The sequence below is a fragment of the Notolepis coatsorum genome (genome assembly GCF_963971535.1).
Source record: "Notolepis coatsorum genome assembly, chromosome: 9".
In the NCBI taxonomy this organism is placed as follows: domain Eukaryota; kingdom Metazoa; phylum Chordata; class Actinopteri; order Aulopiformes; family Paralepididae; genus Notolepis; species Notolepis coatsorum.
Genome location: NC_140173.1, coordinates 46,896,548 through 48,035,420, shown reverse-complemented (window position 1 = coordinate 48,035,420; position 1,138,873 = coordinate 46,896,548). Strand labels below are relative to the sequence as shown.

Sequence of the window (1,138,873 nt, the reverse complement as noted above, 5' to 3'; positions counted from 1 at the left end):
CTCCTCGCCTTCTGTCAGTCAGGGGGGCCGCCCCAACCCCCCCCCCCCCCCCCGCCGGGGGCCTAAAGCGCCACGCCCGGGATCACGCGAGGTGGCACCGCCGCCGACAAAGTGGGGGATCGGGTTCTAGCATCAGCCTGAAACACAGGGCAGGCGTCTCCCGGGCCGCACTGTCTTTGAGTCATGTGGGTATCTGTGGAAAGAGGTGTCTGTCTGACTCAAACCCCGAGGGGGGGGGGGGGGGCGCAACTCCTGGTTATATGGGGGAGATGGGGTTAACGGACCTCCACGGGTCCCGTTGTCTCCGGGGGGGGCACTTGGACGATTGCCAGATGAGCTCAGTTTGATGACTGGCTCCTGTTTAATGTCAAAGTCACTTCTAAAGCTGCAACCTGGTATGTGTAGTATTTGACCTTAAGGCTGGGCCAGACACACTGGCTCATTGCCGTGTGATTGACATATCTTCCCCTCGGTCCCAGATTGACTGGAGGGTTGATAAGGATGGAAGCCCTTAAAGATACGAGCGCTCGTCGGTTGCGAATGAAGAGGCGGCTCTCGCGGGCCTCCGATCGAGAGAGAGAGAGAGAGAGAGAGAGAGAGAGAGAGAGAGAGAGAGAGCCCCCCGGCTCTGGTGCGCGCTCATCAATCTTCCGTCGTGTCCCGAGGATTACCTCCTCTCCACGTTATAGTAAATTCTCCTGATCCTCGTTCCTCTCGCGAATAGCGAGCGGGAGAGAGAGGGCGCCGGTAGCCTGGCATACCGGAGGCATCGGACTCATTCACACTAGCCGTAGGGTGGAATCTGGCATCTCCATCCGAATGGAATCTGTTCGGAGGTCCTCTTAATAGTCTCACGTTGTAAATAGGTAACCGAAAGCGACCTAGAATCGCAAAGCAGTGGCACATGCAAATTCTTAGCCACAAAAGACGTGTCATCGCTTTTTTCTTTTTTTCCTTTTGCTGTCATAGCAAAGCGCCATAGCAACTCGTCAGCTCAGAGTCCTAAAGGACCAATAGCAGACAATAGTGACCGGTAGTGATGGGAATTCCGGCTCTTTTTCGAGAGACGGTTCTTTTGGCTCGGCTCACAAAAAATAGCCGGCTCTTTTTGTGATACATTTTGTTTTTAATTTTCCATTTTCTTTTAACAACAAATCAACATCAACAATAATAATAATACTGAAAATAGCTCTTTCGGCTCCCAATCGGCTCCTCAGATTTTTTGTTGCTTAAATTAATTTATTACCAGAATTAATGTAAACGGCGTGTAAAATGAATTACTAATGTAAAAAACATACATTATATCAAATGTTTATTATTTATATGGCTTCATTTACATACTCAACATGGAGCAGAGTGCTAAAAAAATTATATCTTAAAGTACAAGCTTAGCTTTAACAGGGGGAAAAAATTGGAGAAAAACGAATTGGTTCCCAATCAGGAGCCGGCTCCCGTCGTTCACTTTAAAGAGCCGTTTAGTTTGCGACCGACACATCGCTAGTGAGAACGGTAATAGACGACGAAGGAGATGCAAACCGTGTGTACCGTACATACAACATGCTGTGTACCGTACATACAACATGCTGTGTACCGTACATACAACATGCTGTGTACCGTATATACAACATGCTGTGTACCGTATATACAACATGCTGTATGTTGTGTGACAGCCATTTGTAATCTTTATTTTCTGCTAGGCACGCGGTCGCGACAGATTACCGGACAGTGACGCCTTGTGCTGTCATGCTGTCACGGCTCTGGCACTACTGACTCATAGTAACGAGCCTGCGGGCTCCGAGGGGGTCTGAAGCTCATGTGGTGACAGTCACTTTCAGTCCCTATGGCCATGGACATACAAGGCACGGGGAGCTGGGATTCCACGCATAACTACGGTTTCGGAGAGAGAGAGAGAGAGAGAGAGAGGAGAGAGAGAGAGAGAGAGGGGGGGGGGAGAGGAGAGAGAGAGAGAGAGAGAGAGAGAGGGGGGGGGGAGAGAGAGAGAGAGAGAGAGAGAGAGAGAGAGAGAGAGAGAGAGAGAGAGGAGAGAGAGAGAGAGAGAGAGAGAGAGAGAGAGAGAGAGAGAGAGAGAGAGAGTTTCGGACTCCTATGTCCGACGGGGTGACTCCATCTGTCAAGTATATGTGGAGGAGGAGGGGGGGGGGGGGGTCGGGGGGGCGCTGCCACACTGTCTCAGCCCTGCGTCACACAGAGACCAACTGGTGTGAACCCCCCCCCCCCTCTTACGCTACAGCCTTTCATGTTCCACCGGAAGCGGCTCTTGTTTTTGGAATCTAACCTCTGTACTTAAAGGGGAACACCGCCTGATTTTAACAATCCAATCGCGTCGCTCCTACGATCTAAAAGGGATCTTATTTTGTTGATCTATGTTTCCAAAAATGTATGATTAGTGACCCATAAACGACTCTCTCCCCCGAATCTAAAAGCTTGGGGGAAATGTTTAAAGATGGTGAACGATGACACCGTGAGAGCACAAAGTATATAGATACATGTCTGTTTCAGAACTGAGAACACTGCTGCTCGGATCCACAATAGCTGTGACTGCGTATGCGCATGCATTCACACATACACACCTTCACACACACACACACACACACACACACACACACACACACACACACACACACACACACACACACACACACACACACACACACACACACACACACACAAAACACAAAACACAAAACACAAAACACACACACACACACACATACACACTTGACCTCCGTGCCAAATTCCATCCTCCGGGGTGCAAGCTGTGGCCACTACACACACACCATACACACTTGACCTCCGTGCCAAATTCCATCCTCCGGGGTGCAAGCTGTGGCCACTAGAGGGCGGGGACACTGTTGTGGACCAACAGAGTGAGCCTTTAGAGCTGCTGGTCGAAACCAATAAAGCTCACTTGGGTGTAAAAACTCAAACAGACGTTCTGTGGCTCCACAGAATCAGTCTCCCATTCATTGTTCAACGCAGCAGCTCCAGACTTTATACCTGATGACATCATGGGTTTTGATTCTTGCCTCTCTGGTTTCTGGCTTTGGGAGAGAAGCGAGTAGCTCATGTATCACAAATATTGATTGGACATTCCTAGACTATGGAAATGGCATATTTGAGTTCTTAAGTTGGGCTGGTATTCCCCTTGGCAGCAGTGTAGAGTGTAGGAGGCAGGGATACAGTGATAATGGGCCCTTCATGCTGAGAGCTGTTGTTGAGAACCAGCCAACAGTATCAACACATTATGAGCTTATGGAAGGAATGGGATTCATGAAGCTATATGATCAACTCATGATACCTGTTTGATTAGATTAGATAATTAGATTAGATTAGATTCAAATGTATTGTCAATCATCATACAGCACAAGTACAGTACAACGAAAAGAGGTTTGGCATCCAACCAGAGTGCAAATGTAACAGTAACGTGCAATAGTAATAAACAATGTACAGGAGATTAAACTGGGTATAAAATGTATAAGTGAGTACTACTGAGTATAGTGCTAGTAATAAGATGTATGCACAGAGTTGTAGTAGTTGTAGGTATAAAGACAATATGGTAGTTGTCATACAAACCAGCAGCATACAGATATAGATATAGTATCTACTGATATGTAAAAAGAATTATATGCAGGTATGTACAGACAGATGTGGATATATATATAATATATATATATATATATATATATATATATATATATATATATAATATAGTACAGTATATATACTGTATAGAGTAAGAATACATATACAGTATATATATATATACTGTATATACAGCATTATTGCACATATATCTCTCCTCCTCAATGTGAATGAAGCCCACAGTGGCCCAAACTGCAATGAAGGGCATTTATATATACCATGGCCCGGGTGAATACTTGATTCTGATTGGCTGGAGAGAGAGCGTTGATTAATTCCAGATAACCGCACAGCTCTGCACATCGTAGTCTCACCACAGTTAGAAATGAATGCGCTGTCAATATTTGATCAGTGTCCTACTGACTGATCAAGAACATATCCACTAGGTTTGAGTGATAATTCTATATTACAGGGGTGTAAAAAGTACCCAGAAATTATGAAAGTATGGGTACCGTCTCAAAATCGTACTCAAGCTAAAAACACACTTGAGTAAAAGTCAAAAAGTTTCTACTTTTAAATGTACTTAACTAAAAAGTTTAAGTAAAAACTTTTTTTCTGACTGTCTATTCTTCTGATAGCAGGTGTTTAATCAAAGAACCCCGCTTTCTAGTCTTGCACAAGGACCAATCAGCATGGGTATGGGCGGGTTCATTTTCCATTGATGGGGATTTGATTGGCTGTTTTTAAATAAAGTGCGGCCGCAGGATTAATAACGTTAATGTTAGTTCGGCCAGAGAAATATACTAATTAAAATGGTTGAACCTGCGAGATTTGTACTTTGTACTTTGTAGGTCTGCATTTTAAATGTAAGGAGTAAAAAGTATGTTTTTCTTTTCTCTGAAATGTAATTGAGTAAAAGTACAAGTATACAAACCTAATAATACTCGAGTAAAGTACAATTCCCCCAAAACAGTACTTAAGTATTGTAACCAAATACAATTACTCAAGTACTTTACACCCCTGTCAAATTGTGATGTCGTTTTGTGCACAATTCTGTCATCCAAATGAATGATAACCACCATTAATTCAAATTTATGGCAATTTATTTTATTTTCTCATCATCAGCTTTTATGACAGAAAGCGAACCCAACCCGATTCAAGCCCAGGGGAATTTAGAGAAATGACAGCCCGAACCGGAGATTTATTTATTGCATTGTTTGGCAAATAGTTTTGAACTTGAGTGTTTCACTCTGAGTGTATAGTAGTATAGACATAATTGCATGATAGGTATTGTATAATATAAGTAGTAAGGTACTGTACATAATAGTAATACATTTTCTTTATTTTTTTTATATATTAGATACATTCTATTTGATCTATTTTGAGCTGTTTGAGGGGAGATTGTTAAACTAACTTGACAATTACAAGGTACACTGACATTAGACCGAAGACACTGTTATTTACTTGTTACATTTATTGAATTATTGATGTCCAGTTATTGATGCTACTTGGCCCGTGGCCCGCGGCCTGTGTTGCATTTCGACCCGCTGTCCTCATCCTATCTGCTCTCTCTCCTCTGCCTCACATGTGAATCATTTCACAAGTCGTATATATATGGGAAGTTACCTATGTAGCTGTCCACAGGGTTCGCACAAGGTCCTTGAAGTGCTTAAAATAATATGTCAAGGCAAGTCCATTTTTTAACAAGGTGCTTAAAAAGTCATTGAAATTCAAATAAACCATTCGCATTGAAAGTTTTGTTCATCCATGATCAAATTGTTGTGAATCAAGAAATATAGTTTTTTTTTTATCTGTAACTAATTGTCGGAAATTGGTTGTATGCCATGAATATTGGATCAGATTTTTTTTCCAATTAAAATAAACTGCATTTAAAAGTGAATTGTATCCTTTTAAATTCCCTTTTAAAATGAAAGAAATAGTGCTTGGAAAGGTACTTGAAAGTCCTTGATTTTAATTTTGCAATGTCTTTGGGAACCCTGTGTCCAATCACTGGTCGCTATCAATTAGACACGTATACGTCACTCCGCCAGACGGTGTCACGCACAGAGGCATCCACAGAGACATTCTCCAAAATAATCACGTTAAGATTCCATTCCTTTCGCTCCGATAAGCCTCTCTCACGCGAGGTTCCTGTTCGCTTCCCATCCATGCGGCGTCTGTTGTGAAGCTCAATTACCTATATGGGCATCCGGGGACACCGCCTCATCCCCCCCGTGGAGACGGGACAGGAAGGCGGGGGGCGGGTGGAGGCTGGGCGGGCGGGCGGGATGGTATGGTGGGGGGGGGGGGGCAGATTTGGGTACAAGACGTGAGGAGAGGTGAAGTGAAGAGTCACAGGTCCCCCCCCCACACCCCTTGGCCGTGGCACGCTCTCCGCGGCTGAAGTGACAGGAACATTTTGCTTTAAAAATAGATCCGCCTATAGACCTGCCAGAGTGAGTGTTGTTCTTATAAAGATCGGCATTCATTCTGAAAGGTTATTAATGACCCTCCTGCCCCGGCAACCCACTGGGAAGGCACGCTGCGGGCAGGAGGGCTGTGGGCGGCGCGCTTTCCACACGGAGTCTGGAACGCCATAACAGATTACCTGCTAACAGTTGTAATCAGTAATGTAATCACTGTTGGATTACACCGACCCGTGCTGAGGTCATCGGACTACTTTCGAGTACTTTTGGATTACTTTTGGCTCCGGGGATCCACAGAATATGAAGCGACACACAATATTTATTCCAATTTGATTTAATTCTAAATTTACTCCGATTCCGACTAGAAAGGTGCACTCAGTAGAGAGCAAATCTCCACCAGACAGAAGCCACCCATTTATTTTATAGTAGCCTACATGGTAGGCAGGGCTTGAGTTACACAATTACAGGGCTTATTTCAATGGACAAATTGATTGATAAATCTTTTTAACCCATTTAGACCTAAAACGCTTGCTAATGATGCATTATTTAGCCTGCATATACACACAAATGTGTTTCCCGGTTTCAATGGGTTCATTACAGTAATGCATAGGTATATCAATGGCTATAGGTTCACTATGGCATGTTGTAAACAGGTGTCAGAGAGCTGATTACCAGGGAACCTGTGCAACGCCCTCTTGCGTTCAATGACTATGTGCGATGTCTCATCCAAATCGGCCTTGTAGTTTGCGTGATATAGCTGCGGACAGATAGAATCATAGACAGACAGACAGACAGACAGACAGACAGACAGACAGACAGACAGACAGACAGACAGACAGACAGACAGACAGACAGACAGACAGACAGACAGACAGACAGACAGTATGAACTGATGTTTGTGTCAGAAAATGTGATTTACACATTTCTTAAGTTCATCTAACAAGGAATCATCCTCGTACTCAAAACGACCTACGGTACAACCGGAACACATGTCACCTTTCACAGCTGTACTGTAACAGATCAACCAGATCTCCTTATTAATCTGATTATTATTGTAATCCCATCATCACGCGTAATCCGTTACTTCCCTACCACTCTCGGCCCCCGCCGGGGGGGGAACGAGGCGCGCAGCAATGTTCCCCTGTCGTCTGGTCCTCTGCTTGGCGCCTGGCGCGGGGCCTGGCGAAGGGACACGCAGAGCCACCGGGGGGGGAAGTGGACGTGGCATTTTTAAACACAGGGCCAGCCTGGCTGCGTCGGGATTGTGCAATCTTATTTGCAAACAACACTTGTGCTCTTATTCATAGCCCCCTGTTGTCACGGCGTGTTATTTTTATCCCCTGTGACGTCTGATTGGAGAGAGGCAACAGAAACAGTGGGCTAAAATTAGCACCCCCCGCCTTTGAACCATTCAAGCTAGCTCGCGGGCGCTACTCCGGCGATTGGCTCTCCCTGTGTTTTGGGTCGGTAACTGCCCCGAAATATAACAGCTGCTTTTTTTTTAATAAGATATGTCAACTCTCACACAGTCCCCGAAAACATGTTCATTCATGTCCATCCGCTCACCTTGTGTCTGTCTCCCCGTACTTTTGTGTTTCCGTAACTCCTCTCACTCAACTATATTGTGTTTATGTCGTGTAAATATCTCGTATTTCTGTGTGTCGTGTATATTATATTATATATATATTTATTTTGTTGTTGGTACACATTTGTGTCTTCATTTGTTACTCTGTGTACAGTATGTGTGTGCACGTGTCTATGTGCGCGCGTGCGTGTGATTGCGTGTGTCTGTGGGTGGGTGGGTGGGTGTGTGTGTGTGTATGTGTATGTGTGTGTGTGCGTGTGTGTGTGTGTGTGTGCGTGTGTGTGTGTGCGTGTGTGCGTGTGTGTGTGTGTGTGTGTGTGTGTGTGTGTGTGTAATTTGGCCTGCTTGTACGACCAGCTGGTTAATTGTCCCCTGGTCTGGCCCAGTGGTAATGAGAGTGACTCAATACCAGACAAAAGAGATGGCTTCACGGAGAGACAGCAGCCCATTGGCTGAGCCTGTGACAGCCCCCTCCTCGCATGGGTGCCCCCCCCCCCCCCCCCCCCCCCCCCCTCCCGACCGTGAACGCCCACTCCCCTCCACCCTCCTCACTGGCGCTTGTTTTCCTCTACTTGCATGCGGGGCCAAAACACACGCTTGCACCTCCGTGACAAGCCTGGTCCAGAGAAGCTGAGAAGCTTCGGAAGACAGCACCCACACGGGAGAACGAAAGGAGAGCGAGAGAGAGAGAGAGAGAGAGAGAGAGAGAGAGAGCAAGAGAATCTGTCCCTAGTTAATGCTCCTGCTTCTATTCTAGCTGGAGGAGACCTTCCCGTGGATCTATCAATGACTTCTTTGTTTGGTTTGTTGCAGAGCGCCCCCTCTTTCAGCCCTCTGGATACGTCCTCCGACCTGCAGCAGTAGTAAGTGACTCCTTCTCCTTCTCCTTCTCCTTCTCCTTCTCCTTGCTACGGTATATACTGATGCTCCCGCCTGCCTCAAAGCCTGTTGCCTTCCCTGGTGGTGATTATTTTAAGGGGGTTCTCGTTGTGTGTGTGTGTGTGTGTGTGTGTGTGTGTGTGTGTGTGTGTGTGTGGGTGTGGGTGGACTGGTCTGTCAGGAGAGAGATTGTAGTGTTTCTCTCCACCCTGTGGAGCTTTGCTTACCCGCCTACGGGGAGGGGAGGGGGGGACTCCCGTTTCCTGGGGGGTTCCTGTTAATGAGGCTAAAGAGCTGACCGAACACATTGTCCTCTGTCTGTATTTGAAGGCTTTTATTTTTTTTGGGGGGTGGGTGAGGGGGGTGGGTGTTGCAGTGGGGAAATGGTTAATATGTGGTGATTTATTTAAAGCCAGCAGTCCCACTAGTTAAGCCTGGATGTGGATACGGATAGAAGGGGAACTCTCTCTGTCAATTCCAAACTCAGCTGTACCTTAAAAAACGGTTATCGCCTGCCGAGCGGGTGGTGTGTGTGTGTGTGTGTGTGTGTGTGTGTGTGTGTGTGTGTGTGTGTGTGTGTGTGTGTGTGTGTGTGTGTGTGTGTGTGTGTGTGTGTGTGTGTGTGTGTGTGTGTGTGTGTGTGTGTGTGTGTGTGTGTGTGTGTGTGTGTGTGTGTGTGTGTGTGTGTGTGTGTGTGTGTGTGTGTGTGTGTGTGTGTGTGTGTGCGGGAGGATTATAACAGTGTAACGCGGAGACAGCGATTGCACGGTGGAAGTCTGGTCGACAAGGAAAACAAAGGCGGCATTTAGCCTTTGATCTCGTTGTTTCTTTTTGTCAGAAGAGATTTATGCATTTTCTATTTCGGTTTATGTAATAAAATGTCAGGAATCCCGGACCGAGGCCCGGCGTGGCAACTTCCTTGTGGTCCGGTCCACAACCCCCTTTCTTCCTCCATTTCCCGCGGAGAGAGAGATCTCCATCTGTTGAGACAATTAAATATCAGTATGCACCAACATTTGAGTAGCGTTTTACAATCGTTTCTCCCTTTTCGATTTGTTGGCCAGTTAAACTCAGAGGAGGAGCTCACGGCTAAGTAGGTCAAATATGATAACACTCAACTTTATGCTTTGGTATTGATTAGAAAATAATACACAAATACACTTTGTTGCAGTGTCAATTCATCTATATCAGCATTGATTGATTTGATAATGTTTGACGCTTACTTTTTGCACTGGAAGTGTATCTGCTCCGCCAACAGCTCAGCTTGTTGACAAACTAATTTATTCTAAGCCACATATGCGTTCGCCAAAAGTTCATTGACCCTAACTTTTCATAAGGAGAAGCCAAACGTTACCCTCGGTCTCCTTTCAAAGGCACATGTGTTTAGGGGCGGGAATGTCTTCTTTTGGGGTTTCTTTGAAATAGGAGACATCTTGAAGACACACCAGTCAAGCAAAATGCTTTCTTGTGAATTGTTACCCAAAACCCACATGTCAGCTTCAAGCACACTGCGATGTCACCTATAAGGAACGATAAATTAGCAACTTGAGCGAGATTGTTGTTATTTCTCAAGACATCCTGTCTAGTGTATACGCTACAGCACGGCCGTGTGATGATCTCACGCTCTGAGATGTTCCATGTTCCCTCGCAGATCCACTCCTCGGTGCTGTTTATTTAAACTCTTGGGAGCATATAGAAAGCTTATATTCTACGAAGTACATGTTTTTATTGGCCCGCTGCTGCCCTTCGCAGTTCAAATATTTCTTCTTCTGAGAACTATGAAAGGGGTTCTTGTTGGCCCAATGAACAGAGCGAGCAATGTATCCATAAATTGGCATATAGCTTGTAAAAAAGAAAACCGCCACTTGGCAGCACCGCTCAAGACGAACGCGTCTCGAGGATTAAACCCCCGACGCTTGACGTCGGTAAAGATTATGTGCGCGGCCGTCTGTGTTTTTGTTTTTCGACGTGATTTACAGCGTCACTGGGAACCGCTGTCAGTTGAATGAGTGCGGCGGGGCGAGGGGCGTCCAAACAGAGAGGTGAGCGAGCGCTGGGGCGCTCCGATGGCATCTCAGGATGAACCTGAGAAGAGTACAGGTGCACGGCGGGGGCCTGTGAGGCGCCACGTGGGAACGCTCAAAGAATATATTTAGACGTTTCTCCCAACAGGCCTCTCCGGAATGCAGAGATAAGGGCGGCGGAGTGCGTCTTTCAGATCATCGATGCTCACATTCCCTAAATTCTCACATTCTTTTTATTTTTTTCGCGCCCATAGTATGAGTAATGTATGCAAAGGGGCAAGTTGATTACCTCAGAACATGTCAGATGATTGAAACCATATGGGCGGCTCGGCCACCGTGCCACGCATTGTGCGCCTCGATATTTCACTTAATTGCATTTTGTGTCGCTCTTTTAAAACGAATCAGTTAAAAATGTGTTTAATTAACGACGTGCACTAGAGCCGACTCACTGCTGGCTGTGATGAGCGCGTGGCCTTCTCTTAGCCGCATGAACTTGCTTTCCGAGGTTGTAACATGTCCCTCTCTCCTCGCTCCCCACACAGCTCCTCTTGTAAGTCCGGCCACAGCGACGTGGAGAAGGACAGAGAATCACCGACCAGCGAGCCCGGGGCTCCAGACGGCGACCGCCATGTTTACAAGAGCGTCCTGGAGGGCGGCGACATTCCCCTGCAAGGTCTACGGGCCCTCAACAAGCGCCACGCCAGCTCCTCCTCCTCTAGAGGTATGGTTCCAAACACGCTGCACATGTTGCCAGTGAAATGGCGGCGTGCGCGCGAGCGTGTGTGTGTGTGTGTGTGTGTGTGTGGGGGGGGGGGGGGGGTGACAGTGAACTAAAAAGGTGTCAGGGATTTATATGTGTTTCCTTTTACATTTTCTGTTGGACTCCACACATTTCCTTTGCTCCAGGTTATCAGAGCAGCGGCCAGTCACCTTGCAGCATTCATTCCCTCAGTAGTCTTTTCTATTTTATTCATTTATTTTACTTTCCTTCTCTTCCTTTTTCTTTATCGATATCATGGATGTTTCGTGGAATGCGCGCTGGCCATCCGCTTTAGAAAGAGAGAGAGAGAAGCTGTCCTGCCAGCTAAATCAATGGGGGCTAACCTTGGGCCTCTTCAACCCCAATCCCCCCCCCCCACCCTTCTTGGGATCGTCCTGCAGAGCGTTAGGCGTTGGGCTCCGGAGCTGGGGTAAAGCCAGGGAGCAGAGGTCCAGAGAGAGGGGGACGGATGGGGAGGAAAGGCAGAGATAAACAAGGGGCTTTGCTTTTTTTCATGGCCCCTCTGGCCCTCGGCCCCCCAGACCAGGCCAGGCATGGAGGAGTGATGAACAGGAGGGACACGAGAGGGGTGGGCAGGCATGAGGAAGTCAGCTGTCAAGAGTGAGGTCAGAGGATGGAATTCCTGCGCATATGACCAGGGAGAGGAGCTCTTCTAGGGGGGGGGGGGGGGGGGGAGACGACATATCAGGCACAGAGACAGTGTTACCCCCCCCAATACCTCTCATTCCTACTGGGAAGTCACTTGTCACTTGTCCCCCAAAGTCAAGAGATAGTCAGGGGACTTGACGTTTGAACCCCCCCCCCCCCCCGTTACGAGTCGGGGTCTAAATCTTTAAATATAGACATTTTACACTTTCCACGTGAGGCTTCTGTCACTGGTGGATTGATTACAGGCCGTTGGATTTATGAAAGGAAGACAGGTGAGGGGGGGGGGCTGGTATTTGGGCCTCTAAAAGTCTTGGCTAAAAGTCCTCTTGACCCAGTGAAGGTGCAGAAACAGCAGTCAGGGGAATCCTGAGCGGAGTCAACTGACTAGCAGCGTGCTCCCTCATTAAGCCTTTCACTACCACACTGCAGAAGGTTAACCCTTTACTATCACACTACAGACGGTCAACACCGTCTGTAGTGTGATAGTAAAGGGTTAACCTTATGTAGTGTGGTAGTGGAAAGGGTTAACCCGCCGTCGTGTGGCGGCAGTGAAAGGGTTTAACCGTCTATTGTTCGCAGTGAAAGGGTTTACCGTTTGGTAGTGCGGCAGTGAAAGGGTTAAGCCTCCTCCCGAACCAGAGGCGCACCACCTCGCAGCTGCGAGGCTCTGACTCGGTTAACTGTTCGACGGGGCCTGTGGTTGTAGACAAAGAGCAGAAGGAAAACAAGCCAAAAGCTGGAGAAGGAGTCGCCATGTATCTCTCTGCCTTGTGCTCGTGTGGAAATCTCCCCACGCCATGTTGTAAAAAAAAAAAAAAAAAAAAACTGAGCTCCCTTGAGGGTCCTTCAGTGGCGTATGTGACCTTTCCCTTTAAATGGTTAGATGGACAATATTAATCTCTGCATAACTTCCTCTGTGTGTGCGTGCGTGCGTGCGTGCGTGCGTGCGTGTGTGTGTGTGTGTGTGTGTGTGTGTGTCTGTATAGGCCAAGCCATATATTTGGCAGATAGGACTGAGACAAACAGATTGCTCACGCCTCAGTGGTATCTGGCGAGCCGGTGAAAATCTGTTGGGTCATTTCCTTTCGTAGTTGCATCTGTGGGACCGTTACTATAATACTGGAGCTGGGAGTTGCAGTTGGCTCAGACTCACAGCAGTGATGCGGCCCTGACGTCAGAGCGGATGGTCTCCTAACCATCTATTAGTCGAAGAGTCAAATAGGTTGTGTTTAAATCCACCAAATTTCGCAAAGCACATGAACTAACTTGGAACTGTACTGCAGAACTATACTGGCTGGAAGTGACGCAGGCCGACAGCCATCATTTAGCACCATTTGGTGACTGGCTGGTAAAGCAGACGACAGCCATCATTTAGCACCATTTGGTGACTGGCTGGTAAAGCAGACCGACAGCCATCATTTAGCACCATTTGGTGACTGGCTGGTGTTCATTTCCACCCAAGACATAGTAGCATGTGATCTGGTGGTGAGATGAGAGAGAGAGAAAGAGAACATCACCGTGAACAACCTCATATGGGTTGTATAGCTTTTGTTGGTCTGTTGTTGTTGTTTGTTGGGGGGGGGGGGGGGTGTACCTGAAAATATATTAAGTTTTTGATTTTAGTTTTTCCCTGACTTCCAGCATCACATCACATCACATAACATTCCACTGGCATATTGCTCTTTTTTTTTTATTTTATTTAACTTTTATTTCCGTTTCACTTTTTATGTTGCTGCAGTGCTCACAGCGATGTTGAACTATTGACAATACAGTATGCTGTTTGAAAGTTATTACTTGTCAAGGCGTGTTCCCTGTTCCATCTTTACAAATGCATTATATTTCATTTTACACTGACCGTCGGTACCATCGCTACCAGTATGACAGAGTCATCTCTCACTTGATGTTAACCGCATCAAGTCTGCTTCCTCTTCTCATCAACCTTTGATGGAAGTCAGTCATTACTTTAGAAATGTGCCTGACACTGTGTTTTTAGTGTGTGTGAAGCCGTGACCATTGTAATCTAATATGTTGTTTATTCTGTTGTCCTGCATGCTTGCCAGTGGATGATAAAGGTGGGAATGGCTATATAATTTCTCCCTGCTCCTCTGTAAATAGCCGATCGGTTCTTGCCAGTAATGCAATAGGTAACCAGTGTAAGAATAAGAAGCCCCTGTCTGCTGCCAAAGCCTGCATTCCCCAAATCCTCCCCTCTAAGTTCAAGCCCAAGCTGCTGCCCCCTAGTGGCGACGGCGACGGCGAGGAGAGCAGGACTAGGCCTAGCAGGCACCCCAAGGCCCACAGCTGTGAGGATATTTACACCGGAACATGTGGCTCGGGCAGCGCCGGCGCCGAGGGGAGGGAGGGTGGGCAGCATTCGGACTTCAAGTCCACCTGCGCTTCTGAATGCGGCGACGGCCTCGGAAACTGCTCCCCGGCGGCGAGGAGAAGCACCTCCGAGTTCTCCAGCCTGTACCGGTCCATGCACCACATCCAGAGGCCCAGCTCGGCGGGCTCCAGCCCCCACGGCAGCGTGCGCAACCTGGCCTCCCTGTTCGAGAGGGCGGGGGTCAACGGGGGCGAGAGGTCAGAGGGCGATGACGACGCGGGAGACATTCCACGGGAGGCCGTGTCGTCGCGGGTCAGCGAGTTTGAAATGATCATCCAGCGCTCCGCCCCGGGGCCGACCCGCTCCTCCTCCCTGCCCACCCTGCACTCGGTGGGCCACGGCCACAGCCCGGGTCACAGCCCCGTCCCCTACTACATGGCGACCGCCGTCTCCGCCGAGTCCCTGTTGCTGGCCGACCCCGTCCAAGCGGAGGCCTGCTCCCTGGAAGACCCGGGAGGAAAGGCGGCCAGGGGGGAGGCCTCGTTGTCGGGCAGCGACACTGTGGAGGAGGCGGCCTCCTCGGAGCACAGTGGCACCCAGGGGGCCGAGTCCCCGGTCGGGACTGAGCCTGAACCTGAGCAGAGCTCCGCTGAGAACAGCCCAGAGCAGGACGGCCCGGCGGCCGGTGTCTCCGAGAGTCCCCCCGCCCCGGTCGCGCCGCCCCCTCCTCCTCCTCCTCCGCACGACCACAACCACCACCTGCACCACCACCTCCTCCAGAAGCCCAGTAAGTGCAAAGGCTCCTGCCCGGCCTCCTACACCCGCTTCACCACCATCCTCCGGCACGAGAGGCAGCAAGCCACGGCCCAGCAGGACAAGCTCCCCCGCCAGGAGGAGAGGAAGACGGCCACCGCGCTTCCCGGGAACCTGTTCCTCATGGGCCCCGCTCCCTTCAGGCTACGGAGGTCCCACCAGGCCAGGAGGACCCTGGCGGCCACCAAGGTGATGGCGAGGGACCCCGAACTCAGGCCCCTGATCCCCCGGCGCCTCTCCTCCCTGGAGGTGCTGGAGAGGCTGAGCAACGGGGACGGAGGAGGAGGAGGAGGAGGCAACTCCCTGAGTGACAGGGAGGACTTGGACACCAACGGGAACCTACTGTGGGCCCCGGCGGCTGCGCGCAGAGGTGGCTATATATCCATACTTTTCACCACCGTCACTCCTCCTCTCCTCCCGATCCTAACGCACGTCGCCCCATCTCTACGGTCACCCATCTCCCCTCGATCTTCACGTTGTGTCCCCCCTCTTCTTCTTCTTCTTCTTCTCTCTCTCTCTCCACAAAGTGACGCCGCCCCCATCTCTTCCATTCAAATCTCAAAAAGTCTGTGTGGTGGTGGTGGTGTGTTACGAGGTGACAGTGAAGCCTCTTCCATCCTCACTCTTGTGAGTGTGGTGTTCTGGTGCTCTTTCATTTCATGGTAAATGCGTGAGGTCTTGGCCTTGCCCAACAAGCCAACAACACCCCCCCCCTCCCTCCCTCCCTCCCTCCCTCCCTCCCTCCCAAACCCCATCAAAAGCACTATAGGGGACCCCAGGCAGCTTTTTGGTAATGTATGCGTATTCTGGTAACATCAGAGTTGAGGAGTTGTATGCAAGAACGTTAAGACAATGCATAAGCATCACGCGACACAGTCGCCTGTAAAGGGTTTGATCGGCGTACTAAGGCTGATTAAACATGACTGAAGATTTCACAAGCAATTGAATTACAAAACCTTGTTGGCCTGCATGGTTTTCTCGTGACAAGATGTGACGGCGTCCACGATATTGGCGTCGATAACAACTTTTATCGAGTAAACGCTAAACGCCAGAGGTTGTATGAGCCATTTGAAATCATCTGTAATGCTTATGTAGGCTATTGCAACAGCATTGCATATATAATACTCTCAAAGTGATGTGTTACCGTGTCTGTAATTTTTGTTTTCTCTTTTGTTATTTCTCTATTGCTTTGAAAGGAAGACATGTTCTGTGTCCGCCACAGACTGTTGTCATCTGTCATCTTCCATTCTATCATTGTGACAGGGTTCTCCTAGTCAGGCAAGCTGTTTCCTGCCTCCACTTCCTTACATAACAGCTGGTCCTTGTTACTCCGGGCGATGCAAAGGCAGCTTAAAGGAGCAGTTCACCTGATTCGTCGCAAAACCGGGAGTCATTTCTCTATTCGAAAAGCACGGGCACCGTTGTTTTGGTTTGTGAGATATTGGTAGTGGTTGTTTTTAGTTGCATTTGTTAGCAATGCTAGTGGAAGTCAATGGGTCCAATCAACAACAGCAAAAGCATTTTAGTTCTCCTATATTGTCAATAAAGTTGCCAAATTGGCATTGCTAACAATTTCTACTTCTAAGGTCTTAAAAACCAAGACACTGGTGCCAATGCTTTTTGTATGGATTTTAATGACCCAGTTTGTGACGGCTTTTTAAACAACAGGGAACTGTTCCATAACCTAAAGGTTGATGGTTATGATCTGTGGTTAGAAACATTGTAAATTATCTATGGTAGGTTGGGGAGTATGGTGTAAACTGGTGTGTAGTTACTGATCATTATGATACATAGTTTATACAGTAGTATTGCAGTAAACTGGTGTTAGTTATTGATCGTTATGATACATAGTTTATACAGTAGTATTGCAGTAAACTGGTGTGTAGTTATTGATCATTATGATACATAGTTTATACAGTAGTATTGCAGTAAACTGGTGTGTAGTTACTGATCATTATGATACATAGTTTATACAGTAGTATTGCAGTAAACTGGTGTGTAGTTATTGATCATTATGATACATAGTTCATACAGCAGTATTTCAGTAAACTGGTGTTAGTTATTGATCGTTATGATACATAGTTTATACAGCAGTATTGCAGTACACTGTTGTGTAGTTATTGATCGTTATGATACATAGTTTATACAGTAGTATTGCAGTAAACTGGTGTGTAGTTATTGATCATTATGATACATAGTTTATACAGCAGTATTGCAGTACACTGTTGTGTAGTTATTGATCATTATGATACATAGTTTATACAGCAGTATTGCAGTAAACTGGTGTGTAATTATTGATCGTTATGATACATAGTTTATACAGCAGTATTGCAGTAAACTGTTGTTAGTTATTAATCGTTATGATACATAGTTTATACAGTAGTATTGCAGTAAACTGGTGTGTTGTTATTAATCGTTATGATACATAGTTTATACAGCAGTATTGCAGTAAACTGTTGTTAGTTATTAATCGTTATGATACATAGTTTATACAGTAGTATTGCAGTAAACTGGTGTGTTGTTATTAATCGTTATGATACATAGTTTATACAGTAGTATTGCAGTAATACAATGCTGGTTGGTCAGCAAATATCGGTTAATTATGATGTCACATTTCAATTTTTCTTTTCATATTTTGTTTCCTTTTTCCATTCTTTTCTTTTTTCATGAACAGACATTGGATCATTCTGTGTTTATTCCTATATGCATGTGGGAATACATTTAGCTTTTTTTGAGTGTGTGTGTGTGCGTTTTGTTTTATCATTGCACAAATTCTGCTGTGTTGTTTTTTTCAAAGCATGAGTAGGACTAGTTGCTGTGTTGTTACATGTTCTCATGTTTACTGGAACTGTAGACGTTTACTGCCATGTTGAAATATTTTCTTTGTTAAAATAAGTAGTCTGCATGTTCAAATAATACCCTTACATTCTGACAGCCATCACTGATATGGAGTGTTTGGTCAGTAACATGGGTCTCCCAGTCCCTCCACTCTGCAGTAAACACAAAATAGATTTTCCGGTATCCCATTCCCACTTTATCCAATCAGGAGAGAGAACTCCACACTGCAAAAATGGTCTGACAAAAATAAGAAATAAAAACTAGTTTTAAGCAAATATGAGCTTAGAACAACTAAAATAATCTACCAGCTCATTTGGCTTGGCAAGATTTCTTAAAATAAGTAAAAATATCTAGGGTTGTCTCTCCTGATTGGATAAAGTGGGAACAGGATACCAGAAAATCTATTTTGTGTTTACAGCACAGCGGAGGGACTGGGAGACCCATGTTACTGACCAAACACTCTATATCAGTGATGCCTGACGGAATGTAGAGCTACATAACACTTATTTGAAAAAAGTTAATAAATACTACTTACAGCACCTTTAAGTTCATAATTTAGGAATTTAGGTTTTTAGTGTTGGAACGTTTCACAGCGTAACAATGTTTCCATCTCCTTCAGATTCAGACTCATCCACTGCTCAGGGAGAAAGCCAGGAGGACGTGCTGAAGAGACGTCATGGTGACAAAGAGGTAACAGACCTTTTCAAATAAAATTTCAAACCTTTATTTAAAATCGAAAGTCAACTGAGGTTTCCCTCATTTACAGTCACGTCGAGTGTACATACATGAAATGAGCAAAATCACACAGCATATAAAATCATAAGAACAAGACAGCAAGATGAGGCAAAAAGCAAGGATAACAAATTAATTAAAAACACGTACAACTGGGGCGGTTAGGTGGTCGAGCGGAGATTGCGTTCGTCACCAGCCCCGGAGCTGTGAGCTTGGTTCGCCTGTTCGAATCCAGCTCACAGCTCCGGGGTTGTCACCAGCTTGGCTGGCCGTCTGCACTGATACAATTGGCTGTATCAGAGGGTGGGAGAAGCTGGCGGGGTGGGTCCGGGTCGTTGTAGTTCGGTCGGGGCGCCTGCTAAGCGCGGATTGGACGTGAGGGGGATAGTGTGGTCCTCCCACACGCTACGCCCTCTCAATGAGAATCCGCGCTGCCAGGTGAAAAGAAGCGGTGATTGGCTGGACGTGTGTCGGAGGAAGCACGTGGTAGCCTCCACTCTCCCAAATGATCTGACTGTGGGGGGTAAAGCGCAGCGACCAGGAAGGGACTGGGAATTGGCATACGACTAACATTGGGATGGGAGAAAATCGGAGGAAAATGGAGGAAAAAAAAAAAAAAAAAAAAAAAAACATGTACAACTTGATTGACAACGTTTGGAGATCAGGGTTTTAAACTCTGCAACAGAGGGGAGAATCTCAAGCTTTAAGGACTGTTGGAGGTCATTCCCTGAGCTAGAGGGGCATCATATTGAAATGCAGATTTACCCTGTTCAGAGCAAACTCTGGGGGACCTTGATGAAATTAAATTAAATTCCAAAAGGCTAGATAAAACCATTTTGCAGTAATCGTTGGAATAACGTTGTGAACTGTAACTGTTTTAAGTGTAAGTACATCCTTAAGATAAGCCAAGAACATTGCTAATACTTAGTGCAAATTACTTTCACGCCCAGGTGTCAATGTGTAAGAGTAAGTGTCGGGTTTCTTTTCTTTTTAAATAATGGATTTCTCATTAATGGAACAAAGCTCTTAAGATCTCCTCTCATCCGAATTGTGGAATAAATACCTTGATCCAAACTAAACGTAACTGACAGTGTTTTATTACAATGAGATGTCGTTAAAACATCAAAACTGGCCTGATCTTTGAGAGTGAGGTATTTATAAGTTATATCTAATTAAAAAAAATGCGTGCTGACTTTATGAAATAATACAGTGAAGTGGTTTTTTTTTTTTTGTCTCAAGTTTCCGTTCGCCTTGATGTTCAGATATAGAGTAAAACCAATTTAAAAAGGCAGTTTTCTTAGCAGCGACCTTTCGGGAAAAGCATGTGTCACACAAAATAAAACAAGAGAGAGAGAGAAAGAAAAGAAAAGTAAAAGAGTCGTTATCGCAGACAAACAGTGGTTCCACTCCTCTGGTTTCCTGACAGAAAGTCCTGGAGCAGCAGCGGCGGTTGAAGCGGGAACAGGAAGAGGCCGACACGGCGTCCAGGCGGCACACCGGCATCGTGCTGACCCACCACCAGTTCATCACCAACGAGCGCTTCGGAGACCTGCTCAACATCACAGATAACACCGAGAAGAGGAAATCAGGCATCGAGGTACATTAGAGGACAGCGCCTTTGTCCCTCCCTGTGAAGAAAAACAAATGGCAGATGCTATGTCAGTCTGTGTCGGGGGGGGGTTCAGTGGGGTTTCTACACAGATGGCTTTCTCTTCTGTGTCCAGACTTCACGAGGAGTTTGAGTTTGAGTTAATGACGGAACATTTTCATTTAGAGCTAACGCTCTCTCTCACACAGGGCACATGCTGTAATCCAACTGCAAAGCTTTTTTATGTATTGTGATGATGATAATAATAATAACTTTATTTGTATATCACTTTTCATACAGAAATTGCAGTTCAAAGTGCTTCACAGCAATACTAAAAATAATAAAATAGAACAGAGTAAAAAGTGTGATCAAATAGTTCAATAAGGGCACATGCGCACAACGACCAGGTAGGGGAGGGGGGAATTGGCATAACGACTAAATTGGGATGGGAGGAAAAAGCACAGAAAATCAGGTGGAGAAAAAGAGGATACACATTTTTTTCAATAAAAATATACAATAACATTTACAACAGAGCATCGCTCATAACACTTATAGAACAACAGAGCAGTGCATCGCTCTTAAACCTTTGAGTTTCTTTACAAAGTTCTAACATACAACAGAGCAGTGCATCGCTCTTAACACTTTGAGTTTCTTTACAAAGTACAGTTCTAAATTACCTTATAGAACAACAGAGCCGTGCGTCGCTCACAACTTAATAACAGAGCAGTGCATCGCTCTCAACTTTGAGTTTCTTTACAAAGTTCAGTATTGAATTACAACAGAGCAGCGCTCTTAAAATGACAGTGCATAAGAGGTAGTGAGATAAAATTTGCATAGAACTGACACATGAATTTGATAGGAAGTGTACTAATGATACACAATTTATAAAGTAGTAATGCAGTACACTGGTGTGTGTAGTTACTGATTGTTGTGATACATAGTTCATATAGTAGTATTGCAGTAAACTGGTGTAGTAATATTTAAAGTTTAAAGTAATATTACAATAAAAACCAATGCTGGTTGGCCAGCATACATCGGTTAATTGTGATGTCACGTTCCAAATTTCTTTTTCATATTTTGTTTCCTTTTTTCATAAGCAGACATTGGATCGTTCAGACTCCACGAGGTCGGAGCAGTGAAACGCCGCATTTGAGTTAACCCTTTCACTACCACACTACAGAAGGTTAACCCTTTTACTACATTTGTCGTGTGTCAGTGAAAGGGTTAACCTTCTGTATTGTCACAGTGAAAGGGTTAACCCTTTGGTAGTGTGGCAGTGAAAGGGTTAATGACGGAACGCTTCCATGTTTCCGAGTTATTAAGGCTCTCTCACACAATTGAGAGAATCAATTAATTAATAATCCGACCGCAAAGCTCCGTTATGTGTTTGGATAAAAGCGGCGCTCTTGTTTACAGTGTTCTGCCTGCTCTCCCTGCCAGCCCTGAGTTCAGCGCACGGCAGCCGAGCATGCGGCAGCGGACGCAACGTCAGTCACAAGCCTGTCATTCCTGTCATTGCTGGAATATTCTCGGTGGCTCAGGGACACTGAAAGGGCACAACTCGCAGGCAGATGAGCAACAGAAGAGCACAATAATTATAATATACCACACCGGGAGCTCGAGTAATAACTTGCTGAATAGAATCAGGGGAATAATGTACTACCACCGAGCACGAGTGAGGGATTTGTCTGCTCATTGTTTACACAACAAATCGCAGTCGCCCCAAAACTCAACTCAACATGCAGCCGTTATTATCAATAACAACAATGGCGGTTTCTCGCTGGATTTCTCTTGAGTAAGTTGCCGATATGAGATATGACTCATATCATATGAGTACAAGTGAATTTGGGGAAGGTAAACATATGAAGGTAGTATTTATCTTCTGGATCAACAGGGTATAATACTGTTTACGTCCTGTAAACACGTCTGACACGTCATGGCAGGTGAGGTTTGAGGGGGAACAGATGTTCTTGAGAGTCAATGACGTAGAAATGGTCCTCCTTTGCGTGTTTCCTAACAGCCTCTGCTTTGTGGTTTCCCACAGAGAACCCCGGCCTTGGCGCGCTTCGACTTCAGAGCAGAGACTCTAAAGTAGGTGAAAGTCATCGGAAACATACCGGGAGTGTTTGCCACAACATGCATGAAACATTGTGCCATAGAGGGGCAGATAACCTTGCACATTTGTAAACACTAGTGCAGTTGTATAACGAGGTTGAAACCTTAGCAATGGTAGCCCCCCTTGGTGTGAACTCACTCCTGAGTATAAAGGGGAACTATTTTACAATTTCTTCACTATTTGGGCAATTTTACACAATTCCTGTGAGTTTATGGAACACATCTGTAAGGTTTCTAAAAAATTTAAATAAATCATTGTTTTGTATTTTTAATAAAGTACTCAAAAACAGCATTTTTCTACCTCAAAATGTTAAGCGTTTTGAGGCTGGGCTCCGCCCATTTGAGTGACGTGACAGAGAGAGAGAGAGAGAGAGAGAGAGAGAGAGAGAGAGAGAGAGAGAGAGAGAGAGAGAGAGAGAGAGAGAGAGAGAGAGAGAGAGAGAGAGAGATGAGAGAGAGAGAGAGAGAGAGAGAGAGAGAGAGAGAGGGACATTGACACGCAGGGGCCAAGCGGTCTCTCTTAATGAGTAATACAAGTGGCTGGCTAGTTGGCTACAAGCATAGATGGGGCGGGCATTATTATGCAGATGAGAAACCTCTGACGTCACAGATACGCTAAATTTCAGATGACTCAACTTGAGTGAGGGACAATATTGTGAGATGAGAATTGGAAGAATGCGCCAAATTGAGAATTAGAGATATAGATCCTATTAATATAAGTCCACATAGCTAGAAAATAATGCTAAACACTGGAAAAGGCCATTTATAAGATAGTTCCCCCTTTAAATACCCCCCTTGGTGTAAACTCACTCCTGAGTTAAATACTTGGTGTAAACTCACTCCTAAGTAAATACCCCCCCCCCCCCTTGGTGTAAACTCACTCCTAAGTAAATACCCCCCTTGGTGTAAACTCACTCCTGAGTTAAAATACCCCCCTTGGTGTAAACTCACTCCTAAGTAAAATACCCCCCCCTTGGTGTAAACTCACTCCTAAGTAAAATACCCCCCCCCCCCCCCCCCTTGGTGTAAACTCACTCCTGAGTTTAAATACCCCCCCCTTGGTGTAAACTCACTCCTGAGTTAAATACCCCCCCCTTGGTGTAAACTCACTCCTGAGTTAAAATACCCCCCCCTTGGTGTAAACTCACTCCTAGTTAAATACCCCCCCTTGGTGTAAACTCACTCCTGAGTTAAATACCCCCCCTTGGTGTAACTCACTCCTGAGTTAAATACCCCCCCTTGGTGTAAACTCACTCCTGAGTTAAATACCCCCCTTGGTGTAAACTCACTCCTGAGTTAAATACCCCCCTTGGTGTAAACTCACTCCTGAGTTAAATACTCCAACTGAATTGGTGGCAGAATGGATCAGAACTTCCCACCACCGTCGACAAAGGCTACTATGGACGACTATGCACTCAAGACTGCAGCACTCAAGTTCAACACTGTTTGATGTACAATGTTACATATCCTTAGCTGCCAGAGTTGTACCCCTCCTGCTGACTTGTTGTACAGAACTTGTACAGAAGTCGCTTTGAATAAATAATAATAAATGTTTTTAACGCCACGTGGCCACGTGGTGCTGGTGAGCGGAGGGTTCGAGGCTGTCGGAGGACGGGTGTCGAGCGCTAAGTGCCTGCTAGCACCTAGTGGCCACCCGTTTACACAGGGCCCATTCCAAACCCATGCGCTTGGCCCCCAGTGTGCTGCTTGCAGCTTTCTCGAAAAACCGCTCATCCGACCAACTTCCTGTTTGTTACCCATGGCGACGAATGCCAATCACTAGTCACTATTATACAAAACTAACTAATAAATATGTAATATTATTAATAAATAGATCTCAAGAGCTTGGCGGTCGAGGGGTTCAGAGCTGCACCTCAGCAAGCGTGAAGTCGATCGAGAGAGAATAGCAAGGGACAGATGTACAGACAGACAGAAACTCCTTCAGTTCTAGAATCAAGAAGACTCAAGAGGTTTATTTGTCACATATATACCAGGGCATACAGTGAAATGTGGGTGGTCATGCCCACATTGATTGTGCAAATACAAATAATACAAATAGGCATAGAAAAAAATTAAATAGGTAAGACACAAGATATGCGTGGTAAAAAAAAATACATGCTAAGTTCCTGAGAAACTGGTTCCTATATACACTACTATACAATATACAATTTACAATTTTATCTCTTAATGTATCTAAACTATACTATACAGTACCTCCTTCCTTTAAAGTGACTTTCTATTTTTAAAGTGACATTTGTTTAAAGTGATTGTTTTTAGCGGTTGGCATGTGTGTGTGTGTGTGTGTGTGTGTGTGTGTGTGTGTGTGTGTGTGTGTGTGTGTGTGTGTGAGTGTGTGTGTGTGTGTGTGTGTGTGTGTGTGTGTGTGTGTGTTGTGTGTGTGTGTGTGTGTGTGTGTGTGTGTGTGTGTGTGTGTGTGTTGTGTGTGTGTGGTGTGTGTGTGTGTGTGTGTGTGTGAGTGTGTGTGTGTGTGTGTGTGTACTTGTGAGTGGAGAGTTCAGTGTTCAGTGTTCTGATGGCCTGGGGAAGAACCACATATAGTATCTCCAAAAATACAAACAAGGATTTTAGGTTATAAGTTCATGAAATTACTATAAATTACAATAAAAGGACTTGACCTTTACACAAACCTTGACCTTCAATCCAAAAAGTATTGTCACTAACCCGAAAGAACCCTTATAAAGTTCTATTGCAAGATGGCCCGTGTCAATTCTTTAACACCTTTGCTTTGCTTTGTTTTGCCCCCTCTCTGTCAGGGAGTTACCGTTCAAAAGGGAGACATCGTTGTAACATCATCCGACAGGTGGACCAGAACTGGTATGAAGGGGAGCATCACGGAAGGGTCGGCATTTTCCCTCGAAGTTACGTTGAGGTACGTCAGCATCTCTCTGTGTTCCTCGCCTCACGCTATTGGTTTCTATAGACAAAGTTACGTTGAGGTATGATTCTATAGACAAAGTTACGTTGAGGTATGATTCTATAGACAAAGTTACGTTGAGGTATGATTCTATAGACAAAGTTACGTTGAGGTATGATCCTATAGACAAAGTTATGTTGAGGTATGATTCTATAGACAAAGTTACGTTGAGGTATGATTCTATAGACAGTGTCTCAGGAGGTAGAGCGGTCGTCTGGTAATCAGAAGGTTAGACAGTGTCAGGAGGTAGAGCAGTCGTCTGGTAATCAGAAGGTTAGACTGTCAGGAGGTAGAGCGGTCGTCTGGTAATCAGAAGGTTAGACTGTCAGGAGGTAGAGCAGTCGTCTGGTAATCAGAAGGTTAGACAGTGTCAGGAGGTAGAGCAGTCGTCTGGTAATCAGAAGGTTAGACAGTGTCAGGAGGTAGAGCAGTCGTCTGGTAATCAGAAGGTTAGACAGTGTCTCAAGAGGTATAGCGGTCGTCTGGTAATCAGAAGGTTAGACAGTGTCTCAGGAGGTATAGCGGTCGTCTGGTAATCAGAAGGTTAGACAGTGTCTCAGGAGGTATAGCGGTCGTCTGGTAATCAGAAGGTTAGACAGTGTCTCAGGAGGTAGAGCAGTCGTCTGGTAATCAGAAGGTTGCATAAAGCAATGTATAAAATCTAGACGGAATAAAAGCAGTGCAATAAAATAGCTCTCATTTACAGTACAATAATCATAGTGTGGATGTAATGAGTCAAAGTGGCAGAGTGTATTAAAAGGCTACGGCGAAGAGGTACGTTTTTAGATGAATTGTATCATCTCATTCATGTTGATTGGAATATGTGCCCCTGCAAGTGTGATTTTGTTTGAAAGGGGCATCAGTATACTGTTTAAACTACGAGGGCACCAATTTAGTCAGATATCCTTCGCCAAAGGAGTTGTTTTTTTTCCCCTTCTAATTTTGTTCTGGTGTTGTTTATGTGCTTTTCCAGCTTCTTCCGCCCACAGAGAAAGCCCAGCCAAAGAAAAGTGCCCCAGTGCAGGTGCTGGAATACGGAGAAGCCATCGCCCGCTTTAACTTCAATGGGGACACAGTGGTGGAGATGTCCTTCAGAAAGGTACACAGTAGGCCCTGAGATGTTATAGTGGACATGTCCTTCAGAAAGGTACACAGTAGGCCCTGAGATGTTATAGTGGACATGTCCTTCAGAAAGGTACACAGTAGGCCCTGAGATGTTATAGTGGACATGTCCTTCAGAAAGGTACACAGTAGGGGCGGCTGGGTAGCGCAGCGGACAGAGACTCTGGGTTCGAATCCAGCTGTCAACGGTACCTCCGGCTTGGTCAGTCGTCCCTACTAACACAATTGGCAGTGTTAGCGGGTGGGAAGCCGGTGGGGTATGTATCCTGGTCGTTGTAAACAGCGACTCCTACTGGTCGGTCGGGGCGCCTGTTCAGCAGGGGAAAGGATCTGGGGGAGGTAGTGTGATCCTCCCACGCGTTACACTCCCCCAGTGAGAGTCCTTGCTGTCAGGAGAATAGAAGCGGCTGGCTGACTCCACATGTATCGGAGGAGACATGTGATAGTCTTCAACCCTCCCTAGGCCAGCAAGTGGGGGGGAAATGCGCGCAACGACCAGGAAGGGAATTGGCATAACGACTAAATTGGGATGGGAGAAAAATACGGAAAAAAGGGGGGAGAAAAAATAGATTAAAAAAAGAAAGGTACACAGTAGGCCCTGAGATGTTATATACTGAATCATTGCATAACCATTCAGTTTCAAACCTTAGATCTAAAGATTATAATTAGGATGGTTGTGTAGACTGACACAGAAACGACTGCGTACGTTCAGGCGATGCATCGTATTCACACTGCAAATGGACACTCCACACTACTTGGACTGGCTTTACTGACTTAGATTAGATTTATCATGTATTGTCATTCCACAGCACAAGTACAGTACTGCGAAAAGAAGTCTGCATGTTGTTGTGAATACAATACTCCTATTAAATTACATGGTTCTTCATCTGAAGGCTTCGAAATGGTTAACTGTAGATAGATCTGCAAAGCAGAGTCATATCATACATTCTATCATCTACTCTATAATTGTAATTATAATTGTCATTCTGTAGGGAGAGAGGATCACGCTCATCCGCAGAGTGGATGAGAACTGGTACGAGGGTAAGATCTCGGGCACCAATCGTCAAGGCATCTTCCCCGTCACCTACGTAGAAGTGCACAAGCGACCTCGCGTCAAGAACGGAGTGGAATACCCCGACCCTCCCATCAGCCAATCACCTCAGCGCAGCACCAACGCTTCCCCTCAGGTGAGGACACGCCCCCCCCCCCCCCCGTGCCGGGCCGCACACAAAAACAACACATTATCACCTTTTTCCACGTTTTACGTTTTACTTTAAAGCACAATTATTTTACAATTTTCACTTTCATTTTTTCTGCCTTTATATCTCTGTTTCATCCTTCTGTTACTTTTCTGTCCTTTCCCTCATCCCCCTCCCATGGTTGTTGCTCTCTCTCTCCTTCTCTCTCTCTCTCTCTCACTCTCCCTCTCTCTCTCTCCCTCTCCTTCTCTCTCTCTCTCTCTCTCTCTCTCTCTCCCTCTCCCCTCTCTCTCTTTCTCTCTCTTTCTCTCCATCCCTCCCTCTCTCTCTCTCTCTCTCTCCCCGGTTGTTCGGTAAAACAAAAGCTGTTCCGTAATCGGCTGACCACGTCCCCCCTGCCCCTCCCCCGCTCCCCGCGGCGCTCCGTGTCGCCCGAGGTGCACGCCATCTCCAACGAGTGGATCTCGCTGACCGTGGGAGGTGGCGGGAGCCCCCCGGCCGCGCCCACCCCGCCCCTGCCCCCGCTGCCCTCGGGCTTCTACTGCTGGGGCGAGTACCTGCCCCCTTCCCTCTCCGCCAGTCCCATCATCACCGGCTTCCCCGCCTACTACGTCTCCCCCGGGGCCTCCCCCTCCGCCTCGCCCCTGCCTCCGCCCTACCCGCCGCGGCCCAGCTCCGCCACCCCCTTCCTCACCTTCACCCCGCCCCAGGGAGGGGACTTCCTGCTCTCGCCTCCCTCCCCCGGCCTGTCCCGCAGCATTAGCCCCAGTGGCGGGCCGGTGCTGGAGGGGTGGCTGGCGGAGGCGGAAGGAGGCCGCGACGTCCCGGGCAGCTGGCGAAATAGCCCTGCAGAGGTATCTCCCGCATGGCGTGGTGTGCAGTGTTGCATCACAGGCGCACTTCGCCGGACGTGGACTCATATAGTTCCCTTATGTTGGCCTACCTAAAGCCCCGCCTTCTTTTCTCGATCCTCCAATCGGGATCATCGCTTCCCCTCGAAGCGACAGTTGCGATTGGAGGATCAAGAAAAGAGGGCAGGGCTTAACAATTGGTTGAAGTATTTGTGCAACAGACTTGTTGAGTAAAAGACGTGACTAACTCTTTGGTTTCTTGTTCTGAAGTTGACCTTCCCTCACATGGCAGCTCCGTAGGAATATCTTGACATTTGTAACTTCGGTCGGTTATCTCTCTTCACCAGACGCTAACCGGATATTGCAGTGCCTGCGCGTCTGCATGTTGTTGTGTATGCAATACTAATGCACAAATGTTTTGGCCTCCCTATGAAATGGTTTAAAGGGGAACGACGGTAGATTAAGTTTCATGACTTGAAAGATCATATCCTTCAGCTTTGAATGTTTCAGCATGTGTCGCATGCTCTCAGGTCGTGCTGGAGACTATATTCGGCAGGATGATTTACCGTTTGAGGATACAGGTTGACATTAGAATCCGCATGGCCACCAGATCATCCGATGATATGTATGTTATGTTTACAATTTAACGGCGAGGATTTCAGTTGTTAGCTTCCGTATATACGCCCCTGCTGTATTCTCGAAACCCGAGCCATAGAGAAATTCAACGTGACTACCGCAGAACAGTGGCCAAAATGTACAGTATTCTGCTGGACGTAGGCTTTTATTTTGAAATGCTGGAGTTGTTTATTGACGAGGATCCCCATTAGCTAACGCAAAGACGCCAGCCAGTCTTCCTGGGGTCAAAATTTTAATATAGTGCAGCACACAGACCAAAGAAACACACAATCAAACGATAACAGAACACATCAAGGTAGAAAAAATTTCACATGGCTCTACATTATCACTTTCATATTCATTGACTCTCTTGTAAGTGAGATCTCAACTTATTTTTAAAGCTCGCTATACCTTGTATTTCGTTAATGCCACTTAATGGAAGACAGTTCCGTGCCCAGATAGCCCTACTGTATATATTACAATTCTTTTCATGCTTTTGGATTCTTCACAGGGTAGACTAATCAACCCTCTGATTGATTGATTGATTGATTGATTGATTGATTGATTGATTGATTGAACATTTTATTAACAGATTGCAGAATGGGTACAATACAGTACGGCTCAATACACACAATTGTTAAGGGGATGCAGACCAGAGAAAGACTTTCGTCTTGTTTCCATCAGGGTCCCCCATTTTCAATTCATCATAACATACATGACATACATGATATACAGGTAGACAGTACTGTTGCATCTAGATCTAGACATTTGTGACATACCAGATCTACAAATATACAGTACTGTTTATGATACAAAAAGAGTCTAAAAAGAGTCTACTTGCCCCTCTGGTGAAATGCACGTGAACATCCGATCTGTAAATTATTTTGTGGAAGATAAATATGGGATTGTGTGTCAAAATTACTTTCTGAAAAAGTACAAGTAAATTGGCAGTCAATCTTTTCTCAACAGTCAGCCATTTAAGTCGTGTGTGCATAACAACAACATTAGACCTATACGAGCAGCCAAGAACAAGTCTAGCCGCCTTGTTTTGTGCCACTTTTGTGTAACATGTCAAGTGACCGTTTCTAAACAGAAGCCCACACACCAGAACAATAATGCTGGGATTGATTGATTGATTTTTGTTTCCCTCTCTCCCTCCCAGCTGGTGAAGAACGAGAGCGACTACCACGGGCGCACCTCCAGAAGCCCCGTCACGCTGTTCGACATCCATGACAACAACAACAGCGACTCGTTCACGGTAAGGCGGGCGTTTTCTTGTGGTTGTAGGCTTACGGTTGGAACAGTGTTTCCCTCGAGTTCGAGACATCATTTTGTATTTGGAAACCAGCTGGGGTGGGAAAGATAAACACAGATGAATGTATAAAGATACATCTATCTTTCAAATGCAATTCTGATTCACTGGGGGGGATGGCCCTGGTACTGTACATCCTACAAAAGTGCTGTTTAAATGCTATTTTGGCAAATCAATGTGTGGTGGGCTTGATATTGTAGTGGGCCACCACAATTAAATGTATGTGTGGGGGAAACACTGTGGAGCTATATATGTGGTTAGATGTAGCTTCCTGATCTCTATTTGAAACGCTTTAACCCATCACCTCCAAATATCCATTTGACGTAACATCATCCCAAGTCTTGTGGTCTTCGTGTCAGATTATTACTCTTTTTTTTTATAAACACATTATCTATGTCATCTTGGCCTTGCTTGCTGATGCCGCATGCCTTGCTGAATTGACCCGTCTCAAACCCCGCCCCCCCCTCTTTCCTCGATCCTCCGAGTCGCGACGGTTGGCGATCGGGGAGGATCGAGGAAAGAGGGGGGGCGGGGCTTGAGACGGGTCAACACTATCCTGTGAGACCTGAACTAACATGTCACGTTTCCTGTCCACTCCACATGCACTCACTCTGACGTCGTGCTCCTCCATGCTCACCCTCCTGGCCTCCACCGTCATCTCTCCTGGTGTCCCGGTGTCTTAACGGATCACTTCCCTTTCTGCCTTGCTACTTACCGGACCTCCTTCCTGTGCCCCCCACCCACCCACCCCCTTCACCACCCCCGCTAACTGCCCCCCCCCGCCTCCCCGACTCTGTCTGGCCTGCCCTGCCCTGTGGGACTCCCCGTTCTCTCTCTGTGACGGCCACACTACCAGGAGGCAGTATGTAACGAGATCATGAATATAGCCGAGACCTCGGTGCGGTACTGCAGCACTCTGCCGCGCCACCATGACTCTGTCCACAGACTGCCCCCCCACCCCAGTAAACAATCTCTCATCATTTCCCAGCAACCCCTGTCTCATAGCAGCAGTCCGGAGCCCAGCCGACTCAGCTGTGGAATGTGAGTACGACGGTCCGCTCGGAGGGGGGGGTTCCGGAGATAACCTGTATTGTTGTCCCACAATCGGGGGTCAATTCACTTTCCGTTTAATCAACTGGGAATATAAACAGATACTTGTGTTTACTTGGTAATGATAGAGGGAACGCTGTAGGAAGTGGAGTTTCTATTGCTTTTGTCTTTTTGTTTCATTGTTTTATATTGTTTTGATATGACTTTTTAAAATGTTCGTATTTACCTTCGCTGTCCTCCTCCGACCCTTGCAGTGCAGTGCGGTCCCTTATTCGCTCTTGATTATTCGGTGTGGGCAGCGGAGCGTGGCCTTTTCATGCTGAAGGCTTCTCACAATTTTGTGGAAAATCCCCCTCCCCTGACTCGATTGAAATGAAGTGAATTGATCCCGATTCTCCTGTGTACTAGTGACGCTCAAAGTCAAATCCAGGGATCGACATGTGGCTTGTGACAGAATGTGACTGAAATCTCTAGATCAATGATTCAATCAGGGACCCAGATCTGATCAATTGTGTCTTAACTGTAGGACCCCGGCTCAGCCACTTATAGCCGGCACTAACACAGAATGTGACTGAAATCTCTAGATCAATGATTCAATCAGGGACCCAGATCACTCAGGTTAGTGTGAAGTTTTAAGTGTTAGTTAAATGTGCTGTAAGTGGTCTTTTCTTTTGTTAAAATAAGTGGTCTACATGTTAAAATAATAGCTCTACATTCCGACAGCCATCACTGATATAGAGTATTTTGTCAGTAACGTGAGTCTCCCAGTCCCTCCACTCTGCAGTAAACAGAAAATATATTATATTGTGCTTGAAACAAGTAGAATAATCTGCCAGCAAATCTGGCTTGGCAAGATTTCTTGAAATAAGTAAACATATCGAGGGTTCTCTCTCCTTAAGTTGGAAAGGATAGAAGATTTATTTTCTGTTTACTGCAGAGCAGGAGGGACTGGGAGACCCATGTTACTGACTTTATATCACTCTATATTTATATCAGTGATGGCTGTCTGAATGTCAAGTTATTTAACACTTATATATCAACAAAAACACAAGAAAAAAACACTTTTAAACACCTTTAAACCACTACTTTAAACGGTTACTTTAAACCAGGGCTCAGAGCTCAGTTATCCTACGGTCAAAAAGATTGCAGAATTTGACCAGGATTAGCAGCTGTATAAAAAGTGCTAGAACCTCCTTGCATAGCCAACAATATATATCGAATGCATGTTGATATGGCAAGATGAAAGAAAATATGTTTGTCCGAGGGAAGCAACAGTTGTGATTGGAGGATCAACAAAAGAGGGTGGGGCTTGAGATAGGTCAATTGGCTTTCCTGTGTACCATCTGTTTATATGTTCAAAGGCCTCAAGTCCCCAGACCCTAAACTGAAGGTCATAACATTTTACAATTTCACTGACAATGCAGGAAGAATTGTACTAGTTGCATATCTGTATTGCGTCGTAAAAAGTTGAACGAGGTCATTTATTGTCTGCAATACACAGAAATGTGAAACAGCCCTTACATGAAATCCCTCTTCAACTCTATGTATTGTGTAATATAAGTGGAAAACACTGAAATTATGAATATCTAGTACTACAGTTGAAATGTAAATGTACGGGTGAATTCAGTGCCCTTCATTTGTAATTTTTTATGTAGCAGTCATTGTATCTTTAAATGGTAAATGGTGTATTTATATAGCAGCTTATGAATTGAAAATGGTGTTATGAATTGAAAATGCTGTTATGAATTGAAAATGTGTTATGAATTGAAAATGGGGGACCCTGATGTAAACAAGACAAAAGTCTTTCTCTGGTCTGCATCACCTTAACAATTGTGTGTATTGAGCCGTACTGTACTCTACCCATTCTGCAATCTGTTAATAACATTTTCAATCAATCAATCAATCAATTTCATCCAAAGCGCTTTACAATTAGTTCCTCACATTTTACCCATTCACTCACACATTCACACACCGATGGCAGAGGCGACCGTGCAAGGTGCCAACCTGCTCATCGGGAGCAGATAGGGGTTTAAGTGTCTTGCTCAATTTCAGTGAAAAAAGTCAAAAACACTTAGCAGGCGAGGAGGACATCGCTGCATCAGTGGCATCTTCCTAGACAGAAAACAATCAGACGTTCAGAGACAGGTTGCCCTGATGAAGATCCCTGAGTGAAACATCAGCAATTAAAGACTAAAGATGTTGCAGGAAGGCAGTGTTGCTGTGATTCCCTCCTCTCCTGTAGGTTTTCTCAGAAGCCTAGTAAAGGGACTAGTTCTGATTTTTGGAACCCTAGTCCCATTTTCTCCTCGCCAATGATGTTATATATATATCGGTAGAATCTCATCACAATCCATGCTGTTTCACACATAGACTGCTGCTGGCCAATGGAGACCGACGTTGCCACATGGCGGCCATCTTGCCACAGGCAGCACGCCCACTCATAACATGAATGTCTATGGTGCATGTACTATTGAAATAACCATAGCTTTCTCGGTTTTCAACCGATTTTCAAACGGTTTGGTTTGTTATAAACGTCAGATATGTAGTTATCATACTGCATGCATACTTATAATGGACTTTCATATGAAAATAATTTCAACATGTCCAAGCAAGCTGAATCATAGCCACGTTTATAATAAACCAAACCGTTTGTAAATCGGTTGAAAATCGAGCAAGCTATGGTTATTTCAATAGTACATGCACCATAGACATTCATGTTATGAGTGGGCGTGCTGCCTGTGGCAAGATGGCCGCCGGTGAACTACGCTGGAGACTCCGCCTTGCACCATCTAGTTATATATATCCATGCCGTTCCTCATACTAGCTCCGGGTGGTTAGCCGCGAGCTAATGCAGTCAACGGGGTCAAGCTCCGGTCTGTTGACTGAAGCCAACTGAAATTGACTCCACAGTGCAACACAAACTAGATTTCCGTTAGCTTCAGTCGGCTTGTACGGACGGGAGCTTGACCCCATTGACTTTGCATTCGCTCGCGGCTAACCACCCGGAGCTAGTATGAGGAACGGCATGGATCATGCCGAGAAAGGACTCTACTGACCTAACGTCAACATCGGTAAGTTAGGAGTAGGACACAAGGCTTAGGGTTCACGACTATCTCTTCCTTTAAGGGTTGTGAGGTTGTTTACCCCATGTCCCATAAGTGTCCACGTCTCTCTCCGGTGTCTCAGAGAGTTGTAAAGCTAACGTCTTATGTCCCTTTCTGGTGTTCATATCTCTACATATGTCTCCGTGCAGTTTCCAGGCGTTGTACAGTTACGTGCCACAGAACGAGGATGAGCTGGAACTGCAGGAGGGAGATCTAGTGAGCGTCATGGAGAAGTGTGACGACGGCTGGTTTGTTGGTATGTACCGTGGGCCTCAGCAGAGACTCCTCAGGGATAGAGTCACAGTGTCGGGTCCATCCACATCCACCGCTGCTGTGTAGGGTTTCCTGCCACGTGGGCAGTGTGCATATTCTCCTCCAGATAGGGCTGTAAACAGACTTCGGAAATCGTGTTTATTTTTGTATGAAACATGGCGTGTTGGATTACATTGAGCTGAATGTACATTAATAAAAACAATTAACATATTATATTACATTGCGGTGCGATATAGTAGTAATAATAATAATAATAATAATAATTATTATTATTATAATAATAATAATAATAATTATAATTATAATAATAATAATAATAATAATAATAATAATAATAATAATAATAATAATAATAATAATAATAATAATAATAGTAATAGTAATAATAATAATAATAATAATAATAATAATAATAATAATAAAACGTTATTTGTATAGCACCTTTCATACAAGAATTGCAGCCCAAAGTGCTTCACAGTAGTGATGTAGACACAGAATAGACATAGGTCATTTGCATAAAATGAGCAAATGACCATTTGTAATATATTTCTGTCATTCAAATCTATGAAAAATAATAAAGAATAAAGTTGAAAAAGATGGTAATAGATTTCTGGCATTAAAATCTATAAGAAAGATTTAGATTTCTGTGTTCAAATGTCCAACTTGAAGAGGGCTTCCTGCACAGGTCCCACCTCCAGGGTCCGAGGCCCCACTTGTATTGGGAATCGTGCAAAACAAAAGCAATGCATGAAGTGCAGACATAGAATGTGTATAAAAATAGACAGAATAAGAGCCGTGCAATAAAATAGACAATATCCTGTGTATAGGGTTTCCTCAGATGGACACCTGAGACCGGGCACGTGGGCGGTGTGCATATTTAGGGTTGTAAACATACTTCAGAAATCTTGTTTATTTTTGTATGAAACATGGCGTGTTAAATTACATTGAGCTGAATGTACATTTAAAAATATATATATATATATATATATATTCTATTACATTGTGATAAAGTACTTGTTTGATTGCAGTGTCTCGTTCCTTAAACATACTCATTTCTACCTCCTCTCATTCACAGGTACCTCAAAGAGGACAAAACAGTTCGGCACCTTCCCAGGAAATTATGTGAAGGAGGTGAAATTGTAAACTGTAGAGAATTTGTAATCCGGTTCTAACATGTGTTTGCCTGTCGAGCTTGGGAAATCATTTACTATTGCGCATGACTGTTGGTTAGAATAGTCATTTAGCCAGGTGAATTAATTTGTCTGGGTAAGTGATTAGTTTGGTGTGAGGTATGTTAATATGTGTGCGAGCGCGCGCGCGTGTGTGTGAGGCGAAGACAGAGACAGCTGTTGACTCACTGCCCAAACCGTAGTCTGGTATATAAGCTTGACCACATTTTTACACACACACACGACTAGGTGGAGTTCATCAATTTCTCAAAGTCTACGTATAGTCCAAACTGCTCTCTAAAGGTCAATCACTATTACTGTACATAACGTAGCCTCTTTCTGTAATTGTCATTAACTGTATACAGGTGTTTGCGTAGTTAGCAACATAGGGGGGGTCATCAGCAAAGCAGGGTATGAAGGCTAAAAGAGTGGATCTAAACATTCTCAAAAGTGTATCAAGGTGATGTGGAATTGGAGCGGTTTGTCGTCAGCTACCTCTCAGGACCAGAAGTGGTTTTCTCGTCATTATCAGCTTTGTATCCTCACTCGAAGTATACGTTTGATGCCTGAAACAGACATCGAGCAACTCTTTTCTACGTAAATCCAGTACCTTGCAGTGTTTTGACATCACATGCCATCCAAGTACGAGGCCACGTGTGATGGCACATTCTTGGACAGTGACCAATAGACCGTGTTCCTTGGTTTGAATTTCACCAAACGTCTTGACCTATTAACGGCTTCCAGAATTTATTGAGACATATTTATGTGGGCTTTAAATAATTTTTTAAATGCCCTGTTTTCCGCTCTTCCAGGATAAGCCTCATATAAACCGCTATAAACCTCAGTATGGTTTGTGAATAACGTAGTCAGTATTGGCTCTGTGTGTTTTAAAAACACCGGAGCATTCATAGCTAACTTGGACTTAAGGGTTAATTAAGATAACTTAAGACAAAGAGTCCAGATGCTTCCCGATGCCACTTAAGTGTTACCTCCTTTTCTATCCTGGGTTTGTACAGGAATCCTGACAGAGACAAAACCCCCGAAACGTTCAGACGTGTATTCCGTTAGCTTAGCCTTTTCGCGGTTCATATTATGAACACCTAACCTCGAGACTCTCTCATCACCGATTTGCATTTCTGATTAATGTGAACGCCTGCGAGGGATATCGTGTGTGTGCACTTGTATCCCTCTCATCGCAACATCACAACTCGGGAAAATAATGATGTGTTGCGCCATATATCAGATTCCCCCCCTTAAACTGAGAGGTAATCTAAGCTGTGTGATCCTGGCTGATGCCTGGGAGGTAGCTGGCGACAGACGGCTGCCAATATGACACTGGCTCCGGTGAGGCCGCAGGGTAGGCGCAGTAGCACTTGACTTCCTGCGTAGGCATTCTGGGAGGCTAACAACTGTAGATTAATCAATCGTGACATGAAACAATAGCATATTTTTTAATGAAAGCTAGACCCACTAGTCCCTAGCGTATAATCATACCGATTTTAACCACGCGCTTACTGTCGACGTTGTGTGTTTCCAAGCGATGTAAATGTGTACAGAATCCTTTCAGAGAGGCCTTTCAGAGATGGCGACATATTTTTCATACAGTAATGTAACGTGTACAAGTTTAGCTCATACAGTTATAGGAATGATTGTATACAGTATTTAAGTCGGCATCAGATCAGCGCAGCATGCGGTATAGAATCACTGTAGATCAATCGGATTGATTCAGAGCATGAAACGGTATCTCAGCCGAGGGCCTCCAGTGTTGATACCTTTCGTAACTTAAGAAAAACAAGGGTCACTGTAGGTCAACGGTAGGATATGTGCCCCCCCCCCTGAGGAAGAGCACTTTGAATTCAAGTATCAAAGCATCATGAGGACCCATCTCAAAGCATCATCAGATCCCCCATAACACGCACCATATGTCAGCGTAGATCCTGTAAACACAGATTGAAATGTGGTACCCGTTGTCGTGCAGCTTTGTCTCCTTTGTTTTTTAATCGAATTCCTCATCGCCGTTGTCGTCCACCGTTACGTCCTCGGCGACGGGACCTTCAGCGGGAGCCGGGGTGTATCCCGTACTCAAGCGACGTGCTAAACGCGATCAACGAATCTGTCTATACAGTAGCTGAAGAAAACAACATAGTTGTTTTACCTGTAGTAGAACTATCAGTAGTTTGATCTAATTCTGTAGTTTTAATAAATACACAAAAAGTAAAGAAGTGATATGAAATGGGAGAGTTTTGTACAGTACCTCTACTCTAAGTGCTGACTGTTTTGTTTTTTTATTTTTTGTATATCTTCCATTTCTTCCGCCCGAATGTATTAGCTATGTAGTGCAGTGATGATAAACCATGACCCGACTGGAATATGGTTTGAAGCTGTATGTGCCAGAAAAAAAAACATGTTTTAGTGGGGAATGAAGTTCATGCCGTATATATTATACTTCAGTTGCACTAACCGTTCCCCTGTCGACTGTGTATTGAAACAGGAAGGACATTTCAATCTGTAAAGATCAGCACTGACAATTTTCCATCACTCAGCAAGTAAAGAATGTTAATTTTAAGAGGATACAAATGTCACTGCTTGCTCACTAATAATACTACAGTACAGTGCTCAATGGCACAACGTCCTAGTTTGTGTGTACATCACTGGTTTGATTATCAGGTATTTTGTTGCATCATGGTAGCATGTTTCTTTTTTTCTTTTTGCTGGCTTAGCTTGTAAACAAAAGAAAATTCTAATCTTGGTGTAAGTCCATTTTATGATGGATGTGCTAAATTGGGACTCCATTAGTAATTACTAGAGAGGCGTGCTCTGTCTCAAACAAACTGTATGGTAGACTTTCACACACACAAAAAACATTTTGTTATGTCATAACGCAACAAGTCGATATGATCCGTAAAACATCACAGGGTGTATGAATGTATGAACATGGGGTACTGTACACGTAATATGTAAAAAAGAAATAAAATAAAACATTTTAATAAAAATATATATTATATCAGAAACATTTTGAATGGACATGCAAACCATTGAACAGCATGGCACAATAAGGATTGTAAATATGTAAAATAAAAGAATAGATTGCAAGTGATGGAAAAGGTGAATGAAGCTCTCTATCGGTTTTACCGAGTTATTTACATGAAGGACTTTTTTGGCAAAGCACAGAGTGAAGAGTTATTGAGCACACGGGACGTTTGATGCATATGAAGTAACATTACCCTGCCATTTGTGTGGATCATAATGCCTTATGTCAGATGCAAATTGTGCCTGATTTTATTTAATTTTTTTGTTTTGATTATCACTGAAATGTATCCATGGCATCTTTAATATTATTACCATTGTCTTCTCATAGTTCTACACTCTTTGTGACGGGACGACATTTACTAAAGACCTTGTCGGTTACGGTGCAAGTACCTAAAAGTGTGACACGACGCTTCAAATAAATGATTAATGATCATAAGAATGTCTTCTTTAGTTTGCCGAGACGCACAACCTGTAACAGGTTCGGTTTGTTTGCTTCAATTTGCAGTGCTGTTACATTGACAATATTAAAATAAAGATGATACTATATACTGCTGTGATTTCGGTATTATGCAATATTTAATAAACTATATAAATCATTTGAAGTGTTATCTTTCTTGATTCTGGCTACACACTATATTATATTTGTTATATTTGGCTGCAAAAGGGTTGTTTACGTTTACACTGATAATATGTGAATACTGGAGTAAAACAGATCTATATTCCAATTTACAGTATAGGTTAAGAAAAATCCTAATAGCGTATTTCCCATCTACAGATCTTTTCATAGAATATACATGAATATATCTCACATTGATATGATTTTTGTTTAAAATCACGGATCGGGCCTTTAAGTACTTTGAGCGGAGGTTTTAAGTAGAAGTTCCAAGGTGCTGCTTCCCCTTAACAGTAATACTTACTTCCTCAACTCCCACTACACCACTTTTACTCACATTCACTAGAAAGATATTGTGTAATACTCGTGGCATTAGTAGTTTAAAAGAAGTGCATCACTCTCTCTGAGCCGTCTGCATATAGACTCTTACCTCAGGGCTGTGTGGTAACTTGTAACTGTAATCTTTGTACTGTGCAATATGGTTGCTAAAATGTAGTCTGCCCATTGGGCTATCCTCTATTTAACCCTTTCACTACCACACTACAGAAGGTTAACCCTCTCACTACCACACTACAAAGGCTTAACGGTTTCACTACCACACTACAGAAGGTTAACCCTCTCACTACCACACTACAAAGGGCTAACGGTTTCACTACCACACTACAGAAGGTTAACCCTCTCACTACCACACTACAAAGGGCTAACGGTTTCACTACCACACTGCAGAAGGTTAACCCTCTCACTACCACACTACAAAGGGCTAACGGTTTCACTACCACACTACAGAAGGTTAACCCTCATTACCACGCTACAACGGGTTCACTACCACACTACAAAGGGTTAACCCTTTCACTACCACACTACAAAGGCTTAACGGGTTCCTATAGTGTGGTAGTGAAAAGGTTAAAGTGTGTAAAATGTTAGTACAAAGCTTGTTAATCCTTGGGAACCAGTTCTATTTAAGACGACTTCACATAATATCAACGTGAATATTTTCCAGTTAAAGTTGTGAAAGAGGAGGTATCAGACTACTGGTGCAGGTTTCCCAGTGGACTCCCAACGCTTTTGCACAGGAAACGGATACAACCGACCACCTACTCCGGTCCCCTTGTAACGGCATAAACAGGCCGTATTAGGCGTCATGGAACATCATCATCATGGAACGATTGAGAGTCTGAGTAGGTGTGTGGAAAGTGGTCCAGTGCCTAGTTTAGGGGAACAATGCTAAACTGAATGGATGCAGTATATCCAGTGCCCTTCAGCCCGGCTTGAGGTACAAAGGACCAGGTGCTCAACTTGGACTAGATTCAACCATAGAATGGTCGGGCGGCCAGGTGGTGCAGTGGGCAAGGCACTCACCACCAATGCGGGAGACGCTGGGTTCGCGTGTTCGATCCCAGCTCTCCACATTGTTTTCAGTTTGGCTGGTCGTCCGTACTAATACAATTGGCAGTATTAGAGGGTGGGAAAGCTGATGGGTGGGTCCTGGGCGTTGTAAACAGAAAAATACTCCTACAGTTCGGTCGGGGCCCCTGCTCAGCGAAGGAAGGATCTGGAGGGAGGTAGTGTGACCTTCCACACGTTACACTCTCCCAGTGAGAATCTGAGCTGCCAGGCTGGCTGCCGGCTGGCTGCGCATGTGTCGGAGGATAGCATGTGACAGTCTCCGGCCTCCCGGACCAACAGTAGGGGGGGTGCGCAACAACCAGGAAGGGAGTTGGGAATTGGCATAACGACTAACAGTGGGATGGGAGAAAAATCGGAAAAAGAGGAGGGGGGAAAAAGATAGTAAAAATAAAAACATAGAATGGTCAACCCTTTCACTAACACAAACTGTCTGTAGTGTGGTAGTGAAAGGGTTAGCCTTCTGTAGTGTGGTAGTGTAAGGGTTAACCCTTTGTCGTGTGGCAGTGAAAGGGTTCATATTATGTAGTGTCACAGTGAACGGGTTAACCCTTTGGTAGAGTGGCAGTGAAAGGGTTAATGGTACTAACGTGAAACAGGCCCGAGCGGAGAAATGGCTTGGCCCCTGAAAACGTCCGGTGAATGGATGCTCCCCAAACCTTATAAAACATGTGTTTATTGCTGACGTCCATGGCCACCCCTAGCTAGCAGCTGGGCCCAGAAAGCCCGTAGTTTCTGTCGTCCTTGGAGAGTCCGTATTTGAAGAGTTTCCTGAAGACTTCTTCATAATAGTGGTAAATTGACCATGAATGAAAACTTTATTTAACAGATTGCAGAATGGGTACAATACAGTACGGCTCAATACACACAATTGTTAAGGGGATGCAGACCAGAGAAAGACGTTTGTCTTGTTTACATCAGAGTCCCCCATTTTCAATTCATAGTGACATTTATGACATACGCAACATACATGACATCATGACATTTATGGCATAGGGACATACAGTACATGACATACAGGTATATAGTACTGTTAAATTTGTGACATATATGATATGCAAATATACAGTACTGTTACCCATAGATCCTAACAGATTATATACATACGGTGGGGAGGAGACTGTACATTAGGAGGGGGTGGGTGGGTGGGAGAAAAAATATACATACGGTGGGGAGAGAATATATACATACGGTGGGGAGGAGACTGTCTCCCCATTTTCTATTTTTCTCCCATCCCAATTTCGTATTATCCAATTCTACCCTCCCCTGTCTCGAACGTTGTTAGACCATGCCTCCCACTGGTCGGCTGCAATGTGGACGAAGCCTTGCATCACGTGATGCTCCGGTACACGAGGAGGCAGCCATCGCATCTTTTCACCTGCACAGCGCGATCTCTCAGTGGCGAGGAGTAACGCGTGGGAGGCTCACGCTGCCCCAGATACTTCCTGATTCTGCTGTACAGGCGCACCAACCGACCTGTAGGAGTCGCTGTCCACAACGTCCGATCCCCACCCACCGGCTTTCCCACCCCCTAATACTGCCAATTGTATTAGTATGAACGACCAGCCAAGCCGGAAGCAACGCCGAGAGCTGGGCTCGAACCCAGCATATCCTGTGTTAGTGGTGAGCGCCTTGCCCACTGCGCCACTTAGCCGCCCTCCGTAGGTGCTCTTTAAGATTGCATCCAGCTCACTGATAGACTATCAAAACCAATTGCTTTTAGCTTGTCAATCAGAATGGAGTGATTGACAGTGTCGAAGGCCTTTTGTAGGTCCAGCATGACCATGCCGCAGTATTTGCCCGTGTCCACCTCTTGTTTGATGTGGTCGTTCAAATAGAGAAGGCATGTGTCAGTGGAGTGGGATGTTCTGAAGCCAGATTGGAATTCGTAGATTAGATTTTTTTCCATGACTTTCGAGATGGAGGTAAGAATAGAAACAGGGCGGTAGGTGCCTGGGTCTAATTTGCTGCCTTTTTTGTGCAGGGGGGTCACTCTCGCAATTTTGAAGTCTTTGGGTACGTGTCCCTGTTTTATGGAGAGGTTTATTATGTGTGTAATGACTGGGGTGATTGCGGCTGATGAGTCTCTAAGGAATTTGGAGGGGATGTTGTCATGGCCAGTGGCCTTGTTAGGTTGGAGGGCGCTCAGTTTTTTGAGTACCTCATCTGTTGTTACCATTTCAAGTTTGAAGTCGTCTTTGCGGACCCCTAGGTTTTTGTAGTAGGCTACTATGTGTTCTACCCCAAAATGCCCTGAGTGGGAGGGTAGTTTATTAACCAGTGTTGTGGCTATGTTTGTAAAGAATATGTTTAGGTATTTGGCCACATCCAGCTTGTCTGTGATGAGGGTGTTTTCTGTCTTTATGTTTATGTTTGTAAATCTGGTTTTTAGTTTTTTGCTGCAGCCTAGTTGGTTGTTGAGTAATTTCCAAAGTTCGCAGGGTTTGTTTTTGTTTTCCTCAGTTTTGTCATTGATGAATTTTTTTTTGCAGTTTTGATCATGGTGTTTACGTCATTTCTTAGTCTGTTTCTTTGAATTTTGAGTTCAAACACGTGGGCTTGGAGTTCACTGTTTGAGCTTTTGGTAAGCTTTGTCTGACTTTTATGAAGTTCAGAGCGTTTTTTGTGTCTGTTCAGCGTGATTTTTAACCCTGGTGGTTCTTAGGGGGGCCATGTTGTTAAATATTGTTGTGAATTTGGTTTTGAATCCAAGCCATGTTTCTTCAACTAGTGTACCACTGAGCTCATCTGACCAGTCCAGGCTTTCCAGTTCTTGGTTAAAGGCCTCTCTAGAGTAGGTTTTGAGGTCCCTAGATGTGACTGTTTTGTGACAGCCAGCCTTTTGTTTTAGCTTTTTGCGGGTACAGAATATCATATAATGATCACTTAACCTGCATGCTATCACCCCTTTATTGGAGATCTTGGACTTGTCAGAGGTCAGAATGAGATCAATGGTAGTTTGTGTTGAATCACATACTCTTGTGGGTTGGGTGATTACCTGTTACCTATCCACTTCGTGCCTAGTGGCACATAAGGCCTTCACAGAGCGTTTCCACTTCTCCCGGTCAGCTGCCGTTGTTCTTGCTTCAGGCCATGAGCTCCACCCTGCCTCTTTTCTTTCTTTCTCTACTGTGCGTCTCCAGGTAGTCTTTGGTCTTCCTCTTCTTCTTTTCCCTTCTGGTGCCCAAGTCATTGATATGTTGCAGTCGTTGTTGTGGTCTTGCCTCAGTATGTGTCCTATCATCTTCCATCTTCGCCAGGTTTGGTTGGGTGATTAGCTGGCTGAAACCGTGCAGATCACAAAACCTACTGAAGGCCTTGAAGACGGGTGCTTCTTTACGTAGCATATCCGTGTTCCAGTCCCCAATAAGAATCTTTTCTACACCTTCCACCCCAGCTAAACCCATCAAGTGTATCATAGACCATCTTGTCTGAACCTAATGCCATTCCATACTGTCTAGCGAGCCTACTATACCCTACAAACTGATACTGTACCGGTAGGTCAATACTGTGGCTACACACACAGCAAACAGGTCTTGGGGAATGTCCACTATCTTGTTTTTTTTTGCATAGTGTGTTTCTCAATGTTCTAGTTACAAGCCTTATTGCAGCATAAAGTCTCTGGACACACCACAAGAGGGAACGTGTTCCATTGAGTCTGCTCTCTCCGCTCTCACCACCAGAGATCCTGTGTGGCAGTGGCAGGAATTCAAGTTTTTGGGAGCGGCACACATTCCACATCCTGGGATTTGCCTCGACCATAAATGGTAAGCCTTGCATATAATACGGTGACGTCACGGCAGGCCTATCTGCAGCTCTAAAACAAACAGCTCTTATCGGCGCCGGTGGAAACTTCAAACACGATTCGTCCAACTCCGCACAGGGCCCGCCCCTGCCCTGATGTTGCAAAGCAGGGTGAAAACTATCTATCATACCAATGCACATGTCATTTATTTGTCGGTAGGGAGCAAACTGGCTGTCTCTCTAAGAACGAACTTCCAAAACAATCCTTGTGGAAAATAGAAGCATGCCTCTCCGAGTGGTAATGGAAGGACCCGGCCCCTGGGGGTTCCGTCTAGTCGGCGGAAAGGATTTCGAGCAACCGTTGACTATCTCACGGGTACGTTTACGTTTTTTGTAATCCACTTTTATTAATAACAACATCTGGATTATATTGACAAATCGATCCGAATAGTCGGTGGAATAAATTCAACAGTTGAAGAAGAGCTTCTCTCGCCCTAGTAGTAGTACAAGCTCTTCAACTCTGTTGAATTTACTCACCGACCATTCTGATCGATTTAGTCATTATAATATTCGTCATGAATAAAGCTTTATAGGTATGATGCGCGTTTTACAGGGTCGAGTTACAGTGAACTTTGAACAGTGGACATTGTTTACAAGGTTTTATGGTATAGCCTTGCCCTTGTTGAATAGAAAGGTGGCACTAAAACAAACCGTGTCAACCCCGGTCTGTGTGCGTCTGCTGCCTGTGTCTAGTGTCCAGTCCACATGGACGGAGCCCCGCGTCGAGGAATTCCAGCACCTTAATTATTATGAACACGTTTCAAGTTTTATTTGTCACATACATGTACATTACAGTAAGTGCTTGGTTCTGTATGAGCCCCACGGAGATTGTGCTTCATACAGTAAAAGTATAAAGAATAAGGCCAAACACTATACAAAATATACAAACTAAAGTACAAAATGCAAACTATTGAGAGTCCGAAGCTATTTCCACACAATCTCACAAAAAAAAAGTTAGGCTCACGTTTAGTCCAAATGTAGCCCACTTCACGAAGTTAGGACGATTGTATAAGTGAAAGTCCATCACAGTTTTGTTTTCCTCAGACTTCTTAAGGATTTTTTTTTATCTGGGGCATTTGGCTTGAAACAGAAATGTGGACATAGTTGGGGGGGGGGGGAGATTTTCGAGAGATCTTGTGGTATGCGTCCACCCTTTTGACTGTCTCCCGAGGCAAGTCCCAGCCCATGCCACACTGCCTTGAAGACAATAATCTACTCTGCATCTAAAGTGGTGCTAATTCAGCGAACAGTTCATACTACTAGTACCCACACCCCTGTTTACTGTAAATACCATGTCTGAAGCCGCTGAAGGTCGTAGATAAACACTAGACACTGTCGTTTCAGTGAAAGTCTGCTGTTCTACCATGTAATCATGCTGGTTTTTCAGAGCACCGACTTTAACCATGTGCCTACTGTCAACACTATGGCCTCTTGCCATATTTAACGAATACAGAAACCTTCCAGACCCTCTCCGATAAGACTACATATTTCCATGCGGTATGTAATGTGCACAACTTGGGGTCATACAGTGATTGGAATGATCGTGTGATCTTTTATAAAAAGAACTAGGTCACCCTCGGTACTGCACACACACACTTGAATGCACTTGAACAGTATAATTAGGAAGGGTGGTTTTTTGAGACGGTTATGCTGTCACGAGTTTTTGATATTGATTTAATATCTGATGCGTGTTCTTCCCAGGTCACACCCAGCAGTAAAGCCGCCCAGGCCGACCTGAGCATCGGGGACATGATCCTGGCGATTGACGGAGAGCCGACCGAGTACATGACACACCTGCAGGCTCAGAACAAGATCAAAGCGTGCCTAGAGGAGATGGTCCTCTCCGTAGACAGGTAGGCTTTAACGGCGTGCGTCTCGGCTGATGATGTGTGCGTCGCCCCGAGGCCCCGAAAGAGATGACGAAACCACTGAGTCACTCGAGACAAACCCAACCTCGATGCAGCTGTTCTGGGTTTTTATGTGGTTTTGTTCATTCATGTTTTGGCAGCGCTTCCGCTCTAGCCCATTCATTCACCATGGCAGCGCCCCCCCCCCCCTTACCCCCCGCCCACACACCCCTTACTGGAAATCTGCCCCCAAAGGCAAGAATAGTGTCAAAAGAAGAAGCCATTCTTCACGGGGGGCCTCATCTCTAACCCAGAACAATCCATAGAGTACTACTTTCAGTACAATTAGTACACCTGTCCATCTGTCATCATGTCTAACAACGACCCCAGAGCCAGGACTAACCCCCACGCTGAGCCAGGACTAACCCCCAACCCCCACTCGGTTGCCAAATTCAAGTGGAAACGCCAGAAGGAAAGGCTTTCTTTGGTCTTAAGTTATTCTTCTATTAGAGATGACGTATGTACTGTTATTATGAATCGAGACCGTGGCCACTACTGGATACGTCGTATATGATACGATATGATATCAATATCAAACCATGAATCTATTTGGAGGGCCGTATACTGTATATCCATTTAGGAAAATAGATTTTCATCACTAAATACTTCAAACGTGCAGTTGATAACATCTTCTAAAGTGTTTACTGTTCTGAAAGCAAAGGTCCTGAGACGCTTAATAACTCTTTCACTTATTCAAGTTCAAGTTTTATTTGTCACATAATGTACATTACAGTGAAATGCTTGGTTCTGTATGAGCCCCCCTGAGATTGTGCTTCATACAGTAAAAAAAACACTATACAAAATGTACAAACTAAAATACAAAGTGAAGTACAAATCCGTGTAGGTTTTTCAAATGGAGGATGTCTCATTTGGGAACTAAACTCTTTATTACAAAGGAAATTAACAGAATACTGTCTGATGCCCAAAGGGGCCGCTAGTTTATTTTATTATTATTCATCATCATATTTTGATATCAGGACAACAACTTGTCTGGAACCAGAGAGGAGCCCACATGCAGTGAGCCCAAATCCCACCTGAGAAACTGGGAATGTGTAACTTTTTTGCAAAGAAATTGATAACTTTTTGTAATGTTTAATTTATACACACTTGATAATAAAAAGTTAAATAAGTAAAAATCTGAACCCAGGAAAAAAATCTAAAATGCTGATTTTATTGGGTCCAAACTGTGCCAAATATAAACGTTATTGGCTGATCATCATAGATACCCATGATAAACACAAAATAATCATAGTTGAGAGCCGAAAATGTAATTCCCATTTCGTTGAGGGGGGAGCGGGTGTTACGGAACATGGACATCAGATACATGTATATATGTGTATATTGTTTATATATACTATTTATTCGTTATCTGTCTGTACATACCTGCATACAATTCTTTTTACATATCTGTAGATTCTATATCTATATCTGTACATATCTCTTACCTACTCTTACTAGTTACGCTGCTGGCCAGTATGACTTACTACATAGTGTCTTTATACCTGTATCACTGTACATATTAATACTACAACTCTGTACATTCGATTAGCACTATACTCAGTAGTACTCATTTATATATATATATATTTTATACCCAGTTTAATCACCTGTACATTGTATATTACTGTTGCACTTTACTGTTCCATTTGCACTCTGGTTGGATGCTAAACTTATTTTCATTGTACTGTACTTGTGCTGTATAATGACAATACATTTGAATCTAATATAATCTAATAGGGGGGCGTTGACCCCCCAAAAGGTTGACAACCACTGGTCTAGCTGGTTTTATCCACAGGTGTTTAGTTTATTTAGCATCACTGGTGGGAAGTGCCCCAGTTAGGGTTGCTGGTTGACTTACGTAAGAGCACACAGCAGACGTCAGGGTAAAACATAAAGCCGGCCACCGCAGTCCGTTCCAGCGAGCGGCTATTTTGAACTTGTTCATAAGTCTTAGAAAATGTCCTTTTGTCTGGTCAGCAAAAACCCCTGGGTGGTCCGCCCTGAGAGTCTCATTTGGCAGGGAAACCCCTACTTGTAAATCTCTGCATCTCCCGGTGGTAATCCAGCATATCCATTTCAAGTCCCGGGATCCTCCTTTTGTTTCTCCTACAGGTCAGAATCTAAAATGTGGTCGCCGCTCTCATCCGAGGAGGGGAAGGCGAATCCGTACAAGATGAATCTTGCATCGGAGCCCCAGGTGTGTGTCTCCGTCTCACGTCTCCACATCAAAGATGGGTTTTGGGGCTGGCGGGGGCTTTAGCCTTTTAAAATTACTTACCTTGCTCTGTCATTTAGATTAGAACCCACTGGAAATCCTGTGGTGCAGGTAGCCATACGGATTCTGCGAAGCCTATGTGTTCCTTACCGGTACACAACCAACAAAGGCTCGGGGGCGGGCGTGGGAGGGTGGGGGGGGTCACGATACTGCCAGCGATGAAGTCATTGTTTACTTCCCAACAGGAGGTTTCCTAGGAGACGGGGTTTTTTTTTTTTTTTTTTTATCAGCCGAGCTCTGACGCAACGCTCGGTTCCTGCCTGCCGACTGGAGAATCGAGGCCAGCAGTGTTGACTACACATAGGGTTTGTTTGATGTGTGTAGCGGTCGCTCACAGGCTCTCCCTCTTCACATGTGTATTGCATTTTGCTCACAATATAAAACACGTTTCACTCACTTGTTTGTTCAGTCTATACCGTCTGAATGCCTTTTTCGTGTGTTTACGTGTCCCGCAGAACGTTCAATCCACTCGTCGCTGTGTTTCACTCAAGTCTGTCATAGCATTGTTCCGTGTTATGATTACCTTGTTTTAATGTTGTCAAAAATGTTCTACACTTTGTCAGTTCAGCTAGCTTTGTTGTCACATGCTCGTAAAGTGCCCAGATTATTCTGCAATTTAAATGCCAGTTGCTTCCAGCATGAGCTATTTGTGGAGACGTTTCTCTGTTCCCACCGAGAAGCACGAGCTAGTTTACAGGTGGTATTTCTGTGTTCACTTGGATGAAATGCCGCTGGCATGACTCCTGTGCCTTTTCAAGGTTCCTAGTTGGTCAATTCTTGTCCAGGATAAATCCATAGTCGTACATTATACTGTTGTGTGGGGCTGGGCGATATATATCTATATTTATCGTAAATAGATTTTTTTTAAACCACTCCAAAAGTAAGCCTGCATCAGGATAAGAAATGGCATATAGAAATAATTATCCAACATTTATTCTGAAAATCTGTCCTTTATTCATGAGAACTTTTAAGAAAACCTACTGCAATCCACCCCCATAGCTCTCATTTAGCTCAAAGGGAGAATGAAGCTTCGATTAATCGCTGATAATTACTGTCGATGCTTCGAAAGTCCAAACAATGGTATTCGGGACAGCCCTGACGTTATCGTTTTGTGGGTGGATTTTATATCAGGAATCACACACAATGTTATTGTCTAAATTGATGCTAAAAAGCAAATATCAAGTCTGATTTCTCACAAAATTATATCTGAAATGAATGAGGGTTGAAAATGAGAGTTTCAGTTTGGTGAGAAGTTAAATGGTTCTCTATTGCCCAGCTCTACTGTTGTGTGTGATGTGTGACTCTGGGTGGATCTAAAATGTATTGCTGCATTTGCATGAAAACCTTGAAAAAGACTCGTATTGACATCTAAGACTTTACATGTTCTCTTCTGGGTGGAAGTTTCAGGATCCGAGTACCAACGAAACCCATTTCAATCAGATGGTATCATATGTGTGGATACCAACCTAAAAACAAGGCTGTTTTTTTTTTATTTAGTGAAAAGTTTACAAAAAGAAATGGAGGTTTTCATCCTGCAGCAATGATAGATGACAACTGTTATGACCACTATTGACCTATCTCAAACACTGCCCTCTTTTCCTGATCCTCTCCCAATCACAGCTGTTGCTTCCCTCTGACAAAAGAGGGCGGGTTTGAGATGGGTCAATCAAGACGTTAGTATGCATGTTTTTAGGCGGCGTCTGAGTCTCGTTTTGTTGTCCAATAATCGCTTCATGTACTCACTACCTCTTCCCCTGGTTACGCGCGATTGGCAGGAGGTGAAACCCATCGGCGCCGCCCACAACAGGAGTGCCCTGCCATTCTCTGCTTTCGGTTCCAAGGTGGTGACCAACCAGTACAACAACCCTGCCGGTCTCTACTCCTCTGAGAACATCAAGGACTTCAACACCACTGTGGACGACGCCAAAAACATTGCCACCGCTAACGAGCCCAGTAGCGTGTAAGTTATGAGCTCCTACCTGTCAAGTGTCCTCCTGGCCACGTGTTAATTCAGCACCACAGATTGCTCACAATAAACATTTAGGTAGTAAAAAATCTAAAATAAGAATACAGTCAAAGATATACATTCTAAAATATGTATATACAGCCAAAAATATACAGTCAAATGTAGATGTAAAATGTAAAATCTAATGCTGGTCCTAGACTGCAAGACATGTTCCATTGGAGAGGTCCAGTTAAAATAATACTTATTGTAATGGCTATAAACCATGATTAATCCACATCTGGGGGAAACTGCCCCTAGCATATCATTATCCATATTAATTCAGAGATTGGGCTTTTGCCATTTGCCATAAGAAGGGTTTGATACATTCAGCTATTGTGACCACAGTTGGAAATGAACAGTAGCTGCCTGCCAATGCCTCACACATCTTGGCTGCGGTCGGTACGTCTGTCGAGTCTGGTAGCCGCTCTGGCGGGTAGAGCTTGTTTAGGTACCCGGCTCACCAGCCTTTCCTATAGGGAGGTGTAGTGGTTACGTCATTCCTGTTTCCGGCCGGTCCACCTGGCAAAATTGCAACGTATTTCCCCATTGCCCATTTCTAAATCGTCTCGTTTAAAACAAAAAGCATGCACATTTGCATGGTGTACCTTTTCTGTGCGTATTCATCCACAATCTTTAGCTCAACATGAAAATATTCTCAATTAATCGTAAAAAAAAGTTTTATTTCAACCAGAAATGCTTAAAAAAAAAAGGTTAGTGATGGAAGGGAACTCATTTTGTGCAAAAATGGAAAGCTTTCCAATGTTCATGAGGCAGAATTATTACAATAGCCGATAATCCATTTTCCCAATGATAAATCCCTATACGGGTGGACCTTGCGGGCGGTCCAAAGTGACGTCAGACTACACCTCCCTATTCTGAAGGATCTAAGCAACCAAGAAAGCAGATTGGTTGGCAAAATTCTGAATCTGCTTTCCAGCCTGTGGCTGGTTCGGGAGAAATTATTTAATGTCCTCTGATTTATGATGGGAAGATAAATTGAAGGACTATACCGGTTTAATTTTGACTTCATTACCGGTCTTTTACATAAGATATGATAATATATTCCTTTAATGATCCCCTTGGGGGAGTCTTGAAAAGTAGTTTGAAAGTTGCTATGCATAATGTAACTCATTTCACTGAGTTGACTTTAGCTAACTGCGCTACAAGCCCTGCACATCAAACCTCTGCATTCAGTCGGTTGCGCTTGTTATCAACTCCCAGGGTGCTCCCGGTTGCTTCGTGAATTTTTTAAAGTTTGTCGTCATACAGTAACATTAGTGAAAATAAACAATACAGTGATTTTCATAAGGGTGGATTACCTATGCCTTTCATGACTTTCAACTCTTATGGAGCATATTTTCACCCCTTTTCAACATCAATGGCAGTGTGAAAGGTAGGCAGAGTTCTACAACATAGACTTTATACACCTATGAACACAAAATGTGTTTAAGACGGAGACATTCTCTGGTAATGGTGAGAAGTCAAAGACTTAGACTGGTGTGAGATGAGATGAGATAAGATATTCCTTTATTGATCCCTTTGGGGGAAATTCGGGCATCATAGCAGCATGGGGCAGAGTAGGTACAGGTATGGGCAGGGTAATAGTAGAAAGACATAAATATAGGCAATACAATTAATATACAAATATGAGAGAGAATAAACTGTAAACAATATAATTAACTCTGAATACTAAAAAAGAAATATGAGAAAAATAAACTGTAAACAAAGGTGCCGATGAGGGTCTGTTATATTATGTTACTCTCAATAAATATAAGCAATAAAAAAAAATCTGAATATATATATATATACCGGTATATGATTAAACAGTATAGTATACACTAGGTGCAGTATAGACAAGGTGCCCTAACTGGCATGATATACAGGTCCTTTTTAAAATTACTATAGGAATATAGAATCTGTTGGCCAGGGATACTCGACTGGATTTGCAGGTGGGCCACTTTGTAAAACCTATTGTATTTGTGGGCCAGAGAATAGTGACTGTATCCTCTGCTTTAAGCCGTTCTAATCTCCATGTTGAACATTTGGTCACAGTTTCTTCCCAGACCTGTTCCCTCTTAACTCCCAGGTTCTCCCGATGGATGCACATATTTTAATGTCTTGTCGTAGAGAAATACAGTAACGTTGGCGGAAGTAATACAATCCAGTGGTCTTCACAAGAGTCAATTTCTTATGGCTAGCGACTTTCAAATACTTTTTCAAATTTTCAACATCAATGGCAGTTTGAGTGGCGTTTAGTAAGGTCAGCTGAGATCAGCTAAGGGGCAGCGGTGATGGTGAGAAGTCAGAATTAGACTGTATGGTCCTTTAATCTGACATGGTTGTAAAGCTGTCAGCTGAGACTCATGGTTCCAATGAGCCCAAAACTTCTATCAACTTTGGTGCAAGATTTCCTCACTTTCCCAGTAAACTAGCATGACATGACTGATATCTACAGTAAACTAGCATGACGTATGGCTGATATATACAGTAAACTAGCATGACATGGCTGATATCTACAGTAAACTAGCATGATGTACAGTATGGCTGATATCTACAGTAAACTAGCATGACATGACTGATATCTACAGTAAACTAGCATGACGTATGGCTGATATCTACAGTAAACTAGCATGACATGGCTGATATCTACAGTAAACTAGCATGACGTATGACTGATATCTACAGTAAACTAGCATGACATGGCTGATATCTACAGTAAACTAGCATGACATGGCTGATCTACAGTAAACTAGCATGATGTACAGTATGGCTGATATCTACAGTAAACTAGCATGACATGGCTGATATCTACAGTAAACTAGCATGACGTATGACTGATATCTACAGTAAACTAGCATGACATGGCTGATATCTACAGTAAACTAGCATGACGTATGACTGATATCTACAGTAAACTAGCATGACATGGCTGATCTACAGTAAACTAGCATGATGTACAGTATGGCTGATATCTACAGTAAACTAGCATCACGTATAACTGATATCTACAGTAAACTAGCATGACATGACTGATATCTACAGTAAACTAGCATGACGTATGGCTGATATCTACAGTAAACTAGCATGACATGGCTGATATCTACAGTAAACTAGCATGATGTACAGTATGGCTGATATCTACAGTAAACTAGCATGACGTATGACTGATATCTACAGTAAACTAGCATGGCATACAGTATGGCTGATATCTACAGTAAACTAGCATGACATACAGTATGGCTGATATCTACAGTAAACTAGCATGACATACAGTATGGCTGATATCTACAGTAAACTAGCATGACATACAGTATGGCTGATATCTACAGTAAACTAGCATGACATACAGTATGGCTGATATCTACAGTAAACTAGCATGACATACAGTATGGCTGATATCTACAGTAAACTAGCACGACATATGGCTGATATCTACAGTAAACTAGCATGACATACAGTATGGCTGATATCTACAGTAAACTAGCATGACATACAGTATGACTGATATCTACAGTAAACTAGCATGACATACAGTATGGCTGATATCTACAGTAAACTAGCATGACATACAGTATGGCTGATATCTACAGTAAACTAGCACGACGTATGGCTGATATCTGCAGATTCATCTAGGTCTCTAGTTTGAGATGGTACCTATATCTTTCCTCTAGCTTTAAAAGTGAGCCAACCAGAGCCTCAGAAAGATTTATTTATTAAACTAATATAAATAAATGTTCTCGCAGGCTACAAAAAAAGGGAGGATTTTGGTACGAAAAGTTTGTTTTTGTATTTGTCACATATAAGGTACATGTACTTTACAGTGAAATGCTTGGTTCTGTATGAGCCCCTGAGAATGTGCTTCATACAGTGACACTATACAATGCAATATACTGTACAAACTAAAGTACAACAAAGATATTTACAAAGGTACTTGCAAACATGTTCGAGAATGAGAATAAACGGTGTGTTGGAGCAGTTGAATGTGAGGACTTTATTTTCTGTTTTATCATTGATCTCTACCACAGTGCATTTAATATACAGTGATATGCTCTTTATTTGTTTGTAGGCCAGATCCTTCCAAGGCTGTGGGTAAAAAGCCGCCGACAGCAACAGACTCTGAGGTTTACAAGATGCTGCAGGAGAACCAGGAGCACGACGAACCTCCGCGCCAGTCGGCCTCCTTCAAGGTGCTGCAGGAGATCCTGGAGACGGGTACTGTACACTGTATATACTGTATGCTGCGCTGTTTGCTAATGAAAATGTGGAACTTTGGCGGCTGGGTGGCGCAGCGGACATTGCCCTCGTCGTCACCAACGCAAGCGGGTGGAAGTCGATGGGTGGTAATCTGGACGTTGTGGACAGCGACTCCTACAGGTCGGTTGGGGGACGCCTGCACAGCAGAGACAGGAAATAGCGGGGGTAGTGTGAGCCTCCCACACGTTACACCTCGCCAATGAGAGTCTGCGGTGACAGGTGAAAAGATGTGACAGGCTGCCTCCTCGTGTACCGGAGGGGACCAGTGGGGGGCATGTGCGAGCAACGTTCAAGACAGGGGAGGGGAGAATTGGCACAGTGGAATTGGGATGGGAGAAAAATAGAAAAAGGGGAGAAAAAAATGGAACTTTTTTGATTAATAATAAATTCATTACCGGTGACACCAGGCATTTTACCAAATGACGCTCTATATCTGTAGAGAGCTCACTTTGGTTGGTCTTTAATCTGTTTTTAATTAATTTTCAAAGACTAGTATCCATTTGTTGGAGTTGACATAGGTTCTAATTTTAAAAGAAAACAACAGATAGTAATACCTTCCGGTACTTTTCTATCTGTTCATTGGCGGACGTAGGGCCGGGGCGATATGGCCAAAAATGATATCGCGATAACGATATCGATAACAATATCATATTGCACGATAAAAAAAAATCGAGTATTTAAAAAAGAATATATATATATATATATTTTTTTATTATTATTTTTTATGACAACAGATGTATGTTTATTTTGCAGCAATTCTTTGTCGTTGCCGCCATCTTTAGTGTTACATCCCCTCACACTCCAGTTCTCAGGCTGCAGCTGGTTTGAAAGCGAAAGTAAACCGGCTTCTCTGCTGGCTGTGGCTCCAGGGGAGTTGAACAGTTCTGGCTCTGCTAGTTTCTTTTCTATCTTTTGGCGCTTTCTTGGTGGACAAACCACCGCACATGTGCACCGTGACTCGTGACTGGAGACTAGCTCTGCTAGCACACATAGCCTACTGTGTACAGACTGTTTCAAACTGTATTTTAAATTAGAAAGCAAACAAAATAAATGGACAAGAGGAAAAATAAATCTCAATTTGGTCAGTATTGTCATTTGGACAAGCAAAGCCATTACTTTAAGTTGCAGGCAAGAAAGACAAGTCTGCCCACTGTCTCTGGTTTTAAAACTGCCCTGTTGCAGGTACCGGTAAATAAAAAAATAAAAATTAAATCGATATATATTTTTTTCCCGATATTGATTATTAAAATATATCGCCATAATTATCGTTATATCGCCCAGCCCTAGCACGGACGCATTGATCACATACCGCGCAAACATACTGTTGCTGGTCTTCTGAGCTCCTCTCCAGTCAAACATACTGTTGCTGGTCTGGACTGGTCCTCTGAGCTTCTCTCCAGTCAAACATACTATTGCTGGTCTGGACTGGTCCTCTGAGCTCCTCTCCAGTCAAACATACTGTTGCTGGTCTGGTCTGGTCCTCTGAGCTTCTCTCCAGTCAAACATACTGTTGCTGGTCTGGACTGGTCCTCTGAGCTTCTCTCCAGTCAAACATACTGTTGCTGGTCTGGACTGGTCTGAGCTCCTCTCCAGTCAAACATACTGTTGCTGGTCTGGTCCTCAGAGCTCCTCTCCAGTCAAACATACTGTTGCTGGTCTGGTCCTCAGAGCTCCTCTCCAGTCAAACATACTGTTGCTGGTCTGGTCCTCTGAGCTCCTCTCCAGTCAAACATACTGTTGCTGGTCTGGTCCTCTGAGCTCCTCTCCAGTCAAACATACTGTTGCTGTTCTGGACTGGTCCTCTGAGCTCCTCTCCAGTCAAACATACTGTTGCTGGTCTGGACTGGTCCTCTGAGCTCCTCTCCAGTCAAACATACTGTTGCTGTTCTGATCTGGTCCTCTGAGCTCCTCTCCAGTCAAACATACTGTTGCTGGTCTGGACTGGTCCTCTGAGCTCCTCTCCAGTCAAACATACTGTTGCTGTTCTGATCTGGTCCTCTGAGCTCCTCTCCAGTCAAACATACTGTTGCTGGTCTGGTCCTCTGAGCTCCTCTCCAGTCAAACACACTGTTGCTGGTCTGGTCCTCTGAGCTCCTCTCCAGTCAAACATACTGTTGCTGTTCTGGACTGGTCCTCTGAGCTTCTCTCCAGTCAAACATACTGTTGCTGGTCTGGACTGGTCCTCTGAGCTCCTCTCCAGTCAAACATACTGTTGCTGGTCTGGACTGGTCCTCTGAGCTCCTCTCCAGTCAAACATACTGTTGCTGGACTGGTCCTCTGAGCTTCTCTCCAGTCAAACATACTGTTGCTGGTCTGGACTGGTCCTCTGAGCTCCTCTCCAGTCAAGCTTTTGCTGCTGCAGGGTTTAATCTGAAGTATTGCCAAATCCTCCGCTATCGTTGTGTAACACGTCATCTCTAGGGCTTCTTTCTCTCCTTCACGTGAAGTTAAAACTACTCCTGAAACTGCTCTGGGGCGACATTGGCTCAGAGGTAGAGCAATCGTCTGGTAATCGGAAGGTTCCCGGTTCGATTCTCGCTCTAGCCAGCTCTATGCATGTCATCAGGCCAGAGAAATGGTTCAACTACAGCGCTTGCTTCAGCTTTCTGTGAGAAAGGGGTGGGCGTCAGTCAAAGGCTGCCACTCCGACCAAACGCACACAAGGTTTGGAGGGTATGAGCACGGACCTCTGGCGACTCCATTACCTGGCCAGAGAGGGAGAGTGGGAAACGGATCGAGTTATCAGGAAATTCCATTGTTGTCGTTCATTGTTGTGCCAAGGGTGGCGCTAAGCCACGTCATGACGTCTGACTCTACTAAATTGGCACCTTCCGTGGCCGATATTTCCGATAATATGGCCGCTTTGGTCAGCCATATTGTGAGAACTAATCAGTAATGCCTCAATCTAGTAAACAAGTTGGAATTCCCCTTTTTAATCTTTTGACTTTTTCAAACAAAAAAAGACCACTTCTGAATTGAAAGTGAATTTACTCCATCCATCCTCTGGGCTCATAAAAAGACAAAAAAATAAAGTATTTGTTTATTAAAAGCTATGATTGCCTATTATATTTTATATTACCTAGTATGTATTGTATTTTCACCGTACATTATTCTGATTTGGCAAGATTTTCAAAGTGTGTGTGTGTGTGTGTGTCTTCTAGGTGATGCTGATAAGCCATCAGGGTTCAGGAGTGTGAGACCACCCACATCAAAGATGGGCTCATCAGTGGGGAACACAGATAAATTAGCCGTATGTGACAAATGTGGGTCAGGGATTGTGTGAGTACCTTTTATCATTCTTCACTGTTATCTTCTACCAATGACTTTACTGCACTGGGTCTGGAAGTATATATTTGTTACTTCTTGATAATTAAACTTGCATACTGTCTGCCCATAATGACCATATTATCAGCATAGATCAAGTTTATGTTCAACCCTGCAAAATGTTCAAACCTGTAATGTTAGGCCTTGCTGCACCTGGGATGATCTCCCACTAGCATGAGTAGCGGCTAACGCTGCACCTGGGATGATCTCCTACACGATAAGTAGTAGCTATCGGTATGATCTGTCTCGCAGGTTCGTATGCCTGCTAGCATTAGCTACCTGCTTTCTCAATGATGCCACTGACTGGCAGCACCTACACGTTGTTGCGTCGTGGGTCTGGATGGTTTCCCGCTTGTTTCAGAGTGGGTGTGACTCACCAGAGGGCAGAGGCCCTATGATACGATATTATCACTATAATTATTTAAAGCTACAGCGTGGAACTTTTGTCTCCACCTACTGGTGAGCGTAAGTAGTTATCTGTGTTTTTCCCCGCCTTCCATAGTTTTTTTCCCTTCCTCTGAAAGCAGAGTTTTTATTCTTAGGTTTTCCCGCCATTTTCGCTCCATTGCTACTGTTCTTCTTCTCTTCCACTCTGGATACTAGTAAACTAACCAGTCACTGCTGGTTGGCGTAAAACGCATCACTACCGGTGCACCAGCGCGGGAACGTCTACACAGACACTACTCCAGTATACTGAGACATACAGAGAGTGTTCCTGTCGATGAGAGGCTTAATCAGCGTAAACTAATTTGGCTTAAATGTAACTGACGTTCATTCATATGTAAAGGTTCCACACTGCAGCTTTAAGTCATGATACGATAGTATTGTGATTTATATTGGGATTTATTACCCTTTTTGCAACTGCAAATTATGTCCCGGAATCACTTTTTTATATTATACTTGGCGTGTATCGATGCTATATCGTGACGCAAATCATCATGATACTATGCTGTATCGATATTTTTTTGTGGGTTTTTTTTAAGATGAAAATCAGAAAGACGCTGCTGCTGTCGTTGTCATTGGTGCTTAACCAGCATTTGACAGAAGAAGAAGCTATGTGGACACAAGCCCTTAGAGGTGCACTGTCTGACCGCGTAGAGTCAACTGCGTACAAAAATAACATCTTGCAGAGTAGGCCTAATATCTTGAAAGTTGATGACTACTTGTATTTAAAGGTGCTAAGTGGTATTTTCTTGTTACATTCCAACAGCCATCACTGATATATAGTGTTTGGTCAGTAACATGGGTCTCCCAGTCCCTCCGCTCTGCAGTAAACACAAAATACATTTCCTGGTATCCCGTTCCCACATTATCAAATCAGGAGAGAGAACTCCACACTGCAAAAATTGTGTGCTTTAAACTAGTAAAATAATCTGTCTGTGTAGTAAGCAAATTTGGCTTGGCTAGATTCCTTGAAATAAGTAAAAGAAAATATCTTGGGTTCTCTCTCCTGATTGGATAAAGTGGGAAGGGATACCAGGAAATGTATTCTCCTTTTTACTGCAGAGCGGAGGGACTGGGAGACTCATGTTACTGACCAAACACTATATCAGTGATGGCTGTCGGAATGTAGAACTATTTAACACTTATTTTACAACAAAATACCACTTGTAGCACCTTAAGTACCGATCCACTAAAAGCTCCTTTTGTGAGGAAACCTGTTGGCATAAGCATCTCTGACATCTCATCTATGTTGCTACAGACACCGTCCCAGTTTCCCCACTATTCTCCTCTCTTCCTTCTCTCTTCCCCTCTTTCTTTTGCTTCCTGGTAGGAGACGGTAAAGGAAAGGAGCAGTAGTGAGGCCTTTTGAGTTGTGAAATCTTGTGACTTTTTAACCTAGAACATTCCGAGGTGCCGTGTTTACTTTGGGCCTTTGTCTCCCCCTGGTGGCTGGTTTTTGGGAGACCACAGGGTGGTTGGTTGGTGCATTGTCACTGATGTAGCAATGCTGAACGTATGCTGCCAACAGCCGTGTACCTGAGCGCTCGTTAACTGTTGGTTATGAAGTGTTGAGACTTTATGAGATTCTTTGAGGTTGTTCTGACATGCCTGATGAGTGTCCTCCTGGCAAAGGTGGCATTTGTTTGGAAGGTTCGACCGTCGTTCTCATCGTGCACTCAAAACAAACACTCCGTGCTTCATAACTCCTAAGGGTGTTGTTGAACATGTCCTTGGGTCTCATTTTCCAACGGACTTAAGACAAAAGATTTGCTCTTAGGGTCATTTAAAGGGGAACTCCAACATTTTGGGAAATTAGCTTATTTAACATCTTCCCTGGAGTTAGACAAGAAGATACATACCTTTTTTGTCTCTGTGCGTGCATTTTAGCTTTGGGAATAGACGCTCCGTTAGCATAGCTTAGCTTCATCACTGGAAGTGAGGCAGGACAGTAGCCTTACAGTGCCTTACAGTGTATTGCAAGGTCTGACATTGACCAAGCTTGATATGCATGACCTTGGTGGGCTCTAGGTCAACTCCTGAAAAGGGGGTCAATGTCAGACTTTGCAATCAAAAGTTAGGGGGCTAATAACCCTTGCCATAATTTCAGTGCGCCCCCTAACTTTTGATTGCAAGGTCTGACATTGACCCCCTTTTCAGGAGTTGACCTAGAGCCCACCAAGGTTTATTTTATTTATTTTTCCGACATCAAATGTGTAATTTTTCATACAAATATTGTCATATTTATTTAAATTATGATTAATTAATTCCATGGAGGCCTGTAGAGTTGACATGAAATAATCACTATGATTCCTCCCAAATAAAGCCGAATCCAAGCTTAGGGACGGTTGGGGAATCCCAAAATCTAAGATGTCTTAAATGGCCCTAAGAGCAATTTTTTTTTCTCAAGTCCGTTGGAGAATGAGACCCATTGAATGAAGGGGAGGGCAGTAAGAGGACATAAATGTGTCTTAATTGAGAAATGAAACCCGCCCTCTTTTATTGATCCTCCAATCACAACTGTTGCTTCCCAAGACCATTATGCATGGGACTGCCATACAAATGTGCACACAAAAAAATGTAATGGTAATTAAAGGTGCTATAGATAAGATTTTATGGAGTAATCTTTTGTATTATACATTCACAGAGCCTTTAGAAAAGTGTGGAATAAGGGCGGCTGGGTAGCGCAGAGGACTAAGTGCCTGCCTACCACCGCAGAGACACTGGTATCGAATCCAGCTGTCAGCGGTGCCTCCGGCTTGGTCGGTCGTCCATACTAACCAATTGGCAGTGTTAGCGGATGGGAAGCCGGCGGGGTGTGTATCCTGGTCGTTGTAAACAGCGACTCCTACAGGTCGGTCGGGGCGCCTGCTCAGCGAGGGAGGGAACTGGGGGAAGTAGTGTGAGCCTCCCACACGTTACGCTCCCCCAGTGAGAGTCCTCGCTGTGAGGTGAAAAGAAGCGGTTGGCTGACCGGAAAGTAGGGGGGAAATGAGTGCAACGACCAGGAAGGGGAGGGGGGAATTGGCATAACGACTAAATTGGGATGGGAGAAAAATACAGAAAAAGAGGAGAAAAAGTAGATAAAAAGAAAAGTGTAGAATAAAAGTATTGCTTCCCCCCCAAAAAAGTATTGGTTAATGAATTTATCATAAAAAAAAACATGTGCTGGTCCAAAATCAATGTTGTTGTTTACATGTATCCCCTCCCTACTTCTCATTTCCCAAAGTGGAATGCACCTGCTTGGATAAATGACATGCTGGTGCTCTAGTGCGACATCTAGTGGCTGAATGTTATCTATAGCACCTTTTTTAATATCCAACATACATGTATACATAAATAGAAAAAAGTATCAAAGAAAGTATCTAAAAAATTATAGTACCTTTTTATTACAGTAGCCCATAAGATGGATCCAGTCTTGCCTTCAAACCTGGAATCTGCTCATGTAGTGGTTGTAATTTATAAGTGGCTCTGACTTGGACACTTGATATCAGTTACATTTGTTTTGACCACTATGAGTAGCATAGATGTTTGTCAATGGGATTGGATTTCTTCATTGATTGCTTATCATTAGGGCACAAGTATCTTGTGTTTTATTATAAAATTGATTTCCTAATTAAACATAAAGGCTAGATGATGAATTTGCGATGTTTTTGTCGTCAGGATAGTTTCACAACCCTTTTATTAATTTATATATATATATACATTTTAGTTTTGTATATTTTGTGTTTGGTATTTATTCTTTAACTTTTTACTGTATGAACCACAATTTCAGGAGGGTCATGGACTCATGCAGAACCAAGCATTTCACTATAATGTACCTCATATGTGACTAATAAAACAAAACTTGAACTTAAACACTGATGCTGAACGATGTGGCGGCTGCTGCTGCTTCACTGATTCACTGATTAAGTGAACGTCTTGTCTCTCACAACAACAGGGGGATGGTCGTCAAGCTGCGGGACAAGTTTCGTCACCCGGAGTGCTTAGTCTGCACGGACTGCGAGATCAACCTGAAGCAGAAAGGACATTTCTTTGTGGAGGACAAGATTTATTGTGAGAAGCATGCGCGTGAGCGAATGACGCCACGGGATGGCTACGACGTGGTCACCGTCTACCCCAAGTAGACCCCCCCCCCCCCCCCCCCCCACGCGCGCGCGGACCTCTTCCTTCAGACGCCACCGGGGACATGATGTCATGGAGATCAAGCGAGACATTCCAGCGTTTAGCTCATTCCGCTAAGAGACTTATGAAATGGTCTTATCATCTCATTATGCTTTTTAATGGCGAACTACGCCCGTTTTAAGAATTCCTACATGTTATTCCTCTGGTCTGAAACAGTTTTATATTACAGAATATTGGTGAAAACAAACTACTTTCTCCCTAATCCAAAAACTAAGCGTGCTAAAACTCCAACTTGTGATGTCAAGTATAAAGGATGGAGCTGCTCCATAGACGATGAATTGTGTAAGATGGTAAAGGTGTTCTGTGTATACAGGAATGAAAACACTACCAGAATAAAGCTCATTAAGCCTTTCACTACTATAGAAGGTTAACCTTCTGTAGTATGGTAGTGAAAGGGTTAACCTTATGTAGTGTGGTAGTGAAAGCGTTAACCTTCTGTAGTGTGGTAGTGAAAGGGTTAACCTTCTGTAGTGTGGTAGTGAAAGCGTTAACTCTTTGTAGTGGTAGTGAAAGCGTTAACCTTCTGTAGTGAAAGCGTTAACCCTTTGTAGTGGTAGTGAAAGGGTTAACCTTCTGTTGTGTGGTAGTGAAAGTGTTAACCTTTATAGTGGTAGTGAAGGGGTTAAAACGAATTTGAGTAAAATAACAACAAAGAAACTGTGGGTCCACAATCAGTCTCCCATTCATCGTCTATGAGAATCTACAGACTATACCTGGCTTTATGAGAGCTTGTGTTCACAAATATATAGATTGAACTTTCCTGGGCCATGGAAATAACTAATTCGATTTCTTAATTCTGGTCATGTTCCCCTTTTTAATAGGGCTGGGCAATAGTTCAATATTATCGTCTTTTTAACAGGATCGTATCATGATGAAATTAGGATATCGTGACACCATCATGGTTAAATAATTGTCTGAATGAATAATAACGGGACTAAATGAACTCAAGATTTCTCACAAAATGAGATCTGAAATATTTGAGGGAATATGAAAATGACAGGGTTTTGTTTTGATTTGTCTCATTTCACATTACCACATATAGTTCAATGAACATCGGCTGGATTAACTTCCCATCTTGCATAAGTAAGCAGGTATGATATATGTGTAATATGTCGATATTGAAAAAGATTCCCAATGGTTATGATATTAATGTCTTTCATATCACAGTACTGCTGGGCTTGGGGGGGGGGAGGACATCCTAGATGAAAATGTGCATATTAGGAATGGAAACTTATAAATGTTATTTTTTTTATATATATATATACTGTATCCAAAATGTTCCCATTGTTTTGAAATAACATGAAGTCTTGGTTGATTCATTTCAAATTTATTTGTGAAGCACGCTGTGATATATGCACAGGACACAGCTACTGTACTTATACTGGCAGTTTTTGGCAGAGTTTGGAATAATCTAGGCTTCTTTGTTCTTTTTTTTACGTTTTCAATGTGTTTTCCTTTTGTGACAATGAGTGGTAAACCAGTCTTCACCCTACAACCTACAGACTTTTATATAGGCAAAATACCGCAGCCATACTATTATTAAGATAACTCAAGTAAATATCATTGCTGAATAAATATTTTTTAGCTCAAACAAATCTCCTGTCTTTATAAATAACTGCTTGTGCTTAATTTCCTCCTAATACAATAGTTGGTCTGTGTTCTGGTCTGGATATCGCTTGCACTGCATAAGCATGCATGTAAAATCCTGACTGAGTTTTGGGCCATGAAGAAGTAAACATATAGGCCTGTTACTATATTTTCAATACGTCCAAAACCATCAGCTTTACTATTTGTGAGCAGCTGCTTAAAGGCATACAAGTATATTCGTCTAGAAGATGAACTTATTAATAAATTATTTACCAATAAGTGCCTTTTGAAGAAAGCTGGATAGCACAAATATAAAGAAATATATATCAAAAGATGATAGTGCAAAGCACTAATGTCACCATTCATTGATTGAAAGGAAAAAGGCAAGCGGAACATTGGCCGGCTCTTTCGTGATATTTTGGTTACTGTAATTCGGTGAGGGGCCAGGCTCCTGCAGGTGACCCCTGGGGTCAGAGGCGCTCCTACGGAAAGAGGGTGAGTTCCACTCGGCAGATAATACACCTGTCGTGCTGCCGGTCACGGTGTGGCCCGTGCACATGTCCGATGCCGGTAAGTAGCCCCCGTGCTGAAGATAGTTAGAAATATGTCCATATTGGTCGGCCATGCGTACAGTTTCCGTCAGTGCCCAAATGTAATTGTGAGCAAAGCGCAGGGTTTCAATTTTGGTCAGCTTGGCGTCGTCGGGTAGCGCCGGGAGGACGGCCCTCAGGAGGTCCAGAGCGTCGTTCAGGTCGTGCATCCGGTGCCGCTCCCGGTCATTCGCCTTCATCCTGCGCCTCACTCTCTGTCCGGACGCCGGGTGAGATTTTGTTCTGCTTTGCTTTGTGAAAGGAGACACTTTCCGTCCACTGTGAGGAGTCGTCGGTCCACCGGTGTCCTCTGGCGCGTCGCCGCCTTCACGGGCATCAGTGCCGCGGGTCGCTGTGTCTGCGGTGACGACGCACCGCTCAGCGGGCGCACACTGCGATTTCGGTGACATCCTGCAGGTAAACAAGAAGGAAACAAATATATTTTTAAGTTAAGCTTCAGGAAACAGTGGAAATATGTTCATATATGCATTGCTTTAATTAAACACTCGTTACGAAACTATGTTCAATATCCAAGTAAGTCTACACTTGGGACACAGTACAGGAATATACATTTTGCATTTGTTCGCATTTTGTACTTCGTTTTGTACTTTATAGGCTGTACTTTAGTTTGTATATTGTATATTATTTTGTATAGTTATTTTTATTGTATGAAGCACATTCTCAGGGGGGGGCTCAATGCCCGGCTCATACCAAGCATTTCACTGTAATGTACATGATGCGCCTAATATGTTACAAATAAAACACAACTTGAAAATGATTTCGCTGGTGCACTTACCTGGGATGGTTGACGCTCGGTGAGTCTCGTCCTTTGGTGGAGGTATAACTGAGGCACCTCTGACCTCTCCCCTGCGGCCGCCGTGTATGTGCAGCTGACAGTGAGGGGTTGAGATTGAGGTGCATCTCTTGTCATTTTATGTGTCCGTTATCTTATCTTTTTGCCACGAGTGTATAGGCCACGATCAACAGCGCCTGTCAAGTGGCCAATCAGCTTCCAGGTAGCGCGTCCTGCGTTCTGTCGCTTTTGGTGTGTTTTTGTTATCTTTGTGTTTTTCTAGGTAATATGCTTTTCTTTTGAGGAAGTGGGAAACCATAGTGGAATAAAGAAACCCAATCCGATTTAATTAGACTAAAACGAACATAGCATTTGAGAGAAATCAACTTAGAGAGCCCAAAACCTCTTATGACAGGTTTTTTTTCTATTGCATTTAACATGTGTATCTATATAATGACAGGCACAGTCTTTAAAATAACAGAGAGAGATTGTACTAAATGCAAGTCAGTTGGTGGGCATTTATAGCCCATGACGCATATTGTGCAAAGGACAACTTTGCGCGTAAAGATTCTTCATCCAGGTATAAACATAATAGAAATGTTCTATAGCACACGACTGCGCATTCTTTGCCAGTTACATTATTATCATCGGTTCATATTGCAGTCAATTGCTTTGATGCTTTGATGCTGATCATTACTTTGAATTATGTTTGATTTCCAATCTTGCGCAGTAAATATACTATACGTGCGCGCTCATATTGATTGATATTGACACGAGGGAATAGTGGGAACATTGTGGCCAAAATAACCTCTAAATTTGTCATAGCTGAAAATTGTAAAGAAAATAATTCGATTTCCAATATATCAATATTATTAAACACAAGCTGAACATGTATATTTTGATTAATATTGAAACTGTATGTGGTTACCTATTAGTGTTTGGTCATCGCGCGCATAATTGGCACTGCATGGCTTGGACAACTTCGACCTGGTTCATTTGGTCCTTAAGTTCAATTACACGCTATTTTCAGAATATAGCTCTCTTTCATCCTGGAAAAGCAGGCTATATATAATATCAAATGCGAATAATATGGCATCAAAATGACCGTGAAACTTTGGTTATTCTGTTAGAGCGCAATATGTAGTTGTTGGATGAAGAATTACGCATGGGACCACCACGCAAACACCGGCTGAACGAGTGAACCCTGTTGTATGAAGTGAGAGCACAAAGGGTCTTGTCCTGTGTGTTATCAATAAAAGCTCAATTGATGCTTTATTTTTAGCATATCGTTGTGCGCTATGACATCTCCAAAATATAACCAGCATCGCCAAAAGTCAATAGCGCATTGTGTTTTTTTAATAATGTAAACATAGTTCAGAAAGTTACAGATTAATCAAACGTATCAACATAAACCAGACATGTTCCCTCTTTCATAAGGAGTGTGCCACTGCTCAAACAAGATTTACTATTGCCAACAAAGGATCACAAAATGTACTCTTTAACTTTCTATTTAAATATGTATTTTGGGAGCCATCTGATAACCATATGCTTTCAATAAAATGGACAAATATACCAGTGAGATAGGAGGTGGTGCCTTGCTGTTATAAAAGGCACGAAAAGTCTAAAGTAAACGGAATATTACCACTTTACAAATAACCATTGATGCCAAATCCATATTCGCCTATCGTGGACAGGTGTGAGTTTGAAGCTGTCAGTCTCTCCCCTTGATTTTTATCAGTGTGCTCTAGTGTCTGCTTGTTATGCAAAGTAAAGGCAAACATAGGCGCCCTGTTGCTGTGGAAATGGCAGATATCGGAGCAGAGTTTGTGCGAAAGTGATTTAACAATATTTAACAATGAACTGAGCAAGCTTGAGAGCAGGTGATACCTGCCCACGTCTCCTGATTAATACTCCATTTACTACTTCACTTTACAGTCCCTTGTGATTATTTATTAAACGAAATCTATTTATTATTATTTTAGCAAACAGAGGTACCAGGTGGGGCTTTATTTTCGTGCTCAGCTTTTGTTTGGAGGACATCTTGAAGGGGCAATCAAAGTCCAACAACTCGCTGACCAGATTGTTACCATCCCAAACGAGCGACGCCATTGAATGTGTCTCTTGTGTTCGGTCTCCAAAAGGCTGCGAAAGAAAAAAGAAACTTCCACAAGAAAGAAAACATCTTACAAACATTCAATTGCAACCCAGATGCCACATGTAGTACACCTCTTGTGAGAAACTCCAACAATGTGTCGTGTCTCCCTATAGAAAGTACAGAGTGCGCCTTTGGCCTTTGGAGAGACGCGTGCGCCTTTGGAGAGGCGAGTGCGTCGTGACCAGAATGACACTTCACACAATAAGTAATTCAGTTTTAATGTGCTTTGGAGTTTCTTTTCTCAAGCTATGTATTGTACAATAACTCTAACCAGCTTTTAACGACAATGTAGACCATTGGAATAGTCGCTCTGGACCATGTCCTTAATGTAGGGCTTTAATTAAACCATAATGGGGATACGATTACATGTCGTCCGCGTTCAGCGCGAAAACATACACGTGTCTGTTTTGTTCCAAATTCAACAGATTACGTTTAATGTTGAATTTTGCGGTAGAGGATTCGATTTGTTTTCATCTTTTAAGGGTTTCATATCTAATTGTATGTATACGTTTCGAATAATTGTAACATATTCATCAATAATCATCTAAAGCCTCTTCAGAAAACTGATTGGACACGTTTTGTTTTCTGATTCACTTTCCCCCCTCACTATATTTGTAAAAGTAATAGTGTGCGTGCAGGTGTGCCTTTATGGGCTACTGCTGGCTTTGAATGAAACACACAATGATTCGGTTTTTAATTATCTTGGCAAACCAAATCAGAATTAGTTGTAAGTGAAAACATTTGAAACGCAGTTAATAGACCAGGAGGGCACTCCTTCTGATAGACAATGATAATCATCTTAATTCAGATCTTAATGATGGGCCCATTTCTTAAAACTAAAAATGAATTCTAAAATAAAAAAGAATAATAAAAAGCATAACTGAGGGCATTTGTACAACTGTACAGGTAAAGGTGTGATGTAACATGATGCATCCAAACTTGAAACCTTAAAGGAACACTCCATCAAGAAAATTACGTATAAAGTTGATTAAGCTCGTAATTTCACAAATATTACAATATAAACCGCGTCTTGTACAAATTAATTGGATTTGAGAGTTATTGAGTTAAAACGTTAATATGTGTGCTATATTTCACTGAGATGTATTTAGGAGGCCATACTTCCTCAAATGATATACATCATAATTACATCACATTACATTAACACACATACTGGACTATACTTGCCCACTGTATTGTTACCTCATTCTAATTAGTGTATATAATTGTATAATTTACCACATCTGCAGTGGCGATTCTAGGATTTTTTTAACAAGGGGGCACAGGGCGCCGGGGGGCATGAGCTAGGATGTGGGGGCACAAAAATTTGTATAGCTACCGGTAAGTATAAAGGAAGTTGGGGTTATCTAGACAGGTAGCCTATAAAGTGTAGCAGGTAAGGTATAAAGGTAAGTATTAGGTTACATTATTTTACCAATAGCAGATCAGACAACTCTTTTCAGCCATTGGGGTTCATAGAAAATATTTTATTCGCACCACTGCTGTACAAGTCTCTTTTTTTCTCTTTTTTTCACATGAAAGACACAACAACACAATAATAATAATAATAATAGTAATAATACATAAGACATCACAGGACAGAAACGTATTGTAATAATGACAAGATAATAGAGATAAAATAGAATAAATAAAATTAAAACAGAAAAAAAAAATTATTATATTGATAGACATTACAAAAGAGATTCCTAATTACAACAATAATTGTTCACCCAAGGGCTGTCTACTATTAACAAACCTAAAACATGTTAGCCATTGAAGGTCATTCACCAGGTCAGAGCCAAATAGTAAATTATAGGCACAACTCCCAGTAACAGGTCTATTGTTCTAAGAATAACATTAGCAAGGCCACTGGACTGGAGACCAGAAGCAGAGCAGCCATTGTAGTGCTGTACAAGTATTTTAAAGTGTTTTATCACTCAATAAATTAAATTAATAATAAACTAAATTAATTGTATCACTCTATCAAGTTGCCCCATGGCATGAAATTATTCATTCATATTAATTCAAGTATATTTGCATGTGAGTGAAAGGTACATGCATCGTTTCAAATATTGTATTGCCACCATGCTGTGCTTATTTACATTTATACAACTGGTTACAAATCAAAAAGTATTTTAAACAAGTGTTTTCTCACTCAATTATCAAGTTGCCCCATGACATGAAAGGGATTCAAGTATTTCATGAATGCTTAGCAAGGCTCCTCCTCTCCGCCACCCTCGCTAGGGAGTCCAGCTCCACCCCGCTACTGGCCTTCCTGACCAGCTTATTCAGCCTGTTTGTGTCCCCTGCTACTAACCAGCATTATGCATTATTATTAATTTGAGGCATATATACATATCTTCTGTATATTGCTATACAGGCATAGCAACCTAATTGACTCTTTGATGTCCGGCTCTGACCTTTTCTGATTGATTGATTGAAAACTTTATTAACAGATTGCAGAATGAGTACAATACAGTACGGCTGAATACACACAATTGTTAAGGGGATGCAGACCAGAGAAAGACTTTCGTCTTGTTTACATCAGGGTCCCCCATTTTCAATTCATAATGACATTTATGACATACACGACAACATACAGGGAGGGGGGGTTTAGACATTTACGGGGGCCAGGTGCTCTTTGTCTTTCTTTGAGAGCATTTTTGAAGGTGGGATTAAAATTTGTTTACGCCTGTGGGTAGGGCATTCCACATTGATGTGGCATAATTGCTAAACGTGTTTAGTCCCTTGTTTGATCCGAATCTGGGTTGAACATGAAAGCAGTGAGGTAAGTTTGCCTTCTTGAAGTTGTTCTGACTGAATCTGCAGTGCACCCGGCTTCTCAGTCTGTCGTCGTTGCACTTCCAAATTGCAATCAGCGCTGGAGTTGTCAAGGGTTTCTTCTTGAAGCAGTCAAAATGCGCTCCTTGGCTACACCTACAATGGTTGTCAATCATTTCGACATCAGCTGTGACCGGTTCAGAAGAACCCACATTGAACTTGAGAGGTTATGTATCCTTTATTCCTTCCACGCCGGCAAATTATAGTCCCCTGTGTAACTACGGTCAGGGTGGGGGGTCAGACCTCCAACACCATCACCCTGAGCATCGGGTCCCCCCAGGGCTGTGTTCTGAGCCCCCTGCTGTACTCACTATACACACATGACTGTGTGGCCAAGTTCAGCTCCAACTCCATAGTGAAGTTTGCGGACGACACAGTGGTGGTGGGGCTGATCTCGGACAACGACGAGAAGGCCTACCGGGAGGAGGTTGAGGTACTGGAACGCTGGTGCCAGGACAACAGCCTGCTCCTGAACATTGGTAAAACCAAGGAGCTGATCGTGGATTATAGGAGAGGACAGCAGGAGACACACACACCACTGAGGATAAATGGGGCTACCGTGGACAGGGTGAGCAGCTTTAAGTACCTGGGGGTCCACATCTCAGAGGATCTGACATGGACAACACACATATAGACTCAGTCGTAAAAAAGGCGAAGCAACGCCTCTACCACCTGAGACAGTTAAGGAAGTTCAGAGTATCTGGGAAGATACTCCAGTCCTTCTATACTCCGGAGCTGTAGAGAGCATCTTGACTGGAAACATCACTGCCTGGTATGGAAACAGCACGGCACAGGACAAGAAGGCCCTACAGAGAGTGGTGCACTCAGCCGAGTGTACCACGGGTATTGCACTACCACCCCTGCAGGTTCTATACAACAAGAGGTGCAAATCCAGAGCCTGCAGAATAATGAAAGACCCTCACCACCCCAACAACAGCCTGTTCATGCTGCTGAGGTCAGGCAGACGCCTGCGAACACCAGCTACTAGGACAGAGAGACTTCGGCTCAGCTTCTTCCCCCAGGCCATCAGAGCCTTGAACACTGAACTCTCCACACACAAGCACACATGAGCACACACACGACACACACACTGTACACGCTCACACACTAGCAGCCACTTTAACATGAGCAAGCACACACTCATGCTGCACACGCCCACACTTACGGCCACTAAGGAAAGGTCACTTTAAAAATAGTATAGTATAACCTGAGATTGTATAAATTAGCATGTACAGAAAGACCCAGTGCCTCATCCGTAGCTTGCACTACCAAAGGACTTAGCATGTCCTCCATGCTCTGTAAATAACTTATGTACATATACCGATATGCCCTACTATGTTACTTGTTTATTGCACAATGTTACTTGTTTATTGCACAATGTTGTTCTATTGGATTCTATTATATGTTATTACTACTGTATTGCACATCGTTGCGGGCAAGACCACCCGCATTTCATTGTATACTTGTATGCCGTGACAAATAAAACTCTTGACATGACTTGACTTGACTACTGTAACCAGAGTGCTACGGACTGGTTTAAATTTGCATCAGCTTGCGCCAATATGGGCAGGGGCACAATGGGGGCACATACATTTAGTCATTTAGGGCAGGGGCACAATGGGGGCACATACATTTAGTCATTTAGCTGACGCTTTTATCCAAAGCGACAAGTCATCAGGAAGGGCACAACTCTATCAGCTGAGTAACAATGTTCATCAAAGTGTTGAGTGCTACAGTGTAGGTTAGTATATTAGGACAAGTGCATGATGACAGTAAGGTTAGTTAGGGTTATATATTTTTTTAAATAAAAACAATTCTGGGGTGGCACCTCAGGGGCACCTGATATTTCAGGGGGGGCACGTGCCCCTGGTGCCCCAGTGGTAAAATCGCCACTGCTTTTGTAGTGTAATCTGCTGGGAGTAATCATTAGTCAATTCAAAGAGGTCTCTTATCATTTCTACGCTGACGATATCCAATTATATGTCTCTTTCAAGCCTGAACAAACTGACAAATTATCTGCCCTCTTTGACTGCTGTCAATGATTGGATGGCAAACAACTTCCTTCAGTTAAACGCAGAAAAAACTGAGGTTCTTATTATAGGGTCAGAAAAAGTCACCTCAGAAGTTGCCACATGCATGGGGACCCTCTCAACAAATCTGAGGCCCAAGCTCAGAAACCTTGGTGTGATCTTTGACCAGCAGATGCGCTTTGATCACCACATTAGATATCATCTCTGACACGTACCTGTTTTTTCCATCTACGAAATATTGCCAAACTCCGATCTGTTGTGTCCCAGGTAGAGCTGGAAATGATTATTCATGCTTTTGTTTCATCCCGCCTGGACTATTGTAACTCCCTTTTCACTTGCCTCGATGCATCCACTTTGGGCCGGCTACAAATGGTTCAAAACGCAGCCGCTAGGCTGCTGACTAGGTCCAGAAAATATTGCCACATCACTCCCATCTTAGTTTCCCTTCACTGGCTCCCCATCAAATTCAGAATTCACTTTAAGGTTCTGGTCATCACCTATAGAGCACTCCTTGGTCAGGCACCTGCCTACATCTGCGACCTACTGCGTCCATACACCACGAACAGATCGCTCAGGTCGTCTGATCAGGGCTGGCTGGCTGTCCCCCTGTCTAGATTGAAGAAAAAAGGGGACCGAGCATTCGAAACCGTGGCCCCCAGGTTGTGGAATGCTCTGCCCTTGGACCTTAGATCTGTGGTCTCTGTAAACACTTTTAAAAAGCAGCTAAAGACTGTGCTGTTTAAACAGGCGTTTGGCGAATTATGCTCTATGTAAATCTTTTATGTCTTTTTATCTGTTTTGGCTTTTCCTGATCTTTCACGTTTTTAATTATTTTCTTTTACCATGCTGCTATCTTTTGCATTTTATTGATGTTTTTACTATGTGAAGCACTTTGTGACCCTGGTCTGTGAAAGGTGCTATATAAATTAACTTTACTTACTTACTTACTTACTTACTTACTTACTTACTTACTTACTTACTTACTTACTTACTTACTTACTTACTTACTTTTGTACACAGCCCTGGCCTATATTTTATTTCATAAATAAATTATTCTATTGTGCTTAATTCATATTTCATTTTACTCCACCTCTTTATTGTATTATCTGTCTGTTAATGTCTGTCCGCTAATGTCGCACCAGTAATGTCCAAAGCAAATTCCTTGTATGTGAAAAGTATACTTGGCAATAAAGACCTTTCTGATTCTGATCACACATCTTAACTATTTAGCTCAATAGCTCTCAAACCAAATTCATTTAATTAACACTTTGAGTGCCGGGACCCGTCTTTAGACGTCTTTGCTGGCCATGCTAAAGTTGCCGGAGGACGCGTTACGTCGTCCTTATATCAATATTTCAAAAATCTGCGATCGGATTCATATGTCCCCTCCGCTGGCCTGAGATCCACCAGCAGGACCCACTGAGCTCTCTGGCGGTTCAGGAGCGCCATCTGGTGGCCGATCGGCGCAATCGCCAAACAGGATGTTGAATAGAGGTTGTCATGACGACCGTAGTACTTCCGGGCGCTCGCTATAGTTCATGGGACTCTGGCTCGTCACGCTACACGGTGATCGATTGGCAATAACTCGATAAACAACATGATTTGGACGTATATACCATTATACAAGCTGGAGATGGACCGGGTAAAAATATATCCCATAATGATAAGATTTCTACTCGACGATGATCGCCCAACGGCGCGCGGAGACTGGGGTGAGTTTCAGCGTGTAACGTTACCGTCTTCGATACTAACTGCTATTATCAACATTTGACCCACATTAGATGATTGATATAACGCTGCCCACGGAATTATAAACGCCCCCTCGCCCATCCGGTCAACATCAGATGACGTGTAGTAACTTCTAGAAGTACGTCTAGTTGGAATTTTTTATATCGCGCTGATTGCCATCAAACTGTATTTCATCATCAATATAATGCATTTGGGGCTATATATCACGTTCTGGAGAAAGCTGCAGAAAGAGATGAAAACATACTTATACATTAGACCAGTGGTGCCCAACCAGTCGATCGCGATCGACAGGTAGATCGCGGGCTGATTTCAAGTAGATCTTGATTAATAAAATTTGATTATTAAAAAAATATATATATATATATATTTTTTTTTTGCTAAATCAACTCTTCCTCTCCTTGTTAACTACAACAAGCAATGCTGTTTGTTATTTAAGATGAGGTCGGACTCGGCACTGACAGATTTGTGTTCATTATGCTGCTTTTATAAAGCCTCAAATGACGGCTTACAATATACAATTTTGGCTGGTAGCTCTCGGGCTAGGTGGTAAATAAAAAAGTAGATCTTGGTTAAAAAAAGGTTGGCCACCCCTGCATTAGACCATACTTTACTATGAATATGTGAATGAAAAAGTTTAACGTTGCTACACAATGAACAATACATATAGGACTTTGAATGGGCCCTAATAATGGCAATGTAGCAATAGAATTTAAAAAGTTATAGCCCTGCAAAGAAGGGGACTTTCTCCATAGACAAATAGCGCTGGCAATCTATGGTATATCATGAATTTAACCTTAGGCAGCCAAAGTGTTAATGTAGTTTATAGTTTTGGGATAGGCCTATGTGTGAGATTATAGGTATGATATGTTTGCTTCGTTTTGTGGTGGAGTGTTCCTTTAATTGCGTGAATCTTGGAATTGCCTATACTATACTATTAGTCCCAGCTATGGCCACGATGTGCACATTTGACCAATTAACCTACTATCCCTCAACTGTATGCAGACCTGGATCTATTGAGTGTTGGCTTCAGATAGTAGGCTATTATAGGCCAATGGGGAGGGTTACTATTACTAATACCAACACAACACACCCCTCCTAAAAAGTAAAATAAATAAATAAATAATAATAATAATGTACTTCAAATTGTAGGTCAATAATTACAGGCCTCGGCCGCACGGTGATGCTGTTCGAGCGCTCGTGGGCACTGTTTGCACTTCTACAAGGATGAAAACATTTTACGTCAATACACGCGAACGGCGTCGCACCTAAAAGGTGATTCGGTAACTGTTCCGCTAGTGGGTGTCTAATCTCTCCTGCCTTTTTTGTACAAGATCTCCATAGCATTTAAATGCGACCGACGGGTGTGTTTAGCAAACCCGTGTTGTTATGAGATCTACACATGCGTAGACCGCGCATAGACCACTGCACTTCCGCGTTACATGGAGCTCGTGAGGGGAGGCGGGAGGGGGGGAGAGTAAGTAAGTAAGTAAGTAAGTAAGTATTTGTGGGCCGTGGGGATAAAATGAATGAATGTTGATTAGAGCCTTGACGTTAAGTGGTTGTAGCTAACGGTAGCCTTAGCTACAACCACTTACGTCAAGGCTCTAATCAACATTCATCCACGCGCTCCCTTCCCCCCTCCCCCTCACGACTCCCATGAGCTCAAAATACCGGAAGTGTTGCGGTGATCTAGAACGCTATGATTTAGACCAGTTGCTGGTCACTTCCTGAAATTGGGTCCCTGTGTTTGATAGTAGCCTAGGATGTTGATGAGATCCTTAGAGGCTAAGCGAGCTGATCTCAGGCGGGCTGATCCTATAAGGTGACTTTCCTGAGTCGAAGAAAGGGGCAATTTCGGTGCGCATTTACCCCGCCAGCATGGATTACATGGTAAGTAAAGCCTTGATGTCAAACGAAGTGTTCGCGTTTTGTTTCTATTTATTATGCGCAGCAGCATACCAAGGTGTCGGGCGTGAGAGCATGATGTGCGTGTGTTCGGCGTGATGCTTAGTGATGCTGATAAACATTGCTTCTTTGTTGTGACATCAGGGACGACTAGAGTAGTTTGTCACAAGTATTTTGCACTATTTTTGAAAGACAATAGAAGTCATCACTGTGATCAAAACCATAGAATCAACATTATGAATTGAAAATGGGGGACCCTGATGTAAACAAGACTAAAGCCTTTCTCTGGTCTGCATTGCTTTAACAATTGTGTGTATTGAGCCGTACTGTACTGTACCCATTCTGCAAATAAAGTTTTCAATCAATCAATCAAAACAACCTACAAGGAAATGTTTATGAACAGCAACATTGTCGCTACCAGTGTAACACTTAAGTTCCTGATTTAACATAGATGAGACATAATTTCACTTTTGTCACCTATATCTTTGAGAACAATGTTCAATTGACATACATGCCACAGTTTCAATGGTTTTATGGTCTGACAACTCCGTTATTTTGAATCTGTGTTTGGAGGGTGTTTATACCTCGCCCCTTGTACCAGGACCAGGATAAATGCGTTTTTGTATTACAGGTTCCAAGCCCCTCCGTCTTATTGTAGCCCTACTCACTCTGTTTAACTTTAAACTTCCCGTTTAACACAAACAGGCAGGAAGTTATAACAAAGACATACATGGGAGATCTGTTTTGACGAGGCTCACTGTGTATTTGAGGGAGATATTTAAAGCGACAGAGGTCAACTTTGACCCGATCAAGAAAGACCTGATCAGCAACCAGAGAGTATTATAGTTATTATAGTTCTTCTTCCTGAGCACCAATCAGCGTTATTTGGTCCACTGTGAAAAGTGCTACCACATTTTTCAGCACCCTCTCCATCCAATTTAAGGTCCTGGAACTGAAGTGCTTAAACTTAAAGCATTTTGTGATTTTTTTTTTTTGCCAACAAATCTGTTAATGTTATGTTCATTTATTCATCATCATGCATCTTGCTACTAAATAATCGTCCATGCCTATATTACTACCTACTACTATGCTAATATGTCTTTACTACTATGCACTTTGAGACTGTAGCACCCAAGTTCAACACTGTTTGACGAACATTGTTACTTAGCTGCCAGAGTTGTACTCTTCCTGCTCACTTGTCGTACAGAACTTGTAAGTCGCTTTGGTTAAGAGCGTCAGCTAAATAACTAAATGTAATTTACGCAAATGTGTGTGTGAATCGTGATGCAAACTTTTGAAATCTTAAATGAACAATAAAAAGCAAACGCACAAGTGAAATTTCACACAATGATTCCTGAAACATTTCAGAAACTCTGTTAAAATATCATATCATACTTCCCATTATACCACGCAGCTCGACGTCACTTGGGTTATCATGACGTGTGATTTTACAATGCACGCCTAACAAAAACGAATTGTGATATATCTATTGGGGACCAAAATGTATCCTTCTGATTATCTAGACAACCCCCCCCTCCAGTCTATTCTCCCTGGTTGCAGCAGCAGCCTCCAGTATATTTCCATGAGAACATGACCTCCCTTCGGTAACAACATTGTCTCCTTACAGAATAGCATGGGGACAAGCAAAAGAATGGGGGCGTCTCCACCACAACAATGGGCAGAACACAGGGAACACAGGAGGACCTCTTTACTCTGTGTTAGTTAGTTGGGTTTTGGGTTATTGGGTGTTTTCTGTCTGTGTAAATATCCAATAAATCCTTTATTGATCCCCTTGGGGAAATTCAGGCATCATAGCAGCATGGGGGGGGGGGGGGGGGGTACAGGTAGTAGAAGACGTGGTACAGAGGTAATAGAATTATAGTACAGTGGCGAAGTAAAAATAAAACTAGAATAAAAAGGCAGTGTAAACAATATAACAATATAATTAACTCTGGACATGTGCATATGGGCAACAAGGTGCAAGATGAGGGTATGTATGCCCTCTCTGTTATATTTGCCCTACAATAAATATAGTTACAATATATAATCTAATAAATAATCCAAATCCATAGGCTTCCAGAACATGTGTAGGCATCTTATCTTTGGCAAGAGGAGAAAGCTCAAATGTGCAGCCTGAGCATGCAGGGGCCCACAGATCTGGAACGAGCTCGACGAGAGTCTGAAACTGTCAAAATCCATCACCACCAGCCTTCAAAAAATCACTGAAAGAGGAACTGCTCAAATCATATCTCTAAATAGAATCCATACTTAGGTATATTAATAGTCTGTATTTATGTATCTGTGTTGTATATATGTTTGTTAGTAGGTAGGTGTGCAAGCCTACCCATGTTGTATGTTTTTGTTTGTTTATATTTTGTTTATATTTGGGATCAGGCTCCCTCCAAAAGCTTTAAATAGCTTCTTGGGAGACCTGGCACACGCACACAATCTCCACGATGATGTTTTCACATGAAGATATGTATATGTAATATATCGTGTGTGTGTGTGTGTGTGTGTGTGTGAATAAATTCATTCATAAATTAATTCATTCATAAGTGTTGGGATAAGGAAGAGCGCCTCCGGCTCCTGCACGTTGCGACAGCTACCCACACTTGCCCTTTGCCCTGACCCAAGATAACCAATCCATTTAATCATTTTTATGATCGTTGAAAAAGCCACACAGACACTTGGCGTCGTGCACGACTGCTGCCTTTTTATACAGGCCTGCTGTGCCTCTCTGGAGCCCTGCAGCCTCTGGCCCAGGAGGGTCTCCTCACTATTATACAGGCCTGCTGTGCCTCTCTGGAGCCCTGCAGCCTCTGGCCCAGGAGGGTCTCCTCACTATTATACAGGCCTGCTGTGCCTCTCTGGAGCCCTGCAGCCTCTGGCCCAGGAGGGTCTCCTCACTATTATACAGGCCTGCTGTGCCTCTCTGGAGCCCTGCAGCCTCTGGCCCAGGAGGGTCTCCTCACTATTATACAGGCCTGCTGTGCCTCTCTGGAGCCCTGCAGCCTCTGGCCCAGGAGGGTCTCCTCACTATTATACAGGCCTGCTGTGCCTCTCTGGAGCCCTGCAGCCTCTGGCCCAGGAGGGTCTCCTCACTATTATACAGGCCTGCTGTGCCTCTCTGGAGCCCTGCAGCCTCTGGCCCAGGAGGGTCTCCTCACTATTATACAGGCCTGCTGTGCCTCTCTGGAGCCCTGCAGCCTCTGGCCCAGGAGGGTCTCCTCACTACAGGCCTGCTGTGCCTCTCTGGAGCCCTGCAGCCTCTGGCCCAGGAGGGTCTCCTCTCCTCACTATTATACAGGCCTGCTGTGCCTCTCTGGAGCCCTGCAGCCTCTGGCCCAGGAGGGTCTCCTCTCCTCACTATTATACAGGCCTGCTGTGCCTCTCTGGAGCCCTGCAGCCTCTGGCCCAGGAGGGTCTCCTCTCCTCACTATTATACAGGCCTGCTGTGCCTCTCTGGAGCCCTGCGGCCTCTGGCTCAGGATATCACCGCCGCTGCACAGCAGTTTGGAGAGATGTGCCGACGCTCTTTTACGCCTGTGATGGGAGAGAATGTAGGTTAAACGTCTCCTTCGGGACGAGGGGTTTACATTAAGGCCACAGACGTGGCGGTGCGGGCCGGGGTCACGTGGTATGTTTACCGTTGCTCCCAACTCTGCCCTACTTGGCTAACCTTGCCAAACCTGTATGTTAGCATGCTATTCAGACGAGTAGGCATGACTACTACTACTGTTGTGGTGGTGGTGGTCTTCTCTTACAGTCTTGAATGGCGGCCCTCCCCTTCAGCTCCCGTTCACTGTGGGGTTAAAGTCGACAGGTTCTTTCTCTGTCCGCGTTTCTTGTACAGCTGAGCCGCGATATTTGGGAGTAAAAAAGTTATAACGATATCGGGTGATGTTCACAGAAATCTTTAGCAAGGATCCCTCGAATTTGGTTATCAAAGAGTTGTGACAAAGATATGTACTGGAGGCAGGATATTTTACAGTTAAACAAACTTTATTATACAGTATGAATAGAATACCCTGACTGACATATTTTTGTGTGTGTATATACTGTATGACAGTGGCTCAGGAGGTAGAGCGGCCGTCTGGTAATCGGAAGGTTCCCGGTTCAATTCCGCGCCTTCTTCCTTGAGCAAGACACTTAACCACTAACTGCTCCCGATGAGCAGGTCGACACCTTGCATGGTCGCCTCCACCGTCGGTGTGGGAATGTGTGAGTGAATGTGAGGCATAAGTTGTAAAGCGCTTTGGATTAAAACGCTATATAAATGCAGTCCATTTACCATCCATATATATATATATATATATCAGGGTATTTATACTGTGTATATATAATAAAGTTTGACAGCCACTGAAGGTCAAAAGTCATTACAATTCAATTACATCTTAATAAATCGTTACTAACACACAGATTCCACACGCCTGTTCACACAAAACAAAGGACCTATCAATCATTAACTAATAAATGAATACAGCGTAGCAGTACTTACATATGTATATATATTACTTATAAATAAATAAAAATAAGAAAATACTAAAATGTCTTACCCCTAGATAATAGCTATATCTTCCCCCTTTGGCAGAGAGCTAGCATGACATGACCCTCTGGCATATCCAACCAGAGTGCAAATGTAACAGTAGTAAAGTGTATATTACTATTGCACTTTATTGTTACATTTGCACTCTGGTTGGATGCCAAACTTATTTTCCTTGTACTGTACTTGTGCTGTATAATGACAATACATTTTAATCTAATCTAATCTACCTATAGATTTCCTGGGGTTTGTTGTATCGTCGACCTTCCTATAAAGCAGTTTCCGGGGGCCAAGCTTCCTGCATTGGCTCTGGTATTTTCAACACTCCTCAGTGTCCCTCCCTTGTTGTTTTAATTGATCTGAGTCATAAGAAACTGTTTGGGAGGCGGCTAGGTGGTGTAGTGGGCAATGCGCTTGCCACCAATGCAGGAGACGCTGGGTTCGAGCACAGCTCTCCGCATTGCTATCAGCTTGGCTGGTCGTTCATACTAACACAATTGGCAGTGTTAGGGGTGGGGATCGGACGTTGTGGACAGCGACTCCTACAGGTCGGTTGGTGCGCCTGCGCAGCAGAATCAGGAAGCGACGGGGACGGCGTGTCCCTCCCACGCAGACCCCCGCCGCTGAGAGATCGTGCTGTGCAGGTGAAAAGATGCGACGGCTGCTTCCTCAAGTACCGGAGGGGACACGTGATGTAAGGCTTCGTCCACATTGCAGCCGGCTTGTGGGAGGCATGGCCTAACAGCGTTCGAGACGAGACAGGGGAGGGTAGAATTGGACGATACGAAAAATTGGGATGGGAAAAAAAATAGAAAATGGGATGAAAAAGTAGATAAAAAAAAAAAAACTGTTTGGGGGTACGTGCTCCTAGTGTCTCCCGCTGTCTGAAGCGGAGCGTTTGGCCCCGGACATGAATATACGTCACGTGTGCCATCAGGCTTAACAACCTAATAGCCCGTAAAAGACAGCTGATCGACCGGTAAGAAATCGGCACGGTTTCAGTAACATACATGCCGATACAAGCAATGCCCAGATACCAATTTTTGCTGCTGATACCGATTGCTGATAGTGGATGATAACGATACTTTTTTCGTTTTTCGTTATAGCAGCTGGTATAGGAGTATTATGGGTCAGTTTGGCATTAGGTTAGTTAGTTTTTGCGACAATGACACCAACTCCGCTGAGAAGTCAATCCAATCTACTTTATTTATAAAGCACATTTAGAAACAACAACGTTGACCAAAGTGCTGTACAAGTCACACAACCAATTATTTCCTTAAAAAGCACACAATAAAGCATATACAATATATCACGTATAAAAGGCAGATCTCTCAAGCTGTGTCAAAACCAAAAGCCAAAGAAAATAGATGTTTTGAGGCCTGATTTAACCTGTTAAGCTGTAGCCCTATTTTCAGAAATGTTGCCTAAAGGTACATGCCTAAGTAAATGGAAGATTGCTCCACTTCTACAAGGTCAATTTGCATGTTCTCTGTATCTAGGAACATCTAGGGACCTGGGGGTATGTATTCCCAGTGTCAGAAATATTGTGTCTGTTATTACTAATTGTAATAAAACAAAGGAGAATATAAATTATGATTTTATTTTGCATCTGTGTCGCTCCATGAGCTCATTCAGCACCTTCTTGAGATCAAGTGTACAAAAAAAATCTAAGCAAAGGAATAAAGGGAAGATGATTAAACAGAATGATTTGTAGATACAGTAATAAATTATAATCCATTTGAATTATAAATTCATATTTGAACTTGAACTTGACCTTGACCTTATTATGGCCAAATCATACATCTATGGATAGGGGAAAGGCTGGATTGAGTCATTTCCTCGCGGTTTTACGATAAAAGAGATATAATTAGCATTTTTCCGATAAATTCTTATTTTCGGTAAATCGTATAAAACATTGGTAAAAATGAAAATATACACTTTGACTGCTGTTTTGATAGGGTTAAGGTCTTTACTCTTGGATACATTTGAAAAAAGAAAACACAACATTAGCCTCTTAACATGAGGACGATTCGCGACGTGCCACTTTGCTGACCTCTAGCGGCTCCGGTGTGCATTTCTTTTAATACAATATATATAGATAGAATTAAAGCCATATTTGTTGCCTGTCGATTGCCCTATCAGGTGACAAAATCCGTTCAGCGAGTTACATGCCGATATGTGAGGCAGCTCGTTCCAGAGCTTTGGGGCTGCCACTGCAAAAGCACGGTCCCCCCTAAGCTTCAGCCTGGACTTAGGAACAGCCAGTAGGAGCTGATCAGAGGACCTGAGGGAGCTTGAAGGGGCATACGGTTCCAGCAGGTCCGAGACTTGTTTATTTCGCATCATCCATCGATTTTTGCCATCGGCGACTAGAAAGCATTAATAGAATTCCCCCGATTTCATATTTATACTGAATATCTGCCGATAACGATCGGCGGCCAATCGATGAGGGGAATCCATAGGCGATACTAATACATCTGTGATGTAAACCAATACTTACGGTACACTCAGTGATTTGATTCCAGAAGGTTAATTGCCCCAAGTCATCGTTATGTGATCATGCATACATATAAGTTGTTATTCAAGACATTGTCTTGTGGACCTTAATCTTCTCTGTATCTGATTGCATTGAGGGTGGGAGGACACAACGTTCGTTTTTATCGAGCAGCAAGCCACGGTGTTGTAACAAGCCATAGATTGAGTGGCGATAGCAACTCGAGTGGCTAGATATGGTTTTATGACACTTATGAAATATAACACGCCATGAATCATTTACCGTGTTCATTGACTACATCTATAGGCTGTGTTTGTTTAATACAAATTGCTCGCACCCCTTTCTACGTCGCGCTGAGTGAACTACCCATATTTGCACTCCGTTTAACTGAATGTCAGAGTACATTGGTGGCATAGTTGAGTAGTGTTTAGTTCCACAAATAGACATCCCAAACCAATAAAATGACATATTAACAATTTTTCTTATTTTTCATAGTCTTCTCCATTCCTCAACTATGAATCCTCTTGCCTGGAGTGTCTCTCCCGCATGGCATGTTCTAGAATACTATATCACCCTTCCTGCGTCTCCTCTGATTCTGATTACACCATCAATCTCTTCTCTGTTGTTTGCTTTATGTCATATCAGGTGTGGAAGAGGTACCCTAAACCCTTGACCCTTGACCCCCGGGGGGAGAAGTAGAAGATAGAATAGCAAAAGTAACCGCACTCCATTCAAAGTTGTGCTCGAGTATTAAGTATGAATGAATGAATATATACTTAATAATATATTGAGATATATATTCCATAATAATAATATAATTAATTAATATAATAATTATATAATTTATATTAATAAATATTACATATTTATATATTAATTTAATATTGATAGTCACTTCTAATGGTTGAGCTAAAAGGGTTGGTGTTCCACTTATGGTTGCCCTGATATCTCCTCAAAATCAGAAACTACATCATTTGCATCTGTTTGTGTTTTATGCTAAACCCTTTTGTTTGTTGTTGTTAAAAGAACCTTTGTACTTGTGTGTGTTATGTAAAAGTAGTGCAGTAAAAAAGTAGGATATTTGCTTTTGAAAAAAAAGTACCCTCAGTGGGAAATACTTGAGTATATTTTATGTCAAAATTGTACTCTGAAGTACTACTTAGTTACTTTTCATCCCCCTGTGTCAAATGTTAACGCCTACTGTAGCCTGAGGGTTTTTGGGGGGAGGAATCTGTTGATGGTGACCAGTAACCTATATGGATAGTGTCACATGACAGCCATTTCGTGCTCGACAGGAGAAGAAACAGCCACCTGCCCAGATTAATGACGGGTTGAGCTGACTGACACGTTCACACGTTCCCCCGTCGTGGCCACTAGCCTTCTGTACGACTACAATCGAGTGTGGGAAAGTGAATTCTATCGGCATGGCGGCTTCGTCAGGTGTAAGTACTGCTGATCAGTATTCATGAATTAGTTATTAGTTAATGGTTGGTAGTGGGAACTTTTATTTTCAACTTGTTATGTGGGAACAGGCTGTGTTTTAGTAACAATTTATTAATATGTGATTGGATTGTAATGACTTTCGACCTTCAGTGAGTTTGAGGACATATGAGTGTGTTTTATGAATAATAGACCCATCAGCAATATGCTGCTACGTTTCTCTGTCCAACTGGACAATATCTTTGAGGAAATATGAAACTGTTCTTGTCCTCATCAAGAGATGAAGTGCTGTATGTTACATGGCTCCTAGCGATACCTTGTCTTCAGCTCAGCAGTCATGCTGATGTCTGTTATTTGAGCCTGCAGCCTAATAATAAGCATGTTGTCTTGATTTGATGTGATCATATGATACAGTATGATAATAATAACCTTTATTCTCCTGAAGGAAATTCAGTTTGCAAGACCAGCACAGAAACCAAAGTTATGTTATCAGTCCAGTCAGGGTGTGTATGCTCATGGAGGTACCAGTATAGTGCACATTGTGTTATTAAAAAATATATATAATAATAGTAGTTACACTGTTATTTAGTTTGGTTTTTAGCTTTTTGCTCCAGTACAATTATGTTTTAATTCAGTCATACATTACTTATTGTGGAATGTTAATGTCATGAGTATACTTTTTTCAGCCTCGGATGTATCATTTCATTTGTTACTAAGTGTTTTAGTGCACCCTCTCTGAGCACAGCCAACTCTCAGTAGGTTGAGGGGTCTTCTGTCCACTAGACACTGTATAGATGCTTTATTGATAAGCACTCTGTTTTCTTACACCACTCAGCTAGATGTGACTGATGGGCCAATCAGAGTAGATTGGATATCTGGAATGGCTTGATTTTGTTGATAACCCCGGGGGATAGAGATCAAAGGGCTTTAGTCATCAACAACAACACTGCAGCAGTAATACTACTCAACATGTGTACTTTTACCACCCCATCTGTACTCCTCTATGTGTGTTTGAATTAATAGCACCCTATCTGATTGATTGATTGAAAACTTTATTAACAGATTGCAGAATGGGTACAATACAGTACAGCTCAATACAAACAACTGCTAAGAGGATGCAGACCAGAAAAATACTTTCATCTTGTTTACACCAGGGTCCTCCATTTTCAATTCATCACGACATTTATGACATACAACACGTACAAATATACAGTACTGTCTAATAAAAAGTGATCATAGAGAAATATATACATCCGAAGAAACTGTACATTGGAGGGGGGGGGGGGGGGGGGGGGGGGCGTGAATACTTTCCCTAAGGGGTTTGTACTTCCGCGTTCGGTTTGCGCGATCTGATTGGCCACTGACGTTTTTGGTCATGTGACATGTGCGCCAATCGTGTGACGGCAAGTTCTGCCACCGGTTAAGCTTAGGCACTCTTTCGAAGTTGGTTAAGGTTAGAGTTTGTCTTAGAGCAGGGCGATGGAACACCACCCCTGATTCCAAACTCTAACCTTAACCAACTTCGAAAGAGTTGCCTAAGCTTAACCAGTGATAAACTAGGCGTTAGGTAGTTTGCAGGCTGTTAGACCCGGAAATAGGCGCAGAACTTGCCGTCACACGATTGGCGCACATGTCACATGACCAGAAACGTCAGTGGCCAATCAGATCGCGCAAACCGAACGCGGAAGTACAAACCCCTTAGGGAAAGTATTCACGCGCGGGGGGGGGGGGATTTGGACATTTACCGGGCTAGTTTCTAATTGCAGCCACCTGTAGGTGCTCTTTGAGAGCGGTAAATCTGTACTCCTCTACGTGTGTATGAATGAATACCACCCTATCTGTACTCCTCTACATGTGTATGAATACCACTACATCTGTATCCCTCTACATGTGTATGAATACCACTACATCTGTATCCCTCTAAATGTGTATAGTGTACTAATACTACTATAGCAGTACTGCCCTACAAAGGCAAACTATAGAAACTGAAGTTACTGCTTTTTGCCTTTGTAGGGCAGAACATTTCTACATTTTTTACATATACTTTCTGTAAAATTAAAAAAAAAAATGCAACAAGATTGGAAAAAACACTTTTTCATTGTACTGAATCTTAAAATATTTCCATTCATGTCTTAATCTTTTATACATCTATATTTATGTCTTTCTTCTGTTACTCTGCCCATACCATGATATTTTAAAATTATTTTTAAACGTTTTTAATTTGTTTTACTCTGGTGTTTAAATTTCTGTGAATATTGTTTTTATTATGTACTGTACAATCGTCGTTTCTGTAAATGAGGGAAACCTCAGATGCTTACGATTTTAAATAAAGGTTGAAATGAAAAATACCTGTACCTCCCCTCCCCCACGCTCCTGTGACGTCCGAATTTCCCCAAGGGGATCAATAAAGGAATATATTATGTTATATATTATATCTTAATATTATTATTATCTTATCTGCATCAACACTTTGAAACATTCTATTGCTGGCAGTTAAATGTTCCAAAGCGTCTTGTTGGACGGAAATTAAAAAGAAGAAAAATCTCACTCTGAAGTTGGAGCATTGTTAAAAAATTCTCCCAAAATGCTTAAGAAATGCTCAAAAGCCTGTTTAAGTGAAATGCATCGTCAGCGGCAGCTCTAAGTGACACCGACACCATCGCACCTGTCTGCCCCCAGAGCCTTTCATCATGAATAATAAATCACACGTTGCTCATAATTTGTTTTGCGTGCTCCTCCCCAGTGCTTGTTAACTAACTCCACCGCCTCCATGTACATCATCTGTGCGTCCCCCCCCCCCAGAGTGCCTTGGAGGTGTACAAGGAGATGCTGCTCCTGTACCTGGAGGAGGTGCGACGGCAGGTGAACTCCTCCTGCGAGGCCCTGGAGCCGTGGCAGATCATCGGGGCCACGTTCATGACCACGCTGGGAGCCTTGTGGGTCAAGGGCTTCCTCTTCCAGCGAGAGAGTGAGTCACCTTCAGACGAATACACCTTTACTACCAACCTAGGCCTACTGGGAGACGACAGCGTACAAAATTATCCCTTTTTCTTTTTAAGTGGTTTTGTGAATAACCATTACGTTTTGGGGACTGTAAATGTAAAACTTAACAGCCTATTTAAGAGAATTATTCTGAGCAGGGTTCGCACAATGTCCTTCAAGTGCTTAAACCTCTTAACCTGCGCCCCCAAAAGTGGCCTTTTTAGTTTTCATTTTTGAGGACTGCATACTTTTTTTTGCAAACCAAAACAACATACTTTATACTTATAGCACATGCATGAGCCTGGTCTCTTTTGAAAGATGACATTCTGAAGTTTCTGATTCTAGAAAGAAAATTCAATTTTTGTGCTAACGTAATAGAGTAACATAGGTCTGAACTTGAGTTGTAGAAAAACTTGTTACTCAAGTTTTTCTGTAGTAGTTAGTAGTCCAGAGGTAGTATTTCCCCAGAATGTCTGGAGGCTTAATAATCCATATGGACCCATAGCCTGAAGCCTTATGTAGTATATGTCCAAATTTCATAAAGATCTATTCAGAAATGAGTGATTAGGAGTGATTTTGGTCAACTGTACTACAAAAGAAAAACTGAGTTTTCTCATAGACTTCAATTCATTCGGCTGTTTTTCTCTTCCTGTTTTCGCTCGTTAGTTTCTTTTCGTTTTTTAGATTCATACATTCATACATCCCCACGTGGGGTATCATTGGAAAGCCACACTCATTGGCTACAACGATCCACAATCATTTTCGAGATCGGATCTAGATTGACGGAACTACTGCGCCAAGAGTCGGGAGTGGTATTTTGCGCAATACCGTGTACTTTGCACAAGCCTCAAATACCGGCATGTAATTCGAGAACCGCTGAACGGATTTTGTCGGATTTTATCGCTATCGACAGGCAGCAAATAAGCCTTCAATTCGATATATATATTGTATTACAAAATATGCACACCGAGCCACTAGGGGTCGCCAAAGTGCCGGTGGGCAAATCGTCCTAAAAACTTCCCATATGCGGGTCGGGCGGTCGGCGCATGCTAAGAGGTTTTAAAGTGCTTGATATTTTACCAAAATAAAAGTCTAGGCAAGGAATTCCTTAAACAGCCCATCTATTTAACAAGGTGCTTAAAAAGTCCTTGAAATTCAAATCAACCATTCGCATTGAAAGTTTTGTTCATCCATGATACAATAGTTCTGAATCAAGAAATGTAATTTTCCATTTAAAGTGTAACTAATTGTCGGAAATTGGTTTTAAGCCATACATATTGGATCAGATTTTTTTTCCTATTAAAAAAACAGCATTTAAAAGAAAAATATTAAGTCCTTGAATTTCATTTTGCAATGTCTGTGGGAACCCTGTCTGAGTGAAGGTGGGTTTTTAAAACTTTTAAAAATAATAATAATATTATTTTATTAGTGACTGAATATGCTAATTAGATTGTCAGGTGGAGGCAGTTCTAGAGACTAAAGCACAAGTTACCTTTTTATTAGCTTCAACCTTTTAGCTTCAACCTAGGAACCACCAAGAGGCCCTGCTCAGAATACCTGATGGCTGACACTTCTCTCAGGACTATAAATCCTTTCTCCAGTGGGCAGTGTAGGACTGAATCATTTTGGCAACCATGTTGGAATTTGAAACACCAGGAACGTCATCAACAAAACGTGCCAACACCCAATCTTCTTTTAGCCAAATTACTGGTCTTAAAAAAATACGTTCAACAGCTTTTTGAAGGTAACTAGGAAGATTTGACTAAATGGCTTATGCAGGCATTCTACTGCCTGTATTACTCTTAACACAGCACTGAAATGACTTAGTTCAAGGACACCTCGTATTTTCACTATGCCTTTTTATCAATCCATCTTCACGGTTAACCTCCTTAGCAACGTGGTCTAGCAACGCGATTAGCTCCACACACTAAAAGCTGGACTGAGCCACTGCTGAGCTTTCTGTGGGGAAACTAGCTAGACATGTTTAGAACTATTCCCCAAGTACTTCTAGGGGTTAACGCAAAAATGCTTTGCGATCATCGGCCCAGATTTCATAAGACCTTCGCATGTCTTGACCTGTGTGATTCCTGGCCCACTCATAGTCAGCTGTTCAACATTTGCGGTCGTCTCTCTCGTCTGACATACCGGTGTTCCACCACAACTGCCTGTTTCTTTCTCTGTTGGCTCACAGGTCTGGCATCCAGAATCAAGAAGCAGTTCTTTCGACTCATCCGAAAAATACCCTTTGTTGGCACGACAGTAAGCATCCGTGGTTTCTCCTGTCCCTCCCTGGGGCAGATGTGCCCTGGCTCTCTCTCCCCTTGGTCCTCTAGAAAGCTGCTCTGAGTCATACTCGGATGACTGCGTGGGCTTAGGCACGCCGAGGGGGGGGTTCAGACCTTTGGCACACTTTGCATCATAGACTGGTGATAAATCTGGGGTTACTTCTGGTCATCATCTCCACATCTGACTGAGGAGTCTGTTCAGGCTGATGTTTGTTTTGAAACAGACTGTCTGTTTTTATCTATTCGGAGTCGCCTCCAAAAGACGAGGCCATGTAATAATGTCTTCTGTTACCAAAAAACATCTGTCGGCTAATTCTTTGTTTCTATTCTTTTTTGTTTGACTCAAACTCTTGATGCTTTAGTTGCCTCTATGCCTGTGCTTATTGCTCAGGAAGCACTATTTATTTAAATTTAATTTGTATACTTTATACTGATAAGTATCTTGTACACTCCTTAACTGAGGATAATATTGTTAATGATGTAATGTCCTGATTATTGTTGTATTGTTTTAAGTGTCGGACCCCAGGAAGAGTAGCTTTTGTCAAGTACAAAAGCTAATGGGGATCCTAAATAAACATAAACATATTCAGTCATGTCCATAAATACGACACAGTTTTCATAATTCCAGCTCTGTACACCACCACAATGGATCTGAAATGAAACAATGCTTTAAGTGCACACTTTCAGCTTTAATTTAATGGTATTTACATCCAAATCAGGTGAACAGTGTAGGAATTACAACATTTTCTATATGTGCTCATGTACATTGTGGTGGTGTACAGAGCCACAAAACGGTGTCAATGTCCAAGTATTTATGGAGCTGACTGTAAACACATTCTCCAGTGCCTAATGAATTCAACTACAGCCAGGGGTTTTGATGTTCTATAAAGTGACTTCATGGTCTGGCCGTGACAGATTCAGACCCAGCTGAACAAGGCCCTTGACGACATGTCTACCAGTCTGTGTACCCTGAGGGAGGGGATGAGCTACACCAAACAGCTGCCGGGGCAAGGCCTCTCCCAGAGCCAGGTCCTGGACAAGATCAGAGAGTATCAGACGCTGAGTGAGTAGACCTTTATTTACAGTGTTCATGTATAGGGATGGGTACCGAATCCGGTACTTTTAAGGGTATCGACCGAATCACGGCGCTACTACCGAGTACCGATTTCACGTGAGATGCCACATTTCGGTAATGCAAAAAAAGTCCAATGATGTCAACGTTTGGTCTACCACGAAACTTATGAAGTGTGCCTCACGTTCACGCGCACAATACACACTTACCTAGGAACAACAAAGCAAGCCGAAAACGGTCTCAAGTGTGGTTACACTTTACAAAGCTAGATGCAGACAACGCTCGCTGCAATATTATATATTATATATATATATTAACATTGTTCTAAATAAATAATAATGATAATAAATAAAAAAAAGAATTTGAAACCACTTTTTCTCCTTTTTCTATTTTTCACCCATCCCAATTACCCGCTGTGCCAATTCTCCCCTCCCCTGTCTTGAACGTTGCTTGCATATGCCCCCCACTGGCCGGTTGTAGGGAGGATAGAAGCCTTGCATCACGTGTCCCCTCCGATACATGAGGAGGCAGCCTGTCACATCTTTTCACCTGCCAGCGCGGACTCTCATTGGCGAGGTGTAACGTGTGGGAGGCTCACACTACCCCCGCCATTTCCTGTCTCTGCTGTGCAGGCGTCCCCAACCGACCTGTAGGAGTCGCTGTCCACAACGTCCAGATTACCACCCATCGACTTCCACCCGCTAACTCTGCCAATTGAGTTAGTATGACGACTGGCCCAAGCCGGAGGCAACGCCGACAGCCGGAGTCGAACCCGGTGTCTCTTGCGTTGGTGACAAGTGCAATGTCCGCTGCGCCACCCAGCCGCCCGATAATAAATAATTTGAAGTTTGGATTTTTCTTTTTTACAACTGAGGTAGGTAGATTAAATTTTTAGACACTAAAGTACACTACTAGTACTAAAGGGGGGGGGTCATCAAAGAGAAGCAGGTTATTCTCGGTCCTCGCTACACAATGGTGGAACGCACTTCCCACCACAATCAGGACAGCTGAAACCCAGCCAATGTTCCGCTGTGGACTAAAAACACACCTCTTCAAACAATATCTGAAATAAATAAATAACTTTATTGTACTGTTATGTACCTTACTACTATGCTACTATACTTATACTACTACCTACCATGCTGATATGTCTATACTACTATGCACTCAGAGTGTAACACTCAGGTTTGACACTATTTGACGATCAATGCCACTGACCCTCAGCTGCCAGAGCTGTACAGATGAAGTCCTGCTGACTTGTTCACAATGTGTAAGTCGCTTTGGATAAAAGCGTCAGCTAACTAAATGTAATGTCCCGAATTTCCCCAAGGGATCAATAAAGGAATATCTTATCTTATCTAATAATGTAAAACTTAACAGCCTATTAAGAAAACGATTCTCAGTGAAGATGGGCTTTTACAAGCTTCTTCAAATTAGTGACTGAATCAGCTAATTTGTTGGTTTGTTGTTGTTGATCGCTCGGCTGGGCAAGATTTCTTGAAATAAGTTAAAACATTTATTTTGTCTTTACTGCAGAGCGGAGGGACTGGGAGACCCATGTTACTGACCAAACACTAAGTGATGGCTGTTGGAATCTAGAGCTATTTAACACAACTATTTTAACAAAAGAAATAACACCTACAGCACCTTTTTAAGCTTTGCTATGCTTCGTTTCTTCCAGGTGAAGTTCAGTGGGAGAAGGGCTGGGTTTCAGGAGCTGTCTACTGGGGCGACGAGACTCTCACCAAGCTCTTGGTTAAGGTATGTTTCTCCAATCTGATCCCTGTAATCTTGACATTCTTGGAACGGCCGGTCAAGGTTAATCTTTAAAGTGAGTTGATATTAACATTGACATTTTCAATCCTCAAGTCTGTTATTCCTCCACCAGTCAGTTGTCACAATTCAGCCTCTGCATTGGTACTGTAGCATTCCTTTTAGCATTCCTGGGATACATTTAGCTTGTTAGCTTGCAGCTAGTGACACCAGTGGGTTTCAAAGAGGAACGCTAACCATGCTTATAAGCCTGGTGAAACTGAAGGACAAAGTGGAAATGTCTGTCCCAAATGTAACACGTTTGGGTGAAGGAAAAATCTAAACGTCACAGTATTCCCTTACTTACTCGCAGTGAGAATTCAGAGTTTGTTGACACCCTGTCCCCGTTGTCACTCATCACGTTGCCTGCTGTCGCCAGGTCTACGGGGACTTCGCGTGGAGCAACCCCCTCCATCCGGACATCTTCCCAGGCGTGAGGAAGATGGAGGCAGAGGTCGTCAGGATGACCTGCACGCTTTTTAACGGTGGACCCAATTCCTGTGGCACAGTGAGTCTCCACACATTGCACAAGCAATATTGTTTTTGCTATTATACAATAAAAACTCTCCCGGCACTGTTTATCAGAACGGTGTTATGTATCGTATCGGTGCTCGAGTCAACAACATGCACCATATCCCCAATTGGTCCGTATTAGGGATGCTCGATATTGGCTTTTTTACCGATATTGTCCAACTCTTAATTTCCGATACCGATATATGCAGGGTTCCCCCCCCCCCCCCCCCCCCCCCCAAAATGGAATAATTTCAGGTAATTAACACTTTAACTGCCGAAAACGCCGGAACTCGTCATTCCCCGCCATGCTCAAGTTGCCGAGGACGCCGGAACTCGTCTTTGATATCAATATTTCCAAAATCTGTGATCGGAATCATATTTCCGTTGTGGAGCCTTCACACACAGTTCTGATCTCCTCTCAATCCTCTAGCCGTTCAAGACCGCCATCTGGTGGGCGATCGGCAGATCGAAAAAACGGATGTCCACCTTTAACCCGGCAGGACTCACTCCATATGTGGTCCGGGCACTCGCTAATGTTAGAGAGACTCAGTCTTCACACAGTGAACATCGATCGCTGCAAATAACTCGAAAAAACAACATGATTTGGACGTATATACTATTATACAACCTGGAAATGGACCGGGTATTTCGACATCCCATAATGGAAAACTGTCTACCCCACGCTGATCGCCCAACGGCCCGCGGAGACTGGGGTGAGTTTTAGCGTGTAATATTACCGTGTTCGACACTAACTGCTATGATGAACATTTGACCCACATTAGATGAATGGTATAACGTTGCCCACGGAATTATAAACAATCCCCCGCCCATCCGGTCATCATCAGATGATACGTAGAAACTTCTAGAAGTACGTCCAATTGAAATTTTTTATCAAGTTCAAGTTTCAAGTTTCTTTAATAGTTGTCATACAGAAGTACAGAATACTTTCATACAAAATGCTTCGATCTCGCACAGATTCCTACCAAACTGTATTTCATCATCAATATAATGCATTTGGGGCTATAAATCACGTTTCTGGAGAAAGCTGCAGAAAGAGATGAAAACATACTTATACTTTAGATCATATTTTAGTATGAATATGTGAATGAAAAAGTTTAACGTTGCTACACCATGAACAATACATATAGGACCTTGAATGGGCCCTAATAATGGCAATCTAGCAATAGAATTTAAAAAGTTATAGCCCTGCAAAGAAGGGGAACTTCTCCATGTTAAATAGAGCTGGCAACGGATGGTATATCATGAATTTAACTTTAGGCAAGCAAAGTGTTAACATTACATTATGCATACTTTTGACAATAAATAAAATCTGAATTTGTTCTTACTTGCTTGCCTGGGTAAATAAAGGTTATAGAAATGTAAAAAAAAAAAAAAAATAATAATAAAAAAAATAATAATAATATCGGACATCCCTAGTCTGTATATATACACACACGCAACTGTCTCTGTGGCGGAGGTGGCTGTGGCCGTGGTTTATTGTTTTAGCGCGTAGCTCTAAAACAAATAGTCTCTGTTGGAATAAGTTATTGTGTAAACAGATAAATAAACGGCACAGATGACGGAGAAGACGTGGATGTCACGTGACCGGCCCCCCTTTGTGGTGCTTTTTGTTCAGGTGACCTCAGGAGGAACCGAGAGCATCCTGATGGCGTGCAAGGCGTACAGAGACATGGCGTACGAGCGCGGCGTGAAACACCCTGAGATGTAAGTGGTACAGCCTGGTGCCTCGTGGGCCCGGTCCTCTCCGCTGGCCAGAGGGGGGGGGTTCTCCTTTTTGTTTGCCAGTTCACACGCAGGAGCCCCCGTGGGTTCGAATCCAGATTTGTTACAGATGAGGCTGTTTTCCATTTACTTCCTTTTTATTGCACTTGTGATTGTTTTGTGTCGATGTTTTTCTTTTTTTCTTTTTTCTGCTTTTGGACTTTGTGAAACACTCTCTACACTGTTTTCAAAAAGCGACTACACAAATGGTTTACTATTATTATTGTTGTGCTGAATTGATGATGGTCTAACAATTTCTTACGACTATTATCTTTATTTTCCTTGAACCAGTGTTGCACCAGTGAGCGTCCACGCTGCCTTCGACAAAGCAGCCCACTACTTCGGGATGAAGCTTGTTCACGTTCCACTGGACAAGAAAACGATGAAAGTAGATGTGAAGGTGAGAATATTTATAGATGTTGTGCTAATTGAAGACCCCCCCCCCCCTGGGAAGTCTGTCTCAAATGCACCATCACACGGGAAGGTCTCATACTGAAACTAGCAACTAGCAAAAAAGGAATAATACAGAAACTATATATGATGATGACGACTGTATGATCTGTTATATGCTGTTCTACATAATGGACAGAAAATATCTGCTTTCTTCTCTTGAAATGAATTGGAAACATTGCCAGCGTGTCTGGTTAGTGGTGTAGATGGTTTCAGTGGAATTGTGTTGCTACGGAACAGCTGGCACTGCACTTGGTTCCCTGTTGCAGCGTTGGCTAATATGCAGCGTTGGCTAATATGCAGCGTTGGCTAATATGCAGCGTTGGCTAATATGCAGCGTTGGCTATTATCAACATCTGACAGGAAATCAAATGTAGTCCATGTCGAATGTTTTCTGTCAAGTTGAAACTGTACTCTAGTAGGCATTGTGAGCTACATTGTTTATGTTCACACTGCAGGCGTAAGTGGCAGATTTTCTTTGCTCATATGTGACTCGGATCCGTTTTTTGGCATCACATAGAATCTGATCTTTTCTAATTCTGATTCGGGCCACTTTTATATTTGGTCCTAAAGCAGATACAAGTCAGCTTTTTTGCAATGTAACCTTCATGCGACTTTTACGTCACTCTAGATCAGCGGTTCTCAAACTACGGGTTGCGACCCAAAGTGGGGTCGTGGGTGGGAAGCAAGCATTGGCAAGTAAAAAAAAAAAGTGCTTTTTATTTATGTTCTGGCAACATATTTTGGCTAAATATGCCTTGTTTTATAAATGTGTATTGATAACATAGTTCTGTAATAACATTTTCGTATAAACATGCATGATCAAGCTCAACAACGTGTGCTTTTATTTTGATATTCCTTAATTCCACATTGAAATTACGCGATACATTAAGTGTGGGGTCGCCAAAAGAAGTTCCTAAATAAAACGGGGTCGTGGTATAAAACAGTTTGAGAAGCCCTGCTCTAGATTGACATTCATCACAATACTCCACTAGCGGGAGTCATCTGTGAATACAAACATGGAAGACGGCTCTGATGGAGCTGGTCAGTGCAGGGACAGTGAGATGTTCACCATATAATTATTGATCCTTCTGTACAAGAAAAACTTGAAAGGACATATCATAACCGGTCTGTGTTTGAAAGCATATTGAAAGAAGAAATGTCTCTCTTTCACCTCCTCCTCGCCCCCATTATCATCTGCTCACGAATTAGCTGGCCTCCACTGCACATCAACTTGTAAATTAAACCATAAACTGTTACTTCAGTGTCCTCCATGTTTGAATCCATCTTTGTTATGGTTCATTTACACATGCGGGTCAGTTCACACTTGAATCTGATCTTGGCCTCGTTTTTTAAATAACGTGAACAGCCACGACAACAAATCAGATCTGAGCAATAAATCTGAATCAAGCACTAAGGCCTGCAGTGTGAACGTAGCCCATGTGTCTTGATAACAGGGTTCGCACAAGGTCCTTGAAGTGCTTAAAGTGGTTGATTTTTGCCAATTTTCTTAACAAGGTGCTTAAAAAGTCCTTGAAATTCAAATCACCCATTCGCATTGAAAGTTTTGTTCATCCATGATAAAATTGTTCTGAATCAAGATTTCTTTTTTGTTGGTGTAACTAATTGTCGGAAATTGGTTTTAAGCCATAAATATTGGATCTGATTTTTTTTTATAGAAAGAAAATGCATTTAAAAGTGAAGTGTATCCTTTTAAATGCCCTTTAAAAAAATGAAAAATAGTGTGTAGGAAAGTACTTTAATTTCATTTTGCAATGTCTGTGGGAACCCTGTTGATAATTGAATGTCTTTATAATGTGTTGTGTCACTAGATATGAATCTCCTTATAATCCCTATAATAGAGCATGTTTTATGTCTTGTGCACAGGCTATGAAGAGGGCTATCGGCAGGAACACAGCCATGCTTGTGTGCTCCGCGCCCCAGTTCCCCCACGGAATCATCGACCCCATTGCCGAAGTAGCAAAGGTCAGGAGCGATGCCTTTTTCCCCAAAGCCTGTAATGCTACTGAATACCAGGCCAAATGCCAGGCTAACTCAGAATCACAATCAGAAAGGTCTTTATTGCCAAGTAGTTTTCACATGCAAGGAATTTAGCTTTGGTCATTTTCGGTGCGACATTAGCGGACAGACATTAACAGACGGATAATACAATAAAGAGGTGGAGTAAAATAAAATGAAATAAGAACTAAGTTAACCCTTTCACTTCCACGCTTATGTACATCCTTATACCATCCTCTGCCAGCTCTATTTGTCTATGGAGAAGTTCCCCTTCTTTGCAGGGCTATAACTTTTTAAATTGTATTGCTAAATTGACATTACTATGGCCCATTCAACATCAATTATCTATCGTTCAGGATGTAGGAACGTTTTACTTTTTCATTCACATATTCATACTAAAATACGGTCTAAAGTATAAATACCGGTATGTTTTTATTGTTTTCTGCAGCATTCTGCAGAACGTGATTTATAGCCCTAAATGCATTATATTGATGATCAAATACAGTTTGATAGCGATCAGCGCCGGATAAAAAATTTCAAATGGACGTGCTTCTAGAAGTTACTACTTATCATTTGATGTTGACCGGATGGCGGGGGGGGTCGTTTATAATTCCGTGGCCAACGTTAGATGATTCATGTGGTGTGGGTGATATGATCATTAGAGCAGTTTGTATCGAACACGGTAAAAATAAACGCTGAAACTTACCCCAGTCTCCTCGGGCCGTTGGGCGATGAGCGTGGAGCAAAAAGATTCCTATTATGGGATGTTGAAATATGAAATATCCATCTCCAGGTTGTATAATAGTATATACGTCCAAATCATGTTGTTTATCGAGTTATTGGTAACGGATCGCTATCCATTGTGTCGCGCTCGAGTCCCGGGACCTATAGCGAGTGGTCGGACCGAATTTCGATGAGCACCAGTTTCCGTTTCCGGTTTCCGGTTTGGGCGATCCGCCAATCGGCCACCAGATGGCGCTCTTGAACCGTTGGAGAGTTGAGAGGGGATCAACAGTAGATCTCAAGTCTCCGCGGGAGAAATATGATTGCGATCACAGATTTTTGAAATATTGATCTCAATGACGTGTTACGGCGTCATTGGCAGAATTAGCATGGCAGGGAATGACGTGTTAAGGCGTCCTTAGTGATTATAGTACTGAATACCAGGCCAAATGCCAGGCTAACTCAGAATCACAATCAGAAAGGTCTTTATTGCCAAGTAGTTTTCACATGCAAGGAATTTAGCTTTGGTCATTTTCGGTGCGACATTAACAGACGGATAATACAATAAAGAGGTGGAGTAAAATGAAATAAGAACTAAGTTAAGCACAATAGAATAATATAATTATGAAATAGAATATAGGCCTAGGGCTGTACAACTGTATAATATAAATATAATAATATAATATAAAAATATAGCACAATAGAATATAGTAAAAAATTAAATAGGAATAGGAATAAACTAGGTTGTTGGTGAATTTACCAACACTTGGTATGTCAGAATAATAATATAACATATGACTTATATCATACCAGTTAGGATACCTTATGTATACTGTATACTTACTTACTTAAGTTGTTTGTCCATATTTATTGTAACGTATAATATAACCGCACCTTTGATTACACTGCTTACAGGCTCATATTCTTATATTCAGAGTTAATTATATTATGCTTATAAAATGCTTATTTTTATCTTTACTATAGTTTTATTGCCTATATTTATGTCTTCTACTATTCGGGGATCAATAAAGGAATATCTTATCTCATTTTAGAAATCAAAGCAAAATAACTGCATTCTCTGCCATGTGCACGCATAGAAGGATGTTAGATCTTTCTGTTGGAGGAAATTGGATTATATCTCAATAATTTCTGTCTGCTGACCTCACACTAAAGGTCCAGTCTGTATTGTTCAGTAAAATGAATGGATCACGTTGTCACTTGGTATCAGCTGATGCTGACAGTTTAGGATTAAATAGTGGCATCCGTGCATCCCTGCTTTTTCATATACAGGCGTCTCCATTAAAACCTAAGAGATACTTAGTGACTCACCCCCTTTTCCCATGGTTGTGTTCCAGCTGGCTGTTAAGTACAACCTCCCTCTGCATGTGGACGCCTGTTTAGGAGGCTTCCTCATCGTGTTCATGACCAAGGCAGGCTACCCGCTGGCCCCGTTCGACTTCAGGGTAAAGGGCGTCACCAGCATCTCTGCCGACACCCACAAGGTAAGGAGTGGCTGTTTCTCTGATTATCACAGCTTATGAAACGGGTAGCTCATATCAAGCGATCTGATTGGTTCATAGATGTGGTGATGAGACTCATTTTTTTTATAAGGTATTTTACCATAGGAGTTATTCACGGTAGCAGGTTTATATGTTTCCACTTATCGGTCGGTCTGTCTGACATTTGACCGGAGCAGAGTTGAGCATAATTAAATTAAATCTATGTTTTTTTTTTTTTTTTTTTTTACATTTGACAAAAACTTGAAGAAAAGTCATGGGCACAAGACTCTGTACCTGATGCAATTGAATCTCTACTCATTACCATGGTAACTACTACAGTACCACTACCCATATGCCTCTGCATTTGAAGTCGCGAGCCAATGCTGCAGAGCTGAGAGGAGGACGTTACGAAACAACAATAGTCAAAACAACGAACAGAATACACTATTGAATTATATAGTCATGGTTACCTGACTCATTTGTTTTTAAACGTTGTAGTTGTGAACGTTTTATTCATAGCTACAATGAAAGGAAAGATGTCAGACAGTGCCACGAAAACAAAGCGAGAATGACCCAGAATGACACAAACGTCAAAAAAGTAGTTGTGCTCTTGTGATTGGTCGAAGTTTGCCAAATCATATAGGTACTGTAGTTGTTACCGTGGAAACAAGTGAAGATTACAATATAAAACACATTCTCTCAAAGATCAAGTTAAAACCTTTACCTATATTGGTAGTAAATATTGTAAACTATGGATGAGTCGGTCGCAGTCAACCAGTTGAGCTAAAGGGTCCGACCCGTTAGCAGTTGCTGGTTGACTATATTATTGACTATATTAGTTCAAGTTCAAGTTATTTTTTATTAGTTGTCATATAGAAATATAGGATACTTCAAGAACTTTGGAATCCACTCATAATGTAGTCCTATAAATGTGTCATTGACTCATATCTAATATAACAGACATGGGAGTTTTAGCAGATTAGATTAGCTGATCTGTTGAGGCTCTTTGTTTGCGTGTAAGTGCCTGGTTGCCTGCGCATGGCTGTCAAACCCCACCCCCATGGGGTCGGGTCTGGGAACGGGAGCTGAACACGCAGCGGCCCGGACCCTTCCCTGTCGGAGTGGCCATCGATAAGCAGGTGTGAGCAACTGGGTGCTATAAACTGTCACTGTTTACAATACCGACATTTGCACTTTTATTCCTTATTACTTATTTACTTATGATTTACTTACTGTCCCTTTTTATTTATCTATTTATTATTATTATTATTTTATTTTTTAACACTTTGAGCGCCACGCCGGGTTTTCCTTTTTACCCGCTGAATGCCACCATCGGCGCCAATGTTAACGTTAATATCGCCTAATCTATGTTTTAAATTATGGCTATGTGTCTAATCTGCCCATCGCATTATCAAAGACTATTTTCCAGTCAGTGCTGTCAAGGCAGATTGTTTTTTTATCGCGTCGTTTCCGTTTCAGAGCATTTAGAAAAGCACCCGTTTTCAGATAAAAAAACAGCCCATTATGGAGCATTCTATGAAAATCGTCTTTTACTGGAATATTCCACAACGTTGATATTCGTCGGCCTTTTTATGAATCGTTTTCAAATAAACGCTAGATGATCAATATTATACGTGCACGCAAGCACATTCGAGCCGCGCACGGATAATCGCCCGGTTGATTTCCTCTCTGACTTTTACAGTGAAACCGAAAGAAGACATTTCACAAAACAGCTTATAACTTCATCAAACGTACTCTGATTATCCTAACACTGATAACATAGAGTCCTTACCTGACATCAGATGGTATCCAACTGGTATATTCCAATTCCTGATCACCATTCGAAAAAATCGATAAGTGTATAGATCCAACGCGATACAGTAGAACTCCATGATCAGCGGGGCTCTGAGGTTCCAGAATGAACTGTGGTAACCCCGGCTGGATCAGTGGACTGGAAAATGTGGAGTACCGGATTTTTTCCCCCATTCATTTTCATTGAGTCCATTCCAAAATCACTTATGTCATCTGGGAGACGACAAGGGGCGCTTTTTTCCACAATGATCGCCGGCGCCGCTCGGCTATACTCGGGTAGGCTCGGGTGATGCAATATGATTTCATCGCTAAAAAAAATAAAAATAAAAAATCCGAGAAATCTCGTGAGTGGCTATCAACCACCTATAAATAAACCCGAGTATTCTCGTGTGTGGCACGGAAAGTGTTAAGTACGTAAACAAGTGTAAACTAAACAAAATGTTCAATATACATATATACAATGCAAGTAGAAAAAGGTAACTGAGTTCCCATACAGTACAATGTATGGGGGTCCCGCATTTCATTGTATACTTGTATGCCGTGACAAATAAAACTCTTGACTTGACTTGATGAGGTACAACTTAGCTTAGCTTGTGGTGCCACCTTGTGGTGTTGAGGTGCAATGAGGTAAAATATACAGATATACCAGTATACCAATAAATATAAAGTGTGTTAAGTGTCTAAAGTGGGTCAAGTGGGTGCTACAGTGAGTTGTTTATTAAAGTGAGTGTGTACGTGTGGATGTGTGTGCTGGGAGTGTATTTGATGGTTTGTTACATAGTGTTATTTTTATTGATTGTCATTGAGCATCCTGATGGCCTGGGGATAGAAGCTCCTTCTGAGCTTGCCATGAGACTCCGGTATCGCTTGCCTGACCGCAGCAGTTCAAAGAGGCAGTTGTTTGGGTGGCGCTAGAGTTTTTGATTATTCTCTTAGCCTTACCCATGCAACGCTTGTTGTGAATGTATTGGGGAGTGGGAAGCCCACCTCCAATTGTGCGTTCGGCTGAGTGGGCCACTCTCTGTAGTCTGCTGCGGTCTTGTGCGGTGCTATTCCCAAACCAGGAGGTGATATTGCCTGTCAGGATGCTCTCTATTGTGCATGAGTAGAAGTTCTTAAGGATCTTCTGACTCATGTTGAACCTCCTTAGGTGCCTAATATATTATTTATATTAAATAATATATATCCGTCAAAGACTATGAACCTACACAATAGGGTTTGGCTTTCAGTGTCACTCCTCGTCTGGAAACAAGCCAGTCAGCAAGCTGCAACGAGAGAGGATCCTGCTTCTGGCGCAGCGCAATTAAAACGCCCCTGTGCCAGAAAAGAGGAGTGCTGCTAACATAACTGAACATGTCTTAAAACTGCACATGTAATCCAGATACATAATCACCCCCATCTTTAAGCATGCTTGACTATGGGGCGACAGTGGCTCGGGAGGTAGACCAGCCGTCTGGCAACCCGGAGGTTCCCGGTTCGATTCCCGCTCCTCCCAGGCAGCGTGTCGATGTGTCCTTGAGCAAGACACTTAACCCCTAATTGCTCCCGATGAGCAGGTTGGCACCTTGCATGGTTTCCTCCGCCATCGGTGTGTGAATGTGTGAGTGAATGGGTAAAAATGTGAGTAACAAATTGTAAAGCGCTTTGGATAAAAACGCTATATAAAAAAGCAGCCATTTACCATTTAGATTATTAAGTCTGCAGAACAAACTGTAGGTGAGCACGATTTATATTTAAAAAATATATATTATAATAATAATAAATGTAGACGGATAGATAACTACTAGTGCTGTCAGGCGATTACATTTTTTTATCTAATTAATTACAGGATTTGTCTAATTTATCGCATTTTAATCGCATAACCATTTTAGGCCTGATATTCTATAATAATATTTCAAATGGCATGTGTCCGGATGGCAGAATTCAGTACTGTATCTACAAAACCTTCTGTTTAATCATCTTCCATTTATTCATTTGCTTAGATTTTTCAGGTCTGGTCAATTTTAGCATGATGTTATTCACAGTCAAAGATAAAAAAAAAATTTATTGATATTCTCATTTGGTTCATTACAATTTACTCAAGCCTAGTAACAGACACAGTATTTCTGACACTGGGAATACATTCCCTGAGATCCATAGATGTCCCTATATCAGATACCAAGAACATGCAAATGGACCATATTCAAATTAACATTAGCTTTTCTGAGAAAGATGAAGACGCATGCTTTTCCACTGCGCATGGGTGTTGTTTGCAACTGTGATTTAATAATCATTTACCATGGCCTATTGGGAGCTATTGCTTAGATCTAACCGAGCAAGTTACATGATGGATGTGTGTAGAGAGAGCCCAGTAAGGCTATGTCTCTCCCTCATCATACAGTAGGTTATGGTTGTATTGTCATACGTAGTACTTGCTTTACTAAAACAGGTAAATGTGAAAGAACACCAAATGGGAAACTTATCAGTGACGTTACATCAATACCTTATCTCTCCCGGTCTGTTTATCTCTCATACTGATCTTTCTTGTGTTGCTTTTGGCTTTTGACCCAGGTTCAAATTCTACCTTCGTGTTGTACACTGACTGTAGCTGCTTAATTGTTTCTGCAACAATTCAGAATCAGAATCAGCCCTTATTAGTCATATATATAACATACAACTAAATTGTACTTGCCACTGTAATGGTGCATACAATAGAATAAAATACATTATAAAAACACAGGACACAGTTAAGAACAGCAGTAGTGTAAACATATAGTTAAAAATACTAAAAACTGGGTATAAAAAGAATAAAATGTCAATATTGCACATGATTGTGAAGTGCAAGGTGGATAGCAGCATATGGTTCTCAGCATCTTTTCATGTTCATACCGAGTGGAAGAAACTGTCTCCAAACAATCAATTGTTCTCTGAAACTGTCAATTCATATCCTTTTTGTGTTTTAAAAAAAAACGTGAATATACAGTAAGTAATAGGGGTGTAAAGGTACACGTATCCGTACCGAACCGAACCATTTCAGTGTGTACCGTACCGTACCGAACGGCTGTGTTGTGTACCGAACGAATACAATGGTATGTTAACCACTAACGACCGCCCACCGGGGGCTGTTTTCTTTCACAATCTAATATAATTATTATTCTTTTTTTTTTTAAATTTTACAAGTCGATTATTAATTTCAATATAGAATATTCGTTGACAGCCCTACAAGTACAATTAGTTACTGCACACTACATCACCCCTGAGTGGAACATGGAAAGCCAAAACTTTCCCCCACTGTACCGAAAACCCGTACCGCACCTTGACTTCAAAACCGAGGTACGTACCGAACCGTGGTTTTTGTGTACCGTTACACCCCTAGTAAGTAACTTGAGGACGTGTCCGTCTTCTCCGTGTTCTCTCCAGTATGGCTACGCCCCCAAAGGCTCCTCGGTGATCCTGTACAGCGATAAGAAGTACCGTCACTACCAGTACTTCGTGGCTCCGGACTGGCAGGGCGGGATCTACGCTTCTCCCTCCGTGGCGGGTTCCAGACCTGGAGGCATCATCGCAGCCTGCTGGGCCACCATGATGCACATGGGAGAGGACGGTTATGTGGACGCCACCAAGAAGATCGTCAACACCGCACGCAAGATCAAGGCCGAGTAAGACTCTCTCCGTCTGTGTGGCGCTGAAGCCGTGATGTGTCGTTGGGAGTGGGGGGTGGAAAGTGCAAAGTACTTTTACCTCAAGTGTTGCATTTTAAGTGCAGTTTGGAGGTAACTTAAAGGGACACTTAATCTCGCATACATCCCAAAACTCTAAAATTGTTTGGCACACACTCGTTTAGTTTGAGAGTAAATTAGTTTGAATATGGCCACCAGTGATGTCATCACATTGAAATTAAATGATGTAGATGGAAAAATAGCAGTGCCTTGTCTTATAGGGACTGTTACCTTATCATTTCATGGAGCTGTAATTAACACAACACATGGATTAAATGTCCCCGATGACATCACTGGTGGCCATATTCAAACAAATTTACTTTCAATAACTGTCAAAACTAAATGAACGTTTATGAGTTTTTGGATATGTGTGAGATTATGTGCAAAATAAATCTGCATTGTTTTTGGCGAAATGCCCCTTTTAACAGTTATTTGTATTTTAGTGAACTAGAAAAAAAGAATTAAACTTTTTTGTCCTTACAGTTAACAACGATGTGGTCAATTGTTTAGGACGTTGTTTGGAAGGTGCTACGTGTGATTTTTCAGAGACATGCTAACAGTCTCCATTGACCTCTACTAGCATTGCTAATGAATGCTCACAAAATCCACCTCCTCCAGTATCTCAAAAACAAAAACATTGGTGTTTGGATAGATTGAAATGACGTGCACCCGGTCAGGGGTGTACAGTACTTGAGTAATTGTACTTCCTTACAATACTTAAGTACTGTTTTTGGGGATTTGTACTTTACTCAAGTATTATTAGGTTTGTATACTTGTACTTTTACGCAAATACATTTCAGAGAAAAATAACATACTTTTTACTCCTACATTTAAAATGCAGACCTATAAAGTACAAATCTTGCAGGTCTAACAATTTTATTTAGTACTGTATGTTTGTTTCTCTGGCCAAACTAACGTTAACGTTATTAATCCAGCGGCCGCACTTTCCTCAAGGGAGTCTTTTTACTTTCTCTTTTCCCCCCCTTTCTTTTTCCATCTTTCTCCCATCCCAATGTTAGTCGTTATGCCAATTCCCAATCCCCTACCTGGTCGTTGCATGCTCTGCCCCCTACCGTCGGTCTGGGAGGGCGGAGACTATCACATGCTTCCTCCGACACATACCCTGTATGTAGCCAATCCCAACTTCTTTCCACCTGGCAGCGCAGACTCTCACTGGGAGAGTGTAACGTGTGGAAGGATCACACTACCTCTTCCTGGACCCGACCTTGCTGTGCAGGCGCCCCGACCGATCTGTAGGAGTCGCTGTTTTTACAACGACCAGGACCCACCCTCGCCGGCTTCCCACCCGCTAACACTGCCAATTGTGTTAGTATGGACAGTCGGCCAAGCCGGAGGCACCACAGCTGGATTCGATCCCACTGTCTCTGTGGTGGTAGACAGACGCTTAGTCCGCTGCACTACCCGGCCGCGGCCGCACTTTAACTTTAACTTTTTAGTACTTAAGTACATTTAAAAGTAGACACTTTTTTTTTTTTAACTTTACTCAAGTGTGTTTTTAGCCAGATACTCTGACTTTTACTTGAGTATAATTTTGAGACGGTAGCCATACTTTCACTTAAGTATAATTTCTGGGTAATTTTTACACCCCTGGGTTACTTCCCTTGGGTTACTTTCCCCGGTTTACTTCCCTTATTGAGACATGACTAATGGAAGTTGATAAGTTACATCTTCTGACTTCCCTTATTGAGACATGACTAATGGAAGTTGATGAAGTTACATCTTCTGACTTCCCTTATTGAGACATGACTAATGGAAGTTGATGAAGTTACATCTTCTGACTTCCCTTATTGAGACATGACTAATGGAAGTTGATAAGTTACATCTTCTGACTTCCCTTATTGAGACATGACTAATGGAAGTTGATGAAGTTACATCTTCTGACTTCCCTTATTGAGACAGGACTAATTGAAGTTGATGAAGTTACATCTTCTGCTGAGGAATTCCCACCCCTGCGAACATCTGCCCGGTGCCTCGTCTAGGTTCTGCATGCTGATAGGTCTACAGGCCACACCTTTTTGCTTGTGCCATTGGCCACTTCAAAAAGCCCTGTCATCTCTGTAAGAGCAATGTCACAAGACGACCCAGTTGGTGACAAATCGGCTAGGCTTTTTAAATTAAGTGAACTACAGGCAGGTCCATAGATATTTAGACATTGACACAATTTTCACAATTTTGCCTCTGTACACCACCACAATGGACTTGGAATGAAACAATCAAGGTGTGCTTTAAGTGCAGACTTTCAGCTTTAATTTGAGAGTATTTGCATCGAAATCATTTTATCCCCTTTTTTTCTCCTATTTTTCTGTATTTTCCTCCCATCCCAATTTAGGCGTTATGCCAATTCCCCCCATCTCTTCCTGGTCGTTGCGCGCATGTGCCCCCCACTGGTCGGTCTAGGGAGCCCTGAATTCTATCACATGCTTCCTCCGATACATAGGAGACAGCCAGCAGCCTCTTTTCACCTGGCAGCGAGGACTCTCATTAGTGAAGTGTAACGCGTGGGAGGTCACACTACCTTCACCATTTCCCTCCCTCGCTGTGCAGGCGCCCTGACCGACCTGTAGGAGTCGCTGTTTACAATGACCAGATTACCACCCACCGGCTTCCCTCCCGCTGACACTGCCAATTGTGCCAGTATGACGACCGTCCAAGCCGGAGGCACCGCTGACAGCCGGATTCCATACCAGTGTCTCTGCGGTGGTAGACACACGCTTAGTCCGCTGTCATCCCTCCCCTTTTTTAAGGAATTGTTTCATTTCAAGTCCATTGAGGTGGTGTACAGAGCCAGAATTGTGAAAAATACGTAAAAATATTGATGGACCTCAACTTGACATTTTGAATTTCTGTTTGAAAGTTCTCGTTATGGGAATAGGTTTTTGTATTTTTTCCTACAGCTATACAAAAAAAGGCTTGTTTATTTAAAATTTTAAACCAATGGGTAGAGTTACCTGCAAGGTAATGCTTTTGTTTCTGCCTGGTAGAATCCATTCATTCAAATGAAGCATGTTTACAAATCATTTATCAGATAAGATAAGATATTCCTTTATTGATCCCCTTGGGAAAAACTGAAGTATCAATGCAAAAACATTTCAACCACAATATGACAACTTTCTGGTGCAGAAAGTAACTGTCATTCAAACTATCCTGGGATCACTTGAGTTGTGACCAATTATTGTTCGGCAGATTCGGCTTTTAGATGTCGATTTATGTTGATTTTGTCTAATGGTTTACATATGAATCGCTCTGCCAATTTCAACGATATGTCACTGCTCCTGAACTTTGATTTCATCAATAGGACAGTCTATCATCGGCAACGTCTCAACATCTCCCTCGCTGTTTGTTTCTGACCAGAATCCGCAAGATAAAGGGTGTGTTTGTGTTCGGAGACCCCGAGGTATCGGTGGTGGCGATCGGTTCAGACGTCTTCGATATCTTCCGTCTGTCCAACGCCCTGACGACGAAGGGCTGGAATCTCAACACACTGCAGTATCCATCCAGGTAGGGTTACGGAAGAACCATGTTCATGTTCTTGACCATTGTAATGACTGTTCTTGACCATTCTAATGACTGTTTGGAGAACATTCTAATGACTATGTTCTTGACCATTCTAATGACTGTTTGGAGAACATTCTAATGACTATGTTCATGACCATTCTAATGACTGTATATATTCTTGACCATTCTAATGACTGTATGTTCTTGACCATTCTAATGACTATGTTCTTGACCATTCTAATGACTATGTTCTTGACCAGTCTAATGACTATGTTCTTGACCATTCTAATGAAGGTATGTTCTTGACCATTGTAATGACTATGTTCTTGACCATTCTAATGACGGTATGTTCTTGACCATTCTAATGACGGTATGTTCTTGACCATTCTAATGACTATGTTCTTGACCATTCTAATGATGGTATGTTCTTGACCATTCTAATGACTATGTTCTTGACCATTCTAATGACTATGTTCTTGACCATTCTAATGACTATGTTCTTGACCATTGTAATGACGGTATGTACTTGACCATTCTAATGACTATGTTCTTGACCATTCTAATGACGGTATGTTCTTGACCATTCTAATGACTATGTTCTTGACCATTCTAATGACGGTATGTTCTTGACCATTCTAATGACTGTATGTTCTTGACCATTCTAATGACTATGTTCTTGACCATTCTAATGACTGTATGTTCTTGACCATTCTAATGACTGTATGTTCTTGACCATTCTAATGACTATGTTCTTGACCATTGTAATGACTGTATGTTCTTGACCATTCTAATGACTATGTTCTTGACCATTCTAATGACTATGTTCTTGACCATTCTAATGACTGTATGTTCTTGATCATTGTAATGACTATGTTCTTGACCATTGTAATGACTATGTTCTTGACCATTGTAATCAGGGGTGCAGTCGTAATATCAGAACTGCCTGGACGCCACGTGCATGCGCATACATGTTCCCTAGCGTGCGCACAGAACAGATGATTATTATGCATAAATAGTAGGAAACATGTTTGTATAGGAAATTACTAGTTTTAGTTTAGTTTTTGTAAATATTGCCTTGAAATAGAGAAGCTGAAAAAGGTAGCAGGATGTGGCCTTCAATATATAAAGAAATTATATTGTCAACAGATATGGTTGAAAAACAAACAATGTTTTAAATGTAATTGTAGATACAATATTGTAGTTACAATTTCTTTAATTGAATTAACTTAAACTAGAAAAGTAAATACAAACTAAATTAACAATGTAACTTAGTCTACAGAAGGACAGTTATATATTGTACTTGGCTTATCGCGTCCCGCTCTTAAGCCTATCGAGATATACCTCATCTCATGTACCTATTGTACTCCATCACGAATAAAAACCAGTACACCCACACCTGCCGGGTCCCGCCTCTATGGAGGCGTAGCCTATAAGACAGTAGGCATTGTCACCAATACACTTTTCCTCTATTTTCGTTTCCATCATAGCGGATGCAGTGCACCTTATGTAACTAGTTGTTATGAAAAGATTAGAGAAATTACGTAATGTTGAAAGCTTACCGGAGGTTTGCTTACCCCTGGCATCTTCGAGGCATGTTTTAGCGACACGTCGGGCCTGTGTTGATGTTTCCTCGTCTGACGGCAGCAGACCAAGGGGCAGCGTACAAGGTTTGGCTATCGAGCCGGCTTGTACAAAGGTAGGCCCTGTGTCATCAGGCATCAATGTTGGTATTGGTAATGCTGTGGAGTATGTTTCGGCGCCAGGGCCGGGGTGGCTTGGTGAACGTTCCACTGCAGTGGACGTTTTCCTGGCAATCCTGGAGCACGCTGCTAACGCTAATGCTACTACTGCTAATGCTAATGTTGACGCTGAAATGGGTCGTTGTTCTAATGATCCCCGCCGCGGGACAATTCCGCTTTTCCCTCCTCTTGCCCGCTTCATTGATGAAGGTCAGTCGGTTGCTAATGTGGGGGGTTTCGCTGAGTCCTATTTACCTTTTCTACGGGTAAACGGGCTAACAACTGGGTGCAGGCCGGGTGTACCGTGGCTACGTAGCCAGGTAGCTTTGTTCCTGTGCCCCGGCGGGGATGAAAGATGTCCCACCCGGCCGATGCTTGAGAGCGCATCGGCTCGGAGGGTGGCAGTATGGACGAATGAGTGGTATACTGCTGCAGGATGGTTTGTAGCGGCGGCCAGTGTTATGGCTCAGCTGGCTAGTTTCCTATCCACATTGGCGTCGGGTAGTAGGGCTATGGGTCCAGCCGACATTGTAAACATGTTGCATGTTTGTGGTGTTATAGAGATCTTGACTCAGTCGCAAGCTATAACTGCGGGGAGGATTAGGATGCTATCAACGTTGTTGTTAGGCATGTTTGGTTGGAGCACTCTCCTCTTGGGGAAGAGGATAGGTTTTCTCTCCTCACGACTCCTTTTTCCACGGAAAGGCTTTTTGGTCATTCTGTGGAGGCGCAGGCGGTTGTTGATCTGGGTCCTACACCGCCTCACGCTGTGCAGCCAGAGGTGGGGGCACGGTCTCGTCAACGACTGTGGCGAGATCCTCGACAGGCGGCCATGTTTCCCCCGCCAGTGGTGCCCTGGGCAGAGAGTCAACGGGGTTCCACAAGGCCGACAGCCTTGGCGGCCGAGGGATCGGCCATTTTGGGTGAATTCGGTTTGGATAAAACAAGCCGTCGTCACTTTGCCGCGAGCAGCCCGCTCCCCGTTCAATCCTCTCTCTGTTACCCATGGAAGCGGGGCTCTGATCGTTCTCCTTTGGCTGCGGGCCGCGAACCTTCTTTGAAGCGCATGCGGCCCCATTCTTCACTTCTCATGGGAACAGGGGCTGACACCCAGTTGATGGCTGAGCCTGGGTCTGTCCGTGAGAATGTTGTGCTGTCGCGTGGCTCCTGCACCACACGTGTGATGGATGAGCCTGGTGTCACAGCTGCCACTAGCTACGGTGGTCAGCACGGGGACTCAAGGCCTCTTCTGTTGAACGCACAGCAAGGGTTACCCCGGCCTCGCCTTCGCCAGGCGGGGTATCGCGCTGATGCCTCCCACTCCCGTGAGAGCGGCAGTGGTCTGCGAAGCAGAGGCGAGCGTGATTTGGGTGGTAGCAATATCACTGCAGGGCTTCGGTGTGTAGGAGCCCATGGGGTCCTCATGCCTTGCATGTCTAGCTGCGGAACGACTCCTCAGCATGTGCTAGAGGGGTTTTCAAAGGGGGGGTGTGTGTCAACCAGTTTGATGACAGCTTCTCCCGTATCAAACCGGCCCTTTCTGTCGGGGTCCCCCCTTGGGTGCGTCGCACAGCGGGAGGGACCGGGCCAACTAGCTACTGTTCCTTGCGGCCCAGCGTCAGTTGACGGCGGGTGCGCTGTGGGATTATTTTCACATATGGCGACAAGAATGCCGTTTGGAGGGGTGGATAGAGAGAACGTTGAGGGAGGGGCTTGTTTTGCAGTTCTCACAACCCCACCCTCCATTCTCAGGTTTGGTGCCGACCCTATTGTCAGGGTCAGAAGCAGTGACAGCCCTGGCCGACGAAATCCAATCTCTGTTGGCGAAGCAGGTCGTGGTTCCGAGAGAGGACGCGATGTCAGGCGTCTACTCCCGTTATTTTCTGGTACCCAAGAAAGGGGGGTCAGACCTATACTGGATCTGTCCACGTTCAATCGTATGATTGTAGCGAGACCGTTCAGGATGTTGACCGTCAAACTCCTTCTGCTTGCTGTCAGAAGGGGAGACTGGTTCACCTCCATAGACCTGAATGATGCGTATTTTCACATCCCGATTTTCCCTCCTCACAGGAAGTTCCTACGGTTCCTGTTTCAGGGCGTACCGTACGAGTACCAGAGGATGCCGTTCGGCTATTCTCTGGCTCCCCGCACATTCACCAAGTGCGTGGCGACTGCACTGGAGCCTCTACGTCGTCGGGGATACGGGTTCTATTCTATCTCGACGACGTTCTACTCCTCAGTCGTTCGGAGGAGGTTGCCAGGTCTCATACCAGGCTGGTGGTGGAATTCCTCACCAGGCTGGGTTTAGCTGTGAATTGGAAGAAGAGTACACCTCTTCCCAGTCAACAGGTGGAGTACTTGGGCTTGACGTTGAGGTCGAGGCCCATGATTGTAACCCTCTCGGAGCAGCGCTGCAAGTGATGCGTCTGCTCGGTATGATGGCATCTGCTCACACGGTGGTTCCTCTTGGCCTCCTCTTCATGAGGAGGATACAGAGGTGGTTTTTCTCTATGAGAATAGATCCGGTGAGGGACAAATGGAAACGGTTGACTGTTCCTTTGTCGATATGGGGAGATCTCGCCCATTGGAGGAGGCTGGGTATCCTCACCATTGGGGTCCCCATGGGCAGCAGGCGCTCACACGTCGCGGTCTTCACCGACGCCTCTCTCACGGGTTGGGGAGGGACGTGTCGGACCCACGCAGTGGGGGGCAGCTGGACTGCGGTTCATGCTGGCCCATCTGCCCCGCACATCAATGTGTTGGAATTGAAGGCGGTCCTCCTGGTCCTCAAACGGTTCGACCACCTGGTGGTAGGCGAGCACGTTTTGGTCAGGACAGACAGTGTGACGGCAGCGGCGTATATCAACAGGCAGGGTGGGACTCGTTCCATCCACCTGCACCGGGCGGCGGTCGACCTTTGGCTATGGGCATCTCGCAGGCTGCGCAGTCTGAGGGCGCTCCACATTCCTGGTGCAGAGAATATGGGCGCGGATACGATGTCTCGGGGCGGTCCTCGTCGTGACGGGTGGGAACTCCGCCCCGACATAGTCAGACAGATCTGGGATCGGTTCGGGGATGCCTCGGTAGATCTGTTTGCGAGCCGACACTCTCACAAGTGCCCCTTGTGGTTCTCGGTCAGTCGAGCAGATCATCCCCCCTTGGGGGTGGATGCCTTCTCGACCTTTCCATGGCCGCCCGGTCTTCTGTACGCCTTTCCTCCTGTACAGCTGTTGGGTCAGCTGTTGGAGCGGATACGGAGGGAGCGCAGGACGGTGATCCTGGTCGCGCCGGACCAGGGCACGGCAGTGTGGTTCCCGGTCTTGATCCAGCTTCTGGTCGCTCCTCCTTGGGTTATTCCTTGGTCGGCGACGGCCCTCTCACAGCACAACGGGTCACTGTTCCAGTACCCGATGTTGGGCCAACGCCTGTTGGTGTGGCTGGTGGGAGGGTGAGTCTGGAGAGGATGGACCCTTCTGTGGTTGATACCATCCGGAATGCACATGCTCCCTCCACTGTCGCGCTTTTACGCGGGCAGATGGCGTATGTTCCAAGAGTGGTGTAAGGCGGGGGGCTGGGACCCAGTCTCCTGCCCCCTGGATGCTGTCCTGAGTTATCTCCAGTCTCTCCTTGGTAGACTGTCGGCTTCGACAGTGAGGGTATATGCGGCGGCTATATCCTCCTATCATGAGGGGTTTGAGGGGACTGTCTTGTTCAGCCACCCTCTTGTGAAGCGTTTCCTGCTTGGCGCTCGACGCGTTAAGCCGGTGCAACGCTCTTTGGCTCCGACTTGGGATCTTCAATTGGTCCTCGGTCAGTTGTCCTTGGCCCCGTTTGAGCCGCTCGAGCAGGCGCCGTTGGGACAGCTGTCCTTCAAGACCGCGTTCCTGCTGGCTGTCACCTCCGCTAAACGCGTGAGTGAGCTCTGTGCTCTTTCGGTACGTCCAGAGTGCCTGTCTTTTCGGGCCGATTGCGGTGCCACTCTGCGACCTAATCCTGCTTTCATGCCTAAGAATATCCGGAGTTCCTTCCGCTCCCGGGATATTGTGGTTCAGGCGTTTCGTCCTCCTCCTCACACTAGTGAGTTAGATGCGGGCCTTCACCTGTCATGTCCGGTCCGTGCTTTGGGAATTTACCTCAGCCGTACTCAGGACTTCAGGGTTACCGACCAGCTTTTTGTCTGTCACGGTGGTTCTCGTGCCGGTAAGGCACTGTCGAAACAGCGCCTGTCCCATTGGTTGTGCGAGGGCATTGCCCTCTGCTACACGTTGGCTGGGCAGGATCCCCCTGGGGGCGTCAGGGCGCACTCCACTCGTGGGGTGGCTGCCTCTGCCGCTCTCCTGGGTGGGGCTTCGGTGGAGGACATCTGTGCTGCAGCTTCATGGTCCTCCCCGGGCCCCTTTGTAAGGTTTTACCTCATGGACATGACCGGGGGTTCTGTCTCCCATGCGGTTCTGGGGTCTGTGGCCTTTCCTGCTTCCCGTCCTTTGGTAGGGTAGCAGGAGTGTGTGGGTATGGGCCACAGTGTGTTAAGTCACATGTGGTTCCGCCTGTGCTGTGTGTTCAAGGGGTTCTAGTTCCTCCTTGCTCGCACTCCGGTGGAGTTGACTGCGCCCCCCCCTTCGTTAGGAAGGATGGGGTGACAGGACTCCCCAAACCCCTTGATGTGGGCTTACGGGTCCTCAGGGGGTACATTGGTCGGGCCTCGCGTCCGCTCTAACCCATATCTCGATAGGCTTAAGAGCGCGACGCGATAAGCCAAGTACGATATATAACGATAGGTTATGTATATAACCTAGTTATATGAGTACTGGCTGAGTGTCCCGCTCTTAAGCAGCCTGAGTCCCCTTGAGTTTTTTTTTTTTACTGGAAACGAGATTTTGGCGAGGAAGAGTGTATTGGTGACCATGCCTACTGTCTTATAGGCTACGCCTCCATAGAGGCGGGACCCGGCAGGTGTGGGTGTACTGGTTTTTATTCGTGATGGAGTACAATAGGTACATGAGATGAGGTATATCTCGATAGGCTTAAGAGCGGGACGCTCAGCCAGTACTCATAACTAGGTTATATACATAACCTATTGTTTCCTTCTGAAGCACAACTTAATGCCTCATCCTTCCAATCGGGACCATTTGTCACAGTGAGAGGTTCCACAGCTCAAGCAAACCCCCACAGGGCTTGTATTTTGGTTTTGCACTTCTCGTTCTTTGTTATTGGTATCCTATTATTATGCAAAGTCTAGGTGATGGATAAGTGCCGTACTTGGCGCACAGCGCGACGAGTGAGTGAAAGTTGTGAATGCATTTTTGTGTGCGTGCACGTGCGTACTTCTGCTCAGAAAAAACTGCTAGGACGGCGTGGTACCGAGTGGGACCACCACTGCATCACTGATTGTAATGACTGTTCTTGACCATTCTAATGACTATGTTCTTGACCATTCTAATGACTGTTTGTTCTTGACCATTCTAATGACTGTTCTTGACCCTTCTAATCACTATTTTCTTGACCATTCGAATGACAGTTTGTTCTTTTATTCCCTGCCATTCTGCAGCATCCACATCTGTTGCACGGTGCTCCACACCAAGACAGGCGTCGCTGATCATTTCATCTGTGACGTCAAAGAGCAGGTGGCTGTCATCCTGAAGAACCCCAATGAGAAGACCACAGGCATGGTGAGCTGAATGCTGCGAGCAGGGCTGCAATCATGCATCAATTTGGATCGATTCAATGGATGCAATATACATACATACTGTATATCAAATCGTAGAAAGATGTTAATTTATTCTAGTTTAAAGATTTTGGGAAACATTTTAGATGTATTATTATTAAGGCTGTCAATCTATTAAAAATATTGAATCTGATTAATCGCATGATTGTCTATAGTTAATCGCAAATTAATCTCATTTTTTATCTGTTCTAAATCTACCTTAAACTGATATTTTTCAAGTTTTAATACATGAGTAGACAAATGCTTGCTTTATGCAAAAACATGCATGTTTATTTATTGCCACAATGAGAAATACTGTCCAGAATCTTCAAGTAACTAAGATGTGCAAACTGCATTGTAAAATAAATGCTGAAATCATGACATTTTTATAAAAGCCCAACAAGAAAATAACAGATGGTCATACCAATTTACTAACTAACATTACATAGTAATGATTACTAACACAGTAGTGTGTTGAACTTTACACTTGAACTATTCATCCCAATTTTTTTGTTTAAGCAGCCATTTAACACAAAAGGATGACCCTCATGCATTACAAATTTGCATCAAATTCAAAACAAACAGTGATGCACAAAATAACTTAAAAGAAAATAATAATTTAAAACAATGAATAAAGTGTGCATGAAATAATAGGGGCAAGAAAAAGTTAGGAACTTTCGCCCACACAAGTGCTGAGGACTCACACCCCCACCCGCTCTCTCACTCTCCCAGCTCTTTCTCTCTTGCCCCTTCCTCATCTCTCTTTCTCTCTTGCCCCTTCCTCATCTCTCTCTCCCCTCTCTCTCACTTTGAGTCAGAAACAAACATAGTATCAATGAGAGTATTAATCTCGCGTAAAAAGAAAGTGCCGGTAAAATAATTTTGCGTTAACTCGTTAATAACGATAACTTTGACAGCCTTAATTATTATATCTCGACAGTAATCGATAGTACTGAAATAAATAAGATGTTTGACACAGAAATCTTAATCTGTCGTTACGGTAAGGGGCAGGAGCTAAAACGACGACATCAAACGAACGACCAAGTCAAATGATTGGAACGAGTGAGCCGTATCAAATCCTCTAGTGACACGCACGCTTGTTATGCGCATAACAGTTGTGACTAGGGCTGCAACGATTAGTCGACATAATCGACGACGTCTATCATAAAAACTCGTCGACGCCGACTTTTTTTTTTGCACAACCTATCTTTGTGAAAGTGGTTTCTCAGCTCTGGTCCAGCTGAAGACAAAGCAGAGGAACAGAGTGACCTCAGAGTTGCTTTGTCTACCATCACCCCAGACTTTGAGACTCTTGTCAGGAGCAAACAACATCCCCAGTTATCCCATTAGTTCCCTGGGATGTTAAGCTAAGAAGTCTGCTAAGAAGGATATTATTTATTATTATTATTATTATTTTATTGTGTTTTTAGCCCTAGTTGCACTTTTGTTGCAACCCCAGTTAACCCATTAGTTCTGCTAAGAGCCCGGAAAAGGAGCCGTGCCCACAGGAAGCATGGAGGGTGTGACAGAAATAATCGTTAAGATTAGTCGACTAATCTAATCGACAGATTATATTGGAGATATGTTGTTTGCTGGAGCCACTTCATCCACAACAGCGTACCCCGGTCAGAGAGCAGACACAAGAGTCAAGAGAACAGTCCTTTTGTATTTTTATTTAGGATTCTGTTGTTGAGTGAGGTGGTGGTGTTTCAGAGTGATTGGTATTCCAGAGTGGGTTTCATCCAGGTTGTAAGGCTGGATGGAATAGTGGGATATTGAGTGAGTGGTAGAGTGATTTCTGCAACACATAAGCAGAAAAGGAATTATAATACATAGTACATAATACATAATTAGCAGAGGTAAAGGTCATATGCATCATGCACTATACACTGCCTGCATTAGGCCGCTAGGTGACCCATATGCATGACCACGGCTAGTCGCTACCCCGTGCCATGCCCGGCCCATGCGGCCAACCGAGCCAACGCCAGTGCTGACATGCCAATGGAAATATGCCATATAGCATAGCCAGCTGGCTAGCATTAGCTCAATTAGCGGCACAGATCAAACACAACACAAAGCAGCAAACCCCAAGCCATAATCATACACATAAATCACAGCATCCCAACAATGCAGGCTACATATGACCTTTAACTAGCATAAACCACAGGCATTACATTGGATGCTGGTGATAACTTACTTCCTCAAGGACGCACTCTGTCTGCAATGGAAACACAGGTGCCGGCAATTCACCACCTGTATTTAATTACCAGACTAAGGACCCTTGGGCTGTCCGGAGAGATGCCTGACTAGGAACAAGAATACCCCCTGGGCTGTCCAAAGTAATGCCTGAATGGAAATAATAATACACAGTATGAAAAATAGTGGGGAATTTACAACAAATTAGTCGACTACCAAAATAATCGTTAGTTGCAGCCCTAGTTGTGACACAAAGGCCTGCTGCTAACACATAACTGCCTGCTAGCTACCTAGTGGGACGTGGTTTTGGAGGCATCCTGGTTTAATAGTTTTAATCGAATTCGGTTTAAGGATTTGAAGATATTTCTGTATAGTTCTGCTCAAAATCAACGTCCGCCTATTGATCATTTAAGGCCTTGTTAAGTTAAAATGTTTACATAATCTTTTGCCATCTGAAACTAAATGTGAGATGTGTGCTGCTTCCTTCTCTGCCTGGTCTCCCCTTGATAAAGGTCTCCGTTCTTGTGTTTCAGGGAGCGATCTACGGCATGGCCCAGTCCCTCCCAGACAGGTCTATGGTAACGGAGATCTCCCGGGGCTTCCTGGACTGTCTCTACAGCACCGAGTTGCCCAAGACTCAGATAAGCCACATGAATGGCAACGGTAAAGCCCACTGAAACGGTAGTGGGCCGGACCGGCCCGGACACGTCACAGAGCGGGGAAACCGAACCCAGTCTTCTCAGTTAATTACTCCAGCGGTTGCCTTATCCTACCCAACTATACCACGCTCAACGCACCTGCAAAGATTTTTTAAAAGCACAAGCCATCACGAACTCGAGGGAACACGCTTACATACTGTGGCGAGGAAGCACGCGGGAAATATGACTTGATCCAGATGAGTTTTAGTCCAATTGTTTGATTTTTGATATCATGGAAGATTGGAGGTTTGCTTTTTTTGTCTGTGTGTTTGTCCATTTCAATCTAGCTTTGTTTTGTATGTAATTGTGTGTCTGTGTGAATGCATCTTTTTATATCTCACTCAATCTCATAGAATTATTGATTTTAACTGTCAGTTACACGCTAACATTCGAGGCCTCTTTTCGTTGTTGTTTTCCTTGATAAACGGGAACATTTCATCATGCTGCATCACGTCACTTTTCAGGATGAGTCAGCATAACCACTGAGAGCGAGTTTAGAACCTGCTACTGCCCTCCATCTTAAAACATGGTGTACTGCTACAGACTGGCTGTTCTGCCTGTAGACTACTGTTGTTATTATTACTAAGTAATCCCTCTTAAGTCTTCTACATGCAGCACCAAAGCACTGTAACACCCTCTTGAAAGCATAGCTTATCAGGGTAAACCATAACTTCAAGCACCACACGCACCACAGAAATCACATCACTCCTTTACTTAATGTTTAACAATCGACTTCTCTTGCCACTTAACAGTAATGTACTAACTTCATTGTTCATTGTACTAACGTCGGGTTGTGTTACTTTGTATACTTAACAGTGGTCCACTTGTAGTTGTTTGCATTATAGAGCGATTTAGACAATGGGATCGGTGATGAGACTGCACAATATAGAACAGCAATTAACCATAAGGGATCTGTGTTCAAGTTTCAAGTTCAAGTTTGTTTATTAGTTGTCATAGTAAAATACAGAATACTTTATCATGAAATGCTTTTTTCTGTATGAGCTCCTGGGAGTGTGCTAGATACAAATAGATACAAAGTATAAAATAGAAAAAGTCAAAAGTATGTAAAAAAGCGTGTTGGATCTGTGTCTGTCTTGTCAAATAGCAGAGAGCAGAACGTGTGTAAAGGTGCGCCCATAGTCGAGCGGACTGTACACGGACTGGACTCTGCGGAGGTCCACTGGACTCTTTGAGCTTTCATAGTCGAGCGGATCTCCGCGGACCAATTTCCTACATGTCTCGCGCCTGCAGCGTTTTGTGTGACACCAAGTGGGCGCCGCGGACGTCCGCGCGTCAGAAAATAGGAGCTTCGCACTTGGACTCTGCTTCGGGTCTGCTTTGAGTACCCTTTGGGTCAGCTTTGAACCCGCAGGAGTCTGCCCCGTCTACGGTCCGCTCGACTATGGGAAGGGCTTAAGACAACTAATTTCCTCCATAGCCACCTATATACCGTCACCTACCGTCAGCTTGATTTAATGATTTGTTTGTTTGTGATTTAAGTTTCTTCTCTAATTACATCTACCTCACTTTCTACTCAATGTAATTGTGTTGCTTCTTCAGCCAGTAAAATGCATTCTGATAAAGGGCTTAGCGAAGACGGGACTAGTACTGTCCATTTAATTTTTTAACCAAACGATCAAGGGTTTTGACAAACTAGATCTCACATCTTCTTGCATGTGTTGATACTGCGACGAAACGGCAAGGTTTGCATTAAAAGTAATGGAAAAACATCCATATACTGTAACACCAAAATAACTTTTCCCGCCCTTTTTATTTTTTTATATATATGTTTTTCCCCCATTATTTGTGTTGAAATCATGTGTGTTTCCATTAGGTTATTTCCATGTTTGTGTGCAATACGTAACCTTTTCCTTTGTCGAGTGAGAAGAAGGTAAATGCTCTAATGTTGATACTAAGGAGAGATGTTGGCGTCTGAACCGTATCGTTGGATGAGTTTGTTCATTCCTAAGACGTTATGTGTGTGACCACTGGGTGTTTTTGTCTATTAATAATCACTACTTTTGTGTGTCGTTTTATTTTTTTATTTTATTTTATTATGTCTATCCTTTTTTTTTTGCATGCAGGCTTGAAGTACAAGTTCAGGCATCAGTCTTTAGTAGTCGAGAACAACCCTGAAATCCTTTCTCGCTGGTAGTCGGGTATTGTTGCTGACTGGTCCCATCTTTGGTGGTACGATCTCTCATAGAATCTTGAGACGCAAACATTCTAACAACGATGTCACGACGGCCAACTAGTTGTCTAAAACTATAGGTAGTTCTAGAATGGACTCGTCTCGAACCCCGCCTGTTGAGCGACAGTTGCGATTGGAGGATCGAGGGAAGAGAGGGCGGGGTTTGAGAAGGGTTTTAATCGATGTCTGGGTTGAAAGAGCAGTGAATTCAGCCAAACATGATCAAAGAAAAAAGATATCCACCAATAGACTGGAGCTCATGCCGATATCAAGATCCACATTCTTGATCCGTACATCCTGAAATACTGTGTTCTGTTGAGTCAGGATGTGAGAGCCACTGCAAAGAAAATACTATAATATTATCCATCCTATATAATGGGGAAAATACCTGTTTTGATGTAAATTCATCTGATACTAAGTTCCCTACAGACGATTGCTGCTTACACATAACAGAATTTAGTCATATTAATAAAGAATGCCATCCCTTCATATTAAACACACATATACTGTATATGAAATTATACAATGCCTGTAATGCCTTATGCTCTCGCCACAATCCAGTGGCGCAATTGACCTATCTCAAGCACCGCCCTCTTTTCTTGATCCTTCAATCACAACTGTTGCTTCTTTCGTGGAAAGAAAGCGACCGCTGCAATTGGAGGATTGGAAAAAGAGGGTGGAGCTTGAGATGGGTACATTTTACGGGGACTATAAATGAGCAGCGTTCACCTGTATGCCTTCACAGGCCAGACTGAGGAGGGCCTTTGGGAATGGCTTTTTTCTTTCTTTTTTTCCCCGCTGTTGAATATCCTCAGGGATTTAGCTTGGCAACAACAATTGTGAAAGTCTGACGCTCATTTTTAAACGTTTAAATGTTATCCCTTGTAATGTTATGGAAATTAAAAAGATCAAGTTCCTTTCTGTCTCTTGTGAGATCAGCGGTGTGGATTCAGACCCTTGCTTTGAAAAGGTGTTTCCTTACAAAGAAAACTACCAAGCATTTGTTTAGGTAGAAAAAGAAATACACTGAGCACAGAAGCACTTTCAAAAGGCAGGTCACAACAGCTGGCCAGTGCTATTATGCATTATGTATTATATAAATTAAATGAAATGCATTAAGGGAAGGTACAACCATTTAATATGAAAATAAATACCCTTTCACCATAACTGAATGAAACTTTACACAAACTTTAAACTTTACATAATACCGGTACACAATATGTTGTATTATGACCAAATTTAACATCCAAATTGGCAAATATTTCATTAAAGATTTCCATATAATACATTTTAAAATGTAAATGAACAGTATACATTATATATATAAGCCTCTGGCTATATCAAGCACCATATCAGATTTGGTGGCAGTATTGTGTTTTGCATAAAGGGAATGTCATTTTGAGAAAATCGCTGTTGAAAAAACATAATTTTCATAGCTGCTTTTGATGATTGTTTTATGTGAAACTACAGTAGATGTAGAGATGCAATATAACATCTCAAAATATCCCAATCCAGCCAAAACCTCCATTTTCACCGTAGTGTCTTGCCTTACCTGTGATTAAAAAGGTATTTTTCAGGTTGTGCTATCTTTCTTTCTCACAAGTACTGCATGCAGACAAGATAAACATGCTTTTTGAAACCACGTTTACTTGCTTTCACAGACAAGACTAAAACAAAATAGTTTGAACAGTTTGTTTTGGGGCAGGCACACGTGAACACAATGACATCAGACAAGAAAGGCACAATTTTTGCACATGAAATATGATGTGATGAGCGGAATGATGGGCTTGGGAGAAACAAATAATATATAGATATTAAAAAAAAGAAAATTAATACATTTTATAATAATATATTAATAATACTATTTTAATAACATATCATATTTGATAGGCCCAGTATTCCTATACTCACAATACACCACCGAGAACACACTTTTAAAAGCACCTTTAGGAGGTTTAACGTCCCCACACCATCACGAGTGCCACACATACTGTATCTCACAGTAAATTCAAAGTGACCTGCATCTCAACACTTTGGGAGGTCACGCCCCCCTAGCGATTTATCATAGGAATTGGTATATATAGTGAAGGCCTGGCTGTGAGTCGACGCTCAGGGTTCCTCCACCTCTTTGAGAAACGAGCGGGACCGGCGACGACACTGGGACATCAGGAGGGGCAGAGCGAGCGCGGGTCGACGACACTGGGACATCAGGAGGGGCAGAGCGAGCGCGGGTCGACGACACTGGAACATCAGGAGGGGCAGAGCGAGCGCGGGTCGACGACACTGGGACATCAGGAGGGGCAGAGGGAGCGCGGGTCGACGACACTGGAACATCAGGAGGGGCAGAGCGAGCGCGGGTCGCTCACAGGACAGACGCCTGGTCGATGAAGGTGGCCAGAGTGATGTCACGCTGAGACAGCCCCGCGCAGACATGCGTGCTGAGCGTGATCTGGACCTGTCGGAGAGCACAGGATGAGGGGTGGGGAGGGAGAGGAGGATGACGAAGGCAGCATGAGATGAAGGAGGGAAACATAATGCTGTATAAATACTGTAAAAGGGCTGTTTTTAAATTTTTCTTATTGCACTGTTTTTATTTCACAAGATAAGATACAATAAGATATTCCTTTATTGATCCGCTTGGGGGAAATTCAGGTGTCATAGCAGTAGGGCTGACCCTGAATCGATCGAAAGGAGCCGTAGTCGACTGTCAACCTCTTAGTCTAATGCAATTTTTTTTTTAAATAAAATATTTTTTTTTTAATCATTCTTTCCAAAAGCAAAGAGGCCTAGAAGTGTGGCTAACGCTAATGGCGTGCATACCAGCGAGGCTAACTGCCTAAGAAAACACTGAAGGCACTGAAAGAGGATTTCACCCATCTAATGAACACACTAGAGTAGACAAATATCAAGATGTATCCATCAGTGGACTAATTGCATGCTTTAGCAGAGGACAAGGGGCCTTCAGTCGACTCCTTCAGACATTAACTCAATCAGCGCCGGACCCGATGATAGTCGGGTTATCTCGCCGACCGTTCAGCGCCAGACCCGAGTATAGTCAGAGTTTCATCGTTATTTCTTTTATTCGATATTTCCATTCATTACAGGCACACGGACATCAGGGTTAATATGGGGAATCATCCTGAGAATGCCAAAGTGCCATACCGGCCACATCCACCCAGGTGGCAGTAACGAGCACCCTTTGAAACATTATATCTTGGCCTGTGCATCGATCAAAAGTCTCCGGTCGGATTTCTATTGGTCGGGCAAGGGGGGTTATAACAGTCGGATTGAGAAGCGTGAATTGCTCCCGGTGCATGATGTGTGGCGGATTATGTTGGCGACACGATCGACACCAATACTGGGACTCGCAATCAGATAATTGGAATATTCTTTTTGGGGTACATCCTAGTGAAGGTAAGGGCTATATAATATCAATCCAAGCATGACTTCACTTCGATCACAATATATGTGTGTAACGTTACTCCACAACGTGTGCCGTTGGTGACGATCAAAGCATCAAAAAACTACCCCCCCCCACCCTTTGAAACATAACATAATGAAACATAATATAGATGTGATTTCGAAATAGTAGCGTGTACAGGCGAGAAACGGCAACGTGTTTAGTGAATCGCACGTATTGCTGCATAGCGTCGTTTTCTGGGATTAGACAGGATTACTCTAAAACTATAGTCATATTCACCAGGGTATAAAACGAGAATGTATGGATGAAAAAATTATTAATTTAAAACATATTGAACGATAGATAGTCGATGTCAAATGGGCCATAGTATTGTATCCATAGCTATAATATAGTTATAGCCCTGCAAACCGCCACGTATTCCTATATTTTAGAGCGTCGGCCTTTTAACAACACATCACGCATATCGATGTGGCATCCATTGAGTTAAGCACTCCCCACAGCCCAAATGGAATGAAGAAAAAAAAAAATTATATATATATATTTTTTGCATTCAGGGGGGTAGTCGACTATTAGTCGACTATCTGTCAATTTCGGCCAATCAAAGTCGACCAACCAAATCCTTGAATCCTGTGAATATATATTTCAGTTAGTTAGATAGTAAATTATATTGACCTATTTGTTTACACTGCTTGTGTTGTTTTTACTACCTGTATCCCCCCCCCCTTCCCCCATGCTGCTATGATGCCTGAATTTCCCCAAGGGGATCAATAAAGGAATATCTTATCTTATCTTATCTTACTCGGGGACAGCCCTACATAGCAGCATGGGGGGGGGGGGGGGGGGGGGTACAGGTATGGGCAGGGTAATAGTAGAAATACATAGATATAGACAATCAAATTTGATCTGAATATAAAAATATCTATATTAGAAATCAGAAATGTATTTCCTTGGTACTGTAGTCTTGTCCCTTGCACTCACTCACCTTTTGGCCAATTTCAATGTCGGTGATTAAAATAAACACATCACACTGTTGCACTTATTGAAGTTGCACCGTATAAGAGCATCTAAATCAATATCTATAATGTAATGTAATATACTATTAAAAACACATAGAACATTATCTTCCTTGGGGAAAGGTTCAATGGCAGCTCATATTACATGGCGTGTTTATTTTGTCTTGTATACCTTATTGTAGACATTAAACCACTCAGGGTGATGGTCCATTTTCTCCGCTTGTAAAGCCACCCTGGACATGAAGCCGAAAGCCTATGAAGACAGAACGACAGGTTACATAAGATAATATCAGAATTAAAGTAAAATAAAATAAAATGGTAAGATAATCTGCCAGAGCAGTAAGAACATCTAGTTTGGCAAGCGTTCTTGAAATAAGACATCTAGGGTTCTCGTTCTCTTTCTGTTTACTGCAGAGTGGAGGGACTGGGAGACCCATGTTACTGACCAAACACTCTATATCAGTGATGGCTGTCAGAATGTAGAGCTATTTAACACTTATTTTAACCAAAGAAATATGACTTACAGCACCTTTAATATTTCTGTGTAAACAGAAACTGGTCATTTATTTATCATTCATTCTCAATTATTTGTTAACAGGTTAGGACAACATAATATATATATATTAAGGCTGTCAAAGTTAACGCGGTATTAACACGTTAACGCCCGATTCAATTAACGCCACTATTCTTTTTAACTCAGGATTAACTTTTAATTTTTTTTTTTTTTTATTATTACTTTTATTTTTTAACTAGACTTCACTCAGGTGTATTATTGATGCTCTCATTGACACTATGTTTGTTTCTGAAGTGTGTGCGTGTGCGTGTGTGTGTGTGTGTGTGTGTGTGAGAGATAGAGAGAGGGGGGGGGGTGAGAGAAATGAGGAAGGGGCAAGAGAGAAAGAGAGCTAGGAGAGTGTGTGTGTGAGAGAGAAGGGGGGTGTGTGATTACTCAGCCCTTGTGTGGGTGAATGTAACAAGTTCCTAACGTTTTCTTTCCCCTATTATTTCATGCACACTTTATTCATTGTTTTAAATTATTATTTAATATTTTCTTTTAAGTTATTTTGTGCATCACTCTGTTTTGAATTTGATGCAAATTTGCAATGCATGAGGGGCCATCCTTTTGTGTTAAATGGCTGCATAAAGGTGCAAGCATTTGTTGACTCTCATGTTGATAAGAGTATTAAAACTTGGAACTTGAAAAAGATCCGTTTAAGGTAGATAAAAAAAATAATTAAAAAAGTGATTAATTTGTGATTAATCGCGAGTTAACTATGGACAATCATGCGATTAATCAGATAAAATATTTTAATCGATTGACAGCACTAATATATATATATTATATTGTTATAGAAAATATTATATGTTTCCTACTTTCCTATTATTACAAATGATCTTTACAGCTTTGTACAGTCAGCATGTTTTACCTAGTAGGCATGTTTTTGCCTAGAAACCGTTTTTGCCTGAAAACCATTTTATCGACCCATTCTCTCACAACAAGAATGTGTTAGATTCTGCCTAGGCCCAGATGCAACATTTTAACGACCCATTCTCTCACAACAAGGTATATGTCTTAGATTCTGCCTGGGCATAGGTGCAGCTTATCTTTCCATACTGCACCCACCATGAGAACTTCTTTGTTTTTCCCCCACGCCAACCTTGTGTAGGTCTGACCACAAATCTGTCTCTTTTCTGGTCAGACGCTCTACAATACATGGTACATTGTCTTGTCTCTGACTTCTGAGATCACAGAAATAAACTATTTAAAAATGGTGGGGGTAGTGTGAGCCTCCCACACGTTACACCTCGGCAATGAGAGTCCGCGCTGGCAGGTGAAAAGATGTGACAGGCTGCCTCCTCGTGTATCGGAGGGGACATGTGATGCAAGGCTTCTATCCTCCCTACAACCGACGAGTGGGGGGCATATGCAAGCAATGTTCAAGACAGGGGAGGGGAGAATTGGAAACAGCGAAATTGGGATGGGAGGAAAATAGAAAAATAAGGAGAAAAAGTGGATCAAAAAAATAAAGAAAGAAACAGCTCGACTCTCTCAATTTCCACAAGCTCACTGCATTTGCTAAATAAGCATTTCCCACAACAATAATACTTCCTGAATTGAAAATGAATGGACCCAAAACTTTGCTGCAAATTAGACAATGGGTGCAAAAAAAGGTACAATGAATGCATTAGGAACCTGATTGAAGTCCTTAAAAAGGAACTCTTTGTAAATGGCGTCCCTCCCCACGACCTCCACCCACTGGGCGTTGTGCAGCAGGGGTAGTAGGTGAGCCCTCTCCTCCTCCGTCAACCCCTGGATCTTACCGGCCTGGAGGACAGAAAAAATGTGGACAATGGGTATCGTATCGGTATTGGCCGATACCCAAACCCAGGTATCGGTATCGGGACTGAAAAAGTCGGATCGGTGCATCCCTAAAGCAAACAGCAGCAGCCAGGTTACAAGGGGCAGTTTCGCAAACACAAACTGTGATTGGCTGCATTGGGAACCCCATCTGGAAACAATGAATGAGGGGGCTGCATTCCTAGTTTAAGCCAATCGTTCTGTGTGTGTGTGTGTGTGTGTGTGTGTGTGTGTGTGTAGGTGTGTGTGTGTAGGTGTGCGTGTGTGTGTAGGTGTGTGTGCGTGTGTGTGTGTTGTGTGCATGGGGGTGGGGTCTTATTCTGCCTCATGATCTCTTCAATAGAATTCCTATTCTGGACACATGATGCAATGGTGGATGGTGCTGCCTGATTTCTTAAAGGACCACGCCAACATTTTGGGAAATTAGCTTACCGTCTTCTCCAGAGAGAGACAAGAAGATAGACACCAGTTTACTCTCTGTGCGTTCAGTAGAAAGCTATCTGGCTGCATGTTAGCCTAGCTTAGCACAATGAATGGAAGCGGACATGGCCGGTTAGCCTTCGGGGAGAAGTGTTAGTTGGACAATGCCTAGGCTAACCGGCCATGTCCGCTTCCATTCATTGTGCTAAGCTAGGCTAACATGCAGCCAGATAGCTTTCTACTGAACGCACAGAGAGAAAACTGGTATCTATCTTCTTGTCTCTCTCTGGAGAAGACTAAGGTAATTTCCCAAAATGTTGGCGTGCTCTTTTAAACTCAATTCTGTTTATTTCCTAAGTAGCCTACCATTACGAAAAACACACTGCTATTTAGTCCACATTTCAGAGTGTGCTCCTTTTGGATTAGTCTGGAGTCAACATGCATTATTCTGTCTTCAAACGGGCTTTTGAACCCAAAGATGCAAAGCAAACAGATGTCAGCCCCGACCCCCTGATAAAGCCCTATTGCATCAACAGGTATCACTATAGCAACAGGCTGATCTCCACCAAGCCATTGTATGAGATGAGATGAGGTTTAAGCCTGCTTTTGTTTGTGCTCCCCCCCCCCCCCATTGTATTCAAACAGGCATGCAAAGGAAAATAGGCTCCGACTAGTGCCTGTATTTGTGACACTCCATTCTTGACATAAATAATTGTATTACAAATTAAAAAAAAATATCTCCTTTCAATCGTTTTCAATTGCAGATAATTAAAACTGCAATTTGAGATAATGACCAATATTTCTAGTGAAAAGCCATTTGACATGTGTGCCATGCACATCATCTACATTAGTCTAAGCTTTTATTCATCACACATGATTATCAATCTGACAATAAAACATACAGATGGCGAGTCCTCTTGTTTTAAGTCAGCAGAAGTCAACAGGTGTGTGTTTGGATGTGTCAGGCGAGAGTAAGCAGCTACTGTGTCTGTACTGGATGGCTAGCTAGTCAATGAGGATAACAAATAGAGGCAGAGTACTCACCATGTTTCTAGGGTATGCTGCTCGCACAGAGTGGGGGTTAAGCAGCTACAACACTGGGATAAATAATCTTCCGCCGCAGTCAAAGCAGCTGGAAAGCATCCAAAAAACAACCAGTATGCAATAGGGCGCCCACGCACAGTCACACACAGAGTACAAGCCCCGAAGCCCCGCCCTTGCGGCTCTGCAGATTTACCCTACTCAGTACATGAGCTGCAGGACCGCGTTAGCTGTCCCCGTAGACGCCTGAACAGAAATGGTTACTACTGATTGATTAGAATCAGAATCAGGAATTTGATTTGGTCGTTTTTGGTGCGACATTAACGGACAGATAATAAAATACAAAGGTGGAATAAAATAAAATGGAATATAAACTAAATAAAAATAGAAGCACAATATAATAGAATATAATTATAAAAGAAAAATAGGCCAGGGCAGGGCTGTACAACTGAACTGTAAAATAAAAATGTGGATTCAAATTTAATTAAATATAAACTAAATTAAAATAGAAGCACAAATAGAATAGAATAGAATTATAAAATTAAAACAAAAGGCTACATAATTAGGCTACATTACCTCCTGCTGTCACCGTGGATTAGCCTAGTACTAGCCAGGCTAATTTTATAAAAAAGAAAATTGTGAGAAAGTCTGGCTTGCTTCCAGGCTAACAGTTATATCTTTGAAACTCTATATCAAAATTAAAGGAGCTCTAAGTGGTATTTTTCTTTTGTTAAAATAAGTGGTCTACAGTACATGTTAAAATAATTTGCCAATTCAGATTTTCTTACTGCTCTTATTTTACTATTTTATTTTACTAGAACATATTTGCTTAAAACACAAATGGTATCCCGTTCCCACTTTATCCAAATCAGGAGAGAGAACTCCATGCAATAGTTTGAAAAAAAGAAAAGAAATAAAAGCAAATAATGGCCCTGAGCCATCGTCTTGTATCCCATCCATACATGCTTGCAGTTGTTCTTAGTTCTATTCATTACTTAATTTCACAATGATCTTATATACTCTGATTCTATTCACATAATATGCTTACTACATGTATCTATTCTATTCATATATGCTTACTACATGTATCTATCTAAAATGGTGGACGTCCCGTGGTGATGGCCAAGAGGATACGATCCTCTCTACGTCTCCCCATACCTCAAATGGATCCGTCATCAGCTCTATTCTATTTTCAATCTTTCAAAATGTTCTTATGTACCCCAGTTGCTATTGCATGTACATATTTGTGTTTTATTACACGTATATGTACATACTTACCAACTGTTTTGCTTGTTTTATAGCAACACTACTATCACCGACATCTAAGAAGGGAGATCCCCCCCCTTGAACGGCCCTTCTAAGGTTTCTCCCCTCCTTGCCTGTGGTGCTTTTTTCCTATTGCTAGGTTTTTAGTGAGTTTTTCCTTACCTTCGCGTGGCGACGTGGCGTATGCCAGGGAGTGTTGCATTCATTTAACCTTTTATTTTGGATTTCATGTTTTTCGTTTTGTTCTTGATTTATTGTGATGTTTTTTCTTGACTTGTTTAAAGAAGACGTGTCCGGCCCATGGGGACATAATTAACGTGTGTTGTCGGGCCTTACAAATAAATTAGATTTAAGTAAAATAAAGTAGTAAAATAATCTGCCAGAGTAGTAAGAAAATCACCTCGAAAAAACGCCTTGGACACGGCACCACTGTTACAGGTGTTGTTGGACACCTGTAAATTGTGCCTGCCAACATGAAACGAAAGGCAGCAGCACTACTGACCAAAGCAAATGAAAAGGTTTGCACTTGATTGGACCTAACAGTTGTATTTATGAGGACGAGTGAGCTTCTTTTTTTTATCCACTTTTTCTCCCATTTTCTATATTTTTTCTCCCATCCCAATTTTCATATCGTCCAATTCAACCCTCCCCTGTCTTCGAACGTTGTTTCTTGCCTCCCACAAGCCGGCTGCAATGTGGACTAAGTCATACATAGCACGAGTCCCCTCCGATACTCGAGTTAACAGCCGTCGCATCTTTTCACCTGCGCGGCTCGATCTTTCAGCGTCGGGGGTCTGGGCTTTGGAGGGGCCCCGCCCCTGTAGTTTTTTTTTTCTTCTTTTTACTTTATTTTTTAGCGTTTATCGCTTTTCCTGGTCAAACATGACTGACAGATACAGTGAGGGTGAAACGGGAGAGAGAGCAGGGGAAGACATTTGGCAAATGACGGCGGGTCCGGGAATCGAACTCGGGTCAGCCGATCCGCGACGCAGCGCGGTACATGGTGTGCTACTGGAGCGCCCCCCCCCCCCCCCCCCGTCGCTTCTTGATTCTACTGCGCAGGCGCACCAACCGACCTGTAGGAGTCGCTGGAGGACGAGTGAGCTTTAACAGTCTCATCCAACTCTGTTTATACTCACTCCCCACAACAGCGACCCCAGCTGGACAGCAGGGGCTCAGCATGTGATCCAAGTCACGGCACCACTGTAACCATTCCAGATTTCCAGGTCCCCCGCATAGGAAATTAAACATCTATCAATCAGCCAAAGGGGAATCCCACCAGAGCAGGCCTACTTTTCTACACCAGTGCACCTTGAGATTCCTGGGATATTTAAAGGAGGGAGGCAGTGCCATCTAGTGGATTTAGTGTGAATATAATTTCCCCACTTTGCAATTCTCCCATGCTATGAAGTAAAATATCTGTGCCTAAACCAGTCTTCTTAGATTATTATTATATATACATTTTTTTATTATATATTTCTTATTTACATCTTCTATAAGGATATGGTATCCAGACTGGTTAAGCGTTTACCATCCTTCAGGACGTTTGGAAGGACATCTATCATAGATGTTGGCATCTTGGTACAGGTACCCCTCTGTCATTTCTTTTAAACAGACATCGTCACAGGTTCCCAAGTGAAAATATCTCTCCGTCAGACATCTGACGTCTGGCATCTGACTCTATGCGGGAAGGAAGGGAGAAATCAGTGTAACATAACAAAGGAAACAATGGTGAGCTTCTTTGTTGAAGCTGAACAGCTTCCTACACTCCATGGTCCTTACTCAAACAGCTCCATTTGACTGGACTGGTTCCTCTAGTCCAGTGATTCCCAACCTGGGGTCCGCGGACCCCCTGGGGTCCGCCAGGGGGCGCAGGGGGTCCGCCAGACCACAGATGATTTGAGGTCTTTTTTTTTTATTTTTTTTTTAATTTAAAAAAAAAAAAATTATTTAATTTTTTTTTCATCAGAAGCATGAATAGTCTCTCCACTACAATAAAAAATAAAGATAAATAAATAAACATCTAGACATGATTTTTGAACGTTAACAGTAGGCTACCGGGTAGCCGCTAAAACGCGAATCAGTTGACTGTATCACTTTCTGTAGCTAGCCTAGCACGCTAGTTAACTTTCTCGGCTCGTCTGCAGTCAGCCGCCAGAGGCGAAAATGTGTGACAAACGAAAAGGAGATGACGGCAGCTCATCTGCAAAAAAAGTTAGGACCTACAGCAATCGCGAAAATTACATCACCATGAAGCCTGAAGCCCAGCAAGCTGAAGAGACATCAGGCGTCTAAGCACCCAGAAACCGTTGGGAAGGATCCAGACTTTTTTCGGAGGAAAGAACAGTCTCTCAAGGCGAACAAGCCTGTTGATGTTAGAGTAGCGTGGAGCAGGGGTGGCAGTGATTTACAGAAGGCTACCGAAGCCTCCTTTGAGTGTTCGCTTTTAATTGCAAAAGCAAAGAAACCGCACAATATTGGCGAGCAGCTCATCAAACCAGCCTGCATCAAAATGGTTTAGAAACTGTGCAGCCCACAGGTGGCGGATAAACTAAAATCAGTACCACTCTCGAACAATGTAGTGAAAGACCGAATTGATAAGATGTCAAGTGATTGCGAGCAGCAGCTGTCAGAAAAGCTTAGAAAGGGTCCATTTGCCATACAACTTGATGAAACTACAACTGTCGCAGACGAGGCTGTGCTCATCGTTTATGTGCAATATATTGAAAATGAGGATCTGAAGCAGGACATTCTCATGTCAGTCAACCTTACTACCACCACTTGAGGTGAGGATATTTTTACTGCAGTGGATTCTTACTTCATTCAACATAAATGCAAACCGTTCACCATTAGGGCCTGATTTGAGAGGATGAATACAGGATTTGAATATTGGCCAAAATTTTGAAATACATATGGTGCAAGATTAGATTTGTTGATTGAAGGCACAAGTCAAAGAAGCATAGTGGGTCTAATTATGATGCATATGCCTGTGTATAAGCAGTTTGTTATTAAAATGACAAAAAAAAGGTATTAAACCCAGCTAGGACAGATTCTCTCTGCTACTGATTGGAATTTCCTGTCTCATATTTAGTTTAATTTGTTGCATTGATTTGTTCCATAAATGCAAACCGTTCACCATTAGGGACTGATTTGAGAGGATTAATACAGGATTTGAATATTGGCCAAACATTTTGAAATGCATATGGTGCAAGATGAGATTTGTTGATTGAAGGCACAAGTTAAAGAAGCATAGTGGGTCTAATTGTGATGCATATGCCTGTGTATAAGCAGTTTGTTATTAAAATGACAAAAAAAAGGTATTAAACCCAGCTAGGACAGATTCTCTCTGCTACTGATTGGAATTTCCTGTCTCATATTTAGTTTAATTTGTTGCATTGATTTGTTCCATAAATGCAAACCGTTCACCATTAGGGCCTGATTTGAGAGGATTAATACAGGATTTGAATATTGGCCAAACATTTTGAAATGCATATGGTGCAAGATGAGATTTGTTGATTGAAGGCACAAGTTAAAGAAGCATAGTGGGTCTAATTGTGATGCATATGCCTGTGTATAAGCAGTTTGTTATTAAAATGACAAAAAAAAGGTATTAAACCCAGCTAGGACAGATTCTCTCTGCTACTGATTGGAATTTCCTGTCTCATATTTAGTTTAATTTGTTGCATTGATTTGTTCCATAAATGCAAACCGTTCACCATTAGGGCCTGATTTGAGAGGATGAATACAGCATTTGAATATTGGCCAAACATTTTGAAATGCATATGGTGCAAGATGAGATTTGTTGATTGAAGGCACAAGTCAAAGAAGCATAGTGGGTCTAATTGTGATGGATATGCCTGTGTATAAGCAGTTTGTTATTAAAATGAAAAAAAAAAAAAGTATTTTATGGTATCTTATTAGGAGGGGGTCCGCGAATTTCATCAGAGATGTTTGGGGGTCCCTGGGGGGAAAAAGGTTGGGAACCACTGCTCTAGTCTAAAGTAGGGCTTCTCAACAGGGCATTAACACCCCCCAGGGGGCGCTCAGAGAGTGTTGGGGGGCGCTGGGCACAGACATTTTGAAAGGGGGGCATTAGGACGCTCAAAGGGGTGTGTATGTACATGCCCATGTACATGTCAAAATACTTCGCAAAGGTCAGTGAATACCACGATCACAACACCAGAGGGAGCTCCACAAATCATGTAAAACCCAGATTCGGCTCAAACAAGGGACTAAACACGTTTCGCAATTATGCCACATCAATGTGGAACGCCCTACCCAAAGCTGTAAAGGAATGTGAATCACTACCCACCTTCAAAAACACTCTCAAAGAACACCTACGGGAGACTGCAATTTGAAACTGGCCCCTACAAATGTCCTAACCCAGTTGTACAATAAAGACCAAGCATGGCTTTGTCAGTATTCCAATGTACAGTGCCCCCCCCCCCCTACCCAACCCCCCCCCCCCCCCACCTCCAATGTACAGCCCCACCCAACCCCACCCCACCTCCTCCAATGTACAGTTTCTATGTCAAATGTATGTCAGTATTCCAATGTACAGTGTGTCCCCCCCCTACCCAACCCCCCCCCCCCCCCCCCCCCCCCCACTTCCAATGTACAGCCCCACCCCACCTACCCAACCTCCTCCAATGCACAGTTTCTATGTCAAATGTATATACACTCTTTTTCTGGATTTATTTAGTATCACAAACAGTACTGTATTTGCAAATCTGGTATGTCATAAATGTATAGATGTAGCAGTACTGTCTATCTGTATGTCGTGTGTGTCATATGATGAATTGAAAATGGGGGACCCTGATGGAAACAAGACGAAAGTCTTTCTCAGGTCTGCATCCTCTTAACAATTGTATGTATTGAGCTGTACTGTACTGTACCCATTCTGCAATCTGTTAATAAACTTTTCAATCAATCAATCAATCAGTCGTTTATTTGATTAATTATTATACCACAACTTACCTGGAACCAGAGAGGATACACGCAGTGAGCACAATAAAAATCCCACTTCAGAAACAGGGTAACTTTTTAGCAAATAAATTGTTAACTTTTTGTAATGTTTAATTTATACACACTTCTGGTTGTAAAAAGTTAAATGAGATTATTATTATTTAATTTTTATTTTTATCATGAAGATTTTATTGTTATTATACTCATTGTTAGAAACCTTGACTTGACATACCACAACACTGACAGAATTAATTGAGCCAAAAAACGGAGCCAAATACAATTAATGGCTGAGAATCATAGATACCCATGATAAACAGAATATAACCATAAGCATCCACATTGAGAGACAAAAATGTATTTCCCATTGGATGTAGGGGGTTGAGGGGGGTGTTATGGGACCTGGAAGTCAGATTGGGGGGCGTTGACCCCAAACAATGGTTGAGACCCACTCAGTGGCGTAACTCTCTCTCAATGTGTGCCGGGGACAGATTTGGGGGCGTGGCGAGTGGCGTCGATGGGGGGGGTTAGGGGGGGGCCGTCTACCTAGATTTTTTTTTAAATACCAGGGGTGCAATACCGCATTTTCCCAGGCGGTGGCGCCATTTCTCCATGTAAACGACACACAATGTAAACAAGCATTTCAAAGTATTGTTGTGACAAATAATAAACAAATTTGAAAGGTTTATGGTGAAAGAACATTTATTATATGGTGCTTCAATTAGCAATTATGAACACAGTAATACAAGATATGCATGATAAAAAAAAAGACATGCTAAGTTTCTGAGAAACACTACTATACAATATACAATTTTAGCTCTTAATGTATATCACCTTTACCTATCACCAATCACTTTTAATCAAATTTAATTACAGGTACAAAACGTTAACATAAATCACTCTTATGCACTGGTACATAAGTTATATAACAAACCTGTTTAATAAAACTCTAACCCTTATGGTCATGCCTGCATCGATTGTGCAATAATCCAATACTAAAATACCTGAGAGGGCACTGGTTCCTATGTAGACTACTATACAATTTTAACTGTGTCATTATTATACTTAATGTATCTAAACTATATTATACAAGAGCCACATGTGCTCTTTCCTTAAAGTGACTTTTTATATACCTCATTCCTTTAACGTGACTTCTCCATTATTTAAATTCAACCTCCGGAGTCCGCTGAAACTCCTCTCAGAAGTAGCTTCAGCAGAGGATGTGGGAACAACCAGCAATAGCCTCACAAGGACTAGGCGACAGCGTAGCAAAACTTAGTTTGCTTTGAAGAAGTAGCTTTCTCCTCTTGGGCGACGGTGCCATCTCGTTGTTGCATGCACGCAGGTAGGAGTCGGACATAGCACTGTCGAATGTCTTATCTTATCTCTCTTTATACCGTATGTGATGACGTATTTTAACACACACCTCGGCTGACGACCCGAGCTATTATTATGCAAAGACGAGTACTTTAGCGAGTGGGTACTTGGCCCGTGCAGGGCAAGAATGCGACCCCCATCTACTTCTCTTTGCATAATAATAGGACAGGTAGTCAGACTCAGCTCTTTGGACGGTAAAACGTGGGAGGTACAATAACTGCATTCTGAAAACATGCGGGGGACACTTTCCGATGTCCCCGGCGTCAGTTACGCCCCTGGACCCACTGCTCGAAAGTATATTAATACACCACATCACATCATGGAAAGTACCAGGACGTTTGGAAAGCCCATCAATGGACCTCCTGTGGTGACCACAGGCATGACTTCAGGTCTTCTCCTGTTCTGGGGACTTTCCCCCACTTCACTGCCACTCTGTTATCAGGTTCCCAGCTGTATATGTACCACTACACTGACTCCCAGCTGTATATGTACCACTACACTTTGCTCCATATCACAGCTGGGCAAATGAACATAGACCGAAACCAAAAATGTCAGAAGCATTTTATATGACCTAAACATAAAATCCAGGCCACTTATTTGTCAAACATTTACCTGGAAGTTGTTGAAATGGTCCCACATTTCACAATGGTCCCCAAAATGGGTAGGCTGTCTGTTTACTGGGGTCCTGATTAGAATGTAACATTTGTTATTTTCACTCCAAGTCACATTGGATTAATCATTGCAGCACCTAATAAATAAACAAACCCTCTATTGACACTGCGAGAAGTTGGACCATTTCAACAACTTCATGGTAAATGTTTGACGAATAAGTGGCTCCAGATTTTATGTTTTGATTGATTGATTGATTGATTGAAAATTGTATTAACAGATTGCAGAATGGGTACAATACAGTACAGCTCAATACACACAATTGTTAAGGGGATGCAGACCAGAGAAAGACTTTTGTCTTGTTTACATCAGGGTCCCCCATTTTCAATTCATCATAACATATATGGCATATGTAGCAGCCTGAATATTCTACAAAGTATTCAGAAATGCTAATTACTGTTACTTTCCCTGTGTGTGTATAAAGTGTGATTAACAGTGTTCCTTTGGATAGCTCACCCAGTCTAACGACAAGGTGAGGTGCTACTCTTCTCCGGCTGCAGTATGGATTACTAACAATAACATTGAGCCCTTTTTCCCTTTCTGCAACGGTCCTAAAGGTTGCCAGCAGGGGGCAGAGTGGCAGTGGTGGCAGGTGGAGCGGAGGAGAGAGGAGAAGCAACGAGGAAGAGGGAGTTACCTGGGAGCGAGAGTACCAGGAAGCTCTCTTCGGCATTGGACTTGACCGTGATCAGTCGCAGTTACAGTGGGCGGGTGCTCAAACGAGCCCCCGTTGTTGGAGAGCCCCGTCGGAACGAGCAGCGGGGGATGAGAAGTACTTGCTAGTGACGGGTTATCCTAGAAGTATCAGCGATAGTGTGTGAGTAAGAGATACCGAACCGAAGGACTAACGTCTAGAGTTAACGAGACTAACGTCTAACGTTAGCGGGTTATAGTAGTTACTGTGTGCGGTGTATTAGTATGCTGCTAGCGGCTCCGTCTGACTTGAGTAGACTACCGGGCGTGCGGCGCTGAAGAATTGGTGGTATAGCCAGCCACGTTGCGTTAGTAGCACAACCGATATAGCAGGAGGGTGCGTCGAGACCCGAAGTTTAGCTGTGTTTAGGGTAGCAACAGTATTAGCTCGCGCGACAGCAGCAAGCCAGCAACAGCCAGCGGTGGACGTCTCCCAGACGGTACAGAGGACGCCTCTTCCCACCAGCAGAGGACGCCATCCAGCACGCTCCTCCAGCTAACCACTGCCTATGCTGTTTGCCCAGCCTGCTGGCTGTGCTCGCGGGATCGCCGACGCCATCTTGTCACCTGGACGAGTGGTGACAAGGGTGGGTCCGCCATCTTGGCTAAGTACTAACGATACCACGTGTATCAACAGCAACGTCCATTCAAGTGAACGCTAACAACCAGTGTCTAAGGGGTACCCCGAACAATTTAAGCCGGCTTAGGTTAGGTTTTCTTTTGGTAACGTGGGCCCACATTTACTTGGTTTTATTTTGTTATTGATTATTTGATTATTTGGTTATTTGAATTCCCAAATGTTTTTCTACTTCATGCCTGGGTTCCCCTAGTACAAGCGGGGTGTTTTAATGTATTGAGCATGCGGTGCCTCTGGTGGGAAGAGCTTCCCCTACATTATAACAGTGAGAGCACCCGGTGCCAATTATGAATAAAGGACAGTGTTAATTGTAATGGATAACATGCCCAGGCTTCAGTAAAAGTAGACTTGATTGGGATCATTGTGTGTGTCTGTTTCTTCCGTTTTCCATTTGCTATTCTAACCCCTGAGTAAATATTGTGACTGCATACTTATTTAACCCTTACACCCCATTCACAGAATAGCATTTGAAGGGTCTATACAGGTGGTCAAGGAAGGGTACTGCTTACAGGGAAGCCCAATAATACTATTGAACTGGCAGTCACTGGGTGTGGGAGGGCTGTCGGAGGTACTGGGGGAAGTGAGGGTGTGTGGGGAGCTACTGCTGACCGCCTTGGAAGGCGAGGGAGACCAGAGTACCAGTCCCCAGGTTAGTAAATCCTGGGCCCTATCCACTCCAGCTGCAAGCCCTCCAGAACGACGTTCCGGGCCAAAGACGGGGGTACATATAGGTCCAATACTATAGTATCCTACTGTCTGTGTACTACTACTCCCACAAGCAGGGATAATCCACCCTTCTACACATACATGACATACAGATAGACAGTACTGCTACATCTATACATTTATGACATACCAGACATACCATGTTAAGGTAAATTACATGATGTACCATTGCCTGGGAGATCTAAAGTTACTTTCAGTAGTAGATGTTCATTTGCCAGCAAGGTCTGTCCCTAATATGCCCTCTGCAGATGTTTGCTGACCTTGGATGCGTTCTTCTAACCATCTCTAGTGTGGTGGTGAAAGAGTTAACCTTATGTAATGTGGTAGTGAAAGGGTTAACCGTCTGTAGTGTGGTAGTGAAAAGGTTAACCGTATGTAGTATGGTAGTGAAAGGGTTAACATTCTGTAGTGTGGTAGTGAAAGGGTTAACCTTCGGTAGTGTGGTAGTGAAAGGGTTAATTGTCTGTAGTGCGGTAGTGAAAGGTTAACCCTCTGTAGTGTGGTAGTGAAAGGGTTAACCGTCTGTAGTGTGGTAGTGAAAGGGTTAACCGTCTGTAGTGTGGTAGTGAAAGGGTTAACCGTCTGTAGTGTGGTAGTGAAAGGGTTAACCGTCTGTAGTGCGGTAGTGAAAGGTTAACCCTCTGTAGTGTGGTAGTGAAAGGGTTAACCGTCTGTAGTGTGGTAGTGAAAGGGTTAACTGTCTGTAGTGCAGTAGTGAAAGGGTTAACCGTCTGTAGTGTGGTAGTGAAAGGGTTAACCGTCTGTAGTGTGGTAGTGAAAGGGTTAACTCCTTAATTATGCTAGAAAGACAAGAACTATAAGAATCTCATCCAAGCAAAAGCATGTAACCTGCATGAGCCTCTGAAGATCAGCTGGTCCATGCAGGGCCGGACCTAGCACATTTGGTGCCCTAGGCAAGCTTCACCCCTGGTGCCCCCCCCCCCATATAAATGTTATGTTCGATACTTTTTTTTAATGTCAAAATATTGGTTGCCGATATAGAAGGAGGCGCAGCAATGTCTGCCCAGCAAAAAAAAAGAAACAATAATATATATATATATATATATATATATATATATATATATATATATATATATATATATATATATATATATATATATATATATATATATATATACAGAATTTTTTTTTGCTGGGTGTAGTTTTTGGCACCCCCCTCTGGGTGGCGCTCTAGGCAACCGCCTATGTCGCCTATAGGAAGCTCCGCCCCTGGGTCCATGGCATAATCTGAAGGGAAACTGTGATGCTCAAAGTTCTCAAATAACTCAAAGGGTGTCCTGGGGCGGGGTTATATTACTGACGCAATTGGCCCACAGACGTCAATCAGCTGCTCCGCTGACAGCGGCACACCTGCACTCTACACCTGACTTAACGAGAGAGGGAGGGAGAGACCGTGCCTTCCTGTCCAAGGTTTTGGAAAAGGTAGTTGTCTCCCAGCTCCAGGACCACCTTAAAAATAACACCCTGTTCGAGAAGTTCCAGTCAGGCTTTCGCTCATCCCACAGCACGGAAACAGCTCTGCTCAGGGTGACGAATGACCTTCTAATGACCGCTGACGCAGGATCACCATCACTTCTCATCCTCCTCGATCTGACAGCGGCGTTTGACACTGTGGACCACACCATCCTCCTGGAACGCCTCCACAACACTGTTGGACTGTCAGACCATGCACCACAGGTTCCAGTCCTACCTCTTAGGCAGGACTGAATATGTCTCACTAGGAGGACACAAGTCCAGGCTGCTCGATGTCACCTGTGGTGTTCCGCAGGTTCCAGTTCTTGGTCCCATCCTATTCATCACCTACATGCTCCCCCTCGGTCATGTCATCGGCAGACATGGAATGTCCTTCCACTGTTATGCCGATGACACACAACTCTACATAAAAACTGCCCCAAACCCCTCTGCAGCTCTGTCATGCCTCACCACCTGTCTTGAGGAGATAAAGGCATGGATGAACAGCAACTTCCTCCAACTAAACAGCAAAAAAACCGAGGCACTTCTCATTGGCACCCCTCACCAGGTTCAGTCTTCATCCATATCCCATCTCACCTTTGACGGCCAGGTAATCCCCCTCTCCCCCTCAGTCACAATTCTGGGGGTTCGATTTGACCCCCACCTGACCTTCAACATCCACATAAAACACCTCTGCAAGACCTCATTCTATCACCTAAAAAATATATCCAAACTCTGCGTGTATGCTTTCCGCAACGGGGTATCTCCCAGGCCTTTCTGTGTGGAGTTTGCATGTTCTCCCCGTGCTCGCAAGGGTTTCCCCCAATGGAAAAAACATGCACAACAACAGATCACTAACGCTGTGGCGTCCTTGACGAAGACGGACAGGAGCACTTGGATTGGTCCCCGGGGCGCGGCTCACGTTGACGCCCTATCTGCTCCCGGCTGCCCATGGGGGGAAGGACGACGGGATGGGTCAGGCGCAGAGACTCAATCGCATCGGCGACTGAGAAAAAGACAATGCATGTGTGTGTGTGTGTATCCCGGTGTGTGTGTGCCGCTCCAATTGCATGTCCAGTTCGTTGCATGCCGAATAAAGACCCCCTAAAGAGGTCCTGCATTATTATACCCTCAGATCGGCAGGTAGCCTGCTCCTTCGGGTCCCCAATACCCCGGCTCTGCACCATGGGTGACAGAGCCTTCTGCATGGCTGCACCACGCCTGTGGAACAGCCTCCCCATCCAGCTGAGGGCACCACAGAGCCTGGACTCTAGCAGGCCTGAAAACCTGTTTCAAAAGACTGTTAGCTTTTTATTTTTAATCATTTTCTTGTGATTTTTTTTTTCCTGTGCTGTTGTCTTTAATTTTCTGTTTATACTATGTATTTAACTATGTTCTATTTTTATCTTATTTTTATTCTGTATTTTATTTTTTTTACTAATAATAATTAAATGTTTTAACAATGTTTTAACCCTGTAGCACTTTGGGATCCTAGTGAACAAAAAGTGCAATACAAATTCAATTTATTATTATTATTAGAGAGAGAGAGAGAGAGAGAGAGAGAGAGAGAGAGAGAGAGAGAGAGAGAGAGAGAGAGAGAGAGAGAGAGAGAGAGAGAGAGAGAGAGAGAGAGAGAGAGAGAGAGAGAGAGAGAGAGAGAGGAGTAGCCAGGTAGAAACTGTGACAAAATTATAACTATTAATTAGATCATGATGGATTCAGTCAGAGCCTGTCTATTGGCTTTGTCTAATTGCAGTGTTTGTTGTTTGTTTAGGTAAATGGTGCATTTATCTTGTACTGTATGTGTTTTGTCAATATATTGTGATGAGTGTGAATGTATATTTGTGTGTCGTCACCATGTAAGTTATTGGACTCCATGAGGAATAGCTGCTGCTATGCAAAAGATAATGGAGATCTTAATAAAACAACAAAAACAAACAAGTTCCAAACAAATAAACTCCTGGGATCTCTAAATGTATTGCCATCAAGTGACCTTAGTGTGAACATCAGTTTTCCCACTTAGCTACATGTATGTGTGAGTGTGTGTATGTACAGTATGTTTGTGTGTGTGTGTGTGTGTGTGTGTGTGTGTGTGTGTGTGTGTGTGTGTGTGTGTGTGTGTGTGTGTGTGTGTGTGTGTGTATGTGTGCGCATGCGCGTGTGTGGGACCATCCTCAGAAGAGGAAGTGTTAAAAAAATATATACACTGGCTACTGTGTTTACATGCTGGATATGGTGTTTGCTTTTTAAATGAAAGGATGGTGACACATGTCCTTTGTCCAGTGTTTATAGCGTTGCATCAAAACCCTTTTTCTTTTGTAAAGTAGCATTAGATGTGTTGCGTTCATCTCCTCCGTCTCACCCACACGCATGGAGTTAAAACACGAGACAACACGACGGGGCCATGTAGCAAAACATCTGATCACTAAGTGAACCGTCCCGTGTTAAGTGAAATTGCAGCTGAATGCTGTGTCCCTCAACTGGCTCCAGTTCATGTCAAAGGTTAATGAGTTGATCCTGAGCGATGGCCCCGGTGAACCCGGCTGTCACAGGGAGGGAGCTCAGGGAAATGAACTAGGTAATGAAACGAGAGAGAGAGAGAGAGAGAGGATGTGACAAATAATCAACCTTAAACAGCTTGAATGAACAGGGAAATTAAGATGGCGCATCAGTGGTTTGGTTTAGCCTGGAAGACGCTCTTTCTCACGGAAAGAAATTCTACTGAGCCCGGCTACCGGACCAGGTTTGGTTTGGTCTGCGAAAGGACCTTTGATCATCCAGTGGAAACGGACTGAATCTGAGAAGGTTGGTGCAGTGGAGCCGGCTGGGGGTCCAAATTGGTAAAGACAAGAATGTGTCCTATGGACTTGTATACTCCCACGTACACAAAACATTTCAAGACACAGGACCTTCCTCCGTGTGACAGTGCACTATTCTATCATCAAACCACACTGACGTTCAGTAACACATTCATCAAGGCATTAGAATTCTAAATTTGATTACATTCAAATGTATTGTCATTATGCAGCACAAGTACAGTACAATGAAAAGAGGTTTGGCCTCCAACCAGAGTGCAAATGTAAGTGCAATAGTAATATACAACGTACAGGTGATTAAACTGGGTATAAAATATTGAGTGTAGTCCTAATCAGATGTATGTACAGAGTTGTAGTATTAATATGTACAGTGATACAGGTATAAAGACACTATGGTAGTAAGTCATACTGTAAGATTAGGTAAGGGATATGTACAGATATAGAATCTACAGATATGTAAAAAGGATTATGTGCAGGTATGTACAGACTTACCATATTCTTATATGGTAAGAAATAATAAATATATATATACTGTATATATACGGTATTTACATCATTATTGTACATGCTATCATACAGAGTTATATGTGTTCATCATAATCTTTGCAAATCAACATTTGCCAAATAAAAAACAGCTCTCGCTGGCATCAGTGCTGAAATTCCTTGCATCACTGGTCTTGCTATAATGAAAACATGTTATCCCCGACAGTAATTCCAAAGATACAAAGATATGCTTTAGGCCAGTGGTCACCAACCTTTTTAAGCCCAAGATCACTTTTTTTTTGTGGTGAAGGCAAGATCTACCTATTGAAGCATTGAGAGAAAAAGACAGCCAAGGTTGTACTTTAAACTAAATGACTTTTATTTGCCTGTATTCTAATTACATGCAATGCTTTGGTCCAACATTAAAACGTCAAAATAGAACTGTGCAGTCATCTTATGCAGCATCACTTTTCACATCAAAACAAAAGTAGAACTGTAATGTGGACTTTCTCATATTATTAACATTGACAAACATATTTACAATTAGCATTTTATAAAGTAGAACTGTAATGTGTACTTTCTCAGTCAGTCCTAAGTGCAGTCATCTTATGCAGCATCACTTTTCACATCAAAACTAAAGTAGAACTGTAATGTGGACTCTCATATTATTAACATTATAAAATGCTAATTGTAAATATGTTTGTCAAAGTAGAACTGTAATATGTACTTTCTCAGTCAGTGCTAAGTGCAGTCATCTTATGCAGCATCACTTTTCACATCAAAACAAAAGTAGAAAAAAAAAATCTGGCTTCAGAACATCCCACTCCACTGACACATGCCTTCTCTATTTGAACGACCATATCAAACAAGAGGTGGACACGGGCAAATACTGTGGCATGGTCATGCTGGACCTACAAAAGGCCTTCGACACTGTCAATCACTCCATTCTGATTGACAAGCTAAAAGCAATTGGTTTTGATAGTTTATCAGTGAGCTGGATGCAATCCTACCTGGAGGGGAGAGAACAGATGGTGGAGGTAAACGGTACCCTATCCCCCCCCTCCCAGTGAGCTGTGGTGTTCCACAAGGAAGCATACTAGGACCGCTACTGTTCCTAATTTATGCAAATGACATGTCGTCAGCTTGTGACTGCAACTTGTTCCTATTCGCGGACAACTCAGCCCTGCTGGTCTCTGACAAGAACAAGTTACAGGTTGAAAAAACCCTCAGCTCGGAACTAGGCAGAATTTGCACCTGGCTCGCTGATAACAAACTATCATTACACCTGGGTAAAACAGAGTCCATTCTCTTCGGTTCAAATAACAAACTCAGCAAGACCGACGGCTTCTCAGTTACAGTGGGTGACAATATTGTCACAAGGAAAGATGAAATTACATACCTAGGTTCCATCCTAGAGGCAAATCTTTCCTGTGACAAAATGGCATCCAATGTAATAAAAAAAGTCAACCAACGAACTAGATTCTTGTACCGAATCTCCTCTCTGGTAAACAAGAATACCCTGAAGACTCTGGCAGGAGCACTCATTCAAGGTTCTACGACTATGCTTGCACCTCATGGTACCAAAGCACCTCAAAGGCGCTAAAAACTAAATGACAAACATCACAAAACAAACTGGTCAGACAACTGCTTGACCTTACTCCTAGAACCCACCTCACCCCTGCCCACTTTCAAAACCTAGGATGGCTTAGAGTAGACGACAGAGTACAGCAACTTGCAATGGGTCTGGTCTACAAGATACACTACACCACAAAGATACCCATGTACCTGTCGAAATACTTCCCAAAGGTCAGTGAAGTCCACGACCACAACACCAGAGGGAGTTCCACAAATCATGTGCAACCCAGATTCTGCTCAAACAAGGGACTAAACACGTTTAGCAATTATGCCACAATAATGTGGAACGCCCTACCCACAGCCGTAAAGGAATGTGAATCCCTACCCTCCTTAAAAACCGCTCTCAAAGAGCACCTACGGGTGGCTGCAATTAGAAACTGGCCCCGGTAAATGTCAAAATATGTCTTGTTTTTTTTTTAATTTTTTATCCACTTTTTCTCCCATTTTCTATATTTTCTCCCATCCCAATTTCGTATCATCCAATTCAACCCTCCCCTGTCACAGACGCTGTTTCTTGCCTCCCATGTCCCATGTCCAGCATTTCGTGGCGAGCGCCTTGCCTACTACGCCACGTAGCCGCCCCTCAAAATATGTCTTGTATGTCATAAATGTCTTGATGAATTTAAAATGGAGGACCCTTATGTAAACAAGACGAATGTATTTTTCTGGTCTGCATCCTCTTAGCAGTTGTTTGTATTGAGCCGTACTGTATTGTACCCATTCTGCAATCTGTTAATAAAGTTTTCAATCATGATTGTGTCTTATGAGAGTGAATGTGTGGTATATTTCTGCATCAAAATGTGATTAAAAAAAAAAAAGGTCTACAGCTACTGGGAGAAAAGGTTCATGTGTAAGTGGTAATAGGAGTAAGACAGTTATTTCAGTACTACTTTAATATAGTTTCAATACATTTTTCTTCTAGAAATCACTATAAGGGTTAAAGTCAGAGGCTCTGGTTTCAAACTGTGTCTCACCCCCCCTGGAGAGGAGAGGTGAGAGAACACAGGATGAGACCACCCTTAATTTGCACAGAGTTCTAAAAAAGGCGATTGAATTAATCCCCCACTTCCCTCTGTCTCGCTGCAACTTTAAATACTCTGCACCAATTTTGGGCCTTGAGACAAAGTGATTTAGCATTACAGTTTTTTTTTTTTTGATACACTTTTTCTCCCATTTTTTTTCTATATTTTCTCCCATCCCAATTTCGTATCATCCAATTCAACCCTCCCCTGTCACGAACGCTGTTTCTTGCCTCCCACAAGCCGGCTGCAATGTGGACTAAGTCATACATAGCACAAGTCCCCTCCGGTACTTGAGGTAACAGCAGTCGCATCTTTTCACCTGCGCAGCTCGATCTCTCAGTGGCGAGGAGTAACGCGTGGGAGGCTCACGCTGCCCCCGACACTTCCTGATTCTACTGCGCAGGCGCACCAACCGACCTGTAGGAGTCGCTGTCCACAACGCCCGATCCCCACCCATCAGTTTCCCACTTCGTGGCGAGCGCCTTGCCCACTACGCCACGTAGCCGCCCAGCATTACAGTCTTAACAGTAAACACAGTCTTCTCCTCTTCCCCCACGTTGGAACTTAGTAACATAATAGAATCTGGGTTTCTAGCCGGCTAAAGTTAACATTTCAATAGATGGCTTTGTTTACTTTAAGCAGGATCTGGAAAGGGCTTGCTAGGTAAACAGTAAAAACAGTAGGCTAATGATTAAAGCTTCTCCCCCGCTCTTTTTCTATAGAAATACTTGGGGTCTTTTGGTTAGGGGAACAATAGGACTGGCACAGACACCTAACATTAGGGTGGTAGCTTCCCCCAACTCCTAACTACTTTTTAGACTGGACACAAGTGAATCGTGGCATAGTACTTTTCAACTTGTGTTCAGACCACTTTATTTGATTGAAACAGAATATTCTTGTACACTTCTAGTACTTTGAATAAAACAGATCTGGGAAATAACAAATCTCTCATTGATTCTTTTTCCTCCGCCGTGCAACAACAACAGATTTTGGTAACAGACTTAGGGCTATAGAAACACAACGCAGCAGAATAGATTATATGATCAGGAAGCTCTGGTCGATCTTACGTTAAATGCAAGTTGTTCATCTATTAAGCCAAGGTCTGATTGTAACACAATTAACACATGTGACATCATACAATTATGAAGATAGATACAGTAGATAGATAGATAGTAATACAAACATTGTTTTATGTGAGTCATTTTGTGAATGCAAGTTGTTCATGTATTAAGGTCTGATTGTAACACAATTAACACATCATACTAATGGTGTTAGACTATACAATGAACATAACATATACAACACATAAGCTATAGTACACACAAAAAAGACAATTGCACTTAAATTAGGCATACATGTCTCAAAGCTCAGTCATTGTGGCCCAGTGTTTCAAGTTTCTTCAAGTTTCTTTAATAGTTGTCATACAGAAGTACAGAATACTTTTATACAAAATGCTTCTTACTGTTACGCTCCAGAGACTGTGCTAGACAAGATAAGTATGAAATAAAATAGTATAGCATGTAAAATAGAAGTAAAAATAGAGGTCACAGTGTTCAGTATAGTGCAGAATAGAAGTAACTGAGTTACCATACAATATACAATATACTATGCAATGTACTAATATACAATACTATATAGTGCAGAGCAGAAATGGGATGAGGTACAATTTAGGTACAATTTACAGTAAGGTGTACGAGTTGTAGTGCAAATCCTTTACCAATAAATATAAAGTGTAAAGTGTGTTTAGGTGATCTAAAGTGTGGAGAGTGGGTGCTGCAGTGTGTTGTTTGTTTAAGTGAGTGTGTGCGTGTGGGTGTGTGTGCTGTGTGCATTTGATGGTTGTTGCATAGTGTTTATTGTTCGTTGAGCAGCCTGATGGCCTGGGGATAGAAGCTTCTTCTGAGTCTTTCTGTGCTCGCCTTAAGACTCCGGTATCGCTTGCCTGACCGCAGCAGTTCAAAGAGGCAGTTGTTCGGGTGGCTGGAGTCCTTGATGATTCTCTTAGCCTTCCCCCTGCACCGCTTGTTGTAAATGTTCTGGAGGGTGGGAAGCCCCCCTCCAATTGTGCGTTCGGCTGAACGTGTCACTCTTTGTAGTCTGCTAGGGTCTTGTGCAGTGCTATTCCCAAACCAGGAGGTGATGTTGCCAGTCAGGATGCTCTCTATTGTACATGAGTAGAAGTTCTTAAGGATCTTCTGACTGACTTGGAACTTCCTTAGGCACCTGAGGAAGTAGAGGCGTTGTCGTGCCTTCTGGAGCATGGGCCCTAGACTTAGACCAACCACCCCCCACTCTTCAGATTTGGGAATAATTGGTTCGGAACATGACGGAGGCTTTAGTTCGGCCCTCTAAGAAAACACTGAGCACCGATTTTTCATGTTCCAAACCGGCCGGTTCGAGATTACGTTCGGGAACCGGCTCCGGCATGGAGCCCGGCCGGTGTGAAAGGTCTATCTCCACCGGCAGCCACTTACCACCTATCAAAGACCCACCCTGGCCTCTCCATCAAACTCCCCTCGGGCAAGCGATGGGGGACCACACTCACCAATACCTCCTGCCGTCAGGACACTTTCTTCCTCAAGGCCATCCACCTCCTCACTAATGGCTCTTGTTTGAACATATTATGGAAAATGCAGCAGAGAGCCTCGTGCCCAGACTGTATATAGACCGTCACGGTCTTGGGACATTATGTGCAATAAGCCAGTGGTGTAAAGTACTTGAGTAATTGTACTTTGTTACAATACTTAAGTACTGTTCTGTATACATAGTGGCTCCGCTCGGCGTCACTCATGCACTATCCTCGCATATGTGCACGCGCACTGAATAAAATTCCACAATGTACCTTTATCCCAGTATTCGTCTGACCACACCCCTCGTTAGCTTACCTTCATAAGCAGGTGTGTGGTCACCTGCTCTCCTCCTTTCTCGCTTTCACCACAAGGAAGTGCCTCGGTAGTACCCCACTTGACGTGATGTGATAGTAGGAGAAGAGTTGGAAAACAAGAGATACGTTGACATCATATCTTTATTTTCTCTCTCACTAAAATACGGCGATATTGTCTTCGTCACTGGAGTGTCTGGAAGATGGTGATCATTCTAAAAAACCTCCACCGGTTTTCGTATTGGGAGCACGCCGCTACATGCCTCCCAACTGCAGTCTTCCTTGCTGTGGCTGGTTGCGGTAAAACCTTTCAGCGACACAGCTGGACTGTAGGACGCGCCGCTGTTGTGAGAAGCGGTGGGTTCCAGGTTGGTGAGTAGTGTTTTGCTTGCGAGCTCCACTTGTCTGTTAGTGCTATGGGGTGTTATCGGAAAATCCATGTTCAAGTCAGCTACAGCCCAGATGGGATTTGTGCTGGCCCCGCCGGATGTTGGTAAAATCACTGTTGTAAAACTGTGTTAACATCTCGTTTCTCTTTTCTCTTAAAAGGTGAGGAGGGTTTCAGAACGGCGGCCTGTCTGAGTGTGACTTGTTGTATCGTTGTGTACGAGTTCAGGTGGTGGCTGCTTAGCTTGCGTGCTAGTTGTGGCCTACTGTGTTAGCCAGTCAGCTGTTAGCTGCGGCGCTAGCTCGCTGTGTTTACCAAGCCTGTTGTGTCACTAGGCTAGGTAACGTTAGCTTGCTGCTATCGGCCGAGAGCGGCCGTTAGCTTAATGCTACACTGTTGAACGTGCTGTTACGATAACATGTTTTTAACACTCTTGACTACGACGTCATCTTTGACAGAGGATGTTCGTCGAACCTGCCCTGAGCCAGGCCGGCGAGGACTGCGTCAACAAGGAGCACCGTAGAGGCGGGTTGGAGCAGCGAGCTGCCCGTGTCGTCAAACACAGGAGGCTGTGTTTACTTCGGTGCCATGTTAGAGACTGCAAATCGCTTGATCTGCGCTCCTGGTAGGCAAGGTCCTGACCAGACCTTGAACACTTCTTCTTGCTTTCCCTTCTAAATGTTTTGTAAATAACGATGTTTTCCAAAACGAGTGTTGCTGCACTACATTTAGGATACAACGCAAGTTATGTGTGAATTGTCTTGTCACTGGTCTCCATGCAAATCGGGTTATTGTTACAGATGTGAAAATGATCTGGTTTGTTGTGTTGAGACACATTGTGTGTTCATGTATCGTGTACTCACAACTAAGGGGGTTAAACTAACCTATAAAGCTATGCTTAGTGACATATGAGTAAAGAATGATTCTTTTCTCAGCCTGTAATGACAATGAACAGTGTGTTCACATATTAACAGGTTTACCTGTTTAACTGGCCGTATTAAGGGTAAAGTAGGAGGGTTGTGTTTCCCCCCGGTTCCCTGGGGACTTCTTCATCCTCCTCTCAGACATGTTGTTACACTATATTGTGTCACTGTGTGGTAGGGATACGATGTAACCCTTGGCTTAGTTGTTGGGGTTGTGCTAACCGCTTGAGAAACTTTATTTTCCTACAGAAAAGATTGTTTGGTCACTTTTTCGTGTGTGCTTAGCAAGGCCTGTGGCCAATACTAATCGAGAATTGTGCATTCTCTCATTATGAAAAACGGCGTTCCTCTGTGGAGTGTTTTTGCCATTTTTTGTAGGTGATAATGGGTTGTGTGTGTCGTGTGACCTACAACTGGGTTGGGCTGGCCACAGAAGCACATGTGTAAGTCTGGACCGGGGCTCTTGCGAGGGCCCTCTCTGTTCTGTGTTTTTTCCTTAGTAAAAATCAGATAGCAGGTTGGCACATGCGCTGTGTGAAGCTGTTAGACGCTTCATGGGGCTGACTATGACTGCGTCATTCTATTTTTGTCATTACATCGTATCATGGGTGTGGGGTCGTAAAGGGGTGAACTGGTAACCTTTCCTCCCCCTTTTTTCTGTTGGTCAGGGGTAAACCCACCTGTCCTTCAAGGTTCCTGTCACGTTGCGGTTCGGCACGTTACAGGGTGAGGGGGGGGGGGAGGGAGTTTCCTGGTCCCACGCCCTGGAATATTGGGCGTGTGCACCGCAGAAATTCCCCCGCCATAGAGTACGTCACTGTGCGCGTCTCTGTTGGTAGGACTTCCGTGTGCTGTTCAGGTCCATATGATGGATCTATTTCGGGGGGTGGTCAGGGCTCCTCCTCACGAAGCTCCTATTCGGGCCTTCTGTGAGTTGGGACTCTCCTTCCATGTGAGGGAGCCTCCTCAGAGTACAGAGCCTCCTCCTCAGATTGTCAAGGTGAGTGGAACCTCAAGAAGGAGTCCTACTCTATTGTGTGTGTATTCGATTCAATTCGATTATTGAGTGTGTATGGGTTCAGTGCCTCCTCCCCGGAGAGCCCTAACACCAAACTTTTACATGGCTCAAGGTGCAATATATTCTTTTCAATCTGTACAGCTCGCGTGGGAAGTCTCTCTGGGGATTTCCGTCTCCTCCCTATGGGAGGGTGGTGGGATGTAAAAATGTGAAAACATTTTACCCCCGGCTGTGTAGACTGGGATACATACTGTTGGTGCTTCCTTCTTTTCTGTTAAAAAGAGTTGGAGTTAGGAAGCATCACACCCCTCTTGTCGTTCCCCTGGGCGCCTTGGGGATTCAATGACAGGTCTAAATAGCCTGTTCGTTGATGTGGTTGTGTCCCGACGCACGTATAGTGCTAGCTCGGGGTGTTCTGTAATCAGGCGAATGACTGGCACGCCTTGGTTGCTTGAGGTTAAAACTGCGTTTTTATAAAGCAACTGGGATGGAGGTTTTTCCTCTTCCGACGACCTATTTTGGTTGTCGACGGATTCTCGTTCATATCTGGGGGATGATGACGGAATGGATCTGAACGTATGTAGAGGGGTCTCACGCCCTGGGGGTGGGCCACCGGGCACGGTTCGCACCGAACGTCTGGGTGGCGCCTTCTTTTCATGTTTAAGATCAACACGCATATCTGCCCCTTCTCCTGGAGTAGGCATGTCGGCGTGGTTAGGGCACAGGACTGGTTCTGGTCACGCTGGTCCGGATCAGTTAAACCCGTTGTCCGCCGGGGATGCAGATCTGCTGTTCTGGTACCCTGAGGGACTTGGGCTTTTTCAGGGGGAAAATGCCAGGTCGGTCCGGGTGTCACAGGGTTAAGCGCTATGGAGACCCTGGTTGGGTACATTTTGTACTCTGCACTGTCGTAATGGCTTACGGCCATGCCAACCTGTACACGCTCGATCTCGTCAGATCTCGGCCGCTACACAGGTTGGTCCTGGTTAGTACTTGGTTGGGAGACCGCCTGGGAATACCAAGTACGGTGTGCTTGGGGCTGGTTCTCCATTCTTTTCGCTCCTCTCTCACGCATGGCGAAGAGGGGCCTGTTGGGGTGGTCTTTGACCTCCTCTGGTGGCCCTGTGCTTCCCGTATCGCCGGGCCTGGTCTGAAGTAATGTTTCGTCGACCCGTAGGCCTGGGTTAACCCTTTTTTGAAAACTGAAACACTTGTACTGCGGTATAGCCGGTGTATACCCGCAGGTGTGTTTTGGAGTTTTTTCTTGAGGGGTTATAGGAACAACCACCGCATTGGGTAACACCAAGGTGGTTGATTCCCTGGTGTGTTGGAGCAGTGTCAACTCCCGGGTTACCCGGTTGAGGGTGCCCCTGCACGTTCATGACGTCTGCCAATCGTGTCAGCCTTCTCTGCCTCAACCCCTCTGGGTGGTTTTTTTTTAAAATGGAGGCTTGGTCATGCAACAACGCCAGCATACGCCCCTTCTGCCGGGGCGGCTGTTTCAGCTGACTCCTTTGGCGCCTGTCTCGTCCGCAGTGCTCCAGGCTCAGGTTACAGCCTGTTGCCTGGTTTTCCCCGGTGCGCTGCCTGCTTCCGTTGGTTAACCTTTTTTGTGTGCTTACGGCCATGCTGACTGCCTGTTCTGCAGGGTCAGTGTGCCAGGCGGTGTACTATTGGGGGGACAGGGCCCGCTCGGCTGAGGGGCCTTTGTCCGAATACGCTGGCGATGTGGGGGGCGGGGTCACTAAGTGCCCACCTGGTGGGGTCTTGATGCTGGCATCATGGACTTCTCCGGGCCCCCGTTCCAGGGGGTCCAGTCCCTTTGGTGGGTCTGGGCCTTCCTTCGCGCTCCGCTGCTACGGCCTTGCCACGGGGTTGGGTTTGCCCTTGACCCCGTGATTCTGGGGGCAGTAACGAGGTTGTTCCCTCCGTTCGTTCCCGGGTGGCATGCGGGTTGTGCGTGTGTGTAGTCGTGGGGTCAGGCCACGGTCTGCTCACCCTGTGCGTTGAGTTGCTTGAGTGCCTCTTCGCACGGTCGGGTCCGTCGCCCTCCCGGAAAACCTCCAATAGGGGGGGTGCCCTCCATTAGGGGGGGTCGGGGGGGCTCGGCCCTCCCTGTTCTGATGGTTGTGGGGGGCCTTCAGCGGGGTGTATTTGTCGGCCGGTGGCTCCCGCTCGGCCTCCCTTGTGCATGAGTGACGCCGAGCGGAGCCACTATGTATACAGAACGTTAGGTTATGACTATAACCAAGTTCTGTTAATAGTGGTGACGCTCTGCGTCCGACGCCGCTGCAGCCCTTGACCTCACCTTGTGGTGAAAGCTTGGGAAGGAGGAGAGCAGGTGACCACACACCTGCTTATGAAGGTAAGCTAACGAGGGGTGTGGTCAGACGAATACTGGGATAAAGGTACATTGTGGAATTTTATTCAGTGCGCATGCACATATGCGAGGATAGTGCATGAGTGACACCGAGCGTCACCACTATTAACAGAACTTGGTTATAGTCATAACCTAACGTTTTTGAGGATTTGTACTTTACTCTAGTATTATTAGGTTTGTATACTTGTACTTTTACTCGATTACATTTCAGAGAAAAAAAAACATACTTTTTACTCCTTACAAAATGCAGACCTACAAAGTACAAATCTCGCAGGTCCAACCATTTGTTTCTCTGGCCGAACTAACGTTAACGTTATTAATCCTGCAGCAGCATTTTATTTAAAAACAGCCAATCAAATCCCCATCAATGGAAAATGAACCCGCCCATACCCATGCTGATTGGTCCAATTGTGCAAGACTAGAAAGTGGGGATCTTTGATTAAACACCTGATATCAGAAGAATACAGTCAGAAAAAACGTTTTTACTTAAACTTTTTAGTACTTAAGTACATTTAAAAGTATAAACTTTTTTACTTTTACTCAAGTGTGTTTTTAGCCAGATACTCTGACTTACTTGAGTACGATTTTGAGACGGTACCCATACTTTTCACTTAAGTATAATTTCTCTGTACATTTTACACCCCTGGCAATAACCATAGGGGGCCTTAAGCTATGTTTCAAATGAAACGGGCCCCACTCGTTAGCAGGGCCCCGTATTGACAGAGCAAACACACCCTGGATTGATAAAGCAAATGCATGCACTGTGCCAATGTGGATAACCGATGCATGGTGGAAACACTTACGTGTTAAAAACATAATATTTTCCTATTGTGCTTCTTGGTGAGGTAGATTATAATGCATCATATCTTCAGAAACCTCAGCATTTGCTGTTTCATTCTGTATATGCCTCAGACCTACTCCTATCCAAGCTCCGGGAGGGTCATCAAAGAGAAGTCGCCTATTCTCAGTCCTTGCCCCACAATGGTGGAATGAACTACCCACCCGTTAGGACAGCCAAAACCCGTCCAATCTTTCGCCGTCGACTAAAGATGCACTTCTTCAACCATTATCTGAACAAAAAGATCTAACCCGGTCCCTAACTAACCTTACTGTCATGCACTTGTCCTAATAAACTAACCTACGCTGTAACACGCAACACTTTGATGGACATTGTTACTCAGCTGATAGAGTTGTACCCTTCCTGATGACTTGTCATACAGAACTTGTAAGTCGCTTTGGATAAAAGCGTCAGCTAAATGACTAAATGTAAATGTATATGACATGTCACTGTATAGCATTATGTACGGTTTGTGTTGAAAAGTAAGCAGAGCTGTTTCTTGTGTTTGCAGAACAAGTCAGAGAGAGCGAATTTAGAGAAGCTTGTTTCAGTTTATGTCCAAGGCCCGCTTTACATTGTCCTGTAATTGTACATGGGGGGGGGGGGGGTGTTGTTAATTTAGGATAAGGGCCCCCTATTTGACCTTGAAACGGGCCTCCTATGGCAACAACTCAAGTAATAACACAATAACAATAGCTCAAGTGCAATTTCAAGTGCTCGTATTATGCTGTATAGTCTATATATTATGCCATGTAGTCTGTATGATTCAAGTGCAATCTTTAATCCGCTCAGTGCATTTTCACCACAGCTACAGTAATGCTGTATAGTCCATGCCTGTGAATCGTCTTGTCAAAATGTTGAGTTGTTGTGTGAACCTGCACTGATGGCCACAGCCAATTCTGGCGTGTTTACATATGTTGTGTACGTTGAAGAATAAATGTGATTCTGATTCCATTCATATTAATATCAACATGGAGAGACACCTGCCAAACCAGACAATTCCTGGTCTGGGAATAGCACCACGACCGCAGCAGACTGCAGAGTGGCTCCATCAGCCAAACGCATAATTGGAGGTGGGCTTCCCGCTCTCCAGGACATTTACACTTTGCAGAGGCCGGTACAGAGAGACTCAAAGGGAGCTTCTATCCCCAGGCCATCAGGATGCTCAATGACTCTATGCATTAACACTAACCCATCCATTCTACATTCATTGCACACACTCACTTTAAACAAACACTCACCCTTAACACCCAATTTAGACACTGTAAACACTACACCGTATTTGATCTATTTATTACAAAATTATTTGCATTACATCCATACCTAATCTTTGCATTTTGCTTCTTAGCATTTTTGTACCTCATTGTCTGCATTTTACTTCATTGTACTTTAGTTTGTATATTTAGGTTGTACTTTTTGTAGATTGTATATTTGTATAGTGTTGGGACTTTATTCTTTTAACTTTTTTACTGTATGAAGCACATTCTCAGGGGCTCATACAGAACCAAGCATTTCACTGTAATGTACATTGCCACTAGGGGGCATAGTGGTTCAATTTGAGTGAATTACTCTACTTCCAATATCTCAAAACCAAAAACACCAGTGTAAGTACTTTTTGTATGTATAGAAAGGACTCTCTGCTTGTTACAAATGTTTCTTTTATTTTTTTTAAACAAAGTGAACTCTTCCTTTAAGATTGAGAAAGCATTTGCAGTAGCTATAGCTTGTTGTGGTCAGAACCGGCTATAATGGGCCAGCTAGCATTATCTCAAGCCCGCCCTCTTTTCTTGATCCTCCAATCACAACTGTTGTATTGCAGTTCAATACATATCGTTTGTGGCTTCAAGAAAAGAGGGCCAGGCTTGAGATAGGTAAATTGGACCCAGACGTGTCTCAAATCCAATGGAAACTCAAACTGTGTATATGGTTATTATCTAAGACATAAGTCACGTTATGTTGTTTTGGCTCATGTGAAAATCTCTTACAACAACACTACTGGGTGGGCTCCCTAATGCTTCCAGTTTTCGGAAAACATTGCAACTTAGAAAGGTTGGCTTGGGAGCCATCACGTCGCTGTCTAATACTCTTCTCCCTCACCATCCTCCCCTTCCACGCTGTCGACTCCCACCTCTTCATAATCCTTCTCCAGAGCTGCAATGTCCTCTCTGGCCTCAGAGAACTCTCCCTCCTCCATGCCCTCACCTACATACCAGTGGACGAAGGCCCTCTTGGCGTACATGAGGTCAAACTTGTGGTCAAGCCGAGCCCAGGCTTCAGCAATAGCTGTGGTGTTGCTCAACATGCACACAGCCCTCTGGACCTTGGCCAGGTCTCCACCAGGGACTACGTGGGGGGCTGGTAGTTGATGCCCACCTTGAAACCAGTAGGGCATGTACTTGCCGTGGCGGGGGTCGCATTTCACCATCTGGTTGGCCGGCTCAAAGCAGGCGTTGGTGAGGTCTGCGGCGGTTAACTGCTTGTGGTAAGCCTTCTCAGCTGAGATGACTGGGGCATAGCTAGCCAGAGGGAAGTGGATGCGGGGGTAGGGCACCAAGTTGGTCTGGACCTCAATCAGGTCAACGTTCAGGGCTCCGTCGAAGCGCAGCGAGGCCGTGACCGAGGAGACGATCTGGCCGACCAGCCTGTTGAGGTTGGTGTAGGTCGGCCTGTCGGTACTGTCGAGGTTCCTGCGGAAGATATCGTAGAGAGCCTCATTATCGACCATGAAGGCACAGTCGCAGTGCTCTAGGGTGGCGTGTGTGGTCAGGATGGAGTTATAAGGCTCCACCACAGCGGTGGACACCTGGGGAGCTGGGTAGATGGCAAACTCCAGCTTGGACTTCTTGCCGTAGTCAGCAGACAGGCGCTCCATCAGCAGGGAGGTGAACCCAGAGCCGGTACCACCTCCAAAGCTGTGGAAGATCAGGAAGCCCTGAAGGCCGGTGCACTGGTCAGCCTGAGGAGAAAGAGGGGAACACGGGTCAATAAAACCATTTTCACATTTAGATATATCAATTAGATATTATTCATCTCAGCTGTGGTACCCACCAGTTTGCGGCACCTGTCCATCACCAGGTCAATGATCTCTCTGCCAACGGTGTAGTGTCCACGAGCGTAGTTGTTGGCAGCATCCTCCTTGGCAGTGATCAGCTGCTCGGGGTGGAACAGCTGGCGGTAGGTTCCAGTGCGCACCTCATCTGAGGGGAAAGATCAAGTATCAAGTTAGATGAGAGCTAATGAAAGCATTGGAGTACAATACCTGTATGTTTATCACATTTTAAAAAGGAGCTTAGCGACAGTGGGCTCCAGATCTACAAACAGGGCCCGGGGGACGTGTTTGCCAGATCCAGTCACATTGAAGAAGGTGTTGTAAGAATCATCTCCTCCTCCTCCGATGGTCTTGCCGCTTGGCATCTGTCCGTCCGGCTGGATGCCATGTTCCAGGCAGTAGAGCTCCCAGCAGGCGTTGCCGACCTGGACCCCAGCCTGACCCACGTGGAGCGAGATACATTCACGCTGGAAGAAAAGGAGACATTTTAATTGTTTTGTATAACTATTGTTACAAGAACAAAAACCAAATTCCAACTGTGTCAATTTAAACCAGGTCAATTACTACCCTTTTAGGCTTTAGTAACAAACAAGTAATTACCACTCCCCCTCCTTCGTTTTGGGCTGGGTATAGAGATTCTTTTAAGATATCAAATCGAATTAGTTACCAAAGTAGTTCATCTCATCAGTGTGCCGTGAGCCAGTAAGTTTGTTTGTTCCAAGATACAACATTTCTTTGGTATAATCACAATCCAAAATTGTTACCCCCATGCCCTAAAAAAGACGTTTGTTAAAAAGGAACGGTTTAACACTGTCTGCCTCCATAACTATCTGTCAGATCAGTTAGGGGTGTAAAAAGTACCCAGAAATGTATACTTAAGTGAAAGTATGGGTACCGTGATGTCTCAAAATCGTACTCAAGTCAAGGTAAAAAAAGTTTCTACTTTTAAATGTAAGAGTTTTAAAGGTAAAGTACTAAAACGTTAAAGTAAAAACTTGTTTTTATTCCGGGGCAATGAAATGTTCCGTTTCGTCCTCTTCATCACTATCATTTGCGGCGGCCATCTTCTGTAGCTTGTCAGTGTCACTCTGACTGTCTAGCTGGAGCTGTCTGATACACTACACGACCAAGGTACCCATGTACATGTCAAAATACTTCCCAAAGGTCAGTGAATACCACGATCACAACACCAGAGGGAGCTCCACAAATCATGTTAAACCCAGATTCGGCTCAAACAAGGGACTAAACACGTTTAGCAATTATGCCACATCAATGTGGAACGCCCTACCCAAAGCTGTAAAGGAATGTGAATCACTACCCACTTTCAAAACCACTCTCAAAGAACACCTACGGGAGACTGCAATTCGAAACTGGCCCCTGTAAATGTCCTAACCCAAACCCCTCCAATGTACAGTAAATGACCAAGTATGGTTTTGTCAATATTCCAATGTACAGTTTTGCTTGTACAGTTGTACAAGAAACAAATATACGAATTAAAATGGTTGGACCTGCGAGATTTGTACTTTGTAGGTCTGCATTTTAAATGTAAGGAGTAAAACGTTTTTCCCCCCCTCTGAAATGTAATTGAGTAAAAATACAACTATAATATTACAAACCTAATAATACTCAAGTAAAGTACAAATCCCCCAAACCAGTACTTAAGTATTGTAACGAAGTACAATTACTCAAGTACAGTAACTTTACAGTTACTTAATTACACCCCTGGTTATGATGCCGTTAACTTTGATTAATTCGAATTGACAAGTTCAGTAACTGAACTTCAGTTAGCTAGCATCCCGGCTCACGAGTCATTCAAATGGCCCGTTTTTAACACGTTCAATTCCTGATTAATTGAAAATGGGGGACCCTGATGTAAACAAGACGAAAGTCTTTCTCTGGTCTGCATCCCCTTAACAATTGTGTGTATTGAGCTGTACTGTATTGTACCGATTCTGCAATCTGTTAATAAAGTTTTCAATCAATCAATCATTCAATTGGTCTTCAAATAGCCCGCCGTTTCCATCAATTCTTCTCAAAGTTAACGGCTGATTCATAACTGATTTGACAGATAACTGAGGTTTAATTGTAATCCTCACCATGTTTCTGAAGAGTTAGCGTCGAAAGTGAAGAGAATACTGACAGTCAGAGGAACATCACATGCTAAATGAACTCTCATAGGTAACATTAACGTTGAGTCGGTTGATGGTCAGTGACTTTTGCTGGGCGGGGCCAAAGAGGGGTTGCTGTATCCGATTGGCTGAGCATCACATGATCCGTTTTTTGCTATTGGATAAAAAGTTAATCCCTGTTGCCTGTGCGCGAGGCCCCTTGGCGCAACCGTTAACGCCAACGGTAATAATAATAATAATTCGATTTGATCTGAAGTTTATTTCAAATATGCAACATAACAAACAAACATCAAGTACATATTATAGCCTTAAGCCGTGAACAAAAGTGTGACGTAGGCGCGGCAGAGGAAACCCGCAAGGCATTGTGGATTGTCGGGTGAGAAGGACGCAGTTGTCCCGAGGTAACGAACATCACCTTCAACACAATTTCCGAAAACATGGTGGTGTGTTCACGGCACTGGGTATAAACTATTGAGTGTAGTGCTAATCAGATGTATGTACAGAGTTGTAGTATTAATATGTACAGTGATACAGGTATAAAGACACTATAGTAAGTCATACTGGCCAACAGTGTAACTAGTAAGAGTAGGTAAGGGATGTGTAGTACAGATATAGATATAGAATCTACAGATATGTAAAAAGGATTATGTGTGCACTGCAGGTATGTACAGACTTACCATATTCTTATATGGTAAGAATAAATATATTTACATCATTATTGTACATGCTATCATACAGAGTTATATGTGTTCATCATAATTTTTGCAAATCAACATTTGCCAAAACAAAACCTCTCGCTGGCATCAGTGCTGAAATTCCTTGCATTACTGGTCTTGCTATAATGAAAACATGTTATAACTTATCCCCGACAGTAATTCCAAAGATCCAAAGATATGCTTTAGGCCTATAAACCAGATGAGAGGAACTACCCATCGCGCACACTGCCCTTTGACCACACTATATACACTTAGGTGTCATAAAGATGAGTGCGCAATTGTTACAGTATTGTTTTGCAGTTGAAAATGGACACCAGGATGAGCCTCAGTGTAACTCTAATGGTTTTCTTCCTCATATCTAGCAGCAATGGGGGATACTCTACTTCAGGTGAGTGGGCCGGGAGGACTAAGGGCTGGTGAAGGTGGGGGTTCATTTTCTGGTGTTGAATCTCAGAAAGCATGAGAGACAGCAACAATGTCAAGTATTGTCAATTGCCTCCCACTGTTGGAAGAGAGGTCCAGTCATAGTAGACTAATTGTTACTAACAATTGATTGAATTGATTGAATTGATTGATTGATTGATTGATTGAAAACTTTATTAACAGAGTGCAGAATGGGTACAATACAGTACAGCTCAATACACACAATTGTTAAGGGGATGCAGACCAGAGAAAGACTTTCGTCTTGTTTACATCAGGGTCCCCCATTTTCAATTCATCAGGACATATATGACATACATGACATACAGATAGACAGTACTGCTACATCTATACATTTATGACATACCAGATTTGCAAATACAGTACTGTTTGTGATACAGAAAGAGTCCAGAAAAGGGAGTATATACATTTGACGTAAAAACTGTACATTGGAGGAGTGGGTGGGGTTGGGTGGGGGGGGTTGGGTAGGAGGGGTTGGGGGGGGAAACACTGTACAACTGTACAAGCAAAACTGTACATTGGAATATTGACAACCATACTAGGTAATTTACTGCCCTGTGTTGATAGGAAGTGCTACAAAGAGTAGCTTTGCCTGCTAAACAAAAGACGGCTGATTGATAAAAAAAAATTATTTTGAAGCTCATTCAAGACATTGAATATCATTGTTGATTTGATCCCCTCCAAATTCCTCAGAGACTCCGCAGCCGCCATCACCCCAGTCATCACACACATAATAAACCTCTCCATAAAACAGGGACACGTCCCCAAGGACTTCAAAATTGCTAGGGTGACCCCTCTGCACAAAAAGGGCAGAAAATTAGACCCAGGCAACTACCGCCCTGTTTTTATTCTTACCTCCATCTCGAAAGTCATGGAAAAAATAGTCTACAGGCCTTCGACACTGTCAATCACTCCATTCTGATTGACAAGCTAAAAGCAATTGGTTTTGATAGTTTATCAGTGAGCTGGATGCAATCCTACCTGGAGGAGAGAGAACAGATGGTGGAGGTAAACGGTACCCCCCCCCCTCCCAGTGAGCTCTGGTGTTCCACAAGGAAGCATACTAGGACAGCTACTGTTCCTAATTTATGCAAATTACATGTTGTCAGCTTGTGACTGCAACTTGTTCCTGTTTGCGGACGACTCAGCCCTGCTGGTCTCTGACAAGAACAAGTTATAGGTTGAAAAAACCCTCAGCTCGGAACTCGGCAGAATCTGCACCTGGCTCGCTGATAACAAACTATCATTACACATGGGCAAAACAGAGTCCATTCTCTTCGGTTCAAATAACAAACTGAGCAAGACCGACGGCTTCTCAGTTACAGTGGGTGACAATATTGTCACAAGGAAAGATGAAATTAGGTCTGGGTTCCATCCTAGAGGCAAATCTTTCCTGTGACAAAATGGCATCCAATGTAATCAAAAAAGTCAACCAACGAACTAGATTCCTGTACCGGATCTCCTCTCTGGTAAACAAGAATACCCTGAAGACTCTGGCAGGAGCACTCATTCAAGGGTACTACGACTATGCTTGCACCTCATGGTACCAAAGCACCTCAAAGGCGCTAAAAACAAAATTACAAACATCTCAAAACAAACTGGTCAGACAACTGCTTGACCTGACTCCTAGAACCCACCTCACCCCTGCCCACTTTGACAACCTAGGATGGCTTAGAGTAGACGACAGACTAGTACAGCAACTTGCAATGGGCCTGGTCTACAAGATACACTACACGACCAAGGTACCCATGTACATGTCAAAATACTTCCCAAAGGTCAGTGAATACCACGATCACAACACCAGAGGGAGCTCCACAAATCATGTGAAACCCAGATTCGGCTCAAACAAGGGACTAAACACGTTTCGCAATTATGCCACATCAATGTTGAACGCCCTACCCACAGCTGTAAAGGAATGTGAATCACTACCCACTTCCAAAACCACTCTCAAAGAGCACCTACGGGAGACTGCAATTCGAAACTGGCCCCTGTAAATATCTAAACCCAACCCCCTCCAATGTACAGTTTCCCAACTGGCTAAACCTGCGTGCGCCTCCAAGAGGGAAGCATCTTCACATCTTCACTACATTGACTGCTGGCACTGGCCGCCACACTGTCGTTCCACTATCAGCATTGTGCAGTGAAGATAGTAGATGTGTAAAGTTTGTCAAATTGCATTGAGGAGTCATATTTTATGATGACTTTTATGAATACGCAGTGAGTGTGTTTCGCTATCTTATATTTATGATTTAGATAAAGCTCGGAATGTCATTCTAAATCATGATTTAGATTTGTGAAGTGATTTGTCACTGTCATTGTCAGTAACTTTCCATGCTTGATGCTCTGTAATGAACCCACCCAGGACCAGTTTTGAAAATGGATGAGGCTTTGCTAACCTTTCATAACCAGCTGCCTGAGGGAGTTGATGTCCTCTACACCTCTGATCACTGCTACAAGGTAGGGGACATATTCAACATGTCTCTCTCTGGACATTGATTTAATTTCAAACCTTTATTTCAACCTGTAAGACACTGAGGTTACCCTCATTTTACAGCGATGACGAGCTTACAAAACAAGACAAAGTGTATCAGCAATTTCATACATATACACACAATATATAAGAATAAACATTAGAAAATCAGCTAAGACAGATACAAGTCGACACACAGTGGTCGGCGATCATACTTTTAAATGCAGCAAAGGAAGGAAGAACCTTCAGATTCAGATGGAGGGCATTCCAGGTGTTGGAAGCATCAAAGGACAAAGCAATATTTAACATTTATTTGATCAGGTGAGCCAAGTGAGAACAGATTTGAATTTACAATCCTTTTGAGACCTCTTCATGGACAGTGTAAGTAAAGGAAATGAAAGGGAAATATGGGGGGGGGGCAAACACATTAATAAAAGTGATTTACATCAATATGAGACACGATTTAAGAATAAACAATAAAAGAAACAACATTTGATTCCTAACAGAGAATGGTCAGAGATCATACTGGCATATGTTTGCTTGTCTTTTATTGTTAGAGCCTTCAGCTCTACATCTTCTGGCCGCCTCAGACCCAGTCCTCTCAAAGCTCCTTCAAAGAGAAGCAGGCTATTCTCAGTCCTTGCTCCACAATGGTGGAACGACAGCCAAAACCCAACCGATTTTCCGCCGTCGACTAAAAACACACTTCTTCAATCAATATCTGAAATGAAGATTTTAATCTTTAACCTTCTTTTACTATGATGCACTTTGCTAATAAACAATAATCCTTGCCCATATTACTACCTACTATGCTAATATGTCTAAAGTTACTACTATGCACTCAAGACTGTAACACTCAAGTTCAACACTGTTTGACGAACATTGTTACTCAGCTGAAAGAGTTGTACCTTTCCTGCTGAACTTGTAAGTCGCTTTGGATAAAAGCGTCAGCCAAATGACTAAATGTAAATATTAAGGAATGAAGAATAACACACAGCATATCCACAGCCAGGTCGTACACTACTCCACATGTTGCAAAATTCTCTCATACTGTACAAATGCAAATGATTTGTGTTTTAACCAGTGGAGTAGAGGTAGTTGAGGCGGTGAGTATACACTTCTGAGGAGGATCTGGTTTATGCCAGACTTTCCCAAGTGGGGTCCCCTGATATGAAAATGGGGCCCCATTTTCTAATGTTCTAATCAATGTAAATGTAATGTAAACAAAATATTTTGAGGGGTCCAAGCCATGCAGATTGTTTTGTGTTAGCGCTCTATTACATATGTAGTACATGTCAGTAGCCTACAATGTAAAATACACCAAATCTTCATGGCTTGGGGGTCAAAGAATCTTTCCAACCTCAATATAGTACACCCTGGATTATACAGTGGCCTCTATAAGCAAAACCTCCTTACAGAAAAGCGATTAATTCTTTCCTCATGGCAAATGATTGCAGTGTATTCCCAAACAAGCGAGTGTTAGCTAAATGTTCTTATGTACCCCAGTTGCTATTGCATGTACATATTTGTAAATTTGATTTGTTACATCATAGAAATTGGAGAGTGGACCCACATGTATAGTCTAGTTATGTTTAATTGTTATCGATGCAGTATACATATTAGAGAGCCTTGCAACACTGTGGATCTGGAGTGTACTAAACCAGTATCCTACATGCCTCTTCCCCCTAGTGTCTGTTCCAGCCCTTGGTCCGTGTTGAAGAGATACCACATAATGCCTCCGTTGTGGTCGGCACCAAATTCACTTTGACGATGCGAGTGGACTCAGGAGCCGGGGATGCAACTCTTTGCAGGTATATCATATTCATCACCATACAGTGCCAGAACATCAAGCCGTTATAACTTCAGGGTTTTAGGTTTCTTATTCCTAATTTTGTGTGTACCTCGCATCTGGATGGACAAGAATCTAGATTCTTTATTTGAATTTTTTGTATTATCTTTTCCCCCCTTCTTTTTCCGTTTTTCTCCCATTAGTACGGTGGCTTAGCAAAAAAATGTGGACGCGCCGGACAAAAGCACCAAATTGTTCCCACGTGTTCCTCATCATCATAGCTTTCATTTTGGGGTAGGGGCCACGTCATCATGATGGATTTCAAGATGGCCACCATGTAAAATCAAGGTTCTGCCCATTAATAAATATCTTGGTCCATAGCGTGCTCAATATTTGAGCGAACACAAAGGTATTGGTATCCATGTAAACTAGAGAAGCTAAGCTTTCTGTTGGGAAGGGGGTTTTAATAGGCAATGATTCAAAATTATGTTCAATTTTCGCCTAGAAAAAACTGCCATGCTCATCTTCCAAAAGGTCCCTTGGCCGTTCACATGAATATATCAGAGTGAACATTGGTTTTATAGGTACCCACAAGCCTCTTCTTTCCAGACATACCCACTTTGTCCAACTTGCATGCTATATGGGGCAATAATCAAGCAGGTTTGTGCATGTGGTACAAATGTGTCGAACATTCTAACAACTGCCAAAAATGTGAATGTTTGGTTTGTTAGAATGTTGAACATAGAGGATACATTTTGGTGTCAAACTACACATTTTCTGGGTCAATAAATGTGTTAATGCTATGATGAATGTCACCAGATGAATATTTGTACCATTCTAACAACATATTTACATAATTTTTTACTTGTTTAACAGTCAGACATGCATGAATCGAATAGACATTTTATTAGGATCACTCGTTACTATAAGAACAAATTATCTCGTAAAGTTATGGCGGAGGGAGGTGGCACATAGACATAGGAACTTCAATAAATTACATGTATTATTATTATTATTATTATTATTATTATTATTATTATTATTATTATTATTATTATTATTATTATTATTATTATTATTATTATTATTATTATCATAACTCTTTAGCCCGTATAGGCGTATTTAACTGTTATGGAGTGTGGAACTAAGTATATGGTGCAAAGACTATGTGTGGGAATGATGTTGCGTATGACCAATATGTGTAGGTGTGTGCAAGAGTCACACACACAAGAGTGTGTGCAAGAGTCCAGCGTGTGTGCATGTGTGTGAGCAAGAGTCCAGAGGTAGGAAGGCTGGGGTCTGTGAAGCACAAGGGAGTGGTCCAGGGAAAGTTGGTTGGAACATGAGGCTCGAGAGGCGTCACTGGGGAGCGAGAGGAAACATGAGTAAGTACGAGCTTGTAGCGAATGCGAGGCACCACAAAATACAAAACACTGGAAAAGCTTAATAGAATCAAGACTGTACCGTATATAGGTGTCTAGGTTCTGGCACTGAGACCCATGGCATGCTGGCCTTGATCCTGGTCAGCATCCTCATCAGCGGGCAGGCGGTAGGAAGGCTGGAGTCCAGGAAGCATGAGGGAGAGGTCCAGGGAACGTCTGGGGGAACGTGAGGCTTGAGAGGGGTCACAAGGTGTCTTGACAGGTCCAGGTGAATCACTGAGGAGCAAAAGCAAACACTGGTAAGCGCGGGTTGTAGTGAATGTAAGGCAGCACAAAATACAAAACAATAAAAGAAGCTTAATAGAATAGACTAGAGAACTAGACTGTAGCCTACCATATAGGTGGCCACGGTCTGGCACTGGGAACCATGGCACGCTGGCTTTGATCCTGGTCGGAATCTTCCTCAGCGGGCAGGCGGTAGGAAGGCTGGAGTCCAGGAAGCACGAGAGAGAGGTCCAGGGAATCTCCGGGTGAGTGCACAGAAGCTGTGACATATCTGTCACAATGGCAGCTGCAAAGATCTGTGCATTTCCAATGTGCCTTCTTGCATGAGCACCTTGCACCACAACCACTTGAACTTTTGCAATTACACTTCACAAGTTCATTGCAGGCTTTTGATGCCATGGGTAGAGTGCTCCACACAGAAAGCCAATGGAGGTTGAGCGTTCCATGATGACTGTCTGATGGTAAAATATCTCCATAACAGTTAAATACGCCTATACAGGCTAAAGAGTTATGATAATAATAATAAATGTAACGAGTGATCCTAATAAAATGTCTATTCGATTCATGCATGTCTGACTGTTAAACAAGCAAAAAACGATGTAAATATGTTGTTAGAATGGTACAAATATTCATCTGGTGACATTCTTCATAGCATTAACACATTTATTGACCCAGAAAATGTGTAGTTTGACACCAAAATGTATCCTCTATGTTCAACATTCTAACAAACCCTAACCCAACATTCACATTTTTGGCAGTTGTTAGAATGTTCGACACATTTGTACCACATGCACAAACCTGCTTGATTATTGCCCCATATAGCATGCAAGTTGGACAAAGTGGGTATATCTGGAAAGAAGATGAGGCTTGTGGGTACCTATAAAACCAATGTTCACTCTGATATATATATGCATGTGAACGGCCAAGGGACCTTTTGGAAGATGAGCATGGCAGTTTTTTCTAGGCGAAAATTGAACATAATTTTGAATCATTGCCTATTAAAACCCCCTTCCCAACAGTTGGGCTTAATGAAAATGATACCAATGGAAATCTTAGCTTCTCTAGTTTACAGGGATACCAATACCTTTGAGTTCGTATGTTAGTCGTTATGCCAATTCCCAATCCCCTTCCTGGTCGTTGTGCACTCTACCCCCTACCGTCGGTCTGGGAGGGCGGAGACTATCACATGCTTCCTCCGACACATGTGTAGCCAGCCCACCGCTTCTTTTCACCTGGCAGCGCGGACTCTCACTGGGAGAGTGTAACATGTGGAAGGTCACACTACCTCCCTCCAGATCCTTCCCTTGCTGTGCAGGCGCCCCGACCGAACTGTAGGAGTCGCTGTTTACAACGACCAGGACCCACCCACCCACTTAAATTCTTAAATTCACAGTTGCTTTTTCTATAGGGTTAAATCATGCTTTTCCCCTGCCTCCCGGAAACAGGTGGTTATGGCCCGTTTTTTTGTCACAACTAGACTATGGTGACATAGTTTATAGATTTGCTTGCCTTAGCCAAACTCGATCCGCTTTATCATGCCGCTCTGAGATTTATCTCCAATTCACCTTATAGGATGCATCACTGTACACTCTATATTCACTAATTGGTTGGACTTCACTGGCTACACGCAGGTTGCAGCACTGGTATGTTTTTTTTTTTTATATATAAGGCTGTTCTTGGAAAACTTACATGGTACATCAGTTCCAAGCTTGAATTCATTCAGAGCTTGCTCAACCTCAGATCCAGCACCTGGATGCACTTTAAAATACCGCCCGTGTGGACTGAGGCAAGTAAAAGAAGCCTATTTTATTTTGGTCCTTGGGCCTGGAATGACCTCCAGACACGTCTCAAATTGGCCTCTCCGGTCTCCTTGTATTGTTTTAAACTAAAGATATCTGAAATCCTTTCCACCTGCTGCTCCTGCTTTGATGTTGAATAAAAAAAATTGGTTGATTGCTATTGTTTTATTGTGCTTATATTTTTTAAAGCTGAATTTGACTTTTCATATGGTAGTAGTCTACTGTATGTGTATTGTGTCTTGTTATGTATGTTTTGTCATAATTTGAGCTCGCCTTCTTGGCCAGATCACCCTTGAAAAAGAGACCTCGGTCTCAATGGGTTTTTATTTTCTGGTTAAATAGAGGTTTGATGATGAACCGTCCTTTCACCGGACGTCATCCATCCTGCCTGTAGACCTGTCCTGTCACCGGGACAGAATATAGTGCGGTGGCATCCGATGATTGCCTCAGTAGGCTGCTGGATTATTTACAGGTCTGGGAGTGTAATCCTGACCTGCTTTCTGGTCCTGAGTAATATCCCCGTTCGAGCTACTTCTCTGGGTATCGATCAGGGGGCCTTTTTGGGGTTAATAGGAGCTGACACTCCAATATTGACGGAAGGACTCGTTAAGGCTTCAAAGGCACATGTCCAGAGGAAACCTCACCGGGGGGATGCTCAACAGGAAGAGACAGTAGCCATATTTATAAACAATCAGCGCTTGCAACATGTCAGGGGGCAGTACACTCCATTTGGGGGTCACCCTTAAACAGGCTGCGAGGGATCTGGTTGCAACGTGACAAGGCTCTGATGTGTTTTCTTTTCTCATCTAGTCACGGGCTTCCTAGATCAATTCTTAAGGTCCCTAACCAGACTGTGCTGCCATTGATTTCCTCTCCTGCTTTAAAAAAAACACTCCAAGCGATAGCTAGTATGTCTTCCCGCGGCAGATCAATAAGAGCTTGGTAATGCACATTTTTTGGGGTCTGAAAGAGGATATGGTCGAGAGGGCTGCAGGAGGATGCACTTTTGGGCTGTGGCCACTAGGTGTCACTGTCCCTCCTCAGCTTCCCTAGGTTCTGTCAAGCTACTGCAACAATGGGACGCTGGGGATGAGAGAAACCCCACTCCAGCGAGGCCAAGATGAAAGCGTGTTTGTTTGCATGTGAAAGCACATCCCGTGTACCTGGTAGGATTCAGAGGGAGTGCGTTAACCCATCAACACATTGATGTGTCCGTCCATATAGTGCAACGTTGACATCTGCACAGTGCACACTCCTATGCAGAGCTGTCTCTGTGCCTGTACGTCACAGCCTGCAAAGCGGTTTCGACAGCCTGCGAACTGTCTGACGGTGGAAACGTCGTCCAACTTTCGCGCTTAAGAGTGTGTGACATCTCTCTGGTCACATGTGTTCCACAGTTGGTTTATTGTTATGGAATTGTACTCGTATTGAAATTCTAAATGTTCTGCTAATGTGTGTTTGTCAATATGTCTAATATATAGAGTAAAGGTGTGTGTGTTTTCACAGTCTGCTGAATGTCTGATACAGAAAATGGGCTATCGATGTAAAATGTAATACTTTAATGTGTGGTTTTGAAGGCATAGTCCATGATTGCAGCATGGGACCCTCTGTTGAAACACTGTTGTCCCACTGGCCGTTTTCACATAGTCATTTATTTGGCTGATGATGTGTGTATTTGTGAGAGAGAGAGAGAGAGAGAGAGAGAGAGACACACACACACACACACACACACACAGCATAAAATAAACAGTTTATAATTTATTTATTTTTCAGTCTGAAATGTTATTGTATGATAAATGGACCAATAAGTATGTGGCAGCTCAAATCTAGTTATATGACTTTTAAGGCTGGAAAAGGGTCAACACTGGAGAATCACAGACCTGATCTTGAGTTATGATGGGCTGAGAAAATGCAAAAAAAAACTATTTTCCCATCTACTAGGGAAACTCGTAGGTAATCAAATGGCTGACTGCCTTCATTGTTTTGGATCCAGGTGGAGTCAGACGTATGAAGAGGGTGGTCATTACTCCGTCTGGATCCAGCTGTTGGATCCAGCTACTAAAAACCCCACCTGCATTCACACCGGGGATCAAAGCCCCAGAAATGCATACCTGCGTAAGTAGACATTAATGTCTCAACATGTTACTTTGTCCAATAATGAACAGGGCCAATGATTTAAGCGCCAATCCATGATTGCATATATGGCCCACTACTGGCTTTGTTTACATTACTGATGTATTGGATTGACCTTTTTCTTTTATAACATGTGACAGATTTAAACGTGAGTTTTACATGATTCTTGCAATGCAGTAAAAGGTTTGTTTACATTGTTAAAGGTGCATTTTGTAAAATGTTAATTTACAGGACCGTGATTTATACAGCATGAATGTACATGCTATCATACAGTTATATGGGTTATATGCAGATGCAGAGTGTATACGTAGGTATATTGAATGATTATATGCAGGTATATTCTGTCTCTATGTCTCTCTCTGTCTCTTTACACCATCCGTACATCTGATAGATTAGATTAGATTAAATGTATTGTCATCATGCAGCACAAGTACAGTACAACGAAAAGAAGTTTGGCATCCAACCAGAGTGCAAATGTAACAGTAAAGTGCAATGGCAATATACAATGTACAGGTGATTAAACTGGGTACAAAATATACAAAAGTAGTACTACTGAGTGTAGTGCTAATCAGATGTATGTACAGAGTTGTAGTATAATAAATAAAGACAGTATGACTATACTGCTGGCCAGCAGCGTATCTAGTAAGAGTAGGATATGTACAGATATGTAGATATAGATATAGTAAAGGACTATGTGCAGGTAAGTACAGACAGGTGAGGTCATAGGTATATATGCGGTGAGAATACATATGGTATATACAGCATTATTGTACATGCTATCATACAGAGCTATGGGTTATATGCAGATGTACAAGCATTGGCCATCTGAGCACCGTGTGGAGACTTAAAGTGTGAATGCCATTGATTTTCAGCATTGCATGTTTTACTTACCTTTGGGAAGTACTATAGTCTCCCAAGCCAGCCATCTCTTTCACAATCTTCCAATGGAAGCATTTGGAACTTGCGGGAGCCAACGCGTCTGTCCCGAGAGAGACTGCGATGATAAGCAGAAAGTTTGACTCTGGTCCAGGTCCGTAGACCGGCTGGGGTCGGGTCACAGTGATTTGCTTGAGCACCTTGGCTATGGATTTGTTCGTTCCCCTCCCTCTTGGTGCAGTGCAAAGCCAACGGGAGTTTATAATCCAATATGAGTTGTGCGATTTTTGAGGGCAAAGTGAGAGCTTTCCAACTGAAGGAGCCACATAAATCCAAAGTGTTTCCTGTTTTGCAAGAAGAAAAGAATGTCTGATGAAGGTCTGGCTGTATTGGCTGTCTTTACAATCATTTCACTGCTGCAACATGACTGGACTGGGAAATAAGAGCACATGCACCATATATGGGAAATTCTCGTTTAATGCTAGGTTTGATCATAACGTCACTATATTCCTTTCTCTGTCGTTTCCCAGTCTCCCCTGTTAAAAACTAAATTAGTAAACTTAGTGAAAGTGGGAAAAACCGTAGAATCTGGATAATAACATTCAAACCTTTGTTTCCCTCATCGAGTGTACATACAGAAATGAGCAACAACAAAAAAAGAAAAGCATATAAAATTACACGGCATATAAGATCATAACAATAACACAAGAATCTGACATTGCTTTACCCGTCTGATTCAAGTGACTCCATCTGCTATTTTGAACAACTCTTGGTTAATTTAAGGCAATTAACTTGTGTTGTGACATTGAGGTATCCCCGCCAAAATGTTCCCTTTATATAAAGTTGATATAAAGCAATGATTTATCCGGATTTATTATTTTCCCAATTCCACTAGGTTTATCAATCCAGGGAGACTGAGAAACTGAATGTATATCGATATATAATATACTGTAGGCCTATATGTATCGATATAATTTTTTGTCCCACCCCTAATATTAAGTTATGATGGGCTAAGAATGTTCCATATTTTTACATTCAGATACAATTGTATTGCCTATATTTATTCGACCTATTAATATCATACCTGTACCTCCCCTCCCCCCTTCCCTCATGCTGCTATGACGCCCGAATCAATAAAGGAATATCTTTTCTCATCTTATCTTTAGATGGTCCAATGAATCACAGATTGGGGCGGTTTGAGTACTTCATCAAGTACCTTGTGCGATTTTGCTTAATTAGGCCACACGGATTCTACGCGAATCTTTGCGTGTGACCAATGAAACCAAGTTGAACGAATGTACTCGTGAATTACCAGGAGCCTAAGGCCCAGCTTCACACAGTTCTTAACTGAGCAGACAAAGCGGAGACGTGGGTTGGCTTGTACTACACTCCTGTTGAGAAGTAATTCTCCTGCGTCTCGTGGGACACGGCGTGTATTGATCAGACAAGCTTTCTTCAAAAGGCATGAAAGCAAAGCTTTTCTGTTTGTTTTGGCTCCTTGTGTGTGTGTGCGCACGTGGAGGATTGTGGGTAATCCATTAGGGAGCGTGGAAGGATTAGGGCGTAATGGGATTTTGAAAGCGTCTCTCTCCATAATGCACACTCTACTTAACAATATTGCAGATTATGTTGTAGATCAGACTTTTAAGGCCAAGTAGCCATTATCTGAGCAGATATATGGTCAGTGTGACGGCACCCCCCACGGTATGATGAGCTTCCATTAGCTTCACAGTCCGGTGATTATGCGCAGGCCCCACCGGACTCGCTCAGCTTTAAGTAATGGTCTGGTCAGCAGCTGTCTGACAAGACAGACACACACTGGTTAGAGTTGCTCCGCCGGCGAGTAGAGAAGTTTACTTTAAAAAGAACACACCAACATTTTGGGAAATTAGCTTACCGTCTTCTCCAGAGAGAGAGAAGAAGATAGATACCAGTTTCCTCTCTGTGCGTTCAGTAGAAAGCTATCTGGCTGCATGTTAGCCTAGCTTAGCACAATGAATGGAAGCGGACGTGGCCGGTTAGCCTAGGCATTGTCCAACTAACACCTCTCCCCGAAGGCTAACCGGCCATGTCCGCTTCCATTCATTGTGCTAAGCTAGGCTAACATGCAGCCAGATAGCTTTCTACTGAACGCACAGAGAGGAAACTGGTATCAGAGGACGTCAGAGGAGACACTCCAAGCTGCGCTTGAATGCACAGACTGGAGTGTATTCCGTGATAACACAGCCAATATTAACGAATACACTGAAACGGTGCTTGACTTTGTCTGTACTCTGGTAGAAGAAACAATCCCCTCTACCACAATTAGAATATACCCAAATCAAAAGCCCTGGGTAGATAAATCCGTCCGTGAGGCTCTGAAAGTGCGCACATCAGCCTACAACACCGGGCTGGTGACAGGCAACATGGAAGAACACAAGACGGCAGATACAATGTCAGGAGAGCAGTAATAGAGGCAAAATGGCGTTACAGGGATAAAGTTGAACTTCAGTTTGAACAGGCTGACTCTAGAGGTATGTGGCAGGGCCTCAGAACAATGACAGACTACAAAGGCACCTCCCTCAAACTGAACAGTGACATCTCCTTAACAAATGATCTCAATTCCTTCTATGCGAGGTTTGAGGCTGTGAATAACAACACCAGCCTACAAACCACGGCAATGGGGGGGGGGGGGGGGGGGTCTGCTGATGGAGACTCAGTGTTCAGGGTAACAGAGCATGAGGTGAGGCGGACCTTTAAAAAAGTGAATATCAGGAAGGCAGCAGGACCGGACGGCATCCCCGGCCGCGTCCTAAAAGTCTGTGCCGACCAACTGGCCCCGGTATTCACTGACATCTTTAACCTGTCCTTGGAACAGGCTGTCATCCCCACCTGTCTGAAGAAGTCCACCATCATCCCTGTACCCAAAAAATCTACGCCCGCTTGCCTCAACGACTACCGCCCTGTAGCCCTCACCTCCATAGCCATGAAGTGCTTTGAGAAGCTAGTGAAGGGCTACATCTGTTCCTCCCTCCCCATCAACCTGGACCCCCTGCAATTTGCATATCGCCCCAACAGGTCCACGGAGGACGCCATTGCCCATGTGCTGCACACAGCAGCATCACACCTGGACAAGAGGCAGGGGAACTATGTGAGAATGCTGTTCATCGACTACAGCTCAGCATTCAATACCATAGTCCCCTCCAAACTCATAGCCAAGCTCAGGGACCTGGGCTTGAACTATGACCTCTGCCAGTGGGTCTTGGACTTCCTGACGGGCAGACCCCAGGTGGTAAGAGCAGGCAACTGCACCTCCTCATCCATCACACTCAACATAGGGGCCCCCCAGGGCTGTGTTCTGAGCCCCCTCCTCTACTCCCTGTACACACATGACTGCGTGGCACAGCGGAACAACAACACAATCATCAAATTTGCTGATGACACAGTAGTGGTGGGCCTGATCTCTGCCAACGACGAGAGGGCCTACCTGGAAGAGGTAGAGAATCTGTCACAGTGGTGTCAGGAGAACTGCCTCTCCCTGAACGTCAGCAAAACAAAAGAGATGATTGTGGACTTCAGGAGGTCGGGGGTCAAGGACTACAGCCCCCTCAGCATCGACGGGGCACCGGTTGAGAGAGTGAACAGTTTCAAGTACCTCGGAGCCCACATATCCGAGGACTTGACATGGACCACACACATTGACAGTGTTGTGAAGAAGGCACGACAACGCCTCTACTTCCTCAGGCGCCTAAGGAAGTTCCAAGTCAGTCAGAAGATCCTTAGGAACTTCTACTCATGTACAATAGAGAGCATCCTGACTGGCAACATCACCTCCTGGTTTGGGAATAGCACTGCACAAGACCGTAGCAGACTACAAAGAGTGACACGTTCAGCCGAACGCACAATTGGAGGGGGGCTTCCCACCCTCCAGAACATTTACAACAAGCGGTGCAGGGGGAAGGCTAAGAGAATCATCAAGGACTCCAGCCACCCGAACAACTGCCTCTTTGAACTGCTGCGGTCAGGCAAGCGATACCGGAGTCTTAAGGCGAGCACAGAAAGACTCAGAAGAAGCTTCTATCCCCAGGCCATCAGGCTGCTAAACGAACAATAAACACTATGCAACAACCATCAAATGCACACAGCACACACACCCACACACACACACTCACTTAAACAAACAACACACTGCAGCACCCACTCTCCACACTTTAGATTACACAAACACACTTTATATTTATTGATAAAGGATTTGCACTACAACTCGTACACCTACTGTAAATTGTACCTAAATTGCACCTCATCCCATTTCTGCCTTGCACTATATAGTATTGTATATTAGTACACTGCATAGTATATTGTATATTATATGGTAACTCAGTTACGTCTATTCTGCATCGAACATTGTACATATGTCTATACTGAACACTGTGACCTAATTTTTTTACTTCTAATTTACATGCTATACTATGTTATTTTATTTCATACTTATCTTGTCTTGCACAGTCTCTGGAGCGTAACAGTAAGAAGCATTTTGTATAAAAGTATTCTGTACTTCTGTATGACAACTATTAAAGAAACTTGAAACTTGAAACTATCTAGCTTATTGTCTCTCTCTGGAGAAGACGGTAAGGTAATTTTCCAAAATGTTGGCGTGTTCCTTTAAAGGATATGTTTGTCCTGTGCTTCCCAGGACAGTTCAGTCAATATTTGTGAACATGCACCAGCACCGCACTCTCTCTCTCTCCTAAAAAATCGGAGACAGAACTGTCCAATTGAACTGTTCCGAGCTCCACCATCATTTCCTGACCCTCCAATCGCAACTGCTGTTTTCCGTCTGTCAAACAAAGATTTTTTTTTATCACAAGCGTTTGCTTTCCTCTGTCAAGCTAAGAGAGGGGGCGGGGCTTGGGATTGGCCTTAAAATGGGATACTGACGGGAAAACGCACCATGCCAGGGTTTGTTTGTTTGTGGTGCTAAACCTCATCATATAGTCATATAGTTCCAAGTTCCAATATAATATTCAAAGATAAAAAGTAGGGGTAAGAAAAAAATTTAATCAATATAGCGATATATCACAATATTTAGTGATTATTATATTGATATACTGACATAAATACATTGCAATAAATGGGTGAAATGGAGATGAGTCAACTCTATATATTATATACATATATTTATTCTTACCATATATATATCTATCCACATCTGTCTGTACATACCTGCATATAATCCTTTTTTACATATCTGCAGATACTATATCTATATCTGTACACATCCCTTACCTACTTGTACTAGTTACACTGCTGGCCAGTATGACTTACTACCATAGTGTCTTTATACCTGTATCACTGTACATATTAATACTACAACTCTGTACATACATCTGATTAGCACTATTACAGTAGTACTCATTTATATATCGTATACCCATCTTAATCCCACCTGTACATTGTATTACTATATATATATATATATATATATATATATATATATATATATATTAGTGCTGTCAGGCGATTAAAAAAATTAATCTAATTAATTACAGGATTTGTAATTAATTAATCTAATTAATCGCATTTTAATCGCATAAAAATTTTATGCCTGATATTCTATATTATATAATCATATTTCAAATTGCATGTGTCCGGATGGCAGAATTCAGTACTGTTATCTACAAAACCTTCTGTTTAATCATCTTCCATCTATTAATTTGCTTAGATTTTTCAGGTCTGGTCAATTTGAGCATGGTGTTATTCACAGTCAAAGATACAAAAAAATTTATTGATATTCTCATTTGGTTCATTACAATTTACTCAAAATAAAATTTTCATTCAATCAATCACCGCGCAGATTGATTGATTGAATGAAAATGTTATTAACAGATTGCAGAATGGGTACAATACAGTACGGCACACAATTGTTAAGGGGATGCAGACCAGGGTGCAACTTGCACCGTGCAATCCATTCTTTGTGGATCTAGCCCACAGTATTTCTGACACTGGGAATACATTCCCTGAGATTCATAGATGTCCCTAGAATCAGATACCAAGAACATGCAAATGGACCATATTAAAAAATAAAAAAGTCTGTAAATGTGTATTCTACATTCTTATGGAATGAATGAGATACAAAAAAAATATTATTATAAAAAAAAAAAAAAAAAAAAAAACTTTTTTTGTAATTAATTTTGAGTTAATTTTCATAACGCGATAATTTGCTGTGTAATTAATTAATCTAATTAACGCGATAAACTGACAGCCCTAATATATATATATATATATATATATATATATATATATATATAATACATTTGAATCTAATCTAAAAAGAAAAAACGAAAGGATATCTGTGGGGCGCTACCTCTTTACCTTTGGGTATTGGATATTCAGCTCATGATATTATATGTCACCCCTGCCCCATCATCATCATCGTCATTATGCTCTCTTCCCGTCGATCTCTGTTCCACGACACGACTCTCTACTACAAACCACTCTTTAAATGGAGTTTACTTCAGCATTAGTGGTAATGGGCTCCTGGGCCGTCAGTTAAATGAAGTATTTGTGAAAGGATGTGCTGCTTCTCCCCAGCCTCTAATCCTATTAGTACTGTATTCTGCATAGTACTAACTGTACCACAAACCACACGTCATCTGTAGGAGCCTTAATTATCTCAATACTCCAGGGCAGCGCGCTCCAAATGGTGGGTCAGGGGCCCAATATCTTTTTCTTTTTTTTTATCCACTTTTTTCTCCTCTTTTTCTATTTTCGTTTCTCCCGTCCCAATTACCCGCTGTGCCAATTCTCCCCTCCCCTGTCTTGAACGTTGCTTGCATATGCCCCCCACTGGCCGGTTGTAGGGAGGATAGAAGCCTTGCATCACGTGTCCCCTCCGATACACAAGGAGGCAGCCTGACGCATCTTTTCACCTGCCAGCGCGGACTCTCATTGCTGAGGTGTAACGTGTGGGAGGCTCACGCTGCCCCTGCCATTTCCTGTCTCTGCTGTGCAGGCGTCCCCCAACCGACCTGTAGGAGTCGCTGTCCACAACGTCCAGATTACCACCCATCGACTTCCACCCGCTAACTCTGCCAATTGAGCCAGTATGACGGCCGGCCCAAGCCGGAGGCAACGCCGACAAAGTCGAACCCGGTGTCTCTTGCGTTGGTGACGAGTGCAATGTCCGCTGCGCCACCCAGCCGCCTGGGCCCAATATCTTTTGCGCAAATGCACATTCTGCTGTACATTCTGCTGCACATTCTGCTGTACATTCTGCTGTACATTCTGCTGCACATTCTGCTGTACATTCTGCTGCACATTCTGCTGTACATTCTGCTGCTACACATTCTGCTGCACATTCTGCTACACATTCTGCTGTACATTCTGCTGCACATTCTGCTACACATTCTGCTGTACATTCTGCTGCACATTCTGCTGTACATTCTGCTGCACATTCTGCTGTACATTCTGCTGCACATTCTGCTGCTGCACATTCTGCTGCACATTCTGCTGTACATTCTGCTGCTGCACATTCTGCTGCTACACATTCTGCTGCACATTCTGCTGCACATTCTGCTGCACATTCTGCTGTACATTCTGCTGCTGCACATTCTGCTGCTACACATTCTGCTGCACATTCTGCTGCACATTCTGCTGCACATTCTGCTGCACATTCTGCTGTACATTCTGCTACACATTCTGCTGTACATTCTGCTGCACATTCTGCTGCACATTCTGCTACACATTCTGCTGCACATTCTGCTGCTACACATTCTGCTGCACATTCTGCTGTACATTCTGCTGCTACACATTCTGCTGCACATTCTGCTACACATTCTGCTGCACATTCTGCTACACATTCTGCTGTACATTCTGCTGCACATTCTGCTGCACATTCTGCTGCTACACATTCTGCTGCACATTCTGCTGCACATTCTGCTACACATTCTGCTGCTGCACATTCTGCTACACATTCTGCTGCACATTCTGCTGCACATTCTGCTGCACATTCTGCTGCACATTCTGCTACACATTCTGCTGCTGCACATTCTGCTGCACATTCTGCTACACATTCTGCTGCACATTCTGCTGCACATTCTGCTGCTACACATTCTGCTGCTGCACATTCTGCTACACATTTTGCTGCACATTCTGCTGCTACACATTCTGCTGCACATTCTGCTGCTACACATTCTGCTACACATTCTGCTGCACATTCTGCTGCTACACATTCTGCTACACATTCTGCTACACATTCTGCTACACATTCTGCTGCACATTCTGCTACACATTCTGCTGCACATTCTGCTCCTACACATTCTGCTACACATTCTGCTGCACATTCTGCTGCACATTCTGCTACACATTCTGCTGCACATTCTGCTGTACATTCTGCTACACATTCTGCTGCACATTCTGCTGCTACACATTCTGCTGCTACACATTCTGCTGCACATTCTGCTGCACATTCTGCTGCTACACATTTTGCTGCACATTCTGCTGCACATTCTGCTGCTACACATTCTGCTGCACATTCTGCTGCACATTCTGCTGCACATTCTGCTGCTACACATTCTGCTGCACATTCTGCTGCACATTCTGCTGCACATTCTGCTGCACATTCTGCTGCACATTCTGCTGCACATTCTGCTGCACATTCTGCTACACATTCTGCTGCACATTCTGCTGCACATTCTGCTGCACATTCTGCTGCACATTCTTCTGCACATTCTGCTGCACATTCTACTGCACATTCTGCTGCACATTCTGCTGCATATTTAGCTGCTGCACATTCGGCTGCACATTCTGCTGCACATTCTGCTGCACATTCTGCTGCACATTCTGCTGCACATTCTGCTGCATATTTTGCTGCTGCACATTCTGCTGCACATTCTGCTGCTGCACATTCTGCTGCACATTCTGCTGCTGCACATTCTGCTGCACATTCTGCTGCACATTCTGCTGCTGCACATTCTGCTGCACATTCTGCTGCTGCACATTCTGCTGCACATTCTGCTGCTGCACATTCTGCTGCACATTCTGCTGCACATTCTGCTGCATATTTTGCTGCTGCACATTCTGCTGCACATTCTGCTGCTGCACATTCTGCTGCACATTCTGCTGCTGCACATTCTGCTGCTGCACATTCTGCTGCACATTCTGCTGCTGCACATTCTGCTGCTGCACATTCTGCTGCACATTCTGCTACACATTCTGCTACACATTCTGCTGCTCCACATTCTGCTGCACATTCTGCTGCACATTCTGCTGCATATTTTGCTGCTGCACATTCTGCTGCACATTTTGCTGCACATTCTGCTGCTACACATTCTGCTGCACATTCTGCTGCACATTCTGCTGCTACACATTCTGCTGCACATTCTGCTGCACATTCTGCTGCACATTCTGCTGCACATTCTGCTGCACATTCTGCTGCACATTCTGCTGCACATTCTTCTGCACATTCTGCTGCACATTCTACTGCACATTCTGCTGCACATTCTGCTGCATATTTAGCTGCTGCACATTCGGCTGCACATTCTGCTGCACATTCTGCTGCACATTCTGCTGCACATTCTGCTGCACATTCTGCTGCACATTCTGCTGCATATTTTGCTGCTGCACATTCTGCTTCACATTCTGCTGCTGCACATTCTGCTGCACATTCTGCTGCTGCACATTCTGCTGCACATTCTGCTGCACATTCTGCTGCTGCACATTCTGCTGCACATTCTGCTGCTGCACATTCTGCTGCACATTCTGCTGCTGCACATTCTGCTGCACATTCTGCTGCACATTCTGCTGCATATTTTGCTGCTGCACATTCTGCTGCTGCACATTCTGCTGCACATTCTGCTGCTGCACATTCTGCTGCTGCACATTCTGCTGCACATTCTGCTGCTGCACATTCTGCTGCACATTCTGCTACACATTCTGCTGCTCCACATTCTGCTGCACATTCTGCTGCACATTCTGCTGCATATTTTGCTGCTGCACATTCTGCTGCACATTCTGCTGCTGCACATTCTGCTGCACATTCTGCTGCACATTCTGCTGCACATTCTGCTGCATATTTTGCTGCTGCACATTCTGCTGCACATTCTGCTGCTGCACATTCTGCTGCACATTCTGCTGCTGCACATTCTGCTGCTGCACATTCTGCTGCACATTCTGCTGCACATTCTGCTGCTGCACATTCTGCTGCTGCACATTCTGCTGCACATTCTGCTACACATTCTGCTGCTCCACATTCTGCTGCACATTCTGCTCCACATTCTGCTGCTGCACATTCTGCTGCTACACATTCTGCTGCACATTCTGCTGCACATTCTGCTGCTACACATTCTGCTGCACATTCTGCTGCTGCACATTCTGCTGCACATTCTGCTGTACATTCTGCTGCACATTCTGCTACACATTCTGCTGCACATTCTGCTGCTACACATTTTGCTACACATTCTGCTGCACATTCTGCTGCACATTCTGCTGCACATTCTGCTGCTGCACATTCTGCTGCACATTCTGCTACACATTCTGCTGCACATTCTGCTGCACATTCTGCTGCACATTCTGCTGCACATTCTGCTGCTACACATTCTGCTGCACATTCTGCTGCTGCACATTCTGCTACACATTCTGCTGTACATTCTGCTGCACATTCTGCTGTACATTCTGCTGCACATTCTGCTGCACATTCTGCTGTTACGCATTCTGCTACACATTCTGCTGCACATTCTGCTACACATTCTGCTGCACATTCTGCTGCACATTCTGCTGCACATTCTGCTGTACATTCTGCTACACATTCTGCTGCACATTCTGCTGCTGCACATTCTGCTGCTGCACATTCTGCTGCACATTTAGCTGCTGCACATTCTGCTGCACATTCTGCTGTACATTCTGCTACACATTCTGCTGCACATTCTGCTGCTGCACATTCTGCTGCTGCACATTCTGCTGCACATTTAGCTGCTGCACATTCTGCTGCACATTCTGCTGCACATTCTGCTGTACATTCTGCTACACATTCTGCTACACATTCTGCTGTACATTCTGCTACACATTCTGCTGTACATTCTGCTGCACATTCTGCTGCACATTCTGCTGCACATTCTGCTGCTGCACATTCTGCTACACATTCTGCTACACATTCTGCCTAACATTCTGCTGCACATTCTGCTGCACATTCTGCTGCACATTCTGCCTAACATTCTGCTGCACATTCTGCTGTACATTCTGCTGCTACACATTCTGCTGCACATTCTGTGCCCCGTCTTGGTTTACAGTGTTTCCCTGTTTGTTTTGCTCCAGACATTGCAACACAATCTCCACAGCATCAGTCTCATGGCCATCACCACGCTCTCTCTGTGCATATGAACCTGACCATGCAATTCTGAGTCCATATCTCATCTTCTGTTTATGTATTCTCACATGTCAGTATGCGTTTTTATTTAGTTTCCCCTGTGCCACGTAGAAGTGTAGGCCCCCAATCCACCAGAACAGAGTCCTTGTACACGGACGTCCGATTGGCGATTTAAGTGGTTCTGATTTTGACTCGAATTCAGAGGAAATCTGTGGTATTGATTTGCAATTAGTGTTCCTTCAGCTATCCCAAGCCAATATATGGATCGGATATAATCACGTTATTTTGAAATGGCTTCCATTCGTCTCAAATGAGTGTTTTACTTGAAGAGGATTTAATCTCTCAATGAAAATAAGCACTACTGGCTGTTATCGAGTGTTCATACACTGTAGCCATTTGCAAAGCCTAGATACAAATTAGCCGTGACGTAGTTATCGTAGTAATAATACCCTCCGTTTGTGTACTTTTTGCCAATAAGGAATACAGGGAATATCCCTCCAGGGCAACCCCTGTGTGTTTCCCCATCATGTGTGTTTGAGAGCTTTATGGTGGTTTTATGAGTGGACACCAGAGAGCCTTGGACTTTTCAGGTGATTAAGTGGCCAGTCTTTGTTCAGAGTGGATGTCACAGTGTGTATTCATCCAGGGTTAAAATGGCCTCCTTCTGTTTGTTTTTCCACAAAAGGCAAATAGTGCGCATATTGTTTCCTGTCCCCTCAGCCTTGACGCCACCAGGCCTGTAGGCTGTTCCATAATGATGCCGTGTCTGCCCTCTATACTTAACTATCTGTGTAATATTTTTTATAATCGTTAAATATTACTGGTGTAGCTGAGTGTGCAATGATTAAAGAACTGTACGCACACAACAAAAATGTTTTATCATAAAAGGAAAAATATAGTAATTAAAATGTCAGGTAATAATTGACGTTAGAGCACTGTCAAACAGGTCTATTATTGTTATTGGTCTATATATACGATCAAAGATTACAGAGTGATTGAGGGAAATTATTAGTCACATTACCTATCTATTGACCATATTTTCACACGGCGGCCCTTTTGCTCTTACGTCATGATCAGCATGACGTAAGGGCAAAATGGCCACCGTGTGATTTATTGATTGATTGATTGATTGATTGAAAACTTTATTAACAGATTGCAGAATGGGTACAATACAGTACGGCTCAATACAAAACAAACTCCTAAGAGGATGCAGACCAGAAAAAGACTTTCGTCTTGTTTACATCGGGGTCCCCCATTTTCAATTCATCATGACATTTATGACATACGTCAAACAGATATACAGAACTGTGTAGTAAAAAGAGATCATAAAAAATATACAAATATAAAAAGGGGAAGAAAATGTACATTGGCGGGGGGGGGGGGGGGCTTTGGACATTTACAGGGGCCAGTTTCTAATTGCAGCCACCCGTAGGTGCTCTTTGAGAGTGGTTTTGAAGGAGGGTAGGGATTCACATTCCTTCACGGTTTTGGGTAGGGCGTTCCACATTATTGTTGCATAATTGCAAAACGTGTTTAGTCCCTTCTTTGAGCCGAATCTATGTGTGTGCATATGGTCAACGCTATGATCAGCAGGGGAGGTCTGGGCTCCTATGCACAATTAGACATATTTCAATCTAACCTCTGGCTATGATCTGTCATCAGAAATACACAGAAATACACTATTACAAAGGTAATCGGCCTATCTCAAACTCCCGCCCACCTTTCTCGATCCTTCAATCACAACCATTCTCTCGGACAAACAAAAGTTCTGATTGGAGGATCAAGAAAAGAGAGCGGGGCTAGAGACAGGTCAGTTTGACTACCCTCACTGTGCCCTCCTCACGTATCACATCACCTGCACCTACAGTGACGCCTGTACATCATCGCTGCCTTCTGGCCATCGTCCAGTCCTCCATCTTTGTTTTCCTGTGTCCAATGTAGCCTCACTGTCCCTCTTGAATCCCCCGAGGGTTAGATTACCGCATGACTGACCGCCGTGTGATGGATTGGGCCGGGAGTTTTTTTTCTTTCATTAGTGCCCTGTTTGTCACTTGAGGGATCCCCTATGACACGGGGGTTGGGTGACTGAGAGTCACAGGGGAGGCCTGGGGCAAACAACAGAAAGCATACAGTTGGAGTGGCCGGGGGTGGTTATCAGTCCTCTTATCCTCAGTCAGATCCCATCCTGATACAAAGGTACAAGGCTCCTGACACAGACGTCCAGACAGACTGTGACGTAGCTCTCAATGCTGCCTGGATACCCGGTCTGGTCCAATGAGGGGGCCAGAAGGCAATTACACAATATACCCACTTGTAAACAATAGCTTTTTCTTTTCTTTTTTCCACTCTATTTTTTTTTCTACAGCTCTTGTGATTGCTGCTCTTTTGCTGGCCCTTATCGCTCTGTTGTTTGTTGTGGCGCCATACATCTACAGGTATAATCCTTTTTTGTTTGCATTATACTCAATAGGAATATTATCACTCATTTCATCAACATCATCATCATCACCTGATATAGTTATAAGAGGAATTACATTCAATTCAAGAATGAATACGTGTTATTATTCCTTTGGTCTAGGATAGTCAATATTTATATACTTAAATGTCCCCTATGATAGGAGGCGCTGTACAGCACAGTTTATCAAGACTGTTTGCTGCCAAGGCTCACAGAGTTCAGTGGATATTGTAAGTATGAACATTTCATCAGTCTTTCACTAAAAGATAAAATCACCCTGGCACAAAAACAAAAAGCCGATCTACGGGTATTGATCATATTCACACGACGGCCATTGTGCCCTTATGTCATGCTCAGGTTGGGATTCCCTTGGTCAAAATTGTATTCGAGAGGTGCTTTTTGGAGTGACTCCATTTACAATAGGCCCAACGGGAGGCAAAATCTGTGGAGCTCGACCCAAATGAAGTCTGAACCAGAGAAATATCCCTATGACCCTATGAATGAATGAATGAATTCTTTATTTCGAATGTTTACTAATAAATAAACAATAAACAAATAATTGTTCTAAATGTTTACAAATAAACAAGCGAAAATTATAGGTTTGAAGCCAAAATGCTTATAGAACAACCCACCCCTAATTCAAAAACAAATTCAAAAAAAGTTAAAGTTTGCAAAATAAAACAAACAAACAAAAAAATCAACAATCAACAAAAAACGATCCCGAAAAGAACAAAAAAAGTTAGTTTGCAAAATAAAACAAACAAACAAAAAATCAACAATCAACAAAAAACGTCCCCGAAAAGAACATTAAGCCAACATAGGAAAATCAATACTTAATCTGCAATACCCGAGTTCCATGGTAGAGAAAACAGATTCCAGGTTAAATTTTACTATAAGATTCTAGAACCCTGTTTTTAAACATCTTTTTAAACTTAAAAATACTGTTTTTTATTTCATCCGGTAGATTGTTCCAGAGTTTCACTCCTTTAACTGACACAGACATACTTTTAAGTGTGGTTCGAGCTCTAGGCTGTTTGAAATTGAGTGCTCTTCTTAAATTATACCTCACCTCTCGTTCTTTAAATACAATTTGTAAATTACTTGGCAGTTGATAACTTGTAGCTTTAAAAATTATCTGCTGTTTTAAGGTCAACTAAGTCAAGGAACTATAATGCCCTTAGTTCAAAAAACAGTGTGTTTGTAGGATGGAGATAACTAACATTGTTCATAACCCTTATTGCCTTTTTCTGTAAGATAATAATAGGATTCAGATTAGTTTTGTATGTGTTTCCCCAAGTTTCTATACAGTAAGTTAGATATGGTAATAAAAGAGTACAATAAATTCCCTAGGAAATCACTTTGGGTCGACACAAAGTTCACCCCCTGTTCTTTGTGAACGGAGAGGCTCCAGAAAGTATTAACTCCAGTCCTGCTTCACTTGTTATTCAACTTTGGGTGGATCCTGTCAAAGTTAGACTGTACTACTGTCCACGATCAGGAACGATGCATGTGAACCGTCCACAATACGATAACACAAATGCCCGAGGCAATCAAATCAGACCATTTTCTTTATAAGTTTCAATTTGATATTTCCTCAGCAGGGCCAGAGATTAGCTCTTGCCAGAAGCCAATTGCTTGTAAATTTTGGCTCTCGCTGGAAGGTCTCGGCATGTAGCCAAACTATGTTCAATCAGTCTTACTATTCGCCCTCCCAAGACACACCAAGGAGCCCAACACCCGCCTCTGTTTATTTTTTTCAGTCTTCACTGTATTTCTTGGTCGTTTGTTTCTCTTGAATATGCATCATCCTTCCTTTATCGTTTCTCTCCCACATAAAAAGACTCTTTGTCCAACTTGATCGGAATCAAACGTTGACATTGCTTTGATCCAGCGAATACATTGGAATAATTCCATTGACCAGCTACAAAGCCCGGGGAGGCGTTCTGAAATTGCTTTGAGACTCCCGGTCATCAAGCCGTTTAGGAGACGCTAATAGGATGATTGATACAAATGTTAGCAGAGCCTGTTGTAAAGCAGACTTAGGTACGTAGGGGCCGATGGATCAAACGCCGTCTCTGTCCTCTTGTCTCTGGTTAATGGTGGAGAGCTGCTGTGTATTTTTGGTGGACATGAATAGCTCTTCTCATCTCTCCATGCAGGACGTCTCTGTCTCCCATATGCTCTCCTGTTGGCAGTCAGATCCATCATGAGATATTAGCGCCGGGGTCTTCCTGCTCTGGCTTCTAAAACTGCTGCGTGGAGAGGCCAGCAAGTCAGGCTAATTTAACTGGGAGGGCAACAGGCCTCGGCCATCCAAATCTGCTCTTCAGTAAACAGTGAGAGGAGAGGAGGCCAAGTCATTACAGCGTGGAAAGACGCAGAGACGTTATTTCAATTCAGGGAATTATGACATCTTTGGCTGTTTTAAATCTTTGGCGTTCTCAATGATATCCTGTTACAGTGCAGTCGGCTTTTGAAATAACAATATTATGATTTAATGGAATTGTAAACTGTGAAATGCATTCCTTGCACAATGATTGCACGCTTTTTGCAAAAACCACAATCGCATGAGGTTATTTTTATATGAATTGTACAATTTCAAAGATCTGCAGTCTCTAGTTTATATATATATATATATTTTATATACACACTTTGAACTGAATATTATGAAGGATAACCAGGATATTATTGAGAATAAACATCTACAGGCTGTTGATTGTAATGTGTCCAGGATGGAGTGGAGGACTGCGGAGCCGCCGGTGAGAAGCCCAAACAGACGCGTCTCTGCTCGCTGGACGCCTTCCGAGGGTATGTACTGTACGCCGTCAACAGCGGTGCTGTTTAGCAGTCTATCACCGCATACAGCGAGACAACGTGCTAATTCATTCTAGCGCCAGTCTGACGCATGATGAAGATGAACAGCCACCCCCTCGACCGTACGTATGGTATAATGAATAATTACTGGGGGTCACCGTCTGGCCACGCGGTCACTCAAGCTTTTGTTATCAGAGGCAATAGCTTTGGGCATGATTTCTGATATCTCTGTCATGTCTCGAGGTTTGGAACAGCGCGTTTTCTGTTGGACGGGAGTGATCCATGTGATTGAATCTGGGCTCCCCTGCTAGTCTTAATTGCGGCCCGGGGGTAGACACAAAGCACGCCTCTCTGGAAACAGGAACCTGGCGTGGCTCTGACCTCCCCCACCGCCAAATAATTGATGTAATAATACCGTCAACATATCAGCACACGTCCACTCGGCCATAGATCTGCGGCCAATATGGAGAGGGAGAGGGAGAGGAAATCCAAGAGACGAGGGACGGTGTCCAGCAGACGGTTGGCGGTGGAAGAACGTCTTCTCCCATGTCTTCCTTCTTGCATATGGAGAAGGCATTTGTCCATTTTTCCCCCCTCGAATTTTTATATTCCGATCAAATTTGATTGCCTATATTTATGTAATTCTACTATTACCCTGCCCATACCTGTAAATGGTAAATGGCTGCTTTTTTATATAGCGCTTTTATCCAAAGCGCTTTACAATTTGTTACTCACATTTTACCCATTCACTCACACATTCACACACCGACGGCGGAGGCAACCATGCAAGGTGCCAACCTGCTCATCAGGAGCAATTAGGGGTTAAGTGTCTTGCTCAAGGACACATCGGCACGCTGCCCGGGAGGAGCGGGAATTAAACCGGGAACCTCCGGATTGCCGGACAACTGCTCTACCTCCCGAGCCACTGTCGCCCCCTACCGGCTACCTGTACCGCCCCTCCCCCTCCCCCATGCTGCTATGACGCCCGAATTTCCTCAAAAGGGATCAATAAAGGAATATCTTATCTTATCTAACTTATATTATATTATATTATCTTATCTTATCTTATATGTAAAAGGAAGGGAAAAAACAAGGAAAGCAAAGAGCTCTTCAATTGAGTTTTCCCCCCAAAATCTTCCCCAAAGGGATCAATAAAGGAATATCTTATCTTATCTTGTTTTTGCAGAGTACTTCTTTAAAATGTCATCTCAAACCCTTTATGAAGGGAGCCAGATTTAAAGGGGAAATCCCACCGCAGAGCAACATTAAACTAATTAACCAGATTGAGGCGTAAGTGATTAATTCTCACTGGCCAAAGTGGTCTCTGTGTGGAAACATTAGCAGCGGAAGGTGCTAATTTGGTAGAGCTAAACGTCATAATGACAGCCTAATTTCGCTCAGTGTGGTCCTTTCTGAAGCAGGAAGCCGGAGCTTGTAGCTTAGGGCTGTATATCTCTGGCCTGACAATATGTACAGAGGTAGCTGTGAGCTCATTTCACTCTGCAGTAAAGCAACCTATCTACAAATACGAGAGAGAGAGAGAGAGCCAGAGTGGAATTCTCCTTTTTATATATATATATATATAAAATCTTATTAAATTGAGTTTGGTTGAGTTTTGAAGTGGTTTTAGTGCTTTTAAAGTCACAAACGACATCAACGTAACAATGCTCAAGAAAAGGACAACTTGAATACCGCTTTCATCCCATTTTTAAGGCAATCAAAACGACAGTAGGCCAACGGTTGAAGTTGTCGGGGTCCTTGTCGAATTTTATAGTCACCGTGAAACTCCTGCGTTTCAGATTTATCCCTAACATATCGATGCCCTCATGGGTTCCCCTGTCAATGGGATTTCTCATACCTCGCAAACAACACTTAATCAAATCGTGACTCAGCGTCTCAAGATTAACGTTGCCAGTGCCACAAAACAGTGAGTTATGACCCATAACCCCCGATAAGTAACAACTTTCTACCCAAGACAGAAGCATCACTCATCTGCCATAAGCGCTGCAACATTTCCACCGCCAAACCCTTTTCTTCGGAGCTGAAAGGTTTTTTTTTCCCGCCATTCCTCATGGCTTCGCTGACATGATATACAGAGAACAGTAGACTTTGTTTGCACATTAATTTTTCTAAAAGGATTTGGATTTTAATCTTGTGCCACACTGCTAAAAGCCTGCGGCCATTTCCCCTTCTATTGGAAATTACGCAATCAGTATTAGTTGTAATATACAAGAGGCCCCTAACAGCCATTACAGTATAACAAGCTACGTCTAACACCAGGTGTCTGGGTAATTCTACGCCCCGTGTCAAAGCCTGCAGTCGATCCGCTCTGACCTCAGATCAGGTTTGGAGCGCCCGCGATAACGGACGAAGGGATACGCCTCGGCCCTCGCCATGATCTGCTCCACGTTTTTGTGCCACCGAAAATAAGCACCTTGGCATTTCCACTCAAGTACCGGGCATTTATTATGACTAGATTGGGTTTCCATGTACTTGATGCGGCCCGCGATAATGTAAGTAAGTAACTCAATACTTGATAGTGATTGAGTGTAACTATCCATTTGCGACAGGGGGAGGGGGGGGGGGATGTAGTGATCTAATACCCTTAATTGGTGATGCATGTACAGTGATCGAAATCAAAGAAGTCCACGGCAGCGTCTATCAGTTACCCCCTGAGAGGCTGTCGTTGCTCTTATAGGGGCAACATGCTTCTATCTGACAGCTGTAAGTCATGGAAACATGGATTAAGCTTTGGACAAACAAGTCTTCAGCTGAGAGAGAGCTCTGCGGGGATAACAACCTAATTTAGGGCAGGCATGCTTAGTGTCCTGGAAGGCAGCTTTAGGGCAGGCGTGCTTAGTGTCCTGGAAGGCAGCTTTAGGGCAGGCGTGCTTAGTGTCCTGGAAGGCAGCTTTAGGGCAGGCGTGCTTAGTGTCCTGGAAGGCAGCTTTAGGGCAGGCGTGCTTAGTGTCCTGGAAGGCAGCTTTAGGGCAGGCGTGCTTAGTGTCCTGGAAGGCAGCTTTAGGGCAGGCGTGCTTAGTGTCCTGGAAGGCAGCTTTAGGGCAGGCGTGCTTAGTGTCCTGGAAGGCAGCTTTAGGGCAGGCGCCCTCTGTGCTTCCTGGATAGCGGCCAGGGCGTTTTCTCAGCTGTGTTTTGTTTTGACTCAGATGCACTCTGTGTACGAATGATCCCAATCCACATGAAATTAATTATGTGCTTATATTTCCCTTTTAATTGGGGTCCTTTTAATGGCAGCCACTTCCTTGTGTCTCTGGCGTCAGTAATGTAATCTGCCTAAAACGGCTCTCCCTCCTGGAATCAGACGCCCCCAAGTGTTTTCATTAAAAGGATGGGCAATAAGTCCCTATGTAGCAGTGATTTGCACAGCATCTCATCTGCTTAACCTTAGTCTCTGTCACTATGGCGACTAATGGCCCTCAAAATCCAAACGAGAAGGCGTGTATGTGCCACTCGGTGTGGTTGTTGTGTGTGTGTGTGTGGTGTGTCGGTCCATGTACCTGTGCCACGCTGTACACGCGGATTGTGCGTGGGTGTGGGTGGGTGTGGGTGGGTGTGTTTGACAGCATGCTTGCGTGTGTATGTGTGTACATCATGCACACTAGCTCCCAGGGTTCACTCCACTTTAATAGCCCTTCTGAGATGATAGTGGCCGATTAGAATCTAGTATCAGCAGGTTAGGGCTAAAAGGAGCAGTAATGGCTTGGTGTACCTCTTAATTGAATCCGGACAGAGAAACGAGGGGAGGCAGAGGCAGCAGATACAGTGGAGCTTATCGGACTCTTCTCTCCGAGCTCGTCTTAATCTCCTTACGGCCTTTAAAGACCTCTTTATGCTTCTCGTCTTTCGGTTAAACAGCGCATGAATCAAAAAGTATGACTGTGGGTTTCATAGACGATGAAAGGGGTTGTAAGCTGCCTCGGAGCAAACCTCAGCGCCGTCAAGCCGTTCTGCTTTCGCCGGGCGGATTTTTGCAGCGCAACGCAGCGCCAATCCCCCCCCCCCAACATTCATGTACGACGCAAACGCTGCTTCCTACGGCAGCTGGACCCCGTGTAGCAGCACTCCACAAGGCTCGCACAAGGTTCTTTGTAGTGCTTAAAGTGCTTGATTTTTGACAAAAGGCCTGGAATTCCTTGAAAACAGTGCTTAAAAAGTCCTTGAAATTCAAATCAACCATTTGCATTGAAAGTTTTGTTCATCCATGATAAAACATTTCTGAATCAAGAAATACATTTTTTTTTATTTAAAGAGTAACTAATTGTCGGAAATTGATTTTAATATTGGATTTAGTATACTCGATATTGGCCGACAAGCGTTGAGCGCCAATAACGGGTAAACTCGTTTTTAGATCCTTTGATCTTTTTCCTCTGATCCCCGTTCTAAATCATCATCCGGATCATTCTAGCCGTCCCTGGCTCGTTTGTATACATTGGAATTGCAATGCTGATCGAATATCACCAGGTGGCAGTATCGTCTGTGTCTGAACTGGAATTGTATTGGCGTGGATACACGTCTTCCCTTTTTTTTTGTAAGGCTCCTCCTCCTGCTTGAACAGAGATTCACATTGATCGCCTCGAAATTCCGTTGTTTAAGCGTATTTTACCATCGAAGCGTGTATAGACACTGGTAATCGCGATGGCGATGCGATCACTTGGAATTATTCTTTTTGGAATACCTTCTGGCTAAGGTGAGGTATATTCTTTTTTTGTGATCAAATCTTGGTAAGGTATATTCTATGTCTATTTTACCGAACCTGAAACGTGTTTTTCTAACAATTACAGTTCTGTGTTTTACCGGACGTAAAACATGATCTGCAAACACGATCACAGTTTTGAGATAAACCCCCCCCCCCCCCTGATGATTTTGTGAAGGTACATATGTACATGTTATATACCTTTTTGATTTGGGAGTATTTGGGGTTTCAGGGAATCAACCAGAACGATTCGGGCTTATTGCAAATCTTTTCGTTTTATCGTTGCGTTTTATCTCGCGATCTATGGAATAAGACTGGATTATCTTGGAAATGTGCGATGTTTAGCGTGTAATAAACTACAAACTACAGTGTGTAGAAACAAACTCTTTTTTTCCATGTTGGACTACAAGTAGTGTCTGTCAAATGAGCCACACCATTGTCTCCACAGCTATAATACAGAACACACACACAGCTCTGCAAACATCGTGAAACACAGCGGAAATGACTATATTAAACTGGCCTTCTAGCGGCAGAGATGGAGATTAAGCGTGGCGCTGAAAGTGTTCAAATGAAAAATAGTGCTTAAGAAAGTACTTGAATTTCATCTTGCAGTGTCTGTGGGAAGCCTGACTCCATCACGTGTTCTGTGCGCTCGGGCGGGTCCGGGGAAGCCTGACTCCATCACGTGTTCCGTGTGCTCGGGCGGGTCCGGGGAAGCCTGACTCCATCACGTGTGCCGTGCGCTCGGGCGGGTCCGGGGAGGCCTGACTCCATCACGTGTGCCGTGCGCTCGGGCGGGTCCGGGGAGGCCTGACTCCATCACATGTGCCGTGCGCTCGGGCGGGTCCGGGCCCGGCTCTAAGTCATAAGTGTATCATATATTAGAGGCAAAGTCTTTAGTCAGCACTCCTGCTTGAGGAGAAGCAGAGGACAAGCGTTCATTTCCTGAGTGATTCATAATGCTTAGATTGCATTACCTTGCGTTGCGTTTGGGGTGTGACAGAGTGCACCTCCCCAGCCCGTCTGAACTGTGATTGGACGCCGGGTGGATGGGAGACGTTTACAAACAAACCTTTCATTCAGCTGTGAAAGCCCTCGATGACTCGGCTGCTTGTACAGTAGGAAGGCTGTGGTTGAAGTCGAGCGATCTGTCAATCAGTTGATCAATCCATCAGTAATCAATCAATCAAGCTTCATTCATATAGCACATTTCATACAGAGGTGTGATCCAATGTGCTTTTTTATTTAACCTTTATTGAACCAGGAAGTCCCATTGAGATACAAGATCTCTTTTGCAAGGGAGACCTGGCCAAGATGACAGCAATAACATTGCAATATATCAGACAGCAATCAAATGTGCGATACATCACACAAGAACATAATAAAAGTGCATGTATACAATACATCATGTAAACACAAAAACACAAAACAGAATAGTCTACATAATAGTAAACGTGTATGACAGTAAAATACAGGGTAATAGGTGGGGGGGGGAATCGATACGTAGTAGTATCGCGATACTTTGCGTGGCGATACTGTATCGATACAGGGACGCCAAGTATCGATATTCAATTATTCATAAAAAAATATATATATATTTTTTTTTTTATAAGGAAGTTGCATTGTTCATTTCAATACCTGTAATAGTACAGTAGTCCACACACACACATGTGCATTCAGTTAAGTTGGAATATGACTATAATATAATACAAACAGTTCAGTTTGTCAGGTACATGCAACACAGATTACAGTGTTTACATCTGTCTGCTTGAGAAAATACCATGTTCTGCAATAAAAAAAAATTTGCAAAAAAATACAATAATAATCGCAATATTCGCTATATATCGAGTATCGCGTCAAGTATCGCGATAGTATCGTATCGCGAGGTCTCTGGCGATTCCCACCCCAATACAGTAATTTAGTAGTTTTCTAGTTGGGATCCGACTACAGAAAGCAGCGACATTCTTCTTGTAGGAAGTTATGTAATACAGATTTAAATTCGCCGAGAGAGACCAGGGTATCTAAGTGGATATGGTCCTGTAGTGTAGACCATGCCATGCCCAAGGTGCAAAGCTTGAAAAAGCTGTTATATTATCATACTGGTCATCGCGTCTCGCACTTTGCCATTATGAGATATCTCTTATCTCCTAGCACCTACTGCAGTGGCGGCCGGTGGGTGCTTCGCCACTAGGGGCGCTATACCAAACATTTTGCAAACATGTACAGTACCACGCAACAGACTCATGGCAAGACGTGAGCGATTCGACTCACGCTCACGGCAATGAATCGGCTCTTATGAACAAGTCGCTCAGCTGTTACTACAACAACACACAACCAGTCAAATAAAGTATAGTCTAGACCAGCGTTTCCGTTAGAACATATTCGTGCCGGTCTGAGTGTCCTGCAAGATTTCTATCCCTGGACATATTCCTGAAATTCCGGTCAGAGTTTTAAACAGCAGTCTGTTATAATCACATTTTTATGAGCTAACGAATTCCGTTATATTGGACATTTGTATTAATTACATCAAGCGAAGAATGAGAAATTGATTTGCAGAATCAAATTACTATCTCTCGCCTCCCAAGTTAGTGCGATACGCTGATCCAGCATCAAGCTCCCGCGCAGGCTCGCACTGCAGCAGCTGTCACACGCACCCCCAAATGAATCTCGAGTCGACATCGCTTCACCTCGTTGTATCAGACACGTCACACATATCATAATGTTCAACTTCACACACAGCAAACTGTAGTTGATCATCACATTGCCTCGTTTGCATGCAGAGAGCGAGAGGACGAGCCACATGCTCGTAATGCGTTTGTTGATTTCATTATAGCCTACATTTAGTTATAATCAATTATATGCATTACTATGTGACACGGCAGTCAACCAACAGTTGCATTATGATTAAAAAATGTCAACACTTACTCACCCCGTCTCTTTCTGCCTATCCGTTTTGTACCTGCGACTAGATCCCCATTGCATTGGAACAGGTGGACTTCTGCGAGGCTCGCAACGGTAGCAGCAGACTGGGGATGCTCTTTGTTGTTCAATCAATAAAGTGTACTTTGTGTACGTTCAATCAATGTTATCTCTCGTACATCATAGACGCTAGACTACTAGACTATAATGTCGTATCTCAGCCAGGAGAATTTAACTTTCCACTCGCCTGAACGCTCGACATTTGTTTATTTTCCGCGGGAGCATCGGCGGTCTCTGTGACTTCAGAAGACTCATCTTCGTTGTCAATGTCATTATTATTAGACCTGCTTGTGCTTGGTTTCATGAAATATTTGTTAGGTTTAGCTTGTTTGGCCATCTCTCTCTCTCGCTCGTATAGCTGTTTGTCGTTATTATGGTGGCCAGACAGGCTCAAAAAAAGAAAAAAAAATATTCACATCCGAGCGGCGCCATCCGCGCTTTATTAGAGCGAAGCACAATGAAACAAATGTAATGATTGTTTCGTTCATCGCATAGGCTATTTAATTTTAGCCTATTTTAATACAATTCAAATAATAAAATTGTGCTTAGAGGAATTATTTCCACCGGACATTATGACCGGAGATATTTAAATATTCGGACTTCAACATATTTTGCCAGTCAAATACCGGTAATTACCGGCTAACGGAAACTCTGGTCTAGACTCTAATTCACAACTTGAAACACAATATATAAATAGAAAAGTTAGAAACAAAACTCGCCCCGTCTCCAAACACAGGCAGATCTCTCCCTCTCTCCTTCTCTCTCTCACACACAGCGCGACGTGGAATCGATTCGTTACACAATCAGACCTATTATATACCAAGAATAACTTCAGTATGAGTACAGGGCTGTACACATATTTTGCATATTGTTAAACGAGCCAAGGCTAGCTATTAAACTATCGATATGAATCGAAAATCTGGGACCCTGATGTAAACAAGACAAACGTCTTTCTCTGGTCTGCATCCCCTTAACAATTGTGTGTATTGAGCCGTACTGTATTGTACCCATTCTGCAATCTGTTAATAAAGTTCTCATTCATTCATTCATTCAAACATAGACGATATTGAACACGCCATAATCCACGTATTTTCAATCCAAACGCGAGAGAGAGAGAGAGAGAGAGAGAGAGAGAGAGAGAGAGAGACTCACTGTTTAGTTGACACGTCCAGGGCAGGAGGGCTTGCCTTGATAAAGTAGTGTATCACTGTTGATGTATTCCAGACCACTGTCCACTGTGTCCAGACTGCATCCGCCATATAGCTTGTTAGCCAAGTGTTAGCTTGTTAGCAGCACCACACAACAGTCACAAGTACTTCATTCCTTTGTCCATTTCCGCTCGAACAGACTGCAAACTACCTGGCGTTCTATCGCCATGCTCTAAGACAAACTCTAACCTTAACCAACTTTGAAAGAGTGCCTAAGCTTAACAGTCTAAAGAACTTGCAGTCACGGCACGCTCTAAGACAAACAACCTAGAACCAACCTAGGAACCAACGTAGGAATAAGCTAGAATTGGAACATTAGAAATTGGATTCGGCCAATCAGAGATCGTCTCTGTGAAATTCTGCTACGGAAAAAAATACTGGCGTCGGCCAATCAGAGAGCGTCTCCGCGAAATGTGGCTACAGAAATTCTTGACGCTACTGGCTAGACCGCTTCAAATCGCGCCCGGATTCCAACATAATAGTCATATTTCAACGCACAACGCGTTATGCACTGATTGGCTGTGACGGATACAGCGATCAAACTGTGACGCGCACTCAGAGCGCTATCGCGTCTAGCCCGGGCCGAGAAATACGAAAAAATTAAAAAAACGTGATGTCACTTCCTGCTCAGGAAAACGAGTGTTTTTTTTATTTGAGATAATAACGTTATATTGTGCATTGGAAATACAAACATACTTAAAATGAGTAAATATTATTCATTTTAAACATGTTTATATTATTTATAGGGCTATAAAACAAAAAACTAAAAAGTTTTATTTTCTTCTTCTGTGATTTAACAGCAGGTGGGTCTGCGCCCTTGCGCCCCTAGTGGCAGAGCCGCCACTGACCTACTGTGCTCACGAACAAACAATTGCACTCCATGCACGTGACCAGGCCACGCCCCCGCGTCCTGCTATATGACGCCGGACATGGTCACACTCTACCTTCCTCTTTTTTGTTTCCAACACAGACGTTGCAGTGCACTCCGTGAACTAGTTGTTATGAAACGCAGGGAGAAATTACACAATGTTGGGTTTTCGCCGGAGGTTCACCAGCCCCTGGAATCTTCTCGGCACATCCTAACAGCGCATCGGGCCTGTCCTGGGGTTCCTCATCTCGTGACAGCGGATCGAGGGACGTCGCGCGACGGTTAGCAGTCGAGCTACGTCGCGCACAGGTAGGCCTGCGTTGTCAGGCATTGATGCTAGCATGAGTAATACTGCTCGTTGTCCCGTGAGACAGCTGTGTGATGTATTGGCGCGAGGGGCAGGATATTTGGGAAAACATGGTCGTCATGACTCTGTTTTGGGTGTTTTCCCAACTATCCTAATGCTAATGCTACAATGCTGGGTCGCCGTTCTTTGTTCCCCGCCGAGGGCTGTCTTTACTAAAAGGTCTTCCCTCCTCTTAACCATTCATGCTGACGGTCAATCGGTGTCTAATGTTGGGGCTTTTGACGGGGGCTTGTTTACCATTTTCATGGGTGGATGGGCTGAGGCTCATGGCTGGTGTGCTTTTTGTGAATCTATGAATTGTATGCGGGACTGGTGTTTTCTCTGGTCTGCATCCCCTTAACAATTGTGTGCATGGGCTAGCCCATTCTGCAGTGTGTTAGTGGAGTTTTCGTTCATTTATTCATTTAACCCTTCATGGGTGTACACCACAGTGGAGGTTGCTGCATGCCTACTGGTGAGGCAGTGCTTCACTAGTAGTAGTCTTTTGTCTGCAGCCACCACTGGTGCTCCGTGCTTGTGAAGCAGGTGGCACCAGTCCTTTGCCTCTGACATGATGGAACGGTGTCCCGCCCGGCCGACGCCATGAGGCGAGTCGGCCCGGCAGGTGGCTGGTGGGCTGTTAAAGCCTATACCACCGCGGTATAGAATTAGCAGCGACTAGCAACATTGTTCGAATTGCTGTTTTTTCTGTCAAAAATGGTGTCGGGTGGTGGGGCCTTAGGGCCAGCCGACGTCGAAACATCTCGCAAGGTTTTGAGGTTATTAGCTTTTGACCTAGCCGCAAGCTGTAACCGCAGGGAGGGCTAGGATGCTGTCAACGCTTGTTTACAGACATCTTTGGTTGGATCAGTCTCCCCTTGAGGAGGAGAGAAGGTTTTTCCCTCCTCAGGGCTCCCTTCTCCGCAGAGGGACTTTGGTCTTTCCGCAGGAGCGCAGGCGGTTTTTGACCTAGGCCCCACACCGCCTCACACGGCGCAGTCAGAGGTGAGGGCGCGGCCTCGCCAGCGGCTGTGGCGAGGCCCCCAACCAGCGGCCATGTTTCCCCCGCCTGAGGTACCCTGGACACAAGTGATCACAAGGCCGACAGCCTTGGCGGCTGTGGAATAATATATTAATTCCCCAACTCTCATGTAAAGACATTCCCCTCCCCTTTGTCTCCTATCCTGTGTCCCCCCCCACCCATTTGACCTATCAAATGGGTCCCCCCTCCTCCCCCTTTTTCACTATAAAGGGCTCCTCCCGACAGCATTCGAGGGCTCTAACTGGGTCATTCAGCTGATCACCTGGGGCGAGCCCCTCAGCCATTCTCTCTAACTACTCTATGTATATTTCTATCTGTCTGGTTAATAAAGCTTGTTATAACTGGGCCTCGGTTGACTGAGAACATTCTTCAGGATATTCACAATATCCCACAATTGGCGTCACGAATTATTTTACCATGTATATTCACTTTTCAATATTTTACCTGTTCCAAATAATCCTGGTATATTATATATTAATCTCACCCACATTATGAAGAGAAAAGTGAGTAACTGTGGAATAATATATTAATTCCCCAACTCATGTAAAGACATTCCCCTCCCCTTTCTCTCCTATCCTGTGTCCCCCCCCCCACCCATTTGACCTATCAAATGGGTCCCCCCTCCTCCCCTTTTTCACTATAAAGGGCTCCTTCCGACAGCATATCGAGGGCTCTACCTGGGTCATTCAGCTGATCACCTGGGGCGAGCCCCTCAGCCATTCTCTCTAACTACTCTATGTATATTTCTATCTGTCTGGTTAATAAAGCTTGTTATTAACTGGGCCTCGGTTGACTGAGAACATTCTTCAGGATATTCACAATATCCCACACGGCCGAGGGATTGGCTACATTAGATGAGCACGCCCTAAAAAACCGTTGCCATCTAGCTGTGTCTAGCTCGCTCTCCGGTCACTCCCCCCCCCAACACCAGCGGGATACGGGCTCTGATTTGTTCCCTATGGCTGCGGGCCGCGTGCCTTCAGTGAAGCATGAGCGGCTCCACGTTTCGCTTCTCATGGGGACAGGGGCTGACACCCAGTTGCTGGCTAGGCCTGGGTCTGTCCGTGAGAATGCTGTGCTGTCAGGCGGCTCCCACGCCACACGTTCTGCGTCTGTGTTTGGTGAGCCTGGTGTTGTGTCTGTCAACGACGAAGGTTGTCAGTGGGGGAACTCGAGGCCCAGGGGGTCGCAGTTCCCCCAGCCCCGCCCTCGCCAGACCGGGTATCACGATAGTGCCTCCCACGGCCGGAAGACCGGCGGTGGTCAGTCAGGCGCGTGTAATTTGGGTGGTAGTAATATCACTGCAGGGCTACGGTGTGTAGGAACCCACCCTATCGGGCAGTGTGGGGACCTCACGCCTTGCATATCCAGCTGTAGAACAGTTCCTCAGCAATCCATGCCGGGGAGGTGTTCAGTGGGGGAGCTTTTGTCACCCAGTGTGATGTCAGCTTCCCCCGTATCAAACTGGCCCTTTCTGTCGGGGTCCCCCCTTGGGTGCGATTGCCTCATTGGTAGTGTCAGGGTGCAATATCCCAGCTCCACGAGACGCCCTGCTCGCGCGGTTAGCGAGTCCAGGGTTGGCAACGCACAGCGGGTGGGACCGGGCCGCCTATCTACGGTTCCTGGCGGACCAACGCCAAGTGGCGGCGGGTGCGCTTGGGATTATCATCACATATGGCTACAGCAGTGCCATATGTCGTGGTGGATGGAGAGAACGCTGAGGCGGGGACTTGTGTTGCAGTTTGCACAACCCCACCCGTTTTCAGGTTTGGTACAGACCCTATTGCCAGGGTCAACAGCAGTGATAGCTCTGGCCGACGAGATCCAATCTCTGTTGGCGAAGCAAGCCATCGTCGTGGTCCCAAAGGAGGACGCGATGCGTGGTGTTTCCTCCCGGTATTCTCTGGTGCCCGAGAAATCGGGGGGGGGGGGGGGGGTGTCAGACCCATACTGGACCTGTCCCATGGAAGGTTCAGAATGTTGACCGTCTCCCACCTGTTAGACGCTGTCAGGTGGGGGCCTGGTTCACCTCCATAGACCTGTAGGATGCGTATTCGCATCCCGATCTTCCATCCTAGGGCTTACCTAAGCTTCCTTTGCAGGGCTTAGCGTACGGGTACCAGAGGCTGCCGTTCGACTACTCTCTGGCTCTCCGCATCTTCACCAAGTGCGTGGAGACCGCGCTGGGGCCTCTGCGTCGTCGGGGGTTACGAATTGTATTCTGCCCTGGACGACGTTCTGGTTCTTGGCCGGTCAGGGTATATCACCAGGTCTCATACCAGGCAGGTGGTGTCTCACCAGCCTGGGTTTTGCTGTAGACTGGAAGTTCTCCTCTTCCCAGTCAACGGGTGGAGTACTTGGGCTTTTTCTAAGCTCAAGGTCTATATGCGCATCCCTCTCGGAGCGGCGGCGAGTGGTTGGGTTCTCGGCGCGCTCGGGAGGTTCCGTCCTAGGACGGTTACGGTGCTGTCCGTGATGTGCCTGCTGCTGGGGTCCCTCTTGGCCTCCTCTTCATGAGGAGGATGCAGAGGTGGTTTTTTTCCAGTATGGAAATGGACTCGGTGTGAGACATATGGAAGCGGCTGAAGGTTCCCATGTCAGTACTGGGGGACCTCGTCTTCTGGGGAGGGTCTGGTGCCCTCACCTGCGGGGTCCCCGTGGGCAGCAGGCTGTCACATGTCACGGTCTTCACCGACGCCTCCCTCGGGCCAACACAGTAGGGGGCAGCTGCCCGGTCTGCGCTACATTCAATGTGTTGGAATTGAAGGCAGTCGTTCTGGTCCTCAAACGGCTCGACCACCTTGTGGTGGGCAAGCATGTTTTGGTCAGGATGGACAACACAACGTCAGCGTCGTATATTGTCAGACAGGGTGGAGTGCGCTCCCCCCGTCTGCACCGGGCGGCGGTCAGGCTCTGGCTATGGGCGTTCTCCATCTGCTCTGCCTGAGGGCTCTCCACATCCCCGGCAGGGTGAATGTGGGTGCAGGTGTGATGTTGCGGGGCGGTCCTCACCCTGACGAGTGGGGATTACGTCCAGACATAGTCGGGCAGGTCTGGGACCGATTCCTTGACCATCCGGGATTCTGTACGCATTCCCCCCCTTACACCTGATAGCTCAGCTGTTGGGGCGGGTACGTCGGGAGCGCAGGACTTGGTCCTGGTCGCGCCGGGCCTGGGCTCAGCTGTGTGGTCCCCGGCCCTGATTCAGCTCTTGGTGGCCCTGCCGTGGCCTGTTCCGTGGTCACCGCGGGCCCTCTCTCAGGCACGCAGAACTCTGTTCTGCCTCCTGTTCTGGGGCAGCCTCTAGGCTTGGCTGCTGACAGTGTGAATCTGGTGGGGATGCGTCTTGACTATTCTGTGGTTAACGCTATCCGGTATGCGCGCGATCCGTCCTCTACCGCGGCTTACACTGGGGAGTGGCGTATGGTCGAGTGTGGGGGTGGAACATTGTTCAGCCACCCTCTCGTGGAACATTCCTGCTTGGCGCTCTGCGTCTCAAACCTGTGGAACGTTCTCTGTCTCTGAGTGGGTCCTCCAACTGGTCCTGGGCCGGTTGTCGGAGGCCCCGTTTGAGCCTCTTGAGCAGGCGCCATTGGATCTGCTGTCTTGAAGACCGCGTTCTTTTTGGCCATCACCTCCGCTAAACGCGTGGGTGAGCTGTGTGCTCTCTCGTGCGGCCTGAGTGCCTGTCTATTCGGCCGATAGCGGTGCGACTCTGAGGCCTAATCCAGTCTTCGTGCCAAATAATATCCGGAGCTCTTTCGCTCCAGGGATATTGTGGTTCAGGCGTTCGTCCGCCTCCTCACGCTAGTGAGTTGGAGGCGGGCCTTCACCTGTCATGTCCTGTCCGTGCACTGGGGGTTTACCTCAGGACTCGGGCGCTCAGGGCTTCCGTTCAACTGTTTGTTTGTTACGGTGGCCCTTGCGTGGGTGAGGCGCTGTCCAAGCAGCCCCTGTCACATTGGTTGTGCGGGGGCGTTGCCTTTTGCTGCACGTTGGCTGGACAGGTCCCCCCTCGGGCTGCTGCCCTGTTAGGGGGGGCCTCGGTGGAGGACATCTGTGCTGCGGCCTCCTGGTCCTCCCCGGGTCCCTTCGTTAAGTTTTACCTCGTGGACATGACTGGGGGTTCTGTCTCCCAGGCGGTTCTGAGGTCTGGGACCTCTCCTGCATCCCGCCATTTGGTGGGATAGCAGGGGTGTGTGGGTGTGTGCCACGGGGTGCTGTGTCACACGTGGTCCCGCCTGTGCTGTGCGTTTTCAGGGGTCTCTGGTTCCCCCTTTTTCCGCACTTTGGTGGAGTTGACTGCCTCCCACCCTTCGTTAGGACGGGCGGGTGGACGGGACTCCCCTCCTCCCTGGTAGTGGGGCTTACGGGCCCTCAGGGGGTACACTTGTCGGGTCACGCGTCTGCTCTGTCCCATACCTCATAATGGCAAAGAGCGAGACGCGATGACCAGTATGATAATATAACGAAAGGTTATCCTATAACCTAGTTATATGAATACTGGCAAAGCGTCTCGCTCTTAGCGCCCTGAGGTCCCTTAGTTGGGTTTTCAGTGTTGGAAACTTTTTCTGAGGAAGAGAAGAAGAGCTGCGTTTTCGAGAAAATAAAGCGATAATGTCTTCACCACTGGAGAGTCTAGATTAGAAGATGATGATCATTCTGACCTCCACCGGCGCTTCGCATTGGGGCGCGCGTCGCTGAGCAATCCCCGCCGGCATTGTCTACGGCTCTGCAGCTGGATACTATGCCTCGGGAGGCGGTCGGCTGTGTGAGAGCTGACGGTCTCCCTGGGCGGGTGGTGTTTTTTGCGACACGAGCCTCTGGTGTGTCAGTTGTGAGGGGACAACTGTGCAGCTTGCGTAAGGTCGGTTCCAGAATCCCTTCGTTGCCCCTCACAGCGGCATGGAGGGGGTTCTAGTTTGATGCCCCACGATAACACAGTGCTCCTCCTCAGTAAAGTCGTAGCTTTGTTTTCCTGGGGCCGTGATTCCGAGTCTGTGGTTAGATTCCCCCGGTCTCTGGAAAACGGATACCCTCTGCCACCGCGCTGGCCCCGTTTTTCAAGACGAAAACACCCGGCACGAGGGAGGCGAGCTTGGTGTTTCATTATGAGAATATCTCCGAGCTCGAGTTGGCTGCAGCCCCCGTACAATGGGGCTTACTGCCGATGCCGCTGTGTCTGGTAAACACCGTTCTGTGAGAGGGACGTGTGTTGCCTTTTTCCCTTTTTTCTTTCGGATAAAAAGAGGAAAAGACAGCGGCTGTCAGAAGTGTTGGCCTGTATCGCTATTTCTCAGCTTCAGAGTAGCCGCTTAGCTTGCTACTGCATTAGCTAGTGGCTATCGATAGCCGGTAGAAGCTAACTGTTAGCCAGTTAGCTGTTAGGCTAAGTCGTTAGCTGGCGGCTACGCTCGGCTAGAAACGTTAGCTTGATGCTATCAGTTAGCCTGGAGTTAGCTGTTAGCTTATGCTACAACCATTGGCCCTAGCCGTGAGGAGGTAGCGGGCCCTGGCACTCTGACTATGGCGTCATCTCTGGCAGAAGATGTCGTCGGGCCTGCGCCATGACCGGCCACAGGAGGGGGGCGTCGCGCCGGAGCAAGGCTCCAGCCGTCGCCGCTTCTGGCCCTGCCAGCGAGAGGCCTCGTCAACGTGGTAGACCAACCTGTGTTTGCGGCCATTTTGTCCTGCGTGCAGGTAAGATGTCCGTAGGACATTGCCCCACTCTTCCTTCCTCCCCCTCCCGAATGTTTTTGGTTAATAATGATGTCTTTGTTTAACAAAACATATGTTACTTCACTGCATTTGGATATATGACGTGTGCTGTGTGAGAATTGTCTTGGTAAATTCTTTGTATAGCTTAGGTTCTAGCATTGGCCAAGGCTTATGTCTTTCTCTCTACCTAAAAACAGCGTTATTTTTTATGTGAGTAAAAGGGTTTTTTGTTGTATGATGAGAAGTTGTGTGTGTGTTCATGTAATGTTTAGACAACGCTGGCTGGGTGTTAACCTACAGCGCTGTACATAGTGGCATGTGATCAAGGGCCTGAGTCCCTCTCTTAGCTTGTTATTTTCTTTACTTAAGGGTAATGGTAAAAATAACGAGTGGCAAGTTTTCACACATAAGCAGAGCCGTGGATAAAACCTGTTTTCGGCTGTGGCTGGCGTGCATGATGTAAAGCTTTTACTCTACAGGTAAATATGTGCTTCATCTGGCGCGCCATGCACCTGGTGTCACAGCTCTGTTTTTCTTTTGTCGTTGTATCTGGGGTGAGGTAGTGAGGGTGTGGGTGAAATTATTCCCCGGTTATTCCCCCAATATTGTCACAAGGAAAGAAGAAATTACCTACCTGGGCTCCATCCTAGAGGCAAATCTTTCCTGTGACAAAATGGCATCCAATGTAAAAAAAAAAGTCAACCAACGAACTCGATTCTTGTACCGGATCTCCTCACTGGAAAACAAGAATACCCTGAAGACTCTGGCAGGAGCACTCATTCAAGGGTACTACGACTATGCTTGCACCTCATGGTACCAAAGCACCTCAAAGGCGCTAAAAACAAAATTACAAACATCTCAAAACAAACTGGTCAGACTACTGCTTGACCTTACTCCTAGAACCCACCTCACCGCTGCCCACTTTGACAAACTAGGATGGCTTAGAGTAGACGACAGAGTACAGCAACTTGCAATGGGCCTGGTCTACAAGATACACTACACGACCAAGGTACCCATGTACATGTCAAAATACTTCCCAAAGGTCAGTGAATACCACGATCACAACACCAGATCACAAATCATGTTAAACCCAGATTCGGCTCAAACAAGGGACTAAACACGTTTTGCAATTATGCCACATCAATGTGGAACGCCTTACCCAAAGCTGTAAAGGAATGTGAATCACTACCCATTTTCAAAAACACTCTCAAAGAACACCTACGGGAGACTGCAATTCGAAACTGACCCCTGTAAATGTCCTAACCCAGGGGTGGCCAACCTGTCAGAGACTAAGAGCCACAAAAATTACTGTGGTACCACAAAGAGCCACACCATATACCAGCGTTTCTCAACCTTTTTTTTCAGTCACGGCACCCTTCATGTGTTTATAGGTCTCACCCTCTGGCCTCTGATGTTGCTAATGTCTTTTTTATTTGGGCTTCACAGGGTTAAAAGTACCCTGTGAGACCCACGGTTGCAAAATTACAAAATCACTTTTAGCCATTTAAAAAAATTATGTTTATTTAAAAAATGTTAAAGGGGAACTATTTTACTATTTCTTTCACTATTTGGGCACTTTTACACAATTCCTGTGAGTCTATGGAACACCTAGGTTTTTTTCACACAAAAAATGCATTGTTTTGTATTTCTAATCAAGTACTCAAAAACCGCATTTTTCTACCTCAAGATATGCACATTTTCAGATGACTCAGTTCAGTGAGGGTGAATATTGTGAGAGGAGAATTGGAAGAATGCGCCAATATGAGAATTAGAGACATAGATCCTATTAATATAAGTCCACATAGCTAAGAAACAATGGTAAACACTCAAAAAGGCCATTTATAAGATAGTTCCCCTTTAAGCACATGTATAGTCAATTGGTCCTGTTGTTCAGCCTCACAATGCTATTTGATAGTAAATGTGTCCCACCCTCTGGCCTCTGAAGTTGCTAATGTCTTTTTAATTTGGGCCTCACAGGGTTAACCTCTTAAGCCCGAGATATACAGTAAAAGTGTATATTTTCAGCATTACGTTTGTTTACCAATTATTTTAACTGTTATTAGTGAAATATAAGATTATAGAAATCTCAGGGCATTGAGTCGGAAACCGGCGCATATTGACAGGAGGAAGTGGCACATCCAAAAGTGAGTGTAGTCTTTTGAAGGAAGAGACTTCAAATTTAGAAAAATGACCCTACCCAGCTCACACCAGCCCCTGTCAATCATCTGACTTCTGGATTTACTTTTTAATTTCTCTTATTTTCTGGGATTATCTCCCACAAACCTGAACGTTATTGCCATAAAATAGAACGCAGTTAGTTTCTCTACCTTTCTGTGAACGTCTTGCAAAAAACGGTGTTGCAATATGATGAAAAATGGTGGAGAAATTTACATTATAAAAAAGATGGCAGAATTCAGTACTGTATCTACAAAACCTTCTGTTTAATCATCTTCCCTTTATTCATTTACTTAGATTTTTCAGGTCTGGTCAATTTTAGCATGGTGTTATTCACAGTCAAAGATATATATTTTTTTTAATTAGAATTGATATTCTCCTTTGGTTCATTACAATTTACTCAAGCCTAGTAACAGACACACTATTTCTGACACTGATCCATATGTCCCTAGATTCAGATACCAAGAACATGCAAATGGACAATTTAAAAAGAAATTGTAAATGTTTATTCTACGTCCTTATGGAATGAGTGACATAAAAAAAAAAAAAAAAATGTATGGATGGAAGAGCCGCACATTGACGGGCAAAGAGCCGCATGCGGCTCGCGAGCCGCGGGTTGGCCACCCCTGTCCTAACCCAACCCAATGTACAGTAAATGACCAAGTATGGTTTTGTCAATATTCCAATGTACAGTTTTGCTTGTACAGTGTCCCCCCCCCCCCCACCCAACCACCTCCAATGTACAGTCCCCCCCCCCACCTACCCTCCAATGTACAGTTTCTACGTCAAATGTATATACTCTCTTTTCTGGACTCTTTTTGTATCACAAACAGTACTGTATTTGCAAATCTGATATGTCATAAATGTATAGATGTAGCAGTACTGTCTATCTGTATGTCGTGTATGTCATATATGTTATGATGAATTGAAAATGGGGGACCCTGATGTAAACGAGACGAAAGTCTTTCTCTGGTCTGCATCCCCTTAACAATTGTATGTATTGAGCTGTACTGTACTGTACCCATTCTGCAATCTGTTAATAAAGTTTTCAATCAATCAATCAATCAATCAATTCACTATATTTTTGGGGATACAGTGTAATCCCCCAGCTACTGCTGGGGTTGTGCTCTTGCTTAGGAAGAGTGCAGTTTTCTCTGAAAATTGTTTGGTCGCTATTATGCATGACTTAGCAGGGCCTGTAGCTAGCACTTGGTCGAGGACTTATGTCTTCTCTCATCATAAAAGACGGCGTTCCTCTTGCAGTAGTGAGAGTGAACTTTTGCCTTTTTTATTGTGAAGAGAGGGTTGTGTGTATCGTGTTTTTACGTTTAAAATAAACGTGGCATTGAGTCCACAACTGGGTTAGGTGTTAGCCTACAGAAGTTTACATGTATAGCTCTTGTACCAAGGCCTTTGGCCCCTCTCTTTGGTCTGTGTTTTTTCTTTACTTTAGGGTAAAGGTGTAAAAATTCAGGTGGCAAGTTTCGCACATGAGCCTGAAGCCGTGTATAAAGCCAGTTTTTTGCACAAACGAGGTTATCGTCTGTGGCTGGCGTGCAGAATGTGAAGCTATTACCCTAACAGGTATAATGCGCTTTCATGTAGCGCGCTACGACTGGTGTCATGGCTCTGCTTTGTTGTTGCATCATATCAGGGATGAGGGGTCATAAGGGGTGGACTAATAAACCCCTCCCCCCTTTACTGATTGGCCGGGAGGTGGGACCTCCTGCCTGTCAGTCTCCCTGTCGGCTGAGGGGTCAGCGCGTCACAGGGAGGGGGAAGGGGGTTCCCTGGTTCCACTCCATGTTAGGATGGGTGGGTCACAGGATTTCCCCCCGGCCATGGAATACGTCACTGGGCGAATTTTTTCCTATTGGCCATGAGACATCCGTGAGTTTTCAGGCTCTGTGCTGCAGACCGCTGTCATTGTCAAAGTTGGATGATGCGATGCATTCGAAAACTGTTTGTTTTCTGCTCTGCTCTCTATTAAAGTGTGTATTGGGCCGTTGGTCACTTGGCCCAATTATTATTACATGTATCTTTTTCAATTGTTACTCACGTAGAGGTCTCTCTGGGGGAACTTCTGTCTTCCCCTCTTAAGTAAAGAGCAGAATTTACAGGGTTTTACCCTCAGACGCGTCATATGAGACCCGTGTCTGTGTCTTATAGGCCGGCTTCCTGCTGCTCGTCCCAGACAGCATGGAGGAAACGTTGTCTGGTGTTTCTTATTAGAATTCGCCATCGATATGTTTCAGGTTCTCGACGTGCATATAGCGCTGGCCCTGGGTGCTTTCCATGTGGAACCACTTTATGGCTCGCGCGCCTTGGTTGCCCAATTCATAGAAACGGCGTTTTCTATGCGGGCGGCTGGGAAGGAGATTTTATCTCTACCGAGCGCCAGTGCACTAGGTTAGACTCGACGGCTCACGTGCATCTCTGGGGGGAGATGACGGAGTAGATCAAAACATTGGCGGAGGGGTCTCACACCCATGAGGTGGGCCACCAGGAGCAGTGCATTCGCGTACTGACCGTCTTGGTGGCGCCCTCTGTGATGTTTTGGATCGACACGCGTACCTACCCCCCTCTTAGGACTGGGGATGGCGGCGTGACTAGGACGCAGGACTGGTTCTGGTCGCGCCGGACCAGGTCAGTTAACCCGTTGTCCGCCGGGGCGCAGATCTGCTGTTCTGGTACCCCGAAGGACTTTGTGCTTTTCCGGGGGGGAAATGCCGGGTCGGGCCGGGCGTCGCGGGGATTGATGTTGTGGATGTGTGTGTCATATGTATGCCACCACGGGTTGCCCTTAACAGTGACGTGCTTGGTCCATACTGTGTTGTACCTTGCGCTGTGTTAGGGGGCTTGGTCCCTCTCCATTTGTTTCACCCCTCCCTCCCTGCTAGGACGGGGCTGGGAGGGGGCTGTCGGGGAGGTTGTTGTCAACTCCTCTAGGCATCCCTGTGTAGGTCCCGGTCCGCCGGGCCCAGGTCCGAACTCATTCTCGTCGAACTGTTGGCCTGGGCTAACCCTTTGAAAACTGAAACACTTGTGCTGCTTGTATAGCCTGTGTATACACACAGTTATGTTTCTGAGTTTTCTTTGTGGGTTAAGGGAACAACCGCCTCCTGTTAAACTAAACATAGAGGGGTGGTTGGTTCTCCGGTGTGTTGGTAGCAGAGTCGACTTTCGGGTTGAGGCCGGGCTTGACCCCGTCTGCCTGAGAGTATGCCCCCACATCTTTCATGACGTCTGCCAATTGTGTCAGCCTCTTCTTTGAACCTCGACCCCGCTGGATTGGGGGGTCGGGTTTGTGGGGGTTATGACATGGTGCACAGCATACCGAACACCCCTTCCGCCGGGATACTGTTCTTGCAGTAGACCCTTTAGGCACCTGTCTAGTCCGCAGTGTTCCAGGCACAAGTCGAGTTCTGCTCTTGGGGCCTGTTGCCTGGATTGAGGGATCAACCTCCTTGGGGGTTGTCTCCCCGGCATGCCGACTGGCCCTGCAGTGTTGTGGGGGGGGTAGCCTCTCGAGGAGAGTGCTTCAGAGCGGCGTGCCAAAGGGGGGAAGGGCCTGCTCTTGATTTGGGCCCTGTCCGATATGCTGGCGATGTGGGGGGTGGTGTCACCAGTGACCGTCTGGCGGGGTCTCGATGCCGCGGCCTCGATGGCCTCGCCAGGCCCCCTTTTTTCGGGGGTCCTAGTCCTCAGGTTGTCCTAGGGCTGGGACCTTCTCTGCGCTCCGCTGCTGCAGCCTTGCCACGGGGTTGGGTTATTGACCTTCGACTTCAGCCTCAGCAGGTACATCTGTCGAGCTTTTCGCTCTGCTCAGCTCCTGGGTTCCAATAGAGCAGAGCGTAAAGCTATACGATCTCTAACGTAAGGTTATCCTATAACCGTAGATATATGAGTATAGCGAGCGCTCTGCTCAGACTCAATGAGGACCCCATGGTCTTTGCCTTCGGTGGTGAAAGACTTGGGAAGGAGCTGATTGTGTGGCCACGATCCTGCTTATATAGGAGCGGATGTGGGTGTGGCCAGGCGGAGGTAAATAGGTGTGTGCATGTGGAGAAAGTTATTCATTATTAGAGTTGATAAAGGGATAGTTCCAATAGTGCAGAGCGCTCACTATACTCATATAACTAGGGTTATAGGATAACCTTACATTCTTCCTAGTTCAGTCTTTCTTCTAGGGTTTTTTAAAAGCCATCTTGCTTTACAAACATCAAAGAAGTCTTATATACTTATTAAATGTAAATACAATGTAAAATAAATATCAAAACATAGTAAGTTACTTATTTTTGTCACCTAATTTCCAATATTGGGTGGACACAATAAGGTTGTACAAATATATTTTTTTTAATCTATTTTGTTTTTTATTATTATTATATATATTTTATTTTTTATTTTTTATTTAAGTTATTGAATATTTATACTATATGGTGTTTGATTATTACTTTAGTTACTCTTTCTTTACAGGCTTACCTTGACACTGATGGTGTTTGTTTATTACTTTAGTTACTCTTTTTTTTTTTTTTTTTTTTTACTTTTTCTCCCATTTTCTATATTTTCTTCCATCCCAATTTTCGTATCATCCAATTCAACCCTCCCCTGTCACGAACGCTGTTTCTTGCCTCCCACAAGCCGGCTGCAATGTGGACTAAGTCATACATAGCACAAGTCCCCTCCGGTACTTGAGGTAACAGCAGTCGCATCTTTTCACCTGCGCAGCTCGATCTCTCAGTGGCGAGGAGTAACGCGTGGGAGGCTCACGCTGCCCCCGACACTTCCTGATTCTACTGCGCAGGCGCACCAACCGACCTGTAGGAGTCGCTGTCCACAACGCCCGATCCCCACCCTTCAGTTTCCCTCCCCGTAATACGGCCAATGTGTATTACTGTGGACGACCAGCTAAACTGAAAACAATGTGGAGAGCTGGATTCGAACACGCGAACCCAGCGTCTCCACATTGGTGGCGAGTGCCTTGCCCACTACACCACCTAGCCGCCCCCACTTTAGTTACTCTTTCTTTACAGGCTTCCATTGACACTGATGGTGTTTGATTATTACTTTAGTTACTCTTTCTTTACAGGCTTCCATTGACACTGATGGTGTTTGATTATTACATTAGTTACTCTTTCTTTACAGGCTTGCCATTACACTGATGGTGTTTGTGAACTACGGAGGAGGAGGTTACTGGTTCTTCCAACATGCACCATGGAACGGTTAAGTACTGAGCTGTTGTATGAAAACCTTATCTAATGTCTCAATGTTTTTCAAGAATTATGACTAAGAGACGTGTTTTCAAATGGACAACCACAAATTTTTTTGATGAGAAGCGCCTCTTAGACCGGCAACGTCATTCACTCGCTCGCTCACTCACTCACGGTTACACACTCTACCCCTAATGGTATCATTGCATCTAAATGTGTCCTTGAAAACATTACAAACCACATGAAAAAAATTATACAATGTTTTCCCCTCTTCCCTTTACATGGAAACTAAAATTGTACCAAGATTTATATTATTATTACATTTATATAATAATGATTGTTTCCACCACACAAAACACAGCCAAGACCTGTTAGGGCAGCAGTGGCGGAGCCCAATAGCAGAACACAGGAAGAGAGAGAATGGAGCGTTTTAGGTTGGTTTTAATAAAGGCACCAGGCAGACGGGCATGAATGTACAGGAATGTACAACAGGTGCGAGCAGGTGCACTCCTCGTGCAGCACAGGAACGTCCAGGTGGGTGGTCCTGGGCACAGGGAGAACAAAGGTTAGGACAAGGCAGGCAATAAGGAAAGAGCAGCAAGGCTAGTGTGCGTCCTCGTACCTAGGTTGTTAGGATAACACTGCGACGAGGGACGACAGGATCCGTGGGTTGAAGTAGGGGCTGCTGATGAGGGAATCCCTCACAGCCGCGCTGATTGATGTCCCTCTGGCAGCGTGGGAATGCTGGGGTCGGATGCTGCCCATATAAGGGTGTGGAAGCAGGAGGGAAGAGGAAGGCTCTCGCCGTGATTATGACAAGACCATTGATCGTATTCACACGTTGGCCATTTTGCTCTTGTGTCATGCTCAGGTTGGGATTCCTTTCCACCCCGTGGAACATGGTGGAAAAGGAATACTGTGGTGCAATTATGTGGTAGATGGATCTTCATGATCAATATAGGTTTAATAGTGAAACACATGCACATGCAACAAGGTACATGCAGATTAAATGAGCTTTGCTGAGAGGAGTGTTTTGTACTGGCCACCTGGGAGACACTGAGGTGGAGAGGGGGATCCAGCTCTCTTGTGGATAGAAAAGGGTGGGGGTTTGGGGACATTGTCTCTCTAGGTGTCAGATTCATGCTATTAGGCCGAACAAAGGAATTCCCCCACAATACCAATCTGAGCATGACATAAGAGCAACATGGCCTTTGTGTGAATATGGTCAATTTATGATCTTTCATCATTGAAACCGGGAAACACATTTGTGTGTATATATGCAGGCTATATAATGCATTATTAGCAGGCGTTTTAGGTCTAAATGGGTTAATACTTGTTGACCTACACTAAGAATGAAAGACTGCCTCACACACGCGGTGCCTGGAATGTAAATGTTTAGCCTACATTTCCCCTCAGCTGTTCTCCTCAGAATCATTCCCCTTGCCATGTATCGTCTCGCCGCTAACTATGTTAAATGTTCTGTCAAAACAAACAGACGTGATGTCATTCCTTATCAGGGGGCCCAGATCACAGGCCCCGCCCCACAGATCCATAAAATTCACCAACAAGGACGAGGGACGAAGAGGAGGGACGCACCCTCAGTTGTCATAGAGACACCTCGGGAATGCATCTCCAGCCTCCTCTAAAGATGAGCTCAATTCAAGATTCATAATAGCCCCTTCATCACATCAGCGGTGCGTTATTGATTACAGGGGGACGCGTGATGGATTTTTACGTTACGACAGTGTTTCATTACTGTCATGGTAGTTTGGCCGCTTATTAATCACCGTTTTTCTAAAATTGAACTATAATGACAAAAGTGCACTTTGAGCGCATGCAATATGTCGCCCATGAGTGTATCAACATAGTTGTACAAATGTACCCTCACGTCGCATTCTATGTATTGATCAATGTACCAACAATGACGCTACCATCGTGTAGGTTTGGGTACCGTTCACATTTGAACCAGATTTTTTCCGGTACTTAACTCTCTGTAATAACAATTTGTATTATTTCAATTGTAAAAAAATAAGTCCAAACTTCTCAATTTCAACATTGTTATTTATTTAGTATAGTTATATATTATTGTAACACACCACGCAAAATAAATTGCATGATCATGTTTTTAATGTTTAAATATCAACATTATCTGGCCATCCTCAGTGAATGTTATCAAACTCGTCTGGTCTTTCCAAAAACTGAACAGACAAGACAGTAATATTTATATTTGTGGAAAAGGCTCCCTCTTGTCTAGCATTACACTCTTGTACTAAACATCTAAAGGTACTGAAATGTGGATTGATCTAGCGTGAATCGGTAGTACTGATTTGGTCGGTACCCTTAAAAGTACAGAGTTCGGTACCCAACCCTACTATTGTGCCGTTTTTGACATTTTTCAATCACAAAGTTTCAGACAGAACTCTAATAATGGGAAGACATGTTACATAAGGACATAAATATATCATAACTTATTGCCCACAAAGTGTTTTATGGCAGGGGTTCCCAAACTTTTCAGGCCAGGGCCCAGAAAATAAGGCGTCAGAGAGCCGCGGCCCAATGCACATCGTCTGGCTTTTTATTTTATTTTTTTTGTCAGGCGACCGATTTTTTAAGCCAAATATCACTTCAATCCTATTAAGTTAGTTCAAGTTAGTTATTCATTTATATGTGCTATTTATGAGAGGGCTAACTTGTTGCAAAATAATAATGATAATAATAATAGCCTCATTAAAATACTATTGTTGCTTCGGTTGTTTTCAGCGTTTTATGTGCATAATCTGTTATTTAGTTTGAAATGTTCGTTGAAATAAGTAGATTTTTCGTTTTTGTTTATTTATTAAGTTAATATAAAACCATATAGTCACATTTTAGAATACAATAGAATATAATTTTAGAATACAACTAGAAACACTGTCCTGGCCTGCTTCTAAGTTCAGTGGCCTGACAAAAAAAAATTATAAAAAAATAAAAAAAAAATATATATATATATATATATATATTTTTTTTTAATTTTTTTTAATCATCTCGCGGCCCACCCGTGGCTGCTCGCGGCCCACCTTTGGGTCGCGACCCCGACTTTGGGAACCACTGTTTTATGGGACTTTTGATTATCTGGAAATGATGAGTACAAGAACTCCGACTACTGTAGAATGTTGCAGACTTAAACATAAGAAATATGGAGCTCAGGTCTGTCTGTATAGCTTTAATTGATAACCTGAAATGTACGTCTCTGTGATCTACAGGACTCACCGTAGCAGATCTCGTCCTGCCTTGGTGGGTTTGCTAAAAGTGCTAAACCATACAATTCTCATCTCATGAGTTAATTATATTGTTTACACTGCTTATTTTTTTTTTATCTTTACTATAATTGTATTGCCTATACAGTATTTATGTCTTCTACTATTACCATGCCCTTACCTGTACCTCCCCTCCCCCCTCCCCCATGCTGCTATGACGCCTGAATTTCCCCAAGGGGATCAATAAAGGAATAGGCGTGTTCGAGATTGGCGAGGCGGACGCAGATCTGCGCAGGTTTTACTACGGCCTCGCCAAGCGCGTTGCATGACGGTTAGAATGTTGTCCGACTTGCTCTGGAAATCTGACGAGGCGAGGCGCGGAACTCTCACGGGAGCGAGCCACGCACAGCCTTCAGAGCGAGGCGTCACAGTACCTCTCACCCGACTGCTCCACGCAAATCCATGATGGGAAACAACTTGCTGTCGTTGCGCAAAGCTCCTATTGGCTCAGAAAAGTTGTCAGTCACCAGCCACAAGACAGAGGAAGTTATGAGACGTTTGATTGATTGATTGAAAACTTTATTAACCGATTGCAGAATGGGTACAATACAGTACGGTCCCGTCTACCCGTCTATCCCCTCTATCAGATAGATTTATTATTATTATTATTATTATTATTATTGGATACAGGAGTTTGGGTACCAAGAGCTTCTTCAAGTCGATTCTACAGACGGACTGTTTCTATCATCGGAATTAAATAATGATAATAAATACGACAATTACGATTTGCATTTATAGTCATGATTCATGACTATAATAGATTAATGAATTCCATATAAATCTATAGTTCATTAACGAGCAGCAGCTGGTACTGTAGGCCTATACACACACACACACACCCACACACACACACACACACACACACACACACACACACACACACACACATACACACACATACACTGCTGAATAATTATGTTTTGCCTCAATATATACTGTATATATAATTCTGTTTTGCCTCAATATACAGTATATATAATATATTGATGCAAAACAGAATTATTCAGCAGTGTGTGTGTGTTGTGTGTGCGTGCGTGTGCGCGCGCGCGCTGCGGTTGGCAGGAGCGCGCAACAAGATGGTATATAAATATGGTATATTAAAGTCTAGTGTGCTGTGCCTGTGTGATGACAATACATTTGAATTTAATCTAATTGTGCACGCGGCCCTCACATTATAATGAGCTGGACAGGTGTGTATACAGTAACGTGAACGTGTATCTGCCATGCGAGACTAGGCGAGAGGCTCTCGTCAAATCTGAAGTGTCCGACGTTCTGACTCCTCCCCCGGCTGCACTCATCTACTCTTGTCTACTTTCGAGGCGAGCCGAAATCAATCTCGAACACGCCTAATATCTTATCTTGCCTTGCCTTGCCTTGCCTTGCCTTGCCTTGCCTTGCCTTGCCTTGCCTTGCCTTGCCTTGCCTTGCATTACATTGCCTTGCAAGGCGGTCTTACTGAACCGTTGAACCTTTTTGAGCCCCATGAGCCACTTACTTGGTGGTAATTCATATTCACACAACTGTCTTTAACCCTTTTCACTACCACACTACAGAAGGTTAACCTTTCACTACCACACTACAGACGGTTTAACCGTCTGTAGTGTGGTAGTAAAAGGGTTATTAGCCTTCTGTAGTGTGGTAGTGAAAGGGTTAACGACAGTTATATGAGTACTGGCTAAGCGTCCCGCTCTTAAGCCTATCGAGATATACCTCATCTCATGTACCTATTGTACTCCATCAACGAAAACAAAAATACGCCCATCACCTGCCGGGCCCCGCCCCTAGGCGTGCTCTATAAGATACTCGGCATGGTCACCAAACACTCTTCCTCTAAGAAAAAACCCGTTTCCAGGAAAAGATTTCCCAAGGGAACTCAGGGCCGCTTAAGAGAGGGACGCTTAGCCAGTACTCATATAACTAGGTTATATACATAACCTGTCATTATATTATCGTACTTGGCCATCGCGTCCCTCTCTTAAGCCTATCGAGATATGGGGTAGAGCGGACGCGAGGCCCGACAGATGTACCCCCTGAGGACCCGTAAGCCCACATCAAGGGGTTGGGGAGTCCCGTCACCCCATCCTTCCTAATGAAGGGGGGGCGCAGTCAACTCCACCCGAGTGCGAGAAAGAGGGAACTAGAACCCCTTGAACACACAGCACAGGCGGAACCACGTGTGACCCAACACACTGTGGCCCATACCCACACACTCCTGCTACCCTACCCAAGGACGGGAAGCAGGAAAGGCCACAGACCCCAGAACCGCCTGGGAGACAGAACCCCCGGTCATGTCCATGAGGTAAAACCTTACAAAGGGGCCCGGGGAGGACCATGAAGCTGCAGCACAGATGTCCTCCACCGAGGCCCCACCCAGCAGAGCGGCAGAGGCAGCCACCCCACGAGTGGAGTGCGCCCTGACGCCCCCAGGGGGATCCAGCCCGGCCAACGTGTAGCAGAGGGCAATGCCCTCGCACAACCAATGGGACAGGCGCTGTTTCGATAGTGCCTTACCGGCACGAGAACCACCGTGACAGACAAAAAGCTGATCGGTAACCCTGAGGTCCTGAGTACGGCTGAGGTAAATTCCCAAAGCACGGACCGGACATGACAGGTGAAGGCCCGCATCTAACTCACTAACGTGAGGAGGCGGATGAAACGCCTGAACCACAATATCCCTGGAGCGGAAGGAACTCCGGATATTTTTAGGCACGAAAGCAGGATTAGGCCGCAGAGTGGCACCGCAATCGGAACGAAAAGACAGGCACTCTGGATGTACCGAAAGAGCACAGAGCTCACCCACGCGTTTAGCAAAGGTGACAGCCAGCAAGAACGCGGTCTTGAAAGACAGCTGTCCCAACGGCGCTTGCTCAAGCGGCTCAAACGGGGCCAAGGACAACCGACCGAGGACCAATTGAAGATCCCAACTCGGAGCCAAAGAGCGTTGCACCGGCTTAACGCGTCGAGCGCCAAGCAGGAAACGCTTCACAAGAGGGTGGCTGAACAAGACATCCCCCTCAAACCCCTCATGATAGGAGGATATAGCTGCTGCATATACCCTCACCGTCGAAGCCGACAGTCTACCAAGGAGAGACTGGAGATAACCAAGGACAGCATCCAGGGGGCAGGAGACTGGGTCCCGGCCCCCCGCCTTACACCACTCTCGCGTAAAGCGTGACAGTGGAGGGAGCATGCGCATTCCAGATGGTATTAACCACAGAAGGGTCCATCATCAACAGACTTACCCTCCCACCAGCCACACCAACAGGCGTTGGCTCAACACCGGGTACTGGAACAGCGACCCATGTTGCTGAGAGAGGGCCGTCGCCGACCAAGGAATAACCCAAGGCGGAGCGACCAGTAGCTGGATCAAGACCGGGAACCACACTGCCGTGCCCCGGTCCAGCTCGACCAGGATCACCGTCCTGCGCTCCCTCCGTATCCACTCCAACAGCTGACCCAACAGCTGTACAGGAGGAAAGGCGTACAGAAGACCGGGCGGCCATGGAAAGATCGAGAAGGCGTCCACCCCCAAGGGGGGATGATCTGCTCGACTGACCGAGAACCACAAGGGGCACTTGTGAGAGCGTCGGCTCGCAAACAGATCTACCGAGGCCTCCCCGAAGCGATCCCAGATCTGCCTGACTATGTCGGGGCGGAGTTCCCACTCGTCGTAACGAGGACCGCCCGAGACATCATATCCGCGCCCACATTCTCTGCACCAGGGATATGGAGTGCCCTCAGACTGCGCAGCCTGCGAGATGCCCACAGCCAAAGTTCGACCGCCGCCCGGTGCAGGCGGATGGAACGAGTCCCACCCTGCCTGTTGATATACGCCGCTGCCGTCATACTGTCCGTTCTGATCATGACGTGCTCGCCTACCACCAGGTGGGCGAACCGTTTGAGGACCAGGAGGACCGCCTTCAATTCCAACACATTGATGTGCGGGGTAGACGGGCCAGCACGGACCTTCGTCCAGCTGCCCCCCACTACGTTGGTCCGACACGTCCCTCCCCAACCCGTGAGAGAGGTGTCGGTGAAGACCGTGACGTGTGAGCGCCTGCTGCCCATGGGGACCCCAATGGTGAGGATACCCAGCCTCCTCCAATGGGCGAGATCTCCCCATATCGACAAAGGAACCGTCAACCGTTTCCATTTGTCCCTCACCGGATCTATTCCCATAGAGAAAAACCACCTCTGTATCCTCCTCATGAAGAGGAGGCCAAGAGGAACCACCGTGTGAGCAGATGCCATCATACCGAGCAGGCGCATCACTTGCAGCGCCGTGACCGTCCCTCCCAGATGGAAACCACCGAGCGCGTGAAGGATAGACACCCGCCGCTGCTCCGAGAGGGTTACAATCATGGGCCTTGACCTCAACGTCAAGCCCAAGTACTCCACCTGTTGACTGGGAAGAGGCGTACTCTTCTTCCAGTTCACAGCAAAACCCAGCCTGGTGAGGAATTCCACCACCAGCCTGGTATGAGACCTGGCAACCTCCTCCGAACGACTGAGGAGTAGAATGTCGTCGAGATAGAATAGAACCCGTATTCCCCGACGACGTAGAGGCTCCAGCGCAGTCGCTACGCACTTGGTGAATGTGCGGGGAGCCAGAGAATAGCCGAACGGCAACATCTGGTACTCGTACGCTACGCCCTGAAACAGGAACCGCAGGAACTTCCTGTGAGGAGGGAAAATCGGGATGTGAAAATACGCATCCTTCAGGTCTATGGAGGTGAACCAGTCTCCCCTTCTGACAGCAAGCAGAAGGAGTTTGATGGTCAACATCCTGAACGGTCTCGCTACAATCAACCGATTGAACGCGGACAGATCCAGTATAGGTCTGACCCCCCCCCTTTTTCTTGGGCACCAGAAAATAACGGGAGTAGACGCCTGACATCGCGTCCTCTCTCGGGACCACGACTACGGCCTGCTTCGCCAACAGAGATTGGATCTCGTCGGCCAGGGCTGTCACTGCTTCTGACCCTGACAATAGGGTCGGCACCAAACCTGAGAACGGAGGGTGGGGTTGCGCGAACTGCAACACAAGCCCCTCCTTCAACGTTCTCTCTATCCACCCCGCCAAACGGCATTCTTGTCGCCATATGTGAAAATAATCCCACAGCGCACCCGCGGTCAACTGACGCTGGGCCGCAAGGAACATTAGATAGTTGGCCCGGTCCCTCCCGCTGTGCGACGCACCCAAGGGGGGACCCCGACAGATAGGGCCGGTTTGATACGGGAGAAGCTGTCATCAAACTGGTTGACACCCCTGAACCCCCCTCTAGCGCATGCTGAGGAGTTGTTCTACAGCTAGACACGCAAGGCATGAGGACCCCATGGGCTCCTACACGCTGAAGCCCTGCAGTGATATTGCTATCACCCAAATCACGCTCGCCTCTTCTTTGCAGACCACTGCCGCTCTCACGGCAGTGTGACACCCCGCCTGGCGAAGGCGAGGCCGGGGTAACCCTTGCTGTGCATTCAACAGAAGAGGCCTCGAGTCCCCCTGCTGACCACTGTAGCTAGTGGCAGCCGTAACACCAGGCTCACCCATCACACAACGTGTGGTGCAGGAGCCACGCGACAGCAAAACATTCTCACGGACAGACCCAGGCTCAGCCATCAACTGGGTGTCAGCCCCTGTCCCCATGAGAAGTGAAAAGTGGGGCAGCATGCGCTTCAAAGAAGGTTCGCGGCCCGCAGCCAAAGGAAAGCGATCAGAGCCCCGCTTCCGTGGGTAACGGAGAGAGGATTGAACGGGGAGCGGGCTGCTCACGGCAAAATGACGACGGCTTGTATTATCCAAGCCGAATACATCCAAAATGGCCGATCCCTCGGCCGCCAAGGCTGTCGGCCTTGTGGAGCCTGTTGACTCTCCGCCCAGGGTACCACTGGCGGGGGAAACATGGCCGCCTGTCGAGGGCCTCGCCACAGTCGTTGACGAGGCCGTGCTCCAACCTCTGGCTGCACAGCGTGAGGCGGTGTAGGACCCAGATCAACAACCGCCTGCGCCTCCACAGAACGACCAAAAAGTCCTTCTGTGGAAAAAGGAGTCGTGAGGAGAGAAAACCTATCCTCTTCCCCAAGAGGAGATTGCTCCAACCAGACATGCCTAACAACAAACGTTGATAGCATCCTAATCCTCCCCGCAGTTATAGCTTGCGACTGAGTCAAGATCTCTATAACACCACAAACATGCAACATGTTTACAATGTCGGCTGGACCCATAGCCCCACTACCCGACGCCAATGTGGATAGGAAAATAGCCAGCTGAGCCATAACACTGGCCGCCGCTACAAACCATCCTGCAGCAGTATACCACTCATCCGTCCATACTGCCACCCTCCGAGGCGATTCGCTCTCAAGCATCGGCCAGGGGGGAAATCGTTCATCCCCGCCGGGACACAGGATCAAAGCTACCTGGCTACGTAGCCATGGTACACCCGGCCTGCACCCTGTTGTTAGCCCTTTTACCCGTAAAAAAGGTAAATAAGACTCAGCGAAACCCCCCACATTAGCAACCGACTGACCTTCATCAATGAACCGGGCAAGAGGAGGGAAAAGCGGCAACGTCCCGCGGCGGGGAATATTAGAACAACGACCCATTTCAGCATCAACATTAGCATTAGCAGTAGCATTAGTAGCATTAGTGTAAGCAGCATGCTCCAGGACAGCCAGGAAATCGTCCACTGCAGTGGAACGATCACCAAGCCACCTCGCCCCTGGCGCCGAAACACACTCCACAGCATTACTAACACCAACATCAATGCCTGATGACACAGGGCCTACCTGTGTACAAGCCGGCTCGATAGCCAAACCTTGCACGCTGCTCCTTGTCCTGCTGCCACCAGACGAGGAAACATCAGAATAGGCCCGACGTGTCGCTGAAACATGCCCGAAGATTCCAGGGGTAAGCAAACCTCCGGTAAGCATTCAACATTACGCAATTTCTCTAATCTTTTCATAACAACTAGTTACATAAGGCGCCTTGCGACCGATTTATGATGGAAACAAAAATAGAGGAAGGGTGTTTGGTGACCATGCCGAGTATCTTATAGAGCACGCCTAGGGGCGGGGCCCGGCAGGTGATGGGCGTATTTTAGTTTTCGTTGATGGAGTACAATAGGTATATGAGATGAGGTATATCTCGATAGGCTTAAGAGCGGGACGCGATGGCCAAGTACGATAATATAACCGTATGTAGCGTGGTAGCGAAAGGGTTAACCGTATGTATTGTCGCAGTGAAAGGGGGGTAACCCTTTGGTAGTGTGGTGGTGAAAGGGTCAATGAAATGCTGTTGTTTCTTTCCCAGGATCGTGTTCGCCCTCGGCACGTCCGTGGTGTTGGCGATTTCGTCCCTGCGGATGAAGGGAGTCAGCCGCCTGCAGATGCTACGCAAGCTCTCCTGGAGAACTGCAGTCCTCATGCTGCTGGGCTTCTGTTTCATGAACTATTCTCCAAGAGATGGACCATGTAGGTGACATAACACAACCCTGTTGGGAACCGAACCCTAACCCTGCCAATGCACAGCCATGCGCTAACTAAAGGATGTCAATCAATCAACCAACCAACCAATCAACCAACCAATCAATCAAACGCTGAGCTATACTGGGACACTTGAAGGGTTTCGTTGCTATGCTAATGTTTTGCGATAAAAAAGTGCTTTACAATTTTGTGTGTGGTATGTTACAACAATGTCCATTTTCAGAAAATAAATGTTACCTGAAATTCATCCCATAATAATAATAATAATAATAATAATAATAATAATAATAATAATAATAATAATAATGATGATGATGATGATGATGATGATGATGATGATGATAATAATAATGTAGATTAATTCCATCCCCCAAAAATGTTGGTGCCCAGAGATGTTGGGCTTACAAAACCCCAGCCTCTGCAACCACAAGTACCCCGGCTGGCCCAGGGTTGCATCCTCCTAGGGTTGAATCCCAGCAGAGCCTTCTGTCCTGGGTCTCCCCTCTGTCTCCCTCTGAGTTTCCAGCTGTCTCAATAAAAACAAAAAAATACTGTCCACTCTCCCTTTTAGAGGGGAAAAAAGACACTCTGCAGGCAAAGGTAATAAAAACGTTAATGTTTTTCCATAATGAGTTTTCGTTTCATCTCATAAATCGTTTTATGAGAGAGTATATGGTAAGGGTCCTTTTTTTGTTTTGAATATCGTTTTGATACAAAACTCCACTCATTCTCAGAAGAACACCCATTATTCTGTCTGGGAACATTCTCACGTTATAACATATCAATCATATTCGATTCGATTCGATTGCAAATGTAACAGTAAAGTGCAATAGTAATATACAATGTACAGGTGATTAAACTGGGTATAAAATATAGAAATGAGTACTATTGAGTGTAGTGCTAATCAGATGTATGTACAGAGTTGTAGTATTAATATGTACAGTGATAAAGGTATAAAGACACTATGGTATTATGTAGGGGTGGGAATCACCAGTTTCATCATGATACGATACGATATCGATTCTTTGGACAACGATACGATATTTGCCGATATCACAAAGTCTCTCACGATACAATACGATTAGATTAGATTCAGGTGCCTGCAATCGATATGAGATGATATATGCCCATTTAACACAATCGGTAACATTTAGATCAACTAAAAAAAAGTTACGAAAATATCATTTGACATTTGTATTTTTGAGCTCTTCCAGACATTTAAAGGAAAATCAATCTATTGTTTTTAATACAAATAGACCTCCTGTTCACTGTAAAGTGCCACGTTTTGATATATTGAGCTTTAAACTTTAAGCTCCATTTTTTGGAACTCAAAACTCAACCTAAAACCCCTCCCTACCTTCCTCTCCCAAACTGTTCCTACAACAATTTGTTGATGTTGCATGATCATGTATAGGCCTACATTTATTATGTATTATATTGTTTATGTTTAAATAACATTTAAACATCAAACTCCTCTGACCTCATCTGGTCTTTCCAAAGACGCGCGCACACACACAGAAAGGGAGAATGCTATGCTGTAACGTCTACACACACGGAGCTACTGCTGTTGTTCTTGGGCGGATATGAGACTCGCCACAGGATTTTCAAAATAAGAGTATCGATATGAATCGATCTTATTACATTGCATCGATCCGATTCGATCGTTGATAATTACATCGATGTATCGATCTGGATCGATGTATCGTCCCACCCCTAGTATTATGACACTAAGTCATACTGGCCAGCAGCGTAACTAGTAAGAGCAGGTAAGGGATATAAGATAAGATAATATATTCCTTTATTGATCCCCTTGGGGAAATTCAGGCATCATAGCAGCATGGGGGAAGGGGGGGGGGGTACAGGTAGTAAAAACAACACAAGCAGTCAAATAGGTCAATATAACTTACTAACTGAAATATATATTCACAGTATTCACAGTGTCACATAAGGTGCAGTATGCATAAGGCAGTGTTATAATTTACTATCTAACTAACTGAAATATACATTATTCACAGTATCACAGTATCCACATAAGGTGCAGGTAGTGTTATTGTCCTCCTTGGGTTCCTATTAGTTCTAGGTCGATGTCTGGCAGCAGTCCCTGCCCACTGTTGTGGAGCCTGATGGCCGCTGGTATGAATAATAATAATAATAATGGCTTGGATTTATATAGCGCTCTTCATGACACCCAGAGCGCTTCACAGAGTCCATTATTCGTTCATACACAGTCATACCGGTGGTGGTAAGCTACAATTGCAGCCAGAGCTGCCCTGAGGCAGACTCACAGAAGCATGACGAATAATCATCGCCTACGGCCCCTCCAACCACCACCAACATTCATTCACATGCATACACATTCATACGAGGCAAGTAGGTTAAGTGTCTTGCCCAAGGACACAACGGCGATGGGATGGACATGGGCTTGAGCGCGATTCGAACCACCAACCCTTCCATCATTGGACGACCCGCTCTACCCCTGAGCCAAAGCCGCCCCACAAGGACTGTCCGAGGCGGTTACTTGAGTGCCGGGGGGGTATGAGTCTGTGGCTGAACGTGCTTCTCATCTTGACTAGCTCGTCGTAGCGGGGGTGGGAGGGGTTCTCCAGGATGGCAGCCAGCTTCCTTCTCATCCCCCTCTCTGCCACCACCTCTAGTCTAGGTAGCTCGACTCCCACGACGGAGCTAGCCTTCCTCACCAGCTTGTTGAGCTTGTTGGTGTCCCTTGAGTTGATATGTACAGATATAGATATAGTATCTACAGATATGTATTATATGAAGGTATGTACAGATAGATGTGGATAGATTTACAGTATTACATTAAGAATATATTACACGCAAGCATTGCAAACAACGTGTCCATTTGCAGTATATGAGATTAAACCAATTGAATCTCTGGAGAGGACGGAGGTTTTCTCTTCTGCTGCCACTGATTGATTTCCCAGCAGAACAACCGTCCGTCTGAGCACCTTTAAAACGAGGGTCAATGAGAGTGTCTGTCTGCACACACCTGATAAAAGCAATCCATTAAGAAACCTGCACTGTTTTCACACCCATTCTCGTCTGTGGCAGGTCGTTTAGGACTCACCCTCATTAGACCCACCCTTCCCTTAGCAAGCGCCCTAGTTTACAGCACAAGTTTATCCCTGTCTGTCTGTCTGTCTGTCTGTCTGTCTCTCTCTCTCTCTCTCTCTTTCTCTGTCTCTCTCTTTCTATCTGTGTGTGTGTATATCTCTCTGTCTCTCTGTTTTTTTTTTTTTTTTATCCTTTATTTATCCAGGAATGTCCCATTGAGATACAAGATATCTTCTTCCAGGGAGTCCTGACCAACACGGCACACAACAAGTTTCAACATAAAACAGGGCATTAAACAAAAAACATACAATTCAAATATAAATACAGAGGGTCATTTGTGCAGTGGCAAGGAGCATAATCACATCAACAATAGCATCAGGTAAAACAGTTACATGTTTCATAAAGGGCCAATCGTAGCATACCTTTAAAAGCATTCACAGTAGGAAGTGCCTGTAGTGTAGACAAAGTTTTACTTGCAACGTATTCCATAAAAAGGGAGCATAGTGGGAGAATGCAGCTTTACCAAGCTCTGACTGCATCAAAGGAACATTTAACAGCATCCCATTTGCTGCTCGTCTGGTATTAAAAAAGCAAGTATAAAAGGACAGAAGGCTGGAGATATATAAGGGCAGCTTACCTAGCAATGACTTAAGGATAAAAATCAACATGTGTGATTGTCCAACATGTGTGATTGTCCACTGTTGCTTTCTCTCTCTCTGTCTCTCTCTCTCTCTGCCGCTCTCTCGCTCACTGTCAATTCAATTCGAAGGGGCTTTATTGACATGGGAAACATACATTTACAAAGCCAGTGTTAAAACCAACAAAACAAAACAATCAAACAAAGAACAGCATGGTGTGGATAGTGCAGGAATATTTGTGTGATTGGCAGTCTTTATGGTGGTTGTATTCTGCTGGATGTCCTTTTCTTATCTATCTGTCTCTCTCTCTGTCTCTCTGTCTCTCTCTCTCTCTCTCTCTCTCTCTCTCTGGATGTAAAATCTGGGGTTCCTCTACAGACAAGGAATGGGAGCATCACAGGATGGAGGCTTCTCTCTGATGTATATCTTCAGGGGAGAGAGGTGCATGTTCACAAATATGTACTGAACTGGCACAGGAATAACGTGTGGATTCTTAAAATGAGTAGCATTCCCCTTTAAATCTGATCCTGTACGTTGGTGAATTACACTATTCCCATGCCCATATTACAGTACAGTATGCTATTGTAGGAAAAAAGACTATTAAGCAGTCTGTATGTAATGCACAAAAGCATGTCTTTCCAAAATTCTAATTAAACAATTAACCCACTGACAACCAACAACAAGGAGGATTGATTGAGCTCAAGTAGCAGTAACAGTCACACCAGAGCTCCAGTAGCAGACGGGTGATGGGGTTAAATAAGGAAAGCAATCTTCAAGGTTAGAGAGGTGGATTTAAAAATGTAATCCATTACAAATTACTGATTACCTGCTTGCAATTGTATTCAGTAATGTAATGGACTGGATTTCTCAAATTCAGCAAAGTAATGAGATTCATTTCATAACCGTAATGTTTTGGGGGCGACTTTGCCTCCAAAATCCATACAAATCAACAAATGATTCCAATGTATACAGACATTCATTTGAATAGTGTTATCGCCATTTATCACCAGTTATACTATTATTTCAAGATGTGTGGAATTGACCCATCTCAAACCCTGCCCTCTTTTCTTGATCCTCCAATCATCAGTAAGTTGTTGCCTTTTTTAGAACAGCATAGGTGTAGGATAGTAGGTAAGCTCCCTCGTCCCAGTTCACTATCCACTGGGCCCATTTCTAGATTTGTATTGGCTAGAAACACTTAAGTTGATCAGGAAGATCTATCATCAGCCATTTCAGACCATTATAAAAGAGTGAAACATGTCATTACATACATGGACAAAGAGGTGATCATATCAGATTCAGAGTTTTATTTGCCACATGGAATCAATACAATCAGAGTTTCTTCATACACAATCATAAATATCATACCATGGACAAAAAGAGCAGGAAGAAGAATAAATCTTATAGTTACCTGCCCCTTATTCCTAAACTAGTATTTACTTGATGGTCGGCGTACAACCTAATTTACACAAAATAATAATTTATACCATATACAAGAAACAAACAATCCACAGTTTAAACAAGAAAAAATGTAATAACAATAATAATAATAATAATAATAGGGGCGGCTACGTGGCGTAGTGGGCAAGGCGCTCGCCACGAATGACGGAGACGCTGGGCTTGCCTGTTCGAGCCCAGCGCTCCACATTGCTTTCAGTTTAGCTGGCCGTCCGTACTAATACACATTGGCCGTATTAGATGGGTGGGGATCGGGCGTTGTGGACAGCGACTCCTACAGGTCGGTTGGTGTGCCTGCGCAGTAGAATCAGGAAGTGTCGGGGGCAGTGTGAGCCTCCCACGCGTTACTCCTCGCCACTGAGAGATCGAGCTTCGCAGGTGAAAAGATGCGACTGCTGTTACCTCAAGTACCGGAGGGGACTTGTGCTATGTATGACTTAGTCCACATTGCAGCCGGCTTGTGGGAGGCAAGAAACAGCGTTCGTGACAGGGGAGGGTTGAATTGGATGATACGAAATTGGGATGGGAGAAAATATAGAAAATGGGAGAAAAAGTGGATAAAAAAATAATAATAATAATAATAAAGAATAAAAGAAAGAAAAAAAGAAAATATCTCACTATTCAGATCACATTTGACTTTCATACTGACTAAATATATATTTTTTATAATTCTTTTTGAATTGACAAACACTATTACATCCCTTAAGCTCGCTATGGAGAGAATTCCACAACTTTACACCAATAACTGAAGGACACATCTGTTTAAGTGTGGTACGTGCAAACTGATGTTTTAAAATTGTATGTTCTCCTACTAAACTCACTTTCTAAATGAAAAAGATTTTGTAGTTTTGCTGGCAGTGTATTATTTCTTGCCCTAAACATAATTAACATTGTTTGAAACTTAACCATATCTGAAAGGAACAAATACCAGCAGGAAGCAATAGAAATCTGGCGAAGCAAAGGGGGGGGATTATTACCAACTATCCCACACCTGTCTTGCCTCTTCTGACAATGGATCTCAAACCCTGCCCTCTTTCCTTGATCCTCCAATCACAACTATCACTTCCCTCTGACAAACTTTGTTAAAAGAAAATCTCACTAGTCTACACGTCATTTACATAATGAACGTTTAATACCATTACAGTTACCATTTTTGTAACCAGATTACTTATAATATGCTACGTGCTACATTACCGTTCCTCCGGTCCGCGCGGATTTCAGAAACCCCGGCGTTACGGCCGTCCGTTTGGGGATGGAGCGGTGCCCTTCTCACATTAGTGCTGCTAATGGACTGTGTGGAGAAGAGGCCTCTGTAACCGGTTTAACCAAAATATTGTTGTTCTGTGAGGAGTCACAAAATCCGGCACCGAGGGACTTTTAACCGAGGCGGATTGAGCAAAAACAACCTCTGTGGTGGTAATGGACAATTACAGACGGATCACGTTCCACGTACAACAACAACACCGCGGCGCGAACCCCCGCGGTAGAGGAGGTGCAGCCTCTCATGATATTATGATGACTTTTACCATAAACTGCCGCTTTGCCCTCTGTCTCCAAGGACGTCCTTGGCACTTCAGCCCCTGGGTTTGATCTAATAAGGGAATGGGAAGGGCTCGCTATACAGCTCAATATTTTGAGCCGCGTTTGGTGTCTCGACATGTCCCGGTGCTGGATGTTAACCTTTGACACCAGCTTTTTAGTCATTCCGAACAACAGCGCGTCTACTGCGATACTTGAATACTACTGGGGTATCAGGATGTACACACACACAGCCCAGAGAAAGCCTTGGTATATATACAGAGCCTTAGAAGGTTAACCCTTTCACTACCACACTACAGAAGGTTAACCCTTTCACTACCACACTGCAGAAGGTTAACCTTTCACTACCACACTACAGAAGGTTAACCTTTAGCGGCTAAGTGGTGCAGTGGGCAAGGCGCTCGCCACTAACGCAGGAGGCGCTGGGTTCGAGCCCAGCTCTCGGCGTTGCTTCCGGCTTGGCTGGTCGTTCATACTAATACAATTGGCAGTATTAGGGGGTGGGAAAGCCGGTGGGGGGGGATCGGACGTTGTGGACAGCGACTCCTACAGGTCGGTTGGTGCGCCTGTACAGCAGAATCAGGAAGTATCGGGGGCAGCGTGAGCCTCCCACGCGTTACTCCTCGCCACTGAGAGATCGCGCTGTACAGGTGAAAAGATGCGACGGATGCCTCCTCGTGTACCGATGAGGGGACACGTGATGCAAGGCTTCGTCCACATTGCAGCCGACCAGTGGGAGGCATGGTCTAGCGACATTCGAGACAGGGGAGGGATGAATTGGATAATACGAAATTGGGATGGGAGAAAAATAGAAAATGGGGAGAAAAAGTAGATAAAAAAAAAGAAGGTTAACCTTTCACTACCACACTACAGAAGGTTAACCCTTTCACAACCACACTACAGAAGGTTAACCCTTTCACTACCACAACCGTCTGTAGTGGGGTAGTGAAAGGGTTAACCGTCTGTAGTGTGGTAGTGAAATGGTTAACTGTCTGTAGTGTGGTAGTGAAAGGGTTAACCTTCTGTAGTGTGGTTGTGAAAGTGTTAACCCTTTGTCGTGTGGCAGTGAAAGGGTTAACCTGTATTGTCGCTGTGAAATGGTTAACCGTCTGTAGTGTGGTAGTGAAAGGGTTAACCTTCTGTAGTGTGGTTGTGAAAGGGTTAACCCTTTGTCGTGTGGCAGTGAAAGGGTTAACCTTCTGTATTGTCGCAGTGAAAGGGTTAACCATCTGTATTGGTAGTGAACGGGTTAACCGTCTGTAGTGTGGTTGTGAAAGGGTTAACCTTCTGTATTGTGGTTGTGAAAGGGTGAACCCTTTGTCGTGTGGTGGTGAAAGGGTTAACCTTCTGTATTGTTGCAGTGAAAAGGTTAACCCTTTGGTAGTGTGGTTAGTGAAAGGGTTAACCTTCTGTAGTGTGGTTGTGAAAGTGTTAACCCTTTGTCGTGTGGCGGTGAAAGGGTTAACCTTCTGTATTGTCACAGTGAAAGGGTTAACCCTTTGGTAGTGTGGTAGTGAAAGGGCTAGAGGTGGTGTAGACTCTGGAACCACAAGTAGGTTGAATCCCTGGCCCTATAGGATCCAAACCCGCCAGAACTTTCTCTCCTGTTCTGTCTCCCTCTCAGCCTTCATTCTCACTAAAGACACTAAGGGGAGTGGACCCATTGGTATCATTATGGTATCATACCGACAGTGTTGGGAAAGTTCACTTTCTACATGAACTAGTTCAGTTCACAGTTCACACATTTTTAAATGAACTAGTTCAGTTCATCGTTCATAATTCAAAATGTTTAACTAAAGTTCATGGTTTCAAAAATGAACTAATTTATAGTTTATAGTTCTTTTTTCAATACGTTGCTGCGAGCTATTATTTGTCAAATTTATTGCCACAACCCATATAGAACCACAGACAGCAATCAGAATACTGGCATTTCCATAACGCTTTGCTGCCGCCCATTCAGTCCACACTAGTAGCATGCAGCTTTCATCACTATAGTATATTTTCAAAAACATGAGGAAAAACGTGCTGCTTGAATGGTCTTTATTAAGTATAATAATCTAAATATACTTAAAGTACCAAAAGTGAAAGTAGTCATTGTGCACTCTGTACTAACACAACATGGAACCAGGTATGAAACTAAGGTTATATTATCGTATAGCTTACGCTCTGCTCTTAGTGGAACTATCCCTTTATCCAATCTAATAATGAATCATTTTTCTCCACATGTACACACCCATCCGCCTGGCCACACCCACATCCGCTCCTCTACATAAGCGCGGTCGTGGCCACACTAACAGCTCAATCTGTCGAACATTCTTACCGATAGGTTATGAATATAACCGTAGTTCTATGAGTATTAGTGACGCTCAACTGCACATATCTCACTCCAGTGACGTGCAACATCCGTCTGGCCACACACTCATCTCCTTCTCAATCATTTCACCACAAGGTAAGATCAAGGGCCGCAGTGGCGTCCAGACGCTGAGCGTCACTAATACTCATAGAACTCCGGTTAGATTCATAACCTATTGTTGTATATTGTATTAGCTCCGCTCAGCGTCAACTGCACAACGGGAGCTGAGCGGGAGCTGAAGCTCGACAAATGTACCCCACTGAGGCCCCCCACAACCATCAGAACCGGGGAGGACCGAGCCCCCAGACCCTCCTTAATGGAGGGATACCCTCCCTATTGGAGGATGGGAGGGAGACGGATCCGACCGTGCGAAGAGGAACTCGAGCAACTCAACGCACAGGGTGAGCAGACCGTGGCTTGACCCCACGACTACGCACACGCACAACCCGCATGCCACCAGGGAACGAACGGAAGGAACAAACCTCGTTACCGCCCCCAAAAATCACGGGGTCAAGAGCAAACTCAACCCTGTGGCAAGGCCGTAGCAGCGGAGCGCGAAGGAAGACTTAGACCCAGAAGGGACTGGATCCCCCCGGAAAAAAGGGGGCCCGGAGAGGCCAATGACGCCACAGCATCAAGACCTCACCAGGCGATCACTAGTGACACCGCCCCCCACATTGCCAGCGTATTCGGACAGGGCCCATCCAAGAGCAGGCCCTTCCCCCCACTAGCACGCCGCCTGGCACACTGACTCTGGCATACTCAGGCAGTCAGCATGGCTCTAACTCGAAGTACTCAAGAGGCTACACTACAGCGGGAGCAGGCAGCGCACCGGGGAGACGACCTCCAGAAGAGGCCGATCCCTCAATCCAGGCAGCAGGCACTTGACCCGAGCCTGGAGCACTGCGGACGAGACAGGTGCCAAAGGGGTCAACTGAAAACAGCACCCCGGCGGAAGGGGCGTATGCTGGCATTGTTTGAGCACCATGTCAAAGCCTCCACCAAAAAATCCCAGAGGGGCAGAGGCAGAGAAGGCTGACACGATTGGCAGACGTCCTGAACGTGCAGGGGCACACTCAACCGGGTAACCCGGGAGTTGACTCCGCTCCAACACACCAGGGAATCAACCACCCTCTTGGTTCAACATGCGGTGGTTGTTCCTATAACCCCTCAGGAAAAAACTCCAAAACACACCTGCGGGTATACATTTGCTATAATAATAATAATAATTTAGGACCTGCTCTGAGGTCATCAATCGGCACACATGCGATGCATGCATGCAATTCGTATCTGCGATTAACCCATCCCATCGTCCTTCCCCCCCAAGGGCAGCCGGGAGCAGACAGGCGTCAACGTGAGCCGCGCCAGGGGACCAATCCAAGTGCTCCTGTCCGTCTTCGTCAAGGACGCCACAGGGTTAGCGATCTATTGTTGTGCATGTTTTTCCATTGGGTTTATCTTATCGGGGGGGAAACCCTTGCGAGCACGGGGAGAACATGCAAACTCCACACAGAAAGGCCTGGGAGATACCCCACCTGGGTAACTGGCATCATGGAAACCTGGTCCCCAAGCGGGAATCGAACCCTGGACCTTCTTGCTGTGAGGCGACAGTGTTAACCACTACACCACCGTGCCGCTATACCGCAGTACAAGTGTTTCAGTTTTCAAAAAGGGGTTATCCCAGGTCTACGGGTCGACGAAAACAACTTCGGACCGGGCCCGGCGGACCGGGACGTACACAGGGATGCCAGAGGAGTACTATAAAAACCACCTCAACAGCCCCCTCTCAGCCATGCGTAAGCGGGAGAAGCTGGGGGCGAAAAGAATGGAGAACGAACATCTCCATAATATCAAACCCTGTGACACCCGGGCCGACACGGCATTTTTCCCCCTGAAAAAAGCACAAGTCCCTCAGGGTACCAGAACAGAAGGTCTGCGTCCCCGGTGGACAACGGGTTAACTGACCTGGACCAGCGTGACCAGAACCAGTCCCGTGCCCTAATCACGCCGACATCCCCAACTCCAGGAGGGGGGGCAGGTACGCGTGTTGATCTAAAACATTATAGAGGGCGCCACCCAGACGGTCCCATTCGTACCACGCTCAGTGGCCCACCCCAAGGGCGTGAGACCCCTCTACCTATGCTTTGATCTATTCTGTTAACATCCCCCAGATATGAACGAGAATTCGTCGAGACAAACCTAGTAAACTGGCGCTCGGAACAGAAAAACTCCACCCCAGTTGCCCTATAAAAACGCTGTTTTAATAACGAGCAACGAAGGCGCACCAGCCTCATGCGTGATTCCTATCAGAAACACCCAGAGCCGGCACTATGTACACGAGACCAAAACACATCAATGGATAGTCTAACTCTAACAAGACACCAGATACCGTTCCTCCAAGTTCCTCCAAGTCTTACCAATAGAAACGCGCTCAGTGACGTACTCTATGGCGGGGGAATTTCCGTGGTGCACACGCCCAATCTTTCAGGGCGTGGGACAAGGAAACCTCCCCCCCCTACCCTGTAACGTGCCGAAACAGCAACGTGACAGGAACCCTGAAGGACAGGGGGTTTTAACCCCTGACCAATCAGAAAAGGGGAGGAAAGGTTTACCAGTTCACCCCCGGTACCAGACTTACACATGTGCTTCTGTGGGCCAAAACCTAACCCAGTTGTAGATCTCAACGACACACACAACCCTTCATCACAACAAAAAATGGCAAAAGTACACTCTTACTACAGAGGAACGCCGTTTTTCATAACGAGAGAGACGTATACACCTCTATAAGTCCTCGATTACGTATTGGCCACAGGCCTTGCTAAGCACACATGATAGTGACCAAACAACCTTTTCCCTAGGAAAAAAATCGTTTCTCAAGCAGAAGCACAACCCCAGCAGCTTAAACTGAGGGTTACATCGTATCCCCACAAACACAGTGACACAATATATTGTAAACAACATGTCTGAGAGGAGGGGGGGAAGCCCCAGGGAAAAAAACGGGGGGGTCACCCCTCCTACCTTACCCTTGATACGACCACGTTGAACAGGTACCCCTGTTAATATGTGAACACTCTGTTCATTGTCATCACAGGCTGAGAAAAGGATTTATTCCTCAATCACATGTCACTAAGCATAGCTTCACAGGTTAATTAACCCACTTAGTTGTGAGTTCACCCACGTTACAAACGTTACATGAACACACATGTTCTCATCACAACTAACCAGTTCATTTTTACACATGTAAAAAACAACGCCGATTGTAGTGACAAGACAATTCACACACAACACACGTCGTATCCTCAATGTATTGCAGCAACACACGTTTTGGAAAACATTGTTATTACAAAACATTTAGAAGGGAAGGAAAGAAGAAGTGTTTAAAGTCCGGTCAGGACTCCTACCTCCACCCTGAGCGTAGGCCGAGAGGACTGCAACACTGGTTAACGGGACAACCGACGTCGAACCCGGTGTCTCCTGCGTTGGTGACGAGGGTAATGTCCGCTGCGCCACCCAGCCGCCGTTCTCCATGTTGACGAAGTCCTCGCTGGCATGGCACCCGGTGTAGGGTCGACTAACATCCTCTGTCAAAGATGACGTCGTAGTCAGAGTGTTTAAGGCATGTTATACTCACAGTAACGTTCAACAGTGTAGCATTAAGCTAACAGCCGCTCCCGACTGATAGCAACAAGCTAACATTTCCTAGCCTAGTGAACACAACGAGCTAGCGCCGCAGCTAACAGCTGACTGGCTAACAGTAGGCCACAAACTAGCACGCAAGACTAGCAGCTAAGATAAGATAAGATAAGATATTCCTTTATTAATCCCCTTGGGGAAATTCCAGTGACACACACATACAGTCTCATTAATAACAACATATCACAATCATTACATTTTTACAGTAACAACGGCACAACATAAATTCACACAGACATGTACATTTGTTGACACATGTCATCTACAGAATGCCTGAGACGCCATATGCGATAGTCGGCTGCAACAACAACAAAGTGTCTGAAACAAAGTGTCGTCGCGCCAGGTGGCGGGAGGGAGGGCGGAAAAGATTGTCCAGAGGGAGGGGGCATGGACTGGGTGATAGGACTTTGGTGATGAAACAGTCTTAGGCCCCCCCCCTCCAGCATGCGTACTAGTCGGCTGCCATCACCATCATGTGGGAGTGGCGCCGGGCGTACATGCAGGAGGGGGGATTGGGTAGGGATTGGGGGTGGGGGAAGCCCTCTCACCACTCTTATCTCCCAGGGGGCCTTCGACTCCACAGCTCTCTGGTTCGACCTTGGTCCAGGAATTTTTTTTGGCTGACTGACACATTTATCCCAGCCACGTCACTTTAAATTTGATTTTGAATAGAGTGAAATATAACTCTATTGATTTGAGTGGAGTGAGTTTTAACAACTCCGTCCAAATGACTGAATGCATTATTAGTCCAAGTGTCCAAGTGTCTTAATCAGTTCATTTTGGTAGGTCCTGTGCGCGGTAAACAGATCCAAAATCTTCTTATTGCAGTCCAAAAGCTTCGATAATCCAAAAATAACCATGTCTTCAAGTTGGTAGCCCGATTATGATGTCCCAATAGGCAGAGAGGGTTAGCCTTATTCTGCTTCTTGAAGAAAATATGCAATCCACTGATTAGATCCATTTAGAGTTGATTTGAGTATAGTCCGGCAACCGGCACGAAGCAGAGCATAGCAGTGTCGGGCTCCATGGAGCACTAGAGACGGCGGTAGGAACGGCCTTGAGGAGCCTGGGGAGAGGATAGAAATGCGACTGTCTCTGGGAAGGGCTGGGAAGGGAAAGCTATCACCTGAACTGTACACAACGACATAACAAGCCACACTTCAGACAGGCCGCCGCCTGAAACCCTCCTCATCCTAAGAGAGAAGAGAAAAAGAAATGCCAACACAGTTTTCAACTGTGATTTACCAGACATACAGCGGAGTCGGCACAATTCCCATACGGGCTGCAGCCGACTTGAGCATGGAACTACCGATAAAGAAGATCCAGACCCACATTTCCTCGTGTTTAGGGTGTACTCTCACATTCATGTGAAAGATGGGGCCTTCACGGGACAGAGAAGCATCCGCTTGTCCAGAGAATCCCGGGTTCAAACCAGATCTCGGTCGCGGCCCACTAGTTTGACCATTATGGGCGTCAGACCAGGACCCTCCGTCCGCCGCCTAAGAGGCCAAGCAGAGGACCCCAATCTGGGGCCGGCCTTCGTAAAATTGTTAGCTAACCCCCATAGCATTAACAGACAACTGGCGCCCGCATAGCAAAACATTACTCACCCAGCCCAGAGGCAAACCAATGTCTCACAAACAGCCGGTGCCTCCTACAGTCCAGCTGTATAACCGGAGGTTCAATACCTATCCAGCCGCAGCAAGGAGGACTGCAGGTGGGGAGTAGATCAGCGACGCGAGCCCCTAATACGAAAAAGCCGGTGGAGGTCAGAATGATCATCATCTTCCAGACACTCCAGTGACGAAGACATTATCGCCGTATTTTCTCGAAAATAGTGAGAGAGAAAATAAAGATATAACGTCAACGTATCTCCTTGTTCTTCTGTTTTCCTTTCTTCAGCTAAATACTTTCTTTTCCCACGTCAAGTGATTGGTATACAGGCACTCTCTTGGGGTGAAATTTGTGAAGGAGATGAGTGTGTGGCCACACCCCTGCTTATGTAGGTAGCAGATGGGGGTGTGGCCAGACGGATGTTGGTATGTAAAGGTACATTGTGAAGTTTTTATTCAGTGCACGTCACTGGAGTGAGATATGTGCAGTTGACGCTGAGCGGAGCTAATACGATATAGAACTGTCTGCTTGGTGCCTACATTAAAACCAACCTAAAACGCTGCATTCTCTCTCCTCCTGTGTTCTGCTATTGGGCTCCGCCACTGCTGCCCTAACAGTGTTGGAGACACAACAAGGATGACCGCCACAGTTTGAGAGTGGAACTCGAAGCCACAATGTCACAAGGAGCCCAGACGCACCTTAATCCACTGACCCAAGTCACGTCTCTTCATACTTGATTTAAAGGTCGTCTCCATCTGTCTTCAGGTTCTTCACTCAACTGTTGATGATGATGTCTTTGTTCGGCTTCATTCAGTTCCACTTTCAAATCATTTTCACTGAAAGCACTCACTGCACACTTTTCTCATTTCTTAAGTGATATTGAACTTAATCACACGTCGTCCTCTCTCCCCTCTCTCTCTCTCTCTCTCTCTCTCTCTCTCTCTCTCTCTCTCTCTCTCTCTCTGTCTCAAATTCAAAATTGGCATGAAATATCAAAGTTCCTATTGCCAAAGCAAGTCCAACATACAAACAATAACATAAGCAATGATCAGCTTTTGATGATCAGGGAGATGGATAAACTCACGATACATTTTATTTATTTTATCAAAGAAAACCTCCCAGTCTAGAAGGAAGTGAGATTCAGTCTCAACATCTCCCTGATGACAAAGTTAACACAACCTGGCCTCTCTGGGAAGCCAGTTCTGCCTGTGATGGCCTGTTTCTATCGCGTGTCCACTCAGTCTGTACCATGTCAAAGTTATCCCTTCATTTTATAACATTCACATGGTCAGGTATTCTGCCACCGTGTACTCTCTGTTTAGGGTCAAATAGAATTCTAATTTACTTTGTGATTTGGTTGTGATTTTGGTGATTTGTTCCAATATTTGATATAATAAATGTTTTGTTTTGAGATGATTTGGTTGGGGCAGATTGCTTGTTGTCTAATGAGGGGGGCTGAGGCAGAGGATCCATCTTCCTCACTCCCTGTGTCTCCCGTCCCTCTCTCTATCTCTCTCCCTCTCTCCCTCCCCCTCCCTCTTTCTCTCCAGCTAAATGAAGGGCACTGATAAATATGCCATTGATTAGGATGTATTTGAGTACGTTTGTATTGTTTTAGGAAATCACATTCCACCGATTCTTGTTTACTTTTTTTAACTGATTTTATCAGAGTTGAAATGGATGCTGGCAAACTATGTGGTATGATTTTAATTGACCTTCAAAAGGCTTTTGACACTGTCAACCACAGCCTTCCTTTTAACAAACTGTCAGCCCTTGGTATCAGCCCTGTTAGCCTAAAATGTATCTCTCCGATAGCGACCAATTGACAGACATCCATGGCCATCTGCCTTACCAGTGACTTGCGGAGTCCCTCAAGGGAATGTCCTGGGCCCGTTATTGTTTTTAATTTATATTAACGATATGCAAGCTGCCTGTAATGTGAACCTGTTTCTCTACGCGGATGACTCTGCTATCCTTTCCTCCGATAAGGATGTGGACAAGCTACAGGCCACTCTCAGTAAGGAATTTTCTACCATAAAACATTGGCTCATTGACAATAAATTATCTCTGCATATGGCCAAAACAGAATACATCATCTTTGGTTCCCAACCTAGGCTGCGGAAGCTGGTCTCGCCCAGCATAAATCTTGAGGTGCAGCTTTTTGCGGCAAAAAAGTGTATAAGCTATCTAGGTTGCCACCTAGACAGCAGCCTGAGCAGGGAATCCATGGCTCTCAAAACTATGAGCAAGGTGAATGGCAGAACTACATTTCTGGCCAGAAAAGCACATTTATTAGACCCGGAAAGTATTCGCATTCTGGCAAATTCACTTGTTTCTTGTTGCTTTGACTATGCTATCTGTTCTTGTACCAAAGTTTTAAAAGATAAGTTACAGGTTTCCCAGAAGAAACTCATCCGATTAACTCTAGGACTAGCCTCCAGAGCACATGTGGGCAAACAACACTTCCATTTGTTGTGCTGGCTCCCTCTGGAAGCCAGGTCCATTCAACTTCAGCTCAATATAGTTCACAACATTTTTAATAATAGGGCTCCCACTTATCTTACAAATTATTTTCAGTGGAACAGGGACATGCAAAGGACCCCCCCCTCCCCCCATACCCACACACGGACCACAAGACGACATCAACAAAGCCACCCCCTCCCCCACAGCAGCACCAGACACAGACGGACAACAATACCTCAAACCTGAAGACATCAACACAATAACAAAAGCAAATGGTCTAAACATTTTCCATCTAAACATAAACAGCCTGAGACCAAAACTGGCTGGAATCAGACAATTATTCATCAACGGTGAGACAGATATTCTATGCTTCTCTGAAACAAAACTTGATACATCTGTTATGAACCCAGAGATTGAAATCGAAAACTATTCAATTGTCAGGAAGGATAGGAACCAGTATGGAGGTGGTGTCTATATGTATATTCATAAAGACACCAAATTCCTCAACCGTACTGACCTTAACCATGATGAAATTGAAATTGTTTGGGTTGAGATCTTATTTGAAAGGGCGAAATCCATACTAGTAGGCACAATCTATAGACCACCAGAGCAGAGTGGTTTCTATGACACACTGGATGGGTGTTTAGCTGGGGTGGAAGGTGTAGAAAAGATTCTTATCAGGGACTGGAACACGGATATGCTACGTAAAGAAGCACCCGTCTTCAAGGCCTTCGGTAGGTTTTGTGATCTGCATGGTTTCAGCCAGCTAATCACCCAACCCACAAGAGTATGTGATTCAACACAAACTACCATTGATCTAATTCTGACCTCTGACAAGTCCATGATCTCCAACAAAGGGGTGATAGCATGTGGGTTAAGTGATCATTACATGATATTCTGTACCCGCAAAAAGCTAAAACAAAAGGCCGGCTGTCACAAAACAGTCACATCTAGGGACCTCAAAACCTACTCTAGAGAGGCCTTTAACTGGAGAGCATGGACTGGTCAGATGAGCTCAGTGGTACACTAGTTGAAGAAACATGGCTTGGATTCAAAACCAAATTCACAACAATACTTAACAACATGGCACCCCTAAGAACCACCAGGGTTAAAAACCGTGCTGAGCCATGGATGCACACTGAAATACTGACCGCTATGAAAACCAGAGACAAAAAGAAAAGCATAGTACTACGACTATGCTTGCACCTCATGGTACCAAAGCACCTCAAAGGCGCTAAAAATTTAATTACAAACATCACAAAACAAACTGGTCAGACTACTGCTTGACCTTACTCCCCACTGCCCACTTTGACAACCTAGGATGGCTTAGAGTAGACGACAGAGTACAGCAACTTGCAATGGGCCTGGTCTACAAGATACACTACACAACTAAGGTACCCATGTACATGTCAAAATACTTCCCAAAGGTCAGTGAATACCACGACCACAACACCAGAGGGAGCTCCACAAATCATGTGAAACCCAGATTCGGCTCAAACAAGGGACAAAACACGTTTCGCAATTATGCCACATCAATGTGGATCGCCCTACCCACAGCTGTAAAGGAATGTGAATCACTACCCACTTTCAAAACCACTCTCAAAGAGACTGCAATTCGAAACTGGCCCCTGTAAATGTCCTAACCCAACCCCCTCCAATATACAGTAAATGTCCTAACCCAATAATACACGAGACCCTCTTCTTGGGACCAAGTAAGGTTTCGTGGATAATCCAATGTACAGTTACCCCACCCCGCCTACCCCATCATGGCTTCTCGACAATGTTAAAAACTAGATTTTAAAATGCATGAAAATGTTGTCTGATACATTGTTGTCTGTGGCTATGTTTGTACTGCATTTAAAATGTTCATGTCTATGTAGTTTGTCAAATTATTATTTGTGGTCATGTTTTGTATTGCTTCTCTGTCTGAGACCAAGGACCACAATGGAAATAAGTGTTGACTTTTTTGTGTAGCATCCTTGACGTTTTTTCTGGAATCTTGTAATTTTTTAAATGTCAAATCAAATCAAATCAAAAACGTTTAACTGATAAATGTGGTGAAGTGACAGAAAGGGGAACAAACACCTGTCTATTACTATCAAGTGGAGCGTAACCTGCAGGTCTAACAAACACGTGTCTATTACTATCAAGTAGGGGTGTAAAGCTACACGTATCCGAACCGAACCGTTGCAGTGTGTACCGTACCGTACCGAACGGCTGTGTAGTGTACCGAACGAATACAACGGTATGTTAACCACTAACGACCGCCCACCGGGGGCTGTTTTTTTTCACAATCTAATATAATTATTATAATAAAAAATAAAAAAATTACAAGTCGATTATTAATTTCAATATAGAATATTCGTTGACAGCCCTACAAGTACAATTAGTTACTGCACACTACATCACCCCTGAGTGGAACATGGAAAGCCAAACTTTCCCCCACTGTACCGAAAACCCGTACCGAACCATAACTTCAAAACCGAGGTACGTACCGTGGTTTTTGTGTACCGTTACACCCCTACTATCAAGTAGAGCCGTAACCTGCAGGTCTAACAAACATGTGTCTATTAGTCATTGGAGGAGCTTCCTCTTTTCCTGTGAGAAAAAAGATTTCCTCCTCTTATTTGATTTGTCCTGGATTATATTGTTTTTTACAGCACTTTGTGCGGCAAAGAGGTTTTCAATTAACTAATGTGCAGATTACCATCAATCTCTCGACCCGAGGGCCATTCCCATCCTCCCCAATTTGCTGTGACAAGGAGATAACTGGGAATCTTTGATTAGCTCTCCACCTTCATGACACACACACCTCCGCATCCGAAAGGCTGACACCATTTCCTCCAATATCCTCTCCAGTAGCCCCCCCCCCCACCCGGAAGGAACCGCATTCTTACTGTACGTACGGTCATACAGCCACATGGTCGACGCTATCAATTTCCTGTACTAGAATTTGCTTAAGTCAGCAGGAATAGCTTCATGTGGTTGGAGAATATTATTTATTTAGTTTTCTGATTAGATCTGTATTCAAATAGGTTGCACCACCCACACTGTATGTGTGTGTTTTGGGATCAGGACTGGGGTCAATTCACACTTTCAACTCAATCAATTCAGGAAATGGATTATCTGTCAAATTAAACGAAGAAAATCTGAATAACAATTTGGCAGGAGAAGGTTGTCCTATCCAACGTATTGCAAATAACTGAGAACGAATGCAGAGTCAACTTTACAACTTGAATTGAATTGATTGTCCTGGGGAGCACCGTAACCCTACTGTGACCACTAAGGCACAGCACCATAACCCGGACTATGACCCTACTCTTACTAGTTACGCTGCTGGCCAGCGTGACTTACTACCATATTGTACATTGTGTATTACTGTTGCACTCTACTGTTACATTTATTATTATTATTACCTTTATTTAGCCAGATAAAACATTAAGAACAGGTTTCTTATTTACAATGTCGATCTGGTCCAAGAGGCCCCAACAGGAATAATAAAAAAAAAAAAAAAATTGTATATTAATAATTAAATTAAAACAGTTAAGAATCATACACTTAAACAAATAAACACATGCACAGCCTATGTACAAAAGAAATAAACAGGGGAGGAGTAGGTGGGGCGGGGGTGAAAGTATGTGTGTGTGTGCGCATGTGTATGCGTGTGTCTAGGTGCGAGTATTCTTTGATTGCCTAAGGCTAAATTCATGATATACCATCCGTTGCCATCTCTATTTGTCTATGGAGAAGTTCCCCTTCTTGCAGGGCTATAACTTTTTAAATTCTATTGCTAGATTGCCATTATTAGGGCCCATTCAAGGTCCTATATGTATTGTTCATTGTGTAGCAACGTTAAACTTTTTCATTCACATATTCATAGTAAAATATGGTCTAAAGTATAAGTATGTTTTCATCTCTTTCTGCAGCTTTCTCCAGAACGTGATTTACCGTACTTTTCGCACTATAAGCCGCACCTGACTATAAGCCGCAGCAGCTAAATTGAATGATGTGTACATATATAAGCCGCACTGGACTATAAGCCGCAGGTGTTTTAATGTTTAATTACCATATGTAAGGTTTCGTGCACAGAGGGGATTGTCACAATACTGTCGGACAAATAACAAGAATTAACTCATTTACAAGTTGTATTAAGTTTAGCAAATAAGGGAACAGATAAATAACATTTCAATGCAGTAAAAAAAGCTATATTTTCGGGTTTGGTCCACATATAAGCCGCACCGTTATATAAGCCGCAGGGTCGAAAAATGGGGAAAAAAGCCGCGGCTTATAGTCCGAAAAGTACGGTATAGCCCCAAATGCATTATATTGATGATGAAATACAGTTTGGTAGGAATCTGTGCGAGATAAAAAATTTCAATTGGACGTACTTCTAGAAGCTTCTACGTATCATCTGATGATGACCGGAGGGGCGGGGGATCGTTTATAATTCCGTGGGCAGCGTTATATCATTCATCTAGTGTGGGTGATATGATCATCAGAGCAGTTTATATCGAACACGTTCAAAAATAACGCTGAATCTTACCGTATCTTCCTCGCGCCGTTGGACGATGAGCGTGGAACTGAAATATTCCTATTATGGGATGTAGAAATACGCGATCTATTTCCAGGTTGTATAATAGTATATACGTCCAAATCATGTTGTTTATCGAGTTATTGGCAACGGATCGCTATGTATTGTGTCAAGATCGAGTCCCGGGACCTATAGAGAGTGCCCGGAAGTAATATGGACGATCAGCACTTCATCCACATGACTTCCTGTTTGGCGCTTCTGCCGATCGGCCACCAGATGGCGCTCTTGAACCGCTAGAGGGTTGAGAGGAGGCCAGCACTGTGTCTCAGGGCTGTGGAGGAAAAATATGATTTCGATCACAGATCTTTGAAATATTGATATTAAAGACGAGTTACGGCGTCCTCGGCAACTTGAGCATGGCGGGGAAGGACGCCTAAACACGTTTTCGGCACTTAAAGTGTTAAGATGAATGAGTGCTTGTATGTTGTGTGTGACGGTGTATGCAAGTGTGAAATTGGGGTATCAGCAAGAGCAGGAGGGATCTACTAAGAGTGTGTTGAGTATATTCTTGATGGCAGTCAGGGAAGTAAGAGATGTAAATTGAATAGCGTTCCAGACTTCCAGTCATAAGCTGCCGCAAAGTGAAAGGAGTTTCGGCCAAAGGTGGTCTTGGATCTTGGGATGTTTAGTTTGATGAGCTCGCATTTGCACTCTGGTGGGATGCCAAACCTCTTTTGGTTGTGCTGTACTTGTGCTGTATCATGCATTATTATTATGCATTATTCTTATGCATTGCTCTTGATCTGCTGTGTATCACTTTGAGCTGCAATTGAGCCTAAAGGTGCTATACAAATAATGTTTATTATTATTATTAAAGGAACACGCCAACATTTGGGGAAATTAGCTTACCGTCTTCTCCAGAGAGAGACAAGAAAATAGATACCAGTTTCCTCTGTGCGTTCAGTAGAAAGCTATCTGGCTGCACATAGCCTAGCTTAGCACAATGAATGGAAGCGGACATGGGCGGTTAGCCTAGGCATTGTCCAACTAACACCTCTTGCGAAGCCAGTCATGTCCGCTTCCATTCATTGTGCTAAGCTAACATGCAGCCAGATAGCTTGGTAACTGGTATCTATCTTCTTGTCTCTCTCTGGAGAAGACGGTAAAATGTTGCCGTGTTCCTTTAATGACAATACATTTGAATCTAATCTAAGATCATTGTGTGTTCTGTGTGTTTGGACTGTGTCCCCCAGTGTCCTGGTCCTGGCTCAGAATCCCTGGGGTCCTACAGCGGCTGGGCTTCACCTACTTTGTTCTGTCTCTCATGCAGACGTTCTGGGGCCAGAAGGAGATCCCGCTGAGAGAGGTGAGAGAGACACTCTGTCCACTTTCACTTTCACTTTCACCAGTAATTACACTCCAGGAGGCTGTATCTCTTAAAGGAAACAGGCCAACATTTTGGGAAATTAGCTTACCGTCTTCTCCAGAGAGAGAGACAAGAAGATAGATACCAGTTTCCTCTCTGTGTGTTCAGTAGAACGCTATCTGGCTGCATGTTAGCCTAGCTTAGCACAATGAATGGAAGCGGACATGGCCGGGTAGCCTTCGGGAGAGGTGTTAGTTGGACAATGCGTAGGCTATCCGTTAGGGATGTGCATGACTGACCAAAATCATTTTAGAATAGTCTACTGTTCTTAAGACCGAATATTAGAAAATTCAACAAAAAAACGAAATTGTTATTTTCTGTTACAGTTTAAATTCAGTTCAAATGTTCAGTTTCAGTTAAAGTCAGTTATTATTTTTAATAGAATGGATAATTAAAATCAAAGGGTATTGCACATAAATAGGCACTTCAGATAATCCTTCAGAACGTTGATCGGCTCAGCTGACCGACAATAAATCAAAATGACACCATTCACCATCGTAGCCTATGATAACAGCATTGCATTGGCCTATCAACCGGTTTTAATAAACAAACAGAAACAGTAGCATGTGCATCTTTTAGATCAATTAGGCTATGAAAATTAGGCTGCCTCTAAATATATATATATATTTTTTTTAATTATTAAAAAAAAGTAGTATATATATATATTTTTCGACTCTGACATGAAAATCGAATGTGGAGACTGGCACGACTATTCGAACATTCTAACTCATCCCTCCACGCCGTACGCGTGAATATTAAAGGCAACCAACTTGTGTTCAGCTTTTCTCTGATTGGCCACGCCGCTAGCCCGCCCCCTTTTGCCGCGAGCGCGGCAGGAACCTTCAAGTTCCCTGGTGCAAAATAAATCTGGTAGTTGGTTTATGACGTTAATTAATAATAAACACTGTTAGGACTCTTAATAATAAACACTGTTAGGACTATCTGACTCTTAATAATAAACACTGTTAGGACTATCTGACTCTTACTAATAAACACTGTTAGGACTATAAACACTGTTAGGACTATCTGACTCTTAATAATAAACACTGTTAGGACTATCTGACTCTTAATAATAAACACTGTTAGGACTATCTCGATTCACGCGTCACTACTGTAACTAGAAACTCTGGGTGTCACTGTACATCAGTGTGGAGGCTTTGATTGATTGATTGATTGATTGATTGAATTGATTGATTGATTGATTGAAAAGTTTATTAACAGATTGCAGAATGGGTACAGTACAGTACATCTCAATACATACAATTGTTAAGGGGATGCAGACCAGAGAAAGACTTTCGTCTGACGCCTGACTGATTAACTAGAAACTGTACGCTGTAACGTTATATGTTATTTCGCGTTTTTAACGTCAGTCACTGTACATCAGTGTGGAGGCTGAAGCCTGACTGATTAACTAGAAACTGTACGCTGTAACGTTATATGTTATTTCGCGTTTTTAACGTCATAAACCAACTACCAGATTCACTCGTCACTGTACATCAGTGGAGGCTGCTGAAGCGCCAGCGGGGCGATGCAGTGGTTTCTCCCCGGCTTCCGTGCGCCGCCGCCGGCTTGACTCGGTCCAGCTCCAGCAGCAGCGGCCGTCTTCCGTTGTAGAACTTAGAAGCCCTTTCAATGACAGAGCTCTCATATTTTGCGAATGCATAAACTATATCTTAAATTATAGCTATGTGTCTAATATGGCTGTCGCTTATCAATGATGACATAATTTAAGATATAGTTTATGCATTCGCAAATATGAGAGCTCTGTCATTGAAGTGGGTGGTGGCAGCGTAACAGCGTTCACCCTGATGTAAAGTAGCGATTTTTATTGTTTTGTCATGACAAACCAATTACATAATCCCAACATATGTGTAAAGAAACAACATATTCCAGTTAACGGTATATTTTTTTAATGATTCATTACGGTATAAATTAGGTTAACTGGAGCTGCGTATTGCTGGCTCTCATATTTGCGAATACAACAGCGTTCACCCTGATGTAAACAATTCTACAACGGAAGACGGCCGCTGCTGCGGGCGGCGCAACCCTCTGCCGCGCGGCAGCGCGGTCACGTGGTCGTGTGGCCAATCAGAGAAACGCTGAACGAAAGGCTGAACACAAGTTGGTTGCCTTTAATATTCACGCTCCCCGTACGCGTCCACTTCCATGTCCGATCTTCTTGTCTCTCTCTGGAGAAGACGATGCGCTAATTTCCCCACATGTTGGCGTGTTCTTTTAACGCCGACGAGAATGAGTGAATGAATGAATTTATTCACACACACACACACACACACACACACACACACACACACACACACACACACACACACACACACACACACACACACACACACACACACACACACACACACACACACACACACAATATATTACATGTACATATCTTCATGTGAAACAACAACGACGCAATTTTGTGCATGTGCCAGGTCTCCCAAGAAGCTATTTAAAGCTTTTGTAGGGAGCCTGTCACAAATATAGACAAAAAATAAACAATAAAAACAACAACAAAACATACAACGTGGGTAGGCTTACACACCTACCTACTAACTGACATACAACATAGATACATAAATACAGAAAATGTATATACCTAAGTTATGATTCTATTTAGAGATATGATTTAAGCAAACCGTCTCAGACTCTCTCTCTCTCTAGAGCGCAGTCAGTTTTCTTTTTTGCATGACATGAATTCTGTGTGATGCAGCATCACTGGTGGAATCCTGTCCAGGATGTGTTCCTTTATTGGCCAGAGTGGGTGTTTATCACCCTGTGGGCGACCGTGTGGCTGTGCATCACCTTCCTCCTGCCTGTTCCAAACTGCCCCACGTAAGTCAGTCTGCCTCGGCATACAGTACATCATCATCATCATCATCATCATCACCTTGTGCTGTCATACGGTTGACCAAAGCCCAATAGACTGTGTGTGACCCCGTTGTCTGTCTGCTCATCTATATATCATCACAGCAGGGCTGGAAAGTAACCGATTACTATTACTCTCACTGTAATTGAGTAGTTTTACTATAGTACAATGTTGTGTTCCAAGCCACTTCTACTTGAGGACATTTTAAGGGTGCAATCTGTAATCCAAATGTTTGCAAATTTACATCGCAAAGAAGTCATAGAGATATTTTTTAGTTATGAGTTGGAGGAGACGATCATGGAGGTATCGGGAAGCTCACTTGTAGTTGTGTAGGGTAGAGCTACGCAGTGTTATGATGCCTGGTGCTACCAGATTATCACCTTCTGCTGGGGATATTTATGAGCAGAGATCGATTTGGCCACATTAGAGAGAATTAGTTACTGTATGCTTCAATCTGTTAAATGAGTTTAACGTTGTTGTTTTTTTTTGTTTTGTTTTTTACAATCATAATTATGCTTATTCTCATTTACTATTTCAACTCAAACTCCTATGTATTTCCTCCTACTTTTACTCGGGTACGTTTTGTTTTTAGTTATTAGAATAGTTATATGTTTAATTGTTAAATATTTTGCATTTAAAGAAAAATTCCACCCTAAAGATTTTGTAAAAAAATTGTAATGCACAGTTTCTATTTGGGAATAGTCTTATCCTTAAAGGAATAGTTCAGATTTTTGGAACCCTAGCTTTATTTCCTACTTATCAATTAGCTCTTTCTCACCACAATCCATGCTGTTCCTCATGCTAGTTCCGGCTCGTTAGCCACATACTGATGCAAAGTCAATGGGGTCAAGCTCCTATCTGTGCAAGCTGACAAAAGCTAGCTGAGATTCACGCCACAGTGCACACAAAGTAGACTCCAGTTAGCTTCAGTCAACTTATTGTAACATGCACAAGACTCTTTTACTTTTACTAGAGTGATTTTCTTGTAAAACTTTAATAATATTAGATTAAATTAGATTCGATTAAAATGTATTGTCATCATAAATCATACGTCATACAGTACAACGGAAAGAAGTCTGGCATCCAACCAGAGTGCAAATGTAACAGTAAAGTGCAACCGCAATATACAATGTACAGGTGATTAAACTGGGTACACAATATATAAATTAGTACTACTGAGTGTAGTGCTAATCAGATATATGTACAGAATTGTAATATTAATTACAGGTATGAAGACACTATGGTAGTCATACTGGCCAGCAGCGTAACTAGTAAGAGTAGGTAAGGGATGTGTACAGATACAGATATAGTAACTAGTAAGAGTAGGTAAGGGATGTGTACAGATATAGATATAGTAACTAGTAAGAGTATGTAAGGGATGTGTACAGATATAGATATAGTAACTAGTAAGAGTAGGTAAGGGATGTGTACAGATATAGATATAGTAACTAGTAAGAGTAGGTAAGGGATGTGTACAGATATAGATATAGTAACTAGTAAGATTAGGTAAGGGATATGTACAGATATAGTAACTAGTAAGAGTAGGTAAGGGATGTGTACAGATATATACATATAGTAACTAGTAAGATTAGGTAAGGGATGTGTACAGATATAGATATAGTAACTAGTAAGAGTAGGTAAGGGACATGTACAGATATAGATATAGTAACTAGTTAGAGTAGGTAAGGGATACAGTATGTACAGATATAGTAACTAGTAACTAAGAGTAGGTAAGGGATGTGTACAGATATAGATATAGTATCTACAGATATGTAACAAGGATGTACAGTACAGTAACAACAGTAATGCATGTCTTTCCTCTCTGTGTTTGGCCAAAGCCCAGTGTACTGTGTGACTGTATTGTCTCTCCCCCCGTTTACAAGGTAGAGGAGGTAGGAGTATAAATCTCACCGTTCCACCACGCCGGGGCAAGTTGCCAGGCAGGCTTTTACTGTCAAGTGGTCGACCAGGACCGGCGTTCCGTGTGACCGTCTGTTGTCTCCGCTCGTCTCTATACAACCCAGGCGGTTATGGTAAAAATAAATTTCACCCGTTCTCCCATCTCCTATGGGGGCCGGCGTGCCGCGGTGCTCGTGTGCGCTGTGTGTTACTGGATGTTATGGGCCACTGTGATTTATGGTTTGGTGGTGAATGCTTCAGAAGGCATAATTAGCCAATCTCGGTCTGTCATGTGCAATAAGGGGGGCTGATACAGAGGATCCATCTTCCTCGCTCCCCGTGTCTCCCGTCGCTCCCTCCCTCTCTCCCGTCGCTCCCTCCCTCCCTCTCTCTCTCCCTCCCTCTCTCTCTCTCTCCCTCCCTCCCTTCCTCTCTCCCTCCCTCCCTCTCTCTCTCTCCCTCTATCCCCTCTCTCTCTCTCTCTCTCTCTCTCTCTCTCTCTCTCTCTCTCTCTCTCTCTCTCTCTCTCTCTCCCTCCCTCTCTCTGTGTTTTGCTGCCTTGTATCTGGGCCTGACCCTGTGTGGCGTTGCCGTGGAGAACACAGAGGGTTAAGGGTGTCTGTGGCTGCGTTCACACTGCGAGCCTTAGTGCTCAATTCTGATTCATTGCTCGAATCAGATTTTCCTTGTTTGGTTGTTCAAGTTCTTTTTTATGTGGCCAATATCATATTCCAGTGTGAACTGGTCACACTCCTGAACTGACCTGCATGCGCAAATGAACAATAACGTGTTAGGGTGTGGGGGTGTGTAGGACCCAAAAGCAGGACAGAGGCGGGTAGAGAGCAGGCAGGAGACAGCAGGGTGATATTCAAAGGACTTTACTTGGTAAACCACGAAGGGACAGGATACACAGGATAATAGGATACTCCTCGAATGACAGGCTACACAGGATACAGAGGGTTCACAGGATACACAGGATACAGAGGATAACTTCACGAATGACAGGATACACTGATACGGAGAACAGACTACTCACAAGCGACAGGGTACTGAATACAGAAACAGAGTAACAGAGTAATGAATCCACAATGAAAGGAAGGGGTGGCACAACATTTATACACAGACTGATTGACACATGAGGGGTGATTGGAATGAGAGACACCTTGGAAGGAAACATAGACAGACTACAGTGACACACTAAAACAAGACAGGACTGATAACAAATACACACACATACTGGAGACATAACACTAAACCAGACAAGGGAAAACAGCAGGTAACAGGTACACAGGAATGGGCAACATGACGGGGAGTACACTAAGGATTACTGACAATACAAGACACAAGTGAAGGGCAATAACAAGCAGAGACAGTGCGGGCAGTTGTCCAGTAGGTGGGAGTATAGGATCACGAATGGGTGCAGGATGAGAGGAGAGTTCAGGTGGATTGTAACATAACGAAGATGGACGTACATTCTTTTTGACAAATCGTTTGCCTCATACGATAATTGCCTAAGTCATTTTTCAAGATTTTTGGAAAAGAAGAAATATAGTCAAGTTAGACCGCGCTCACAAGTTCTCACACTGGGTGCTGTAATCCCATAAAGTTCAAGCCCAACATCCAGGTTAAACCCTACTGATCAATTATGGGTAGTTTACATCATTGGTATATAATTTCATTATTTATTTTTTTCCATTTGACACCGGAAATGCCACTCCGAAAGAGTTAAAAAGGTCCATGCACGAATAACATGTCACTACAGGTGCATATTAATGAGCCGAATCTAAAAGCTTATCAGATGCTAGCACGGCTGTGACGTCACTTCAGGAAACGTATGCCTTGCCCGTCCGGGTCATAGTACTACTCGATATATGGCGCTGGCTAACGTTAGCATGATGTCTACTGTCGTGAACCATTTGAGATCGGGGCATGTAGATCAATGGTGGCCCACTCGGTGCATCACAGTTAGCCTATAGCTCCGCCGTCCCTGCTACAGTCGGGACCACTACACTGACGTTAGCCTATAGCTCCGCCGTCCCTGCGGGTGGTTCTCTCCTCTTTGTGTGCCCCCGTCCTCGCAGGTGTCCTGCGGAGGAGCTTGTGGACGCGACAACAGCGGCGGCCGTAGGGTGTTTGAGCCTGTAGCGTTAGTTAGCTCATAGCTATCGTGTACCACTAGCCTTTACGGGCTCGAGCACCCTACGGCTGCCGCCGTTGTCGCGTCCATGGGCCCCTCGGCAGGGTACCCGTGGGGATGGGGTGTACAGAGAGGAGAGAACCATTTTGGGTCGGCCGTTCATGCCGGCCAGCGAGCCGGATGTCGGGATATGTTGTTAGCACAATAGCTACCAAGCTAAGCTATGTTAGCTACTAACGTTATAAACACAATATGTACAACGACACAATGATTTACATTATTACAAATATGGTAACGTGGTTGTGGCTTTTACAAATAGTGGTTAGCTTTAGAGATGGATGGCTATAATCACGGAGCAATAGTGTTAGGTGAAACAGATACATTTTCATTCGGCTAGTAGTAGCAAGCATATATCTATGGTAGCAAGGCTCTCTGCCTGCAGTGCCTGCCACTAGCTGTGTGTGACTCTCAGCGCCCCCTGGTGAGCCCCCTGGTGCCCTGCACCTGTTGTGACGAGATCATTTCGATTACACACGCACGTTATGAACCATTGATTAAAATATCCACGTGCGTGGTGATTGTGTTGGGCAGACAAAATGTTTGATAAAAACGCTAAAACTGGGTCAATTTCAATAAATTTTTTTTCCTTCTTCATGAAAGTCACCGTTGGCCTAGTCCACATTGTTTATTGAACAAAAATACAACGTGAAGGTTGGCCTTTCAGTATATCAAAAAGCAGGGTAGCCGGACCAGCACTCACAGGTTCAATGTTTTTTAATGGCAGCCTGAATAAAAAGCAGACATGTTTCGGACAATGTCCTTCTTCAGTGCTAGCCATATCACTGAAGAAGGACATTGTCCGAAACATGTCTGCTTTTTATTCAGGCTGCCCTGCTTTTTGATATACTGGAAAAGAAGAAAAAAACGAATTTTCCAGCAAATGTGTACAAGTTTTAAAATGTATATTTTGAAAATAAGTTCCACAAGGTGTATCAACAAGTTTGCAAAAATACAAAAACACAACAACCATTGCATAACAAAAAAAGGTGACCTTTAAACAAAATATGTTGTGACTTAGGCATTTTTTCCTCGTACATACATATCATACACTAACACCCCTTCCTGACAGGCAGCGACGCGAGAGAGCGTGATAGCGAAAATGATTAAAATGTATTCGTTTCAATCAGACTATCCTGACCTGCCGCGAGCGACAGCGAACTGAGCGGCGATGTCGTCCCCCCCTCAAATATTCGCTCGCTGTGTCTCTAGTTGAGCGATTACGCGGCCGAGTCCCGCCCCTAAACACTTTTTATTGGTCAAGAATCGCAGGCTGCTTTCCCCCCTGTGTGCTTCCAGGTAAACACACACAGACACACTCGGACACGCGCCGCGTCATATCAGGACAGTGTCGCGCGCGATTTAATCTCCAGTTCGCTCGCTCGCTGCCTGTCAGGAACCGGTGTAAGGCAGGGGTTCCCAAAGTGGGGGTCGCGAGCCGCCGCGGGGGGGGGGGGGGGGGGGTCGCCAGATGATTTATAAAAAAATATATATATATATTTCCAAAAAAATTCAAAAGATTTTTAATTTTTTTTTAGTCAGGCCACTGAACTTAGAAGCTGGCCAGGCCAGTGTTCCTAGTTGCAGCGGCGCAATAGTTAGATAACCTAGGTGGGGAACAACCAGGAGATCACTGCAACTCACACAAGTTGGAGAACTATCTCTCTCTCTCTTGCTCTCACACACACACACAAAGGGAGCCGCATGTGATTGGTGGAGGCGGGACCCTTACAAAAAACAAAAAATCCATCAAAATCAGTGTTGTTGCTAATCATTGACACATGCTAGCCTGTAATAACCCCCCCCCCCCCCCCCCCCCAGAAAAATCTACTTTGCATTTGATATATTGCAAATATATGCCATCACACACACTGGCATTTAAAGGGTTAGAATTATAAAATGAATATGTGGTGTTATGATCAGGGCTGAAGTTGAATAAAAGATTGTATTTTTTTCAATCTGACATTACAAAAAAACTGAAAATCCATCCAAATCAGTGTTGTTGCTAATCATACATATGCTAGCCTGTTTTTTAACAATAATTTGTGATGCCATCACAAACACTAGCATTTAAAGGGTACAAATAAAAAAAATCCTGCACCAGAATGCAGGAAATGAAGTCTTTGTAACAAAAAATGTCCTGGTGGGGGACCCCCAGACCCCCTGCTTAAAAAGTGTCCTGACTGGGACTATATTTTGCACTATATTTCCTGGCCTGAATGATTTCCCCAGTCCGGCCCTGGTTAAAAGCCTCCAATGCTTATTAGTGTGTGTGCGTGTGAACGTTTGCATGTTTCAACCATACATTTCCATTTATACATTTTTTTTTTTTAAATTAAATTTTTTTTTTACCTCCTATAATAGTGGGGGTCGCGGCTCTCTGACACCGTTATTTCGGGGGTCGCGGCCTGAAAACTTTGGGAACCCCTGCACTAAGGCAGTTGTTATACTTGCCTAAGTCATGCGATCTGTGTATGTAACGTTAAAAGGCACAATTCACACGAGTGAGTTAGGCAGATGGGGATTTTTTTAACGTAACAAGCATTCTGATTGGCTGAGGACATACAGTAGGCACTAAGCCAGGGCGATGCAGCAATGTGAGGAGAGTACAGTTAGGCAGAAATCTCAATTTGGCTAAAAAATTACTTAGGCAATTATCGTATGAGGCTAACGAAATGTTAATCTAGAGTGATGCAAAAGTCGCATGAAAGACACATGAGGTCCCATTGCAAAAAATCAGACCTGTATCTGATTTAGGACCACATTATGAAAGTGGCCCAAATCTGAATTGAAAAGATCAGATTCCATGTGATTTTATGCTGCTTATCACACTGATCTGAGTCACATATGAACAATTAAATCAGATTCAGGCCACTGCTGCCTGCAGTGTGAACGCAGCCTGACAGTAGTGAGGTTGAGCGCCACCTGCAGTGTGAACGCAGCCTGACAGTAGTGAGGTTGAGCGCCACCTGCAGTGTGAACGCAGCCTGACGGTAGTGAGGTTGAGCGCCACCTGCAGTGTGAACGCAGCCTAACAGTAGTGAGGTTGAGCGCCACCTGCAGTGTGAACGCAGCCTGACGGTAGTGAGGTTGAGCGCCACCTGCAGTGTGAACGCAGCCTGACAGTAGTGAGGTTGAGCGCTACCTGCAGTGTGAACGCAGCCTGACGGTAGTGAGGTTGAGCGCCACCTGCAGTGTGAACGCAGCCTAACAGTAGTGAGGTTGAGCGCCACCTGCAGTGTGAACGCAGCCTGACAGTAGTGAGGTTGAGCACCACCTGCAGTGTGAACGCAGCCTGACGGTAGTGAGGTTGAGCACCACCTGCAGTGTGAACGCAGCCTGACGGTAGTGAGGTTGAGCACCACCTGCAGTGTGAACGCAGCCTGACAGTAGTGAGGTTGAGCGCCACCTGCAGTGTGAACGCAGCCTGACGGTAGTGAGGTTGAGCACCACCTGCAGTGTGAACGCAGCCTGACAGTAGTGAGGTTGAGCGCCACCTGCAGTGTGAACGCAGCCTGACAGTAGTGAGGTTGAGCGCCACCTGCAGTGTGAACGCAGCCTGACAGTAGTGAGGTTGAGCGCCACCTGCAGTGTGAACGCAGCCTGACAGTAGTGAGGTTGAGCGCCACCTGCAGTGTGAACGCAGCCTGACAGTAGTGAGGTTGAGCACCACCTGCAGTGTGAACGCAGCCTGACAGTAGTGAGGTTGAGCACCACCTGCAGTGTGAACGCAGCCTAACAGTAGTGAGGTTGAGCGCCACCTGCAGTGTGAACGCAGCCTGACGGTAGTGAGGTTGAGCGCCACCTGCAGTGTGAACGCAGCCTGACGGTAGTGAGGTTGAGCGCCACCTGCAGTGTGAACGCAGCCTGACAGTAGTGAGGTTGAGCGCCACCTGCAGTGTGAACGCAGCCTAACAGTAGTGAGGTTGAGCACCACCTGCAGTGTGAACGCAGCCTGACGGTAGTGAGGTTGAGCGCCACCTGCAGTGTGAACGCAGCCTGACGGTAGTGAGGTTGAGCGCCACCAAGGATTCTTCTAGTTCTTGTATTTCTCACTTGTTGATTCCCTTCATCATTCAAATTATTTGTAATCTAAACAGATATTTCCGCTTACATGTCGTGTGATATATGGAAGACGGCAGTTCACAGATTGTACGAAAATAGAGATGATAGAGATAAGATATTATCTTTATCTATTATATATATAAATATGTATCTATTATATATGGGGGAGACAATGGCTCAGGAGGTAGAGCGGTCGTCTGGTAATCGGAAGGTTCCTGGTTCGATTTTTGCTCCTCCCGGCAGCGTGTCGAAGTGTCCTTGAGCAAAACACTTAACCCCTAACTGCTCCCAATGGCACCTTTGCACGGTTGCCTCTACCGTCAATGTGTGAGTGAATGGATGAATGTAAGTTGTAAAGCGCTTTGGATAAAAGCGCTATATAGATGCAGTCCATTTATATATTCCTTTATTGATCCCCTTGGGGAAATTCGGGCGTCATAGCAGCATGGGGCAGGGGGGAGGGGAGGTACAGATATGGGCAGGCTAATAGTAGAAAGACAGAAATATAGGCAATAAAATTAGATCTGAATATAAAGATATGCGGGGGGAAATAAACAAGTGTAAACAAAGGTGCAGATGAGGGTCTGAATGCCCTATCCGGTTATATTATATGTTACAATAATAGTGGCAGGAGGCCGCGACTAGCGGGCTCCAGGCTCCACAACAGGGGGCAGCGACGGCTGCCAGACATTGATCTAGGACTTATAGGAACCCAAGGAGGACAATACACTACCTGAAGCATACTGCACCTTGTGACACTGTGAATACTGGAATATATATTTAATTTAGTTAGATTTAAATTATAATTATATTGACCAAATTGTTTACACTGCTTCCCCCATGCTCAGTATATTCTTACTGTATTTATTTCTGTATATTTTATTTCATTTCATTTTATTCTATTTTACTCTACTCTTATCCTAGGCAACTTGATTTGATTTGTGTTATTATTCTAATTTGTGACCTGTCCTGTCTAAATGTTTAAATGTTGAGCGATTTGCAGTGTCAAATTTCCCACGGGATAATACAAGTATTTCTATTCTATTCTATTCTAAATATAGGCAATAAATAATTTGTATCTGAATATATACTATGAGTAAGAGTAAAAGTATACAGTATACACAACGTGCAGTATACACAAGGTACCCAAACTGGCATGATATACGTCATATAGGTTGTAGTCCATGCAGGTATTGGTGGTTAAGAGTCAGACACACTTAGTGGTCAGACATTGCTTTTTTTTTTATCCACTTTTTCTCCCATTATTCTATATTTTCTCCCATCCCAATTTCGTATCATCCAATTCAACCCTCCCCTGTCCCGAACGCTGTTTCTTGCCTCCCACAAGCCGGCTGCAATGTGGACTAAGTCATACATAGCACAAGTCCCCTCCGGTACTTGAGGTAACAGCAGTCGCATCTTTTCACCTGCGCAGCTCGATCTCTCAGTGGCGAGGAGTAACGCGTGGGAGGCTCACGCTGGCCCCGACACTTCCTGATTCTACTGCGCAGGCGCACCAACCGACCTGTAGGAGTCGCTGTCCACAACGCCCGATCCCCACCCATCAGTTTCCCACCCCCTAATACGGCCAATGTGTATTAGTACGGACGACCAGCTAAACTGAAAGCGATGTGGAGCGCTGGGCTCGAACAGGCGATCCCAGCGTCTCCAGTATCCGTGGCGAGCGCCTTGCCCACTACGCCACGTAGCCGCCCTGTGGTCAGACATTCCTAATGGTTCTTGAGTTCTGCAGCTTTCAGTATCACAATTCTGGAGAGAGAGAAGGACAACACATCCTGGATTGGTTTAAGGGTGAAGTGACCTCAGCCCTGACACGTAGAGACATATCATCACCTTTCATCTCCTCACAGAGGTTATCTGGGGGCTGGCGGAATCGGCGACGGCGGCCTGTATCCCAACTGCACCGGGGGTGCAGCCGGATACATCGACAGGTGGATGTTTGGTGACAACATGTATAGATGGCCCACATGCCGGGTAAGACCTTTCCTTTCCTGGTAGTCATTTACATTTAGTCATTTAGCTGAACGCTTTTATCCAAAGGGAGTTATAATTTTATATGAATTCCTGTTGTTTCTTTGAAGTACATTGTTTACAGCAGCTTATGTTTTATTTTGTTTTATTTTTTGTGGTCTATATACTTATTGTTAAGTATACTACACATTGCAGAATGTGTACAATACAGTACGGCTCAATACACACAATAGTTAAGGGGATGCAGACCAGAGAAAGACTTTCATCTTGTTTACATCAGGGTCCCCCATTTTCAATTCATAACATTTGCTTGACCCAATACTCCTGGCCAGAGAATGTCAAGTCCTCTATCGAACTCCTAACCTAAATTGTATTTTATTTACCATGTTTTAACAATACAATTTTTATCGACCAAGATGATTTTATCACAGGCATAATTAACCTCTCCGGTTGCACCACACATTACTACAGCCAAGCAGAACGACCTAGCAGAGGGCCCTTTTTACTTCCCATGTTGTTTTCCAGGAAATGTATCGGACCACACAGCCCTTCGACCCAGAGGGGGTTCTGGGTACAATCAACTCCATTGTCATGGGGTTTATGGGGATACAAGTAAGTGAGATCATGTTTTTCTTCTGTGTGATTCAACCAAGGGTAAAGGCTTACCCGAAGTGTCCAACACAGACCGCCACCCCCTGTCAGGAGAAGCTTTTAAATTTGAAAGTAAATGGCTATCAAAGTTCCTTTTGTGACAGCGTAAATAGAACTTGTTAATGAAGATTTCCCATGGACCGTGAGACTTGAGGTCAGCACTAAAACGGAGGTTGTCTCAGGGTCGTTTTTTTGTCCCGCCTCGTCATAAGTGCACAGCTGCCCTCCTTTATTGACGCTGGATGTTGTCAGAAGGGTGAAGAAAGAGCTGTATTTAGTTTTTTTCCCCTCCTCCAGGCCCAGAGAGTTCTCCCAGGGCAACTAGCGCCGGCTTTGATGGCGACACTGTCGTTTTAACCGTTTTTTTTGCACATTGGTGGAAAGTTGCCATGCGAAACGCAGCCAGCATTGCTGAATTCCCTGTGGGCGGTTACACTGAGCCCTTCCGTCATCGGGTCTTAGACGACACGCCAGGTGTCCTGCTGCCCTCGTCTGTGTTTGTCCCCCCCGTGCTAATGTCCCCGGCTGAGACACATTCATCATCACCAAATTAATCAGACGGTTGACTTACACGCTACATCTGGCTCCGCGGGGCGGGGAGACATGTGACCGCCAAATCGGGTTACCCCGGGACAAATACGTTCGACGAGCTGATTGTTGGTGTCTCTAATGCTATACTTATATGGGATTTCTCGTTATAACTATGAATGAGTTGTCGTTCTCTCCGCTTATCTGTGTCTCCTTTTCTTTTCCACAGGCGGGGAAAATTATCCTTTTCTACAGGAGTAGGAACGTGAGCGTCCTCTCCCGCTTCCTGGTGTGGGCCGTCCTCCTGGTGCGTAGCATCGTGTGGCGGTTTGATATACAGTACTGCTGGAAGCGGTTTCTTTTATGTTCCCAGAACGGTATTAGTGTATTACACGCTACCCATGCTGGCACCAGTGTTGTAGTACTCGAGTCAAGGACTCTGACAAATTTTCAGGACTCGTGACTTGAGCACTGATGACACGGACTAGGACTTGGACTCAAGCATTGACTGCATTCGGACTCGCAAGGTGCAGACAAGGACTCGGACTTGTTAAATTATACATTTATTTAATTGTTTAATTTTTTGTAATATGCCCTAATCATTTGGCATAAGATATTGATGGCTAGTCCATTTGTTTGGCTATTGAAATGGTGACCGCTGTGTCATTTATGTTTAATGTAGACCTTTTTTTATTTGTATGTCAGCTCAGACTCAACCTTGATGACTTGGACTCGGACTAGGGTAATGGGGACTCGACTCGACTCAGGACTCGGACTTGGACTCGAACACTGGGGACTCGAGACTCGACTCGGACTCCGTTTAGATTAGATTTAGTGACTCGACTACAACACTGGCTGGCACAGTACGGTGTGTCTTCTGTCCGTTGTGTTTAGCGCATAGTTTAGTTTGGTAAAGGTATGCTAAGAGTGCGCTTGTAACATACACTTAACATTTTTGGTACTGGCCCACCATCAACGCGTGCTGGCAGGGATGCCGTCTTTACATCTTTCCAGGGCCGTCCCTCCCACTGGGCAGATCAGGCACTGCGCTCAGGGCCCCACCTTACTTAATGGGGGGCCCCAGAACCGATCTGATTTTATTTGAAAGATTTTAAAAACCTCTTAGTATGACTGCCCAATTAGTAGTGGAATTATTTAATCGAGGCCCTTATAGTGATTCAATTGGTCATTGGGAGGTCAGTCAGCCAATCAGAGGGCCCCTCGAAATAGAATAGTCTTTATGATCATTATACTGCTTGCAACAAGATTCAATTCTCAAATGTAACAAACTTAAGGTGCTACACAATAAAGACGCATGAGGTTACAAAGGTTTCATAGTTTTATGTACAAAACGTATACACATAATAAAAAAAATAATTATAATAATTTATATGGATCAGTCAACAGATCATGCCGAACATAATTTCAACTGCACCGCATGTGGAAACCCCTGTAATCCTCTGGTGCGAAGATCTGATTTAAAGTCAAACGGAAGGCCCCCCCAAATAATTTGTTTGCGTAGGGCCCCCAAAAATGCTAGGGACAGCTATGCTCGTTCACACAAACAGGACCACAACTCCTACAGTGTTCCGATACCAATGGGCTGATTTTGTACTCTACCCCTCTATGTATTGGTACAGTACTGCTACTTGTCTTGAGTAACACACACTCAAACCCTTCCAGCTCAAAGTCATTGATTTATTTAAATTTTGTGTTCCCTGGCTCCGTCTTGATGTCTCAAGATGATGGACACAACAAACAACCCGACTAAGAGGAGACAAAGAAACAAATACAAAACATCGACGCATACACAGAATTTAATCAAGCAAAGAGGAGACATTGGATGCCTTCCTGCACTTAGAGATAACTCATACCGGAGGAGGGCATACGACTTGTATAAGTTTGTACCGTTTTGCTTCACGCCGCCCGCAGGTTCCCTCTGTAATGTGTTTCCCAGCCTCTCCGCTATTAGTCATAGCTGGCAAACCTGTTCATTAGCAGTACTTTACAGTGGTAGGCGACGTGCGTGTGATCCATCCCGGTAAATTAAAACATCCATGTGTGGCGGTGTTTCCGGGCAGGGATGGAGATCCAGAGTCCCGGGGGACAGGAAGTGTCTCTCATTGCTTCTGTGTCTCACATGCGGTTTGAGAATCTAAGAATCATGCATATTACTTACATTGAGCTTCAGCATGGTAAAGAGCTCAGGTTCTGCACTCCGTCTTACTCAGCTTAAGAGCACGGTTAGCTCATGCATTTTCCCAAGACTCAATAGACATGTCTAGACCAAACCAATCATTTTATAGATAAAACAGGAGCCTTTTTTTTTCTTTCTTTTTTACCTATGGACTTAAAACAAAATCCGCTCAGAGGCAATATCCCAACTCAGAATGTTGGATCTGCTCTGACAGCATAGATGCCATATCATTCGTTTTAAAACTATTCCATTCTGGGTGGTCTCGACGTAAAAAAGAGGGGCAAGCTGGCCGGTCCTTTCATTCAGAGGGGGGACTTTGTCCCACAGGGACCGGGCTAAGTGTTATGTGAGACGCTGACCCATCTTTGCATTTGTAAAAACCCACCAAAGGAAAACAATCTGTCGTAATGAGATTGAAAAGCCCATATCCTATAGGAACCGTGTGTTCATCCAATGGAAGGTTGCCTGTTTCCTGCAATACTCTCTGTTATACGCATTTGCAGTGCAGCACCACTCATGTCTTTTTATGACCCCAGCCTGTAACACAACCCTGGAGTGAACTGTGCTATAGATTAAGCTGTAGGTGCAACGTCGGTTTCAGCAACACCCTGCTATACGCTCACACAGTTACACACACTTTCACACACTCTCACACACACACACACACACACACACACACACACACACACACACACACACACACACACACACACACACACACACACACACACACACACACACACACACACACACACACACACACACACACACTGTTACAAACGCAGACACACACACACACACACAGTTACACACACACACAGTTACATACACTCACACACACACACACACACACACACACACACACACACACACACACACACACACACACACACACACACACACACACACACGCACACACTGAAAGCTGCTCAGCGGAACCACAACCCACTGACCGGCTCCACCGGTTGCAGTTTAGGGTTAAATGCCTTGCTCAAGGAGCTGATCAACCAACACTGTCTCATCAGAAAACGTTAAATAAAGTATTTAACCATTTCACTACCACACTACAAAGGGTTAACGCTTTAACTACCACCCTACAGAAGGTTAACATTTTCTCTACCACACTTAATATAATTACGTTTTGTATCAGCAAAGATGATTGGAAGTCAAAGTAATAATGCTTGGGGTGGAGTTCACTCACCACTAGACCAGTTATAAACACAGCAATACTATCATGAGACAGTTAGGGTTAGTGGTAACAGTGTGGTTAAGGTTAGGGTTATGGTTAGTTTAAGGTAACAGTGTGGTTAGGGTTATGGTTAGTTTAAGGTAACAGTGTGGTTAGGGTTATGGTTAGTTTAAGGTAACAGTGTGGTTAGGGTTAGGGTTAGTTTAAGGTAACAGTGTGGTTAGGGTTATGGTTAGTTTAAGGTAACAGTGTGGTTATGGTTAGGGTTAGTCTAGTGGTGAGTCCACTCATCCCCCACCACAAGCACTGTTAGTTTGATTCCCGATTGTGGTGCTGTTTTTTGCCGATATAAAACACAAATATATTACTTATACAATACATAAATATATTACTTATGGCTATAACACAATATACATTATGTACCTTTTCCCTGTGGTTGGTACATATTTTAAGCGAGATCAGGCTGGATCAACATTTGTTTTGTTTCCCCCCCGTCAGACGGGACCAGCGTTTCCGTTAGAACATATTCGTGCCGGTCTGGGTGTCCTGCAAGATTTCTATCCCCGGACATATTCGAGAAATTCCGGTCAGAGTTTTAAGTTTCAAGTTTTCAAGTTTCTTTAATAGTTGTCATACAGAAGTACAGAATACTTTCATACAAAATGCTTCTTACTGTTACGCTCCAGAGACTGTGCTAGACAAGATAGTATCAAATAACATAGTATAGCATGTAAATTAGAAGTAGAAAATGAGGTCACAGTGTTCAGTATAGACATATGTACAATGTTCGATGCAGAATAGACGTAACTGAGTTACCATATAATATACAATACTATGCAGTGTACTAATGTACAATACTATATAGTGCAAAGCAGAAATGGGATGAGGTACAATTTAGGTACAATTTACAGTAAGGTGTACGAGTTGTAGTGCAATCCTTCATCAATAAATATAAAGTGTGGGGAGTGGGTGCTACAGTGTGTTTGTTTAAAGTGAGTGTGTGCTATAAAGTGTGTAAACAGCAGTCTGTTATAATCACATGTTTATGAGCTAACGAATTCCGTTATATTGGACATTTGTATTAATTACATCAAGCGAAGAATGAGAAATTGATTTGCAGAATCAAATTACTATCTCTCGCCTCCCAAGTTAGTGTGATATGCTAATCCAGCATCAAGCTCCCGCCCCGCAGGCTCGCACTGCAGCAGCTGTCACACGCACCCCCAAATGAATCTCGAGTCGACATCGCTTCACCTCGTTGTATCAGACACGTCACACATATCATAATGTTCAACTTCACACACAGCAAACTGTAGTTGATCATCACATTGCCTCGTTTGCTAGCTCGTCGCCACATGCAGAGGACGAGCCACATGCTCGTAACGCATTTGTTGATTTCATTATAGCCTACATTTAGTTATAATCAATAATATGCATTACGTCACGGACAGCAGTATTCGTTCACTTTTCCCCTGCCCAGATGTTCCCAGTAGGGATTTGAACCCGTGTCCTTCGAGTCTCAAGTCCACCTCTCTAATCTGCCGCCGGTCAGCGCAGGAGGCCCTTGTGTTGTGGTGCCTGACATCCTGACCTGCTTAGCCAGTGCTCTGGAGTGATGACGGAGAGGAGGTGGCTGCATCAACAGAGACTCTGAAATCATACCAGGGAGAAAAACAAGAGCCTGGGACAATACACTCAGACAGGACAACAGCGGAGAAGGAGTTAGACAAATAAACACAGAAACAACAGGGTTCACATGAATCATGTGTAGTTTAAAGGTGCTGTGAGTGGTATTTTTTTACGTGTTAAAATAAGTGGTCTACTCTACATGATCAAATAATAGCTCTACAATCCAACAGCCATCACTGATATAGAGTGCTTGGTCACTCAGTAACATGGGTCTCCCAGTCCCTCCAGTCTGCAGTAAACAGAAAATACATTTCCTGGTATCACGTTCTCACTTTATCCAATCAGGATAAGAGATAACTCCACACTGCAAAAATGGTCTGACAAAAAATAAGAAATAAGAACTAGTTTTAAGTAAAAACAATGTGCTTTAAACTAGTAGAATAATCTACCAAAGCAAATCTGGTTTGGCAGGATTTCTGGAAATAAGTAAAAATATCTAGGGTTCTCTCTCCTGAATGGATAAAGACAGTGTTTACTGCAGAGCTGAGGGACTGAGAGACCCATGTTACTGACCAGACACTCTATATCAGTGATGGCTGTCAGAATGTAGAGCTATTTACATAATACCACTTACATCACCTTTAACCCTTTCACTGCCCACACGACAGCCGGTTAACCTTTTCACTGTGACAATACAGAAGGTTAGCCCTTTACTATCACACAACCGACGGCGATGCTCCATCATTAGCATCATTAGCTCTGCGGATGTTAACCTTCTGTCGTGTGGCAGTGAAAGGGTTAATTGTGAGGTAGGCCTACTGCATTTCTTACTACTATCACTAGATTATCATAGTAAGTCCTTACGGGTCTTTGAGAAAGGAGACATTGCAGATTGTGTACTTTGAATATCCTGTATAACCCAACATTTAGCCCGTGTAGCATCTCATCACGCCAACAACGAGTCTCGCGTGCCGTGAATCGCTAAAGCGTGCGCGTTTTTAGGTCAGTGATCGTTAGTGGCTGCTGCTGTACAGGTGAGAGTCATCAGGAATTCTATCATGAGTATTTAATGTCATTAGCCTCAATTCCCTAAATGACAAATCACCCCATTACGTTGGCGACGTTGAATCTTATTGACTATGATTGTAGGGACGGGTAGCTTGGGGGGAGCCGAAATAAATTACGTCCATTTGGTTCTTCCCAGCGGCGCAGGGTGATAAATAAAGCACCTTGAATAAAGAGGGGGGGAAAAACTAAAACATTAGGTTTTCTCACCAGTCTGCATTGTGCTCTGTGCTACTTTGACTGTTTTCTATAACGCCGGCGCTCGTTCATCCTCCTCCTCCTCCTCCTCCTCCTCCTCCCGGTGATGATTTATTAACTGACGATCCACCTCACGGCCTTCGTCAGGAGCGACACCCCGGTGACCCGACCCGGAGGCTGTGAGCCGAAACGTTGGTTAAAGAATCAGAATCAGAAAGGTCTTTATTTGCCAAGTAGTTTTCACATACAAGGAATTTGCTTTGGTCGTTTTCGGTGCGACATTAGCGGACAGACATATAATATATAATAATGAAATAAAATAAAATATAGACCAGGGCTGTACAACTGTAAATAAAGAGGTAGAATAATATTATATGGGATATAAACTAAATTAAATATAGCACAATAGAACATAGTACAATAAAGATAAAATAGGAATAGGCCAGGGCTGTGCAATTGGGCAGTTATGTGCAAAGAGTATGAGTCAGTGAAGTATGAGGTATGTTTGGTTGTTTATGCAAGTCCAGTAGGGGTGTGTTAATGTAACACAGTGGGGGGGGTGTCAGTGAGGGTCCCGAGCCTTGTTGATGAGGCTCACTGCAGAGGGGAGTAAAGGTGCTGTAGGTGGTATTATTTTGTTAAGATAAGTGTTAAATAGCTCTCTCTACATTCCGACAGCCATCACTGATATAGAGTGTTTGGTCAGTAACATGAGTCCCTCCTGCTCTGCAGACACTGAACACAAAATACATTTTCCTGGTATCCATTCCCACTTTATCCAATCAGGAGAGAGAACCCTAGAGGTTTTCACTTATTTCAAGAAATCTTGAAAAGCCAAATTTGCTCACTGCACTGGTAGATTACTTGTTTCAAGCACACATTTGCAGTGTGGAGTTCTCTCTCCTGATTGGATCAAGTGAGTTGAGGGACTATAGGAGACCCATGTTACCGACCAGATACTCTATATATCAGTGATGGCTGTCGGAATGTAGAGCTATTATCACGTACAGCACCTTTTTAACCGACGCATAAATATTTTTATTTTTATATATTCCGCCTCCACCAATCACATGCAGCTCCCTTTGTGTGTGTGTGAGAGAGAGAGAGAGAGAGAGAGAGAGAGAGAGAGAGAGAGAGAGAGAGAGAGAGAGAGAGAGAGAGAGAGAGAGAGAGAGAGAGAGAGAGAGAGAGAGAGAGAGAGAGAGAGAGAGAGAGAGAGAGAGAGAGAGAGAGAGAGAGAGAGAGAGAGAGAGAGAGAGAGAGAGAGAGAGAGAGAGAGAGAGAGAGAGAGAGAGAGAGAGAGAGAGAGAGAGAGTTCTCCAACTTCTGTGAGTTTAGCTGCGTTACCCTCTGTCGCAGTGATCTCCTGGTTGTTCCCCACCTAGGCTATCTAACTATCGTGCCGCCGCAACGAGAAACACTGGCCTGGCCTGCTTCTAAGTTCAGTGGCCTGACTGCGGGAAAACAGAATAAGTTATAATTATTTGTATTTTTTAATTTTTGTATTTTTTTTTATCTGTGCATGCCAGGCCACGGGGAAAACTCCCGGTGCTCCCGATGGCCAGTTCGGTCCTGCACACGGTCCACCGGTCAGCGCTGCATAGATGAGGCACGTAATACAGACCTGCGCTATAGATTATAGGTGTAACGATGGGAGATCTCAGCTTCACGGTCAGGTGTGCTGTTAATGGGAAATCAATGCATGGAATTAAATCCTGGTTGCTGACAAGAAAAGAGTCCAAGAAAATAATTAAAGGATATTTTTTCATAGACATACTGTAAATGGATATCCTATACTATACAATATAAAGCCCCCAATACAAATATCTTATTCTCCAGAGCTAGCGAGATGTTAATATACATTTCTACTTACCGGTATGTCTATTTGCTCAGTGTCTGTCTTTTATTGGATCTCTCAAGCTAAACCAGGGGTTCTCAAACTTTTTTTATACCACAACCCCATTTTATTTAGGATTTCTTTTGGCGACCCCACACTTAATGTATCGCGTAATTTCAACGTGGAATTAAGGAATATCAAAATAAAAGCACACGTTGTTGAACTTGATCATGCATATTTATTAGACAATTTTATTACAGCACTATGTTATCAACACACATTTATAAAACGAGGCATATTTAGCATTTAACATTTTTACTTGCCAATGCAGGACCCCACTGTCATCTACCCACGACCCCACTTTGGGTCGTGACCCGTAGTTTGAGAACCGCTGAGCTAAACCAATCTAACACTCCTACACACTTAAGTGTTTTACCCAATACGGAAAGTAGAATTAGTCCAAGTGATTGGGCCCCGGCTATTGATATTGAATTCTCTAATAAGATTGGGTCTGGGGGAGAGAGAAGCTTGAAGCTCCGCTCGAACTGCCTCTCTCTTCCCTCGGACATGTGCTCTTGACATTAGAGGAAGGAGCTTATTCCTGCAGGCATCCAACCACAGGATCCACATTACGGTCTGCAGGCTCTCCCACCCCGGGACGAGCGCCTACTGTAGAGACGGGCCGTTACAGTACAGCCGTGGTGTAAATACCACGGCTGAGGGTGCACGCACGCCGCTGATATTCAGGGGGGCTGCCATGCGCCCCCCCCCCCCCTCCCTTCCTAATAAACAACAGGCCATGTTAATTAAAGCCCAACGATCAGGGCTCAGAGAGTGAGAGATTGAAATTGAGCGATTGCCCCACATACCGGCCCCAGCCCACATCCTGCTGCCTGCATAGCCTGGAGACTCAATCTAGCCACGGCCCAGGCTATTTCCACACCATCGATTCTGTCATCTACCCCCGATGATGGATATCCACCTAACAAGCATGCTCGTATTCTGATCTACTGCCCCGGCATACTCTCCAGAGCACAAAATGTTTTTTCAAATATCCAGATCATATGTAAGGGTGAACAGATGACACGGTAAAGGCTTATTGATATACAGTTCATCTGCATTACGCTTAGCGGAGGAGGAGGAGGAGGAGGAGGAGGAGGAGGAGGAGGAGGAGGAGGCCGGGGCGGCACAGTGTGTCCAGACCCTCAGGTGGATTTACGGCTATCTGCCGGTGTAGGAGTTTTCTTGTTGCAGGTGTAGTTTTGTCTTTGAGGAGTACCATCCTTCAATGAGGACTGAGAAAGTGGAGTGTTTGCAGTTTTGTGTCGTGTGTGTGTCCGTGTGTGTGTGCGTGTGTGCCTGGGCGTGTGTGTGTATGTGTGTGAGAGAGACCTGAGGGACCTTGTTGATTCGAGTCTTAGATAATCAGTTAATCTGCCTGACTCGGTTGAATCTGTTGGCTCACGTTTTAGCAGCCCAATACTGCTTGCTTTATCGCCCCGCATCGATTTAAAATCTGTTTCATTTCCACCCTCAGGGAATCTCTGCAGCCATCCTTTCTAAGTGCACGCGAGACGGAGGATTTATACCTGTCAATAAAAACCTTTGGTAAGTGCTTCCTGACCCTCTAAATCCAGCCACTTTTCCTCACAAAAGAAAAGGATGAGTTTCCAGCAGGCACAAATCACGGCCCGCTAAAACACGCGTTTGCTTACCTCTAACGACAGCTACGACGGTAAATAATCACCCGGGCTGGCAGGAGTGTGAGACTGAGGGGTCCTACATCCTCCCAACAAGATCACACTTATTTACAGCCAGCGGGATAAAAGCTACTTTGTTCTCACTACCCTATACCAGCCATCATGGCTCAATACTCGCAGCGATGCTAGCCCCCCTTTATCAGCTCGATGGGATGGGATGGACCATAGATGCAGCCTCTGTAGAAACACTGTACATTCACGCCCCTTATCTACCTGTACTGTAGACTGGTGCACACCTTCCTTCACTATGTCATAATACCGAAATAGGCGAAGATCCTGCAGCATATAGAAGTTGCACAACAGTTTGATGAATAGCGGGTAATGATTTCAGAGGAAATACAGCGTGATCACTACCTGATATGCTTAGACTATTTTATGGGCCGTGCGCTTCGTCCATTCCCTCGCTACCTATAACACGCTATGAATCACTTTAATGTTTAGTCAGAAAGGATACCATTTCGTCTGTAAGCAATATGTAAGCAAAAATTCTCCTGTGAGGGGCCCGCAGGGGGTCCCCCCCCCCACCCCCGGCGAGGTCCCCCACTCATCCCTCCCCATTACCTGCCCCGTTTTTTTTTATAGGCAGTTCATCATTGCACAGGTTATTGAGCTCCCGACTATGAGTCCCTGCCTGGACGTCTAGAAGTAATTAACTCCCAGCCGAGAGTCTTTTTTGGCCCCACTTCAGATGAGATCAAAAGATGCCTGCTGCAAGGAGGCATCCGAGAGGCGGCCATTTTACATTAGATGATATTACATCAAACATTCTTGCACTTAAGAACAGACAGGGACATGACCGGCTGGCGTGGCGCCACGGGGCACGTGCCAAGGATCCACTAGTGATGCTAATGCCTGGGTTCTTATACCAGCCTTGGCATGCGGCACCCCCCCCCCCCCCCCCCCCGGCAGCACTGGAGGCGTTATTTATCTACACAGTATATAGGGGATTGACAGACTCCCGTGTCGTTTACACCTTTGTTCGCGCCGTAATGCATAATGTCGCTATATAGCTGATGAAGGCAAAAGGCGAAGCGCACTGGCGATAACACGCTCCTATAAAGTAGTAGCGGGTGGCTGGGTGGCCGGAGAGGTCTAAGCGCTCGCCTGCCGCCGCAGCGACCCGGGTTCAATTTTAGGAGAATACAACAGGGGTCACACACTGTGGATAAATGGGGCTATCGTAGACAGTGAGCAGTACCTGGGAGTCCACAATACATCACAGAGGACCTGACATGAACAACTCACATAGACACTGTGGTAAAAAAGGACGAAACAGCGCCTATACCACCTGAGACAACTAAGGAAGTTCAGAGTATCTGGGAAGATACTCCAGTCCTTCTACTCCGGAGCTGTAGAGAGCATTCTGACTGGGAACATCACTGCCTGGTTTTGGAAACAGCACGGCCCAGGACAGGAAGACCCTACAGAGAGTGGTGCGCTCAGCAGAGCGTACTACGGGTACTGCACTACCCCCCCTGCAGGACTTATACAATAGGAGGTGCAAATCCAGAGCCTGCAGAATAATGAAGGACCCTCATCACCCAAACAACAGCCTGTTCAAGCTGCTGCGGTCAGACAAGCGCCTCCGCATATATGCAACAAGAACAGAGAGACTAAGGCTCAGCTTCTTCCCTCAGGCCATCAGAACACTGAACACTGATCTCTCCACACACAAGCACACATGAACACACACATACACACACACAACACAACACAATATTCTGCACTTGCTCACACACAAACGCACCATAGGTCACTTTAAACACACAAGAAAAGGACACTTTTAAAGGAAGGGAAAAAAGGACACTTTAAGAAAAGAACTTGTTGTGATTATTGCATAGTATAGTTAGTAACAGCAAGTATAGCATAGGGACATAGAAGTAAAAACTGTATATTGTATAGTACATAGTGTGTACATAGGACCCAGTGCCTTTAAGTGATGTATTAACTATTTTATCATGTCTATTCTACTTATTTGATTACTATTTACTATTATTACTATTGTATTTTTGCACAATCGTAGCGGGCATGGCCAACCGCATTTCACTGTATAACATAGTATGTATGTTATGAATAAACCTTGAAATCAATCCCTGGCAGCAGTACCTCCCGGTCAGTCGTCACTAGGAACACGATTGGCTGTGTGTTTGTGGGTGGGAAGCCGGTGGGGGGTATGAGTCCTGGTCGCTGCAACAGCGATTCCTACTGGTCGGTCTGGGCGCCTGTTCAGCGGGGAGGAGATCTGGAGGAGATTGAACCTCCGTGTGCGTTATGCTCTCCCAGTGAAACTCCTACCTGTCAGGTGAAAAGAAGCGGCTGGCGACTCTACATGTATCGGAGGAGCATGTAGTATTTTACACCCTCCCCAGGGTAGTGCAACAATTGGCATAACGACTAAATTGAAGAAGAAAAAAATTCCAATAAAATATTTTTTAACTGCAGGAGAGAAATATGTGGACTTCATGTATTTTATCTTGTTTCTATGGAGCAATGACCTGCACCTTTTTGGGTATTTTTATTGTATTTCTATCCTGCTTGGGAGGTGTAGTCTGACGTCACTTTGGACCGCCCTCGAGGTCCACCCGTATAGGGACTTATCATTGGGAAAATGGATTATCGGCTATTGTAACAATTCTGCCTCATGAACATTGGAAAGCTTTCCATTTTTGCACAAAATGAGTTCCCTTCTATCACTAACATTATTGTTTAAGCATTTTTGGTTGAGATAAAATTCTGCGATCTTTTTTTACGATTAATTGCGAATATGTTCATGTTGAGCTATAGATTGTGGATGAATACGCACAGAAAGGTACACCATGCAAATGTGCATGCTTTATTCGTTTTAAACGAGACGATTTAGAAATGGGCAATGGGGAAATACATTGCAATTTTGCGAGGTGGACCGGCCGGAAACAGCAATGACGTAACCACTACACCTCCCTATAGCTGATCTAACTACCATATTTTTTGTGTTACTGACTCCCAGGTCCTTGTCCTATGTGACGTGTATGGGCTGTTTTTCCTTCCTCCTGCTGGGGGGCATGTACTTTGTCATGGACGTCAAAGGGTGGTGGGGTGGACAGCCTTTCATATACCCAGGTACATATTCATGAAGCAAACGGCACAGACAGTATCACGACGATTCAATTATCTTGGTCCACATGATAATAACTGGGCCCAGGAGTTCAAAACTTGTAATCCCTATTGATTGATTGAACATTTTAATTAACAGATTGCAGAATGGGTACAGTACAGTACAGCTCAATACACACAATTGTTAAGGGGATGCAGACCAGAGAAAGACTTTCGTCTTGTTTACATCAGGGTCCCCCATTTTCAATGAGTTGAAATGAATGAATCCAAATCTGATCCGATCAGATAGGGATTACAAGTTTTGAACTCCTGGGCCCCATGATTCTCTGCACTCTCAAAGACGAGATGTAATGAAATAAGATAGTGTAGTCCCTAACCACATACATCCGGGATTTGTTGTAAAATGATACGCTGCTGTTAACGCGTGCCTTGTAATTTTTTTCAACACGTCTTCTGATATGCGTTTAGTTGAGGGACGACACATCCTGTTTCGTTTCAACACGTTCTTTAACCCTTTAGACTCCCCCTGTACCCTGTACTGGGTTCAATGAGGCAATCAACACTGTTAGTACAGGCTGGCTTTGCTTCCATCTACAACACACAAATCATAGGCGTGACGACAAAGAGCCAGGCTAGTATTCCTTTCATTTAATTTCAAACCTTTATTTAAACTCAAAAGGGAACAATCAATTAAAACATGTACAACTTGATTGACAACGGTTGGAGATCAAGGTTTTAAACTCTGCAACAAATGAGAGAATCTCAAGCTTTAAGGACTGTTGGAGTTCATTCCATGAGCTAGAGGGGCATCATAGCAAAATGTAGATTTAACCTGTTCAGAGCAAACTCTGGGGACCTTAACTCTTTGACTGCCACCAGCTTTCGCCATCTTTACTAAATGGCGCCAGCGTTATTGACCATTTTAGTGATGTTTGCAGACCCATCATGTGTTCTGTATTATAGCTATGGAGACAATAGTATGGCTCATTTTACAGGCATTGTTCATAGTCCATTACTGACTAATCAGTTCATTTCTACACACTAGTTTGTTACATGCTAAACATCGCCCCATTTCCAAAATAATCCAGTCTTTTTTCATAGAACGCGAGATATGACGCGTTTTATGCAATAAGCCCAAATCGTTCTGGTTGATTGCCTGAAACCCCAAATACTGTACACATGTGCCTTCACAAAATCTTACCCCGAAAATGCGATCGTTACTAAAAGCTTGGTTTAGGTCCGGTAAGATACGACACTGTGATCGTTACAGAAACATGTTTCAGGTTCGGTAAAATAGTCATAGAATATACCTTACCTTAGCCAGAAACTATAGGTTTTGAGGCGAGGAGATCTCCTAGCGATTGCTCTGCAAGAGCTCTTCCCTCTCAGAGCGAGCCAGGAAAGAGAGGGAGCAGGACAGAGACAGTTTAGTTCAGTCAATCAGAGTTCAAAAGGTAGGCGATACTGCCACATGGTGAGATTTGATCGTCATTGTAATTCCAACGTAGGCAGATGAATCAAAGACACCTAGAGCAGGGGTTCTCAACCTTTCTGCTGCCAAGGCACCCCTGTGTCCAAAAAAATATTCCAGGGCACCCCTACATACGATAAAGACTTTTGCGGTCCTGTCTTTTTTGCTACAATGATGACAAAAGTGCTTGCTTTCAAAATAACGTTTATTTAACCCATTGAAACCGGGAAACAAACAGAAAATCATGTATTTTATTTTTAAATACAGAAAAATATCAAAGTGCTCTGTTGCAGCTGCACTGTTTTCCATAAAAATAACATAGTGTGACCATTTATCAAACAGAAAATCATGTATTTATTTTTTTAAATACAGAAAAATATCAATAAAGTGCTATCTGTTGCAGCTGCACTGTTTTCCATAAAAATAACATAGTGTGACCATTTATCAAACAGAAAATCGTCTGTTTATTTTTTTAAATACAGAAAAATATCAATAAAGTGCTATCTGTTGCAGCTGCACTGTTTTCTATACAAATAACATTGTGACCATTTATCAAACAGAAAATCATGTATTTATTTTTTTAAATACAGAAAAATATCAATAAAGTGCTATCTGTTGCAGCTGCACTGTTTAAAAAAAAAAATAAACTAGTGTGACCATTTCTCAAAACAGAAAATCATGTATTTATTTTTTTAAATACAGAAAAATATCAATAAAGTGCTATCTGTTGCAGCTGCACTGTTTTCTATAAAAATAACATAGTGTGACCATTTGGAAATATTATTCTAGTGAGGTGACGCTTGTTTATGACATCACATCCTGCCATTCTTTGTTGACGGTCAGGGACACAATGTTGACGTATAAAACAGCTATATATAAATGTAATCTGCAGAGTGCCTTTTACTGTTTATCTGTTAAATACAGTTTTCATTCATTCATTCACATTTTGTATCATAATAATAACAGCAGCGGATACACTCACTTTGTCTGCACTTGGCGAGTAGCCCATCACCGTAGCCCAAGCGTGTAATTAGCACGCTTGTGATCCGGTCTTGAACTTTCCATAACGTGTCTCGATAAATCCATTTGATTAGATCCAGCACTGAATGCATTTAGTAATTATTATCACGACAGCCGCCCGCTTTGCAATTCATTGATAACGGATCAGAGCCGGCTCTAACGGAGATAGGACCCGCGATGTGACGTCACACGAATGCGACTTCTCTGGAAATGCGTTAAAATCTGTTGGTAAAAGCAATGACGCCTGACGCGGACGTTAAGTTGTTTCTATAATAACTTTACGAAACGTGTGAAGACATTTTGATCGATTTCTTTTTTAGTTCATGTTATTAGATTAGGCAATTATTGTATACACATGAAGCACTAGATAGACTATTTGTTTAGTTAATAGTTGTCATTCTATATTCTTAAAGAAACATTCCCATCAGGCATCTCGCGGAACCCCTGACAGCTCTCCGCGGAACCCCTGTGTGCCGCGGAACCCCTGTTGAGAACCGCTGACCTAGAGGGCTCTGGCTGACCATATAGAACGGGGATCAATCTCGGGTTTCTGGCGCTCAACGCATGGCGAGATAATCCGAATTCTCTCGGGTTTGGTGGGCAAAGAGGACCAGTCATTCACTAGAACGGGTTCCATAAATACCATTCCAATAATGATGTAGTATAAGAACGAAGGTAGTTTACCAATAATGATGTAGTATAAGGAGGTAGCTTACCAATAATGATGTAGTATAAGGAGGTAGCTTACCAATAATGATCTAGTATAAGGAGGTAGCTTACCAATATTGATGTAGTATAAGGAAGCTGACCAATAATGATGTAGTATAAGGAAGTATCTTACTAATAATGATCTAGTATAAGGAGGTAGCTTACCAATATTGATGTAGTATAAGGAGGTAGCTGACCAATAATGATGTAGTATAAGGAGGTAGCTTACCAATAATGATCTAGTATAATGAGGTAGCTTACCAATAATGATGTAGTATAAGGAGGTAGTTTACCAATAATGATGTAGTATAAGGAGGTAGCTTACTGATAATGATGTAGTATAAGGAGGTAGTTTACTAATAATGATGTAGTATAAGGAGGTAGTTTACCAATAATGATTTAGTATAAGGAGGTAGCTTACTAATAATGATGTAGTATAAGGAGGTAACTTACTGTACCAATAGGGGCCTTAAAAATGAGAATGACATGGTTAGCAATCCATGTCCAGTCGTAACGGGGAACTATCTTATAAATGGCCTTTTTGAGTGTTTAGCATTGTTTCCTAGCTATGTGAACTTATATTAATATGATCTATGTCTCAAAATTCTCATATTGGCGCATTCTTCCAATTCTCCTCTCACAATATTCACCCTCACTGAACTGAGTCGTTTGAAAATGTGCCTATATGTGATGTCATAAAGACACTGCTGCATGTTAATGTTCAGGGGAAGACGACGCTCCGCAGTGGTTTAGGAGCCCAGGCTCAAAACAGCTCAAGATCTTGAGGTAGAAAAATGCTGTTTTTGAGGACTTGATTAGAAATACAAAACAATGAATAAAAAAAATATATATATTACAGGGGTGTTCCATAGACTCACAGAATTGTGTAAAAGTGCCCAAATAGTGAAAGAAATAGTAAAATAGTTCCCCTTTAAAGTGTAGCAGCGAGGAGAAGGTGAGGACTCGGAACAAAAGAGGCTGGTTTTCAATGGACAGAGAAACAACCAGGGATTATTTTACCAGAATCTGCCCACAGGGTCTCCGGCAGCGTGACCACGGAGGCGGTCCATACGATAGTATCATTTGGTTGCTCCAGTGACAATTAACATACTGGTTTTCTCATCAACAAAGGTATGAATGAATGAATGAATGAATGAATGAATGAATGAATGAATGAATGATGAATGAATGAATGAATGAATGAATGAATGAATGAAAACTTTATTAACAGATTGCAGAATGGGTACAATACAGTACGGCTCAATACACACAATTGTTAAGGGGATGCAGACCAGAGGAAGACGTTTGTCTACATCAGGGTCCCCCATTTTCAATTCATAGTGACATTTATGACATACACAACATACATGACATTTATGGCATAGGGACATACATGACATACAGGTATTTAGTACTGTTACATTTGTGACATATACGATATGTAAATATACAGTACTGTTACCCATAGATCCTGACAGAGTATATATATATGATGGGGAGGGGACTGTACATTAGGAGGGGGTGGGTGGGTGGGAGAGAAATATACATACGGTGGGGAGAGAATATATACATACGGTGGGGCGGAGACTGTACATTAGGAGGGGGTGGGTGGGTGAGAGAGAAATATACATACGGTGGGGAGAGAATATATACATGCGGTGGGGAGGAGACTGTCTATTAGGAGTGGGTGGGGGTGGGGGGGGTTGGACATTTACGGTGGCCATTTTCGAATTGCAGCCTCCCGTAGGTGCTCTTTAAGAGCGGTTTTGAATGTGGGTAGGGATTCACATTCCTTTACAGCTTTGGGTAGGGCGTTCCACATTGATGTGGCATAATTGCGAAACGTGTTTAGTCCCTTGTTTTAGCCGAATCTGGGTTTAACATGATTTGTGGAGCTCCCTCTGGTGTTGTGATCGTGGTATTCACTGACCTTTGGGAAGTATTTTGACATGTACATGGGTACCTTAGTCGTATAGTGCAGTGGTTCCCAAAGTCGGGGTCGCGACCCAAAGGTAGGCCGCGAGCAGCCACGCGAGGGCCGCGAGATGATTTCCAAAAAAAAAGAAAAAAAAAAGATTTTTTTTTTTTTTTTTTTTTTAGGTCACTGAACTTAGAAGCAGGCCAGGACAGTGTTTGTAGTTGTATTCTAAAATTGTATTCTAAAATGTGACTATATGGTTTTATATTAACTTAATAAATAAACAAAAACGAAAAATCTACTTATTTCAACGAACATTTCAAACTAAATAACAGATTATGCACATAAAATGCTGAAAACAACCGAAGCAACAATAGTATTTTAATGAGGCTATTATTATTATCATTATTATTTTGCAACAAGTTAGCCCTCTCATAAATAGCACATATAAATGAATAACTAACTTGAACTAACTTAATGGGATTGAAGTGATATTTGGCTTAAAAAATCGGTCGCCTGGCAAAAAAAAAGAAAAAAAAGCCTGACGATGTGCATTGGGCCACGGCTCTCTGACGCCTTATTTTCTGGGCCCCGGCCTGAAAAGTTTGGGAACCCCTGGTATAGTGTATCTTGTAGACCAGGCCCATTGCAAGTTGCTGTACTCTGTCGTCTACTCTAAGCCATCCTAGGTTGTCAAAGTGGGCAGGGGTGAGGTGGGTTCTAGGGGTAAGGTCAAGTAGAAGTCTGACCAGTTTGTTTTGTGATGTTTGTAATCTTGTTTTTAGCGCCTTTGAGGTGCTAACCCTCCACCCCAGCTAAACACCCATCAAGTGTGTCATAGAAGCCACTCTGTTCTGGCGGTCTATAGATTGTGCCTACTAGTACTGATTTCGCCCTATCGAATAAGATTTCAATCCAAACAGTTTCAATTTCGTCATGGTTAACACTTTGGTTGCCTTGGGTTAAATTAATGATATACCATAGGTTGCCGGCTCTATTTGTCTATGGAGAAGTACCCCTTCTTTGCATGGCTATAACTTTTTAAATTCTATTGCTACATTGCCATTATTAGGGCCCATTCAAAGTCCTATATGTATTGTTCATTGTGTAGCAACGTTAAACTTTTTCATTCACATATTCATAGTAAAGTATGGTCTAATGTATAAGTATGTTTTCATCTCTTTCTGCAGCTTTCTCCAGAACGTGATCTATAGCCCCAAATGCATTATATTGATGATGCAATACAGTTTTATGGCAATCAGCGCGATATAAAAAATTCCAACTAGACGTACTTCTAGAAGTTACTACACGTCATCTGATGTTGAACGGATGGGCTAGGGGGCGTTTATAATTCCGTGGGCAGCGTTATACCAATCATCTAATGTGGGTCAAATGTTGATAATAGCAGTTAGTATCGAAGACGGTAACGTTACACGCTGAAACTCACCCCAGTCTCCGCGCGCCGTTGGGCGATCATCGTCGAGTTGAAATCTTATCATTATGGGATGTAAATTTACCCGGTCCATCTCCAGCTTGTATAATGGTATATACGTCCAAATCATGTTGTTTATCGAGTTATTGGCAATCGATCACTGTGTAGTGTGACGAGCCAGAGTCGCGGGACCTATAGCGAGCGCCGGAAGTACTACGGTCGTCTAGGACAACCTCTATTCAACATCCTGTTTGGCGATTGCGCCGATCGGCCACCAGATGGCGCTCCTGAACCGCCAGAGAGCTCAGTGGGTCTGCTGGTGGATCTCAGGCCAGCGGAGGGGACAAATTAATCCGATCGCAGATTTTTGAAATATTGATATAAGGACGCTGTACAGCGTCCCCCGGCAACTTGAGCATGGCCAGCAATGACGTGAAAAGACGTTTCATGGCAGTCAAAGTGTTAAGGTCAGTACGGTTGATGAATTTGGTATCTTTGTGAATATACACACAGGTAGCTTCTCGTATTGTTGGCAATCAAACCAGCTGACCTTTATCGGTGATCAGTTCCTGCTTCCAGCGAACATGTATGTTCATTAATTCCCAACCCCCCCCCCACCTCCAATGTACAGCCTCTCCCCCCCACCCCCCCACCCCACCCACCCAACCCTACCCCACCTACCCAACCTCCTCCAATGTACAGTTTCTACGTGAAATGTATATACACTCTTTTCTGGACACTTTTTGTATCACAAATCTGGTACGTCATAAATGTATAGATGTAGCAGTACTGTCTATCTGTATGTCGTGTGTGTCATATATGTTATGATGAATTGAAAATGGGGGACCCTGATGTAAACAAGACGTAAGTCTTTCTCTGGTCTGCATCCCCTTAACGACCTATCTCAAACCCTGCCCCTTTTCTTGATCCTCCAATCACAGCTGTCGCTTACCTCGGACAAACTTTGTTTGTACGAGGAAGTCCGAGGTAAGCGACAGCTGTGATTGGAGGATCAAGAAAAGAGGGCAGGGTTTGAGATAGGTCCATTGTATGTATTGAGCTGTACTGTACTGTACCCATTCTGCAATCTTTTAATAAAGTTTTCAATCAATCAATCAATCAATCAACATTGTGTATTACTATTGCACTTTACTGTTACATTTGCACTCTGGTTGTATGCCAAACTTCTTTTCATTGTACTGTACTTGTGCTGTATGATGACTACATTTGAATCTAATCTAATCTCTAACAAACTTTGGATAGATAGCACTCCGGTTAAAAAGTGTTGTTTTGTTTTTGGGGTGAACTGCCCCTTTAACACATTGGGCGCCAATAACGTTGTACAACGTGTTTCAAGGTCATGCTAATTCTGCCAAACCACGGCGTACAACATATTTCATTTTTTTCGCCATGGTATTCATAATTCCCTCACCCAGCCTTGGCTGATACAGTGGGAGCCTGCACAACTCTGCAACGCTTCAATACTGCCGCCTAGTGGATGATCCGGCGAATTACAACCGGAAATGGATCTCTGGTGATCTCTGTGCATCTGGGAAATGCGTCCGGCACTCACATATTGTTGCGGGACTCTAGACACACATCCGTGTATATGGATCGCTGCCATAACTCAATAATCGATATGATTTGGGCGTTTATTATTATTATACAAACCGGAAATGGATCTAGTAGATCACCGTCAAATAAGTGGGATCTTTTTCCTCCAGTCTCATCGGCGAACGGTAAGAGGACAGTAACGTTACTTTTAGCGTGAATGTTTATTATTATTAATGCAAACTGCTCTGATCAATATATCACCCATACTACATAAAGCATTTACTGAGGATCACGGAATTATAAACGCCCCCCCCCCCCCCGTTCATCTGCGCATGATGAGTCATAACGTTTAGGATCATGTACAGTTGAAATGTTTAATATAGCGTGTATCGGCAACAAACGGCAGTTGATAATCTATATATGCGTTTATGCCTATAACTCACGTTCTATGAATTACTGCAGAAAACGATAAAAACATATTTATATTCTAGACGGTATTTTCGTATGAATCTATGAATGAAAAAGTATAACGTTCCTACATCCTGAACGATAGATAATCGATGTTGAATGGGCCATAGTAATGTCAATTTAGCAATACAATTTAAAAAGTTATAGCCCTGCAAAGAAGGTGAACATCTCCATAGGCTTAGAGTGGTAGCAGAGAGTGATATGAGACGGGCAAACTCCGTGGCAGTTAATGTGTTAAGGGTAAATTCAGATTCCGATTATTTGTCATGTCACAGCTTTTTTTTTTTACATACATTCAGAAAAACGGGAGGTGCTTGTTTTCCCCCGGCTCCTCAAGCGTAGGAGATTTGTAAACAACAATACACAACAATCTATACAAACTATACAATACAAGGTATATGTCTTTTACAAGGTAAAATAACAGCGGATAGATATATCTACAGTGTAAGTAGCATCAGTGTGTGCGTGTAATAAGTGTGCTTGTATGGTGTGTATCCACTCAAGGTGCTTTTGTGTGTGAATTAAGTTGAGTTAAGAGTCTTAACGGAACACGCATTTTGGGAAATTAACTTAGTCTCTCCGGAGAGAGACAAGAAGATAGATACCAGTTTCCTCTCTATGCGTTCAGTAGAAAGCTATCTGGCTGCATGTTAGCCTAGCTTAGCACAATGAATGGAAGCGGACATGGCCGGTTAGCCTTCGGGAGAGGTGTTAGATGGACAATGCCTAGGCTAACCGGCCGCCTCTATACTTCCCACAAGCAAGTTGTCCTTCCGCGTTGCTCTGATTGGCCACGTACGTTTCTGGTCATGTGACATGTGCGCCCAATCGTGTGACGGCAAGTTCTTTGGACGGTTAAGCTTAGGCGCTCTTTCGAAGTTGGTTAAGGTTAGAGTTAGTCTTAGAGCGTGACGATAGAACGCCAGCCCTGATTCCAAACTCTAACCTTAACCAACTGCGAAAGAGTCGCCTAAGCTTAACCAGTGATAAACTAGGCGTTAGGTCGTTTGCAGGCTGTTCGACGCGGAAATGGGCTAAGACACTGCTCGTCATGCGATTGGGCGCACATGTCACATGACCAGAAACGTCAGTGGCCAATCAGATTCGCAAAACGCACGAACCGTAGGTCAGTGGCCAATCAGAGCAACGCGGAAGCACAACTTGCTTGTGGGAAGTATAGACGCTAACCGGCCATGTCCGCTGCCATTCATTGTGCTAAGCTAGGCTAACGTGCAGCCAGATAGCTCTCTACTGAACGCACAGAGAGGAAACTGGTATCTATCTTATTGTCTCTCTCTCTGGAGAAGACGGTAAGCTAATTTCACAAAATGTTGGCGTGTTTTCTTTAAGGTTGAAAGAGTGTCTTCTGTGTCTCTGCCCCTCAGGGATGAACTCTCTCTTCGTCTATGTGGGACATTCCCTCCTGGGCTTCTACTTCCCCTTCAGCTGGGAGATGAGCGACCAGCACTCCCACTACGAGCTGCTCTTCCAGGGCGCGTGGGGAACCTCGCTCTGGGTCCTCATCGCCTACCTGCTCTACAGGAAGAGATTCTTCCTCAAAATCTGAGTCCAGGAGGGGTTTTCTTGTCTACTCTCGTTTGCTATACGCTTCATTTATCTTGCCACCACAAATATCATTATTGGACATAATTTCAAAATACCATTATAACATTTTAATAAAAGAAAATTCAAAGTATACATTTACATTCAATTAACTTACATCATCTAGTACAATATGATACCATACGAAATATATTCATGATGATTTAGAAATATGGTATAAGTACATATTATCTCATAATACACAATGTCATTACCCAAAGGGGCAGTTTGCTAGATGAGGGAGTAAGGTAAGCTCATCTTATCTTATCTTATCTTATTTTTTTTAGGCCTATTATAGTGCTTCTAATGGACCTAGTCTCTGGGCCCAGAATAATAATATTATGTGGGGACCCCCCCCCCCCCTCCCAGAACTACAGTTTAATAAACATTGCTTTAAAGGAACACGCCAACATATTATGGGAAATGTGCTTACTGTCCTCTCCAGAGTCAGACAAGAAGATAGATACCAATTTACTCTCTGTGCGTTCAGTAGAAAGCTATCCGGCTGCAAGCTAGCCTAGCTTAGCACAAATGAATGGAAGGGGATACGGACCAGCAGCCTAACTTAAAACTCAGAGAGAGGTGTTGGCTAGCTGGTCCGCTTTCCACTGAACGCACTGAGAGGAAATTGGTATCCATCTTCTAGTCTGACTCTGGAGAAGACGGTCGGTGCATTTCCCATAATGTTGGCGTGTTCTTTTAAAGTAACGCATTGCCACGTACATCATCGCATTTGTTAGAGTGAGAAAACCTTTTTCTGCAACGGACGATCACAAAAAACTATTGTGTCCTTGTGTCCCCATGTTATTATCCAATAACAAGAAATGCTGTCCATGTTTAAATCACCAGATGTCTGACTCGCTGTCAACGTGGACAGCCTGGGGTGTTTTATTTGGTGACGGTTGTTTTAGCCAGTGAATAGAGTGATTAAATCAAATATACTGAGGTGGTACTTAACAAATTAGAGCGAGTGATTCCACTACACACCAATGTGGCCATTATGAGGCTGTTGCCACGGTTGCTCCTCCTCTCTTAGCTCCAGTGTGTGTGTGTGTGTGTGTGTGTGTGTGTGTGTGTGTGTGTGTGTGTGTGTGTGTGTGTGTGTGTGTGTGTGTGTGTGTGTGTGCACGCACGCCATCTGCTCTCCCGAGTGACAGCTCTTTAATGGGGGTCAAGATGCACAGTGCACAAAAGAGTGTCATTAATGTGACCAGCACCTCCTGTACTCATCCTATTGAGAAATCAGGGAAATTACACACATCCACTTTGCCCAGTGGGGGATGACAAGGATTAGCTCCTAAAATGTCTCCAAACTCAATTGAAGAGCTCTTTGCTTTCCTAGTTTCTTTCCTCCCTTTTACATAATTATAAGATAAGATATTCCTCGATTGATCCCCTTGGAAATGTGGGCGTCATAGCATGGGGGGGGGGGGTTACAGGTATGGGCAGGATAATAGTAGAAAAATATAAATATAGGCAATAAAATCTGATCTGAATATAAAAATAAATGTAAACAAAGGTACAGATGAGGGTCTGTATTGCCTATCGGTTATATTATACATTGCAATAAATATAAGCAATAAAGAATTTCAATCTGAATATATACTATGAATAAGAGTGAAATTAAACAGTATACACAAGCTACCAATTGGTAAACTAAACAACACAAAGCTGAATTCACAAGTATCGCAAAAACTCCATCTGGCTCTACTCTCTTGATGAATCCTATTTGGATATATGATTAATTAATTGATTGATTGATTGATTTATTGAGCAATTGATCCTTGTTGTCATGAAGTTCACATGGAAAACATAAACATTTTCCACAATCAGTTTCACTTCACGTCCTCGCATATAATTTTTTGACCGCGTCTGCGTGCTTGTTGGTATAGTAGGTCAGGTACTACAGTACATTGTAAGAGGCCATCGAATCATGTAATGAAATGATAACATGCTGCTCTTCCAGGGAAAATCATATTACATGCTCCTTGGCAGCAGTAATAACATTGTGTAACATGGTGTAGTGGTTTGGGTAATTGCCTTATGAACAGAAGTCGTTGCTTGGATCCCCAGAATGAGCAGCCAGCCTTCTTGAACGAGACTCGAGACTGTAATTGCTTCTCAGACCACAGTGCCAGCAGTAGAGATGCATCTGCTACGTCGACATGAAAATTAAGTCGACATGCACATTCCACATACGTATTGGTTGTTATCGTAACAATAAAGCCGTCTTCATCATCTCCAAAACTATACGCACGCACGTCTTGTGTTCTGAGCTGGGTTCCACTCTTAAAGATCCCCTCCATGTGTGTTTTTTACACTTTAGAAATGTTGTATATTGGGGCGCCAGGGTGGCGCACCACGTAACTGCACTGCAGACCTACGCGGTCGACCCGCGTTCGTGTCCCGAACCCGACGTACATTTGCTGCATGTCCTTCCCCCCCATATCTTCTCCCTACCTTCCTCTCTCTGCTCTCTGTCTGTCATGTCTGACCTGAAAAAGCTGTAAAAATGCTAAAAATAAACATAAAAAAATAAAAACAAATGTTGTATATTGAATAATAATTGGTTTGTTATGGTTTTTCCAACATAAATGTTCAATAAACTACTGAAAATGTCTTAGCAGCAACTCTACACATTTACCCTCATTGGGAATACAAGGATCTATGAAGTCCCGCCTCCTCCCCCCCCCCCTCACGTCTTCCCCCAAGTCAATTAACTTTTTCTTTTTCCACCTAAACTATCACCAAAAATGTATTTCACCCAAACATACAATCTTGTTATAACTAAGAGATTAGCTGAAACTAATTATTGTTTTCGTGCATAGATCACTAGATGTATGAACTTATAATAAGTTTCACGTTAGCAGTTAGCATTTCCTGGATGAAAGCGTGGCCAGCCGGGCGATAGCGACCATGATAGGTTCACGGGATTAGTTGCGTCACACAGGCTCTGATTTGGAGGAAATACATAGAAGCTCCTCCCCCTCCAGTGGAAGAACGTGAAAAGGGCGCTCTGGTTTGATTGATTGATTGAAAACTTTATTAACAGATTGCAGAATGGGTACAGTACAGTACAGCTCAATACATACAATTGTTAAGGGGATGCAGACCAGAGAAAGACTTTCGTCTTGTTTACATCAGGGTCCCCCATTTTCAATTCATCATATATGACATACACAACATACAGATAGACAGTACTGCTACATCTTTTTTTTTTATCCACTTTTTCTCCCATTTTTTTTATATTTTCTCCCATCCCAATTTCGTATCATCCAATTCAACCCTCCCCTGTCACGAACGCTGTTTCTTGCCTCCCACAAGCCGGCTGCAATGTGGACTAAGTCATACATAGCACAAGTCCCCTCCGGTACTTGAGGTAACAGCAGTCGCATCTTTTCACCTGCGCAGCTCGATCTCTCAGTGGCGAGGAGTAACGCGTGGGAGGCTCACGCTGCCCCCGACACTTCCTGATTCTACTGCGCAGGCGCACCAACCGACCTGTAGGAGTCGCTGTCCACAACGCCCGATCCCCACCCATCAGTTTCCCACCCCCTAATACGGCCAATGTGTATTAGTATGATCGACCAGCTAAACTGAAAGCAATGTGGAGCGCTGGGCTCGAACAGGCAAGCCCAGCGTCTCCGTCATTCGTGGCGAGCGCCTTGCCCACTACGCCACGTAGCCGCCCACAGTACTGCTACATCTATACATTTATGACATACCAGATTTGCAAATACAGTACTGTTTGTGATACAAAAAGAGTCTAGAAAAGAGAGTATATACATTTGACGTAGAAACTGTACATTGTAGGGGGGGGGGGGGGACAGTACATTGGAGGTGGGGGGGGGGCACTGTACAACTGTACAAGCAAAACTACATTTGGATATTGACGAAACCATACTTGGTCATTTACTGTACATTGGAGGGGGTTGAGTTAGGACATTTACAGGGGCCAGTTTCGAATTGCAGTCTCCCGTAGGTGTTCTTTGAGAGTGGTTTTGAAAGTGGGTATAGTGATTCACATTCCTTTACAGCTTTGGGTAGGGCGTTCCACATTGATGTGGCATAATTGCGAAACGTGTTTAGTCCCTTGTTTGAGCCGAATCTGGGTTTAACATGATTTGTGGAGCTCCCTCTGGTGTTGTGATCGTGGTATTCACTGACCTTTGGGAAGTATTTTGACATGTACATGGGTACCTTGGTCGTGTAGTGTATCTTGTAGACCAGGCCCATTGCAAGTTGCTGTACTCTGTCGTCTACTCTAAGCCATCCTAGGTTGTCAAAGTGGGCAGGGGTGAGGTGGGTTCTAGGAGTAAGGTCAAGCAGTAGTCTGACCAGTTTGTTTTGAGATGTTTGTAATTTTGTTTTTAGCGCCTTTGAGGTGCTTTGGTACCATGAGGTGCAAGCATAGTCGTAGTACCCTTGAATGAGTGCTCCTGCCAGAGTCTTCAGGGTATTCTTGTTTACCAGAGAGGAGATCCGGTACAAGAATCGAGTTCGTTGGTTGACTTTTTTTATTACCTTGGATACCATTTTGTCACAGGAAAGATTTGCCTCTAGGATGGAACCTAGGTATGTAATTTCATCTTTCCTTGTGACAATATTGTCACCCACTGTAACTGAGAAGCCGTCGGTCTTGCTGAGTTTGTTATTTGATCCGAAGAGAATGGACTCTGTTTTACCCAGGTGTAATGATAGTTTGTTATGTGCGAGCCAGGTACAGATTCTGCCGAGTTCTGAGCTGAGGGTTTTTTCAACCTGTAACTTGTTCTTGTCAGAGACCAGCAGGGCTGAGTCGTCTGCGAACAAGAACAAGTTGCAGTCACAAGCTGACGACATGTCATTTGCATAAATTAGGAACAGTAGCGGTCCTAGTATGCTTCCTTGTGGAACACCACAGTTCACTGTGAGGGGGGGGATACGTTCTGCACAAATAACAATCTATTGCAGAGTTTAAAGCAAGTCAATCAAGTTGTACGTATTAATTGATTTGTTATCCTTACTTTTGTCTCGCCTTGTTGTCTTATTGTTATGATTTTATATGCTTTTTTTGGCTTATTTCGGTATAACTGTAAACGAGGGAAACCCTCAGTTGCCTTTCGAGTTTAATAAGTAAAGGTTTGAAATTCAATGAAAAGTATAGTCAAATTCATGCCTCCAAGAGGAGTTATATCTGTAGAAAAGAAAGGTTTTTGAGTGGAGGGGGCCTTTAACGTGTCGAGAGAACAGAAGCCATCGAAGAGTGTTGTGGTTCCACGACGTCACGACTCAGCCGACACATTCCCATGTCGTTATTGATTTCCACTGACCATATGTCTCTGGATACCTATAGTCTGACACATGGTAACTTTAGCTTCTAGTTCATATGTCCTTGTACACCAGGCTTCTCATATCACATGGTGTTATAAGATAAGATGCACACTGTCCATTGATGTAGGCCTATTTACTTGATCCTATGATGTAAGATGTTGTAACACTAGTTACTGTAATGTTCATATAAGATAACATAAGATACAATGTGGGGCGTCATAGCAGCATGGGGGAGGGGAGGTATGGGCAGGGTAATAGTAGAAAGACATGGATATAGGCATATGAATTTATAGACAAATATACAGTAAACAATATAATTAACTAGATATGGGGAAAATAAACCTTGTAAATACATGTAAACAAAGGTGCGGGTCTGTATATGAATTTGTATCTTCTGCTTAACCCTTTCACTACCAAAGGGTTAACCCTTTCACTGCAACAATACAGAAGGTTAACCCTTTCACTGTCACATGACAACAGGTTAACCCTTTCACTACCACACTACAGAAGGTTAACCCTTTACCACACTACAGACGGTTAACCTTTCACTACCACACTACAGAAGGTTAACCATTTCACTACAGACGCTTAACCTTTCACTACCACACTACAGAAGGTTAACCATTTCACTACAGACGCTTAACCTTTCACTACCACACTACAGAAGGTTAACCTTTCACTACCACACTACAGACGGTTAACCTGTAGTGTGGTAGTGAAAGGGTTAACAAGTGAGTGATAAACACCCAGTTTCATTTTACATCTCTACTAACGCTATCCATACTGTAAACGCCACCATACAGTATGTCAGTAGTATGCGGTGATTCCTCGTTGCGTTAAGTGCTGAGTCAAGAAGGTTCTTTGGATTTTGGCCAAGATGATTTTGGAATGGTTTCTTAAAATGTTCATGCAACCCAAATTGAATAAATTCAACTCCCTGGGAACCAAGCCCATTAAAACCTGCTAGATTAGATTAGATTAAAAAGTATTGTCATTACACAGCACAAGTACAGTAGTACAACGAACAGAGGTTTGGCATCTGACCAGAGTGCAAATGTAACAGTAAAGTGCAATAGTAATATACAATATACAGGTGATTCAACTGGGCATAAAATATACAAATTAGTACTACTGAGTATAGTGCTAATCAGATGTATGTACAGAGTTGTAATATTAATATGTACAGTGATACAGGTATAAAGACACTGGTAATAGTCATTCTGGCCAGCAGCGTAACTAGTAAGAGTAGGTAAGGGATATGTACAGATACAGATGGGATCCACCAGAAACGGAACCGTGAACCATGTTGAGACTCGATCCTTTTTTGCTTGTCTTGAACTGTGGTGATCTGGCAGCACAAATTAGGAAGTCAAAATGATTACTGAATGTATTATTATTATTTATAACCTTTATATAATAATGTGTTTTTTGGTGCTTTGGGAAAGTCCTGACCTCCCCTCTGTGTGAGCCAGCGTGCTCCAGTGTTTTGCTCCACCACGCAGAGACATTGATTAGAAAGGGATCGCTGTGTGAGTGACTGGTGGCCTGCCCTCAGGCCAGAGTGATGCATCACTCACTCCACCAAGATAATCAGTCAGAGAGACAGAGAGAGACAGACAGACTGAGTCCCACACTTAAAGGGACACGTCCCCCTCGATATTAAAGAGACATGTCCCCCTCGATATTAAAGAGACATGTCCCCCTCGATATTAAAGGGACACGTCCCCCTCGATATTAAGGAGACATGTCCCCCTCAATATTAAAGAGACATGTCCCCCTCAATATTAAAGAGACACGTCCCCCTCAATATTAAAGAGACATGTCCCCCTCGATATTAAAGAGACATGTCCCCCTCGATATTAAAGAGACATGTCCCCCTCGATATTAAAGAGACATGTCCCCCTCGATATTGAGAGACATGTCCCCCTCAATATTAAAGAGACATGTCCCCCTCAATATTAAAGAGACATGTCCCCCTCGATATTGAGAGACATGTCCCCCTCAATATTAAAGAGACATGTCCCCCTCAATATTAAAGAGACATGTCCCCCTCAATATTAAAGAGACATGTCCCCCTCAATATTAAAGGGACACGTCCCCCTCAATATTAAAGAGACATGTCCCCCTCAATATTAAAGGGACACGTCCCCCTCGATATTAAAGAGATATGTCCCCCTCGATATTAAAGGGACATGTCCCCCTCAATATTAAAGAGACACGTCCCCCTCAATATTAAAGAGACATGTCCCCCTCAATATTAAAGGGACACGTCCCCCTCGATATTAAAGAGATATGTCCCCCTCGATATTAAAGAGACATGTCCCCCTCGATATTAAAGAGACATGTCCCCCTCAATATTAAAGAGACATGTCCCCCTCGATATTAAAGAGACATGTCCCCCTCAATATTAAAGAGACACGTCCCCCTCAATATTAAAGAGACACGTCCCCCTCGATATTAAAGAGACATGTCCCCCTCAATATTAAAGAGACATGTCCCCCTTGATATTAAAGAGACACGTCCCCCTCAATATTAAAGAGACATGTCCCCCTCAATATTAAAGAGACACGTCCCCCTCGATATTAAAGAGACACGTCCCCCTCGATATTAAAGAGACATGTCCCCCTCAATATTAAGAGACATGTCCCCCTCGATATTAAAGAGACATGTCCCCCTCGATATTAAAGAGACACGTCCCCCTCAATATTAAAGAGACACGTCCCCCTCAATATTAAAGAGACATGTTCCCCTCAATATTAAAGAGACATGTCCCCCTCAATATTAAAGAGACACGTCCCCCTCGATATTAAAGAGACACGTCCCCCTCGATATTAAAGAGACATGTCCCCCTCGATATTAAAGAGACATGTTCCCCTCAATATTAAAGAGACACGTCCCCCTCGATATTAAAGAGACACGTCCCCCTCGATATTAAAGAGACATGTCCCCCTCAATATTAAAGAGACATGTCCCCCTCAATATTAAAGAGACATGTTCCCCTCAATATTAAAGAGACATGTCCCCCTCAATATTAAAGAGACATGTCCCCCTCAATATTAAAGAGACATGTTCCCCTCAATATTAAAGAGACATGTCCCCCTCGATATTAAAGAGACACGTCCCCCTCGATATTAAAGAGACATGTCCCCCTCAATATTAAAGAGACACGTCCCCCTCAATATTAAAGAGACACGTCCCCCTCAATATTAAAGAGACACGTCCCCCTCGATATTAAAGAGACATGTCCCCCTCAATATTAAAGAGACATGTCCCCCTCAATATTAAAGAGACACGTCACCCTCGATATTAAAGAGACATGTCCCCCTCAATATTAAAGAGACACGTCCCCCTCGATATTAAGAGACATGTCCCCCTCGATATTAAAGAGACATGTCCCCCTCAATATTAAAGAGACATGTCCCCCTCAATATTAAAGAGACATGTCCCCCTCAATATTAAAGAGACATGTCCCCCTCAATATTAAAGAGACACGTCCCCCTCGATATTAAAGAGACACGTCCCCCTCGATATTAAAGAGACATGTCCCCCTCAATATTAAAGAGACATGTCCCCCTCAATATTAAAGAGACATGTTCCCCTCAATATTAAGAGACACGTCACCCTCGATATTAAAGAGACATGTCCCCCTCAATATTAAAGAGACACGTCCCCCTCAATATTAAAGAGACACGTCACCCTCGATATTAAAGAGACATGTCCCCCTCAATATTAAAGAGACATGTCCCCCTCGATATTAAGAGACATGTCCCCCTCGATATTAAAGAGACATGTCCCCCTCAATATTAAAGAGACATGTCACCCTCGATATTAAAGAGACATGTCCCCCTCAATATTAAAGAGACACGTCCCCCTCAATATTAAAGAGACATGTCCCCCTCAATATTAAAGAGACATGTCACCCTCGATATTAAAGAGACATGTCCCCCTCAATATTAAAGAGACACGTCCCCCTCAATATTAAAGAGACATGTCCCCCTCGATATTAAAGAGACATGTCCCCCTCAATATTAAAGAGACATGTCCCCCTCGATATTAAGAGACATGTCCCCCTCGATATTAAAGAGACATGTCCCCCTCAATATTAAAGAGACATGTCCCCCTCAATATTAAAGAGACATGTCCCCCTCGATATTAAAGAGACATGTCCCCCTCAATATTAAAGAGACATGTCCCCCTCGATATTAAAGAGACATGTCCCCCTCAATATTAAAGAGACATGTCCCCCTCAATATTAAAGAGACACGTCCCCCTCAATATTAAAGAGACATGTCCCCCTCGATATTAAAGAGACATGTCCCCCTCGATATTAAAGAGACATGTCCCCCTCAATATTAAAGAGACATGTCCCCCTCAATATTAAGAGACATGTCCCCCTCAATATTAAGAGACATGTCCCCCTCGATATTAAAGAGACATGTCCCCCTTGATATTAAAGAGACATGTCCCCCTCGATATTAAGAGACATGTCCCCCTCGATATTAAAGAGACATGTCCCCCTCGATATTAAAGAGACATGTCCCCCTCAATATTAAAGAGACATGTCCCCCTCAATATTAAAGAGACATGTCCCCCTCGATATTAAAGAGACATGTCCCCCTCAATATTAAAGAGACATGTCCCCCTCAATATTAAGAGACATGTCCCCCTCAATATTAAAGAGACATGTCCCCCTCAATATTAAAGAGACATGTCCCCCTCAATATTAAGAGACATGTCCCCCTCAATATTAAAGAGACATGTCCCCCTCGATATTAAAGAGACACGTCCCCCTCGATATTAAAGAGACATGTCCCCCTCGATATTAAAGAGACACGTCCCCCTCGATATTAAAGAGACATGTCCCCCTCGATATTAAGAGACATGTCCCCCTCGATATTAAAGAGACATGTCCCCCTCAATATTAAAGAGACATGTCCCCCTCAATATTAAAGAGACATGTCCCCCTCGATATTAAAGAGACACGTCCCCCTCAATATTAAAGAGACACGTCCCCCTCGATATTAAAGAGACATGTCCCCCTCAATATTAAAGAGACACGTCCCCCTCAATATTAAAGAGACACGTCCCCCTCAATATTAAAGAGACATGTCCCCCTCAATATTAAAGAGACATGTCCCCCTCAATATTAAGAGACATGTCCCCCTCGATATTAAAGAGACATGTCCCCCTCAATATTAAAGAGACACGTCCCCCTCAATATTAAAGAGACATGTCCCCCTCAATATTAAAGAGACACGTCCCCCTCGATATTAAAGAGACACGTCCCCCTCGATATTAAAGAGACATGTCCCCCTCAATATTAAAGAGACATGTTCCCCTCAATATTAAAGAGACATGTCCCCCTCGATATTAAAGAGACACGTCCCTCCCCTCAATATTAAAGAGACATGTCCCCCTCAATATTAAAGAGACACGTCCCCCTCAATATTAAAGAGACATGTCCCCCTCAATATTAAAGAGACATGTCCCCCTCAATATTAAAGAGACATGTCCCCCTCAATATTAAAGAGACATGTCCCCCTCAATATTAAAGAGACATGTCCCCCTCAATATTAAAGAGACACGTCCCCCTCAATATTAAAGAGACATGTCCCCCTCAATATTAAAGAGACATGTCCCCCTCGATATTAAGAGACATGTCCCCCTCAATATTAAAGAGACATGTCCCCCTCGATATTAAAGAGACATGTCCCCCTCAATATTAAAGAGACATGTCCCCCTCAATATTAAAGAGACATGTCCCCCTCGATATTAAAGAGACATGTCCCCCTCGATATTAAAGAGACATGTCCCCCTCAATATTAAAGAGACATGTCCCCCTCAATATTAAAGAGACACGTCCCCCTCAATATTAAAGAGACACGTCCCCCTCAATATTAAAGAGACATGTCCCCCTCAATATTAAAGAGACACGTCCCCCTCGATATTAAGAGACACGTCCCCCTCGATATTAAGAGACATGTCCCCCTCGATATTAAGAGACATGTCCCCCTCGATATTAAGAGACACGTCCCCCTCGATATTAAAGAGACATGTCCCCCTCGATATTAAAGAGACACGTCCCCCTCGATATTAAAGAGACATGTCCCCCTCAATATTAAAGAGACACGTCCCCCTCGATATTAAAGAGACACGTCCCCCTCAATATTAAAGAGACATGTCCCCCTCAATATTAAAGAGACATGTCCCCCTCAATATTAAAGAGACATGTTCCCCTCAATATTAAAGAGACATGTCCCCCTCAATATTAAAGAGACACGTCCCCCTCGATATTAAAGAGACACGTCCCCCTCGATATTAAAGAGACACGTCCCCCTCGATATTAAAGAGACACGTCCCCCTCGATATTAAAGAGACACGTCCCCCTCAATATTAAAGAGACACGTCCCCCTCAATATTAAAGAGACACGTCCCCCTCAATATTAAAGAGACACGTCCCCCTCAATATTAAGAGACATGTCCCCCTCAATATTAAAGAGACATGTCCCCCTTGATATTAAAGAGACATGTCCCCCTCAATATTAAAGAGACATGTCCCCCTCAATATTAAAGAGACATGTCCCCCTCAATATTAAGAGACATGTCCCCCTCAATATTAAAGAGACATGTCCCCCTCAATATTAAGAGACATGTCCCCCTCGATATTAAAGAGACATGTCCCCCTCAATATTAAAGAGACATGTCCCCCTCAATATTAAAGAGACATGTCCCCCTCAATATTAAGAGACATGTCCCCCTCAATATTAAAGAGACATGTCCCCCTCAATATTAAGAGACATGTCCCCCTCGATATTAAAGAGACATGTCCCCCTCGATATTAAAGAGACACGTCCCCCTCGATATTAAAGAGACATGTCCCCCTCAATATTAAAGAGACACGTCCCCCTCGATATTAAAGAGACACGTCCCCCTCAATATTAAAGAGACATGTCCCCCTCAATATTAAAGAGACATGTCCCCCTCAATATTAAAGAGACATGTTCCCCTCAATATTAAAGAGACATGTCCCCCTCAATATTAAAGAGACACGTCCCCCTCGATATTAAAGAGACACGTCCCCCTCGATATTAAAGAGACACGTCCCCCTCGATATTAAAGAGACACGTCCCCCTCGATATTAAAGAGACACGTCCCCCTCAATATTAAAGAGACACGTCCCCCTCAATATTAAAGAGACACGTCCCCCTCAATATTAAAGAGACACGTCCCCCTCAATATTAAGAGACATGTCCCCCTCAATATTAAAGAGACATGTCCCCCTTGATATTAAAGAGACATGTCCCCCTCAATATTAAAGAGACATGTCCCCCTCAATATTAAAGAGACATGTCCCCCTCAATATTAAGAGACATGTCCCCCTCAATATTAAAGAGACATGTCCCCCTCAATATTAAGAGACATGTCCCCCTCGATATTAAAGAGACATGTCCCCCTCAATATTAAAGAGACATGTCCCCCTCAATATTAAAGAGACATGTCCCCCTCAATATTAAGAGACATGTCCCCCTCAATATTAAAGAGACATGTCCCCCTCAATATTAAGAGACATGTCCCCCTCGATATTAAAGAGACATGTCCCCCTCAATATTAAAGAGACATGTCCCCCTCAATATTAAAGAGACATGTCCCCCTCAATATTAAAGAGACATGTCCCCCTCAATATTAAGAGACATGTCCCCCTCAATATTAAAGAGACATGTCCCCCTCAATATTAAGAGACATGTCCCCCTCGATATTAAAGAGACATGTCCCCCTCAATATTAAAGAGACATGTCCCCCTCAATATTAAAGAGACATGTCCCCCTCAATATTAAGAGACATGTCCCCCTCAATATTAAAGAGACATGTCCCCCTCAATATTAAGAGACATGTCCCCCTCGATATTAAAGAGACATGTCCCCCTCAATATTAAAGAGACACGTCACCCTCGATATTAAAGAGACATGTCCCCCTCAATATTAAAGAGACATGTCCCCCTCGATATTAAAGAGACATGTCCCCCTCAATATTAAAGAGACATGTCCCCCTCAATATTAAAGAGACATGTCCCCCTCGATATTAAAGAGACATGTCCCCCTCAATATTAAAGAGACATGTCCCCCTCAATATTAAGAGACATGTCCCCCTCAATATTAAAGAGACATGTCCCCCTCAATATTAAAGAGACATGTCCCCCTCAATATTAAGAGACATGTCCCCCTCAATATTAAAGAGACATGTCCCCCTCAATATTAAGAGACATGTCCCCCTCAATATTAAAGAGACATGTCCCCCTCGATATTAAAGAGACACGTCCCCCTCGATATTAAAGAGACATGTCCCCCTCGATATTAAAGAGACACGTCCCCCTCGATATTAAAGAGACATGTCCCCCTCAATATTAAAGAGACATGTCCCCCTCAATATTAAGAGACATGTCCCCCTCGATATTAAAGAGACATGTCCCCCTCAATATTAAAGAGACATGTCCCCCTCAATATTAAAGAGACATGTCCCCCTCGATATTAAAGAGACACGTCCCCCTCAATATTAAAGAGACACGTCCCCCTCGATATTAAAGAGACATGTCCCCCTCAATATTAAAGAGACATGTCCCCCTCAATATTAAGAGACATGTCCCCCTCGATATTAAAGAGACATGTCCCCCTCAATATTAAAGAGACACGTCCCCCTCAATATTAAAGAGACATGTCCCCCTCAATATTAAAGAGACACGTCCCCCTCGATATTAAAGAGACACGTCCCCCTCGATATTAAAGAGACATGTCCCCCTCAATATTAAAGAGACATGTTCCCCTCAATATTAAAGAGACATGTCCCCCTCGATATTAAAGAGACACGTCCCTCCCCTCAATATTAAAGAGACATGTCCCCCTCAATATTAAAGAGACACGTCCCCCTCAATATTAAAGAGACATGTCCCCCTCAATATTAAAGAGATATGTCCCCCTCAATATTAAAGAGACATGTCCCCCTCAATATTAAAGAGACATGTCCCCCTCGATATTAAAGAGACATGTCCCCCTCAATATTAAAGAGACATGTCCCCCTCGATATTAAAGAGACATGTCCCCCTCAATATTAAAGAGACATGTCCCCCTCAATATTAAAGAGACACGTCCCCCTCGATATTAAAGAGACATGTCCCCCTCAATATTAAAGAGACATGTCCCCCTCGATATTAAAGAGACATGTCCCCCTCAATATTAAAGAGACATGTCCCCCTCAATATTAAAGAGACATGTCCCCCTCAATATTAAAGAGACATGTCCCCCTCGATATTAAGAGACACGTCCCCCTCAATATTAAAGAGACACGTCCCCCTCGATATTAAAGAGACATGTCCCCCTCAATATTAAAGAGACATGTCCCCCTCAATATTAAAGAGACACGTCCCCCTCGATATTAAGAGACACGTCCCCCTCGATATTAAGAGACATGTCCCCCTCGATATTAAGAGACATGTCCCCCTCAATATTAAGAGACATGTCCGCCTCAATATTAAGAAGAGGTAAATGTGTCCCCCTCAGAATATATAGCTAAGTACTATTTTGTAAGAGGTAAAAGAAAATAAGGGGGTCAAAACATTTATATATCCTTCGTACCTGTAACAATAGAATAAATATTTGAAAGCAATACAGAATGCCTGAGAGCCTTATTATGTTCCATTACATTTGTGTCAGCGGGTACCTGGATGTCATCTTTTCCTTTACATAAGGACATTCCACCACAAATTGGTGCAGAAAAGGCACAAATTGGTGCAGAAAAGTTCACCAGAAAGCAGGAAATGAAGTGTTTGACGCTCAAGATTTCCTGGGGAAGGACGCCCAGACGCCGCTTAACCCTTTCACTACCACACTACAGAAGGTTAAAGCGTCCCCCCAATGCTTAAAGGAACACTCCACCAAAAAGAAAATAAAGCTGATGCTATGCTCATGATCTCACACATATCACAAAACTATGAACCGTTTCATTTGATTTGAAAGGTAAGATGTGTGTTGATGTCATTATGATGGATATTATTCCAGGAAGTAATAAATACAGTGAAAAGATGGAAATGAAATAAAAATCTATATCAGAGCTTTTGCATAAACCTTTAATCACTCACCATGGCCTTGATATTATTTAATTTTCATCGTTTCACTGAGATGCACTCAGGGGGCAGCAGTGGCCTGAAGATTAGAGAAGCGGGCTTGTGATTGTAAAGTCACCGGTTCAATCCCTGGACCAGCAGGAAATCCCTCGACCACTACGCTGCCACTGAAGTGCCCTTACCCTAGGTGTGTGTGTGTGTGTGACCCTCCCTCTCCCTGCAACTACTTACCCAGGCTGATTCATGTAAACATGAAAGTGTTCTTCTTAGTCAACTTGCCTGGCTAAGTAAGGGTTTAGAAATGGCTTCCTGGGGGCGGCTAAGTGGCGCAGTGGGCAAGGCGCTCGCCACTAGTGCAGGAGATGCTGGGTTCGAGCCCAGCTCTCTGCGTTGCTACCAGCTTGGCTGGTCGTTCATACTAACACAATTGGCAGTGTTAGGGGTGGGAAAGCTGGTGGGTAGGTCCTGGTCGTTGTACTCCTACAGTTCGGTCGGGGCGCCTGCTCAGCGAGAAAAGGATCTAAGGGGGGTAGTGTGATCCTTCCACATGTTACACCCTCTCAGTGAGAGTCCGCGCTGCCAGGTGAAAAGAAGCGGTTGATTGGCTACACGTGTGTCGGAGGAAGCATGTGATAGCCTCCACTCTCCCAGACCGACCGTAGGGGTGTAAGTGCGCAGCGACCAGGAAGGGGATTGGGAATTGGCATAACGACTAACATTGGGGTGGGAGAAAAACGGAGGAAAAGGAGGGGGGGAAAATATCAAAAAAATTAAAATGGCTTCCTGGAATAAAATGCATCTTAATTACAACTAGAAAGGTTCTCCACCAGGCGGCAGCCACCCATTTATTTCCTAGTAGCCTGCACATTGGGCGGGGCTTAAGTGTAAGGGGGCGGGGCAAACATAGACCAATGAAAGCAGATCTCCCCGCATTATCCCTATTGCACTATTATACACACTATTCCACGATTACACTGTTGCACATTATTATACTATTACATTACTACACACTATTACAATATGAAACACTATTACAAACTATTACACTATCACACACTATTACACATCAAAATGATTACACAGTATTCCAGTACTCTACAATTACAGTATTACACAATATTACACTATTGGGTGGAATAAACCTTAAAAACGATTTGAGTGGAATAAACTTTAAAAACTATTTGGGGACTTATTTCAATGGACTAATTCATTAATTAATATTTGAAATGCATAGATATATCAACAACAATCAGAAACCAGCCGACAGTGGCTCAGGAGGTAGAGCAGTCCAGTCATCTGGTAATCCGGAGGTTCCCGGTTAGATTCCCGCTCCTCCTGGGCAGCGTGTCGAAGTGTCCTTGAGCAAGACACTTAACCCCTAACTTCTTCCGATGTGCATGGTTGTCTCTGCCATCGGTGTGAATGTGTGAGTGAATGGGTCAAATGTGAGGAACAAATTGTAAAGTGCTTTGGATAAAAGAGCTATATAAATGCACCATTTACCTGATTACCAGCAAACCCTTGTAGTGATTGATTGATTGATTTTATTGATGGATCAAAAACACACAACAAGGATCCAAAGGATAACATGAGACAGAGTAAGACCCTTATTTCCGTCATGGTCCCAGGGCTGTTAGGCCACAACAAAAAACGAACATGACAATGACAAAAAACACAAAACACATACATTTAAAGCAATAGAAAACTAACCTATAGCTAAAATTGTATATCACACAATAACTAAAAACAGTTGGAATCCCATTCTTAGTATAGGGGGCTATTCCTCTACTCTGTCCATGAGCCACTTCCTGACGTTCCTCTTGAAGCTGTGGAGGTACGAGCTCTGCTTGATGGGGATAGGCAGCTTGTTCCTCTTGAAGCTGTGGAGGTACGAGCTCTGCTTGATGGGGATAGGCAGCTTGTTCCTCTTGAAGCTGTGGAGGTACGAGCTCTGCTTGATGGGGATAGGCAGCTTGTTCCTCTTGAAGCTGTGGAGGTACGAGCTCTGCTTGATGGAGATAGGCAGCTTGTTCCTCTTGAAGCTGTGGAGGTACGAGCTCTGCTTGATGGGGATAGGCAGCTTGTTCCTCTTGAAGCTGTGGAGGTACGAGCTCTGCTTGATGGGGATAGGCAGCTTGTTCCTCTTGAAGCTGTGGAGGTACGAGCTCTGCTTGATGGGGATAGGCAGCTTGTTCCTCTTGAAGCTGTGGAGGTACGAGCTCTGCTTGATGGGGATAGGCAGCTTGTTCCTCTTGAAGCTGTGGAGGTACGAGCTCTGCTTGATGGGGATAGGCAGCTTGTTCCTCTTGAAGCTGTGGAGGTACGAGCTCTGCTTGATGGGGATAGGCAGCTTGTTCCTCTTGAAGCTGTGGAGGTACGAGCTCTGCTTGATGGGGATAGGCAGCTTGTTCCTCTTGAAGCTGTGGAGGTACGAGCTCTGCTTGATGGGGATAGGACGTTCCTCTTGAAGCTGTGGAGGTACGAGCTCTGCTTGATGGAGATAGGCAGCTTGTTCCTCTTGAAGCTGTGGAGGTACGAGCTCTGCTTGATGGTGATAGGCAGCTTGTTCCTCTTGAAGCTGTGGAGGTACGAGCTCTGCTTGATGGGGATAGGACGTTCCTCTTGAAGCTGTGGAGGTACGAGCTCTGCTTGATGGAGATAGGCAGCTTGTTCCTCTTGAAGCTGTGGAGGTACGAGCTCTGCTTGATGGAGATAGGCAGCTTGTTCCTCTTGAAGCTGTGGAGGTACGAGCTCTGCTTGATGGGGATAGGCAGCTTGTTCCTCTTGAAGCTGTGGAGGTACGAGCTCTGCTTGATGGGGATAGGCAGCTTGTTCCTCTTGAAGCTGTGGAGGTACGAGCTCTGCTTGATGGGGATAGGCAGCTTGTTCCTCTTGAAGCTGTGGAGGTACGAGCTCTGCTTGATGGGGATAGGCAGCTTGTTCCTCTTGAAGCTGTGGAGGTACGAGCTCTGCTTGATGGGGATAGGCAGCTTGTTCCTCTTGAAGCTGTGGAGGTACGAGCTCTGCTTGATGGTGATAGGCAGCTTGTTCCTCTTGAAGCTGTGGAGGTACGAGCTCTGCTTGATGGGGATAGGACGTTCCTCTTGAAGCTGTGGAGGTACGAGCTCTGCTTGATGGAGATAGGCAGCTTGTTCCTCTTGAAGCTGTGGAGGTACGAGCTCTGCTTGATGGAGATAGGCAGCTTGTTCCTCTTGAAGCTGTGGAGGTACGAGCTCTGCTTGATGGGGATAGGCAGCTTGTTCCTCTTGAAGCTGTGGAGGTACGAGCTCTGCTTGATGGGGATAGGCAGCTTGTTCCTCTTGAAGCTGTGGAGGTACGAGCTCTGCTTGATGGGGATAGGCAGCTCGTTCCTCTTGAAGCTGTGGAGGTACGAGCTCTGCTTGATGGGGATAGGCAGCTTGTTCCTCTTGAAGCTGTGGAGATACGAGCTCTGCTTGATGGGGATAGGACGTTCCTCTTGAAGCTGTGGAGCACGAGCTCTGCTTGATGGGGATAGGACGTTCCTCTTGAAGCTGTGGAGGTACGAGCTCTGCTTGATGGGGATAGGACGTTCCTCTTGAAGCTGTGCATGGAGGCACAAAAAAGGCTGTTTCGCCTTTTTCACCACAATCTATGTGTTGACCATGTCAGGTCCTCTGTGATATGGACTCCCAGGTACTTAAACTGCTCACCCTGTCCACGATCTCCACAGTGGCATGTGTCCCCTGCTGTATTCCCCTAAAATCCACGATCAGCTCTTTGGTTTTACCAATGTTCACCAGCGTGCCAGTTCATCAACCTCCTCCCTATGTGGGTGCGGAGGCCAAGACCCATACCCATACCAACTTACCACCCTCTTGTGTTCAAAAGGTGTAACTTTATCCTGAATATGTATTTCAATAGACAAAATGTATTTCAATCTAAATTAATTCAAATAAAATACTCATCGTTGATCGATTTGAAAAATATTCCAGCCTATGTGCCAAGTTTCATCCAGCACTGCGAGATTTGCTCCGGGTAGACACATAGCTGCTTGCTTTGCCTGGTGAAGATAATGACATCACACATCTTACCTCTTTAACTCAATAACTCTCAAGCCTAATTATTTTGTACAAGACAGTTGAACGTTTTAGGGTATTGTCATTGTGAGATTATGGGAATAATGAATTTGCTTTATATTGTGTTTTCTGTTATACAGATGTTTGTATGAAATGTATACAATTGTATACAAGTGTTCATCATAAGCCTGTTCTTGTTCTTGCTCTTAATTAAATTTATCTCGATTTTAGCCTCTCTTAGATTTTTTGTTGAGTTACTTGTCTTGTATTTGTCTGGAACTTATTTGTTGCGTTTGTTGTTTGGTGTCTCAATGAGATTTTACCTGTATAAATAAAGGTTTGAAATTAAATTAAATAAACTTAAAGGAACACCCTAACATTTTGAGAAATAAACATTATGCCATATTTCCCAGAATTGAATCTCTGTGCTTCAGTTTTGGAGTTGTTGGAGTTGTATTTCTCCACTTTTGACGATGCTATGCTAGCTACTTCCAGTCCTTGTGCTATTAGCATACACCTGGACCTCTCTCTGGGGTTACTGGACACACAGAGATGAAACTGACATCAATCTTCTTGTCTGTCTCTGGGGGAAGATGGGGGAAAGATGGGCAAGATAATATCCATGAAAAAGAGGCACTCTACCTGAACAAAGGCGCTTTACAACTACCCAAAATAATGGAGTATACCATTTTCTATCCCCCCAAATCTCTGCAGGGTCCTGGCTGTGAGTATTACAGCATATGTCCAGGTCACAAAGTTAAAGGCCCATGTATATCTTATTTAAGAACTTCATTAACTCAGAGTAGGTATGATGTCAGTTCTACAGTCCTGTGAGTATTTATAGTGAATGGAGCTCTTAAATGCACCCATGGCTGCCTGGCACAACTCCTTGGCAGCTGGGTTGCTGTTTGTATCACACCATTTGGGATGATTTGACTTGCTTTCCCCTGACACTCTTGTTTGGGAGTTTTACTGTTATATAACCCAGAGGTAAATACGTTTCTGCCAGCGATGGCCACCATGAGACCACATGATTTATAATTTAGTTAATTTATTGATCTAAGTTAAATGTATAGCCTACCTATTATATAGAACATAACGAATACTCTTAATAAAAGTGGCAGGTGGCGTTTTCTCTAAACGCAATAAGTCACCCATATAGCATCCTCCTAAATGTCAATGAGATGATGGACTGGCTCGGCTGATAAATTATATTCCTAAATTTCCTGTAGATGCTATCCTGCTTCTCCGGAAGGAGCGGACAAGACATCGCAGCATCATATTAGTTTGATGTGTACTGTACCTCCTCCCACCAGCGCGCCACCAGCAGCCAGGCGGCAGTCTGCACACAGCAAGCAGCCTCTCCACGGGACGCGCTCAGCACACACTGGATTGACCGTCCGAAGCTGCGCACCGGGAAATTGGCTTATACGCAGAATTATTTACTCTTTTTCCTCCCCCTCTCCATGTAGAGGCACCGTTTTGCATTTTCATTCAGAAACTTTCACTTATGGTTCGCGAATATGGGTCCAACTTTAGGTTTCTCTCCGGGAAACATCCTTTTTATCCTTCTGCTGTGGTGTAAAGGTAAGGGACATCTTCGATTGGACTATACAGTGAACTACGACGGGCGCAATATAACGTGGTGGGAAATAACTTTTAACCTATTTTGCAAAGAGGCATTTTTTCAAACGTAACTGCAGCTGATATTTATTTATTACCTCTACAGATTATACTCAAGATAATTTAATTAACTTCCTCAATTAATTAATCAACCAACTTAATTGATTGATCCTCCTCTTAAAAACGGAATCAAAGAAAAGTTCAATTAGATTCTGCGTCGCGGTTTGGACCATTGCAGCTCTTTTCGGGGCGGCGAGCCTCCAGACATCACCTCAGCATCATGGCCATCGCTAGACGGAGTGGAGTGGAGAGCTGGAATTGCTCCCACAGGCCTATTATTCATAATGGCAATCACATGTATTATGCCAGCGATGCACAACACGAGCTATAATAAGTGTGTTGGTTGGATAAAAAGTTAATGAGGCTTTGGCAAATTGGCTATATGAGAAAACCGTGTCTAAGAGATACTGAATAATCATACATAACCTGAGATAAAATGAGATATTCCTTTATTAATCCTCGTAAAAACCAATTAAATGTTGGATTACAACAAATCTGATTGATCAACATGGTTGGGTAACCTTGTCAGCTTGAATTTATTTATAGCAACGATAAAAAATAAATAAAAAATAAAAAAGCAACATTACTGAAGTTGAATAAGTATAACGGCTCTTTAAAAACGATATCTGTGGGTCTATGGTCCATGCTGCAAAAGTGTACTTATTCAATGCAGTGTAGTATACATAATGTTCCTCTGATGTTATGTGTGGAATGGCACATGGTCTTCTAGACTAAAATGCATATAGCTATATCATAATATTATAATCCCATTCACAATCCCACTGCCCAACTGTACCAACACTCTCCCACCCATGCGGTCTATATTTAAAGCATCAACCATTGCTCAGGAGTGTGTAAACGGCAGTGTGTGTGTGTGTGTGTGTGTGTGTGTGTGTGTGTGTGTGTTTGTGTGTGTGTGTGCAGCAAGCATGTGAAATGGCTGTACCGACAGACCATTGTATGGAATTCCACGGTGATTTGTTATCGGAGTCGTCTGTTTCTAAATGAGATTCCTATTTCATTAGTTCTGTTTATCATGGACCTATAAATGGCAGATTATCATTGATAGATTTTGTAAGGAATTTAGCTACAGTGCGTGTGTGTGTGTGTGTGTCTGTGTGTGTGTGTGACGTGTGTGTGTGTGTGTGTGTGTGTGTGTGTGTGTGTGTCTGTGTGTGTGTGTGACGTGTGTGTGTGTGTGTGTGTGTGTGTGTGTGCGTGCGTGCGTGCGTGCGTGCGTGCGTGCGTGCGTGCATGCGTGCGTGCGTGTGTGTAAGTGTGTGGGTGTGTGTGTGTGTGTGTGTGGGGGGGGGGGGTCATAAATTATAGACTTTATTGTCAGTGCTATTTCATGTACCCAAAAGTTGTCTCACCAATAAGCTACAGCCTACAGCATATAGTCCGACGTAACCACCCAAGGGGGCAGTTGTAGGCAGTGGTGGTGTTAAGATGATTAATGAAATATTTTATAGCATGCATGTAATGTTCTTTGTTGATTTTTCATTGTGACAGGAGTATTTAGTCATCCGATTCGCCAGCCTCCCATTGGCTTCGTGTGTTTATTCTCAGTCCACACGCACGAGGGGATTGTGTGAAGTAAATCCACAGTAAATCACACAATGACCTGAAGGACCAGGATTTAGGAGCAGTGCTATACATATCATTGTATAGGCTCGTAAAAGATGATGTGCTGAACACTCACAGACACAATGCATGTCGCCGGTATATTTATATGTGAAATATATACGTAGTGTTCATGGAGTGTAACTGGTGAGATTTGAAATGTCAAGGACGTCCGTTGCTTGCTGTAATAAAAGGAGCTGGTGAAATCGACGCCCTAGCCCACGTCAATGGGTCTCTGCAGCACACCTGGCCAAATGACACCTAATGACCAGGTGTGCAGAGATTGACGTTGACTAAAGCACACAGAGGGTGCCGATTTAACCAGCTCCTTTTATTTTATTTTTTATTTTCACCAGCTCAATTTATTAGATTTCTATTTTAATTTTAATTTTCACCAGCTCCTTTTATTACATTATTATTATTTTTTTACCAGCTCCTTTTATTTTATTGTCACCACAAAAGCCCTGCGACGCCTGTTCACACACACCGTGAGGGCAGGTGTGCGGCAGGTGTGCGGCAGGTGCTCCGGCCTCTGGGCAAACACTGTAGTGTTTGTTTTCTTCAGGGAAAATATCGCCTGAAGAAGCACACACACCGTGCTGATTGCTAGGCTCAGGGCTCCAAGTCCGTCCCAAACGACATATCAGACTTGATTCTGTATTGTTGTACTTATAACTGTGATTTTGTCTCACTTTTGAAAGGAATTCATATTCACACGGTGGCCATCTTGCCCCTTATCCTCACTAATCAGGTTGGGTTCCCTTTCCGCCCTGTTTCCACACCGGGCACATACTCTCATACCCTCTTTATCTTTGGGACTTACAGGATGAGCTGTTATTTAGTCCTATATTAACTTTCTAAATATGCCCATGGTCACCCTCAGATGTTAGAATTTATTTTCATGTATTCCTGGTATGTGTGGTAAACGCTTCGTATTTATAGATGATTGAAAGTTAACAGTGTGAGGCGATAAGAAACGAGGCCCGAGCCTATAGCACTACTTTCAAAACAAAGATAAAAGTGTCACCATCGACATATTATGTCAAACAGTGAATCCAACGAGTTGCATTTTGCTTGTTGAGGTTAGAAGAAATGTAAAGAACGGACAGAGTGAATAGGTAATGACGCTGCTGCTCCTATCTAGGCACCAGTTTGTGGTGAAGCCATCCATGGTGATTCCTGCTGAGGTAATAATCAAAGGAAAGCACAGGAACGGAAATCGGTGAATCAATGCCAGTGTAATGGTCATCAGCACATTGAAACAGAGGCCTAATGTGCAGTTGTCTGCAGCAGGCAGCAGCCTAATGTGAATATGCAGCACAGGCAGCGGCAGGAGGTCAGTTCTGGATGTAAATTAGTTCTGAAAACGTACAAAGTTGATGGTGTTTATGGCCTGACTTTTCTTTTGCCTCATCGTAAAAATAAAAAATAAAACGTTTTTTTAGCCGTACAAGAAGAGGATCTTTATTTTTTATCTATTGTATATTTTTTTTAACTGGAAAGTGAAGAGATTTCATGTCAAGCCTAAGAAGTTATTAAAGGTAGAATCTGTCATGTCGTCAGACAGCGACCTCTAGGCCCCTGTTGGTACTGCACTTGACACTTTGCTTACGTTTTTTGTTTTTGTCTGATGTGTGGGTTGGATCTCAGCGGGTATAGGGGGGAGGGGTCGCTACCGCTGGCCACACCTCAGACTCTACCAAGAGAGGTCTGGAGAAATCCACAGTATAATAAGTCACTAAACTCCAACCCCACACGTCAGACCAAAACAAAGAAATGTAAACAAAGCGCAATACTGAGCGGGGGCTCCTTTTCCTAGGGGTCACGGTTTGACGGCGTTACAGATTCTACCTTTATGGTTGTATTGCTGAGGCCCACTGTTTTCTCAGCTCTCGGGGCGCAGCAGTACAGATATGGACAAAAGGTTTTATGGTTCAAAGTCCAAGACACCTCTGTGGACTGTGTGAAGACGTATGTCTGGTAAATGGCTTGATTAACATGAAGCGGAATAGCGGATGCTTCCACATCTTGTGGTGTAATCAATCAATCAATCAATCAATCAATCAATCACCTCCTGAGGAAGAGTAGAGACGCTGATGTTTTCACGTAAAAGCATCGACCTGTTTATCTGCTGCCGTGACCTTGTTACTGTATCTTTGACCCTGCCGGGGCCTCTGACCTTTGAAACCCTAACCGTGGGGGTGATCTCCAGCCCAGCGATGAGCCCTTCCCTCCCGGGGGAAGATGTGACCGAGGCCTCTCTCTCTTGCTGGGACCTCATCCGCTGCATTAGTCCAAATCATTTTCATCAGCATCCGTGGCTTTTGAGACAGACCAGACCGATAAATCTCATTTGATACATGGCGCTATTTGATTTAGGCCCCTTATTACATTATATGATTTAGTTAAGCTTGTGTCTTGCGTTGCTTATGGATACATTATAAATCATCTCAATCCTCCGCTCTTGCTGTCAGTGCGTCTCCTTTAGTATAATTGGAAAAACACCACGGTACATAAAGTTATTTGCTAGAGTGTTTGTTTTTGTTTTTTTGTTTTCTCCTAGCATAGTTTTTTTCCCTGTGGGTTGTCTCCTGAAAGCACAGTGCAATAGAGCTCATTCTAAAGCCCTGCTAAAAGCCTCCTAAAGCCCTGCTAAAACCCTTCTAAAGCCCTGCTAAAACCCTTCTAAAACCCTTCTAAAACCCTGCTAAAACCATTCTAAAGCCCTGCTAAAACCCTTCTAAAGCCCTGCTAAAACCCTTCTAAGACCCTGCTAAGACCCTTCTAAGACCCTGCTAAAACCCTTCTAAGACCCTGCTAAAACCCTTCTAAAGTCCTGCTAAAACCCGTCTAAAGCCCTGCTAAAACCCTTCTAAAGCCCTGCTAAAACCCTTCTAAAACCCTTCTAAAACCCTGCTAAAACCATTCTAAAGCCCTGCTAAAACCCTTCTAAAACCCTGCTAAAACCATTCTAAAGCCCTGCTAAAACCCTTCTAAAGCCCTGCTAAAACCCTTCTAAAGCCCTGCTAAAACCCTTCTAAAGCCCTGCTAAAACCCTTCTAAAACCCTGCTAAAACCCTTCTAAAGCCCTGCTAAAACCATTCTAAAGCCCTGCTAAACCCTTCTAAGACCCTCCTAAAACCCTGCTAAAACCCTCACTGCTCCCAAAGACATGAACCCGAGACAAAGAACCGTAAAAGTCTGTTTTTATTTCTAATCGTTTGACAACCCGCATACTTGCAGTCGTAAAGTCAATCCAAATCACTAGGAATGTGAATATGACACATCATCCGATAGTAGGCAACTTGGAAACATTGTTTATCTGAAAGCTTAAAACATTCTGTCTCACGTATTCAAAACTAACCCCATACAATTCCCATCAGTGTTGTTGTTTTATTCCAGTCAAACCATCCACATGTGTCCAAAACTCTTGTTTTCATCCATTAAAGGTGCACTACGCAGTTTCAGCCATTAAAGGTGCACTACGCAGTTTCATCCATTAACTCAATGGACGCCAAGGGGGTGCTGTTTACCTTCTGGTTAGAACGCCATCGCTGTAATGCAATGGGGAGAATGCCGTGTTTTGCGAGTGCTAAAACTATATGAAATATTATAGCTATGGATCTAATAAACACGTCGATTGTCAGTGAGTTTCTTCCAGTCAACATGCAAAAAACAGATATTTTTTTCATACATACATTTCCATTTTATACCGTGGTGAATATGAGTATAGTTCCAGAGAGTTTCTGTCTAATCTCAATGCATTTCCTTAGAAATCGTGCCATTTGTCGCTTGATTTATGAATTGTTCTGAAAAGAACACCAGATTATCGGTATTATATGTGTCCTCATGCACGAACAGAAGCGGGGGCTGAAAAGTCGCTTCTCCATGCCTTGGTCGCAGCGAACCGCACGCACACACACACACACACACACACACACACACACACACACACACACACACACACACACACACACACACATGCGTGATAGTTACGAAAGAAACATCGGATTAACCCAAGATTGGTAACATAGAGTCCTTACCTCACATCTGATGTACTGCAAAAAGATTAATCCAATTCCTGATCGCCATTCCAAATATTGATCGCGTTTATTGATCCGACGTTATATGTCCAAAACGCATAATCCACGCTGCTCCCAGTCTCCCCAGTCCATGTGTTATAACGATACTGCATGCCCGAGAAGGAAAATCTTGACCAGACTTCTTAGATCAGCATACAGCCCAAGGGGGAGGGATTCCAATGATGTGCAATACCGTCCGGAAGGCGTTAGGCGGCGGTATTGGCCTTTTGCGAGCTCAGATTAATTCCCAATGATAACATCAGGCTGGATGAATGAAAAATGAATGGGTATAGCAAATAAAAGCAATAACGATTAAAACCAGATTTTTCTGACGATTGGCGCTCAACGCATGGCGAGTTAACCCGACTTTTCTCGTGAATGGCGCTGAATGAGTTAAAGGTGCACTACGCCTTTAAATATTTTTTTTTCTCTTTGTTTTATTTTAATTTTACTTCATTTTTCTTTTGCGTAGCTTTGTCTGCCACATCTGTACTTTTGTTTAATTATTTAAATGTCTATATTTTTTATTTTTATTTTATCTTTTATTTTATCTTTTTTTTTTTTTTTTTTTTTACATGTATGTTTGTCGTCGCCCTCACTGGGTGGGATGGGTGGGATTAGGGGATAGGAATGGGGAAGGAAATGGAAGTTGTATAATTTTGATAACTGAAATGTATAAATATGTACTAATTCTTCCAATAAAAAAAAGATAAATCTAAAAAAAAAAGTGCACTACGCCATTTCAGGGGATGGGGGTTTGTTTACATTTGCAGAGTCGGCAGTTAGTTTACAAAACATATTTACATGTAATTCATTCTTAGAATTGAATAATTCTAGCATTGTAAATCAAAACAAAATCATTTCGAGGCACCTGGAACCAAACGTACGCCTAGAATATGTTTGTAAACAAAACTGTGGGCCCTGCCTTTGTAAACAACAACAACAACAAGTTAAGATATTCCTTTTATTGGTCCCGTTGGGGAAATCCGGGGTGAAACCTTTTTCAGGTAGCTTTCGAACTTCAAACAGTGTCCCATGGACCCAATGTTCCTCTGAGGAAAGTTTGTTTATTCAGGTCTGAAAATATACCATGGGAAATGTTCACTTCCCTGACTTCTAGTGCACCTTTTATACCCCTTAATACATATAACCACAACCAAACAAAACCGGAGAGACTCGGAAATTGCTTTTCCCTTCAAAGACAGAGGGACACCTTGGATGATAATTGGTTTATTGCTGCATGTCCGATTAGCCTGCGACCTCCCAGTCGGGACAGTTTGTGTTACTGCTGCCTTGTGGATTCCACCCCAGTACCTACCTGTCACTGCTGTGTCCCTCGTCGTCCTCCAGCAGCCAGTTAAGGGTCACATGCCCCCCCCCCCCCCCCCCCCCCCCCCATGCAAGGAATCTAATTTGCTGTGGAGGGAGAGGACAAGGAGGAGGACAAGGAGACATTGATTGAGATTTTGTCCTCGGGGCATTTAGTGCTCTTTTTTCACATGGGTCTTGACACGTTGTTTTCCAGTAGCCAGTGGTGCATGCATGCTGTGTCTGACCCACCATTTACAACAACGAACAAAACAAAGACAGAGGGAGGCTTGTCTGATCCCTTTGTGTGTGAAGGCAGTGATAAATAGATTTATAGATAGATAGATAGATAGATAGATAGATAGATAGATAGATAGATAGATAGATAGATAGATAGATAGATAGATAGATAGATAGATAGATAGATAGATAGATAGATAGATAGATAGATAGATAGATAGATAGATAGATAGATAGATAGATACATACATACATACATACATACATACATACATACATACATACATACATACATACATACATACATACATACATACATACATACATACATACATACATACATACATACATACATACATACTGTAGATTGTATATAATTGATATCTGAGAGGAAATTGCTGTGACCCAGCAGCTAGACTACACTATATATACACTATATACACTCAATATACATGACAAAATTTGACTATACACTATATACACTCAATATACATGACATAATGAGACTGCTGGAAGCTGATGAAAACGTATTTCATATTATTTATCTTCTGGTGTATACACATAGTCATAATCAACAGTATACGTACAACACCCACCACCAGTGTCCCAGCTGGAGTCATTGAACAGTAGGAAGACCTTGGTGTCAGTCACGTCCTGTATGGCCTGACCTAGAACTGGAGAGGTTCGCTCCACTGCTGCTTTTGTTTATCTCAATCTTATTTTATTGCATTGAAGTCATGCAATAACTTGATGACTGAGCTCTGGGCTGGAAATATAGTAAATGATAAATGAAAGTGAATTTAAAGGGGAACTACGCCCAATTTAACCATTCATATATGTTATTCCTGTGGTCTAAGACAGTCTAATTATATTGTTTACACTGTTTATTTCTTCCTCGTATTTCTATATTCAGATAAAATCTTATTGCATATATTTACGTCTTTCTACTATTACCCTGCCCATACCTGTACCTCTCCTGCCCCCTTCCCCATGCTGCTATGATGCCCGAATTTCCCCAAGGGGATCAATAAAGGAATATCTTATTTTATGTTATCTTATCTTATTCTTAATCCAACAGTCCAACTCTCACCTGAATCCAATTTGAGTGATAAAACTCGTAAGACATTGTAAGACTCGCTAAGAATCTGTGATGTCATCAAGTACATAATTAATTGGGAAAGATGTTATAGGTGACACTGAGAACGCCCATTTTCTGTTTCAGAACCGACAACTATAGAAAGAGCTCATTTGGGTGTAAAACCTCAAACAAACATTCTGTGGCTCCACAAAATCAATCCCTCATTCATCGTCTATGGAGCAGCTCCAGACTTTATACTTGATGACATTACAAGTTTAAGTCTTAATTCTATGGCTTCTCGCTTTATGAGAGAGTAGCTTGTGTTCACAAACATTGATTGAACTTTCCTGGGCGGTGGCTGTAACTATCTGAATTCTTAATTGGGTGGGTGGGGGGTGTTGCTCTTTAAATCTATTTTTTAAGCCGTAATTGTTTGTGTTTATATTGTTTGCGACTGAGTGTTGCAAAGATCCATTTTCCATCAGCCAGTCCTAGTCCTGTCCTTCTGGAATCTATGTTCATAGAGTCCATACAGTGCAAACCCATTTTAATAATAAAACCTTCCACCCCCCATAGCTTTTATAGCTTTATATAGTGACATTTTGATGTTTTACGAGCTGTTTGTCGTAAAATGTTTGAAGATTGTTGAACATCCTTCAGATCCACAGGGTTAATTCACCTTGCTTTACCTTGCTTGGAGAGGTTCTGTGAAACAGCTTGGATTTATTTATGTTTATTTATTATTATTATTATTATTATTATTATTATTATTATTATTATTATTATTATTATTATTATTATTATTATTATTATTATTATTATTATTATTATTATTATTATTATTATTATTTCTTTATTTTCACACGTAACTTTTGAAGATTTTCTATCAAATCGGATCCTCTGAGAACTTCAAGTGATTCTGTGATTCACATTTTTCTGAAGCGATACTACATTCCTGAGCAAATCATTGATGATTAACCGCTTAGATTCTCAGAACCAGCGATCCATGGATGAGGAAGTTGTGCGTCTGTAATCAAGCATAAAACCAGAGGGGCTTTATTTTTTATTTTTTATTTATTCAACCTTTATTTAACTAGGCAGGTCAATTAAGAACAAATTCTTATTTTCAATGACATATTCAACCTTTATTTAACCAGGCAGGTCAATTAAGAACAAATTCTTATTTTCAATGACGGCCTGGCGAGAGGACAAAAGGTCTCCTCGAAGGGTAACAGGGAAAGGGGATACATTTTTTTAATAAAATAAATAGAAAAGAGACGGACGATACAGTACATACATCACAGAGGTAAGGGAAATAATTCAAAAACACATCAAACAACCAAATAAAAGGGGAGCTCCAGTAGCTCACCACGTACCTCGAGCGCTATTTCGGCGCCGGGGACAACCGTGCTCGTCACGGATCTGGGGCTTAGCGAGTTCGAATCCCGGACTGCAGCCGTGCCTTTCCCAGAGTGTCTTCCCCCCCATCTGAACCCTTTCAGCCTGTTTCTGTCGGTCATCCTTGACCAGAATAAATGCGATAAACGCAAAAAAGAGCCAGGGGAATGGCCAAAGTTTAAAAAAATAAATAAATAAATAAAATAACAAAGGGGCATACATGAAGCAGAACAGACAAATTACAGTTAAAAGGCTGGGTGACAGTTGCAGGTGTGTGTAAACTCTGAGATAGAGTCCTTAAAAGTAGTGAGAGGGATCAATTTGTCCATTTTCAAAGTCTTTTTAGTAAATTATGAAGATGCTAATCATCGGCGATTAATGTTTAAGGCAGCTAACTCAACCAATGCCTCTCCTTACTTCAGTGTGTGTGTGTGTGTGTGTGTGTGTGTGTGTGTGTGTGTGTGTGTGTGTGTGTGTGTGTGTGTGTGTGTGTGTGTGTGTGTGTGTGTGTGTGTGTGTGTGTGTGTGTGTGTGTGTGTGTGTGTGTGTGTGTGTGTGTGTGTGTGTGTGTGTGTGTGTGTGTGTGTGTGTGTGTGTGTGTGTGTGTGTGTGTGAATCTACAGACTTTCTACTGACTACCGTGATGTGATTCAGAATGTTTCATTCAGCCGCCCTAACGATTATGGCCTCGGACTCCGTCTCCTAACCAGCATGACGTGACGTGTGTTGAATTCTCGGCGTCCTCTGCCGCTCTCAGAGGAATTCCTAAACTGAATTTCTAGTTGGGGGCCAACCCCTAAGGGGACAGTATATTAGATTTCTTGATGACTGATGAACATGGTTTATTGCATTGTAGCTCTTGCACTCTAATTGGATTACACGATGGGGGTAATTGATTATCGTGTTACGGCACGCATCACAGTAACCGGAGTAATCTACCTGGAGTCTGTCTATATGGACTACAAAACCAAGCTTACCAGAAAATGAAATATCTTATCGCCCTGATGAAAAGTATACTATAAACTGAAATACCTCTATGACAGGAAATTATACTCTGCCCTTATTACATCTGATTATTTGGCTTTGGGGGGGGGGGGGGGGGGGGGGGGGGGGGGGGGGGGGGGGGTAGCAAACCACAATGTTCCGCAGAGTTTGAGACTGTTACGATCAACAATAATGTATTAAAGCCAAGTTCTGGACTGAGTAGAGGACCGTGACGCAGCAATATTGTGCCATACTGACGAAGCAAACCAAGAGGGAGGTATTTTAAAACATTATGATCAATAATAACTTTCATCAATTGAATTATGGCTTGATGTGCAGCCTTTTAGTTAATTGAATCATTGCGGAGAATCTTAGTAACGGTTCCCATAACTGTTACACTTCAGGACAGAGTGGCCGTGACAGGCTTCCCAGTGATTATGATAGATACACGTGAGTCAGCTAAACTATATGACTGGATGTAAATGTGTCTTAATGCCATTGGTTACACTGCAAAAGAAAGAAGAAGAAAAAAGTCAACCTTAACAAGTGATTTAAATATCTGCCAAAAGATGTGATATGACATTTCTGTGATTGTGAGACATTTGTTGAAACAAGCAAAAAGAATCTGCCTCATTACAAGATATTGTAAAATGAGGCAAGGTTCATCGTTGAGGTTAATCTGCTTTATCACAAGATAATATTGTGAGACTGTTGTTGAAACAAGCAGGTTAATCTGCTTGAAGATATTGTGAGACGGTTGTTGAAACAAGCAGGTTTATCTGCTTTATTACAAGATATTGTAAGTCTGTTGTTGAAACAAGCAGGTTAATCTGCTTTATTACAAGATATTGTGAGCCGTTTTGTTGAAACAAGCAGGTTCATCTGCTTTATCACAAGATATTGTGAGATGGTTGTTGAAACAAGCAGGTTAATCTGCTTATCACAAGATATTGTGAGACGGTTATTGAAACAAGCAGGTTTATCTGCTTTATTACAAGATATTGTGAGACGTTTGTTGAAACAAGCCGGTTAATCTGCTTTATCACAAGATATTGTATTGTGAGACGTTTGTTGAAACAAGCAGGTTAATCTGCTTTATTACAAGATATTGTAAATCTGTTGTTGAAACAAGCAGGTTAATCTGCTTTATCACAAGATATTGTGAGACGTTTGTTGAAACAAGCAGGTTAATCTGCTTTATTACAAGATATTGTGAGACTATTGTTGAAACAAGTGAAATTATCCCTCACTGGCAGACTGTTTTCTTGTTGTACCAGATGACTGAACATTTAGCAGAGATATACCCACTTTGAGCAGATATATCCACTTTGCAGCAGAGATATACCCACTTTGCAGCAGAGATATACCCACTTTGCAGTAGAGATATACCCACTTTGCAGCAGATGATGGATTGTTGGCCGAGGGATGTTGACACTTGATAGGGCATAATGTATACTTGTCTCTGAAATCAAATCCATAAGCGTAATTTTTGTGTGCGGTTACACAGAAAGTAATGTCTGCCTAAACAATTAGCTCTCATTTTACGAGCTAGGGAAATTATTGCGTATACATGCAAGCGTAAGCCCTTTCCTCCTGTCTAGCTCATCAGTGGGGAAAACAATCAGCACGACTGTTAATTAGTATTGCTATTGATCGCCGAGCCGCCAGATACATGTCTTTCCAATGGGTCGTTACGCTATGGGGGACACTTTGACCTTGGGGGAGAGGCCACTGGGTTCTGCTTGTCCCAGAGAGACAGTGTTTCGGTGTTTCTCCTTATCGTGGGCGGTGTGGTGACGAGGGTAAAACCATGAACTCATTGTACCTTTTATTTGAGAAACCAGAGTTAGAGTCAGAGTCAGAGCACCTAAATCCTCACGATTGAAAATGCATATTGTAGATTGTTGAAAGTAGTGTTAGTTTGACACTACGCGCTACGGGACAATAGGGTACTTTTTGAGGAGATGTATTTATTTATTTATTATTATTTTATTTATTTATTTTGTATTGTGGTTATTGGCATTACTGTCACCATCGATTCAGTTGACTCATCTTCTTCTTTTTTCTCCTGCGTTGACCCCCCCACCCCCCCCCCCACCATGCCATAGGAGCAGCTGCCATCACTCAAATCAATATCTGAAATGAAAAAAGAAAAAAAAGAAAACTACTAACCTTCGTACTGTCTTTTACTAGCATGCACTTTGCTACTAAGGAATCTAACTTGCATATACTACTACCTACAGTATTATGCTACTATGTAGGCTATGTATAATAATACTACCTACTATGCTAATATGTCTATACTACTATGCACCCAAGACTGTAGCACCCAAGACTGTAGCACCCAAGACTGTAGCACCCAAGACTGTAGCACCCAAGACTGTAGCACTCAAGACTGTAGCACCCAAGACTGTAGCGCTCAAGACTGTAGCACTCAAGAATGTAGCACCCAAGACTGTAGCACCCAAGACTGTAGTGCTCAAGACTGTAGCACCCAAGACTGTAGCACTCAAGACTGTAGCACTCAAGACTGTAGCACTCAAGACTGTAGCACTCAAGACTGTAGCACTCAAGACTGTAGCACTCAAGACTGTAGCACCCAAGACTGTAGCACCCAAGACTGTAGCACTCAAGACTGTAGCACCCAAGACTATAGCACCCAAGACTGTAGCACCCAAGACTGTAGCACCCAAGACTGTAGCACCCAAGACTGTAGCACCCAAGACTATAGCACCCAAGACTGTAGCACTCAAGACTGTAGCACTCAAGAATGTAGCACCCAAGACTGTAGCACCCAAGACTGTAGCACTCAAGACTGTAGCACCCAAGACTGTAGCACTCAAGACTGTAGCACTCAAGACTGTAGCACTCAAGACTGTAGCACTCAAGACTGTAGCACTCAAGACTGTAGCACCCAAGACTATAGCACCCAAGACTGTAGCACCCAAGACTATAGCACCCAAGACTGTAGCACTCAAGACTGTAGCACCCAAGACTGTAGCACTCAAGACTGTAGCACCCAAGACTGTAGCACCCAAGACTGTAGCACCCAAGACTGTAGCACCCAAGACTGTAGCACCCAAGACTGTAGCACTCAAGACTGTAGCGCTCAAGACTGTAGCACTCAAGACTGTAGCACTCAAGACTGTAGCACCCAAGACTGTAGCACTCAACTCAAGACTGTAGCGCTCAAGACTGTAGCACCCAAGACTGTAGCGCTCAAGAATGTAGCACTCAAGACTGTAGCACTCAAGACTGTAGCACCCAAGACTGTAGCGCTCAAGACTGTAGCACTCAAGACTGTAGCACTCAAGACTGTAGCACTCAAGACTGTAGCACTCAAGACTGTAGCACTCAAGAATGTAGCACCCAAGACTGTAGCACTCAAGACTGTAGCACTCAAGACTGTAGCACCCAAGACTGTAGCGCTCAAGACTGTAGCACTCAAGACTGTAGCACTCAAGACTGTAGCACCCAAGACTGTAGCGCTCAAGAATGTAGCACCCAAGATTGTAGCACTCAAGATTGTAGCACCCAAGATTGTAGCACCCAAGATTGTAGCACTCAAGAATGTAGCACTCAAGACTGTAGCACTCAAGTTCGACACTGTTTGACAAACAATCCCTTAGCTGCCAGAGTTGCACCCTTCCTGCTGACTTGTTGTAGTCGCTTTGGACAAAAGCGTCAGCTAAATGACTAAATGTAAATGTAAGATCATTTGTCCTGGTTTTACTGGGAGAGATTTAGAGTGTCACACATTTCCCTCTCCATTGAATGGTTGAAGAGGCCACTCCAATCCCAACAAGAAAACAGACAAACAAAGAAGCACAAGATGTCATCCCAGGTCATGTATCAGGACTGTCCATGTTGTTGGTAAGAAGTGTGTCAGTGTGGGAAACGTGGATCCTCAGTCTGTCTCTGGTACAACATCTCTTCCCAGAGACGGAGCAGTAAGTGCTGCGTGGCTCACTCCAGCATGAGCTCATAGATGGTAAATCTATCAGGCGATGCGCTCTGTGAGCTAATTTAGTCCCGGACGACTGAGAAAGGACGGACACCCCACCCCCAGTCGGTCCTAGACCGGTCCCAGACAAATGCTCTTGTCTGCGGCCCCGGTTGAACCACGCGGTCGAGGCTTCAGGTTTTGAAATGAGTCTCCTGTCCTATTGTCTTTGTCCTTTTGGCGTGAAAACACAGGACACAATCGGGACGTCCCGTGATTATGTTGAGACGACAAGAGAGAAACGAGACGGATCGGATTGAAAAACGGGAGGACTGAGATAGTGTGGCACTATTCCTTCTAGAATGAGAAAGCTTTGAAGGAGGTTTCCATTTTTATTATCCACTCGTAGCACTCAATGGCTTTATGCTGTGATAATAATCAATATTTCCTGATTACGTCATTACACTTTTAGTCATTGTCCATATATGGTCGGCAGAGGTCATGTGGTGAAATTGAATATCTCTGGGTTTTTTATCATCCCAGTGTCAGCGTCCCCGGCGGGGTCACAGGTCGCTCTGACAGGGAACCTACATGGCTTCACAGAACAAAAGAACTCTATTTGCTCAGAGCCCTGCTTGATCCATTCAATTAATTAGCTTTGATATAAACTGCTTACTTTTCAGTTTGGCCTCAGTCCTGGAAAGAAATTGAATTTTGAATTGAGTAAACGAATTGTGTTGCATGGGGTCGGTCGGTCCGCCGCGGCGAAGCCAGCATTCACAAGTGAATTCTGGTACTGCTGATTAACAGTGTGGACTGTTCAGTTCTCTGTGTGTATGTGTGTGTGTGTGTGTGTGTGTGTGTGTGTGTGTGTGTGTGTGTGTGTGTGTGTGTGTGTGTGTGTGTGTGTGTGTGTGTGTGAGTGTGAGAGAGAGAGAGAGAGAGAGAGAGAGAGAGAGAGAGAGAGAGAGAGAGAGAGAGAGAGAGAGAGAGGGAGAGAGGGAGAGAGGGAGAGAGGGAGAGAGAGAGAGAGAGAGAGAGAGAGAGACTCATTGTCATCTGAGTCATTCGAGTTACATCGAAGGATATCTAAAGCTAATTTTGAACACGCATAACTGCTGGATCTATAAGGACTTGATCTAATAAGCACTGCAATTTCACGTTATAATAACCTATTTAAACTCTCTATATTATTGATCAGCTATAGACGGTTTCAAAGTGACGACAATAACATTCCAAAGGGACCCAATTTTATTTCCTGTCGCAATGTTTGCTGATACTGTAGTTGACAGGAAATACAATTTGGGTCTAAACTGTTCCCTAGCAACAGAATTCCAGTGAAACCGTCTATATAACTATATATTTTGAACACTTTCACTGCCACACTACCAAAGGGTTAACCCTTTCACTGCGACAATACAGAAGGTTAACCCTTTCACTGCCACACGACAAATGGTTAACCCTTTCACAACCACACTACAGAAGGTTAACCCCTTCACTACCACACTACAGACGGTTAACCGTCTGTACTGTAGTAGTGTGGTAGTGAAAGGGTTAACCGTATGTAGTGTGGTAGTGAAAGGGTTAACCGTATGTAGTGTGGTTGTGAAAGGGCTACAAAATCATCTGAATTATTTGGCGTACTTTTTCCAGAACTGCTGATCTGAACACAGCAGTTCTGTTAAAATAAAGTAGCATTACAGTAGGAGACCCACCATTGTCTTGTCATGATAACATAATGGTTTCCTGTTCTGGCAGGTTTGGTGGATCGCTGCTGCTCTATAGCCAGAGAATGTCTCCCTCCGATGGCCAACGTTGGCTTAGCAACCTATGCAACGCCAGGATGGATTTATTGTCCTGCGTTCGTCCTGCCTACATGAATAACCTATGATCTGTCGATTGTTCTTTGTTCTTTGTCATTGATCAATGGCTGGTTACATAAGATTTCTTCCCATAACCTTGCGTGAGGAATCTTGTTGGTTTGAAAACAATATCTTTGTTGGACTGTCCCATGTGTGGTTCTTTTGCCAATGACTAAAGGTTAGCCTCAGGAAAATACTTTATTTACAATAACAATAACAATTAACAATGCAAACTATGTTGCAGGGAAATGATTTATTAAGCTACAGGGGGAAATGCGATCTCCATCCATTCCTCGTTCTCTCAACAATACCAGGCTACATTCAGTATTTCAAAAGCATTCATTGTGGTTTCTATTTGTGTCCCTTTCAAACACACGCGTGACATGAATGGCCCTGGTTCTGATTATGATATTGGCAGTGGATAGAATTCATTCCCTCAAAATACCAGACCGGCCCAGAATCCCCGGCCGGAGTGGGAAGTAGCAGCCGGGCCGCACTGGTCTTCCTCACAGCAGCAGCCGGGCCGCACTGGTCTTCCTCTCAGCAGCAGCCGGGCCGCACTGGTCTTCCTCACAGCAGCAGCCGGGCCGCACTGGTCTTCCTCAGCAGCCGGGCCGCACTGGTCTTCCTCACAGCAGCAGCCGGGCTGCACTGGTCTTCCTCACAGCAGTAGCCGGGCTGCACTGGTCTTCCTCACAGCAGCAGCCGGGCTGCACTGGTCTTCCTCACAGCAGTAGCCGGGCTGCACTGGTCTTCCTCACAGCAGCAGCCGGGCTGCACTGGTCTTCCTCACAGCAGCAGCCGGGCTGCACTGGTCTTCCTCACAGCAGCAGCCGGGCTGCACTGGTCTTCCTCACAGCAGCAGCCGGGCTGCACTGGTCTTCCTCAGCAGCCGGGCTGCACTGGTCTTCCCCACAGCAGCAGCCGGGCCGCACTGGTCTTCCTCACAGCAGCAGCCGGGCCGCACTGGTCTTCCTCAGCAGCTGGGCCGCACTGGTCTTCCTCAGCAGCCGGGCCGCACTGGTCTTCCTCACAGCAGCCGGGCCGCACTGGTCTTCCTCAGCAGCCGGGCCGCACTGGTCTTCCTCAGCAGGCCTGCTTTTAATAAAGAGATCCCTAGCTTTCCTGGAGTGGATCTCCATCCCATTTTATCCGTCAATCCTGCCTCCTGTCATCCAAGCCCGGCGAAATTAAATCAATGTCTGAAACCAGAGCCAAGGCCTCAACTGCACCAACAGAAATAGAAAATCTAGTTTTGCTGTCTGCTAATGACATTAGTGTGTTCCCTGAATGGCCGCCCACCGTCGTCAAAGGGGAACATAACGGGGATATAATTACAGCCTGCACACTCACATCTCCCTTTTCCTGTAAAACACACAGGCTGCTATAGTGCTTTATAGATCACCCCCCCCCCCCCCAAACACACACACACACGCACACACACACACACAGGTACAGCAACGATTCATTTCTCCTACAGTACGTATCATGTTATCCAGTGTAAATAAACTTCCCAAGGTGAATGCAAGGGGAATCGGAAACCACATCGTATTGACCATGTGAGAAATTCATTAGAAGGAGCTGCGTTACTGTAGCCGTCATTTGAGCCCCCGTTTTAATTTCCGCCAACGGAAGGATGAAAGATATTTCGGAGAGGAAAAATAATTAAAGATAATCTGCCTCCTGTATCCCCATGTATGTGTTCGTGTTTTCATTCAGCAGCTTCCAATGGATGGACATCCTATTGTTGTTGGACGGGCAATATTGAAATATCCCAAAAGAGATCTCTGATCATTGCTGTGTGCGCCAACAGACTGTGTCCTGCGAATTTAAGGTAAAGGTCACAGTAGAAGTCAGCAGTTATTACTAGTAGTAGTTATCCAGTCAGTATTTGGATTAATACTCAGGAAGATGTCAACATAGCTTGGAGGTGGTCAGTCTTGTGGGCTAAAGCCACGTCCTTGTAATGTTGTATCTTGGAATCAAGACTCTTCTTGTAGAAACAGAGCCGGCCCCTGGCAGAAACAGAGCTGCTCTCTGGCAGAAACAGAGCTGCCCTCTGGCAGAAACAGAGCTGCTCTCTGGCAGAAACAGAGCTGCTCTCTGGCAGAAACAGAGCTGCCCTCTGGCAGAAACAGAGCTGCTCTCTGGCAGAAACAGAGCTGCCCTCTGGCAGAAACAGAGCTGCTCTCTGGCAGAAACAGAGCTGCCCTCTGGCAGAAACAGAGCTGCCCTCTGGCAGAAACAGAGCCGCTCTCTGGCAGAAACAGAGCTGCCCTCTGGCAGAAACAGAGCTGCCCTCTGGCAGAAACAGAGCCGGCCCTCTGGCAAAAACAGAGCCATCCCCTGGCCCTCTGGCAGAAACAGAGCTGCTCTCTGGCAGAAACAGAGCTGCCCTCTGGCAGAAACAGAGCTGCCCTCTGGCAGAAACAGAGCCGCTCTCTGGCAGAAACAGAGCTGCCCTCTGGCAGAAACAGAGCCGGCCCTCTGGCAAAAACAGAGCCATCCCCTGGCCCTCTGGCAGAAACAGAGCTGCTCTCTGGCAGAAACAGAGCTGCCCTCTGGCAGAAACAGAGCTGCCCTCTGGCAGAAACAGAGCCGCTCTCTGGCAGAAACAGAGCTGCCCTCTGGCAGAAACAGAGCTGCTCTCTGGCAGAAACAGAGCTGCCCTCTGGCAGAAACAGAGCTGCCCTCTGGCAGAAACAGAGCTGCTCTCTGGCAGAAACAGAGCTGCCCTCTGGCAGAAACAGAGCTGCCCTCTGGCAGAAACAGAGCCGCTCTCTGGCAGAAACAGAGCTGCCCTCTGGCAGAAACAGAGCCGCTCTCTGGCAGAAACAGAGCCATCCCCTGGCCCTCTGGCAGAAACAGAGCTGCCCTCTGGCAGAAACAGAGCTGCCCTCTGGCAGAAACAGAGCTGCCCTCTGGCAGAAACAGAGCTGCTCTCTGGCAGAAACAGAGCCGGCCCCTGGCCCTCTGGCAGAAACAGAGGGGGCCCCTGGCCCTCTGGTAGAAACAGAGGGGGCCCCTGGCAGAAACAGAGGGGGCCCCTGGCCCTCTGGTAGAAACAGAGCCGGCCCTCTGGCAGAAACAAAGCCATCCCCTGGCCCTCTGGCAGAAACAGAGGGGGCCCCTGGCCCTCTGGCAGAAACAGAGGGGGCCCCTGGCCCTCTGGTAGAAACAGAGGGGGCCCCTGGCCCTCTGGTAGAAACAGAGCCGGCCCTCTGGCAGAAACAAAGCCATCCCCTGGCCCTCTGGCAGAAACAGAGGGGGCCCCTGGCCCTCTGGCAGAAACAGAGGGGGCCCCTGGCCCTCTGGTAGAAACAAAGCCGTCCCCTGGCCCTCTGGCAGAAACAGTAGGTTTTTCCACTGCACTTGTACAGTATGTATAATCTGTACCCATGCAGCACCAGGGTAGGGTTGGCATGATCTGGTACAGTATCAGCACCCAAGGGCACAGGTTTGGTTTCAACATGGGGGGGTCCTCCTTAAGCGGGGGGGTCTGGTGGTCCTCCTCCCCCTGGAAGTTCTGAGCGTCAAACACATTTTCTGAATTCTGGTCTACCTTCATGAGAGGCACGTCTGCAAGGTTGAGATGGTACGGTCCTGTAGGCACGTCTGCAAGGTTGAGATGGTACGGTCCTGTAGGGGCGTCTGCAAGGTTGAGATGGTACGGTCCTGTAGGGGTGTCTGCAAGGTTGAGATGGTACGGTCCTGTAAGGGTGTCTGCAAGGTTGAGATGGTACGGTCCTGTAGGGGCGTCTGCAAGGTTGAGATGGTACGGTCCTGTAGGGGTGTCTGCAAGGTCGAGATGGTACGGTCCTGTAGGGGCGTCTGCAAGGTTGAGATGGTACGGTCCTGTAGGGGTGTCTGCAAGGTTAAGATGGTACGGTCCTGTAGGGGTGTCTGAGATTGTTGGTTAATATATAGATACAGGTAACATTAATTTGATATGAAATCTTGTTATGTTCAATATTTTTTTTCAAAACAAGTTTATCTTCTTTGGCTAGGAGCTTCTGCTAGCTAACTTAAAAGGCTTTCAGATCAGCTAGCTAAAAGTTAAGCTGTTATCTAGCTAGCTAGTTCACTAGCTTCAATTCCCCGAATAGCTCTACATTTTAAAATGTAAATTGAAAACAAGATACTTCAGTCTTACTGTAGTGGGAAAACTGCTTTCCTACATTATTTCTCATTGAGCTACAGTGATATATAGTAAAACTAAAGGTGTGTAAACTATGAATGATGATCACAGTAACAACACTAGTTTATCATCAGGCTGAAAAGAATCACGTTGGCCTATAGCTATGCTTTGTTCAGAATAGTAGTATTTAGTTTTATTTCCTAAAAGATCCCATCAAAACGTTCTATAATCTGTATCTATAGGCTACATTTAACATTTCCATCATAACGATAACACCTCCTTAAAAAGTTAAGCTACATAAGTTATTTAAAGAAAAAGGTAGTGAGCTGTGTGTGTGTGTGTGTGTGTGTGTGTGTGTGTGTGTGTGTGTGTGTGTGTGTGTGTGTGTGTGTGTGTGTGTGTGTGTGTGTGTGTGTGTGTGTGTGTGTGTGTGTGTGTGTGTGTGTGTGCGTGTGTGTGTGTGTGTGTGCGTGTGTGTGTGTGTGTGTGTGTGTGTGTGTTCATTCAATTATAAACTATGAGTGTGATGAGTTTTTGGGGCCGGGGGGACCATAAACATGACCATGTTTTGGGCCACAATAATCCTAGGGCCGGCATCAGTTTGACATTAAGTGGACATTCTGATTGAATTCATTACTCATCTATGAATACATTGTTATTGTGAACACATTCATAACATAATCCATAAATCAGTAGTGTAGTACACAGATTACACCCCCACCTCTTTCTCTGGCCATTACTGTAACAACAGAACCACGTTTCACCCTAATCACCCTCAACAGCACATTGCTCAGTTCTGTGTCAGGAATGTGTTATTATCAGAAAGTAATTTTTACATCAAAGGAGAACAATTCATCAACTCTTGGAGGCCGATGGATGTTCTAAAAATAATTTTAATTGTATGAATAACGAGCATTATCTTTAGAACATCCATCTGATTTGTTTTTTCCAGTTCATGCACTTTGGTTGAAGAACAAAGTTGTGACAGATCTTTTGTTTCTCTTGTTCTCTTTTGTTTCTCTTATTTCTACAACCATAATGCGTTCACACAGATGAGTAATGCGCTCCAAATGTCCAGTTAATATAAATCGTTATAAAAAATTTAAAGAAACTACCGCACTATAGAAGGTTTAACCCTTTCACTAAGCACCTTGAAAATGGGGGACCCTGATGTAAACAAGGCGAAAGTCTTTCTCTGGTCTGCATCCCCTTAACAATTGTGTGTATTGAGCCGTACTGTATTGTACCCATTCTGCAATCTGTTATTTTTTTTTTATCTACTTTTTCTCCCATTTTCTATTTTTCTCCCATCCCAATTTTATGCAATGTGGACTAAGCCTTACATCACGTGTCCCATCCGGTACTCGAGGAAGCAGCAGTCGCATCTTTTCACCTGCACAGCGCGATCTCTCAGCGTCGGGGGTCTGCGTGGGAGGGACACGCCGCCCCCATCACTTCCTGATTCTGCTGCGCAGGCGCACCAACCGACCTGTAGGAGTCGCTGTCCACAACGTCCGATCCCCACTCATCAGCTTCCCACCCCCTAATACTGCCAATTGTATTAGTATGAACAACCAGCCAAGCTGATAGCAATGCGGAGAGCTGGGCTCGAACCCAGCGTCTCCTGCATTGGTGGTGAGCGCCTTGCCCACTGCACCACCTAGCCGCCCCCATTCTGCAATCTGTTAATAAAGTTTTCAATCAATCAATCAAAGATCTCGTTGAGTTTAAAGTGTGCTATATAAAGGAAATGTATTATTATTACTACCACACAAGAGACAGTTAACCTTCTGTAGTGTGGTAGTGAAAGCGTTAACCCTTTGTAGTGTGGTAGTGAAAGCGTTAACCCTTTGTAGTGTGGTAGTGAATGGTTAACCTTCTGTAGTGTGGTAGTGAATGGTTAACCTTCTGTAGTGTGGTAGTGAAAGGGTTAACCATTTGTAGTGTGGTAGTGAAAGCGTTAACCCTTTATAGTGTCGTAGAGAAAGGTTAACCTTCTGTAGTGTGGTAGTGAAAGGGTTAACCCTTTGTAGTGTGGTAGAGAAAGGTTAACCTTCTGTAGTGTGGTAGTGAAAGTGTTGAATGAATGAATGAATGAAAACTTTATTTAACAGATTGCAGAATGGGTACAATACAGTACGGCTCAATACATACAATTGTTAAGGGGATGCAGACCTGAGAAAGACGTTTGTCTTGTTTCCATCAGGGTCCCCCATTTTCAATTCATATAGACATTTATGACATACACAACATACATGACATTTATGGCATAGGGACATATAGGTATTTAGTACTGATACATTTGTGACATAGGCGGTATTCAAATATACACTACTGTTACCCCTAGATCCTGACAGAGTATATACATATGATGGGGAGGGGACTGTACATTAGGAGGGGGTGGGTGGGTGGGAGGGAAATATACATACGGCGGGGAGGGAATATATACATGCGGTGGGGAGGAGACTGTCTATTAGGAGGTGGTGGGGGTTTTGGGCATTTACGGTGGCCAGTTTCGAATTGCAGCCTCCCGTAGGTGCTCTTTAAGAGCGGTTTTGAATGTGGGCAGGGATTCACATTCCTTTACAGCTTTGGGTAGGGCGTTCCACATTGTTGTGGCATAATTGCGAAACGTGTTTAGTCCCTTGTTTGAGCCGAATCTGGGTTTCACATGATTTGTTGAGCTTCCTCTGGTGTAGTGGTTGTGGTATTCACTGACCTTTGGGAAGTATTTTGACATGTACATGGGCACCCCGGTCGTATAGTGTATCTTGTAGACCAGGCCCATTGCAAGTTGCTGTACTCTGTCGTCTACTCTAAGCCATCCTAGGTTGGCAAAGTGGGCAGGGGTGAGGTGGGTTCTGGGGTTCAGGTCAAGCAGTAGTCTGACCAGTTTGTTTTGTGATGTTTGTAATTTTGTTTTAAGCGCCTTTGAGGTGCTTTGGTACCATGAGGTGCACGCATAGTCATAGTACCCTTGAATGAGTGCTCCTGCCAGAGTCTTCAGGGTATTCTTGTTTACCAGAGAGGAGATCCGGTACAAGAATCTAGTTCGTTGGTTGACTTTTTTTATTACATTGGATGCCATTTTGTCACAGGAAAGATTTGCCTCTAGGATGGAACCCAGGTAGGTAATTTCGTCTTTCCTTGTGACAATATTGTCACCCACTGTAACTGAGAATCCGTCGGTCTTGCTGAGTTTGTTATTTGAACCGAAGAGAATGGACTCTGTTTTGCCCATGTGTAATGATAGTTTGTTATCAGCGAGCCATATGCAGATTTTGCCTAGTTCCGTGCTGAGGGTTTTTTCAACCTGCAATTTGTTCTTGTCAGAGACCAGCAGGGCTGAGTCGTCCGCAAACAGGAACAAATTGCAGTCACAGGCTGACGACATGTCATTTGCATAAATTAGGAAGAGTAGCGGTCCTAGTATGCTTCCTTGTGGAACACCACAGCTCACTGTGAGGGGGGGGGATAGAGTACCGTTTACCTCTACCATCTGTTCTCTCCCCTCTAGGTAGGATTGCATCCAGCTCACTGATAGGCTATCAAAACCAATTGCTTTTAGCTTGTCCATTAGAATTGAGTGATTGACAGTGTCGAAGGCCTTTTGTAGGTCCAGCATGACCATGCCGCAGTATTTGCCCGCGTCCACCTCTTGTTTGATGTGGTCGTTCAAATAGAGGAGGCATGTGTCAGTGGAGTGGGACGTTCTGAAGCCAGATTGGAATTCGTAGATTAGGTTTTTTTCCGCCAGGTACTTTTCGACCTGTTCGTAGACTATTTTCTCCATGACTTTCGAGATGGAGGTAAGAATAGAAACAGGGCGGTAGTTGCCTGGGTCTAATTTGCTGCCCTTTTTGTGTAGAGGGGTCACTCTCGCAATTTTGAAGTCCTTGGGGACGTGCCCCTGTCTTATAGAGAGGTTTATTATGTGTGTGATGACTGGGGTGATGGCGGCTGCTGCGTTAACCCTTTGTAGTGTGGTAGTGAAAGCGTTAACCCTTTGTAGTGCGGTAGTGAAAGGGTTAACTTGCTGTAGGTTTTGATCCATGTTGTCTTCTTGTCTCATGTAAAACGATCACAAGTTGTCTCAACTTGTATTTTTCACTCGCCGTTTGCATTGGCCTTTTTTTCAATAGGGTATATCTGCAGAGCCTCAAGCCCAACGTCTGGGCGGGGCTTCGGGGCTTGTACTCTGTTTGAGGCAGGACTTCAGGGCTTGTACTCTGTTTGACTGTGCACTGCAGTAGTCAGTTTGTGCTGTTTATTTTTACAAGCAGTGAGGACTCGACAGCATTTGCATTTCTGTGTTCCGTGTTGCAGGTTAGGGTTAGGGTTAAGGTTAAGGTTAAGGTTAAGGTTAGGGTTAGGGTTAGGGTTAGGGTTAGGGTTAAGGATAAGGTTAGGGTTAAGGTTAAGGTTAAGGTTAGGGTTAGGGTTAAGGTTAAGGTTAAGGTTAAGGTTAAGGTTAAGGTTAGGGTTAGGGTTAAAAATAAACAGCACAAACTGACTACTTCCGGGTTTTACAGGAAACAAGACAAGGTACAAGCCCCGACGCCCCGCCCACGCACAGTCACACAGAGTACAAGCCCCGAAGCCCCGCCCAGACGTTGGGCTTGCGGCTCTGCAGATATACCCTACTCCTTTTTTTTTGGGTTGAATCAACTAATTGATCTATCTCAAACCCGCCCCTCTTTTCTTGATCCTCCAATCACAATTTTTGCTTCCCTCTGAGGCGGGGTTGGAGATAGGTCCATTGGAGGGTATTAAATATCATGTTAATATCACTTCCATTTATCTATTTGTTGTTGTTGTTGTTGTTGTTGTTGTTGTTGTTGTTGTTGTTGTTGTTGTTGTTGTTGTTGTTGAAATAACTAAATGTGAGTGACATTTTATCTTCTCCTATTTAGGTGATTCAACAACAAAAAAGGCTATGTAAAAAAAGTATTTGTTTTGAGAAATGTCTTCAAACTGAAATATTTTGGGGGGGAAAAACGTAATCATCTCCCACACATTTTCAGATTTTCTTTCAGTTGTTTTAAGAAAAATACGATTTTAACACAACAAAATGTGGTTAAATGACTTGCTAAGGTGGAATCTGGTTGTAGTCTCCCCCCCCCCCCCCACGTGGGCCACAGACAGTAAAGACGGTAGAAAAGCCTCCACCTAACGGCGCGTGTCCCTCTCTCTTGCCAGGATCCGCCGGGCTGTACTTCCCCCAGAACGACTACACGGAGACGGTGTACGTGGGCCAGCCTGCCGGCTCTCCGGTGCTCCAGGTCTACTCCATGCCGGAGAGCGACTCGGAGCGGCCGCACTTCTACCTGTGCTGGTCCAACCCCGTCAGACTCCCGCTCTACAGCAGCTGGTTCCTCATGGACGCCAACACGGGGCTCCTGTCCATGAACAAGACCCTGGAGGAGAGCGACTTTGCCTCGCTGTGTGAGTTGGATGCAGTCAGTCAATCAGTCAATCAGTCAATCAATCAATCAATCAATCAATAAGTCAAGTTTATATATAAAGTAGGGATGTTCGATATTGGCTTTTTTACCGATACCGATATACCGATATTGTCCAACTCTTAATTTCATATACCGGCGATATCAACCGATACCGATGTATGCAGGGTTCCCCCCCCCCCCCCCCCCCCCCCCCCCCAAAAATGGAATAATTTCAGGTAATTAACATTACATATCTCTTGTCGTGGAATTAACACAACATTATGCATACTTTTGACAATAAATAAAAATCAGAATTTGTTCTTACTTGCTTGCCTGAGTAAATAAAGGTTAAATAGATTAAAAAAAAAATTGAAAACCGATACCGATAATTTTCGATATCACATTTTAATGCCAATATCAGCCGATAATATCGGACATCCCTAATATAAAGTACATGAAAAGAAACATTGACTAAAGAGATGTACGTAAGGGCAGACAGTGGCTCGTCTGGTAATCCGGAGGTTCCCGGTTTGATTCCCGCTCCTCCCGGGCAACGTGTCGAAGTGTCCTTGAGCAAGACACTTAACCCCCTAAAATGCTCCCGATGAGCAGGTTGGCACCTTGCATGGTTGCCTCGGTGTGTGAATGTGTGGGTGAATGGGTGAAATGTGAGGACCAAATTGTAAAGCGCTTTGGATAAAAGCTTCTATATAAATGCAGCCATTTACCGTTTACGTACAAGTGCTAGCAGCAGTGACAATGTCAACAGAACATAACGTGCAAAGCAGAAAGACCAGCAAGCATTAGATTAGATTTGCTTTCATTGTTGGTGGTCGAGGCCCAGGTGCTCTCTCTACATATTATACAGGACAGTAAAATCAGCTGCTCTTGCTTTTATGCGTTTTGCATACCAATAATGATTTTGGCCTTGGGGTAATGGTGTCATGTTCAGAGATATGCTCTCGAGATGGTAATGTAATTGCATAAAAGTATAAAAAAAAAAGGGTCATCAGGAAAAGCACTGTCCAAGATTAAAAACGCCGGGGCCCCCACTCTGGTTCTGGCCGTGTGTCTCATCATCAGATAAGAGCTCGGTGTTCGTGAGGAAGCTGAGCCTGAAAGTCATGGCGTCCACCCGTCCGGCGAGGAGGACTCTCTGCGGCAGGACCAGTCTTCAGGTCAACGTGATCTTCGTCAACGCCTCCATGCCGCTGTGCGGACAGACGGACATGGAGAACCTCTGCTTCCTGAAGAGGGACTCCACCAGCCCCCACATCATGGAGAACCGGTTCCCCGGGGCCTTCCGGCAGCTCAGACGTCTCACCATGCTCACCGTCTGCCCCAACTACACCGTCTCCTACAGCGTGGAACCAGGTGAGCCGCGTTGCCCTCCGACTCCCGACGTTAGCTCTGTCACTGATGCGTTGTGTCGTGTTACACGTATGCAGTCTGTGGTCACTTCCTGTCACAGTCTGTGGTCACTTCCTGTCGCGGTATGCAGTCTGTGGTCACTTCCTGTCACGGTATGCAGTCTGTGGTCACTTCCTGTCACAGTATGCAGTCTGTGGTCACTTCCTGTCACAGTCTGTGGTCACTTCCTGTCGCGGTATGCAGTCTGTGGTCACTTCCTGTCACAGTCTGTGGTCACTTCCTGTCGTGGTATGCAGTCTGTGGTCACTTCCTGTCACAGTATGTGGTCACTTCCTGTCACAGTATGCAGTCTGTGGTCACTTCCTGTCGCAGTATGCAGTCTGTGGTCACTTCCTGTCACAGTATGTGGTCACTTCCTATCGCGGTATGCAGTCTGTGGTCACTTCCTGTCACAGTCTGTGGTCACTTCCTATCGCGGTATGCAGTCTGTGGTCACTTCCTGTCACAGTATGTGGTCACTTCCTGTCACAGTATGCAGTCTGTGATCACTTCCTGTCACAGTATGCGATCTGTGGTCACTTCTTGTCACAGTATGCAGCCTGTGATCACTTCCTGTCGCGGTATGCAGTCTGTGGTCACTTCCTGTCACAGTATGCGATCTGTGGTCACTTCCTGTCACAGTATGCAGCCTGTGATCACTTCCTGTCGCGGTATGCAGTCTGTGGTCACTTCCTGTCACAGTATGCGATCTGTGGTCACTTCCTGTCACAGTATGCAGCCTGTGATCACTTCCTGTCGCGGTATGCGATCTGTGGTCACTTCCTGTCACAGTATGCAGTCTGTGGTCACTTCCTGTCACATTATGCTGTCTGTGGTCACTTCCTTTCTTTCTCCAGGATGTCCTTGTTGTTCGGCCCCAGTTTTAGAAGACATCTTGGGACGTGGATATATACATGTTCCTTATTAGAAACATAAACGCCAGGCGGTTAGGTGGCCGAGCGGAGATTGCGTTCGTCACCAGCCCCGGAGCTGAGCTGGATTTGCCTGTTCGAATCCAGCTCACAGCTCCGGGGTTGTCACCAGCTTGGCTGGCTGTCTGCACTGATACAATTGGCTGTATCAGAGGGTGGGAGAAGCTGGCGGGGTGGGTCCGGGTCGTTGTAAACAGCGACTCCTACAGTTCGGTCGGGGCGCCTGCTAAGCGCGGATTGGACGTGAGGGGGATAGTGTGGTCCTCCCACACGCTACGCCCTCTCAATGAGAATCCGCGCTGCCAGGTGAAAAGAAGCGGTGATTGGCTGGACGTGTGTCGGAGGAAGCACGTGGTAGCCTCCACTCTCCCAGATGATCTGACTGTGGGGGGTAAGTGCGCAGCGACCAGGAAGGGGCTGGGAATTGGCATACGACTAACATTGGGATGGGAGAAAATCGGCGGAAAATGGAGGGAAAAAAAAAAAAAAAAAAAAAAAACATAAACGCCTATAGCTTCTAAGCTGTGTGACAGGGGGGCTTACAGTACTGTATTATCAACACGGTCTCATCAGAAAACGTAAATAAAGTACTAATCTCGAACAATGTATGTTATGTTAGAGCCATACATAATATATTTACGTATTGTATATGTAATGTATTTACGTTTCATATCAGCGAAAGTTAAAACAGTATGACGGGGAGTCAAACTAACAATGCTTGTGGTGGGGGGGTGGGTGCGCTCACCACTAGACCAAGCCACCCACCCTGATACAAACACAGCAATACTATGATGATGGTTTGTTTTAACATTAAGATAGAAAGTCGGGCGGCCGGGTAGCACAGCGGACTAAGCGTCTGTTTACCACCTACGATGGGAGTAAAAATACAGAAAAACAGGAGGAGAAAAGTGGATAAAAAAAAACATTAAGATAGAAAGTTAGGGGCGGCTGAGTGGCGCAGTGGGCAAGGCGCTCGCCACTAACGCAGGAGATGCTGGTATCGAGCCCAGCTCTCGGCGTTGCTACCGGCTTGGCCAGTCGTCATACTAACACAATTGGCAGTGTTAGAGAGTGGGAAAGCTGGTGGGTGGGGATTGGACGTTGTGGACAGCGACTCCTACAGGTCGGTTGGTGCGCCTGTACAGCAGAATCAGGAAGTATCAGGGGAGGGGAGATTTGAAGGAAGAAATTGGGATGGGAGAAAAATAGAAAATAATGAGAAAAAGTGGATAAAAAAAATATAGAAAGTTAGGGTTAGGGTTGGGGCGAAGCTATCAGAAAAGTATGTCCACAACGTCCAGATTACCACCCATCGACTTCCACCCTCTAACTCTGCCAATTGAGTTAGTATGACGGCCGGCCCAAGCCGGAGGCAACGCCGATAGGCGGAGTCGAACCCGGTGTCTCATGCGTTGGTGACGAGCGCAATGTCCGCTGCGCCACCCAGCCGCCCCACACTAATACTTATTATATTATATAGTTATGTTTACAATGATACAGTATATTGAGGGGGACAACTCTCTGGAAGGGGGTCCCACACCCCCCTGCCCCCCCAGGGATTTCCGCCCCTGCTAGACCATTCGTTTGGGTTCATTGGACAAAAACGGTAGAGTTATAATCTAGTTTTCACCATTAGGAAGATATGACATCTATCTATGTGTTAAAATTCAAGAGTGGTTGGGATTTAGGCAGCTGGGTGGCGCAGCGGACATTGCGCTCGTCACCAACGCAAGAGACACCGGGTTCGAATCCGGCTGTCGGCGTTGCCTCCGGCTTGGGCCGGCCGTCATACTAACTCAATTGGCAGAGTTAGCGGGTGGAAGTCGATGGGTGGTAATCTGGACGTTGTGGACAGCGACTCCTACAGGTCGGTTGGGGGACGCCTGCACAGCAGAGACAGGAAATGGCGGGGGTAGTGTGAGCCTCCCATACGTTACACCTCGCCAATGAGAGTCCACGCTGTTCAGGTGAAAAGATGAGACAGCTGCCTCCTCGTGTACCGGAGGGGACACGTGATGCAAGGCTTGGTCCTCATTGCAGCCGACCAGTGGGAGGCATAGTCTAGCAACGTTCGAGACAGGGGAGGGGAGATTTGAAGGGAGAATTGGCGAGGCGAAATTGGGATGGGAGAAAAATGTAAAATAAGGAGAAAAAGTGGATAAAAAAAAAGATAGAAAGTTAGGGTTAGGGTTAGGGTTGGGGCGAAGCTATCATAAAAGTATGTCTCGGTAGTCTTGAGCAGCCCAATCTCACATAGTATTATGAATGAACCAAGTGAACCATCATCAGTATGGATCATCAGTATTGCTGTGTTTGTATAAGGGAGGCTGGCTTGGTCTAGTGGTGAGAGCACTTGCAAGTGTTGTTAGTTTAACTCTTGATCATGCAGGTTTTTTGGGGACTTTCGCCGGTACAAAACATAAATATATTACGTATACAATACGTAAATATATTACGTTTGGCTATAATTATATAATTATTAACATTATGTACCTTTTTCCTGTGGCTGATAAGTACTTTATTTACGTATTTTAAGCGAAATTGGGCTGGCGTGACAGGGGCACCATGGCTATACTATGTACTAACCACGATGTTGTGTTCATGCTCTCTTGCCGTTTCTCTTGGCTGCAGACGCCCCGGCGCCTTTCGCGGTGAACGAAAACACCACGGAGCTGGTGGTGACGGCTCCTCTGGACCGCGAGGAGAAGGAGCTCTACAGGCTGGTGCTGGTCTGCACCGTCGTCACGGAGACGACCATAAACAAGATCGAAACGCCACTCGACGTCAGCATCTTCGACGAGGACGATAACGCGCCCTATACAAACGGAACAGACACTGTGGAGATCGTCATCGATTTCAATCGCGTAGAAGTAAGAGTACAAGTGTTACTATACAGGCTTGGTAGGATTCTTTCAAATTGCTCAAACTGGCGAGGAAATATTGAATAATATAATAATATAAACATGTAATTTATGAGGTTCTAATTATAAGGTTCTAACTATTACTACTACTAGTTTTGAGATATTGAAAATGTTCCCATCACATAGAGTAATACTATAATAAACATTTTAATTTGCATTGTTTACCTACTTAAATAAAGGTAAAACATTTTATTAATGCTGTCAGGCGATTACATTTTTTTATCAAATTAATTACAGGATTTGTAATTAATTAATCTAATTAATCACATTTTAATCGCATCACCATTTTATGCCTGATATTCTATATTCTATAAGCATATTTCAAATTGCATGTGTCCGGATGGCAGAATTCAGTACTGTATCTACAAAACCTTATGTTTAATCATCTTCCATTTATTAATTTGCTTAGATTTTTCAGGTCTGTCTGGTAAATTTTAGCATGGTGTTATTCACAGTCAAAGATAAAAAAGAATTTATTGATATTCTCATTTGGTTCATTACAATTTACTCAAGCCTAGTAACAGACACAGTATTTCTGACACTGGGAATACATTCCCTGAGATCCATAGATGTCCCTAGAATCAGATACTAAGAACATGCAAATGGACCATATAAAAAGAAAATTCTGTAAATGTGTATTCTACGTTCTTATGGAATGAATGAGATAAAAAAAAAAAATTGAATTATTTTTTTTAAATACATTTTCATAACGCGATAATTTGCTGTGTAATTAATTAATCTAATTAATGCAATAAACTGACAGCCCTACATTTTATTAATCCAACTTCACCCATAAGGAAAGACCTGTTTGTAGAGCTACATTATGTTTGTAGAGCTACATTATGTTTGTAGAGCTACATTATGTGAATAACACATTTTACTAGAATATCAGATCACGACTTATGAGCCTAATAGCTATCTTTCGTTATATTAGCTCTATATTTATCTAATATATTTTTCTCCAGGGTGGATCTTTTGGCAACTTATCTGTCTATGACCGAGACACGACCCCCAGGACTGACCCCAGCGACCCGTATCAGAACAGATATGTCGGCACCATGCTCACAAACGACCCCTGGCTAAAGGAAACGTTCTACATAAAAGACAGTTTCAGAGAAGACAAGGCCCTTTTTGGGGACATTCGAGGCACGGTTCATGAGTACAGTAAGTAGTCCAGATCCTGTGGACGCTGTTTCACCAAGCGACGCACACATCTATCTCTGGACATTATAGAGTACACCAATACCCTTTTTTTTTGTCCACTTTTTTCCTCTTTTTCTATTTTTCTCCCATCCCAATTTAGCCGTGCCAGTTCTCCCCTCCCCTGTCTTGAACGTTGCTCGCATATGCCCCCCACTGGCCGGTTGTAGGGAGGATAGAAGCCTTGCATCACGTGTCCCCTCCGGTACACGCGGAGGCAGCCTGTCACATCTTTTCACCTGCCAGCGCGGACTCTCATTTGGCGAGGTGTAACGTGTGGGAGGCTCACACTACCCCCGCCATTTTCCTGTCTCTGCTGTGCAGGCGTCCCCCAACCGACCTGTAGGAGTCGCTCCCCTCGGTCCTAACGTCTCCCCTTGGTCCTAATGTCTCCTCGGTCCTAACATCTCCCCTCGGTCCTAATGTCTCCCCTTGGTCCTAACGTCTCCCCTCTGTCCTAAAGTCTCCCCTCGGTCCTAACGTCTCCCCTCGGTCCTAACATCTCCCCTCGGTCCTAATGTCTCCCCTCGGTCCTAACATCTCCCCTCGGTCCTAATGTCTCCCCTCGGTCCTAACATCTCCCCTCGGTCCTAATGTCTCCCCTCGGTCCTAACATCTCCCCTCGGTCCTAATGTCTCCTCTCGGTCCAAATATCTCCCCTTGGTCCTAATGTCTCCCCTCGGTCCTAACATCTCCCCTCTGTCCTAATGTCTCCCCTCGGTCCTAACATCTCCCCTCGGTCCTAACATCTCCCCTCGGCCCTAACATCTCCCCTCTGTCCTAATGTCTCCCCTTGATCCTAACGTCTCCCCTCGGTACTAACGTCTCCCCTCGGTCCTAACGTCTCCCCTTGGTTCTAATGTCTCCCCTTGATCCTAACGTCTCCCCTCGGTCCTAACGTCTCCCCTCGGTACTAACGTCTCCCCTCGGTCCTAACGTCTCACCTCGGTCCTAATGTCTCCCCTCAGTCTAACATCTCCCCTTGATCCTAACGTCTCCCCTCGGTCCTAATGTCTCCCCTCGGTCCTAATGTCTCCCTAACGTCTCCCCTCGGTCCTAATGTCTCTCTCTCCCATGGTTCTCCTCCGGCTGACTGACGCGTGGCTTCTCCTTTGTGTCCAGTCACGTCACAGACATGTTCTCCTTGTTTTCCTTTGCGTCCCAGAGCTGGTCCTCAAGAGGAACCTGTTTGTGACTGAGAACCGCACCTTCCAGCTGGACTACCTGGTGAACGACACCCACTACCCTGGTCCAGGGGGGAGCGTGACACTGCGCTACAACATCACCATCCTGCCGGTGCCCATCCGCTTCCCCAACATCACCTACCTCTTCACCATGAGCCGCAAAGCCTCCCTTTATGCACAGGTAGGGCTGACTACTTAAATCATACCATGAATAAGGTTCATATGCCAAATTATGTTACCAGGAACATAAGCCAGAACTGGTATGGTATGGTTTATTCTTAATCCCCGAGGGGGAAATGGTTTGCCACCAGAGCGAGTACAAATACACAAACAAGAAACAATAACATACAGTACAAGTTACATAACACAGTAGAAAGAAAAGAGAAAGAAAAGAGAAGAGAGCCTCACAATACAGAGCTAGCAGTGTTCGTTAAAGAATTTAACAGCAGCAGGAACAAAGGACCTTCTCAGTTGCTCAGTAGAGCATCGAGGCATCAAAATGAGCTTTGCAGAGCATCAAATACATTATACAGAGGATGGCCTTCAAAAGAAAGAATAGAGTTCAGTTTAGTCCTTGTTCGCTTGGCTATAATGATCTCCAAGGAATCAGGAGGAAGGCCAATCACTGAGCCAGCCTTTTTAATAACTTAGTTTATAAATTTTTTGTCAATGACCATGATGCTGCTCCCCCCCCCCCCCCCCTCCCCCCAGCAGAGCACAGTATAAAAGGACACTAGCAAGGATACCTTGGTAGAAAACATGAAGAAGTGACCTGCTGATGTCAAAGGATCTACAGTAAGCTTCCTCAAATGAAAAAGGAACACTGACCTTTACTGTATGCCTACTTCTTTTTTCAATGGTTCTCTTGCAAAGGTTGATTATTATACGATTTGCAACAGTAATCCTCTATTCCTTGCCATTGGCCTACTGTATAATTTCTTATATGCCAGTAAACAAAGTATGAGCCCCCTTCTAAGCTCTTTGTCAAAGCCAGGTGCAATTCAGTACAGCAAGCGATAAACGTTGAACACACCTCTTCTCAGATTTACATTTACATTTAGTCATTTAGCTGACGCTTTTATCCAAAGCGACTTACAAGTTCTGTACGACAAGTCATCAGGAAGGGCACAACTCTGTCAGCTGAGTAACAATGTTCATCAAAGTGTTGAGTGCTACAGTGTAGGTTAGTTTATTAGGACAAGTGCATGACAGTAAGGTTAGTTAGGGTTAGATTTTTTTAATATATATATTTAATATATATTTTTATATAGATCGGCAGAAGCTGCGTGGACAACTGCCTGAAGTTCCAGGGCATCGGCGTTTCATACCGGCTGGACGTGGCCGAGAGGAACATGTCCGCCGATGTGCAGTCCTGCTACGCTGCCGTCAGCATCACCCAGAGCCTCAAGGACATGTCCGGAGTGCTGTACGTGAACGACTCAGAGGCCCTCCGCAGGCCAGACTGCCAGGACCTGCAGTACACCGTCGTAGCTCAGGAGGAGAACAAGCAGCTGCAGGCCAGCACTCAGATCCTCATTGTGCTTGATGGAGACGGTAAGAATCCCTCTGACAGGCGGCTGAGTGGCGCAGTGGGCAAGGCGCTTGCCACTAACGCAGGATATGCTGGGTTCGAGCCTCGGCGTTGCTACCGGCTTGGCTGGTCGTTCATACTAATACAATTGGCAGTGTTAGGGGTGGGAAAGCTGGTGGGTGGGGATCGGACATTGTGGACAGCGACTCCTACAGGTCGGTTGGTGCGCCTGTACAGCAGAATCAGGAAGTAGCAGGGGCAACGTGAGCCTCCCACGCGTTACTCCTCGCCACTGAGAGATCGCACTGTACAGGTGAAAAGATGCGACAGCTGCCTCCTTGTGTACCGGAGGGGACACGTGATGCAAGGCTTGGTCCTCACTGCAGCCAACCTGTGGGAGGCATGGTCTAGCAACGTTCGAGACAGGGGAGGGGAGAATTGAAGGGAGAATTAGCGAGGCGAAATTGGGATGGGAGAAAAAATAGAAAAATAAGGAGAAAAAGTGGATAAAAAAACAAAAAAAATAATCCCCCCTGACACACTGTTGCTGCCAGTCACTTGGTGTACCTACAAAACTCATATTTTATAACCCAGGCTTTTATTCGCTTCAATCACTGAACTCACCCCGCCTTTATTTTGGACAGGCGTCCCAAATCGGGCATCGCAAATCAAAATAAAACAAATAAAATAACTGGATATTAATCTAATCCTATGTATTATTTAATTATTAATGAACACTTCACCAGATCCCCAGTGAAGCTTAGGAAAAGATGGCTGATAAGACTGAGCTCCTGCTCTTTCCATTAACCCTTTCACTGCCGCACTACCAAACGGTTAACCCTTTCACTTGCGACAATACACAGAAGGTTAACCCTTTCACGGCCACACAACAGCAGGTACCGTCGGTAGTGTGATAGTAAAGGGTTAACCTTCTGTAGTGTGGCAGTGAAAGGGTTAATGCAGTGATTCTATCAGCTCGGATACCAAGATTGATGGTAACCTTCTAAATAACAGCATACTAGAAGATAAAGGATTAAATGTATTGTCTCATAACTTTCATATTCAAGCCAGTGTTTCTTTCTAACTTGATGTGACAGCATGAGAACCTCATCTTTCTTTGTATGTGTTGTCTACATGAGCCTGTTGTTTGCATCGCGATACGAGGCGTGGGAGGAGGGGAGTAGAGTCCTAATCTGTCTATTTATGTACCGTGTAACTGATTATAAACAAACCTACACCATGGGGGATGATAAGTGTAACTGATTGTAAACAAACCTACACCACAGGGGATGATAAGTGTAATTGATTATAAACAAACCTACACCATGGGGGGTGATAAGTGTAACTGATTATAAACAAACATACACCACGGGGGATGATAAGTGTAACTGATTGTAAACAAACATACACCATGGGAGATGATAAGTGTAACTGATTGTAAACAAACCTACACCATGGGAGATGATAAGTGTAACTGATTGTAAACAAACCTACACCATGGGAGATGATAAGTGTAACTGATTGTAAACAAACCTACACCATGGGGGATGATAAGTGTAACTGATTGTAAACAAACCTACACCACAGGGGATGATACGTGTAACTGATTGTAAACAAACATACACCATGGGGGATTTTGATTAGATTTTGATTTGAAATCTTTATTTCGAACATGTAAATAAATACAAACAATATAAAATCAAAACAAATCATTGATCTCAAGAAATTAAATGAAAAATTAAATAATAAATAAACAAAAGCAAAACATAACTCAATTTACATGTTTGAAAAGGAGTAGGAAGAAGTATACACTTGTTTAATTCTACAACTTTTCCACTACTCAAATGAGTGTACTAATTTAAAACCTTACAAAACAAATATATATATATGCAAAACAAAAAAACTGTAAGACACATGTAAAACATGAAAAAAAAAATGTAAACACCCATGAATGTCAAATCCCTTCCTCATCCCTGTACCTCGTGAACATCATTTCCTTATAATTCAGTTTGAATTGTCTCATATTTGGACATTGCTTTAGCACCACATTCAGACTGTTCCACAGTTTCACTCCACATATTGAAATGCAGTGTCTTCTCATGGTAGTGCGTACACTAAGAACTTTTTAATTGAGTTCTCCCCTCAGATTATAACCCCCCTCTCTATCAAAGAACAGTTCTTTAATGTTTCCTGGAATTACATTACCTTTTGCTTTATACATTAATTGTGCTGTTTTAAATTCCACAAGATCATTTAACTTTAATGTTTTTGACTTTAAAAATAATATGTTTGTGTGATCACGATAACCTGCAATGTGAACTATCCTTATGGCTCTTTTTTGGAGTATAAAAAGTGGTTGTAGTATAGAATTATAAGATAAGATAAGATAAGATATTCCTTTATTGATCTTTATTGATCAGTGTTTCCCCAGACTTCAGCGCAGTAATTTAAATATGGTCAAACTAGTGAACAGTAGAGAATGTAGAGTGATTTTTTATCCAGAATGTGCTTTACTTTACTCATGACTGAAAGGCTTCTTGACAGTTTAGTTTGGACATGTTTTGTCATGTGAGGTTTCCAGCAGATTTTATGGTCTATTATTACACCTAGAATATTTTTTTCATAAACTCTTTCAATATGATGATAAATATTTTGACTTGTCTTTCCTTCCATCTGCAACATTTCTATGTGAGATGTGTTGTTACCATTTTCAAATCAAATCAAATCAAATTTATTTGTAAGGCCCGACAACACACATGAACTCAATCAGCGCCAGAGGTCGCTGTTTACTGTGTGGTAAAAAGGCCACTGCTTTAAAGAATAGGGATACATGGCGGTGTTTGCAGGGCTCAAACTATATTTAATATCTTAGCTATGGATATAAAACTATTTCCCATTTGACATCGAGTATCTATCGTTCAATTTGTGAAAAAAACTTTTTTTTTCATCCATACATTCCCGTTTTATACCGTGGTGAATATGAGTATAGTTTTAGAGTAATCCTGTGTAATCCCAGAAAACACAGCTATGCAGCGTTTTGTGCATTTCACAAAAAAACATGGCTTTTCTCGCTTGTATCAACAATCAATCTGAAATCAATGCTATATTATCGGTATTATGTTTCATCATGAATGCATGAAAGAGTGGGGGGGGTCGTTTTTCTATGCTTCGATCATCACCAACGGAATACGTTACACACACACATTACACACACGTTCGGATTGTGGGGAAGGGATTCTTCGATCAACGCAAGATTGATACCATATAGCCCTTACCTTGACTAGGATGTACTCCAAAAAGAATATTCCAATTATCTGATCGCCATTCCAAGTATTGATGTCGATCGTGTTGCCAACATAATCCACCAAAGAACATGAACCGGGAGTGCTTGATTCTCCTCAATCCATGTGTTATAAACGCTTGTCCTGCCCGACAAGGAAAACCCAGACCGGACTTTTTAGATCGACGTACAGCCCAAGCCAGAGGGTTTCCGAGGATGTGCAATACCAGCCGCAAGGCGGCAGGCGGCGGTATTGGACGTTTGCGATCTCAGACTCATTCCCAATGATAACACAGGCTCCCTCAATGGATTATGGAATATCGAATAAAAGAAATAACGATAGAAAACCAGACTTTTCTCGGGTTTGGCGCTCAACCTTCAGCGAGTTAACCCGACTTTATTCGTGAGTGGCGTCCAATGAGTTAATGTCCCCATGGGCCGGACACGTCTTTTGTTTATCTTTGTAATTACTCGTGTCTACCAGGACACTTCTGTAACGGGATTGTGCTCTGTGTGTTCACCCTGTGAGAATAATGGTTTAGAGTTTACGGAAACTGAGTTGAACTGAACTGAACTGGACTGGTCTGGACGGTGTTGTGGTGTTCAGGTGGCAGGCCCGTTCAGGAAAACCAGCGCTCCCTGTCGTGTGCAGAGGGGAGGCAGCGTGGAGACTGTGAGGCTACCAGAGGCCTGGGGGCGACCACAGGGAACTGCCAGTGGAGGCATGGCACCGAGAAAGGTAAGATACCATACTGTACCATACTATACCATACCATACTGTACCATACCATACTGTACCATACCATACCACACCATACTGTACCATACCATACCATACTGTACCATACCCTACCATACCATACTGTACCATACCATACCACACCATACTGTACCATACCATACTGTACCATACCATACTGTACCATACCATACCATACCATACTGTACCATACCATACCATACCATACTGTACTAGGGCTGTCCCCGACTAAGGATTTGGATAGTCGACTATTATTGGCCAAAATTTGCCGTTAGTCGACTATTAGTCACAAAAAAAAAATATATATATATAATTTATTTTATTATTATTTTTTTTTTATCATTCCGTTTGGGCTGTGGGGGGTGCTTAATGTCTGAATGAGTCGACTGAAGGCTTCTTGTCCTCTGAAAAAGCATGCGATTGGTCCACTGATGGATACATCTTGATATTTGTCTAGTCTAGTGTGTTCATTAGATGTGTGAAATCCTCTTTCAGTGCCTCTGTGCCTGTTTTCGTAGGCAGTTAGCCTCTGGTATGTGTGCCATTAGCGTTAGCCACGCTTCTAGGCCTCTTTGCTTTTGGAAAGAATGATAAAAAAAATTATAATAATAATTATTATTATTATTTTTTTTTTTTTATTCGACTAAGAGGTTGGCAGTCGACTACGGCTCCTTTCGACCGATTAGTCGACTAATTGACTAATAGGGGTCAGCCCTATACTGTACCATACCATACTGTACCATACCATACTGTACCATACCATACTCATACTGTACCATACCATACTGTACCATACCATACTGTACCATAACATACCATGCCATACACCATACCATACCATACCATACCATACCATACCATAGGCATAGGCTAAGGCACTATTACCACCAGGGCACAAGATAAGCTACCATACCATACCATACCATACCATACCATACCATACCATACCATACCATACCATACCATACCATACCATAGGCTAAGGCAGGGGTTCCCAAAGTCGGGGTCGCGACCCACTGCGAGCCGCCGGGGGGGGGGGGGGGGTCGCCAGCTGATAAAAAATAAGAAGAAGAAATTTGCAGTCAGGCCACTGAACTTAGAAGCAGGCCAGGCCAGTGTTTCTAGTTGCACCAGCGCAATAGTTAGATAACCTAGGTGGGGAACAACCAGGAGATCACTGCAACTCACACAAGTTGGAGAACTATCTCTCTCTCTCTCTCTCTCTCTTTCTCTCTCTTGCTCTCACACACACACACAAAGGGAGCCGCATGTGATTGGTGGAGGCGGGACCCTTACAAAAAACTGCTAATCATTGACACTAGCCTGTAATAATCCCCCCCAGAAAAATCTACTTTGCATTTGATATATTGCAAATATATGCCATCACACACACTGGCATTTAAAGGGTTAGAATTATAAAATGAATATGTGGTGTTATGATCAGGGCTGAAGTTGAATAAAATATTGTATTTATCAATTACAAAAAAACTGAAAATCCATAAAAATCTGTGTTGTTGCTAATCATACATTATGCTAGCCTGTTTTTTTTACAATAATTTGTGATGCCATCACAAACACTGGCATTTAAAGGGTACAAATAAAAAAATGCCTGCACCAGAATGCAGGAAATGAAGTCTTTGTAACAAAAAAAAATCCTGGTGGGGGACCCCCAGACCCCTTGCTTAAAAAGTGGCCTGACTGGGGCTATATTTTGCACTATATTTCCTGGCCTGAATGATTTCCCCAGTCCGGCCCTGGTTAAAAGCCTCCAATGCTTATTAGTGTGTGTGCGTTTGAACGTTTGCATGTTTCAACCATACATTTCCATTTATAAAAAAAAATAATAATAATACATTTTTTTTTACCTCCTATAATAGTGGGGGTCGCGGCTCTCTGACACAGTTTTTTTTTGGGTTGCGGCCTGAAAAGTTTGGGAACCCCTGGGCTAAGGCACTGAGAAAGGTACATTACCACCAGGGCACAAGATAAGAGAGAGAGAGAGAGAGAGAGAGAGAGAGAGAGAGAGAGAGAGAGAGAGAGAGAGAGAGAGAGAGAGAGAGAGAGAGAGAGAGAGAGAGAGAGAGAGAGAGAGAGAGAGAGAGAGAGAGAGAGAGAGAGAGAGAGAGAGAGAGAGAGAGAGAGAGAGAGAGAGAGAGAGAGAGAGAGAGAGTGTGTTGGTAAAGGTCTCTGCCAGGAGTTTACAAGGGCCCAGTTTCATTTCTTGGCTGAGAAAAGACTGATGAAAGACCAGACTCTGTCGCCAGCAGAACTGACAGACTTGTCGGCCACTGACATAAAGACTGCCAGCGTTTGGCAGGTGGCGAGTGTTAATTTCAAACCTCAGCTGTTCTACATATTATTTGATGTCATTTAGTTCTAGGTGTGTTGTTGTCATACAACAGGGATGAACCTACTGTAATCATGTCCATATTTCTTTCCCCTGCGTATCCCAGGGATATCTGAGAGATACTCCACCTGCTCCCCAGACCTGCGCACCTGTCCCGACGGCTTCTGTGATGCTGTCGAGAGCAGGGACATGCTGATCTGTCCTCAGGACTGTACCAGTAAGACACACACATGACTTTTTACAAATGTACACAGCACATTAATCTATCTGTTCTTTCTTTCCTTTTTTGTTTTACATTGATGAGTTTCTGTGAATATTCCTAGAAATTTAAATATGTTGATAATGAGGAAATGTGTAAATATGAACATAGCAATTGTTCAGTTCAGCATATTTACATCTAATGCTGCATTATTTGTCTCTGAAGGGGAGCCCATTATCGGAGGTCATGAGAAAGGCGTGATGTTTGGAATCAAGGCTGGCTATGGAACCTGCTACTGTTACTCTGAGAAATGCTTCTGCGAGAAGGATGACATCGAGGGTGAGTCATCCAGAATTAGTTCCCGCATTCAATACCCCCCCCCCCCCCCCCCCAATATAACGGCCAGTAAATCGTAAAGACATACTCCTCCATGCCAACTCAAACAATGAACTAAAGATTGTATTGTTTCGTGTCACTGCGTGACACTGTTTGCTCTGTTACCCAGAGGCTCTGTGTGACGACATGTGTAAGACCATCATCGCCTCCGCCGTGCTGCTCTCCCTGTTCGTCTCCATCCTCCTGTTCTCCTACATCTTCCACCGGTACCACAAGAACCTGCCCAAACCCCCGATAGCGTCGGCCGAGATGACGTTTCGCAGGCCGGTGCAGTCCTACCCCATCAGCTACTCCGCTAATAACGTCCGCCGTGCGTCGCTGGACTCCATGGAGAACCAAGTGGCCATCGACACCTTTAAGATACCTGTGAGTTGTGTCTGTTTTCTTTTTAAAGAAATTTGATTGGATCTGCCAGTCATATGGTTTGGCCTATCAATTGACACATTAAAAGTAGGGCTGTCAGTTTATCGCGTTAATTAGATCAATTAATTACACAGCAAATTATTGCGTTATGAAAATTAACTAAAAATGTATTTAAAAAAAAGATTTTTTTTTTAATACTGTAAAAAAAATTATTTATTTTATTTATCTCATTCATTTCATAAGAACGTAGAATAAACACTTACAGACTTTTTTTTTAAATGGTCCATTTGCATGTTCTTGGTATCTGATTCTAGGGACATCTATGGATCTCAGGGAATGTATTCCCAGTGTCAGAAATACTGTGTCTGTTACTAGGCTTGAGTAAATTGTAATGAACCAAATGAGAATATCAATTCAATTATTATATATATATATAATTTTTTGTTACTGTGAATAACATAAAATTTACCAGACCTCAAAAATCTAAGCAAATGAATAAAGGTAAGATGATTAAACAGAAGGTTTTGTAGATACAGTACTGAATTCTGCCATCCGGACACATGCAATTTGAAATATGATTATAGAATATAAAATATCAGGCCTAAAATAGTTATGTGATTAAAATGCGATTAATTTGATTAATTAATTACAAATCCTGTAATTAATTAGATTACTTTTTTTAATCGCCTGACAGCACTAATTAAAAGGTGTTAGTCCCCAGATTCTACACAGCAATTTTGGTGAGAATCAGGTAAACAGGGGAAGTAGGGAAAGAAGTGTTAAAAAAAATAAAATCTTAAATGGAAAATTCCAATATGGTGGACTTCATTATGTCCTTGTGGCAAATGTGTTGTCCATGAGTATACGCATCTCTGGATATCCGTTTTGTGACTGTATGACTAACGGGTCAGGAGATCATTTGAAAATTGATAGCTTGGCCTGATGGTGGGTGACAGTGGCTCAGGAGGTAGAGCGGTCGTCTGGTAATCTGAAGGTTCCCGGTTCAATTCCCGCTCCTCTCTGCAGCATGTCGAAGTGTCCTTGAGCAAGACACTTAACCCCCAACTGCTCCCGATGAGCAGGTTGGCACCTTGCATGGTCGCCGGCGGTGTGTGCGAGTGAAGGGGTGAATGTGAGACGTAAGTTGTGAAGTGCTTTGGATACGAGTGCTATATAAATGCAGTCTGTTTACCTTTATCCTTGAAATTAACGACACTATTTAATTTTGGCTGAAGATGACACGTCTGTCAACTCCAGACTTTGGTAGCAAGCCAAGCTCATGCTTGGACGTTCACACCAGCGGACTGCTGGGAATTGTGGGCTGGAAAAGTCTGTCAATTCCACCAGTTACTTTGGCACATATCGCCTATCTGTCTTCAGTCAAATCACCACGGCCGGTGAGAAATTAAATTGGCTGCCGAAACTCTGAATCCAGCCAATTGATGGAAACGTTAACTTCATGCTCTGCTACCAGTGACGAGACTTCTTCTCGCACACGGTGTGTTGGACCAATTGAGAAGTAAGACAAGCTATTGTATCGTTTTAACAGGAGGATCCCAAGTGGGAATTCCCTCGTAAAAACCTGGTGCTGGGCAAGACGTTAGGAGAAGGAGAGTTTGGGAAGGTCGTCAAGGCGACGGCGTTCAGGCTGAAGGGAAAGGCCGGCTACACCACCGTGGCTGTGAAAATGCTTAAAGGTAAAAGACGGACCGGACAGGAAGTACACAAGCAGCGACTACTACTATAGTGTCTTTATACCTGTATCACTGTACATATTAATACTACAACTCTGTACATACATCTGATAAGCACTATTACTCAGTAGTACTCATTTATATATCTTATACCCAGCTTAATCACCTGTACATTGTATATTACTATTGCAATTTACTGTTAAAGTGTATATACATTTATATATTTATTCTTACCGTATATATATATATATATCCACATCTGTCTGTACATACCTGCATATAATCCTTTTTACATACACATACTATATCTATATCTGTACATATCCCTTACCTACTCTTACTAGTTATGCTGCTGGCCAGTATGACTACTACCATATTGTCTTTATACCTGTATCACTGTACATATTAATACAAATCTGTACATACATCTGATTAGCACTATTACTCAGTAGTACTAATTTATATATTTTATACCCAGTCACCTGTACATTGTATATTACTATTGCACTTTACTGTTACATTTGCACTCTGGTTGGATGCCAAACTTCTTTTCGTTGTACTGTACTTGTGCTGTATAATGACAATACATCTGAATCTAATCTAATCTAGTATAGTATGTAGTAGTAGTAGTACATACAGCAGTATAGTATAGTATGTGAACGTCTTAAGGAATCAGTGGATTTATATCATCTCAATTCTCTCTCCCCCCCCCCCGACAACAGAACATGCTTCGCATAGTGAACTGCGTGACCTGCTGTCGGAATTCACTTTACTGAAGCAAGTGAACCATCCGCATGTGATAAAGATGTATGGAGCGTGCAGTCAGGACGGTAAGGTTCCTCCAGCCGTCCTCCCCTCTTGCCATCCCTCCTCGTACATGTGTGTGTCGCACAGGGGTGTAAAAAGTACCCAGAAATTATACTTAAGTGAAAGTATGGGTACCGTCTCAAAATCGTACTCAAGTAAAAGTCTGAGTATCTGGCTAAAAACACACTTGAGTAAAAGTCAAAAAGTTTCTACTTTTAAATGTACTTAAGTACTAAAAAGTAAAGGTAAAACAAAAAATTCTGACTGTCTATTCTTCTGATAGCAGGTGTTTAATCAAAGAACCCCGCTTTCTAGTCTTGCATACGGACCAATCAGCATGGGTATGGGTGGGTTCATTTTCCATTGATGGGGATTTGATTGGCTGTTTTTAAATAAAGAGCGGCTGCAGGATTATAACGTTAACGTCAGTTCGGCCAGAGAAACAAATATACTAATTAAAATTGTTGAACCTGCGAGATTTGTACTTTGTACTTTGTAGGTCTGCATTTTAAATGTAAGGAGTCAAAAGTAAAAAGATTTTCACTGAAATGTAATTGAGTGAAAGTACAAGTATACAAACCTAATAATACTCGAGTAAAGTAGTTAAGTATTGTAACGAAGTACAATTACTCAAGTACTGTACACCCCTGGTGTCGCATATGTAGCATTATGTACTGTAGGGATGGAGTTTGAGAGTCTAGCTGAGTATTATCCTTGTGCCTTCTCTACTTCCCTCCATTCAGGTTAGCGAGGACACTATTTGGTGGAACATTTTATTTGCCCAGGGTAGCTTTCTTTAGCAGTCTCTCTCAGCCCTGCTTCACACTCACATACCTGCCAGGCACGTTCACAGCCCACTGAGCAGCGCCGCTGGAGCAGTCAGGGGTTAATTGCCTTGTTCAGTGGCACTCCAGCGGTGGGTCTTGAGGGAGGGGAGGTATTCCTTTAGTGATCCCCTTCGGGGAAATTCAGGCGTCACAGCAGCATGGAGGAGGGGGGAGGGGAAGTACAGGTATGGGCAGGGTAATAGTAGAACGACATAAATATAGAATATAAAAATATGAGAAAAAATATACAGTGTAAACAATATAATTAACTCTGTAACAAGGTGCAGATGAGGGTCTGTATGCCCTATCAGTTATATGATACATAAAGGCAATAAAGAATTTGAATCTAAATACTATGAGTAAGAGTAAAAGTATACAGTATACATGAGGTGAAGTATACACAAGGTACCCTAACTGGCATCATATACGTCATCATGTTAAATTCTGTGCAGACATTCCTGATAGTTCTCAGATAGATGTTCATTCTTTCTTGCCACATCTGGTCACAAGCTTCTCTAACCTTTGGGCCACTGTTTCTCAGTTGTAAAGAAATTGCACTTCCCTGGAGTACTTGTACTGTACTTGTCACCAGTACTTGTACACAGTTCCTTTATTTAAGTAAAAGTAGAAATACCCAGATAAATGAGTAAAAATAAAAGTCCTCCATTCAAATTCTACTTAAGTAAAAGTAGAGAAATATTTGCTATTGAATGTACTTAAGTATCAAGTTCAAGTTTCAAGTTTGTTTATTATTTGTCACAACAAAATACAGAATACTTTATGATGAAATGCTTGTTTCTGTATGAGCCCCTGAGAGTGTGCTACATACAGTAAAAAGAGAGTAAGTAAAAAGTAAGTAAAGTCAATATACATATATACAATATACAAGAGTAAAATGAGTAACAGTGAGGCACAATACAGAGGTACAAAACTTAGGGTAGGGTGCAAATGAGGTATGAATGTAGTGAAAATCTCTTTAATTTAATAATAGATAAATATAAAGTGTGTTAAAGTGTCTAAAGTGAGTAATGTGAGTGGCACGGTGAGTGTTTGTTTAAAGTGAGTGTGTACATGTGGATGTGTGTGCAGTGGGTGTAGATGATGGGTTGTTACTAGGGATGCTCGATATTGGCTTTTTTACTGATACCGATATACTGATATTGTCCAACTCTTAATTTCCGATACCGATATCAACCGATATCAACCGATACCGATATATGCAGGGTTACCCCCCCCCCCAAAAAATGGAATAATTTCAGGTAATTAACATTACATATCTCTTGTTGTGGAATTAACACAACATTATGCATACTTTTGACAATAAATAAAATCAGAATTTGTTCTTACTTGCTTGCCTGGGTAAATAAAGGTTATAGAAATGTAAAAAAAAAAAAAAAAAAAATGAAAACCGATACCGATATTTTCCGATATCACATTTTAATGCCGATATCGGCCGATAATATCGGTATGCCGATAATATCGGACATCCCTAGTTGTTACATAGTGTAATTGTCATTGAGCATCCTGATGGCCTGGGGATAGAAGCTCCTTCTGAGTCTCTGTACTGGCCATGAGACTCCGGTATCGCTTGCCTGACTGCAAAAATACTTAGTTACTTTCCACCACTGCTTGTCACAGCCTTTTGGGGCTTGTATAACGTCCATCCGCAAACAGGCTGGATAAGCTGGTCAGGAAGGCCAATAACGTGGTAGGGGTGGAGCTGGACTCTCTAGCGTTGGTGGCGGAGAGGAGGAGCCTTGCTAAGCTCCATGCCATCAGGGACAACCCCTCCCACCCACTATACACAGACTTGGCTGACAGAAGGAGCACGTTCAGTGCTAGACTAAGACTCCCAAGATGTAGCACTGAACGGCACAGGAAGTCCTTCATTCCGACAGCCATCAGACTTTACAATGGGCTTGTTCGAGATGGGATAGGCGGACGCAGATCTGCGCAGGTTTCACTACTGCCTCGCCAAGCGCGTTGCATGACGGTTAGAATGTTGTCCGACTTGCTCTGAAAATCTGACGAGGCGAGGCGTGGAACTCCCGCGGGAGCGAGCCACAAGCAGCCTTCAGAGCGAGGCGCCACAGTACCTCTCACTCGGTTGCTCCCGGCTGGGAAGTGACTTGCTATGGTCGGGCAAAGCGCCTATTGGCTCAGAAAAGTTGTCAGTCACCAGCCACGTGATAGCCAGGGAGTTATGAGACGTTTGATTGATTGATTGATTGAAAACTTTATTATGTTATGCGTTATCATCATATCATCATGATAAACTTCAAGCTGTCAGACACACACACACACATACACACATGCGTCGTCTGTTTTGCCTCAATACTGTATATATAATTCTGTTTTGCCTCAATATACACAGTATACATATATATATTGATGCAAAACAGAATTATTCAGCAGTGTGTTGTGTGTGCGTGCGGCCAGGAGCGCGCAACAAGATGGTATACATTATGGTATATGAATAGTATATTCCACTATAGCAGTATATGGTGTGCTGTACATTTGAATCTGATCTAATTTTGCACACGGCCATCGCATTATAATGAGCTGGACAGGTGTGTAATGTGTGTGTGGTGACGTGAAAGCGTATCTGCCATGCGAGACTAGGCGAGAGGCTCTTGTGAAATCGGCAGTGTCCGCCTTTTTAACTCCTCCCCTGGCTTCACTCAGCTACTCTCGTCTACTAGTCGAGGCAAACCGAAATCCATCTCGAACAAGCCTAATGCATCACTGTGCCTCACTGCATCACTGAGCACAGGGTGACAGTTACCATCTTCCTGGACTTTTACTTTTAAAATAACATTGTTCAATATTACACTTACTGTACACTTACTGTCGATTTCTGTATATTTGTACTGTATATTTTATATTAGAATGTATTGTGACGAGCCAGTGGTGTTCAGGCTCAACACGGTTCAAAACAAACAAATTAAAATGTCCACACAAGCACAATTTCAATAAATAAAAGATATTTATTGAATAGAAGCACAACAGTCCGATGGGCAATTAGAGTAGTCGGATAACAGTCCAGGGTCAAAACACGTATCAGGCTCTCGTACAAAAATGGAATGTTCAATACTCAGGGTTTGTCTTCCGGTCCAGGGTCAGTTTCACAAGGGGGTTTCTCAGCCAGTCTAGGGTCCAGTACCAAGAACACCTTCTTGCTTTCTCCTCTCCTTACAACTACCTCTCACCTCACAAACTGTATATCGCTCTCTCTCTCTGCACTCTGCTCCTTCCTCACCTCACCTCCACTCAACTCTACTCTGTCTTTCCTAGGGTTTTATGTTATGTGTGTCTGGTGTGTGTCGGTGTGTGTGTGTGGGATGTGGGTGATCACGTGGTGCACAGGTGTGTTTTATCAGTCCTAATCAGCTCCCTAATTGACTCTCCTCTGCCCGTGGCAGTAGTATCTCCCTTCCTCCACGTAGCCATGGAACGGGGGATGATATCTGCCACAGACCACAGTATATACATAACATAGGAAATGTAAATCCCGGACCGTATTTTATTCTTAGGCTTATTTTATTCTTTGTTCTTAGGCTTATTTTTATTCTTATTCATGACTTTGGTTTGTCTACCTAAATGTTTACTGTTTACTGTGAGCGATTTGTAGTGCCAAATTTCCCTCGGATGAATAAAGTATTTCTATTCTATTCTATTCTAATCTAATAATAATCTATAATACGTAGGTCCATTGTATCTGATCGTGGAATACGCCAAATACGGATCACTCCGAAACTTCCTACGCGAGAGCAGGAAGGTTGGGCCAAGCTACATGAGCGGCGGCGGAGGCGACCGCAACTCCAGCTACCTGGAGAACCCAGACGAGAGGGCTCTCACCATGGGAGACCTCATCTCCTTCTCGTGGCAGATCTCCAGGGGCATGCAATACCTGGCAGAGATGAAGGTATTTGACCGGCAAATTAACCTTTTCAAATTAATAACTGTGTGGCTACTGCTTTGTGGAAACCTCGTAATGACCCCCCCCCCCCCCCCCCCCTCCCCTCAAACCAACTGTAATTTTTTATATGGGAGTTCAGTCTGAAAGAAATTATAATAATAATAATAATAATAATAATACAACTTTATTTGTATAGCACCTTTCATACAGAAATTGCAGCTCAAAGTGCTTCACAACAGAAAAAAGGATTAGGATATAACATCCCAACAGGCCACCTTGTTTATGGTTTGAGATGGTTTCAGTTTTAAAAATAGACAATAATAAAAAGAGTAAGATAGAATAGAGACAGAGTAAAATAGTGCAATAAGTAGTAGAATAGAATAGACATGAAATGAGCACATAAAGTGCAGACATATAAAATCAGTTTTTTTTACAGTACAGTTCTGGATTACTGTTTAACAGTTTAAAGTCGTCTTTACCTTCTCTGTTTGGTATCCACAGTTAAAAACCTGACAGTCTTCCCTCCTGTTTGACCCTTCGAACCTCCCTCTCAGGGCGCAGTTCCCCCTCTCAGGGCGCAGTTCCCCCTCTCAGGGCACAGTTCTCAAGACTGCTTTTCTTTATTCCTGAAAAGGTTTTTTTAATTCATTAAAAAGAAAATCTGTACAATGGAAATCATATTTTTCAATCTCATTGCATTGTTGAAGGTATGTTGAGATAGAATTACCCAAAATGTTAGGTCTATTGTTGTTGTGAAGATGATGACTAAAGCCCCTGGATTGGCCCATCAGTCAGTCTGTCAGTCGTTAGTAGTTGTAAAGGATATCAGCTATAGCTAGTCCACAAACAAGTAATAAAAGTAATAGTTTGCTGTAATTTAGTTAATTTGAGTGGTTATATTATATATATGATTAGCCCTCTCAGGTGTACTAATACAATCTTATGTACAAGATAGAATCTTGGTCCTAATGATGATCTGGTCATTAAAAAATATTGAGGTCTATAATTGACACCCTGTTGCACAACTGTTGCGATTGGAAGATCAAGAAAAGAGGGCATAGCTTGGGATAGGTCAATTCCAAGACAGAATTCTGAGGAAACATTCCAAAGAACTTTAAAAACAAAAAGAGCCTGATTTTGACCCGAGGCACTTGAACTGAGCAGCTGTTGTCCTAATAGCTCGTTCACAGAGACCTGGCGGCGAGAAACGTTCTTGTTGCTGAAGGCCGTAAGATGAAGATCTCAGACTTTGGCCTCTCCAGGGACGTCTACGAGGAGGACTCCTACGTCAAGAGGAGCAAGGTAAAGAAAACAGCAGGCACCTCGTCTCAGTTCTTAAAGGAATATATAGGTAGAGCCGTTTAGGTCGCTCAAAATGGAGTTTAAACGAATATCACATTGTGTTTATTTTTATTTTTTCTTCCAGGGCCGTATACCTGTCAAATGGATGGCGATAGAGTCCTTGTTTGATCACATTTACACGACACAAAGTGATGTGTAAGTATCGCACGTGGACGAAGTGGTGCATGCGGTCAAGTACATCCTTGATCCTCTGAACACAACTGTTGCCTCCAGTTGTGATTGAAGCAACCCTTGTGATTGGAGGATCAAGAAAAGGAGGCGGTGCTTGGGATAGGTTAACCGTGCCTCTAAACGTATTGTAATGTAACGATCCTCTCTGCTATCATTTTACACTCCGTAATGACGGTTTGTAATGATGTGTTGTGTCTTTTGTATGTACTTTTTTCATACATTTCTATCGTGTCTCAGGGTAGCCAAAGGCACTACATTTGACAATAAAGTCCATCTAATCTAATCCAGTTGAATCTAATCTATCCGTCTTCTTTTTGCACCGCTCCTCTGTGTTGTGTCTGCAGCTGGTCGTTTGGTGTGCTGCTGTGGGAGATAGTGACTCTGGGAGGAAACCCGTACCCAGGCATCGCTCCTGAACGCCTCTTCAATCTCCTCAAGACCGGCTACCGGATGGAGAAACCAGAGAACTGCACTGAGGAAATGTGAGCTCACGTCTCTGTATTACTTCACCTGACGGGATCTATTAGAACTTACCCTCCTGTGTGCAAATATATAACTCCCCTCTCTCTGCATCACATTTAGATGTTCATTTGTGGAAAGTAGCTTGTGCTGGTGGATTTCACAGAGTATCAATACAGATACAGACAGTATCAATGCAGATACAGAGTATCAATACAGATACCGACAGTATCAATACAGATACAGAGTATCAATACAGATACAGACAGTATCGATACAGATACAGAGTATCAATACAGATACAGAGTATCAATACAGATACAGACAGTATCAATGCAGATACAGATACAGATCGTATCAATGCAGATACAGATACAGACAGTATCAATACAGATACAGACAGTATCAATACAGATACAGAGTATCAATGCACGGTGTGGATGTGTCTCTGCAGGTATAATCTGATGCTCCGGTGCTGGAAACAGGAAGCAGACAAGAGGTCCACATTCTCGGACATCAGCAAAGAACTGGAGAAAATGATGGTGAAAAGCCGGGTATGAAGATACACAGTGGCACAAGTATCATGAGTGTTTGTTGTTGAGAGTCAGGCATAGGCATACACACACACACACATACACACACAGACACACACACAGACACACACAGACACACACAGACACACACACACACACGCACGCACGCACGCACGCACACACACACAGTTCATAACACCATGTTATGTTATTCATAGCTCATAAACATGCACACATGTTGTCTTACGTGTGCAACAAATGCTACTCTGTCATTCCTCCACTTTACCTGAACGAGTCATCTCTAAAATACCCCCTTCAGCAGCGTAAATATAAAGAGTATAAAGAATACTAAACTGTTGTTGTGGAGTAATGAGGACAAATATAGTGTCTCCAAGTGTTTCCCTGTACGTATTCTACTGCCACCACAGTAAGGTCATCATCCATCACACACAAAATTATATCAAAACAATGATGTTTTAGTCACAAACAACGGTCTTCCTCTTTAACAAGCAGCCGCCCAACATTAAGCTACAGCAGCTCACTAATGTAACTAAGTTATGGTAAGAAGCTAACGTTACCAAAGGCCAGGTTTATCCTCATTACTAGCCTCCTAACTGTGAAGCTGTTATGCTGTCGCAGGGGCGACAGTGGCTTGGGAGGTAGAGCAGTCGTCTGGCAATCCAGAGGTTCCCAGTTCGATTCCCGCTCCTCCCGGGCAGCGTGTCGATGTGTCCTTGAGCAAGACACTTAACCCCTAATTGCTCCCGATGAGCAGGTTGGCACCTTGCATGGTTGCCTCCGCCATCGGTGTGAGTGAATGGGTGAAATGTGAGTAACAAATTGTAAAGCGCTTTGGACAAAAGCACTATATAAAAAAGCAGCCATTTACCATTTATGTGTAAGATATTTGATAGTTTGGCGTGAGGACCATGTAGACTCAACCACATACAAATTATGTTAAGATATGTTTTAGAGCAAAATTCAAACAAAAGAATCTTGCACATTGTAGCTTTAACCAACAATTGGACACAGGTGGTCAAGGTATGTCTATGATTGGTTGGACATCCCCTGGACGCGTGTAACTGTTCCGCAACAGTAAGTGACTTCCGGGGTAGGCCTGATTGGCCCCGACAAGGCACGTGACGCTCAACTTTCGGGCTTACGGAATTACGTAACCGTCCAAATACGCCATGACTCTCATTTGGCGCTATAGCTCACCTGGCAGAGCAGCGGTCCTGCGATCCTGCGGTCTGTTGTTGGTGAGTTCGAATCCCATCAAAACTTTTTTTTTTAACGTGATTTTTTTTTTTAACATGTATTCTTTCGCCGGTTAAGGTTAGGCATGGTTAAGGTTAAGGTTAAGGTTAGGCATTGTTTCGGAGTTGGTTAAGGTTAGAACGGTTAAGTTTAGGCGCTGTTAAGGAGCTGGTTAAGGTTAGAGTTTGTCTTAGAGAATGGCAATATTCTTTCTATGGTTAAGGTTAGGCATGGTTAAGGTTAAGGTTAGGCATTGTTTCGGAGTTGGTTAAGGTTAGAACGGTTAAGTTTAGGCGCTGTTAAGGAGCTGGTTAAGGTTAGAGTTTGTGTTAGAGAATGGCAATAGACAGCCTATTTCCGCGCGACAGCTCTCAGCAGCCTCGTTGCGCGTCCTGAGTTTGCCGCGTCACGTGCCTTGTCGGGGCCAATCAGGCCTACCCGGAAGTCACTTACTGTTGCGGAACAGGTACACGCCCCCTGGACCCCCCCTAAGTGGGATGTAGGGTGCAACTAAGGGCGGAAGGATGGGAATGTCATGAATACAGTAGGTCATTCATAAAGCGGGATGGTTGGCCAAGTTAATTGTTGTTTTCCTTCAGATTTTTTTGTAAACTAATAAGTCAAGGGTTCCCAAACTCATTTTTAATGTCAAGGGCCGCCGAATACTGTAGATTGTATCAGGCCACAGACCCCAGTTTGATAATGTTTTGTCCGCGGGACGCCCATTGAAGATTTGTTAGATAGATATGATTTAGTACAGCATTCTATTGTCTATATACTGTACTGTATTCACCTTGTGTTTCTAAGGCAACCACGCTACCTGCTAGATATAAAAATACAAGAAAATGTGGATTTTTTTTTGTGATGTATCAGTACATCGAGGTAACAAGACAAACAAAAAAGGTAATCAGTGATTGACTGGGCATGTTCACATGTGCCAGTGTGAGATCATGGTTTGCCAATGGCTATAGACCACAAGAATCGTGTTGCTAGGGATTTTGGACAGTTTGGACCCAGTATTTACTGTCAACTATTGCATTAGCAAACATTGCACCAAGGAAATTATTAAAGAAGGAAGAGTCGGGCACCCAAGTGGCGACCCATGTAACGCGCTGTGTCGCGAAGCGGCCGACCCGGGTTCGATTCCCGGACCCGGCGTCCTTTGCCGAATGTCTTCCCCCCGCTCTGTCTCCCGTTCTTCCTCTCTCTCTCTCTACCCGACTACCAAAAACATAATTAAATATTTTTTTTTAAAGAAGGAAGAGTCATTACATCACTGTGTAGCATGTGAACTCACACTGGTGCCAAGTGTGGAAACTTTCAGTTCAGCCAACATTGAGTTGAATGGGATCATTTAAACATGTTATTACCTCTGATGTCAGAATCATCTGCAATTTGTTGCACTGTTAATTAGCTAACATTTTATATATTGGTTGATGTATATTTCCTCAGATAGCTTGCATATTTTGCTTATCCACGCATCTCCCATAGGCTTCAATAGAATTGACACCAAAGTCTGGCACCAAGCAGAGCATTAGAACATTAGGTATTCTGACGGGATGACCCTTCCTTCTTTTATAGTTTCCTTACATTGCATCAGGAAATTAACGTGGGTCCTTTTCCAAATCTTATTGTTGTCACTCGGAACCTGCCTCTAGGACACATTTAAGCCCAGCCCGAGTTAAAAGGGTTAAAACACAATTAACGCTACCCCTGCCTGGATTTAAACAGCGCTGACTCAACACGGTAAGCCCTGGCATTAGCGTAGCCGTGCATGCCACTGCAAGCAGCCACCCTGCGCTGTGATTAGCCTAATCGGGTGTCCATCTCCTCTCTCTCAGGATTACCTGGACCTGGCAGCGTCCACGCCGGCCGACGCCCTGCTGTATGACGACGCCCTCTCCGAAGAGGAAACGCCCCTAGTGGACTGTAATAACTCTCCTCTCCCTCGAACCCTCCCCTCCACATGGATTGAAAACAAGCTCTATGGTAGAATCTCCAATGCATTTACTAGATTTTAGAGACAGGACACACAAGCTCTCTTTTTTTGGCAAGTTGTGATTGGCTTTCCGTGGTCAAGTGTGCGTGACTGTGAACTAGGCATGCCTTTCTCTGATATTTGCTGACATTATCTCCCATTTCGTAGTAAATGAGAGACTAAGTGAAAAAGATCTTGTGTCTTGATTTGTTTTTTTTATGTGGACCTGCTTCTAATGTACATGGCACTACATTTGTAAATATCCAAATATTACCATTATTCATATTTATTTATAATATATATATATATATATATATATATATATGGCACTGTTCATTGACACTCTTCGACTACATTTCATTTGTATATAATTCATTTTCATTCCATGATATTTCTAATGTCATTTCACATAGCACATTTTTGTTTCGCAATTCGAAGGGAATGTATGTAACATTTGAAACAGGTCCTTTTGCTGAATCAATCACTCTTTGTGGTTTGAATTCTAGATTGTCTTACATTCACTGAATTTGATATGTACATTGGCTTATTGATATATAATGATTCCACAATGCTGAACAGAGAAACAGTAAGGCTTTTGAACTTAACTCTTTGGTATCGTTGATAAAACAGTGAGGTTTCCCTTGACAAGTACAACCCAAATTATTTATAATCTCAGGCATTTGAAGTTGATAGCTCACAAAGTATCTAGCAATAAGACGGCCGTTAGGAAAATAATAACATCCTGAACCGGCTGTGACTTGTTGTCTACCTTCGGTATAAACAGCTTCCGCATTAGAGGCGACCATTTCCTCCACTTTATATCAAAACAACAAACCGGTGAGGCACGAGACAAGGATTTGAACGAAATTTGATGTAACATTGAAATAGTTTACCTTCCGGTTTATCTATACCAAACCATTACATTATCCTTCCCGGCATCTCATCTGCAAAGACGATTTGCTTCCTGGTAAGAGTTTCTTTTGAGAGCCTTACTGTCTGCACCCTATATTTCTTTCACTGAGTGCAGAAAAATGATGTGTTCTCGTTTTTAGGCATGTCGTACCCGAGCTGGCCTGAGAAGAGCCCGGTACCGCTCAGCAGACATGACGCCACTAACCCTGTCTTTACAAGATATGCCAATGATAGTGTTTATGCCAACTGGATGGCGTTGCCTTCGCCCGTAAAAATTGTGGACAAGCTTGATAGCTAAACGACAAAACAACACTGTAGAAAAGATGACTAATTGGTAGATGTGTATATTTCTATAAGAAAGAAAAAAAGACTGTACATATACAATCTGATGCTAAAGTTGGTTCCCTTTTATTTCTGTTGCACGGGTATTCCTAGTTTAAAAACATGGGCCTTTTTATGCTGCAAAATGGCTGGAATAATAACATAGACCATCGTGCTTCATGCCTCATGCCTCGAGGTCGTGTTGGCCAAGTTGTATCATTGCATGACTATTGTACCAGGTTGTATGTCGATGTTAATGTCTTTCAAGTGCCTGTGCTGCTTCTACAATAGCCTGCGATTTTGTTAGTGTGCGACTGTGAAGACTGTTTCCAGCCCGGGGATTTAAGGGGCCGTCTTTACCATCACCTGTTGTAGACATCTGGCACTGAGTGGACAAAAGAGGGGACATCAAAATGAACTTGTTCTGAAAATGTAAAGTTTCTACTTGGAGAGGAGCGTGTTCTTAAAAAAGAAAAAGAAAAAAAATGTAAACACTACTTTTCTGTTTACCCCGTAGACTGTTTCAAACTGTACTTGCCAAAGAAATATAAGACAGCCATGTTCAGTAATTTTTTTTTTTTTTTAATTGTTGGCGTTTCTTTGTTTTTGTTTAGTTTTTTACACCCCAAAAGATATCAGATAATGAGTGCTATTACAGTGTAAAGGACGTGACACTTAATGTAGAGCGTGGCCATGTGTCCATCTGCAGCACACTTTGATGATTCGTTGTAATGGCAATCTTTGTGCAAAAAGTATGATTATGTAAACTAATAAGTGTCATTGTTGTTACGTTGTTATTATTTGGTTATGTTGCAATTAATAAACATTGGAAAATGTGCAGTCTGTTAGCCCACTTCACCTGTTATATCAAGATGCCATGAGCAATGAGATGTTAATAAACTTAATTATGTAACAAGCTGTTCACATTAATAAATGTCTAAGTAAGTACACATTGGTGGAGAATGACGTAAGGATAGGCATAGTATGTGTCAATATATTGTAGTAGGCCATTCAAATGTTTTCATTTTACAGTATTGAATTTTTGTCCGTTTCATTCCCTCATTACAGTTTGCTACATAGTTATTGTCTAGTTTTGTATTTCGTTTTAGTTCAAGCAACTCCAAGTTATATTTGAATAGGTTAACAATATTTAAATTATTTAAACCCCACAAACCCTGCCTCCCATGCTCCCCTACCCTACCCACCCATCTCCTACAGTCCCTGTGTCCGCACAGCCATAATACCCTACCCACCCATCTCCTACAGTCCCTGCGTCCACACACGCAGCCATAATACCCTACAGTACCCACCCATCTCCTATAGTCCCTGCATCCACACACGCAGCCATAATACCCTACCCACCCATCTCCTACAGTCCCTGCGTCCACACACGCAGCCATAATACCCTACCCACCCATCTCCTACAGTCCCTGCGTCCACACACGCAGCCATAATACCCTACCCACCCATCTCCTATAGTCCCTGCATCCACACATGCAGCCATAATACCCTACCCACCCATCTCCTACAGTCCCTGCGTCCACACATGCAGCCATAATACCCTACAGTACCCACCCATCTCCTATAGTCCCTGCGTCCACACACGCAGCCATAATACCCTACAGTACCCACCCATCTCCTACAGTCCCTGCGTCCACACACGCAGCCCTAATACCCTACCCACCCATCTCCTACAGTCCCTGCGTCCACACACGCAGCCATAATACCCTACCCACCCATCTCCTACAGTCCCTGCGTCCACACACGCAGCCCTAATACCCTACCCACCCATCTCCTACAGTCCCTGCGTCCACACATGCAGCCATAATACCCTACAGTACCCACCCATCTCCTACAGTCCCTGCGTCCACACACGCAGCCATAATACCCTACCCACCCATCTCCTATAGTCGCTGCGTCCACACACGCAGCCATAATACCCTACCCACCCATCTCCTATAGTCCCTGCGTCCACACACGCAGCCCTAATACCCTACAGTACCCACCCATCTCCTACAGTCCCTGCGTCCACACACGCAGCCATAATACCCTACCCACCCATCTCCTATAGTCCCTGCGTCCACACACGCAGCCATAATACCCTACAGTACCCACCCATCTCCTACAGTCCCTGCGTCCACACACGCAGCCCTAATACCCTACAGTACCCACCCATCTCCTATAGTCCCTGCGTCCACACACGCAGCCCTAATACCCTACAGTACCCACCCATCTCCTACAGTCCCTGCGTCCACACACGCAGCCATAATACCCTACAGTACCCACCCATCTCCTATAGTCCCTGCGTCCACACACGCAGCCATAATACCCTACAGTACCCACCCATCTCCTACAGTCCCTGCGTCCACACACGCAGCCATAATACCCTACCCACCCATCTCCTACAGTCCCTGCGTCCACACACACAACCATTATGGACTGCATGTGGGGACGGTTGACCAGAAGAAGAGGATGTACTGTAAGTAACGTCCTCTCCCAACAATTCCTTGTCCAGAAATAGAGCTGAGGGAGACAAGACTACAGCAGGTGATGTGAATGAGAAACAACTCTGGAGTTGTTCCATCGACAGTGAATGGGAGATTGTTTGACAGTAGGTTGTTCCTGTGGCTGTGGGGATATGGCCACATACTATATTGTCTGGCTCTTACTTGTTCATACTACAACAAAAAATCCAAGGTTCACAAAGGTTACAGTCTCCCAATCCATTGCCAATCTAGATCAGATGCTTTCTAGGTTTTTACGTGCCAAATGTTGTCTATGTGAATTACATTTACATTTAGACTGTTTTAGTGTGGATTTCTCCTTTAATAACCCATTCTGCGTGCTAACCTACTACTCACCCAATGCACGCACTCATTCATCACTTTTCTCTGGGAGGATACAAAACATTTCATTCTGAATCGGCGTGCTTGGTGACGACGCAACTCAACCACACTCCCATTGGTTACATTTCGACCGGAAGTAGATTGCGGAACACTTTTCTCCCTGCTCCGTGGCATCTTCTAGCTGCATGCCGCTGTTTCATTTGCGCACTTAAAGGCACACGTTGGAGTCAAGCAGACAATGGCATGATTTGGGTAAGTAGATGGCTTTGAACTAAATAACAATTTTGGCCTACTTTGCAATTGCGACGGATAAAAACCGAGGCAAACGCTAACAGTGATCGCCCCACCGTTAAGCTAGAAGCAGTGTCGTAGAGATTTCCGGTCGGCATTTCTCAAATAAGAGCTCTCGTTACAAACGTTCTACACACTTTATCACATAATTGAACAGTAGCAAATAATTTAAATAACTAACTTGTTTGTTAGAAAAGTGTGTTGAATACAAATCACCTCGTTTTCTATTCAGGTTCAAAGGTAAAGCACTTTGAAAAGCAGTGTCAAACGGTCTATGATTTTATCTGCTGCTGGTTCATTGATTGATTGATTGAAATTTGTATTAACAGATTGCAGAATGGGTACAATACAGTACGGCTCAATACACACAATAGTAGTATCTTCATACAAGATCAACAGTACACTCACTATAAGTAGAAGAGGTGGTGAATGTCCCTGTCTTGAGTAGCCTGTGAGAGACTGGACTCTGGTGAACTACAAGGTGGAGTAGAACATTGAATTGAAAATGTAATTATGGCTAACTGTCTTAAATATGTCTGTCCCCATGTTTGATGTCATTCAGGCTACATTCACACTGCCAGCCTTTAGTGCTCAATTCTGATTTATTGCTCGGATCAGATTTCTTCTTTGTTCTGTACTGACCACCTCCATCACAGCTGTCTTCCATGTTTGCATTCACAGAGTGACAGAATTGTGATGAATGTCAATCTCGCCTAGAGTGACGTAAAAGTGCCATGAATTCTGACATAACTGTTCAGACTGAGGTTGCATTGCAACAAATCAGATTTGGGACACTTTCGCCCTGCAGTGTGAATGTAGCCTCAGTCCTCCTAATCTACCCTGCAATGCAAAGCATCACACACATCTATTTAAGCTCTTAAGTTAGCCTATAACATTTGGTAGCTGACAGGGCTATAATGTAGCTAATGGTAGCACTAACAGTAGTTATCAGCAAAAGTGGATGTGTTGGACACTTTGCATACTTCGAACAGGTGCCTGTTCCCACCAGAGACAGTCTATGGAGGAGACGGAGCACAGCAGTAGTTTTGAATCGGTGGCAAAATCCGTAACACTAAAGATCTAACTAATCTACTTACTAGCTGTTACAAAACAAACATATTCAGAGAAAACAATTAAATGTGGTCACTTGTGGTGTGATTTTACGTTGAGTAAAATGACAATTTACCGCACCTTGGGGTGAAATGTGAATTGTTTTAAAGATGCTTTGAATGAATCACAATCTCTGCTGAAAGGCTGGGAGTCGTTGCCGTGGTAACCAAGGACTCAGTGGCAGGTGGCCCATTGGTAGAGGCTGGTCTAAGTGGGTGGTCCGAGTCCCTTTTGACCGAATGAACCATTCTGTGTTGTCAGTAATTGACATGGGACTTCAAATAGGAAAGAAAAACAATGATATGTTTGACAGATTAGATTCTAAGCTATGCATGACTCCCCCTTCACCTTCAGAGAGATGGGGGTCAGGTCTCGTTAGTGAACCGACTCTCTTCAGACAGACTTTATTCACACTGTCACACTGCTACTGCTTCCACATAGTCCTGTGGTCGCTGCTATGTTAATCTCATACCCAGACCAGACTATTGTATTAAAGGATCTGTGAGTGGTATTTTCTTGTTAGAATAACTGAATAAGTATTGTATAGCTCTACATTCCAACAGCCATCACTGATATAGAGTGTTTCGTCAGTAACATGGGTCTCCCAGTCCCTCCGCTCTGCAGTAATACATAAACAAAATACATTTTCTGGTATCCCTTCCCACTTTATCCAATCAGGAGAGAGAACCCAAGATATGTTTACTTATTTCAAGAAATCTTGTTGAGACAAATTTGCTTACTGCACTGGCAGATTATTTTACTTCAAGGACACATTTGCTTAAAACTAATAGCAGTAGGAGTTCTCTCTCTGGATGAAGTGAGAACGGGATACAAGAACATTTATTTTGTGTTTACTGCAGAGTGGAGGGACTAGGAGACCCATGTTGACTAGACCTGACAATCTAAACCAGTGATGGCTTTAATTTTAAATTGGAGGGTAGAGCTATACTCTTAACTTGTAGACCACTTATTAAAAAAAAAAAAAAAAAACTACTTACAGCACAGCCAAGTGCCAAGTCTATTGACACCAATTCTCATGACAAGCGATCTAAAAGCTGCACAGAGCGGTTTCATGTCACTTGAAAACAAATGTTGACTGGGTGCGTGTTCTGTGTGCAGAGAGGCATACTGGAAACATGGAAGAGCTCAAAACCCGAGCGCATTAAATCTCTTGCAGAGGAAGAAATGCCACCAACTCCATCCAATTTATTATCTGCATGCCGTTTGTAAGTCACTCAGCAGTTCTCTCCAGTAAGGACAGAGTAGCTTTTGATGAGTGTGATGATTACATTACAGGGCGGTTAAGGTCCTTATAATACAATTATCTTTGACATTGCGTGCACAAACTGTATGCTGACCCCAGATGTTATTGCGGCGCAATACATACTTTTTTAATCCAGCAAGAACTTCTAGGTTCCTGAGATTACTGTTGAGGATATCATTTAGTCTGCTAATTTGCACAGTTTGCGCCACATCCGAGACAGATGAATAAATTATAGATTTTGCAGTATACCTTTGTTAGCTATTTCTTTATGTAGGCCTATATAATGTAGCTCCTCAAATGTTATAATGTGGACAATCTTTACTTTAATTTATTCTATATATATATATATATATATATATATATTTGTTTTATACATGCACTACTCTTGGCTTTGAAACATGTCCGATTTTGATTTGACGATTCATTTGGCACATTTAAAATATATTAATATGCACCTTGAAAAAATCTGTGGAAGCAGAAAATGTTGTAAACTTGTACATAGACTTAGACACACACGGCTAGGCTGAATTGTGAGTGTTCTATTCCCACGCTCTTATTTTGAAAGCGAAATCGCTGACCGGAAAGTAACTTGTTATAAAATACTGCTGACTTGACGAAGTTTGAGTGACCCAATCCATTCCCCATCACGAACGCGATGTTGTTGTCCAGCTAGCTAACGTGTGCTAGTGTTGAAAGCTGTGGGTTTAGCGAACGTTATCCCCTTGAGAGAGTGATTCTATTCTGAATTCGTGAATTCTCAGTGTAAATGTTAGACGTGCCAATTAGCAAAAATAAATTTCGGCCATTGTCAATGTGTAATAAATGCCTATTTGGCTGGCTACTGGTAGCCCACTCAGCAACTGTTATCTGCTTACTTAAACTGCTGTGCTGTGAACGACCAATTATGGACCTATGGAAGAATATTTGTCTAAAACCTGTCGTATTGAATCTTAGAATGTCCTCACTAGCAATTAGTAAATAGGCTTGTTGGTCATTGTTGATTTCTGTTTCCCCTGTAGGTTTACATCTTTACAGTTCATAGAGGAACGTTGTTTGAAAGCATTCCTGCAGGTTCATCAGTACATTTGTCTTGCAATGAACAAAACTATGTACCTTTGACTACTAAGCTTAATCTACATTGGAATGTGCTCTGACATAAAAGATTTAAGGACCCTTCTATATTTCTGAGACGGACGTCAAGCCTACATGCATATTATTAGTAATGTGATAAGAGTTCATCTGGAAGGAGATCACGGGGGAAAGGGAATGCCGCAGACCTGCTGGCCATAGCTGGATGCGTGAGCGCGATGCCCAGGCGAGGGTTGCCCCTGCAGGGCCGGGTTCGCTGGCTCTTCCTGGGCCTCTTCCTCCTGCTGGCTCTGCTGCTGTTCGCCTACCTGCTGGAGTGCACCCCTCCGGCGGACGTCAGCCTGGTCCTGCCCGGCCTGGCGGGCGAGCCCTACGGGAAGGAGTACTACCAGACCCTGCTGCAGGAGCAGGAGGAGCGCCACCTCAGCCGCGCCACCAGCCTCAAGCGGCAGATCGCCCAGCTCAAGCAGGAGCTGCAGGAGATGAGCGAGAAGCTGAAGGTGCTGCAGGAGAGGAAGGAGCCGCCCGGGGTGCTGCAGGGGCCGGCCGACGCCAAGGACCAGGAGCCCGGGGACCTGCTGGAGTACCTGCACTCCCAGATCGACAAGGCGGAGGTGAACACGGGGGCGCGCCTGCCCAGCGAGTACGCCCTGGTGCCCTTCGAGAGCTTCACCTCCACCAAGGTGTACCAGCTGGAGACCGGGCTGACGCGCCACCCGGAGGAGAAGCCTGTCCGCAAGGACCGCCGGGACGAGCTGACGGAGGTCATCGAGGCGGCGCTGGACGTCATCAACCACCCGGACGACGAGGACGGTGCGGAGGACGACATGCAGAGACAGGCGTACACAGACGCACACTTTACTGAGGGTGAGGCGCCTGGATCAATGCTTACTGTTAAACCTTCAATAAGTCCCTATTATCCAATAATAGACCTTCTCTTGAAATGGCATGAGAGCTTTATTTCTTTGAGCAATTATTACATAAACAACCCACTCAAAAATGTTATTTACATTGTTGGAGGTACACTGGTCCAAGCCTGCCTCACGCCAACATCATATTCTTTTCCTTGGCTTTATTGTTGAAATAGGAGACTGGCACACGATTCCCATTCTTTTCCATCAGAGATTCCAGCTTTCATCACCCATTATTATTACATGCTTTTCGTGGTTTTCCTGACCACGTCCCTGTTATTGGCTAGTGATTTAAGGAATGTAATGTAGAAAAAGGCTGGAATATGAACTTCTTTTTACTGTTACGTCTGATAGACGCAGTGTTTCCCATGAAAATATAATACAAATACTAGATTTCACAAACGGATGTAATAACACATTAACAAGGTTTATTTTGTCTCGCATGCAGACAGTCAGTCCTTATCACTGCTTCCCCCATGCAGACACACTTCCCCCATCAGACAGTCAGACACGCAGTCCTTATCACTGCTTCCCCCATGCAGACACACAGTCCTTATCACTGCTTCCCCCATGCAGACACACAGTCCTTATCACTGCTTCCCCCATGCAGACACACAGTCCTTATCACTGCTTCCCCCATGCAGACACACAGTCCTTATCACTGCTTCCCCAATGCAGACACACAGTCCTTATCACTGCTTCCCCCATGCAGACACACAGTCCTTATCACTGCTTCCCCCATGCAGACACACAGTCCTTATCACTGCTTCCCCCATGCAGACACACAGTCCTTATCACTGCTTCCCCCATGCAGGCACACTTCCCCCATGCAGACACACAGTCCTTATCACTGCTTCCCCCATGCAGACACACTTCCCCCATGCAGACACACTTCCCCCATGCAGACACGCAGTCCTTATCACTGCTTCCCCCATGCAGACACACTTCCCCCATGCAGACACGCAGTCCTTATCACTGCTTCCCCCATGCAGACACACTTCCCCCATGCAGACACGCAGTCCTTATCACTGCTTCCCCCATGCAGACACACTTCCCCCATGCAGACACACTTCCCCCATGCAGACACACTTCCCCCATGCAGACACGCAGTCCTTTTCACTGCTTCCCCCATGCAGACACACTTCCCCCATGCAGACACACTTCCCCCATGCAGACACACTTCCCCCATGCAGACACACTTCCCCCATGCAGACACACAGTCCTTTTCATTGCTTCCCCCATGCAGACATGCAGACACTGCTTCCCCCATGTATCGTATTTCCCTCCTTGGCTCGCTAGCACCACAAAGAGCCAGAGGGAAACCCTGTGATGCATTCTCCTTGTCCCTTTGTGTCTACGCTGACAGGCCTGTACAGGACGGAGCGGGACAAAGGTACCCTCTACGAGCTCTTCTTCGAGAAGGAGGACTCCAACAGCTTCCGTCACGTCACGCTCTTCCGTCCCTTTGGCCCTTTAATGAAAGTGCGGAGCACGTCGGTAGAAACGTCAGGAATCATCATTAACATCATCGTGCCGCTGGCAGGCAGAACAGAAACCTTCTTGCAGTTCTTACACAACTTCAGGTGAGCGTTGTGGAGCTCGTTCAGCGGCTACAGCCAAGGTTGTCCCTGTCCCCCACTTGAGATTCCCTTTCTCTACTGTACGTATGTTTTACTTCCCAGGTTTAGTGAGAATAAAGAGGGTCTGCTCAGCCAGTAGATTCTCTGTTGCATTTTCTGTTTTAATGATATATCTTTTATGTGAGTTTTAAATTAAGAGTAATATGCATTCCTTGTTGTTATTGTTGGAGGTAATTAAGGCTGAGATGATATGCCATTTGGAAGAATCGATAAATCGGGACAAAATTATCAAGAAATATATATTTATTATTATTTCACGTGTAAAAAAAAAATATATTAGAATACCATTTTCTTAACTCTTTGACTGCCACCAGCTTTCGCCATCTTTACTAAATGGCGCCAGCGTTATTGACCATTTTAGCGATGTTTGCAGACCCATTGTGTGTTCTGTATTATAGCTATGGAGACAATAGTATGGCTCATTTTACAGGCATTGTTCATAGTCCATTACTGACTAATCAGTTAATTTCTACACACTGTAGTTTGTTACACGCTAAACATCGCCCCATTTCCAAAATGATCCAGTCTTTTTCCATAGATCGCGAGATATGACGCGTTTTATGCAATAAGCCCAAATTGTTCTGGTTGATTGCCTGAAGCCCCAAATACTCCCAAATCAAAGGTATATACCATGTACATATGTGCCTTCACAAAATCATCAAGGGGGGTGGGGGGGGGGAGAGTCTTACCCCGAAAATGCGATCATTACAAAAAGCTTGATTTAGGTCCGGTAAGATACGACACTGTGATCGTTACAGAAACATGTTTCAGGTTCGGTAAAGTAGACATAGAATATACATTACCTTAGCCAGAAGGTACTCCAAAAATAATAATTTCAATGATCCCATTGGCGATCGCGATTACTCGTTTATATGTAATTACTCGCGTACACAGGAAACTATAGGTTTTGAGGCGAGGAGATCTCCTAGCGATTGCTCTGCAAGAGCTCCTCCCCCTCAGAGCGAGTCAGGAAAGAAGGCCATCAGGACAGAGACAGTTTAGTTCAGACAATCAGAGTTCAAAAGGTAGGCAATACTGCCACCTGGTGAGATTCGACCGTCATTGCAATTCCAACGTAGGCAGATTAATTAGAGACACCTAGAGGGCTCCGGCTGACTGTAGAATGGGGATCAAAGGAAAAGATCAAAATCCGAAAATACTCTGGTTTCTGGCGCTCAACGCATGGCGAGATAACCCGACTTTTCTCGGGTATGGCGCTGAATAATAAGAATAAAAAATTTGTGTATTTTAAACGTATTAAAAAAAAAGAATTACACGCAGAAAAATCTAAGTGAGCAAATCGATTTCACGCAATTAGCGATAATTATTGATAAATCGATAAGTGGTCTCAGCCTTAGAGGTAATATATTGTGTTGACTCCTCCAGGGAAGTGTGCATACAGCACGACAGGCGAGTGCATCTGACGGTGGTTTACTTTGGACAAGAGGGCCTGCAGGACGTCAAGTCTTCTTTGGAGAAAATGGCCAGGTTTGTTCCTACAGATGCACAGATACCATTTATATTTATATAAAATATACTGTGAATTAAATGTTAAGTCCTTTACTTGGTGTGTTGTGTACGCCTGATAGATTTGATTAAAATGTACAAGTACAGTACAATGAAAAGAGGTTTGGCATCCAGAGTGCAAATATAAAGTGCAATAGCAATATACAAGTGATTAAACTGGGTCTAAAATATATGAATTAGTACTACTGAGTAATAGTGCTAATCAGATGTATGTACAGTGTTCTACTGGTCAGCAATGTAACTAGTAAGAGTAGGGAAGGGATATGTACAGCTATAGATATAGTATATAGATATGTCAAAATTTATATATATACGTATGCAGTAAATATAAATATATAAAATGTATATATATACGGTATATACAGCACTATTGTACATGCTATCATACAGAGTTATATGGGTAGACTATAGTATGAGGTAGGTCATTATGATTACTATAATTACAATGTACGGCAGTTGTAGACAGTAAAAGCAGTAGGTAGGTATAAATTGAGTTTAGGCAACAGAGTTCAAAGCTCATACAATGTGTGTTTACGCTGAAGGGACTGTGCATTCCCAAGTACCACGGACAGTAAATCCATCTGTTCACTACTGTTCTGTCTCGACTCACTGAAACCGCGTTGTTGCTTCTCAAGGGAGGAGAACTTCTCCAACTACACCCTGATCCCGGTGGACGAGGAGTTCTCCAGGGGGCGCGGCCTGGACATCGGGGCTCACGCCTGGAAGAAGGCGGACGTCCTGATGTTCTTCTGCGACGTTGACATCTACTTCACCCTGGAGTTCCTCAACACCTGCCGGCTTCACGCCGCTCCAAGTACGGTTTTGATTATAGCAATAATACCCCGAAGAGGATGTTCTTTACTATGATTACGGTTTGGGTACGTCTGTGTGATGTTGCCTTGTGTCATTGACATCGCCTAAATGCCCATAATTACAGTAAAGGACACCTTCAGGAGTATTATGGGGTGTGACGGTAACCCAACGCATACACCATCTGAGTAGTTGCTCAACATTTGTGTGTAAAAAAAGAAGTAGAAAGTAATTACAGGAGAAGGCAATGAAAGATGGAAGTAATTACAGGAGGGAGCAATGAAAGATGAAGTAATTACAGGAGGAAGCAATGAAAGATTAAGCTCAGTTTCCTGTTTATCTCAACGTTTTGCATAGCAACAAATCCCATGTTCAGTAAGCCTGAAATACAGCGTTGGAACAACTGGATTGCTTGACCAGAACTGCCCGTTGTATAATTAAGAGTAATTAGAAGTATTATATCGTAAATGGTTGACTACTTATAATTGCTGACACCCATAACGGTATTCATAAATTATGATGGTTGTCTATGTTTTTTTGATAGCAGCACTGAAAGGCACTTGCTTTTGTGTCGTTTTGTAGACAAGAAAGTCTTCTATCCCGTGGTCTTCAGTCTGTATAATCCTGCCATCGTTTATGGAAATCTGGAGCTGGCTCCACCCATCGAGCTCCAGCTGGTAAGAACTGAGGGAAAGGTTCACACATGTGAGCGACATAATCTACTTTGTGGTCAATTGGTAAATACAATTAGTTGAGAGATGTGTTTTATGTCATGAAAGAATTGTTGTAATTATTGGTCCTCATTCTCGAACGGACATACGTGAAAGTTACCAAGGAATTCCTTCGTAACTCGATTTACGAACGTATTTGGTATTCTCGAAAAGGCTTCGTATTGTAAATTCGTTGTAGGATTTATGTAGGATTTACAAACTCGAAAAGGCAGTAAGTCGGACAGATCAGTGTGCGCCCGTGTTTTTAACAGTTTTATTTGGGAGAAATCATGTTCTACAGTAGGACATACTACTATAATACCTAATAAAACAAGTAATTAGAATAATAGAAGCCTACTTTGCTGCAACGATTCATTTTGCACGTATACAGTACGTGTGTGTGTGTGTGTGTGCTCACACGCTGAGGCTGCCTCACTAAGCCGTTTCTCCACGCATTTATTTATTTCTAGCAATAGGAATAAATCAAAGCAACAATAAATAATATCATAGAGAAGAAGACTGCAGTGTTTCCCCTGGATTTATTTTTTTACAGCGGTGCTGTGCTGCGCGCACACTGCCGGAATCCATATTTGTGCGTGCGCACGTGCCGCCGGAATCCATATTAGCACATGCTGCCGGAGAAATAACTTAAAACTACCTTAGAATTGTTCGAGATAGGTTATTCATGTTCATGTTGTCATGGGCGTGTGAATTTGCTAGGATGTTTTGTGTGTCCGCTCGGCGCTGACACTAGAAGTGCTCTGGAGGCCCAGGTAGCTGCATATTTGTACACTGCAAAAAATGAAATCTTATCAAGTGAAAATATCTTGTATTTGGTACAATAAGTCCAATATTGAGTAGAATTATCTTGAATTATCTTATTCCACTGGCAGATCATTTAGCTTATTTCTTTCTTGATTTTGGTCCATTTAATCTTGTTTTCTTAAATTGACCAAAATCTGAAGAAAAGCAAAATTATCGGCCAGTGGGATAATTTGATGATTTTGTGGAGACGCATGTATATGGTATATAGTGCGTGTTGAACTATGAACAATCCCTGTCAAATGAGCCATACTATTCTGCCCTGTCAAGGCTAACTGCAGTAACTTCCAAACAGTGAACTTGCCATCCAAAATGTGTTATAGGTAGATGGATGATAGTACCCAGATTTAACATGTATTATTACATGGCGTTTTCACATTCGCCAAAATGCTTGCTTGTGATTGGTCAATAGCCCCTGACAGCGGTGAATCATTTTTCGATAACCACCGGTGATTATTGTTTTTCGCAGCTGGAGTAATCAAGCCCCACTGACACACACTGTTTCAGTGCAGCCAATCAGACACACCTGCCGGGCTGCCCGCGATAATAATAATCACTTTATTTGGGCTGGCAGAGCCACAGAACAACTGCGATTTGTCAAATGAATTAGGTATATTGTTAGTAAGTTAGCCATGTAATAAGCAGGATAATGTATAGCTATACTCGGTCATCAGCGCAAAATAATTGACCTTCACTGACGTTTACCGTGTCGGTCAATTATTTTGCGACAATGACCTCGTAGCTATACGTTATCCCTTACTTAATGAAGTCATCTTTAGGCATACAAAAAATATGACGTAATTATTTTAATTAACCCCAAAAAATCAGATACTGCACTCTGCTGCACGATTTCCTTAAATAATTATACAGGTAATGTACAGGCAAAGTGCAGTAACTTCAAATACAATGTTGTTTTCCCTCCAGCTTTCATAACTTAACCTAGCCATTTTATTTGGATCATCATCATTCCAATATATTCAGGTGTTAAATTTCATTTTCAAAATGGCTAGGTTAAGTTGGAGGGAAAACAACATTTTATTTGAAGTTACTGCACTTTGCCTGTACATTACCTGTATAATTATTTAAGGAAATCGTGCAGCAGAGTGCAGTATCAGATGTTTTGGGGTTAATTAAAATAATTGTCATATTTTTGTATGCCTAAAGATTACTTCATTAATACATGTTAAATCTGGGTACTATCATCTATCTACCTATAACACATTTTGGATGGCAAGTCAAAACACTTTAAAGCCATTTTTCTCAGTTTCACTGTTTGGAAGTTACTGCGGTCTGCCTGGGTTTTGAGTGTGATTTTGTAGTTACTGCAGTTTTTAAAACCCCATATCTCCAAAACTGAGCGACATTAACATCTGAAACTTGGTCACAAGATAAACATTTATTGACAAGTTCAATTTCACTCATAACTAAATTTCTTTCGAGTTACTGCGGTTAGCCTTGACAGGGCAGTATTGTCTCCATAGCTATAATACCGAACACACGATGGGTCCACAAACATTGCTAAAATGGTCAATAACGCAGGCGCCATTGAGTAGAGATGGGGAAAACAGCGTGGCGGTTAACACTTTCACTGCCCAAGCTTAATTCCTTTTTACCTCCTTGAATGCCCAGCACCACTTCAATGTTAACGTTAATATCGCCTAATCTATGTTTTAAATTATGGCTATGTGTCTAATCTGCCCGTCGCTTATCAAAGACTCATTTTCCAGTTAACATTGTCGTAGCAGATTGTTTTTTTATCTCTTCATTTCCGTTTTCTAGCATTTTGAAAAGCACTCGTTTTCATGGAAAAATAAAGACATTCCATGATAATCGCCCTTTACTGGAATACTCTAGAACGTTGTCATTCCTCGGCCCATTCACGAATCGTTTTCAAATAAACGCTAGATCATCGATAGTACATGTGTACGCACGCACGCTCTGGCCGCGAGCTGAAAATCGATTCTCCTATTTCCTGACCGCTCTCACAGTAATAATCACATAAAAGCTTATATCTCCGTGAAAACGAGTCTGATTATCCTAAGACTGGTAACATAGATTCCTTACCTGAGATCAGATGGTATCCAAATGGATTATTCCAATTCCTGATCGCCATTCGAAAAAATCAATCCTTTTATTGATTCACTGTGTATACTGTAAAAACACATAATCCCCGCTGCTCTGAGGCTCACTAGTGGAGCTGATCGACCCCGGCTGCGTGAGTGAGAAGTAAAATGTGGAGTCGGGGATTTTTTTTCTCATTCATTTTCATTGAGTTCAATCCAAAAGGGTGAATTACCATCTGGGAGACGATAGGGGGCGCTTTTTTCACATCTGAGCACCGGGAGATGCTGAATTTCCAACGGTAGACTCGGTTGATGAAATATGATTTCAGATCGCTAATAAATAAAAAAAAAACTAGAAAATACGAGAATTCTCGTGAGTGGGCATTCAACCCGCGGGGGGTAAACCCGAGAAAACTCGGGTTGGGCAATCAAAGTATTAATGACATGCCTCAAGACTTAAGAAAATGTACACTATTTGTATTGAACATAGATATAGATGATTTAATAGATAATATAGAAAACATAGACATAGATACATAGAACATACTAACTGTCTAACATACACAAATCATAACACTGTGGCATAGGCTACATTCTGCCTTAGAATTTTTCATTTTCCTGGGCTTTTGAAAGAAAAGCTCCAGGGCCCTCATTTATCAACGTGGCGTACGCACAGATGTGTGCGTACGATCATTTCTAAGCAAAGTGTGAGATTTATCAATTTGAACTTGTGCTTGACTTTGTGCGTATATTTAAGCACAGGTCGGACCATGCGTAGATGGCGCCCGTTGGTAGAATATATTATTACAACAAGGAAATAAGCTTCTGTGCATTAGTCTCAACACTGGCATGTTCTGTATGAACCGTAATTCATTATAGTTAATTGTAAAATAGCAACAGTAGTGTAATTATGGTCAAAACCCTATAAATAGCATTTGGAATAATAGGTCTTTATCTCCGAATCGGAATATATACGGGGTGTACTGACTGACTGCGCTCCGCGTAACTCAACTTGTTATTATTTTGCGCACAGACCGCAGAAACACGGGAACGTTTTGATTATATTTAAAAGGCTTTACGTTAAACGAAACAAGTGGAATTTCGAAGCTGTAAGCAGAATACAAGTCATATGAACACCCACGATATAGTGTTCTTCCCCTTCCTACTGTATAAGAAAGAATAAAAAACGCATTGCAATGAGACCAGGGTGTATGTGTATTACAAAACCCTTGCAATAATGTGTCTTAAATGAATGAAAAGCATACATGCTCTGGACACAGAGCATATATCGTGTGGGTGATATGACTTGTATTATGCTTACAGAATTCCACGTATTTAGTTTTACAATGTCAAAGCCTTTTAATATAAATCAAAACGTTCCCGTATTTCTGCAATCTATGCGCAAATTTAATAAGGAGTTGAGGTAGATACACACTCAGAACGTATTACATGCTGGTATGCTGATAGACTCAGAGTAAACTATTATGATATATACACTGGTCCGTCGCATACACTGGTATGCGCAAGTTACTGCTATTATATGTAATTCATATAGGCTACCTAATAGTATATGATTTTTAGAGGCATCTATTTTGTTGTCGGTATTATTAGGCTAATACCGACAACAACAGGGGGGGACCCTGATGTAAACAAGACAAACGTCTTTCTCTGGTCTGCATCCCCTTAACAATTGTGTGTATTGAGCCGTACTGTATTGTACCCATTCTGCAATCTGTTAAATAAAGTTTTCATTCATTCATTCATTCAAAATAGATGCCTCTAAAAATCATATTATAGCCAATCGAACACAACTAATAAAGGCATTCATATTACAGCACGGTTATAATGACACACACATGATGAATTGAAAATGGGGGACCCTGATGTAAACAAGACGAAAGTCTCTCTGGGCCCTATTCCCCGTACCTGGTTCAACTAAGTCGATCAAGAGTCCCATTATCCAGATTCAATTAACCCGATGTTTGAAGCCGGGATTTTCCTGTTCCTCGAACGCTGATTCAGTCTCGTTAACTCGAACCAGACTTGATACTCAGGATCAGTGCGCCCGGCCGCTTCAGTTGAAAAGACAGCAGGTGTCGATAGCAGAAATCCTGATTTTCTAACGGCATTGATTGATTGATTGATTTAAAACTTTATTAACAGATTGCAGGCGGCTCAATAGCCTCGCCGACAAGTTAAATGCATAATCTATAGGCTAATTTTAAGTCCCTCATTACCCCAATCAATCAGATTATATTTCTTTAAATGTGCCTGCTGGCAGTAGGTTTATGGATTGAATAATCAAATGAGATCTTGCTAGCGAAAATAATTAGTTCAACTGTTTCAGAATAAGGATACGGCTCTCTTATCCATTGATTGATGTATGGTGGATGTTTTACTTATCTGCACTGTGGTGTGACGGTTGGTTGTTTTGTCTTTCACGCCGACGACCCGCGTTCGAATCCCCCTTCTTCTAGTCTTTTTCTTCTTTTTGCAATGTAGGAATAATTCAATTTGGTGCACGTTGAGAGCTATATAAAGAATGACATCCTCAATGCATGTAGATTTATAATATTTTAACTTAAAACTAGGCTACTTTTGCGTATAATCATTAATATTATATTCCAAAAAAATTATATTGGAAAAGCGGGGTCTCGAACTCGGGTCGTCGGCTTGACAGGAGTGAGCACTAGCCGTTGCACCACTGTGCCAGACTGTATATATTCATTGTGTATCCATCAATGGACAAGAGACCGTGTTTCGAATATTTTTCTTTTGAATGAAGTTTTATCTCTTTATTCTCAAATGCATTAATGTGACGTCAACGGCTCATTCAATTTCTCAAATCCATCAAACAGCGCATCTCATCAGACATTTTAATCCCAGTTACAATATCACAATAACGTGTGAGTGATGATACAATTCAACAATCCTCTGAGTCCTCGTAATTCATAATCCACAAAAACCACAATCCACGCATAGACACTTCAATTTACAATCCGGGCGCTCCGTTAAGCAAATCTACAGCGGAGAATATATGAAACTAATCAGAGCCAAACGGCCGATAGGTTTCATTCATTAAAAATATCCCAGCGGGATTCACATTTGCAATGCGCCGTTATTAAAATAACCACATGCAGCGTGTATCGTACTCCGAGCGCCGTATATGACGTGCATTATTTTATTTAGGACAAAGTAAATCTATAGGCTGAATATGATTTATTATCAGCATTTAGTTCTATTATTATACATTTCAAAAGCCCCCTCTAGGAAAACGAAGCACAGAAACATAATTCAGAATGGTATAATGGGATCTAGACTGTGAGAAATATTTCAGGAAGCGAGCTGGCATTTCTTTGCGGGGGCGTGGCCATGGTTCATCCAGCTAACTGAACTTAACCCTGCTCCGGACCAGGTTCAAACTTTCTGATCTGTTACCATGGTGATTTAGAAAATCCGACTTCGGGGAACAGAAAGGTCCGGCTTAAGTCAAGCTATACTGGAAATTATCCGGCTAACTCAGTTAGCCAGGTACGGGGAACGGGGCCCTGGTCTGCATCCCCTTAATAATTGTATGTATTGAGCTGTACTGTAGGCTACTGTACCCATTCTGCAATCTGTTAATAAACTTTTCAATCAATCAATCAAACCACCAACGCCAAACAGTGGTCAACGAACGGTCTTTATTAGTATTTTGAGCTGTCCAGGCAGAATTGCAGCAATGGTCTTAGGGAGCCGTTGATATCTGACATCACCGTTTACAAGTCAGCCTTTTATTTATCCCATAACACGCATTGTGTCTTCTTGGTTCGGCAGCGCCTCAGTGAACAATCTCCTGTGAAGTTTCTCAGAGTTCCGCTCGGGTCAGTCCATTATTTCACATCCCATGGGGGGTGTTTCATCACTTTCATGACCATATATGGATAATCATGCACAAGCATTGACAGTAGAACAAAGAGGTATTTATCAACACGGAGGAGCGTAGGACCTGTGTACACACGGTTGATAAATCCCGTTTTCTTTGTGCATGCACACATTCTAAATTCTGTGCTTACGTATGAAAATAGAATACTTTCTAAGAAAAATTGATAAATGAGGGCCCAGGGCTCTTTGGTAGGGGAATTCACTGGTAGGGGGCCCATTGATGCCTGCAGCCTGTTCCTCAGGTCAGTCTTCACCTGTAAATACAGAATCAATCACTAGACAATAAGTGGGGTGAGATTTGTGGCAAGTCAAATAACAAATCTGATTACAAATTACTAGGGCTGACCACGACTAGTAGAATAGTCGACTAATCAATTGAAAGGAGCCGTAGTCGACTACCAACCTCTTAGTCGAATGCACAAAAAAAAGATAAATATATATATATATTCTTTTTTTTGTCACTCTTTCCAAAAGCAAAGAGGCCTATAAACGTGGCTAACGCTAATGGCTCACATACCAGCGAGGCTAACGGCCTAAGAAAACGGGCACAGAGGCACTGAAAGAGGATTTCACCTGTCTAATTAACACACTAGACAAATATCAAGATGTATCCATCTGGTGGACCAATTGCATGCTTTCGCAGAGGACAAGTCAAGAAGCCTTCAGTCGACTCCTTCAGACATTAAGCACCCCCCACAGCCCAAATAAAATTATATATAAAAAAAAAAAAAAAAAAAAAATCGGGGGTAGTCTAGTTCATAGCGCCGCTGCTGAATGCATATATTAAGGGAAACACTGGAATGTATATGGCATATTAAGTTATTAACAGTGTATTCCACTATACAGTAGCTATATCCACGGCGATCGGTTTAGTTCTTATTTATTTAGTTTGCAGTGTGTGTGATGCACACGATGCCTCATTGAGTCAAGACTATAAATGCAAAACGTAATTGTTAATCATACAAAGTCGTATTTATCTTTATTATAATTATTTAATTCCGAGGATGTCTGTAGAACGCAATCACCAACTATTTATCCCAAATGAATCATTTTACCGGTTTCATCACCTGTGCATTGTATGTAACTATTGCACTTTACTGTTTTTCACTCACTGGGAGGAGGGGCTCTGCTGCAACCCCCACTGGCCACGACATCACCACCCTTGAGGGCGCTGTTCTGGACCAGGTCACAGAGTATAAATACTTGGGGATCTGGCTAGACAGCACTCCGTCTTTCTCGCACCACATCACCAGATTACAGTCCAAGGTCAAATCCAAACTCTGCTTCTTGTACAGAATGCGCTCCACCTTCACTTCCTCTGCTAAACTCACTCTGATTCAAATGACAATACTCCCCATGTTTGATTATGGTGACAGTCTACAGATCTGCATGTAAGACCTCACTCCACAAACTTGATGTCCTCTACCACTCTGCTATCCGGTTTGCCACCAGTGCCCCTTTCAACACTCACCACTGCACCCTTTACTCCTCCGTCAACTGGCCATCCCTGCACACCTGTCGCAATATGCACTGGTTCATGCTCATTTACAAAACCCTCCTTGGGTTGTCCCCCCCCCCTTACCTATGTCACCTGTTGAAAATTACATCTGCCACTTACAACACTCGTTCTGCTCAACACATTCTCCTAAAGATTCCGAAAACATACACTACACTTGGTCAAACGTCATTCAGGGCTGCTGCCGCCAGGGACTGGAACAACCTACAAAAATATCTCAAACTGGTCACCTTTATGCCTAAATCAGCATTCAAGCACTCTGATGAACACTCACTGATTCCTGCAACTGTTTCTCAACCCAGTAACACCCCCAACCCCCTGTCTCTCATGGTGCCCATCTCACTGCTATATTGCTTGTATGTATATATATTGTAATAACATATATTGTATGTAGGAAATGCTTAATCCTGAATTCCCCCCCCTCCCTTCAAGAGGCGTTCTCTTGCCAGGCCATCATTGTAAATAAGAATTTGTCCTTAATTGATTTGCCTGGTCAAATAAAAGTAAAAAAAAAAAAAACTCTGGTTGGATGGTGTATTGTACGTGTGCTGTATAATAACAATACATTTGAATCTAATAATAATAAATTGTATTTGTATTGCACTTTTCGTTCACTAGGATCCCAAAGTGCTACAGGGTTAAAACAGTTAAGAAAATATATTTATTAATAATAAAATAAAATACAGAATAAAAATAAAATGAAAATAGAACAGTTAAAAACATGGTATAAACAGAAAATGAAAGACAACCTCACAAGAAAAAAAAGAGCTAGCAATCAAAGGCCTTTTGAAATACCGGTAGATAGATTTTCAGGCCTGCTTTAAAAGAGTCCAGGCTCTGTGCTGCCCTCAGCTGGATGGGGAGCAGCCGTGCAGAAGGCTCGGTCCCCCATGGTGCAGAGCCGGGTAGCCTGTAACTGTTCCGCAACAGTAAGTGACTTCCGGGGTAGGCCTGATTGGCCCCGACAGGCACGTGACGCGGCAAACTCAGGACGCGCAACGAGGCTGCTGAGAGCTGTCGCGCGGAAATAGGCTGTCTATTGCCATTCTCTAACACAAACTCTAACCTTAACCAGCTCCTTAACAGCGCCTAAACTTAACCGTTCTAACCTTAACCAACTCCGAAACAATGCCTAACCTTAACCTTAACCTTAACCATGCCTAACCTTAACCATAGAAAGAATATTGCCATTCTCTAACACAAACTCTAACCTTAACCAGCTCCTTAACAGCGCCTAAACTTAACCGTTCTAACCTTAACCAACTCCGAAACAATGCCTAACCTTAACCTTAACCATGCCTAACCTTAACCGGCGAAAGAATACACGTTAAAAAAAAAATCACGTTAAAAAAAAAAAAATTGATCGGATTCGAACTCGTCAACAACGGACCGCAGGATCGCAGGACCGCTGCTCTGCCAGGTGAGCTGAAGCGCCGAATGAAAGTCGTAGCGGATTTGGACGGTTACATCATTCCGCAAGCTCTGCTGCTCCGCTCCGCGGAGCGTGCCGCGCGGCAGAGAAAGTTGCGCGTCACGTGCCTGTCGGGGCCAATCAGGCCTACCCCGGAAGTCACTTACTGTTGCGGATAAGCTATAAGCAGCCGGGTACTGGGGACCCGAAGGAGCAGACTACCTGCAGATCTGAGGGTACGGGTGGAAGATTGTTGTGGAGTTATGAGTTCCTGTAGGTAGAGGGGTGCGTGTCCGTTTATGCAGTTATGGGTGAACAGCAGGATTTTGTAGTTGAGACGGGGAGCCAATGTAGTGAGTGGAGATGAGTGAGTAATCTAATTTTGAGATCAGTCGCAAATCGCTTCCATGCTACCTGTTGAATACGGGGGTCAGCAAGGAGCAGATGCAATGCTGAGCCTCTCGCTGTTTTGCACACGGCCCTCGCCTTATAAGGAGCTGGCGGGGTGTGTCTGTATGCAAATTCACGTGTACAAGAACGCGCTTCCAGTTTAAGTGGGAACCCAGCTGCGATAATTTTGGCCACTAACCCAGCTGCGATAATTTGCCACTTACGGAGACCATTTCACACGTTCAGGAATCCGATTTTTGTAAATTTGTTAGTACAAACTTTTTAAAGATATTTACAAAGGTACTTGCGAATATGTTCGAGAATGAGGACCATTGTTCCTATATGTCCCTAATGCTGATAGTAGCAAACCTATGTTACATCTTTATACACAAAGCTATTAAGTTTTTAAAACATTCCTTCAGCATGTTATGCGATTTGCATAGTAACTGCTTCTTATGTAGGAATTAAATGGAGAATCATGTATGTAGCATGTTATCATATGTTGAATGAATGTTTTTAGTAAGCATTTTGACTTGGACGAAGAGCAACCTGATGTCACGTTCCCTTGCTTGAAAGAACACATCAACATTTTGGGAAATTGTCCGCTTCCATTCATTGTGCTAAGCTAGGCTAACGTGCAGCCAGATAGCTTTCTACTGAACGCACAGAGGAAACTGGTATCCATCTTCTTGTCTCTCTCTGGAGAAGACAATAAGCTAATTTCCCCAAATGTTGGCGTGTTCCTTTTGAGGGATTAAAGTATTGAGAAAAAAAATAAAAACACGTTTCATAAATCTTTTTTTGCAAATAGATTCACAAGAAAGATGCGGGATTCTGGAGAGATTTTGGCTTTGGAATGACATGTCAGTATCGGTCCGACTTCCTCAGTATTGGTAAGTGGTGATCCTTATTAGTTGACTGACTCACTACTTTAGTAGATTCTAGAACAATCCCTTAGGCCTCAGGTTTCCACATCATTGGTCATGTATAGCCACTACCAGGGTTTACCCTGTCATTGGTCATGTATAGCCACTACCAGGGTTTACCCTGTCATTGGTCATGTATAGCCACTACCAGGGTTTACCCTGTCATTGGTCATGTATAGCCACTACCAGGGTTTACCCTGTCATTGGTCATGTATAGCCACTACCAGGGTTTACCATTGGTCATGTATAGACACTAGGTTTACCCTGGCTTTTACACGCACCGCAATGAAGGAATCAAGATTCACAACAGCCTTTATGAGCAAACTAAATGCTCAATTTAAAATTATTCAGAACATCCTAAGCAGGACATGTATGCAAGGAAAAGGAAAAGATACAAAATGTGTAGTATAATTCACGTTTTCATTAAGTGGTCATGAATAAATAAATAAAACGAAGTGAGCTGCTTAAAGGAACACGGGAACATCATGGGAAATGTGTTTATCGTCTTCTCCAGAGTCGGAAAAGAACATTGATACCAATTTCCTCTGTATTCGGCTGGCTGCTAGTCTAGCTTAGCACAAATGAATGGAAGCGGATGGGGACCACTAGCCTAGCTTAAAACTCCCAGAGGCGTGTAGCTTTTCTCCAACGCGTCCGTGTTTCCGGGTTCCCGTTTTGCGCTCTGATTGGCCAGGTCATGTGACATGTGCGCCAATCGTGGGACGGCAAGTTCTGCGCCTATTTCCGGGTCTACGCCTAGTTTATCACTGGTTAAGCTTAGGCGACTCTTTCGAAGTTGGTTAAAGGGGAACTCCACTTTTTTTGGAAATTAGCTTATTTAACATCTTCCCTGGAGTTAGACAAGAAGATGCATACCTTTTTTGTCTCTGTGCGTGCATTTTAGCTTTGGGAATAGACGCTCCGTTAGCATAGCTTAGCTTCATCACTGGAAGTGAGGCAGGACAGTAGCCTTACAGTGCCTTACAGTGTATTGCAAGGTCTGACATTGACCAAACTTGATATGCATGACCTTGGTGGGCTCTAGGTCAACTCCTGAAAAGGGGGTCAATGTCAGACCTTGCAATCAAAAGTTAGGGGGCGCACTGAAATTATGGCAAGGGTTATTAGCCCCCTAACTTTTGATTGCAAAGTCTGACATTGACCCCCTTTTCAGGAGTTGACCTAGAGCCCACCAAGGTCATGCATATCAAGTTTGGTCAATGTCAGACCTTGCAATACACTGTAAGGCACTGTAAGGCTACTGTCCTGCCTCACTTCCAGTGATGAAGCTAAGCTATGCTAACGGAGCGTCTATTCCCAAAGCTAAAATGCACGCACAGAGACAAAAAAGGTATGCATCTTCTTGTCTAACTCCAGGGAAGATGTTAAATAAGCTAATTTCCAAAAAAAGTGGAGTTCCCCTTTAAGGTTAGAGTTTGGAATCAGGGCAGGTGTTCTATCGCCATGCTCTAAGACGAACTCTAACCTTAACCAACTTCGAAAGAGCGCCTAAGCTTAACCAGTGTAAAAACTTGCGGTCCCACGATTGGGCGTACATGTCACATGACCTGGCCAATCAGAGACGCAGAAACACGAACGCGTTGGAGAAAGGCTTCAAGCCTCCCGGAGGTGTTTTTCATCAACAGCTAGGCTAGCTGGTCCGTATCCACTTCCATTAATTTGTGGTGTGCTAGGCTAGCATGCAGCCGGATAGCTTTCTACTGAACGCACAGACAGGAAATTGGGATCTATCTTCTTGTCCGACTCTGGAGAAGATGGTAAGCATATTTCCCCATGATGTTGCTGTGTTCCTTTTTAAGAATGAAGATCAGCAGAGGGGACCCTGAAAGCTCTTTGACATTGACCAAACCAATCCGTGAATTAATTTAAATTCTTTTCCCAGGTGGTTTTGACCTGGAGGTGAAAGGCTGGGGTGTGGAAGACGTCCACTTGTACAGGAAATACCTCCGGAGCGACCTGATCGTGATCCGGACGCCGGTGTCGGGCCTCTTCCACCTGTGGCACGAGAAGCAATGTGCTGACGAGCTGACGCCGGAGCAGTACCGCATGTGCATCCAGTCCAAAGCCATGAACGAGGCCTCCCACTCACACCTGGGCATGCTGGTGTTCCGCGAGGAGATCGAGTCTCACCTCCGCAAGCAGGCCTTCAAGACCCAGAGCAATACAGACGACTGAACCCAGAGAGCGATATATATACACACACACAGCCATCACGAGTCCAGACCGGACAAACGTTAGAACTGTCATGTCCTTATGACATTATTAATGCACTAATAGAAGAGGCCTGTTTACACAATTCTGTTGCATTTCACATCTCAGCTGAAGACACGGATGAATGTTGGCAAAATGTACAATTACGATGATAAATGTGAAACTTTTAACTAAACGTGTTAACAACGCAGAGTTGCAACAAAAGCTTGGGAGAATTTATGCAATCTGTCATTTAGGGGTGGGAATAAAATTAACTCGCACATTGGGACAACTTTTAGGAATGTCACAGAAAAAGTCTAGTTATCAATAGATAAACAAGGTATAATACAAACATGTATTTATGTGTGGGGGTTAGGTTCCTTCAAGAATATTTTACCAGTCAATAGCAGTAACTAACTGACACAACAGAGGTATTAATTTACTGTGATTTAATGCAAAGTCGAATAAAAAATCACAACGCATCGATAGTTCTAGCGTCAAACCCCTGAAAAAAATCCAAATCAAAACAGAGTTCCCTGCTGATTCCCACCCGTCATCAAGACATTTCTTTCTGGTCGGCGAGCTGAGGTCAAAGCAGTTGAACAAATGTTTCTTTAAGATTTTCTTTAACTGTATATATAACCATGTATCTACGGAGCCATGCCGCTTCATTTGTGATGTACGTAGAAGTGGGTGACGTGGTTAAAAAAGGGACCTTTTTATGTAAAGCATAGGCCGTGTTGAAAGGGACAATCAGTCATTGTCCGTCTTGCCCTAGAAGACTTAGCTTAAAGGAACACGCCAACTTTTTGGGAAATTAGCTTATTTGCCATCTACCCTGGACTTAGACAAGCAGATACATACCCTTTTCTTCTCTGTGCATGCATTAGGCTTAGGGAACAGCCGCACCGTTAGCCTAGCTTAGCGTCATTCACTGGAAGTAGGTGTGCCAGTGTAGCCTAGTTCCCAACAGTCACGAAATACACTCCGAATACAACTCAAACATTCCTGTAAACATGTTAATTTAGTTTTCTAAGCAGATATATACAGATATTTCTTTTGCCAAACCACTCCGCCCACTTTTGAGGTGATGAAATCACTGTGCCCAGGCAGCAGTGGTTCTGCACAAAAATCCGAATATATATCTGCTTAGAAAACGAATGTAAAAATGTTCTTTTTTATTTCTCCATGTGGTAAATACACCGGTCACAACATGATTACAGGAACGTTTTGAAGTTGTATTTGGAGTGTACTGGACTGTTGCTACACTGGCACACCTACTTTCAGTGAATGACGCTAAGCTAGGCTAACTAGCTAGCTAATTTCCCAAAAAGTTGGCGTGTTCCTTTAATTATGACCTAATTAAGAGACGGGAGCAAATGTGCTTCAAGCATGCAATGCATCGACGCTTGGTCTACGTAGACCGGTATCGTTAGTCTGTAAAGAGATTCTTCGTGTACGCCTAGCGAGCATAGTTCTCGGCACTAAGGCTCCTTGTACTAGACTGAGGTTGAACGTTCCAGCCACTCTGTAAATAATTTTCTAATCGATTCTTTTTCATACATGCGTTTAATACTTCTGTCTCATGTGCCTATGTGCTTAATATAAAGGTGATATGAACTGTTTGAAGAGATTACATTATTAATTTCGTTAAAGGAACATGCCAACATTTTGGGAAATTAGCTTACCGTCTTCTCCAGAGAGAGACAAGAAGATGGATACCAGTTTCCTCTCTGCGTTCAGTAGAAAGCTATCTGGCTGCAAGTTAGCCTAGCTTAGCACAATCATTGTGCTAAGCTAGGCTAACGTGCAGCCAGATAGATACCAGTTCAGTAGAAAGCATTGTCCAACTAACACCTCTCCCGAAGGCTAACCGGCCATGTCCGCTTCCATTCATTGTGCTAAGCTAGGCTAACGTGCAGCCAGATAGATACCATTTCAGTAGAAAGCTATCTTCTTGTCTCTCTTTGGAGAAGACGTTAAGCTAATTTCCCCAAATGTTGGCGTGTTCTTTTAAGTGAAGTTGTAAATGGCAAATATTCGAAGCGGTGTTCACGGCGGTGTGTTAATGTAGTTAATTGTATATATCTCTGGACGAGAAAAAGGATGTTAAACTTCAGCAGATTGTGTCATGAAGGTCCTGTGTCAAAAGTAAGTGAGAAGCTTACTTCCTGTATATAATCACAGTTGTCAAACATCTTAGAGCAAGCAATTATTTTCGCAAAATGGTAGAATGTAAAGCTTAACATGTTGCCATACGAAGTCACTTTTTCCATTAATTTTATTTTTATTATAAATATTACAATCCCATTAAATTGCTCTCTGTAAATGCTTCTTGAATGTCTTACTGGAGAATCGCTGAGCAGCACAGAACAAAAACGACGAACAACTCACAACCTGTGTAAGGAAATGGGTTTATTTTATGATGTTTTGACCATGAAATAAATCTTACAGAAGTATGTACTTACTGATAAGATAAGATTCCTTTATTGATCCCCTTGGGGAAATTCAGATGTAATTTCCCTTGTAAATATGTTTTTTTATTTGATGATTCCATAAACATTTCGGTAAACTTCAAGCCAACCTGACCAGTTCTATAACTTATATGCTATAAAATGTCTCTTTAAAAACTAGTCAAGTTTCTTTCAATACATAACCTCATTCATGTTTCTTAATTTAAGACAAATGGCATAATACACATGTATTTAGTCTCGTACAACAAACTACATTGAATAGAAAATAAAAGAACAAATGAGCGGGAGAAGCGTTATCAACATCAGAGTAATGAGGTGGAATAAACCTGATGGGGGAGGAGGGGAGGGTTCCAGGCAGGTTTATCTTCACGGCTGATAACTGGTAGTATTAAGGTATTAGCTGCTCAGGGTGGATCCCCATGGTCTTGTAGATTTCTTTGAGAATAAGCAGGGCTGTGTCCTCAGATTCCCTGCAAAAAGGAACAGGCCAATATGAACGTCTGCAGCGTTACAATTAAGGCTGAGACCACTTATCGATAATTATCGATAACCGTGAAAACACTAAGTGAGACCACTTATCGATTTTTTTGCATGTGAAAAAAGAAACGTGTGTCGTGGGCCAACTACAGCATCGCAAAAACTACAGTGAGTGCACGTGACACACACACAAACTAACGTTAAATAATTATTTTATTCTTTTTTAAGAAAAAAGTATTTAAAACGTTTTCCTTTTTTTTTTATATTTATCGATTCTTCCAAATGGCATATCGTCTCAGCCTTAGTTACAATCTCCACAGTTGGGTTATTCATCAAGGTGAGCAGGGGAGACTCGAGTGAAGGAAAGTCTAATAGCTCTGCTCCTGAAACACAATAAACTGACTATTAGTTTGGGGAAATTGTAGGCCTTGCCCGTCAGATATTGTTTAGGATAAGTATTTTCTCTGTTTAGGAAATACTGTCTTGGCTACTGGTATATGAATGCCTCCTTCCCCGTACCTCAGTGTTGGCTGTAAGGGCCTAACACTGGTAGTTTAGAGAAACTAGTTGAGCCATTAACCTGCAAAACATTGAATGTACCATTTCTATAAATAACTAGCTGTCCCTCCAAGATACTTTTTTTGTTTTAATTTCCAGATATAAACAGATTTAGCTATTATTACAAGTAAGAAATTTCAACATTTCTGCTCTGAAAGATTTGCAGTTTGTGTGCATTTGCAGGAAAACTCCTACGTCGGCAGAGTGGTGATCTGATGAGTTCACAAGTGCTTGGGTTTGTGAGAAAGAGCTTTACGTACCAGTAGCACAGATGACTCTGAAGGGCGAACAGGTACTCGTTGAAACTCTCGATGGGCTTCTCCTGGAGGACATAGTCGATGCGGTTCCCCCCGTTCAGCATGCCCATCTTCACCTGGGGCTCCTCCTCCCTCGGGAGGTCGGGGCTGTCCGACATCTTGAGTTCTGTGAAGAAGCGGAGGCGACACGTTGTAGCTCTTTTCACTCGTGTTCCTAACACTGATAAGAACATCTGCAGGACCCGAAAGGTTTCATGTGGCTTTGGGCAGGGTTCCCAGAGACATTGCACAATAAAATTCAAGGACTTTTAAGTACTTTTCCAAGCACAATCTTTCATTTGCCATTCACGGATAAACACGTGATTGGCGCCCGACGGTTGAGTGCCATTCACGGATTAACACGTTTCTGGATCGTTATTTCTTTTATTCGCTATTTCCATTGATAATTCATCGGGCAGCCTGTGCAGGCTGTCCTGAATGGGTCTGAGATCGCAAATGTCCAATACCGCCGCCTAACGCCTTGCGGCCGCTATTGCACTCCATTTGAAACGATGTGGCTTGGTGTCTGCGCCGAGCTGCGGCGTGCGGGCGGGGGTCTAACTTTTTTCTATGAAAAAAAACCATTGTAGTCTACAAAAGGCATCGGCAATAATTAAGTCAATCCAAGTGATACTACATAATACTACAACTCCCACAACAATTCGGAAAAGTGCATTACCGGCCAGATCCTGGTAGTGGTGCTGTCTCGAGAATGGAGTACTCCTTGTTTTCAGACCAGATGTTAATTTTTTTCATTTTCATTCAGGCCTACTTTTTCTGTTAGCGTGAAGCTATGCCTTCATCAGATCGCATGGAATACCTTTTGCAACGCCGAATTCAGTATGCAGTAAAGGAATATAGCATCAGCCAATGGACATATCGATCTACCAGATGGCGATCAATAACTGGGAAATCCTTTTTGGGATCCAACCGGCCACAGGTACGAACGATTTCATGCTGATCAGGCCTTGTTAGCATAGCCAACCAGCCGATGAATGAATGAAAACTTTATTAACAGATTGCAGAATGGGTACAATACAGTACGGCTCAATACACACAATTGTTAAGGGGATGCAGACCAGAGAAAGACGTTTGTCTTGTCCCCCATTTTCAATTTAGTGACATTTATGACATACACAACATACATGACATCATGACACATCAGTGTATGATGCTACAATAACGAATGCCGTTATTGGTAATCAATAATCAGAAACAACGTCTCCCCCCCCCCTTTCATGCATTCATGGTGGAACATGATACAGATATATGCATTTTGATTTTAAACCTATTCATCATCACGCTATAAAATGGGAACGTATTGATGAAAAAATTATTTTGGTGGTGATTTTTGGCTGGTGAAAATGCTGAGTGGCTAGTGACTTTGGAAAACCACTAGCCACAGTGGCTAGTGAGCCAAAAAGTTAATGTCAAGCCCTGCTTGCGTTGCTCCGATAATTCTTTCCCCACGATCGGAGTGTGTGTGTGTGGCGTGTTCCGTTGGTTGCGATCAAAGCATCATGCATCCATGATGAAACATAATACCGATAATCTAGCGTTGATTTCAGATTGATTATTGATCCAGGCGAGAAATGGCACGATTTATAGTGAAATGCAGTAAACGCTGTTTGGCAGCGTTTCCTGAGATCACACAGAATTACTCTAAAACTATACTAATTTTTGCATCTTGACCGGAAGAAACTCAATGACAATCGACTATGTTATTAGATCCATAGCTATAATATTTAATATAGTTTTAGCACTACAAACACCGGCATTTATCCCCATTGAACAAAGCACTGGCACACACGGCCCACAGCGACCTCTGGTGAATGGCACTGGATGTGTTAAAAAGGGCATTTAAAGGGATACAATTCACTTTTAAATGCTGTTTTTTATAGAAAGAAAATCAGATCTAATATTTATGGCTTAAAACCCATTTCCGACAAATAGTTACACTTTAAATAAAAAAATATATATTTCTTGATTCAGAACAATTTTATCATGGATGAACAAAACTTTCAATGTGAATGGTTGATTTGAATTTCAAGGACTTTTTAAGCACCTCGTTAAAAAATGGGCTGTTTTCCAGGAATTCCAGGGCTCAACTTTCTTTGGTAAAAAATCAAGCACTTCAAGGACCTTGTGCGAACCCTGTTTGAGTTAATTATCACACTAGGACTTCCAACAATCACCCTCAAAACGCTCATTCCTGACTTTCATGATAATAACATTCCAATAAAGATTATTTTTAGAGCAGCAATTCCCAAGTGGTTTTGCATAAAACTTTTACCTTGGACCAAAGTTACAACTCAATAACATGTTAGATTTACCTCGGGCCACGGAGTTACAACTCAATAACATGTTAGATTTACCTCGGGCCACGGAGTTACAACTCAATAACATGTTAGATTTACCTCGGGCCATGGAGTTACAACTCAATAACATGTTAGATTTACCTCGGGCCACGGAGTTACAACTCAATAACATGTTAGATTTACCTCGGGCCACGGAGTTACAACTCAATAACATGTTAGATTTACCTCGGGCCACGGAGTTACAACTCAATAACATGTTAGATTTACCTCGGGCCACGGAGTTACAACTCAATAACATGTTAGATTTACCTCGGGCCACGGAGTTACAACTCAATAACATGTTAGATTTACCTCGGGCCACGGAGACCAGAAGGAGCCTCTATCCCCAGGGTCCAGGAGTTCAAAACATTGAATCCCTATTGATTAATTGATTGACATTTTTAATTAACAGATTGCAGAATGAGTACAGTACAGCTCAATTCACACAATGTTAACTCACTGGAGGCCAAAACCGAGATAGTCCGGGTTAACTCGCCATGCTTTGGACGCCAAACCAGAGAAAATCCGGGTTTTAATCCATATTTCTTTTATTATCGATATCCATTCATTTTTCATCCATCCAGCCTGACGTTATCATTGGGACTGGGTCTGAGCTCGCAAAGGGCAAACCGCCGCTTATCGTCTCCCGGATAGTATTGCACATCATTGGATTGGATTGGTTGGGACTGTGCAGCAAAGAAATTTGTCCGGTCCAGGTTTTACTTCTCGGGGATGCAGCTAGATACTATTGCATTGACTGTGGGGACTGGGAGCAGCGTGGACCTATGTGTTTTTGGATATAACGTTGAATCAATAAACCCGATCAATATTTGGAATGGCGATCAGGAATTGGATTAATCTTTTTGCATGACATCAGATGTGAGGTAAGGCCTTTATGTTACGAGTCTTGGGGTAATCAGATGTTCCTATCACCTCCATCGGAGCGTGTGTGTGTGTTTCGCGCCGACCAAAGTACGGAGAACCGATTTTTCCGACCCCGCTGCTCTTTGTGCATAAGTACACATATAGCGATAATCTAGCGTTTATTTGAAAACGATTCATAAATCAAGCGACAAATGGCACGATTTCTAAGGAAATACATTTAAGCTCGATTTTCTGGGGTTTATTGAGATGAGACAACGCTCTAGAAATATATTGATATTTATCACGGTATAAAATGGAAATGTATGTATGAAAAAATTATCTGTTTTGTGCATGTTGATCTATTGCTATTATATTTTATATGTTTTATGCACTCGCAAATAAGTCCTTTCCTCCATTGGATACAGTGTTGGCCCAGAAGGGCATCAGCAGAGGTCGCTGTTGGCCCTGAAAGAGTTTTAAGGGGATGCAGACCAGAGAAAGACTTTCGTCTTGTTTACATCAGGGTCCCCCATTTTCAATTCATAATGAGTTGAAATTAATGAATACAAATCTGATCCAATCAGATAGGGATTACAAGTTTTGAACTCCTGGGCCCAGGCCATCAGGATGCTCAATGACAATGACACCTATGTAACAACCCATCATCTACACTCACTGCACACACATCCACATGTACACACTCACTTTAAACAAACACTCACCTTAACACACTTTATATTTATCTATTATTAAAGACATTTGCACTACATTCATACCTCATTTGCACCCTACCCTAAGTTTTGTACCTCATCTCATTTCTGCATTGTACCTCACTGTTACTCATTTTACTCTATTGTATATATGTATATTGACTGAACATTCCTTTACTTACTTCTTAATTACTTTACTTACTTTATTTTTACTGTATGTAGCACACTCGCAGGGGCTCATACAGAAACAAGCATTTCATCATAAACTAGTATTCTGTATTTTGTTGTGACAAATAATAAACAAACTTGAAACTTGTTCTGTCAATTACTATTTTAACTAAATTTAGCAGGGGTTGAATGGTAGTTTATTTTTTTTTTATTTTTTTATATAATTTGAAAAATAATTCAGAACGCAGCGGCCCGCCTGATCTCAAACCTACCGAAGTCAGCCCATGTCACCCCACTTCTTAGGGACCTGCACTGGCTCCCCATTGCCGCACGAATCCGCTTCAAGGCCCTCGACCTGGCATATCGTGCGGCAAAGGGAACGGCTCCCTCCTACTCCCGGTCAATGGTCTCTAACTACACACCCTCAAGACCCCTACGCTCTGCATCTTCTGGCCGCCTCAGACCTACTCCTATCCGAGCTCTGGGAGGGTCATCAAGGAGAAGTCGCCTATTCTCAGTCCTTGCCCCACAATGGTGGAACGAACATCCCAACACAGTTAAGGATAGCCAAAACCCATCCAAACTTTCGCTGTCTAAAGACGCACTTCTTCAATCATTATCTAAAAAGAAATAAAAAATAAGAACTCTAACCCTAACTAACCTACACTGTAGCACTCAACACTTTGATGAACATTGTTACTCAGCTGATAGAGTTGTACCCTTCCTGCTGTCTTGTTGTACAAAACTTGTAAGTCGCTTTGGATAAAAGAGTCAGCTAAATATAATTCAGGGGGGTGGGTTCTCAGTGGGTTATTATAAAAAATGTTCCTCTACTTATGTGAATCTTTATTGTATATTTAAAACGTTTCATAAAAGTGAACTTTATTTTTGAATGTATTTGTACTACAATAAATAAAAAAATAAAAATGTATCACAAAATAATTGACCATATTCACACGACGGCCATTTTGCTCTTATGTCGTGCTCAGCTTGGGTTCCTTTCGCACCTCGAGTGGGAACGGCGTAGGAAAGGAACCCAACCGGAGCATGTGAGATAAGAGCAAGAGATGGCCGTCCACGTGAATAACGGTTAACACCCTCACAGGCCCGCGCTCTGGGGTCAGAGGTTATATACCCACCAGCTGGGAAAGCCGCCTCGTGCACCTGCTGCTGCTTCTCCTCCTCCGCCTTGATCTGATTGGCCACCATGGCGAGCTCCGCCTGCAGCTGTGCGGAGGAGGTGTGAGCGCGTGCGAAGTCGTTGAGCGTCTGCCAGGCGCTCTTCAGAGAGCTGAGGAAGCCGTGCTTCAGGTCCGAGCCCATCCTGCTGAGGCTCTCCTTCAGCTCTGAAACACAGCACAACATTTAACACAGGGTTACTTCCCACAGACATTGCAAAATGAAATTCAAGGACTTTCAAGTACTTTTCCAAGCACTATTTTATTTTAAAAGGGCATTTTTAAAAGGATCCAATTCACTTTTAGATGAGTTCTTTATTGGAAAAAAAATGCTTAATTTTTTTTGACAATTAGTTACACTTTAGATATAAAATGTCATTTCTTGATTCAGAACAATTTGATCATGGGTGAACAAAACTTTCAATGCGAATGGTTGATTTGAATTCCAAGGACTTTTTAAGCACCTTGTTAAAATGTTTGCCGTTTTCAAGGAATTCCAAGCCTAAATTTTTTTTTGTAAAAAATCAAGCACTTTAAGCACTTCAAGGACTTTGTGCGAACCCTGTTAACATTAAAACGGTGAATACTCAGATTATTAAATCCCCCTCATGTTAAAAACACAACGTTGGGCTTTGTTGAAATTGACATGGCCGTATGGGGGCCATTATGGGGCGCTATTATATTTGTAGCGTGTAGTTTCCATAGTATAAATATTTATAGGCGTGTTAGACTTTCTTTTGGCAATGGGATTGGGTTTCTTCACTGATCGCCTTTTAACAGTGCAAAAACAAAAATATCCTAAATTATGTTAAAGAGCCACTAAGACATCATTTGGAATGATGAGTGTAGAATCAACCATGTACAATTGTGCGAAATACACATAATTTAGTGATTGAGGTCTTCATTGTTGGCCAGAAGTAATGAGACTTGATTTATAGTTTTTGAGGGCGACAACACAGGCTCTCACACTCTCACACTCGTAACTGTGTCAGCGTTTGACAGTCATGTGACAGGACGTCCTTTTATTCACTTCTTCTATTTCAAAATAAGTTCCTTTTCCCACACAGTAGACACTAACAACAGCGGAGACGGTTTAAGCAGACATCTTAAAGAAAAGTTTAAAAAAAATCCGTACCGAGATGCAGCCTCTTTCTGCCTTTGTGATGTGGAATCAGAACAGGCTTCAAGTCTAAGTCTGGCATTATCATGGGCTCCATCCGGTATGCGACAGGGTCCAGCTGAAACAATAAAGACAAAGAGAGATTTCCCATCATCGACCCGTTCACCATATGATCCGAGTCACACACCATATGAGTGCTTGAGAAATAATTCACGTAAAAAAAAGAAAAATGTAATTCACGTAAAATAGATTTTTCAATATTTTAAATGTGGTCCGTGTTGCGCAGCCCATATCAGTTGTTGTCGTGACGTGAAGCGGATGCCTGTGGACCGTGACGGAGTGACTGACTGAGTGAATGACTGAGTGAGGTGGTGGTAGTTTATAGAGGTTTTGGAACACCAAACTAAAACCTAGTAGTTCGGATTATCATATGAAATAAACATAAATGTTCAACAATTTGTGAGAATACTTTTCGTAGATCTCACACAAAGCCAAAAAGAAAAAGGATATAATCCAAACAAGTAAATCTTTGTAGGGAGTCGAGGGCATCTGTAGCCTTATTGTTACAAAGGGTCAGATTAAACCGAATATATGTATTTATTGATTGATATATATTGCATAATATTTGTATATTGTTTGATATCCCTTGTGTATTCTTTGTACATATACACGGAATATCCCTTTAACCTAGTACAGACCATAATATTTCGTTCTCTTATTGGATAGCGTTCCACCAGCGCCATTGCCATACCCCCAGAGTCGAGTTCAAAGCCACCGTCAAGGCTTGTCTCAACATGCCCGGTTCTGCCCAAGACTACGAGACAGGAATAAGGCTGGTACTAGTTTATTCGCCTAACATATAAATATGGCGCAGGTGAATACAGAAGTAGTTCGAGTTACCCAAGTGAAGCCTCACCCACGATACGACGTGCGGTGAAATGGGCCCGTTTTTGCCCCAAAATAGAGTCTTGTCTTATCCTAATACGTTTGTTCAACGTATCGTTCGCTCCTTACTAGTAAAGCCTTCATCATGAGTCAACGACCAAGTGAAGTGAGCAACCGTGCGTCTAAATAGAGCACTTATAGCCGCGTGCGAATAGGATAGTAAAGTGTCAGAGCTTAGTGGAATAACGTCAAGTTCAACCTAGTTAATGTGAAGTACCGCGCACCGGAGAATCTACACCGGTGAATGCAGAGCCCCTTTCTGGCTGGATTATTATTATTATTGCTTTGGACCAGGCTGTTGGAGCGGAGAAGAATCGTCTACACCCACTACTGTGGGATTTACCCGTGACGTGAGGAACATCACTCGAGCCCGTCTCTATTGGAGAGGCTGGCCGGCTTTCACCTGTGCTGCACGCATACTGGGATTACAGCTGCTGCCTTCGTCTGCCGATCAGGGAGTAATATACCGCCTCCCATAGCAGGAGCTTATTGAGTCCCCGTTGATCCAGACTTTGCATTCGAACATTTCCTCCCCCTGCTGGCTTACAACCGGTGGGAACCCCCTACCAGAATATCCCGCTGCCTCCCCAGAGTACCATAGATATAATTCCTAATAATCAGGTTGTATTATTATCTCCTGCGTAATATGAGAATGGACATTCGTTATTGATTTGCCTACGCACATTCCTTTGCCTTATAAGCGCATTGAACGTAAAGTATATTATGTATTCTTGCTGCTAATAAATACTTAAACTCAGATTTGTGTGGAAACCGTATCATTGTGGAGGTGTTCTCATCATATACTTGTGTACTGTATGGCCAGTAGTAATGTACATAAGACGGTAGTGGTTTAATGATACCATACTTATTAATACAGTCAGGGAATTGTACCCCTCAGTTACACTTATCATCAGTATTTCTAAACGTTTGGGTAATTCTCTCAGGATAAGACATGATGGTAAACATTGAGTCATTCTCTCAGGACAGACATGATGGTAAACATTGAGTCATTCTCTCAGGACAGACACGTAAGGAGAGTTTGTCTACCGGATGGTAGATGTTGAAGAATCTCTTGCAGGTGGGCAGCTGGTAGGTCTCGTCGATCTTCTCCAGCCCCCGCACCGTCAGGAACATGCCGATGGGGGAACCCAGGGCGAAGAAAGTGACCGGCTCAAAGTCCAGAGCGTGATAGACCACTGACACCTGGAGAATATTAATACAGAGTTATTATGATTTCAGGCTCAAAGTCCAGAGCGTGGTAGACCACTGATACCTGGAGAATATTAATACAGAGTTATTATGATTTCAGGGTCAAAGTCCAGAGCGTGGTAGACCACTGACACCTGGAGAATATCAATACAGAGTTATTATGATTTCAGGGTCAAAGTCCAGAGCGTGGTAGACCACTGACACCTGGAGAATATCAATACAGAGTTATTATGATTCCAGGGTCAAAGTCCAGAGCGTGGTAGACCACTGACACCTGGAGAATATCAATACAGAGTTATTATGATTTCAGGGTCAAAGTCCAGAGCGTGGTAGACCACTGACACCTGGAGAATATTAATACAGAGTTATTATGATTTCAGGCTCAAAGTCCAGAGCGTGGTAGACCACTGACACCTGGAGAATATCAATACAGAGTTATTATGATTTCAGGGTCAAAGTCCAGAGCGTGGTAGACCACTGACACCTGGAGAATATTAATACAGAGTTATTATGATTTCAGGCTCAAAGTCCAGAGCGTGGTAGACCACTGACACCTGGAGAATATCAATACAGAGTTATTATGATTTCAGGGTCAAAGTCCAGAGCGTGGTAGACCACTGACACCTGGAGAATATCAATACAGAGTTATTATGATTTCAGGGTCCGAATCTGGGGTCTCTTTATCGCCAATAACATATAATCTACAAGGAATTTGTCTGGGTTTCAAAAACAAATGTACCCAGCATAGCGTTCAGCAGTGTAACAGTTAATTTCTCTCAATACACTACACTGTAGTTGCCGGTAAACATTTTCTTTATTTTTTTTTAATGGTTTATTTTTTGGCGTTTTATCGCTTTATTTCTATTGGGCAGTCCAGTAGAGAGAGACAGAGGAGGAATGGGAGACAGAGTGGGGGGAAGACATTCGGCAAATAACGAAGGGTTCGGGAATCGAACCCGGGTCGGCCGTGTCGCGGCTGAGCGTGCTATGTGGTTCGCCACTGGGGCGCCCGAGACATAACATTATTTAATGACTGATATTAACTGACCGATATTGATTGATTGATTGATTGAAAACTTTATTAACAGATTGCAGAATGGGTACAATACAGTACAGCTCAATACACACAATTGTTAAGGGGATGCAGACCAGAGAAAGACTTTCGTCTTGTTTACATCAGGGTCCCCCATTTTCAATTCATCAGGACATATATGACATACATGACATACAGATAGTCAGTACTGCTACATCTATACATTTATGACATACCAGATTTGCAAATACAGTACTGTTTGTGATACAGAAGGAGTCAGGAAAAGGGAGTATATACATTTGACGTAGAAACTGTACATTGGAGGAGGTTGGGTGGGGGGGGTTGGGTACACTGGGATATTGACAACCATACTGGGTAATCTACATTGGAGGTGGTTGGGGGGGGGGGTACACTGTATAAACAAGCAAAACTGTACATTGAGGGGGGGGGGGGGGGGGGGAGACACTGTACAAACAAAATTGTACATTGGACTATTGACAAAACCATACTAGGTAAATGACTGTACATTGGAGGGGGTTGGGTTAGGATATTTACAGGGGCCAGTGTTGAATTGCAGTCTCCCGTAGGTGTCCCTTGAGAGAGGTTTTGAAAGTGGGTAGTGATCCACATTCCTTTACAGCTTTGGGTAGGGCGTTCCACATTGATGTGGCATAATTGCGAAACGTGTTTAGTCCCTTATTTGAGCCGAATCTGGGTTTAACATGATTTGTGGAGCTCCCTCTGGTGTTGTGATCGTGGTATTCACTGACCTTTGGGAAGTATTTTGACATGTACATGGGTACCTTGGTCGTGTAGTGTATCTTGTAGACCAGGCCCATTGCAAGTTGCTGTACTCTGTCGTCTACTCTAAGCCATCCTAGGTTGTCAAAGTGGGCAGGGGTGAGGTGGGTTCTAGGAGTAAGGTCAAGCAGTAGTCTGACCAGTTTGTTTTGAGATGTTTGTAATTTTGTTTTTAGCGCCTTTGAGGTGCTTTGGTACCATGAGGGGCAAGCATAGTCGTAGTACCCCTGAATGAGTGCTCCTGCCAGTCTTCAGGGTATTCTTGTTTACCAGAGAGGAGATCCGGTACAAGAATCGAGTTCGTTGGTTGACTTTTTTTATTACATTGGATGCCATTTTGTCACAGGAGAGATTAGCCTCTAGGATGGAACCCAGGTAGGTAATTTCATCTTTCCTTGTGACAATATTGTCACCCACTGTAACTGAGAAGCCGTCGGTCTTGCTGAGTTTGTTATTTGAACCGAAGAGAATGGACTCTGTTTTGCCCATGTGTAATGATAGTTTGTTATCAGCGAGCCATATGCAGATTCTGCCTAGTTCCGAGCTGAGGGTTTTTTTCAACCTGTAACTTGTTCTTGTCAGAGACCAGCAGGGCTGAGTCGTCCGCAAACAGGAACAAGTTGCAGTCACAAGCTGACGACATGTCATTTGCATAAATTAGGAACAGTAGCGGTCCTAGTATGCTTCCTTGTGGAACACCACAGCTCACTGTGAGGGGGGGGGATAGGGTACCGTTTACCTCCACCATCTGTTCCCTCCCCTCAAGGTAGGATTGCATCCAGCTCACTGATAGACTATCAAAACCAATTGCTTTTAGCTTGTCAATCAGAATGGAGTGATTGACCGTGTCAAAGGCCTTTTGTAGGTCCAGCATGACCATGCCGCAGTATTTGCCTGCGTCCACCTCTTGTTTGATGTGGTCATTCAAATAGAGAAGGCATGTGTCAGTGGAGTGGGATGTTCTGAAGCCAGATTGGAATTCGTAGATTAGATTTTTTTCCGCTAGGTACTTTTCGACCTGTTCGTAGACTATTTTTTCCATGACTTTCGAGATGGAGGTGAGAATAGAAACAGGGCGGTAGTTGCCTGGGTCTAATTTGCTGCCCTTTTTGTGCAGAGAGGTCACCCTCGCAATTTTGAAGTCCTTGGGGACGTGTCCCTGTTTTATGGAGAGGTTTATTATGTGTGTGATGATTGGGGTGATGGCGGCTGCTGAGTCTCTGAGGAATTTGGAAGGGATGTTGTCGTGGCCAGTGGCCTTGTTAGGTTGGAGGGCGCTCAGTTTATTGAGTACCTCATCTGTTGTTACCATTTCCAGCTTGAAGTCGTCCTTGCGGACCCCTAGGTTTTTGTAGTAAGCTACTATGTGTTCTACCCCATAAAGCCCTGAGTGGGAGGGTAGTTTGTTTACCAGTGTTGTGGCTATGTTTGTGAAGAAAATGTTTAAGTAATTGGCTACATCCAGCTTGTCTGTGATGAGCGTGTTGTCCGTTTTTATGTTTATGTTTGAGAATCTGGTTTTAAGTTTTTTACTGCATCCTAGTTGATTATTGAGTAATTTCCAAAGTTCACGTGGTTTGTTTTTGTTTTCCTCAGTTTTGTCATTGATGAAATTCTTTTTTGCAGTTTTGATCATGGAGTTTACGTCGTTTCTTAGTCTGTTTCTTTCTAGTTTGAGTTCAGTCACGTGGGCTTGGAGTTCACTGCTCGTGCTTTTAGTAAGCTTTGACTGACTTTTACGAAACTCAGAGCATTTTTTGTCTCTGGTTTTCATAGCGGCCAGTATTTCGGAGTGCATCCACGGCTCGGCTCACCCTGGTGGTTCTTAGGGGGGCCATGTCGTTTAGTATTGTTGAGAATTTGGTTTTGAAACCAAGCCATGTTTCTTCAACCAGTGTACCATTGAGTTCATCTGACCAGTCCAGACTCTCCAGTTCAAGGTTGAAGGCCTCGCTAGAGTAGGTTTTGAGGTCTCTAGATGTGACTGTTTTGTGGCAGCCAGCCTTTTGTTTTAGTTTTTTCAACTGACTAAGCGGCTGAGAGGGGGCTTCCCTGTTAGGTTTACCTGTCCAGTGCCGACTTCAAAGTAGTTGTAATCAACAACGTGGATGGAGGAGACCGTTCTGCCCACAGGGAGCTTGTTGATACTGGGGACTGGCTGTGTGGCTTGTGGTGCCACCTCCTGGATGACCTCCTTCACCTGGGCTGCTTTCTGCTCTTGGGCGGCCTGATGTAAAGCCTGCCGACAGGGGTGAGAAAGAACTTGAATTTCAGTGATGATGAAAGATGGAAGTGTTGCAGTGATTTGACTGGTGCCAGCGATGGACCTATCTCGTTTCATTTTCGTTTCATTTTCATTTGCGTTTCGCCGCGACGTCGCAGCCTCGAGTCACACTTTCGTTTTTGTCACCCGAGCACACTGATGTAGTACACTGCCAAAGCAGTAGGTGGCGAACATGAAGGCAATTTCAACCAATCATAACTTGAATGTGCCAATACACTTCCTGGAAGCTCCAGCAAAGAAAATGTCAACAAGGCAGGCGCCTATGCCGCGCCACCATCTTGCCTATTTACTCAATGCAGCAATTCTTTTTCAGCAAAGCCTAATAAAAGTGCAATAAACAAAACGGATACATTCACTGTGTGTTCTGCCTGTCATTTGTTGATGAAACAAAACTAACATCAACACAAGTGACCACCAAGAGCGGATAGTTTAGTCTAAAAAAAGATCGGTAGCATTGTTAGCTGCATGCTAACGTCAATGGAATTTGCCATTATAACAGTATAGCATTGTGGCTAGAAGCTAACGTTAGCTCACGCTACTTAGCCAGCACCAAACTGATGATATCGGGAGCTATCAATAGTTAGATAACATTAGAGACAACGCTGTGTGTATTAAACAAAGGTGAATAGATGACTGGGCCTTTTTGTTTAATGTTTGTTAAGTTGAAAGAGGAGCTTTGAGCTAACAGGGTCTGATAGCTAATGCTAGCTCATGTTAGCCAGTGGTAATGCTAGCAGAATGAATGGATGTAAACTTTATTTAACATATTGCATAATGGGTACAATACAATACGGCTCAATACAAACAATTGTTAAGGGAATGCAGACTGTTGTAGCTTGGACTGGGGTCCTTATAACAATAACTTGACAACACATGGTAGCTGCAGCTATTTGGGACACCGGGACACGGAGCTGGGAGCTGAGCTCCCGGAGCTCTGTCCCAAACACACACACACACCCACACACACAAACTCTGTTGTGTGGTATCTACTGCGCATGGGCGTTTTCGCAACAACGGCTCCGTGCAGACTACACGGCTGTTGTCGGCGCGTTTTTTAGGGTTTCTCCAAAACGCAAACACAATTTAGCGTTTCAGCCGTATCCACAAAAAAACGCCAAAAAACGCATTTCTGTGTAATAGGGACATGAAACGTATTCAAAAACCTATAAAAACGAGCCACAAAAACACTAGTCTAACCATGGCCTAATCATTTGGAGCTGTCTCTAATGGAACCATCTCTAATGGAGCTATCTCTAATAAGGATAAGGATAAGGATGCACTTTATTGATCCCCTTGGGGAAATTCGGTTAATACACATACAGCCATGGAGCTGTCTCGAATGGGCCTATCTCTAATGGAGCTATCTCTAATAGACCCATCTTCCCGCATTTCATTGTATACTTGTATGCTGTGACAATTAAAACTCTTGACTTGATCTCTAATGGCTATTCTCGAACTTCCCACCACAGTCAGGACAGCTGAAACCCGCCCAATGTTCTGCCGTCAGCTAAAAATAAACGTCTTCAATCAATATCTGATATGAAGAAAGAAAACAATCTGCATACTGTCTTCTACTAGTATGCACTTTGCTACTACGTAATCTACTATGCCTATACTACTACTAGTTAGGGAATTTTAGCAAGATGTTTGGACAATCTGTGAAACTTTCTTCACCAAAGTGTTCCTATAGGTGTCTACTAAATTTATTCAAACCCAAATCCCTGGGGAAAATTCTGGAGAGCCAATCAAAGTTAAGGAGCCCAGGGGGCTTGGGCGAAAAATATATAAAAAAAATAAAATCAAATATTAACGTGTTATAGAATATAATACTTGTTATTAATTATATAATTAATAATTATCAGTCTGCAAGCCTTGCAGGTGTTCAAGAGACAGGATGTGACTGAAGGCTCACCAGTTTATTCAGTCGTTCTTTGACAAACTTGGCGATCTTTTTCCTGGGCCCCAGTGGAATCCCCATCTCTTTCAGGTCCTCAATGGTGCACATGAGCTGAAAGAATGCAAGGAAATAAAAAGGGACAAAATTAATAGACGTCCACAAAATGTTGCTAGCAAGCGTTTAGTGATTTGCACATATTAATACAACAATGTCTCCCAAGGATGCTCCTGTGAAGTTTAGGTAACACGACAAGAAATAAGAATTATTAGTATATCTTTTTTTCTATTCTTACAAAAGATTCCATGTCAATCTTCTCCTCATCAAAGACACTCTTGTACTCAGACAGGCCCAGGGGTTCCAGCATAGTGGAAAGATCCTCAAACTCCTCCCCCTCCTCTTTAGGCTCCTCCTCCACAGCAGGTGGGGGGACGGCAACGGGAGCGGCCGCCTGATTGAAGGATGAAGCGAGGATGACGTTACACATTACACACAGTAAGCCAAATAACTTTAAAATATACTTTATACAATAAATATATATCATCTGAATTCTATCTTCTGGATTTTTGTCCATAAGCTAGCGTCAACATGAATGACTGACATTCCATTCTGACTGCTCGTCATTAGCGATCACCAAAATGTATTACGGGCCAAACGCACCGGACGTGGGCGTGAGACAGGCGAGCGATCAGCGCTTCACTTTCGCTCCCATGTTAACGGGCGTCGCTGTTCACACCGGCCGCGAGCGGGCTTTACCCTTAAAGCTTTTTTAAATCTCCCCTGAGAAGTACACAACTTCAACCCGTCACTAAGGCTATTCCATAATTTAACTCCCAAAATGTAAACACATCTAGTAAAATTTAAACACACATATCTGTATTATTACCACACATATAGATGTTGTTCAACCAGCTAATGTGTCTGTATCTTTCCCAATACAAATAAACCATACTATACTTTTGCAGGAGTACAGTCACACTGATTTCACCATTCTAAAATGTATTCTAACATTCTAATTAGGGATGTCCCGTTCAGAAGATCTTTTTATTTTTTTTTGCTATTTTTTTTAATTCAACAAACATGACCATGTTCACGTCTTAAACTCATACTGAGGCCTTAGTTTTGGTTTTAAATTGCATATCATCATTCATTTATTTATTGTCACACAGAGCAGAAGAATTTTGCCAAAACAAATGCATTTCCTTTGATTTAATTATACATCAAATGATTTATGTCAAGGATGAGGGACATCCACTAGTTGCAGAACTTGCAGTCACCTGATTTTTACAGACGATGGCGCCATTGCTCTCATGAAGCAGCAGGTTGGAGGCAGAGTTTTTAGATTACTCCGGTTGCAATGCCTCGCTTGAATGAAGTTAACTTTTCACCTGGATAACGTCAACATTCAGGGTGAATGTAATGTGAGCCACCGGCACTCGAGCCACCTCGAGCCCCTCGAGGGACTATTGAGGCAACAGTCTCGCTTCGCCTGTTTCTGACAAAAATTTGTCAAATCGGTTACTAATGGCAAGGCGCTCGCCACTAACGCAGGAGATGCTGGGTTCGAGCCCAGCTCTTGGCGTTGCTACTGGCTTGGCTGGTCGTTCATACTAACACAATTGGCAGTGTTAGGGGTGGGAAAGCCAGTGGGTGGGGAATGGGGATTGGACGTTGTGTACAGCGACTCCTACAGGTCGGTTGGTGCGCCTGTACAGCAGAATCAAGAAGTATCGGGGGCAGCGTGAGCCTCTCACGTGTTACTCCTTGCCACTGAGAGATTGCGCTGTTCAGGTGAAAAGATGCGACAGCTGCCTCCTCGTGTACCGGAGGAGACGCCTAAATTCTTATCCTAACCCATGTTTGCATGTTTGCGATCCGATTGGCCACTGACGTTTCTGGTCATGTGACATGTGCACCAATCGTCTGACGGCAAGTTCTTTCGACGGTTAAGCTTAGGCACTCTTTCGAAGTTGGTTAAGGTTAGAGTTTGTCTTAGAGCAGGGGTCTCAAACTCGCGGCCCGCGGGCCAATTGCGGCCCGAGGGATGATATTTTGCGGCCCCCTACTTGACATCAAAGTGTAGTGTTAATGCGGCCCGCTCGCTACTGTTTGCCGAGACGTCACTTGTAGGCTACCATAGCGCAGGCTCATGACAGCAACGTTATGTTAGTGACTTGGTTGAAACGTGATTCCGGAGTGATATCAAGTAAAGTGGAAGGCAAATGCATCCTCGCTATCTCCTCTGACTGCGAGCAGTGCTCTGCATAAGCGGCTGGCTGCACTGCCACTGTCTGTGTCTGTGTACGGGTCTGGTCCAATCACATTCAGCATCCCGTCAGCATTCCCCCCCCTCACCCACAGTCTGCGAATCAGATGCAGAGTAGGGGAGTAGGGCGGGTCTTCACGGAATGCAAGTCGTCTCTCTCTTTCAGTCCGAGTCAGTTGACAGCGCATCTACAGTAAACACGCTCCCAGTTTTATCTCCGTGAGATAAATGTAGCTACTAGCCTAGTTTCTAGCCATTTTCAAAGATGGTCAGTAAAAGAAAAGTCGACTGCAATTCAAAAGGTGAATGGACTGAAAAATATGCATTCATCCTGAGTCCCAGCACCAAACCAATGTGACTATATGCCAAGAAACGGTAGCTCTTGTGAAGGGTGGCAATTTGAAAATAATGTATGACTGAGTGATGGAGACCATGTTTGAAGGCAAACAAAAGCAAAGCCCCCTCAGATCGCACAGCAACCAGAATAACTGAAATACTGGCTGGTGATTTGATTAAACAGCTTTGTGATAGAAAATAAAATGCACAGTGCATTTCCATAGCTGTGGATGAGTCCACTGACACCACTGAGAAGCCTATGTTCTGAAGAACCATTCATGTTCTGAAGAACCGTTCATGTTCTGAAGAACTGTTCATGTTCTGAAATGTTATTGCTAAGGATTGAGAAGATTGGATCAGTTGTACTTTTTTTTGAATGCTTGAAACCCTTTTTGTGGAATATTTGATGCGGCCCAGCCTCACCCAGACTCTACCTCCAGCGGCCCCCAGGTAAATTGAGTTTGAGACCCCTGTCTTAGAGCATGGCGATAGAACGCCAGCCCTGATTCCAAACTCTAACCAACTTTCGAAAGAGACGCCTAAGCTTAACCAGTGATAAACTAGGCGTTAGGTCGTTTGCAGGCTGTTCGACGCGGAAATGGGCAAAGACACGGCTCGTCACACGATTGGGCGCACATGTCCAGAAACGTCAGTGGCCAATCAGATCGCAAACATGGGTTAGGATAAGAATAGAGGCAGAGGGGACACGTGATGCAAGGCTTGGTCCTCACTGCAGCCGACCAGTGGGAGGCATAGTCTAGCAACGTTCGAGACAGGGGAGGGGAGAATTGAAGGAAGAATTGGCGAGGCGAAATTGGGATGGGAGAAAAATAGAAAAAAAAAATAATATTTTTTTAAATTAATTAAAATATATATATATATTAATCGGTTACTAATGTGAAAGATCGGATCGGGAAAGATCGGTATCGGTAGATACTCAAAATCACATGATCGGGATCGGATCGGGAGCATAAAAATGTGATCGGGACATCCCTAATTCTAATTAATGAGATAATAACAGGTTATACATGCAAAATATAAAGAAAATCTTCAACCGGGGACTGACTTCACATATAGACTAGGCATTTACAGCTGTTCCAATGTAAATGTGCCTTCCTCCGTGCCCTTCCGCCCGCTCTGAAGTTGGACTCGGTGTGGATGGCCACGCAAGCTGTTCTCGCACGAAACACATGCGTGCCCCTGGTGAGGTCCCGGCGTTAGTGTTTTTTTTTTTTTTTTTAATCCTCTCTTTCTCAGATTTTTTCTCTGTTTTCTCCCCGTCCCAATTTAGTCGTTGTGCCAATTCGCCCCCCTCCCCTACCTGGTTGTTGTGCGCATGTTCTCCTACTGGTCGGTGCAAGGGAACCCTGAAGTCATCCGCGTGCTTCCTCCGACAGCCAGTGACTCTTTTTTCACCTGGCAGCGAGGACTCTCATTGGTGAAGTGTAACGCGTGGGAGGTCACGCTGCCTTCATCAAGTCCTGCCTCCGCTGAGCAAGCACCCAGACCTGACCTGTAGGCATCGCTGTCCACAACGCCAGATTCCCACCCATGGCTTGCCCTCTCCCTAACCCAGCCAAACGGGTTAGTATAGCGATCAGCCCAAGCCCCAAGCAATGCTGACTCCGGGAGTCGAGACCGCAGCCTCTTGCATTGGTGACGAGCGCAATCTCCGCTACGCCACCTGACCGCCCCCCCCGGCGTTAGTGTTTGACTACTTAACTCTTTCTCTGCCAAACCCGAGAAAAATCAGGTTATCTCGCCATGCGTTGAACGCCAAAACCCAGAGAAACCCGAGATTTGGGGGGGGGGGGGGGGGGGGGGTCTGCTGCTGATGGAGACTCAGTGTTCAGGGTAACAGAGCATGAGGTGAGGCGGACCTTTAAAAAAGTGAATATCAGGAAGGCAGCAGGACCGGACGGCATCCCCGGCCGCGTCCTAAAAGTCTGTGCCGACCAACTGGCCCCGGTATTCACTGACATATTTAACCTGTCCTTAGAACAGGCTGTCATCCCCACCTGCCTGAAGAAGTCCACTATTATCCCTGTACCCAAAAAATCCAAGCCTGCTTGCCTCAACGACTACCGCCCTGTAGCTCTCACCTCCATAGCCATGAAGTGCATTGAGAAGCTAGTAAAGCGTACATCTGCTCCTCCCTCCCCATCAACATGGACCCCCTGCAATTTGCATACCGCCCCAACAGGTCCATGGAGGACGCCATAGCCCATGTGCTGCACACAGCAGCATCACACCTGGACAAGAGGAAGGGGAACTATGTGAGAATGCTATTCATCGACTACAGCTCGGCATTCAATACCATAGTCCCCTCCAAACTCATAGCCAAGCTCAGGGACCTGGGCTTGAACTATGACCTCTGCCAGTGGGTCTTGGACTTCCTGACGGGCAGACCCCAGGTGGTGAGAGCAGGCAACTGCACCTCCTCATCCATCACCCTCAACATAGGGGCCCCCCAGGGCTGTGTTCTGAGTCCCCTCCTCTACTCCCTGTACACACACGACTGTGTGGCTCAGCGGAGTAGCAACACAATCATCAAATTTGCCGACGACACAGTGGTGGTGGGCCTGATCTCTGCCAACGACGAGAGGGCCTACCTGGAAGAGGTCAAGGTCCTGGCGGGATGGTGCCAGGAAAACAGCCTCTCCCTGAACGTCAGCAAAACAAAGGAGATGATTGTGGACTTCAGGAGGTCGGGGGTAAAGGACTACAGCCCCCTCAGCATCGACGGGGCACCGCACCGGTTGAGAGAGTCAACAGCTTTAAGTACCTCGGAGCCTACATATCCGAGGACTTGACATGAACCACACACATTGACAGTGTTGTGAAGAAGGCACGACAACGCCTCTACTTCCTCAGGCGCCTAATGAAGTTCCAAGTCAGTCAGAAGATCCTTAAGAACTTCTACTCATGGGGCGGCTACGTGGCGTAGTGGGCAAGGCGCTCGCCACGAATGCAGAGACGCTGGGCTCGCCTGTTCGAGCCCAGCGCTCCACATTGCTTTCAGTTTAGCTGGTCGTTCATACTAATACACATTGGCCGTATTAGGGGGTGGGAAACTGATGGGTGGGGATCGGGCGTTGTGGACAGCGACTCCTACAGGTCGGTTGGTGCGCCTGCGCAGTAGAATCAGGAAGTGTCGGGGGCAGCGTGAGCCTCCCACGCGTTACTCCTCGCCACTGAGAGATCGAGCTGCGCAGGTGAAAAGATGCGACTGCTGTTACCTCAAGTACCGGAGGGGACTTGTGCTATGTATGACTTAGTCCACATTGCAGCCGGCTTGTGGGAGGCAAGAAACAGCGTTCGTGACAGGGGAGGGTTGAATTGGATGATACGAAATTGGGATGGGAGAAAATATAGAAAATGGGAGAAAAAGTGGATCAAAAAAAAAATAAAACTTCTACTCATGTACAATAGAGAGCATCCTGACTGGCAACATCACCTCCTGGTTTGGGAATAGCACTGCACAAGACCGAAGCGGACTACAAAGAGTGACACGTTCAGCCGAACGCACAATCGGAGGGGGGCTCCCCACCCTCCAGAACATTTACAACAAGCGGTGCAGGGGGAAGGCTAAGAGAATTATTAAGGACTCGAGCCACCCGAACAACTGCCTCTTTGAACTGCTGCGGTCAGGCAAGCGATACCGGAGTCTCAAGGCGAGCACAGAAAGACTCAGAAGAAGCTTCTATCCCCAGGCCATCAGGCTGCTTAACGAACAATGAACACTACACAACAACAACAACAACCATCAAACGCACATAGCACACACATCCACACGCACACACTCACTTTAAACAAACACACTGTAGCACCCACTCCCCACACTTTATAGCACACACTCACTTTAAACAAACACACTGTAGCACCCACTCCCCACACTTTATATTTATTGATGAAGGATTGCACTACAACTCGTACACCTTACTGTAAATTGTACCTAAATTGTACCTCATCCCATTTCTGCATTTCTGCTTTGCACTATATAATATTGTACATTAGTACACTGCATAGTATTGTATATTATATGGTAACTCAGTTACGTCTATTCTGCATCGAACATTGTACATATGTCTATACTGAACACTGTGACCTCATTTTCTACTTCTAATTTACATGCTATACTATGTTATTTGATACCATCTTGTCTAGCACAGTCTCTGGAGCGTAACAGTAAGAAGCATTTTGTATGAAAGTATTCTGTACTTCTGTATGACAACTATTAAAGAAACTTGAAACTTGAGATTTCTCTGGTTTTGGTCCTTTGATCTTTTCCTTTGACCCCCGTTCTATTCTGTCAGCCGGAGCCATCTAGGTGTCTCTGATTCATATGCCTACGTTGGAAATGCAATGCCGATCGAATCTCACCAGGTGGCAGTATCGCCTACCTTTTGAACTGGGAACTGAGGATATCACTTGTCTTGTGATCCACTCCGGCTGTTTCCGCCTAGGAGTGGATCACAACAAAGAAATCTGTGGAAGATTTGGTGCCTCAGAGCTATTATTTCCCATATGGTATCCATGCCCAATATACACAAGTAATTGCGATCGCCATGGGATCGACTGGGACCGCCATTTAGTAAAGATGGCGAAAGCTTATGGCAGTCAATGAGTTAATACTTTTTTTTTTATCCACTTTTTCTCCTCCTGTTTTTATAATTTTTTTTATTTACTTTTTCTCCTCCTTTTTCTGTGATTTTTTTCTCCCCATCTCAATTTACCTCTCGTGCCAATTCTCCCTGTCCTGTCCTGATCGTTGCTCGCATATGCCCCCCACTGGCCGGTTGTAGGGAGGATAGAAGCCTTGCATCACATGTCCCCTCCGATACATGTGGAGGCAGCCTGTCACATCTTTTCACCTGCCAGCGCGGACTCTCATTTGGCGAGGAGTAACGTGTAGGAGGCTCACACTGCCCCCGCCATTTTCCTGACTTTGCTGTGCAGGCGCCCCAACCGACCTGTAGGAGTCGCTGTTTACAACGACCAGAATACCACCCCACCGGCTTCCCTCCCGCTGACTCTGCCAATTGAGCCAGTATGACGGCCGGCCAAGCCGGAGGCAACGCTGACAGCCGGATTCGATACCAGTGTCTCTCGCGTTGGTGACGAGCGCTTAGTCCGCTGCGCCACCCAGCCGCAAATGTCTCCCAAAGATATCGACCACAACCATTGCTTCCCCTCGGAAGGACAACTTTTGTTTGTTCGAGGGAAGCAACAGTTGTGATTGGAGGATCAAGAAAAGAGGGCGGGATCTGATCACAGTGAGCACACCCCTCTCAGTGGGTATACGGTTTGTTACTCCCGCCTTTCAAACGGAGGTCTTTTCTTCAGCTAATGAACACGATGGATGGTGACCTCTCACCTGTCTGCTGTCTACAGGCGGAGCTCCGTTAGCAGTGGGCACAGGGGGCGCGGAGGAGTCATTCTTCTGGTTCGACAGCAGGTCAAAAAGGATGAGGGAACCTGCGACAGTAAAGCATGGAACCAGACCAAAGCTCTAGATTTACTGGGCAAATAGTAGTGTAATGAAGCCAGCCATGTTGGCAGCTCACCACCAAATAGGGGTGTGACGGTACACAGAAGACATGGTTCAGTGCGTACCTCGGTTCTGGGGTTACGGTTCGGTACAACAGGGGGAAAAATCAACAAATAAAGAATATGTGTGTTTCCAGTTGTTAACAAGAAAAGATTAACATTGTCAGCCTATTGTAAGGACCCTGTTGTGTTACAAACACATCATTCATTCGTGGTTTTGTTTCAGGGACACCTGTAGTAAAGGGGAGGAGGAGAAACAGCCCAGTGTTGTTAAGCTGCTCCGTCTGCTCGTCATCATGCATCAACAAGCTTCAACATCTTATTCATCATCTGAATTTGGCAATACAAGCTTAGTTCCACCTAGTGTCGTAAAGTCCCCCCTGAGACATATTGAACTCTAGTTCCACCTTGTCTGTATAGTCCCCCCTGAGACGTATTCAACCCTAGTTACACCTAGTGTCTATAGTCCCCCCTGAGACGTATTCAACCCTAGTTCCACCTAGTGTCTATAGTCCCTCCTGAGACGTATTCAACCCTAGTTCCACCTAGTGTCTATAGTCCCCCCTGGGACGTATTCAACCCTAGTTCCACCTAGTGTCTACAGTCCCCCCTGAGACGTATTCAACCCTAGTTCCACCTAGTGTCTACAGTCCCCCCTGAGACGTATTCAACCCTAGTTCCACCTAGTGTCTATAGTCCCCCCTGAGACATATTCAACCCTAGTTCCACCTAGTGTCTATAGTCCCCCCTGAGACGTATTCAACCCTAGTTCCACCTAGTGTCTATAGTCCCCCCTGAGACATATTCAACCCTAGTTCCACCTAGTGTCTATAGTCCCCCCTGAGACATATTAAACCCTAGTTCCACCTAGTGTCTATAGTCCCTCCTGAGACGTATTCAACCCTAGTTCCACCTAGTGTCTACAGTCACCCCTGAGATGTATTCAACCCTAGTTCCACCTAGTGTCTACAGTCACCCCTGAGACGTATTCAACCCTAGTTCCACCTAGTGTCTACAGTCACCCCTGAGACGTATTCAACTCTAGTTCCACCTAGTGTCTACAGTCCCCCCTGAGACGTATTCAACCCTAGTTCCACCTAGTGTCTACAGTCCCCCCTGAGACGTATTCAACCCTAGTTCCACCTAGTGTCTACAGTCCCCCCTGAGACGTATTCAACCCTAGTTCCACCTAGTGTCTACAGTCCCCCCCCACCTGAGATGTATTCAACTCTAGTTCCACTTAGTGTCTATAGTCCCTCCTGGGACGTATTCAACTCTAGTTCCACTTAGTGTCTATAGTCCCACCTGAGATGTATTCAACTCTAGTTCCACCTAGTGTCGTATACTGTAGTCCCCCCTGAGACGTGTTCCACCTAGTGTCGTATAGCCCCCTCTATATCTGTCGTATGGCTGCATGTACTGTACCGTGAAGTCGCAGGGTGAATACACATACCGTTACACCCCCACCACCAACACATGTCCCAAACCCATTAAATAACACATTAATAACAACGTGTCTATGTACCTTGCCCACCCGGGGCGCGTGATTACCAAACCAAGCCGCATTTCTCGGAGACGCTCTCTGATTGGCCGACGCCTGTTTCTACACTGGTTAAGCTTAGGCACTCTTCGAAGTTGGTTAAGGTTAGAGTTTGTCTTAGAGCGTGACGGCAAGTTCTTTCGACGGTTAAGCTTAGGCACTCTTTCGAAGTTGGTTAAGGTTAGAGTTTGTCTTAGAGCATGGCGATAGAACGCCAGGTAGTTTGCAGGCTGTTTGACGTGGAAATGGGCAAAGACACAGCTCGTCACGGATTGGGCAAATGCGTCAGTGGCCAATCAGAGAGCGTCAGTCAGTGCCAATCAGAGAGCGTCTCCGAGAAATGCGGCTTGGTTTGGTAATCACGCCCCGGGGCCTGTCCCAGCTCACCTGCCCCGGAATTCACCAGGAAAACACCAAAAACTTGTTACCTAAGCTGTGCCCGGCCACCGACACACCTCCTCCATAGTCCGGGTTCCTCTGCATGAACAGGGCGTGTATTCGGTTAATCTCCATGGCAACGGTGTCCATGATTGTCTGGCAGTACGTGGGGCTGTTGTAGAACAACACGTCTAACAGGGTCTCGTTGGTGAAGTGGCGCAGGCGTCCGGTGCTGGGCAGGGTGATCTTCTTTATTCTCCTGTAGCAACACGTCAGAGGAGAACAAACACTTACTAGCGCCAGCTTTTGGTATTGATGTCCATCAAAAAGCAATGAAGTGACCGGCCTCAAGCTCCGCCCTCTTTTCTTGACCCTCCAATCACAAATGTTCAATAGTGAGGGAAGCAACAGTTGTGATTGGAGGATCAATAAAAGAGGGCAGGGCTTGAGATAGGTCAATTGGGAATGGTGGCAGATGATTCACTCTATTAGAGAAATGATAATAAGAGTGTATTGTTTCAGAATTGGTACTGGCATTGGAAATAAAAGTTGAATAAATGACCTTTGGCCTAAAGTGAGAATAAGTCACAGAGTTGAATAATGCTTCATTTATTGTCAGACCTCAAAGTGGTTGTGTAGGTTGCGGCCAAGCCTACCGGCGACGCCTACATGCAGCTGGCCAAGAATGTAACTGCGTGTCAAATCAACGCAAGCTGACGTGGACAGCGCAGAGCAGACGTGTTCCTCTGACGTACTTCCGTATTTACCATTTATCATCTCGGGAGCTTGGTCAGAGCATTCCATTATCGACTGTGATGAACTACATTACAAACATGGACCAAATCGAAGAAAGACTGGCTGAGGAAGTCCGAAGATATAGCCATTTGTACAACACAACGCAGCACAGCCCCCTAGTGGTTCAGCGGTGTACAGCAACCCGGGCGTCGAACTCATAGATGCATACCGGTACTTATAATGGACTTTCATATGAAAATAAAAAAATGTTTAATCTAAATATTCTTCCAAGCAAGAATCATAGCCAGGTTAACGTTTGTAATAAACCAAACCGTTTGTAAATCTGTCAAGATTTCAGCGAGTTAAGAGTATTTTTGTTTGTGCAGATCATTACCTTAAAGCAGTAGTCCACTCAAGCAAGATGGCCACTGGTGAACTACACGGGAGACTCTGCCTTGAGCCATCTAGTGTTTATATATATATATATATATCTATGGTTGAACTGACCAGGGTTCCCAGTCTTTTTGAGAAATAATTTTCCAGGACTTTTCCAAGAGTTTTTCTTCGCAATCCAGGACACAAACAGTCATATAATTTACCGGTAGGCCCTAGTATCCACACATTTAAATGCATCGCTCACTCAGCTCAGAGAGAATACTGTGCTGTACATTGCCGTAAAACTCATTAGGTACTTCTTAGCTATGCAAAATGTACAGTTAGTAGTCATTACAGTTAGGATTTTACAGCACTTTAACAATAAGGAGAATAATCATGAGCTTGTCAAATGCCATGGTGGACAAAAACAAAAGGGAGTGGGGGTCAAACTTGCGCTGCTATAATTCTACCAACAGTCGAGTTTCAAACAAAATACCAGCTAGGTTTAGATAGGCCATCGGAGTGAGGTAATTTAGTAAGATAGGCCATCTGAGTGAGGTAATTGAGTGAGATAGGCCATCTGAGTGAGGTAATTGAGTGAGATAGGCCATCTGAGTGAGGTATTTCTAAAATACAATTAAACATTTCCAGGACAACATCGATTTTTTTCGAGGATATTTGGTCATTTTGGTAAATTGTCCAGGTTTTCCATGACGTGGAAGTATGTCAGTCTAGCAAGATATCAGCTACAGCCGACGCTGAAGTATATCTCTGCCTTAAATGACCTTTTGCCTGCAGTGAGAAGAACGCGTCACCGAGTTTGAATAAACAACCTTTGGCCTACAGTGAGAATGTGCCAGAGCCGTCTCTCACCTGTCCACACCTGTGGCGTCCCCGTGCAGAGCCGTGTGCCACTGGACGGGCAGGAACTCCACCCTGCTGATGGTCTGGTCGTCCTGGGACGTCTTGAAGTGGCTCTGCAGCAGCTTCAGGGACACGCTGCGGAAGTCGTCCACTGGAGAGAGAGGGATGTGCATCTAGGTTAGAGGAACCGTTAAGAGACTCACCACACTCCACTAAGGCTGAGACCACTTATCCACTTATCGATAATTATCGATAACTGCGTGAAATCGTTTTTTTTGTACTTTCTTTTAAATAAAAATTAAACGTTTTAAATACTTTTTTCTTAAAAAAGAAAAAAGATGCACAGCAGGGGAAGGATCTAGGAGAGGTAGTGTGACCTTCCACACGTTACACTCTCCCAGTGAGAGTCCGCGCTGCCAGGTGAAAAGAAGTGGTGGGCTGGGTACACATGTGTCGGAGGAAGCATGTGATAGTCTCCGCCCTCCCAGACCGACGGTAGGGGGTAGAGTGCACAACGACCAGGAAGGGGATTGGGAATTGGCATAACGACTAACATTGGGAGGGGAGGAGAACGGAAAAAGAAGGGGGAAAAGATAATAAAAATTAAATAAAAAAGAACAATTATTTAATGTTAGTTCATGTGTGTGTGTGTGTGTCGTGGGCCAACTATCGTTAAATATATAATATATTATAAAAAAAAGTATAATTTTTTTTTAACAGAATAGTTTTTTCCCGATTTATCGATTCTTCCAAATGGCATATCGTCTCAGCCTACACTCCACCATGCTTAGAGACAGTACTCACCACACTCCACCATGCTGCGGAACCTGAGGTCACAGACGGGCCCGATGCCGTGCACCATGAACACTAGATGATCCACCTTGGGCATCTCTCCTAGAATGAGTAAACAACACACATCAGAAACGCTTCCAGTTTCCAGTGTGGGCCCTATGACTAGACTTAGTTAGGCCATTATTGTTGATCTCCCACCCTACTAGGGGTGTAACGATGCGACCTCACAACGATTAATTTAGATTGCGATTATTCAGGTAACGATTCAATATATCATGAAATCTCTTCATTTGACCACGATTCGATTCGATACATTTTCTATACATTTTCTATCAGTTACTTCCCCAAAAAAATTTGAATACACAAATGTGGCTGGGGGAACTGATTCACTCAGCATGAATGAACTATAGGTCAATAAAAACAATACACACAAAAAAAATAACATTAAAGATTTTTTTATTTTTTTGGTTAATTTCGATTATAATCGATTCTAACATTTTCAAATCGATGCAGTTGAATCGTCACATTATAATCGATGCAGTTCGATTAATCGATGCATCGTTACACCCCTACACCACTTCATTGGGCTGACCTTCGTTATTTTTGGAATTCGAAGCTTCGGGCCGAGATTCGATTTTAATTCGAAGCTTCGAAATAAAAGAAAAGACAAAAATGTAATACTTTTTTTTTTATGTTGTGGGACTTGTACAGCACTTTGTTCAACTTTGTCAGTGCTGTAAAGTTTAAACCTTTTTAAATCTTAGACAAACGAAACACTTTGCTTTCATGAAATATTGTAAGCCGTCATTTGAGGCTTTATAAAAGCAGCACAATGAACACAAATCTGTCAGTGCCGAGTCCGACCTCATCTTAAATAACAAACAGCATTGCTTGTTGTAATTAACAAAGAGAGGCAGAGTTGATTTTGCAAAAAAATTAAAATATATATATATTTTTTTATATAATCAAATTTTATTTTCATATTCGAATCCCATGCCCATCGAACGAAGCTTCAAAGTATTTAAGACAGCCCTACTTCATTGGTGATCTCCTCCCACCCTACATCACTTCATTGGTGATCTCCTCCCACCCTACATCACTTCATTGGTGATCTCCTCCCACCCTACATCACTTCATTGGTGATCTCCTCCCACCCTACATCACTTCATTGGTGATCTCCTCCCACCCTACATCACTTCATTGGTGATCTCCTTCCACCCTCCATCACTTCATTACTGGACTGGAACTCTGGACTGTATCACACTCACTCTGGTGATTGGTTTACACTTAAGGTTCCTAGAGTTTGCACTGAATTAGGAAACTCTGCTTTTATCTTCTGTGCCCAAGAAACATGGAATGTTTTGCAATGCACTCAATTCATTAGTATCTATTGATCAGTTTAAATCTTGAATAGCAAACCACTTCACCACAGTCTGCCGTTGTTTTTAATTATTTTAAATGTTTAATTGATTGACTTTCTGTTTCTATGTTTTTCTTTTGTATTTATTATGTGTTGTATTTCTCTATCGTCTCTACTGTATCATTGTAAATGAGAGCTTGCTCTCAATGATCCTTCAAAATCAAATAAAGATTGAATGAATTAATGAATAAATAGTTATAGAGGAATTTGACTACCGTCGGTGACTTGGTCGTGGTCATCGTCGACACCCCTCTTGACCACCCTGGGCCGGGTCTGCCCGTCCTGCGTGGTGCCCCACTCATCTGGCATGGCCGACGGCTGGAACTGGACTATCACCTACGCAGACACAAAGATGGTGAATGGACTGCATTTATATAGCAGCTTCTATCCAAAGCACTTTACAACTCATGCCTCACATTCACCCATTCACTCACATTCACACACCGACGGCGGAGGCGACCATGCAAGGTGCCAACCTGCTCATCGGGAGCAGTTAGGGGTTAAGTGTCTTGCTCAAGGACACTTCAATACGCTGCCCGGGAGGAGCCGGAATAGAACCGGGAACCTTCAGATTACCAGACGACTGCTCTACCTCCTGAGCCACTGTCGCCCCGAAAGAGAGAGAGAGAGAGATAGAGGGCCTCATTTTACACTAGAAAGGTACAGTGGGATCTGTACAAACAACAAACTCCTGTATTCATTCACCAGCAGTCGCTGCTACACTGCTGGAACAGATGTAAAGAAGACAAGGCAGATTCACCAACAAACATCAAGACCTGTTCATACACTGTGACATAAGAAGCTTGATACTATGAACAGGTCTGGGAGCTAACCTGGTCCACTACCTCTCGACTCTAATGTGTACCTTTGGGTTGTGCATGACCCTGGTCCACTACCTCTCGACTCTAATGTGTACCTTTGGGTTGTGCATGACCCTGGTCCACTACCTCTTGACTCTAATGTGTACCTTTGGGTTGTGCATGACCCTGGTCCACTACCTCTCGACTCTAATGTGTACCTTTGGGTTGTGCATGACCCTGGTCCACTACCTCTTGACTCTAATGTGTACCTTTGGGTTGTGCATGACCCTGGTCCACTACCTCTCGACTCTAATGTGTACCTTTGGGTTGTGCATGACCCTGGTCCACTACCTCTTGACTCTAATGTGTACCTTTGGGTTGTGCATGACCCTGGTCCACTACCTCTCGACTCTAATGTGTACCTTTGGGTTGTGCATGACCCTGGTCCACTACCTCTCGACTCTAATGTGTACCTTTGGGTTGTGCATGACCCTGGTTCACTACCTCTCGACTCTAATGTGTACCTTTGGGTTGTGCATGACCCTGGTCCACTACCTCTTCACCCTAATGCGTACCTTTGGGTTGTGCATAACAATGGTCCACTACCTCTTCACCCTAATGCGTACCTTTGGGTTGTGCATAACGATGGTCCACTACCTCTTCACCCTAATGTGTACCTTTGGGTTGTGCATAACAATGGTCCACTACCTCTTCACCCTAATGTGTACCTTTGGGTTGTGCATAACAATGGTCCACTACCTCTTCACCCTAATGCGTACCTTTGGGTTGTGCATAACGATGGTCCACTACCTCTTCACCCTAATGTGTACCTTTGGGTTGTGCATAACAATAGTCCACTACCTATTCACCCTAATGCGTACCTTTGGGTTGTGCATAACGATGGTTTCTCCAGATGGGAACTCTAGCCTACGGTGCCACTGGTTCGTGGACACGGCCTTCTTGTATTCTCCCTGTAGAGAGGAGAGGAGAGAGACGGGCACATCATCACTCACACATCTAACCACACAAATTGTGGTCAGAACGGTCATTATAACTCACACATATAATCAGACGAGCTGAGGTAATTACAGGACCAAACCACACCTGTCTGCACTATTCAGCTGTGGTCTATTCTGGGGGGAATTAAGATTAAAAAACACAGTAGCTACGGTTGAAGTAACCCTGAGCAAAGGGTTGTGCGGGGTTGTTACAAAGGTTTGTGAGAATCTGTCTTTTTATAAATCCGTGCTACCAATTGCTAGACAAGCCTGAAGCTTTCTCGGACTAGATAACCACAATGGAAATAATGTGACGATGATACACTGGTCAACCTTTGGCCAGCTTTGTTCGGCAATGTTGGACAAGCGTTAGCGGATGCCTCAACATGTTTTTTTAACTCTGAACTACCTACTGCTTGCACTGTCTACAAGTGCCCTACATGAGTGTAATCATAATAAACGACCTACCTGTACCTATAGTCTACCCATATAACTCTGTATGATAGCATGTACAAATGAATAGTGCTGTAAATACAGTATATACATTTATATATTATATTTACCACATATATATCCATATCTGTCTGAAGTGAATATACCTGCATAATTCTTCTATATACCTACTTATACACCTGCATATAACTCTGTATGATAACATGTACAATAATGATGTATATACCATATATGTATATATATACTGTATTATTGTATTATAATATTTATTTATTCTTACTGTATATATATCTATCCACAGCTGTCTGTACATACCTGCATAAAATCATTTTTACATCTGTAGAATCTATATCTGTAGATTTATACCTGTATCGCTGTACATATTAATACTACAACCCTGTACATACATCTGATTAGCACTATTACTCAGTACTAGTACTCATTTACATATTTTATACCCAGTTTATGGATGCCAAACTTCTTTTCGTGGGAGGCCATGTGGTAGAGTATGTAGCAACGGCATTGTCAACACCTAGAGCTCACATTTTAACCGCTTCCTCCTACACCCACCCACCCACATATATATACATACATACATATGACCTTTTTATTTGACCACTATGAGTAGCATAGATGTTTGTTGCAGGGATTGGATTTCTTCATTGAGCGTTTATCCTTATCATTATGGCACAAGTATCTTATGTTTTATTATAGATATACCCAGTTTAATCTCCTGTACATTGTATATTACTATTGCACTTTACTGTTACATTTGCACTCTGGTTGGATGCCACACTTATTTTCGTTGTACTGTACTTGTGCTGTATAATGACAATAAATCTGAATCTAATATAATCTCATTTTACTGATTGCATGGCAACCTCTTGTTGCCCAAATCTTTTGCCCTCTGTCTCACTACATTTCCCGTTGGCATGCACATTGCCCTAGCACATTGCCCTAGTACATTGCCCTAGCACATTGCCCTAGCACATTGCCCTAGTACATTTGTTTTTAACTAAGTGCATTACATTGTAAGTGCAATCTTGTGTCTCAGATGATCAAATAAACTAAACTAAAAGGCACTCATCCCCAACTGCTCCAGTAGAGCTGCTCAGTGGCCAAGACTAGGAGACAGTGTTTGTACTGAGCAGCTCCCAGGCACCAGTGTGTGTAACTCTGTAAGTGTGAAGCAGGGGTTACATCGGTTCAACTTTAGGTTGAAGAAGAGAAAGTTGGGCACCCAAGTGGCGACCCATGTAACGTGCTGCGTTCGATTCCCGGACCCGGCGTCCTTTGCCGAATGTCTCCCCCCCGCTCTGTCTCCCGTTCTTCCTCTCCCTCTCTCTCTCTACCGGACTGCTCGGTAGAACAAACAAATACAAATCTACCAAAAACATAATTAAAAAATAAAAAATAAAAAAGAGAAAGTTGAAAAGTGAACAAGCCGCCATTTTCTTTTTGAAAACGGGAGCAGAGAACCAGGGACCGCCTGGCGCCCACTAGCAGTTTTTATCCAATCAGGTGTATTCCACATGGGGAAATGGCAAGTAGGGAGGGGATACATGCACGCAACACAACATGCACATTACACGCACTCACTGCCCAAAGGTTTGACGCCCAGAAACCCCCAGAGCACAACATCATAAGAAAACACAGGCAGAGGGACGGGTCTCTGCAGATAAAAACACCACCACACACTTCTAGTGGGTCATGAGTGATGATTGAGAGGGATTATGTTTGTATATGAGTCAATACATTGTTTTTCAGTAAAATTCTACTCATTGTGCCTTTAAAAATGCATGTCACATTGCATTTACAATAATAATAATCACAACATGATATTGTGTCTGTAATCGTGAAACCCTCAAAATGAGAGGACTGCGAGTGGGACGCACCTCCAGCTTGTCACTGAACTCCTCAGAGTAGGGGACGAAGCGACTCTCGGCGTCCCCTTTGTAGAACCAGGAGCAGCGGCGCACCTCGGTAGGCTCCTCCTCCCAGTACACCGCCGTGCGCTCGCGGTCGTACAGCTGCACGTCGTACCGCCCTCCGTCCGTGCACACCATCACATTCTCAGGGTCCGGTTGGACTGGAGGAAGACATTTTAAAAATTTTTAGAAGATTACTTGATAAGTCAATTTACACAGGGGGAATGACCTATCTCAAGACCCACCCTCTTTTCTTGATCCTCCAATCACAACTGCTGCTTCACAACTGGAATGTATATAGGGAATTATTTAATTCGCTGGGCGAGCCTCTCAACGTTCTACATCCTGGCACTACAGAGACAAAGAGTTATCTCTTTCAGTGCTGGCATCACATTTCAATTATTATAAGAAAAAAATAAAACAAGGCACTCTTTCTGACTAAAGTTATGAATGAAGTTAAAAGGCCTTTAGTCCACTGGCTTGTTCTACAAAATAGGGTAAAAACTTTTAAAAGACACCAAAGCATTTTGGACTCACCCTTCAGGGAGTAGGACAAGCACCCGAAGAGTTCCACACTATCATACACAACCATTACATTACTACAACACTACAACTGCCCTACACTGTAATCATAGTAATCATAATCATAACTACCTACTATAGTCTACCCATATCTCTGTATCATAGCATGTACAATAGTGCTGTATATATACATTTATGTATTTATATTTATTGCATATATATATATATCTATACCAGTCTGAATATACCTGCATATAATCTTTCTATATACACTTATATACCTGCATATAATCTATATAACTCTGTATGATAGCATGTACAATAATGCTGTATATAACATATATACTTATTCTTACCGTGTATACATCTATCCACATATGTACACACCTACATATAATAATATAATCCATTTTACATATCTGTAGATACTATATCTATATCTGTACACATCCCTTACCTACTCTTACTAGTTACGCTGCTGGCCAGTGTGACTTACTAACATAGTGTCTTTATACCTGTATCACTGTACATATTAATATTACAACTCTGTACATACATCTGATTAGCACTATACTCAGTACTACTACTAATTAATATATTTTATACCGAGTTTAAATCACCTGTACATTGTATATTACTATTGCACTTTACCGTTACATTTGCACTCTGGTTGGATGCCAAACTTCTTTTCATTGTACTATACTTGACAAAAAATGTGAGAGCGCCACAAGCACGGGACCTCATTCTAACCTGAGCTTTTAAGGTCATCTCTCTGTGAAAATTAATCCTATTTTTGGTTTGCATGCAGTGTCCGGGCAACCACCCCTGCTGTGAAATTCGGCTTTACCAGAGTTGTACGTTTCCTCCAGCTGAATGGAGTCAATGATACTGAATGGCAGCCAGACGCTCTTGGACTCCACTTGTTTGCAGAAGAACCAGTGTGGCTGGACAGGCTCATAGACATTGTAGTTGTACGGCATCATGGGATTGGCAGGGACTAATGGTCCAGCGGTGGTGGCAGCAGTAGGGGGAGGCCCCTGCATCTGTGTGGGTGGAGGCTGAGGGATGATAATTATACATTGTTATTAAATGGTGACTGTACACATTTCCCGGCTAAATGCAAATTTCACCAACTCTGTGGTAAATACAGGAGTTGTAATGAAAGAGGGCGGCTGGGTGGCGCAGCGGACATTGCGCTCGTCACCAACACAAGAGACACCGGGTTCGTATCCGGCTGTCGGCGTTGCCTCCGGCTTGGGCCGGCCGTCATACTAACTCAATTGGCAGAGTTAGCGGGTGGAAGTCGGTGGGTGGTAATCTGGACATTGTGGACAGCGACTCCTACAGGTCGGTTGGGGACGCCTGCACAGCAGAGACAGGAAATGGCAGGGGTAGTGTGAGCCTCCCGCACGTTACACCTCGCCAATGAGAGTCCGCGCTGGCAGGTGAAAAGATGTGACAGGCTGCCTCCACGTGTATCGGAGGGGACACGTGATGCAAGGCTTCTATCCTCCCTACAACCGGCCAGTGGGGGGCATATGCGAGCAACGTTCAAGACAGGGGAGGGGAGAATTGGCACAGCTAAAATTGCGATGGGAGAAAAATAGAAAAAAATAGGAGAAAAGGTGGATAAAAAAAATAGTTGTAATGAAAGAATAATGAACCAATTAACGTGCACATTTCCTGGTGGTATGGTAAATGTGAAAAATTATGGGTGGTTAATGTAGGTGAATAATTCTTGCCGTAGCGGCACAAGGATATGGCACAGTCATTGAGTTCTACCGATCGCACAACTGAGGCATGGTTATTGCGTGTCGTGTTTTGTCAAATAATCAATGAATAATTTAATCAGATTAGGATATCAATGACCAGGTGTTTGCTGTAGTACAGCCGTATAAACTAATTATTGGCCTAACAGAGTTACATTATGGTCCATTCTTTGAAATCACAAGTATCTTGTTACAAAGCGAAGCAACATCATCGCCAATCTGGGCACACTTTGGATTTAAGCCAAATCAGACAATAAAAATCGGTAATTGCAATTATTAGTCAGACAATAATCGGGTCACAAAATGTCAGGATGGCAGCAGCCCTTCCAGTCCTGCAGACCTTCCAGTCCTGCAGACCTTCCAGTCCTGCAGACCTTCCAGTCCTGCAGACCTTCCAGTCCTGCAGACCTTCCAGTCATGCAGACCTTCCAGTCCTGCAGACCTTCCAGTCATGCAGACCTTTTCACCATCTGATGAACTTTGTGAACGTCGACAACCCAAAAGGGAACTGAAGTCTACCTTTGCATATGGGGGGCCGGCCGCTTGGAATGTTTGTGCCGGAGAACCGAAGGGGAACGGGTTCTGCTGCGGTGGCGGCGGCGTGTGAGACAGCGGCTGGACGTCCGGAGACGGCATGTAGGGGCGGGCTCTGCTGCTGAGCGGCGTGTGGCGGTACGGGTTGTAAACCTCGTGGGGGGGCTGCGGAGGGGGCGGGGTCACCGAGCCGGGGGACGGTGGAGTGTACCGTCCCACGGGGCTCTGGTAAACGGCACCGCCGCCGAAGGGCGTGGCCGGGTTGGGCTGTGGGCCGGGCGGCGGTGCCGGAGCCATGGCGACGTTGCTGGGGACAGAGGCGGGACCGGACGACGTCGCCGGGGCCGCTGAAAGTGCCGGTGGCGGGCATGGCTGACGGCCTATGGATGCGAACGGGTCACTGCTAGTCACAGGACTGGAGAAGTAGTTGAAGGTGGAGGGGACAGGAGCGGCGCCGGACGTCTGGCCAAGAAAGCTGTCCTCCTCGCCGACGTCTGTTGAGTCATCTATTACAGCGGAAAGAAAATGGATGCGTTTTACAATTTGACATTTTCACTGACACATTTTTATCCAAAGCGACTCACAACAACCAGTCAGCAGTCCAGGGGTACATCTCTGGAAGCCTAGCGTCAGTGGCATAACTTGAGTGTTAAACTCTGAGTGCATACAGTAGTAGTATAGACATATTAGCATGATATGTTTGATTGATTGAAAACTTTATTAACAGATTGCAGAATGGGTACAGTACGCCTGATTACTTTTACCAACGGATTTCCAGTTCCACGTTCGCGTTCTGCGATCTGACGTTTCTGGTCGCGCCAATCGTGTGACGCCTGTTTCTATCACCGGTTAAGCTTAGGCACTCTTTCGAAGTTGGTTAAGGTTAGAGTTTGTCTTAGAGCAGGGCAACTTCGAAAGAGTCGCCTAAGCTTAACCAGTGATAAACTAGGCGTTAGGTAGTTTGCCGGCTGTTCGAGGCGGAAATGGGCGCGTCACGCGATTGGGCGCACATGTCACATGACCAGAAACGTCAGTGGCCAATCAGATCGCACCAGAAACATCAGTGGCCAATCAGATCGCAGAACACGAACGCGGAACTGGAAATCCGTTGGTAAAAAACTACAATTGTTAAGGGGATGCAGACCAGAGAAAGACTTTCGTCTTGTTTACATCAGGGTCCCCCATTTTCAATTCATCATAACATATATGACACACACGACATACAGATAGACAGTACTGTTACATCTATACATTTATGACATACCAGATACAGTACTGTTTGTGATACAAAAATGTCTAGAAAAGAGAGTATATACATTTGATGTAGTAGTAGTAGTATAAGTATAGTAGCATACTAGTAAGGTACAAAATAGTAAAAGACAGTAAGAAGGTTAGCCCATTGGCAAACTCACAGTCTACGTCAGTCTACATCCCATTCGCTACTAGCATAACATCTTATTACAGCACTAACTACAGTAGCCTAGAGATAGATCAGGATTGTGTAGGGACACATGATAAAAAAATAAACCTTTATTGTCACTGAATGACAACAAGTCAGATATAACGTTACATTCCAAACAGTATCAAATGGGCTCAAAGGACTGACAAGACAGCCAGTGGCATTCACACAGTAGCTTTCTAAGGTAACTGTATTGATTGAATTGATTGAAAACTTTATTAACAGATTGCAGAATGGGTACAGTACAGTACAGCTCAATACATACAATTGTTAAGGGGATGCAGACCAGAGAAAGACTTTCGTCTTGTTTACATCAGGGTCCCCCATTTTCAATTCATCATAACATATATGACATACACGACATACAGATAGACAGTACTGCTACATCTTGTAAACGTTATGTAAATTGGCGAATAATCTCAGCAGATACCCAGCTCCTAGAGTCAGCTGGTCAGTGACAGGGGGCTTGTGGTACCAAGTGGCTAACTAACTAGCTAGCTCGCTGGTCAAGTTGCTAGTAGCTGGTGGTGTGTCAGTTCTTCTCTAACAGTATCGGTCTGTCTGGTTATCTTACCTCCTGATAACACCGCTGGCCCAGAGGCCTGACTCACTGGTATGAAAGGAAGGTTGAAGTTAAACTCCGGAGCCGCGCTGAACAGTAGATTTGCACTGGGGTTTGGGACATTATTATTATTTTTTCTATCAGCCATTTTCACCCAAATTACACGTAGCCAGAGCGAGCAGACATTGGCCTAGTTCACAACCCGGATCTCTGGGTATGTTTTCCTCTGATTTCGCTGATATGTACACATATAGGTAGATACCCTAAACTATTAGTCGCCTATGCTGATGGTTTGTAGATCTTCCTAAATCCACGCAGGTGTTTTACAGTTAACTGTTCCGGTTAAGGGGAACTCGATCGGTTACACACAATACCGCCTCCTAGTGGTGTGGCTGAGTACTTGTTGCACCACTAAGCGACATTTGAATGATTGATTGATTGATTGATTGATTGAAAAGTTTATTAACAGATTGCAGAATGGGTACAGTACAGTACAGCTCAATACATACAATTGTTAAGGGGATGCAGACCAGAGAAAGACTTTCGTCTTGTTTACATCAGGGTCCCCCATTTTCAATTCATCATAACATATATGACATACATGACATACAGATAGACAGTACTGCTACATCTATACATTTATGACATATCAGATTTGCAAATACAGTACTGTTTGTGATACAAAAGTGTCCAGAAAAGGAGTGTATATACATTTGGCATAGAAACTGTACATTGGAGGAGGTTGGTTGGGTGGGGTGGGGTTGGGTGGGTTGGGTGAAGGCTGTACATTGGAGGTGGGGGGGGGGGGGGGGGGGTTGGGAAGGGGACACACACACATTTTACACTGTACATTGGAATATTGACAAAGCCTTACTTGGTCATTTACTGTACAACTAGGTTAGGACATTTGTAGGGGCCAGTTTCGAATTGCAGTCTCACGTAGGTGTTTTTTGAGAGTGTTTTTGAAGGTGGGTAGTGATTCACATTCCTTTACAGCTTTAGGCAGGGCGTTCCACATTGATGTGGCATAATTGCGAAACGTGTTTAGTCCCTTGTTTGAGCCGAATCTGGGTTTTACATGATTTGTGGAGCTCCCTCTGGTGTTGTGATCGTGGTATTCACTGACCTTTGGGAAGTATTTTGACATGTACATGGGTACCTTGGTCGCGTAGTGTATCTTGTAGACCAGGCCCATTGCAAGTTGCTGTACTCTGTCGTCTACTCTAAGCCATCCTAGGTTGTCAAAGTGGGCAGGGGTGAGGTGGGTTCTAGGAGTCAGGTCAAGTAGTAGTCTGACTAGCTTGTTTTGAGATGTTTGTAATTTGTTTTTTAGTGCCTTTGAGGTGCTTTGGTACCATGAGGTGCAAGCATAGTCGTAGTACCCTTGAATGAGTGCTCCTGCTAGAGTCTTCAGGGTATTCTTGTTTACCAGAGAGGAGATCCGGTACAAGAAACGCGTTCGTTGGTTGACTTTTTTTATTACATTGGATGCCATTTTGTCACAGGAAAGATTAGCCTCTAGGATGGAACCCAGGTAGGTAATTTCATCTTTCCTTGTGATAATATTGTCACCCACTGTAACCGAGAAGCCGTCGGTCTTGCTGAGTTTGTTATTTGAACCGAAGAGAATGGACTCTGTTTTGCCCATGTGTAATGATAGTTTGTTGTCGGCGAGCCATATGCAGATTTTGCCTAGTTCCGAGCTGAGGGCCTTTTCAACCTGTAACTTGTTCTTGTCAGAGACCAGCAGGGCTGAGTCGTCCGCACAACAAACATGAAGGAATGTGGATCACTACCCACTTTCAAAACCTCTCTCAAGGGACACCTACGGGAGACTGCAATTCAACACTGGCCCCTGTAAATATCCTAACCCAACCCCCTCCAATGTACAGTCATTTACCTAGTATGGTTTTGTCAATAGTTCAATGTACAATTGTGTTTGTTTGTACAGTGTCTCCTCCCCCCCCCCCCCTCAATGTACAGTGTTACTTGTTTATACAGTGTGCCCCCCCCCCCCCCCCCCCCCAACCACCTCCAATGTAAATTACCCAGTATGGTTGTCAATATCCCAATGTACCCAACCCCCCCCACCCAACCTCCTCCAATGTACAGTTTCTACGTCAAATGTATATACTCCCTTTTCTTGACTCCTTCTGTATCACAAACAGTACTGTATTTGCAAATCTGGTATGTCATAAATGTATAGATGTAGCAGTACTGACTATCTGTATGTCATGTATGTCATATATGTCTATATGAATTGAAAATGGGGGACCCTGATGGAAACAAGACAAACGTCTTTCTCAGGTCTGCATCCCCTTAACAATTGTATGTATTGAGCCGTACTGTATTGTACCCATTCTGCAATCTGTTAAATAAAGTTTTCATTCATTCATTCATTCATTCATTCATTCATTCATTCATTCATTCATTCAAGGATGTTTGTTGTGTATGAAAACATTGTGCAAAAAAACAGCAGACGCAATTTTAGCTGGAGAAAGATAAGCAAACGAACATCTAGTCATTCTTGTCAACGGTATGGCCTCTAATACGGGTATCAATCACTGCCATCGAGCCCCTTCTTCCGCGTTACATGGACCTCGTGAGGGGGGATGTTGATGATTGGAGCCTTGACTTGCTTAGCCATAGCTACAACCACTTACGTCAAATGCTCTAATCAACATTCATACATTTTAATAATAATAATGCATAATAAAATACAATATTATAAATAATAAAACAAAACATGAACCTTGACCCCCCCCCCCCTCCGAAGTGTTCTTCTTCTTTGGCGTTAATGGCGGGTCGCAACCACAGAAAGGCGCATACCGCCACCTACTGTACACCCCAGGAACTGGAGCGGATAAGGCAAGAAGAACCCGGCACAAAGAAAATAAAACAATAAATAAAAACCAAGAAACCGAGAACAAACTAAACAAAGTAGAAAATACCCCACCCTAACATCACCACCCTATACAAACCTAATAAAAAAAATAAAAATAAAAACCTAAACACAAAAAAAAAATGGAAGTGTTGCGGTGGTCTATCCGGTGTCTTCGACTAGTGACGCAGTTTCCCGCCCTGAGACTAGCAGCGCTGGTGTGGGTGGTGCTCCTCCTGTCTGCAACACAGTGGGGAGAGAGAGAGAGAGAGAGAGAGAGAGAGAGCTGTCTTCCTAACTGTATTACCGGATAGTTTTTGTTTTCACCCTTTCTTTGCTAAAAAAAAACAAAAAAACGATGCCTTCTACCCATGATTGGATAAACAACCCCTTGGGCGTTGTCGAAGGGATGTTTGGTAAGAGAGACAAACCGGGAACTACTTCACAATGCGTTAGCGGCGCTAGCTCTCAGCTAAGTTACCACGCTCCTCCATCACATACAACTCGTAAAACTCACGTTCCCTTTAACCACAAAAGCTCTGTATATATACAACTTTTAACGTTTACGTTCCGACCAGTGCTTCTCGCACCTTGATACTTTTTTTAGAGGCCATAGCTAGCCGGTATAGGAACCGCATTCCGTCACCATGTGATTTCATGACTCGAGTCAACAAGTGCACACAAAAGAGTCGCACATGCCAACAGAAATATTGGTGACATTAACCTAGATTCCCCTAAAGCCCAGCGTTGACCACGACTGTCACCTGTTACTTTACCCTGTTAAACGCAACTAATCTTGTTATTTCAGCTGCTTCCCAGAACAGTCCAAACTCTGGATGGGAAGCCAAAGCGGTACAGTACTTCAAAGAGCACCTGCAAGACAAGGAAGCTCATACATGGGTAAATGTAGCATCAATTCACCTGTGACTCATGTATCATTAGCGACCAATTGCTTGCTATTGCAACCAGGCGTTCCTAAGAACCAGTATGCAATTGCAAGTTCAAGTCATTGAGAACACTAACACCACCTACCCAACCTCCTCCAATGTACAGTTTCTTCCCCCTCAAATGTATATACTCTCTTTTTAGACTCATTTTGTACACAAACAGTACTGTAGATCTGGTATGTCATAAATGTCTAGATGCAACAGTACTGTCTACCTGTGTCATGTATGTCATTAGCCCCTTTCGTGACTTTCGGTTTGCAAGCCTGGGGCTTTTGTGACCGCAGTCACTTATTTACCTGCCGCTACCACCCATGAAAATAACAACCAAGCGTGATCGCGGGGCTGGGGGTGTGTCAAAAATATATCGGATATGAATTTCAAAGATACCCAGCGTACAATATGGGTTTAGCACAGCTTCACGATGGGTTCTGGAAGCTCGGAGTTGCTCATAAACATTTTAAATCATTTTTATAAAACGAGTCTGTGTACTCACAGAGCGAACCTTGGCAAAAAGGCTGGTGCGTCCGGCAATCACTGCGCTCCCTATCGGTCCCTGTTGGTCATTACAACAATACACAGGAGACGCGCTCAGCAGATTCTACCCTGTAATGGCCTATAGGTAATGACCGATAGGGAGCGCAGTGATTGCCGGACGCACCAGCCATCTTGCCAAGGTTCGCTCTGTGAGTACACTCGTTTTATAAAAATGATTTAAAATGTTTATGAGCAACTCCGAGCTTCCAGAACCCATCGTGAACCTGTGTTAAACCCATATTGTACGCTGGGTATCTTTGAAATTCATATCTGATATATTTTTGACACACCCCCAGCCCCGCGATCACGCTTGGTTGTTATTTTCATGGGTGGTAGCGGCAGGCAAATAAGTGACTGCGGTCACAATAGCCCCAGGCTTGCAAACCGGAAGTCACGAAAGGGGCTAGTATGTCATATGTTATGAATTGAAAATGGGGGACCCTGATGTAAACAAGATGAAAGTCTTTCTCTGTCTGCATCCCCTTAACAATTGTGTGTATTGAGCTGTACTGTATTGTACCCATTCTGCAATCTGTTAATACAAAATCAGTCAATCGATCATGGAATGCCTTTTCAGAATGATGTGGCTCACTGGGTAATCCTGTTACTTGTAATGCCTGTCATTTACAATACCCCACAAGTGAGTGAGCTCTCATTCAATATCTTCACGCCTACCCCAGGTTCCCTCTCTGAACGACGTCCCCCTCCACTACCTGAAGCCCGACAGTTTGGTGAAGTTCCGCTGTTTAATCCAGGACATGTTTGACCCAGAGTTCTACATGGGGGTGTATGAAACTGTTGACCCATCAACCAAGGCCAAAGTGAGTTATTCACCAAGTATAGCAGTTATGCGGGATTCTGGAATTCGTTTTGATAACACTGAAGTCGAGACGGTGACATACATATTACTATTGTCCAGCAAGCGTTTTGTATAGTTTCTTTGCACTTTGCGAAGCACCTCCTTGTACCATGTCCGTTGGTGTACAGTGTGTGAAACAATACGTTTCTGTACTGTGTCCATTATTGTGGCGCTGACGCACAGGAGTGGGTTTCCACCTTTTTTCGTCTCAAAGGTAGGGCTGGGTATCGAAATTCAATACTCGTATGGTATCAATCTAATTGCTTCAATACTATAGAGTAAGTAGTTAGTCTCATCGGTGTCAATGAGCCAATAAGCATGTTTGTTCCTAGATATAAAGTTTCTTCTGTTCAAACAAATCATTCAAAATGTGACAAACCTCCGATTGGCTCACACAGCACATGACTCTGCAAAGTAAGGTACTGGGGAAAAGTATCGTTTTGGTATTGAATCCCAGGTATCGGTATTGAAAATACCCAGCCCTCATCAAAGGACCATCTAGGGCTGGGCGATATGGCCTAAAAATAAAATCCCAGATTATTATTTTTTTTAAATCCGATTTACGATTTTAATCGTTTTTTTTTCTCTTGAGCTAAAAAAAACAGTTTTTATTTGACACAAAAAAAGTATCAAACCAAGATGAATGTCCCTATTGGTTTTTGATGTGCAAACCTAACTTTCACCAATCTTCAAAAAATCGATTTTAGTTTTTCAAAATCGTCCCAAATCATTAATTCGAATTATCGATAATATTGATTAATCGCCCAGCCCTAGGACCATCACATTGATACACATTGACCAGCGGACAGACACCCATTTTTATAAGGCTTTGTCTCAGGGTAGGGAGGTCAAACGCCGTCACTGATTTATTTTTTATTGGTGGTAGAGCCGATATTTATTTAAATTTCATATTCCACCTCTGTGAGATTGTCTACAACATCAACAAACAAACAAAAATCGAAACATCAGTTTTTAGTGGTGAAATAATAATTTTATTACAGCAACTTCCTGTAATCACTTGACCCGCTATAATCCATTATAATCGATCATGGAAAATGGCCTCTAGAGCCTCGGAGAGGATTGTAAATAGCAGTGTGAACGCTCACACCGCATTTAATCCCTAATAGGTGACGGCGCACCCATCGCCTTTTGGTTAAAAACGCAACAGTCTCGAACAAATAGAATAATCAGATTTCGGCGGTTAGGTGGCCGAGCGGAGATTGCGTTCGTCACCAGCCCCGGAGCTGTGAGCTGGATTCGCCTGTTCGAATCCAGCTCACAGCTCCGGGGTTGTCACCAGCTTGGCTGGCCGTCTGCACTAATACAATTGGCTGTATTAGAGGGTGGGAGAAGCTGGCGGGGTGGGTCCGGGTCGTTGTAAACAGCGACTCCTACAGTTCGGTCGGGGCGCCTGCTAAGCGCGGATAGGACTCGAGGGGGATAGTGTGGTCCTCCCACACGCTACGCCCTCTCGATGAGAATCCGCGCTGCCAGGTGAAAAGAAGCTGGACGTGTGTCGGAGGAAGCACGTGGTAGCCTCCACTCTCCCAGATGATCTGACTGTGGGGGGTAAGTGCGCAGCGACCAGGAAGGGACTGGGAATTGGCATACGACTAACATTGGGATGGGAGAAAATCGGAGGAAAATGGAGGGGGAAAAAGACCAATAAAAAAAAAAAATAATAATCAGATTTCACACGGTTGTAGTGGAGACATAGGGCAACATTTGGATGCAAAAACCTTGTTTAAGGGGAGTAGCCATTTGAATGAAAAACGCCGGTGCCATTTTTACAGGCATTTCTCCAACAAATCATCAACCAACAAACGCCATTGTGTGGCACTGGCACAGGGGTTGGCTACAATTTGAGTCGTTGTTTGTTCTACCAATTGAAAGTATCGTCTGGGACTTTGGCTTTTTGTGAGGGGACGTGGCCCCAAAACGTAAGGAGCCGAAACTGCGTTCTGAATAGCAGTTTCTCGGACCCCACATTGACGACCACTGGCATAATTCCCATATGGCTGTGTGTGTAATTGTACAACGGTTCACGGTTCAAGCGCTGCCTTATCCACGTCTGATAAACAGCAAGTTGCATTATTGCACACAGCCCTCCTTTTGAAGTTCAACATGTTTTATTTCATTCATTTAATGTGACTTTCTGACGATTTCCCAGGTTTTGAGATGTGGAAAATACAAAGATGTCACAGAGTGCGGGGTAAGTCAGTCAGTCCAGCTCCTTCTAGTTTGAGACGCTCCTAGTATCAGACACTGGGTTGATTCTAGTCTAAAACAGACTACAAAGTCAATACCAAGAGTTAAACCTAACATGCCAGAAATTTGTGACTTCAATTTCTGTCTTTGTAAAACGGAAGAAGAAAAGAAAAAGACAGAAATTCTTTATTGTTATCTCTTACTTTTGTCAATTGAATTTGACCCCAAGCTAATTGTGTAAGTCTGTAGTAAATAATAGTAGTAGTAGAATAGTGAATCATATTGGTACCAGATTGGTTGTTGGTCTTACTTCTACTCTACTGAGAAAAGGAAAGGAAGATCATCTTATGAAGCCTTCATCTGAGCTGCTCTTGTTTCAATGACTGAACTGACCTGACACCGCTCACTACGCTCTTCATCCTTCCCCAGGTGGATCTGAATTCCGGGAGCAACGTGACCTCGGAGAGACAGACGTTCTATTGTGTCCCCGTCCCCGGAGAGAGTCCCTGGGTCAGAGACATATCCTCTTTTGGTCTTAAATCGCTCCATACGCCGGCCAAAGATGATGGTTAACCATAATCTCATTATGGAAATGGTGTGCGCTCGCATGAATGATAGTTGTGTTGGCTTGGGCTTGAAAAAATCAGTGGTTCTCGATTGCTTTTGCGATGGCACTCAACATTCACTTTTGCGATGGCACTCAACATTCACTTTTGCGATGGCACTCAACATTTACTTTTGCGATGGCACTTCAACATTTACTTTTGCGATGGCACTCAACATTTACTTTTGCGATGGCACTCAACATTCACTTTTGCGATGGCACTCAACATTTACTTTTGCGATGGCACTTCAACATTTACTTTTGCGATGGCACTCAACATTTACTTTTGCGATGGCACTTCAACATTTACTTTTGCGATGTCACTCAACATTTACTTTTGCGATGGCACTCAACATTTACTTTTGCGATGGCACTTCAACATTTACTTTTGCGATGGCACTCAACATTTACTTTTGCGATGGCACTTCAACATTTACTTTTGCGATGGCACTCAACATTTCCCTTGGCCGGTAAAGGTATCCAACAGAGTTTTTGACCATTAGTTGATGAAACTGACAGTATAGCACACAGTAGGAGAAAAGGGCTCCCCAAAGACTAAGTAAGTTTTATTTCTAAAGTTTCTAAAATGTAAAACAACTGTGGTTGCACCAAATGTTGTACATATAAATGGCACTATATTAACACATTGGCGACCGCTGGGATGCGTCTAATATAGTGGTTGAGGACCAGCTTTTGTAAACAGACCGGTGTCTTTTTGTACAGCTAAATCTATACTTTATAGTATTGCTATCTGTCCATTCTCATTGTCAATTGAGTTCATAAACCGTCCCTTCAAAATGGCTTAAAGAAAAGAAAATGCATCAATAGGTTGTCATTTTATAGCGCCGTGAATATAAGCATTATAGCGGATTTTGTCTCGTATATTTTCTGGAAGGCTAGTTATAGGGCTAATAGCTGCTAACGTTATATTCAACGGCATTTCCGTTTTACATATGCTAAAGAAATAACTCAAACTGCATATCATCGGGACTGTCCCAAAGCATGTATGCATCAAGGGGGGGGGGGGACGACGACGACGACATTGTTTATTATTATTGATTACCAATAACAGTGGTCGTGTAACTAGCCACATACGCTGCTCGGCTGGTTGCGTATCATAGCAAGCTCTGATCCGGCTGTAATTTATGTGGAAAAGATCTTACCATGAGCCGGTGAGATACCCCAGAGCATTTCCCCGTTATTGATCGGCATCTGGTAGATCGATATGTCCATTGGCTGATGATAAATCCCCTTATTCCATGGTGAAATCTGCGATTCGAAACATAATCCACGGTACAAGATGCTGATTCAGAATCCGGGTACTGAAAATCTCCATTGAAAGAAAAAGAAAAAAAGTCATCCGTTCGCCCACACGGCACATTGCAGTGGAGCGATGGCGCCCCTAAGAGGATCTGGCCGGTATTGCACATCCTCGAATTCACAGACTAGGGAATATATGCAGTGCCGCTCCGCGACCTTGACCCGGTTATTAAAATGATATAAAAGCAATAACAACTTGCCACAGCTTTATACGTGATTCTGTCCACAACGCATGGATTCGAAACCCGTATTAACTCGTGGTCGGGCGGCAAAGTGTTAAAACACAGTAAAACATGGTAAAAGAAAGCAAGTAAGATAAAAAGAAAATATATACACACAACGTGAAACAGGGTAGGTGTGAGATCAAACTCTCCAGTCTAAAAAAGCCCAGTTTAAAAGCTAAAAGGCCTGCTGGGTAAACGGGTAGGTTTTAACCTTGTGTATCACATGTTTTTCCCCAGCACGAGCACGCCACGAGCACGCCACGGCCACGGGGGTGACGTAGAACATGTGTAAACATGCCCCTGTGCTTCAAGTTGATTGGTCTATACGGTCTTCCTCGAAATCTAACAAGCCAACTGCCTGTCAATCAAAGGAAGTTGGACTCCTGATAACTTTGCCAAAACTGAAAGTGAAACTTAACATCATCATCATCATTTATTTATTCGTACATGGAATCACCACAGTCCAACAGTACATATTCACATAATTCACAAAAAATACCATGGCCGAAAGGAACAGGAAGAAGAACAAATCTTATATATACCTGCCCCTACACACGTACAACACACCGATAGACATATTGTGTAAAACCAAACAGAATATACCCATTTTGCAAAAAAAAAAATAAAAATTTAACATCAACACAACCAAATTAAATCAACATAAATAAACCCATTTTGTCTATCCATCAGTCAAACTACATATTTAGGTTAATTCATTTACACACACACACCCCCACACACACACACACTTATATAATGTATTATACTTCTATATACTATCTAATTTCTATTTTATTATAATATAACTAAATCATACTATTTATTCTACACCATATTGGTACAGTATTATACAATATTTTAATATATTATTATTCTATGTTACGCTGCTATATACTATACTACTATACTCATACTGGCCTACACTACAACTCTATGCTACGTCATCCTGACACGCTAAACTGCAATATTATACTAAACTGTGCTATACTGTCTATGTATCTTTTCCTTGCACAACCTTTTGAAGTGAAATATATTATTGGAACTCTTTTCATCGTTCTGCAAAGAGTTCCATAGTTTGATACCTATAACTGAGGTGCACCTTTGTTTTAAGGTTGTTCGTGCAAATTGGTGTTTAAAATTTAATTTCCTTCTGCTGTCATCTGGACAGGGAACGAACAACCTCTGTATATTTGCTGGTAATACTCTGCATTTTGCTCTAAACAAAACTAATAAAGTCTGTATTTCAGCTAACTCTTTAAGTTTCAATAGTCTGGATTTAATAAATAATTCGTTGGTATGTTCTCTTGAATCTACATTGTGAACTATTCTTACTGCTCTCTTCTGTAATATAAATAATGGCTTTATGTTGCTTTCATACGTGTTACCCCATGGATGGGATATAAACATCGCAAGAGCAAAGAAAACGGCGAAAAATGGGCGTTTGTAAAGGTTACAGGAGGTAGGAAATGTAGCTCGTCTACTATAGAAGTCATCCTGAAGTTCCTGAACCTGTTGTTGACCCACCTTTTTAGGCCCTGCCCGAACTTGTTGCGGAACACCGATTTCAAATATTCATCCTTCATTAGTCGTGTTACTTATCTGAAAATATAATTGGTTGTTATTCCTCTGCGATCAGTCCATAGTTTCCCTTGACTCCGCCACACAGTTACGCCGGCTCTAGTCCAGCCAGAGTGGCCCCCTCCACCTCCTACATCCCCAGCAGACAGAAGCGCAGCCTGGAGGAGGACGACGACGACATGGACACACAGCCCCAGCAGAAGCAGAGGGAGCCGCATGCCGGTACGTGAGTTTATAGGGACCTTTAGCTCGGCCCAGCAGCTCACCTTGACCTGTGCCAGGACACCACCGGTCAAGTTGAACGCACGGCTGGAGAAGACTGTGGCCCCATTGTGTTCTCTCTGGAGAATATGATGAGCTAATTTCCCCAAATGTTGGCGTGTTCTTTTAAGCTACACACACGTACTGTTGAACGGACAGCCTGAGAAGACGTGGTCTGTTGTGTGAAGGCTTAAGCTACACACACGTACCGTACTGTCTGAAAAAGCATTTACAGCGTGCCAGCCTCTGGACGTTTTTGAAGTTGAATGCCGGTAAAATTCCACAAAAAGAACCAATTCCAAAACACTGATGGATGGTAATAAATGTGTCAAAAGTTTGTATTTATTGTATTTCTATTGCATTGTGGTAGCATATCATTTTGTCTGTAGGACGATCAAAGATTCCCTCCACACGTGTTTTTAGTAGGGATGCCCCGATCACGTTTTTTGCCACCGATACCGATCACCGATCGTCGTGAGCCATATCGGCCGATACCGATCCGATACCGATTGTTTTTGATTAAAAAGAAATTAAAAATTATTTTATATAAAAAAAAAATAATAATATTTTTTTATAAAATATATATATTATATAATTAGACTTGTACTTGTATTATCTGCGAGACATCGCCACCACGCAACAAGTCAAAATGCTCGCTATCTGCAAACAGCTCCACTGTCTGTGTACTCTAGTAGCCTCCAGCTCCAAAAAGGATTCTCCGGCGCTGCAGCTGGACCTATTGGTAACGTTACGGTTCTTTGGTCATTTCACATTCAGCAAGCCCTCAGCTCCAATACGCATTGAATCAATGTTATAAGTAGGGCTGTCAGTTTATCGCGTTAATTAGATTAATTAATTACACAGCAAATTATCGCGTTATGAAAATTAACTCAAAATTAATTACAAATTTTTTTTTTTTTTTTTTTATAATTTTTTTTTTTTTTATAATTTTTTTTTTATCCCATTCATTCCATAAGAACGTAGAATACACATTACAGACTTTTTTTTATATGGTCCATTTGCATGTTCTTGGTATATGATTCAAGGGACATCTATGGATCTCAGGGAATGTATTCCCAGTGTCAGAAATACTGTGTCTGTTACTAGGCTTGAGTAAATTGTAATGAACCAAATGAGAATATCAATAAAATTTCTTTTTTATCTTTGACTGTGAATAACACTATGCTCAAATTGACCAGACCTGAAAAATCTAAGCAAATTAATAGATGGAAGATGATTAAACAGAAGGTTTTGTAGATACAGTACTGAATTCTGCCATCCGGACACATGCAATTTGAAATATGATTATAGAATATAGAATATCAGGCATAAAATGGTTATGCGATTAAAATGCGATTAATTAGATTAATTAATTACAAATCCTGTAATTAATTAGATTAATTTTTTTAATCGCCTGACAGCACTAGTTATAAGACATTGATATCAAGAGCTATCTGTAGCTACTGCTAGCCGGCTAGATGACGTTAAGACAGAACTTTAGTTCAATGGGACATTTCGTTTTGAACAGAGAACTAACGTCAGCTAACGCAAGCTAACGGAGGTATGAACATGGACTACTAGACTTTCTGGATCATTTGTTGATATCAGGAGCTATCAGTAGCTAGCCGGCTAAATATCGTTAGACAATGCCTACTAAACGTGAATAGTTGACTGGGTAATTTTGTTTAAACAGTAACGATAGCTAGGTAGCTAACGTTAGCTCAGGTCGAATGCACTACAGACTCGAGCAGGGGAGCCTCCTCTCAGTCCTCAGTGTTTACAAACTCTACACGGGGCGGGCGGGGCTATGGAGGAGGAGCAGCGGCAGTTTGCAGGTCCTGTGTGTCTGAAACAGACAGCGAGTGAGACCTTCGCTTGATCGGTTTCCGCGATCGGCGAATATGACTCATTATCGGAATTCACAGATTGCATATTTATACTGAGTATCGGCCGATAACGATCGGTGGCCGATCGATCAGGGCATCCCTAGTTTTTAGCACTTTAAAAATGTTGTATAGTGAATTACAATTAGTTTTGTTTAATAAACGACTGAAAATGTCTTAGCACCCCTACACCTTTGCCCCCTGAGAATCAAGGATCTATGGCGCCCTGCCCTTCTTCCTCCCTCACGTCTTTCCCCAAACCCGTTAAGTTTATCTTTTTCCACCTAAACGTTTTTTCTAAAAAATGTGTTCCACCCAAACACAACACTTCTTAGATTACACAATATTTTTTATAACTAAGAAAAAGAATTGTTTACTTGCATAGATCACTAGATGTAGGCAGAGTTTCACGTTAGCATTTCCTGGATGAAGGAAACTAAAAGAAGGAAGGGTCGTCACGTCACCGCGTAGTAGAGAGTAGGGCTGGGCGATATGGAAAAAATCATATCGCGATAACGATATGATAATTTTATTTTATTTCTCGATATCGATAATTATCAAATTGTTATAAGTATTTTTTTTTTTTTTTTAACAACAGATGTATGTTTATTTTGCAGCAATTCTTTGTCATTGCCGCCATCTTTAGTGTTACATCCCCTCACACTCCAGTTCTCAGGCTGCAGCTGGTTTAAAAGCTAAAGTAAACCGGCTTCTCTGCTGGCTGTGGCTCCAGAGGAGTTGAACAGTTCTGGCTCTGCTAGTTTATTTTCGATCTTTTGGCGCTTTTTTGGTGGACAAACCACCGCACATGTGCACTGTGACTCGTGACTGGAGTCTAGTTCTGCTAGCACACATAGCCTACTGTGTACAGACGGTTTCAAAATGTATTTTAAATTAGAAAGCAAACAAAATAAATGGACAAGAGAAAAAGAAATCTGAATTTGGTCAGTATTGTCATTTGGACAAGCAAAGCCATTACTTTAAGTTGCAGGCAAGAAAGACAAGTCTGTCCACTGTCTCTGGTTTTAAAACTGCCCTGTTGCAGGTAAAAAAAAAAAAAAAAACGATTTTTTTTAATTTCGATATTCGATATCGATTATTAAAATATATCGCGATATTTATCGTTATCGTTATATCGCCCAGCCCTAGTAGAGAGTGAACGCACGTTGGTGGTAGGGGTGGACGGTATGGTCTAAAATTTATATCACGGTATAATTTGAAGCATAGACGGTAACGGTATATATCACGGTATCAGTGTTTCCGTTAGAATAATTTTTTTTGCCTGATAGGCAGGCTATATAAAGAATGACATCCTCAAGGCATGTAGATTTATAATATTTTAACTTAAAACTAGGCTACTTTTGCGTATAAAGTCATTATATTCCAAATAAAATAAGTCCCGAGTCGAGACTCCGTGCTGCTCCCATTGCAAACAGCGGGGCTGGATGCTGGATTTTGCTAGAAGCATATGTAGCTGCAGAGCCGCAGAGCCAGGGGCGCTTTCAGGTCTGGTCACAGGCCCGCTCAACAGCGCCCCCCCCCCACCCAACGGCTGAATTGCCAATGGCTGAATTGGAGTATTGCACAGTGCAATACTCCAATTCAGCCATTGGCAATTCAGCCAATTCAGCCATTGGCAATTCAGCCGTTGGGTGGGGCGGCGCTGTTGAGCGGGCCTGTGACCAGGCCTGAAAGCGCCCCTGGCTCTGCGGCTCTGCAGCTGCATGATATTCGCAAATCCACTGCTGCAGCCGTCCTCCCGCTGCAGCCGTCGTTATCATAACACTACACGCATATCATAATGTTTACAGCAAACTGTAGTTGATCACCAGGTATGTTTTATTAACGTAGAATAATTCATATAAGAAAAACGATAGGGAAGTCTCTTACCTTTCTCCACTGGTTAAAAATGCCAGGAACCGAAATTGAAACTTGCTGTGCGCCGCAGTGATATGTGTTTATTATGAAATGACAATTGCGTGTTGACACGCCCACTGCGCGAAGCCTCCTAAATAACTTTTTCCAGTTTGCACATATCTATTATCTATGACTAATTCTATCTATTTTTAGGGGCAAATGCGATTGAAATAGTCACGCTGTGGTTACATGACGTCATTGCTATTTTAGAGCTGCTCTACCGGTTACACGGTATAGTCAAAATCCATACCGTAGAGCAAATTCATACCGTTTATACCGTCCACCCCTAGTTGGTGGTGCCAAGTGTGGAAACGTTGAGTTCGACTGACATTGAGTTGAATGGGATCACCATCTCTTCGTTTATCATGACCTGTCATTTAAACATGTTATTACCTTGAATGCCAGAATCATCTGCAATGTGTTGCATTGTTAACTAGCTAACGTTTGATATATTGGTTGATGTACTCTATATTTCCTCAAATAGCTGGTATATTTAGAATTTTAATACAGGCTTCAGTAGTACTACCAACAAAGTCTGGCACCAAGCAGAGCATAGAACGCTGGTGTTCTGAAGTGATGACCCTTCCTTCTTTTATAGTTTCCATGGATGACAGTGTGGCCAGCTGGGCAATAGCAACCATGATAGGGTCATAGGATTAGTTGCGTCACACAGACTCAAACTTAGAGCCCCCCCCCCCCCCGATGTGCGAGTTCTGCACAAATAACAAACTCTGTACAGTCAAAGTCATGCCTCCAAGAAGAGTTAACTGTAGAGAGTGGATGACCTTTAAAGGCCCACTTGCAGGTTGTATTTGTGTTCAATAAACAATGTGGACTAGGGGGGAAAAATTATCGAAATTGACCCAGTTTTAGCGTTTTTATCAAACATTTTATTTTAATCCATGTTTGATAGCGTGCACGTGTCATCTTAATGATGACGTCACACCAGGTATCAGGGCAGCGAGGGGCGCAGAGAATCACACGCAGGTAGTGGCAGGAAGCAAAGAGCCTAGAGTCAACCTGGGAGATATGACCAAAAACGTTATCGCGATAAAATTATTAAATTATTTTCATATAATTCGATGTCGATATAATGTCTGTCAAGTTTAATTAACTTCTAATATGCTGCTGCGAAAGTCTCAAGTCGAGTTGATGTCGTCATCAGTCCGCGCACGTTAACAGTTAGCCGACAAGCGGAGTATCTCATGACAATAAATATGACACTAAAATACTCTCTTCCGCCACAATATATTGAAACGACGTCCACTCCCACACTACTATAAACGTGGCCTCAGAATTCAAAACACACACATACTCGGCACGTAAATATATAAAACAGTGCCGTGCAAGCTAGGTATCCTAGCCAGCCTGTTGCTTCTAAGCGGTGTATTCCACGACAATGTGCTAAATATGACACTAAAATACTCTCTTCCGCCACAATATATTGAAACGACGTCCACTGTATACCCCACACTACTTAAACGTGGCCTCAGAATTCAAAACACACACATACTCGGCACGTAAATATATAAAACAACGCCGTGCAAGCTAATTAGCCTAGCAAGCCTTGTTGTTGAGTGAGTCCTAGTACCTCTGGGTCTCCTTCCGGATCTCGTTCGCTCTCGGCCATCTCCTTCACTGATTGGTTGTTAGCTGTTGTGCGTATGCACGTCACGTCATCACGTAACGTTGGTTGTTGTTAGTGAGTGTGCTGAGCCGAGGCTGAACAGAGCCAAGCTTGGAAATCGATATATCGAAACTTTGCGACCACGTTTCATGTTTATTTCGAGGAAATAATTTATCGCGATAGTTATCGTTATCGTTTTATCGCCCAGCCCTAGCCTAGAGGCTAATCTTTCCTGTGACAAAATGGCATCCAATGTAATAAAAAAAGTCAACCAACGAACGCGATTCTTGTACCGGATCTCCTCTCTGGTAAACAAGAATACCCTGAAGACTCTAGCAGGAGCACTCATTCAAGGGTACTACGACTATGCTTGCACCTCATGGTACCAAAGCACCTCAAAGGCACTAAAAAACAAATTACAAACATCTCAAAACAAGCTAGTCAGACTACTACTTGACCTGACTCCTAGAACCCACCTCACCCCTGCCCACTTTGACAACCTAGGATGGCTTAGAGTAGACGACAGAGTACAGCAACTTGCAATGGGCCTGGTCTACAAGATACACTACGCGACCAAGGTACCCATGTACATGTCAAAATACTTCCCAAAGGTCAGTGAATACCACGATCACAACACCAGAGGGAGCTCCACAAATCATGTAAAACCCAGATTCGGCTCAAACAAGGGACTAAACACGTTTCGCAATTATGCCACATCAATGTGGAACGCCCTACCTAAAGCTGTAAAGGAATGTGAATCCCTACCCACTTTCAAAAACACTCTCAAAAAACACCTACGTGAGACTGCAATTCGAAACTGGCCCCTACAAATGTCCTAACCTAGTTGTACAGTAAATGACCAAGTAAGGCTTTGTCAATATTCCAATGTACAGTGTAAAATGTGTGTGTGTCCCCTACCCAACCCCCCCCCCCCCCCCCCCCACCTCCAATATACAGCCCTCACCCAACCCACCCAACCCCACCCCACCCAACCAACCTCCTCCAATGTACAGTTTCTACGCCAAATGTATATACACTCCTTTTCTGGACACTTTTGTATCACAAACAGTACTGTATTTGCAAATCTGATATGTCATAAATGTATAGATGTAGCAGTACTGTCTATCTGTATGTCATGTATGTCATATATGTTATGATGAATTGAAAATTGGGGACGCTGATGTAAACAAGACGAAAGTCTTTCTCTGGTCTGCATCCCCTTAACAATTGTATGTATTGAGCTGTACTGTACTGTACCCATTCTGCAATCTGTTAATAAACTTTTCAATCAATCAATCAGCTTTCTTGTTACTACTAGCCGAGGAATCTGTGGCTAGTATCTGTTTCACTTAACACTAGTGATCCATGATCATCATAGCCATTTATCTCTAAAGCTAACCACTATTTGTAAAAGCCACAACCACGTTACCATATTTGTAAATACTAATGTAAATCATTGTGTCGTTGTACATATTGTGTATATAACGTTAGTAGCTAGCTTGCTAGCCGGCATTCTCGAAACTCCTAACTCCTGTATACCTTTGTCCTCACAAACAAAGTATTCTGCCAGGGAACTTATGGACACGACAGTAGTAGTAGTTATAAGGTGTTTGAGCTTGTAACGTTAACGTTAGTTAGCTATTGTGGTAGCCTGTTTCGTGACTGTGATGCACCGAGTGCATCAGTCACGAAAGGGGCTACTATCGTATCAACATGCCGTGACGTGTAGCTTGCTAGCCGGCATGATGCGTGCAGTGCTTTGCCCCACAGGTCTGAGAAGAGGACCTGCCCATTTTACTCGTTCCTGAAACTCTTCTACATGCCCCGATTTTAAAATGGTTCACGACAGTAGACATAATGCTAACGTTAGCTAGCTAGCTTGGTACTGGTTTTAAATTGCATATCATCATTCATTTATTTATTGTCACACAGAGCAGAATAATTTTGCCAAAACAAACCAATAGTATCCAGCTGCAGAACGGCAGACCAGCCACACTCTCAGACCCAAACGCATTTCCTTTGATTTAACCCTTTCTCTGCCACGCTTATATCCATCAATGTTTGATCACTGCCAGCTCTATTTGTCTATGGAGATGTTCACCTACTTTGCAGGGCTATAACTTTTTAAATTGTATTGCTAAATTGACATTACTATGGCCCATTCAACATCGATTAGCTATTGTTCAGGGTGTAGGAACGTTTAACTTTTTCATTCACACATTCATATAAAAATACTGTCTAGAGTATAAATATGTTTTTATCGTTTTCTGCAGTAATTCCTAGAACGTGAGATATAGCCATTTATGCATATATTACATCAAATGCAGTTTGCTAGCGATTGACGTCAGATAAAAAATGTCAATTGTACAAGGTCCTAAACGTCATGACTCATCATCTGCTCGTGACCGGAGGGGTGGGGGGGAGTTTATAATTCAATGACCGACGTTAAATGATTTATGTAGTATGGGTGATATATTGATCAGAGCAGTTTGTATCGAAAATGGTAAAGAAAAACGCTGAAACTCACCCCAGTCTCCTCGTAGCGTTGGGCGATGAGAGTGGAGCAAAAATATCGCTATTATGGGATGTTGATCTATGCGATCCATTTCCAGGTTGTATACCGGTAATACTATATACGTCCAAATAACGTTGTTTATTGAGTTATGGCAACCGATCGATTATCCAGTGTGTCAAGATGGAGTCCCGGAAGCGATCGCGAATGGCGGACGGAATAGGGGGGACACCAAGCACTTCCGGCCCCACTTACCCACCTCCGGTTTGGCGATCGGCCACCAGGTGGCGATATTGAACCGTTGGAGAGTTGAGTGGAGATCCCCAGCACCCGTCAAGGATCCGTCCGTGAAATATGATTCTATGACAGATTTTAGAAATATTGATCTCAAAGACGCTGTAAAACGTCATTGGCAGATTACGCATGGCGAGGAATGACGTCTTAACACGTCATTGGCGATTAAAGGGTTAATTATACATCAAATTATTTATGTCAAGGATTGCAATGCCTCGCTTGAATGAAGTAAACTTTTCACCTGGATAACGTCAACATTCAGGGTGAATGTAATGTGAGAAATTGGGATAAAAAAGAAATATATATATATATATATATATATATATATATTTTTTTTTTATATATATATTTATATATATATATATTTTTTTTTTTGATCGGATCGGGAAAGATCAGTATCGGTAGATACTCAAAATCACATGATCGGGATCGGGAGCAAAAAAATGTGATCGGGACATCCCTAGTAAATGTAGTTCTTTTTTTACGACATTAAAAACCTTATAACTACTTGTTTCAACCAAAAATGCAGTCGTAGCTGGTCCATCAAAGTCCGACGATTAAACCCATTTTCGTCTTGTAAGGCGTCCATTTGGATCAAGGAAATAGCTTTCTGCACTCGTCAAACTCCATTGTAGTGGATGAGAGGTAGGGGAAAGTGACCTGCAGTGACGTCACGGCACTGATGGCGTCTGATAAGCTTTTTGATTGGCTCCATACATGTTATTTGTGCGTGGACATTTTTTAACCCTTTCTGAGTGGAATTTCCGGCGTCAAATGGAAAAAAATAAATAATGAAATTAGATACCAATGATGTAAACTACCCATAATTGAAAAGTAGGGTTTAACCTGCAAGTGGCACTTTAAAGGCCAACCTCTCCATCCTTCCTCAGCAGGACCCGCAGGTTCCACGGAGCTCCATGGCAACGGTGACTGTAAACGGCAGGAGACCGAAGCACCCTCCAGCCAGACCACCTCCCCCCCCTCCCACCTGGACCTCAACTTCCCCCTGCCAGGAGAGAAGGGCCCAGCCTGCTTAGTCAAGGTATATTATCAGTTATGTCCAGTCTTCACTTCCTTTTTTTTTTTTTTTTTTTTTTTTTTTTTTACTTTTTCTCTCTATTTTTCTCCCATCCCAATTTTTCGTATTATCCAATTCTTCCCTCCCCTGTCTTGAATGTTGCTAGACTATGCCTCCCACTGGTCGGCTGTAGTGAGGACAGAAGCCTTGCATTACGTGTCCCCTCCGGTACACGAGGAGGCAGCCTGTCTCGAGCTCGAACTCTCAGTGGCGAGGAGTAACTGATGGGAGGCTCACGCTGCCCCCACTACTTCCTGCTTCCGCCGCACCGGCGTCACCAAACCGACCTGTAGGAGTCGCTGTCCACAACGTCCAATCCCCACCCACCGGCTTTCCCACCCTCTAACACTTGCCAATTGTGTTAGTATGAACGACCGGCCAGCCGGTAGCAACGCCGAGAGCTGGGCTCGAACCTCTTCACTTCCTTTTCCAATTCTGCGGTAGTCTGGGCTCTCTGTAGTCTGGGCACTCGGTAGTCTGGGCACTCGGTAGTCTGGGCTCTCGGTATGAGGGATGAGTTCGAATTTAATAGTCGTGCCAGTCTCCACATTCGACATTTCATGTCTGACTCGAAAAATATATATTATAATTATTATAAAAAAAAAATAAGTGAAGCAAACCATTCTTATTTAGTCATTTTTATATTTAGAGGCAGCTTAATTTTCATAGCCTAATTCAGTGGTTCCCAACCTTTTTTGAGTACTGTACCACCAAAGCATTTCAAGCCAACCAAAAGTACCACCTACTACGCGATCAATCGTGGTGATGCCCAGGATGTATAATTAATAAATGAATAGTCTACATATTGTGGCAGACGGGCTGTGTGTGTGTGTGTGTGTGTGTGTGTGTGTGTGTGTGTGTGTGTGTGTGTGTGAGACCTGGATAAAGTCACATGGTCACACAGGTTGGCAGTTTATTGAAGTAAAGCTTTAGTTCTGAGACACCATTCACCATGGATAGCCACCAGCCACCATGAGAGCACAGAGCAGTGTATAGTCAAATCGGCATGGCGGCCGATACGTGGCACAGCGGCCCTACATTAAAATTGACATGGCGGCCCATCCTGTGTGTGTGTGTGTGTGTGTGTGTGTGTGTGTGTGTGTGTGTGTGTGTGTGTGTGTGTGTGTGTGTGTGTGTGTGTGTGTGTGTGTGTGTGTGTGTGTGTGTGTGTGTGTGTGTGTGTGTGTGTGTGTGTGTGTGTGTGTGTGTGTGTGTGTGTGTGTGTAGCTAAGGTGAAACCTGGGAGTGGAAGAAGGAGAGAAGTGATGAGGAGAGATAGAGAAGAGGAGATTTGTCTGTGTGACCCAATGCAACAATTAATGTGACACTTAAATCATATATTCAATCATAACTAATCATATAAATTATAATAGCCATTGTTTAAAGACTAAAAAAAGGTTAGTAACCTACCAATTAATGTGACACTTGAGCCTGTCATACAAGCTAAGAACAGTTGTGTCTGACTCTTTACCTTGAAGAGAGAGATTCAGCTGGTTGAGTTTGCTGAAAATATCAGAGAGGTATCCCACGCAGCCGGGCTACCCAGTCTGCGTCGTCGAACATCGCCACAAGGGGGTGTGTGTGCTCAGACAGAAATGCCCTCACTTCATTGCGCAGCTCAAACAGCCGCTGTAATGTCTTCCCTCGGGATAACCACCGGACGTCGGTGTGAAGCAGGAGCTGTTTATGTTCTGACCTACCGTCTTCACAAAGTGACTGAAACAGTCTATGATTCAAAGGCCTGGACTGTGAATCTGTGATCACTTTTACGGCATCATTCAAAACATCATTTAACTCTGGACTCATTCTACGTCAGGGTTTACCTTTTTTAACGTGTGCCATTAATCCATTTACTCTACCGGTCATCGCCGCAGCGCCGTCTGTGCACACATGAGAGCAGTATTTCCAATCCAGCTTGTGTTGAGAGAAAAAATTGTCAATAACGTTAAAAACGTCCAGTACAGTAGTTCTCCCCGTGAGTTTCTTGCAAAACAGAATGTGCTCGTTCATCTCCAAAGTGTCTTTGTAACGCACAAACGCAATCAGTTGTGCTTCCCCACTGACATCCGTCGATTCATCCAACTGCAAAGCGAACATATATGCTTTACATTGTTTCTGGATGAACCAGCTCGACTCAGCCATTGATCCATAATGATTTTTATCTCAATAAACACCAGCGCATTCACTTGATAGGATGTTGTTTTGCTAGCCAGTGCGCCACTACAATGATGATAATTCAGAGTTTTGTTTTTCTTCAATGAACACCTGACAGCTGACAGACAGTCCGGCGCCGGCGGGCGGGAAGCTGAACTCAGCGCCAATAATAATATAATTATAGCCAGCAAATGATTACTTAATTTGAATGCCCACAATTTTGGTTACATTATTACAGATTATGCATTATTCATTATGTGGGTACAGTTTTCCTGTACAATTTCTAATAAAAATAAATAAAATTATTTTCACGTACCACCTGGGGACCACCCACGTACCACTAGTGGTACGCGTACCACCGGTTGGGAAACACTGGCCTAATTGATCTAAAAGATGCACATGCTACTGTTTCCGTTTGTTTATTAAAACCGGTTGATAGGCCAATGCAATGCTGTTATTATTATAGGCTACGATGGTGAATGGTGTCATTTTGATTTATTGTCTGTCAGCTGAGCCGATCAACGTTCTGAAGGATTATCTGAAGTGCCTATTTATGTGCAATACCCTTTGATTTTAATGATCCATTCTATTAAAAAGAATAACTGAATTGAACTGAAACTGAACATTTTAACTGAATTTAAACTGAAACAGAAAATAACAATTTTGTGGGTTTTTGGGGGGGGGGGGGGGGGGGGGGGGAATATTCTGTCTTAACGCTTTCAGCGCCGGCGGGTCTAGCCATCTTTGTTCCTACTGCGCCACCGCTCTAAGAGATAGGGATTGTGGGGCGTGGCGGTGTTTGCAGGGCTATATCTATATTCTATATTATAGCTATGGAGACAATACTATGGCTCATTTGACAGTAACTATCCCTCTTTCAACATGTGAAAAATAATAATTTTTTTCATGTATACGTTTGCGTGTTATACCGTGGCTGTGGTGTACCTAATGAACTGTTCATGAATGGTGTGGTGTTCCTAATGAACTGTTCATAAATGGTGTGGTGTTCCTAATGAACTGTTCATGAATGGTGTGGTGTTCCTAATGAACTGTTCATGAATGGTGTGGTGTTTAGTGTATTCCACTAAAGGGCTATTATTGCGTCTTTTCCTCGAATTACTCAGAAGCACCCAAACTATATTCATATTCAAAACGGTATAAAACGGAAATGTACCGATGAAAAAACAACCTGGTAATGTCGACAATCTGGTAATGTCGATTATGTGTTTCGGACTATAACGTTGGATCAATAAACACGATCAATATTTGGAATGGCGATCAGGAATTGGACTAATCTTTTTGCAGAACATCTGATGTGAGGTAAGGACTCTATTTTACTAGTCTTGGGTTAATCAGATGTTTTTTTTAATAGCAATCACAACGTCTCTGTCTGTCTGTCTGTCTGTCTGTCTGTCTGTCTGTCTGTCTGTCTGTCTGTCTGTCTGTCTGTCTGTCTGTGAGTGAGTGAGTGAGTGAGTGAGTGAGTGACCAGGTCATGGATAATAGATTTTTCAGCCCGCTTCTCTATCGTGCATAAGTACACATCTAGCGTTTATTTGAAAACTATTCATAAATCAGCTGAAAAATGACAATGTGTTTTGTGTATTCCACTAAAGGGCTATTATCGTGGAATTTCTCTGAAATTAATAGAACTCTCCGAAACTATACTCTTATTCAAAACGGTATAAAACGGAAATGTACCAATGAAAAAGAAAACCGTTTCGTACATGTTGACTGCAAGCAAGTCATTGATAAGAGAGGGGTGTTTTAGACCCATAGCCATAATTTAAGATATAGTTTAAGCGTTCGCAAATATCCCCGACCTCCCATTGACTAAAGCGCTGGCACTCGAGGGGTTATTGAACTGTTCATGAATGGTATGGTGTTCTTAACACATCAAGTGCCGTTCAGCAGGGGGCACTGTGGGCCGTCAGTGCCAACGCTCTGTTCAATGAGATAAATGCCGGTGTTTTGCAGTGCTAAACCTATATTAAATGTAACCAGGAGGCTTAGGGCATATAAAAGACAGACACAGCAATTATATTTAATATAATTATCTTTATTGAATGCTATGTTAAAAGAAAGAGTAAGTTCAATTTCATACAAAACTATCACCATGTATAAATACGTACAGAGAGACAGACTGAATTCACATACACCCTAACCTGAAGTAGCTAAAACAGTGACCACCTATTGACAAGGACCACCACCTGTCATGACACAGAAATTACACAATGAATATCTTAACATCTCATATATCACAACAATGAACATTGAAGCATGACAGTAGTTCAAGAACCTTAGTATATTAAATACTTGCTGTTGCACACTACAAGACAAACATTTAATAACACACCGGTACTACAAACGAACGAGAGAGAGGGCTAGACTTACAGTTTAACCGAATTAATGAAACACCCGGCGCCGCACACACACCGCACACACCCGGGCCACAACGGTACATCTATTTCCCCAGCCTGAGGGAAATCAGGACAGGTCGTCTATATTACTATTTATCCTACACAGTCTGTGTGTGTAATATGCATGTGTGCAACTCATAAAAGTGAGCGATACCTTTGTATCGCCAGGCGTAAGCACAACGCCTCGCCTCTTCACCGTTCACTGTCCGTCGTTCCCTAAGGGAGACCATACACAGTATAAATACCTAAACAGTGCACATCAACCTAGCGACATGATAATGCAAGCTCCGCTCTATAATATAGTTAAGTTACTCACTCGTCCCGTCACAGGGGAATCAGGTGTGGGGAAATGTTTGCTGTTATCGCCGCCCGCACACAACTAGGAAGTGTTCGTTCCAGCCGCCATCCGGTCAGGCTGAAATACACGCTGACGCCAGAGCCACACCCACAATACCCCCAGCTGGCCACATAAATATTATAGCTATGGATCTAATAACGCCGTCGATTGTCTGAGTTTCTTCCGGTCAACATGCAAAAAAACAGATTTTTTTCATCAATACAATTCCGTTTTATACTGTGGTGAATACGAGCATAGTTCCAGAGCGATTCTGTGTATTCCCAGGAAACGCAGCCAAAACAGCGTTTATCTGCATTTCATTTTAAATCGTTTAATTTCTCGCCTGATTATTGAATCGGTCTGAAATCAACGCTAGATTATCGGTATTATGTTTCATCATGCATCCACGAAAGGGTGTGGGGGGGGGTACTATGCTTCGAGCACCACCAACGGCAAACGCTACACAGTACATTACAGTCACAACCTGCGATTGTGGCGAAAAAAATCATCAGATCAACGCAAGATTGGTAACATATAGTCCTTACCTTGTCTCTGATGTACTGCAAAAAGAAGAATCCAATTATCTGATCGCCATTCCAAATATTCATCGCGATCGTTTGTCCGACGTTATCCAGCATTGCAGATGATCTGGCGGGCGGGGACCCTCGTCGAGGCAACTGTGGTAACCGCTTGTCTTGCCAGTGTTTAGAACCCACCCCCACGTTGCAGCTCGGCCAAGAAAACAAACCACATAGTTTCAAATGGAGTGCAATAGCGGCCGCAAGTCGTTAGGCGGCGGTATTGGCCGTTTGCGATCTCAGACACATTCAGGACAGCCTGCACAAGGTGCCTCGATATATTATGAATGGCAATAGCGAATAAAAGAAATAACGTAGATCTACGTTTCTGGCACTCAACCGCTGGGCCACAGAAACATAGATCTACGTTAACGGCACCCAATGTGTTAACACTTTGATTACCAGCCATGCGGTGCGCCTTACCCACGTTAAATGCCACCACCCACTTCAATGATAGCGTTGTGAACGCATAATCTCTGTCTTAAATTATGGCTATGTGTCTAATCTGCCCGTCGTTTATCAATGACTTGTTTGCAGTCAACATTGTCGAAACGGATTGTTTTATAATCGGTTCATTTCCGTTTTATAGCATTTTGAAAAGCCCTCGTTTTCAAGGAAAATATAAAGATTCTGTGATAATCTGCATTTACTGGAATATTCTGGCATACACAAAAACGTTGTAATTTTTCTGCCTATTTATGAATTGTTTTCAAATAAACGCTAGATTATCGATAGTATGTGTACTTATGCACGCTATAGAAGCGGGCTGAAATATCGATTCTCTCATTTCCTCATCAGCGATCACAGCCACACACACACGCATAGGGCAAACGCTGATATATAGGTGAAAATAGCTCTGATTATCCTAAGACTGGTCAAATAAATTCCTTACCTCAGATCAGATGTTATCCAAAAAGATTATTCCAATTCCTGATCGCCATTCCAAATATCGATCGTGTTTATTGATTCAGCGTTGGGTACTGTAAATACATAATCCACGCGTTTTCCGGGCCGGCGATCACAATGGATTCTTCAGATGCCTCGTCGGAAAAGTAAAATGAGGAAACTGCCCCCCCCCCCCTTCATCAGTCTAAAGTAATGGGGTGCAGTTGCACAGGGAGAGACGATAGGGGGCTGTATCTTCCCAATTGAGCTCAGAGAGAGTCTGCAACACTAACCTGAGGCTCGATTGATGAAATATGAATTAAAAAATCGCCAATAAAAAGAAATACGACAAACAAACGCTATATAGCGTTGGCGAGCACTCAACGGTCGGCATGAACTAACGACAAAACGTGTGGCTGGCATCCAAAGTGTTAATGAACTGTTCATGAATGGTGTGGTGTTCCTAATGAACTATTCATGAATGGTGTGGTGTTTCTAATGCACTGGCCACTGAGAGCATATCCTGAGTCCACATTTGCAGAAGATGATATACTTTGCCGCTATTGCTTCTGCCAAATTGGTACTTTGCTGCTTTTATTGGCTGCCCAGATGGGATAATTATAAGTAATGTACCTTCCTCTTAACTAAAACATCTCTAGCATCAAGTGAACACTTAAAGGGGAATACCAGTCCTTTTAAGATTCACAGATGGTATGTTATTAACATGATCTAAGACAGTTTACGAATTTGGCGAACCGGCGCACACAAAGGGAGCGCTATCACTTCCCCCATCCCATAATTCACTCCACCTCTGAGTCCAAGACCTGTCAGCACTCGCTTCTTAAAGCCAGGCAATATGTGTTCATTCAGCACTCTCTTAAAGCCAGACAATGTGTTCATTCAGCACTCTTAAAGCCAGGCAATATGTGTTCATTCAGCACTCTCTTAAAGCCAGGCAATATGTGTTCATTCAGCACTCTCTTAAAGCCAGGCAATATGTGTTCATTCAGCACTCTCTTAAAGCCAGACAATATGTGTTCATTCAGCACTCTCTTAACACTTTGAATGCCATCCACGAGTTTTCTTGTGTTTACCCCCGCGGGTTGAATGCCCACTCACGAGAATATTCGTTTAAAAAAATATATATATATTATTAGCGATCTGAAATCATATTGCATCAAGCGAGTCTACCGTTGGAGATCCAGTCACCCCAGGCGCTCAGATGTGAAAAAAGCGCCCCCCTATCGTCTTCCAGATAGTAAATCACCCTTTTGGATTGGACTCAATGAAAATGAATGGGGAAAAAACCCCTGCACTCCACATTTTACTTCTCATTCATGTAACCGGGGTCTACCAGAGTTCACTCTGGAGCCTCGGAGCCGCGGGAATATGTGTTTTACTGTATACACGATGGATCAATCAAATGAGCGATTTTTTCGAATGGCGATCGGGAATTGGAATAAACCATTTGGATACCATCTGATCTCGGGTAAGGAATCTATGTTATCAGTATTAGGATAATCAGACTTGTTTTCACAGAGATATAAGCTTTTATGTGATTGTGTGTTATCGCTGTTTGACTGTGCGCGCCGTCAGGAAATAGGAGACTCGATTTTCGGCTCGCCGCAAGAGCGTGCGTGCGCACACATATACTATCGATAATCTAGCGTTTATTTGAAAACGATTCATGACATGGCCGAACAATGACAACCTTCTAGAATATTCCAGTAAAAGGCGATTATCATGGAATGTGTTGTTTTTTCCGTGAAATAGAGTGATTTTCAAAATGCTAGAAAACGGAAATGAAGCGATAAAAAAACAATCTGCCACGACAATGTTGACTGGAAAATGAGTCTTTGATAAGCGACGGGCAGATTAGACACATAGCCATAATTTAAAACATAGATTAGGCGATATTAACGTTAACATTGGAGTGGATGTGGGCATTCAAGGGACTAATAAGAAATTACACTTGGGCAGTCAAAGTGTTAAAGCCAGACAATGTTTTCATTCAGCACTTTTAAAGCCAGACAATGTGTTCATTCAGCACTCTCTTAAAGCCAGACAATATGTGTTCATTCAGCACTCTCTTAAAGCCAGACAATGTTTTCATTCAGCACTCTCTTAAAGCCAGACAATGTTTTCATTCAGCACTCTCTTAAAGCCAGACAATGTTTTCATTCAGCACTCTCTTAAAGCCAGACAATGTTTTCATTCAGCACTCTCTTAAAGCCAGACAATGTTTTCATTCAGCACTCTCTTAAAGCCAGACAATGTTTTCATTCAGCACTCTCTTAAAGCCAGACAATGTTTTCATTCAGCACTCTCTTAAAGCCAGACAATGTTTTCATTCAGCACTCTCTTAAAGCCAGACAATGTTTTCATTCAGCACTCTCTTAAAGCCAGACAATGTTTTCATTCAGCACTCTTAAAGCCAGACAATATGTGTTCATTCAGCACTCTCTTAAAGCCAGACAATAATGTGTTCATTCAGCACTCTCTTAAAGCCAGACAATATGTGTTCATTCAGCACTCTCTTAAAGCCAGACAATGTTTTCATTCAGCACTCTCTTAAAGCCAGACAATGTGTTCATTCAGCACTCTTAAAGCCAGACAATGTTTTCATTCAGCACTCTTAAAGCTAGAAACCAGAGAGAAAACCCTCAAATGTGTGATGTGGCCTGGATGTAAAATCTGGCGCTGCTCCATTGACCATATTCACAAGGAATCCCAACCTGAGCATGACATAAGAGCAAAATGGCGGCCGTGTGAATATGGTGAATAGACAGTGAACGGGAAACCAACCTCATTTTTGTCAAGCAGCCACATGGTGGAGGTTAGATCCAGAACTTCACTGGACAATTTATTTTCTTCACCATCAAAGTTATTTGTTTATTTTTTTTTAACAAGAGTGATTGAACACCAGCTGTTTACCTGTCATACTGATTAGAGATGACAGGCTTATCCGCCCTCCAGCTGATGGCAGCTGTTTAATCTCCCTCCCTGTTGACAGGTGTATGAGAACTGGGATGGCTTCAAGCTGAATGAGTCACTCGAGGTGTACGGGATCCTCTCAGTCAGTCCTGCCCTCAGCGCCCTGGCAGACGAGAAGTAAGACGCCTCGCTTTTCTTTTGGCTCCGTTTCTTTCCGCTTGTGGTCATTTATGTCCATAAGGAACGCTTAGTCCCTCGGCTGATTACTCTGGTTAGGCGGTGCCTATGCAGAGACACACAGGGTATTTTTAGTTTAGTTGAATTTATTTGACAATTAAAATACATGTTACAATAAGTCAGGCATCCTAAAATCATCAAGGATGGCACAAAAAAAGTTACTTATTTCCATTGTGGTCTCAGCAGCACATAAATCAAATCAAATGTATTTGTAAGGCCCGACGACACACGTTAATTTCCCCATGGGCCGGACACGTCTTCTTTAAACAAGTCAAGAAGAAACATCACAATAAATCAAGAACAAAACAAAAAACACCATGAAATCCAAAATATAGTGTAAAATAAATAAATGCAACACTCCCAGACATACCCCACGCGAAGGTAAGGAAAAACTCACTAAAAACCTAGCAATAGGAAAGAAGCACCACAGGCAATGTGGAGGGGAGAAACCTTAGAAGGGCCGTTCAAGGGGGGGGGACTCCCTTCTTAGATGCTATAAAACAGGCGAAACAGTTGGTAAGTATGTACATATACGTGTAATGAAACACAAATATGTAGATGCAATAGCAACTGGGGTACATAGTATTTACATAAACATTATTATCATCTGGGGCGACTGAGTGGCGACGTGGGCAAGGCGTTCGCCACTAACGCAGGAGATGCTGGTATCGAGCCCAGCTCTCTGCGTTGCTACCGGCTTGGCCGGTCGTCGAACTAACACAATTGGCAGTGTTAGAGGGTGGGAAAGCCGGTGGGTGGGGATTGGACGTTGTGGACAGCGACTCCTACAGGTCGGTTGGTGCGCCTGTACAGCAGAATCAGGAAGTATCAGGGGCAGCGTGAGCCTCCCACGCGTTACTCCTCGCCACTGAGAGATCGCGCTGTTCAGGTGAAAAAATGCGACGGCTGCCTCCTCGTGTACCGGAGGAGACACGTGATGCAAGGCTTGGTCCTCACTGCAACCGACCAGTGGGAGGCATAGTCTAGCAGCGTTCGAGACGGAGGAGGGGAGAATTGGAAATACGAAATTGGGATGGGAGGAAAAAAATTGAAAATGGAATAAAAAGTGGATAAAAAAGAAAAAATATTATTATCATCGGCCTACAGTATATTGCGTCTTACAGTACTAGTCTGTGAGTGCAGACATTCAGGCAATACAAACGTGGTGATAATGACAATGCATCTTTGTTGTCCATCACAGTCTGTCCATCGACACGCATGAAAGTGATTTGAAATAGGATTTAATTCTGGTTTCTTTACTTTAGGATTATTTATAATCTAGTGAGAGTGGGTTGATCTGACGCGTCTCCGCATTGCCGTTGCTCATCCTTTGTTGAATCACACAGAGACGCCGCCTCATGCCTGCTGGACTCCACAGAGTGCATGGAAACAGCTGAGGAGCAGAGAGTCCACAGCCCGCCCGCCTCGCTGGTGCCTCGCCTCCACATGCTTTATGCCAAACCCCTGCGACATAACAACCCTCTGCTGCCCTCTGCTGCCCTGGAGGACAACAGCGCCTGTAAGAATATTTGACTAATAGCTGCTGCCTAGTATGTATCATTACTGGTGTTTGTGCTGCAGACGGATGTACGATATAGAGCTGCCCTCTGTTGGTTTGTCCTTCGTTGATATAGAGCTGCCCTCTGTAGATATAGAGCTGCCCTCTGTAGATATAGAGCTGCCCTCTGTAGATATAGAGCTGCCCTCTGTAGATATAGAGCTGCCCTCTGTAGATATAGAGCTAGAGCTGCCCTCTGTAGATATAGAGCTGCCCTCTGTAGATATAGAGCTGCCCTCTGTAGATATAGAGCTGCCCTCTGTAGACATAGAGCTGCCCTCTGTAGACATAGAGCTGCTCTCTGTAGACATAGAGCTGCTCTCTGTAGATATAGAGCTGCCCTCTAGATATAGAGCTGCCCTCTGTAGATATAGAGCTGCCCTCTGTAGATATAGAGCTGCCCTCTGTAGATATAGAGCTGCCCTCTGTAGATATAGAGCTGCCCTCTGTAGATATAGAGCTGCTCTCTGTAGATATAGAGCTGCCCTCTGTAGATATAGAGCTGCCCTCTGTAGATATAGAGCTGCCCTCAGTTGGTTTGTCCTTCGTTGACTAAGACTTAATTAGTTGATGTTTTGGTGATGAAATCAACTTATTGACAATTAGACGAATAACAACTTCTTTAGTTGAAGAGGAAACAGCCCCTGTGAGATATATGCATGCGTCGTGTCCTGTATCTGTAGTTGTGTGTTCAGTAAATCTATCTGTAGTTGTGTGTTCACAGTTCAGTAAATCTATCTGTAGTTGTGTGTTCAGTAAATCTATCTGTAGTTGTGTGTTCAGTAAATCTATGTAGTTGTGTGTTCTGTAAATGTATCTAGTTGTGTGTTCAGTAAATATATGTAGTTGTGTGTTTACAACTACAGATAGATTTACTCAACACACAACTACAGATGGATTTACTACAGATGGCGATGGATAAATAGTGGTGTTTTTAGCCTGGTCTCGGAGCGTTGTGTTCAACAGCATCTCTAGTGTTCTCTCCGAGGTCCATCTGTACACGGAGGCAGCAGCTGCTGCAGGGAGGTGATGACGTGTTCTGACCGTCTGTCTCTCCTCCTCCTCCTCAGTCTTATCTTCAGCCCTGGGTGAGATGGGGGCGGTGAGGACGGACCTGCTGTCTTACCTCACTCACGTCCTCCTGGGAGACGCGCTGGCGGCGGAGTACCTCATACTGCACCTCATCTCCAACGTGTACGTCTGTCAATTAAGGCTGTCCCCGAACCCTGTTTTTGGGATTCGAACTTCGTCAGGGTTTTTCTAACCTTTTTTTTTTTTTTTTTTTTTTTAAGATTTTTTTTTGGCGTTTTATCGCTTTATTGCTACTGGGCAGTCCAGTAGAGAGAGACAGAGGAGGAATGGGAGACAGAGTGGGGGGAAGACATTCGGCAAATAACGACTGGTTCGGGAGTCGTTTAGTTATACCGTAATTCCTCTAATAGTAACCCCGGCTTGTATTTGTTTCAACTGTAGCGGGTACCAGGCTTGTATTAGGAGGAGGCCTGTATAAGAGGGAGGCCTATATTTCACATTTTCAAACGGATCATAATGAATAAATCAACATTTTGTGTCAGTTTGAACCAAGTAAAATGTACTGGGTTCATTTATTGAAACCAAGTACTGTATGAAATAGTAAACAGTGCAATTACAGGTAGTCACTGGTCATTTCAACGTTTTCAAAGTGAAATCAAGTAACTAGCTCAGTATGCAGCTCAGTATATTAGTAACCCGGCTTGTATTAGGAGGCCGGCTTATAATTGCTTAGCTCAAGAGCGCACCCGGCCATTAATAGAGACCCGGCTTGTATTTGAGACCCGGTTACTATTAGAGGAATTACGGTATATATAACTAAAAGGAGAAAACCTTCAAAAAGAAAGAAGGGACCGCACACTCCTAGGACTGGTTTTTGCTTTTTTATTGCACAACGCGTTTCGCTTCTGCTTCCTCAGGTGCTAGGCATAGGCATAGCACCTGAGGAAGCAGAAGCTAAACGCGTTGTGCAATAAAAAAGCAAAAACCAGTCCTAGGAGTGTGCGGTCCCTTCTTTCTTTTTGAAGGTTTTCTCCTTTTAGTTATTATATCTCTCTTGCGCTGACCTGCACCTCCAGTCTTATTTAGTTTAATATATATATATATATTTTTTTACTATCCTCAAACTAAATCCTCAATTTGAATAAAGTGATTAATCTGATTAAATGAGTATATATATTTTTTTATTAAATCAACTTTCCAGACCCAGCCCAGGGAGAAGCCCCAGTCTAACTAAATCAATTAAATCAACTTTCTTTAATGAATATAACTCATCAGTTTCTTTTAATACTATAATATTAGTGTAGCCTAATCTTTATCTGCAACTGTGAAGGAAACCCCCATTGGTTTAAACAGAATTAATAGAAAGAAAAAAAGAAAATAGATTATAAAAAAAAGAAAAATCAAATGTTTTTAGAATTCGAATGCCAACGTAACGAACAAAGGTTCGAACATTTGGGCTCAGCCCTACTGTCAATCAGTCTGTCTGCTGTCAAATTCATCTGTCAATTCAATCTATTCAAGATGGAAGAAGTGGGTTTTTCTTCAGATTTAATGTTGGGGACAAGGGCTGTCGTTGACTGTAGAAATTCTTCAGTAGAGACGGTGGCTCAGGGGGAGGGTAATCAAAGAGAAGCCGCCTATTCTCGGTCCTTGCCCCACAATGGTGGAACGAACTTCCCACCACAGTTAGGACAGCCGAAACCCGACCAATCTTTCGCCATCGACTAAAGACACACTTCTTCAATCAATATCTGAAAAAAAATTATAAAAAGAAAAATAACCTTACTGTCATGCACTTTGACAGCTAAATGACAAAATAAATGTAGAGCATGAATGAATGAATGAAAACTTTATTTAACAGATTGCAGAATGGGTACAATACAGTACGGCTCAATACATACAATTGTTAAGGGGATGCAGACCTGAGAAAGACGTTTGTCTTGTTTCCATCAGGGTCCCCCATTTTCAATTCATATAGACATATATGACATACATGACATACAGATAGTCAGTACTGCTACATCTATACATTTATGACATACCAGATTTGCAAATACAGTACTGTTTGTGATACAGAAGGAGTCAAGAAAAGGGAGTATATACATTTGACGTAGAAACTGTACATTGGAGGTTGGGTGGGGGGGGTTGGGTACATTGGGATATTGACAACCATACTGGGTAATTTACATTGGAGGTGGTTGGGGGGGGGGGGGGGGGGCGGGGGGCATACTGTATAAACAAGTAACACTGTACATTGAGGGGGGGGGGGGAGGAGACACTGTGCAAACAAACACAATTGTACATTGAACTATTGACAAAACCAGTCAGCAGTCGTCTGGTAATCCAGAGGTTCCCGGTTCGATTCCCGCTCCTCCCCGGCAGCGTGTTGAAGTGTCGTTGAGCAAGACACTTAACCCCTAACTGCTCCCGATGAGCAGGTTGGCACCTTGCATGGTCGCCTCCGCCATCGGTGTGTGAATGTGAGTGAATGGGTACAACATGTGAGGAACAAATTGTAAAGTGCTTTGGATAAAAGTGCTATATAAATGCACCATTTATCATTTTCATGGACTGATTGTCAAGGATTTGACAAATTAATCTAATAGTCCATGTTATTGACAACTGTAAAATGGTGTTCCCCACATTGTTGTCCTTAATATGCAAATTAAAGGTGCTATAGATAACATTCGGCCACTAGATGTCGCACTAGAGCAGGGGTTCCCAAACTTTTCAGGCCGCAACCCCCAAATAACGGTGTCAGAGAGCCGCGACCCCCACTATTATAGGAGGTTTAAAAAATATATATATATATATTTAAATTATAATTTTAAATTTTTTTTATATTTTTTTATAAATGGAAATGTATGGTTGAAACATGCAAACGTTCAAACGCATTGGAGGCTTTTAACCAGGGCCGGACTGGGGAAATCATTCAGGCCAGGAAATATAGTGCAAAATATAGCCCCAGTCAGGCCACTTTTTAAGCAGGAGGTCTGGGGGGCGTCTATACTTTTACCAACCGATTTCCAGTTCTGCGATCTGCTTGGCCACTGACGTTTCTGGTCATGTGACATGTGCGCCAATCGCGTGACGCCTGTTTCTGCGCCTATTTCCGCCTCGAACAGCCTGCAAACTACCTAATGCCTAGTTAATCACTGGTTAAGCTTAGGCGACTCTTTCGAAGTTGGTTAAGGTTAGAGTTTGGAATCAGGGCTGGCGTTCTATCGCCCTGCTCTAAGACAAACTCTAACCTTAACCAACTTCGAAAGAGTGCCTAAGCTTAACCGGTGATAGAAACAGGCGTCACACGATTGGCGCAGATGTCACATGACCAGAAACGTCAGTGGCCAATCAGATCGCAGAACGCGACTTTTTTTTTATCTGTACCCTTTAAATGCCAGTGTTTAAAAAAACAGGCTAGCATATGTATGATTAGCAACAACACTGATTTTGATGGATTTTCTGTTTTTTTGTAATGTCAGATTGAAAAAAATACAATCTTTTATTCAGCCCTGATCATAACACCACATATTCATTTTATAATTCTAACCCTTTAAATGCAAATGTGTGTGTGATGGCATATATTTGCAATATATCAAATGCAAAGTCGATTTTTCTGGGGGGGATTATTACAGGCTAGCATGTGTCACTGATTAGCAACAACAGTTTTTTGTAGGGGTGCACGATATTGATTTTGACCCCGATATCGATACCGATAACTCAAGGTCGATACCGATACCCGATATATATATATATTTATTGTATTATAATTCTTTTATTTTTTTTATGTATATTCCTGTAGTTTTGACCCAACCAGATTTATCATGACATGAGTGTTACTACTATGAACAAAACAAAGCCAAGAGAACAGTTTTGACTCTTCAAATAAAGTGACTATATTTATTTTTCCAAATAAATATAATTTGAGTCGATCACAAAATTCACAATCCATCAATGTCATTAACAATGTGTTTCCCTGAACAATGAGTGAACTAAAAACCAACAGGTATTGTGCTTTGTCAGTAGGGATGGGTATTGTTCACATTTGAACCGATACGGTACCGGTACCTGTGAATCGATACCGGTACCCAACGGTACCTTTTTTCGGTACTTTAGTCTCTAAAAATGTAATCTACCTACCTCAGTTGTGAAAAAAATAAATCCAAACTTTGACCGTTTTCGGCTTGCCATTGCCCCGACTGCTTTGTTGTTGAATCAAGTCAAATCCTAAGTACCGTACTTTTCGGACTATAAGCCGCGGCTTTTCCCCCCATTTTTCGACCCTGCGGCTTATATAACGGTGCGGCTTATATGTGACTCAACGTGACCAAACCCGAAAATGTAAAAATCAAAATATTGCTTTTTTGACTGCATTGAAATGTTATTTATCTGTTCCCTTATTTGCTAAACTTAATACAACTTGTAAATGAGTTAATTCTTGTTATTTGTCCGACAGTATTGTGTCCCAATGCTAATTACATATGGTAATTAAACATTCAAACACGTGCAGCTTATAGTCCAGTGCGGCTTATATATGTACACATCATTCAATTTAGCTGCTGCGGCTTATAGTCAGGTGCGGCTTATAGTGCGAAAAGTACGGTAAGCATATATTGTGCGTGTGAACGTTGACATGAAAAGAAAAACCTCTATAAAAAGTGTAAGAAATTCATTATCGGAGCTATCAATACTTTTATCGGGATGACGTCATAATTGCTGATATCGGCCCGATAATTATCGTGCATCCCTAATTTTTTGTAAGGGTCCCGCCTCCACCAATCACATGCGGCTCCCTTTGTGTGTGTGAGAGCAAGAGAGAGAGATAGTTCTCCAACTTGTGTGAGTTGCAGTGATCTCCTGGTTGTTCCCCATCTAGGTTATCTAGGGCTGACCCCTATTAATCGATTAGTCGACTAATCGGTCGAAAGGAGCCGTAGTCGACTGGCCAACCTCTTAGTCGAATATAATAATTAAAAAAAATTTAATAAAAAATATTACTTTCTTTTTTTTCTTCTTTTTTTTTAATCATTCTTTCCAAAAGAAAAGAGGCCTAGAAGTGTGGCTAACGCTAATGGCACGCATACCAAAGGCTAACTGCCTACGAAAACAGGCACAGAGGCACTGAAAGAGGATTTCACCCATCTAATGAACACACTAGACTAGACAAATATCAAGATGTATCCATCAGTGGACCAATTGCATGCTTTTGCAGAGCGAGACAAGAAGATAGATACCAGTTTCCTCTCTGTGCGTTCAGTAGAACGCTTATCTGGCTGCACGTTAGCCTAGCTTAGCACAATGAATGGATGCGGACAGTACCGGTTAGCCTAGGCATTGTCCAACTTAACACCTCTCCCGAAGGCTACCCGTACATGTCCGCTTCCATTCATTGTGCTAAGCTAGGCTAACATGCAGCCAGATAGCTCTCTACTGAATGCACAGAGAGGAAACTGGTATCTATCTTCTTGTCTCTGGAGAAGACGATAAGCTAATTTCCCAAAATGTTTAGCTTTTAGCTATTTAAAAAAAATTTTATAAAAAAAAATTGTGCACATTTACATAGTCAATGGGTCCTGTTGTTCAGCCTCACAATGTTAGTAAATGTGTTTATAGGTCCTACATTCTGGCCTCTGAAGTTGATCATGTCAATTTAATTTGGGCCTTACAAATCACTGAAAATGAATGTTCTCTTGTGAGCAAATAAATAATTTCTCCAGAAGCAGTTCCCTTCGTCGGAGATGCTGAGGTTCTTCTCTGTCACACCAGGTATGCCAGGCGAGACGTCCTGCCGCTGGGCAAGTTCACCTTGAATCTGAGCGGCTGTCCCACCTCGTACACGGAGCACCTCTACCGGGTCATCCAGCAGCTGGTGCCTTGTGTAAGTGAACGCCCTCCACGCCTCGCCGTATGGGTCTGCTGTGACGGGGTGGGCCAAGTGTATTGTTGGCCAGAGTAGGTCCGAGCGTGAGCGGTGCCAGGAGAAAGGATGTTGGTGTTCCACAGTATAGGAACTTACTGTGGAGCCTCCCAATTCAATGAGACGATGCCTGCAATAGAATAGAATATAAATACTTTAACACATCCAGCGCCAAAAACGCTGTCCAGCGTTATTGCCCGCCATGCGTTGTCTGCCAAGATCGCTGTACAGCGTTTTTTTAGATCAATATAAAAAATTTTCGCCATGGCATTCATAATTCATCCAGCCAACCCCCGATGCCCTAGCTGGACCCTAAATGTGACTGCAACAGCTCAATACCGCCGCCTGGTGGGTGGTCGGGCGAGTTACACTCTCGCAAAAACCGGAAGTGCCATCGGTGCATCGAGGAAATTCCTCCGGCAGTCACATCTCGCTACGGGACTCCTGACAGACACTATAGTACATATGGATCGCTTTCTAAACATAATAATCAATATGATTTCGGCATTTTTTGCGCCATACAAACCGGAAATGGACCTAGGCGATCGGCGTCGAATAATTGGGATCTTTCACCGCCAGTCTCATTGGCCCACGGTAAGGGGAATATAAGGTTATTTTCAGCTCGATTGTTTATTCATTTCACTGCAAACAATCAATATATCACCCATACTACATAAAGCCGTTACTGATGATCAAGGAATTATAAACGACCCCCCCCCCCCCTTTTCTTCACGCATGATGAAGCATAATGTATACCGATCATATACATTTGAATTTTTTAATATAGCGTGTATGGGAAAGAAACGGCAATCGATAATCTATCATATGCGTTTGGGCCTATAACTAGCGTTTTTGGAATTACAGCAGAAAAGATTAAAAACATACTTATATTCTCGAAGGTATTAACACAACAATGTGTTAATCATCCCGAGGGAAATTTGGCACTACAAATCGCTCACAGTAAACATTTAGGTAGACGGAACAAAGTCACGAATAAGAATAAAAAGAATAAAACAGCCTAAGCGGCCGTGTCCACAGCCAGCTGCTTTAGGGGCCCCCCCAACTAGCTAAAGTGTGAAAATCTTTGAGAGGCATTTTCTCCCCTTGAGTGTTCTAGACCAGTGGTTCCCAAACTGTGGTGCGTGCACCCCTTGTGGTGCGCGAGCACCCTCTAGGTGGTGCGTGACATGAAAAGGCTAATGGTGGTAAATAAAAAAAATATATTATAATTTACAATAAAATTTAATAAAAATCTTAGTCAAACCTTTATTATTATGGATATTAAACATGCTGGCAGAGTACATGCATCCATGTTGTCGTGAACATTTTAATTAAATAAAGAAATTACCTATCCATAGTCGCTGTGGGAAGAAAGCTTCCCAACAGAAACCCATTGGGGGGTGCGTTAGCTAGGTCGGGAGGTGACAGGGGGTGCACGGCCAAAAAAGTTTGGGAACCACTGTTCTAGACAACAGACTGCTTTACAAGATTTAAATGAATATATGATATTCAAAACATTCTCAGATTTCAAAGTATGACACGTCATTTGAAAGCTTACATTCTGTACTTTCTCAATCTGGAAAAATCTGGAAAATGAAAATGGAGACATGTCGGCACAAACGCTGGACTTGGTCACACATGGTTCTCAGTTTAAGCCCCTCCCCTCTGCAGTCCTACCGGCTGAGCATGACCCTCCAGCACATGAACCAGCTGCGCCTGGTGCCCAAGAAGGACTACGTGGCCAACCGGCTCTCGAGCGGAGCCCTGCAGCTGGCCAGCAACACCTCCCTCTTCCTTGACGAGACCCAGCTGGAGCAGGGGCAGCTGGACACTGCAGGTGAGGTATCCAGCAGGGGGAGACACTGAGGCAGACGCTCTTTGATTGCAGCGAAGAAGAAAAAGACGCTCTCCGATTGGCTAACCCTAACTTTAAGCATAACCACTTCGAAAGAGGGCCTAAGCATAACCACTTCGAAAGAATGCCACTTCGAAAGAATGCCTAAGCATAACCACTTCGAAAGAATGCCTAAGCATAACCACTTCGAAAGAATGCCTAAGCATAACCACTTCGAAAGAATGCCACTTCGAAAGAATGCCTAAGCATAACCACTTCGAAAGAATGCCTAAGCATAACCACTTCGAAGCAGAGAATATATGTACAAGGCGGAAGAGACCCTTCGGAGCTAAACCAGTCGGAGGGTCTTTTCTTCTTCGCTGTACGTGGCCTAGCCAATCGGAGAGCGTCTTCGCAAACCGAGGCTACGGAAAAAATAATCACGCCCCCGAGACCCAAGGCTCATGTCTCTGTAGTGTTTGTTTGTTTTTGTGCAGGGGTTCTGTGGAGGTCTTAAAAAGTCTTACATTTGATCATCAGAATCATATTTATAACCCTTTTTTTTGTTTTTTATACTTTTTGTCATTTATCATTTGCTTCCATCCCCCAATTTTAGTCTGAATACCAATTCCCTTCCTGGTCGTTGCGCTGCCCTACTGTTGGTCTGGGGAGGGTGTAGACGGAGCTAAGTTAACAATATACTCGTTATCACCATACATAACGCTTATATTGAAACACGTTGACATTAGGGCCGTTCTTCCAACCTAAAAGTGCACTTTCTTCAACCCGTGTTACCAACGTCACATCAGCGCGCACATTCGAGACACGCAGATATGAAACGAGTCATACGGAACAAATAATGTATAACGGAGGCTGAAATTAGACCAATGTGACTCACAAACTCACGACAGTAGTACACAACTACACATACAGACACATAAAATTGATTCTGCATTGATTAAGTGATAATCAAAACCCAGCTTAAGCCGTTAAACCCATGTAGTGAATTGCGAAGCCAATACGCACACACACAGTCGAACTGGAGCGGTTTACCAAACATACACTCCCAGCATTCATATCTTATATGAATATCTTATATCCCATCATATCTTATATCCCAGCAACATAACTTACTTACCGGTACCCAAACAACGTGTCCCGAGTCCACTCATGCACGAATCCATTTCAAAACGTTAGAAAAACGCTCCGTTTCCCGATTCCTCAATCATCCAATGTCTGGAAGTTAGTGGACCCATGGTCCATCCATTTGACCTTAATAAACGGACTGCCATCGGTCCATAACCTCATTCTATAGAAGAATAAGCCCCTTTATTGAAAATCATACCGACGGGATTTCGAAATACCCTGGTATACCGTAATACCATCATACCGCCCAAGCCTAGTGTAGAGTAGACTACCCTACTGTCTGTCTGGGGAGGGTGTAGACTACCCTACTGTCTGGAGAGGGTGTAGACTACCCTACTGTCTGTCTGGGGAGGGTGTAGACTACCCTACTGTCTGTCTGGGGAGTGTGTAGACTACCCTACTGTCTGTCTGGGGAGGGTGTAGACTACCCTAATGAGCTTAGACCTCTACACTGCCCAGCCGCCCCAGAGCTTAGACCCAGCCGCTCCAGAGCTTAGACCTCTACACTACCCAGCCGCTCCAGAGCTTAGACCTCTACACTACCCAGCCGCTCCAGAGCTTAGACCTCTACACTACCCAGCTGCTCCAGTGCTTAGACCTCTACACTACCCAGCTGCTCCAGTGCTTAGACCTCTACACTACCCAGCTGCTCCAGTGCTTAGACCTCTACACTACCCAGCCGCTCCAGAGCTTAGACCTCTACACTACCCAGCTTCTCCAGTGCTTAGACCTCTACACTACCCAGCTTCCCCAGTGCTTAGACCTCTACACTACCCAGCCGCTCCAGAGCTTAGACCTCTACACTACCCAGCCGCTCCAGTGCTTAGACATCTACACTACCCAGCCGCTCCAGTGCTTAGACATCTACACTACCCAGCCGCTCCAGTGCTTAGACCTCTACACTACCCAGCCTCCCCAGAGCTTAGACCTCTACACTACCCAGCCACTCCAGTGCTTAGACCTCTACACTACCCAGCCTCCCCAGTGCTTAGACCTCTACACTACCCAGCCTCCCCAGAGCTTAGACCTCTACACTACCCAGCCAGTGTGTGTTTTAGCTGATATATGCTTATCTTACTGACCGCCATCCAAACTGCCATTGATGTAATTCCAAGAGACTTGAAAGTTGTTTGAAAGTTGCTAGGCGTGTGTAACTCAGCCTTCTGAAAACCACTGTCATTTATTAAAATTTTTGCTACACTCTACTAGAAGCACCGCACGTCAAACTCCCACATTCAGTTGGCTGCGCTTGTTATTAACTCCTGGTTGTGAGGCAAATTAGAGTAGAAAACGTACACTTTATGCACGTATGCATATGAAATTTGTAAAAGATAAGAGACCATCTGGTATGGCGAGAAGTCCGAGTTAGTATGGTTCTTAAGTTGTATGAAATACTTGCTCAGTAGTGGAAGCAAAGCTATTAAGAGTTCTGGCCGGGGTCCGAGTGAACCCGGAAAGCAAACTGGTCTTGAAACCAAAACGTTTTAATCCACACCACAACATGCAAAAGAGTTCCTATTTCTAACACAAAATCATGGTAAATGGTGCATTTATATAGCGGCTTTTATCCCAAAGCGCTTTACAATTTTGTTCCTCACATTCACCCATTCACTCACCAACGGTGGAGGCAACCATGCAAGGTGCCAACCTGCTCATTGGGAGCAATTAGGGGTTAAGTCTCTTGCTCAAGGACACTTCGACACACTGCCCGGGTGGAGCGGGAATCCAACCGGGAACCTTCCGATAACCACAGACGACCGCTCCACCTCTTGAGCCACTGTCGCCCCTCCAGCACTTCAGATTCTGATATCACTCTGCTCCATTTCTTTCCTTGAAAAAATCCGGTGTTTTACCGCATTGTGCCGAATATAAGACACAATCTGGAAACCGGAGGCGTTGTCTTATTTTGGGGGTCTAGACTTTCAAATGTCATTATCCAAACAATGGATTGCGCCAAATGACTGTTCCCAGAGCCAGCCCCTTAATGTTCCCAGAGCCAGCCCCTTAATGTTCCCCGAGCCAGCCCCTTAATGTTCCCCGAGCCAGCCCCTTAATGTTCCCAGAGCCAGCCCCTTACTGTTCCCAGAGCCAGCTCCTTAATGTTCCCAGAGCCAGCTCCTTAATGTTCCCAGAGCCAGCCCCTTACTGTTCCCAGAGCCAGCCCCTTACTGTTCCCCGAGCCAGCCCCTTAATGTTCCCAGAGCCAGCTCCTTAATGTTCCCAGAGCCAGCCCCTTACTGTTCCCAGAGCCAGCCCCTTACTGTTCCCCGAGCCAGCCCCTTACTGTTCCCCGAGCCAGCCCCTTACTGTTCCCAGAGCCAGCCCCTTAATGTTCCCAGAGCCAGCCCCTTAATGTTCCCCGAGCCAGCTCCTTAATGTTCCCAGAGCCAGCCCCTTACTGTTCCCAGAGCCAGCCCCTTACTGTTCCCCGAGCCAGCCCCTTACTGTTCCCCGAGCCAGCCCCTTACTGTTCCCCGAGCCAGCCCCTTACTGTTCCCCGAGCCAGCCCCTTACTGTTCCCCGAGCCAGCCCCTTAATGTTCCCAGAGCCAGCCCCTTAATGTTCCCAGAGCCAGCCCCTTAATGTTCCCAGAGCCAGCCCCTTACTGTTCCCAGAGCCAGCCCCTTTCTGTTCCCCGAGCCAGCTCCTTAATGTTCCCAGAGCCAGCCCCTTACTGTTCCCCGAGCCAGCCCCTTAATGTTCCCAGAGCCAGCCCCTTAATGTTCCCCGAGCCAGCCCCTTAATGTTCCCAGAGCCAGCCCCTTAATGTTCCCAGAGCCAGCCCCTTACTGTTCCCAGAGCCAGCCCCTTAATGTTCCCAGAGCCAGCCCCTTAATGTTCCCAGAGCCAGCCCCTTAATGTTCCCCGAGCCAGCCCCTTAATGTTCCCCGAGCCAGCCCCTTAATGTTCCCAGAGCCAGCCCCTTAATGTTCCCAGAGCCAGCCCCTTAATGTTCCCCGAGCCAGTCCCTTACTGTTCCCCGAGCCAGTCCCTTAATGTTCCCAGAGCCAGCCCCTTACTGTTCCCCGAGCCAGCCCCTTACTGTTCCCCGAGCCAGCCCCTTACTGTTCCCAGAGCCAGCCCCTTAATGTTCCCCGAGCCAGCCCCTTAATGTTCCCAGAGCCAGCCCCTTAATGTTCCCAGAGCCAGCCCCTTACTGTTCCCAGAGCCAGTCCCTTACTGTTCCCAGAGCCAGCCCCTTACTGTTCCCAGAGCCAGCCCCTTAATGTTCCCCGAGCCAGCCCCTTAATGTTCCCCGAGCCAGCCCCTTACTGTTCCCCGAGCCAGCCCCTTACTGTTCCCAGAGCCAGCCCCTTACTGTTCCCAGAGCCAGCCCCTTAATGTTCCCAGAGCCAGCCCCTTACTGTTCCCAGAGCCAGCCCCTTAATGTTCCCAGAGCCAGCCCCTTACTGTTCCCAGAGCCAGCCCCTTAATGTTCCCCGAGCCAGCCCCTTACTGTTCCCAGAGCCAGCCCCTTAATGTTCCCAGAGCCAGCCCCTTACTGTTCCCCGAGCCAGCCCCTTACTGTTCCCCGAGCCAGCCCCTTAATGTTCCCTGAGCCAGCCCCTTACTGTTCCCCGAGCCAGCCCCTTACTGTTCCCAGAGCCAGCCCCTTAATGTTCCCAGAGCCAGCCCCTTACTGTTCCCCGAGCCAGCCCCTTACTGTTCCCCGAGCCAGCCCCTTAATGTTCCCTGAGCCAGCCCCTTACTGTTCCCAGAGCCAGCCCCTTACTCTTCCCTGAGCCAGCCCCTTACTGTTCCCCGAGCCAGCCCCTTACTGTTCCCCGAGCCAGCTCCTTACTGTTCCCAGAGCCAGCCCCTTAATGTTCCCAGAGCCAGCCCCTTTCTGTTCCCCGAGCCAGCCCCTTACTGTTCCCCGAGCCAGCCCCTTACTGTTCCCCGAGCCAGCCCCTTACTGTTCCCAGAGCCAGCCCCTTAATGTTCCCCGAGCCAGCCCCTTACTGTTCCCCGAGCCAGCCCCTTAATGTTCCCAGAGCCAGCCCCTTAATGTTCCCAAAGCCAGCCCCTTACTGTTCCCAGAGCCAGCCCCTTACTGTTCCCAGAGCCAGCCCCTTAATGTTCCCAGAGCCAGCCCCTTAATGTTCCCAGAGCCAGCCCCTTACTGTTCCCAGAGTCAGCCCCTTAATGTTCCCCAAGCCAGCCCCTTACTGTTCCCAGAGCCAGCCCTTTTCTGTTCCCCGAGCCAGCCCCTTACTGTTCCCCAAGCCAGCCCCTTACTGTTCCCAGAGCCAGCCCTTTTCTGTTCCCTGAGCCAGCCCCTTAATGTTCCCAGAGCCAGCCCCTTAATGTTCCCAGAGCCAGCTCCTTAATGTTCCCAGAGCCAGCCCCTTAATGTTCCCAGAGCCAGCCCCTTAATGTTCCCAGAGCCAGCTCCTTAATGTTCCCAGAGTCAGCCCCTTACTGTTCCCAGAGCCAGCCCCTTACTGTTCCCAGAGCCAGCCCCTTAATGTTCCCAGAGCCAGCCCCTTAATGTTCCCAGAGCCAGCCCCTTAATGTTCCCAGAGCCAGCCCCTTAATGTTCCCAGAGCCAGCCCCTTACTGTTCCCAGAGCCAGCCCCTTACTGTTCCCCGAGCCAGCCCCTTACTGTTCCCTGAGCCAGCCCCTTACTGTTCCCAGAGCCAGCCCCTTAATGTTCCCAGAGCCAGCCCCTTACTGTTCCCAGAGCCAGCCCCTTAATGTTCCCCGAGCCAGCCCCTTACTGTTCCCTGAGCCAGCCCCTTACTGTTCCCAGAGCCAGCCCCTTAATGTTCCCAGAGCCAGCCCCTTACTGTTCCCAGAGCCAGCCCCTTAATGTTCCCAGAGCCAGCCCCTTAATGTTCCCAGAGCCAGCCCCTTAATGTTCCCAGAGCCAGCCCCTTAATGTTCCCAGAGCCAGCCCCTTAATGTTCCCAGAGCCAGCCCCTTACTGTTCCCAGAGCCAGCCCCTTAATGTTCCCAGAGCCAGCCCCTTAATGTTCCCCGAGCCAGCCCCTTAATGTTCCCAGAGCCAGCCCCTTAATGTTCCCAGAGCCAGCCCCTTACTGTTCCCAGAGCCAGCCCCTTACTGTTCCCAGAGCCAGCTCCTTAATGTTCCCAGAGCCAGCCCCTTACTGTTCCCCGAGCCAGCCCCTTAATGTTCCCAGAGCCAGCCCCTTACTGTTCCCAGAGCCAGCCCCTTAATGTTCCCAGAGCCAGCTCCTTAATGTTCCCAGAGCCAGCCCCTTAATGTTCCCCGAGCCAGCCCCTTACTGTTCCCCGAGCCAGCCCCTTACTGTTCCCCGAGCCAGCCCCTTACTGTTCCCAGAGCCAGCCCCTTAATGTTCCCAGAGCCAGCCCCTTACTGTTCCCAGAGCCAGCCCCTTAATGTTCCCCGAGCCAGCCCCTTACTGTTCCCCGAGCCAGCCCCTTACTGTTCCCAGAGCCAGCCCCTTACTGTTCCCAGAGCCAGCCCCTTACTGTTCCCAGAGCCAGCCCCTTACTGTTCCCTGAGCCAGCCCCTTACTGTTCCCAGAGCCAGCTCCTTACTGTTCCCCGAGCCAGCCCCTTACTGTTCCCAGAGCCATCCCCTTACTGTTCCCAGAGCCAGCTCCTTACTGTTCCCAGAGCCAGCCCCTTAATGTTCCCAGAGCCAGCCCCTTTCTGTTCCCCGAGCCAGCCCCTTACTGTTCCCAGAGCCAGCCCCTTACTGTTCCCAGAGCCAGCCCCTTACTGTTCCCAGAGCCAGCCCCTTAATGTTCCCCGAGCCAGCCCCTTACTGTTCCCAGAGCCAGCCCCTTACTGTTCCCAGAGCCAGCCCCTTAATGTTCCCCGAGCCAGCCCCTTACTGTTCCCCGAGCCAGCCCCTTACTGTTCCCCGAGCCAGCCCCTTACTGTTCCCCGAGCCAGCCCCTTACTGTTCCCAGAGCCAGCTCCTTACTGTTCCCAGAGCCATTTTATGAATCCTTTTCAAATAAACGCTAGATTATCGATAGTATATGTGTACTTATGCACGCTAGGGAAGCGGGCTGAAAAATCTATTATCTTATTTCCTAATCAACACACACACACATAAACACATAGGGCCCACATTGATATATCTGTGAAAAAAGCTCAGATTATCCCAAGACTGGTAAAATAGATTCCTTACCTCAGATCAGATGTTCTCCAAAAAGATTATTCCAATTCCTGATCGCCATTCAAAATATCGATCGCGTTTATTGATCCAACGCTGGGTACTGGAAACACACATTATCCGCTGTTCTGGTGGTCGGCGATGACTTCGATCGTCTCCGGTTACATATCTGACAAGTAAAATGTGGAAGCAGGACTTTTTTTTCTCCATGAGTCTCATTCAATCCAATCCAAAGGGGTGCAGTACCATCCGGAGAGACGATAGGGGGCGGTATTTTCCCTGTTCGAGTTCAGACAGATCCCCACTGGTAACGTGAGGCTAAATTGATGAAAAATTTATGGAAATCGATAATAAAAAAAAAATAAGATTAAAAACGAGATCTCTCGTCTCTCTGGCACTCAGAGGTTGGCATGAACTAACTAGCAATCTTGTTGTTGGCACTCAAAGTGTTAATGACCCGTCGGCTCTGACAGATGTAAGAGCATCCAGGTAGATCCATGTCTCACATCATCTCACTCCCAGTGAAGCTGAGCCACTCACTTACTTAACACACACACATCTCTCCCTCACACACACACACACACACACACCTCTCCCTCACACACACACACATCTCTCCCTCACACACACTCACACACACATCTCCCTTTCACACACACACACACACAGTCACACACACACACACTTCTCCCTTTCACACACACACACACACACACATCTCCCTCACACACACACACACAGTCACACACACACATCTCTCTCTCTCACACACACACACACGCATCTCCCTCTCTCACACACACACACACACATCTCCCTCACACACACACACACACATCTCCCTCACACACACACACACACACACACACACACACACACACACACACACACACACACACACACATCTCCCTCTCTCACACACACACACACACACACACACACAGTCACATACACACACATCTCCCCCTCACATACACCTCCCTTTCACACATACACACACACACACACACACACATCTCCCTTTCCCACACACACACAGCCTGTAGTCACATGTACAAAAAAAAAAGACGTGCGCATACACAGCAACAAGCACCTGGAGAGATGGAGAGACACAGCGACTCAAAAGTGGGGCAAGCTCATCACAAACTTAATGAGTGGCGTTACAATGCCAATGTTCAGATCACGGCGATCAATGGAGCGGAGTCATGAAACGAGTGTCGAGCAGATATATGATGTCAATGTTGGAGGATGGCCTACGTTGAATAAAACAATGTTTTATATTATCGCTATTTTTAAATAAATATGAAATAACATTTAATTTGTTTGACATTAGCAACTTCAGAGGCCAGAATGTGGGACCTATAAACACATTTACTATCCAATGGCATTGTGAGGTTGAAAAACAGGACCCATTGACTATGTAAATGTGCAAAAACAACAAAACATTTACAGACTTTTTTTAAATAGCAAAGCTAAAAGTGATGTTATAATTTTGCAACCGAGGGCCTCACAGGGTTTTAAAACGAGATTATTTTACCAAAAATTTAATTAAAAAGAGGGGTGGTCTTTAACACTCTCGTTGTTGGCCGCCATGCGTTGAGTGCCAACGACGAGAAATCTCGTTATTTAATCGTTATTGCTTTTATTAGCGATATCCATAAATTTTTCATCATTCCAGCCTCACGTTATCATTGGGACTGGCTCTGACCTCGAAAAGGGCAAATACCGCCCCCTATCGTCTCCCGGATAATAATGCACCCATTGGATTGGACTCAGTGGAAATGCATGAAAAAAACCGGATTCCACATTTTACTTCTCACTCAGGCATGTAACCCGAGACGATTGCGGGGACCCTCAGAGCAGCATGGAATATGTGTTTCGAGGTTGGATCGTTCGATCAATAAACGACATCGATATTTGGAATGGCGATCAGGAATTGGAATAATCTGTTTGCAGAACATCTGATGTGAGGTAAGGAATCTATTTTACCAGTCTTGGGGTAATCGGATGTTTTTTTCACATATTTCACAACATGTCCCCTATTTGTGTATGTGTGTATATGACGTTAGCGCTGACCAGGTCATAGATAATCGATTTTTCAGCCCGCTCCTCTAGTGTGCATAAGTACACATATACTATCGATAATCTAGCGTTTATTTGAAAACGATTAATAAATCAGCCGGAAAATGACAACGCGTTGTGTGTATTACACTAAAGGGCGATTCCTGCGGAATCTTTTTCTAGAAATTTCCAAAAACTTTTCAAAACGGAAATGTACAGATGAAAAAAACAATCCGTTTTGTACATGGTGACTGCAAGCAAGTCATTGATAAGCGACGGGCGTATTAGACACATAGCCATAATATAGAATATTATATAGAAATAGCTCCGCGAAAATCATGAAATATCGGAAAATCAGTCTCAAAAGGCTGGCATTCAAGCGATAAATCGTGCGCCCCCTGCTGGCACTCAATGTGTTAATATAATCCGGGTCGTCTTAACCCTTTCACCACCACACTACCAAATGGTTAACCCTTTCACTGCGACAATACAGAAGGTTAACCCTTTCACTGCCACACGACAAAGGGTTAACCCTTTCACAACCACACTACAGAAGGTTAACCCTTTCACTACCACACTACAGACAGTTAACCGGTTAATAATATTTGGACCAATACGGTGCCACTCACTGGAGCCGTCTCACACGGTGACCTGGCTGTTTCACCGTTCCGGAGGGCGATGGTTTTGTGTTAGAAACGGGTGACCCCTTTCACCTGCATCTTGTGGTGTGAATTACCGGTAAACCTTTTTTGGTTTCAAGACCCGTGTTTCTGCCGTTCGCTGCCCTTCTTAAACATCTCCGGTTCGTAAGCTAATAGCTTTGCTTTGACTAGACTACTGTACTGGCAAGGATTCCATACAACCTGACGTCCAAAAATACAAACTACCCCTTTAATCATAATTTTGTCTCATTCTGATTGACAAGCTAAAAGCAATTGGTTTTGATAGTCTATCAGTGAGCTGGATGCAATCCTACCTGGAGGGGAGAGAGCAGATGGTGGAGGTAAACGGTACCCTACCCCCCCCCCCCTCACAGTAAGCTGTGGTGTTCCACAAGGAAGCATACTAGGTCCACTACTGTTCCTAATTTATGCAAATGACATGTCGTCAGCTTGTGACTGCAACTTGTTCCTGTTTGTGGACGACTCAGCCCTGCTGGTCTCTGACAAGAACAAGTTACAGGTTGAAAAACCCCTCAGCTCAGAACTAGGCAAAATCTGCATATGGCTCGCTGATAACAAACTATCACTACACATGGGCAAAACAGAGTCCATTCTCTTCCGTCCAAACTCAGCAAGACCGACGGCTTCTCAGTTACAGTGGGTGACAATATTGTCACAAGGAAAGAAGATATTACCTACCTGGGTTCCATCCTAGAGGCAAATCTTTCCTGTGACAAAATGGCATCCAATGTAATAAAAAAAGTCAACCAACGAACTCGATTCTTGTACCGGATCTCCTCACTGGTAAACAAGAATACCCTGAAGACTCTGGCAGGAGCACTCATTCAAGGGTACTACGACTATGCTTGCACCTCATGGTACCAAAGCACCTCAAAGGCGCTAAAAACAAAATTACAAACATCTCAAAACAAACTGGTCAGACTACTGCTTGACCTTACTCCTAGAACCCACCTCACCCCTGCCCACTTTGACAACCTAGGATGGCTTAGAGTAGACGGTCACGACAGAGTACAGCAACTTGCAATGGGCCTGGTCTACAAGATACACTACACGACCAAGGTACCCATGTACATGTCAAAATACTTCCCAAAGGTCAGTGAATACCACGATCACAACACCAGAGGGAGCTCCACAAATCATGTTAAACCCAGATTCGGCTCAAACAAGGGACTAAACACGTTTCGCAATTATGCCACATCAATGTGGAACGCCCTACCCAAAGCTGTAAAGGAATGTGAATCACTACCCACTTTCAAAAACACTCAAAAAACACCTACGGGAGACTGCAATTCGAAACTGGCTCCTGTAAATGTCCTAACACAACCCCCTCCAATGTACAGTAAATTACCAAGTATGGTCTTGTCAATATTCCAATGTACAGTTTTGCTTGTACAGTGGTACAGTGTCCCCCACCCACCCCTCCTACCCAACTCCCCCCCCCCCCCACCTCTATCCAACCACCCCCCCCACCAAACCACCTCCAATGTACAGCCCCACCCCACCTACCCAACCTCCTCCAATGTACAGTTTCTACGTCAAATGTATATACTTTTTTCTGGACTCTTTTCGTATCACAAACTGTACTGTATTTGCAAATCTGGTATGTCATAAATGTATAGATGTAGCAGTACTGTCTATCTGTATGTCATGTATGTCATATATGTTACGATGAATTGAAAATGGGGGACCCTGATGTAAACAAGACGAAAGTCTTTCTCTGGTCTGCATCCCCTTAACAATTGTATGTATTGAGCTGTACTGTACCCATTCTGCAATCTGTTAATAAAGTTTTCATTCATTCATTCATACTGACTTTGGGCTATTTACGCCTGTTCTTGTTCTATTCAGTGCTTTATAACTCCAGAAGTAAACATCCCAGGACCGTGGGTGATGGCTTACATTTAAAGAAGACCCTTGTACCAGTAATAACTTGAATCAATGATTTTAATTATTCTTTAATATTATCAATTAATTAATACAATTCAAATGATGGTTTTGTACATTAATTACTAAACTGTCTAATTAAGAAGTCTTTATTTATTATCTATCTATCCATCTATTATCTATATTAATTACTATGTAGTTACTAATAGTAATTACTAAATGAGCCTCTCACTACAGTAAAATGGCCACTATGGGCACTAACATCATCACACATGAACACAGTTGGGCTCGTCGGATCCACACGAGACTTTGCTTTCCAGTCATACCCGATTCATGCAACTCCACCACCGTCTGGAGACCCCAGTATAGAGACCCCAGTATGCAGGATATAGTCAAATATCTGCTCCGCCTGTGTTTGTGTGCCGTCTCTACAGGTGTGCGTAACATCACCGCCCTCGGGAACTTGATCTCCTGGCAGAAGGTTGATTATGACTTCAACTACCACCAGATGGAATTCCCCTGCAATATTAACGTGCTGGTCACGTCGGAGGGCCGCTCACTGCTGCCGGTGAGGACTGGAGCGGGCCGAGACCACCACCACCGGGGGGCGCAACACCTCCAGACTGCTGGGGAGGGGGGTCGATTTCAGCCGGCGTCTCTCCAGAGAGAGAGAGAGAGAGAGAGAGAGAGACCCGACACGTGTATGAACGCTGGGGGTTGTTTCCATTCGGCATCATCACCGAATGGACTCCCATTGGTCCAGAGTAGCAGCCCCCCCCCCCCCCCCCCCCCCCCCCTTTCCTAGTTCTGGCTTTAGACTTGATGTCACGGTGTTGCGAACGGGCAGAGGAATGTGCCGTGTGCTATTCCTGTGTGTTGGTCTAACGGGTTGCCATGGCGGCAGCTGTGCCACGGAGAACAATCCTGGGAGAGGCGTCTAGTAGACCAGCTAGTAGACCAGCTAGTATGCCAGCTAGTAGACCAGCTAGTAGGCCAGCTAGTATGCCAGCTAGTAGGCCAGCTAGTAGACCAGCTAGTAGGCCAGCTAGTAGGCCAGCTAGTAGACCAGGTAGTAGACCAGCTAGTAGGCCAGCTAGTAGACCAGCTAGTAGGTCTAGTAGGCCAGCTAGTAGACCAGCTAGTAGGCCAGCTAGTAGACCAGCTAGTAGGTCTAGTAGGCCAGCTAGTAGGCCAGTTAGTAGACCAGCTAGTAGGCCAGCTAGTAGACCAGCTAGTAGGTCTAGTAGGCCAGCTAGTAGGCCAGTTAGTAGACCAGCTAGTAGACCAGCTAGTAGACCAGTTAGTAGGCCAGCTAGTAGACCAGTAGTAGACCAGTTAGTAGACCAGCTAGTAGACCAGCTAGTAGACCAGTAGTAGACCAGTTAGTAGACCAGTTAGTAGGCCAGTTAGTAGGCCAGCTAGTAGACCAGCTAGTAGACCAGCTAGTAGACCAGCTAGTAGACCAGTTAGTAGGCCAGTTAGTAGGCCAGCTAGTAGACCAGCTAGTAGACCAGCTAGTAGGTCTAGTAGACCAGCTAGTAGGCCAGCTAGTAGGTCTAGTAGGCCAGCTAGTAGACCAGCTAGTAGACCAGCTAGTAGGCCAGCTAGTAGACCAGCTAGTAGACCAGCTAGTAGGTCTAGTAGACCAGCTAGTAGACCAGCTAGTAGGTCTAGTAGACCAGCTAGTAGGCCAGCTAGTAGGTCTAGTAGGCCAGTTAGTAGACCAGCTAGTAGACCAGCTAGTAGACCAGTTAGTAGGCCAGCTAGTAGACCAGTAGTAGACCAGTTAGTAGACCAGCTAGTAGACCAGCTAGTAGACCAGCTAGTAGACCAGCTAGTAGACCAGTAGTAGACCAGTTAGTAGACCAGTTAGTAGGCCAGTTAGTAGGCCAGCTAGTAGACCAGCTAGTAGACCAGTTAGTAGGCCAGTTAGTAGGCCAGCTAGTAGACCAGCTAGTAGACCAGCTAGTAGACCAGTTAGTAGGCCAGCTAGTAGACCAGTTAGTAGGCCAGCTAGTAGGTCTAGTAGACCAGCTAGTAGGCCAGCTAGTAGGTCTAGTAGACCAGCTAGTAGGCCAGCTAGTAGGCCAGCTAGTAGACCAGTTAGTAGACCAGTTAGTAGACCAGCTAGTAGACCAGCTAGTAGACCAGCTAGTAGACCAGCTAGTAGACCAGTTAGTAGACCAGCTAGTAGGCCAGCTAGTAGATCTAGTAGACCAGTTAGTAGACCAGCTAGTAGACCAGCTAGTAGACCAGTTAGTAGACCAGCTAGTAGGCCAGCTAGTAGATCTAGTAGACCAGTTAGTAGACCAGCTAGTAGACCAGTTAGTAGACCAGCTAGTAGACCAGTTAGTAGATCTAGTAGACCAGCTAGTAGGTCTAGTAGACCAGCTAGTAGACCAGTTAGTAGATTAGCTAGTAGGCCAGCTAGTAGGTCTAGTAGACCAGCTAGTAGACCAGCTAGTAGACCAGCTAGTAGGCCAGCTAGTAGACCAGCTAGTAGGCCAGCTAGTAGGTCTAGTAGACCAGCTAGTAGGCCAGCTAGTAGACCAGCTAGTAGGCCAGCTAGTAGGCCAGCTAGTAGACCAGCTAGTAGACCAGCTAGTAGGCCAGCTAGTAGACCAGCTAGTAGACCAGTTAGTAGACCAGCTAGTAGGCCAGTTAGTAGACCAGCTAGTAGGCCAGCTAGTAGATCTAGTAGACCAGTTAGTAGACCAGCTAGTAGACCAGTTCGTAGATCTAGTTAGTAGATCTAGTAGACCAGCTAGTAGATCTAGTAGACCAGCTAGTAGACCAGCTAGTAGACCAGTTAGTAGACCAGATAGTAGACCAGTTCGTAGATCTAGTTAGTAGATCTAGTAGACCAGCTAGTAGACCAGCTAGTAGACCAGCTAGTAGATCTAGTAGACCAGCTAGTAGACCAGTTAGTAGATCTAGTTAGTAGATCTAGTAGACCAGCTAGTAGACCAGCTAGTAGACCAGCTAGTAGACCAGCTAGTAGACCAGTTAGTAGACCAGTTAGTAGACCAGCTAGTAGATCTAGTAGACCAGCTAGTAGACCAGCTAGTAGGCCAGCTAGTAGACCAGCTAGTAGACCAGCTAGTAGGTCTAGTAGACCAGCTAGTAGACCAGCTAGTAGGTCTAGTAGACCAGCTAGTAGACCAGCTAGTAGACCAGCTAGTAGACCAGTTAGTAGACCAGTTAGTAGACCAGCTAGTAGGTCTAGTAGACCAGCTAGTAGACCAGCTAGTAGGTCTAGTAGACCAGCTAGTAGACCAGCTAGTAGACCAGTTAGTAGATCTAGTAGGCCAGCTAGTAGACCAGTTAGTAGACCAGCTAGTAGACCAGCTAGTAGGTCTAGTAGACCAGCTAGTAGACCAGCTAGTAGACCAGTTAGTAGATCTAGTAGGCCAGCTAGTAGACCAGTTAGTAGACCAGCTAGTAGACCAGCTAGTAGACCAGTTAGTAGACCAGTTAGTAGACCAGCTAGTAGACCAGTTAGTAGACCAGCTAGTAGGTCTAGTAGACCAGCTAGTAGACCAGCTAGTAGGCCAGCTAGTAGGCCAGCTAGTAGGCCAGCTAGTAGACCAGCTAGTAGACCAGCTAGTAGACCAGGTAGTAGGTCTAGTAGACCAGCTAGTAGACCAGCTAGTAGACCAGGTAGTAGGTCTAGTAGACCAGCTAGTAGACCAGCTAGTAGGCCAGCTAGTAGGCCAGCTAGTAGACCAGTTAGTAGACCAGCTAGTAGACCAGCTAGTAGACCAGTTAGTAGACCAGCTAGTAGACCAGCTAGTAGGTCTAGTAGACCAGCTAGTAGACCAGCTAGTAGACCAGCTAGTAGGCCAGTTAGTAGACCAGCTAGTAGACCAGCTAGTAGACCAGGTAGTAGGCCAGTTAGTAGACCAGCTAGTAGACCAGGTAGTAGGTCTAGTAGACCAGCTAGTAGACCAGCTAGTAGGCCAGCTAGTAGGCCAGCTAGTAGACCAGCTAGTAGGCCAGCTAGTAGACCAGCTAGTAGGCCAGCTAGTAGACCAGCTAGTAGACCAGCTAGTAGATCTAGTAGACCAGCTAGTAGACCAGCTAGTAGACCAGTTCGTAGATCTAGTTAGTAGATCTAGTAGACCAGCTAGTAGACCAGCTAGTAGATCTAGTTAGTAGATCTAGTAGACCAGCTAGTAGACCAGTTAGTAGATCTAGTTAGTAGATCTAGTAGACCAGCTAGTAGACCAGTTAGTAGACCAGCTAGTAGACCAGCTAGTAGACCAGTTAGTAGACCAGTTAGTAGACCAGTTAGTAGATCTAGTTAGTAGATCTAGTAGACCAGCTAGTAGACCAGTTAGTAGATCTAGTAGACCAGCTAGTAGACCAGTTAGTAGACCAGTTAGTAGATCTAGTTAGTAGATCTAGTAGACCAGCTAGTAGACCAGCTAGTAGATCTAGTAGGCCAGCTAGTAGACCAGCTAGTAGACCAGTTAGTAGACCAGCTAGTAGACCAGCTAGTAGGTCTAGTAGACCAGTTAGTAGACCAGCTAGTAGACCAGTTAGTAGACCAGTTAGTAGATCTAGTAGGCCAGCTAGTAGACCAGTTAGTAGACCAGCTAGTAGGTCTAGTAGACCAGCTAGTAGGCCAGCTAGTAGGCCAGCTAGTAGACCAGCTAGTAGGTCTAGTAGACCAGCTAGTAGACCAGCTAGTAGACCAGCTAGTAGACCAGCTAGTAGACCAGCTAGTAGACCAGCTAGTAGACCAGCTAGTAGGCCAGCTAGTAGACCAGTTAGTAGACCAGCTAGTAGGCCAGCTAGTAGGCCAGCTAGTAGATCTAGTAGACCAGTTAGTAGACCAGCTAGTAGACCAGCTAGTAGACCAGTTAGTAGACCAGTTAGTAGATCTAGTAGGCCAGCTAGTAGACCAGTTAGTAGATCTAGTAGGCCAGCTAGTAGACCAGTTAGTAGACCAGCTAGTAGGTCTAGTAGACCAGCTAGTAGGCCAGCTAGTAGGCCAGCTAGTAGGCCAGCTAGTAGACCAGCTAGTAGACCAGCTAGTAGGTCTAGTAGACCAGCTAGTAGACCAGCTAGTAGGCCAGCTAGTAGACCAGCTAGTAGGCCAGCTAGTAGACCAGCTAGTAGGCCAGCTAGTAGACCAGTTAGTAGACCAGCTAGTAGGCCAGTTAGTAGACCAGCTAGTAGGCCAGCTAGTAGATCTAGTAGACCAGCTAGTAGACCAGTTAGTAGACCAGCTAGTAGACCAGCTAGTAGACCAGCTAGTAGACCAGCTAGTAGACCAGCTAGTAGATCTAGTAGACCAGCTAGTAGACCAGTTAGTAGACCAGTTAGTAGACCAGTTAGTAGATCTAGTAGACCAGTTAGTAGACCAGCTAGTAGATCTAGTAGACCAGCTAGTAGACCAGTTAGTAGACCAGTTAGTAGACCAGCTAGTAGACCAGCTAGTAGACCAGCTAGTAGATCTAGTAGGCCAGCTAGTAGACCAGTTAGTAGACCAGTTAGTAGATCTAGTAGGCCAGCTAGTAGACCAGCTAGTAGACCAGCTAGTAGGTCTAGTAGGCCAGCTAGTAGACCAGCTAGTAGGCCAGCTAGTAGGCCAGCTAGTAGGCCAGCTAGGAGGCCAGCTAGTAGACCAGTTAGTAGACCAGCTAGTAGGCCAGCTAGGAGGCCAGCTAGTAGACCAGCTAGTAGACCAGCTAGTAGGTCTAGTAGACCAGCTAGTAGACCAGCTAGTAGGTCAGCTAGTAGACCAGTTAGTAGACCAGCTAGTAGACCAGGTAGTAGGTCTAGTAGACCAGCTAGTAGACCAGCTAGTAGGCCAGCTAGTAGACCAGCTAGTAGACCAGCTAGTAGACCAGCTAGTAGGTCTAGTAGACCAGCTAGTAGGCCAGCTAGTAGACCAGCTAGTAGGCCAGCTAGTAGACCAGCTAGTAGGCCAGCTAGTAGGCCAGCTAGTAGACCAGCTAGTAGGCCAGCTAGTAGGCCAGCTAGTAGACCAGCTAGTATGCCAGCTAGTAGACCAGCTAGTAGGCCAGCTAGTAGACCAGCTAGTAGGCCAGCTAGTAGACCAGCTAGTAGGCCAGCTAGTAGGCCAGCTAGTAGACCAGCTAGTAGGCCAGCTAGTAGACCAGCTAGTAGGCCAGCTAGTAGACCAGCTAGTAGGCCAGCTAGTAGGCCAGCTAGTAGACCAGCTAGTAGGCCAGCTAGTAGACCAGCTAGTAGGCCAGCTAGTAGACCAGTTAGTAGACCAGCTAGTAGACCAGCTAGTAGGCCAGCTAGTAGGCCAGCTAGTAGACCAGCTAGTAGACCAGCTAGTAGGCCAGCTAGTAGACCAGCTAGTAGGCCAGTTAGTAGACCAGCTAGTAGGCCAGCTAGTAGACCAGCTAGTAGACCAGCTAGTAGGCCAGCTAGTAGACCAGCTAGTAGGCCAGCTAGTAGACCAGTTAGTAGACCAGCTAGTAGACCAGCTAGTAGACCAGCTAGTAGGCCAGCTAGTAGACCAGCTAGTAGGCCAGCTAGTAGACCAGCTAGTAGGCCAGTTAGTAGACCAGCTAGTAGGCCAGCTAGTAGACCAGCTAGTAGGTCTAGTAGGCCAGTTAGTAGACCAGCTAGTAGGCCAGCTAGTAGACCAGCTAGTAGGTCTAGTAGACCAGTTAGTAGACCAGCTAGTAGACCAGCTAGTAGGTCTAGTAGACCAGCTAGTAGACCAGCTAGTAGACCAGCTAGTAGACCAGTTAGTAGACCAGCTAGTAGACCAGCTAGTAGCTAGTAGACCAGCTAGTAGACCAGCTAGTAGACCAGCTAGTAGGCCAGCTAGTAGGCCAGCTAGTAGACCAGCTAGTAGACCAGCTAGTATACCAGCTAGTAGACCAGCTAGTAGACCAGCTAGTAGACCAGCTAGGTCTAGTAGGCCAGCTAGTAGGCCAGCTAGTAGACCAGTTAGTAGATCTAGTAGACCAGCTAGTAGGCCAGCTAGTAGGCCAGCTAGTAGACCAGCTAGTAGACCAGCTAGTAGGCCAGCTAGTAGACCAGCTAGTAGGCCAGCTAGTAGACCAGCTAGTAGAAAAGTGCATCATTAGCATTATGTTTATTGTCTAAACGGGAACATAATGGTACAATTTAAGATTTGAATGTTATCCGCATATAAAGGACAAATAAAACATCGTTAATTTGTAAGAAACCTCAATGAAAACGGCGCAGGGTAAGTTATATTCGCTATTGTTATGAAAATGTGATAGAATCCTATAAAAATGTGGACGCATTTGGTCACCGTGACGTTATATACAAACCATTTTTCCATTTCGACATTGTTCCACAAGTTAACCCCAACAATAGAATACATTTTAATCTCCCCCCTACAGTCGGACTGCCAGGTGCACCTGCAGCCCCAGGTGGTCCCGCCCAACCTGGAGCAGTATCTGGGCGGCGTCCACCTGGTCCAGGGCACGTCGCAGCTCAACAAGTTCAGAGTGTACCTGAGCGTGGCCCGGACCCTGGACTACAGCATCTCTGATGAGGTCACCAAGGTGAGACGCCGGAGTCCTCGTCACAAATAACACTGGCTGTGAGCGCGACGCGAGAGAAAACTGGCCACCGTGTGAATATGATCAATATATATATATGGTCAACTTCAAATCAGACACGCTAGCTAGTAGCGGTGTAACGGTACACAAAAACCACGGTTCGGTGTGTACCTCGGTTTTGAAGTCAAGGTTCGGTACGGGTTTTCGGTACAGTGGGGGAAAGTTTGGCTTTCCATGTTCCACTCAGGGGTGATGTAGTGTGCAGTAACTAATTGTACTTGTAGGGCTGTCAACGAATATTCTATATTGAAATTAATAATCGACTTGTAAAATAAATAAAAATTAAATAATAATTATATTAGATTGTGAAAAAAACAGCCCCCGGTGGGCGGTTGTTAGTGGTTAACATACCGTTGTATTCGTTCGGTACACTACACAGCCGTTCTGTACGGTACGGTACACACTGCAACGGTTGGGTACGGATACGCGTACCTTTACACCCCTACTAGCTAGTGAAGCCTCTGCGTTTAAGCCTCCGAGCTGAACTCGCTACTCTATTGTCTTCCACTATATTCCTGCTTCTGCTGCATTTAAAAGTAGGATCTCCGACCACTGTGTGTGAACTTGTAACTGCCGGTTTTTTCTTTTTTATTATTGTTTATTCTTGTTTTGTGAACTCGTCATCGCTGTAAATGAGGGTAAAACCTCTGTCTCACGAGTTGAAATTAAATTAAATATAAGACGGGGAAGTCTGCAAACATCAGATTCATCGGAACCAACATTTTCACCAAATGGACCTTTTGAATCATTAAGCCGTGTTAAGCTTTGAATGCCCTCCTTCCAGCCCCCTAGTGCGACAGTGTTTATAGGGCATAAGAAGTCAAATAGGGCCATTTCCTTGTCAACTGAAGTAGCTCTCAGTAGAAACAAAAGCCCAGCATTTGGCCGGTGGTTCGTGTTCATTTCTAGACCTGCTTAAAGGGGAACTATTTTACTATTTCTTTCACTATTTGGGCACTTTTACACAATTCCTGTGAGTCTATGGAACACCTCTGTAATATATATATATTTTTTTATTCATTGTTTTGTATTTCTAATCAAGTCCTCAAAAACAGCATTTTTCTACCTCAAGATCTCGAGCCGTTTTGATCCTGGGCAGCAGAACTGTGTGCAGCTCATCTTGTATCTCAACATTATCATGCAGCGGTGTCTTTCTGACATCACAAATCATCACATTTTCAAATGACTCAGTTCAGTGAGGGTGAATATTGTGAGAGGAGAATTGGAAGAATGCGCCAATATGAGAATTTTGAGACATAGATCATATTAATATAAGTTCACATAGCTAGGAAACAATGCTAAACACTCAAAAAGGCCATTTATAAGATAGTTCCCCTTTAAGCTTATTGAAAAAATTATACAGCAGGGATGTGATTTTATTTCTTTTCAGATCTCTCACTCATTTCTGATTGGGGCTGGTCCCTGCTGTGTTGCCCCGTAATTATTTCCACAATTTCATGCCTGGATGACGGGGTCTATTCCTGCATGTGTTCATTATGCTGCTCTATTATTGCCCTGTTTTCAAAAACACCTTTTTATAGAAATGGGCTGGAACCAATGTTCCCTCTAATTTCTTTTCGTTCTGAGCAAACACTCAAACCTCCTGAGCAGACATCAGCTGCTACTGAGCAACATACGTCACCTGCCGATTAACCGGTTAGTTGATAAGCGGCAGTTTGTAAAAAATCTGATAATCTTAATTTCCCTCAATGTCTAACATAAAATCTATACATTTTACTGATACACAGAAATAATACAAAAAGGCATATTATATTCCTTACTCAAATATTTATTTGACCATTGATTGACTATACAGAGCAAAGTGCTCTCTCGCTCTTCTCTCCCTCTCTCTTCTCCCCCTCCCTTTCTCCCTCTCTAAACCTCTCACCTTCCCGTCTGCTTCATTCCTCCTTTCTCTGTTAGTCAATTATGCCACAACAATGTGGAACGCCCTACCCAAAGCTGTAAAGGAATGTGAATCCCTGCCCACATTCAAAACCGCCCTTAAAGAGCACCTACGGGAGGCTGCAATTCGAAACTGGCCACCGTAAATGCCCAAAACCCCCACCACCTCCTAATAGACAGTCTCCTCCCCACCGCATGTATATATTCCCTCCCCGCCGTATGTATATTCCCCTCCCACCCACCCACCCCCTCCTAATGTACAGTCCCCTCCCCATCATATGTATATACTCTGTCAGGATCTAGGGGTAACAGTACTGTATATTTGAATACCGCCTATGTCACAAATGTATCAGTACTAAATACCTATATGTCCCTATGCCATAAATGTCATGTATGTTATGTATGTCATAAATGTCTATATGAATTGAAAATGGGGGACCCTGATGGAAACAAGACAAACGTCTTTCTCAGGTCTGCATCCCCTTAACAATTGTATGTATTGAGCCGTACTGTATTGTACCCATTCTGCAATCTGTTAAATAAAGTTTTCATTCATTCATTCATTCAGATACACATCAGAAAAGTCACTTGTTTCCAGACTCCTCTGGTCTGGTCTTAGCTCTTACTAGTCCTTTCTGTTAGTCACTGCACATCAGAACACCTGCACATCAGAACACTGCACATCAGAACACTGCACATCAGAACACTGCACATCAGAGAACACTGCACATCAGAACACTGCACATCAGAACACCTGCACATCAGAACACTGCACATCAGAACACCTGCACATCAGAACACTGCACATCAGAAAAGAGTCACTTGTTTACTCTGCTCCTCAAAAAAGAAAAAAAAAGGTAATCCAAAGTCAGCAGACTAGCCACTCAGCATTTTCACCAGCCAAAAATCCCACACACGCACACACACACTCTATCCAAATATCCAGTTTGTTTTTATAGTGTAGCCTCTCTTAGGGGTGGACGGTATAAACGGTATACGGTATAAACGGTATGAATTTGCTCTACGGTATGGATTTTGACTATACCGTGTAACCGGTAGAGCAGCTCTAAAAGAGCAATGACGTCATGTAACCACAGCGCGACTATTTCAATCGCATTTGCCCCTAAAAATAGATAGAATTAGTCATAGATAATAGATATGTGCAAACTGGAAAAAGTTATTTAGGAGGCTTCGCGCAGTGGGCGTGTCAACACGCAATTGTCATTTCATAATAAACACATATCACCGCGGCGCACAGCAAGTTTCAATTTCAGTTCCTGGCATTTTTAACCAGTGGAGAAAGGTAAGGGATTTCCCTATCGTTTTTCTTATATGAATTATTCTACGTTAATAAAACATACCTGGTGATCAACTACAGTTTGCTGTAAACATTATGATATGTGTGTAGTGTTATGATAACGACGGCTGCAGCGGGAGGACGGCTGCAGCAGTGGAGTTGCGAATAGCATGTAGCTGCAGAGCCGCAGAACCATGGGCGCTTTTAGGTCTGGTCACAGGCCCGCTCAACAGCGCCCCCCCACCCAACGGCTGAATTGCCAATGGCTCCTGAAAGCGCCCATGGTTCTGCGGCTCTGCAGCTACATATGCTTCTAGCTAAATCCAGCATCCAGCCTCGCTGTTTGCAATGGGAGCAGCACGGAGTCTCGACTCGGGACTTATTTTATTTGGAATATAATGACTTTATACGCGAAAGTAGCCTAGTTTTAAGTTAAAATATTATAAATCTACATGCCTTGAAGATGTCATTCTTGGCTTGTGCACTCCCCCCCACCTTTCCCCCCCCTTCCTCTGCATTGGCGCTGCACTGTCGGCTGCCTCGTGTGAGGGATCACTCCCCCCCCCCCCCCCCCCCCCCTACAGCCCTGTAACAACCCCAACCCACTCCCCCCTCCTTCCGTAAATGGCGCTGCCTATGACGGCTGCCAGTCTGTTTGCGGTGGTGAATATGCATATGTTTGTCTCAAGGCTCTGTACCATTATTACTATCTAAAATGTAATAATTGTGGAATATTACTGTAATGAGCTGTATGTGTATGATCCAAGCGTCCTATGATCCTCATAGGAGCATAACAGAAAAAAGCATTCCATGTGAAGGTATTCTGTATCTTTGCATGTCAACTAATAAAGAAACTTGAAACTTGAACTTGATATAGCCTGCCTATCAGGCAAAAAAATTATTCTAACGGAAACACTGATACCGTGATATATACCGTTACCGTCTATGCTTCAAATTATACCGTGATATAAATTTTAGACCATACCGTCCACCCCTAGCCTCTCTGTCTCAAGTTTGGCTACTTGAAACAGAGAGAGAGACTCAACACGCGACGCAAGTAAGGCACACTGCGTTTCGAGAGAGAGAGAGGGAGGGGGAGAGAGATAAAGACTTTAATTACGAGCGACGCAAGTAAGCGCGCACTGCGTTTCGAGAGGAAGAGAGAGAGCGAAAGAGACTTTCATTACGCACGACGCAAATAAGCGCGCACTGCGTTTCGAGAGAGAGCGAAAGAGACTTTCATTACACGCAACGCAAGTAAGCCGCACTGCGTTTTGATAGAGAGAGAATTATCATGCGACTACGTGCATCCAAGCTAACTGCTGTTTTTTAAGAAACATCTTGTTTTTTTACACAAACGTTTCTGTGCGCGACAGATTTCAGATGTGCGCGGGAGCATTAGGCCATGTGCGCGCACGGGCGCACGTTAGAGGGAACATTGGCTGGAACCATCCAAGGGGATCAATAAAGGAATATCTTATCTTAGGCAGTGAGGCCCACGTGTAATACAAAATACCACCATTTATCTGAAACACTTGATATGCATGCCAACTGTTTCCATGGATTCACTATAATAACATTTTAAGTGGAAATTAGTTTTGTACATTAAAAACTGTATTTTGTCAAGTCAAGTGTTCCTTTATTAATCCCCTTGGGGAAATCCAAGTGTCATAGCAGCAGGGGGGGGGGGGGGTACAGGTAGGATAGGTACATAGATAATGGAACAAAATGTAAGTAGTAATGATAGTGTAACAGTAGTAGTAGTAGTGAACAGTAGCGAGTGGCAGGATTCAATCAGACAGTAGTAATAGTGATGATGGTATACATGCCATGTCCAAACCCTAGTAACACACTGCACCAGAGTCCATGCAGTGTTTATTAAGAGTCGGATGGTTCTAACTGTGTTTAAATACAGTAGATTTCATTATCTGTTTTTCATGCACACCTGGTGATACTAAATCCAAATTGAACTCGGCCATTTGAAAGAGAAGATTTGGCCCAATCCATAAATGAGCGAATTGGCTATAATAAAGTCATTTATAGGCCTGCTATTCTATATTCTATAATAATATTTCAAATTGCATTGGTCCGGATGGGAGAATTCAGTACTGTATCTACAAAACCTTCTGTTTAACACATTTCTCGGGTAATCTCGCCAGCGGTTGGGTGCCAAAACCCGAGATTTCTCGGGTTTTCATCGTTTTATTCTATGCAGTGTCACGGACCTCTGTGTTACCATAGGAAATCATTCTGAGATCCGAAAAGGGCAATACCGGCCGCATCCTGCTAGGTGGCAGTATCGTCCACCCTTTGAAACCTTATTTCACACTGTGTCGCATCTAATTTCGTCCGGGCGGAGAATTTAGACCAAGCCAAGTAAATCGCTTCATCCGATCACTTCGAAACGCGTTGAGCACACTTGAGGCATATCTTGTGCCACTTCATGTCAGGGACCCGATCGACACCAATACTGGAAATCGCGATCAGACAATTGGAATATTCTTTTTGGTATACCTCCTAGTAAAGGTAAGGACTATATGACATCAATCCTACTTTGATCCAACAATGATTTCACATCGATCCGGCCGATCAACGTATGTAGTATTCAAAACGAATGCCGTTACTGGCGAACAAAGCATAAAAAAATTACCCCCACCCCCTTTCATGCATTCATGATGAAAACATAATACCTATTATATACCTTTTGATTTGGAAATAGTAACGCGTCCAGACGAGCAACGCAAACGCTTTTAGCTAAATTCACACATCGCTCCGTAACAGTTACCAAGAATTATCCAGGATCACTCTTAAACTATACAATATTCACCACGGTATAACATGCGAACGTATACATGAAAACATTTATTATTTTTCACATGTTGAACGAGGGATAGTTACTGTCAAATGAGCCATAGTATTGTCTCCATAGCTAGAATATAGATATAGCCCTGCAAACACCGCGATGCACAGTGAAAACCCCTATCCTTTACAGCGGTGGCACACGGATGGCTAACACGGCTGGCATTCAAAGTGTTAATCATCTTCCCTTTATTCATTTCCTTTAATTTTTTGTACACGTGATCTCAAGAAGGTACCGAACGAGCTCAGTGGCAGTTTTTCATGTCTGGTCATTTTTAGCATGGTGTTATTCACTGTCAAAGATGCAAATCATAATTCATATTCTCCTTTGTTTCATCACAATTTAAGCAAGCCTAGTAATAGACACACTATTCCTGACACTGGGAATACATTCCCTGAGGTCCATAGATGTCCCTAGATACCAACAATATGCAAATGGACCTTGTAGAAGTGGAGCAATATTCCATTTACTTAGGTATGTATTTTATGCTGATTTTTAGAAAATAGGGCTCCCGGCTTAAGAGGTTAAATACCCTTTTTAAATAAAAAATGTTGCTTGGAAAAGTATGTGAAAGTCCTTGAATTTCATTTTGCAATGTCTGTGGGAACCCTGGTTAAGGTCACTCGCTCACTTTCTCCTATTTCCTCCCGTGGTGTTCCACCAGGCGGTGGAGGAGGACTTTGTTGACATGAGGAAGGATGACCCCCAGAGCATCTCGGCCGAGGACCTACACAGGCTGCTGGTTGTGGCCAGGTGAGCTCACCCCCCAAAAGTCCCTTTTATCCAGATAATTGACCCATCTCAAACCCTGCCTTCTTTTATTGATCCTCCAATCACATCTGTTGATTCCCTCTGGACAAGGTTTGGTCCCGAGGTCAATATAAATCACAAATGTTTGGGTTTATATCAGCGGCAGAGGTTTAATACTGTCCTCAGGTTGCTGTCTCTACTGTCCTCAGGTTGCTGTCTCTCTACTGTCCTCAGGTTGCTGTCTACTGTCCTCAAGTTGCTGTCTCTCTACTGTCCTCAGGTTGCTGTATCTCTACTGTCCTCAGGTTGCTGTCTCTCTACTGTCCTCAGGTTGCTGTATCTCTACTGTCCTCAAGTTGCTGTCTCTCTACTGTCCTCAGGTTGCTGTCTCTACTGTCCTCAGGTTGCTGTCTACTGTCCTCAAGTTGCTCTCTCTCTACTGTCCTCAGGTTGCTGTATCTCTACTGTCCTCAGGTTGCTGTCTCTACTGTCCTCAGGTTGCTGTCTACTGTCCTCAGGTTGCTGTCTCTCTACTGTCCTCAGGTTGCTGTATCTCTACTGTCCTCAGGTTGCTGTCTCTACTGTCCTCAGGTTGCTGTCTACTGTCCTCAGGTTGCTGTCTCTCTACTGTCCTCAGGTTGCCGTCTCTCTCTCTACTGTCCTCAGGTTGCTGTCTCTCTCTACTGTCCTCAGGTTGTTGTCTCTCTCTACTGTCCTCAGGTTGCTCTCTCTCTACTGTCCTCAGGTTGCTGTCTCTCTCTACTGTCCTCAGGTTGTTGTCTCTCTCTACTGTCCTCAGGTTGCGCTCTCTCTCTACTGTCCTCAGGTTGCCGTCTCTCTCTACTGTCCTCAGGTTGCTGTATCTCTACTGTCCTCAGGTTGCTGTCTCTACTGTCCTCGGGTTGCTGTCTACTGTCCTCAGGTTGCTGTCTCTCTACTGTCCTCAGGTTGCCGTCTCTCTCTCTACTGTCCTCAGGTTGCTGTCTCTCTCTACTGTCCTCAGGTTGTTGTCTCTCTCTACTGTCCTCAGGTTGCTCTCTCTCTACTGTCCTCAGGTTGCTGTCTCTCTCTACTGTCCTCAGGTTGTTGTCTCTCTCTACTGTCCTCAGGTTGCGCTCTCTCTCTACTGTCCTCAGGTTGCCGTCTCTCTCTACTGTCCTCAGGTTGCTGTATCTCTACTGTCCTCAGGTTGCTGTCTCTACTGTCCTCAGGTTGCTGTCTACTGTCCTCAGGTTGCTGTCTCTCTACTGTCCTCAGGTTGCCGTCTCTCTCTCTACTGTCCTCAGGTTGCTGTCTCTCTCTACTGTCCTCAGGTTGTTGTCTCTCTCTACTGTCCTCAGGTTGCTCTCTCTCTACTGTCCTCAGGTTGCTGTCTCTCTCTACTGTCCTCAGGTTGTTGTCTCTCTCTACTGTCCTCAGGTTGCGCTCTCTCTCTACTGTCCTCAGGTTGCCGTCTCTCTCTACTGTCCTCAGGTTGCCGTCTCTCTCTCTACTGTCCCCAGGTTGCTGTCCCTCAGTGCGCAACATTAACTCTATACTGTCCCTCAGTGCGCAACATTAACTCTATACTGTCCCTCAGCGCGCAACATTAACTCTATACTGTCCCTCAGCGCGCAACATTAACTCTATACTGTCCCTCAGTGTGCAACATTAACTCTATACTGTCCCCCAGTGCGCAACATTAACTATATACTGTCCCTCAGTGCGCAACATTAAGGGCGTTTTCACACCTGTAGTTTGTTTGCTTTGTTCTGATTCAGGGAGACACAGGGACTATAATGATACAATGTTGCACTTGTCCCTTAGTTCGTGTTTACACGGCTGTGTTAACAGCGGACCAAAACAAACGCACGCGCGAGCAAACTGTCACTCATTGGTCAGAATTTGGGGTGACTCTATACTCTGAATCTCCGCGTTACATTGAAATCGGGGAGGAGAGAGCGGGGGGAGCAAATTAATGAATGTGGATGAGAGCCGTGATGTAAATCGGACGATTTTTTGTTCTGATCGATTAGGAATGGGTCGTGCCGTGTTCAGGAAACTCAGGCGCATAAATGTCTATTGGATCATGTCTCCAGCACCGCCACAGCCGTAGCTGCAACCACTTACATCACGGCTCTCATCCACATTCATTCATAGCTCCCCCCGCTCTCTCCTCCCCGATTTCAATGTAACGCGGAAGTGCAGTGGTCTATAGCTAACTTTACCGATCTAGCTGCCTAAAGACTACAAACTGATCCCGCCCACAATTCAATGCGAAAGCGTCATGCAACGCGTATACAGTACGGCAAGTAAGTTGTGTCTGTTTGTTAAGTCGATTGCATTCTCACAGCGTACGAGTCGCTTCGGGTTGGGTTGGAAGTGCGCAGAGACCACCCTCTCTAGGTGGTCTCGGCCCACTTGTTTTGTTCCGCAACAGAATGCGATTGCTGTGTTCACATAATTTATGCCCAAATGAACCGAAATAGGGGGTAAACGCTCCAGGTTCCGGAAACAACAGCTCCAAACGAGCCAGGTGTGAAAACGCCCTAACTCTATACTGTCCCTCAGCGCGCAACATTAACTCTATACTGTCCCTCAGGTTGCTGTCCCTCAGCGCGCAACATTAACTCTATACTGTCCCTCAGGTTGCTGTCCCTCAGCACACAACATTAACTCTATACTGTCCCTCAGGTTGCTGTCCCTCAGCGCGCAACATTAACTCTATACTGTCCCTCAGGTTGCTGTCCCTCAGCGCGCAACATTAACTCTATACTGTCCCTCAGGTTGCTGTCCCTCAGCACACAACATTAACTCTATACTGTCCCTCAGGTTGCTGTCCCTCAGCGCGCAACATTAACTCTATACTGTCCCTCAGCGCGCAACATTAACTCTATACTGTCCCCCAGGTTGCTGTCCCTCAGCGTGCAACATTAACTCTATACTGTCCCCCAGGTTTAACTCTATACTGTCCCCCAGGTTGCTGTCCCTCAGCGCGCAACATTAACTCTATACTGTCCCTCAGCTCGCAACATTAACTCTATACTGTCCCCCAGGTTGCTGTCCCTCAGCACACAACATTAACTCTATACTGTCCCCCAGGTTGCTGTCCCTCAGCTCGCAACATTAACTCTATACTGTCCCCCAGGTTGCTGTCCCTCAGCACACAACATTAACTCTATACTGTCCCCCAGGTTGCTGTCCCTCAGCGCGCAACATTAACTCTATACTGTCCCCCAGGTTGCTGTCCCTCAGCGCGGGACAGACCACTCTCTCCAGAGACTGCTGGATGAGGACCAAGCACATGGAGACGCTGCGACAGAGCAGGACCGAGCAGCAGAAGGGTGTTAACGGCAACGAGCCGTGATGCACAGGAACCCAGTCTGTAAACCATGGAATAAGGAAATGTCTTTTTTTGATACTTGTTAAGATAAATAAGCTTGTAATAAAAGTTGTTTTTCATGTATAAAATAGGTCGGCCTCTCTTCAGCCTCTCTGCTCCGTCTAGGCTCACAGTCAATCACTTTGTCAAATGACATTTACATTTTTTTTTGGATGGAATTAACTTAACCCTTTCACTACCACACTACAGTGTTAACCCCTTCAGTCTGTAGTGTGGTTGCCAGTGATGCGTTCTTCATGGGATGGGGTTGCACGCATTGCAGCCAAAGTTGTGTGAGCAGAAGCACGTGCACACAGGAATGCGCTCGCCAACTCGCTATAAGTACCCACCTGGGCTACTTTGCATATCAATAGCGCCGGTCGTCGGGTGTGTTAAATACGTTCTCAGATACATTCACACATAACTTGTGAATGAAATGTTACATTCCATGCATAGAGGCAATTAGGCACCGTCTTTAGTCTGTGCTTAAGCGAGGGAACATTTATGTGCACGCGCCCTGGAGGGCACGTGGCGTCATTAGCGTGCGTGCAACCAGTGTTGTGAAAGGGTTAACCCTTTGTCGCGTGCCAGTGAAAGGGTTAACCTGTATTATTGCAGTGAAAGGGTTAGCCATTTGGTAGTGAAAGGGTTAATGGGGCAAGTTGTACATACATTCACTCTTTGGTGCTACTGTAGGTCTAGAATTGATATGCATCATTTATGCCTTACAGGGGAACTACTGTATGGCCAATTTCAGAATTATTACGTTATTCCTCTGGTGAGTGTTTAAAGTATAATAGTATAAAGTCTGAAACTAATAATTGGGAAATATTTTATAGATGATGTATGTTGAGTTCATAGGTACATTTGTTCATACTGTAGGTACATTTTCTGTTTGAGAACTGAGACCGGTACTGTAGAATGAAGCTCATTTGGATATACGTATAAAAGGAAGACAAACGTTCTGTGGATCCACAAAATCTGTCTCATTTATTGTCAATGGAGCAGCTCCAAATGTTATACAGTACCTGGTGATTCTTGTTCCTCTGGTTTCTGGCTTTGGGAGAGCAGCTCATGTTCACCAATATTGATTGAACCGTCTTAGGCCATGGAAATAACATTAGAATGTGTGGTGTTCCAGTGTGATCCTTCCACACGTTACACCCTCAGTGAGAGTCCGCGCTGCCAGGTGAAAAGAAGCGGTGGGCTGGCTACACATGTGTCGGAGGAAGCATGTGATAGTCTCCACTCTCCCAGACCGACTGTGGGGGGTAAGTGCGCAGCGACCAGGAAAGGGATTGGGAATTGGCATAACGACTAACATTGGGATGGGAGAAAAAAACAGGAAAAGGAGGGGGGGGAAAGATCCAAAAGAAAAAGAATGAATGTGTGGTGTTCCCAGGGCTATTTCTAGCTTTTTGGGGGCCCTATGTGAAATGTTGTTTGGGGGCCTCTATTTTGTGAAACTATGGTGGGGGGATTCCAAACCCTTTAAGGTGGCCATACATTTAAATGCATCAATCTGGTGCACTTTAACCTCTTAAGCCCTAGCCATATTTTCTGAAAATCCGCCTAAAAATACATACCTAAGTAAATAGAAGATTGCTCCACTTCTACAAGTTTGTTCTTATATATCTAGCGGCCATCTATGGATCTCAGGGAATGTATTCCCAGTGTCAGAAATATTATTAGGCTTGAGTAAATTGTGATGAAACAAAGGAGAATATAAATTATGATTTTTCTTTGCATCTTTGACCATGCTAAAAATCCAGATATGAAAAACTGCCAGAGCTCATTCAGCACCTTCTTGAGATCAAGTGTACAGAAAATCTAAGCAAATTAATAAAGGGAAGATGATTAAACAAGGTTTTGTAGATACAGTACTGAATTCTGCCATCCGGACACATGCAATTTGAAATATTATTATAGAATATCGGGCCTATAAATGACCTTATTATAGCCGAGTTGCACATCTATGGATCGGGCCAAATCTCCTCTTTCCAATGAATGGAGTTCAATCTGGATTTAGTATCACTAGGCGTGCAGCAAGAACCGTGAATGAAATCTACTGTAAATACAGTTGAATCGGATTGCAATGCCGATTTTTGCTACACGTTCACAGAAGGGTAGATAAACTAACTGCGTTCTAATTTATGCCAATAACCTTAGGTAGATAATCCCGAAAAAGAGAAGGGTAGTTGACGTGATTTGTGGTCGGCTGACGAAAAGAGGCTAGATCAGTGAAAAAAACGTATATATTTTTTTCTCATTCAAATCAAACATCTCAAGTTGACCCCAGCAATCCCATGTAGGATTTACCAAATCTGAATTATAACATCTCCCAAATGCACATAAATGAGCCATTTTAGGGGCCCCCCTGGTGGCTTCGGGGGCCCTATGCAACCGCATATGGCAAGAAACAGGCCTGGGTTTTCCCCTATTTAAATAAAATATTGTTAATTTGTGGGATTCTTGCCAGTAGTCTCCCAAACTGTCATCTAAGACCAAATTGTCTAGTTTTATACAGTATCATCCTATTGTTGACCTCGTATGTAAATAATGAACAGAGGTCTACCTAAGAATATCCCCCTTGTGCCTTTTTTCCGAAGTCCTAATTCATTTCACAAATTTTACCGGTTGTTTCTGGGTTTGACAATAAACATGCAGCTCTCATTCCCACTCATTCATTCCCACAGGGACATATCTTCCTGGATCAGTAACACACCTCAAGAAGGTCGGGTTAAGAATAAATAGGATATTTTAATATTCAATAAAATCTCGAGTACATGGAAAACAACAGTCGGTTGCTTTTAAAAGAGGTGAACTACAACCACAGACCCATTCAGACGACATGGTTACTAAAACGCTGGGAAATGTGCTTAAATGCAGTGCAATCCTATGCTTTCAACCTCTCGTCACATGAGAATGCGAATGTCATTGTACATCATCGATGAATAGGATGGTTATGGGTAAAAAGTCGACCATGGACAACAAACAAAACTGTGTTTAAAGCACTTTGTGTAAAAAAAGAAAAGAAAAAAGCTGCAGGTAAAAGAAACCTCACAGATGTTAGATCAAATTCAAACATCAACGTTTGCATAAACAAAATGAACAATGCCCCACGTCCAACATTGCGATCTACATAAACATATACCAAATTTTGTCAGAATAGGTTATCCTGTTTGATAACTGGTCCACTTTGAATTCCTTGAAGTTACAAAGCCCTGCTCCCTCCGCTTCACTCTCGCATTAAAGCCTTATATAATATATTCCTATTGCATTATATAGCCTTGGTTTTTACAGCTTTGGCAGCACCAGACGACATCAGCAGGGTCAGTAACTGAGCGAAGCAGGACGGGCTACAGGCTCACTAAACAAACATCCCAGGGCTCGACCGCTACAGGCTCACTAAGAACATCCCAGGGCTCGACCGCTACAGGCTCACTAAGAACATCCCAGGGCTCGACCGCTACAGGCTCACTAAGAACATCCCAGGGCTCGACCGCTACAGGCTCACTAAGAACATCCCAGGGCTCGACCGCTACAGGCTCACTAAGAACATCCCAGGGCTCGACCGCTACAGGCTCACTAAGAACATCCCAGGGCTCGACCGCTACAGGCTCACTAAGAACATCCCAGGGCTCGACCGCTACAGGCTCACTAAGAACATCCCAGGGCTCGACCGCTACAGGCTCACTAAGAACATCCCAGGGCTCGACCGCTACAGGCTCACTAAGAACATCCCAGGGCTCGACCGCTACAGGCTCACTAAGAACATCCCAGGGCTCGACCGCTACAGGCTCACTAAGAACATCCCAGGGCTCGACCGCTACAGGCTCACTAAGAACATCCCAGGGCTCGATGCTGCAGGTGAGCTACACAGCTACATAATGCAGATTTGAGAGACAGGGGAAAAAAGATGACAGTCACTTATTACAAAAACACAAAACTTTAAACGTGACTTTATCTTGGGATATTCCTAGGTATTTCAGAACGGATTATCACAAAGATGCTATAGCCTAGGTATTCCAGAACGGATTATCACAACGATGCTATAGCCTAGGAGGTATTCCCAACCTTTTTTTGGCAGTTGAACCGTTAGAGGTTTAGAATATTCATGTAACCAAAACATGTAAAAACCAATTGAAACCGTGCATTAATCGATATCCAACTTGTAAAGCCAATTGGAAACAACCAATTGAACTGAAAGCCAGGTGGTCTTCTGACCTCATCAAAGCGGACTCATAGGCAAGCAGTATGGCTTTTACTGTGCAGTAGTTATCTTTTCAAAATAACAGTAAGATAATTATTTTAACTATAGTTATTTAGTCATTTTAGTTTGGGAATGTTTAAGGAGCCCTGTGCGAATATCGGGGCATCTTACGGAGTCTCAAGCCCAAGGTTTGGAAAGTTACCTAGAGACCAATATACAGAAACCAGAGTCAATAGTCTGAAATCAGTACATATCCATTTTCAGGGCACAAGAGTGAGGTCCAGTGGAAGATATTAAATACAAAACATTGCAAAGCCTTATTCACAAGGCAAAACCCTCATTTGATGAGGTTAACGAGAAGAGAACAAACAACCCTCTTGAATATAATATACCAACGTTTACAGTTCAGCTATACAGAATATAGAATAAGATCTAAATTGAACACTCATAAATACTAGCAGCAGCAGGGAGGTTCTAGCAAACAAACACACAAGCATACGCACATTGAACCACAACCCAGACACACAGAACCACAAACCCCCACCTTTTAAATGTCTAAAAGTGGCTAGTTTCCTGAACACGCCACATACAACTTAGACCATACACACGAAATATAGTGGAGGAAATATCCCAAGATAAAGCAAATTGACGTACGGTAACCCTGTACATGATCTCATACTGCATCTACAGTACACCCGATGTAACAAGACTTAAAAAGGTAGATTTTATTTTTACCATGAATACCTGATATACACAACCCCACTTAAAACTCTGGTTAAGGCAAGTTATGCTTTTGATTTAGGGAATAAAGCTGGACAGTGTTTCATTAATGTTAGGATGGGGCTATCGCATATATATGCTCCTCTCCATCGTCTCAAACATGCAACTTGGGTTAATATACAAGGCCGACAGAGGACTTGGTTCAAAACCCACCCTTGGGTTTAGTACAACCATTCACATAACAAATTATATATATATACAGATAAATACACACATATACACGTGTATACATATAGATATATACACACACATTTATATATATATATATATATATCAAAAACAACTCCAACCAGTATTATTCTGGTTATATTGTGGTTAACGATCATTGTGTATTGGGTATAATAATCTTTTTCTAAATAAATTGCTCATACCCTTTCAGACATGTTAAGCTGCCACTCTAGCATCAATACAAAAGCCTTAGTGTGTGGAGAGAGATACTAAATCCCCTATGTCCATGAATATATATAATATATATATAACGCTATCATATATGTTGGTAAATGGGAAGGTTCTACTCAGGGAACGCATATACATACAATACTCACTGTACATGTCAAACGGTATACTTTTTACTAAGTTTTCGTGTGGTAATTGACTCTCAGTGGTTTACTAACTTTACTTCCTAGGATGCACGTGACAACACTGATATTACTGTACATGAGGGCCAAATATATTACCTTGATTTGTTTTCAAAATCATAGCTATACACTAATATTCAACATGGAAACCAAAAGAGGATTGGTCAGATTCTACCACCACGGCCGCGTAAGAGAGTTGGGTGCCAATAACAGATGGCATAACATCACAACCCCTGCACACATGGGACCAAATACAGTACATGATCAATCTAAGAGCTTGTCTTTCAACATGCGGTCAACCATCACCTGCCTTTTCTCCCTCACTTTTTCTTCACCGCCTCACATGCAACCGTAGCAGGGACATCAATTGTAAATGATTTCACAAAGATTAAGGTCAGTATGTTACTATGTTTACATGCACACCGATACACCAACATTAACGTGGCTATGGGATTTCGGAGATTAGGACGGTTAAAACGGGACATGTGAAACTTAAGTATCACTTGAGTTAAGTAATAATACGAGTATTCATAATGCACTCAAAACGTATGGACGAGTGCCAAGTCACATATGGTCACTTTGCTGTGTGGATCATGGATATATATATAACCCAACAATTAAAGAGTTTTCACCCTTTATGTAAATTTCCCAACAAACCTTCAATGTAACAATGTAATTGTTAAAGGGGTACATTTTTACATTCACATTTCCTCTTCACTAGATATTTGTCACATTAGCATGAAAATACTTTCACACCTGACCTTCCAATGGAGCAACGCATGACTGCAGTTTATAACGGGAGATAAATTCATATGACTTGTGGGCCTAGAGGGGAGATAGAGAATCAATAACTACAATATGAGTGATTGTACAAAAATAGTAATAATACTGTCTTTGTCACACGTGTAAATTGCTTAAACCAAATCATTTTTCATAATCCGAGGAATGGGAGCAATAATTACATAACTGTGTGCATGTAAACATAGTCGCCGTCATGTCGGGGCTTAAGTACTGTACGTCCTGAAAGAGGCTTACTGTAAACATCAGTTGGTCCAACTAGGGGGTGACTTTTAGGAGAGCGGGGTTCTCGGCTGAGTAGTGGCCCATTGTGCAAGCTTATGCTACTGCTACTGTACTGCAGGTTAACTGTACACATGACTGCAGGTTAACTGTACACATGACTGCAGGACCTTGGTAGAGACTGCAGGTTAACTGTACACATGACTGCAGGTTAACTGTACACATGACTGCAGGTTAACTGTACACATGACTGCAGGTTAACTGTACACACGGCTGCAGGACGTTGGTAGAGACTGCAGGTTAACTGGTAGAGACTGCAGGTTAACTGGTAGAGACTGTAGGTTAACTGGTAGAGACTGTAGGTTAACTGGTAGAGACTGCAGGTTAACTGGTAGAGACTGCAGGTTAACTGGTAGAGACTGCAGGTTAACTGTACACACGGCTGCAGGACCTTGGTAGAGACTGCAGGTTAACTGTACACACGGCTGCAGGACCTTGACTGCAGGTTAACTGTACACACGGCTGCAGGTTAACTGTACACACGGCTGCAGGTTAACTGTACACACGGCTGCAGGTTAACTGTACACACGGCTGCAGGTTAACTGTACACACGGCTGCAGGTTAACTGTACACACGACTGCAGGTTAACTGTACACACGGCTGCAGGTTAACTGTACACACGACTGCAGGTTAACTGTACACACGGCTGCAGGTTAACTGTACACACGGCTGCAGGACCTTGACTGCAGGTTAACTGTACACACGGCTGCAGGTTAACTGTACACACGGCTGCAGGTTAACTGTACACACGGCTGCAGGTTAACTGTACACACGGCTGCAGGTTAACTGTACACACGGCTGCAGGACCTTGGTAGAGACTGCAGGTTAACTGTACACACGGCTGCAGGACCTTGGTAGAGACTGCAGCTTAACCGTACACACGGCTGTAAGGGAAGAGCTAGATCTGAATGATCCTGGTCCGGCACTGTGTAAACATCGCCTTCAGCTCGTTCTCCTGGGTCTCGTTGACGGCCTCCGGCTCCGGACTCTTCTGCACCTTTGCCACGGCGAAGTTGATGCCTTGGGTGAAGCCCGCCTGGGTGAAGCTGGCCACCTGCACCATGGAGCTCTTGATCTTGGCAAAGGGGGACACCACCCTGCTGCCGTTGCTGTCGGCGGGCGAGGGCCCCAGGCTGCCCTCCACCTGGGAGGAGAGGCTCCTCTGGGACCCGCCCGACACCGCGGAGCTGGCCTTCTGGACGGTTAGGAGGCCGGCGCCGCTGGGGGTGGTGGACTGGACGTCCAGCCGCGACGGCCTGGGGAGCTGGGGGTCCAGCTGGTCCTCGGGGCCCGGCTGCTCCTCTGAGCCGGGGGGGCCCTTGTTGGCCTGGATAGGCGGGGGGGGTCTCTGCGGGGGGACGGCGACTGGCCGCTCCTCTCCGATCACCTCCACGGGTTTGGTGTGAGCGTCGTGGACGAACTGGTGGCAGTAGGCGTCGATGGGGGTTCCAAAGTCAATCAAGATGGCCTCTTCTGCCACGGAGGTGGCGCCCGGCGACCGGTCGCCCCCGACTTTAGCGGAGTCCTCCTCCCGCTTACCGTCGCAGCCGGTGACCCGGATGACCGAGGGGACGTTCAGCTCCACGCTGCAGATGGACTGAGAGCGGCTGCCGAGCCGCGGGTTCGAGGCCACGATGCCGCAGCTGGGCAGCACATAGTCCACGTTCTCCAAGGAGCCGGAGCACGGGCGCTCGGGGTCAGAGTTGTAGGAGTCTGAGTCGGAGTTCTCTGAGTTCTCGTCGCAGAGATCCTTCCGGCCTCCCGTGCCGGCGTTGTTGCCGTCCGAGGTCTCCAGGCTGCTGTCCGACTTCCACAGGTTGACGTGCATCGTGGGCTTCAGGAAGTTCACCTTCATGTCCGGCTTGGAGAAGTTGCCCAGTCTGCCGAGAGGCCTGAAGGGGCCCATGTTCACGTTGGTCTTGGTCTGCTTCACCTTCTGGTTGAGGGAGGAGAACTTGTTGAGGAGGAAGCTCTTGCCCTGCGCCAGGCCAGAGCTGCCGGGGACCTGGTCTGTGGCTTTGGCTTGTATTCCCATAATGTCCTCATGAGGTTTACTATGCCGCCTGGAAAAAGAGAGATCAAAACAGACAGATCTAAGTTCATTGTTGGCTACAGTGGCTGCGTTCACACTGCAAGCTTTAGTGCTCAATTCTGATTTATTGCTCAGATTATTTTGTTTGTCCGTTCACTTTCATTTTCAAATGTGGCCAATATCAGATTCCAGTGTGAACTGGTAACGCTCCTGAACTGACCCACATGCGCAAATGAACAATAAAGAACATGGACGTAAAGAATTTGACAAATGTCAATCTAGAGTGACATAAAAGTCACATGGATGTAAGTTACATGACTGTTCAGACGGAGGTTGCATTGCAAAGAAATCTGACCTGTATCTGATTTAGGACCACGTTATGAAAGTCAAAATCAGAATAGAAAAGATCAGATTCCATGTGATTCGTGCTGCTCACACTGTCGTGAAGAAAACAGATCAGATTTGGGCCATGTTTGGCTGCAGTCTTGAGCGTAGTGTCCGTCTATGGTGAGGACTTCTAACAGCAGGGATATTTAGTTACGGTCATGGCAGTGGTCTGTGTAGCTTATGGTATAGCAGCATAATGGCACTAACATGACTAGGACAGGAGCTTCTATTCCTCCTGAGGGGGCACCTCACTAATAGTGTCTGCACCCACGGTCACGGCACCGCGAGGCAGTTTGGATGAAGGTGCCCCGCAAATGGCCATGTGATGTATGCAGATGGTTTAGGCCCGTCCCCGACTAAGGATTTGTATAGTCGACTTTGATTGGCCAAAATTTGCAGATAGTCGACTACCGACTTGTCGATAGTGGATCATTCCATTTGGGCTGTGGGGGGTGCTTAATGTCTGAAGGAGTCGACTGAAGGCTTCTTGTCCTCTGCAAAAGCAATTGGTCCACTGATGGATACATCTTGATATTTGTCTAGGGTGTTCATTAGACAAGTGAAATCCTCTTTCAGTGCCTCTGTGCCCGTTTTCTTAGGCAGTTAGCTACGCTTCTAGGCCTCTTTGCTTTTAGAAAGAATGATACAAAAAGCATGAATAATAATAATATATATATATATTTTGCATTAGACTAAGAGGTTGGCAGTAGACTACGGCTCCTTTCGATCAATTAGTCGAGGTCAGCCCTAAAATGGTTATGAGAATATTGTACATAATGCACAAGTTGTATAACACCGAAACAGGACGATGTCGGTCACCCCGACGATGATGACAAATTGACCCATTTCAAACCCTGTCCTCTTTTCTTCATCCTCCAATCTCAACCGTCGCTTCCCTCCAAAAGCAACAGTTCAATTGCGATAGGGTCAATTGAAGCATCGTTTGTCAGAGGGAAGCGACAGTTGTGATTGGAGGATCAAGAAAAGAGGGTGGGATTTGAGATTGATGAGCCAATTACAACTCACCTCTCCAGCCTCTTCTCCACCACCAGCAGGTCCAGCCCCAGGGCTTGTTTGGTTATGCGCAGCATCTCCGCTATGCACTGCAGTGTGTCTGCAATAAAGAGTCGATAGAAGTCACAACAAGGCCCCGTTTTTGTATATGTGTGGTTGTGTTGAGGTCCAAGAGGAATTCCTTCATAGCCTTTCAGGGTTTAAAAGGTATATCTTGACATTTTGTATTCTATTCTGTGACTTTTACATAGTTGACTTATACATAGTTATAGAATATAGTTTCTGCATTTCTCCTTCCTCAACCTAAAAAAACCCTGTTAGCATTCCCATTGAAACCGAAGTCTAACACTTGCTGCAAGCTAATAAGAATTGGCACAGAACCAGATGTATGTAGACCAGCGGTTCTCAAACTACGGGTCGCGACCCAAAGTGGGGTCGCGGGTAGGCGCATTGGCAAGTAAAAAATATATTAAAAAAATTAAATAAATAAATAAGATTTATATAAATGTTCATTTTGGCTAAATATGCCTCGTTTTATAAACGTGTATTGATATAGTGCTGTAATAAAATGTTCTAATAAATATGCAATCAAGTTCAACAACGTGTGCTTTTATTTAGATATTCCTTAATTCCATGTTGAAATTACGAGATACTTAAGCATTACATCACGCGCAGGAGTGTGTTATGAGAATTAGAGCATGCCTAGGGGTGGTTGTTACAAGTGGTGTAATGGCTTTTATACAATTGGCGCATTCATCCAACCTTATTGCTATACAATAAACACACATTAATTGAAGATTTATTGACAACCATCCGCAGAAAAAGTAGTTCCAAAAAAAAGAAGAGAAGTTGCCTCCGTGTGTAGAAGCAGCTCGGAGGTGCGCTGTTTCAAGGCATGCCGTCTAAGAATGAAGTGAGCGTGTGTTATTGGATTGATTGATTGATTGAAAATGTTATTACAGATAGACAGTGCTTACATCTTTATACAATTGCCGAATTCATCCAACCTTATTGCTATACAATAAGCACACGTTAATTGAATCATAATGGAGATTTATTCACAAAACCATCCGCAGAAAAAGTAGGTCCGCCTTGTTTCGAACTGGTTATACTTTGGCCCTCTTTCGAAGTCGATTATGCTTAGAGTTTGGGGCTGGTGGTCTTTGACGAATGGCATCTAACGACACACTTCGCGCGATTTATATTTTGTTTCACAATGACTCCTGACCAACCAATGGACCTGTCTCAAAACCCTGCCCTCTTTTCTTGATCCTCCAATCACAGCTGTCACTTACCTCTGACTTCCTCTTTGTTTGTACGAGGAAGTCCGAGGTAAGCGACAGCTGTGATTGGAGGATCAAGAAAAGGGGCAGGGTTTGAGACAGGTCTATTACATAATCCAACATTGTGTAAGCAACTAACACATTCCACGTGACAGAATCGTTTTTGAATGAGTCGTTATGACGCTATCAATACATCCATTCATAAAGAATATTGTCCGCCATCTTGGTTTCATTCCTAAAAACTCGAATGGCGGAGTGATTGTAATTCGGTTGTGGGCGGGTTCTGGGATCACGAGCGTGTGTTATGATAAATAACAACGTCTAACTTGTAGGGGTGGGAATCGCCAGAGACCTCACGATACGATACTATCGCGATACTTGCGTCACGATACGATAGTATCGGGATACTAAATATATCGCGATACGCTGAGTATTGCAAAAAAAAATTATCTTTTTATTTTATTTTATTTTGTATCTACTTTTTCTCCCATCCCAATTTCGTATTGTTCAATTCTACCCTCCCCTGTCTCGAACGCTGTTAGGCCATGCCTCCCACTGGCCGGCTGCAATGTGGACGAAGCCTTGCATCACATGTCCCCTCCGGTACACAAGGAGGCCGCCGTCGCATCTTTTCACCTGCACAGCACGATCTCTCAGCGGCGAGGGTCAGCGTGGGAGGGACACGCCGCCCCCGTTGCTTCCTGATTCTGCTGCGCAGGCGCACCAACCGACCTGTAGGAGTCGCTGTCCACAACGTCCGATCCCCACCCACCAGCTTCCCACCCCTAACACTGCCAATTGCGTTAGTATGAACGACCAGCCAAGCTGGTAGCAATGCCGAGAGCTGGGCTCGAACCCAGCATCTCCTGCATTAGTGGCGAGCGCCTTGCCCACTGCGCCACTTAGCCGCCCCATTTTATTTATTTTTTTTATCAAATTTCGTTTATTACCTTTTTTCAACTGAAAAGTAAAACTTTGTCAGCATGTTTTATCTAATAAAATTAAGTTCAGTCTGTTCATCTCACTTCAATAATTTTTATTGCAGAACATGGTATTTTCTCAAGCAGACAGATGTAAACACTGTAATCTGTGTTGCATGTACCTGTATTACAGTCATATTCCAACTTAACTGAATGCACATGTGTGTGTGTGTGGACTACTGTACTATTACAGGTATTGAAATGAACAATGCAACTTCCTTATACAATTTTTATTTTAATTTATTTTTTTATGAATAATGAAATATCGATACTACTACGTATCGATTTTTTCCCCCACCCCTACTAACTTGACTGAATCGAGAAATGTGCATGCCATTGTATAAATTAACTCATTGGACGCCAAAAACAAGTATACTCGTTTTTGGCGCCCATGCGCTGAACGCCAAAAATTAGTATACTCGTTTTTATGTATTTTTTATTATTATCATACTAAACAGTCCGCCTGACCTTGTATGTGATCCTGGTAACCCTAACATAATTAGAATTGAAATGACGATCAAATCCCGATAGGTGGCAGTCTCGCCTACCTTTTGATCTGGGCTAGTTTCCTGTTGGGGGGGGGGGTTGCTCACTGGCCACAGTAGCCACTAGCCAGCAAACTGCATCGGCAATGGCGACGCGAACTATTGGAGATTATTATGAAGAGGACAAAACGATCACACTTATGGATGATAAGGTGCGTTTTCACCAGACTACATTGGACTCAGCACTTCTGGTAAATCATAAAAATACTATAGTCAAACCGGCCAAGGATATAACGTTATCTGTTCACCGCTCCGCGGTAGTCGCCGCCACCAGAGTTGAGAGCACTCCAGAGTCAACTAATGTTCGGCAATGGTCGCATAAAGTGAACTATTGGAGATTATTATGAAGAGGACAGACGGTGACGATCCAGCCATAACATAAGGTGCGTTTTCACCAGACTATGTTGTAGGGCTGTCCCCGACTAAGGATTTGGATAGTCGACTATGATTGGCCGAAATTAGCCGATAGTCGAAATTCTTATTTTTTAAATAATTTAAATAATAATTTTTTTTTTTTTTTTTATCATTCCATTTGGGCTGTGGGGGTGCTTAATGTCTGAAGGAGGCGACTGAAGGCTTCTTGTCTGCAAAAGCATGCAATTGGTCCACTGATGGATACATCTTGATATTTGTCTAGTCTAGTCAGTGCCTCTGTGCCTGTTTTCTTAAGCAGTTAGCCTCTAGTATGCGTGCCATTAGCATTAGCCACGCTTCTAGGCCTCTTTTCTTTTGGAAAGAATGATAAAATCGTTTTCTTTTTTTTAAATAATATATATATATATTTTTTTGTATTCGACTAAGAGGTTGGCAGTCGACTACGGCTCCTTTCAATCGATTAGTCGACTATTCGACTAATAGGGGTCAGCCCTACTATGTTGGATTCTTGTATTTTCAAACAGGCTGAGGATGAATGTTATCTGTTCACCGCACCGTGGTAGACGCTGCCAGAGCCAACTGACTTATTAAAATTGTTCCTGTTCTGAATCAGACACTTCGGAGCAAGAGTGGACAGGGTTTTGGCGGACCTGCTGACAAAGGTAACGTCTATTTTACCAAACCCCATCATAAAACATGCCTTTGTGATGATCCCAGCATCAGAAAACGAGTCCGATGACTATGGCGAGGGACCCCCGCCCCATGGTGGCTTTGTGAATAGAACAATTCTATGTATGGTCATGTTTACCTTTGACCTGGAAATAATATAGGTGTCAGGTGAGCAACAAGCACGAAATGTGCATGCTGCATACAAAACACGCAATATCGCGCATTCTAGGGAATGAGCCTGGATTCTTTTGAAACGGGACGCTTTTTAGCCCGGGATTGCACAGGAATGAAGGTATGTAGAAATAAACTGTTTGTTCCCTGTTGGAGTATAAATATTGCCTTTCAAATGAGCCATACTATTGTCTCCATAGCTATAATATAGAATATAATCATAAATAAAATGGGGTCGTGGTATAAAAAAGTTTGAGAACCCCTGATGTAGACTGATTGGCTGAAAACCGCCCAGTTCCGGTCACCGGCTCTAATGTCAAAATGTCCCTTTAACTCATTCTGCGACATCGCTTAATGCGCCATCGCTTTAATCAATGGGGGGACTGCGAGATTTGCGAGTGCTTAAAATATATCTTATATTATAGCTATGGGTCTAATACACCCGTCGATTGTCAGTGAGTTGCTTCCAGTCAACATGTACAAAACGGATTGTTTTTTCATCTGTACATTTCTGTTTTATACCGTTTTGAATATGAATATAGTTTGTGATTCTTAGTAATCCCAGGAAAAGACGCGATAATATCCCTTTAGTGGAATACACTAAACACATTTTTCACCTGATTATCTAATCATCCTGAAATCAACACTAGATTATCCTTATTATCCTTCCTCATGCAAGAATGAAATGGCCCTCGTAGCGTGAGGCTCCCCCAGTCCCCTCTTGCACCCAACGGCACACAGCCACACATACACACACACAGACAGCCACGATCGGGGTAGAAATAAATATCAGATCAACGCAAGATTTTATATATAGAGTGAGTCCTTACCTGGTATCTGATGTAATGCAAAAGAAATAATCCAATTATCTGATCGACATTCCAAATACTGCTTGTGGAGGTCCGTCCCACATTACCGAGCGTTACACATGAACGGGCGGGCGGGGTTACTGTTCCATGCCACCGTTGTAAAGGCCTACCTCGTCTGAGTATTTAAACCCCGCCCGCACGGCTCGGATCGTCCCAGAAAAGAAACTACACCATTTTTTTTTTATCCACTATTTCTCCCATTTTCTATATTTTCTCCCATCCCAATTTCGTATCATCCAATTCAACCCTCACGAATGCTGTTTCTTGCCTCCCACAAGCCGGCTGCAATGTGGACTAAGTCATACATAGCACAAGTCCCCTCCGGTACTTGAGGTAACAGCAGTCGCATCTTTTCACCTGCGCAGCTCGTTCTCTCAGTGGCGAGGAGTAACGCGTGGGAGGCTCACGCTGCCCCCGACACTTCCTGATTCTACTGCGCAGGCGCACCAACCGACCTGTAGGAGTCGCTGTCCACAACGCCCGATCCCCACCCATCAGTTTCCCACCCCCTAATACGGCCAATGTGTATTAGTATGAACGACCAGCTAAACTGAAAGCAATGTGGAGCGCTGGGCTCGAACAGGCGAGCCCAGCGTCTCCGCATTCGTGGTGAGCGCCTTGCCCACTACGCCACGTAGCCGCCCAGAAACTACACCATTTCTAATGGTAGGCGGCTGTATTTGCCCTTTTGCGAGCTCAGACCCATTCCCAATGATAACATCAGCCTGGATTGATGAAAATGAATGGATATCTCTAATAAAAGAAATAACAATTAAAACCCGACTATACTCGTGATTGGCGCTGAACGGTCGGCGGGTTAACCCGACTATCATCGGGTCTGGCGTTGAATGAGTTAAGGGCGGCTGGGTAGCGCAGTGGAGAATGCACTCGCCTACCACCGCAGAGACTCTGGGATCGAATCCAGCTGTCAGCGGTACCTCCGGCTTGGTCAGTCGTCCCTACTAACACAATTGGCGTATGTGTCCTGGTCGCGTGTATACCTTCCGCAAGGGAATTCGGTTTCCGGCTTCCTCCGATTGGCCGCGACCGCCACGTGACCCGCCGCCCTATCCAGCGCTGCTGCTGCCGCGGCAGCCAGAGCGAGCGGCCGCGGACTCGCTCGCTTCCTCAAATTATACGCATGGAAGTATTGACTGAATGAATGAATGAATGAAAACTTTATTTAACAGATTGCAGAATGGGTACAATACAGTACGGCTCAATACACACAATTGTTAAGGGGATGCAGACCTGAGAAAGACGTTTGTCTTGTTTACATCAGGGTCCCCCATTTTCAATTCATATAGAACGACTACGCCGTAACAAATCATTAAAAAAATATACCGTTAACTGGAATATGTTGTGCCTATAATGTTGGATTATGTAATTGGTTTGTCATGACAAACAAATAAAATAATCGCGATTTACCCGCTGGCTACAACAACACACAGTGACTGCATGTAGTCACTGTGTGTTGATGTTGTAGCCACCTCCTCAGAGGCAGGCGTACTAAGCTCCCCCTTAAGCTCCAGGAGAGAGGCTGAAAACCCGCAGTTCTTGCCCGACTGATGGGAGCCGAATCCCCGGTTCCGATTTGTCTGATGAATACCCCCAAAACGCGGAGGTCCCGAATGCATGGAAGTATTTATTGCGCCGTAACAAATCATTAAAAAAAGATACCGTTAACTGGAATATGTTGTGCCTTTACACATATGTTGGATTATGTAATTGGTTTGTCATGACAAACAAATTAAATATCGCATCGCCGGCTGTCTCTGGCTTGCTCCAGCGGACACCAGAGCTCAGCCCGCGGCGAGAATGTGCTGCCGCGAGCGGCATCGCTGAGCTCTGGCTCTGACTACATGCAGTCACTGAGTGTTGTTGTAGCCAGCGGGTAAATCGCGATTTTTTTATTTGTTTGTCATGACAAACCAATTACATAATCCAACATATGTGTAAAGGCACAACATATTCCAGTTAACGGTATATTTTTTTAATGATTTGTTACGGCGTAGTCGTTCTATATGAATTGAAAATGGGGGACCCTGATGTAAACAAGACAAACGTCTTTCTCAGGTCTGCATCCCCTTAACAATTGTGTGTATTGAGCCGTACTGTATTGTACCCATTCTGCAATCTGTTAAATAAAGTTTTCATTCATTCATTCATTCAGTCAATACTTCCATGCGTATAAATTGAGGAAGCGAGCGAGTCCGCGGCCGCTCGCTTTGGCTGCCGCGGCAGCGCTGGATAGCGGCAGCGCTGGATAGCAGGGCGGGTCACGTGGCGGTCGTGGCCAATCAGAGGAACCCGGAAACCGAATTCCGTTGCGGAAGGTATACACGCGTCCTGGTCGCGTCTATTCTTATCCTAACCCATGTTTGCTTCCGCGTTCGTGTTTTGCGCTCTGATTGGCCACTGACGTACGCTAGTTTTGCCCCCCACTAGTTTTGCGTGGCCACTTTGAAATGTGTATCACAGTAGTAAGTCCTACTGTAGAACATGACATATGTACATGACCTGTACCCCCCCCCCTCCCCCCCATGCTGCTATGATGCCTGAATTTCCCCAAGGGGATCAATAAAGGAATATCTTATATTAGAATGACATCTGAATGCGTGGACACTTTGAAATGGGTATCACAGTAGTAAGTCCTACTGTAGAACATGACATATTAGCATGACATCTGATTTATTAATGCCAATACTAAAGATTAGGGACAAACGCAATTGGCACAAGTGTAAATCATGGATTAGTCACTCAGTTTTAACATCCGACTTAGCTCACCTCGTTCGTCTGCTGCCTGTGGATCCTATGGTCACAAGTTCAAATCACTCTTGGTTCAATTTTTATTTTTTTTATATATTATTAATTTATCCACTCTGGTTGGATAGTGTGTATGTATATGTATGTATTGTGCTGTATAATGACAATACATTTGAATCGAATCTCATTTTGAAATCGCTACCTGTTGAGTGGATCACCATGGTGCAATGCAATCACCTCCGAAGCTGGCTGCCACTGTCGTGTCCATAGGCAGCGTAGCGATTTCAAAATGAGATTCGATTCAAATGTATTGTCATTATACAGCACATACACACCATCCAACCAGAGTGAATAAATTAATTAAACGTAAAAAAAATAAAATAAAAATTAAATTAATAATTTTTTTTTAATAATTTTTTTTGGCTTCCCCTGTTATTTTACCCACGCGACGCCACTGCTGTGATACCCATTTCAAAGTGTCCACGCATTATTTCTACGCTCATACCGGGGGGGGGCAAAACTAGCGTACGTCAGTGGCCAATCAGAGCGCAAAACGCGAATGCGGAAGCAAACATGGGTTAGGATAAGAATAGACGCGTCCTGGTCGTTGTAAACTGCGGCTCCTACTGGTCGGGGGGAAATAGCATTTTACAAATTTAGTCATTTAGCTGACGCTTTTATCCAAAGCGACTTACAAGTTCTGTACGACAAGTCATCAGGAAGGGCACAACTCTATCAGCTGAGTAACAATGTTCATCAAAGTGTTGAGTGCTACAGTGTAGGTTAGTTTATTAGGACAAGTGCATGACAGTAAGGTTAGTTAGGGTTAGATTTATTTTTTCTCTGCACGCATTACATTCCCCCAGTGAGAGTCCTCGCTGTCAGGTGAAAAGAAGCGGCTGGCTGACTCCACATGTATCGGAGGAGGCATGTGGTAGTTCTACACCCTCCCTAGGCCGACAGTGGGACAATGCGCGCAACGACCAGGAAGGGAATTGGCATAACGACTAAATTGGGATGGGAGCAAAATACAGAAAAAGTGAGAACAAAAAAAGTATTATATATAAAAAAAAAATTTAAAAGGAATCTCATCCCACCTTTTCCGTCGTCCTCAGGATTCCGCGTGGCGGCCCGTAGCGTGTGGAAGTAACCACTCGTCTCCTCGTTCCTGTAATGCAGGCGCATGCAGCAGTACTTGGGCTTCCCAAACAGAGTGGGTTCTGGACCTGCAAGACAACACAGGAAGAAAAAAAACGTCAGCCAAGGTGCTGTCCAGGAACGAGCTAAAATGGAGCGGATATATATTCAAAAGAAACCGATGATGTCGACTTTTGGGAAGCGGCAAGTGACTAATGTGATCTAACTTCTCCTTTCACTCTGACAGACCTCACACCATAGAATGGTAAATAAATAGTAAATGGTGTATTTATATATTTACATTTTGTTCCTCACATTCACCCATTCACTTAAACATTCACACAGCGATGGCGGAGGCAACCATGCAAGGTGCCAACCTGCTCATCGAGAACAATTAGGGGTTCAGTGTCTTGATCAAGGACACTTTGATACGCTGCCCAGGAGGAGCCGGAATCTAACCGGGAACCTTCTGATTGCCAAACAACCACTCTTACCTCCTGAGCCACTGTCACCCCCACTGTCCTTACACCACAGAACTCTCTCCTTACACCACAGAACTCACTCCTTACGCCACAGAACAACTCATTACACCACAGAACTCGCTCCTTACACCACAGAACTAGCCTCTTACACCACAGAACTCGCTCCTTACACCACAGAACACACTCCTTACACCACAGAACTCGCCCCTTACACCACAGAACTCGCTCCTTACACCACAGAACACGCTCCTTACACCACAGAACACGCTCCTTACACCACAGAACACGCTCCTTACACCACAGAACACTCCTTACACCACAGAACACACTCCTTACACCACAGAACACGCTCCTTACACCACAGAACACTCCTTACACCACAGAACACACTCCTTACACCACAGAACACACTCCTTACACCACAGAACACACTCCTTACACCACAGAACTCGCTCCTTACACCACAGAACACACTCCTTACACCACAGAACACTCCTTACACCACAGAACTCGCTCCTTACACCACAGAACACTCCTTACACCACAGAACACACTCCTTACACCACAGAACACGCTCCTTACACCACAGAACACGCTCCTTACACCACAGAACACTCCTTACACCACAGAACACACTCCTTACACCACAGAACACACTCCTTACACCACAGAACACACTCCTTACACCACAGAACTCGCTCCTTACACCACAGAACTAGCCTCTTACACCACAGAAATAGCTCCTTACACCACAGAACTCGCTCCTTACACCACAGAACTAGCCTCTTACACCACAGAAATAGCTCCTTACACCACAGAACTCGCTCCTTACACCACACTCTCCTTACCGATTTCAATCTTTTCCAAACCGTCCAAATTGAGCCTCTGGTATTGGTTGACTTTGTCTGCTTCTTCATCATAGCTGGAAGAAAGCAAAGAAGACGGAAATCTGATAAGTGACCCAATAACAACAATACATGTCAAAATAAGCAATACAATACCAAGGTATCTGCTGGTTTCAACAAGTTAAATTTAAGACTTTTTAACAGCACAAAATCTCACGAAAAAACACATACTGTAGCGACACTGCACCAAAGCTCTCGCCTTGAATACAAAAACATTTCATATATTTAATATTTCATCTCCCGACAGCCGGGCTGCGCCCCAAAAAGATGTAATACCGGTGCAAATTAAATGTAAGAATATGTAGGTTTACAATAGAGTAGGGCTGACCCCTATTGTTCTGAAGGATCAGATTAAACCGAATATATATATTTATTTATATATATATATTTAATTGTATTTGTATATCCCCTGATATCCCCTGATATCCCTTGTATATTCCTTGTACAATATGCATTGAATATCCCTTCTAGTCTACTGAACATCCCATAATAGTCTCCATTCTACCATTGGACGAGACCTTGGTGCCAGGTCGCCATACCCCTCAGACCAGGTTCAATCGTACCGCTCAACATGTATGGACAAGTCCTAGTTCCGCGTAGGAATATGTCTACCGCACCACTAATGGTACTATTTGTTCATAGTGCGTATATATACTGCGCTATTAAAGTAGAGCTTTCCTTTTAGTCCAGTTCCTTACCCTCCAACAGAGTGACAGACGCAAAAGCCTCCCCGCGAACCACGTGTGGGCAGTAAGGCCAATTCGGCCCAGTATCGGCATTGAGACATCGTGTATATTAATATTTGAATAGTCATATTTGGCACTATATCGTCGAGTTGGACGTATTCTATTAAGCTAATAATAGTCTATTCATATGTAGTGCCTCGTGCGGTAAGAGTTCTATAGTAATCAGCACCCCCATCGTTTCGGGCATCAGCTGGACGCTTATCCAGGGTGGTTGACCCCACGTGAAGCTGCACCCGAGGAGCTCCAGGCCAAAGAGCGAGTGGACCTGTATATTGGATTATTCTACCGACGACGGCTAGCCTTCCCCGGCTTGGATTATGCTTTGAGTACTTTGATTATTCTATGGATAAAGGCCAACACTGCGGTGTGTTGGAAATACCCCCCCCGGAGAGGACGACAGGTGAGAAGACGCTCTACACGACGAGGTCGCCTCACGTCTCTCCATCGTGGACCGGAGGACGCCGGCCACAGAGAGTCCAACTGCTTTCATTTGTGGATCGAGGATCGCTGGGCACCGGGTCGCACGACTGTGGGCTCTCCCAGGATACCCTCGGCCAGACGGGATACAGCCAGACTCTACCCCCCCCCCCCTCCAGCTGTCCTACAAGCAGTCGGAACCTCCCCCTAGTGTATCCAGCTATATAATCATTCAAGTATCATTGCTATTGTCCCCTAAATATTCCAGGTTGTATATTTGCTTCCTGCGCAATCAGAGATTGGACATTCGATATTGATCTACCTACGAATACTCATTTGCCATAAAAGTGCATACTATTTCAAATCATAAATGTAATTAAGTGATCGTTGTACATACCTTTTGCTATGTATTATTAATAAACGCAGACTTTCGACTTGGTACATTTGTGTTGGATCCGTTTCATCAGGTGGGAGTGTTTATCATAATTATTTATACCTAGTACTGGGTGGCCAGAGTCTAAAGTACAAGAGGTAGTGGTAGTAAGTATCATATCTAACAATACAGTCAGGGAATTGTACCCCTCAGTTACAATTGGTCCTTCGAGCCGGATGGTAATCAGTGTAATATTAATATAGTGTTATTAATATTAAAATGGCCTATGATGAACACTCCACGAAACGATCCTCCTAACCAACAACGCCCGCGGCGCAAACGACAGCTCCCTCAGTACCTAGAGGCTTACGCTGTCAGTCAACAACCTAGTCTTCTACCAACAGTAAACGCGGTAAAACTAGAAAGTAAAATTATGTCTAACCCTAACGACCAGGCTACCCCGACCATAGAGGCCCCTATGGGTTCTAACGTAACTGACCCAGCTCACGGTGGGGACCAGGGGGAACCAGACATGACTTTACACCCCGCCAATACCGAAGAAGTAGTCCCCGACGAGTCCCGGGAGGAAGACAACACTACCGAGAGAGAACTTGGCACGGAAGAAGATGAGGAGAGCACCGTGGAGATAGAGCTCCAAGACTCCGCACGGAGTACCCCAAGGGACGGCTCCCCTATACAACCGTCTTCTCCCAGCGAGGCAGAGAGGACACTACAGCAGGCATTCCTCGTCAGCCTGAAAGCCTCTACTGAACGCGATAGACTCCAGGGTGAACGCGATCGATTGCAGATACAGCAACGGAGCGAAGAAGAGCACATACGCCTGGAAATAAGACGCATTCAGATGGAAGAGAATATGGCAAGAGACCGGGCCGACGCCCAGCGCGCCGCCACCGGTGCCCAGAGAGAATCGGATCTCACCAAGCGCGAAGCCGAGCGCGACAGAGCACAAGCGCAACTAATAGAACAGCTGATCAGAAGGACAACACCCCCTCCCTCCACCAGAGGCTCCAGGAACTCGTCTAGACATCACTCCAGGGCGGCATCCCCTAGCCGAGTAAGCGACCCTGAACTTGACCAACAGACGAGGTTTATACCCCCCGCAGACCCCCTTCCCCAACCGGTCCAAGCGAGACCCAGCCACCGGGAAGGAGCAGCATACACTGCGGAGAGGCTAAATCAGAGACTACAAGCCCTGGATGACCTAACGGAAGACGAAGAGGAAGAGGAGGAGAACCACGCCCGACGACAGCACAGTACTCTACCGGACCAGGAGGTCCAGTACAGCCCAGGCTATACCCCCGCGGAGCTGCGCTACAGACCCCCGACGCTATTCACGGGTGAGCACGACGCACGACCCGCACCGAGGAACAGCACCTGGACCAGCGGGCCATGGTACACAGCCGGTACCAGCCCACGCCAAGGAGCAGGAGGAGACTCGCCTAGGAGGCCTCTCCCCCAACGCTCGCCGATGTATCAACAATCCGCGTCATACATTGGCACACCTATGGTACCAGACTTCACCCAGGAGAACCGGGCCCAGTATACGGAGCTCCGCATGTGTCTGGAGACAATGTTGGTGGATGTCATTGATGAACGCCATAAATACGCGATACTACTGAAGCATTTAAAGGTACCCCGCGCGCACAACATAGCGCTCGCCTACGCCACTTCCACGACCCCATACACCGCAGCGCTGGTAGCGTTGGACCAGAGATATGGACGTATATGGGATTACGTGATCCAGGAGATCAGGCACATCGACCGCCTACCCCCAGCAACAGACAATCGAGCACTGGACGACCTGTCCATCAGAGTGCAGTCCCTAGTAGGGATGCTGGGAGCGCAGAGGGAAAAGGGTAGGCATGAACTATACGCCAACTCAAATGTAGAGAGGATCTTGGAGAAGCTACCGCCCGCCCGACAGGAGCGCTTTAGGCGGCAGAGAGACCACCGAGACCCTAATGGCCCCGAACCGAACCTCCTCGATCTAGCCGACTTCCTGGCGAGAGAAGTCAGCAGCTTACGGCTAGATACATTCGGACGGAGCACCCCTGGCTCCAGAGAAGGAACCAGGAGACTAAATGATGGAAGAAGATCGGTGACTGTCATGCACCAATCGGAGTCAGTGCCAAGCAGTAGGAGCCACAGTACCCCCTCAAGAAAGGAGAAGTGGAAGATAGTGTGCCCCTACTGTGAGAAAGAACACTGGCTGTCACAATGTGACTCATTCCCCAAGATGAATGCGGAGGAAGCGAGTCAATGGATAAAGTCCAACAGACGCCGTTTTCGCTGTGCGCGATCACACATGGCAGCCGAATGCCGCTTAAAGAAAAAGTGCAGTCGGTGCGATGGAGCCCATCTGGACATACTCCACGACAGTAACAGACGGCGGCCTCCACCCGCACCATCAAGCAGCAAAGCAAGCGTCATGTACATCGACCCCGCCAGCAGCAGCGGAGCCAGAGTGCTCTTAAAGGTAGTCCGTGTGACATTGAGCTACCAGAATAAAGTCATGGACACTTACGCCGTCCTTGATGACGGGTCAGAGAAGACCCTTCTGCTCGCGTCCGCTGCGGCCCAGCTAGGGCTGCGGGGGAGCGAAAACCAAATGACAATTCGGACAATAAGAAGAGATTTGAAAACGATAAAGGGCGAGAATGTCTCATTCTCTATCGCAGCAAGCGGCCAGCCCGAGCGACGGTACAGGATTACAGACGCTTTCACCAGCCAAGAAATAGGACTCTCGCGGTACACATACCCCGTAGCCAAGCTGATGGAGAAATATGTACATCTACGCAAGCTACCGATCCCACTCATAGACGGTGCTACCCCGACACTGTTGATAGGCTCCGACCATGCAGACCTCATTGTCCCGATAGACCGGGTTCATACCGGACCCAGAGGCTGTCCTGCAGCAGTCGAGACCCGCCTAGGATGGACTCTCCAAGGCCCACTCGCCAAATCTCTCAACCGAACCACAGCCACTAGCTGTCTCCACTCCCGAGTCACAGAGGGAGACACCGCACTCCTGCAGCATGTAGAGAGGCTATGGACCTTAGAACAAATGCCCTTTAAGAACGAAAAGAAAGACATTCGCTCTAAAGACGACATCTACGCCATTAACCTCCTCGAGACGGGAACAAAGAGAGTCCCAGTCAGCGGCGTGTTGAGATACGCCACGCCACTCCTGCGGCGGGAAGGGATGCCTACCTTTCACGCAAAGAAAGACGCCACAGAGCGGTACCTACTAAACACAGAGCGGCGCTTAGGCAAGGACCCCGCCCAAGAAAGTGTATACCGCGCTGAGATTGAGAAGCTCATCACAGCGGGACACGTCACAAAGATTGACATTAAAGAGGCCGACCAGACGACTGAATCGTGGTACGTGCCCCACCACAAGGTTCATCACAACGGCAAAGACCGCATCGTGTTTAACTGCAGCTACCAGATCGGATCCCAAAATCTGAATAAAGAGCTATTGCCCGGTCCTACACTCGGCCCCTCCCTACTAGGCGTACTACTCCGCTTCCGCCAGGACAAGGTGGCTATCAGCGGGGATATCAAAGGGATGTTCCTGCAGGTGAGATTAGTAGAGGAGGACAAGCCCCTGTTGCGGTTCCTATGGAGAGAGAGGCCAGGAGATGAGCACCCAGCCATCTACCAATGGGAAGTCCTCCCTTTCGGAACTACATGCAGCCCATGCTGTGCTACATTTGCACTACAGAGACATGTCGCAGAGGACCCAGCAGCGGACGAAGAGGTCCGACACAGTGTGAAGAACAGCTTCTACGTAGATAACTGTCTACAAAGCGTTTCGACCCAGGAAGAAGCCGAGGCTCTCCTACATAAACTCCGCGCCTCTCTGATCAAAGGCGGCTTTGATCTCAGGCAGTGGGCCAGCAGCGATCCGCACGTACTGCGCAGCCTCTCCTCCGAGGACAAGGCAGCGAGCAGCGAGACCTGGATGGCCACAATCCCAGGAGAAGCCCAAGAGATGACACTAGGACTAGTGTGGCGCTTCAAAACAGATTCGCTCCACTATAGACACAAACCCCTGACCACGGAGCAGGGAAGGTCGACGGCAATACCGACCACCAGACGGAGTGTGTACAGAACACTCGCCCGACAATATGACCCGTTAGGATGTATACTACCGTACACCACCAGGGCAAAGATGATTGTACGAGCATTGTGGGACAAGGACCAGGGCTGGGACGACCCCATTCCCGCACACCTTGCATCCACCTGGAGAGAGTGGGAGATGGAACTCCACTCACTCCCAGGCGTTAATATACGCCGAAGCTACTTCCCACCCACGGTGAGGCCAGAGACATGTAAAATGGATTTACACGTCTTCAGTGACGCCTCCGAGGTCGCCTACGGATCAGTAGCCTACTTGCGGGCCCAAGAAGAGGGGGGAGAGATCTACACAGCATTCATCCTCGCCCGCTCGAGAATAGCCCCACGCAAGCAACAGTCTATCCCACGTCTAGAGCTCTGCGCAGCCCTCGCAGGAGCGCATCTAGCCACGCTCATCCAACGTGAGCTCACCATTCCGGTGCATAGAACAATCCTGTGGTCAGATTCCACGACAGTACTCGCCTGGATCAAATCGGATTCATGCAAATACAAAGTCTTCGTGGGAGTCAGAGTCACTGAGATTCAAGAGTTAACCGGAGAGTTAACCGGAGAAGCAAACTGGCGCTATGTTGATACAAAACACAACCCAGCTGACGTCATCACCCGGGGAATGTCCCTAGATGACTTAACCCGTCATAACATCTACAGTGACGGACCAGCATTCCTCAAGCTCCCGGAAGGAGATTGGCCCACGCCCACCCCGAGGGAAGCAAGTGACGAGGAGGCTGAGAATAAGAAACCCATGTTCTGTGGATTGAGCACTGTTGTCTCCGCAGACCCCAACATAGACGATTGCATTACCATAGAGTGCGCAGCAACGGACATTCCTGCGGCACCACCCAGAGATTAAGTCCCCCGCTGATATGTCAGCAGCTGACTACGAGGAAGCAGAACTGCTTCTACTGCAACGAGCCCAGAGAGACTCGTTCCCCGATGAACTAGACTGTCTACAGGGAGGAAAGCCCGTCCCATCAGACAGCAGATTGATTCATCTGGCCCCCGAGAGTGACACACATACCCTCATCAGAGTGGGTGGTCGCCTGCGGAGAGCCCCCAATTTACCGGATGACATTAAGTACCCGATCGTATTGAACAGCCGACACAAGGTCACAGAGCTGATTATAAAGAAATACGACGAGGATGTACACCACGCAGGAGCAGAGAGAGTCTTCGCGGAAATCAGACGTCGTTACTGGATACTTCAAGGAAGAGAGGCGGTGCGACTCTTCCAGCGAACCTGTCTAGACTGCCGAAAGTGGCGCGCGCAGCCCAGCATACCACGGATGGCTGACCTACCTCCATGTCGCCTCCGACTCGGCGACAAGCCATTCCACTCAACAGGCATGGACTGTTTTGGCCCGCTGCACATAAAGAAAGGAAGAGGCACCGAGAAGCGGTGGGGTATTGTATTCAAATGCATGACCACCAGAGCGATACATATCGAGCTCCTTCCGACCATGAGCGCAGACTCATTCCTTATGGCCTTCCGAAGATTCACATCACGGAAAGGAAAACCGTCTACATTATTGTCCGATCACGGGACAAACTTCAAAGGCGGAGAAAGAGAGCTGAGGGAGAGCTTCCAAGCTATGGGCCCAGAACTTAAGACCCACCTCGCTCCAGCCCAGATTGACTTCCAATTCAACCCCCCAAACGCACCCCACTTCGGTGGAACTTGGGAACGAGAAGTACGTTCTATAAAGACAGCCCTGTACGCAGTACTTGGGGCCCAGACTGTGGCGGAAGAAGTCCTAATGACAGTCCTCACGGAGATTGAGGGAGTATTGAACTCAAAGCCCCTCGGTTACGTCTCCAGTGATGTAGCAGATGTCGACCCAGTCACCCCCAACACCCTCCTGATGGGGCGGCTAGATCCCGCGTTACCCCAGACAATGTACCGGCCTGAAGAAGCGAACGGCCGACAAATGTGGAGGTACAGCCAAGTATTAGCCGACAAGTTTTGGAGCAGTTTCCTACTGCACTACCTACCGTCTCTACAGACCCGCCAGAAGTGGGTAAAAGAGAGAGACAATTTGACGGAAGGAACAGTCGTCATGATTATTGACCAGTCACTACCCAGAGCTATGTGGCCGGCTGGCCGCGTAAGCAAAGTGATCACCGGTGCCGATGGCAAGGTCCGAGCAGCTGAAGTACTCGTCCAGGGGCGCATTTACACCCGTCCTGTGGCGAGGCTCATAGAACTGCCCCGACTCCCAGACACAATCGATGATGACCATGACCCTATGACTTTGTGAGTTGACTGACCCTTACAGCGAACCCTTGAGTGGTAGACAGTGCGGTTAATCTGTCTCTGCTTAACTAATTGGGTTGGGACCAATTAGGGGGCGGCTGTTCTGAAGGATCAGATTAAACCGAATATATATATTTATTTATATATATATATTTAATTGTATTTGTATATCCCCTGATATCCCCTGATATCCCTTGTATATTCCTTGTACAATATGCATTGAATATCCCTTCTAGTCTACTGAACATCCCATAATAGTCTCCATTCTACCATTGGATGAGACCTTGGTGCCAGGTCGCCATACCCCTCAGACCAGGTTCAATCGTACCGCTCAACATGTATGGACAAGTCCTAGTTCCGCGTAGGAATATGTCTACCGCACCACTAATGGTACTATTTGTTCATAGTGCGTATATATACTGCGCTATTAACCTGTTCCACCCCAGGTGAAAATCTGCATAAAATGTATACCTAGGTAAATGGAATATTGCTCCACTTCTACAAGGGCTATTTGCATATTCTTGGTATCTAGGAACATCTATGGACCTCAATGAATGTATTCTCAGTGTCAGAAATATTGTGTCTATTACTAGGCTTGCTTAAATTCTGATGAAACAAAGGAAAATATGAATTATGATTTTTCTTTTCATCTTTGACAGTGAATAAAACCATGATAATAATGACCAAACTTAAAAAACTGCCACTGGGCTAATTCAGTACCCTCTTGAGATCATGTGTACAAAAGATCTAAGGAAATTAATAAAGGGAAGATGATAAAATTGAAGGTTTTGTATATACAGTACTGAATTCTCCCATCCGGACCAATGCAATTTGAAATATTATTATAGAATATAGAATATATGCTTATACATTACCTTATTATAGCCAATTCGCACATTTATATATATATACATATAGTATCTTTCAAATGGCCGAGTTCAATTTGGATATAGTATCACCAGGCATGCGTAATAACATATACAGTTATTTAATGTAATCGACTGTACTTTTTTATTTCTCCCACAGTGTAATCATTCTGTAACTAATTTCAGATCTGATTCTTCCTACATGATTACAATAGTGTGGAGAAACTGACTGCGTTTCAATATTTGTCAAAAACGTTACCTTTTGTAGCTTATTATCGCGAATCATAAGAATTATTGATATGATTGCTTCAGAACGCCGAACTTTGAACGACCATAGCGGACCACAGGAAGTGTAGTTTGGTGAAATTTCAACACTGCCAGATAGCTAGCGAGGTCCTCTTGAAAATGGCCGCAAAAAGATTCCAATTCTGATCGTTCAACATTTTCATTTCCGCTTCCGGGTCAAGAAACGCGAGTTGAAAAAAAAACTTAAAATGATAAAAACTCACTTTTAACCTATTGCTAAACTATTGCCAACCTAACGTTTTACATTCTACATGTATTTGTGACATAGTAGTGATAATAATACTTGAAAACGTTTGATTTTAAAAAACGCAAATTTATTGCATCACTCATAAAAATATTAATATATGATAATAATGTCAAAAAGGGGTCGGTACCGACCCCGTGGGGGGGAACAGGTTAAAGTAGAGCTTTCCTTTTAGTCCAGTTCCTTACCCTCCAACAGAGTGACAGACGCAAAAGCCTCCCCGCGAACCACGTGTGGGCAGTAAGGCCAATTCGGCCCAGTATCGGCATTGAGACATCGTGTATATTAATATTTGAATAGTCATATTTGGCACTATATCGTCGAGTTGGACGTATTCTATTAAGCTAATAATAGTCTATTCATATGTAGTGCCTCGTGCGGTAAGAGTTCTATAGTAATCAGCACCCCCATCGTTTCGGGCATCAGCTGGACGCTTATCCAGGGTGGTTGACCCCACGTGAAGCTGCACCCGAGGAGCTCCAGGCCAAAGAGCGAGTGGACCTGTATATTGGATTATTCTACCGACGACGGCTAGCCTTCCCCGGCTTGGATTATGCTTTGAGTACTTTGATTATTCTATGGATAAAGGCCAACACTGCGGTGTGTTGGAAATACCCCCCCCGGAGAGGACGACAGGTGAGAAGACGCTCTACACGACGAGGTCGCCTCACGTCTCTCCATCGTGGACCGGAGGACGCCGGCCACAGAGAGTCCAACTGCTTTCATCTGTGGATCGAGGATCGCTGGGCACCGGGTCGCACGACTGTGGGCTCTCCCAGGATACCCTCGGCCAGACGGGATACAGCCAGACTCTACCCCCCCCCTCCAGCTGTCCTACAAGCAGTCGGAACCTCCCCCTAGTGTATCCAGCTATATAATCATTCAAGTATCATTGCTATTGTCCCCTAAATATTCCAGGTTGTATATTTGCTTCCTGCGCAATCAGAGATTGGACATTCGATATTGATCTACCTACGAATACTCATTTGCCATAAAAGTGCATACTATTTCAAATCATAAATGTAATTAAGTGATCGTTGTACATACCTTTTGCTATGTATTATTAATAAACGCAGACTTTCGACTTGGTACATTTGTGTTGGATCCGTTTCATCAGGTGGGAGTGTTTATCATAATTATTTATACCTAGTACTGGGTGGCCAGAGTCTAAAGTACAAGAGGTAGTGGTAGTAAGTATCATATCTAACAATACAGTCAGGGAATTGTACCCCTCAGTTACACCTATTAATTGATGAGTCGACTAATCGGTCGAAAGGAGCCGTGGTCGACTGGCCAACCTCTTAGTCGAATATAATAATAAAAAATAATAATAATAATATTTTTTTATTTTTTTATCATTCTTTCCAAAAGAAAAGAGGCCTAGAAGCGTGGCTAACGCTAATGGCACGCATACCAGAGGCTAACTGCCTACGAAAACAGGCACAGAGGCACTGAAAGAGGATTTCACCCATCTAATGAACACACTAGACTAGACAAATATCAAGATGTATCCATCAGTGGACCAATTGCATGCTTTTGCAGAGGACAAGAAGCCTTCAGTTGACTCCTTCAGACATTAAGCACCACCCACAGCCCAAATGGAATGATTAAAAATTAAAGAAAAGTTTAAAAATATTACTTTTTTTATTTTATTTTTTATTTTTTTAAGTCAACCAATAGTCGACTAACGGCAAATGTTGGCCAATCCTAGTCGACCATCCAAATCCTTAGTCGGGGACAGCCCTACAATAGAGTATGAATTTAATATTTTTTAAGACTTTTTAACCCTTTCACTGCCGCACTACCAAAACGGTTAACCCTTTCACTGCCACACGACAGCCGGTTAATAATACCATGCAGATACCCTGAATACAGTTCCACAGGCTTTACTTACTAGGCGATGTAATAAGCACTGTTGGATAAGAGCAGCAGGACGTCCACCTCTTTGTTGTTTGCGTCTATAAGGCTGAGGAGGAGAGAGGGAACAGAGTGAGCTTTACACAGTGAACACAGTGTTTAGGCTCAGGACGCAGCAGCACCAATACCAACTAACCTGTATTGGGTCAATACCAGGCTAAATTAAGATAAGAGATTCCTTTATTGGAAATTCGGGCATCATAGCAGCATGGGGGAGGGGGGGTACAGGTATGGGCAGGTTGATAGTAGAAAGACATAAATATAGGCAATAAAATGTGATCTGAATATAAAAATATAGGTATAGATTTTCCCAATACTAAAACCATGTCAAACATATCAAAGCAGAGATGAGTGATTTTTGACATGTTAAATATGTTAGATCCCTCTAATGGAAAAGGGATTATATGTCAGTAATTCTTTGTCCAATGACCTCATTCATTTTTATTTTTATTTTTATTTTGTACATGGGGCTACAGTTCATATTTGCACATCACAAACATCTTTTTTGGTCCTCAAACTAAGTATAGAGTACATTAAAACGAATGTATAAAATGAATGTTTTATACGTTTCTGAATGTTTGGAATCAAAATTGGTATCAGCAGTGAAAAGGTGGCATCGGTCTAGTTAACTCCACCCTTTTTTCTTGATCCTCCAATGACAACAAATTCTTCCCTTGAGTGAAAACACTCAAATTAAAGCTGACATTCTGCACGTTGACCTTCATTGTAGAGCATGAAGCCAAAGCACGGCAGGACTGACCATCCTTCCCTACAGGCCACAATGACCGGTAAATCCTGAAATTCACCAGTACGCACCAGTCACACTTACATAGATTATCTGTCCAAACAGCATTCAGGCCATATCTTAGGCTGCGTGTCTCAACAGACTTGAGCTCTTAGCTTCTTTCTCTTCTTTTCAGTGGAAAGGATGCGCTGCTGCCTGTTCAACATGGCTAAAAACATGGCATGTTTTGGCACTGGTTTAAGTACAGATTTAACTCTTTCTGCGCCAAACCCGAATATAGTCGGGTTTCGTCGCCAACCGTTGAGCGCCAAAACCCGAGTATACTTGGGTTTTGATCCTTTGATATTTTTCTTCTGATCCCCATTCTAACCACTCGCGCGGACCTCCCTGTATCTCCCTTGCACCGCTGCCTATGTTAAAATTGCAATGCCGATCGAATCCTGCCAGGTGGCAGTATCGCCTACCTTTTGAACTGGGATAGTTTAGTGTGGGGATACTTAATTTTTTGTCTGCAAGAACTCCTCCCCCTCAGAGGACAGAGTGACAGAGTGATCGCTCAGAGATGTTATCGCCTCAAACCTATTTCCCGTATACATGAGCGATGGCGATGGGATCACTGGGGATTATTCTTTTTAGAGTACCTTCTGGCTAAGGTAAGGGCTATTCTATGTCTATTTTACCGAACCTGAAACACGTTTTTGTACGGATCAGTGTCGTATTTTACCGGACCTAAAACATGCTTTTGGTAACGATCGCAGTTTTGAGTTTTGTGAAGACACATATGTACATTGTATATACCTTTGATTTGGAAGTATTTGGGGTTTCAGGCGAGCAACCCGAACGATTTGGGCATATTGCATATAACTAGGGATGCCCCGATCACGTTTTTTGCCACAGATACCGATCGTCTTATGAGTCATATCGGCCGATACACTGACGATACCGATAGTTTTTGGTTTTCTTATAGCAGCTGGCAGTATTATACTGTAGGTCTAACACAGGCATTCTCAAAGTCCGGTCTAAATGATCTAATCTTAGAAATTAAGTAAAGTGAATAGTACTGGGTGTTAAGCATAACAGTATCTAAGTTAATTTACTTCTGACCATTATAGTCAAAGTATTTTCCTATGAACTGAAACTTATAAGATCACATAAGGCTAGCATCATTGGCGTTCAGTTACAGCTATGAAGCACGATAGCTAATTAGCCAACAGCTGCAAAAACGAATGTCAATGATGTTATAAGACATTGATATCAGGAGCTATCTTTAGCTACTGCTAGCCAGCTAGATAACGTTAGACAACGCCTCATGTATTAAACTAAACTGAATAGTTTACTGGGTCATTTTGTTTAAACAGTAACGTTAGCTAGGTAGCTAATGTTAGCCCACGGAACAACGATAGCTAGTTAGCCAACAACTGCGAAAATGAATGCCTAAATGATGATATCAGACGTTGATATCAGGAGCTATCAGTAGCTAGCCAGCTAGATAACACTAGACAACGCCTCATGCGTTAATCTAAAGTGAATAGTTGACTGGGCCATTTTGTTTAATGCTTCAGTTATGTTGGAAGAGGAGCTCATCCACTCGACTGTTGCCGGAGCATTTGTTGACATGGCGGGTCTGTGAGGGGGAGGGGCAAGGCGTGCACTGCAGCAGCTCCACCATGTTAACAGGCGTCACCGTTCACACCGGCTGCGCGCGGGCGCAAAGCAAATTTTTTCGCTTTGGTTGGATTCAGAGGCGTGCGCGACACGCATTTTCACAGAAATACACTCAATATCTGCATTATTACCACACATATAGATGCTGTTCAACCAGCTAATGTGTCTGTATCTTTCCCAATACAAATAAACCATACTATACTTTTTCAGGAGTACAGTCACACTGATTTCATCATTCTAAAATGTATTCTAACATTCTAATTAATTAGATAATAACTGGTTATACATGCAAAATAGACAATAGAACACTGGAACTGGAAATCTTAAAAAAATCTTCAAACGGCGACTGACTTCGCATATATAGACTAGGCATTTACAGCTGTTCCCATGTAAATGTGCCTTCCTCCGTGCGCTTTCGCCCGCTCTGAAGTCGGACTCGGTGTGGACGGCCACTCGTGCCGTTCTCGCACGAAACCCACGCGTGCTTGCGCCCGCGCCTGGTGAGGTCCCGGCGTTAAGAGGACACCGGCGCTGGCTGCTCCACTGACCTCATGTCACAGTTGATGAGGGCCCAGCCCCCGTGGAACTTCTCGTCGTCGGGGAGCAGCAGCTGCATGTAGGTCTGCAGCAGGAGGCTGACCTGCTCCTGCGCGCCTCTCTGGCTCTCCTTCTCCTTCTCCTCGTGCTCCTTCTCCTTACTGAAGATGGAGTACAGGTCCTCAGTCACTGGCAGGCCCATCATCAGGTCTGTGAAGTGAGGCATACGTGAAGTGAGGCATTCAGTCGCACAAATGTAACATTAAAGTTCAATAGTAATATGTACGGGTGATTAAACTGGATATAAAATATATGAATTAGTACTACTGAGAAATAGTGTTAATCAGATGTATGTACAGAGTTATAGTATTAATATGTACAGTGATACAGGTATAAAGACACTATGGTAGTAAGTTATACTGGCCAGCAGCGTAACTAGTAAGAGTAGATAAGGGATATTATGTACAGATATATAGTATCTACACAGCTATCTAAAAATTATTATATGTACAGACATATATATATACGGTAAGAATAAATATATGTTGCATAATAAATAATGCCCTTAGAACACAGTGGTCTCCCTCACCGATGACAGCTTGTCTGTATGCATCTCTGAAGCGGTTCAGGTAGTATCTGTTGGCGGAGTTCACACCATCCTTCATCACTCCAGCCAGCTTCCTCTCCCCCGTCCTGGTGAAGTCTCCCTGCCATGGATTACAAAGAGAAATAATAATAATAAAACGTTTTACAATGCATTAGAATATAAAGATAATATAACCCCCTAACTCTGGCAGTAACAACAGACCAGTCTTTATATCACATTGTGAAACTTCATGAAATAGATTTTTTGTATTCATATAATTTCATATATTATAATTTTTTCTACCTGCCATAAATAAAAACATAAATAAAGTAACATTTTAAACAAGCGCAAATTCGCAACAGCATGAGACATTTTTGCGATAGGCCGCTCCCGTTGCCACGCCCCCTTTTAGCCAATTGGCATGAAACAGACACAAACACTTGACCTCCATGTCAGCCTCCTAGGATGAAGCCTGTGGTCGCTAGAGGGTGGGGACATTTTTGTAGACCAACTGACAAGAGTGATCTATAGAACTGCTGGCTGTAGACAAGAATGTCCCGTCACAAGGACAAGGAGTCCATTTACATAGATTCTCTGTCACTACAGCATTCAGGCTACTTAGTATCTCCACAAGGTAAAATGCCCAAGTCATGCTTTCTAATCTGAACCTCAGCCATAGTGGTATCTTTTAAAGGCTGCATGACTGAGCAGGTTGGCAGGTTTCATCTGGTGGATATCTAGTGCTAATGCACACAGCATACTGATACAACGTGTTATCCAAGACAAATGCAAATATTTCACCAGCTTAATCTATAAAGAGTACATTTCCATGAAATTAATATTCTAAACACTATTATTCAAGCCTTTCCATTTGAGTTGGTACATGCAAAAGCTGTGCTATGAGAAAACCAATTAAAAGATGCCTAGGGGGGGGGGGGGGGGGGGGGGAGCAGAAAGAGTCAGGGAGGGTATGGACGACCCATCTCAAACCCCTCCCTCTTTTCTCGATCCTCCAATCACAACCGTTGCTTCCCTCTGACTTAACAAAGTTTAGATCAAGAAAAGAGAGCAGGGTTTAAGGTCAACCGAAGCATGCATACATATTATCCCATTTATTATCATCAACCCGTTAGCTCAGTTTCCATGCCAATTCTTTATTCAGACACATAGATATTCATGAGCGGGTTAAGAAAATACACACAAACAGCTTCTTTCTAATAAAAAAAAATATTAAGACTGATATATGGGCTAGTATCCAGAACACTGTGCATGCGAAGAGACGGTTATTATGAGCTAAACCTAACACACGGGTGTTACTCAGCATACATACAGTGAGCTAGGGCTGTCCCCGACTAAGGATTTGGATAGTCGACTATGATTGGACGAAATTTGCCGATAGTCGACTATTATTCGACTAATAGGGGTCAGCCCTACAGTACGCTAATGATGTTACCTTGAGGGCAGCTGTCCCTGCATACTGCCTGCTAATTGTGTCCCCGTTGTTGGCCCACATGACCTGGTAGATCTTGTAGCACTTAGCCGGCAGGGGCTGTTCTGGGGGCATCACGCCCAGCTTCTTCAGCTGCGGGGAAGAAAGAAGGAGAGTGATGAGAGAGAGATGGAGAGGGTCGTCTGGAAGAAGCAGAGTTCATATTCCAGAGAGAGATGGAGAGGGTCGTCTGGAAGAAGCAGAGATCATATTCCAGAGAGAGATGGAGAGGGTCGTCTGGAAGAAGCAGAGATCATATTCCAGAGAGAGATGGAGAGGGTCGTCTGGAAGAAGCAGAGATCATATTCCAGAGAGAGATGGAGAGGGTCGTCTGGAAGAAGCAGAGATCATATTCCAGAGAGAGATGGAGAGGGTCGTCTGGAAGAAGCAGAGATCATATTCCAGAGAGAGATGGAGAGGGTCGTCTGGAAGAAGCAGAGATCATATTCCAGAGAGAGATGGAGAGGGTCGTCTGGAAGAAGCAGAGATCATATTCCAGAGAGAGATGGAGAGGGTCGTCTGGAAGAAGCAGAGATCATATTCCAGAGAGACCTTCGGGCGGCTCATTGGGCAGAGAAGCAAGGAAACTAGAAAAGAAGGAAGGGTCGTCGCGTCACTGTGTAGCGCGTGAACGCACGTTGGTGCCAAGTGTGGGAACTCTCAGTTCGCCATATCACCGTTTACGACCATGTCATTTAAACAGGATATCACCTCGGATGTCAGTATCATCGGCAATTTGTTGCCTTGTTAACTAGTTAACGTTTGATATACTGTAAGCGGAGAGCCTACTGGGATGCTAGATCCTAATGTGAAACACTGTGATTCTACCTGTCTATCTTTTTATGCTCGCTTATGCCTGTATTTTTTGCTGTTGTGAAGCACTTTGAACTGCAACCTCTGTATGAAAAGTGCTATACAAATAAAGTTATTATTATTATATATCGGTTGATGTATATTTCCTCAGATAGCTGGTATATTTAGAATTGTAATACAGCTTCAATAGAACTGGCACCAAAGTCTGGCACCAAGCAGAGCGTAGAACGCTGGTGTTCGGACATGATGACCCTTCCTTCTTTTATAGTTTCCTTCAGGACACAGTGGAAAAGTGCTCCTGTCAAGTGTATGGCGATATTAGCAGGGGCACATTTTCTTTTTTTTAAACGGACAGAGACAATTTCATTCTCAAAGTCTGGCACAGAGCAGAGCATAAAACACTGGTATTCTGACGTGATGACCCTTCCTTCTTTTAGAGTTTCCTTGCCATGGAGACGCCAAGATGCGACAACACACGTTTCAAATTCTACTCATTGCCTCCGTCGCACGTCATGCCGCCCTGCCCCCCTCCCCTCCTCCCCCCTCCCTCCCTCCCTCCTCCCTGTGTTTCCTGGCGCGCTCTTCATCGTCTTCTTTCCGGCGACCGGCCATTTCACACCTACCGCTCACATCTCCTCAGCTGTTGTGGAGGAGGAAGGTCAGCCGTCGCGGAGGAAGGAACATTAGCACTCCGTTGAACTCTTCACCCAATTCCTTTTTCCCCAGAGAAAAGTGTAATTGCTCACTTGACACATCCTGTGTATGACTGACTGTACACACAGACGCACCCACTTCACCTCTGTAGTGAGCTGAACCATGCAGGGAACTAGTGTATACTATAAACACTGACTATACTGCCCTGCAGAAGATAACCGCAGTAACTACATTTTTTTTTGTTAATTATTTAGTTATGAGCTACATTTAACAGAGATCAATCTTGCTCTGTTTTAGAGAAAAGGGGTATAAAGAATAGCAAATTACTACTAAATCACTGGACAGTCAAAGAACCTTAAAGAAATGTTTCTCAGTTTCACTATTTGCGTGGTTATTGCGGTCAGCTTCTGCAGGGCAGTGTAAACACTGCAATATATTGAAAGATTTGATAAGAAATGTCACAGTATAAAATAATTTACCTAGGGGTGTAACGGTTCGGTACGTACCTCGGTTTTGAAGTCACGGTTCGGTACGGGTTTTCGGTACAGTCAGGAAAAGTTTAGCTTTCCATGTTCAACTCAGGGGTGATGTAGTGTGCAGTAATTGTTAAGTAGGGCTGTCAATGAATATTCTATATTGCAATTAATAATCGGCTTAAAATCCGAAAGAAATTAAAAAAGAAATTAAAAAAAACAGCCCCGGGTGGGCGTGGCCTGAATGCGCTGCATGACGGATAGGAGACACACGACATCATTGAGCTGAACAACGTAGGAATGAACAACAACAACAACAACCGTAGGGAAATACTTCTGATTTTGATTATCTTGTGAAACCTCGAGACAGTTTTATGCAAGCTATGTAAACTACAGCTGGCCTACCTTTTTTGGGAGTTCTAGCGTCAAGAAGCCTGTAAGTAGCCTACTTTTCTGTTTTAGCACTTAACTCATTCAGCGCCAACCACGATGATAGTCAGGTTAACTCGCCATCGCTTGAGCGTCAATCACGAGTATAGTCGGATTTTGGTCGTTATTTCTTTTATTAGCGATATCCATTCATTTTCATCCATCCAACCTGATGTTATCATTGGGAATGGGTCTGAGCTAGCAAAAGGGCAAATACTGCCGCCTATCGTCTCCCGGATGGTATTGCACATCATTGGATTGGATTGGCTGGGGATGTGCATAAAAAAAAAAACTCCGTCCAGGTTTTGCTTCTCGGGCATGCAGTATCGTTACAACAGATGGACTGGGGACACTCAGAGTAGCGTGGATTATGTGTTTTGGAGATATAACGTTGGATCAATAAACGCGATCAATATTTGGAATGGCGATCAGGAATTGGATTAATCTTTTTGCAGAACATCAGATGTGAGGTAAGGAATCTATGTTACCAGTCTTACATCAGATGTTTTTTTCACAGCAATCAGAATGTGTGTGTGTGTGTGTGTGTGTGTGTGCGTGCCGTTGGTGCCGAGCAAAGCACGGATAAGCGATTTTTCAGCCTGCTTCTGTATCGTGCATAAGGACACATATACTATCGATAATCTAGCTTTTATTTGAAAACTATTCATAAATCAGTCGAAAGATTACAACGTGTTTTGTGTATTCCACTAAAGGGCTATTATCGCGTCTTTCTCTGGAATTACTAGAAATCTCCAAAACTATACTCGTATTCAAAACGGTATAAAACGGAAATGTACTGATGAAAAAATAATCCGTTTTGTACATGTTGACTGCAAGCAAGTCATTGATAAGCGACGGGTGTATTAGACCCATAGCCATAATTTAAGATATATTTTAAGCACTCGCAAATATCCCCGTCCTCCCATTGATTAAAGCGCTGGCGTACTAGGCCTAATTTCCTGGAAGGGGCTCGGCGGTCAATGAGTTAATGTAAATCATCCCTCATGTTTATCACACCTTGTTCGGAGGCACGTTGCCGTTCTATATGCCATAAACTATAATTCTTCATTTTATCTCCGAGAGACAGCCCCTTCTCAATCTAGCACTAATTCCACATCACGCACTGAAAGAGGATGTGTGTGTGACGTGTGTGTGTGTGTGTGTGTTTTTTGCATTTCATTTTATTTTATTTTATTAACACTTTGAGTGCCAGCCTTTTTAGACAGATTTTCCGATATTTCATGATTTTCACGGAGCTATTTCTTTTTTTTGATCCACTTTTTCTTCCATTTTCTATATTTTCTCCCATCCCAATTTCGTATCATCCAATTCAACCCTCCCCTGTCACGAACGCTGTTTCTTGCCTCCCACAAGCCGGCTGCAATGTGGACTAAGTCATACATAGCACAAGTCCCCTCCGGTACTTGAGGTAACAGCAGTCGCATCTTTTCACCTGCGCAGCTCGTTCTCTCAGTGTCGAGGAGTAACGCGTGGGAGGCTCACGCTGCCCCCGACACTTCCTGATTTTACTGCGCAGGCGCACCAACCGACTTGTAGGAGTCGCTTGTTCACAACGTTCGATCCCCACCCTTCAGTTTTCCCTCCCCGTAATACGGCCAATGTGTATTACTGCGGACGACCAGCCAAACTGAAAAACAATGTGGAGAGCTGGATTCGAACACGCGAATCCTAGCGTCTCCACACTGGTGGCGAGTGACTTGTCCACTACACCACCTAGCCGCCCTACGGAGCTATTTCTATATTCTATATTATGGCTATGTATCTAATACGCCTGTCGCTTATCAATGACTTGCTTGCAGTCAACATGTACGAAACGGATTGTTTTTTCATCTGTACATTTCCGTTTTATACTATTTTGAAAAACGCTCATTTTTGGAAATTTCCAGAAAATAAAAAATATTCTGTGATAATCGCCCTTTAGTGGAATACACAAAACACTTTGTAATTTTTCGGCCTAATTATTAATCGTTTTCAAATAAACGCTACATTATCGATAGTATATGTGTACTTATGCACGCTAGAGAAGCGGGCTGAAAAATCTATTATCTATTTCCTGATCAGCACACACACACACATACACATATAGGGGACACGTTGATATACGTGAAAAAAAAACTCTGATTACCCCAAGACTGGTAAAATAGATTCCTTACCTCAGATCAGATTTTCTCCAAAAAGATTATTCCAATTCCTGATCGCCATTCCAAATATCGATCGCGTTTATTGATCCAACGCTGGGTACTCGAAACACATATTCCACGCTGCTCTGAGGGTCGGCGATGACTGCAATCGGCTCGGGTTACATGCCTGAGAAGTAAAATGTGGATTCCGGATTTTTCTTTTCTCATCCATTTTCATTGAGTCCAATCCAATGCGTGCATTACCATCCGGGAGACGATAGGGGCGGTATTTTCCCTGTTCGAGCTCAGATACAGTCCCAATGGTAACGTGAGGCTAGATTGATGAAAAATGAATGGAAATCGCTAATAAAAGAAATAACGAGATTTCTCGTCCTTGGCACTCAACGCATGGCATGAACTAACGAGATTTCTCGTGGCTGGAGGATCCCCATTAGCTGATGCCATAGCAACCAGCTAGTCTTCCTGGGGTCCACACAAAAGAACATACAAAAACTATTATTGTTGCAAAACGAAATTATTAAATGTCAGTACTCAACACACAATGCATAATGAAGCTAACAAATAAGATAGCTAAAATTACATGTGAGCAAAGAAACAGAATAAATATATACTTTACAGTGTTAAATATAATTTAAGATTATTTTTTTAAGTTAATTTACTGTAAATGCAGCAGAGGTTTTGAGGCACGTTATTCCAAAGAGTCAATGATCTAAAAATAAAATATCTCCTTAAAGCGTTGGTTTTTGGACCAGGTAATTCAAGCTGCCCATTACTGGAACCTCTAGTGTAATGATCATGCACAGTATTATTATAAACAATCTGTTTATGTATAAAAACAGGAGTTTTACTGCTCATGACCAACTTGAACAGCACAAGTGTATTAAAAGACAACCTATTATCAACTTTAAGCCAAGAGAGGCAGGCATGCATACGGCTCACATTAGACCTTAGTGAGCAGCCCAGTATCAAGCTGGTACGTGTACCGTTACACCCCTAATACACAGTATAAAGTATTTTCAGGTGTTTTCTTTATACTATGACATTATTAGTCATAGTAAACATTTTAAATAAAGTTTACTTTCTTAAATAATTTTTGTGCAATCTGAATAGAGAGATTAGCATTTGTATTCTAACTAAAAGTGCCTGCAGGATTCCTGAAGTAAACAAAGGTAGAAAATACCCGATGTATGACATCACAGGGGGAAAGTATCACGATTACTGCTCCGTATTGACTTTTTCCCTCCGGAGCCATGGCAACAGATCTCACCTGACTCTCCATGACGACCCGGAGCCATGGCAACAGATCTCACCTGACTCTCCATGACGACCCGGAGCCATGGCAACAGATCTCACCTGACTCTCCATGACGACCCGGAGCCATGGCAACAGATCTCACCTGACTCTCCATGACGACCCGGAGCCATGGCAACAGATCTCACCTGACTCTCCATGATGACCCGGAGCCATGGCAACAGATCTCACCTGACTCTCCATGACGACCCAGAGCCATGGCAACAGATCTCACCTGACTCTCCATGACGACCCGGGCAATGGCAGCCTGGACCACATTGGTTCTGTCCAGACAGTCCATGCAGTTCACCCTGAAGATGCCTTCCTGTTGGCAGATGACTCCTGCCTGATCCACCCTGACAGCAGAAGATGTGGGAATTAAGATTATAACTTTTTAAAGATTATAAAGATTATAATTCTGGGGATTCAAAATAACATAATTTCTTTTTGAATCCACCAGAATTAAAAGGTAGACGACTTTCCGTTTGTGAATCGTAGCCTAGTTTGAGGTGCGTTTACAGTTTTTATCTTACAAAGGTACGCCCTTTGTGCCAGCAGCCATCAGGCTCCACAACCGTGGGCATGGACTGCTGCCAGCAGCTGGAGAACTAACGGCTACAGAACTCCAGAACTACTAGGAATGTTTGACCACTAAATGTGTCTGTCTCTTAACCACCAAAACCTGCACGGACTACAACGTATGACGTATATCATGCCTGTTAGGGTACCTTGTGTATACTGTATACATATTTATTTAATTTTTTTAAACGTACGTTTTTATTTTTAAAAAAATTCAACAACATACATAGACAATACATTTCAGCATACAAAACTATAAAGACTTATCAACAAGAAATAAAAATAAAACAGATAGACAAAAATGAGAAAAGAAAAAGTGTGGCATGGGTCCTTCGGTCCATTCTATATTTGCATCCTTTATTTACATTTTCAATCATTTCCTTGTATCCTTTTCAATCCTCTGTGATGTCGTTCCTTCCCCTCCTATATTCTTCCCACTTTCCCCATTTCGATTCAAACTTCTCCTCTTGCAGCCTCAGCAAATGCGTGGTTCTCTCCATTTCCTGTATCCCCTCTACTATCTCTATCCATTGTTCCTTCGTCGGCGCTTCTACCCTGTACCACAGTTTAGTTAAAGCTTTCTTGGCTGCCACTATTAGTATCTCAATCAAGTATTTGTCTTCCCCTTGAATTCCTTCCTGTGATAGGTTCCCCAGATACAACACTTGGCCTTCCTGGGGTATTTCGTATCCTATTATTTCATTTATTATCTCTCCCATCTCTTCCCAGTAGTTTCTTATTTTCTGACATCTCCAGAATATGTGTGTGTGGTTCGCTATTTCTTGTCCACACTCCCTCCAACATGGTTTCTTTGCTGGTGTGTAATTGCCCTGTATTTCTGGTGTTATAAAGAATCTAATTATGTTTTTCAACCCAAACTCCCTCCATATCCTTGATCCTGTGGTTGATTGTTGTGTCTTACATGTGTTATACCATTCCTCCTCTGTTATCTCTATTTCTAACTCTTTCTCCCACTTTTCTTTTATATACAATGTTGTATTTCCCTTACTGTCCATTAATGCCTGATATAGTGCTGATATCACCCTCCCCTTCCTTCCTTCGTATGATTTTACCATTATCTTAATTACCCCATTCTGTTCTTTGTCTGTCTTGCTTTATTTCTTTGTTATAATAATCTCTAATCTGTAAATATCTAAAGTGGTCACTATTCTCTAGTCAGAATCTTTCTTTCAATTTTTGTAGAGTTTGCATCTCCCCTCCTTCTATCATTGTATATTGCTGCTATCCCCCCGTTCCCATCTTTTGAACCCATGGTCTTCTATCCCTGGTTTGAATTTGTTGTTGTGTGTTATCCATCTCAGTATCTTGGATTATTTTTCTATCTTGTATTTCTTTACTATTGTGTTCCATATGTTTATAGTGAATTTGGTAATTGGGTCTAGTAGTTGTTCCTGTCTTCTGAACAGCTCCCTATCTCCCATCAGTGCCTGCACTTTGAATCCCTCTCTTTTGGTTTCTATATCTTTCCATTTGGCTTCATAATTCACATTGCACCAGCATGCTACTGTTCTTTTTTTTTTTTTTTTTCTTTTTTTGCACAAATCTCTCCAACATTCCAAACATCTCTTTCCACATCATCATATTCAATTTCCAGGATTTGCCTTTTTCTTTTTTGTAAGAACATACAAAACATGTAAAGGACTCATACAAATACATTAATAACTGACATGGAAAATAAAAAAAGACTTACGAAAAAAGAAACATACTATACTATACATTATGCGTATACATTCCTGATATATATACCTCGCATGTAGACCGAACTACCTTCGAGCAGGTATGTGCTGCATCCTCTATCGGGATGCCACCCTTCTCCATATTGCATGTGAGAGAAAGCGCCCCAGACATATGTAGTTGTGCATGATAACATGCATGCACGCATGTCTCCGACACATGTATGTGGGTATGTGTATCACGTAAGCATGTGTACATGCCTCATATGTGTGTGTGTGCATCTTCCTGGTATGTGACTGTACTCCTATCTCTTGTGTGTGTTTCGTATCCATGTGTGCCTCTGCCCCCTATGTGAGTGTATATCTCAGATGTGTATATATATGTGCGTCTCAGCTACGTATGTGTGTGTCTCCTATATACATGTGTATCCCCCTTATGTGTCAGTGAAAGCTTATATTTCAACTATGTGTATATGTAGGTATGTGTATGCCTATTTCCTATAAATGAGTATGTGCATGTATGTGTGCCCCTGACGTGTATACCTTATCCTTGTGTATATGAGTGTGTGTAAACCTATTATGTACACATATGAATATGTGTATCCTAGATACTTGTATGCGGCTATACCTGCGCACATGTGAGTGTGATAGAGACAGTGACCGTTCAGCATGCTACTGTTCTAAGCTGTGCTGCATAGTAATAGCTTTCTAAACTGGGTACTGCCATTCCTCCTTTTCCTTTGGTAGTCACATATCTGATCCTTGGCCTCCCCCCCCCCCCCCCCCCCCAAATTAATCTTGATATGTATACTGTATACTTTTACTCTTACTCATAGTATATATTCGGATACAAATTCTTTATTGCCTATATTTATTGTAATGTATAACATAACTGATAAGGCATACAGACCCTCATCTGCACCTTTGTTTACACTGCTTATTTTTCTCATATTTCTATATTCAGAGTTAATTATATTGTTTACGCGGTTTATTTTTTCTCAAGACGCTCGCTGTGTGCCAGACAGGCCTCATCACAGTACAGCTAAACCCAGGACACGGGGCACTCAGAGCCAACCATCTCAAGACCACAGCATGAACGCACCTGGTAGAAAACCCATTACATTTTGATAAAACACCATTACATTTGGCTGACATTCAAGGTTAGCTCAGTATTTCAGTTCGCTATTGTCTATTTGGTGATCCGAGAGGAGAAGAGAGGGCTCAGCCTCTCGCTCACTGCCCTGAGATGCGTGTTCCCATTTGACCTACATCAGGGTCGATGCGCGCTGTAACCGCTTCATCACGTGTGTGTGTGTGTGTCGTCTATGTGTGTACAAATCATTGCGCAAAGGGCTCCCACAGAGAACCATCTCAGCACCTCGGTATGACAGCCTGTGTGCAGTACACACTGACCGCAGAATCCCCCCCCCCCCCCTTAAAGCCCACAACGCTTCACATCCATGACATTATGTGTCCTTGTTCTTAATTGAGAAGGTTGGAAGGCTGCGAGGGAGACACAGATTAGACGGTTTTGGTGTCAATCTGATCCCAGGCAATGTACCGGTATTAGCTGAAAGCATAAGGAACACATCTATCTATTATCAATTAGGCCTTTTTGTAAAAAAAATAAAAATAAAGTCTCCGGTATAATGAAAGAGTTGTGGGCAGTCTGGTAACTTTACTGTGGAGGTCCATCCCTCTGTATAGACCTAGTAGTGTAGCCTATAGTGTAGACCTAGTAGTGTATCCTATAGTGTAGAGTGTAGACCTAGTAGTGTAGCCTATAGTGTAGACCTAGTAGTGTATCCTATAGTGTAGAGTGTAGACCTAGTAGTGTAGCCTATAGTGTAGACCTAGTAGTGTAGCCTATAGTGTAGACCTAGTAGTGTAGCCTATAGTGTAGACCTAGTAGTGTAGCCTATAGTGCATGTGTTGGATAATTACCTTGTTGCTGAAGTGACTATGGAAGGAAATATTAACGTCATGGCTTGACATTGTGCACTGAAATTACAACTGCCCACAAATGCATTGGGCTGCATAGTTCGCTTAACAACATCAAGGCTTTGATTATGAGTTTGCCCCATCAATATCTAAACGCAGAGGTTGTTTCGTGTAAATGTGAGAAGAATTAGTTGATTTTGCCTTCGCTGATCTCTCGCACTGCTAACAGCACCTCTTACCATTAAATGTTTTGATTTGCCTCGCGGTGTGCAATTCTCGCTCCTAGTCGCCATTTAATCTATCTCTATTATAGACAAAACTAAACAGCCCAAACAGTAAGACTTAAAAGACGCTGCTCACTATGATGGTTCGATTTTGCAATTAAACCCCGATTCACATGGGGAGGGGTGACCCAAACGGATCAATTATGATCCATTACACCCCTAAGGAGTACAGTATGGTTCCAGAACCAGGAGGCTTAACCACTACACCATCCCTGTGGTTCCAGAACCAGGAGGCTTAACCACTACACCATCCCTGTGGTTCCAGAACCAGGAGGCTTAACCACTACACCATCCCTGGGGAATCATTCCCCATTTTGAAAAACCCGTCAAAGCCACTTACCAGCCCCATCTCATGTCAGCGATGATGTCCGAGATGGCGTCAGTCAAGACCTGCACATTCTCAAACTTCATGCCACGGCTGAGGAGCAGGACGAGTGAGGAGGAGGAGAGAACGACAGGAAAAGGGAAGTGAATGTAAGTCGTTAGAAAGGCACCAAAGTAAAAGTCGGTGCTTCCTCTTTAAGGGACTCTGTAGTGTTTCTGGATAGCTGCGCTCTGAGCAGGTGCCTTGACCACCAATATCTAGAATAGCATTAAATCGCGTTTCTCATACTGTTATTCATTGTTCTGAGGAAACATAAAAATTCCATCTAACAAAATATGATTAATTTAAAATACTCCCCCTCCCTATAAACTTTAGTCCTCAATGATTCAGTGAAGGCTCATTACACCCGCCTTCAGCCAGGTGTAACATCACGGCTGCCTCCAGCCAGGTCTAACAGCATGGCTGCATTCAATTCATTTCCAATGTAGAGGGGCGCATGCAGTACCTCATCATGAGTACCTCGCGGCTACATACGCTCCTCCACATCGGACAGTAATTGAAAGCAGCCGTGGACCTGGCTGGAGGCGGTCGTAAGAAGCCTAGAGATCAATGTCACTTTACATTTAGCTGTTCTCTTTGGTTAACTCATTCTGGGCCAACCACGAGTATAGTCGGGTTAACTCGCCATCACTTCCGTGCCAATCACGAGTATAGTCGGGTTTTAATCGCTATTTCTTTTATTAGCGATATCCATTCATTTTCATCCATCCAACCTGATGTTATCGTTGGGAATGGGTCTGAGCTTGCAAAAGGGCAAATACCGCTGCCTATCGTCTCCCGGATGGTATTGCACATCATTGGATTGGATTGGCTGGGACTGTGCATCAAAAAAATAAGTCCGGTCCAGGTTTTACTTCTCGGGCATGCAGCTGGATACTATTGCATTGAGTCCCCCCACTGGGAGCATCGTGGGTCATTGTGTTTTGTACTATAACGTTGGATCAATGGAAGCGATCGATATTTGGAATGGCGATCAGGAATTGGATTAATCTTTTTGCATGACATCAGATGTGAGGTAAGGCCTTTATGTTATGAATCTTGGGGTAATCAGATGTTCTTATCACCGCCATCAGAGCGTTGTGTGTGTGTGAGGTTCGCGCCGACCAAAGTACAGAGAAGCGATTTTTCAGACCCCCGCTTCTCTTCGTACATGAGGACACATATACTATCGATAATCTAGCGTTTATTTGAAAACGATTCATAAATCAGCCGAAAAATGACAACGTGTTTTGTGTATTCTACTAAAGGGCTATTATCGTGTCTTTCTCTGGAATTACTAGACATCTCCAAAACTATACTCGTATTCAAAACGGTATAAAACGGAAATGTACCGATGAAAAAACAATCCGTTTCGTACATGTTGACTGGAAGCAATTCATTGACGATCACTGTGTTATATAGATCTATTGCCATTATATTTTATATGTTTTATGCACTCACAAATAAGTCCTATTCTCCATTGGATATAGCGTTGGCACGGAAGGGCCATCAGCAGAGGGCGCTGTTGGCCCGGAATGAGTTAATGTTCAAGTTGAGCCCTACCCAAACAGGCCTGTTTTATTGGGAAACACGTTGAACCACAGAAGCGAAACATGCTCTGAAAGCCATCTTGTGAGGTCTAAACCATCAAGTTAAAACATGTTCTTACCAGTGCTCATGGAAGTCAAATGAGACGTAGGTGAGGTTTGGATTGTTGTACAGAAGGACTTGTTTCAAATACGCGTCACCAATCAGCTTCTCACGTCCACTTTGGTCTACTAAATTAATAATGACCTGATGGGTCAAGAGAAGAAAAAAAAAGTCAGTACAGCTGTATCAGCTCATCCTCTGCTCAGTCTGCACAGCTGTATCAGCCCAACCTCTGCACAGCTCTATCAGTCCCTCCTCTGCTGTTCCTGATGATGGCTCGTATCCCAGTGGGGGTCTTATCCAGGACAGACTGTTTCTATTTTTCTATATCCCAATCTCAAGTATCTGCTTCTCAAATATATCATTTTCATACATATATTTGTACATCTGTCCTGACCATGTTCATTGTTCTGGGGATAGGTACTTTTTTAATAGCCATAGTACTATAGGAATATCCGTAGTCTGGCACTGTATTACACAGTATGCTTGTACACAGTCTGTATATATCTGCTACACATGCTCTCTATCATATTACTCTGAGTCATAGGTGTGCATTTTTTGAGTACACAGTCACTGTTGACCTTTGGCCTGGAGCGTATCCAAGCAGTGACATGAGCCCCCCCGACAGAAACCGGCTTGAGACAGAGTCACCAGACGCTGGAATGCTGCATATAGCCGACATGCTGGAAGGCAGACGGGGGCCAAATCAGACCCGGAACTAAGCAGTTTCACACAGACTGAGACGTGTGACGAGATGACTCATCTTCTACATCTCCTGCCATTTTCATTGCTGCGCGATGCTATCGAGAAGACAATTCCCCCCCCAGGGACAATACAAGTGTTATCTTATCTTCTCCATCTGAGGTGTCGGATAAGCATAAATGCATATTCATGTCCATATTGCTAAGGGCGTCTTGACTGCGTCTGAGTTTAGGCTGTTCTTCAAAGTGGGCGGACAAGTAAGGAGGCATGAAAACACGTTTGCTGAGCATGATATCCATATTCCATATTCCAGTATAGACTGGCAGTATTCATGTCCATACTGCCAGTCTAGCTTACCTGCTTGTTGTAGAGTTTAAGCTGTTCTTCAAAGTGGGCAGAAAAGTAACCGCTGGTCTCCTTCTCTCCTGGAACAAAGTAAACGCAGGGCTTAACATTCTAGGATAAGCCTTATTTAGTGGACGGAACACTTATATAAAGTGCCTTATGTTGCACCATGAGTGCATATGTTAAGGTAAAATGTAGCAAAATGGTGATAAGATATTTCTGTATTGATCCCCTTGGGGGAAATGCAGGTGTCATAGCAGCATGGGGGAGGGGAGGTACAGGTATGGGCAGGGTAATAGTAGAAAGATGTAAATATGGGCAATAAAATGTTATCTGAATATAAAAATATGAGAAAAATAAACAGTATAAACAATATACATTTTTTATCTACTTTTTCCACCATTTTTCTATTTTTCTCCCGTCCCCAATTTCGCATTGTCCAATTCTACCCTCCCCTGTCTCGAACGCCGTTAGGCCATGCCTCCCACAAGCCGGCTGCAATGTGGACAAAGCCTTGCATCACATGTCCCCTCCGGTACTCGAGGAGGCAGCCGTCGCATCTTTTCACCTGCACAGTGCGATCTCTCAGCGGCGAGGGTCTGCGTGGGAGGGACACGCCGCCCTCATCGCTTCCTGATTCTACTGCGCAAGCGCACCAACCGACCTGTAGGAGTCGCTGTCCACAACGTCCGATCCCCACCCACCAGCTTCCCACCCCCTAATACTGCCAATTGTATTAGTATGAACGACCAGCCAAGCTGGTAGCAACGCCGAGAGCTGGGCTCGAACCCAGCATCTCCTGCGTTGGTGGCGAGCGCCTTGCCCACTGCGCAACCTAGCCGCCCCCTATAAACAATATAATTAACTGAGAATATAGAAATATGAGAACAAATAAACAGTGTAAACAATATAATTAACTCCAAATATAGAAATATGAGAACAAATAAACAGTGTAAACATTATAATTAACTATAATAATTAATTATAAAAAATGTTTTCTGTATGCCCTGAGGCAAATTATGGCTGTTATTCTATATCACTATTTTCTCTGCTCTCAGGTCCCAGAGGTGGATTTCTGGGTGTAAATAAAGGTGCAGATGAGGGTCTGTGTTACAATAAATATAGGCAATAAAGAATTTAAATCTGAATATATACTAGGCCTGTCCCCGACTAAGGATTTGTATAGTCGACTTTGATTGGCCAAAATTTGTCGATCCCCGAATGCAAACTTCTTTTTTTATATATAAATATATATATATATATTATATATTTTTTTTTGGGCTGTGGGGGGTGCTTAATGTCTGAAGGAGTCGACTGAAGGCTTCTTGTCCTCTGCGAAAGCATGCAATTGGTCCACTGATGGATACATCTTGATATTTGTCTAGTGTGTTCATGTGTGTCTGCCAAGAATCTTCGCAAACTGCATGCTACCATGTCCTCCCTCCTCACTCCCCCCCCACCCCCCCCTCCCTCATCTTTCTCTGCCGAAGACTTTGCGATCTTCTTTGAGGAAAAAGTGGAGAACATCCGCAGCTCCTTCTCCCAACCCCCACCCATTCCAAATGCTGAATCGAGAACCTCATCCTTCAGCTGGCCTCCCGGCCACTGCCACTAAGCCTCTTCAACTCATTCAGAACGCAGCGGCCCGCCTGATCTCAAACCTACCGAAGTCGGCCCATGTCACCCCACTTCTTAGGGACCTGCACTGGCTCCCCATTGCTGCACGAATCCGCTTCAAGGCCCTCGACCTAGCATACCGTGCGGCAAAGGGAACCGCTCCCGCCTACCTCCGGTCAATGGTCTCTAACTACACACCCTCAAGACCCCTACGCTCTGCATCTTCTGGCCGCCTCAGACCTACTCCTATCCAAGCTCCGGGAGGGTCATCAAAGAGAAGTCGCCTATTCTCAGTCCTTGCCCCACAATGGTGGAATGAACTACCCACCCCAGTTAGGACAGCCGAATCACGTCCAATCTTTCGCCGTCGACTAAAGACGCACTTCTTCAACCATTATCTGAATAAAAAAAAAAAAAAAAAAAAAAAAAAAAAGATCTAACCCTAACTAACCGTACTGTCATGCACTTGTCCTAATAAACTAACCTACACTGTAGCACTCAACACTTTGATGAACATTGTTGCTCAGCTGATAGAGTTGTGCCCTTCCTGATGGCTTGTCGTACAGAACTTGTAAGTCGCTTTGGATAAAAGCGTCAGCTAAATGACTAAATGTAAATGTAAATGTAAATGTAGACAGGTGAAATCCTCTTTCAGTGCCTCTGTGCCCGTTTTCTTAAGGCCCCGTCCACACGAACGCTGGGTTTAATGTAACCGTGATTGTATGTGCGCAGTTGCACTGTTCGGCCACACACAACCGGGGATTTGCTACACTGCAACCGCGGTCTTTTGAAACCGGTGGCCAGGGTGGAGTTGTGCGGTTTTGCAGTTGCGTGTGGGCATAGCAACCGAGGTTATTCCCAGTGTTTACAGCAGAGCTGTTGCAATTATTCCCCATGTTCACGGCAGACCGCGGGGTAGAGAGATTAGAGCAGAGCCAACTACACCAGTGTTTACAGCAGAGCTGTCCCAAGTAGCGTTATATGAAAATGATTGTAACAAACTTTTGTTCAAAACGTATCGTCTGTGTTGAAGAATGTTGTGATCGACTGATGTCCGTTGACGCTCAGAGTAAACATGTAGCTGCAGCTAAACTAAACTCATGTGTTGTCAAGTTATTGTTATAAGGAACCCAGTCCAGACTGCATCCCCTTAACAATTGTTTGTATTGAGCCGTATTGTATTGTACCCATTCTGCAATCTGTTAAATAACGTTTACATCCATTTCATATCGGTAACGTTACTTCTTCTTCTTCAGTTAATTAATGGCAGATCGCGACCCAACAGGAAGTTTAGTGAGCGTTCAGTCTTTTCTGATTGGTTGAAATGGCCTTCATGTCTGAACAACATCGCCGCCTACTGCTTTGGCATTGTATTACATTGTACTAAATGTATCGGTTGCTGGGTTCCAGCTCTGCCGTGAGTACGCAGTTATACACGGTTGTCCACCTGTGTTCACCGTGTGGACGGAGTTTTATTTTTTCAAACTTCGGTCATATTAAATCCAAACTCTCGTGTGGACAGGGCCTTAAGGCAGTTAGCCTCGCTGGTATGTGCACCATTAGCGTTAGCCACGCTTCTAGCCCCCCCCCCCCCCCCCCCCCCCCCCAGTCCACTACGGCTCCTTTCCGAACTATTAGTCGACTATTCGACTAGTCGGGGTCAGCCCTAATATATATACACTATATATAGTATGGTATCCACTGTGAATGTGCATATTAACAGGCTGTTGTGCATATTCCCCGACCAGACAGGAACGCTGGATAGAAACCCCACATTTACCAGTGAAAAGGGTTCATGTGGGCGGATGCCACACAACAGTGCTGCACGAATGGATTATTGGCTTTATGGATTTACATTACGATGCATCCTTTAAAATCACAGGCCCAATTGGTTCGGTCACACACTGTAGGACTAGCTCATAAAGATAAACACGTGTTTAATTAGGGGGTGTGACGGTACACAGAAGCCACGGTTCGGTACGTGCCTACCGCCCCCACCCATGACTCAATAAGAGAATCACACGACTGGATGTTGTTGAAAGTTGAGCATTTTGAATGAATCAGATTTAGCTAGTGTTAGCTAGAGCCTGATTAACAGATTACTGCAGGGGTACATTTAGTGTTATTAGATTAGATGTTCTCCATTGTCCACAAGGGGAATTCATTTTGCGCCGGTCAGTAGCTACATACAGACAAACAAGACAAAGAATCAGGAGTATAATGGCAAAGGGGTGGAATATGGCTAGGGTGGAATACGGCTAGGGTGGAATACGGCTAGGGTTGAATACGGCTAGGGTGGAATACGGCTAGGGTGAAATACGGCTAGGGTGGAATACGGCTAGGGTTGAATACGGCTAGGGTGGAATACGGCTAGGGTGGAATACGGCTAGGGTGGAATACGGCTAGGGTGGAATACGGCTAGGGTGGAATACGGCTAGGGTGGAATACGGCTAGAGGTGAATACGGCTAGGGTTGAATAGGACTAGGGTTGAATACGGCTAGGGTGGAATACGGCTAGGGTTGAATACGGCTAGGGTTGAATAGGGCTAGGGTTGAATACGGCTAGGGTTGAATAGGGCTAGGGTTGAATACGGCTAGGGTTGAATAGGGCTAGGGTGGAATATGCCTAGGATTGAATGCGGCTAGGGTTGAATAGGGCTAGGGTTGAATAGGGCTAGGTTGAATGCGGCTAGTAGCAGACTGTGGGACAGCAGCGGAAAAGCACACAAAAAGCAAGTCTTAAATGTGTCCGGAAATCTATTCTAAATCTAATCTATTTATTATATCACGGTAGTCCACCAGACAGAACAAACACACCGGACGGGCCCCATGCGGTGTGTGTGTGGCACATCACGAGGACCCTCCCCCCCCCCCCCACTGACCTTTCTCCAAGCGGGGCCGTGGGTTGTAGCGGTAGCCCGCCTGGCTCCAGAAGACCGGCACCGAGCCCCGGCTCTGCACGAAGGACAGCGTGTGGCTGTGCACGTGGATCAGCTGCTCCGTCTCCACGTAGTTGGCCACATGGCCGTCCGTGTCCACGCCCCGGCGCTTGTACCGCATCCCTGTGGGAGGAGAGGCGGCCGTTGATCAGCGGCGTCATCGAGTAGCGGATTTTCCGCCATGACGGATTATCCTTCACTGGAGCGATGGAGTGTAATCATCTAGTAATCCAAATCCTATTGTGCCTGGAATCCTATTTAGGACTTGTGTGTGGTGTGTGGTGTGCGTGTGCATGTGTGTGCGTGATCGTATAGAATTGAATTACACAACTGGCCGCGTGGAGTTTGGACTGCATCTGAGAACAGACTTGACCTTTGCACCCTCTGTTAACTGGGAGATGATTGCGGAGATGATTTATTGCGTGTTCCATACAAGCTCTCGCCAGACGCACCAAGCTTGCGGTAGCCACGCAAAAAACAACGACTTCAATACAAAAACATTTCATATATTTCATATTATTTCATCTCCCGATAGCCGGGCTGCCCTCCAAAAAAAATGTAATACTTGTGCAAATAAGATTTAAGACTTTTTAATACCTTTTAAGGCCTAAAAATGTAGAATTATGAATTTAAGACCTTTTAACACTGTCCCGGCCAACCACATATATATACGTTATTGGGCTCCATGCTTAACACTTTCCGTGCCAGCCTCTGTGTCCTATTTACCCCGTTGAATGCCACCGCTCTATTCAATGACAGAGCTCTATTTGCGAACGCATAAACTATATCTTAAATTATGGCTATGTGTCTAATACGACCGTCGCTTATCAATGACTTGTTTGCAGTCAACATTGTCGAAACGTATTTTTTTTTTTTTTTTTTTTTTTTTTAAATAATCGGTTCATTTCCGTTTATACCATTTTGAAAAACGCTTGTTTTTTTAAACTTTCAGAAAAAAAAAGATTCTGCAGGAATCGCACTTTACTGTAATACACAAAACAAAACACGTAATTTTTCGGCCTATTTATGAATCGTTTTCAAATAAAGGCTAGATTATCGATAGTATATGTGTACTTATGCACACTATAGAAGCGGGCTGAGAAATTAATTATCTTATTTCCTGATCAGCTACACACACTCACAGCCACACATAGGGGACACGGGGACACGTTGATATATAGGTGAAAACAGCTCCGATTATCCCAATACTGGTAAAATAGATTCCTTACCTCAGATCAGATGTTCTCCAAAAAGATTATTCCAATCCTGATCGCCATTCCAAATATCGATCGCGTTTATTGATCCAACGCTGGGTGGTCAAAAGACATATTCCACGCTGTTCTGATGGTGGGCAATGACTTGGATCGTCTCCGGTTACTTGCCTGACAAGTAAAATGTGGAATCCGGACTCTTTTTTCCCCATGCGTTTCATTCAATCCAATGAGGTGCAGTACCATCCGGAGAGACGATAGGGGGCGGTATTTTCCCTGTTCGAGCTCAGACAGATCCCCACTGGTAACGTGAGGCTATATTGATGAAATATTAATGGAAATCGCGAATTAAAAAAATAACGATTAAACGACGAGATTTCTCGTCGTTGGCACTCAACGGTTGGCATGAACTAACGAGATTTCCCGTTGTTGGCACTGAAAGTGTTAAAGGGCCAACAATGTATATATACGTTATTGACTTGTTTTTGCTTTTATTCCATTTTAATATCCTACTCAATGTCACGGAGCTGTTTCTTTCTGTTGGCTGGAAAATGCCTTTGGGATTCGGAAAAGTGCATTACCGGCCATATCCTGGTAGCGTCTATGCCAAATACAACGCAGTTCGGTTTCCGGGTTCCTCTGATTGGCCACGACGCCCACGTGACCCCACGCTAGCACGCCCCCTTATCCACGCCTGCCGCTACGCCGCGCCAAGCTCCTCTGTGTGTTGCAGCGCGCGGCAGAGCGGCAGAGGTCCCTGTGTGTTCTCGCTTCCTCAATTTATACGCATGGAAGTATTGACTACGCCGTAACGAATCATTAAAAAAATATACCGTTAACTGGAATATGTTGTTTCTTTACACATATGTTGGATTATGTAATTGGTTTGTCATGACAAACCAATAAAATCGCTACTTTACATCAGGGTGAACGCTGTTAATGTCGGCGGCGGAGTCAATACAATGTCCTGCAGCGGTGGTGGGTTTAGAAGCGAACATCACAGTCAATAATTACAGCTTTAATAGCGGAGAAAGTGGGATAAAAAGGTCTCTGCCAGTTTTGCCCGAAAAGGTTATTACCGTAATTCCTCTAATAGTAACCGGGTCTCAAATACAAGCCGGGTCTCTATTAATGGCCGGGTGCGCTCTTGAGCTAAGCAATTATAAGCCGGCCTCCTAATACAAGCCGGGTTACTAATATACTGAGCTGCATACTGAGCTAGTTACTTGATTTCACTTTGAAAACATTGAAATGACCAGTGACCACCTGTAATTGCACTGTTTACTATTTCATACAGTACTTGGTTTCAATAAATGAACCCAGTACATTTTACTGGGTTCAAACTGACACAAAATGTTGATTTATTCATTATGATCCGTTTGAAAATTTGAAATATAGGCCTCCCTCTTATACAGGCCTCCTCCTAATACAAGCCTGGTACCCGCTACAGTTGAAACAAATACAAGCCGGGGTTACTATTAGAGGAATTACGGTATTATGACTCTCAACGAGTCGGAGACAAATGATGACCACAACACAATTGCACATCAAACTACGGACATCGCCGCGACGTTACTAGTGGCACCAGCTGGATGACAAACCAGCTGGTGCCACTAGTAACGTCGCGGCGATGTCCGTAGTTTAATAATAACCTTTTCGGGCGAAACTGGCAGAGACCTTTTTATCCCACTTTCTCCGCTATTAAAGCTGTAATTATTGACTGTGATGTTCGCTTCTAAACCCACCACCGCTGCAGGACATTGTATTGACTCCGCCGCCGACATTAACAGCGTTCACCCTGATGTAAAGTAGCGATTTTATTGGTTTGTCATGACAAACCAATTACATAATCCAACATATGTGTAAAGAAACAACATATTCCAGTTAACGGTATATTTTTTTAATGATTCGTTACGGCGTAGTCAATACTTCCATGCGTATAAATTGAGGAAGCGAGAACACACAGGGACCTCTGCCGCTCTGCCGCGCGCTGCAACACACAGAGGAGCTTGGCGCGGCGTAGCGGCAGGCGTGGATAAGGGGGCGTGCTAGCGCGGGGTCACGTGGGCGTCGTGGCCAATCAGAGGAACCCGGAAACCGAACTGCGTTGTATTTGGCATAGACGCATCCTGGTAGTGGCGCTGTCTCGAGAATGGAGTAGTCCTTGTTTCAGACCTGGTGTAACTTTTTTTTCATTCCGGGTAAATTTTTCTGTTAGCCTGAAGCTAATGGCTTCAACCGATCGCCTGGAATACTTATTGCGACGCCGAATTCAGTATGCAGTAAAGGAATATAGCATCCGCCTGTTCGAATCCAGCTCCCGGCGTTGTCACCAGCTTGGCTGGCCGTTCACACTAATACAATTGGCAGTATTAGAGGGTGGGAAAGCTGGCGGGTGGGTCCTGGGCGTTGTGGACAGCGACCCCTACAGTTTCGGTCGGGGCGCCTGCTCAGCAAGGGTAGGATCTAGAGAGAGGTAGTGCGGCCTCCCACACGTTACACTCTCTCCCAGTGAGAACCTGTGCGGCCAGGCTGGCCTGCCGGCTGGCTGCACATGCGTCGGAGGAAAGCATGCGACAGTCTCCGGTCTCTCGGACCAACAGTAGGGGAAAGTGCGCAACAACCAGGAAGGGTGGGATGCGGAAAAAATCGGAAAAAGGAGGGGGAAAAAGATAATAAAAAAAAATAAAGGAATATAGCATCAGCCAATGGACATATCAATCTACCAGATGGCGATCAATAACTGGGAAATTCTTTTTGGAATCCAACCGGCCACAGGTAAGAGCGATTTGATGTCAATTTCAGCCTGATCGGGCATTGTTATTATAGCCAACTTATAGATCAGCGCATGTTGTTGTAATAACGAATGCCGTTATTGATAATCAATAATCAGAAACAACTTCCCCCGCCCCCCCTTTCATGCATTCATGGTGGACCATGATACCGATCATATGCATTTAGATTTTTAACTGTAGCTTGTGTAGGGCCGCAACGCCAATCGATTTAACGTTATTAGCTTAGCGCCCTATAATTAGCTTTGCAGGAATTACCCTAGACCAATGTGGTATATAGTTCATATTCACAGCGCTATAAAATGGAAACGTATTGATGAAGAAATTATTTCTTTATGGCATATTGAAGGGAAGGTTTATACTGTCAATTGACAATGACAATGGACACATAGCAATAATATAAAATATAGATTTAGCTCTACAAACAACCTCACGCACAGTGAAACGTTATTATGAGAAGCTGGCCTCATAGAGTGAGATTAGACGGATCCCAATGGCCGGGAATGTGTTAAGATACCCTGTGTAAAGAATAAAAAATAAATACAAATAAAATAATAATAATAATAATAATAATAATAATAATAATAATAATAATAATAATAATAATAATAATAATAATAATAATAATAATAATAATAATAATAATAATAATAATAATAATAATAATGCTGCAGTACCTGCACGGTGGCGGCTGCGCCTGGAGATCAGGGCCACGGTGAAGCGGGGGTGCATGTCGTCCACACAGGTCAGCTCCTGCGGCGGCGTCTCCGGGCTGCTCCTCTCCTCGTCCCACGTCTCGTTGTAGTTCACCACCAGCTCCTCCACCTGGACGAAGCCCTGGATGACCGGCACCACCCAGAAATCCACCTCTGGGACCTGAGAGCGGTGGAGGCGGACAGAATACAAGTTTATCACCCACTTGTTAAGCAGAAGATAAGAATTCATATACAGACCCTCATCTGCACCTTTGTTTACAGTTTATTCGGGGTTAACTCATTCAGCGCCACGGGTCGGGGCGCCAGAGGGCGCTAGAGCGCCATCGCTTTAATCAATGGGGGGACTGCAACATTTGCGAGTGCTTAAAATATATCTTATATTATAACTATGGGTCTAATACACCCGTCGATTGTCAGTGAGTTGCTTCCAGTCAACATGCACAAAACAGATTTTTTTTTTCATACATACATTTCCGTTTTATACCATGGTGAATAAGAGTATAATTCCAGAGCATTCTGTCTAATCTCAAGAAACTCGAGCAAATGGCGCTTCAATGTATTTCCTTAGAAATCGTGCCATTTGTCGCTAGATTATCGGTATTATATGTGTCATCATGCGCAAACAGAAGCGGGGGCTGAAAAGTCGCTTCTCAGTGCTTTGCCTGCAGCCAACGTCAGAAACACACACACACACACACTCCGATGGTGGCGAAAGAAACATCGGATTAACCCAAGATTCGTAACATAGAGTCCTTATCTCACATCTGATGTCCTGCAAAAAGATTAATCCAATTCCTGATCGCCATTCCAAATATTGATCGCGTTTATTGATCCAACGTATGTCCGAAAGGCATAATCCACGCTGCTCCCAGTCTCCCCAGTCCATGTGTTATAAATGTTACTCTTGCCCGAGAAGGAAGACCTGGACCGGACTTGTTAGATCAGCGTACAGCCCAAGTGGAAGGTATTTCAATGTTGTGCAATACCGGCTGGAAGGCGTAGGAGGCGGTATTTGACCTTTTGCGAGCTCAGACCCATTCCCAATGATAACATTTGATTTGATTTGACATCAGGCTGGATGGATGAAAAATTAATGGATATAGCTAATAAAAGAAATAACGATTAAAACCAGAGTTTCCTCGTGATTGGCGCTGAACGATTGGCGAGTTAACCCGACTTTTCTCGTGACTGGCGCTGAATGAGTTAATGATATAGTTTACACTGTTTATTTGTCTCATATTTTTATATTCAGAGTTGAATGAATGAATGACTTTATTTGACAATATATAAATAACATGTGACAGAAGCACAGTCTGGAATACTGCCAATGATAGACACAAAAAAGCTCAGTCAGAGCTTATTCCCATTGTGGTCCTTCTAGGGGGGTAGGGGATCCTTTCTGTGTGGAGTGTGCATGTTCTCCCCGTGCTCGCGTGGGTTTCCTCTGGGTACTCCAGTTTCCTCCCACACCATAAAGACATGCATGGTAAACAGGGACTACAGATGGAAACTAGCTAATAGCTTAAATCTGGCACATTTACATTGATGTGGAAACTGAAGATGTTCATTAATGTGCACTGTCCCTGGGTAAGAAAATAAAAATAAACAAACAAAGTTAATTATATAGTTTACTAGTTTAGTAATATTTTTTTTCTCATGTTTTTATATTCAGAGTTAATTATATTTTTCTATACTTTTTCTCATATATTATTCAAATCCAATTGTATTGCCTTATGTCTTTCTACTATTACCCTGCCCATACCTGTACCTCCCCTCGCTGTGATGGAATAATATCATCTTATCTTATCTTTACTGTGCGATTTCTTTCAAAGACCACAGAATGATGTCGTCAGATGACGTTCTAAGGAATGGGGGCGGGGCAGGGCGTTCATTTGATTATGACTAGGGATGCACCGATTTTTCAGTCCCGATACCAATACCTGGGTACCAATCCAATACCCATTGTTCGATTAATAAACTGTATGCCTCACTGTGTGGAAGAGACTGGGATCATTCTTTTGTGCAAGGCAACGTTAGGCTTGATTTAAAACATTACTTTCCTAACTTAGTGAAACAAAATGTAACAAATTAACACAGATATAAATGTACTGAATTGTTATTTATTATAAAAATGTTATTAAAAAAAAATTTAATATGAAGAAATTCAATAGTCACCGATACCCAATCTAGCTATTCTAGTCATATCGGGCCGATATCCGATATCACTATCGGAGCATCCCTAATTATGACATCTGAAACGACTCCTCAGCACGCCAGACGAGAACCTCAGACCCAGAGTAGTATTTAAGAAGGAGACTAGATGGGGGGGGGGGGGGGGGTCGATGGGAGGCGGATTCATAGCGACTACTAGAGCGCGGGGGAGAGGCTGATGAAGCACTGTAACAGCCTGCCAGAGCCCAGCGAGTGGTGGAAAGTAACTACTTGTACTTTACGGGAGTATTTTCATTTTAGGGAACTTTATACTTTTACTCCACTACATTTCAAAGGAAATATTGTACTTTTTACATTTATCTGAACCCATCAGTTACTAGTTACTTTGAAGAAAAAGATTCTTATATTATGAATATTATATACTTTTTATGAAGATTATATACTTTCACGTCTGAAGCCTGTCAACTTCAAGAGGATGTAATCAGAGCAGCATAACTGGACCACATACCACTTTAACATCACCTTTAATCAGAGCAGCATAATTGGACCACATACCACTTTAACATCACCTTTAATCAGAGCAGCATAACTGGACCACATACCACTTTAACATCACCTTTAATCAGAGCAGCATAACTGGACCACATACCACTTTAACATCACCTTTAACACATTGGGTGCTAGCCGGATATGACGATTTATCGCTTGGATGCCAGCACGTTAATCAATGGGAGGACGAGCACATTTGCGAGCGATTAAACTATATCTTAAATTATGGCTATGTGTCTAATACACCCGTCGCTTATCAATGACTTGCTTGCAGTCAACATGTACGAAACGGATTGTTTTTTCATCAGTACATTTCCGTTTTATACCGTTTTGAATACGAGTATAGTTTTGGAGATTTCTAGAAAGAAAAAAATAATCTGCGATAATAGCCATTTACTGGAATACACAAAACACGTCGTCATTTTCCGGCTGATTTATGAATCGTTTTCAAATCAACGCTAGATTATCGAGAGTATTTGTGTTCTTATGCACGATACAAAAGCGGGCTGAAAAATCATTTATTCGTGCCGTGCTCAGCGCCTAACGCCACACACACACACACGTTGTGAACGCTGTGAAAAACAACTCTGATTAACCCAAAACTGGTAACATAGATTCCTTACCTCAGATCAGATGTTCTGCACAAAGATGAATCCAATTCCTGATCGCCATTCCAAATATTGATCGCGTTTATTGATCCAACGTTATAGTCCGAAACTCATAATCGAAACCGCATGGCGGCCAATAACGAGAAATCTCGTTGTTGGCAACCAATGTGTTAATCAGAGCAATACACAAATGTCATGTGTCATGTTTTACTTTTGATACTTGAAAGGAAAACTCCAACATTTTGGGAAATTAGCTTACCGTCTTCTCCAGAGAGAGACAAGAAGATAGATACCAGTCTCCTCTCTGTGCGTTGAGTAGGAAGCTATCTGGCTGCATGTTAGCCTAGCTTAGCACAATGAATGGAAGCGGACATGACTGGGTAGCCTTCGGGAGGGATGTTAGTTGGACAATGCCTAGGCTACCCAGTCATGTCCGCTTGTTGGAGTTTTCCTTTAAGTACATTCAATAGCAAATACTTCCCTACTTTTACTTAAGTAGAATTTGAATGGAGGACTTTTACCAGAGTATTCATTTATCTGGGTATTTTTACATTTACCTAAGTAAAGGAACTGTGTACTTCTTCCACCACTGCCGACACAGTATTCCAAATAGCAGCTCACGTCCCGGTTAAGGTCTGCATGAATAAACAGACCATTCTCAACATTACCATAGAAACGCTCCAGCAAGCTGCTACTGTCAGTATACCGGGTATCAGGAGATATCGGCTTCTCGTATAGGTTATAAGGGCTTATTGAAAACAGGAAGGATATGTTGTTTATCAACTCAAAAAGTGGAATACTTTTAATATAGATATTGACAGGATATTGGTGTGCATACACAGAGTGTACGGTTTCAAAACCAGTGCATATTTCATGTAAGAGGAAGTACTCTACTGAGTATCCAAACGCCTTGGAATGACATGTCAGGGCAGGGCCGGTTTCACTACGTGTTCATATAGAATTTTCATATCGACGAGATACGAGTTCTGATAAATGCCAGAATGTCTAACTGCCACACTTTCACTGAATGGCCACCGGTGCTTTTGTAGCTGGCATTTGCATCAACAAACTATATTAACACAGCCATCAAAACTCATCCATGTCGGGCAACCCAGTGCACCCACGACACTCAGCTGTGTTTTTCTGTCTCGGTGAAATCGGTTACCTGGAGGTCGATAAGCTCCTGGATCATGTGTTTGTTCCAGAAAAAACGGTCATCAACCTTGGCAAAAGATCAAAAAACAAGAATCAGACAAGATAGGCGTACTTTACACAACACACATGTACAGAAAGTAGGTAAAAACCACCAGGATCTGTGTGTTTAAAAGCCTGTTCTCTCTCTCTCTCTGCTACTAACTTGTTTCCACAGGGGCAAGTTGGACCTGTCTGCGTCTCCCTGCCGCTGCACAGTGTTTGTGAGGTCGTAGGTCATGCTGTAGTAGAAGGAGTCGGAGTCCATGAAGACCTTGTAGAGCTCGTCGAGCAGCCGCCTCTCCAGGCGCTCCTTCTCCTTGTTCTCCTTGACCTGGAAGGCAGGGGAACACTGGAATGGGAATGGGCGAGAGCAAGGAGAAGAAGAGGTGGCAGTAAGAAGACAGAGAAAAGGAGGAAAGATAATCTGTAGGAGAGGTTCAGGGCCTTTAATAGTTGAAGACGGGGTTGGTTTCAATTCAATGAATTTAATTAAGGAGGAAGTTAATTAAATTAGATTTGATTCGATTAGATTCAAATTTAAGAAATTTAAGAAAAGAAGTTTGACTTCCAACTGACGAATAGTCGACTAATCGATCAAAAGGAGCCATAGTCGACTGCCAATCTCTTAGTTGAATGCAAATATATATATAGAGGTGGGCATAGATTAATTTTTTTAATCTAGATTAATCTATCTGCAATCCTGGATTTAATCTAGAGTAATCTAGATTAAAATGGCTCAAAAAAAAAAAAAAAAAAAAATACCTGCCGAAGGCATTCAAAATATGTGTGTTCTACCCAAATAATGACCAGAAGTAAGTCCTTACTTTTTCTTTCCTCCTTATGTTTCTCAGGCCAGGTGGCCCATTATTCTATTACATGAGCCCATCTCCCGTTTCCTAAATGCATTACAGACTGTTTGAAAAAGCTGTTTTGCTATGATAATTGGTACTACCAGGGGTGGTGTAGACTACCAGGGGTGTAGACGACCAGGGGTGTAGACGACCAGGGGTGTAGTAGACTACCAGGGGTGTAGTAGACTACCAGGGGTGTAGTAGACTACCAGGGGTGTAGACTACCAGGGGTGTAGACGACCAGGGGTGTAGACGACCAGGGGTGTAGACTACCAGGGGTGTAGACTACCAGGGGTGTAGACGACCAGGGGTGTAGTAGACTACCAGGGGTGTAGACTACCAGGGGTGTAGACGACCAGGGGTGTAGACGACCAGGGGTGTAGACGACCAGGGGTGTAGACTACCAGGGGTGTAGACGACCAGGGGTGTAGACGACCAGGGGTGTAGACTACCAGGGGTGTAGTAGACTACCAGGGGTGTAGACGACCAGGGGTGTAGACGACCAGGGGTGTAGACGACCAGGGGTGTAGTAGACTACCAGGGGTGTAGTAGACTACCAGGGGTGTAGACTACCAGGGGTGTAGACTACCAGGGGTGTAGACTACCAGGGGTGTAGACTACCAGGGGTGTAATTTTTTTTACCTCCTATAATAGTGGGGGTCGCGGCTCTCTGACCCCGTTATTTTTGGGTCGCGGCCTGAAAAGTTTGGGAACCCCTGGTCTACTACACCCCTGGTCGTCTACACCCCTGGTAGTCTACTACACCCCTGGTAGTCTACTACACCCCTGGTAGTCTACACCCCTGGTAGTCTACTACACCCATGGTCGTCTACACCCCTGGTAGTCTACACCCCTGGTAGTCTACACCCCTGGTAGTCTACACCACCCCTGGTAGTCTACACCACCCCTGGTAGTCTACACCACCCCTGGTAGTCTACTACACCCCTGGTAGTCTACACCCCTGGTCGTCTACACCCCTGGTAGTCTACTACACCCCTGGTAGTCTACTACACCCCTGGTAGTCTACACCCCTGGTAGTCTACACCCCTGATAGTCTACTACACCCCTGGTAGTCTACTACACCCCTGGTAGTCTACTACACCCCTGGTCGTCTACACCCCTGGTAGTCTACACCCCTGGTAGTCTACACCCCTGGTAGTCTACACCCCTGGTAGTCTACACCCCTGACTACCAGGAGTGTAGACGACCAGGAGTGTAGACGACCAGGGGTGTAGACTACCAGCATGATTAAGAATGGATAGGCTATAGGACTTCAAGAGACGGTGACCTGTCATTCTAGTACTAGAGGATTCTTGTTTCGTCGTATTGAAGATGATGGTGATGGACGTCCCATTCTGGCACAAAGCCTACAGAGGACACTGTCCATGAGCTATTAGAGAGAGAAGGTTGCCACCATAGAATCAGCTAAAATTACGTCTCATTTTATGAGTCAACACAGAACGCCATTTGTTCTGTATTATTGGAGTGAGTCATCTTGATAACGTGGGGGGGGGGGGGGGGGGGGGGGGAGTGAGAAGAGTGCAGCTGCTCGCTCTCTGAAACTAGAAGAGTGCAGCTGCTCTGAAACTAGAAGAGTGCAGCTGCTCGCTCTCTGAAACTAGAAGAGTGCAGCTGCTTGCTCTCTGAAACTAGAAGAGTGCAGCTGCTCGCTCTCTGAAACTAGAAGAGTGCAGCTGCTCGCTCTCTGAAACTAGAAGAGTGCAGCTGCTCTGAAACTAGAAGAGTGCAGCTGCTCTGAAACTAGAAGAGTGCAGCTGCTCTGAAACTAGAAGAGTGCAGCTGCTCGCTCTCTGAAACTAGAAGAGTGCAGCTGCTCTGAAACTAGAAGAGTGCAGCTGCTCTGAAACTAGAAGAGTGCAGCTGCTCGCTCTCTGAAACTAGAAGAGTGCAGCTGCTCGCTCTCTGAAACTAGAAGAGTGCAACTGCTCTGAAACTAGAAGAGTGCAGCTGCTCGCTCTCTGAAACTAGAAGAGTGCAGCTGCTCGCTCTCTGAAACTAGAAGAGTGCAGCTGCTCGCTCTCTGAAACTAGAAGAGTGCAGCTGCTCGCTCTCTGAAACTAGAAGAGTGCAGCTGCTTGCTCTCTGAAACACTGTGTTGCTCCTTATGCAGGAAGCAGAACTGCTGCTTTAATCGTGAATCGTTACTCGAGAGCAGAGGGTTGTCATCTCTCTCCCTCTGTGCTTCGCTGCTCTGCTGTGTGCGTGTGCGTGTGTGTGTGTGCGTGTGTGTGTGTACAAAAATAGTCTCTTCCTTCAAGTCAAAAGGAAACTATGGAATTCTCTACAGAATGATTTAAAGAGTTGTACAAATATCTTTCAGTTCAATAAAATGTATAAAGAAAGAACATTTAGACTTTATGAAGTTGAGAGGTAACAACTTTCCCTATGACTATTCCTTCCCTTTTTTCCCTCGTGTTATTGTAAGTATTGATTGTTAAATAAGTGTAATTGACAGACCATCTATTTCTATTGTTTATTTATTAAAAAAATAAGATTTTCTTCTCCCTGCTCCTTTTCGCTCATGGAATGTGCAAATTGGGAGGTGCTTTATTATGAAATGATGCTGTTGTGCTTTTGTGGAGCTGTGCATTGCCATAAATTAAAAGGAATATCCATGGCTTGACAATGTGACGGATAGTTTGTAGGCATAAAAGTTTAATTATAAAGTGTGTCACATGGTTTTTAGGTCTCTCATGGAGGAGTGTGTGACATGAAAGAAAACACAACGTGCTTCGACATGCACAACAAGAAGGTTATGCTAGTAGCAGGCACTCATCCTCCTGGATCTGACATGTCATGAGACTAGTCTGTCAAATGTTTTTATTCAATGTTTGGAAGGTGTGTATGTCAGGTGTGCTCTTTGCAGGCTTCCCACAGACATTGCAAAATGAAATTCAAGGACTTTTAAGTATTTTTCCGAGCACTATTTATCATTTTCAAGGATGTCACTCAAAGGATACAAAGCATCTTCTTGGCCTGCTTGCCAGCTAGAGCAAGCTAGAGCATCAAACACGAAGAAATGAGGAAAAGCAGTTGGAGCGTGCAAGACAGCGACTAGTCAGATTTGATTAAAACGGAACAAACAAAAACGATTTCTTGATTCAGAACAATTTGATCATGGATGAACAAAACATTCAATGTGAATGGTTGAATTGAATTGCAATGAGTTTTTATGCACCTTGTTAAAAAAATGGGCCGTTTAAGGAATTCCAGGCCTTGAATTTTTTTTAACAAATCAAGCACTTTAAGCACTTCAAGGACCTTGTGCGAACCCTGTCTTTGGCTGTGCTATTATTTTGCCATTATTGCTCAGACGTCCACTGACTGAGCAGAGGGACGTTTTTGGAGACTAATTTCTGCTTCTGAAATAAGAATATATACAATATTTTGTGTTGTACAATGCATGACAATGCAAAAATATATATTGTTTCACAATATCAACGTGCATGTTTTTCTCCCTATATAGTCAGAATAAATAAATTTACACTTTATTATTAATATTAAAATATGGACCTATGCTATGTTTTAGGGGTGTAAAGGTACATGTATCCGTACCGAACCGTTTCAGTGTGTACCGTACCGAACGGCTGTGTACCGAACGAATACAACTGTATGTTAACCACTAACGACCGCCCACCCGGGGCTGTTTTTTTTCACAATCTAATATAATCTTTACAAGTCGATTATTAATTTCAATATAGAATATTCGTTGACAGCCCTACAAATACAATTAGTTACTGCACACTACATGATCCCTGAGTGGAACATGCAAAGCCAAACGTTCCCCCACTGTACCGAAAACCCGTACCGAACCGTGACTTCAAAACCGAGGTACGTACCGTACCATGGTTTTTGTGTACCGTTACACCCCTACTATGTTTGTATTATTCTAAATAGTCAGCCTATGATAAAGAGTTACCTGCAGGGTAACTGCAGCTTCCAACAAGTTAAATTGAAAACCAATTCCAAGATCATACTAGCAATAAAAAAAAATTATATTTAAAAACATAGCAACACTGAACTGGCGGCTGCACGTTTGGGCAGATCTCGTGCCCAAAAAAGGTTGCCCACCCCTGCTCTATATGAATGTTGAATGAACTGAAAGTGAATTGTGCTCGACGATGGTGAAGAGTAGAAGATGGAAAAGAGGGGAAAACACTGGGAAATTAAACATGATTAATTCTACAAAAATATTTGATACCTTTTTCTTGATAGGAACAGCCACGTTAGACTTGATCTGACTGAAGGTCTTCAGCAGGAACTTGGAGTCGTCGGGAGACGGGGCCAATTTCTCCGGTCTGTCGATTCCAAAGTGATGCTTCTTGCAAAGCTGAAACAGGAGGAAAATGTTTTCAATCAAATCCCAACACCGGTCTATCACCTCAGCCACATGTTTAGTCAAATCTGACCAAGAAGGAAGTGAAATATAAAAACTGGCCAGTAAGTTATATATGGTTTGTTAATTTCCTTTTTTGAGAAATAGTTCTGAATTCATGCTGTACTTATGTACTTATCCAGGTGAGAACAAGCGGTCCAGTATGAAGGCTGATGGGGATCCAGAGCAGGGGGGATGCTAGATGGTTCTGACTGGATTCAGGCCAGCAAGGGGATTATAACCACAACATCTCTGCAGGCACGTGGTCCTGATTTATTTCCTTTTCATTTTAATGAGATCAAGATCAATGATGGCAAAGACAAAGTGCTTCAAGTCAATTGGCCTCGACCTCATTATGATGAATTGAAAATGGGGGACCCTGATGTAAACAAGACGAAAGTATTTCTCTGGTCTGCATCCCCTTAACAATTGTGTGTATTGAGCCGTACTGTATTGTACCCATTCTGCAATCTGTTAATAACGTTTTCAATCAATCAATCATCTGAATAAATACTACTGCGACTACTACTCAATAACAACTAAAACCCCTATGGATCAAACTAGGATGGCAGGGGTAGTGGGATCCATAGTGAGTTACTCTCCAATGTGATCACTACTACAACTAGAATCACAGTGGTTTAACACTACCAACTACAGTCACAGAGATCCACCTTAGCGACCACAATCGTGATCTAATGCAATAAATAATCTACCAACACTGAGCTACGGGATTTCTAGCCTCAAAAGGAGCTAAATAATCATTCTGCTGCCTAAGGAGGAGGTTGTACCGACAGCTAGGGTCTAAAAATGCAGCCAAGAATGATTATTCAACTCAGATATCACTTACTTGATAATAGTACTCCCCCTCATCCTCCACGAAGCACATCTGAAAGACTGAAATCTTAGCAATGTTCTTATTCTTCTGAAGTAATTTCTCAGTATGTCTAAGATCTAGATCAATTATCCATTTCAGTGTGTGTTTTTCTGTGTGTGTGCTCATGTACATATACATTAAATGGGAAATCATATTGTACCCAATTACGGTAAATGTGCAGCAGTATCAGCCCATGTCTAGGTGTGCGCCATAGAGAGTGTTTCCTCCATGTTATTGTCATATAGGTGTGGTGGTTGGTGTTTGCTCCATGTTATTGTCATGTAGGTGTGGTGGTTGGTGTTTGCTCCATGTTATTGTCATATAGGTGTGGTGGTTGGTGTTTCCTCCATGTAGGTGTGGTGGTTGGTGTTTGCTCCATGTTATTGTCATGTAAGTGTGGTGGTTGGTGTTTGCTCCATGTTATTGTCATATAGGTGTGGTGGTTGGTGTTTCCTCCATGTAGGTGTGGTGGTTGGTGTTTGCTCCATGTTATTGTCATGTAGGTGTGGTGGTTGGTGTTTGCTCCACGTTATTGTCATGTAGGTGTGGTGGTTGGTGTTTGCTCCATGTTATTGTCATGTAGGTGTGGTGGTTGGTGTTTGCTCCATGTTATTGTCATGTAGGTGTGGTGGTTGGTGTTTGCTCCATGTTATTGTCATGTAGGTGTGGTGGTTGGTGTTTCCTCCATGTAGGTGTGGTGGTTGGTGTTTGCTCCATGTTATTGTCATGTAGGTGTGGTGGTTGGTGTTTGCTCCATGTTATTGTCATGTAGGTGTGGTGGTTGGTGTTTGCTCCATGTTATTGTCATGTAGGTGTGGTGGTTGGTGTTTGCTCCATGTTATTGTCATGTAGGTGTGGTGGTTGGTGTTTGCTCCATGTTATTGTCATGTAGGTGTGGTGGTTGGTGTTTGCTCCATGTTATTGTCATGTAGGTGTGGTGGTTGGTGTTTGCTCCATGTTATTGTCATGTAGGTGTGGTGGTTGGTGTTTCCTCCATGTTATTGTCATGTAGGTGTGGTGGTTGGTGTTTCCTCCATGTTATTGTCATGTAGGTGTGGTGGTTGGCGTTTCCTCCATGTAGGTGTGGCGGTTGGTGTTTCCTCCATGTAGGTGTGGCGGTTGGTAGGGATGGGTACCGTTCACATTTGAACCGATATGGTACCCGGTACCTGTGAATCGATACCGGTACCCAACGGTACCTTTTTTCTGTACTTTAGTCTCTAGAAATGTAATCTACCTACCTCAGTTGTGAGAAAAAAAATCCAAACTTCAAATAACCACACTTTTGACGTTTTTGGCTTGCCATTGCCCTGACTGCTTTGTTGTTGAATCAAGTCAAATCCTAGGTAAGCGTATATTGTGCGTGTGAACGTTGACATGAAGAAAAAAGTTTAAAAAATTTTATTTAAAAAATTTAAAAGTACAGTACCGACAACGGTATCTCACGTGAATCGATACTCGGTAGTACCGACGTGTTTCGGTAAGCACCTTTAAAAGTACCAAATTCGGTACCCATCCCTAGTGGTTAATGTTTACTTCATGTTATTGTCATGTAGGTGTGGTGGTTGGTGGTGATATAGGTTTTGGTTCCACATTATGTCCTCATTTTGGTTCTAGTACGGGTTGCACTTCCAATTTAAATACTTGATAGTGACAAAAGTGCTAAATCTGTACACTGGCCACATACGTGTTTGTTTTAGGGGGAAATAAGGCAAAATTATAGTAGGGTTTTTTCACAAGTAGCAGCAGTGTAATCAGGGTAGGGCTGGGCGATAAAACGATAATTATCGTGATATATTTTAATAATCAATAATAAAAATTATATCGATAAAAATATATATTTAAATAACTTTTTTTTTATTATTATTTGTATTGTGACCTGCAACAGGGCAGCTTTAAAACCAGAGACGGTGGACAGACTTGTCTTTCTTGCCTGCAACTTAAAGTAATGACTTTGCTTGTCCAAATGACAATACTGACCAAATTGAGATTTATTTTTCTCTTGTCCATTTATTTTGTTTGCTTTCTAATTTAAAATACAGTTTGAAACAGTCTGTACACCGTAGGCTATGTGTGCTAGCAGAGCTAGTCTCCAGTCACGAGTCACGGTGCATGTGTGCGGTGGTTTGTCCACCAAAAAAGCGCCAAAAGATAGAAAAAATATATCTGTAGGTTTCAACAAATTCAATTTAAGACTTTAATACCAATTTCACGACCATACTAGCAAAAAAAACACTGAACTGGCAGCTGCACTTGTGCGCCAATTCAAATCCGTGCGCGCCACAAAAATTACTTGAATACAAAAACATTTAATATATTTAATAATATTTGAAATATGTCATATACTCCCCAGAATGGGCAGAGTGCATGAATGGCAATCAATCTTCACTAGTGTAACCGAAAAGGTCAAGAAATATGAAACGTATGAAACATCAAACATCAAACGACGCTCAACAGGCCTGGTTGTAGTGTGGACATACACACCTCAAGCTCCAGTTCCTGGGGCTCCTCCTCGGACAGAGGAATGACGGCAATCTTGGTGATCTTGTAGACTTTATGGTCTCCTGGCAATTGTCCAACCAGTGCTTTCTGACGGATTAATACGAGACCCAGAGGAAGATCTGCCAACAGGAAGGAAGGGAGAAGCGATGTCATAGGTGCAGAATTCAGCACGTTCCACGAGGTGCGAGTACACCGGCTTTCACCCTTTCCTTCACATCCCTATAGGCAGGGTTCCCACAGACATTGCTAAATGGAATTCAAGGACTTTAAAGTACTTTTCCAAGCACTATTTTTCATTTTAAAAGGACACTTAACACTTTCCCCGCCAATCACGTTGTACGACATGTTTCAAGTTCATGCGAATTCTGCCAATCCACGGCGTACGACATTATTGAGATCATATTTAATATTTTCGCCATGTTATTCATATTTCCCTCACGGAGCCTTGTCTGATGCAGTGGGACTCGGCACAACTCTGCAACGCTTCAATACTGCCCCCTGGTGGATGATCGGCGAGTGGATGACTGCAATCGGCTCGGGTTACATGCCTGAGAAGTAAAATGTGGATTCCGGATTTTTTTCCCCATGCATTTTCATTCAGTCCAATCCAATGCGTGCATTACCATCCGGGAGACGATAGGGGGCGGTATTTTCCCTGTTCGAGCTCAGAGCCAGTCCCAATGGTAAAGTGAGGCTAGATTGATGAAAAATGAATGGAAATCACTAATAAAAGAAATAATGATTAAATAACGAGATTTCTCGTCCTTGGCACTCAACGCATGGCATGAACTAACAAGATTTCTCGTGGCTGGCACTCAAAGTGTTAAAGCTTGAGATTCTCCCCTCTTTGTCAATCAAGTTGTGCGTGTTTTAATTGATTTGTTATCCTTGCTCTTTGCCTCATCTTGTTGTATCTTTGTTATGATTGTATATGCTGTGTGATTCTATGCTCTTTTTTTTGGTGCTTATTTCTGTATGTACACTCGACGTGACTGTAAACGAGGGAAACCTCAGTTGCCATTCGAGTTTAAATAAAGGTTTGAGATGGAAAAAGTATGATGATGTTGTTTTTTTAAGTCATTTACTCATCAACTCCAGGTCTCCTCTAAATTATTTCAGACCCCTCTCTGTTTAAAGTGCTGCATGTTGTGCACAGTGACAAAACAAGACAGCAACTAAACTAACATTACTACAATGCCTGTTCTTTGTATCAGTAGAAATGTGAAATGGTCAAATTAGGCATGAATTTTTTACAAATGTATTTCCCTGATGATTAAGCTATGGTTATGTAACCACTAAACCGATTAGTCTAAAAGATGGCTCTTTTATTGTGTAGGGTAGGCTATTGCAAAAAAAAAAAAAACTGGTTGATGCATGACAACTTTGTTAAAAAAATTAAATAGATTTAGCCTGATAATAAATAGAAATATGTTAATTATGAATAATTAACATAATTAATAATGAATTAAGTAAATTATTTTAGCGCTTTAGAGCGTTATTGCCCGCCAGACCTCGCTGTACAGCGTTATTGAGATCAATATTTCATTTTTTCGCCATGGCATTCATAATTCATATATACAGCCGCGACGCTCCAGCTGGACCCTATAGGTGACGGCAACGACGGCTCATTACCGCTGCCTGGTGGATGGTCGGGCGAGTTACACTCGCCGACAGGATATGGGGGCTGTGCGTCGATTAAATTCATCCGGCCGTCAGATATAGTTGCATGACTCCCGACAGACACAATGTACATAATGGATCGCTTTCTAAACTTAATAATCGATATGATTTCGGCGTTTATTGCGACATACAAACCGGAAATGGACCTAGGCGATCGACGTCGTATACTTGGGATCTTTCACCGCCAGTCTCATTGGTGCACGGTAAGAGGACACTAGCGTTATTTTCAACCCAATTGTGAGTTTCCTTGTTTGCAAACCATCCGATCAATATATCCACCCAACCTATGAACCTACATAAAGCATTTACTGATGATCGGGGAATTATAAACGACCCCCCCCCCCTTTCCTCCACGCATGATGAAGCATAACGTATACCGATCATATACAGTTTAATTTTTTAATATAGCGTGTATAGGGGGGAAACGGCAATCGATAATCGATATGCGTTTAGGTCTATAACTCACATTCTAGGAATTACTGCAGAAAACGATAAAAACATACTTATATTCTAGAAGGTATTTTTGTATGAATGTATGAATGAAAAAGTATAACTTTCCCACATCCTGAACGATAGATAATCGATGTTGAATGGGCCATAGTAATGTCAATATAGCAATACAATTTTAAAAGTTATAGCCCTGCAAAGAAGGTGAGCCACTCCATAGACTTATAGCGCTGGCAGACTGGGTACAATGATGGGTACAATGCCCGGCAGGCAATGTGTTAAAGAAAGAAATCCAGGGGTGACAGTGGCTCAGGAAGTAGAGCGGTTGTCTGGTAATCGGAAGGTTCCCGGTTTGATTGCAGCTCCTCCCCGCAGTGTGTCGAAATGTCCTTGAGCAAGACACTTAACTTAACCCCCAACTGCTCCCGATGAGCAGGTCGGCACCTTGCGTGGTCGCCTCTGCCGTCGGTGTGTGAATGTGTGACTGAGTGGGTGAATGTGAGGCACAAGTTGTCCATTTACCAAATCCTGCCATTTCTCATTGACTTGCACGTCACCTAGCGGTAACCGAATACTCGTATAACAGTTCCCATCCGCAGTTCAAACATTTATAAACCTCTCACTCACCTGTGTGAAGTTGTATCTTTCCAATGACACCTTCCACCAGACCCAAGCACACTGGGTTCCAAGCTAACAACAGGTCTGTAGCTGAAATGAAGACAAGAGTGAGAACTTCAGTACAGAACAGAGGCAAAGAAACAAAGCATGAAGGACAGTCTCTCCAGCCCATGGGAAGATTGATCGATTAATTGATTGAAAATTGTATTAACAGATTGCAGAATGGGTACAATACAGTACGGCTCAATACACACAATTGTTAAGGGGATGCAGACCAGAGATAGACCTTCGTCTTGTTTACATCAGAGTCCCCCATTTTCAATTCATAATGACATTTATGACATACATACAGATACAGTACCGTTACATTTATGACATACAAGATATACAAATATACAGTAGTACTGTTTAACAGTGATCCTAACAGAAACTATATACATTCGAGGGGGAGGAACATTAGGAGGGGGTTGAGAACATAGAACAAAGCTGAAGGACGGTCTCTCTCCAGCCCACAGGAAGAACATAGAACAAAACTGAAGGACGGTCTCTCTCCAGCCCACGGGTAGAACATAGAACAAAGCTGAAGGACGGTCTCTCTCCAGCCCACAGGAAGAACATAGAACAAAACTGAAGGACGGTCTCTCTCCAGCCCACAGGAAGAACATAGAACAAAACTGAAGGACAGTCTCTCTCCAGCCCACGGGAAGAACATAGAACAAAGCTGAAGGACGGTCTCTCTCCAGCCCACAGGAAGAACATAGAACAAAACTGAAGGACAGTCTCTCTCCAGCCCACGGGAAGAACATAGAACAAAGCTGAAGGACGGTCTCTCTCCAGCCCACAGGAAGAACATAGAACAAAGCTGAAGGACGGTCTCTCTCCAGCCCACGGGAAGAACATAGAACAAAGCTGAAGGACGGTCTCTCTCCAGCCCACGGGAAGAACATAGAACAAAGCTGAAGGACGGTCTCTCTCCAGCCCACAGGTAGAACATAGAACAAAGCTGAAGGACGGTCTCTCTCCAGCCCACAGGAAGAACATAGAACAAAGCTGAAGGACGGTCTCTCTCCAGCCCACAGGAAGAACATAGAACAAAGCTGAAGGACGGTCTCTCTCCAGCCCACGGGAAGAACATAGAACAAAGCTGAAGGACGGTCTCTCTCCAGCCCACGGGAAGAACATAGAACAAAGCTGAAGGACGGTCTCTCTCCAGCCCACAGGTAGAACATAGAACAAAGCTGAAGGACGGTCTCTCTCCAGCCCACAGGAAGAACATAGAACAAAGCTGAAGGACGGTCTCTCTCCAGCCCACAGGTAGAACATAGAACAAAGCTGAAGGACGGTCTCTCTCCAGCCCACAGGAAGAACATAGAACAAAGCTGAAGGACGGTCTCTCTCCAGCCCACAGGAAGAACATAGGGCAGTAACAACTAATGGATTATAAAAATAGTTGCCATTTCTTTTTATAATCAATTAGTTGGGTCTATGTTAAATGCTACATCTTCACAGATACAGCCATTTGATTTGCAGAGCCTGGTAATAAATAATAATAATAAAATAAATATTTCAAACTGAAGACTGCACTCTTGATGGGCGGCTAAGTGGCACAGTGGGCAAGGTGCTCGCCACTAATGAAGGAGATGCTGGGTTCGAGCCCAGCTCTCGGCATTGCTACCAGCTTGGCTGGTCGTTCATACTAAACGCAATTGGCAGTGTTAGGGGTGGGAAGCTGGTGGGTGGGGATCGGACGTTGTGGACAGCGACTCCTACAGGTCGGTTGGTGCGCCTGCGCAGCAGAATCAGGAAGCAACGGGGGCGGCGTGTCCCTCCCACGCAGACCCTCGCTGCTATCAATAGATTAATCGACTATCAAATTCGTTGTTAGAGCTTATGCTTATCAAAATAAATGGTTTGGTTCCGGTTGCCGACCGACCATGCCGGTGCGACCCAATTTATTTGATGAGTTTAATAATAAAAAAATAAAAAATTATTACAATAATGTTTCATAAAAATCTTTGTCAAACCTTTAGTATTATAGATATTAAACATGCTGGCAGAGTACATGCATCCATGTTGTCGTGAACATTTTAATTAAATAAAGAAATTCCCTATCCATACTGCAAGATGACCACAGCAGACCTAAGGAAACAGACAAGCGAGCCACATGAGATGCTTGTACCGTTCATTTAGAAACAATGACAATGTTTTTTGCGTCCATTAGCCTCCTCCAGAGACAGGCGGTCTCTCCAGAGACAGGTAGTCTCTACAGGGACAGTCTGGATGAAACCAAGCCACGTCCAACAATCTGTCTTGTGTGTCCGGTTACCTTCGCCTAGTGGTCAACCACATTCGTCCATATTTGTCCCCAGAGTTTTTTCCCGTGGATAGAGCAAAGTACAATAATAGTCAAACCAGGGCCCTCATTCATCAACGTGGCGTAGAAAATGTTCTATTTCCACACGTAAGCACAGAATTTAGAATCAGTGCACGCACAAAAAAAACAGGATTTATCACACGTGCGTACACAGGTTCTACGCACACCTGTCTTGATAAATATGACTTTGATCCTACGTTTGAGCTCGTGCACTGTTTTAAGTATTTGCATACCAGAACCGCCCCGATTAACCATATACGGTAATGGAATACCCCCATGAAATGTGGAAAAATGGACTAAGCCGAGGGAAGCGTGTTATGAGACAGGCTGACAGACGTGTACACGTACGGTGATGTCGGATATGATATCTATTAACCATTGCTGCCTGGGCAGCGCAAACACTAATAAAGACCGTGCTGGAATATGACTGCCTTTTCCCGTTTTGTTTGATTAATACCCAGGGATTAAAGTTCTCCTCAATTTTATTCCAAATCGCGATGGATTTTCCGTCAATTTTCTACCTGCTGCATATGATTTCTAGAGGCATACTACAATCTATTTTGATGTCAGTATTGGGTAGTCTATATAAACAATAATACGAGAGCATATACAAGAACAATGAATCTCACTGCATGTATGATGTAGCCTGCCTTTCAATACATGAACTTGAATTCCATCATGTCTGTGTGCGGGACTCACAAGGCTGTTGTCACAATGGGTGGTACCGGTACAGTAATAACAGTCTACACAATATCACGATGGACCATGCCATAGCCTATGTTCTATTATGACATGATCTGTGACGACAAATGTTCTAGAATGTTTGATTAAGATATCATACTCTGACAGCATGCCTATGATCAACAAAAACGCGAACTTGAATCCCATCATCATATTTACATAGTCTGTCCACTATCTGGTGTCATTGCAATGCGTTTTTTATTCTTTCTTATACAGTAAAAAAGGGGAAGAACACTATATCGTGGGTGTTCATATGACTTGTATTCTGCTTACAGCTTCGAAATTCCACTTGTTTCGTTTAACGTAAAGCCTTTTAAATATAATCAAAACGTTCCCGTGTTTCTGCGGTCTGTGCGCAAAATAATAACGAGTTGAGCTACGCGGAGCGCAGTCAGTCAGTACACCCCATATATTCCGATAACGCTATATAAACCATGCTGCATTCATTCTGAGAGAAAGATCCATTATTCCAAATGCTATTTATAGGGTTTTGACCATAATTACACTACTGTTGCTATTTCACAATGAACTATAATGAATTACGGGGGTCATACAGAACAAGCGCCAGTGTCTTTATTTCCGCGTTGGAACGAATGCATGTACTGAGGAGCGCTTATGCCGTAGTAACGATATTCTACCACTGGGCGTCAGCTAAGTGTGCTCCGAGCTGTGTTTACACATAAGCACAAAGTCAAGTTCAAGTTGAAATTGATGAATCCCACTCTTTGCTTAGAAATGGTCGTACGCACAGGTTAAGCACATATCTGTGCGTAAGACACGTTGATGAATGAGGGCCCAGGTATGCAAGGATATTAAACACCAGAAACCCTGACCCAGATTTAATACTCGTTAATTATGTGCCTACTTGCTCATATTCATATTCAGAATTAATTATATTGTTTACACTACTTATTTGTATCTGTACTATAATTGTATTGCCTATATTTATGTCTTCTACTATTACCATGTACATACCTGTACCTCCTCCCCCATGCTGGTATGATGCCTGAATTTCCCCAAGGGGATCAATAAAGGAATGTCTTATCTTATCTTATATCTAATTCATCTTTTGAGAGCTATTTCTATTGTTTCAACTCAAAAGATTTGCACACATTTTGGACACGGAAGTAGAGTTTTGCCTATTTTTATTTTTTATCCACTTTTTCTCCCATTTTCTATATTTTCTCCCATCCCAATTTCGTATCATCCAATTCAACCCTCCCCTGTCACGAACGCTGTTTCTTGCCTCCCACAAGCCGGCTGCAATGTGGACTAAGTCATACATAGCACAAGTCCCCTCCGGTACTTGAGGTAACAGCAGTCGCATCTTTTCACCTGCGCAGCTCGATCTCTCAGTGGCGAGGAGTAACACATGGGAGGCTCACGCTGCCCCCGACACTTCCTGATTCTACCGCAGGCGTACCAACAGACCTGTAGGAGTCGCTGTCCACAACGCCCGATCCCCACCCATCAGTTTCCCACCCCCTAATACGGCCAATGTGTATTAGTATGAACGACCAGCTAAACTGAAAGCAATGTGGAGCGCTGGGCTCGAACAGGCGAGCCCAGCGTCTCCGCATTCGTGGTGAGCGCCTTGCCCACTACGCCACGTAGCCGCCTGAGTTTTGCCTATTTATATTTATTTAACCAGGCAGGTCAATTAAGAACAAATTCTGATTTACAATGACAGCCTTGTGAGAGCGAGGACAAAGGGGCCTCTAGAAGGGTAACAGGGAAAGGGGACACATTTCTTTTATACAATAGAAAAGAGACAGATGACACATGCATCACAGATGTAAGGGAAATAATTAAATCACACATCAAACAAGCAACCAAATAAAATTACAAGGTAATGTAACACATTAGAGTCCTTTAAAAGTAGTGAGGAGGATCATCAATGTGTCCATTTTCAAAGTCTTGTGCATCTCGTTCCAACTGCTGGGAGCAGCAAATTGGAAGGAGGATTTACCGAAGGAAGTGTTAAGTTAACACAGGGAACATAACATCTAGCGAGATACGGGGAGCAGCTCTGGTGTGATAGGGATTAGGGAGTAGATGCCTACAAGAATACAAGATGACACTGATGGGGGGGAAATGGTCTACAGGGCCTATGAAAACCACAGTTTAGGTCTTGATGAAGTTAGTAAAATAAACTTTGAATCTACAGAATCCTCGTCAAATCGTTTCCCCCTCTCTCTAATAACATTAAAAACATGTCGCCATGCAGCCAAAGTAGCTAACTGGTAAACCTATTAAGATTCCGCCCCTTACATTACTGAAAGAATATTTTGTTACTGCACTAAATACTACTGCAAAATAAAGCAATGCAGAGTATTTTATTTACCCAAGAAATTGTCTTGTTTCCAGACATGTTGAATGAATGAATGAATGAAAACTTTATTTAACAGATTGCAGAATGGGTACAATACAGTACGGCTCAATACATACAATTGTTAAGGGGATGCAGACCTGAGAAAGACGTTTGTCTTGTTCCCATCAGGGTCCCCCATTTTCATTTCATATAGACATTTATGACATACACAACATACATGACATTTATGGCATAGGGACATATAGGTATTTAGTACCGATACATTTGTGACATAAGCGGTATTCAAATATACAGTACTGTTACCCCTAGATCCTGACAGAGTATATACATATGATGGGGAGGGGACTGTACATTAGGAGGGGGTGGGTGGGTGGGAGGGAAATATACATACGGCGGGGAGGGAATATATACATGCGGTGGGGAGGAGACTGTCTATTAGGAGGTGGTGGGGGTTTTGGGCATTTACGGTGGCCAGTTTCGAATTGCAGCCTCCCGTAGGTGCTCTTTAAGAGCGGTTTTGAATGTGGGCAGGGATTCACATTCCTTTACAGCTTTGGGTAGGGCGTTCCACATTGTTGTGGCATAATTGCGAAACGTGTTTAGTCCCTTGTTTGAGCCGAATCTGGGTTTAACATGATTTGTTGAGCTTCCTCTGGTGTAGTGGTTGTGGTATTCACTGACCTTTGGGAAGTATTTTGACATGTACATGGGCACCCCGGTCGTATAGTGTATCTTGAAGACCAGGCCCATTGCAAGTTGCTGTACTCTGTCGTCTACTCTAAGCCATCCTAGGTTGTCAAAGTGGGCAGGGGTGAGGTGGGTTCTGGGGTTCAGGTCAAGTAGTAGTCTGACCAGTTTGTTTTGTGATGTTTGTAATTTTGTTTTAAGCGCCTTTGAGGTGCTTTGGTACCATGAGGTGCACGCATAGTCATAGTACCCTTGAATGAGTGCTCCTGCCAGAGTCTTCAGGGTATTCTTGTTTACCAGAGAGGAGATCCGGTACAAGAATCTAGTTCGTTGGTTGACTTTTTTTATTACATTGGATGCCATTTTGTCACAGGAAAGATTTGCCTCTAGGATGGAACCCAGGTAGGTAATTTCGTCTTTCCTTGTGACAATATTGTCACCCACTGTAACTGAGAAGCCGTCGGTCTTGCTGAGTTTGTTATTTGAAACGAAGAGAATGGACTCTGTTTTGCCCATGTGTAATGATAGTTTGTTATCAGCGAGCCATATGCAGATTTTGCCTAGTTCCGTGCTGAGGGTTTTTTCAACCTGCAATTTGTTCTTGTCAGAGACCAGCAGGGCTGAGTCGTCCGCAAACAGGAACAAGTTGCAGTCACAGGCTGACGACATGTCATTTGCATAAATTAGGAAGTTAGTTCTGTGTCCTTACTATGACCCCCCCCCCCCCCCCCCCACCACCGGATTTGGATTTGATAAAAATGCTTTCAAATCCCACCTCTTGACCTATTTCAAGCCCCACCCTCTTTTCTTGATCCTCCAATCATGTTGATCCTCCAAGTTGTGACTGGAGGATCAAAGAAAGAGGGCGGGCGTTTGAGATAGGTCAACCTTTTCTGGCACGAGTAGCTCAACGACACAGCCTGGTCCATAAACAATAAATAACTAAAGTAAACCTGTGTATGCTACTGTAGCTATAAGCTACAATTCAAGTACTTTTTCCCCCATCCTAGCCTTTTACTTTGATGGTTCGGGCAAACATTTTTAGTTGAGTCAAAGTGTGCCTTTGATTGATTGATTGATTGATTGATTGATTGATTGATTGATTGATTGATTGAACATTGGAGGTGGTTGGGTGGGTGGGGTAGGGTGGGGTACGCCTGTTGTTACAAAGGGTCAGATTAAACCGAATATATATATTTATTGCCTGAGATCCCATGTATAATATTTGTATATCGTTTGATATCCCCTGTATATTCCTTGTACAATATATACGGAATATCCCTTTACCTGGTAGCAGGACAGACCATAATATTCGTTCTCCTATTGGAAGCGACCCCCTAGGCGCCAGCCTTACCCCCCTCGAGCTGACTTGAAAGCTACCGCCAGGACTTGCCCAAACATGCCCGCTTTCGCCCAAGGCTACGAGACAGTGAGCAGGCTGGCACCATCGTTTACCCCCCGCACATATAAATATAGCGCGGCGAATACAGAACCCCCCTTGCAGTTCCTCTTCAGTTCGCCTTCAGTTCAGTCTGGTTCAGTTATCCAAGCAACGCCTCACCCACTACGCAACGTGGGCATAGCAGGGCTCGCATTGCCCCAAGATAGTCTTGTGTTATCCTAATACGTCTGTTTGTCGTATCGTTCTCTATCTATTAGTAAACCTTCATTACGAGTCAAAGACCACGTGGAGTGAGTAATTGTGCGTCGACATAGAGCACTTATTGCCCGTGCTAATAGTATAGTAACGTCAAGTTTAACCGTGCATTACCGCACCGGAGGACTTACACCGGAGCAGCAGCACCACGGGGGATTTACACCCCGCCCGCAGTGCCACTTTTCCGGCAAGGATTATTATTCTTCATTCTTCACCAAGCTACTGGAAGCAGAGAACCGTCTACACCCACTGCTGTGGGATCCCCGTGCCCGTGGGGACATCACTCAAGCCCGTCTTTGTCGTACCAGAGACTCCACAGCTTTCACCTGCACAGCGCGCATCCTGGGACCAGGCTGCATATCCCCGCTGCCCCAGGGAGTGACATCGCCTCCTTGAACCCTGGACTTGCATAGAGCTTTGGCCCCCTCTGCTGGCTTACAACCGGTAGTACCCCCCATCCCAGAGTACCAGAGATAATCCTTAATATTTACTATTGACTCGCCTATGCACATTCTATTTGCCTTATAAGCGCAACTAAGTCATGTAACAATATTCCCTTTTATGTAATAAATATTGTAAACGAGTATTTTGTGTGGAAAACCGTGTTATTGTTGGAGTGTTCTAATCTAATATACTTATGTACAGTATTGGCCAGGAGTACATAGACGGTAGTGATTCAATGATATCAGTACTTGATTAATACAGTCAGGGAATTGTACCCCTCAGTTACAATTGGTCCTTCGATAGCCGAGATAATAATTAGCGTAATATTAATATAATATTAATATTGACATGGCCGATGACGAACACTCCACAAACGGTTCTCCTGAGCTAGATCGCCCGCAGCGCAGATGACAGCCACCTCCCTACCTAGAGGCATACTCTGTCAGTCCAATACCTAGCTTTAAAGGGAAGTTAAACGCGGAAAAAGTAGAAAGTAAAATTATGTCTGACCTTAACAACCAGGTTACCCCGACCACAGAGGCCCTAGTGGGTGCTAATGTAACTGACCAAGCTCACGTGGGGACCAGGAGGGAACTGACACGACTTTACCCCCAGACAATACCGAAGAAATAGCCCCCGATCAGCCCCGGGAGGAAGACAACCCTAAAGAGACGCGCACCCAGGAGACGGATCTCCTCGGTACGCAACAGGAGAATGGATCTCCAACCAGTACTGCCGGGAGCCGATCGCCCCGAACGGCGTCTTCCCCCAGCGAGGCGGACAAGATGCTGGCGCAAGCACTCATCGCCACCCTGGCAGCCTCCACCGAACGCGATCGACTTCAAGCGCAACAGACGTGCGAGCGCGAACATTACGCAGGTGAGCGAGAGCGCTTCCAGGCGCAACAAAGGAGCGAAGACGACCGAATAAGGCTGGAGACCAGACGCCTCCAGACAGAAGAGAACATCGAGCGAAGCCGCGCCGACGTCGCAAATGCACAGCTCCACGCCGCCCATGCCAGCGCCAATGCCCAGCGCGACGTCGCCAACGCACAGCGCGACGCTGCCCAGACCAGCGCCAATGCGCAGCGCGACATCGCCAATGCCCAGCGCGAAGCCGCGCGCGACGCAGCCCATGCCCGGCGCGAGGCAGAGCGCGACCGGCTGCAGGCGGAGCTGATGGACAAACTGGTTGCCATGGCGACACCCCCTCACTCCGCACGGAGCTCCCAGAGGTCGTCAAGACATGGGTCTAGGACACATTCCCCTACCCGACGAAGCGACCCGGGACCCCGCCTACAGGAGGATCCTGTCCACGTCTCCGAACCCCGCCTACAGGAGGAGCCTGTCCACGTCTCTGAACCCCCTCCCCAGCCGGTCCCTACGAGACCTAGCAACCGGGGTACAGAACCGAACCACGCCGAGAGACTGAACAGAAGACTCCAGGTCCTAGCAGAGGAAGAGGAGGAGGAAGAGGAGGGGTGTCAAGCCGACCAGCAGCAACGTGCTCTGGCCCAGGAGGCCCAGTACAGCCCCGACCCGCAGCAACATACTCAGGACGAGGAGGTCCAGTACAGCCCAGAAGTCAGCCCCGAGGCCCTGCGCTACAAACCCCCGACTCAACTCGCGGGTGAGTTTGACGCACCGTCAGCCCCGAGGAACAGCACCTGGGTACCCGACCTTCGGTACCCACCAAGTACCAGCCCAAGACGACACGCAAGAGGAGACTCGCCTAGGAGGCCTCTCCCCCAACGCTCACCGATGTGCCAGTCATCCATGACATCATACATTGCCACGCCGTCATTTCCCGACTTCGCCTATGAGACTCGAGCACAGTACACGGAGCTCCGGATGTGCCTAGAGACAATGATGGTGGATGTCGCAGGCGAACGCCACAAGTATGCAATATTACTGAAGCACCTGAAAGTACCGCGAGCGCACAATATAGCGCTGGCCTATGCCACCTCTTCGACACCATACACAGCGGCCCTAGCGGCGCTGGACCAGAGATATGGACGTATATGGGATTACGTAATAGAAGAGATAAGGCATATTGACCGCCTACCCCCAGCCACAGACAATCGCTCACTAGACGACCTGTCAATCAAAGTGCAGTCCCTGGTGGGGATGCTGGGAGCGCAACGGGAGAAGGGCAGGCATGAGCTATACGCCAACTCTAACGTTGAGAGGATTTTGGAGAAGCTGCCACCCGCAAGACAGGAGCGCTTTCGGAGGCAGAGGGACTACCGCGACCCCGACGGCCCCGAGCCATCCCTCCTTGATCTGGCCGACTTCCTGGCGAGAGAGGTCAGCAGCTTACGACTGGACACCTTCGGGCGGAGCACGCCAAGCTCCAGAGAGGGACCCAGGAGAATAAATGATGGAAGAAGATCGGTGACTGTCATGCACCAATCAGAGTCAGTACCGCAGCACTCCAACCACAACACCCCCTCGACGAAAGAGGACCAGTGGAAGATTGAGTGCCAGTACTGTGAGGGAGAACATCGGCTCCATCAGTGCGAAGATTTCAAGAAGCTGACCACGGATGATGTGAGCCAGTGGGTCAAGGACCACCGCCGCTGCTTCCGTTGCGCGCGCAGCCACCTAGCAGCTGAGTGCCGCCTGAAGAAAAAGTGCAGCAGGTGCGGTGGCACCCACCTGGAGGTCCTGCATGACATCAACAAGCGTCAGCCAGGACAACAGAGTGGGCCCGTCGCGGTAATGTACCATGCCGAGGCGGTGGCACCAGAACCAAAGTTCCACCAGACCGCTCCCTGGTGTCCCGACTGCCACGGCAGACACTGGCGGACAAGGTGCGACTCGTACCATATAGAGTCTACGTCCCCACCCGAGACAGGAGTGCTCCACATAGACCCCCAGCACAGCGGGACCCCCCGTGTGCTCCTCAAAGTGGTCAGAGTGCTCCTGAGCCACGGGGACAAAGTCATGGACACTTACGCCGTCCTTGATGACGGGTCAGAGAAGACCCTCCTGCTCGCGTCCGCTGCGGCCCAGCTGGGACTGCGGGGGAGCGAGAACCAAATGACGATTCGGACAATAAGAAGAGATTTAAAGACGATAAAGGGCGAGAATGTCTCCTTCACTATCGCAGCAAGCGGGCAGCCAGAGCGACGGTATAGGATTACAAATGCTTTCACCAGCCAAGAAATAGGACTATCACAGTACACCTACCCCATCCCACAGCTGATGGATAAGTGTGTGCACCTGCGTCAACTACCTATCCCGCTCATAGACGGCGCCACCCCGACCCTGTTGATAGGCTCCGACCATGCAGACCTCATCGTCCCGATAGACCGGGTCCATACCGGAACCCGAGGCTGTCCTGCAGCAGTCGAAACCCGCCTAGGATGGACATTGCAAGGCCCCCTCGCTAAATCTCTCAACCGAACAGCAGCCACTAGCTGCCTCCACTCCAGAGCGACAGAAGCAGACACCGGCCTCTCCCCCGTACAGCAGAGGCTATTGACATTAAGCGAGAGGCCCGTGAAAGAACCGTGGGTACCAGAGGGAGTTCGGAACTCCACCCCCCTCAGCTGCGCTTCAGACGTAGCTGACCTCGAACCCAGCACCCCAAGCGACTCCTTGACGGGGCGGCCGGGACCGGCCCCTCCTCACACGGGGTACAGAGCGAACAAGAGAAACAGACGGAGGAGGAGAAAGCACAGCCAAGCAAAGACCAAAGCAGTCTCAGGCCCGCTCCCCCCTAAGCCCCCCTTCATCCCGTCCAGTCATCATGACAACAGACCAGTCACCACCCCGAGCTGCGTGGCCGGCCGGCCGCGTAAGCAAAGTGACCACTGGTACCGACGGAAAGGTCAGAGTGGCAGAAGTGCTCGGCCAAGGGCGGATCTACAACCGACCCGTGGCGAGGCTGATAAGAGTCGCCAAGGCTCCCCGACTCGCCTAATGACGACCATGACCCCTGACTTTGTGAACTGCCCGACCCCTCACAGACATTGAGTAGTGGACAGTGCGGTTAATCTGTCCCTGCTTAGCTAATTAGGTGGGACTAATTAGGGGGCGGCTGTTACAAAGGGTCAGATTAAACCGAATATATATATTTATTGCCTGAGATCCCATGTATAATATTTGTATATCGTTTGATATCCCCTGTATATTCCTTGTACAATATATACGGAATATCCCTTTACCTGGTAGCAGGACAGACCATAATATTCGTTCTCCTATTGGAAGCGACCCCCTAGGCGCCAGCCTTACCCCCCTCGAGCTGACTTGAAAGCTACCGCCAGGACTTGCCCAAACATGCCCGCTTTCGCCCAAGGCTACGAGACAGTGAGCAGGCTGGCACCATCGTTTACCCCCCGCACATATAAATATAGCGCGGCGAATACAGAACCCCCCTTGCAGTTCCTCTTCAGTTCGCCTTCAGTTCAGTCTGGTTCAGTTATCCAAGCAACGCCTCACCCACTACGCAACGTGGGCATAGCAGGGCTCGCATTGCCCCAAGATAGTCTCGTGTTATCCTAATACGTCTGTTTGTCGTATCGTTCTCTATCTATTAGTAAACCTTCATTACGAGTCAAAGACCACGTGGAGTGAGTAATTGTGCGTCGACATAGAGCACTTATTGCCCGTGCTAATAGTATAGTAACGTCAAGTTTAACCGTGCATTACCGCACCGGAGGACTTACACCGGAGCAGCAGCACCACGGGGGATTTACACCCCGCCTGCAGTGCCACTTTTCCGGCAAGGATTATTATTCTTCATTCTTCACCAAGCTACTGGAAGCAGAGAACCGTCTACACCCACTGCTGTGGGATCCCCGTGCCCGTGGGGACATCACTCAAGCCCGTCTTTGTCGTACCAGAGACTCCACAGCTTTCACCTGCACAGCGCGCATCCTGGGACCAGGCTGCATATCCCCGCTGCCCCAGGGAGTGACATCGCCTCCTTGAACCCTGGACTTGCATAGAGCTTTGGCCCCCTCTGCTGGCTTACAACCGGTAGTACCCCCCATCCCAGAGTACCAGAGATAATCCTTAATATTTACTATTGACTCGCCTATGCACATTCTATTTGCCTTATAAGCGCAACTAAGTCATGTAACAATATTCCCTTTTATGTAATAAATATTGTAAACTAGTATTTTGTGTGGAAAACCGTGTTATTGTTGGAGTGTTCTAATCTAATATACTTATGTACAGTATTGGCCAGGAGTACATAGACGGTAGTGATTCAATGATATCAGTACTTGATTAATACAGTCAGGGAATTGTACCCCTCAGTTACACCTGTGGTGCTGGTTAGCCAGGGACAGAAGGATCTTACTAAATCTGTAACAATCTTGGAGATATGTCAAGCACCCGACATACAGCTTCAGGCTCAACCGCTTTTCAGTTGACAGCTAAATGTAGCCTAGTCATACAATTTTAAAACAACCGGGCTGTGCCATTTCCCATTAACTAGCATTTTCAAACATCTGTCAGTGGTCAGGAGGGAAATCAATATACGACCATGGAAAAGACTAGAGTTTCAGTTTCTCTCAGTGACTAAAACCGGAAAGGTTTAACATTAAACAACACAATGAAGAAGACGATTATAAAAAAGACATTAAGGGTGTGTCTTCATTCAGAGCAGAGCTGAAGGCATGAGCAAGCGACAGAGGGTGTGAGAACATCTAGCAGCATGTAGGGAGCAGGCTGAGACAATGACTCTTCCTGTTCCCATAAGTCAGAGAACTCTATGTACAGGGAACCAGGACTGTGACTGAGGGCTCACCGGAGAGTCCACATTCAAAAAAGAAAAAACGAGTGGAAATAATACACCAGCTCGGTTCAGAATGTGTAATATCGTGGAAATTCTGCACTGCACTAGTGTCAACAAGCCCAGCGAGAAGTGGAAACCCTTTTCCAATTAAATAATGGAACAGTGGTGCAACCTAAACCTGTTCAGGCTGGCTGCCCAGCCATATGACTAAACAAGCCAACATGGTTAACTCATTCATTGTATATGTCGGTAACTCAAGATGCACTTTTGTTTCAACAGCATTTTAAAAAAAAACAAAAAAAACACAATTCCAATGGTGAAAATACAAGCCGATTAATGTCTGAGCATGACCAATTCTTTCTCTAAAGCTAGTACCCGGTTAGAACCAGGACTGTAATCTGTGAAGTCATCAGGATGTACTTAGTTGGGGGAGCTGTTCGACTGACAATAACTGATGGGACTTATTTTGATGTATAATTTTGTTCAAGTTTATTTTTTGTTTTAGTAAATTAGGCTATTTTGTTCTTCCAACAGAAGCTAGATTCTCCCCATAGCTCCTATCACAGTCCTCTTTTCCACCTTAGTCTAGTAATTACATATGCAGCAGTACATTTGTGTGATATCACATTATTCAGGGTTCGATGCAATCTCTGGGGGACCCAGTGATGTAAACAATAGGAAAGTCTTTCTCTGGTCTGCAGCCCCTTAACAATTGTGTGTATTGAGCAGTACTGTATTGTACCCATTCTGCAATCTGTTAATAAAATGTTCATTCATTCATTCACTCTGTTCTACAGTTTCTGGTCATTATATATAAAATATAGATTTTGTTTTATTATACAAATCGAACTGCCTTACGACATACACTGTGGTGTAATTTACTGTTATAACCCACCACCCACCAAAGGAAATGGGTTTAGCACTAGAGTTACTATTTATTTATTTATTATCTATACTGGGCTTGGAGTGATGCTTTTAGAACGCTAGCCTGACATTCGGTACACTAACCATCGGCGTGCAAAGGCAAAACAAGAAGAACAATGTAGGGACGTGTGCCTTCATATTAATAGAAGTGTGTATGTCTGAGGAATGTGGGCTAAAGGCAGGTATAGGAAGGAAGGAGTAGCTAGCAGCACGACTGACTCCAAATTCGAACAAGTATTAAGAAGACTAACGTTAGGTTAGCTCACTTATGTAGAGGTTAGTTAGTCAAGTTAATGATCACAATGACACACAAGACACAACAATCAGTGATGATGATGATGATAGCATTGATAGGAGGAGAGAGATCCGCTGCAACACGCACCATGTCTGATGCTCATCGTCCCATCTGTTCGGCTGCACCAAAGCGCACGGTCGCCACTCTGGAGAATGTAATGGTCTTTTGCTTGGAACAGCTCCATTTTGTCCATTTACGTTGTCCGCCCAATATATTGAAGAAGGCGGCTATCTAAAATAGCAATCCACGTCTTGGCAGCTGACAAATCGTCCTCCTAACCTAAGCCACACTGGACGCTATCACTTCGCTCCCCAGCTTCGCTCCCCACAGGCTGCTGCTGTGCCAGCTAGCTAGCTAAGCTAGCTAAGCTACCAGCAATAGCCGGAGAGGGTTGTCGGATATATGTTAATGTTCGAGTGCTATGCATAATGACATCCTAATGACATTTCTATTGACGATTCGTTCATTTCAAAATAGCATGCTGTTGTTGAGAGTCAAAGCTTCAAACTTCGGCGTGTAAATAAACGTCCCAGCCAGGCGGTGCTTTTTCATTCAGTACCAACTGCTGTCAATTTCCTGCTCTAAACAATTACACGTGACCTGGACCTGATTCGTCATCCCTGCCTGGTGATGATGATGATCAATTACCATTACTATTTTTTGCTGACACCATATTGTCCAGAATGATAACGTCTTCATATTTCAGTCTCAACACTTTCGTTCCATCAGAAGGTTCCATTCTAGCACTTTTACTTTCACTGGGATAATGCTCAGGCAACTACATATCTATTTGGAAACGTCTCTTCTACATTCTCTTGTACCCAGGTCCGAACAAAGAAATGTCTCTTCCTCTCCTACATAATCACATACTGTATGCAAACTGTGAGCACTTACACTTACAGACAGTCAGGGGCTAGTAGTTAGGTACACACACACACAGTGACTGATACTGGCACTGACACTTTGACAACCTAGGATGGCTTAGAGTAGACGACAGAGTACAACAACTTGCAATGGGCCTGGTCTACAAGATACACTACACGACCAAGGTACCCATGTACATGTCAAAATACTTCCCAAAGGTCAGTGAATACCACGATCACAACACCAGAGGGAGCTCCACAAATCATGGTAAACCCAGATTCGGCTCAAATAAGGGACTAAACACGTTTCGCAATTATGCCACATCAATGTGGAACGCCCTACCCAAAGCTGTAAAGGAATGTGGATCACTACCCACTTTCAAAACCTCTCTCAAGGGACACCTACGGGAGACTGCAATTCAACACTGGCCCCTGTAAATATCCTAACCCAACCCCCTCCAATGTACAGTCATTTACCTAGTATGGTTTTGTCAATAGTTCAATGTACAATTGTGTTTGTTTGTACAGTGTCTCCCCCCCCCCCCCCCCCCCCTCAATGTACAGTGTTACTTGTTTATACAGTGTGCCCCCCGCCCCCCCCCCCCCCCCCAACCACCTCCAATGTAAATTACCCAGTATGGTTGTCAATATCCCAATGTACCCAACCCCCCCCACCCAACCTCCTCCAATGTACAGTTTCTACGTCAAATGTATATACTCCCTTTTCTTGACTCCTTCTGTATCACAAACAGTACTGTATTTGCAAATCTGGTATGTCATAAATGTATAGATGTAGCAGTACTGACTATCTGTATGTCATGTATGTCATATATGTCTATATGAATTGAAAATGGGGGACCCTGATGGAAACAAGACAAACGTCTTTCTCAGGTCTGCATCCCCTTAACAATTGTATGTATTGAGCCGTACTGTATTGTACCCATTCTGCAATCTGTTAAATAAAGTTTTCATTCATTCATTCATTCATTCATTCATTCATTCATTCATTGGTAAACAAGAATACCCTGAAGACTCTAGCAGGAGCACTCATTCAAGGGTACTACGACTATGCTTGCACCTCATGGTACCAAAGCACCTCAAAGGCACTAAAAAACAAATTACAAACATCTCAAAACAAGCTAGTCAGACTACTGCTTGACCTGACTCCTAGAACCCACCTCACCCCTGCCCACTTTGACAACCTAGGATGGCTTAGAGTAGACGACAGAGTACAGCAACTTGCAATGGGCCTGGTCTACAAGATACACTACGCGACCAAGGTACCCATGTACATGTCAAAATACTTCCCAAAGGTCAGTGAATACCACGATCACAACACCAGAGGGAGCTCCACAAATCATGTTAAACCCAGATTCGGCTCAAACAAGGGACAAAACACGTTTCGCAATTATGCCACATCAATGTGGAACGCCCTACCCAAAGCTGTAAAGGAATGTGAATCACTACCCACTTTCAAAAACACTCTCAAAAAACACCTACGTGAGACAGCAATTCGAAACTGGCCCCTACAAATGTCCTAACCTAGTTGTACAGTAAATAACCAAGTAAGGCTTTGTCAGTATTCCAATGTACAGTGTAAAATGTGTGTGTCCCCCCTACCCAACCCCCCCCCCCCCCCCCCCCCCCCCCCCCCCACCTCCAATGTACAGCCCCCACCCACCCACCCAACCCCACCCCACCCACCCAACCTCCTCCAATGTACAGTTTCTACGTCAAATGTATACACTCTTTTTCTGGACACTTTTGTATCACAAACAGTACTGTATTTGCAAATCTGGTATGTCATAAATGTATAGATGTAGCAGTACTGTCTATCTGTATGTCATGTGTGTCATGTTATGATGAATTGAAATGGGGGACCCTGATGTAAACAAGACGAAAGTCTTTCTCTGGTCTGCATCCCCTTAACAATTGTATGTATTGAGCTGTACTGTACTGTACCCATTCTGCAATCTGTTAATAAACTTTTCAATCAATCAATCAATCAATCAATCAATCAATCAATCAAACCATTTTCAAGAGAGGGGATTTTTGTTTAGTAATGGCCTAATGGACTACATTTTATCAATGCAACAACCAATCAAATTTGCAATGGTTTTGTTTGAATTATTGGGCCTAATGCTCACTATGGCGTTCAATGTGAAATCTGGTAATCATTACTTAAAAAAACGGATGGACATAGGTCTATTGCTGGCAACCATTCCCGAACCCCCCCTCTCCCAGTGGTTGGGCCCCAGAAAGGGGTCCCATTTCCCCCCTGCTTATGGGCGTGCCTGTGTGTAACCCCATGCGAGTGCCAGCCTGCTCCAAGGACGGGGGAGGGGGGGGGGAGTACTGACCTCAGACACAGATACAGAAGTTGTTTTTAGGCTACTTTGTGCAGTTGTGTCAACTGTACCTCCAATGTACAGTCCCGCCCCCCCCCCCCCCCCCCCCCCCCACACACCCACCCAACCCCACCCCACCTACCCAACCGCCTCCAATGTACAGTTTCTATGTCAAATGTACACTGTTTATATATCATATACACTCTTTTCTGGACACTTTTTGTATCACAAACAGTACTGTATTTGCAAATCTGGTATGTCATAAATGTATAGATGTAGCAGTACTGTCTATCTGTATGTCGTGTATGTCATATATATGTTATGATGAATTGAAAATGGGGGACCCTGATGTAAACAAGACGAAAGTCTTTCTCTGGTCTGCATCCCCTTAACAATTGTATGTATTGAGCTGTACTGTACTGTACCCATTCTGCAATCTGTTAATAAACTTTTCAATCAATCAATCAATCAATCAATCAATCAATCAATCAATCAATCAATCAATCAAAGGAGCTCTATTGTAGACCTACTTTTACTTTTACCACATTTTAAGGTGAACATCAAACGTTTTTACTCCACTACATTTATGTTACATAATCAGCATCATCATCATCAAATCTTTATTTAAAATTCGTAAGATCATTGAGGTTGCTCTAATTTCCAATGATGACGAGTAAACAGACAATAAAACAAAAAAAACAATAACACAAAATTAAAAGTAGTAACATAAAAAGATAAAAACAGAGGAAATCACCTAAAACACAAGATTAAAAGCAAAGAAAATAATATAAAACAGTTACACACACACAGTGGTTAGCGACCATGGCTTTGAACTGTATGTTGGAAGAGTATTCATCTTTAAAGTGCCATCCACGAGTCAGGAGCATCAACAGAAAAGGCAGATCTCATAAGCTCAGAACATGCTCGAGGGACCTTGAGCACCAGCCAGTCTAATAATGCTGTTATGTGCTTTGAAGAAAAACAGTCTGCACTGCAATGCATGATGAACATGTGATTAATGCAATTTTGGACATTGAGCTATAACCCCTAAGCCTTTGAGGTTCATGATCACACTGGTATGGTTAGATGTTTGTGAACTGAAGGAAGGGGTAGGGGGGGTAGGGGGTGGGTGGGGGACACTGTACACTGTACATTGGAATATTGACAAAGCCATACTTGGTCATTTACTGTACATTGGAGGGGGTTGGGTTAGGACATTTGCAGGGGCCAGTTTCGAATTGCAGTCTCCCGTAGGTGTTCTTTGAGAGTGTTTTTGAGAGTGGGTAGTGATTCACATTCCTTTACAGCTTTGGGTAGGGCGTTCCACATTGATGTGGCATAATTGCGAAACGTGTTTAGTCCCTTGTTTGAGCCGAATCTGGGTTTAACATGATTTGTGGAGCTCCCTCTGGTGTTGTGATCGTGGTATTCACTGACCTTTGTAGACCAGGCCCATTGCAAGTTGCTGTACTCTGTCGTCTACTCTAAGCCATCCTAGGTTGTCAAAGTGGGCAGGGGTGAGGTGGGTTCTATGAGTCAGGTCAAGCAGTGAGTAGTCTGACCAATTTGTTGAGATGTTTGTAATTTTGTTTTTAGTGCCTTTGAGGTGCTTTGGTACCATGAGGTGCATAGTCGTAGTACCCTTGAATGAGTGCTCCTGCCAGAGTCTTCAGGGTATTCTTGTTTACCAGAGAGGAGATCCGGTACAAGAATCGAGTTCGTTGGTTGACTTTTTTTTATTACATTGGATGCCATTTTGTCACAGGAAAGATTAGCCTCTAGGATGGAACCCAGGTAGGTAATTTCATCTTTCCTTGTGACAATATTGTCACCCACTGTAACTGAGAAGCCGTCGGTCTTGCTGAGTTTGTTATTTGAACCGAAGAGAATGGACTCTGTTTTGCCCATGTGTAATGATAGTTTATTATCGGCGAGCCATATGCAGATTTTGCCTAGTTCCGAGCTGAGGGTTTTTTCAACCTGTAACTTGTTCTTGTCAGAGAGTAAAGGGTTAACCTTCTGTAGTGTGGCAGTGAAAGGGTTAACCTGCTGTTGTGTGGCAGTGAAAGGGTTAACCTTCTGTGTATTGTCGCAGTGAAAGGGTTAACCTTCTGTGTATTGTCACAGTGAAAGGGTTAACCTTCTGTGTATTGTCGCAGTGAAAGGGTTAAACTAATTTACCAGACTGTGTTACAATCATGGCCAGGGCCTCTCTCTCTCTCTCCTGCTACTTCCACACCCTTATGGGCAGCTTCCTACCCCACGCTGTCACCTGGGATCAATCAACGCACCTGAGACTCGTCAGGTCATCACCAGCCCCGACAAGAGACCTGGGTTTCCTGCCACTCCCTGTCAGAGTGTTGCTACATCACCTGCCGCTCGGTCTACGCTGTCTCCCAAGCAGTGATGCCAGTAACTAGTTACTCTAATCTGATTACTTTTTTCAGTAAATAGTCATCTAACTTGTTACTTTTTACAAGCCAGTAATCTGATTACAGTTACTTTTCCAAGTGGCTGTGCATTACTATTTAGTTACTATCTCATAATGCTGATGATATGACCAGGGGTACAGTCAGCTAGACCGGAGATGGGACGTGCGCTCGCGCACGCACGCACACAGCCACACACACATGAGAATAACAAACTATATTAATACCATGTTTTATATTACACGGTTTTACAATTTTATTTTTTAATTAAAATGATATTATATACATTTCTATTTTATTTAGTTTGGTAACCACTGTCCACCTAGAGTGCCTGAGCAGTGGACAGCTGTGACCTTATATAAAGTAACTAGATTACTTTTTAAAGGAGTAATCAGTAATCAGATTATTTTTACAAGTAATCTGTGGCATCACTGCTCCCAAGACACCACCCGCCTGGACGTTCCTGTAATCAAAAGGAGTGCTCCTGCTCGCATCTGTCGCACATTCCTGTACATTCATAACCCTGTCTGCATGGTACCTTTTTGGATTAAACAACCTAAACCGCTCCATTCTCCTCTCCCTGTGTTCTGCTCTTGGGCTCAAGTTAAACACTACCCTAACAGACTGAGGCATAACTGATTCATTCTCTATATCTGGCTGTCCCAAAGCCATATCTGCACAGAAACATTAGGAAGGTGCTCATTTGGTAAAGCTATATACGTCATAATGGCGCCAAGCTTTACCCCTCACTCAATTTCAAAGGTAATTTTAATTCCCTGATACCTTGATCGTCTCTCGATTAGTTTCCCACTTTCTCTCACCAGGTAACGGAGTGACCAGAAGTAAACTTTCAGCCCCTCCTCTCCTTGCGTTGTCTGATGCCCACCCTTTTTCACCTCAGTATCTTTCCTTTAGTATGTGCACTTTGTGCAGTAGTTTAGGGTTATATCTTTGGCCTGACGATATGTACAGAGCTGGCTGTGAACTCTGTGCAACTTTTCTACAAATACAAGATAGACCCAGAGTGGAATCTGCATTGCCAGAGCTATTTCCACACTGCGTTTTAGCACTAACTGGACCTTTAAAGGCCCAATCTGTTATTTGAATGTAAAAAAACTGGGCAGCAGCCTAGGCAATAGGAATGGAGACATGTTTTTATTCACTAGCTGTTTAACTGAGTTCTTAAAAAGAAGAAATAACACTAGACAGCAGGTACATATGAATTTGAATAGATTTATTTTTTTATGCAAAGCACCTCCTAGACTCACTCACTCAATCACTCACCCACCCACACATTCATTCACAATTAGCCACTCTGCCCCTAGAGGTGGTCCACAGGCATGGCACTCACAACTAATGCTTTGCATCTTTGTGTGAGTCCTTGTTAAATGTATTCACTGTATTTTGTGACTGTAAAGGTTTATTTACATTGGTCATATTTGTCATCATTGGAGTAAAACAGATATATTCCTAATTACAATGGGTTAGGAAAGTTCCAAAAAGTGTTTTCTTCTTCAGGTTCGACTCAAATACACCCCATAGATCGAGAAGAATCTAAATAAATACATAAATGGTTTTAACAGTTAAAGGTAGACTCAGGGTTGTGACATCACTGTTAAAAGTGGGGTGGTGTGTCACCATTAAAGCTGCACCATGTAGTTTGAGGAATAAAACAAACCTCTGAGAAATCAAAATAAAGTATGCTAGGCCTAAATCTTTAGTATTGAATATATAAAGTGTCACATATATAAATACTTGATCTCCATAGCACTGAAAATGTGAACTGAACAATCTGAAACTGAAAATCTGTTTGGCATTCCTACCCTTGTGTTCCTAGTCCTACCTGCCCACCAACTTCTGTGCATAATGTTGCTTTACTTATGGTGGATTTGTGAATGCAATCCGATGCTCCAATTAAAATGTAGAGCATTAGCCTACCATTCCATTGGAATCAGGCGCAAAATACCTGAGAAATTTATGAATCCCTACCGACAAAACAGATACACGGACGACACAATAGTCACAACACTCCACAGTGCCCTTAACCCCTATTCCTTATTTACATTTACATTTAGTCATTTAGCTGACGCTTTTATCCAAAGCGACTTACAAGTTCTGTACAACAAGTCAGCAGGAAGGGTACAACTCTGGCAGCTAAGGGTAACTATAAGTAACATTGTTCGTCAAACAGTGTCAAACTTGAGTGCTACAGACTTGAGTGTATATTAGTATAGTAGGTAGTAAAATAAGCATGGTAGATTCCTTAGTTAGAGAGTGCATACTAGTAAACCTAATTTCTGTGTGAGGATGCCATTTGTCGGATGTAGTTCGGCATCCAACACCATAGTCCCCACCAGACTCCACACCAAGCTCAGGAATCTAGGACTCTAGGACTCAACCTGTGCAGTTGGATCACAGACTCTGTCAGACTGATACCAGGTGGGGAGGATGGGCCACCACAGCTCTGACCCTCAACAAAGGAGCCCCCCCAGGGCTGTGTCCTGAGCCCCCTTCCCTTCACTCCCATGCCTGTTGCCACACACGGCTCCCACGCGGTGATGCCGATGACAGGACAGTGATCAGGCCTAATCATCAACGACGACCAAGCAGCCTACAGGAGTGAGGTCGATACTACATGTTCTTTTTTATTTTTATTTGGGATTGTTGTCGACGTTAGACATTCATTTACAGCATCTATAACTAATTATTGTTGAGATGACCTTTTCTTCCCAATACTACACGGCACAGCTTTAAAAGTGGGGCAACTCACACATATGATTAAATATTTGAAATCTCTGATGCACAAGGTGTTAGTTGAGTGCAGGATCAATTCAATAGGATCAAGCACACAATACAGACCAGGCAGGAGAAGTTGCCATATTGACTTGTCTTTACATGCACACAGAATTCTGGGTAAAACATCATATCTTGGTTATTATTATCTTTCTTGGAAGCCCATAAGTGTTTTTTGTGCATCTCCAGATCTCAATCATTAATATTCCTGTAGCCTATATGTGAATAAACAGGGTATTTTCAACATTACCATGGAAACACAGGCTGCAAAAGAAACATGCTTCAGTATATCCCAGATGATATCAGTAGCCTATTATCCCAGGTATTCTATTCTGGTTTCTTCAGATGTTTCCATGTGGTAACTCCAAAAAGAAATCCTAGAGTATCCCAATTAGCCAACAGTGTATTGATGAAAATAAACTAAATGCATCAAACGCATTAAATGACTAAAATACACTTAATATTCTGAATACTAGCTCAATTCCCAGTTAAGGTCGTGGATGGGATGAGGTGTTTAGTCACATGTACAGTACGTTCATATCCCAATCACCATCATCTACTGTACTTGTGTTTGCCGCTGTGGCGAAACGTCTTGTTGAAACCTGTAAAATCTCTGGAATACTGTGATGGCAGGAATTAAAACGGAAGTCCCTCAAAATCAATGCCAAATACATTTTATTTGCAATCATACCAATGTGACTCATTTTCAACACTGCAACAACCTGCTACTCACAAGCTGTGATAAACACCGAGCCACAATCCATAATTTGTAAAGCTGTTTTTAGTTTAAACAGATTATTCGAGGAATAGCCTCAACACAGATGGATTATTATCTTGTTTATTATATAATGACAACTACTCACCCCATACCAATACATCATAGAAACAGTGTGTTTAACGTGTGCATACCTTGTCGATATTCAATTTGGTGAAACTCCCATTTAAGTGTCACAGATTGTGGGTCCTGTCAAGTTTATGAACTGGAACATTTCCGCCTGTGGGGGCGTCATGAGACTTTTATGCTATTTATGTTGTTGAATCTCTTATTACAGATTGTGGCTTTGATAAATATAAAAATGACACTCTGACACTCTTTAACTGTGATTCTTAATTAGCAGCAAAATGCTGATAGTCTCACATCACATGTGAAATACACAGCCCACATCCATATCTCTCATCATTATACATTGATAAATGTACCAAAATTCACAAATGATAAACTTTTTCTTATTTCTGGATCAAAATATATTGATATATTGTGTTGATAAAACAACAAGTAAACCAATACACGTATAAACACTCAAAACAATCTGTCAATCCTAACTCGTGTAACTGAGATACTTCAAATGAGTGCCGCTGATCCTTCAGCCAGTTACATTTCAAGAATGGTGAACGTATTAAGTGCAAAGACAGCAAAAAAAAGAGAATGCACTAAAAAAAGCGGTATTTAATAAACATCTTCAGTGTGTTTTGTGATGAAGCAGCTTCAGCAGATGGCCCTGTAACTATGAGGACGAGAGGGTCTGCTGATTGAGTTATGAGTTATGCAGTTTGTACGAGGGTTAGGGTGAATTCACTTTCAGCTCAGGAAGTGGAAAGTTTTTCCAATATCCAGTATATTAACATAACTGAGTGGAATGCTCTTATCTTTACTAAGGAGTCTGCGATCTCGGGTTTACATTTTAAAATCGAAAGCAAACAGAGCCTAACCCCCCTGTTTACAGTAACTGCTTTTGAAGCCCCCAACGAATGCACTGGTGTGGTAATTGGCGTTCCCGCTGTATGACGAACAGAGCGAGGATCATCTCTCCACACACCAAGGACAAAAAAGGCATGCGTTAAAAAAATATCCCTTCCTTCCATTTATGAATAAAGGCCTCTTATTTCATTATATTGAATTGACAGTATTTCCAACACCTTTATCGTGACACAGCCGTCTTATTATGAAGACATTGGCACTACAAAGAAGGCAGTAACATTGGCTTGAGACACATGAACGCACAGAGCTACCATCACGTATGTGGTGAATGCGTGAATGTACCAATGCTGTTAATCAATGCATGCAATTTAAAGTCCAACAACAGCGGTGGAGAGAGAAGAGGAAGGGAGATGGCCGTGCAGCCTAATTCAATCTCTCTCTCTCTCTCTCTCTCTTCTGGGAATACACTTCTGCAGTCACTATGATATCTCCTTGGCCACCTCAGTATTCTCCTGGGTGATCAGTGGGCTCTCCTTTCTGCGGTAGGCTGTCCCCTTCCCTCACGGACTCATTGGCAGGCCCAGCCGGCACCTCGTCCAGTTGCTCCAGTCCCTCCAGTATGGTCTGCACCTGACGAACTCCGTCGCGTCTCGCCTGCCGTATGTCCACGCGCCCCTCCGGGTCCACGGTGTCCAGCGCTAAAAGCTCTTTGGTCAGCAGCTCCTCCAGTAGTAAGTATCTCTTATCGTTCTTCTTCCCGTCAAAGGATTTCACCTCGTGCTCCAGTTTGGCAACTCTTGCTACTATCTGATGCACCTTCGCCAAGCCTGGGTGACCCGGCGGGCACTGGGCGGTCGATTGACCGTCCACCTTCGCGGGCGGGACCTCTGGGAGGACGGGAGAGACGGGGACAGACCCCTGTGCCTCTGGTTTGGGAGGTATCTGAACGGTGATGTTCGCCGTCTGCTGCGACTGCTGCTGCGCTTCCTGGGGCGGCTGCTGCGCTTCCTGGTGCGGCTGCTGCGCTGCCTGGGGCGGCTGCTGCGCTGCCTGGGGTGGCGGGAGTGGCTGGAACTCCTGCTGCGGGGACGGCGTGAACTGTTGAGGTTGTTGGAACTGTTGTGGTGGCGGTGGGAACTGTTGGGGTGGCTGTGGGAACTGTTGGGGTGGCTGTGGGAACTGTTGGGGTGGCTGATACTGCTGTGGTGGTGGTGGTGGTGGTGGTGGTGGTGGTGGTGATGGTGATTGTGGGAACTGTTGATGTGGTTGATACTGTTGTTGTGGTGCTGGTGGGGGTGGTGGTGGGAACTGTTGAGGTGGTTGATACTGTTGTTGTTGTTGTTGTTGTTGTTGTGGTGGTGGTGGTGGTGGTAGTGGCTGTGGGAACTGTTGAGGCAACTGAGGTTGTGGCTGTGGGAACTGTTGAGGTGGTTGATACTGTTGTTGTTGTTGTTGTTGTTGTGGTGGTGGTGGTAGTGGCTGTGGGAACTGTTGAGGCAACTGAGGTTGTGGCTGTGGGAACTGTTGAGGATGCTGGAACTGTTGAGGCTGTTGGCTGTCATCTCTGTGTACAGAGTGAGAGAACTGAGGGTTTTCAGACCTTTGCAGTTCTTCCTGTTCCGCTCTCTGGGGCGCATCTCTCGTGACGAAATGTTGCTGAACCTGGGAGAATTACAGGAAAACTATCACAATCTCTGACAACGCAGACGACACAAATAGTAAACACCACTCATTTGTCAAGCGTTGTCTTTTCAAGTCCATCAAGATTAAATGGCAGTGTTATGGTCGACATTAAGGATCACATTACCTGCGGTCTCTCTCCCATGACCTGTGCGACGATAGGGGACTGGCTTCTCATGTGATGAGGGAGGTGAGCGGCGTCTCTGTGCTGGGTCAGCACGATGGGGGAGGCCCTGTCCCTGGGAGGCTGCGGAGCGGCACAGTGACCGGCCCACTCCTCGGGCTGCAGGCGATGGAAGGGCGGCTGGTGCTCCGGATACGGGTGGCGCTGGGTGTACATGCTGGGGTTGACAGGAGCCTGTGTCTGCGCCGGGCCTCCTCCGCCCTCGTGGATCACCCGGATGGGGATGTAACCCGCCTGGAGGCCAGTGCTGCTGGGTCGTGGGGGCTGGTGATGAGGGGCGTTATGGACCTTTGAAAGCGAAGACCCAGTTTGCAGCGGTGTGAATACAACCTTGCAGTCAAAATCGCAGAATTTTGTCATCATCTTTAGTATCATTTTATTCATTCCAAAATCGAATTATAATAATGCCAATTAGGGTACCTTGTGTATATTGTTTACTTTTACTTTTTTTGTAAACATAATGACGATTAAAAGTTATCCGAATCTGAATCTACTTATATATATATTCAGATAAAAAATCTTTATTGCCCCCTACCCCATGCTGCTATGACACCTGAATCCCCCCAAGAGGATCAATAAAGGAATATCTTATCTCATCTTCTAGAAACTACTCTTACTAACCATCTATCCTGCATGACACCATCTTTGTATTCATGAGTTATAGCCTATATATATATATATATATATATATATATATATATATAACATAGTATTAATGAGTTACAGCTTATTAGCTTATAACATGCTTAGACCTCAAATAAATAAAAGAAAAAGGTATTTGCTCAAGTCTCACCTCAGGTATGTGTGAAACAGGTGAGCAGGACTTGCCGGGCTCAGGGGCGGAGCTATCGGAGGGGCCTTGTAACGGTGACCTGGGCCGGCAGTGGAGCCCCGGTGTGGGGGAAGGCGTCCGTCCATCTGCCCGGACGTTCTGCAGAGCCGCTGGCTGGATGAAGGAGAAACACGGGTGCTGCTGGTTGCGGAGCTCCGCGCTCTCATGGAACACCGGGATGGGCACGTAGCCCTGGCGGAGAGTGGGGTGCTTCATCTCCCTCACGAAGCTCTTCTGGGGCTCCTGGGGGAGCGGGTCGGATTGTATGCTGGATCCGTTATGAGACAACTGGCTAACCTGAAAGACAGTCACAGCGTAGGGGTGGGGTTTTCGTTGACGTTAGAATCAGAGGCATTAAAGGAACACGCCAACATTTTGGGGAAATTAGCTTACTGTATTCTCCAGAGAGAGACAAGAAGATAGATACCAGTTTCCTCTCTGTACGTTCAGTAGAAAGCTATCTGGCTGCACGTTAGCCTAGCTTAGCACAATGAATGGAAGCGGACAGTGCCGGTTGGCCTAGGCATTGTCCAACTAACACCTCCCCCGAAGGCTAACCGGCACTGTCCGCTTCCATTCATTGTGCTAAGCTAGGCTAACATACAGCCAGATAGCTTTCTACTGAACGCACAGAGAGGAAACTGGTATCTATCTTCTTGTCTCCCTCTGTAGAAGATGAATTTTACTTCGCTAATTTCCCAAAATGTTGGCGTGTTCCTTTAAGATGAACCCAAGGATAACGTAATTTCTTTGTATAAAGGGTTGCCTACAGTACATTCAACATCCCGTACTAGCGGTAAACAAACTTTCATTCCGTTACTTTCAACATTCTGGAACCTTCTCTGTCCAAAGCCTGTGTGTATTGTACCGCATGTAAAAATAGCACTGTGACTATGCTGTAAAGGAATGGGGCACATCTCGCCATACTTTCGAGCCAATGTTTGCATCACAAAGGTTCTCCAACACAAGGAATGGGTGAAATAATGTTGGTATTTTGACAACTAGAAACGTACAGAGACTAGTTTAAAAATAAAAAGAGAGAGGGGGGGGGGGGGGGGGGGGGGAGAAAAGAAAGAGAATTGGCTATGAAGGTTGACCCCTAGGCCAAAAGGTTATAATGTGAAATGTCCATCTGGTATGCCAAAAGTCTCACCTCCTCAAACACGCAATATAGTTGACGCTGTCCTAATTGTGTCACTCATTATGTAAACTCTGTGTTCCCCTAATTTAACAAACATTTTAATAAATAAATATCTCTCGTTTTTGTTTTACTCGCAGCCCACTCTTCTTGCGGTAGTGTGAGAAACAATTTAGACCACCTCCATCAAGAGGGCAACCGTTGCTATAAATAGACTATTGACACACAACGCTCATGAAGTAATGTGTCTATGTGACAACCAACCCCCGGTCCCTTCCACGCTCGTCGAGCGTGCATTAAGTTCAGTGATGCTTTTATCGTTTGCGTTCCCAATGACAACCGACTGAGCCGTCAGAGTAAAGACACCTGCCCATGACCACCGAAAAGAGCTATTAGCAACAAGGCTATTGTTAGCGTGCCATAGGGATGTGTAGGGACGGTGCCGAGGGTGTGCATGTGTGCGTCAGCACGTGTCTGTCTGCTTGGGTTGTCTGCGCATAATGTCTGTGATTATCTTCAGACACAGCGTGTGTTTTAACCCTTTCACTGCCACGCGGCAGAAGGTTAACCCTTTACTATCACGACCGTCGGTTGTGCGATAGTAAAGGGTTAACCTTCTGTCGTGTGGCAGTGAAAGGGTTAACCTTCTGTGTGTCGCCGCAGTGAAAGGGTTAACCATTTGGTAGTGCGGCAGTGAAAGGGACAATATATGTGCTATATTATATACGTATATGTGCAATTTATATGTGAATAGGGGTTGACAAATGGTACAAAATAGATCTGGTAACACAATAAGGGCCAAGTCTAATGAAAGAATATTAAAACTATTAAAAACAACTGCAGACTGGGGTGAAATGGTTGGTCATTAAATATTGTAACTCTCCTGAGGATATAAAGGTACATTCCACATGTCAGGGGCACAGAAGCTATAAGCACATTTCCGAAGTTCAGTGCAAACTCTGGAGGTTTGAAGTATGAGCCAATCATTGGAGAGAGTACGATAAGGTCCAGAGGTCCAGTCCAATATAAGTTATATATGGTGGGAAGATCTCCAACAATGGCTTTATATAGAAATACTGTAGATGCCAGTGCAAATCACGTCTCTCTCCCAGACAGGACCACCCAATCTTATTGCACAGGATACAATGGTGAGTACTATATCACCTTGTTGGTGATAAATCTGAGGGCTGAGTGATATACAGAAACATTTAATACCGTGTATGTACAGAAATATTAAAGAGTTTGTACAGACATACACACATCTGACTAAGGCATTGACTGAAATGAACAGATAGGCTAAGAGATAGCAGAGAGGCTATACAGACAGTGAACATTTAAGTGTAGCCTAAATACAGTCAGAGGCTACTGATATTCCCATAGTAATATGGCCATACAAAATTATGTGTGTCCAGAATTAATAGAATCAAATGTCCAGTAATGACGACATTCTATTGCCCTTCTTAATGCTCACGTATGCAGTGTGTGTCTCTCTATGCAATGATAAGAGATTTTTACCCTCACAGCTGTCACAACAAATCTACTGTAAGCTGCATTTCAGCCACAAGTTCTCCATGGGCGTGCTGGCCCGAACAGCTGAATGAGCACACAGTGCATATCAGCACCAAACTACACAGAAGTAATACACTTCTCTGGGCCAGAAACATTAAGTCACGTGAGGCACACAGAATAACCTGTGGCCACTTTACAGGCACAGATCACCAATCACTGTAAAGAACAGATATGTTCAAGACCAGCCCCCCAATTAGATTAGATTAGATTAGATTCAAATGTATTGTCATTATAAAGCACAAGCACAGTACAACAAAAAGAGGTTTGGCATCCAACCAGAGTACAAATGTAACAGAAAAGTGCAATAGTGATATACAATGTACAGGTGATTAAACAACTGAGTAATAGTGCTAATCAGATGTATGTATAAAGTTGTAGTATTAATATGTACAGTGGTACAGGAGGAAAGACACTATACTCATACTGGCCCGGCAGCGTAACTATCACTGACCAACATGTAAATAACAGATATGGTTCAAGCCCAGGCCTCCGAATCACTGTCCAACATGTAAAGAACCCATTTGGTGGTAATGATTACTAACTCTAACTGTGATTTGGGGACCCTATAGTGAATGTTTACTATGCACAATGGAAGCCTTGAAGCAGAGCAGAGGCACAGAGGCTCTTGAAAGTGTCCTCTCTCTCTAACAAACACCTTGTAAATCTTCTCATATAGGCCTAAATCACATGTCTGGGTTCATGTTGATTTCTAGAAGTGTCACGTTAAGACTTCCGACTGCAGGAAGCTTCCAGGAGGCAAGCACTCCAATGAAGTCACTTATTCATATAAGGAGATGTTTGGGGCCTTGAAGTCTATGACAAATTCTGTTTAAACTTTTAAAAGTTTAAAATATGTCGAGGTTCATTTGGTGAATATTTGATGATGTAAATTAGATAATCTAATCTAATCTAATCTAATATATAAAATAGTATCTGTCATAACCGTTGCATTCATGGCAGAGAATACTTCAACACAGAATTTGAGAAACTCACAGATCGTGACATACCAAATCCATCTATTTTCCCAACATAGCTTATTTTGCTCAGGCCTTTACATCATACTAACTATCATGTAGTTATAAAGATTAATTGACTTTATAGGTGGTTGAGGAGTAGCATTGTCCCACTCAGAGGCTGCTCCTTCCACTGGGCTGCCCACGCCACACCTCTCAATGTTTACGATAATAAATCTGACCAAACTGCATGACAACCGAATATGTCTCCATTAGGTAACTGTAAAAACGTGAACCACTGGCGGAAAATTAAAAACTTTTACGTGTCTTGAAGCATGTTTTTTCTAAGACAACAGAAGTTATGGAATAGCTTTGAACGACCCTTTGCCCTCTGCCATTTGGGCATGGGACGCTGAACACTGCCAGCAGCATTGCACCAGTTTTATCCCCGACAGCTGTGTCTTTCCAGCAGATTCTTCGTGACACTAACTTTGGACAACAAGTGTTGGGTCTCTCAAATGCAGAGACCAACTAGACGGCTAGTGTGTGCGATCTCAAGCCTTAACAGTTATAGTTAACTCCGCAAACCAATTTGAATATACAAAACTAAATGATGATGATATTGTTATTAATATGAATAGTCATAATAATAATAAATAATAATAATAATAATAATAATAATAATAATAATAATAATAATAATAATAATAATAATAATAATAATAATAATAATAATAATAATAATAATAATAATAATAATAATAATAAAACATATCACATAAATACATTCCAGCCAGGCCAGCGCCTATCTGTCCAACAGGCCAACTAACGGACCCGCCTCAATAAAAGTGTTTGCAGTATAGGGAAATAAGAATAAAAATATGCCCTGCGCGTTTTGCCCAACATAAACTTAAGAAAATGTCCAAAGCTCGTATCGTTGTTTGTTTAGTTACTTTCAGCTTTACATACTGCAGTGTGCGTCATCCAGCCAGTCATACAGTGACTTAGATCATAACACAAGAATATATATGAGCAGCATGTGTGTGTGGGGGGGGGGGGGGGGGGTATGCAGAAGGCCCATGACAGATCAGTGACAGATCAAATTTTATCGGACAACACAGAAATATAAAATATCCTTTAATCGAATAGCCACGTTGTTGATCCAGCCGTGTGCGCTCATCGGGATAAACGGAGCCGTCATGTCAAACCCAATACAACCCGGTGTAGCCTAAAGTAGCACCTTACAGTGATAATAACATTCACAACCAACTTTTGTGGCAGACTGTCTATAACTACAGGTCTTACCTTTTTGACATCATGTCTCGGGTCATTCCAGGTTGTGGTGTGATTGTTGTGATCCACAAAGAAAGGCCACCCTGTCTGCGGGTCGATTTTAATTTCCCAGCCGAGGGGCAGGGGGTCGTTATTATTAGCCATTGCCACTATCTGTGGTGACTGTGTCCTCATACTGTTCAATGTGTTCATGGTGTTGGCTGCTGGAAACTGAGCCATTTTATATACAGGCAACGGACCCTTTAAAGATTCCTTGAAGTGACGCGTTAAAGGGGGCTGGAGGTTTCTCCAAATAGCCTGATCAATGTCGAGGCGGACAGCAGGCGAACATCGGCGTCTGTTCCAGGCAATTTATCTATTTTTCAAAGCAGCTGTGGTCGGGTCATAATGAGGATCCGATTGCTGTGGCTCCCAAGCGGTAAACATAATGACTGTATATCCATACAACAACTATATCAGATGCTAAATTTAAAATAGAAGTACATGAATTTTTTTTTTGCACTGCAGTTTTTTTTGCACTGGACTGTATAAATCCTTGTATATTTTTGGACTTTATATATTTTAGAATGTATATCTTTGACTGTGTATTCGTATTTTTGACGACCTAAATTTATTGTGAGCGATTTGTGGTGCTGAATTTAATTAATAAAGTATATTCTATTCTATTCCATTCTATTCTAAATGTGTAAATCGGAGCATTGTCCAACCATTCAGAAAGTGTCAGTAGGCTATATCTATATAATTGTATTGGAGCTCGTGGTTGAATTTTGCCAAAGCCTATTTAAGGATAAGGATCTCCCCGCCTTAGATCAACCTTAATTAACAGTGCATTTTCAGTATACTTTAATTTCAGACATTATTGTTAGTGTTCGCGTGGAGGGACCTAAACAAAACCAGACGCCTTCAAAATAAAAGCCCCTCTACCTTGATGTGTGTCAGAATAATTGTTCAGTTGCACAATTGGCATTAACACATTATGTTCTGCCGCAACAGATCATGTTACAGTTTGTAAATAATAATCATGTATATGTAGGCATGGATGACATAGTGCAATAGAACTCTGCAGCGCTGCCCGCACTTTACGTCCAGAAGAATTGTAGTTGTAATAATAATAATAATAATAATAAGTTCAGTACTGTGCAACTCTGAATGTACTTTGTAAAAAGTACATTGTGATAAACTTCTAGATCTGTATGCAATAATGAGTGTATGAAAGCAAGGGTGTTATTATAATATAAGTTATTAATAGCGTATTAATATCTGAAATGTATTTGATCATATGCAGCTATGAAAGGCTTGAAGCATTTGGCTGCAGATGGTATTTTATTGTGTTCACAAGTCCATCATGTCTCAAATTACTGCTAGATTTGAGCCAATGTTTACAAACATTACAAATGTAAAATAAACGTTTACAGCACCAAAATGCATTAAAGGTATATGTCTGGTTTTTGGTACCCTAGCCCTATTTGCTCCTTACCATTGCATTGATGCTGTCGATCAAGAGTATTTTCTCAGCGCAGTCCATGCTGTTCCCCATACTATCTTCAGCTAATTAGCCACAAACTAATGCAAAGTCAATGGGGTCAAGCTCCTGTCTGTACAAGCTGACTGAAGGTAGCTGAAATATATTCCACAGTGCACACAAAGAAGATTTCAGTTGACCCCATTGACTTTGCATTAGTTAAACTTTGAAGCTATAGCCAGAGTGTGTATGAGGAACACCATGGATTGTGCTGAGAAAAGACTCAACAATGTCATTCGTAAGTGCATATGGCTGGGTCCCAACACTCAGCATGATCCCTTTAACCATCTAGCACCTACTGACCATAAGCGTCTGGACATACCTTTGTTGCAAATTCTGACCTCGTTTTTGTAGTCTGTGTCAAGTGTTTTATATCTCATTGTTTTCTTTCCGGTGGAGTTCCAAGTCTAAAAGTGTATAAAAGTGTATAAAAGTGTTTTATTAAAGGTGCTATAGATACAAAATAAAAAAAATAAAAGTATACATCCACAGAGCTTTTAGAAGGGTGTGGAATAAAAGTATTGCTTTTCTCCCCAAACAAATATTAATGAATACATTTTTCATAAAAAAAATATTTTGCAGGTCCAAAAGGCGGGGAAACTGTACATTGGAGGGGGTTGGGTTTGGACATTTACAGGGGCCAGTTTCGAATTGGCCCAGGTTTTGAAGGTGGGTAGTGATTTAAATTCCTTTACAGCTGTGGGTAGGGCGTTCCACATTGTTGTGGCATAATTGCGAAACATGTTTAGTCCCTTGTTTGAGCCGAATCTGGGTTTAACATGATTTGTGGAGCTCCCTCTGGTGTTGTGGTCGTGGTATTCACTGACTTTTGGGAAGTATTTTGACATGTACATGCAGGGGCGGACCTAGCACATTTGGCGCCCTAGGCGAGATTTACCACTGCGCCGCCGCCGCCCCCCCTTTTGCCTCTTCGTAGTTCTCTAACGTTAGTCTTTCTTTCCTCCCATGCTCAATTCTATAAACACTTGACCGATACCCATCAATGCACAGCGCTCTAGCATGTTCTGACTGTGAACACCTAAAGCTGAGGCTCAGACCGACCGACTGTTTTAGATTTTTGGCTCATTTCCCCTTGTTAGAATTTTTTTTATGTAAAAATAATGGTTGCAGATATAGAGGGGGGCGCCAAAACTGCACAGAAAAAAAATAAAAAATAAAAAATAAAAAAATAAAAATATTTTTTTTTTTTTTTTTTTTTTTGGCGCCCCCCTCTGGGTGGCGCTCTAGGCGACCGCCTATATCGCCTGTAGGAAGGTCCGCCCCTGTGTACATGGGTACCTTAGTGGTGTAGTGTATCTTGTAGACCAGGCCCATTGCAAGTTGCTGTACTCTGTTGTCTACTCTAAGCCATCCTATGGTTGTCAAAGTGGGCAGGGGTGAGGTGGGTTTTAGGAGTAGTCTGACCAGTTTGTTTTGTGACGTTTGTAATTTTGTTTTAGCGCCTTTGAGGTGCTTTGGTACCATGAGGTGCAAGCATAGTCGTAGTACCCTTGAATGAGTGCTCCTGCCAGAGTCTTCAGGGTATTCTTGTTTACCAGAGAGGAGATCCGGTACAAGAATCTAGTTTGTTGGTTGACTTTTTTTATTACATTGGATGCCATTTTGTCACAGGAAAGATTTGCCTCTAGTATGGAACCTAGGTATGTAATTTCATCTTTCCTTGTGACAATATTGTCAATTGTCAAAAGGGCGGTATAGTTGCCTGGGTCCAATTTGCTGCCCTTTTTGTGCAGCCTTACTCTCGCAATTTTGAAGTCTTGGGTACGTGTCCCTGTTTTATGGAGAGGTTTATTATGTGTGTGATGACTGGGGTGATGGCGGCTGCTGAGTCTCTGAGGAATTTGGACGGGATATTGTCCACAGAGCTGCTCAACAGAGCACCAGCGAGCATCCCAGCAGATATACAAGCAGCAACAGACACACTCCCACTGAAAATGACCCCCCCAACAAAAGAAGAAACTAGGAAAGCAATATCACAATCGAGAGATGGGAAAGCAGCAGGACCAGACACCATTCCGAGTGAAGCATTCAAGACCGACATCACTACACACTACAAGCATCAAAGCACCCCACCCCCTCATGAGGAAAATTTGGCAAGAAGAAAGGATACCCAAAGATTGGAAAGAAGGCTACATAGTGAAGATGCCAAAGAAAGGGGACCTTGTAGCGGTTAGGTGGCGTAGCGGAGATTGCGTTCGTCACCAACCCCGGAGCTGTGAGCTGGATTTGAATCCAGCTCACAGCTCCGGGGTTGTCACCAGCTTGGCTGGCCGTTCACACTAATACAATTGGCAGTATTAGAGGGTGGGAGAAGCTGGCGGGGTGGGTCCGGGTCGTTGTAAACAGCGACTCCTACAGTTCGGTCGGGGCGCCTGCTAAGCGCGGATGGGACCTGAGTGGGATAGTGTGATCCTTCCACACGCTACGCCCTCTCGGAGAATATCCGCGCTGCCAGGTGAAAAGAAGCGGTTGATTGGCTGGACGTGTGTCGGAGGAAGCATGTGATAGCCTCCACTCTCCCAGATGATCTGACTGTGGGGGGTAAGTGCGCAGCGACCAGGAAGGGGATTGGGAATTGGCATAACGACTAACATTGGGATGGGAGAAAATCGGAGGAAAATGGAGGGGGAAAAAGATCAAATAAAAAAAAAAAAAAAGAAAGGGGACCTTGCACTATGCAAGAACTACCGGAGGATCACGCTACTTTCGACCGCCAGCAAAGTCTTCAACCGGATAATCCTAGATAGGATGAAGACTGCCGTTGACATGCTCCTCAGAGACCATCAAGCAGGATTCCGGAAAGAAAGGTCATGCATAGACCAGATCGCCACACTGATCATCGAACAGTCCCTAGAATTGAACAGCTCCTTATACATCAACTTCATAGATTTCGAACAGACCTTTGACAGTCTAGATAGGAACAGTCTGTGGCACCTGATGGAGCACTATGGAATCCCACCGAAGTACATCAACATCATCAGAGGATCATATGACGGGATGACAAGTAGGGTACTGCACAGAGGGGAGCCCTCAAACCCGTTTGAGATAAAGACCGGAGTGAGACAAGGCTGCCTGCTGTCCCCCTTCTTGTTCCTGCTGGCCATTGATTGGACCATGAAGAAGACAACTGAAGGAGCCAGAAACGGCATCCAGTGGACACTGATGCACCAGCTTGAAGACCTCGATTTTGCAGATGACCTAGCTCTCTTATCACACAGTCACCAGCAAATGCAACAAAAGACCAACAAACTAAAGGAAACAGCCTCAACTCTAGGAATGAAGATCAATAGGGTAAAAACCAAGATTATGAAGATCAACACAAAGTGCCAGCAAAACATTGAACTAGAGGGAGAGGCCATTGAAGAAACTAACTCCTTCACCTACCTTGGGAGCGTAGTAGATACAGCGGGTGGCACAGAAGAAGACATCAGAGTGCAAATCGGAATATATAACGGCATACAACCTACTTGTTCGAGTATGGAGGTCTCGCGAAATAAAAACAAACACAAAGCTGAGGATCTTTAACTCCAATGTTAAATCAGTCCTCCTGTATGGCTCGGAGACCTGGAAGACAACTGTAGGGCTGAAGCAAAAAGTACAGTCTGTTGAGATCAGAGGTTCTGTGTAGGATTGTTAGTAACTGTCTAACTGCATATATAACTGTTTCCTCCAGTAACTGTCTAACTGCATATATAACTGTTTCCACTAGAGGGCGCGCTAGGCGGAGCCACTCAGGTACACCACCATGTGGCGAGTATAAATACAGATGTCTCCTCCCATTCTTTCTCTTTCCCCCAGTCTCTCAGTGAGAGAAGACCTGTAGTGTAACTGCTCTGCCATGTGAATAATAAACCACGCCACGTTAAGGCTCAAGATAGAAACCATGCCTCTTGACCACATTATTGTCGCCCTATAGCCGAATTCTGTTAACAGGTTATAATATGGGCCCAGATAACGCCGGGGCGAAATAATAAGGGTACTGTAGCAAGCTTAGCTAAAGTATAGACTAGGTTAGCGCCGGGAGCACCGCGTGGCTAGACTCTAGGCCAACAAGAGCTAAAGCTTACCACCAATGAATAGGATGGAAAACAAGAGAAGGGGCAAATGGCCATCATTCAATGGAAAAGCAGAGGACTATGAGCTCTGGGAAGAGCGCATGCTATGCTGCATGCACGGTGCGGGGCTGAAGGAGACGATCCTGGCAGCCCTCACAGGAGAACTGACAGCGGAAGAGCAAGCCCTGGACGACCAGCGTAACGAAGACGCGTACTGTGAGTTAGCGCCGCTGCTCGACGACACCAGCCTGGGGCTGATATTCCGCGACACTAAAGACAGAGGCCGAGAAAGCCTGGAGGTGCTGAGAAAGCATTACATCGGGCGAGGAAGACCCAGAGTAGTGGCCCTCTACATAGCACTAACGGCCCTGAGGAAGGGGCCCACCGAGACTGTGACCGAATACGTCAACAGAGCGGAGCAGATCACGACGCCATTGAGGAGTGCCGGAGAAGCACCAAGCGATGGGCTAATGATGGCGATGATGATGAGAGGACTACCGGAGCTGTACAAACCGTTCACACTCCTGTAACGCACGGTTCAACAGACATGACGTTGGGACAGTTCAAGGCTAAGTTAAGGAACTTCGAGGCCTCAGAAGATACCGACCCAGCTGCCGCAGAGGCGGGAGAGAGGGTGCTAAAGGCCTGAGCGACGCCAAGGGAGAGGACCAGGACCACGACGGAACTGGCGTGTTGGCGATGCGGAGAGAAAGGCCATCAGAGAAGCGACTGCACAAAGACTGTCTGGTGTAGCTTCTGCAAATCCATGGGGCACACAGACAGAGCGTGCATGAAGAAACACAACCAGAGCGCGCGATACGCGCATGGGCAAGATGACGGCCATGGACGAGATGGCGGTCAAGGACGAGAGAGAGGCCACGGACAAAATGGCGGCTACGGACGAGATGGCGGCTACGGACAAGAAGACGGCTGTGGACAGGATGACGACAGCGGACACGACGGCGGCGACGGTCGACTTGAGACGGATCGAGACGACACCCGGAGAATAACGGGACAGGAAGACTGCACTTTCGGGGCGCGGACGGCGTGCACCGCCGGACCGGCCCAGCTGCAGCGAGCCCAGAGATCTGATTGTGGACACAGGTGCGTCGTCCCATATCATCAACGACAGGAGTCGGTTCAAGAACTTTGACGACACTTTCCACCCGGAGAGGCACAGCATGGAGCTGGCAGACGGGAGACGCACCTACGGATTGGCGCAAGAGAGAGGAGACGCACAGGTATGCCTCACGGACAGTAAGGGGCGCCGGCGTACGGTGACATTAAAGAACGCTCTCTACGCAGAGCTTGAGCCTCCACAGCTTCAAGAGAAGCGTCAGGAAATGGCTCATGGACAGAATAGAAGAATAGCCCCCTATAGTTTGAATGGTTTTCCAATCAGTTTTTAGTTATTGTGGGGTATACAATTTTAGCGATAGGTTAGTCTTATAATGTTTTAAATGTATGAGTGTTGTGTTATTGTCGTGTTTTTGTTGTGGCCTAACAGCCCTGGGACCATGACGGAAATAAGGGTTTTACTCTTTCTCATGTTATCCTTTGGATCCTTGTTGTGTGTTTTTAATCCATCAATAAAATCAAAATCAATCGTTCCCACAAGGACTATTCTCTGTAATAGCTGCTACTGCCAGCGGTGCCAAGGTATTCTTCGATAAAGGTAAAAATGTTCTTGTAGAACCTGACGGTACAAGGTTTGACATAAAGATGTACCAGAGAGTATATTATCTGCAAACGGAGTGTAATGACAACGACAAGTGTAATTGTAACTGAGGGGTACAATTCCCTGACTGTATTGATAAGTATGGTATCATTAAACCACTACCGCTTTATGTACTTTAATTACTGGCCATACAGTACATGATATATAAATATGATGAACACTTCCCACAATGAATCGGTTCCACACAAAGTGGTAATTAAGTATTTATTGCAGCAAAAGGTACATAATATACTTCTCTATTATACTTTGGATGCGCTTATAAGGCAAAGGAATGTGCGTAGGCAAATCAATAATGAATGTCCATTCTCTGGTTACGCAGGAGGTAATTATACAACCTGAATCTTAGGGAATTATATCTATGGTACACTAGTAATATATAGCGGGAGATACTGGAAGGGTCCCCCCGGTTGTAAGCCAGCAGGGGTAGAGGATCTGTCGGTAGTAGCGAGTCTGGTCAACGATGACTAAGGAGACTCCAAGTACAGGAGACGGTGCAATAGTCTCTTGATCCACAGACGAATACAGCTGTTCTCCGTAAACTGTAGCTCCACAGTGAAGAAAGCTAGCCGGCCTCAGGCTCTCTGAGGCGCAGACTCGACCTGGCTCCTCACAGGGTAAATCCCACACGTGTAGGCGTCGGCGATTCTCCGCTCCATAATCACAGGACCAAAACAAATATAATCCAGCCGCAAAGGGCTATGTAGTCGTCGGGTAGATTAATCCAGTGTACATGTCCACACGGTTCTCGTCTAGGTCTCCTCGGGTGAAAGCGCCATGAAAGCAGCCCAGCCTGGATAAGCACTCTAGCTGATACGAGGAAGCGTTGGTGATGCTGGTCACTGTAGAACTTTAGCCGCACGATACACTATACACAAATAGACTATTACTGACTTAATAGAAATATGTCGCACTCGACGGTATAGCGCCAAACTCTGACAATTCAGTTATTAATTCGCACGCGGTCTCAATGCTCTATTTGGGGCCAAACAGGCCATACTTCACCGCACGGAGTATCGTGGGTGAGGCTTCAACTTATTGGGTAACTCTACTTCTGTATTCACCTGCGCCATATTTATATGCACGGCGAACAATCTAGTGCCAACCTCATTTCTGTCTCGTATTCCTGGGCAAGGCCGGGCATGTACAGACATGTCTTGACGGTGGCTTTGAACCTGACTCTGGAGGCGCGGCCCTGGCGCCTGTGGACCGCTGTCCAATAGGAGAATGAAATATTATGGTCTGTGTAACTAGGCTAAAGGGATATTCCGTGTATATGTACAAGGAATATACAAGGGATATCAAACGATATACAAATACTATGCAATATATATCAATCAATAAATATATTCGGTTTAATCTGATCCTTTGTAACAGCCGCCTCCTAATTAGTCCCACCTAATTAGCTAAGCAGAGACAGATTAACCGCACTGTCCACTACTCAATGTCTGTTGTGAGGGGTCGGGCAGTTCACAAAGTCATGGGGTCATGGTCGTCATCGATAGTATCGGGGAGCCTTGGCAGTTCTATTAGCCTCGCCACGGGTCGGGTGTAGATCCGTCCTTGGACGAGCACTTCGGCTGCTCGGACCTTTCCGTCGGCACCGGTGATCACTTTGCTTACGCGGCCAGCCGGCCACATAGCTCGGGGTAGTGACTGGTCGATAATCATGACGACTGTTCCTTCTGTCAAATTGTCTCTCTCTTTCACCCATTTCTGGCGGGTCTGTAGAGACGGTAGATAGTGGAGTAGGAAGCTGTTCCAAAACTTGTCAGCCAATACTTGACTGTACCTCCACATTCTTCGGCCGTTCGCTTCTTCAGGCCTGTACATTGTCTGTGGTAGCGCGGGGTCCAGCCGCCCCATCAAGAGTGTGTTGGGGGTGACTGGGTCGACATCTGCTACATCACTTGAGACGTAACCGAGGGGCTTTGAGTTCAATACTCCCTCGATCTCCGTGAGGACTGTCATTAGGACTTCTTCCGCCACGGTCTGGGCCCCAAGCACGGCGTACAGGGCTGTCTTTATTGAACGTACTTCTCGTTCCCAAGTTCCACCGAAGTGAGGTGCGTTCGGGGGATTAAACTGGAAGTCAATCTGGGATGGAGCGAGGTGGGTCTTAAGTTCTGGGCCCATAGCTTGGAAGCTCTCTCTCAGCTCTCTTTCTCCGCCTTTGAAGTTTGTCCCGTGATCAGACAATAATATAGACGGTTTGCCTTTCCGCGATGTGAATCTTCGGAAGGCCATAAGGAATGAGTCTGTGCTCATGGTTGGAAGGAGTTCTATATGCATCGCTCGGGTGGTCATGCATTTGAATACAATACCCCACCGCTTCTCGGTTCCTCTTCCTTTCTTTATATACAGCGGGCCGAAACAGTCCATACCGGTGGAGTGAAAAGGCTTGTCGCCGAGTCGGAGGCGACAGGGAGGTAGGTCAGCCATCCGGGGTATACTGGGCTGCGCTCTCCACTTACGACAGTCTAGACAGGTTCGCTGGAAGCGCCGCACTGCTTCTCTCCCTTGCAGTATCCAATAACGACGTCTGATCTCCGCGAAGACTCTCTCTGCCCCGGCGTGATGCACATCCTCGTCGTATTTCTTTATGATCAGCTCTGTGACCTTGTGTCGGCTGTTTAAGACTATCGGGTACTTGACGTCATCCGGTAAGTCTGGAGCTCTCCGCAGACGACCACCCACTCTGATGAGACCATGGGCGTCGCTCTCGGGGGCTAGGTGGAGCAATCTGCTGTCTGATGGGACGGGCTTTGCTCCCTGTAGACAGTCTAGCTCATCGGGGAACGAGTCTCTCTGGGCTCGTTGTAGTAGAAGAAGTTCTGCTTCTTCGTAGTCAGCTGCTGTAATGTCAGTAGTGAGCTGAACCTCTGGGTGGTGCCACAGGAATGTCTTTAGCTGCGCACTCTCTAGGGTGAGGCAATCGTCTATGTCGGGGTCTGTGGAGACGAGTGTGTTCAATCCACAGAACATAGATTTCTTGTTTTCGGCCTCCTCTTTACTCGCTTCCCGTGGGGTGGGTGTAGGCCACTCTTCTTCCGGGAGCTTGAGGAACTCTGGCCCGTCACTGTATAGGTTGTGACGGGTGAGGTCATCCAGGGACATTCCCCGGGTGATGACGTCAGCTGGGTTGTGTTTTGTGTCCACATACCTCCAGCTTGCTACTTCTGTTAAATCTTGAATCTCTGTGACTCTGACTCCCACGAAGACCTTGTATCTGCACGAATCAGACCGGATCCATGTGAGTACTGTCGTGGAGTCTGACCACAAGATTGTTCTTTGCACCGGAATGGTGAGTTCACGTTGGATTAACGTGGCGAGTTGCGCTCCTGCTAGGGCTGCGCAGAGCTCTAGACGCGGGATAGATTGTTGCTTTCGTGGGGCTATTCTTGAGCGAGCCAGGATGAAAGCAGTATGTATTTCTCCTCCCTCCTCTCGGGCACGCAAGTAGGCCACCGAACCGTAGGCTACTTCGTAGGCGTCGCTGAAGACGTGCAGGTCCATCTGGCACGTCTCCGGCCTCACTGTGGGTGGGAAGTAGCTGCGGCGTATGTTGACACCTGGGAGTGAGCTGAGTTCCGTCTCCCACTCTCTCCATGTGGATGCAAGGTGTTCGGGTATGGGGTCGTCCCAGCCCTGGTCCTTGTCCCATAACGCTCTTACAATCATCTTTGCCCTGGTGGTGTAAGGTAGAATACATCCCAACGGGTCATATTGTCTGGCGAGTGTTCTGTATACACTCCGTCTGGTGGTCGGTAGTGCAGTCGACCTTCCCTGCTCCTTGGTCAGGGGTGTGTGTTTATAATGGAGCGAGTCTGTTTTGAAGCGCCAGACTAGTCCTAATGTCATTTCTTGGGCTTCTCCTGGGATGGTCGCCATCCAGGTCTCGCTGCTTGCTGCCTTGTCCTCGGGGGAGAGGCTGCGCAATACTTGCGGGTCGCTGCTGGCCCACTGCCTGAGATCAAAGCCGCCTTTGATCAGGGAGGCGCGGAGCTTGAGTAGAAGGGCCTCGGCTTCTTCTGGCGTCGAGACGCTTTGCAGACAGTTGTCCACGTAGAAACTATTTCCTACACTTTGTCGGACCTCTTCATCAGCTGCTGGGTCCTCTGCGACGTGTTTTTGCAGTGCAAACGTAGCACAGCATGGGCTGCATGTGGTTCCGAAAGGGAGGACTTCCCATTGATAGATGGCTGGTTGCTCATCCCCGATCCTCTCTCTCCATAGGAACCGCAGCAGGGGCTTGTCCTCCTCCACTAGTCTCACCTGCAGGAACATCCCTTTGATGTCGCCGCTGATGGCCACCTTGTCTTGGCGGAAACGTAGTAACACGCCTAGTAGAGAGGGGCCGAGTGTTGGGCCGGGCAAGAGCTCTTTATTCAGATTTTGTGATCCGATCTGGTAGCTGCAGTTGAACACAATACGATCCTTGCCGTTGTGGTGGACTTTGTGGTGCGGCACGTACCATGATTCGGTCGTCTGATCGGCCTCTTTAATGTCAATTTTCTTTATGTGTCCCGCTGTGATTAGCTTGTTAATCTCAGCGCGGTACACCGTCTCTTGAGCGGGGTCTCTGGCTAGGCGCCGCTCTGTGTTCAATAGATACCGCTCCGTCGCTTCTTTTGGGGCGTGGAAGGTAGGCATACCCTCTCGCCTCAGGAGTGGAGTTGCGTATCTCATCACTCCGTTGACTTTGACTCTCTTTGTCCCCTGCTCGAGGAGGGCTATAGCGTAAATGTCTTCCTTGGAACGAATGTCTTTCTTTTCGTTCTTAAAGGGCATTGTCTCTAGTGTCCATAGCCTCTCGACATGCTGTAGGAGGGTGGTGTCTTCTTCTGTCACTCTGGAGTGGAGGCAGTTAGTGGCTGCTGTTCGGTTAAGAGACTTAGCGAGGGGGCCTTGTAATGTCCATCCTAGGCGGGTCTCGACTGCTGCAGGACAGCCTCTGGGCCCTGTGTGGACCCGGTCTATCGGGACGATGAGGTCTGCATGGTCGGAGCCTATCAGCAGGGTCGGGGTGGCACCGTCTATGAGCGGTATAGGTAGTTGACGCAGGTGCACATATTTATCCATCAGCTTGGCGATGGGGTAGGTGTACTGCGACAGGCCTATTTCTTGGCTGGTGAAAGCGTTAGTAATCCTATACCGTCTCTCTGGCTGCCCGCTTGCTGCGATAGTGAAGGAGACATTCTCGCCCTTTATCGTCTTTAGATCTCTTCTTATTGTCCGAATCGTCATCTGGTTTTCGCTCCCCCGCAGCCCCAGCTGGGCCGCAGCGGACGCGAGGAGAAGGGTCTTCTCTGACCCGTCGTCAAGGACGGCGTAAGTGTCCATGACCTTATCTTGGTAACTCAGTGTTACGCGGACCACCTTTAAGAGCACCCGGGCGCCCCCGCTGCTGGCGGGGTCAATGTACATAACACTTGCCTTTGTGCTGCTTGAGGGTGCAGGCTTTCTTCTGTTACTGTCGTGTAGGACATCTAGGTGGGCTCCGTCACACCGACTACACCTCTTCTTTAAGCGGCAATCGGCTGCCATGTGACTGCGCGCACATCGGTAACAGCGTCGGTTGGACTTTATCCATTGACTCACCTCGTCGGCGGTCATCTTCTTGAACGTGTCACATTGTGACAACCAGTGTTCCTTTTCGCAGTACGGGCACACCATCTTCCACTTCTCTTTCATCGAGGGGGTACTGTGGTTCTTGCTGCTCGGTACTGATTCTGATTGGTGCATGACGGTCACCAATCTTCGGCCATCGTTTGCTCTCCTAGGTCCCTCTCTGGAGCTTGGGGTGCTCCGCATGAACGTATCTAACCGTAGGCTGTTGACTTCTCTCGCCAGGAAGTCGGCTAGGTCTAGGAGGGATGGCTCGGGACCGTTAGGATCACGGTGGTCTCTTTGCCGCCTGAAGCGCTCTTGTCGGGCGGGCGGAAGCTTCTCTAAAATCCTCTCGACATTAGAGTTTGCGTACAGTTCGTGCATACCCTTTTCTCTTTGCGCCCCCAGCATCCCTACCAGGGATTGTACCTTGATAGACAGGTCATCTAGTGAGCGATTGTCTGTGGCTGGGGGTAGGCGGTCAATATGCCTTATCTCTTGTATTACGTAGTCCCATATGCGTCCATATCTTTGGTCGAGTGCTGCTAGAGCCGCTGTGTATGGGGTAGTAGAGGTGGCATAGGCCAGCGCTATATTGTGCGCTTGGGGCACCTTGAGGTGCTTCAGTAGGATAGCATACTTGTACGGTTCATCAGCTACATCGGACATCATTGTCTCTAAGCACATTCGTAGCTCCGTGTACTGTGCTCTGTTCTCGTGGGTGAAGTCCGGAAACGTCGGTGTGCCAATGTATGATGCCATGGATGGCTGGCACATCGGTGAGCGTTGGAAGAGAGGCCTCCTAGGCGAGTCTCCTCTTACGCCTCTTGGTGGGCTGGTACCTGCTGGGTACCATGGCCCGCGTATCCAGGTGCTGTTCCTCGGGGCTGGTCGTGCGTCAAGCTCACCCGTGAATTGAGTCGGGGGTCTGTAGCGCAGAGCCGCGGGGGTAGAGCCTGGGCTGTACTGGACCTCCTGGTCCTGTGGAGTACTGTGCTGCTGTCGGGCTTGACTCTCCTCCTCTCCCTCTTCTTCTTCCTCTGGCAGGTCCTCTAGATCCTGTAGTCGTCTATTTAGCCTCTCCGCGGTGTAGACCGTTTCTTCCTTGTAGCTGGGTCTCACTTGGACCGGTCGGGGAAGGGGTTCGGAGGGGGGTATAGGCTCTCTCTGGTGGTCGGGCTCAGGGTCGCTTGATCGGGTAGGGGAGGGTGCCCTTGACCCTTGTCTTGACGAGGCCCTGGAACCCCGTGCGGAGGGAGGGGGTGTTGCCCTGGTGATCAGCTGCTCCATTATCTGCGCTTGTAATCGGTCACGCTCGGCTTCGCGCTTGGTGAGAGCGAGGTCGCGCTCTGCTTCTCTTTGGGCACCGGCAGCGGCGCGCTGGGCTTCGGCGGCGGCGCGCTGGGCTTCGGCCCGGTCCCTTACCATATTCTCTTCCGTCTGAAGGCGTCTAATCTCTAGACGTATACGATCTTCGTCGCTCCGTTGCTGCGCCTGAAGGTGTTCTCTTTCCATGGAAGAATGTTCGCGCTCACTAAGCGTCTGTGCTTGGAGTCGATCGCGCTCTGTTGAGGCTGCTAGGCTGGCGAGGAATGCCTGTGCCAGCATCTTGTCCGCCTCGCTGGGGGAAGACGCTGGTTGAGGTGATCCGCTCCTGGCAGTACTCGTTGGAGATCTGTTCTCCTGTGGCGAGTCCTGGAGATCCATCTCCGGGATGCTCTCCTCTTCTTGTGGCGGGTAGAGTTCCATCCCTGGAGGGCTGTCTTTATCCTGGAGCTCTCCGGGGACTACTTCTTCGGTCTTGGCGGGGGGTAAAGTCATGTCGGGTCCCTCCTGGTCCCTACCGTGAGCTTGGTCAGTTACGTTAGAACCCACTAGGGCCTCTATTGGCGGGGTAGCCTGGTCGATAGGGTCGGACATAATTTTACTATCTACTTTTTCCGCGTTTACCGTCTGTAGAAAGCTAGGTAGTATATTGGCAACGTAATCCTCTAAGTACTGAGGTGTCTGCCGTCTACGCTGCGGGCGATCTACTTTAGGAGAACCGTTTTGTGGAGTGTTCATCATAGGCCATGTCAATATTAATACCACTATATTAATATTACACTAGTTACCCTCCGGCTCGAAGGACCAATTGTAACTGAGGGGTACAATTCCCTGACTGTATTGATAAGTATGGTATCATTAAACCACTACCGCTTTATGTACTTTAATTACTGGCCATACAGTACATGATATATAAATATGATGAACACTTCCCACAATGAATCGGTTCCACACAAAGTGGTAATTAAGTATTTATTGCAGCAAAAGGTACATAATATACTTCTCTATTATACTTTGGATGCGCTTATAAGGCAAAGGAATGTGCGTAGGCAAATCAATAATGAATGTCCATTCTCTGGTTACGCAGGAGGTAATTATACAACCTGAATCTTAGGGAATTATATCTATGGTACACTAGTAATATATAGCGGGAGATACTGGAAGGGTCCCCCCGGTTGTAAGCCAGCAGGGGTAGAGGATCTGTCGGTAGTAGCGAGTCTGGTCAACGATGACTAAGGAGACTCCAAGTACAGGAGACGGTGCAATAGTCTCTTGATCCACAGACGAATACAGCTGTTCTCCGTAGACTGTAGCTCCACAGTGAAGAAAGCTAGCCGGCCTCAGGCTCTCTGAGGCGCAGACTCGACCTGGCTCCTCACAGGGTAAATCCCACACGTGTAGGCGTCGGCGATTCTCCGCTCCATAATCACAGGACCAAAACAAATATAATCCAGCCGCAAAGGGCTATGTAGTCGTCGGGTAGATTAATCCAGTGTACATGTCCACACGGTTCTCGTCTAGGTCTCCTCGGGTGAAAGCGCCATGAAAGCAGCCCAGCCTGGATAAGCACTCTAGCTGATACGAGGAAGCGTTGGTGATGCTGGTCACTGTAGAACTTTAGCCGCACGATACACTATACACAAATAGACTATTACTGACTTAATAGAAATATGTCGCACTCGACGGTAAAGCGCCAAACTCTGACAATTCAGTTATTAATTCGCACGCGGTCTCAATGCTCTATTTGGGGCCAAACAGGCCATACTTCACCGCACGGAGTATCGTGGGTGAGGCTTCAACTTATTGGGTAACTCTACTTCTGTATTCACCTGCGCCATATTTATATGCACGGCGAACAATCTAGTGCCAACCTCATTTCTGTCTCGTATTCCTGGGCAAGGCCGGGCATGTACAGACATGTCTTGACGGTGGCTTTGAACCTGACTCTGGAGGCGCGGCCCTGGCGCCTGTGGACCGCTGTCCAATAGGAGAATGAAATATTATGGTCTGTGTAACTAGGCTAAAGGGATATTCCGTGTATATGTACAAGGAATATACAAGGGATATCAAACGATATACAAATACTATGCAATATATATCAATCAATAAATATATATATTCGGTTTAATCTGATCCTTTGTAACAGTAATGATAATAATGAGTAGCGTGACGGCCAGCCACGATATTCAGAAATGGCACGAGCTTATGGGTCATTGTAATTACGAGGATTTACTGAAACTGCAAGTAGTGTCAGAAGGCATGCACATTGAAGGAGAAAAGCGTAGACCTGACAAAAATTGTGCAGAGTGCAAAACGGGGAAGTTTACTCAACCGAGATACAGAAATCCCACAGACAGAGTAAGGGTACCACTTGCATTAGTTGACATGGACCTAGCCGGCCCAGTAAGCAACGAGTCCATAGGAGGTTTTGGATATGTACTGTCTTTTACAGATATGTGCACAGGGGCAGTGTTTGTTTACTTCCTCAAAGCAAAGAGTGACACGCTCCAGGCCACGGAGAGATTCCTGGCAGACGTAGCACCTTATGGTAACGTAGGATGCTTGAGGTCCGACAGCAAAACCGAGTTCACGAACAGAGAGTTCCAATCACTGTTGAGAAGGTATAAGATAAGACACGAGACGTCACGTCCATATCCCCCACACCAGAACGGGGTGGCAGGTTTGCTCCCTGAACGTCAGCAAAACAAAGGAGATGATTGTGGACTTCAGGAGGTCGGGGGTCAAGGACTACAGCCCCCTCAGCATCGACGGGGCACCGGTTGAGAGAGTCAACAGCTTTAAGTACCTCGGAGCCTACATATCCGAGGACTTGACATGGACCACACACATTAACAGTGTTGTGAAGAAGGCACGACAACGCCTCTACTTCCTCAGGCGCCTAAGGAAGTTCCAAGTCAGCCAGAAGATCCTTAAGAACTTCTACTCATGTACAATAGAGAGCATCTTGACCGGCAACATCACCTCCTGGTTTGGGAATAGCACTGCACAAGAACAAAGCAGACTACAAAGAGTGACACGTTCAGCCGAACGCACAATTGGAGGGGGGCTCCCCACCCTCCAGAACATTTACTACAAGCGTTGCAAGGGCAAGGCTAAGAGAATCATTAAAGACTCCAGTCACCCGAACAACTGCCTCTTTGAACTGCTGCGGTCAGGCAAGCGATACAGGAGTCTCAAGGCGAGCACAGAAAGACTCAGAAGAAGCTTCTATCCCCAGGCCATCAGGCTGCTAAACGAACAATGAATGAACACTACACAACAACAACCACCAAACGCACATAGCACACACATCCACACGCACACACTCACTTTAAACAAACACACTGTAGCACCCACTCCACACACTTATAGCACACACCCACTTTAAACAAACACACTGTAGCACCCACTCCCCACACTTTATATTTATGGATGAAGGATTGCACTACAACTCGTACACCTTACTGTAAATTGTACCTAAAATTGTACCTCATCCCATTTCTGCTTTGCACTAGATAGTACTGTACATTAGTACACTGCATAGTATTGTGTATTGTATATTATATGGTAACTCAGAACATTGTACATATGTCTATACCGAACACTGTGACCTCATTTTCTTCTTCTAAATTCATGCTATATTATGTTATTATGTTATTTGATACTATCTTGTCTAGCACAGTCTCTGGAGCGTAACAGTAAGAAGCATTTTGTATGAAAGTATTCTGTACTTCTGTATGACAACTATTAAAGAACTTGAACTTGAACTTGAACTTGAGAGGGAATGGTATAACCTTTTCGAAATGGCTAGGAGTAAGCTAGCAGATAGTAACTTACCTAAGAGCCTATGGCAGTATGGCATTATGCGGTGCAAGAAGCCGCTTACACCAGAAACAGGTGCTTTAATAAGCACTCGGGCACCACCCCGTATACAGCACTGACAGGAAAGAAGTGTAATCTAGCCAGAATGCACCGATTTGGATCAGTGTGTTATGCGTACCTGCAGGACAGGGGAAAGCCCAAGTCCAGAGGGGTAAAAGGATTTTTCGTAGGACACGACAAGGGAAGCCCCGCTTTTCTAGTTTATCATCCCGGTAACGGGAGAGTGCAGAAACACATGCTAGTCGAGTTTGTCACGAAGGCAACAGGTGAGAGCGAGACACAGACAGAGGAGCCAGAGCTGGACTCCAGAGTAAGGTGTGTAGAAACAGAGACACATCAACCCAGTGTACTTAGTACGGTCGTGCAGGCTGACAGTCAGCGACCCCCAGAGGGCGATGACGAGGAGCACCCGAGGGTTACGTCAAGTGCCCCAAGCAGTGGGAGGTATCTAACAGACTGTGCCCGGAAAGGGAGTGACGAGGAGGACAGTACACCTACCCCTGTTGATTACTACTACAGGATAGTCAGTGGGGTAACCCCGACCGTTAAAGAGGTCACATTGTACCCCGAAGAGGGCAGACAGACAGTGGGAGGGAAATGGGTGTATTCAACCAAGTTACCAGAGGGCAGACAGACAGTGGGAGGAAAATGGGTGTATTCAATCCAGGAGGGTATTGAAGGCCACGAAAAATACAAAGTGTGGTTCGTAGCAAATTCCTTAAATGCTGAAGGAGGGTACTCCATGTTTAAATAATGAAGGAGGGTGGCTACACTGCTTAAAGGCAAGAGGTGGATGATTAATCCCAGGTTTAAGTACAGAGGTGGATGATTGTTTAATTCCATGTTTAAGTACAGAGGTGGATGATTTACCATGTTTAAATACAAAAATGGATCCCATGTTTAAATACAAAGGTGGATGATTTACCATGTTCTCAATGATGTAACTATGTGGGAAAGACCCTGAAACGTTTAGACATGTAAGAATGTAGATCAAGGGAAACACCATGTGATCAAAGACTCAACTATCAGGAGGATGCTCAGAAACTGGAAATGTATAGAGATGCTGTGGGTAGCCTCATTTATTTAACAATGTGTACCCGCCCTGACCAATGGTTTGTAGAGAGTGGATTGTCACAGCATTTGGCTGACCCCATAGAGGAGCATTTGGATTACAGCCAAACATGTTTTTTTTGTTATCTTAAAGGTACAGGATATTGTGTGAGTTTGAATACAGACAGCTCACTGGTTTCGTGGGAAAACAAAGAAGCAGCCCACAATGGTACTATCAACTAGTGAAGCCGAATATACGGCTCTAGCTCTGACCATACATGAGTGTGTTTATCCAGAACAACTGTTAGGAGTGATGGAGATAGAATTACGAGTATATTGTTTAAGATGTAATAGGTCATTGGAATGTACTCTCTATACCAGACAAGGTGGTTTTTGAAGATGAGGGGCATTTTGTCAACATCAGTTAAAAATGATGGACACTGTTGATTATGAGGGCAACCAGGGAACCATTGTGATTGCTAGGAACCCAGTGTGTCAACATAGATGTAAACCTGTCAATATAGAAAATATCATCTCATCAGATCTGTCATCAGGGAAGAAAGGATGACACTGGTTTACTGTCCAACGGACGACAGGGTAGCAGACACTATGAGGAAACCTGTTCCAAAATAAAATTGAAGGGATTTGCAAGGGTCATGTTTAATGTGAAAATATTGACTGTCACCCCCTGTTAATGTTTTGGATTATATAATTTCCTTTGTAAAATGTTTTTCAAAGAAGTTATCCAGTATGCTAATACAAACCTAAGTGGGAGTGTTGAGATCAGAGGTTCTGTGTAGGATTGTTAGTAACTGTCTAACTGCATATATAACTGTTTCCTCCAGTAACTGTCTAACTGTTTCCACTAGAGGGCGCTCTAGGCGGAGCCACTCAGGTACACCACCATGTGGCGAGTATAAATACAGATGTCATGTCTTCTCCCATTCTTTCTCTTTCCCCCAGTCTCTCAGTGAGAGAAGACCTGTAGTGTAACTGCTCTGCCATGTGAATAATAAACCACGCCACGTTAAGGCTCAAGATAGAAACCATGCCTCTTGACCACATTATTGTCGCCCTATAGCCGAATTCTGTTAACACAGTCCTTCATAAATTCCTGCCTCTGCCGCATTCTAAGAGTGAGATGGCCAAATGTCTTGTTTTGGACCTGTAGGAGCGCACAAAACAACTACCCCCGCCAGAAGAAATAAAGAAGAGAAAGTGGATGTGGATAGGCCATACCCTGAGAAAGGAAGACACAAACATCACCCGGCAAGCCCTACGATGGAACCCACCTGGAAAGAGGAAACGCGGCAGGCCTCGAAACACCTGGCGACGTTCTTGGGAAGGGGAAATGAAAGAGGCTGGACTGGGATGGCACAACATCGTTTGTGAGGCCAAAAACGTGCAACATGGAAAGAAATCGTCAGTGGCCTATGCTCCGCAGGGAGTGCAAAGGCTTAAGTCAAGTAAGTAAGTCAATTGTCATGGCCAGTTATGTTTATGTTTGGAAATCTGGTTTTATGTTTTTACTGCAGCCTAGTTGAGTAATTTCCAAAGTTCACAGGGTTTATTTTTGTTTTCCTCAGTTTTGTCATTGATGAAATTCTTTTTTGCAGTTTTGATCATGGAGTTTACGTCATTTCTTAGTCTGTTTCTTTGCAGTTTGAGTTCAGTCATGTGGGCTTGGAGTTCACTGCTCATGCTTTTGGTAAGCTTTGACTGACTTTTACGAAACTCAGAGCATTTTTTGTCTCTGGTTTTCATAGCGGTCAATATTTCGGAGTGCATCCACGGCTCAGTGTGATTTTTTTTACCCTGGTGGTTCTTAGGGGGGCCATGTCGTTTAGTACTGTTGAGAATTTGGTTTTGAAACCAAGCCATGTTTCTTCAACTAGTGTACCACTGAGCTCTTCTAAGGATGACTGGCTGATTTCTGGATACAGGGAGTTGCAGTAAACTAGGCGATTCAGGATGAAAAACACAACCACACAGAAGGTTAACCTTTTTCAAGATGTACCATGCTCTGTAAATAACTCATGTACAGATACCGATAATGCCCTATACTTTGTTACTTGTTATTGCACAATGTCGTTCTATTGGATTCTTATTATATATTACTATTGTAATTATGCACATTGTTGCGGGCAAGACCCCCCGCATTTCATTGTATACTTGTATGCCGTGACAAATAAAACTCTTGTATCTTGTAGTATCTTGTATCTTTCACTAACCGTCTGTAGTGTGGTAGTGAAAGGGTTAACCTTCTGTAGTGTGGTTGTGAAAGGGTTAACCCTTTGTCCAGTGGCGGCTGGTGCTACGGAAGGAAGGACGCGGAGGGTGGGGGGACGGGGTGAAAGGTGGGGGGATCATTGGGGGCTGAGTTCCCCTGAACCTCAGATCCAAGAAACGCCCCTGGCTTCAATCTACTGGTTATGAAATACCTGGTGAATGAAGTAAACATACTCTGACATCCATATCATTTTCAAACATCTTTATCATGTCCAGTTTGTTTTGAGGGATAAAAAAAACAAATTACAAAATTATAGTCGTTCTTTGTTTTTCAAGTTAATTTCTTAGCTCTAAAAATAAGGATTTCCGTGAATGTCGCAGTCATAGAAGAATTACACACAGGCACCCTCGCCTCGATGCGTGACGTATGTACCCGGCTAGTTAGCTAACATTAGCTAACGTTAGCTAGAAACACAAAGCTGGTAACCTTATTTGTTTTTTAAGAACACTGCGGCGTAACTTAGTTACTAATATTAATTATCATTAGCTAGTTTGCTAGCTTTCACCATCGACCATGGAGGACGATTGCCACCCCAAAACCCTGTAAGTAATGTAGATGAACGTTAGCCAGCTAGCCAAGAACAACAGCTCGCTAACATGTCGTAAGCCGGTAGCTAGCTAAATGAGCTAAAGTCAGCGCTACAACTTGATGAGCAAACCCGCGAGCTAATCTCATATAACGTTACTCTAGGCAAGGTTAGCCAGGTCAAAATAGAATAGAATAGTTTATTGATTTAGAATGGAATAACACTAGACAATATTAACCTTGACATGTTTATTCGGTTATTGTAAGCTATTGTATTTAAACAATTACTGTTGGCTAAGGCAGTAACGTTATTTATCATGTGGTAGCTAGATATTAATAATCCCTCATCTGATTTTAAATGATCATTTTACATTGAGCTAACGTTAACCGTTTGTAATACCGTATTTAATTAGACTGAAAGTGAGCCGGCAGGCCCGGGTGTCTATATATTTGACGTATTAACGTTAATCAAAATAGTGGTTCCCAAGACAGAGGCTGGGGGCCTGCATGGATCCCTGAGAGGCCCCCAACTAAATGAACAGCATACTAAAAGTTCGCAAACAACAAGTGACTGTAATCAACTAGGAGGTGATTAAATGACAACCGTGGCCCACAATGAGCTGCTGTGGCCATTCGCCAAATTGTGTGGCAAAAAACGTCACGAGAATTGGAGGCTTCTTTACTGTTTATTTATTCATTCAGTGATTGATTGAAAACGTTATTAACAGATTGCAGAATGGGTACAGTACAGTACAGCTCAATACATACAATTGTTAAGGGGATGCAGACCAGATAAAGACTTTCGTCTTGTTTACATCAGGGTCCCCCATTTCAATTCATCATAACATGACACGCATGACATACAGATAGACAGTACTGCTACATCTATACATTTATGACATACCAGATTTGCAAATACAGTACTGTTTGTGATACAAAAAGTGTCCAGAAAAGAGTGTATATACATTTGACGTAGAAACTGTACATTGGAGGAGGTTGCGTAGGTGGGGTGGGTTGGGGGACTGTACATTTAGGGGGGGGGGGGGTGGGGGGGGGACACTGTACATTGGAATACTGACAAAGCCATACTTGGTCATTTACTGTACAACTGGGTTAGGACATTTGTGGGGGCCAGTTTCGAATTGCAGTCATTCATCATTATGTGTGTTGCTAGTGTTATGGAATATTTTAAATGAGCCAAACATAGCGAACTGCAGAAATTCAGATAGAGTCAAGCTGTTTAAAAAATAACATAGTTTATTTCTGTGGCCACAGAAAGTATCCTCAGTTTACAATCAGAGACAAGTGTAATACAAGCATCTGACTAGAACGTGCTTACCGTACATTAACTTACATTAAATACACAAACTTGGAATGACAAATGAAAATAAAGATGACAAATTTTAAAAAACAAAGATGGGTTTAGGGGTTTTGTCCTATCTGACACAATATTGATATGAAACAAAGAAAAGGACAAGATGACATATTCTGAAAATATGACATATCTAAGACAAACTGTCCAGGGCCTTAGTCGTTGTTTTAAGAACACTGTTAAGACTGTCGCGCTAGTGTCTGAGAAACTGTATACTAGTCAACTATATTAACTAGTCAAGGCTTTACAGAGAATATATATTTAACAGAGCTATATAAACATGCTGTCATTAGAGTATTAATAGGCCCAGTAAGATGTACAAATGATGTAATAGGATGAAACGTATAATATTTTCCATAACACTAGGTATCTTGAAAGTAAGGCTCTACAGCCCCAGGGAAAGAATCTTATCAAATGCAGATATGTGGCGCATAATCTTAATTTAGTGCTGGTGCAAGATAATCTTAATTTAGTGCTGGTCCAAGATAATCTTAATTTAGTGCTGGTGCAAGGCTCTAGGATTTCTGTAGCCCCTTTTGTGACTGTGATGCACGCCAACGAGGTTTGGCCGAGTGAATCCACAGTCCCTTGCTCCCCAATAGGAAACCACCCTATTTTAACTCTGAAGAACTGGTCCGACGCGAAACATTCGTTATACAAGTATCGCAGAGACATTTCAAAGGTACTCGCAGTTGCACGAGGGTCTTGGACAGAGAATCGCAATGGTTTGAAAGCTCGGCGTTGCTAATAAACATTTTAAATAATTATTATAAACGTGTAAACAGCGAAGAACGTATGGCTGCTTTCCCCTGAACGCCGCAATGAGGAGTAGGGTATATCTGCAGAGCCGCACTGCCATCTCGGTGATGTTTACACGTTTATAAAAATTATTTAAAATGTTTATTAGCAACGCTGAGCTTTCAAACCATTGCGATTCTCTGTCCAAGACCCTCATGCAACTGTGAGTACCTTTGAAATTTCTCTGCGATACTTGTATAACGAACGTTTCGCGTCGGACCAGTTCTTCAGAGTTAAAATAGGGTGGTTTCCTATTGGGGAGCAAGGGACTGTGGATTCACCCGGCCAAACCTTGTTGGCGTGCATCACAGTCACGAAAGGGGCTAGGATTTCTGGAGTCAACCCTGATTCTGACTCCTACTGTTGGGAGTCGAGCGACGTTCAAAGTTGGTGCATATTCGGGCGTTTTGGCTACAGAGATGCTACTGACTGATCATTAATGCGTTAGGAAAGGCCTTCCATTTTTGGAATGTCTAGTTTTGGAAAAATAATTGCCAGGTGGATTTGGATTAAAAGAAGGATTTCTGAGGTCAAATAGTAAATTCTACATCATTCAGACCCCAGAGTCAGTCACTAACCAGGTGTTGACCCTGACTCTTTGCATCAATTGGCTTTTCAACTTTTAGTTTGTGGTCTCTTAAGGCAGAGGGATGCCTAATCGTGACCCCCCCCCAAGACGGGCAAGCATCAAATGGAGAACTTTTGATTCCAAAGCGATTTTTTGTTCTTTGAAATGATCTCCTGAATGACAGCCTTGTGTTCAGAACCATAGGAGTCGAGGGCTAAGTCAGACTGCTGGCAAAAATGGCCCAAATATGATTTCTTTGCTCATACCTGTATGTGACTCAGATCAGATCAGCACAAATCACATGGAATCTGATATTTAAAATTCTGATTTGGGCCACTTTCATATGTGGTCCTTAACACATTGAGTGCCAACGACGAGAAATCTCGTTGTTGGCCGCCATGCGTTGAGTGCCAACAACGAGTTTTCTCGTTATTTTCTTGTAATTTCTTTTATTAGCGATATCTATTCATTTTTCATACATCCAGCTCAAAAAGGGCAATAATCGTCTCCCGGATGGTATTTGCACCCATTGGATTGGACTCAATCGAAATGCATGAGAAAAAAGAAAAAACTCTGGATTCCACATTTTACTTCTGAGGCATGTAACCTGAGACTATTACATTCATTGAGGCAACCGAAAGCATTGTGGATGATCTTTTTCGAGGTCTAATGTTGGATCAATAAACGTGATCGATATTTGGAATGGCGATCAGGAATTTGAATAATCTTTTTGCAGAACATCTGATCTGAGGTAAGGAATCTATTTTACCAGTTTTGGGGTAATCGGGTGTTTTTTTTCACATATTTCACAACGTGTGTGTGTGGCTGTGTGCGTGTATGACGTTAGCGCTGACCAGGTCATGGATAATCGATTTTTCAGCCCGCTTCTCTAGCGTGCATAAGTACACATATACTATCGATAATCTAGCATTTATTTGAAAACGATTCATAAATCAGCCGGAAAATGACAACGTGTTGTGTGTATTCCAGTAAAGGGCTATTCCTGCGGAATCTTTATTTTTTTCTAGAAATCTTCAAAACTATACTCTTATTCAAAACGGTATAAAACGGAAATATACTGATGAAAAAACAATCCGTTTCGTTCATGTTGACTGCAAGCAAGTCATTGATAAGCGACGGGCGTATTAGACACATAGCCATAATTTAAGATATAGTTTATGCGTTCGCAAATGTGCTCGCCCTCTCATTGACTAGAGTGGTGGCACACAATGTGTTAATCAGATACAGGTCAGATTTTTCGACCAGGTCAGTTTGACCACAGTCTGAACAGTCATGTGACTTTCATGTCCCTTTTTACACCACTCTAGATTGACATTTGTCAAAGATTTTTTTACATGCATCTTCTTTATTGTTCATTTGTGCATGCGGGTCATTTCAGGAGTGACCAGTTCACACTGGAATCTGATATTGGCCACACTTAATAAATAATGTGAACAGACAAAACTAAATCTGATCTGAGCAATAAATCTGAATTTAGCACTAAGGCTTGCACTGTGAACGTAGCCAAGGAGTCAGCTAGTCACTAGTAGTCCTTGACTTGAACACATTTGGGGAACCTTTGAATTAACTTCCTCTGTCCCCTTCAGGTATGTGGGGAACCTCTCCAGAGATGTAACAGAAATTTTGATTCTCCAACTCTTCACCCAGATAGGACCCTGCAAAAGTTGTAAAATGATCACTGAGGTAAGTCTCTACAGTTGGACTTAGTGTTTTTCGTCTAATTTTTTTCTTGTTAATTTAACACTTTGATCGCCTGGGTTAAATTCATAATTTACCATCCCTCGCCAGCCCTATTTAACATGGAGAAGTTCCCCTTCTTTGCAGGGCTATAACTAGGGATGCCCCGATCGATCGGCCACCGATCGTTATCGGCCGATAATCAGTATAAATATGCGATCGGGGAATTCCGATAATTAGTCATATTCGCCGATCGCGGAAACTGATCAAGTGGATATCTCACTCGCTTGTCTCAGACGCACAGGACCTGCAAACTGCTCCTCCTCCCTAGCCCCGCCCGTACCCGTGTAGAGTTTGTAAACACAGAGGAGGCGGACCTCCTCTGCTGAGTCTAGATAGTGCATTCGACCTGAGCTAACGTTAGCTACCTAGCTATCGTTACTGTTTAAACAAAATTACCCAGTCAACTATTCACTTTTAGTAGGCATTGTCTAACGGTATTTAGCCGGCTAGCTACTGATAGCTCCGGATATCAACAAATGCCCCAGAAGTCTAGTGGTCCATGTTGATATCTCCGTTAGCTTGCGTTAGCTGACATTAGTTCACCGTTCAAAACGAAATGTCCGATTGAACTAAATAGTTGTCTTAACGTCATCTAGCCGGCTAGCAGTAGCTACAGATAGCTCCTGATATCAATGTCTTATATCAATGTCTTATCAATGTCTTATAACATCTAGTCGGCCAGCTACCGATAGCTCCTGACATCAACAAACGCTCCACAAAGTCTAGTAGAGACGTGTATGCTACCTGTTAGCTCACGTTAGCGCAAGTTAGTTCACCGTTCAAAACGAAATGTCCCATTGAACTAAATAATTCACTGAGGCGTTGTATTAACGTTATATATCCGGCTAGCAGTAGCTACAGATAGCTCCTGATATCAATGTCTTATAACACTGATGGGGGCTGAGGGCTTGCTGAGCACAGTTAAGTAACGTTATGCCAATAGGGTCCAGGTGCAGCGCCGGAGAATCCTGGCCGTAGCTCTGCTCGAGGCTACTCGAGTATAGGTCCAGGTGCAGCTCCGGAGAATCCTGGCCGTAGCTGGAGGCTACTAGAGTACACACAGACAGTGGAGCTTGTTGCGTGGTGGCGATGTCTCGCAGATAATACAAGTACAAGTCTAATTATATAATATATATATTTTATAAAAAAAAAAAAAAAAAAAACCTTTTATATAAAATAAAATTTAATTTCTTTTTAATCAAAAACGATCAGTATCGGATCGGTATCGGCCGATATGGCTCACGACGATCGGTGATCGGTATCGGTGGCAAAAAACGTGATCGGGGCATCCCTAGCTATAACCTTTTAAATTCTATTGCTAAATTGACATTACTATGGCCCATTCAACGTCTTATATCTATTGTTCAGGGTGTAGCAACGTTATACTTTTTCATTCACATATTCATACTAAAATACGGTCTAAAGTATAAGTATGTTTTTATCGTTTTCTGCAGCTTTCTCCAGAACTTGATTTATAGCCCTAAATGCATTATATTGATGATCAAATACAGTTTGGTAGGAATCTGTGCGAGAGAAAATTTTTCAAATGGACGTACTTCTAGAAGTTACTACGTATGATCTGATGATGACCGGATGGGGGGGGGGGGTTGTTTATAATTCCGTGGGCAACGTTATATCATTCATCTAGTGTGGGTGATATGATCATTAGAGCAGTTAGTATAGAAGACATTACAAAATAACGCTGAAACTCACCGTAGCTTCCTCTCGCCGTTGGGAGATGAGCGTGGAACAGAATTTTTTCTATTATGGGATGTCGAAATATCCGATCCATTTCCAGGTTGTATAATAGTATATACGTCCAAATCATGTTGTTTATTGAGTTATTGGTAACTGATCACTATCCGTCGTGATCAGCTCGAGTCCTGGGACTATTACAGAGTGATCGGACCAAATTGAAATGAGCACCAGCTTCCACTTCCTGTTTCTTCCCTGGGCGATCCGCCGATCGGCCACCAGATGGCGCTCTTGAACCGTTAGAGAGTTGATAGGGGCTCACCAGTACATCTCATGTCTCCGGGGGAGAAATATGATTTCGATCACAGATTTTTGAAATATTGATATCAAAGACGCTGTCCAGCGTCTTTGGCAGAATGAGCATGGCGGGGAATGACGTGTTCCAGCGTCAACGGCGATTAAAGTGTTAATGAAGGCCTACCTAAAAAATATATGATCCATCCACATCTGGATAGGAAAGCCTTCATATTTCTTTCTGATTTCTCACGAAACGTGATTTCTCACGAAAGGATTTCTGAAATATCAATTGAAAATTACAGCTTTCAGGGCGGCTGGGTGGCGCAGCGGACATTGCGCTCGTCACCAACGCAAGAGACACCGGTATCGAATCCGGCTGTCAGCGTTGCCTCCGGCTTGGGCCAGCCGTCATACTGACTCAATTGGCAGAGTTAGCGGGAGGGGAGTCGATGGGTGGTAATCTGGACGTTGTAAACAGCGACTCCTACAGGTCGGTCAGGGCGCCTGCACAGCAAAGACAGGAAAATGGCGGGGGCAGTGTGAGCCTCCTACACGTTACTCCTCGCCAATGAGAGTCTGCGCTGGCAGGTGAAAAGAACTGGCTGCCTCCACATGTATCGGAGGGGACATGTGATGGGCTTCTATCCTCCCTACGACCGGCCAGTGGGGGGCACATGCGAGCAACGATCAAGACAGGGGAGGGGAGAATTGGCACGGCTAAATTGGGATGGGAGAAAAAAATTGAAGATGGAGGAGAAAAAGTGGATACAAAAAAAGAAGAAAATTACAGCTTTCGTTTAATACTGTATCACATATCCCATTATTACCTTGCAGTCCAATATGAACATCAATTGGATTTTCCATACCTTATTGGGATACAATCTACCGGTATATAAAAATGTCACTGGTTATTAGATTAAAATGCATTTGTCACTATACAGTACAACAAAATGAAATGTAACAGTAAAGTGCAACAGTAATGTAGAGGTGATTTAAACTGGGTACAAAATATACAAACGAGTACTACTGAGTGTAGTGCTAATCAGATGTACAGAGTTGTAATATAATATGTACAGTGATACAGGTAGAAATACACTATGGTAGTAGTCATACTGGCCAGCAGTGTAACTAGTAAGACTAGGATCTGTATATATAATATATAGATACTAGTATTAGTTCAAATGGTCATTGTGATAAAAAAATAAAAATGCCCATATCAGAAACGGCACTATTAGTCGACCAATCTCATTATCATCCACTCCTATGTTTATCAAGGGAGAGTCTTTTTACCTGTGGAATAAAGCTAGAGGTTATGTCTCATCACTACCTGAGTAGTATTTGCTGAGGAAAATAGGAAAACAATACTATTTCCAGTGAGTACAGGTTTTCCTGTTTCAGCCCCTGCCCTCAGGTAGGCGCTTCAAGTCCATCCTCTCAAAAACCACCCGCTTCAAGGACAGCTTCTTCCCAACCGCCATTCGGACCCTGAACTCCCTTGGCCCCCCTCTCCCCCTCCCCCCTTACACTAACCAAGCTCCTGATGGACTAGACTCTCTTCCGTGTGTTTATGTTGTGCTGTGTCGTGCTGTGCTGTATTTATGTATTTATTGTGTCATGTTGTGCTGTATTATGTATCCATTTCTCGGAAGGAGGGGGGGGGGGTAATGTATCTATGTTCCAGTTTTATGTATTGTAGAGCTTATTACACTCTGTACCGATCACGAATATCACCAACCTGGTTGTGTGGCAATAAAGGAATGTTGTATCTTGTATCTTGTAGTGTAGTATAACAGCCTACAGGCCAGGCCCAAGTTGACACCGCATTTGTCCCCACCCTTGGCCACAGTTTGCATGAAGAGACTCTGCCAATAGCTCTACCTTCCCTCAGATGCAATGGAGTTTAACTAGTTAGCATTATGTCTAGGGATGTCAAACGTTCTGCCGTAATGGGAGCTCCGCCCACAATGCTATTCAGAACGCAGTTTCGGCTCCTTCCGCTTTCGGATCACTTCCCTCACAAAAAGCACAAATCCCAGACAATACTTACAATTGGTAGAACAAGCAACGACTCAAATTGTAGCCAACCCCTGTGCCACACAATGGCGTTTGTTGGTTGATGATTTGTTGGATAAATGCCTGTCAAAATGGCATCTGCGTTTTTCATTCAAATAGCTACTCCCCTTAAATAGGAGCCAATAACAAGGTTTTTGCATCCAAATATTGCCCCAAGTCTCGACTACAACCGTGTGAAATCGGATAATTTTTTCCATTTGGGACTTTTGAGTTTTTTTTTTTTTAACTATTTTTTAGCGTTTATCGCTTTTTCTGGTCAAGCATGACCGACAGAAACAGGTTGAAATGGGATGTAGAGCAGGGGAAGACACTCTGAGAAAATACGGCGGGTCCGGGAATCGAACTTGTGTACCCCAGATCCGTGACGAGCACGGCTTTCCCCGACGCAGAAATAGCGCCGAGATATGCGGTGAGCTACGGGAGCTCCCGGGACTTTTGAGTTTTTAACCAAACCCGCTGTCACCCATTAGGAATTCAATGCGGCCAAGTGTTCTCGCACTGCTACTTACAATCATCTCGGAGGCTCAAAAGTACGTTTTCCATCATCGATTTTAATGGATTATAGCCGGGTCAAGTGATTATAGGACGTTGCTGTAACAAAATTATTATTTCTTTATTTCGCCACAAAAAACGAACGATTCGATTTTTTTTAATGTTGTAGACTATCTCATGTTGTGACTCTACCACAATTGTTTAACAAATCCCAGTTTGCACCACATCAGATAGGCTTCTTTAAAATGGGCGGAGTATCCCCTTTAATATACTTTGATCTGTCTGCACACATTAGTTAGGAACCAGTTAGCTCAGCTTCCTACTTGATCAACTGTTTAAAAAAGAAAAAAAAAGCTTTAGCTTTATTCCATTTCCAAATCTTGTGGTTTACACATGTAGATTTAGATCATAGTAAATGTTTACACACCAAGATCACAGTTTGAACATGTCCTCCTGTTACACATGGTGCCCAATGCTGTCAGTTGTGTTCCATAATGCTTTAACATCCTCTCCTGGCTTCTCTTCTCAGCAACCCGATAGCAGAAGGATGAACTCTTCTGTTGGGTTTTCTCTTTTGCAGCATACGAGCAATGACCCGTATTGCTTCGTGGAGTTCTTTGAGCACAGACATGCTGCTGCAGCCCTTGCAGCCATGAATGGGAGGAAGATATTAGGAAAGGTAGGCTAATATGTCTGAAATCAAAGGGATACCCTGATATTTAGTCTTTTAGGATGTTATTTTTCTTTACCGGGCACTTGTCACAAAGTGAAGCTATCAGGCTGCACATTAGCCTAGCTTCGCACAAATGAATGGAAGTGGATGAGAAGCGGCTAGCCTAGGTGTTGGCCAAGTAACACCTCTCCTGGAGTTTTAGCTAGGCTAGCCGCTACGCATCACTTCTATTCATTTGTGCTAAGCTAGGCTAGCCTGGCGCTGGAGTCTTGTCTGACTCTGGAGAAGTCATAATGTTGGATTGGTACCTGTTGTATTGGAGTTCCTTATTGAAACCAATGGGTTTCAAGCTATCTCGTGGCTAGCAGTACCTTTTTAAGTTTTAACGAGGAATGCTACCATTGCTAGGAAGGTGTTTTGAGGGCTTAAAGACAAAGATAATGTGACAAGTGCCTAGTGAAAAGAAACAAGACGAGCTCAAAATGTCAAGGAGTCCTTTTTTAAATAATATTTTATTATGAGTTAATGGATAAATAAGTTATTAAATATGTCCTCGTCTCCAGCGTCTTTTGACTGCTTTATGTGCTCCGTCCGCAGGAAGTCAAAGTAAATTGGGCGACAACTCCAAGTAGCCAGAAGAAAGATACATCCAGTAAGTGTTGTACTTAATTTGTAATAAACATAAATTTTTTTATCCACTTTTTCTCCCATTTTTCTATTTTTCTCCCATCCCAATTTTCATATCGTCCAATTCAACCCTCCCCTGTCTTCGAACGTTGTTTCTTGCCTCCCACAAGACGGCTGCAATGTGGACTAAGTCATACATAGCACGAGTCCCCTCCGATACTCGAGGTAACAGCTGTCGCATCTTTTTCACCTGCACGGCTCGATCTTTCAGCGTCGGGGGTCTGGGCTTTGGAGGGGCCCCGCCCCCGTCGCTTCTTGATTCTACTGCGCAGGCGCACCAACCGACCTGTAGGAGTCGCTGTCCACAACGCCCGATCCCCAGCCTTCAGTTTCCCTCCCCCTAATACGGCCAATGTGTATTACTGTGGACGACCAGATAAACTGAAAGCAATGTGGAGAGCGGGGCTCGAACAGGAGGCAACCTGTTCGAGCCTAGTCTCCAGCATTCGTTGCGAGCGCCTTGCCCACTGCGCCACATAGCCGCCCACTTGTAATAAACATCATAACCTACATGGATTACTACCACATTTACACCTTCTGGGCCAAGCAGCACTCGATTAGTCCCAGAGCAGCTGCAAACCCATATAAGATCACGCCCCAAGTGTTTTTTCATAGGGCTGTCAAACTATTAAAACATTTCTTAATGTGTTAATTGCATAATAGGCTGTGATTAATCCCATTTACACAAATAATAAATGCATAGTAAAATGTATCTGTAGGGGCTGGGGTTAGGGTAATAAAGAAATGTGATTAGATTCAAATGTATTGTCATTATACAGCACAAGTACAGTACAACGAAAATAAGTTTGGCATCCAACCAGAGTGCAAATGTAACAGTAAAGTGCAACAGTAATATACAATGTACAGGTGATTTAAACTAAATATCTAAACCCACATGGCAAAATGGTTTGCGGAAGTAATCACAAGTACTTATCGATCACAGGAGTCTTCAGTAATGTTGAATGGTGATCCATCTATTAGTCGGTTAGTCGACTAATCGGTCGAAAGGAGCCGTAGTCGACTAACCAACCTCTTAGTCGAATAGTATTTTTTTTTATAATATATATATATATATATATATATTTTTTTTTATATCATTCTTTCCAAAAGAAAAGAGGCCTAGAAGCGTGGCTAACGCTAATGGCACGCATACCAGAGGCTAACTGCCTACGAAAACAGGCACAGAGGCACTGAAAGAGGATTTCACCCATCTAATGAACACACTAGACTAGACAAATATCAAGATGTATCCATCAGTGGACCAATTGCATGCTTTTGCAGAGGACAAGAAGCCTTCAGTCGACTCCTTCCGACATTAAGCACCCCCCACAGCCCAAATGGAATGATAAAAAAATAAAACAATTTAATAAAAAAATAAAAATATATATATATATTTTTTAGTCTACCAATAGTCTACTAACGGCAAATTTTGGCCAATCATAGTCGACCATCCAAATCCTTAGTCGGGGACAGCCCTACTATTTTGTGAATACATTTGATGTTAGGATAATTTTGTTGGCAGACAGAGTTGACATGTCGGCCCTTCGGAATGGGGAAAACATGACTGACTACCATCATCAACAGAGATAGCGATAGCATTGGCCCGTAGACTGTACTAATGTGCCACTTCAATGGAAAGACATCACTTCAAAGGGCACACTACTTGATTTTATCGAAAGGTCCAATTTGTAAATGTTGTATAATGAAATCTGACATTCAGGGGATGTTTGGTCACTCATCAATCTCCTGGTCAATCTCAATCTCCTCAGGAAGGTAAACACACTGTCCAGCACCCACAGGTGACTTGCTTTTGAAGTTATGGGAGGTGATCAGGGTCAAAATAGTTAATGTGATTTAAATTGTGTAAAAAAAAAAAAAAAGGACCATACCATTCTTAATTTTTACTTCTTGCCATTGATGGAGATTGCCTGCGGCAAGCAAGGCCAGCGTTACTCCACAGAAACGTGTTGTCTTGTCAATCCAATTAAAACAACTTGTACGTTAGCTCCAGTACATCTTCATCTGAAACGTCTCCAGGAGAAGAAATGGAAAGAATGTTGCCATCAATAGTCCAATAAACAGCTCCCTGCCCGACATTAGCAATCAAGGTGTGAAACGTGTGATGTTAAAGAGGCACTTAACCGAAAAACCACACTGATTATTTTGCACATAAACTCACATATCCCAAGGCTCTCAACCGTTTTGCGCACAATCATTTTGTTTAATAGTTATTGAGAGTTAGTGAGTTTGAATATGGCCACAGATGTCATCAGAGGACACTGGATTTCCTTGTGTTGTGTTAATTACAGCTCAATGCTCAATCTTTTTTCTATCTACATTATTTAATTGAGCTATAATTAACAACACAAGGGTTCAGTGTCCTCTGATGACATCACTGGTGGCCATATTCAAACTCATTAACTCTTAATAACTCCTCCCTCTCTCTCTCTCTCTCTCTCTCTCAAGCCAACGTTGTGCATATCTCAAAATTGTGCAGTAGGCAGAGACGGGCTGAAACAGTGGGTGTATGAAAAACAGGGACACTCTGGTAATGGCAGGAAGGCAAGATGACACTGGTATGGTAAAATGTATAGCCCAAATTCAAAGCATTAATATTGACAGCCACAGTTTTTCCCGCTTTTGAATTTAGAAGAAAACCCACTTGACGAATTAATTAAAATATGGTAAAAGTGAACTAATGGTGTCCTTCCCTTTTTTTGTTTCAGATCATTTCCATGTGTTTGTGGGCGATCTGAGCCCTGAGATCACCACTGAGGACGTCAAGGCTGCATTTGGACCTTTTGGGAAAATCTCGTAAGTCACCAATTTTGTGCAAAGTGCAATTATTCCTAGCGTGGGTATATTGTTTCCTCTGATGTTGTGTTTCGGGCCATGGCTCTTCTCGTCCTTCCAAGTTCTCATGGATTCCGTTAGGAGATGCCCTCAAATTGAAATGGGAAGCAGCCATGGCCCATGACTCATGTTTACATGCACACAGTATAATCTAGTTGTTTGCCCTCACTCTAGTGACGAGAATAGTTTGGTTCGGCTCCGATGCACCACTTCACAACTATGACTCGCTTGCATTCCTCTGCGCTTTGTGCTCTGCACAGTGTTCTGGCATGCACTCTTCGGCTTGAATCACAATCAGAATCATTTGCCAAGTGAGTTTGCACATAGAAGGGATTTGTCTTGGTCGTTTGGTGCATCGTCATTAACAGATAATTAAACTAGAATAAAATAAAATGGAATATATAAACTAAATTAGAATACAAATACAGTAGAATATAATATAGGACAGGGCTGTACAATTGTGCAGGGTTGTAGTAGAATATAATGACAAAAAAATTAAAATAAAGTAGATTTATATCCGCTCAACTAAGCATGCTATAGTATTTCATTCAATACATTTTTAAAATTAGTAAAATCTTTTGATTGATTTACCAAAACATTTATGCCACACACATTGTTCTTTTCGCCTCAAAATCCACCTGAATCTTTTGTTCCCTTTTCACATCGTCTTGCACGCAGCCTCGCTTACTGATGTAATGCGCGGCTTGCCACAGTCTGCTCTCCTAAAGCTACACGCCGTGCCAATAATTTCCTTCCCATCTGAAACTGCAGTCGCATTCAGTGTTCCCGAGCATTCAGAAAAGCTGGAAATCTAAACGCAAGTTTCCATCACGGAAAGAACTTGGATTTGAGAACAAATGGGAACGTCAACCTAGACTCCCCTTGAGAAAATGCTGTCCCGCCTTAATTGAATCTACTTAAAAAAAAAAACACACATTTAATACGATAACTACAATATTGAAAGCACTGCTAAATAGAAATTGTGCTTACACTTTACACACTAGATTTCCGCAATCTGCCAAAACAGAATGTGAATACTGCAACTTTCCTGTAAACCCCCCCCCCCCCCCAAAGAAACGACTAACCTTTTGAAATGTCTTTTACTAGTATGCAGTCTGCTACTAAATAATCTACCTTGTCTATATTATTACCTACTATGCTAATATGCACTCGTCTAGGGCGGCTATGTGGTGCAGTGGGCAAGGCGCTCAACACGAATACTGGAGACGCTGGGTTCGCCTGTTCGAGCCCAGCACTCCACATTTCTTTCAGTTTAGCTGGTCGTCCGTACTAATACACATTGGCAGTATTAGGGGGTGGGAAACTGATGGGTGGGGATCGGGCGTTGTGGACAGCAACTCCTACAGGTCGGTTGGTGCGCCTGCGCAGTAGAATCAGGAAGCGATGGGGGCGGCACCCCTCCAAAGCGCAGACCCCTGACGCTGAAAGATCGCGCCGTGCAGGTGAAAAGATGCGACTGCTGTTACCTCGAGTATCGGAGGGGACTCGTGCTATGTATGACTTAGTCCACATTGCAGCCGGCTTGTGGGAGGCAAGAAACAGCGTTCGAGACAGGGGAGGGTTGAATTGGATGATACGAAATTGGGACGGGAGAAAAATAGAAAATGGGAGAAAAAGTGGATAAAAAAAAAATAATAATATGCACTCGTCTGTAGCACTCAAGTTCGACACTGTTTACCCTTAGCTGCCAGAGTTGAACCCTTCCTGCTGATTTGTTGTACAGAACCAAGTAAGTCACTTGGGATAAAAGCATCAGCTTAAAGGAAAACTCCAACATTTTGGGAAATTTGCTTATTTAACATCTTCCCTGGAATTAGACAAGAAGATACATACCTTTTTCGTCTCTGCATGCATTGGGCTTAGGGAACGCCTGGACCGTTAGCCTAGCTTAGCTTCATCACTGGAAGTGGGGAAGACATCTAGCCTAGTTCACTACAGTCAGGAAATATACAATCAAATACAATCAAAATACAACTCCCAAACGTTCCTGTAAACATGTTGTGACCTGTGTATTTACCACGTCTCCCAGTCACACAAGTCACACGAGTCTCCCAGTCACAAGTCTCCCAGTCACACAAGTCTCCAAGTCACACAAGTCTCCCAGTCACACAAGTCTCCAAGTCACACAAGTCTCCCAGTCACACAAGTCTCCAAGTCACACAAGTCTCCCAGTCACACAAGTCTCCCAGTCACACAAGTCTCCCAGTCACACAAGTCTCCAAGTCACACAAGTCTCCCAGTCACACAAGTCTCCCAGTCACACAAGTCTCCAAGTCACATGAGTCTCCCAGTCCCACAAGTCTCCCAGTCACACAAGTCTCCCAAGTCACACAAGTCTCCCAGTCACACGAGTCTCCCAGTCACACAAGTCTCCCAGTCACACAAATCTCCCAGTCACACAAGTCTCCAAGTCACTTGTGTGACTGGGAGAATCGTGTGACTTGTGTGACTGGGAGACTCATGTGACTTGGAGACTTGTGTGACTGGGAGACTTGTGTGACTTGGAGACTTGTGTGACTGGGAGACTTGTGTGACTTGGAGACTTGTGTGACTGGGAGACTTGTGTGACTTGTGTGACTTGGAGACTTGTGTGACTGGGAGACTTGTGTGACTGGGAGACTTGTGTGACTGGGAGACTCGTGTGACTTCGAGACTTGTGTGATTGGGAGACTTGTGTGACTGGGAGACTTGTGTGACTGGGAGACTCATGTGACTGGGAGACTTGTGTGACTGGGAGACTTGTGTGACTGGGAGACTTGTGTGACTGGGAGACTCATGTGACTGGGAGACTTGTGTGACTGGGAGACTTGTGTGACTTGGAGACTTGTGTGACTGGGAGACTTGTGTGACTTGTGTGACTTGGAGACTTGTGTGACTGGGAGACTTGTGTGACTTGTGTGACTTGGAGACTTGTGTGACTTGGAGACATGTGTGACTGGGAGACTTGTGTGACTGGGAGACTCGTGTGACTTGTGTGACTGGGAGACGTGGTAAATACACAGGTCACAACATGTTTACAGGAACGTTTGGGAGTTGTATTTTGATTGTATTTGATTGTATATTTCCTGACTGTAGTGAACTAGGTTAGATGTCTGCCCCACTTCCAGTGATGAAGCTAAGCTAGGCTAACGGTCCAGGCGTTCCCTAAGCCCAATGCATGCAGAGAGACGAAAAAGGTATGTATCTTCTTGTCTAACTCCAGGGAATATGTTAAATAAGCCTTGCCTAATTTCCCAAAATGTTGGAGTTTTCCTTTAATGACTAAATGTAACCCAGTGCTGCAAGTCGAGAAGTGTGAAAGCTGAATGTAGAAAAAGATAGCTAGTGTAAAGATAGACTGAATGCTTAGGCCAGGGCTCTAGACTAACTTTACCCTCACTAGTGCTACCTACTGAAAATCTTAGTAGCACCAGCACACACTTTAGTAGCACCACTTAAAGGAACACGCCAACATTTTGGGAAATTAGCTTACCGTCTTCTCCAGAGAGAGACAAGAAGATAGAAACCAGTTTCCTCTCTGTGCGTTCAGTAGAAAGCTATCTGGGTGCACGTTAGCCTAGCATAGCACAATGAATGGAAGCGGACAGTGCCGGTTAGTCTAGGCATTGTCCAACCAACACCTCTCCCGAAGGCTAACCGGCCATGTCCGCTTCCATTCATTGTGCTAGACGGTAAGCTTTTAGATAGTCACTGGGAACTATTCCAATACTAATCGATATACCCTGTACCCAGCATGCCATTCGGCAACGTAACAGTTAACACAGTGGGTTCGAGCCCAGCTCTCGGCGTTGCTTCCGGCTTGGCTGGTCGTTCATACTAATACAATTGGCAGTATTAGGGGGTGGGAAAGCCGGTGGGTGGGGATTGGACGTTGTGGACAGCGACTCCTACAGGTTGGTTGGTGCGCCTGTACAGGAAGTAACAGGGGCAGCATGAGCCTCCCACGTGTTACTCCTCGCCACAGAGATCACGCTGTACAGGTGAAAAGATGCGACTGCTGCCTCCTCGTGTACCGGAGGGGACACGTGATGCAAGGCTTGGTCCACATTGCAGCCGACCAGTGGGAGGCATGGTCTAACAACGTTCCAGACAGGGGAGGGTAGAATTGGATAACACGAAATTGGGATGGGAGAAAAATTGAAAATGGGGAGAAAAAGTAGATAAAAAAAAATTATATAATAATCTTCTTACTACTTCTATCTGATGTAATGCAAAAGAGATAATCCAAATATCTGATCGCAATTCCAAATAATGCTTGTGGAGGTCCGCACCACACTACCGACCGGTTCACAATGACGGGCGGGCGGAGTTACTGCTCGATGCCACCGTTGTATAGAACTGGTTCCCCTGAGTATTTAAAACCCCGCCCGCCAGTGGTGCAGTGGTGGTCCCACGCGGTACCACGCCGACCCAGCAGTTTTCTGAGCAGAAGTACGTGCACGGATGTGTGTGCGCGCGCGTGCACACAAAAATGCTTTCACAACTTTCACTCGACTCGTCGCGTCGTGCGCCAAGTACCCGGCACTTATCTATCACCCTGTCTTTGCATAATAATAGGATACCAATAGCATAACAAAGAAAGAGAAGTGCAAAACCAAAATACAAGCCCTGTACCAATTGGTGGGGGTTTGCTTGACCTGTGGAACCAAATGGTCCCGACTGGAAGTATGAGACATTTCGTTGTGCTTCAGAAGGAAACTGTAAACTGTAAGTTACATTGTTAATTTAGTTTGTATTAACTTTTTTAGTTTAAGTTAATTCAATTAAAGAAATTGTAACTACAATATTGTATCTACAATTACATTTAAAACATTGTTTGTTTTTCAACCATATCTGTTGACAATATAATTTCTTTATATATTGAAGGCTACATCCTGCTACCTTTTTCAGCTTCTCTATTTCAAGGCAATATTTATAAAAACTAAACTAAAACTAGTCATTTTCTATACAAACATGTTTCCTACTATTTATGCATAATAATCATCTGTTCTGTGCGCATGCGAGGGAACATGTATGCGCGTGCACGTGGCGTCATTTAAACGGCATACAGGCAGTTCTGATATTACGACTGCACCCCTGCCGCCCGCCCAGCTCAGATCGCCTCCTAAAACACACCAACCCATTTTCAATGAGATGCAATAGCTCCGCCTGGCAGTAGAGGGCGGTGTTGACCGTCTGCCAGCTCAGACAGGCTCTGAATAGGATACCAGAGGCTGCAGCTATGAATTATGAATAGATATAGTGAATAAATGAAATAACGATCCCAAAAACGAGTTAACTCGTTTCTGGCGCTCAACGCATGGCGGCCAATAACGAGTTAACTCGTTTATGGCACAGAATGTGTTAATAGGGTCCCCTCTCAGTACACTACACAGTGTAGGTGCTGGAAAAAATAAGGGAAAATATATATTTTTGAGACAAAACGATATTCACATAAACTATTCCATTATTATTTACCGTACATAAACTATTCCATTATTATTTCTTTTTGATAATTTAACGACTATTCAAATATTATTATTATTATATTTGTGTATATATATTTTTATTAATATTTTTTATTTTTCAATTCCCCCACCCACCCACCCATTCTTTATGTATTCTATTCAAATGGACTGACTGAGACTGAGAGTGCTCTTCAAATGCAGTCAATGAAAATGTATTTGAGGTCTGACGCTACGATATTATTTTCTCATTTTTGCCTCTTAGTGTCCAGAAGTCTATTTTAGTACTTTTAGTGCCATCGCAGGAGAAATCTGACCCTGCATATTTCATGCCTAATAGTGTCATTGTGCTTTACGATTGAGTGCTTCATGATTAAACCTTGCGGTCGCATTGGCAAACTTTGTTTCCCCTGCGACTGTTTGGCCACACGGAGAACATGCGCTCAGTACAAAACTTTCCAATATCTCGGTCACCGAGCCAGGAGCCATTCCTGTGGGAGGGAGTCTTACTTCTTTCTTGAGATCATCTGCTGACTCGTCTAAATGGTCCTCCCCGTTGTCATTTTGGGACTACTGTCTGTGGCACAGGAGGATCTGAATGATATTTTCTTTTGAAAAACGGGGTATATTTACAAGTCGCAACGGTGCAACTAGTTATAATCTTTTGTCTCACCATCTCAGAAAATGGTCGCAAAATGCAACTAAATGGTCACAAAATGGGACTAAATGCTTACAGTCTGGAGTTCTGGCTTCGGCAGATGTTGCAACTTGTGAAAACTCTTAATTGACAGTCATATGGAATTTGGAATCTGTGCCATAGTTTTGGGGGGAAAAGCTTGAGGAATGAACAGGCTTCCTAAACACCTTCTACTGAATTGCATTCCGCTTCTGACCGCTCTCTTCCTGCATCCCACCACCACCACCACATTCTCTTCCTTAGATTTGAGATTTCTTTTTAGGTTACTTGTAAAGTAAAATAACTGTATAATAATTATTTATTATTTATTATCTCTACCTTGGTCTCTATGACATTGGGTTGATATCACCCCCTGGGTGTGTCATGTCATGCAAAACCTTGGTCTCTATGACCTTGGGTTGATATCACCCTCTGGGTGTGTCATGTCATGCACAACCTTGGTCTCTATGACATTGGGTTGATATCACCCCCTGGGTGTGTCATCATGTCATGCAAAACCTTGGTCTCTATGACATTGGGTTGATATCACCCCCTGGGTGTGTCATGTCATGCACAACCTTGGTCTCTATGACATTGGGTTGATATCACCCCCTGGGTGTGTCATGTCATGCACAACCTTGGTCTCTATGACATTGGGTTGATATCACCCCCTGGGTGTGTCATGTCATGCAAAACCTTGGTCTCTATGACATTGGGTTGATATCACCCCCTGGGTGTGTCATGTCATGCACAACCTTGGTCTCTATGACATTGGGTTGATATCACCCCATGGGTGTGTCATGTCATGCACAACCTTGGTCTCTATGACATTGGGTTGATATCACCCCCTGGGTGTGTCATGTCATGCACAACCTTGGTCTCTATGACATTGGGTTGATATCACCCTTCTGCATACAAGCCAAACCGGCCTTCACTTAATGCTACCATTAAGTATTCACAGTTGCATTAAAATCTTGGCGAAGAATATTGGTGTGCATGTAAACATAGTTGATGGTCATTATCATTAATCAAAATAGCTATAAAGATTGCATGAATGTAAATATCTCTATGGAGTGAATAATTTACCAATAAGTGTACCCCTATCTTGTCAAAAGAATAGCCCCACTCTCACTCAAGCGCAATTTCCAAATATATTGACCGGTGCTGTTATTCATGCATGGTCTGCATACTGCAGTAACTCACACCAGGTTGTAAGTATAGTCTTTTAGCTTTCTCCCCCTTTATCGTATATTTAGGTATCGTACTTTTCGCACTATAAGCCGCACCTGAATATAAGCCGCAGCAGCTAAATTGAATGATGTGTACATATATAAACCACACTGGACTATAAGCCGCAGGTGTTTTAATGTTTAATTACCATATGTAACGGTTCGTGCACAGAGGGGATTGTCGGGAAAGAGATGGCTGTTTGAGGAAGCTCCCATTTATTAACATTTTTGTTTAAACAGGAACGATAGCCAGTTAGCCAGCGCCGGGTACAGTAGGTAACAACGTTAGCTCTCATAACGATAGCCAGTTAGCCAGCGCCAGGTACAGTAGGTAGCAACGTTAGCTCTCATAACGATAGCCAGTTAGCAGCGCCGGGTACAGTACGTAGCAACGTTAGCTCTCATAACGATAGCCAGTTAGCAGCGTCGGATACAGTACGTAGCAACATTAGCTCTCATAACGATAGCCAGTTAGCAGCGCCGGGTACAGTAGGTAGCAATGTTAGCTCTCATAACGATAGCCAGTTAGCAGCGCCGGGTACAGTAGGTAGCAACGTTAGCTCTCATAACGATAGCCAGTTAGCAGAGCCGGGTACAGTAGGTAGCAACGTTAGCTCTCATAACGATAGCCAGTTAGCAGCGCCGGGTACAGTAGGTAGCAACGTTAGCTCTCATAACGATAGCCAGTTAGCAGCGCCGGGTACAGTAGGTAGCAACGTTAGCTCTCATAACGATAGCCAGTTAGCCAGCGCTAGCCAGCACTAGCCAGCACCTGCGAAATCGTGTGCCAAACTGATGATATCAGACGTTGATATCGGGAGCTATCAGCAGCTAGATAACATTAGACAACGCCTCATGTATAAATAAACTAAAGTGAATAGTTCGTTGACTGGGTCATTTTGTTTAATGCTTCAGTTATGTTGAAAGAGGAGCCCTGAGCTGCTCATACACTAGACTCTTGCCGTAATGGTTTGTTGACGTGAGGCGGAGGAGGAGGGGCAAGGCGTGCACTGCTGCAGCAGATTTAGGAGTCTGATCTGACGGTCACAGAGCTGAGGGAGCGCGCCCAGTTAGCTGTAAAAATCCATAGATTAGCCGCACCGTTATATAAGCCGCAGGGTCGAAAAATGGGGGGAAAAGCCGCGGCTTATAGTCCGAAAAGTACGGTATATGCGGTAAGTATTGTAAGTTGTTGTTGAATGTCAATTTTGAGACAAAAAGATTATCTTTGTTGTGTGTAAACCTGACCAGCTTTCAACTAATCTTGTAGTTGTGGGTCTCAGTGAAGTAATAGCACTTTGGTTATTTTACAGAAATGCTCATAGGATTGGACAGGAGCTTGAAGGCTAACAGGAAGGAACTGTGCACTCTGGAAACACAGATGTAGTCTCTTTTCCTCTATTCATTCTATTACTTTTCCATTTTGTATTCATTGTAGATGCTTTGTGTTAACATGACCTAGCTTGGATGAACAAACTACAATACTCAATGTACTCCTCTAAATCATAATGTGTGTAAATTGTCATTTTTGATTTGCATAGAATTGTTTGTAGTGTAATTCTCCTCTCGGGAAAAACTCTGAAAATGTCAATTTCTTAAAATTTGCAGCTCCCCAAACTCCATATTGGTGATAAAGAATTGACCAGGAAAAATAACGAAATCTGTTAACAGGCCATGTATGCCGTTTAATTCCTTCTTTTCTCTTTGATATTTCTTTCATATATGTTCTATTTGTAGGAAGAGCACCAAGATCATGTGAAATGCATGGTAATCCATATAAAGTTCCTACCTCTTTTGTGAATTTAAAATCAGTAGACTACTTTTATAGTGTCGAGATTGAACATTTACGTGGTGCTCTAGTGGCAAGGACCCTTAAGGAAATCTGAAAACATGTTCTAGAAACAACAGTGTAGGCTGCATGTATTTGTACTTTTATTTTGTTGTTGTTGGTTTGGTTTCAGTATCATCAGACAGTGGTCAGATCGAGGTCCAGATAGTTAATGTGCTTTTAATCTAGGACATTGTAGACTAGAGGATTCACTTTTTTCAGTGTGTTTGCGTGGTTTCTTATCTTTTTATTCATTTGATCTTTTATTTAGTTTTTAGCTCTGATGCCTGCGAAAGAGAAAGTGCTGTGACGTTTCTTTTGCTCCTCCCTCCAGGGACGCCCGTGTAGTGAAGGACGTGGCGACAGGCAAATCAAAGGGGTATGGATTTGTGTCCTTCTACAACAAACTGGTAAGCCTCCAGTGCAAGAACACAAAATGAAGGTTATTTATATTTCTGTTTATTATCCTACTTTTTCCAACACATTATAAATAATTCAAACATAATTACTCCTAGTTATATTATTGTAGATTGAAATTAGATTATGATTCTTAAATTTTTTATTTTTTTTATCTGTATAGTTTCTGGTTTAATATTGCTTTTGGATATCAGGTTGTACATTGTAATGTAATAAAAAATATATAATATTAGATGGTAGAAAGACCTTTTTGGATATGTTGAATCTAGAGAGGAAGCTGTCTTTTATTGGTTTTTGCAGGATGCTGAAAATGCCATCGTTCACATGGGGGGACAGTGGCTGGGAGGACGTCAGATCAGGACCAACTGGGCCACCCGCAAGCCGCCCGCTCCGAAGAGCATTGTAGGGGGTATGTGATGTCTAAGTGTGTCAATCAATACAGTTACAGTGGCTCAGTTAGATGCAAATAAGACTCACGTTTTTCCAAGCTAACAGCTCCCTCATTATTGTAATTAAGGTGATAGTAGACTAGCAAAACATACAGTGAATTATTTACGAGTGACACGACACAAATGGATTTGTTTCTCCATTAGTAGGGGTTTGACCATCTGTGTCAGCTTTTATCAGGATGCACTAATACCACTTTATCATGGCTGATGCCGATTATGAGGCCTAGCTAAGTACTATAGTATAGATCCAATCTATTACTTTTGCTGAACCCTATAGACTTAAGAGTATTAGACTGGGTTCATTGGACAGAAATGAGGTATAATGTTAATCCTTTTTTTCTTTTCCAGTAAATAGATCTAGCATTCCTCTATGTGCCAAAAATGCACAAGTAATTTTGCTTTGCTGACATGTTTCACATGGCTCTTGGATATCAGATTTTAGTATTAGGGAAAACTTCTGATAAAAATACGTTATTTTAGCCTGATATTGGCGTGGCATTGGATATCAGTTTCAGTTTCAGTGTGGTAGCAGTAGGGCTGTCTTAAATACTTCGAAGCTTCGTTTGATGGCACGAGCTTCGAACATTAAAAAAAAATCAACGTTTAAAATTTTATTTTTTAATTTAAATTCTTTTGCCTCCAAAATCTTGCGCCTCCATTCCAATGAAACGAAAGTAAGCGGCGCCTTCCCGCCTCCATTCCAATTAAACGAAAGTAAGCGGCGCCTCGACTCCACCTCTCTACAACAAGCATGTGGAGATTATCTGTGTTGAAAACAACAAGGACATGTGCAGCAGACATGTCGACGAAGAAGTCATCAGACGTGTGGTTACACTTTAAAATATGCAAAGACAGGGCGGCTAGGTGGTGTAGTGGGCAAGGCGCTCGCCATCAACGCTGGAGACGCTGGGTTCGAATCCAGCTCTCGGCGTTGCTATCAGCTTGGCTGGTCGTTCATACTAACACAATTGGCAGTGTTAGGGGTGGGAAAGCTGATGGGTGGGTCCTGGGCGTTGTGGACAGCGACCCCTACAGTTCGGTCGGGGCGCCTGCACAGCGAGGGTAGGATCTGGAGGGAGGTAGTGTGACCTTCCACACGTTACACTCCCGTTGAGAATCTGCGCTGCCAGGCTGGCTGCCGGCTGGCTGCACATGCGTCGGAGGAAAGCATGTGACAGTCTCCAGCCTCCTGGACCAACAGTAGGGGGGAGTGCGCAACAACCAGGAAGGGGGTTGGGAATTGGCATAACGACTAACAGTGGGATGGGAGAAAAATCGGAAAAAGGAGGGGGGAAAAAGATAATAAAAAATAAAAATAAAAAATATGCAAAGACAATGCCCAAAAAGCCGAGTGCCAGATATGCCAGAAGAAAATGGCATATCACAACTCTACAACAACTTTGTCAAATCACCTAAAAAACATAAGTATCGTTGTACACGACGGCGACGCCACACAAAACATTAATAAGGCCATGCCTATGCTGCTATGACTAATGTGTTACCAAGTTGGCTAATTTAATTGTAATCATATGCTTTTGTAGGTGCATTGTCTGATATAATTATAAATGATAAATTAAATATAATATAATTGTTTGCTTGATAGACGAAGGTTGTCGTTGGCTGTGAGAGCAGCCCCACTGCACCCAGGCAGTGCAGCCGAGTGAATTAATTAATCCAATCCACTTTATTTATAGAGCACATTTAAAAACAACGTTTACCAAAGTGCTGTACAAGTCCCACAACATAAGATACAAAAATATATATATATATATATATGAGTCATTCCACCAATCCGGTCCGATTTGAGTCCCTCTGATGTTTTTAAGTGTCTTTTTATCTAATCAGTTACCAAAATGTGCTTTGAAATGCTATTTATTTCAGTTGCAATGTCCTCTTTAATAAAGTGTAAAAACATTGCAAGAATGAATTTTTTTCATTATGCATTATGTTGTTATTTCATACCATGTATTTTGACATGTCCCTCGTGGCATTTCATGAACATTTATTTGGGATATGACCAAGAAAATTTGTAAAAAGTCCATACTTTTTTCCACACACACACACACACACACACACACACACACACACACACACACACACACACACACACACACACACACACACACACACACACACACACACACACACACACACACACACACACACACACACACACACACACACACACACACACACACACACACACACACACACACACACACACACACACACACACACACACACAATGGCCTCACACTCTATCTTGAATTACCTATTGGTCTACACACAGTATTCCCTGACAGCAGTGTGACAGTGACGACATGTCCACTCCACATGAGCCCATTTCCCTCCATCCCCTGCTTGTTTTTTGAAAACTATGTTCAGTCAGAAAGAGAAAGAGGAAGGGCCAACAGATTGGAAAGAAGGCTACTTGGTCAAAATACCTAAGAAAGGAGACCTCAGCCAATGCCACAACTACAGAGGAATCATGCTTTTATCAGTGCCAGGAAAAATCTTCAACAGAATCCTCCTCGAACGAATAAAGAAAGCGGTGGATCTGCAGCTAAGAGACCAGCAGGCAGGCTTCCGGCCCAATAGATCATGTGTGGACCAGATTGCAACCCTCCGAATCATAGTCGAGCAATTATTGGAATGGAACTCTCCACTATACATCAACTTCGTAGACTATGAGAAGGCATTTGACAGCCTCCACAGAAACACCCTCTGGAAACTGCTTCGACACTACGGCATACCAGAAAAGCTTGTCAACATCATGAGGAACTCCTATGAAGGAATGACCTGCAGAGTCATACACAGCGGACAGCTCACACGAAGCTTCCAAGTGAAGACCGGAGTAAGGCAAGGCGGTATCCTGTCCCCTTTCCTCTTCCTCCTGGCCATCGACTGGATATTGAAGATTACAACAGCACAGAGGAGAAACGGGATCCAGTGGAGACTCACAACACAACTGGATGACCTAGACTTCACAGACAACCTTGCCCTACTATCCCACAGTCGACAACAGATGCAGGAGAAGACTAACATACTGGCAGACACCTCAACACAACTAGGCCTCAACATCCACCAAGGAAAGACCAAAATACTCCAGATCAACACAAACAACAAAGACCCAGTAAACCTGGAGGGAACAGCACTTGAGGAAGTAGAATCCTTCACCTACCTAGGTAGCATCATAGATAAGAAGGGTGGCACGGAGGCAGATGTCAGAGCAAGAATCAGCAAGGCAAGGGCCTCATACATCCAACTAAAGAACATTTGGAGCTCCAAGGTAATCAGTCAGCAGACAAAGATCAGACTATTCAAATCCAACATCAAGCCAGTACTCTTATACGGATCAGAGACGTGGAGGACAACCAAGATCACAATGACTAGAGTGCAGTCATTCATCAACGGATGCCTGAGGCGGATCCTGAACATCCACTGGCCAGATACCATCAGTAACAACGATCTCTGGCAGAGAACGGGCGAACAACCAGTGGAAGAACAAATCAAGAGAAGAAAGTGGGGATGGATCGGCCACACACTACGCAAACCAAACACCAGCACCACCAGACAGGTCCTTAGATGGAACCCCCAAGGCAAAAGGAAGAGCGGCCGGCCCAAGAACACCTGGCGCAGGGACTTGGAGACAGACATTACACAGAGCGGACTGACATAGAAACAGCTGGAAAGCAAAGCACAGGACAGGACAGAGGACCCTGGCGAACTGTTGTCGACGGCCTATGCTCCCCCAAAAGGAGCGATAGGCGTAAGTAAGTAAGTAATGTTCAGTCAGTTCACAAAGTGAGTTCACTCAGTTCCACATATCCACATGGCAGGGTTTCCGTTAGAATTTTTTTTTGCAGGTCTGAGTGTCCGGTAGATTTCAATCTACCGGACAAATGGGATAAATTCCGGTCAGAGTTTATTGAGCTTAAAAACAATTGATAGACCTATATAAAGAATGACATCATCAAGGCATTTATAATATTTTAACTTAAAACTAGGCTACTTTTGCGTATCAGTCATTAATATATTCCAAATAAAATAAGTCCCTCGAGACTTCGTGCTGCTGCTGCCGACTTTAGGTGTCGGTGGGCAGTCTGCCCGACCTTAATAAACAGCAGTCTGTTATAATCACATTTTTATGAGCTAACTAATTCCGTTATATTGGACATTTGTATTAATTATATCAAGCGAAGAACTGAGAAATTTGGCACCGCTGTGTCAGCGCGAGCTGGCTGCTGATATATTTACGTGAAGCATGGAGCACTTGGAGCAGGCAGAGCAGAGCAGTGGTGTCAGCAGCGCCCCCACCCAACAGCTGAATTGCCAATGGCTGAATTGGAGTACTGCACCCTGCCAAGCCATGCTTCACGTAAATATATCAGCAGCCAGCTCGCGCTGACAGCAGGATGTCATTATTAGACCGGCTGCTTGGTGAGATTGTTTCGTTCATCGCATAGGCTATATAATTTTAGCCTATTTTAATACAATTCAAATAATCTAATTGTGTTTAGAGGGAATTATTTTCACCGGACATTATGACCGGAGAGATTAAATATGTCGGACTTCAACAGATTTTGCCAGTCAAATACCGGTAATTACCGGCTAACGGAAACGCTGCCACATGGGCCCATATCCCTCCATCCCCTGCTTGTTTTTTGATACTCCATGTTCAGTCAGTTTACAAAGTGAGTTCAGTCACATTACAATGTTTTAATGTATGATTTTAAAGATTTTTTATGATTTGAGTTTTTCCTTTGATTAATAAAAATCAATTCATTACAATTTATATCTATTGTCATTCTTAAATAGTTAAATAATGAAATGCAATGATTATGGAAAGTCTTATAGAAATGTAAGAGTAAAAAACTACTATTTATATGTTAAGCAGTATTTGTCTCTTCAACCCTGTTACCATATATTCAACCCTGTTACCCTAGACTCAACCCTGTTACAGCTACATGTTTATTAATTATTTCTTTAAGTTTATGAAAAACTAATTAAACTTTTGAATAATTGTCTGAAACGTTTAGAGCAAACATAAGAATATCGATTTTAGTTCAAAATCTGAGGTCAAATCACATTTCTGATAAAAAATCTTGCGGTCGCTGTCAAAAAAAGGCAAATTTCAGGGTTCAGAATAGCAAAAGTGTAGGATTTTACGTAATTTTTAGACGAGCAATTATAGAAATGGTGTGAAGGACATCTAATTATTATAGAAATGTTGACTTTAGCACAATACATGTTTTAATTTTATTCAGAGAGCTTCCAGAGTGTCAATAACAGGTTGAAGAATAATGGTGTCCATATCATACAATAATGACCAAAAATAATAGAGATGTCATGCCTGAGATGGGAAAATATATTTTTCTGGAAGTTAAATATGTCATTCATCTTGAGGGGTGTTCAGAAAAGTAATACCTCTTGGTAAAAAAAAAGAAAATACCAAAGTCCAAATCGGACTGGATTGGTGGAATATTCTAATTATTATTTATTTTTATTTTTTCTCTCTCGAAGCTTCGAAGGTCAGCCCTAGGTAGCAGTGCATATATTTTTTTAACATTTTGTAACAAATTTGTATGCAATTACAGGGTATCTGCAGGCATTAAAAGTCTTAAAAGTATTAAATTCATAATTCTCAATTTAAGGCCTTAAATTAAAAGGTATCACAAATCTTGGTCAGCCTGGCTGTCGGGAGATGAAAAATATAAAATATATGAAATGTTCTTGTATTCAAGTAGTAATCTTTTGTGGGGCTCCCGGGAGCTTGGTGCATCTGGCGAGAGCTTGTATGGAACGTGTGAGAATTTAAACAGTTTTTTTTGTTTGGTTAGTATGGTCGTGAAATTGGTATTAACACTTTCAGTGCCAGCAGGGGGTGCACGATTTAGTGCTTGAATGCCCACCATCCACTTCAATGTTAGCGTTAATAACGCCTAATCTATGTTTTAAATTATGGGTATGTGTCTAATCTGCCCGTCGCTTATCAATGACTCGTTTTCCAGTCAACATTGTCGAAGCGGATTGTTTTTTTATTTTCGTTTTATAGCATTTTGAAAAGCCCTCGTTTTCAAGGAAAATATAAATATTCCATGATAATCGCCCTTTACTGGAATATTCTAGAATACACAAAAACTGTCATTTTTCGGCCTATTTATGAATAGTTTTCAAATAAACGCTAGATTATCGATAGTATATGTGTACGTATGCACGCTGGGGCCGCGAGCTGAAAATCGATTCTCTGATTTCCTCAAAGCGATCGTGCACACACACACACACATACATAGGGGACACATTGATATCTCAGCGAATACAACTCTGATTATCCCAAGACTGGTAAAATAGATTCCTTACCTCAGATCAGATGTTCTCCAAAAAGATCATTCCAATTCCTGATCGCCATTCCAAAAATCGATCACTACTGTCTACTATCGATTGGCTACTGTGAATATATATTCCAGGCTGATTCCCGTCCCGCGATCACTTCCATGTTGAGCAGACGGCTTGCCAGCTCAGGGAGCCAGCTGGCCCCGCCTCTACATATCACTGATCCCAGGTCAGTCTAAGCGACTGACGTGCAGTTTTCATGGATAGACGATAGGGGGCGCTTTTTTCCATTCTGAGCTGCTGATGGGGCTGGTGTACCAACGGGAGACTCGGTTGATGAAATATGAAATCAGATCACTAATAAAAAAATAAAACGATAATTGTCGTCGTGGGCATTCAGGCATTGGGCTGATAAAACGTCATATGACGTGATGGGCACTGAAAGTGTTAAAAAGGTCTTAAAAAGTCTTACATTTAAAGGAACACGGCAACATTTAGCTTATCGTCTTCTCCAGAGATAGACAAGAAGATGGATACCAGTTTCCTCTCTGTGCGTTCGGTAGAAAGCTATCTGGCTGCACGTTAGCCTAGCTTAGCACAATGAATGGAAGCGGACAGTGACGGGTAGCCTAGGCATTGTCCAACTAACGCCTCTCCCGAAGGCTACCCGTCACTGTCCGCTTCCATTCATTGTGCTAAGCTAGGCTAACATGCAGCCAGATAGCTTTCTACTGAACGCACAGAGAGGGAACTGGTATCTATCTTCTTGTCTCTCTCTGGAGAATACGGTAAGCTAATTTCCCCAAAATGTTGGCGTGTTCCTTTTAACTTGTAGAAACCTGCAGATACCCTGAATTGTGGAAAAGGTGGACTGCAATCTAAGGCATTAATGTTGCATGTTTCTTTCAGACGGCTCAAAGCAGCTGAGGTTCGACGATGTAGTCACTCAGTCCAGCCCACAGAACTGCACTGTGTACTGTGGAGGAATCCAGGATGGACTGACAGGTGAGAGCAGGGTTCGCACAAGGTCCTTGAAGTGCTTAAAGTGCTTGAATTTTTACAAAATAAATTCAAGGCCTGGAATTCCTTGAAAACAGCCCATTTTTAACAAGGTGCTTAAGAAGTCCTTGAAATTCAAATCAACCATTCGCATTGAATGTTTTGTTCATCCATGATCAAATTGTTCTGAATCCAGAAAACTTTTTTTTGTTCTGTTTTAATAAAAATCTGACTAGTCGCTGTATCGCGCGCTCCAATTGCTTTTCCTCGTTTCTTCGCGTGTGATGCTCTAGCTTGCTGTAGCTGGCAAGCAGGCCAAGAAGATGCTTAAAAGCATTTAAAAGTGAATTGTATCCTTCGAGTGACATCCTTGAAAATGAAAAAATACTGCTTGGAAAAGTACTTAAGTCATTGAATTAAATTTTGCAATGTCTGGGAACCCTGGGTGAGATTGTGTGCTTTCATGTTGATTTAAAAAGAAAACAAGTGGGCGATTCAGGGGCAACTTTACCGTGCAATCTGTCCCAACTCCCTCCCCGTGGAGCAACTCCAGGGCCCTCATTTATCAATAATGCGTAGAAAGTGTTCTATTTTCGCTCCTACGCATGGAATTTAGAATGTCTCTACGCACAGAAAAATCTGGATTTATCAACCGTGCGTGCACAGGTCGTACGCACACTCCGTGTTGATGAATACCATTGTTCTTACCGTCTATGCTTGTGCATGATTAACCATATATGGTAATGAAACACCCCCATGGGATGTGAAATAATGGACTAAGCCGAGCAAACTATGAGAAACTTCACTGAGAGCTAGATTGATCACGGAGGTCTAACCAACTAATTTAACACACTGTCGAACCAAGAAGACACAATGCGTGTTATGGGAGAAATATGCGACAGGCTGACGGACTTGTACACGGTGATGTCGGATATCAACGACTCCCTAAAGACCATTGCTGCCTGGGCAGTGCAAAATACTAATAAAGACAGTTAACCACTGTTTGGCGTTGGTGTCATTAATAACTAGGGGTGGAACGGTTCACAAAATATACGGTTCGGTTCGTATCACGGTTTTGGTGTGACGGTTTTCGGTTGGGTTCGGTATACGTTGTTTTTTATTTAAAAAAAAAATGTAACACTCCAAAAATACCATACATCAGCATAAGATATATAGCCTAAAAATAATCCAACTTTTCAGTTATTCTCAAGGACGTAGTCATGCAAAAACTGAAGGAATGAGGCAGTTTGACATCAGGCACATTATTTTGACAGTGACGGTTAGAGCTAGGAGAGAGAGGGGAGGCATTGCTGATTTAAACATGCTTCTCATGTTTTACCTTATTTGGTAAAAAAAAAAGTTTACCTTTTAATAATGTTTAGCACAAAAAGACAGAACTGACTGAAAAATATAGGCAACATTTGTCAAAGTATTAACTTAGTGCAAACAAACAAAATAATTAAACCTTTTCTATTTTTGTGGCCACATTATAGACAAAGGCCATCAACATAATGCATAATGCAACATAATGTCATGCACTTGTCCTAATATACTAACCTACACTATAGCACTCAACACTTTGATGAACATTGTTACTCAGCTGATAGAGTTGTACCCTTCCTGCTGTCTTGTTGTACAAAACTTGTAAGTCGCTTTGGATAAAAGCGTCAGCATGTGTGTGTCGTTTGCATGCCAAATAAAGACTTCCTAAGTCCTGCATTATTAATGGAACTGGTGTGGAGTCACTTCGCTGTGAGCGTTCTAGTTGGCTCGTGGCTAACGCTAGTTAGCTTGCGGCTAACGTTATAACAGAACAATACCAACATGCCCCGAACCGTGGAGGTCGTACCGAACGGTGTACGGTTCGAATGCGTACCGTTCCACCCCTATTAATAACCATGCTGGAATATGAATGCCTTTTTTCGTTTCATTCTTTTAAAGTTCGATTGGCTACCTGGTATAATATGATTTGTAGAGGCATACAATCTATTTTATTGTCGGTATTAGGTAGCCTATATAAATTATATATAATAGCATAGCCTACATATGCAACAGTAACTTACGCATGGCACAGACACGGAGCCCTGCAAAGCCTGCATACAGTAAACTAACTTGATCGTTAATCTAACTGTTGTCCTTGTATCTTTATGCTTTTTTTTTTTTTTGATCCACTTTTTTCTCCCATTTTCTATATTTTCTCCCATCCCAATTTCGTATCATCCAATTCAACCCTCCCCTGTCACGAACGCTGTTTCTTGCCTCCCACAAGCCGGCTGCAGTGAGGACTAAGTCATACATAGCACAAGTCCCCTCCGGTACTTGAGGTAACAGCAGTCGCATCTTTTCACCTGCGCAGCTCGATCTCTCAGTGTTCGAGGAGTAACGCGTGGGAGGCTCACGCTGCCCCCGACACTTCCTGATTCTACTGCGCAGGCGCACCAACCGACTTGTAGGAGTCGCTTGTTCACAACGTTCGATCCCCACCCTTCAGTTTTTCCCTCCCCGTAATACGGCCAATGTGTATTACTGCGGACGACCAGCCAAACTGAAAAACAATGTGGAGAGCTGGATTCGAACACGCGAATCCTAGCGTCTCCACACTGGTGGCGAGTGCCTTAGACCACTACACCACCTAGCCGCCCTCTTGTATCTTTATGCTTATGAAAACATTAAATAATATTTATAGGCCAGGGGTAGGCAATTAGGTTTGGCCGCGGGCCAATTTTTCCCCAAGCCATTGAATGGCGGGCCAGAACCAAAAACAATGGCTAATTTAATATAATGATAGTGAAAAATGCAGCACCGCGGCGAGTGCATAAGCAACACATGAACAGCAGAACAGTAGGATGGGCATTTGATTTTCATGCAGCACCGCGGCGAGTGCATAAGCAACGCATGAACAGCAGATCAGTAGGATGGGCATTTGATTTTCATGCAGCACCGCGGCGAGTGCATAAGCAACACATGAACAGCAGATCAGTAGGATGGGCATTTAATTTTCATGCAGCACCGCGGCGAGTGCATAAGCAACACATGAACAGCAGAACAGAATGCATGAAAACACGACTCACCATAATGCAGCCCTGCCCTGGGCTTGTTTCAGTCCTCCAAAATCCCTGCTAATGTTTGAAACATGTCAAATGTTTACTCGCTGCCCTCCAATTCCAGATTGGTGTTGAATGCAGCTACTTTATCTGCCAACTTGAACACAGTTGTCATCATTGCCACGTTTGCTATCTTGTCGCCACATATTATGCAGAGAGGACGTCGGCACGGAAGAGTCACCTGTTGCGATAAACCCGTATTTTAAGTATGACTCCTGTTTATTAAAAGAAGCTTTATGTGTCTTGGAGGTTGTAGGCTCCTCTTCTGGCTCCTCAGTTGGTATTTCCCCTTTGCAAAGAAGCTATCCAAAGAAGTTTTATTTTAATTTTTTTAACAAATTTTTGCTGGTAAAAGACTACATGCGGCCCGGTAGCTTATTGCTTATTGACAGCGGAAGAGTGCGCCCGAGTGCTTCCGCGTTTTCCCTGATTGGCTGCGACACGCCACGCGGCAGGCGCGGCAGCCGCGGAGCGGAGCGGCAGAGTTTGCAGCATTATGTAGGCGTAATCGCAGATGATTTTCATTCGAAGCTTAGCTCACCTGGCTAAGGCATTGTTTCGGAGTTGGTTAAGGTTAGAAGGGTTAAGTTTAGGCGCTTAGGAGCTGGTTAAGGTTAGAGTTTGTCTTAGAGAATGGCAATATTCTTTCTATGGTTAAGGTTAGGCATGTTTTTTTTTTTTTTTTTTTTTTTATCTTTCTTCCCCTCCTTTTTCCCGATTTTTCTCCCATCCCACCCTTCCTGGTTGTTGCATACTTTCCCCTACTGTTGGTCCGGGAGACCGGAGACTGTCGCATGCTTTCCTCCGACGCATGTGCAGCCTGGGGCAGGCCAACCTGGCCGCGCAGGTTCTCACCGGGGAGAGTGTAGCGTGTGGGAGGCCACACTATCTCTCCTCAGTTCCAACCCTCGCTGAGCAGGCGCCCCGACCGAACTGTAGGGGTCGCTGTCCACAATGCCCAGGACCCACCCTTCAGCTTTCCCACCCCCTGATACAGCCAATTGTATCAGTGTGAGAGGCCAGCCAAGCTGATAGCAACGCCGGGAGCTGGATTCGAACAGGCGAATCCTAGTGTCTCCCGGTGTTGGTGACGAACGTAATCTCCGTGCGCCACCTGCCCCCCCAAGGTTAGGCATGGTTAAGGTTAAGGTTAGGCATTGTTTCGGAGTTGGTTAAGGTTAGAAGGGTTAAGTTTAGGCGCTGTTAAGGAGCTGGTTAAGGTTAGAGTTTGTCTTAGAGAATGGCAATAGACAGCCTATTTCCGCACTGCCGCTCTCTCGCGCTGCCGCGGTCACATGGTCACATTGTCACATTCTTGCACTCTTCCGCTGTCAATAAGCTACACGCGGCCCGGTACCCGAACGTGGAAGTGAAAGCGCGTTAGGGAAAATATACACGAATTTTCCATTGGTTCTCCCAGTCCACGTGACCATTTCTAGCATTTCAATTGGCTATAGTGACAGACATAGATATGATGAATAGATACAGCTTCTCAAAGACACTCTGGCGTCACAAGTGAATATTTCCCGCAAGTAAAATAAATATCATATTCTCAAAATAAACTGACGGGCCAGAAATTATTGCTGGCTGGCCAATTTCGGCCCGCGGGCCGCCTATTGCCGACCCCTGCTATAGGCCCTCGTTTGGCCATAATAGCCTATTCTCAAATGGCTATCCGCTGTGGGCTATCTCCTCGCTGACGGACCAGTATACCTATATATATCATATCATATTCCTATGTCTCCAAGGAATCGTGGGGCTCTGGGGAAGAAAGGTTGGGAACCCCTGCTATAGCCTATCCTTTATAATGTTATAGGCTATTTTATAGTCTATTTATGGGATTAATGAAGCTGCTAGGACTAGACTGCTTCTCGGCTACGAATTAAAGCCACGATTGAAAATAATGTACTTCCTTTCTTGACAATAGCCTATAACAATAATACGAGAGCATACAATAACAATGAATCTCACTGCCATGTAGCCTACGCCATGTGTAGCCTGCCTATGTGATCAATAAAAACTTGAACTTGAATTCCATCACGTCTGTGCGGGAGCTCACACATAGGCTGTTGTCACAATGTAAAATAAAAATGTGCACTGAAAAGTTACAGTATGTAGATGGTTGATTAAATAAAATTAGGCCTGGGTCGTGCGTTCCTCCCGGCCACCGGCAATCAGCCAAATGCAACGATAAACCATGATGCATTCATTCGGAAAAAACAATTCCAAATGCTATTTATAGGGTTTGACAATAATTACACTAATGTCGCTATTTTACAATTAACTATAATGAATTACGGGTCATACCGAACACATCTGTGTTTAAACTAATGCACGAAAGCTTATTTTACGTGTTGCAGTTTTCTTATTCTACCGCTTGGCGCCATGTACGCACGGTCTGAGCTGTGCGTAGATATATGCACAATCGCAAGCACGCGTTCATGTTGATAAGTCCCACACTTTGCTTAGAAATGATTGTACGCACGGTTTACGCACATATCTGTGCATACTCACCATTGATAGATGAGGGCCCTGATGCTACATCTTTAAAAGAAAAAAATTATTCTTGGGCTTTCTGTATTTTTCACCCATCCCAATTTAGCCATTATGCCAATTCCCTTCCTGGTCGTTGCGTGCATTGCCCCACTGTCAACCTGGGGATGGTGTAGAATTACCACATGCCTCCTCCGATACATGTGGAGTCGCCAGCCGCTTCTTTTCACCTGACAGCAAGGAGGTTCACGCTATTTCCCCAAGATCATCCGCTCCCTGCTGGACAGGCGCCCCGACCGACCACGACCAGTAGGAGTCGCAGTTTACAACGACCAGGACACATACCCCACCGGCTTCCCACCCACTAACACTGCCAATTGTGTTAGTAGGGACGACTGCCAGCTGGATTCGATCACAGAGTCTCTGCGGTGGTAGGCGAGTGCTTAGTCCACTGCGCTACCCAGCTGCCCCTAGATGCTACATCTTGATGATGTAACAGGTTCAAGTCTTAGTCCCCTGACTTTCTGGCTTTCGGAAATAGTTGGTCCATTTTCATAAATAATCCTAGATGATAGAAATAACTGTATGACGTACTGAATTGAGTGGTTTTCCCTTTTTTCCACAGCCAAAGCACTGACTGAATTTTTTTCTCATCTTTCAGAACACCTAATGCGACAGACCTTCTCGCCTTTTGGTCAAATAATGGAGATCAGAGTTTTCCCTGAGAAAGGATATTCTTTCATCAGGTACTGCTTTCAGAGATGCAATGTATTACAATCAATACAAATGCACAACACAATGACAAGCGAGGTAGCACAGCACTCACCCTCTGCGTGGCATCCAAAAGCGATGTACATACTGCTGTATTGTGATTTTTGCACACTTGGAAATGTAATTCTGTAATTTTGCTTTGTCAGAAATGTCATATTGGGGTGAAACAGTTTCTGCATTGGCACCTAAATCAAATGGACACACACACACACACACACACACACACACACACACACACACACACACACACACACACACACACACACACACACACACACACACACAATATGGAAAGTGTCTGGCGAAGGGAAAAAAACAGGCTAAGAAATTAAATGTCATGGTATCCCTAAATGTATTATTGTGTACCTTCAGATTCAGAGTTTTATTTGCCACATGGAAGTAATATAAATCTTACAGTTTTCATACAAAAACCTTCTACCATGGGCAAAAGGAGCAGGAAGAAGAATAAATCTTATAATTACCTGCCCCCTATTCCTGAACTAAACGAGTAACACTTGATGGTCGGCGTACAACCTAATTTACACAAAATAATGATTCATGCAATATACCTAGAAACAAACAATTCACAGATTAAACAAGGGGGAAAAAAGGAAAGAAAGAAAAGAAAATATCTCACTATTCAGATTCATATTTGATAATGACTAAATATTTTATTTGTATAATTCTTTTTGAATTGACAAATATTATTACACCCCTTAACTCATTGACCGCCACGCTCTTTTCCCATCTTTACTCAATGGCCCCAGCATTATTGACAATTTTAGCGATGTTTGCAGACCCATCATGTGTTCTGTATTATAGCTATGGAGACAATAGTATGGCTCATTTGACAGGCATTGTTCATAGTCCATCACTGACTAACCAGTTAATTTCTACATACTGTAGTTTGTGCACTATTACACGCTAAACATCGCCCCTTTCCAAAATAATCCAGTCTTTTTTCATAAATCGTGAGATATGACGCGTTATATGCAATATGCCCAGATCGTTCGGGTTGCTCGCCTGAAACCCCAAATACTTCCAAATCAAAGGTATATACCATGTACATATGTGTCTTCACAAAATCATTAAGGGGGGGGGGGGGGGGGAGGGTCGTTTTAACTCAAAACTGCGATTGTTACCAAAAGCATGGTTTAGGTCCGGTAAAATACGACACTGTGATCGCTACAAAAACATGTTTCAGGTTCGGTAAAATAGACATAGAATAGACCTTACCTTAGCCAGAAGGTACTCCAAAAAGAATAATCCCCAGTGATCCCATTGCCATCGCGATTACTCGTGTATACGGGAAATAGGTTTGACGCGATCAAATCTCAGAGCGATCGCTCTGTGCTCTGAAAGGGAGGAGTCCTTGCAGACAATTTTTTTTTTTAGATAAATTATCCCTACACTAAACTATCCCAGTTCAAAAGGTAGGCGATACTGCCACCTGGCAGGATTAGATCGTCATTGCAATTTTAACGTAGGCAGCGGTGCAAGGGAGATACAGGGAGGTCCGCACAGTGATTAGAATGGGGATGGGGTTAAGATCGCTATGGAAAGAATTCCACAATTTTACACCAATAACTGAAGCCAGGACACATCTGTTTAAGTGTGGTACCTGCAAACTGATGTTTAAAATTTAATTTCCTCTGGGCGGCTGGGTGGCGTAGCGGAGATTGCACTCGTCACCAATGCAAGAGACTCCGGTATTGAATCCCAGTCTCAGCATTGCCTTCGGCTTGGGCCGGCCGTCGTACTGGCTCATTTGGCAGAGTCAGCGGGTGGAAGTCGATGGGTGGGGATTGGACGTTGTGGACAGCGACCCCTACAGGTCGGTTGGGAGACACCTGCACAGCAGAGACAGGAAGTGGCAAGGGTAGTGTGAGCCTCTCATGCGTTACATCTCGCCAATGAGAGTCCGCGCTGTCAGGCGAAAAGATGTGACAGGCTGCCTCCTCGTGTGCCGGAGGGAACACGTGATGCAAGGCTTCTATCCTCTCTACAACCGACCAGTGGGGGGCATAGTCGAGCAACGTTCAAGACAGGGGAGGGGAGAATTGGATACACGAAATTGGGATGGAAGAAAAATAGAAAATAAGAAGAAAAAGTGGATCAACATTTTAATTAAATTCTTTCTAATAAACTCACTTTCTAAATGAAAAACGATTTTGGAACCTTTCTGGCAGTATCTTATTTCTTGCCCTAAACATAATCAACACTGTTTGAAACTTAACCACGTCTTCAAGTTTAATTATTCTAGATTTAATAAATAATCTGTTTGTGTGTTCTCGATAATGTGTGAAGGGCTGTGATTTTTATAGCCCTTAACACATTGACTGCCGTTCATGTAGATCTACGTTTCTGTGGCCCGACCGTTGAGTGCCGGAAACGTAGATCAACGTTTCTGTCACGGTATTTCTTTATTATCTATTGCCATTCATAATTCAGCGGGGCACCTTGTGCATACTGTTCTGAGTGTGTCTGAGCTGGCAGACGGTATTATACCGCCCTCTAACGCCTTCGGGCATTATTGCACCCCGTTAGAAACGGGTTTGTTTAATTTCTCTACCGATCTGCGGCATGGGGGCGGGTCCTAAACACTCTGGCAAAACACACGCTTGTAGGGATGGTTTGACCCCGCCCGCCCGTTGAAGTGCAATGTCCAACAACGTCGGAGGCACGATCGCTGTGGATAACTGGAATGGCGATGAGATTATTGGATTATTTTTTTGCATTACTTCAGAGACCAGGTAAGGACACCATATATGAAAGCTTGCGTTGATCTGATATTTATTTCTACTGCGATTGAAGCTATTACATTACAACGTGTTTATTGAATTACACAAAAACGCTGTTTTCGTGTCTTTTCCCTGGAATTGCTCAGAAGCGGCCGGACTATGTTCATATTCAAAACGGTATAAAACGGAAATGTACGGATGAAAAAAGAATCTGTTATTTGCACGTTGACCAGAAGCAGCTCAATGAGACTCGACGGCGTTATTAGACCCATAGCTATACTATAGGTTTAGGTCTACAAAGTACAACTACGTTTACATGGGGTTAATGGACGGCAAGGCCAGGTCACTTCCCGGAAGGGGCGTGGCACTCAATGTGTTAACACTGCAGTAATAATTTCTGACTGCCTTTTGAAAACTTGTTATGATTAGATTAATTTACATTTAATCATTTAGCTGACGCTTTTATCCAAATCGACTTACAAGTTCTGTACGACAAGTCATCAGGAAGGGTACAACTCTATCAGCTGAGTAACAATGTTCATCAAAGTGTTGAGTGCTACAGTGTAGGTTAGTTTATTAGGACAAGTGCATGACGGTAAGGTTAGTTAGGGTTCGATTTTTTATTAAATTTTTATTTTTTCAGATAATGAAAAGATGCAATTACGATTATTCAGGCAACGATTCAATGCATAATGAAATCTCTTCATTTGACCACGATGCGATTCGATACATTTTCGATCAGTTAATTCCCCCAAAAATGTTTTATACACAAATGTGGCTGGGGGAACAGATTCACTCAGCATGACTGGACTATAGGTCAATAATAGGGGTGTAAATATTTGACCCCACAACGATTCAATTCGGTTACGATTCTTTAGGCAACGATTCAATATTCATTTGACCACGATTAGATGCGATTCGACCTTAGGATCGATGCATTGCGATTAGGGATGTCCGATATTATTGGCCTACCGATATTATCGGCCGATATCGGCATTAAAATGTGATATCGGAAAATATCGGTATCGGTTTTCAATTTTTTATTTTAATTTTTTTAACATTTCTATAGAAATGATGTCCGATATTATCGGCCGATATCGGCATTAAAATGTGATATCGGTTGATATAGGTATCGGAAATTAAGAGTTGGACAATATCGGTATATCGGTATTGGTAAAAAAGCCAATATCGAGCATCCCTAATTGCGATGCATTGTTACACCCCTATGTCCAACACAAACAACCCTGCCCCACCACCAGCAGCAGTTATGTCATGGTGTCAACATGACATAACTCATATTCTATTCTATCTATCTATAAAGTGCATATTAAGTTTGCGAAAAGAAAACCTGTTTGTCTTCAGTTTGAAAGGAGCTGAACGGTTTAGAACTAAACTCTTGTTCTTTTAAAGGTTCTCCTCTCACGAAAGTGCTGCCCATGCCATCGTGTCGGTAAACGGTACAGCCATCGAGGGCCACATGGTTAAGTGTTACTGGGGCAAAGAGTCAACTGACATGGCCAAGAGTCCACAGCAGGTAGGAGGACCAGTCTTCATGTCACATTACACAGGGTGGGCACAGATGCAGCTCTTACTATTCTTTTTTTCTTTCTTTCTTTTCTTCTTGTTATTGGCTCTTGTTGATGTGTTTTGAACATGATATCTATCCTTGTCTATCTTCCATTTCATACCCCAGGCAAAGGTAAGGGGAAAACTCACTAAAAACCTAGCAATAGGAAAAAAAGCACCACAGGCAATGTGAAGGGGAGAAACCTTAGAAGGGCCGTTCAAGGGGGGATCTCCCTTCTTAGATGTCGGTGATAGTAGTGTTGCTATAAAACAGGCGAAACAGTTGGTAAGCATGTACATATACGTGTAATGAAACACAAATAAGTACATGCAATAGCAACTGGGGTACATAAGAACATTTTGAAAGATTGAAAATAGAGCTGATGACTGATCCATTTGAGGTATGGGGGCAGCGTAGAGAGGATCGCATCCTCCCGGCCATCACCACGGGACGTCCACCACTCCGGTCATCACCACGGGACATCTACTCACAGGGAGACAGGGACAGGCATTAGACAGTTTGCGTGTTTGTGATGGGCGGACATAGCAATAGATACATGTAGTAAGCATATATGCGAATAGAATAGAAGTACTTAATCCAGCAATGAACTAGAACATGCATGGTTTAGACGTTGTAGGTCGGATAGAAGACGGTATGAAGCTGATCCATGACCTCAATGGTGCACATAACCAATGTGGGGGTAGAACAGTCACTGCAATCTGCACAAATTCTATCCCCTGACCATGGGAATATGAGGTTTGTAATAATATATAATATATTCGTCTCGTGAGTGGTTGTGAATAAAGCAGGGCATAAGCATCATCAAATGTGTATAGGGTGGAAACTTCATGCTCAAACAAGCAGATCAGAGGTCATACTCCTAGCACTGTTTTTAAATAATGTGCTAAATTAATAAACTAAACTACTACCAATATTAACTGAAGTAGTACTTTAAAATAGCTATCTGTGCATGCCCATCCTGTAGACCAAGTACTACCTTTACTCAACCATATAGACCTGGGCCCTCATTCATCAACGTGTCTTACGCACAGATATGTGCTTAACCTGTGCGTACGACCATTTCTAAGCAAAGAGTGGGATTCATCAATTTCAACTTGAACTTGACTTCGTGCTTATGTGTACGCACAGCTCGGAGCACACTTAGCTGACGCCCAGTGGTAGAATATATTATTACAACAAGGAAATGAGCTTCTGTGCATTAGTTTCAACACTGGCATGTTCTGTATGAACCGTAATTCATTATAGTTCATTGTAAAATAACAACAGTAGTGTAATTATGGTCAAAACCCTATAAATAGCATTTGGAATAATAGATCTTTCTCTCAGAATGAATGCAGCATGGTTTATATAGCGTTATCGGAATATACGGGGTGTACTGACTGACTGCGCTCCGCGTAGCTCAACCCGTTATTATTTTGCGCACAGACCGCAGAAACACGGGAACGTTTTGATTATATTTAAAAGGCTTTACGTTAAACGAAACAAGTGGAATTTCGAAGCTGTAAGCAGAATACAAGTCATATGAACACCCACGATATAGTGTTCTTCCCCCTTTTTACTGCAAGAAAGAATAAAAAACGCATTGCAATGACACCAGATAGTGGACAGACTATGTAAATATGATGATGGGATTCAAGTTCGCGTTTTTGTTGATCATAGGCATGCTGTCAGAGTATGATATCTTAATCAAACATTCTAGAACATTTGTCGTCACAGATCATGTCATAATAGAACATAGGCTATGGCATGGTCCATCGTGATATTGTGTAGACTGTTATTACTGTACCGGTACCACCCATTGTGACAACAGCCTTGTGAGTCCCGCACACAAACATGATGGAATTCAAGTTCATGTATTGAAAGGCAGGCTACATCATACATGCAGTGAGATTCATTGTTCTTGTATATGCTCTCGTATTATTGTTTATATAGACTACCCAATACTGACATCAAAATAGATTGTAGTATGCCTCTAGAAATCATATGCAGCAGGTAGAAAATTTACGGAAAATCCATCGCGATTTGGAATAAAATTGAGGAGAACTTTAATCCCTGGGTATTAATCAAACAACACGGGAAAAGGCAGTCATATTCCAGCACGGTCTTTATTAGTGTTTGCGCTGCCCAGGCAGCAATGGTTAATAGATATCATATCCGACATCACCGTACGTGTACACGTCTGTCAGCCTGTCTCATAACACGCTTCCCTCGGCTTAGTCCATTTTTCCACATTTCATGGGGGTATTCCATTACCGTATATGGTTAATCGGGGCGGTTCTGGTATGCAAATACTTAAAACAGTGCACAAGCTCAAACGTAGGATCAAAGTCATATTTATCAAGACAGGTGTGCGTAGAACCTGTGTACGCATGTGTGATAAATCCCGTTTTTTTTGTGCGTGCACTGATTCTAAATTCTGTGCTTACGTGTGGAAATAGAACATTTTCTACGCCACGTTGATGAATGAGGGCCCTGGACAATTTATTTAGTGTCACTGGAGATATCTAAAATGTTTTCTTCCATGTGTGACGAAGGCAAACTCCTGGTGATGGGATTTTAGGTGTAGCTAAATTCTTCTATACAGTACCATGTTTTATCTGACACCGGTGCTACGGTCTGTGATTCACGTAGAGCACAACTTGGGCAGTAAAGCCACTTCTTCTGCATTTTCTAACCGTGTATTTTGTGTTTGTATGAATCTAGATGGAGTATGGCCAGTGGGGACAGTGGAACCAGGTGTACGGGAATCCCCAGCAGCATCAGCAACAGCAGCAGCAGCAGCAACAGCAGCAGCAACAGCAGCAGCAACAGCAGCAACAGTATGGACAGTACATGAGCAACAGCTGGCAAGTCCCCTCTTATGGCGTGTATGGACAGACATGGAATCAACAAGGATTTGGAGGAGAGTAAGTTTAACGCCAACTAATCAGGGTCCAACAATATTTCTTAAATTCCCGGGGGCTCGTTTAGGACAATATATGGGAAATCTACGAGGCCCCGAAAACAATTTACGCTGTTTCCAAGTACACTGCAGTTTTGGTAAAATTGGTCCATTAACCTCTACCTTAGCCATATTTTCTGAGAATTCACCTAAAAATACATACCCAAGTAAATGGAAGATTGCTCAACTTCTACAAGGTCCATTTGCATGTTCCTGGTATTTAGGGACATCTATGGACCTCAGGGAATGTATTCCCATTGTCAGAAATATTGTGTCTGTTACTATGCTTTGTAATGAAATTGTAATGAACCAAATGAGAATATAAATTATTATTATTCGTTTTTCCCCCCCCCATCTTTGACGGTGAATAACGTTAGGTTATGACTATAACCAAGTTCTGTTAGTTAGGGGCGATGCTTGGCATCGCTACTGCACTATCTCGCGTACGTGCACGCGTACTGAATAAACCACAAATGTACCTCTAATACCAGTATTAGTCTGACCACACCCCTCATCAGCTTACCCTCATAAGCAGGTGTGTGGTCACCTGCTCTCCTCCTTCCCAAGCTTTCACCACAAGGTGAGGACAAGGGCTGCAGCGGCCGTCCGATGCCAAGCATCGCCCCTAACTAACAGAACTTGGTTATAGTCATAACCTAACGTTCTGTATCGTTAGTGGCTTAGCTTGGCATCGCTACTGCACAAGGGAGGCCAAGCGGAGCCACTTGGCTGACAAATACACCCCGCTGACAGCCCCCCAAAACCATCAGAACAGGGAGGGCCGAGCCCCCCCGACCCCCCCTAATGGAGGGTAGCCCCCCTATTAGGGACGTCACGGGAGGGCGACGGACCCGACCGTGCGAAGAGGCACTCAAGCAACCCAACGCACAGGGTGAGCAGACCGTGGCTTGACCCCACGACTACACACACGCACAACCCGCATGCCACCCGGGAACGAACGGAGGAACAACCTCGTTACTGCCCCCAGAATCACGGGGTCAAGGGCAAACCCAACCCCGTGGCAAGGCCGTAGCAGCGGAGCACGAAGGAAGACCCAGACCCACCAAAAGGACTGGACTCCCTAGAATGGGGGCCCGGAGAAGTCCATGATGCCAGCATCAAGACCCCACCAGGTGGGCACGTAGTGCCCCGCCCCCCACATCGCCAGCGTATTCGGACAAAGGCCCCTCAGTTACTGCACCTGGTATTCCCAGGCGGAACCAACCAGGCCAGAACCTGCCCAGCTTCCGAGATCGGACGAGATCGGGCGTGTTCAGGTCGGTATGGCCGTAAGCCGAGCGGGCCCCGTCCCCCCAATAGTACACCGCCTGGCACACTGACCCTGCAGAATAGGCAGTCAGCATGGCCGTAAGCACACAAAAAAGGTTAACCAACGGAAGCAGGCAGCGCACCGGGGAAAAACCAGGCAACAGGCTGTTAACCCTAGCCTGGAGACTGCGGACGAGACAGGCGCCAGAGGGGACAGCTGAACACAGCCGCCCCGGCGGAAGGAGCGTAAGCTGGCGGTGTTGCATGACCAAGCCTCCATTCAACAACCCCCACCCAGAGGGGTCGAGGCAGAGAAGGCTGACACGATTTGGCAGACGTCATGAACGTGCAGGGGCACCCTCAACCGGTGAACCCGGGAGTTGACACTGCTCCAACACACCAGGGAATCAACCACCTCGGTGTTACCCAATGCGGTGGTTGTTCCTATAACCCCTCAAGAAAAAACTCCAAAACACACCTGCGGGTATACACCGGCTATACCGCAGTACAAGTGTTTCAGTTTCCAAAAAGGGTTAACCCAGGCCTACGGGTTGCAAACATCACTTCGGACCGGGCCTGGCGGTACGGGAAGCACAGGGTCACCAGAGGAGGTCAAAAAACCACCCCCACAGGCCCCTCTTCGCCATGCGTGAGAGAGGAGCGAAAAATAATGGAGAACCAGCCCCTAAGCACACCGTACCTGGTATTCCCCGGCGGTCTCCCAACCAAGTACTAACCAGGACCAACCTGTGTAGCGGCCGAGATCCGACGAGATCGAGCGCGTACAGAATGGCATGGCTGTAAGCCATGACGACAGTGCTGAGTAAAAACATACCCAACCAGGGTCTCCATAGCGCTTAACCCTGTGACACCCAGACCGACCTGGCATTTTTCCCCCTGAAAAAAGCCCAAGTCCCTCAGGGTACCAGAACAGCAGATCTGCATCCCCGGCGGACAACGGGTTCAACTGATCCGGACCAGCGTGACCAGAACCAGTCCCGTGCCCTAACCACGCCGACATGCCTACTCCAGGAGAAGGGCAGATATGCGTGTTGATCTTAACATGAAAAGAAGGCGCCACCCAGACGTTCGGACGAACCGCGCCTGGTGGCCCACCCCAAGGGCGTGAGACCCCACTACATATGTTCAGATCCATCCCGTCATCATCCCCCAGACATGAACGAGAATCCGTCGACAACCCACCCAGGTCATGGGATGTGGTCGCCGGAAGAGGAAAAACCCCCATCTCAGTTGCTTTATAAAAACGCTGTTTCAACCACAAGCAACCAAGGCGTGCCAGTCAATCGCCTGTTTACAGCGAGCTAGCACTATACGTGCGTCGGGACACACCCCCATCAATGAACAGGCTATTTAGACCTGTCATTGAATCCCCAAGGCGCCCAGGGGAACGACAAGAGGGGTGTGACACTCCCTAACTCCAACACTTCTGGAATAGAAAGAAGGAAGCATCAACAGTATGTATCCCAGTCTACACAGCCGGGGTAAAAAATGTTCACATTTTTACATCCCACCACCCTCCCATAGGAAAGAGACGGGGATCCCCAGAGAGACTTCCCACGCGAGCTGTACAGATTGAAAAGAATATATTGCACCTTGAGCCATGTAAAAAACTGGTTTTAGGGCCTCCGGGGAAGAGGCACCGAACCCATACACACTCAATAAACGAATTGAATCGAATATACATACAATAGAAAAGGACCCTTCTAGAGGGTCCACTCACTTTGACAATCTGAGGAGGAAGGCTCTGTACTCTGATGGAGGCTTCCTCACATGGAAGAAGGAGTCCGAACTCACAGAAGGCCTGAGTAGGCGCTTGGTGAGGAGGAGCCCTGACCACCCCCCCTGAAAACAGATCCATCACATGGACCTGAACAGCACACGGAAGTCCTACCAACAGAGACGCGCACGGTGACGTACTCTATGGCGGGGGAATTCCTGCGGTGCACACGCCCAATATACCAGGCCGTGGGACCAGGAACTCCCTCCCCCCCCCCCCCCCCCGTAACGTGCCGAACCGCCACGTGACGGGAACCTTGAAGGACAGGGGGTGTACCCCTGACCGACAGAACAATGGGGAGAGGAAAGGTTACCAGTTCACCCCTTTACGACCCCACACCCATGATACGACGTAACGACAAAAAGAGAATATGACAGTCATAGTCAGCTCTATGAAGCGTTTCACAGCTCCACACAGCGCATGAGCTAACCTGCTATCTGATTTTTACTAAGGAAAAACACAGAATAGAGAAGGCTCTAAGAACCCCGGTCCAACATACACATGTGCTTCTGTGGCCAGTACAACCCAGTTGTAGGTCACATGACACACACAACCCATCATCACCTACAAAAAATGGCAAAAACACTCAACAGAGGAACGCCGTTTTTTTCACAATGAGAGAATACATCATTCTTGATTAGTATCGACCACAGGCCTTGCTAAGCACACATGACAGCAACCAAACCAATTTCCCTTTAGGAAATAAGTTTCTCCAGCAGATTTAGCACAACCTCAGCAATCAAGCTAAGAGTTACATCGTACCCCTACCACACAAAAGACACAATTAATGCACAACATGTCTGATAGGAGGTGATAAAGTCCCCAGGGAACCGGGGGGGGAAAACACAATCCTCCTATTTTACCCTCAATACGGCCAGTTAAAACAGGAAAACCTGTTAATGTGTGAACTCACTGTTCATTGTCATTACAGTCTGAGAAAGAACATTCTTTTACTCACTTGTCACCAAGCATAGCTTCATAGGTTAGTTGCCTTAGTAGTGAGTACACGGTACACATAAACACCATGATGTTTCTCACACAACAACCAGATCAATACATCACGATCTGCACGGAGAAGCTAACTGCCAGTGACAAAAACAGCTCACACACAACCCGCAACGTATCCCAAATGCATTGCAACAACACACGCTTTGGGAAAAAACACCGTTATTCACAATACATTTAGCAAAGTAAAACCAGAAGACGTGTTATGAGGTCTGGCCAACCCCGTACCTACCCGGAACGCAGATCAGCGAAGTGCAGTCACAACAAGACACCGTAGAACACAGCCGTCCTGTGTTGTTCGACCCGGGCAGCGTCGCCGCTCCACCAGTCGCTACAGTCCTCTTTGTTGACGCAATCCCCGTCTAGGCTCAGGTAGGGTCGACGAACATCCCCTGTCAAGGATGACGTCGTGGTCAAGAGTGTAAAACATGTTAAAATCAAAGCACGTTCAACAGAATAGCATCAAGCTAACGGCTGCTCCAACCGTTCGGGAGCTATTGCTTCCGCTCGCGAGACGCCGATCTAACGACGCACGCGATCAGAAGCGAGCTCCCGGCGGCGCGCGAGAAGCCAAGCTACCCCGCGCCAGGCCACTGACCGGCTAACCGTAAGCTATGAACATGTAAACAATGACATAACACTCACCCAGACAGGCCGCCGTTCTGAACCCTCCTCACTTTTTAAGAGAAAAGAGAAAACAAGACGTCAACACCGCTTCACAACGGTGACATTACCACGTCCGGCGGAATCAGCACAGTACCAACTGGCCTGTATAGCTGACTTTGAACATGAATCTGCCGCTATCGCACATTACATGCACATATCCCCTCGTGAAGGAATACTCTCATTTGGATATGAAAGATGGGGTCTTAACACGGTGACAGAGAGAATCCACTCGTCCAGAACACACAGGGATCACCAGTGTCAATGGTCGCGGCCCACTAGTTAAAACTATAATGGTCGCCAGACCAAGGCCTTCTGTCGCCTAGGCGGCTAAACAAAGGACCCTAGCCTGGGGCCGGTTTCCATAAACTTTGTCAAGTAGCCCCCATAGCACTAACAGACAAGTGGAGCCCGCCAGCAAACACTACTCACCCAACCTGGAACGCACCGCTCCTCACAACAGCGGCATGTCCGACAGTTCAGCTGTGGCCTGACAGGTTTCACCCCAACAAACACAGCAAGGAACTGCAGTTGAGAAGCATGCAGCGGCGTGCTCCCAATACGAAAACCGGTGGAGGGTTTTTAGAATGATCATCATCTTCTAGACACTCCAGTACGAAGACAATATCGCCGTATTTTCTCGAAAATAGTGAGAGAGAAAATAAAGATATGATGTCAACGTATCCTTGTTTCCCAAGCTGTTCCTAATCCAATTTCTTCCATCATGGTGTCAAGTGTGGGGATCTACCGAGGCACTTCTTCCTTGTGGTGAAAGCGAGAAGGAGGAGAGCAGGTGACCACACACCTGCTTATGAGGGTAAGCTGATGAGGGGTGTGGTCAGACTAATACTGGTATTAGAGGTACATTTGTGGTTTATTCAGTACGCGTGCACGTACGCGAGATAGTGCAGTAGCGATGCCAAGCTAAGCCACTAACGATACAGAACACCATGCTAACATTGACCTAACATTGAAAGTGAGCTCAATCAGCGCCTTCTTGAGATCAAGTGTACTAAAAATCTAAGCAAATGAACAAAGGGCAGATGATTTACAGGGTTTTTTGTAGATACAGTACTGAATTTTGCCATCCGGACACATGCAATTTGAAATATGAATATAGAATATCAGGCCTATAAATGACTTTATTATGGCCATGTCATACATCTGTGGATCGGGCCGGCCCAAATCTCCTCTTTCCAATGGGAGAGTTCAATCTGGATTTAGTACCACCAGGCGCCCGGTACAGGGCAGCAAAGACCGTGAATGAAATCTACTGTAAGTACAGTTACCTTTGTATAATGTCCATAGCTCTGCCATTTTTTACCGGATTGAGAATTTTTTCCCCCTAGACGTTCGCGGAAAGGTAAAGAAACAATATATGTTTTTTGTATCTACTTTTTCTCCCCATTTTTCTATTTTTTCTCCTATCCCAATTTCGTATTGTCCAATTCTCCCCTCCCCTGTATCTCACGTTGATAGACCATGCCTCCCACTGGTCGGCTGCAATGTGGACGAAGCCCATCAGAGGAACCCGGAAACCGAACAGCGTTGTATTTGGCATAGACGCGTCCTCTCCGGTACACGAGGAGGCAGCCGTAGCATCTTTTCACCTGAACAGCGCGATCTCTCAGTGGCGAGGAGTAACGCGTGGGAGGCTCACGCTGCCCCCGATACTTTCCTGATTCTGCTGTACAGGCGCACCAACCGACCTGTAGGAGTCGCTGTCCACAACGTCCGATCCCCACCCACCGGCTTTCCCACCCCCTAATACTGCCAATTGTATTAGTATGAACGACCAGCCAAGCCGGAACCCAGCATCTCCTGCGTTAGTGGCGAGCGCCTTGCCCACTTTGCCACTTAGCCACCCCAAGAAACAATATATGTTGTATTTTATGGCAATAACGTTGAGGTTTGTGAGATATAAACACGATTTTCACGTCAATATTTGTTTTTGTATATTAATTTGTCTGCGGCTGGTGTGAGCTGGGTAGTGTAGTTTTATGAAATTTAGACGTCCATCGAAAGCCCTGGGTCTCCTCTGTCTTAGGACTACAACGATTTCATGATGGCTTCCTGTAAATCGTCCATTTTCCGGTGCAATGCACAGAGATTTCTATAAGCTCATATCGCTAATAACACTTAAAATCATTGGTAAACAAACATAGTGCTGAAAATATACACTTTGACTGCTGTTTTGATAGGGTTAGGGTCTTTACTCTTGGCTACATTTGAAAAAGAAAAGCAACATCACTTAATACGGACTGTATTGATCTATTTGTGACGTGAAATAAATCTCGGCCCGGTACCGATCAGGCTTAAGAGGTTAAAGGGGCACTTGTGAGGAGGACATGTGGTAATCGGACATGTAACTAACTCACCAGTGTGTTCTGTGTCTCGAGAGCTCCGCCACATTGATACTAGGGGTGGGAATCACCAGTTTAATCACGATACGATACGATATCGATTCTTTGGACAACGATACGATATTATCCGATATCACACAGTCTGCCACGATACGATACGATTCGATTCAGGTGCCTGCGATCGATATGAGACGATATTATGTGCCCATTTAATACAATCAGTAACATTTAAATCAACAAAAAAAAGGCAATGGAAATATCATGACATTTTTATTTTTGAGCTCTTCCAGACATTTAAATGAAAAACAATCTATTGTTTTTAATACAAATAGACCTCCTGTTCACTGTTTTTGGTTCATTTCTTTTTTTTCTCGATATTAATATCCTATTCACTGTCACAGAGCTGTATTTTGGCTGGAAAAGCATATTGGGAGTCCCAAGGTGCAGTACCGGCCAGATCCTGTTAGTGGGGCTATCCCCTAGAATGCACCCTCCCAGTCCCCACTTCTCTCTGCCTATGGCTCTGGGTTAGCTTGTTAGCTCACGCTAAAGTAACGCTATCTTCGATCTTTAACGCGACGTGGGCATAATGGAGTGACGAGGATTGCAAAGCAGGTTAGATGCATTGGACCCGTTGTGGAATAAAACAGCAGGGACATGTTTTGGGTCACAGAATAGGCACACTAGTCTTGCTCTAGTGACGCTCTAGACGCTACTGGTGTTGATGTTAAATAGGGCTGCAACTAATGACTAATTTGGTAGTCGACTAATCTGCCGATTATTTTTTCGATTAGTCGACTAATCGAAAACCAATGTAAACAACAACAATTTTTTTTTTTTTTTAATTACCTATCTTTGTGAAAGTGGCTTCTCAGCTCTGGTCCAGCTGAAGACAGAGCAGAGGAACAGATTGGACATTGAGCATGACCTCAGAGTTGCTTGTCTACCATCACCCCAGACTTTGAGACTCTTGTCAGGACCAAACAACAACATCATAACATGATGATCCCATAGCAAATTAAAATAATGACTCATGAAACATTTGAATTTGGATCTTTAAGCCACTTTAAATGAAAATGTATTTGAAGAACAATACAGCAATCACTCATAACAAGATAAATAAATTAAATAATACAAATTAAAGTGGAAGTGTACTTTAAATAACTTTTGTTTGCTGTGTGTGAGAGGAGTCCGTGTGTGTGTGTATGTGTGTGTGTCTTACTCTGATCGCTGTGTGAGTGAGAGGAGTGTGTGTACTGTGTAATTTGTGTGTGTCTTACTCTGATCGCTGTGTGAGTGAGAGGTGTGTACTGTGTAATTTGTGTATGTGTGTGTGTCTTACTCTGATCACTGTGTGTGAGTGAGAGGAGTGTGAATGTGTCTGTGTCTTACTCTGATCGCTGTGTGTGAGTGAGAGGAGTGTGAATGTGTGTGTGTCTTACTCTGATCGCTGTGTGTGAGAGAGAGGAGTGTGAATGTGTGTGTGTCTTACTCTGATCGCTGTGTGTGAGTGAGAGGAGTGTGTATGTGTGTGTGTCTTACTCTGATCGCTGTGTGTGAGTGAGAGGAGTGTGTATGTGTGTGTCTTACTCTGATCGCTGTGTGTGAGTGAGAGGAGTGCGTGTGTAATGTATTGTGTGTCTAGTCTGATCATCATCTCCTGCAGGGGAACAATGTTTTCAATGTCCAAAATTTGCTATGGGATCATCATGTTATGATGTTGTCTGGAACCCTGAGAAGCCACTCTCACAAAGATAGGTAGTGCAAAAAAAAAAAAACGATTTTTTATAATCGACATCGTCGATTATGTCGACTAATCGTTGCAGCCCTAATGTTAAACGGAGTTTGAGTTTCACAACACTGGGCGCGGGGCGATGACGTCGCCGGATTTTCAAAATAAGAGTATCGCAATATGAATCGATCTTTTTACGTGGCATCGATCCTATTTGATTATTGATAATAGATCGATATATCGATCTGGATCGATGTATTGTCCCACCCCTAATTGATACCCCAAGAGATTCTTCTGGGTGACGTCACTGAGAGGAGAGCAGACCTCTAGTGAACTGTGTAGTGTACACGCCTTTATTTCATCCAGACTCTATTACTGTAATTCACTCTTCATCTGTCTAATAATAAAAAATAAAAATAAAAATGTAATATCCAATATCCATTGATCAACTTCAGTTGGTCCAAAAGGTAGGTAAAAACGAGGTAAAAAAAATCATGCCACATCACCCCCATCCTTTTTTCCCTGCACTGGCTCCCGGTAAACTCCAGGATCAATTTCAAGGTCCTGGTGTTCGCCTACAGAGCCCTCCATGGGCAAGCCCCCCCCCCCCCCTACATTAATGAGCTCATACATCCACTCTCCTCCAGTTGGTCACTGCGGTCTTCCCATCAGGAGCTCCTGGTGGTGCCCAGGACAAGACAAAGGGGGACCGAGCTCTTGCGGTGACTGCCCCAAGGCTCTGGAACGCCCTCCCTTTTAAATCTGAAAACCGCTCCCTGAGAGCTCATTTTTAAAAGGCAGCTAAAAAACCTACTTCTACAGGCAGGCTTTTTAAACACCCATAGCCGTTTTCTCTCTGTCCAATTTCTTTTTTGTTTTAGTTTTAGATTTTGGTTGTCTATTCTGTTGTTTTCGCTCATTTTAATGTTTTTTTCTTCTCTTCACATGTTTTATTTCTTGTATTTTCACTTCGTGCTGAGAAGGGCGCTATAAAAATAAAGTTTTACTTTACTTTAACTGCAGACACTATTTCCTCAACTATTTTCAACTGTAGTAGAAGCCCAACTGGAGGGAAGTTGAAGAAATGGTTGAGGAATTGGTGTCTGCCGTCTTCAGTCTCCTCATCAAACAATGCTCCAAACAATGCTCCTTGTTACTATCAGAAACGCTTGTGTTACCGTGCCCCTCAGAAGAAGAACCATATAAGTCCGTTTTTAAGTTTTCAGAGGAACAATGTTTCCAAACTTTATTATCTAAAGATGGTAAGTTAAGAGTGTCGTGTTCATTCATAGTTAAAGACCGTCGAGGTTGAGTAGTTTCTTGTGATATATCACATTAAGTGATTGAGATTAACTTCACAACTGCAAATACAAGGGCTGTTGAATTTCAAAATGGATTTATATGAGTTCTTCAGTCCAAGGGTTAATTTCACCTATTTCAATTAGTAGAAAAGTGGGCACGGTGGAACAGTGGGTAGCACTGCTGCCTCACAGCAAGAAGGTCCTGGGTTCGAACCCCAGCAGGGGTCCTTTCTGTATGGAGTTTGCATGTTCTCCCTGTTTGCGTGAGTTTCCTCTGGGTACTCCGGTTTCCTCCCACACGATAAAGACATGCATGTTAGGCAGGGACTACAGATGAAAACTAGCTCATTAGCTATTTACATTGATGTGGAAGATGTTGATTAATGTGCACCGTCCCTGGGTAAAAGAGAAATAAATAAAGTGAAACTTCCTCTGTCCTCGCTCTGTACTGCGTCTTGACCTTTGTTCCTCTTCCTCACAGTCAGCCCCAGTCCCCAGGCTGGATGGGAGGCTTCGGGTCCCCATCGTCCCAGGCTCAGGCCCAGTCCGGCTCCGTCATGTCCAACTCGGCCAGCTTCAGCATGGCAGGCTACCAGACGCAGTGAGCTGGTTCATATTACCATACAGACCGCACAGGTGCCATGGTTCATGGCCAGTGGCCATATCCTTAAAGCTAAGAGGATGAGAGTCACTTTAACTGGATAATCGTTGAATAAATTATATAATTAATGGGCATTTCACTCCCAATTTTAAAAAGGTTTTTACCAAAAGTAACTTAACTAAGTATATCTAAAAATAACTATTAAAATGGCATGCTCTTGCGGCTGTACTCACAAAGCCCTCTAAGGGTAAAGTGTGATTAACTATCAGTTTTTGGAGTAAATTGTTAGGATAATGATATTTTTCTTTTGGCCTTGTTAATAGTTTACTCACACAGGACAGACAAACGTTGCCACATTCATATGTGAGCTTGTTCTTAGTTTACAATCTTACCTGAGATGGGGCATCAAAACAGAAATAATTATAATAATAATAAATGCAGTTTTGCCAATAAAGTACTTCTGAAAAGCATTTAATCAATAAAGGTGCTCCTAAAACTAGAACAATTTAGGAGATGTGTTTTAGTGGAGATACAAGTATATTTGCTATGAATTCATCACAATTCCTCTGAGTCCAACACATCACAGAAACATGACTAAGATTATTGTACTTCAAAACCTTAAACTTGCACTATACCTTTGATATTGAGTCATTAAACAAGCAATAGGCATATTAATTTAACAACATTGCATTCAACTTGGCTTTATGTTTATGAATGTCAAAACATTCAAAAATAGTATTGTCACTATTCTGTCCACCACATTATATTTTAAAGACATATATATATATATGTTAATGGTATTTGTTTGTATGGTCAAGTCTGCCTCACAAGATGATACACAATGAAGAGTGATAGGACAGCGCTAAGCCACTAGGACGCCTCACGTCAAAGTTGGTTTCAGTTTAGTAATCTTGGAGGAAATAGAGATATTTAGAAGTACTTTAGAGGTAAGATTAAAACATTTTTTAATAGACACACAAGCCATACTTTACCCACTCCAATATTATCTTAGGATGCTACGTTTTTTGTAAAGGTAAGAAGTGTGGAGTTTGAACCAAAACAAAAGCTTGGGAGAAACCCTTGGAAAATGTTTGTGTACAAAGAACATTTCAATTATACAGCTGTACAAGCAAAAAAAATTACTTATTTTTGGAGTGGTTAAGAAGTACTTAGCAAAGTTGTGAAGATTTTTAGTGTACATCTTCATGACGATGTAGTATAGATGAGATTGATTTATAACCCTGAGTGTCCCTGGAGAAAGGAAGTAGTATAGCACATGTTCATTGTATAAAGAAAATATCATTGTAAATAGCTTAAAGCGACAATGTGCATTTTTTTGCCACTAGATGTCGCACTACTGGGATACATAGAATCCATAGGATTACATAGGGATCGAACTAAGTTCAGATCAAACAGTCAAACTAGGCGTCACAGATGATCAAATATTATCAATTGCATGTTTTATTTCCCACATAAAATGTTGTCGGAAACATATTTTAGGTTCAACTTTAGGTAGAAAAAGAACGTTTACGAGCGAGCAAGCCGCCATTTTCTTTTTGAAAACTGGAGCAGAGAACCAGGGACCGCCCCACTAGCAGCGCATTTATCATCAGGTGCATTCAATGTGGGGAAACAGGAAGTTGGGAGGGGATACATGTACGCAACATGCACATGCATAACATGCACATAACGTGCACGTGCGGTCATGTCTCACCAGACCACTTGAGGCTGAGAGCAGCGAAGGTGAGGAGCGTGTTGAAGCACTGTGGTCTCAGTTTGATTAATTAATTTGAAAAAGGCACATTGTCGCTTTAGCCACAAAAAGCTTTTAAGTATTTGATTATATTACAATTTTTTTGGGGCTGGTTTCCCAGTTTACTCTTGCCCCTAAATAGTTATTTTTCGCTCACTGTGTTAATTCTCTTGCAAAACCCTTAATGCCTCCTTTTTAAAACGTGGGCATTCTGAGTGGTCATAATCACATAATATGCATATAAGCACTATTCCATTATAATTACATTTATGTTAATGCTTTGACATGCATGATAATTAATTAAGAATCTGGTATGAGATTGTTTTTAAATATCCAATTGTAAAATATTCATATTATATCAGTTCTGATTTTATATAATCTTCTGAATATGATTATTATAATTAGATATTATCGGGCAATATTGGCTTTTATCACCGATATATTTGTCTCTGCGTTTATGTTGCCGATATCCTGTCGTTTGATTGGCCATCTTTAAAGGGCTCTGGCGGGCTACATTTTTTAAGCTAACATATGAAACGAGAGGTACCGGTCATGTCATGCTAGCTCACGGGCAGATGGGGTTGATTTAGCTCCAAAGTTAAGATATATTATGCTAGCTTAATTTTGATGGGAGGGAAATGCCATGGCCATTTATTTTGCATGCAGTACAAATATATTACGTTAGCCTTTCTTATAAGTAATATCCACATACTGTACATACACACACACACTTATACACATATACATATTCACAGTCAATTTTGTTTGACTAAAATATCCCGCCTCCAGCACATGTATGTTTGTTACAACACTTTGATAACATGTATCAAACCATATTTGTATATGTGTAATATGGACCTTGAGTCTGGAATAAGGTCTTCATCATCATCATCATCATCATTATCATCATCATCATCATCATCATAACCAAGTTTGAGGGATCTTTGCTAAAAAATGCGGGTTGAATATTGTCCGATATATCAATATCGGAGTTTTTTTACTCCCAAATATCGCCATTGGTTGATATATATATATATGGACTCATAAATGTGCTTATTAACAATGTCAAGTATAACCAACAAAAATATCTTTCTTAGTGACAAACAGTTTGGGAAACCAGCCTCTAATCATGTTGTGTTGTGTCATGTATGTCCCTGGACTATTGGAACACCGACTTGGAAATAAAAATGCAATTATTTGTGCTTCCTATATCATTCAGGAAATTCTTTTACACTGATATTTAACATTTTTCTGAATATATTCTCGACTCTTGAACTCTTTTAGTTCAACGTGAATTTTCTTTTGTAAAACACTTCTACTAAGTATACCCACACAGTATATCACGACTAAACCAATTGGCGAAAGCACTGGTTTACCCATTTCTTGAAAATGTTGTGTCATTTGGGTTATATGTGCCATTATGTACAGCCTATTAACAATTTGTTAGCCTAGTTCTCCTCATCCTTTGGCATTGTATTACTCTGCATACTTCATGCTTGTACGCTTTCATGTAATTATTTCTTGGGGTAGCATCATGTAGTGGAACAGGGTAATGTTGGCTAAATGTGTAAATAGACCCCCTGAACATTTAGCTATTTTGGGAGTTTCTTAAAGGCAATGCTGTACATAGTAGGTAGTAGATAGGTGTAAAATTGCTGTCTCATTCAATTCCAGCAATATAATTTATGGAGAAGCCTTAATTGTTAAGTCAGTAGTTAAGTCAACTGCATCTTTGTTTTATTTACTGAGGTTCAATCAGAAAGCTAAATTCTTTACCACAGAGGATTTCCACGTTTAAGTTTGTGTGCCATTTGTAGCAGGAAACAAGTGATATTTTAGTTTGAAATGCACGCGTATGACATGTAATGTATTGGTTGCATAAAATATTGAATGTAATGGCAAGTTGCTTTCATGACGACTACACAAAGTGGAGGAACTGACAAAGTAAATTGATGAATTCCATTTTCTGTGGAGGTCAATTAAATCGTTTCAAACAAGGAATTTCTTGTGCCTGGTTGTTGTTCATTACATTTATTATAATCTAAATGACGCTGTCTGCCTCAATATACGGCAATATTCGGCTAACAGCACCAAGTATAAACCTCATTTAAAGTGTGTGTTCACTATGTAAGAAAGAATTACTTCATTGGATAAAGTACTTTTACTAGGCCTATCTGAGGAACATGTATCAGACCGCAGTAACGAACCATCATATTGTATGATCTACTGTAACATACATACACAATAGACATTATACAGTTGCCCAAAAAGGTGTTCAAAACTATTGCTACAAAATAATTTTTAAATAGATTTGTATTGTTTTTGTTTTGAGATTAATGCAATACACCTAGTTAATGAAAGATGTTGAGAGGGGGGGGGGGGGTTAAACAAAATATGAAAAATAAATTGAAAGAGTCTGAATGCCTTTTTTGAGACGCTGTATTTATAGTAACAACACAGTTTATGTAGAATGTTCTAATATATACATGAACTGACTAGAACAAAACCGACCTGTATTTTAATCAAAACATTAATTTAGTCAAGGTGGGTCAAGTACTTACCTAGTATAAGATTATATTGCACATATTTAAAAGAACACGCCAACATTTGGGGAAATTAGCTTACTGTCTTCTCCAGAGAGAGACAAGAAGATAGATAGTACAATGAATGGAAGCGGACATGACCGATTAGCCTAGGCATTGTCCAACTAACACCTCTCCCGAAGGCTAACCGGCCATGTCCGCTTCCATTCATTGTGCTAAGCTAGGCTAATGTGCAGCCAGATAGCTTTCTACTGAACGCACAGATGGGAAACTGATATCCATCTTCTTGTCTCTCTCTGGAGAAGACTGTAAGCTAATTTCCCAAAATATTGGCGTGTTCCTTTTAAGCTAGCTTCATTATTTACTTACGTTGAAATTGAACAATTGCAAAAGTATACGTTTATAATTCACAATATACTGATCCCAGCGCATAAATAGTAAATATACATATATTCATCTACAACATACGATGCTGTATCCTCTAGTTTAAATGTCTGGCTTCGTTCCACTCACTACTAGTGCTTGAAAAGTTTGTGAAATGTACAATGGAAATAAATTGACCTATTCCAAACCCCGTCCTCTTTTCTTGATCCTCGAATGGCGATTGTCGCTTCCCAAGTTTGTCAGAGGAAAGCAACAGTTGTGATTGGAGGATCAAGAAAAGAGGGTGGGGTTTGAGACGGGTCCGTACTGGCGTCCTGACTCACACGCTGGGTTGAGTGGATCAAATCCATGGAAAAGTGTAGAAGCGGTACCACTATGTTTCAAGTTTGAAGAAGAAGAAACATTCCTGCCCCACATCAAGTCTCCAAAACCAGAGACCAAAGGCCTACTAGGTGAGAAACACTGCTGCTTTTATAGAGGTTTTGAAGCATAGTTGTGAGTCTGTAGAATGTGCCAGCGCTACCATAGTTTCTGCTTAAATTAATACTTGAATGAGGTTAAGATTAACCGATTTCTGTCGCTAATTGGAACTGTAATAGTTATTTCATGTTGGCTGGTGGATTTGTCTCTGCTGTTGAAGCCATGCACATGTTCAAAGTTCAACACCAGTAAAAGGTCACGGAGCACAACGTTATGTTGTTGTCTGTGACCTGTTCATCTCGACGGGTCATTGTTACAATAGAATCATTACATTCAGTTTTTTTCTGAGTTGGATCATCACATGTGACAGTTGAAGGTTGAGTTTCCGGCTGAAGGCTTTGGTCTCCATGACGATGTCTCGGCCCTCAGCCCTCTGTCCAGGTGCACCACGACGTTCCCATCCGAGGCAGGTTGGTCATTCTGCAGGAGGTGGGTTACCTAATTGTAAAAAGAATAGATACATTTTTTATCCATATACTATATCATTATTGTAATGGAATTTTGGAACCTGTTCTAGTGACTGGCTGGTCCTTAACACATTGGTTGCCAACAACGAGATTTGTCGTTATTGGCCGCCATGCGTTGGTTGCCAATAACGAGATTTCTCGTTATTTAATCGTTATTTCTTTTATTAGCGATATCCATAAATTTTTCATCCGTCCAGCCTGACATTATCATTGGGAATGGCTCTGAGCTCGAAAAGGGCAAATACCGCCCCCTATCGTCTCCCGGATGGTAATGCATATCATTGGATTGGATTGAGTGAAAAAGTGCATCAGAGAAATACACCGGTCCAGGATTTTCCTATCTCTGGCAAGCAGTGTCGTGTTACCAGATTCACTGGCGAGGCTGGAAGCAGCTTGGATTATGCGTTTCAGACTATAACGTTGGATCAATGGCGATCAGGAATTGGATTAATCTTTTTGCAGTACATCTGATCTGAGGTAAGGAATCTATGTTTTGGGTTAATCAGAGTTGTTTTTCACAGATTTCACAATGTGTGTGTGGCGTTAGGCGCTGAGCGCGGCACGAATAAATACATTTTCAGCCCGCTTTTGTATCGTGCATAAGAACACAAATACTCTCGATAATCTAGCGTTTATTTGAAAACGATTCATAAATCAGACGGAAAATGACAACGTGTTTTGTGTATTCCAGTAAATGGCTATTTTCGCGGAATTTCTTTGAAATTACTAGAACTCTCAGAAACTACTCTTATTCAAAGCGGTATAAAATGGAAATGTACTGATGAAAAAACGATCCGTTTCGGACATGTTGACTGCAAGTAAGTCATTGATAAGCGACTGGTGTATTAGACACATAATTTAAGATATAGTTTATGCGTTCGCAAATGTGCTCGTCCTCCCATTGATTAACGTGGTGGCATCCAAGCGATAAATCGTCATATCCGGCTGGCAACCAATGTGTTAACACTTTGAGTGCCAGCGACGTGTTATGTCGTCATTTCATGCCCCCCGTTGAGTGCAGACGACGCGAATTGTCGTTTGATTTTTCATATTTCATCAACCGAGTCTCCCGTTGGTACAGCAGCCCCTCTAGGAGCTCCGATGGGAAAATACCACCCCCTATCGTCTATCCCTGTGTAACTGCAGGCCATTCGATTAGACTGGTGGATCTGTGGGGGGGGAGCCTACTGGCTCCACTATGCTGGCGAGGGATCTGATGACGAGGGAAGTGATCGCGAGATGGAAAGCAGCCTGGAATAACTATTTACAGCAGCCAATAATCAATCAATAAACGCGATCGATATTTGGAATGGCGATCAGGAATTGGAATAATATTTTTGGAGAACATCTGATCTAAGGTAAGGAGTCTGTTACCAGTTTTAGGATAATCAGAGCTGTCTTCACTGAGATAACAGCGTGTCCCGTATGTGTATATGTGTGTGTGTGTGTGTGTGTGTGCTGTTGAGGAAATAAGAGAATCGATTTCTCAGCTCGCTTCTATAGCGTGCATAAGTACACATATACTATCGATAATCTAGCGTTTATTTGAAAACGATTCATAAATAGGCCGACAAATGACAACGTGTCTAGTGTATTCGAGAATATTCCAATAAATGCTGTTTATGACGAAATCTTTCTATTTTCCGAAATTTTTTGAGTAAACGATAGCTTTTCGAAATGCTATAAAAAGGATATGAACCGATTTAAAAACAATCCGTTTCGACAATGTTGACTGCAAACAAGTCATTGATAAGCGACGGGCAGATTAGACACATAGCCATAATTTAAAACATAGATTATGCGTTTTTAACGCTATTATTGAAGTGGATGATGGCACTCAAGGACATTAATCAACGTTAATGGCCGGCACTGAACATTTTAAGGTCCCCAGTTTGCTCTGAACAGGGTAAATCTATTTGGCTATAATCTCCCTCTAGCTCATGGAATGAACTCCCAACAGTCCTTAAAGCTTAAGATCCTCTCCTCTGTTGCAGAGTTTAAAACCCTGATCTCCAACCATTGTCAATCAAGTTGTACGTGTTTTAGTTGATTGTTATCCTGACTTGTCTTATTGTTATGATTTGATATGCTGTGCGATTTTATATGCCTTTTTTGCTTAACTCTGTATGTACACTCAACGTGACGATGGGGGAGGGAAACCTCAGTTGCCGTTTGAGTTTAAATAAATGAAAACATTTTAAGGGATACAATATATAATTGTATTTCATATTTTTATTTTACCAGACACTTTTCATATTGTGGGGAGAGAAAAAAATGCTTTGTTCCTTCAGTTTCCCCACAGTTAGCTTCTGGCTAGCAGGTCCCCTTGGTCTCGATGTGGAGTGTAAATAATTATACTAACGACTAACGACTGAGGGACAAATACAGAAACGTATATATCACGCCTTGTGACGAGCATCCAGTAACGAGAAGATTAACCATCTAAAAATGTGACATGACATTAAGTCTTTTATTTAATTCTTTAAACTGTATTGGGTGTGTAATAACAGCGATCCACATCCATACTCACATCATTATTGGTCATACACACTTTTCCTGTCTCCTTCCCTTTGGTCGTCTCCTTGAGCTCTAGCTTCCCCATTATCAGCTCGATCCGGGACATGATCGCAGCTACAGAGCCTTCTAGTTGGAGAACCTGTCTGGTCAACCTTTCATGGAGAAGAGGGTAATTCAATAGCAAATAGTACACACTGTGCATTGCGGTTAGCATGCGTGATGTGACTGAGTGCAGTTGAGTATTTACTTCCACGGATATATCTATAGTCCAGTTCCTTGTTCATGTGTTTGACATGGATAGTGTATTCATGTCTTTATACCAGGGGTTCTCAAACTTTTTTATACCACGACCCGATTTTATTTAGGATTTTTTGTATTGTATGTATTGCGTAATTTCAATGTGGAATTAAGGAATATCAAAATAAAAGCACAAACTTGATCATGCATTTATTAGAACATTTTATTACAGTACTATGTTATCAATACACATTTATAAAACAAGGCATATTTAGCCAAAATATGTTGCCAGAACATTATTATTATTATTATTATTATTAATTATTATTATTATTATTATTATTATTATTATTATTATTATTATTATTATTATTATTATTATTATTATTATTATTATTTTTATTTTACTTGCCAATGCACACTGTCACCTACCCACAACCCCACTTTGGGTCGCGACCCGTAGTTTGAGAACTGCTGCTTTATACGTTAGTGTGTAGCCTGTCATCTGTGTTTGATTGAAAACTTTATTAACAGATTGCAGAATGGGTACAATACAGTACGGCTCAATACAAAACAACTGCTAAGAGGATGCAGACCAGAAAAAGACTTTCGTCCCCAATTTTCAATTCATCAGGAAGGGTAAGGGTCATGATAGATTGGAGGGCTTTCATAGAGAAAAGCAATATTGCCTGAGGCAGTGACAGGAATTAGTGATGTATGGTCATAACCTTGTAACTCCAAAAACCCAACTTTTCAGGAGATGAAAAAAAACGAACACAGATTTGAGGGCGAATAGAGTTACGAGGTTTAGACAGATGATCGGTTTAATGCTTTCCCATTGTTTAAACTTTGTAAAACCACACACACATATTGTATGGAGGATGATCTACTCAAGTTGATTCATAATTTTTTTTTTTTTTTAAATAATGGAGTTACAAGGTTTTCTTCCGCCAGCGACGATATATGAATGGTAATTCATAATGTCACAGTGCATGACATCTGAGATAAATGCATCTATACTGTATTGTGTTTTACATGTTTTGGTTGTGTTTCCATGTACAATATGCACCATAATGAATTTCCCTCCTGAGATATTCAAGTATACCCTGCACCGAGCACCTAGTAATATACAGATACTACTGGCTATAATCTATATACTATGAATATCAATCATTGAGATTTAGAAGAAACAAAATTATAAATTGAGTTTTGGGGTTTTTACCTCCACAACATCCCTGGTTTAAAGGAACAACAACATAATATAACTACTATAAAATATATATTGTAAAAATTGTATAAAATATAATAAACATTTAATAAAATATATAGTATAAACATTTTATAAAATATATAGTATAACATTTTAATAAAATATAGTATAAAAATAGTATTGTTCATAGTTGTTCATTGCCTACAATTGTTGTCCATGTATGGTGGCCTTAGAACTTGAAGATGGTTTACCTCGGAGCCGGATTTGATGTGAGCTTTAGAGTTGAATGTACCGGTAAACGACGAACGCACCTTTGAAACTCCTCCTGCTCCACCGAGGTTTGGTCGGGCCTGTTCTTCTGTCTGTTGGTATTAATAGAGGATTCGTCCAGTAAACCTTCACCATAGTTTACCCCCAGATTGTCGAGTTCAGCACTAAGTGCATCCTGAGGAGAATGAAAAGAAAGAAAAGTACTTTTTGAATACACTGAACCAAAGGTTAAAGAAAGGAATAGCTGGGGGCGGCTGGGTGGTCAAGAATTTGGTTTCCATCACGGTCAAATCGAGAGAATGCTGCAGAGATTTCGTGATCAGCATGCCGGCCGTCATACTGACTCAATTGGCAGAGTCAGCGGGAGGGGAGTCGATGGGTGGTAGTCTGGTCGTTGTCAGGGCGCCTGCACAGCAAAGACAGGAAATGGCGGGGGCAGTGTGAGCCTACACGTTACTCCTCGCCAATGAGAGTCCGCGCTGGCAGGTGAAAAGAAGTGACTGGCTGCCTCCACATGTATCGGAAAGGACATGTGATGGGCTTCTATCCTCCCTACAACCGGCCAGTGGGGGGCACATGCGAGCAACGATCAGGACAGGAGAGGGAGAATTGGCACGAGAGGAAATTGGGATGGGAGAAAAATCACAGAAAAAAAGGAGGAGAAAGAGTAGGTAAAAAAAAAAAAAAGGAATAGCTGTTGGTATGATGTGTATTTAAAATAGGGAGGTAAATACAAATCAAATAATACATAAATAAAAATGGATACGACATTTTTAAGCTTTTAAATGTGCCCCAAAAAGATGGAGGTATTTTTCTCTGCAAATCTAAGCTTCAAACAACTTCCACATCCTCATACATGTTTCTGTTCTTTTTGGGGGCCTTTTATATATCTTCATATATTTGGCCCCAACATTTAAAATGTGTGCCTTTCAAATGATCATTTTACTGTAGCAGGAATTGAACCGGGAACCTCCGTATTACCAGGCAACTTCTCTACCTCCCGAGCCACTGTCGCACCCAATCAGTAAAAACTGCACAGTGAGTTGTTTCGTTAAAACATGGAAGTGGACCCAGGAACAATATCGGTTGAATCAAGGTTTTGCTGTACATGTAATTTAAAGTAATGTGTACTACTAATAATCGTTAATACAGAATGCTAAGAAATATAAAACAGATTTGACCCAAATGGATCCAAATATGAATTTCCAATTAACATTATAAAAGAATGTATCTACAAATCAACAATGGCACAAGTATATTAAAATGGAATACTCTCCAATGTATAGTATTTTTTTTTTGTAAGTGCTTCTTTAATTTCCATGTCAGTTATTAGTGTATTTGTATGGGTCTCTTGCATGTTTTGTATGTTGTCACAAAAAATGAAAAAGGCGAATCTTGGATGTTGCATATTATGCTGTGAAAAGGTACTCTGTAAATAATGTAAAGATTTGTGCAAAAATATAAAAAAAAAAAAAAAAATGGAATACTCTCAAACCATTCTCACTAAGTAGGGGCACTAGACAAGAATGTCCTCTATCGCCGTTTTATTCTAACTAGCAATAGAACCCCCTTGCTCAGAAAATCTGACAAACAAAAGTAGTAAGGTATTATTATTATTATCAAACGGTAGGTAGAAAATCTCTATAAACTTAATTTTTACTAAACAACTATAGCATCCAGATCGACATTGTAAATAAGAAACCTGTTCTTAATGTTTTATCTGGCTAAATAAAGGTAAAAAAAGAAATCCCAACCCCAAGGTTAGGAAAGATTGGCTCAGGTTATGTAAATTAGTCCACAAACCCTCTTTTCTTCCAGCTCAATTTTCATCCTCTCTTGTTCCCCGTGGTCAAGAATTTGGTTTCCATCACGGTCAAATCGAGAGAATGCTGCAGAGATTTCGTGATCAGCATGCCCCATCCTGAGAAATAAACATCAAGACAGGTGAGGATCAAGTTTAATCATTTCACTAGTTCAGGCTTACACAAATGACAACAGAAGAAACATCATCAAGTTACAAATATTTTAGTCAAAGAGGGTTTATATCAGTACAGTGGTTTTCAGAAGGCAAACAACTTTCAAGTCTCATGGAGTATTTTCCACCGCTTTTCAACATCAATGGCAGTTTGAATGGTATTTAGTAAGGTAAGCTGATATCAGCTAAAACACACCTACGATCACAAGATTTGTTAAAAGACGGGGGCAATTTCCGCATGTGTAAGGAATGGTGATGGGGGTAAGCCTTCTCCGGAAATTAGATTATTCTGTTTCAATTAATATCATGTAATTTCTTTTTTATACGGTTCTGGTAAAAAATCTAAAATGTATTAATTAAAAAGAAAACATTAACTGAAAAATTTGCTTGTTAGCCTTCCATTTGAACACATGGGCTAGCATATTAACTTATTAACCCTTTGGTGTCAACAACCAATACCATCAATACTAACAAGTCATAAGGATTAGTATAAATGTAGAAACCTTTTCATGGCGGAAAAAAATGCCAAATAATTGACATTGTTACATTGTCTTCTGTGGTTTTTAAACAACTTACTCTTTTAAAGTCTCTCTGAAGTCCTTGAACTCAATCTCTCCAGATCCTGAGTGAAGGGCCTTTTGGACATCTGATATTTTCTCCTTCTTAAGCTTCAGTTTCATAAATGTCTTTGTGTAGCTCTGTATTATGAAAAAAGATTTCAGTTGTTGTCACTAATTCGTTTGTTGTGAGTAGTTTTACTGTGTTATACTATATTACAGGTGTAGGTGGGCCCCTTTCTGTCTTGAGCCCCACCTCCCTGCATCTGAATTTTTTTTGAAAGAATTATTATTTTTCCCATTTTTAATGACGTGGTTGTTTTTACCTGTTTGATGATGTCAGTAATCTGCAGCTCATCCTTCTGTGACGAGAGCTCCTCCTTGACCTCGGAATAGGTGTCGTTTATGATGGCCAGAAACATGTTCTAGGGGGAGTGAAGGCATAAAAACAAGTTGCTGGATGTACTCATCTCTTCTCTTCTTGAATATGAGTGTCTTGTTGTGTCACCAGAGTGACTTACCAGCAGCACAAAGAACACAAAGAACACGTAGGTGACAAAGTACAGCGGCCCCAGGACTCTGTTGGCTCGCTCTATGGCATCGTAGTCGAAATCTCCAAGAATAATCCTGAACTGTGTGAAGCTGCAAGAAGAAAAGAGGAAGAGCAGAATGATTGGTGTGGGTGGGTGGGTGGGTGGGTGGGTGAGTGAGTGAGTGAGTGGGTGACTGTGTGTGTGGGTGACTGTGTGTGTGGTTGGGTGAGTGTGTGTGGTTGGGTGAGTGTGTGTGTGTGTGTGTGGGTGAGTGTGTGGATGGGTGTATATGTGAAGGTGTGAATGTAAGTTGGTGTGTGAGTTAGGTTTTGAGTTTAGGTGCGTAGATATTTTTTACCAGTATTGTACTGGTGGATTTTTTTCTCCCCATTTTCTGTTTTTTTCTCCCATCCCCAATTTCGTATTGTCCAATTCTACCCTCCCCTGTCTCGAACGTTGTTAGGCCATGCCTCCCACAAGCCAGCTGCAATGTGGACGAAGCCTTGCATCACGTGTCCCCTCCGGTACACGAGGAGGCAGCCGTCGCATCTTTTTCACCTGCACAGCGCGATCTCTCAGCGACGAGGGTCTGCGTGGGAGGGTCACGCCGCCCCCGTTGCTTCCTGATTCTGTTGCGCAGGCGCACCAACCAACCTGTAGGAGTCGCTGTCCACAACGTCCGATCCCCACCCACCAGCTTCCCACCCCTAACACTGCCAATTGTGTTAGTATGAACGACCAGCCAAGCTGGTAGCAATGCAGAGAGCTGGAACCCAGCATCTCCTGCATTAGTGGCGAGCGCCTTGCCCACTGCGCCACTTAGCTGCCTGTACTGGTGGATTTGAAGTTTAGACGGTTCGTTAACACTTTCAGTGCCAGCCATAACGTTGATTAATGTCCTTGGATGCCAGCATCCACTTCAATGATGGCGTTAAAAATGCATAATCTATGTTTTAAATTATGGCTATGTGTCTAATCTGCCCGTCGCTTATCAATGACTTGTTTGCAGTCAACATTGTCTAAACGGATTGTTTTTTAATCGGTTCATATCCTTTTTATAGCATTTCGAAAAGCTATCGTTCTCTCGAAAACTTCAGGAAAATAGAAAGATTCCGTCATAAACGGCATTTATTGGAATATTCTCGAATACACTAGACACATTGTCATTTGTCGGCCTATTTATGAATAGTTTTCAAATAAACGCTAGATTATCGATAGTATATGTGTACTTATGCACGCTATAGAAGCGAGCTGAGAAATCGATTCTCTTATTTCCTCAACAGCACACACACACACACATATACACATACGGGACACGCTGTTTTCTCAGTGAAAACAGCTCTGATTATCCTAAAACTGGTAACATAGACTCCTTACCTTAGATCAGATGTTCTCCAAAAAGACTATTCCAATTCCTGATCGCCATTCCAAATATTGATCGCGTTTATTGATTGATTATTGGCTGCTGTAAATATATATTCCAGGCTGCTTTCCATCTCGCGATCACTTCCCTCTTGGTCAGACGGCTCGCCAGCATAGTGGAGCCAGTAGGCTCCCCCTCCACACATCCACCAGTCTAATCGAATGGCCTGCAGTTACACAGGGATAGATGATAGGGGGCAGTATTTTCCCATCGGAGCTCCTAGAGGGGCTGCTGTACCAATGGGAGACTCGGTTGATGAAATATGAATTCAGATCGCTAATAAAAAAATCAAACGACAATTCGCGTCGGTAGCACTCAACGGGGGGCATGAAATAAAAGTGTTAAAGAGCATCAAAACCAGCCGTTTTGGAAGACAGTGACTTCTGAATATGAGCTATAATCTGGTGTTGGCTGGACAGATGATCATACTTCTAAGTAGAAGAAATGCATTGTGTTTTTGGTATTTTCTTTCTATGTTTACTATTAAAAAAAAAGTATTTACGCTATAAGTAAAAGAAAAAATATATGGAAAGCTATATGACTGAAGGGTAACTGGTATTACATCTACGGTGCCCACCATATCCTGCCTAAGTGCCCTTGAGCAAGGCACTGAACCCCAAAGAAACTGCAGGCGACCCTGCGCTCTGACCTCTGATGAAATGCACGCGTGGAGGACGGTGAGTGAATATCGTAACTAGGAGGGATATGCAAAAAGACACATTTAAATTGCCTTGTGTACATTGACAACAAAGTAATCTTCCTCTTCCTCTTACATGCACTTGACGAAGGTGCTGAACGTTTCCACTTCCATTCCAAACAGCAGGTATCCAAGCTGAGCGTAGGCAAAGAACACGATGAAGAACATGATGGCGAAGCCCAGGATGTCTTTAGCACAGCGGCCCAGCGTGGAGGACAGCTGAGTCATCGTCTTGTTGAAACTGATGTATTTGAAAACCTGCAACAAGCGCAAGAGGCGGAGAGAGTGATTCTTTGCGTGGCCAAAGTCAACAGGCTACATAACTGACGTGACACTGATGTAGGGATCGTACATCAGGCCTCGTGAGTCTGATGTAATGCGGGGCCTCGAGGGACGTTCCGACCGCCTCCAGCCAAGTCTAGCAGTGTGGCTGCTTTCAATTCCTTTCCGATAGACTACTGCACTTCCGCGTTACATTGAGCTGATGGGAGAGAGAGCGGGGGGAGAAAATGAATGAATGTGGATGAGAGCCTTGACAAGTGGTTGTAGCTACGGCTGTGGGGGTGCTGGAGACATGATCCAATAGACTTTTATACGCCCGAGTCTCCTGAACACAGAGAGACCAGTCCCAAGTCGATCGGCACTTTCTCGGCCGAGCTATAGTCACTTTTTCGCACCTACTCCCCAAACTGCATGCGCAGATTGATAAACCTAGATCTCTGGAAAATCCTCAGAGACTCTTGACTTCTCTCCCATGATTTCAGAATACCGGAAGTGTTGCGGTGGTCTATGTAGAGGAGCGTATGCAGCCACGAGGTAAATGGCTGCATTTATATAGCGCTTTTATCCAAAGCGCTTTACAATTTGTTCCTCACATTTTAACCATTCACTCACACATTCACACACCGACGGTGGAGGCGACCATGCAAGGTGCCCAAGGACACTTCGACACGCTGCCCGGGAGGAGCGGGAATAGAAACGGGAACATCCGGATTACCAGACGACTGCTCTACCTCCTGAACCACTGTCGCCCCCCAGTGTACACGCAAGGTACTGCATGCGTGTCTCTGCATTCGAAATAAATTTAAAGCAGCCATAATTGCTAGACTTGGCTGGATGCCGTCGGAACGAGCCTAAGTAACATACAGACCTAAGTGTTTTCTCTGTAGATAATTCATGCCGATTCTACATTACTGTTCTTGTCTCAATCTGTGGTTAAAGGTATAATCTGTAATGTCGTCAAAGAGTGACCTCTAGGCAAAAGATAAAAACATGGTACTGCTCTGTTTACAGTTTTTGTTTTTGTCTGATGTGTGGATTTGGTTTCAGTGGGTATAGGGGAGGGGATGCTACTGCTGGCCACACCTCAGACTACCAAGAGAGGTCTGGAGAAATTCACAGTATAATAAGTTACTAAACGGCGGCTGAGTGGTGCTCGCCACTAACGCAGGATATGCTGGTATCGAGCCCAGCTCTCTGCGTTGCTACCGGCTTGGCCGGCCATCATACTAACACAATTGGCAGTGTTAGAGGGTGGGAAAGCCGGTGGGTGGGGATTGGACGTTGTGGACAGCGACTCCTACAGGTCGGTTGGGTGACGTCGGTGCGGCGGGAACAGGAAGTATCGGGGGCAGCGTGAGCCTCCCACGCGTTACTCCTCGCCACAGAGAGTTCGAGCTGCTGCGGTGAAAAGATGTGACAGGCTGCCTCCTCGTGTACCGGAGGGGACGCGTGATGCAAGGCTTCTATCCTCACTACAGCCGACCAGTGGGAGGCATAGTCTAGCAACGTTCAAGACGGGAGGGAAGAATTGGAAACACGAAATTGGGATGGGAGAAAAATAGAAAAATGGGGAGAAAAAGTGGATACAAAAAATTTAAAAAGTTACTAAACTCCAATCCACACGTCGGACCTGAAACAAAAAAGTAAACAGCGCAATACCAAGCCGGGGCTCTTTTGCCTAGAGGTCGCTGTTTGACAGCATTACAGATTCTACCTTTAACAATTAAGTGGCAACGGCCCCTAGCAGCTCGGGTCTGCATTTCTTAAACACAATATATATATAAGAATTAAAGCCGTATTTGTTGCCTGTCGATTGCCACCTCAGGCATCAAAATCCGTTCAGTGGTTCTCGAGTTACATGCCGATATGTGAGGAGTGCACCATTATACACTGCAGAGTCAGATTACCACTCCAGAGGCTCTAGCTCCGTCAATCGTTTGGCGATCTCGAAAATTTGCCAATGAGTGTGGCTTTCCAATGATGCCCCAAGTGGGGATGTGCGAATCAGGGATCTAGGTGAAAAGTCACGAGCGAAAACCGGAAGACAAAAAAACACAGAATGAATTGAAGTCAATGAGGAAATGGAATCCTGGAGAGCTTTTCTTTTTGTACATAGTTTACCAAAATCGCTCCTATTCACTCATTTCTGAACAGATTTTTATGAAATTTGGACATGTACTACATAAGACTTCAGTGTTTTCCAGCTTCTACCAATTTATTTGGATATACTATTTCTGGATATTGCAACTACTACAGAAAAACACGAGTAACACGTTTTTCTACAACTCAAGTTCAGACCTATGTTACTCTATTTCATTAGCACTAAAAGTGATTTTTCTTTATTGTGTAAGAAACTTCAGAATGTTATCTTTCAAAAGAGACCAGGCTTATGCATGTGCTATAAGTATAAAGATACGCTTTTCAAAAAAAGTATGCAGTCCTCAAGTTCAAGTTTAAAAATGGCCACTGTTCTGGGCGCCAGTTAAGTGGTTAACTGAGGCTTTTTTGAATGTTTTGTCCTACATACAATTCTCTCTCAGTTAATACTGGGCCCTTGACATTCTGAAGCAATTTTCAAATTGTTAAAATGATTCTGGAATAGTACAGTATATAGAGAGTATAAAAATATGTGGAGCACATAGTTTTCCTTAAACAAACATACATACAAGCAACATAATCTTGCTGTAGAAGTGCTTACAAAAGTGGAGTAATTGACAGTCAGTGGCGTATATATTAATTCGTTACCTTTATCCAAGCGAAGAACAAGTTCATTGCATTCATGTTGTTGTATTGCGTTTGCCAGAACGCGAGGAATTCAAAATCGGCATAGATATCAGGTCGTTGCAGCAGGCTTCCGAGCAGCTTGTCCACTTTGATGGTACGGAAAACATTGAAGATAATTGCAACGAGGGCCAGCTGGAAAAGAGAAATGTGTATTTCATTGTTAACCCTTTTCACTACCACACTACAAAAGGGTTAACCCTTTCACTGTGACACGGCAGAAGGTTAACCCTTTCACTGCCACACGACGGAAGGTTAACCCTTTCACCGCTACACGACCGAAGGTTAACCCTCTCACCAACACACTACAGAAGGTTAACCCTTTCACCACCACACTACAGAAGGTTAACCCTTTCACTACCACACTACAGAAGGTTAACCCTTTCACTACCACACTACAGAAGGTTAACCTTTTCACTACCACACTACAGAAGGTTAACCCTCTCACCGTCTGTAGTGTGGTAGTGAAAGGGGTTAATACAGAAATTATCTAACGCAGAAGAATTGAGCCAATGAAATGTGTCGTAAGCGTGACCGCCGTGATCTTGGTGAAAACGAGGAGAACCCCTCTCACCATGATCACCACGATGTCCAGGACGTTCCAGACGCTGGTGAAGTAGGAGCACCTGTGTATCCGCAGCTCCAGGACCTCCTCCACCACGTAGTAGAGGATGAACAGACAGAAGACCGCCTCACAGCCGAGGACGAAGTAATCCCAGTGGGTGATGTAGCGGATCAGTTTCACAGTTCTTATCTGGTAGGAAGGGATCGCTCCACCGGTCGCTGGGAATTCAACCAGCAACCTGTGAGAAAAGGTAAAGACGTCAGTCAAACGACGTGGATTTTTTGGACAGTTTAAAAATATAATAGTGCTATTGTTCATTTGAACCCTTGCACTGAATAACCATGTGATTCTGTTTTAGAAATTCTTTGGACATGCGTTTGCAGTTGTGACGTTGATCGAAATCACTTGGGAGTGTGTGTGACATTGACTGTCTTTAACTATGAGTGAATACAACACTCTTAAGTTACCATGTTTAAATAATAAAGTTAAGGAAAACATTGTTCCTCTGAAAACTTAAAATGGACTTATATGTTTTTTTTGTCTGAGGTACTAAATTGAAGCCTTCAGACAGAAACCATGTGTGTCTGTTTTGCAAATTTTAGACAATAATAAACACATGTAGTAGTGTAGTAAATTATTATCACTTTGAGAGTGAATGTTATGTGAATGTATCAGCTGAAAGAAGGTTAATGTAGTATGAATACATATAACACTTTATTGCACTGTATATGTGCACTTTATGTGCTCATTTCATGTATATTCTATTCTACTACTTATTGCACTGCACTATTTCACTCTGTCTATTCTATCTTACTCTTTTTATTATTGTCTATTTTTATAACTGAATCAAACCATAAACAAGGTGGCCTGTTGGGATGTTAGATCCTAATGTGAAAAACGTTAGGTTATAACTAAAACCAAGTTCTGTTAATTAGGGGTGACGCTTGGCATCACTCTGCACTATCTCGCATATGTGCACGCGCACTGAATAAAGACCACAAATGTACCTTTAATCCCAGTATTAGTCTGACCACACCCCTCATCAGCTTACCTTCATAAGCAGGTGTGTGGTCACCTGCTCTCCTTCCCAACAAGGTGAGGTCAAGGGCTGCAGCGGCCGTCGGATGCCAAGCGTCACCCCTAATTAACAGAACTTGGTTATAGTTATAACCTAACGTTCTGTCTCATTAGGGGCTCTGCTTGGCATCACTCTGCACAAAGGGAGGCCAAGCGGAGCCACTGGCCGACAAATACACCCCGCTGACAGCCCCCCACAACCATCAGAACAGGGAGGGCCGAGCCCCCCCGACCCACCCTAATGGAGGGCAACCCCCCTATTAGGGGCTTCACGGGAGGGCGACGGACCCGACCGTGCGAAGAGGCACTCAAGCAACTCAACGCACAGGGTGAGCAGACCGTGGCTTGACCCCACGACTACACACACGCACAACCCGCATGCCACCCGGGAACGAACGGAGGAACAACCTCGTTACTGCCCCCAGAATCACGGGGTCAAGGGCAAACCCAACCCCGTGGCAAGGCCGTAGCAGCGGAGCGCGAAGGAAGACCCAGACCCACCAAAAGGACTGGACTCCCTGGAATGGGGGCCCGGAGAAGTCCATGATGCCAGCATCAAGACCCCACCAGGTGGGCACGTAGTGCCCCGCCCCCCACATCGCCAGCGTATTCGGACAAAGGCCCCTCAGCCGAGCGGGCCCCGTCCCCCCAATAGTACACCGCCTGGCACACTGACCCTGCAACAGGCAGTCAGCATGGCCGTAAGCACACAAAAAAGGTTAACCAACGGAAGCAGGCAGCGCACCGGGGAAAAACCAGGCAACAGGCTATTAACCCTAGCCTGGAGACTGCGGACGAGACAGGCGCCAGAGGGGACAGCTGAACACAGCCGCCCCGGCGGAAGGAGCGTAAGCTGGCGGTGTTGCATGACCAAGCCTCCATTTAAAAACCCCCACCCAGAGGGGTCGAGGCAGAGAAGGCTGACACGATTGGCAGACGTCATGAACGTGCAGGGGCACCCTCAAACGGTGAACCCGGGAGTTGCCACTGCTCCAACACACCAGGGAATCAACCACCTTGGTGTTACCCAATGCGGTGGTTGTTCCTATAACCCCTCAAGAAAAAACTCCAAAACACACCTGCGGGTATACACCGGCTATACCGCAGTACAAGTGTTTCAGTTTTCAAAAAAGGGTTAACCCAGGCCTACGGGTCGACGAAACATTACTTCGGACCGGGCCTGGCGGTACGGGAAGCACAGGGTCACCAGAGGAGGTCAAAAACCACCCCCACAGGCCCCTCTTCGCCATGCGTGAGAGAGGAGCGAAAAAGAATGGAGAACCAGCCCCTAAGCACACCGTACCTGGTATTCCCAGGCGGTCTCCCAACCAAGTACTAACCAGGACCAACCTGTGTAGCGGCCAAGATCCGACGAGATCGAGCGTGTACAGGATGGCATGGCCGTAAGCCATTACGACAGTGCTGAGTAAAAACGTACCCAACCAGGGTCTTCAATAGCGCTTAACCCTGTGACACCCGGACCGACCTGGCATTTTTCCCCCTGAAAAAAGCCCAAGTCCCTCAGGGTACCAGAACAGCAGATCTGCATCCCCGGCGGACAACGGGTTCAACTGATCCGGACCAGCGTGACCAGAACCAGTCCCGTGCCCTAACCACGCCGACATGCCTACTCCAGGAGAAAGGGCAGATATGCGTGTCGATCTTAACATGAAAAGAAGGCGCCACCCAGACGTTCGGGCGAACCGCGCCCGGTGGCCCACCCCAAGGGCGTGAGACCCCTCTACATATGTTCAGATCCATTCCGTCATCATCCCCCAGACATGAACGAGAATCCGTCGAAAACCAACCCAGGTCGTGGGATTTGGTCGTCGGAAGAGGAAAAAACCCCATCTCAGTTGCTTTATAAAAACGCCGTTTTAACCACAAGCAACCAAGGCGTGCCAGTCAGTCGCCTGTTTACAGCGAGCTAGCACTATACGTGCGTCGGGACACACCCCCATCAATGAACAGGCTATTTAGACCTGTCATTGAATCCCCAAGGCGCCCAGGGGAACGACAAGAGGGGCGTGACACTTCCTAACTCCAACACTTTTTGAATAGAAAAGAAGGAAGCATCAACAGTATGTATCCCAGTCTACACAGCCAGGGGTAAAAAAAAATCACATTTTTACATCCCACCACCCTCCCATAGGAAGGAGACGGGAATCCCCAGAGAGACTTCCCACGCGAGCTGTACAGATTGAAAAGAATATATTGCACCTTGAGCCATGTAAAAAATTGGTTTTAGGGCTCTCAGGGGAAGAGGCACTGAACCCATACACACTCAATAATCGAATTGAATCGATTACATATACAATAGAATAGGACACCTTCTAGAGGGTCCACTCACTTTGACAATCTGAGGAGGAAGGCTCTGTACTCTGATGGAGGCTCCCTCACATGGAAGAAGGAGTCCGAACTCACAGAAGGCCCGAAAAAGGCGCTTGGTGAGGAGGAGCCCTGACCACCCCCCTGAAACAGATCCATCACATGGACCTGAACAGCACACGGAAGTCCTACCAACAGAGACGCGCACGGTGACGTACTCTATGGCGGGGGAATTCCTGCGGTGCACACGCCCAATATAACAGGCCGTGGGACCAGGAAACTCCCCCCCCCCCCCCCCCCCCCCCCCCCCGGGGGTTCGGCACGTTACGGGAACCTTGAAGGACAGGGGGTGTACCCCTGACCGACAGAAACAAGGAGGAGAGGAAAGGTTACGAGTTCACCCCTTTACGACCCCACACCCATGATACGATGTAATGACAAAAAGAGAATATGACACAGTCATAGTCAGCTCTATGAAGCGTTTGACAGCTCCACACAGCGCATGAGCTAACCTGCTATCTGATTTTTACTAAGGAAAAAACACAGAATAGAGAGGGCTCTAAGAGCCCCGGTCCAACATACACATGTGCTTCTGTGGCCAGTCCAACCCAGTTGTAGGTCACATGACACACACAACCCATCATCACCTACAAAAAATGGCAAAAACACTCTACAGAGGAACGCCGTTTTTCATAATGAGAGAATACATAATTCTCGATTAGTATCGGCCACAGGCCTTGCTAAGCACACACGACAGCGACCAAACAATCTTTTCTTTTAGGAAAATAAAGTTTCTCTAGCAGTTTTAGCACAACCTCAGCAATCAAGCTAAGGGTTACATCGCATCCCTACCACACAAAAGACACAATTTAGTGCACAACATGTCTGATAGGAGGATGAAAAAGTCCCCAGGGAACCGGGGGGAAACACAATCCTCTTATTTTACCCTTAATACGGCCAGTTAAAACAGGAAAACCTGTTAATATGTGAACACACTGTTCATTGTCATCACAGGCTGAGAAAAGAACATTCTTTTACTCACTTGTCACTAAGCATAGCTTCATAGGTTAGTTACCTTAGTTGTGAGTACACGGTACATATAAACACCATGATGTTTCTCACACAACAACCAGATCATTTTCACATCTGTAACAACAACCCGATTTGCACGGAGAAGCTAACTGCCAGTGACAAAAACAGTTCACACATAACTTGCGTCGTATCCTAAATGCATTGCAGCAACACACGTTTTGGGAAAAACATCGTTATTCACAAAACATTTAGAAAAGTAAAACCAGAAGACGTGTTATAAGGTCTGGTCAAACCTTGTCCTACCCGGAACGTAGATCAGCGAAGTGCAGACTCAAGACCCCGTAGACAACACAGCCGATCCTGTGTTGCTCGAACTGGGCAGCGTCGTCGCTCCAACCAGTCGCTACAGTCCTCTTTGTTGACGCAATCCCCGTCCAGGCTCAGGGCAGGGTCGACGAACATCCCCTGTCAAGGATGACGTCGTAGTCAAGAGTGTAAAACATGTTATAATCAAAGCACGTTCAACAGAATAGCATTAAGCTAACGGCCGCTCCACTGATGGCTGCCTTTCTGATCGCTCCGTCGAGACTGTGCTTTCTTTTGTTAATTTTTATAGTATTAGGAGTTTTATTTGCACCAACTGTTGGTGCATTATATGTGTATGACCGTCAGTCAATCATTGACATTGGATTAAGGAAAACTTACCGATTGGATTGCTCTCTGGATCGGATCGCTGAACAGCAGAAATGGCCCGCCGAGATCCTTTGTTATGGCCATGGCCAAGACCAGGAGAAGCCGCCGCGAAGACGTGGAAAGAGAGCCGGGGTCCGAAACAGACTGAGGTCCAAACGACACAGAACCACATTGCCCAGCATATTGTTGGCCAATGTGCAATCGATAGGAAATAAATTGGACGACATCAGAGCACGGATCCAATTCCAGAGGGACATTCGGGATTGTAACGTCCTCTGTTTCACAGAAACTTGGCTGAGTCCAGATGTCCCGAATCACGCAATAGAACCGGCAGACCACTTCTTCGTTCTCCGCAAGGACCGGACGGCAGAAGAGTCACTAAAGAAGAAAGGAGGCGGCATTGCCTTCATGATAAACAAGGAGTGGTGCGATTTAGGCAACACAAAGGAACTGTCTAACCACTGCTCCCCAGACCTAGAGTTTATCACGATAAAATGTCGACCCTTCTTCCTCCCAAGAGAGTTAACGTCCATCATCCTCATCGGAGTGTACATTCCACCACACGCGAACACTGGGGTCGCACTTTCAAAACTTCACGACGAGGTAAACAAACTCCAGACAGCTAATGTTGACGCTGCCATTTTGGTTCTGGGTGATTTCAACAGCGCGCGTCTTAAAAAGGTGTTGCCGAATTTCTATCAGCATGTGACCTGTCCCACCAGAGGCGAGAACATATTAGACCATGTATACTCGCAATTTAAGAATGGGTACAAGTCACAGGCTCTTAGTCCATTCGGTAAAAGCGATCACGCCGCCATATTTCTTTTGCCAAAGTACAAACAAAGTCTCAAGCGAACGCCGGTGGTCTCGCGAGAGGTTAAGCGTTGGGCCGTGACGTCAGAGGAGTCACTCCAAGCTGCACTTGGATGCACAGACTGGAGTGTATTCCGTGATAACACAGCCAATATTAACGAATACACCGAAACGGTGATTGACTATGTCTGTACTCTGGTAGAAGAAACAATCCCCTCCACCAAAATTAAAATCTACCCAAATCAAAAGCCCTGGGTAGACAAATCCGTCCGTGAGGCTCTGAAAGTGTGCACATCAGCATACAACACCGGGCTGGTGACAGGCAACATGGAAGAACACAAGATGGCAAGATACAACGTCAGGAGAGCAGTAATAGAGGCAAAACGGCGTTACAGGGATAAAGTTGAACTTCAGTTTGAACAGGCTGACTCTAGAGGCATGTGGCAGGGCCTCAGAACAATGACAGACTACAAAGGCACCCCCCTCAAACTGAACAGTGACATCTCCTTAGCAAATGATCTCAATTCCTTCTATGCAAGGTTTGAGGCTGTGAATAACAACACCAGCCTACAAACCACGGCAATGGGGGGGGGGGGGGGGTCTGCTGATGGAGACTCAGTGTTCAGGGTAACAGAGCATGAGGTGAGACGGATCTTTAAAAAAGTGAATATCAGGAAGGCAGCAGGACCGGACGGCATCCCCGGCCGCGTCCTAAAAGTCTGTGCCGACCAACTGGCCCCGGTATTCACTGACATCTTCAACCTGTCCTTGGAACAGGCTGTCATCCCCACCTGTCTGAAGAAGTCCACCATCATCCCTGTACCCAAAAAATCTACGCCTGCTTGCCTCAACGACTACCGCCCTGTAGCCCTCACCTCCATAGCCATGAAGTGCTTTGAGAAGCTAGTGAAGGGCTACATCTGTTCCTCCCTCCCCATCAACCTGGACCCTCTGCAATTTGCATATCGCCCCAACAGGTCCACGGAGGACGCCATAGCCCATGTGCTGCACACAGCAGCATCACACCTGGACAAGAGGCAGGGGAACTATGTGAGAATGCTGTTCATCGACTACAGCTCAGCATTCAATACCATAGTCCCCTCCAAACTCATAGCCAAGCTCAGGGACCTGGGCTTGAACTATGACCTCTGCCAGTGGGTCTTGGACTTCCTGACGGGCAGACCCCAGGTGGTAAGAGCCGGCAACTGCACCTCCTCATCCATCACGCTCAACATAGGGGCCCCCCAGGGCTGTGTTCTGAGCCCCCTCCTCTACTCCCTGTACACACATGACTGCGTAGCACAGCGGAACAACAACACCATCATCAAATTTGCTGATGACACAGTAGTGGTGGGCCTGATCTCTGCCAACGACGAAAGGGCCTACCTGGAAGAGGTAGAGAACCTGTCACAGTGGTGTCAGGAGAACTGCCTCTCCCTGAACGTCAGCAAAACAAAAGAGATGATTGTGGACTTCAGGAGGTCGGGGGTCAAGGACTACAGCCCCCTCAGCATCGACGGGGCACCGGTTGAGAGAGTGAACAGTTTCAAGTACCTCGGAGCCCACATATCCGAGGACTTGACATGGACCACACACATTGACAGTGTTGTGAAGAAGGCACGACAACGCCTCTACTTCCTCAGGCGCCTAAGGAAGTTCCAAGTCAGTCAGAAGATCCTTAAGAACTTCTACTCATGTACAATAGAGAGCATCCTGACCGGCAACATCACCTCCTGGTTTGGGAATAGCACTGCACAAGACCGTAGCAGACTACAAAGAGTGACACGTTCAGCCGAACGCACAATTGGAGGGGGGCTTCCCACCCTCCAGAACATTTACAACAAGCGGTGCAAGGGGAAGGCTAAGAGAATTATTAAGGACTCGAGCCACCCGAACAACTGCCTCTTTGAACTGCTGTGGTCAGGCAAGCGATACCGGAGTCTTAAGGCGAGCACAGAAAGACTCAGAAGAAGCTTCTATCCCCAGGCCATCAGGCTGCTAAACGAACAATAATCACTATGCAACAACCATCAAATGCACACAGCACACACACCCACAGGCACACACTCACTCAAACAAACAACACACTGCAGCACCCACTCTCCACACTTTAGATCACACAAACACACTTACACTTTATATTTATTGATAAAGGATTTGCACTACAACTCGTACACCTACTGTGAATTGTACCTAAATTGCACCTCGTCCCATTTCTCCATTTCTGCCTTGCACTATATAGTATTGTATATTAGTACACTGCACAGTATTGTATATTGTATGGTAACTACGTCTATTCTGCATCGAACATTGTACATATGTCTAAACTGAACACTGTGACCTAATTTTTTTTACTTCTAATTTTACTATGTTATTTTATTTCATACTTATCTTGTCTTGCACAGTCTCTGGAGCGCAACAGTAAGAAGCATTTTGTATAAAAGTATTCTGTACTTCTGTATGACAACTATTAAAGAAACTTGAAACTTGAACCGTTCGGGCGCTACTGCCCCTGCTCGCGAGACGCCGAGCTAACGGCGCACGCGACCAGAAGCGAGCTCGCGGCGGCGCGCGAGGAGCTGAAGCTACCCCGCGCCAGGCCTTGGCCTATAGCAGCAAGCTAACGTTACCTAGTGATCACGACATGCTAGCGCCGCAGCTAACAGCTGACTGGCTAACAGTAGGCCCAACCTAAGTAGGCCATGCAGCGATCCCAGCAGGCTAACGCAGCAGCTAACAGCTGACTGGCTAACCGTAAGCTAAGCAGCTATCACCTGAACATGTATACAATGACATAACACTCACCCAGACAGGCCGCCGTTCTGAACCTCTCCTCACTTTTTAAGAGAAAAGAGAAACAAGATGTCAACACTGCTTTACAACGGTGATTTTACCAACACCCGACGGAATCAGCACAATACCAAACTGGCCTGTGTAGCTGACTTGAACATGGATCTGCCGCTATCGCACATCCATGCACATATCTCCTCGTGAAGGAATACTCTCATTTGGATATGAAAGAAGGGGCTTAACACGGGACAGAGAGATATCCACTCGTCCAGAACACACAGGGATCACCAGTGTTAATGGTCGCGGCCCACTAGTTAAACTAAAATGGCTTCAGACCAAGGTCTTCTGTCGTCTAGGAGACTGAACAAAGGACCCTAGCCTGGGGCCGGTTTTCATAAACATTGTCAAGTAGCCCCCATAGCACTAACAGACAAGTGAAGCCTGCCAGCAAACATAACTCACCAGAACCAGGAACCCACCGCGTCTCACAACCGCGGCGCGTCCTACAGCCCAGCTGTGCCTTTACCGCAACCAGCACCCAGCCAGGACTGCAGTTGGAAAAGCATGTAGCGGCACGAACTCTCAATACGAAAACCGGTGGAGGATTTTTAGAATGATCATCATCTTCCAGACACTCCAGTACGAAGACAATATCGCCGTATTTTCTCGAAAATAGTGAGAGAGAAAATAAAGATATGATGTCAACGTATCCTTGTTTCCCAAAGCTGCTCCTAATCCTTTCTTCCAGCATGGTGTCAAGTGTGGGGATCTACCGAGGCACTTCTTCCTTGTGGTGAAAGCGAGAAGGAGGAGAGCAGGTGACCACACACCTGCTTATGAAGGTAAGCTGATGAGGGGTGTGGTCAGACTAATACTGGGATTAAAGGTACATTTGTGGTCTTTATTCAGTGCGCGTGCACATATGCGAGATAGTGCAGAGTGATGCCAAGCAGAGCCCCTAATGAGACAGAACTGATTTTATATGGCTGCACTTTATGTGCTCATTTTATACCTGTCTTTTTTCTGTTGTGAAGCACTTTGAGCTGCAGTTTCTGTATGAAAGGTGCTATACAAATAAAGTTATTATTATTATTATTATTATTATTATTATTATTACTCCAATGTACAGCCTTGGATAATACGATTTGAACATGTCACTCATCCGAAAAACAAACGCATATGGGTCTTTGAAGAACTTAATTGTGCTCTCTCTACCTGATGACACAGAACATATTGATGTTTGCATTATAGGTGGAGAAGTCAACGAAGATGGCTCTGGTTCCGCGGTCCAGCCACAGGTTGTTCACTAGCTCTGCCAGCGTGCCAGCGCTCTCCTCCTTGGTGCTGCTCAGGTCCTGGTAGTAGCCCGCTCCGCTGTACGTGGTCAGCAGGCCCCAGTGAGAGGAACCTTTGACCTCTCTCTCTGTGTGGTACCGCCAGCTGAAAAGGCAGGCGAACGAGAGGCCGTCAACGAGAAGAACGAGAAGAGCGAGTACACCAGGTCCACACTACGCATGAGGCTGCACAGGGAGGTTCCATCCATTGTAGTGCTTACGGGTAAGAAGCTGTAAGCTGGTCAGTAACATGAGTCATCTTTTTTCTTTTTTTTTTACCCATCACCCATACAAAAAACAAGAGACAAAAACACAAACAAAGGTGTGAGCACCAGTATAGATCCTGGACTGGTATACATCTAATATCCATCCCTACTCGTCCCCACATACATATACAAGAAAAATAACAACAACAGTAATAATAGCAAATAAATAAAAAATGAAACAATAGAAAAAAAAAACAAGCAAAAAACAAAATAAAAATATAATAATAATAAGTAAAAAGGCTTGAATTTTCATTGTAGGTGTAGCTGTAGGCCTAAGGGGTGCTCTCCAACAATTGAGCAGTAGATCAAGACATCACTGTTTCATGTTACTTAAAATCTTCCTCAATTCTCATCTTTGAGCAATGAAATCAATCAAAAGTATAATTCCAAAAAATACCCAGCTGTCAATCTAGAAATTAGGTTGTTTTTGTTGTTCATTCCTGATCTGCAGGTGCAAGGTTTTCGCCCCAACAGCAACAACAATGGATGCACGACCAAACACCAAAAGACGAAACGTGCAGAGATGGCTCACGCGGTTCCGTTGACGAGACCAAAATTGATATCGTCCTCCTTCTTCTCATTGTAGACGTCGAAGCACCCGGTGATCTCCTCCTGGAAGTCTCGGTGGACCTTACAGGAGTTGTTCTTCATCTTGATCTGCCTCATCCTGGGCACGCCCAGCAGCATGTTCTCATAGTAGATGAAGGACTGGTCTCCGGTGTCCAGAGACTGGTTGTTGTACCACTTGGTCCAGTACAGGCCGTCGAGCAGCGGGCCCTGGGCATACTGTTCAGACACAGACGGGTGAGGCCCTGGGCATACTGTTCAGACACAGACAGGTGAGGCCCTGGGCATACTGTTCAGACACAGACAGGTGAGGCCCTGGGCATACTGTTCAGACACAGACAGGTGAGGCCCTGGGCATACTGTTCAGACACAGACAGGTGAGGCCCTGGGCATACTGTTCAGACACAGACAGGTGAGATAAATGCATTTTACATAAACAAGTGCCATTATCTGGTCTCGTGTTGCAAACGATTATCTAACTTATTTGTAGTGTGACGTGTGTTTGGTAACACTTTCACTTCAGGGGCACAATAATAATGACATAATTGAATGAGATTATGTACCTAGGAAATGGTGAGGGACTAACAACCCATTGATTATACCTTGTGTATACTGTTTACTCTTAGTATATTCAGATTCAACTTCGTTATTGCCTACAGACCTATCTGCACCTTTGTTTACACTGTTTGTTTTTCTCATATTTTTATATTCAGAGTTAATTATATTGTTTACAGAGGCGGCTGGCTGGCGCAGCGGTCATCAACGCGAGAGACACTGGTATCGAATCCAGCTGTCAGCGTTGCCTCCGGCTTGGCCGGCCGTCATACTGGCTCAATTGGCAGAGTCAGCGGGAGGGAAGCCGGTGGGGTGGTAATCTGGTCGTTATAAACAGCGACTCCTACAGGTCGGTCAGGGCGCCTGCACAGCGACGAAGGGAGGTGGTGAGGGTAGTGTGAGCCTCCCACACGTTACACCTCACCAATGAGAGTCCGCGCTGGCAGGTGAAAAGAAGTGGCTGGCTGACTCTGCATGTATCGGAGGGGACATGCGATAGTATCTATCAACCCTCCCTAGACCGACCAGTGGGGGGCACATGCGAGCAACGGCCAGGAAGGGGAGGGGGGAATTGGCATGACGACTAAATTGGGATGGTAGGAAAAAAAACAGAAAAAACAGGAGGAGAAAAAGTGGATAAACATTTTTTTATATTGTTTACACTGTTTATTTTTTTATCATTTTTTAAATTCAGATAACATTTTATTTATGTCTTTCTACTATTACTCTGCTCATACCCTTACCTCCCATCCCCCCTCCCCATGCTGCTATGACACCCAAATGTTCCCAAGGGGATCAATAAAGGAATATCTTATCTTATTATTAATGAAGAATGAAGGACCGTCAAGTTGTTGGACTCAAGTCTCAGAGAGAGTTAATAACACATTTAGTAAAGAACTGTCCATGTGACTCAAATCCCCTCTCCTACCCCTTCACCTCTATTTCTAAAAGCTGTCAGATAAACTGTGTGGGAAGCAACAGTTGTGATCAAGAAAAGAAGGCGGGTTTGATATAGGTGCCCCAAAAAGCAAAGTGTTACCAAGTGTTCTTTCACTTGTTTCTGAAACCCAAGTAAACATTTCTAACTTCTAATACATACACAAACATGGCAAAATAAACCCAGGTAGAATTTCTTTTTCTGTGACCAGGTTCCTACTTTCCAAGAGATCATTTTGCAGTTATTGCTCTTGATGGCTGGGCCTGGGGGAAAGAAAACAAAATGCCAATGGTGACAGTGGAACCCCAAGGCAGCTAATGTGAAGGTTGACCTTTCCTGCGTTTCTGTGGTGTGTCTGCCGCTCAATGTAAACACATGATATACTAGTGCGAAATATCACTTTCTCTCCTCCTCACATCACTCTGATACCACGGGAGCTCCAGTAATACTCACAGTCCAGAAGTCAGCCATGGTGCTGATGGACTGAAACTTAACACCGCTGTCACTGGCCGTGTTGACAAACAGATCCGTCATAGCTTTAGTGTAATAGTAGGTGCTTGAGCTGGTCATACCGTATGTCACTGCGAAGACAAGCATAACCGCATTGATACGTTGATTAATCATCTATTCATATCTGGCTTTGCTCAGGCTCAGCTTTGAAATGTCGCCCCCCCCCCCCCCCCCCCCCCATTCAAATCAAGCCCAGATAAGCCAAGTCAGAAGAAGCAGACACGGATGGTTTCATTCAAGACCTGTTATTTAGACCGTGCTCATCACGTCACGGCAGTCAAATAGACACCAGCTTAGGGACGGTAATTAGTTTGAAGAGGGAGAGCATACCCTCGTCAAACAATGTAAATCCAGCCCTTACAAAAGGCGACAATAGCTTGAGCCAAACGCTCTTATCAGTGAAAGGCCAGAGAGCAGAGCCTGTGTTCCTCTCGCTCTTGTTCGGCAGGACAATACGGAGGAGTCGGGGAGGGATTTATAACAGGGCCACTAAAAGCAGGGAGGAGCCGCTGATGATAAATCAAACATTTCAAGCGGCTTTACTACAGAGCCAGTGGCGGCTTCTCAAAGCACAGACATCACTTGTGACTTTAATCGCCGCTGTTAGGGTTTGACAGCGACCACAATGACGATTACTGTGAGCACACAAATAGAGATACAAATGAAAAGTAAAAGTTGACACAATGAATTACATTACGTGGCATTTGAATGATGCGCATTGGAAGCTCCTATTTGGAACAGAAATTCGCCACCAAACTTTTTTTTATCCAATCAGATTTCCACACCACAGGCTTGTGTGGTATGGGGGGGGGGGCAAAAACATAAACAGCTTAATGCTTGTATGCATTCTTGGATGCTACATTAACCCTTTCACTACCACACTACAAAGGGTTAAAGCTTTCACCTTTCACTATCACACTACAGACGGTTAACCTTTCACTACCACACTACAGAAGGTTAACCTTTCACTACCACACTACAGAGGGTTAACCTTTCACTACCACACTACAGAGGGTTAACCTTTCACTACCACACTACAGAGGGTTAACCTTTCACTACCACACTACAGAGGGTTAACCTTTCACTACCACACTACAGAGGGTTAACCTTTCACTACCACACTACAGAAGGTTAACCATTTGTAGTGTGGTAGTGAAAGGGTAATGAAAGGTTAACCTTCTGTGTAGTGTGGTAGTGGAAAGGGTAAATACTATCTTTTAACATAACTGCACACATAATGATACATTTAGCTAAACGCTAAATGCTAAAATCTAGATAGCCATGCGTAAAGTAGAGCCAATAATAATAATGCATAACCCTCCATTATTATTGAAAACACTGTTTTCTTACAACCAGTCAATTTGAGTTGGATTTCTTGAAAAACGTTTGACACGAGAAGGTTGTCATATCAAACACACGCAAAGCAACAATATCTTGAGCCAATACCAAAGGAGATTATTGAGAATCCTCCAAGAAAAGTTAATGTAGCATCTTATTACATTTTGAATTGACTTTAAAGGCCCAATCCCTAATTGGTAGAGAAAAAATAAATAACAGTTTTCATTCGGATGTTTTCATTCTGTAGATTGACTGGGCTCTTGATATAAGGACTAACACTAGACAGATAAATATTTATTTAATTTTTATTGTTTTTGTATATTTTGTGGCTGTAAAAGGTTTGTTTACATTGGTAATGTGGGTAAAACAGGCCTGTATTCTGACTTGCAGTGGGTTCTTATTTTCCTTATCTACAAATCAAACTGCAAAAATATACATGGATATATATATACAATATATATATATGCATACCCCACACTTATATGGCCAAAGAAAATGCAGGATTGGGGAAAGTAAATAGACCCAGACTTTGCCAGACCTGTAGTACAAACATTTCTAGTACACAGTGGAGTTTTAAATGTATACTCGCAGAGGCATATGTCCACCAGGAACACACCACGTAGACCAGTTTAAATTAGGGATGTTCGATATTGGCTTTTTTTTTTTACCAATATACCGATATTGTCCAACTCTTAATTTCCGATACCGATATCAACCGATACCGATATATGCAGGGTCCCCCCCCCCCCCCCCAAAACTGAATAATTTCAGGTAATTAACATTACATATCTCTTGTCGTGGAATTAACACTAATTAACAACATTATGCATACCTTTGACAATAAATAAAATAAGAATTTGTTCTTACTTGCTTGCCTGGGTAAATAAAGGTTGGATAAATAAATGTAAAAAAAGAATACATTTAAAAAAATATATTTTACCGATAATTTCCGATATTACATTTGAATGCCAATATCGGCCGATAATACCGGACATCCCTAGTTTAAATGTATACTCACAGAGGCATATGTCCACCAGGAACACCACGTAGACCAGGAGCTCCCTCAGCGTGGTCCTGACAAACAGCTCTCTGTTGTCTGACGTGTTCTCAGTCAGCGTTGTGCCCCACAGGCCTACCGGGAGCAGCACAGAGCCATCAGTTATCCAACAATCGGTAGCAATTTATATGAACTGAGACATGAGACAATTCAAACTGAATTATAAAGAAATAATTTTCACGAGGTACAGGGATGAGGAAGGGATTTGACATTCACGGGTGTTTACATTTTTATTTGATTTCTTTCATGTTTTACATATATATATATTTTTATGTTTTGCATATATATTTATTTTGTAAGGTTTTAAATTAGTACATTCATTTTAATTTGTTTTTGTTTTATATTGTTTGTATTTACATAATACAGTAATAATACATAAAAATAAAGATATCAAATCAAAAACTGGATGCTCATAACGCATTCATTACTTATCTATGAATGTATTGAATGTAATAACAGGGTAATAAAAATCACAACACATCGATAAGTCAGTTGTGTACTAGTCTAGGGTGTACATAGGCTTACAGGAACACCCACGTCTATCTCTGGCCAGTGTTTTCATTTAATTTCAAACCTTTATTTAAACTCGAAAGGCAACTGAGCTTTTCCTCATTTACAGTTACGTCTAGTGTACATACAGAAATAAGCAAAAAAGGGCATAATAAGATCACACAGCATATATAAAGTCATAACAATAAGACAAAAAGGCAAGATAAAAGTAAGGATAACAAATGCATATAAAACATGTACAACTTGGGCGGCTGGGTGGCGCAGCGGACATTGCGCTCGTCATCAACGCAAGAGACACCGGGTTCGAATCCGGCTGTCGGCGTTGCCTCCGCCGGCCGTCATACTAACTCAATTGGCAGAGTTAGCGGGTGGAAGTCGATGGGTGGTAATCTGGACGTTGTGGACAGTGACTCCTACAGGTCGGTTGGGGGACGCCTGCACAGCAGAAACAGGAAATGGCGAGGGTAGTGTGAGCCTCCCACACGTTATACCTCGCCAATGAGAGTCTGCGCTGGCAGGTGAAAAGATGTGACAGGCTGCCTCCTCGTGTATCGGAGGGGACACGTGATGCAAGGCTTCTATCCTCCCTACAACCGGCCAGTGGGGGGCATATGCGAGCAACGTTCAAGACAGGGGAGGGGAGAATTGGCACAGCGAAATTGGGATGGGAGAAAAATAGAAAAAAAATAGGAGAAAAAGTGGATTAAAAAAAACATGTACAACTTGATTGACAAAGGTTGGAGATCAAGGTCAACAGAGGGGAGAATCTCAAGCTTTAAGGATCAAATCAAATGTGTATAGCCCGAGATCACATGGGCTGTAGAAGAAACATCACAAAATATTAAACAAAAACCACCATAAAATCTAAATATGCAACACACCCAGACTTTAGGAGTTCATTCCATGAGCTAGGGGCATCATAGCTAAATGCAGATTTACCCTGTTCCGAGCAAACTCGAGGGACCCTAAGGACCAGCCAGTCACTAGAACGGGTTCCAAAATTCCATTCCAATAATGATTAGCTTACCAATAAGGGAAAATGAACAAATACCAGTATTTGTTGCGCCTCTCCATCAGAGAGGACCAACCAACCTTCTCATAAAGGACACAGTGATGAGTATCTATAATTACAGGGCTGTCAGTTTATCGCGTTAATTAGATTAATTAATTACACAGCTAATTATCGCGTTATGAAAATTAACTAAAAAATTTTTTAATTTTTTTTTATAATTTTTTTTTTTATCTCATTCATTCCATAAGAATGTAGAATACACATTTACAGACTTTTTTTTTAATATGGTCCATTTGCATGTTCTTGGTATCTGATTCTAGGGACATCTATGAATCTCAGGGAATGTATTCCCAGTGTCAGAAATACTGTGGGCTAGATCCACAAAGAATGGATTGCACGGTGCAAGTTGCACCCTTACTTACAATTCATTATGAATTGAAAATGGGGGACCCTGATGTAAACAAGACGAAAGTCTTTCTCTGGTCTGCATCCCCTTAACAATTGTGTGTATTGAGCCGTACTGTATTGTACCCATTCTGCAATCTGTTAATAACATTTTCATTCAATCAATCAATCTGCGCGGTGATTGATTGAATGGAAATTTTATTTTGAGTAAATTGTAATGAACCAAATGAGAATATCAATACATTTTTTTTTTTATCTTTGACTGTGAATAACACCATGCTCAAATTGACCAGACCTGAAAGATCTAAGCAAATTAATAGATGGAAGATGATTAAACAGAAGGTTTTGTAGATACAGTACTGAATTCTGCCATCCGGACACATGCAATTTGAAATATGATTATAGAATATCAGGCATAAAATGGTTAATGCGATTAAAATGCGATTAATTAGATTGATTAATTAATTACAAATTCAGGATCTGCACGGAACCGGTGACCCACCTTTGATGAAGGAGCAGCAACCTGTACGCTTCTTCCTGACGCTCCGGTCCAGGGGCTCGGGTGCCTCTGGTGGGAAGGGTCCGGGGGGGTCCAGTTTGCACATGCTGTCCACGGAGCCCTGGAAGAGGGGCCGGGGGTTGTAGATGGTGCTGACGCCCCGGGGCAGGGGCGGAGGGGTGCCACAGTAGCCCCGGTTCACGCAGGCGCCGTTCCCCAGGCTGTCCATCTCGCACTCCACCTGCCCGGTGAGGTGACTCTCGGCCCGGTTGTTCAGGCACTTCATGCTGGACGGTGGCTGAACTGTCTCTCTCTGTCCGGAATGCTGCTACTGTCTGCGAGAGGGTCAAACGGAGCTGGGTAGTCTGGGTGGCTTTTGAACAACACCTGCTGGCGGTGAGATGACTATAAAGACTCGATGACACGGGCATGGAGGGGGGAGGGGCTGCCGGGCCTCTTGTCCTGCACAGTGAGTGGCTCATTGTGACATCATCACTCGATTATTTCAAAGGGAATAGAAATAGATAGAATAGAATAGAAATACCTTATTCATCCAGGGAAATTTGGCACTGCAAATCGCTCATAGTATGAATGAATGAATGAATGAATGAATGAATGAATGAATGAAAACTTTATTTAACAGATTGCAGAATGGGTACAATACAGTACGGCTCAATACACACAATTGTTAAGGGGATGCAGACCAGAGAAAGACTTTCGTCTTGTTTACATCAGGGTCCCCCATTTTCAATTCATAGTGAAATAAACGGTAAACGGTAAACATTTGGGTAGACAAAACAAAAAGTCACGAATAAGAATACAAATAAGCCTAAGAATAAAATACGGTCCGGGATATACATTTCCTATGTTACATTCTAATGTAAAATATACAGAAATATACAGTAAGTGTAAAATTGTAAAAGTCCAGGAAGATAGTACTGTCACCCTGTGCGCAGTGATGCAGTGAGGCACAGTGATGCATTATAAAGTCTGATGGCTGTCGGAATAGCCTACAGGTCTAGAGCAGGTCCAATTTAGTATTTTGTGAACGTAAACAAATCAATCCCAGAATTGTGTGATCACATTAACTGCCACGCTTATATCCATCAATGTATGATCACTGCCACCAGTCTAAGCCTATGGAGATGTTCACCTTCTTTGCAGGGCTATAACTTTTTAAATTGTATTGCTAAATTGACATTACTATGGCCCATTCAACATCGATTATCTATCGTTCAGGATGTAGGAACGTTATACTTTTTCATTCATAGATTCATACGAAAATACAGTCTAGAATATAAATGTTTTTATCATTTTCTGCAGTAATTCCTAGAACGTGAGTTATAGGCATAAACGCATATATAGATTATCAACTGCCGTTTGTTGGCGATACACGCTATATTAAAAATTTCAACTGTACATGTTCCTAAACGTTATGACTTATCATGCGCGCATGAACGGGGGGGGCAGGGTCATTTATAATTCCGTGATTGTCAGTAAATGCTTTATGTATTATGGGTGATATATTGATCAGAGCAGTTTGCATTAATAATAATAAACAAACTCGCTGTAAATGACGTCAGCGTCCTCTTACCGTTCGCCGATGAGCCTGGAGGAAAAAGATCCCACTTATTTGACGGCGATCTCCTAGATCCTTTTCCTGTTTGTATAATCATAATAAACGCCCAAATCATATCGATTATTGCGTTATGGCAGCGATCGCTACACACGGACGTGTGTCTAGAGTCCCGCTACAATATGTGAGTGCCGGGCGCATTTGCCAGATGCACAGAGATCTCCAGAGATCCATTTCCGGTTGTAACTCGCCGATCATCCACCAGGCGGCAGTATTGAAGCGTTGCAGAGTTGTGCAGGCTCCCACTGTATCAGCCGAGGCTGGGTGAGGGCATTCGGAATACCATGGCGAAAAAATTTAATATGATCTCAATAACGTAGTACGCCGTGGAATGGCGGAATTAGCATGACCTTGAATCACGTTGTACGACGTTTTTGGCGCAGGATGTGTTAAGATGTCAAATCTGATGTCGTCGAGATGTAAAATGTTATCTTTGTTCCCTGGTTTCTGGCTTTTGATTGGGTTGTCCAAGAAAATAGAAATAACAAATGAAGGGGTGGCTGGGTGACGCAGCGGACTAAGCGCTCGTCACCACCGCAAGAGACACTGGTATCGAATCCGGCTGTCAGCGGTGCCTCCGGCTTGGTTGGCCGGCATACTGACACAATTGGCGGTGTCAGCGGGAGGGAAGCCGGTGGGTGGTAATCTGGTCGTTGTAAACAGCGACTCCTACAGGTTGGTCAGGGCGCCTGCACAGCGAGGGAGGGAAATGGTGAAGGTAGTGTGACCTCCCACACGTTACACCTCACCAATGAGAGTCCGCGCTGTCAGGTGAAAAGAGGTTGCTGGCTGTCTCCTATGTATCAGAGGAAGCATGTGATAGACTTCAGGGCTCCCTAGACGACCAGTGGGGGGCACATGCGCGCAACGACCAGGAAGGGGAGGGGGGAATTGGCATAACGACTAAATTGGGATGGGAGGAAAATACAGAAAAACAGGGATAAAAAGTGGATAAAAAAAAAAAATAACAAATGAAATGGTAAACAGAGTGGTATAGATCCTCTCTATAACATTACTAAAACACAATCTCAAAGTGAAGGGTAGAATGATATAATTTAGGACTGGCAGCATAAGACATGAAATAAGATGAGATAAGATAAGATATTACTTTATTGATCCCCTTGGGGGAATTCAGGTGTCATAGCAGCATGGGGGAGGGGAGGTACAAGTATGGGTAGGGTAATAGTAGAAAGACATAAATATAGGCAATATAATTATATCTGAATATAAAAATATGAGAAGAATAAACAGTAAACAAAGGTGCTATCGGTTATATATATTATACATTACAATAAATATGGTAAAGAATTTGAATCGGCATACAGTAGAGTAAAAGTAAACATAATGCACTTCATTCGGAATGAGAAACACACACAATTACTTAGAATAGACCATGTTACCATTTGTAAACAATGATGACGTTTTGCGATGCACGCGCAATTTGGTTTCACAGAAGTCTCTAGGGACAGTCTGGATGAAATCATGTGATGTCTGTGTGTCGAATCTCTTCTCGAAATAGGTGCTTGCAGTTTGGAGACAGAAACAGAGTTTTTTGCCTACGAGGTGACAGACCAAAAAAAGGGTCAATAAGCACGTAATTTAGTGGTTGAGTCTAAGCGGTTCTCATTGCCAGCCTAGTACGTGGTTGAGTCCACATGGTCCTCACTGCAAATGATTGAAACGTTACTAAGTGGCCTACATCTTACATTTAATCAGACAAAAACACACATACCCCTAACTTAATGTAAATGTTATGAAGTGTTTTTATGCTTTTAGTATAGAGTTATTATTCATTTGTTTTGAAATTAAATAAAGCTTACATCTGAATAAATAATAAATAAGCTTTACATCTTTGAACATGTAGCTTACATTAGTTAACACGAAAGAGAAAAGTTTCCATGTTGCATTTTCATAGATGTATCTCATCTCAATTGTTTTAATACAGTACATTGCCATCGTATGACTAGTTGAATATTATCACTGAATTATCAAAAATTACTTTCATAATTTTTTTTATATATATATTTTCAAATGATTAGATGTCCCATTTGTCCAATAGCGGCTAAAAATAACTGGTCTTGGGACACATGGTGTTTGAAGAGACGTCATCCATTCTGTGTTTAATAATTCTTTATTTTCTTATTTGTATTGTATAGAAATAGGTCTTAAAGGCGCCCCAGTGGCGAACCACATAACGACCCGGGTTCGATTCCCGAACCCATCGTTATTTGCAGAATGTCTTCCCCCCACTCTGTCTCCCGTTCCTCCTCCTCCTCTCTCTCTCTCTCTCTCTCTCTCTCTCTCTCTCTCTTTCTCTTTCTCTTTCTCTTTCTCTTTCTCTTTCTCTCTCTCTCTTTCTTTCTCTCTCTCTCTCTCTCTCTACTGAACTGCCCAGTAGAAAAAAGCTATAAAGCTAAAAAAAATTAATCTTAAAAAAAAAAAAAATAGGTCTTAAGCTATTTGGAATGGTAACATGTTAAGGGTTGAGACACTGGGAGACATCATGTGATTTATTACAGAAAGTATAGTTTCAGAAAGTGTCCCATTTGACCAATACGTTCTGTTGGCTGCTGGTGAGTGAATGAATCAGACCAGAGTGGCAGCATCTGATCTCCCACCCAGAGACCAAGGAAGACCGTCCATGTACCTCATCACCGTATGCATTTTTTGACTCTGCCATCTATTCACTTAATGACATGCCAACTGTCAAAAAGCATGCATTAGGTATGCAAACAATCAACACAGCATCTGAATAATTTTGGCCATCTGTATCATTTGCCACATTGCACGCATGTAAGCCCACTCACCCCCCCCCCCCCACTGTCCTGCAATTACCTCTCACAAAATACTCATCACACACACACTTCAGCATGCTTTGTGACTATTATTGATTAGTTTAGCAAAGACATGTAATTATTGGTTGTTATATTCTTAAAAAAAAATAATAATTTAATTATGGGTGGTGGTATCGCTACTCTAAATACAGAGTGGAGAGCACTTTGACATTGATCTAAAGACTTCACATAATTCCAAATATTACCGTCCTAATCAATTTAATTGTTTGGCTAATGGGATGTGCCCAGAGCGGTGGCGGTTGGACAATGCAATTAATGCTTTACTATAGATGTCTTATACTTAATAATGGATAAGAGTTTGGGTCCGGCGACGGACGCTCACGCCTCAGCGGCTCTGAACAGAGTCATTACGCACAGCCATTACCCAACAATGGGGCTTTAATTCCTGCTCCTCAGTCGAAGCTGCGGCAGGCTCTGGCACGCAGGCCTCTCTGTCAGCAACATGCAGGCCTCTCTGTCAGCAACATGCCTCTCCATCAGCAACACGCAGGCCTCTCTGTCAGCAACATGCAGGCCTCTCCATCAGCAACACGCAGGCCTCTCTGTCAGCAACATGCAGGCCTCTCTGTCAGCAACACGCAGGCCTCTCTGTCAGCAACATGCAGGCCTCTCCATCAGCAACACGCAGGCCTCTCTGTCAGCAACATGCAGGCCTCTCTGTCAGCAACATGCCTCTCTGTCAGCAACATGCCTCTCCATCAGCAACATGCAGGCCTCTCTGTCAGCAACATGCAGGCCTCTCTGTCAGCAACATGCCTCTCTGTCAGCAACACGCAGGCCTCTCTGTCAGCAACATGCAGGCCTCTCTGTCAGCAACATGCCTCTCCATCAGCAACACGCAGGCCTCTCTGTCAGCAACATGCAGGCCTCTCTGTCAGCAACATGCAGGCCTCTCTGTCAGCAACATGCAGGCCTCTCTGTCAGCAACATGCCTCTCCATCAGCAACATGCAGGCCTCTCTGTCAGCAACATGCAGGCCTCTCTGTCAGCAACATGCAGGCCTCTCTGTCAGCAACATGCCTCTCCATCAGCAACACGCAGGCCTCTCTGTCAGCAACATGCCTCTCTGTCAGCAACATGCCTCTCTGTCAGCAACATGCAGGCCTCTCTGTCAGCAACATGCAGGCCTCTCCATCAGCAACATGCAGGCCTCTCTGTCAGCAACATGCAGGCCTCTCTGTCAGCAACATGCCTCTCTGTCAGCAACATGCCTCTCTGTCAGCAACATGCCTCTCTGTCAGCAACATGCAGGCCTCTCTGTCAGCAACATGCAGGCCTCTCTGTCAGCAACATGCAGGCCTCTCTGTCAGCAACATGCCTCTCTGTCAGCAACATGCAGGCCTCTCTGTCAGCAACATGCAGGCCTCTCTGTCAGCAACATGCAGGCCTCTCTGTCAGCAACATGCAGGCCTCTCTGTCAGCAACATGCCTCTCTGTCAGCAACATGCAGGCCTCTCTGTCAGCAACATGCAGGCCTCTCTGTCAGCAACATGCCTCTCTGTCAGCAACATGCAGGCCTCTCTGTCAGCAACATGCAGGCCTCTCCATCAGTGGCAGGCCGCCACATTTTCAAATCCATAACGATCAGCTTTTCATAGCAGGAGAGGCCTTGCACGGAATGCTTGTGCGGTTATCTTTCTTCCAGCATGGCTGCCCGTAGCGTATCAACTGCTGTTTTGTACACATATTTTCCTGTGACTGCTTAGGCCTTAGGGCAAGTCAATTGGGCTTGATTGTAACAGTATACATGGGGTTGACTTAGGATAGAATCTGTAAATAGTACCAGGGGGGGCTGTACGTACACACACATTGTTATTATTATTGATAAACTAGGCTGACCAGACTCTCACCTTTATTTCTTTTATTAATATTTGATCTTGTTGTTTATCTTTTATTCTTTATTCTCATATATTTATGTTGTAATTTCTATTACCCTGCATGTACCTCCCCTCCCCCCTCCCCTGTGCTGCTATGACCCCTGCATGACCCCCAAGGGGGGACCAACATCTTGTCTTACAGTATCTACACAAACATCCGTGCAAAGCCTCCATTCACAGCATTTAAATAGCTCTGTGACTTCAGCGCTGTGACTTCAGCAATGAACAGGAATACTTGTTATCCATTCATTGGCAGTTGAATTCGTGGGAATAAATATAATATATATATATTTTTTTTTATCTACTTTTCTCCCATTTAAAATTTTTCTCCCATCCCAATTTCGTATTGTCCAATTCTACCCTCCCCTGTCTCGAACGTTGTTAAGCCATGCCTCCCACAAGCCGGCTGCAATGTGGACGATGCCTTGCATCACGTGTCCCCTCCGGTACTCGAGGAGGCAGCAGTCGCATCTTTTCACCTGCACAGCGCGATCTCTCAGTGTCGGGGGTCTGTGTTTGGAGGGCACGCCGCCCCCGTCGCAGGCGCACCAACCAACCTGTAGGAGTCGCTGTCCACAACGTCCGATCCCCACCCATCAGCTTCCCACCCCCTAATACTGCCAATTGTATTAGTATGAATGACCAGCCAAGCTGATAGCAATGCGGAGAGCTGGGCTCGTACCCAGCGTCTCCTGCATTGGTGGTGAGCGCCTTGCCCACTGCACCACCTAGCCGCCGGAATAAATATAATCTTATAAAAGTTAACCGTTGCGGCTTTTGAGCTGCATGGCTCACTGATACCAATTGCAACACAGACACTGATATTGACCATTTCTGACAGCTATAGGTAACTTCATTCTGTAAGAAATGGTGGGGTGAAATGTTCTTTATACAGACAGTATCATTTTGAAGCCTTAATCTAATCAAATTCCACCCTCTCTATTTATTTCCTAATGTAACTGTTAGGTAAACATTTTCATAAATACCACTGTGCTAGTACTTGTGTTAGTTCTTGTTATCTGTGAGTTTAAAGGGGCACTTCACAGAAAAACAACAGTGATTTATTTTGCACATAATCTCACACATATCCCAAGACTAAACTGTTGCACACATTGATTATCTCTATCTTTTCATCTATATCATTTAACTGAGCTGTAATTAATACAACGCAAGGATTCAACATCCTCTGATGACATCACCGGTCGCCATATTCAAACTCATTTACTTTCTATTAACTGTGAAACCAATGTGTAAAACTGTTTAGACCATTGGGATATGTGAGATTATGCACAAAATAAATCAGCATTGTTTTTCCGTTGACGTTCCCTTTTAACCGCTACTGAGTACTTGTGTACAAGTATATATATATATATATATATATATATTTTTGTATTTCTCTGTTTTCTCCCCGCGCCCAGACCTGACCTGTAGGCGTCGCTGTCCACAACACCAGTTTCCCACCCACGGCTTCCCTCCCCCCTAACCCAGCCAAACGAGTTAGTATAGCGATCAGCCCAAGCCAAGGCAATGCTGACTCTGTGAGTCGAGACCGCAGCCTCTTGCATTGGTGACGAGCGCAATCTCCGCCACGCCACCTGACCGCCCTTGTGTACAAGTATTTGATCCTGGTATCGGGTGACACTGGTATTGGTGCAACTCTAGAATTTCAGGTAACACTTGACTTAAAGCATGCAACTATAGTGGATGATAATGTGTCATTAGACTAGAGGCTCTTATAACGAGAGTTGTATGTTGAGTTGTTTTTTTGTGGAGGAGATTTTCAGTTTTGCAGGATTTTTGGAGAAAGCATGGCACTTGAGACAAAACACATTCTATCCTATATAATTTGATATGAATTCCTCTTGTTTCTTTGAAGTACATGTTTTACAGCTTGTTATTATGTTTTATTTTTTGTGGCTATCTTGGTCTATAATGATCACTTATTGTTTGTCTTGTAAGCCTATATGGGCTGGGCATACATCTGTATGTAAGACACACAAAAATATCAATCAATCAATATAACGCTTAATGTGTTCTATTTGTAATGTAATGGATGTAATTTACTATCATATATATATGGGGGGAAAAATACATTGCATTTAGGAATATCCTGCAATTGCAGAAAACGTTACCAAATGCCATTTACAGTATGCATTTCACTGAGCCCCAATCTCTTTCCAATAATGAATAGGTTCAATCTTTTGAGCGTGGCACTTATGCAATATGCTAAGTGTCCACTCTGTCACAAGCGTTAAAACCATTTAACGTACCCAAAGCTGTAAAGGAATGTGAATCACTACCCACTTTCAAAACCACTCTCAAAGAACACCTACGGGAGACTGCAATTCGAAACTGGCCCCTGTAAATGTCCCAACCCAACCCCCTCCAATGTACAGTAAATGACGAAGTATGGTTGTCAATATTCCAATGTACAGTTTTGCTTGTACAGTTGTACAGTGTCCCCCACCCACCCCTCCTACGCAACCCCTCCCCCCCCCACCCACCCAACCACCTCCAATGTAGTCGCCCCCCACCCACCCCACCTACCCAACCTCCTCCAATGTATACAGTTTCTACGTCAAATGTACACTCTTTTCTGGACTCTTTTTGTATCACAAACAGTACTGTATTTGCAAATCTGGTATGTCATAAATGTATAGATGTAGCAGTACTGTCTATCTGTATGTCGTGTATGTCATATCATATATGTTATGATAAATTGAAAATGGGGGACCCTGATGTAAACAAGACGAAAGTCTTTCTCTGGTCTGCATCCCCTTAACAATTGTATGTATTGAGCTGTACTGTATTGTACCCATTCTGCAATCTGTTAATAAAGTTTTCAATCAATCAATCAATTCAATTCAACCAATCAGAGAAAAGGCAAAAAAAATCTAATCTACGAATTCCAATCTGGCTTCAGAACATCCCACTCCACTGACACATGCCTTCTCTACTTGAACGACCACATCAAACAAGAGGTGGACGCGGGCAAATACTGCGGCATGGTCATGCTGGACCTACAAAAGGCCTTCGACACTGTCAATCACACCATTCTGATTGACAAGCTAAAAGCAATTGGTTTTGATAGTTTATCAGTGAGCTGGATACAATCCTACCTGGAGGGGAGGGAACAGATGGTGGAAGTAAACGGTACCCTATCCCCCCCCCTCACAGTGAGCTGTGGTGTTCCACAAGGAAGCATACTAGGACCGCTACTATTCCTAATTTATGCAAATGACATGTCGTCAGCTTGTGACTGCAACTTGTTCCTGTTTGCGGACGACTCAGCCCTGCTGGTCTCTGACAAGAACAAGTTACAGGTTGAAAAAGCCCTCAGCTCGGAACTAGGCAAAATCTGCATATGGCTCGCCGACAACAAACTATCATTACACATGGGCAAAACAGAGTCCATTCTCTTCGGTTCAAATAACAAACTCAGCAAGACCGACGGCTTCTCGGTTACAGTGGGTGACAATATTATCACAAGGAAAGATGAAATTACCTACCTGGGTTCCATCCTAGAGGCTAATCTTTCCTGTGACAAAATGGCATCCAATGTAATAAAAAAAAGTCAACCAACGAACGCGATTCTTGTACCGGATCTCCTCTCTGGTAAACAAGAATACCCTGAAGACTCTAGCAGGAGCACTCATTCAAGGGTACTACGACTATGCTTGCACCTCATGGTACCAAAGCACCTCAAAGGCACTAAAAAACAAATTACAAACATCTCAAAACAAGCTAGTCAGACTACTACTTGACCTGACTCCTAGAACCCACCTCACCCCTGCCCACTTTGACAACCTAGGATGGCTTAGAGTAGACGACAGAGTACAGCAACTTGCAATGGGCCTGGTCTACAAGATACACTACGCGACCAAGGTACCCATGTACATGTCAAAATACTTCCCAAAGGTCAGTGAATACCACGATCACAACACCAGAGGGAGCTCCACAAATCATGTAAAACCCAGATTCGGCTCAAACAAGGGACTAAACACGTTTCGCAATTATGCCACATCAATGTGGAACGCCCTACCTAAAGCTGTAAAGGAATGTGAATCACTACCCACCTTCAAAAACACTCTCAAAAAACACCTACGTGAGACTGCAATTCGAAACTGGCCCCTACAAATGTCCTAACCTAGTTGTACAGTAAATGACCAAGTAAGGCTTTATCAAATTCCAATGTACAGTGTAAAATGTGTGTGTGTCCCCTTCCCAACCCCCCCCCCCCCCCCCCACCTCCAATGTACAGCCCTCACCCAACCCACCCAACCCCACCCCACCCAACCAACCTCCTCCAATGTACAGTTTCTATGCCAAATGTATATACACTCCTTTTCTGGACACTTTTGTATCACAAACAGTACTGTATTTGCAAATCTGATATGTCATAAATGTATAGATGTAGCAGTACTGTCTATCTGTATGTCATGTATGTCATATATGTTATGATGAATTGAAAATGGGGGACCCTGATGTAAACAAGACGAAAGTCTTTCTCTGGTCTGCATCCCCTTAACAATTGTATGTATTGAGCTGTACTGTACTGTACCCATTCTGCAATCTGTTAATAAACTTTTCAATCAATCAATCAATCAATCAATCAATCAATCAATCAATCAATCAAAGCACCCAACGTAAAATTTCACTCTCAAAAAGGGAGTCCATTTTACATGTGTATATTTTGGTCTCTCATTGACGCAAGTCTGTCTTATCTCCGAACGCAGGAGCTGTGGACAAAAGGACGGTGGATTCTCCGCCAGGGTTACCGGACCTGACCGGACATCACGCCCGTTACAACGTGACAAACGGCACAAAGGGGCTGTTGTCAAGTGCCTCTCCTGCCTGACAACCCCCTGTTGTTCGGTCCCAAACAGAGAGGGACAACAGAGATGACATGGGTTGAAACGGTAAGGGGCTTCTAATCAGAACAAGCAGTTCCTGGAGATGTTTTATAATGTTGACTATTCTGCTTTCCTGTGATTTTTATGATGCATACTAGTCACCTTTTGACGTGTATGTATTTTGTTTGTCTTCTATAGATCTTATGGAAGAGAATCAATCAATCATCAATATTGAGGAATAATAACACGGGGATGAACGGAGATTATTACCAAGGTAATTTCAGTTTGAGGTTAATTAAACTTGGAGATCTAAGAAAACACAAGTTAATATTATATCTAATTGCTCTTTTCCACAGATTATTAAATAAACGTTTGTAGTGCAAATAACATAATATTCTACAGTTGAAAAGTTTCATTCAAAAGTCTCTTTTCAATTTGTGCTTTGCAATAACCAAAATATCACGATGGCAGCCTTTGTATTGTGGCTACGGCTAAACAATACAGTGATGACAAAATCAGCAAATGAAGATGAAGAAGGAAAAGCTCTTTCATAAAAGAAATATTTTTTATTTTCGGTCCAAAACTAGAATTGAACAAAATAGATGTCTGCATTTGGACAATCATTAGATCAACAGATCTTGTTGGTCACATTGGGTAATTGATTTCATAATAATGCCACTGTTACCAAACACAACAATAATTTACTCTGCATCCGTTGATAATTGCACACCATTTTAGGGCCATATCAGAATTTTTGATAAAGTACAGCATTGCCTGTGTTTATAGTACAATCTAATGGTAATCTAATCTTACTACATTCTAATCTCATTCATTCAAACGTACCTTTAACTTTCCTATGCCTTGAACACAAACTGTCCAACATCACTGGGCTTACAAAGAAAAACAAGTCAATATAAAGTTTTGAAATGAAACAAAAGCCTTTTCATAAAAACAAAAAGGCTAGATAAATTAAACAATATAAATGCAATACAAACGTATTTACTTACTCCTAGAATGGAGGAGAAATGCCTGCATGTCATTATGCAAAGCACACTTCATGTAATTTTCACATCGTCACTCATCATCAGTCAACATGACCGATTTTCAAAAAGCGATCATCAAAAGCGGTCTTTACGACTGGACCTGGTGGGCGTCGAACTGGTAGGGAAACGATGAGTGGATGTACTCCTGTTCCGCGGGGGAGTCGTACCTCATGAGGCAGGAGTAGTCGTCCGGCTGCGCGCAATCAAACTGCAAGTCCAGCCACTGCCTGCGGGGGGCGCTGTGCCTCCTGGGGTCCGTCAGGATCCGGTTGAGGGCCATGATGTAGCTGAGGGCCATCTGCAGGGTCTCGTACTTGGACAGCTTCTTGTCCTCGCCCCACTGGGGGACCACCTTGCGCAGGCGGTCAAAGGCTGTGTTCAGACCCTGCATCCTCTTCCTCTCGCGGGCGTTGGCCGCCATCCTCCGCCGCGTGGCCGTCTCCGGGCTCCCGGTCTCGGGCTCGGACGACTCGGGCTCGGAGTCGGTGCAACTGGGGCGACGGGACTTCATGCTTTTCCCTTAGAAAACCGAGTCAAACCACTGAATGTTGTGGTCTGTAGAGTTCTGTGGTGTCGATGACTCGGATACGCCAAAGTATTCTTTTGAGTTCCTTTCTGATAAAAATGTCTTTCTCTGAAAAAAAAAAAGGTCTTTCTCTGCCTCAGGAGAACCTCTGAGAATGGAACCATAGAACAGTTCTACTGGTTTCAAGAGCGCCTGTCCTTTGGTGCTCAATAAGATGATTGGAAATCCAGAGTGTAGTTTGTCTTTATTTCTGGTTAAAAGTCCCGGGTGTTGATGGTCTCGGAGGAAAAGACCTTGGATGCCTGTAATCCTGTGATCTTGGGTCCCAGTCTTGGGTGTGTCTGATCCTGGAGACATGGAGCGAGCTGCTTTTATAAGCCTGCTGGAAGATGAACAGGTGGCAGCAGGTGGAGTCCCTCCATCCCACCCAACCCCCCCCCCCCCCCCCCCATCTCATCCTCCATATTGCTTATAGTGAAACACACCCATGAAGACACACAAACACCCACTCCCACTCTCATGACGCACGCTCGCACGCACAAACAAAACCTTAATGAAATTCCAATTATCTTGGGCTGGTCTATCTTGGCCATGGCTTCACTCGGAGCCATGTGTTACAAACAGCAAAACGTGTACCATCTGTCCTGCAGCGCTACTCACTGACTGCAGCCGGTGGTGTCTGTCGGAGCTCTGCTGCCTTACAGTAAATGGGAGGATATAGAACCAACCTCCTAAGTCTTTTGTGCGCTATGCTGTTTTGTACAAGATTTCCACAGGCTTCCTCAACATGTAATGGATATGTGTTCTAAGGCTGCCTGTAGTGTTTTTGTGCAATTGTTCAATTAAACCAAAGTAAATTAAAACAGATTGTCAAACCACTGGACATTTTACTATGCTATTGATTAATGATTGATAACAAAATCCATTCATTACAGCTTCATCATATAAGTGACACTATTCACTGCAATTAACTGTAAATTAATCAAGAAGTGTTAATAGTCAACCAAGAGAGCATTATTATTATTGTAAAAGAGGCTCTTTGAACTCCCTCTTCAGTCCTGCGTTGTTTCTCTCTACTCTGTATCTATTTTCTATCACTATTTCCCCTCTCACTGGATACTATATCACTGTACAATAACGTCCTTTCTATAATAAAACAATATCTGTGATCTGTATTGAAAATTGCTGCTCAATTCTGTGCATTTTGTAGTCCTAATCTGTCATGGTCAAGGTCCTAAAAAAAGAACATCTAAAATTAGAATCTTAACCACATCCATAAAAGCCAGATTTTGTTCAATTACATAAGTCAACCAGAACCCCCACTGCTTTCACTTCCCTCTGCACTGGTCTCCTCCCGATGATAATGATAATCTGAGATTAGCCCTGAGGCAACAGAAGTGTAAGTGTGGCTCCATAACCTGGGGGATTTCAACAGCATATCACCCTTCTGGCCTCAGCTCTTCTCACTGGAAGGGATTAGGGATTTCAAACCATACGGGACAAGATGTCATACAGATTATCCAAGACTCATGTGCGATCCAAGAAAGAATTGGGTGCAAGTGTACAAGTGAAATATCAAATCTTCCAATATATTCAAGTATTGGTTATATAATATATATACATAATTCATTAAACGTCCAGTGTCCTTGGCTGTTTGTCAGTGCTGTGTTCTATGCTGTTCTCTTCCGTTCCGTGTTCTTAATGACCCTCAGCATGACGTATGCATTAGCGATCCTTACATGCTGCAGGCCACATGTGTGATAAATAATTTATCTGTGAAGCGGTCCGAGGAATTGAGGCAGACGGAATAATTTGTCTGTCTGTCCTATGATCCATCTGGTACCAGTGACCCAAGGGGATGAGTCATATCACACTGCCCACACACACACGCTCACACAAGTCTTAATCCAAACTGGTTTACCATCATCTTGCCTTTGACTGCATTAACAATGGCAATTGTAACTGAGGGGTACAATTCCCTGACTGTATGGTTAGATATGATACTTACTACCACTACCTCTTGTACTTTAGACTCTGGCCACCCAGTACTAGGTATGAATATGTTGAACACTCCCACCTGATAAACGGATCCAACACAAATGTACCAAATCGAAAGTTTGAGTTTTAATACATAGCAAAAGGTATGTACAACGATCACTTAATTACATTTATGATTTGAAATAGTATGCACTTTTATGGCAAATGAGTATTCGTAGGTAGATCAATATCGAATGTCCAATCTCTGATTGCGCAGGAAGCAAATATACAACCTGGAATATTTAGGGAACAATAGCGATGATACTTGAATGATTATATAGCTGGATACACTAGGGGAAGGTTCCGACTGCTTGTAGGACAGCTGGAGGGGGGGGGGGGGGGTTAGAGAGTCACTGGCTGGATCCCGTCTGGCCGAGGGTATCTTGGGAGAGTCCACAGTTGTGCGACACGGTGCCCAACGATCCTCGATCCACAGATGAATGCAGTTGGACCCTCTGTGGCCGGCGTCCTCCGGTCCACGACGGAGAGACGTGAGGCGACCTCACTGTGCAGCGCGCCGTCTCACCTGTCGTCCTCTCCGGGGGGGGGTATTTCCAACACACCGCAGTGTTGGCCTTTATCCATAGAATAATCAAAGTACTCAAAGCATAATCCAAGCCGGGGAAGGCTAGCCGTCGTCGGTAGAATAATCCAATATACAGGTCCACTCGCTCTTTGGCCTGGAGCTCCTCGGGTGCAGCTTCACGTGGGGTCAACCACCCTGGATAAGCGTCCAGCTGATGCCCGAAACGATGGGGGTGCTGATTACTATAGAACTCTTACCGCACGAGGCACTACATATGAATAGACTATTATTAGCTTAATAGAATACGTCCAACTCGACGATATAGTGCCAAATATGACTATTCAAATATTAATATACACGATGTCTCAATGCCGATACTGGGCCGAATTGGCCTTACTGCCCACACGTGGTTCGCGGGGAGGCTTTTGCGTCTGTCACTCTGTTGGAGGGTAATGAACTGGACTAAAAGAAAGCTCTACTTTAATAGCGCAGTATATATACGCACTATGAACAAATAGTACCATTAGTGGTGCGGTAGACATATTCCTACGCGGAACTAGGACTTGTCCATACATGTTGAGCGGTACGATTGAACTTGGTCTGAGGGGTATGGCGACCTGGCACCAAGGTCTCGTCCAATGGTAGAATGGAGACTATTATGGGATGTTCAGTAGACTAGAAGGGATATTCAATGCATATTGTACAAGGAATATACAGGGGATATCAGGGGATATACAAATACAATTAAATATATATATATAAATAAATATATTCGGTTTAATCTGATCCTTCAGAACAGCAATAATGACCCTTTTCACCGCCAAGATGCAGCAGACTAGTGTCTTCTACTCCCTCTCTCTCACACGCCGCTCCTTTTTCTCCCCCATGAAGTTTTCATTTCATTTCATTTAAAACTTTTATTTAAACTCGAAAGGCAACTGAGGTTTTCCTCATTTACAGTCACATCAAGTAAAAATAAAACATAAAATCACACGGCATATAAAGTCATAACAATAAGACAACAATATGAGGCAAAAAAAACAAGGATAACAAATCAATTAAAACATGTCCAACTTGATTGATAAACATTGGAGATCAAGGTATTTTATTTTTAAAGATTTTCTTTTTGAGCGTTTATCGCTTTATTCTACTGGGCAGTCCAGTAGAGAGAGAGAGAGGTGAAACGGGACACAGAGTGGGGGGAAGACATTTGACAAATAACGACGGGTTCGGGAATCGAACCCGGGTCGGCCGTGCCGCGACTCAGCGCGTTATGTGGTTCGCCACTGAGGCACCCCGGAGATCAAGGTTTTAAACTCTGCAACAGAGGGGAGAATCTTAAGCTTTAACACTTTGAGTGCCAAGGGTCCGGTTCCCCGGAACCCCGTTGCGTGCCAACACCCACTTCAATGATAGAGCTCTCATATTTGCGAACACAAACTATCTTAAATTATGGCTGTGTATAATATGGCCGTCGCTTATCAATGACTTGTTTGCAGTCAACATTGTCGAAAAGGATTGTTTTTTTAATCGGTTCATTTCCGTTTTCTACCATTTTGGAATACACAAAAAACATTGAATTTTTTTGGCCTATTTATGAATCGTTTTCAAATAAACGCTAGATTATCGATAGTATATGTGTACTTATGCACGCTAGGCAAGTGGGCTGAAAAATCGATTATCTTATTTCCTGATCAGCACACACACACACACACACACACACATACACACAGGGCCCACGTTGATATATCTGTGAAAAAAGCTCTGATTATCCCAAGACTGGTAAAATAGATTCCTTACCTCAGATCAGATGTTCTCCAAAAAGATTATTCCAATTCCTGATCGGCATTCCAAATATCGATCGCGTTTATTGGTCCAACGCTGGGTACTGGAAACGCACATTATCCGCTGTTCTGGTGGTCGGCGATGACTTCGATCGTCTCGGGTTACTTGTCTGACAAGTAAAATGTGGAAGCAGGACTTTTTTTTCTCCATGCGTTTCATTCAATCTATCCGGAGAGACGATAGGGGGCGGTATTTTCCCAATGGAGCTCAGTGTTCCAGTGGTAACGTGAGGCTAGATTGATGAAATATGAATGGAAATCGCTAATAAAAATAAAAAATTATCAAAAACTAGATCTCTCGTCTCTCTGGCACTCAACGGTTGGCATGAACTAACGAGAAATCTCGTCGTTGGCACTCAAAGTGTTAAGGACTGTTGATGACCTAGAGGGGCTTCAAGTTCAAGTTTGTTTTTATTTGTCACATATAAGGTACTTTACAGTGAAATGCTTGGTTCTGTATGAGCCCCTGAGAATGTGATTCATACAGTAAAAAAGTAAGTAAAAGAGGAATAACAATATACAATACAATATACAAACTAAAGTACAATCTAAGTACAATGAGTAAAAAATGCAGACAATGAGGTACAGATGCAGACAATGAGGTACAAAAACTTTAAGGCAAGGTGCAAATGAGGTATGAATGTAGTGCAAATCTCTTCAAAGTCAAAGTCAATGTGCAAGACATACAGAGAAATTAAATTGTGTTTCCCCCTTCCCACGTGTATATAAAAAAACAAGATCTAATAAACATAAAATAACATATATAGCATATGGACAGTATAAAGTCAAAGTCAATGTGCAAGACATACAGAGAAATTAAATTGTGTTTCCCCCTTCCCACGTGTATATAAAAAAACAAGATCTAATAAACATAAAATAACATATATAGCATATGGACAGTATACAATGTACAGTAGCTTTAAAAAGTGAATAAATTGATAAATATAATAGTGTTAAAGTGTCTAAAGTGAGTGTTAAGGTGAGTGTTTGTTTAAAGTGAGTGTGTGCATATGGATGTGTGTGCAATGTAGTGTAGTGTAGTGTAGATGGATGGGTTGATGATGTTACATAGTCATTGATGGCCTGGGCCCAGGAGTTCAAAACGTGTAATCCCTATTGATTGATTGATTGATTGACATTTTTAATTAACAGATTGCAGAATGGGTACAGTACAGTACAGCTCAATACACACAATTGTTAAGGGGATGCAGACCAGAGAAAGACTTTCGTCTTGTTTACATCAGGGTCCCCCATTTTCAATTCATAATGAGTTGAAATGAATGAATCCAAATCTGATCCGATCAGATGGGGATTAAAAGTTTTGAACTCCTGGGCCCAGGGGATAGAAGCTCCATAGCAAAATGCACAAGTACCAACAACCCTTGACACAAATGACAGCTTTTCAAATATCCTCTAAATATTTCACGCTTTTTTAATCACTTTCTAATCGGATAAAAAAAAAGTTAATTGATTGGGGTAAGATCTGAAAAAGATTGGCAACTATCCTCAAACGACTTAAACGTGAACTCTGTCACGTTATCCTTTCGTCTTCTGTGTCGTCTTGGGCCATCTATTACACAGTGTAACTCATGTCATTGTGAATCGGGGGGTGAAAAAAAACCTAAAAGCTTGGGAGGGGGGGGGGGGGCATAGATGCAGGTTATTAATGATTCATCATTATCAGAAGCCCATCATAATGCCTGTCCCTGATAGTGGGTCATGGACACAAGCTGAAGCTGTCTGGTCATTTTGGGATGGACTGGTTAGCTGTGCAATTAGGCATAATAATCCCATCTCGCAGTTGGTTCATTGATTACAGATTGGTGTAGTTGGCCAGCTGCTGCGTGTCTTGCCTCAGACGTTGTTGGTCCTGCCCTTCAGTGTCTTCTAGCCTTGTTGTTCTGAATCCCTCACATGATTGGCTTGTCTGAGCACCGGTAGCTAAACTAGTCCCTCTGTCAAAAGCCATATGTCACAAGAAAAGGAGTGACCCGTCTGCTCAGATGGTGTCAAATATCATAATACGCCCGGAGAGAATGAGATTAGTCCTTATGGAGATTAGGCCAGGAGCGTATGCTTTAGCCTGGGGGGGAAAGTGGGGAAAAGGGGATTCCCTACTGTATGGTCTGGCATGACTTGATGGATCTCATTAAATCCAATAGTAATTTTTTAATGATTATTGTAAGTTACGTACACTGCTGATCTTGTATTTCGGTTCAGGCCAAGACTATTAAAAATGTCAGCATACAGATTGTGTGTGAATGGGGAGGGTATTTAAATGGTATCAGTGTAGGTGGGACGATTGTCAGCTAAACTGTCACAGATCCATGCATGATTTAAAGGCGCTGTAAGTGCTATTTTGCCCTACATTCTGACAGCCGTCACTGATATAGAGTGTCCCTCTGCTCTGCAGTAAACACAATTCCCATTCACGGGTTATCCAATCAGGAGAAAGAACCCTAGATATCTTTGACTTATTTCAAGAAATCTTGCCAAGCCTAATTGTTTTACTGCTCCGTTGATGCGGATTATTTTAGAGTTCTCTCTCCTGATTGGATGAAGTGGGAACGGGATACCAAATGTATTTAGTTTTTACTGCAGAGTGGAAGGACTGGGAGACTCATGTTACTGACCAAACACTGATTGCCGTCAGAATGTAGAACTATTATTTTAAACCACATATTTTAACAAAGAAAATACTACTTATTTGTCCTGCCAGAACTCACTTCGTCCATTATTGTACTGAGATGCACATGTAATATTATGGTCTGTAGGCTATGTATGCATGTACGCAGGCATGCGTCTCAACAGTGATACTTCTAAGCACACATATATTTTCATGTTCATTGCTTCATTGTTGACAGTGTATTGTGCTGTTTTACAATTTACTTATATCGTCTGCGGATATGAGGAACAAACTGTGTTCTCATTGGAGGAACACAGCATTTTCATCTTCACTAGGAAATGATCCAGCACACCCAACTAGTTAGTTAGCATTAGGTAAGAAAGGACAGGGATTGGATTGGATTAGGGTTACAAACTGTGTAGAACATTTTACCTTTAGGTAAGAGAATGACAAATTGGTTGAGGTTCAATTTCAGATTATGAGGCTATTGTCAAACCTTGGGGCTAACAGTAAGGCTTAATGTTGATGTTGTAGGTTAACAGAGATGTAGTGATGTAAGCACACACTGGGTCTGCATGAAGTACCGTTTGTTTCATGTGGAAAGCGGGCCGGCAGACCTGCTCTGTGGTCTAGTACTAGTACTGTTGACACAGCCAGCCACTGTCTGTTTGAATGGTAGATTTAGTAAGATCTCGATAACTTCTTGAATGATAAAAAGAAAAAAGCACAAATTATCTAAAGGTTCAGTTAAATTGAGCTGAAGCTAGTCAATAGCCTACATGACATCAATATAATAATAATAATAATAATAATAATAATAATAATAATAATAATAATAATAATAATATACTTTATTTGTAGAGCACGTTTCAGACAAGAATTGCAGCCCAATGTGCTTCACAGCAGAAATGGAGACATATGTATATAATTTGCATAACATTTACAGAATAAAAGCGATGCATAAAGTGCAGACAGAATAAAAAACCAGTGCAATAAAATAGCTCTCATTTACAGTGCAATACTCATCAAAATAGACATAGAATTAGAATAAAATGGTGCAATAAAATAGTTCTCATTTACAGTACAATACTCATTGTGTGGATGTAATGAGCCTAAGTGGCAGAATGTATTAAAGACTAAGGTGAAGAGGTAAGTTTTTTGCTTACTTTTGAAAATATTTTGTGATCTAGCCTCCCTAATGTGATAGGTAAGGTGTTCCATGGCTTTGGTGCGTAATTAGCAAAGGCTGCATCCCCGAATCTCTTTTGGCTGTTGCTGGGAACCTTCACTAAACCAGTAGTAGATCCTGACAGAGGGGCTTGAGAGCTAAGAGCTTTTTTTATTCTTAACTCTGGGTTTTCAATCATTTTCTCACTAAACCAATTTTTCCCCAGACTCATGATTACTACTCCAATACATATTCCATCTACCAATCAGCCAGCAAGCAGACCAGCAGCTGGTCAGATGAGGCTGGGGGGTGTAATTAGGTCACGTAAGGTGAATGTAATTTCATGCCTATTTGAACTCTCTTCCCCTCTAATTGGACTGATTAGCAAGGCTTAATAAGAGGCCTTGCACGGAATGTTTGTGTAGTTCTTTCTTCCAGCATGGCTGCCTGTAACCATTGGTAACCACTTTCAAAAGAAAATGTCTCATTTCTGTGCAGTGTAAACAAAAGCACGATATTACTGTTCTACTGTGACATATTTACAAGATCCAGTAATAAGGCACCAAATTATGATGTTATTAATATATATACATTTCTTATATCAACAACACATAGCAACCGTTGTCTCTTCCATTGCCATGTACAAAACAATAGTTGCTAGCTATGTTACAGGCAGCCATGCTGGAAGACAAATAACTTCACAAACATTCTGTGCAGGGCTTCCATTGGCTTCCGAGCTTAGTCAGTTCCGTGTTGAATGCAGTTAAGGTCTATTGATTGATTAAAACCTTTATTAACAGATTGCAGAATGGGTACAATACAGTACAGCTCAATACACACATTAGATTAGAGTGGTGGCAACCAAGCGATAAATCGCGAACCCCCTGCTGGCAACCAATGTGTTAAGGGGATGCAGACCAGAGAGACTTTCATCTTGTTTACATCAGGGTCCCCCATTTTCAATTCATCATGATATTTATGACATACACGACATACAGATCTGTTACATCCAGACATTTATGACATACAAGATATACAAATATACAGTACTGTTTAAGAGACAGAGATCATAAAAGAAAATACATACATTCGAGGGGGAAGAAACTGTACATTGAGGGGGTTGGGTGGGTGGACATTTGGACATTTACCGGGGCCAGTTTCAAATTGCAGCCCCCCGTATGAGCTCTTTGAGAATGGTTTTGAAGGAGGGTAGGGATTCACATTCTTTTACGGCTGTGGGTAGGGCGTTCCACATTGTTGTGGCGAAATGTGTTTAGTCCCTTGTTTGAGCCGAATCTGGGTTGAACATCATTTGTGGAACTCCCTCTCGTGTTGTGGTCGTGGAATTCACTGACCTTTGGGAAGTATTTCGACATGTACATGGGTACCTTAGTGGTGTAGTGTATCTTGTAGACCAGGCCCATTGCAAGTTGCTGTACTCTGTCGTCTACTCTAAGCCATCCTAGGTTGTCAAAATGGGCAGGGGTGAGGTGGGTTTCTTTTGGGAGTAAGGTCAAGCAGTAGTCTGACCAATTTGTTTTGTGATGTTTGTAGTTTGATTGATTGATTGAAAACTTTATTAACAGATTGTAGAATGGGTACAATACAGTACGGCTCAATACACACAATTGTTAAGGGGATGCAGACCAGAGAAAGACTTTCATCTTCTTTACATCAGGGTCCCCCATTTTCAATTCATGATGACATTTATGACATACACGATATGCAAATATACAGTACTGTTAAAGAGATCCTAACAGAAAATATGTACATACGAGGGGGAGGAGACTGTACATTGGGAGGGGGTGGGTGCAAGGTGCAAGCATAGGGAGGGGGGGGGGGGGGGGGTTGGACATTTACGGGGGCCAGTTTCGAATTGCAGCCTCCTGTAGGTGCTCTTTGAGAGTGGTTTTGAAGGTGGGTAGTGATTCACATTCCTTTATAGCTGTGGGTAGGATGTTCCACATTGATGTGGCATAATTGCGAAACGTGTTTAGTCCCTTGTTTGAGCCGAATCTGGGTTTTGTGGAACTCCCTCTGGTGTTGTGGTCGTGGAATTCACTGACCTTTGGGAAGTATTTCGACATGTACATGGGTACCTTAGTGGTGTAGTGTATCTTGTAGACCAGGCCCATTGCAAGTTGCTGTACTCTTGTCGTCTACTCTAAGCCATCCTAAGTTGTCAAAATGGGCAGGGATGAGGTGGGTTCTAGGAGTAAGGTCAAGCAGTAGTCTGACCAGTTTGTTTTGTGATGTTTGTAATCTTGTTTTTAGTGCCTTTGAGGTGCTTTGGTACCATGAGGTGCAAGCATAGTCGTAGTACCCTTGAATGAGTGCTCCTGTTAGTCTTCAAGGTATTCTTGTTTACCAGAGAGGAGATCCGGTACAAGAATCGTGTTCGTTGGTTGACTTTTTTTTTATTACATTGGATGCCATTCTGTCACAGGAAAGATTTACCTCTAGGATGGAACCCAGGTAGGTAATAATTTCATCTTTCCTTGTGACAATATTGTCACCCACTGTAACAGAGAAACCGTTGGCCTTGCTGAGTTTATTTGATCCAAAGATAATGGACTCTGTTTTACCCAGGTGTAATGATAGTTTGTTATCAGCAAGCCAGGTGCAGATTCTGCCGAGTTCAGAGCTGAGGGCCTTTTCAACCTGCAACTTGTCCCTGTCAGAGACCAGCAGGGCTGAGTCGTCCGCAAACAGGAACAAGTTGCAGTCACAAGTAGGGATGGGCGTGAGTAATCGATGAGAAAAATCTATCTTAAATTATTAATAATTGTTATGAAAGACATTTTACATTTTTTTTTTACATATTTGTTTCACATGTTTGTGTAAGATTATAACTGTTTGTTGGTTTCCTTAAACATATACGTGAATGAACAAAATTAAGTAAAAAAAAAATTATAATAAAGAATTTCTAAAATTATTATTTGTATTTTTATTTTTTTTATTCCCCCCCCCCCCTTTTCGAGTAATACACGATCACGCGAGTATAGCATGCGATCAATCGATCTGGATTTTTCTTTAAAATGCCCATCCCTAGTCACAAGCTGATGACATGTCATTTGCATAAATTAGGAACAGTAACGGTCCTAGTATGCTTCCTTGTGGAACACCACAGCTCACTGGGAGGGGGGGGGGGGGGGGGTAGTGTACCATTTACCTCCATCTGTTCTCTCCCTTCCAGGTAGGATTGCATCCAGCTCACTGATGAACTATCACAACCAATTGCTTTTAGCTTGTCAATCAGAATGGAGTGATTGACAGTGTCGGCTAACGGCATCATTGGCGCGCTGGTTGTCACGGAGGGGAGGGGGTGCTCCACGGGGAAGGAGCACACTCTCCAATTGACGGAACACAGCGTGAGGAGAGCGTTCTTGGGGGTGAACACTGGGAAAGCTGCAGGCCCAGATGGGATAACAGGACGAATACTTAAGTCCTGTGCCAATCAGCTGGCCCCAGTGTTCACCACTATATTCAACCGATCCCTGGCCGAGTCCGTGGTCCCTGCCTGCTTCAAGGTGTCCACTATAATCCCTGTGCCAAAAAACTCCTCCTCAGCAGGCCTAAATGACAACAGACCAGTGGCACTCACCTCTGTGGTCGTGAAATGGTTTGAGAGGCTGGTCAAGGATTACATCTGTGCCTCCCTTCCCAGTAACATGGACCCATTGCAGTTTGCATACAGGACAAACGGGTCCACTGACAACGCGGTCTACCAGGTACTGCACAACACCCTTTCTCACCTTGACAGTCAGAAGGGGGGATATGTGAGATTGCTGTTCATTGACTATAGTTCAGCTTTCAACACCATAGTTCCCACGGACCACCAGACTGGTTGATAAGCTGATTGATCTGGGTCTGAACCCCGCCCTGAGTGCCTGGATCCTGGACTTTCTGACCAACAGGCCCCAGGCAGTCAGGGTGGGTGGACACACCTCCAACTCAATCTCCCTGAGCATCGGGTCCCCCCAGGGCTGTGTTCTCAGCCCCCTGCTGTACTCACTGTACACACATGACTGTGTGGCCAGGTTCAGCTCCAACTCCATAGTGAAGTTTGCGGAAGACACAGTGGTGGTGGGGCTGATCTCTAACAATGACGAGAAGGCCTACCGGGAGGAGGTTGATGTACTGGCACGTTGGTGCCGGGATAACAGCCTACTCCTGAACATTGGTAAAACCAAGGAGCTGATCGTGGATTTTAGGAGAATACAGCAGGGGACACACACGCCACTGTGGATAAATGGGGCTCGTAGACAGGGTGAGCAGTTTTAAGTACCTGGGAGTCCACATCACAGAGGACCTGACATAGTCAACTCACATAGACACTGTGGTAAAAAAGGCAAAACAGCGCCACTACCACCTGAGACAATTAAGGAAGTTCAGAGTATCAGGGAAGATACTCCACTCCTTCTATTCCGGGGCTGTAGAGAGTATTCTGACTGGGAACATCACTGCCTGGTTTGGAAATAGCACGGCCCAGGATAGGAAGGCCCTACAGAGAGTGGTGCGCTCAGCAGAATGGACTATGGGTATTGCACTACCACCCCTGCAGGACTTATACAATAGGAGGTGCAAATCCAGAGCCTGTAGAATAATGAAGGGCCTCACCACCCCAACAGCCTGTTCAAGCTGCTGTGGTCAGGCAAGCGCCTCCGTATACACGCAACAAGAACAGAGAGACTAACGCCACACGCACACCAGCCGCGCGTGCATGCGAGAACGCGCGAGTGGCCGGGCACACCGAGTCCCGACTTCAGAGCGGGCGGAAGCGCACGGAGGAAGGCACATTTACATTGGAACAGCTCTAAATGCCTAGTCTATATGGGAAGTCAGTCCCCATTTTTTAAAGATTTTTTTAAGATGTCCAGTAACAGTTCCAGTGTTCTATTGTCCATTTTTCATGTATAACCCGTTATCTCATTAATTATAATGTTAGAATACATTTTAGAATTATTAAATCAGTGACTGTACTCGTGCAAAAGTATAGTATGGTTTATTTGTATTGGGAAAGATAGACACATTAGCTGGTTGAAAGTGAAGCGCTGGTCGCCCGCCTTCGCGCGTGGCTGGTGTGTTTGCGCCGTGAGGCTCAGCTTCTTCCCTCAGGCCATCAGAAGAATGAACACTGATCTCTCCACACACAAGCACACATGAACATACACAACACAACATTCTGCACTCGCACACACACAAACGCACCATAGGTCACTTTAAACACACAAGAAAAGAACACCTTAAGAAAATAACTTGTTGTGATTGTTGCATAGTATAGCTAGTAACAGCACGTATAGCATAGGGACATAGAAGAAAAACTGCACATTGTATAGAAGTGTACATAGGATCCAGTGCCTTTAAGCGATTGATTAATATGTCTATTTACCATGTGTATTCTAGTTCTTATTATTACTACTATTACTATTGTTTTATTGCACAATCGTAGCAGGCATGGCCAAACGCATTTCACTGTATGCCCTGGTATGTATGCGATTAATAAACTCTTGAATCTTGAAAGCCTTTTGGAGGTCCAGCATGACCATGCCGCAGTATTGGCCCGCGTCCACCTCTTGTTTGATGTGGTCGTTCAAATAGAGAAGGCATGTGTCAGTGGAGTGGGATGTTCTGAAGCCAGATTGGAATTCGTAGATTAGATTATTTTCCACAAGGTACTTTTCGACCTGTTCGTATACTATTTTTTCCATGACTTTCGAGATGGAGGTAAGAATAGAAACAGGGCGGTAGTTGCCTGGGTCTAATTTGCTGCCTTTTTTGTGCAGGGGGGTCACTCTCGCGATTTTGAACTATTTGGGGACGTATCCATTTTATGGAGAGGTTTATTATGTGGTGATGACTGGGGTGATGGTGGCTGCTTAGTCTGATGAATTTGGAGGATATTGTCATGGCCAGTGGCCTTATTAGGTTGGAGGGCGCTCAGTTTTTTGAGCACCTCATCTGTTGTTACCATTTCGAGTTTGAAGTCATCTTTGCGGACCCCTAGGTTTTTGTAGAAGGCTAGGATGTGTTCTACCCCAAAATGCCCTGAGTGGGAGGGTAGTTTATTAAGCAGTGTTGTGGCTATGTTTGTAAAGAAAATGTTTAGGTATTTGGCCACATCCAGCTTGTCTGTGATGAGGGTGTTTTCTGTCTAAATGGTGATGCTTGTAAATCTGTTTTTTTTAGTAATTTCCAAAGTTCACAGGGTTTTCTTTTGTTTCTCAGTTTTATCATTGATGAAATTCTTTTTTTGCAGATTTGATCATGGTGTTTACATCGTTTTTTTTTTATCTACTTTTTCTCCCCATTTTTCAATTTTTTCTCCCGTCCCCAATTTCATATTGTCCAATTCTACCCTCCCGTCTCGAACGTTGTTAGGCCACGCCTCCCACAAGCCGGCTGCAATGTGGACGAAGCCTTGCATCACGTGTCCCCTCCGGTACTCGAGGAGGCAGCCGTCGCATCTTTTCACCTGCACAGCGCGATCTCTCAGCGGCGAGGGTCTGCGTGGGAGGGACACGCCGCCCTCGTCGCTTCCTGATTCTACTGCGCAGGCGCACCAACCGACCTGTAGGAGTCGCTGTCCACAACGTCCGATCCCCACCCACCAGCTTCCCACCCCCTAATACTGCCAATTGTATTAGTATGAACGACCAGCCAAGCTGGTAGCAACGCCGAGAGCTGGGCTCGAACCCAGCATCTCCTGCGTTGGTGGCGAACGCCTTGCCCACTGCGCCACCTAGTGTTTACATAGTTTCTTAGGGCCCGCGTCCACCTAGCGCATATTTCTCCGTGAAACATGCTGGGAGTGCGCCGGCAGCGCTGGCATGCAGCGCATCTTGTAGATGACGGAGAGAAATCTACAGCCATGCCGCGGTTTTGCACATATTATAGCATATTTGAATAACTTTATTGTATATTAATTATATATATAGTTATTGCCTGACACCACAGTTCGCCCTTTGCTTTTTATTAGCTTTTTAGTAGTGTATTCGTGTAGTTATTATTATTAGTTTTGTCGCGAATCTCAATGGTCTGTGGGAGACAGCCAGACAGGCAGGCAGCTCCGGTGTCAGGTTACAAACAGAGTGGTAGATGAATGGCTGTGATTGGTTGTCTGAAAATGAGCCCAGCGCATCGCTCTGAAAGTTGAGAAAGTTTCAACTTTAAGCCGCACAAAAAAAGCTGAGAAAAGAAGCCGACGGCAGCGCACTTCCTAGAGGCGGCCGCATGCGCTCCCTCCCCATTGGAATACATTGAAAACAGATGCGTGCGGTCAGAAATATGCGCCAAGTGGACGCGGGCCCTTAGTCTGTTTCTTTGTTGTTTGAGTTCAACCACGTGGGCTTGGAGATCACTGTTTGAGCTTTTGGCAAGCTTTGACTGACTTTTATTAAGTTCAGAGCATTTTTGTCTCTGGTTTTCATAGCGGGTCAGTATGTCTGAGTGCATCCATGGCTCAGCGCGATTTTTAACCCTGGTGGTTCTTAGGGGGCCATGTTGTTTAGTATTGATGAGAATTTGGTTTTGAATCCAAGCCATGTTTCTTCAACTAGTGTACCACTGAGCTCATGTGACCAGGCTGCGTGAATATTAAAGGCAACCAATCCATTTCATAATCATTCAGAAGTGAATCTGCCTCGCGCATTTCATAATCATTCAGAAGTGATGTACAGTGACTGCCTTGCGCATTTCATAATCCATTTCATAATCATTCAGAACTCAGAAGTGATGTACAGTGACTGCCTCGTGCATTTCATAATCATTCAGAAGTGATGTACAGTGACGAGTGAATCTGCCTCGCGCATTTCATAATCAGTCAGCAGCCTGCGTCCTCCACTGCTGCCGCTTGCTCCTTGGAGCTGCCGCTTGCCTGCCGCATGGGGGCGGGGGGTCGCGGCCAATCAGAGAAAAGCTGAACACAAAGTTGGTTGCCTTTAATATTCACGCGACCAGGCTCTTTTTACCGCATGGTGACATAAACAAGTTCACAATAACTGTTACGAAGGATCAGATTAAACCGAATATATATATTTATTACTTGATATATATTGCATAGTATTTGTATATCGTCTGATATCCCTTGTGTATTCTTTGTACATATACACGGAATATCCCTTTAACCTAGTACAGACCATAATATTTCGTTCTCCTATTGGACAGCGGTCCCTTAGGCGCCACTGCCATACCCCCAGGGTCTGGTTCAAAGTCACCGACAAAGACTTGCCTGGACATGAACGGCTCTGCGCCAGAATACGAGACAGGAATAAGGCTGGTACTAGTTTGTTCGCCTAACGTATAAATATGGCGCAGGTGAATACAGAAGTAGTTCGAGTTACCCAATAAGTTGAAGCCTCACCCACGATACAACGTGCGGTGAAGTATGGCCTGTTTGGCTCCAAATAGAGCATTGAGACCGCGTGCGAATTGATAACTGAAGTATCAGAGTTTAACGCTGTACCGTCGAGTTCGACCTATTCTATTAATTCAGTAATAGTCTATTTATGTATAGTGTATCGTGCGGCTACCGTTCTACAGTGACCAGCATCACCAACGCTTCCTCGCACCAGCTAGTGTGCTTATCCAGGCTGGGCAGCTTAACCTGGCGCCTTCATCCGAGGAGCCCTAGACGAGGACCGTGTGGATTATGTACACTGGATAACCTACCCGACGACTACAGAGCCCTTTTCTGCTGGATTATATTTGTTTTGGTCCTGTAACTGATGGAGCGGAGAATCGTCTACACCCACAATTGTGTGGGATTTACCCTGTGAGGAGCAACGTCGAGCCCGCCTCTAAGAAGCCTGAGGCTGGCTAGTTTTCTTCCATGCGGAGCTGCATGCCACGGAGAACAGCTGCTTTCGTCTGCTGATAAAGGGAGTAATGTACCGTCTCCCGTAGCAGGAGCTTATTGAGTCCCCGTTGATCCAGACTTTCGTTACCGACAAATCCTCTCCCCTTGCTGGCTTACAACCGGAGGGACCCTACCAGTATCTCCCGCTGCCTTACTAGAGTACCATAGATATAATTCCTAAGATTCAGGTTGTATTCATTATCTCCTGCGTAATATGAGAATGGACATACGTTATTGATTTGCTTACGCACATTCCTTTGCCTTATAAGCGCACCCTAAGTAAAGTATTGTTATATATACTATCATTGCTGCTAATAAATATTCTTAAACCCAGTTTTGTGTGGAACCGTGTCATTGTGGGAAGTGTTCTCATCATATACCTGTGTACTGTATGGCCAGTAGTAATGTACATAAGACAGTAGTGGTTTAATGATACCATACTTATTTAATACAGTCAGGGAATTGTACCCCTCAGTTACAATAACAGTCAACTTAAGGACATGAAGCTCATCTGAAAGCTTGTTATTAAATAAATAATGAATGAATTCTGGTCTCTTTAAACAGATTTTATTTTAACATTCATGAAATAATTGATAATTTAAAGGGGAACTATCTTATAAATGGCCTTTTTCAGTGTTTAGCATTGTTTCCTAGCTATGTGGACTTATATTAATAGGATCTATGTCTCTAATTCTCATATTGGTGCATTCTTCCAATTCTCCTCTCACAATATTCACCCTCACTGAACTGAGTCATCTGAAAATGTGCATATCTGTGATGTCAGAGGTTTCTCAGCTGCATAATAATGTGGCAGTTGGTGTGGCAGTTGCCACCAGGCCACACAGTGGTTGGAGCCCAGCCTCAAAACAGCTTAAGATCTTGAGGTAGAAAAATGCTGTTTTTGAGTACATGATTAGAAATACAAAACAATGAATTAAAAAAAAAAAAAAAACTTACAGAGGTGTCCCATAGACTCACATGAATTGTGTAAAAGTGCCCAAATAGTGAAAAATAGTAAAATAGTTCCCCTTTAAGCCATTATTTTTTTAATTTAAGAGGTGTCACATTGACCACCAGACCCATGAAAGGGATAACCAGCTGAAACTGAACAACGCAGTGGCAATTATGATCTTTATTAACACTTTGATTACCAGCCATGCGGTGTGCCTTACCCCCGTTGAATGCCACCACCCACTTCAATGATAGCGCTCTCATATTTGTGAACGCATAAACTATGTCTTAAATTATGGCTATGTGTCTAATCTGGCCGTCGCTTATCAATGACTTGTTTGCAGTCAACATTGTTTTTTGAAACGGATTGTTTTTTACTCTGTTCATTTCCGTTTTATACCATTTTGAAAAACCCTCGTTTTCTTGAAAGTTTCAGGAAAATATAAAGATTCTGTGATAAACGCCCTTTACTGGAATATTCTGGAATACACAAAAAACAAATTTTTCGGCCTATTTATGAATAGTTTTCAAATAAACGCTAGATTATCGATAGTATATGTGTACTTATGCACGCTATATAAGCGGGCTGAAAAATCGAATCTCTTATTTCCTGCTCGCACACCCACACATATGGCACATGCTGATATCTCTGTGAAAAAAGTTCTGATTATCCTAAGACTGGTAAAATAGATTCCTTACCTCAGATCAGATGTTCTCCAAAAAGATTATTCCAATTCCTGATCGCCATTCCAAATATCGCTCGCGTTTATTGATCCAGCGCTGGGTACTGGAAATATGTATTCCACGCTGTTTTGCGGCTCGGCAATGACTTGGCTCCCCTCGGGTGGCTTGCCCGAGAAGTAAAACGAGGAAGCTGGATTTCCCCCCCCCCCCCCCCATGTGTTTCATTCAGTCTAATCCAATGGGGTGCAGTACAACAGGGAGAGACAATAGGGGGCGGTATTTTCCCAATGGAGCTCAGAGAGAGTTTGCAGCACTAACGTGAGACTAGATTGATGAAATATTAATTCAAATCGCTAATAAAAAAAAAGAGCGAGATTTATCGTCGCTGGCACTCAACGGTTGGCATGAACTACCGATAAATCTCGTCACTGGCACTCAAAGTGTTAATCCTAAAATACAATACATTTCATGATTGCTGTCCAATTATCATGGTGTGAGGGAAATATTATCATGTCATTAACTCATTATAGATCTGTGTTGAAATACATATTCTATCTCTGATCGCCTTGACTAGTTTAATATAGGTCAACTAGCTACAGCCCAGACACTAGGCTACAGTCTGACTGTCTCTTTAACAATGAGCCAAGGTTGAGGAGATGACATTTGGCCTATTTCTCCAGTACTAGTGTGAGCCATAACAAGGCCATAGCTAATCTTTGTTATGATTCTCTAACTGGGGCATAATTATTGGTGACCTTTCTTGTCATATCTGGTGTCTAATGTACGTCATTTCAGTTATGTATTAATGTACGTTCTGACCAGAGCTCTGTCACTTTCTGGTCAGACGCTTTGTGTGTACACATGTTTGTCTCTGATTATAAACAGATCATGGTCACTTTCTGGTCAGACGCTCATGTGTCTCTGATTATAAACTGATCTCTGTGAAGCAGATATTAATGTTCTATAAATGTTCTATATTTTTATACAAACTGACTTGATCTGAAATTCCTACAGCTTACTGTCATGGCTCATTTAAATATTCCACAACAATGCAGATATTTATAACTAAAGAATAAAGCAAGACAAATATCACACTTGTGTTTGAATAAATATAACTTTATTCTGGAAAAAAAAAACTATTTTACAATGTGCAACTTTACATTAATTGAATGTGCTTTTAAATCAATCTTTTTGTTGTCGTTTCAAACTCACTTGGGTTCATTATAATGTATACCCGTCAAAGCTGTCAAAACCGCATATATTTCATGTTTTCAGTGAGATTCGCTACAGTATATAAAGTCCCTCCTAAAACTAAAAGCCTGCTTTACCGCAAAATTTAAACACGACTGTTGCCAGTGTCTAGTGACTTGCTATATGGACGATCTCATAACATACTCCATGTTACTTATCCAGTTACCTCCATCTCCATACGGCAGAATTAGCAGCACAAATACCTCACCTTAAAGAGACACGTCTGTAGAGTAAACAAAGGGATAGAGGTTGAATGTTTAAACTGCAAAACCGTGAATGAGTCGCTGGTTGTGCAGTAAGCTATTAGCAGTGTTGACAATCCGTGATAGTGAGCAGAAACAGAAGATATGTGAGTTCTATTGCCTCTCCATCGGCATGCATACACAAGAAGAACAGAACAAAACAAAACATGGTGCAAAAATGTGAGCCATTTACAAACAATGGATTCCTCGTCAAATAACCGTTCAGCTGAACGTGAAGAGAAGTCTCTCTTTATGGAGCCAGCAAACTGATCTATGTGGCAGGAAGTCGAACTATCCGTCAGGTATACTTGCAATTTTCACATTAACTCTCTTTAATTATAAATAATTTCAAATAAACTTCAAAAGAAACGATGACTACCAGTACTGGTATATATTTCGCAATACAAATAAATGGCACAACTCCCACATGGATATAACGACACACTTCCTAAGGATTAAGAACAGTTGTTGAAAGTATGAAATTAAATATTTCACCAACGGTCAGCAACAATCAAGGTAGCTAACTAAGGTAGCTAAACAATGTAAAAAACTAAATAAATTTGATATTTGACTGGTGGCTCAACTAAGACATGGCAAAATTATTACTATTATTTTTGTCTGAATAACATGCTTCAAATTATACAATGAAATAGGAATGGTGACTAACCCACCATTAGATCTGATAGCGTTCCAATTGAACAGATAAACAGGGTTGGGGTCAATCATCTTTCAATTCAGTTAATTCAGAATTAAAATAAAAAGAACTTCAATTAATTTGCTAACGATCGAGCATTCATTCTCAAATATACGCATTCATTCCCAATAACATCAGTTCTCTGGTGTTACCACCTTCCCATGCCGAAAGCTTTTCAATACTTGAACCTTCCTTACTGAAGGATTTAATTAAAAAGGGAATTGAACCCAACCTCGCAGGTGAGACAATGACTCTCGTCATTCTTTTTTAATGTAATCACTTCCAATTGTATCACACGCATCACACACGCATCACATGGCAATATGCTCTGGTGATTATACCACTTGCCACCTCAAATATATTAAAGCCCTACTCCACAGTCTATTTTGGCACATCATTCCACATACGCTTCATTAAGAATTTGACTCACACGTGGAACATGAACTTTTACTAACTTCCATAACCAGCTGTAACTCAAAATACTGGTATGTTCCACATCAATGCTTAAAATAATTCCAATGTAAACATTATTATTTACAGCCTATATGTACTGTATATACGGATGTCCTATAGGACTCAACTAGCCATCACATACGGTCAGTCCTTGTATAAAAAAAAATAAAAGTGACATATCTTCAGTTCACTGAATCAAAATATAATAAAGCCAGCAGGTGGGTGACGGGCGTGTCATGCTGCAATTACAAAATGGGGCTTTAAAAAAAGGTAGAAGCTGTAATCTTAAAGGTAGATTCTGTAATGTCGTCAAACAGCGACCTCTTGGCAACGCGGTACTGTGCTTTGTTTAGTTGTTGTTTTTGTCTGATGTATGAGGATTGGATTTCCGTGGGTATAGGGGAGGGGTTGCTATCGCTGGCCACACCTACAGTAAGGCTCCGCCAAGAGAGGTCTGGAGAAATTCAGTGTAATAAGTTATTCAACTCCAACCCACCCACGTGTGAGACCAAAACGGAAAGAAAAAAAAAGTTTGCCTAGAGGTCGCTGTTTGGCGCCATTACAGATTCTACCTTTAAGAAAAAAGGGTAAACCTCAGTGGAGACCGGTGCTGCTGGCGTCACCTGTGACATCACAGCTCATCGCTCTCCAGCGTGACTTCGGGAGGGCAGCTGGAGAACAGGATGGGGCTGTTCTCTGCCGTGGGGAAGGCAGACTTGATATCCAGCCCCTGGCCTGTCAGAGCCGCATAGCGGCTGCCTGTGCGTGGAGCCTTCTTCATGGGCGAGGGGATGCTCTGATGCCATTGGGCTGCAGATGAGATAAACAACCTGGGTCACCATTAGACCAGTGTTTCCAGTTAAGTTCTAGTGCAGGTTGGAGGTGGCTGGAGTGGTGAGACGAATCCTTTTTTTTTGTGTGCCTTTTATCATTTGCTCTCATCCCCCAATTTAGTTGTTATGCTAATTCCCTTCCTGGTCGTTACTGTCGATCTGGGGAGGGTGTAGAGTAGACTATACCACATGCCTCCTCCGATACATGTGGAGTCTCCAGCCGCTTCTTTTCACCGGACGGCTAGGAGTTTCACTGGGAGAATGTAACGCACATTGAGGTTCACGCTATTTCCCCCAGATCCCCTCGCCGCTGGACAGGTGCCCCGACCGACCAGTAGGAGTCGCTGTTGCAATGACCAGAACTCATACCACCACTGGCTTCCCACCCGCGAATTCTGCCAATCGTGTTCGTAGGGAAGCCTGACCTAGCTGGAGGGATTTATTGCCAAACTCTTGTCTAGTAACTATTGAGATGAAGATGACGATGAGATGAGAGGTTTTGGAGCTTTACCAAACTATGTTCTTTCTTACGTTTCTATTGTTTGTTGTCGTGGTTACCGCTAGCACGCTAACACTTTTACAAGCACTTCGGACAACGTTTGCTGCTTTTACATCATGTGCTTTATAAAGAAATGTGATTGGTTGAATTGGTTGATACCATAGATGTCTAGTCTGGCAGTGCAGGACACAATTCCAGCCTCATTTTTAGCCGACACCGTGTACCAGCCAGCATCTTCTTTCTTGGACGGTTGGATCAGGAGACACACGTAGCCGGTGGCGTCCAGGTGCATGCTGAAACAAACAACACGCCACTTTCATTACAAGATCCAAGCAGGAGCCGGGATGTTTTCAATGGTGATGCAATATTTATTTGGTTCAAATGGAATATATTTGGTTCATAGTATATATATTCAGATTCAAATTCTTTATTGCCTATATTTATTGTAACGTATAATATAACCGATAGGGCATACAGACCCTCATCTGCACCTTTGTTTACACAGTTTACTTTTCTCATATTTCTATTTGAGTTAATTATATACAGTAGTTTACACTGTATATTTTTTAGGGCTGTCCCCGACTAAGGATTTGGATGGTCGACTAGGATTGGCCAAAATTTGCCGTTAGTCGACTATTGGTCGACTTAAAAAAAAGTATAATATTTAAAAAAGAAATTTAAATGTTTTTTATCATTCCATTTGGGATGTGGGGGGTGCTTAATGTCTGAAGGAGTCGACTGAAGGCTTTTTGTCCTCTGCAAAAGCATGCAATTGGTCCACTGATGGATACATCTTGATATTTGTCTAGTCTAGTGTGTTCATTAGACAGGTGAAATCCTCTTTCAGTGCCTCTGTGCCTGTTTTCGTAGGCAGTTAGCCTCTGGTATGCGTGCCATTAGCATTAGCCACGCTTCTAGGCCTCTTTTCTTTTGGAAAAAATGATAAAAAAAATTATATTCGACTAAGAGGTTGGCCAGTCGACTACGGCTCCTTTCGACCGATTAGTCGACTAATCGATTAATAGGGGTCAGCCCTAATATTTTTATATTCAGATATAATTGTATTGCCTATATTTATGTCTTTCTACTATTACCCTGCCCATACCTGTACCTCCCCTCCCCCATACTGCTATGACACCTAAATTTCCCCAAGGGGATCAATAAAGGAATATCTTATCTTATCTTATTTCATATGTCTATATGCCAGGACGGGCTAACTGCCGTGGACTGGAGGAGCTGGGTTGTGGACTGTAACCAATTAATTTAATTATTTAATATCACGATTGGACTCGTTTCTTTTTATTTTCTTCCATTCACCACTTTTAGCTCTATTTTAGCCCTATTTTAGCTCTTTTTTAGCCCTATGTATTTGTCTATCTTGTTTTTAACATATACTAAATATGTGTATGTTATGTATTAACTGTTTCCATTAACTGTTTTTAAATTGCTGTTACGCTGTGATGGACATCTGAATCTCCTCTTGGGGATAAATAAAGGTTTTCAATTCAATTCAATTTGTTACATGCTGTATGCTGATTATGTGTGGGATTTATGTATGGTTATTTATGCTATGTATGTAGGCCTGTCTTGTTTTTGGTCTGTCTTTCGTCTTCCCCTGTCTTTTTCTCATATGCATCCCCTGACTTCAGTCATCATCACCACCTGGTCCCAATCAGCACTTCAGTCCTCCCCATCACCACTCTGCAATCAACCTCCACACCCCTTTATGTATCCCTTTTGTGTTCAGTTCTGTCTGTGGCTTTTGGGGTATGTTTGGGTAGAGCTGGTGAAAGCTCTGATACGTTGCGCTGTTAGTAATCATTATCTTTGTGTTACATGTTATCTAGTGGAATCATTATCTTTTGTGTTACATTCTTGTCAAACCTAACCTTTGTATACTTGTTATCCGTCATTTGTCACCCAGCCTACTGGGTAAATATTCCTATGCATTTAACTTTTGTTTTTGCACACAGGGACAAGTGAGGACAGGAAGATACCCTGGGGTCTACATTTTGCATCACGTAGGTTAGCTGCTGTTAAAACCCTAGTTTAGAGTGAGCTAAGTGGGTGCTTAGCGCCTGTCAAGGGGGGTGGGTTTTCATTTTCCTTTTTGTATTTGATTTTATGCCACTGGTAGTCCTCCTTGATCTCTGTGTTGCCTTTTATGTAAATAAATATTATTTTGCAAACTGTTTTGTGTTGCTGCACCCTCACCCATCATGTCTGTTGCCTTATGTTGTGCCCCTCCACAGGGGTGCGTAACAGTCTTATGCTGCCATTCCTGAATTATATTATTCTACCCTTCACTTTGAGATTGTATTTTTGTAACGGTACAGAGGAGCTATATTGTATTGCCTATATCAGGGTTGGCCAACCCGCGGCTCGCAAGCCGCATGTGGCTCTTCCATCCAAAAAAAATAATATATATATACTTTTTTGTATGTCACTCATTCCATAAGGACGTAGAATAAACATTTACAGATTTTTTTTAAATGGGCCATTTGCATGTTCTTGGTATCTGAATCTAGGGACATCTATCAGGGAATGTATTCCCAGTGTCAGAAATAGTGTGTCTGTTACTAGGCTTGAGTCAATTGTAATGAACCAAAGGAGAATATAAATTCTATTTAAAAAGAATTATCTTTGACTGTGAATAACACCATGCTCAAATTTACCAGACCTGAAAAATCTAATGAAAAGGGAAGATGATTAAACAGAAGGTTTTGTAGATACAGTACTGAATTCTGCCATCTTTTTTATAATGTAAATTTCTCATTCTTCATCATATTGCAACACCGTTTTTTGCTAGACGTTCACAGAAAGGTAGAGACGTGAAACGTGGCAATAACGTTTAGGTTTGTGGGAGATAATCCCAAAAAATAAGGGAAATAAAAAAGAAAATCCAGAAGTCAGATGTTTGACAGGAGCTGGCGTGAGCTGGGTAGGGTAGTCTTTTGAAATTCGAAAGCCCTGAGTCTCTTCCTTCAAAAGACTACACTCACTTTTGGCTGCTCCACTTCCTCCTGTCTATATGCGCTGGTTTCCGACTCAATGCCCTGAGATTTCTATAATCTTATATTTCACTAATAACAGTTAAAATCATTGGTAAACAAACGTAATGCTGAAAATATACACTTTTACTGTATATCTCGGGCTTAAGAGGTTAACCCTGTGAGGCCCAAATTAAAAAGACATTAGCAACTTCAGAGGCCAGAGGGTGGGACATATAAACACATTTACTATCAAATAGCATTGTGAGGCTGAACAACAGGACCAATTGACTATACATGTGATTAATTTTTTTTTTTTTTTTTTTTTATCTTTTCCCCCCTCCTTTTTCCGATTTTTCTCCCATCCCACTGTTAGTCATTATGCCAATTCCCAACCCCCTTCCTGGTTGTTGCGCACTTTCCCCTACTGTTGGTCCGAGAGGCCGGAGACTGTCACATGCTTTCCTCCGACGCATGTGCAGCCAGCCGGCAGCCAGCCTGGCCGCGCAGATTCTCACTGGGAGAGTGTAACGTGTGGGAGGTCGCACTACCTCTCTCTCCAGATCCTACCCTCGCTGAGCAGGCGCCCCGACCGAACTGTAGGGGTCGCTGTCCACAACGCTCAGGACCCAACCGCCAGCTTTCCCCACCCCCTAATACTGCCAATTGTATTAGTGTGAACGGCCAGCCAAGCTGGTGACAACGCCGGGAGCTGGATTCGAACCCAGCGTCTCCAGCGTTGGTGACGAACGCAATCTCCGCTACGCCACCTGACCGCCCCCTGCTTAAAATCTTTTAAATAAACATTTACAGACTTTTTTTTTTTTTTTTTAATGGCTAAAAGTGATTTTGTTATTTTGCAACCGTGGGTACTTTTAACCCTGTGACACATGAAGGGTGCCGTGACTGAAAAAAAAGGGTGAGAAACGCTGGTATATGGTGGGGCTCTTTGTGGTACCACAGTAATTTTTGTGGCTCTTAGTCTCTGACTGGTTGGCCACCCCTGGCCTATATTTATGTCTTTCTACTATTACCGTGCCCGTACCTCCCCTCCCCCAAGCTCCCAGGCTGCTATGACGCCCCAAGGGGATCAATAAAGGAATATCTTATCTTGTCTAATCTTAAGAAGAAAAACAGGAGGAGGAGGAGGAGGAGGAGGAGGAGGAGGAGGAGGAGGAAGAACTAACCTGACCCTGGCCTTGTTGTGAGGAATGGAGTCATTGTCCTTCTTCCAGAAGATGACAGGAGGGGGCAGGCCCACCACCCGACACTCCAGACGGACAGGGGTGCCCTCTGGGATGCCCGTGTTCTGGAGCTTCTCCACGAACTGGGGGGCTTGCTTCATCTCTTTCTCTGCAACAGGACGTGACATTTTGTTATTCTTCCTTTCAAGGTGACACGGCGGGTAGAGCATGGGTGAGATCTTTGCCGCTATGCGTCAAGGATAAACAGGCGTGTCCACCACACATCTGCAGGGGAGGGCTCACAGGCGCGGCGATACAGCGGTAAAACGAAATATAACCAAACTACCCTGAGAGAGGGAACTGCACCCTGAGAGGGAGGTTTGCCCTGAGTGGGAGGTTCGAAGGGTCAAAGTGGGTATAAAACAGGAGGGAAGACTGTCAGGTTTTAAACTGTGGATACCAAACAGAGTAGGTAAAGATGACTTTGAACTGTTAAACAGTAATCCAGAACTATTTTATTGCACTGTAAAAAAAAATGGGATTTTATATGTCTGCACTTTATGTGCACTATTCTATCTTACTATTTTTTATTGTCTATTTAAAACGTAATCAAACCATAAACAAGGTGGCCTGTTGGGATGTTAGATCCTAATGTGAAAAACTGTGATTTTATATGTCTGCACTTTATGTGCTCATGTGTCTTTTTTCTGTTGTGAAGCACTTTGAGCTGCAGTTTCTGTATGAAAGGTGCTATACAAATAAAGTGTATTATTATTATTATTATTACAGCGATGCCAAAAAAGTGCCCAACCCTCATGGGTTTATAAGACACCAAAAATACCGTCGCAGTGTTTCATTATTACATTATATTTCATTATCTAAATACGGATTACATAATAAATACAGATCACAGCTCGGTTTTAAACAAAGTATTCTGCCGTCTCTTCCCAAGCTTGACACATAAAATCTGCAACAATCTGCTTTACTATGACTTTCACGAAGATCCCAAGGACTTATATCATCTTAAATAGTTGGATAAACTATTCATAGAAAGGTGGGTAAAGTGAGTTTAGGTGAGTTTATACTACTAATGTTGTCACGACTAGTGTTTTGAAAATTGTGAAACTTACAAAAAAAAAGAAAACTAAATAATTCTGTTACTGCTGCTGAGCTACAGTATAGCTACTCTCTGTTTGGCTGCTTAAAATCAGCTGACACTGTTGACACGCTGTTGAGAGTCACAGCCATCGTGACCCCGCAATTGCCATCTCGTCCCCAAGTACAGACGCTATTAAGACAGTGGAAAATGACCGACCAGGATGACAGAGGGGGTGTTGAGAGTCACAGCCAACTAGTGACACTTTTAATAATGACATCCTGTTCTCTCTGTCACTTGTATGATATAAAGGTTTAAGCATATGTTTATTGTAAATATCTGTTTTAAATCTAGGCATATGTTACTGTATGTGTCTATGTGATATGTATTCATATATATATATGTGTATATGTATATATATGCATATACGCTTTGCACGAGTATCTAGGTCTGAGCTGGTATGCACAGTCGGAATACAAGAGACAGAGGCCTCTTGTGCTATGGAGCAGGAATGTGCAGGGAGGTGAACACTGACCACAGAGCACTGAGCTCACAGCACTGACCTTCACAGAGGAGCCTGCAGAGTTAACTCTTGCAGTCTGGAGGCAGAGAACTAGTATACATTATAATACAAAAATATACATACATATTATACTTTAAACTAAAAAATACATATATGATGTGTGATCAATCAGTGTTTAAGTATATGAGTATTGAATTGTACATGTATATATATGCTATATCTGTTTTCTGTAGAACTTGAACCATTGCAGACATGGTGACGTAATGGGGTTTTTCCCAAAAGAAGTAATCCGAGGAGAGTTCATCCTTGCTGAATTGTGTGTTGATTGGATGGTAGAAATGACATCACGGGGTGCTCCAGTAGCACACCATGTTACCGCGCTGCGTCGCGGGACTCCGTGCTGCGTCACGGATCTGGTTGACTCCGAGTTCGATTCCCGGACTCGCCGTCATTTGCCGAATGTCTCCCCCTGCTCTCTCTCCCGTTTCACCCTACAACTGTCGGTCATGCTTGACCAGAAAAGCGATAAACGCTAAAAAATTAAGTTTAAAAAAAAGAAATGACATCACTGTATTTAGACCAATAGCAAAGAGATCTTGAGCCCTTTATAAGGGCCAACTCGCTGGATCCCAGACGGGATTTTTTTAGCTTGTCAGATTTTAACTTTTTTGACTTCAGACACCAGGCGTATAGGCTATGCTATTTTGGAGAAGAGATGTTGTTTTGTTTTATAATTCTTTTAACTGAATTGGACATTTCCAATACAGTCTCTTTTGTAAACTTGCTTTTTTTCTAATTAAAATAACGTTGTTTAAATACTTATTGAGTTCGTGGACTGCTTTCTACCGCAATGGGCCACGATGCTGGCCGCGCCCTGATTTCCTCTGAGGTGACTATGTCCTGAAATACAGATTGAATCAATTGCTGGTTAATGCTTTTCAGCTAAAGTTATATAAAGGATATATATATACATATGGCAATGTTTGTTGTTTGCGGGTTCCGGTATCTCTGTGTTCGACGGACTCTGTCAAGTTTGTGGGAAACAGATGATCTAGTCACTGCAGGACTGGATGATCGGTGCCACGGACGGATGGGCCTATCGGATTGATAAGGGGTACTGGGGCGTGCAAATAATGATTAAGTGTTAGTACGCTAATATTACACTATTGGCAGTAGTAAAACTTATTAAACGGTGAAGTAATATCATCAGGCTTTCAAATGGGTAGCATTACAGGCCCTTTCGTAAAATGATGATAATAATGATGATAATGATAATAATAATATTATAGCAATTACAGGCCTTTCCTCACAAATGAGGATAGTGGCGGTGATGACGGTGACGTAATATCATCAGGCTTTCAGAGAAGCAGCATTACAGGCATTTCGTAAAATGATGATAATAATGATGGTAATGATTAGGGGTGCACCGATGTATCGGTCGGGTATCGGTATCGGCCGATAAGTGCCTTGTTGACTGCAATCGGCCTGTCGGCCGATAAGCTCGAATGTACCGATGTTAGTAGCCGATAAATTCAGTCGCATCCTGCACAACGCCGGCCCCGCCCCAGTCCCCCCCACACACACACACAAGCTACTGCATCAAAGTTACTACTAAATATTCAACATTCTCTTTTGAGACTCCGCTTCAGACTCTTATCATTTGGCACTAAAAGCTAAACATCGTCACCGATATGGCTGTCCGCAACATGTCATTAATTGTGTACGCGAGGTGGTCGCTCAGTGACGACGCTAACATGAGCTAGGTTAGCTAGCATTAGCTACCGGGAGATGCAAGACTAACGTTACTGGTGAAAATGTAATTTGCGTTGGAATACTCCTTTGCCAACTTGCTGTACTTTGCTTGCAGGTCTGCAGCCATTATTGCTGGATTATGAATAGCCCCAACTTTAGCCAAGGTAACGTTATGGCTAAACCTTTAACAATAGTTAACGCTAGCTTTCGGTTAGCTGTTCAATGCTATTAATAACACAACTCCCCGTCAACACCCTCTCTCGGGAAGATGGCATTTAAGAAAGTATCTGCTGTTAAAATGACAAACATTCGTTTTGTGGCATTAACGTTATATAGTTAGTGTTACACGTTCAATAACAAGCATATTATTTACCCGAAGATAGCAGTAAGCAAGGCATTACTCCGTTAGTCCGTTCATAGCTCAGTTCCATTCCGTTGCTCATTCCGTACCCAACTACCCATTCTGCAATCTGTTAATAAAGTTTTCAACCAGACAAATGTATAGAAAGGCTTTGTTTTATTATAACATTTGTTGCAGTAAAATCATTATGTCTCATTTGGTCATGCTGTGGAGCGCTGGTCGGCGGGCCGGGCAGCTAACGTAGCTACGTTAAGTTTGTTGTGCTCTCGCAAACAGAACAATGGCGGCATGCCCGAAAGTAGAAAATGAATAAACGCTTGCCGATTGGTGGTAAGGACAGCAGGAGGTGGGTGCTAGCGGTGTGGCGTAATTGGCCGAATCGACTGTCAATCAAAATGGTTATATTGCATTGGCTGAGAGCTCTGGTTGAGAGAACAGTATCCATCTGCAGGCCGCCAGACGATACTGGGAGAGCGATAGTGCTACATGCTGGAATTAATACCATAAACATATTTCTTGATGTTTCCTTTTTTTAAGTAAGTAAAGAGGCCTACAAATACAAACATACAAATATACAGTAGTTTCATAAAAAAAAATATATATTACAAAAAAAAATATTAAAAGAAAAATATTAAAAAAAATTACAATACTATACAAATAATACACAAATATCGGTATCGGCCGATTGTGTTACTTGAACAATCGGTATCGGTGGCCAATTTTCATATCGGTGCACCCCTAGTAATGATAATAATAATATTATTGTTATTATAGGCAATAAGAGTTCTCCCAGACATACATTCGGTTTATTACAAACAAAGAAGAGGTTAACAACTCTTCTATGCTTACATTTCATATCAACTGGATATAACTAAACTAGTGACTATGAAGTAAGCTTGACAGAAATAGTAATTGACCCGAGAACTTAGCGAGTTTAGCACCTCGCTGGGGGATATCGGGCGGCCAAAGGGTTATATCTCAAGTAAGAGACATCCCATCGGCTTTCAACACACGCCCACTACGCAAAGCTTGCGCTCTCACATACACACACACACGCACTACTCCAGTTTGGACAGTTTTTAATGGCTGGGTATCATGATACTTTACTAGTATCTGTGTATTATGCAACTCTATCCACCACATCCCTATCAACCAATTATTGGTTACATTGTGAAATGTATACACTCTGGCACTTTCAGCTCATTCTGGATAAAACGATGAATCAGTAAAGTTAGCTTAACCCTTTCACTACCACACTACAGAAGGATAACCTTTCACTACCACACTACAGACTATTAACCGTCTGTAGTGTGGTAGTGAAAGGGTTAACCGTCTGTAGTGTGGTAGTGAAAGGGTTAACATTCTGCAGTGTGGTAGTGAAAGGGTTAACCCTTTGTCGTGTGGCAGTGAAAGGGTTAACACGCGAGACAGCCCTTACCTACAACCTTTAATTCTAGACAGAAGGAACTCTGCCCCGCCTTGTTGCTGGCGATGCACGTGTACGTGCCGGCGTCGTTCTGCGTCAGAGGGTCAATGACCAGGGAGTGGATCCCGTTCTCCCTCACCAGCATCTTGTGCAGCAGGTCTGGATAGATGGGCCTCCCGTTCACCAGCCACATGATCTCTGGGTTGGGCAGGCCGCTCACCTGGGGAACAGAGAGGCGTGAACACGGCTTCTGCTGTGGCTCCTGACTGCAACTTGTTCCTGTTCGCGGACGACTCGGGCCCTGCTGGTCTCTGACAGGGACAAGTTGCAGGTTGAAAAAGCCCTCAGCTCTGAACTTGGCAGAATCTGCACCTGGCTCGCTGATAACAAACTTTCACTATACCTGGGTAAAACGGAATCCATTCTCTTTGGATCAAATAGCAAACTCAGCAAGGCCAATGGCTTCTCAGTTACAGTGGGTGACAATATTGTCACATGGAAAGATGAAATTACCTACCTGGGTTCCATCCTAGAGGTAAATCTTTCCTGTGACAAAATGGCAACCAATGTAATCAAAAAATGCAACCAACGAACAAGATTTTTGTACAGGATCAGGAGCACTCATTCAAGGTTTCTACGACTATGCTTGCACCTCATGGTAACAAAGCACCTCAAAGGCCCTAAAAACAAGGCTACAAACATCACAAAACAAACTGGTCAGACTACTGCTTGGCCTTACTCCTGCCCATTTTGACAATCTAGGATGGCTTAGAGTAGACGACAGAGTACAGCAATTTGCAATGGGCCTGGTCTACAAGATACACTACACCACTAAGATACCCATGTACATGTCGAAATACTTCCTAAAGGTCAGTGAAGTCCACGACCACAACACCAGAGGGAGTTCCACAAATCACATTCAACCAAGATTCTGCTCAAACAAGGGACTAAACACGTTTCGCAATTATGCCACAATAATGTGGAACACCCTACCCACAGCCGTAAAGGAATGTGAATCCCTACCCTCCTTCAAAACCGCTCTCAAAGAGCACCTACGGGTGGCTGCAATTAGAAACTGGCCCCGGTAAATGTCAAAATCACCCACCCACCCAACCCCCTCCAATGTACAGTTTCTTCCCCTTCGGATGTATATATTTTGTTATGATCTCTTTTTCTTACACAGTACCGTATATTTGTATGTCTTAGTTGTATGTCATAAATGTCTTGATGAATTTAAAATGGAGGACCCTTATGTAAACAAGACGAAAGTATTTTTCTGGTCTTCATCCTCTTAGCAGCTGTTCGTATTGAGCTGTACTTTATTGTACCCATTCTGCAATCTGTTAATAAAGTTTTCAATCAATCCAGAGATGATCACCACTTTTTTTTTTAAGATTCAGATTCCTTTATTGTCACTTATTTCAGTACTTTACAGCAAGAACAGTGAAATTCTATTTATTGTGGTCCCTCGACCATAGCAGCTTCTATCTTATAAGATTCTTAATAATAAAATAAGATAATAAATACAATACATTTAGCATAGAATGAAATAAGATTACTAAAATAAAGATGACTATATACATTTTAAATAAAAAAGATGGCTATGCACTGCACTGGAAACTATGAATGAATGAATGAATGAATTTTTATTCACACACACACGATACATTTTACATGCGAGTATCCTCATGTGATAACATGTCACAAATTGTGTGCATGTGCCAGGTCTCCCAAGAAGCTATTTAAAGCTTTTGGAGGGAGCCTGAACACAGATACAAACAGAATATGAACAAACAAAACAATAACAAATAAACAAAAACAAACAAACAAAAACAAACAAACAAAAACAAAAAAATACAACGTGGGTAGGTTTACACACCTACCTACTAACTGACATATAACAGAGATACATAATACAGACAATTTTATTCCTAAGTTATAATTTTAATTAGAGATATGATTTTATCAGTTCCTCTTTCAGTGATTTTTTAAAGGTTTTAAAGGTATTAGTCATTTTTAGATTTTCATCAAGCTTGTTCCAGATCTGTGGACCCCTGCATGCTATGCTTAGGCTAGCACAATTTAGCCTTCTCCTCTTGCCAGATATAAGATGCTTGTTTCTTGTGTTGTGGATGTGCAGTGGTTGGCAGACTGGGACAAGCTCAGACAGTCTGTGATTCATGTTGTTGACAACTTGATACATAATTGATGCGTTTTGATGAATGTTAAATTCAGCGAGCCTCAGGAGACCAAAGCGATGGAAAAGAGGCTTTGAGGGCGCTCGATACCCGGACCATGACAGCACTCGTAGTACCCTCTTTTGTAGGCTTTCTAGTTTTTTGAGATGGCTGGGGTATGTGTTGCACCATATGACGTTACAGTAATTAATGAGGGGTTCAAACAGGGTTTTGTATAAAGTGAGAAGGGCAGGCAAGGGAAGAAAATGACGTATTTTGCAGAATAAGCCAACATATTTGGACAGTTTTGTTTGTAGGTATTTTATGTGGCATTTGAAGTTGAGTGACTCATCGATGATGACCCCCAGGAATTTTGTGGACGCCACTCTTGACAGCTCCTTTCCATTTATTTTTATGCACATGTGATGTGTGTGCATCCGATTTGAGTGGAAGACAATAAAGTTTGTTTTGCTGAGATTTAGTGATAACTTGTTGCATTTGAACCAGGTGTCCACCTTTTGTAGTTCTGTATTGAGTAGATCTTGTAGCTTGAGTGGATTTTTATGTGACAGAAACAAATTAGTGTCATCAGCGAATATAACTTTGTGCAGAAGTACAGATGAGTTGACAAAGTCATTTATATAGAGAATAAATAGTAAAGGCCCTAGAATTGACCCCTGGGGGACCCCATATTTGATGTCCATTTTTATTGATTTGTGATTTTTTATATCGACGTACTGTTGCCTACCATGTAAATAGCTACTGAACCAGTTGAGAGCCAGACCCCTTATGCCATAATGGTGTAGTTTCCCAAGTAGAATGGTGAAGTCAATGGTGTCAAAAGCCTTTGATAGATCCAGGAAAACGCCCACCCCACAATCACCCTGATCAATGGCATCATGTATTTTTTCTATTAGGTCTAATATTGCCATGTTTGTAGTTCTTTTTTTCCTGAAGCCGTATTGTGAATTGGTGAGTATATCTAGCTTGGTGGTGTATTCGCTTAATCTATTGTACACAACTCTCTCTGTTACGAAGGATCAGATTAAACCGAATATATATATTTATTGATTGATATATATTGCATAATATTTGTATATCGTTTGATATCCCTTGTATATTCCTTGTACATATACACGGAATATCCCTTTAGCCTAGTACAGACCATAATATTTCATTCTCCTATTGGACAGCGGTCCACAGGCGCCATAGCCATACCTCCAAGGTCTGGTTCAAAGTCACCGCCGGGGACTTGCCTGGACATGAACGGCTGGTAATACGGATATTGGACGGTAATTATTAATACTATTTTTGTCACCTGATTTATATATGGGTATTATTCTCCCAATTTTGATGTTTTTTGGCACCACACCATGTAGTAAGGACAAATTAATACAGTGAGCGAGTGGTCCGACTATAATATTGGCTATGGCTATTAGGATTTTGCTGCATATTCCATCAGCACCGGCTGTGCGAGTGTCCTTCATCTTCATGATAATGTTGAATAGTTCATCATGGTCAGTTGGTTTCATGAAAAAAGAGTTAATATAGTTACCTGATAAATACTGTTTAAAAGACACACCCCCGGGATGGCTAATTTTATTCGCCAGGTCTTCACCAATGGATGCAAAGTAGGTATTGAATTTATCAGAGAGATCCTGCTGTGACATGTTTGCAGGGTCAGGGAGCACTGATGCTTTTTTGTCCCTGTTTAGTACTTTATTTAGAACTGACCATGTCCTTTTTGAATCACCCTGTGATGCTATTACCTGATCAGTATAATGATCACATTTGCTTTTCCTTATTAGATGAGTGAGTTTATTTCTATATAGATTGTATTTGTTTCTATTATTTATACTAGGCTTCTTAAGATAATGTTTGTAGAGTTTATTTTTGTGTTTAATTGATGTTAAGATGCCCTTTGTAAGCCAGGGGTTCTGGTCATTTTTAGTGCTCATGACAGTCTTCTCAGGAATGGTGTTATGGATGGAGTCTGTTATTTCCAATATCAGACTGTCATATGCAGTATCAGGATCAGAGGCATCATATACATTTTTCCACCCTTTGGTCTCCAGGCTTCCATATAGTTGCTGCAGGGTTCTGTCATTTATTACTTTAATTGTTGTCTTACAAGGAGGGGGTGCAAGTTCACTGGCAAGATTTAGAGACAACATGACAGGGAAGTGATCAGTTATATCAGTTAGGATCACTCCCGACTCCAGCTTGGTGTTTTGGATGTTGGTGATGATGTTATCAATGATAGACTTGGATGAGTGTGTTATTCTAGTGAATATGTTTATAGTTGTGAAGAAGGAGGAAGAGTGCAGTGTATTAATGAAATAATTTTTTATAGAATCATCCTTGGAGATGTCTATGTTAAAATCTCCCATTAGAATACAGTTGTTGTTTTTTATGTTTAATGAATGAAGGGTTTCCTCTAACTTGTTCCTAAAGACATCCAAGTTTGTGTCTGGGGGGCGATATATTACTCCAACAGTGAAGTTTTTCCCATTTTTTCCATTTATATCAATGAAGAGAGAATCAGAGCCGTCATCAAAGTCAACCATGTCACAAACATTTGCTTGTATACTGGTATTCACGTAAAGACACACTCCTCCACCTATTTTCCCAATTCTGTTTTTATGGAAGAAAGTATAGCCATCAAGATTGAGGATATCGGTGAACGACCTGTCATTTAGCCAAGTTTCACTGCAACCAATTATATCAAATTTACAGCCAGAAATAGAAAGTAATGATACAAGGTCAGTATGGTGTTTACAGAGGCTTCTAATATTGAGGTGCACTAGTGAAAGGGTGTTTTCGTTATTGAAACAATCGAGATGCTCAGGGTCATATTGCTTGCAGGTGATATTTCCACCATCAAGACAGCAGCGATGGACATTATCTCCATCATCACTCAAGCCAAAGAAGCCCATAAAAAAGGGAAATTTTTTCACATATCGTTGAGTAAAAATGACCTATGGTATTTAGAAATGTAACAGTATAAGAACCAGGCGTTCTATAAATGTAACACAAGAATATTCTTCCCTGCCGCGCACTCATGCTCTCCCTCCCGCATCTAGTCGCCCTTTCGCGGTGCCCAAGTGATAGTATGATGTTCCTCTTTTCCATAAAAAAGTCAAGATTCCACGCAAGAGTCATTTTGGTTATTTCAGAGAAAAGAAGGATGTTGAGAAAAACAAGTCTGCAGTACGCAAGAAACAGTTTTGGCATTCCAGAGGATAGAAGGACGTTGAGAAAGTTAAGTCTGCAGCACGCAAGAAACATTTTAGTCATTTCAGAGAAAATAAGGACGTTGATCCTACCATTTTCACGGTTGTATGGTGTCATTGGAATTTGTCAAACTCTTCCATATTTCTGATGACCAAAACTTTTGCGTTGTCTAGGATTCATTCATTCTCGTTTTTATGTATTACCTTGTTTTTTTTTTTTTTTTTGCTGGGCAGTGTTTTCATTTTGTATTGATTTGTTATGTCCATGTTGTGTTAAAGTGTCTTTTTTGTTGTTTTCATTTTGTATTCTATTGCACATTTGCTCTTCATACTGTATGGCCTGTATACATAAAGGGGAAGAGTTGAACAGAAGAGAAATACATTTTTGTCCATGTATGAAAAGTGCTATGTAGATAGTTATTCATATTTATTATTATTATACTGTAAAACATGTATCCATTGAAATGTCTAAGTTGTCCTTTCGAGAATAAATAAAGGTTTGAATTAAATTGTAGTGGACATTCTCAAAATAAATGGCTTAACTTAAGTTCAATAATGCTATATTAGCTAGCTAGCTTAGCTGGTTGATGATGGCTAGGTTTGCACTTGCTAACATTACAACTGTAGTAGGAATCGCAGTGCAAAGGGTAAAGCAGACACTCACACTGTCAGGGGTCAGTTCCCATCCAGATGTTTTTGTGTGTTAAGAGGACTTGAATATCAGTACCGACCTTATAGTCTAGTCTAGAGGACTTGAATACCAGTACCGACCTTACAGTCTAGTCTAGAGGACTTGAATACCAGTACCGACCAACGGATCACGACCTTAACGCGGTGGGGCAGTTTGTGCGTCTCAATGACCCCTAGAGCTATGTCGGCAGGAGTCTTGTACTCCTAGCAGGGTGAATGAATGAATGAATGAAAACTTTATTTAACAGATTGCAGAATGGGTACAATACAGTACGGCTCAATACATACAATTGTTAAGGGGATGCAGACCTGAGAAAGACGTGTGTCTTGTTTCCATCAGGGTCCCCCATTTTCAATTCATATAGACATATATGACATACATGACATACAGATAGTCAGTACTGCTACATCTATACATTTATGACATACCAGATTTGCAAATACAGTACTTTTTGTGATACAGAAGGAGTCAAGAAAAGGGAGTATATACATTTGACGTAGAAACTGTACATTGGAGGAGGTTGGGTGGGGGGGGTTGGGTACATTGGGATATTGACAACCATACTGGGTAATTTACATTGGAGGTGGTTGGGGGGGGGGGGGGGGGGGGCGGGGGGCACACTGTATAAACAAGTAACACTGTACATTGAGGGGGGGGGGGAGGAGACACTGTACAAACAAACACAATTGTACATTGAACTATTGACAAAACCATACTAGGTAAATGACTGTACATTGGAGGGGGTTGGGTTAGGATATTTACAGGGGCCAGTGTTGAATTGCAGTCTCCCGTAGGTGTCCCTTGAGAGAGGTTTTGAAAGTGGGTAGTGATCCACATTCCTTTACAGCTTTGGGTAGGGCGTTCCACATTGATGTGGCATAATTGCGAAACGTGTTTAGTCCCTTATTTGAGCCGAATCTGGGTTTAACATGATTTGTGGAGCTCCCTCTGGTGTTGTGATCGTGGTATTCACTGACCTTTGGGAAGTATTTTGACATGTACATGGGTACCTTGGTCGTGTAGTGTATCTTGTAGACCAGGCCCATTGCAAGTTGTTGTACTCTGTCGTCTACTCTAAGCCATCCTAGGTTGTCAAAGTGGGCAGGGGTGAGGTGGGTTCTAGGAGTAAGGTCAAGCAGTAGTCTGACCAGTTTGTTTTGAGATGTTTGTAATTTTGTTTTTAGCGCCTTTGAGGTGCTTTGGTACCATGAGGTGCAAGCATAGTCGTAGTACCCCTGAATGAGTGCTCCTGCCAGAGTCTTCAGGGTGTTCTTGTTTACCAGAGAGGAGATCCGGTACAAGAATCGAGTTCGTTGGTTGACTTTTTTTATTACATTGGATGCCATTTTGTCACAGGAGAGATTAGCCTCTAGGATGGAACCCAGGTAGGTAATTTCATCTTTCCTTGTGACAATATTGTCACCCACTGTAACTGAGAAGCCGTCGGTCTTGCTGAGTTTGTTATTTGAACCGAAGAGAATGGACTCTGTTTTGCCCATGTGTAATGATAGTTTGTTATCAGCGAGCCATATGCAGATTCTGCCTAGTTCCGAGCTGAGGGTTTTTTCAACCTGTAACTTGTTCTTGTCAGAGACCAGCAGGGCTGAGTCGTCCGCAAACAGGAACAAGTTGCAGTCACAAGCTGACGACATGTCATTTGCATAAATTAGGAACAGTAGCGGGTCACCCATTAGTTACCTGGGATGTTAAGCTAAGAAGTCTGCTAAGAAGGATATATTATTTATTATTATTATTTTATTTCATTGTGTTTTTAGCCCTAGTTGCACTTTTGTTGCAACCCCAGTTATCCCATTAGTTTCCCCAAACTTACTGTCGGTCTGTTATGTTAAGCTAAGAAGTCTGCTAAGAGCCCGGAAAATGAGCTGTGCCCACAGGAAGCAGAGATGGAGGGTGTGACAGAAATAATCGTTAGATTAGTCGACTAATCGAAAAAATAATCGACAGATTAGTCGACTACCAAAATAATCATTAGTTGCAGCCCTAATGGAATCCCAGAGAAGATTGTTCAGATAGTGAAAATATTCTATGAAGACTTCCAGTGTGCAGTAGAAGACCAAGGAGAAATATGTGCGTGGTTTAACATAAACAGCGGTGTCAAACAAGGATGCAACATGTCAGGTTTTTTATTCTTAATGATCATGGATTGGATAATGAGAAGAACAGTTGGACAAGGCGAGAATGGAATCAGATGGAAGTTGACATCAAAACTCGACAATCTGGATTTTGCAGATGATGTAGCATTACTCTCCTCTACCAAACACCAAATCCAGGAAAAAACGACAAGAATGGAGAGAGAAGCCAGACGAGTGGGACTCAAGATTAACACCGGAAAGACAAAACATGAGAATTAATGCAAGAAACCATGACAAAATCAACATCAAGACCAAGAGATTGAGGATGTAGACCAATTCACATACTTGGGAGCCACCATCTGTAAAGAGGGAGGAGGTATGAAAGACCTAAAGAACAGACTCTCCAAAGCAAGAGGTGCATTCATCAAACTCAAACATATCTGGTACTCCAACAGCATCTCAAGAAGAACAAAGCTGAGATTGTACAAAACACTGGTTGTGCCAGTCCTACTGTATGGATGTGAAACATGGAAGATGAACAACGGAGACAACAAATCAGTCGACGTGTTCCATAACAGATGCCTCAGAAGAATCCTCAGAATCCAGTGGCAAGACCGCATCAGCACCGTAGAGCTACTAGAAAGAGCCGACATGAAGCCGTTGAGCAAGGAAGTGAAGTGGCGAAGATGGAAGATGATAGGACACATACTGAGGCAAGACCACACCAATGACTGCAACATATCAATGACTTGGGCACCAGAAGGGAAAAGAAGAAAAGGAAGACCAAAGACTACCTGGAGACGCACAGTAGAGAAAGAAAGAAAAGAGGCAGGGTGGAGCTCATGGCCTGAAGCAAGAACAATGGCAGCTGACCGGGAGAAGTGGAAACGCTCTGTGAAGGCCTTATGTGCCACGCCCACTAGGCACAAAGTGGATAGGTAACAGGTAACAACCGACCTTACAGTCTAGTCTAGAGGACTTTAATACCAGTACTGACCTTACATTCTAGTCTAGAGGACTTGAATACCATCACCGACCTTACAGTCTAGTCTAGACGAGGACTTGAATACCATCACCGACCTTACAGTCTAGTCTAGATGAGGACTTGAATACCATCACCGACCTTACAGTCTAGTCTAGAGGACTTGAATACCAGTACCGACCTTACAGTCTAGTCTAGAGGACTTTAATACCAGTACTGACCTTACAGTCTAGTCTAAAGGACTTGAATACCAGTACCGACCTTACAGTCTAGTCTAGAGGACTTGAATACCAGTACCGACCTTACAGTCTAGTCTAGACTAGGACTTGAATACCAGTACCGACCTTACAGTCTAGTCTAGAGGACTTTAATACCAGTACCTACCTTACAGTCTAGTCTACAGAGTCTTCCCTCATGGGCCACCATGTCCCCTGGAGCCTGGAGGAAGTGAGGTCGGAAAAAGCACTCCTGGGTCTGTTCCCCCTCTTCCACCTCTTGAATGCGGGCTCGCACCCTGCAAACGTGAATGGAGTAAATCAGCGTGAGCTACTATGTGCATCATGCAACATGAGGAGATTTGAACGTTATTGTGTCAGTTTGCGACATTTCTTGTGGGCCCGTCTGATCCACATATCGTGCTGTATATACCGTATATATATATTTATTGTTACCATATATATATATATATATTAAGGATGTCAAAGTTAACGCGGTATTAACGCGTTATCGCCCGATTCTATTAACGCCACTATTTTTTTAACTCACGATTAACTCTTAAGATTTTTTTATTATTTTTTTTTACTAGACTTCACTCAGGTGTATTATTGATGCTCTCATTGATACTATGTTTGTTTCTGAAGTGTGTGTGTGTGTGTGTGTGTGTGTGTGTGTGTGTGTGTGTGTGTGTGTGTGTGTGATATAGAGAGAGAGGGGGGTGAGAGAGATGAGGAAGGGGCAAGAGAGAAAGAGAGCTGGGAGAGTGTGTGTGTGTGAGAGAAGGGGGGTGTGTGATTAATCAGCCCTTGTGTGGGTGAATGTAACAAGTTCCTAAGGTTTTCTTTCCCCTATTATTTCATGCACACTTTATTCATTGTTTTAAATTATTATTTTCTTTTAAGTTATTTTGTGCATCACTCTGTTTTGAATTTGATGCAAATTTGCAATGCATGAGGGTCATCCTTTTGTGTTAAATGGCTGCATAAAGCAAGCATTTGTTGACTCGCATGTTGATAAGAGTATTAAAACTTGGAACTTGAAAAAGATCCGTTTAAGGTAGAAAAAAGAGAAAAAAACGATTAATTTGCTATTAATCGCGAGTTAACTACGGACAATCATGCGATTAATCGAGTTAAATATTTTAATCGATTGACAGCACTAATATATATATATATAAATATATACACTATCTATCCACATCTGTCTGTACATACTTGCATATCATCTGTATATTATATCTTATATCTATCTGTACATATCCCCTATCCTACTGGCTGCTTGCCACCAGTATGACTTACTACCATAGTGTCTTGTACAATAATGCCGTATATACCGTATATATATATATATTTATTCTTACCGTATATATATCTATCCACATTTGTCTGTACAGATCTGCATATCATCCTTTTTACATATCTGTAGATACTATATATATATCTGTACATATCCCTTACTAGTTACAGCCAGTATGACTTACTATACCATAGTGTCTTTATACCCGTATCACTGTACATATTAATACTACAACTCTGTACATACATCGGATTAGCACTACACTCAGTAGTACTAATTTATATATTTTATACCCAGTTTAATCACCTGTACATTGTATATTACTATTCTATTCTTAGCTTTCCCATACTCTGAATGATATAAAAACATGTTCCACTTTAAATACATTTAAAAGCAAGCTTAAAAAAGAACTACAGATCCTGTAGTCTTAGTATCCTTGTGTATTTGTGAGTAGTCTTTTTTTTCAAAATGTTCAACATTATAATTGTTGTATAATGCTGTATTGTATGTATCTGTGTGTATGAGAGAGGGATATGTGCATGTGTGTTTGCGCATAATGTGTGTGTGTGTGTGGGGGGGGGGTTCTGTGTAGTTATTCTATGGTAGGTTTAAGAGGGGGGGGGGGGGGGGTCGCTTATAAGTCCTTGGGCTTTTTGACCTTTCCTGCACATTTGAACTGTTCTTCTTTTACTTCTTTTTATTCCAGAATGTATGTTTGTAAGTGCAAATAACAAACAAACAAAGATGTAGGGAACTGCGAATCTGGATTCACACTGTAGCCTAATTGCCCTGCGCTCTGGAGCTGTGAACCAGCTGTGAACCAGCTGGCTCCCCCTGCTGGAGAGAGAGAATCTCACGCCTGCGGCGCACGCTGCACACCGTCCCCCGCTCACCTCTGAGAGTGAATAGGTGTCATCCGGTTTCGGACAGGACCCGTTTGGACGATCAGGTGACCGGAGCAGCTGATTCGTCCCTGGTGGAAATCAAACAGCCAATCAGATTTGGCGAACTGGGAAACGGATATCGACAAGAGCGCCGAGAGCAACGAGGCCAAGTTTGGTCGCAAAAGAGCCGCCGGGCTTAACCTTTCACTACCAAAACTACAGAAGGTTAACCTTTCACTACCACACTACAGACGGTTAACCGTCTGTAGTGTGGTAGTGTAAGGGTTAACCTTCTGTAGTGTGGTAGTGAAAGGGTTAACCCTTTGTTGTGTGGCAGTGAAAGGGTTAACCTTCTGTATTGTCCCAGTGAAAGGGTTAACCATTTTGTAGTGTGGTAGTGAAAGGGTTAATGCACATGTGGTGGAAAATCTAACTATAAACAGTTATGAAATGTACTTTCATAATAATAGTTACATGAATGTTCTGGTTTAAAATAATAATGATATAGTCTGGGTGTTTATGTAGGCCTGATGTACGTGGATGTTTAAAAGCCCACGCATTATGACAAAGTCAGGATGGTCCGACAAGAGAGCTTAAGTAGAATAAGGGAGATGCGGTGATGATACAGAAGCCTTTTAACCAACGGTAGACACGGATCAATATGTAGAAAACATGTAATGATTCAGTGTTTTGCCAGTTCTTCAACAAACAGTACAGTATCTTTGGCATCATGATGAGTCACTATGAATTGAAAATGGGGGACCCTGATGTAAACAAGACAAACGTCTTTCTCTGGTCTTCATGCAATTGTGTGTATTGAGCCGTACTGTATTGTACCCATTCTGCAATCTGTTAATAAAGTTTTCAATTAATCATTCATTCATTCATTCATGATTACCTGTGGATTAGACACCATGACGGTGTAGTTTCCGTCGTCGTCGTTGTCGGTGATGGCTATGTGTAAGGCACAGGTCCCATCCCCTTCTCTGATCTTCTTGTAGTGGTCGTTCTTCCTCAAGATCTGTTTACCATCCTTGAACCAGTAAACCTAAAAGAGACGCAAGCAATCAGTCGAATACCAAGGATTAGATTTCTACATTTGAATACCAAGGATTAGATTTCTACATTTGAATACCAAGGATTCGATTTCTACATTTGAATACCAATGATTCGATTTCTACATTTTAATACCAAGGATTAAATTTCTACATTTGAATAACAAGGGTTAAATTTCTACATTTTAATACCAAGGATTCAATTTCTACATTTTAATACTAAGGATTTAATTTCTACATTTTAATACCAAGGATTCAATTTTGACCTTGCCCACAGAGTTGGGTTTGATTGACTTTTCAATTAAATTAATTCAGGAAGTGGATTTTAGTTCCCTTCTCACCTTAGGGACGGGGATCACTACTTTACAGAATGACCCTCAACTCCTAGTTGCCTTCTCACCTTAGGGACGGGGATCACTACTTTACAGAATGACCCTCGACCCCTAGTTCCCTTCTGACCTTGGGGACAGGGATCACTACTTTACAGAATGACCCTCGACCCCTAGTTCCCTTCTCACCTTAGAGACGGGGATCACTACTTTACAGAATGACCCTCGACCCCTAGTTCCCTTCTCACCTTAGGGACGGGGATGACTACTTTACAGAATGACCCTCGACCCCTAGTTCCCTTCTCACATTGGGTATGATGATCCCCACTACTTTATAACCCCTAGTTCCCTTCTCACCTTGGGGATGGGGATTCCCACTACTTTACAGGTAAAGGTGACAGGCACGCCCTCCATGGCTCTGAAGTTCTTGAGCTTCTTGTCGAAGATGGGGGCGATGCACTTCCCCGTGGGGATCGCGTCGTGATGGACCTCGTCGTCCGACTCCTCCACAGGCGTGCGCTCCAAGCGGAACTCTATTTCACTCATAAGCCTCTGCTCAAAGTTGGACAATCTATACTCCTGAAAAAGGAAGACCACTGTATAACAATAATCGCCAGGGTCACCCCCACATCACCAGGCCGACCGTCTCTCTTTGTGCTTACATCACTTTAGGATTATTAAAATAAAATCCAGATCAGATATTGAAATAAAACGAGTATGTAGCTATAACAAAATGCAAACATAACATACTGAGATAAGAAATTAAATGGTAGGCTATTCAATCAACGATATGCCTTGCAGCACAACCAAAAACACTGGTATTCTTTTAAAGCAACAATCTATAACTTGTACCTTGAAATCAAAAGGTACAGATTGTGGCTTTAAAGCAATATTTGACAACGGTAGAACATTGTTTACAGCCACATACGTCTATGGGAGCTCAGGAGCAGTCAAGTGGCACCATGGTACATGATTTACACAATAGCCGGTTACAAATGGTAAAACTGAAATTACCGTCAAACTACCATGATCCTTTTTTGCAAGCGAAGGTCTTTATGAATAGAATAAACAAGGAATAAATGGGTCTGGGTGAATAATCGAGTTTCAATTATGATTTTGGCTTCCTGCGATCATGAAAACAAGATAAAACTATTATTTAGTAGTTTGCAGTAGGTTGTGGCAGTGAGTGCACTATAACATAGTTGGTGATATTAATTTGTATTTATTATTTTTATATATTATTGTTTGTTTTATCATTCACTTATTTATTTATTATCATTTATATTTTGTTTTTCATTTCAATTATATTTAAAGTTCAAAAGGCATTGTGTTAAAAAGAAACACCAGTGTTAAAGTTCAATAAACGCACATGACGTTTCTCAAATCAATGAGTAGTAGTGTTTAAATAATCGGGATTTCAATATCAATCAAAGATAATCGTGATTATGATTTTTGCCATAATCAAGCAGCCCTAGGAATAAATGGTCTGAACTGCTTGAATTTCTTCAACCAATCACGATCATCTGGGGCGGTGCTAAACTGGAGGGATGGGGGACAGTGCAGAATAGACTGGAAGAAAGAGAGGAGGATTTCTACTGAGATAGTCGGCAAACGGGAGACCCACTACATCCAGTATTACCTCAATACTGGTTATTTGAAAACAGACAAAATCACTTCTTCAAAAGGTATGACTCTGGATACATAATGAAATATTATCATCTGGGTCTACTTTGAAGTATGATTTTTTGTTTAATGTTTTCAAAATGGGAGTGACGGTGATATATTGGCGTTTGGCCATTCACTGAACAAACTATTTTGGAGGTATGAGTGGAGAAAAATGTAAAAGAAATGTTCTTACCAAAGTCAAATATTGCTTAAAACCATTCCATGGCAAGGCTCATGCAGTAGCATTCATCTGAACTAGAACAATTTAAAAATATGTATATTCAAATAATATTTGAATGGTCCTACTAAAGAACATGCAGCAGTGGTTGAGGGTAAAACAGAGAACAGAAGAAATTGGACTTTACGGATGTCGGAAAATATCGGTTAAAATTCATTTTTTTACATTTATTTAACCTTTATTTACCCAGGCAAGCAAGTAAGAACAGATTCTGATTTTATTTATTGTCAAAAGTATGCATAATGTTGTGTTAATTCCATGACAAGAGATATGTAATGTTAATTACCTGAAATTATTCCGTTTTTTGGGGGGAGAAACCCTGCATACCGGTATATCGGTATCGGTTGATATCGGTATCGGAAATTAAGAGTTGGACAATATCGGTATAGGTAAAAAAGCCAATATCAAGCATCCCTAACATTAACCCAAAACATTGATGAGTACCAAAGAGTTAAAGGAACACGCCAACTTTTTGGGAAATTCGCTTATTTGCCATCTACCCTGGAGTTAGAGAAGCAGATACCTACCATTTTCTTCTCTGTGCATGCATTAGGCTTAGGGAACAGCCGCACCGTTAGCCTAGCTTAGCGTCAATCACTGGAAGTAGGTGTGCCAGTGTAGCCTAGTTCCCAACAGTCACGAAATACACTCCAAATACAACTCCAAAACGTTCCTGTGTATTTACCACGGAGATTTCTTTATTTTTTTATAATTAGACATTTTAGATATATACTCAGAATATTTTTTTGCCGAACCACTGCTGCCTGGGCGCAGTGATTTAATCACCTCAAAAGCCCAGTTTTTCGGCAAACATTTTTTCAGAGTATATCTGCTTAGAAAACGAAAATGTAAAAATTTTAAATTATTTCTCCGTGGTAAATAGTACACAGGTAACAACATGTTTACAGGAAAGTTTTGGAGTTGTATTTGGAGTGTATTTCGTGACTGTTGGGAACTAGGCTACACTGGCACACCTACTTCCAGTGAATGACGCTAAGCTAGGCTAACGGTGCGGCTGTTCCCTAAGACGAAGAAAAGGGAATGTATCTGCTTGTCTAACTCCAGGGTAGATGGCAAATTAGCTAATTTCCCAAAAAGTTGGCGTGTTCCTTTAAGTATCAACCAAATGTCATTCCTATCTGTTCTTATGCTAATTCAAAAAAGCTAAACTTCAACAGACTGGACAGCTGTTGGAGGAATGTTGCGAGTGTGACGACCCTCTCCGTTTCTCTAGTTCTCTCACTCTCTCTCTAGTTCTCTCACTCTCTCTCTAGTTATCTCACTCTCTCTCTCTCTCTCTCTCTCTCTCTAGTTCTCTCACTCTCTGTTTCTCTAGTTCTCTCACTCTCTCTAGTTCTCTCACTCTGTTTCTCTAGATCTCTCACTCTCTATCTCTCTCTCTCTGTTTCTCTAGTTATCTCACTCTCTATCTATCTACTTCTCTCACTCTGTTTCTCTAGTTCTCTCACTCTGTTTCTCTAGTTCTCTCACTCGGTTTCTCTAGTTCTCTCACTCGGTTTCTCTAGTTCTCTCACTCGGTTTCTCTAGTTCTCTCACTCTCTCTCTAGTTCTCTCATTCTCTGTTTCTCTAGTTCTCTCACTCTCTGTTTCTCTAGTTCTCTCACTCTCTGTTTCTCTAGTTCTCTCACTCTCTGTTTCTCTAGTTCTCTCACTCTGTTTCTCTAGTTCTCTCACTCTGTTTCTCTAGTTCTCTCACTCCGTTTCTCTAGTTCTCTCACTCTCATCTCTCACTGTTTCTCTAGTTCTCTCACACTCTGTCTCTCTAGTTCTCTCACTCGGTGTCTCTCTAGATATCTCAGTTGTTCCGTCTTACAGGAGTACCAGCATTAAGAGGTCTGTCCGTCCGTCAGGGTTGGTTGGTTGCACCCAAACAGGGAGTGGCCTAAGGATATAAAAATGGCTACTATCCTACGACATTCACACATGTGTCGAGTTGTTGAGTTGAGTGTAGAGAATGAGGATGATGTAATATTGACTTGTTGAGAAGATATCTGACAATGGATGTAACTCAGGGTACTAGCTGGACTAGCAATGGAAGACCTCAGTGGAGGAACTATGAAATGAGTTGACAGGACAGACTGGACGATTAGCTGAATTTCATAACTCACGTTGTCAGAGTTTTTACATTTGGGCATAACTGAAGCCGACGTTAAAGCGATAATGTGTAATCGTGGTTCCTGCATCTGTGATTTCAATACATATCCCACGAGTGTCTTTGCTCTGTCGCATCTGTAGTGGTTTTGTTTTTGCATGCAGACTCATCTGCAGAGCGAAGTCTTGGTGGTGGAGGTGGCTGTGTATTTGTTTTCCACTGTTGCAGAAAGTACCCCACGTTCTGTGCACAAAAAAGAAACGATCACGTCTCGTTCGTTCTAGGCATAAGTGAGGTATCGCGAGTGGGCTGACCAGGCCGGTAACGCCAGACCATTTGAGGCTACAGCAGCAAAAGTGAGTGATGTGTTGAAGCATCGTGGTCTCTGTTCTGTACACGCTCCAGAACTTGATTAACAGAAAAGTTACACATTGTCGCTTTAACTTCGGCTTATTATATTTATGTTCCGAATATCTGATTACTAATGTTTTTCTGATTATTCATGCATGTGATATATTAGTTAACAAAAGCATAGTGCTTTGATTAGAGATATTAATTAACAATGGTGATTCAATAAGTATATGAGAGTATCTATAACACCGTAACCCATACAGCCTTGGAGAGCAAAGCGGTGCTGCGGCGCTTAGGAGTGAGGAAGGGCCAAGTACGTCTGTTAGAATAATTGGGTGTCTACATTTATGTCTGTACATATATGTTAGTTTGAATAATTGAGTGTCTCCAATTTGTATGTAGTCTATTCCAATAATTGCTGTCTCTAATTTGACTATATGTATGTTTGTTCAAATAATTGAAAAATCTTACAAATAAAGATGTAAAAAAAGGAGTGAGGAAGGGCCTTGTACCTCGTCATAGTTCATGACAGTAGCAGGAATGTTTGATCCAAGGGGTCTGCTCGCTGTTTTCCCCTCATAGATCGGCTTCTATGAGAGGACAGGGACGGATGATGATGATCAGCGACATTGACACACACGCACACACACAGTGATGGATGGTATACAAACGCAGGCTCACACATTATTACCACTGATCGGTGGCAATGTGTGATTTGTATGCGTGTTAATTCTACGTATTACATGGGCGCACACGGTCATGAGAGAATATGAATAAATGAATGATTGACAGAGGAGTGTTAAATGAAGACTTTGATGAAGAGAAGTTCCTCATCGCCTCAGAGTCCTTGCACTATACATCCTGTGTGGCTGTGGGTCACTGATGTGTTAGAGTGCAGTCCAACACATCAGCTAGCTGATCATTCATTTAGTTGCACATTCGGACATTAGTCTAACATCTGGTCCAGCAAGTGAACTAAAAGGCTTCAGTAGGGAAGTGCAGAGGTGGAGGCTGCCTAGTACCTGTTGGTGTTCAAAGCCTGTGCTGTTGTCTCTGAAGCGAAGCTTCTTCTCCATGTCGTGGAGGAGGCTTTCCTTGTTGTCTCGGATGTCTCCATCTGACAACAGCCGGCTCCTAGGGGTCTTCCTCAGCATGCCTTGTTGAGGTCTGAACCCAAATGTAATGAAAGCTATTAGAACATCTACCTGGGGGCGGCTAGGTGGTGCAGTGGGCAAGGCGCTCACCACCAATGCAGGAGATGCTGGGCTCGAGCCCAGCTCTCCGCATTGCTATCAGCTTGGCTGGTCGTTCATACTAATACATTTGGCAGTATTAGGGGGTGGGAAGCTGATGGGTGGGGATCGGACGTTGTGAACAGCGACTCCTACATGTCGGTTGGTGCGCCTGCGCAGCAGAATCAGGAAGCGACGGGGGCGGCGTGCCCTCCAAAACGCAGACCCCTGACGCTGAGAGATTGCGCTGTGCAGGTGAAAAGATGCGACTGCTGCTACCTCGAGTACCGGAGGGGACATGTGATGTAAGGCTTAGTCCACATTGCAGCCGGCTTGTGGGAGGCATGGCCTAACAACGTTCGAGACAGGGGAGGGTAGAATTGGACAATACGAAATTGGGATGAGAGAAAAAATGGAAAAATGAGAGAAAAAGTAGATAAAAAAAAAGAACATCTATCCACTATCAATTTAATTAAATGAAATTAAATACAATTAAATGTAATACAATTTAATTACATGTAATTGAATTAAATGTAATTACATGACATTGTATGAAATTGAATGTAATTAAATTGTATTAAATTAAATGTAATGACATTTTATTAAATGTAATTAAATATAATTAAATTGTATTAAATTAAATGTACCGGTAATTAAATTGTATTAAATGTAATTAAATGAATTTTGAATTAAATGTAATGAAATGAAATTGTATTAAATTAAATGTTATTAAATGTAATGAAATTTAATTAAAAAAAAAAGATTATGTAATTAGGGCTGGGCGATAAAACGATAACGATAATTATCACGATATATTTTTCCTCGTCGATATGAAACGTGGTCGATAATTATTAAAATTTATTTTATTATTTGTATTGTGACATGCAACAGGGCAGCTTTCAGTGGAGAGACGTGTCTTTCTTGCCTGCAACTTAAAGTAATGGCTTTGCTTGTCCAAATGACAATACTGACCAAATTGAGATTTATTTTTCTCTTGTCCATTTATTTAGTTTGCTTTCTAATTTAAAATACAGTTTGAAACCGTCTGTACACAGTAGGCTATGTGTGCTAGCAGAGCTAGTCTCCAGTCACGAGTCACGGTGCACATGTGCAGTGGTTTGTCCACCAAAAAAGCACCAAAAGATAGAAAATAAACTAGCAGAGCCAGAACGGTTCAACTCCCCTGGAGCCACAGCCACTTTTTTTTGGTACTTTCGCTTTCAAACCAGCTGCAGCCTGAGAACTGGAGTGTGAGGGGCTGTAACACTAAAGATGGCGGCAACGACAAAGAATTGCTGCAAAATAAACATACATTTGTTGTTTAAATAATAATAATTTATAAAAAAAAATAATAATAAAGAATTCTAATAAAAATATCGATAATTATCGATACCGAACTATATGATTTTTTTTATCGTGATCAAATTTTTGGCCCTATCGCCCAGCCCTAAATGTAATTACATAAATTACATTTAATTTAATTCCTTTATATATTTTTTTTATCCACTTTTTCTCCCCATTTCTATTTTTCTCCCATCCCAATTTCGTATTTCAAATTCTTCCCTCCCCTGTCTTGAACGTTGCTAGACTATGCCTCCCACTGGTCGGCTGTAGTGAGGACAGAAGCCTTGCATCACATGTCCCCTCCGGTACACGAGGAGGCAGCCTGTCACATCTTTTCACTGCAGCAGCTCGATCTCTCAGTGGCGAGGAGTAACGCGTGGGAGGCTCACGCTGCCCCAGATACTTCCTGTTTCCGCCGCACCGGCGTCAACCAACCGACCTGTAGGAGTCGCTGTCCACAACGTCCAATCCCCACCCACCGGCTTTCCCACCCTCTAACACTGCCAATTGTGTTAGTATGAACGACCGGCCAGCCGGTAGCAACGACGAGAGCTGGGCTCGAACCCAGCGTCTCCTGCGTTAGTGGCGAGCACCTTGCCCACTGCGCCACTCAGCCGCCGCTAATTCCTTTATATTTAACTGTATTCTGTTCGACATAATTAGTAAAAAGTAGAAGGACAAAAAACCACCTACACCATCGGGGCTCGTCTGGGCAGGCCCATGGCGTTGGTGGCGTGGGCCATGGGCAGGGAGGGCAGCACGGAGCTGAGGAAGGCCACAGGGTTATGGATGGGGCTGGGCGTGGAGCTGCTGGAGGTGGGGGAGGAGGCCTGCGGGGGCGACTGGGTCCGCGTTGCGAACACGGAGTTGAGGAATGGAGCGTTCTGAAGCGCGGTGGAGGTGACAACGAAGCCCCCCGGGGGGCTTGTGGGAGACGCGAGCACCCGCGTGGGGAACAACACCCCGGGTGGGGGGGAGAACGGGGGGATGGTGGGAGAGCTGGCGGCGGAGGAGTTGAGCTCGGCGGCCAGCTCCTGGAGCAGGGGCACCGGGGACTCTGTGGGGGAGAGGCTCTGGGCCGGGGAGAAGGTGGGCACACTGATGAACTCCTTGGGCCGGGCGTAGTGGAAGCTCTGGGAGGCTGGGGCCAGGTTCATCAGGGAGGCGTGAGTGGACCTCAGCAGGGGAGCGGGGGAGAGGTTCTGCTGCAGGCCAGGGGCCTTGCTGAGGGAGGAGCCTAGGGACTCCGCGGGGGGGAAGCTGAAGTGGGAGGTGGGCTGGGTTCGGGAGAATGACGCGGGGGACAGGTTGAGGTGGGACGCGTGGATGGTGTTCACCTGGGGCGCCGCGATGAAGAGGGGCGCGGGGGCTGTGCTGAGATGAGGGACGGGCGGGGGGCACATCTTCAGCTGCGGAGTGGAGGGCAGGGTCCTCGCGGGGGGGGCAGGGGTGGGGTTTAACTGAAGCGGGGAGGTCGTACTCAGTAGGTGTACAGGAGTGGAGTTCAGCGAGGGGAGAGGGGGGGCTATGGACGGCGGAGGCCCAGCATGGTGCGTCTGCTGGGGTATGGAGGTGGTAGAGTGTGGCTGGGGCGGCTGGGGCTTGGAGTCATGGTGCATTATGGGAGACCAGACTGCAGGATCAGGGTGCCTCTGGGGCTGGTGCTGCCGCTGTGGAGGTGGCTGAGCCTGGAGCTGTTGCTGGGGCTGTGGAGGTGGCTGAGCCTGGGGCTGTTGCTGGGGCTGTGGAGGTGGCTGAGCCTGGGGCTGTTGCTGGGGCTGTTGCTGGGGCTGTTGCTGGGGCTGTGGAGGTGGCTGAGCCTGGGGTTGCTGCTGGGGCTGTGGAAGTGGCTGAGCCTGGGGCTGTGGAGGTGGCTGAGCCTGGGGCTGTTGCTGTGGAGGTGGCTGAGCCTGGGGTTGCTGCTGGGGCTGTGGAAGTGGCTGAGCCTGGGGCTGTGGAGGTGGCTGAGCCTGGGGCTGTGGAGGTGGCTGAGACTGGGGCTGTGGAGGTGGCTGAGCCTGGGGATGGGGCTGCTGGCTCTCACCATCCTGCTGCTGCTCCATGAGCACCTGGTTGTGCAGCAGCTGGAGCTGGGCCGGGTCCCTGTCGATCAATACCAAACAGATCAATATATATTATGCACAGTGTGTCAACGTACTCTTCACTTGAATAACAACTTACCAACACCAGGTTGGGATGTAACTAGTACTGCTACAGTAGACCCAGTGCATGACTGAGGTGAGGAAACAAGAATATCGAAAAGAGCTAAGACGGTATGCACGGAATGTCTTCAAGGTCTTCAAGTATGTTTCCCCAAGAACCGCTGAGCTTCACGATCAGAGTCGAATAGTCTGCCCTTTTATGGGCTACCAGCCTGCTGTAGCCTCCATGCAAGCCGCTGCACAAGCTCAAGTATTTCAATTTGGTTCCAGATTAAACTCCGATAACTGTCCTGCAGATTGAATCACACTAATCACATACGGACAAATCTTCACGTTTAACTTGGCATTACACTATATACACTATATCACCTATAATGCCATATAAATAACTTATCATTAAGGGTATCAAACTAAATGTAACTTCTATCTGAAATATGAGCAAAGATCTTGCAGGAAATCCTTTTTACTTACAAATAGAAAACGCCATCCTTTGTTTTGGAAAGCGGGAACACCCACATGTTGAAATCCAGATGCATTCAGTTGTGAAATGCAACTGTGACTGTAGAGGCTAAGTTAGCCTCTTTGAAGAGGACCCTCCCCCCTGCGTTGACACACCCCATAACCTCAAAGCCACATTTAGAGAACACACCACCAGCAATGGAGTCATGGCCCTTGGGTATACACTGTTATACAGGGTGGTATGCCCACCTTGTTCACTGGGCATAACAGAGGATACCCACCTATGAGCCCAATTACTACTGGCTCATATAAGATAGCGGGTTCATATATACATCGCCCCTCAACTACAAATGCACTACAGCAATAAACACTAGGGAAACCTACATAGACCCAAGCTCCACAATAATAAACGCTTTTCCCATACCGTATTATTAAAGGAACACAGCAACATTATGGGAAATGCGCTTACCATCTTCTCCAGAGTGAGACAAAAAGATAGATACTAATTTCCTCTCTGCGCGTTCAGTAGAAAGCTATCCGGCTGCAAGCTAGCCTAGCTTAGCACAAATGAATGGAAGCGGATACGGACCAGCTAGCTTAAAACACCTCTCCCGGAGTTTTAAGCTAGGCTAGCGGTCCGTATCCGCTTCCATTCATCTGTGCTAAGCTAGGCTAGCTTGCGGCCGGATAGCTTTCTACGGACACACTAATATGGTGAATATTGAAACGGACAAACAAGCGTTTATTTGAACGGGTTACATTCTTATTATCTTGTATTAGTAAGAGATGATAGATCAAGGTCTAACTGTAGAATGACTCTGTATCTTAAGTCTAAAATAACAACCAGGACTTTCTCCGTACGCAAATTCCCCTTTGGTATACGTACAGTTTGGGCTTAGCCAGTACAGGTGGTGGTTCCTTATTGGCCCACGCCTGGGCGGCGTCTTCGTAAGATTGGCCGGAGGCGTCGCTCTCCTCGGCCGTCTCGTCCTCAGGGAGTCTAAAGTGCACGCGGAGGCCGGCTCTGGCGCCGGAGCGTGACTCTCTGTGGCTCGCAGAGTTACCTGGCGTCTTCAGGCAGGAGTTAGTAGGGGGGTCGGGGAGGGGAAACACAGTGGGAACCCCATCCTGGTGGTTAGGGGTCCCCTTGGCTCTGGGCGTCCCGCTAGTCGCCAAGTCCGGCAACGACGGCCTGGACGCCTCCTGGTTGGTCTTGAGAAGGCCAGGGCCCTGCGGCTCGGCCGCGAGGAGAGATCCGGAGAAGGGTCCGAGATACGAGGGCAGCTCCCCGCCGACCTGGGGCTCTGCGCGCGCTCCACCGGACAGACCAGGCAGGTCTTGGTGGAGGGTGCTCAGGTAGAGGGGGTCCAGGCGCGAGGTGCTGGTGCTGCGTGCCCCCAGGCTGCTGCTGCTGAGGCTCAAAGCGTCCAGGCCAGGAAAGCTGGTGCTGAGGGGGTCCGGACGCAGCATGCTGGAGCTGAGGGGGTCCGGACGCAGCATGCTGGAGCTGAGGGGGTCCGGACGCAGCATGCTGGAGCTGAGGGGGTCCGGACGCAGCATGCTGGAGCTGAGGGGGTCCGGACGCAGCATGCTGGAGCTGAGGGGGTCCGGACGCAGCATGCTGGAGCTGAGGGGGTCCGGACGCAGCATGTTGGAGCTGAGGGGGTCCGGACGCAGCATGCTGGAGCTGAGGAGGTCCGGACGCAGCATGCTGGAGCTGAGGGGGTCCGGACGCAGCATGCTGGAGCTGAGGGGGTCCGGACGCAGCATGCTGGAGCTGAGGGCGTCCGGACGCAGCATGCTGGAGCTGAGGGGGTCCAGGCGAAGGGTGCTGGAGCTGAGGGGGTCCAGACGCAGCATGCTGGAGCTGAGGGGGTCCAGGCGGAGGGTGCTGGTGCTGAGGGGGTCCGGACGCAGCATCCTGGAGCTGAGGGGGTCCAGGCGGAGGGTGCTGGTGCTGAGGGGGTCCAGGCGGAGGGTGCTGGTGCTGAGCGGGTCCAGGCGGAGGGTGCTGGAGCTGAGCGGGTCCAGGCGGAGGGTGCTGGAGCTGAGCGGGTCCAGGCGTAAGGTGCTGGAGTGGGGCTTGGCGCTGTTGGTCACAGGAGCCTCCGGCTGAGCGGTGACACCTGCTGGGGAAGCCTCCTGGCTCTGGCTGGGCTCCTTCGTGAAGCCGCTGGGAGACTTGGCCTGGTTGCCTGATGACGTTCAGAGACATAGCAGACATAACAGCACTGTGTCATCAGTATGAATGTGATAGTTGACCATCAATAAATCATGCTTTTATTTAATCGTTGGGCTTCAGAAACGGTACCTTTCACCCTCAGGCCGGCGATACTGGACACAGTTCCATACTTGTTGCTCGCCGTACAAGTGAACATTCCAGAGTCTTCGGGGAAGACCTCAGCAATGACCAAAGTGCATATTTCCTCTGAAGGTAAAACAAGAAAACAAAAAGGAAAGTGATTTGTCACTCGAGGAAGCCGGTTTGAAAGGACAGTATCGTGTCAGGAAAGAGCAGAGTGCTAACGGGGCTAAACTGTGTACATCGCCATCTCATCACCTCATATATCTACTGACTATGAGACGATGGAAGAGGGTGATGAATTTTGTTTTCTCCCGATTCGAGAGCCGCGGGAGAGAGAGAGACGGTGATTCCAAACATGGCGGGGGGATGATGGTGGGCTGAAGCCGAGGCTAAAATGGTCTGAAATTATCTGTGACCGTGATGCTCTCGACATAGTCTGCCTTTATATGGTCCAGACTCAAGAGAAAAGCGCCACTGGTTTATGTTCAGACTGAACGGCAGAGACGTGGCTATAAACAACCCGGGATAGTAAAACACCTTCATACACACACAGTGTTGGGACACTTTTTTTTATGTAATAATAAAAAGAAAGTGTGTCAAGCCCAGCATTAGAGTAACTGTGTGGAATGGGCTAGAAAAGAAAGCAGAAATATTGCTCTATTTAATTGTTTTTTTATTAATTGTTTTTTTTTTATAAAGGAATGATATTTGCAAATTACCAAAAAGAGGAAAGGGGAGGTGACTATTGTCAATCTTCTGGATTCTAAGCTGTTGTTTTCTTTTTCTTTTGTACTACATTATGGATACTGATATTACTTTTTTATTTTATGTTGTTTTCAATGTTAAGAATGATTGGTAATGTGGATATTCTCCATTATATAATTTAAGTATTAATTAATGTTCCCACTTGCAAGTGGCGGATAGGGGTAAGGCATGATAAGTTTAGGCTTCTTCCTACTCCTTTTCGAACAGTGATATATATATCTTACGTTGTTTGTCTTTTTTTTTGTATTCTTTAAAAAAAAAATCATCATGTTCAAAATAAAGATTCATTCATTAATTCATTAGAAAACTAGTGTACCATCATACACACAACCACGACACAGCATTTATTAAAAACAACATTCAGACGTTTACATTACAGTTATGTTATCAAAGTGAGTCAGTGTTATCAAAGCTCAGAGGCCACAGCATCACAGACACACATGGTGCACATCTTACAGAACAGTGAGACACCGTTTACCAGTCACATACCCGATTCAGCTGTGGACCGAGGCTCTGTGAGAGATCAGAGACAGAATGGGAATGGTGTCAACGCAACATCAACACATTTAAATGTATGATCGTTAACACTATTAATGAGGATTACTAGCTTCTTGTTGTGTCACATTGACATGCTGCGTCTTACTCATGAGGGCTCCGTTCTCTTCAAATAGGGAACTGTTTCATTACACTTTGAATTTCACGGCAAACATGCTGTAATAAACATCATGTTGACTCATCACTTTTATTAACTAAATTCTCGACTCGAAGAGTCAAAAAGTGAAGTTTGTGGAAATATATAAATATATATATACCGGTATATATTTATAAAACAAATATAAAATAATTATAATTTTATTATACATTATAATATATAAATATATGTATTTATTTATAAATATATATTTTTTTACAGATGACCTGGTATATAAAAACTACTCTTTATTGCTTTACACAAACTTTATGAAAGAAATGTGCATTTACAGTGTTGTGTCCAAATCATCTTCCCTGGCTGATCCTGAACGTGTAGCCAGGTTAGTAATGATCTTTAACCGACTCCGACACATTGAAAAGCAGCGGCGGCAGCACCTACTCTTCTGTAGGAGCCTGAAGTCAGGGGAGTCCTCTATGACCGTCCCCTCTCTGTACCACTCCACTCTGGGAGACGGCACCCCCTTCACACGGCACTCTAGCACCACCAGCTGGCCCTCCGACGACAGGAGGTCCTGCAGGCTCTGGAGGGGGGGAAATAAGTAAGGCTGCGGCCACTCATCGATTTATCGATGATTATCAATAACTGCGTGAAATCGATAAGTGGCATCACTTATCGATTTTTTTGCATGTGTAAAATTATATATATATATATATATATATATTTTTTTAAATACTTTATACTATACTAGGTCTTGTGGCATGTTTTAGTTAAAACATCCCCATTTAATGTAAATGCAGTTGAATTGCAACTCTGCACTGTGGATTCAATATGCAGTGCACTCCTCCATCACATCCAGAGACCACCGACTATAAAATGAGAAGGATCACTGTGGTCGTTTTGAATGGGGAAATCTGTAACACTAAAGATGGCGGCAACGACAAAGAATAGCTGAATAATAATTATAATAATAATAAAATGTATACTAAGGGCTACTTTCCACAGTGTAACCACTTAGCCCCAGGGCTGAGTTATATTATTCTATAACCCTCCAAAGTTAGATAACAAAACACACAATATACTTTTATTGTCCCAGTAGCGAAATTTGCGTTTGAATCTGTACTGCCGTTTCACAGTAAAAACACTGTCACATCTCGAAAACATCAACATCTCGATACATCAATGTAACATCAAATACACAAACACAGTCACTCATACTGGCTGTTCTAGCATATTGCAAAACCTCTACGGCCAGCAACCTATATTACCTATTAGCACTGACTGAGAGTGCTTAAAGGACATAGGCGGGAATTCATATTTATGTTTAACGGTTTAGCCACAAATGTTATAGTAGAAGGTAAAAGCTGAGAATGTGTGAGTTGGGTGGGTCTGACACTAGTCTCTGAGCCTGTCTGATAAGACGCTGCCTGTAGATTGTCTGAAGGGATGGGTGTTTTGTTTAACGTCCATCATTTTTACGGCAGTCTACATGAGGGATCTAACTGCAAAGACAAGTGACCATACCGTGCTGTTATCCTGTATCTTATAATACTCTGTAAAACTGCATGACAATAACAGAAACTTCTGCTCAACTCCGTAGACCGTTTTCTTTTTTACATATCTGTAGATACTAGGGCTGTCCCCGACTAAGGATTTGGATGGTCGACTAGGATTGGCCAAAATTTGCCGTTAGTCGACTATTGGTTGACTTAAAAAATATATATATATATATATATATATATATATATATATATATACATATATAATATTTTAAAACTTTTTTTTTTTTTTTTTTTTTTTATCATTCCATTTGGGCTGTGGGGTGCTTAATGTCTGAAGGAGTCGACTGAAGGCTTCTTGTCCTCTGCAAAAGCATGCGGTCCACTGATGGATACATCTTGATATTTGTCTAGTGTGTTCATTAGATGGGTGAAATCCTCTTTCAGTGCCTCTGTGCCTGTTTTCGTAGGCAGTTAGCCTCTGGTATGCGTGCCATTAGCGTTAGCCACGCTTCTAGGCCTCTTTTCTTTTGGAAAGAATGATAAAAAAAAATAAAATAAAAATATTAATCTTTTTAAATTTTTTTATATTCTACTAAGAGGTTGGCCAGTCGACTACGGCTCCTTTCGACCGATTAGTCGACTAATCGATTAATAGGAGTCAGCCCTAGTAGATACTATATCTATACAAATGCTACTCTTACTAGTTATGCTGCTGGCCAGTATGACTACTACCACATACTGTCTTTACACCTGTATCACTGTACATAAAATACAACTCTGTACATACATCTGACAGCACTACACTCCATAGTACTAATTTGTATATTTTCTTTCTTATATCCATCCTTGTAGCCTCTCTGCCAGCTCTATTTGTCTATGGAGATGTTCACCTTCTTTGCAGGGCTATAACTTTTTAAATTGTATTGCTAAATTGACATTACTATGGCCCATTCAACATAAATTATCTATCGTTCAGGATGTAGGAACGTTTTACTTTTTCATTCACACATTCATACAATAATACCGTCTAGAGTATAAATATGTTTTTATCGTTTTCTGCAGTATTTCATAGAACGTGAGATATAGCCATAAAAGCATATATTAGATGATCAAATGCAGTTTGATACCGATCAACGTTATATTAAAAATTTCACATGTACATGATCCTAAACGTCATGACTGGTCATCTGCTGGTGACCGGAGGGGGGGGGGGGGGGGGGGGGGGGGGTCGTTTATAATGCAATGACCGACGTTAAATGATTCATGTAGTATGGGTGATATATAGATCAGAGCAGTTTGTATGGTTAATAATAATCAAAAACGCTGAAACTCACGGCAGCTTCCTCGTAGCGAAGGGGGATGATACTGGAGCAAAAAGATCGCTATTATGGGATGTTGATCTAGGTGATCCAGTTCCGGTTTGTATAATACTAATACGCGTCCAATCATGTTGTTTATTGAGTTATGGCAACGGATCGATATGCACGGTGTCTGGATAGAGTCCCGCGAGCGATAGCGAGTGGCTGGACGGAATAGCGGACGGACTAAGCACTTCCGGCCACTTCCGGTTTTGGCAACTCGCCGATCGGTCACCAGGTGGCGGTATTGAAGCGTTGGAGAGTTGAGCGGAGATCTACAGCACCAGTCAAGACTCCGTGGGTGAAATATGAATACCATGACAGAAATTTAAAATATTGATCTCAAAGACGCTGTAAGACGTCATTGGCAGATTACGCATGGCGGAGAATGACGTCTTAACACGTCATCGGCGGAGAAAGGGTTAAGTACAATATCGAGCTACTTGTACTTTACGTGAGTATTTTCATTTTAGGATACTTTATACTTTTACTCCACTACATTTCAAAGGAAATATTGTACTTTTTACTTTACACTACATTTATCTGACTTCAAGAGGGCGTAATTAGAGCAGCATAACTGGACCACATACCACTTTAACACAACCTTTCAATCAGAGCAGCATAACTGGACCACATACCACTTTAACATAACCTGTAGAGGTCAATGGTTTGAGGGTCGAATGCTCCCAAACGTCATGTAGAATGCATACTTTTATATTAGATACTTAAGTACATTCAATAGCAACTTTTACCAGAGTGCTCATTTATCTGGGTATTTCTACTTTTACTTAAGTAAAGGAACAGTATACTTTTCCCACCACTGCTCCACAGTCTTCTTCACACAAGATGGTAAGAGTCACACCAACGCACAAATCTCTCCATCTCTAGAGTGATACACTGACATACTGCCGTCTTGGTGTATTAGGCTGTGGATGCCAGTGTCGCCCGACAGCTTGATGATATAGTTCTCGAGTCGGGGATAACCCTGTGACCTGAAATCGGGGTCGATCCTCTGCAGAATCCAAGCTAGTTTGAAATCCCAAGATACCAATTAGCTTAGGGTTGAAGGGGTTCTAAAATGCAGTTTGCCGCTCTACCTACTGAATAATGGCGCCTCTAGTGTATAGCGTGAGAAAATATATAGACGGCGTACCTTCGTGAACACAGGAGCAGCCATGATAGGTCTCCCGTCTAACCCTTGAGGATAGCCGTCGTAGGTTTGACTCTGGAGAAAAGACACAATCGATATAATGAATATTACACTATTCCTTTTCGTGAAAAACTAATTTATTGACCAAAAAAGGATAATGGAAGGATATATTTGACCTATTCTACCTCAGGTATGGCCGTTTGTGTTGGAGCCACTGGGCCAGAAGGAACAGCTGTGCTCAGTGATGCAGCTGTCTGGACAGGCTGTGGCGTGGATGTGAATAGAACAGGTGTGGACACTTCCTGGTCTGCTAGAGGCTCTGCATCCTCTGGTGGCAAAGTAGGAGCCACCTGAAGAAGTAATGTTGCTGTATCTTCCTGGGCAGGTGGCGACGTGGCCCCGGGTGCTCCGGAGAGTTCAGGGGCCGGAACCACAGCGGTGGAGATATGGACAGGAAGAGGAGGTCCAGTGGTGGATGTCTGAACAGGTAGATGGGGTGCAGTGTTTAAAAACTGGACAGGAAGAGGAGGCGCAATGTTTGAAAACTGGACAGGTAAAGAAGTCGCAGCAGTTGATATTAGGACAGGTAGAGGAGGCGCAGTGGTGGATGTCTGGACAGGTAGAGGAGGCGCAGTGGTGGATGTCTGGACAGGTAGAGGAGGCGCAGTGGTGGATGTCTGGACAGGTAGAGGAGGTGCAGTGGTGGATATCTGGACAGGTAGATGAGGTGCAGTGGCCTGAGAGGGCAGCTCCTTGTGGACGGCTGTCAGAGAGTCTTCCACTCCTCCAGAGACTGCTGGACTGCTCACAGGAGGTGGAGACTGTGTCGGCGAGGCTGGATTCCTCTGCAGCCTTGGAACATCACAGAAATACATTGGCACTTGGTATTAGTTCAGGGTTCCCACAGACAGCGAAAAATGAAATTCAATGACTTTCAAGTACTTTTCCAAGCACTATTTTTCTTTTAAATGCTGTTTTTTATAGAAAAGATTTGATCGGATCCAATATTTATTCCGACAATTAGTTACACTTTAAATGGACAAATTCTATTTCTTGATTCAGATTTTTTTTTTTTATCATGGATGAACAAAACTTTCAATGATAATGGCGGCTACGTGGCGTAGTGGGCAAGGCGCTCGCCACGAATGACGGAGACGCTGGGCTTGCCTGTTCGAGCCCAGCGCTCCATATTGCTTTCAGTTTAGCTGGTCGTTCATACTAATACACATTGGCCGTATTAGGGGGTGGGAAACTGATGGGTGGAGATCGTGCGTTGTGGACAGCGACTCCTACAGGTCGGTTGGTGCGCCTGCGCAGTAGAATCAGGAAGTGTCGGGGGCAGCGTGAGCCTCCCACGCGTTACTCCTCGCCACTGAGAGATCGAGCTGCGCAGGTGAAAAGATGCGACTGCTGTTACCTCAAGTACCGGAGGGGACTTGTGCTATGTATGACTTAGTCCACATTGCAGCCGGCTTGTGGGAGGCAAGAAACAGTGTTCGTGACAGGGGAGGTTGAATTGGATGATACGAAATTGGGATGGGAGAAAAATATAGAAAATGGGAGAAAAAGTGGATAAAAAAAAAAAACTTTCAATGCTAATGGTTGATTTGAATTTCAATGACTTTTTAAGCACCTTGTTAAAAAATTGGATGTTTTCAAGGAATTCCAGGCCTTGACTTTTTTTTGGGTAAAAAATCAAGCACTTTAAGGACCTTGTGCGACCCCTGTTAGTTCATTACTAACCACTAACATCTCATCATGAAATCAAATCAAGTGTTGATACAGTATGATGTGTGTGTGATGAGGAACTCACGGTGCTGCATGATCCAGAACCTGATCCCCCTCAGAGTCCGAGGAGGAGGCACCTGTAGGGCCAGAGATTGTATATGAACACTGTGGCAGAATAGTCCCCCCCCCCTCAAACAATCCAGCCATGTTTCAACCTCCCCCCCCCCCCCATTCCATTACCATTCACTAGGGGTGTAACAATTCGACCCCACAACGATTTTCGATTACGATTCTTCAGGCAACGATTCAATGCATCATGAAATCTCTTCATTTGACCACGATTCGAGTCAATATGTTCTATTAGTTAATTCCCCAAAAAAATTTGAATACACAAATGTGGCTGGGGGAACTGATTCACTCAGCATGAATGGACTATAGGTCAATAAAAACACTTCCGGAATAGCCCGTCCATGGAGTAGTCGCATGTGACAGAGCTGCTCACCCGTTTTTTTTATTTTCGTTTTAAAAACATTTATATACCACCAATGCGTTTAAAACTTGACGCATACATCAACTGAGATTATCAACTAACTATATTGACTGAAAGATTCGTGATGTCACCGAAGAAAGAAAACCCAAAACCAAGTTCAGAGGACCCGCCTATGGTCGCGGGATACGTGCGTAGAGTAGCAGAGGATATTGACGAGATGGCCTCCTCCTCAACCGCTATAAACACCTCCGCAGATACAGAACATATCATCCGGGAAATGAAAAGAATGGAGAAAACAATAACCGAAAAAATAATAACTGAAATAGCCGAAAAAGTAGATGATATCAAAGAATCTATCGAATGCAATATCGAAGCGCTAAAGGTAGCTGCCGACGCACATATTAAGTGCACCGTAGCATTGGAAACTGGTTTGGAAGAACATCAACATAATTTCGGTCTGATCTACAAAGACATAGCTGAGATCAACGATAAGTTAACGGCTGAGATGAAGGGAAACAATGAAGAACAAAAAGCTAAAATATTCGAGATGGAATATCAAACTCGTAAGCTGAATATTCGTATAGTCGGACTGGACGAGTCGGTGAGCTGCACACATCCTGAAGCGTTTGCGACAGAATTACTGTGACCAACTATCCTTCCTATGGTACCTGAGGTGGATCAGTGTTACAGATTGGGGACCCGATCCAACGACAATAACGGCAGACCTAGAGTGATTATGGTTGTCCTACTTCAAGTCAGAATGAAATAAATTATCATTCGGCAGACGCGCAGGATGAAAGGCAATCTGAAATACAAGGATGTGTCAATATACTTCTTTGAAGATTATTGTCGGGAAGTGGTGGCCTTGCGGGCCAAGTACAAGACGGTGATGTCTCAACTCTATTTGGGGAAACACAATCCCACATTGATGTACCCTGCAAGACTTCGTATCGTCGATAAACATGGATGTGATGTACGTGGGTTGGACATTATCATTGTTACTGTATTAGGAGGCCATATGAACATCAGATTGGTATCCTGAGTGGGCTATGTTGTTAGTGGTGGTGTGATGTGTCATCTTCTAATGCTGTTTCTTCTTTTTCCCAGAGACCACTCATCCTCCTGATTGAGCTGATTGCACCTGCTTGAGTACACCTGTGGGCAGTTAGTTGGATGAGTGAATATAAGCGGAAAGATGACACACACACGAGAGTCTCGTGGCTGGAGTGACCTGCCTTGTGGTACAGTGGGGAGGCTGCTGTCTAGCTTACCTATGGCCTGAGCACAATACTGTGTGGCACGGTGCTGTCTTGTTTGCATGGAGTGTGGGTTAGACTCCACAGCTGTGGTGGCCAGAGATGGGCCTAAGGTAGTATTGTGACTACTAAGTGTTTGTTGAGTTCTCATATGTATGTCTTGTCTGTCCTCCCATCCCTTTTCCCCTTTGTGTGTGTGGGTTGAAATCCCCACCGATGACATCCCCTTTTCCCTTGGGAAAAGGGCTGTGGGTTGAAACCCCCACTATATAATAAAACCCTGATTTACCATTTGAAAACGTCTCTGTTTACTATCTGCCTACCCGGGACTGTTTGAGAAGCATTTTTCTACTGAGGGGGTTGTTTTTTGCTCATGTAACACCTGCCCAGATTACTAGCTTGTATGGTCAATAGACCTCTGTACATGACATGGGGGCTCGTTAAGTTTGCGCAATTGTATGGTTCCTTGTTGGTAAAATAACGGGGTGACTTGTCGATTGAAGCATGTCAGGTGTAATAAGATAGCGTTTTCTAAATTGGTATTGGTAGGGGTCCATTGTCCGTGCACAGTTGATTGATGTAAACCATTATTGTTGTGATGCTCTTAACCATTCTATTTTTCTGCCACATAGGTAACGGGGGGGTCACCTGCTTGGCTAGAGGGTGGGGGGCACGAGTCGTGATTCCGGTGGAGTGCGCAATGAAATCGGTAAGCGACTGAAGATATTTGTAGCCTTTCATCCATCTAGTGGAGTAGTTTATCTGGGATAGGCTAGAGTGACACAGGTGACTCCTAGTTGAGTGGTTAGGACCATTTGTTATTATTTTCATTTAGTAGATGTGGTCAGTTGGATTGTTCTGGTTAAGATGTATGAAAGCAGAATGTGTCTATTATTATTGTGCACGGTCATGGTTAATTAAGTGAGGACGTGATATATATGTATATTTTAATTTTTTTTTCTTACACACACATAAAAACATAATATGGCTGTGTCGGCATTTGTTTTTGAAGCCTTTATAGCGGATCCGACAGAGGGTCAAGTGGAAGGTTGCACTAAGGCGGAATTAGGCCGTATTGCTAGGCATTATGCTATTGCTGTACAAAATTCCCAATCCAAGGCGGATATGAAGGCAGCTGTTATAGCGGGGTTGGTGGAGCAACAGGTGTTTAGCCCGGCTCAGGGAGTAGTGAGTCATAGTGATCAGGAGGTTGCACACACTGGCGAATGGGTTAACTCTCCCTTACGTGATCTTGACATGGATGGTGGTGCTATTAGGAAGGATGGTAGTACGGCCGGAGCTGAAAGTGAGGCCGCGGGCGATTCGGATAAAGACTCCACGTCTTCTGGCCATGCGCGCTCTAGTCTGCGTTTGGCCCGTCTCCAGATGGAGGAGAGAGCGCTGTTGCGCAGAGAGGACAGAGACAGGGAGGACAGAGCAGCTGACAGAGAGGACAGAGCAGCTGAGAGAGATAGACGGGACAGAGCTGACAGAGAGGACAAAGCAGCTGAGAGAGATACAGGACAGAGCAGCTGAGAGAGACAGGGAAGCTGTACAAGAGAGGGAGGACAGAGCAGCTGACAGAGAGGACAGAGCAGCTGAGAGAAACAGGGAAGCTGTACGAGAGAGGGAGGAGAGAGATAGAGAGCTCCAGATTACACTGAAGAGGATGGAGCTGGGGAGTGTTGGCTCTTCTTCACCCTCATCTGAAGGTGGCCATGGCAGTTTTAATGTTGGGCAACATATTGCTATGGTTCCTGTGTTTCGAGAATCTGAGGTGGAGACATTTTTTTTGAATTTTGAGCGGGTAGCGGGGGCTGCGAATTGGCCGGAGGATCAGTGGGCACTATTAGTGCAATATAGGCTCACGGGTAGGGCTCAAGACGCATGCCAGTTTTTATCAAAGGAGGACAGCATGGTATATGAGAAAGTGAAGGGTGCTGTCTTGCGCGTGTATGAACTGGTGCCGGAGGCTTATAGGCAGCGGTTTAGGGGACTAAGTAAAGCCCCCTCGCAAACACATGTCGCATTTTCCCATGAACAACGGATGGTGTTCAATCGTTGGTGTGAAGCGTGTAAGGTGGATGGACTCGAGGCTTTGAGCGAGTTAATCCTCATGGAACAATTTAAAAAATTTGTGCCCGAACACATGATAATACAGTTGGAGGAGCGAAAGGTTTCTACCCTTCAGGAAGCTGCGGTGTTGTGTGACGAGTTGGCAATGATCCACAGAAATCGTGTTTCTGTGCGAAATGATGTGTATGTAGGAGGCGACGAGCGATCATTTCGACCTCGCACACCGCCGTCTAGGAGGGTCCCTGTGTGTGATTATTGTAAAAAGAAGGGTCATTTGGTGTCGGACTGTTATGCATTTCAAAATCTGCAAGATGCTAGGGGACCAGCTCAGAAACCGAAGGGGGTGGGGTTGATTGGCCCTGTATCATGCCCAGAGGAGCAGGAGAAACCAGACGGTTGTTTTGAACCTTTTATTTTTTCTGGTTTTGTGTCAGTGTCGGGTGAAGTCTGTGATCAACGGAAGGTGCAAATCCTTCGTGATACGGGTGCTTCGCAGTCTTTTATCCTGGCCGATGTGTTGCCATTAAGTGAGGAGTCATCTTGCAAGTTGAGTACTGTTGTGCAGGGTATCGACATGAGTTATACACCCGCACCCTTACATAGGATACATGTGCAATCAGATTTAGTCACAGGTTGTTTTTCCGTGGCGGTTCGTCCCTCTTTTCCCGTGGCGGGGATTGATTTTATCATGGGGAATGATATAGCGGGGGGAAAGGTAATTCCTGTTCTGAAGGTGGTGAACGCCCCAGTGGCTGAGGGTCTGTGCGATGCATTGAGTAAAAGTTACCTGCATGTTTTTCCTGTTTGTGCTGTCACTAGAGCTAAGGAGAGGGAGCGGCTTCAAGCAGTATCGCTGGGTGATTCTATCTGTGGCGAGGCTCTGGCTGGAGACAGGTGGCCATCTAGTGGCGCGATGGAGGAGAGTGTGAGTGGTGTTCAGAGGATACGGGTGGAGTCAAAATTCCCTGACGTGCCCTTGCCACTTACACGTCAGGCATTGATTGATGCCCAGCGGAATGATCCCACACTAACAAGCTGTTTCGCGGCAGTAGCCAGTACTGCTGGTAGTAAGAAGCACACCTTTTTGATGGAAGAGGGAGTGTTGATGCGCACCTGGGTAGCTAGGCCAGGTGTGACGGGCTTGCAGTCTGGAGAAGACTGGAATATGGTGCATCAAGTGGTGTTGCCAGTAGAGAGTAGGCGTCAGGTCTTGATGCTGGCACATGAGCATATCTGGTCGGGGCATTTGGGTATATCTAAAACTTATGACAAGATACTGCAGAATTTTTTTTGGCCCGGCTTGAAGGCCGATGTGGTAGACTTTTGTGGTACATGCAGTACATGTCAAATAGTGGGGAAACCAAATCAGGGGGTTCCTCCAGCTCCTCTACACCCTGTTCCAGCAATTGGGGAACCTTTTGAGCATGTGATCATAGACTGTGTGGGCCCTTTACCTAGAACAAAGTCGGGAAACCAGTATATGTTAACTATTATGTGTCTTGCCACCCGTTTTCCTGAGGCCATACCTTTGAGGACGATTACAGCCCCTGTAATTACTAAAGCATTAAACAGATTTTTTGCTACTTTCGGGCTGCCAAAAACTGTACAAAGCGATCAAGGCACCAATTTCATGGCTAAAACATTTAATCAGTCATTACAGGCTTTGGGTATCAGTCACACAGTTTCAAGTGCATATCATCCTGAATCGCAGGGGGCGCTAGAGCGCTGGCACCAGACGCTAAAGGCGATGCTAAAAAAATACTGTATTGATACAGGTTGTGGCTGGGACGAGGGAGTGCCATTCGTGCTGTTTGCCATTAGGGACGCTAAGCAGGAGTCGCTTGGGTTTAGTCCTGCCGAGCTGGTGTTTGGTCGCAGTGTCCGTGGGCCATTGAAGATGCTCAAGGAGAAAATGTTGTCCGTTTCCGTTCCCACGTCGAACGTGTGTGATTTTGTCTCCCGCTGTAAGGAGCGGCTCCACGGTGCGTCCTCGTTGGCTAGGGTGGCCCTTGCCTCTGCCCAGGGGGAGATGAAGGTGAGGTTTGACAGGAAGGCGGTGGCGCGGCGGTTCGAGGCTGGCGATGAGGTACTGGTGTTGCTGCCCACGCCTGGGTCAGCGCTCTCTGCCCGGTTTTCGGGGCCCTATAGAGTGGAGAAAAAGATATCAGACACCAATTATGTGATATGTACGCCCGAGAGGCGCAGAAAGAAGCGGTTATGTCATATAAACATGTTAAAAAAATATCTCACCCGAACAGGTGGGGGTATGCAGGAGGGGCAGTCTGGGAGCTCGGGAGTTGTTCCGGCTGTTGTCTTGTCATGTGTGCACCCCCCGCCGGACGATGATTTAAAGGTATTGTCCAAGGGTCAGCAGACAGGGCGGTTGACTAACTCAGAATTCATGAGTGACGTCACAGCTCGTCTATTGTACCTGCCCGAGGCACAGGGGGGTGATGTGGGGAAACTGTTGTTGACGTATCCAGTGTTGTTTTCTGATGTGCCGTCTAGGACTTCTGTCCTGGAGCACGACATTGACGTTGGGGGTGCGACTCCCATCAAACAGCATGCGTATCGTTGTCCAATGGCGAAGAGGGATGTGATGAAAAAGGAGGCTCTGTATCTTCTTGAAAATGGGATGGCTAAATCAAGCCGGAGTCCATGGAGCTCCCCTTGCCTATTGGCTCCGAAGGCTGATGGCTCTCCCCGTTTTTGTACAGACTACCGGAAGGTAAACGCGGTGACGGTGCCTGACTCATTCCCGTTGCCCAGGATGGATGACTGCATAGATAGTATTGGGCCCGCGGTATTTATCACGAAGCTCGATCTTCTGAAGGGGTACTGGCAGGTTCCCCTGACGGAGCGGGCCTCGGATATTTCGGCGTTTGTTACCCCTGATCATTTTATGCAGTACACCGTCATGGCCTTCGGGATGAGAAATGCTCCGGCCACGTTTCAGCGTCTGATGCACATGGTGTTGGGAGGGGTGCCTAAATGCAATGTGTATCTGGATGACGTGGTGGTGTACTCTGACACGTGGGAGGAACACATTGCGAATTTGGGGGTGGTGTTTGCACGCTTAGCTGGGGCATCTCTGACCTTGAACCTCGCTAAGTGTGAGTTCGGTAAGGCTGTTGTAACCTACTTGGGCAAGCAGGTGGGGCATGGGCAGGTTCGTCCGGTGGACGCTAAGGTCTCGGCGATCCTCGCATATCCGGCCCCTTCCACGCGGCGCGAGTTACGTCGCTTCCTAGGGATGGCGGGTTATTACCGTTGTTTCTGTAGTAATTTTTCGGTGGTGGTTGCCCCTCTCACCTCTTTATGCAGTCCCATTGTGCCTTTCGTGTGGTCCGCGGAATGTCGGTGCGCCTTCGAGGCTGCTAAGTCCCTCTTGTGCAGTGCTCCTGTTCTGGCGGCTCCTGACTTTGCTTCTCCTTTTCAGTTGGAGGTCGACGCGAGTGCTGCTGGAGCTGGGGCTGTGCTGTTGCAGGGGGGGGGAGGGCGGTGTGCGTCACCCGGTGTGTTACTTCTCGGTGAAATTCAAGCAGCATCAGTTGAATTATTCAACCATTGAGAAGGAGACGCTGGCGATGCTCCTCGCCCTCCAGCACTTTGAGGTGTATGTGGGGTCTAGCTCTCTTCCAGTGCTGATATACACGGACCACAATCCCCTTGTGTTTCTAGCTCAGATGTACAACCACAACCAACGGTTGATGCGTTGGGCCCTACTGGTACAGGGCTATAATATTGTCATTCGTCACAGGAAGGGCGTAGACAATATTGTGGCTGATGCCTTGTCCAGGGGGTAGGTCTGGGGTAGATCTGGGGGTGGGGCTAGTTGGTTTTGTGGTGTAGGCTGCTGTTTTGTCTGTGGACTTTTCTATTTTGTTTTTTTTTTTATTCTGTGATGCTAATCGATTGTTGGTTGATAACGGGTGATAATGTTTTGCTAACCCTGCGGGTTTGCTCTTATGGGGGGAGGTGTGATGTACGTGGGTTGGACATTATCATTGTTACTGTATTAGGAGGCCATATGAACATCAGATTGGTATCCTGAGTGGGCTATGTTGTTAGTGGTGGTGTGATGTGTCATCTTCTAATGCTGTTTCTTCTTTTTCCCAGAGACCACTCATCCTCCTGATTGAGCTGATTGCACCTGCTTGAGTACACCTGTGGGCAGTTAGTTGGATGAGTGAATATAAGCGGAAAGATGACACACACACGAGAGTCTCGTGGCTGGAGTGACCTGCCTTGTGGTACAGTGGGGAGGCTGCTGTCTAGCTTACCTATGGCCTGAGCACAATACTGTGTGGCACGGTGCTGTCTTGTTTGCATGGAGTGTGGGTTAGACTCCACAGCTGTGGTGGCCAGAGATGGGCCTAAGGTAGTATTGTGACTACTAAGTGTTTGTTGAGTTCTCATATGTATGTCTTGTCTGTCCTCCCATCCCTTTTTCCCCTTTGTGTGTGTGGGTTGAAATCCCCACCGATGACATCCCCTTTTCCCTTGGGAAAAGGGCCGTGGGTTGAAACCCCCACTATATAATAAAACCCTGATTTACCATTTGAAAACGTCTCTGTTTACTATCTGCCTACCCGGGACTGTTTGAGAAGCATTTTTCTACTGAGGGGGTTGTTTTTTGCTCATGTAACACCTGCCCAGATTACTAGCTTGTATAGTCAATAGACCTCTGTACATGACAATGGAGAAAAGATTTTCCTCAACTCGCCTGAAGAGGCTGGCAAATACATGGCAGCACAACGTGCAGGATAGTTTATATACAGCCTTTTAATCTTTGTTAGGCATGGACACCATATCGTATAAACTTTAATGAACCGCTGATTTGGGACAGAGAGACCTACGAGCTCTGAGTTATTGAATGTTTTCCCTGTTGGACTTTTATTATTGCGGACATATTGGACTTAAAATTGGAACGATACAGAGAAGATTAGCATGACGAAAGGATGACACGCAAATTCATGAAGCGTCCCTTATTTTAATAGTATGGATTTCTAACAACATTCTGGAACATACTGGAACATTCTGGCACTGTAAAACGACTTATTGGAATAATCTAGAACATTAAAAACATTCTATGATACATGGAACATTCTGGAATAACAGCAAGATGTGGCCAGACATACAGCCAGAAGACCTCCGGGGGAATAACATTCTTCACAACGGAACATCGCCCACCCCTGGCTAGGGGAAATGCTGCATATACGTATTTAAAAACGTCTTTTTATTAATTGGAAATAATTCCACTACTTCTCCACTTTATACTCTATGTGTTTAAGCATAGCAAAGCTCTTTCAAGATCTAAGTAAATGTTCTAATTTTTTTTTTTTTTTTTTTTTGAGGTTCTCTATTCAGTTCAATACCTCTCTATTATTCTTGGGTTGCTTTAACTTACACAAGTTCGTATAAAATGTAAGTGATTATGGTATGATATTTGAAGCCTATTTTTAGTTTTATTTTCATTTTTATTTATTTTTTTTATTTTTATTTAACGGGAGAGTGGCCAAGCCACAGTTGACATTCTACTTATGGTAGAATTTAGAATGTTAGATCCTATGGTATACATAGGAGAGTTAAGGATAATGGCTCATTCTGGGCTAACCGGTGGTGTAAGGGAGGGAGTTGTACGCGAAGGGGGTGTCAAAGGAACACAACCTTGTACGGCTCTTTGAGGGAGGGGGGTTTAGGGGATTATTTGTATATATGTATGTTTTTAAGCTCAGCTCTCAACGGGACCTCAATAATTGGATATATATCCATTGTGAATTCGTACTCCAGACGCATTACTAACAAGTACACAACAACATGTATAGATTATGGCTAGTTTGAATATAATGATCTGGAATACTGGGGGGATAAATAAACTACATAAACGCAAAAGCGTGCTCACACTGATGAAAAACAAACAGGTTGATGTGGCTCTTCTAAGCGAAACGCACCTTTTAGTGGAAGACAAAGCAACGCTAGCGGACAACATATATCATAACATTAGCCACTCTTCCTTTGGAACGAGATCCTGTGGAGTTGCTATAGTCGCGAAACGGAAGCTGAATATTGAATTGCAGGAAGTATGGTCTGATACAGATGGTCGGATAACCATAGCTAAAATTGTATACAGGAACAGGAAAATAGTGTTGGTAGCGGCATATGCCCCAAATCTGTACGAGGCTAACTTCTACGCTACACTTACCAGAACAATGTTAAACTTTCCTGAATACTAATTTATAATTGGCGCAGATTTTAATGCCATTTGGGATCCCGGGATGGATAAATCTTATCCCACCTTTTCCAATGATCAGACAAATTCATCTAATGCATTAAAGGATTGGTCTAAGAATACAGGTGTAAATGACCTATGGCGATCACTCAACCCTACGACCCGAAAGTACTCTCGTCGATCTGCAAGACATAACACATTTTCCAGAATAGATTATGTTTTTGCATCCCCTAGACTATTTGATAACTATGACGTGGAAATGGTACCCAATGCACTATCAGATCACTGTTATTTACTCCTAAAAGGTTCATTTGGTATACGGTCATCCCGAGCCCCAAGATGGCGATTTAACTCGATATTGCTGAAAAACAAGGAATTCATTACACAATTCAAAGAAGCTCTTGTTGTATTCCTGCTGGAGAATGCGCAATCGGTACAGGACCCCAGAATATTATGGATGTGGGTAAAGGGATTTATCAAGGATTTTACCGGGAACTTTTCCTCCAAAATACGCAAGAATCGTTGTTCAAAACTGGCAGAGCTGGAAACGCTTTACTCTACGTTATTTCCCTCTTTACAATACAACTACTCGGTTCGATTGGAATCTCAAATTAATGTGTTAAAAAAAGAGATTAATGCCATTTTAAAACAATCTGAAGTTCAAATACGTAGCACAAGACAACAGTATTACTTTCATGGTTCTAAACCAAGTCACCTACTAGCTATGCAGATACGAGCCAACGCAAAATTTGCAGATATACCTACTATTAAGGCACAGCAAGGACTTGTTACAGACCCTAAAAAAATCAACGAGACATTCAAAGAGTTTTACTCCAACTTGTGCAAATCAGAAATGGCCTTCGATCAAAACAAAATGGACATATATCTTAATCAAATTAACCTTCCTAAACTATCAGAGGATGACGCTAAACAGTTAGAAACACCCATCACACTAGATGAACTTAGGGAGGCCATATCTGAAATGCAAAGTGGTAAGGCTCCTGGAAGGGACGGTTTTTGATTGATTGATTGAAAAGTTTATTAACAGATTGCAGAATGGGTACAGTACAGTACAGCTCAATACATACAATTGTTAAGGGGATGCAGACCAGAGAAAGACTTTCGTCTTGTTTACATCAGGGTCCCCCATTTTCAATTCATCATAACATATATGACATACATGACATACAGATAGACAGTACTGCTACATCTATACATTCATGACATATCAGATTTGCAAATACTGTACTGTTTGTGATACAAAAGTGTCCAGAAAAAGAGTGTATATACATTTGACGTAGAAACTGTACATTGGAGGAGGTTGGGTGGGTGGGGTGGGGTTGGGTGGGTGGGTGGGGGCTGTACATTGGAGGTGGGGGGGGGGGGGGGGGTTGGGTAGGGGACACACACATTTTACACTGTACATTGGAATACTGACAAAGCCTTACTTGGTCATTTACTGTACAACTAGGTTAGGACATTTGTAGGGGCCAGTTTCGGATTGCAGTCTCACGTAGGTGTTTTTTTTAGAGTGTTTTTGAAAGTGGGTAGTGATTCACATTCCTTTACAGCTTTAGGTAGGGCGTTCCACATTGATGTGGCATAATTGCGAAACGTGTTTAGTCCCTTGTTTGAGCCGAATCTGGGTTTTACATGATTTGTGGAGCTCCCTCTGGTGTTGTGATCGTGGTATTCACTGACCTTTGGGAAGTATTTTGACATGTACATGGGTACCTTGGTCGCGTAGTGTATCTTGTAGACCAGGCCCATTGCAAGTTGCTGTACTCTGTCGTCTACTCTAAGCCATCCTAGGTTGTCAAAGTGGGCAGGGGTGAGGTGGGTTCTAGGAGTCAGGTCAAGCAGTAGTCTGACTAGCTTGTTTTGAGATGTTTGTCATTTGTTTTTTAGTGCCTTTGAGGTGCTTTGGTACCATGAGGTGCAAGCATAGTCGTAGTACCCTTGAATGAGTGCTCCTGCTAGAGTCTTCAGGGTATTCTTGTTTACCAGAGAGGAGATCCGGTACAAGAATCGCGTTCGTTGGTTGACTTTTTTTATTACATTGGATGCCATTTTGTCACAGGAAAGATTAGCCTCTAGGATGGAACCCAGGTAGGTAATTTCATCTTTCCTTGTGACAATATTGTCACCCACTGTAACCGAGAAGCCGTCGGTCTTGCTGAGTTTGTTATTTTAACCGAAGAGAATGGACTCTGTTTTGCCCATGTGTAATGATAGTTTGTTGTCGGCGAGCCATATGCAGATTTTGCCTAGTTCCGAGCTGAGGGCTTTTTCAACCTGTAACTTGTTCTTGTCAGAGACCAGCAGGGCTGAGTCGTCCGCAAACAGGAACAAGTTGCAGTCACAAGCTGACGACATGTAATTTGCATAAATTAGGAATAGTAGCGGTCCTAGTATGCTTCCTTGTGGAACACCAAAGCTCACTGTGAGGGGGGGGGGATAGGGTACCGTTTACCTCCACCATCTGTTCCCTCCCCTCCAGGTAGGATTGTATCCAGCTCACTGATAAACTATCAAAACCAATTGCTTTTAGCTTGTCAATCAGAATGGTGTGATTGACAGTGTCGAAGGCCTTTTGTAGGTCCAGCATGACCATGCCGCAGTATTTGCCCGCGTCCACCTCTTGTTTGATGTGGTCGTTCAAGTAGAGAAGACATGTGTCAGTGGAGTGGGATGTTCTGAAGCCAGATTGGAATTCGTAGATTAGATTTTTTTCCGCGAGGTACTTTTCGATCTAATAATAATAATAATGGATTGGATTTATATAGCGCTCTTCTCTGACTGACTGTTGCTCTGACTCAGAGCGCTTCACAGAGTCCATTATTCGTTCATACACAGTCATACCGGTGGTGGTAAGCTACAATTGCAGCCAGAGCAGAACTCACGGAAGCGTGGCGAATAATCAACGCCTACGGCCCCTCCGACCACCACCAACATTCATTCACATGCATACACATTCATACGAGGCAAGTAGGTTAAGTGTCTTGCCCAAGGACACAACGGCAATGGGATGGACATGGGCTTGAGCGGGATTCGAACCACCAACCCTTCGATCATTGGACGCCCCGCTCTACCCCTGAGCCACGCCGCCCCACAATCTGTTCATATACTATTTTTTCCATGACTTTCGAGATGGATGTAAGGATAGAAACAGGGCGGTAGTTGCCCGGGTCTAATTTGCTGCCCTTTTTGTGCAGGGGTGTTACTCTCGCAATTTTGAAGTCCTTGGGGACGTGTCCCTGTTTTATGGAGAGGTTTATTATGTGTGTGATGACTGGGGTGATGGCTGCTGCTGAGTCTCTGAGGAATTTGGAGGGGATGTTGTCGTGGCCAGTGGCCTTGTTTGGTTGGAGGGCGCTCAGTTTTTTGAGTACCTCATCTGTAGTTACCATTTCCAGTTTGAAGTCGTCTTTGTGGACGCCTAGGTTCTTGTAGTATGCTACTATGTGTTCTACCCCATACTGCCCTGAGTGGGAGGGTAGTTTGTTTACCAGTGTTGTGGCTATGTTTGTGAAGAAAGTGTTTAAGTAATTGGCTACATCCAGCTTGTCTGTGATGAGCGTGTTGTCCGTCCCACCAGAAATGTACCTCTCATGCTGGGATGTAATTGGACCCCTATTACTTAATATGATTTTATACTCAATCAAGGAGGGGAACTTCCATAAGATCGACAATATTGCACTCATAACAGTCCTCCTTAAAAAAGACAAAGACCCCACCGATTGCGGTAGTTATAGACCCTTGAGCCTCCTCGGAACCGATATCAAGCTGTATTCCAAGGTATTAGCCATCAGACTTCAAAAGCATATGACGTCTTTAGTTCATCCTGATCAGACTGGCTTCATAAGAGGCCGCTTGATCACGGATAATATAAGACGGTTATTACATGTGCTAGATGCCAGCAAGGATGACACCCCACCTATAGCGATGCTGTCCCTGGATGCGATGAAAGCCTTTGATAGGTTGGAATGGTCTTATTTATGGGCAGTACTAGAAAGGATGGGGTTAGGAAAAGGATTCATTGATATGATTAAAGTATTATACAAAGACCCATCGGCCATGATTACAACAGGTATAATCACCTCCGAAATCTTTCCGGTATCGCGCTCTTCCAGACAGGGTTGCCCTCTTAGTCCCGGACTATTCGCTTTATCATTAGAGCCTTTAGCACAATATATAAGACAATCCCAATACATAGAACCAATCGCAATTAAGGGCACACAACATCATATTAGTTTATATGCGGACGACGTAATATTGTTCATGCAAAACCCTAACACCTCAATGCCTCATCTTCTCAAGTTGATTGATGACTTTGGCAATCTATCGGGATTTAGGATAAATTGGCCAAAGTCGGCCTTCATTCCACTTAATGCCCCTGCAAAGAATATACTCCTTCCAGAAAAAATACCAATGGTTAAACACTTCAGATGTTTAGGAATTGAGGTATTCCCTACTATAAGCCAAACGGTGAAGTACAATTACACAAAATTCCAAGATAAGATCAAATATCATCAAATACCGAAGTCGGCCCATGTCACCCCACTTCTTAGGGACCTGCACTGGCTCCCCATTGCTGCACGAATCCGCTTCAAGGCCCTCGACCTAGCATACCGTGCGGCAAAGGGAACTGCTCCCGCCTACCTCCGGTCAATGGTCTCTAACTACACACCCTCAAGACCCCTACGCTCTGCATCTTCTGGCCGCCTCAGACCTACTCCTATCCAAGCTCCGGGAGGGTCATCAAAGAGAAGTCGCCTATTCTCAGTCCTTGCCCCACAATGGTGGAATGAACTACCCACCCCAGTTAGGACAGCCGAAACACGTCCAATCTTTCGCCGTCGACTAAAGACGCACTTCTTCAACCATTATCTGAATTAAAAAGAAAAAAAAAAAAAAAAAAAAAAACCTAACCCTAACTAACCATACTGTCATGCACTTGTCCTAATAAACTAACCTACACTGTAGCACTCAACACTTTGATGAACATTGTTACTCAGCTGATAGAGTTGTGCCCTTCCTGATGGCTTGTCGTACAGAACTTGTAAGTCGCTTTGGATAAAAGCGTCAGCTAAATGACTAAATGTAAATGTAAATGTAAATATGACTTTGACAGGTGGTCCAAACTTAAAAACTCAGTACAGGCACGAGTATCAATAGTTAAGATGGATGTTTTACCTAGAATCAACTTCATTAGCTCAATGTTACCGTTACCCCCTCCTGATGGTTACTGGAAAAAATTACACTCCACCGCATATAAATTTATTTGGAATAACAAACCTCCACGAATAAAAAGATCCACCGCACAGAGAAACAAAGCCGACGGAGGTTTGGCATTTCCAGACTTTTACCACTATTTTAAAGCGTACTCTTTAAGACCACTGACAACCTGGTTTGACTCCCAAGCATCTGTATCCTGGAGAAACTTAGAAGAAAATATAGTAGCACCACATAGACTGCAGGACATAGTATACACCATATTATCAATTAAGCAATGCAAATTGAAATTTGGCCCCCTTATTACACATGTGATCCGGATATGGCGTGAAACACAAAAGAAATATTCTAACCAACATAAATGGCATAGCCATACTCCCCTATTCAATAACAATGCACTCCTTATTGGAAAACGACCTATAAGATACCCCAAATGGGAAAAGCAGGGCATACACACATTGGGAGATGTTTTCAACAAACAGGGTTTTTGTAGCTATCAAGATATACATAAAAAATTTAACCTCACCAGTTCCACATATTATTTTTACACACAGTTATTGGATTGTTTGAAGGCTCATGGAGTCCCATTAAGGATACCAATTGAGCACCACAGATATCACAAATTCTTCTATGAAAGAGAGACATCGAGAGGCTTTGTATCTGATTTTTATCATCACTTACTAACGTCTTCGTATGGAATCCTCCCCCTAGACTCAGTCTGGAGGAGGGATATACCAGACTTGGAAATAGATTTTGATTGGCAAGAAGTCTGGGCAAACGTTCAAATTGCGTCACGTAACCCGGACCATCAACAAATTAATCTTAATTATATTCATAGGACATACCTGACTCCTATAAGATTGAACAGAATGGGACTTAAACAAGACTCCCTATGTTCCTTATGTACAAATGGGGATGAGGGTACATTTATGCACATGTATTGGGATTGCCCACCGGTTAAGATATTCTGGAAAGAAGTGTCCCAGCAATTATCAGTATTCTTATTTCTGAACATACCTGTACATCCCTCTGTATTGCTGTTGAATGATGTATTTCAGTTTGCAGCCCCTATACAGCTAAAGAGACTAGTTTTATCCGGTCTCACAGCTGCTAAAAAGCTGATAGCATCACGATGGATTCAACCGGAAAAAATTTGCCGGAAGGTATGGGTTCTTACCTATCTCGATGTGATTTATCTAGAAATATCTACAGCAAGAATTTTAGGTGTCAGTGAAACCAACATTGCAATCTGGTTAGAAGTGGTGGAGAGAATAAAGCTAGCATATGTAGTGTAGTGCCTGGTTAGAAACGAATGAAAATGGATGGATTATCCAAGTGGGGGTCCGGGGGGGGTGAGCGAGCAGGAGCATATGTTTGTATGGTATTAGATAGCAAGTATTAGGTATATATCTCGTAAACTACATTTATAATGATTCAAATGTTGATTTCATTGGATGTTTACTGTTAATGCTTGTGTGTCTAATTTGTTGTTATGTTTAAAAAAAATAAAAAAAATAAAAAAAAGTCAATAAAAACAATACATACAAAAAAAAACATTAAAAAAAATGTATACCGGTGTATTTTTTTTTCTCTATTAATTTCTATTATAATCTATACTAACATATTCAAATCGATGCATCGAATCAAACACATTAGAATCGATGCATTTAGATTAATCGATGCATCGTTACACCCCTACCATTCACCCTTAGTCTCTCACCTTCAACTCCCCTCCAGCCCCCAAACCATGTCCCCCCCCCCCTCATGTCTCTACCCCCTCCTCCCTCTTCCTAACCCCCCCCCCCCCCCCCATCCAATCCAATCATCTCTCTCACCTAGACACACCCATTTTCTAGGACCTATATAAATCAGCGGTTTCCCCTATTTGGAGGAGGCCGTTACGAGACCCCCCCGGCCAGGGGTTCGTTACTTCGTTGGGTCTCTCCAGCCAATTCTCCTGGGTTGTAAGCTTAATAAACCTTATCAACTGCGTCTACCTTTGTCTGAGTAAATCCTTCCTTACTCACATTAACCCACAACACGCAATACAACGGTTTGTGTTATACATCTTAGTTTCTAAAAGTATAGGTTGGGAGCAAAATGAGTCGCAGGTTTACGTTTGGTGGGGAATCACTCACCAAGAGTTGTATATTTAAATGAGCTTGGGTCCCAGATACATTTGTTTAATTTGGGTCGAAGGCTGGAAAAGGTAACACTCCACCAAAAGAATTAAGAAGATTTGTCCTAGCCATAATCTCAAAATACAAACTGTTGTGTATAAATGCAGTTGGTTTTGGAGTTATCGAGTGTAAGTGTTGTACTTGTAATGTGTGATGTCACTATGATGTCACATATTACAGAAAGTATTAAATACAGTCATAGACGCCTACGTAATAGAGCAGCCGAAGCACGTGCTCCAGGAGTATTGAACTTGGGGGAGCAAACTTGTCTCTTTGCTCCCTCACTTTTTGATCATATGATATATCCCCCCCCAATATATAAATATTATCTAACCATAACTACGTAATTTCAATCAAATTAATAATACGCAATGACACTTAATAGCAAGTTTTTAAGTTTCCAAAGATTGCGACACCCCCCTGCCCGATATGGTTTGATCCAGTGCCTCCCACAGACAGAGCGGAGCCCGGCCGGCGCACTCCAGTCTCACAGCGCTGCAGCCTCCAGGTGTAAGCTGGTAGGCAGGCAGGCAGGCAGCGTGAACACTTTGTCACAACAGCAGGATCTTCCACTAAGTAAGTTCAGTTGTTCGAACAAACTATTATGTTAGACATCATCTTTACTATTGAGTGGTATAACTTCTACCACGCAATACAATAAAATTGTTTCATGGTCCGAAATGCCATCTGGTCATACCAATAATAATAATAATAATAATAATAATAACAAAGTTTCCCTCTGGTTGGCGTTAGCTTTAGTGCTAGCCGCTAGCTAACGTTGTCATATATCTAGATATGTGGTGTCGTCAGCTGGATAACGTTGACTTCGTTTGCAAATTTTAACGTTCGCTATGGCAGACGAGCAGGGCCGGATTAACGACGGCCGCGGCCCGTGGGCCTATAGTGACGAGGGCCCCCCCCATTTTTTTTTTTTTTTTTATAATAATAATGCAATAAAAGTCTGAAAATGAAGGGATTATGTCCATGAGTGTCATTTTTAGAAATGAAGGCCTGCCTCTTATATAAGCCTCTAATAAAGGCCTGGTGCTCTTTGCAGCTGAGGTAAATAGAAGACCCGTCCTATATTTGAGGATTTACGGTAAATCAAGATGTTCAATTATCTTAAGGTACAATACCTGAAATGAAAATGTGTGTGTGTGTCCAGCCAACCAGGTAACATGGCAGAAAAAAGAAAGAATACAGACATCGGAGCATTTTTCAGTACACCAAAACGCAAAGTAAGAACCCTAGTAGCCTAATAGCTCAAAGACTTAAAGGGCGGGCTCCACAAATAATGGATTGCACGGTGTTAATTGCACCCTTACTTACAATTCATTATGAATTGTAAATGGGGGACCCTGATGTAAACAAAACAAAAGTCTTTCTCTGGTCTGCATCCCCTTAACAATTGTGTGTATTGAGCCGTACTATATTGTACCCATTCTGCAATATGTTAATAACATTTTTTATCAATCAATAACAGATTGCAGAATGGGTACAGTACGGCTCAATACACACAATTCTTAAGGGGATCCAGACCAGAGAAAGACTTTTGTCTTGTTTACATCAGGGTTCCCCATTTTCAATTCATAATGAATTGTAAGTAAGGGTGCAATAGAAATGTTTCATAATGATGTTCAGTGTATTCATAAGTGTATTGCTCTCCTTAATGTAGAATGATATGGTGACTGTACAGACTCAGGAAGGAGAGAAAGAGACCCAAGAGTTACAGGTAATGGAAATATCAGACAGTCAGCTTAAAGTGTAGGATAACATAACAAATTAAGACACAAATACTTGGATTATATATCCCCCCCTCTCTCCCTTTCTTTACAGAGTAGCATAAAGATTGTGTATTCAAACCGGTTCAGTGTATTCATAAGTGTATTGCTCTCCTTAATGTAGAATGATATGGTGACTGTGCAGACTCAGGGAGGAGGCAGAGAAGGAGAGAAAGAGACCCAAGAGTTACAGGTAATGGAAATATCAGACCGCTTAAAGTGTAGGATAACATAACAAATTAAGACACAAAATAGGCTATATTTACAGCAGACCCTGTTATTGTTCCTTGTTGGTATTTTTTCTCTCTTTCTTATTAAAAACTTGGCCTATTTGAAAGGAGATTGATTTAATAAAAATAAAAGAGCGAAAAATCAATATACAGTATATATACAGTATATATATATATTAATATATTATTATAGTAATTGGCTATCATACTACAATATAAACTGAGTTTTATAGTGAAAAGAGCAGCTTTATTAGTCAAGATTGAAGGCTCTATATTGCAGGAAATTGCACGTACAGGTTCATTAAATGAAAAAAATATCTGCCGTGGAGGGGGTTGTGCCGGACCCCCTCCAAACCACCCCTTGCCTGTCAAAAAAAAAAAAAAAAAAAAAAATATTAAAAAAATATAATAAAAAAAAAAAAAAAAAAAAAAAAAAATTGTACCCCCACTTTCAACTATAACTAGGCGGCCATGAATACAGTGACCTTCTCCTTCCAAACCTTGGACGCCATGACCCCCCTCCTTCCCTCACCTACCTTTCTGACACTGCTAGTCCACGTATGGCTGGGGAGATGGCATTGTGGTGGTCTTACTACCGCTGAGGGTGTTTACTTTCTATTTTTATTTTTTTATAACTATCTGGAAAACATGCTACCAGAATAGAGAGTATTACTTATATTATATATTATTATTACTGTTTTTTTTTCTCTCTTTTTTTGGCATAGTTTTTTCTGTCACATCTGTATTTACGTTTAATTTTTTTTATTATATTATTTATGTGTATTATATGTATGTTTGTTGTCGCTCTCCTTGGGTGGGATGGGGTGGGGTTAGGGGATAGGAATGGGGAATGAAATGGAAGATGTATAATTTGAATGTATAATTGGAATGTATACATTTGCATAAATTATTCTAATAAAAAAAGATAAACCATAAATACAGTAACATGAAAATGAAATAAAAGAAAAGAAATGAAAAGAAAATACAAATCAATACAAACAGTCCATCTCTCACTGGTTTCAATGTATTTATTATGTCATTTATAATTTCACAGAGCCTTTTTAGATACCTCCCGGAGTTTGTGACATCACACCTTCCAACTCTTTAACACTTTGGTTGCCACTTGTTAACATGGTAAAACGTGGTTGAATGCCAGCACCCACTTCAATGATAGCGTTGTGAACGCATAATCTCTGTTTTAAATTATGGCTACGTGTCTAATCTGCCCGTCGTTTATCAATGACTTGTTTGCAGTCAACATTGTCGAAACGGATCGTTTTTTTTTTTTTTTTTATAAATCGGTTCATTTCCGTTTTATAGCATTTTGAAAAGCCCTCGTTTTTCAGGAAAATATATAGATTCCGTGATAAACGGCATTTACTGGAATATTCTGGCATACACAAAAAACGTTGTCATTTTTCGGCCTATTTATGAATCATTTTCAAATAAACGCTAGATTATCGATAGTATATGTGTACTTATGCATGCTATATAAGCAATTTGAAAAATATATTCTCTCATTTCCTGATCAGTGCGCACACACACACACATAGGGCACACGCTGATATATAGGTCAAAACAGATCCGATTACCCCAAGACTGGTAAAATAAATTGCTTACCTCAGATCAGATGTTCTCCAAAAAGATTATTCCAATTCCTGATCGCCATTCCAAATATCTATATATATTGAGTTTATTGATTCAGCGTTGGGTACTGTAAATATGTATTCCACGTCGTTTTGCGGCTCAGCGATCACTTGGATCCTTCAGTTGGCTCGACGGAAAAGTAAAATGAGGAAACTGCCCCCCCCCCATCAGTCTAATCCAATGGGGTGCAGTTACACAGGGAGAGACGATAGGGGGCGGTATTTTCCCAATGGAGCTCAGAGAGAGTCTGCAACACTAACGTGAGGCTCGATTGATGAAATATGAATTCAAATCGCTAATAAAAGAAAATACGACAAACAAACGCTATATAGCGTTGCTGGCATTCAACTGGCGGCATGAACTAACGACAAAACGCATCCGTGGCACTCAAAGTGTTAACTGAATAACTCTCCAACCAAATGCATTTGTACAAGACGGTTTGTACTCTTGGGATAAGTGGCAAGATTATGGACAGAATAAATCTTGCTTCATTATTTTGGTGGAGAGTTCCTTTAAAGGGGAACTATCTTACTGTTTCTTTCACTATTTGGGCAATTTGACACAATTCCTGTGAGTCTATGGAACACATCTGTACGTTTTCTTCTTTTTTTAATTTATTGTTTTGTATTTCTAATCAAGTACTCTAAAGCAGCATTTTTCCACTTCAAGATTTCAAGCTGTTTGTGGCTGGGCTCCGCCCATACTCGGAATGCGATTTGAGTGACAGACCCCCACCTGTAGCTCCGCCCATACTACTCTAAAAGCCCAAACAGTGAACTCCAAGCCCACGTGGTTGAACTCAAAATACAAAGAAACAGACTAAGAAATTACGTAAACACCATGATCAAATCCGCAAAAAAAATAAATCATCAATGACTAAACTGAGGAAAACAAAAACAAACCCAACAACCAACTAATCTGCAGCAAAAAACTAAAAACCAGATTTACAAACATAAACATAAAGACAGAAAACACTCTCATCACAGACAAGCTGGATGTGGCCAAATACCTAAACATATTCTTTACAAACATAGCCACAACACTGGTTAATAAACTACCCTCCCACTCAGGGCATTTTGGGGTAGAACACATAGTAACCTACTACAAAACCCAGGGGTCCGCAAAGACGACTTCAAACTTGAAATGGTAACAACAGATGAGGTACTCAAAAACTGAGCACCCTCCAACCTAACAAGGCCACTGGCCATGACAACATCCCCCTCCAAATTCCTCAGAGACTCAGCAGTCATCACCGCAGTCATCACACACATAATAAACCTCTCCATAAAACAGGGACACGTACCCAAAGACTTCAAAATTGCGAGAGTGACCCCCCTGCACAAAAAAGGCAGCAAATTAGACCCAGGCAACTACCGCCCTGTTTCTATTCTTACCTCCATCTCGAAAGTCATGGAAAAAATGTTGGTGGTGGTCGGAGGGGCCGTAGGCATTGATTATTCGCCACGCTTCCGTGAGTCTGCCTCAGGGCAGCTCTGGCTGCAATTGTAGCTTACCACCACCGGTATGACTGTGTATGAACGAATAATGGACTCGGTGAAGCGCTCTGAGTCAGAGCAACAGTCAGTCAGAGAAGAGCGCTATATAAATCCAATCCATTATTATTATTATTAGATCGAAAAGTACCTCGTGGAAAGAAATCTAATCTACGAATTCCGATCTGGCTTCAGAACATCCCACTCCACTGACACATGCCTTCTCTATTTGAACGATCACATCAAACAAGAGGTGGACGCGGGCAAATACTGCGGCATGGTTATGCTGGACATACAAAAGGCCTTCGACACTGTCAATCACTCCATTCTGATTGACAAGCTAAAAGCAATTGGTTTTGATCGTTTATCAGTGAGCTGGATGCAATCCTACCTGGAGGGGAGAGAACAGATGGTGGAGCTAAACGGTACTTTATCCCCCCCCCCCTCCCAGTGAGCTGTGGTGTTCCACAAGGAAGCATACTAGGACCGTTTCTGTTCCTAATTTATGCAAATGACATGTCGTCCGCTTGTGACTGCAACTTGTTCCTGTTTGCGGACGACTCAGCCCTGCTGGTCTCTGACAAGAACAAGTTACAGGTTGAAAAAAAAACTCAGCTCGGAACTCGGCAGAATCTGCACCTGGCTCGCTGATAACAAACTATCATTACACCTGGGTAAAACAGAGTCCATTCTCTTCGGTTCAAATAACAAACTCAGCAAGACCAATGGCTTCTCAGTTACAGTGGGTGACAATATTGTCACAAGGAAAGATGAAATTACATACCTGGGTTCCATCCTAGAGGCAAATCTTTCATGTGACAAAATGGCATCAAATGTACTAAAAAAAGTCAACCAACGAACTAGATTCTTGTACCGGATCTCCTCTCTGGTAGGGCTGCACGGTTTTGGGAAATAATCTAATTGCGATTTTTCTGACAGATATTGCGATTGCGATTCAATTTGCGATTATAATATATATTTTTTTAAGCAGTCCCACAGAGGTTTATTGTAAAATGCGGCTTGCATCTGGCCTACGCGGTGTGTCTTTTCAGGACACCGAGCCTGAAAATGTTTTTTTACCTGGGAATCGATACCGGTACCCAACGGTACCTTTTTTTCTGTACTTTACTCTCCCTCTCTGAAGTCTAAACTTCACAACACACAATCTAAAACTCCTTACCTCCTTCTCCCAAACCGATCTTGTATCTCAATGGGACTTCCTGGTTAAATACATAAAAAATTATATATAAAAAAAATAAAAAATAAAAGAAAAACGATTATTTTATCTTTTTTCGATTTGATAATTGCATCATTCCAAATCGCGATTTTGATTTAAAATCGATTAATAGTTCAGCCCTACTCTCTGGTAAACAAGAATACCCTGAAGACTCTGGCAGGAGCACTCATTCAAGGGTACTACGACTATGCTTGCACCTCATGGTACCAAAGCACCTCAAAGGCGCTAAAAACAAGATTACAAACATCACAAAACAAACTGGTCAAACTACTGCTTGAGCTTACTCCTAAAACCCACCTCACACCTGCCCACTTTGACAACCTAGGATGGCTTAGAGTAGACGACAGAGTACAGCAACTTGCAATGGGCCTGGTCTACAAGATACACTACACCACTCAGGTACCCATGTACACAGGGCTGCTGCAAGGGGCGTGCAAGAGGTGCGGTCACACAAAGATAAAAGATTATCTTTTTTTTTAAATGTTTATATATATATATATATAAAAATAAAAATAAATAGAATGTTATCAAGCGCTGGCACATGGAGCAGGGCTGCCCAGCCCCAGGTGACAAATGTCACGACAATGATGGTCACAATGAAGAGCAGTGAAGATGAAGAGGATGGCGAGGCCGCCGCGACCATAAAGACATGCATGATAGGTAGGGCTGTCCCGCATCACCGCAATACCACGGTGTGTCAAGGCACCCGGCCGCGGATGGAGAACATACCACCGCGACAACTGCGGTTGTTAAAACAAATATATATTATTTGTTTTCCATTTAATTATTAAATTAATCATATTCGATGTGTAGCCTATTTGGTATAATCATGACTAAACTCATAATGAAAACAACACTTTAGGACCCACGGTCCGTGACCGCATTTTCGCGCCTTCAGTAGTGGCGCGAAAAGTATAGACCATTAATGGAACAGCCATAGGGGTGAATTTCTTTTATTGTAATTAACTAGCCTATATACTGTATTCTTACTATGCTTGTTGTGTAGGCGTATAGCCTTACATAAACCAATTGTTCTAAATTGAAATAAGCTAATAAACTAGCCTAAATAAATACAGGCTTCTGTTGTCCAAGTGAGATTTCAATAAGTTATTTTCATTCCCCCTTCGCTCACTCTAGAATGGTAATGTCGCTGTGAGATGAAGAGAGGAGCAACAGCTCTCAACCCCAAGCACAAGACATTCATGGACAAAGATAGCCTTTTGCCAAATGGAGGAAAACAGCTCTGCAGAACTTCACCAGGCAAAGCGACTTATTGAAAGGAAAAACAAAGTGGAGCTGTCGTCAACACCACCCATGAAAATACGGGTTTATCGCAACAGGTGACTCTCACGTGCTGACGTCCTCTCTGCATAATATGTGGCGACAACAAGCTAGCAAACGAGGCAATGAAGCATGACAACTGTGTTCAAGTTGGCAGAAGATAAAGTAGCTGCAAGACATCAAAAACAACAGCAGACGCACTTTTTCAGCTGTTAAAAGACGTTCTGATGAGATTCTCACTGCCAATCGGTAAATGTAGAGGCCAGTCACCAGTGCTACGACGGCGCGTCAAATGTTTCTGGCATTCGAACAGGTCTTCAACAAGCTCACGTCACAAGAATGTGTCACGAAAGAGGAACCTGGATGTAATCGCAGATGAATTCATCAAGCACACGGCTGAGTAACACTTTCCTCGTAAACGTCAATGGTGAGTGAAAAACAAATCCAATTTTTATATTTAGTAGCTGTGTTAAGAATACGTTGACTTGTATGCCCAGCCTCGGGCTACCAGCTGACAGGCAGAGCTGCGTTCGTAATGGGTGTTTGTTCTAGACGGGTATGTGTGTCTGCGCGTGTGTGTCGGAAATGTGTGCGTTTGACAACTTTTTCCAAATCCGTATAGCAACAAATCATGTAGGCTATGGTTATTGCAGAAAGTTTATCTTGGGCGTGGTAATATATATTTCGTTTCTATACCCTTTGTAGAAACAAAATCTTAAATATTACACCCTTTCTTTAGTTACTTTTCTTTCAAACGTTGTTTTTAAATTGTAATCTTACTGACTGAGCGACGTTTTACGCACAAGCGTCAGATTACCACCCCGGACTCCCGATATAATGTCAAGCTTTATTGGGTTTGTGCTTGCATTGGTGTATAACGCTAAACATTTAGTAACATGCATTTTCAATTATGTAGCCTATATTAGCCCGGAATGATTAAATGCCGTTAATTTGTTTGTTATTGTTTGTTGCATTAAAATTCATTAGCACCTGCTATAAACAATCCAGCCCCCCGTAGCTGTGTGTTTATATATATATATACAATTTCTTACTGATTGGAGACGACAACCTGATTTAATCTTTTTCGATAATTTAAGGCAAAAATAAGTATTAATTAATTAATTAAAACATTTCACACAGGGCCTCGCATTTAAATTTCGCACAGGGACTTGCATTTCTCCCAGACGGCACTGCATGTACATGTCGAAATACTTCCCCAAGGTCAGTGAATACCACGACCACAACACCAGAGGGAGTTCCACAAATCATGTGCAACCCAGATTCAGCACAAACAAGGGACTAAACACGTTTCGCAATTATGCCACAGCAATGTGGAATGGCCTACCCACAGCCGTAATTTTTTTTTAATTCCTGCCCACATTCAAAACCGCTCTCAAAGAGCACCTACGGGAGGCTGCAATTCGAAACTGGCCACCGTAAATGTCCAAACCCCCCCTCCCACCCACCCCCTCCTAATGGACAGTCTCCTCCCCACCGTATGTATATATTTTCTCCCTCCCACCCACCCCCTCCTAATGTACAGTCTCCTCCCCATCATATGTATATATTATCTGTTAGGATTCTGGGTAACAGTACTGTATATCGTTTATCTTGTATGTCATAATGTAACAGTACCATATACCTGTGTATATCTTGTATGTCATAAATGTCTGGATGTAACAGTACTGTATGTCGTGTATGTCATTATGAATTGAAAATGGGGGACCCTGATGTAAACAAGACAAAAGTCCTTCTCTGGTCTGCATCCCCTTAACAATTGTGTGTATTGACTGAGCCGTACTGTATTGTACCCATTCTGCAATCTGTTAAATAAAGTTTTTCATTCATTCATTCATTCATTCATTCATTCATTCATTCATTCATTCATTCATTCATTCATGTTCAATTGTTTTTCTTGTGTAATAACAGTTGGATACACACTCAAAACATACAGCAAAGTTAAAACAATAACAGATGGGGAAGCTCCAGTAGCTCACTGCGTACCTCGGACGCTATTTCGGCGTCGGGGACAACCGTGCGCGTCACGGATCTGGGGTACACGAGTTCGACTCCCGGACTCGCCGTATTTTCTCAGAGTGTCTTTCCCCCGATCTATACCCCATTCAACCTGTTTCTGTCGGTCATGCTTGACCAGAAAAAGCGATAAACGCTAAAAGAACCAGCTGACTGGTCAAAGTAAAAAAAAAAAAAAAAAAGAAAAAACAATAACAGATATTGGAAGCTGAAGTAGTTCTGAAAAAAGGGTGAAAAGCACTTACTCACAGCACATTCTCTGACAATTACACAGCAATAACAACTAAATATACCCAGGCGGACTGTTTCAGGCTCAGGTTTAAAAGGGATTTATTAAGGCCTTAAATTGAGAATTATGAATTTAAGACGTTTTAATACCCCGCAGATACCCTGTGAGCTCTTTAACCCTTTCACCGCCACTCTACCAAAACGGTTAACCCTTTCACTGCGACAATTCACAGAAGGTTAACCCTTTCACTGGCACACAACACCGGTTAACCCGACCGTCGGTTGTGTGATAGTAAAGGGTTAACCTTCTGTCGTGTGGCAGTGAAAGGGTTAAAGGAACAAAAATGACACGCCAATAGATGAAAACGAGCATCACCTTCGATGTAGATCTCGGCAGATGTGGAGTCTGTGCCGTAGAAGTTGGACGCGAAGCAGGAGTAGCGACCGGTGTCTTCCTCGAAGGCCTCTGCGATGATCAGAGAGTGCAGCTCGCCGTCTGTGATTATCTGGATGTCAGGGCAGTTCTCCAGCTCCTTGCCCTCGCAGAACCACCTGGAACCAAAGACAGAGCATGCTTCTATTCACGCTGCCATCATCATCATCATCATCATCATCATCATCATCATCATCATCATGCTGTACACATTACTCTAATGGAAAAAAGAGCTGGAAACTGGAAACTAGGGCTGGGCGATTAATCGAGTTGCGATTTTGACTTCCCATGATCATGAAAACAAGATAATCAAGATAAAGGGTTGCTCTAATTTTGTCATGTGTTGTAAATGCAGCACACACTTCCTTCACAGTGGTGCGCTCTGCCCCATCTCTCCCGCACGCCCACAGCGTAGTTTCAGCTGGTGTTGAGAGGGAGGAGGGAGCCACGGCATATGTTTCATCTGAAATGTCTTTGGTAACTTGTAGAAGATGACAGAAAGGCAGCCTTTGGTCAAGAAAAAAGGTCAAACAAACTCAGTCGTCATCATATGATGTTTAATAATTTAATAATAGTTTAGTAATCGTGACTATGATTTTTGCCATAATAAGCAGCCCTAGTTCGTGCACATTTTCCATTTGAGGATTTCAACACTTTTCCACGCCTCGATTTATATACAATGTATAGGCTCTGCATTCGGCGTATATATGACTGATAGCACGACTAACGTTAAGTGATGTAACGGTCTCTTTCAGGTGGAAGCCATTGACAACGTGGTGGTACTGTATGTTTTTAGAAAACCAAAAATCCATGTGAATACGGGGCGGGGGCATGGTGTACTTTTAAAGACATGGAAATTGTCAAAATCATTATCATACTTCTCCATATTTTCGAGAACCTTCATAGGAAGGAATACAAATTAACACTAGTGTGTCGTTACCACTGGAACACTGGAACTTCCCTTGTTCTAAAAACTACTTTGGCAGCTAATGTTAAAATTGTCCGGTGAATGTTTAAACTCACAAGCCCGGGCTTCCCCAGTCTTGGGTGTATATGAAAATGTATTGAATAAAACGGAGGCCCTACGATTAATGTCTTACGATCTGAGGAATTCATGTTTTCCCACTCGACCATACAGTAAACATTATGAAGTGAAAGACAGAATTTGCGCGACACGTCTTCTGACCTAGGGGGCAACCGTGGCTCAGGAGATAGAGCGGTCGTCCGATAATCAGAAGGTTCCCGGTTCGGTTCCGGCTCCTCCCGAGCAGCGTGTGAAAGTGTCCTTGAGCAAGACACTTCACCCCAGACTGCTCCCGATGAACAGGCTGGCATGGTCGCCTCCACCGTCAGTGTGTGAGTGAACGGGTGAATGAGAGGCGTACGTTATAAAGCGCTTTGGACAAAAGCTCTATATAAATACAGTCCGTTTACCATTCTGACCTCTGTGGGGTCACACGTCAAAAAGGGCTGGGAATCCCTGCAGTAGCCATTTCTCACCCTACAAGTAACCCTATGACTGGTAACACTGTGACACACCGTCACTCACTATGAACATGACGGTTCCATGCCATCATGTGCCCGTCTCTCCCAGTTCCCTCATGGTGTCCCTGGCTCCTTGCCAGGCAGCAGAGCTATATCCAGGTCAGGAGGAGAGGGTTCTGATGAGCAAGGCCTATCCCGTTCCCTGTAAAACTAGAAGCAGCGCAAGCCTTCAATGCCAGTTTATATAGATAGACCCTGGCTCGCCACGCACTGTTGACGTTATGATGTTATGGTGCTTAGAAATATGACGGAATGGTGAAGCTGCCACCCAAGGGCTCCGACTGAGTCTCGGAAGGATCATAATGAATCTTGTACGTGCTTCTTTTTTCGACTATCTGCCTTTTTGCTAAAAGAATATGGGGCGGGGCATCCTGGTGACTCAGTGGGTTGGAGTGCATTGCTACGCGCTGATGACACCATGGGGTTTAAGTCCTGCTTACGAGCTGTGTCATATGTCCGGGCTGGGAAATTAACACCAGCCGAATGCTAGTAAATTTTGGCTGGTAAATGTGTCACTGCTGGACACTTTTACACACGACAACCAGGCTATTTTTTAAGTTCAATTCGGTTGGTATAGTATTGATTCATGAATCCGCCACTGTGACGTCTGGATGAAAAAGTGAATTACCTGACCTGTATGTCAAACCCTTTCTCGTTCCCCATCCTCCCGGTTGTGGAGGAATAAAACTGTCCCCTCCCTCATTTGAGCTCTCACCCTTGCCCCCAAATGTCCAGTCCCTCCTTTGACCCCCACCCCCTCCCGTCGGTATATAAGTGGCCCCTGAGGGAGGGGGTCAGTCTCTTCTCTCCTGGTGTCAAAGCTGGTCACTGGAGTGAGAGCCATCCAAGCCATAAGTTATTATGTAATCAACACTGTTGAATGAATGAATGAATGAATGAAAACTTTATTTAACAGATTGCAGAATGGGTACAATACAGTACGGCTCAATACATACAATTGTTAAGGGGATGCAGACCTGAGAAAGACGTTTGTCTTGTTTCCATCAGGGTCCCCCATTTTCAATTCATATAGACATTTATGACATACATGACATTTATGGCATAGGGACATATAGGTATTTAGTACTGATACATTTGTGACATAAACGGTATTCCAATATACAGTACTGTTACCCCTAGATCCTGACAGAGTATATACATATGATGGGGAGGGGACTGTACATTAGGGGGGGGGTGGGTGGGTGAGAGAGAAATATACATACGGCGGGGAGTGAATATATGCATGCGGTGGGGAGGAGACTGTCTATTAGGAGGTGGTGGGGGTTTTGGGCATTTACGGTGGCCAGTTTCGAATTGCAGCCTCCCGTAGGTGCTCTTTAAGAGCGGTTTTGAATGTGGGCAGGGATTCACATTCCTGTTCTACTATTTACTGTCAACGCCGTACAAACTGATCTTACAAACTGATGAAGGATGAAGCTGACGTGGCCTACACTGCCCTGGAAGCTAACCGCAGTAACTACTGACGAGGGCCCACACTGCCCTGAAGCTAACCGCAGTAACTACTGACGTGGGCCTACACTGCCCTGAAGCTGACCGCAGTAACTACTGACGTGGGCCACACTGCCCTGAAGCTGACAGCAGTAACTACTGACGTGGCCTACACTGCCCTGAAGCTAACCGCAGTAACTACATTGCCCTGAAGCTAACCGCAGTAACTACACTGCCCTGAAGCTGACCGCAGTAACTACACTGCCCTGAAGCTGACCGCAGTAACCACACTGCCCTGAAGCTGACCGCAGTAACTACACTGCCCTGAAGCTAACCGCAGTAACTACACTGCCCTGAAGCTAACCACAGTAACCACACTGCCCTGGAGCTAACCGCAGTAACCACACTGCCAAGAAGCTAACCGCAGTAACCACTAGGGCTGACCTTCGAAGCTTTTTTTGGCAATCGAAGCTTCGGGGCCGAGCTTCGATTTTAATTCGGTTGTGGGACTTGTACAGCACTTTCGTAAACGTTGTTGTTTTTAAATGTGCTCTATAAATAAAGTGGGTTGGATTAATTAATTAAGTAGCCCCTTTCGTGACTGACGCATCCAACAAGGTTTCACTCGGCTGTGTGATTTAATTCAAGGTGGATCGCTGTTGTCGTTTGAACAACTTCAGATTTCATGGGAACTACCAATCCCCCAAATCAAGAATGTTTAAGATGAATGAAGTAAGATTTAGATTATTTTAAATATGGCCTGTGTAGACTAAACTATGCACAGAATTATGTCAGTCTACAAGGTCTGGATTCTACATGGTCCGGCAATGTAGACCTTGTAGACTCCACTACAGACCAATTATCAGTGAATGTTCATGCATTTTTAAGAAGGGCAACTTCCACAAAAAAACAAAGAACTCACCAAAACATCTCAGTAGCACCTTATCTAAATGTTATATTTCATATATGGAGATTCATATTTATTTATGTATTGCATGCATTTCTACATTTTATTTCCTATTTTGTTTATTCATCCCAGTGTAGTGGGTGCTATGGACATAATTCACCATTAGATTGTTTTGATGTATTGATGGGGCACTGTCACTTTAATGAGGTTGGTTGGGGGTTGGGCTTAGAGAAGACGCGCTGGTGGAATGTCATTCATAAAATGTTTTTGGTGACGCGGAGCTGTCAGAGTTTAGCACGGCATAGATCTGACAGCTGTCACTTGTGCTAAGAAGATAATAAATGACACACTACTTACTTGGTGTGGTTGCAAGATAGAAATTGTGCGTCTCTCCTTTCCGACGATTTCTACAGTGGTGACCCTGTTATACGTTTTGAAGACGCTTCCGCGGCAACATGTCTACGAACGCAGTTTCACTGAAATTACCTGAGTTCTGGGAGTCGTCAGCCTCGGCATGGTTTGCGCAAACGGAGGCACAGTTCGAGCTGCGTGAGATTACCTCGGATACAACAAGATATTATTATGTGGTGTCAGCCCTGGGAAGTTCGACAGCCAGCAGAGTGGTGAGCCTCCTAAAGAACCCTCCGGCTCGAGATAAATATCTCACGATCAAGTCTCATCTGTTAAAGACATTCAAACTTTCCGATACCGAGCGGGCCAGCCGATTGTTTTCTTTGCAAGGGCTCGGTGATAGCAAGCCATCGGAGCTCATGGATAGGATGCTGGATTTATTGGGAGAGCACAAGCCTGATTTCCTTTTCATGCAACTTTTCCTGCGTCAGCTGCCTTCTCCGGTTCGGGCCGCTCTGGCCAACACCACTATAGACGATTACCGCCGGCTCAACGATGCTACGACGCCGGACCGGTACCCAGTCCCACACATTCAGGACTTTTCTGCCCGCCTTTCAGGGAAATTAATGTTTTCCAAGGTGGACCTTGTGCGTGGGTATCATCAGGTGCCCGTCCAACCGCTGGATGTCCCCAAAACAGCAGTCATAACTCCATTTGGACTATTTGAATTTCTGCGCATGCCATTCGGCCTCAAAAACGCTGCACAGACGTTCCAGCGCCTTATGGACTCTGTGCTACGAGACTTGGATTTTATTTTTGTATACTTGGATGATATCCTCATAGCCAGCGCCTCTAAGGCTGAGCACATGTCCCACCTCAGGATGCTTTTTGAGCGGCTAAATGAGCATGGACTGATAATCAACCCGGCCAAATGCCAGTTTGGGCGGTCGACCATTGACTTCCTGGGGCACAGAGTCACTAAAGAGGGAGCGGTCCCTCTTCCCATGAAGGTGGAAGCGGTGATGAATTTTCCCCGGCCGCCCACGGTTAGGTCACTGCAGGAGTTTCTCGGAATGATCAACTTTTATCACCGCTTTATTCCCCAGGCGGCTGGGATTATGCGGCCGTTGTATGAGGCCCTTAGGGGTAAAGCGCCAAAACATGCGGTCGACTGGTCTGCTGAGAGAGACAAAGCTTTTCTGGATGCCAAGGCTGCCCTAGCCAACGCCTCAGATTTTGCCGTGGGCGCAGTGTTTGAACAGTGGGTAGGCGGGGCTTGCCAGCCGCTCGCTTTTTTCAGCCGCCAGTTAAGCCCCAGCGAGCGGAGGTATAGCACCTTCGATCGAGAGCTCCTCGGCCTCTACCTTGCCATCCGCCATTTTCGTTTCCTGCTGGAGGCCCGCCAGTTCACGGCCTTCGTGGATCACAAGCCGCTGACGTTCGCCATGGCCAAGGTGTCTGAGCCATGGTCCGCCCGTCAACAGCGACAGCTCTCATATGTCTCAGAGTTCACTACTGACATTCAACATGTGGCAGGTAAAGCAAACCTTGTCGCAGACTGCCTCTCCCGGGCTGTAGTGGGCGCCATCCACTTGGGGCTGGATTACACCGGTATGGCGGCGGACCAGGCTACCGACCCTGAAGTGCAGGATTTCAGGTCAGCCACCTCAAGCCTGCGGTTAGAGGATGTGGTTTTTGACAGCGCTGGCACCACACTCCTGTGTGATGTCTCTATGGGACAGGCCCGCCCCATCGTTCCCACAGGATGGAGGCGGCGTGTTTATGACGCTGTTCACGGCCTCTCCCACCCGGGAAAGAAACCTACGCAGAGGCTAGTGTCCGCCAAGTTTGTCTGGCCTGGGCTTAGAAAAGATGTAAGAGACTGGGCTGACTCCTGTTTGGAGTGCCAGCGCGCTAAAGTGTACCGTCACACCAAGGCCCCCCTGCAGCACTTCCCTGTACCTGAAAGGAGGTTCGACCACGTGAACGTTGACCTAGTGGGCCCCCTGCCCCCCTCACACGGCTTCAGTTACCTCTTTACTATGGTGGACAGGACTACCCGTTGGCCAGAGGCAGTTCCACTGTCAGGCACGACGTCCGCAGAGGTGGCCAGAGCCTTTATTGGAACCTGGGTCGCCCGGTTTGGCACTCCAGCCGACCTCTCTTCAGACCGGGGCCCACAGTTCACGTCCGAGCTCTGGAACACGGTCGCCAAGAGCCTGGGCGTGAAGCTACACCGGACTACGTCATACCACCCGCAGGCCAATGGGTTATGCGAGCGCTTTCACCGCTCAATGAAAGCAGCACTTCGGGCCAGCCTTACTGACAGCGGCTGGGTCGACCGGCTCCCGTGGGTCATGCTTGGTCTCAGGACGGCCCCCAAGGAAGACCTTCAGACCTCCTCGGCTGAGCTGGTTTACGGTCAGCCTCTGCGGGTGCCAGGGGATTTCATCCCTAACATTACTGCCCCCTGGTGTGCAGCCCAGCAGCGGACAGCACTTCTGGAGAAGGCTAAGGTATTCACGCCGGTCCCCACCTCACAGCACGGCCTTCCCCGGTCGCACGTCCCTACAAGTCTGCAGTCAGCGGGATATGTTTTCATCCGTCACGATGCCCACCGGGACCCCTTGAAACCTCCATACGACGGTCCGTTCCGTGTCCAGGAGGCTGGAGACAAGTACTTTGTGGTGGACATGGGCGGGAAGCTGGAACACATTTCCATAGACCGCCTTAAACCGGCTCATGTGGACTTGGGCAAACCTGTTGGACTGGCCCAGCCCCCACGGCGGGGACGACCCCCTACCTTGCCCAGTCTTCCGAGTAAGGCCCACGAGACCCCCTCGCCACCTATCCTGTGCCCGAGTGGCCGTAGGGCCCTTAAGGTTTTCCCTACAGCGGTGCCGGCCGCTACAGGGGTCAGGCGGAGCCGTTATGGCAGGGTTCTCCGCCCTCCTGTTCATTGACTTCTTTTGTTATGATGAATTCTGGGGGGACGTATGTAGTGGGTGCTATGGACATAATTCACCATTAGATTGTTTTGATGTATTGATGGGGCACTGTCACTTTAATGAGGTTGGTTGGGGGTTGGGCTTAGAGAAGACGCGCTGGTGGAATGTCATTCATAAAATGTTTTTGGTGACGCGGAGCTGTCAGAGTTTAGCACGGCATAGATCTGACAGCTGTCACTTGTGCTAAGAAGATAATAAATGACACACTACTTACTTGGTGTGGTTGCAAGATAGAAATTGTGCGTCTCTCCTTTCCGATGATTTCTACACCAGTATCTTTCTTTCTTATGTGTGGAATTCTACAAGGTGCGCGCACACACACACACACACACCTGCACACACACACACACACACACACACATTTAGTCATTTAGCTGACGCTTTTATCCAAAGCGACTTACAAGTTCTGTACGACAAGACAGCAAGAAGGGTACAACTCTATCAGCTGAGTAACAATGTTCATCAAAGTGTTGCGTGTTACAGTGTAGGTTAGTTTATTAGGACAAGTGCATGACAGTAAGGTTAGTCACGGTTAGATTTTTTTTTTTTTTTTTTTTAATCATTTCAGATAATGGTTGAAGAAGTGAGTCTTTAGTCGACGGCGAAAGATTGGACGGGATTTGGCTGTCCTAACTGGGATGGGTAGTTCACTCTCTCTCACACACACACACACACACACACACACACACACACACACACACACACACACACACACACACACACACACACACACACACACACACACACACACACACACACACACACACACACACACACACACACACACACACACACACACACACACACACACACACACACACACACACACACACACACACACACACACACACACACACACACACACACACACACACACACACACACACACACACACACACACACACACACACACACACACACACACACACACACACACACACACACACACACACACATCGAAGTAAATTTTTATTTTTTTTTGTAAAACTTCGATTTTTTTTTAATGTTCGAAGCTTGTGCCATCGAATCGAACGTTCGAAGCTTCGAAGCATTTAAGACAGCCCTAGTAACCTAGTAAGTGAAGCTAACCGCAGTAACCACACTGCCCTGGAGCTAACCGCAGTAACCACACTGCCCTGGAGCTAACCGCAGTAACTACACTGCCCTGGAGCTAACCGCAGTAACTACACTGCCCTGAAGCTAACCGCAGTAACCACACTGCCCTGAAGCTGACCGCAGTAACCACACTGCCCTGAAGCTAACCGCAGTAACTACACTGCCCTGAAGCTAACCGCAGTAACCACACTGCCAAGAAGCTAACCGCAGTAACTACGCGAACAGTGAAACAGAGAAATGGCTTTAAAGTTCTTTGAATATACAGTGATTTTGTAGTTACTGCAATTCTTTATACCCCTTTTCTCTAAAACAGAGATTGAACTCTGAAACGTTGTCACATGATAAAACAAAAAACACAAAGTAAAATTTCATTATACTTATAACTACATTTTGAAAATAATTGTAGTTAGTGCAGCTTCTGCAGGGCAATATAGTCGATTACAAGCAATCGTATTGTTTACGGAGGAAACTCGCACCTTGAAAAGGGCATGTCGCAAATGTGAACATAAATGGCGTTCGACCAAACTCTAAGTGTACCGCCTTGCCTGGAAGGATAGTTTACATAATTACAAAAAGGCACTCTCACTTGCCAAAACCTCATATCTTTCCAGGCTCATCAAGGAAAACAAAAACAACTACATTTCTGTTTGACACAGTTGCAAAACTTACTCAGAAACAAGCAACTGTGCTAAACTATGCATTCTCGGCTAACAAATTCATTAAATTCTTTACCAAGAAAATGTATCTCATCATAAGAGATGAAATTGTTGGCTTACTCAACAATCAGAGTCCCTCCCAACCTCTGATGGGTCTTCCCCCTGACTTTGAATGCAGCCATACGCTATGCTGCCTTGAAAATGTCTCACTTAGTGTCCTCTCTAAATTGGTTGGTGCGGCTAAACCCTCAACCTGTTTGTTTGACCCTCTTCCAGCAACTCTCATCAAAAAACTCTTCCCAACTCTAGGCCCTGCCCTACTCAATATCTTCAACACCTCTTTGTATACTGGCATGGTGCCCTTGGCCTTTAAATCAGCTTCCTTAACACTTTGAGTGCCAACGACGAGATATCTCGTCTGTTCATGCCGACCGTTCAGTGCCAACGACGAGAGATCTCATATATTTTTATTAGCGATTTGAATTCATATTTCATCAATCTAGCCTCACGTTACCACTGCAAACTCTGAGCTCCATTGGGAAAATACCGCCCCCTATCGTCTCTCCCTGTGGTACTGCACCCCTTTGGAATGGATTGAATGAAACGCATTCTGGAGCCTCAGAACAGCGTGGATTATATATTTACAGTACCCAGCGTTGGATCAATAAACGCGATCGATATTTGGAATGGCGATCAGGAATTGGAATAATCTTTTTGGAGAACATCTGATCTGAGGTAAGGAATCTATTTTTACCAGTCTTAGGATAATCAGAATTTTTTTCACAGAGATATCAACGTGTGCCCTGTGTGTGTGTGTGTGTGTGTGCTGATCAGGAAATGAGATAATCGATTTTTCAGCCCGCTTCTATAGCGTGCATAAGTACACATATACTATCGATAATCTAGCGTTTATTTGAAAACGATTAAATAGGCCGAAAAATGACAATGTTTTTTGTGTATTCCAGAATATTCCAGTAAAGGGCGATTATCACGGAATCTTTATATTTTCCTGAAACTTTCAAAGAGTTTTTCAAAATGGTATAAAACGGAAATTAACAGATTAAAAAACAATCCGTTTCGACAATGTTGACTGCACACAAGTCATTGATAAGCGACGGCCAGATTATACACATAGCCATAATTTAAGATGTAGTTTATGCGTTCGCAAATATGAGAGCTCTATCATTGAAGTGGACGCTGGCACGCAACAGGGTTCTGGGGCACCGGAGCTCCGGCACGGAAAGTGTTAAACCACTACTTAAAAAACCGAACCTCGACCCTCTAATCTTGAAAAACGACAGACCCATCTCCAATCTTCTGTTCCTATCCAAAGTATTAGAACGGATTGTTGCAACGCAATTTACTGACCATCTATCAAATAACAATCTTCATGAATCTTTTTAATCTGGCTTTAGGGCCTTCCACTCCACCGAAATGGCACATAAAAGTCACAAATTACTTACTGCTCTCTCTCGATTCAAACCAAACTTCTGTGCTCTTATTGCTTGATCTCAGTGCAGCCTTTGACACTGTCGATCATTCCATTCTTCTGAGTCGGCTCGAGAATCATGTTGGCATTCAGGGTCACGCACTCGCTTGGTTTAAATCTTATTTAACTGATGGAACACACTGCGTGGTCTATAATGATTTAACATCTGAGACCCTCCCAGTGCAATGCGGTGTCCCACAAGGCTCTGTTCTGGGCCCTGTGCTATTTTCGATTTATTTATATGCTACCCCTTGGCAATATCATACGCAAATTTGGCATTAACTTTCATTTTTACGCTGATGACACCCAATTATACATACCTATTAAGCCAAACGATTCCTCCAAATTACAAAATCTCGAGGCTTGCTTGCTTGCCATTAAAAAGTGGATGTCGCACACACCAGCAAAGAAAACATGTTGGAGGGAGTGTGGACAGGAAGGGGCGAACCATACACACATATTCTGGGGATGTCAGAAGATAAGGCACTACTGGGAAGAGATAGGAGGGATAATAAATGAAATAATAGGATACGAAATACCCCAGGGAGGCCAAGTGTTGTATTTCGGGAATCTGTCACAAGAAGGAATCCAAGGGGAAGACAAATACTTGATTAAGATATTGATAGTGGCAGCCAAAAAAGCTCTAACTAAACTGTGGTACAAGGTAGAAGTGCCGACAAAGGATCAATGGATAGAGTTGGTAGAGGGGATACAGGAAATGGAGAGAATCACATATCTGCTGAGGCTGCAAGAAGAAAAGTTTGAATGGAAATGGGGAAAATGGGAAGAATACAGGAGGGGAAGTAACGACATCAGAGGTTTGAAAAGGATACAAGGAAATGAATGAAAATGTAAATAAATAATGCAAATATAGAATGGACCAAAGGACCCATGCCACACTTTTTCTTTACTAATTTTTTGTTTATTTGTTTTATATTTATGTACTGTTGAGATGTTGAAATGTATTGTCTATGAATGTTGTCTATGTATGTTGTTGAAAAAAATGAAAATAAAAACGTAAGTTAAAAAAAAAAAAAAAAGTGGATGTCGCAAAACGCAGATAAAACTGAGATGTTAGCTGTTGGCCCCCCAAACCACAGAGGCCTGTTTGAGGACATCTCCCTCAACTTTGATACGAGTCATGCATCTCAGAGCTCCACCATAAAAAATCTCTGGAGTCATTTTTTATTCCTCCCTCTCATTTAAAGCACATATAAAAAAATGTCACCAAAATGGTCTTTTTCCATCTTCGTAATATCGCAAGAAATTCACCCTATTTTAACTTTGGCTGATGCTGAAACCCTAACTCATGCATTTGTCTCATCACATCTAGACTACTGTAACACTTTTTTTCAGGCCTACCTAATTCAAGCATCAAAAATCTTCAACTCGTGCAAAATGCGGCTGCATGGATACTAACTAAAACTATCACACGAGTCTTGTCCTCCCTACACTGGCTTCCTATTCAAGCCAGATCTGACTTAAAGTGCTACTCCTCACTTACATTTTTTTAAATGGGCTCGCACCGCTCTATCTATCCGATCTCATCTCACGATACTCGCCCTCTCGTGCTCTTCGCTCACAAAATGCGGGGCTTCTATCGATTCCTAGGGTTAAAAAGAAATCCACCGGCCACAGAGCCTTTGTTTACCACACTCCCTACCTGTGGAACAAATTACCTGCCGTCGTCAGGGGCGCCTGCTAACTCGAAGCCTTTAAATCCTTGCTTAAGACCCATCTTTTCTCTCTCTCCTTCAACCTACCCTGATCTCACCTGGTCGGGGACTGACCCTTAGCTTAATCTGTCTAGTTTAGTTAGGATGTCTGTTATCTGCTTTTTTAACCCGTCTCTGTGTGAATTTATCGATATAGACATTCCAGTGACCTTCTACCTCATACTGGACATGAGCACCACCGGTCCCATGGAACAGCTTCATACCGCCTTCTGTCTGGCCTGCAGCATTGAACCTTACCTGCTCTGCTCTGCCTTGACCTATTCTGAGTGGTTTCTCCTGCCCCCCCCCCCCGGGGCATATGGCCCTGAGCCATCATCTTGTATCTCATCCTGTATACATACGCTTGCAGTAGTTCCTAGTTCTATCTATTACTTAATTTCACAATTCTCTTATATACTAGAAAATATATTCTATTGTCACCATGTATGCATAGATATGCCCACTTCATGTATTTATTGCTCCAACTCCACCCACTACAAACATGGGAACTCTCTAACCCCTGTCTCGTAGTGTTGACCAAGGTGGTGGATGTCTCGGGGTGATGGCCAAGATTGCAGTGACTGTCCCCACGATGGTTATGTGCACCATTGAGGTCATGGATCAGCTTCATACCATCTTCTGTCCAACCTACAACGTCTAAACTATGCCTGTTCTAGTTCAGGGGTTCCCAAAGTGGGGGTCGCCAGATGATTTAAAAGAAATTACCACTGAACTTAGAACCAGGGCAGGCCGCGTGAATATTAAAGGCAACCAACTGGCGCTGAACTGGCGCTGCTGTGATGGCTGCCTTTCTGATCGCTCCGACGAGACTGTGCTTTTATTTGTTAATTTTTATAGTATTAGGAGTTTTATTTGCACCAACTGTTGGTGCGTTATATGTGTATGACCGTCAGTCAATCATTGACATTGGATTAAGAAAAACTTACCGTTTGGATTGCTCTCTGGATCGGATCGCTGAACAGCAGAAATGGCCCGCCGAGATCCTTTGTTATGCCGGCCACGGACAAGACCAAAAGCCGCCGCGAAGACGAGGAAAGAGAGCCGGGGTCCGGAACAGACTGAGGTCCAAACGACACAGAACCACATTGCCCAGCATATTGTTGGCCAATGTGCAATCGATAGGAAACAAATTGGACGACATCAGAGCAAGGATCCAATTCCAGAGGGACATTCGGGATTGTAACGTCCTCTGTTTCACAGAAACTTGGCTGAGTCCAGATGTCCCGAATCATGCAATAGAACCGGCAGACCACTTCTTCGTTCTACGAAAAGACCGGACGGCATTAGAGTCACTAAAGAAGAAAGGAGGCGGCATTGCCTTCATGATAAACAAGGAGTGGTGCGATTTAGGCAACACAAAGGAAATGTCTAACCACTGCTCCCCAGACCTGGAGTTTATCACGATAAAATGTCGACCCTTCTTCCTCCCAAGAGAGTTAACGTCCATCATCCTCATCGGAGTGTACATTCCACCACACGCGAACACTGAGGTCGCACTTTCAAAACTTCACGACGAGGTAAACAAACTCCAGGCAGCTAACGTTGACGCGGCCATTTTGGTCTTGGGGGATTTCAACAGCGCGCGTCTTAAAAAGGTGCTGCCGAATTTCTATCAGCATGTGACCTGTCCCACCAGAGGCGAGAACATATTAGACCATGTATACTCGCAATTTAAGAATGGGTACAAGTCACAGGCTCTTAGTCCATTCGGTAAAAGCGATCACGCCGCAATTTTTCTTTTGCCTAAGTACAAACAGAGTCTCAAGCGAACGCCGGTGGTCTCGCGAGAGGTTAAGCGTTGGGCCGTGACGTCAGTGGAGTCACTCCAAGCAGTGCTGGGAAGCACAGAATGGAGTGTATTCCGTGATAACACAGCCAATATTAACGAATACACCGAAACGGTGATTGACTATGTCTGTACTCAGGTAGAAGTAATAATCCCCACCACCAAAATTAATATCTACCCAAATCAAAAGCCCTGGGTAGACAAATCCGTCCGTGAGGCTCTGAAAGTGCGCACATCAGCATACAACACCGGGCTGGTGACAGGCAACATGGAAGAACACAAGATGGCAAGATACAACGTCAGGAGAGCAGTAATAGAGGCAAAACGGCGTTACAGGGATAAAGTTGAACTTCAGTTTGAACAGGCTGACTCTAGAGGCATGTGGCAGGGCCTCAGAACAATGACAGACTACAAAGGAACCCCCCTCAAACTGAACAGTGACATCTCCTTAGCAAATGATCTCAACTCCTTCTATGCGAGGTTTGAGGCTGTGAATAACAACACCAGCCTACAAAACACGGCAATGGGGGGGGGGGGTCTGCTGATGGAGACTCAGTGTTCAGGGTAACAGAGCATGAGGTGAGACGGATTTTTAAAAAAGTGGATATCAGGAAGGCAGCAGGACCGGACGGCATCCCCGGCCGCGTCCTAAGTCTGTGCCGACCAACTGGCCCCGGTATTCACTGACATCTTCAACCTGTCCTTGGAACAGGCCGTCATCCCCACCTGTCTGAAGAAGTCCACCATCATCCCTGTACCCAAAAAATCTACGCCCGCTTGCCTCAACGACTACCGCCCTGTAGCCCTCACCTCCATAGCCATGAAGTGCTTTGAGAAGCTAGTGAAGGGCTACATCTGTTCCTCCCTCCCCATCAACCTGGACCCTCTGCAATTTGCATATCGCCCCAACAGGTCCACGGAGGACGCCATAGCCCATGTGCTGCACACAGCAGCATCACATCTGGACAAGAGGAAGGGGAACTATGTGAGAATGCTGTTCATCGACTACAGCTCAGCATTCAATACCATAGTCCCCTCCAAACTCATAGCCAAGCTCAGGGACCTGGGCTTGAACTATGACCTGTGCCAGTGGGTCCTGGACTTCCTGACGGGCAGACCCCAGGTGGTAAGAGCCGGCAACTGCACCTCCTCATCCATCACGCTCAACATAGGGGCCCCCCAGGGCTGTGTTCTGAGCCCCCTCCTCTACTCCCTGTACACACATGACTGCGTAGCACAGCGGAACAACAACACCATCATCAAATTTGCTGATGACACAGTAGTGGTGGGCCTGATCTCTGCCAACGACGAAAGGGCCTACCTGGAAGAGGTAGAGAACCTGTCACAGTGGTGTCAGGAGAACTGCCTCTCCCTGAACGTCAGCAAAACAAAGGAGATGATTGTGGACTTCAGGAGGTCGGGGGTCAAGGACTACAGCCCCCTCAGCATCGACGGGGCACCAGTTGAGAGAGTGAACAGTTTCAAGTACCTCGGAGCCCACATATCCGAGGACTTGACATGGACCACACACATTGACAGTGTTGTGAAGAAGGCACGACAACGCCTCTACTTCCTCAGGCGCCTAAGGAAGTTCCAAGTCAGTCAGAAGATCCTTAGGAACTTCTACTCATGTACAATAGAGAGCATCCTGACCGGCAACATCACCTCCTGGTTTGGGAATAGCACTGCACAAGACCGTAGCAGACTACAAAGAGTGACACGTTCAGCCGAACGCACAATTAGAGGGGGGCTTCCCACCCTCCAGAACATTTACAACAAGCGGTGCAAGGGGAAGGCTAAGAGAATTATTAAGGACTCGAGCCACCCGAACAACTGCCTCTTTGAACTGCTGCCGTCAGGCAAGCGATACCGGAGTCTTATGGCGAGCACAGAAAGACTCAGAAGGAGCTTCTATCCCCAGGCCATCAGGCTGCTAAACGAACAATAATCGCTAAACGAACAATAATCACTATGCAACAACCATCAAATGCACACAGCACACACACCCACACGCACACACACACTCACTCAAACAAACAACACACTGCAGCACCCACTCTCCACACTTTAGATCACACAAACACACTTACACTTTATATTTATTGATAAAGGATTTGCACTACAACTCGTACACCTACTGTGAATTGTACCTAAACTGCACCTCGTCCATTTATGCCTTGCACTATATAGTATTGTATATTAGTACACTGCACAGTATTGTATATTGTATGGTAACTACGTCTACGAACATTGTACATATGTCTAAACTGAACACTGTGACCTCTTTTTTTTTCTTCTAATTTTTACTATGTTTTTATTTCATACTTATCTTGTCATGCACAGTCTCTGGAGCGCAACAGTAAGAAGCATTTTGTACAAAAGTATTCTGTACTTCTGTATGACAACTATTAAAGAAACTTGAAACTTGTTTGGCTATTCTCTGATTGGCCGCGCCCCCCCGCCCCCACGCGCAGGCAAGCGCAGTCGTCCCACATCCCAAATGAAATCCAAGGAGCGCAAGCGAGCGGCAGCGCGGGCAACCAACTTGTGTCAACCAACTTGTGTTCAGCTGCGGTAGCAGTGGAGCGCTATGAAATGCGCTGAACTAGAAAGCGTAACGTTATTATGTTTCGCGTCACTGTACACCAGATTCACTAGTGTATAAACAAAGCCCATACAGTTATGAAATGCGCTGAACTAGAAAGCGTAACGTTATTATGTTTCGCGTCACTGTACATCACTTCAGCTCCAGCAGCAGCAGCAGCAGCACCGTTGTACTACCAGATTCACTAGTGTATAAACAAAGCCCATACAGTTATGAAATGCGCTGAACTAGAAAGCGTAACATTATTATGTTTCGCGTCACTGTACATCACTTCAGCTCCAGCAGCAGCAGCACCGTTGTACTACCAGATTCACTCGTGTATAAACAAAGCCCATACAGTTATGCTCATATTTTGCGAATGCATAAACTATATCTTAAATTATGGCTATGTGTCTAATATGGCTGTCGCTTATCAATGACTTCGCGACAGCCATATTAGACACATCGCCATAATTTAAGATATAGTTTATGCATTCGCAAATATGAGAGCTCTGTCATTGAAGTGGGTGGTGGCACTAACAGTAGCGATTTTTATTGTTTTGTCATGACCAAACATAATCCCAACATAGATAGGAGGTGTACTGTATGTCAAATGTCGGTCATGTGGGCATGGTGGAAGAGTTTAGTACAGTCACACAACAGAACACCAGTGGCATTAACCAACAAGGGCGCTCCTCTCAAGAGTACCTGGGGGAGCCTCATGCGCATGCGCGTCTGCCGCGTCTCGCCGCGTCTCTCGACTCTCTCTTGCCGCGAAGGGCGTGTGCTAGTGGATTGATTGATTGGCCGTGTGGCCAATCAGAGAAACGCTGAACGAAAAGCTGAACACAAGTTGGTTGCCTTTAATATTCACGCGGCCAGCGTAGTGTTTCTAGTTGCAGCAGCGCAATAGTTAGATAACCTATATGGGGAACAACCAGGAGATCACTGCAACTCACACAAGTTGGAGAACTATCTCTCTCTCTTGCTCTCACACACACACAAAGGGAGCCGCATGCGATTGGTGGAGGCGGGACCCTTACAAAAAAACTGTTGTTGCTAATCATCGACACATGCTAGCCTGTAATAATTCCCCCCAGAAAAATCTACTTTGCATTTGATATATTGCAAATATATGCCATCACACACACTGGCATTTAACACTTTGAATGCCCATCACGAGAATTCTCAGATTTTTTTTTTCTTTTTTTTGATCCACTTTTTCTCCCATTTTTCTATATTTTTCTCCCATCCCAATTTCGTATCATCCAATTCAACCCTCCCCTGTCACGAACGCTGTTTCTTGCCTCCCACAAGCCGACTGCAATGTGGACTAAGTCATACATAGCACAAGTCCCCTCCGGTACTTGAGGTAACAGCAGTCGCATCTTTTCACCTGCGCAGCTCGATCTCTCAGTGTCGAGGAGTAACACGTGGGAGGCTCACGCTGCCCCCGACACTTCCTGATTCTACTGCGCAGGCGCACCAACCGACTTGTAGGAGTCGCTTGTTCACAACGTTCGATCCCCACCCTTCAGTTTTCCCTCCCCGTAATACGGCCAATGTGTATTACTGCGGACGACCAGCTAAACTGAAAACAATGTGGAGAGCTGGATTCGAACACGCGAATCCTAGCGTCTCCACACTGGTGGCGAGTGCCTTGCCCACTACACCACCTAGCCGCCCCTCTCAGATTTTTTTTTTATTAGCGATCTGAATTTTTCATCAACCTAGTCTACCGTTGGTAACCCTGCCCCGCCAGTCGCTCAGATGTGAAAAAAGTGCCCCCTATCGTCTCCCAGATGGTAATGCACCATTTTGGATTGGACTCAATGAAAATGGATGAGAAAAAAAAACTCCGGAATCCACATTTTACTTCTCACACATGTAACCGGAGCCGATCAGATTCATTCTGGACCCTCAGCACAGCGTGTAATATGTGTTTTACAGTATACACGTTGGATAAAAGGATCGATTTTTGGAATGGCGATCAGGAATTGGAATAATCCATTTGGATACCATCTGATCTCAGGTAAGGAATCTATTTTACCAGTCTTAGGATAATCAGACCCGTGTTCACGGAGATATAAGCTTTTCCCCTATAATGTGATATGGCTGTTTGACTGTTAGAGCGATCAGGAACTGAGAGAATCGATTTTCAGCGCGCGGCACCAGCGTGCACACGTACACATATACTATCGATAATCTAGCGTTTATTTGAAAACGATTCATAAATAGGCCGAAAAATGACAACGTTCTAGAATATTACAGTACAGGGCGATTATCATGGAATATTTTATTTTTCCGTGAAAACGAGGGCTTTTCAAAATGCTATAAAACGGAAATGAACTGATAAAAAAACAATCCGCTTCGACAATGTTGACTGGAAATGAGTCATTGATAATGCGACGGGCAGATTAGACACATAGCCATAATTTAAAACATAGATTAGGCGATATTAATGCTAACATTGCAGTGGATGGTGGGCATTCAAGCACTAAATGTGCGCCCCCTGCTGGGCACTGAAAGTGTTAAAGGGTTAGAATTATAAAATGAATATGTGGTGTTATGATCAGGGCTGAAGTTGAATAAAAGATTGTATTTTTTTCAATCTGACATTACAAAAAAACAGAAAATCCATCAAAATCAGTGTTGTTGCAAATCATACATACCGTATGCTAGCCTGTTTTTTAACAATAATTTGTGATGCCATCACAAACACTGGTATTTAAAGGGTACAAATTTAAAAATCCCTGCACCAGAATGCAGGAAATTAAGTATTTGTAAAAAATAAAATAAAAAAAAATCCTGGTGGGGGACCCCCAGACGCGTCTATCGCAGGGAACAAACTTAACTTTTTGACTTAACAGCCATTTGGCTGGTAGATTTTTAAAAGTACCAGCGGGGCAGATTTTTTTACCAGCCAAAAATTATAAATAGCTTTTTAGTATATCGCCATGTGTTATTATTACATATAATACTATCATATGCTATTTTCAATTAATATCATAAACAACATAAGGAATATTAGCATAATTTTGAGTGGACTGAAGGAACCCTCAGCAAAGCATTAATAGTTTATAAATGCAAATAATTTATTGAAACATAGAAGTGGGGTCGGGACACACACACAACTCAACTCACCATCCCCACATCATATTGTAGTCTGTCTTAAAACTTCCACTCCTCTCGAAACTTTTTTATATTTGAATATCAACATTATCTGTCCATCCTCAGTAATCCTCAGTTTACTATAATATACTCCTGTCCTGAGTCCTGACTAGTGACTCCATCGTCTTTCCAAACGCACGCACACACAGGGAAGGGGAGAGTGCCCCCCCCCCCATTTCCCTTTCCTCAATGCTGTTCACTATGGCTCTGCCTCGTCTGATCATCAGGATTAGCTTGTTAGCTTACGTTAACGTTGTAGTGATTGGTACATAAACGTTAATTTCGGGCAATGTGGGCATAAAGGAATGGCGACGGTACAAAGCATGTAGCTGCATTGGACTCGTTGTGAGAAGAAAAAAAACATCACAGACTTATTTTGAGTCTGTAGGCGCGCTGCTGTGTTAACGCTGCTGTGTTTAACGCTGCTGCTCTGTTTTCAAGAAACAACACGGAGTGGGCGGATATCATATGACTCGCGGAGTTGCTAAGGGTTTTTCAAAATAAGAGTATCATATGAACCTGAACGTTGCTAGCTGCCGGAGCCCAGATATTATGACTGGAGCTGCACTTGGGGCGGCAATGAGACCCGCACAGGATTTTCAAAATAAGACTATCGATATGAACTACACGCAAGCTGGCGGGCAGAGCTATTATTTTTAGTCGCCAGACGGTAAATCTACACGCATTTGGCGAATGGCGTGTAGTTATTTTGTTCCCTGCGTCTATGCCAAATACAACGCAGTTCGGTTTCCGGGTTCCTCCGATTGGCCACTAAGCCCACGTGACCGCGCGCTAGCACGCCCCCCTTATCGCCCGCTGCCGCACTGTGAAGCGGAAGAGCCAGCGAGGCGACGCGAGGCGGTGGTTTCAGCAGCAGCGGCCGTCTTCTTCCGAGGCGGCTCGTTCTTATTAATCCCTAATGTCATATATGTTGTGTGTGTCATAAATGTCGATATGAGTTGAAAATGGGGGACCCTGATGTAAACGAGGCGAAAGTCTTTCTCTGGTCTGCATCCCCTTAACAAGTGTGTATTGCGCCGTACTGTATTGTACCCATTCTGCAATCTGTTAAATAAAGTTCATTCATTCATTCATTTCTCCCCCACTACTCCCAAAAGTAACACTAAATAGATAAAGTACAACAACGCCAGACTCAAGAAACTGTGTTCCCTTTGGATGTGTTCTCATAAACAATGTTTGTTTACACTGCACACGACACTCGAGGCTGCATGGGTGTAATCTCTCCTCTATCAAAGAGGTTGCATTCAGGAATCGACGTTGTGATGTCCTACGGATCTTCCTCTCTAAAAGCCCCACGCAATACAGCATGTCTTGAATGTTCAGGCAGGAATTCACCGCAAGAAAATGTGTTGTTAATCTTTGTTTAGTACAATATGATTGGAAAAATAAGCTCCATCTGGAATGAATAAAGTGATTTATTTTTTTTAACCGTCAAGGGTACCAGCGTCTTTTTATCCAGTAGCGTGACTAATATCCATATCAGTTACATCATCCAAGGTATTGTTACTCAATGTTTGTGAGCGTGGTTTGGAGATATTCACAGTAATTGTTAATTCAGTAAAGTATTCAGATCTACTCTTTATTGAAGGTACTGTATATGATTCTACGATTAATACTACAAATGTAATGGTCCTCAATGAGTATAACAATTACACAAAACATTAGCTTTATATCAGCCTTTCTGAAAGAAGAAATGGTTTCTTTATACATAGTCCTATATATATAATTTGAAATAAAAAAATACCATGTTCCTTAGTCCTGTATTATGATCAAACAATTACACAAAAATGCATCCTATATAGACTCGTATGCCAAAACATTCAGAAATACCCAAATGATGAGTTTGATTTTTTACGACATGCACAACTACAAGCTTTTAAGAACACTGACATAACCGCTGAATATCACTGAAATCCAAGTTAATGTATATCTTAGAAGTTCTTTGTTTCATCGTACAAACAGCCAAAGCTGCCAAGGCTGGCTCCCAAAGTGTTAGAAGACGTGTCCGGCCCATGGGGACATTAACGTGTGTTGTCGGGCCTTACAAATAAATTGTATTTGATTTAGTTTACAAAAAGCTCACCAAACCTCATTATCGAGCCTCTCACTTTCCTTGACACATGAAAACTCCAATATCTTAGTAGATCTATTCTGAATGAATGAGACCACAGTGGGGTATAAAACTAATATACCCAATAAACCAGCAGCCATGAGTTTATATGGTCCTCCTAGGGTCAGAGGTCACTACACACAAAAACGCAACACAAGGTTTTGTAATGCTCTTATCAAATGTATCGGCCACCAAGATTCCTACCAACTAATAAGTGGAAACGTGAGAATGCTGCAGGTCAATAATGTCCCCAAACGTGTATTTCAAACTGCATTCATTCAGAACAGGAATATAAACCTGCACCAATCAGGGTTGGCGTTAATTTACTTTCAACTCAAACTATTCAGGAAGTGGAATTAAACGATTGAATAACTTTGGGGGCGTGAGAAGGTTCCAACTTATTACTAATTAAATTGAGAACGAATGCTCCGATTGTTAGCCGATAAAAACGACCATGTCGGTTTACATTGAGTCAAGAGTAAGTTTACCTCAATCCTGGACCAAACCTATACTCTGCATTTCCTGTCAGCGTGTCAGAAACCGAGGTACGGTAAACAAGTGAAGCTGCATCTGTACCGGGGTCCCGACCTCGCTTGTGCCTTTCGAGAAGAATTGGTCCAATCAATCCCCGGTATTAACAGACATCATCGGGTGTCTCAACTGCTCCCTCCATAATTAAATCGCTCCACTAAGCCCCCGGTGAAGAGTTCTGATCCTGCCACTTGGATGCGATGGCCTGCCTGGGTTCCATCAAAGCACAGTTTGCCATCTCTTATGACTAAGGGTCTAATTTGAAAGCATGAGCGGAGATGAGTTGGCCTGGTGTCTACAGCAAGCGCCTCTGCTGCTCACTGCACCTGTCATGGCTATTTTCCCTCTGGGACTCAGCAACACAGAGGACAGGAGAGCCCGATGGAGGCTGGGAGCTATGGCTGGTTGTCCCAAATCACATACGCACAAAACTAAACTTAGACCGAGGGATACGCAGTCTACTCTTCCCTGGCGCATAAGAGCTGGAAACTTTTGAAGATATGATGCTATCTTCAGCACGGCACACCGGCGGAACAACTCTATTTAGCAGAGTCAAGTCACAATAGGGAGGGACTATAAAAAAAGTCACAATCATAGCATGGCGTGAAATGTGTAAGGCTTAAAAGACCTAGGCACAAGTGCTACAATGAATACCTAAGTAATTATAAACCATCTAAACAATACTCAAAACCGGTTACATTGGCAAAGCACTGAGAGTCTGAAAACAAACACTAAACATGCGGAACACTGGAGCAACATGCAGAATATCCACAGAGCACTGATGGTACGAAATGCCTTACCAGCTTCTCCATTCATATTTACGTCAACAGCTCGAGGTATTCCGTTATCACGACTTACAGTGCTCAGTGTCCGCCCGACCCTTCTAAAAATGGCTGGAGAGCTACATTCTCCCTGGACAAGAATACGTTGGTGGCAGAACAATGTACAGCAGGACCAACAAGCCCATGCCCCTCATCCTCTAAGCCCTGAGCTTCAGTACGATTTGATAGTTCAGCCAACAATCCGCTTCATCCCCGACCAGAGGTTTAACCTGATGCACTCTCTGCTATAAATTCCAGGGTTTACCGTGAATATTAAATCACACATTACACCTAAAGATTGTTGAATAGGTAAAGGGACATTTCAAATATGAAAAACATGACTGGCCTATAATCACCTGATATGATCATATTGGCATCCGCTGGATGTACAAAAGACAGAGTGAGGATTTATGATGATCTACTGTTCCAGACATAACCTAGAACACACAGGCGCACACACACACACACGCACATGTCATACACACGTGTACAAACACACACCATCACACCAGACAGTGTCAGCTGTTGGCCATCATCACTTGTCGCCTCTCTTTTGATCTCTCAGGAAAAAACGCTGTCATTCATCACTTACACCTCTCAAAGCATTTTGTAAATGTTCAATATCTCACGTCCTAAATCAGGCCAAACTATAAGTGTTATAGTTGAGTATTTAACTATATACTTCTATATCACTCACTATGTTTATGTTGTGGTTATGCCTTCTTGTTGGAGGTACTGACTGGGGAGAGACGTTGGTTAATAAATAAGAGCATCATTGGCGTCGAGAGCTATATGTGAGTTTCTGAGCCGATTTAGACTGATAATAATAGCAGAGATAGCTCACATGCTATGCAGTCATTCAATAATAAACTATTTCCAATGTGGCATGTCTTATAGACAAAAAGCACCGTACTAAACCTGAATAGCCTACAACCTAAAGGTGGAATTTGAACCAAGCAGCATTTGAAATGATTTCTTTCCAGGTCAATAAACATTTTTTACATTAAACACGATCTCAACTCGTCATCTCACCCTGGATTCTTCTCTCCCGTTTTATCCTCTTACTAGATCCATCCGAGAAGCAGCTAACCCAGATTGAGCCAGCTTCTTCAGTACACCGTGACATTTCCAAGTCAGATGCTAACTGACCGCACCGACTCCAGCAGACTGGACCTCTCTGGCCCACACACAGCATTACATTCCAAATAAGAATAGAATAATTTTCAACAGGACTGGAAGCGTTAAGACCTTTACGCAGCAGTGCACTAAAATCAGCCGGCGACAATACTTTGTACACACAGAGTATTTGCCAGACTATTAAACCGTTCTGTCGGGTGGCAGTATTTGAGGTTTCCTTACCGGACTTCAGGCACTGGCAGTCCTCTTACAATGCAGTCTAATTGGACCTTGCTGCCCTCTGGCACCTCCCTGCTTTTCAGTTTCTGGATGAAGTGAGGGGGTTCGCAGACGGGGTCTGCCGAGTAGGGAGTCTCTGACGGGGCGGCACTCTCCGCCTCCTCCACCTCCTCGTAGGCAGAGCTGTACGGCTCTCCTGTAATCCTGCAGTCCTGTGCGGGGAACTCCGGGGGCCCAATCCCAGAGTCCGGCTGAACCTCCGGCTGGTAGCAGACAGCGGGACCGGGCCGCTCCGCCTCCAGTTCCAGGGGCACGATGGGTCGTTCCCGGTCCTCGGGGCTCAGGGCATAAACCATCCCGTCGTTTTGGACCTTGTTCTGGGTCCTACTCCGGTGGGGTTTGCACACTCTCGGCCGTACCCTTTTGGAGCTGTTGGCCTTGAAGAGAGAGGAGAGCTCCTCGATGAAGTCCGCCGCCTTGTTGAGGAACTCCTTCTTGGACTGGTTCTCCGGGCCGTACGGGGTGTTCCTGGCCGACCTGTTGAAGTCATTCGTGGCATCGCTGGAGGCTTTGTTGTTCCTCATCGCGGTCTCCTGCACTGAAGCCTGGTGTACCTTCCTGTCCGTGGCCTCCTGCACTGAAGCCTGGTGTACCTTCCTGTCCGTGGCCTCCTGCACTGAAGCCTGGTGTACCTTCCTGTCCGTGGCCTCCTGCACTGAAGCCTGGTGTACCTTCCTGTCCGTGGCCTCCTGCACTGAAGCCTGGTGTACCTTCCTGTCCGTGGCCTCCTGCACTGAAGCCTGGTGTACCTTCCTGTCCGTGGCCTCCTGCACTGAAGCCTGGTGTACCTTCCTGTCCGTGGCCTCCTGCACTGAAGCCTGGTGTACCTTCCTGTCCGCTGCCGGTAACGTTGTGTGCGTCGGCGGCGGTTCCCCGATTTCAGGGGCAGGCTGAGGGGAGGATGCGGCAGGGAGGGGAGCAGGGGAGGGGGCAGCAAGAGTAACCGCAGGGGAGGCGATGGACGGGTCAAAGGGCTCAACGGGGGGAACGGCGGAGCAGGAAGCGGAGGAGGGGGTCGCGGACGAAGAAGTGACAGAGGGGCCAGCCGGGGGTATGTCAGATGGGGTCACTGAGAGGGCAGTGAGGGCGTCGGGGGCCTTGACCTCCGACCTCCCCTCGCGAGGCTCGTGTGCGATGGCCTGGCGGGCGAGGTCAACGCTCTTGTCTAGTTCCTCCGGGTTGAGGAAGGCTGACAGGTCCGGGAGCTGTGGGTCCTCGTTGCCCGCCGAGTCCTCTGTCATGCCTTTGAGCGACCCGTAGACTAGGCGGCGCGAGGAGGAGTCCGAGCGGCTCATCTCGCTGTGGCGCTGCTGGGCGCGCGCTTCGGCCAGGTAGCTCTCTCTCAAGAGCTGAGACAGTGATGGTGGCTGGTCCACATTGTTCTCTTGCATGCTGTGGAGAGAGATCGCAAAGCACTTATTCGTCTCGTATATTTGGAATGGAAAATATTAATATGAAATATGCATTCAGTCATGCAATTAGTTGAGATCAATCAAATGAATGCAACAGAAAGGTCTTTCACTTTTATTTCCACATAACATCTCGAATGACGTCAGATATATCTGAAGCATATAGGAAAAAGCTGAACACTGACGAATTAAACACTGCTCAAAATGCTGTGTTTAAACTTTACACGTGACAGGTCTATACCCCCACTTTATATAATATATATCATAATATATTATACCACACAAATATACACAACTGAACAATCAGATGGATATAATTAAACGTAGAAGTAAAGGTAGAATCTGTAATGTCATCAAGAACTGACTATGGCATTGCTGCACTTTGTTTACAGTTTTTGGTTGTCTGCTGTGTGGGTTGGATTTCAGTGGGTATACAGTAAGGAAGGGGTTGCTACTGCTGGCACTCTGGGGGGGGGGGGGTCTTCTGCCTAGAGGTCGCTATTTGACTACATTACAGATTATACATTTAAGTAGTAAACAGAAATAGCTATACCATTAAGTAGTCAACATAAGTCAACAAAAATCATCTTTAAAATAGCTTTGTATTTTAGGCTCATTTGAAAACACCTTTGTGGTCTCAACAGGATATCACCTTCCTGCACAGACTTGACACCAGATTGCGTCACATTCAGACGGGCATAAAGGTTGTTCAGTGGAATTAATATTCGCAGTCATATTCTATCATGGAGTTGTCACTGCATAGCTTTTTAACACTAGCCCGGGGTAGTTATTGAATCTAGGAAGGGGATAGGGTACGCAGATGCTACCGACACTCAAATCATCGCAATTAAGAGAGGCAGCGATGCCCTTCCAACAGACCTGCAGCTGTTGTGTACATTAATCCTTTGCAAACAGCCCCCTAGCCTAGCCCACCGAGTCACAACTATTAATAGCAAGGGGTCGGTTTACATGAAGAAAATCAAGGAAAAGCAGCCCCCCCCCCCCCCGATATCTCTCGTGCACTTATTATTAACAGGGGGGGGGGGGGGGGGTTGATCCCACAACAACAATCAAAAGTTTTATGACAAAAACAGAGTGCACTTGTGGAATGTTTTAGGGTAGCATTGCTTACTGTACGTCACTGGCCAAACATAGACAGGCCAAACACAGCACACCCAGATTGAGCTAATTCAATTAAAGAGTATAACATTTACTTCAACCGAGATTAAGAGTCATGCATGCATGCCTGTGGGTCAAAGTGAGACTCCCTGACACTACGTAGAGACAGCTCCTCTTATGTGGCTGCTGCCCGGTTAACCGTGAACAACAGGTAACCGGGTGTGTGTGCGTGTGTGGGGGGGGGGTTGGTTTACCTTAAAAAAAAGCCAGTCTAGGGCAAATCCTCCAGAGCCCACCTGTGTTCAGGGAGGGAGATCCCGGTCTTCCGGTGGCGGCCACCTGGGGGAGATCTGGACGCGGGCAGCAGCCCAGCCTTCCTACTTTCTTGCACACAGAGTTAACCTTGGGAGTTTACAGGGAGATATGGAGGCGAGTAGCTAGGGTAACCGGTCACCAGTAAAAGTAGCAACATTTGTCACAGCGCAGTAGTTGCCGGTTATTTTGGGGTGGCCTGCCTGGCCCATGTGTCCGGGTGGCGTCCCTGCTCATTGGCCGGGGGGGGCGTGCTGGAAAGGGATTCCACCTTCTGTCAAAACCCCCGACCGACCGACCACTCTACAGATTTAGAACCCTTGGGCTAGGCCCCTGAAATACAAACGTTAGCACGGCAGATTATTATTGTTAATACATTTTCAAGGTGGGTAGGTTATCTGTGAAAGACAATTGGACAGGACATTATATATACACCACATGTTTTTTTTTTTATTATTTTTTTTAATATGGGTCACAGGCCTATCACATGACAGATAACATTTTAATGAACCTAAATTCCTTATTTGTATTCCTTGCTGAAAAAAGTGCAATATATTATTATGACGCATATCATAATAAGGGTGATATAGGAAAAAAAATAAAAAATATGAACACATTAAAAACCCTGAGGAGAAAAATATCGACGACCAGTCCTGTATAATTAAGGAAATGAGTTTATTTGAAACGGTATGCAAGTCTGTACATAAAGACAACCATCTCCTACATATTCAGAATTAAACAAATTACAATCAAAACCCAAGCACCGACCTTATTACACTTAAAACAGCGTAAAAAAGCCTGTATTAAACCTTCCATTCAAGTGAACAAAAAATGGTTCTGCGACAGTGACTACCGTGTACCGGTCACCATGCAGAGGGGGTAACCCTTTCGTGACTGATGCACACCAACAAGGTTTGGCCGAGTGAATCCACAGTCCCTTGCTCCTCAATGGCAAACCAACCTAGATTTAGCCCGAAGAACTGGTTCGTTATACAAGTATCAGAGATTTTTTTTCCCCTACTTTTTCTGTTATTTTCCTCCCCATCCCAATTTACCTCTCGTGCCAATTCTCCCTCCCGTCCTGATCGTTGCTCGCATATGCCCCCCATTGGCCGGTTGTAGGGAGGATAGAAGCCTTACATCACATGTCACCTCCGATACATGTGGAGGCAGCCTGTCACATCTTTTCACCTGCCAGCGCGGACTCTCATTTGGCGAGGAGTATCAAATCAAATTTATTTATAAGGCCCGACAACACACGTTAATGTCCCCATGGGCCGTACAGGTATTCTTTAAACAAGTCAAGAAGAAAACATAACAATAAGTCAAGAACAGAACAAGAACACCATAAGGTCCAAACATTTTTAGAATGCAAAAAAAATAAAAAATAATAATAATAATAATAAAAAATTAAAGAATGCAAGCACTCCCAGACATACCCCACGCGAAGGTAAGGAAAAACTCACTAAAACCTAACAATAGGGAAAAAAGCTCCACAGGTAGTGTGGAGGAGAGAAACCTTAGAAGGGCCATTCAAGGGGGGGGATCTCCCTTCTTAGATGTTGGTGATAGTAGTGTTGCAGACGGACAGTTGGTAAGCATGCACTCATGTGTGTAGTGAAACACAGTAATGTGTAGGAGGCTCACACTGCCCCCGCCATTTTCCTGACTTTGCTGTGCAGGCGCCCCAACCGACCTGTAGGAGTCGCTGTTCACAACGACCAGACTACCACCCTTCGACTTCCCACCCGCTAACTCTGCCAATTGAGTTAGTATGACGGCTGGCCCAAGCCGGAGGCAACGCCGACAGCCGGATTCGAACCCAGTGTCTCTTGTGTTGGTGACGAGCGCAATGTCCGCTGCGCCACCGAGCCACCTTATCACAGACATTTCAAAAGGTACTCACAGTTGCACAAGGGCTTTGAACAGACAAACGTTAGGGTTTGAAAGCTTGGCATTGCTAATAAACATTTTAAATATTTTTTATAAACTGGTCAACGCAGGCGCATCAGGCACCCAATGGAGGAAATAAAGCTGTATTGACCAGTTTATAAAAATTATTTAAAATTGTTTATTAGCAACGCCAAGCTTTCAAACCCTAACTTTTGTTTGTTCGGAACCCTTGTGCAACTGTGAGTACCTTTTGAAATTTCTCTGTGATACTTGTATAACGAACAGTTCGGTTAGAACCAGTTCTTCAGGGTAAATCTAGGTTGGTTTGCCATTGAGGAGCAAGGGACTGTGGATTCACTCGGCCAAACCTTGTTGGCGTGCTTCACAGTCACGAAAGGGGCTAGCAGAGGGGGGAACTATTTACATCGTTATTCTTTTGTGGGGGAACACATTTTGATCTGCATGGACAACGTGGGCCGACAATAACTTGACAACAAGCTCAGCCAAACATATTCGGTGATCTGGCTCACCGAACTCTCAAACGAACAGGTGCATAGTGACAACACAATACTGTAGATTTTGAGTCCCAAGACGTGTATATACAAAGGAAAGAGAAGCAATGTGAATTATCTTTGGCATGCCTTCAAAATACAATCCAGTTTACCAAATGCAGTAAAGGCAACGTGTTGCAAAACAAAAATAATGATTCTAAAAATCAAATAATCGACTTATTAGTATTTTGTAATTAATATAAAACAAGTTTTTTTCCTCCCACAAATAAAAACAAAAAGGTGCTAATCTTATGTAACCCTTATTCTGCTAGTCTGAAATTGTAACTTGTGTGGTATATTGATATGATAAAAATAAGACATGCCTTGGTTAATGCTTACCCGGGCTGGGGTCAATTCACTCTCAATTCATTTTAAATCAGAATATAAACTGAACCTTTGATTCCCTTACAAACCACAGGGCATTCATTCTCCATAATCTCTTCGTAGACTGGATAGAAACAGTGTTTTATAGTGTCAAATATTACATTTGAAGTTGAGAAATCCACTTCCTGAAGTTCAAATTGAAACTAACCCTGGATTGTGTTGTACGACAGTTTTGGTTACACATCACAGTGACTGAAAACTGTGAATATGTGGAAATCATCCAAAAACACGGAACAATCAAACTAGCAGCAGTGGCAAGTCTTGGGTTAGTTTACCTTATCAAAACTATTGTATCGACGGGATGAGGATAGTCCTTGTTAAATTTAAGGAATGACCTCTGTTGTCAACCCACCCACCTGTATGGCATCTGATCAGAGCAGACACTGAAGGCACTCGTCAAATGAGGAAACATGAACGACTACAATAAAACAAAACAATCCATCTGAGCACATAACATAACAGTAGCATTTCACAAACTAGAAAGGTGCATTCAGAAGAGCGCAAATTCTCCACCAGGCAGCATGCTCTCCTTAGTTATTAGCATTAGCATGCTAACGCAAACAAAACACACTGATCCCCCAGTTATAGTTATTAGCATTAGCATGCTAACTCAAACAAACACATTGATCCCTCAGTTATTAGCATTAGCATGCTAACGGAAACAAACACACTGATTGGTCAGTTAGTTATTACCATTAGCATGCTAATGCTTGACGGTAATAGGAAGCATAGGATGGGTGATGGGAAGCATATTGCATATTACGAAGCATATGAAGGGTGTTAGGAAGCATAGGAAGGGTTATAGGAAGGATGTTAGGAAGCATATGAAGGGTTATAGAAAGCATAGCGATGGCCGAAGACCAAAACCTCCCATCTGAAAATTTCACTTTTTTGAGAAAAACAAAAAGAAAACATGTTGTTTTATTGCAGAATGCTATTTCTGGATTATATTACTTTATTACATGGCGTTTTCACATTCGCCGAAATGCTTGCTTGTGATTGGTCAATAGCGCTCGTCAGAGGTCCGTTATTACTTGATAACGGACCTCTGCCGAGCAATAATGACCGCTGTGCGCAGCTGTTCGCAATCAAGCCCACTGACACACTGCATCAGTGCAGCCAATCAGACACACCTGCCGGCTGCACTGACAGCGGAGTGTGTGCGACAATGACAGCGGGAGCGACAGAACAGAACTGCGTCTGCATTTGATCTTGTCTTGTCGATGTAAAATGAATTAGGTATATTGTTAGTAAGTTAGCCATGTAATAAGCGGGATAATGTATAGCTATACTCAGTCATTGTCGCAAAATAATTGACCTTCACTGACGTTTAAAACACCTTGGCGAGGCGCCTCGGTATTTTAAACTCTGTGTCGGTCAATTATTTTGCGACAATGACCTCGTAGCTATACATTATCCCTTACATATTATGTGTTAACAATACAGACCAGGTATTAGTGCCTCGTAAAGTGCAGATAGGAGGTTTTCCCCCACTTTTTTTTTATGCAGATAGGAGGTTTTGCTCTTTGGCCATCGAGAAGGAAGGATGTTAGGAAGCATAGGAAGGATGTTTGGAAACATAGGAAGGATGTTTGGAAACATAGGAAGGATGTTTGGAAACATAGGAAGGATGTTTGGAAACATAGGAAGGGTGTTCTGCCTGGTGGAGACAATAATGAGGGTGAATGCATGGTTAGCTAGGACAGTCGGCACCATATTGAAGCTTTGTGGAATAAGCAAAAAAACATGTTTTGCTTCAACGAATCAGCATCATATGATCTTCGCTGTTCACAGTGTTATGTGAGCTTTGATTTCACCTCAGACACATTACAGTTTCAACATTACAATATACCTAGTGCAAGGAGCCCGCTTCTGATAATAACGTCGGGAGGCACAGTGATAGCTTTACGACGGTGATCGGCTGACGTTGCTTCGGCCCTGCGCCATCAGGAGTCCTTGCTCGCTTCTGCCCTGCTCCATCAGGAGTCCTCGCTCGCTTCTGCCCTGCTCCATCAGGAGTCCTCGCTCGCTTCGGCCTTGCGCCATCAGGAGTCCTCGCTCGCCCGCTTGCGGGACTGGTCACCTCTGGAAGACATGAGGACAATCGATCAGTAACTTTAAGTTAACCGTATGCACATAACTCAGGTGATATATGGTGTATTACTTCTCATACATAGTATATTTTACAGATTAAAAAGGATAGTCCACATTTTTAAGAAGACTAGTCTGATTTGTCACAAACTGAGAGTCCTTTCAATCCGTTGACCATTATATGGTGGCCATTTTGCTCTTACAATAATGTCATGCTCAGGTTGGGTTCCTTTACACCCTGTTCCCAGAACTCTTTCATGCCAGATGCATGCCCCCACTGACCTCCACTCTCATGACACCAACATTACATTTTATGCTCATATTTTCTTAAAAACCAAAACAGTGGTGCAGCTGCTCTTGGGGGTAGACCAAGATGTGAACTCCCTTCAAACCAAGACATCATTTTAAAAAGGGGAATGTATTAAGAATTCCCGAGCAGACCTGAGGAAGATCCTTTGGGATCGAAACCTTGTCCTACAAATACAAAAGTATTTAACATAGTTAAAATTGTCATCTACTCCCAATAACACCAGAGCTGCTCATCATATCTCGCTAGATGTTCCCTGTGTCAACACTTCCTTTGGTCAATCCTCCTTCCATCACCTGTCGGGATGCTATTAACACATGCGTACTATGGTCGTAGACCCTCTTTGTGTAATGTTACCAGATCTAGCATGCTAGGGGACAACCCCTCCCACCCACTACACACAGACTTGGCTGATAGAAGGAGCATGTTCAGTGTTAGACTAAGACTCCCAAGATGTAACACTGAACGGCACAGGAAGTCCTTCATTCCTTCTATAGCTAATACTCCTAGAGAACAGCCAGTGTCTATAGCTAATACTCCTAGAGAACAGCCCGTGTCTATAGCTAATACTCCTAGAGAACAGCCTGTGTCTATAGCTAATACTCCTAGAGAACAGCCAGTGTCTATAGCTAATACTCCTAGAGAACAGCCCGTGTCTATAGCTAATACTCCTAGAGAACAGCCAGTGTCTATAGCTAATACTCCTAGAAAACAGCCCGTGTCTATAGCTAATACTCCTAGAGAACAGCCCGTGTCTATAGCTAATACTCCTAGAGAACAGCCCGTGTCTATAGCTAATACTCCTAGAGAACAGCCCGTGTCTATAGCTAATACTCCTAGAGAACAGCCCGTGTCTATAGTCAAGGCCAGGGACTGCTCAGTAACATCCTGGGGACTAGCACTGGTCACCAACCCTGAGTTTGCGCTGTAATAATGTGCATCTTAACAAGACATTTAAACGTATGTAGAGTCTTGACATAATCTTTTCTTCTTGGAACAAGTGGTGAGGAAACTGCCAGTGGGGCCAGTTTCACTTGTTGTCTCCATACGTATGTTTCAGCTTGTTTCAACGGTTGTCGAGCAAACACGTATATATACACATGGACGGCGCAGATTGAGTTAAGGCCTTAAACTTTTAAGACTTTTTAATACCCCGCAGATACCCCGTTTAATGTTTACCCTGTGAGAAACCTGTAGCTGTGAGCAAGCATCCAGCGGCCGGGGGGTGCCAAACTCACCGGGGGAAGCCGTTCTGAGAGAGCTCCATCTGCAGCTTCTGGTCGTGAGCAGCGTAGTCGGACAGCTGAGACTCCACGGCAGGAGGGTTGATTTGGGGAATGAATGCAGAGAAGAGGGCAGGAGACCACTGGGCCCACTCTGAAAACACAGAGTACACAGATACACAGATATCTATCCACATCCGTCTGTACATACCGGCATGTAATCCTTTTTACATATCTGTAGATACCAGATCTATATCTGTACACATCCCTTACCTACTCTTACTAGTTACACTGTTGGCCAGTATGACTTACTACCATAGTGTCTCTATACCTGTATCACTGTAGATATTAATACTACAACTCCGTACATACATCTGATTTGCACTATACCCAATAGTACCAATTTGTATCTTATATGGCTGCTTTTTTATGCTTTACAATTTGTTATTCACATTTTACCCATTCACTCACACACCGACAGCGGAGGCAACCATGCAAGGTGCCAACCTGCTCATCGGGAGCAATTAGGGGTTAAGTGTCTTGCTCAAGGACACATCGACACGATGCCCGGGAATCGAACCGGGAACCTCCGGATTGCCAGACGACTGCTCTACCTCCTGAGCCACCGTCTTATACCCAGGTTAATCACCTGTACATTGTATTGGATGCCAAACTTATTTTTCGTTGTACTGTACTTGTGCTGTATAATGACCACAATAGGTACTGCCGCCTCCAGGGACCACTTGGTTCAAACTAATACTACCGGTATATATATATATATAGCCTGTGTCTATAGCTCATAGGCTAGCTAATACTCAGAGAACAGCCAGTGTCTATAGCTAATACTCCTAGAGAATAGCTCATACTCCTAGAGAACAGCCTGTGTCTATAGCTCATACTCCTAGAGAACAGCCTGTGTCTATAGCTAATACTCCTAGAGAATAGCTCATACTCCTAGAGAACAGCCTGTGTCTATAGCTAATACTCCTAGAGAACAGCCCGTGTCTATAGCTAATACTCAGAGAACAGCCTGTGTCTATAGCTAATACTCCTAGAGAACAGCCTGTGTCTATAGCTAATACTCCTAGAGAACAGCCTGTGTCTATAGCTAATACTCCTAGAGAACAGCCTGTGTCTATAGCTCATACTCCTAGAGAACAGCCTGTGTCTATAGCTCATACTCCTAGAGAACAGCCTGTGTCTATAGCTCATACTCCTAGAGAACAGCCTGTGTCTATAGCTAATACTCCTAGAGAATAGCTCATACTCCTAGAGAATAGCTCATACTCCTAGAGAACAGCCTGTGTCTATAGCTAATACTCCTAGAGAATAGCTCATACTCCTAGAGAACAGCCTGTGTCTATAGCTAATACTCCTAGAGAACAGCCCGTGTCTATAGCTAATACTCAGAGAACAGCCTGTGTCTATAGCTAATACTCCTAGAGAATAGCTCATACTCCTAGAGAACAGCCCGTGTCTATAGCTAATACTCCTAGAGAACAGCCCGTGTCTATAGCTAATACTCCTAGAGAACAGCCTGTGTCTATAGCTAATACTCCTAGAGAACAGCCTGTGTCTATAGCTAATACTCCTAGAGAACAGCCTGTGTCTATAGCTAATACTCCTAGAGAACAGCCTGTGTCTATAGCTAATACTCCTAGAGAACAGCCCGTGTCTATAGCTAATACTCCTAGAGAACAGCCCGTGTCTATAGCTCATACTCCTAGAGAACAGCCTGTGTCTATAGCTAATACTCCTAGAGAACAGCCTGTGTCTATAGCTCATACTCCTAGAGAACAGCCTGTGTCTATAGCTAATACTCCTAGAGAACAGCCTGTGTCTATAGCTCATACTCCTAGAGAACAGCCTGTGTCTATAGCTAATACTCCTAGAGAACAGCCCGTGTCTATAGCTCATACTCCTAGAGAACAGCCTGTGTCTATAGCTAATACTCCTAGAGAACAGCCTGTGTCTATAGCTCATACTCCTAGAGAACAGCCTGTGTCTATAGCTCATACTCCTAGAGAACAGCCCGTGTCTATAGCTCATACTCCTAGAGAACAGCCCGTGTCTATAGTCAAGGCCAGGGACTGCTCAGTAACATCCTGGGGACTAGCACTGGTCACCAACCCTGAGTTTGCGCTGTAATAATGTGCATCTTAACAAGACATTTAAACGTATGTCGTGTCTTGACATAATCGTTTCTTCTTGGAACAAGTGGTGAGGAAACTGCCAGTGGGGCCAGTTTCACTTGTTGTCTCCATATGTATGTTTCCGCTTGTTTCAAGAATGTTTATTAAAAACAGACTTGGCATCGTCTTTAAACAAGTGATCGTTTCAAGATATTGTCGTTGAAGGGCTTGAATAGAATTCTCAGAACAAGTGAATGAATGAAACTATATTTAACAGATTGCAGAATGGGTACAATACAGTACGGCTCAATACACACAATTGTTAAGGGGATGCAGACCAGAGAAAGACGTTTGTCTTGTTTACATCAGGGTCGCCCATTTTCAATTCATAGTGACATTTATGACATACACAACATACATGACATACATACTGTTACATTTGTTACATTTGTGACATATATGATATGCAAATATACAGTACTGTTACCCATCGATCCTGACAGAGAGTATATACATATGATGGAGAGTACATTGAAAAAGGTCAAATGATCAGTGGCAGATCTTTTCACTTGTTTTAAGAAACAAAAGAGGTTTTTGTTGTGTAAGGAGAACTGGGTCAGAGAGGGGAGACTTACCTGGCTGGAGAACATACAGGCCTTTAACCACACTGGCCATTGTAGAGGGTTGGACTAGGAAAGGCATGGAATGGGCTTTGATAAGAAGAGCTGGAGGAGGAAAGGATCAATATGTTCATGATAACAGATTATCGATAAGGTCAGAGGTCAGTGTTTCCCATACACAGATTAGCTCTGGTGCATTTCATATTTCATTATATTATTTAATCTCCCGACAGTGGGGCTGCCCCCCATAAGATTTAATGCCTGTGAAAATGAAATTTAAGACATTTTAATACCTTTTAAAGGGCTTAAATTGAGAATTATGAATGTAATACTTGGGGCAGACGTCTTTCAGGCTGTGTCATGTAGAGCTCTGCGTAGGAGATTGTCTTCAGAGCTCTTGACAACACAGTTGTCAGTTTGACGGGTATCTGGCATAGCAACAGTAACTAAGGGAGTTGGGGCTCCCCAAGGCCCCATGCCCTTCGCATGAGGGGTGTGAGGTCTCCAGGGTCCCATGCCCTTCACCAGGGGTGTGAGGTCTCCAGGGTCCCATGCCCTTCACCAGGGGTGTGAGGTCTCCAGGGTCCCATGCCCTTCACCAGGGGCATGAGGTCTCCAGGGTCCCATGCCCTTCACCAGGGGTGTGAGGTCTCCAGGGTCCCATGCCCTTCACCAGGGGTGTGAGGTCTCCAGGGTCCCATGCCCTTCACCAGGGGCATGAGGTCTCCAGGGTCCAATGCCCTTCAGCAGGGGCATGAGGTCTCCAGGGTCCAATGCCCTTCAGCAGGGGCATGAGGTCTCCAGGGGCACGAGGTCTCCGGGGGCATGAGGTCTCCAGGGTCCAATGCCCTTCACCAGGGGCGTGAGGTCTGCAGGGGCATGAGGTCTCCAGGGGCACGAGGTCTCCAGGGTCCCATGCCCTTCACCAGGGGCGTGAGGTCTCCAGGGTCCCATGCCCTTCACCAGGGGCGTGAGGTCTCCAGGGTCCCATGCCCTTCACCAGGGGTGTGAGGTCTCCAGGGTCCCATGCCCTTCACCAGGGGCGTGAGGTCTCCAGGGTCCCATGCCCTTCACCAGGGGTGTGAGGTCTCCAGGGTCCCATGCCCTTCACCAGGGGCGTGAGGTATCCAGGGTCCCATGCCCTTCACCAGGGGCGTGAGGTCTCCAGGGTCCCATGCCCTTCACCAGGGGCGTGAGGTATCCAGGGTCCCATGCCCTTCACCAGGGGCGTGAGGTATCCAGGGTCCCATGCCCTTCACCAGGGGTGTGAGGTCTCCAGGGTCCCATGCCCTTCACCAGGGGCGTGAGGTATCCAGGGTCCCATGCCCTTCACCAGGGGCGTGAGGTATCCAGGGTCCCATGCCCTTCACCAGGGGTGTGAGGTCTCCAGGCCAGGGTCCCATGCCCTTCACCAGGGGCGTGAGGTATCCAGGGTCCCATGCCCTTCACCAGGGGTGTGAGGTCTCCAGGGTCTCATGCCCTTCACCAGGGGTGTGAGGTCTCCAGGGGCACGAGGTCTCCAGGGGCGATTGAAGAGGCCGGAGGAGGAAACACTGGATTTAGTTCCTCTACACTCACTCCAGACAGACCCTTCTTGCACAAGCACTCAAATTAAGTGTGAAGAGACGCCTGGCTGCACGAGACTACGTTTCTCACAGACAGGGTTTCTGTCCTGGCGAGATTTCATCAGATCTCCAACCTGATTCAGTTTCACTAAATAAAGGTGTTTGAGCATAATGTTGTGGGTTCTATGCTTTCTCCCAGCACAATATCAGACAGGCTCACCACAGAGATTTTCCCAATACAATACAAAATATATACACAACAAAAGATATTAAACGTGCTTCTTGTATTGTAAATACACGCACACACACGACCCACACCTTTTCCACTAATTGACTCATAATGTCTTGCCTGTCCCAGCCTGTTACAACCACGAATAACCTAAGAACATACGAGACACAAGTCCTAAACACGTCACAATAATTCTAGACATCCGACGAGCCATGACAGTAAAGGACTGTACTCACGCATCAATACGTTGACGTGTTTTTCTGCAACGTGCTCAGTGAACAGCTTCATCAGGTCTTCTTTCAGGTCTCTGTTCAGCTTCGTCTCGATGTAGAACTTGCTCTGAATTGGAAAACATCCAAATAGAAACACAGAGACCTGTATTGATTGATTGAAAACTTTTTTAACAGATTGCAGAATGGGTACAATACAGTACGGCTCAATACACACAATTGTTAAGGGGATGCAGACCAGAGAAAGACTTTCGTCTTGTTTACATCAGGGTCCCCCATTTTCAATGAGAACCTTTAGCTTGTCCCCGGCTGTTTGTGGAACGCTGGCTACACTAGCTACGTATCACAGCCAGTAAAATTGTGTTCACTGAGATTAATTTACCACTGATTAACTAACCACTGAGATAAATTTACCAGCTCATACCAGATTAAGAGTGAGTCACTTTAGCGTTAGCCTAAGGCCCAATCCCAATTCCCTTCCCCCTACCCCTCGTTTTAGAGTGCCCTCGGCTGGGTAGTTTGCAGGGTTTAGAACAGTGTCATATAATAATGATAGGCCTACATATTTATTGTATGCATCAAACAACACTTTATTTACAGCATATTTTGAGATTAGGTTAATTGTGTGCCTACAATAATCAAAAGCTACTTAAAACCATAAATTTGTTCTTGATTTGGAGCAGTGGAAATAGTTGTAATCATCTTTGGAACAATGAGAGATAGAAAAAAAGCGCACGTGATTCAGTGCATTTCCTCAAAGGGAATCCAAACCATAAATCCTTTACGTTCTCCCTTCTACCCCTCCGGTTAGAGTCAGCATCTGAAAACACTCTTTGGAGTCAGCATCTGAACACACTCCGTTTAGAGTCAGCATCTGAAAACACTCTGGTTAGAGTCAGCATCTGAAAACACTCCGTTTAGAGTCAGCATCTGAAAACACTGTTTAGAGTCAGCATCTGAACACACTGTTTAGTCAGCATCTGAACACACTGTTTAGAGTCAGCATCTGAACACACTGTTTAGAGTCAGCATCTGAAAACACTCCGTTTAGAGTCAGCATCTGAAAACACTGTTTAGAATCAGCATCTGAATGAATGATTGAAAATTGTATTAACAGATTGCAGAATGGGTACAATACAGTACAGCTCAATACATACAATTGTTAAGGGGATGCAGACCAGAGAAAGACTTTAGTCTTGTTTACATCAGGGTCCCCCATTTTCAATTCATCATAACATATATGGCAGCACATCACCCCCACCCTCATCCACTGGCTCCCAGTCAAGTTCTGCATCACTTTCAAACTCCTGCTCCTCACCTACAAGTCCCTCCATGCCCTCGCCCCCCGATACCCGTCTAATCTCCTCCACCAGCACACTCCATCCCGGAACCACGATCCTCTGATCTAGGTCTCCTCTCCATCCCTCGCACCAGGTTATGGACTTTCGGGGACAGAGCCTTCAGCGTGGCGTCCACTACCCTCTGGAACTCTGGCCCACCCCAAAATCCGCAACGCCCCAACCCTGGACACCTTCAAAACTGCTCTTAAAACACACCTCTTCACCAAGGCTTTTCCCCATCAGTTAGTTTAGATTAGGTTCATTATCCCTTACCTGCCCTCATCCCCCTTTTTTCCCCCCCTACTTCCCTAGCCCTATTTTTTGTCCTGATTGTGAAGCGACCTTGGGTTCTATGAAAGGCGCTATAGAAATTTGATCTATTATTATTATATATGACATACATGACATACAGATAGACAGTACCGTTACATCTAGACATTTATGACATACCAGATTTACAAATACAGTACTGTTTGTGATACAAAAAGAGTATATACATTTGACGAAGAAACTGTACATTGGATGAGGTGGGGTGGGGGGTCAGCATCTGAAAACACTCCGTTTAGAGTCAGCATCTGTTTGGAGGGCCAGTCAGAGGGCGAGATGATCACTTCCTAGACCAACAAAAGAATCGGGACACCCTACACTACACAACCACATGCAAGATGGAGGGGTAGGGCCAAGTGATAGAGCCAAGTGGGGGGTATTGGAATCTGCCCCAAATATGTTAGCATATCGTCTTGGTCTAAATATACTGTAGTTGTTTAACCTTTATGTAAAAAGTGATCCCTGCTTCACACTCGTACAGTTAGGCGGATTCACACCTGGGAACTACCCAGTACAACCACAGTCTTCCACTGTGGGCCACTGAGCAGCTCCACTGGAGTAACTGGGGGTTAGGTGCCTTGCTCAAGGACATCCAATCCAAGACAGTCACTGTCCTTAGTCATGAAACCTTTTTGAGATTTAACAAAACACTACTCTTCAACATCATAAATACCATGTAGATAAACACTGGAACTATGCACTGAAGGGCAGCGTTGTAGCGTGTCAGGGCGACGTCAAAGTTCTCAACAAAGTCCTCCGGTGCACTTTCCTGGAGAAGAAAGGAACATGGACATTAGGCTTATATATCAGCGTATCTATCCGGTACATATGACAATATTTAGTAGTAGTATTATTGAATACTTCCAATTGTATTCACTGTGGCCTGTTGCTTACGTCTAAATGGGCGGAGACCAGTTGTAGATGGGTCGTTAATTTCAAGATCAGGTCTTTGTAGAGCATCTCAGAGTGCTGCTGACAGACACATTTGTAGACGTAGCTGGAGGGAAAAGAGGAAATAAGGGACTTGTGAGATCAATTGCAGATGACCGCATTGTTTCACGGTGTTGAAAGGAGGAAAGCAAACGGTGCTGCCGACTACTAGAACTTCAAGCAGTCAAACACAAGTGGTAGTTGAGGTGGAGGAGAGGTTAGTGTATGTGGGTATTGTTGTGGGTGACATATTTCAACAGGCTGATTGGTTAGTCTGTACGTTTCCAAGATAAAAGGGGTGGGTATAATCTGCAGTAGAGTTTCTCATTTACATTTAGCCGACTCTTTTATCCAAAGCAACTTACAAGTTCTGTACGACAAGTCAGCAGGAAGGGTACAACTCTTTCAGCTGAGTAACAATGTTCATCAAACAGTGTTGAAACCTGGGCCCTGCAGTTTTTAGTGCATATTAGTAGAGACATATTAGTATAGTAGGTAGTAATATAGGCAAGGTAGAGATTATTTATTGGAAAAGTCCATGATAGTAGAAGACAGTACAAAGGTTCGTTTTTTCTCTCTCCATCATTTCAGATATTGATTGAAGGAGTGTGTTTTTAGTCGACCGCGAAAGATTGTCAGGTTTCGGCTGTCCTGACTGTGGTGGGAAGTTCGTTCCACCATTGTGGAGCAAGGACCCGGAGCTTGGATAGGAGTGGGTCTGAGGTGGCCAGAAGATGTAGAGTGGAGGAGTCTTGAGAGCGAGTAAGTAGTGCAGGAGATCTTGGTTCGAAACCTGGTGAAGACCAAATTTTAAACAACATTTTATAAAAAGCCTTGGTGTCACCTTTGACAGTGATCTAAAATTTGACAGACAGATTGAGTCTGTAGGAAAAAGGCTCCTTTTGTCAGCTGAGGCTCTTGGCAAAGGTAAAGCCCTACCTCTCTCCCAATGACCTGGAGAGGGTCATCCATGCTTTTATATAGTGATGCACCGATGTGAAAATTGTGGCCGATACCGATAACCGATATTAATATTGCTGTTCTGGCTGATACCGATATTTACCGATGTCGATATCTCTGTATAGAAAACACTTTATGATAATCAAATAAAGAGCTATTTTCCAAAACGCATACTTTTTTTTTTAATTTTGTAACTTATTTTCAGAAATGACTGATATTTTTTAACTATTTAAGGCCAAAACATGTAAAAAGAAAAAAAATATCGACCCATATCGGCCCCATCTTGATATCGGACCGATACGTAAGAAAACGGCCATATCGGCCGATATATCGTGCATCACTGCTTTTATATCATCTATGCTGGACTTTTGTAATGCCCTGTATGTAGGTCTAGAGCAGCTCTCCCTGCTACGCCTGCAGCTAGTGCAGAACGCTGCTGCACGCCTCTTGACTGGCACAAAGGCGTGAACACATCAGACCAGTACTGGCTTCCCTGCACTGGCTCCCTGTTCGTTTCAGAATAATTGATTTCAAAATTGCTATGTTTGTGTTCAAGGCCTTAAATGGTCTGGCCCCTCAGTACCTAGCTGAACTCCTCCATCTTTGTACCCCTGCTAGAGCACTGAGGTGACGTCAGCAAATAAACTACTCTTAGATGTCCCGAGGTCTAGGCTAAATGCCCCTAAATTATGGAACAGTCTTCCACTGCAAATTAGGTCTGCACAGACTCTACAGAGTTTTAAAACACAGCTGAAGACTCACCTGTTTTTATTGGCGTTCTGAGGCTTGGTAAGCCACACATCCCTGGTTGTGTCGCGATTGTTTTAAACATTTTATTGTAGTTTTTATGACTTTGTGTGTATACTGTATTTTGTATTTCTTTTAGTATTTCTGTTTTTATATTGTACAGCACTTTGGTACAACTTCGGTTGATTTTAAATGTGCTATATAAATAAAGTGTGGGGGGGGGGGGGGGTAAGTGTAGCAGAGTAGCTCTGTCTGAAGCGTATCCCCCCCCCCCCCCCCCCTTGGTGAAGAGGAGTTCTACCACTAGTGTTTCGCTTCCAATGCAGGACACCCAGGTTCAAATCTAGGAGTATATATATATAAACTCTTGACTACACTACAGCTCTTCACTTAGCAAGAGCAAAAGATCCTCCCTGCATCCCTTGCAGGAATGGGGGTTGCGGGTTCTGTGCTGGTATGGCTGTCAGCCTGTCAATCATTCTACCTCGACAACCGCTCCCATCAAGCAGCATGGAGAGGCACCTATATCGGACCCCCGCCCCTAACTTCACTTGCCTGCTGAAACCTCCCCACTGACTTTTCAAAATCACAGTGGAAAACGTAGCTGTGGCTCCGTCCCTGACCGCCAAGAACCTAGGTGTGGTCCTTGACCACCGGCTGGACCTCTCTGCCGACATTGCCTCAAAGAAGAAGACCTGCAGCTTCATACAGAACGCAGCGGCCCCCGCCTGATCTCCAACCTACCAAAGTCAGCCGACGTCACCCCACTTCTCAGAGAGCAGTTGCACTGGCTTCCCATTGCCGCACAAATCCTCTTCAAGGTTCTTGACCTGGCATACTGTGTGCAACGAGGGGAACGGCTCCCTCAATGGTCTCTAACTACACACCCTCAAGACCCCTACGCTCTGCATCTTCTGGCCACCTGAGACCCACTCCTCTTTGTGCTCCTGTGGTGGTGGGGGGGGGGGGGGTCATTGAAAAACGAAGCAGGCTATTCTCTGTCCTGGCTCCACGGTGGTAGAATTAACTTCCCACCACTGTCAGGACAGCTGAAACCGACCCAATCTTCCACCGTTTTTTTTTTTTTAATTAAACAAACCTTCTTACGTCTTTATTACCATGTACTATGCCTATATTACTACATACATAGTAGCAAACTTTTACCCAGGCACATCAAAATAGATAGACTATACCCAAAGTAAGATGCTGGAGCACTCGTACCATCTACACGTTTATTGCAGGGTGTCTTGTCAAAGTCATCCCCTGCAATAAACGTGTAAATGGTATGAGCGCTGCAGCATCTTATTTTGGGTAGTCTATTTTGAAGTGCAAAGGAAAAGTTTGCTTATCATCCACTGCTGTGAGCACCAAAGCCCTCCTATTCGAAAATTGTCTGGAGTGCGTTAGACTTCACTTTTGGCACTTGACTACGACATACTATGTCTATACTACTATGCACTCGAATTTGGCACTGCTACACTTACCACTTTCAGTGCCACTCACGACTTCTCTCTGGTTTCCGATAGTTATGTTAAAAGCCACTCACGAGATTTCTCTGATTTTTTTTTTTTTTTTTTTTTTTATTATCTGAAATCATATTGCATCACGCGAGCCTACCCTAGTATACCCGAGCGCCGCCGGTGATCAGATATGGAAAAAAGCGCCCCCTATCGTCTCCCAGATGACATAAGGGATTTTGGCATGGACTCAATGAAAATGGATGGGGAAAAAAATCCTGTACTCCACATTTTCCAGTCCACTGATGCAGCCGGGGTTATCACAGTTCATTCTGGAGCCTCTGAGACCCGCGGAATCATGTACTGCACTGTACACACGTTGGATCCATACACTTATCGATTTTTTCGAATGGTGATCAGGAATTGGAATATACCAGTTGGATACCATCTGATGTCAGGTAAGGAATCTATGTTATCAGTGTTAGGATAATCAGACTCATTTTGATGAAGATATAAGCTGTTTTGTGAAATGGGCTCTATCGGTTTCACTGTAAAGATCCAAGAGGAAATGAACACGGCGATTATCTGTGCGCGGCTCTAATGTGCGTGCGTGCACGTATAATATTGATCATCTAGCGTTTATTTGAAAACGATTCATAAATAGGCCAACAAATATCAACGTTCTGGAATATTCCAGTAAGACGATTATCATAGAATGGTCCAGAATGGACTGTTTTTACCTCAAAACGGGTGCTTTTCAAAATGCTCTCAAACGGAAATGAAGCGATAAAAAATCAATCTGCCTTGACAGCACTGACTGGAAAAGGATTCTTTGATAAGCGACGGGCAGATTAGACACATAGCCATAATTTAGATTAGGCGATATTAAGCATAACATTGGCGCCGATGGTGGCATTCAAGAGCTAACTCTGGCGCCACCTCGTGGCACTGAAAGTGTTAACCACCAGAGGTGTACCCCCCTCCTGCTGACTTGTTGTACACAATTTGTAAGTTGCTTTGGATAAAAAGCATCAGTTAAATTACTAAATGTAAATGTTTGGGTATCCGTGTTGCACCTCTTTTTAAATGCATGTCTCACCTGTATATCTGTTCATATGAGATGTAGATGTGGTCTGTTGGGTTTTGGATGAGCAGATGATCAATTGCTTTCTCCAGGTTTGGCCAGTATGTGCTTCTGTAGTCTTCCACAGTCATGACATTCATTACTGAATCAAACAAGAGGACAGGAGGTTAGTCATCCACATGCTACAACCAAGGACTTCGTTCTAGCTAAAGCCACCACACAACGCACACTTTTCCCAACCTGGATACAATCCTAACGGAGCTATAAAAAAAATTACTAATGCGATCTGCTTGTAATTTTTTTTATTTATTTTTTTTATAAAAAGACAAACTTCGCGACTACTGTACAGTACCTACTGTGGAAGTCGTGTTGTCACTGCGACTGGCTCGCATAGGTCGGTGCAGCAGGTACTAATGGAACAGGTTGCTCATGGATTTCTGGCCGACGACGTTGGCCGCAGAAGCAGGCAGCAGCGTTACATGGTCAACCAATACAAGTGAAATGATGCCAATGTGGCCACCTGCCATAACACTGGGAGCCCCTGCTGCCATATGGCTTCAGTCGCAGCTATTAGGCCTCGTCGATAAACAAACAAAAAACACGAGCAGCCAGCACCAGTGGTGCAAGTCAGTGAGTGAGTGAGTGGGACAAAACCAACGAGAATAATAAGAATAGTGAGCATGCTAACGTTAGGTCGTCTAACCGAATGCCGATTTAATTCAGTGTTTGAAGGGGAACTTACGAAACTTTGAGGCAGAGTTGAGCGTCAGTTTCCCTGCTGCCACCGAGGCCGAGGAGCCTGCGGGGATGTCCGTCTCGCTGACTTCACTGCTCTCGCTGCTCGAATCCGAGTCCATGAACTTCGAACCCGCCGTTGTGCTTGTTGTGGAGCAAAGCCTTTCTCCTCCTCGACTCCCTTCTTCTGCTCGCACGCCGAACGCCGGTGGAAGCGGGGGAGGCTGGGGTAACGTGAACGTTACATCTGGAAACGGGAGCGGCTGGGGTAACGTCAACGTTACATCTGACAGTTGGGTCCTGTGATCCGTGTGGGCATTCACACTGCTAGCACAGTAGTTGTGATTGGGGTCATCGTTTACCCCAAAGCTGTCTTCTTCCATATCCTCCATACCTTTATACACGTCCGTGTGTCCTTATTAGTATTGTATTACCTTACGATAAATCAGGTTACAAAGAAAAACGGCAGAGAAGCGCCTTTTACCATTTCGCTGCTACTGTTGTGGTTGTCTGAAAATTTACGACACGACGTAAACCATTGGTCGTATGATGTCGGGAAACGTAGTTCTTTGGGAAGAATGTGGTAGTCACTTCCGGGGGGAGAAAGGAAGCGCGTGAATGACCACTTACGTCAAGACTAATCAACATTAATTTGACCCCTCCCCCCGCACGAGCTCCATGTAACGCGGAAGTGAGGTAGTCTATGCGATGTAAGTCTGTATGGAAATCATTTCCATTATTGAATTGCATTATGAAATAATGGAAATGCATGATCAGTGTGGATACGTTTTTTTTTTTTTTTTTACTTAACAATAAACCCACCCCACGGGAGACATGACGTTAGACAGCTGCAATAATGTAAAAGGTTCTTATTTAACGTAAACATAACAATGTTTAAATAGAATGGCATGCGAGTAGCATTGGTGTAGACATGTATCAAACAAAAAGATTGGCTCAGATGTAGTCTACCAAACAATGGTGCTTAATTGTTAAAGGCACCACCCGCCCATGTATAATAAATGAACATGTTCCTACCCACTGTTTTATCAAAAGTGACAACAAATTGAGTAATAAGGAAAAAGTGCCATTTTCAATGTCAATTCATTGAATATAGTTCTAAGGCTTACTTGGTATTACTTTTTACAGACTGAATTAACAAAATAAACATTTCATCTACTCTTTACTGAGTATGTCTCAAGGTAAGAGTGTAAAAATAAGAGGTTTTTCCATAGAAAGTAGCTGTCAAATATCTGAATGAAAACATGCCACAGAACATATACTTTTCCAAGATTTAAGTGGCAGGTCAAAAACACAAGCTTATGACAATTAAAGAGGACTGGAGAGCTCTTTGGTCTAGATAAAAGAAACATTTCTCAGTATTTACCCCTTCCGGAAGGGCTCATGTCGTTGAACTAGCGGACTACACGTTTGTGAAATCTGTTCAAGTATACCACCTGGAAATCATTCAAGTTTGTGTCTGGAACTCATAGTGCCTACTATATAGTGTGCATCTTGAGAAGAGTAGGTCTCAACATTCTTAAGTCATGCACACGCATACATGATTGAAATGAATGAGATTGTTTTCTCTTTGTTGGTTCGTAGAGAGAGCGAGGGTGAGTGTGCGTGTTTCTTCTCAATCCTATTTAGCAAGTAGTATGCAGTATGAACTTTCAGACGCACACAATACGTGTGATCAACCTGGCCGCACAGAAAAGACAAAATGCGAAGAATGACCTTGCGGCGTATGCAAACAACGTTGTCACTCAATCTCAACTTTATGAAAATTAATAGTAAGGTTGATGAGTCAAAAAATATACGAAAACAGATATATATATATAAAAAAAAAGACAATTAGTGCTCTGTAGGCTGGGTAGTTTACACTTAAAGGTGTGCGGTGCTCTGAATATCTTTAGAGGCATTGTCTTTCTGTGCACTCAACGTAACGTCCTCATTGGCTAGCTTGTGTGGAACAGTGTCTCTGTCGGGGCTCGTGTGGCTCTCCTCCCCGTCTGCCGCCGGCAGGTCACGCCTCGGCTCCTCTGCGTCACTCTCCTCCTCCTCCTCCTCCTCATCCTCCTCCTCCTCTTCTTCCTCCTCCTCTTCCATGCCGTCGGCGCTGCAGCAGGAGTCCTCGCTCTCACTTCCGCAGGAGCTGGACATCTCGTCCTCCGACTCGGAGTACACCTCGGCCCCGTGGAAGACGTAGTGATTGGGCGCTTGGAACAGGTACTGACATGCTGCGGAGACCAATCGATCACAAGGTTAGATTTCATGATGGGAGAAACATGTCGGTATAGACCTGTTCGCCGTTTACAAACATACCGTGTTCGAGCCAATCAGCAATACCAACTGAGTCACGTGACTTAAGTTACCCCGGACCTGCGCGAGCTGCTGCGCCAAAAGAAGTACAAACGGGGCTCTATGGAGAAACCATGGCACTCCTGACTAAAAGCCATTTCTAACAAAAACTGCTGGATGTAATTTTGCCAAATCAGCATGGCTGTGAGTGTGAGGCTGTCACCTTTTACATATCTAGCTTTGGCATGGATTGATTGTTTAGATTGCTAGCATGGCTAACAAATGCAAATATATTGTAGTCTGCCCCGTTGTTCTGACCAGGATTACGTTCCTTTCTGCCCCGGCGGTGCGCACGCACACCGAGTCTGACGTATAAGGCGAACAGGTCTATTGAGAACTGACGGCCGTTACACTACTGTATACCTGTTTTCACTGTATACCTGTATGCTGTGACAAATAAAACTCTTGTATCTGGGCCATCTTTTCAAGCAATTATTCCTTCCAATGACATGTCCCCCTTATAACCCAATATTGCCTTCAGTTGGAATAGGAATATGCAAATAGGGTAACATTTTATTTAGGGCATAGGGGATGTTTCTGGACAAGTAAAGGAGACACTTGTTTTCTAACTAGGGCTGGGCGAGGTGAGAAATATCACAATATGCAGAAGGACTGTTTTCTATCGATATATATCACAATATCTGCTTGGATAAGGAAAATAAAATAACATTAGATAATCTGACCAATGTTCATAATTTTGGACGACATGGTAATGTGGAGTGAAAGGCAGTATAAAACTGAAAAAGTCATTTTTAAATGTCACTGGTATTTTTCTGAAATTAATGCGAGAAATCAGACTTAATATTTACCTTATAATTATTTAAGAGACTGAAATTCTATATCACTATTGACGATATAAAAAAAACAGACGTTAAAACAATATCGACATATTGCCTATTAATATTACATTATATTGATAAGACATTTTTGATTGATGTTGTAATCAGGATATTATAGTAACAATTATGTTATAACAAGACAGATCTTCCTAAACATCGGCAATGAATTCAATGAGTTCTGTCTAAATTCTTACTCTCGAGGCGTTTGCTGATCGGACTTCTACTGATGCGACTCATCCAGCATCGTCTACGAAGTTCAAGGTGGGTGTGTCGGGTCTTTGCCTCGACGGCCCGCTCTCTCGGAGTGTCCTCAGTCGTCCCTTCTCTCTGAACGCCGTCCGACGTCTCCGTCCTCCCCAGACACCCCGTCGTCTCTTCCTTTGGACAAGGCTCCGGGGGAACCTCCAGAGCCTGCGAGACATTCGGACCTTCTGTCGTCGCCTCCGAAGGCTTGGAGTCTGAAGTGGATGAGGCCTCGCTCTGTGGCTCTCTGGAAGAGGACGAGGCCTCGCTCTGTGGCTCTCTGGAAGCGGACGAGGCCTCGCTCTGTGGCTCTCTGGAAGTGGATAAGGACTCTCTCTGCGGCTCTCTGGAAGCGGACGAGGCCTCTCTCTGTGGCTCTCTGGAAGCGGACAAGGCCTCTCTGTGTGGCTCTCTGGAAGCGGACGAAGACTCTCTGTGTGGCTCTCTGGAAGAGGACTCTCTGTGTGGCTCTCTGGAAGAGGACTCTCTGTGTGGCTCTCTGGAAGAGGACTCGCTCTGTGGCTCTCTGGAAGAGGACTCTCTCTGTGGCTCTCTGGAAGAGGACTCTCTCTGCGGCTCTCTGGAAGCGGACGAAGACTCTCTGTGTGGCTCTCTGGAAGAGGACTCTCTCTGCGGCGCTCTGGAAGAGGACTCTCTCTGCGGCTCTCTGGAAGAGGACTCTCTCTGCGGCTCTCTGGAAGAGGACTCTCTCTGTGGCTCTCTGGAAGAGGACTCTCTCTGCGGCTCTCTGGAAGAGGACTCTCTCTGTGGCGCTCTGGAAGAGGACTCTCTCTGCGGCGCTCTGGAAGAGGACTCTCTCTGTGGCTCTCTGGAAGAGGACTCTCTCTGCGGCTCTCTGGAAGAGGACTCTCTCTGCGGCTCTCTGGAAGAGGACTCTCTCTGTGGCTCTCTGGAAGCGGACGAGGCCTCACTCTGTGGCTCTCTGGAAGCGGACGAGGCCTCACTCTGTGGCTCTCTGGAAGCGGACAAGGCCTCTCTCTGTGGCTCTCTGGAAGCGGACGAGGCCTCACTCTGTGGCTCTCTGGAATCGGACGAGGACTCGCTCTGCGGCTCTCTGGAATCGGACGAGGACTCGGGTGCCGGAAGCTGCTCCGCGGGAGGCGACAGCCGAGGAGGCTTCTCCGTGATCTCACTGAGTCTCAAGGTGTTGAAGCAAAGCCGCTCAAAGTCCCCGCACAGTCGATGACAGAGCTCGTTGACGATGACGTCGCAGTCGCCCAGTAGCTCCACGTCGAAGTTGAGGTGGGGCAGCTGCTCTCTGTTGATCAGTATCTGAGGCACTCCGTGGGGAATGGAGTCTGGTTGGAGAAAGAGGGCAGCTGTTACTATTCGCTGTCAATGCGTGAAGACCAAGGAAACTATAAAAGGAGGAAAGATAGGGTTGGGTACCGTTCACATTTGAACCGATACCGGTACCAAACTGTAAATTTTTTCTGTACTTTAGTCTCAAACAAAGTAATCTAAAACATTTGTCCAAACTTCTAATTAGTTATTATCATTATTATTTATTTAGAACAATTTGTTAATATATATATATATATATATATATATAATATAGCAGCGAGCGTTGTCTGCATCTAGCTTTGTAAAGTGTAACCACACTTGCGACCGTTTTCGGCTTGCCATTGCCTCAACTGCTTTGTTGGTGAATCAAGTCAAATCCTAGGTAAGCGTGTATTGTGCGTGTGAACGTGCAGCACACTTCATAGGTTTAGTTTTGCGGTAAACTAAATGTTGACGTCATCGGAATAGTCTTTTTTTCTCTCTCTTTTTACAGTACTGAAATGTGGCACCGGTGGATCTCACGTGAATCGGTACTCGGTAGTACCGGCGTGATTCGGTCGATACCCTTAAAAGTACCGGATTCGGTACCCATCCCTAAGGAAGGGTCATCGCGTCACTGTGTAGCTTGTGAAAGCACATTGACATCACTTTGAATTCGACCGGCATCGAGTTGAATGGGATCACCATCTCCTCATTTATGACCCGTCATTATTACCCCGGATGTCAGAATCATCCGCAATTTGTTGCCTTGTTAACTAGCTAACGTTTGATATATTGGTTGATTTATATTTCTTCAGGCTTCAATAAAACAGGCACAAAAATCTGGTACCAAGCATAGCATAGAACGCTGGTATTCTGACGTGATATTCCTTCCTTCCTTTATAGTTTCCTTGGTAAAAACATAATAATTCATTACATTTATATAGCGCTTTTCTAGACACCCAAAGCGCTCCCCACAATGTAGGGTGGAAATGGCCTCCTTCACCACCACTGGTAGCACCCAACCTTGGGCTACGCAGGCTCAATGGCTGCCATACACTGGCACCAGGCACACATCACACTACACAATGGCTGAACGGCTCAAGAGAAAGGGATTGATATCAGCCAATTAAGGGGAAGAGATGATTAGGTGGCCTTGATGTCAGAGACCTGATTGGGAATTTGGCCAGGAACATCGGGCAACCCTCTACTCTTTGCGATAGGCATCCTGTGTTCTTTAACGACCGAGATTCAGTCAGGACCTGACTTTAGTAACTTGAATTTTGGTGGTGGGCTTTTATGTGAATCATCTCACAGACCCACAAGGTCATTAACTCACTCACTTACGTAAGGGATAATGTATAGCTACGAGGTCATTGTCGCAAAATAATTGACCGACACTGCTAAACGCAGTGAAGGTCAATTATTTTGCGACAATGACAGAGTATAGCTATACATTATCCCGCTTATTACAGGGCTAACTTACTAACAATATACGTAATTCATTTTACACCATCGACAAGACGAGATCAAATGCACACGGTTGTTCTGTTGCTCCTCTGGTGTTGGAGGAAATATCACAATGGGCTTGATTACACCTGATGCAGTGCAGCTGTGCATATGGTAAAGCTGAGTCTATTTAGGTTTGAATCTCGCAGTGTCAACGTATACATTATCCCGCTTATTACAGGGCTAACTTACCAACAATATAATTCATTTTACACCATCGACAAGACGAGATCAAATGCATGGTGTACTGTCGAGACCTGCCTCGGACAGGCGCTGCACAGCCGTGCTCCGCAGGCTGTGAATGGTATAACGCTGCGAGAGTCCGGCTGCGAGGCTATCTTTCCCCTAACAGCGGTCATTATTGCACGTTGCCCATAGCAGCAGAAATAATTGACCGCTGCTAGGGGCAACGGAGCGCTATTGACCAATCACAATCAAGCATTTTGGCGAATGTTAAAACGCCATGTAATAATCATGGTTAACCACTCAGTACCTAGTGATGGTTCAAAGGCATGGCATGTTGTCTAAGAACAGTTCAATCCATGGGAAACATAAAAAAAATAATAAAGTCTAACCATGTAGCCTATGGCTAGTTCCTAACCATCACATCAGGAGGAACTCCATTGACAAACCTTTATGTCCAGATTGAAATGTCATGCAACATATCCACAATCAATTTAGTTATCCAGATTATGGAGATTATGAATGTATCCCCATTATTAAGATTTTTCCGTGAGGTTTGACAGTGTCGCAATAGTAACCAAATGTGGGCGGGCTTGGGATCTGTCAATTGCTGTGCAAGACATGTCTTATAGCTTACAACCATGACATTACCAAGTTACTGTATGTTGTAACTGTTGTGGATAAATCTATGCAAGAAAATAAAACTTTTTCAGTGAACATCGTTACATATGCATGCTTCATGCCAATTTCAATTAACATGGGTTGTATCTTCTCACACAATTAAAATCCTTTCAGTACATACTTGGGATGAGAGCAACGGGTCGGACTTTAAGCGAAGAGCCAATGACGATCAGGAGGTCCACCTCATCCTTATCGTGCTTCATAGCTCTGTGAAACAATTCAGGTAGATTCTCTCCAAAGAAGACAATATCGGGTTTCATGATCGCCATGGGGATGTCTGGAGGACATCGTGGACAGTGAGGGACAACCTGCGGGACACATTTGTCTTCAGATAAATCATTGAAGACAGCAACACAGACGTCTGCAAGATCATTACTCCAGGAGCAAGGATGGGTATTGAACAAGGTACCATCAAGGCATCAACTGAATAACATTGATCCTCCAGGTAGCAAAAAACGTACAACACGGTAGCAAATGTTTATACTTTGTCCAAAAAGTGTTTTTGCAGCCAATCACTACCAGTGTTATTGTATCCAACATGACAAGCGATAATGAGATAAATCAACACAAAGCACTTTATACTTTTACATATAGTAAAGATATAAGTGGTTTACATAATTGATCTCTTGCACTGAAGAACCCAAGTATACCGTCTTTAACTATGAATGAACGCAACCCTCTAACTTTGATTCTAACTTTGATTCTGTGAATCAGTCAGCCGATATGAGCCTTTGTTTTACCAATATATCATTATGGGCAAAGGTCCTGCCAATAAAGCACTGTTGGAATTCCTCACGACCGTCGCTGAATAAAGGTATAACCGGTGGCATGTTGCTTCCATGTCTGCTTAAATAGACGCCTTTACTGTTCAATGCCGTTTTGTAGGGGTGTAACGGTAAACAAAAAAACCACGGTTCGGTACGTACCTCGGTTTTGAAGTCACGGTTCACGGTTCATTTCGGTACAGTGGGGGAAAGTTTGCAGAACGTGGCTTTCCACGTTCCACTCGGGGGTGATGTAGTGTGCAGGTTAAGTAGGGCCGTCAACGAATATTCTATATTCAAATTAATAGACTAATTAATAGAATAATAATAGAAAACATACATTCGATTGTAAAATGTATATTAGACTGAAAAAAAACAGTTCTTCTAGCTCTGGCTTGTCGTTTACGTTCGCCATACTATGAGGCTAAATTACAGGTAATCTCAGTGGCGTACGTGGGCTGAACGAACAACACCCGCCCCTTTGCACAAGTTCTGCACGCAAAAAAAAGTTACGCACATGGTTAAAGTAACGTTGTATTCGTTCGGTACACAGCACATACTGAACTGAAGGCCCTGTACTGAAACGGTTCAGTACAATCACGTGTACCGTTACACCCCTATCGTTTTGGGATGCCCACTCAATTTGGTTCAATGGAAGTCTCCAGTGACAGTCTGAATGAAACCATGCGACGTCCAGCGGCCTGTCCGTGCAAACAAACGCCCTCACTAGAATGTCCCTCGAGTCTCTCACCAAAAGATGCACGACCGTGCCGTTTGGGGAGAGTTTTGCCTACAAGATGACATAACCCTGACTGTAGAACAGGGTTTCCGTTATCCGGTAATTACAGATTTATTTCCGGGAAAATCTATTGAAGTCTGACATATTTAAATCTCTCATAATGTCCGGTGAAAATAATTTCCCAAGGTAGCCCGCTTGATCCCCGTCTCTAGTGTGCCAGCAGAGAGAATTCTCTCTGTGTTTCTGCGCTGTCCGGTGCTGCTGAACTGGATAGCGGAGAGGCAACTGAAAAGTCTCATTTCTCTCAAACATTCACTTATACAAAAACAAAAGACTGAAACGGATACATATCTTCGGAGGGTCTCTCCATCTATTTATTGACTCAACAACACAGGCAGCAGTCTTCCGTCAACAACATTGTGACTACCGTACTTTTCGGACTATAAGCCGCGGCTTTTTTCCCCATTTTTAGACCCTGCGGCTTATATAACGGAATCGAGAAAGAGCAATCAATCTGTCAATCCTTTCCGTGTCCGGGCCGGGTGAGGTTTCCCGTGTTGAGTCAAATTAAGCCGCAGGCTCCACTCCTTACATATGGTAATTAAACATTAAAACACATGCGGCTTATAGTCCAGTGCGGCTTATATATGTACACATCATTCAATATAGTCAGGTGCGGCTTATAGTGCGAAAAGTACGGTAAGCTAGTCTGACATTGGGACGTGTTATGCATGCAAGTCTATTGATGGTACTTATTATATTTGGAATGTAATGTATGAGCAAATGTAGCCTCTCTTTTTTGCCTCTCTTTTTCTTTTTTTATTATTGATTTTTTTTCCCCTCCTTTTTCCTCAGATTTTTCTCCCATCCCAATGTTAGTCGTTATGCCAATTCCCAATCCCCTTCCTGGTCGCTGCACACTTACCCCCCACAGTCGGTCTGGGAGAGTGGAGGCTATCACGTGCTTCCTCCGACACACGTCTAGCCAATCAACCGCTTCTTTCACCTGGCAGCGCGGACCCTCACTGAGAGCGTGCAACGTGTGGAAGGATCACACTACCGCCCTTAGATCCTATCCGCGCTTAGCAGGCGCCCTGACCGAACTGTAGGAGTCGCTGTTTACAACGACCCGGACCCACCCGCCAGCTTCTCCCACCCTCTAATACTGCCAATTGTATTAGTGTGAACGGCCAGCCAAGCTGGTGACAACCCCGGAGCTGTGAGCTGGATTCGAACAGGCAAATCCAGCGTCTCCGGGGTTGGTGACGAACGCAATCTCCGCTACGCCACCTGACCGCCCTTCTTTTTTGCCTTTCTATAATTTTTCTTGCATCCCCAATTTAGTCGTCATGCCAATTCCCTTCCTGTTCATTGCGCGCATTGCCCCGCGGTCTGGGGAGGGTGTAGACTCGCATGCCTCCTCCGATACATGTGGAATCGCCAGCCGCTTCTTTTCAACAGACAGCGAGGAGTTTCACTGGGAGAACGTAACACGTGCAGAGGTTCACGCTATCTCCTTGAGATCCCCTCCCTGCTGAACAGGCTGACCAGTAGGAGTCGCTGTTGCAATGACCAGGACACATAACCCACTGGCTTCCCACCCGCAAACACAATTGTGTTCGTAGGGACGACTGACCAAGCCAGACAGCTGGATTCGATCTCAGAGTCTCTGCTGTGGTAGGCGAGTGCTTAGTCCTCTACACCAGTGGTTCCCAAAGTCGGGGTCGCGACCCAAAGGTGGGCCGCGAGCAGCCACGGGAGGGCCGCGAGATGATAAAAAAAAAAACGTTTTTTCTTCTTTTTTTTCATGCCACTGAACTTAGAAGCAGGCCAGGACAGTGTTTCTAGTTGCATTCTAAAATTCTATTCTATTGTATTCTAAAATGTGACTATATGGTTTTTTTTTTTTTTAAACTTTGACCAGTCAGCTGGTTCTTTTAGCGTTTATCGCTTTTTCATCGCATTCATACTTGGTCAAGTTCGACCGACAGAAGCAGGCTGAAAGGGTTCAGATGGGGGGGAAGACACTCTGGGAAAGGCACGGCTGCCGTCCGGGATTCGAACGCGCTCAGCCCCAGATCCGTGACGAGCACGGTTGTCCACGGCGCTGAAATAGCACTTGCGGTACGTGGTGAGCTACTGGAGCTCCCGACTATATGGTTTTATATTAACTTACTAAATAAACAAAAACGAAAAATCTACTTATTTCAACGAACATTTCAAACTAAATAACAGATTATGCACATAAATCAAATCAAATATATTTATAGGGCCCGACAACACACGTTAATGTCCCCATGGGCCGTACAGGTCTTCTTTAAACAAGTCAAGAAGAAAACATAACAATAAGTCAAGAACAGAACAAGAACACCATAAGGTCCAAAATTTTTAGATGAATGCAAATAAATGAAAGAATGCAAGCACTCCCAGACATACCCCACGCGAAGGTAAGGAAAAACTCACTAAAACCTAACAATAGGGAAAAAAGCTCCACAGGCAGTGTGGAGGAGAGAAACCTTAGAAGGGCCATTCAAGGGGGGGGATCTCCCTTCTTAGATGTTGGTGATAGTAGTGTTGCAGACGGACAGTTGGTAAGCATGCACTCATGTGTGTGGTGAAACACAGATGAGTGCATGCAATAGCAACTGTACATTTTGAAAGATTAAAGATAGAATTGATAGCGGATCTATTTGAGGCACAGGGGCGGCGCAAAGAGGGTCACGTCCTCCCCGTCTTAGTCACGGGACATTCAACACTCCGGTCGTTGCTCAGGGACAGCCGGAGACAGGGAGATAGCACATAAAACGCTGAAAACAACCGAAGTATTTTAATGAGGCTATTATTATTATCATTATTATTTTGCAACAAGTTAGCCCTCTCATAAATAGCACATATAAATGAATAACTAACTTGAACTAACTTAATAGGATTGAAGTGATATTTGGCTTAAAAAATCGGTCGCCTGACAAAAAAAAAGAAAAAAAGCCTGACGATGTGCAATGGGCCGTGGCTCTCTGACGCCTTATTTTCTGGGTCCCGGCCTGAAAAGTTTGGGAACCCCTGCTCAACACTACCCAGCCAATAATATTAGACCGAAATTTCTCCCATTTCTCCAGGATATTTAAATCTTCCAGGACACCAGCACCAAAAAAAACTACTGCTATAGAACATCTTATTTTCTATCTTTGTTTAAAATATTAGTTTAGACGCAGGTTACAGTCTCCACAACATCAAGTTATGGCCAATTTGTCAGTTATTTGGCTTTATGTGTAATCATGTTTCAGAAAACAAGTGTATTTGCCATAACATAATTTTATACTGAACCGTTCAGAAAATACCTGGTTAAAGATGTCTTCCCTTACGGCCTCACAATCCACTTTGTGTTTACAGACAAGACAGGACGCAGTTGCAAAAGACCCTGAAACAACAGAGGCATTGGACATCAAATCACTGTATGACAACTAAAAACAAAGCGTGAGATCCATCCATTGAGACGTCTCAACTTACCGTGACACTGGATGATCCTCTGCACACCGGCCACTTGTTCCAACGTGTCAATGTTCTGTGTGTAATTGCGTAGTAGCTTCCCTTGCTTATCCAGCATAGAGATGAACTTGTGGCAGGGTGAAGGTTGGAACTGACCGGGGTAGATCTCCTGCGACAAAAAGGATATGCGTAAGCATTTTAGGGGTAGGGTGATATTTGGCCCTTGATATTGATTGTATTGTGGGGGACAATAATGGACAATAGAATTCACATTCATATTCTGTCACCTCCATGTTCAATGTTATGCACAGGGTGTGGTTAGAGGGCATTGACGTTATGTAGTCACACGGGTTGACGTGATGACGTATTAGTTTGTATTAAGGAAGTGGGAAGTAAACATGACACGTTACGTGTATTGCATCTAAACAACCGGCTGGCAGTCTGTTTGTTCCGCACTCCTACAGTGGTGACCCTGACGTTAGTTTTTGGACGCTTCCAAAGACTGGATTACATTTTTTTGAACAAGCAAACATGGCTGTGAACGCTGTAGCAGTGAAGCTACCGGAGTTCTGGGAGCAGCAGGCTGCTGTTTGGTTCGCGCAAACGGAGGCGCAGTTCGCTATACGGAGGATAACAGAGGATGATACAAAGTATTATTACGTGGTATCGGCGCTCGGCGGGGCTACCGCATCCAGAGTAGCACATCTGCTCGGGAATCCTCCGGAGGATAGTAAGTACGACACACTGAAAGACGTACTGCTGGAAACTTTTGGTCAAACGGAGTCCGAGCGTGCACGTCAGCTACTGTCTTTGCCGGGCTTGGGCGATGCTAAGCCATCGGAGCTAATGGATCGAATGTTGGCTTTACTACCAGGCAACCACAAGCCTCGTTTTATCTTTAAGGAGCTATTCTTGCAGCAGCTACCATGGCAAGTGCGGTCGGCTTTGGCTAACTCTCCCATTATAGACTATCGGGCATTGGCTAAAGAGGCTGATAGGTTTTTCTCTGCTACACAACAGTGTCAGGTGGCTAACAATATTGTGTACCAGGTGGATGACTCTCCGCCCCCTGCTGTTGCTGCTGCCCTGTCCAGAGCCCCCGCCCAGGCCCAGAGACAAAAGCCCACAGGTATGCGTTTCTACCATGCATAGTTTGGCTCTAAGGCTAGAAAATGCCTACCCCCATGTAACTACCCCCATGCCAAGGGGTCGGGAAACGAGAGGGCCAGCACCCGCTAGCTGCCATGAGTGTTGGCCATGAAGGCAGTTTATTATTTATTAGAGACACACTTCCTGGGCGGCGTTTTTTGTGCGACACTGGGGCCACTGTGAGCGTTTTACCCGCATCCGTTTTGGATATACAAGCCGGAGTACGGGGTTCACCACTAGAGGCGGCCAACGGCAGTCCCATACGGACCTATGGTGAACGGCATGTGACAGTGTTTGGAGGGACAGCATTTCTCATGGACGTTTGTTACCGCTGAGGTGTCTAACCCATTGTTAGGTGCAGATTTTTTGTGTGCCCATGGGCTGCTGGTGGACATTAAAAAACGGCGCTTGGTCAGCGCAGAGACTTTTAGCTCATTCCCATGTGAACTCAGTGGTTCTAGCTCCTCAAGGCTGTTCAGTACCCTTACTGCCTCTGAGTTCTCGAGTATGTTGGCTGAGTTCCCAGTTCTTACCATGCCAACTTTTTCAGCAGCTACAGCTAAGCACGGTGTGGAACATTATATACCGACTGCAGGCCCGCCAGTACATGCCCGTGCACGGCGCCTGGATCCAGGTAAACTGGCTATTGCTAAAGCGGAGTTTGAGGCGATGGAGTGCCTCGGCATAGTGCGCCGGTCCAATAGCCCCTGGGCCTCGCCACTCCATATGGTGCCAAAGGCCGCCGGAGGTTGGCGCCCGTGTGGTGATTATCGCCGCCTGAATGATGCTACGACCCCTGACCGCTATCCTATACCACACATTCAGGACTTTTCATCTCGCCTTGCGGGGAAGGTCATATTTTCTAAAGTGGACCTGGTTCGTGGTTATCACCAGGTGCCGGTGCAGTCACAGGACATTTCCAAGACCGCGGTAATCACCCCTTTTGGGCTTTTTGAGTTCCTCCGCATGCCTTTTGGGCTCAAGAACGCTGCCCAAGCATTTCAGCGCCTCATGGACAGTGTGTTAAGGGACCTGCCTTTCCTGTTCATTTATTTAGATGACATCCTCATCGCCAGCTCCTCCAGGGCTGAACACATGGTTCACCTCCGCACACTTTTTGAGCGCCTGAGTCAGCATGGCTTGATTCTTAACCCAGCCAAGTGCCAGTTTGGACTGCGAATAATTGATTTCCTCGGGCACCGCATCACAAAGGATGGGGCAGTGCCTCTGCCATCGAAAGTGCAGGCTGTGAGCGAGTTTCCGCAGCCCTCCACCGTCCGGGCACTACAGGAATTTTTGGGTATGGTGAATTTTTATCATCGCTTTGTGCCTGGCGCAGCCCAGCTCATGCAGCCCCTCTACGAGGCACTCAAGGTCAAACCTGCTAAGCTCACTCTCACCTGGACGGAGGAGATGGAGGGAGCTTTTAAAAACACTAAGCAAGCCCTGGCTATAGCGGCCATGTTGGCGCACCCATTACCTGAGGCGCAGATCGCTCTCACAACCGACGCATCGGATTATGCTGTTGGGGCAGTGTATGAGCAGCTAGTCGATGGTCACTGGCAACCCCTGGCCTTTTTTAGTCGGCAGCTCAGAGCCAGTGAGCGCAATTACAGCACCTTTGACCGCGAGCTCCTCAGCCTCTATCTGGCGGTACGGCATTTCCGTTTCCTGTTGGAGGGCCGACCATTCACAGCATTTGTCGATCACAAACCGTTGACCTTTGCTATGGCCAAGGTCTCAGAGCCATGGTCCGCTCGCCAGCAACGCCAGTGGTCCTCCATCTCGGAGTTTACAACAGACATCCAACATGTGGCCGGGAAGGACAACCCTGTCGCCGACTGCCTCTCTCGTGCTATCATCAGTACGGTCCACCTCGGGATTGATTATGCACAGATGGCAGCCGATCAGCTTTCCGACAAGGACATCCAGGCATGTAGGACCACCGATACAGGTCTTCAGTTGGTGGACATCTCTTTTAATGACACTGGTTCTACGCTCCTGTGTGACATCTCACTTGGGCAGCCTCGTCCTGTTGTCCCTGCCGCTTGGAGGAGGCGTGTTTTCGACGCCCTTCACTGCCTTTCTCACCCGGGCAGGAAACCATCTCAGCTGTTGGTGGCAGCCAGGTTCGTCTGGCACGGTCTTAAAAAGGATGTTCGGGATTGGGCTAATTCTTGTCTAGAGTGTCAACGGGCCAAGGTACACCGCCACACCAAGGCCCCACTAACCCCTTTCAATGTGCCTGAAAGGCGGTTTGATCATGTGCACATAGACTTGGTTGGGCCACTGCCACCATCACACGGTTGCACCCACCTCCTTACCATGATTGACAGGACAACCCGTTGGCCAGAGGCTGTGCCACTATCTTCAACTACATCTGCCGACATTGCACGAGCATTCATCGGCACCTGGGTTGCCCGTTTTGGTGCTCCATCGGATATAACCTCCGACCGGGGGCCTCAGTTTACAATCATCGGAGCTCTGGAATGCTGTGGCCCAGGGTCTCGGGGTAAAGCTGCACCGTACAACGGCTTATCACCCTCAAGCCAATGGACTGTGCGAGAGGTTTCATAGGTCAATGAAGGCCGCATTCAGGGCCAGTCTTCGGGACAATGGGTGGGTTGACAGACTTCCGTGGGTCATGCTGGGCCCCCGATCAGCCCAGAAGAAAGATCTTCAGTCCTCCTCAGCCAAACTGGTTTATGGGCAGCCATTGCGAGTCCCCGGGGATTTCATGCCCAACACCACAACGCCTTGGTCTGCTGGCCAGCAACGGTCTGTTTTCCTGGACAATGCCAAGGTATTTAGGCCGGTGCCTACGTTACAGCACATTGTGCCCCAGGCTTATATTCCACCGGATCTCCATACAGCAAAGTACGTCTTTGTCCGCCATGATGCCCATCGGTCGCCACTACGGCCACCATATGAGGGGCCTTTTCGTGTTCTGGAGACAGGGGACAAGTCATTTGTAGTCGAAATAGGAGGGAAACCGGACCACATTTCAGTGGACCGTCTGAAACCGGCTCATGTGGACCTGGACCGTCCGGTTCCTGTAGCTCAGCCGCCGCGGCGCGGCCGCCCTCCGGCCATCAAAACCTCAAGACCGCCCTCCGGGGTCTGCGGGTTCCACCATGACGCAGGGTTTCCCCCTGGCCGTTAAGTCCTCAGACCACCCTCTGGTGGTAACTGGTCCCGTCGCTACACAGACTCTGGACACCCGAAGCCGCTTCGGCAGGATTTTACGGGGTCCTCAACGGCTCATGCTGCCAGTTCTTGTGAATTCTGGGGGGGCGCATGTGGGGGACAATAATGGACAATAGAATTCACATTCATATTCTGTCACCTCCATGTTCAATGTTATGCACAGGGTGTGGTTAGAGGGCATTGACGTTATGTAGTCACACGGGTTGACGTGATGACGTATTAGTTTGTATTAAGGAAGTGGGAAGTAAACATGACACGTTACGTGTATTGCATCTAAACAACCGGCTGGCAGTCTGTTTGTTCCGCACTCCTACAGTATCACGATACACAATAATCGATATATTGCAAGAAATTTCATCTACGATACATAACGATAGTGTAACTGAAGAAGAAATACCAAAAAAAAGGAAAAAAAGCAGGAATTAAGCATTACAAATACAAATTGCATAGTAATTGGTAAGAGATTCAAACAGTCCGCAACTTGATTATAATATTAACTATTAATTATTTCCCCAACGGAAAACTTTGTTGCCACCTGCAATAAAAAAAATATATATACATCCGTTTTATAATAACGATAACGTTTTTCAGTCTGTTCACCTCATTCCAATCACTCGTATTGAAGTAAAATGGGATTGTCAAGCCAAAAAACAAACAAAAAATTAATATTGATACTTGGCGTCACTGTATCGATATAATATCTTTGTATTACGTGTACCGTACACATTTCCTACAAGTACAAAGTGAATAACAACTTTTCCCATCTTGTTGCCTCTCGTCAGTGGATGTACTGTGCAAGAAATTGCATTTTATTCTTATGAATTATTCCTGGAAAGGAATTGAAAAGAAATGATTGAATTTTGAAAATAACTCCACTTCCCATCTGACATAATGGAAAACATTCTTCCTATTGGCCAACATGAGTAATTCATTACATTGAAAGGCCAACATGAGTAATTTTGTTGTTGTTTTTGTTTGTTAATTTTCCAGAAGTTACCACTTCAACCAATTGGACAGCACCTTGCTTCCTATTTTTTTTATCTTATTTGTTTTTTTCCCTGTTGTTACTATACACATATTAATCATTTTATTTACCATTTCTTTTATATAGCTTCTCTCCTTGTACAGTGTCCTTGAGTCTGAGAAAGGCGCTTCTCTCTTCAAATCCAATTTATTATTATTATGAGTCACTCTCTATTTAGCCTGCCAATAAAATTGAGTATCCCTGCCTCATCGTCTTTCAAATGTGAAACTAGGGCTGAGCAGTATGACCTGAAATCAATGTTGCGTTATATTACCACATTCACCCCCGTAAAAATAAATGAAACAGTAATTCATTATATCACATTCTCCATCGTGTTGGCCCTCTGTCAAGATGATTGTAATGTTGTACTTTCAGTTGGGTGACAAAGTGAATTGGTAAGAGATTCACAACGTTGTCATCTGTACATTTTCAGTTTAATGCCCCAGCCCTACTTGAAACAATGAACAAGATACGTCAAAGTGACATGCTGTGTTCCCGCTTTTTACACATTCTGATACCCATCCTGTGAAACAGATAGCCAATAAAGCTTCATACAACTAGTTCAGGGGTCGGCAACCTGCTCTTTACTTTAGCATCAGCTGCGGCTTTAAAAAAAAAAATAAAAAATCTTTTGTTCTCTTATTTTGGAGATCGGTCATACTGTGACACTGAAATGAAAAAATATTTCATCAACTAAAATATTTAGTCAACAAAAATATTTAGTCAACTAAAATATACAGTACATCACACCCTGCGCCTCTCCCTGCCGTCTGCAAGTGGCTAATCTTGAGTTTCCGACCCCCCAGTAAGCTAACCATGGATAAATCCAAGGAAAATAGAGGGTTTAATTCAGTGTGGAGAGATTAATTTGTTTTCACGACTAACGATGCAGGCTTACCTGTATGCCTGATATGTGGTGTGAAATTTGCGAACAACGAAAAATTAACTTTATTTTATAGATTTTCCACAAATAAGGGAAGGACTCAACTAGAGCTGCATAGTTCAGGGTTTTATTTCAAAGTAGGTCTACAGATGCCAGTGTTTTTTCTCCTTTTCTAAAATTTCTGTGTTTTATTTCAAAGTAGGTCTACACATGGTAGTCTTTTTTCAAAGTGGACTACTTTTTATTTTATAAATGTTCCACAAATAAGGGAAGGACTAAAATATACCTGAATAGTTCAGGGTTTTATTTCAAAGTCGGTCTACAGACACCAGTGTTTTGTCTCCTGTGTTTTATTTAAAAATAGGTCTACACAGCCAGTATTTTTTCTCCTCTTCATAAGAGTTTGAGGGTTTCCTTTGTTATAACAGGTCAAAACAGCAATAAAAAGTCAAATGTTTCTTTTTGTTGCTTTATAATTCCATTAATGCAACAAACTGTGTGCTATAAGTATAAAGTATAATAAATAGCAAATTACTTTGGGTATGCAATTGTCAGGTGTTTTATGCTAAATGTGGGGTATGCTTGGGGATATAGAAAACGTTATACACTGTGTTATCTTCATTTTAAGAGTAAATAGGTTGCGCGGCTCCCTGAGCATTTTATTTTGGGGGGAAAAGTGGCTCTTTTGATAGTAAAGGTTGCTGACCCCTGAACTAGTTTTAGGGAACTAGGTCCCCACCTCCCTAAAACAAGCCAGAGTCACGCCCCTCATAAAAAAACCAACCCTGAACCCCACCGTCATAGCCAACTATCGTCCTGTCTCTCTTCTCTCCTTCCTTTCTAAAACACTTGAACGTGCTGTATCCAACCAACTTACTGCTTATCTCTTACAGAATGACCTCCTAGACCGCAATCAGTCTGGCTTCCGGACTGGCCACTCCACAGAAACGGCCCTCATTGCGGTCACAGAGGCACTTCACTTAGCAAAAGCGAAAGGCCTCTCCTCTGTCCTGATTCTCCTAGATCTATCTGCAGCCTTCGACACAGTCAACCATCAGATCCTCCTCGCGGCCCTCGCAGGAATGGGAGTGGCTGGATCTGCACTGACATGGCTGACATCATACCTCAATGACCGCTCCTACCAAGTGTCATGGAGAGGGACTCTGTCGGCCACCCGCCCCCTCCGGACGGGTGTCCCCCAGGGCTCGGTCCTAGGACCCCTTCTCTTCTCCCTCTACACTAAATCACTGGGTAACATTATCACGTCTCATGGCTTCTCATATCATTGTTATGCCGATGATACTCAACTCTTCCTCTCCTTCCCTCCCTCAGATATCCACGGCCTGTCTGTCCGACATCTCCGCCTGGATGACGACCAACCACCTCAAACTGAACCTAAGCAAAACAGAATTGCTCCACCTGACGGCCAAATCCTCCCCCCTGACCGACCTCTCCATCACAGTCGAGAATGCAGCTGTGACCGCGTCGCCGACCGCCAAGAACCTTGGTGTTGTCCTCGACGACCAGTTGAACTTCTCTGCTCACATCGCAGCGACAACCAGAACCTGCAGATTCCTCCTGAGCAACGTCAGAAGGATACGCCCCTTCCTGACAAAAGAAGCCACCCAACTCCTCGTCCAATCAACAGTCATCTCCCGCCTCGACTACTGCAACGCACTGCTAGCTGGCCTCCCGGCCACTGCCACCAAGCCTCTTCAACTCATTCAAAACGCAGCGGCCCGCCTGATCTCAAACCTACCGAAGTCGGCCCATGTCACCCCACTTCTTAGGGACCTGCACTGGCTCCCCATTGCTGCACGTATCCGCTTCAAGGCCCTCGACCTAGCATACCGTGCGGCAAAGGGAACCGCTCCCGCCTACCTCCGGTCAATGGTCTCTAACTACACACCCTCAAGACCCCTACGCTCTGCATCTTCTGGCCGCCTCAGATCTACTCCTACCCAAGCTCCCGGAGGGTCATCAAAGAGAAGCCGCCTATTCTCAGTCCTTGCCCCACAATGGTGGAATGAACTACCCATCCCAGTTAGGACAGCCGAATCCCGTCCAATCTTTCGCCGTCGACTAAAGACTCACTTCTTCAACCATTATCTGAAATGATAAAAAAAAAAAAAAAAAAAATCTAACCCCGACTAACCTTACTGTCATGGACTTGTCCTAATAAACTAACCTACACTGTAACACGCAACACTTTGATGAACATTGTTACTCAGCTGATAGAGTTATACCCTTCTTGCTGTCTTGTCGCACAGAACTTGTAAGTCGCTTTGGATAAAAGCGTCAGCTAAATGACTAAATGTAAATGTAGTTGGACGGTTCCTTTAAACTTCAAATCAAACATGTCATACTGTCATTCAGCCGAACGCACAATTGGAGCTGGGCTTCCCACTCTCCAAGACATTTACAACAAGCGTTGCAGGAGCAAGGCTAAGAGAATACAGAATGTTTTATCTGTATTTTATTGTGATGTTCTTTTTTATGTTGAAACTTTCTGCTGCCTTGCTTGGCCAGATCGCTCTTGAAAGAGATTTTAATCTCAATGATGCTTATCTGGTTAAATAAAGGATTTGATTGATTGAATAATAAAAGACACACTAATAACACATATTTATTGGTAAAGAGATTTGCACTACAACTCATACCTCATTGCACCTTACCCTAAGTTGTACCTCATCCCATTGCTGCATTGTACTGTATTGTATTGTAACTCAGTTACTTTTTCTCTACTCTGCATTGTATATTGAACACTTTTGTTTTGTTTACACTTGTCTACGTACTTACTGACTATCGACTCTACTGGCTAAATGCTACTACTGCTGGCTAAGTGCTACTACTACTGGCTAAATGCCACTACTACTGACAGCTGCTAAATGCTACGGACTGTATGCTGCTAACTAAGGACTAATGCTACCAGCTACGAGCTGTCTAAATTGACCATCTGGTGGCTGTTTGTCAATGACAGTGGAGTATGAGCGTTTGGATGGGATATCCTAAATAAATAACGTTCAAGCAAGAGTCTGAATTGTTTCCTTTGGTCCGGTATGAAACAGTTGATCGCCTGCACCCTTCCAATGGGGAGATCTAGTTGACATATTGACAGCGACTGCTAGATAATTGGACATTATGGTTAGGGTACCTAGTGTATACTTTTACTCTGACCCTTTTACTTTTACTTACAGATCCTCATCTGCACCTTTGTTTACACCGTTTACTTTTCTCATATTTCTATATTCAGAGTTAATTATATAGTTTACACTGTATGTTTTTATATTCAGATATAATTGTATTGCCTATATTTATGTCTTTCTAGTTTCTACTATTATTACTAGGGATGCCCCGATCACGTTTTTTGCCACCGATACCGATCACCGATCGTCGTGAGCCATATCGGCCGATACCGATCCGATCGTTTTTGATTAAAAAGAAATTAAAAATTATTTTATATAAATTTTTTTTTTATTTTTTTTTTTTTTTTAATAAAATATATATATTATATAATTAGACTTGTACTTGTATTATCTGCGAGACATCGCCACCACGCAACAAGTCAAAATGCTCGCTATCTGCAAACAGCTCCACTGTCTGTGTGTACTCTAGTAGCCCAGCTCCAAAAAGGATTCTCCGGCGCTGCAGCGGGACCCTATTGGTAACGTTATGCTTTGGTCATTTCACATTCAGCAAGCCCTCAGCTCGAATACGCATTAAATCAATGTTATAAGACATTGATATCAAGAGCCATCTGTAGCTACTGCTAGCCGGCTAGATGACGTTAAGACAGAACTTTAGTTCAATGGGACATTTCGTTTTGAACAGTAAACTAACGTCAGCTAACGCAAGCTAACGCAAGCTACCGGAGGTATGAACATGGACTACTAGATTTTCTGGATCATTTGTTGATATCAGGAACTATCGGTAGCTAGCCGGCTAAATACCAATGCCTACTAAACGTGAATAGTTGACTGGGTAATTTTGTTTAAACAGTAACGATAGCTAGGTAGCTAACGTTAGCGCAGGTCGAATGCACTACAGACTCGAGCAGAGGAGCCGCACCTCTTTGTTTACAAACTCTACACGGGGGGGGGCGGGGCTAGGGAGGAGGAGCAGTTTGCAGGTCCTGTGCGTCTGAGACAAGCGAGTGAGATATCCACTTGATCAGTTTCCGCGATCGGCGAATATGACTCATTATCGGAATTCCCCGATCGCATATTTACCGTATACTGATTATCGGCCGATAACGATCGGTGGCCGATCGATCGGGGCATCCCTAATTATTACCCTGCCCATACCTGTACCTCCCCTCCCCCATGCTGCTATGACTTTTACTTATAGTATAAATATTCAGATTTAAATTCTTTATTGCCTATATTTATTGTAACATAATATAACTGATAGGGCATACAGACCATCATCTGCACCTTTGTTTAACACCGTTTATTCTCTCATATTTTTATATTCAGATCAAATTTTATTGCCTATATATATTTATGTCTTTCTACTATTACCCTGCCCATACCTCCCCTCCCCCATGCTGCTATGACGCTGAATTTCCCCAAGGGGATCAATAAAGGAATATCTTATCTTATCTCTGTATCAAAGCAATGGGAGTCCGTCTAACTGAACAGAAACGATCCACAAACCTTGGCAAACTTGAAGAAGGGCCTTGGGTCTCTTCTGAAGTACTCAATATCAAACATCGCTTGAGGGTCTGGAAGATCCGGGAAATCCACAGCAAGCCTTGCATAAATACCGTCCCTGGAACGAAAGTCTGGTATTCCACATGAGACGGACACCTAGAAGAAAGAGTAGAAACGCTTCAGTCTTCAGCGAAAAGATTCACTTTCACACCAGAGCTTAATAGTAGAGATGCACAGACACCATTTTATCAGCCAGTGTCCACTAAGTACCGCTGCTGTCCTATTACTTTTTATTGAGTATTATATTTTAAGATTTATTTTTTTTGGCGTTTTTATCGCTTTATTGCTACTGGGCAGTCCAGTAGAGAGAGACAGAGGAGGAATGGGAGACAGAGTGGGGGGAAGACATTCGGCAAATAACGATGGGTTCGGGAGTCGAACCCGGGTCGGCCGTGTCGCGGCTGAGCGCGCTATGTGGTTCGCCACTGGGGCGCCCCCTTTATTGAGTATTATTGAGATAATATAACCCATGTTTGTATGATAGCATGTACAATAATGCTGTATATATATATATTAATTCTTACTGTATATATATTTTTTTTTATCCACTTTTTCTCCCATTTTTCTATATTTTCCCCCATCCCAATTTCGTATCATCCAATTCAACCCTCCCCTGTCACGAACGCTGTTTCTTGCCTCCCACAAGCCGGCTGCAATGTGGACTAAGTCATACATAGCACAAGTCCCCTCCGGTACTTGAGGTAACAGCAGTCGCATCTTTTCACCTGCGCAGCTCGATCTCTCAGTGGCGAGGAGTAACGCGTGGGAGGCTCACGCTGCCCCCGACACTTCCTGATTCTACTGCGCAGGCGCACCAACCGACCTGTAGGAGTCGCTGTCCACAACGCCCGATCCCCACCCATCAGTTTCCCACCCCCTAATACGGCCAATGTGTATTAGTACGGACAACCAGCTAAACTGAAAGCAAATGTGGAGCGCTGGGCTCGAACAGGCAAGCCCAGCGTCTCCAGATTTCGTGGCGAGCGCCTTGCCCACTACGCCACGTAGCCGCCCTTTCTTACTGTATATATATATATCTATCCACATCTGTCTGTTATACCTGCATAGGGTGTAACGGTACGCGTATCCGTACCACCTCGATGTGGTCCTCCGGCACAGTACGCGCTGTGCACCGAATGATTACAACGGTACGGAACCTTTTTTTGCGGAACATAAATCCCCTCATCCCAAATATAATGTGCACAACTAACCGGATGTCGTTTGTTCATCCCACGCAGCCACGCTGAAGGATAGCTGTAATTCATCATAGCATATTAGCCTTAGTATGGCGAGTACAATACTAACTGACAAGCCAGAGCTAGAAGATGCTCCCACAACATTCAATTCTCCCATTTGGGATCATTTCGGATTCCCAGTTAACGACAGTAATGGACAAAGACAGGTGGATCGCACTAAAGCTACGTGCCGGCTAGCCCACTTTCGTGACTGTGATGCAAGCCTTGCATCACAGTCACGAAAGGGGCTACGTGCCGGCATTGTTCAACTTTATTGCAAACTTTATCACGCATTTGAAACAGCATCACCCGAATGTGAATATCACTGGTACAAGGAAGAAACAGACCCCAGTGCAAACCCAGCTGCCCGTGGCATTCAAGCAGCATCTCGCTATTAACCTGTTCCACCTGTGGAATATTTTCGCCTAAAATATATACCTAGTAGGTAAATGGAATATTGCTCCACTTCTACAAGGACCATTTGCATATTCTTGGTATCTAGGGACATCTATGCTGCCCTGTCAAGGCAGACCGCAGTAACTCAAAAAAAGTCAGAATTGAGTTATGAGTAGGGCGGTTAGGTGGTCGAGCGGAGATTGCGTTCGTCACCAGCCCCGGAGCTGTGAGCTTGGTTCGCCTGTTCGAATCCAGCTCACAGCTCCGGGGTTGTCACCAGCTTGGCTGGCCGTCTGCACTGATACAATTGGCTGTATCAGAGGGTGGGAGAAGCTGGCGGGGTGGGTCCGGGTCGTTGTAAACAGCGACTCCTACAGTTCGGTCGGGGCGCCTGCTAAGCGCGGATTGGACGTGAGGGGGATAGTGTGGTCCTCCCACACGCTACGCCCTCTCAATGAGAATCCGCGCTGCCAGGTGAAAAGAAGCGGTGATTGGCTGGACGTGTGTCGGAGGAAGCACGTGGTAGCCTCCACTCTCCCAAATGATCTGACTGTGGGGGGTAAAGCGCAGCGACCAGGAAGGGACTGGGAATTGGCATACGACTAACATTGGGATGGGAGAAAATCGGAGGAAAAATGGAGGGGGAAAAAGACCAATAAAAAAAAAAAAAAATTTAGTTATGAGTGAAATTGAACTTGTCAATAAATGTTTTATCTTGTGACCAAGTTTCAGATGTTAATGTCGCTCAGTTTTGGATATGGGGTTTTAAAAACTGCAGTAACTACAAAATCACACTCAAAAACCAGGCAGACCGCAGTAACTTCCAAACAGTGAAAAATGGCTTCAAAGTGTTTTGACTTGCCATCCAAAATGTGTTATAGGTAGATAGATGATAGTACCCAGATTTAACATGTATTAATGAAGTAATCTTTAGGCATACAAAAATATGACATAATTATTTTAATTAACCCCCAAAAAGCAGATACTGCACTCTGCTGCACAGTTCCCTTAAATAATTATACAGGTAATGTACAGGCAAAGTGCAGTAACTTCAAATACAATGTTGTTTTCCCTCCAGCTTTCATAACTTAACCTAGCCATTTTGAAAATGAAATTTAACACCTGAATATATTGGAATGATGATGATCCAAATAAAATGGCTAGGTTAAGTTATGAAAGCTGGAGGGAAAACAACATTGTATTTGAAGTTACTGCACTTTGCCTGTACATTACCTGTATAATTATTTAAGGGAACTGTGCAGCAGAGTGCAGTGTCTGCTTTTTGGGGGTTAATTAAAATAATTATGTCATATTTTTGTATGCCTAAAGATTACTTCATTAATACATGTTAAATCTGGGTACTATCATCTATCTACCTATAACACATTTTGGATGGCAAGTCAAAAAACTTTAAAGCCATTTTTCTCAGTTTCACTTTTTTGAAGTTACTGCGGTCTGCCTTGACAGGGCAGTATGGACCTCAGGGAATGTATTCACAGTGTCAGAAATATTGTGTCTATTACTAGGCTTGCTTAATTGTGATGAAACGAGAATATGAATTATGATTTTTCTTTGCATCTTTGACAGTGAATAACACCATGATAATAATGACCAAACTTAAACTGCCACTGATCTCGTTCAGTACCCTCTTGAGATCACGTGTAAAAGAAATCTAAGGAAATTAATAAAGGGAAGATGATTAAACCGAAGGTTCTGTAGATACAGTACTGAATTCTCCCATCCGGACCAATGCAATTTGAAATATTATTATAGAATATAATGCTTATAAATTACCTTATTATAGCCAATTCAAATGCCCGAGTTCAATTTGGATTTAGTATCACCAGGCGTGCATAAGAACAGATAATGATATCTACTGTAATTTACTGTATTTTTTAATTTTCACCACAGTGCAACCATTTTGAAACTAATTTCAGATCCAATTGTTGCTACATGCTAATAGGCAGAAGAAACTAACTGCGTTTCAATATTTGTCAAATTTTACCTTTTGTGGCTTATTATCCAGAATAATAACAGTTATTGACATAATTCATTCAGAACGCTGAACCCCCCTAGAACTTGCCAGGAAGTGTAGTTCGGAATAATTCCAACGCTGATCCACAGCTATGCATGCCCTCGACAAAATGGCCGCAAAAGAACTACAATTCCCATGGTTCGAAAGTTTCAAAATGGTCGCCGTCTTGGAATAGACTTCAGCAAATCGAGAAGGTAAAACTATCTGGCACTTTTAACCTATTGCTAAACTAACGTATTGATGATAATATACATTCTACATGCTTTTATGACATGTTAGTGATGTTAATACTTGAATACGTTTGATTTTAAAATCGCAAATCTTTTTGCAACACTGAAAAATATTGATTTATGATCAGATGCAGTTTTTGGACCGGATCCGGTCCCGTCGGGTGGAACAGGTTAATTCAGACCGGGCCAAAGCAATAACAAACGCCATAGGTGTTTTTATAGCAGCAGATCTGCGACCATACTCCGTTGTCGAGAACACAGGGTTTAAGCACATGTTAAAGGTAATAGAGCCCCGCTACCTAGTTCCCTCTCGTCCGTATTTCAGCCAGCAAGTCATACCAGGCTCTGTATAAACAAGCACACGCTACAGTTGTCCACGACTTATCCAAGGCATCTGCTATATAATAATCTTCAGATTTACTTAAGTGTTATTAGTAGGTTACAGCAGTAAGCTTAGTTTGCTCAGTAAATTATGGCCAATTCGTTTTATATTGTTTAAGGCGAGACACCCCAGGTGAATAGGCAAATATACTTTTTGTTGATTTTGAGATTGTTATATTTTGCTTCCTAAACATGTCTTCTATGAAACTAGTGACAATAAAACGTCAATAACACACATTTAGTTGTTTATTTTACTTCATTTTGCCTTATTGCATCCATAAATGTACACATATTTAATGGTGAAGTGCCTCATTTGCATATATAAACATAAATTTCAGAAAACTTGCAATATATTTTTTCTTAGTTTATATGTACATTAGTTTATATGTACATAACAAACTGGGAAAGTTTCATAGTGATATCCATTTAAATATTTTTGCCTATTAGGGGGTACTAGCCTGTGTGTAGTTCTGTTCAGTTCAATAACATCATTATTATTATTATTCAGTTATCAGGCATGTGTTTAGGTTGTCTATTACTAATGGTTTGATTAGGTATTGCGTTTGTAAAAATCTGTTAAAAAAAAAGTATGGCATTTTACAATACAGAACTTTGAAGGCGTTTTCCCAAAAAATCGTTTTAAGAGTTTTTCCTCATACTCTGAGCCAGACATTTCCACTTCAGTAGCACTCACATACACCAAACCTTCCAGTTCTATTCATATCTATGTTCTGAAGGTATTTACAGAAGGGTTTGTTGATATCGCATTCATACCCTGATTTATATCACATTTTGGCGAAATATGGAATTTTACCATAAAAATGAACTGAATGGAGTATTTTCTGATTTATGGAGTGATAAAAAGAGATATCCAAAATCCCCTCTGTAATAACCTTTGGCTCTAATATGTCAACAAAATGAAACTATAATTTTGAAAATGGCTTTATCCAATGTTCAGATTTCTGTCCTGGAATGATATGCAAATTAGTGCATATTTAAGTAGATCATGCCTCACGAGTCATGTGCATATTTAAACATACCATTTCAGAAAACTTGTAATACAAAAAAGTCTTGTCTTAATATAAGTAATCAACTGGGGAAGTTTCATTGTGATATCCATTCGTTATTTTTTTTTATACCATATTCACCTGTAGTGTCTCTCCTTAATACAGTTAAATAAATAGATAAATGAAAAGAAAATATTCTTTTTGTATTTCCCCGCCCCCCCCCCCCCCCCCCCCCCCCCCCCCCCCCCCCCAGCTGAGGATGTTTAGGCATAAGACGGTGATTTATTAGATAGGCAATTTCTGTATGGCAAGGACAACCTGTATAAGAACGATGCAATTTTCTTTTATTATTACTTTTCTTTTTCTCTTTTTGTTTACTGTATTTTTCATTTATTTGAGGTATTGTGTGGTTGTCATGTATTGTATGTATGTTTGCATGTATATAATGTTGTTGAACCTTAAAAAAACAATAAAAACTATTTAAATAATATAATCCTTTTTACATATCTGTAGTAGATACTGATCTATATCTGTACATATCCCTTATCTTACTAGTTACACTGCTGGCCAGTATGACTTACTACCATATTGTCTCTATACCTGCATCACTGTACATATTAATATTACAACTCTGTACATATATCTGACTAGCAGAAATTTCCCCAAGGAGATCAATAAAGGAATATCTTATTTTAGTACTAATTTATATATTTCATACCCAGTTTTATTACCTGTACACCTGTATATTACTATTGCACTTTACAGTTACATTTGCATTCCGGTTGGATGCCACACTAATATTCGTTGTACTGTACTTGTGCTGTATAATGACAAAACATTCAAATCTAATCTAATGTTTAGAGAGTTCTACCATTTTTCCCTATGTGAGAAAGGCAGAAAATACATTTTATTTAATTTCTTAACATGGTACAAGTGAATCTTGGTCTCAGACTATGGAATTAAGAAAGCTCTCCAATACCATTACTTTTTTGCCTGGTATCACTCCCGTATTTAGATACCAGTATTGGTGCCTACGTTGCAACACTAATACAGTTTGAGCCAGAGAATAACCAGTGTCATCACACTAGGGCTGAGGCCAAACGTTCAAACCTTCGTTCGTTACTTTGGCGTACAAATCTTAATTAATGGGTTTGAACCTCCGCTTTTTAATTTCTTTTTAATTTTTACATTTTCGTTTACATTTTTTAAATTTATTTTACACTAAAAATATATATCAGAATGTGATATATATCAGAATATCACAGTACTATATTGTGTTTACAATTATTTGAAAGTCACGTGCAAACACAGACACAACAACAGTCTAGTCGAGATGAGGAGGGGTCACAGTCATACATTATCAGGAAATTAATCAATCATGCAAAAAAAAGAGTTGAGTGACTCACACTCACCGGTCTTATTTTCATAATACAACGTTTCCGAATGGACGCTTGGATTAAACCAAGTAATGCACTGCAGTGATGCTGAATTTTCCCAGCGGAACACAAGTTACTTATGAGCAAATTTTTTGCATGATTAAAAACGATGGTTCAAACGTCCGTTTGAAAAACCCTGGCGAACGTTCAAATCCCAAAAACAGGCTTCGGGGACAGCTCTACATCACACTGCGAACGCACACATACCCCAGCACCGGTCAGCACAAGGATATTCTTGCTCTCGTGGAGCAGCCTGACCACGTCCTCCAGGGTATTGATATCCTTGCGCTTCTTCCTCTTTGGGGGCTCCGAGATGTTGATGATGATCTGCCACAGCGTCATGTCGTCCAGGTCGGGGGGGAGCACGGTCTCCGGCAGCAGGTCCTTCAGAATGGTCCTAGGATCAGTCTCTCTCAAGATGTGTTGTTGGATGAAGCTGTACGACCCTGTAGGCAAGGACACAACATCACACAACATAATTTCCCAGTCCAAGATGAAGTGTTGTAGTACTCGAGTTCTGAGTCCTGGACTGATTCAGTACTCGTGACTCGACTTGAGCACTGACTGCATTGTCGTCGGTGCAGACGAGGATACATATTTGTTTTTATTTCTCTTTGTAATAGGCCCCAATCATTTGGCATGAGATATTGATGGCTAGTGCATTTGTTTGGCTATTGTGTCACAAAGTAAATAAACCGTGAAATGGTGACCGCTGTGTCATTTATGTTTAATGTAGACCTATTTTTATTTGTATGTCAGCTCTTTGACTGCCAGAGTGGAGTGGACTCAACCTTGATGACTTGGACTCGGACTAGGGTAATGGGGACTTGACTCCGACTCTTCTTTGGTGACTTGGACCCGAACACTCGGGACTCGAGACTCAACCTTGAGATTTAGTGATCCAAATACAACACTGCCAAGATGTAGGGCTGGGTGATTAATCCAGTTTCAACTTCAATTATGATGTTAGCTTCCCACGATCATGAAAACAAGATAATCAAGATGAAATTATTATTGTGCCGCATGCCGTGTTACTCTCATTTCATCTCGTGTTGTAAATAGAGTGCAGTGAGTGCACCTTTCTTTCACATCAGTGCGCTCCGCCCCCAGTGACGGCCTCACAGGCATCAACGTGACGGCCTCACAGGCAGAACGTGATAGCCTTACAGGCAGATGTTAGTTGAATCCAGCTAGGAAACGTTACCTATTTGTGGTTGAGGTGTCCAGTCACTAGAGCTTGCATGCGAGGACCGGTCGTCCTCCTCAGTGAGGTGTTCAGGAGTCTCAGCAAACCTGTCGTCCTCCTCAGTGAGGCGTTCAGGAGTCTCAGCGAACCTGTCGTCCTCCTCAGTGAGGCGTTCAGGAGTCTCAGCGAACCTGTCGTCCTCATCAGTGAGGCGTTCAGGAGTCTCAGCGAACCTGTCGTCCTCCTCAGTGAGGCGTTCAGGAGTCTCAGCAAACCCGTCGTCCTCCTCAGTGAGGCGTTCAGGAGTCTCAGCGAGACCGTTTGAAGGAAGCTCATCATGCCTGTGAAAATCTGCAGCAAAAACATAAATAGATATCAGTAACTGAATAATGATTAACTAACAATGTAATCATTCAGATCACCATCTGAGGAATGTGGCACATAACACTTAACTCAAATGTCACTCACACATGATTCACATTTTTTTTATATATATATTTTTTAAACAAACACAAACATAACATAAAATTAGATATACAAGCATTAATTAACAGTGCACATCCAATGAAATCACCATTTAAATAAATATATTATACAAGATATACACCTAATACTTGCTATATATGCTCTCGCTCGCTCCCCCCCCCCGGGCCCCTCCTTGGATTATCCACCCATTATCATTCGCTCCTAACCAGGCACTACAATTCATATGCTAGCTTTTATTCTCTCCACCACTTCTAACCACATTGTAATTTTGGATTCACTGAGACCCAAAATTCTTGCTGTAGATATTTCTAGATAAATCACTTCGAGATATGTAAGAATCCAGACCTTCCGGCACATTTTTTCCGGTTGAAACCATTGTGATGCTAGGGCTGGGCGATATGGAAAGAAATCATATCGCGATAAAGATATGATAATTTTATTTTATTTCTCGATATCGATAATTATCGAATTGTTATAAGTATAAAAAAACATATAAAAAAAATTAAAAAAAACATTTTTTATTTATTTTTTTAACAACAGATGTATGTTTATTTTGCAGCAATTCTTTGTCATTGCCGCCATCTTTAGTGTTACATCCCCTCACACTCCAGTTCTCAGGCTGCAGCTGGTTTAAAAGCTAACGTAAACCGGCTTCTCTGCTGGCTGTGGCTCCAGAGGAGTTGAACAGTTCTGGCTCTGCTAGTTTATTTTCGATCTTTTGGCGCTTTTTTGGTGGACAAACCACCGCACATGTGCACTGTGACTCGTGACTGGAGTCTAGTTCTGCTAGCACACATAGCCTACTGTGTACAGACGGTTTCAAAATGTATTTTAAATTAGAAAGCATACAAAATAAATGGACAAGAGAAAAAGAAATCTGAATTTGGTCAGTATTGTCATTTGGACAAGCACAGCCATTACTTTAAGTTGCAGGCAAGAAAGACAAGTCTGTCCACTGTCTCTGGTTTTAAAACTGCCCTGTTGCAGGTAAAAAAACAAAAACAAAAAAAAACAATTTTTTGATTTTTTTTTAAATTTCGATATTCGATATCGATTATTAAAATATATCGCGATATTTATCGTTATCGTTATATCGCCCAGCCCTATGTGATGCTATCAGCTTTTTAGCCGCTGTGATACCAGATAAAACCAATCTCTTTAGCTGTATAGGGACTGCAAACTCAAAAACATCATTTAACAGTAATACAGAGGGGTGTACAGGTATATTAAAAGTTAAAGGGGAACTATCTTATAAATGGCATTTTTCAGTGTTTAGCATTGTTTCCTAGCTATGTGGACTTCTATTAATATGATCTATGTCTCTAATTCTCATATTGGCGCATTCTTCCAATTCTCCTCTCACAATATTCACCCTCACTGAACTGAGTCATCTGAAAATGTGCTGATTTGTGATGTCAGAGAGACACCGCTGCATGATAATGTTCAGGCGAGGCAGTGGTTTACCATTGTGGTTGGAGCCCAGGCTCAAAACGGCTTAAGATCTTGAGGTAGAAAAATGCGGTTGAGGACTTGATTAGAAATACAAAACAATGAATTAAAAAAAATAAAAAATTACAGAGGTGTTCCATAAACTCACAGGAATTGTGTAAAAGTGCCCAAATAGTGAAAGAAATAGTAAAATAGTTCCCCTTTAAGAGATTTGATAATTGCTGGTAGGGCTGTCTTAGGCCATGGTTAGACTGGTGTTTTTGTGGCGTTTTTTTATACGTTTTTGAATACGTTTCATGTCCCTATTACACAGAAATGAGTTTGGCGTTTTTTTGTAGATACGGCTGAAACGCTAAATTGTGTTTGCGTTTTGGAGAACCGCTAAAAAACGCGCCGACAACAGCGTGTAGTCTGCATGAGCCGTTGTTGCGAAAACGCCCATGCGCAGTAGATACCATCTGCGTGCCCTTCCGGTGACAACAGAGTGTGTGTGTGTGTTTGGGACAGAGGCAGAGCTGTCCCAAATAGCTGCAGCTACCATGTGTTGTCAAGTTATTGTTATAAGGATCCCAGTCCAAGCTACAACAGTCTGCATTCCCTTAACAATTGTTTGTATTGAGCCGTATTGTATTGTACCCATATGCAAAGTTTACATCCATTCATTCTGCTAGCATTACCGATTGCATGAGCAGCTGGCTAACGTGAGCTATCAGATCCTGTTAGCTCAAAGCTCCTCTTTCAACTTAACAAGCATTAAACAAAATGGCCCAGTCATCTATTCACCTTTGTTTAATACACACAGCGTTGTCTCTAATGTTATCTAACTACTGATAGCTCTCGATATCATCAGTTTGGTGCTGGCTAAATAGCGTGAGCTAACGTTAGCTTCTAGCCACAATGCTATACTGTTATAATGGCATACTCCATTGACGTTAGCATGCAGCTAACAATGCTACCGATCTTTTTTTAGACTAAACTATCCGCTCTTGGTGGTCACTTGTGTTGTTAGTTTTGTTTCATCAACAAATGACAGGCAGAACACACAGTGAATGTATCCGTTTTGTTTATTGCACTTTTATTAGGCTTTGCTGAAAAAGAATTGCTGCATTGAGTAAATAGGCAAGATGGTGGCGCCCATAGGAGTCTGCCTTGTTGACATTTTCTTTGCTGGAGCTACCAGGAAGTGTATTGGCACATTCAAGTTCTGATTGGTTGAAATTGCCTTCATGTTCGCCACCTACTGCCACCTACTGCTTTGGCAGTGTACTACATCAGTGTGCTCAGGTGACAAAAACAAAAAAAAAACGAAAGTGTGACTCGAGGCGCAGGACGTCGCGGCGAAACGCGTATGACAATGAAACAAAAATGAAACGAAAGGTGTAACCGCAGCCTTAAATACTTCGAAGCTTCGTTCGATGGCACAAGCTTTGAACATTAAAAAAAAAATCGAAGTTTATATATTAAAAAAAAGCTTTTACTTTTTATTTTATTTTATTTTTACTTCTGTGTGTGTGTGCGTGTGCGTGTGCGTGTGTGTGTGTGTGTGTGCATGGGGCCATTGGGTGGGGCCGGGGGACAAATACACTGGAGGAAAGTAACCCAGCTCAGCACTGCCCAAATTATATCATCACTATTGCCTGTTTGAAGGATATCATCCTCAAACACATATACACCACCTACACGCCTATTCTCAGTCCTTGCCCCACAATGGTGGAATTAACTACCCACCCCAGTTAGAACAGCCGAATCCCGTCCAATCTTTCGCCGTCGACTAAAGACGCACTTCAACCATTATCTGAAAAGATATTAAAAAAAATTAAAAAAATCTAACCCTAACTAACCTTACTGTCATGCACTTGTCCTAATAAACTAACCTACACTGTAACACGCAACACTTTGATGAATATTGTTACTCAGCTGATAGAGTTGTATCCTTCCTGATGACCTGTCGTACAGAACTTGTAAGTCGCTTTGGATAAAAGTGTCAGCTAAATGACTAAATGTAAATGTGAATGTAAATGCCTTGTATAATTCCACACATAAGAAAGAAAGATACTGGGATGAATAAACAAAATAGGAAATAAAATGTAGAAATGCATGCAATACATAAATAAATATGAATCTCCATATATGAAATAGAACATTTAGATAAGGTGCTACTGAGATGTTTTGGTGAGTTCTTTGTTTTTTTGTGGAAGTAGCCCTTCTTAAAAATGCATGAACATTCACTGATAATTGGTCTGTAGTGGAGTCTACAAGGTCTACATTGCCGGACCATGTAGAATCCGGACCTTGTAGACTGACATAATTCTGTGCATAGTTTAGTCTACACAGGCCATATTTCAAATAATCAAAATCTTACTTCATTCATCTTAAACATTCTTGATTTGGGGGATTGGTAGTTCCCATGAAATCTGAAGTTGTTCAAATGACAACAGCGATCCACCTTGAATTAAATCACACAGCCGTGTTGGCTGCGTCAGTCACGAAAGGGGCTACTTAATTCATTAATCCAATCCACTTTATTTATAGAGCACATTTAAAAACAACAAAGTTTACCAAAGTGCTGTACAAGTCCCACAACATAAGATAAAGAAAATATTAAAAAAATATTAAAAATATTAAAAAAATAATAATAATTAATTACATTTTTTTTTAAATTCGAAGCTTCGAATTAAAATCGAAGCTCGGCCCCGAAGCATCGATTGCCAAAAAAAAATCAAAGGTCAGCCCTAATTGCTGGGTCACTTCTTTCCAGAATATCTTAACTGTCCGAGGACTTGACATGGACCACACACATTAACAGTGTTGTGAAGAAGGCACGACAACGCCTCTACTTCCTCAGGCGCCTAAGGAAGTTCCAAGTCAGCCAGAAGATCCTTAAGAACTTCTACTCATGTACAATAGAGAGCATCTTGACCGGCAACATCACCTCCTGGTTTGGGAATAGCACTGCACAAGACCAAAGCAGACTACAAAGAGTGACACGTTCAGCCGAACGCACAATTGGAGGGGGGCTCCCCACCCTCCAGAACATTTACTACAAGCGTTGCAAGGGCAAGGCTAAGAGAATCATTAAAGACTCCAGTCACCCGAACAACTGCCTCTTTGAACTGCTGCGGTCAGGCAAGCGATACAGGAGTCTCAAGGCGAGCACAGAAAGACTCAGAAGAAGCTTCTATCCCCAGGCCATCAGGCTGCTAAACGAACAATGAATGAACACTACACAACAACAACCACCAAACGCACATAGCACACACATCCACACGCACACACTCACTTTAAACAAACACACTGTAGCACCCACTCCACACACTTATAGCACACACCCACTTTAAACAAACACACTGTAGCACCCACTCCCCACACTTTATATTTATGGATGAAGGATTGCACTACAACTCGTACACCTTACTGTAAATTGTACCTAAAATTGTACCTCATCCCATTTCTGCTTTGCACTAGATAGTACTGTACATTAGTACACTGCATAGTATTGTGTATTGTATATTATATGGTAACTCAGAACATTGTACATATGTCTATACCGAACACTGTGACCTCATTTTCTTCTTCTAAATTCATGCTATATTATGTTATTATGTTATTTGATACTATCTTGTCTAGCACAGTCTCTGGAGCGTAACAGTAAGAAGCATTTTGTATGAAAGTATTCTGTACTTCTGTATGACAACTATTAAAGAACTTGAACTTGGTGGGCAATCCCAGTACATGTGCATAAATGTACCCTCATCCCCATTTGTACATAAGGAGCATCTGGAGTCTTGTTTAAGACCCATTCTGTTCAGTCTTATAGGAGTCAGGTATGTCCTATGAATTTAGTTAAGATTGATTTGTTGATGGTCCGGGTTACGTGACGCAAGTCGAACATTTGCCCAGGCTTCTTGCCAATCAAAAAATTTATTTCCAGGTCTGGTTTATCCCTCCTCCAGACTGAGTCTAGATGGAGGATTTCATACGAGGACGTTAGTAATTGATGATAAAAATCTCTCTTTCATAGAAGAATTTGTGGTATCTGTGGTGTACAATTGGTATCCTTAATGGGACACCATGAGCCTTCAAACATAACAATAACTGTGCGTAAAAATAATATGTGGAACTGGTGAGATTACATTTTTTGTGTATTTCCTACGAAAACCCTGTTTGTTGAAAACATCTCCTAATGTGTGTATGCCCTGCTTTTCCCATCTAGGGAATCTTATTGGTCGTTTTCCAATCAGGAGTGCATTGTTATTGAATACGGGAGTATGATTATGCCATTTATGTGGGTTAGAATTTTTTTTTGTGTTTCACACCATATCCGGATCGCATGAGTAATAAATGGGGCCAAATTTCAGTTCGCATTGTTTAATTGATAATTTGGTGTACATACTATGTCCTGCAGTCTATGTGGTGCTACTATATTTACTTCTAAATTTCTCCAGGATACTGATGCTTGGGGATCAAACCAGGTTGTCAGTGGTCTTAAAGTGTACGCCTTAAAATAGTGGAAAAAAATCTGGAAATGCCATACCTCCGTCGGCTTTGTTTCTCTGTGCGGTGGATTTTTTTTTTTTTTTTTTAACTTTGACCAGTCATCTGGTTCTTTTCGCGTTTATCGCTTTTTCTGGTCAAGTATGACCGACAGAAACAGGTTGAATGGGGGTATAGATGGGGGGAAAGACACTCTGAGAAAGTACGGCTTGTCCGGGAGTCGAACTCGCTACCCCAGATCCGTGACGCGCACGGTTGTCCCCGACGCCGAAATAGCGTTCGAGGTACGCGGTGAGCTACTGGAGCTCCCCTCGCGGTGGATCTTTTTATAGGTGGTGGTTTGTTATTCCAAATAAATCTGTATGCGGAAGAGTAATTTTTTCCAGTAACCATCTGGAGGGGGTAACGGTAGCATTGAGCTGATGAAGTTGATTCTAGGTAGGACATCCATCTTAACTATTGATACCCGTGCCTGTACTGAGTTTTTAAGTTTTGACCACCTGTCAAAGTCGTATTTGATTTTATTTTGGATTTGTATGTAATTGTGCTTCACCGTTTGGCTTATGGTAGGGAATACTTCAACTCCCAAACATCTAAAGTGTTTAACCATTGGTATTTCTTCTGGAAGGAGTATATATTTTTTTTCAGGGGCGTTAAGTGGAAGAAAAGCCGACTTTGGCCAATTTATCTTAAATCCTGATAGATCGCCAAAGTCATCAATCAACTTGAGAAGATGAGGCATTGCGGTGTTAGGGTTTTGCATGAACAGTATTACGTCGTCCGCATATAAACTAATTTTATGTTGTGTGCCCTTGATTACGATTGGTTCTATGGATTGGGATTGTCTTATATATTGTGCTAAAGGCTCTAATGATAAATCGAATAGTCCGGGACTAAGAGGGCAACCCTGTCTAGAAGAGCGTGATACCGGAAAGATTTCGGAGGTGATTATACCTGTTGTAATCATGGCCGATGGGTCTTTGTATAATACTTTAATCATATCAATCAATCAAATTTATTTGTATAGCACGTTTAAACATGACGCTTGTCAACCAAAGTGCTTCACATAGCTAAGCTAAGTACAAAGAAAAGTATAAAATAAACAGAAAAATTAAATAAAATCAACGGATAGACAAAGGAAAAACAGAACACCACGTCAACAAGTACGGCAAGAGTCAAAGTGAGTCAGGGAAGGCCAGGCGATATAGGTGGGTTTTGAGTTTTGATTTAAAAGACTCGATGGAGGGGGCAGATTTGATGGACATGGGGATGCTGTTCCAGAGGTCAGGGGCTGCGACCGCAGACTTGAAGTTAGACCTACGAGTGGTTAGGAGACCCTTATCAGCCGATCTGAGGGCCCTGGCGTTGGTATAGGCCGGGGGTGAGGAGGTCTGCTAGGTAAGCAGGGGCTTTACCATTTAGGGCTTTATAAACCATTAAGAGGACCTTGAAGTCTATTCTAAAGCGCACCGGGAGCCAGTGGAGGGAGGCAAGTACAGGGGTGATGTGAGCTCTCTTCCGGGTACCTGTGAGCAGTCTAGCGGCAGCGTTTTGGGGGAGTTGTAGACGGGCTATGGTGGATTTATTTAGCCCCAGGTACAGGGAGTTACAGTAGTCTAAGCGTGAGGATATGAAGGCGTGAATTACTCTTTCCAGGTCTGAGGGGGAGAGAATGGCCTTGATCTTGGCTATGGATCGGAGCTGGAAAAAGCACCCCTTCACCACCGAGTTTACCTGCCTATTGAAGGAAAACTCGGGGTCAAAGAGCACGCCCAGGTTTTTAACAAAGGGCTTGACTAGGGGAGACAGGTTACCCAGGCTGCTGGCAATGACATTGGTTTGGTTTGGAGGGCCGAAAAGGAGGATTTCACATTTTGAGTGATTGAGCTGTAGAAAATTGTGTGCCATCCAGCATTTGATGTAGTCTAGGCAGGAATGAAGACTGTCAAGATTGTTTATATTGTTGGGTTTCATGGGGAGATAGACCCGAGTGTCGTCAGCATAAATATGGAAAGAGATGTTGTGTTTTTTAATTATCAGACCAAGGGGCAGCATGTATAGGGAGAATAGGATAGGGCCAAGGATGGAGCCTTGTGGAACCCCGCAAGAGAGAGAGGCAGAGGGGGAGGAGCAGTTTCCGATGTTAACGGAGCAGCTTCTATCACCGAGGTAGGAGGTGAACCATGAATCCTTTTCCTAACCCCATCCTTTCTAATACTGCCCATAGATACGACCATTCCAACCTATAAAATGCTTTCATCGCATCCAGGGACAGCATCGCCTTAGGTGTGGTGTCGTCCTTGCTGGCATCTAGTACGTGTAGTAATCGTCTTATGTTATCCGTGAATCAAGCGGCCTCTTATGAAGCCAGTCTGATCCGGATGAACTAAAGACGTCATATGCTTTTGAAGTCTGATGGCTAATACCTTAGAGTACAGTTTGATATCGGGTCCGAGGAGGCTTAAGGGTCTATAACTACCGCACTCGGTGGGGTCTTTGTCTTTTTTAAGGAGGACTGTTATGAGTGCAATATTGTCGTTCTTATGGAAGTTCCCCTCCTTGACTGAGTATAAAATCATATTAAGTAATAGGGGTCCAATTATGTCCCAACATGAGAGGTACATTTCTGGTGGGACACAGTCTCTTCCTGGAGCCCTACCACTTTGCATTTCGGATATGGCCTTCCTGAGTTCATCTAGTGTGATGGGTGTTTCTAACTGTTTAGCGTCATCCTCTGATAGTTTGGAGAGGTTCATTTGATTAAGATATGTGTCCATTTTGTTTTGATCGAAGGTCGTTTGATTTATACAAGTTGGAGTAGAACTCTTTGAATGTCGCGTTTATTTTTTTAGGGTCTGTAACAAGTCCTTGTTGTGCTTTAATGGTAGTTATATCTGCAAATTTTGCGTTTACTCTTAATCGCATAGCTAGTAGGTGACTTGGTTTAGAACCTTGAGAGTAATGCTGTTGTCTTGTGCTACGTATTTGTACTTCAGATTGTTGTTTATAAAAATGGCGTTAATCTCTTTTTTTTAGCACATTAATTTGAGTTTCCAGTCGAACCGAGTCGTTGTATTGTAAAGAAGTAAATAACGTAGAGTAAAGCGTTTCCAGTTCCGCCAGTTTTGAGCAACGATTCTTGCGTATTTTGGAGGAAAAGCACCCGGTAAAATCCTTGATCAATCCCTTTACCGACATCCATAACATTCTGGGGTCCTGCACCGAATTTGCATTCTCCAGTAGGAATACAGAGAGAGCTTCTTTGAGTTGTGAAATGAATTCCTTGTTATTAAGCAGCATAGAGTTAAATCGCCATCTTGGGGCTCGGGATGACAGTATACCAAATGATCCTTTTAAGAGTAAATAACAGTGATCGGATAATGCATTGGGTACCATTTCCACATCATAGTTATCAAATAGTCTCGGGGATGCAAAAACATAATCTATTCTGGAAAGTGTGTTATGTCTTGCAGATCGACAAGAGTACTTCCGGGTCGTGGGGTTGAGTGATCGCCATAGATCATTTACACCTGTGTTCTTCGACCAATCCTTTAACGCATTTGATGAATTTTTCTGTTCGTTGGAAAAGGAGGGATAAGATTTATCCATCCCTGGATCCCAAATGGCATTAAAATCCGCACCAATTATAAATGAGTATTCAGGAAGGTCTAACATTGTTCTGGTAAGTGTAGTGAAGAAATTAGCTTCGTACAAATTTGGGGCGTATACCGCTACCAACTAGGGCTGGGCGATATGACGATATTATATAAATATAGAGTACAGTTCATTAACGATACACTTTTTCAACGTATCGTGGATATCGTGATGTTTCGCCCAAGAGGATTGTGTCGCGTCAATCTGGTCCACACGTTACTCGTTCATATCTCAGCCCGTGCTGAGATATGCCCATTCTGCGGTCTGTTAATAAAGTTTTCAATCAGACCGATGTATGGAAAGGCTTTTATTATAACATTCGTTGCAGTAAAATCATTATGCCTCGTTTAGTCATTCTGCAGAGCACTGGTCTCCTACTCGTCGGCCACGGGGAGCTAATGTTAGTTAGTCATCCACGCCTTCATTTCATCTAGATTAGACTACTGCAACTCCCTCTATATAGGCATTAACCAGTCTTCCCTGTCCCGCTTACAACTGGTACAAAACGCTGCTGCCAGACTGTTGACCGGAACCCGCAAGAGAGACCACATCACCCCTGTCCTTGCCTCCCTTCATTGGCTCCCAGTACGCTACAGGATAGATTTTAAGGTTCTCCTATTTGTTTTTAAAGCCCTTAATGGTCACACACCCTCCTACATCTCAGACCTCCTATCTAGGGCTGGGCGATATAACGATAACGATAAATATCGCGATATATTTTAATAATCGATATCGAATATCGAAATTAAAAAAAAATCGAAAAATATATATATTTTTTTTACCTGCAACAGGGCAGTTTTAAGAGACAGTGGACAGACTTGTCTTTCTTGCCTGCAACTTAAAGTAATGGCTTTGCTTGTCCAAATGACAATACTGACCAAATTCAGATTTCTTTTTCTCTTGTCCATTTATTTTGTTTGCTTTCTAATTTAAAATACATTTTGAAACCGTCTGTACACAGTAGGCTATGTGTGCTAGCAGAACTAGACTCCAGTCACGAGTCACAGTGCACATGTGCAGTGGTTTGTCCACCAAAAAAGCGCCAAAAGATCGAAAATAAACTAGCAGAGCCAGAACTGTTCAACTCCTCTGGAGCCACAGCCAGCAGAGAAGCCGGTTTACTTTAGCTTTTAAACCAGCTGCAGCCTGAGAACTGGAGTGTGAGGGGATGTAACACTAAAGATGGCGGCAATGACAAAGAATTGCTGCAAAATAAACATACATCTGTTGTTAAAAAAAAAAAAAAAAAATGTTTTTTTTTTTTGTTATACTTATAACAATTCGATAATTATCGATATCGAGAAATAAAATAAAATTATCATATCGTTATCGCGATATGATTTTTTTCCATATCGCCCAGCCCTACTCCTATCCCCCTATTCCAACACCAGGTCCCTCAGGTCAGCCGATCAGAGGCTCCTGACAGTCCGGAGGTCTAACCTCAAGCTCAGGGGGGGCCGTGCCTTTGCTATCGCAGCCCCTGAACTGTGGAACAGCATCCCCACCTCCATTAGGCTCGCCCCCTCGATAGATGCCTTCAAATCGAGGCTCAAAACCCACTTCTACCTACTAGCCTTTCCCGTTCACTGACTCATGCCCTGTTTTTCTATGCGTTTGCCTGTGTGCCCTCCCATAAAACGGAGTGTGATTGTTGTCTATATGTATCTTGTGTATTTACCCTCTGTACAGCACTTTGGTTGACACGCGTCATGTGAAATGTGCTTTATAAATAAATTTGATTGATTGATTGATTAGTAGCTTTGTTGTTGTCAGCACTGTCAATCAAAATTATTCTGTTTTCCGTCAGAATGAATGAATGAAAACTTTATTAACAGATTGCAGAATGGGTACAATACAGTACAGGAGGATGAAGACCAGAAAAAGACTTTCGGCTTTTTTACATAAGGGTCCTCCATTTTCAATTCATCAAAACATTTAGAGACATACAAATATACAGTAGTTTCATTAAAATGCTATTGATTGATTGATTGATTGATTGATTGATTTAAAACTTTATTAACATATTGCAGAATGGGTACAGTACAGCTCAATTACAATTGTTAAGGGGATGCAGACCAGAGAAAGACTTTTGTCTTGTTTACATCAGGGTCCCCCATTTTCAATTCATCATATTTCATATCTAAATCATATAATATCTCATTGCTAAATATATGCAATATATAATCTAATAATCCAATAATCTAAATCTAATATATAATATAAAAATGCTAAATGCATGGGTATTTTATTTTGTCTTTAATGTTAGCTTGCAAACTCAAATACTGTCTTGGTAAGCCTCATAATGAATTGTTTGGGGTAAAAAAGAAAAACATCGTGATGTGTATCGTGTATCGCCGAAAGGTCAGAAAATATCGTGATATCATATTTAGGCCATATCGCCCAGCCCTACTACCAACGCTATTTTCCTGTTCTTGTGTACAATCTTAGCTATAGTTATAGGAGGCAACTCCACGGGTTCTCGTTCCAAAGGAAGAGTGACTAATGTTATGGTATATGTTGTCCGCTAACGTAGCTTTGTCTTCCACTAAAATGTGCGTTTCGCTTAGCAGAGCCACGTCAACCTGTTTGTTTTTCATCAGTGTGAGCACGCTTTTGCGTTTGTGTTGATTATTTATTCCCCCAGTATTCCAGATCATTATATTCAAACTAGCCATAATCTATACATGTTGTTGTGTAGTTGTTGGTAATGCTTCTGGAGTGCGAATCTACAATGAATATACATCCAACTATTGAGGTCCCGTTGAGAGCCGAGCTTAAAAACATACATATATACAAATAATAATCCCCTAAGTCCCCCTCCCTCAGAGTCGTACAGGGCTGTGTTCCATAGACGCGTAAAAAAAAATCAAAAAAAATCAAAAATAAAATAAAACTCAAACCAAAAAAAATAGATTTTTAGAACTAAATTATGCAAATCCCTAAAGCAGTGGAGCAATTGCTTAAAATATTAAAATAACCTTATCATGCTTATACCTTTAGATGAGGATGTTTTTAAAACCTTATTGAACTTCCATATCTGGTTCATATGCAGGATGTTATTGTTACAGGCCTTCATTGTAGGAGTACAGTGTATTCTAGAAAGTTGTAGAATACCCTTGTAAATTTGTAAACACTGATGTTATGTTCCAGAATATTCTTCCTGTCCAAGAGTTATGTCCTTCTAGTGTTTTCCAGTATATTCCAGTGTGTCCCTGAAAGGTCGAAAGAAGAATCCAGAATATTCTAGACTAGAGTGTTCCCAATGTCAATGTTGGATTATTGCCTGCCCAAAAACCAGAAATCTATAAATATAGTGCCTATCATTTCGTATTAAACACTTTGTACCTCAGTGTTGCCTACAGGCATATCTGCTGTCGCTTTTGTAGTTGAGCCGTGGCAAAGTCATTCTAATAAAAATTATAAAAAGTAAGAAAAAGAGAGAGATGAATAGGCTTGTCTTCTGAGACGGGCCTATGGTGTGTCTGGCCCCAGGGGGCCGATATCATGTTGCTTCATGTATTCCTCTGCGTCTTTAGGCGAGCGTAACCCGAATCTTTTACCATATTCCGCCAAGATGGAGAGACGCTGGGTAGCGAAGGCTGGGTTTGAGTTTTCTCCTGTAGAGTTTCTGCAGCACCTCTTTGTAAGGGGCACGTCGGGAAATGGCCTCCCTGCATAAATCCTCGTAGAAAGACACTGGTTTGTCATTATATTTCAGTCTCCCCCATTGATTGCGTGCCTCTCTGATGATCGCGTCTCTTCTGTTTTGCGCAGAGTAGCAATGATAACCCTCGTCTTGTTGCCTTTGGGGTCCCGTGTACCGATTCTATAACAATGGTCCACTAACGGCACTGTGGGGAGGATCTGTTTACCTAGAATTTCAGCTAACACTGTTGGAAATGTGTCGTCTGTGCAATTGACTGATTCATCCAATCCCACAATACGGAAATTATATCTACGGTAGTGACGTTCGGTCTCGCGCCGCCTCTCCATTGCTTCCTCTTCGATGTCTTGTATTTTCTTCCAACGCGCTTTGTCCACCTGTTGTATCTCCGCCGCTAGCTCCATGAATTCATCGTGCACAGTCTTCTTGTTCTCCTCGACTTTCAATGTGATTTCGAGCACAGTGTTTTCCACTGCAGTAATACGCTCGGTTTGATTTGCGGCCGCTATTTTAACCTCTTCGAATTTAGCATCGATGTGTAATTTGAAGTCGTCTATGTGTAATTTTTAAAGCGTCAGCCTTGGCATCCGCCTTAACCCAGTTAACGTCCGCTTTATCCATCCGATCCTTTAATCAGGTTAGTCAGAGATTCACACATTCTTGATGTTTTTTTTTTTCAATTCCATTGCGTTTTTAGCAGAAGGTATGTTGATGTCAAATTGCCTAAGGTTTCAGAAAGGACAGAACGAACATGTAATTTCAAAACAATTATTAATACATAGAACTCAATACAACAAGATAACATACGATAAAGCTGCTGCAAATTTGATGAGGCTAAAACTGAATTATTACGACCAAGGAGAAAAGCCTGGTAGACTCCTTGCATGGCGCATCAAACAACAACAGACTGAGAGAACAATCACTAACATAGGGGCAGTGGTTCCCAAAGTCGGGGTCGCGACCCAAAAGTGGGCCGCGAGCAGCCACGGGTGGGCCGCGAGATGATAAAAAAAGAAAAAAAATTGTCAGGCCACTGAACTTAGAAGCAGGCCAGGACAGTGTTTCTAGTTGTATTCTAAAATTATATTCTATTGTATTCTAAAATGTGACTATATGGTTTTATATTAACTTAATAAATAAACAAAAACGAAAATTCTACTTATTTCAATGAACATTTCAAACTAAATAACAGTATGCACATAAAACGCTGAAAACAACCGAAGCAACAATAGTATTTTAATGAGGCTATTATTATTATCATTATTATTTTGCAACAAGTTAGCCCTCTCATAAATAGCACATATAAATGAATAACTAACTTGAACTAACTTAATAGGATTGAAGTGATATTTGGCTTAAAAAATCGGTCGCCTGGCAAAAAAAAAGAAAAAAGAAAAGCCTGACGATGTGCATTGGGCCGCGGCTCTCTGACGCCTTATTTTCTGGGTCCTGGCCTGAAAAGTTTGGGAACCCCTGACATAGAGGATGGAAATGGAAATAATATATATTTAATAATGCAGGGCCTGTTAATCAATCCATTAGAGATTAATACAGCATTTAAAACCTTTTATGAAAAATTATATAGTTCAGAATATAACATTAGTGAAGATACCCAAACTGAATTTCTTGATAAACTTAACATCCCCAACAGAAAACCCTGGACGAACAATTAAACATAACAGAGATATCAGGCCATAGGGGTGCATTAAAATCCGGAAAAACAGCGGGACCAGACGGCCTCTCAATTGACTTATATAAACATTTTAAAGATAAATTAGTGACCCCCCTTTTTGAAATGTACCTAGAATCCTTTGTTAATGGCTATTTACCCGCTTCAACGAAAGAGGCCCTGATTATTCTGCTCCCAAAACCAGGCAAAACCAACACTAAATGCGAGAACCTACATCCTATAAGTTCGATAAACAACGACACCAAAATTCTTAGTAAAATCCTGGCCAAAAGACTAGAGGACGTGCTCCCAGAGATAGTGGGGGAGACGATCAAAATGGATTCATAAAAGGGAGACAGGGGTTTCACAATGTCAGACGGGTCTTCAATATCCTCTACAACCAAAAAGGAGAAGGGACACATCATACGAGTCTTCTCTCGCTCTATGCGGAGAACCCCATCTTTTTGACGTTATTGATCGATTTGGATTTGGAAATTACTTTTGTAACTGGATCAAATTACTACATCTAAACTCTGTAGCTGAGGTACTAACAAATGAAGTGACATCTAAACCCTTTAATATCACCAGGGGTTGCCCTCAAGGTTCGCCTTTATCACCGCTTCGGTTTATTTTAGCTATCGAACCGTTAGCAATAGCAATCAGGGCTAACAGGCAGTTACATGGGATTGATAAATAAAGATCAGAGAATAGCCCTTTTTGCGGACAATGTAATTTTGTTCCTAAAAATCCTACACACATCTATACCCGCACTGCTTGATATAATGGATCAGTTCGGTAGTATCTCCGGATATAAACTGAATGCCTCAAAATCACCACTTATGCTGCTTAATGATAACGAGAGACAATCCGCGGACCAACAAACATTTCCTTTCAAGCTCTCGAACAGTTTCACCTATCTGGGCATCAAAATAATACCACAAATAGAAAATACAGCATCAATAAATTACGAACCTATGATAGACTCAGTATTCAAATCCATAGAGGGATGGATGTTCTTGCCCATCTCTGTGATAGGGAGGATAAACATTAAAAATGTCATATTACCAAAGTTCTTATACCCATTTCAAAACATCCCTTTGGCACCACCGGTAGGAATGTTCGGAAAGATTGCATCTCATCTCAAAATGTATATGAAGTGTCCCAAGAGTCCGCCTATCTCTGTTGTACCTTCCATTTGATGCAGGGGGGTTGACGTGTCCTAACCTTCATTGGCATTATCTGGCTGCACAATTGAGAATTGTAATGTTTTATTTTTCTAATCATGGATGGAAGCGGAAGCATACTCAGTGCAACTACCATTACATTTTATACATGTATACTATTCAGCTGAGCCAAAATACTTAAAGGGGAACTATTTTACTATTTCTTTCACTATTTGGGCACTTTTACACAATTCCTGTGAGTTTATGGAACACTTCTGTAATTTTTTTTTTTAATTCATTGTTTTGTATTTCTAATCAAGTACTCAAAAACAGCATTTTTCTACCTCAAAATCTTAAGCCGTTTTGAGCCTGGGCTCCAACCACTGTGTGGCCTGATGCCACATGGGGCCACATTATTATGCAGCTGAGTCTCTCTGACATCACAAGATGAAAGAAGAATGCGCCAATATGAAAATTAGAGACATAGATCATATTAATATAAGTCCACATAGCTAGGAAACAATGCTAAACACTGAAAAAGGCCATTTATAAGATAGTTCCTCTTTAAGAAAACATAATACACACACCCCATAGTGCTTAACATGATTAATGTATGGTATATGAGGTAAAGAAATTTATGAAAATAACCAACTCCATGTCGCAATTCAGCCCTATTTGGGGAAACGTCTCATTTAAACCAGGCAAACTGGATGCTGGATTCAAACTATGGACAAAAGAAGGAATAAGTAAAATATCTGACCTTTACAAAGAGGGGGTATTGATGTCTTTTGAGGAACTATCAATAAAATACAGCATCCCAAGGAAGCACTTTTTTAAATACTTGCAATTGAGAAGTTTCATTTCCTCTCAGCAAAACCATTCACTGGTAAATCCTACACTTTCATCCTTAGAAAAAAATATCATCAAGAACTGCAATAGCAAAGGCTTGATATCACTGTTCTATAACTGGCTTGTATCTGGTTCAGAGGAGACGTCAATACCTAGACTGGAGGCATGGAGGCTGGACTTGGGAGAGGAGATCTCAAATGAGGACTGGAACAGAGCGTGCGAGGAGGCTCAGACACAGACAGCCAACTGTAGCTTAAAAATACTTCAATACAAATGGCTGATGCAGACTTATATAACTCCTGTCAAACTAAATAAATATAACAGCAATACACCAGACAGTTGCTTTAAATGTACCGAGGCTCTGGGAACTTTTATACACCGTATTTGGGAATGTGACAAAATCAAGAAGTTCTGGGGGGAGGTGGTGAATAAAATCAAAGATGTCTCGTCAGTGAATATCCCATTAGACTCCAAAATGATATTGCTACACCTATATCCAGTAAATCTCAACCTGAGAACCAAACAATACAAATGTATTGACTTTGCTATACTGCAGGCAAAAAGAACAATAGCTTTCAATTGGAAGAAATTTGCCGCACCCACAATCGGTGCTTGGATTAACACATTGTGCGCCATAAACGGCGTAAATCGGTATTGCCCGCCATGCGTTGAACGCCAACAACGGCGTATCACGTGTTTGGGAATCAATATTTAATTTTTTCGCCATGGCATTCATAATTCATCCAGCCTCCCTCCGGATCGCAGCCGGACCCTGTTCTGATATTGCAACGCCTCAATACCGCCGCCTGGTGTATGGTCGGGCGAGTTACACTCACACCAAACCGGAAGTGGCGATCGGTGCATCGAGGAAATTCTTCCGCCAGAGATATGTGGCGTGGATCAATACACACTCTAGTGCATTTGGATCGCTTTCTAAACGCAATAATCGACATGATTTCGGCATTTATTGCGTCATACAAACCGGAAATGGATCTAGCAGATCGACGTCAAATAATTGGGATCTTTTTCCTCCAGTCTCATCGGCGAACGGTAAGAGGACACTAACGTTACTTTCAGCGTGATTGTCCCTTTCTTTGTTTGTAATCAGTCTGATCAATATATCAACCCATACTAAATAAAGCCGTTAATGACGATCAAGGAATTATAAACGACCACGCCCCCTTTTGCTTCACGCATGACGAAGCAAAATGTATACCGATCATATACATTTGAATTTTTTAATATAGCGTGTATAGGAAAGAAACGCCAATCGATAATCTATAATATGCTTCAGGGCCTATAACTAGCGTTTTTGGAATTACAGCAGAAAAGCTTAAAAACATACTTATATTCTCGACGGTATTAACACAACAATGTATGAATGAAAAAATATAACGTTCCCACATCCGGAACGATAGATACCTGATGTTGAATGGGCCATAGTAATGCAGATATAGCTATAATATTAAAAAAGGTATAGCCCTGCAAAGAAGGTAAACATCTCCATAGGCTTACAGCAGTGGCAGAGAGGGCATAATGATGGGCACAATGCATGGCGGTGATGGCGCCCAATGTGTTAAGAACATGGCACAATGCATGTCAATGGAGAGAATAACATATCATCAAGAACAAAATAGAGGTTTATGAGGATATATGGAAACCATTTAATGAATATCTGAGAAGGGAAGATATAGGAGGGCTTCTATAGGATGAGTCCCTCCGCTCTCTCCCGTGGTCAGTAAGAGCGGAGGCACGCCATTGAAGGTGTTGTAAAGATGTCATTTATTATTATTATATATTTTTTTTCACTTATTTTGATCCAAGGGGAGGGGGGGAAGGGGATATGTGGGTATACTTGTGTACACTTGTGGAGAAAAGGAGCAACAAATAATTGACGGCAATGAAAACCTGTACTGTAAAACCCAATAAAAATATTTTAAAAAATAATAATTGCCTAAAATGTTAGAACTGTTGTCGTTGTGAAAATTATGACTAAAGCCTGTTGATCTTTATGATCCCTCTGGATATTAACAGAATCAGATTGCATAATCAACTCCAGTTACCTTGAGTTCAGCTAGTTAGTCCACAAACAAGTAATACAAATTTTTTTCTACAATTTAGTAAATGGCTCAAAAACTGGACAATGTATTTATCACCTGCTAGCACAGGTTAGCCAATGATAATATCCCATAGCAAGCAATCACACCGGTTCCATTAATGTGTTTAGAAACACAACTTCATGTATTATGATGATACTAACTTGACATCTCCTTTCATGTATTAACAGAGGGCCACACCCCCTCAACATACTGAGTTGACTCAGAGAGGGTGCAATAAAACAGCTCTTAACAAATTAAAGGATACATCTGAATTCATCCATCTGTGGTCATGAAGGTCTTCAAGCGCCTTGTCCTGGCCCACCTGAAGTCCACCACAGACCCTCTCCTAGACGCCCTGCAGTTTGCATACAGAGCCAACCGTTCCACGGACGATGCTGTGAACATGGCTCTGCATTATGTCCTGGAACACCTGGACGCGTCTATACTTTCCACAACAAATTTGTGTTTGCGCGTTCGAGTTTTGCACTCTGATTGGCCAGGTCATGTGACATGTGCGCCAATCGTGGGACGGCAAGTTCTGCGCCTATTTCCGGGTCGAACAGCCTGCAAACTACCTAACGCCTAGTTTATCACTGGTTAAGCTTAGGCGACTCTTTCGCAGTTGGTTAAGGTTAGAGTTTGGAATCAGGGCAGGCGTTCTATCGCCATGCTCTAAGACAAACTCTAACCTTAACCAACTTCGAAAGAGCGCCTAAGCTTAACCATCCAAAAACTTGCGGTCCCACGATTGGGCGTACATGTCACATGACCTGGCCAATCAGAGACGCGGAAACACGACTTTGTTGTGGGAAATATTCAGGCCACCTGGACACTGCAGGGACCTACACCAGGATTCTGTTGGTGGACTTCAGCTCGGTCTTCTACACCATCCTCCTGCACATCCTGGAGCACCAGATGTCCCTGCTGCAGGTGCCGGACTCTACCTGGAGGTGGATCACGGACTTCCTGACTAACAGGTCACAGCGGGTGAAGTTGGGAATTAACATCTCTGATCCCAAGTCCATCAGCACTGGCTCCCCACAGGGCTGCGTTCTGTCCCCATTACTATTCTCCCTGTACACCCAACAGTTGCGTCTCTCTGCACCCCTCGGTCAAACTCCTGAAGTTTGCGGACGACACCACCCTGGTGGGTCTGATAAGGGAGGACGAGTCCGCCTACAGGAGGGAGATCGAGAGGCTGCTGAGCTGGTGTAGCTGCAACAACCTGGACCTCAACGCCCAGAAAACAGTGGAGATGGTAGTGGACTTCAGGCGGAAGGCAGCCCCCCCCCACCCCGATCATTCTGGGAGACACCCCGGTGGCCTCTGTGGAGTCCTGCCGCTTCCTCGGCATGACACTCTCCCGGGACCTGAAATGGGAGCTGAACACCATCTGTACAAAAGGCCCAAGGACTGGGCAGACATAAGGACTGTGGGGTGCTGTTTTGCTGTTCTGCAGCTGGACACCTCTCAGACATAAATGCTGTGGGGGGCTGCTCTGCCGTTCTGCAGCTGGATGCCTCTCAGACATGTCTAGCCATCTATATATACTAGTGGGCTTTAGTGATTCCTTCAGTTCATGTGTGCGTCCCTGATCACAAGTAAGTGTTAAATATGTGCATAATGAGGACGCTTAGTTATTGTTGGTGATTTATATGGTTAAGGCTTATACTAATGTTATAATTCTACCAGCTGTTTAGGAAGCAATTTACCAGTATGTTTATAGTGATAATCTAGCCTATTGGGTATAATCTATGTTGTTGATTATAGTATTTAGTATCTGTTTAGCACAGTTTATCCCTGTAACTAGTACAGGTAAAGCACTGCTTATCCCCATTGAGAGTTCCACTCGTGAGGTTTATGTTACTTGTAGCAACAGTATATTGTATAGTATATAACAGACTGATTAATAAGTATTAGTAACGCTGATGTCTTTGTTTCCTCCCCATTTAGAACCACACACACTCACACACTCTCACATACTCCCACCGTGTTAATGGGAAATAGAAGTAGAAATTGCCTGTGCATCTGTCTGACCATTGATAATAAAACTCATCAAAGAACGTTCCTGCCTCCCGTGTCCTGACTAGACACCCTGTGTTGTTGACTACATTTCCTAACCACCAAGAGCTTCACTACACCATCGCTCTCAATAAAAAGGCCCGGAAGAGGATGTTCTTCCTACATCAGCTGAGGAAGTTCAGGCTGCCGAGGACTATGATGGTCCAGTTCTACACTGCCATCATCCAGTCCATCCTCACCCTCTCCATCATCACCTGGTTCCCTGCAGCCACGGTCAGGGACAAGGCCAAGCTGCAGCGGGTGATACGATCAGCTGCCTGCTTCCCTCCCTCAAGTCACTACATTCCACCAGGGCCTTGAGGAGGGCGAGGAAGATTATGGCAGACCCCGCCCACCCGGGTCACGGCCTCTTCATTATACTCCCCCACGGCAGGCGGCTTCGGCTGCCCAAGACATTAAAGTCCCACCATAGACTTAGCTTCTTCCCTCAGCAGCTCGCCTGGTAAATGAGTCAGGTGTCCCCCTGCTCCCCCCCCCTCCGGCGAGCTGCTAGGGCTGGACCTCTGGACTTGAACTGTGCTGCACTGTATCCATGTCCCCCACCACTGCACTTTACTTTACTGTCTTATTGTTGTCTCACTGTTCTGTCCTGTTTTGCACTTATTTATTTATCATTATTATTATTATGTTGTTCCTATTTGTGAAAAAATCAATCATGCACTGAAATGTCAAATCACGTTCCATTTGTACCTGTACAATATGGTGAATAAAGAAATCTGAATCTGAACCTAAAAAAAGAAAAAAAAAGAAAAAATACACTCTTGACATAACATTCCACAATTAGCTTTTTCTGACCAAATTCATATAATTGTAATTTGTACTGGTTCGATGTAGCCTAAACAGCAAGTTATCCTGAGGGGAGGAAGCCCCAACTTGAGATGTTTTGGACAAACGGTTCATTATACAAGTATCAGAGAAATTTCAAAAGGTACTCACAGTTGCACGAGGGTGTCACACAAAAAAGCGGGATGGTTTGAAAGCTCGGCGTTGCTAATAAACATTAAAAAAATATATATAAACGTGTAAAGATCACAGAGAGCAGCGTTGCATGAAAATGGATTTGTCTCTTCTTCCGCATTGTGACATGCCGGAGGGTTGTGATTGGCTTCTTCTCTTCTTCTGCATTGTGACATGCCTGGTGCGCCCAGCAATCACAGCGCTCCGGCATGTCAAACTGCGGAAGAAGAGATGAATCCATTTTCATGCAATGCTGCTCTCAGTGATCTTTACACGTTTATAATTTTTTTTTAAATGTTTATTAGCAACGCCGAGCTTTCAAACCATCCTGCTTTTTGTGTGAAACCCTCGTGCAACTGTGAGAACCTTTGAAATTTCTCTGTGATACTTGTGTAGACACCTGAATATGTCTAACAATAATTCAATGTGTCTAACGTTAATTCCTTGCATTATCTCTGTTCGCGATGACGTTGTGTAACTTGCTGACCTCTCTTGATCCTCCCTATCCTAACATTGACACTTAATAGTGGGACATGATACAGGTACCGCCAGGGCCGGAGCTGGTGGTGACGTTGGGCAGGGGGACACAGGTGAAGAAGGATGGGCTCAGGGCGCGGCGCCGGAACTTCCTCTTCATCGTTTTCCAGAGAAGGAAGAGGTCGCTTGGAGCTGGAGCTCCGGACATCAAGCATGCGAGATATAAACCCAGTTACGAGGCGGGTTAGTAATGGAATATGCGATAGCTTAGCTTTCAGTTAATGCTAAAGAGACATTGTGAACGAAGAAGCAGACGAGCTACTGCCGAAGAGTGTGGTAGATATTGCACACGTTGCGTTTTAGCTAAAGTATAGGCATCATGACAGGGGGTCGTCCCGACCGCGTGAATATTTTAGGCAACCAACTTGTGTTTAGCGTTTCTCTGATTGGCCACTACGCCCATGTGACCGCGGCAGCGCGAGAGAGCTGCAGCGCGGAAATAGGCTGTCTATTGCCATTCTCTAAGACAAACTCTAAACTCTAACCTTAACCAACTCCGAAACAATGCCTAACCTTAACCCTAACCAACTCCGAAACAATGCTTAAAGTTAACATGCCTAAACTTAACCGTTGCACGCTAAAAAAAAAATAAAAATAAAAAATGAAGGGAATCGAACGTGTCACCAACGGACCGCAGTATCCACAGCAAGGCGGTGCTACCAGTTGAGCTAGTTGTCGATGTTAAAAGAGGGGGGATTACTGCTACATAATGCTGCCGCGACAGAGCTCCGCCGCTCTGCTGCTGCCGCGTCGCCGCGGGGGCGTGGCTAGACGCAAGTTGGGCGTGGCTAGACACAAGTTGGTTGCCTTTAATATTTAGGCGTCCCGACCCACAGCTTAGCTTCAGTTAGGCTAGCACCACAGTTTAGCCCATGTGTCGCCCCACCCCTTCAGCCCAGCAGCGGACGTCACTACACTGCACGCACCTCCAGCCCCTCCGAGCCGTTACCCCAGCAGTCACCTGCCTAACGTCTACCCAGCCCCGCCGCCTGCTATCACGGGACCTCTCGGCGGCCATCTCACCACACGGACGTTCGGTGGTGGGAGCAGGCCCGCCCTTGGTTAAAGGAAAACGCCAACATTTTGGGAAATTAGCTTATTTAACATCTTCCCTGGAGTTAGACAAGAAGATACATACCTTTTTTGTCTCTGTGCGTGCATTTAGCTTAGGGAACAGTCGCTCTGTTAGCGTAGCTTAGCTTCATCACTGGAAGTGGGGGGGTTTTAGAGCCTGACGTTCCCTATAGTGCCCTACAGTCACCAAATACACTCCAAATACAACTCCAAAACGTTCCTGTAAACATGTTGTGACCTGTGTATTTACCACGTGGAGAAATAAAAAATAATTGAATTCGACAATTACGTTTTCTAAGCAGATATACTCTGAATTTTTTTTTGCCGACGACTCGTCTCTGGGCGCAGTCAGTGATTTCTACGTGGAAGCCGTGTTTGTTTACATTCTCATTCATTCAAAGGATCCGAACCGATTGAAGTTTATGGATACCATGACTTAAAATCCTCTTACCTTGACGATTAAAAGCCTCCCCAATTTAGAAAACAGTAATCCAATGGCTGGTATTGATAATATAGTACTAACTACTGCACGCTGGGAGCTAACCGGAGCTAACACTAAAGCTAATATAATGACTTCCTTTCTGGGGGGGTTTGACTAAGATTTCTATGAAACTTTATTCAAAAAAAATAATAAACCCATAAAATATATTGGGTCGCACCTAAATCGGCAGGGTCGGTCGTAGGGGTGGACGGTATAAACGGTATGAATTTGCTCTACGGTATGGATTTTGACTATACCGTGTAACCGGTAGAGCAGCTCTAAAATAGCAATGACGTCATGTAACCACAGCGCGACTATTTCAATCGCATTTGCCCCTAAAAATAGATAGAATTAGTCATAGATAATAGATATGTGCAAACTGGAAAAAGTTATTTAGGAGGCTTCGCGCAGTGGGCGTGTCAACACGCAATTGTCATTTCATAATAAACGCATATCACTGCGGCGCACAGCAAGTTTCAATTTCAGTTCCTGGCATTTTTAACCAGTAGAGAAAGGTAAGAGATTTCCCTATCGTTTTTCTTATATGAATTATTCTACGTTAATAAAACATACCTGGTGATCAACTACAGTTTGCTGTAAACATTATGATATGTGTGTAGTGTTATGATAACGACGGCTGCAGCGGGAGGACGGCTGCAGCAGTGGATTTGCGAATAGCATGCAGCTGCAGAGCCGCAGAGCCAGGGGCGCTTTCAGGTCTGGTCACAGGCCCGCTCAACAGCGCCCCCCCACCCAACGGCTGAATTGCCAATGGCTGAATTGGAGTATTGCACAGTGCCATTGCAATAGTCATTCTTTATATAGCCTGCCTATCAGGCAAAAAAAAGTATTCTAACGGAAACACTGATACCGTGATATATACCGTTACCGGCGTCTATGCTTCAAATTATACCGTGATATAAATTTTAGACCATACCGTCCACCCCTACTCGGTCGGCAACCGGAAACAAACCATTATTTTTTTAGGCCTCATTCATTCAAAGGATCCGAACCGATTAAAGTTTATGGATACCATGACTTAATCCTCTTACCTTGACGATTAAAAGCCTCCCCAATTTAGAGAACAGTAATCCAATGGCTGGTATTGATATACTTCTAACTACTAGGGATGCACGATATTGATTTTTTGACACCGATAACTTTATGCTCCTCAAGCCGATATTTATTGTATTATATATATTTTTTTAAATGTATATATATATATTTTTTTGGATACATTTTTTTCTTTTTTAGTATTTATAAGCTCCGACGTCATCGGTACTGCTATCGGTACTCGAGAAATTATGGAGTTTTTTTTTTAGGAATTTAAACGTCGCAAACTAATCTTGTTGGCCGTTTTCTATATCTCTCCTGCCTCGGTGTCTCTGCCTGCGCGAGGAGCGGGCTGTGCTCACACACACTCACTCACTCACTCACACACACACGGGTGCTGCCGAGTACAGACAGCTCTGCTCTCATCATGGCGGACAGAACGAAACGTTCAAAAGTCTGGGTCTATTTTACTAAAGTCGATGCTGACAACGCTCGTTGCCACAAGTGCAACAAGACATTTGCCAGTAATGTATAAGCGCTGGTACTTGTCAATGTGGCTGGCGGGGAACTAACGTTAGCTCCGAGTAGAATAATGGCTGACAATCCGGAAGTAAATAAACTAATGAGAGCTTCCGATTGGTGGTAAGAAGAAGAGGTGGGTGCAAGCGGTGGGACGTAATTGGCAGATAGACTGTCTGCCTCCGAATGTAACGTGACTATGTCACAGCCAAGAAAGGGAGCGCTGGATTTGTGAAAAACTCCCTGTTCCTAAACCACATGCTATCAGTCGCACCACAGTACTGGCAAAACGGGAGGCGGCTATAATAAAAACAAGCGCCCTTCATCCAAATCCACCCACACCGGATTTCTTTTAACCAAAAAATGTATTATATATTATCGGAGCTATCAATAACGTTATCGGGTTTATCGGGATGACGTCATAATTGCTGATATCGGCCCGATAATTATCGGCCCGATAATTATCGTGCATCCCTACTAACTACTGCACGCTCGGAGATAACACTAAAGCTAATAATGACTTCCTTTCTGGGGGGGGGGGGGTTTCAAAATAAAAGAGCAACGTCTATAGCAGCGGAATACGTTTATTTTGTACATTATCTAACGTTAACACGAACCTAAACTAACGTTACAACTAACCTAAAGTTAGTTTAGGTTCGTGTTAACGTTAGATAATGTACAAAATAAACGTATTCCGCTGCTATAGACGTCGCTCTTTTATTTTGAAACCCCCCCAGAAAGGAAGTCATTATATTAGCTTTAGTGTTAGCTCCGGTTAGCTCCCAGCGTGCAGTAGTTAGTACTATATTATCAATACCAGCCATTGGATTACTGTTTTCTAAATTGGGGAGGCTTTTAATCGTCAAGGTAAGAGGATTTTAAGTCATGGTATCCATAAACTTCAATCGGTTCGGATCCTTTGAATGAATGAGAATGTAAACAAACACGGCTTCCACGTAGAAATCACTGACTGCGCCCAGAGACGAGTCGTCGGCAAAAAAAATTTCAGAGTATATCTGCTTAGGAAACGTAATTGTCGAATTCAATTATTTTTTATTTCTCCACGTGGTAAATACACAGGTCACAACATGTTTACAGGAACGTTTTGGAGTTGTATTTAGAGTGTATTTGGTGACTGTAGGGCACGTCAGGCTCTAAAACCCCCCCACTTCCAGTGATGAAGCTAAGCTACGCTAACAGAGCGACTGTTCCCTAAGCTAAATGCACGCACAGAGACAAAAAATGTATGTATCTTCTTGTCTAACTCCAGGGAAGATGTTAAATAAGCTAATTTCCCAAAATGTTGGAGTTTTCCTTTAAGTACACTCAAGCCAGTTACAGTGAGCGCTCCGAGTGCTGGAACTTTATCGGTAGACATTCTCTTGATGCGGCGCGGGCCCTTTAAGGGTGAAGAGAAGCAGTACTTTGAACTGACACTGGTAACAGTGTTTAGGGGCGCCCCGACATTTATTATTTTGGGGAAAGCCGGCTATAGATAGGACTTTTGTTTTCAACGTGGGCCCACTGTCTTTTGGTTGAATGTGGTGTGATAACGTGTGTTCTTTTATAAAATTCCCATTGAATAGCTCCTGTATCCCTCTCCCTCTTCCTCCCCTCTCCACCCACATACGGGGAAACGAACAAGTATCTAAACTAGGGCTGGGCGATAAAACGATAACGATAACTATCGCGATAAATTATTTCCTCGAAATAAACATGAAACGTGGTCGCAAAGTTTCGATATATCGATTTTCCAAGCTTGGCTCCGTTCAGCCTCGGCTCAGCACACTCACTAACAACAACCAACGTTACGTGATGACGTTCTTACGCACAACAGCTAACAACCAATCAGTGAAGGAGATGGCCGAGAGCGAAGTAGACCCGGAAGGAGGTAGGACTCACTCAACAACAAGGCTTGCTAGGCTAATTAGCTTGCACGGCGATGTTTTATATATTTACGTGCCGAGTATGTGTGTGGCGTGAATTCTGAGGCCACGTTTATAGTAGTGGGGGTATACAGTGGACGTCGTTTCAATATATTGTGGCGGAAGAGAGTATTTTAGTGTCATATTTAGCACATTGTCATGGAATACATCGCTTAGATACAACAGGCTGGCTAGGATAGCTAGCTTGCACGGCACTGTTTTATATATTTACGTGCCGAGTATGTGTGTGTTTTGAATTCTGAGGCCACGTTTATAGTAGTGTGGGGTATACAGTTCGTTTCAATATATTGTGGCGGAAGAGAGTATTTTAGTGTCATATTTATTGTCATGAGATACTCCGCTTGTCGGCTAACTGCTAACGTGCGCGGACTGAAGGCGACATCAACTCGACTTGAGACATTCGCAGCAGCATAAGAAGTTAATTAAACTCGACAGACATTATATCGACGATAATTATCGATATCGAATTATATGAAAATAATTTAATAATTTTATCGCGATAACGTTTTTGGTCATATCGCCCAGCCTTAATCTAAACCCTTAAAGGGACGGGTTTTATTACTGTGTCTTGCCTAGTGTGGGAAGAACTTTAGTCATTACCGTAGAGCGAGAGCACTAGGTGCCCAGTGTGAAAAGAGCTTTGATTCTTGTGTAAATACATGTCAAAAGAATAAGACTTTCAGTAAAAGAGAGCTAAATGGGAACAGTGTGCGTGTCTGTTAATGTGCATTCTGTCTAACCCTTTCCTTTCCGGGTAATGCTCATTATTGTTTAACCCTTTCCCCACCCACCCCCTGCCTATGCCTCATTGGGACAGGTCTCTACTCGCCAATCAGGAAGGGTACCGCTTTGGGGAGAAAGTATATCATCCATCATTACTGCCATCGGGTGTGGGAGGGCACAGGAAGTATTGGGGGAAGTGTGGGTGTGTGGGGAGCTACTGCTAATCGCCCTGGAGGGCAAGAAGGACCAGGCACCACCCCTAGGTTAGTGAATCCTAGGCCCCATCCACTCCCTCTGCTAAACCACCACTCCAATACTCCTGGCCTACAGTCGGGGACTCAGCCGGACCCAGCTCTGCTGCGTTCCCACTACCAGGTGGCAGTGTACATCCACTCCCATAAAGCAGGGATAATCCACCCTGCTACACTTGTATAATGAACCATTCATCCAAAACCAGTGCCATCATGGTGAACATTCCCTGCGTTACTAATGACGAGCAAGTGACTGTATTCACTAGCAAAAAGCCAAAAACTTGTTTGGTGTGCATCACTGTCACGAAGGGGGCTAGGCGACACTCAAGTTGGGGCTTCCTCCCCTCAGGATAACTTGCTGTTTAGGCTACATCGTTATATGAATTTGGTCAGAAAAAGCTAATGTGGAATGTTATGTCAAGAGTGTCTTTTTTTTATGCTTCAGATGTATCCTTGTTTGGCGTGCATCACTGTCACGAAAGGGGCTAAGTGTCGCCCAAATACTGTTCAGAAACAATTTCAGGTATGTCCCGCAGTAAAAAGATTTTTTTTAATAATAAAAACCGTAATAAATCATTTATAAATGTTTATAAATCAAACGTGTAAATACCATAACTCAAAGACAGGTTATCCTCACCTGTCTGTACTTACCTGCACATAGTCCGTTACTATCTTCTATATCCTACTCCTACTAGTTACACTGCTGGTCATACAGTAGTCATACTGTCTCTATAATACAACTAGTCTGTACATACATCTGATTAGCACTACACTCAATAGTACATTGTATATATATTGCTGTTGCACTTTACTTGTTATATTTGCACTCTGGTTGGGTGGCAAACTTATTTTCGTTGTACTTGTGCTGTAATGATGACAAATATATTTGAATCTAATCAGCTGTGCTCAGTAACGTAACCCAGCTTTTGGTGTAACTAGTGGTTGTGGTGTAACGTTTGGCCATCAAGTTTAAGAAGAAAAGAAAAACAATCATAACGTAACGTTGGAGGCACTCATATTGTGGCAGGGAGTATGAATTTGGCACAACACCGGTCAGAGAGACGAGACACTAAAAGCCGGCTACCTCCTCGAGAAGCTAAACTAAAGCCCCAGACTTGTCAGTCACGTACCCGCAGCCTCGTCGGCGGCTCCAAACACAGGGGTCTCGTCTAGTCGCACGAGTCTTCCGTGAGGCTCCGGGTCCAGCAGTCCAGGTCCATTGTCTCCTCCGCCTAGTGCCGCCGCTGCTGGGGCCTGTTGTGCCGCCATCGCCGGCCCAGCCTCCCTCTCTGCTGGCGGCGGGACACAACAAGACGCCATTGCCTCCCGGCGACAACCAGCGGTCTCCGGTTCGCACGAAATAATGTGTTCCGTCCGAGCAGCTTTGAGCCCACAAATGGTAGCGGTGGGAATTTTGGCCCTTTTCGCGGCGGGTTCATCCATATCGGAGGAGGCGCTCGAACAGGCCCTGACAAGAATGTTGTTCTTCTCTCCGTCCGCCATCTTCCAGCCCGTAAAGAGCTGTGTGTGTGGTCAAAAAGAAAAAATTTCCACGGCAGACAGCTGGCTGATTTGCATGGGGCACGTGACTCGCTCTCCGCCAGTAGGCAGACAGCTGGCTGATTTGGCATGGCGCACGTGACTCGCTCTCCGCCAGTAGTTGGTGCCCCCGCGCGCGTCACAGCTTTACGTCGATGACGTCAAACCATAACAAAATAATATGTCATGTGGTCAAAGAAAAACTGAAAAAATAAAAGATTCCACGAGTTATAGATATATTTCTCGACATCAGGTATGGACTATTAAAACGTTTATTAGTTTACTCTTTTGCATCCAAAATATCTACAATTATCACAATGATCCTAAAACCAATCTATCGTAGCGTTTAGGAAAATGCAGCAATTTTCCAGATTATAAATATAACAATATAGAATACTATTGCATGTTCTAATAATAGAAACTGACAGCTGTGACGTTAGCCACTTTTTTCTTGGGAGACGTAGTGAGTGACAGCCTTCCCTTTCATGCAGATTCGCAAAGAGAAGAGAGACAGAGTCGCCAGCTGTGATCCAAAAGTATCGGTGAATCATAAATCATATCTGCTCGGGCACAGATCTGTATGTTTTATGGAGGCTGTCTTGAATTGTAAACCGGAGGACTTGGAGGATTACTACGGGGTACTAGGTTGTGATGAATTATCCTCGGTAAGTTCTAGCACACACACACTTTATGAAAAAGGCTTGGTCTATTTGCTGGATCCCACCGCTCTACCAAATCAAAACACAAATGGATGTATCAATCGAAAGAAACTCGAAATATCGCCAGCAATCACCATTAGGGCTACTACTTAATTAATTGCTGCAATTATACCCCGTTCCAGAGTATAGTCTGAGACTCTGATCCCACATAAACCTGTTGATGGTGGTGCTATAGCTATATTCTGTAAGCAGCGGTCTACGTTACTGTTTGTTGAAACTATTCATTTTAAGATTTGTCAACTGTTGACGTGTTTTCTTTCCTTACAGACCGAACAAATAATCAACGAGTACAAGATTAGAGCCTTGGCATGCCACCCAGACAAACACCCCGATAATCCAAAAGCAGGTAGGCCTATAGAAAGACGAAAGTATTTATCTGGTCTGCATCCCCTTAAATGTGTATTGAGCCGTACTGTATTGTACCCATTCTGCAATTTGTTAATACAAATTTCAATCAATCAATCAATCAATGACCTATTGTATATGGATCACGATCTGTTTTGGTAATATTCTAATAGTATATATATTAGAATATTACCAAATATGACCAAAACACACATATATATATATATATATATATAGAGAGAGAGAGAGAGAGAGAGAGAGAGAGAGAGAGAGAGAGAGAGAGGCCAGCATATGGCTATTAGTCAGTCCACGATATTTATTTTTTCCAGCTGTTATAATAAAATTGCCATTATAATACACAGGAAATACAAAACGACAACAAATGACAATACACAACGAGTATGTTTCCTTAATTTGTTGTCCATACAAATGAGGTTGAATTAAAGTGTTGCTACTTGTTAGCACAGTAGTTACATCTTACAGTACATACAAATGACATGTCGTCAGCTTGTGACTGCAACTTGTTCCTGTTTGCGGACGACTCAGCCCTGCTGGTCTCTGACAAGAACAAGTTACAGGTTGAAAAAACCCTCAGCTCGGAACTAGGCAGAATCTGCATATGGCTCGCTGATAACAAACTATCATTACACATGGGCAAAACAGAGTCCATTCTCTTCGGTTCAAATAACAAACTCAGCAAGACCGACGGCTTCTCAGTTACAGTGGGTGACAATATTGTCACAAGGAAAGATGAAATTACCTACCTGGGGTCCATCCTAGAGGCTAATCTCTCCTGTGACAAAATGGCATCCAATGTAATAAAAAAAAGTCAACCAACGAACTCGATTCTTGTACCGGATCTCCTCTCTGGTAAACAAGAACACCCTGAAGACTCTGGCAGGAGCACTCATTCAGGGGTACTACGACTATGCTTGCACCTCATGGTACCAAAGCACCTCAAAGGCGCTAAAAACAAAATTACAAACATCTCAAAACAAACTGGTCAGACTACTGCTTGACCTTACTCCTAGAACCCACCTCACCCCTGCCCACTTCGACAACCTAGGATGGCTTAGAGTAGACGACAGAGTACAACAACTTGCAATGGGCCTGGTCTACAAGATACACTACACGACCAAGGTACCCATGTACATGTCAAAATACTTCCCAAAGGTCAGTGAATACCACGATCACAACACCAGAGGGAGCTCCACAAATCATGTCAAACCCAGATTCGGCTCAAATAAGGGACTAAACACGTTTCGCAATTATGCCACATCAATGTGGAACGCCCTACCCAAAGCTGTAAAGGAATGTGGATCACTACCCACTTTCAAAACCTCTCTCAAGGGACACCTACGGGAGACTGCAATTCAACACTGGCCCCTGTAAATATCCTAACCCAATCATTCCAACCCCCTCCAATGTACAGTCATTTACCTAGTATGGTTTTGTCAATAGTTCAATGTACAATTGTGTTTGTTTGTACAGTGTCTCCTCCCCCCCCCCCCTCAATGTACAGTGTTACTTGTTTATACAGTGTGCCCCCCGCCCCCCCCCCCCCCCAACCACCTCCAATGTAAATTACCCAGTATGGTTGTCAATATCCCAATGTACCCAACCCCCCCCACCCAACCTCCAATGTACAGTTTCTACGTCAAATGTATATACTCCCTTTTCTTGACTCCTTCTGTATCACAAACAGTACTGTATTTGCAAATCTGGTATGTCATAAATGTATAGATGTAGCAGTACTGACTATCTGTATGTCATGTATGTCATATATGTCTATATGAATTGAAAATGGGGGACCCTGATGGAAACAAGACAAACGTCTTTCTCAGGTCTGCATCCCCTTAACAATTGTATGTATTGAGCCGTACTGTATTGTACCCATTCTGCAATCTGTTAAATAAAGTTTTCATTCATTCATTCATTCATGAATTTGAATCCTTAATCTCAACCTTGAACGTTCCATAGTATTTAACGTGGAAGGGATGTAGTGGAGGGTAAACCCACATAAAGAGACCCATCTTTTAAATCTGATACAAATCTTGATAATTTTAATTCATAGTATAAATTGTGGTAAATAGATGCAGATTAATGCATGTGCCTTTGCAAGCCAAGTGTAATCAGATTAAGATAATTAACATTTGTGACAAGTAACAGGTCATAGGGATGCATCAATACTGAGACCATCATCTGAGTAGAATCAATACTAAACTAAAGGGTATCAGATTAAGATCATTTGATCTGGTTCCACAAACGCTTGAAAAGGCACATCACCAAAACAGAAAGATGTTTACTGACAAAGACTTTCACCTTGTAGAAGAAACCTTGCTCCTGACATAAACCAAGTCATGTAAATCTCCAGAGTCTAGTTGAGCTGCGTCATGGTGAGTTTGACACAGTGGCTACAGTACCTTTCCGCCTTATGTGAAAATGTGCCTAAAACATTATATTTTCATTGGCATCCTATTGTGATTCTGGGTGAGGTACAACATAATGTATCATATCTTCAGAAACCTCAGAATGAGCCGTTTCATTCGGTATATGACATGTCACTGTAGCATTATGCTGTAAGACTTTAAGGTTGAAAGTAAGTAGAACATGTCTATTGTGTGCACGCAGACTCTCCCCATTTGCTTACCTTGAGACTCACTTGAGAGAGAATGTCCTGAGAGCAGTTACAGAGAGAGTGAATCTGTGCATCAGAGAGGCATGTCCAAGGCCTGCTTTACATTCTCCTGTAAATATACATTGAGGGGGGGGGGGGCATATTTGATCTTGAAATGGGCCCTCTGAACCTTAAGGCTGCCTATGCTTGTCACACAAGTGTGTGAGTACTTCTATTTATTTATCGATTTTGATGTTGTTTATAAAATCTTGTTGTAGTGGAAGAATTTCAAAAGCTGCAAGAAGCCAAGGAGACTTTATGCGATGAAAGCCACAGGAAAAACTACGACCTTTGGAAAAGAAGTGGAGTTGTCGTTCCATTCCACAACTGGAGAGCCTTGAACGACTCGGTTAAAACAGTATGTGACTTTGTTTTGATTTGGGAGTCTTCAAAGTGTTTCCCAAACATTCTTGGGTTATTTGTGAAAATGAAATGCAAGCTAAATTAATTGACCTATTCACACGGCGGCCATTTGGGCGGGACCAGGGTGGAAAGGGATTCCAACCTGAGCACAATTTCATCAGAAAACGTAAATAAAGTACTTAATCGACCACAGGAAAAAAGGGACATAATGTATGTTATGTTATATTGTGACGAGCCTGGTGGTGTTTATATTTTATATATATATATATTTTATATTTTACATATATTACTTATGGCTATAACATAACATACATTATGTACCATTTCCCTGTGGTTAATACATACTTTATTTACATATTTACATATCGGGCTGGAGCATGACATAAGACCAAAATAGCTGCCGTGTGAATATGGTCGATAGAGTCCTGCCAAACGTGCTCCCACTTTGTGTTTATTCACATTTACATTTTGTCATTTAGCTGACGCTTTTATCCAAAGCGACCTACAAGTTCTGTACGACAAGTCAGCAGGAAGGGTACAACTCTTTCAGCTGAGTAACAATGTTCATCAAACAGTGCTGAAGCTTGGGTGCTGCAGTATTGAGTGCATAAGACATATTAGTACAGGGGCGGCTACGTGGCGTAGTGGGCATTGGGCAAGGCGCTCACCACGAATGACGGAGACGCTGGGCTTGCCTGTTCGAGCCCAGCGCTCCACATTGCTTTCAGTTTAGCTGGTCGTTCATACTAATACACATTGGCCGTATTAGGGGGTGGGAAACTGATGGGTGGGGATCAGGCGTTGTGGACAGCGACTCCTACAGGTCGGTTGGTGCGCCTGCGCAGTAGAATCAGGAAGTGTCGGGGGCAGCGTGAGCCTCCCACGCGTTACTCCTCGCCACTGAGAGATCTAGCTGCGCAGGTGAAAAGATGCGACTGCTGTTACCTCAAGTACCGGAGGGGACTTGTGCTATGTATGACTTAGTCCACATTGCAGCCGGCTTGTGGGAGGCAAGAAACAGCGTTCGTGACAGGGGAGGGTTGAATTGGATGATACGAAATTGGGATGGGAGAAAATATAGAAAATGGGAGAAAAAGTGGATAAAAAAAAGACATATTAGTACAGTAGGAGGAGTGCATGGTAGTACAGGACAGTAAGACGGTTAGTTATTATTATTATTTTTCTTCATTTCAGATATTGATTGAAGAAGTGTGTTTTTAGTCGACGGCAAAAGATTGGTCGGGATTGTAGAGCGGAGGGGTCTTGAGGGTTAGAGACCATTGACCGGAGGACGGAGGTAGGCGGGAGCCGTTCCCTTCGCCGTGCGATATGCCAAGTCGAGGGCCTTGACGCGGATTTGTGAGGCGATGGGGAGCCAGTGCAGGTCCCTGAGAAGTGGGGTAACATGGGCTGGCTTTGGTAGGTTGGAAATCAGACGGGCGTCTGCGTTCTGGATGAATTGAAGAGGCTTGGTGTCGGTGGTCGGTAGACCAGCGAGCAGTGCATTGCAGTAGTCGAAGCGAGACATGACTGTTTATTGGACAAGGAGTTGAGTGGCTTCTTTTGTCAGGAAGGGGCGGATCCTTCTGACATTGCTCAGGAGGAATCTGCAGGTCCTGGTTGTTGCGGCGATGTGAGCAGAGAAGTTCAGCCGATCATCAAGGACTACACCAAGGTTATTTGCGATTGGAGACGAGGCCACGGCTACATTTTCCACTGTGATAGACAGGCCGAGATTGATTGATTGATTGATTGAAAACTTTATTAACAGATTGCAGAATGGGTACAATACAGTACGGCTCAATACAAACAACTGCTAAGAGGATGCAGACCAGACAAATACTTTCATCTTGTTTACATAAGGGTCCTCCATTTTCAATTCATCAAGACATTTATGACATACAAGACATACAAATATAATATACAGTACTGTGTAAGAAAAAGAGATCATAAAAAAATATACATCCGAAGGGGAAGAAACTACATTGGAGGGGGGTGGGTGGGATTTTGACATTTACCGGGGCCAGTTTCTAATTGCAGCCACCCGTAGGTGCTCTTTGAGAGCGGTTTTGAAGGAGGCTAGGCTCACGCTGCCCCCGATACTTCCTGTTTCTGCTGTACAGGCGTCACCCAACCGACCTGTAGGAGTCGCTGTCCACAACGTCCAATCCCCACCCACCGGCTTTCCCACCCTCTAACACTGCCAATTGTGTTAGTATGACGGCCGGCCAAGCCGGTAGCAATGCAGAGAGCTGGGCTCGATACCAGCATCTCCTGCGTTAGTGGCGAGCGCCTTGCCCACTGCGCCACTCAGCCGCCCTCTGTTAGAGTCTTCAAGGTATTCTTGTTTACCAGAGAGGAGATCCTGTACAAGAATCTTGTTCGTTGGTTGACTTTTTTTAATACATTGGTTGCCATTTTGTCACAGGAAAGATTTGCCTCTAGGATGGAACCCAGGTAGGTAATTTCATCTTTCCTTGTGACAAATTCACAACAATTCACAACAATTCTTAACAACATGCCCCCCCTAAGAACCACCAGGGTTAAAAATCGCGCTGAGCCATGGATGCACACTGAAATACTGACCGCTATGAAAACCAGAGACAGAAAATGCTCTGAACTTCATAAAAGTCAGACAAAGCTTACCAGAAGCTCAAACAGTGAACTCCAAGCCCACGTGGTTGAACTCAAAATACAACGAAACAGACTAAGAAATGATGTAAACACCATGATCAAATCTGCAAAAAAATATTTCATCAATGACAAAACTGAGGAAACAAAAACAAACCCTGTGAACTTTGGAAATTACTCAACAACCAACTAGGCTACAGCAAAAAACTAAAAACTGGATGTGGCCAAATCCTAAACATATTCTTTACAAACATAGCCACAACACTGGTTAATAAACTACCCTCCCACTCAGGCCATTTTGGTGTAGACCACATAGTAGCCTACTACAAAAACCTAGGGGTCCGCAAAGACGACTTCAAACGTGAAATGGTAACAACAGATGAGGTACTCAAAAAACTGAGCGCCCTCCAACCTAACAAAGTCACTGGCCATGACAACATCCCCTCCAAATTCCTCAGAGACTCAGCAGCCGCCATCACTCCAGTCATCACACACATAATAAACCTCTCCATAAAACAGGGACATGTCCCCAAAGACTTCAAAATTGCGAGAGTGATCCCCCCTGCACAAAAAAGGCAGCAAATTAGACCCAGGCAACTACCGCCCTGTTTCTATTCTTACCTCCATCTCAAAAGTCATGGAAAAAATAGTCTACAAAGTCATGGAAAAAATAGTCTACCAAGACAAATTCCAATCTGGCTTCAGAACATCCCACTCCACTGACACATGCCTTCTCTATTTGAATGACCACATCAAACAAGAGGTGGACGCGGGCAAATACTGCGGCATGGTCATGCTGGACCTACAAAAGGCCTTCGACACTGTCAATCACTCCATTCTGATTGACAAGCTAAAAGCAATTGGTTTTGATAGTTTATCAGTGAGCTGGATGCAATCCTACCTGGAGGGGAGAGAACAGATGGTGGAGGTAAACAGTACTCTATCCCCCCCCTCCCAGTGAGCTGTGGTGTTCCACAAGGAAGCATACTAGGACTGTTACTGTTCCTAATTTATGCAAATGACAAGTTGCAGTCACAAGCTGATGACATGTCATTTTCATAAATTAGGAACAGTAAAGGTCCTAGTATGCTTCCTTGTGGAACACCACAGCTCACTGGGAGGGGGGGGGGGCAGTGTACCGTTCACCTCCACCATCTGTTCTCTCCCCTCCAGGTAGGATTGCATCTAGCTCATTGATGAACTAGATTAGAACTAGAACTAGATTCGATCAGAGACATGGATATCTGAGGGAGGAAAGGAGAGGAAGAGTTGGGTATCATCGACATAGCAATTATACGAGAAGGCATGAGGCGTGATAATGTTACACAGAGATTTGGTGTAGAGGGAGAAGAGGATGGGTCCAACGACCGAGCCCTGGGGGACACCCGTCCGAAGGAGGCGGGGGGCAGACAGGATTCCTCTCCATGATACTTGGTAGGAGCGGTCGTCGAGGTAGGATGTCAGCTATGCCAGTGCAGAGCCAGTCACTCCCATTCCTGCGAGGGATGTGTGGAGGATCTGATGGTTGACTGTGTTGAAGGCTGCCGACAGGTCCAGAAGAATCAGGACAGAGGAGAGGCCTTTTGCTAAGTGAAGAGCCTCTATGATGAGGGCCGTCTCTGTGGAGTGACCAGTCCTGAAGCTTGACTGATTAGGGTCTAGGTCGGAGGTCATTCTGTAAGAGATAATCAGTAAGTTGGTTGGATACAGCACGTTCAAGGAGAGAAGGATGCTAGTTGTCTATGACGGTGGGGTTGATTGTGGCTTGTTTTAGGGAGGTGGGAATCACCCCCAAGTTTAGGGAGGAGTTGATGGTTGCCGTTAGGAATGGGAGGATGTCTGGTGCTATGGTCTGGAGGAGTGGGGAGGGTATCGTCTTGATGAATTGAAAATGGAGGACCCTTATGTAAACAAGACGAAAGTATATTTCTGGTCTTCATCCTCTTAGCAGTTTGTATTGAGCTGTACTGTATTGTACCCATTCTGCAATCTGTTAATAAAGTTTTCAATCAATCAATCGGATCCAGCTGGCATGTAGTGGGACGGTTTGACGTTACCAGTGTCAAGGCCTCTGTGTCTGTAATGGGAGAGAAAGATGACCGGGATGAGGTTCTCGATTCAGCATTTGGAACGGGCGGGTGCTCTCCACTTTTTTCTCTCGAAGAAAATCGCAAAGTCTTCGGCAGAGAGAGAGGAGGGGGGAGGGTGGAGTGAGGAGGGAGGACATGGTGGAGTGCAGTTTGCGAAGGTTCTTATTGAGAGATCAACGATTGATCCTTGTGTGATTGAGACGTTGGTCCCTCACTAAACACAGTCAATCAATCAACAATCGATCAAATGTATTTGTATAGCACATTTAAACATGACATTTGTCAACCAAAGTGCTTCACAGTGAGTCGCGTAGCTAAAAAAATAAAATAAAGTACTCCTAAAGTATAAATAAACACATTTTTGTGCTGGTCCTCTGTTTTCCCTGCACCTGCTTGCCAGAGTGGATGTGCAGGTTAAACTTTTTGAACAAATTATTATTTTGACATTATTTCATGTTTTGTGGAATCTATTGGTGGTGAGTTGATCAGATATTGTAGTGGGCCTCCACAAATACGTCATTGTATGGGAAACACATCAGAATACACTGTCTGTATAGAAATAGAGCACAAAATAAAATGTCTTTGTGAACCATTTTCAGTCAATGCACTGGGCTGTGAGGACCAAGAAAGAGCCCATGTTGGAGGAGGGGGCGAAGGCAGAATTCCCAGTCATTTCTCAAGCAGAAGACACTAATATTGGGCAGGAATCACAGAGCGAATCTGTGTCATCCACAAGTGAGTATGGTCCAAAAGGTCCTGAGCTGAAATGGGAATACCACTATATTTAAGCATTGCTATGTTATTCCTATGATTGAGGATAGTCCAGGCAATATTTGTGAACATTTAAGGCGAGACACTACAGGTGAATAGGGTAAACAATTTAACTAATAGATATCACAATGAAACTTCCCCAGTTGATTACTTATATTAAGACAAGACTTTTTTGTATTACAAGTTTTCTGAAATTGTATGTTTAAATATGCAAATGAGGCATGATCTACTTAAATATGCACTAATTTGCATATAATTCCAGGACAGAAATCTGAACATTGGATAAAGCCATTTTCAAAATTATAGTTTCATTTTGTTGACATATTAGAGCCAAAGGTTATTACAGAGGGGATTTTGGATATCTCTTTTTATCACTACATAAATCAGAAAATACTCCATTCAGTCAATTTTTATGGTAAAATTCCATATTTCGCCATGTTTTTAGGAATAAAATGTGATATAAATCAGGGTATGAATGCTATATCAACAAACCCTTCTGTAAATACCTTCAGAACATAGATATGAATAGAACTGGAAGGTTTGGTGTATGTGAGTGCTACTGAAGTGGAGATTTCTGGCTCAGAGTATGAGGAAAAACTCTTAAAACTCATTTTTGGGAAAACGCCTTCAAAGTTCTGTATTGTAAAATGCCATACTTTTTTTAAACAGATATTTACAAACACAATACCTAATCAAATCATTAGTAATAGACAACCTAAACACATGCCCGATAACTGAATAATAATAATAATAATGATGTTATTGAACTGAACAGAACTACACACAGGCTACAAACAGTGTAGTACAGTGTAGTACCCCCTAATAGGCAAAAATATTTGAATAGATATCACTATGAAACTTTCCCAGTTTGTTATGTACATATAAACTAAGAAAAAAGATATTGCAAGTTTTCTGAATTTTATGTTTATATATGCAAATGAGGCACTTCCCCATTAAATATGTGCACATTTATGGATGCAATAAGGCAAAATGAAGTAAAATAAACAACTAAATGTGTGTTATTGATGTTTTATTGTGACTAGTTTCATAGAAGACATGTTTAGGAAGCAAAATATAACAATCAACAAAAAAAGTATATTTGCCTATTCACCTGGGGTGTCTCGCCTTAACAACATTCTCCCAAAGCCAGAGAACTAAGACTCAAACTGGTGATGGCATCAATATGTAAAATCTGTGACAGTGAATATGAGAGGGATGTTATGGACACAGAACATTTTTAAGTTTATAAATGTTTAGGCTAATCCACTTTTTTTGTGTGTGGCCTTTTCTCATTTTCTCCCATCCACCAATCCCCTCCTGGTCGTTGTGCCTACCATCGGTCTGGGGAGGGTGTGGTCTACTACACTAGCACACTGTAAATAGTTTTAGGGTACATTTTCCTTTTAATGTTACCATCTTACACTATTAATTCTCAACGGAGGAGAACATCTTTATGACCTCAAAGATTCAAGTCTCAATTCTCAGTTGCTGGCAGTGAAAGAGTTGTTAATTTACAGTAAAATTGTTTCAACTACCCTAGACCATGTTAGGGTGGCGTCTATTTGGAACCCAAGAGCAGAACACAAGGCACAGGAGAATGAGGCGGTTTAGGGTATTTAATGATAAACCCGGCAGATGACAAGGCAGGTAGTGAGGGAATACAGGTGAGTGAGGTATATCCATGAGATCCCGGGCATAGTCCAGGCTGGTGAAGTCCACGGGTGGGGGTGTAGGCCGGAGGTGTGCGATCCAGATCCTACACACAGAAGAGCAGGGGTTAGAACGAGGCAGGTACAGAGGTCACGACATACACTATACATAATTATATATATATAGTATGGCAGGTTCAGATAGAGTCCTATTACCAAGACAGGTGAAACAACACTCGGACGAGGAGTGGCAGGGGTGCAGGCCTCTTATCCTGGCTCTGTGATGATGAGATGAGTCTCAGGTGTGTAGACCGGCCCAGGTAGACAGAGTGATGATGAGGTGGAAACAGGAAGAAGCCCATATAAGGGCGTGGGGACCTGCTGCCAGACAGGGGAGAGGAAGGCCCTGGCTGTGGCTGTAACAGACCATAGGAATAACAAGAATTCTTAAAGGGGTTGGGTCTCCGCCAATCACGTGTTAAGGCGGGTTTCTCCGCCATGCGTTTTCTGCCAATAACTCCGTAAGGCGTTTTTGAGATCAATATTTCATATTTTCGTCATTGGTATTCATATTTCACCCACGGAGTCTTGGGTGATGCTGTCTGAGCCATCACAACTCTGCAACGCTTCAATACCGCCACCTGGTGGCCGATCGGCGAGTTGCCAAACCGGAAGTGCCGGAAGTGCTCGGTTCGTCCCCTATTTTCGTCCGGCCACTCGCTTATCGTCCCGGGGCTCAATACAGACACCGTCGATATGGATCTTTGCCATAACTCAATAATCAACATGATTTGGACGTTTATTAGTAATATACAAACCGGAAATGGATCGCATCGATCAACATCCCATAATTGGGATCTGTTTGCTCCACTCTCATCGCCCAACGCTACGAGGAGACTGGGGTGAGTTTCAGCGTTTTTCTTTACCATTTTCGATACAAACTGCTCTGATCAATATATCACCCATACTACATAAATCATTTAAAGTCGGTCATTGAATTATAAATGACCCCCCCCCCCTCCGTTCACCCGCAGATGACCAGTCATGACGTTTAGGACCATGTACAGTTGACATTTTTAATATAACGTTGATCGTATCAAACTGCATTTGATCATCTAATATATGCATTTATGCCTATATCTCACGTTCTATGAAATACTGCAGAAAACGATAAAAACATATTTACACTCTAGACCAGTGATTCCCAACCTGGGGCCAGACCACAGATGATTTGAGTTTTTTTTTTTTTTTTTTTTATTATTTCTTTTTTCAGAGAAATATTTAATTAGCATATTTTTATCATCAGAAGCATGAATAGTCCACTACAATAAAAAATAAAGATAAATAAATAAACATCTAGACATGATTTTTGAACGTTAACAGTAGGCTACCGGGTAGCCGCTAAAACGCGAATCGGTTGACTGTATCACTTTCCGTAGCTAGCCTAGCACGCTAGTTAACTTTCTCGGCTCGTCTGCAGTCAGCCGCCAGAGGCGAAAATGTGTAACAAACGAAAAGGAGATGACGGCAGCTCATCTGCAAAAAAAGTTAGGACCTACAGCAATCGCGAAAATTACATCACCATGGGCTTCACTGAGGGACCAGACAAACGACCTGAGTGTGTGATTTGTGGAGAAAAGTTGGCAAACTCGAGCCTGAAGCCCAGCAAGCTGAAGAGACATCAGGCGTCTAAGCACCCAGAAACCGTTGGGAAGGATCCAGACTTTTTTCGGAGGAAAGAACAGTCTCTCAAGGCGAACAAGCCTGTTGATGTTAGAGTAGCGTGGAGCAGGGGTGGCAGTGATTTACAGAAGGCTACCGAAGCCTCCTTTGAGTGTTCGCTTTTAATTGCAAAAGCAAAGAAACTGCACAATATTGGCGAGCAGCTCATCAAACCAGCCTGCATCAAAATGGTTTAGAAACTGTGCGGCCCACAGGTGGCGGTTAAACTAAAATCAGTACCACTCTCGAACAATGTAGTGAAAGACCGAATTGATAAGATGTCAAGTGATTGCGAGCAGCAGCTGTCAGAAAAGCTTAGAAAGGGTCCATTTGCCATACAACTTGATGAAACTACAACTGTCGCAGACGAGGCTGTGCTCATCGTTTATGTGCAGTATATAGAAAATGAGCATCTGAAGCAGGACATTCTCATGTCAGTCAACCTTACTACCACCACTCGAGGTGAGGATATTTTTACTGCAGTGGATTCTTACTTCATTCAACATAAATGCAAACTGTTCACCATTAGGGCCTGATTTGAGAGGATGAATACAGGATTTGAATATTGGCTAACATTTTGAAATACATATGGTGCAATATGAGATTTGTTGATTGAAGGCACAAGTCAAAGAAGCATAGTGGGTCTAATTATGATGCATATGCCTGTGTATAAGCAGTTTGTTATTAAAATGACAAAAAAAAAATTAAAATGACAAAAAAAAATATTTTATGGTATTTTATTAGGAGGGGGGTCCAGGTATTTCATCAGAGATGTTTGGGGGTCCCTGGGGGAAAAAAGGTTGGGAACCCCTGCTCTAGACGGTATTTTAGTATGAATGTGTGAATGAAAAAGTAAAACGTTCCTACATCCTGAACGATAGATAATTGATGTTGAATGGGCCATAGTAATGTCAATTTAGCAATACAATTAAAAAAGTTATAGCCCTGCAAAGAAGGTGAACATCTCCATAGACTTTTAGTGCTGGCAGAGAGGGTACAATGATGGGTACAATGCCCGGCAGAGAATGGGTTAACAATGTCTGACCACTAAGTGTGTCTGACTCTTAACCACCAAAACCTGCACGGACGTATGAGAACCTATGACGTATATATATATTTATGTAGTGGCCGACTGTCATTCCTGGGTGTGTTGACAGTCGTCCATGATGCACCCGCTATTGCCTTTTCACACTGTACCAAAGTTGTAGATGTTAAATGAGTTGAATGTCCACAGACTTTGCTCCTCTTACGGTGTACAGGGTTTATTGTTGTCCAAATGTAAGTGATAGTGAATTAAAGGTTACACAGAACAGTCGTCAGTTGCTCCGTGGTTGGTTCCAACAGTAAAACAGTAGCAGTTCCAACAGTGAGACAGTGAGACAGTAGCAGTTCCAACAGTGAGACAGTAGCGTTTGAAGGTAAAACCTCGGCAGGTGCACAAGATTCCATTGATTACCTTTGCTATTTATAGGAGTGGGCTGTAATGGGTGGTGAGCCCTCTAGTGGCCAAACATAAATAAGACAGTCTAAAGGTTCTAATATATATATATATTTAATATATATATATAATAATAATAATATAATAATATATAAATCCACCAAGTCGGTTTCTGCCTCTACACACCGGCCCCTTAATTGTGCACCAAAACACAATTATAAAACTATATATGCATCAAAGAGCCATAGAAGCCGACATAACCTACAGTCAATGCTAATGTCCTCATAAATAATCAATTTCAAATCATAGTTCTAAACACATAGAAACTTGACTGGGTCCTGTTGTTTTCACCTGTTGTCCCTGAGCATGGGAAGAACAAATCAGTTAGTGAGTCAAGTAACAGTCAATAACATTCAAAATGTTTCAAAGCATTAGACTGTTGGTCAGGCTCCGGTCCAACAACCGGTTCCGTTATTATTATAACATACATAATCTATTTGAGCCAAAAACATAATGCCCTTTTTCTTTTCCTTTTTTCTTTTTCTTTTCTTTTTTTTAATAACAGAGCCATATAGCTCTGATAGGCTATATGCATATGTCTATTCAATGTTTATTCATTGTTCAACAGAGCCCTATAGCTCTGATAGGCATATAGCCAATGTCTACTGGTTGTGACCTTCCATCAGAGTCATCAGGACCGTCAGCGGTAAGTCTGTCAGGAAGTCTCAACCGGCTTTCCCATGTGTCCCTGCTCCGTCTTCTCTTATAATTCTTTCTCTTGGAAACTGGCATGATTGCAAGTGTTTGGTCATCACCGGCCCCGGTAACACCATGGGCTTCCATGGGCTTCACTTGATAAGCTTGTTTCTTCACAGCGTTGAACAGCTGCACCACCCCCCTGGTAGCAACTCTCTGTAGATTTCGTTCCATCTCTCTGTCTTTGACCAGGTCAGGTTTGTCTCTACACATCATCTCCCAGGTCCGCTTCTTGTCAACCTGTTTCTTTTTCTCCAGCTGCTCCTGTTTCTCCTTCAGCTTGTCCAGCTGTTTGTTCTTCAGTAGGATGGAGGGTTTACTCTCTGGGGTCTTCTTTCCCAGGATCTTAGCCATGGCTTCCGCCCATCCAGCGTTTTGGTTCCCCTCCTCTCCTTCCTCTCCTCCGTCTTCATCCTCTGCCTCTGCCCCATCATCATCAGCTTCCTTGTCTTCTCCATCAGCTGATGCTAGGTTGCTGCTTCCGCTTGTTTGGTGTAGATCAGTGTGAGACTGAGGGGCTTGGGTATGAGAGGTTGTTGGCAGCACATGCCGGCTTCGACCAGCAGGGCCAGCACATCTTGTCTTATGGCTTGTAGCAGTATGGCTTGGCCGCTGGTCCACCTCTTCTACCTCTTCTTTATCACTGTCCTCCTCCTCGTCTTCATCACTGTCCTCCTCTCCTTCATCACTCTTGTCCTCAGCAGGTCCTTGCAGAGTAGAGCTACGTTTACATATACGAACATGAGGCGCGCTCGCTTTGTCGTCCTCTTCCTCATCATCGACGTCATCGACGCCGTCCTCTTCTTCATCATCGACGTCATCGACGCCGTCCTCCTCACCACCATCATCATCATCATCGACGTCATCGACGCCGTCCTCCTCACCACCATCATCATCATCATCGACGTCATCGACGCCGTCCTCCTCACCACCATCATCATCATCATCGACGACATCGACGCCGTCCTCCTCACCACCATCATCATCATCATCATCGACGATGTCATCGACGCCGTCCTCCTCACCACCATCATCATCATCATCGCTGCCCTCTTCATCGCTGTTCTCATCTCCTTCATCACTGTCCTCTTCTCCTTCATCACTGTCTGACACAACGACTTCCTCTGTCACTGCTTCTTCTGTGGAAACAGACTTTAATCATTTTCATTGAAATTGCTTTGAACAGGGGCGGTTAGGTGGCCGAGCGGAGATTGCGTTCGTCACCAGCCCCGGAGCTGTGAGCTGGATTCGCCTGTTCGAATCCAGCTCACAGCTCCGGGGTAGTCACCAGCTTGGCTGGCCGTCTGCACTAATACAATTGGCTGTATTAGAGGGTGGGAGAAGCTGGCGGGGTGGGTCCGGGTCGTTGTAAACAGCGACTCCTACAGTTCGGTCGGGGCGCCTGCTAAGCGCGGATAGGACTCGAGGGGGATAGTGTGGTCCTCCCACACGCTACGCCCTCTCGATGAGAATCCGCGCTGCCAGGTGAAAAGAAGCGGTGATTGGCTGGACGTGTGTCGGAGGAAGCACGTGGTAGCCTCGACTCTCCCAGATGATCTGACTGTGGGGGGTAAGTGCGCAGCGACCAGGAAGGGACTGGGAATTGGCATACGACTAACATTGGGATGGGAGAAAATCGGAGGAAAATGGAGGGGGAAAAAGACCAATAAAAAAAAAAAAAAAAAAAAAAAGCTTTGAACAGTGTCAACTGCTTCAGCTGAGAATGCATCTGTGTTGTCCTCTGCAGACTTTAGTAGGGCATAACTGGTATGTGCAAGTTGGTAATGTCCATCACTTCTCACAGCAGAGTTCAACATAATTTCCACAAATCTTTTGTCAACAGACATCTTCTTCTTTTCCTCACAACTTGATAGTGTTCTTAATGTTGCATCTGCAGCGTCAATGACAGTTTTCATCTCAAGCTCCTCTTGTAAGGTATTTAATGCTGCTTGTCTGTTTTCCAATTCATGCTTCAAATCCCTTTGTTGTTTTTCAAGGTCATTTTTTTTCTTTAAATTGGCAAGACGTGCCATCATGGCAGCTTTTTCAGCTTGAGTCCTTTTAAGCATAGATGAGGCTGTTGAGCTCACACTACTTCTATGACTGCTTGGCTGGCGAGGCACGTACTTTCCCATCTTGGCTAAATGCTCTGCAGTAACATAGTATACTATTGTCCACTGCTATATATGTCGGAATTTAAATCAGACAGTCCATTGCGTTACATTTAGTGTCCATTTTCCACACGTCCAGACAATAATAATTTTGACGGTTCCACACATCGATACGGCGCATAGTCCGTTCCATTATCCACAGTATCACAATTTAATTAGTCCGACGCTAGAACGCTCCACGGCGTTCGCAAGGAAGCGCACACAGTAGCAATGTCCTGAGTTGGTTCCATTCATAAATACAGCAGCGTTATCCGTTATCCAGTTCTTCATCAATGGAGGTTTTATTTAAAATCTTCTTACCTCTGCTTGTCCTTGGTGAGGGAGGTTATCCAACTTTATACTCACATGTCCTTCTATAGTGAGGGTAACTTCAAACTTTGTACTCACGTCCTTCTGTCGTGAGGACACTTTCAAACTTTCCTCTTTTCACTCACGTTCTTCCGTCATGAGGGAACCTTCAAACTTTTGTATTGTACGAGTTAATTATATTGTTTACACTGTTTATTTTTTCCTTATTTTTATATTCAGATCTAATTTCATTGTTTATATATATATATTTTTTTATCCACTTTTTCCTCCCATTTTCTATATTTTCTCCCATCCCAATTTTTGTATCATCCAATTCAACCCTCCCCTGTCACGAACGCTGTTTCTTGCCTCCCACAAGCCGGCTGCAATGTGGACTAAGTCATACATAGCACAAGTCCCCTCCGGTACTTGAGGTAACAGCAGTCGCATCTTTTCACCTGCGCAGCTCGATCTCAGTGGCGAGGAGTAACGCGTGGGAGGCTCACGCTGCCCCCGACACTTCCTGATTCTACTGCGCAGGCACACCAACCGACCTGTGGGAGTCGCTGTCCACAACGCCCGATCCCCACCCATCAGTTTCCCACCCCCTAATACGGCCAATGTGTATTAGTATGAACGACCAGCTAAACTGAAAGCAATGTGGAGCGCTGGGCGTCTCCGCATTTGTGGCGAGCGCCTTGCGCACTACGCCACGTAGCCGCCCATTTCATTGTTTATATTTATGTCTTTCTATTATTACTCTGCCCATACCTGTACCTCCCCTCCCCCCTTCCCCATGCTGCTATGACGTCCAAATTTCCCCAAGGGGATCAATAAAGGAATATCTTATCTTATATGTTTTGTTGAACATGTTTAATATAGGGCTGTCAGTTTATTGCGTTAATTAGATTAATTACACATCAAATTATCGAGTTATGAAAATTAACTCAAAATTACAAAAAATTAAATAAAAAAAATTATATAATATTTTTTTTGTATCTCATTCATTCCATAACAACGTAGAATACACATTTACAGACTTTTTTTTAATATGGTCCATTTGCATGTTCTTGGTATCTGATTTAGTGGTCTGCAAGGGCCTTGAAATTAAGCCCGTGCCCAGCCCGAGCCCATGACGTTCAGGCCCTGCCCGACAATAAGCCTGACTGTAATGCAACATTTCCTTTAAATTCTTTTATTTTTTTTTATTATTGCAAAACAAAATTATTAAAAGTCAGTACTCAACACACAATACATAATGAAACTAACAATTAAGATGGCTAAAATGACATGCAAGCACAGAAACAGAAAGCAAAAAATATATATAATAATAATACTTTACCGTATACAGTGTATATCCAACAAAATTACCAATTATACCAATGTCTTATACAGGATATACCCCTAATACCTGTTATCTAAAACCCTACACACATATGCTCCAGCTCGAACCCCCCCCTCCCGGACCCCTCTTTGGATAGTACCTCCATTATCCCTCGCTCCTAACCAGACACTACCATTATAAGCTAGCTTTTATTCTCTCCACCACTTCTAACCACATTGACATTTTGGATTCATTGAGACCCAGAATTCTTGCTGTAGATATTTCTTGATAAATCACATCGAGATATGTAAGAAACCAAACTTTCCGGCACATTTTTTCCGGTTGAAACCAGCGTGATGCGATCAGCTTTTTAGCTACTGTGATACCCGATAAAACCAATCTCTTTAGCTGTGGATTTACTGCAAACTCAAAAACATCATTCAATAGTAATACAGAGGGGTGTGCTGGTATATTCCAAGATACGAGTTTTGATAATTGTTGGGTCACATCTTTCCAGAATGCCTTAACTGGTGGGCAGTCCCAATACATGTGCATAAATGTCCCTTCGTCTCCATTTGTACATTGGGAGCATTTGGAGTCTTGTTTAAGACCCATTCTGTTCAGTCTTATAGGAGTCAAGTATGTCCTGTGAATATAGTTAAGATTGATTTGTTGATGGTCCGGGTTCCTTGATGTAAGTCGGACATTTGCCCATGCTCCTTGCCAATCAAAGTCACTTTCCAGGTCTGGTATATCCCTCCTCCAGACAGTCTAGTTGGAGGGTTTCATATGAGGACGTTAGTAATTGATGATAAAAACCTGAAACAAAACCTCTCGATGTCTCTCTTTCATAGAAGAATTTGTGGTATCTGTGGTGTTCAATTGGTATGTCTAATGGAACACCGTGAGACTTCAAACATAGCCGTAACTGTATGTAAAAAAGCCATGTGGACTTGGTGAGATTAAATTTTGTGCATATTTCTCCATAACTACAAAAACCCTGGTTGTTAAAAACATCCCCTAATGAGTGTATGCCTTGCTCTTCCCATATAGGGAATCTTATAGGATGTTTTTCAATAATGTAATGCAACATTTGAAGCCCTAGCCCAAATGAAAACCAGAATTTTTGTATTTTATTTAGACTTACATTTAAAAAAAGATTATTTGGTCTGCCTAAATAACGCATAACACGCTGAAAACTAAGAAGCATTTACATACCCTGTTTCGCTCTTATTAGAATGCCGTCGCAGTGCTCGCTTAGACTGACTCACACGGCAGCCTCGTAAAACGTATTGAAGGCTATATGGAATCTTCTTTGACACACACACACACGACACAATAGCCTACTCAGTCACTATACAAACAAACAGAAAGCAGAAATCAGATTTAGAGCAGAGCAACATTTATATTATATAATGAAAGCACAACAGAACAGGGCAGCGGCGACCCACACCAGCAAATAATAATACATCAGACTCACCACTTCGCTGTTGATGTCAGCAACGCGTTGAACAACATTAACAAAACTTCGCCAACCGGCTACATACATCCAAGAACAAATTAAAACGTTCGCCAACTGGCTATATTCCAACTTCAAACAACCAATGCCACTTCGGTCCGGTTCATTTGTTTATCATCCACCTGAGGGCTTCATCACTGTTCTACTCCCCTCGAGTTCTCCCTGCGGGCTGCGGTAATTACATCCGAATGTTTCCAAAAATGCAGCTTTGCAGACGCATTGGGAACTTTCAAAAGCTCTCCCTTTCCCTAATTCCATATCTGTTAACTTGTCCATCGTGACTCAGAGAGACACAAGTCTCTGACTCTCTGATCTGTGATGACAGCTGGCGCAAAACTGAAACAGAAACTTAAGGTTATCTTATAACCCTAGTTATATGAGTATAGCGAGTGCGGAATTATTTATTTAAAAACAAAGCCCTACCCAACCCGAACCCGTCGGGTCGGGTAGGGCCCCGTCGGGCTCGGGCAGGGTTGCAGATTCTGATTCTAGGGACATCTATGGATCTCAGGGAATGTATTCCCAGTGTCAGAAATACTGTGGGCTAGATCCACAAAGAATGGATTGCATGGTGCAAGTTGCACCCTTAGTTACAATTCATTATGACTTGAAAATGGGGGACCCTGATGTAAACAAGACAAGTATTTCTCTGGTCTGCATCCCCTTAACAATAGACCTATCGCTAAGCCACGCCCCCTTTGAAAACTCGGACAGAGCCGACCGTGAATGACTCTCGTTGACGATGGCTGCAGGCAGCCCCTTTCCTGACTGTGATGCAAGCCTTGCTTCACAGTCACGAAAGGGGCTAGGCCGCTGGAGATTTACCACAGCAGGTAATAGACCTGTTCTTTTAAAGATAACACAAATATTTCATCTAGAAGCAGACAGAGAGGGTTACAATATGCAGTGGAAAAGTACGTTCATGAGATACACATTTACCTTAGACCTCCATGGTGATGCAAGCATTAGCTATAGTAGATAACGTCTCAAGCATTACTTACAGTTGACTTGATTGAAGATTACAAGAACTATGACGATAATAGCCCTAGCCATATGTGCTGCACACAGCAGCATCACACCTGGACAAGAGGAAGGGGAACTATGTGAGAATGCTATTCATCGACTACAGCTCGGCATTCAATACCATAGTCCCCTCCATACTCATAGCCAAGCTCAGGGACCTGGGCTTGAACTATGACCTCTGCCAGTGGGTCTTGGACTTCCTGACGGGCAGACCCCAGGTGGTGAGAGCAGGCAACTGCACCTCCTCATCCATCACCCTCAACATAGGGGCCCCCCAGGGCTGTGTTCTGAGTCCCCTCCTCTACTCCCTGTACACACACGACTGTGTGGCTCAGCGGAGTAGCAACACAATCATCAAATTTGCTGACGACACAGTGGTGGTGGGCCTGATCTCTGCCAACGACGAGAGGGCCTACCTGGAAGAGGTCAAGGTCCTGGCGGGATGGTGCCAGGAAAACAGCCTCTCCCTGAACGTCAGCAAAACAAAGGAGATGATTGTGGACTTCAGGAGGTCGGGGGTCAAGGACTACAGCCCCCTCAGCATCGACGGGGCACCGGTTGAGAGAGTCAACAGCTTTAAGTACCTCGGAGCCTACATATCCGAGGACTTGACATGGACCACACACATTGACAGTGTTGTGAAGAAGGCACAACAACGCCTCTACTTCCTCAGGTGCCTAAGGAAGTTCCAAGTCAGTCAGAAGATCCTTAAGAACTTCTACTCATGTACAATAGAGAGCATCCTGACTGGCAACATCACCTTCTGGTTTGGGAATAGCACTGCACAAGACCGAAGCAGACTACAAAGAGTGACACGTTCAGCCGAACGCACAATTGGAGGGGGGCTCCCCACCCTCCAGAACATTTACAACAAGCGGTGCAGGGGCAAGGCTAAGAGAATCATTAAAGACTCCAGTCACCCGAACAACTGCCTCTTTGAACTGCTGCGGTCAGGCAAGCGATACCGGAGTCTCAAGGCGAGCACAGAAAGACTCAGAAGAAGCTTCTATCCCCAGGCCATCAGGCTGCTAAACGAACAATGAACACTACACAACAACAACCATCAAACGCACATAGCACACACATCCACACGCACACTTACTTTAAACAAACACACTGTAGCACCCACTCCACACACTTTATAGCACACACTCACTTTAAACAAACACACTGTAGCACCCACTCCCCACACTTTATATTTATTGATGAAGGATTGCACTACAACTCGTACACCTTACTGTAAATTGTACCTAAATTGTACCTCATCCCATTTCTGCTTTGCACTATATAGTATTGTACATTAGTACACTGCATAGTATTGTATATTATATGGTAACTCAGTTACGTCTATTCTGCATCGAACATTGTATATATGTCTATACTGAACACTGTGACCTCATTTTCTACTTCTAATTTACATGCTATACTATGTTATTTATATATCATACTTCTGTATGACAACTATTAAAGAAACTTGAACTTGAATCCATGATTACTATTGCTGATACATTTAGTTTAGTGGTCCAACGCAGTATACGAGCTAGACCCGACAGTTGTGTCACTAGTCACTAGAATGAGGAAAAAAGTGAGAGCTGTCACTTGCCAACAATCCTCCATAAAGGGGTGAGACGTCAGAGAATGGTATGCTGCACATTCTAGTGTACATCAGGTCAAATGATTGATTCCACTAACTATAAATGTATAGTGATAGAGACCAAAGTAAAAATACCTAATAATAAAAATAGACCTAATAGGCGACAGTGGCTTGGGAGTAGAGCAGTCGTCTGGTAATCCGGAGGTTCCCGTTTTGATTCTCGCTCCTCCCGGGCAGCGTGTCGAAGTGTCCTTGAGCAAGACACTGATGAGCAGGTTGGCACCTTGCATGGTTGCCTCCACCGTCGGTGTGTGAATGTGTGAGTGAATGGGTAAGATGTGAGAAACAAATTGTAAAGCGCTTTGGATAAAAGCGCTATATAAATACAGCCATTTACCATTTACCAAAATACCTGTAAATCACAGTAAATGGGTACAGGTCAGGACATAGCTTTTCTTATAACACTTAGTATAAGTTGGCGGCTACGTGGCGCAGTGGGCAAGGCGCTCGCAACGAATGCTGGAGACTAGGCTCGAACAGGCCTCCTGTTCGAGCCCCGCTCTCCACATTGCTTTCAGTTTAGCTGGTCGTCCACAGTAATACACATTGGCCGTATTACGGGGAGGGAAACTGAAGGGTGGGGATCGGGCGTTGTGGACAGCGACTCCTACAGGTCGGTTGGTGCGCCTGCGCAGTAGAATCAAGAAGCGACGGGGGCGGGGCCCCTCCAAAGCCCAGACCCCCGACGCTGAAAGATCGAGCCGCGCAGGTGAAAAGATGCGACGGCTGTTACCTCGAGTATCGGAGGGGACTCGTGCTATGTATGACTTAGTCCACATTGCAGCCGGCTTGTGGGAGGCAAGAAACAATGTTCGAAGACAGGGGAGGGTTGAATTGGACGATATGAAAAATTGGGATGGGAGAAAAAATTGAGAAATGGGAGAAAAAGTGGATAAAAAAAAACACTAAGTATAAGTTATATTTAATATAAATATAAATAAATGCATATACAACACATTCTCAAGATAGATCACTCTGATTAGAAAAGAAAACCCACAACTAAAGTGTACATAAATATTTATTTTTAATATATACAATAAATATACATGGTTTACAGTTACACAAATGGATGTAAGATATAAACTGGAATAGCGAACAATATCATGTGTTGTTGTGATACATCTATGGTAATTTAACATTATATTCTTCTAGTACCTCCATTATGGATTAATAACCTGGTCTGTTGACATTTGCAATATCAGCAACTGTTGATGAATATTAAGTACTTTAACATTGTAAACCAGCAATCTGAGGGACACAGAGCAGCATAACTGGACCACTTTAACAACCTTCAGGTCAATCGAGGGTTGAATGCACTGAAATACAAGAACACCCTATAGAATATGTACTGTACTTTTACTTTTGAAACTTAATACAGTACTGTAGTGATTGTAATGGTACATAATTCACCCACAGACCTATTGTTAGGAACATTCTAGAAAATTAGTGCCGCCCGAACATTCTGGAACGTGTGTGATGATGTCATGGCAGTACATTCTAGAACCTTAGTCCTGCCTGATCATTCTGGAACGTTGGTGATGATGTCATAGTAGCACCTTCTAGAACCTCTAACATTCCTATTTAAGCATTCTGTTTAGCTTTCTAGTAATGTCCACCTTCCATTGGGGGAGCCTGGTGCCCACAGGCCGGCACTCCTCATCTGGAGTAAGAGGGGAGGAGAGAGGGGTGATGGATAAGGGGAGAGGGATGATGGATAAGGGGAGAGGGATGAGGGGAAGAGGCAGTAACATCTCCAGCACACCTCATTCTGTGAAAAAAACACAAAAAGCTGAGTATTAGCTAAGCATAGACGGATAATAATAATAGTTCATTTATGGAGCATCTTTCATACATAAAATGCAGCTCAAAGTGGATTTTATTGACAAACATAACAACTTTGAATGAATGAATGAATGAAAACTTTATTTAACAGATTGCAGAATGGGTACAATACAGTACGGCTCAATACACACAATTGTTAAGGGGATGCAGACCTGAGAAAGACGTTTGTCTTGTTTCCATCAGGGTCCCCCATTTTCAATTCATATAGACATTTATGACATACACAACATACATGACATTTATGGCATAGGGACATATAGGTATTTAGTACTGATACATTTGTGACATAAACGGTATTCAAATATACAGTACTGTTACCCCTAGATCCTGACAGAGTATATACATATGATGGGGAGGGGACTGTACATTAGGAGGGGGTGGGTGGGTGGGAGAGAAATATACATACGGCAGGGAGGGAATATATACATGCGGTGGGGAGGAGACTGTCTATTAGGAGGTGGTGGGGGTTTTGGGCATTTACGGTTGCCAGTTTCGAATTGCAGCCTCCCGTAGGTGCTCTTTAAGAGCGGTTTTGAATGTGGGTAGGGATTCACATTCTTTTACAGCTTTGGGTAGGGCGTTCCACATTGATGTGGCATAATTGCGAAACGTATTTAGTCCCTTGTTTGAGCCGAATCTGGATTTAACATGATTTGTTGAGCTTCCTCTGGTGTAGTGGTTGTGGTATTCACTGACCTTTGGGAAGTATTTTGACATGTACATGGGTACCTTAGTCGTATAGTGTATCTTGTAGACCAGGCCCATTGCAAGTTGCTGTACTCTGTCGTCTACTCTAAGCCATCCTAGGTTGTCAAAGTGGGCAGGGGTGACAGATCAACATTTGTGTTTGCCTTGTCAGGGATAAAACGAAAAGTCCAGGACTTATTTACTGTTTACATCGTTGTCCCTGTTGTTACTGGTTTCAAGTGGCACTATGGCATCTGAAGTGCATCGAGCATTCTTAGTGCATGTAGTAGTATTCATGTTATTAGTATTCTGTTGTCTGTTAGCCAGTTCTTCTATCAATGGTGGTCACTACATTACATCTATAACTATAACTGTCCTTGTTGGTCATAATTTCCACTGTTATGCACCTGGCTTGCGGTAACGTTGCTGACGTTATGATGCAGAAAGCTATACAGAAGGCTCACGTTATGATGCAGAAAGCTAACCTTATGATACAGAAGGCTCACGTTATGATGCAGAAATATCGATGCGGTATCGTTACATGTTGGCAGCTAACGTTAGCTAGCTGGGCTGGATATATGAGAGCTAGTTCGCAGTCAAAGTCAAACGTTAGCAAACTAATAGTTTGGTCTACGTTTCTAATACATGCCGTCAAATATTATGTCTTTATGAATTGACCTTACCTTTGAGCAAACATGGTCGACGACACAACATAATCCATCGCTTGCATTCCTCTAGTTTTCGTTTGGGCTTCGGGAAAGGTATGAAATATACTCCTCCATCCAGTCTTTCAGGGTACCTGGGCCCTCATTCATCAACGTGTCTTACGCACAGATATGTGCTTAACCTGTGCGTACGACCATTTCTAAGCAAAGAGTGGGATTCATCAATTTCAACTTGAACTTGACTTCGTGCTTATGTGTACGCACAGCTCGGAGCACACTTAGCTGACGCCCAGTGGTAGAATATATTATTACAACAAGGAAATGAGCTTCTGTGCATTAGTTTCAACACTGGCATGTTCTGTATGAACCGTAATTCATTATAGTTCATTGTAAAATAGCAACAGTAGTGTAATTATGGTCAAAACCCTATAAATAGCATTTGGAATAATAGATCTTTCTCTCAGAATGAATGCAGCATGGTTTATATAGCATTATCGGAATATACGGGGTGTACTGACTGACTGCGCTCCGCGTAGCTCAACTCGTTATTATTTTGCGCACAGACCGCAGAAACACGGGAACGTTTTGATTATATTTAAAAGGCTTTACGTTAAACGAAACAAGTGGAATTTCGAAGCTGTAAGCAGAATACAAGTCATATGAACACCCACGATATAGTGTTCTTCCCCCTTTTTACTGTATAAGAAAGAATAAAAAACGCATTGCAATGACACCAGATAGTGGACAGACTATGTAAATATGATGATGGGATTCAAGTTCGCGTTTTTGTTGATCATAGGCATGCTGTCAGAGTATGATATCATAATCAAACATTCTAGAACATTTGTCTCACAGATCATGTCATAATAGAACATAGGCTATGGCATGGTCCATCGTGATATTGTGTAGACTGTTATTACTGTACCGGTACCACCCATTGTGACAACAGCCTTGTGAGTCCCGCACACAAACATGATGGAATTCAAGTTCATGTATTGAAAGGCAGGCTACATCATACATGCAGTGAGATTCATTGTTCTTGTATATGCTCTCGTATTATTGTTTATATAGGCTACCCAATACTGACATCAAAATAGATTGTAGTATGCCTCTAGAAATCATATGCAGCAGGTAGAAGATTGACGGAAGATCCATCGCGATTTGGAATAAAATTGAGGAGAACTTTAATCCCTGGGTATTAATCAAACAACACGGGAAAAGGCAGTCATATTCCAGCACGGTCTTTATTGGTGTTTGCGCTGCCCAGGCAGCAATGGTTAATAGATATCATATCCGACATCACCGTAAGTGTACACGTCTGTCAGCCTGTCTCATAACACGATTCCCTCGGCTTAGTCCATTTTTCCACATTTCATGGGGGTATTCCATTACCGTATATGGTTAATCGGGGCGGTTCTGGTATGCAAATACTTAAAACAGTGCACGAGCTCAAACGTAGGATCAAAGTCATATTCATCATGACAGGTGTGCGTAGAACCTGCGTACGCACGTGTGGTGAATCCCGCTTTTTCTGTGCGTGCACTGATTCTACATTCTGTGCTTACGTGTGGAAATAGAACACTTTCTACGCCACGTTGATGAATGAGGGCCCTGGTGTCCGAATTACAGGTACCCCACGCACAGCGTTTCACCATCGGATATTAGGTAGATAATAACATATAAACTGAACTCTTACACAGTGGTTTTGATCACAGCTGTCTGGTTTGATGCAGCCCACAAATGGCTTTTCTGGTGTTGACCGAGTTTTCTGCAGCGAAGGTTTTGCTGTGATATGATTGGACAAATTCTATTTTGGGGCGTGGTTTAGCGACAGGTCTATTGTGTGTATTGAGCCGTACTGTATTGTACCCATTCTGCAATCTGTTAATAAAATTTTCAATCAATCAATCTGCGTGGTGATTGATTGAATGAACATTTTATTTTGAGTAAATTGTAATGAACCAAATGAGAATATCAATAAAAGAAATGTTATCTTTGACTGTGAATAACACCATGCTCAAATTGACCAGACCTGAAAAATCTAAGCAAATTAATAGATGGAAGATGATTAAACAGAAGGTTTTGTAGATACAGTACTGAATTCTGCCATCCGGACACATGCAATTTGAAATATGATTATATAATATAGAATATCAGGCCTAAAATGGTTATGCGATTAAAATGCGATTAATTAGATTAATTAATTACAAATCCTGTAATCCTTAGATACATTTTTTTAATCGCCTGACAGCACTAGTCCTTATTCAAACGTGTACTTCTCCCACCATTCCCTTATCCAGGTGACTACTGCCATCGGCGTTTTCGCTGGGCTGCCGACTCTCCATCCAGTCTACTGCAGAAGTTCAGAAATTATGAAATCTAAATGTACCCCTTAAAGATTAAGTGTTCATTGTTGTCGTCTTGTATTCCTGTCATTCGTCATTCAGTACTAAAGTGTGCTTCTGTGGTACAGAGGTTGTATGAACCTGGCCTAGTTGTAAGTGGTTTGATTGTTTGTTTATTTAAAAAAGAAAATAACGATGGCCGAAGAACAAAACCTATCCTACAGTATCTGAAAAATAATTTCTTTTGAGAAAGTGTTGTTTTCTTGCAGACTGCTATTTTTTAAGCATACCCAATACAATACACTGTTTTTGGACTATAATACTATATTATGTGTTAACAATACTGACCAGGTATTAGTGCCTCGCAAAGTGCAGATATGTGGCTTTTCCCCACTTTAAAAGAAAATGCAGATAGGAGGGTTTGTTCTTCGGTCATGGTAACATTGTGTATCAGTCACCAATGTGAAATAATAGGCCATCCCAAGAACTGACAATCGAGTGAATACATGTACATTGTTACCACTCTAGCCCTTTTGTGCATTATGTGCCCTACACTAGATAGTTTATAAAAATATTTTTTTAACCAAGACACTTGCGGCACATTTTTTACCCACTTAACCATTACATTACATTATGTATTGACAAGGAGCACACTGCCACAGGGCAAGGTGTTTGCCAGCTTACCGAAACATGTGACCAAACTTGTTTCCCCAGAAACTCGGTGTACCAAAATCTGGTACCTAACGAGACTCTAAAACGAATTCAAGATGGCAGACGTCATTCCTGGAAATAACTGGAGTTTCGACCTTATTATACGTAATGTGTTTTCTGGGCGTGTAACAATTCAGTTTGGATCGATACAAAAGATACAAAGATTAAAAAGGCAATGATCAATCGATTCAAAGTACACATATTGATTCAGATCTATGTCATAAAACAATTAGTTAGTTCAAAATATTTTTTCTAATTCAAAGAAAGGTGCTTCAGGAGTTGTATTCTCAACCTTATTTGCATTGTATGCTGTGACTTGACAGAAATGTAATGTTCTTGTTTTAGCTGGATAGCCTATATCGTATTGTCCATGTTATCGAATCGTCTTGTTGCAAAATTTGTATATACAATCCTAATATTTCTCTTAATCAAAATCATATTGTTGTGGTACAGATGTCTATACCCCTAGTATTTACCCTCTGGTTTGAGAGATGAAATTGTTCATATTGATAAATTAAGGTCTAAACATGACCTTTATATATTATAGATTGGGACCATTTATTTAGCGTTTACATGTTTGTGTATCATTAACAAAATATCCACTGAGGGTTATATACCTTTAGAGCTAAGCTAAAACCCATTGTTGTTTTTTGCCATGAAGTGTTGTCAAGAACCAATTGGATATGCAAGGCCATTTTCATTCATTCAACCCTTTAACCTCAATAAATCATTGTGGGGGTTCAAGTTTAAATACACAAGACAAATAGGGAGCCAAACAAGGAGGCAATCAATTAAAACAAGTACACAGTGAGGCTGAATGGTTTGACATCATGGATTTGAGTTGTCCAAGGGTTATTAGTGTATACATTTTTAGGGTGCCTTGTAGAATTTTCTGTGAGGCCAGAGCATAATAAAAACTAAAAGCAATTTTTTTTTTTTTTTTATCTACTTTTTCTCCCATTTTCTATTTTTTCTCTCATCCCAATTTCGTATCGTCCAATTCTACCCTCCCCTGTCTCGAACGCTGTTAGGCCATGCCTCCCACAAGCCGGCTGCAATGTGGACGAAGCCTTACATCACGTGTCCCCTCCGGTACTCGAGGAAGCAGCCGTCGCATCTTTTCACCTGCACAGCGTGATCTCTCAGCGTCGGGGGTCTGCGTGGGAGGGACACGCCGCCCCCGTCGCTTCCTGATTCTGCTGCGCAGGCGCACCAACCGACCTGTAGGAGTCGCTGTTCACAACGTCCGATCCCCACCCATCAGCTTCCCACCCCCTAATACTGCCAATTGTATTAGTATGAACGACCAGCCAAGCTGATAGCAATGCGGAGAGCTGGGCTCGAACCCAGCGTCTCCTGCATTGGTGGTGAGCGCCTTGCCCACTGCACCACCTAGCCGCCCCAACTAAAAGCAATATTTCCAAACCTCGAGCGACTTGCAGCATGATCCAGTTACTGGATGGTATGGTCCATAATTCCAAACTAACATATAGGATGGTCATTTGATTTGGACCACCCAACTTTATTATACAAAATGCCATGATGTGTACTACATTCATCACCAGTAATAAATCTGAGGACAGATCTAAGGGCTTGAGAGTGGAGGCAGCAGCATGCAGTGTCCGTTCTGTGCACCACCTTGCACACACCCACATAGTTCATACTAGGCCGTGCGCCAGGCAAGCAGACAATCCCCTTGTTTATAGGCAAGAAGTAAGGTGGTAGAGCTCTTGCAGATAAAAAAAAAAGAAAATCGTGACATTTTGTGTGAGGCATCGGCACGCTGTCACTGAGCGCCACCATGTGGTGCTAACTTATACTACCTGCTTGGTCACAGCTAAAAATGAAAAACAAAAAGGGCCAGAAATCAGAGAATAAGAATGAAACCTATAATGTCATCATGATGTACAAAAATTTGTATACTAAAATGCAAAATGCCAGCCAGTGAATATCAAACTACAAATATGTGGGGGGGGGGGGCTCCCTTCGATCGATTAGTCGACTATTCGATGTCAGCCCTAGTCTGTTTTGACTATTTTGGTTGGGTCAAGTTATCCTCTCAGCTACATAACTTTCACTCATGACTAGTCTTGAAATGTGCAATTTACCTGAATCTCCCCTTGGGGATAAATAAAGGTTTTCAATCAATGGGAATTGTAGTTCTGTGTGTTTTGGCGCTATTAGGTATACAATTGTATAAGTGACTTGCTTGTTTTTTCTCAAATTTCAAAAGACATATCTCATTTAATTATGCTAAACTCTGCTCCCATTAAATTTCAGACAAACCGAATAAGTGGAATCATATAAACCAAGTTACCACGATGAGAAACTCCCTGTAGTAGAGAGCATTGGCAAAACCTTTCAGGAACCAGGTGGGTCTTGTGGGCGACTAGGTGGTGCAGTGGGCAAGGCGCTCACCTCCAATGCTGGAGACGCTGGGTTCGAGCCCAGCTCCACATTGCTACCAGTTTGGCTGGTCGTTCGTACTAATACATTTGGCAGTATTAGGGGGTGGGAAACTGATGGGTGGGGATCGGACGTTGTGGACAGCGACTCCTACAGGTCGGTTGGTGCGCCTGCGCAGTAGAATCAGGAAGCGACGGGGGCGGCGTCCCTCCAAAGCGCAGACCCCTGACGCTGAAAGATCGCGCTGTGCAGGTGAAAAGATGCAATGGCTGCCACCTCGAGTACCGGAGGGGACTCGTGCAATGTATGGCTTACACGTCCACATTACAGCCGGCTTGTGGGAGGCATGAAACAGCGTTCGAGATAGGGGAGGGTTGAATTGGACGATACGAAATTGGGATGGGAGAAAAATAGAAAATGGGAGAAAAAGTGGATAAAAAAAAAGGAACCAGGTGGGTCTTAGAACTTAGAAGTATCATGTGACTATATAAGTCCCATATAAGAGATGACTTCACCTGCGTCAAGTTTCGATTTCTGGCTTTTGGGAGACGTTTTTTCAAATGTCGATTCGTCTGTCACAACGTCTTAAATCGAGTGGTAACGTAAAGTGGTGTTATTCACCGGCACAGATGCAAAAATAAATCATAATTTATATTTTCCTTTTTTTCATTACAATTTACTCAAGCCTAGTAGTAACAGACACAATATTTCTGACACTGGAAATACATACCCCCATGTCCGTAGATACCAAGAACATGCTAATTGACCTTGTAGAGGTGGAGCAATCTTCCATTTACTTAGGCATGTACCTTTAGGCGACATTTCTGAAAATAGGGCTACAGCCGCGGCAACACTCTCGCGAAAGCACCTGCTCCTTCCACCCACCTCCCGACTGATTTCATTGGCCAACCCGGCTGGTGGTTTTGAGCTGTGAGTGGACACAGCGACCCGTCACTCAAATGATTTGGAGCACGCGGGGTCATTAAAGTCCAAAGGGTAGTTTCAGGACACACGCGCCCGCCGCACTCAGTGAACAGAAAAGTCAGTTATGGCAGCAGGACGGTTACTTCTCCGCGCTTGTAATGTTACATTGCTGCAATTACCAAGACACAATGTAGCGGCAAGACCACTGCAACGCGCAATGGGAGGTAAGGAATTTTTTTTTATTAAATAAAAAAATATCTAACCCTAACTAACCTTACCGTCATGCACTTGTCCTAATAAACTAACCTACAAGCACTTAACACTTTGATGAACATTGTTACTCAGCTGTTGTACCCTTCCTGATGACTTGTCGTACATAACTTGTAAGTCGCTCTGGATAAAAGCGTCAGCTAAATGACTAAATGTAAATGATGTATGTAATGTAAGAAGATACAGAGGCGGGGTTCTATTTTAGCCTGCATCACATTTAAAGATGTACTATAGTCAGCTGTTTTCTGAGTCATATTGACTCATATAGGTAGCTCATTGAAAACTGGTATTGGAGTAGATTATTTAGCTTCAAGAGTCTCTTACTGCGCTTTTATTTGCTGTTTCAAAAAATCACTTCACAAAACCTTAGAGTCGTATAACGTTAGTATTGTGTAGTTTCACCTTGTTTACAGCCTCAGGGTTATTTAGATAGATAGATTTGACTCTCATAAAATGGGGGATACATACAACTCGGATCTGTTGTGATTTATTTGACAGTTATACATTTAGATTTGTTTTATATGTCATAGTAAAATACGATGATGATAAAGTGTGAGGCATAATAATCAAGGTCATTTGGATATGAACTGGAAGAAAGGTCCTCGGTAGACCCACCTCTTGGCAGCGTTCCTGTTGATCCTCAGCCAGTTTCTTGATGGAGGACACGAGTCATGTGCGGCTGGTTGCGGACGTGCAGACTTCACTCATGGACACAAGTCCACAAGTGGATTTAGGAAATGCATGTTCAATAATAAACACTGGGTTGATGCATTTTTATTACAAAGCCGCAAGTCGTCATACTTTTTTAAACTTAAAAAAGTTGTTTCACAGGCAGCGACTAGTATCGTCGTCTCGGGAGTAAACACTGGTGCAATTAATAACGTGAATTATTGTTCCACGTATTTATTGTTCCACGTATGTGTGCAGGGCCCTGGTATTGTACATGCTGGCTCACTGGAACGGCTCTGGCATGGGACCATAATTAATGTGATTTAATTACACCAGTGTTTTTCCTGCAGATGAATAGTGAAAAGGGCCCATCGAGTTCAAAATTAAGTTGTCTCAGGTGTCCTTATAATGACATTCTCGCACAGGGATCCCAACTGATGAGGAGCAGGCCACTGGTTTGGAGCGACGTGCTCTGCAGGGCTTCAAGAAGGGACAGGTAGGAAAACCAAACGTTTTTTTATTTTTTCAAAATGGGGTCTGGGAACTCTTGAGGGGGTTCCAACTTCCATGCTACAATAATAATTGACCTACCTCAAGTCGTTGACCTACCTCTTTCCCTTGATCCTACAATCAACAGTTGTGAGTCAAATGGGTCAATTGGAGTAAAAAAAAAAGTGGATGGGGGACCAACCCGCAAATTTCTTAGCCATATTTACAGGTGGGTATTATGGATTTGCCCTGACTCATGCTGCAGATCCTGGGTGTGAACGGATGGTCCTGTTGACCTGCTGTGTATATTCATGACCACTAGAGGAAGAACCCTCTTGATTCTGGTGACCCCATGACCTTTCCTCTAATGCCACCACAATCAGGCCAAACCTTCAATATTCAAATGTGCATGTCTCGTGACCTGTTTAAGTTGCAATCACAAATTTGACATGGGAACCTATGATGGGGAGGCGACAGTGACTGGAGGAGGTAGAGCAGTCGTCGGGTCATCTCTGAAGGTTCCTGGTTAGATTCCGGCAGTGTCCTTGAGCAAGACACTTGACCCCAAACTGCTCTTGATGAGCAGGTTGATGCCTTGCATGGTCTCTTCTGCCACGTATGTGAGGCATGAGTTGTAAAGGCACTGTATTTGTTAAATGATTACCCATTTATGGATTTTCTCCCTTTTTTAGATTAAAAGGAAAACTTATCTACTCCCCCTTAGCCTGTTCACTTGGTTCTCACAAAACTCTGGAGACCAGCATCAAAGATACTCTAATAAAATATTTTTTATTTGGTCTCATGGTGGCAATATTTTTAAACGACACCTCCCAAAGGCTTGTCCGATCACGATGGTATTTGAAAATGTTTTGTTTGTGATATCACAAACTGACTAATGACTACAATTTCCATTGCACATTTCAAGACCAGTCATGAAGCTACATAGCTGAGAGGACAACTTTACCCAACCAAAACCGACCGAATACCATTAGAAACTTGTGATTACCTAACGCAGTAGTTTTCGTGTCTTGGATGTGATACCGAATTTTCCCAAGGGGCTCAATGAAGGAATATCTCATCCTAGCGCTGCCATCTAATATAAAAGTTTATACCACTACGTCACCAACATATCTTTTTTTTATCCACTTTTTCTCCCATTTTCTATATTTTCTCCCATCCCAATTTCGTATCATCCAATTCAACCCTCCCCTGTCACGAACGCTGTTTCTTGCTTCCCACAAGCCGGCTGCAATGTGGACTAAGTCATACATAGCACAAGTCCCCTCCGGTACTTGAGGTAACAGCAGTCTCATCTTTTCACCTGCGCAGCTCGATCTCTCAGTGGCGAGGAGTAACGCGTGGGAGGCTCACGCTGCCCCCGACACTTCCTGATTCTACTGCGCAGGCGCACCAACCGACCTGTAGGAGTCGCTGTCCACAGCGCCCGATCCCCACCCATCAGTTTCCCACCCTCTAATACTGCCAATTGTATTAGTACGGACGACCAGCCAAACTGAAAACAATGGAGAGCTGGATTCGAACACGCGAACCCAGCGTCGCCACATTGGTGGCGAGTGCCTTGCCCACTACACCACCTAGCCGCCCACGTCACCAACATATTTAATCACATTTGTCATTTAGCAGGTTACCATCAATCTTGGTATCCAAGCTGCATTAATGGAAAGAGCAGGAGCTAGTTTTATCAGCCATCCTTTCCTAAGCACCACTGGGTGAATTGTTAATGAGCCATAGGATTAGATGAAAATCCAGTTCATTTGTTTTTATTTTGACATCATACAAGTAATATTCATACTGGTAGTGGTACTGTACCATATTCGTTTGGGGTCAGTTCAGTGACTTAAAGGATAACTCCACTATTTTGGGAAATTAGCTTATTTAACATCTTCCCTGGAGTTAGACAAGAAGATGCATACCTTTTTTGTCTCTGTGCGTGCATTTTAGCTTTGGGAATAGATGCTCCGTTAGCATAGCTTAGCTTCATCACTGGAAGTGAGGCAGGACAGTAGCCTTACAGTGCCTTACAGTGTATTGCAAGGTCTGACATTGACCAAACTTGATATGCATGACCTTGGTGGGCTCTAGGTCAACTCCTGAAAAGGGGGTCAATGTCAGACCTTGCAATCAAAAGTTAGGGGCGCACTGAAATTATGGCAAGGGTTATTAGCCCCCTAACTTTTGATTGCAAAGTCTGACATTGACCCCCATTTCAGGAGTTGACCTAGAGCCCACCAAGGTCATGCATATCAAGTTTGGTCAATGTCAGACCTTGCAATACACTGTAAGGCACTGTAAGGCTACTGTCCTGCCTCACTTCCAGTGATGAAGCTAAGCTATGCTAACGGAGCATCTATTCCCAAAGCTAAAATGCACGCACAGAGACAAAAAAAGGTATGCATCTTCTTGTCTAACTCCAGGGAAGATGTTAAATAAGCTAATTTCCCAAAATAGTGGAGTTATCCTTTAAGCAAATAAAAGCCTGGGCTGTTAATTGAAGTTTTATGGTAGGCACGTCATTAAGCCACAGCTCTGACTCTTAACGCTGCAGTGGGCATTAGAGCTGGGGCAGGACCTCTGGTGTTTAGTGCCCTAGCATGGTCCCACCATTATTGCTCTGTGCTGGAGAAACTCCAGGGCTACTCTTGATGAAGGCACATGATGACCACCAGGCCAAAGCCACCCCAACGCCTGGACAGGTTGCCGGGACGTCACATGGCTTCGTCGGACTGGAGCCTAAATGTCATTCTTTAAATGGTAAAACGGCTCCGTATGTCGGTATGGAGTCCGGTTGAATCGTATCTTAACGGGGGTCCGTAGACTCATTTGTGCAATTCTGGGTTTCCTTGATGTGGAAAAGTTTGGGGACCGGAATGATCATATCCAGATATAGGTGCTTATTTTCTATCTTCACATTGCAGGATCCCTACAGTATCCTGAAGCCCAAGGAGTATACTGGATCCAAGGAAGACCCTCACATTGTCCCCTGCATCGGTACCAAGAGGCTGGTGGGCTGTTTGTGTAAGTGTCATAGGGATGTAGGGTTAAACACCCACCTAAAGTAGTTTACCGTAATTCCTCTAATAGTAACCGGTATTCAATTAAAAACCGGGTCTCTATTAATGACCGGGTGCGCTGTTGAGCTAAGCAATTATAAGCCGGCCTCCTAATACAAGCCGGGTATATTTTGTTATTGTTGTTATATGCTGGCCTGGCTGTGCAGTAAATACCATAATGGTATGGTGTTAATGTTTACCAAGAGAGTAAGCCTACCTCAGAATTGTATAAAACGAAGTTATTATTATTATTATACCAGTATTGTGATTGCACTATTTTACTTTATTTAACTTTTTTTGACCACCTGTAATTGCACTGTTTACTACCGTATTTCATACAGTACTTGGTTTCAATAAATTAACCCAGTACATTTTACTGGGTTCAAACTGACACAAAATGTTGATTTATTCATTATGATCGGTTTGAAAATTAGAAATATAGGCCTCTCTTATACATGCCTCCTCCTAATACAAGCCTGGTATCCGCTACAGTTGAAACAAATACAAGCCGGGGTTACTATTAGAGGAATTACGGTACCTAAATTAGGGAGGGGGTCTAGTGGTGATTATTTGGGGAGGGGGTCTAGTGGTGATTATTTGGGGGAGGTTAGTTTATCCACCTTTACTTCACCACAGCAACACTGTATAGGTCAGTGGTTCTCAAACCCCCCCCCCCCCTCAACCTCCTACACCCAATGTGAATTATTTTCTTTGCTCAATGTTGCTTATGATTTTTCTGTTTATCGTGGGCATCTATGAAATTCTCAGCCATTAACGTTTCTATCTGGCTGTTTATTGGGTCAGTTAGACCAGTTGGTGTTTGTCAAAGCTAACAATGGGTAGAGTCAAAATGTACCCCCCCCAGACACTCTGGCCCCGGGGGCATTCAAATATTAGCCTACATATAGCCCAGTACATTAATAACTATGGTTACAATATCAGGGTTGGTTCAATTTAAAATATTAAACTCTGCATGATCCAGTTTAATCGCAAATAATTGAATGAACACTAATTGAATTGAGCGTAACCCTGTTCCATCTCTTGCGGTCTGAAGGCGAGGAGGACAACACTGCCATTGTGTGGTTCTGGCTGCACAAGGGGACGGCCCAGCGCTGTCCTTCCTGTGGGTCCCACTATCAGATGATCCACCATGAGCTGCCCCACTAAGACTCCAGACCACCAAGCTCGACACAACTGGGACAACGCTTTCCAACCAATCAATTTCCTCTCCATTGCTAGATCTTCAACATGTGCATATCATTGGACATTTAGTTTTCCATTAAAATGTTAAGACAACCAAATCTGAAAAGTGTTATTTTTTTGTTAATGGGGGTGTCAATATTCTACCAATTATGCTAATTGTAATAAGTATAAATATCAGGGTTTGGAAGCGCATCAACACCCCTTCCTGACAGTGAGTTTCACAAACATTTCGTCACCAAGTCTCCAGAGCCTTTGAATTCCTGCATATTGGAGTTGGCTTCAGAATTCATGGTTTTCTCAAGATTATTCATGACCTGCAATCTAAGGTTTAGGCACATCCTAGGTCTACTACTTAACCCAAACATAGAAGAATCCACATTTTGGAATTGCTGGGTACATATTGCACTGTGGAAATGGGGAGAATTTAATGATGTATCTTTATGCAATTGGTCCATTAGTTCAAGTTACACATACCTAGGTGCACTAACGTGTCCCCAGGTGGACTTAACGATGGAGAATTGCTGCTTGAAATCCACATTTAAGTTCTAGTGACTAGTATATAATTGCATAACTGAGAATTAAGATGAAATCCCAAGTGTAATTGCAATAGTGTTGTGTAAATTGAGCATTGGGTGTTGAGACTTTTTAATTTACAAAACTATCAATGGCTGTACTTAATTAATTTTCTTTAATTGGTGGCTAGTTTAAGGCTTACGGCCAAGACAATCCATCACCTAAAGCATACGTCTCCATACTGTCTTCCCATTAAGAAACCGTCTCAATAGGATTCGTGAATAGTGAAGTTTACACACCATCTGAGCTTAAAGAATCTAAGTATATACCAGTACTTTGGCTTCCTTACACCAATCATATCCAAACATGAATAAAAGCATATCTACAATAGATATCAAATAATGTGAATTCAACTTGAAACCAGTTGAACACTTGCCAGCGTGAAAAAACGGCTGACATATCAAACCCAATATTAACTTCCCGACATCCAGTCCCTTTGAGTCTTGTGTGATTTGGCCCTCTGCAAAGTGTTCTTGTCGTAACGCCAGTGTGTGTTAAAAGTCTCAGCGCAGGATACAGAGCAGACAAAACTCGTGAGGCAAAATAAAACTTGTGCATGTGATTAACAGTCTGGCAGGGGCGAGAGTTCTAGGCGTTTTGCACGTTCAGCGCCGTCAGGCGAGGTTGAAACCTTGATTGTGATCTATAGCCTGAAGGAGTTTCTGACGCAGCGCCTGCATGCTGCCGTACTTGGGCAGATCCAGCAGATTGAAGCAGGTGTGCGCGACAGGCAGGTAAAGTTCTCCTCCACCAGTGGGCTGGATCACCAGCTTTAGGCTTTTCATGCCCAGGATGGGAATGCGGTCGCTTCCCGTGAGGAACACTGAAAAACAAGACGTTTTTATTCATTACTACAGCCTAACAAAAACTGAAGACGACAAGAGTTGACTGTAGTCTCATGGCGGGCAATTTTGCTCTTATGTCATGCTCGGGTTGAGACTCCCAGGGTGCAAAGGAATCCCAACCTGAACATGACATAAGAGCAAAATGGCCACCATGTGAATATGGTCAACGACTTAACTTTAACAAGAGGACACCACTTACACAGGAACTGTTTTTTCTTTTCCAAAGGCAGCTCATGGAATACCTCCCAAAAGAACCTGATGGTTGGATGGTCAGCCCAGTATTCCCCTTTGTACTCTGTACTCTGAAAAAATAAAAGACAAATGTAATTTGTAAAAAATAAGTATATATATATACACACTGTTAGATTATCGCGTTTCAACCTTCTCGTTGATTGGTATCAGGCCCCATCTGCCCTTCCGTGAAGTCTCTGCGTTGTGTTTATTTATTGTTGAGGCCCTCGTTCGGTGGAATTCTGTCCTCTCACGCACTGAAACACTGATTCTCCCCCCGTTAATCCATCCGGACAAAAATGTACTGGAGTCGTCGTCTCATATCAAAGGATGTGTATTTGCATGAACCAAGGTTCTCGTACGAAATGAACGTCTTCTTTAAAGGTATAAGAAACGTAAGTGCCATCTCTCCTAGCTTCCCGCTAGCAGCCTATCTCCTCGTGGCTTCCTTTCTAGCTCCACCAGCCCTCGTTCAGAGGCTGGGTCTCTGCTTGATGTCTTGCTCGCTTTCCAAAACTCTTCTGCCTCGCTAGAGCCATCTACCAATGTCTACCGATGGATTCGTTATCTCGCTTTCATTACCTAGGCCAGTGGTTCCCAAAGTGGGGGTCCTAGAGGGGTCGCGAGATGATTTCCAGAATGTATTGATTTCATAGAATGTGAAACAGGCCTATAATTAAAAACAATTAAAATAGATTAACTGGTAAAAGAAATGCTTTTTAAATGTAAAATAATAGACCCAAAATGCTGATAATAAATCATATTCAGCCTATGGATTTCCTTTGTCCTGCAATGTGGCCGGCTGCAATGTGTACGAAGCCTTGCATCACGTGTCTCCTCCGGTACTCGAGGAGGCAGCCGTCTCATCTTTTCACCTGCACAGCGTGATCTCTCAGCGGCGAGGGTCTGCGTGGGAGGGTCACGCCGCCCTCGTTGCTGCCTGATTCTGCTGCGCAGGCGCACCAACCGACCTGTAGGAGTCTCTGTCCACAACGTCCGATCCCCACCCACCAGCTTTCCACCCCTAACACTGCCAATTGTGTTAGTATGAACGACCAGCCAAGCTGGTAGCAATGCCGAGAGCTGGGCTCGAACCCAGCATCTCCTGCATTAGTGGCGAGCGCCTTGCCCACTGCGCCACTTAGCCGCCCAGGCGTGCTTGTTTCTGACGGAGAATGTGTCCCAGCTTGCTCCCGCCTACCTCCAGTCAATGGTCTCCAACTACACACCCTCAAGAACCCTACGCTCTGCATCTTCTGGCCGCCTCAGACCTACTCCTATCCAAGCTCCGGGAGGGTCATCAAAGAGAAGTCGCCTATTCTCAGTCCTTGCCCCACAATGGTGGAATGAACTACCCACCCCAGTTAGGACAGCCAAAACCCATCCAATCTTTCGCAGTCGACTAAAGACTCACTTCTTCAACCATTATCTGAAAAAAGAAATAATAATAAAAATAAATCTAACCCTAACTAACCTTACCGTCATGCACTTGTCCTAATAAACTAACCTACACTGTAGCACTCAACACTTTGATGAGCATTGTTACTCAGCTGATAGAGTTGTACCCTTCCTGATGACTTGTCGTACAGAACTTGTAAGTCGCTTTGGATAAAAGCGTCAGCTAAATGACTAAATGTAATGTAAATGTAAATGCTGCACACCTCTCCGATCCCGACTGGATAACAGGGCTAGCATATTTGTCTTGAATATTTGCTCAAAAGCGTTCACGAGGAAACTCAAGCGCTGGAGTAGAAATGGGCTGGATTTCCAGAGCTTTATTTATGGAGGAAAATTAACTGAGTGTGAACACAGTGAAGATGTCTATAACAACTCACCTCCAAGCCCTTCTTGAACGGTTTAAAAAGTATTTCCCAGAGCAAATCAAGCGACCGAACCTTAAAGACAGTGTTTCAGTCCAAGCACGGAATCCAGTGTTTCAGTCCATGCAATCTTATTTATTATTTAAGTATTGTATTCAACTTCGCCATGGCACTGCCATGTTGCCAGACAACATCTGGTGTCTTTGTTAGTGGGAAGACTGGCATTGCATGCTGTTCACCAGTGTATTGTAATCTGGTGTGAGCCGGCAGACAAGAAGCGCACGACGTGCGCAAGCTCCCATGCGCGCGCCCGTATTCAGATCCAATAATATTCACAGGGGTAGGTCTCGTCATGCGAAACAAGTTCCCAATGCATTGTCCCGTGGGATTATATCTTTAGTGAATAGCGCGCAAAGACAGAGCAGATACCACTCGCAAATCGCGCTCAGTTAAGGGTGCAATTAGCACCGCGCAATCCATTCTTTGTGAATTCGCCCCACATGTTTCAACCACCTCCTATAATAGTGGGGGTCGCAGCTCTCCGACACCTTTATTTTGGGGGTCGCGGCCTGAAAACGTTGGGAACCCCTGACCTAGGCAACGGCTCTCTCTCTCGCTTTGGCTATCGTCACCCTAGCAACCGCTTTTGACCCATATATCTACCGCATTACTAGCACTCTGCTCGGAATGCCGACCCTGAGCTCTGTGCCTGGCTCGCCTTATCTATTATGGTTTTGCCATCTCACAGGCCCTGCTTCTACAGAGAAGAGTGAAATGAGTGAGTCACGACTCACCAGTCTAATACTGATGTTGCTCAAGAGGCCAAACCCCACTTTACCTTAATTAAAAGGTGTTATGGCACTATCCTAATCTGTCCCGACTCCTGATCAATGAAAAACACTCAAATCCTTCACCACACACACTGTGATATAAGTATTTCTCAATGAGTACTGTAATCTAGTAGGGCTGCACGACTTGGTGAAAGTGATTTATTGTGGACAATATAACTAAAGTCTCTTTTCCTCTTATTTTAGAACACTTAACCTCTTAACACTTTGAGTGCCAGCGACGCTATATGTCGTTAGTTCATGCCGACCGTTGAATGCCAGCAACGCTATATAGCGTTTGTTTGTAGTTTTTCTTTTTATTAGCGATTTGAATTCATATTTCATCAATCTAGTCTCACGTTAGTGCAGCAACCTGGGGGGGGGAATCTAGTTTCCTCATTTTACTTATCCGGCAATCCATCCGAAGAGATCGAAGTGATTGCAGAGCGGGAAAACGGCGTGGAATACATATTTCCAGTACCCAGCGCTGAATCAATAAACGCGATCGATATTTGGAATGGCGATCAGGAATTGGAATAATCTTTTTGAAGAACATCTGATTTGAGGTAAGGAATCTATTTTACCAGTCTTAGGATAATCGGATCTGTTTTCACAGAGATATCAGCGTTTGCCCTGTGTGTGTGTGTGCGCTGATCAGGAAATGAGAATAGATTTTTTAGTACACAGACTATCGATAATCTAGCTTTTATTTGAAAACTATTCATAAATAGGCCGAAAAATGACAGTTTTTTGTGTATTCCAGAATATTCCAGTAAATGCCGTTTATCACGGAATCTTTATTTTCCTGAAACTTTCAAGAAAACGAGGGCTTTTCAAAATGGTATAAAACTGAAATGAACCGATTAAAAAAACAATCCGTTTCGACAATGTTGACTGCAAACAAGTCATTGATAAGCGACGGCCAGATTAGACACATAGCCATAATTTAAGACATAAATTATGCGTTCACAACGCTATCATTGAAGTGGGTGCTGGCATTCAACCATGTTTTGACCATGTTCACCAGTGGCATCCAAAGTGTTAATGTGCGGCGTACCGTATACGGTACACTATGCCAGTGTGCGGGATGCACGTGTGTCGCGGCACTTTGGTCTCGTCTGTCAGCTCAGGGCTGCATTTCCCGCCGATCATCCAATACAACGTTCTAAAGTTGAATTTGCCGCAAGCTTCATTTGACAAGCGCTCCATCAAATTACCACTTCCGGTTCTGACCTGAACTGACCAATCACTGCTGATGGCGAAAATGATTGAATCGTGCAGCCCTAATGCAGTGATGAACGGTCCTTTCCAGGGGAACACAAGTTACTTAACGTTACACAGGTTGAGCTCCGCACACAATGGATTACCATCCAAACGTTATTGAAAGGCTGTCAGGTTTTAAACTGTGTGGGTATCAAACAGGAATAAAGACAGTCAGGTTTTAAACTGTGGGTATCAAACATGAAGAAAGACTAAAGAAATGCTGTGAAGCACTTTGGGGGGGGGGGGGATATTCTACCTTTTCAAGCTCTTTCCAGTCATAGTTGGTATTGCCAATGACCATGGCCTGCAGCTCATTGGGCTGGAACAGTTCCAGAACCTTCCCACCGCATACTTTGTGGAATCCCGCGAAGAAGGACTCAAAGAGTGGGGCCACCGACCGGTTAAAGATGTAGTCTACGTATGTGTTGACAAACTCTTGCCTAGGGGAAGAGAGAGTTTTGACCATGCTTAGAATCACAATTTTTAAGTAGTGAAATGTGATGCCAGTGCTATGTAAATTCCAGTGGAAGGTAGATCCAGTGTAATAAATGCCCTCTCCACCCAAACTTTTGCCTGAATCAACAACCGATCAGATTTCTTTGGCCTGCCAAGTGGTGTTGCCGGGGTCGCATTGTAAAACTACCACCACCATATATATATATATATATATGTCCATGCCTCCTTTTTTAATCCAGCTTAAAGCTGTACTGTACCCATTCTGCAATCTGTTAATAAAGTGTTCAATCAATCAGCTGCTGGTGCCTCTGTGGAAAACAGTGAGCATGATATAAGAGCAAAATGGTCAATTGAGCAAGCCAGGGAATCAAATCTGTGAGGGCTCCACACTTTGTCTTTGATGCAATACAATTTAAACAATTTTGGGAACTACTGGAACCTACTCCACAACTCTTGCTATGTAAAGACAAATACATTACCCTAAAGTGGTTACACATTACAAGAAATAGGTCAACTTGAATTATTGTAACAAGCAGAAAATTATGTTATATTTATACTGTGATACAAATTTCATGTGGATAAATATGATCCAGTTAGCAACTATTCAGAGCCTTTGTTTTAGCTATAAAATATTCCCGTGCATGTTTTAACAGCCACACATGTACCTGTTTGACTTGTTGACACCGATATCTGTCCCATTTGGAACAAGTTCCAAGACCTCTGTGGCACCAAAGTTTTCCTCTGTGACCTGAAAGATTTTAAAACCTCAGAGCATAGGCAAATACTACAAATAATATACACACATTTAATGCTAGTAACATAAGTCCATGTTCTTAACTAGAATAGCCATAAAAATCTTGTTTCAGTCCGACTTTAATATATCAAAATGGTTGTGTCTTTTGTGGCATCTGTAATAGTACAAGTTGGTTTTTATGTTCTGTATTTATTATTGCTAATGTCGTTGATTGATTGATTGATTGATTGAAAACTTTATTAACAGATTGCAGAATGGGTACAATACAGTACAGCTCAATACACACAATTGTTAAGGGGATGCAGACCAGAGAAAGACTTTCGTCTTGTTTACATCAGGGTCCCCCATTTTCAATTCATCAGGAGTTGCTATTATTATTGTTGTGGTGGTACTGTGTGGTCTTATTATTATTACTGTATTGTGTTACCCTGTTTTATGTTTAACACATTAATTGCCAATAACGAGTATACTCGTTATTGGCCGTCATGCGTTGAGTGCCAACAACGAGTAAACTCGTTTTTATAATCGTTATTTCTTTTATTTGCTATTGGCATTCATAATTCATCCAGGAAGCCTCCGGGAGCCAGCTGGACCCTGTCTGATATTGCAATGCCTCAATACCACCGCCTGGTGGATTTCAGGCGAGTTACACTCCACTTTAAACCGGAAGTGGCACTCGGTGCATCAGGGAAAAAGCTCCGCCAGAGATATCTTGTAACGTGGATCAATATACACACCTCGAGTGCATTGGATCGCTTTCGAGACGCAAGAATCAATATGCTTTCGGCGTTTATTGCGTCATACAAACGGAAAATGGATCTAGCAGATCGACGTCAAATAATTGGAATTTTTTTTCTCCAGACGCATCGGCCAGAGGTAGGAGGAATCTAACGTTATTTCCAGCTCGATTGTCCCATTTATTTCATTGCAATCTGTCCGATCAACGTATGGTGTCTTACTAAAGAAAGCCGTTAGTGACAATCAAGGAATCATAAACGACCCCCCCCCCCCCCTAATATTTAAAAAGTTATAGCCCTGCAAAGAAGGTGAGCCACTCCATAGGCTTACAGCACTGGCAGAGAGTGGTAAAGATGGGCATACTGCATGGCACCCAATGTGTTAAAATGGAATTATTTTAAATATTTGATAATAAAAAATATATATAAAAATGGTTGGTCAACCTACTGCGAAGTTCAAGCAGAACGCGTCTTCCAGGTCATCCTCTGTGTAATCCAGTAACTGTTGTAGACTCCTAGTTTTGGGGGGAGATATAATTATATGTCAAGGGCCATAATATTTACTAATTATAGCTGTATAGAATTTTTTTAAATCAATATAGTACTGTCAAATTGATTTTGATAGCTTGGTATGGGGTTGTTAAGTCGTGACGTATCAACCTTCCAATAAACAGTTTCTGGGGCCAAGCTTCCTGCGTTGGCTGAGGCTCTGGTCTTTTCAACATGCCTCAGTGCCGTGTCCCTTGTTTTAATAGATCCGAGTCATAAAACTGGTATGTGCTCAGGGGCGGCTACGTGGCGTAGTGGGCAAGGCGCTCGCCACGAAATGCTGGAGACGCTGGGCTCGTCAGTTCGAGCCCAGCGCTCCACATTTGCTTTCAGTTTAGCTGGTCGTCCGTACTAATACACATTGGCCGTATTAGGGGGTGGGAAACTGATGGGTGGGGATCGGGCGTTGTGGACAGCGACTCCTACAGGTCGGTTGGTGCGCCTGCGCAGTAGAATCAGGAAGTGTCGGGGGCAGCGTGAGCCTCCCACGCATTACTCCTCGCCACTGAGAGATCGAGCTGCGCAGGTGAAAAGATGCGACTGCTGTTACCTCAAGTACCGGAGGGGACTTGTGCTATGTATGACTTAGTCCACATTGCAGCCGGCTTGTGGGAGGCAAGAAACAGCGTCCGTGACAGGGGAGGGTTGAATTGGATGATACGAAATTGGGATGGGAGAAAAATATAGAAAATGGGAGAAAAAGTGGATCAAACAAAAAAAACGGGTATGTGCTCCTAGTGTCTCCCGTTGTCTGAAGCGTTTGGCCCGGGGACATGAATATACTTCGCGCGTGGCGTCAGACTTAACAAACCCATAATTACCTTACAAAAATTTAACCAGAAAAATGCATATTCTCTACTGTATGTGTAGTGACCGAATCGATCTATCACTAGTAAATAGGGTTCACAAGCATGTTAAAAAGGGGAATTTCACTCAATCAATTTAAATCGTCGTTATCCTTATGGCCTAGGACAGCCCAATAAATGCTTGTGAATGTCAAAAACTCTCTCAAAGTAGAACTAAGAACTAAACCCTGCACCTCTGATGTATGTGATGAAACGTTAAATCTGACCTTCCCACGTCTGGCATCAGTTCCTTGAGGTCGTCCAGCGTGGTCTTTCTCTTCAGCAGCTTCTTGTACAGGGCGACTGGGTAGTGCAGCTCCACGATGGTTAGGTTGTAGATGGCCAGTCCACAGATGACCCCGATGAGATGGAACAAGTCAATGTCCTCAAAGGTCTAGAAGAAACATTTACATCGGGTTTTATTTGCCTAAGCTGCCAAGCTCCTCACCTTTTGTCGCTGTGGAAGACTTGTCAACACCTCAGGTGTGAAGGCCATCTTCTGAGCTGGTTCTAAAATACATCTTTTAAATGGCAGAGTTCAATGATGCTGTAATGATGTCAGGTGGGTCATGTGAGGGGTCCACAACGCAAGGCTGTTATGTGGATGCCTTCTAGCCCTTACCATCCTGACTTTAGCAACACTAATATCAGTACCGCACTGGCAACTAACTAACATTAGCGCAGTTAGCTAACATAGCTAAAGTTAGCTAGCTAGCTAGTAACATCACGGCAATGTGGCAGTCCTTACATCAGCATTTTTTTTTTATCTACTTTTTCTCCTCTTTCTGTGATTTTTCTCCCCATCCCAATTTACCTCTTGTGCCAATTCTCCCTCCCCTGTCCTGATCGTTGCTCACATATGCCCCCCACTGGCCGATTGTAGAGAGGATAGAAGCCTTGCATTACATGTCCCCTCCGATACATGTGGAGGCAGCCTGTCACATCTTTTCACCTGCCAGCGCGGACTCTCATTTTTGGCGAGGAGTAACATTTTTTCCTGACCTTGCTGTGCAGGCGCCCCAACCGACCTGTAAGAGTCGCTGTTCACAACGACCAGACTACCACCCTTCGACTTCCCACCCGCCAATAGAGTTAGAATGACGGCCGGCCCAAGCCGGAGGCAACGCCGACAGCCGGATTCGAACCCGGTGTCTCTTGCGTTGGTGACGAGCGCAATGTCCGCTGCGCCACCCAGCCGCCTTACATCAGCATTTTCTTAGATGCTGGTATGGCATTACAGGAGGGTACTGGCTAGAAGGCATCCACATTACAGCCCTGCTGCGTTGCCTTGTGGACTCCTCACACGCATTGCGGCTTTATGGAACTATGCCATTGAGTATAGAATAAAGCACAGCGACCTTGTAATTGTTTACTAGTCTCAATTGCAAAGACTTACAATTAGTGTACCGTGTTTGAACCTCTCTCCTATGGTAAAGAAAACAGATCTCTTTTGCAGGGCTTTCTTGAAAGTGACTTCAATTGACCATATTCATACGGTGGCCATTTTTCTCTCATCTCATGCTCAGGTTGGGATTCCTTTCATTTACATTTAGCTGACGCTTTTATCCAAAGCGACTTACAAATTGTGAACAAGTCAGCAGGAGGGGTACAACTTTGGCAGCTAAGGGTCAGTGGCATTATTCATCAAATAGTGTCAAATTCTTGAGTGCATAGTACTGTAGTATAGACCAGTAGAGGTTTCTCTATGACAACACGTGAAATACAAATTCACTCATAATTGATAATTATTTTTAATTTACATATACCTATATATATATATAAAAAAAAATATATATATAATATATATTTTTTTTATTAATGTTTTCCTCTGTAAAAAAAATGCCAGTGAATTTTCTTTTCTTCAAAAATGGCCAAAATTGACAGCTCTGAGCAGGCCTGCACTGCAGTATTGCCTGCAGTAATTATTCGTGCAGAATACTTCACAGGTTGACCCATTGTTAAATAAATAATAAATAACAGCCAATCAAAAATAGGCTATTAACTTCATCTAAGCACGGACTGTGCAGTTAAACTCTTGCCATTGAATGGAGGATTTAATGATTGACAGCCCTTGACATCCAATACACGGAGGTTGAATGATTGGCAGCCTTGCAAATCCAATCAGAGTCTGCCTGGTAAAATACATGCAGAACTGCAGCTGGGCTGGCGTCAGTGTTCTAGTCAAAGTTGTGTTCCATCATCTCATGTGTGCATTTTGCCTGAAGAACATTAATTTGCCTAATATAATCATTCATATTTTAAGATCTTTATTCACTGTTGTGCACTGGATGATATATATATATTTTTTAATCTCAGTTGAAGACTAGTGTAGTTGTAGTTGACGTGAACGTGCCATCTTGGACAGTGAAGGCAAGCTAACTTGTAGCTAGTTTACAGTACAGCTGTAACAACACACAGTAGGCTAAATTAAACTTTGCGCCAACATTAGGACCAAAGTATAAACCAGCAACTGAGCAACATGAAGAAGTGGACTTATGCACCTGGATCAGAAAAAAGTAAGTTGTAGTGTTTGTAAAACGAAAGCCTGATTAGCCTGGATGCTAACGTTAGCTAACTGTTTAGAGAACAATACATACTTGTAGTAGACTTGATTAAGGGATTGCAACGTTGTTAACTTGGCTATGTCACATTATAAACACAATGTAATGTATCACGTTGGCTGCTGGCTGCTAATGCAGCCTGCAGATAATATTTATGTGCACTGTGTTAGTGTAAATTAATTAATGTTGCCGCTAGCTTGTGGCTAGGCTAGCGTTCTTTGCTAATGGCTAACGTTAGCTAGCCGAATTGTTTAGAGACTTAATTAAGGGATTGCAACGTTGTTAACTTGGCTATGTCACATTATAAACACAATGTAATGTATCACGTTGATTGATTGATTGATTGAAAAGTTTATTAACAGATTGCAGAATGGGTACAGTACAGTACAGCTCAATACATACAATTGTTAAGAGGATGCAGACCTGAGAAAGACTTTCGTCTTGTTTCCATCAGGGTCCCCCATTTTCAATTCATCATATGACACACATGACATACAGATAGACAGTACTGCTACATCTATACATTTATGACATACCAGATTTTCAAATACAGTACTGTTTGTGATACTAAAAAAATCCAGAAGAAGAGTACCGGTATATACATTTGACATAGAAACTGTGCATTGGGGGAGGTTGGGTAGGTGTGGGGTGGGGCTGTACATTGGAGGTGGGGGGGGGGGGGGGGGGGGGGGGGGGGGGTTGGGTAGGGGGGGGGGAACACACTGTACATTGGAATACTGACATACATTTGGCATGGAAACTGTACATTGGAGGAGGTTGGGTAGGTGGGGTGGGGCTGTACATTGGAATACTGACAAAGCCATGCTTGGTCTTTATTGTACAACTGGGTTAGGACATTTGTAGGGGCCAGTTTTGAATTGCAGAATCAATCAATTCAATCAATCACGTTGGCTGCTGGCTGCTGTGTGTTAGTGTAAATGAATTAATGTTGCCGCTAGCTTGTGGCTAGGCTAGCGTTCTTTGCTAATGGCTAACGTTAGCTAGTCGAATTGTTTAGAGACTTGAATAAGAGAATGAAACGTTAACTTGGCTATGTCACATTATAAACACAATGTAATGTATCACGTTGGCTGCTGGCTGCTAATGCAGCCTGCAGATAATATTTATGTGCACTGTGTTAGTGGTGCTGCCTAAATGAATGAATGTTTGCCGCTAGCTTGTGGCTAGGCTAGCGTACGTTGCACTGATCAGATCTAGTGACTAGTGCCTCTGTGGAGGAGGAAGTAAACATTGCCAGGCATTCTGGTCATTGTAGTTCTCCCTCTTTTCACCAACAGTTAAGGGAGACATGACATGCTGGTTTGATGAAATGTATAGTGTAAATGAAATGAATAGTGTATGTATATTCAATAGTAGTATTGATAGTATATTAGCCACTGTATACTGTACATGGTCTGCTTGGTTTGATCGGGCCGCCGAGCCATGGTCTGCTTGGTTTGATCGGGCCGCTGAGCCATGGTCTGCTTGGTTTGATCGGGCCGCCGAGCCATGGTCTGCTTGGTTTGATTTAGGGGAGTGGTCTGCCCTGCGGGGGGGCCCCGACATATTGCGCAACACCACTGCATACCATTGACTCAGAAAGGTCTGTTTTATTGAAATCGTCACAGCAGTATAGTTTGTTTATACTTCAGAAGGATGATATTTAAACATGGTCCCCAAAATGAATGGAAGCGAATGAGGAGCCTGACACCTGGGAGAAATGGGGGTGTTGCAGCGTTGGGGATGTTTAAAAAATATAATTTAATATATAATATAATAATTTGTGCTTCACCTAAAAATTTGGTCAGCAGCCTCCACTGGTATAGACATAATTTAGCATGATAGGTAGTAGTATAAGTATAGTAGCATGGTACATAATAGTACAGACAGTATATCAGATATTGTTTGAAGGTGTGTTTTTAGTCGATGGCTGAACATTTCAGCCATTCCTTTCCACCCTGGGAACAAAATGGCCACCGTTGGAATAACGAGGCAAACCTTGGTATATAAGGGTTTGATCAAATCAAAAAGAGTTGATGGGGGTTTCAGCAGTGTGAAGGGAGCGACCTGGAAATAAAAAAAGTAAGGTAATCAGTCGTACCTTGTGTGAAAACCAGATGAGCCGCGACTCCTCATAGTATCGGAACATCCCGTACTTGGGGTCCAGGAGCTCCCTCATGATCAGGAGAAAGAACTCCTTTCGCACGCCTCCCGCATCGACCGCCTCCTCTCCGACAAAGATCACCTACCGGGAGCCATGTCACAAACACAGATGCCGGGAGAGGACTTTCATATTATTCAATGAAGTGATTTAAATGACAGGGATTAACCCGTTCACTACCACACTGCAGACTGTTAACCTTTCACTATCACACTACAGACTGTTAACCTTCTGTAGTATATTAGTGAAAGGGTTAACTTGCTGTAGTGTGGTAGTGAAAGGGTTAACCTTCTGTAGTGTGGTAGTGAAATGGCTAACTTCCTGTAGTGAAAGGGTTAACCTTCTGCAGTGTGGTAGTGGAAGGGTTAAAGGGGACGTCGGTGCAACAATAAATCTTTCTGACTTCTTCAGACAGTAAAAAAGAAGAAAAAAAACATTTCAGCGACTCAACTTAACTACCGGTATTTAAAAAGAAATTCACCTGAAAATGATGGAAACTTGATAATGGAAATAATAAGTGATAATCATATGTACGGTATATCAATTACCCACATTTATATTTCAATGAAACAAGCTGTTTATAGGTTTGTCCACTTGTTAAACAATTGCCTCGTCATGGTTGGGTCAGGCGTGTCCTTTTGTCCAATGAGATAATTCACAGACAACATTCCTGTCTGTTTGCAGATCCTTTTTTGCTCCGAGTCACTGGTGGTCAAAAGTGGTAGATCTTATGATTAATTTGCCATTTATTAATTTCTTTTCATATAATGTTTGGAGTTAACCAAGTAAAATTCAGTAAAATTCCTTTGGGTAAATGGGATGTTTCAACGTAAATACGTTACAGAACAACCTGTAGCAGAGTGGCCTATTGGCACTGTCCCTTTAAGACAGGCAGTCTAATTGCCATAATAGGACTCAGCTGAGTTGATTGCAGAGAGTGAAGCAGAGCAAGTGGAGCAGAACAAGGACGCAGAGCAGGAGAGAGGAGTGAAGTTAGAGCAAGGGAAATACTGAGAAGAAAATGTGAGTTAAGAAGGCAAAGAACAAGTAGATTTGGAGGAAACGGTAACAGACTCCTCATGTATCCTGTGGCCTACAACATGGCCGATCAAAGAGTATCACCTGTAATACAAAACAAACTGGTCAGACTACTACTTGACCTTACTCCTAGAACCCACCTCACCCCTGCCCACTTTGACTACTTAGGATGGCTTAGAGTAGACGACAGAGTACAGCAACTTGCAATGGGCCTGGTCTACAAGATACACTATACGACTATGGTACCCATGTACATGTCAAAATACTTCCCAAAGGTCAGTGAATACCACGACCACAACACCAGAGGGAGCTCAACAAATCATGTTAAACCCAGATTCGGCTCAAACAAGGGACTAAACACTTTTCGCAATTATGCCACAACAATGTGGAACGCCCTACCCAAAGCTGTAAAGGAATGTGAATCCCTACCCACATTCAAAACCGCTCTTAATGTCCTATTTACCCCGTTGAATGCCGCCACCCACTTCAATGATATAGCTCTCATATTTGCGAAGGCATAAACTATATCTTAAATTATGGCTATGTGTCATATGGCCGTCACTTATCAATGACTTGTTTGCAGTCAACATTGTCGGAACGGATTTCTTTTTATACCATTTTGAAAAACGCTAGTTTCTTGAAACTTTCAGAAGATTCTGTGATAATCGTCCTTTACTGGAATACACTGGAATAAAACAAAAGTCATTTTTCGGCCTATTTATGAATCGTTTTCAAATAAACGCTAGATTATCGATAGTATATGTGTACTTATGCACGCTATAGAAGCGGGCTGAAAAATCGATTATCTTATTTCCTGATCACCTACACACACACACTCACAGCCACACACACACATATGGGACACGTTGATATATAGGTGAAAAAAGCTCTGATTATCCCAATACTGGTAAAATAGATTCCTTACCTCAGATTAGAGCTGCCGCGATAACCGCATTACCGCGGTATCGCTGTTGCATCACGCTCACCGCAGAGTTAGGCTGAATACCGCGTCACAGCTGTTTTTTATCATAATAATAAAGTTGGCTTGCGGCTCTGCAGATATACCCTACTCGGTTCCAAGCGACCCTATTGGTCCAGCCTGGCTCTGCGGCTCTGCAGATACCCCCTACTCGACGCGTCACACTTTGTAGCCTCTGAACGAAAACAGAACGCCGCGCCGCCATCTTTACTGCCTCGCTAAGGATGCATTTCATTCAGGATTTGTTTGCGACAGAACCAAGTGCAATAAACAAAAAAGAATGGATTCACTGTGTATTCTGCCTTATTTATTGATGAAACAAAACCGACATCAACCCAATTTACCACCGAGCGGAGAGTTTAGTGTCACAACAAGATCGCTGATGTGTTAAGTTTGTTGTTGTGATTAGCCTAATACTACAGTCAGCCGATATACACGAGAGGTAACAACGTTAAACCCGGGCTTGCTGCAAGCCCTCGGACATCTATGCCCACGGAGCTTTCAGTGTACACAAGCGAGCGGCCCCGCCTGCATCCCCATTCCCCAAACGGAGTAGTACCTGGCTGCAGTGGAAAAGGAACGAAGTACCAGGTGCCTAAAGCGGGTCGAGTCGAGTAGGTAATATGCAGTGGAAAAGCGCCATTAGACTAGAGGCAGGCTATAAGAGTAGACTACTAAAAAAAAAAAAATGCATTCAAACTTTTTTTTTTCTTTTTGTGCGCACTGTGCGGTAATTACCGCGGCGGTAGGAAATATTGCGCAAATTCGTGCGGTAAGGAAAATATCAATACCGCGGCAGCTCTACCTCAGATCAGATGTTCTCCAAAAAGATTATTCCAATTCCTGATCGCCATTCCAAATATCGATCGCGTTTATTGATCCAAAGCTGGGTACTGGAAATATATATTCCACGCTGTTCTGATGGTCCACAATGAGTCCGATCGGCTCGGGTTACTTGCCTGAGAAGTAAAATGTGGATTCCGGACTCTTTTTTTGCCATGGGTTTCATTCAGTCTAATCCAATGGGGTGCAGTACCATCCGGAGAGACGATAGGGGGCGGTATCTTCCCAATTCGAGCTCAGAGAGAATGCCAGTGGTAACGTGAGGCTAGATTGATGAAATATGAATAGAAATCGCTAATAAAAAAAATAACGATTAAAAAACGGCATATTCGTTCCTGGCACTCAACGGTTGGCATGAACTAACGAATTATGCCGTGGCTGGCACTCAAAGTGTTAACACTTTGATTGCCACTCACGGCTAACCTTGTGTTTACAATAGTTACGAGATTTCTCTGATTTTATTTTTTTTTGCAATCTGAAATCATATTGCATCACGCAAGCCTACCCTAGCCTACCCAAGGGCCGCCGGCGATCAGATGTGAAAAAAGTGCCCCCTATCGTCTCCCAGATGACATCAGGGATTTTGGAATGGACTCAATGAAAATGGATGGGGAAAAAAAATATTCCAGTCCACATTTTCCAGTCCACTGATGCAGCCGGGGTTACCAGAGTTTATTCTGGAGACTCTGAGCCACGGCAAGCATGAGTTCTACTGTATACACGTTAGATCTATACACTTATCGATTTTTTTCGAATGGTGATCAGGAATTGGAATATACCAGTTGGATACCATCTGATGTCAGGTAAGGAATCTATGTTATCAGTGTTAGGATAATCAGACTCGTTTTGATGAAGATATAAGCTTTTTTCTGATATGTGCTCCAGCGGTTTCACTGTAAAATCCATGAGGAAATGAAAACGGCTATTATCAGCGCGCGCCTCGAATGTGCGTGCGCGCACATATACTATTGATCATCTAGCGTTTTTTTTTAAAACGATTCATAAATAGGCCGACAAATATCAACGTTCTGGAATATTCCAGTAAAAGGCGATTATCACAGAATGGGCTGTTTTTTACCTCAAAACGGGTGCTTTTCAAAATGCTCTCAAAAACCAATCTGCCTTGACAGCACTGACTGGAAAATGATTCTTTGATAAGCGACGGGCAGATTAGACACAGCCATAATTTAAAACATAGATTAGGCGATATTAACGTTAACATTGGCGCCGATGGTGGCATTCAAGCACTAAGTCGTGCGCCCCCTGGTGGCACTGAAAGTGTTAAAGAGCACATACGGGAGGCTGCAATTCGAAACTGGCCACCGTAAATGTCCAAACCCCCCCACCCCCTCCTAATAGACAGTCTCCTCCCCACCCTATGTATATATTCTCTCCCCACCGTATGTATATTTCTCTCCCACCCACCCACCCCCTCCTAATGTACAGTCTCCTCCCCACCGTATGTATATATTCTCTCCCCACTGTATGTATATTTCTCTCCCACCCACCCACCCCCTCCTAATGTACAGTGTCCTCCCCATCATATGTATATATTCTCTGTTAGGATCTATGGGTAACAGTACTGTATATTTGCATATCGTATATGTCACAAATGTAACAGTACTATATACCTGTATGGCATGTATGTCCCTATGCCATAAATGTCATGATGTCATGTATGTTGTGTATGTCATAATTGTCACTATGAATTGAAAATGGGAGACCCTGATGTAAACAAGACAAATGTCTTTCTCTGGTCTGCATCCCCTTAACAATTGTGTGTATTGAGCCGTACTGTATTGTACCCATTCTGCAATCTGTTAAATAAAGTTTTCATTCATTCAGCACTATTTTTCAATTTAAAAGGATGCAATTCACTTTTAAATGCCGTTTTTCTTTTTTATTGAAAAAAAAACAACCAGATCCAATATTTATGGCTTAAAACCAATTTCCGACAATTAGTTACACTTTAGATTACAAAAAAAAATTCAAAATTTGTATCATGGATGAACAAAACGTGCAAATGGTTTATTTGAATTTCAAGGACTTTTTAAGAAACCTTGTTAAAAAATTGGCTGTTTAAGGAATTCCAGGCCTCGACTTTTTTTGGTAAAAAATCAAGCACTTTAAGCACTTCAAGGACCTTGTGCGAACCCTGTTTAACGCACCTTGAGTGGCTTCTTGTAGTCGACGTTCTTTGACTTTCGGAGGACCTCCATGGTGTCTCCCACAATGTTCTCCCTCCGGACGATGAGGATGAGGCAGGGATTGACGGACTCCACTACCGGCAGGAACATGGAGCTGAAGTTCTGCCTCTGAGCCTGATCCACCGCCATCTAGCAACACAAATGGGAAACTAAAATAAAAGGTACAGTATACAGGGTTCCCACAGACATTAAAATGCAAACTTACATGCAAAATGTAATTCAAGGACTTCTAAGTACTTTCCTAAGCTCTATTTTTAATTTTAAAAGGGCATTTAAAAGGATACAATTCACTTTTAAATGCCGTTTCTTATAGAAAAGAAAAACTGGATGCAATATTTATGGCTTAAAACCAACTTCTGACAATTAGTTACACTTTAGATAAAAACATAAAATGTGGCCCGACGTGACCAAACCAGACTTAGTGCGGCAGGGTACATTCCTCAGAAATCGCGAAAATGTCTCGCATTTCAGATAATGGGTCAAAATAGAAATATTGCATTTTTGACTGCTTTGAAATCTTCTTTATCTTATTCCTTATTTGCAAAACGTAATACAACTTGTAAATGAGTTAATTATTGTTAGATTGTCCGACAGTATGTATTCAGAAACATTGGGAAAAGACTACACTTGCGGGGACTGGAGCTCAGCGGAGCCTCAGAGGGGGTGTGGACTGGTGCGTGTGAGGCTGAGCGCTGTTCATTACAGGGTACTTGAGAGGTGCGAAAACAGACAGAGCTCTGCTTTCATCAAGCATGCATAGTGTAACATTAAGTTACACTGCTATCTTAACGTTAGCAAGCTAAGCATCTGCATAGCGCGACCTGTGTAACGTTATGTAACTTGTGTTCCGCTGGGAAAGACCGTTCCATTTGTAACACAACTTCAAAGAATAACATCCAAATCCGATCCAAACGCGCATTTCCTTCATTCCACAGCGCTGAGCGCGCAACGTATTTCATTGATACTCTGGCCAGAGCCTATACTCACAAACGTTCCAATGTTGTCTTCGGGATGATTTTAATCCAAACGTCCATTCAGAAACTTTGTATTATGAAATAATTCTGGGATGTCTGACTATTTCCCTATGCATTAGTGCGAGTTCAGCTGACAGTCCATAAAGTCCATGACATAAGTTCATGAGATGCTCTGTTCTTTTGTTGTGTTTGAGGTGGATGTTGTTGTGTGTGGGGTTTTTCATGTATCAATTTGAAACAAGCCTCTTGACTGTTGGAATTAGGGATGTTAAAAATAGCTAATAATACTATTCAATATTAGACATTCATTGATCCAGAGGCAACCGGCTATTCGTCTGCTATTTGTAGATATATCAAGACAACAACACAACTTGCCCTCAGGGACAATAATAAACGGCAATCGATAATCTATATATGCGTTTAGGCCTATAACTCACGTTCTAGGAATTACTGCAGAAAACGATAAAAACACTTATATTCTAGAAGGTATTTTTGTATGAATGTTTGAATGAAAAAGTATAACGTTCCTACATCCTGAACGATAGATAATCGATGTTGAATGGGCCATAGTAATGTCAATTTAGCAATACAATTTAAAAAGTTATAGCCCTGCAAAGAAGGTGAACATCTCCATAGGCTTAGAGTGGTGGCAGACTGGCTATATTGATGGATATAAGTTATGGCAGGGAATGTGTTAAGGAATTCAAGTTTCAAGTTTCTTTAATAGTTGTCATACAGAAGTACAGAATACTTTTGTACAAAATGCTTCTTACTGTTGCGCTCCAGAGACTGTGCAAGACAAGATAAGTATGAAATAAAAACATAGTAAAATTAGAAGTAAAAAAAGAGGTCACAGTGTTCAGTTTAGACATATGTACAATGTTCGATGCAGAATAGACGTAGTTACCATACAATATACAATACTGTGCAGTGTACTAATATACAATACTATATAGTGCAAGGCAGAAATGGAGAAATGGGACGAGGTGCAATTTAGGTACAATTCACAGTAGGTGTACGAGTTGTAGTGCAAATCCTTTATCAATAAATATTAAGTGTAAGTGTGTTTGTGTGATCTAAAGTGTGGAGAGTGGGTGCTGCAGTGTGTTGTTTGTTTGAGTGAGTGTGTGCGTGTGGGTGTGTGTGCTGTGTGCATTTGATGGTTGTTGCATAGTGATTATTGTTCGTTTAGCGATTATTGTTCGTTTAGCAGCCTGATGGCCTGGGGATAGAAGCTTCTTCTGAGTCTTTCTGTGCTCGCCTTAAGACTCCGGTATCGCTTGCCTGACCGCAGCAGTTCAAAGAGGCAGTTGTTCGGGTGGCTCGAGTCCTTAATAATTCTCTTAGCCTTCCCCTTGCACCGCTTGTTGTAAATGTTCTGGAGGGTGGGAAGCCCCCCTCCAATTGTGCGTTCGGCTGAACGTGTCACTCTTTGTAGTCTGCTACGGTCTTGTGCAGTGCTATTCCCAAACCAGGAGGTGATGTTGCCGGTCAGGATGCTCTCTATTGTACATGAGTAGAAGTTCCTAAGGATCTTCTGACTGACTTGGAACTTCCTTAGGCGCCTGAGGAAGTAGAGGCGTTGAATTCCAGGCCTTGACTTTTTTTGTCAAATCAAGCACTTTAACCTGTTATGCCCTAGACCTATTTTCTGCATTTTCCTGGTATCTAGAGACATCTATGGATCTCATGGAATGTATTCCCAGTGTCAGAAATATTGTGTCTATTAGTAGGCTTGCTTAAATTGTGATGAAACAGATCATATGAATTATGATTTTTCTTTGCATCTTTGACAGTGAATAACACCATGCTAATAATGACCAGACATGAAAAACAGCTTGTTCAGTACCTTCTTGAGATCACGTGTAAAAAAAATCTAAGGAAATGAATAAAGGGAAGATGATTAAACAGAAGGTTTTGTGGATACAGTACTGCATTCTCCCATCCGGACCAATGCAATTTGAAATATATTTTTTTAAATTTATTATAATTTTCTCTGGGAAGTGTATTGGGAAGTGTATTTCTGAACAATTCCAACGCTCATTGAAAGCTCTGGGTGTCCTCTTCAAAACGGCGTAAAAAATAAATAAAACTACAATTACCGACGTCACCTTTTCAAAATGGCGGACATTCGCGATCAAAACAATAGAAAAACGAATACTAAAATCGGACTAATAACACTTTAACCTATTGGTAAACTAACGTATTGATGATACTATACATTATAACTGCTGTTGTGACATGATTATGATGTTTATACTTGAATACGTTTGACAAATTATAATTTTGTCAGACAGTCTGGAGAGATTGATTTATGACGATGTCATTTGCGGTCCGCCCCCGGACCGCACAAGCGGAAGAGGTTAAAGGCCCACTTGCAGGTTAAACCCTACTCTTCAATTATGGGTAGTTTACATCATTGTTTTTTTTTTTTTTTTTTTTTTGGCGCCGGAAATTCCACTCAGAAAGGGTTAAAATGTCCACGCACGAATAACATGTATGGAGCCAATCAAAAAGCTTATCAGACGCTAACTTTCCCCTATTTCTGATCCACTACAATGGAGTTTGACAAGTGCAGAAAGCTATTTCCTTGATCCAAATGGACGCCTTACAAGACGCATATGGGTTTAATCGTCGGAGAGACTTTGATGGACCAGCTACAACTGCATTTTTGGGTGAAACAAGGTAGTTATAAGGTTTTTAATGTCATAAAAAAAGAACTACATGTACCACTAGGCAGCCTGTTGTTCAGTACAGCAGCGCTATTGGTCTGTTAGGCTGTCGCCTTATGCCTGATCCCCGTCCGGGTCATAGTACCAAGCTGGCTATATGGCTCTGGCTAACGTTACCCCGCTAACGTTAGCATTATGTCTACTGTCGTGAACCATTTTAAATCGGGGCATGTAAAAGAGTTTGGGGAACGAGTAAAATGTGCAGGTCCTCTTCTCAGACCTGTGGGGCAAAGCACTGCACGCATCATGCCGGCTAGCAAGCTACACGTCACGGCATGTTGATACGATAGTAGCCCCTCGGATAGCACTCGGTGCATCAGTCACGAAAGGGGCTACCACGATAGCTAACTAACGTTAACGTTGCAAGCTCAAACACCTTATAACTACGATTGTGTCCATAAGTTCCCTGGCAGAATACTTTGTGAGGACAAACTTATACAAAGAGGAGAGAACCATTTTAAATCGGGGGATGTTAGGAGTTTCGGGATAGCCGGCTAGCAAGCTAGCTAGCTTAGCTACTAACATTATATACACAATTATGTACAACGACATAATGATTTACATGAGTATTTACAAATATGGTAACGTGGTTGTGGCTTTTACAAATAGTGGTTAGCTTTAGAGATAAATGGCTATGATCACGGAGCAATAGTGTTAGGTGAAACAGATACTAGCTCCTCGGCTAGCCTAGTACTAGTAACAAGAAGGCTCTGCTTCCTGCCACTACCTGCCTGTGATTCTCAGGCCCTGTCCACACGAGAGTTTGGATTTAATATGACCGAAGTTTGAAAAAATAAAACTCCGTCCACACGGTGAACACAGGTGGACAACCGTGTATAACTGCGTACTCACGGGCAGAGCTGGAACCCAGCAACCGATACATTTAGTACAATGTAATACAATGCCAAAGCAGTAGGCGGCGATGTTGTTCAGACATGAAGGCCATTTCAACCAATCAGAAAAGACTGAACGCTCACTAAACTTCCTGTTGGGTCGCGATCTGCCATTAATTAACTGAAGAAGAAGAAGTAACGTTACCGATATGAAATGGATGTAAACGTTATTTAACAGATTGCAGAATGGGTACAATACAATACGGCTCAATACAAACAATTGTTAAGGGGATGCAGTCTGGACTGGGTTCCTTATAAGTTATAACAATAACTTGACAACACATGAGTTTAGTTTAGCTGCAGCTACATGTTTACTCTGAGCGTCAACAGACATCAGTCGATCACAACACTCTTCAACACAGACGATACGTTTTGAACAAAAGTTTGTTACAATCATTTTCATATAACGCTACTTGGGACAGCTCTGCTGTAAACACTGGTGTAGTTGGCTCTGCTCTAATCTCTCTACCCCGCGGTCTGCCGTGAACATGGGGAATAATTGCGACAGCTCTGCTGTAAACACTGGGAATAACCTCGGTTGCTATGCCCACACGCAACTGCAAAACCGCACAACTCCACCCTGGCCACCGGTTTCAAAAGACCGCGGTTGCAGTGTAGCAAATCCCCGGTTGTGTGTGGCCGAACAGTGCAACTGCGCACATACAATCACGGTTACATTAAACCCAGCGTTCGTGTGGACGGGGCCTCAGAGCCCCTGCTGCCCTGTACCTGCTGTGACGTCATCATTAAGATGACACACGCACGTTATGAACCATGGATTAAAATATCCACGTGCGTGGTGGTTGTGGTTGGGCAGACAAAATGTTTGATAACGCTAAAACTGGGTCAATTTTGCTAATTTTGTTCCCCCTCTTCATGAAAGTCACCGTTGGCCTAGTCACATTGTTTATTGAACAAAAATACAACATGCAAGTGGGCCTTTAAGGACCTTGTGCGAACCCTGTATACATGTTAAAACCAACCAATACCATCCTCATAGTCCCAAATTATACAAGTGCATTTAATTCAGCTTTTAAACTTGTTGAAGGAACACGCCAACATTATGGGGAAATGTGCTTACAGTTTTCTCCAGAGTCAGACAAGACAGAGAATTTCCTCTGAATTTTCTCTTTGTGCGTTCAGTAGAAAGCTATCCAGCTGCCAGCTAGCCTAGCTTAGCACAAATTAATGGAAGTGGATGTAGATCAGCTAGCCTATGCGTTCACCAAAAACACCTCTCCCAGAGCACCTCATCCGTATCTGCTTCCATTAATTTGTGCTAAGCTAGGCTAGCTTGCAGCCGGATAGCTTTCTACTGAATGCACAGAGGAAATTGGTATCCATCTTCCTGTCCAACTCTGGAGAAGATGGTAAGTGCATTTCCCATAATGTTGGCATGTTCCTTTAAAGTTAAACCATTTGCGATGAGGCTGGGCCACCACTGATGGTGTTCCTAGTGAAGTGAAGGTGTGGAATAACGCAGTATCACGGTTTGGTTTAGGGAGAACCAAGTTGTTTATTATGTCCACGGTAGGCAGAGCCTATCCGAGGACATTATACATTCGGTCTGTGTGTGGGTGAATGTGTGTGTGTGAGAATCCATGCAATATCTCGCAAACTATAGGGCCGATCAGCCTACATTTTTTTTTTTTTTTTTAAATGTCTTCATATTTTAATGAAAACAGACAATATTAAAAACATGATCACTCCATGGCAAGCAGGTGTCCAATTCTTTCTATAAAATGATAAATTCCAATGAGGGACTCTAGCTTCAAATCAAAAGGCCAGAGTTAATTATATAGTTTACACTGTATTCTTCTCATTTTTATATTCAGATAGGCAATACAATTCTATTTATGTCTTTCTACGATTACCCTGCCCATACCTGTACCTCCCCTCACCCCATGTTGCTATGATGCCCGAATTTCCCCAAGGGGATCAATAAAGAAATATATGATCTTATATCTTATCTAATCTATAATTTTATACGTCCTTTAATCATTGGGGGAACTATTTATGACCCACTATATCATGCCGCGAACATTATGTCCAATGAGCACCCGTTCTGTACCTGCATCTGTATGACGGCGTCAGTCTGAAGCAGAGTGGTCTTGGCCTGGGCGTCAAATACGAAAGGGTACCTGCACAGGGTGACTGCACCATCATGGCCCTGAGGATTTAGAAGCATAAACAGATCATCTGTGGCGATGAGTCATTTACCGACCGCGTGACTCATCCATGAGTCATCTGCCCATTACCTGGGGGGGGGGGGGGGGGGGGGGGTCGAGCATTTGATTGAAACTGACATCACAAGTATCCACCGTTTGAAAATATTTAAAGGGGAATTTCAGCTATAATATATTTTAAAGTGCTACTAGATGACTTCATTTACAGAATAATTTACACGGCAAATACATTTATACACACAATTTCTTCGCTTGGAAAGTATTAACTCCTGCAGCCACAAACATCTCACTTCGCCATCTAGGTCTCTTAAGTAATATTCTCCTGGCATCGTTATGAGCTACTTGAGGTTTCTGTGAGGGCAGTCGGCACCATCACAGCCCTGAGGCTTAGAAGCATAAACAGATTATCCATAGCGATGAGTCACTCCACTACCGCATCACTCAGATGACCCATGAGTCATCTGCCTATTACCTGGGGGCGGGTGGAGGGCCATTTAATTAACCCATCTCAAACCCTGCTCCATTTTCTCGACCCTTCAATCACAAGGGATGGAGGGAAGCAACAGTTGTGTGATTGGAGGATCAAGAAAAGAGGGCAGGGGTTCAAGATAGGTCAATTAACACTTTAATCGCCAACAACGCTGTAGGACGTCTTTCCCCGCCATGCTCATTCTGCCAAAGACGCTGTACCACGTCTTTCAAAAATCTGTGATCGAAATAATATTTCTCCCCTGGAGACCTGAGATCTACTGTTGAGCCCCTCTCAACTCTCCAACGGTTCAAGAGCGCCATCTGGTGGCCGATCGGCGGATCGCCCAAACAGGAAGTGATGCGCCGGAAGTGGTGCTCGCCCATATTTCGTCCGGGCACTCGCTATCGTTAGCGGGAGTCCATCTTGATACACTGGACATCGATCGGTTGCAAATAACTCGATAAACAACATGATTTTGACGTATATACTATTATACAACCTGGAAATGGATCGAATATTTCTACATCCCATAATAGGAACATTTCTGTTCCACGCTCATCGCCCAACGCTATGAGGAAGCTACGGTAAGATTCAACGTTATTTTTCAACGTGTTCGATACTAACTGCTCTAATGATCATATCACCCACACTAGATGAATCATATAACGTTGGCCACGGAATTATAAACGACCCCCCCCCCCCATCCGGTCAACATCAGATCATACGTAGTAACTTCTAGAAGCACGTCCATTTGAAATGTTTTATCTCGCGCAGATTGCTATCAAACTGTATTTGATCATCAATATAATGCATTTGGGGCTATAAATCACGTTCTGGAGAAAGCTGCAGAAAACGATAAAAACACTTATACTTTAGACCGTATTTTAGTATGAATATGTGAATGAAAAAGTATAACGTTGCTACACCCTGAACAATAGATATAGGACGTTGAATGGGCCATAGTAATGTCAATTTAGCAATACAATTTAAAAAGTTATAGCCCTGCAAAGAAGGGGAACTTCTCCATATTAAATAGGGCTGGCGAAGGATGGTAAATTATGAATTTAAGCCTGGCGATCAAAGTGTTAACACCAATCATCACGCAGTGACTCATCTCAATGGCGTCTTTACGAAAGAAGTATCCACCGTTTGAAGAACTTTAAAAAAGGGGCATTTCACCTATTATATACATATTATGGCTGACCCCTATTAATCGATTAGTCGACTAATCGGTCGAAAGGGGCCGTAGTCGACTGGCCAACCTCTTAGTCGAATATAAGAAAAAGAAAAAGAAAAAAAAAGAGGCATATAAGCATGGCTAACGCTAATGGCACGCATACCAGAGGCTAACTACCTACGAAAACAGGCACAGAGGCACTGAAAGAGGATTTCACCCATCTAATGAACACACTATACTAGGGGTGGGAATCACCAGTTTCATCATGATACGATACGATATCGATTCTTTGGACAACGATACGATATTTGCCGATATCACAAAGTCTCTCACGATACAATACGATACGATTAGATTCAGGTGCCTGCGATCGATATGAGATGATATCATATGCCCATTTAACACAATCAGTTATGAGACTCGCCACAGGATTTTCAAAATAAGAGTATCGATATGAATCGATCTTATTACATCGCATCGATCCGATTCGATCGTTGATAATTACATCGATGTATCGATCTGGATCGATTTATCGTCCCACCCCTACACTATACTAGACAAATATCAAGATGTATCCATCAGTGGACCAATTGCATGCTTTTGCAGAGGACAAGAAGCCTTCAGTCGACTCCTTCAGACATTAAGCACCCCCCACAGCCCAAATGGGATGATAAATTATAAAAAATTAAAAATATACTACCGGTATTTTTCTTTTTTTAAGTCGACCGATAGTCGACTAACGGCAAATTTTGGCCAATCCTAGTCGACCATCCAAATCCTTAGTCGGGGACAGCCCTTATAATGATTATACATTATATAATATTATTTTATGCATCCCTACCCGTCATATTGTGTTGAAGTTTGGGGAAATACATATAAAACCAACCTACAAAAGATATGCACACTGCAAAAATCAGCTATAAGGATTGTACATCATGCTGGTTATAGAGATCATACCAATTGTTTATTTGTTAAAAGTCAAACTCTGAAATTTAAAGATTTGGTAAAATTCAAAACTGCACAATTCATGTTTAACACATTGGGCGCCATCTGTCTGCCACCACTGTAAGCCTATGGAGATGTTTACCTTCTTTGCAGGGCTATAACTTTTTAAATTGTATTGCTATATTGACATTACTATGGCCCATTCAACATCGATTATCTATCATTCAGGATGTGGGAACGTTATATTTTTTCATTCATACATTGTTGTGTTAATACAGTCTATAATATAAGTGTTTTAAGCTTTTCTGCTGTAATTCCAAAAACGAGAGTTATAGGCCCTGACGCATATGATAGATAGGAGTTTCTTTCCTATACACGCTATATTAAAAAATTCAAATGTATATGATCGGTATACATTATGCTTCATCATGCGTGAAGGAAAGGGGGGGGGGGGGGGGGGCAGGGCTGTACGTTAACTTTTTTTGCACATAGCACTGGTGCTACAGAGGTTGATAGTTTTGTAGCACAGGCCAAAATCTTGTAGCACGAGTATAAAACGTCTCTAAAATCTCTAAAAACAACCACAAGTAGTGCAGTTCATTACTTAAATAGGTATGTGACTGGCAAGGGACATGAATCTTGCATACAGGGCACACAAAATCCAAACTTTAACAAGAAATGCTTTCAGACAAATTCTTTCTTTATTTGCCCATAATGTAAAACAAAAAGAACAAGGACATAACCATATAACCGATATGAAGCAGTCCGAGACCAGGCAGCGCTGGTGTGGACTCAGATTACAGGGAAAGCTAGAAACCAACCTAGAAACACCTAGAAACCAACATAACAAATAGATATAATGCATACAAACACCTGTACATATTTGTGGAACCAAATAAATAAATGTATTATTATTATTATAATTATTCGTGTGTGTGTGTGCGTGTGTGTGTGTGTGTGTGCACTGCACACGTGTCACAGTTCCAGCATCATGTCTGCTGGCCACTTTTTCAGATCCACACACACACACACACACACACACACACACACTATTGCATTAATCAGAAGTACAAGGAACTCTGCATGAATGAAAAGGGCTTTATAAATAAAATGAATTATTATTACCTTATTTGCATATTGTCTCGTTATTAGATAGATAGATAGATAATTAATACTTTATTGATCCCGGAGGGGAATTTAAGTAGCCATACGATGGAGTTCTTTTTACAGAGTAAAATTAGCGGCTTAAATTTAGTGAACAGCATTTCTTCCTTGGCGATGCAATATGCCACATTCATCTTAAACGTTACCTGTCGGAGATCAGCATCATCCGCTCTGGTCGTCTGTTTACTCAGCGAGTGCAAGAGGGTGCCGGCCCGCTCGGGGTTTTGTTTAGAGTTGAAGGCATCCCGGGCAAGAATGTGTCGATGGGACGTATTATGCTTGCTAATATTATCCCTTTTTAGGATATTGTTACCCACGACATATGGATTTTCTGATCGAATCTTTTCGGGAGCCTCTCGGCACCAGTGACAGAATAATAGCTGCTCTTCCTCGTTAAAAATAAGCCACGGAAAATCATTTTTCCACTCTGCGTTATATCTGTAAACCTTAATCTTCTCCTTCTCCTGTCTCGTTTCTATTAACGGTGGTCCCTCTCGGGCTCGTTTGGGGTTTTGTACTTCTTTTGGATTTAAAACCTTAAAAAAGCGCTTCATCTTGTCAGAAACTGTCTCAGTCACTGTACATTGAGCTCGCACCTGGCTGCCTCGGCTCGCGGGGATATTGTTCGCTAGGGATTATGGGATTTGGTGTTTTGATATGGACTACGCGAGACGGGACATTGTTTTTAATCGCACGAGACTACAAGTACCAGGTGGATAGCGCCGTGGTCCATTCATTTACGTCACACCTTTTTTTTTTTTTTTGCTTGCGCCACGGGCCATCGCACCCGTGCTAGTGAAGTCAATTCATTCATTGCACAGACTGACGTCAGTGTCGCACGTGCGACATATATGTCGCACCGTACAGCCCTGGGGGGGGGCGTTTATAATTCCTTGATAGTCAGTAACGGCTTTATTTAGTATGGGTTGATATATTGATCAGATGGTTTGCAGTGAAATGAATAAACAATCAGGCTGAAATTCCTTGATCGTCAGTAACGGCTTTATTTAGTATGGGTTGATATATTGATCAGATGGTTTGCAGTGAAATGAATAAACAATCGGGCTGAAAATAACGTTACTGTCCTCTTACCGTTCGCCGATGAGACTGGAGGAAAAATATCCCAATTATTTGACGCTGATCTCCTAGATCCATTTCCGGTTTGTATGGCGCAATAAACGCCAAAATCATATCGATTATTACGTTTAGAAAGCAATCCAAATGCACTATAATGTTTGTCTGGAGCCACGTAACAAGATATGACTGCAGGAGGGATTTCCTCGACACACCGATCACCACTTCCGGTTTTGGCGAGAGTGTAACTCGCCCGACCATCCACCAGGCGGTGGTATTGAGGTGTTGCAATCTCATACAGGGTCCCGCTGCAGTCCGGAGGTTGGCTGGATGAATTACGAATGCCATGGCGAAAAAATGAAATATTGATCCCAAAAACGGCATAAGTCGTTCTTGGCGTTCAACGCATGGCGGGCAAAAACGGCATAACTCGTTCTTGGCGACCAATGTGTTAAAGTAACAAAATATAGTCCCGGGCAACATACAAAAAAATGTCATGGGCATAGATGGGGATTATAATCTAAGAGGGGAATGACCCCCCGCATTTCACTGTATGCTTGTATGCCGTGACAAATAAAACTCTTGATTCTTGAATTGAATTTTAAAACAACATATTGTCCGTACTACCCTCAAAAGCAAGTGCATCTCAGTTTGTGGGGTATCCATTTGGAATGGCCTTGATGTAGCAATAAAAACAAGTACTATTGAAATGTTTAAATGCAGATATAAACAGGAATTCTTGGACAAGTATAAGTTAGGAGCTTGAAAATAACGTGAACTAGTATTTTTGTAATTATTTATTTATCTTTTGCTGTAGTGGATAGGTATATAATTTTTTATATTGATATTATATTATTATTACATATTAATGATATTGTAAGGAAGGGGCAGGACCAGATAAGCTTGGCTTCTTTCTGTCCCTTCTCGAACAAAACCATTTGTCTTGAACTATGTTGACAATTGCTTCCATGTCTAGGAAGATATTTAATTTTATTTGTATTTTATTTAGTTTCTTATTTTATTTTTTATTTAGTTTCTTATTTTTTGTTATTTCGTGTTTGTGTTTATGGTTGTTAGAGATAAATAAAGATCAAATCAAAATCAAATCCCTACATATTTTCACGTGAGAATGTTCTGACCGACTCACCATAGGGTACATCTGCTGCTGGATCCATGTGATGTAGTCGTTTCTGATGTCTATGAGGTCATCCAACTCATGGATGTAGAACTTGTCATACTGTATGGTGTGGCCAGCTCGCTCGTTCACCTGCGACATCATGAAAAATCGTCAGCCATCAAAGTTATTGAACTCATTGAGAACCGAGAAACACGTTAAATTATTTTTAATTATGACCATGTAGGTTCAATCACTTAAAAAGGAGCACTTCACCCATAAATCACAAACATGCATTTTCGCTAAAACCTTGCTAGAGAAAAAATTTCCGCACCTTATGTGAATACTGTATACTTCATCAGAGCATATATTTAGCATTTAGAATTTTTTGATTATATATTAGATTAAAAATGTTACTTCTCCACTGTACTATAATTCTGTACCTGTATGTCTTCTACTACCTGTACCTCCCCTCCCCCCTCCCCCATGCTGCTATGATACCGATTTTCCCCAAGGGGATCAATAAAGGAATATCTTAACTTATCTAAGGCCCTGTCCACACGAGGGTTTGGATTTAATATGACCGAAGTTTGAAAAAATAAAACTCCGTCCACACGGTGAACACAGGCGAACAACCGTGTATAACTGCGTACTCACGGCAGAGCTGGGAACCCAGTAACCGATACATTTAGTACAATGCCAAAACAGTAGGCGGCGATGTTGTTCAGACATGAAGGCCATTTCAACCAATCAGAAAAAGCTGTACGCTCACTAAACTTCCTGTTGGGTCGCGATCTGCCATTAATTCACTGAAGAAGAAGAAGTAAACTTCCTGTTTAGAAGCACAGCTGGACTGGATCATTTTGCCAACGGAACATATTATTTTCAGCAAAGAAAGAAACTGCAATAAACAAACGGATACATTCACTGTGTTCTGCCTCTCATTTTGTTGATGAAACAAAACCATCAGCAACACAAGTTACCACCAAGAGCGGATAGTTTAGTCTCACAAAAGACCGCCGGTGTTGTTAGCTACATGCTAATGTGAATGGCTATATCCATGTATAGTATATAGCTTAAATGCTAACGTAATGTGGTAACGTTACCGATATGAAATGGATGTAAACGTTATTTAACACATTGCAGAATGGGTACAATACAATACGGCTCAATACAAACAATTGTTAAGGGGATGCAGTCTGGACTGGGTTCCTTATAACAATAACTTGACAACACATGAGTTTAGTTTAGCTGCAGCTACATGTTTACTCTCAGCGTCAGGTCAGGAATGCGACAAGACATCAGTCGATCACAACACTCTTCAACACAGACGATACGTTTCGAACAAAAGTTTGTTACAATCATTTTCATATAACGCTACTTGGGACTGCTGTAAACACTGGTGTAGTTGGCTCTGCTATAATCTCTCTACCCCGCGGTCTGCCGTGAACATGGGAAATAATTGCGACAGCTCTGCTGTAAACACTGGGAATAACCTCGGTTGCTATGCCCACACGCAACTGCAAAACCGCACAACTTCACCCTGGCCACCGGTTTCAAAGACCGCGGTTGCAGTGTAGCAAATCCCCGGTTGTGTGTGGCCGAACAGTGTAACTGCGCACATACAATCATGGTTATATTAAAACCAGCGTTCGTGTGGACGGGGCCTAAGTGCTGCCTTTAAATGGAACTTGTGTTTCCTGTGTTCAAGATCTTTTATTTTTAGAGCATCAACTCTTTGGAATAACCTGCATTTACAGTAGATTCACTGTGCTTGCATGTAATTTTAGCCATCTTAATTGTTAGTTTCATTATGCATTGTGTGTTGAGTACTGACTTAATAATTTTGTTTTGCAATAATAATTGTTTTTGTATTTTTTTGGTGTGGTTTTATACTCATCGATATTGAGAATGAGTTTAATTTTATGTTTTATTGTCCACTATACTATGATGAGGGGTGTAAAAAGTACCCAGAAATTATACTTAAGTGAAAGAATGGGTACCGTCTCAAAATCGCACTCGAGTAAAAGTCCGAGTATTTGGCTAAAAACACACTTGGAGTAAACGTTTCTACTTTTAAATGTACTAAAAAGTAAAAGTAGGATTTTTTTTTATTCCGGGGCAATGAAATGTTCCGTTTCGTCCTCTTCATCACTCGTACTATCGTTTGTGGCGATCTTCTGTAGCTTGTCACTCTGACTGTCTATTCTTCTGATAGCAGGTGTTTAATCAAAGATCCCCGCTTTCTAGTCTTGCACAAGGACCAATCAGCATGGGTATGGGCGGGTTCATTTTCCATTGATGGGGATTTGATTGGCTGTTTTTAAATAAAGTGGCTGCAGGATTAATAATGTTTATCTTTCTTCCCCTCCTTTTTCCCGATTTCTCTCCCATCCCACCCTTCCTGGTTGTTGCGTACTTTCCCCTACTGTTGGTCCGGGAGACCGGAGACTGTCACATGCTTTCCTCCGACGCATGTGCAGCCTACCAACCTGGCCGCGCAGGCTCTCACCGGGGAGAGTGTAGCGTGTGGGAGGCCACACTATCTCTCCTCAGTTCCAGCCCTCGCTGAGCAGGCGCCCCGACCGAACTGTAGGGGTCGCTGTCCACAACGCCCAGGACCCACCCTTCAGCTTTCCCACCCTCTGATACGGCCAATTGTATCAGTGTGAGGGGCCAGCCAAGCTGATAGCAACGCCGGGAGCTGGATTCGAACAGGCGAATCCTAGTGTCTCCCGGTGTTGGTGACGAACGTAACCTCCGTGCGCCACCTGCCCCCCAGGATTAATAATGTTAACGTTAGTTCGGCCAGAGAAACAAATATACTACAGTAATTAAAATGGTTGGACCTGCGAGATTTGTACTTTGTAGGTCTGCATTTTAAATGTAAGGAGTAAAAAGTATGTTTTTTTTCCCTCTGAAATGTAATTGAGTAAAAGTACAAGTATACAAACCTAATTGATTGATTGATTGAAAACTTTATTAACAGATTGCAGAATGGGTACAATACAGTACAGCTCAATACACACAATTGTTAAGGGGATGCAGACCAGAGAAAGACTTTCATCTCGTTTACATCAGGGTCCCCCATTTTCAATTCATCAGGACATATATGACATACAGATAGACAGTACTGCTACATCTATACATTTATGACATGCCAGATTTGCAAATACAGTACTGTTTGTGATACAAAAAGAGTCAAGAAAAGAGAGTATATACATTTGACGTAGAAACTGTACATTGGAGGAGGTTGGGTGGGGTTGTGTGGGGGGGGGTTGGGTACATTGGGATATTGACAACCATACTGGGTCATTTACATTGGAGGTGGTTGGGGGGGGGACACACTGTATAAACAAGCAAAACTGTACATTGGGGGGGGGGGGGGCACTGTACAAACAAGCAAAATTGTACATTGGAATATTGACAAAACCATACTAGGTAAATTACTGTACATTGGAGGGGGTTGGGTTAGGACATTTACAGGGGCCAGTTTCGAATTGCAGTCTCCCGTAGGTGTCCCTTGAGTGGTTTTGAAAGTGGGTAGTGATTCACATTCCTTTACAGCTTTGGGTAGGGCATTCCACATTGATGTGGCATAATTGCGAAACGTGTTTAGTCCCTTGTTTGAGCCGAATCTGGGTTTAACATGATTTGTGGAGCTCCCTCTGGTGTTGTGATTGTGGTATTCACTGACCTTTGGGAAGTATTTTGACATGTACATGGGTACCTTGGTCGTGTAGTGTATCTTGTAGACCAGGCCCATTGCAAGTTGCTGTACTCTTGTCGTCTACTCTAAGCCATCCTAGGTTGTCAAAGTGGGCAGGGGTGAGGTGGGTTCTAGGAGTAAGGTCAAGCAGTAGTCTGACCAATAATACTTGAGTAAAGTACAAAACCTAAAATTGCATTCATTCGTTCTTGTGTCTTCAATATCGCAAAGGCAAGGACAAATGTAAAAAGTCGATGTATATCTGTTAAAGGGGTACACTATGGAATAACTGACAAAGAAGTAAAAATGTGTAGTTCGATATACATTTAAGAAATTATTCAAATATAAGGTGATACATAAATATAAAACCTTATTATTATCCTAATTATATGTTATTATAACATAACTATTAAAATTGTGACACATATATAAAAAACAAATGAATAAATGTGTATACGTTTTGTATATAAAACTATGAAACTTTTGTACCCTTTTGTTTTTGCTAAATTATGTATGTTTTTTGTTCGTTTTTTTTGTAAATAATGTAATGTAAAGAGGGCAGGCAATTATAAGCCGCAGCTTCAGCCTACACCTTTTCGGTAATTTTCTTTCTTTTATAAATGTTCTACTACTGTACATTGCTTTGTAAAAGAAGACAAAGCAATCCATTCATTCATTCAGAGCCGTCTCTACACCTGTGCGTCACACAGCCTGCGAAGCGGCTCTGCCCGAGCGCCTCATCACTGTTAACAACAACTGACACTTTGCCTAGGGCTGTGGATGCGGTAGTGATGCGCGACAATCCATTATCAGCTGATCAGAGATGCGCATCAACCATAATTAACTACAACAAGGCAGTCCGTTTTAAGGAGCACTTCACCAAATATAAACAATGCCGATTTATTTTGCACATAATCTCACACACATCCAACAGCTTTGCACACATTCATTTAGTTTGACAGTTCAATGAAATCATAAAAAGGTGGCGGTCCCTATAAGACAAGCGGTATTGCTATTTTTTCCATCTACATCATTTAATTGAGCTGTAATCAACACAACACAAGGATTCAATGTCACCGGTCACTGGTGGCCATATTCAAACTCATTTACTCTGTCAAACTAAATTAATGTGTGCAAAACCGTTTTAGAACGTGTGTGATTATGTGCAAAATACATGTGAGCTGCCAGTGCAGGTTGCATGTTGGTGAAACTCTCTCCACCTGCACCAATCTATTCAATAATATGCTCACTATATAGGGTTGGGTACACCCATCCCAATTTAGTCGCTATGCCAATTCCCTTCCTGGTCGTTGCGCGCATTGCCCCACTGTTGGCCTGGGGAGGGTGTAGAACTACCACATGCCTCCTCCGATACATGTGGAGTCACCAGCCGCTTCTTTTTACCTGACAGCGAGGAGTTTCACTGGGGGAACGTAACGCGTGTGGAGGTTCACGCCATCTCCCCCAGATCCCCTCCCTGCTGAACAGGTGCCCCGACCGACCAGTAGGAGTCGCAGTTTACAACGACCAGGACGCATATGTAGGGACGACTGACCAAGCCGGAGGTACCGCCGACAGCTGGATTCGATCCCAGAGTCTCTGCGGTGGTAGGATAGTGCTTAGTCCACTGTGCTACCCAGCCAACCCAGAGCTCTGTACTTTTAAGGGTACCGACCGAATTACATTGGTACTACAGAGTACCGATTCATGCTAGATCAATTGGTACCATGTTTCGGTACCTTTACATGTTTAGTATAACATGAGTAATATTACTAGAGTAGGAAGAGGGAGCCTTTTCCACAAATATATATACTGTCCCATCTCTTGGATCTTTGGAAAGACCAGACGAGGTTAGAGGAGTTTGATCATATTTACTGAGAATGGCCAGATAATGTTGATATTTAAACATTTAAAAACATAATACATGCGATTCATTTTATGTGGTGTGTTACAACAATAAATAACAATGTTCTAAATAATATATAATTGGACTTATTATTATTATTTTCTTTTTTACAACTGAAATTAAATTCTTTGTTATTACAGAGAGTTAAGTACAGAAAAAAGGTACCGTTGGGTACCGATACCGTATTCCAGGAACTGGTACCGGTATGGCACCCAATTATATTTGTGTTGAGAGCATCTTTGGAGCAGAGCATATATACCACCAAATACAAACTATATAACCACCAATCATTCCGGTTTGAACGCAATGTGAAGCGATACGCGTTTGGTTACAGCTCCGCTCCCGTCAACGTTAATTTAGTTTAAAAACCTTATTTGAACAATACCAAAAGAGATTAAACCACATCGTATGTATTGATAAGACCTTCTACTAACTATATCGAAAGACATAAAGACTCAACATGGATATTAAGGATAAGAAAAAGGGTGGAAAGAGATTCGGCACAGATACTCCAACAGCGCCGATTTTGACACGGTCAAAGAATACAACAGGCGAGGCAGCGGCGGTACCGTTGTTGACTAGCCCCGATGGGGAGACTATAGTGGAGAATATACCGGGACCAACGACGACAGGCCCCGAGAGGGAGACAGCAGTTGACAACACAACGGTAACGACGTGTAAAAATACCGTAAGAGATAAAGCAGGGGAATTTGAGAAGATAATCTCCAACAAACCCATCGGGTCCATCATTGCACCCACAACATCAACTGACACAAGCAGTGCAATTTCACAACCCGACTTCAACTCTCTGACTATCCTGATGAAGGAACAGATGGTCGCTTTCAAATTACACATCGAGGAACTCAAAGATGAATTCAAAGCACACGTCGATGCTAAATTCGAAGAGGTTATGGAAGCAGCCGCTGCACAGGCCGGGCGAATCACGGCAGTGGAGAATACGGTGATAGAAATGACACAGATGGTCCAAGAGAACGAGAAGAACGTCAACGATGGATTAACAGAGGTATCGAAGGAGATAAAACAGGTGGAAGAAGAGTGTCGGAAGAAAATACAAGAAGTCGAAGAGGAAGCAAGGGAGAGGCAGCTCGAGACCCAACGTTACTACAGGCGAAATAATATCCGCATTGTGGGACTGGATGAATCAGTCAATTGCACAGACGACAGCTTTCCAACAGTGTTAGTAGATATTTTAGGTAATAACACCCTTCCCACAGCGCCGACAGTGGACCAATGTTACAGAGTCGGTACACAAGGCCAAAGAGTTAACGGTCCGAGAGTTATCATTGTTACCCTGCGCAAGACGGTAATAAGAGACGCCATCATTAGAGGAGCGTGCAATCAAAGGGGGAAACTGAAATATGGTGAAAATTCAATATCTATCTACGAAGATCTATGCAAGGAGGCCATCGCTCAGCGTTTCCCCTACAAGGATGTGATGCAGAGAATGTTTAAGAGTGGTCTCAGGCCAATCCTTAACTACCCGGCACTATTATCGATCTTGGGAAAAGACGGTATTAGGCAGGGAATACGCACGCCTAAAGCCGCCGAAGATTACATGAAGCAACATGGATCTGGTCCCCCCCGGGCAGGATGCAACACTGGCTCAGAACAGATAAGCCTATTCATCTCTCTCTCTTTGTATTTTAGTAATTTTATTAGAATTACTTTACCACGGCTCAACAAAAGTAACAGATGATATGCACGCTGACAACAATAAGGCACAAGATGTTTAATATGGCTCGTAAGACATTATATTTACAGTCTTCTGGTCTCTGTGGAGACAATAATCCAACATTGACATTATGAACATTCTGGAACATTCTGGGCTCCTCTCTCGACTGCTCAGGGACACAAAGGAATATCCCGGAAAATACTAGTAGGTCATGACCCCTGGGTAGGAAGATCATTCTGGAACATAACAGCAGTGTTTACATATTTACTAGGGCATTCTACAACCTTCTAGAATATAATGCACCCCTTCAACGAAGGCCTGTAAATTTAACATTAACATCCGGTGTGAATAAGCATAGATCTAAGGACTGAAGTTTAATTAGGCTTTAATAAGGCTTAAAAAAAAAATACATCTAAATGTATAAGCACGACAAGGTTATTCTAATATTTTAAATAATTACTCCACTGATTTAGAGATTTGCACAATGTAGCTCTAAAAGTCTCTGTTTCTCTTTTTTCTCTTTACTCAATTTTATTTTATCTGTTTTTCTCTGAATTTTATTTTAGTTCTCACTATTTTTTTTAATTTTTATCTTTCATTGTTATTTTTTTCATTTTAAGGTGTTAGTATTTATCTCCACTCTTTTCCTTTTTTCTGATGTTTCCTACATAAGTTAGTAGAAGGTTCAAATGAATATATCAATGAAGGTATATTTTTCATTTTTCACACTATTGTTAGTACATTAATGGGAAGGCGCAAGGCCAAAAGCGACATTCTATTGAATTAGAATGAAAGTTTTAGATCCTATGGCAATTAGCATAGGAAGAGTAGGATTACAAAGCTCAATTTGGGTAATCCGGTGGCCTAAGGGAGGGAGTCATACGCGTAGGATGTGTCTATGGGACACAATCCTGTACGACTCTCGGTGGGAGGGGGGGAAAGGGGATTTTTATTTGTATATATGTATGTTTTTAAGCTCGGCTCTCAACGGGACCTCACTAGTTGGATGTATATCTATTGTAGCCTCGCACTCCAGAAGCATTACCAACAACTACACAACAACATGTATAGATTATGGCTAGTTTGAATATAATGATCTGGAACACTGGGGGAATAAATAACCAACACAAACGCAAAAGCGTGCTCACACTGATGAAAAAAGAACAGGTGGACGTGGCTCTGCTAAGCAAAACGCACATTCTAGAGAAAGACATATATACGTTAGCGGACAACACATATCATAACATTAGTCACTCTTCTTTTGGTACGAGAACTCTGGGTGTAGCCATAGTCGTTAGACGGAAGTTGAATATTGAATTAAAGAATCGATGCACAAAACTGGCTGAACTGGAAACGCTTTACTCAACGTTATTTAATTCTTTAGAATACAACAACTTAAAGGAAAACTCCAACATTTTGGGAAATTAGCTTATTTAACATCTTCCCTGGAGTTAGACAAGAAGATACATACCTTTTTTGTCTCTGTGCGTGCATTTAGCTTAGGGAACAGTCGCTCCGTTAGCATAGCTTAGCTTCATCACTGGAAGTGAGGCGGGGCCGGAGCCTTACAGTGTATAGTTTGATTGATCGATTGAAAAGTTTATTAACAGATTGCAGAATACACTCCAAATACAACTCCAAAACGTTCATGTAAACATGTTGTGACCTGTGTATTCACCACGTGGAGAAATAAAAAATAATTGAATTAGACAATTACGTTTTATAAGCAAATATACTGGGAATTTTTTTTTTGCCCAACCACTCCTCTCTGAGCGCAGCCAGTGATTTCAACGTGTCGTCGTGATTGTTGACACTCATTCGTTCAAAGGATCCGAACCGATTGAAGTTTATGGATACCATGACTTGAAATCCTCTTACCTTGATGATTAAAAGCTTCCCCAATTTAGAAAACAGTAATCCAATGGCTGGTATTGATAATATACTACTAACGCTCGGAGCTAACCAGCAACCGGACACTCAAGCAGATAACGAGAGCAATGACTTCCTTTCTGGGGGGTTTCAAAATAAAAGAGCGACGTCTATAGCAGCGGAAAATGTTTATTTTGTACATTATCTAACGTTAACACGAACCTAAACTAACGTTACAACTAACCTAAAGTTAGTTTAGGTTCGTGTTAACGTTAGATAATGTACAAAATAAACGTTTTCCGCTGCTATAGACGTCGCTCTTTTATTTTGAAACCCCCCAGAAAGGAAGTCATTGCTCTCGTTATCTGCTTGAGTGTCCGGTTGCTGGTTAGCTCCGAGCGTTAGTAGTATATTATCAATACCAGCCATTGGATTACTGTTTTCTAAATTGGGGAAGCTTTTAATCATCAAGGTAAGAGGATTTCAAGTCATGGTATCCATAAACTTCAATCGGTTTGGATCCTTTGAACGAATGAGAATGTCAACAATCACGACGACACGTTGAAATCACTGGCTGCGCTCAGAGAGGAGTGGTTGGGCAAAAAAATTGTTCCCAGTATATTTGCTTATAAAACGTAATTGTCTAATTCAATTATTTTTTATTTCTCCACGTGGTGAATACACAGGTCACAACATGTTTACATGTATTCTGCAATCTGTTAATAAACTTTTTAATCAATCAATCAAACTATACACTGTAAGGCTCCGGCCCCGCCTCACTTCCAGTGATGAAGCTAAGCTATGCTAACGGAGCGACTGTTCCCTAAGCTAAATGCACGCACAGAGACAAAAAAGGTATGTATCTTCTTGTCTAACTCCAGGGAAGATGTTAAATAAGCTAATTTCCCAAAATGTTGGAGTTTTCCTTTAACTCGACTAGAAAATCAAGTTAAGGTACTAAAAAAAGAGATCAATGCCATATACAGACAACAATCGGAAATACAAATACGTAGCACAAGACAACAGCAGTACTCCCAAGGTTCTAAACCTAGTCACCTATTAGCCATGCGATTAAGAATTAATGCAACATTTGCAGATATAACTATTAACTACCATTAGAGCACAACAAGTACTTGTTACAGACCCTGAAAAATAAATGTGACATTCAAAGAATTCTACTCCAACTTATATAAATCAGAAACGACCTTCGATCAAAAAAAAATTTACACATATCTTAATCAAATTATTCTCCCTAAACTTTCAGAAGATGACGCTAAACAGTTAGAAACACCGATCGATCACACTAGAGGAACTCAAGAAGGCCATATCTGAAATGCAAAGTGGTAAGGCTCCTGGAAGAGACGGTATCCCACCAGAAATGTACCTCTCTTGTTGGGACATAATTGGACCCTTATTACTAAATATGATCTTATACTCAGTCAAGGAGGGGAACTTCCATAAGAACGACAATATTGCACTCATAACAGTCCTCCTTAAAAAAGACAAAGACCCCACCGAGTGCGGTAGTTACAGACCCTTAAGCCTCCTCGGAACCGATATCAAACTGTACTCTAAGGTATTAGCCATCAGATTACAAAAGCATATGACGTCTTTAGTTCATCCGGACCAAACTGGCTTCATAAGAGGCCGCCTGATCACTGATAACATAAGACGATTACTGCACGTACTAGATGCCGACAAGGACGACACCATACCTAAGGTGATGCTGTCCCTGGATGCAATGAAAGCCTTTGACAGGCTGGAATGGTCGTATCTATGGGCAGTATTAGAGAAGATGGGGTTAGGTAAAGGTTTCATTGATATGATTAAAGTAGTATACAAAGACCCATCGGCCATGATTACAACAGGTATAATCACCTCCGGAATCTTTCCGGTATCACGCTCAGCTAGACAGGGTTGCCCTCTTAGTCCCGGACTATTCAATCTATCATTAGAGCCTTTAGCACAATATATAAGACAATCCCAATCCATAGAACCAATCGTAATCAAGGGCACACAACATAAAATTAGTTTATATGCGGACAACGTAATACTGTTCATGCAAAACCCCAACACCACACTGCCTCATCTGCTCAAGTTGATTGAGAACTTTGGAGATTTATCGGGATTCAAGATAAATTGGCCGAAGTCGGCTTTCCTTCCACTTAACGCCCCTGCAAAAAAAGATATAACCCTCCCAGGAGAGATACCTATGGTAAAACACTTTAGATGTTTGGGAGTGGAAATATTCCCCACCATAAGACAAACGGTGAAGCACAATTACACAAAAATCCAAAACAAAATCAAAGACGACCTTGATAGGTGGGCAAAACTTAAAAACTCAGTACAGGCACGGATATTAGGGATGCTCGATATTGGCTTTTTTACCGATACCGATATTCCGATATTGTCCAACTCTTAATTTCGATACCGATATCAACCGATACCGATATATGCAGGGTTTCCCCCCAAAAAAACTGAATAATTTCAGGTAATTAATAATTTCACTGGATGCATTCAAAAGGCTTTCTAAATGTAAGCATTATCTGTGCAAAATATGATAATTAAAAAAGTAAAAATTAACATTACATATCTCTTGTTGAATTAAACCAACATGCATACTTTTGACAATAAATAAAATAAGAATTGGTTCTTACTTGCTTGCCTGGGTAAATAAAGGTTAAATAAATGTTAAAAAAAAAAAAAAAAAAAAAAAAAAATTACCGATACCGATATTTTCCGATATCACATTTTACTGCCGATATCGGCCGATAATATCGGACATCCCTAACGGATATCAATAGTTAAGATGGACGTACTACCTAGAATCAACTTCTTCAGCTCAATGCTACCGTTACCCCCTCCAGAGGGTTACTGGAAAAAATTACACTCCTCCACATACAAATTTATTTGGAATAACAAACCACCACATATAAAAAGATCCACCGCACAGAGAAATAAAGCAGACGGTGGCATGGCATTTCCAGATTTTTTCCCACTATTTTAAGGCGTACACTTTAAGACCATTGACAACATGGTTTGATCACCAAGCATTAGTATCCTGGAGAAAATTTGAAGAAAACATAGTAGCCCCACATAGACTGAAGGACATAGCATACACTAAACTATCAATTAAGCATTGCGAACGGAAATTTGGCCCCATAATTACTCATGCGATCCGGATATGGCGTGAAACAAAAAAAAATATCCTAACCCACATAAATGGCACAATCATACTCCCTTATTCAATAACAATGCACTCTTGATTGGAAAACGACCTATAAGATTCCCTATATGGGAAAAGCAAGGCATACACTCATTAGGGGATGTTTTTAACAAACAGGGTTTTTGTAGTTATGAAGAAATACGCAAAAAATTTAATCTCACCAAGTCCACACATCTTTTTTACATAGTTATTGTTGTGAAGGATCAGATTAAACCGAATATATATATTTATTTATGGATATATATTTAATAGTATTTGTATATCGTTTGATATCCCTTGTATATTCCTTGTACATATACACGGAATATCCCTTTATTCTACTACAGCCCATAATAGTTCATTCTCTTATTGGACAAAAGGACCAGGCGCCAGGGACCGGCCCCTGGCGTTCAAGTTCAAAGGTACCGACGAGACATGCCCTTACTAGCCTCAGCTCCGCGCAGGAATACGGCTACCGAAAGCAGAGCGGCACTACTTGTCCACTGTGCATATAAATATGGCGCAAGAAATGTAGAATTCCTCTTAGTCCTTTACCCTTCTACCCAACTAAGTAACAAGACGTGAAGCCTCACCCCACGATACCGCGTGCGGTGCAGTACGGCCTGTTTGGCCTTAGAATAGCAGTGAGACCTCGTGCGAATTAATAGCTGAATTGCCAGAGTTTGGCACCGTATTTCTATTAAGTAATAATAGTCTATTATGTATGGTGCATCGTACGGTTAGAGTTCTAAAGTGAGCAGCACCCCCATCGCTTCCTCGCGTTATCTAGAGTCTTAACCAGGTTGGGCAGACCACACGTGGTGCTTTCATCCGAGGAGTTCTAGGCGAGGACGAGTGGACCTGCACATTGGATTACCTACCCCGACGACTGCTGAGCCGTATACGGCATGGAATATCTATTTGCTTTGGTGCTTTGATTTGTGGAGCGGATAATCGCCAACACCGGTGAGTGTTGGATTTACCCCGAGAGGAGCCAAGGTGAGACGGCGCTCAGACCAGACTGAGGTCGCCTCGCTTCTCCTTCGTTGTGGACCTACAGCTACAGCTATCGTCTACAAGAGAGCCCAAGTGTATTCATCTGTGGATCAAGGTTCTACGGGCACTGTGTTCTGTACCTGAACTCTCCCTAGAAATCGTTGACCAGACGGGATACAGCCGACGGCTCTCCTACCCCCCCTACTGGCTTACAACCGGCAGGACCCTTTACAGTATATCCCGCTATAATCATTAAGTGCCATCGTTATAATTCCCTAAGAGCCAGGTTGTATACTTGCTTCCTGTGTAACCAGAGATTGGACATTCAGTGTTGATTTGCATACGAGTACTCATTTGCCTTACAAGAGCATTCAATTCAAATCATAAATGTAATAAGTAACTATTATATGTACCTTTTGCTATATATTAAATATTTGACTATTACCTTTGTGTGGACCTGATTTCATATGTGGGAAAGTGTTCATCATACTTAGATATCGTGTACTGTATGGCCAGTAATTAAAGTACATAAAGCGGTAGTGGTTTAATGATACCATACTTATCAATACAGTCAGGGAATTGTACCCCTCAGTTACAGTTATTGTTATGTTTGAAGACTCAAGGTGTTCCATTAAAGAAACCAATTGAACACCACAGATACCACAAATTCTTCTATGAAAGAGAGACATCGAGAGGTTTTGTTTCAGATTTTTACCATCAATTACTAACGTCCTCGTATGAAACCCTCCACCTAGACTCCGTCTGGAGGAGGGATATACCAGACCTGGAAAGTGATTTTGATTGGCAAGAAGCCTGGGCAAATGTTCGACTCACATCAAGGAACCCGGACCATCAACAAATCAATCTTAACTATATTCACAGGACATACTTGACTCCTATAAGACTGAAAAAAATGGGTCTTATACAAGACTCCAAATGCTCCTTATGTACAAATGGGGACGAGGGGACATTTATGCACATGTACTGGGACTGCCCACCAGTTAAGATATTCTGGAAAGAGGTGACCCAGCAATTATCAAATCTCTTAACTTGGAATATACCTGTACACCCCTCTGTATTACTGCTGAATGATGTTTTTGAGTGTGCAGTACATCCACAGCTAAAGAGATTGGTTTTATCGGGTATCACAGTGGCTAAAAAGCTGATAGCATCACGATGGTTCCAACCGGAAAAAATTTGCCGAAAGGTCTCGGTTATTACATATCTCAATGTGATCTATCAAGAAATATCTACAGCAAGAATTTTGGGTCTCAATGAATCCAAAATGACATTGTGGTTAGAAGTGGTGGAGAAAATAAAAGCTAGCATATAATGGTAATGTCTGGTTAGGAGCGAGGGAAAATGGATGGATTATCCAATGGGGGGTCCGGGAGGGGGGGGTACGAGCTAGAGCATATGTGTGTAGGTTTTTAGATAACAGGTATTAAGGGTATATCCTATATAAGACAATTAACTAAAATGTGATTTCATTGGATGTACACTGTCAACTAATGCTTGTATATCTTATCGTGTGTTGTCATGTTTGTTTATGTGTTTGTTTAAAAAATAATAAAAAAATAAAATACATAACCACCAATCAATGCCTGGTCACACTGCCACAAAACCCCAGCTTTTTCAATCAAAGGCGGGGTCAGCAGCTTCTTCCAGTCTCCTTCTTTGGAGCTCAAGAACCCAGAGTGCTTCTTAGACAGAAAGACCCCCAATATGGCTGCTTTTTTTCTTTATATATAGCGCTTTTATCCAAAGCGCTTTACAATTTGTTGCTCACATTTTACCCATTCACTCACACATTCACTCACCGACGGCGGAGGCAACCATGCAAGGTGCCAACCTGCTCATCTGGGGCAATTAGGGGTTAAGTGTCTTGCCCAAGGAGCGAGAATCGAACCGGGAACCTCCGGATTGCCAGACGACTGCTCTACCTCCCGAGCCACTGTCGCCCCAATAGAGGATTAAATGGATCCCTTTAACACTTTGCGCGATATGCGTGATGTGTTGTTAAAAGCGCAATGCTGTAATATATAGGAATACGTGGCAGTGTTTGTAGGGCTATAACTATATTCTATATTATAGCTATGGATACAATATTTGACATCACCTATCTATCGTTCAATATGAGAAAAGGAAATAATCTTTTCATCCATACATTCCCGTTTTATACCGTGGTGAATATGACTCGTTTTAGAATAATCCTGTCTAATCCCAGAAAACTACACTATGCAGCAATACGTGCAATTCACTAAAAACATTATCATTTCTCGCCTGTACACCATAGGCGGCGGGTATATAAGGCCAGGCTAGGCTATGCCTACCCAAATTGTTATGCTGGGAATCTTGAAATGTATAGAATATATGTGCGCAGGCTGCTGGCTATTGTGTGTGTCTTGTGCTGAAGCCTGCTGGCCAAGGTGTCAACGACGAAGGTGTCAGTCGGCTAGGTGGCAGCGTTTAACATTCCAGGTACAGGCAGTAACCAATCACACGTAGGCTCAGGTTAAATAATGTAGCCAATCACATCATTCGATCATCCTGATCCCGCAGTAAAGTAAACATCTGCATTCCGAATCTCCGCCCGCCGATCGCTTTGTAGCAAACACCAGCACGCTATTTTGAGTAAAATTTCAAAAAGCTAAATGGATATACGGTATTTTTCTAAGGCATATAAACAAAGTAATTTAGAAGCTGCACCGGGCTGCCCCTGGACATAACTACGGATCACCGGAGGCTGTATGTTGCTTTATCTTGCCATACAGGGCTTGCTCTAAGTCTAAGAGGACATGATGAGTCAGAGTTCATCAAATCGTTAGAACTACTGTATGTACATTGTTTTCAAAGCATGATGAGATCCAAATGATCCATGATTCAAGTTGTGAACGGTCTTTCTCAGCAATGAAGCACATCACATACAAAACTGGCTAAGAACAACAATGCGCCAGGAGAGTCTGCTATTGCATTAAGGTAAGACAATGGTTAATCTATTATTGGATGCCTTCATTTGAACACTTAATTTGCACTATATATTAAATGAGTGGGGCTCGCCTTGCATAGCCTAGTGGGTGTGTGTATTGACAAAAAAGGAAAAAATGTGCACGCTCCACGCTATATTGCCTACCCAAATGTTCATCTAACCCGCCGCCTATGCTGTACACGCTACTGTTTTGAAATAACATCTATATTATCGGTATTATGTTTCATCATGAATGCATGAAAGGGTGGGGTGGGGTCGTTTTTTTATGCTTTGATCGTCACCAACTGCACACGTTGTGGAGTAAAATACACACATATTGTGATCGAAGTGAAATCATGGTTGGATCACAGCAGGATTGATACCATATAGGCCTTACCTTCACTAAGATGTACCCCAAAAAGAATATTCCAATTATCTGATCGCGAGTCCCAGTATTGGTGTCGATCGTGTCGCCAACATAATCCGCCACACATCATGGACCAGGAGCAATTCACGTTTCTCAATCCGATCCGGACGCTTAATCATTTTAGGCAACCAGCTTGCGCCTAGCCACGCCCCCGCGGCAGCCGTAATTCCCCCTCTTTTAACATCGACGGTTAGCTCAACTGGTTCGCCGCCTTGCTGTGGATCCTGCGGTGCGTTGGTGACAAGTTCGAATCCCTTCATTTTTTTTTTAACGTGCATTCTTTCGCCGGTTAAGTTTAGGCATTGTTTCGGAGTTGGTTAAGGTTAGGGTTAAGTTTAGGCATTGTTTCGGAGTTGGTTAAGGTTAGAAGGGTTAAGTTTAGGCATTGTTTCGGAGTTGGTTAAGGTTAGAAGGGTTAAGTTTAGGCATTGTTTCGGAGTTGGTTAAGGTTAGAGTTTGTCTTAGAGCATGGCAATATTCTTTCGGAGTTGGTTAAGGTTATGGTTAAGTTTAGGCATTGTTTCGGAGTTGGTTAAGGTTAGGGTTAAGTTTAGGCATTGTTTCAGAGTTGGTTAAGGTTAGAGTTTGTCGCAGAGCATGGCAATAGAATGCAGCCTATTTCCGCGCTGCCGCGGTCACATGGGCGTCGTGGCCAATCAGAGAAACGCTGAACACAAGTTGGTTGCCTAAAATGTTGACGCGATCGGGAAAAACCGGTCCCCTTGCCCGACCAATAGAAATCCGACCGGAGACCTCTGATCGAGCCACAGGCCAAGATATCATGTTTCAAAGGGTGCTCGATACTGCCACCTGGGTGGATGCGGCCGGTATTGCACATTGGCATTCTCAAAATGATTCCCCATGTTAACCCAGATGTCCGTGTGTCTGTAATGAATGGAAATATTGAATAAAAGAAATAACGATGAAAACCCGACTATACTCAGGTCTGGTTCGGCGAGTTAACCCGACTATCATCGGGTATGGCGTCCAAAGTGTTAAATTAAGTATTGAGGCCAACATGTTGATGTTTTTTTATTTATTAATTTACACTGCATAGTGTTTAGCAGGTAGTATGGTCTGAGCCTTTCCTCACTAGATGGACAAACTCACCGCGTGCAGGACCTCCAGGAGCCGGAGCGAGGTGTCCAGGAAGCAAGTGAACATCCTCTGCTCCGAGTGGGGGATCCCCACCTTGTGCATCCTCAGCAGATACACCACCACCTCCTTGTACAACTCCACCAGCCTCTGGAAGACCGTGGGATCAAATGTAGACCACCAATTCCCTGGTGGAGCAAAAACAAAGACATCTAGACCGGGGGATCAAATGTAGACCACCAATTCCCTGGTGGAGCAAAAACAAAGACATCTAGACCGGGAATCAAATGTAGACCACCAATTCCCTGGTGGAGCAAAGACATCTAGACCGGGGGATCAAATGTAGACCACCAATTCCCTGGTGGAGCAAACACAAAGACATCTAGTAAGTAAGACGGTTCTATTTCAAGAAACAATTATTATTATTATTTTAAAATCATTGTCAGGTGAGGGGGGGGGGGGTGAAGCTCCTGCTCCTTTTATCAACTGGTTTGTCCGTTACAATTAAAAATCACTTACACCAGTATTTGGACGTTTGATATCACAATATAATTGAACAAATTGTGAAACGTCCTTACATTCGCTTGTTTTGGGGGGGATGGGCAATAAGGCTGGTTAATTAACTAGCCCAGCACCTCATTAACACAGGTGTATGTGTGTGTGTGTGTGGTGGGGGGCCTGCCCCAGCTAAAATGTTAATTAATGCAGCACCACAAAACAAAATACACCTCATTCAATCTTACGTAACGACTCGATTACTGCATTAGCTTACTTTATGGTATACACTCCAAACTTCTCAACAACCCTGTCCTTCAACACCTCCATTAGCTCCTCAAAGAACAACAAATCCATGTCACACTCCTCCTCCTCCTCCTCCTCCTCCTCACTTCATGATGTGGCCCCTCCTACAGCACACCCCCTGCAGTCTTAGAGAAACCGATGCCGACCTCCTCACCCCCACGAACACCTGGTGACGGGGTCTTTTGCTCTCCTTTTCCACCCTCTCAACTCCGTTTCACTCTTATTTACAAAATGCACTCAAAATCTGCTTTCAATCTCAGATAATTTCTTTTGTATCTCAACTTTGTTTACCATTATTGCATGTTTTTTTCTCTCTCCTTTGTTTCGATTGTACTTGTTCCTTTGTGAAGTGTGTGAGTATCCAGAAAAGTGCTTGTAAATTCTATGTATTATTATTTATTATTATTAATTATTATAATTATAATTATTATTATTATTATTATTATTATTATTATTATTATTATTATAATACATCATTACTCATTCACTGCCAACGACGAGTATAATCGTTATGGGTGCCAATCGCTGAACGGCAACAATGAGTAATCGAGTATACTCGTTATTTGATCGTTATTTCTTTTATTCTATATTTCTATTCATTACAGGCACACAGACTCTGGGTTAACATGGGGAATCATCATGAGAATGTAAAAGTGCAATACCGGCCGCATCACGCTAGACGGCGGTATCGAGCACCCTTGTATCTTTTTCTGTGGGACGGCCACATGTCGAAGCACGTCAAATATCTCCGATCCATATGTTGTGGTGGATTATGCCGTCGACCAAATGGACATTGGCTATACCAGATGTCGATCAAACAATTGGAATATTATTTTTGGAATACTCCCGATCACAGGTAAGGACGATTTGACGTACATTTTTGCTTGATCCTGCAATGCTTTCATACCGATCGGGCTGATAACCGTTTTTAGTGTTCAATGTGAATGGCGTTACTGACAATCAAATAATCAGAAACGACCCCCCCCCCCCCCCCCCCTTTCATGCATTCATGATGGAATATAATAGCTATGATCAGTGGTGCGTTATTGAAATCATCTGGGGTGACACGCACCACGAGCGCGCGTGCGCGCGCTCCCGCGAATGCGCATTTAATGTCCCCTCGCTTGGGCACAGACTAAAGACCGTGCCTAATTGCCTCTACGAATGGAATGTAACACGTCTTCACAACAAGTTAGGTGTGAATGTGTCTGAGAACGTATTTAACACACCTGACGACCGGCGCTATTGATATGCAAATAGCAAGTGAGCTTGCACACCGTGCTACCCCGTCCCATGAACAACGCATGCCTGGCTATGATATAGATTTGATTTCGGGATAATAGCGTATACAGGCAAGAAATGGCAACGTCTATAGTGGAATCGTAACTCAGGATTTCATGAATTACCCTAGACCGCTCTAAAACCATACTTATATTCACCACGGTATAACACGAGAACGTATGGATGGAAAAATGTATTCTTTCTCACATATTGAACGATAGATAGGTGATGTCAAATGGGCCATAGTAATGTATCCATAGCTATAATATAGAATATAGTTATAGCTCTAAAAACAAGGTGACTCAGTCCTATATTTTAGAGCGTGGTAGGAACAAACAATGCTCAAGTCAGTGGCATCCAATGAGTTAAGCACTGCTTCTTTCTGCCCCTTCTCGAACCAAATTCTATCTCTTGGTTTATTTTTATTTGTATGCGTGAGTGTGTTTGTGTGTATACGTATATGTTTGTATGTGTGTACAGTATGTAGATGTATGTATATTGTTTTTGCTTTTATCAATTTGTTGTTATAGTTGTGTGTTGGTTCGAGATAAATAAAAATCAATAAATCGATGTATGACTTGGCCATAATAAGGTAATTTATAGGCCTGATATTCTATATTCATATTTAATATTGCATGTGTCCGGATGGCAAAATTCAGTACTGTATCTACAAAAAAAACCTGTCAAGCATCTACCCTTTGTTTAATTTGCTTAGATTTCAAGTAGATTTTTTCACTTTTGGTCAATGTTAGCATGGTGTTATTCACAGTGAAAGATGAAAAAAAATAATATATAATTATTTATATTCTCCTTTGGTTCATTACAATTTACTCAAGCATAGTAACAGACAAAATATTTCTGACACTGGGAATACATTCCCTGATGTCCATAGATGTCCCTAGATACCAAAAACATGCAAATGGACCTGGTAGAAGTGGAGCAATCTTCCATTTACTTATGTACTTGTAGGCAGATTTTCAAAAAATATGGCTAGGGCTTAACAGGTTAAGCAAACATAACTACTATATGTGTCAGTACTATGGACAGACACATTTTCTAAATCCAAAAGCCAACAATATATGATATATATTTAGGATTCACAACTTCGAAGCACTGGAACCTTTTGAAAACAGTTGTGGTATGGCTCTCCGTTAGCTCCCAGACTCCCCCTGTTGTGAAGGATCAGATTGAACCGAATATATATATTTATTTATATATATATATTTAAATAGTGTTTGTATATCGTTTGATATCCCCTGTATATTCCTTGTACAATATGCACTGAATATCCCTATAGCCTACTAAACAGCCCATAATAGTTTCATTCTACCATTGGACGAGAACCTGGCGCCAGGTTGCCATACCCCTAGGTTCAAGTTCAATCGTGCCGCCCAACATGTCGTGGCAAGCCCCGGTTCCGTGTAGGAATACGTCTGGCGAAATACGAATGGTACTATTTGTTCATAGCGCATATATATATGGCGCAAGTAAAGTAGAACTTTCTTTTTAGTCCAGTTCTTTACCCTCCAACAGAGTGACAGACGCGAAGCCTCACCCACGACGCACGTGTGGTGTAGTAAGGCCTACTTGGCCTCAGAATAGGCATTGAGATATCGTGTGGATTAATAGTTGAATAGTCATAGTTTGGCACTATACCGTCGAGTTGGACGTATTCTATTAAGCTAATAATAGTCTATTTATGTATGGTGCATCGTTCGGTTAGAGTTATAAAGTTATCAGTACCCCCATCGTTCCTGACGTTATCTGGACGCTTAACCAGGCTGGGCAGACCCCTAGTGGTGCTTGCATCCGAGGAGCTCCGGGCCAGGGCGACTGGACCTGTATATTGGATTACTCTACCCGGACGACGGCGAGCCTTCCACGGCTTGGATTATGCTTTGGGTGCTTTGATTATTCCATGGATAACGGCCAACACTGCGGAGTGTTGGAACTACCCCCCGGAGAGGACTCCAGGTGAGACGGCGCTCTACACCAGTGAGGTCGCCTCACGTCTCTCCGTTGTGGACCGGCAGCTACCGTCCACCAGAGGGTCCAGCTGTATTCGTCTGCGGACCGAGGTTCTGTGGGCACCGTGTTCAAGACTTTGAATTCTCCCAAGAAATCGTCGGCCAGATGGGATACCGCCAGCGGCTTCTCTAACCCCCCCCTCCTACTGTCTTACAACCAGCGGGACCCCCCCCCCCTTAGTGTATCCAGCTATAATCATTTAAGTACCATCGCTATAGTTCCTAAATATCCAGGTTGTATACTTGCTCCCTGCGTAACCAGAGATTGGACATTCAATGTTGATTTACCTACGAATACTCATTTGCCATACAAGTGCATATTTCAAATCATAAGTGTAAACAAGTGAACGTTGTATATACCCTTTGCTATATTAAATATTCGATTTGTACATTTGTGTGGACTTCGTTTCATCAGGTGGGAAAGTGTTCATCATATTTATATCATGTACTGGATGGCCAGAAGTTAAAGTACAAGAGGTAGTGGTATTAAATACCATATCTAACAATACAGTCAGGGAATTGTACCCCTCAGTTACAATTGGTCCTTCGAGCCGGAGGGTAACTAGTGTAATATTAATATAGTGTTATTAATATTGAAATGGCCTATGATGAACACTCCACGAAACGGTCCTCCTAACCTAGAACGCCCGCGGCGCAGACGACAGCCACCTCAGTACTTAGAGGATTACACTGTCAGTCAACTACCTAGCCTTCGACAAACGGTAAACGCGGTAAAAGTAGAAAGTAAAATTATGTCTGACCTTAACGACCAGGTTTCCCCGACCACAGAGGCCCTAGTAGGTCCTAATGTAACTGACCAAGCTCACGGTGGGGACCAGGAGGGAGCTGACATGCCTTTACCCCCCGCCACTACCGAAGAAGTAGTTCCCGACCACCCCCGGGAGGAAGACAACCCTACAGAGAGAGAACTCTGCACGGAAGAAGAGGAGGAGAGCGCCGAGGAAATAGAGCTCCAGGACTCCCCAACGAGTACCCCCAGGAGCGGCTCACGCAGGAGCGGCTCACCTCCACAACCGCCTTCCCCCAGCGAAGCGGAGAGGATGCTACAACAGGCGTTCCTCGTCAGCCTGACAGCCTCTACCGAACGCGATCAACTTCAGGGTGAACGCGACCGTCTCCAAGCACAGGCGCTCAGCGAGCGCGAACAACTCCAAGCGCAACAACGGAGCGAAGAAGAGCGCACACGCCTGGAGATGAGACGCCTTCAGACGGAAGAGAATATGGCAAGAGACCGGGCCGACGCCCAGCGCGCCGCTGCCGGTGCCCAAAGAGAAGCAGATCTCACCAAGCGCGAAGTCGAGCGCGACAAGTTACAAGCGCAGCTAATGGAGCAGCTGATCCGCAAGGCAACACCCTCTCCCTCCGCCAGGGGTTCAAGGAACTCGTCGAGACAACAGTCAAGGGCAGCGTCTCCTCAACGAGCAAGTGACCCTGAACTTGACCAACAGACCGAGCCTATACCCCCCGCAGACCCCCTTCCCAGACCGGTCCAAGCGAGACCCAGCTACAAGGAAGGAGCGGCATACACTGCGGAGAAGCTAAATAAACGATTACAGGATCTGGAAGATCTGATAGAGGAAGAAGAGGGAGAGGAGGAGAACCAAGCCCGACGACAGCACAGTACTCCACCGGACCAGGAGGTCCAGTACAGCCCAGGCTATACCCCCGCGGCGCTGCGCTACAGACCCCCGACTCTATTCACGGGTGAGCACGACGCACGACCAGCCCCGAGGAATAGCACCTGGACCAGCGGGCCATGGTACCCTGTCAGTACCAGCCCACAGCGAGGCGCAAGAGGGGACTCGCCCAGGAGGTCTCTCCCCCAACGCTCGCCGATGTATCAGCCATCCACGGCGTCATACATTGCCACGCCGTCATTTCCAGACTTCGCCTATGAGAGTCGAGCACAGTACACGGAGCTCCGGATGTGCTTAGAGACAATGATGGTGGATGTCGCTGATGAACGCCACAAGTATGCAATATTACTGAAGCACCTGAAAGTACCGCGAGCGCACAATATAGCGCTAGCCTATGCCACCTCTTCGACACCATACACAGCGGCCCTTGCAGCGCTGGACCAGAGATATGGACGTATATGGGATTACGTAATCCAAGAGATAAGGCATATTGATCGCCTACCCCCAGCCACAGACAATCGCTCATTAGACGACCTGTCAATCAAAGTGCAGTCCCTGGTAGGGATGCTGGGAGCGCAACGGGAAAAGGGCATGCATGAGCTATACGCCAACTCTAACGTCGAGAGGATTTTGGAGAAGCTGCCACCCGCAAGACAGGAGCGTTTTAGGCGGCAGAGAGACTACCGGGATCCCAACGGCCCCGAACCATCCCTCCTTGATCTAGCCGACTTCCTGGCGAGAGAAGTCAGCAGCTTACGACTGGATACCTTCGGGCGGAGCACGCCAAGCTCCAGAGAGGGACCCAGGAGAATAAAGGATGGAAGAAGATCGGTGACTGTCATGCACCAATCAGAGTCAGTACCGAGCAGTAAGAGTCACAGCACCCCCTCGAGAAAAGAGAAGTGGAAGATAGCGTGTCCCTACTGTGAGAAAGAACACTGGCTGTCACAATGTGACCTATTCACAAAGATGAATGCAGAAGAAGTGAGTCAATGGATAAAGTCCAACAGGCGCTGTTACCGATGTGCGCGGCCACACATGGCAGCCGAATGCCGCCTAAAGAAAAGGTGCAGTCGGTGCGACGGAGCCCATCTAGATATACTACACGAAAGTAACAGAAGACGGCCTCCACCTGCACCATCGAGCGGCACCAAGGCAAGTGTCATGTACATTGACCCCGCCAGCAGCAGCGGCGCCCAAGTGCTCTTAAAGGTAGTCCGTGTGACATTGAGCTACCAAGATAAAGTCATGGACACTTACGCCGTCCTTGATGACGGGTCAGAGAAGACCCTTCTGCTCGCGTCCGCTGCGGCCCAGCTGGGACTGCGGGGGAGCAAGAACGAAATGACGATTCGGACAATAAGAAGAGATTTAAGGACGATGGAGGGCGAGAGTGTCTCCTTCACTATCGCAGCAAACGGGCAGCCAGAGCGACGGTATAGGATTACAGATGCTTTCACCAGCCAAGAAATGGGACTATCGCGGTACACCTACCCTGTCGCCAAGTTGATGGATAAATATGTGCACCTGCGCCAATTACCTATCCCGCTCATAGACGGCGCTACCCCGACCCTGCTGATAGGCTCCGACCATGCAGAACTCATAGTCCCGATTGACCGGGTCCATACAGGACCCCGAGGCTGTCCTGCAGCAGTCGAGACCCGCCTAGGGTGGACCCTACAAGGCCCCCTCGCTAAATCTCTCAACCGAACAGCAGCAACTAGCTGCCTCCACTCCAGAACGACAGAAGAAGACACCACTCTCCTGCAGCATGTCGAGAGGCTATGGACACTAGAGACAATGCCCTTTAAGAACGAAAAGAAAGATATTCGTTCTAAAGAAGACATTTACGCCATCAACCTACTCGAGCAGGGGACAAAGAGAGTCACAGTCGGCGGAGTGATGAGATACGCAACTCCACTCCTGAGGCGAGAGGGAATGCCCACCTTTCACGCAAAGAAAGACGCCACGGAGCGCTATCTATTGAACACGGAGCGGCGCCTAGCCAAAGACCCCGCTCAAGAGAGTGTGTACCGCGCTGAGATTGAGAAGCTAATCACAGCGGGACACGTAACAAAGATTGACATTAAAGAGGCCGATCAGACGACCGAATCATGGTACGTGCCGCATCACAAGGTCCATCACAACGGCAAGGATCGCATTGTGTTTAACTGCAGCTACCAGATCGGATCCCAAAATCTGAATAAAGAGCTCTTGCCCGGCCCCACACTCGGCCCCTCCCTACTAGGCGTGCTACTGCGCTTCCGCCAGGACAAGGTGGCTATCAGCGGGGATATCAAAGGGATGTTCTTGCAGGTGAGACTAGTAGAGGAGGACAAGCCCCTGCTGCGGTTCCTATGGAGAGAGAGGATCGGAGATGAGAACCCAGCCATCTACCAGTGGGAAGTACTCCCCTTCGGAACCACATGCAGCCCGTGCTGTGCTACATTTGCACTACAAAAACACGTCGCAGAGGACCCAACAGCAGATGAAGAGGTCCAACACAGTGTGAAGAACAGTTTCTACGTGGACAACTGTTTACAAAGCGTTTCGACTCAAGAAGAAGCCGAGGCTCTCCTAATCAAGTTACGCGCCTCCCTGATCAAAGGCGGCTTTGATCTCAGGCAGTGGGCCAGCAGTGACCCGCACGTATTGCGCAGCCTCTCCCCCGCGGACAAGGCTGCCAGCAGCGAGACCTGGATGGCGACCATCCCAGGAGAAGCCCAAGAAATGACACTAGGACTAGTCTGGCGCTTCAAAACAGACTCGCTCCACTATAGACACAAACCCTTGGCTCCAGAGCAGGGAAGGTCGACGGCGATACCGACCACCAGACAGAGTGTGTTCAGAACACTCGCCAGACAATATGACCCGTTGGGATGTATTCTACCTTACACCACCAGGGCAAAGATGATTGTACGAGCACTATGGGACAAGGACCAGGGCTGGGACGACCCAATACCCGCACACCTTGCCTCAACATGGAGAGAGTGGGAGACGGAACTCCGCTCACTCCCAGGCGTCAATATACGCCAAACTCCAAACGCTGGAGGTTTCCTAATTTTCTAAATAACGATGAGGATTTTGTCAAATTAATTAACAAACAGTTGGACTGGTATTTATTGAGTAATAGGGGCTCGGCCTCACCAGCTATAGTCTGGGAGACCCTTAAAGCTTACATAAGAGGCTACATTATTAGTTACTCTTCCTGGAAAAAGAAACAATATCAAACCAAATTACGCTCACTAGAGTCTGATATAAAAGCGCTTGAAAATCAACACTCCCTATTACAATCACAGACCTTATTGGTTCAGATAACGGCAAAAAAGGCAGAATATAACACTATCACCTCGCGAGAGGTAGAAAACGCCATGTCAAGGTTGAAACATCGCTACTATGAGCAGGGTGACAAGGCAGGGAAACTACTAGCGTGGCAAATTAGAAGGGAGGATGCCGCTAGGTGTATTCCGGCCATTAGGGTAAGCGACAAAGGGGAGTTGACCCGGAACCCACTGCTCATAAATCGGGCCTTCTCAGACTTCTACAAGTCTCTCTACTCCTCGCAGGGGGAGAAGAGACAGGAGATGTGTGAGTTCTTGGACAACCTAGACATACCTACGATAACAAAAGGCACAAGGGGGGTCCTGGACGAGTCGATAACTAAGCAAGAAATACTAGATGCCTTATCAAAACTGACGCCAGGGAAAGCTCCAGGGCCGGATGGCTTCTCCATAGACTTCTACAAGGCATTTATTAGCAAATTGATAGACCCTCTCCTAGAAATGTTCAACTACTCTATTGAGAATGACCAACTACCTGATACCCTTGAGCAAGCTCTTATTATAGTCCTGCCAAAACCAGGGAAGGACCCTACCTTATGCGGGTCGTACAGACCAATTTCGATCCTTTCCAACGAATATAAAATATTTACTAAAATCATAGCCACTCGACTTGAGAGAGTAACCTCCTCACTTATTAATACGGACCAGACCGGTTTCATACAAAATCGCTCATTAATAGACAACGTGAGAAGATTTCTTAACTTGACGCATTGTGCCAAATCCATAGAAGACCCAGTCATAGCGATCTCGTTGGACGCGGAGAAGGCATTTGACCGAGTAGAGTGGCACTTTCTCTTCGCTGTTCTACAAAAAATGAACTTTGGCCCAAATATGCTAAGAATGATCCATATGCTGTACCTTAACCCTACAGCCAGGATACAGACCAACTCAGAGATTTCACCTTCTTTCCCTCTAAGGCGCGGTACTAGGCAGGGTTGCCCTCTTTCCCCGACACTTTTTGCGCTGGTAATCGAACCCCTGGCTATAGCAATAAGGTCACATAAAGCTATTAGTGGGATCAAGGTGGGTCCTGAGAGCCATGTTATCTCTTTATACGCGGACGACATAGTCCTGTTTCTAACCAATCTCGACTCATCCATGCCTGCCCTTATGGAAACACTGTCAAAGTATAATGTAATCTCAGGCTACAAGATTAATGCACAAAAAAGCGTGGCCATGCCACTTAACTCACTAGCCGAAAAAATGCCAAGGTCCAATTTCCCCTTCCAGTGGAACTCACAATTTGTAACATATTTGGGTCTAAAAATCCCGAACCAAATAGATACAATTTTCTTACTAAATCATGACCCACTACTTAAAAAGGTGGAGAAGGACCTAGATAGATGGATGCAGCTGCCTCTCTCGCTAATCGGACGTGTGAACTGCATTAAGATGAACATCCTACCTAAATTTCTCTATCTTTTTCAAACCCTCCCTATATCTATACATAAGAACTTCTTCAAGAAATTACAAAGGATAATATCTGCATTCATATGGAGAAGGAAGGTCCCTAGAATTAAAATTAAAACCCTATATAATTCCCCCCAGTGTGGTGGACTGAAACTCCCGGACTTCCAACGCTATTACTGGGCTGCACAGACAAGGGCTCTGTGGATTTGGCAGAATGAGTCGACTAATTCCCCTGCCTGGAGACAAATAGAACAATGCCATATGATGGACGTACCGCTGGCCGGAATTCCTTTTATCAGGAAGTACCACACCCTGAAGAACTGTTCAGATAACCCATTTATTAAACACACAGCAAGAACATGGTTTGAGATTCAGACACATCTTGGTAGCTTTATTGCATTTCACAGGAAGACTCCCTTCCACAACAATCCAGCTTTGCCAGAATCACTTAGAGATGGCATCACCAAGAAGTGGTACACTCAGGGAATTAAAACTTTTGGGGACCTATTTGATAATAACATACTTATGTCCTTTGAACAGTTACGTGCCGCCTTCCACCTTCCAACTACTAATTTCTTTAAATACCTACAGGTCAGACACTTCATAGGTACAGGTCAGGGAGGAGACGCCACTCTTCCAAAACCCCTCCTCATAGATGATATTCTAAAAGGAGTTATTCACACTAGAGGCATCCTATCATTAACATATGATAGAATCCTGACCAGTACAGAAATTATACCCCTAAATGCCAAGAACAAATGGGAGCGGGACCTGGACTGTACCTTTGATGAAGATGAATGGGAATCACTATGTGAGTCTGCACTATCTTTTTCATATAACACTCGACATAAACTTATGCAATTTAACATTCTCCATAGAACCTATTTTACGCCGGAAAGACTTCACAGGATGAATGAGGCTATCTCTGACCTTTGCCCTAGGTGCTCAACGGAAACAGGTAGCCTGCTCCACATGTTCTGGGAATGTAACAAACTGAGACCTTACTGGGGCTCAATTTGGGAGACTCTCGAAGAGGTCACAGGCCTTGAGATCCCATGTACACCTAAATTAGCATTATTAGGAGACATGTCTGACATTTCTCCAGATAAGAGAGGCAAGGTGCGGATCATTAAATTGGCCATGATTGCAGGGAACAAGTGTATTGCCATGCTGTGGAAAAGTGCTGAATCCCCCCCCATGTCTATGTGGCTTAGTGAAATCTCTTCGTACATGGCATCAGAGAAAATAATGTTCAATCTTAAGAAAAAACCACGTCTCTTTGATAAATGCTGGGCTGGGTTTAGGCAATACTTAGAACAGATTACATAGTAGGTTGATGATATAGGCTATTATTGAAGCTCCCTTTTGTCTTTCTGAAGGGTATATATTGCAATGAATGATACTGTAAATGTTATTAGTTGCTCTTTGAAGAGAAAAGATGTAATGGTAGACATTTATTTGTTTGGTGTAGAAGTATGGGCACCGGTTAGACGGGTGTAACTGGGTTTACAAAACTCTCAAAATGTGTAAAAAAAAAAGAAAAAACTGAATTTGTCGAGGTCCTAGTCTGGGGGGAGGGAGGGGGGGTCTGGCCGATTTTTTTTTTTTTCAGGGGGGGGGGGGGTTAGTATGCATCTATTTTTCTGTAACTCGGGGAGGGGGGGGGGCAGTTGGCAGCATTTCCTTTTGTATGGTTGTTGAACTGATGCTGTTAAACTGAAAAAAAAAGAAAATACCTATAAACATATTGTTTAAAAAAAAGAATGAAAAGGGAACAAGGGAACTATAAAATAAATTGAAATGTAAATAAACAAGGTAAAGATAGAATTGACCGTTGAAATATCAAGATAGGGCCGATATGGGCCGATATAATTTTTTCTTTTTTTTTTTAAATGTAATATTATTTTTTCTTTTTACATGTTTTGGCCTTAAATTGTTTCAAAATATCAGTAATTTCTGAAAATAAGTTACAAAAGTAAAAAAAAAGTATGCATTTTGGAAAGTAGCTCTTTGTTTGATTATCATAAAAACGTGTTTTCTGTGCAGAGATGTCGACATCGGTGGATGTCGGTGCCGGCTAGAACAGCAATATTAATGTCGGTTATCGGTATCGGCCACCATTTTCACATCGGTGCATCACTATTCTTTTGGATGTTATAATTTTTTCTTTATTGTTTCTGTCTGTTTAATTGTATTGTCTGAGATGTTTGTAAATCAAAAATGCAAATAAAAATATAAGTTAAAAAAAAAATATATACGCCGCAGCTACTTCCCATCCACAGTGAGGCCAGAGACATGCGAGATTGATCTACACGTCTTCAGCGACGCCTCCGAAGTAGCCTATGGATCGGTGGCCTACTTGCGTGCCCACGAGAAGGGAGGAAAGATACACACTGCTTTCATCCTGGCCCGCTCAAGAATAGCCCCACGTAAGCAACAATCTATCCCACGTCTAGAGCTCTGCGCAGCCCTAGCAGGAGCGCATCTAGCCACGTTAATCCAACGTGAACTCACCATTCCGGTGCACAGAACAATCTTGTGGTCAGATTCCACGACAGTACTCACATGGATCAAGTCTGATTCATGCAGATACAAAGTCTTCGTGGGAGTCAGAGCCACCGAGATTCAAGAGTTAACAGAAGCAGCGAGCTGGCGGTATGTGGACACCAAACACAACCCAGCTGACGTCATCACCCGGGGAATGTCTCTGGATGCCCTAACCCGTCGCAACATCTACAGTGACGGACCAGAATTCCTCAAGCTCCCGGAAGGAGAGTGGCCTACGCCCACCCCACGGGAAGGAGGTAACGAGGAGGCTGAGAACAAGAAACCTATGTTCTGTGGACTGAGCACAGTCGCCTCCACAGACCCCAACATAGATGACTGCATTACCCTAGAGAGTGCGCAGCAAAGAACATTCCTGCGGCACCACCCAGAGATTCAGTCCACCACTGACATGTCAGCAGCTGACTACGAAGAAGCAGAACTTCTTCTACTACAACGAGCCCAGAGAGACTCGTTCCCCGATGAGCTAGACTGTCTACAGGGAGGAAACCCCGTCCCATCAGACAGCAGACTGCTCCACCTGGCACCAGAGAGTGACGCCCATAATCTCATCAGAGTGGGTGGTCGCCTGCGGAGAGCCCCCGATCTACCGGATGATATTAAGTACCCGATCGTCTTGAACAGCCGACACAAGGTCACAGAGCTGATCATAAAGAAATACGACGAGGATGTACACACCACGCAGGAGCAGAGAGAGTCTTCGCGGAGATCAGACGTCGTTATTGGATACTGCAAGGGAGAGAAGCAGTGCGGCGCTTCCAGCGAACCTGTCTAGACTGCCGTAAGTGGCGCGCGCAGCCCAGCATACCACGGATGGCTGACTTACCCCCCTGTCGCCTCCGACTCGGCGACAAGCCATTCCACTCCACAGGCATGGACTGCTTTGGCCCGTTGTATATAAAGAGAGGAAGAGGAACCGAGAAGCGGTGGGGTATTGTATTCAAATGCATGACCACCAGAGCGATACATATCGAGCTCCTTCCAACCATGAGCACAGACTCATTCCTTATGGCCTTCCGAAGATTCACATCACGGAAAGGAAAACCGTCTACATTGTCGTCTGATCACGGGACAAACTTCAAAGGCGGAGAAAGAGAGCTGAGAGAGAGCTTCCAAGCTATGGGCCCAGAACTTAAGACCCACCTCGCTCCATCCCAGATTGACTTCCAGTTTAATCCCCCGAACGCACCCCACTTCGGTGGAACCTGGGAACGAGAAGTACGTTCTATAAAGACAGCCCTGTACGCCGTGCTTGGGGCCCAGACTGTGGCAGAGGAAGTCCTAATGACAGTCCTCACGGAGATCGAGGGAGTATTGAACTCAAAGCCCCTCGGTTACGTCTCCAGTGATGTAGCAGATGTCGACCCAGTCACCCCCAACACACTCCTAATGGGGCGGCTGGACCCCGCGCTACCCCAGACAATGTACAGGCCTGAAGAAGCGAACGGCCGAAGAATGTGGAGGTACAGTCAAGTACTAGCTGACAAGTTTTGGAGCAGCTTCCTACTCCACTACCTACCGTCTCTACAGACCCGCCAGAAGTGGGTAAAAGAGAGAGACAATTTGACAGAAGGAACAGTCGTCATGATTATCGACCAGTCACTACCCAGAGCTATGTGGCCGGCTGGCCGCGTAAGCAAAGTGATCACCGGTGCCGATGGCAAGGTCCGAGCAGCTGAAGTACTCGTCCAAGGGCGCACTTACACACGACCCGTGGCGAGGCTCATAGAACTGCCCCGACTCCCAGATACTATCGATGATGACCATGACCCCATGACTTTGTGAGTTGACTGACCCTTACAGCGGACCTTGAGTGGTAGACAGTGCGGTTAATCTGTCTCTGCTTAGCTAATTAGGTGGGACTAATTAGGGGGCGGCTGTTGTGAAGGATCAGATTGAACCGAATATATATATTTATTTATATATATATATTTAAATAGTGTTTGTATATCGTTTGATATCCCCTGTATATTCCTTGTACAATATGCACTGAATATCCCTTTAGTCTACTAAACAGCCCATAATAGTTTCATTCTACCATTGGACGAGAACCTGGCGCCAGGTTGCCATACCCCTAGGTTCAAGTTCAATCGTGCCGCCCAACATGTCGTGGCAAGCCCCGGTTCCGCGTAGGAATACGTCTGGCGAAATACGAATGGTACTATTTGTTCATAGCGCATATATATATGGCGCAAGTCAAGTAGAACTTTCTTTTTAGTCCAGTTCTTTACCCTCCAACAGAGTGACAGACGCAAAGCCTCACCCACGACGCACGTGTGGTGTAGTAAGGCCTACTTGGCCTCAGAATAGGCATTGAGATATCGTGTGGATTAATAGTTGAATAGTCATAGTTTGGCACTATACCGTCGAGTTGGACGTATTCTATTAAGCTAATAATAGTCTATTTATGTATGGTGCATCGTTCGGTTAGAGTTATAAAGTTATCAGTACCCCCATCGTTCCTGACGTTATCTGGACGCTTAACCAGGCTGGGCAGACCCCTAGTGGTGCTTGCATCCGAGGAGCTCCGGGCCAGGGCGACTGGACCTGTATATTGGATTACTCTACCCGGACGACGGCGAGCCTTCCACGGCTTGGATTATGCTTTGGGTGCTTTGATTATTCCATGGATAACGGCCAACACTGCGGAGTGTTGGAACTACCCCCCGGAGAGGACTCCAGGTGAGACGGCGCTCTACACCAGTGAGGTCGCCTCACGTCTCTCCGTTGTGGACCGGCAGCTACCGTCCACCAGAGGGTCCAGCTGTATTCGTCTGCGGACCGAGGTTCTGTGGGCACCGTGTTCAAGACTTTGAATTCTCCCAAGAAATCGTCGGCCAGATGGGATACCGCCAGCGGCTTCTCTAACCCCCCCCTCCTACTGTCTTACAACCAGCGGGACCCCCCCCCCCCCCCTTAGTGTATCCAGCTATAATCATTTAAGTACCATCGCTATAGTTCCTAAATATCCAGGTTGTATACTTGCTCCCTGCGTAACCAGAGATTGGACATTCAATGTTGATTTACCTACGAATACTCATTTGCCATACAAGTGCATATTTCAAATCATAAGTGTAAACAAGTGAACGTTGTATATACCCTTTGCTATATTAAATATTCGATTTGTACATTTGTGTGGACTTCGTTTCATCAGGTGGGAAAGTGTTCATCATATTTATATCATGTACTGGATGGCCAGAAGTTAAAGTACAAGAGGTAGTGGTATTAAATACCATATCTAACAATACAGTCAGGGAATTGTACCCCTCAGTTACACCCCCCTTAACCGTTTAAACTTTTCACAAATATCGCCCTAGGATTGATGATGTAATTTTGATGCAGTGAATCCTTCAAATACAGGTTGATAGTGCGGTTCCGTTCCACAGCACATGGCTGGCTGATTTTTCGGAGCTCGGCAACCAGGCCACATTATCCCTGAATACGTTTTATTTTTTATACCTTTTGATTTTCCAGAAGTTGGAATTATGTCTAAACATACGCAGAGAAAGTTGGGAACCCTGAACGACGTGGATAGGGATCTCATCAGGTCGATATTCCGAGAGGAAACGGACGCTATCTTGGCTAAGCTAGCGGGCAGGGTGGATGCATTGCAGGAGGAGGTGGCTGCAATAGGCACTCGATTAACCGTGGCGGAGGAAGATATGTCCGCGGTCGTGCAGGCGGCTGAGACCAACGTCGCGGGAATATTAAACTTGGAGGACAGGCTACGTGATTGTGAGATGAAGGCGGCAGACCTGGAGGACCGTGGTAGGAGATGCAATGTGAGAATTTATGGACTGCCTGATGAAACGGAGGATGACGACCCGATAGCGTCTACCTTAATGATAAGCAAGCAGTGCAAAAATGCGGAAGCATTCGTCACCGCACGCCACTACGGTAAAGCGCCTTTCTTTTCAGGCCCGCTTTGGGAGCTGTCGCGCGGAAATAGGCTGTCTATTGCCATTCTCTTTGACAAACTCTAACCTTAACCAGCTCCTTAATAGCGCCTAAACTTAACCGTTCTAACCTTAACCAACTCCGAAACAATGCCTAACATTAACCTTAACCATGCCTAACCTTAACCATAGAAATTATATTGCCATTCTCTTTGACAAACTCTAACCTTAACCAGCTCCTTAACAGCGCCTAAACTTAACCGTTCTAACCTTAACCAACTCCGAAACAATGCCTAACCTTAACCTTAACCTTAACCATGCCTAACCTTAACCGGCGAAAGAATACACGTTAAAAAAAAAAATCACGTTAAAAAAAAAAATATTCGATGGGATTCGAACTCGCCAGCAAACGAGCCATAGGATCCACAGCCATGTAGTCTTGCCAATTGAGCTATTTCTAGATAGTGAATAAGGGGCGGTGACTTATATATATTGAGCTCCGCTCGGATCTCATGCGCATGCGCGGGCACCTCGTGCGAGCACGCCGGCGCACGCACGCACCTGAGCGAGCACGCCGCCGCCGGTGCACGCACGGGCGCTGGGCGGCGGAAAATGAAAGGCGCATTACCGCACGCCACTACGGTAGAATGCTTCCGCATTCTTGCACTGCTTGCTTATCATTAAGGAAAAGGCGACCCGATAAGGTACCTTGAGGAAATGGTCCCAAAATGGTTCCCAAAGCTAGCTCGACCTGAGATCGGAAGAGCGCATAGGATCTTTAGACCCGCTACCCAGTTGAAGGGCGGACGTGCAAACCCTCGCACATTCATTTTCTGCTGCCTGAGATTCCAGACGAGACAGCATATACTGAGAGAGGCCAGACAGAAACCGCCGGTTGTGAATGGCTGTACATTGAGATTCGCCGCTGACTTTAGCGATTACACAGCTAAACGGCGAAGAGCATTCGCAGGCGCTATGGATCTGGCACGAGAGCGAGCTGTGGAGGTGTTTCTGCTATTCCCAGCAACGCTAAAGGTAAAGACGGGACGGGGAGAGGTATCGTGCAACTGGCTGTTCAAGTCACCATCCGAGGCGGAGGACTACATCCGAAGAAGCAGCACCGTCGCTCCGACGGGGGGGAGCGGACAGGCCGCGGTGGAGCATGCGCCGAGCGACGGGCAATGAGGGGCTGGAGCGGGTACCTGAGGCGGGGTTCACGCGTGGCCTGCTAACATGCTAGCTATCCAGGCTAGCATCCCTATAGGAGCGGAGCTGATTCCACGTGTGGGCGGCTAGCATACAAGCTAACCAAGCTACCGTCCTCACTGCACGTGTGCTTTTAGCACACCGGCTAGCTAGCCAGCCCAGCATTATGGTAATCACTTTCGACCGCTGCTTACTCAATCTTCAAGACGGTAATAACTGACTTCTCTATATGGTACTGTTTCAATCACGAACATGATTACGGACTAATTGAATGTAATTCAGACGCCCTATACTCTTATCAGTTTCTTCATTATTATTTATCTCTTGCCCTTTTTATCATCCAACACTTGAGCTATCCAGTAAACGGCGCGAGGATTGTTACGTTTGTTTATTATCTTTATTCGGCTCTAACCGGGCGGGATGAAGATCACAGTCTTCACTCAAACAGACTGAATATGCTTATGATCCATCCATTCGAGGGGGTTGTTCCCCTTTGCAACGAACTGTATGCGGGTGGCAGGTCGAGGCTATCCTACCGCTGCGGACAATGTTGTGCATTTAACTCTCCTTCTTGTCATAACAGAATACAAGTCTGTCGCCAACGCTTCGCAACCTCAACGTGGACAGCACGGTAATGATCGGGGTTTGTTTCCACAATGGTGTTATTTCGACATGTGTTAAGAGTACGTCACTTAAATCAAGTTCAGTTCGGACAAACTATGTTTCATGTGCCTTTTTCGTATGAATAATGTTCTATGCACTGAATTCTATATAGACATAGATTGATACTCTCTGTTGAGAGATGGGGGAGTCCCCCTATTCATAATTTGTTACAATATACAATTCTGGTTAGAATGGTAAAGTTAGATAATGTGGTCCTGGTTGCTGTGACCCGGTCACAGTGCCGGGTGATGTTTGATCGACATCGGACAAGATATTTGAGAGGGGGGGGGGGGGGGGGGGGGGACACACACACAGGTTTTTTTGTTTTTTATTTCTTTTTGCTCGCTCTATTGTATGTCTGCTCTCGCCCCAACAGGTCCTTAGCGTGGGGTTGTGTATATATTGTGGTGCTCTACTTCAGGGGAATCACGTTCAATCATACTGCAACCTGGTTGGACTATGGCTAACTTAAACATCTTGATCTGGAATTCAGGGGGGCATAATATTCAACATAAGCGCACAAGTGTACTTACATGGATGAAAAGACAGGAGGTCGATGTGGCTTTGCTGAGTGAAACGCATCTTTTAAAGGCTGACCGTGCTAAACTTGCAAACAAATTTTATCATAATATAGGCTCCTCCTCTTTTAGCTCTAGATCCCGGGGGGTAGCCATAGTGGCTAAGTGGAAGCGGAATATTAAACTATTAGACGTGTGGTCGGATGCTGAAGGACGAATCACTATAGCGAAAATGGAATACACTAACAGGAAAATTGCTCTTATAGCTGCATACGCCCCTAATGTGTATGACGCACAATTTTATACTGCACTCACTACAGAGATGCTGAAACTACCCGAGTACTCATTCATAGTGGGTGCTGATTTCAATGCTATGTGGGATCCGTTGATTGATAAATCCGGAGATGCTGTAACCCACGATCAAAAGCAGGCGTCCGCGGCCCTACGTGGCTGGTCTAAAGACACAGGGTTATGGATATGTGGCGGTTACTCAACCCAACCTCGCAAGACTACTCTTTCTTCTCCGCGAGACATAAAACTTTCTCCAGAATTGATTATGTCTTCTCCTCCCCTAGGCTATTCGATAGTTTTGACGTTGACTTGAAGCCCATTGCACTGTCAGACCACAAATACATCCTTGCTTAAGGGTTCACTCAGCAAAATGACGTCTCGTGCCCCTAGATGGCGCTTTAACTCAACACTGCTGAAGAACGAGGAATTTAATCTACAATTTAAAGAGAAGCTCATTGAATTCGTGCAGTTTAATGCTGGTTCGGTACAGAACCCCAGAACTTTGTGGAATGCGGTCAAGGGGTTTATTAGGAGTAATACCACGCTATTTGCTTCCAATCTCCGCAAGGGGCGTCTCTCCAAGTTGGTGGAATTGGAGGAGCTGCATAAAACAATGATGTCTTCTATGCAGCGCAAATATTCTAACCGACTGGAGCTCCAAATTAAAGTGGTGAAAAAGGAGATTAACTCCATTTTAAGACAACAGTCTGAATTTCAAATGCACAGAACAAGACAACACTATTACTTTCATGGATCTAGACCAAGTCACCTACTGGCTATGAGGATACGGGCCAGCGATCAATTTGCGGATATCCCTGCCATTAAGAACCAACAGGGGGAGATAACCACCAACCCCAAAAAAATCAATGATACATTTCGCTCATTTTACTCCAACCTGTACGAGTCGGAAGTGGTCTTTGATCACGCCAAGCTGGAGGACTATCTTAGTCAAATTAACCTACCACAAATCTCAGAGGAGGACGCAAAGCGGTTAGCTGAACCCATCACACTAGATGAACTCAGGGAAGCAATTGCGGACATGCAGCGGGGCAAGGCTCCTGGTTGGGATGGCATTCCACCGGAACTCTATACTGCGTTTTGGGATATACTTGGTCCCTTATTACTTTCAATGATTTTACACTCAGTCGAGGAGGGCAACTTCTCCAGGGATGTCAATATGGCACTTATATCTGTTCTACTCAAGAAAGATAAGGACCCCACAGAATGTGGCAGCTATAGACCCTTAAGTCTCCTCAGAGCCGATCTCAAGCTATATGTTAAGGTGCTAGCCATCCGACTTCAAAAGCATATGACGTTTCTGGTTAACCCGATCAGACTGGCTTTATAAGAGGCCGTCTGGTCACGGATAATATCAGACGGTTACTACACGTGATTGACGCCAGTAAGGATGTTGCAACCCCTACGGCCGTCATGTCCTTAGACGCAATGAAGGCCTTTGACAGACTGGAGTGGTCGTATTTATGGGCAGTACTAGGAAGGATGGGATTGGGCGAGGGTTTCATTCACATGATGCAGAACCCGGCCGTCTCTCTGCCCTACCTTCTCCAAGTAATAGATGACTTTGGCAGCCTATCTGGATTTAAGATCAACTGGCCAAAATCAGCCTTCCTTCCACTCAACGAGGCTGCGATGGCAACCCTCCTTCCAGCAAATATTCTCATGGTAGATCACTTTAAATGCCTTGGGGTTGAAATATTCCCGACTGTTAACCAGACTGTAAAGTATAACTACTCCAGCTTGGGTGACAGGATTGCGAAGGATTTTGACAGGTGGTCCAAATTAAAGAACTCATTACAGGCCCGCGCCTCAATAATTAAGATGAATGTCTTACCTAGAATTAATTTTATTAGCTCCATGCTTCCGTTGTCTCCTCCTGTTGGTTACTGGCAAAAACTGCACTCTGCTGCATATAAATTCGCCTGGAATAACAAACGCCCACGCTTAAAGAGAACCACTGCACAGAGGAGTAAATTGGACGGGGGTTTGGCATTTCCGGACTTCAAATATTATTTCCAAGCATACTCTCTAAGACCTCTTATCACGTGGTTTGACGCTCATGCGGCTGTTTCCTGGCGTCCATTGGAAGAGGAGATGGTGTCCCCACACAGACTTCAAGATATCGTGTATACCAACATCTCAATCAAACAATGCAAATTACGATTTGGCCCTCTGATCACACATGTGATCCAGATTTGGCGTGATACCCAGAGAACTCGCACTAACCGCCATAAATGGCACACGCACTCCCCACTGTTCAATAACAATTTGCTCTTTATTGGACAACGACCCATTAGATTCCCCAGATGGGAGGGGAAGGGTATCCATGTATTGAAGGATATGTTCAACGACTCTGGTATCCAGTCTTTTCAGGACCTATCCAACGAATTTGATCTCCCGGTAGTTCCTTTTTCTTTTCTTTACAAATGAGGGCAGCTCTAAAGGCTCACAGAGTCCCATGGGATGCTCCACCAGAACGACACCGGTTTCACAAATTCTTTTATGACGGAGAGACATCGAGAGGCTTCGTCTCTGACTTTTATCTTCACTTACTTACGGCCTCATATAAAGACCTACCCTTAGATACGATTTGGAGAAAGGATATCCCTGAGTTGGATATAGATTTTGATTGGGATGCGGTATGGGAAAATATTAGGCTATCATCACGCAACCCAGATCACCAACAGATCCATCTAAATTTTGTTCATAGGACTTATTTGACCCCCAGGCGATTGAACCTAATGGGTCTCAGGCCTGACTCTCGATGTACCTTGTGTCCAGATGGTGCCATTGGAACTAGGGATGCTCGATATTGGCTTTTTTACCGATACCGATATTCCGATATTGTCCAACTCTTAATTTCCGATACCGATATTAACCGATATCAACCGATACCGATATATGCAGGGTTTCCCCGTCCAAAAAACGTAATAATTTCAGGTAACTAATAATTTCACTGGATATATATATAACAAATATTGTTATTGTTTTTTTTCTTTTTTTAACCGATACCGATATTTTCCGATATCACATTTTACTGCCGATATCGGCCGATAATATCGGTCGGCCGATAATATCGGACATCCCTAATTGGAACATATATCAGGGATTAAAGCAAAAAAAAATCTCCTGACTGAACTTTTTTTCTGGCAAAGTCATATTCTTATTTTAACCTCCACTGTATTTTTTTTTAATAGCGTTAGCGTTTTAAGGGAGTCTACTGTCCCGACTGTGACTATAGACCCTACTGTTGTGGTTGTTGTGCCAGGCAGGGAGGCTGTGTGCTGGAGAGCGTGAATGCAAGTCTTGTGGCTAGCTTCTGATTGATGGCGAGCTAGAACCCCTTTCCCATTACTTTGAACGATGAACTAAAAGGCTTGTTATCATACAAACAAGGGACTAAACACGTTTCGCAATTATGCCACAACAACAATGGACAGTCTCCTCCCCACCATTTGTATATATTTTTTACCACCCACCCCCTCCTAATGTACAGTCTCCTCCTCATCATACGTATATATTTACTGTTAGGATCTCTGGGTAACAGCACTGTATATTTGCATATCATGTGACAAATGTAACAGTACTATATACCTGTAAGTCATGTATGTCCCTATGTCATAAATGTCATGTATGTTGTGTATGTCATAAATGTCACTATGAATTGAAAATGGGGGACCCTGATGATGTAAACAAGACAAACGCCTTTCTCTGGTCTGCATCCCCTTAACAATTGTGTGTATTTCTACTGGATTTACCAGATCCAGAGTGAATGAATGAATGAAAACTTTATTTAATACACGAGACCCTCTTCTTGGGACCAAGTAAGGTTTCGTCGATAATCCAATGTACAGTTACTTACAACCCCCCCCCCCCCCCATCACACCCACCCAACCACCTCCAATGTACAGTCCCCCCACCTACCCAACCTCCACCAGTGTACAATTTCTACGTCAAATGTATATACTCTCTTTTTTTAGACTATTTTTGTATCACAAACAATACTGTATTTGTAAATCTGGTATGTCATAAATGTATAGATGTAGCAGTACTGTATCTGTATGTCAGATATATGTTATGATGAATTGAAAATGGGGGACCCTGATGTAAACAAGACAAAAGTCTTTCTCTGGTCTGCATCCCCTTAACAATTGTATGTATTGAGCTGTACTGTATTGTACCCATTCTGCAATCTGTTAATAACAATCAATCAATATTTAACAGATTGCAGAATGGGTACAATACAGTACAGCTCAATACACACAATTGTTAAGGGGATGCAGACCAGAGAAACACGTTCGTCTTGTTTACATCAGGGTCCCCCATTTTAAATTCATAGTGACATACATGACATACTACAGATAGTACTATTACATTTGTGACATATACGATATGCAAATATACAGTACTGTTACCCAGAGATCCTAACAGAGATTATACATATGATGGGGAAGATACTGTACATTAGGAGGGGGTACTGTGAAGTAACACGACAATGACAAATGTGTTGTTTCTGTTTTTCTTTTTGAAATAGTTGCGGCACACGGAACAGACAGCCCCCAGTAGCCTAGGTTTCCGTTAGAAAAAAACAAATAATAACGCAAATAACGTTCTGATTAACAAAGGCATTCGTTTTGTGGCATTAACGTTAACTAGATGTATCAACATTCATGTACATTTATCATACACGGAAAGCGAACGGCGCAAGCACACACACACACACGCAACAACAACACACGTTGTCGCGTAAATAACGTTCTGATTAACAAAAGGCATTCGTTTTGTGGCATTCACCTTGCCTAGAATTATCAATAGCAATAGTAATATATATGTTTCTTTAGACTAGAATAAGTAAAATGAACTTACTATCTCGGAAAAGTTGCAGCATGTCAGTGTTTACTCTGGGTTAGTGATGGGTCGGTCATGAGCGACTCGTTCATAAGAGCCGAGTCATTGCCGTGAGCGTGAGTCGAATCGCTCACGTCTGGCAATGAGTCGGTTCACGCGCCCCCCCCCCCCCCCCGGCATGCACAACAGACACACACAATGAACTCAACGGATATCGTCGATCGGGGGCTCAACTAGAGTCTGACACGTTTCTATGATAAACTGAATGAATAGACAGACATTGACACAGACAACTGAATGAATAGCATACTACTTATTTGGTTGTATAGGAGTCGAGTGGCGCTAATGAGTGTCTTTTGTCAAACAACAGTAGTCTATGAATAGGCGTGTCCCGACACCGACGCCTGCTGCGCCTGCTGTGTGCTGTGAGTCACAGTCGTCAGTCAGTCACACTTATTTAACATGATCAAATAATTATTATAATATTTTTTACTTCACTTTGAAATATTATAGTGAAATATTTTGCAATGTTGTCGCATTTCCTCCAACAGGCTCTTTTTTGTAAGTTGACTGGTTTGCACACCAATAATACAGTGCAATAATAGAATAGTAGAATAGATAGTAAAATTATGCAATAGAATGGCCAGAGTAAAATAGTGCTACAGTACAATCAACAGTCAGCGGGGTGTATTAGAAGGCTATGGTGAAGAGGTACGTTTTTAGCTTATTTCTGAAAATATTAAGATATCTAGCTTCCCTAATGTCCATAGGTAGTGTGTTCCATAACAGGGGGATCCTGATGTAAACAAGACGAAAGTCTTTCTCTGGTCTGCATCCCCTTAACAATTGTATGTATAATTGTATGTAATTGTATAACATCGGCCAAATTTTTTTCGCGCTCGCGCTCACGCTTCTTGTTTTGGCTTACGGAACTTCCTCCGGAAGTGTCAATGATCCGTGAGCCGTGAGTCGCTTACGTGAATCGGTTCATTGCGGTGAGCGTGTATCGAATCGCTCACTCACTGAAATGATCCGTTTGGCACATCACTACTCTGGGTCTCGAGTAGAGCTAAACAGAAACTGAAAGGCAAACGGTCGCTTCCCATTGGTGCTGAGCACAGCGGAGGCGGGTGAAAGCGCTGTAAACGATTGCTCGTAAATGACTGCTTGACGCCTCTGATTGGCTCAGGTTAAAATCCGTCACGACTCGGAATCAAATGACGGAATCTCCTAATCAAATGGACGGATATCCGTCTCAAGACGGAACGCTTTAATGCCTGACATATATGCATATGTATTGGGAATGCCCTCCTGTTGAGATCTTCTGGGAAAATGTCACCACTCAGTTATCAGAGATTTTCTCTCTAACCATACCGGCCTTGCCTTCTGTTTTGTTGTTAAATGATGTTTCTCAGTTGCCGACCTCTGTACAAGTAAAGAGGCTCATTTTGGCTGGTCTGACCGCTGCCAAAAAGCTGATTGCCTCACGCTGGATACAACCAGATAGGTAGGTATGGATTCTCACCTATCTTGATGTTATTTATTTGGAGATTTCCACTGCACGTGTCATAGGTGTTAATGAGGCCAACATCGCGGTCTGGTTGGCCGTGGTGGAAAAACTAAAAGAACGCATATGACTCTGGAAATTGAGTACGGAATAAGGTATTATATTGATGTCTCACGTTGGGGTCCTGGGGCGAGAGGGGGGGGGGGGGGGGGGGGGAGAACGAGCGAATATTCATGTATGTTGATGGTTATGATGTTTTTTGTATTTTTGTTTTGTTTATTATTTTTCATTCAATATTGATCCTATGTATATTTTCTGACCCCCTTCTGATCTGGGTCTGGTGATCGTGGGCTCTGGCTGGGGGGGGTGCGGTTCGGGGTCTCTGCGAGTCAAGGCACTAAAGAGGCGTGGTGCTTTGGCTCACGGGCAGCCGGGCTGTGGGTCCTCCGGGGTTGTGGCTTGCGGGTGTCGGGCCTGGTGGTGGAGGGGGTTCGGTAAGCCCCTTTTTTATAGTAAAGATTTTATTTTGTTATCCTTTTACTTTGTGACAACTTGTTTTGACTGGTTGTGTATCCAATATATAATAGGTCTAATTTATTGTCTAATCATTGTTGTGTTAGTTTGTGTTCTTGGATGTCTGTTATGTATTATTGTCATTATTGTGCTGTGTCGTTTCTTGTTTGAAAAAATTAAAATAAAAAAGATTGTCAAAAAAAAAATACAGATTGATAGTGACACTGCGACAGTGGCTCAGGAGGTAGAGCGGCCGCCCGGTAATCAGAAGGTTCCTGGTTCGATTCCAGCTTTTTCTGAAAAAAAAAAGTGTTTGCGTGAGCAAAACACTTAACCCCTAACTGCTCCCGATGAGCACCTTGCATGGTTGGGTGTGTGAATGTGTGAGTGAATGGGTGAATGTGAGGCACAAGTTGATAAAAACGCTATATTAATGCAGTCCGTTTACTTTTGCCCGAGGCTCTACTAAATTAAGTGTTGTTTTGTGGTGTTGACTTCCTTTAACACTTTGAATGCCATCCACAAGTTTTCTCGTGTTTACCCCCCACGGGTTGAATGCCCACTCATGAGAATATACGTTTTATTCATTATTATTTTTTTATTAGCGATCTGAAATCATATTGCATCAAGCGAGTCTACCGTTGGAGATCCAGTCACCCCAGGCGCTCAGATGTGAAAAAAGCGCCCCCTATCGTCTCCCAGATGGTAAATCACCCTTTTGGATTGGACTCAATGAAAATTAATGGGGAAAAAAAACCCGCACTCCACATTTTACTTCTCACTCATGTAACCGAGGTCTACCAGAGTTCACTCTGGAGCCTCGGAGCCGCGGGGAATATGTGTTTTACTGTATACACGATGGATCAATCAAATGAGCGATTTTTTTTAATGGCGATCGGGAATTGGAATAAACCATTTGGATACCATCTGATCTCAGGTAAGGAATCTATGTTATCAGTATTAGGATAATCAGACTCGTTTTCGCTTTTATGGGATTGTGTGTTTGACTGTGCGCGCCGTCAGGAAATAGGAGACTCGATTTTCGGCTCGCCGCAAGAGCGTGCATGCGTAGTTGCGTACACATATACTATCGATAATCTAGCGTTTATTTGAAAACGATTCATGACATGGCCGAACAATGACAACGTTCTAGAATATTCCAGTAAAAGGCGATTATCATGGAATGTGTTGTTTTTTCCGTGAAATCGAGTGATTTTCAAAATGCTAGAAAACGGAAATGAAGCGATAAAAAAACAATCTGCCATGACAATGTTGACTGGAAAATGAGTCTTTAATAAGCGACGGGCAGATTAGACACATAGCCATAATTTAAAACATAGATTAGGCGATATTAACGTTAACATTGGAGTGGATGTGGGCATTCAAGGGACTAATAAGAAATTACACTTGGGCAGTCAAAGTGTTAATGAGATAGGAAGGTACAGTGTTAACCGTGTTGCCTCCTACCGAGCACCTTCCTCGGAGCTTCCTTCAGGCTGATCAGGGACTTGGCGAAGGGGATGGCGAGAGTCACGTATGTGTTTGGGTCGCTGAAGAGTGGACATTCTGGGAGAGTGAGGTAGAGTCTCAGAGCCTCGATGTCTGGAGGAGAGTTGGTGAGTCTGGGAATCAGGTGCTTCTCCAGACTGGCAGCGATCTGATGGGACAGAAGAGGGAAGGATTCATCTTGTGTTGTTTGGCAACATGAACGCTGCCAGCTGGCCAATTCCGTCTACAGTAACGCCAAGTATCGATATTTAAAAATATATATAAAAGATATGTAGCTTTGACAATCACATTTTACTGCAATAGAAATTATTCGAATGAGGTGAACAGACTGAAAACGTTATCTTATTAGATCAAACAGGTGTTTTATATATATTCTTATTGCAGATGTTAACGTTTTCTGTTGGAGGCATCATTTGCAGTTAAACAATTGTAATAAATCGCAATATATCGCAATATTGTGACATTACAATACTGTGACATTACAATACTGTGACATTACAATATTGTGACATTACAATACCGTGAAATTACAATATTTTGACATTATGCATTGCGTGTCATTAACCTTAAAAAACGATAAAGAGTCCATGTAAACCTTCAAGTAAATTAAAATATAACATGAAAATCTGAATAAGTGGAGTTGGACTGCGGACATACAATCTATAGTTCATAGACTTTCTCCTAATGCTGAACAATGACAAACTGTAACGACAAAGCGCTGTGTCGTTCTGCTTTACCCAGAGTGGTATTGGTCTGGAGCACTGACCTGCTGCGCCACCTCTGGGTGATCCAGTTGAACTACTCTGTGGAACAGCAGGCGAGCCACGTTCATATCCACACCCGAGCACTTACTGCTGGTGTTGTAGTGATCTGGGTGACTGTGCAGAACAGAGAGAGAGAGAGAGACACTCCTCTGTAACACTTCAGTTTAGCATTTTTCTCAGCAAATCTTCAAAAATAAAGACTTGGCTTCTTGTACAGGAATCACTCCTGCTTTACTCTGCTAAACGCTCCATAGTCCAAATGTCCATTCTTCCATTGTTTGACTAAGGCAATGTCATTTACATGAATGCAAGAGTACAGGGAGTAAATTGTCATCTACTCCCTATAACAGCAGAGCTGCTCACCATATCTAGCTAGATGTTCCCCGTGTTAACACTCCCTTTGGTCACTCCTTTCAATTTCCTGCTCCCAGCAGTTGGAACGAGATGCAAAAATACTTTCAAAATGGACAAATGTATCCCCCCCTCACTACTTTTAAGGACCTCTAAGCTTTTATTGATCACATTTTCAAAATCCAAAAGCCATAATGGAAATTGCCATTTTGAACTGAACAAGCAGAAAAGGCAATGACGGCCATCGTCTCTAGAGGTCACAAATGCATTAGGGATGCACCAAGAACCCACCGCTCACCCCTACTGTCAGTGAGTGAGCATTGCATGAAAGACTGAAATAAGGTATTCATGATTTTGTTATGTAGCTCTTATGAAGCTCTTGTTCAGGCCTTACTTGGTAAATGGCTGCATTTATATAGCGCTTTTATCCAAATCGCTTTACAATTCGTTCCTCACATTTGACCCATTCACTCACACACCGATGGCGGAGGCAACCATGCAAGGTGCCAACCTGCTCATCAGCAGCAGTTGGGGGTTAAGTGTCTTGCTCAATGACACTTCGACATGCTGCCCGGGAGGAGCGGGAATCGAACCGGGAACCTCCAGATTAATAGACTGCTCTACCTCCCGAGCCACTGTCGCCCCATAGTGTTTGACACTAAAGGCAAGCTTTACAAAAATAAAAACACACAGACCAGCAATTAATTATGCCTTTCTTTTTGCTTATTTCTGTATGTACACTCAACGTGACTGTAAATGAGGGAAACCTGCCTTTTGAGTTTAAATAAAGGCTTAAAATGAAATAAAAACATTGCAACTTCTACATTGTCTTTATAAAGAAGTCAAGGGCAAAACTATAAATCTGCCTATTTCTTCCTTCAAAAAGACACTGCATTGCGGAAAGACATCGAAAGTCGAGGCCAAAAGATTTCAAGCGTGTTAAATCATGTCTGATGAACTTCACCTGACGGGTAATAATTACCTGGAAGCCAAGAAGCACCCGTTGAGACAACTCGCTGACGAGAATACCAGGTCAATCTCACTGTGGGAGGAGGAGGGTACAAGCAATTACCATGAGTATCTTTCAGAACCATAAATTACACACATATTTACAAGAATGTAACAATAAAAAAACAAATTGAGTGCATCTACAGTACATACACACCAATATCCTATTAATATGTGTGGTATTCAAATATAAATGTTTTAGTTGAATATTGTTAGCCGTTAACATCATATCCTGTTTACAATACCACAGATACTGTAAGCTTTGAGCATCCTGAATAAGATACCTGGGATATATTGATATTAACTGTGGGAGATAAGACCCCCTTCCCTCCTCTCTTTGATCCTATTCATCTTTCCTTCATATCCACATCCCTACCCCCATTCCTTCCTTTCTCACCTTCCCATTATGTCCCCAAAGATGTCACATTCCTTTGACCCCCACCCTTTCCAGTTTTGTATAAAGATGTTCCGGTGGGGGGTCTCTCATTATGGGTGTCCTAGCTAAACACTACGTTGAGAGTCATCCAGCCTAACTCTGAATATTTTGTATTGATACTTTGATTGAGTTAATAATCATATTAACCAGGTCTCTTTTGACTGAGTAAGTTATTAGCTTCGGCTATTTCCCACCACATAACCAAGATGATGATAATGTATACTGCCAGCAGAAGCTAACCGCAGTGACCACGCAAACAGTGAAACTGAGCAAAATGGCTTTAAAGTTCTTTGACTATCCAGTGATTTTGTAGTTACTGCAATTCTTTATACACTTTTCTCTAAAACGGAGCAAGATTGAACTCTGAAACTTTGTTTCACTCATAACTCGAAAGAATAAACTGCGGTTAGCTTCTGCAGGGCAGTATAATAATAATAATAGATTGGATTTGTAATGCACTTTTTGTTCGCTGGGATCCCAAAGTGCTACACTACAGGGTTAAAACAGTTAAAAAAATTACAGTAGTTAATTAAAAACATAGTATAAACAGACAATTTAATAACAACAGCGCAATAAAATTAAAATAAAAAGCTAACAGTCAAAGGCCTTTTTGAATAGGTAGGTTTTCAGGCCTGTTTTAAAAGAGTCCAGGCTCTGTGGTGCCCTCAGCTGGATGGGGAGCAGACCACGTGAGCGGATCGGCGCGGCCGAGAAATCCGCTCTTCGCTCTTTAAAGCTTGGTCCGCTCCGCTAATCACTCATGTTGACCCCGCCCCCAAGTCGCTCTCCGCTCGCTCCCCGCTCACCTTGAATCGAGCGCTCCCCGCTCCCCGCGCCAGATCGCTCGGCAGTTTTTTTTCTTCTTTTTTTGGAGCATGGTGTAAATGAGCTCAAACTACAACAGTCTACACCCCCTGGGCCCCTTAACAATTGTTTGTATTGAGCCGCATTGTAATTGTAGCCATTCTGCAATGTTAAATAACGTTGTTTATCCATTCACTATCTCTATTAAGCGATGATAGGCTAGCCGAGCCACAATGCTATGGTCGCTGCCATTAACGTTAGCATGTAAGCTAACGTCAACAACAATGGCGTCGAGCCGTCGATATACTTTTTCTAACTAGAGTGAGTGTGGGCGTCTCTACAGTGACAAAGCCTGAACGAACAGCCTATCACAGGTTCACCCTTCTCATTGGTTGAAAATGGCCTTCATGTTTGTACATCGCCATCTGTTGCTTTGGCATTGTACTGCATGTATATATTACATCAGTGTTAAACCACTGTGAGCGGCCTGGAGTGGATTGGAGCGGAGGAGAACTCTCGCTCCGGACGTCGCGCCGACTCATTTTAAAACCCACTCCTCGCTCACGTCAAAACCGGCCGCTCCGCGCCCCGCGCCGCTCGCGCTCCGATCCGCTCACATGCACTGATGGGGAGGCTGTTCCACAGGCGTGGTGCAGCCGTGCAGAAGGCTCGGTCACCCATGGTGCAGAGCCAGGTATTGGGGACCTGAAGGAGCAGGCTACCTGCGGATCTGAGGGTGCGGGTGAAGGATTGTGGAGTGATGAGTTCCTGAAGGTAGAGGGGTGCGTGTCCGTTTATGCAGTTATGGGTGATCGTCAGGATTTTGTAGTTGATCCGGGATGAGATGGGGAGTGAGTGGAGGATGGGGGTTATGTGATCGGTGTTTACGGACTCTCATCAGGATCCTGGCAGTGCTGTTCTGGATGTATTGCAGCTTTTGGATGCTCTTGCCAGGAATCCTGATGAAGAGTCCGTTACAGTAGTCCAGTCTTGAGGAGATAAAGACATGGACAAGTATACCTTATCCCATTTAATGTTGATTGTTGTGGTCCTTATAAGTTCCGTTTCAAATTGGAATATTTGGTGCATTCAGGGATATCTGTGGTTGGGACGGGACCCCTAGCCCCATGTCCTACTCACCAGTGATGTCGTTGACCGGCAGAGTCCGTTTCTCAACACAATCCATGCTGTTCTTTGTACTGGATACCAGCAACCGCGGCTCGTTATCCACTCAATGAAATGCAAAGTCAATGGGGCCACGCTCCAGTCTGTACGGAGATAAATGCTGAAACATACTCTACTGTGCACCCAAAGTAGGTTTCAGCATTTATTTCAGGGCTTGTACAGACTAGAGCATGGCCCCATTGACGTTGCATGTGGCTTTACGAGCCAGACCAGCAGGTATCCAGTATGAAGAACAGCATGGGGTGTGCAGAAACATGACTGTACCGATCGGCAGCGTCATTGGCAAGTAGGAAATAAAATAAATGGTGCATTTATATAGCAGCTTTTATCCAAAGCACTTTACAATTTTTTGTTCCTCACATTCACCCATTCACTCACACACCGACGGCGGAGGCAACCATGCAAGGTGTCGACCTGCTCATCGGGAGCAATTAGGGGTTAAGTGTCTTGCTCAAGGACACTTCGACACGCTGCCCGGGAGAAGCAGGAATCGAACCAGGAACCTTCCGATTAGCAGACGACCACTCTACCTCTTGAGCCACTGTCACCCCTGAAACAGGGCTAGGGATCCTAAAGTCTCAACTTAACATTTAACCCTTTAACTGCCGCACTACCAAACGGTTAACCCTTGCACTGGGACAATTCACAGAAGGTTAACCCTTTCACTGCCACACAACAGCGGCGACCGTCGGTTCTGTCGTGTGGCAGTGAAAGGGTTAACTGGGATATGTTACCTGGAATCATCCGAGTAGGCAAACACTTGCTGAATACTCCTGAAAAGATGTACATGAGTGTTTCTGTTGAGGGAAGAACTTACTTGGAGATCTCTGCCGGGAGTCTTCCGTGAGAGTGGGTCAGCCATCTTTGTATGAGGTCAGGGGTCAAGGTGCAGATGTGTCGACGAGGATCCCGGTTCCTTGTGTTACCAGGGAGCTGGGGGTTCTAGGACAATCATTCACAATTTAAAATGAAAGAGACAGTGCACATTTGATCTTTATTCCATCTGATGTGTCAAATGTCAGTCCATCCAAAAAGCACTAGGACCGGTGCAACTGGAAGTCAACGGAGGCATTAAATGTTATTCTTCCAGAGAGAGAGAGAGAGAGAGATGATCATGGCCCCTATTGACTGCCACTACATTTACATGGAAGGGGAGGGTAGGGTAGGGTACAACTCTGGTAAGGGTAAGTAACATTGTTCGTCAAACAGTGTCAAACTTGAGTGCTAGTCTTGTGTGCATAGTAGATTGATTGAAAATTGTATTAACAGATTGCAGAGTGGGTACAATACAGTACAGCTCAATACACACAATTGTTAAGGGGATGCAGACCAGAGAAAGACTTTCGTCTTGTTTACATCAGGGTCCCCCATTTTCAATTAATCTGCTAGTATAGACATACTAGCAGAGTAGGTAGTAATATAGGCACGGTAGATTCCTTAGTAGCAGAGTGCATACTATTGAGACAGTACGGAGGTTGTTATGTACCATGAGCCTGATCACTCCTGTGTCACTGCCTGATCGCTCCTGTGTCACTGGGCATGCAGGTGAGGGCTACTAATTAGCTAATTGCTGCTGATTGGTTACCTGCTGGCATGGTTAAAACCAGGCCTTCAGACACACATGCAGGTCTGTCTGTGGTTAGAGGGAGAGTTGTCACATTCTTCCTATCCTTGTACTTTAGTTTATACCAGTAATTCCTTGTTAGAGTAGCATTTTGAGTTTGAGCACGGGTTTTGGTGTTGGTTTGCACATAGGTTGCATGCCTTTGAGCCAGGGTCGTAACAGTTGGGCGCTCGTCCGGGATATTTACCCCTAGAAATTGTTTGGTGTTTTTTTTTTTGTGTTGCATGGTGTGTCATGGTGCTATGGTTTGGGTGGTGTTCGTTACATATTGTGTAACGTGGGGGCTTGAGCCGTTTCATCAAACAGGTGAGTATGCCTTATTTGTTTGTAATTTGATGTGACTACTTATGCTGTTAAAATAGATCGTTTAGTGGGCACCACATGTAGATAGGGACATTATTTTCTGGTTGTTGGTTAGCTTCCTGTGCACCACATACTCCTGGGGCAGTCAGGGAAGTGATTAGCACCATCTACTTGTCTGGTACCATACCATGTACTGGACGGGTGGATGGTCAAATATGATCTTTGGCTGGTAGCAGGTGTGGTTGAAGATGGTTAGGTCTACAGGGCATTAGCTTAAGGGTAGGTAGATTAGGGGGCCAGAAAACACAGGTAGTGTGGTAGGGCCTGATTTAGTGTTTCTTAGGGTAGACATGTGGTGGGCCGGTTTTGACTGCAGTTTAGATGTAGAAGCGTAAGTAGTCATATCAGGTTAGAAGGCGCACCTGTTTGAATTTGTTTGTTGTATTTATTTGGTTTGTTTTGAGTGTTTGGTTAGCATACCTGTTAGCACCTGACCTCCTGCGTGTATGACACGTCTATTTATTTCAGGGTGGTTGTTTTTTATTTTTTTGCAAATTAGAAAGGTGCGCTCAGTAGAGCACACATTTCCACCGCGTCCCTTTATGGTTATTAGTATTGGCAGTAGCATTCTTTATGATTCTTCAGTGGTTCTTCAGTGGTTCTGTAGTGTGTCTTCAGTGGTTCTTTAGTGGTTCTTCAGTGGTGCTTCGTGGTTCTTCGTGGTTCTTCAGTGTTTCTTTAGTGGCTCTTTGGTGGTTCTTTAGGTAGATTGTGTGTGTGCTAGGGTGCTTTTGGCCGTTTTTTTGTGTGACTAAGGTGGGCAGGGTGTGGCGCTGGTGCAGTAAAGATGGCTTCCATCAAGGACTTTGTTGATAACCCGTCTCATGACATGTTGGAGAGGTTTTCCAAGGAACAACTTCTAGAACTTGCTGTACACTACAGGGTAGAGCTTACTGCAAGTGAGAAACGTTTGAAGCCAACTGCCTTGAGTGCTTTGAGGGTGTTACTCATTAGAGAGCAGGTGCTTGTGGCGAGGGTGGAGGAGCCTCCTTTGTCTGACGTGTCTCCGCTATTATCTGGTGCAGAGGGTGAGTGGAGGATTAGAGAGTTGGAGTTTAAGGAAAGACAGCTACTACAGGAGCGAGAGGAGAGAGGAGCGTGAGCATGAGCGTGAGCTTAAGGAGCGTGAGCTTAAGGAGAGGAGAGAGGAGCGTGAGCATGAGCGTGAGCTTAAGGAGAGAGAGAGGAGCGTGAGCTTAAAGAGAGGAAAGAGGAGCGGGAGCTTAAGGAGAAACAAATGTTGCTGGAGCACGAGCGTGCGCAGAAGGAGCTTGAGTATAAGCATGCTGCCTTGCAGGCGGGTGCTCTGCATTCAGAGTCACGTTCCGGTTTTGATGTAGGCAGGAATATTAGGATGGTGCCTCCATTTTTTGAGAAAGAGGTGGAAAGTTATTTTCCCCTTTTTGAACGGGTGGCAACCACATTGAAGTGGCCTGATACAGCCTGGACACTGCTGCTGCAATGTGTTCTTGTTGGTAGGGCACAAGAAGCCTATACTGCTCTGTCCCTTGAACAAAGCGCTGACTATGAGCTTGTTAAAGCTTCCATATTGAGGGCTTATGAGTTGGTCCCCGAGGCCTATCGTCAGCGTTTTAGAGCCTATCGCAGGTCGGAAGGACAGTCTTATGTTGAATTTGGAAGAGAGAAGGAGAACCTGTTTGACAGGTGGTGCACTTCTCAGAAAGCAGAGTCAAGAGAACAGCTTAGACAGTTGATTCTCCTAGAGGAATTTAAAAGATGTGTTCCTGATACCGTTTCCACTCATCTAAACGCCGCTGTCTTCGCTGATGAGTTTGTGTTGACACACAAGTCCGTTTTTTTGGAGGACTACCGTGTTGAGTCCAGGGATAGGCGTCCTGTTCAGGGGTTCATAGGTTGCGTGCCTTTGAGCCAGGGTCGTAACAAGGTTAGTAGTTGGTTTTCTTTTGGAAGCAGGAAGTGCTAGCATTTCTAACACTTTCTCAGGGTTCCCACAGATTGCAAAATGGAATTCAAGTTTTCAAGTACTTTTCCAATAACTCTTTTTCATTTTAAACGGGCATTTAAATGGATACAATTAACTTTTAAATGCTGTTTTTTTATAGAAGAAATTCAGACAATTAAGTTACACTTTAAATAAAACGTTCAATGCGAATGGTTGAATTTCAAGGACTTTTTAAGTGCCTTGTTAAAAAAATTGGCTGTTTAACACTTTGAGTGCCAGCGATGAGATTTCTCGTTAGTTCATGCCGACCGTTGAGTGCCAGAGAGACGAGAGATCTCGTTTTTAATCGTTTTCTTTTTTATTAGCGATTTCCATTCATATTTCATCAATCTAGCCTCCTGTTACCACTGGAACTCTCTCTGAGCTCCATTGGGAAAATACCGCCCCCTATCGTCTCTCCCTGTGGTACTGCACCCCATTGGATTAGACTGAATGAAACACATGGGGGGGGGGGGGGGGGGAGGAAATCCAGCTCCCTCGTTTTACTTCTCAGACAAGTCACCCGAGACATTCGGATTCATTCTGGACCATCAGAACAGCGTGGAATCAGTGTTTCGACCACCCAGCGTTGGATCAATAAACGCGATCGATATTTGGAATGGCGATCAGGAATTGGAATAATCTTTTTGGAGAACATCTGATCTGAGGTAAGGAATCTATTTGACCAGTCTTAGGATAATCAGACCTTTTTTCACAGATATCAACGTGGGCCCTATGTGTGTGTGTGTGTGTGTGATCAGGAAATAAGAGATTCGATTTCTCAGCCCGCTTCTATAACGTGCATAAGTACACATATACTATCGATAATCTAGCGTTTATTTGAAAACGATTCATAAATAGGCCGAAAAATGACAATGTGTTTTGTGTATTACAGTAAAGGGCGTTTATCACAGAATCTTCTGAAATCTTCTGGAACTTTCATAAAACGAGCGTTTTTCAAAATGGTATAAAACGGAAATGAACCGATTAAAAAACAACCCGTTTCGACAATGTTGACTGCAAACAAGTCATTGACAAGCGACGGCCAGATTAGACACATAGCCATAATTTAAGATATAGTAAATGCGTTCACAAATGCGAGTGCTCCATCATTGAAGTGGGTGGTGGCATACGCTTGCTTTTAAACCACGGGACCCGTGGCATCCAAAGTGTTAAGGAATTCCAGGTCTAGACTTTTTTGTGCAAACCCTGCTTTCTGCTTCCAATATCTTTATTATCATATATATACTTACGTTGTGAGTGTGATAGTGGGCAAAACTCTGGTCTCCTCCAGCATATATCCTTTTAACACAACAGCCCTTTTCCGTGTCTGCAAGACAATGACCACAATGCAGTCAGATTGCAGAATGGGTACAATACAGTATGGCTCAATACAAACAACTGCTAAGAGGATGCAGACCAGAAAAAGACTTTCATACATACAAATATACAGTACTGTGTGAGAAAAAGAGATCATAAAAAAATATATACATCCGAAGGGGAAGAAACTGTACATTGGAGGGGGTTGGGTGGGGGGGGTTGGACATTTACCGGGGCCAGTTTCTAATTGCAGCCTCCCGTAGGTGCTCTTTGAGAGCGGTTTTGAAGGAGGGTATGGATTCACATTATTTTTTTACGGCTGTAGGTAGGGCGTTCCACATTATTGTGGCATAATTGCAAAACGTGTTTAGTCCCTTGTTTGAGTCGAATCTGGGTTGAACATGATTTGTGGAACTCCCTCTGGTGTTATGGTCGTGGAATTCACTGACCTTTGGGAAGTATTTCGACATGTACATGGGTATCTTAGTGTAGTGTATCTTGTAGACCAGGCCCATTGCAAGTTGCTGTAATCTGTCGTCTACTCTAAGGCATCCTAGGTTGTCAAAATGGGCAGGGGTAAGGTGTTTTTTTTTTTTTTTGTAAGGCCAAGCAGTAGTCTGACCAGTTTGTTTTGTGATGTTTGTAGCCTTGTTTTTAGGGCCTACAAACCTTGTCACCCACTGTAACAGAGAAGCCGTTGGCCTTGCCGAGTTTGCTATTTTATCCAAAGAGAATGGATTCCGTTTTATCCAGGTGTAATGATTTGTTATCAGTGAGCCAGGTGCAAATTCTGCAGAGTTCAGAGCTAAGGGCTTTATCAACCTGCAACTTGTCCCTGTCAGAGACCAGCAGGGCTGAGTCGTCCGCGAACAGGAACAAGTTCCAGTCACAAGCTACTGTAAGTACAGTTACCTTTTTATAATGTAAATTTCTCATTTTATCAGATTGCAACACATTTTTTTGCTAGACGTTCTCAGAAAGGTAGAGAAACTAACTGCGTTCTGGGTTGTGGGAGATAATCCCGAAAAAAAGAGAAATAAAAAAGTAAATCCAAAAGTCAGATGATTGACAGGGGCTGGCGTGAGCTGGGTAGTGTAGTTTTTCTAAATTCGAAAGCTCATCAAAAGCCCTGGGTCTCTTCCTTCAAAAGACTACTAACTTTTGGCTGCGCCACTTCCTCCAGCACTTTGCGCCACTTCCTTCCTCCAATATGCGCCGGTTTCCGACTCAATGCCCTGAGATTTCTATAATCTTATATTTCACTAATAAGTTAAAATCATTGGTAAACAAAAGTAATGCTGAATATATACACTTACTGCTGTTTTGACAGGGTTAGGGTCTTTACTCTTGGCTACATTTGAAAAAAAAAACGCAACATTAATTCATACATTCTGTAGAGATGAATTGAAAATGGGGGACCCTGATGTAAACAAGACAAACGTCTTTCTCTGGTCTGCATCCCCTTAACAATTGTATGTATTGAGCTGTACTGTACCCATTCTGCAATCTGTTAATAAAGTTTTCAATCAATCAATCAATCAATCAATCATATAATCTATAATTTGCTGCTCCCAGAAGTTGGAATGAGATGCAAGTCTTTGAAAATAGACACATTGATCCCTCTCACTACTTTTAAGGTCTCTATGGCAGAGTTGTTTACACACACCTGCAACTGTCACCCAGCCTTTTAACTGTTAATATGTCTGTTCTGCTTCATGTATTACATACCTTGTAATTTTATTTGGTTGTTTGTGTGCGTTTTAATTATTTCCATTACCTCTGTGATGTATGTAATGTCTATGGCTGTTTTAAATACTTCGAAGCTTTGTTCGATGGGCATGGGATTAGAATATGAAAATAAAATTTGATTATTAAAAAAATAAAATAAAAATTGCTAAATCAACTCTGCCTCTTTGTTAACTACAACAAGCAATGCTGTTTGTTATTTAAGATGAGGTCGAACTCGGCACTGACAGATTTGTGTTCATTGTGCTTCTTTTATAAAACCTCAAATGACGGCTTACAATATTTCATGAAAGCAAAGTGTTTCGTTTGTCTAAGATTTAAAAAGGTTTAAACTTTACAGCACTGACAAAGTTGAACAAAGTGATGTACAAGTCCCACAACATAAAAAAATATATATATAAATAAATAAATAAATACGGTAAATAAAAAAGATGTATACATTTTTTTTTATTTTATCTCGAAGCTTTGAATTAAAATCTCAGCCCCGAAGCTTCGAATTCCAAAAAAATATTCGAAGGTCAGCCCGAGTGTCCGTCTCTTTTCTATTACATTTTTCTGTCCCATTTCCCCGTTACCCTTCGAGAGGCCCTTTTGTCCCCTCGCCAGGCCGTCATTGTGAATAAGAATCTGTTCTTAACACTTTAATCGCCGGAGACGCTGTTCAGCGTCTTTCCCCGCCATGCTTATTCTGCCGAAGACGCTGGACAGCGTCTTTGATATCAATATTTCAAAAATCTGTGATCGAAAACATATTTCTCCCCCGGAGATATTATATGTACTGGTGAGCCCCTCTCAATTCTCCAACGGTTCAAGAGCGCCATCTGGTGGCCGATCGGCCGCTCGCCCAAACAGGAAGTGATGCGGATGAAGTGGTGCTCACCCATATTTCGTCCGGGCACTCGCTATCATTAGCAGGACTCCATCTTGACACAATGGATGTCGATCGGTTGCAAATAACTCGATAAACAACATGATTTGGACGTATATACTATTATACAACCTGGAAATGGATCGGGTATTTCTACATCCCATAATAGGAATATCTCTGCTCCATGCTCATCGCCCAACGCTATGAGGAAGCTACGGTAAGATTCAGCGTTTTTTTTTAACGTGTTCCATATAAACTGCTCTGATGATCATATCACCCACACTAGATGAATGATATAACGTTGCCCACGGAATTATAAACGACCCCCCGCCCATCCGGTCAACATCAGATCATACGTAGTAACTCCTAGAAGCACGTCCAGTTGAAATTTTTTATCTCGCACAGATTCCTACCAAACTGTATTTGATCATCAATATAATGCATTTAGGGCTATAAATCAAGTTCTGGAGAAAGCTGCAGAAAACGATAAAAACATACTTATACTTTAGACCGTATTTTAGTATGAATATGTGAATGAAAAAGTATAACGTTGCTACACCCTGAACAATAGATATAGGACGTTGAATGGGCCATAGTAATGTCAATTTAGCAATACAATTTAAAAAGTTATAGCCCTGCAAAGAAGGGGAACTTCTCCATGTTAAATAGGGCTGGCGAGGGATGGTAAATTATGAATTTAACCCCGGCGATCAAAGTGTTAATTGACCTGCCTGGTTAAATAAATAAATAAAAAGGACAAACACACAGAAAAACAAGTGCACAAACAGACAATTAAAATAATATCGCTCTAGAGCAGTGGTCGGCAACCTGCGGCTCTTTAGCCAATCAGCTGCGGCTATATCATCAACTAAAATATTTAGACAACAAAAATATTTCATCAACTAAAATATACAGTACGTCACACCCCACGCCTATCCCTGCCGTCTGAGTGGCTAATCTTGAGTTTCAGACCCCCCAGTAAGCTAACCATGGATAAATCCAAAAAAAGGAAAGTCTGGGGAAAATAGAGGGTTTAATTCAGCGTGGACAGATTAATTTGCTTTCACGACTAACGATGCATGCTTACCTGTATGCCTGATATGTGGTGCGAAATTTGCGAACAACGAAAAATTTACTTTTTATTTTATAGATTTTCCACAAATAAGGGAAGGACTCAAATAGAGCTGCATAGTTCTGTGTTTTATTTCAAAGTAGGTCTACACATGGTAGTCTTTTTTCTCCTTTTCTGTGTTTTATTTCAAAGTAGGTCTACACATGGTAGTCTTTTTTCAAAGTAGACTACTTTTTATTTTATAAATGTTCGACAAATAAGCGAAGGACTCAAATATACCGGAATAGTTCAGGGTTTTATTTCAAAGTCGGTCTACAGACACCAGTGTTTTGTCTCCTCTTCTGTGTTTTATTTAAAAATAGGTCTACACAGCCAGTATTTTTTCTCCTCTTCATAAGAGTTTGAGGGTTTCCTTTGTTAACAGCAATAAAAAGTAAAAGTTTCTTTTTGTTGCTTTATAATTCCATTAATGCAACAAACTGTGTGCTATAAGTATACAGTATAATAAATCGCAAATTACTTTGGGTATGCAATTGTCAGGCGTTTTATGCTAAATGTGGGGTATGCTTGGGGATATATAAAACGTTATACACTGTTATCTTCATTTTAAGGGTAAATAGGTTGTGCGGCTCCCTGAGCATTTTATTTTGTGGGAGGGGGGTGTAGTATCCAAAACTCGTTGATGCCATAAGCTTCAGACGCTCTCAAACTTTGAATCCTCCCGTTCCATATCCACGCACAAGAAAGCACTGACCACGACGTAGTATCAACTATTTAATGTCCAACTCGGGTTACACATTCTTGTTTCCTAATTGTTGTGAAGGATCAGATTAAACCGAATATATATATTTATTTATGGATATATATTTAATAGTATTTGTATATCGTTTGATATCCCTTGTATATTCCTTGTACATATACACGGAATATCCCTTTATTCTACTACAGCCCATAATAGTTCATTCTCTTATTGGACAAAAGGATCAGGCGCCGGGGACCGGCCCCTGGCGTTCAAGTTCAAAGGTACCGACGAGACATGCCCTTACTAGCCCCAGCTCCGCGCAGGAATACGGCTACCGAAAGCAGAGCGGCACTACTTGTCCACCGTGCATATAAATATGGCGCAAGAAATGTAGAATTCCTCTTAGTCCTTTACCCTTCTACCCAACTAAGTAACAAGACGTGAAGCCTCACGTGCGGTGTAGTATGGCCTGTTTGGCCTTAGAATAGCAGTGAGACCTCGTGCGAATTAATAGCTGAATTGCCAGAGTTTGGCACCGTATTTCTATTAAGTAATAATAGTCTATTATGTATGGTGTATCGTACGGTTAGAGTTCTAAAGTGAGCAGCACCCCCATCGCTTCCTCGCGTTATCTAGAGTCTTAACCAGGTTGGGCAGACCACACGTGGTGCTTTCATCCGAGGAGTTCTAGGCGAGGACGAGTGGACCTGCACATTGGATTACCTACCCCGACGACTGCTGAGCCCTATACGGCATGGAATATCTATTTGCTTTGGTGCTTTGATTTGTGGAGCGGATAATCGCCAACACCGGTGAGTGTTGGATTTACCCCGAGAGGAGCCAAGGTGAGACGGCGCTCAGACCAGACTGAGGTCGCCTCGCTTCTTCTTCGTTGTGGACCTACAGCTACAGCTATCGTCTACAAGAGAGCCCAAGTGTATTCATCTGTGGATCAAGATTCTACGGGCACTGTGTTCTGTACCTGAATTCTCCCTAGAAATCGTTGACCAGACGGGATACAGCTGACGGCTCTCCTACCCCCCCTACTGGCTTACAACCGGCAGGACCCTTTACAGTATATCCCGCTATAATCATTAAGTGCCATCGTTATAATTCCCTAAGAGCCAGGTTGTATACTTGCTTCCTGCGTAACCAGAGATTGGACATTCAGTGTTGATTTGCCTACGAGTACTCATTTGCCTTACAAGAGCATTCAAATCATAAATGTAATAAGTAACTATTATATGTACCTTTTGCTATATATTAAATATTTGACTATTACCTTTGTGTGGACCTGATTTCATATGTGGGAAAGTGTTCATCATACTTAGATATCGTGTACTGTATGGCCAGTAGTTAAAGTACATAAAGCGGTAGTGGTTTAATGATACCATACTTATCAATACAGTCAGGGAATTGTACCCCTCAGTTACAATTGGTCCTTCGAGCCGGATGGTAATTAGTGTAATATTAATATAGTGGTATTAATATTGAAATGGCCTATGATGAACACTCCACGAAACGGTCCTCCTAAAGTAGAACGCCCGCAACGTAGACGACAGCCACCTCAGTACTTAGAGGATTACGCTGTCAGTAAACTACCTAGCCTTCTACAAACAGTAAACGCGGTAAAAGTAGAAAGTAAAATTATGTCCGACCCTATCAACCAGGATACCCCGACCACAGAGGCCCTAGTGGGTTCTAATGTAACTGACCAAGCTCACGGTGGGGACCAGGAGGGAACTGACACGACTTTACCCCCCGCCAATACCGAAGAAGTAGTCCCCCCAGAGCTCCGGGAGGAAGACAACCCTCCAGAGGTGGAACTCTGCACGGAACAAGATGAGGAGAGCGCCGAGGAGATAGAGCTCCAGGACTCCTCCAAGGGGAACGCATCCCCAACGAGTACAGCCAGGAGCGGCTCACCTCTACAAGCGTCTTCCCCCAGCGAGGCGGAGAGGATGCTGTCACAGGCGTTCTTCGCCAGCCTGACAGCCTCTACCGAACGCGATCGACTTCAGGGTGAACGCGATCGACTCCAAGCGCAGCAACGGAGCGAAGAAGAGCACATACGTCTGGAGCTGAGACGCCTTCAGACGGAAGAGAATATGGCAAGAGACCGGGCCGACACCCAGCGTGCCGCTGCCGGTGCCCAAAGAGAAGCAGATCTCACCAAGCGCGACGCCGAGCGCGACAGACTACAAGGCGAGCGCGACAGACTACAAGCGCAGCTAATGGAGCAGCTGATCACCAGGGCAACACCCCCTCCCTCCACAAGGGGTTCCAGGGCCTCGTCAAGACACGTGTCAAGGGCACCCTCCCCTGACCGAGCAGGCGACCTTGAACTCGACCACCAGAGAGAGTCTACACCCCCCTCCGAACTTCTTCCCCGACCGGTCCAAGTGAGACCCAGCTACAAGGAAGGAACGGCGGACACCGCAGAGAGGCTAAATAAATGACTACAGGATCTAGATGACCTGGCAGAAGAAGAAGAGGGAGAAGAGGAGAGTCAAGCCCGACAGCAGCACATTACTCCACAGGACCAGGAGGTCCAGTACAGCCCAGGCTATACCCCCGCGGCTCTGCGCTACAGACCCCCGACTCGATTCACGGGTGAGCATGACGCACGACCAGTCCCGAGGAATAGCACCTGGACCAGCGGGCCATGGTACCCTGCCAGTACCAGCCCACCGAGAAGCGTAAGAAGAGACTCGCCCAGGAGGCCTCTCTTCCAACGCTCACCGATGTGCCAGCCATCCATGGCGTCATACATTGGCACACCGACGTTTCCAGACTTCACCCATGAGAATCGAGCACAGTACACGGAGCTCCGGATGTGCTTAGAGACAATGATGGTGGATGTCGCTGATGAACGCCACAAGTATGCAATATTATTGAAGCACCTGAAAGTGCCCCGAGCGCACAACATAGCGCTGGCCTATGCCACCTCTACGACCCCATACACCGCGGCTCTAGCAGCGCTGGACCAGAGATATGGACGTATATGGGATTACGTAATACAGGAGATAAGGCATATTGACCGCCTACCCCCAGCAACAGACAATCGCTCACTAGACGACCTGTCTATAAAAGTACAATCCCTGGTAGGGATGCTGGGGGCGCAACGAGAAAAGGGTATGCACGAACTATACGCAAACTCGAACGTCGAGAGGATTTTGGAGAAGCTGCCGCCCGCCCGACAGGAGCGCTTCAGGCGGCAAAGAGACCACCGTGATCCTAACGGTCCCGAGCCATCCCTCCTAGACTTAGCCGACTTCCTGGCGAGAGAAGTCAGCAGCCTACGGCTGGATACGTTCGTGCGGAGCACACCAAGCTCCAGAGAGGGACCTAGGAGAGTAAACGATGGCCGAAGATCGGTGACTGTCATGCACCAATCAGAATCAGTACCGAGCAGCAAGAACCACAGTACCCCCTCGATGAAAGAGAAGTGGAAGATGGTGTGCCCGTACTGCGAGAAGGAACACTGGTTGTCACAATGTGACCAGTTCAAGAAGATGACAGCTGAAGAAGTGAGTCACTGGATAAAGTCCAACAGGCGCTGTTACCGATGTGCGCGCAGTCACATGGCAGCCGAGTGCCGCCTAAAGAAGAGGTGTAGTCGGTGTGACGGAGCCCATCTAGATGTCCTACACGACAGTAACAAAAGAAAGCCTGCACCATCCAACAGCACAAAGGCAAGTGTTATGTACATTGACCCCGCTAGCAGCAGCGGCGCCCAGGTGCTCTTAAAGGTGGTCCGTGTAACACTGAGTTACCAAGACAAGATCATGGACACTTACGCCGTCCTTGATGACGGGTCAGAGAAGACCCTTCTCCTCGCGTCCGCTGCGGCCCAGCTGGGGCTGCGGGGGAGCGAGAACCAGATGACGATTCGGACAATAAGAAGAGATCTAAAGACGATAAAGGGCGAGAATGTCTCCTTCACTATCGCAGCAAGCGGGCAGCCAGAGAGACGGTACAGGATTACTAATGCTTTCACCAGCCAAGAAATAGGACTATCGCAGTACACCTTCCCCATCGCCAAGCTGATGGATAAATATGTGCACCTGCGTCAACTTCCTATCCCGCTCATAGACGGCGCCACCCCGACCCTGCTGATAGGCTCCGACCATGCAGACCTCATAGTCCCGATAGACCGGGTCCATACAGGACCCAGAGGTTGTCCTGCAGCAGTCGAGACCCGCCTAGGATGGACATTACAAGGCCCCCTCGCCAAGTCTCTTAACCGAACAGCAGCCACTAGCTGCCTCCACTCCAGAGCGACAGAAGGAGACACCACACTCCTGCAGCATGTCGAGAGGCTATGGACACTAGAGACAATGCCCTTTAAGAACGAAAAGAAAGACATTCGTTCTAAGGAAGATATCTACGCTATAGCCCTCCTCGAGCACGGGACAAAGAGAGTCAACGTCAACGGAGTGATGAGATACGCAACTCCACTCCTGAGGCGAGAGGGAATGCCCACCTTTCGCGCTACAAAAGAGGCGACGGAGCGGTATCTATTGAACACAGAGCGGCGCCTAGCCAAAGACCCCGCTCAAGAAGCTGTGTACCGTGCTGAGATTAACAAATTAATCACAGCGGGACACATAAAGAAAATTGACATTAAAGAGGCCGATCAGACGACCGAATCATGGTACGTGCCGCACCACAAGGTCCACCACAACGGCAAGGATCGCATTGTGTTTAACTGCAGCTACCAGATCGGATCACAAAATCTGAAAAAAGAACTCTTGGCCGGCCCAACACTCGGCCCCTCCCTACTAGGCGTGCTACTACGCTTCCGCCAGGACAAGGTGGCTATCAGCGGCGACATCAAAGGGATGTTCCTGCAGGTGAGACTAGTGGAGGAGGACAAGCCCCTGCTGCGGTTCCTATGGAGAGAGAGGATCGGAGATGAGCACCCAGCCATCTATCAATGGGAAGTCCTCCCTTTCGGAACCACATGCAGCCCATGCTGTGCTACGTTTGCACTGCAAAAGCACGTCGCAGAGGACCCAGCAGCAGATGAAGAGGTCCAACAAAGTGTGACAAATAGTTTCTACGTGGACAACTGTTTACAAAGCGTCTCCACGCCAGAAGAAGCCGAGGCTCTCCTACTCAAGCTCCGCGCCTCCCTGATCAAAGGCGGCTTTGATCTCAGGCAGTGGGCCAGCAGCGACCCGCAAGTACTGCGCCGCCTCTCCCCCGAGGACAAGGCCGCGAGCAGCGACACCTGGATGGCGACCATCCCAGGAGAAGCCCAAGAAATGACACTAGGACTAGTCTGGCGCTTCAAAACAGACTCGCTCCATTATAGACACAAACCCCTGATCAAGGAGCAGGGAAGGTCGACGGCAATACCGACCACCAGACGGAGTGTATACAGAACACTCGCCAGACAATATGACCCGTTGGGATGTATTCTACCTTACACCACCAGGGCAAAGATGATTGTAAGAGCGCTATGGGACAAAGACCAGGGCTGGGACGATCCCATACCCGAACACCTTGCATCCACATGGAGAGAGTGGGAGACGGAACTCCGCTCACTCCCAGGTGTTAATATACGCCGCAGCTACTTCCCACCCACAGTGAGGCCAGAGACATGCAAGATCGACCTGCACGTATTCAGCGACGCCTCCGAAGTAGCCTACGGTTCGGTGGCTTACTTGCGTGCCCGAGAGGAGGGAGGAGAAATACATACTGCTTTCATCCTGGCTCGCTCAAGAATAGCCCCACGCAAGCAACAATCTATCCCGCGCCTAGAGCTCTGCGCAGCCCTAGCAGGAGCGCAGCTCGCCACGTTAATCCAACGTGAACTCACCATCCCGGTGCAAAGAACAATCTTGTGGTCAGACTCCACGACCGTACTCGCATGGATCCGGTCTGATTCGTGCAGATACAAGGTCTTCGTGGGAGTCAGAGTCACCGAGATTCAAGAGTTAACAGAAGTAACCAGCTGGAGGTATGTGGACACCAAACACAACCCAGCTGACGTCATCACCCGGGGAATGTCCCTGGATGACCTCACCCGTCACAACCTCTACAGTGACGGGCCAGAGTTCCTCAAGCTCCCCGAAGAAGAGTGGCCTACACCCACCCCACGGGAGGCGAGTAAAGAGGAGGCAGAGAACAAGAAACCTATGTTCTGTGGGTTGACACACACACTCGTCCCCACAGACCCGGTTCTAGACGATTGCCTCACCCTAGAGAGTGCGCAGCTAAAGACATTTCTGTGGCACCACCCAGAGGTTCAGCCCACAACTGACATTTCAGCAGCTGACTACGAAGAAGCAGAACTCCTTCTACTACAACGAGCCCAGAGAGACTCGTTCCCCGATGAGCTAGCCTGTCTACAGGGAGCCAAGCCCGTCCCATCAGACAGCAGACTGCTCCACCTAGCCCCCGAGAGCGACGCCCATAATCTCATCAGAGTGGGTGGTCGTCTGCGGAGAGCCCCAGACCTACCGGATGACGTTAAGTACCCGATAGTCTTGAACAGCCGACACAAGGTCACAGAGCTGATCATAAAGAAATACGACGAGGATGTGCACCACGCAGGGGCAGAGAGAGTCTTCGCGGAGATCAGACGTCGTTATTGGATACTGCAAGGGAGAGAAGCAGTGCGGCGCTTCCAGCGAACCTGTCTAGACTGCCGTAAGTGGCGCGCGCAGCCCAGTATACCCCGGATGGCTGACCTACCTCCCTGTCGCCTCCGACTCGGCGACAAGCCCTTTCACTCCACCGGTATGGACTGTTTTGGCCCGCTGTATATAAAGAGAGGAAGAGGAACCGAGAAGCGGTGGGGTATTGTATTCAAATGCATGACCACCAGAGCGATACATATCGAACTCCTCCCAACCATGAGCACAGACTCATTCCTTATGGCCTTCCGAAGATTCACATCACGGAAAGGAAAACCGTCTACATTGTTGTCTGATCACGGGACAAACTTCAAAGGCGGAGAAAGAGAGCTGAGAGAGAGCTTCCAAGCTATGGGCCCAGAACTTAAGACCCACCTCGCTCCATCCCAGATTGACTTCCAGTTTAATCCCCCGAACGCACCTCACTTCGGTGGAACCTGGGAACGAGAAGTACGTTCCATAAAGACAGCCCTGTACGCCGTGCTTGGGGCCCAGACCGTGGCGGAAGAAGTCCTAATGACAGTCCTCACGGAGATCGAGGGAGTATTGAACTCAAAGCCCCTCGGTTACGTCTCCAGTGATGTAGCAGATGTCGACCCAGTCACCCCCAACACCCTCTTGATGGGGCGGCTGGACCCCGCGCTACCACAGACAGTGTACAGGCCTGAAGAAGCGAACGGCCGAAGAATGTGGAGGTACAGTCAAGTACTGGCTGACAAATTTTGGAACAGTTTCCTACTCCACTACCTACCGTCTCTACAGACCCGCCAGAAGTGGGTAAAAGAGAGAGACAATTTGACAGAAGGAACAGTCGTCATGATTATCGACCAGTCACTACCCAGAGCTATGTGGCCGGCTGGCCGCGTAAGCAAAGTGATCACCGGTGCCGATGGAAAGGTCCGAGCAGCTGAAGTGCTCGTCCAAGGGCGGACCTACACCCGACCCGTGGCGAGGCTAATAGAACTGCCAAGGCTCCCTGATACTATTGATGACGACCATGACCCCATGACTTTGTGAGTTGACTGACCCTTACAGCGGACATTGAGTAGTGGACAGTGCGGTTAATCTGTCTCTGCTTAGCTAATTAGGTGGGACTAATTAGGGGGCGGCTGTTGTGAAGGATCAGATTAAACCGAATATATATATTTATTTATGGATATATATTTAATAGTATTTGTATATCGTTTGATATCCCTTGTATATTCCTTGTACATATACACGGAATATCCCTTTATTCTACTACAGCCCATAATAGTTCATTCTCTTATTGGACAAAAGGATCAGGCGCCGGGGACCGGCCCCTGGCGTTCAAGTTCAAAGGTACCGACGAGACATGCCCTTACTAGCCCCAGCTCCGCGCAGGAATACGGCTACCGAAAGCAGAGCGGCACTACTTGTCCACCGTGCATATAAATATGGCGCAAGAAATGTAGAATTCCTCTTAGTCCTTTACCCTTCTACCCAACTAAGTAACAAGACGTGAAGCCTCACCCCACGATACCGCGTGCGGTGTAGTATGGCCTGTTTGGCCTTAGAATAGCAGTGAGACCTCGTGCGAATTAATAGCTGAATTGCCAGAGTTTGGCACCGTATTTCTATTAAGTAATAATAGTCTATTATGTATGGTGTATCGTACGGTTAGAGTTCTAAAGTGAGCAGCACCCCCATCGCTTCCTCGCGTTATCTAGAGTCTTAACCAGGTTGGGCAGACCACACGTAGTGCTTTCATCCGAGGAGTTCTAGGCGAGGACGAGTGGACCTGCACATTGGATTACCTACCCCGACGACTGCTGAGCCCTATACGGCATGGAATATCTATTTGCTTTGGTGCTTTGATTTGTGGAGCGGATAATCGCCAACACCGGTGAGTGTTGGATTTACCCCGAGAGGAGCCAAGGTGAGACGGCGCTCAGACCAGACTGAGGTCGCCTCGCTTCTTCTTCGTTGTGGACCTACAGCTACAGCTACAGCTATCGTCTACAAGAGAGCCCAAGTGTATTCATCTGTGGATCAAGATTCTACGGGCACTGTGTTCTGTACCTGAATTCTCCCTAGAAATCGTTGACCAGACGGGATACAGCTGACGGCTCTCCTACCCCCCCTACTGGCTTACAACCGGCAGGACCCTTTACAGTATATCCCGCTATAATCATTAAGTGCCATCGTTATAATTCCCTAAGAGCCAGGTTGTATACTTGCTTCCTGCGTAACCAGAGATTGGACATTCAGTGTTGATTTGCCTACGAGTACTCATTTGCCTTACAAGAGCATTCAAATCATAAATGTAATAAGTAACTATTATATGTACCTTTTGCTATATATTAAATATTTGACTTACCTTTGTGTGGACCTGATTTCATATGTGGGAAAGTGTTCATCATACTTAGATATCGTGTACTGTATGGCCAGTAGTTAAAGTACATAAAGCGGTAGTGGTTTAATGATACCATACTTATCAATACAGTCAGGGAATTGTACCCCTCAGTTACACTAATTATATATAGAGCAGCGAGATTAACAAAGTTTATCCAGGGAAATAGAGAGAGGTCTAAAAACTGTCTGGCTCCACTCTCTCATCACTTGGCCTGACCACCAGTACAATCTGCGTTGTTTTCTTTCTAAAACCAAAGCTGTCACCCTGCCGCAGCTGACAGTAATCAATGACATCACCGTTATCCTGTCAAACTAAAAGTCCCTCGGCCTATCAGCCAAATATCCTGTAAGAAACAAACTTAACAACAAAGAAAACATTCTTACCGATAGACATGGATTGTCTTAGATATTACTTCTGTAATAATAATATCCATCTATTTATCCTATGAAATACAGGGCCAAAATGCTTTTCTATTAACTGAAATTACTCTTAATTACCAGACTAGGCATTTAGGCACCTACAGGGGGAAAAGTGGCTCTTTTGATAGTAAAGGTTGCTGACCCCTGCTCTAAAGTGTATCAGGGATGTAACCTTGGTTTCTACAGTACTAACATGCAATAAAAAAGTGAACGCTCCATTTGGACATCGAGAGGTCTAGGGTTGGCCGTGGTGAATTTCCCACAACTAATAAACTCACGACAACACCGGTGTTACCGATGACACCGAACATTTTGCAAAATGACGCTCGATATCTTTAACATTATGCGGCTACATTGTCTGTCCGTCTACGTCTGTTTTTAATCATTTTCAATGACTAGTATCCATTTGTTGGACAGACAAGAGTTGACATGAAGTTCTAATCTAAAAATAAGTCAATGGACAGTAATACTGTCCGAAAGTGAAACCTAAAAATAGCTGCTGTCCACAGACACGTTCAGTTTATAATGACTGAATTCAGGGTTCCCACTGACATTGCAAAATGAAATTCAAGGACTTGCAAGTACTTTTCTAAGCACTATTTTCCATTTTAAAAGGGCATTTAAAAAGGATACAATTCACTTTTAAATGCTGTTTTTTATTGAAAAGAAAATCGGATCCAATATTTATGCTTAAAAACCAATTTCCGACAATTAGGCCGTGTCCAGACGAATTTTTTTTTGATCTTTTTCGTTTTCATTTTAAAAAAGGTTTCCGTAAAAACGAAATCGTCTCACGAAATAAGTGTGTGCCACAAATTTACAAAATAAATGTCTTTCCTGTTTTAGACGTCGCTCTTTTATTTTGACACCCCCCGACCGGAGGTGTTATCGTTCTGTTATCGTCCGGTTCTGTGATTTTGAGCTAACGTAACGTTCGTTTCCAAAGGAGTGGAGAAAGAGACCGTGGCTCAAACTACCTGTGTTGTATTAAAGTAATTGATTGATGTTTAACTTGTCCCTGTGTCCAGTCATTTCGACTAGCAAACGTTGTCTGTATTTAACGTTACCTCAGGATACCACTGAGGTAAGAGAGGATTTGTCATGATCAACTGAAGGCGTATGCTATGGAACAATATGTGCTTGGCTATTACTTGGGTTTTCAGAAAAAGGCCAGCTATGTGACGCTAATCTCAATGTGTTACATTCCATTCGTAGAGGCAATTAGGCATTGTTATTAAAACACAGTGCAACCAGCTTTGAAATCAGCAACATGTATGATGTACATTCTCCAAAAAAGTATGGGCAGTAAAGTTATGGTCTTCGTTCCCAGGGCTTATTTTTACTGCCCCTCGGGTCCGTACTGAACAGGGGGAAAGGGCGTTGCAGCTCCCTCCACCTGGAATCAGCTACAAAACCACCTGAACTTGCATGAGCTGGTCTCACTGGCTGCTTTTAAAACACTTCTAAGTGATATGGAATCCAGCACATCTGGCTGCACATTGATGTTTTGACCGACTATAAACGGTTCTGTGAATTGTCCTTGTTTTAATTGATATAGGTTTGTTTTTTAAACTGTTTTCGTCTGTAAATGTGAAATTGTAACTGTGCTGCTGCCTATCTTGGCCAGGATGCTCTTGTAAAAGAGATTTTTAATCTCAGACTTTTCCCTTGTTAAATAAATAAATAAAAAATAAATAAATACAGTATGAAGCACAATCTCGGGAGGCTCATACAGAACCAAGCATTTCACTGTAATGTACATCATGTACCTTATAATGTGACAAATAAAACAAAACTTGAACACCAGTATCACCGACTACCACGGCAAGCCCTAGAGGTCAAAGACAGATTGCTCACCTGCAGGGTTCTGGCCGTTAGACGCTGCCCAGGGCCCTTTCACGGGGGCGGGGCTCTTCCTGTTGCAGGTAGAGCGTGTCCCGAGCTGCCCGTTCCCTCCCAGCCCAAACGAGTCTATCTTTCCAGTAGAAGGGATGAAAGCCAACGTGTGCTGCCTTCAAAAAGGGACAGACACAGGAGTAAATGGACCCATCTCAACCACTGGGGGGGGGGGGGGGGGGGGGGGGGGGGGGGTTGTGATAGGCAAATTGAGATAATTTTGAAGGCATTTATATGGGTATAATATAACCGATGGCATACAGACCCTCATCTGCACCATTGTTTACACTGTTCATTGTTATTGTTTATTTTTATATTCAGAGTTAATAATAATGTTTACACTGTTAATTTTTCTCATCTTTATATTCAGATCAAATTTTATTGCCTGCATTTATGTCTTTCTACTATTACCCTGCCCATACCTCCCCCCATGCTGCTATGATGCCCAAATTTCCCCAAGGGGATCAATAAAGGAATATCTTATCTTATTTATGCTTTACAAGATAGCATGATTCTGCATTTAGTATGGGTAGTCCAATGATTGTTTGATTGATTGATTATTTAATTTTCCATGTCATGCACACAAAGTGCCCAACCCTCATGGGTTTATAAGACACCAAAAATACTGTTGCAGTGTTCCATTAGTACATTAAACATTACATTTATAGGGCTGTACCGAATGTCATTTTTTACATTCAAAGCTTCTATTGAAGTTTTCGAATGAAGCTTCGAATGTCTGTCGTCATATTTTATGACGGAATCAAGAAAGATATATATATAATAATCCTCAACTAAATCCTCAATTTGAATAAAGTGATTAATCTGATTAAATGAGTCTTCTTTTTTTATTAAATCAACTTTCTTTAATGAATATAACTTTGTCAGTTTCGTCAACATAAATAATCCAATAAGGGCACGGTATACGAAAGTGATGGTGACGACTTGACGGAGCGCCGAGTGCCAAGCGGATGTGGATAGAATGTTTATGACGAGTCATATACTATAATACTATAATATTAGTGTAGCCTAATCTTTATCTGCAACTGTGACGAAAAACCACATTGGTTTAAAGAGAAGAGACCCATAAAAGAAAAAGAAATATATATATATATATTTCGAATGTTGATTTAGAATTTGAATGTCAACGTTATGAATGAAGCTTCGAACTATTTGGTACAGACCTATAGTTTATTATCTAAGTAAATACGGATTACATAAATACAGGTTACAGCTTGGTCTTAAAGTATTCTGCCTTCTCTCCCAAATAAAATCCGCTACAAAAGAGGTTCCCTTCCTGAAGCACATATTCATCCAGCTCAAGAAAACCTACATAAATTAGGGACATTTTACTAAAATGTTACTCATAATATAATAATAATTAGTAACACCAGTCTTAAATAATTACGTAAGTAATCCTCTCTCAATTCACCAGAAACATTACAGGGACCTCCCTGCATATTAAACTCTTAGGGTGGCCCACATACATACTCGGGTATGAGCAGACTAACAAAACTTCCAACCCCAAGACATTTATAATACACACGATATGAACCTAGTTTAGATGTAAAAGGGTAGAGCTCAGCGTGGGTATGTCACTGGGGTTATCAAGTGGACACCTCCCATCACAGATTTTTCATTGAGATAAACCCACAGGCACAACACTACCACAAGTCTCAACAGTATATTCTGGAATACCAGGTCTGGAGATCAACAGAATCAAACCAATTCAGATACAGGGTATCTGCAGGTTTCAACAGGTTAAAATATAACAAGCTCTTGCCAGAGTCACCAAGCTCCCGGTAGCCCCGCAAAAAGACTTCAATACAAAAAATGTCATATTTAATATTATTTAATCTCTCGACAGCTGGCTGCCCCCCAAAAAATTGAATACCCATGCAAATTAAATGTAAGACTTTTTAATACCCTTTAACTCAATCTGCGCCAAGAGCGTTTATATATGTGTTTGCTCGACAACCGTTGAACGCCAACCACGTATACCGTAATTCCTCTAATAGTAACCCCGGCTTGTATTTGTTTCAACTGTAGCGGATACCAGGCTTGTATTAGGAGGAGGCATGTATAAGAGAGAGGCCTATATTTCTAATTTTCAAACCGATCATAATGAATAAATCAACATTTTGTGTCAGTTTGAACCCAGTAAAATGTACTGGGTTCATTTATTGAAACCAAGTACTGTATGAAATACGGTAGTAAACAGTGCAATTACAGGTGGTCAAAAAAAGTTAAATAAAGTAAAATAGTGCAATCACAATACTGGTATAATAATAATAATAACTTCGTTTTATACAATTCTGAGGTAGGCTTACTCTCTTGGTAAACATTAACACCATACCATTATGGTATTTACTGCACAGCCAGGCCAGCATATAACAACAATAACAAAATATACCCGGCTTGTATTAGGAGGCCGGCTTATAATTGCTTAGCTCAACAGCGCACCCGGTCATTAATAGAGACCCGGTTTTTAATTGAATACCGGTTACTATTAGAGGAATTACGGTATATCGATTTTAATATTCTATTCAATGTCACGGACCTGTATGTTGCCGAGGCATACTGGGACCCTGAGGGTGCAATACCGGCCAGATCCGGCTAGGTGGCAGTATCGAGAGTGCAGTAAACCCTGTTCCAGACCGTGTGTTACATTTAAATCCCACCGGGCGGAGAATGTTAGTACAGGGAAGCCTAGAGGTTCACTCGATCACATTGAAAAGTGTCCGGGACACTCGATGCATGTGTTGTGCCGGATTATGTCGTGGACCAGATGGACATCAGATGGACCAGATGGCGATCAAACAATTGGAATATTCTTTTTGGAATAGCCCCGATCAAAGGTAAGGACTATCCAACGTCAATTCCAGCTTGATCCTGCAATGTTTTCATATTGATCCAGCTGATTAGCGTGTGTAGTGTTACTTGCCGATTGCCGTTACTGGCAATTAAAGCATCAGAAACTACCGACCCCCCCTTTCATGCATTCATGATGAAACATAATACCTATTATATACATTTGATTTGGAAATAGTAGCGTGTCCAGGGATGAAACGCCTATGCTTTTAGTAGAATTCACGTAGCGCCCTATAACTCGGCTTTCCAGGAATTAGCCCGGATCACTCCGAAACTATACTTATATTCACCACAGGATAACGCGCGAACGTATACATGAAAATATTTATTCTTTTTTGCATGTTCGAGGGAAGATACCGACTGTCAAATGACCATAGTATTGTCCCCATAGCTATAATATAGAATATAGATATAGCTCTACAAACAAGGTGACGCACCCCTATCTTTAAAGCTTGACCTAGCTAGAACAGGATGAGGAAAATCCCCAGCGCTGAATGAGTTAAGGCCTTTTAAATTGAGAATTAGGAATCTAATACTTCTTAAGACTTTTTAAACCCTGCCGATACCCTGATAAAAGTGTAAATGAGCCTTTGAGACACCAAGAGCAAAGCTAGGAAACCGTGTACTCCGTAACAACACATACGTGGAGTTTTACCTTCCGCACACGATCTGCGTGACGACGTTTCCCATCAGCTCAAACACTTTCCTGGGGTTGATCTCGTGATTCGTAGAATTATGTCCAAGTTGACCGTACCCTCCTGCTCCAAATGTAAACACGCCTCCTTCCTATACATCCAACAACAACACCAGTTATTATACATTTCTCACAAGCAAGGAGAGCAATGAAGGTCATCTAGTCTCGCTCTGTACCAGGTGGAGTACGATCACACAGGCTGCACTGCCCTGCAGACGCTAACCGCAGTAACTACAATTATTTTAAAAGTTGTAGTTATAAGTGAATTTAACTTCTCAATATCTGTTTTATCTTCAATGAGTTTGAGAGAACTTTAGAGTTCAATCTTGCTCAGTTTTAGAGAAAAGGGGTATAAATAATTACAGTAACTACAAAATCACTGGATAGTCAAAGAACTTTAACGCCATTTTTCTCAGTTTGACTGTTTGCGTGGTTACTTTGGTTAGCTTCTGCAGGGCAGTGTGCACATGGTAGTGTAGGAGGTTGGATTTGAACCTGGGTATCCAACACAATAAACCAAGCATCTAACGGTTAGCAGGAGGCAGTCCCCCGGCCAAAAGGGCATACAAGTTTTCTGTGACTTTTCTATACTTATCCCTTTTCCTGGCCCCCTACCCACCTAACAGAAACACTGTCTCCAATCTTGAGTGTTGGGGGAAATTAAACTTCTCCAACGCTGTAGTTGGCCAAACTGCTATCATAATGAAAGAAGTACATCTAAATGCCTCCAAAATTAACGTTTGTCAAACCATTTGTAAAAGTAGTTAAATTATCAAAATTACATTACAGAAAATGATCAAATCCGAGACTGGAATATCATACAGGTAACGGTAGGCTACATGGAGCAACGGCTGAATTGACACGTGGTAAAGCGTAGTAGGTCTGTTTGATTTATTGGCCCGGGCCCAGGCCAGTCATCATTTGGGCATGCCTGAACATGTGAAGAGATCTGGATTCAGGATCATGTAACATTTTATAAATACATGGTGTGTAAATCACTAGCCAACTTAATCTATGATCAAACGTAGCTAACTACAATAGAAAAAGTACTATGATTTGAATTTATTTACGCTACCACCCAACTACTCCGCAACACTGTAACTGAACCCAGATGCAAACCAGGGCAATGTTTTCCCTACATTACATTAAAGTTCCATAAACAGTAGTCGAGTTGTAATGGGCAGGTAAATTAATTTGACATTGCTGTTCATCCAAAAAACAAATGAATACAGCAGTACAAATGTCCATAAATGATCATATATGGCAGGGGTGGCCATGTGGCTCTTCCATCCATAAAATAAAATAAATTATAATTTTATTTTTTTATATTTGTTTTGTATGTCACTCATTCCATAAGGACGTAGAATAAACATTTACATATATCTTTTTAAATGGCTATTTACATGTTCTTGGTATCTGAATCTAGGGACATCTATGGATCTCAGGGAATGTATTCCCAGTGTCAGAAATAGTGTGTCTGTTACTAGGCTTGAGTAAATTGTAATGAACCAAAGGAGAATATCAATTATATTTTTTATCTTTGACTGTGAACACCACCATGCTAAAATTTACCAGACCTGAACAATCTAAGCAAATGAATAAAGGGAAGATGATTAAACAGAAGGTTTTGTAGATACAGTACTGAATTCGGCCATCTTTTTTATAATGTAAATTTCTCCACCATTTTTAATCATATTGCAACACCGTTTTTTGCTAGACGTTCACAGAAAGGTAGAGAAACTAACTGCATTCTGTTTTATGGCAATAACGTTCAGGTTTGTGGGAGATAATCCCAAAAAATAAGAGAAATAAAAAAGTTTATCCAGAAGTCAGATGATTGACAGGGGCTGGCGTAAGCTGGGTAGGGTTGTTTTTTGAAATTCGAAAGCCCAGAGTCTCTTCCTTCAAAAGACTACACTCACTTTTGGCTGCTCCACTTCCTCCTGTCAATATGCGCCGGTTTCCGACTCAATGCCCTGAGATTTCTATAATCTTATTTCACTAATAACAGTTAAAATCATTGGTAAACAAACGTAATGCTGAAAATATACACTTTTACTGTATATTTCGGGCATAAGAGGTTACCTGTGAGGCCCAAATTAAAAAGACATTAGCAACTTCAGAGGGTGGGACATTTACTATCAAATAGCATTGTGAGGCTGAACAACAGGACCAATTGACGATACATGTGCTTAAAGAATTTTAAATAAACATTTACAGATTTTTTTTGGCAAAAAAATGGCTAAACGTGATTTTGTAATTTTGCAACCGTGGGTCTCACAGGGTACTTTTAACCCTGTGAGGCCCAAATAAAAAAGACATTAGCAACTTCAGAGGCCAGAGGGTGAGACCTATAAACACATGAAGGGTGCCGTGACTGAAAAAAAAGGTTGAGAAACGCTGGTATATGGTGTGGCTCTTTGTGGTACCACAGTAATTTTTGTGGCTCTTAATCTCGGACTGGATGGCCACCCCTGATATATGGTGTCCGAATACCAGACAATTTTGAACTACGACAAGTGCTGACTGGGAACGAGAGCAATCCCCAATCTAACAACCATAATTTACCTATCTCAAACCTGCCCTCTTTTCTTGATCCTTCAATCACAACTGTCATGTCATCTAATCTGGGTCTGCTAAGGAATAAATTCAGCGAGTGTATAGCTTAACTTGGTCAGTGCTGCCGTGTGGTCCTCCCCACAGCAGATGTGAATGACCCTCTGTGACCTCAGGGACTTCAGCAGACTTGGGAAATGTCGATCTGAAAGAGATCTTTTTAAAATCAGTTGTAGTCTTTAATGTGTCCGTTCATTCTCAAGCCAGCTCTTTGGTTCTCACAGGCATAGAAGGCATTCGACAGGCTCACCGTTGTTGTCGTTGAGGCCCAGTTGTCCAAACTTGTTGCGCCCCCAGCCAAACACCGCCCCTGAGTGTGTGAGGGCAAAGCTGTGAGCGCCCCCTGCTGTTATCTGGGCAAAAGGAATGCCCTGCAGAGACTGGATGACTTGGGGGGTGGAAACACCTGGTCCATCCATCCCGAGCCCCAGCTGTCCGTATCTGTTTTGACCCCAGGAAAAGACCTGACCACCTAGACAAAGAAGAACACATTCAGTTGAATGGCATAACAATACAAATACTATAAATAACAACAATAATAATATTAATGACAATAACAATATAATAACAACAAACATACTAAGCTGAAGGAATATGCACTATGCAGGCTAGGCCAGTCATTCTCAAAGATTTCAATTTCAGGGATCAGCAAACAGTTGTCTTGTTGTTCCAGTGGTCAGCGAGTGATGGTATCGTCACCTTCAAGGAGCTCTCAGTGACATTCCAATGACCAGTACTAGTCGCCTCCCTCGACACACAAGTTTGACAAAGTTCCACTTGCGTTCCACTGTCAAACATCTCTGCCTCAACAAGAAGTAAACTAACCGGTGCTATTCATATTACATTCTTGCTGCCCCGAGTTTGAGAAATTCTGAACTGGGCTGTGGAGGTTTCTGTTCTTACCTCTTGAAAGAGCATGGGAGTGTCGATATCCACAGGCTACCTGAGCAATGTGTACATCCGAGAGACTCTTGATGTTTCTGATAAATGAAAAACATGATCTTAGTGATACCACTCTCGTGCTGAAGATGAATACAAGACATGAGATCAAGGTCAAATCGTTCCTGGGTAACAGATTAGGGCTGGGCGATTCTTGCTAAAATGTGTCACGATTTTTCTCTCTAAGAATTGAGATCACGATTCTCACACGATTCTTATTTTTTCAATAAAATCATTTATTGCACTCTCTTAAACAGACGACATAACACATATCAAAGTGCTTGACTTAAACTTAAAAGTCTCTTGTAACATACAAAAACTTAAGTCAGAATCGTCATCATTTAAAAAAGTAAAAAAATATATATATATTAAGTAAAAAAAAAATATATATATATATTCTTTTCAATAAAAGAAATAGTCATAATTTAGAAATGAGATTGCATAGGTCTATGAATAGAGATCGTGATTTTTTTTCCATTAATTGCCCAGCCCTACAACAGATGGTGCAGATACGCATATTGTGCTGCAAACAGTATGCGCTATGTAACCAACGTGTAGTTTAGCATTACCTTGGACCATAAGAACTCTAAGCATCAGCAAACAGTAATCACTACCCATATGCATATACTTTTCTATACTGACCTGCACTTTGAATTACTTTTAGCAATGACATGTGTATTGTGAGGAACGAATGGGTACAGTGTGTGATGTGTGTAGTAATGGAGTGAATGATATGTGTAGTAATGAAGTGAATGATATGTGTAGTATGGAGTGAATGATATGTGTAGTATGGAGTGAATGATATGTGTAGTATGGAGTGAATGATATGTGTAGTATGGAGTGAATGATATGTGTAGTATGGAGTGAATGATATGTGTAGTATGGAGTGAATGATATGTGTAGTATGGAGTGAATGATATGTGTAGTATGGAGTGAATGATATGTGTAGTATGGAGTGAATGATATGTGTAGTATGGAGTGAATGATATGTGTAGTAATGGAGTGAATGATATGTGTAGTATAATGATATGTGTAGTATGGCGTGAATGATATGTGTAGTATAATGATATGTGTAGTATGGAGTGAATGATATATGTAGTATGGATGGAGTGAATGATATGTGTAGTATGGAGTGAATGATATGTGTAGTATGGAGTGAATGATATGTGTAGTAATGAAGTGAATGATATGTGTAGTATAATGATATGTGTAGTATGGAGTGAATGATGTGTGTAGTATGGAGTGAATGATATGTAGTATGGAGTGAATGATATGTGTAGTATGGAGTGAATGATATGTAGTATGGAGTGAATGATGTGTAGTATGGAGTGAATGATATGTGTAGTATGGAGTGAATGATATGTGTAGCATGGAGTGAATGATATGTAGTATGGAGTGAATGATATGTGTAGTATGGAGTGAATGATGTGTGTAGCATGGAGTGAATGATGTGTGTAGCATGGAGTGAATGATATGTAGTATGGAGTGAATATGTGTAGTATGGAGTGAATGATATGTGTAGTATGGAGTGAATGATATGTGTAGTATGGAGTGAATGATATGTGTAGTATGGAGTGAATGATGTGTGTAGCATGGAGTGAATGATATGTAGTATGGAGTGAATGATATGTGTAGTATGGAGTGAATGATGTGTGTAGCATGGAGTGAATGATATGTAGTATGGAGTGAATGATGTGTAGTATGGAGTGAATGATATGTGTAGTATGTAGTGAATGATATGTGTAGTATAATGATATGTGTAGTATGGAGTGAATGATATGTGTAGTATAATGATATGTGTAGTATGGAGTGAATGATATGTGTAGTATGTAGTGAATGATGTGTGTAGTATAATGATATGTGTAGTATGGAGTGAATGATGTGTGTAGTATAATGATATGTGTAGTATGGAGTGAATGATATGTAGTATGGAGTGAATGATGTGTGTAGTATGGAGTGAATGATGTGTAGTATGGAGTGAATGATGTGTAGTATGGAGTGAATGATATGTGTAGTATGGAGTGAATGATGTGTAGTATGGAGTGAATGATGTGTGGAGCATGGAGTGAATGATATGTGTAGTATGGAGTGAATGATATGTGTAGTATGGAGTGAATGATGTGTGTAGTATGGAGTGAATGATATGTGTAGTATGGAGTGAATGATGTGTGTAGTAATGAAGTGAATGATATGTGTAGTATAATGATATGTGTAGTATGGAGTGAATGATGTGTGTAGTATGGAGTGAATGATATGTGTAGTATGGAGTGAATGATGTGTGTAGTAATGAAGTGAATGATATGTGTAGTATGGAGTGAATGATATGTGTAGTATGGAGTGAATGATGTGTGTAGTATGGAGTGAATGATATGTGTAGTATGGAGTGAATGATGTGTGTAGTAATGAAGTGAATGATATGTGTAGTATAATGATATGTGTAGTATGGAGTGAATGATGTGTGTAGCATGGAGTGAATGATATGTGTAGTATGGAGTGAATGATGTGTGTAGCATGGAGTGAATGATATGTGTAGTATGGAGTGTATGATATGTGTAGTATAATGATATGTGTAGTATGGCGTGAATGATATGTGTAGTATAATGATATGTGTAGTATGGAGTGAATGATATGTATAGTATAGAGTGAATGATATGTGTAGTATGGAGTGAATGATGTGTGTAGTATGGAGTGAATGATGTGTAGTATGGAGTGAATGATATGTGTAGTATGGAGTGAATGATGTGTAGTATGGAGTGAATGATATGTGTAGTATGGAGTGAATGATATGTGTAGTATGGAGTGAATGATGTGTAGTATGGAGTGAATGATGTGTGTAGTATGTAGTGAATGATATGTGTAGTATGGAGTGAATGATATGTATAGTATAGAGTGAATGATATGTGTAGTATGGAGTGAATGATGTGTGTAGTATGTAGTGAATGATATGTGTAGTATGGAGTGAATGATATGTGTAGTATGGAGTGAATGATATGTGTAGTATGGAGTGAATGATGTGTATAGTATAGAGTGAATGATGTGTGTAGTATGGAGTGAATGATATGTAGTATGGAGTGAATGATATGTGTAGTATGGAGTGAATGATATGTGTAGTATGGAGTGAATGATATGTGTAGTATGGAGTGAATGATGTGTATAGTATAGAGTGAATGATGTGTGTAGTATGGAGTGAATGATATGTAGTATGGAGTGAATGATGTGTGGAGCATGGAGTGAATATGTGTAGTATGGAGTGAATGATGTGTAGTATGGAGTGAATGATATGTAGTATGGAGTGAATGATGTGTAGTATGGAGTGAATGATGTGTAGTATGGAGTGAATGATGTGTAGTATGGAGTGAATGATGTGTAGTATGGAGTGAATGATGTGTAGTATGGAGTGAATGATGTGTAGTATGGAGTGAATGATAAGTGTAGTATGGAGTGAATGATGTGTAGTATGGAGTGAATGATATGTGTAGTATGGAGTGAATGATATGTGTAGTAATGAAGTGAATGATATGTGTAGTATGGAGTGAATGATATGTGTAGTATGGAGTTAATGATATGTGTAGTATGGAGTGAATGATATGTGTAGTATAGAGTGAATGATATGTGTAGTATGGAGTGAATGATATGTGTAGTATGGAGTGAATGATGTGTGTAGTATAATGATATGTGTAGTATGGAGTGAATGATATGTGTAGTATGGAGTGAATGATGTGTGTAGTATAATGATATGTGTAGTATGGAGTGAATGATGTGTGTAGTATAATGATATGTGTAGTATGGAGTGAATGATATGTGTAGTATAATGATGTGTAGTATAATGATATGTGTAGTATGGAGTGAATGATATGTGTAGTATAATGATATGTGTAGTATGGAGTGAATGATATGTGTAGTATAATGATATGTGTAGTATGGAGTGAATGATATGTGTAGTATAATGATATGTGTAGTAATGAAGTGAATGATATGTGTAGTATGGAGTGAATGATATGTGTAGCATGGAGTGAATGATATGTGTAGTAATGAAGTGAATGATATGTGTAGTATGGAGTGAATGATATGTGTAGTATAATGATGTGTAGTATGGAGTGAATGATATGTGTAGTATGGAGTGAATGATGTGTGTAGTATGGAGTGAATGATGTGTGTAGTAATAAGAGTGAATGATATGTGTAGTAATAAGAGTGAATGATATGCATAGCATGAAGGGATCAATATGTATTGTAGTTGTCCTGTCTATTTTGTTTGCAGTTTTTAACTGCAGTGATCAGGAGTATCACTCCTAATTTAATTGTATTATGTAGAATGAAAATAAAGCCTTCTTTTCTATTCTATTAAGAGAGGGATGACAAACGAACAAGCGGCAGTATCGTGTGAATCTGTTTCTTTGTTTATTTACCTAGGCACACGAATACATTCTTCAAAGTTATTAAGGCCCAGCTGCCCATCAGAGCCCAGGCCCCACGAGAACACCTGTCCCTTGTCATTCAGCGCAAGTGTGTGGGATTCTCCGCATGACACTGCTACTATGATCTGTGCATCCAGAGCCACGACCTGCTCTAATAAAGGCAACAAAAGGACAAAATGTTATAAAAAATTCATGTTTTTGACAATAACCGCCAAGAGTCTATCGTTATCATGTCCCCCCCACAAACCTGGTTTCTTTCTAGACTTCTCATGCCCCAGTTGCCCCAGGTCATTGCAACCGCAGGTGTAGACGGTTCCATCCTCCAGCAGAAAGGTGGTGTGCCTTCGGCCACACCCCACGTCGCACACCTGCTTCCCGTGAAAGTATTCACATTTCCGTGGCTCAACCACTATCTCCTCATCGATCCCACCCAAGCCTAGTTGTCCAAAGGAAGCATTGCCCCAACACAGCATTGCAGCTGCAGCCCCTTAGTTATCCACGCCGACAGGGTCTGTGCGTGAGAAAAACACAGCTGGTTTGAGCCCAGAATAGTCATCATAGTGGGTCACTCAAAGCTCACAGCATGATGCTCAGTCATGGTGCAACAGACTACAGTATTACAGCTAGACTCTTCGGCGAAAGTTACTACGCTAGCTACCATTAACGTTACACAAAACGACAATAGAACGAGTGAGTGTGTGTCATGATTTTTGTCTTTGTGGAATCCAGACAATTGTATTCGATAGCTTTACCCAAGGCCAACAGCCACAGACAGTCATGTGGTATGATGACAGACAGAGGAATTGTAAACAGACTTAGCAAGTAGTTAACGTTAACACGGGAATAGCCATCAAATAACGTACATGTTAACGTTAGCATTATTGTTGCTTGGGGTGTAGAAGTCTCGTTGCTTTCTGTGGCAAGTTATTCTGATAAGAAGCCAAGTGTGTGTGTTTTACCAGCCAGTAGAAACAACAACGTTGACGTTCAATCATGTCAAGACATACATGGCTGATTGATTGATTGATTGATTGAAAACGTTACAGATTGCAGAATGGGTACAATAAACAGCTCAATACACATTATTGTTAAGGGGATGCAGACCAGAGAAAGACTTTCGTCTTGTTTACATCAGGGTCCCCCATTTTCAATTCATCAGAACATATGTGACATACAGATAGACAGTACTGATACATCTATACATTTATGACATACCAGATTTGCAACTGTTTGTGATATAAAGAGAGTCTAAAAAAGATAGTATACATTTGACGTAAAAACTGTAACCGTTAACGCACCACAGCGTCATGCAAAACAAGTGAACGTTTGCTAACTTGGCAGTTGGCACAGAGACAGCTGTCAGAATTCATGACAAGATTCAAGTAGACATAACGTTATACCGAAACACGTTTTCCACGCTTAACTTACCTGTTGCAAAAGCACTGGTTATACCAGGAGCTGGTTAGCTATTGAGCCAGGTGGCTGAAGCTAAATATCTAAATATTGAGACAGAGACACGAGGTCTGGTGTTGTTTGGCTAACTGACCGTTAGCTAGCTAATCCAATCGTTAGCAAGACATGTTTGTCATCTATGTGTTCCGCTCAGTAACGCCTGCTTTCAGTGACCACTGGGACAAACCAACAACTCGGCTGCTAGCTAGCACTAAAATAGGCTACTAGGCAGGAACATTTGCTATGTGGGCTGCTGGGCCGACTCGATTACAGGCAGCAACTGCTTGTGTGACAGAAAGAGATGCTGCCAGTCAGAGGGCTAGAAGACAACTGCTGTCAAGCCGACAGCAAAGCGCATGAACTTCCGGTCTGTTCGTTTTTTTTTTTTTTTTACATTTAAGATAAATGATGATGAATTAATGAATTAATTAATGGATGAATGTGAATGAAAACGTTATTTAACAGATTGCAGAATGGGTACAATACAGTACGGCTCAATACACACAATTGTTAAGGGGATGCAGACCAGAGAAAGACGTTTGTCTTGTTTACATCAGGGTCCCCCATTTTCAATTCATAGTGACATTTATGACATACACAACATACATGACATCATGACATTTATGCCATAGGGACATACATGACATACACAGGTATATAGTACTGTTACATTTGTGACATACGATATGCAAATATACAGTACTGTTACCCAGAGATCCTAACAGAAAATATATACATATGATGGGGGGACCACATAAGATGATCCTTTATTGATCCCCTTGTGGAAATTCGGGGAACATGTCTATGTTCCCCGGGTCCTATGTTCCCCGGGTTCTATGTTCCCCGCTTTGATTGATTGATTGATTGATTGAAAATTTTAGACCACCAGCCCTGATTCCAAACTCTAACCTTAACCAGTTCGAAAGAAGGCCTAAGCTTAACCGTTCGAAGCAAGGCGGACATTAATAATTAATAAAATAATAAAAATTTATAAAATTTTCAATCTATTAATCAATCAAAGCGGGGAACATAGAACCCGGGGAACATAGGACCCGGGGAACATAGGGATGATCCCGAAATTCGCATGGGGGGGGGGGGGGGGGGGTACAGGGGGGGGAATACATAGCTTCACAGTCCTATACAGTCCAGTATCTACACTATAGATACACTATTTATCAACTAGACAAAGATTAAATGAACATACAAAATATAGTGTATTTTCTATAGCATTCGAATATTTCTACATTAAGAAGCGTTTTTGGATTATTTAAGAAAAGTCAATTAAGTATCATTGCATAGCAGACGACAGAGTACAGCAACTTGCAATGGGCCTGGTCTACAAGATACACTACACCACTAAGGTACCCATGTACATGTCAAAATACTTCCCAAAGGTCAGTGAATACCACGACCACAACACCAGAGGGAGCTCCACAAATCATGTTAAACCCAGATTCGGCTCAAACAAGGGACTAAATGTAACGGGTGTAAAACTCACTCCCCAGAGGCATCCAAAACTGAGCGCTTAGAAGGGAATTCCTTTCTTGGCGCAGCGGTTTGTTATGTCGCCCGCAGTGCGGACGCCTGGGGTTCGACTCCCACTCAAGGCATGGTCGAATTCGTGGCAGGGGCGAGTTGCCTCTGTTACACTGGTGCCGTGACCCGGATGCCTTGGGTGGTGTGAGTTTAGGGGGGGTGAGTGTAACGGGTGTAAAACTCACTCCCCAGAGGCATCCAAAACTGAGCGCTTAGAAGGGAATTCCTTTCTTGGCGCAGCGGTTTGTTATGTCGCCCGCAGTGCGGACGCCTGGGGTTCGACTCCCACTCAAGGCATGGTCGAATTCGTGGCAGGGGCGAGTTGCCTCTGTTACATAAACACGTTCCGCAATTATGCCACATCAATGTGGAACACCCTACCCACAGCTGTAAAGGAATGTGAATCACTACCCACCTTCAAAACCACTCTCAAAGAGCACCTACGGGAGACTGCAATTCAAAACTGGCCCCTGTAAATGTCCAAACCCAACCCCCTCCAATATTTGTAGATCTGGTATGTCATACATGTCTAGAATCTGCAACAGTACTGTCTACCTCTAGTCATGTATGTCATGTTATGATACGGTTTGAATACCGTTTATGTCACAAATGTATCAGTACTAAATACCTGTATGTCCCTATGCCATAAATGTCATGTATGTTGTGTATGTCACAAATGTCGATATGAATTGAAAATGGGGGACCCTGATGTAAACAAGACAAACGTCAATATCCCAATGTACCCAACCCCCCCCACACAACCCCACCCAACCTCCTCCAATGTACAGTTTCTACGTCAAATGTATATACTCCCTTTTCTTGACTCTTTTTGTATCACAAACAGTACTGTATTTGCAAATCTGGTATGTCATAAATGTATAGATGTAGCAGTAACTGTCTATCTGTATGTCATGTATGTCATATGTCCTGATGAATTGAAAATGGGGGACCCTGATGTAAACAAGACGAAAGTCTTTCTCTGGTCTGCATCCCCTTAACAATTGTGTGTATTGAGCTGTACTGTATTGTACCCTTTCTGCAATCTGTTAATAAAGTTTTCAATCAATCAATCAATCAATCAATCAATTCGGAGTAAAAAATAATAATGTTCTGGGCGTTTCTGCGCTTTTATTTTGAAGGCAAATACGTAAACCGGAAGTTAAAAACGGTCACCTAACCTTGACGGAATGGCTTGACGGAGGTTAAGAAAACTCGCGAAGCGTCTGAAATGTTCTAGATGGGATTCGCATGATTACTGTAACGAGTGAGCCCTTCGGTAGCACTATCTTTTTTTTAAGGTCCCTTTATTGACAACTGCAAGTACAATATGCATACAAAACTACAAGTGTCTATAAAGATGACCGTCCTAAAAACAAGATAAGAAATAAGAAAACATATAGCCTAAATATAAAATGAAAAACAGACCATAGGCATAGATAGACAAAAGACAACATTCTCAAATATAGAGATAATTGTCGTCGTCGTCATCGTTGTTGTTGTTGCTTTTTTTGGTACATGAAATCTGGCTCTCCAGAGGTCACCTCAGGTCTGTGAATTTATGGTTTGATTGATTGATTGATTGAAAATTGCATTACCAGATTGCAGAATGGGTACAATACAGTAGGCCTACAGCTCAATACACACAATTGTTAAGGGGATGCAGACCAGAGAAAGACTTTCGTCTTGTTTACATCAGGGTCCCCCATTTTAACATATGAGCATATTCATGTGACCTACACACCTCTGAAATAGTAGAGTAATGTTGACACCAGTGCCATTTCTGCCGGGCCCAGTGATGACTTTAGGGAACTTAAAGAGTGTTACCCAGCAATTATCAAATCTCTTGGATCTGGATATACCTGTACACCCCTCTGTATTACTGCTGAATGATGTCTTTGAACATGCAGTACCTCCACAGCTAAAGAGATTGGTTTTATCCGGTATCACAGTGGCTAAAAAGCTGATAGCATCACAATGGTTTCAACCGGAAAAAATGTGCCGGAAGGTCTGGACTCTTACATATCTCGATGTGATTTATCAAGAAATATCTACAGCAAGAATTTTGGGTCTCAATTAATCCAAAATGACTATGTGGTTAGAAGTGGTGGAGAGAATAAAAGCTAGCATATAATGGTAGTGTTTGGTTAGGAACAAGTTATAATGGTTGGATTATCCAATGAGGGGTCCGGGAGGGGGGCTAGAGCATATGTGTGTAGGTTTTTAGATAACAGGTATTAGGGGTATATCCATTTTGACTAAATGGTAATTTCATTGGATATGCACTGTAATTAATGCTTGTATATCTTATCGTGTGTTGTCATGTTTGTTTATATGTTTGTTTAAAAAAAATAAAAAATAAAAATAAAAAGGGTTTCCGTAGGCAGCAAGCTCAACTTGACGCCATTCTCAAACATGTAGGTATACCAGCTACTGCTGCTAGCCCCACAGAGCCCCAGGCTCACCCCAGTGGGCACAGGCCAGGCTTGTACCGTTTCCAACCAGATGGAAAACCAATATGTATGCGTTGCAACAGAGCAGGCCATATTGCTAGGTTTTGCAGAGTGGAGCTGAGGCCAGGGGCCAGGGGGGGGGGGAGTCAAGGACACAGGACAGACAAGTGGGGGCAAGGGTGAATGCAGTGGAGCAGCAGGGAAACTAGCACCCTTCTGTGTTTAGAACCAGGCACCAGAGGGGGGTTATGTGGGTTCAAATGAGAGCAAGGTTGCATCACGTTTAATTGGACAGTGCCCAGTGATTCAGGCCAGAATAGGGGGGGTGGAGGTGCCGTCCCTACTTGATACAGGGTCAATGGTGACTACAGTGACTCAGGCCTTCTTTGAAAAGCATCTTAAACCCCAAACCAAAGAGCAGCTGAAATCCTGTAACTGGCTTCAACTGACCCGCAGCAAATGGGCTGCATATCCCGTACTTGGGATATGTGGAGCTAGATGTGGAAGTCCTGGGAAAAGTCCTCCCACAGATGGGCATCTTGGTCGTAAAAGACCCGCTTACCCAGCGTCGGAAAGTAGCTGTGCCTGGCCTGCTGGGAATGAACATTATCAGTGGTTATATGATGAACTATTCCGTGAACACGGTAACCACCTCTTCTCTGTCCCCCTAGTTAAACAAGCAGGGACAGAATGGGCGAGCGCACTATCCCAGTGCCAACAAAGGGAGCGGCTCCTGGAGACCGGCAGAGTGGGAGAGGCAATGTCATTACCGGGCAGAGCAATCCGGATACCGGCGGGTTCTCTACGGTTTGTCCAGGCCACATGTAATCAGGGCCCAGCACTCCATACAGTACTACTGGAGCCACTGTCGTATGGAGAAGGTAATCTGCCCAACAATCTACTAATCTCCAGTGCCCTCCTTTCTGTTTCCAGAGGGGCCGTCAATGTCCCTGTGGTTAATGTGGGGGAGGAGGACCAGTGGCTGAAACCACGGACAGTGTTGGGGACACTTCATCTGGCTGAAGTGCAGTCCTCATCCCAGACCATACAAGTGGAGGAGCAGACCCAGGAGGAAGGACAGCAGGTTGCATTCATCTGCTCCATGGCGGCAGAGCCCCCTCCACCCGCTACCATCGCTGGCCTCGAGGAATTGAAATGGCCTGACCTGTCTCCCCAGGAAATAACAACAGCAAAGACTGTACAGTCACACATTCAGCCGCTATGATGGGGATGTGGGCTGCACCAACTTAATCCACCACGAAATCCCTCTGGTGGATGATGTCCCGGTACGCCAACGATACCGCCGCCTTCCCCCCTCTCAGTTCTCACTGGTCAAGGCTCACATCCAGGGGCTGTTACAGCAGGACATTGTGAGAGTGAGCTGTAGCCCCTACGCCTCGCCCATCGTGGTCGTCCTGAGGAAGGATGGGAACATATGACTCTGCATTGACTATCGGCCACTCAACGCCAAGACGAGGAAAGACGCCTACCCACTGCCGCGCATAGAAGAGTCCCTGGATGCCCTGACTGGCGCCAAATGGTTCTCCACACTTGACCTGACAAGTGGGTACAACCAAGTACCAATGGCTGAGAAGGACAAGGAGAAAACCGCCTTCTGTACCCCGTTTGGCCTGTTTGAATTTAACAGAATGCCATTTGGACTGTGCAACGCGCCAGGGACATTCCAACGTCTGATGGAGCGCATCTTGGGCGATCAGAGTTTCCAGTCAGTCCTACTGTATTTAGATGACATCGTTATCTTCTCGACCTCCTTCAGTCAGCACTTGCAGCGGTTGGAGATGGTCCTGAGTCGGCTCCGGCAACACCACCTGAAACTGAAGATGTCCAAATGCCACTTCTTTCAGAGGGAGGTGAAGTATTTGGGCCACATCATCTCGGCCGCCGGGGTGGCTACTGATCCGGAGAAGACCAGAGCAGTGGTGGACTGGAAGCACCCATCGACTGTATCAGAGCTCAGATCCTTTGTGAGGTTTGCGTCATACTATCAGCGTTTCGTTGAAGGGTTCGCCAAGCATGCCGCTCCACTCCACCGGCTTGTTGCAGAGCTACAGGGAACCAACAAAAAGCCCCGCTCAAAATCCAGTGTAAAGTTACAAGGACACTGGAATGAACAGTGTGAACAGGCCTTTCAGACCCTGAAAACAAAGCTGACCACCACCCCAGTCTTGGGGTATGCCGACTTTAAGCAGCCCTTTATTCTAGAAATTGATGCCAGCCATCAGGGCCTCGGTGCAGTACTCTCACAAGAACAATATGGAGCATGCAGGCTGATTGCGTTTGCCAGAAGGGGGCTTAGGAAGACTGAGAGAAACATGTCAAATTACAGCTCCATGAAGTTGGAGTTTCTGGCGCTGAAGTGGGCGGTGACCGAAAAGTTTCGAGAATACCTCTTGGGAACCACGTTCACCATCTACACAGACAACAACCCCCTGAGCTATCTGCAGACAGCTAAGCTGGCAGCTATAGAGCAACGATGGGCCTCGGAGTTGGCCAGTTTCAACTTTGACATTAAGTACCGACCGGGCCCTGTCAATCGAAATGCCGACGCCCTTTCTCGCCTCCAAAACACTCAGCCCATCTCTGCAGCCCTCCCTGGCATCGCCATCCCATCGCAAGTGGCAGACCACCACTCACAGAGCCCCAGCAGGACACCAGAGCTCACAGCCCACACTATGGCTGTGGACGCAGCGCCAGTGTGCACCCAGGCTGATCTGCAGGCCCTGCAAGCCGCCGACCCTGTGATTAAAGCCTTCCTGCCCTATTGGAGAAGAGGGCGGCCCCCAAATGGAGCAGAAAGGGTCAGAGAACCGCCTCAGGTGTTGGAGCTGGCTCGACAATGGAAGAGGATCAGGGAGAAGCACGGGGTACTTTACCGGGAGATCTGGATACCCCCAAGCCAAGAGGCTGTACACCAGCTACTTCTACCCAAAGCATTGCAGGTCGAGGTACTGACCAGTCTACACGACAATCATGGCCACCAAGGAGCAGAGAGGACAACTGGCCTAGTCCGGGAGAGGTGTTACTGGTCGAACATGCGTTTGGATATCGACCGGTGGTGCAAAGAGTGTGAGCGGTGCGTTGTGGCAAAGGCAGTACGGCCAACAGTCCGGACCACCATGGGACATCTAATGGCTTACAAGCCATTGGAGGTAATAGCCATTGATTTCGCCACCTTGGAAAGGGCCAGTGATGGCAGAGAGAATATTCTGGTCGTCACCGATGTCTTCTCCAAATTCAGCCAGGCGTATCCCACGTCTGATCAGAAGGCTCACACAGTGGTCAAGATCCTCACCGAAAAGTGCTTCTATACATACGGAGTGCCAAAACGGATTCACTCTGACCAAGGCCGCAACTTTGAAGGAGAGCTACTCAAGCGCCTCTGCCAGTTGTATGGCGTGGCAAAGAGCAGGAGCACCCCATACCACCCAGAGGGGAATGGACAATGCGAGAGATTTAATAGAACCATCTTCGATCTTTTGCGCTCCCTCCCAGAGGGGAAGAAACGAAAGTGGCCTCAAGTGCTCCCTCAGCTACTATTCGCATACAATACCACTGCCCACCAGTCAACAGGCCACTCGCCCTACGAACTGATGTTTGGCCAGAAGCCCCAGCTGCCTGTCGATCTGCTTTTGGGTCAAACAGAGGAAGAACAGACGGCCACCACACTGGAAGATTGGGTGACCAGACACCAAGATCACCTAACCTCTGTCTATGTGAATGCCCGGAGGTATCTTGAGGCAGCTGCTATGTCCAGAGAGCACTGGCGGCCTGAGCCAAACGCACCCATCCTCTTAACAGGGACTTTAGTCTACAAGAAGAACCATGGAACAGGACGACGAAAAATCCAAGACATGTGGGAATCAACGGTCTACCAAGTCGTGGAATGCCTAGATAAGGCTGGCACCGTATACAAGATCCAGTCCCGAGACCACCCAGAGCAGCAGAAGAACATCCACCGCTCAGAATTGAGACCGATCACAGCCAATGGAGCCCCGGTGTCTGAACCACTGACGGGGTTAATCCCGGCTAGAGCAAGGGACAGAGTGGGAAATGGATGACAGCTTTCTGTCAGGAACCCTGACCCCTCCTCTGAACCAGCAGGGCCAGCAGCAAATGGAACCAGCACTAGAGCTCCGACCTCAAGAGACTGGCCCCGTATCAGCCCCCCTCCCCTTAGTCGAGGACTGCCCTGCCCTGCAGCCATCAGAATCACCCCCTTCCTCTGCCCCGCAGCCATCAGGACTAATGACTGGTTTGCAACCAGGACTGCCGGCTGGGAGACGGTCAAACAGAACAACGGCAGGTCAGCATTCTAACCCTTTCAACCTGCCCCGGCCTTTAGCCCCATTCGCTCCAGCCGTTAATTCCCACCAAGTAGTCTTCAGGCCATTGGACTAAGATTAGGGTAAATTATGTTGCCGGGACGGCAACCTTTTAAAGTGGGGGTGTATGTAACCTGAGGTACACTAGGACCAAGGAGTTCTCTGGCCAGGTACTGCTAGTCTTGAAAAGGAAGTCCTGTGAGACTTTGACCAAACTCACGTTTGTTCTCGTCAGCTGGCATTTACACTCCAGGTGATTACAGTTGCAGAGGAGGTTGTGCTGCCCCACAGGTTTTTAAGGTATGAGCAGGTTAAAACACTATAATTTGATAGATCTGTGCACCCTTGCCCACTTCCATTTATCTTTTATCATTTATCATTTATCCTACCTTTTGTGTGGAAACGTGTTTTGTGTGGCCAACCATCCTGGTGTCTGGGAGCACAGTTGCTGGCTGGCAATTGGGAGCTTGAGGTGGGCGTGACATTTTAATTGTTAATTGATGTGTTTGTGTGGCACATTCAGTATTACATTGTGTTAACAATTGTTTGTATTTCTAGGCGGGACCGACACGGCGTGTAGGGCAGCCACTGTTTTTCCTCTTTTTAACTTCTCTGTGAGTCAAGTGATTTCCTTTTTAGAGTTTTAATTAGTTTCCATTTTTACCTCTGTGCCATCTGACCGCTTTATTTTATTGTGTATTTTATCCAGCAGTGCAGTGATGTGTCCTATTTATTAGACGTGCTGTGTGTGCTCTATAGAGGTGCAGTGCTGAGTTTGTGTGCAATATTCTTTTTAATTACTAGTAATGGTGGTCTAGATTGGTCCAGTTGGGTATGATACATTTTTAGTGTTTTTATTTAATAAAGTGTCAAATCTTGGGAATACAAACACCTCTGTTGTACGCCTGTTCTTTTATTAGAAACCCTGTGTGGTCTGGGAACTCAGAACATAAATGTGTAACAATGAATGAGGGTCTCTCCCCTTAACAGAGAGTGGAACAGTTTTTATATATTCAACCCTTAAGGTTACACATGACATAGAGATAGACAGTACTGCTACATCTAGACATTTATGACATACCAGATTTACAAATACAGTACTGTCTGTGATACAAAAATAGTCTAAAAAAGAGAGTATATACATTTGACGACGAAACTGTACATTGTTAGGTTGGGTAGGTGGGGTAGGGTGGGGGGGGGGGACTGTACATTGGAGGTGGTTGGGGGGGGGGGTTACTCATTTGTCGCCACACTATTGACCTATGGATGCTTGCAATTATAGTAAGCGTTATTTGTCTATTGAGATGAAATATTAAAAATGCCTAAATACATTTAAAAAAGGTTTCTGCAATTTATATATAAGTATAAGTCTTTATTTGTCATCAGATTAACACACACACATGCGATAGGCGACCCACAGGAACACACACATGCACTGACAAAATGTTCTCTGCACCTCCCATCCCGTCGTGCTTCCCCCCAAGGGCAGCCGGGAGCAGACGAGGGCTGCAGCATGCGCCACGCCCGGGGACCTTGTGCTCCTGTCCGTCTTTGTCAGGGACGCGACAGCTTTAGAAATCTGTTGTGCATGTTTTTCCATTGGGTTTATCTTATCGGGAGGGGAAACCCTTGCGAGCACAGGGAGAACATGCAAACTCCACACAGAAAGGCCCGGAAGATACCCCACCTGGGTAACTGGCAACACGGCAACTTGGTCCCCAAGTGGGAATTGAACCCACAACCGACACCAGCGCGCTGCCGTACCTTTACCTACTAGACCCATAGACGGCGGGTATATAAGGCCAGGCTAGGCTATACCTACCCAAAATATTATGCTGGGAATTTTGAAATGTATATATAATGTGCGCAGGCTGCTGGCTATTGTGTGTGTCTTGTGCTGCAGCCCGCTGGCCGAGGTGTCAACGACGAAGGTGTCAATCTGTGGCAGCGTTTAACATTCCAGGTACAGGCAGTAACCAATCACGCATAGGCTCAGGTTAAATAATGTAGCCAATCACATCATTCACATGATCATCCTGATCCCGCAGGCCGAGTAAAGCAAACATCTGTGTTCCGAATTTCAGCCCGCCGATCGCTTTGTAGCGAACACAAACTAGTGAGACTCCTGCACAACCTTCACTTTAGGACTCACCTAACGCCAGCCCACTTTAGCAGGCTGGGATGGCTTAGGGTTGAAGAAAGAGTACACCAGCTTAAAATGCTACTGGTTTTTAAAGTACTAAAAGAAACGGTCCCCAAGTACCTAGTCAATTATTTTAATAAAGTAGGAGATGTCCACAAACACGCCACAAGAGGAAGCCCCACGGACCTGGTCCCGCCGAGAGTCAGGACATGCATGGGGAAAGATGCATTTTTTTTACTCTGCTACGGTAATGTGGAATGCCCTGCCAACATTTATAAAACTCCTGAACTCCCCTCTCGGATTTAAATCCGCCCTAAAAACATGGCTCAGCAGCAACTCAAATTGGTCTTAAAATGTTTTTTTATCTCTTTTATCATAACTTGGCTTTTATTTCTTTTATCATGAGTTGCTTTTAAGGGTTTGCGGATTTTCTTTTAACATTAGTTAACTGTATGAGTTGTCAGGTTAGGTGTTTTTATAATTTTCTTTTAGAATGCGTCCTGTCAGTGTACATGTCCATTTGTGTTTCTGTGCCTTTTTATGTTCCATGTATGGACCACAATGGAAACAAGCCTTGGCTTTATTGTGTTTTATCCATTTTTGACCTGCGTTATTGACACTGTTATTGTCTTGTCTTTTAAAATGTTTTTATTTTTATTTATTTTGTTATACGATTTGTGTCAAAATAAAGTATTCAATTCAAAATTCAATTCAACACCAGCGCACTATTTTGAGTCAAATTTCAAAAAGCTAAATGGATATATGGTATTTTTCCAAGGCATATAAAGAAAGTAATATAGAATCTGCACCGGGCTGGCCCTGGGCATAACTACCGATCACCTGAGGCTGTATGTTGTTTTATCTTGGCAAACAAGGGCTTGCTCTAAGAGGACATGATGAGAGTCCGAGTTCATTAAATCGTGGAAACTTTTTAGAGCTACTGTATGTACATTGTTTTCAAAGCATGATGAGATCTAAATTACGAAAAACTTTCCCTTCATTGCTGTCAGCACTGCAACTTGTGATTCAAGTTGTGAACGGTCTTTCTCAGCAATGAGGCACATCACATCCAAAACTGGCTAAGAACAACAATGCGCCAGTCTGCTTCACATTGAAAGTGATCTCACAGACAAAGTTAAAGCAGAAAAGATCATTGATGCCAAGACGAAACGTCGCATTTTGCTGCATTAAGGTAAGTTCAAGTTCAAGTTTCTTTAATAGTTGTCATACAGAAGTACAGAATACTTTTATACAAAATGCTTCTTACTGTTACGCTCCAGAGACTGTGCAAGACAAGATAAGTATGAAATAAAATAACATAGTATAGCATGTAAATTAGAAGTAAAAAAATGAGGTCACAGTGTTCAGTATAGACATATGTACAATGTTCGATGCAGAATAGACGTAACTGAGTTACCATATAATATACAATACTATGCAGTGTACTAATATACAATACTATATAGTGCAAGGCAGAAATGGGATGAGGTGCAATTTAGGTACAATTTACAGTAGGTGTACGAGTTGTAGTGCAAATCCTTTATCAATAAATATAAAGTGTGTTTGTGTGATCTAAAGTGTGGAGAGTGGGTGCTGCAGTGTGTTGTTTGTTTAAGTGAGTGTGTGCGTGTGGGTGTGTGTGCTGTGTGCATTTGATGGTTGTTGCATAGTGTTTATTGTTCGTTTAGCAGCCTGATGGCCTGGGGATAGAAGCTTCTTCTGAGTCTTTCTGTGCTCGCCTTAAGACTCCGGTATCGCTTGCCTGACCGCAGCAGTTCAAAGAGGCAGTTGTTCGGGTGGCTGGAGTCCTTGATGATTCTCTTAGCCTTCCCCCTGCACCGCTTGTTGTAAATGTTCTGGAGGGTGGGAAGCCCCCCTCCAATTGTGCGTTCGGCTGAACGTGTCACTCTTTGTAGTCTGCTACGGTCTTGTGCAGTGCTATTCCCAAACCAGGAGGTGATGTTGCCAGTCAGGATGCTCTCTATTGTACATGAGTAGAAGTTCCTAAGGATCTTCTGACTGACTTGGAACTTCCTTAGGCGCCTGAGAAAGTAGAGGCGTTGTCGTGCCTTCTTCACAACACTGTCAATGTGTGTGGTCCATGTCAGGTCCTCGGATATGTGGGCTCCGAGGTACTTGAAACTGTTCACTCTCTCAACCGGTGCCCCGTCGATGCTGAGGGGGCTGTAGTCCTTGACCCCCGACCTCCTGAAGTCCACAATCATCTCTTTTGTTTTGCTGACGTTCAGGGAGAGGCAGTTCTCCTGACACCACTGTGACAGATTCTCTACCTCTTCCAGGTAGGCCCTCTCGTCGTTGGCAGAGATCAGGCCCACCACTACTGTGTCATCAGCAAATTTGATGATTGTGTTGTTGTTCCGCTGTGCCACGCAGTCATGTGTGTACAGGGAGTAGAGGAGGGGGCTCAGAACACAGCCCTGGGGGGCCCCTATGTTGAGCGTGATGGATGAGGAGGTGCAGTTGCCTGCTCTTACCACCTGGGGTCTGCCCGTCAGGAAGTCCAAGACCCACTGGCAGAGGTCATAGTTCAAGCCCAGGTCCCTGAGCTTGGCTATGAGTTTGGAGGGGACTATGGTATTGAATGCTGAGCTGTAGTCGATGAACAGCATTCTCACATAGTTCCCCTGCCTCTTGTCCAGGTGTGATGCTGCTGTGTGCAGCACATGGGCTATGGCGTCCTCCGTGGACCTGTAAGACAATGGTTAATCTATTATTGGATGCCTTCATTTGAACCCTTAATTTGCACTATATATTAAATGAGTGGGGCTCGTGTGTATTGACAAAAAAGGAAACATTTTGCGCGGTCCGCGCTATATAGCCTACCCTAATGTCTGGTTCACGCGCCGCCTATGACTAGACCTCAGAATGGGAAATGTGTTTGGCTAACCTGGGCCTATGTACAGGGAAGCTTGAGGGGGGGAAAGCCCTAGGCCCAAGTGGATTCCCAACAATTTAACATGTCTTACTTGTAAATATGGAAAATTAAAATAAGAAAACAGTGGCCACTGAGACGTTTGTCAGGTATTTCTGAACTCTGGCTCCATCCTGTGGACAAAGTGAGTAAGCAAACAGACAGACAGACGGACCCAGTGAGCAATTATTCGCCTATTAGACGTATATAAGGCGTGAGATGTCTATCTCATCAAAAATGTATGTAGACATCTCACATTTTGAAATTGAGATGGGCATCTAAACAGCATCTATCAACCCTTTCACTACCACACTACAAAGGGTTAACGCTTTCACTACCACACTACAGAAGTTTAACCTTTCACTACCACACTACAGAGGGTCTGTATAGTGTGGTAGTGAAAGATTAACCTTCTATAGTGTGGTAGTGAAAGCGTTAACCCTTTGTAGTGTGGTAGTGAAACGGTTAAAAACAAAACTATAGGATAAGTTATACTACGGTTGTACAATACCAGTATCAGAAGATATCAGGGTCAGCAGGAGCCTGGGAGGTAAGTAACAGTAAATTAAACACACACTGTTTAACTATTTAACAGGTGAGTATATTGAAAAATGTAAAAAGAAATCAAGTTTCCCATTTTTACAGTGTACTCAAGTTAATTATTCATGGTGTCAAATTAAAACTTGTATTCAAAATGATAAAAGGCACGCTAAAGAAATAAAATGTCTCTAGTATGACTCAGTTTCAGTCTGTGTGTGGTGTGGTTAAAGGGAGGGGGTTCAGATAGTGTGGGGTATGGTTAAAGAGAATTAATGAAAACGTTATTTAACAGATTGCAGAATGGGTACAATATAGTATGGCTCAATACACACAATTGTTAAGGGAATGCAGACCTGAGAAATACGTTTGTCTTGTTTACATCAGGGTCCCCTATTTTCAATTCATAGTGACATTTATGACATACCCAACATACATGACATTTATGACATAGGGACATACATGACATACAGGTATATAGTACTGTTACATTTGTGACATAATACGATATGCAAAAATACAGTACTGTTACCCAGAGATCCTGACAGAAAATATATACATATGATGGGGAGGAGACTGTCCATTAGGAGGGGGTGGGGGTTGGACATTTACGGTGGCCAGTTTCGAATTGCAGCCTCCCGTAGGTGCTCTTTGAGAGTGGTTTTGAATGTGGGTAGGGATTCACATTTTCTTACGGCTGTGGGTAGGGCGTTCCACATTGTTGTGGCATAATTACGAAACGTGTTTAGTCCCTTGTTTGTGCCGAATCTGGGTTGCACATGATTTGTGGAACTCCCTCTGGTGTTGTGGTCGTGGACTTCACTGACCTTTCGGATGTATTTCAACATGTACATGGGTACCTGAGTGGAATAGTGTATCTTGTAGACCAGGCCCATTGCAAGTTGCTGTACTCTGTCGTCTACTCTAAGCCATCCTAGGTAGTCAAAGTGGGCAGGGGTGAGGTGGGTTTTAGGAGTAAGGTCAAGCAGTAGTCTGACCAGTTTGTTTTGTGATGTTTGTAATCTTGCAGTCTCATGGTGCTTTGGTACCATGAGGTGCAAGCATAGTCGTAGTACCCTTGAATGAGTGCTCCTGCCAGAGTCTTCAGGGTATTCTTGTTTACCAGAGAGGAGATCCGGTACAAGAATCTAGTTCGTTGGTTGACTTTTTTGATTACATTGGATGCCATTTTGTCACAGGAAAGATTTGCCTCTAGGATGGAACCCAGGTATGTAATTTCATCTTTCCTTGTGACAATATTGTCACCCATTGTAACTGAGAAGCCATTGGCCTTGTTGAGTTTGTTATTTGAACCGAAGAGAATGGACTCTGTTTTACCCAGGTGTAATGATAGTTTATTATCAGCCAGCCAGGTGCAGATTCTGCCGAGTTCCGAGCTGAGGGTTTTTTCAATATGTAACTTGTTCTTGTCAGAGACCAGCAGGGCTGAGTCGTCCGCGAACAGGAACAAGTTGCAGTCACAAGCTGACAACATGTAATTTGCATAAATTAGGAACAGTAACGTCCTAGTATGCTACCTTGTGGAACACCACTGCTCACTGAGAGGGGTTCAGATAGTACTGTAGGGTATGGTCAGTGATGCAGTGGTGATTTCATAAGTGGTTGTACTGTGTTTTAATGACGTCACGTGCACATGCGCATAAATGTTCCCTCGCATGAAAGGATATTATGCATAAATAGTAGGAAACATGTTTGTATAGGAAATTACTAGTTTTAGTTTAGTTTTTGTAAATATTGCCTTGAAATAGAGAAGCTGAAAAAGGTAGCAGGATCTAGCATTCAATATATAAAGAAATTATATTGTCAACAGATATGGTTGAAAAACAAACAATGTTTTAAATGTAATTGTAGATACACTATTGTAGTTATATTATCATACTGGCCAATCGCGTCTCGCTCTTCGCCATTATGAGATATCTCTTATCTCCTAGCACCTAATGTGCTCACGAACAAACAAATGCAGTGGCGGCTCTGCCACTAGGGGCGCACGGGCGCCGCCCCACCTGCTGTTAAATCAGAGAAGAAGAAAATAAAACTTTTTAGTTTTTTGTTTTATAGCCCTATAAATAATATAAACATGTTTAAAATGAATAATATTTACTCATTTTAAGTATGTTTGTATTTCCAATGCACAATATAACGTTATTATCTAAAATAAAAAAACACTCGTTTTCCTGAGCAGGAAGTGACGTTTTTTTTATTTTTTTATTTTTTCGTATTTCTCTGCCCGGGCTAGACGCGATAGCGCTCTGAGTGCGCGTCACAGTTTGATCGCTGTATCCGTCACAGCCAATCAGTGCATAACGCGTTGTGCGTTGAAATATGACTATTATGTTGGAATCCGGGCGCGATTTGAAGCGGTCTAGCCAGTAGCGTCAAGAATTTCTGTAGCCGCATTTCGCGGAGACGCTCTCTGATTGGCCGACGCCAGTATTTTTTTCCATAGCAGAATTTCACAGAGACGATCTCTGATTGGCCGAATCCAATTTCTAATGTTCCAATTCTAGCTTATTCCTAGGTTGGTGATGCAGGCAGCTGTTTGTCTTAGAGCGTGCCGTGACTGCAAGTTCTTTAGACTGTTAAGCTTAGGCACTCTTTCAAAGTTGGTTAAGGTTAGAGTTTGTCTTAGAGCATGGCGATAGAACGCCAGGTAGTTTGCAGTCTGTTCGACGCGGAAAAATGGACAAAGAAATGTACTTGTGTTGTGCTAACAAGCTATATGGCGGATGCAGTCTGGAGACAGTGGACAGTGGTCTGGAATACATCAACAGTGGATTATACACGTTTATCAAGCTCTCCTGCCCTGGACGTTTCAACTAAACAGTGAGTCTCTCTCTCTCTCTCTCTCTCTCTCTCTCTCTCTCGCTCTCTCTCTCGCTATACACAGCTGTCTCCGCGAAATGCGGCTACGGAAAAAAGTATTGACTGTGCTTGCTGAGACGATAATTAATAGGCTAGCGATTCAAAACGCGCTGCTGTGTTGTGAACTATAACATTAATTTAGCTGCTGCTGATGCATAATGAATGAATGGTGAGTTGTTTAAAATGACAACATACATGTGTTAATTATTTGATTTGATTGATCCGAGAGACAGAGAGAGATTGCTTCAGAGCATCTCAGAGCATTACATTTTCAACTCGACCTATTAACGTGAACTGCGACCCACAAGGCACCAGCGCCAGCGGCCGCTACTGAACAAATGCACTCACATGCATGTGACCAGGCCACGCCCCCGCATCCTACTATATGACGCCGGACATGGTCACACTCTACCTTCCTCTTTTCTGTTTCCAACACGGACATAGCAGTGCACTCCGTGAACTAGCTGTTATGAAATGCAGGGAGAAATTACACAATGTTGGGTTTTCGGCGGAGGTTCACCAGCCCCTGGAATCTTCTCGGCACATCCTAACAGCGCATCGGGCCTGTCCTGGGGTTTCCTCATCTCGTGACAGCGGATCGTGGGACGTCCCGCGACGGTTAGCAGTCGAGCTACATCGCGCACAGGTAGGGCCTGCGCTAACAGGCATTGATACTAGCATGAGTGATACTGCTCATTGTCCCGTGAGACAGCCGAGTTATGTATTGGCGCGAGGGGCAGGAGTCATGACTCTGTTTTGGGTGTTTTCCCGGCTATCCTAGAGCGCGCGGCTAATGCTAATGTTACAATGCTAGGACGCCGTTCCTTGTTCCCCGCCGAGGGCTGTCTTTACTAAAAGGTCTTCCCTCCTCTTAACCATTCATGCTGACGGTCAATCGGTGTCTAATGTTGGGGGTTTAAAAGGGGCTTGTTTACCATTTACATGGGTGGATGGGCTGAGGCTCAGGGCTGGTGTGCTTTTTGTGAATCTATGAATTGTGTGGACGGGACTGGTGTTTTTCTCTGGTCTGCATCCCCTTAACAATTGTGTGTATGGGCTAGCCCATTCTGCAGTGTGTTAGTGGAGTTTTCGTTAATTTATTAATTTACCCCTTCATGGGTGCACACCACAGTGGAGGTTGCTGCATGCCTACTAGTGAGGCAGTGCTTCACTAGTAGTAGACTTTGGTCTGCAGCCACCACTGGTGTTCCGTGCTTGTGAAGCAGGTGGCATCAGTCCTTTGCCTCTGACATGGTGGAACGGTGTCCCGCCCGGCCGACGCCATGAGGCGAATCGGCCCGGCAGGTGGCTGGTGGGCTGTTAAAGCCTATACCGCCGCGGTATAGAATTAGCAGCGACTGGCAACATTGTTCAAATTGCTGTTTTTTCTGTAAAAAATGGTGTCGGGTGGTGGGGCCTTAGGGCCAGCCGACGTCAAAACATTGCGCAAGGTTTTGAGGTTATTCAGCTTTTGACCTAGCCGCAAGCTATAACCGCAGGGAGGGCTAGGATGCTGTCAACGCTTGTTCACGGACATCTTTGGTTGGAACAGTCTCCCCTTGAGGAGGAGAGACGTTTTTTCCCTCCTCAGGGCTACCCTCTCTGCAGATGGACTTTGGTCTTTCCGCAGGAGCGCGGGCGGTATTTGACCTAGGCCCACACCGCCTCACACCACGCAGCCAGAGGTGAGGGCGCGGCCTCGCCAGCAGCTATGGCGAGGCCCCCGACCAGCGGCCATGTTTCCCCCGCCTGAGGTACCCTGGACACAAAGACAACAGGTGATCACAAGGCCGACAGCCTTGGCGGCCGAGGGATCGGCTACATTAGATGAGCACGCCCTAAAAAAACGTCGCCGTCTAGCTGTGTCTAGCTTGCTCTCCGGTCACTCCCCCCCCAACACCAGCGGGATACGGGCTCTGATTTGTTCCCTTTGGCTGCGGGCCGCGTGCCTTCAGTGAAGCACAAGCGGCCCCACGTTTCGCTTCTCATGGGGACAGGGGCTGACACCCAGTTGCTGGCTAGGCCTGGGTCTGTCCGTGAGAATGCTGTGCTGTCAAGTGGCTCCCACACCACACGTTCTGCGTCTGTGTTTGGTGAGCCTGGTGTTGTGTCTGTCAACGGCGAAGGTTGTCAGCGGGGGAACTCGAGGCCCAGGGGGTCGCAGCGCAAGTTCCCCCAGCCCGCCCTCGCCAGGCCGGGTATCACGTTAGTGCCTCCCACGGCCGGAAGACCGGTGGTGGTCAGTCAGGCGCGCGTGATTTGGGTGGTAGTAATATCACTGCAGGGCTATGGTGTGTAGGAACCCACCCTATCGGGCAGTGTGGGGACCACACGCCTTGCATGTCCAGCTGTAGAACAGTTCCTCAGCAATCCATGCCGGGGAGGTGTTCAGTGGGGGTGTTCAGTGGGGGAGTCACCCAGTGTGATGTCAGCTTCCCCCGTATCAAACCGGCCCTTTCTGTCGGGGTCCCCCCTTGGGTGCGATTGCCTCGTTGGTAGTGTCAGGGTGCGATATCCTGGCTCCATGAGACGCCCTGCTCGCACGGTTGGCGAGTCCAGGGTTGGCAACGCACAGCGGGTGGGACCGGGCCGCCTATCTACGGTTCCTGGCGGACCAGCGCCAAGTGGCGGCGGTTGCGCTTTGGGATTATCATCACATATGGCTACAGCAGTGCCATATGTCGAGGTGGATGGAGAGAACGCTGAGGCGGGGACTTGTGTTGCAGTTTGCACAACCCCACCCTCCGTTTTCAGGTTTGGTACAGACCCTGTTGTCAGGGTCAGCAGCAGTGACAGCTCTGGCCGACGAGATCCAATTTTAGCGAAGCAAGCCATCGTCGTGGTCCCAAAGGAGGACGCAATGCGTGGCGTTTCCTCCCGGTATTCTCTGGTGCCCGAGAAATTGGGGGGGGGGGGGGGTGTCAGACCCATACTGGACCTGTCCCATGGAAGGTTCAGAATGTGACCGTCTCCCACCTGTTAGACGCTGTCAGGTGGGGGACTGGTTCACCTCCATAGACCTGTAGGATGCGTATTCGTATTCCGATCTTCCATCCTAGGGCTTACCTACGCTTCCTTTGCAGGGCTTAGCGTACGGGTACCAGAGGCTGCCGTTCGGCTACTCTCTGGCTCCCCGCATCTTCACCAAGTGCGTGGAGACCGCGCTGGGGCCTCTGCATCGTGGGGGTTATGAATTGTATTCTACCCTGGACGACGTTCTGGTCCTTGGCCAGACAGGGTAGATCGCCAGGTCTCATATCAGGCAGGTAGTGCCTCACCAGCCTGGGTTTTGCTGTAGACTGGAAGTAGAGTACTCCTCCTCCCAGTCAACGGGTGGACTACTTGGGCTTTTTCTAAGCTCAAGGTCTATATGGGCATCCCTCTCAGAGCGGCGGCGAGTGGTTGGTTCTCGGCGCGCTCGGGAGGTTCTGTCCTAGGACGGTTATGGCGCTGTCCGTGATGCGCCTGCTGCTGTGGTCCCTCTTGGCCTCCTCTTCATGAGGAGGATACAGAGGTGGTTTTTTCCAGTATGGAAATGGACCCGGTGAGAGACATGTGGAAACGGCTGAAGGTTCCCATGTCAGTACTGGGGGACCTCGTCCTCTGGGGACACACGTCACGGTCTTCACCGACGCCTCCCTCATGGGATGGGGGGGACGTGTCGGGCCAACGCAGTAGGGGGCAGCTGGCAAGACCATGCTGCCCGGTCTGCGCTACATTCAATGTGTTGGAATTGAAGGCAGTCCTTCTGGTCCTCAAACGGCTCGGCCACCTTGTGGTGGGCAAGCATGTTTTGGTCAGGACGGACAACACGACTTCAGCGTCATATATTGTCAGACAGGGAGGAGTGCGCTCCCCCCGTCTGCTCCGGGCGGCGGTCGGGCTCTGGCTATGGGCATTCTCCATCTGCGCTGCCTGAGGGCTCTCCACATCCCCGGCAGGGACAATGTGGGTGCAGGTGTGATGTCGCGGGGCGGTCCTCACCCTGATGAGTGGGGACTATGTCTGGACATAGTCGGGCAGGTCTGGGACCGATTCCGTGGCCGTCCGGGATTCTGTACGCATTCCCCCCTTACACCTGATAGCTCAGCTGTTGGGGCGGGTACGTCGGGAGCGCAGGACTTGGTCCTGGTCGCGCCAGGCTGGGGCTCTGCTGTGTGGTCCTCGGCCCTGATTCAGCTCTTGGTGGCCCCACCGTGGCCTGTTCCATGGTCACCGCGGGCTCTCTGTTCTGCCTCCTGTTCTGGGGCAGCCTCTAGGCTTGGCTGCTGACGGTGTGAATCTGGTGGGGATGCGTCTTGACTATTCTGTGGTTAACGCTATCCGGTACGCATGCGCTCCGTCCTCTACCGCGGCTTACGCTGGGGAGTGGCGTATGGTCGAGTGTGGGGGCAGAACGTTGTTCAGCCACCCTCTCGTGGAACATTCCTGCTTGGCGCTCGGCATCTCAAGCCTGTGGAACGTTCTCTGTCTCCGAGTGGGACCTCCAACTGGTCCTGGGCCGGTTGTTGGAGGCCCTATTTGAGCCTCTTGACCAGGCGCCATTGGATCCGCTGTCTTTGAAGACCGCATTATTTTTGGCCATCACCTCCGCTAAGCGCATGGGTGAGCTGTGTGCTCTCTCGGTGCGGCTTGAGTGCCTGTCTATTCGGCCGATAGCGGTGCGACTCTGAGGCCTAATCCAGTCTTCGTGCCAAAGAATATCCAGAGCTCTTTTCGCTCCAGGGATATTGTGGTTCAGGCGTTCATCCGCCTCCTCACGCTAGTGAGTTGGAGGCGGGCCTTCACCTGTCGTGTCCTGTCCGTGCACTGGGGGTTTACCTCAGGACTCGGGCTCTCAGGGCTTCCGTTCAACTGTTTGTTTGTTACGGTGGCCCTTGCACGGGTGAGGCGCTGTCCAAGCAGCACCTGTCGCATTGGTTGTGCGGGGGCATTGCCTTTTGCTGCTTGTTGGCTGGACAGGTCCCCCCTCGGGCTGCTGCCCTGTTAGGGGGGGCCTCGGTGGAGGACATCTGTGCTGCGGCCTCCTGGTCCTCCCCGGGTCCCTTCGTTAGGTTTTACCTCGTGGACGTGACTCAGGGTTCTGTCTCCCAGGCGGTTCTGAGGTCTGGGACCTCTCCTGCGTCCCGCCATTTGGTGGGCTAGCAGGGGTGTGTGGGTGTGTGCCACGGGGTGCTGTGTCACATATGGTCCCGCCTGTGCTGAGCGTTTTTCAGGGGTGTCTGGTTCCCCCTTTTTCGCACTTTGGTGGAGTTGACTGCCTCCCCCCCTTCGTTAGGACGGGCGGGTGGACGGGACTCCCCTCCTCCCTGGTTGGGGCTTACGGGCGCTCTGGGGGTACACTTGTCGGGCCACGCGTCTGCTCTGCCCCATATCTCATAATGGTGAAGAGCGAGACACGATTGGCCAGTATGATAATATAACGAAAGATTGTCCTATAACCTAGTTATATGAATACTGGCTGAGCGTCTCGCTCTTAGCGCCCTGAGGTCCCTTGGTTGGGTTTTCAGTGTTGGAAACCTTTTCTGAGGAAGGTAGAGTGTGACCATGTCCGGCGTCATATAGTAGGACGCGGGGGCGTGGCCTGGTCACGTGCATGTGAGTGCATTTGTTTGTTCGTGAGCACATTAGGTGCTAGGAGATAAGAGATATCTCATAATGGCGAAGAGCGAGACGCTCAGCCAGTATTCATATAACTAGGTTATAGGATAACCTTTCGTTTCAATTTCTTTAATTGAATTAACTTAAACTAGAAAAGTAAATACAAACTAAATTAACAATGTAACTTACAGTTTACAGAAGGACAGTTTCCTTCTGAAGCACAACTTAAGAAATGTCTCATCCTTCCAGTCGGGACCATTTGACACATAGTGTGAGGTTCCACAGCTCAAGTAAACCCCCACCAATTGGTACAGGGCTTGTATTTTGGTTTTGCTCTTCTCATTCTTTGTTATGCTATTGTTATGCTATTGTTATGCAAATACAAGTAACTAGGTGAGTACCGGTACTTGGTGCATGGCATGACGAGTCGTGTGCACGCGCGTGCATGTGCACGCGCGTGATTCTGCTCAGAAAAGTGGTGGAACGGCGTGGTACCACGTGGCATGAGCACTGCACCCCTGGGTATGGTTAAAGAGAGGGGTTCAGATAGGGTGGGTATGGTTGTAGAGAGGGTTCAGATAGTGTGGGTATGGTTAAAGAGAGGGGTTCAGATAGGGTGGGTATGGTTGTAGAGAGGGGTTCAGAGTGTGTAGGGTATATGGTTGTAGAGAGGGGTTCAGATAGGGGTTCAAAGTTAGAGAGTCTCGTCAGTCATCTAATCACACTGGTTTAAACTTGAATCTCAGCGAATCCCTATCCTCCTATATGGCTCTTTGGCCTGCCTTCTTTTTTCACAGACTTTCACTGGGTCCCCTGTTTCACATTTGCCACTTACAAGTGCAAATGACTGTGAAACCACAATTAAGGATTTAGATTGGGCATTTAAAAATGGTCACTTCAAATCAGAAGGATATATGCACAGTCTGGCAGATCATTTGTAGGGCACCGGTTTTTCCTTACCTTCGCATGGGGTATGTCTGGGAGTCGCATTCATTTATTTTACATTTTATTTTGGATTTCATGGTGTTTTTGTTTTGTTCTTGATTTATTGTGATTTTTCTTCTTGACTTGTTTAAAGGTCCCATGCATTATAAATGGCCTTTTCCAGTGTTTAGCATTGTTTCCTAGCAATGGGGGATTATATCAATGTGGTCTGTGTCGTTAATTATCATATTGACTCATCAGTCTAGTCTCGAGTTCACGAGATCTTCCCTCACTCAACTAAGCCGTTCTGATTTGACTGTTTTGCTGACGTGAATATGGCACAGATTGAGCTGATTGTGATCTGATTGGCTCTGTGGTTGTAGTCACCGCCCACAATTCGCTCAACAGAGCGAGTGGATTACTTCCTCAAACAGAGTGCCGAGTCCGACAGACAGCAGAGAACGAGCGCGAGAGGGAGAGAGAGAGATAGAGAGGGAGAGAGAGGAAGAGAGAGAGATAGAGAGGGAGAGACCGAAGAATAATTGCCAACTTATACTGGAGGCAGAAGGCTAATGTTAGAATAGGAAAGGAGAAATCAAGAGACTTCCCGGTGGAGAAGGGTGTAAGACAAGGATGCATCTTGTCCCCTGTACTCTTTAATATGTACAGTGAATCACTGATGAAAAAAGGTCTGAGAGGAGGGAAAGAAGTAAAACTTGGCGAAGAGAACATCACCAATATAAGATACACAGATGACACTGCTATAGTCTGTAACTGTCAAGAAGATCTACAGGACATGATGAATAAGCTGAATGTCGAATGCAAAAACTATGGAATGTCGCAACACAAAGAAAACTAAAGTAATGATCATTGAAAAAACACCAGGAACTGTTTGTAAAATACAGGTGGATGGAGAAAAACTTGAACAAGTGAAGGAGTACCTTGGAAGCTGGATCAGTGAAGGTGGAAGAGCTAACATGGACATTAAGAGAAGAACCGGAATTGCAAAGGGCGCATTCTGGAACCATAAAGAATTATTGAGAAGAAACATAAGTTAGAAAACGAAGACCAGAATTTTTGGGGGGGGGACACATCTCTCCTCTCTCTCTCTTCCTTGTCGGAGCATTTACACACAAACGTGACTGCATGTGTATCGGGACGGGGACGGATCTCTCCTCTCTCTCTCTCCCTCTCTCTGTCTGTCTCTGTCTCTGTCTCTCTCTCTGTCTCTCTCTCTCTCTCTCTCTCTCTCTCTCTCTCTCTCTCTCTCTCTCGTTTGCTCGTTCTCTCTCTCCCTCTCTCACTCTCTCTCTCTCTCTATCTCTATCTCGCTTGCTCGTTCTCTCTCTTGCTCTCTCTCGTATGTATCACGCTGTGTGGGTGACTGTCACTCAAAGCGCTTATGGGCAGAGCCCATCCAATAACAGCCTGAAATCCTGAGGCTGAAAAATTATGCTTTTAAGTACTTGATTAGAAATATAAAACAATGCATTTTTTTGAAAAAAAACGTACAGATGTGTTCCATAGACTCACAGGAATTGTGTAAAGTTGCCCAAATAGTGCAAGGAATAGCAATGCATGTCCCCTTTAAAGAAGACGTATCCGGAGGGCGGCTACGTGGCGTAGTGGACAAGGCACTCGCCACGAAATACTGGAGACGCTGGGCTCGTCAGTTCGAGCCCAGCGCTCCACATTTGCTTTCAGTTTAGCTGGTCGTTCATACTAATACACATTGGCCGTATTAGGGGGTGGGAAACTGATGGGTGGGGATCGGGCGTTGTGGACAGCGACTCCTACAGGTCGGTTGGTGCGCCTGCGCAGTAGAATCAGGAAGTGTCGGGGGCAGCGTGAGCCTCCCACGCGTTACTCCTCGCCACTGAGAGATCGAGCTGCGCAGGTGAAAAGATGCGACTGCTGTTACCTCAAGTACCGGAGGGGACTTGTGCTATGTATGACTTAGTCCACATTGCAGCCGGCTTGTGGGAGGCAAGAAACAGCGTCCGTGACAGGGGAGGGTTGAATTGGATGATACGAAATTGGGATGGGAGAAAATATAGAAAATGGGAGAAAAAGTGGATAAAAAAAAAAGAAGACGTATCCGGCCCATGGGGACATTAACGTGTGTTGTCGGGCTTTACAAATAAATTAGATTTGATTTGATTTAATATATCTGTATTATTTTATCCCACTTTATGCTTTGCTCTTGCTGCTTATTTTACACTGATTTTATGTCTTATTTCTTACTGATGTAAAGCACTTTGAACTGCAATCCCCTGTATGAAAGGTGCTATACAAATAATGTTATTATTATTATTATTATCTATAGAATGGCATCCCAGTGTGCCCTCAGAAAACTTGACATACTCCATCATTCCGCCATCCGTTTTCCACTAGTGCACCCTTCATCACTCACCACTGTGACCTTTATAACCTGGTGGACTGGACATCTCTTCACACCAGATGACCACAAGGCTTCTTCACTGGCTTCAAGTCATCTATAAAACCCTACTTGGAAAAACACCTCTCTACCTCTCCTCCCTTCTGCACGTCTCCACTTCTGATTACAACCTAAGGTCCAGCAACTTCATCAAACTCACCATCCCCAAAGCCTGCACGGTTTCTGGCCGCAACACCTTCCGATTTGCTGCTGCATCTGACTTGAACACCTTACGAAACACCCTTAAACTCACTGCCCTCACATCGCTCACTGCTTTTAAACAAAATTTGCAACAGATCATAAACGATAATAATATTGTTGCAGCTTTTTTTTTTTAATATACCTATGTGATGTATGTAGCTGTAAAGGAATGTGAATCCCTGCCCACATTCAAAACCGCTCTTAAAGAGCACCTACGGGAGGCTGCAATTCGAAACTGGCCACCGTAAATGCCCAAAACCCCCACCACCTCCTAATAGACAGTCTCCTCCCCACCGCATGTATATATTCCCTCCCCGCAGTATGTATATTTCTCTCCCACCCACCCACCCCCTCCTAATGTACAGTCCCCTCCCCATCATATGTATATACTCTGTCAGGATCTAGGGGTAACAGTACTGTATATTTGAATACCGTTTATGTCACAAATGTATCAGTACTAAATACCTATATGTCCCTATGCCATAAATGTCATGTATGTTGTGTATGTCATAAATGTCTATGAATTGAAAATGGGGGACCCTGATGGAAACAAGACAAACGTCTTTCTCAGGTCTGCATCCCCTTAACAATTGTATGTATTGAGCCGTACTGTATTTGTACCCATTCTGCAATCTGTTAAATAAAGTTTTCATTCATTCATTCATTCATGTATCATCTAGGGTGACCAGGTGTCCCCCTTTTGGTTGTACTGTCCCACCATTTGACCAAATGTCCCGCGTCCCTCATATTGAGAGGATGTCCCTCTTTTCGAAGCCAAAAAAAACATGCGTCTAAAAGCCCCTCCCTACAGTAAACGTAGCAACCCGCCTCTTGTCCACACACATTGCTCTGATTGGTTATAGTACTTTAGCGTGCTGCTTGCCTGCTTGTGACGTGACTGAGACTGAGTCGTGACGCTACCTCATATCGCAAATCTGATTGGTCAAAAAAAACACAACAACATTACAAGCGAACTAGTTCAAGATGGAAAGCAGTAAAAAGAAACGGACCTGCAGTTACAACCAAGACTGGCAAACGACACATGACTGGGTGAGGCAGATGGCAATCCGCAGCAGGCTTTCTGTGTTTTGTGTCATAGTTCGTTTTCAATTGCGCATGGAGGAGAATACAACTTGAAGCGCCACAGTGGACGTGAGTCTCACTTGAAAGTGGCTCACCAAAAAGAAACATCCAGATCTATGGATATGTTTCTTCTTAAACCAAACAATGATAGCCAGACGGACAAGGTCACTGCAGCTGAGATAACAAGTGTCTATCACACAGTACAACACTCCCATTCATACAGGTCAGCCGACTGTGGTAACCTTTAACCTTTGATTTAAATCTATTCGGTGAAGACCATGGCAGTTATTCTAATATAGAAACACAATTTATTTGTATTATTATTTTTGTATTATACTACACTGTTTTCCCTAGTTCTGTGTTAACAGGGAATATCAAACACAAGACATTCCTGTCAAGTGATGACGTTTGAATATTTAAAACAGATGTTAGGTGGTATTTAATTTGTATTTATTTTGATTTAACCTTTAACCTTTGATTTAAATCTATTCAGTGAAGACCATGGCAGTTATTCTAATAAAAAGTGTTACATTATCTATCTGTAAGTAAGTAAGTAAGTAAGTAAGTCCCACTTTGTCCCACCAAAATCGTACTGTTGTCCCACTTTGTCCCACCAAAATCTTACTGTTGTCCCACTTTTGGACTTTTTGCATCTGGTCACCCTAGTATCATCTGTCTCTTTTCTATTTTATTTTATTTCATAAAAATGTTGTCTCCTTTCCCTGTTACCCTTCCCTTTTGTCCTCTCGCCAGGCAGGTCATTGTAAATAAGAATTTGTTCTTAATTGACCTGCCTGGTTAAATAAAGGTAAAAAAAAAAAAAAATCTGTTTCAATCGATTCTCAGTAAAGCTGTTTGAATACAAACAGAGCAGCCGTGGAGCATCTGCATTTGAATACCATCACAACATCGTGTTCTTTCGCCGTCATTCACGTCATGGCTCATTGAATTGCGACATGCCAACTCTCTGGTAAGAATAGTTGCCACTCAGGAGTCAGCAACCCTGTACGTCCTGCTTGACAGGTTCTTTGTGGGCCTTTCCCAGTTCCCAGTAGCCCGCTGTCCTCGTCTGTCGTCTCACAGGGACTTTCACTACACGCAAGGTTCAGCTCACACGCAGGGAAGAGGAGCAGAGCGAAAATATGTTGTACCTACTGGCAGTAAGTAATTTGTTCATGTTTTATATTGTTTCCTTATACGATAAGATACGATATTCCTATATTGATCCCCTTGGGGAAATTCTTGAACTTCTCTTTGGATAAAAGCGTTAGCTAAATGACAAAATGTAAACATGGGGGGGGGGGGGGGGGGTCAGTCCAGTGAACAGTAGGTTAACCTTGTTGTCTCTGTTTGATTTGTTCAGATCATTACTGGCCTTCTCTTCAGCATAATGTTCTTTTCAACTGGCCTGACAGAGGTGAGTTTCTATAGTAGGCTACTGTGTTTTCCCATAATACAACATATACTTTTTGTGTGATTCAAAATGATGTCAATGTCAATACAGTAGGACATGTGCACATGTTATTATTCGATAAAGGAGAGAAAATGTGTTAAAAATTTAAATAAGTGGTCTACATGTTGAAATAAGTGGTCTACGTGTTAAAATAAGTGGTCTACATGTTAAAATAAGTGGTCTATGTGTTAAAATTATAGCTCTACATTCTGACAGCCATCACTGATATAGAGTGTCTGGTCAGTAACATGGGTCTCCCAGTCCCTCCGCTATGCAATAAACACACAATACATTTTCTGGTATCCCTTCCCACTTTATCCAATAAGGAGAGAGAACTGCACACAGTAAAAATGGTCTGACAAAAATAAGAAATAAAAACGAGTTATAAGCAAATGTGTCCTTGAAACAAGTAAAATAATCTACCAGTGCAATAAGCTAAATGGCTTGGCAAAATGTCTTGAAATAAGTACAAATATCTTGGGTTCTCTCTCCTGATTGGTTAAAGTGGGAAGGGATACCAGAACATTTATTTTCTGTTTACTGCAGAGTGGAGGGACTGAGAGACCCATGTTACTGACCAAGCACTCTATATCAGTGATGGCTGTCGGAATGTAGAGCTATTTAACACTTATTCTAACAAAAAAAATATCACTTACAGCACCAAGACCACCAACACACACCAGCTTCCTTAAGCTCTGGTGTCAGATAACATGAAAGTGGCTCGGATAAACAATTACTAACCTATGGCAACTATGATGGAGCCAAGAAAAATTGTCAGCAGAGTAAAATATCTGTTCTTCATCATGGGGGTGATAACAGCACATGGTTTCCACGTCACATATTTTATGTCACATATTGTAATATGCCCTTGTTTTTTACAGGGGAGTAAAACGGGAAAACCTGGTCAACCCAAAGCACCTGAACAGTCTGGAAACAACAAATGGGTGAGGACTAAGTTACAGTATGCAGTATTTAATATTTTTTTTCAACTTTTATTTAAAATCGTAAGCATCTGAGGTTTCCCTCATTTACAGAAATGACGATTGTACAAAATGTAAACAGTACATAATAAAAACAATATTCACAGAAATGTAAACACCAGAGTAAAAAAAAATTTAAAAACGTTTCAAAATCATTTTAAAATATCTACTAAAGGGGAGCTCCCGTAGCTCACCGCGTACCTCGGCGCTATTTCTGCGTCGGGGACAACCGTGCTCGTCACGGATCTGGGGTACACGAGTTCGATTCCCGGACCCACCGTATTTTCTCAGAGTGTCTTCCCCTACTCTACATCCCATTCACCCTGTTTCTGTCGGTCATGCTTGACCAGAAAAGCAATAAACGCTAAAAAATAAAGCAAAAAAAAGATCTACTAAAACAGTTACAGGTAGTCAGTCACACAATGGTCTGAAATCATACCTTTAAACATTCCAAGGGAAGGGAGAACCTCTAATTTCAGAGAGAGTTGAAGGACATTCCATGAGTTAGAGGCATCAAAGGAAAAGGCTGACTTCTCTATAGCTCAGAACAAATTTGAGGAACCCTAAGAACCATCCAGTCATTCGATCGAGTTGAATAGGTTCCAATATTCCAATCTAACAGTGAAGAGATATAAACAGGTTGTTTACCAATAAGGGCTTTAAAAATAAATAAATACCAGTGTTTGTTGCGCCTTTCTGCAAGAGAAGGCCAACCCACCCTATCATACAGGACACAATGGTGAGTATCATATCTGTCACCAGTTATAAATCTGATAGCTGAGTGATACACTAAGTATACACTATGCTCAGTATGTGTCACGGTTTGACGTATTGAACCCAATATGCAGATAATGAGACTCGGCAGGCAGATCTTGTTAAAACCCAGTTTAGGGTATATTTAATAAATATAGAATGGTCGAGTATTCAGGCAGGGGTCGATACACGGAGGGAGCACTCGTACAGTCCAGGGGCGTACGCGGGACAGGAGAGTCAGACAGGCAGGGGTCGATACACGGGAACGGAGTAGTCAGCCAGGCAGGGGTCAAAGCGGGTACAGGGTAGTTAGCCAGGCAGGGATCAAGACGGGTGCAGGTCCTCATATGTTCTGGGAAAGGCAAGGAGAGTTGTCAGGCAGGCAGGGATCAGAGCACGTCTTTGTCGGGAGCCAGAGAACAGGGTGAAGAGCCAGGTAGGACTGCAGGGAAGGATGAGATCAAGGGTTAGACACGGTCGAAGCACAATGGACTACTAGAGAACAATACAAGAGAGAGCAGAATAACAAGACTAACTGGGAAAATGAAGTTACGAACCGGCAGCCTCAGGGGCCAGGGCGTTTAGTGTTTGGACTGCTGTGGGGAAGCGTGTGTCATGACATCTGGGGCGGGGTTATATTACTGACGTAATTGGCCCACAGACGTCAATCAGCTGCTCCGCTGACAGCATCACACCTGCATTCTGCACCTGACATGATGAGAGAATGAGATAGAGAGAGAGGGAGGGAGTAGCCAGGTAGGGACTGTGACAGTATACGTACTTATACTACTACCTATCATGCTAATATACAGTATCTATACTTTTATTTTTTATTTAACCTTTATTTAGCCAGATAAAACATTAAGAACAGGTTTCTTATTTACAATGTCAATCTGGTCCAAGAGGCCCCAACAGGAGTACAAATATACATATATACATATATACATACATACATACATACATACATACATACATACATACATACATACATACATACATACATACATACATACATACATACATACATACATACATACATACATATATGTGTGTGTGTGTGTGTGTGTGTGTGTGTGTGTGTGTGTGTGTGTGTGTGTGTGTGTGTGTGTGTGTGTGTGTGTGTGTGTGTGTGTGTGTGTGTGTGTGTGTGTGTGTGTGTGTGTGTGTGTGTGTGTGTGCATGCAAACAGATGCGTGTGTCTAGGTGCGAGTATGAATGAGTGCTTGTATGTTGTGTGTGACGGTGTATGCAAGTGTGAAACTGGGGTATCAGCAAGAGCAGGAGGGATCTACTAAGAGCGTGTTGAGTATATTCTTGATGGCAGTCAGTGAAGTAAGAGCTGTAAATTTAAGGGTGTCTTGAAAGGCGTTCCAGTCATAAGCTGCTGCAAAGTGAAAGGAGTTTCGGCCGAAGGTGGTCTTGGATCTTGGGATGTTTAATTTGATGAGTTTGTTTGATCTTGTGCCGTAAGTGCTCTGAGAAAGGTGGAGCAGGGAGGAAACATAAGGTGGGGTCTTGCCCAGGATTGTCTTGTAAATGGAGTGGAACCAATGTTGGAGTCGGCGGGTGTGGAGGGAGGGCCAGTCAACCAGTTTGTAAAGGTCACAGTGATGTGTATTAAAGGGTGCATTGGTGGCAAAGCGGATGGCAGAATGGTGAAGTGTCCAGTTTGTGTAGAGCCGTCTTTGAAGCCATTTTGTAAATGACATCACCATAGTCCAGGATGGGCAAGACAGTCATCTTTACAAGGGTGAGTTTTGCGGAGCGTGAGAAGGAAGCTTTATTACAGAAGAGAAATGCCAGTCTGGCTTTCATTTATGTCCTGCATATTCATACTGTTGCTTATGAAACCGGTCTCATTTGACATGCCCTGAGTGGGAGTTGAACCCCGGTCTCCCGCGCCGCGGGCGACATCGCCGACCGCTATACTATAATGGGTCTGGATGCCTCTGGGGAGTGAGTTTTACTTGCAGTACCGCTTAACGTCCACAGCCACTTCCTTACACTGTCCATCGTGACTGTGGATAGACACTCACCCCCCTAAACTCACTCCACCCAGGGCATCCGGGTCACTGGGCACCACCGAAACCGGTCTCATTTGACATGCCCTGAGTTGGAGTTGAACCCCGGTCTCCCGCGCCGCGGGCGACATCGCAGACCACTATACCAAGAGGTGAATTCACTCCTTGGTAATGGGTCTGGATGCCTCTGGGGAGCGAGTTTTACTTGCAGTACCGCTTAACGTCCACAGCCACTTCACTATACACTAGGGCTGTCCCCGACTAAGGATTTGGATGGTCGACTAGGATTGGCCAAAATTTGCCGTTAGTCGTTATTGGTCGACTTAAAAAAAAATTATAATAATTAATTTTTTATTTTTATTTATTTTTTTAATTATATTCGACTAAGAGGTTGGCCAGTCGACTACGGCCCCTTTCGACCGATTAGTCGACTAATCGATTAATAGGGGTCAGCCCTACTATACACAGTCCATCGTGACTGTGGATAGTAGGGCTGACCCCTATTAATCGATTAGTCGACTAATCGTCGAAAGGGGCCGTAGTCGACTGGCCAACCTCTTAGTCGAATATAATAAAAAAAGAAATAAAAAAAAAATATTAATATTTTTATTTTTTTATAATTTTTTTCAAAAGAAAAGAGGCATAGAAGCGTGGCTAACGCTAATGGCACGCATACCAGAGGCTAACTGCCTACGAAAACAGGCACAGAGGCACTGAAAGAGGATTTCACCCATCTAATGAACACACTATACTAGACAAATATCAAGATGTATCCATCAGTGGACCAATTGCATGCTTTTGCAGAGGACAAGAAGCCTTCAGTCGACTCCTTCAGACATTAAGCACCCCCCACAGCCCAAATGGAATGAAAAAAAAAATAAAAAAATATTATACCTTTTCTTTTTTTTTAAGTCGACCAATAGTCGACTAACGGCAAATTTTGGCCAATCCTAGTCGACCATCCAAATCCTTAGTTGGGGACAGCCCTAGTGGATAGACACGCGGTACCTCCGTTACACTTATTCCCTGTGGTTATTTGTTTCTCTGTTCATTTGTTTTGCTCATTGTCAGCGTCTTTCGGTTCTTGAAAAGCCATAAATTAAATGTATTATTATTATTATTATTATTATTATTATTATTATTATTATTATTATTATTATTATTATTATTATTATTATTATTATTATTATTATTATTATTATTATTATTATTATTATTATTATTATTATTATTATTATTATTATTATTTTAGACTGAAGACTGTTAATGTGAACGGAGAAAGAAAGGGAAAGTCCAGCCAAAGCCCTAGATATTTGTAGGACTTGACAAACTCCAGTTCGGTGTCATCAGCGCAAAGGATCTTGGGGGGGCTGGGGTTTTTATTTTTGCGATCGAATAAGATGCATTTGGTCTATGTTGTGAAGGGCCAGATTAAAGCTGAGAATCTACATTTATTGTTTTATATACATTGTATATTATTTATATATACACGGTATATCCCTTTAAGCCTGCGTTCGAATCATAGTAATATTCGCTTTCCTTATTGGATAACGTCATCGGCGCCAGACCGCAAGCCCCCAAAGTCAGGTTCAAAGGCGAGTCGTAACATGCCCGGAGACAGCGTATTGATTCGAGACGAGAACTGAGGTTCGGACTAGATAGCCACTTAAGTATATATACTGCGGCAGGTGCGAACAGCAGCAGTTCGGTAACAGTGAAGTGAGCAGCAGTGCGTCTAACAGAGCGTTGAGAACCATGTGCGAATTGAATAGTAAAAGTGTCAGATTTAATGCAGTAACGTCAAGTTCGACTTAGCTTAATGTGAAGTAAATAGTCGTTAATTTATTGTGTATCGTGCCAACAACAGTTCGTTCGTGTGTAGCATTACCCAGCAGTTCGTTCGTTTAGCTAGTGGACCTTAGCCAGTGCGCGTGGACTAAATACATTGGTACCAGCACACGAGGAGGCCTAGTCGGAGAACCTACTGGACATGTGCACAGGAGAACCGACGGCGGCGATTGCAGAACCAGTATTGGTTGGATTATATTGATTGTGGAACGTATTACCCGGAGAAGAGCATCGTTAATCTCCACTGTCGTTTGGATTTAACACCGTGAGGATCTACATTCGGGCTGGCCTCATGGACCGAGGCTAGCTGGCTGTCATCGTTGCTATCGTGCAATTGGATTACAGTTATTGCTTTTGATGCTGAGCTTTGGATTACAAGGACTGGCTTCTGTACGTGAATCCCCTTCTTCTTCAATTGATCAGACTGAGTATCCGAACATTCCTCTCTCCTCCAGAACTTACAACTCTGGGAGGAACCCATTGTCTCCAAGCGGTACCAGCGTTGCCCCTCTATAATTGCCATTATACGCCAGGCGGCGTTAGCCTAGTACCCATCGTAGGAATTATTCTATTCCCATTGACTTATGCTACTGACTGACTTTATGCCTATTCTTCGCCATACAAGCGCGACCCTAATTCTCATATCTGTAACCAATTACTGCATAATAATAAATACCCTCAAATGATATTTCTTTGTCAGTGCCGTGTTATTATGAGTGTCTACCATATATTAGATGTACTGTCTGGCCAGTAATTAAAGTACATACCTAGCAGTGGTTTAATCTATCACAATCTTTAATACAGTCAGGGTTTTGTAACCCCTCAGTTACAGTCTATTTAGTGTTAAGCCGAAGGTGGAGGTTATGAAAGGACTGCTCGATGGAAGTGAGACTGTCTTGAAAAGTGGAGGCCGCTGAATCGAATGCCTTGGCTAAGTCTATAAAGCTGGCAACACAGACCTGCCTGTTGTCCAGGTCAGTGATGATGTCGTCAAGGACCTTAAGGGTGGCTGTGATGTATCCATGGCCAGAACGGAACCCAGATTTAAGATCGGACAGAATATGATTTGTGTTGAGGAAATTATCCAGTTGTGACCAGCTTCTCAAGAACTTTAGCCAAGTACGGCAGGATGGAAATGGGCCGGTAGCAGTTGGGGTCAGAGCTAGAGCCGTCCTTGTAGAGGGGGCAGATTAGAGCTGATTTCCAGTCAGAGGGGAAGACAGAGAGTTGAATGGACAGATTGTATAATTTTGTGATAGGGTCAGCTAAAAGATGAGCGGCTGCTTTAAGAAACTTTGGATCCAGCCCATCAAAACCAGCAGACTTGTTCGGATCCAGTCTGGAAAGTTAATCCTGAACCTCAGAAATTGAGAACGGATTGAAGGAGAAGCTATTGGTAATGGGAGGGGAGGACAGAGTGTGTGGTGGGACGCTATGCGGGTCAGCAGAAGAGAAGGCTAATGTGGAGATTACAAAGTGTTACAAAGCGGCATGGTGGTGTAGTGGTTGGGGACCAGGTTTCCATGATGCCAGTTACCCAGGTGGGGTATCTCCCGGGCCTTTCTGTGTGGAGTCTGCATGTTCTCCCCGTGCTCGCAAGGGTCCCCCCCCCCCCCGATAAGAGAAACCCAATGGAAAAACATGCAAAACAACAGATCGCTAATGCTGTCGTGTCCGTGACGAAGAAGGGCAGGAGCACTTGGATGGTCCCCGGGCGTGGCTCACGCCACAGCCCTCGTCTGCTCCCGGCTGCCCTTGGGGGGAAGGACGACGGGATGGGTTAAGCGCAGAGGAGTATCGCATCGGCGATCCTACAGACAATGCATGCGTTTGTGTGCCGCTAACATTGAGTGTCGTTGCATGCCAATTAACACTTTGAGTGCCACTCACAGCTTTTCTCTGGTTTACGCCCCGACCGTTGAATGCCACGGTCACGGGTATTCTCGGGTATTTATTTTTATTTTTTTATTAGCGATCTGAAATCATATTGCATCACGCAAGCCTACCGTTGGAGATCCAGGGACCGCCGGCGCTCAGATGTGAAAAAAGCGCCCCCTATCGTCTCCCAGATGGTAAATCACCCTTTTGGAATGGACTCAATGAAAGTGAATGGGAGAACGGATTTCTGACTCCACATTTTACTTCTCACTGATGCAGCCGGGGTCTACCAGAGTTCATTCTGGAGCCTCTGAGCCACGGCGAATATGGGTTATACTGTACAAACGATGGATCAATACATTTATCGATTTTTTCGAATGGCGATCGGAAATTGGAATAAACCATTTGGATACCATCTGACCTCAGGTAAGGAATCTATGTTATCAGTGTTAGGATAATCAGACTCGTTTTCACGGATATATAAGCGTTTATGTGATATGTGATATGGCTGTTTTGGCTGTAAAAGCCATGAGGAAATAAGAGCAGCGATTATCAGCGCACGGCACGAGCGTGCGTGCGCACACATATACTATCGATCATCTAGCGTTTATTTGAAAACGATTCATAAATAGGCCGACAAATGACAACGTTCTGGAATATTCCAGTAAAAGGCAATTATCATAGGCATGGGTTGTTTTCCCCCGGAAAAGTGTGATTTTCAAAATGCTATCAAACGGAAATGAAGCGATAAAAATACAATCTGCCTTGCCAATGTTGACTGGAAAATGAGTCTTTGATAAACGACGGGCAGATTAGACACATAGCCATAATTTAAAACATAGATTAGGCGATAATGTTAACATTGGCCGTGGATGGTGGCATTCAACGGGGTAAAAAGGAAAACACGGCCGGCACTGAAAGTGTTAAAGACCTCTGCGACAGGTCCTGCATTATTATTATAAATAGAGAAACCATGCAATACTTGTCGGTAATGACAACCTTGTAAAAAATCATGGATGCAGGCAGGCTAGGAGGGGAGAGTTTGTTTTCCATGGATTTGACTGTGGTCCAAAACGTCTTCGTTGTGCCACACATTGTAAGTTTCTCCTTGAAGTGAGACATTTTGGCCGTCCTAATGGCCTGGGTACATTTGTTGCCTGAAGGCAAGCCAATCAGCTGGAGACTTAGAGAGTGTTCTTTCGACGTACAAGCTCAGCCAAGTCATGAGAAAACCAGGGGCTAAGGCGATTCTTGGTCCGGTATTGTTTCAGAGGGATGTGTTTGTCAATAATAAGGCCAAAAGTGTTCTTAAAGTAAGACCAAGCATCCTCAATGGAGGTGAATAAGTTGAGTCTCTCCCAGTCTGCAACAGCAGTGTCATTGAGAAAGGCCTGCATATCAAGCTTCTTCACACAGCGCTTGGTCACGAGCAGTGATGCAGTGGTGGTACCACTCGGTACCACGCCGTCCTAGCAGTTCGCTGAGCAGAAGTGCGCGCACGGATGTGCACGCTCGCGCACAAAAAAAAATCGTTCACAACTTTCACTCTACTGTCGCGCCGTGCGCCAAGTACCCGGCACTTATCAGCTAGTCTTTGCATAGCATAACAAAGAAACTTTAAGAAAGAGAAGTGCAAGACCAAAATACAAGCCCTGTGGGGGGCTTGAGCTGGTCTGTGCACACGAGAGGGAACATGTATGCGCGTGCACGTGGCGTCCAGGCAGTTCTGATATTACGACTGCACCCCTGGTCTCGAGTACTGGGGGGCGTTTGACTGAGAGGCCAGAACGAACACAGGCAATGGCACAATGATCGGCCAGGCCAACGCTGAAGACCCCAGAACGGTAGCTAGAAGGATTGTTGGTGAGAATAATGTCGATCAGTATAGAGGATGAGGGAGATCTAGGATTGTGTCTAGTGGTTTCAGTTATGAGTTGAGTGAGGTTTATAGCATCAAATTGATGAATGATAGCAGGAGGGGGGTTAAGCATATTCCAGTTCAAGTCACCCAAGTCATACTACTATTCAGTCAGAGTGTAACACTCAAGTTGTACACTATTTGACAAACAATACCACTGTTCCATAGCTGCCAGAGTTGTACCCCTCCTGCTGACTTGTTGTTCACAATCTGTAAGTCGCTTTGGATAAAAGCATCAGCTAAATGGCTAAATGTAAATGCTCATAGCTCATAGCTAAATATATACAATATTTATCACTATTAATACAGATATGGTCCCAGATCTTAGGGAATCTTTTCATACATTGTCCCAAAATAAGGTGTGTATATATATGTTTATTACAGGTTTATTTCACCATATACATATGAGTGTGTGTTTCATTCATAAACACCATTGTCACTGTGACATTTGTACAGTATATTGACTTGTATAATCACACATGAGTAACTTGACATTCATTTCTTCAACAGAAAGATTTGAGTGAAGACGATGTGGACCTGATCGCCAAAATCCTGTCTATTGGATTGGTGGACGCAGATCCCAACTATCTCAACCATTTGAAGGCCTACAGAGACGTGCTCAGAGGAGTGTAGAAACGAGAGCCGTTTTACTTCTCTTCCTCATAAGACAATCCTGTGGTTTGAAGCTGTTTGACAGAGTCACAGGTTCCAAAATGACAATAACAAGTTGTTTTGGGGGTGGCTAGGTGGCGCAGTGGGCAAGGCGCTCGCCACTAATGCAGGAGATGCTGGGTTTGAGCCCAGCTCTCGGCGTTGCTTCCGGCTTGGCTGGTTGTTCATACTAATACAATTGGCAGTATTAGGGGGTGGGAAAGCCAGTGGGTGGGGATCGGACGTTGTGGACAGCGACTCCTACAGGTCGGTTGGTGCGCCTGTACAGCAGAATCAGGAAGCAACGGGGGCAGTGTGAGCCTCCCACGCGTTACTCCTCGCCGCTGAGAGATTGCGCTGTACAGGTGAAAAGATGCGACAGCTGCCTCCTCGTGTACCGGAGGGGACGCGTGATGCAAGGCTTGGTCCACATTGCAGCCGACCAGTGAGATGCTTCCAGCTGCAGCCGTTCAGACCAGCGCTTACAAGCCCCGCACATACAAGCCCCGCACATAGCAACCCCTCGCTTCCATTGGCTGATTTTGGTCACGTGATTTTGGGTCACGTTGCACGTTGCACTGCGGGATTGATTGATTGATTGATTGAAAACTTTATTAACAGATTGCCGTATGATTTGGGTCACGTTGATTGATTGATTGATTGATTGATTCATTGATTCATTGATTGATTGATTGATTGATTGATTGATTGAAAACTTTATTAACAGATTGATTGATTGATTGAAAACTTTATTAACAGATTGCCGAATGGGTACACGTGACCACAGGCCCTGATTGATTGATTGAAAACTTTATTAACAGATTGTAGAATGGGTACACGTGACCTGACCGATTGATTGATTGATTGATTGATTGAAAACTTTATTAACAGATTGCAGAATGGGTACAGTGACCGATTGATTGATTGATTGATTGATTGATTGATTGATTTATTGATTTATTGATTGATTGATTGAAAACTTTATTAACAGATTGCAGAATGCAGTACAGCTCAATACACACAATTGTTAAGGGGATGCAGACCATGCAGTACTGTTACATTTGTGACATACAGTAAATATATACAAGGGGGAGGGAACTGTACATTTATGATGAATTGAAAATGGGGGACCCTGATGTAAACAAGACGGAAGTCTTTCTCTGGTCTGCATCCCCTTAACAATTGTGTGTATTGAGCTGTACTGCAGATATATTTCAATTGCCTTACTTATTTACATAAGTATTATAGGCCTACAGCAGTATTGTACAGACAGTCTGTGTGAAGTCTGTGTGGTTATCCAGCTGCACAAAGGCAGAGCAAGAGGCTCTACAGAGGGTGGTGAAGGCGGCAGGCAGGATTGTCGGGACTCCTCTATCAAACATCACCTCCGTCTTCACCTCCCGCTGCCTCCACCGCTCCAAGTGTATCATCAAGGACCAGTCTCACCCAGCACATCACCTCTTTCAGCTCCTTCCCTCAGGGAGGAGATACCGGTCCATACATGCCAAGAGTTAAAGATTTAAGAACAGCTTTTTCCCCCAAGCAGTCAGACTGTTAAACGCTCATTGACTGTCCCCTCACGTGCACCATGCACTTACCTGGACTTGATAATCACTGTTACCACTCATCATGCACTTTATTTAAAATATTCTGTTATGTACAGTGTTATATGTGTTTCATGTATGTATATATTGTACTACGGTCTGTGGGAGCTCCCCTGAAATTTCACTCACGGTCATATAAGAGTTTTAATGTAGAAGGTTTTATTAATGAAATGTTGGGTATAAACTGGGAGGAGGTATGTTGTGAGGATGACCCAGAGGTTGCAGAGCCTGGAGTAACCTTTCAATATCACTAACCTCAACCTGTTGAAAATCAAATGTACACCCTTTATCTTTCATTATGATATTCTTAATTATGTCATTTGATTTTGTATTGTTTGAGATGTGCATTCCCTGCCTGAGCTGAGATATCTTACTTGCATAAAAATCATTAAAATGGTTGGCAATATCACATGGTTTGGTTAGGACAATTCCATATGACTCAACAAAAGGTGTACAGACATTGGATTTTCTACCCATAATTTGATTTAAAACATTCCATAGATTTTTACCATCATTTCTCACATCATATAACCATGGTTTAAAATATTCCCTTTTTCTCACCTTATTTAACTTTGTGACTTGATTACGTAAGGAACGGTACTTTTGTCTGTCATCTGCAGAACTGGAACACACTGATGCTTTTTTGGCTACAGTATGTCTTTCTCATTCATTAAAATTCATTAAAAGCTACTATCTATCCATGGGGCTTATTTGTTTCTGACATAAATAAGTCCAGTGCAACCTGACTGCTTGGGGGAAAAAGCTGTTCTTAAATCTTTAACTCTTGGCATGTATGGACCGGTATCTCCTCCCTGAGGGAAGGAGCTGAAAGAGGTGATGTGCTGGGTGAGACTGGTCCTTGATGATACACTTGGAGCGGTGGAGGCAGCGGGAGGTGAAGACGGAGGTGATGTTTGATAGAGGAGTCCCGACAATCCTGCCTGCCGCCTTCACCACCCTCTGTAGAGCCTCTTGCTCTGCCTTTGTGCAGCTGGATAACCACACAGACTTCACACAGACTGTCTGTACAATACTGCTGTAGGCCTATAATACTTATGTAAATAAGTAAGGCAATTGAAATATATCTGCAGTACAGCTCAATACACACAATTGTTAAGGGGATGCAGACCAGAGAAAGACTTCCGTCTTGTTTCCATCAGGGTCCCCCATTTTCAATTCATCATAAATGTACAGTTCCCTCCCCCTTGTATATATTTACTGTATGTCACAAATGTAACAGTACTGCATGGTCTGCATCCCCTTAACAATTGTGTGTATTGAGCTGTACTGCATTCTGCAATCTGTTAATAAAGTTTTCAATCAATCAATCAATAAATCAATCAATCAATCAATCGGTCACTGTACCCATTCTGCAATCTGTTAATAAAGTTTTCAATCAATCAATCAATCAATCAATCAATCGGTCAGGTCACGTGTACCCATTCTACAATCTGTTAATAAAGTTTTCAATCAATCAATCAGGGCCTGTGGTCACGTGTACCCATTCGGCAATCTGTTAATAAAGTTTTCAATCAATCAATCAATCTGTTAATAAAGTTTTCAATCAATCAATCAATCAATCAATCAATCAATGAATCAATCAATCAATCCCGCAGTGCAACGTGACCCAAATCATACGGCAATCTGTTAATAAAGTTTTCAATCAATCAATCAATCAATCAATCCCGCAGTGCAACGTGCAACGTGACCCAAAATCACGTGACCAAAATCAGCCAATGGAAGCGAGGGGTTGCTATGTGCGGGGCTTGTATGTGCGGGGCTTGTAAGCGCTGGTCTGAACGGCTGCAGCTGGATACTATTGCGACCAGTGGGAGCTATGGTCTAACAACGTTCGAGACAGGGTTGGGTAGAATTGGACAATACGAAATTGGAATGGGAGAAAAATAGAAAAAATGGGGAGAAAAAGTAGATAAAAGTAGCAGCACGGCCGACCCGGGTTCGATTCCCGGACGCCTAAATATTAAAGGCAACCAACTTGTGTCTAACCACGGCCAACTTGCGTCTAGCCACGCCCCCGCGGTGACGCAGCAGCAGCAGAGCGGAGCGGTAGGTAGCTCCGCTCTGCCGCGGAGCTCCGTCGCGGCAGCATTATGTAGCAGTAATCCGCCCTTTTTTTACTATCCAGAACTAGCTCAATTGGCAGCGCTGCATTGCTGTGGATCCTACGGCCCGTTGCTGGCAAGTTCGATTCCCTTCAATTTTTTTTTAATTTTTAATTTTTAACGTGCATTCGCATTCTTTCGCCGTTAAGTTTAGGCATAACTGGGAGCTCCAGTAGCTCACCGCGTACCTCGAACGCTATTTCGGCGTCGGGGACAACCGTGCGCGTCACGGATCTGGGGTAGCGAGTTCGACTCCCGGACAAGCCGTACTTTCTCAGAGTGTCTTTCCCCCCATCTATACCCCCATTCAACCTGTTTCTGTCGGTCATACTTGACCAGAAAAAGCGATAAACGCGAAAAGAACCAGCTGACTGGTCAAAGTTTAAAAAAAAAAAGTTTAGGCATAACTTTAAGCATTGTTTCGGAGTTGGTTAAGGTTAGGCATTGTTTCGGAGTTGCTTAAGGTTAGAAGGGTTAAGTTTAGGCGCTGTTAAGGAGCTGGTTAAGGTTAGAGTTTGTCTTAGAGAATGGCAATATTTTTTAATGTGCATTCTTTCGCCGGTTAAGTTTAGGCATTGTTTCGGAGTTGGTTAAGGTTAGGCATTGTTTCGGAGTTGCTTAAGGTTAGAAGGGTTAAGTTTAGGCGCTGTTAAGGAGCTGGTTAAGGTTAGAGTTTGTCTTAGAGAATGGCAATAGACAGCCTATTTCCACGCTGCAGCTCTCTCGCGCTGCCGTGGTCACATGGGCGTATTGGCCAATCAGAGAAACGCTAAACACAAGTTGGTTGCCTAAAATATTCACGCTTCCCGGACCCGTCGTTATTTGCCGAATGTCTTCCCCCCACTCTGTCTCTCGTTCCTCCTCTCTCTCTCTCTACTGGACTGCCCAGTAGTAAAAAGCGATAAACGCTAAAAAAAAAAAAAAATGTTTTGATGTGTTAATACCAAAAAAACAGGAGAGAAAGCCGATCGATATGGAGCTATGGGTTTATGGGAAAATGGCGATAGTGTAAATTTTTTTTAAATAAAAACATAACTATGTTTTTGTATAGTATACTTACTTAGTATAGTTAGTATAGTATAGTTATATATAGTATAACTGTATATTGTATAGTAGTGTATATAGGACTCATTACCTTTCATTCGTCAGCTAGCATTGTATTGTATTTTATCTTAGTACTTTTTATCATATTAGTCTAGTAGATAGAGGGGGGTATCATGCACCCCCCGGAAATATACTTCTAACCAGACTTTCTAGAATGGAAAAAAGGTGAAAAAAATTATAGGCTATGTTAACAAGTTGTCAGAGTGTCCCATGTATCATTTATATGCAAATTAAGGACGCGATTATCAAGAAATCGCAAAAAAATCTGTTTCATATATCTCAGCCAATATTGCAGATAACTGAACAAATGAGGTGTCTAGACCCATGTTTTGAGGGTCAAAGATCACAATAACACTATCCCTAGAGTGATCACATGTTTCTATGTAATTTTGCCCATGCAAATATGTGCCGTCAATACAAAATAATCACATTTTTACTAATTAGTTGAGTAGGAAAGCGGATACTATCATGCACCCCCTGGAAATATATTGTTAACCAGTGTTTCTAGATAGGAAAAAATTTGTAGAAAATGATAGGCTATGTTAAAAATCTGTCAGTGTCCCATGTATCATTTATATGCAAATTAATGATGCCATCATCAAAAAATGAATGTCGCTATTTCAGCCAATATTGCAAATAACTGAACAAGTAGGTTGTCTAGATCCATATTTTGAGGGTCAAAACTATTCCCAGAATGATCACCTGTTTGTGGCGAGCTAGTATGCAAATTAGTGTAACCTTTACAAAGAATAAAGCATTTTTACCAATAAAGACACATCATATTGTAGATGACTGAACAAAAAAATATGTGTTTTGAGGGTTAAAGATGGTAATACAATTTCTGAAGTGGTCACATATCTCTGGCATGCTTATATACAAGAGTGCTGCTTTCACTGCCATTTCTTACGTAGGTCTACATCTTCTTTGTTGACACAACATTCAGGTATTTTTTTCTATTTGTATTTTGTGCCCTAAACTACTAATCATCATCATCACTAAAACAATTGTCAAAGTCTGTTGACAGAATCCGGCTATAGGGCGACAATAATGTGGTCAAGAGGCATGGTTTCTATCTTTAGCCTTTAAGCGGCGTGGTTTATTCATTCACATGGTATGAGCAGCAGCACATGAGTTCTCCTCTCACTGAGAGGCTGGTGGAGAAAGAGGTAGAGGGGGAGGAGACATCTCTATTTATACTCGCAACCTGGTGGTATCTTGAGTGGCTCCGCCTAGAGCGCCCTCTAGTGGAAACAGTTATATATGAAGTTAGACAGTTACTAACAATCCTACATAGAACCTCTAACTTCAACACTCCCACTTAGGGTTGTATTAGCATACTGGATAACTTCTCCGAAAAACATTTTACAAAGGAAATAATATAATCCAAAACATCAATAGAGTATGGCAGTCAATATTTACACATTAAACATGACCTCTGCAAATCTCTTCAATTTGAATTTGGAACAGGTTTCCTCATAGTGTCTGCTACCCTGTCGTCATTCTTTCTTCTCTGATGACAGATCTGATGAGATGATATTTTATATCGACATGTTTACATCTATGTTGGCTCACTGGGTTCCTAGCAATCACAATGGTTCCCTGGTTGCCCTCATAAACAACAGTCTTCATATATACATAGGTGTTCACCATTTTTAAATGATGTTAACAAAACTCCCCTCATCTTCAAAAACACAATATTCGGTATAGAGGATACATTCCAACTACCTACTACATAATAGGCAATATATTCATAATGTTATCTCCATCACTTCGAGCAGTTGTTCTAGATAAACACATTTCTGCATTGTCATAGCTAGAAACATATACTCGGCTTCACAGGCTGATAGTATCACTGTGGGCTTTAAGCTCTAAACCCTTGCTGCCCTTTCTGAAACACAGCTGTTCGTCTGCTGCACCTCTGGGGTAACGAAAAACATGTTTTTGACGTAGTTCAATGCTTCTCTGTGGGGTCAGCAAAATACTGTGACAATTTTTACTCACTACAAAACATAGGTCAGGGTGAGTACAGGTTGTCTAACAAATGAGGCTACCCACAGCTTTTCTATACATCTCTTACATCAGTCAAAACATCTCAGGATCTTTTCCACACAATTAAATCATTTAGAACATGGTAAATCATCCACCTCTGTATTTAAACATGGGACCCATTTCAGTATTTAAGCATGGAATTAAACATAGGATCCATTTCAGTATTTAAACATGGACTCTACTCAGGTATTTAAACCCGGATTCTACTCCTCCCGTATTTAAACCTGGAGTATCCTCCTCCTGCATTTAAGCAGTGTAGCCACCCTCCTTCAGTATTTAAACAGGGAGTACCCTCCTTCAGCATTTAAGCAATTAGCTAAGAACCATACTTTGTATTTGTCGTGGCCTTCAATACCCTCCTGGATTGAATACACCCATTTCCCTCCCACTGTCTGTCTGCCCTCTGGTAACTTGGTTGAATACACCCATTTCCCTCCCACTGTCTGTCTGCCCTCTGGTAACTTGGCTGGAGCAAAGGTGTGGTTGTCCTCTAGGGACCTCATCTCCTCATCCCTTGCTCTCTCCCATTTACTTGATTCGGGGGACACTGTGGCCTCTTTAAAGGTTGGGGGTACCCCACTGACTACCCTGTAGCAGTAATCAACGGTGGTAAGTGTACCGTCATCCTCGTCACTCCCTTTCCGGGCATAGTCTGTCAGATACTTTGGGGGTTTGTGTTTCCTTGAGGGATACCTCCCACTGCTTGGGGCACTTGACGTCACCCTCGGGTGCTCCTCGTCATCGCCCTCTGGGGGTGGCTGACTGTCTGCCTGCACGACCGTGCTAAGTACACTGGGCTGATGTGTCTGTTTCTACACACCTTACTCTGGAGTCCAGCTCTGGCTCCTCTGTCTGTGTCTCACTCTCACATGTTGTCTTTGTGTCAAACTTGACTAGCATGTGTTTCTGCACTCTCCCTTTACCGGGATGATGAACTAGGAAAGCGGGGCTTCCCTTGTCGTGCCCTACAAAGAGTCATTTTACACATCTGGACTCTGGCTTTCCCCTGTCCTGCAGGTACGCATAACACACTGATCCAAATCGGTGCATTCTAGCTAGATTACACTTTTTTCCTGTCAGTGCTGTATACGGGGTGGTGCCCGTGTGCTTATTAAAGCACCTGTTTCTGGTGTAAGCGGCTTCTTGCACCGCATAATGCCATAGGCTCTTAGGTAAGTTACTGTCTACTAGCTTACACCTAGCCATTTCGAAAAGGGTGCGCCATTTCCTCTCTGTCACTCCGTTCTGGTGTGGGGGATATGGACATGACGTCTCGTGTCTTATCTTGTACCTTCTCAACAGTGATTGGAACTCTCTGTTTGTGAACTCGGTTTCGTTGTCGGACCTCAAGCATCCTACGTTACCATAAGGGGCTACGTCTGCCAGGAATTTCTCCATGGCCTGGAGTGTGTCACTCTTTGCTTTGAGAAAGTAAACAAACACTGCTCCTGTGCACACATCTGTAAAAGACTGTACATACCTAAAGCCTCCTATGGACTCGTTGCTTACTGGACCGGCTAGATCCGTGTTAACTAGTGCAAGTGGTACCTTTACTTTTTCTGTGGGATTTCTGTTTCTCGATTGAGTAAACGTCCCCGTTTTGCACACTACCCATTTTTTGTCAGGTCTACGCTTTTCACCTTCAATGTGCATGCCTTCTGTCACTGCTTGCAGTTTCAGTAAATCCTCGTAATTACAATGACCCATAATCTCGTGCCATGTCTGAATATCGTGACTGGCCGTCACGCTACACATATCATTATTATCATTACACTTGTCGTTGTCATTACACTCTGTTTGCAGATAATACATTCTCTGGTACATCTTTATGTCAAACCGTGTACCGTCAGGCTCTACAAGAACATTTTTACCTTTATCGAAGAATACCTTGGCACCGCTTGCAGTAGCAGCTATTACAGAGAATAGTCCTTGTGGGAACGATGGTACGTAGAGAGCGTTCTTTAACGTCACTGTACGCCGGCGCCCCCCACTGTCCGTGAGGCATACCTGTGCGTCTCCTCTCTCTTGCGCCAACCCGTAGGTGCGCTTCCCGTCTGCCAGCTCCATGCTGTGCCTCTCCGGGTGGAAAGTGTTGTCAAAGTTCTTGAACCGACTCCTGTCGTTGATGACATGGGACGTTGTCCGCGCCCCGAAAGCGAAGTCTTCTTGTCCCGTTATTCTCCGGGCGTCGTCTCGATCCGTCTCACGTCGACCGTCGCTGCCATCGTGTCTGCTGCCGCCATCTTGTCCACAGCCGCCATCTTGTCAGTAGCCGCCGTCTCATCCATGGCCGCCGTCTCGTCCATGGCCGTCATCTTGTCCATGCGCGTATCGCGCGCTCTGGTCGTGTTTCTTCATGCACGCTCTGTCTGTGTGCCCCGTGGATTTGCAGAAGCTACACCAGACAGTCTTTGTGCAGTCGCCTCTCCGATGGCCTTTCTCTCCGCATCGCCAACACGCCAGTTCCGCCGTGGTCCTGGTCCTCTCCCTTGGCGTCGTTCTCTCCCGCCTCCGCGGCGGCTGGGTGGGTATCTTCTGAGGCCTTGAAGTTTCTTAACTTGGCCTTGAACTGTCCCAGCGTCATGTCCGCTGAACCGTGTGTTACCAGGAGTGTGAACGGTTTGTACAGCTCCGGTAGTCCCCTCATCACCATCGCCATCATTAGCCCATCGCTTGGTGCTTCTCCTGCACTCTTCAATGCCGTCATGGACTGCTCAGCTCTGATGACGTATTCGGTCACCGTCTCGGTGTGCCCCTTCCTCAGTCCCGTTAGTGTTTTTATTTTTTTATTTTATTATTATCTTTTCCCCCCTCCTTTTTCCGATTTTTCTCCCATCCCACTGTTAGTCGTTATGCCAATTCCCAACCCCATTCCTGGTTGTTGCGCACCCCCCCCTTCTGTTGGTCCGAGAGGCCGGAGACTGTCACATGCTTTCCTCCGACGCATGTGCAGCCAGCCGGCAGCCAGCCTGGCAGCGCAGATTCTCACTGGGAGAGTGTAACGTGTGGAAGGTCGCACTACCTCTCTCCAGATCCTACTCTCGCTGTGCAGGCGCCCCGACCGAACTGTAGGGGTCGCTGTCCACAACGCCCAGGACCCACCCACGGCTTCCCTCCCCCTAACTCAGCCAAACGAGTTAGTATGGCGATCAGCCCAAGCCAAGGCAATGCTGACTCTCCGGGAGACCGCAGCCTCTTGCATTGGTGACGAGCACAATCTCCGCTACGCCACCTGACCGCCCTAGTCCTGTTAGTGTTATGTAGAGGGCCACGACTCGGGGTCTTCCTCGCCCAATGTAATGCTCTCTCAACACCTCCAGGCTTTCTCTGCCTTTGTCTTTAGTGTTGCGGAATATCAGCCCCAAGCTGGTGTCGTCGAGCAGTGGCGCTAACTCACAGTACGCGTCTGCGTTACGCTGGTCAGGTCTCCCGTGGGGGCTGTCAAGATCATTGCCTTCAGTCCCGCACCGTGCATGCAGCATAACATGCGCTCTTCCTAGAGCTCGTAGTCCTCTGCTTTTCCATTGAATGAGGGCCATTTGCTCCTTCCCTTGGTCGCCATCCTCTTGGTTGATGGTAGGCGTAGCTTTAGCTCTTGTTGGCCTAGCGTCTAGCCACGCGGTGCTCTCGGTGCTAACCTAGCCTATACTTTAGCTAAGCTTGCTACCTTTATTATTTCGCCCCGGCGTGATCTGGGCCCATAACCTGTTGACAGAATCCGGCTATAGGGCGACAATAATGTGGTCAAGAGGCATGGTTTCTATCTTTAGCCTTTAAGCGGCGTGGTTTATTCATTCACATGGTATGAGCAGCAGCACATGAGTTCTGGCTGGTGGAGAAAGAGGTAGAGGGGGAGGAGACATCTCTATTTATACTCGCCACCTGGTGGCATCTTGAGTGGCTCTGCCTAGAGCGCCCTCTAGTGGAAACAGTTATATATGCAGTTAGACAGTTACTAACAATCCTACATAGAACCTCTAACTTCAACAAAGTCTATCTCTTCGATCTCCATCTCTTCCTCCGCCTCATCACACTCGTACTCTCCATCCTCCTCATCCATGTTATTTTTTGCATAATCTGCCTCCTTATCAAGAGCTTCTTGCTCTTCTTACTTCACTTTCTGGGCCAGTACCTCAACAAGAGAAGGACGGAGGATGGGTCCAACTGTCCAGACAGGCTCTAACACCTCCTCATCCATTGTTTTTCCCAGTC

General features: G+C 43.9%; 20 protein-coding genes and 1 pseudogene across 25 annotated transcripts in view; 10 read left to right on the top strand and 11 right to left on the bottom strand.

Moving 5' to 3' along the window:
- LOC311234615 (sorbin and SH3 domain-containing protein 1-like) overlaps positions 1-39,602 on the top strand; it is a 96,618-nt gene extending 57,016 nt beyond the window's left edge. The window contains 16 exon segments of the mRNA XM_084321862.1: positions 8,425-8,474; positions 11,057-11,235; positions 14,004-15,452; positions 18,546-18,610; positions 20,079-20,249; positions 22,285-22,331; positions 25,130-25,139; positions 25,145-25,162; positions 25,165-25,245; positions 26,264-26,389; positions 27,405-27,599; positions 27,977-28,465; positions 30,240-30,335; positions 31,246-31,430; positions 34,693-34,799; positions 35,892-39,602. Coding sequence (XP_084177988.1) covers positions 8,425-8,474; positions 11,057-11,235; positions 14,004-15,452; positions 18,546-18,610; positions 20,079-20,249; positions 22,285-22,331; positions 25,130-25,139; positions 25,145-25,162; positions 25,165-25,245; positions 26,264-26,389; positions 27,405-27,599; positions 27,977-28,465; positions 30,240-30,335; positions 31,246-31,430; positions 34,693-34,799; positions 35,892-35,959 — 3,336 coding nt within the window. The 3' untranslated portion in view covers positions 35,960-39,602.
- Positions 39,603-44,847: 5,245 nt separating this feature from the next.
- Positions 44,848-64,816, top strand: pdlim1 (PDZ and LIM domain 1 (elfin)). The gene is made up of 7 exons (XM_084321332.1): positions 44,848-45,152; positions 46,538-46,689; positions 48,856-48,940; positions 50,794-50,978; positions 55,090-55,235; positions 58,439-58,556; positions 62,983-64,816. Exons 1-7 carry the CDS (start codon positions 45,060-45,062, stop codon positions 63,167-63,169), a joined length of 966 nt encoding a protein of 321 aa, XP_084177458.1. The 5' UTR covers positions 44,848-45,059; the 3' UTR covers positions 63,170-64,816.
- An 11,899-nt stretch (positions 64,817-76,715) lies between these two features.
- On the top strand, positions 76,716-121,340 carry sgpl1 (sphingosine-1-phosphate lyase 1). The gene is made up of 14 exons (XM_084321265.1): positions 76,716-76,859; positions 88,154-88,319; positions 90,525-90,592; positions 91,534-91,681; positions 93,372-93,451; positions 93,882-94,010; positions 95,652-95,740; positions 96,089-96,197; positions 98,135-98,233; positions 100,345-100,491; positions 105,700-105,938; positions 109,371-109,517; positions 116,802-116,922; positions 119,687-121,340. The coding sequence occupies exons 1-14, from the start codon at positions 76,848-76,850 to the stop codon at positions 119,828-119,830; spliced, it is 1,698 nt and encodes a 565-aa protein (XP_084177391.1). The 5' UTR covers positions 76,716-76,847; the 3' UTR covers positions 119,831-121,340.
- Positions 121,341-121,485: 145 nt separating this feature from the next.
- On the bottom strand, positions 121,486-130,438 carry pcbd1 (pterin-4 alpha-carbinolamine dehydratase/dimerization cofactor of hepatocyte nuclear factor 1 alpha). Its single transcript, XM_084321266.1, has 4 exons — positions 130,300-130,438; positions 128,671-128,802; positions 126,649-126,729; positions 121,486-124,497 (listed from the first exon to the last, which is right to left on the bottom strand). Exons 1-4 carry the CDS (start codon positions 130,300-130,302, stop codon positions 124,405-124,407), a joined length of 309 nt encoding a protein of 102 aa, XP_084177392.1. The 5' UTR covers positions 130,303-130,438; the 3' UTR covers positions 121,486-124,404.
- Positions 130,439-158,560: 28,122 nt separating this feature from the next.
- LOC311234947 (tubulin alpha-2/alpha-4 chain-like) lies at positions 158,561-159,996 on the bottom strand (annotated as a pseudogene). The gene is made up of 3 exons: positions 159,774-159,996; positions 159,532-159,680; positions 158,561-159,439 (listed from the first exon to the last, which is right to left on the bottom strand). The product of its transcript is annotated as a tubulin alpha-2/alpha-4 chain-like (transcript).
- Positions 159,997-165,194: 5,198 nt separating this feature from the next.
- On the top strand, positions 165,195-285,306 carry LOC311234614 (heparan-alpha-glucosaminide N-acetyltransferase; the record flags this gene model as incomplete). The annotated part of the gene is made up of 18 exons (XM_084321861.1): positions 165,195-165,275; positions 166,978-167,099; positions 168,551-168,685; positions 172,537-172,658; positions 187,259-187,328; positions 187,512-187,578; positions 190,080-190,156; positions 214,358-214,434; positions 217,665-217,695; positions 225,031-225,191; positions 247,818-247,930; positions 250,716-250,837; positions 260,901-261,024; positions 261,547-261,633; positions 262,430-262,507; positions 271,853-271,923; positions 275,062-275,174; positions 285,125-285,306. 18 exons carry the CDS (start codon positions 165,195-165,197, stop codon positions 285,304-285,306), a joined length of 1,833 nt encoding a protein of 610 aa, XP_084177987.1.
- A 20,999-nt stretch (positions 285,307-306,305) lies between these two features.
- Positions 306,306-364,133, top strand: ret (ret proto-oncogene receptor tyrosine kinase). The gene is made up of 20 exons (XM_084321053.1): positions 306,306-306,413; positions 332,365-332,610; positions 333,693-333,983; positions 337,583-337,821; positions 338,838-339,036; positions 340,238-340,437; positions 341,528-341,810; positions 345,675-345,806; positions 348,281-348,391; positions 348,599-348,712; positions 348,879-349,135; positions 350,682-350,829; positions 351,549-351,656; positions 356,168-356,385; positions 357,559-357,681; positions 357,806-357,876; positions 358,257-358,394; positions 358,826-358,925; positions 362,003-362,150; positions 363,192-364,133. Exons 1-20 carry the CDS (start codon positions 306,350-306,352, stop codon positions 363,347-363,349), a joined length of 3,348 nt encoding a protein of 1,115 aa, XP_084177179.1. The 5' UTR covers positions 306,306-306,349; the 3' UTR covers positions 363,350-364,133.
- Positions 364,134-366,348: 2,215 nt separating this feature from the next.
- On the top strand, positions 366,349-389,172 carry csgalnact2 (chondroitin sulfate N-acetylgalactosaminyltransferase 2). The gene is made up of 8 exons (XM_084321792.1): positions 366,349-366,470; positions 369,903-370,839; positions 372,250-372,466; positions 373,910-374,011; positions 374,686-374,864; positions 375,443-375,537; positions 386,508-386,589; positions 388,526-389,172. The coding sequence occupies exons 2-8, from the start codon at positions 370,191-370,193 to the stop codon at positions 388,816-388,818; spliced, it is 1,617 nt and encodes a 538-aa protein (XP_084177918.1). The 5' UTR covers positions 366,349-366,470; positions 369,903-370,190; the 3' UTR covers positions 388,819-389,172.
- Positions 389,173-389,311: 139 nt separating this feature from the next.
- sec23ip (SEC23 interacting protein) lies at positions 389,312-430,655 on the bottom strand. Its single transcript, XM_084321791.1, has 18 exons — positions 430,495-430,655; positions 428,447-428,967; positions 427,006-427,216; positions 425,604-425,797; positions 423,139-423,228; positions 421,673-421,793; positions 420,050-420,139; positions 419,255-419,396; positions 417,322-417,530; positions 415,181-415,281; positions 407,497-407,652; positions 407,220-407,315; positions 405,089-405,262; positions 401,028-401,183; positions 399,051-399,153; positions 397,877-398,083; positions 392,603-392,765; positions 389,312-391,777 (listed from the first exon to the last, which is right to left on the bottom strand). Exons 1-18 carry the CDS (start codon positions 430,628-430,630, stop codon positions 391,696-391,698), a joined length of 2,952 nt encoding a protein of 983 aa, XP_084177917.1. The 5' UTR covers positions 430,631-430,655; the 3' UTR covers positions 389,312-391,695.
- Positions 430,656-433,578: 2,923 nt separating this feature from the next.
- On the top strand, positions 433,579-501,644 carry mcmbp (minichromosome maintenance complex binding protein). Of its 2 annotated transcripts, none has more exons than XM_084321744.1 (16): positions 433,579-433,779; positions 434,172-434,263; positions 435,525-435,665; positions 437,874-437,915; positions 438,341-438,431; positions 441,725-441,859; positions 451,025-451,173; positions 460,597-460,694; positions 462,101-462,273; positions 463,383-463,506; positions 469,111-469,222; positions 470,933-471,098; positions 483,417-483,550; positions 490,344-490,508; positions 497,292-497,380; positions 500,597-501,644. In XM_084321744.1, exons 1-16 carry the CDS (start codon positions 433,722-433,724, stop codon positions 500,721-500,723), a joined length of 1,896 nt encoding a protein of 631 aa, XP_084177870.1. In that variant the 5' UTR covers positions 433,579-433,721; the 3' UTR covers positions 500,724-501,644. The 2 variants fall into 2 exon arrangements, with proteins under 2 accessions (XP_084177870.1, XP_084177869.1); XM_084321743.1 differs by having other exon boundaries at positions 451,022-451,173.
- A 6,570-nt stretch (positions 501,645-508,214) lies between these two features.
- inpp5f (inositol polyphosphate-5-phosphatase F) lies at positions 508,215-591,570 on the bottom strand. 2 transcript variants are annotated; one of them, XM_084321425.1, is made up of 21 exons: positions 591,143-591,570; positions 575,863-575,943; positions 573,091-573,227; positions 569,559-569,687; positions 564,649-564,816; positions 564,457-564,513; positions 559,924-560,122; positions 555,187-555,366; positions 550,700-550,767; positions 549,660-549,784; positions 547,967-548,044; positions 543,364-543,484; positions 537,272-537,400; positions 535,822-535,939; positions 535,244-535,442; positions 532,263-532,334; positions 520,948-521,021; positions 519,578-519,706; positions 510,835-510,922; positions 509,302-509,452; positions 508,215-509,238 (listed from the first exon to the last, which is right to left on the bottom strand). In XM_084321425.1, exons 1-21 carry the CDS (start codon positions 591,246-591,248, stop codon positions 508,288-508,290), a joined length of 3,360 nt encoding a protein of 1,119 aa, XP_084177551.1. In that variant the 5' UTR covers positions 591,249-591,570; the 3' UTR covers positions 508,215-508,287. The 2 variants fall into 2 exon arrangements, with proteins under 2 accessions (XP_084177551.1, XP_084177550.1); XM_084321424.1 differs by having other exon boundaries at positions 508,215-509,452.
- Positions 591,571-600,243: 8,673 nt separating this feature from the next.
- Positions 600,244-609,010, bottom strand: bag3 (BCL2 associated athanogene 3; the record flags this gene model as incomplete). Its single annotated transcript, XM_084321389.1, is given in 5 exon segments — positions 600,244-601,709; positions 601,711-602,849; positions 602,995-603,339; positions 603,845-604,180; positions 608,849-609,010. Coding segments are annotated over 5 exon segments (2,025 nt in total). The 3' UTR covers positions 600,244-601,666.
- Positions 609,011-630,564: 21,554 nt separating this feature from the next.
- On the top strand, positions 630,565-689,641 carry tial1 (TIA1 cytotoxic granule-associated RNA binding protein-like 1). Of its 2 annotated transcripts, none has more exons than XM_084322096.1 (12): positions 630,565-630,869; positions 635,198-635,294; positions 640,489-640,587; positions 641,179-641,233; positions 643,995-644,082; positions 653,654-653,729; positions 654,037-654,145; positions 661,428-661,523; positions 667,776-667,860; positions 672,037-672,160; positions 674,918-675,120; positions 685,768-689,641. In XM_084322096.1, the coding sequence occupies exons 1-12, from the start codon at positions 630,841-630,843 to the stop codon at positions 685,889-685,891; spliced, it is 1,185 nt and encodes a 394-aa protein (XP_084178222.1). In that variant the 5' UTR covers positions 630,565-630,840; the 3' UTR covers positions 685,892-689,641. The 2 variants fall into 2 exon arrangements, with proteins under 2 accessions (XP_084178222.1, XP_084178221.1); XM_084322095.1 differs by having other exon boundaries at positions 640,438-640,587.
- A 1,703-nt stretch (positions 689,642-691,344) lies between these two features.
- Positions 691,345-722,570, bottom strand: pkd2l1 (polycystic kidney disease 2-like 1; the record flags this gene model as incomplete). Its single annotated transcript, XM_084321860.1, has 15 exons — positions 691,345-691,485; positions 694,045-694,183; positions 695,790-695,923; positions 697,552-697,669; positions 698,300-698,421; positions 698,607-698,705; positions 698,802-698,922; positions 701,010-701,191; positions 703,961-704,131; positions 704,571-704,799; positions 714,510-714,734; positions 715,427-715,680; positions 717,407-717,534; positions 719,820-719,933; positions 722,288-722,570. 15 exons carry the CDS (start codon positions 722,568-722,570, stop codon positions 691,345-691,347), a joined length of 2,460 nt encoding a protein of 819 aa, XP_084177986.1.
- Positions 722,571-734,636: 12,066 nt separating this feature from the next.
- Positions 734,637-735,059, bottom strand: atoh7 (atonal bHLH transcription factor 7; the record flags this gene model as incomplete). The annotated part of the gene is made up of 1 exon (XM_084321776.1): positions 734,637-735,059. The coding sequence occupies one exon, from the start codon at positions 735,057-735,059 to the stop codon at positions 734,637-734,639; it is 423 nt and encodes a 140-aa protein (XP_084177902.1).
- Positions 735,060-757,038: 21,979 nt separating this feature from the next.
- On the bottom strand, positions 757,039-852,969 carry mypn (myopalladin; the record flags this gene model as incomplete). The annotated part of the gene is made up of 20 exons (XM_084321859.1): positions 757,039-757,217; positions 757,899-758,032; positions 761,917-762,082; positions 767,084-767,291; positions 776,632-776,761; positions 778,653-778,732; positions 779,542-779,691; positions 780,385-780,606; positions 784,907-784,984; positions 785,417-785,561; positions 787,664-789,073; positions 790,478-791,068; positions 791,549-791,786; positions 791,903-792,019; positions 793,752-793,893; positions 797,324-797,395; positions 797,506-798,172; positions 799,134-799,185; positions 826,825-827,000; positions 851,522-852,969. The coding sequence occupies 20 exons, from the start codon at positions 852,967-852,969 to the stop codon at positions 757,039-757,041; spliced, it is 6,405 nt and encodes a 2,134-aa protein (XP_084177985.1).
- A 3,581-nt stretch (positions 852,970-856,550) lies between these two features.
- Positions 856,551-873,718, bottom strand: cacul1 (CDK2 associated cullin domain 1). Its single transcript, XM_084321555.1, has 8 exons — positions 873,231-873,718; positions 872,504-872,630; positions 868,205-868,307; positions 867,984-868,079; positions 865,650-865,752; positions 863,635-863,724; positions 860,883-861,021; positions 856,551-859,331 (listed from the first exon to the last, which is right to left on the bottom strand). The coding sequence occupies exons 1-8, from the start codon at positions 873,613-873,615 to the stop codon at positions 859,292-859,294; spliced, it is 1,083 nt and encodes a 360-aa protein (XP_084177681.1). The 5' UTR covers positions 873,616-873,718; the 3' UTR covers positions 856,551-859,291.
- A 360-nt stretch (positions 873,719-874,078) lies between these two features.
- Positions 874,079-934,844, bottom strand: sirt1 (sirtuin 1). Its single transcript, XM_084321370.1, has 9 exons — positions 934,471-934,844; positions 904,209-904,541; positions 903,212-903,450; positions 896,228-896,380; positions 885,331-885,478; positions 885,162-885,241; positions 880,442-880,628; positions 876,615-877,982; positions 874,079-875,460 (listed from the first exon to the last, which is right to left on the bottom strand). The coding sequence occupies exons 1-9, from the start codon at positions 934,841-934,843 to the stop codon at positions 875,105-875,107; spliced, it is 3,237 nt and encodes a 1,078-aa protein (XP_084177496.1). The 5' UTR covers position 934,844; the 3' UTR covers positions 874,079-875,104.
- Positions 934,845-935,065: 221 nt separating this feature from the next.
- Positions 935,066-966,382, top strand: dnajc12 (DnaJ (Hsp40) homolog, subfamily C, member 12). Of its 2 annotated transcripts, XM_084321754.1 has the most exons (6): positions 935,066-935,132; positions 935,371-935,544; positions 935,866-935,944; positions 938,839-938,978; positions 944,304-944,439; positions 963,514-966,382. In XM_084321754.1, the coding sequence occupies exons 2-6, from the start codon at positions 935,467-935,469 to the stop codon at positions 963,594-963,596; spliced, it is 516 nt and encodes a 171-aa protein (XP_084177880.1). In that variant the 5' UTR covers positions 935,066-935,132; positions 935,371-935,466; the 3' UTR covers positions 963,597-966,382. The 2 variants fall into 2 exon arrangements, with proteins under 2 accessions (XP_084177880.1, XP_084177879.1); XM_084321753.1 differs by lacking the exon at positions 935,066-935,132 and having other exon boundaries at positions 935,353-935,544.
- A 1,291-nt stretch (positions 966,383-967,673) lies between these two features.
- Positions 967,674-973,400, top strand: cox5b2 (cytochrome c oxidase subunit 5B2). Its single transcript, XM_084322196.1, has 4 exons — positions 967,674-967,823; positions 968,964-969,034; positions 971,964-972,063; positions 973,153-973,400. The coding sequence occupies exons 1-4, from the start codon at positions 967,724-967,726 to the stop codon at positions 973,263-973,265; spliced, it is 384 nt and encodes a 127-aa protein (XP_084178322.1). The 5' UTR covers positions 967,674-967,723; the 3' UTR covers positions 973,266-973,400.
- A 125-nt stretch (positions 973,401-973,525) lies between these two features.
- herc4 (HECT and RLD domain containing E3 ubiquitin protein ligase 4) lies at positions 973,526-1,089,480 on the bottom strand. The gene is made up of 24 exons (XM_084322198.1): positions 1,089,186-1,089,480; positions 1,088,005-1,088,268; positions 1,087,749-1,087,908; positions 1,083,305-1,083,381; positions 1,082,652-1,082,873; positions 1,082,455-1,082,546; positions 1,079,747-1,079,877; positions 1,076,185-1,076,339; positions 1,060,393-1,060,469; positions 1,056,007-1,056,131; positions 1,052,739-1,052,798; positions 1,051,408-1,051,519; positions 1,050,600-1,050,789; positions 1,022,605-1,022,777; positions 1,004,755-1,004,874; positions 998,661-998,759; positions 991,952-992,119; positions 986,864-987,007; positions 982,429-982,595; positions 981,256-981,322; positions 979,982-980,064; positions 979,117-979,300; positions 974,919-975,021; positions 973,526-974,697 (listed from the first exon to the last, which is right to left on the bottom strand). The coding sequence occupies exons 2-24, from the start codon at positions 1,088,228-1,088,230 to the stop codon at positions 974,489-974,491; spliced, it is 3,144 nt and encodes a 1,047-aa protein (XP_084178324.1). The 5' UTR covers positions 1,088,231-1,088,268; positions 1,089,186-1,089,480; the 3' UTR covers positions 973,526-974,488.
- Positions 1,089,481-1,138,873: the final 49,393 nt, after the last annotated feature.

Bases quoted from the DNA above. Each gene is read 5' to 3' on its own strand.
- pdlim1 (XM_084321332.1), top strand. From the start codon at position 45,060: ATGCCTCTCCGAGTGGTAATGGAAGGACCCGGCCCCTGGGGGTTCCGT. The intron at 48,941-50,793 runs GTGTGTGTCTCC...CGCGATTGGCAG, and splicing joins ATCTTGCATCGGAGCCCCAG to GAGGTGAAACCCATCGGCGC. The intron at 55,236-58,438 runs GTACTGTACACT...TGTGTCTTCTAG, and splicing joins GCAGGAGATCCTGGAGACGG to GTGATGCTGATAAGCCATCA.
- sgpl1 (XM_084321265.1), top strand. The intron at 96,198-98,134 runs GTGAGAATATTT...TCTTGTGCACAG, and splicing joins CGATGAAAGTAGATGTGAAG to GCTATGAAGAGGGCTATCGG. The intron at 109,518-116,801 runs GTAGGGTTACGG...GCCATTCTGCAG, and splicing joins ACACTGCAGTATCCATCCAG to CATCCACATCTGTTGCACGG.
- pcbd1 (XM_084321266.1), bottom strand. The intron at 126,730-128,670 runs GTTCCTAATGCA...CTGTCTTCATAG, and splicing joins TTTTTAAGGACTTCAATCAG to GCTTTCGGCTTCATGTCCAG. The intron at 124,498-126,648 runs GTATACAAGACA...GCTCTCCGACAG, and splicing joins GGTTTAATGTCTACAATAAG to GTCCAGATCACGCTCAGCAC.
- ret (XM_084321053.1), top strand. From the start codon at position 306,350: ATGGGTCCAACTTTAGGTTTCTCTCCGGGAAACATCCTTTTTATCCTT. The intron at 333,984-337,582 runs GTGAGCCGCGTT...TCTTGGCTGCAG, and splicing joins CTCCTACAGCGTGGAACCAG to ACGCCCCGGCGCCTTTCGCG. The intron at 341,811-345,674 runs GTAAGAATCCCT...TGTGGTGTTCAG, and splicing joins CATTGTGCTTGATGGAGACG to GTGGCAGGCCCGTTCAGGAA.
- csgalnact2 (XM_084321792.1), top strand. From the start codon at position 370,191: ATGCCCAGGCGAGGGTTGCCCCTGCAGGGCCGGGTTCGCTGGCTCTTC. The intron at 372,467-373,909 runs GTGAGCGTTGTG...TGACTCCTCCAG, and splicing joins CAGTTCTTACACAACTTCAG to GGAAGTGTGCATACAGCACG. The intron at 375,538-386,507 runs GTAAGAACTGAG...TTTTGCAAATAG, and splicing joins CACCCATCGAGCTCCAGCTG to ATTCACAAGAAAGATGCGGG.
- sec23ip (XM_084321791.1), bottom strand. From the start codon at position 430,630: ATGGCTGATAGAAAAAATAATAATAATGTCCCAAACCCCAGTGCAAAT. The intron at 392,766-397,876 runs GTGGGTATATAA...GCTTCTTCACAG, and splicing joins CGAGGCGGCTTTCCCAGCTG to AACTCAAGATGTCGGACAGC. The intron at 391,778-392,602 runs GTACGTAAAGCT...TCCTTTTTGCAG, and splicing joins CAGAGTCATCTGTGCTACTG to GGAATCTGAGGACACAGCCC.
- mcmbp (XM_084321743.1), top strand. From the start codon at position 433,722: ATGCCTTCTACCCATGATTGGATAAACAACCCCTTGGGCGTTGTCGAA. The intron at 441,860-451,021 runs GTACGTGAGTTT...ATCCTTCCTCAG, and splicing joins GCAGAGGGAGCCGCATGCCG to CAGGACCCGCAGGTTCCACG. The intron at 462,274-463,382 runs GTAAGAATATTT...CCTCCTCCTCAG, and splicing joins CCTGGAGGACAACAGCGCCT to TCTTATCTTCAGCCCTGGGT.
- inpp5f (XM_084321424.1), bottom strand. From the start codon at position 591,248: ATGGACAAAATGGAGCTGTTCCAAGCAAAAGACCATTACATTCTCCAG. The intron at 543,485-547,966 runs GTAAGTGGCTTT...TTCTGCTGTCAG, and splicing joins GCTGACATGAGATGGGGCTG to GGTGGATCAGGCAGGAGTCA. The intron at 537,401-543,363 runs GTGAGATCTGTT...TCTTCCCCGCAG, and splicing joins GGGTCGTCATGGAGAGTCAG to CTGAAGAAGCTGGGCGTGAT.
- tial1 (XM_084322095.1), top strand. From the start codon at position 630,841: ATGGAGGACGATTGCCACCCCAAAACCCT. The intron at 667,861-672,036 runs GTACTGCTTTCA...GTTCTTTTAAAG, and splicing joins AAAGGATATTCTTTCATCAG to GTTCTCCTCTCACGAAAGTG. The intron at 675,121-685,767 runs GTAAGTTTAACG...TCTTCCTCACAG, and splicing joins CAACAAGGATTTGGAGGAGA to TCAGCCCCAGTCCCCAGGCT.
- cacul1 (XM_084321555.1), bottom strand. From the start codon at position 873,615: ATGGAGGATATGGAAGAAGACAGCTTTGGGGTAAACGATGACCCCAAT. The intron at 865,753-867,983 runs GTATTTATGATG...TTTCCAATTCAG, and splicing joins TTCCAGTGTTTATCTACATG to AGCAAGTTCTACATCGAGAC. The intron at 863,725-865,649 runs GTGAGTACAGTC...TTCCTCCTCCAG, and splicing joins ACACGTCAACGTATTGATGC to CTCTTCTTATCAAAGCCCAT.
- sirt1 (XM_084321370.1), bottom strand. From the start codon at position 934,843: ATGGCGGACGGAGAGAAGAACAACATTCTTGTCAGGGCCTGTTCGAGC. The intron at 904,542-934,470 runs GTACGTGACTGA...TTTTTGCTGCAG, and splicing joins AGCCGCCGACGAGGCTGCGG to ATTTTCACAGGCATGATGAG. The intron at 880,629-885,161 runs GTATTTTCTGAA...TGTGTCCCGCAG, and splicing joins GGGAAGACATCTTTAACCAG to GTTGTCCCTCACTGTCCACG.
- dnajc12 (XM_084321753.1), top strand. From the start codon at position 935,365: ATGCAGATTCGCAAAGAGAAGAGAGACAGAGTCGCCAGCTGTGATCCA. The intron at 935,945-938,838 runs GTAGGCCTATAG...ATCTTGTTGTAG, and splicing joins CCCCGATAATCCAAAAGCAG to TGGAAGAATTTCAAAAGCTG. The intron at 938,979-944,303 runs GTATGTGACTTT...AACCATTTTCAG, and splicing joins TGAACGACTCGGTTAAAACA to TCAATGCACTGGGCTGTGAG.
- cox5b2 (XM_084322196.1), top strand. From the start codon at position 967,724: ATGGCAGCAGGACGGTTACTTCTCCGCGCTTGTAATGTTACATTGCTG. The intron at 967,824-968,963 runs GTAAGGAATTTT...ATTCTCGCACAG, and splicing joins ACTGCAACGCGCAATGGGAG to GGATCCCAACTGATGAGGAG. The intron at 972,064-973,152 runs GTAAGTGTCATA...TGCGGTCTGAAG, and splicing joins GAGGCTGGTGGGCTGTTTGT to GCGAGGAGGACAACACTGCC.
- herc4 (XM_084322198.1), bottom strand. From the start codon at position 1,088,230: ATGCTGTGTTGGGGCAATGCTTCCTTTGGACAACTAGGCTTGGGTGGG. The intron at 981,323-982,428 runs GTCAGATTTAAC...CCCCAAAACTAG, and splicing joins CTGATGCCAGACGTGGGAAG to GAGTCTACAACAGTTACTGG. The intron at 979,301-979,981 runs GTACATGTGTGG...CTCTTCCCCTAG, and splicing joins GGTGTCAACAAGTCAAACAG to GCAAGAGTTTGTCAACACAT.